The 1,103,904-nt window shown below is 50.9% G+C and overlaps 28 protein-coding genes, 9 long non-coding RNA genes, 1 other non-coding gene and 1 pseudogene across 161 annotated transcripts; 16 read left to right on the plus strand and 23 right to left on the minus strand.

Moving 5' to 3' along the window:
- The first annotated feature begins 3,785 nt into the window (after positions 1 to 3,785).
- ZBTB43 (zinc finger and BTB domain containing 43) lies at positions 3,786 to 26,765 on the plus strand. Of its 6 annotated transcripts, XM_019816533.3 has the most exons (4): positions 3,786 to 3,935; positions 7,246 to 7,369; positions 12,701 to 12,832; positions 21,293 to 26,765. In XM_019816533.3, the coding sequence occupies exon 4, from the start codon at positions 21,316 to 21,318 to the stop codon at positions 22,717 to 22,719; it is 1,404 nt and encodes a 467-aa protein (XP_019672092.1). In that variant the 5' UTR covers positions 3,786 to 3,935; positions 7,246 to 7,369; positions 12,701 to 12,832; positions 21,293 to 21,315; the 3' UTR covers positions 22,720 to 26,765. The 6 variants fall into 6 exon arrangements, with proteins under 6 accessions (XP_019672092.1, XP_011286742.1, XP_019672091.1 ...); XM_011288440.4 differs by lacking the exon at positions 12,701 to 12,832; XM_019816532.3 differs by lacking the exon at positions 12,701 to 12,832 and having other exon boundaries at positions 3,789 to 3,904.
- Positions 26,766 to 27,075: 310 nt separating this feature from the next.
- On the plus strand, positions 27,076 to 74,132 carry ZBTB34 (zinc finger and BTB domain containing 34). Of its 6 annotated transcripts, none has more exons than XM_045042476.1 (3): positions 46,620 to 46,638; positions 49,785 to 49,901; positions 67,521 to 74,132. In XM_045042476.1, exons 2-3 carry the CDS (start codon positions 49,870 to 49,872, stop codon positions 69,043 to 69,045), a joined length of 1,557 nt encoding a protein of 518 aa, XP_044898411.1. In that variant the 5' UTR covers positions 46,620 to 46,638; positions 49,785 to 49,869; the 3' UTR covers positions 69,046 to 74,132. The 6 variants fall into 6 exon arrangements, with proteins under 6 accessions (XP_019672094.1, XP_023098495.1, XP_044898411.1 ...); XM_045042477.1 differs by lacking the exon at positions 46,620 to 46,638 and adding an exon at positions 50,544 to 50,696 and having other exon boundaries at positions 49,038 to 49,901; XM_019816536.3 differs by lacking the exon at positions 46,620 to 46,638 and adding an exon at positions 64,762 to 64,985 and having other exon boundaries at positions 49,038 to 49,901.
- Positions 74,133 to 88,090: 13,958 nt separating this feature from the next.
- RALGPS1 (Ral GEF with PH domain and SH3 binding motif 1) lies at positions 88,091 to 366,074 on the plus strand. Of its 17 annotated transcripts, none has more exons than XM_045043213.1 (22): positions 88,091 to 88,322; positions 111,902 to 111,980; positions 134,944 to 135,065; positions 138,424 to 138,510; positions 152,460 to 152,510; positions 185,268 to 185,351; positions 195,099 to 195,188; positions 197,820 to 197,912; positions 212,713 to 212,839; positions 310,732 to 310,869; positions 313,384 to 313,477; positions 318,771 to 318,838; positions 325,143 to 325,229; positions 336,498 to 336,624; positions 337,876 to 338,033; positions 340,283 to 340,334; positions 351,710 to 351,793; positions 353,131 to 353,236; positions 354,199 to 354,291; positions 354,482 to 354,587; positions 357,354 to 357,445; positions 361,442 to 366,074. In XM_045043213.1, the coding sequence occupies exons 3-22, from the start codon at positions 135,009 to 135,011 to the stop codon at positions 361,469 to 361,471; spliced, it is 1,824 nt and encodes a 607-aa protein (XP_044899148.1). In that variant the 5' UTR covers positions 88,091 to 88,322; positions 111,902 to 111,980; positions 134,944 to 135,008; the 3' UTR covers positions 361,472 to 366,074. The 17 variants fall into 17 exon arrangements, with proteins under 17 accessions (XP_044899148.1, XP_044899149.1, XP_044899152.1 ...); XM_045043212.1 differs by having other exon boundaries at positions 88,092 to 88,322; positions 138,424 to 138,531; positions 351,713 to 351,793; XM_045043206.1 differs by having other exon boundaries at positions 88,093 to 88,322; positions 138,424 to 138,531.
- Positions 115,339 to 117,880, minus strand: LOC123381642. Its single transcript, XR_006588916.1, has 2 exons — positions 117,749 to 117,880; positions 115,339 to 115,860 (listed from the first exon to the last, which is right to left on the minus strand). It is a non-coding gene; the product is annotated as an uncharacterized LOC123381642 (long non-coding RNA).
- On the plus strand, positions 223,546 to 244,909 carry LOC123381640. The gene is made up of 2 exons (XR_006588914.1): positions 223,546 to 229,446; positions 229,484 to 244,909. It is a non-coding gene; the product is annotated as an uncharacterized LOC123381640 (long non-coding RNA).
- ANGPTL2 (angiopoietin like 2) lies at positions 229,769 to 264,291 on the minus strand. Of its 10 annotated transcripts, none has more exons than XM_006939479.5 (7): positions 263,782 to 264,291; positions 254,978 to 255,100; positions 252,498 to 252,579; positions 249,549 to 250,414; positions 235,965 to 236,158; positions 233,991 to 234,261; positions 229,769 to 231,589 (listed from the first exon to the last, which is right to left on the minus strand). In XM_006939479.5, the coding sequence occupies exons 4-7, from the start codon at positions 250,363 to 250,365 to the stop codon at positions 231,390 to 231,392; spliced, it is 1,482 nt and encodes a 493-aa protein (XP_006939541.1). In that variant the 5' UTR covers positions 250,366 to 250,414; positions 252,498 to 252,579; positions 254,978 to 255,100; positions 263,782 to 264,291; the 3' UTR covers positions 229,769 to 231,389. The 10 variants fall into 10 exon arrangements, with proteins under 10 accessions (XP_006939541.1, XP_011286738.1, XP_011286735.1 ...); XM_011288436.4 differs by having other exon boundaries at positions 252,508 to 252,579; positions 254,978 to 255,159; XM_011288433.4 differs by having other exon boundaries at positions 254,978 to 255,159.
- Positions 328,893 to 330,421, minus strand: LOC111557545. The gene is made up of 2 exons (XR_002737670.2): positions 330,059 to 330,421; positions 328,893 to 329,636 (listed from the first exon to the last, which is right to left on the minus strand). It is a non-coding gene; the product is annotated as an uncharacterized LOC111557545 (long non-coding RNA).
- LOC109493978 lies at positions 348,438 to 367,424 on the minus strand. 3 transcript variants are annotated; one of them, XR_006588912.1, is made up of 4 exons: positions 367,284 to 367,424; positions 366,932 to 367,081; positions 355,045 to 355,177; positions 348,438 to 350,445 (listed from the first exon to the last, which is right to left on the minus strand). It is a non-coding gene; the product is annotated as an uncharacterized LOC109493978 (long non-coding RNA). The 3 variants fall into 3 exon arrangements; XR_002737669.2 differs by having other exon boundaries at positions 348,438 to 355,177; XR_006588913.1 differs by having other exon boundaries at positions 348,438 to 355,234.
- GARNL3 (GTPase activating Rap/RanGAP domain like 3) lies at positions 367,348 to 517,130 on the plus strand. Of its 8 annotated transcripts, none has more exons than XM_045043198.1 (30): positions 367,348 to 367,462; positions 384,580 to 384,750; positions 406,538 to 406,607; positions 434,596 to 434,670; positions 448,909 to 449,008; positions 450,584 to 450,702; positions 457,178 to 457,242; positions 460,065 to 460,128; positions 463,131 to 463,157; positions 470,295 to 470,370; positions 471,042 to 471,140; positions 472,606 to 472,709; positions 477,028 to 477,136; positions 479,043 to 479,088; positions 479,545 to 479,651; positions 482,169 to 482,284; positions 484,119 to 484,223; positions 485,250 to 485,324; positions 488,847 to 488,958; positions 493,493 to 493,591; positions 493,942 to 494,058; positions 494,814 to 494,989; positions 496,445 to 496,603; positions 502,937 to 503,003; positions 508,378 to 508,485; positions 509,994 to 510,112; positions 512,358 to 512,496; positions 513,292 to 513,507; positions 515,036 to 515,162; positions 516,665 to 517,130. In XM_045043198.1, exons 2-30 carry the CDS (start codon positions 384,608 to 384,610, stop codon positions 516,840 to 516,842), a joined length of 3,117 nt encoding a protein of 1,038 aa, XP_044899133.1. In that variant the 5' UTR covers positions 367,348 to 367,462; positions 384,580 to 384,607; the 3' UTR covers positions 516,843 to 517,130. The 8 variants fall into 8 exon arrangements, with proteins under 8 accessions (XP_044899133.1, XP_023098498.1, XP_011286732.1 ...); XM_023242730.2 differs by having other exon boundaries at positions 367,434 to 367,571; XM_011288430.3 differs by lacking the exon at positions 367,348 to 367,462 and adding an exon at positions 367,640 to 367,722.
- LOC123381641 lies at positions 508,552 to 512,360 on the minus strand. Its single transcript, XR_006588915.1, has 3 exons — positions 511,879 to 512,360; positions 510,011 to 510,343; positions 508,552 to 509,183 (listed from the first exon to the last, which is right to left on the minus strand). It is a non-coding gene; the product is annotated as an uncharacterized LOC123381641 (long non-coding RNA).
- A 3,110-nt stretch (positions 517,131 to 520,240) lies between the features above and the next one.
- Positions 520,241 to 529,101, plus strand: SLC2A8 (solute carrier family 2 member 8). 2 transcript variants are annotated; one of them, XM_019816561.3, is made up of 10 exons: positions 520,242 to 520,393; positions 520,491 to 520,653; positions 520,932 to 521,138; positions 522,500 to 522,599; positions 524,011 to 524,210; positions 525,157 to 525,300; positions 525,400 to 525,508; positions 526,174 to 526,347; positions 526,747 to 526,892; positions 528,484 to 529,101. In XM_019816561.3, the coding sequence occupies exons 1-10, from the start codon at positions 520,338 to 520,340 to the stop codon at positions 528,619 to 528,621; spliced, it is 1,437 nt and encodes a 478-aa protein (XP_019672120.3). In that variant the 5' UTR covers positions 520,242 to 520,337; the 3' UTR covers positions 528,622 to 529,101. The 2 variants fall into 2 exon arrangements, with proteins under 2 accessions (XP_019672121.3, XP_019672120.3); XM_019816562.3 differs by lacking the exon at positions 526,747 to 526,892 and having other exon boundaries at positions 520,241 to 520,393.
- LOC123381639 lies at positions 526,892 to 528,563 on the minus strand. Its single transcript, XR_006588911.1, has 3 exons — positions 528,447 to 528,563; positions 527,987 to 528,116; positions 526,892 to 527,563 (listed from the first exon to the last, which is right to left on the minus strand). It is a non-coding gene; the product is annotated as an uncharacterized LOC123381639 (long non-coding RNA).
- A 2,187-nt stretch (positions 529,102 to 531,288) lies between the features above and the next one.
- ZNF79 (zinc finger protein 79) lies at positions 531,289 to 548,264 on the plus strand. 8 transcript variants are annotated; one of them, XM_023242737.2, is made up of 6 exons: positions 531,289 to 533,140; positions 534,124 to 534,932; positions 539,931 to 540,016; positions 543,822 to 543,948; positions 544,453 to 544,551; positions 546,939 to 548,264. In XM_023242737.2, exons 2-6 carry the CDS (start codon positions 534,917 to 534,919, stop codon positions 548,108 to 548,110), a joined length of 1,500 nt encoding a protein of 499 aa, XP_023098505.2. In that variant the 5' UTR covers positions 531,289 to 533,140; positions 534,124 to 534,916; the 3' UTR covers positions 548,111 to 548,264. The 8 variants fall into 8 exon arrangements, with proteins under 8 accessions (XP_023098505.2, XP_003995946.2, XP_019672118.2 ...); XM_003995897.5 differs by lacking the exon at positions 531,289 to 533,140 and having other exon boundaries at positions 534,079 to 534,932; XM_019816560.3 differs by lacking the exons at positions 531,289 to 533,140; positions 543,822 to 543,948 and adding an exon at positions 544,163 to 544,201 and having other exon boundaries at positions 534,083 to 534,932.
- A 1,744-nt stretch (positions 548,265 to 550,008) lies between these two features.
- RPL12 (ribosomal protein L12) lies at positions 550,009 to 554,037 on the minus strand. The gene is made up of 7 exons (XM_003995898.4): positions 553,903 to 554,037; positions 553,043 to 553,116; positions 551,857 to 551,955; positions 551,398 to 551,479; positions 550,719 to 550,805; positions 550,233 to 550,345; positions 550,009 to 550,065 (listed from the first exon to the last, which is right to left on the minus strand). The coding sequence occupies exons 1-7, from the start codon at positions 553,937 to 553,939 to the stop codon at positions 550,060 to 550,062; spliced, it is 498 nt and encodes a 165-aa protein (XP_003995947.1). The 5' UTR covers positions 553,940 to 554,037; the 3' UTR covers positions 550,009 to 550,059.
- Positions 550,889 to 551,016, minus strand: LOC111557666. Its single transcript, XR_002737900.1, has one exon. It is a non-coding gene; the product is annotated as a small nucleolar RNA SNORA65 (small nucleolar RNA).
- Positions 554,038 to 554,065: 28 nt separating the features above from the next.
- On the plus strand, positions 554,066 to 594,251 carry LRSAM1 (leucine rich repeat and sterile alpha motif containing 1). Of its 12 annotated transcripts, XR_006588905.1 has the most exons (27): positions 554,066 to 554,187; positions 554,570 to 554,728; positions 555,985 to 556,089; positions 556,507 to 556,563; positions 557,349 to 557,393; positions 558,399 to 558,476; positions 560,081 to 560,149; positions 561,837 to 561,921; positions 562,923 to 563,044; positions 565,882 to 565,972; positions 568,917 to 569,047; positions 573,218 to 573,247; positions 573,697 to 573,819; positions 574,106 to 574,245; positions 575,166 to 575,210; positions 577,153 to 577,223; positions 580,108 to 580,207; positions 581,638 to 581,725; positions 582,683 to 582,757; positions 584,197 to 584,277; positions 585,798 to 585,893; positions 587,835 to 587,933; positions 588,724 to 588,855; positions 589,975 to 590,056; positions 592,193 to 592,341; positions 593,281 to 593,726; positions 594,165 to 594,251. XR_006588905.1 is itself a non-coding variant. In XM_011288422.3 (26 exons), exons 3-26 carry the CDS (start codon positions 556,018 to 556,020, stop codon positions 593,404 to 593,406), a joined length of 2,187 nt encoding a protein of 728 aa, XP_011286724.1. In that variant the 5' UTR covers positions 554,066 to 554,187; positions 554,570 to 554,728; positions 555,985 to 556,017; the 3' UTR covers positions 593,407 to 594,029. The 12 variants fall into 12 exon arrangements, 6 of the variants coding, with proteins under 6 accessions (XP_011286724.1, XP_044899136.1, XP_011286726.1 ...); XM_011288422.3 differs by lacking the exon at positions 594,165 to 594,251 and having other exon boundaries at positions 593,281 to 594,029; XM_045043201.1 differs by lacking the exon at positions 594,165 to 594,251 and having other exon boundaries at positions 556,507 to 556,549; positions 593,281 to 594,029.
- Positions 594,252 to 595,663: 1,412 nt separating this feature from the next.
- On the minus strand, positions 595,664 to 649,228 carry NIBAN2 (niban apoptosis regulator 2). 2 transcript variants are annotated; one of them, XM_006939496.5, is made up of 14 exons: positions 648,997 to 649,228; positions 616,214 to 616,344; positions 610,770 to 610,898; positions 608,755 to 608,860; positions 607,327 to 607,494; positions 602,493 to 602,608; positions 601,866 to 601,970; positions 601,625 to 601,787; positions 600,206 to 600,393; positions 599,255 to 599,410; positions 598,637 to 598,753; positions 598,386 to 598,493; positions 598,152 to 598,263; positions 595,664 to 597,740 (listed from the first exon to the last, which is right to left on the minus strand). In XM_006939496.5, exons 1-14 carry the CDS (start codon positions 649,049 to 649,051, stop codon positions 597,157 to 597,159), a joined length of 2,238 nt encoding a protein of 745 aa, XP_006939558.1. In that variant the 5' UTR covers positions 649,052 to 649,228; the 3' UTR covers positions 595,664 to 597,156. The 2 variants fall into 2 exon arrangements, with proteins under 2 accessions (XP_006939558.1, XP_019672123.2); XM_019816564.3 differs by lacking the exon at positions 648,997 to 649,228 and adding an exon at positions 627,694 to 627,868.
- LOC123381638 lies at positions 598,630 to 600,211 on the plus strand. The gene is made up of 3 exons (XR_006588910.1): positions 598,630 to 598,772; positions 598,951 to 599,132; positions 599,730 to 600,211. It is a non-coding gene; the product is annotated as an uncharacterized LOC123381638 (long non-coding RNA).
- Positions 649,229 to 672,706: 23,478 nt separating the features above from the next.
- LOC101091821 lies at positions 672,707 to 673,452 on the plus strand (annotated as a pseudogene).
- Positions 673,453 to 673,642: 190 nt separating this feature from the next.
- Positions 673,643 to 685,617, minus strand: LOC102900342. 2 transcript variants are annotated; one of them, XR_441757.5, is made up of 5 exons: positions 685,114 to 685,617; positions 677,866 to 678,014; positions 675,965 to 676,189; positions 675,584 to 675,653; positions 673,643 to 674,019 (listed from the first exon to the last, which is right to left on the minus strand). It is a non-coding gene; the product is annotated as an uncharacterized LOC102900342 (long non-coding RNA). The 2 variants fall into 2 exon arrangements; XR_002148519.3 differs by having other exon boundaries at positions 675,965 to 676,264.
- On the plus strand, positions 684,188 to 758,358 carry STXBP1 (syntaxin binding protein 1). 3 transcript variants are annotated; one of them, XM_011288419.3, is made up of 20 exons: positions 684,188 to 684,393; positions 720,613 to 720,662; positions 722,280 to 722,361; positions 726,879 to 726,955; positions 727,811 to 727,889; positions 729,087 to 729,190; positions 731,139 to 731,287; positions 733,712 to 733,796; positions 734,585 to 734,715; positions 735,806 to 735,913; positions 737,377 to 737,437; positions 738,805 to 738,870; positions 739,611 to 739,691; positions 741,835 to 741,973; positions 742,654 to 742,763; positions 743,794 to 743,895; positions 746,286 to 746,371; positions 749,141 to 749,295; positions 750,856 to 750,981; positions 756,386 to 758,358. In XM_011288419.3, the coding sequence occupies exons 1-19, from the start codon at positions 684,357 to 684,359 to the stop codon at positions 750,963 to 750,965; spliced, it is 1,812 nt and encodes a 603-aa protein (XP_011286721.1). In that variant the 5' UTR covers positions 684,188 to 684,356; the 3' UTR covers positions 750,966 to 750,981; positions 756,386 to 758,358. The 3 variants fall into 3 exon arrangements, with proteins under 3 accessions (XP_011286721.1, XP_019672125.1, XP_011286723.1); XM_011288421.3 differs by lacking the exon at positions 750,856 to 750,981 and having other exon boundaries at positions 684,189 to 684,393; XM_019816566.2 differs by lacking the exons at positions 749,141 to 749,295; positions 750,856 to 750,981.
- Positions 758,359 to 763,153: 4,795 nt separating this feature from the next.
- Positions 763,154 to 770,618, plus strand: CFAP157 (cilia and flagella associated protein 157). The gene is made up of 9 exons (XM_003995921.6): positions 763,154 to 763,874; positions 766,516 to 766,787; positions 767,527 to 767,680; positions 768,100 to 768,367; positions 768,745 to 768,875; positions 769,085 to 769,235; positions 769,602 to 769,768; positions 769,935 to 770,121; positions 770,411 to 770,618. The coding sequence occupies exons 1-9, from the start codon at positions 763,633 to 763,635 to the stop codon at positions 770,480 to 770,482; spliced, it is 1,644 nt and encodes a 547-aa protein (XP_003995970.2). The 5' UTR covers positions 763,154 to 763,632; the 3' UTR covers positions 770,483 to 770,618.
- PTRH1 (peptidyl-tRNA hydrolase 1 homolog) lies at positions 770,433 to 772,376 on the minus strand. 4 transcript variants are annotated; one of them, XM_003995922.6, is made up of 5 exons: positions 772,136 to 772,376; positions 771,554 to 771,773; positions 771,191 to 771,290; positions 770,965 to 771,010; positions 770,433 to 770,860 (listed from the first exon to the last, which is right to left on the minus strand). In XM_003995922.6, exons 1-5 carry the CDS (start codon positions 772,229 to 772,231, stop codon positions 770,654 to 770,656), a joined length of 669 nt encoding a protein of 222 aa, XP_003995971.1. In that variant the 5' UTR covers positions 772,232 to 772,376; the 3' UTR covers positions 770,433 to 770,653. The 4 variants fall into 4 exon arrangements, with proteins under 4 accessions (XP_003995971.1, XP_044899028.1, XP_019672143.2 ...); XM_045043093.1 differs by having other exon boundaries at positions 771,554 to 771,794; XM_019816584.2 differs by having other exon boundaries at positions 771,191 to 771,406; positions 772,136 to 772,301.
- Positions 772,377 to 772,595: 219 nt separating this feature from the next.
- On the plus strand, positions 772,596 to 785,712 carry TTC16 (tetratricopeptide repeat domain 16). Of its 10 annotated transcripts, none has more exons than XM_011288418.4 (14): positions 772,596 to 772,730; positions 773,459 to 773,630; positions 773,960 to 774,050; positions 774,201 to 774,344; positions 775,318 to 775,418; positions 775,510 to 775,639; positions 777,754 to 777,968; positions 778,613 to 778,857; positions 779,220 to 779,361; positions 781,676 to 781,841; positions 782,373 to 782,515; positions 782,699 to 782,879; positions 784,305 to 784,392; positions 784,797 to 785,712. In XM_011288418.4, the coding sequence occupies exons 2-14, from the start codon at positions 773,506 to 773,508 to the stop codon at positions 785,432 to 785,434; spliced, it is 2,409 nt and encodes an 802-aa protein (XP_011286720.2). In that variant the 5' UTR covers positions 772,596 to 772,730; positions 773,459 to 773,505; the 3' UTR covers positions 785,435 to 785,712. The 10 variants fall into 10 exon arrangements, with proteins under 10 accessions (XP_011286720.2, XP_044899024.1, XP_019672138.2 ...); XM_045043089.1 differs by having other exon boundaries at positions 773,459 to 773,580; positions 774,205 to 774,344; XM_045043090.1 differs by having other exon boundaries at positions 772,687 to 772,730; positions 773,459 to 773,580.
- TOR2A (torsin family 2 member A) lies at positions 785,648 to 789,560 on the minus strand. Of its 2 annotated transcripts, XM_003995900.6 has the most exons (5): positions 789,186 to 789,551; positions 788,363 to 788,628; positions 787,423 to 787,598; positions 786,606 to 786,733; positions 785,648 to 786,428 (listed from the first exon to the last, which is right to left on the minus strand). In XM_003995900.6, exons 1-5 carry the CDS (start codon positions 789,334 to 789,336, stop codon positions 786,184 to 786,186), a joined length of 966 nt encoding a protein of 321 aa, XP_003995949.2. In that variant the 5' UTR covers positions 789,337 to 789,551; the 3' UTR covers positions 785,648 to 786,183. The 2 variants fall into 2 exon arrangements, with proteins under 2 accessions (XP_003995949.2, XP_044899027.1); XM_045043092.1 differs by lacking the exon at positions 786,606 to 786,733 and having other exon boundaries at positions 789,186 to 789,560.
- Positions 789,561 to 791,349: 1,789 nt separating this feature from the next.
- Positions 791,350 to 821,444, minus strand: SH2D3C (SH2 domain containing 3C). Of its 14 annotated transcripts, none has more exons than XM_019816568.3 (12): positions 821,234 to 821,440; positions 818,863 to 819,334; positions 808,158 to 808,197; positions 801,080 to 801,208; positions 799,508 to 799,962; positions 798,124 to 798,263; positions 796,018 to 796,553; positions 794,968 to 795,083; positions 794,242 to 794,413; positions 793,335 to 793,446; positions 792,759 to 792,965; positions 791,350 to 791,953 (listed from the first exon to the last, which is right to left on the minus strand). In XM_019816568.3, the coding sequence occupies exons 1-12, from the start codon at positions 821,268 to 821,270 to the stop codon at positions 791,778 to 791,780; spliced, it is 2,592 nt and encodes an 863-aa protein (XP_019672127.1). In that variant the 5' UTR covers positions 821,271 to 821,440; the 3' UTR covers positions 791,350 to 791,777. The 14 variants fall into 14 exon arrangements, with proteins under 14 accessions (XP_019672127.1, XP_003995950.1, XP_019672128.1 ...); XM_003995901.6 differs by having other exon boundaries at positions 798,124 to 798,248; positions 821,234 to 821,435; XM_019816569.2 differs by lacking the exons at positions 818,863 to 819,334; positions 821,234 to 821,440 and adding exons at positions 805,736 to 805,862; positions 817,029 to 817,410.
- A 4,222-nt stretch (positions 821,445 to 825,666) lies between these two features.
- LOC109493980 lies at positions 825,667 to 826,723 on the minus strand. The gene is made up of 2 exons (XR_002148522.2): positions 826,588 to 826,723; positions 825,667 to 826,180 (listed from the first exon to the last, which is right to left on the minus strand). It is a non-coding gene; the product is annotated as an uncharacterized LOC109493980 (long non-coding RNA).
- A 482-nt stretch (positions 826,724 to 827,205) lies between these two features.
- On the plus strand, positions 827,206 to 832,665 carry CDK9 (cyclin dependent kinase 9). Its single transcript, XM_023242746.2, has 7 exons — positions 827,206 to 827,860; positions 828,332 to 828,413; positions 829,190 to 829,280; positions 829,639 to 829,805; positions 829,924 to 830,095; positions 830,253 to 830,401; positions 830,892 to 832,665. The coding sequence occupies exons 1-7, from the start codon at positions 827,412 to 827,414 to the stop codon at positions 831,255 to 831,257; spliced, it is 1,476 nt and encodes a 491-aa protein (XP_023098514.2). The 5' UTR covers positions 827,206 to 827,411; the 3' UTR covers positions 831,258 to 832,665.
- Positions 832,666 to 836,299: 3,634 nt separating this feature from the next.
- FPGS (folylpolyglutamate synthase) lies at positions 836,300 to 853,698 on the plus strand. 2 transcript variants are annotated; one of them, XM_023242747.2, is made up of 15 exons: positions 836,300 to 836,618; positions 846,299 to 846,427; positions 846,521 to 846,574; positions 846,659 to 846,723; positions 848,321 to 848,435; positions 848,571 to 848,651; positions 848,744 to 848,805; positions 848,892 to 848,994; positions 849,274 to 849,351; positions 849,613 to 849,760; positions 849,886 to 849,975; positions 850,718 to 850,868; positions 851,122 to 851,197; positions 852,042 to 852,108; positions 852,844 to 853,698. In XM_023242747.2, the coding sequence occupies exons 1-15, from the start codon at positions 836,472 to 836,474 to the stop codon at positions 853,227 to 853,229; spliced, it is 1,752 nt and encodes a 583-aa protein (XP_023098515.1). In that variant the 5' UTR covers positions 836,300 to 836,471; the 3' UTR covers positions 853,230 to 853,698. The 2 variants fall into 2 exon arrangements, with proteins under 2 accessions (XP_023098515.1, XP_003995952.1); XM_003995903.6 differs by lacking the exon at positions 836,300 to 836,618 and adding an exon at positions 844,765 to 844,978.
- A 303-nt stretch (positions 853,699 to 854,001) lies between these two features.
- ENG (endoglin) lies at positions 854,002 to 885,573 on the minus strand. Its single transcript, XM_006939503.4, has 15 exons — positions 885,086 to 885,573; positions 876,703 to 876,845; positions 867,626 to 867,766; positions 864,872 to 865,037; positions 864,033 to 864,198; positions 863,625 to 863,751; positions 863,021 to 863,195; positions 862,644 to 862,786; positions 858,851 to 858,988; positions 858,590 to 858,628; positions 857,946 to 858,062; positions 857,421 to 857,672; positions 856,056 to 856,110; positions 854,897 to 854,998; positions 854,002 to 854,767 (listed from the first exon to the last, which is right to left on the minus strand). Exons 1-15 carry the CDS (start codon positions 885,150 to 885,152, stop codon positions 854,643 to 854,645), a joined length of 1,956 nt encoding a protein of 651 aa, XP_006939565.2. The 5' UTR covers positions 885,153 to 885,573; the 3' UTR covers positions 854,002 to 854,642.
- Positions 885,574 to 895,142: 9,569 nt separating this feature from the next.
- Positions 895,143 to 903,513, minus strand: AK1 (adenylate kinase 1). 3 transcript variants are annotated; one of them, XM_003995906.5, is made up of 7 exons: positions 903,427 to 903,513; positions 900,585 to 900,623; positions 899,195 to 899,230; positions 898,861 to 899,024; positions 898,044 to 898,160; positions 895,642 to 895,833; positions 895,143 to 895,390 (listed from the first exon to the last, which is right to left on the minus strand). In XM_003995906.5, the coding sequence occupies exons 2-7, from the start codon at positions 900,589 to 900,591 to the stop codon at positions 895,322 to 895,324; spliced, it is 585 nt and encodes a 194-aa protein (XP_003995955.1). In that variant the 5' UTR covers positions 900,592 to 900,623; positions 903,427 to 903,513; the 3' UTR covers positions 895,143 to 895,321. The 3 variants fall into 3 exon arrangements, with proteins under 3 accessions (XP_003995955.1, XP_006939566.1, XP_003995957.3); XM_006939504.5 differs by lacking the exon at positions 903,427 to 903,513 and adding an exon at positions 900,811 to 900,829; XM_003995908.6 differs by lacking the exons at positions 900,585 to 900,623; positions 903,427 to 903,513 and adding an exon at positions 899,395 to 899,511.
- A 5,821-nt stretch (positions 903,514 to 909,334) lies between these two features.
- Positions 909,335 to 926,368, minus strand: ST6GALNAC6 (ST6 N-acetylgalactosaminide alpha-2,6-sialyltransferase 6). 14 transcript variants are annotated; one of them, XM_023242749.2, is made up of 7 exons: positions 926,270 to 926,368; positions 920,989 to 921,045; positions 919,266 to 919,356; positions 917,257 to 917,436; positions 914,404 to 914,810; positions 911,499 to 911,606; positions 909,335 to 910,832 (listed from the first exon to the last, which is right to left on the minus strand). In XM_023242749.2, the coding sequence occupies exons 2-7, from the start codon at positions 921,012 to 921,014 to the stop codon at positions 910,439 to 910,441; spliced, it is 1,206 nt and encodes a 401-aa protein (XP_023098517.1). In that variant the 5' UTR covers positions 921,015 to 921,045; positions 926,270 to 926,368; the 3' UTR covers positions 909,335 to 910,438. The 14 variants fall into 14 exon arrangements, with proteins under 14 accessions (XP_023098517.1, XP_023098518.1, XP_044898429.1 ...); XM_023242750.2 differs by lacking the exons at positions 920,989 to 921,045; positions 926,270 to 926,368 and adding exons at positions 921,083 to 921,322; positions 922,208 to 922,357; XM_045042494.1 differs by lacking the exon at positions 926,270 to 926,368 and adding an exon at positions 922,255 to 922,273.
- A 2,041-nt stretch (positions 926,369 to 928,409) lies between these two features.
- Positions 928,410 to 940,931, minus strand: ST6GALNAC4 (ST6 N-acetylgalactosaminide alpha-2,6-sialyltransferase 4). Of its 2 annotated transcripts, none has more exons than XM_045042501.1 (6): positions 940,908 to 940,931; positions 938,047 to 938,220; positions 935,814 to 935,999; positions 931,813 to 932,225; positions 929,952 to 930,059; positions 928,410 to 929,093 (listed from the first exon to the last, which is right to left on the minus strand). In XM_045042501.1, the coding sequence occupies exons 1-6, from the start codon at positions 940,914 to 940,916 to the stop codon at positions 928,904 to 928,906; spliced, it is 1,080 nt and encodes a 359-aa protein (XP_044898436.1). In that variant the 5' UTR covers positions 940,917 to 940,931; the 3' UTR covers positions 928,410 to 928,903. The 2 variants fall into 2 exon arrangements, with proteins under 2 accessions (XP_044898436.1, XP_003995959.1); XM_003995910.6 differs by lacking the exon at positions 940,908 to 940,931 and adding an exon at positions 937,522 to 937,608 and having other exon boundaries at positions 938,047 to 938,186.
- Positions 940,932 to 941,175: 244 nt separating this feature from the next.
- Positions 941,176 to 950,427, minus strand: PIP5KL1 (phosphatidylinositol-4-phosphate 5-kinase like 1). Of its 3 annotated transcripts, XR_002737671.2 has the most exons (11): positions 949,717 to 950,427; positions 948,702 to 948,905; positions 947,553 to 947,603; positions 947,192 to 947,346; positions 946,797 to 946,921; positions 946,262 to 946,296; positions 946,116 to 946,171; positions 945,001 to 945,113; positions 944,497 to 944,650; positions 941,700 to 942,461; positions 941,176 to 941,371 (listed from the first exon to the last, which is right to left on the minus strand). XR_002737671.2 is itself a non-coding variant. In XM_023242757.2 (10 exons), the coding sequence occupies exons 1-10, from the start codon at positions 949,744 to 949,746 to the stop codon at positions 942,194 to 942,196; spliced, it is 1,191 nt and encodes a 396-aa protein (XP_023098525.1). In that variant the 5' UTR covers positions 949,747 to 950,427; the 3' UTR covers positions 941,176 to 942,193. The 3 variants fall into 3 exon arrangements, 1 of the variants encoding a protein (XP_023098525.1); XM_023242757.2 differs by having other exon boundaries at positions 941,176 to 942,461; XR_006588487.1 differs by lacking the exons at positions 946,262 to 946,296; positions 947,192 to 947,346; positions 947,553 to 947,603; positions 948,702 to 948,905; positions 949,717 to 950,427 and having other exon boundaries at positions 946,797 to 947,133.
- A 2,080-nt stretch (positions 950,428 to 952,507) lies between these two features.
- DPM2 (dolichyl-phosphate mannosyltransferase subunit 2, regulatory) lies at positions 952,508 to 955,445 on the minus strand. Its single transcript, XM_006939507.4, has 4 exons — positions 955,288 to 955,445; positions 954,908 to 954,997; positions 954,019 to 954,121; positions 952,508 to 953,195 (listed from the first exon to the last, which is right to left on the minus strand). The coding sequence occupies exons 1-4, from the start codon at positions 955,288 to 955,290 to the stop codon at positions 953,137 to 953,139; spliced, it is 255 nt and encodes an 84-aa protein (XP_006939569.1). The 5' UTR covers positions 955,291 to 955,445; the 3' UTR covers positions 952,508 to 953,136.
- Positions 955,446 to 957,242: 1,797 nt separating this feature from the next.
- FAM102A (family with sequence similarity 102 member A) lies at positions 957,243 to 992,902 on the minus strand. Of its 2 annotated transcripts, XM_003995912.6 has the most exons (11): positions 992,341 to 992,902; positions 969,515 to 969,635; positions 969,223 to 969,252; positions 967,135 to 967,251; positions 964,881 to 964,927; positions 964,599 to 964,753; positions 962,458 to 962,562; positions 962,179 to 962,374; positions 961,605 to 961,726; positions 961,429 to 961,498; positions 957,243 to 960,021 (listed from the first exon to the last, which is right to left on the minus strand). In XM_003995912.6, the coding sequence occupies exons 1-11, from the start codon at positions 992,484 to 992,486 to the stop codon at positions 959,976 to 959,978; spliced, it is 1,155 nt and encodes a 384-aa protein (XP_003995961.1). In that variant the 5' UTR covers positions 992,487 to 992,902; the 3' UTR covers positions 957,243 to 959,975. The 2 variants fall into 2 exon arrangements, with proteins under 2 accessions (XP_003995961.1, XP_044898468.1); XM_045042533.1 differs by lacking the exons at positions 967,135 to 967,251; positions 969,223 to 969,252; positions 969,515 to 969,635; positions 992,341 to 992,902 and adding an exon at positions 966,570 to 966,679.
- A 48,192-nt stretch (positions 992,903 to 1,041,094) lies between these two features.
- Positions 1,041,095 to 1,046,745, minus strand: NAIF1 (nuclear apoptosis inducing factor 1). 2 transcript variants are annotated; one of them, XR_002148525.3, is made up of 3 exons: positions 1,045,302 to 1,046,745; positions 1,041,903 to 1,043,614; positions 1,041,095 to 1,041,819 (listed from the first exon to the last, which is right to left on the minus strand). XR_002148525.3 is itself a non-coding variant. In XM_019816594.3 (2 exons), exons 1-2 carry the CDS (start codon positions 1,045,810 to 1,045,812, stop codon positions 1,043,142 to 1,043,144), a joined length of 984 nt encoding a protein of 327 aa, XP_019672153.1. In that variant the 5' UTR covers positions 1,045,813 to 1,046,745; the 3' UTR covers positions 1,041,095 to 1,043,141. The 2 variants fall into 2 exon arrangements, 1 of the variants encoding a protein (XP_019672153.1); XM_019816594.3 differs by having other exon boundaries at positions 1,041,095 to 1,043,614.
- Positions 1,046,746 to 1,046,906: 161 nt separating this feature from the next.
- On the plus strand, positions 1,046,907 to 1,082,334 carry SLC25A25 (solute carrier family 25 member 25). Of its 7 annotated transcripts, none has more exons than XM_023242759.2 (11): positions 1,046,907 to 1,047,268; positions 1,074,389 to 1,074,515; positions 1,074,607 to 1,074,694; positions 1,075,343 to 1,075,378; positions 1,075,641 to 1,075,752; positions 1,076,922 to 1,077,080; positions 1,078,617 to 1,078,769; positions 1,079,049 to 1,079,156; positions 1,079,270 to 1,079,437; positions 1,079,952 to 1,080,102; positions 1,080,206 to 1,082,334. In XM_023242759.2, exons 1-11 carry the CDS (start codon positions 1,047,014 to 1,047,016, stop codon positions 1,080,388 to 1,080,390), a joined length of 1,542 nt encoding a protein of 513 aa, XP_023098527.1. In that variant the 5' UTR covers positions 1,046,907 to 1,047,013; the 3' UTR covers positions 1,080,391 to 1,082,334. The 7 variants fall into 7 exon arrangements, with proteins under 7 accessions (XP_023098527.1, XP_023098528.1, XP_019672154.1 ...); XM_019816595.3 differs by lacking the exon at positions 1,046,907 to 1,047,268 and adding an exon at positions 1,064,563 to 1,065,367; XM_019816597.3 differs by lacking the exon at positions 1,046,907 to 1,047,268 and adding an exon at positions 1,065,407 to 1,065,982.
- Positions 1,082,335 to 1,092,293: 9,959 nt separating this feature from the next.
- On the minus strand, positions 1,092,294 to 1,097,582 carry PTGES2 (prostaglandin E synthase 2). Of its 4 annotated transcripts, none has more exons than XM_011288407.3 (7): positions 1,097,281 to 1,097,582; positions 1,095,851 to 1,096,048; positions 1,095,107 to 1,095,165; positions 1,094,566 to 1,094,715; positions 1,094,085 to 1,094,285; positions 1,093,578 to 1,093,695; positions 1,092,294 to 1,092,912 (listed from the first exon to the last, which is right to left on the minus strand). In XM_011288407.3, exons 1-7 carry the CDS (start codon positions 1,097,548 to 1,097,550, stop codon positions 1,092,790 to 1,092,792), a joined length of 1,119 nt encoding a protein of 372 aa, XP_011286709.1. In that variant the 5' UTR covers positions 1,097,551 to 1,097,582; the 3' UTR covers positions 1,092,294 to 1,092,789. The 4 variants fall into 4 exon arrangements, with proteins under 4 accessions (XP_011286709.1, XP_011286710.1, XP_023098529.1 ...); XM_011288408.4 differs by having other exon boundaries at positions 1,095,851 to 1,095,943; positions 1,097,281 to 1,097,581; XM_023242761.2 differs by lacking the exon at positions 1,097,281 to 1,097,582 and adding an exon at positions 1,097,203 to 1,097,240.
- Between the last annotated feature and the right edge of the window lie 6,322 nt (positions 1,097,583 to 1,103,904).

Raw genomic sequence — 1,103,904 nt, forward strand, 5'->3', positions numbered from 1 at the left:
AAAATAAACATTTAAAAAAATAATAAAATTTTTTTTCTTCTTCCGGTTTGGTCCATAACTCTATTTTTATTCTTTCAATGGTAAGCCCCCAATTTTAATGTTCATATTTAATTAAAAGTCTAATGTTAATCAGTATTTTTATGGACAGTGCACAGATTTCGATTAATTGAACCATTGACCACAATGCTTTGCTTTCCCTGTATGCAAACCCTTTGCGATGATCCTTCATACCTCCCTCCTACTATAACATTGAACTCAGTGATGTGCCTTGCTTTGGCCAATTAGATGTAAAAAGAGTTTTGAAAATGTGCTTGTGTATTTCCATTGCTCTCTTTTGTGTCCCTGCCATTGCCATGAGAACTTATCCTGTCAGCCTGGCTGGCGAGTGAGACACACAGAACAGAGTAAAGGCCCCCAGCCAAGACCATTCTAGATCAGCTGATCCCAGACATGTAAAAGCAAGTCCAACCAAGCTCAGCAGTGCTTCTTAATCCACCCCCAGCTGACACCAGATGTGTGAGCAGTAAACAAATACAGTTGTATCCCTCCCAGGTTTTGTGGCTGTTAGTTATGCAACAGACAACTAAGGCATGCTTCATAACACTCTTGCACTTTATATACAATCATTCCATTATTTGTTTCGCCTTTCTGAACCCCACAAATCATAAGTTGTACTTGTTTCTTGCCCTGATACTTGTTCATGTTTACTCATGTTTGCGTCTTCTTTACTCACCAATCTTTTTTTTTTTTTAATTTTTTTTAATGTTTATTTATTTTTGAGAGAGGGAGAGACAGAGTGCAAACTGGGGAGGGGCAGAGAGAGAGAGGGAGACACAGAATCTGAAGCAGGCTCCAGGCTCCGAGCCATCAGCACAGAGCCTGACGTGGGGCTCTAACTCATGAACCGTGAGATCATGACCTGAGCCGAAGTCAGACGCTCAACCGACTGAGCCACCCAGGCGCCCCATTTTGCTCACCAATCTTTATTGTTCCTCAGATTGCCTTCCTGGGATCATTTAATTTCTTCCTGAAATATATCTTCTAGAAGTTCCTTCAGTTAAGTTCTGTTGGTAGCAACGCTTAGTTTTTGTTGATCTGAATAGTGCTGTGCTTTCATCCCTGAGAGACTAAGTATACAATTCTAGGTAGACAATTATTTTCTCTCATCACATTAAGGCGGTTATTTCATTAATGGTATTATTTCATGCTCTTCTTATCATCACTGCTCCTGTTATTGTCATTGAACAATCAGGAGTTGGCATCACTGTCATTACATGGTAGATTATAGGACTTTCCTACTTCTTTTTTTTTTTTTTAATTTTTTTTTCAACGTTTATTTATTTTTGGGACAGAGAGAGACAGAGCATGAACGGGGGAGGGGCAGAGAGAGAGGGAGACACAGAATCGGAAACAGGCTCCAGGCTCCGAGCCATCAGCCCAGAGCCTGACGCGGGGCTCGAACTCACGGACCGCGAGATCGTGACTTGGCTGAAGTCGGACGCTTAACCGACTGCGCCACCCAGGCGCCCCTAGGACTTTCCTACTTCTAAAATCATCTCTTGTGCTGGCGTGTTCTGCAGTTTCAGCAGAATGGATCTCAGTTTTTACGTCTTTATCCTACTTGGGGATTCATTGCATTTCCTGAGGATCCTTATCTTTCATCAATTCTGGGACGTTCTCAATCATTATTTGACAATTGCCTTGCTCATACTCACATTATAATCACCTAACAGAAGTGACAAGCTTATGATGGACGTTCTCTTTTCCATTTCTTTATCTCTCTGGGATGCCTTTTGGGTTGTTTTCTTCAAATCTCTTTTAGTTCACAAACTTCTCTTCAGCTGTATCTGATTTGGTGCTTAACCCTTCCAATGAGCTATACATTTAAAACAGATCTGCCTTTGGGACGCATGGCTGGCTCAGTCAGTAGAGTATGTGAGTTTGAGCCCCATGTTGGGTGCAGGGATAACTTAAAAAAATAAAATATTAAAACAAACACCACCCCCCCCCCAAACAAGATCTTCCTCTGTACTGGACTTCTCTGCTTATTTCCTTATAGGTTTTGTGGTCATTGATCATGAGTTCATGTTCATTTGGAAGACTACCTGGCCTCTTTGGGTTGATAGTGAGTTCTTCCAGAGAGGTCAGGTGTTTGTTTCAGCCAAATACCATAGGTACTATCAACACAGGCCCATTTTAAACTAAAGTGTCCAGCTTGTGGGCTTTTGGACCGTGCAAACATTGTGGCCATGTGATGGCCATTTGAGTAAAATGCATTACCTCTCCATCCAGAGCCAAGGCAGAGAGACAACTTTCCTTGTTGCCTATCAAAGCAGGGCAGATTTTCGTTCCTTCAGTTTATCCTTCCCTTAAAGAGATATTCCTTCTTGGGTCCCAAACTGATGTTCCAATTTGGCTGTCATCTTGCCTGGACCCACAGATGTCCCTACGGCTTGTAGCAGCATCATTGTTTACCTACCTCCAGAGACGATTTTCAAAATATTCATCAGTATAGCACACATGCTAACCCATCAGAACCGATGCAGACTATGTCTGTTCAAAGTTTCTAATATTTTTTTTAAGTTTATTTCTTTGAGAGAGAGAGAGAGCACACGTGAGCAGGGGAGGGTCAGAGAAAGAGGGAAAGAGAATCCCAAGCAGGCTCCACACTGTCAGCGCAGAGATCAACGTGGGGCTCAATCCCACCAACCATGAGATCACAACCGGAGCAGAAATCAAGAGTCAGATGCTTAAGAGACTGAGCCACCCAGGGGCCCCATCTGTACAAAACTTCTGAACACCAACTCTAACTTCCTAGGCTTGTGTTTCTGCTTCTCCCTAGCCTCAGATGATTTTCCTGACTTTTTCACAAGCTTATCTATGTTTTGAAAAGGGTGCTTTTCAATATTTCTCTTAGTTTTTTAATATAAATTGTAGCTGCTATATTTGAAGAGTCTACAACATTGCTAAAAATAAAGTCTAAGTAAGAAATGCATTAGGCTCATAAAACAGAACATCCAGAGTTAAGCTATGACTGTAGCTTAATGTCATATGAGACCTAGGCTCTTTCCATCTTTTCACTTTGCCAGCCTTAGCATTTGCTTTTTACATCATAGGCACATGATTGGGACTGAACTTCCAACCTTAAGATCTGCTAAGAGACAGGAAGAAAATAAAAGTGGCAAAGCACTTAAGGGTCATACTTAACTAAAAGTCCTAGTAGATTTTGTTTAAAAAAAAAAAAAAAAGTACTACGTGCCAGAAGCTGGTCACATGACTGTGGCTAGTTTAACCACTGGCTAATAATGAGAATGAGATTACCATTAATAGTTTGGACTGATTATGAGTCATTCCTTCTAGCAGGGGTGAAGATCTACCTCCCAGAGATCAAAAGATTTCCTCTGGTACCTGAACAAAATGAGCCTTCTTCCTGAGGGTTGGGGAGGGTACCCAGCTCAGCGCCTGCCACACAGAGGGAACTGTTCCATTCGTTGTAGATTTACTGAGCATCCACTACGTGCCAAAGGCATTGTGGAGGCAAAAAAGATTTGATACGATCTCTGCTAGGTAACATGAGAGAGATAAAGTTTGTAAAGGGTTTAGGACTTGGAATCAGCTTCCTCATTCACAGTAGTGGCCTCACTCATCGTCAGTAAAGCCGATTAACCTGCTCCCGGTTACACTGCGCAGTCGCTGGCTACAAGGGCGCCCTCTCCTGACGCCCCGCCCCAAAAGTGAGTCCCGCATGCGCACACCGCCTTCTCTCTGACGCACCCCCGGAAGCACTGGCAGTCCCGGGGGCGGAACCGGGAAGCATTTCCGGGGGCGGGAGGCGCAGGCTGAGTCGGTCGCGGCGGCGACGGCTTGAACGGGCCTGAAGCCGGTGGCGGAAAGTGTCCCGCGGGTGGGTTATGCGAGTGCGGAGCCCTTAGCAGGTACTGCGGAGTTGAGACAGCAGGTAGCGAAGGGGAGGGGGGAGGCCAGAGAGGTTTAAGGGCTTCTCTGCAGGACCCGGCGCGCGCGCCCCCGGCCGGCAGGCCCATTCCGCCGACCAGGATGCTTTAGCCGCGCTCGGGCGGTTGGAGTCCCGGAGCCCCGGGCCGCCTCCAGCCAGTCCGGTGCGCCGACCGCGACACCAAGGCCCCCGAGGCAGCGTCTCGCCCAAGGTCACCCCGCGGTGGCGGACCTTGGCGGGCCAGAGCGCTTGGAGATCCCGCTCGGGTTCGTCCGCTGGCCTTTCGGGGGCGCCGTGTGGGTGCGGCGCGGCGGCCTCGGGTTCGAGCCAAAGCCAGGAGAAAGGTTGTGCCCAGACTTTGCTAGTATCTGTCTCTGTTTACTTCTAAGTAGTGTTTCCCCTCGCTTGCGGTCTCTGTCACCTGTTGTCACCTGCCCTTTTTGCATCTCAACTCGGCCCCTGTCAACTTTGTGTTTCTTTCCAGTTTGTCTCTCTCGAGCCCGTCTCTATCTGGACCCTGTCTTTATTTCTGCCTCCACTTTGCTTATGTGGTTTTTCACCCTGTGTTTCCCTCTCGGCCCTTCCTCTCATTCATGGCCTGCCTGTCAGCCCTGCTCTTTGGCCGTCCGTGTTGGTGCCAGTTTAGTGTCTTTCTCTCTTGTTTGTTGCCTCTCCTAACTGGGTTTGTCTGGGCGGGGCAGGGCAGGCCTGCCCGGACCTCTGAGCCATGCAAGGTGACTCATGACCCTGTGAAGCTTCTTGCCCTGGTGACATTCTCAGTGACTAGACTGCAGTCTGGCCCTCAACTCTGACAGGTGTCGCCCAACCTAAGTGTCCGGTGCAGAAGCAGGCAGACCAGAGACCATCTCAGGGCCAGCGTACCTTGATAAATCCTTGCCTTTTCCTACCCGTGGCATTTTAGGCCTGCACAGCTCCTGAATTCCCTTCGATCCGTCCACGTACCCCAGGATGGCCTCCACAGCTCCCAGGAGCCTCCTCTTTGAATTACAGCTGCTTAACTAGGCCTGTCTACAGGCTAAGGAAGGGTCCGTCTGAGATCTTGTGTCCCTGGGGGCTCATGGAACAGTAGCAGGATTTCTAGGAGAGCTGTATGCTTAGTGCAGAAATTGTGTCAGTATGTACAGTTAGATTATAAGAAACCTAATAATTTGGTATTCATTCTTTGCTTTACTAAGGTACTCCCTGGAGAAATAAGCCAGACCCAGAAGAACAAATACTGTATGAGTCCACTTACACTTTGTCCAAAATAGGCAAATTCATAGAGGCAGACAGAAGGTAGAATGCAGTTTACCAGGAGCTGGTAGAGGAGGGAATGGAGAGTTGTTGTTTAAGGGATACAGAGGTTTAGTTTGGGATGATGAAAAGGTTCTGGAAATGGATAGTGGTGATGGTCGCACGACATCGTGAATGTGTTTAATTCTACTAATTGGACACTTTAAAATAGCAAATTTTATACTAAGTATATTTCATCACAGTACAGGGAGGAAAAAACCCTTGCTCATTGGAGAAGCTCGGTACTAGCCAGCTCTTTGAAAATGTGCTTTTAAAAATTTATTTTGTAGCTCTTAGGAACATTAAGTTGTTTGTTGATGCCTGCTCTTGTCAGAGCTAATGTCCTTAGAAAAGGACTTCGGTCAAAATAATTCAGTTAAAATCTTCCCTCAAGTTTTTTACTTGAGGCAGATTACCACTCTAGCTCTCCTCCCTCCATAATCCTCGGATTCAGTGCAGGAATCTGCTGCATAAATAGGGAATTTCAGGAAGACTTTACTTTTCACATGAAGAAAACCGTTAGGGTTGGAAAAACAGCCCTGTTATGATAACACAAAATTATGTGTCATTTCCTGTGTCTTTTCTGATGGGGGGGGGGGGGGGCTTTGTATTATGTTCTTATTTAAGCTATTTTGTCTGCTATGGTAGTTTATCAGGCTTTCTTGTGAGATGCAGCAGCTGAATTACTACTGTATTGAATCCTAGGATACCATGGATTGAGGAGAAACCACCGCCAATTAAGCTATGGCATGTGCTTTTGTAATCACTTAGGCTTATGAAAATTCTTTTTGAAAACATTTTTAGACTTATTTAGACATTTTTACATGATACTTTCTAATGCCTAAATTTTAAAAAATAAGTGAAATAAATTGGTGAAAGTGTTAAACTTTTAACATTCATACTCGTAAGTTCAGAGATGGGTCCATACTTTCCCACAGTGTCTTTTGTGCCATCAGAAACATTGATGAGGGTCTCAGGCAGTGACAAGTATTAAAATTTCCACTTGACCATCACATCCTGATTGCAGAAATTTTGAAATATGCCTCTTAAAATCCGTTGAATGTGCTGTGTATTATTTTCATGAACTTTTCCTTTTTACTTTATCTACATTTATGGTTGGAAAGATTTTTGTCTTATTTGCAACATGTCGAGAAGACTTTCCTTTTTTGTTTTGTTTTGTTTTGTTTTGTTTTGTTTGTTGGTATGTAGCTAATCATTATCCTAAAACCCAGTGCTGTGTCTTCCTTCTGTTTTTCTCGATTTGAGCTTCTTACCCCAGTGCTAATGAATATGAGAGTGCATTTAAAACCATTTCCTTGGCTATATTGTAATGTAATGGCAGGATGACCGATAAGTGGGGTTTGTGGTTAGAACAATACCTTCTCTTTTGAATCCTAGAGAGTTTGCTACAATGGAGTATTTGCTTTTGGCTTTTTTTTTTTAAGTAAAACATTCAGCTGTGTCTTAAAATTAAAGGGAGACAAGATTCAAAGTCCATAAAGTAGGTAGCTTATTTTTAAAAAATCCTAAAATAGATTTTAACTAAGTTCTTTGGCTAAAGTGTTCCAATTAGGAGAACCTATAGGGGTGCTGATTTGCAATGGTCTGAAGACTGAAAACACTTTTCCAAAGGATATTTTAATTCTGTAAAATTACATAGACACTGATCCGTGTTGGTTTTCTATTTTTAACCAGAGTACCATGGTAATGTAAGACGGTTATTAAAACTGGGTGAGAGATTTAGGGGTGTACAGAACTCTCGGCATTTATGTAACTTTTCTGTAAATCTAAAATTATTTCAAAATTAAGTCCATTTTAAGTACAAGGCAGAAGCTAAGATAGTACAGACTAGAAGTTAATATAACCAAAGATACCAGTTTTCTTTCTGCTGCTCAGAAATAAATCCTACACATGTAGTATTTATTAGCAAGACACATGTATATGCTGACTGTCACCAGCATCTCTTTTACATTTTCAACGTGATTTTTTTCTTTCAGAAGTCAGTGTGATTCTAATTTGAAGCAAAACTGAGAAATGGGTTCCTCTTCCTCATTCATCCATACTGCTTTGTGATGGCCATGGCATAAGGGGCTTTTTTCCAGGATAACACCTTTGCATTAGGTAGGTAAGCTATAAACTTACTAAAAATACAGGCTTTTAAAATTATTTACTAAAATGGTTTATTTTTCAGCAAAAATAAAGATGTATTTGTATTTAATTGTTCTAGACCATAGGTTCCCATGCTTCTGAGCAGGAACTGTCGCACATTTTAAGGCCAGTCACTGCTCTACATTGTACCATTACAGCATCTCACTTCAGAGAAACTTCTCAGGGACTTTTTTTTTTAACTTAGAACAATATTAGATTTAAATTAAACTTTAAAAAAAAATTTTTTTAATGTTTATTTTTGAGGAAAAGAGAGACAGAATGCAAGCGGGGGAGGGGCAGAGAGAGAGGGAGGCACAGAATCCAAAGCAGGCTCCACTCTTTGGGCACAGAGCCGGATGCATTGCTCAAACCCACGAAATCCAAGATCATGACGCAGGCCGAAGTCTGATGCTTAACTGACTGAGCCACCCAGGCACCCCTAAATTAAACTTTAAATTTGAATTCTGACCTACCACTTTTGAGATATATAACCTTAGGCAGGTCTTTTAACCTTCCAGAATTTAGTTTACTCGTCTTTTTTTTTTTTTTTTTTTTTTTTTTTTTAAGATTTAATTTTTTAAATTTTTTTATTTTGAGAGAGTGAACTTGTGCATGAGTCAGTTGGGGAGAGGCAGAGAGAGAGGGAGACAGAATCCCAAACAGGCTCCATGCTGTCAGCACGGAGCCCGACACAAGGCTTGCTCCCATGAACCATGAGATCATGATCTGAGCCAAAATCAAGAGCCAGATGCTTAACCTGACTGAGCCACCCAGACGCTCCTGAGATTTATTTTTTCATTTTATTTATTAGAGAGAGAGAGAGAGAGCATGAGAAGGGAAGGGCCCAGAGAGAGAATCCCAAGCAGGCTCCACGCTCAGCTCAGAGCCCAGGGTGGGGCTCGATCCCATGACCTCAGGATCACAGTCTGAGCCTGAGCCAAAATCAAGAGTTGGATGCTCAACTAACTGAGCCATCTAGGCACCCCAAGATTTGATTTTTTTTTTTTTAAACTAATCTCTACACCCAGCACGGGGTTCAAACTCATGAACCTGAGATCAAGAATCACATGCTCTTCCAGCTGAGCCAGCCAGGTGCCCCTAGTTCACTCATCTTTAAAATAAGTGTAATGATTCAGGAGTATCGCAGTTGCAAGACCCAGGTTTACATAGCTTGCCCTTTGAACTGCAAAGCATCTGGCTAATATAAAGGAAGAACTTTGGTAGGCATGGGCTTTTGGTATTTTTGTGTATTTGTGCCAATCTTTAGATTTACTGAAGTAGTATTTACTGTGTTTAAATGTGCTCTCTACAGTAAGTATGCAAATTACCTTTATGGTCTAATTAAGAAATCTTTGGAGGGCTTTAAGACCAATGGGTCTGCTTCCCTATTGTTATCTGTGTTTTAAGATATGTAATTGTGTTTAAATAATGCATAAAATTTGATATGCTGTTCTTTAGTTGTATAAGAAATACATTAAACTCATCAAAATTGAAAGAGATCGTGGAGGTCATCTAGAGTTTGGTGATTTCTTCAATATTTTCCCATTGTCTTCTGCTTTTAAAAAAGCCTGGGTGGCTCAGTTGGTTAAGCATCCGACTTTGGCTCAGGTCATGATCTCACAGTTCGCAAGTTCGAGCCCAGCCTCAGGCTCAGTGCTGACAGCTCGGAGCCTGGAGCCTGCTTCTGATTCTGTGTCTCCCTTGCTCTCTGTCCCTCCCCCACTTGCACTCTGTCTCCCTGTCTCTCTCAAAAATAAATGAACATTTAAAAAAAAAAAAAAAGCCAGAGAGCATCCATGAACTATGGAGGGAATGAACTGAGATAGGTGTGTATGTTTTAGAACTGTTACTATTAGTTTAAAAAAAAAAAAAAAAAAACAAAATACTGTGTGTAAGATGACAGATAAAATTGCAGTACCTTATTAAGTCTGAGGATGGTGAATAATTTGCTCTGGGGTTTAGGAATGCATCATATGTTATAGACGATTTCAGTTGTTTATTTGTGAAAGTAGTATTCACCTTTACTTTCCACACTATCATCACAGGTTATATTAGGCCTGAGCAAGTGTTTTGAATTTAATTCCAACTTCACCACTTACTAGTTAAGCAAGTAGTTTAGCCTCTTTGTCTATATCCTATTCTTCTTTTTTTTTAATGTTTATTTTTGAGAGAGTGCATGCGCGTGCAAGAGAGGGGCAGAGAGAGAGGGGAACAGGATCTGAAGCAGGCTCTGCGCTGACAGCAGAGAGCCCGATGTGGGGCTTGAACTCACAAACCGTGAGGTCATGATCTGAGCCATAGTTGGATCTGAGCTTAACCTACTGAGACACCCAGGCACCCTGTGTCTATTTCCTATTCTGTACAATAAGATAAAAACTACCTATCCAGTGGATTGTTATGAGGATTGATGAGATAGAATACATACAGTATTCTGGTACAATGCACACATTTAATAAATAGTAGATGCTGTCATTATTCCTACTAATTACAACATTTTCCCAGTTATCCAGTTTGGAAACTTCAGAGTCGGTATAGGTAACTAGTTTACCTTGCATTACTTTATTTCTTAAACAGCTTTACTGAAACATGATTCATGTACAATTAAAAGTTTTTTAGTAGGGGCACCTGGGTGGATCAGTCTGTTGAGCGTATGACTTCTGCTCAGGTCATGATCTTGTGGTTTGTGGGTTCGAGCCTTGCATTGGGCTTTGTGCTGTCCATGCAGAGCCTGCTTCAGATCCTCTGTCTCCCTCCCTCTGTGCCCATTCCCCACTCTCTCTCTCCCTCTCTCAAAAATAAATGTATGTCAAAAAAAAGTTTTTTAGTGCATTCAGTGGGTTGTATAAACCCATTCTAAAATTAGATTGTGGGACAATCTAATTTTAGAATTTTCATCCTCTCTCCCCCACCTCAAAACAAAACAAAACAAAACAAAACACACAATTAGCAGTGATTCTCCTTTCCTTTCCCTGTAGTTTCTAGCAGCCACTGATTTTTACTTTTTGTCTATAAATCTTTCTGTTGTGGACATTTCTTATAAATGGAATCATACAAGATGTGGCCTTTTGTATCTAACTTCTTTCACCTGGTATAGTGTTTTAAGGTTCAGCCATGTTATCACATTTGTCAGTACGTCATTCTTTTTTATTGCCAAGAGAATGGCATAGTACAATAATATATGCATAGTACATAATAAAATGGAGTAATATTTCACTGTATGGATATACCACCTTCTATTTATTCAGTCATCAGAGGAGGACATTTGGGTCGTTTCCATTTTTTGACCATTATGAGTAATGCTGTTATGGGCATTCGTGTATAACTTTGTGGATATCGTATGTTTTCAATGCTCTTGTGTATATACCTAGTAGAATTGTTGGGTTACATGGTAACTTTATGGTTAACTTTTTGAGGACCTACCTCAAAAGTAACCACACCATTTTATATTCCCACCAGCAATGTATAATGATTTTAATCCTTCCATATCGACATCAACACTTGTTTTTGTGTCTTTATATATCATGGCTGTCCAAATGGGTAATATCTCATTGTAGTTTGAATTTGCATTTCCCTAGTGAATAATGATATTGAGCATTTTTTTGTGTGCTTATTTGTATATCTTCTTTGGAGAAATGTTCATTCAAATCCTTTGCCCATTTTTCAGTTGAGTTGTCTATTAAATTTAAGAGTTCTTTATGTATTCTGGATATGGGTCATTTAACAGTGATATATGATTGCATATTTCTTCTCCCATGTTGGAGGTTAACTTTTCACTCTCTTGATGGTATAATTTGTGCCTTGCACTAGCTTTGAATCTTCCTGCCTACCAATTCAGTCAGTCCTACTGATTCTACCTCTCTGTTTTCCATACTCACTGTTACTTTCATTGCCTCAAACCTGGTTTCTTTGCTGAAATCTTATAATTAAGCCTGTACTTCAGACTTACTCCCGCTTTTAAGTGCATCAGCAGATTGTCTTTCCAGAACACATTTCACAACATATCACTGAGAAGTTTCCAGTGCTTCCCGGGGCCCACATTTAAATAGCAGATTCCAGGGGTTCCTGGGTGGCTCAGTCGGGTAGCTCTTGATTTCGGCTCAGGTCATGATCTCATGGTTCATGGGATCGAGCCCCTAGTCAGGCTCTGCGCTGACAATGCAGAGCCTGCTTGGGATTCTCTCCCTACCCCTCCTCTACTCATGTTCTCTCTCTTAAACATTTAAAAAATAAACTGTGCTCTTAAGGGACGCCTGTCTGTCTTAGTAGAGCATGTGACTCTTCATTTCAAGGTCCTAAGTTCAAGCCCCATGTTGGGCATAGGTCTTAACTTTAATAAAAAAAGAAAAAAAAGAAGAAGAAGAAAGAAAGGAAACCTGTGTGGCTCAGTCAGTTAAGTGTCCACCTCTTGATTTTGACTCAGGTCATGATTGTGGGATTGAGCCCCACATGGGTCTCTGATGCAGAGCCTGCTTGGGATTCTCTCTGTCTCTCTCTCTCTCTCTCTCCCTCCCCCTCTCCCTCCCTCCCCCCCCCTCAAACATTAAAAAAAAAAAAAAACTGAAACAATACCCTCAAAACTGTTCTTTGTTTATCCCTTGCTATTTTCTTTTTTGTTACTGTAGAATGTATTTACAGACCCCATGTACTTACGGAATAAAACTAACTAGGTTTTTAATTCTTTAGAGGGAAACATTCTGTTTGGGTCTGAAAAATTTCCCTTTGTGGGTGGATTGTTTGGGGGTCTTTCCCCCCCCATTTTTTTTAATGTTTATTTATTTTTGAAAGAGAGAGGGCACAAGCAGGGGAGGGGTGGAGAGAGGGGGAGCACAGAATTGAAGCAGACTCCAGGCTCCAGCTGTCAGTGCAGAGCCCGATGTGGGGCTCGAACGTGCGACCCACGAGATCATGACCTGAGCTGAAGTCAGAAGTCAGATGCTTCACCGACTAAACCACCTAAGTGCCCTTTGGGGGTCTTTTACCGTAAACCTGAATGCTGTTAGAATCAACTCTTAGCTCTTTAGCTGACACCAGGGGTTAACTTGAGTTGAATGGCTGGGGCCAGAGGCTAGGTCTTACTCTTAGGACAGCTTGAGCTCTGTGTACTTTCTTCTGTGTTCGTGAAATTGTGATACCAGGGACCTACTTTAGTTTCTTTGGCCCAGCTGGCAAATGATGGGCCATATCTTTGCCAGTTACTAACTGAACTCCACCCTCTCGTGCCAAGTTTTTAAAAACTTTCTGCTGAGGCATTATACAAACATTGGTATTCCAGTACAACCACCTCTTCATGTTGCTAATCTGCAGGACCTGTCCCATAGTCCACCCTGGGATTTGAGCCACAGCCAGACCTTCCAAGTGAACAGGCGTTAGTGTTCTTCTCTCAAGATTGCTACTATTATACCAGGATAGCCTGGGGAACTGGGTGGAGTTGCAGAGGTAATGTCTCTTTCCAGTCTGGTCCCATCTACACTACGTCCTTAATTAAAGTTTACCAGATAGCTCTGGTCCCTAGTTTCCAGGACTCAGGCCAATTTTTTTCATTTTCCTTAGATTAGTTTGGTTAGGATGTGGTAGATGAGAAGAATTATATACTGCTCTCAAGTCTTCCTCTTACCCTGGTGATACTAAAATTTATTGTGAAAGGATATGTAATTGTAGGCTATACCAGGTCCCTCCTCTGAATTTCTCTTGGGTTTATAGTTCTCGTGTGGTGCTTCTATCATGCTGTGCCTTGAATAGCAGGGTTGTATGCATGTTTTCCATTCCCCCCTACCAGATTATAAACTCTGGACGGTGAGATTCCTTGGTCATCTTAGAAACCCACCCCCCCAATAATGTGCATATAGTGTTTTATGTCGGTTTACTTATTTATGTGTTCATTTTCGTGAGTTACTCCTGTGAAAATCGTTAAAAATTGAAACAGCACCTGTGCTATCAATACAGATCACAGCTACCACAACTGCCTGTGAGTTTGTAAATATGGCTTATATGGCAGGAAAATCGGAAGGAGAGTTTCAGTCTTTGCATGTCAGTAAAATCAGGGAATATATAGAAATGCCGCACCTGCCCAAAGTTAAGGGCAGAGAGCAGATACTTTTTTTTTTTTTTTTTTAAATAATCTCTACACCCGACATGTGGCTTGAATTCACAACCTGACATCAAGAGTCGCATGCTCCACCGACTGGGCCAGCCAGGCACCCCAGAGGTCAGATACTTTTAAATTATAAGGACCATTACCATCTTGACATAGTTGAAAGTAGTTACATGACATTTTCCCCAAGTTTTTTTTTTAATGTGTGGTAAAAAAAATATATCACTAAATTTACCATTTTAACCATTTTCAAGTGTACAATTCAGTGGCATTAATTACACTCACAATGTTTTACAAATGGCAACACTTTCTAATCCCCCAGTTTTTTCATCACAAAACAGAAACTCTACCTATTAAGTAATAACTCCCATTCCTAACTCCCCTGAATCCATGGTAACCTCCAATCTACTTTTGTCTCTGAATTTGCCTATTCTAGATATTTCACAGAAGTGGAGTTATACAACATGTGTCCTTTTCTGTCTGGCTTATTTGAGTTAATGTTTCTCATGATTTAACACAATGTTGCCAGGTTTATGGTAGCATGTATGAGAAATTCATTACTTTTTTTTTTTTTAACCTTTATTTATTTTTGAGACAGAGAGAGACAGAGCATGAGCGGGGGAGGGTCAGAGAGAGAGGGAGACACAGAATCTGAAACAGGCTCCAGGCTCTGAGCTGTGAGCACAGAGCCTGATGCGGGGCTCAAACTCATGGACCACGAGATCACAACCTGAGCTGAAGTCGGATGCTTAACCGACTGAGCCACCCAGGTGCCCCTGAGAAATTCATTATTTTTTGTGTTCTGTATTGTCTTTTAGGTATCATTGATTTGTTAGAATGTTCAGGTTCTCTATTTCCTTATAGATCTTAAGTCTGGTTTTTCCATCCATTACTGAAAATGAGGAATTGGAGTCATAACCTGTTGTTGTAGATTGGTCTGTTTCTTCATTGTCCATTTTTGCTTCATATATTTTGCTCCATATAGATTTCTTAGTGAATATATGTGTATGGTTCTATCTTCTTGATAGAGTGAACCTTTTATCAATCTATTAATGTCTTTCTTTGTTCTTGTAACCTTTTTGACTTAAAATCTATTTTGTCTGGGGGCACCTGCGGGGCTCAGTTGGTTAAATGTCTGACTTCAGCTCAGGTCATGATATCACGGGTTCATGAGTTCAAACCCCACATCGTGCTCGCTGCTGTTAGTTCATAGCTGCTTCAGATTCTGTCTCCCTCTCTCTCTCTCTCTCTCTCTGCCCCTCCTCTCATTCAAGCGCACGCACGTGTGCTCGCTCGCTCTCTCTCTCAAGATGAGTAAACATAAAAAAAAAAAGTCTATTTTGTCTTATAATAATACAGCCACTCCATCTCTCTTGGTTACTCTTTGCATGGAATATCTTTTCTATCATTTTACTTGTGTGTTATATGTTGTCTCTCATAGAAAAGATATAAATAAACCATGTTTTTTAATCCATTCTGCCAGTCTCCACCTTTTAATTGGAGAGTTTAATCCGTTTACATTTAAGTACTGGTGAGAAAGGATTTACTTCTACCATTTAGCTGTTTTCTGTTATACCTTGTATGTTTTTTGTTTCTCAATTTCTCCATTACTACCTTTTAAAAACATTTATTAAAAAAATAAAGCATTGATTCTTTTTTGGCATGCCATTTTGATTCCTTTCATTCCTTTTCATGTATATTATTATTTTCTTAGTAGTTACATTGAGATTTACAATTAATCTCTTAAACTGTTCCTTACACCTCCATCCCTTTCCCTTCATTTTGTTATTGTCATGGATTACATCTTCATACATTGCCTATTTATGTTGATTTATAAGTATTGTTTTATGAATTTGCATTTTCAAGCATACAGGAAAAAAGTTATAAGTCAAAATAATAACAGCTTTTATGTTTATGTTGTTAACCTTTATCATTGGTCTTTATTCCTTCATATGCCATTGAATTACTACCTAGTATTCTTTTTTTTTTTAATATTCATTTATTATTTTTGAGAGACAAAAAGAGACACAGTGCAAGCAGGGGAGGAACAGAGAAAGAGGGAAACACAGAGCACTTGAAGCAGGCTCCAGGCTGTGAGGTGTCAGCACAGAGCCCGATGCAGGGCCCGAACCCATGGAGATCATGACCTGAGTGAGCTCAAGTCGGATGCTTAACCGACTGAGCCACCCAGGCGCCCTTACCTAGTATTCTTTTATCTCAGCTTGAAGGATCCCTTTTTATAATTTCTTGTAGAAAAGTTCTGGTAATGAATGGGGCACCTGGGTGGCTCAGTCGGTTGAGCATCCGACTTCGGCTCAGGTCATGATCTTGCAGTTTGTGAGTTCGAGCTCCACGTCGGGCTCTGTGCTAACAGCTCAAAGCCTGGAGCCTGCTTCAGAATTCTGTGTCTTCTCCATCTCTCAGCCCCTCCCCTGCTCATGCTCTGTGTCTCTCTGTCTCTCAATAATAAATAAACGTAAAAAAAGAAAAGTTCTGATAATGAATACCCTTACCTTTTGTTTATCTGGGAGTGTCTTAATTTCTCCTTCATTCAAGAAAAGGTAGTTTTGCCAGATACAGAATTATCGGTTGACAGTTTTTTCTTCTAGCACTTGAAATATGCCATACTACTACTTTCTGACCTGTATGTTTTTTTTTAAGGTGTGAATCTTAATTGAAGATGTCTTTCATGTGATGAGGCATTTCCTTCTTACTGCGTTCAGCTCCCTTGTCTTTGACTTTCTACTTACTATTTAACTTACAATGTGTCTAATGTGGATCTCTTTCATTTTATCCTGCTTGGAGTTTGTTGAGCTTCCTGGATGTATAGGTTTCTCTTTTATCCAATTTGGGAAGTTTTCTACCAGTATTTCTTTTAATACGTTTTCTACTCTTTGAGACTCCCATGTGTGCATTTGGTACATTTAATGATGTCCCACAGTTACCTCACACAGTGTTCATTTCTCTTCATTTTTCTCACCACTCCTCTGACTCAATAATTTCAATTGCCTTGTCTTTGAGTTTGGTGACTTTTTTTTCTTCTGCCTATTTTAAATCTGCGGACTTTTTACTTCAACTTGTATTGGTTTCCTGTGTCTTTCAAACAAAACACCACAGACTAGGTGGCTTAAATAACAGGATTTTTTTTTTTTCTCACAATTCTAGAGGCTAGAAGAGCAAGATCATGGTGTCTGTAGATTTGGTTTATCCTGAGGCCTTTCTCCTCAGCTTGCAGATGGCCACCTTTTCACATGTCTTCACATTGTGTACCCCCTAGATGCTGCTGTGTGTCCAAATTTAATTTCTTACAAGAATACTAGTCAGATTGGATTAGGGCCCACCCTAGTAACTCTACTTTAATGACCTCGTTAAAGGCCTCGTATACAAATACTGTCACATTCTAGGGTTTTGAGGGGCGGTTAGGGCTTCAACTATTCTTCTCAGCTCCAGAATTTCTTTTTGGTTCCTGTTTATAATTTCTATCTCTTTACTGACATTATTCTCCTGATTTCCTTTAGTTTTTGTCCATAGTGGGGTTTTCCGTGTGCGTGTGCGCGCACGCGTGTGTTTTAAGCAATTTGAGCATATGTAAGATAATTGATTTACTTTAGTATGACTAGTAATTCTAATCTCGAGAATCCCCCAAGTATAGTTTCTAATATTCTTTTCCTTATGAATGCATCTCTCTTCCTTGTTCTTTTATACTTTGTAATTTTTGGTTGAGAACTAGAACATTTTAAGTATTCGAATATGGTAACTCTTGAAATTAGATCCTTCCCATCCTGTGGGACTTCTTTTGTTACTTGTTGAGGGCTGCAGTTGTCGGTTTGCATGACAGTTTTTCCAAGCTATTTTTGCCAAGTCTGTATCCCTTGTTGCATGTGGTCACTGAAGTTTCTGTTGTTTTATCTGTGTGGTCAGCCTGTGACCTGACAGACTTCCTTAAATACTTTGACCCAGGCTCGGGGGTGGGAGGGAGGGGGAGCATGTTTGCCTTTTGAAATCTTATGATCAAAAAAAAAAAAAAAAAAATTATGCTCAGTGCTGCTGGGGAAGCCACTGCTGCCTGAGAGGGCCAGAACAAAGCTGCATGGATCTACCATACTGGCCAGAATGTAAATGCCCCAGTTTTTGGAGGACATGTTCCTTGTTGTCCTCCCTGCCACGAGCCAGCCACTCTAGGAGTGGGTCGGGGGTGGGGAGTGGGGGTTATAGCTGGTTTGTGCGGGCAGCACTGCTAGTGAGGTTCAGCAGGCTCTCTCTTCAGCAAGTATTGCCTTGGTTGCTACAAGTGTCTGATCAGATTCCAGAGTTCTCAAATAGTTGATTCTGATCCTTCAACAGCTTACTGGTTGTTTTGATGGTGGGACTGATCCCGAGAGCTTCCTACTCCACCATTTTCTCTGTTATCACTTATGACACTTATTTTTATAGAGTTGTTTTTAAAAGTGTTGTTCTCAGTCATTTAACATTCCACAACATTATTTGAAATCTTGATGGGAAGATTAATATTCAATAATAGTGTTGGAAAATAGGCTAGACATTTTGGAGGGAAAAGGGCTGGATTCCAACCTTACTCCTTATGCCAAAACAAACTCTTTGTGTATTAAACATTTAAAAGCTTTAAAAAAAAAAAAAAAATGCTACCAGGGAGGGGCACCTGGCTGGGTAGCTCAGTCAAGTGTCCAATTCTTGATTTTGGTTCGGGTCATGATCTCATATTTTGTGAGTGAAGCCCCACATCAGTCCTGCTTGGGATTCTCTGTCTCTCTCCTTCTCTCTGTCTGCCCCTCCCCTGCTCTTGCTCCCTCAAAATAAATTAATTACTTAAAAAAAAAAAAGTGGTACCAGGGAAAAAAACTAAATCTTTTTATTTATTTAAAATAATCTTGGAGTTGGGGATGCCTTTCTATGTCTAACACAAAACCCTAGAGCCATAAAAGCAAAGACTGGGTAATTTATATAAATTTCAAAGTTAATTTCTTACATTTATAAAAAACTAAAAATAAGATGAATTGCCCAATTTATTTGAACAAAGAATATAACTGATAATTTATAGGAAAAACACATGACCAGTAAACATGAATAAAGAATATCGTTCTCATTCATAATTAAATAAATGTTGATCTAAATAATAATGAGGGGCGCCTGGGTGGCACAGTCGGTTAAGCATCCGACTTCAGCCAGGTCACGATCTCGCGGTCCGTGAGTTCGAGCCCCGCGTCAGGCTCTGGGCTGATGGCTCAGAGCCTGGAGCCTGTTTCCGATTCTGTGTCTCCCTCTCTCTTTGCCCCTCCCCCGTTCATGCTCTGTCTCTCTCTGTCCCAAAAATAAATAAACGTTGAAAAAAAAAATTTTTTTTAAATAAATAATGAATCATGGATTATTTACTTAGGAGGCTTGCAAACTTTTTTTTTCTTGTTTGATAATGTCCAGAATTGTTAAGGGTGTGGAGTGTTATTTACTGTTGATAGGAGTGTGACTTGGTGCAACCTTTCTGGAAAGTAGCTTTGTAATATACATCAAAATGTCAAATGCACAGTCCTTTGACCCAGCAATTCCGCTGATAGAATTTACCCTATAGATATTTCCAAAGATACGCCAAGATAGTTATGCACAGTATAATTACATTGTGTATTTATAATAGCATTCCTCATAATTTCAAAAGCCTAGACAATTGAAATTCTATAAGAGAGCTGCTTAAATTATGGTAAGTCCATATAATAGGAACTATATAGTCATTAAACAGCATTGAGTTGGTTCTTTTTGTGCTAATGAGAAAGTGAGAGAGAGAGCACAAGCTGCAGATGGCAGAGAGACAAGGACAGAGGATCCTAAGCAGGCTCTGCACTGACAGCGAGCTGGATGTAGGGCTCAAACTCATGAACCGCAAGATCATGACCTGAGCCAAAGTCGGACACTCAACTGACTGAGCCACCCAGGTGCCCCTATTTTTGTTTTAAATTACTATGAAATGTTTTAAGAGGTATAAACCATACATTAATACTTATTTCTAAAAACACCATCTTACCTCTTAAAATTATTATTGACTTATCTGGTATTTTGTTATCTTCCTAGAAGAGGGAGAATGATGTTATAGGAAAAATAGGATAGGCTTTGAAGTGATGAAGACCTAGAATCACAGCCCAATCTCATAAAAATTAGCTCTGGGGTGCCTGGGTGGCTCAGTCGGTTAAGCGTCAGACTTCGGCTCAGGTCATGCATGATCTCACGGTCCATGAGTTTGAGCCCCACGTCCAGCTCTGTGCTGACAGCTCAGAGCCTGGAGCCTGCTTCAGATTCTGTGTCTCCCTCTCTCTGACGTTCCCCTGTTCGTGCTCTGTCTCTCTCTGTCTCAAAAATAAATAAACATTAATAAAAATTAGCTCTTATTTTAACCTTGGTAAAGTTACTTGAACCTGAGTTACTGAACCTGAGAATATCGATCTCTATATTTGCAGTCATTATAAAGTGGAAAAAAGGAGTACAGTCCCTGCTATACAGTACCTACTCAAGAAACATTAGTTTCTTTTCTTGGTCTTTCTCCCTATCTCTCAAAGATGACTTTCAATCTTTGGGTTTTTGGGGGTTTTTTAATGTTTTTTATTTATTTTTGAGAGAAGACAAGTGGGGGAGGGGCAAAGAGAGGGGGGCAGAGGATCTGAAGCATGGTCTGCGCTGACATCAGTGAGCCCCGTGTGGGGCTTGAACTCACAAACTGTGAGATCATGACCTTAGTCGAAGTCGGACACCCAGTGCCCCTGGGTTTTGGTTTTGGTTTGGTTTTAATCTCATACTTAGAAAACCTGGCATTTAGCAATGTTTGGATATAGTTTTAGAGCCAGATGATGGATAGTGCCAATAAATCTCTTGGGTTTACTGGTTTATTTTAATTTACTGTGGAATTATGGGGCATGAGCAGGTGTCTAACAGAGTTTATCTTGTGGATTGCTGCTGTTAGAAAGCTTCTCTAATGCTTGACTACCCCACTAAATATATTTACAGTAACCACACAGGCAATCCTTTATTCTTTGTTATAACTTTATCTTCGGATTGAGGTCATTCAGTAACAGGGACAATATTTAGTATGCTCTTTGGTCTATAAACAATTTGGAAACCATCAGATAGAAGGAATACCTTGCCTTACTTACCGCTTCATTCTGCTTCACGTCAGAAGCTCCTAAAAGGGCTAAAATTCTGCTGGCAACTAAAGAAAGTCACATTGTTTGGGACTTCAGTGAGTTTGTACCTGTGGTGCTGAAGGACCAAAGGCAAGATTGTTCTGACCACTTCAGCCCCCTTTCCCCTCACTCCTGCACTGGATTTTAGGCTAATGGTCTCCTTTCAGTTCCTTGCAGTGGCTGAGTTCATTCTAGTCTCAGAAACTTTACATAAGTCTTTCCTTCTTCCAACAATTCCATCCTCACTTCCTCACCCCACCTTGGCAAATGTGGATTAAATCTGAGGTCTCTTAAAAATTCTGCTTGGACAGGTATCCTGTTTGTCTTGACTAGAAATATGTACTTTGTTTTATTTAGGAGATTTGTACAGCTTACAAAGCACATCTCTGAATTCTATTCTCATTCATAGACATAGGCAAAGTGAAGAGTTAATACCAGGAAGAGTAGCGGGTCGTTCCTGGCACCCCTGCACCTGCAAGCTTTGCTCTGGGGATGAATGCTCCACCCACTAATGCCCACAAGCAAGGGGACTCTATGGAACTGTGGAACTTGTCTTAGTTTTCTTAGTGATCAATAAGTGTCTCTTTGGGCTGGAATTAGCACTCGTTTTTCTTTCTCTTGTAGCACTGAACAAGATTTGTGATGAAATGGAGCCTGGAACAAACTCTTTTCGAGTAGAATTTCCTGATTTTTCCAGCACCATTCTGCAGAAACTGAACCAGCAGCGCCAGCAAGGACAATTATGTGATGTCTCCATTGTTGTCCAAGGCCACATTTTCCGGGCACACAAAGCTGTTCTTGCTGCCAGTTCACCCTACTTTTGTGACCAGGTACTCCTGAAAAATAGCAGGAGGATTGTTTTACCTGATGTGATGAACCCAAGAGTGTTTGAGAACATTCTCCTATCTAGTTATACGGGACGTCTAGTAATGCCTGCTCCAGAAATTGTTAGTTACTTAACAGCAGCAAGCTTCCTCCAGATGTGGCATGTGGTAGACAAATGCACTGAGGTTTTAGAGGGAAACCCTACAGTTCTTTGTCAGAAGCTAAATCATGGCAGTGACCACCAGTCTCCTAGCAGCAGTAATTATAATGGCCTGGTCGAGAGCTTTGAGCTGGGCTCTGGGGGCCATACTGATTTCCCCAAAGCCCAAGAACTGAGGGACGGAGAGAATGAAGAGGAGAGCACCAAAGACGAGCTGTCATCTCAACTCACTGAGCACGAATACCTTCCCAGCAACTCGTCCACAGAGCATGACCGGCTGAGCACGGAAATGGCGAGCCAGGACGGGGAGGAGGGGGCCAGCGACAGCGCCGAGTTCCACTACACCCGGCCCATGTATAGCAAGCCCAGCATAATGGCGCACAAGCGCTGGATCCACGTGAAGCCCGAGCGCTTTGACCAGGCATGTGAGGGCATGGATGTGCACGCGCCCTACGATGAGCACCAGGTCACTGAGTCTATCAACACCATGCAGACGGAGCACTCAGTCCAGCCTTCGGGAGTGGAGGAAGACTTTCACATCGGGGAAAAAAAAGTAGAAGCGGAGTTTGACGAACAGGCTGATGAAAGCAATTATGATGAGCAGGTGGATTTCTACGGCTCTTCCATGGAAGAGTTTTCTGGAGAGAGGTCAGACGGTAATCTCATTGGGCACAGACAGGAGGCTGCCCTGGCATCGGGCTACAGTGAGAATATTGAAATGGTAACAGGGATTAAAGAAGAAGCTTCCCATTTAGGATTCTCAGCCACCGACAAGCTGTATCCTTGTCAGTGTGGGAAAAGTTTCACTCACAAGAGTCAGAGAGATCGACACATGAGCATGCACCTCGGTCTTCGGCCTTATGGCTGTGGTGTCTGTGGTAAGAAATTCAAAATGAAGCATCATCTCGTGGGGCACATGAAAATTCATACGGGCATAAAGCCCTATGAGTGTAATATCTGTGCAAAGAGATTTATGTGGAGGGACAGTTTCCACAGGCATGTGACTTCTTGTACCAAGTCCTACGAAGCTGCAAAGGCTGAGCAGAATACGACTGAGGCTAACTAAAAATAGGATCTGGCCCTTGAGTGGCAGGCACAAAAATAAACTATGGTAATTATGCAAATCTGGGCACAGATGATGCGTGCTACTTGCTATTATGAGAGAAGCTTAAAAAAAATGGAAGATATTTCTGAAAGACCAGCTCTAAGTAGGCCAATTTAAAAATCTAATTCCTCAAATTTGTATGTTCCTGTCCAGGCCTGGAGTGGGTAATGGGGATAAGTTAACCCACTTCCCAGCTGGCAAGGTAAACCTTCAGGCCCGTTGTGATTGAGGCAGGTGGACTTGGTGATACAGACATCTGCACTTGGAACTGGACTCCAGCCTACCAGTTCTGTTTCAGGTGGCAGCAAATTTTGATCGCTCATTACAAGGTCACGTTGGCATTTTATTTAGCTCTCACTATAGATACTTAGGTAATGTGGGTTTGTTTTAGTAGCTGCTTCACTGAATGAAAGGCTACTTCTGTAAAAGCTAACAGATAATGTGATTCCTAGGATGCGAAATTGATTAACAGAGCTCTCTTGTCTGGTTTTATTCTTTCTAGAGGGTATTTTAGTGAAAAACTATGGAGACGCTAAAAGGGTGACATTCTTAGTAAGAAACAAATAACTTATGGTACAAGCTTCGGTTTCTGTAAGACGCCACTGTCACGATGTGTTTCAGACTCTTGATAAGGCAAAAAAGTTTTGTATTTTAGTACTAACATTTAGTTTGGACAATTGTATCTAATTGTAATTCTCTAGGGTGCCAGAGATAGGTATTTCTAATTGGTTTGCTGTCCCAAATCCTGTGTAATTATAGCATCCACACAGTGGGATCTGCTCTGTGGCTAGTAGGCGTCTAGCCTGCTTTGACCCTGACCATGGTACCATATTGGCTGCTCCAGCCATTTCTCTGTTAGGTTATGATGCTTCCTGAAGAGTTCAGTCCATGACCACAGTTGGTGGGAGGGAGCCAAGAGTCACTGCTGAGAGTTACCTGTGAGCGTAGGGAGTTTATGGAGTGCTCCGGTGAAACTCCCCAACTGTCAGCGAGAGTTGCTGAGTATCAGAATGTTGAGTGGCAGGAAAAACAACTGCCCAAGAAAAGAGGAGTCTTGAAGATACACTGGTAGGGGAGGTAGTCCCAGAGGGGTACATAGAGCTAATGCTGCCAGTTCTTTAGGAGTGCTGGAATGTGTTTTAAAAGGGGGAAAGAGGGAGTCCTAATTTTAGAAAGTAGTCTACAGATTCATGCTCCCAGATTCTAGATAAAGCTGCATAAATTTCCAAGTCCACACAGCTGTATGTACCAAAAAACATTGAGAAAAGCAGCTATTCTTGAGACCTTTTCTGCAGCTCAGTCAGATGTTTTAGGTTAAAAAGGAAGCATATATTCAGGATGCTTTTAAGCTGTGTAATATACCTGAAGTTCTCACCAGGGTAGGACAGGGTGCTACTATTATTATGTCAACTTTTCCATAAATTACTGGTCTTTTACTTCCAAGTGGAAACTTTTTTTTCCTTAAAATAAAAATAACTTTTCCTGGATTTGAGGTGAAATTTTTTTTCAGAAGTTTGGCTTTGCTCTAATGCGATAGACATTGCTGGCAATGGCCTCTGGTCCTTAAGCTCCAACCACGAAGGACGGCATTTACTTGTTGAACAGTATCTGGAAAGGGGAAAGAAAGTACTTACTTACCAGTTAATTCTTGTAATCGACATTACAAAACAGGGATCTATTCATTAACACTGTATCATTCTCGATATATAAAAAGCACTTTGTATTTAAAACTTTATTATAAATATATATATATATTGATTTTTTTAATCTAGAAACTAGATATTACCTCTTGGTTGTTTGCCACATTAATATTCTCTTGGTGTTGAAGCTTCACCGGTTAACAGTCCTTTCTCTGCATACATGACAGATGTGTATAGAGGAGACTGTACAATCAAAGTTCAATTGCTCCTTCTCATTTTTTCATGTTAGAAGCCAATGGATTTTAGGTATGATCCTGGCCATTGTGTGTGAGGAGAAATTGTTTTATTATTCCTACTAATTTCAGTACTAAGGCGTTGAAGCCGTTTAGTTCTGCCAAAAGCCCATCACCCTCTCCCGTGGTATTAGCCAATCATTTTCTGCCTGTTCGGAAGGTTTGATGTGCTGTTTCCCATTAAAGATTGTATTCAAATGAGCATTGGGACGTTTTGGGAGAAGAGTCTGAGAGATAGAATAAAAACGTTCTAGAAAAGTCATGGTTCTTCAGTTATGCTGAAATTAGCACGGCACCTTTGTTATGAGTAATGATGAAGAATTCTTGTTTAGCCAGGAGTGGTGGGCAGCCCTTGGGTGGTAGTTTTGCAAGTAGTCAGTTGTGCCGGGACTTATTTAATGTGTTGTGAAGAAAGGTGTCCTTTATTGAAATCCTTATATGTACATCAACTAAGTATAGAATTTAAAGTGTAAGTTCCTCACACCTGCTGTTTTAAGTTTTTTATGGTAGTTGGGGTTTCCTTTAAAATTAGGGTTGCTAATCGGGTCAGCCAGACCCTGTGAGATGGTTGGGCATCTGAAATGCTGGCCATGTTCAGAGAGGCGGGGAAAAGAGATTGCCTTAGTTTGGATAGTGAAAGTGAATTTTTATAAACTTTGCTTTTTAGGATTAGGAGATCATACTGTATTACTACCTTTTTTCTCCTGCCCACTCTGGGTCGGATAGTCTCTCTCCTTAGCCTCAGTACAGCTTTAGAAAATCTTTATCCTTCCAAATGAGTTTGGATAGTTGTGGGTAACATTTTCCAAACAGTCTTTCAGGGATCGTGTTAATGGCCTACAACCAAGGTATTTGTCCCCTACTTTGAGTCTTAACTGTGGTTCTTCTCCAGTCCCAGCGGGAAAGGGCTTCAAGGCACCACCAGTGGTATCTAATATTAGTATTTATACCATGCCTTTAATTTTAGGTGTACACATTACAGCAATCCACTTGGTAAAGTAGGGATCACCGTCTAAGGAAGGACTGCGGTAGCCTTCCCTCAAGTGTTGAGGGTTACCCCCAGGCGCTCCTGGGCCCCGGCCTGTTGATTCTGATTTCTAGATCTCACCTTCCTCTAATCCCTTCTTTATGCCACTGCTTTCAAAGAGTCTGCCCAAAAGGGTCTTCTCCATTCTCATGGTCATCTGCTGAACGAAACTGACCCTATGTTGACTTCTAGCTGTTGAGGAAAGCTGCTTGGTCTCAATGGCCCCTTCCTGCAGAGGCACGCACATCCCCAAGCTGCTGGGGAAGCGATGTGGGGGGCAGAGCAAAAGCAGCCCAGTCGTGTTTGCCCTGGAGCGGGGTGGGGGAGGATTGGCCACAGCCCTCTGGGTGGGTGGCGAGGACTCTGTCACACCAAATCCAGGGGTCTGTGTTTGTAAAGGTCTCTGATAATTTAGGAATGCTGGAAAACAAGCAACATACTTACCCCCTTCCCCAGCCCCCGTCTGTGCCACACTAATTTTGTGATTTAATTGCTTTCATGGGTGACTAACTTTGTTCAGTAAAACCAGGGTTTGTTTGTTTGGGTTTTTTCTTTGCTACTTACATATTTAAAGGTACATGTTTCTTGTTTCTTATTTCAAATCTCTACTGATAGTGCCCAATGGGAAGATGCTGGAACACATTTTGCAAATGTGACATTTTTTTTGTTTGTTTGTTTGTTTTTGTTTTAGTGTTGCTTGAAGCCTGTGTCATAATGTCAGTTGCTGCTGCCTTCTTTCCTTTTATGAGGTTCCCAATGTTTCTTCCAGAAAATTACTTTATTTATGCAAGTCAGGTGACTCTTAGACCACAAAACCATTTGATGATAAACAGATTATCATTAGGTGCATATCTTATTGATATTTTGTGAAATGTTATGCCTGTGTTGCAAAAGTTGAATAGTTTTGTCTTTATATATTGCTGTCTTCAGTGTACAGCATGGTTTTACTTAATTGAATGTTACTGTTTAATATTTTCTTCTTATAGAAGAGACCATGCCCTTTTGTATGACATGTTTTAATAAATGTTATCCGTCAACTTTGTAAAAGTTTTGTTTTTCACTCTGGTTATATGACCACATGTCTTTGTTTTCATCCTGGCTTTTGCCACCTGAGAATAAAAGTTATTTTGTGGCCTTTTGATAAGTAAATGCCAAATGCACAATCTGATCAAATGGGTAGTGAGTGAGCATTTGCTGTGCCAGGCATTGATGATGCTGATCTCATTTTAACCACCCCCCCCCCCCCCAGCTCTGTCAGGAATTTAGATGTGCTAGATATTCTGTTGGCTTCTCCAGATCCCCTCCCTACTGTGTGCCTCGCTCTGGAGGCTGGCCTCTGCAGACCCGTCCTGTCTTCCGGTCAGGGTACGCCAGAGCTACTCTGGGAGGAGGCTGGCGGATCAGAGAGAGAAGTCTGGGAATTCCCTCCCCTGGCTCCTTCCTGCCAGGTGTGGGTTGACAGTGGCTGGGCTCCTCTGCCTAGGGCCATAGCTCCAGTCTAGCAGCTTCAGGGTTTGGTAACCACGTCCTCTCCTTGTCCCTTGCAAGCCGAGGACTGGTCCTGACTCCCTGTTTGCCAGCCCTCGGGAGCTTCACTGTCCTCATACGAGTTCCTTATCCTGCCCACGCCCTTTGTAAATAGTCCCCTTGTGAAACTCAGGCACCCCAGCCGAGTGTGCCCGCTGTTTCACACCAGGCCTCTGGCTGATGCTTTAGACACACTCATTTCATTATGAGCCTGTTGTGATTGAGGGAAGGTAGATTTGTTACCAAATGTGGAACAGTGACTGCAGAGTGGAGCTCGGATTCAAATGGAGGACTTCACGGCTGCAACCCTCGGAGATGCTTCTTTCCACTGCTCTGAGATGTCCCCATGCTCTTCAGTTGGGTCTCTCCCTCACCTCACCGGGCCTTTCCCCCCTCATCCCCCCTCCCTAAGAAAAGCCTCAAGAAACAGCAACAGTGCTCTTTAAAAGTGCTGCAGGCACCGAGGGCCCCACGTATTTCCTAACAACAGCTCATTACCAGAGACACTGCTTGTTTTAGACCAAACTTAACCGTCTTCCCACACAAACCTTCTGTTACCACTGTTTGTTGTGAGGGATTTTTTTTCCCCTCCCCATTGCTGATTTTAAAGCCAACTACAGATTGCCTCAGCTAGCTTAGCCATTCTCTGTGTGGGAAGAAGTCCAGAAGAACCATCGCTAGCCCTTTTTGAGGTGGGCCCTGTCCGTGCTGACCAAGGGCAAACGGTCGGGCCCCGGGGCCTGGTGACCCCTCTGACCCCCGCAGGCCGGCCCACCTGGGAAGCAGGCTTCCCCACACCAGCTGCCACAGGGGCGGAGGCCTCTGGGGTGTGAAGATGAGAAGCACTGCGCGCCTTGTCAGGAGAAAGGACAAGATGGAAGTGGCTCGTTTGTATTTGGGAACAGAAGGGGGGTGGGGTGTGAGGGTGTAACCCAGATGGAGCAGATCACACCTGTGCAGTTTATTTAGATTTCCTCACAGCCAATTCAGAGACTGCTTCCCACCAAACCACCGGCGCATTCCTGGAGACGGTCTCCATGCCCAGGCATCTTGGAGGGTACGCCGCTCTAGAATTTGCCCGCAGTCGATGGACCAGCCAGCAGGTCGGCCGCAGGAAATGAGGTAAGCTCGAGCTTGACGTAACAGTCATCTATGACTTGGCAAATGATTTTAGAGATGTCCTCGGCGCAGAAAGTGAAAGATGGGAACTCTGTGCCCTTCCAACTCTGTCTTGTGTTCATAAGAAAACTCGGTCAGTGTTCTGTTTAGAGTTCAGTGAAGGAAGATGGGCGCAGACGGCATTTTTTTTTTTTTTTCCCCTTAACGAGAAACCAGAAGGGTGCTGAGAGTGAGGAAGGAAGTTTGTCTTCTGAGCTGGTCTGACTAGTTTGAGTCAAAACCAAGTAATGGGATTTTATAAGCTACCACTTTCTTGTGGGCTGCTGCGATGACAGGAGAGTCCCCGTCGCCTCTGAGGGAGTATGTGGGCTCTATAAAAACAAGGTAATTCATAAGCAGTATTGTAGGTAAATCTACATTCTAAAAAATAGTGGCATTATCCTTAGACTCTAATGATTTTGAGTTCTGTTTTTTTCTTCTTCATATTCCAAAATAAGAAACCAGTACTGAAGCCGTTAAATGTATTTATAACTTAATAAGATACTAGTTACTCCCCAGAGTATACTGGTCTGCCTAATGTAACAGCTAACCTTTATTAATGGAGGCCAAAGAGTGCTTCTAGGACTGCCCCTGTCTTGTTAATTTGGGGGGCCAGTAATGCTGTGATAAAATCTCACTTGTTAGGTTTCTCTGAAAAGATCCCCAACTGCACGACACTTCACTCAATGATGGATGGATGCCAAATCAGCAAACGCTGCTAGAATTCCTGCAGGATCTGGCTGAGTAGAAATTGTAAGGCTTTAAAATGACAGCAGTGACCTTGAACCAAACTAGAAAGGATTAATTTTTACATAATTTATATAGTGTGTCCTAATGTGTGAAGTATCTTTTGTCTACTGAAAATGTGAACATACAGAGAATTTTCTTGGAGAGAATTTTTTTTTTATTGCAGTTCTGTAGATTTATTAGGTTCTGAACACACACTCAACCCGCTGAACACCATACCTACTTTAATAGGTATAAGAAGAATTGGGATTACAGCCTAAAAATAACAGCTCTAAGTGAAGGTTCATTGCATGCTTAATATGTGCTAAGTACTTCACTTGCATGAACTCATTTATTCCTCCTAACAGTCCCATTGAGGTCAAATTTTATTCCAGGCCACTCCACATAGCAGAAAAGGATGACAGCTTCCTATTCCGTTAGACAGATGGGTATTTTTCCCCCTTAGGGAAACCTCTCTTTCTAAACCTTTACTCCTGGGACAGCAGGCTGCCTGTGTCTGAAGGCGAGATTCGGAGAATCTCTGAGAGTTGTCCCTCTCTACCTGCAGGACACCGAGCACGGCTTCTGATGCTGGGGAGCTTGCACCTGGGCTGGATTATCCTTCCAGTGCCTTTAGGTGGTGGGTGACTCACCGAGTACCCCTCAGTTTTTTTGCACTTTGCTGTCTTTGGAGAAATAGAGACCCTACTCAGAGACTGTGCCAGGTCTGGTGGTGGCAGCTAACCCTACTTGAACTCCCTAGGTTCAGGAATAACAGGTAGAAATTAAATCCAGGAATAGAGAGAGTCCAATAATTTTCAAGCTGGTAGAAAAGTTCTATCAGGCCTTCCTCCAAGGAATGGACAGAGAAAGGGAGCACCCTTCTGACCAGGGCAACTTCCATTTCACGTGGTGCGATCGACCAACTGCTCATTCCATAGAGCATTCGTTTGCCCAGAGCCCACTGTGTTCCACACTATTCTAAGCACTTCCATGGATTAGCTTTTCACTCTGACACTAACCCTGCAAGGTAGATGTTATCGCCATCCCCATCTAGCAGGATGCTGACAGCAGAGCCAGGATTCCAACCCAGGCAGCCTGAGTCCTGGGCTCCACTGGGCTTACTTGTGCTCTGTTGCTGTCCGGTGACTGCCCAAGAGGAAACCCCACTCTACCGGCTGGTGCCCCACGTGTTTAATTCTGAACGAAAATAACCTAGAGAGGGGTTCCAAAGGCCAAGGGCTCATCTGGGCCCCCTGACCACCGCTCTGGTGTTAATCTCCAGGAGATTTTGGGTTTCAGCACAAGTAGCACCTGCTTATCTCTGGGTCTCTGGGCCCCAGGTTGGCCCACCCTGTTCCCATCAGCCTCTGGGACAGCCACTCCCTCACAATGATCTCCACTCCTGACATATTCTCCTCCCATTTGACTGCCCCAAGGCTTCTTCCTCCCTAAGCAGACCTAATCCTGTCACCCTCCATGATCCATCTGATGGGGATCTTAGCTTGACATCCAAGGCTCCAGTCTGACAGTGGCCTACTTGTCCATTCTTACCTGCCAATCCCCACTTGGGCTCTGGCTGCTCTCCTTAGGCTTGTCTTTGTCCTTGCCTTCTCTTTGTCCTTGAATACTCATCTTCTCTTTGTCATCCACAACTCGCTAACCTTTGTCCTCCTGGAAAACTCCTTTTGCTTGTTCGAGGCTCTGCAAAAATAATCTCTGTGGTATCTTCCCCGAGCACCCCTGGAAATTATTCACACCACTCAGTGATTCCATGTCATTTTGAACTTAGTCCTGCTGAAGCATTGTCCCTGTATTGTCATCTCATATGTACCATCCATTCTTTACACACACTCACGTCCCCTGCTAGACAATGGGCTCCTCAGAAAAAGGAACTATGTTTTAATTATCTCTGAGTGGATGTTTCTGGCACCATCCTGTTCCTGGCACAGTCAAGAAATACTGCTGAATTTAAAAAATAATAATAGAGGCAGATTCGCTGGTCAGTCTTTATCCACGTTACAGCCATGGACTTTTTGCTTTGTCAGAGACCTCTCTTAAGAAGTATAGGCACCCAACAGTCCTGAAGTGACCTCTTCCAACAGAATGTCACCCAAATGTCACAGAAATTGCCTGTTGGCTGAGAATTCTGAGATAAGTATAGGTCCTCTTGCTTAACCCAGAGGAAAGGTTTTTTATCGGGGAAGGCACTTAGCTATGGTGCTGGACACTGGTTTATGTAAGCCAGGTCAGGCAGAAGAGGGTGTTGAGATTTATCAAACAATGATTTCTGGTGGAGAAAAGTCAGTGTCCGGCTCAAACCAAATGGTTAGTAGAGTAACTTACAGTTGACAACTTGCTTTGGAAGCAGAATAAGCTGAATTGTCCCACTCCCTGTGAAATATATCAGCCCTATGGTGAAGAAAAGGGACTAATTTTTGTTGTCGTTGTTAATTTCTGCAGGGAAGTGTATTTTAGAAGAGGGCATATTTTCAATGAGATTTTGACATAGTTAAAACACATGTTACATGTTATTTGGTGCTTCATCTAATAGTAAAATTTATGGCAATTGATTAAGGACCAAAATTGCTTTTAGGGGCACCCTAAAAGGGTGGCTTAGACAGTTAAGCGTCCAACTCTTGATCTCAACTCAGGTCTTGATCTCAGTGTTGTGAGTTCAAGCCACATATCGGGATCCATGCTGGGTGTGGAGCCTCCTTAAAAAAAAAAAAAAGTTGCTTTTGGACAACAGTCAAATTGTGATTGTGCCGACCTGAGCTTTAAGTAACAGTAGAATGTTGTAATCAGGAAACACAATCTGGGCTAGACAACTGGGGGGAGTATATGCAATAAAGACTATTTGTTTTGTGTGACTGGCTCCGAGAGAGCATGGCAGGAGACTCTTTTGGCCATCTGAAAGTAGAAAGGGCAGCAGTGAGCTTGTGACTCTCACAAGGAGCTCTCCCGAGAAGGTGTCAAACAGTTCTTTTGGAAGTGGTTTCAAAAGCGTCTTAGGCCAAATGCCTCTAATCTTTTCTTTTTCTTTTCTTCTTCTTTTTTTTTTTTTTTAATGTTTAAATGTTTATTTTTGAGAGAGAGACAGACATACAGAGCATGAGCTGGGCAGGGGCAGAGACAGGGAGACACAGAATCTGAAGCAAGCTCCAGGCTCTGAGCTGTCAGCACAGAGCCAGACGTGGGGCTTGAACTCACAAACCACGAGATTATGACCTGAGCCAAAGTCAAACGCTTAACCGCCTGAGCCACCCAGGCACCCCTAATCTTTTCAAGTAGAAGAGTCATTTCTGAATATCAGAAAATTTTGCAGAAACCTCCCCCCCCCGCCCCTCTCCACACAAATAGTTGATGAAGAAAAATTCAAAATCTCAGAACACTAGTATGACTTCCATAACGCTTCAATGCATCTGTATTTATTCTTTAAAAAGCATAGTTGAAAGGTACCAGTGCAAATGTGGAAGACCACAAAAGGAGCTTTGTATCCTTCCAATCTATTCTTTGGTTCATTCGTTCACTCATTTGGTATTTATTTACCAAATATTTATGGACCATCTGTGTTGGCCCTAGGCTGGGCCTTCAGAAGCTGATTCTCTGGTCTTCAGAGGTTGTGAAAAGCACTCCAGGAGACAAAGAAACGGACATTTCAGGATAGGTCCTTTGCTGTCTGTGTCACATAATTGACTCAACCTTATGAATCCACCTGGAAATAATATGAATCATCAACTTCAAGACAACATTTCTCAAACAAACCTGATAGTGGGTGGTAACCGGGTCACTCTTGGGTGTGGTGTAAGCCACCGAACTTAATTCATCTACAGGCCCAAACCCAAGTGACAGCCATTTCCTGTGATAGCTGTATAGCTTCCCTCAGTCTCACCTGCTTTTCTGGGTTTTGAGTTAACTCATCACAGTCATCTCAAGGGTGAAATGGAGAAAAACTTCCCCATCACCGACTCATTTCTGCCTCCCAGCATTTTTTAATTCCCCTTTCTTGAGCAGAATCCTTTGATCATAATTTTTCCACCATAGTTCATCCCATTGAATTCACAAGGGCAATATAGAAGCTAGAGAATAAATCAGTAACAGGTCCTCAAAGAGTGCACTATCTAGTAGACAAGAATCATGCTTTCAAAAAAAAGTTAAGAGGCTACTATTATGTGCTATTCTATCTGCTGGGGATATAGCAATAAATAAAACAAAATTTCTCCTGGAGTTCCCATTCTGGAGGCAGGTACGACTGGTACCTCTCTAAGGCTAAGAAGTTGCCTTAGAGAAGTAGCACGTGGGGTGCTTGGGTGGCTCTCGGTTAAGTATCCAAGTTTGGCTCAGGTCATGATCTCACAGTTCATGAACCTGAGCCCTACCTTGGGGTCTGTGCTGCCAGTGATTCTCTCTCTCTCTCTCTCTCTCTCTCTCTCTCTCTCTCTCTCTGTCCCTCCCCTGCTCACAGGCTCTCTCTCTCTCTCTCTCTCTCTCTCTCTCTCTCTGTCTAAAAAATAAACATTAAAAAAAAAAAAAAAAAAGAGAAGAAGCCCAGACTCACACAGGGACAGAATGACTAGGGGTACACAGGAAGCCTTCCTCATGCTGGCAGCCTCTGAGCAGAGATGGGTGGAATTCTGACCAACCAAACTGTGGTTTGGAGTGAAGAGGAGGCCAGCCTCTCCCTCCCCCTCTTCCCCCCCAGAGAGAAAAGTATGAAGAAGAGCACAGAGATGAGGAAGTATGAAAGGAACTGTGGAAATATGGTAGGAAAGGTAGCTTGGGCAGCCAAGTTCTTACTATGGTAATACTACTCATTTACTGTATGCCGGGCTCTGTGCTACAGTCTTCACATATGATATCTCTTTAGATCTTTACTGTAACCCAGATTGCAAGGTAAGGGAAAACCGAGGCTCAGAGTGGTTAAGTAAGCAGCCCAGCCAGAATTCTAGACGAGGTCACCTGACTCTGGAGCCCAAGATCGTAGCGATTACACCATGTTGGTGCCCAAGGTCATGGAGGGCCTCTGATCCCAGGCTAAGGAGTGTGGATTTGATTTCGTAGGCAATGATCAGAGCTGTCACAGAGATTAACCCAATGGAATGAGAAATGACCTAGGACGTGTTGTTTGTGCTGCGTTCCCTACATGGGCTGAGTGACAGATGATAGGCCTAGAGGGAGGAACCATCACATGCTCAGGTAAGCCAAGTTCAGTGTCAGTAATGGAATGGGGCAAGCTGTACTAGTAGCCTAATGGAGGACTGTTGTTAACCTAGATAGGGCCATCCGAACAAGAACTGTGGAGGCTCCTTCTACACTTGGTTTTCTTCCACGGGGTTTTGGCCACCGGCACTGGTCATGTACTCTCCAGGCCTGCATGCCAGCCAAATTCCTTTAATGTAATTGAGAAATCTATTCAAGAATGGGTAGCACTCACCCTCTTCTCTACACGAAGGTCATGAGAGGAATCTCAAGAACCCTAACCCCGCACAGTCAATGAAATCCAATTCTTTGATGATTAAAAGGAAGCTGTCACCACCCCTGTCCTCATTATCTCTCACCTACGTTATTGCACCAGTCTAGTCTCCCTGCTCTGCATCCTACCCACACCTGTCAGCCTCACTCTTTTGTTGTGTTCCCAAGGCCCTAAATCCCACCAAAGTAGGCCCCCACTCTCCGAACTGTAGGCTTAGACTTCCTTTCTGGTTTGTTTCCACTGTTTCTCCACCCTACCTATTTTTTCCAGCCAAACCCCATTTTCTTTGAGCTTGCCCTCAAATTCCCTGCAACCAAGGGCATCACTAATGCTCCCTCTCCTGCCCAGAATAAGGGCCATTTCCAACACCACCTCCTCTAAGTAGCTTTCACTGTCCTGCCCAGTTCAGTTTCCTCTGTCCTTCCTTAGGGCCCCATAACGCTTAGGTTGTGTCCCTCACGCAGGCATCATTTGCACGCACCTTGCTAAGCTTTGTGAGGACCAGCAGGTGTCAACACTTGGTGCCTGCATCCATTCCATTTCTGTGTCCCTTCCAGCACGGGGCCTGGTGCCCAACATGTTTGTTCCGTTGAAGTCAGAACCGTCCCCTGTGTCTGTAGGAAGGCTTGAGTAGGACAATAGCAAGATGGGGAGACCAAATACTCGCTGAGATAAAAAGACCTCAAATTCTTGTTTTGCTGAGAGCTGGAAATGTATGACACTGTACCATTATTGGCTGTGTTCCCTCTTGTATACCCAATCAGCCAGCAAATGCAGATGCTTTTATAACCAGCCGCCCCAAGGCCAAGAACTGTTTCAGAAATGACTGGGTATTGAAGGTCAGCCATGTCACATTCAAGTTACTCCGTTCTTCAAGACTGAATTGTACTGACTCACAAGGTACAGTCATTCCTACACCTCCACCAGCCCCTAAGCAGCTGTCACTGCCTGGTGCCTGGGATCAGGGACCGAATGCTGGTCTCAAACCAGGTCACGTACAACAGTCACACCCACAGCCAAGCTGCTTCTGCACCTCCCGATCTCTCCAACCTCTGCAAATGGAGGCTGATGATAACTCAGCTGCATTTTCTTTTTGAACTTAGAAAAATGCCTAGCTTGGCTAACTTTAAAAACACAGTGTCTTCCTTGTTCTTTGAGTAATCTTATCACAGTCACAAACCACTGCTTTCAGAAAGCCGACCCCAAAGAAACACCCCCCACCACCCGCTGCCTTGAGTAGGATCAAAGTCAACTTGCTATTCGATAGAATGCCTGGGAGGCAGCTTGTCCTGTGATCAGAGGGTATTTGGGGGAGATTCTGTGCTGTGCACGGGCAGCCTCAGGATCTCTGCTTGGGAGCCTCTCCCCAGATACGACCCTGTCAGCTCCAGGCGAAACTGTTAAATGTTTTCTCCAGACAAGAGCTGCACTTTCTAGCAGCTACTGACCCCTGGCCCCCATTAGGGGTCATGGTATAGAACTTGTGCAGACAGTAATCAAGGAAGAGACTCTGGACAAGTTCCTCTCCTGCGCTAGCAAAAGAACATCTTCCCTTAGTAGATTTTAATGATCCCTATGGACATAAGCGAACTAGGCTGGGCATGCTAGTCTTTTCATGGTTCTGTGAATGCGTTTAAACATACAGAAACTTACACAAATATTTGCATTATCATTGTGTGATTCAGTCCTGGACCTCAGGATTTCCTGCAGGCCACATGCACTTTTTTTGTGTAACTGAAGTATGATCAAGCATAAAAGAGCACAAATCATAATGCACAGCTCAATGAATTTTCACAAAATGAATGTATCCGTGTTGCCTGTACCCGGATCAAAACACCCGGGGCTCAAAATTCCCCTCATTCTTCTTTCCAGGAGTAACCTATCCTGACTAGTAGTGGCACCATTAGTTTTGCCTGTCTTTGAACTTTATACAAATGGGATCATACAGGGGCGCCTGGGTAGCTCAATCAGTTAAGCTTCTGACTTCGGCTCCAGTCATGATCTCACTGTTCATGGGTTCGAGCCCCATGTTGGCACTGTGCTGACAGCTCAGAGCCTGGAACCTACTTTGGATTCTGTGTCTCCCTCTCTCTCTCTGCCCCCCCTCCCCACTTGTGCGCGTGCTCTCTTTCTCTCTCTTTCAAAAATAAACATTTAAAAAATGAAATAAAAAAACAGGGGCGACTGGGTGGCTCAGTCGGTTCAGCGTCCAACTTCAGCTGGGGTCATGATCTCACAGCTCCTGAGTTCGAGCCCCGCTTCCGGCTCTGTGCTGACAGCTCGGAGCCTGGAGCCTGCTTCGGATTCTGTGTCTCCCTCGCTCTCTGTCCCTCCGCTGCTCAGATTCTGGATCTCTCTCTCAAAAATAGACATTAAAAAAAAATTTTTTTTTTATTGAAAAAAAAAGGTCAGCTCAGACTGCATCAGTGTACCATACTCTGCAGCAGACCATTTCAGTTTCGAGTGAGATTGTCAGACATAACTCTCATCTGCTAGAAACAGCATTCCCAACTACAGGAATGTGATGCAGACAAGAGAAATGAGGGTATTTGGAGAGATTCCTGGGTCAACAATATGGCTTGAACCCTGCTGAGCTTTCAAAAAAGGGCCCTGCTTACACTTTTACCTCCAACTCTTTCTCCTGAGTTTCTAAGTCTCTGAACATAAAGGGCCACGGTCAGTCTTTTTGGGGTGTGTCTGAGAATTCAAAAGGGCCTTTCTGCCAAGGAAGTTTAACCAGGAGAGGCACCTAGAAGCTGAAGCAGCAGTAAAACTTAAAGAAGAGCTCCACACAATTGATTGAAATGAATGGCTGTCCCATGAGTACGTTTCTAGAACACATCATTGGTACAAGATCGTTGATGTGTTGATGGAAGAGAGATTGTTTTAGGAGACCATGGACTCTCCCATTGGGAGAGGGAACAACGTCAGGTACATGCTACTCTTGGCACCTGGGGTATTGCTTGCTGTTGCTCACTTGTTAGAGCTAAAGTGCCTGTTTTTCAGTTCTGTGGAAAGGCACGGTGAGCGGCAGTTCCAAGAGAAGGTTGGAGTGAGGACTCAGGAGGGCTGGCGTGGCAGGGGGCGGTCCGCCTCCAGCAGGGCGGCTAGACTGCTGCCCTCTCAGGCGGGCTCTGTGAATCTCTATTTCCTGGTTCGGAGCCATCTCATCCTAGTGGGAGCCAGCTGGAGCCCGACCTCTTCTTGTCCTTCTTTTGTTCCTGGCTTTAAAACATTTATTGAGCCCTTGCCTTGTGCCCAGCTTGGTGCTGGGCACAGGAACCACAGTGAGAAACGAGACATCGTCCCTGCTCTCAAGTCACCGGAAGCCCCTGACAACAGGAAATGCTGGTAACTTCTAAGAATTGCAAGAGAGCAGGACAGCTGCTTATGCCTGACAGACAAGGTAGCAGATGCCCGGGAGCCCAGTGTGATAGCTCCCAGGTCGTTGGACATACTAGCGAAGCCTCAGCAGGAAAAGAAGATTCATCCTAACAAACCCCAATATGGACATATGAGCTACTGGTTTTTGTGTGTTTATCACATACACGTGAGGCACTTTGCAAGAGTGTTACAACTGCGGTCTCATTATACCACTACTGACAAGCATCTGGAGTCAGAACAATTGTTAGCTCCATTTTACCGATGAGGAGACAAGCTCTACGGATCTTCACTTTGCTCAGTGAGTTTTAACCATAGTCCTTCATTTATTGCATGACCAGAAGCTGAACCACCCCTCATAAGACTTCAGGCTTAAAAGGCCTGCCTAATAATCCAAAGTAGATGAGCACGTCCAACTTCGTTGAAACTTCAAGGAGCTCAAGGAGAAAGAAATAAGAAGAAGCTTAAATGAAGAGGAGAATGGGTAGAAGGTTACTCACTTATCTGAGTGTCTTGTGAGTTCCCGGGGGCACACTTAAAAAATAAGAAGTGTTGGGACACTTGGGTGGCTCAGTTGTTGAAGCCTCCGACTCTTGATTTTGGCTCAGGTCGTGATCTCACAGTTCGTGAGTTTGAGCCCCACGTCAGGCTCTGCACTGACAGTGTAGAGCCTGCTTGGGATTATCTCTCTCTCTCGCTCTCCATCTCAAAATAAACAAACTTAAAAGAACAGGAAGTATTGAGGTGTAAATTGTCAGCTAAGCCTGTCTTCTATGTTGGGAAATAGCAAAGGTGCCTTGGTTCTGACCAGGAGAAGGAACCAATGCAGAGATGTTGAGATTCTCTCTGAGCAAAGGATTATCCTGGACAAATTGAACCCACTGATTAGTTTGGCAATGAATGCCAAGGTTGCTGAAAGACTACTTATTTTCAGAGAGGAGAGAAATCATGTCTTACAAACCAGGTCTTTAGGAATGAAGAAAAGGCCAAGATACCACCATCTTCTTGAGTCTTGACTGACAGGGAAGGCATCAAGGCCTTTGAACAGAGACTGTTCTTTGGGGGGGTTGGGGGATGAGAGTAGGAGGGAGGGAGGGAGCAGATGAGTTGAAGAGTTTTTCTCTTTAAGTGGCCAGAGGCAAAGATTCCAGGAGCTAAGCTCCCATGATGAAAGGGGATCATTTCAATGATGAAAGGAGAATGACAGTGTCCAGTGGAGGGGAGGGGAGGGGACATTTGGAGGAGGGGTGGGGGAGAAGAAGCTAGGGTGCACCTCCATACTGTGTTGCCCCTTGCATTGCTGCCATTGGTTCAGTCCCTCATATGTTAACAGCTCCTACTGATTCAGCACCCACCAAGCACAAGGCTCTAAAAACCATTTTGCCTCTCCTATCTCATGGGATTCTCATAACAACCATCTGGAGCAGTTACTATTACCACCCCCATTTTATAGATGAGAAAACTGAGGTTCAGAAGTCTGATGAACTTGCCCAGGGTCTCATGTTTTTTGTTTTTTTGTTTTAGTTTTGTTTTTTACCATGGGACCAATCTTGGAAATACAATGAAAGAAGCACTGAATCTGAAAACAAAGTCAACCCAGTTCAGGGCCAGGGATGGACAGAGCTGAGACCAGGGGACAGAAGGGACATAGGAGCTAGTGAGGAGCAGATCCTGGAGGAGCCCAGATGAAGAGGACTGATCAGAGCAGGGTAGGTACACAGGGTTGAGGCAAACCCCAGGTCAACATCAGCAGGGAGGAAGGAGATTAAGGTCAGGAAGGCAGGGAATGGTGCCATGGGCCCCTGTTCACACTGTAGTTGGGACCATCCTCTTGTTTGACATAGAGGGTGAGAATTTCAAACTAGTATCAGACTCTCTCACTGGGTGATGCAGTGTCATTTCCCCCTTATCTTTCCCTGTTCACTTTTTCCACAGCCCTTCTCCCCATCTAACAGGCTATATGTATTGCCTCTCTTTCCCTGACCATTCCTGAAAGGTGGAGATTCCCCCACCCCGCACCCCATCCACTACGCTATCCCCAGGATGTAGAGCAATGTTTGGCACTCAGCCAGCCCTCAATAATTATTTGTTGGATGAATAAATATAGGACAATAATATCACGCCAGGGTTTCTTAGGCCTCAATTGCCTCCACTGCCCAGCTGATCTGCTTTGAGCACGGTGATCTCACCTCTCCTGTTGGGACTCCCTCAGCCACTGATTTCTGCAGCTTGCACGAGCACGGTGAGGATGCGCGCGGGCTCTAGGAGGCAGCACCTTACTCCTGCTCAGCAAGAGCCAAAAAAGCAAAGGTCGGGGTGGCAGTTGACAAATGTCTACATTGGCCAAAACTCATTAGACCTCACTAAAGCTGATTAAGAGAAAAAGAAAGATGGACTCTCCTCCCTCCACAATGCCTGGGACCATTCCACAGACCCACAGAATAGGGACTCTATTCCCAAAGGGCTCCCCTTTATTCTGATTCTGTTGTAAGGAGGAAAGGACTAAAGGACTAGCAAGAAGGAAAAGAGAGAGAGATAAAAAGAAACACCCCCTCGTCAGATCCTCATATTTGAAATCGTTAGTGAGGCCTTCAAACAATCAGATGTCATGACTTTTATTTTTAAATAGCTCTCAACTCAGAAAAGCACTGAAGTCATGTCTAAGGTCAGTGGAACTATTTGCTCTAGGGAAATTTACTTAGGGAGGAAAGGATCCGCCTCCCCAGGTATCTTTTTAAAGAGTCTTGGTCATCAAAGTCCTCCTGCAAAGCCCTCTGACTTCTGAGCGACAGCAAGCAAAGTTTCTAGTCTAGCGTTTGATGGACAGGATGTTGGCTTGACATTAAACACATGTGGTGGCGTGAATGCTCTTCACGTGCGGTTTGCTCAGTTCATTGAAATCCAAGGCGTGCCCAGCGGGTTTATGCCTGGTTTATAACACTTAGAGCACAAAGTCACCTTTCAAACCAGGCTAGATCTTTGCAGATGTCTCCACTGTACTGACTTTAGTCAGACATATGCCTTTGAGAAAAAGCGATGTGAGTTACAACAGTCCCCCTTGACATAGCCCTTAAGAATGCTATTGATTCTGAGATATACTCTGGATTTATTGATCTGCATTTGGGACAAAAACGAAAACACAACCAGATTAAATATACTCATTGATTGTAAGGTGTCTTCTGATTTCAAGAATGTTTCAATGTGTCAAAGAGGAAATTTGTAAGTCTAGTGACTTACTAACGCAACTCTAAAGACTCCCTCATTCTTGGGGTGCCTGGCTGACTCAGTTGGTAGAGCATGGGTCTCTTGATCTCACTCAGATTGTGGGTTCAAACCCCATGTTGGGTATAGAGCTTACTTAAAATAAAAATAAAAAAAGATATCCCCATTTTCTTTTCTTTCTTTCTTTCTTTTTTTTTTAATGTTTATTTATTTTTGAGAGACAGACAGACAGAGCTCAAGCCAGGGAGGGCACAGAGAGAGAGAGAGAGAGAGAGAGAGAGAGAGACCCAGAATCCGAAGCAAGCTCCCAGCACTGAGCTGTCAACACAGAGCCCAATGCAGGGCTGGAACCCACGAACTGCAAGATTACAACTTGAGCCTAAGTCAGACGCTCAACCAACTGAGCCATCCACGCCCCCCCCACTCCCCCATTTTCTTAACCAGAATCCAACACTGCCCTACCACAGTATGTATGAGTGTAAGTATGAAACTTTGCAGTTAATAGCTTTGATGAAAACTAGGAGGCAAAGGCACTGGGCCAAAAGGTGGTCCTGTATGTATTTGTGTACCCTCTTTTGAAGAGCAGCTAGTAGCCTTTTTGCCCAGGTAGCTGTGTCCTACGCAGGAAGTAGGGCAGAGAGGAGCCAAACCACAAAACAGGGGCTGGTCAGGACCAAAGACTATTTACACAGATGGGGAGACTCAGTTGTGAGGTGTGATGCAGGTAAAAGAAGAGAAGAAATAGGGGTTCATTCTCTTCATTCACTCATTCATCCACTCATTCATTCTTTGTCTCACTCAGCAAATATTTATTACTGATCATTTAGCACCAGGTTCTCTGCAGGGTGCAGAGGAAATGGATCAGTTAAACAACCCCTGACCTCAAGGAACAAAGACCTAGATGCAAAAACAGGTAACCAACCATTATCTATTAAAGCAAGGGATATTTATTGAGTGCCAAGCACTGGAGATACAGCAGGAAAGAAGTCAGAAAAGGTCTCATCCTCATGGAGTTTATAGGCTAGTGGTGGAGGACATATATTAAACTCATAATTGTACAGGTAATTAATTAATTACCACTGTGGTTACTACAAAGGAGAAGTACAGGATGCCAGCAAAATCAATTAAAGGGGCGGTCCTGGAGAATCAGCCGGAAACCAAGAAAGACCAGACCAAGAAAAAAAAAAAGACAGTGAGTCAAGACTCTAGAGGTGGCACCTGTGCCCGGTGGGTGTCAGCAGGGCTCAGGTCTAAGGGAAGCCAAGCCCACTCAGCAGCTGGATAGGTGAGCTAGGAGAAGAGGAGACAGCAAGCCATCTCTTCAGGAAGTGAGAAAAGGCTTCATAGAAATGGGTGGGGGCTCTTGAAGCCAGCCTTTCTCCCTTGCTTTCTTGTTGACCAAAATAATTATTGAGTGTGCCATGCTGGAAGCATTATATCATTCTCTTTCTCTTTCTTTTTTTAAAAACTTTTTATATTTGTTTTTGAGAGGGAAGGAGGGGCAGAGCGAGGGGGAGACACAGAATCTGAAGCAGGCTCCAGGCTCCGAGCTGTCAGCACAGACCCCAATGTGGGGCTCGAACTCACAAACTGTGAGATCATGATCTGAGCTGAAATCAAGAGTTGGACTCAACCTACTGAGCCGTGTGGGTACCCCATGTCATTATCTTTTCTGTGTGTGTGTGTGTGTGTGTGTGTGTTTAATTTTAGAGAGAGAGCGAGCAAGCTCAATCAGAGGAGAGGGGTAGAAGGAGAGAGAATCTTAAGCAGGCTTCATGCTCAGCATGGAGCCCAACGCAGGGCTTGATCCCATAGCCTTGGGATCATGACCTGAGCCGAAATCAAGAGTCGGACACTCAACTGACTGAGCCATCCAGGCGCCCTGTGTTATATCATTATCTTATTTACCCACAGAAGAGGTAGGTCCCAAAATCCTGTACACAGACATAGAGGCCAGTGCTGAGCAGGATGAGTGTCTTCCCCTGGATCGGATAGGTCATGGAGCTCTGTGGCTAAGAGGGACCTGAGACCTGGATCTGTCTCACTGCTTAGTGACAGCATTCTTCTGCCCAGTCTTGGCTGTGGGAAGGGAGTATGAATCATAGCCCACGGGCCAATCACCACTGAATAGATGAAGAAGAGAGATTCAGAGGGGTGAACCAACTACCTGGCCCCTATCACACAGGCAGGGAAGATGAGAGGAGTCTCTAAGGAAGAGTGCTCTTCCTGGACTGGGTGGAATACTGACACTACTCTGCAGAGGTGGCCACGTGGAAGGAACCCTGATCCTCTGAGATGTTCTAAGAAGTCAGTGGACATCTCGGGACTATTTGGAGAGACAGATGCCCCCTGCTGGCCCAAAACGACTCAGGTAGTGAGGCAGTTGGAAGAGACGTACCAATGGGTCCTGGTGAGGGGAGCAAGAATGAGGTAACTCCAAATAATTCATACAGTTTTTTTGTTTTATTTATTTTTAATATATTTTTAAAAGTTTATTTATTTTGAGAGCGAGAGAGAGGGAAGGGGGAGAGATAATCCTAAGGAGGCTCTGCACCCTTAGTCTGTGAAGCCTGATGCTGGGCTCCAAATCACACTGTGAGATCAAGACTTGACCTGAAGTAGGATGCTTAACCGACTAAACCACCCAGGCTCCCCCTTTTTTAAATTTGAGAGAGAGAGAGGGAGAATATCTTAAGCAGTTTCCACACTCAGCATGGAGCCTGATTCAGGACTCAGTGCCACGATCCTAGGATCATGACCTAAGCCGAAATCAAGAGTTGGACGCTCAACTGACTGAGCCACCCAGGGACCCTGGAGGTTTTATTTTATTTTAAGATTTTAAGTAATCTCTATACCCAGCATGGGGCTTGAACTCACACCCCCAAGATCAAGAGTCACATGTTCCACCAATGGAGCCAGCCAGGTGCCCCCAAACTCTGGGGATTTTGAGGTGGGCCAGAGCCATGTAGCATAGCCTGATTTCTGACAGAAAGGGTCTCCTTGTAGGAAACAGAAGAGGGAGAGGCTGGGATCTGATAACTTGGCTATCTTGACTCATCAAGTGCTCAGGAATCTGGAATAGGTGAGAAGTGGAGGTCCAGGAGCATCTGTCCTAGGAAGGGAGAAGAGGAAAGAAGGGGAAGGGACTTCATTTACAAGTTACTTCACACACCATTTCCACTGACATGTGACATGGAGGGGGAGGCTGGGAGATGTGTTTCAGCCATGTGCCTCAGAAGAGGGGAAGGCAGAACACAGATATTAGCAAACACCAGCTGTCACTGTCACAAATGCTGACCCCCCATGATGGCATCATCCCCCATGATGGCAGAACCACTCTTTGACCGGATGGAAGGTTAACCCCAGACTTTGATGAGACGTGAATTTGATCGCTTCACAAACACTGCCGGCAAAACTGGAAACTGTGGAGTGCTTTGATGTACTTCATTTTAATATGAAGCCCATACATAACCCTCTAGACTCTTTTTATTTCAAATGGGCTAAAAAATCACTTTTAAAATGCCACCAAGATTATGTGAAAGTCGAAACGCATACACTCCAATTGTGGAGGAGTGACAATTTTCTAACTAAAATAAATTAGTAAGGGTTATGACACATAATCAGCCAAATGACAAAAATAAAAGCAGGGCACTGGAAAAATATATGAGTTTAGTGGCCCAAGTAGGTGGGGGCATAAAAATAAATCTGTGAGGGGAATACCCAGTGTCCACTGGACAGATGGCCAGTAACTTTGAGACACATGGCAAAAAGGTTAAACACTTAGGAACATTTTAGTCTTTATGGTCCTTAATGGCGTGCAAATACTGTATTATAGCCAAGAAGACGACCCCAACTCTTACCAATAAAGTGAGCAAAAATCAGTTAAAATGATGAGGCCTACAGCTGGTGTGACGGGAAACAGGAACTCGCTCATGTGGGCTTTGTGAGTCAGCCCAGTGGTCCTGAGGAAACCTGGCCCTGACAAGATGATGCATTCCTGTGCCCTGGCGTTCACTGATCTCACTCTTGGGGACAGATCTCAAGGAAATAGCTCAAGAGGAATAGTAATTAGAGAGCATGACTGTCTGCCCAGGTGCCTGCAGTTAGGAACTGGTTACCTAAAATTCTGTGTTTGGAATATTCTGTTGCCATAAGAAGTTCCTGTCTGGAGTCAGAGAGAGAGGGGAGCTCATCCCAAATCTGCCACTTAGCTGTGTGACTTTAGATATGTCACTTAACCTCTCTGGGCCTCCGTTCCCTCCTGGATAACATGGGGATAAAAACAGATTGCTACCCCTTGGGGTTGTGTATTAAAGGAGATAGTGTCTATACAGTGTCAACACAGTGCCCTGCACAGACCGCTTAACAAAGGGCAGCTGTTGTTATTGGAAGGTGACTACTTGGTAGATCTCAGAGAAAGAGGTCCTGTTTGCAAGGGATGAAGTGGCATCAGGAAGTCTCAGCTTTGTATCTTTAAGAAGAGCTGGTATCTGGACTTCTGGTTTGTTTGTTTTTTCACAAAGTCAGAAAAGGGAAAATAAACCTCTGCCACTACTACTCAGGAGTCCACCAAAATGCAAAGGGGGTAAACCTCTTCACACGGGGGTAAAGTCGCCTGAAGCAGAGAGGAAAATGCCGGCCAGGCTCGCACTTGCAGCCGAGTGGGGTCAACCCTGGGGTGTCTCCAAGGATTTGGAAATGCACATTTTTTGAGGCCTGCTCTGCGACACGGGTTTTATAAACCCAAGTTCGAAATTTTTATCTCCCGCTTTGGTGGGGGGGGGGGGGCGTAGGTAATCTGCCCAAGGTCACACGTTAAGTGACCCGGTATGACTGGTCCCCAGGCTGGTGCTGGTAACCACTGCACCTTACTGCCTTCAGCTGTCCTGCCGGGCGCGGCTCGGGGGATGGGAAGGCACCCGAAGGGCTGCGGGATCGAGGGTCTCGGAAGGGGAGAGCTGAGCTGAGGGTGGTCGCAGGCTCCCTGTGGTGGCAGGTCGAGGGTCCTGGCCTATCCGTTCCTCTCCGGGAGCCCCGGGGCGCGCCCCACTGCAGAGTCCTCCTCCCACCAACAGGGGGCGCCGAGGAGAATGCGGGCGGGAGGTCGTGGGGCGCAGAACCGCCGCCGCTCCCTTTCGGAGTTGACATCAAGACCGCCGCGCGCCCGCGCGCCCGCGGCGAGGCTCCGGGACGCGGCCGAGACGGGATCCGGGCCCCGAAGCTCCCCGGCGGAGGCCAGTCCCACCGCGCCACCACCCCCGTCCAAGCCTGCCCGGAAGCGCTGGCGCCGAGGGGGCGGGGCCGGGAAGCGCTTCCGGGGGCGGGGGGCGCGGGCTGGGGCGGCAGCCGGAGCGGCGGGGACGGGCCTGGCGCCGGCGGCGGCGGAGGGGGCGCCGCGGGCGGGCGATGTGAGCGCGGCGCTCTCGGCAGGTGAGGCGCGGCGGCCGGGGGCGGCGGGTGGCGGGCGGCGGCCGAGGCGCGGGCGGAGCCGACGGGGTGGGGGGCAGCCCTCGGCCGCTGTCCGGCTCCCTCTGGGCGCGGCGGGGCGGGAGCGTCCGCGCCTGGTCAGTCCGGCGGGTGGGCGGGTGGCGCGGGCTGGAGCCGAGGCCGGGCGGGGTCGGGAGGCCCGGGCACCTGCTCCGGCCAGGCGCGCGCCCCGGAGGGGCCAGTCGTGCTCGGCCCTGGAGTCCGGGCGCCGCCGGCGGGGCCGAGGGTCGCGCTCGGCCAGCTGACCCGGGCTCCCCAGCCTCCGCCCCGGGCGTCTCGGGATCCCCTGCTTCCGGGCCCCTCGCTCTCAGGGGCGCTCCCCTTTTGTACCGGGAGGCCGGATGGTTGAGTGCCCTGAAGGGCCTGGCCGGGCCGCGGGGTCGGCCCTGCTGGCGGCTGTAGCGGAGCCCCTGCCCCACGCCACCGCCTTTCTTCAGGTAAACAGGCGGCGGCGCGTCCTGCTTGGCCCTAGACGTCTCCATGGTCACTCTCGCCCTCAGTCGGTCTTCACATTAAGGAGGGCCGGGCTGGGGTTGGCCTCGGGCTGTGAACACTGCCCTTCTCGGTTGGGCGGCTGTGCTTTAGGCGGCACTAGTCTGGGAGTTGTCTTGAGGCTTTCAGCAAGCCATTTCCGCGCTGGGCCTCAGTTTCCCCATCTGATCAGTGAGGGTTTTAGATTAGCTCTCTAAAGACCCCTTGTAGCTTTACCGTTCTGTCTGTGTCTGAAATTGGAAGGGTTGTCCCTGGTTCAAGATACTGGGCAGTTTCACTGAAGACTTTTTGCAAATGTGGACTTTTTAGCCACTTAATGCACTTGGTTTCGGACAGGCTTTAAAATGATTCCAAGACGCGTTTGGAAACCTTACCTTAATATTTCATCCCTTGCTTTTGTCCCTAGTAGTAGTCAGTCACATCCCGCTGAGTTTTTGCATGCAAAATTTTTTTTTTTGTTTATATTTGCCCATTTTCTCTTTGTTCCTTAGTCCAGGCCCTCTTTGCTTCACATCTGGATTATTGCAACAGCTTCTTAGTTGGTCTGTGACTTCAGAAGTCCCCCGCCTCCCCCCTCCTTCCTTTATGCTAATGCCAAACTTAATATAGGAAGTCAGAAAGAGAGTTGAGTGCTTGCTTGGTTATTAAATGTCAAGATGCCGTTCCATATGGTGGGGGGAAGTAGTGGAAGACCCACAGCCTCCAAGCAGCTTTACCCTAGGTGCTGACACTTTACCTGTGAAAAGGTAATTGATGAGACAGGGCTGTATGCCATAGAATTAAGAGGAAGGAGAGATGGAGGTCACTAGAGGCTGAGTGGTCAGGGAAGGCTTAGCGAGAAGGCAGGATTTGAGCTGGCTGTTAAAGGATGAGTAGGATTCAGCTAGGAAAAGAGGAATTGGGCCCAGTGATCTGATGGAGTTAGTGAATAGACCAGTCTCCTTGTAGATGAGTGTTCATCTAGGAAGGGAATAGGAAAGATTGGTTGAGGCTTGTTCCTGAAAGAACTTGAACACTAGGCCCACATTGAAGCTATTTGAAAGGCAGTGGTGAGCAGCAGGAGACTCGGGTGGTTTGTGATGATTTGCAGGAGGGGAAAGGAGACGCTAGGGGCCAGAACAGCTAAGGGGCCACGGCACTGAGTAGTGTCCTCTTGTCTGCCACATTGTGTCCAGCCGTTGCCCACCCTGTCTTTTCAGGACTCTCCTTGGTTTGGCTCCCCCTCACCTCCCGGCACCTTACGGCACCTTATTCCCTGCTTCTCCCTCTCCGTCTGCGCTCTGCAGAACCAAGTTTATGACTGCCTCTAGGGCTTTGCTCCTGTTGTTTCCCCCTTCTGAAGTGCTGGCCTCCTTTTTCTTCTCTGTGTAAATTCTCCATTTCACTTCCTTCAAGCCCTGCTGAAGATCTACTTCCTCCAGAGGGTGTTCCTGACTGCCCTACCCCCATGCCTTTGTGGCACTCAGAATCTAAATCGCAGGATTCTGCATTTGTTCCTTGGTTTTTGAACTTGTGCTTGTACCAGCTGGAGTGGGAGTTCTTGTGAGGGCATTGTGTCTTCATACTTGTCGCAGAGCCCTGGTGGTATCTAATGCTGTGGCCAGACTTTTATAATAGGTGCTCAAACATTTCCTGATTCTTGTTGGTAAACGACTCTTTAAAAACATTGTGATTCCCCTCCTTTTTAAAGGGGAATCTGTTATTAGTTATTAGCTTTCTCTGTTGTATATTAACTTATGTGTAATGCTGCCATTCGGATATTTTTGGCTTTCATTCTTTTTTTTTTTTTTTAAGTGTATTTATATATTTAGAGAGAGAGCTCGAGGGAGCGGGGAGGGGCAGAGAGAGAGAGAGGGAGAGAGAGAATCCCAAGCAAACTCCAAGCCTCCAGCGCAGAGCCCCACGCAGCGAAACCATGAAATCATGACCTGAGCCGAAACCAGGAGTCTGACGCTTAACCGACTGAGCCACCCAGGTGACCCGGGTTTTCATTCTGAGAGTGCAGATAGCGTGAAACGAATCTTTGAAAGATTAAAAAGTTTACTCTTGATTATAGGAAAGAAAAAAGCCATGTAATTCTTCTGTTGGAGACTGTTGGGAAAGAACGTAAGCTTTGAAACAAGATAGGCCTGGATTTGAATCCCAACAAGGCTACTTACCATCTCTGTGAACTTGGGTAATTTGTATAATGTCTCTGAGCCTCTCTGTCTTCTCATCTCTAGTGTGGGGATAATAAAATCCATCTGATAGAGTTGCTGTGAGTTTTAAAATGGAAAAAATAAAAATGAAGGAGGTAGAGTTTGTGGCTCCTATTAACTGTTTAATACATTTTCATTACCACCACCGTCACTGTCATCATCATTACACGTAAATCTATCAAGGTGGAGAAATGATAGGCTGCTGAACCTCAGCTTCTCTGAGCTGTGAATTTTTGCATGTTTCTGGACCCTCTCCATCGAAGCACTTGTTGATGTCAGTATCCTGAATCTAGAATGCTATCATTGTGTTTTATTCCCATTAGTTTTCATGTTACTTTGGTTTAAATCCTGCTTCGTGTTTTTCAGACTTCTTAATTGTACCCATTTAATGTTTTATAGCTGACTGCTGAATTTAGCTTAGTGAAGGCCATCAACTGAATGCAGTTTAATTTCTAATGGTTATTTTCTGGTTGATATTGATGGCATGGAAAACCTCACGGAAGAAAGCGATTCAAGGTGAGCTTTTCTAACACTTCTGTCCTCAGAGGCGGGTCTTCCTGTGTTTCCTAGGTCCAGTGTCCTGGGAAATGCCAGCAGTAAGCAGATAAGATGCCACTTTTGAGCTCTTGGCCTTAAGAAAGCTTACTCATTGCTATACATGAAACACGTCTTTCTCATTTGTGATGAATTAATGAAACATCTATTTGCCTACTTCATAGAAGTAGAAAGATGTTGTTGGGTATAGTGGACATGACGCAGAGAAATGGCTGCAGACTACTCAAAGTGCAACGTTGTAAACCCTTAATTATCGTTATGCCAGCGTAATGATACATCTTCAAATGAGAATTCCCGTTCCACTCAAAGTTGATCAGTAAGGGTCCAGTACCGCTACAAACCCTGTATCTCACCAGCGTGCCTGGATTAAAGCCTTACTCTTACAGGAGATAAGAATTCCCAGGTTCAAATCCTGGCTCAGCAGTCCTTAGTGACCTTGGGAAAGGTTCTTGGTCCCTCTGAGTTTGTTCCCTTCCCTGGAGGATGGGGTGGGCCGCACTATCTCTCAGAAAGGTGTCAGGAATGTTCAGTGAGGAGGTACGGGGCTTACGAAGCCCTCCGCACAGTAGGAGTATGACTGTTCATCCTTGACATTCATTGCAGATGAGGTTAAAGAGGCCATCCCTCCCCTGCTCGGACAGCTCAGAAGAAGCTTCTGATGTTTTGCCTTGACTGCAAGACAAACCCCACTGTCAAACCAAGCCGTACTCTCAGAATTAGTGTAACTGAGCAGACTTGGAGAATGTTAACGCCTTGGTAGGAAATCTAACAGTTTGGATAAAAATGTTCTTTCAGGCTCACATGAATTAATGCAGTAAGAACTCTAGACTTGTTTTCTTTTAAATTAGGATGAGTGCTTCATGAATATCCATCACGGAATGCCATTTTATTTATTTTTTTCGTGCATTGGGTTTCAGCAGCACCAGAATGTTTTATGCAGCCCTGGTGTTATTCGGCTGGTGCTTTCTAAAGGATTAGATTGTAATTCATGACAGCTCAAGTTTAGTTTTGATCTAGACCCAGGCAGAAATACCTAGAAAAGTTATTTTTATATAGTTGTTACTGCTGTTACCATGCCTGCTGTCCCTAGTGCTTCCATCTGTGGTCTTTTTCGTGACTTTTTGTATGGAATGGAAATTAGGGATCTTAGGTCTTCAGTGCCTGGTAGAGGAAGCCTAGATTGGTTTGTGGCTCTGATTCCAGCAAGTGACTGAATCCCGCAGGTGCAGATCTGGGTTTGGAATTGTGAGCATCTCGATTGAGAATAATGGTATCTCCTGGTGCCTTAAATAACTTCCAGATTTGTAACCTTGCCTTCTTTCCTTAGCAGCGTCACTGGGTATTTTTAAATGAGAGAGTTTGTGGGTTAGATGGGAATGAGCCACCTTGGTAGATTTCACCTGTACCTCTTGGGTCTTCAGCAGGAAGAGTTGAGGGCTGGGGGTGTAGTGATGGCGGCAGCCGGGGATTTTGCGCCACCAGTTTGGTTCAGGTTGGGTCAGCTGACATGTGCCGAGAGCCTCTCTCTGCCAGACACTGTGCTGGGCTCCCATAGTCCCTGCCCTCCGGTCACCGCCGCGAATGTGAGCTCAGTAGCACATTCCCAGTTGCTCAGATTTTACACTTGCGCTTTTGTTCCAGTTGCCATTATGGGGAAACACTTCGAGAGCTTTACCCAAGAATGTTGTAGAGGAGATTGGGAGGCCCATGTGGGTGTTTTGCCCAGATGGCATCTAAGCATCCTGTCTCCTCTCTAGGCTCTCTTCTGAACGGGTTAGCCGTGCGGGAAGATGACACTAGGCTAGGTCCCGGTTTTCATTGTGCAGTTTCCTCACAGCTTGACAAAAGGCATGATGCAGAATTTCATTAATGAAATGATGTGCTGAGGAGAGGGCTGAGTGTGTGGGGTACCTCGTTCTCCAGACCATGTTACAGCACCTCTTTCATAGGAGCAAACAGCAAAACGTTTCTGCTCTCAGCTAAACTTTTTTCTGTTTTCTCTCCCTCAGTAACCTCCTCTTACCACGTCAGGCCTCGGTACAATTTTTGGTTCCTTCCAGATCGGTATCTGATGTTTCTGTACAGCTGCACACCCCTACTTCCCACTACCTGTCAGACAGCTCTATGCAGATGCCCAGAGGGCAGCCCAAACTCCTTGTCTGGGGCTGGACCCACTTGCCTCTTAGGACAGTTGGCGTCCGTCAGTCTCCAAGTCCTGTTGAGTCCTTCTTTGGACTCATGTTCAAGTTGGCTGCTGCCAGAATTCAGTTTGGGTTCTCTAGTGTTCAGGCCCTTCACCTTCCAACAGTGGTTCTCGTCTGTGCTGTGTCACCCCTCAAACCCGGGTCCTGGCCACTACCCCAGACACCCCACATTTCACTCCTGTGTTCCCTGCTCCTGCCATCCCTTCTGTTTGAAGTGTTCTTTCTGTTTCTATTTGAAATACAAAGCCCTGTTCACATATTACAAATACCAGGAAGCTTTCCTTTGTTCCGTTTTGATTTTTTGTAAAGTCTTTTTGGTCAGAAGTAATCAGCTTGTCATTATTCCTCATGGCTCTCGGGTTCTGCCTCTATAATTGTCTTCTTGATACACTAATTATCCACTTGCAGCCTATCTTTCTCTTTCTCTAGATTCTTTGGTTTACAAAATTATATATTTTTAGGTAGAATCTTACACATGTCTTAAAAAAAACTTTTAGTGAGAATAATACAGCTATGTGATAAAACATTCGAGAAGTGTAAACTGAAGCCTGTTTCCCTTCCCTTTCCCCACTCCTTAGTCCTCATTCCCAAAGTCACCGACGCTAAGTTTCATGTGATTTCCTTCCAGAGCAGATACAGCAGTGTATATTTATTCTTTTAAGAAAAGTACACGAAGGGGCGCCTGGGTGACTCAGTCGGTTAAGCGGCTGACTCTTGATTTGGGTTCAGGTCATGACCTCATGGTTCCTGAGTTCGAGCCCCACATTGGGTTCTGTGCTGACAGGGCAGAACCTGCTTGGGATTCTCTGTCTCTCCTTCTCTCTGCCCCTCCTCCGCTTGTGCTCTCTTTCTCTCTCTTGAAAAGTAAATAAAAACTTTAAAAAAAAAGTACATGAAAAGAATTGCATGTATGCATACATACTGTTCCATAGCATGCTGGTTCGGGGTAAATAATAAAGCTCTTTTTATATCAAAGCATATAGGTTACCCTTTTTAATAGTTGTGTAGTGTTTCATTGTTGATTTTTTTTTTTTTAACCAGTCTCCTCTTGATGGATTTTGAAGTTGTTTCCTTTCTCTTTCTTTTTTCTTTCTTTCTTTTTTTTTTTTTTTTTTTGCTACAGCAAATAAAAATGCTTAGTGCCCATCCTTGTTAACATATATCCTAACATACTTTTGTATGACTTTTGTAGGCTCAATTCATAGCAGTTAATGGTGGACCAAATGGTGAATTCCTTTTACATTCTTCTGGATCTTACCAGGTTCTCTCTCAGGATTACACTTGCCAGTTCTTAAATGTGTGCAGGTCTGATGGGTTACAACTGGTTTCTCATTTTTCCTTGTTTAGTCATGAATAAAGCTAAACATTTTTTCATGTGTTCTTTGGTCATTTGTCTTTTCTTTTTCTGTGCAATGTTAATTCCTTTGCCCCTTCTTCCGTAGGATTTTCTGTGTCGTACCAATCTGACAATATAAGGGAATTTGGAAAGTAGCCCTTTGTCAAATGTGCATGTGTTTTTCCTCAGTATGTCATTTACTTTTGGTTTTTGCAGAGGGTATTTTTTTGTCATATGTCGGCAGATGTATTCATCTTTGCCTTTGTGGCTTCTGGGATTTCTGTCATGCTTGGAAAGGCCTTTAAGTCGTTATTATAAATAAATGCGTCCATGCTTTTCTCAGTTAATTTTTTGGTGATAATCAAGCCTTATAAAAATATTGCCATAGAAGATAAGAATTAATTCCATTAAATGGAAAATAATGGGACCCTTTTTCCATTCCCTGGTGCTTTATAGGATCGGTAAACATGCAACACCTTTGAAAACTCACGCTGCCTCCCTTAGCCATGTTTCCGTCCACGTGAGCCTCTAGTGTTGCCGTATCTGAGGACTGTCCCTGCCTTTTCCCCCTTTTGCTCAAAGTCGGTGGGAGGAGCGGGGTGAGAGAAGAACAGAGTATCGATTATCCCCAGTATCGTTCACCCCTGTCAGGATCAGTCCTGTCTGCTAGACTGTGGCTTTGCTGTCTTTGCAAAGTGGCTTTTTTATTCTAAAGCTCCTTCAGGTAAAATGTGTTAGTTCTTAGTGACCTTTGGAACCAGGATTAGGGATAAGATTCCCTCGTCTGTTGGATTTCAGAACAGTGCCTTGTCCTGACGCATGGGTGTGGCAAGACTAGACAGTTCTGTAGCTTTTTTGGGTGGGATCTTTAGGGATTTCCAGCAACGTCACTAACTAAGCCTCGTTGTCTGTGGTCTTGCATCGGATCTTAGTTTTCTTTTCAGACCATGCGTGCATGTCTATCTGTAGGACCCCTCTCCTTTGCTTTTTCCCTCCAGTCTGTGGGAGGGGCTTCCCAGGCTGACTTTGTACGATGCACAGTGTGGGTGTCCCCCGTGGCTTGTGCCCACAGTGCCTTGCTGTGTAAATGTCCTCCCTTCTCTGGTTGCGCAGTCTGCCTTCACTCCCTGGCGTGGGTCCCTTTTCCCGAACCTGCTCCTTCTCTGCTCCTCATGGTTCTGGCCTGCCCCTGGCCTCGCTGGCCTGACTGCTGTCCTCGGTGCTTGGTCATCCCTGGATAGCCCCTCACGCCGGCTGCTCTGGCTTTTTGAACACCAGTCCCAGTGCTGCTTCGGATGCTATTGAACTTGGGCTGAACCTGTGTCTTGGCAGTGTCTGCTCTGTGACTTTCACCTGTAAACACCAAAAGGACCAGTTACTTGAGCCTCAGACCAGTGGTTTCTAATTAATTCAGGCGTTAGCATGAAGATAAGTGTTTATTTAAAGGGTAAGGGGCTCTGACCAGGAAAAGCTATGAAGATGGAAAGCATAATATACTTTAGCCGCCAGGATGCCTGGGACTCCCCCCCCCACCCCCATTCCCCCAAAGCCCTTAATCTCTAATCTCTATTGGAGATTCTGCTCTAGGAGGAGGGTGCTGTAGTAAATTGCTAGAGCTGAAATTGGTCACAGGGGACGTGCATTTGTAACTTTGGTGGATATTAATAAAATTCCCCTACTTGGCCGCCTCCATTCCCTTCCTCACAGAAGGAGTAGCAGCCCTTGGCAACAAGAGGGGGATGCTTACCACTAGTCCCTGTCCCTTTCCCTTTCCCTGGCTGGCTACCATGCCGGGGCAGGAATGTAACTTGACGCAAGCTTTCTTCTTCGCCTGCCTTTTCCTCAGCTCTTCCTGACTTCTGCTGGTCCTGCTGTTCCCCTCCAGCAAATGAAACACGGATTAGGAATTACTGTGTAGGAAGTCTAGATGGGCAGACTTTGGACCGTCCTGGGACAGTTAGCCTCTTGGAGTCTCAGTTTCCTCATCTCTAAAATAGAGGCGGGGCGCCTGGGTGCTCGGTGGACTGAGCGTCCGACTCTTGATTTCAGCTCAGGTCACGATCCCGGGGTGGTGAGATCGAGTCTGTGTCGGGCTCCGCTGGAGCCTGCTTGGGGTTCTCTCTCTCCCTGTCTCTCTGCCCCTTCTCTGCTGTTTCTCTCAAAATAAATAAACTTAAAATACAATGAAATAAAATAGGGGTAATAGTACTGTCCTCTGTGGGGAGGGCAAGAGGATTCTAGGAAATCATGCAGAGAAGTCCTTTGTGACATGCCTCGTCTTTATCAAGCATTCGATGTTATTTATCGATGATGATGATGGGCTCTCCCAAGGAAGGAAGAAGGCTAAGGGTGTGGGAGGTGGCCAGTGACCCCCTTTTACAGTTGCTGAGGTTAGCGTGGGGGTGGGTGTCAGGACCATCCACCTCAGGTAGTCCTTCCCAGACGCTGTTGAGACCAGTGGCGGTGGCGAAATGTCACCGGCTGACCATGGCAGAGGCTGTGTAGGAGGTGAAAGCTGCTTCCAGGGGTGTGAATGTATTGTCTCATTAAAGAGATTGGCCGAGCCTGAGGTGTGTGTGTCTACTGGTTGAATGAGCAGAAGAGGACTGAACAGGTTGAGAAGCTGACAACTTGAACTTCCCAGCGGCCCGCTTCAACTAAGTCCTCATCACGTGTGGTTTTTAAAAGAGGTGTTTCACGTTCTTATCCATTACAAACAAGTGAACAAAACTATTGTTAAAATAAATACTAAAGGTGTCGGCTGTGAGCAGCTGTGTGGTGGGAGGAGCTGTTACGGGAGCCGGAGCTGCCGATGAAGCTGATCGAGGTGACGACCTCCCAAAAGCACAGGGACCTGTGGCAGCGCCCATGGGGGAAAAGCCAGTGGGGAGCCTGGCCGGGATTGGTGAAGTCTTGGGCAAGAAGCTGGAGGAACGGGGCTTTGACAAGGCCTATGTGGTCCTTGGCCAGTTCCTGGTGCTAAAGAAAGATGAAGCTCTCTTCCGGAACGGCCGAAGGACACGTGCGGGGCCGATGCCAAGAGAGGTGCAACGCCTTCTTATGAGGCTCTCCGGGGAGCCCCCAGCCCCTGGCCCCAGCGTGGAGTCTCCAGAGTTTGCAGCCGCGTGGGGACTCCTCCCCTGTCCTCTACAAAGGAAGAGATTGCTGTTGTACTCCACCTGCAGTGTACTCCAAGGTCTTTTGGGGGTTCTCTTCCCTCACCATTTCAACTTTTTTGAAATTCTCGCTCTTGCATGCATCTCCCTTCTCCTTCCCTGCCAGTTTCATGTCAAGCGTCATGTCAGATGCTTCTCTGAGTGGATTCCCAGCCCTGACCCCACTCCCACCCCCACCTCTGGCCTGTTTTATGCTGTTTGGCTCTTTTTTTGGCGGAATAGTCACTGTTGTAAAGGTTTTTAAATCAATAAAATCAGTGGCCTTCAAAAAAAGAAAAGGTATTGATGAAAATGTCCAGCCAGGGGTGCCTGTGTGGCTCAGTCGGTTAAACATCCGACTTCGGCTCAGGTCGTGATCTCACGGCTCGTGAGTTCAAGCCTCACCTCGGGCTCTGTGCTGACAGCTCAGAACCTGGAGCCTGCTTCGGATTCTGTGTCTCACTCTCTCTCTGCCCCTCCCCCACTCACACTCTCTCTTCTCTCAAAAATAAAATAAAAACATTCAAAAATTAAAAAAAAAATGTCCAGCTGATATATGCTTGTGTTTTTTTTAATTTAAAATAGCAATGCAAATGTCTAGTTTGGAGATGGCTTTTTGCTTAATATAATACGACAGATCTGTGATTAATCTTCTGAATTAAAGAATACTGATTCTGATGTATTTAGTGAGAGGAATAATCAAATTCATTATTGTCTTCTGAAGCAGCTGCAAACTTAGTCCATGAAAAACTAATATATAAATCACATCTCTGCATTATCAGAAATGAATTTCATTCCCACATCTCTCTGAGTTGGGAGGAATCCGTGTTAAGCCTGTTTCCAATTGCAAGACTGGGAGTCTTATTCGTCTTTGAATTCCCTTTGGTTTTGTGTGTGCGGAAGATCGAGAGTGAATGAATATTTCCTATAAATGTAGAAAAGTAATTTAAATTCCCAGTCAGTATGCGATTTAGTGATTGCAATTAAATGTAATACTTGTAGCACATAAGACAAAAGGCTAATTTCCTTAATTTACAAAGAGCTCTGACAATTCAGTAAAAAATGCAAATACAGGCAACGGATATGAACAGGCAGTTGGAAGACAAACTTAGACAAATTGCCATTAAACGTGAAAATAGATGATCAACCTTATTTATAATTAAATAAAGGCACTTCAGAAGCATGAGATGCCATCTTAAACTCATCAGTCTGGCAAAAGTGAAAAAGTTGAATGCTCATTATTGGTAGCTGGTGGGGGGCGGGGGGAACAGGCAGTTCGTGTGCCATTGGTGAGCGAAGCTGCTGCGGCCTTTGGGACATAATTTGGCGTGATCAGTTGAAATGAAACCATGATCCTAGCAAAGTCCTCTGCTTGGAGGAAATATCGTGGCTATGTCAATTTTTTCCTGTTTAGGATATCATTTGAGGCCTGGCTGAGTGCATTGTGACACAGCCTTCCTTGTCAGAAGTCAGAAAAGATAATGAAGTAGATGAGTTTGTGCTTCTATGGAAAGATTTTAAGGTATATTAAATACATTTTTTTTTTTTTAAAGCAGGGTGCAGGGGCAACTGGGTGGCTCAGTTGGTTAAGTGTCTGACTCTTGATTTCGGCTCAGGTCATGATCTCACGGTTTTGTGAGTTTGAGCCCCACGTGGGGCTCTGACAGTGCAGAGCCTGCTTGGGATATTCATTGTCTCTCTCTCTCTCTTTCTCTCTCTCTCCCCCTCTCCCTCTCCCTCTCCCTCTCCCTCTCCCTCTCCCTCTCCCTCTCCCCCTCTCCCCCTCTCCCCCCTCCCTCCCTCCCTCTCTCCCTCTCTCTCCCTCTCCCCCTCTCCCCCCTCCCTCCCTCCCTCTCTCCCTCTCTCTCCCTCTCCCCCTCTCCCCCCTCCCTCCCTCTCTCCCTCTCTCTCCTTCTCCTTTCCTCCCTCTCCCTCCTTCTCCTTTCCTCCCTCTCCCTCCCTCCCTCTTTCTCTCCCTCCCTCCCGCCTGCATGCATGCTCTCTCTGTCTCAAATAAATTAAAAAACAAATAAAGCAGGGTACAGAACAGCTTACGCTGATATGTGTTTATAATTTTCTCTGAAAGAACACTAAGAACTCTTAGCAGTGATTATCTTTGTGAAGAGGAACAGGGGAAGAGTTTTGCTATTCATTTTATATTTTTCTGTACTAGGATTTGAAGTTTGACCATGTGCATATATTTTATTTTTTAAAGATGAAATTACTGAAGCATTGACCTAAGTTAGGTGTAGGCTCACTGGCACTCTCTGCGGGGGAGGAATCAAGACCTACAAGAAACCACGCTGGGAAACTGCTGATACAGAGGAGCCGAGGATCATAGTTGAACTTGATCATCTCATCAAGAGGTTCTGACTTGCTTTACCTCAGGACCACCAGACCTGACAAATTGGGTCATTGGATGTAGAACTGGTGATCAGTTATGTCTTTTACTCCTTTTAGCTTGGTGACGTGCCTAGGACTGAAATTACCTGCAAATTCCCCCGTGTGTCAGAGTTTTAGAAGCCTCTTTCTCTGGAGTGTTACTTGTTAGCAGCTTTAGGCAGAGGGCTTTGGATCTCATTGTCGTGGCCAGAAGGAGGCGTTAATGTAAAGGAGAGGAGAGTGATGCACTTCCTTTCTCATTTGCAGAAAAATGGAATCCCTCTCTTAGGTGTTAATCATGGTCTTTGGTTTTTCTCTCCAGTGATTTTCTTTCAAGTGTAAGATTTTGTTTCAAGTGAAGCCTTACTGTGAAGCTATTTTCAGTTAGACTATTTCGGAAATGCTTGTTTTCCGTTTTCTACTGGTTTTAGCCTAGGACTCTACCTTTAAAAAGCCTGAGCCCTTGGGGCGCCTGGGTGGCTCAGTCCCACTTCAGCTCGGGTCTTGATCTCCCAGTTCCTGAGTTTGAGCGAGCCCCGCATCAGACTCTGTGCTGACAGCTCAGAGCCTGGAGCCTGCTTCAGATTCTCTCTCTCTCTCTCTCTCTCTCTCTCTCTCTCTGCTCCTCCCCCACTCACACTCTGTCTCTCTCTCAAAAATAAATAAACATTAAAAAAAATAAAAAAAGAAAAAGCCTGAGCCCACCTCCCTTTTGCCCTTGAATTCCCAGCGTCACTATTTACATACCCTTGTGTCGCAACCATGCTATAATGCGTTGTTAACATTTGACCACTTGGTAGGTGCCAGGCAGTATCTGCATTTCTAGAAGGCAGTCTGTGATAGTCAGGGTCACGACTTCTGGAGTCAGACTAAGTTCATCTTTTAACTGTGGGACAGTATCTTAACTGTCAGTTACCTTATCTTGGCAGTATCTTAACCGCTTTCCCTCAATTTCTTCATCTATGAGATAGAAACAATCATAGTATTTCCTCACAGAGTTGATAAAAGGATCAAATTAATATATATAAGGTGTTGGGGTGCCTGGGTGGCTCAGTCAAGCATTTGACTCTTGATTTCAGCTCAGGTCATGATCTCACAGTTCATGAGTTCAAGCCCCATGTCAGGCTCTGTGCTGCCAGTACAGTCTGTTTAGGATCCTCTCTCTCTCCCTCTCTCTGTTCCTCCTCTGCTCTTTCTCTCTTTCTCTCAAAATATATAAACTTAAAAAAAAATATATATATATATATATATATATATATATGGTGTTTAGCACAAGGTGAGTACTCGTGTGTAAGCTTTTATACACGTTCAGTGCATAAATTTCCCTCATTTAATCATTACAGTACTCCTGTTGGGTAGTAGTTGTTCTGAGACCTTTTCTCAACGTTTATTTATTTTTGGGACAGAGAGAGACAGAGCATGAACGGGGGAGGGGCAGAGAGAGAGGGAGACACAGAATCGGAAACAGGCTCCAGGCTCTGAGCCATCAGCCCAGAGCCCGACGCGGGGCTCGAACTCACGGACCGCGAGATCGTGACCTGGCTGAAGTCGGACGCTTAACCGACTGTGCCACCCAGGCGCCCCTTGAGACCTTTTCTCAATAGGAAATCAAAGTTAACTGACTTGTCCAAGGTCACATAGCTGTTTAAATGTTCATTGTTATTATTTTTATTAGAAAGTAGCCGAGGCGGGATTCATATCCAAGGCTACCTTTAAAGTCAGTTCTCTTTGTTGCTCCTGTCCCCCTAGAAAAAGTCTTTTAGAGCAAACCATGATCACTATGGACCAGGCAGCCACTGTGCTGAGTGCTTCCTGCTTCTACATACTTGTAGTCGTCACCACGAGCTGAACCGTGAGGCAAGGACTGTCATCGTCATTCCCATTTTCAAGACAAGAGAACTGACGCTTGAAAAGATTCTAAAGCTCCTTGCCCAGAGTTTTATAGGTGGAAAGCAGGTATCGTTTGAACCCAGATCTCACTTCCGATTCGTGCCCCTGACAGTTCTGTTACGATCTTTTCCTACCTTAAAAACTGGATGAGGCGTCTTAAGTTTTTGAAAAAATGTTACTGGTTTTTAATGACATATTCAGATAGTTTAGAAATGTGTCTAAAAAGATTCATTGAGAGCTGGCAGGGCTCCCAGCTGCCCTGTCCCCCTCCCAGGAGGCGGTAGAGGTTATTGTTGTGGTGCATCCTTCCAGAAGTAGTCTGTGCACATGTACAATGTGTGTATATTGACACAGTGGTGTGTGTCTTTTCACAGCGCTTTGTTCAGACAACACGTATACTCTTGCACACGTCACCCTTTTCCTTGAGCAGTACACCATGGTGATTATTTCATGTCTGAATGAAAAGAGCTTCCTTGTTTGTTATTTTCTGGCTGTATAGTAAGTAGTTTTAAGTGTGGACGTCCCATAAGTTATTAACCACGCTCCTCTTCATGGGCAGGTAGTCTGTTTCTAATCTTTTGTCATTCTGTCCGGTGCTGTAGTTAGTTCCTAGGGCACATGGGGAACGTGCGTTTGTAATTTCGTTGGACATCACTAAAATGTCTCCAGAGTATTTGCTCACTTTACACTCTACCACCAGCATCTGTCAAATTATCATCTGGCAGGGATTTGGAAATATTTTTAATTTTACTTCTTTTGGTCACTCCAAGTAACAAATGTTCACTGTTAGAAGTTTGGAAAACACAGAAAAATGCAAAGAAGAAAGTAAAAACATTTTGAATCTGGGGTGTCTGGGTGGCTCAGTCCGTTAAGTGACTTCTGCTTGGGTCATGAGGTGACTGACTGTTCATGAGATCAAGCCCCGCATAGGGCTTGCTGCTGTCAGTGCAGAGCCTGCTTCAGGTCCTCTGTCCCCCTCTCTCTCTGCCTGTCCCCCACTCATGTGCTCTGTCTCTCAAAAGCAAATAAGCATTTAAAAAACTAACTAAATAAGCCATTTTGAATCTTACATTAATGTATGCATTTTGTATATATCTCAGTATTATTTCTATGTATATTTAATATCTGCATATACATACATAATTTTAGAAATCTCCTACTTTTGTTGTTACCTGTATTTCAACAGCTTTATTGAGGTATAGGTTACATATCCTAGAATTTGGTCATCTTCAGTGTACAATTCAGTGATTTTTAGTAAATTTATGACATTGTACAGCTATTACCATAACCCAGTTGTAGACCATTTCCATCACCCGTGAAGATCCCTCCTGCTCACTTGCAGTCGATTTGTTACCTGATTTTTTGCTGTGTTATTAAATATTCATTTAGCAGATATTTATTGAGTGTTGAGTGTCTGCTATGTGCCAGGCAGTAATCTGGGTGATAGTTAATAAAAGAGATAAAAATCTTTGCTCTGGTGGAGCTCACATTTTGTAGAGCTACCTTTGTATTCTTCCTTCCCATCAGTTTCATCATGACATAGTATTCAGTACATAGGTGTGCTATACTTTAACAATTCCCAAGAAGTCGGACATTTAGGTTGTTTTCATCATTTTGCTATTGGAATTGAACAGACTTATGGATAAATTCTTGTGCCTGTATCTGTGATTTTTGTTACAACAGAGTGCTGAGTCCAAAGGAATGCCCGTTGTAAAGCTTTTGTTACATGTAGTATATGAGGGCACTGAGCCCTTGTAGCACCGCCAGCTGGGTCATTTTTAAATCTTGCCAATTGAGAAAGTTGTGTCTCATGTTAATCTTTGTTTATCAGTGAAGCTGTCAATCGCTTTATCTGTATTTGAAGGCTATTTTAATTTTTTTAAAAGCATCTGTTCATAGTCTTTGCTCATTTTTCAATTGTTATATTTGCTTTTATTGATTTGTAAGAGTGTTATACTTCTTGGCTGTGTATGTTGTATTTTTCATAATTTGTCTTTTTTGTTCATTTGGTTTTGGTCAAAAGTTTTTTTAATGTTTATTTTTTAATGTTTATTTTGAGAGGGTGGGGTAGAGAGGGAAGGGCAGAGAGAGAAGAGAGAATCTCAAGCAGGCTCTGCACTGTCAACACAGAGCCCAACACGGGGCTTGAACTCACAAACTGTGAGATCATGACCTGGGCCAAAATCAAGAGTCAGACACTCAACTGACTGAGCCACCCAGGCACCCTCAGAAGGTTTTTTTGTTTTTGTTTTTTTTTTTTTTTTAACGTTTATTTATTTTTGAGGCAGAGAGAGACAGAGCATGAACAGGGGAGGGTCAGAGAGAGGGAGACACAGAATCTGAAACAGGCTCCAGGCTCTGAGCTGTCAGCCCAGAGCCTGATGTGGGGCTGGAACTCACAGACCGCGAGATTGTGACCTGAGCTGAAGTCGGCGGCTTAACCAACTGAGCCACCCAGGCGCCCCAAGAAGGTATTTTTTAGATGTACAAAAATTCTTCTGTAGTTAAATCTGTGTTTCTTCCTCTGGTATCTGTCTTTGTATGTAAGACCTTCTCTAGAAGTTATTTTTGGGTATGTGGTGAGGATGATCTAACTTTATTATTCTATATACATATTATCCAAGCAGCATCTATTTCAAAAATTCTTCCTTTTTCATTGATTGGAAATGGCCCACAGGGCCCATCCTAGTCTAACTTCCCCCCACCTTGACAGCCTCATGTGGCCTCAGTCCTCCCCCGTGCTTGTTGTCCCAGTTGTCCCACATTCTCGAAGGCTTCTTTCCTTCCCGCTCAGGAAGGACGAATCTCTTTGTGTGTGTCATTCCTTATGTCTGGAAGACTGGACCATTTCCCTGCAGCAACGCCCCTGCCCGATATGAAAGATCTCGTAGCTCTTGTCACAATTTATAACAAGAGAATTACAGCTCCCCGGGACCCCTAGTGCCTGGCACATAGAAGGCAGTACATACTTAGAGTGAATGAATTGTAGCCTAATCATACATTTTGACATCTAGATGTTTAGCTGGGTTTTTTGTTGTTGTTTTCTAAAATTTCTTTAGAAATTTAGAATAAATTTCTAAAATTTATTCTAGATCTACACAGTCCAGTGTGGTAGCCACTGGCCACATGTGGCTATTGAGCACTTAAAATGTGATTATTCCAAATTGAGATGTGCTGTAAGTGTAAAATACACATAGATTTCAAAGAGTTAGTATGGAAAAAAAGAATGTAAAATGTCTTATTAATAACTTTCTAATATTTCTTATATGTTGAGAATGTTTTAAATGTTAGGTTAAGTAAAAATGTATAAAATTTAATAATGTTTATTTTTAAACAGTGTTAACTGCTAGAAAACACTACACATGTGGCTAACCTTATATTTCTGTTGGACAGCAATGTTCTAGATGAATTGTAAAATCATTTTGTGAAGTTACTGAGAATGTTCTTCATTGGGCTGCATTATATTTATAAATTAATTTGGTGGGAAAGTGCCTATAGTATTGCATTTTTCAGAAGCGTGATATGTATCTTCATTTATACATACATATTTTTGTCTTTATCAAAATGTTAGTTTCTTCTTGCAGATCCTGACTATTTTTTGTTTAGGCCCCAGGTATATTATGGTTTCTGTTACTATTGTTGGTTGCAACTTGTCATTATCTTACTTAACTTGTGTTTTATGTACAATAACTTATGAAACGCTCCATTTACTAGATCCTGCCTCGACCAGATTTGTTCCAGTGGTTCACTGTGTTTTCTGTGTAAATAGTCCTGTCTGCCTTGAATAGTAATTTCACCTCCTCTTTTCTAATAGCTTCGGGCCTTAATTTTTTCTTGTCTGTTGCTTTGGCTAGAACTTCCAGAACAATGTTAAGAGTAAGAGAAGTGATGGGCAGACAACCTTGTATCCTCCCAGGCACTAATGGGAATGCCTTATGAAAGTGTTTACCAGACTGTGCACCAGGGAACACTAATTCTTGGGAATATTTACATGTGTACCTTGGGAGAAGAGTTACACGCTAAAATGAGTGTGCAAACCACTGAGTTAAATAGAATTCTTGTCTGCAGGACTTTGCAGGTGGGTTATTATGCTAATACATTTTTTACTTCCTAGGAGGTAGGGATATTGACACCAACTCATGGGCTTGTGTTCTATTGAATATATTTTGGGAAATGCAGGTATAATGTTTTCTTTCTAAGGATGATGGTGCTGTTGGTTGGCAGTAGGTACTGTTTATTATATTAAGAAAGTATATTAAGAAAATACTCTCTTCGTATTTTTTCCTTACTTTGAAAAGGCATTTAACTTTCTAAAATCCATGTTTGGCATAGTTTTGATTTGGTTGTGTGGTTTTTTTCCCCTTTGACTTACTGATGTGGCAGATTATATTTATATATTTCCTAACATGTAGCCATCCTTACGTTTGGTCACAATATATTATTCTTTTATTAGGTTATATTTGCGAGGATTTCCTCGAGGACTTTAAAATCTGTTACTTAGGTAGGGTTGACACTTGTCTTCTTTATCCTGTTCACCATCTTCTGGTATCAGATTTATGCCATATAAATGGAGATGCTTTAATTTTCTTTTTCTTTTTTTTTTTTTTTTTTTGAGATGCCTTAAGTGTTTTAACATGCATCTAAAACAGTGTGAACGGCCTGAAGATCATTTATGCTTTGGCACTTCTGTTTCTTTTTGTTTAATTCTGCCAATTTATGTTACTCTAAAAATATGTCCTTTCCGTACAGATTTCAAATTGATTTCAGTCATAACTCTAGGATAAATAAGGGCACGGTATTCCTCCTTAGCTAAAATGTTTTAACTCAAATTCTGACATGATAAAAAAAAAAATCTTGTGTGATCTAGTCAAACTAACTGGTTGATCCTTTCCTGCGAGAGTCAGATTAAATGGCACGTTGTCGTGTCTTGTTACGGCTATGTGGTTTTTCTCCTTTGACTTATTGATGTGACAGATTGTATTTATATATTTCCTAACAGGTAGCCATCCTTACATTTGGTCACAATATGTTACTCTTTTAATGAGTTATGTTTCCGAGGATGTCCTTATAATTTTGAAATTAAATTTAAAAAACTTTCTCTATGATAATATGCTGTTCAGTGTTCTTACTTTTTTGCTTTCTTTGGGTTTAATTTGTTCCTTTTCTGACCTCTTCAGTGATTTCATGTATATTTACTATTTGTTGTTTAATGATAAATACTTTTAAGGGGTGCCTGGGTGGCTCAGTCAGTTGAGTGTCCAACTGCATCTCATGGTTCGTGAGTTTGAGCCCCGTGTTGGACTCTGCTGACAGCTTGGAGCCTGCTTTGATTTCTGTGTTGCCTTCTCTCTCTACCCCTCCTCTGCTTGTGCTCTGCCTCGCTATCTCTCTTTCTCTCTCAAAAATAAATAAACATTAAAAAAATAAATAAATAAATTTGGAAACAAAAATGCTAAATACTTTTAAGGCACTGACTTTCCCTGTTAAAATTTGTTGTTTCAAGATCCTCAACATTTTTTCTGAGAAATTTCAAATATACAGAGAAGTTGGATTTTGCAATAAACACCTGTACTCACCATCTATACTCTACGCTTGTTAACATATTACTCTGTTTGCTTTATCACCTATCTATCCATCTCTTTTTTTGGATACATTTTCAAGCAAGCTGAAGACATAAGTAAATTTTACTCCTAAACCCTTCTTGCTGCAGATTTTATGTGAGTTTTCTTTTTTTTCTAAATAGTTTCATTCCTTTCTGATTTTCTCTTTGATTCGGTGCTTATTCAGGAGGTACTTACATTTCAGTTGGTTGGGTTTTTTAAGCACTAAAATATAATTGTTAGATCTGATTTTGTCATATTTTGGTTAGAGTGTGCAGCCTGGGCTATGGACACTTACATGTTTATGAGAGATTTAGTGCTGTGGATTCTTGGCAAGGGTAGCCAGCCTGTCCCAAGGTGTGCCCACCTGCAGTTGGGAGCACTGTTGGACAGCAATATGCTCGCGGTGTGTCCATCACTCTTGTTACTCCTCCTGTCTAAAACTCTTCACTGAAAGGGATTGAGCATTGTTCTGTCCATTACCAATCCAAAAGGATATAAAGGTGTGCAGACCTGAAGGGGAAAAAAGGCACATCAAGACAACAACTCAAATTCTAAACTGAAAAAGGTTTAGCTCCATTCAGTGTATCCAGTGTGCCATCTGCTCGAAAAACACCAATTGGAAACATACAAATGAGGCAGAACATTCTTTACATGAGTTTGCTTGTTTTTTTTACAAAGTATTCCAAATCCTCAGAAGTAAGTGAAACAGGGAAATATTTTTTCTTGAGCTGAGAGGACTTGACATATATAACGTGATAATTTTGATGAAGATGAATGGTAGGCATTTGGGGCACTAGGCCGATTGATCTTTAGGTTATCTGACTTTCGGTGAATTAACCAAGACATGAAAGACTGAAAATCAGTAAGAGGAAGAATGCTAAGGCTGACCCTCAGGCGGCATGGTAGCTGCAGTGGTGGTGGTGGTGGTGTTGTGTTTGCAAGCTTGTGTTTATGCCGCTTGTACTTAGTGAGGAGTCACTGGTGAATTATGAAACTCTCTCTTTCTGCAGATTACGCTTCATGTCAGTAGAAATGGACAGCAGCAGTTTTATTCAGTTTGATGTGCCCGAGTACAGCAGCACTGTTCTGAGCCAGCTAAACGAACTCCGCCTGCAAGGGAAACTATGTGACATCATTGTCCACATTCAGGGTCAGCCATTCCGAGCCCACAAAGCAGTCCTCGCTGCCAGCTCCCCCTATTTCCGGGACCATTCAGCATTAAGTACCATGAGTGGCTTGTCAATATCTGTGATTAAAAATCCCAATGTGTTTGAACAGTTGCTTTCATTTTGTTACACTGGAAGAATGTCCTTGCAGCTGAAGGATGTTGTCAGTTTTCTGACTGCAGCCAGCTTTCTTCAGATGCAGTGTGTCATTGACAAGTGCACGCAGATCCTGGAGAGCATCCATTCAAAAATCAGCGTTGGAGATGTTGACTCTGTTACTGTTGGTGCTGAGGAGACATCAGAGAGTCGTAATGGAGTTAAGGACAGCAGCTTCTTTGCCAACCCGGTTGAGATCTCCCCTCCATATTGCTCTCAGGTACGGCAGCCCACCACGAGCAGTGATCTTCGGATGGAGACGACGCCCAGCAAAGCTTTGCGCGGCCGCTTACAGGAGGAAGGGCACTCGGACCGAGGGAGCAGCGGGAGCGTTTCCGAGTACGAGATTCAGATAGAGGGGGACCACGAGCAAGGGGACCTGTTGGTGAGGGAGAGCCAGATCACTGAGGTGAAAGTGAAGATGGAGAAGTCTGACCGGCCCAGCTGTTCCGACAGCTCCTCCCTGGGGGACGACGGGTACCACACAGAGATGGTGGATGGGGAACAAGTTGTGGCAGTGAACGTGGGGTCCTACGGTTCTGTGCTGCAGCACGCATATTCCTACTCCCAAGCGGCCTCACAGCCAACCAGCGTATCCGAAGCTTTTGGAAGTTTGAGTAATTCCAGCCCGTCCAGATCCATGCTGAGCTGTTTCCGAGGAGGGCGTGCTCGCCAAAAGCGGGCTTTGTCTGTCCATCTGCACAGTGATCTACAGGGCTTGGTGCAGGGTTCTGACAGTGAAGCGATGATGAATAACCCCGGGTATGAGAGCAGCCCCCGGGAGAGGAGTGCAAGAGGGCACTGGTACCCGTACAATGAGAGGCTGATCTGCATTTACTGTGGAAAGTCCTTCAACCAGAAGGGAAGCCTCGACAGGCACATGAGGCTCCATATGGGAATCACCCCCTTTGTGTGCAAGTTCTGCGGGAAGAAGTACACACGTAAGGACCAACTGGAGTACCACATCCGGGGTCATACTGATGACAAACCATTCCGCTGTGAGATCTGCGGCAAGTGCTTTCCATTCCAAGGTACCCTCAACCAGCACCTGCGGAAAAACCACCCTGGTGTAGCCGAAGTCAGGAGTCGCATCGAGTCCCCCGAGAGAACAGACGTGTATGTGGAACAGAAACTAGAAAATGATGCGTCGGCCTCAGAGATGGGCCTAGATTCCCGGATGGAAATTCACACAGTGTCTGATGCTCCTGATTAAGATGGTAACGAAGTGCACCCAAACAAAGCACATTAATCAATGCATATTTGTGATTTGCTTTGTTGTAATCTTTGGTTTTCCCAACCATCTGGAAATCTCTCCGTCTCTTGGCAGTTTTTCTAAGGTTTCTGGAAGGAACACTTCATTGTGTTTATCCTTTCCCCCGCCCTCCCTCTCCCAAGGAGCTCAAAGCATGAAGGGCAACGTATCCAGGGAAAACACAGGCTGACAGTATTCCTCTTTGGCTGAACTCTTAATCCCAAATCTGCCAGTGATTTAGCTATGCCAACTGGTTGACCCTACATTCTCTGCCAAGAGGCATACTCTCTCGTTGTGTGCACTGGCACCAGTGCGTTTCCACGGAGAGAGACTAGGATGCCGTCAGCTGATACAAATGGGTAACCTTTTCTAATTTAAAATTACTTTTAAGGGGTAGTTAGACAATTTATATATATATATAATAAAGCGATTATTATATATATAGTATATATACATTCTCAAATTTGATTTTATTCTGGTTGAGGTGAATGTAAGAGGAATATATAATTTAATACAATGTGAACAGGGCTTTTGACTCTGTCTCGTCCCCACCCAATGTTAGGGTTTTGCCCCTTTATTTCCCTTACGAAAGAATGTTAATAGGTTTTCATATATATAATTCATTGTGTCCAAAAGCAAGCAAAGCAAATCACAGTGTTCATAGCTCTGCTTCCTAACAAGTACATAAACCAAATGCCATAAAATGTATTCAACTCTAGTTGGAAACCGTTTGGAATTTTTGTTCGTTGTCCAGTAGGTAAGCTGGATGACCCGTGGTGCTGACCTTTTTACATATTGTAGTGTTATATTAGCCAGCCCCAAAGGAGCAGTGGTTTTCAATGTTTTTACTGGCCTACGAATCTACCTTCATTCCGTACTGTAGAAACACACCAGGTAACTAAATCGAATCACTCTACCATGAGTTAGTACTCACACTAAAGGAAAGGGATTTGTAGTTCTGTCTACAAAATTCTCCAAGCAGTGTTGTGGGTTTTTTTTTTCCTCTTTTCAAACAGCTAGTTCAGGTGCACAGCAACTTTTTCTACATGCAGTTCCCAGGGAAACTGCAGAACTTGGAATTTGTACTTTTTGTAAAGATATACTCTATGGGAATTGCAAGCAATATATCTATCTTAGTATTGTGTGTGCTAACGAGAGCCTCAGTGGCTCCCCCACTCTCAGTGTTTCCTGCTTAAAGAAACCAACAGTCAAAAAGCCCTCTAAGATACTCTGTGTGTCACCAAATCTGTGTGTGTCACCATTTTTTGGGTCACGTGGTGCTATTTTTATGTTATGTATCTTTTAGGTCAGTATAGTTGTAGAAAATGTGAAATCTAACGGTAATAGTGAATTACAATTTTTTTTTTCCTCTCCTGAGTTTCTAGCTTGAAAAGAGACCTCAAAAGCATGTGCTTGCTGGCAAACACATTACTGTATCAAAACATACCTGAGTCCTATTTGAAAAATGTCTTGTCAGTACTTTCGAAGTGTCTTCAGCTCTGTACTTTGTTTACCCGTCTGCTTCTAGTAAACAAAACAGGCTCTACGAGTTCGCTTTGGTACTGTGCACCCTGACAGAGTACTTTCGGAAGCAATTTGACGGTGAGTTTGTGCTGCGGGCCGCCCTGCCCGTAGGATGTCAGCGCTCCAGACTCCCTGCTGGAGAACCTTGGCTCTGAAGCCCGCAGCCAGTACGTCTCCCCAGGAGAACGGCACAAACCACCCAAAAGAAAAATAGGCATAAAAAGACACAACTCGAGAGGCTTAGGAGTTGAAGGAGTACAGAAATGGACGTTTGCTGGTTTTCCATGCTTTTTTGGCTCTTAAGATACCAAGAATGGTGGGAGGTAGGGGGTGTTCGGGGGAGGTTTTGGGGGTTTTTGTTTTTGTTGTTCGTTTTCGTTGTTTTGTTTTGTTTTGTTTTGTTGAGAAAAGAAAATCATTCGGGCCCTTGTGTGTGCTCAGCCCCCGGGGGTGGTCGCTGTGCGGTAGCTCGTCTCTAGCACACAGGATCTGCCTGTTCCCACGTGAACGGCTGCGCCACACATCAGTGTTACTACGTACAGATGACACTCTAGTCCTGCTGCTCCCGAGGAGCGGCGTTTGCTAAATCGGGTATATAGTATGCCTTTTCCTGTCAAACTGCCTAAGTCAGGGGTGCGCGCTCTCCCTGAAGCACTCGCTCAACTCCTGTCAAAGCTGCGTGCCTCAAGGGGAGGCCGGACCCCCAGTGTTTACCCACTTAAATATGTTCTGGGGTTTCAGGTAAACGTTTGTGATTTTTTTTTTTTTCCTTACACGAATACGTTGGGTTTTGATTTTTCTTTTAAGAATTAAATGCAAAAAATTTGTGTGGTGGTAACAAGTTAAGTTCGTGACAAGAAACGCCCAAACGGAGGACATGAGAGGTCAGGCTCAGGGAAGGAACACCTCCTTTTCACTCAGGCTTGGGGCCTTCTGAGAGGTTTCCAGAGCATTCCGCGATAGATGAGACAAGTCAGGAGGGGAGAGCACTTGGGGCAGGTACCTCGAATATCCTGGTTCTTGTCACCGTTGTCAGTCTTAACCTTCTTTACATGGAGTTCTTTGTATTTGTCAATTTGTTTCACTGGTTTGAGTTTACCAAAGAGTGACTTATCCAAAATTGTCTTTGACAAAACTATACATTGCTTTGATTGTACAGTTCAGGTTCAACCATTGTAATGGGACTGTTAAGGGGCAGAAAATTGATTGAGTTTCTCTCTAAGAACCATGATTCCGCATTTTGCAAGTTCCACTTGCTCCCATTCATGTTGCTAACACTTTACCCTTTCCACTGCTAGCAGTGTTAAGAATGAATTCTCAAGCCATAACCCAGTACTGTAAGGTTCCACAGGGCTTCGAGGAGGCAGCGCGTAGGCCAGCACCGAGCTGGGTAGCCTCTCTGAGCGAGCACGCTGTCGTGTTTCTCGGCGTGCGTGGCGGGTGGAAGGTTAACTCCATTCAGATCGGGCAGCAGCAATCAATTGTGCCTTGTCACAGGAGGATGTGCCAGGAGGATTAACATGGCCACAGAACAGAAACGTTCTCTCCCCGAAGTTCCCTCCACGTCTCCGCAGACGAAGTACGCTGTGTAACTCCTTAGAGCAACTCTTTTTTTGGAAAGCAAAGTCCCTATCTCTGTACAGGTTTAGGTTAGATGTTTCGTTTCTAACAGATGCAAAAACCAATTCAGATAAAAGCGATCTGTGAAGAAATCTTTTACAGCAAAACATATCCTGAATTCATACAGGTCTGTTCATAATTGAGTCTCTCCTTGAGCTACCTTTTCAAATACGTAGACAATGTGAAGACAGTGACAGCGTCCTTTTCTATAGGTGTTTAACCTGCTATTACAAACTGTGAAAACAAAGAATTTTATACTTTACTAACGTTTGTGGGTTTTAAACAGTTCCTTTCGTTCTGATCAGTTCTTTCCCCTCTAATTTCTACTAAAGCTGTAAATACATTTAGAAATTATATTTGTAAATACAGCACACGAAGACAAGTTCATTTTTTGGTTAGCGGGAAGCCTCCCAATTGGCTCTGCTTTGGCAGTTTTGGTTTCGTGTGTGTGTGCGCGCGCGCGCGCGTGTGTGTGTGTATGGTTGGTTTTGTTGTGTGTGTGTTTGTGTGTGTGTGTGTGTGTTTTTTTAATACAGCAGAAAGGATACTGTCGGTTCACTGTTAAGCAGAATATACTGTAGAACTAAATTGAAAATTTTTCAATCTTCCAGAGCATGAGTAGATGTCTTTTCTCATGACAGCAGTTATAACCAAGTCTTTGTTTTTCCCTTAGCCCAGACCATAGGCCTGCATATGTTCGTGTGCGGTTTTGTTTTTACTTTTATTTTGACGGCCTAGACTCTAGGAAGAATTTGCAGGAACACAAAACAAGGGCTGGGGGTGGGGGTGGGGGTGGGAATCATCTCTGTGAATGAGCTTTACTTTCAAGAAATCAATGTATTTTATTTTAACAACTTTTTCTATTAGTTACTGTGATTTTTGTTGTTGTCTTTGTTATTGTTAAATTCTGTAATGGTTTCCTGTGAAGCCTCCACTGAAAGGGACTCAAATATGCAACACCTAAACTATTTTCCAAGGGCACATGCCCCTTGAATGGTGCTTCTAGACTGGTCAGGGTTATTTATTAAATTTTATATATGAAAGTATTGGGGAATTATGTAAATTCTTTATATGGAACTATCTAGTTCATAAATCATAGATTTCATATTACTCAGTGCAACTGAACTGAACGTTCAGAAGAGTCATTCACATTGTTCCAAATTTGTAATGGTTGTCACACGCCACACACGTCTTCTTCAGTAAGTGCCAGAGCGTTCCCACTGTTTCTGCCCAGTGCCCGACTTCTCTGCCCGGAAGAGGACCTTGTTTCCCCCGGTTCCCCTCTGGGGCTGGCACAGACAGGGCTACCCTAGTTCTGGCTCCAGCCCTGGAGTAAGCCTTGCAGCAGATTCAGTAACCAGACCTCTTGCTGCCCCTCGGTGACGAGTATGCTGTGAATTCAACCTTTGGACTTGCCGCCCAAGCCCTTGGTTGCTGCCCTGACTATAGTAAGAGGTAAACTTACCTGGTTTCTTTGAGAATGACCATTTTCCTAATGTGAAAACCATCTCTCTCACCACTTTTATTAGTAGGGCTAACATTTTTTTCCGTTATAAATGGTTGAGCAATTTGAATGACTTAACACAGTGTCATTATCTTGCAATATAAACTGGTAACCTCACAAGTCCACACTTCATCGCCATATGAAGTAAATGAAGCTAGCTAAGCGGATGCTGTATCAACTAGTAACTTGCCATTAAGGATTATTTTATAGCATGAATTTAAGACTATTTATTCAAATGATATTTTACTCTTGTATTCATTTTGTTTTAGATTTGTGACATGAATATTTCAGTGCTGCTTAATTTTGTTCTGAATTCTCGTTTCTTGCTTGTAAATGGCTTTTTTATGGTATAAAGTCAATGGAAATTGCTGTTTGTAAATAAAAATGCTGCTAGAGCAAATGTGCTGTGGCCTCCCTCTGCATTTGCCCCTCCGGCCTCCGAGAGTCCCGCTGGCTCTGCCGACGTCTGCCGTGGCATAATTTCTGTAACCGCTGCTTTTGAGAGGTTGGGATTTCACAAGAAGCTCTTGTGCCACCGCGGTGCTGCGAAGAGGAGAAAGAAGTAGGTGTATTTCTATATACCTCTCTCTCGTGTGGTGAAGACTGATTGTCGGGGGCCGCTGTGTGCGCCCGGTCTCCCCTAGAACGAATCGCTGGTGACTCCTGTGCCCACGTGCCTGCGGAAGCACCCCTTTGGCTCCCCGGGATGTGCCGTGTTCACTCCCGCCGCAGAGCGTGGAGCCGTACGCGTGGTTTCCGCTGCCTCCAGTCGTCTTCTCCCTGCCAGCCAGTTAACTCGTCCTCAGATTTCAGCTCAGGCCTCCTTCCGTCAGGGAACCCTTCCTACGGTCAGGCCCCTTTCCCGCTTCCTCCTGCCCTTCAGAGTATGTATTTCTCGTGCGCGCGCATGCGTGCGTGTGTCCATCGTTTATTTACATTCTAGTTAGTTAGCATATAGTATAATACTGGTTCTAGGAGTAGAATTTAGTGATTCGTCACTTACATCAGAGCGCGTATTTTAATTGATAATTGTATAGTGATGTGTTCACTTAATGTCTCTCCCTCTGGCCTGTGATGTCAGCTTCATGACAGCAGGGATCCAGGACCTGGCCCTGCAGCAATAAGGGTTGAAGGAATGAGCAAATAAGTGCCTGTGTTCTGGGAGGTTCGAGCAGGGAGGGCAGCACGGCTGGGAAACAGGCAGGGATTAAACTTGGCTCCTAGTCTGCTGGAGTTCCTTGCTCCTCCTGTAAAACAGGGCCTTCCCTCTCAACAGGGCTCCTGTTCAGCGAAGTGGGCAATGAGATGGAGGGCAACGAGATGGACCCCGGTATGAGAGCTCTGCGTAGGGACTAGCTTCACGTGCCAGCTGGGGGGGGGGGGGGCACTCCCAAGGCAATCGAGGGCTCAGTGGGGAAAGTGCATCGACTTCAGGTCTGACTGCTAGCCATGCCTGTGCCTGACCATGACGTTAAGCAGGTGCCTCACCCTCTTTCGTCCCGATTTATCCATAAGATGGAGTTGGACTCTCGTGGCTCAGATAATTTGTGAGGCAATGGCTTCCGATAGATTTGCTTTCTCTTTAAGGCTGGAAAGGCAGCCCAAGTCCAGAGTCTGGGGCCAGCCTCTCTGACAGGGCTAGAGGAATATCCCGAGGGGATGTGGTTCTTGAAATGGGAGCACTGCTTGAAGCAGATCCACTGAGTTGGAGCAGGGGTGTGTAGACTGTGTTGAGCTGCTTTGCTGACAAAGGCCACCGCCAGCAGCTGGCTCTTTTCATTTGTCCTGAAGGCACGATCCTTTGGTTTCTTCCTATTGTAATTCATACAACTGGCTGAACCCTTCTGGCTTCCTTATAAAGTTTATGATGTCCTTTATAATGTCAAAGGACAACCAACAATCCCTAATTGCTTGGCTGATTTTCATCCCTGTTTCCTGGGCCATTTCCTTGAAAGCCCCTCATGCCTGAATGACTTTTATGTTTAACGTCCTGTGATGTTTTCCTTTTGTTTTTCACAACAGACCTAACTTGCATACCTTTTGTCAGCAAATACAGCTCAAAACTTTTCAGAACACAAATAGCAGAAAGAGGCCACCTGGAAGGAAACGTGCAGAACACATCAACTTGGGGTCATGCCCTGGAACCCTCACCGGGAGCCCTCATTGGGTGATTGCTGTCCACTGCTTGGCGGAAGGTGTATCATGAAGCCTGCTGACCTAGCTGTCGGTGGTCGAGAACGTACTATCACTCTAGAGGGGTTGGGAGGAGAATCGTCTACATTAATGGTCGATTATAATGCACTCACCCACACGGCCGACTTGGGCAGAGCTGCATCCCGTTCCTGTCCCATCTGAGACAACAAATAGGTCCCCTGCCCTTCATCTTCAAAAGAGGTTGCTTACTAAGGCTTTCTTTTGTTCCTGCATCTGACCTAATGGAGCTTCGACCTAATCAGTCTGACGGAGCCTCTAGGGGACAGTGACATTCCCATCTGTCCTGGCTGGCTAGGTGTTGCTGGCGGTTGTGGTGCCTCCGCTCCATCCCCCCACCCCCATGACTATGTCACAAGCCCACCTCAAGCTTTGCTGCCAGGGCAGTGAGGTCCTGGCACTAGGAACATTTCTTCATCCCTTTTGGCCTTGGTCTTGGCACTCTGATCAGCCCTTGGGCACTTCTTTGTGTCCCAGCACAAGATTTGCCCTGTTCTTCCCCGCACTCCTCTGGGCCCCAGTGGTGGCTGTGTATGGCCCAAGCCTCCAAGCTAGAATGGATCCTGCCAATTGGCTCATACCACCTTCAGGTGCCGTGTGTGTGTGTGTGTGTGTGTGTGTGTGTGTGTGTGTGTGTGTGTGTCTGTGTTTCTTTGAAATGTGCAAATCAGAGGGGAACTCATTTTGAATTCCACTTCCTTCCCTGGACTGCTCAACTTGGCAGGGAACGACCCTTACACTCTCATAAGTGGGAAGGCTCCGCCCAGACTACTTGCTCCCCATCTCCCAATACCGGAAGTCCTACAGTAGTAGTCGTCCATCTAAGTAATCTCCAGTTGCTACTTGCTTGTGGAAATTGGCTACCTCTGGAGACTCTGCATCTTTGATAGCTTTCCATGATAACGTCCTTATCCTGAGCATAAAGTTTGCCTCCTTGGAGTTGGACCCTTGGCCCTCCTTCTACTCCCCAGGACCACACATGCTTGAAATATTCAGTGAGAACATTACGGTCTCCCAGCCATCTCTGGGCTTCTCTAGGCTAAATATGTCATGGGCTATGTTCTCTATGATGTGGAGAACGAAGGCAAAAGAAATTTAGAAAGAAATTGAACTACAGCCTCTTGACCTGTACTTGGGACAGGCAGAGTGACCTTGCTCAAGGAGCTTAGCCACCTCAAATGTTAATACTTTGCTTAAGGCAAAAGGCAGCCTTAACTTGACATTAGCCTGATCTTCAGGATCCTGTAAGTCTATTTTAACATATGAAAATCCATTTGGAAACTTCCTTTATCTCTACACACCACCCCCCCACCCCCACCAAGATATATGTTAGCAATCATCCTCCAAACATAGGGCCCACTGATACACATCTGAAGGGTCTCATGGCTAAGGTTTTACTAGACAGTAGTAAATGACCTTACCCTAACAACAGCTAGCCCCTTAAGGTCCTGGAAACATTGCTTCCAAATTCCTTAGAGACTTACGCTAGCCTAACCCCTTCCCAACTTAGAGGTATATAATCAGTCGCTCCTTGCAACCCCAGTGCGGCTCTTTCTGCTCATGGGTCCTGTCCCTGTGCTTTAATAAAACCACCCTTTTTGCACCGAAGATATCTCAAAAATTCTTTCTTGACTGTTCACTCCCGAACCCTAACATTTCATATCATCTGAAGTCTAGGCCAAGGGAACATTCTTCCCTTTTCTGCCTGCCCACCTCCCTCCACTTTAGAGCTTTCACAAATATTATTATGAGACGTGTTTCTTACAGAATTTTGTTGGAACTGAGGTGGTGGAATCCACAACTTGGAAGAACACTTCTTTGGCAAACACATTACTTTCGTGTGACTTCTTCTAACTAGGCTGTCTCTGCCAGGCATTCTATTCATTGCACATCCGGATCCCTGGAGCTGTTTTCAGCAGATTTTGTTGTTATTTTTTTACCCCCTCCAAAGCTTCACTCTTTCCACTTCTCCAATTATTAATGTGAGCGTCAAAATCCACCTTCAGTTTGGGAGATCTGGGCTCTGAGAATGGATTCTTGCATCTGGGTTTCCTGAGGCTTCCTGGAACATTCCCTTGGAGAGCTTTTCTCCCAGTGGCCCCCGATTCTCTCTTGTCCTGCTCTCCAGGGTGCTCTGGCTTTCTTGACCTCACAGGCCGCTGGCACTGACTCAGTTGAGCAAAGGGATGCCCGCCTTGCGTGTATTGTAGAGGGAAGGCAGTGGGGGCGTTTGCTGGTTTCATCTCACTTCCTCTTTGCCTTTTTCAACTCAACTGCCTCCCCATGCTCCGGCCTTGCTCACCCCTACTTGCCTGCCAGCCCCCGGCCAAGCTGGTGGTGAGATGGGAATGACATCTGGAGTTCAATCACTAAACTACTAGTTCGTCCTTTTCCTCCGCTGCTTGGTCCCCCTTTCCCCAGGGTGGCCTGTAGGAACCTCCTGCCACCAGGCTCTGGTTGAAAGGCCCCACTTTCGGGATGCGCGGCTGCAGACCCTGTGAGTACTGGCGACTTCTTCCACCTGAAGGTCAACCCAGCACCTCTCTGCCTACAATGTTACTTGTGGAAATATTTCCCTTTATAAAGTGTCAGGTGCTATCTGGGTATGATGGTCTAAGCTCAGATGGAAAGAATTGGGCTCTGTGTGGGTAACTGAGGCTTGTAGCCTCATTGACTCCCCCTAGAGAGCCAATGACATGGCCTGGTAACCCTGAGTGCTCTCTGAGGATAGAGGACCCAGAGACAGGGTATTCTACACCTGGGATTTGTCCTGGGCACTAAGACAGCCATTCTGGCAGGTTCTGAATGAATGGCAAACTTCAGATGGTCTGACCGTGATTCCAGGACACCACTCCCTCCTGCTGTCTCCTGAAGGAATTACATTATTATGAGCCTTTGCCAGCCCTGGTGCACCGTGGAAAAGCATTGCAGTGCTACTAGTCTGGAGCACCTGGGTGGCTCAGTCGGTTGAGCAACTGACTTTGGCTCAGGTCATGATCTCATGGTTTGTGCCCGATGTCAGGCTCTGCACTGACAATGCTAGGCCTGCTCCGGATTCTCTGTCTCCCTCTCTCTCTGCCCCTCCCCCTGCTTGAGAGAGAGAGGGAGACACAGAATCTGCACCAGGTGCCAGTCTCCAAGCTGTCAGCACAGAGCCTGATGTGGAGCTCAAACCCATGAATCGTGAGATCATGACCTGAGCTGAAGTCAGATGGCTTAACCAACTGAGCCACCCAGGCGCCCCAACACTAAAAAAAGAAGAAACAAAAGAAGGGCTACTAGTCCTCCACTGGGTATAAATTCCATTTCCTTGGCTGGAACCAGTGGACACCCTGCAAGTGGAGACCTCAGGCTTAGGGCTAATATTGCCTGACACTGATTTTGAGATCCCTTAAGAATCTATATCCTGCTGAAGGGAGGAGAGACCAACAGAGACCCAATCTGAGGGAGGAGGCCCAGCTAAGTGAAGAAGAGGCCAGACCAGAAACAAAATTCAGGAGAATGAGATAGTTAATAGTAGAAAAATGAAACCATGAAGGAACTAGTTTTTTTAAAAAGGAGGTGATGACTTATTTGCTTTTGCAGTGGGGAAGATCTTTTTAAGGATAAGAAATGGAAACAATAGATTTGACTGTACATGATGTAAAACATGTTTACTGAAAGCAACAACAACAACACCAAAACTGCTACAAGTTTAGAAGTAAACCTTGGCAATATATTGAGCAAGAATTTATTTTTTAAAGTTTATTTACTTTAAGACAGGGAGAGAGAGCACACAGGCATGGGAGGGGCAGCGAGAGAGAGAGGGAGAGAGAATCCTAAGCAGAGTCTGCATTGTCAGCATAGCCGTACGTGGGATTCAGTCTCACGAACCATGAGATAATGACCCAAGCCTAAATCAAGAGTTGGATGCTCAGCTGACTGAGCCACCCAGGCTCCCCTATAGAGCAAGAACTTTTAAAATTAATTTAGGGGTGCCTGGGTGGTTCAGTCTGTTGAACATCCGACTTCAACTCAGGTCATGATCTCAAAGTTCGTGCGTTTGAGCACCGCATCGGGCTCTGTGGTGATAGCTCGGAACCTGGAGCCTGCTTTGGATTCTGTGTCTCCCTCTATCCCTGCCCCTCCATCGTTCATATTCTGTGTGTGTCTCTCTCTCAAAAACAAACATTAAAATTCATTTAAAAAGGATGAAGAGTCCAATTTTATTTTATTTTTTAATTTTAAAGTTTTACTCATTTATTTTGAGAGAGACAGAGACAGCATGAGTGGGGAAGGGACAGAGAGGGGGAGAGAGAGAGAGAATCCCAAGCAGGCTCTGCGCTGTGAGAACAGAGCCCAGTGAGGGGCTTGAACTCACAAACCATGAGATCATGACCTGACCTGACATCAAGGCTTGGACACTCAACTGACTGAGCCACCCAGGAGCCCTGAAGAGTCCAATTTTAGAAAGGAAAATGACCTAAAGAAACAGTCCACAGAAGAATATATACTCAAGGCTAGTAAGTTCATAGTAAAGATGTTTTACCTTCGTAGAAAGCAATCAAAACAATAATGAGGGACCATTTTCCTACTTATTCAGGGGTAATACCCAGCATTGATGGGGGGGGGGGGGATGAGAAGACATTCCCTGATGTTGGAAATATAAGTCCATGTAGCATCTCTGGAAGGTAGATTGGTACCATGTTTCAAAATTTTTAAATATGCATTCCCTTTGATACAGCAATACCACTTTTAAGAATTTAACTTAATAAGACAATATAATAAGTAATGATCTAACAAGATGTATAAATTTACTCATTCTAGTGCTGGTTATAATATTGAAAAATTGGAAGCCACTTTAATGTTCATTGGTAAATCTGGTACATTCCTACAAAGCTATGGTAGGGAATCATTTAAAATGGTGATATAAATGTGTAAATAAACCTTTATGTCATGCAGACATGTCCATGACATATTGTTGAGTGTGGAAAAACAACTTACAGAGGAACATAGGTTGTGTGAGACTATTTAGGTTAAATTGTATGCATGTACATACAACATATGATAGATGTCACATTATATAATAATTTATACATAATGGCCTCTATGACACCTATGCACATCTGTATTTATTGAATGAAATCATGTATTTCATGAGATGAAACATAGTAAATGCTTTGTAAATCCTAGTAAATAGGAGATGAGGGTGACTGGAGACAGATGTTGAGGTATATTTTATTTCATATTAAGAAATTCAGATTTTACCCTGTGTCCATGGGGAGGCAGTAGAACTCAATTCAATGAATATTTATGGAGTGTCTACTATAGAAAACGCCAACGTTGAAATGGCTTTTTCATAAAGAATATCACTGCAGAGAGTGAGGCTTGTATCAGGGGAAGGTCAACCAGTTGGCTCTCAGGATAGATTGCCCTGGTGACTTCACCAGGTCTGGAGCCAGCCTTCAGCCTTGACCAACTAAAAACTTGACTTTGGAACACAGAGAAAGTGGGGCTGAATCTACTGACTTATAGTTGCTAAGTGTAAAAACTAAAGTATAGAATTAGAATGCTGCCATATTGGGGTGCCTGGGTGGCTCAACTGATTAAGCATCTAACTCTTGATTTTGCTCAGGTCATGATCTCACAGTTTGTGATTTCAAGCCCTGCATCAGGCTCTGCGCTGATAAAGCGGAGCCTGCTTAGGATTCTCTCTCTCCCTCTCTCTCTGCCCTTCCCCATGTATAAGTCGATGTGTACAGTGCAAATGCATGTTTTACAAGGATCAACTGTATTGTTGATCAGTTAACATTGAACTCATGACCAACAGCACTATAACTCATGCCTGAACTGTTTATTTAACACACGCGCTTTCTCATTCAGTCCCATCACAGCCTTCTTGTGCTTAGGAACACTATCCAGCACTTCAGCATTATGCCCAGGGATAATTTTAAATAGTTAAATCACCAAAAGAAGCACAAAAATGAAAAACAGGGTGCTAGATAGGCTTCAGGAAGGACACTTGTGTACCATGGGAGCATTGAACATGAAGGTAGAATGTCTGCTTGTTTTGACCTCTGTTGGGAACATGCACATCAGGTGACTAAAATTTTTTATGTGTCTGTGAGTGATCTCGAAAGTGCTGTATTTATTTTGGGATTACAAATGAATTTTAGCAAGAGGCTAATTTCAAAATACAGAAACCATTTAATAGGGTAACTCTATGTCCATGTCACCATGCCCCCTTCTACCATCCACTGGGGCAATTCAGATATTTCCATGTCACTGAGAATTGGCCATTGTTTTCCTCAGGCTTCTAAGAGCCACTCCGGTAGCTGGGGTCCTTGCTAGGATGTTAAAGAAAGTGTCCTAAGAACATGTTCCCGAGTTGATGAATTCTTGCCTGTCTAGACTTGCATTCCAGCTTCCTTGATCAAGCACCCACAAAATCCAACCTGAGGGGTACTCCCCTGTCTTTTTTCAGTACATGATGGCTAATTCTTGCGTTCTTTAAGTATATAGTCTATTTTTCCCCTTATCAGGTCTGGTGCATTCCTGAGCCAGATTATGCTGGGATTTAACCCTAACTGCCCAGCCTGGCAGCCTGGAGAGGAGGTGGGGGCACCTGTCATCTGTGGGGAAGGGCTTCTGTAGCACCTGATAGCACAGTGGTGGCTCTTGCTCTCACTAAGGAAAGGTGTTCTAGCTTGGCAAGCCCAGAGGGCCCTGGGATGCACGTTGCAGAGTCCGTATCCTCAGGGACGTACATCCAGATATCCCTGTCCCACCTTTTAGGATCCTAGGTTTTCCCTACCGGGGGGCCCTGACCTTCATCCAACACTCACCTTGGCTGTGGGAACCAAGAACTACAAACATCTCTGGAGCTCTAGACTCTAACAATTAGATCTTCAGCCTGCCATTAAAGTGTCTGTTTTCCACTACCATATGTGACGAGGGTCTCTTTGTAAGCTGCTTCCAGAGTTCCTCGGCTGTTCTCCTTAGCCGTTAACTGCTCCTTGATAGCACTCAGTCTCTCATTATCCTTCTGTAATACAGCTTAGCTGTAACCAACTAACTTCCTGTCTCTGTAGACATTGTTCTCCCCATATATTTTATTTTAAAAACCACTTTATTTGTTTATTTATTTATTTATTTTAAGTAGGCTCCATGCGTAGTGCAGAGCCCAATGCAGGGGCTTGAACTCGTGACCCTGAGATCACAACCTGAGCCAAGATCAAGAGTTGGACACAACCGATGAGTCACCCAGGCACCCCTAAAAAAACTTTTTTATTTTTTTTAAATCTTTATTTGAAAAAATTTTTAATGTTTATTTTTGAGAAAGAGAGCACAAGTGGGGGTAAGGGCAGAGAAGGAGGCACAGAACCTGAAGCAGGCTCCAGGCTCCGAGCTGTCAGTACAGTGCCTGATGCAGGGCTTGAACTCACAAACCGTGAGATCATGATCTGAGCCAAAATCGGACTCTTAATGAATATGGGGCTTGAACTTATGACCCCTAGATCAAGAATTGCATGCTTTACCGACTAAGTCAGGTAGGCACCCGTCTCTCCATATATTTTACATGCTGGCATCACAGCACCTATCACAGTAGTCTCCTCCACAGAGATACTTCCCAGGTCACCAACAATGAAATCTTCAGCATTTGAGCCATCATCTCGTTCTAAGGACTATCTGTGTTTCCTCAGGAGGGCATCCTCTGCCTGCTAGGCAGTGGGTAAGCCCATCCTAAATCGGCATCTTACCACCTGTCTTCCCTGACCACTCCTGGGACTTCTTGTGCCAGTCTGGATTCATTGGGAAGCAGATGCCATACAGGATCCAGCATGCAGTGATTTTAGTAGGGAGCTCAGGAAGGCTGAGAGAGCCATGAGACTGTGATGCAAACCTGACCCCAAGGGAAGGAGAAAAGGAAGGAAGTGTGTGGAAGCATCCCGTACTACCATGCAATCTAAAGGAGGTTCAGCAAGGCTGTTGAGGAGTCCTTGAGCCAAAGATGACCATCAGAGGACTATCATTGTCACCCAGGGGCAGGCATGCATTAGAGTCCCTGCAATGGTCCGTCATTGGGTGCAGCCCATACATAGTGTTGGCCTTAGTGCAAATGCTTTGTTGGGTTTCATAACGCAGCAGCTGGGCCCTTGATTACATAAGCTCCTGATAGTCAGAGGTCTGCATTCTCGTGGCCACTAGAGGATTAAAACACTTTTCCTCAGGAGAACCCTACAAGGTAGGTACTCTAAATATTATTACCTTCTCATACATGAGAAAACTTGTCTAAGGCCACATAGCTGTGAAGTGGCAAAGCCGTCATTCTTTTCTAGAACTGACCAAAATGAACACTTTATTCTCAACTCCCGTTCCTCCAGTTTCCCCTCTACTGCCCACGTTGATGGCTGCTTCCCCTTGGGGGCTTCTCACCATTGCCACTGCTATCTGTACCCTAAGGATGGTGCTCTTTTCCAGATCCTATCCTCTGCCTCCTGATACCCCCAAAGACATAAGCCCCCAGCATCTGGAGGAGTTCTGCATTCCAGAATCCTCCTTATACTGGGGACACACTGATGGCTTCTGCACAGAAGCTGCCTCTTGGGCACCGGGACAAGGTGGGCTGAGCCTCTGTATTATACATTCCTGCATAGCAATTTTATCACAAATGGAACAGCTTAAAACAACACTCATTTATTATCTCAGAGTTTCTGTGGGTCAGGAATCAGGCTCAGCTTAGCTGGGCCCCTTGCATCAGGGTCTCATAGGCTGTAATCAAGGTGTTGGCCAGGCTGCACTCTCATCTGAGGCTTGATAAGGGAAGGGTGTGCTTTCGAGCTCATGTGATTATCAGTATCATTCAGTTCCTTGCAGGTTGCTGGACTGAGGGTCCCAGTTTCTTGCTGGCTGCTGGGTGGAGGTTGCCCTCAGTTCCTCGCTAAGTGGTTTTCTCCATAGAGCAACTTACAACAGTTTGTGTCTTCAAGGGCAGCAGGAGAGAGTCTCTTAGCAAGATGGGTTATAATCTTATGCAACATAATAACATCCATCCTAAAACCTTTGCCTTCTTCTGGCCAGAAGCAAGTCAGATCCTGCCTACACTCAGGGAAGGGGATCACATAGGCCAAGGGCATCAGGAGGTGCAGGTTGTGGGGGCCACCCTAGAGTCTGTTTATCACAGCTTCCCTGTTGATCAGCATTTTTAATGAAAGCAGCTCCTTGGACTGTTTCAAAGCTTGGCTCTCCGTGAAGTCCAAGTCTACCCAGAGAGGCAGCTGGCCTGGGAGATTGCCCCTTGGTGACTTCTCCAACCCTCCTTTCCTCCTGTGGTTCAAAAGTTCCTTCCCTTCATCGAGTGACTCAGACACATGAAATGCTGCAAGCACTCCACCAGTGCATCACACATTAGACAGTAGGCAATGCAGACACCAGTGAATGCAGCTGAGATCCTCTCCATATCCTGTTACACGGTGTTTGAGCATGGGCGTGACATGACTGATCTGACGTTACAACTTTTTAAAACAGCTTTATTGAGATGCAATCCATACACTATATAATTAAAAGTGTACAATGCTTGTGGCATATTCACAGAGTTGTGCAACCATCCCCACAGTCCGTTTTAGACCATTTTCATCATCTTAAAAGGAAACTCCACATGCCTTAGCCAGTACCCCCCAACTCTTCCATCCCCCCAGCCCTAGACAACCACTAATCTACTCTGTCTCTATAGATTTGCCTGTGCTGGACATTTCATATAAATGGAATCATATGTGATCTGCCTTCTTTCACTTACCATGTTGTCAAGGCTCATCCATGTTGTAGCATGAATCAGTACTTTGTTTCTCTTTATAGCCCTTTGTATGGATATGCCACATCTTACTTACCCATTCATCAGTTGATGCACATTGGGGTATTTCCACTTCTTGGACATTATGAAAAATATTGTTATGAACATCTGTGTACAAGTTTTTGTATGGATGTGTGTGTATGTTTTCATTTGGGTATGTGTCTAAGCATGGAATTGCTGGGTCATATGGTAACTCCAAGGCTAGCCTTTCAAGGTGCTGCCAGACTGTTTTCCAAAGTGGCTGCACCACTTTACATGCCTACCAGCAGTGTATGAGGGTTCCAACTTCTCCATCTCCTCACCAACTTTCGTAATTGTCCATTGTATGTGTTATAGCTAGCCTAATGAGTGTGAGGTGGTATCTCATGGTGGTTTTGATTTGCATTTCTCCGATGGCTGAGGATATTGAACATCTTTTCATGTACTCATTAGCCATTTGTATACCTTATTTGGGGAACTATCTCTTGAGATCCTTTCTCATTTCAAAATTGGGTTTACGGGGCATGTGCGTGGCTCAGTTGGTTGGGCATCCGGCTTCGGCTCAGGTCATGATCTCACGGTTTGTTGAGTTCCAGCCCCACATCGGGCTCTGTGCTGACAGCTCAGGGCCCGGAGCCTGCTTCTGATTCTGTGTCTCCCTCTCTCCCTGCCCCTCCCTGCTTGCATGGTCTCTCTCTCCCAAAAATAATAAACATAAAAAGAAATTAATAGATGCCATTTGGCAAGCATATATTGCAAGCACTGTCCCAAACTCTTTCCATGTTTGCCCTACACCACACAGGTAGCAATAACAATAGCTAATGTTTATTGAGCTCCTGTTAGGTACTAGGCTCTCTTACACATATCATCTCATTTAATCCTCCCAATAGTCTTTCTGAACAGGCTGCTGTTTTCAGCATACTCATTTTTCAACAAAGAAACTGAGCTTCAGTGACGATAAGTAACTTGGTTACCTGCACACAGCTTGCTGAGTTTGGACTCAGGCAATCTGTCTCTCCAGCTTTTGTACTCAACCACAACCCCGTGCATTTCTGAATCCAGGGGCTTTGAGCAGAACTATTGCATTACATTGTCTTTTGCTCTCCTTAAGTAAAATAAGGTATCTTTTTTGATGATGATGATTTTCTTAATGCAAAATGGCTGAAACTTCCCTCTGAGGTCCCTGAAAACTTAGAACTGGTTTAATTTCTACTGACTTTCTTTCTGTTTGATCGTTTCTTTTTTTTCTCTGTAAGTTTTGGGAAACACAAGAACCAAATCTTTCCATACTCGGACGTAACTTCTATTAAAAAAATTTTTTTTTCAACGTTTATTTATTTTTTGGGGACAGAGAGAGACAGAGCATGAACGGGGGAGGGGCAGAGAGAGAGGGAGACACAGAATCGGAAACAGGCTCCAGGCTCTGAGCCATCAGCCCAGAGCCCGACGCGGGGCTCGAACTCACGGACCGCGAGATCGTGACCTGGCTGAAGTCGGACGCTTAACCGACTGCGCCACCCAGGCGCCCCACTCGGACGTAACTTCTAAATGAATTTGAAAATTGTCAAAATGACGTTCTACATGTCTTTGTGCCCGAGAATCAATGGGAGTAAGGGAGGATGTCGGGGCTCCTTACTGTGGTTCTGGACTTGCAGGGTGTCACAGACCTGACTTCGACTGTGTTTGCAACTTGTTACCTCTGCGACTGTAATCAAATGACTTGACCTCCCTGCCTACCTCTTCGTGTCTGGCACAGAGTATAGGATGTGGGAGCAGGGAGACAAGGGGCAGGCTCATTTCCCCGCTTTGCAATTGTGTGGTCTTGGGCAAGTCCCTTCACCTCTTGGGGCCTAATTTTCCCAGCTGTAAAGTAAATGGGTTGGACCCCCCGCTCTCTGAGGTTTCCTCTGGCTCTGGCGTTCTGTGTTCTGTGCCTACCTCTGAGTTGAATAGAAAGAGCATTGAGGTGATGTCTCTCACAAAACCATTTTTTTGTTGTTGTTGTTCAAAACGATAAATCCTAGGTAGGGATTTCAAGGGGAGATTGTAGGAGGCCTGGAAGGATGTACGGGGAATAAGATGCACTGCTATTTCTAGGAAGAAAATGGGCGTGGCAGGGCGCTGAGAGGGGTGTGCAGACCGCGGAGAGCATCCTTACAGGCTGAGAGGGCGTCCTCAGGCTGGAGCTGAGGCCGAGGCCAGAGAGGACCGAAGCTGCAGCGGCTGCGCACTGGCGCTCCCAGCCGGCCGATTTGCGTGTCCCCGCCTCTGCCTCGAACTGGTTGGGTGGGCTGGTCTGGCGCCGCGCGCCGATTGGTTGGACGGCCCGCCGCTCAGGCCCAGGAGCGGACGGTTCCTACTGCGGCTGGGCACCGGCTCCGCTCCCGCGTCGGCCCGCGCTCCAGCTGCGCCCGGCCCGGCCCCGGCCTGGCTCGGCCCGGCCCCGGCCTGCGAGCGAAGGCGCCGCTGCCGCCTGGGCCGCTCCCAGGGCCATGAGGAAGCGGCGGCAGCCACTGCGGCCCGCGTCAAGGTGACCGGCCGGGACTGCAGCGGCGGCGGCGAGAGCGGGCGGTGAGAGGAGCGGCCCGCGGGGCGGGGCGGGGCGGGGCCCTGAGGGCCGGGCCGCAGGGAGCTGCAGGTGCGGGGGGCGGGACCCAGAGGGGCCGCTGGGCCGGGGAGGGGCCTCGGGGAGGGAGGCGGGGCCGGGGGGCAGGGGTGGTGTTGGGAGGGTTCAGGGGCGCGGGGGGCCGGGCCGGGGGCCTTAGGCGCGCTCGTCCTGCGAGGGGTTGGTGTGAAGGGCAGTGGGTGTCGGGGTGGAGGTGGGGACAGGCCGCAGGTGTTGGGGGCGGGGCTGGTGGAGGCAGTTGGGCGGGGAAGAGGGGGCTGCAGGTGTGGGGGCGGGGCAAGGTGGGACCACAGATTAGGCAGTGGGAGGGGGCTGCGAGGTGAGGTCTGAGCTGCTGGAGAGCCCGGGCCTGAAAAAAACCACAGGTGCAAAGGGCGGGGCCAGGGAGACCTGCAGGGGCGGGGGGCGGGGCACCGAGCGGTTGCAGGTCCGGAAGCGGTGCCTCAGGTGACGAGCTGGCTGAGGGTGAGTGGTCTCCGGAGCAGGGAATGCAGCTCTCTCCGTTGTAGTGGGGTTTGGGTGGGCGCGCGAGCTTTGGGCTTTCTGAATATTCTGGAGGCTTCGAGGGTTGCCGCTGGGCCAGAGGGGTTGGCCGGGCCTGCCTGTGCTTCTCTTGAGGCTGACTTGGATCTTAGCTCGCCCCGTTTATTAGGCTATGACACGCTGTGCGGTAAGTGGGGCGCGTCGTTTTTCACGATCTCAGGGGCTTTCCCTGTGCTGTAGCAGGGGGGCCTGCCTCGATTGGGGTCGGCGGTTGGCATTCATTCGATGATCAGAAATGTGTTTGAGAAATGTTGCTTGCTGGAAGAGTAGTTAGTGTGAAGCTTGAAGGGTCCGGGTACCAGATGCTGCTGCAGATCTTCCCAATGGCAGTCTCCAAAAGACTGACATGGCAGCCTGGTGAGGGGGGAGAACAGGAATGAGGGTTCAGAAGCGTTTGCCTCTGTGTAACCCCCGGAGAGTCTTTCACCTCTCTGAGCTTTGTGTCTTCCTCTGCAAAACGAGCATCTATAGCAGCGCGCAACCTGCCTTGTGTGCCTCCCAGGGGACTTGTGAGGCTAGGATGGAAAAATGCTTATTGAGCAAATTGTGGGCTAAAGTTATGAGTCTCCTTCCTCTTTGCCGATAGGGAGGTTGGATTCACGGACTGGGGGTTTAAAGAGAAGGGTATTTCTAATAGACCATTTTCTTGTTTGAGTTTGGGATGAGGTTCATGGCAGAGAGTACCCAAAAGACTCAGTCCTGTCTTGGATCAAGGCCACTGAGGGAGCTGTGGCAGGGAGCGATGGCAGGTGGAAACCGAGGAACATTTAATTGTTTGCTGACCTTTAGACCCCAACCCCAGCGAGGACTCTGAGCTGGATCATGAGGCTTAGGCTTGAGCCTTATGGAATTCTTCCTCCCCATCCAAGTAGGAACTCTGATTTTACCACGTTCCAGAAGGAAGACACTAAAAAGAAAGGAATGTGAGAATTTCATTAGCTTCCTACAGGGGCAGAGAGAAGAAATCAAGATGAGAGGGCTCCCTCCTATCCAGAAGATAGCAGGGAACCCATGTGTGTGACTTTTTGGTGCACAGTACCTCTACTCACTAGCAGTTTGAACACACTGTCATTTCTCCTACCTGCATTGCAGGAGAAAGAGGCTTCTCCTGCACTGGCCTGCATTTTTCTTTACTTTAGGAGGAATGGAACTTTTGGAGGCCAACCACTGTGGCGTTGGCCTATTTCGCTACCTCTCAGCTGGGTGGTGGTGGCCCAGTGGCATCATGGGAATGGCGTCTCAGGGATGGGTCCTTACTGGGGCCTGGGCTTGTGTGGCGGGCACCCAGAGGGTCTAGCAGTTTGCATGTGTGAGTTTTCCCTTTCTGGCCTGGCAGAAACTGTGTAAATGGTTCTCAGAGATTGCTGCCCTCTGGATAACCATCATGCTCTGTGGGTTAAAAGGAAAGCCCAAACTTGGTGGCACACAAAAGTTAGAACATGCATTGCATAATGAGAGGATCGTCTCTTTGCTTGTTATTGGAGTGACAATACCAATTTTTGGTTGGTTGAGAGAAACTTCATCAATAGAAAATATTGAACCCGAAGCTCTTTGCGATATGGCCCCAGTCTACCTTTTTAAATTGATTTTCCTCTTCACTATGGAGGGTGAAAGCTCTGGCTTGGAAGTCAGGTGGGTCAGGTTGGAAGTCTTGTGCACCAGTTTCTCAACTTCTCAGAGCTTTGTTTGCCTTATTTGTGAAACAAGGATAATCATGTCCACATTGAGAGGTTGTTATGAAGAATAAATGAGACAAGGTATGTGAAAGCACCTGATATATTAGGCATCCAACGTTAGGGTCCATTTCTCCCCTCCCTGCCTACTCGTCTTTCAACACAACAGAATAGCATGAGGCACGTAAAGAGAGCAGGACTGGTAATTCTGAGGCCTTCCCTTCTTGTATAACCTTGAACAAATCTCTTTGCCAGACCTCCATTTTCTAGGCTGAGTGAGGATGGTGTGAGACTGAGAACATCAAGCGTTGCGCTTGCTCTGGCATTCTCATCAGCATGCTGTCATATTTTCCTGAAAGGCAGGGGGGAAGAAACTAATGACCTGCTGTTTAAAAAAAAAAAAAAAATCTGCCTAACACTTTGCCTAGTGCGTAGTAGGTGCTTATTAAATACTTGTTGAAGGAACAGATGAAGGGATTTAAGAAGAAGGTGTGGCCCGTTGCCCCTGCTGCTTATATGTATGTTGTATCTCTGTCTTCAAAATGCTATTGATTTATTTGCAAAAACCTATTGCAACATTAGTGAAATTGGCGAACCTCAGCATGAAAGACCAAAGCTGTTTCACAGTTCTGTTTTACCATAAATGAAGTCCACCCAGCTTTTGTTCATAAGCACACATACTTCTTCGCAGTTGCAGTTATATGTACGCGAGCATTTGGAAGAAGCCTGGCAAAAAGTGTTTTTTTTAAATGGTGTTTTTAATCTTATTTTTTTAAGAAGTAAAAAAAAAAATATATCACACATGGCTTCTCTTTCTAAAGGCAGGTAGTTCATGGGGCGCCTGGGTGATTCAGTCTGTTAAGTGGTCAACTCTTGGGGGGCGCCTGGGTGGCTCCGTCGGTTATGTGTCCGACTTCAGCTCAGGTCATGATCTCATGGCCTGTAAGTTTGAGCCCCGCGTCGGGCTCTGTGCTGACAGCTCAGAGCCTGGAGCCTGCTGCGGATTCTGTGTCCCCTTCTCTCTCTGACCCTCCCCCGTTCATGCTCTGTCTCTCTCTGTCTCAAAAATAAATAAACATTAAAAAAAAAAAGCGTTCAACTCTTGGTTTCAGCTCAGGTCATGATCTCACGGAATTCGTGAGCTCAAGACCCGCATCAGGCTTTGCACTGACAGGGTGGAGTCTGCTTGTGACACTCTCACTCTCACTCTCTCTCTCTCTCTCTCTCTCTCTCTTTCTCTCCCTCTCCCCCTCACTTTCTCACTCACTCTCAACCGCCCCCCCCCATCTCTCTTGCTCTCAAAATAAATGAATAAACTTTAAAAAAAAGGCAAGTCATTCAAAGGGGAACAAATTATAAAGGGTCTTTCTTGCCTCCAGCTGCCAGTCCTTCTCCCTAGGGGCAACCACCATTACCATTTTTCTTGTTTATTATATATCCTTTCTCTTACAGCAAGAATGGTGTCTGTGCATCCTCTTTCTCCTTCATTTATTCACTTGATCTGTTTTGGAAATTGTTCCAACATTGGACTGTGTTCCAGTTGGTACACACAGTTCCTTCTTAATAAATGTTTTCAACTGATGTTGTAAGCACAATTTTATCCACATCTCCCCGCCCTCCCCATGATGTTTACTCAGTAATGGTTAGCAGTCATTGTTTAGAAGAATAACAAGAGACATCCCTTGTTCTTTTCTAGGAAACAAATGGCTTTGGTCCCATTGAACAATAGACTACAGGCAGCCGTATATCTGGATGCAAGGTGGACGGCAGAAAGAGAAAGGAAAAGGGATCTGTTTGTTAGTGAATGAAAACTGACTTTCCATTCAGCCCTTGATTCAAAGTTGAGCTGTCACTCACTGGCTGTATGACTTGGGGCAATTTACCTAATCTTTCTGCATTTCAGTCTTCCTATCTGCAAATGGATGATGATAATAAAATCTGCCTTTTGAGGTTTTTGTGCGGAGGAAATGAGATCATGCATACAAAGTACTTGTAGCAATAGCAGGTCTTAGTAGATGCTCAAGAAGGGGTAGCTGCCATGTTATTAATAACCTGAAGTAGCCTCTTTTGTTTTTTGTCAGCAGATATTTCCTGGGCAGTTGAGACTGAGCCGTGGACAGTGCCCAAAGTCCTTGCCCTTGGGATGCTCACATACTGTGCAGGGAGACAGACACCTAAGTCACTGATTACCCAACAGTTGTGGTGGGCCCAACGTTGGGGTGGCGAGCAGTAGAGGGGTCATGGAGTCAGGAAATAGTGACTTCTCCCTGGGTGATTTGGGAATGGCTTCCCAGGTCAAATATCCCTACCTTTGTGAAACCTGCTCTGTTCTAGGCACAAGTGACCGCTCCTGTTTGTACTCCCTTGACTTTCATTGTGTGTCTGCCTTGATCAGAACACGCACTGTGTTATAGCGTGCATCGGTTTATGTCTGTGGCTCCTCCCTGCACAGGAAAACCCTCCTGCTGTCTTTGCTGCTGAGTCTTCAGGGTAGGCTCTTGGTGGGCATTGAGACGTACCTCTGGACCAACTGAATGTTGGCAAGCTCTTATTGATAAGTCATTATTTCTCTGGTGAATCCCGGTTTCTGGGCTCTGTTCCTTCACTTTCCAACTACTTGAGTGCTGACTCTGACAGGCATGTGTTCTGCCATATACTAGCTGTAGGCTTTGGGTGTGGCTGGTGGTACTTGTCCAAAGTGTCTTAGAGATGGGAGAGGAAAGAACTATTTGCTCCGGATGCTCTAGGACAAGATAGGGAAGCAGAAAAAAGGACAGCTCTGAACATGAACTGCTCATATTTGTTAAGCCCACCTTGACTTTCCTCAGAGCATGGCTGCTCATCTTTCTCTTGTGGTGAGGTTGTGGAGGAGCAGGCTCAAGGGAGCAGAGTAGTGGTGCATAGACTTTGACCAGAGGAAGTGGACAGTTGGTCAGGTTGGCATCTGTGAGGGGCATCCTGGGGGCATTTTTAGGGCCATTTTCTTAAAAAGAGAGGTGACCTTACTTCCTTTATGCGGGGATTCACTCACCAGCCTTGCTGGGTTCCTGCTTTGGGCTAAACCCTTTGCTGAATGCTGGGAATGTGTGGAGATGAAGGAGTCCTGTCCCTGCCTTTGAGGAGCTCATGGTTGGGGGAGGAGCCACATGCAAACAGAAGGTGATCAGAAGGCAACGGACTGTGACAGAAGACCTCAAGTCAAGGGGCCAAGCAGATTCATGCTCTGGAGCCAGGCAGACCTGGGTTCAAATTCTGGCTCTTCCACACAGAAGGCCTTGGGCAAATGTCTTCCTGTTTGTGTCTTGTTTACTGATTTGTTAAATGGGGATAGCAGTGTTATCTAACTTAGGACTCTTGTTGAAGATTCAGTGAAATAATGCAGTGGCACGTTTAGCCTGGTGCCTGATAGAAAGCTGTTCCTACAGACTGCTCACATGTTATTCGTGGTTCTTTTGGAGCACTGAGGAGCACCTCTTCAGTTGTTTTCTCTGGTTTCTAGTATAGTGGTAATGGTGCCAGTGGTAAAGAAGACGGCCATGGTGTCTGAGAAACCAGCTCTGAAGTCACAAAGAACTCGAGGAGTTCTAGGGGTACTCCTCATGGGCCCCGTTCACCCCGAGTTATGGGTTTGTCCACAAGTGTTTCCTCTCCCTTTTTTTTTTTTTTTTTTACACAAGCCCTTCTCAAAGGTAGTTTCCAGCCCAGCACCATCGTGAGCACCTTTTCTTCATTGGATCACCTGCACTGATCAATTCCACATCTTTTCCCCAAGGGGAGGCATAAGCCAGGCTTGTTTCACATGCAGAGGCAATGAAAACCCAGAATGACAAATTGTCCCACAGTTTTTCTGCAGAGCTTTTGACTCCATTATGTTCTCTGTAGGAGATTTTTCTCCTGACATCAGAGCTTAAAGTGCAGACTCTAGAGTCAGGCCAATGTGGGTATGGGTCCTAACTCCACCACTCAAAACCCTGGTGGCTTTGGTCAAGTGACCACTCCTCTGTTTCCTCATTGATATAGGAAGTGTGATGATGTGGGAAATAAGCCCACTTGACCCAATCAAAGGAGGGATGCAGTGAAGCAAGGTTTCAATGAATGTTCTTGTCAGAGCGGGTGTCTGACAGACCGGCACACTTGGGGCAGTTACAGCAGAAATTTATCTCCTAGTATGCAAGTTCCTCCCCTGATTCCTCATTGGATGAATACTACAGAGGTTACAGCCTTACCCAGACATCGCCTATGCCCGTGTAAGCAAAAACTAGTCTAATTGGAACAAATGTACGTTTCCTGAGGGATGCGGAGACTCTCAGTCCCTCCTTTGTTCTTTGGCGCATGCTCATTGCAAAGCCCGTGAAAGTAAGTTCGCGAAACAGAGAGGGGAAGAAGAACCAGGAAATGAAGTATCTAAGGGTTTGGGACTCCACTGTGGGCTGGGCGGGGCGGGGTTCATACATATGTCCAGTAGGTTGTAATGTAATCCTGCTGTTAAGTAGTACAGCTTTTATTTGATGTTTCTGAAAATGAATCATCTCCCGTACTTTTCACAATGGTACTTACCTCCATATGGTTCCTAAAAGGCTTCAAGGTGATCATGTGGAATGGGGCTCAGCATAGAGTTCACACATCATGAGCACCCAGTAGATGTGAGCTGGAATAATGTTCTCTTCATCCATTGTTAGCGTGCTTGCAGAATGCTTTTTTAGGGGATGTTAATTTACTGCCTATGGAAGTTACTTGAGTTATCGCACAAGGAATATGTTAAAACTCAGATGTCCTCGGTGGGAGGGGCTAGTAGGGTCATCCAGGGTGGCAGGAGGAACTCAGCTTGTGTTGGGACTGGATGCAAGTGTGCACACCCACAAAAGCAGTTGGCTGTTGGTAAGGGAGAGGATGCAGTCACTGTGAGGGGGGGCCTTGTCTCAGGCTGGTCCAGCAAATGAAGGCTCGTTTCCCAAGTTGTTTCTGTCTCCTTGTTCTGTGACTCCACGTTAAATGGAGGGTCTTTAATATGAACGGATGCAACATTATATTTTTCCTCTTTAAGATTTAAATATTTTTAGGGGCTCCTGGGTGGCCCAGTGGGTTAAGCGTCAGCCTTCGGCTTAGGTCATGATCTCATGGCTCGTGAGTTCAAGCCCGGCGTTGGACTCTGTGCTGACAGCATAGAGCCTGGAACCTGCTTTGGATTCTGTGTCTCCCCCACTCTCTGCCCCTATCTCACTCACGCTCTGTCTCTCTCTCTCCTTCGACAATAAACAAACATTAAACAAAAAAATTAAAAAAAAATGAGATGAAGATTTAAATATTTTTATTATAAGGTTTTATTTTAAGGTGAAGACAATTTCTTGACTAATCAAGAAATTTAAATATTTGGCCTCAACAGTCAAAGATGTCTTTGAAAATCATCTTCTCTTCGTAAAGATGAAAGAAAGACTGATGAGTATAATTAAATTCATGTTTATTGGCTATTATAATTCTCACCCACTCTTGTATAAGCTTGATAATTAGGTCAAGAGAAATCTGTGCTTTTGATACATTTCTCAGTAATTAAATATTTATGGAAAACAAGTTAATAAATTCAGGAGAATATGCTGTGTCTCTTTTTGTGGCACTGAAGTTTGTTATGTGGAATCGGTGGCTTTGACCATTTTGAGGTATTTTTCATTGCGTGTCCTTTCTGTGGCTGTGCTTTGATTTGTTTTTCCTCTGGGCACCATATCTCCAACACTTTCGGCCCACTAGCATTTCTAGACTGTTCCCCCCACAGGCTCCCACAACACCCTCCTGTAGTGTGTCATAACACTCTGTGACTAATGAGGACTTCCTGGTGAACACCACCCCCGCCCCCCTCCCTGCCGGCCGATTTTGTAGAGTAAGAGCCTGCATTTGTTCTTGCCAGATCCTGGGCCTAGCCCAGGGCTAGTACAAGGCAGCCAGAATGAGTTGTGTGTGGTTCTCTGCTTAAAACCCTTCAGTGGCTTCTGACCTCCCTTAGGAAAAAGACCAGATCTGAAGCATGGCCTGCTGGGTGTAACAAGATGCTTTGTCGTGCAGTGGTTGGTGATGTCTGTCTCCCGTAGTGCTGTCAGATCCTGGACTAGGGCTGGTTTGCTCACCATTGGGTCTTTAGGGCCTGTCATAGCGTCTGGCACATAGCAGGTACCCCATAAGTGTTTGTCGAATGAATAAATGAAGTAAACGGTGAGTGTCCAGTAACTGATTTGAATCTATGAAATGAGAACGTTGGATCTGAGGTCCCTTCATTGTGAAATATCTCAACACTTTACAAAGTCTCTCTTTTTTTTTTTTTTTAATTTTTTTTCAGTGTTTTTATTTATTTTTGGGACAGAGAGAGACAGAGCATGAACGGGGGAGGGGCAGAGAGAGAGGGAGACACAGAATCGGAAACAGGCTCCAGGCTCCGAGCCATCAGCCCAGAGCCTGACGCGGGGCTCGAACTCCCGGACCGCGAGATCGTGACCTGGCTGAAGTCGGACGCTTAACCGACTGCGCCACCCAGGCGCCCCACAAAGTCTCTTGACACCTGTTTTTTCAGGGTCTTCTTGGTTCTTACAAGGCAGTCTTTGAGGTGCATGGGAGAAAATGGAAGCTCAGAGAGGCCAAGCAAGTTGCCCAAGATGTAGCTGTGGGAGAAACTGAGGGCTCCTCCATTGTCTTTTCTTGCACCCTGTGCTGCCTCAAGGTGTGGTTTCTGACATTGGAAGAGTCATAGGTGAGATAAGGAAACGTGTTCATTGAAAAAGGTACTTGTGATGGTTTCTCTTAGTTTTAGTTATTTTAGTTTCCTGATAATGGAACTTAAGGAGTACAATTTGCAGTGAGGGTTTTAAGGTCTGTTTTCATTCTAGGGACTAGGAAACCCTGATCTTCCTTGTAAAGTACAGTAATTACTAATGCATGTGCTGATGGGTTGACAACTAAGATTAGAATTTGTTCTTGTTGGGAAGCTTTTTGATAAGATTAGAGGATTAGAATCTTTTAGATAAGATTTTGATGATTGATAGACAGCATTCTCTTGCTGTTTTCAAACCTGCCAGGTTGCTCTAGTTAGCTTATTTCTCTACTTTCTCTCTGGGTATACCTGCTACAGGGCTCTTTTGCAATGAGCACTGTTGTGAACTTTGCACTCATCAGATGTGGTGTCAGTCCGTCCTGAAAGTTAAGGGCACGGAGTCCACTCTTCCCACTGCTGAGGGTGGGACTTTGCCAGGGTTTCATACTCTGTGTCCTGCTTCTCCACCCAGCAAATCCTATGGACTTTAGCACATCCATTTGTACATTGCATTTCGTAACAACTTCCTGCAGGACATAAAACGTTGCACATAGACTATGTTCATGAAGAAGCATTTACCTCTGATGAAAATCTCTGCATTGAGGTCCTTTGTTGAGTCGGAGGAACTAAGTCCTGACTTCGTGTGCAGCTCTGGGGTCTGGTGGCAATATGCATATTGATCGTAGGGAGCTTCATCATGATCTTAGGGGGCTTCTTAAAGGCTGAGAGATTCTTGGAACCTAGTTTTATAAATATAGCCAATATCCTTTTGGAACAGAGACAGCAGCCTGGAATTATAGAAAAATCACCGGATATGAAGCCAGAATGCAAGTGTGTCAGTTTGTTCTGACACCTGCTTTCCAAATAAACAGGAATATCCCTGGTGTGTATGTGTCCTTTCTTCAGTAGGAAAGCCCCAGTTTTATTTTTATCCTTTCTTATTTTATTTATATTAAATGTTTATTTTTGAGAGAGCGAGCGAGCGAGCAGGGGAGGGGCAGAGAGAGGGAGGGACAGAGGATACGAAGCGGGCTTTGCATTGACAGCAGAGAGCCTGACGCAGGGCTTGAACTCACGAACTATGAGATTATGACTTGAGCCGCAATCGGGTGCTCAACCAACTGAGTCTCCCAGGCACCTCAAAATGCCCCAGTTTTAAAATTTGAGATTGCTTTGTGAGGGTCGAGTCAGAGTAAAGAGAGCTGTATGATGTGGAACTATTGTGCTAGCAATGAAAGGCAGCCTTATTCCTTGTTCTTGCCTGTCTTTTAGACCTACCTGCCTGTCAGTCCATCTGTCCATCCATCCATCCATCCATCCATCCATAATCCATCCATTTCTGTTCAGGGCCTGCTGAGTGTGGGGCCACAGTACAGAAAAAAAGATGAATCTGGTCCTTGCTGTCTTTTAACTCATAATCTAGCAGCAAAGTTAAAGAAGTATAAAAATAAGTACAAAAACAATAACAAGCATAGAAAACATTAACTGAAGCACTGAAGATGGCTACAGAGGAGGAGTAGAAGGTGCCTGCCGACTGTAAACAGGGCAGCTCTACCTGCTGGGAAGGCCAGAGCCACTTTCCACAGAAAAGATGAGTTGGAGTTGACCAGGCGAACAGGTGGCGGCTGCATGGTCATGGTTCCAGTTGGGACAAGGGCATGGCGAATTCCAGACGTTAACAGAGAGCCAGTGTGGCTGGAGGTCTGAGTTGCGAGGGAAACTCTGTAGTGTTCACACCCTGGTGGTTGGTGGTCCCGGTGCTGTTTTCTTTTTTTTTTTTTTTTTAATTTTTATTTTTCAACGTTTATTTTTTTTTTTTGGGACAGAGAGAGACAGAGCATGAACGGGGGAGGGGCAGAGAGAGAGGGAGACACAGAATCGGAAACAGGCTCCAGGCTCTGAGCCATCAGCCCAGAGCCCGACGCGGGGCTCGAACTCACGGACCGCGAGATCGTGACCTGGCTGAAGTCGGACGCTTAACCGACTGCACCACCCAGGCGCCCCCCCCGGTGCTGTTTTCTTGACCTGCGCAGGCATCCCCGACAGGCTCTTGCTGACTCTTGTTTTACATAATTCCCATCTATCGCCGAAAGCGTCTATTACTGAAACAATACCTGCCACGGTTTCCAAGATAGCAGTTGGGTTTATTTTTATTGCCTTCAAGATTGGTTGCTTTCTTTGCTTTTTGATCTCATTAGTGATTTTCATTCCACATTTCCTGAGCTCGCACCTGGGTTTGGCACCGCAGGCTTTGCCCTCAGGAGCCCACGGACCTGACACACAGGAGTAAATAGATGAGAGTGGTGATGCTGCGTCAGGGATGGCAAGCAGTAGAAATGGGAGCTTGTGGGATGGAACCAGACTCACAGGATCTTAAAGATGGATTTTCAGTTTCCCAGGCAAAGAGGGACACGGGCTGAGGACACAGACTGCAGAGTAACAGAAGCAGGAAAGAACATGCTGTGTGTCAGGAGTGGTGAGCTGCCTGGCATTGCTAGAGGGTGAAGCTCATGAACACAGGGAGGAGACGCTGGCAGGAGAGGAGGTCAGAGGTGTGGTTCAGGGTCAGTTCTCAGAGGGACTCGAAGGCAGTGCTTGGGAGTTCAGATGGTGTCCTGTGGCCAGCGGGGTACCGTTCCAGAGTTATGGGAGGAGGAAAACACTGCCGGTTGTGACCCTGGTGCAGAGGATGGTGTGGGGGAGATGAGTGCAGGGCTCTTGCCCCTGAGCTTGGCCATGGGGCTGGAGAGGAGGAGGCAGGTTTGGGAGAAGCTGAGGAAGAGGCCTCCTTTCTTGCATATTTAGTGGATGGGAGGGCAGTATCAGGGTTTCTCACTTTAGTGATATTAAGGGCTGGGCCAGTTGCAGAGATAAGGAACAAGACAGGGGTATTGGGTTGAGGAGGAGGAAGTAGTGAATTCAGTGTTGGCAACAGCCAAGCTGAGTTTGGGAGGCCTGTGGGACAGCGTTTTGGCAGCTGGCCTGCTTGCCTGGAGCTCAGAGAAAGATCTGGGCCAGAGCAGTGGTCCTCAGTCTTTGGAGCATCAGGATCCTCAGTGGTGTTTGGGGGAGAGAGACTGGTCATCTGTATGCCGTGGAGCCTTCACAGGTGGCTCCAATACCCTGCTGGCTAAGAGAGAGAGACTTGGGGTCATCCTTGTATAGCTGGCCCAAAGTGATAGGAGAGAGGTGGGTCACCCAGGAAGTTCCTGCATAGTGGGCACGGGATCCTGGCTGGAGTGCTGGGGAGCACCAGTGCGAGGGATGGAGCACATAGAAGAGTCAGAGAAGGAGCTGGAGGAGGGTCAGTGAGAAAGTAGTAACCTAGGAAGATAATGGTGTGGAGACTGGTGGCTGGGGCATCCCCTCCAGCTCGCTGTCTGCAGGGCCTCTGCCCCTGCCCTTGAAGCTGGGTGCCCCAGGCTTCCTGCTGACACTTTTATTTTCACTAATGTTGGAGACAGTCCAACATTAGTTCCTTTTGCTTCTGTGTACAAAAGACCGAGAGAGGCTCTTGGCTGCGGCCAGTGTCTCAACCCTTCATCTTCCCTGAGACCTCCTCAGGCAGTGCACCGTGCCTGCTACTGCTGCTCTTTTGGTTTGAAATCTCTGGTTCCTGAAGCAGGAAAGTCGGGGCCCCATCCAGTGTTCTGAGGTTCAGGACAGGTCTGCAGCCTCAGTGGGAAGGGTGTGTGTCTAGATCCCAGGATCAGGAGCTGTCAGAGCTGTGCGAGGAAGTCCAGGAAGATGACAAAACCGTGCAGACTGGACTAAAGTGATGTGGGAGCCCTGTGACTGGGGTTGTGCATTCTTGGTCTCCTGTGTGTCCTGAGCTTGGGCAGCAGCCTGGTGTACAACTTCCAGAACTTACAGATGGGTCTTAGAGTTAGTGTACATGAGATTTACCCAGACTGCTCATGAAGGGTGTCCTAAATTGACAAAAGTGGAAGTCCGCCCCCCTGGTAGGCCTAAATGCCTGACAGAGATCAGCTTACAGAACCCAGTGAAGAGCCAACGAGAATCTGATGTGTGATGCCACATGCATCTTTAAGATATACCCTGACCCCAAAACCTGGGAGTGTAGGGCAGAGGCGGAGACCTAGTTGGCACTGGCCCTGGTGCTGAAACCACAGCTGAAGAGTGGTGAGAAAGGATCAGGGATAATTGGAGGTGAGTAGCTGTCCTTGATATCAGGGCCCACCACCCTGATATGAAGCCATTTGCCTCTCACAAAAGGAGAAGGAAAAAGGATTAATGTTCATTGGTTGAAAAACCTCAATGTTTAGCAAAGAGAAGGGAGCAGATGAGTGGATGGGAGTATGTGTACCAGTACAGAACATAAAACGCTGTTCAGCTCTTGTGGGATGGAACACAGAGAAGTGGTTCCGAAAATGGGGCTGACTGAACTGGGTTCAAATGCTGCCTTTGCCTAAGGACTCACTACCACAGCCAGTGAAGATACTTTTATTGACAGTGTCCTTGGGTGGGTCACCTGACCTCCTGGGGCCTCACTTGCTAGGGTGAGTTTTCTCACATTAAATGGGTGTGATAGCAATACCCATCTTAGAGAATTTTTATAAGAACTCAGTGGTATATTAGTACAGAGAAGGTGCTTGACAAAGTGTCTATCACAGAGTAATGGTTCAGTAAATAACAGTACTAATGCTGCTGATGATAATATGATCCTTGCGTGAATACCTCTGCTGATTTCTCCCCTGGACTAAACCCCACCAATGTAGCACACATATGATGTAAAGGACTTCAGCAATAATAGGCTCAGCTGTTGATCCTGGATCAATAATTGGAGGTGATAAGGACCAATTAGCACATTAGCCTTAGTCTTTAGTGATGGTATAGATGTGTATCACCTCATCTATCTTTCTGAGTATTTTGGTGGATATTGGGGGAGGTGGCATTACGGATTATTTACCTAGTGTTTGGTTGTTAATGCCAAAGTCTCATTTTTATGATGAGGCTTGTTACTGAGTAGCCTCTTATTAAATGTTTTTTTGAGGACGTGGGGGGAAAATGTTTCTTGAATGGATAAGATGAAAATCAATCAGTTGATCAAGCAATCAACTTCTGGCTCTTTCCAGGGAAGTCTACACATAGTAATAGTGATAATGCCATATCTCCAAATGTTGGCAATTCCAATGAGATAGTCTACAAAACTTGATAAAATAGTGATATTTATCTGGAAAAAGAAATTGGTAAAAACATTAAAAAAATTTTAGGGCACGGAAATGGCCTTCATTCTTCTAGATTCCTGTTCATTTCAACAAATGTTTGAGTTTGTCTGCTATGTGTAAAAATAGTGCTAGACCCTTAGTTGGGGGAATATAAAAATTGACATCTATTGGATATCTTTCGTGATACATATTCTCATATAACATTTATATCTATCCTTATGAGGGAGCCATTTTTGTAGTTTGGAGTATAAGTGACAGAAAACTAAAATAACAAAGACATAACAAAGACAAATAAGATAGAAACTTCTCATGTGTGAGAAGTCAAGAGATAATCAGCTCAGGGTAGGTATAGAGCCTATATGGTCAGAGACTCAAGTTCCTTCTATCTTGTTGTTCCATCATGAGGCTATCTTGGGAATGACTTCCAAGTCTGAGGTCACTTCAAGGCCTGAAATGGCTGCTGGAGCTCTAGCTTTTGCATCTGCATTCCAGCCTTTGAGGGCCACTTTCCAGAATTTGTGCATGACATTTCTTGCATCTCATTGGCCTGATCTCGGTCATATGGCCACACCTAGCAGTAAGGGAGGTTGGGAAATGTAATCTCTATTCAGGGAAGCCATGTGTCCACCTACAGACCAGAATTTCTGTTACTAACGAAGGAGAGGAGGATGGTTATTGGGGGCCAGCATCACCATTATTGGCCCCATTTAAAATATGTGGAGTCTCAGAGTAGTTGAGATCAGCCTCATATATATGGCCTATAAATGATTGAACCTTCACAACTTATTATAAAGCAGTAATTTATTAATTCCATATGGCTCTTGGGCAAGAGCAGGAAAACAGATTCCTGGAAAAGAAATGATTTCTTTGCTAACATGCACAGGACCTTAATTCATGAGCCATCAGGAGTTACACAATAGCAAGGGAAGGAATGGTTATTACATTGTTGGGACATTTGGCTTTCAACGCCAGAAGGAATTGCTAAGCTTGACCCCAAACAGCAGTGGAGACTCCAGATGAGTTTAAGAACAAAACCTGGAGTTAAAGATGGGAAGATGTATACTGAGCTCTGTTATGGGATCTAGGAGAGGTGGGTTACAGGATTCAGGTTGGGGTGAGTTAGGAGGGAGAACTTCCCCTGTCTTCTTCCCTTCCCTTCCCTTCCCTTCCCTTCCCTTCCCTTCCCTTCCCTTCCCTTCCCTTCCCTTCCCTTCCCTTCCCTTCCCTTCCCTTCCCTTCCCTTCCCTTCCCTTCCCTTCCCTTCCCTTCCCTTCCCTTCCCTTCCCTTCCCTTCCCTTCCCTTCCCTTCCCTTCCCTTCCCTTCCCTTCCCTTCCCTTCCCTTCCCTTCCCTTCCCTTCCCTTCCCTTCCCTTCCCTTCCCTTCCCTTCCCTTCCCTTCCCTTCCCTTCCCTTCCCTTCCCTTCCCTTCCCTTCCCTTCCCTTCCCTTCCCTTCCCTTCCCTTCCCTTCCCTTCCCTTCCCTTCCCTTCCCTTCCCTTCCCTTCCCTTCCCTTCCCTTCCCTTCCCTTCCCTTCCCTTCCCTTCCCTTCCCTTCCCTTCCCTTCCCTTCCCTTCCCTTCTTTTCTTTTCTTTTCTTTTCTTTCACCTTTTTGTATGGGTAATGCCTGAGTCAGAGGCAAAGGACTTTATTGCTAGCATAAACATTAGCGTGTGTGTCCATTTCTCTTCCCCCACATTCCATGGGGGTGATGCCATGGGCCAGATGGAGGCTGTGCTTCTGTGTCAGGGCTGAGAAACACTGTGCTGGGGGCACCAGGTGCTTTATAGCAGGCAGTAAGCAAGCTTGCTTTTCAGCCCTGAGGGAGACATTGTCTCATCCCTCAAAGCTGCCCACTGCAAGCACAACCTTGAAAAGTGGCCTGGGTAAAGGCTGGTCAGAGGTTGCATTCTTGGCCTGCCCAACGGGACATGTTGGAGTGCCAGAGAACATGGAGGAGTGAGTGCCCTAACAGGTGCTTGCCAGGATTAATTGGGATAATGTGTGTGCCAATAGGAAGCTCTCGATCAGTGTCATTATCCCTTATGTCTCTGAAAAGACAGGTCCAGCGATGACATGGTTGTTACAGTGTTCCCACCTGGTTGCCAGTGTTTAGACAAGACTGAAGGTTATGGAATTGGTGGGGGGCTGGGCAGCCTGACAGGAAGAGAAAGGATGATTCTCCATTGCTTGTGTATAGCTCTTGCCTTCTTTTTAAAGTTTTTTTTTAATGTTTAATTAATTAATTAATTTGAGAGAGAGAGAGAGAGAGAGAGAGAGAGAGACAGAGAGAGAGACAGAGAGAGAGACAGAGAGAGAGACAGAGAATCCGAAGCAGGCTCTGCACTGACAACAGGAAGCCCAGTGTGGGGCTTGAACTCACAAACTGTGAGATCATGACCTGAGCCAAAGTCAGTTGCTTAACCAACTGAGCCACCCAGGCACCAAACTTCTGCCTTCTTGTATACATTTCTTGTTTTATTTTTTCTTGTATGCATCTCATACCCAGAACATCCCTGGGCCATGTACTCTGCTAGCTTTTGGTAAATTATTTATAATTCTCCTTTTTCTTATATATAATCAAATGAAGCCTATTTCTTGAACTTAATATTTGTGGTTTGCTTAAGTTGAAATAAAGTACAGTGAGTTTTTCTTAAGAAATAGGTTATTACTTGTTCTTACATATGTTGAGCAAAGTCCTTGATAATTGGTTCCAAACTAATGAAACTTTTAAATCTGTATGATGTGTTATGAGTACCATAAAAATGTAGAGCTAAAGGGTGTTGAAAGATGAGCCCAACTACTATCCAGTTTTATAGAAGAGGAAACTGAGGCAAGAGAAGACAGTTACTAAAGAGTGGTCCCAGTTGATGAGTGCCAGATGCAGTGCTGGGCCTTCACCCACAACCCTGCCCAAGGAACCTTGAATCCGTTAGGGTGAGTAGAGAGGAGACCAAAGGGAATATGTGTGCAGATTTTGGGTAAACACCAGACCAGGTCTCACGTGTCCTCATTTAAGGATGAACAAATAGAAGAAGGAACACTGGAGGGGATGCACTGAGAAGATCAGTGGTGTCAAGGGAAGTCAGTAAGGTGTGCAAGAAACAGGAGGAGCAAGCTTTGGACAGAAGGTTTCCCAGCTTCAAAGGTTGTCTCTGTCCTCCCTGAGAAGTTAGAGATGCTGTGAAAAGTGAGATGATGAGTCAACAGACAGAGATGAGAAAGCAGCTTGCGGACTTAAGGTACAGAAGGAAATGAAGCGCATGATGCCAGCATTTGAGACTGTGGCACCGCGGTATGTCAAGGGGTCAGGAGGAGACACATTGCCGTGCTCAGAAGGGACAAGAAAGCCACAGAGGAGACCCCAAGGTGTGGATAACAAACCAGCCTGGAGACCAGAACAAACAGCATAGAAGGAAGCCTCAATTTTTCTGAAGAAGGACCTGAATCTGTAGATTAGAAGGGCTCATCGTGAGCCAGGCAAAATTAGCCAAAATTAGGAGAGGATACCATTACCATCCTGGCAGAAGGAACCTTTAAATCAAAGAAAAAAAAATTAGCGAGGCTCAGGCTTACCTACAGCATAGGTGCCAGGGGGCAATGGGACAGTACCTGTCAAGTTTTGAGGGAAAAGGTTGTGACCAAAAAAAAAGAAAAATGAATTCTCAGCCCAGTTTTAGTTCACATTTGGTGGTAACAGAAATTCTTTCCAGTTGTATAAGGACACACCTTGTGTGTAGCTTTTGCTACAACCATGCACCACTCCGGGGTAGGGGGGAATCATTGGAAGGCATGCTCCCATCACTGAGAGATGAGTTAGAATAAAAGACCATCCATGGGCAAGTCATAGGAAAGGATTGGCAGTGGGAGTGGAACCATTCAAGTATCAGATGATTTCAAAGTAGTTGTTCTGATTATGACATAAAATATAATAAAATGAAATGATGGAGAGGAGACAGAACATGAAACCATAATTAACAGAGAAAGCAGGAGTTCCTGGTGCATGTGAAGACACTCTCCACTCTAAAGAACTGTACACATATGAGGGGTAAAAGATTTGAAAGCAAGCTCCATGCCATCCCGTCTGCCTGAATGTGTGTTTTCTAGCTAATAAAATGCTGTGCAGGTGTGCAGTGTACCTGGGGCCATTTTTGTGGTGATTCCTCTGGACATCATCTTTTCAAACCACCCTGGAGAGATTTGCTTGGTACCTTCATTCTGCAGGAGGGCATATTGCTGGTGGGAATGTAAAATGGTGCATACTCTTTGGAAAACAATATGTCAGTGTCTCAAAAAATGAAATACCAAATTACCACATGACTTAATTCCATTCCTAGGTATATACCTGGGAGAATTGAAAACACATGCTTACACCAGAAGTTGTACATGCATGTTCATAGCAGTAGAAGTGTTATTCATAATAGCCCCAAATGGAAACAACCCAAATATCCCATCAGGTGATGAATGGATAAACAAAATGTGGTACATCCATATAATGGAGTATTATTTAGCTATAAAGAAGAATGAAGTACTGATTCTTGGTACAACATGGATGAACCTCGAAAACATTCTAAGTGAGAGAAACCAGACACCAAAGGCCACATACCGCATGATTCTGTTCTTATGAAATGTCTAGAAGAAGCAAAACCATAGACACAGAAAGTAGATTGGTGGCCGCCAGGGAGATGGGGCACAGGAGTGCGTGCTAATGGGACAGGGTTTCTTTTGGGGCTGATGAAAATGTTCTGGAATTAGATAGTGGAGATGATTGTGTGCAACTTAGTGAATATGCTAAAACCTGCTGCGTTCTAGTGTAAAAGGGTCCATTTTATGGTATGTAAATTATATCTCAATTAAAAAGTAGTTCTTTTCCTGATTATTAAATGTTAATTATGGAAAAGTAAGAAAATAAAGATAGATGTCCCCCCCCCCAAAAAAGCCATCATCTCTTTTTATCATTTTCCTTTTTTTTAATTGTTGAAGTATAGTTGCCATACAGTGTTATATGAGCTTCAGATGTACAACATAGTGATTTGTGACTGGACAATTCTATGCATTATTCAGTGCTCATCATGATAAATGTAATTACCATCTGTCACAATACACTGCCATGACGATATTATTGACTGTATTCCCTATGCTGTGCTTTTCGTCTCCGTGACTTAATACTGGTACAATACTTTGTACCTCTTAATCCCCTTTTGCTCATCACCCACCCTCTTCCCCTCTGGCAACCACCAGTTTTCTGTATTTAAGAATCTGGCTTTTTGTTTTGTTTTTTAGGTTCTTCATGGAAGCGAAATTATATGGTATTTGTCTTTCTCTGTCTAATTTCACTTAGCATAGTAGCCTCTAGGACCATCCATATTGTCACGGATAGTAAGATCCCATTCTTTTTTATGGATGAATAATATTCCATTGTGTATATGTGCCTACCATATCTTCTTTATCCACTCCTCTGTCAGTGGACACTTGGGCTGCTTCCATATCTTGACTATTGTAAATAATGCTGCAATAAACATACAGGTGCATGTATCTTTTCCAATTAGTGTTTTTGTTTTCTTTGGGCAGTTACCCAGTACTGGAATCACTGGATCATAGGGTAGTTCTATTTTTAATTGTTTGAGGAACGTCCATACTATTTTCCACAGGGGTTTGCACCAATTTATACTATATCAACAGTGCACGAAGGTTTCCTTTTCTCCTCATCCTCACTAACACTTGTCGTTTCCTGTCTTCTTGATCCTAGCCATTCTGACTGGTGTGAGGTGATACCTCATTGTGGTTTGATTTGCGTTTCCCTGATGATGAGTGATGTTGAGCATCTTTTACGTGTCTGTAAGCCATTTGCATATTTTCTTTAGAAAAATATTCAGAGCCCTTGCCCATTTAAAAGTCAGATTATTTGGGATCTTTTTGGTGTTGAGTTGTGTAAATTATTTATATTTTTGCGTATTAACCTCTTATTGGATGTGTCATTTGCAAATATCTTCTCCCATTCACTAGGTTACCCTTTTGTTTTTTGATGGTTTCCTTTGCTGTACAAATGCTTTTATTTATTTATTTTTTAAAGTCTATTTATTAATTTTGAGGGACAGAGAGAGAGAAAGAGCATGAGCAAGTGGGGGAGGGGCAAAGAGAGGAGGGAGAGAGAGAATCCCAAGCAGGCTCCACGCTGTCAGCATAGAGCCCAATGTGGGGCTCGAACTCACAAAACGTGAGATCATGACCTGAGCTGAAACCAAGAGTCAGACACTTAACCAACTGAGCCATCTAGGTGCCCCTGTACAAATGCTCTTAATTTTGGTGTTGACTTATTTGTTTTTATTTATTTATTTTATTTTTTATTAAAAAAATTTGTTTCACATTTATTTTTGAGAGAGAGAGAGAGAGAGAGAGAGAGAGAGAGAGAGGGAGGGAGACAGAGCACAGGTTGGGGAGGGGCAGAGAGAGAAGGAGACACAGAATCCAAAGCAGGCTCCAGGCTTTGAGCTGTCAGCACAGAGCCCGATGACGGGCTCGAACTCACAAACTGTGGGATCGTGACCCGAGCTAAGTCGGACGCTTAACTGACTGAGCCACCCACGCGCCCCAGACTTATTTATTTTATAACTAGAAGTTTGTTCCTCTTAATCCCTTCACCTGTTTCACCATCTCCCCACCCATCTCTGCTCTGGCAACCACCAGTTTGTTCTTTGTATTTAAGAATCTGTTTTTTGTTTTGTTTTGTTTTTGTTTTAAGGTTCCGTATATAAAATCATACAGTATTTTTGTTCTCTGACTTACTTCACGTAGCATAATAATACCCTCTTGGTCCATCCATGTTGTTACAGATGGCAAGATTTTATCAGCCATTATCTTATTCTTAACACTTGGGGTACATTTGTCCAGACTTTCTATGTGTCTGTCTCAAAGTTGGATCAATAGACCATTTTATTCTTCTCTTCTGTCATGAGTTGTGTTTTGGGATGGGCAGAGTCCACAAGCATGTTCTTTTATTAAGTGTTTTAGCCTCTTGTGAGGGTGTTTATGTTGGAAACAGTATTTCTCTGCAAGTAGAAACAGTACACTGAAACACTGAAGTCCAAAGACCTGGGGTCCTGCTCTGACTCACCTTAGGTTTGCGAGCCTGAGAGAGGTGCTTAATTTCAGTCTCCTCATTCTCATCTTTTGAAGTTTTTTTTTTTTTCTTTGAGAGAAAGAGAGAGAGTGTGAGTGGGGGAGAGGGGCAGAGGGAGAGAAAGAGAATCTTAAGCAGGCTCCACACCGAGCATGGAGCCTGACACAGGGCTCGATCTCAAGAACCAGGAGAGCATGACCTGAGCCAAAGTCAAGTCAGACACTCAATCACCTGAGCCCCCCAGGCGCCCCTCACTCTCATCTTTAAAAGGAATTGCGATACTTACTTTGTGACATCTTGTCCACGAGGATGGCTACCCTTGGGTGGTAGGTAGTGATAAAAGGGGGTGCAGTGGGTTTCTGGGGGTGCTGGTGATGTTTGGTCTCTCCTTCTGGGTGCTGGCTACATGGATATACCCACTTCGTGAGAATTCTTTAACTTGTGCACTTATAATTGTGCTCTTTTCTGTATGTATGTTGCATATCTGTAAAAAGTGTACTTAAAACACTGAGAAAAGGGAAGCATATCAGTCACATTGCTCTTATTAAAGCTATTATTAATCATGAGAATGAAAGCTTTTTGTATTGTTGATGAATAAAATAAAGTCATTGTTTTAGCCTATTTATTTCTTCTTTATTGCTTTGATCATTGTGTTTGTTTTATAATATGCATAACACGTCAGTACAGTAGAATGTGTAGTTAACGTACAAATAAATATACGTACGTTAGAGGTGTTCGCTTAATATTTCTCAGCTGTCGGTAGTGAAGGATCAGAAGGTTTGGTGAGCTGTGTGGCTCAGGGTGGTAGCAAGGGGGCCGCCTGAGCGCAGCCTGGCTGCTGGAAGCAGGTGGGAAGCAGGTGGGCCAGTGGGTGAGCCTCCAGCAGTTCAGTGGGTGTCTGTGTTTGGGTTGGTTTCCCTGTTGCTGGAGCATGAAGCGTGAGACATAGCAGGGTGGTGGTGGGCTGGAGAGGGAGGCAGACGCCGGATCTCCGGGAGGAGGGGCTGAGGGGAAGCTCTGAAAGGTGAGAGGACAAAAGGAAGGGGTCAGCAGAAGAAAGGAGCCAGCAGAGGAGGCTAGAGAGGCTAACGGGATGGGAGGAGACAGAGCCACAAAGTCGTTATTAGGGGCCGAAAGCTGAGTTTCCAGAAAGAGGGACTAGTGAACCAAGAGGTGGGAGAACCTGAGGTCACTAGTCTCTGCAGTTGGGAGGTCTTGGTGGCCTGGGAGGGAGCAGCCCCACTCGTCAGGTAGAGTGTTTCCAGGCGGGTGGTAGTGAGAGGGTGCGGTACTGAGGAAGTTGGGGTGTCTGATGGGAAGCAGCCTGGAGTTCAAGGGTCAGAGCTCTTTTGAAGTCTGGGGAGGACTGCAGGTGTTCTCAGGTAGAGGGTAAGACCAAGAGAGTGGAAGAGATTGGGGTTGCCAGGGAGAGGTGTCTTAGCCCCGAGCCCAGGCCAGTGGTTGGCCCTGGATCTCTGGCAATTGCCTCTTTCTCAGAGGTGGGAGCAGAGGACCAGGAGAAGATAACAGAAACATTTAGGCTAAGGGAGGGACCCAAGGGAGCTGAAGTCAACTCTCCTCGGTGAAGGAGGCGGTGCGGTCGCCCTCCTGGGTGTGGAGTGAGGTGGGAGAGGGGGGGTGCTGTGGGGGACAGAAACCAGCGACGGGGGGCCTTTGCAGGATGCTTGTCTGTGCCAGCGGGCTGCCAAGAGGCCGTCGCTGTGTCGGGACATGCCGGCCGCTCCCTCCCTTGTGTGCACCCTCTTTTCAACAGCAGTGTGCTCAGAGGGCAGGGGTGTTTGTGTCTGGGTGCTCCCGAGTCCCCTTCCTGCTGGGTAGTGCCCGAGGCCATGGCTGGTGCTCTGGGCCTGCCAGAGTGCACATTCCCATAGAGTCGATGCTTTTCTTTGGGGGTGATTCCCCCGGGCAAACCCTTGCATGCTTAACACAGCATGTATCCAAAGCGTGACAGGAAAGGAGAAGTTTAAGAAGTTTAAGTTGATTTTGATGCATTTGGGACAGGCTTTGCTACCTGGTAGGCTAACGGTGATGTAAAATATTGACCTGCGGGAAAAACTGACATTTCAAAGAACAGGCTGAAATCATATCTTACAGCACCATAGTTGGTCTGACCTTGCTGAGCTTTGAAAAACAAGTCTTACCATATGGAACATGGTTGTAAATGTAGTTATTCCTCCTACTTTTACAGCGGCTACTGTTTGGAAAGAGACGTGCTGGGATGGTATATCCTGTTGGCCTGGGATTATGAAGCCCCACATGTATTCCTGGTAAGTTGGCTTGTGTATGGACCGTAGTCAGATGTGCTCTCTTGAGCAGGGCCGTAATATACAGGCACAGAAAGGTGCATGCTGGTGCAGGTGATCTGGGTGGTGGTGCGGTCAGAGGAACCTCATGCCAAGTGGGGTCTGTGGGGCTGAGGAGCTGCAGGGTGGCTTTTGGGACATCAGACATCCTCCGTGAGCCATGCATGCAGAGGTTCCTTCTCTCCAGATTAAACTCTGAGGTTTTCTCTGTTGGTTCTTACATCAAGGGCTTTTCTTTTCTCTACCTCCTTGTGCAGAACCTCTTGTTGCTCCCTTGTTATGCTGTTACCTTTTTGCCTCCAGTGGTGAGAAGCTGGATGTTCTGTGTCTGACTCCCCAGTACCTGGGATGACTTCCTTCTCTCAGCCTCAGTCTGTCCCTGTACTTCCGCACAGACCCTTGTCCTCTCTCTTTCCAGTTCAGCTACCCTTGCCCCAGACCCTTCATCAGAAAGGCCAGCTCTTGGGTGAGTGGCTTGGCCGTGGGAGGAAGGGTGAAGGCATATGAAGACAAAGAAGACGTGGTCATTGTCTTCAAGAGACCGCACTCTGGTGGTCAGTGCCCTGCCACCCTCTTCCCCTCCCTCCCCATTCTTGCTCCCTAAGATTCTGTGAGCCCTATCTGTGTGCCCCCAGCTGCTGGGGGCTCTCCTTCCTTTTAAACCCTCATGGCACATATTTTAACTTCCTCGTGGCCCTGTCTACATTCTGCATCACATCGTGCTTTTTGTGATGTACCCGGTACCTCCTACCTTACCTCCTTTACCAGACTTTAAACTCTTTTTTTTTTTTTTTTAATTTTTTTTCAACGTTTTTATTTATTTTTGGGACAGAGAGAGACAGAGCATGAACGGGGGAGGGGCAGAGAGAGAGGGAGACACAGAATCGGAAACAGGCTCCAGGCTCTGAGCCATCAGCCCAGAGCCTGATGCGGGGCTCGAACTCACGGACCGCGAGATCGTGACCTGGCTGAAGTCGGACGCTCAACCGACTGCGCCACCCAGGCGCCCCTTTAAACTCTTTTTTTAAGAAGTATTTATTTATTTTTGAGAGAGAGAGAGAGAGAGAGAGGGAGTGTGTGCATACACAAGAGCGGGGGGGGGGGGCAGAGAGAGAGGGAGACAGAGGATCCAAAGCAGGCTCCATGCTGACAGCAGAGAGCCTCACACGGGGCTTGAACCCACAAACCTTGAGATGATGACCTGAGCCCAAGCTGGACACTTAACAGGCTGAGCCACCCAGGCGCCTCTAGACTTTAAGCTCTTTTAAGGCAGGGGTTGTGTCTTGCCCATTATTGTATCCCATGCAGTGCCTTGTATACAGTAGGTGCTCAGTAAATATTACCAGACTGAAACCAACTTGGACTCTCTTATGGCTCTCCACACCCATCTGCTTTGTGGCCATGGTTCTCGGGTCTTGAGACAACATAAAAGAATAAAAGGGGGAGAAGCAGAGAGTGTCTGCCTAAAAGAATGTTAAGAGATTCTGTACAGGTAGGAGGAATCACAAAAACGTCAAAAGCTGAAAGATTACGATATTTTTCAGATTCTTCTAGTAGCCTTACCCTTCTGTCAACCCATTATCACAAAAGAGGCAGAAGGCGAAGTTTCTGATGTTTTCCTACCAGGGCTTCAGTCTTCCTTCATGTTCCACAATTAACTACAATACAGGTAATTCATATAGTGCTTAGAAGAAGCTCTTTCCCGGAAACTTACCTACTGGTGGGATTGGTTCCCCGAGGAGGATGCTGGAGACAGCTGCTGGAGGATGGGCAGGAGCACAAGACAAAACAGACTCAGAGGGAAGTAATCTCCCTGAGGTCGCAAAGCAAGTTAGTGGCAGAGTGGAGATTGGACTCTAGGTCAGTCTTGTTCTAGAAATGGAACCTGTCTCCGCTGTCTGTGCTTTTGGGTCTGATTAGAACTGGATTCCAGGATGAGGCACCTGGCTGGCTCCAGTTGGAAGAGCATGCAACTCTTGATCTCAGGGTTGTGAGTTCGAGCCCCATGGTGGGTGTAGAAATTACTAAAAAAGAAATAAACTTTTTAAAATGTTTAAAAAAAGACTTAAAAAAGAAAACAGAACTGGATTCCTGGAGAGGGATGGTGGCTGCCCACTTGCTGTCCGCGGAGAATCTGGGCAGAATTGCCCCCAGTCTGTGCAGGTGTGAGGACTCCTCTCTCCTGTCATCACCAGGGTGGGGACCGAAGGGCAGAGCATCTGCCCCCCCCCCCCCCCACCTCTCAGCAGGAAGGTCACACTTCACCAGCTCACTTCCCTTGAGCCCTCTTGAACAGAGGCCATCAGGTCGTCCAGGGCTTCGGGCTTCTGCTGCCGCAGAGGCTCAAGCAGTCTGCCGTGAACGGGGAATGTGAGAACCCGTATCCTTCAACAGGCAATGGCAAGTGACAGCACATTTTCGGAGACTTGGCCATAGAAAGGAGGGAAGGCCAAGCTTCACACTTGGAGCAGTGGCTCCTTTGAGGCAGGATGAATGGAGAGGACGCTTAAGAACTTTAATTCACAAGGAAGGAACTCCCAAAGGGGTGAGATTGGAGTGTACCAGAGGCTTTCTGGAACTAAAAAAACATGTATTTTGAATTCAAGGATCAATAGAAGAGTTGAAATTAGTGGTTTGGAAAGTCACACAGAAGAAATGCCTCACAACCCAGAACAATAATAAAAAGAAATGGAAATCATGAATTAAAATGTGAGACACTTAGAGGCCTTATCCAGGAGACCTGGCATGGGGGTAGTAGAAGTTCCAGAAGGAGAAAAAGGAATAGATGGAGGCGTAATAGAAAAGCAGTAGAGGGAAATAGTGGTGAACTGAAGAAAGATGTGATTCTTCAGATTCAGTGGATTCATCCAGTTCATCCTAAGGCTAACACTTAACCTATTTTGTAGTAAAATTCTTAAACTCCAAGAAGAAAGAGAAAAATCTCTTGTAAGAAGAAGGAGCAGGATTTTAAAGGAAAGAGAATTAGACTCTCATTAGGCTTCCCATATACAGTGCTGGAGGCTGGAAGGCAATGGACTTGTCTGCAGACTGTTCAAGGGAGAGGGGCTGCAGTCCTCTGTGTGCCCAGCCACAATGCCACTCACGGCTTATTGCAAAAGAAAGGCGATTCAAACATGTGAGGGCATAAAACATACAGTATCTATGAAGTGCAGCTGAGAAAATGCCTTGTAAAACTGTCCAGTGGAAGGACAGTGAAAGCAGGGCAGAGATGATGGGATAGAGGAAGAATGCAGGGAGCAGAGCAGAGCAGAGCAGGGCACCTGTCAGGGCCTATGGCTTATCTCAGTGACTACTGCTGCTGTGCATCGGAGTTTTTATTGTGTTAACTTGTTAACAGTTTTTAAGATAGAGGAGAACTGCTGCATGGCAAAACATAATAGGCTGAAAACAAAAATTTTAAACCACCTTTGCAAAACCTAAGGTTGGGAGAAGGGATGAGAGAGTGAAGAAATAAGTGTTCCATGTTTAGGACACTTAAATAAACACAGAGGAAATGAAACATAGAGGCTTTGTTTTTATCTGTCTTAAGGAAGGAGAGATACAGGTTCAGTTTTGACTTTTGGGGATGAGAAGGTGTATTAGGGCTAGATTTGGTTGCATACAGTAGATAACCCCTGCATAAAATGGCTTGAACGATAAGGGTTTATATGTTTTCATCTCATGAAAAAGTGAAGAGGTAGGCAGTGTACGGCTGGTATGGTGGAATCAGTGTCATCCTAGACCCAGGTTCCTTAGGTCTTGCAGCTCTTCCATCTATAGCAGATTGCCTCCTGATTCATGATGGCTGCTTGAGCTCCAGTCATTACATCTGCATTCCAAAAGCCTGAAGGAGACAAGGGGAAGAAGGGTGTGCCCGTGCACTTTCAGACATTTCTTTTTTTTTAACATAACAAAAGATACTTTTTTTTTTATTATTGCTCTCATCACCTAGAAAATTCCAAGTATTTTAGGAGCTCTGTACGAGCAAGGGGGATAAAGACCAAATACATATTTCTTATTGTAAGTCACAATTTCATAATGACCCTTTCAGACCTTTCTTAAAGGTCTCACACAGCACTAACATTTATACCTCAATGAGTAGAGCTTAGCCACATTGAGCTACAAGGGAGCACAGGGTGGGCTTAGCTAAAAACAGGAGTTCTCATTCTAAAGAAGAAAGGGAGAAAAAAAGAAGTTGAGATTTCTGCCTCAAACGATAATCAGTAGCAGAATGAATACAAATTAAAACAATAGTTTTCTTTTTTTTGCCTTTTTAATTAGCAAAAAAAGTTACAATGAAACCAGTGTTAGCAAGTGAGTGGGGAAGTGGGTCCTCTATGACATTGCTGGTAGGGAGTATGAACTGTTCTAACTCTGTGGGGAACATAATCTGAAAGTATCTGATACACTTTAACGTGTGTATTACACGTTAACTTTACACGTTAAAGTGTATCAGATACTTTCTAATTTTTGGAGTGGCAAAAAGGCAGCGATGGATTAGGCGTTTATTACAAAGGAGCCGGCTTTCTCTGTTCCGACATGGGAGAAGGCCCCAGTCTGGTGGGTTTAAAAGATAAATTGCATAATAACGTCTCCAGTAGGGGTTGCAAACTGGTGGCCTGTGGTGGCAGATAACCCTGTGCTGGGCACTGTGTTAAGTGCTTTACACAGTGAACTTACTCTCATCTCACAGTGAACTCACAAGGTGGGCAGTATTAGATCACCTATGTTTAGAGGAGGAAATTGAAGCACAGAAAGACTAAGTATCTTTTTTTTTTAAGATTATTTTTTAAAATATTCACTTCTGAGAGACAGAGACAAGAGACAGCGTGTGAGCGGGGTAGGGGCAGAGAGAGAGGGAGACACAGAATCCGAAGCAGGCTCCAGGCTCTGAGCTGTCCGCACAGAGCCCGACAGAGTCCGACAGAGCCCGAACCCACAAACCACAAGAGCATGACCTGAGCTGAAGTCGGACGCTTAACCGACTGAGCCACCCAGGTGCCCTGAGACTAAATATCTTTCTTAAGGTCACCCAACCAATAGATGCTAGGCCCAGGCTGTGACCAGGGCTCCAAAATCTGGACTTCTATCCACTCTGCTACCCGGCCCAAAGAGCACTGTCTAATCTCCCCCTTGGTTGCTTTGTGTGGCCAGTTCAGAGCTTTACGGATGTTCCAAATGGAAAGCTCTAAGTGGTGTAGTTAGCCACAGGCCCCGTGTGTCCTGCTCCTGTTATACCTGCGTCTTCACCAGTGACCTCGTCTGCCTGGGCCCTGCAGGCGCTTGAGGGTATGGCCAGGGTTTCTGGTATGAGTCCCGCTTGGTGATGTGTATTTATGCGGCTTAGCGGAAATGCTTGGAGGCACACACCTTGCTGCTTGCTGTGATTACCTCTGGAGTGTGGAAGGGGGAGGGCGGTGGGGGAAGGGTGGGTTGATGAGTTTTATTTGTACATCTTACTGGATTTGCCTTAGAGCCACAGGGACCTGTTGCTTTTGCAGTTTAAACTGGAGGTCCAATGAGGTAGAACCTATAAATAATTAAATATCAAGAAACATCCCAGTAACTGTAACTGAACCTTCCTTTCTGTCATTTCCTTTGAGATTGTCTTTATAAATGTGACTGTTTAAGCAAGGAGACATGAGTTTTCCTTTCTGTAAGATGAAGGCCATCCGTTGGAACATGTGACGCTTTGTGACTTTTGAGCATCTAGTTCCGGAACCTAAACTTACGTTGACAGCAGCACAAAGGTTGCTCAGGAAAGGGTTTGTGAGCCGTGGAAGCCTCGGGCCAGCTCCTGACACGGCTCGCGTGACCCTCTTACTGGATGTCTTGGAGAGGCAGCCGAGTGCTGTGTGCCAGAGCTGTGGCGGTCCGGGGAGGAAGACGAACCCAGATGCAGGACAACTGTGGCAGGTGCCATGGAGGAGAAGGCTGGGTGCTCTAAAAGCCAGTGGGAGAAGGACATAACAGAGGGGGTCCCAGAAGGGTTCCTGGAGGAAGTAACATCTAGGTTAAGACTGGAGAGGAGAGGAGGGAGGATGGCCTCAACGGCCCCAGTGAGAGACAGCAGGGCAGGCGTGGCCGCTGGCGACCTCGGGCAGCATTTTGGTACCTGTTGGCGCATCTCTCCTTCCTTGGCTGGAAGCCGCCTCCACAGGGCTGGCAGAGGGACTGCAACTCCCAGCACAGAACATGCTTCCCCATAGGCGGGGCCTGTGGTACCTCTAAGCCCCCTCTTTCCTTCCCCTGTGAGGACCACAGCCCTGACCACTTGGGAGTGGGTTTGAATGCAAGGAATCGGTGGGTGGGGTGGGGGAAGGAGTGCACAGGAAGCAAGGACAGCAAGGCTAGGATGTGATGGTCACATGGGCCGTTGGGCTAGGATGTGATGTTCACATGGGCCATGTGATGTTCACATGGGCTGGCTGGGCTTTGAAGATCAGTCTGTAGGGAGCCTGGGAGGGATCTGGGCTGGAGGGATTGTTAAGGCAAGTTTCACCTGTTCTTAGTTGAGGCGGCTGCTGGGAGGTAACTTCCACCTGGGTCCTGCCTGAGCCCCGAATGTTGCTGTGCTCCCCCGGCCCCTCCTGCCTCAGGCATTAGCCCCGGTATTTGCACCACTTCTCCCCCCCGCACCCTGCAGGGGTGTTTGTACCTGCGGGAGGGCCTTGTCTCCTTCAAGTCCTTTTGTGCAGTCCTTGAGCCTTTTTGGGGGGCAGCAGAACCAGATGGCTTGGGGGTGCTGTTGGGGTGGCTCAAGCATCACAGCCTTGCTCTGACCTTGCCCCTTCCCTTCCACAGTAGGCTGGGGGAGTAATTCATCCATTTTTATTGAGAACACAGCCAACTGCTGGGTTCTGTGCTGGGGACTGAGGCTAAAATAACCGTTGGAGAATCTGCCCTGTGCCGGGCACTGCTGTCAGCACTTACCCACAGAGGCGGCCTCAGCTCAGGGACCTCATTCACACGGAGCACTCAGGCGAGTGCTGCACAAGGTGGGACACAGAGGGGGAAGTGGAGCTTAGAGAGGCCCTTGCCCCCTGCCATGCTGGTGGTAGGTGGAGAGCTGCATTCAGACACAGGGTGTCGCGCTTGTAGGTGCCATCCCTGGTGGCGAACGAGATGGGTACAGAGCTCGTGGCCCAGCAGGCACATGCTCAGGGATGACGGCAGTTCCCCGTCAGGGTGACAGGTGCTGTGGCGGGTTAGTGGAGGGCGCACAGAGGAGGGGCCCTCGACCCAGACCGAGGACCAGAGGATGGAGAAGGGACCAGTGTCCCAGGAAGAGTCCTTGGTGTGATCAGCATCACTGCCCTGTCACCCGGGGCTTGTACTTCAGTCTCCTCTGGGCTTTGGTGAGGAGGTGCTGGCTTAGTGGCCTGTGCCCATGCTCAGTTAGTTAGTGATTAATCACGGAGAGCAGCTACGTGGCTCCTGAGCCCAGCCAGACTCGTAGGACCTTGGCCCTTAGGCACTCTCACTGGGGAAGACCCGTCCTCTTCCACAGGCTGTGTGACCTGAGTTTGCCACTACAAATTCCCCAACCTTTTTGGGGACACATACGCAGAGGGCCTGGTTTTATGGATCTGTGCCCCCCAACCCACCTCTCTCCACTTCTGCCCTCGAGTACATTTGTAAAGGACTGCGCCCTTGTAGTTACAATGGAACGTTGTAAAAACTCTGAAAATCCAAGCTGAATAAATCCTGCCTTGACCCTGCCACCCAACAAACCAGACTGCATCTGTGCCGCCCATTTTCTCTCCAGTCCCTGTCCACGGGGCAGGTGGGGTTGCTACAATTGTGCACCTTGCGAACGGAGTTCCTTGATGGGCTGCGGAGGACATTGCTCGGCTGGAAATGGCCACCAGGTGGTGCCAGAGCACCAGGCGCCCGACCCCACCCTCCTGCGTCGGGACTACCTGGCCCTGAGCCGTGCTCCAAGTGCACGTCTGTGGAAGTTCACTTTCGGGTTTCTCCCCGGATGCCGTGTTGCTCACAGCCTCGTTTTATCACCTACTTGGAAAGAAACGGAGCAATACTGAAAGTACAAAAGTACTGAAAGTACAAAAAGTAGAAAGTCAAAGTGCTATGCACTGACACCTTTCGCAGGTGACGGTAGTAACAGTCATGTCTTTATGTACGTGTGTGTGCCCACATGTGTGCATACGTATTGGAAAGCATGTCCAGATGTCACTTTCTCAGTGAAAGCACTTCTCAGCCCTCGCCATTGAAGATTGCAACCCCCCCTTCCCCTCTGCCTGGCCGCCCCCGCCCTGCTTTACCTTTTTCCTCTCTTACCACAGCTGACTCTCGGTACACTTTTCCCTGCGTGCTGTATTGTCTGCCTCCTCCACCAGCAGGTACTGGGGGATTTCTGGCTTTTCCTTCACTGCTCTGTGCCCAGCACCTGGAACAGTACCTGACCCAGACTAGACTTTCAGGAAATATTTGCTGAATGAAATAATAAGGGTGGCTGTGTCCTGAATTTGTGGCCATCTTTCTCTGTCCATAACTATTTGTCTGTCGCATCCTTTTCAATCATCCTTTCCATCCCCATCAGTGGATGTGGTCCACCTACCTGTACTGAAACACGCCAGTGAGGCTTTCCAGTGTTTTCTTCTCTTTTTTGCAGGTGGTGGTATGGTCAGTGACTTGCTGGAACACACTCTCTGGTCGGTTGCCCGTCTGATGATTTCCTTGCTTTGCTCAGACTCTGGGCTAAGTGCTTCCCAAATAGCATCTTGTGTGGTCCTCACACCTATGAGAAAGGTGCTGCTGGTAGCTTCTCTCTTTGCAGGTGGGAAGTTGGGGCTTAGAGAACAGGCTCCTGGCCTGGGCCACATGTCTGCTGAGAGCTGAGCCAGGCTCTTGGGGAATTCCTTCCATATTAAGGATCTTACTACATCCTCTCTCATGACATTTCAGACACACATTTCCCCAGTTTCTTTTTTTTTGTTTTGTTTTACATCTTTTATGTCTTTTTAAAAATGTTTATTTATTTTGGAGAGGGAGAGAACAAGTAGGGAAGGGACAGAGAGAGAGGGAGAGGGAGGATCCCAAGCAGACTCTACACTGTTGGCTCAGAGCCTGACATGGGGCTTGATCTCACTAACTATGAGATCATGGCCTGAGCTGAAATCAAGACTTGGATGCTTAACTGACTGAGCCACCCAGGTGCCCCCATTATGTCTTAAAAAATTTTTTTTTAACATTTTTATTTTTGAGTCAGAGAGCAAGTGGAGAGGGGGCAGAGAGAGGGAGAGGCAGAATCCGAAGCAGGCTCCAGGCTCTGAGCTGTCAGCACAGAGCCCAATGTGGGGCTTGAACCCACGAGCAGTAAGATCATGACCTGAGCCACAGTCGGCTGCTTAACCTACTGAGCCACCCCGGTGCCCCAATGATGTCTTTTCTTATACGGAGTTCGAATTTTTTTTATTGTAGTTAAATCTGCTGATGGTTTCCTTTGTTTTTCTGGCTTTTGTATCACCCTAGAAAGAACTTCTTCACCCCAAGGTTATTAAAAAAAAATAATGGCTAGCGTTTCCTCTGGTATTTTTATGGGGATTTTATGTTTGGTTAAGTCTCTAATCTATCAAAATTTTATTCTTATATATGATATGGGGTAAGATTTTAAACAAATCCCCCCCCCCCTTAAGAGAATAGTAAATTGTTTTGTCAACATCTATTAAGTGATCCATCCCTCCATGCTGTTTGCAATGCCGTTGTGACCAGATGTTAATTCTCACATGTATTTGACCCTGTGCTCTGGGCTGCGTTCTGTCCTGCTCATTCATTCATCTCTCAGTGCTCTTTATCCTCGACCATGGCTTCCTGGCAGGACAGATCACTTCTCATCACATGTCTTTTTTTTGAAAACTTCTTAGCTTTTAAAAATTATTCTTCCAGATGAAACTTCAAATCAATTTGTTGAATTCCAAAATGAATCCCCTTAGAATTTAGAATGACCTTGTATTTTATTTATAGATCAGTTGGGGAGAGTTGATGCTTTTGCAATATTGTCTCTTTATTCAGAGGAGTGAAATCTCTCTCCTTTAATTTGTCTTCTTTTTTGTTAGGAAAACTTCATGATTTGCTTCAAATGATTTCTGTACATTTCTTTTGAAGTTTATTTGTAGGTATCATTTGCTTGGTAGACTCCCAGGCCATTGACTTTTCTAGCTGGCTGTTGAGACCAGAGAGACCGTTGATTTTGTGGCCAGATGTCTGACACTCATAGCTTCTCTTCTGTCCACTTCCATTCGCTGCAAATCTTCTAGGAATTCTTAACTTCTGGTTTGGTGATGTCATTCTTCCCTGTATTTCAACACTGCAACAGATTTCTTGTTCTTTTGTTTTTGTTTTTGTTTTTCATTTAATAAGATTTGGTGAGGGGAACGCAGATGTGTGGACCCAGTACATTGTCTTGGAACTAAGATCTGTTTCTGTGGTTTGTTGTGAACATGTGACTTTCTCTGTGCGCTCTGGTGCCCCGACCCCTGCCCCTGTCACCCACTGCTGTGTGCTCCGTGGGGGTGTGGGATGGTACTTGAAGACGGTCTAGGACCAGGGTATTCTTCCTCAACTTCTGGCTCCTACTTCGTGGGGCACACCCTTTATTCCTAATGGGCTTTTTGTGCCGCTGCCCAGATGTTTTTCACTCTCCTCCAGCCAGACCTCGCCCACCCCGCCTCACTCTTAGCTGACTTCCTTCCTGTTTCAGTGGGAAATGCCAGGCTGTGCACGATGAGTCAGGGCTCAGTGGTGTCTGTCAGGAAGGCCCAAGAGTGTGGGTGTCCTGTTCTGTCAACCTGTTCCTCACCTTGATATTTCTAAAGTTCATCCTGATGACAAGGAAAAACAGCAAAGGGGAATTTGAATTAAATGACCCTCATGAACCAGCCAGTCTCTGGCACAGGGCTCTCCAGTCAAAGCTGGCTGAAGCGAGTGATGAGCTCTTTGCCCACTGGGGCTTCCCATGCTCCGTAAACTTGACCTGTACCTGGGGTCCAGGCCGGGCAGGTGTACTTAGGGGCGTGTGTGGGAGTCCCACAGGTCTCACAGCAGCAGTGAGGAAGAGAGGGGCCTTCAACAGGTGTGTGACTTTTTGGCTCTTAGGGATGGTCCGAATGGATGTGGCCCAGTCAATGAGCTGGACTGTTACCTGTCAAACCAGTAATTCCTCTGCCCTTGGCACGGACTAAGAAGGAGAGAGGGACCCCCTGCTCCTCACAGTAAACTGTCTTCCAGCCTGCCCCATCGTCTGTCTACTGTAGATAATGTATGTTTGGCCCACATGTAACGGGTGTGAAATGCCTTAACCTCAGCATCCCAGAGCTGCAACTCTCAATTAGTGGTTGGCACGGGAAATGACAAGCCCCTGGTGTTAGGCCTGATCGTGGAGCTTGTGTGTGTGTTGGGGGTGGTGAGTGGGGTGGGATATGAGGGTGCAGAATTGCTTTTTAAATTTAACTTTTTAGGGGCGCCTGAGTGGCTCATTCAGTTGAGCATCTGATTCTTGATTTCGGCTCAGGTCATGATCTCATGGTGCGTGAGCTCGAGCCCGGCATCGGGCTCTGCGCTGACAGTGAGGAGCCTGCTTGGGATGCTCTCTCTGCCCCTCCCCTGCTTATGCGCACATGCACACACTCGCTCTCTCTCAAATAAATACATATTTAAAAAATAAATTCAGCTTTTTATTTTGAAATCACTTTAGACTTACAGACAAGTTGCAGAACAGTACACAACACTTATGTGCATCTCTCACCCAGCTTATATGTGAACAGCTTACACGGGCTTAACACAGTTATCAGACTGACTTAGGTGATGAGTTAACATAGGTACCATGCTATGAACTAAGACTTGCGACCTTTTTCAGATGCCACCAGTTTCCTCCCTGATGTTTCCCCCCTAATGTTCTTTTTCCGTTCCTGTCTCAGTCCAGGATCCTCCCTGCATCTAGCTGTGAGGCTTCATTAGTGTCCTCTGGGCTGTGATAGCTCCCTGTCCGGAGGGTCACGTCAGGTCCTCGCGGGAGGAAACGTGTGGTCTGGTCCTTGTACTACTGCTGCAGGTACCTATAGGGTAAAAGTGTCTCGTCCTGAGAGACGTCACCAAACCCCTGTGTACTGGCGCCCCCCGTGCCGACCAGGCTCTCCTGTCTCCCCAGGGCCACCCTCCTCCAGCTAAGGTCTGGGTGGCAGCCGCCCTTGTCCCTGTCTTCCGGGGGCAGGGGAAGCAGCCACCACAGTCCCACCCTTGCCATCTTCTCTGAGACGTGCTCTGTCAGGTGTGCCCTCTGTCTCTTGGATTTTTCATATTTTGCCCTCCACGGACTCCTTACTTTGAACCTGAGAATATGCTCAGGAGTCACTTTGAGTTCCTGGAAAACCCCAGTCTCCATCTCCTGCTTTCCCTGTTTCCTCCCCAGCAGGCTCCAGGAGACTCAGGCACTTCTTAAGTCCCTTGGCGAGCTGGGCTTTCTCTGACTGGGGCCCAGGGCCCTCCTGCCGTCAGACCCCAGGCTGTCCTCAGCTCTGTCCTGAATGCTTCTGCATGATCTTAAATTTTTTTAAACATTTGTTTATTTTCGAGAGACAGAGACAGAGCATGAGCAGGGGAGGAGCAGAGAGAGAGGGAGACACAGAATCCGAGGCAGGCTCCAGGCTCTGAGCTGCCAGCACAGAGCCCGATGCGGGGCTCGAACTCATGAACTGCATGATCATGACCTGAGCCGAAGTCGGACCCTCAACCAACTGAGCCACCCAGGCGCCCTGGATTAGTTTCCTTCTGAGAACCTTCCCTGGTTTTATGAGAAGTGCAGATTCTTTACTCACATTTCTTTTGGTGCCTCAACTTCAGCGCGATGTCTTGTGGTCTCATGCCAAGAGAGCCCTGCCCGCGTCTGCCCGTCCCCGGGGAGGGTGAGCGTGTGGTGAGGGGCGCCAGCACAGACGTAGCTGACGTTTACCAGCCGCTTCCAGCCTACACCGACCTGGCGACCCCTTCGACCATCTGCCATCTGCCAGGTGGGGGAGGGAAGGAAGGTGGAGCGGGGTCAGGTCAGGCAGCTTGCTCAGGGCTCAGAGTGAGTGAGAGGTGAGAATTCAAATCCTGATTTGTCCGTTCCCTAAGCCACAGAAGTACTTGGCTTCACCTGCGGCTGTGAGCCTGTGAGGGGTGAGGGTGTCGAACTCGGGGCTGCTATAAGGCCTCCCCAAATCCATGTGTGCTCCCAGCTCTGTCAGGCTGAAGAATGAGTGCTGTAAATACATCTCACTGCACTCCAAGTGGATGTAGACATTGCTGTGATTCTTAGACCGCAGATTAATTTAAATGTGTTAGTGATTTATAACAGCTTTTTGTTACTAAGGGTTTTTCTTAGTCAACAGATGCCAAAAATAGAACTATTTCTTTTTGGTGTTAAAACGGATAGTTTCTTAAGTACATTTATGTGTATATTTGCACATTTACTTGTATCTCTGTGTGTGTGGATGTGTGCATAAATGCTGCCCTACCCTAAGGGAACTGTGTGACTTTGGGCACAGGGACTAGGGTTTGTGGGGGACAGGGACTTGCCTTTTTTATTTTATGCCCTTTTATTCAGTTTTTATAATTTCAGCATGCACGTGTATTATTTTTACATAAGAAATTCAGGAAGTCCTCCTGTTTGAAAAGGTTAGGCGCCCCTGGGCCAGACTATGGTTTCTGAGGACAAGGATGGGCCGTGTCCTCTTCTGCCTCCCTGGCTGTGGTGCTTGGGCTGTGGGGACACTCATTCCGCACCTACCACCTGAATTAGTGGATCGCCGCCTGTTTGCGGGGGGCCCTACCTTAGCTCAGTGAACACAGGTGCTTCCCTTCCCCAGGAAGATGCCCTGGTGCTCCTTTTCTCTGGTGTGCTGTTTCACGGGTTTGTCCCTTTCTGTGAGGTCTGCAGACCCTCCACCCCTAAATCCAGCCCGCTTTCCCACACCCTGCCGCTTCCTCTCCTCCACGGGGGCACAGCCGTGGTGGCGCCTCCCCGGCCCACTCTGTCTCCCTCAGCGAGAAGGTGGGATGTCGGAGGCTGAACATCTGGCGGGTGGTTTGGAAGGGCCGGGGGTGGGGGTTGGGGGGCGGTGAACGCCGCAGTGAGTGATGGCATTCAAGTCTGACATGTGCTTACGTGGCCGTGGCCGGGCCTCCCTTTGAAAGCCGCCAGACGCTCCTGCTTGCCAGGAAAAGAGGTCTGGCCCGTTTGGAGAGGGTCAGGAAGAGGTGGAGATAACCACCCTGCCAGCCCGCACAAGGGGGACTTTCTTAGGGGGACTTTCTTGAGCTGCCGGCCCGTGGTCCGGCACCACAGTGATGGTTACCTTGGGGGAAGCCCTCTGGCAATAGGAAATGTGCATGCTGTGGCCGCGTGTGTGTGTGTGTGTTTGTGTGTGTGTGTGTGTGTGTGTACACATGTACGTACATACACTTACTGCTCCTGAAGTGATGGAGGGGTTGTGGGCAGAACCCTCTTTGCTTCCTTCCTGTTCATCTTGTCACAGCTTCTGTTCAGGACGGAGGAAGGTGGAGAGCAGCACCGTCCTCTGAAGCGGAGCTCCGGGTCCGTTTCCATGCTTGTCTGCAACATTTGGAAGAGATCACTCTCTTGTAATTGAACATTCCTGGATATGTGTATTTTCTTTGAAACAGCCTCCATACGCTTAGGAAAAAGTGGTTATTCTGCCTTCTCAACAGTGGTCTGCACCAGACTGTCTCGTGTTATTTTCTTGGTTTCCTGAACCTGAAACATTGAAGGAGAATTCTGAAAGTTTGGAAGGAAACCAACATGGCATATGGGATTTTCCTTCCCTCTCCGGGAGCCCACACACAAGAGCAGATTCTGTCATACAGAAACAAGAGATGAGGGATTGTTCTGTGGTTCTGATACAATTGCCACGTTCTTGCGAAGTTACGTCATGAGAATTGCTTTTTCTTCTGCGGTGTTTTGGTTTCCAAGGAGGCATTAGCAGCGTGTGTGTGTGTGTGTGTGTGTGTGTGTGTGTGTGTGTGTGTGTGTGGTGAGAGAGTTGGAGGATGGAAAGATGGGGTTTTGGTGTGATTCGGATTAAAAAGCCAGGCTCAAAAAGCTGGAGCTCTCCCCATCCTGCCAGCCTGCCCCTGACCAGCAGGGGCCACAGTCAGTACAGGCAGGTAAAAGTGCACCCCCGAGTTAGTTTCATTAATCTCTTGGTACCTCCATTTCCTCACCTGTGAAAAAAAGTTTGTTAATGCACGGAAATCCTTAGAGCCTGAAACAAAGTGATAGATAGTGGTGTGGGAGTCCCTTGAGGCCAAGGGCTGGTCTGATTCCTCTGCACAGAGCAGGGTTTGGGCAGTTTCACCAAGTTTGCTGAACTGATGAGGGAGTGACCAGGGCACAAGACACCGTGGCTGTGGCTGTAGCATCAGGGCCATCCGGGAAGACAAACTCTGTGGGGGTCCCTGCCTAGCTTATTGGCTGCTGTGTGTTAGGCTGCACACGGGCTGGGGTCAGGTGAGGAGGGGGACCTGCCCCCTTGTGCTCCTGGCACACCAGCACCTCAGGGTGCTTTCACGCCCCAACCTGCCTCACTTGCTGCGGGCATCCTCCTTGCCCTCGGCCACCCTTTCCTTGAAGCGCTCCCACTGGTCCTTCGAGACCCAGCTCAAGGGTGCTTGTCAGTGATGTCTTCTTTGACCCCCAGGGTGAACCTGTGATCTGTTACAGCATGTGTCCCCGTGAGCAGCTACTTTGGGGAGTTCTCCCCACTACACTTCAGGGCCCTGGAGAGCAGAACTGGTCCTCCAGCGGGCTGGGCGGGTGACGAGTGAATGAATGAACAGCTGAGCAGCGTGTGTAGCTGTTACCCACTCGTGGCAGCCCCAAGCTTAGAGGTCATCCTTGGTTCCTCTCTTTTCTTCTCCCCTCCCGTGTGGTCCATCAGCAAGTCTTGTATCTTTCCCTCTGGAACCTACCCCGCCGTGTCCAGCCCCAACCCCTGTGGCTGGCAGTCTATGCCATCATCCTCTCCTACCCCAGCTGGCTCCGAGGCTCCGGCTGTGTCTCTTTTCATTCAGTTCTATGCCGAGTAGCCAAAGTGATCTCACAAACAGTAAGATCAGATCCTGTCACTCCCCTGCTCACAGTCCTCTAGTACACCAGAGAGTTCCCACTGCACTCCGGATAAAACCCACACTCCCGCCGTGGCATCAAGGCCCTTCATGCTCTGGCCCCAGCCTGTCTGTCCATTGCCTTCTGCCCACCCTGGTCCATCTGCCTCCATCACAAGCCTGCTAAGCTCATGTGCATCTCAGGGCCTTTGCACTTGCTGTGTCCTCTGCAAAGAACGCATGCTGGTTTTTATGGGCTGACTGCTTCCTGAGGTTTCAGTCAAATTTCACATCCTCAGAGCATCTTTCCTTGACCACCTGGCAAATACCATCCTCCACCATCTTTTAGTTTTGGGAGACATTTCTCAGTATCTGAAATTATCTTCTTTGTTTCCATGTGTGTATTTTCTTTCTTTTTAAATTTTTTTTGATGTGTATTTATTTTTGAGAGAGAGACAGAGCATGAGTGGGGGAAGGGCAGAAAGAGAGGGAGACACAGAATCTGAAGCAGGCTCTGGGCTCTGAGCTGTCAGCACAGAGCCTGACACGGGGCTCAAACTCAAGAACCATGAGATCACGACCCGAGGAGAAGTCGGAAGCTTAACCGACTGAGCCACCCAGGCGCCCCGACCCATGTGTGTATTTTCTGACTTCTACACTGGAATATAAGTTCTCTGGGAGCAGGGCCTGCTGGCTTTGTGTCCCTTAGTGCCTGGAACAGGGGTTCTGAACCAGGCATCTGTGAATTTGGATGGGAAAAATATGACATCTTTATTTTCACCAACTTCTCACTGAAGTTTAGCATTTCTCTCAGTTACTAATACAGACAATGAGTCACAGTAATAGTAGTACTTGGGACTTTGTCACCAATAAAAATCACAGGTATTTTCATATCATGTAATAATTATTGACCTCTTAGAATATCTATACTCATAACTACTTTTAAATTATGGTAATTATTCAACCTCCCAATGTATCTTGTTATATCATGCAATAATAAAGAAATATATATATTCCCTTACATGGAGAAATATGTTATTGTATTATAAATTATTTTAAAGTAGCTATATTTTACCCAGGAAAACAATTATATTAAAATATAGCTATTTTAAAATAATTTATAACACAATAACATATTTCTCCATGTGAAAGTTGGTTTCCTGCGTGATTTTATGCGTTTAAAAATACTTCCGTGAGAAGGGACCCAGAGCCTTCACTAGGCTGCCAGAAGGGTCCAAGGCATAAACACGGTCAGAAGCCGTGGCTGGAACAATACCTATGTGAAGTAGAAGCTCGACGAATGGATGGTGCTTCTCTTTCCCCATTCAGATGAGACCCTTGTGTTTTCATGGTCGGGTTTCTGGTGGCGTCGCATGGATTTGGTGTTTCGGAAGTAGCCCTGATCAAGGTCTTTTGGAAAGCCCCTCTCACTACCTGACACTACGGAGCCGGGGTTGGGAGCCAGGCCCACTGCTGTCCGTTTCTTTCAGACACAGCCTCTGCCTTCAGCCTTTTCGTGCATCTGCTGCCTTCACACTCCGGCCGACTGTCCCTGCAACCAGGCAGATGCCACCCCCCTACAAGTGAGGGCAGAGTGTCTCAGTTTGGTTGACCAGCAGGGACTGGCATCTTAGCATCCCGAGTTCCCAGGAGAATCAGGTGGCCACTCTGGTGCAGTCAGTCTGGCCTGGGAGGCACAGTCGCCGTCCTCAGGGGCCCTCCCAAGGGGTGGAGAAGCGGTTCTCCAGGAGGGGCCTAGGCCAGGCTGACTCCCTTGATGGGAGTCTGGGCCCCGATGAGGAGTTGGGGCCTGGCCAGGTCTCAGGGACTGAAAGTGGATGGGTGGGGGTGTCCCTGGGCCCTGGAAAGATGTTCTGTTCTGCTTGGTTCTGTTATTTCTTAGTATGTGAAATATCACTCGTCTGAGACATGCTGCCCACGAGTTAGGCTATTTTTGTCCATGGCGAGACTTGCAGGAGTCAGATCTGAAACAAGCGCTCTGTCTTTCTTTCCAGCCCAGGCTGCCCGTGGGGAGCGCAGGGCTGACACGCTGTGGCTGCCGTGCTTTGTGTCCAGGTGGGCCCGAGGGGTGTGCGGTTGGCAGGTCAGGCCTCCGGGAGGAGGAGCTGCACTCAGACACCTGGACTCAGCCTCTGCTGTCTGGTGGCCTGGCATCCACAGCTGGGAACCTCTTGTCCGCAGTGGAGGCCTGTGGTTTCACAGAGCGTGATGCCGTGCTTTCTTTAAGCTAATATTTTACTTGTTTATTTTAGGAAGAAAGAATAGGCATAAATGAACAGAACTGTAGGATTAGATTAACACTCACAGTAACCAGTAACTGGGATTGAGTGCTTGGTCTGTGGCTAGCCCGGGCCGAGTGTTTCACATGCATTTTCTCACAGGGTCCTCATGGGCTCTTGGAGGAGGCCCAGGCGCCGGTGTCGACGGACCGGGGTTTGAACACCCCAGTCCCACTGCTCAACTAGCAGTTACATCACCTCTTGGTGCCTCAGTTTCCCAGAAGAGTCTCCCCTGCATGGGGTTGTCGTGAAGACAGAATGAACTAAAAATGTAGCACTTAGCCCAGCTTCGCGCAGCTGCCGCTCCCTGCGTGTGCTGCTGTCAGTGTTGGACGGGGGCACCTGAGTGCGCTCCCCCCCCTCCCCCCCAGCGATGATGGAGAAACGGGCAGAGGTGGTAGTGTCCTTCGGATGGGATACAGGGGGTGGGCGAATGAACTGTCATGGAAGAGGGTGTGAGAACGAAACGTGGCCTCTATGTTGAAGGGCTATGTGACTTGAGGGTTTCTGGTGTCGGGTGAGTGGGGAGAGCCAAGGCCTCTGGTTTGGGCTCCATGTTGGGCCCCCCCCCCGCCGGGGCAGACCCGCAGAGTACCAGGCATAGTGTGAAAGGACCGAAGCTCACATCAGCCTGGAACTGATGCAGGTTGGATCCACAACGTCATCACACAGCATCAGGCTGGCTGTCTCCCATGCCTTCTTCCCCTTGTGACTCTGTCAGGCTTGGGTTGAGTCACTTCAGTCTGGCCCGAGCTGATCTGAACAGAGGCCATCCAACAAGCTGGTTGCTTCTGGCATAGAGAGCCTGGCTGGGTTGGCCCCGACTCCCAGTCCGCATGAGCTGGTTTGTCTGGTCTGAGACAGCCCTGCAGCTTGAGCCAGTCTCATGCTGCCTCTTTGAGCTCTTGAGCCGTACTCTCAGCCTCAGTTTCTGGATTCCCCACTTTGAAGTCTCTAGGTTCTCATGGGGTGTCTGTGGGAAGGTCTCATCTGCCTGACTCCTGGGAGGCCTTCCCTTTGCTCCAGACGCGGGTTCCCCTTCTCCCAGTCCTGTCTCTTCTGCACTGGAAATTCCTCAACGTCTTTTTGCTTATTAATAACCCTTCTCTCGGGGCACCTGTGTGTCTTAGTTGGTTAAGTGTCTGAATCTTGATCTTGTCTCCGGTTTGTGAATTCAAACCCCACGTCGGGCTCTTTTCCCCACCCTTGCTTGTGTACACGCGCTGTCTCTCTCACTCTCTCAAAATAAATAAATAAACTTAAGAAAATAACTCTTCTCTTGTCATGGGCGAACGTGGTTTGTTTTTGCTCTTTTCATATTTCTTTGATTATTTCAAAGGGATGTGGAAGGGAGCAGTTAAACATTGAGTTCAGGGTGCCATCGTGAAACAGCGCTGGTGGCTGCTGCTTTCATTGTAGTGTGATTTACATACCGTAAAATTCACCCACTCCAAGTGTGTGAGTCTGTGATTTTGAGTGAATTTACGGAGCTGCGTAACAGTCGTGATGATCCTGTTTTAGAACATTTCCGTCACCTCAGAAAGATCCCTGTGCCCGTCTGCAGTCAGTCCTGCCTCCACCCCAGCCCATCGCTGATGTGTTCCTGTCTCTCTGAGTTTGCCTTGTTTTGGCATTTCATAAAAATGGCATCCTACAGTACAGTCTTTTGGGTCTGACCTCTTTGACTTAGCATAATGTTTCTGAGGTTTATTCATGTTACAGTTTGCATCAGTATTTCGTTTCTTTGTTACTGAGTAGTAGTCCACAGGTAGGGAAATATCTCATTGTTTATCCACTCACCACTGGAGGAGCAAGGAGCGTTTAGATTGTTTCCAACTTTTGGCTCTGATGAATAATTCACGTACATGTCTTTGTGCGGACATATGCTTTCATTTTATTTAAAAGGTAGCTACCTAGGAGTAGAATTGCTGGTCATTTGATAAGCGTCTGTTCAACTTTTTAAGAAACTACCAAGCTGTTTTCCAAAGGAGTTGTACCTTTTACCTCCTACCAGCAACATTTAAGGGCTCCATTTCTCCGCATCCTTGCCAGCGCTTGGTTTTGTCTTTTTCATTATAGCCGTCCTGGTGGGTATGAAGCGCTGTCTGATTGTGGTTTTGCTTCGCCTTTCCCCATGGCATTCCCCTCCTTTGACATCTGTATGCCTTCTTTTAAAAAAAAATTTTTTTTTAACATTTATTTATTTTTGAGACAGAGAGAGACACAGCATGAACGGGGGAGGGTCAGAGAGAGAGGGAGACACAGAATCGGAAGCAGGCTCCAGGCTCTGAGCCATCAACCCAGAGCCCGACGCGGGGCTCGAACTCGTGGACCTCGAGATCGTGACCTGAGCTGAAGTCGGACGCTCAACCGACTGAGCCACCCAGGCGCCCCTGTATGCCTTCTTTTGCTAAAGGTCTCTTGGCATCTCTCACGCAGCTGCCTTCCAAACCTGCCCCAGCCACGGCTCAGGGTCCTGGGTGACCGCAAGCACGGCTCCTCCGAGGACAGAGGGATTGACAAATGACAGTTCTCAGCCCCTCCCCTTTCCCTGCTGGTGAAAGAGGAGTTTGGCCTCTGCTGCTCAGTTTTTCCTCTGAGGAAAAACTTTGCCGACCTGTGCTTTCCCCCCCCTTCTCTTTTGTTATAAAAATTATCAAGCATTCAGAAAAGTTGAGAGACTAGTGCAATGAACGCCTGTCAATAGATGTCAGGTGTTAGCATTTTGCCATAGTTGCTTTATCTCTACTTCAGCGTATTTTGCAGACTGATCGGAAACTAAATTGCAAACTCACTTTAGCCCTGAATTCTGCCACAGCGCATCGCCCGGACAGTCTTTGTCCTACTTAATCTCCCCACTGATACTGTCACGCCCCAGAAAATTAATGGTAATTCGATATCATCTAAAATACCCGTATTCAGCTGTCCCTGGCTGACCCCCGAATGTCATTTATAGCTCGGACTGGTTCTTCTCAGCGTTTGGGGGAGGAAGGGCGGAAAGGCGGACGGCTCACAGGCTGTTGCTCAGGAGGAGATGGCCGGCGAGGAAGATGGCGGAGAGGTTGTGAGGGAGCGGCCATCGTGGCTTTGGAGACGGGGGCGGACGGAGCCTGCAGCAGCACCCTGACCTTGTCGGGCGCGCGACTCTGTTCTGTGCCGAAGCGCTGCTCTGTGATGAGCCCTGGGGCTGAGGCTCCAGCAGGTCACAGGCAGGGTCGAGATCTTTTCCACCCATCTCCAGACCATCTTCCCCAGTGAGCTTCAGGCGAGACCTTGCTCTCCAGGGTGGGTTTTCTCACGGGCACCGCAGATTCGGCATATATCCCAGATGACGTTCATCATCTTCTTCACAGATCTGCTGCACCACCTCTGTTCCTGCCCTCGGTGGGGGACACGCTGTCCTTCTGGCACCTCAAGCCAGACACCGTTCACCCTCGGCTCATCTACCCCGATCACCCTTCCCCATCAGTTTCTGTTGATTTTCTGTCTCTGTTGTCTCCCAGTCTGTCTCCTCTCTGACTCCACTGCAGCAGCCTCGCTTAGCTCAGGGGACCTTCATCTCTGGCCTGAATAAATGCAGTTGGCTGCCGGCTGGTACCTTACCTTCTCCTTTCCTTCCCTTCTTGCACCCTCCCTACCCTCCTGGTCACTTTCCTGCTAAAGAGCGGGTGGTGGCTGCAGCTCCGTGTCGTTGAGTGATGTGATAAATGCCCTACTAGAGGCATGTATGCATTGGCACGAGAGCATCTGGTTCTGGTTCCAGTGGTCCAGGCTCGGTAACCGGAGGAAACGACATTTGAGCAAGGTCTTGAATGATGATGCGATGGTGGGGCTGCGTGACTAGAGGCCCCAAAGCATGAGTTACTTAACCTCTCTGTGCCTCAAACTCCTCACACCTAATGTGGGAGCGATAGCACCTACCTGAGGCGGTTGTGAGGGTTAGTTCATGTACGCAAAGTGCGCGGCACGGGGTGAGCGGTATGCGAATATTCGCTGTGATCACATTATTATTGATGAAACGGTCTTGTGCACAGGGAAGCACGGTGGGAGCAGTTTGTACTCTTTCCCTGCTTTCTTTTAAAACAAAGGTCACAAACTCTAGTGCCTGAGAGGGCCAGGCATGCACCCAAATGGTTGCACAGCCCAGGTGCCGTCTGGAAGGCACTTGCTCCCGTGCGGGGGCAGCTGTCGCTCAGCTCAGCTGATGCTCATCAAGTAGCAACGTGGGCCCAGTACTGCCAGGTATTTTCATTTTCAAGAAAGGCTGGAAATCCATAATTCCATGCGAAGCTTTCTAATTAAATGTTGTTGATGAATTTTAAAAATACTAAAACCTGTACAAGCCCAAGAAACTATGTCTGTGGGTCGTACTTAGCCTGTAGGCTGCTGGCTTATAAGCTTTGTTTATGAAGGTCTCCCCCAGGGTCTAGCACAGCTCCCCCTCCAGGGTGGGTTGAAGTTGGGTTTGAAGCTGGTTTTTATGAGCCCCTTTTTCCTTGTAGGACTTCTCCAGACAGGTTATGTCACCGACGGAGGCTGCCCTGAAGCTCCCTGTGGCCCGGAGACTATGTACAAGAGGAATGGTCTGATGGCTAGTGTGTTGGTCACCTCCGCCACTCCACAGGTACAGTGGCTGTGAGAACTGGGGCATTTGGGGGGCAGGGGGAATCCTTTCAGCTGACCTAGTCCCCAGCTAAGTCGTGGGCAGCAGGGCAGCAAGGCTCCGTGAATAGTACCATTTTTAGCGCTCCCGTGGCCCCTGGCCACACCAGGCGTGAGATGTGGGAGGCGGTCAGCCCTGAGGATGAGTGTGTTTTCTGTGGTGGTTCTCTTCAAAGATAAACTATCACCTGCCCGGTCCGGTCATAGCAAGTGCCACATTCCATTTTGGTGGCAAGATGGGATCAGATCTTTCCCAAGAAAAGCTGCTGCCGATTATAAATAAGTCACACATTCCAGAATGAAGTCAGACAGAAGTGCTTCCAACTGGCCCAGTGTTCTTATTTGCCTTACTCAGTAGGAAATGGCTGCAAGGACTGGTGGTCTGAGAGTGGCCTGGGCGGGGGCTCCTGTCCTGGGGGTTTGGGAGCCTGTTTTCCAAGTGCATGATGGGACAGAGGCGTGCTAGGAGGAGTGGGTGTCAGGCCCAGGGAAGCCACCTTGCCGAACGTGTAACGCGTGGCTCCTGTGACAAGCTGGCAAGGGAACACTCAGTGTGGTGAGCTTGTAAGTCCCTCACGGTTGAGCTGGGCTTTTGAAATGATCCTGTGTGATCAGCTAGAACTTCACAGGAACCAATTCATAGCTTAGAAACCTTTAAAAAAGTCTTTATTTTGATCTCTGCCTCTGAAAACACACTTGTGAGTACCTTTTAAAATTCCCTGATGGTGCCGGTATAGATTTGAATAAAGTCCCTGCATTGTCATCAGCGCCAGCACTGATGTATTTGGAGCAGCACTGGGTTAAGTAAGGCCCCCTGTGTGAGTGTGTGTGTCTGGGGCAGATGTAACGGGGTGTTACAGGGAAGTTACAACACCTGAGGTCCCAGGAGTGGCCTGTGTTCGGTAACTGGAGGAATCAGACTTCTGTTTGCATTTACAGTTTACATTCCATCTCGAGTGAAGCTTCTTTGTTTTCTGATCTCTGTGTGTATGTGCATATATATACACCTACATATACCTGTGTACGTATATACTATGTGTAGGTACGTCCGTATGTATATGTGCACGTGTGTGTATATGTGTATCTGGAACATGGCAAGTGCTCCATAGTTACTGAGTGAAAGAACACATGTACTCAATTGGTTTTGGTGACTGAATGACCTCACACACATACACCCCATAATTCAGTGTGTATTACACACCAGGCCCTTTTGCCTTGCATGTTCCACAGGCATTATCATACTAATCCTCACACTCACCTTCACCCCCAGTTTATAGATGGGGAAACCAAGGCAGGAGGGGAGGACTACACTGGCTCAAATCACACAGCTGGTCAGCAGTGGGTGGGGATTCAGAGCCAGGCTTCCGTGACTCAAGCCAGTGCTCTTAACCACAATGACACTACACTGAGGAAAATCACTTAGCCTGCTTTCTGGAAGGTGGTTGAGGAAGTGCAGAGTGATTTACCGGTAATCACCTGCTCAGGCAGGGTCGGTGCCTAAGACTGAGGTGCAGGACAGACTGCCAATTCCAGAGGCACTTGGGATTAGTGTTTGTTACTTTTCAGAAGTTAAGCACAGATTCTCCTCAGAGGAGAATGTCCCATCAATTCATGGAACTTTTTGTTTTAATTAAATTTTTATTTTAATCTTTGTTCATATTTTTGAGAGAGAGAGAGAGAGAGACAGAGAGAGAGAGAGAGACAGAGAGAGAGAGAGAGAGAGCGAACAGGGGAGGAACAGAGAGAGAGGGAGACACAGAATCCGAAGCAGGCTGCAGGCTCTGAGCTGTCAGCACAGAGCCTGACAGGGGGCTTGAACCCACGACTGTGAGATCAGGACCCGAGCTGAAGTCAGACGCTTAACCGACTGAGCCACCCAGGCGCCCCATTCATGGCACTTTTAAAGTAGCCATGTCCACCCCACCCACGCCCCTTGAATCGGCGTCTCCGGGGGAGGGGGATTCTGCCAGCTGCTTTGTAAGCTTCATTTTATATAACCCGTCCCACAGTCCTGGGGAGTAGGTCCAGCAGCTCTGTTTTACAGAGACGGGGAGGTCAGGCGGCGGCTAGTGCGGGGCTGGCATCCCAACCAAGCCTGACGTGAGAGCTCTTAACCCTACGATGTGTTACTTCAGGTCACCTCAGGCTTCTGGGTACTGTAACCTCGTTTGTAGAACGTTCAGATGACACAGGCCTGTTGGAACCTACAGGTTGGAGTTTCTGCGCTTCCTTTTAACCTCACATTTTCAGTTGTTGACTGGTGGTTTCCCTCACTGGCCTAAAAACACTCCAGTTTCCAGTAAGATTGCAAGGTTTTTCCAGATATAGCCATTTTGGAAAGAGTGAAATAAAGAAGAATTAATAAAAGCATGTTCTCTAAATCCCGGTCCAAGATATTGAGGTTAACGGAAACCACAAAGTCCCTCTTCATGGGTTGAGACGAATAAAACCATTTACGAATGGGCACAGTTTTTGGGTGGTAAGCTTGATTGGTTCCCCAAAGTAGAATTTGATGAAATTAAATAAAATCTAAGAGAAGGTATGTTCAACATTCTGGGATCCCCGCAGTGTTGGGTTTCATGAAACTGGCCACATTTGGGGAGTTTTAACTTGCTCTTTTATGGGAGACGCTTTCTCTACATGCAGGGCCCAGGGTGTTCTTAACGAGGGGCTCTAGCAAATAGAACTTTCGGGCATGTCTCCAAAGCCAGTTGGTTACATCTCACCTCATCAGCTAACAGGCTTTGAATTCCAAGTGTCCCCTACATGAAATAAGCCTTGAGGGCCAGTTTAATACTTTGTGTAAGAATTTCCTGCAGTGACTTCAAGAAAAAAACAAAGGTGAAACCAGGTGATGTTTGAAAGACGTCATAGAACAGATGATTGCCTCAGGCCTCCTGAGGTGTGAAGGCCCGCTTCTCTCTGAAGGAAGAGTGGGCTGAATCTTTTTACCCCACCAGCTACACAGCGGGCTGGAGGCAGTCTGGGGTAGTGATTGAGGGGATGCGTCTGGCATCACATAGATGCAAAACTAGGTTCATCTCCTGGCTGTACAGTTTCCTAGCTGCGATACCTTGGGGAAGTGGCATGGCCTCTGCTTCCTAATCTGCAAAATGGGAATAAAAATAGTGTGTGCTCAAAGAGTTCTCGAGAATTAAACAAGAGTATTTGTATGGAACAGGGCAAAGCAGCGAGCCGTAGCAGCTTTTGTCCCTGCATGGTTCTGTCACTCTCGTGTCCTCGGTTCTGGGTGTGGGGGCCAGTGATTCTGGGGTCAGCCCGACTGCTCAGGTGGTACCCTCTCTCCCTGTCCTCCACAGGGCAGCAGCAGCTCAGACTCTCTGGAGGGCCAGGGCTGCGACTATGCCAGCAAGAGCTACGATGCCGTTGTCTTCGATGTCTTGAAAGTGAGTCCCGAGGAGTTTGCTGTAAGTAATACGACAGCTGTGGGTGTGTGGGCACCAAAACAGTGTGATGGGGGGGGGGGGGGACAGCGAAAAGTTTCTCCGGTTGGAAACAAGCCATATGCCCCATAATAGGGACCATGGGATAGAATATTCTTTTTGAAATGCCAAGCAGCATTAAAAAGGATGCCATCAATCTAGAAATTAGCCACCTGGGAAGTCATGCGCAGTATATATGGAAAGTAAGTAAAAGGAGCAAGTTATGGCACAATTAATAGAGAACGGTGCCGTTTTTAAAAAGCATGTACGGGGCGCCTGGGTGGCGCAGTCGGTTAAGCGTCCGGCTTCAGCCAGGTCACGATCTCGCGGTCCGGGAGTTCGAGCCCCGCGTCAGGCTCTGGGCTGATGGCTCAGAGCCTGGAGCCTGTTTCCGATTCTGTGTCTCCCTCTCTCTCTGCCCCTCCCTCGTTCATGCTCTGTCTCTCTCTGTCCCAAAAATAAATAAACGTTGAAAAAAAAATTAAAAAAAAAATAAAAAGCATGTACAGCACACACACGGTTTATATTTGTGTAGGAAGAGGTCTAGATATGATTTTTACATAGTCCTAAATATCTGGATATAAATAGCCAAACGTTGTTTACTGCAGTTTCTGGTTGTAGGGTTCTGGTTAATTGGAATTTAGTTTTTCTTCTTTTTCTTTATTTGTAAATTGTACATTTTTACAGTGACTGTTTCCTACAATGGTAGAAAATAATATTTTGTAATAATAAAATTTTTAAAAATTGTTTTTTCTCCAACAAGTGTGTTTGTGCTGCTCTGAGGGGCAGAGTTGGCTCCTTGTTTCGCCAGGGCTTGGTTTCTTCCTTTTGTACTTTGAGGGTGAACGGTATATTGTCCCTGGGGTGACCTTGGGCCTCATTGCAGGTACTGTCCCGGGGCAACCCTGGAAGTGTCTCCCGCCACGCCCACTCCTCCCTGTCCCCCTTGCCGGACCAGGCTTTGTGCCCTCCAGGCTGCTGTGGGAGCGCTCTGGGCCGCATCTCCTCATTCTGCCGTTGTCGGCCTCCGCGTTTATTTTGTGCCTTGCTGAGCCTGGCACGTGCGTCACCTCCTTCAGTGTAGCCAAGGGATCATATAAAAACCTGTGTAAAACTCTAGCAGCTGCCTTGTCGGAGAATGAGACCCTGTGTTCCTCCGGAGGCCTCCAGTGCCCCCTGGGGTCTGGCCAAGCCTCCTCTCCTGCCCCCATCTCTGCTCCCCAGCTAGACCTCTGCTCCTTCTTTCTAACCCAGACTCACCTGGCATCTCCCTGCTGCAGGGCCCTGCACGTCCTTTCCTTCCCTCCTACTGGCTCTTCTCTACCTGTCTCTGTCTCTGTCCCTGTCCTTGGACTGAAGTGGCCTCTCTCCATCACTCTCTTTTCCCTTACCCTGCTCCAGCTTTTTCAATTTCTCATTACTACCCAACATTTCACACCATAGAATAACAGTTGTGCTCTGTCTGCTCCACCAGAATAGAAACTCTTTCAGGACAGGAACTTATTGTGACTTGTTCATTGCTCTTTCCAAGGTGCCCAGAAGAGTGCCTAGCTCATAGTAGGTAGTCAGTGAATACATGTTGACTGAAAGAATTCAGTCTTCAGAGTAACCCAATGAAACAGAATTATTAGCTCCTGACTTTCTTTCTTTTTTTCTTTTTTTTAATGTTTTAAAAAATTTTATTTTATTTTTTTAGTTTTGAGACAGAGAGAGACAGAGCATGAGCAGGGGAGGGCCAGAGAGAGAGGGAGGCACAGAATTTGAAGCAGGCTCCTGGCTCTGAGCTGTCAGCACAGAGCCCAACGCGGGGCTCAAACTCACAGACTGAGATCATGACCTGAGCTGAAGTCGAATGCTTAACCGACTGAGCCATCCAGGCGCCCCATTTTTCTTTTTTTTTTTTAATGTTTATTTATTTATTTATTTAGAGAGAGGGAGGGAGAGAGAAAGCATGAGCAGGGGGAGGGGCAGAGAGAATGGAGACAGAATCCCAAGCAGGCTTCGTGATGTCAGCATGGAGCCTGATGTGGGGCTCGATTCCATGAACCATGAAATCATGACCTGTTAGCTCCTGATTTCCTAATGAAGAAATGAAGGATCTAAGAGATGATTTTTTTTTTTTTTTTTTTGCCTGGATCACATAGCCAGGTGTGGGCAGAGCCAGGTCTAAAACCTTCATCTGCTGACTATTCAGCTAATGCTGGACCGTAATAATAAGGGCAACTCCTATTTTTGAACACCTACCATGTCTAGGTTGTAACACTAAGTGTTTTACGTGTATTATCTAATTGACTTCTCACATCAGCCTTATACATTAGGTGTATTTATTATTCCCAGTATACTGATGAGCAAGTCAGTTCTTAAAGAGAAAAGTCACCTCTTCACACAGATGGTAAGTGTCACTGTCTGTCTGGGATTTAAAACTAGGACTGGCATTCTTGACCAGCACTATCCAACAGAAATATAATCTGAACCACACGTGCAATTTTATTTAATTTATTTATATGTATGTTTAAAACACTTTAATTCCAGTATAGTTAGCATACAGTGTTATATTAGTTTCAGGTGTACAATATAGTGATCCAACAGTTCAATGTATTACTCATTACTCCTCATGATAAGTGTCCTTCCCTATTTCACCCATCCCCTTTCCCCGCCCCCCGGCAAACCGTCTCGTCTGTTCTCTATAGTTGAGTCTGTTTTTGCTTTGTCTTTTTTTCCCCTTTATTCGTTTGTTTTGTTTCTTCAGTTCCACATATGAATGAAATCTCTGACTGACTTACTTTGTTTAGCATTATACTCTTCAGATCCATCCATATTGTTTCAAATGGCAAGATTTTATTCTTTTTTATGGCTGAATAGTATTCTTTTGTGTATTTATACCACGTGTTCTCTATCCATTCATCTGTTGATGGGCAGTTGGGTTGTTTCTTTAATTTTGGCTATTGTAAATAATGCTTCAATAAACACAGGGGTGCACATATCCTTTGAAATTAGTTTTCTCATATTTTTTTTTAATGTTTTTTTTTTTAATTTTTTTTTCAACGTTTATTTATTTTTGGGACAGAGAGAGACAGAGCATGAACGAGGGAGGGGCAGAGAGAGAGGGAGACACAGAATCGGAAACAGGCTCCAGGCTCTGAGCCATCAGCCCAGAGCCTGACGCGGGGCTCGAACTCCCGGACCGCGAGATCGTGACCTGGCTGAAGTCGGACGCTTAACCGACTGCGCCACCCAGGTGCCCCTAATGTTTATTTTTTGAGAGCGAGAGAGTGGGGGGAGGAGCAGAGAGAGGGAGAGAGAAGATCCGAAGCAGGCTGTTCACTGACAGCTCGATGCAGGGCTCAAACTCATAAACTGAGAGCATGACCTGAGCTGAAGTCAGATGCTTAACCAACTGAGCCGCCCAGGTGCCCCAGTGTTTTCATATTCTTTGGGTAAATACTCAGTTGTGTGGTTACTGGATCATAGGGTAGTTCTATTTTTAATTTTTTGAGGAACCTCTGTACTGTTATTCTACAGTGGCTGCAACAGTTTGCATTCCCACCAACAGAGCACAAGGGGTCCTTTTTCTCCGTATCCTTGCCAACATTTGTCGTTTTCTCATGTTTTTGATTTTAGCCATTCTGACTGGTATGAGGTGATACCTCATTGTGGTTTTGATTTGCATTTTCCTGATGATGAGTGATGTTGAACATCTTTTCATATGTCTGTTGGCCATCTGGATGTCTTCTTTGGAGAAGTGCCTGTTCATGTCTCCTGCCCATTTCTTAATTGGATTATTTGGGTTTTTGGTGTTGAGTTGTATAAGTTCTTTATATGTTTTGGATACTAAACCTTTACTGGATATATCATTTGCAAATATCTTTCCCCCGTTCGATATGTTGTCTTTTAGTTTTATTGATTGTTTTCTTTGCTGTGCAGAAGGATTTTATTTTGTTGGAGTCCCAAAAGTTTATTCTTGCTTTTGTTTTCCTTGCCTCACAAGACATGCCTAGAAAAATGTTGTTATGGCTGATGTCAGGTAAATTATTGCCTGTGCTCTCTTCTAGGGTTTTTATGGTTTCAGTTCTCACATTCAGGACTTTAATCCATTTTGAGTTTATTTTTATGTATGTATGGTGTAAGAAAGTTGTCCAGTTTCATTCTTTTGCATATGGCCGTCCAGTTTTCCCAACATTATTTGTTGAAGGGACCCTAATTTTTTTTTTAATGTTTATTTATTTTTGAGGGAGAGTGAGGCAGGGCTCAAAATCACAAACCATGAGATCATGACCGAAGCCGAAGTGGTATGCTTAACAGACTGAGCCATCTAGGCTCCATGACTGCCTTTTTCCTACTGCATGTTCTTGCCTCTTTTGTCAAAGATTAATTAAGCATATAATTATGGGTTTATTTCTGTGCTTTCTATTGTGTTCTATTGATCTGTGTATCTGTTTTTGTACCAGTACCACACGGTTTTGATCATTACAGCTTTGTAGTATAACTTGAAATCTGGAATTGTGATACCTCCACCTTTGTTTTCCTGTTTTAAGATTGCCTTGGCTATTTGGGAGTTTTTTTGTGGTTTCATAGAAATTTTAGGATTGTTTGTTCTAGTTCTATAAAAAATGCTGTTGGTATTTTGATAGGGATTGCATTAAATCTGTAGATTGCTCTGGGTAGTATGGGCGTTTTAACAATACTTGTTCTTCCAATTCATGGGCTAGTGTTGTCTTTAATTTCTTTCATCGGTGTTTTATAGTTTTCAGTGTACAGGTCTTTTACCTCCTTGGTTAAGTTTGTTCATGGGTATTTTATCATTTTTTGGTGCAATTGTAAATGGGATTGTTTCTTAATTTCTCTTTTTGCTGATTTATTATTTGTGTATAGAAATGCAATGGATTTTTGTACATTGATTTTGTATCCTGCAACCTTACTGAATTCATTTCTCAATTTTAGTAGTTTCTTGGTGGAGATTTTAGGGTTTTCTATATCGCATATGCAATTTTAAATTTGCTTGTAGCCACATTAAAGAAAGGAGTTGAAATTATTTTTTTATTTTTAATGTTTATTATTATTTTTAAAGTTTATTTATTTATTTTGAGAGAGAACATGAACAGGGGAGGGGCAGAGAGAGAGGGAGAGAGAGAGAATCCCAAGCAGGCTCTGCACTGCCAGTGCAGAGCCTACACGGGGCTTGAACCTACAAACCGTGAGATCATGACCTGGGCTGAAATCATGAGTCAAACACTTAACTGACTGAGCCACCTCGGTGCCCCTGAGATTACTTTAAAAATATATTTTACTTTACTTGGTGTATCTAAAATAGTATCATTTCAACATGTAAGCAACATGAAATTATTGAGAGAAGTGAAATTAGATTACCATCAATGTTTTTGACCCAAACACTTTTTGCCAAAAGAAAGCAAAATAATGTAATCAAGTAAGTCAAGGAAAAAAAATGTGAGCCAAAGGTTTTATATCCAGTAACACTGACTTTCAGGTATTAAGGGCACGGACTATTATGAACACGCAAGAAGATTATTCTTCAGAGAATGTTATTCCTGTGAACCCTTTCTGAGGAATTTACCAGAGAACAAGCTTCAGGCCATGAAAATGATTAGAGAAACGTCACTATAAAGACTGATGGAGAGCAGTGAGCACTCAGTTACTGTAGAGTTAAGACTGAATGACTAAAGGAAGGAGAAGGTATGGTGTGTAATGGCCGTGTTGCCCATGTAATAGATGCAGTGTTGACTCTTACAGTATAAACTGTAAAAAATATGGGAGGATGGAGAGAACAAAACTTTCATAACTTTTCTCAGTAATTACACTGATGGTGGTAGCATTAATATTGTTATTCTAAGACTGTTGTGTGAATAAAGTAGGATAAAGGAAATGAATAATTATGGGATAATGCAATCCTGTATACCCTGTGTCCTTGAGACCAGGATTTTCAATACGGAAGAAAGGAGATAAGAGATGTAATACAGAAGAAGGTAAGTAAGTTAGGGGGAAAAAAGTATCCTGAATTTGAATTGGAAATATCAGTATGAATTCCAGACTGTGGTCGTGAAATAACATTTACTGCTGAAAGAGACCAGGGCTTCCCAGAGAATTGCTTGATTCTAGGTCTAGGACAGGAAATGTTCAAGATGAGCCTGTACATCTTTCCAATACCAGTGAGGAAGCTATCGAGGACCAAGAGGGTCATGTCAAAAGGACTCAGGAGCCACCTAGAGGAAGAAGCTGCCATTGTCCAGTGATGGGATCCTTTGAGCTTCAAAAGAATAATATTTGGAATTGATTGAAACCCATCAAACAATGGGTCATCACTGGATGACAATAGGGAACAAATTTATTACCTTAAAACCTAAGAAATAGAAAGAATCCAGTATTTGTCTTACCTTTCACTTTTGAACTTTTTTTTTTTTTTTTTTAAATTTTTTTTTTCAACATTTTTATTTATTTTTGGGACAGAGAGAGACAGAGCATGAACGGGGGAGGGGCAGAGAGAGAGGGAGACACAGAATGGGAAACAGGCTCCAGGCTCCGAGCCATCAGCCCAGAGCCCGACGCGGGGCTCGAACTCACGGACCGCGAGATCGTGACCTGGCTGAAGTCGGACGCTTAACCGACTGCGCCACCCAGGCGCCCCCCACTTTTGAACTTTTGAACTGTACTGGGTAACCAAATAGTGGGTAAGGATAATTTCAGTTAATAAGTGGAAAAGGAATGATAGAATTGGAATACAGTATCATCATTTTATAACCTGAGTGAGTTAATAGATCTAAGCATTGAGCATCAATAGCTACTGACACAAAAGGAGAGACATTATGTGCTTCCTGATGAAACAGCACAGCACCACCTCCATTCCTGCCAAAGGGATCAAACCTGTGTCTGCTCAAGTCTCCGGGTGCAGCTGACAATTTGCAGGAAATGCCAAGGACAGAGGAACATGTTGACCTGAACTCTGAGTGTGGGGAACTGTGTAGATCAAATGGCCTGGATTCTCCAGCAGATACATTGTGAGGAAAACAAGGGATGGAGAGAATACTTGTAGGTTAAAAGAAACTTGCAAATACACATCAACCTTTTATTTTATTTATATTATTTTTATTATTATTATTTTTTATGTAATCTCTACCCTCAGCGTGGGGCTTGAACTCACAACCCCGAGATCAAGAGTCGCATGCTCTACCAACTGAGCCAGCCAGGTGCTACACGTTAAACTTTCAAGAGTGGGCAAGGAGTGCCTGGGTGGCTCAGTCAGTTAAGCATCCAACTTCGCCTCAGGTCATGATCTCACGGTTTGTGAGTTCGAGCCCCACATTGGGCTCTGTGCTGTCAGCATAGAGCCCACTTTGGACTATCTATCTATCCCCCTCTCTCTGTGCCCCTCCCCTGCTTGCGCTTTCTCTCTCTCAAAAACAAATAAACATTAAAAAAAGAAACGGGCAAGATACCACCATGATGCCCTGGTGCACACACTTGGGTGATCGAATCGTAAAGAAACTTGAGGTAAGTCAGGACCTCTGTTTCTCATGGCCGGAGGAGGGAGGGCTTGTGATTGGGATGAGGCACAGGGAAGAACTCTGGGGTGAGTTTTCTGAATTGTAGTAAATTATATGCAACATAAAATTTATCACTGTAACCGTGTCTAAGCGTACAGGTGAGTAGTGTTAAGTACATTCACATTGTCGTGCACCTGATCTCCAGAGCTGTTTCATCCTGCACACCCGAAACGCCATACCCATTAAACAACTCTCCATCCCCCCTACCCTCAACCACCGAGACAGTATTTTTTGTGTGTCTGGCTTTTGCCACTTAGCATCATGTCCTCAAGGTTTGTCCATATTGTGACATATGTCAGCATTTCCTTGCTTTTTCAGGCTGAATAATACTCCCTAGTGTGTGTATATACCCCATGTTTTGGGGTCCGTTCGTGCGTTGATTGAGGTAGCTATTTCTTGACTGAGGTGGTAACTACAAGGTATTCATCTTATAATAAGTCATCAAACCGTGTAATTGCTTGATGCGGTTTATGTGAATGTGTGTTATTTTGTAATAAAAAGGGTTCAAATCATTTAAAAGGTCCTCAGTTTCTCAGCAGGGGTGCTCGACAGCTAGATTTCCATCCTCCTCCTCAGCAGGCTGAAAGCAGAGTAAAGAGCAAAGCTGGAACTTTGTCATCAATAGTTCATGGACATCCTTCTAGGTCAATATGTATAGATTTAATTCTTTTTTTTTTTAATTTTTTTTTAACGTTTATTTATTTTTGAGACAGAGAGAGACAGAGCATGAACAGGGGAGGATCAGAGAGAGAGGGAGACACGGAATCGGAAGCAGGCTCCAGGCTCTGAGCCATCAGCCCAGAGCCCAATGCGGGGCTCGAACTCACGGACCGCGAGATCGTGACCTGGCTGAAGTCGGACGCTCAACCGACTGCGCCACCCAGGCGCCCCAATTCTCTATTTTTTTTTAAAAAATAATGTTTATTTTTGAGAGAGAGAGAAGCAGAGTGCAAGTTGGGGAGGGGCAGAGAGAGAGGGAGACACAGAATCAGAAGCAGGCTCCAGGTTCTGAGCTGTCAGCACAGAGCCCGATGCAGGGCTCAAACTTGTGAACTGCAAGACCATGACCTGAGCTGAATTCGGAGGCTTAAGTGACTGAGCCACCCATGCACCCCTAATTCTCTATTTTTAATAGCTGCATGAAACTCCAGAGTCTGAATGTACCATAATTTTTTTTCTCCCAACAAGTCACTTTTTGTGGCCCTTTTTGTTTCTAGCGCTTGTCTTTCTGTAGGTATACGGATTGTTGTGTCAGCCATATGCTCATCTCACTTTTTAGGATAGTATCTAACTGCAATGCCTGATCTTGGATTGTGAAAAAATTGCTGTAAAAACTATTGGGATATTTTAGCACATTTTGAATGTGGACTGTATGTAATATTAGATAATACTGTTGTAGCAATGATAAGTTTCCTGAGTGTAATAATTTTGTCATTATGTAAGAGCATGGTCTTGTTCTTGGGAAAGAACACGTTGAAGGATTTAGGGGTGAAGAGTCATGATATCCGCATTTTATTCTCGAGTGGTTCAGGAGAAAATCGTGTATATATAATTACATACATAGAGAAAAAGCAAATGAGGCAAGATGTTAATAATTAGTGAAGCTAGGTGAAAGGTTATAGAGTTCAACATACTATTCTTGCAACTTTTTTTTTAGAAGTTTGACTTTTTAGAAAAAGCAAGAGTTAAAGAACTTTTGTAATGGGTTGCTGCCAGATTGCTTTTCAAAAAGAACAGAGCAGTCTGTAAAGTCCTGTCGCTCCTGGTGGCACTGCTGGACAGCAAATGGCATCTTCCTGTTTAATTTGCATTTCCTTGACTGTCATTCTAAGTTTGCCCCGCACATGTTTCTGTGGCTCTAGGAGTACAAGTAGGAATATATCTGTGGAGCTGATTGTCCTTTTGTTCTGTGAGCCTTCCTGGTCATGAGCTGGTGGAGTGATCTAAATGCAGATTTAAAGGTATCTCCTGTTTCAAAATGTGCCACTCATTTGCCAACAACTTCTTTTGTTTGTTTATTTGGGGGTTGAGAGAGCCTTTATACTAAGGTTGTGGCTGGGAAGAGGGGATTTAGTCACCAGTGTTAGAGGGAGAAACACTACATTCAGCATATGTAGAGAACAGTTGGGGTTTTTTTGGTTTTTGTTGTGTGTGTGTGTGTGTGTGTGTGTGTGTGTGTGTGTGTGTGTTTGCTTTCCTTTTTAGCTAAGTAGCTTTCATTTATCCACACAGTAACCCTCTTTCTTTAGGGCCATATTGTGAAGTACTCCAGTAGGTCTCTCCATTCTGAAGGAGTCACCTCAACAGAAATGTTTTGTAATATGTGGAGATTGGCCGTTTCCCTAAAAAGCCTGGGTTTTTAGGGAGTCCTTGACTAGGGTGAAGGAGGGGGTTGGAGAAGGAGTTAGGATTAAGGAAGGCATGGGCTCCTGGGTGGCTCAGTAGGTTGAGGGTCTGACTTCAGCTCAGGTCATGATCTCGCAGTTTGTGGGTTTGAACCCTGATAGCTCAGAGCCTGGAGCCTGCTTTGGTTCCTGTGTCGCTCCCCTTCCCCCCGCCCCACCCCTGCTGGTGTTCTGTTACCCTCTCTCAAAAAAAAAAAAAAAAAGGATTAAGGAAGGCATTGCCAGGTGGCTAGCTTCATTGGACATCCTGTTGAAGGCTTTATTTCCAAAGATAAGGAGAAGTCGTGGAGAGACTTGTTCACGAGTGTGCACCTCCGTCCAGGCATGTGTGCCTCACTGTGGAGGCTGTGCTGCATTCATTCATTTGTCCATTCATTCATTCACTGTGCTTATGTTTCCCAGTCCGTTCCCATGCAATCTAATATTAGCTTCAGGTGCACAGTGTAGTGATTCAGCACTTCCATACCATGCCTGCTCCTCACGACAAGTGCTGCTTGTGGACCCGAGGGCCCTATTGCCGGGCGTCTTTACAGAGGCCGCACCACATCCCCGGAAATGCTCCTTCTCTCCACGAAGCCCGGGCCTCTCCCCTGAGGGAGGCGCAAGGTCTTCTGAGGCTGAGAGCCACTGTGAAGGGGGACAGGACTGGCCGCCCTCAAGCCTCCATCCGTACCCACACCCTCCCTTTCTGGTAAAACTGCCTGGGTTGGAGCCCCCACACTTCCTGGGAGGGACGGCTGGTCAGCACCCTTTCCGTGCGTGTATGGCTTTGTACTAAAATGACACATTTGTAATCTGAAGATTTTACCTGTGTACTGACATATTCTTGTTCTGGACTCGGCTTCTTTTTTGGTCAGAATTGTGAGGATAAAAATGCACGAGAGACTTCGGAAAACCCTCAGATTGTGTGTTTGGGACCAGCCAGTCTGTTTTAAGTTTGGTGACCTCTGTTGTTGTTTGTTTTGAATAAAAAACCTGAATACACTTTCTGATGTAGGGTCTGAGCAGGGATCACAATATTTGAAACTTCCAAAACAGTGTGAGATGTAAAGCCACTCTTTTCATAAATCATTTAGAAATTCGGTAGCAAGCCCTAGAAGTGATGGCAGGATGGAGAGGAAGTTTTCTTATTTTCTCATTAGTGGACTTTTGGTTCTCTTCCTAAATGACATAGCAAACATCCTGCTGGTTCTCCCGGGTAGGGAGTTAACTTGAGCCACAGGACGGATTTCCAAGGCCCTCTGAGCTTTCAGCATGAATCTCCTGTTTCCATAAGGCCGTTCTGTTCCCCAGGATGACAGAATTAATCCAAATGTGAGGGGACTTGGCTAGCAGTCTCCACAGGTCTGGCAGGAGGATCGCCAGTCTGTTTGCACTGCCCGGGACATAGCTCTGGGCCAGACACGCAGACCTTTAGGCCTCCAGGCCTCAGTCGTCCCTTGACACCCAGGTTACAAGGGCCAGACGCACCTTGTGTGGACGTCCAGTGCCCCCTTACTGCTGGTGGGTAGACCCACAGGTGGAAGGACTTGATTCCCAAGTGCTTCTTCATTCCCAGCGCCTTTGCTGTCCCTCTCCTGAGCTTCCGTTAGTGGCAGCACTAGCCCCTTGGAGGGGACAGAGAGGCTCTCCACGGAGGCCACCTGCTGACTTCCCTCTCCCGCTCAGCCCTGAGGATGGTACGCTTTGGCCTGCATCCCGTGCTTCTCAGGAACCCAGTGCTTTTGGACCACCTTTAAATTATGCCGAGAGACAACCACAGCTCTGCCCCTTAGCCCCGGATTGTGGTTACACCTGACATACTGCGTTGTTGTCATTTTTCTCATGTATTTTGGACATGAGGCTTTTTTTCATGACAGTATTTGTTGACCCAATGTAACAGCCTCCTTTAAGTGTTCTCTAGAGCAACTTTGATACATGAATATTCAAATGCATCAATAGTCCCTTATTTCTTAGCTCATGTTTTGGTCAGGAGCCATAAGTTCACATCCAATACATGAGCCCATCTGTGTGACTTCGCATACATATGATATGTAAGTACAAATGTATGAACACACACGTGGGTACAGTTTACCCTTGAACACACGGGTTTGAACTGTGTGCATCCACTTATATAAAGATGTTTTTAAATAAATACGGTACTGTAAATGTATTTTCTCTTCCTTATGATTTTCTTAATAACATTTGCTTTTCTCTAGCTTACCTTACTGTAAGAATACAGCATATAATTCATACAGTGTGTTAATCAGCTGTTGATGTTATCAGCAAGGCTTCTGGTCAACAGTAGGCTATCAGTAGTTAACTTTTGGAGAGTCAAAAGTTATATGCAGATTTTCAACTGTGGAAGGTTGGCATCCGTAACCCCTGTGTTGTTCATGGGTCTGTGGTATATATAATCTTTGTGAAAATTCAAAATAGGAGGTGCAGAATGCCTGGCACCTGACAGACGTTCTCGGTCTCTGTGTATGTGTTTCTCTCTCTACACCATGCATAGATGCGCTCTATTTGCATGTATATATGTATGTATATACACATGTGCATATCCGTATCTAGAGAGAGCACCTGTCATATGCCAGACATTCTGCACTTCTTGTCTTACATATTCCCAAGGATCCTATAAGATAGGGATTATTGTCATCATTTCCTAGATGTGGCGCCTGAGATTGGGAGAGAGGTTAAATCATGCGTCAAAGAGAATATTGCCGTCAAGCAGTGTTACCCAGACATACACCCAAGTCCTACTGGTTCCAGAGCCCAAGTTCGTTCCCCTGCATCATGCCCTCCTCTTTGACCTGTGTGCCAGGGGCAGGGTATCTTCTTGCATTAGGAGGCAGTTAACAGAGGTGTCTGTTAACTGACGTCTGGCATCCCAGGTGACATGTGGAGATGGGCAGGTCATGTGAAGTCAGCTCAGTCTCTGCCTTGGCCTGGAAAGATCAGCAAGGATGCTTTCTCTTATTGCTGCCCGATGAGCAGCTAACGATGGGACTAGCCTTTTATTATTTTATTTTATTTTAATTTAAATTTAATTTTATTTCATTTTATTTCATTTTATTTTTAAGTTTATTTATCTATTTTGAGAGAGAAAATCCCAAGCAGGCTCCACACTATCAGCATAGAGCCTGACGTGGGGCTCTAACCCCTGAACCAAGAGATCATGACCAGAGCTGAAATCAAGAGTCAGACGCTCTACTCACTGAACCACCCATGCGCCCCTAGAACAGCCTTTTAATTATATGTGTTTTCTGTATTTACAGCATTAATGCTTCTCAAGCTAGCTGTGGTAAAGGGCCATTTTTTTCATCTCCTATCTGTTGAGGACTGATACTTTAAAAAAATACAATAAAAATGTGGCAATTTGCTATAAAAGTTCCCAAATGCTTGCTCTCAAATTCTGAAGTTCTCTCGTTGTGGGCTGGTGGAATAAATAGTTTGCGGTCCAGCATGGTCCTTGGATGCATCTTGAGTAGCACTCTGCTGTATAATTTAGAGGAGGCTGAGACTTCAGAAGAAATGTACAATTTCTATAAGCCACAGTTTTTTTTTAAATTTAAATTTAGAGTAATAGATAGTGTCTCTTTAGCATTCTAATTTTTAATATTGTGTCTACAACTTTTTTAAATGCCAAAAGTAATTCATGCTTGAAACAACAACTCACAAAGTGCAAAAATATCCAAACTGAAAATGTTCCCCTTCATCTCAGTTCCACCCTCCAAATGACTATTATCAATTCTTAAATTGGGAGTTTGTCTCACATTAAAGAAAGAAGGATGTGGGGACAAGATTTACGAAGGGGGAAGGATAAGAGAGGCATTTTAGAAATTTTTTATTCTGTTCTTTCTTAATTTGTGTCTCATGGGAGAATGTGTTCTTACCCTATATCGATTTAAAGTAACATGACAGCTGTCTTTGGTTTACGGTTTATTCTAATACTGATTCTCTTTTGTTACAGAGCCAGATCACGTTAATGGACATACCTGTGTTTAAAGCCATCCAGCCGGAGGTCTGTACTCTGTCCTTTAAATTGCTCTAAACACTGTGGCTGGGAAGAGGGGAGTTAGCCAGGTTTCTTTCTTGAAGTCTCTATAAATGCATTACTGACTTAAGCCCCTGTTAGAGAGAGCATCCAGGAGCTTCTCATTCTTGATGCTGCTCGTTCTGTGAGCCAGCTATTTGAATTCTGTGGAGAATTTCACTGAGTTGGGCCCACTTGGGTGAGGCTGGGGGCGCTCGGTGCCCACGGCCTCCATGACCGAGCCAGGCCTTCCCACACTGATTCCTTTTCCCCTCCCTCCTCCTGTGAGGGAACGTTTTTTCTAGAGAGCTTTCTTTTTGTTGATCCCAAATTCTGGTGGTTGCCTTGTTTCTGATTTCAAAACCAGTTGCCACAGCAAAACACGTACATATGTACATTAAAAGCATATGTACATTTTTAGAAACAGCGTATTCAATAAAGAGAAAAAAGTTGGTCTTGGTCTTTAAAAATATCCTGGAAATGTTTAGTAGTTGATAACAAGGCTTTATAGTTGTTTTAGTCAGCGGTCTTTTTTTGTTGGCAAGTGATAGGCATCCATTTCAAAGTAGCTGAATAGGCAGAAGAGGAGTTTAATACGAGGACAAAAGGGCACTTGGTGGAATCCACAGGCATGGAGTTCAGGCAGCTAGAGTGCCAACCAAGACTCAAGCCATCTCTGCCTCTTGCCTCTGCTGTTTCCTCTTTTTTGCTCTCCTGCCTTCTTTCCTGTCTGCTCACGTGGTCCAAGCTGGCCTCCCCGAAGGGCTCACATTTATGTGATCCTCCTTTAATCCACCTTCCAGACTGAGATGAGTAGCTCTCAACCCAGCCCGGCTGAGCCACATATCTAGTGCTGGTTCATAATCTACGCCAGGGGTATGTGACCAAACAGGCAGGCACAGCTGAGGGGACCCAGCCTGGTGAATGGGGTGCACATTTTAGAGAAGAGGGGTGTAGATGGGGAGATAGGTCAGAAAGTGTCTGCTGCAACCATGGTGTGAATTCCAGAACTATCTTGACATACAACCCTTCTTGTTATAGTATGGTAGCTGTTAAGTCTTTGAGAAAAGCAGCATATTTTAATACAAAGCCAGACAAAGGATTTAGGCCTTCTGAGAGCTGGCATCTGACCTACTGCAAATTAGGAGGAAACTAGTACCACTAGCTGCTCTCAGCATCTATGTGAGGACGTGGCAATGATTTGAATTAGTGTGTGTGTGTGTGTGTGTGTGTGTGTGTGTGTGCGTGTGCGCGCATACGTGCACGTGCACCTGTGTGTGTGCGTGTGCACTATGTTTATCAGGTTTGGGGAGCAGAACTATGTTTGCTTGTTTGAATTGGCTGACTTCCAATCTTTTACTGTTTTCTTCTAACATGGAATTATCCCCATTCTTTTTAAATTAAAAAAAAAAAAAAAACCAACAAAAAACCAGTCTACCTTTTGGAGACTTCTGGAGGAGTATTTGTATGATGGTTGCCTTAGTTCTCAGCTTGAAGCTGTTTGTGATCATGTTGTCTGCTTGGCTTTGATCTGGAGCAGTTTAAACATTACAGTCTTTATTCTTTGTCCTGAGCTTCTGGGAGAGGAGCCCAGCTTGCCGTGAGCCCTGAATCCTGAACCTACCTGTGCCCAGGGCTGGGGCGGCTGCTCAGGCTTGATTGTTGGAGGCAAAATGGTGGGAAGTTCTTTAGAGGCACAATTAGGGGCAGACCAAGACTTTTCCCCGGGGCACTGAGGTTTGGAAGGTGCCTCGTCCAAGACATATCTTGATTCACATTGTGATAAGACATAAAGGTGGTGATGTTTAGCTTTCAAGAATTTAGCTTGGAGCGGTGGTTGTCTATCATGGCTGCACATCAGAATCACGTGGGCAGCCTCTGAAACATGGGGTGCCCAGATTCCACTCTCGGCCATTGGATCTGGATCTCTGGGTCAGAGCCTGGAGCCCAGTCAGCCCTGTTTTGTGGAGGGTTACCAGGTACTTCTGATAAAGAGTGAGGATTAAGAACTAATTACTTTGAGATAAATGGAGAAACACCAAACTTGAATGTCTTTGATCTATGTTAGCTAAAAATGGGAGAGTTTGTTGCTCATACTCATTGTCAAAACTGTGGTTAAAAGGAGGACCCTGGGAGCCATCCCAGCTGTTTTGCTGTTATTGTTGTTAGTAGACTGAAAACTGGAATTTTTCTTCTTGATGATGTCTGCCACATTGTGGCTGGACCACCCCAGAGTTGGAAGGACAAGAATGAAGGACAGTTAGCAGTTTGACAAGGCTTCCGAGGAAGCAGAGGCCAGCATCTGAGAGCAAGATGGGCACTCTGAGTGATCTGCCCTCCCAGAAGATGAGGAAGCCTTTGGCCTGGTGCCTCTCAGACCTGCTTATGCCTCAGAATCAGTTGGGGAGCTCTGTTAAAAAAAAAATACAGATACCTAGGTCCATCCTTAGAGATTCTGATTCCATAGGGTTAGAGTGGGGTTGAGGATCTGTGTTTCAGTGAATTGTAGTCACTATTCTATGTGATAGGTGAATTGTCCTTTCTTTAACCAATGGGAGCCCTTGGTGCAGCTCCTGTATCCTTTTAACATGATCCCCTTGGTTTTGATAGCTTCCTTGCACTTTGGTGCAATGAGCTATGTCAGTGTTATGTCGTACATTTCCTGCTGAAGACCTGGAATCAGGTGTCCCTCAGGGCGCTGGTTTCTTTTACTGGTGAATAATATTCAGAAACCACAGTGTGGGTGAAAGGATGCTTATGAGAGGAGGTTGCAGTTGCTTTTAGGCCCTTTTGGTGGACAGGGTTAGGAAATATTTATTTTTGAAAGGAAAAGTCACGAGTTCATAATTAGGGTAGGTGGTGTTCTTTCTCCACAGCTCTTCCTTCCCTCCTCACCCTTGGCATGACTTCCCTGTGGGTGGTGTGTGTTTCTCATCCCATTGACTTTGGGCTTGGCCCTGTGCCTTGGACACAAGTGACGGCATGCACGTGGCGAGTGAGAGGCATGGCCAGCCCTCTTGGAACTTCCACTCTCCGTGATGTACGGGTAGCTGTTGCTCGTTCAGCCTGAGTCCAAAAATGAGGATGTCATGGATGACCCGACCTAACCCAAAGCCTGCACTCCAGCCTAACCTGGCCCTGCCCCAGTGAGCCCAGTGGAGGTTGGCTGACCCGCGGCCATTCTGCCGACCTCGGAGTGTGAAATTAATATTGCTGGTGTAAGCCTCTGAGATTTGAGGGTCATTTGTAGGCATGTGACCAATATAATGTTGGTCTTTCCAGTTCACATGTAACATTACAGTGTTTCGAGCTTAATTCCCTTGATTTTCGTGGGATTTTTAAAAATATAATTTATTGCCAGTTGGCTAACATACAGTATATACAGTGGGCTCTTGGTTTTGGGGGTAGATTCCCGTGATTCATCACTTACATATAACACCCAGTGCTCATCCCAACAAGTGCCCTCCTCAGTGCCCATTACCCATCTCCCCCCCTCCCCCTGTCAACCCTCAGATTGTTCTCTGTATTTAAGAGTCTCTTATGGATTGCCTCCCTCCCTCCCTGTTTGTAACTATTTTTTTTCCCCTTCCCTTCCCCCATGATTTCTTTTACACTGACAGTTTGGGTTCCTAACAACATTAAATGATTACGTTTTTGTATTATCCCATCATACATATACACACAATAATTTTAAAAGGATAATATTGGTGTTACTATTACCCAGCAGACTCCTGATTGCAGTTTAACATTTCTTTGCAGTTCTCTTTGTCTTTGGCACCTTTTCTTCTTGTCTTCCCTTCCTTGTACCACTTCTACACCCAAGTGGGGCCCGTTCCTTGGCTCCTCCAAAAGGCTTTGGGAAGCACCAGGGCAGAAGGAGGAGGGTTATGCTCACTTGGTTCTGGAGTCTGCCTCCTGAGAGACCCTGTTGGATCCCAGTGCCTGGAACACAGTAGATACTCAATAACTGTTTGCTGAATGAGTGGAGAATGAATGAATGAGAAAAGCGGGGAGCAGAATGTTATCTGGCTGTGTCTGGCACATTGCCAAGGCGGGCACGTACCAATTAAGGGAACATTATGACCAGGGTGCCTGTTTTGTGGTGGAACCACTTCCCCCAAAACAAGGGTTTTGCCTGGTGAGCTCAGCCTTTGAAGATTCAAATTTCCAAATGCTGTTGATAACTGAGGGTAGAACTGTGGCTTCTGCCTGTTTCTGCAAAGGAGACCACAAGAGCATCGGCCCAGGGCTTGGAGGAAGCTTGGCAGACGGTGAGTTAAGGATTGGCAGAGAGCAAGGAAAATGGAAGTTAGCGAGTATGGAGCCATAACTGCCCTGTTCCCTGGTGACTCTATCAAGTGACCAATTTTATCAAACACTGGCAAGTGAATGCAGATAGAACTTTGCAGCATAATGGCTCGCAGCTGGGTTTAACCTCTATGCTGTGGCCCAGAGCCCCATCACCCCCGTGGTGGATTGGGTCGCAGGGGATAGGTGGATTCCCAGCTGGCGGGGCTCGGACTGAAGGCTGCATTGTGAACAAGGTCTTTCTGAGGCGTCCTGGTGGCGGTAGTCTTGTGTGGTACATTTTCGGGGTGGCATTTTGTCCCCACCAGTATTCCCTCCAAATATCGCGGTCATTGTGCCCAACTCCCAGCCTAGGAAAGTGAAGGCCCAGCAGTTTCCCAGAGGCCAGTGGAGCTGTCAGAACTGGTTTTGTCATTGGTTCCGATGTGAAGTGCATCAAGGGGAAGCGACTGTTCTTAGAATGTGCTGGAAATGGGCACGACCTGTGCGTCACTCAGCCTAGGGGTCTTTCCGCACTGGGCCACTGGGTCCACTCACCTGCACGGTGCTTGAGAGCAGGAACTCATCCGACAAAGCCGGGCTTGAGTCCTGGCCTCACCCTGAGGAGCTCAGACTTTGGACAAGTTACTCATTCTCTTTATGCTTGTTTTCTCACATGTAAAATGGGGGAAATCACACTTTTTACCTTACAGTGGGTGAGTAAGAACTTAGTACAGTGCCCGCATGCAATAAGTTCCCAATGACTTGTCACCGTTTCCTCTCACTGGTGAGCAGTTGGAACAGGCTGCGTGTGTCACTGATGTGAGGTTGTGCCAGCAGAACATTTGGCGACGCCCATGTGGGAGCGCCTGGCTCCAAGGAGGTGATGCTTTGAATAGTGGAGTGGGTCAAAACACTGTTCTGGAGTCCTTGAGGTCTGCGTTCACATCCTGGTCCCCAGGTGGCAGGGAGGCTGAGGTCTAGATGACTTACACCCTGGTGCCTGAAGGCCCTGGAGACATCAGTGGGGAGAGTCACTCTGCCTTGGAGTTGGCACATTGGCCCTGAGCCTTGATGGCTGAAGGGGTGGTTTGGGCAATGGGATGGGAGTTGGGAAGGGCATTTCAGGCAGAGTGGATAACGCATTGAAAAGGCAAATCATATAGTTAGTGAAATTTAACACTACATTTGGTGCCGGATGGCTGGGGAGGAGAAAAGGCAGGCCTGCTATTCTCTTGGTTCTGTGCTCCTCAAGGGCACCATTGCCAGGGATGTCGGCACAACAGGCGCTTACCAGAAGGCAGCGTGTCATTCTCTTGCAGCTGGGGGCATGCAGGGTCATGGGTGTCCGGCAGGCCTGAGTATGAAGGAAACGAGCCATAGTGGGTGCCTGAGTTTTTCCCAGTCTTTTTGCTGCCCCTGTGGACATTGCTCTGTCCCCGCTGCCAGAGTCCCCAGTAGTCTGACTGACCTTCGCCCATTTACTGACTTTCATTCATTCGTTCATTTATCAGTGTGCTGTGCTACATGCTGGAGAGACAAAGATGGAGGGGACACGGGCATAATCCAGTGAGAAGAAGGGACAGATACTTGAACATACAATAGACAAGTATTGTCAGGATGTAGAGGCATCGAGAAGAATGTGGGGTAGGGATGGGCGGGAGGCAGAGCTCTATGTTGTTAGGCTTGGGGATTCATGGAGGGATTTCACAAAGGGAGTAACATGGACAGGTGAGTATTTTAGGAAGTTCATCCTCACTGCCTGAGACAGAACCGACTGGAGTCAGGAGACTGGTCAGGAGCTTTGCAAGAGTGTGTCTGAGGCCGGGGTGGTAGCACCAGAGAGGAGAGGGCCTGGTATTAGGCCAGTTATGAAGCTACTGTGAGGCCAAAGACGAGAAGAAACAGGCAAGAGAGGAGTGGACTGTGCGTTCGGGGAGTGGAAGGAAGAGCAGAGGGCAGAGGGGGAGGAAGAGAGCCTGGAAGCCAAGTGTTTAGCCTGGGAGAGGGAGGCTGGAAGGGCTGGAGAGGGATGTGCCTGGAAGACTCAAGGAGGGCTGGGGAACCAGAGGTCAAGCAGGGGGCAAAGCACAGATTTGGTTTGGAGTTGGGGAATGAGCTGGAGGCCAGGAGGTCACAGAGGGAGAGTGATGGCAGAGTGCGGGGTCTGCGAGGTGGGGTCGCTCTGGAGACTGCTTGATGGGATGTGGCTGTGCCTTCAGGGGGCTGCCGTGGGGGGGCGGTGAAGGTCTCTCCCGGAGAAGGGGGGTATGGTATGACCCGGGGGTGAGAAGGTACACCACCCAGTGTAGTGACGTCTCTGGAGACGAAGGCAGGAGAGGGTAGGAGGAGACTGTGGGCCAGAGCCAAAGGCCAGGGCACTGACAGCAATGTGGAAGGGAGTTGGAGGTGCCAGGGGTAGCCTGGACTTCCCCCAGAGGACGGCTGTGGGCCTAGACTGGGAGCCGCATGAGGTAAGGGTCCAGTGTGTCACCAGCACCTGCCACTAGGCTTCAGGGCCAGGGCCTGGCACAGGCCAGGAGCTCAGGGGTAGCGGAAGGCAAGCAAGGGCTGGTCTGGATGGGCTTGGGATCCTGGCTGTGCTCACTGGGGCCCTGGGGGGAAGCTGGGGCTTAGAGAGAAAGGCAAATGGGTTAGAATGAGGAAGAGAGCAACATTAATGGATATTCGGGGACAAGAGGCTTTATCCAGAGAGAGCTCGCATCCCTGTGGGGCACTTACTCTAGAGAAGTTTCGCTTCACCCTTCCTGCCTCAGGGCTCGTGGCGTCTGAGCACCTTGACCTGCATCTGCTGGTCTGTGGAAGGGCTGATCAGCAGGAATGGGAGACTCCCTGCTGAAGTACACCATTTCCTCTGGGCCACATGACACGCTGCAGTGCAGGAAAACACTGCCTGTGGGTTCAGGAACCTGACCTTCTGGCCTTTTGTCTGGATGCCGGCTTGCCTGCTCTGAAGAAGCGGGCATTCCAGAAAGCCGAGGTCAGTGTTGGATGTCAGACAAACCCTGTGTGTCTTTGCTGCTCCTTGGAGTCACAGCATTTGGCCCTAGGAGAAGGGAAGCACGTCGCCACCAGGCAGTTATTTGTAAAGAGGAGATCAGTTTCGATGACATCATTAAAACCCCTCTCTCAGGTCACATGCTGGGCAGTTTTCTCAGACCGTTTATTTCCCTCCACTGTCCCAGCCTAGCCTGAGTCTCTGCCACCTTTCCTTCGGTCACATCTCTCCATATTTAATCCTGCCTCCCAACCTCTGTTCTGTATCCAGAGACATCTTTCTAAAGCCACAGTCTGACCCTTTCATGCCTAGAACCCTCTGAGAGGCTCCCCACTGCTCCTTGGATGCACACCTCCTTCACCCTTGCTGGTCAGGCCGCGTGAGGGGCCAGCAGCAGACCTCCCGGCCTCAGCAAGCCCGAGCCCGCTGCGCTGTGCTGCCCACAGCCTCCCTGGTCCCTCCCGCCCCCCCCCCCCCCCCGCCACTCCCGGTCCCAGAGATGGAATGAGCAGGTGGGAGCCCCAGACTGGGAATCATGCAGGTTCCCCTCATGCTCCCTTTCGTCACACTGTCTCCTGCTTCCCGTGCATAGCACTTTTCAGCATGCCAATACTATTCCCTCCATATCCTGTGACCCAGCCCAGTGCCCGATCCTGATGTCACTACCGCATTGAGGGTGCGGTAGTGATAATGATGGTATATCTCATTGAATCCTCTTCTGTGCTGTAGTGCCTCCCTTGGTTCAAAAAACTGAATTCGGTAGTAGGGGGGTGGTCCAGGGGCCCTCCATTCGGGGCCAAGACACGGGGTGGATGGCTCCAGAGCGAGGCCCGTCAGCGCTAATGTCGGCACCGGAAGTCTGAGCCACAGCCTCTCATCTGTTAATTGCTCTGAGTTTGCATTTGTTATTTGCTTCTCATTTCCTGGTAGTTGCTCTACCCACCTTAACGACTTCTTGTCACAACAGAAGCAAAGTGGAAAAGGCTTCCCCCAAACTCCATTCAAGATGTGGGCAGAGGTTGGAGTCCCTCCCTGGGCGCCAGAAAAACACTTGGCCTCGTGGGAGGGGAGAGCCGCGGGGGCAGGAATCAGGTCTGCCTGCAGACATGGGCCAGCAGCGCATTTGAGCCAATGGAACCACCACTTTGCACCTTCCAGACTCATTTTTTTCCCTCTACTTGGGTGTGGATATGACAATAGTGCTGGTTAGAGACCAGATTTCCTTTTAAATGAATTAATAACATGAAACAGAACCTTTGGTGAACAGCTGTTTTTATCCATGGGGACTTGGCTCCTGGTTGTGATTTTGTCTGCAAGGAAAACAAGGTTTGTGAGGCCTCTGTGTTAAGAGCAGCTGCATGATTCCAGTTTGATGTGATGGGAGGACCCTAAGCTTCAGAGGCAGGAAGGTCTGCATTTGCAACCCAGCTCTGCTACTCTCTAGCTGTGTGATTGTGGCAGGCTCCTGCACCTCCCTGCGTCTCCATTTCCTTATCCTTAAGTAGAAATGATGTCTGTCCCAGGCAGATGGCCTGGCACATGGCAGAAACTCACAAGGTGTTTCTTCTCTTTTGAGAGAAGTCAGGGGTGTGACAAAGAGAAAACGAACAACAGTGCTGTTACGTCAAGCTTAGAGGAACCCTGGGCCAGCAATGTGTCAAGCTGTCCGAGGAAAGGACTTTCTCTGTCACTGCTGGGGTCCCTTACTCCAGCCATGGTGGCACATTACAGGATCAGTACTTGTCAATACTTGTTGAATGAATGACAGGCAGGTAGAAAAGCATTTGTTTCTGTATTCCCCAAAGCTTAATTAAGAGCTTGGGCTTTGGAGTGAGAGGATTCGGTATGTATCTGTGTGGCCGTGCTCAAGTCGCTTACTGTCTCTGAGTCTCAGTCTCCATTTCTGTAAAATGGAGTTGATAATAGTACTACTTCAAAAAATTGGACATGAGAACTGAATGAGATTTTTTTCGGCTTGAGGTGTGATAGGTATATAGCAAACCATGCGTAAATAAAGCCAACAATTTGATGAAGCCTTCACAACATTTGTGAAGCCATCATCGAATCAAAACAATAAACATACCCATCACCCAAAAAGTTTCCTCTCACTCCTTGAAATCCCTCCCTCCTTTCCCACTCCCGCTATGGTCTTCTTGAAATTTAGGGAGAATCAGTTCTTAAAATGTGTTCTTGTATTTCAAATTGTCTTGGCTATTCTAGTCCTTTGCATTTCCATATGAATTTCAAAATCAGCTTGTTAGTTTTACAAAAATGCCTGCTAGGATCTTGATTATGATCACACAGAATCTGTAGATCAATCTGGGGACAGTTAACATCTTAACAATACTGGGTCACCCGAACTATGAACACACTATGTGTATCCACATATTTAGGTCTTCTTTAATTAAAAAAATTTTTTTTTAATGTCTATTTATTTTTGAGACCGAGAGAGATAGAGCATGAGCGGGGGAGGGGCAGAGAAAGAGGGAGACACAGAGTCCGAAGCAGGCTCCAGGCTCTGAGCTGTCATCACAGAGCCCGATGTGGGGGTCGAACTCACAAACTGCAAGATCATGACCTGAGCCAAAGTCAGATGCTTAACCGACTGAGCTATCCAGGCACCCCAGGTCTTCTTTAATTTAAATATTTAGGTAATGTTATAGTTTTCAGTGTGCAGATCCTACATGTCTTTTGTCAGATTTGTTCCTAAATGTTGTATTTTCTGTGCTGCTATAAGTGGTATTTTATTTAAATTAAAATCCAATCGCACATTACTAGTTTATAGAAATAAAGACATTTAAAAAAAATTTAAGTTTATTTATTTTGAGAGAGAGAGAGAGAGAGAGAGAGAGAGAGAGAGAGAGAAAGCACATGAGCGTGAGTGGGTGAGGGGCAGAGAGAGGGAGAGAGAGAATCCCAAGCAGGCTCTGCACTGTTAGCACAGAGCCCGATGTGGGGCTTGATCCCATGAACTATGAGATCATGACCTGAACTGTGAGATCATGACCTGAGCCAAAATCAAGAGTTGGACGCTCAACTGACTGAGCCACCCAGGCACCCCTACGGACATTTTAAAAATTGACTTTATGTCTTACAACTTTGCTAAACTCACTTATTTTACTAGCTCTTTGGTAGGTTCTCAGGAGTTTTCTATACAGATGATGAATTCTGTGACTAACAACAGTCTTCTTTGTTTCTAAACTGGATGCTTTTATTTCTTTGACTTGCCTTATTCACTGGCCATAACCTCTACTACTGTGTTGAGTAGAAGTGGTGGGAGCAGATATCTTTGGCTTGTTTCTGGTCTGGAAGGAAAAGTAGTCTTTCGTGGTTAAGGATGATGTTAGATGTTGGCTGTAGGTTTTTCATTTGCCCTTTATCAGGTTGAGGCTATTCCCTTCTGATCCTAATTTGCTGAGAATTGGGAATTATCTGGAATGGATATAGATAGGGTTTTATCACATGTTTCTTCTGTATCTATTCATATAATCATATGATTTTTCTTTTTTAGTCTGTTACTATAGAGAGTTGCATGATTGATTTTTGAATGTTAAAACCAACCTTGCATTCCTGTGATAAACCCCACTTGGTCATGATGTAGAATCCTTTTTGTATATTGTTGGATTTGTGAAAATTCTGTTAAGAATTTTGGCATGCGTTCATGAGGAATATTGGTCTATATTTTTCTTTTCTTGTAAAATGTCTTTTTCTGGTTTTGGTATCAATGTAATGCTGACGTCAAAATAAGTTGGGAAGCATTCCTTCCTTTTCAGTTTACCAAAGGAGTTTATGTAGAATTGGTATGCTTTTTTTTCGTAAATATTTGGTAGATTTCACTAGCAGAGCCACACGGACCTGGAGTTTTCTTTTCAGAAAGGTTTTTGTTTTTTTCCTTTTAAATAGACTGTTTTATAGAGCAGTTTTAGGTTCATAGTAAGACTGGGAAGAAAATACAAAGAAAGAGTTCCCATATATTCCCTGCCCCTGCCCCTCCCCCACCACATACACAGCCTCCCCTACTGTCAACATCCCCATCAGAGTGGTAAGCTTCTTGCAAATGATGGTTGTAAAAATGTAAAAAAATGTAAAAAATGTAAAAAATTTAAAAAAAAGATATATCATTTTTACCCAAAGCCCATAGTTTACATCAGGGTTCATTCTTGGAGTTGTACGTTGTGGGGGTTTTGACACATATGACGCAATGACACATAGCCACCATGATAGTATCATACACACTTGTTTCACTGCCCTGAAAATGCTCTGTGCTCTTCCTGTTCATACTTCTCTCTCCCCAACCTCTGCAATTGCTGATTTTTTTAAGTGCCTCTATAGCTTTGCCTTTCCCAGCATGTCGTAGAGTTGGAATCAGACAGTGAGGTAGCTTTCTTTCAGTTGGTACTATACCTGCAAGGTTCTTCCACGTCCCTTCATGGCTTGATGGCTCATTTTGTTTCATCGCTGAGTAATATTCCATTATTGGGAATTGCCACAGTTTATGCATTTACCTGTCCTAGTGAGGAATATCTCGGCTTGTGTGAATGTACATTTTCAACTCCTTTGGGCAAGGAGCGCAATTGCTAGATTGTTGTGGAAAGGTTTTTAACTATGAATTCAATTTCTCTCATAGATATGGAGCTATTTAGGTAATCTGTTTTTGTTTTTAGTAAGCTGTGGCTGTGTTTTTTTAAATGAGTTTGTCTGTTTTATATAAGTTGTTAAATGTTTTTCACATGAAGTTTTTCATAATATTCCTTTACCTCTTTTGTTTGTTTGTTTTTTTAGTAGGCTCCACGCCCAATGTGGGTTTTGAACTCATGACCCCTAGATCGAGTCACATGTTCTGCCAACTAAGCCAGCCAGGCAACCCTCCCTTATTCTTTTAATTACCTGTAGGATCTGTAATGATTTCCTCTTTCTCATTCCTGGTGTGGATGGTTTATGTCTACTTTCCTTTTTCCTATCAGTCTGGCTAAGTTTATTGATTTTATTGATCTCAAAAAAGAGCTTTTGGTTCCATTAATATTTTTCTCTTGCTTTTCTGTTTTCTTGTCCATTGATTTCTGTTCATATTTTTCGTTATTTACTTCTGCTTACTTTGGGTTTAATTTGTTCCTCTCGTTTTTTAAAGTAGAAGCTAGGTCAATGATTGAGGCTTTTCTTCATTTCCTTTTTTTTTTTTATAGAAGGAAGTCTATTTTTTATCTTATTGATTTCTTTATTTTTTTTAAGTTTATTTATTTATTTTGAGAGAGACAGAGCAAGCAAGCAGGGGGAGGGGCAGAGAGAATCCCAAGCAGCCTCTGCCTGTCACCATGGAGCCTGATGTAGGACTTGAACTCGCAGACCGTGAGATCATGATCTGAGCCAAAATCAAGACTTGGATGCTTAACTGCCTGAGCCACCCAAGTGCCCCTTGTTCATTTCTAGTGTAGGTGTATAGTGCCGTAAGTTTCCTTCCAAGCATTTCTTTAGCTTCATCCCACACATTTTTATTATCTTTTAAGGAGATTTTTAAAGTACATACATAAAGTACATAAATCTTAAGGTTGCAACTCAGTGCATTTTTACAAAGTAAACAAATCATACAGCTGCCGCCACTGGATGAAGATATAGAATGTACCAACGCCCTGGAAGCCTGCCTCATTCCCTCCCAACTCATTAATGACCTCCAAGTATAACCTCTACCCTAACTACTGTCGGTAGTCCAGTCTGTTTTTGAACTTTGTATAAATGGAATCCTGTTGCACATACTTTTTACCTATTTTTTTTTAACGTTTATTTATTTTTGAGACAGAGAGAGGCAGAGCATGAACGGGGGAGGGTCAGAGAGAGAGGGAGACACAGAATCGGAAGCAGGCTCCAGGCTCTGGGCCATCATCAGCCCAGAGCCCGACGCGGGGCTCGAACTCACAGACTGTGAGATGGTGACCTGAGCTGAAGTCGGATGCTCAACCGACTGAGCCACCCAGGCGCCCCTTACCTATTTTTACTTAACATTACATGCATGAGATTTGTCATGTTTTTGCGTTAGCAGGAGTTGTATCCTTTTGCATTTCTGTATAGTATTCCATTCATTGTGTGAGTAGACCGTATTTTATTTACCCTTTCCAATGTTGAGGCATATCTGACTGTTTCCAGTCTGGGGCTCTTATGAGTCATATTGCTGCAAACAAATGTGAACACAGCTTGTTAAAGTCCCATGAGTGTATTTCTCATGAGTGTAATATCCAGGAGTGGAATTTCTTGGTCGTAAGGAATGTGTGTGTTTGGCTTAATAGATACTGCTACACTGTTTTCAGAAGTGGTCACCCCCATTTGCATTCTCACCAGCGGGTTGTGAGGGTTTCGGTTGTTCTGTCTGCACCTTTGTCAACACAGGTCTCATCAGAGGATGAATTAAAAGTGAGTGTAGAGTTCACCTCCGTGTGTTTCCCTTCCTTCTTGGGTCTTGGGCCCTCAAATCCTGGTGGCTTTGGTGGCTGTCCATCTTTAAATAGCCAGGCTTTTGTTGTTATTTTATCCTCCTTTTTTAAAAAGTCTTTATTTATTTATTTGTGAGAGACAGAGAGTGCACAAGCGGGAGAGGGACAGAGAGAGAGAGGAGAGAGAGAATCCCAAGCAGGCTCCACCTGTCAGCACAGAGCCCGGCCAACCCAGGGCTTGAACTCACAAACTGCAAGATCATGACCTGCGCCGAGATCAAGAGTTGGACGCTTAACTGACTGAGTCACCCAGGCACCCGACTTTATCCAGTTCTTACAGATAATCTGATATTAGTTACTCTATCATAAACAGAAGCAAAAGCCTCCTTTGTTTTGAAAACTATCTTCTGTGGGAAAATACGTTATTTTTCTCAAATTATATGCAGGTATCATTCTACTCTGAAAGTGTGTAGGGTGGCATAACGTCATCTGGATGATGACAGTTTTCATTATCACTGTGTTCTGTTGTCTACTATTTTCCCCAAGGAAAGAATTTATAACATCGTACCTTACCTTTATGACTCTGTGCACCTGTTTGCATTTACGTCAAACCCGGCTTAAGTTGGGAAGCATCAAATGAAGAGAGTGAGTGAAGCTCACATAATCTTTGGGCTAACTTTCGTAACCCAAATTCAGGCGGCAGCAATAGGACCCTTGGCAGTGATCACGTGACGCCTGGAAAGGGGAAAGAGCACCCACCTCCCAAAGATGCGTGGCGGGGAGGAAACCTTTGCGGGGAAGAAGCCTTGACCTGGAAAGGCCTGCCATTTCTCCACACTTGGTCTTGCCCCAACACAAAAGCCTTCAAACTTGCCAGAGAAGTCGTTCCTGACAGGAGAGAACTTGGTGAAACCACAGAACTTGGACCTGACTGGGGCTGAGCCGTGGCTCAGAACAGAGGAAGGAGATTAAAGCAGTTCCTGTGTCAAACGACATCATTTCTAGAAGAACTGACCTGTCTTCTGGCATTTTGAAGTAGGTCATGGAAAGAGTCAGCAGCTGTGCCGTCTCTTTTGAAATGCGTTGCACAAACTATTAATGATAGCGTCGGCGCATCCAGCTCCTGTTGGTATCTGTTACCTGCAAGTTGTCAACATCCAAGAAGAATTCTTACATTGTGAACCTCTTTGGGGAACTTCCAAGTCTTCAAGATGGCAAACAGTTTCTTTGCCAAGCTAAATTTTGACCGAAAGGCACGTCAAGGCTATCTGTGCGTGGATGAAGCTTCTGCTTTGTCTGGCGACACATCTGGTTTTGCAGCTTTGATGAAGCCGGGAGGCCCACCTGCCACTGTGGCTCGGACTTTCTGTGCCAGCGTTGATGCCAAAGACTGCGGTGGTCCTGAAAGCCTGCTTTGAAAGCCTGCGATGCTGTCAGGGCTGGGGCCTTGAGTTCCAGCCTTCTCGGGAGGCTTTGCTGTGAAATGGAGCAGAACAGAAAGCTGCTTCGAGTACCCAGGAGTTCGCTGGCTCTCCAAAGGACAAGTCTTGAAGTACTTGACTGAACTTCAAACTGAAAGTCTACTTTTTTTTTTCTTTGAAAGTAAAGGAAAATACACAAAACAGAGAAAGAGGAATTCATTCATGACTTGGCTTGCTTTCTAGATATTTTTGGCCACGCGAATGAGGTAAATCAATTCACCACTATAGTTGTTTCTGAAAAATGGGTGGTTTTGGCCATGCTACCCTCTAGAAGAGGAGACTGGGCTGGACAAGTCCGTAAACTTTCTGCTGCTGGAAGAAATATTTGTGCAGCCTGGGCGTGGCAGAGTCCTGCTAAGCCGTTAGCAGCAGAAATCTGGAGACACCTGGGAGCGGTACCCTTCTCTTTGGAAGGCTGGCGCTACTCAGTCAAACGCAAAGAGGGAGTTTGGATTCACAGTCCTTCCTTGGGGACAACCCATCAGTGAAGGAGACCTTTGTAGTCCTTTCCCCAGTGGCTTCAGGGAAGAGAAAATGATGTGGCATCGATTCAGCTGGAAAACTCGTGGAGGATGGTGCTGGTCCTTGACATCTGACACTCGCTGACTCTCATCAGTGGGCTTTGGAGCGATGGTCTGATGGGCCGCTGCCTTCCTTTGGGAGTCAGGTTTTCCGCAGCTGTTGGTAAACAAAAAAGTCAGGTTGACTGAATGTCGAGGTGTCATGTGTCAAGCAGCACTGTGTATGTTGAACGTCAAGGCTTCACAGTAGTAACTTTGCATTTAGTAGTATTAATTATACCTGTATTTACTGAGTGCTTATTACTATGTGTCAGTCAGCATTCAAATAATTTTACACAGATTGAACCATTGAATATTCACAATGATTTTATAAGGTAGACGCTGTTATTATCTACATTTTCAGATGGGAAGACTGAGGCCACAGAGGTGAATCGATGTCAGGGGTCAGGGGTAGAGCCCGACGGCCTGTGCGAGGTTCCATGTGTCAACTCCCGGTAACTGCCTCTCTGGTGCCTGGCAGCAACAGGAGCCACAGTTGGATTTCTTTTGATTCTTTTCAGGACATTGGTACTAATTTTTTATTTTTGCTTGAAAAACATCGGAGAGAAATAATCTCCGAGAAGATTTTCATTTAGATGTAATGTTAAGATAAATTGTGTGCAACTTTTCACATGATTGTTTGCTCACATTTTACTGGATAGGGAACCCTGAGCTTTCATTAGATCCTAAAACTCCAGGGCAGGACCATATTTAGTGTCTCTGTCTCTCAAATGCTGGGCACAGTGCTGGGCACATAGTATTTGCTCGGTAAATTTTCACAGATGCACTGAATAAAAAGTTGCTATGCTTGAAGAGTTGGTCCTCCACTATCTGGAGAACTCCGTTTTTCAAATCACTTCGCTTCCTGACAGTTGATAGAGGATACCTCTCATTCAGTCAACAGTTAGTGACTCAGTGCCTGCTGGAGTGATGCCTGCTGCCTGAATGAGTGATGGCTCCTGCAAATTAATGGCCCCGAATTGTCCATGTTTAGACGGACTTTGCTTGTACACAGACTTAGGACAGATGTGGGGACACCTGGCCATTAGGAAGTGAACTTCACACTGCTATTTGGGGGTCAAGAAAGATCCCCTAACACGGGAGCTCATTCTGCATTTTAGAACTCTTCCTGTGGTCCCTGATGTGTGCCTCCTTAAGAAATGAGGGTTGGCCTCTGGAGGGCCCCAGATAGCCTGTGGTCAGTCTGGGCTGTTTGGGTTCTGTAGAGGTGCCCCCAGACCTCCACTGGGTGGGAGGAGTCCCAGAGCTACCATGGTCCCTTCCTCCCGGGTGGTCATGGCAGGGTGGCTGGATCCAGGTCTCCGCCTTGGCTGGGCTCTGCCCGGGTGGCTGAGCGTGTGTGTGGTGTTCCCAGACCAAAAGCCTACGTTTTATGGAAGTACCTTTCCTCTAGACACTTAGAATTTAGTAGGGTGTATTAAGGAAATTATATGTTTAACTGGAAAAATCTAACTGCATTTTAAATCCTTTCTTTATATCTGGCTGATACTTAAAAAACCATTTTGGTGACTTCTGACTAGGTTCATACCTGTAGGCAATCGAGACAGTTAGGTTGACTCTTTCCCACCCCAAGATGTTTAAAAAAATAAATAACTGTTTAATGGGATTTTGCATGCCAAGGTTTAGGCTGAATGTAAGAGCATAAGAATGGGTTTGCATGTAATGGGAAGGCTAACAAGCCATCCCCCCTCAACCCCCAGCCTCCCTCTCACAGAGTGGTCCTGGCAGCCCCTTCCTGCCTATAAATACTTGGGGTTGCCTCATTGGCATGTCAGCACGGGGGGAGAAGAAGCCAGATGATTTTATGATCCATAAATGCAAGCACCAGACGTGCTCCGAAATTCATTAGTGTTTGCCTGTCATTACAAATAGCCTGTGTTGTTTGCCTTCTGACTAGACGGGCAGACAGGCAGGGCCCAAACGCTAGGGCACGGAGGGCTCCGAAGCCCTGACTCTCTTGGGAAATGAGAGTTTAAAGCAAACTTTTAATTTATGGCTGGAGATTGTTTCTTTCTCTTGAGCGTAGGTCTTGAAAGTTTAGATGCAGATCGGCTTTTCCTTCAGTGGAAAATATGAGGTTCGTGGATAAAACCTACTCATAAAATGAGTTGTGATCTCTTGTTTTTTTCCCATTCCCCCCTCCCCTCTGCATTGTGGATAAACTTTCTGGAGAAGGCAGGCCTCCCAAACTGTTATGCCCAGGCCCTTCCCTGCGCCGCAGAATTTGCACGGTCCCTCCCCAACCCTGCCCCACTTTGCAGGGCACAGCCCTACCCGGCTGCCCTTCCCTCCTCTTGGCCAGCGTCTGCCTGCAGCTCCCCTGCGGTCCATTTCAGACCCCAGGTGACCCCTGGAGGTGATGATGAGGCTGTGGGAGGTGCCAAGTCCTCTGACGTGGAGGTGGCCAGAGCAGCACTGGGCGGTCCCAGCTGCGCATGTGCTGAAGTCAGGGTTTAGGCAGCCTGAGTGTGTGTGGCGTCTGGAGGAAAGGCTGCCATACAAGGGAGCCAGATGTCTGAGGTCTCTGAGTGGAGTTGTAGGTTTAAATGTAATCAGAAGAGACGTTCTTCCACACAGCCTTCCTATGGCTGCCTTAGGCATCCCTGGGGCCTGCTTGGAATGGTGCTTATTCATTTGTCCTGCACTTAGCACATGCCTGGTGTTCCCGGGGACTGCAGAACAGATGAGGAGTCCTTGGTCCAGTGGGAAAGGTGGGAAATATGTATAAGTAATTATAAGGGCCACATTAAAGGGGACAGACTAAGTGCTGTCTGGGAGGGGAGCCAATACTTCTAGCTGGGGCAGGGAGCAGAGCATTCTGGAGGGGGTCCTGTTTGTTTGTGGCCTGCAGGGCTTGGTATAATTTGGATGTAAGATCAGGAGAAAGGGCATTCCAAGGAGAAGGAACAGCTTGAACAGGTAAGGCCACTGGGGAGAAAGTGGCCACGTGCAGAGACTGGTGAACAGGTTGGTTCGGCTAGAGCAAAGGAGAGGTGAAAGGCATGTGGAAAGTTAGACTAGCGATAGGGAGCCCCAGTGTGGAGGCTTCGAATGCCACGCCCAGGACTCTTAGGACTTGGTCTGTAGGCCTGCAGAGCAGTGCTTCCTTCAAGAAGCTGAGTAAACAGCAGCCAAAGTCCCGTAGGCCCTATAGCCACAGCACACCCCAAGCCAGACCTTTGATTCTTTCCCCGGAATCCTGCCGTGGTCCTGACCTGGTCAGGCCAGAAACGTGGCGCCTCTTACTGGTGGCTCCTCTCTCCCACATTGTCAGTCCCTGAACCCCGTCTGCCCACCTTCCACCTCTCTCTGTCCCCAGTGCCACCTCGCAGTTCAGGCTGCCTTCTCGCCTCCTCTCCAGTTTACATGCTTATTTCCCAGCGGACATCTCTGTACCCGCATCTGCTCCCTCCTACTCTGTTGCACACCCTGCAGTTTTCAAATCTCTGTCCGCATCACTGAGCTCCTTCAAAACTTCCACTGGTTTCCCCTTGGGATCGGTCCCAAAACTTCAAGATGGGAGTGCAGGTCCTGTGAGATCTGGCTTATCCCTCCCCAGCCCTCCTCCTGGCCCTCCCCATTCCTCTGCTTTACCTGCTTCGGCTTCCTCCCTCAGATTTAAATTCCTCAGATTTACCTCCAGGCCCGTTCACCTGCTTTTCTCTACTGGGTGTGCTTGCCTTCCATGATACTCCTGTCTATTACCCGGCTCAGGGTGAGTCCCTGCTCCTCACCAGGCCAGCTCCTGTTACACTGTCATCACACTCTGTCCTTGTCCTTAGGTGCCAAGTAGCACGTTCATAATTAATGCCTGTCTTCTCTACTAGAAGGCAGATGCCTTGTCCAATGCTCTGTCCCCAAGCCTTGCACGGTGCATGGCACAGAGGAGGCACTGCGTGAGACTGGCTGTGTATTACCGATTAGGTGGGGGCTGGGGACAGCGTTGAGAAGCTGGCCAGGCCCCAGGGTGGGGGACCCAAGCCACGGTCTCCCTCCGTCTTATAAAAGGTGGTTTCACACCATCAGAGGCTTACTTGTGGCTTCAGTGTCTGAAAGGTTTCCTCACACTTAATTTAAATAAGTATCCCTGTATAGATCAAATATTTGAAAGGTTGGTTTTTCCTTTTAGCCTTTCAGGAGAGGAAATAGCTTTTCTGAAAGCTGTTCCTCCCGGTCTCCTTGTGCACCAGCCATCTGTGGTCATCGTCAGACAGCAGGAATGTCAGAACAGCCCGGCACCCCTGTAATATATCTCACTGTGTAGCCTTGCTGGAATCTATCAAAGTCGTGGTTTGTTTCTCCAAATCCTGCTCTGGCCAGGGGCTTCAGGCTGTTTGTCGTCAAAAAGCAAGTTCTGGGGGTGAGGGGAAGACTCTTTCAGTGTCATGGGTTGAGTGAGACTGTTCAGATGAGTGGACACTTAGCCCGTGGCCCCTTCTGCAGCTCTGCCTTGCTCTGTACTGCAGTCAGCCTGACGCTCCAGGGAGCTGGCCAGAGGGTGTCCTTAGGGCCGGGACGGCCTTGAGCTCCTGTGCAACCTCCAGGCTCGTGATTTTCTATAGTACCCTCTCCACCTCCATCCGTCTTTTTGGAGGGAAGTCTGTCCAACCCCTGGCCCCGTCTGGTTGTCTTAGCTCATACCTCGGTGTCCCTCTGGGACTTTTTTGTATTAAAAGCTCAGGCTCTGGTGTCTGCCATTTGCTCTCTAGATGAACTCCCATAAATTATTTCATCTCCGTGAGCCTCCGATGTCTTATCTGTAAAGTGGGATAGTAAAATCTACAAGTATAGCACAGGGAGTAGAGTCAGTAATACTGTAAGAACCTTGTATGGTGACAGAAGGCAAGTACACTCATCATGGTGAGTATTGTACACTTGAGTAACGTGTAGCATGGATAGATTGTACCACTGTATACATCACTAATGGGACGTTGTATGTCAGTTATACTTCAGTAACAAAGAAAAAATATACACGGAATTATTTTAGTAATGACAGAAAAATCACGCATCTCTGCAGGGCTCGATATACTATCTTCTCTGTAGGATGCTAATAGTTTCTTCTATTGCATCCTGAAAAAGGAGGCCTAGAAAAGTCTAAGGTGTATAAAGACATTTTGTTTTGCAAAGAAATTTCCATTGTATTCAAGTATGCCTAATTAAACACTGTCTGGGGAACATACAGCATTTTACTTCATGGTTTCACTTTGAGACCCAGACCAAATACAGTAGATAAAAGTACGTTGCATGGCGCCTAGAATGTTGGAAACACGCAGTTCGTTGTAGTTCTCTTCTTTTTCGTTCCATAACCCCTTTGTAGATGGTCAGTATTATTCAAAGTGTGGGTGGCAAATCGTGGTAACAGTGCTCGGCCAGGCTGACAGCACAGTAGTTAGGAGTCCGAGCTTTGGAGCCATGCAGACCTGGTATGGATCCCAGTTTTGTCATTTATTTCCTGTGTGACCTTGGACGAGTTAGTCATCCTCTCTGAGTCTCAGTTTTCCTTATGTGTAAACTGGGGGCAATAATAGCCCTTCCCAGGGCCCCTGGCTGGCTCATTCGGAAGAGCACGCGACTCTTGATCTCCGGGGCGTGAGTTCGAGGCCCACGTTGGGTGTAGAGATTACTTGAAAAATGACAGCTCTTTCTGATGGATGCCATTGTTAAAGATTTCGGGACATGCTGTAAGAAAAGTGCTTAGCCTCGTGCCTGGCGCATAGTAAGCAGGCTGTTAGCTGCTGCTGCTGTTGTTTTATTCTTCTTCTTCTGAGGCTGGGAACAGGACTGAGCTTTTTCTGAAAGGACCCCGCTGGCCTCGCAAAATGAGGAAGAGCCGTGGGGCCAGTGGTTGGTCATCTCTGTGTTTCCCGCTGTGTCTCTTCCCATCCGAGGAGGGTTGGGGCCAGCGATTTGGGTCTCAGCCTCCCCAGATGGGTCCCAGGTGTTCGGTGGCCAGAGCTGCCTCCTTGGTGTCTGAGCAGCCGTCTGTGAGTGCTCCTGGCGTGTGGGCCTTCCGAGACTGCCTTCCAGAGCATGGAAAACATGTGGGACACTCCATTTGTCCCTCTCTCTCCTGAGTCCCTCTCCTGCCCTGCACGGCTCGCCATCTCTCTCTTCCTCCCTGCTCCAGCTGGAGGTACCTCTCATGGCCACGGTCCCCCCCGGCCCGCAGTTGAACCCTCCCGCTTCTGAACGCCTTTTTCTGTCTTCTCTCTCTCTCTTTCCTTCTTCCTCTTCTTCCCTCCCCTCCCTTTGTCCTCTCCCCTTTCTCTTGCTCCCTCCCCTTCTCTCTTTCTGGAACCTGAGTCTGCACTGGTCATTTGTGTGTTTTTCTGGTCATGGGTCCCCATCTGCCCCCAGCCCGCCTCCCCCACAGCTGTTTCCTGTCTCCTGCCTCATCACATTGTCATGTCCACTCCATCCCTGTGGGACAGCGTGGTGCCTAGAGCCTCTTACCCCTTCGTGACTGCCTCTCAGACTCATCCTCTTCACACCCCCTCAGAACACTTGGAGAAAGAAAACCACTGCAGTCACGTAGTCTCCAGAGGCAGGTCTTACTTAATAGTGTTTTTATATAAAGCCAGACATGTGGTCTCTACTTCTCTTTGCTCACAGGATGGGAAAACTGGGAGGAACTTACCATCCGGTGCCACTGGATTTTACAGACAGGAAACTGAGCCCCCACGGAGGATAGGACTGGTCCAGAGTCTCAAAGGGGGTTTAGGCACAGCTGAGATTAGAACCCAGCGCTCCTGACTTAAGAAGTCCCCATAAAAGCATGACATCACCCGTGTGAACTGCACGTGTCTTTCTCCATCTTCTCTGAATTTATGTCATTCCATCTGTAACCCAAGTCCTTCTAACAGCTGCAGCTGGTCTACCTAACCTCTTAGTGACAAGCTCCAGCTCCCTTTGGGGGGACAGGGGAGTGGAGGTGGGGGCAGACCTTATGTAATGGGGACATAAAGAACCTAGGTCAGTCATGTGTGGGTTTATCACCATTCGGTCTTCCTGCTTGTCCTGGGCTGACCCTGCTCTCTGGTTCTGAGCTGTCTGACTTGGCTTCCCACCTCACACTGGCCCTGCGGATGGGGCTTCTTGGCTTGTCTTCTGTTCTTCTGCCCTGACCCCTCCTTTGATTTTAATGTCACGCCTTTGTATATTGGTAAGAACTGTGTTGTCCAAAATGGTGGCTGCATGTGGCTACCGGGCACTTGAAATGTGGCTCGTCCAAACTAAAGTGTGCCGTAAGTGTAAACAACAGACCAGATTTCAAAGACTTAGTCCAAAAAAAGAATGCATGCTAATCTCATCAGTAATTTGTTATATTTTATATTGATTGCAGGTCAAAAAGATAAATATTTTGGATATATTGAATTAAGGAAAATAAATTACTAAATTAATTTCACCTGTTTTTTTCCCCTTTTTATTTTTTAAAAATTTATTTATTGTTGAGAGACAGAGTGCAAGCAGGGGAGGGGCAGAGAGAGAGGGAGACACAGAATCCAAAGTAGCTCCAGGCTCTGAGCTGTCAGCACAGAGCCCAACATGGGGCTCGAACCCATGAACTGTGAGATCATGACCTAAGCCGAAGTCGGACGCTCAGCTGACCAAGCCACCCAGGGGCCCTTTCCCCCCGCTTTTAAAATATGGCTATTAGGGGGCGCCTGGGTGGCGCAGTCGGTTAAGCGTCCGACTTCAGCCAGGTCATGATCTCGCGGTCCGTGAGTTCGAGCCCCGTGTCAGGCTCTGGGCTGATGGCTCAGAGCCTGGAGCCTGTTTCCGATTCTGTGTCTGCCTCTCTGTCTGCCCCTCCCCCGTTCATGCTCTGTCTCTCTCTCTCCCAAAAAAATAAATAAATGTTGAAAAAAAATTAAAAAAAAAATATGGCTATTAGAACACTTAAAATACATGGATTGCATTATGTTTCTCTTTCTTTTTCTTTCTTTCTTTTTTTCTTTTCTTTTCTTTTCTTTTCTTTTCTTTTCTTTTCTTTTCTTTTCTTCTTTCTTTTAATTTACATCCAAGTTAGTTAGCACATAGCGCAATAATGATTTCAGGAGTAGAATCCAGGGATTCACCCCCTACGCATAAAACCCAATGCTTATCCCAACAAGTGTCCTCCTCATTGCCCCTTGCCCACTTAGCCCACCCCTCCAGCAACCCTCAGTTTGTTCTCTGTATTTAAGAGTCTGTTATGTTTTGTCCCACTCCCTGTTTGTGTATTATTTTTTCTTCCCTCCCTGCATTATATTTCTCTTGGCCAGTGCTGGGTGATAGCTGGTAGGCCTTCTTCAGCCAGGGATCCACGAGAAAGTCAACCTTGCTGCCTGAAGGTCCATCGGATGTAATGAATGCACCGTTCTGAGGAGAATTAAGAAAGTCACTCAAGGCATTTTCCACGTTCTGTGGTTCAGACAAGGAACTTCGATGCACCACCTGTTTTTTCTCATCCTAATTCAAATTCTGGCAGTCTTTCTTCTCTGCCTTGTATGATGATGGCAGTTGGTTTGAGATACATGTTACTAAGCTTCCAAGAGGTTTATTTTTTTCTTTTTAAAATCGCAAATCAGTGTTGCATTTTGCTAATTACTTTTCAGCGTCTGAGAGGATCATATCACATTTTTCTTCTCTGATTTATTGATGTGCTGTTATGTTAACAGTCTTCCAAACATTAGCTTATTCTTGTGTTTCTAAGACAAATCTGCTAGGTCGTACAGGGTCATACTTCTCCTCCTTGTTCTGTATTTGTTAGGTGTCAGGGTTTGGGGCTTTTTTCCATTACTTTTTGTGCTCTGGAATAAATTATTTAGCATTAGAATTAGGTGTTCTTTAAAAGTCTGTGAGGGCTCACTGGTAAAATTATGTGGCCCTGGAACCTCTGAGTTAACTTTTCCAGTTTCCGACGTGGTGTTTAGCATGCTCACCAGACACAGAGAAGTTTTCGTTGGCCAAAAAATGGAAGGCAGTGTGAAGACCGGGTCCGAGCCTGCGTCTTCGCATGAAGTAGGTACTTCCAGAAATTTCACTTTGTGTTTCCAGCAGTGTTCAGGGTGCCTCTGCAGCATGTGAAGGTCAAGATTAAGAAGGATTCGATGGTGGAGTGCCTGAATAGCTCAGTTGGTTAAGTGTCCACCTTCGGCCCAGGTCATGATCTCGTGGTTCGTGGGTTCAAGCCCCCTGTTGGGTTCTTTGCTGCCAGCGCGGAGCCTGCTTGAGATTCTCTGTCCCTGTCTCTCTCTGCCCCTCCCTCCTGTCTCAAAAATAAATAAAACATTTAAAATAAAAAAGGATTTGATTGTGTCAAAAACTGTGATTACTGAATTTAAACCACTGTGGAAATAGCAGCAGATGAGATATTGTGGAAAACCAAAGCAGAGAGAAAGGGTCAGCTAAAATTTCCTCCTAGAACTCGGAGGGAAACCTGGAGGGGACCAGGAGGATAGATCATCTCTAGGGCGTGTGGTGCGGTCACAGGAGCTCTGTGAAAGGAGGGCTGGGGTGATGTGAGGTGGTGTATGTAGCACGGACAAGAACAGGTGTGGAACCGTGGGTACGGCATAAGCTCGGTTCTCGAGGGAGTGAGCGAGCGTGTGTGCACGTGTGTGTGCCCCTGTGCCCGTGGGTGGGGAGAGGCTACCGCCCTGGAGATGGAGGTGCTCTGTGCCTAAGGGTCCAGGCCTCTGGGACTGGCAGACCTGGGTGTGAGTCTCAGCTCTCACGCTGACCCCGTGTGAGGATTTGAGCCAACTGCTTGACATTTCCAACGAAGCTTCCCTTTCCTCATCTGCAGAATGGGGCAGTGACAGTACTTATCTCCTAGGGTTGTTGTGAGAATTCACTGAGCAACGGGATAAACAGTTGTGAAATGATGAGCACTTAGTAAATGCTCAGTAAAACGTTAGCTGTTGTTACTCTTGCCATTATTATTAACCAAACGTGGGTTTCTCTGGGTTTGAGGCTAATGCATAGCTTATATTTTATTTTACAGGCTTTCTGTGTTGTTCACGTTTTCTGTCATGAACATTTACTAGGTCCCTAGTCAAAAAAACCCAAAGTGTAGTGTTTTCTAAAAGCGAACATCTGAATGCTATTACTTGGAAAAAGCATTTCCCAAGAATATGGAGAAAGGGAATTGAGCACAGTCCCCAGCGTTAGAGTGGAAAAGGAACGGGTGGCCCCGTGGGCCTCATATTCGGCTTGGGAATCCAGCGAGCTGAGCCGCCGGGGGCTGCTGGCTGTTCTGTCCACTGGGGCCCTTTCTCTGTCACATGGACGGGAGACCATTCACAGGGCTGCACTTGGCCGCTGTGCCGCGTTGACAGCTGCTTCTAATTGTGCAGAGCTGCACAGGACTAGGGCTGGAAAGGGAGTGTTTGGGAAATTTGCATCGTCTTCATGACCCTAAATCTACATGTGTCCTAAGCACGGTAGTTTGAGGATTTGATGAAGAGGTGGTGGCTGTGAGTTGTTATTCTGTAGAAATTAGTATGACTGAAAGTTGAGAAAGATGAATTACTGTGCTCCTTCCTTGACCTCTGTCCCCCAGACGCATACCCTGACGCCGAGGAAGGCACCCATTTGTCCCCAGTGATTCTGTCCCCCTCTTGTGGTTTGTCTGGCCAGGGTTCCGAGGCCTTCTGGAGGCCCTCATGTTCATTTCTCCCTGGGCCCTGCCTCCTCCCTTTCTCCGCACACAGCCCCTGGCGGGTGTTTATTTCACATTACTAAAGTGAACTGCCCTCCTGTGAGAACATTACACCCCATGTATGCGATTATAGTACAAACTAGACTGCAGTCCAGCTGAAGATCACTTGATGGGTTTACATCCACTCTGCCACTCTCTTGCTCGTGTTATCAGGGCAATAAAACCTACCTAACACATGCGGGAGGCTTTTGGAAGCCTACCTCTTCAGTCGCTCCCTTGCCTTCCCATCCCACTCAATAAAATAAAATCCAGTCCTTACTTGCCCTCCACGCCGGGCTATGACCTGGCCTCCCATCTGCTTCCTTTCTTACCACCTCTCCTCCCACTGCTCTGCTCCAACCACATTGGCTATGCTGCTGTCCTCAGCCCAGCCCCTGCCTTGGTCTGTCCCTTCATATCATTCACCCCTTCTCTCGGCTGGGAGCCTGCTGGAGTCCCACGGGAGGCCCGCAGCTCTGTCCTGGCTTTGGTGAGGACAGCCTCACCCTCTTCATCGCCTGCATGTGTGGCCGGGGCACATTCAGTCACCTGCTCGTTGTGTCACTTTTCACTTAGAAATGGAAGGTGATGGCAACCGTGCCCACTCTGAGGGTCCTGTGAGGGTGAGACGAGACCCTCAGCACGTGCCAGGTGTTAGCACGGTTCCTGGCACAAAGTCGGCAGTCAGTAAAGCTTACTGGCTGGGCCTTGGTCCTTGTCCCAGGCATAGTTGGAGTCCTGCTGCCCAGGGACTGCTCTTCTGGGCACCTTATCCCCATCAGACTCCAGGGTCTCTCCTGATCTGGATCATCTGCCCCTGCTCCCACCTGCCCTGTGCTGCCTTTTCCCTCATTTAAGACACCCATTGAAAGTACTTACAATGTATCAGACGTTATTCTAAGCAATTGACAAATATCACCTTATTTACTTCTTTTTTAATGATTTATTTATTTAGTAATCTCTACACCCAATGTGGGGCTCGAACTCACAACCCCAAGATCAAGAGTCACATGCTCTTCTGACTGAGCCAGCGAGTTATATGTTACTTCTTATAACTACTGCGTGAGGGAGGTGCTGTCCCTGCCAGTTTTCAGATGAGCAGGGTCGGGCCCCGGGGTGGCAATGGCTTGGCCAGGATCACACAGCCAGCTGGTTGTGAGTCAGCCCCAGTCCATCTGAGTCCTTAACTGCTGTACTCCAGGGTCTCTCTTTTCTCAACCCTCGTGCCCTCCCCGTTCACTCCTGAGACCAGAGCCAGCCCCGCTCCTGGGTTCCAAGTGGGAAGCCCCCATGGAGCATCTCTCATTCCTACCTCCAGCCCCAGGACCCCTACTTCCACACCAGGACAAGAGGATGCCATGCACCTTTGCTACTGTGACTTCCGCGAGGGTGACAAGGTCTGAAGGTCCTCGAAGGACACAGCAGCCACTCCGTCATTTGCCTGTTCTTAACCATGTCACCAGAGTCTAGGCCCTTAAATGCCTTACCCCTTAGTCAGACCCCACTCCCAGCCCCCAAACTGGCACTGTCTCCCCCGACTGCCTCAGTGGGTCGTCTACTCCCTGGGGTGTTTTTAGAACTAGTTTGACTAAGTGTGATTGTCCCACAGGTTCTTCTGAAGATCGTTCTAGACTGTAGAATGGGAGGAGGGGGGAGGACGGAGAAGGGTCGCCCCTGAGCAAAACTGGTAATGCGGCGCCTGTGGCCAGTGGCAGCCTGGTGGTAGCCCATGGAGTCAGACTTCGTGACCTTTCCTTCACGCGATGCGTGTTCCACGTGGACATGTTTTAGGAGCGTGATTTGGAAAAGATTGCAGTCCGGATCAAGCACGTGTGTGGAAGGCCCATGTGTTGGCACCGACTTCCTGTGGCCTAGATCCTGCAAGGGTCTTCGGGGAGGACTTGTCCCACTCCCCAGGTTCTAGAGCCTTACCTCACCGGCCCCAGACACGGTCAGGGTCGGGCCTTTCTCAGGCCACCTCAGGCATCTGACTCCCGGACCCCTACGCGCAAGGCTGGCAGCTGGTGGCTTTGCTGGCAGTGTGGCCCCAGGTAGCTTCACAGGGAGAGCTGCAAGCAGTGTTGACTCTTGGTGTCACGTAGGAATGATTGCGTGAGGTAAAAGTTGTTTCTATATTGGTTAGTAACGTTTCCCCGATTTCTTTGTAATAAACATTCTCCTTTGACTGTCAGAATGGGTGTCTAAATGAATCTCATGCTGTCAGGTTTTTCATTTAAGGCAGCTGGTCAGACTCCTTTTTGGTTCCAGGCCCACTGACGCTGACGTTGAGGTCCCTGTAGGACACTGGGGAAGGTGTGGCCAGAGGTGGCTGCATATCCCGGTCTGGAGCTCAGGAGAGAAACCGGGCTGGGCACAGATGTGCGGGGCAAGCCACGGAGGTGGATGTGGTCTTCCAGGGAGGACTGTGGATGGAGAAGTATTAATATAGAAGAAGACCATGGACAGATTTAGGTGGATATGGGGTGGGAGGGAAGTACCAGAAAAGAAAAAGCAGCCAGAAAAGAAGACTGAGGCTAGGGGTTGTGAGAAGACAGCCGGAGAACAGAGAGCGGAGAGCATGGTGCTGAAGGGCTGGTACAGGCAGCGGGAACAGGTGGGGCTTCCTGCTGGGAAGCTGTCACCAGTAAGGGACAGAGCAGGGTCAGTGGAGCAGGGGGCTGGGAAGGAGGTGGGGAGGGAAGCGGTACTGACAGCCTGGAAAAGATGTCTTTCAGCAGGACTCTCCTTGTTATTATTATTGTTTGCGGAGAGGAAGGAGGTGAGGGTGCAGGGAAGAGAGAGGGCTGGAGGGCAAGGCTGAGCAGGGGAGGGGACGGGGTCCAGTGCCCAGGAGGAGAGCGGGTCCCCGAGAGGATGGGTTTGCTCTTCCATTGAAGCCAAGGAAGGGAGAGGACGCAAGTGAATTTGCACATTTGGTGGCAGAAAGGTTTCTTCTCACAGCTCCTGTTTTCTCCCTGATGAAGCCAGGGAGCATCCACATGACAGAAGAGAGGCCCCGGAGGAAGCTGGCAAAGGACTGTACAGGCTCATACTCTCCTTTCACATCCAGTTGACCTCAGCAGAGGACTCAGAGCCAAGGACAGACAGGGTGCGATCAGAGTCCCAGTGCCCTTGGGAGGGGGCTGTGTGGTGGCCCAGGGACAGCCGGGTGGCTCACCCAGGATGCAAGGCCACCAGCCTCAGCCCAACCCCTTGTCTCCTTCTAGAACCAGCCCTGTCTCCTCTGGTCAATTTTAACTTAATTACACTCAGATCAGTTCCATAGCATAGACCTTTTTTAGGCATTAGTGACTGGAAGAGTTTTGTTCTATTACTTCACATTTTCCAAACCCACTTCACACAGATGGAATCTCTTGTAATCCTATAAGGCCAAACACAGAAGAAACAGTGCCAAGGAGGTTGGGCCCAGGACTTGTTTTAGTGCAGATAGAACGGTCTTATTTCTTTTGACGTCCTGATAAATCTTTCTGCCCTGAATTTGGGAGATTTCAACCCCGAGGAACACTCATACTCCATTCATTCAACAGATGAGGCTTGGCATCCGCTGTGAGCCAGACCTGTGCCCTGCATGTAACCTCCTTTGCCAGGCGTTACTTCTTTCAGTCTCTGCCACAATTCTGTGGAGTTAATTTCGGTGTCCCTGTTTCATCAGCGATGAAAACAGTGCCGACAGAGGTTAACTTGCCTGAGGTCGCCTCGGAAGTAAGTGGCCGGGCGGGATTCAGGGCAAGGTCTTTTGGTTCTTAAGTCCTTCGCTCCTTCCGTTTCATCAAGGAACCCCTCAAACACAATGTTTCACTCTGTTGAGGTTTTCATTTTAAATGTTACGCGTCTCTCAACGTGAAAGGTTCTTCAGGGAATCATCAAAACCCTGAGAAGTATAGTTTTTGAACCAGGGTCTTAGAAATGTTCCAATCAAATAAATTTAGGGCAGATGTATTAAGTACTTGCTTTGGTTCCTGCCTGCATGACATCAGCAAAGCGAGAGAGAAATCGTGATAGATTTTGTCAATAATTTGAGATTGCAACAGGAGCACGGTGTGGGAGGAAGTGGAGGGTGTTTGGAGCTTGTGCTGAGTCTGACAGCAATGCGACCCTGGGAAGGGGAAGGTAGATAACGTTCACCAGCTACTTGTTATGTGCTCCGTGCCCTGCGTGTCTGGATCTCACTTAGTCGTTATTTAATGAGCTTCACAGATAAATACAACATGATACCCATTTTAATATGTGAAAACTGAGCTGCTGAGAAGGTTGTCTTCTGAGATCATGCAGCTGGTGTGTGGAGGCCAGGATGTGACTGGGTCTGTCTAATTCTAAATAAGATTACAGACCCTTAATTTAATGTGTGCACATAAACACATACTTGTGCGTGCATACATACACATGTATATGTGTAAAGCTTTTGCTGTTTATTAAAGAATTCAGGAAAAAACAAAGGGGTGACTATTAACGAGAAATTGGGCAACAACCATGCCTCAGTCCTTGAAACACCTCTTTTATATCTGATTATAATCCATTGCTTTCCAGGACTGGTTCTGGGATCCACAGAGGAGGGAGGTTCTTGTTCTCACAATTAAACTTTGAAAGGACAATGATATACATTTGGAAAATAATTAAAGTATCTGTTCTAAAGGGGAGGAGAAGTCAATGTAACTGAGGCAGGTTGAATACATATTTTTGGAACAAGGAGAATCATGGTAAACAGAGATGAATGCTCCATCTCAAAGAGGTTCATGTCTGCTCGTGAAAAGAAATGAGTCAAGGTATTCATTCAAGAGGATGGATCCTGAGCCCCTTCCTCTTTGCTAAATGGATGTGGTGTGAATTACATGAGGTAACAGGTGAAGTGCCTTGGCCAGCCCCTGACGTGCGGGGGACTCTTGATAAATGGGTTCGTTAACGTTCGTTAACGTCCTTGTCATTACTATTCTTTGGGGTCTGCATTGTGAGGGTGTAAAGGACTGGCAAGGTCAAAGATGGTCGCGTTTTCCCATGTGGGTGACCAGGAGGAGAATGGCCCATTTACAGAAGTGAGACAGCCGGGAGAGGAGCAGAGTGCATAGCCCCCGCTTGGTGCCTGAGTGCTTTCAAGTCCAGGCCATTGATCTTATATCCCGAGCTGTCCATTGCCTCCAGCCAGGCTTTACGCAGCACCTGTGGCATAGAGTTGGGTCCCGAGATGCATTTGAAGGGCACAGCACTTCAGACAGAGCTGCTCGGCCAACAGGTTTTGTCTCTGGCCATTCCCACTGCCTTCCCTGACTTCCTAGTAGACCCCTATTCCCGCTGCCAGGCAGCTGGCTCTCCCTAAAGATCTTATTAAAGTTCCAGATGTGTGGCAAAAAAAATGTTGTTAATAATAGCAAGGCCTGATACGAATTTAAAGAAGGTCTTGTAACTTAGGGATAGAGAACTTTCGTCTGCCTCCTTTATTCTGTTCTTCGCCAGCGCTCCCAAGCCACAAGCTGAGAACGCTGGCCCTTGGATAATGGGTTTTCTCTGGTCTTCTTATGCACCCAAGTCATCCTGTTACAGTGTTCCTGTTAACTCCCTTGGGTAGGAACCAGCCTCACAGATGGGTAAAATTTAGATAATTTGATTATTCAAATTATAACATTAAACCTGTTGGAAAAGAGACGAGGCCCTTGAAGAAGATGTTAAAGGCAACCTCTCCTTCTGTCCCCCTGTTGGTTGTACGAGATAGGGGAGGGGCTGACTTCAGGAAGGGGTGTGAGGTGGTCCCAGAATCTTCTCTGATTACAGTGGGCGGGGGCAAGGAGGTTCCCTCATGCCAGGAGTGGAGGGTATCACGTGGCCAATGAACCCTGAAATCGTTTATCCATATTTCACTTTAAAATTTTTAAGTTCACCTGGGAGGATGGGTCTCTCTAGCTAACACATTATGCCCTCTCGCAGACAGTTTACCTTCAGAAGGGACTTCTGGTCCCAGGGGAACTGGCAGAGGAGGAAGTTTGTGGTTAAGAATATTTTGGCACAAAAGTCCTGGGAAATGTGGCCAGGGTTATGGGGCAAAGTGTCCTACTTTCCATCCTCACTCCTGGGGGTCCCGGGGTGCACCTCCATCTACAGACCCAGCCCTCCTCTCCAGAGGACGGGGAGAAGACTGACCCACCTTGGTGAAGATATGGATGGCCAGGGCTTTGGCCCTTCCCCACCTTTGTGTCCATATTCCAGTTAGATGTCCCTTGTGTGTTAGAATCGCTGTTGAAATTGACTCTGTGCTTCCTAGGAACTAGCCAGCTGTGGATGGAGTAAGAAGGAGAAACATAGTCTCGCCCCCAACGTTGTGGCCTTTACCCGGAGGTTTAACCAGGTAAGCAGTACCCCTTGCCTGTGCGTGGCTGGATAGCGATCTGTTGTCCCCTTGGGCTGGGAGCCCTGCCAGGGTTCAATCCCAGGCACCTGGCCCCCGGTCCAAACCCCTCTTCCCGAACCATCCCGCCCATCAATCCTTTTGCCTGCACGGTCCTTCTTCACAGCAGGTGGAACCAAATACATCTTTTCCTGGGTTTAAATTGCTTCACTGGCTTCCAGTTCCAGCTAAGCTAAGGCTCAAGCACCTTAATTTCCCTGCAGGGTCCTGCACGGTGGGTCTGGTTTCTGTCCACCCCTCCAGTCTCCTCTCTTGTCCCTTTCCCTGCTCCGCAGGCTTCAGCCATCCTGGCCTCCTTCTCTTCCCTGATGCACCCTCTCTGCCCCATCAGGCCCCAGATGTGCTGTCCTCTCAGTTCAGAATTCTTCCTCTCTGTTTAGCCCCCAGTCTGATCTTAGTCTGAGTGTCACTTCTGTGGGGAGCTCTCTGTGAACCCCTCGCCCGTGCGAGGTCTTGCTGTCAGACATTCTCTCACTGCCCCCTGTGCTTCTTTTTCCATCTGGTCCTCTGCTCATCTGTCCTCGCTTTGTGCAGCTCCTTCGCCTCCGTCTTCCTTGCCGGTCTGTGGGCTCCGTGAAGGCAGGAGCCATATCCATCTTGTTCACCAGTGCACCTCCCGCCACCTGGCCTAATGTCAGGCATATGATAGACCCTCAGTACATACATGTGGAGTGGATGAATGAGGTGCTCGGAACTTTGAGTGCCCGATGCCCTGGTCACCGGCCCCATACGTACTTCTGCAAACTGACTTGGTCCAACCAGCACCTTTGCGCCAGTATGAAGATCTGCACCCCCACTTAAGGGAACGATGATGAAGACTTGGACCAGCTGAGGGCAGTGGGCTTCTGGCTTCTCAGCCAGATCTACCAGAATGAGATCTCTGGTAGAAAGCACCCTCTAAGACCTCCCTTGGATGGACCAGACCCCCAAATGGTGCTGTTGACAGTTTTTCTTCCTTCTTGTTTTTCTGGTTTCAAATGAGGACAGTGGTTTAGAAATTGCATAGTGTGCGTGACTGGACCTCGGGGTGATGGGCCTGGGTTTCCTTTGGGCCTTCCCACTCAGAAATGCCGGGCCCCATGCATCACCGCTGCCCAGCCCTCCCCAGGCTTCCCCAGCCTCGGCTACCACCGGAGGACGGGGAGAGCCTCCGAGAGGCACCAGCTTTTCGTCTGGAGATCAAGACTGAGGTTTGCATTATTGTTGTTATACTAGGAACTAAGAAGGACCTAGGCATCTGCAGTGGGGCTGTGTGCACTGTTTGTTTTGAACAGAGAAGTTCTGAAGGCTTTTGTTTTCTTGCTCTTTCTTTTCAAAATCTTTTCCTTTTCAACTGAGCTTAGGCTTTAAAAAATAAAACAGATGTGCACACACTGTCAGAGGATTCATAGTTTCCTTCACAAAACTATTTGACTGGAAGCCAGCTCAGTCCCACCTCTGGCCAGCCACAGTGCTCCCGGAGGAGGGCCGCTGGGGGCTCTGATGTAATCTGCTTTGCACGCGGAGGCCAGGTCAGCCTGGCAGAGGGTGGTGCGGCTCGTTCTGCGAACAGTTGCATCGTGTCCAGATCAGACCAAGCGGGTGAAGCGAGCCAGAAGCGAAGTCGCATTTTCCCCAACAGGACGCTCTGAGAAATGGTCTTGCTGCCAGCCTGTCAGCTACTCAGAGCGAGTAGCTCCTGGACACAGCCATTTGGCTTCAAACCTGGCCAACAGCCAGGCCCGGTCAGCCACTGGGGCTGCTTTCTCTGAGATGAACCGATTGGCATCCCTTCCTGGCAGACTTTTATATGTGAGAACAAGGCTCCCCATCAGACTCCAGATAAAGGAAAGCAGGTCAGTTGCCTTTGTGAGCCTCAGTTTCCTTATCTGTAAATGAGAATAACAGTATGACTCACCTTGCACAGTTGCTGTGGAGATTAAATGAAATGGCACACGAAGAGCTCTTAGCACGGTGTCTGGCATGTAGTAAGCGTCCAAATGTTTTCGGGGAAAGTAAGCGAGAACAGGAAGATCAGCTGATTGGAAGGAGGTTGCCCGCAGATATGGGGCTTCTTGTGGCCAAACCAGAAACCCAGTGGCCAGACCCTGTGGGCTTGCCTGCTTTCTCTGTGGGACCCGAGTCCCTTGGAATTGGTTCCTAGAGCTCATGGAGGGATGGCAGCACCCAGCTGAGTTCACTGAGCTGTCTGCTCTGGGCCAGGCTCCTATCTCAGCCCCAAGGAGTTCACCACAGACCACAGAAGTGCTCCACCTTTTTTGAATCATGTGTTCTTTTGAGAATTTGAAAAATATATATGCATATGTGAACCCGTTTCCAGATAAATGCAGAGATGTATAAATTTGCATTTAATTTTAGTGAGTTCAGTGCTTGCCCCCTCAAAATGTGTGCATGAACACTTTAGGGGTCTGTGAGCAACAGCCTAAGAAGCTGTGGTCACAGAGAATCAAACCCCTACGGGTTTGCATCCTAACCCTACAACCTACCAGCTTTCCCATCTTGGGTTGTCTTTTGACCTTTCACCTTCCTTATTTATAAAGTGGGAAGAATCATTTCAAGTGGTTTTGAAGATTAAATGAGAATTGTGGATGTAAAGGGTTTGGCCCAGTACTTGACACATAGTAAACAATTAGCATTAGCTGTAAAAACGGTGTAGAGTAGTGGAAGCTCTGAACTGAAGGACAGTGAGGCCTGGGACTGGTTGCTGGCAGCAGAGCTGGAATTGTGTCCTGAAGATGCTGAAGAATTAGGGAAAGATGAGGAGGGAATTGGGAGAACTTGGTTCTCGTCTAGATTCTACTGCTAACCTGTTTCAGGCCTCGGGCAAGTCACTTCCTCTCTCTGGGTCTCAGGATCCTTATTGGGCAGGGCCAAAGGTTCCTGGTTCCAGGAAGATGGGTCCCTTCTCCGGCAGCTTCCTCCTCTGTGGCTGCAAGATGGCTGCCAACAGATCCTGGCTCACATCCTGTTGTGAGGCCAACCCCCAGCAGAAAAATCTTGCCTCCTTTTCAGTAGCTCTGTCATCTGATGTTTAGCTGCTTTGGCTTGTGTCCCATCCTGTTCATCCTGATCAGTCACTCTGACCAGGAAGACACGAGGCTCTGGTTGGCCAGGTCTTAGAAATAAGCCTGCCCATGGAGCTAGGGGCAGGGGGCCTAGGCCACATGAGCCGAGAATGGAGAAGTGATAGTTCCTCAAGAAACTAAGATGTCAGCCAATTAGGAATAGAGGGGAACTTCCTCAACTTGATAAAGGACACTTACAAAAACCCTGCAGCTAACATCATACTTAATGGTAAAACATTGGATGATTTCCCCCTAAGATTGGCTAAGATGTGCTCTTTCAATACTTCCATTCAGTCGTATTGGAAGTCCTGATTAGTGCAATAAGAAAAAAAAAAGATATGACGATATACAGATTGAAAAGGAAGAAATGAAACTGACTTTACTCACATATGACATGATTGTGTATATAGAAATTCTCAAAGAAATCTGTAAAAAAATTTACTGTAACTAGTAAGTGAATATAGCAAGGCTGCAGAACACAAGATCAATATACAAAAGCTGTCCTATATATAAGCAGTAAAGAATTAGAATTTGAAATAGAAAACTCCCACGCCACTTACAATACACACACACACACACACACACACACACACACAAAATGCTTAGGTATAAATCTAACAAAGTACATAAACGTTCTGTATGTGGAAAGCTGCAAAACGCTGATGAAAGAAATCACAGTATATTGAAACAGATAAATATTCCATCTTCATGGTCTGGAAGACTCCCAACTTGATCTATAGAGTGAAGCAAATCCCAATCAAAATCCTATCAAGCTATTTTGTAGGTCGAAAAAACTGATTCTAAAATATATATGGGAAGATTAAAGACAGAATAACCAGCGCAATGCTGACAAAGAGCAAAGTTGGAGGCCTCGCTCTACCTGATTTCAGGACTAACTGTAAAGCTACAGTAATCAAGACAGCATGGTCCTGACAAAAGAAAAGACACCTAGTAATGGAACAGAACAGACGTATAGTCGTCTGATCTTTGACAGATGCATGAGCCCTCAATGGAGGAAGGGTAATCTCTTCAACAAAATGGTACTGGAACAATTGGAACATTTTTTTAATGTATGTAAAATAACGGACCTAGACACAGACTTATAGATCTTTCATAAAAATTAACTCAAAATAGGGTGCCTGGGTGGCTCAGTCAGTTGAGGGTCTGATTCTTGATTTCAGCTCAGGTCATGATCTCATAGTTGTGAAACTGAGTCCCGTGTCAGGCTTCACGCTGAGCATGGAGCCTGCTGAAGATTCATTCTCTGTCTTTCTCTCTCTCTCTCTGTCTCTCCCTCTCTCTCTGTCTCTCTCTCTCCCTCTCCCCCTCTCTCCCTCCCCCTCCCCACCTCTGCCCCTCTTCCCTGCTCACACACTCTCTCTCTCTAAAAAAAAAAAAAAAAAAAAAAACTCAAAATGGAGCATAAACCTAAATGTGAAAGACAAAACTATAAAACTTTTAGGAGAAAACATAAAAGAAAATCTATATGACCTTTGGTGATGAGTTATTAGATGTAACACCAAAAGTACAATCCATGAAAGAAAAAACTGTTGGGCTTCATTAAAATTAGAAATTTCTGCTCTGAAAAAGACACTGGTAAGATAATTAAAAAACAAAGCACAGCCTGGGGAAATACTCACAAAACACATATCTGGTAAAAGAATTGTATCCAAAATATACTCTTAAAACTCAACATTAAGAAAACAACCCAATTAAGAAATGGGCAGAAGATCTGGACACCTCACCAAAGAAGTACAGATAGCAAACAAACATATAAAAAGATGCTCAACGTCATTTGTCACTGGGGCAATGCAAGAACACTATGCACCTTTTAGAAGAGCTAGAATAAAACAGTGACAATACCAGTTGCTGGCAAGTATCCGGAGCAGTACAAACTCTCATTCATTGCTGGTGGAAATGCAAAACGGTACAGTCCAGCAATTACACTCCTAGATAATTATCCAGCTTCTTTGAAATCTTCTGTCTACACGTACACACAAATATCTTTATAGCAGCTTTATTCATCATTGTCAATAACTGAAAAGAACTAAGATATCCTTCAATAGGTGAATGGATAGACCAATTGGTAAATCCATACAATGGAAGAGTATTCACCAAAAAAATAAATAAATAAAGGAATCAGCCCTCAAGCCATATAAAGACATGGATGAATCTTAAATGCATATTACTAAGTGAAAGAAACCAGTCTGACATATGTATGATTACTTCCACCTCCCTGCTCCCAGCTTTTTAAAAACATTCTGGGAAATGTAAAAACGTTTTTCAAAAAGGTAAAACTAAGGATGATAAACAGATTGATCAGTGGGTTGCCAGAGGTTTGAGACGGGGAGAGCATTGAGTAGGTGAAGCACAGAGGATTTTTTAGGGTGGTGAAACTATTCTGTGTGATGCCGTATGATACATAGTGTCATTTGGACACACGACACTGTGCATTTGTGGAAACTCCTAGAACTTTCCATCACCAAGAGTAAACTTTAGTGTATTGCAAATTTGAAAAATTGATTGTGGAAATTAACGAAATCTAGAATGGAATACGTAACGTAAAATCTAACCATATTTTAAATGTATGAAACAACATCACTGAGGAGGGTGAGGTGAAAGGTGCTGAATTAAGTAACTTTGGAAATGAGGGGAGCCTGTAACACTGAAGACGAAAGGAACTGTATATAAGCTCTATACTTTAGTTAATATAGCTGCTTCCCAAGTGCATTGGGTAACAATTCTGAAGCTCTTTTACATGAATACTGGAATTGAACAATTAAGGAAATGGATGGCAGATGGTAGGACCCAGGTTTTTCACTGTTGGGAGTGGAAAGTTACAGATGAGCAAGGGGGAGACATCAATATAAACTCATTTATTTTAATATAGATACAGATGGTTGCATATAGAAATATTTATAGATGTGTATATGTACATGTTAGTATACACGCACACACACACACACACACACACACACACACACACACACACACACACACGTATGCATGTATTCGCTTGCTCTCCCAGCTGAGAGAACCTAGAAACATTGATGCCCAGTAGCAACAAGTACACCCAGCACCCAGATCTTGTTTTCTCATACCATTCTCTAACAAAAGGAACCAGGGCTCCTTGGAGAAATGGCTGGTTTAATCCTGGGGCAATAGCATCTCGATGAGCCCATAGCATCATGTAGTTCCAGAAAATAAGGAAGTGCTCAAACCAACCAACCAGCCAACCAACTAAAACAATGCTGGGTAGGTCAAAGGAACATAGGAGCCAACTGAAAGAGCTTTCAATGACCAAAGCTGGAATAATTTGAGCAAGAAAATAAATAACATAGTATTGGGTTATAATCCCAAGTGTTAAGTAGGTATCCATGAGTCTTTTCTGATACAAATAAGTGATTGCATAAATAAATGGGGAAGAATAGGCAAATTTCCTGTGCAGAATAATTCCAATAGCTCACTTCCTTCTATAGTGACTTCTTTCCAGAGTCTGAGGTGATACTATTATTTATGTAAAAGTTTCCTATTAATGGCCATTTCTTTTCTGTTCTTTTACTTTATGAACAGTACTTTGGTGAATCCTTTTACATTAGTTCCTCTAAATTTCTGTGTTTTCATAAAACAAAAATTCTAGGGAGAATAGAAGTTTAACATCTTTCAAGTTATATTTAAGTTGCTCTTCGAAATGGTCCTATAAATTTATACTCCCCAAAACAGTGTAAAATAGTACCAGTTTCTCTACATTCTTGGTACAGTACATGACCCACAAGGGGTTAATGTATTTTCCTTAATACACAAAGAACTTTACTAAATCAGTAGTAAGAGGACAGCTGTCCCAATAGAAAGATGGGTAAGGATCTGAGCAGGTAATTTACAGGACAGATAGTACAAATGGCCCATAAATATTTGTAACAAAAAACTGAAAAAAAAAAAGTACAAAAGATATGTTAATTGAATAGTAGTGGAAGAAACGCAAAATAGAAACAATGAGATATTATTTTGCCTGTTCGGTTAGTAAAAAAAAAAAAATGCAATAACCTCTTTGTGCAGGGGGCTGTGGATCAGCTCAAACTTGTTGATGGATAAACAAATAGACCTTTTGGAGGCCAAGTTTTTATATGTGCTTTTGAAGAAAGGTACACATACTTTTATTCACTCCACCTTACTAGAATTTACCCTAAGACCATAATTAAAAATGTATAAAGATTTCTTTGTAAATATGCTTACCACAGCATTGTTCAGTACAACAAAATAATTAGAGGTAGCCTACCCAACTATAGGAGGTGACTTAATGATGATATTTCCCTAAGGTGGAATATTATTCAGGTGGAATAATATATACCAATTTAACTGAAAAAGACAGACGTATGGAAAAGAGAGAAGAAGGACACAAACCATGATGTCCGTCATCATGGTCTGTGTATGAGAATGAGGTCGCGAATGATTTCTGCCTTTTGTGTCTATCTCTGTGTCCTTTGTTTTCTGCCTTAAACTTCTCTTCAATTTTGTAGGTAGAGAAGAGAATAAAAAATGTTTGAAACTTTCTTGATTCTACTTTTGTAACGTCTTTCCTACCTGCCCCTTCTCTCCCGTCTCCTTCAACATGGGCCTAGCGCAAGCCTCCTGCCTGTCACTTAGACCATTGCATCAGGTTCCTGATGGGTGTCCCCGCCCCTACAGAAGACTCTTCCTTCTTGGCTTGGAAACCTATGGAAGTCTCCCCATGTAGAATAGCACCTAAGGTCCTTCTTGTCATCTTGTTGCTCCAGACCCCCACATTCTGGCCTTCGATGCCCTTTCCAGCGTTAATTTCCCTCATCTACCTTGACCCCACAGAGCACCCACAACACCAGACCAGTCGGTCCTCTCAGCTCTCCCTGGTCATGGTGTATACAGCCATACCTTAATCCCATCTCTACCTGTTTGAAGTCTACCCATCTTTCAAGCCCTGCCTCTTCCAGCAAGCCTTCCTCTATCATTACCTCCCCCATGTTCTAGTCCACTTAGGTTGAACTTCTTCCGTGTCCATGATCGCCAGGTGATTTGGGGAGGGTCCTGCCTCTTCCTTTGGTCCCTTCCATACCAGGCAAGGGCTGATAGGGTCTGGACTCACAGTGTCAAGTCTGCACACAGTACAGGCTTCATGAAAATCTGTTGAATTGAACTGACTCAGAGTTGCTTCCGCTTACCGCGTGCTGCAGATCAGAGTCAACTCTGCCATGTTCCATAATTATGCCTTAAATACGTGTGATTTTGGGGCATGCAGGAATCTATTAAATTATACATATAAACTATCACACGAGGTTATGTGGCATAAAAATGTGCGTGTATTAAAATATAAGGTTTATGGGCATGTCACTTGGTGTTCAGAAAGTCTTTCTTCCATAACTGGCTAGTAAAACTTTGGAGTCTGAACTTAATTTTAGGCAATTCCTTGGAAAAAATGATTCTATGGAAAACCGGGCATGTCCTGGAGGCAACCACAGATAATTACGCAGAAAAAAACTTTTCTATAATATTCCTGCTTAACATAAAAAGCAAATTTTTTATTCTTGGTTACTCTTCTCTTGTTTTCGCATTGAAAAGTGACTATTTCAGGGAAGAGAGTAAATTTGGTTGCAGCAGTAAATGTGCCTTGTTAAGTCTGGAATATCCCCGTTTTTCTTTGTAAAATTTAGAGGTTTTACATGCCTTGCATTCCTTTCAACTCCACACAACCAACCCGGTACCCTGCTCAGCCCTCTCTCTCTCTTTCTCTTGGTCATGCTGTCAATCCACCCTTGGGTGTCTATGTGTCACACAGCACTGTTGTTACAGTAGTGGGACACTTCCTAGAGGTTCTTGGCACGAAGCCCCTTTTGTGTTGCCCTGAGGTGTCATGTGAGTCAACGATACCCTGGTAGAGAATTTGCTTGTTCCCAGAAAGATTCAAGGGGCTTGGGGATGTTGATTTCTGTGAGAGGTCAGGCATGAACGGTGTTCTGAGCCCAAAGTGCCACTGTGTCCTTCTGGCATGTGTAGTCTTCAGAAAAACCTGTCTCTTCCCCTGCATTGCTTTATGGAACTTTGAAAGATGCTTTTGTATCATTTAACTTACTGGGCAAACCCTCTCCTAGAAAATTAAATTTCTTACAGTTGTGCAAATACTGGTGAATCCTTCTCGTCTTGGGTCTGCCTGGGGATATAGATCTCATGGGTGGTACTGCCCATGTACATATCCCTTAGTCTGGCCACTGGTCCTTCCATCCATCCAACCATCCATCCGTGGTCTTCCCACAACTGGGGTCCTTCTGAGCAGAAATCTCTCTGGTGCATCTCAGAATTCCCTGCAGCGGCTTCAGAGAGATTACTATGTCATGGAGGCCCAGTAACTCCCCTGGGCGATGAGGAAAGTACTTGTCTCTCTTAGCACCACTGTGCATGTTGGAGAGGAGGTGCTGAAGGAGGGAGCCATTTGTAGGCTAGATGTTGTACGTAAAGGGACCCTCAACCACATGCACCCCCAGGCTGGAAGGCTGTGCTCTTCCAGTTTCCCGACCTCTGGGAAATCCCCGTTTGTGGTGGGCGAGGGCAACGTGGGTGGTCTGGCATTTAACCACTGTATTTGACTTTACAGGTCAGTTTTTGGGTTGTACGAGAAATTCTAACAGCACAGACTTTAAAAATAAGGGCAGAAATCCTGAGCCATTTTGTGAAAATAGCCAAGGTAAGATGTTTTATTTTTTTTTCCTCCCTCCCTCCCTCCCTCCCTCCCTCCCTCCCTCCCTCCCTCCCTCCCTCCCTCCCTCCTTTCCTTCCTTCCTTCCTTCCTTCCTTCCTTCCTTCCTTCCTTCCTTCCTTCTTTCCTTCCTTTTTGTTTCAGAGTGTGTTTCCTCAGTACTTTGGGAGCCGCTTTGCTCTGGGCCTGCTGGGCAGGGTTCAAACACAAGGCTGTGACCTGACCTCTCCAGGCTGTAAGATGGGCCTAGGTGCCCACTCAGCCTCCCTGCCCCCGTGCACGCATCGCACTGTGGCCTGCTACCCGTTACCATGGCAGCCAGCTATTCTCTTTAGCTGGCCATTCTGCGGGGCCCTAGGGGCTCCCTCTGGGGTCCCTCCATCCTCTGTTTCAGATTTAGCCCTTCCTTGGGGGGGGGGGTGACGGGTTATGTGATACCATCACACCCTGCACAGTTTTGTCCCCAGTCAGCAGAGCTCATCCCACCGCATCCTGAGTTTAAGGTCTGGGCCCCGTGACCCTGCTGGCTCTCACCCCCACCTCTGCCCCTGCCCCAATAGGTTCTGTCCTTGCAGGTTGTTGAGCACCGGGCTTACGTCTGCACCCCGCCTTTCCCCTCCTCTTCCCTGACGCCTGCCAGCCCAGGCAATGACAGCATGGGCTTCCCCAGACCACTGTCATCACTTCCACGGCCCTGCCAGCTCCTTGCCGTACGCAGCTGCTGACCGTCGGGCTTACCCACGTCTGGGCGGCGCACTGCTGTGCTGTCTGGTTCGCTGCGGGGTGGGTGTGCGTGTTGCGTCGCCACCCAGTCCCCGGGCCAGCTGGCCTTTACTGATTGCCCTTCACGAGCCAGGCACCTCAGCAGCCACCTTCCTGAAATGGTCACGTTTGAGGTTCACTTTGTTAGAAGGCCACTTCCAGAGCGGGGAGGAGGGGTGTAGGGAGGTGGGCGTCCATGCCCGGGGCCCTGCAGCCAGTAAGCTGGGGCGTGTCTCTGCTTTCAGGGGAGCGGCTCTCCTACCCCTCGTGGGAAGGGCAAGGGCATCGATCTATAAGTATGCCCGGGGCAGCAGACACTAGCACGCCCTGTGTGTTCTGAAGAATTTGGAACCGTGCTGGGCTTTGCGATGCTTGCTGCTGGCAGTGAGCTTACGCTGGGCCACGGGAGAAAGCGGATGAAGTTCCAGCCCACCTGGGGCTTTCGAGAAACGAGCTGACGGCGCCCAGACTATCCCTCCTTAACCTCTGCCGTCGTCCAGCGGTGGCTCGTCATCCTGGCCTTGTGCCCTGGCTGTGTTCTTGTGTAGGCTCCCCTTCCTCTGGACCTTGCCATCCCATCTACAAAATGAAAGGGGTGGATTAGGTGATCTCCCAGAGGGCCTTCAGCTCTAAAAGAAACTGTGTGACAGGCATGGCAATTCAGATATGTAGGATGAAATTCACTTCTCTCAGAGAACCTATTAATACACACAGGGAACAATTAGAGATTGTTATAAGATGTATGAAATGAAATATTAACTTGTGTGGTAAGGGAGAAATCGCAGTAGGGACAGGGCCGTGAGGACTAGGCATAAGGGCTTGTCATTTACTTGTTCATTCCATAGGCCCTACTGTGTGCTGTACGACGTACTAGGGATACGATGGCAGAGACAGGTAGAAGCAAGGGTCCACATGGTTCAGTGTGCTAAGGAGGTGTGCACACTGCTCTGGGAACACACAGACGGGTTCCCCAGCCTTCCTAGAGCTCTCACCCTGGTGCCGGGCACTGGTCTGGCACGTTGCATGCACCATCCTGGGTAGGGTGGGTGCCATGGTTACCTTCCTTGTTAAGTATGAGGCTCAGGTGACTCGCTGCAGGACACACAAGTGGTGGGAGCTGGGATTGGAACCAGATCTCTTGGTTTCCTTAAACCCGCTCACTAGCCCAGGCTGCACCGGCTCCCGAGGATGAGACTCAGAGCCCCAGTCCTGTTAGGTTTCCCTCCGCGCCGAGGGAAACCGAGAACGGAGCGGTTACATCTCTGTGTACTTACTCCCGGCTGTGTCCCCTTCTCTTGTCTTCCATGGTAAGGAACTTGTGTGAGACTGAATTGAATCCAAATGTTCTCCCTAACTTGGGGTCTGGTTCAAAGGAGCACAGTCAAGTGACCGAGAAGCCAGAGCTCCGTCTCCCTAGCTGAGCGGGACCGTGCAGATCGGTAACACCTTCCCTCAGCCCCTCTCCTGCCTGGTGTAAGGTAGTTGCAGAGGACCCACGTGGGTATTGTTGGCACAGCCGAGGCCTCAGTATATAAAAGCCTGCTGGGACAGTTCCAATTCGTCTAAAAAAAGGACGTAAATGACATTATCAAGCCTTCTCCCGAGCCATGTTTCTGTCCAGCAACCAGACTAGTCAGCTTGTAAAATTTTGTGTTTTAGATGCAGACTCACCTTTTGACAGTTTGAAGGAAAAAAAAGCATATGGTTTCTATGAACTCCCTAGAACTATATTTTCGACATGAGATATTTTTAAGTATAATTGAATTTCATAAATATGACAACATTTGGTAACACTTGAGCATGTTTTTGTTCTGTTGTTTATAGCAGCAAAATAATCTATTCCATATCTTTTTTCAGAAACTTCTAGAACTCAACAACCTTCATTCTCTCATGTCTGTGGTATCAGCATTACAAAGTGCACCCATCTTCAGGCTGACAAAAACCTGGGCTGTAAGTTAATTCCTTTGATTTTTGGCTCTCATTTCACTGGGTTGAAGCTCTTCATTCCTTGAGCCTCCAAAGGCTTTCTCTGACTGCCTGCCCTTTGCCCACGAGAGAGGCATCTTCTGTCCTTCAGGGACTTCAGCCCCATTTCGGGACAAGGAAGAAGTGAGGATGCCAACATGGCTGGGGCCGGAAGTGCCCTCGAGTGGACCTTCCTGGACCCTATGACTTCATGTGTGCTGGCTGGGTCGGCGACATGACTTCTGCCCTCCACTCGGCTGGCATTCTTGTGACAGGCTCCGAACTGCTCTTGGAAAGGTCTCTGGGCTGATGGTTCACGGCTGCCCTGGGCTGCTGGCTGTACAGCTAAGAGATTCTCTGGAGAAACCTGAGGCCCTCATGTAGGGAGAAGTGATTTTTTTTTTTTTTCCTGAAGGCCATGGATAATTTCAGCTCAGAGGTGGAGTCTGATAGTTATATAATTGAGTCTGTAGGAAAGTTTTTCTGCTGTAAAAATACTTTAAAAATATCTCAGACCTCTTTATCCTCCTTAGCTTGGCACAGTGCCTGACATGGGGGAAGTAATTGCTATTTCCATAGCTCATTAGTATTCACCTCCTGGCCCGCCTGGTCCAGGGTCTCCCACAGCCACACAGCCCAAGCCTTTCAAGACCTGTTTATGTCCCGCGGAACTGAAGGAAACTATATGGACTTGTCAGCTGTGTTTCTGCAACTCATTTCCGAACTTCTTTCTGCCAGTCTGTGGGGCTGGGCTCTGTTTCATACTTGGCTAATTCTGGGGCCTTTAAAACACTTAAGGATTATGTTGTAGGTGATCAGAAATGAGCCCTGTTTTTTTAAATTGCAATTTTCCATAGACCTAGCCCTAGCAAAGCGGAGTGAGCAGTCTCAGCCTGGAGTCAGAAACCAGGTTTGTGTTGAGACACCGTTCAGAGCATGACTTCTGTGGGACTCAGTTCCCTGTATCTACTCAGAGGTTGGCCTAGATTAGTGGTTTGACGTCAGTGCTTCGTGGAGTCCCAGGGGTTCCGTGGAGCTGCCTTGGGGGCCACCAGGGGCTGGGGGAGAGGAGGAGGGTGCCAAGCAGACACCTTGGCACTGTTTCTGCCAGAGCCGCTCTGTTCGCATCAGTTTTACGTACTGGGCTTCTGGGTGAATTTCAGTTGAGCAATGGCTTGGGAGATTGAGAGCAAGCTTGGAAGCCGTTGGTCTCTCCCGTTGTTGCCAGCCCTGTGAGTCCCCAAGTCCATCTGAGCCATGAGGCTTTTTTCAAAAGTTGCCTAGAGATTCTTTTTTCAAATGAATTTTCCATTATTTAGATGCTGTTGTTGGTTGTCGGGCTGCTGGGAGCTATGTGCGGACTCGGAGAGATGAGTTACGGAGCTCGGGGTGCACAGACCTTACTGGCTGTGCAATTGTGATCCCAGTGACCCCCATGAGCTGTGTAGTTGGTGAGGCCAGTAGGGGAGCCTCGCAGGCCACCTCTCGCCCACCTGCCCTGTTGGTCCCAGCCCAGTGGTTGGCACGGAGTGTTTGGGAAATGCAGGGGGCCACATTCATCCTCTTTCCCCTTCGTCCACATCACCGCAGCGCAGTGGAATCGGTGGCTGCATTTCTTCCTGATTCTGTTTCCACACCTGCCGTCACAAGCACATAGCGCGTCTGCTCTGTGGTTTTATGTACAGTCTGCCTCTGCCTTTTAGCTGCCTTCTTTCACACGACAAGGTCGGATTTTCCTTGGGTCTCCAGGGCCCAGCTGAGTGTCCCCGTGTTGTGTGTCCTGCATTTGTTCAGCGTGCTGAGTCTTAGCCTCCACTTGCTGTTAATTCTGGTAATGAGATTAGCCGCAGAAATATTGCCAAAAAGGAGTTGTTTCCCCTCTCCCCACTTTTCCCTTCATGTAGTACTGGGGAGACCCCAGGGGCCACCGAGCGGGCAGGAGCACAGGAGCCACCACCACAGCAGCACAAGGAGGTCAGTGCTTTTATAGCCTTCATTTTTTCAGAGAAAGAAACTGAGGTTCCAAGAGGTGTGGTGGCCTGACCAAGATCGCAGAACTGGCGAGGACCAGAGCTGGTATGACGCCTTGCTGGGCCGCATAGTCTGCGTTCTTGGCCAGTGAGCTGGGTGGCTTGTCAATGATGGAACGTGATGTCGGAATCGGGCTGGGCACAGGGCGTGGAGAAATTGGCACACGTGTTTCTTGGGAGGTGAGGCTGGCACACGGGCCCTCAGGGACAGGGTGTGACCAGCTCCCTGAGTGCCGTCCCTGGGGTGGCATGAAACCCTGGATAAATGAGAACCCTGGACGGAAGGGACTTATGGGTGTGCCCCTTGGTTGCACCATGGATGACCTCCAGTGAGGGCCAGGTGGTTGTTAGCTGTAGGGCAGGGCAGCCTGTTGACCCATCCGTGGCTGGCTGCGGGGTGCCAGTAGCTGAGGGAATTGGGATGGATCAGAGACTGACACTGAGCACAGGCTCCCACACAGCAGGCGTTAATAAATGCTGCTGCTGCACAAATGGGGAGGGAGTCACCTTCTGTTGGCCTGGAAAACACAGACAGGGTCTGATTCATCCCAGCACAGGGGCCTCTTTGGAATACTGGCCGCCTCAAGGCCATGCGACCTAAGCAATGGTCAATTCTGATTTCCCAAGTACGCACTACCCTGCGGCTCTTACTCATTCTGCAGATCACACATTTATCGAATGCTTTCTCCATGCCGGACCCTGAGGCTCTGGGCAAGGGCTCTGCCTTCGTGGGCTCTTGTGTTGTTCAGAGGAGACAGACACATCGTTGAGGAGGGTGAATGAACACAAGCCCCGTCTCGCTGGTATTAGAAGAGACGGATGAATGTTCGTTGGGTGTGTGAAGTACCGTCAGCTGGTGTGAGAGTGACACAGGAGAGCAAGGCAGGAGGGTGGGAGAGAGGGTGACGGGGGCGGAAGGAACACGGGGCTTCAGGGCAGGCCTCTCTGAGAAGGAAGAGTGCGCTCCGTCACCACCCGAGTGACACGAGGAGGTGGCCGGGCCGGCATGAGGGCACAGCCGGTGCAAAGACCCTCAGTGGGAAGAAACGTGGTGCCATCAGGAAGCTCAGAGTCAGCGTGGTAGGGGCACTGTGGGCCGGGAGGAGATAGAGGCAAGATGCTGTGGAGGGGCCTATCGGGAAGGGCTTGGAGCCCGGGACAGGAGTTAGGTTCTCGTCCAAGTGCGGGGAAGGGTTTTAAACAGGAGCCGGACACGGTCTGGTTTACAGCTGCTTTTCGTTTTTTTTTTTTTTAATTACCGTTGCTACTTTGTGGAAACAAACTGGGTGGACGTGCAGGGGCCACGATGGGAAACGGGGCCTGCTCAGGAGGTGCAGGCAGCATCCAGGAGTGAGTTGATGTTGGTCGGGGTGGGGAGGCAGCGGCAGACAGGGGAGGAGGAGACCGATGGGGGAGGTGCTCTGAAGGCAGACCTGGCGGGTTCGTGGGATGGGATGTCGGAGAGGAGGAAAGGAAAGGAATGAAAATGATTTCTAGGTTTGGGGCCTGAGCAGTAGGGACGATGGTGAAACCTTTTCTCTGGTCAGAGTGGTCCTGGGAGGAGACCGACTTATTGACGAGTGACCTGGGGGTATGGAGTTCCTGGAGTTTGGGTGAGTCACTCTCTACGGTAATTATAGTCATGTGCTACACATCACACACACACACACACACACACACACACACACACACACACTCGCACACACACGCTCTGCTGACTCTCTGCACGTTCCTGTCGTGATTTGCTCTTTCCTACTGAATCGATCCAGGCGGTTTGACTCAGCTCCAGCAACGGGGGGAAATGATCGCCCAGCAGGCGGCCTGGTCTGCAGGATGGGGACCTGGGAAGGGAACCTCCTGGGAGTGGGGCTCTCACTCCAGACACCTGTGGGGGGAGGCACAGGGTCATCAAGCTCTGCAGTTTGGAGAACAACCACTTTGCAGATGTCCTGAGGAGGCACATGTGTGGCATTCACATATTTCGGGCTTTGGAGGCTTCTCTTCTGCCTCTGTCTGATGTCGTGCCCCAGGGACCCCCCCCCAACCCTGATGTTGTTAAGAAGATGGCCATAAGCATAGGCTGCCTGTTTTATGCTTCCCTGAGCCTTGGCAAGATGGGTGAGGGGGTGAGGAGATGGAGGGCAGAGGAAACCAAGGTTTGCGCCTCCGATCACTCGTTCCTCTGTCCTTCCTCAGAGCCGTGCCTGCATTGCTTCCCAGAAGGTCCCAGTCATGAACCGTGCTGACATTTTCACCCTCACCTTCCTTACGTTGCCACAACATCGGCTGTTTCGTCACCCCCTTCTTGAAAAATCTCCTTCCACCGGCTGAGGCCTCTTCTTCCATTTCTGACGGCTGGCTCCTCCCCGACCGCTTTTGTTCCTCTCACCCTCTGGGTGGAAGTGTTCTGTGAGGCTCCGGCTCTGATTCCCGCCCTCCCACCAACTCTCTCTCCCTTGGGATCTCAGGGCACGGAGGACACCGCCGTCACTTCTGTGCTCAGTGCAGGCGGTCTCCTCCACTCAGGCTCAGCCTCCTTCTGCGGCCCTGGCCCCGTGTTCCCACGCCTGCTCCACGCAGCCCTCTGCTCGCATGTTCCTCTCACAGCTCACACTTGGCGTGTCTGAAATCAAACTTTGGTTTCCGGGAGTGCCAGAGAGTGCCAGAAGGCTCTCTTAGCAGATTGTGTTTTGGACTTTGAGGCAGTGTGGTAGACTGAGCCGACGGGGATCAGCCCCGCCCTCCCGATAGCCCGCTCCAAACACACAAACACAAATAAATGCTGGATAAAATACAACCAAATTAAAGCCCAAGATGCAAAGCTGAACTAGAAGCCAAGAAAGGGAAGTCACCATGTGCTGGAGACAAAGCACGCTCTCCGAGTCAGCACAGCGAGTGCGGCGAAGGGAAACCGCCGTGTGTAGGCCTTGCAGCTAGCGCCAGCGTAGCTCACGTGTGCCTGGGAGCAGAGGCCAGCTTGCAGGCCCCATGCACACGGGGGGCTGGGACTCAGCTACCCGTAGGAGTCCGAGACCCCTCGAGTGTCACCCATCAGAAAATCTCTGTTCGGCCTGGGGGAGCCCCGAGAAAGCACGAGTGAAAAAGGTCACCTCTGGGAAACTGTCACCCCAGCCTGTACCTCAGGCAGCTCTGGGGTCCGAGTACACATGACCTGCATTGGTGTGGGGACCCCGGGCCAAGACGTGAGGGGCAGTGTCCCGTGCAGATTGAGTATAGACTCCTGAACCGGATCCCCAGGCTCAGGCTTGGACCTGCCTCTGTGGTGAGGATTCAGAGACGTAGATGAAAAACTGTTTGGAACTGAGTCTGACACGTAGTAAGTGCTAAGTGAGTTTTAGCTGCTGCTGCTGTTGTTGTTATTATTTGCTCATTCTGACTGTTCTCAAATGAGCCAGTCCTCGTTACCTCTGGCCTGAGATCACCAGAATCTTTGGGCTGCCCTCCTTGCTTCTGGTGTCTCTGGCCGCTCACACCACTGCTGCAGTGATTGCCCCAAAACATCTCCAGTGTCTTCGCTTTCCTGATGGCAGCCCGTTTTTAGCACTCCCCCACCCCTTGCTTGGTTGGGGGCTCTGCACCCAGCACTCCTCCAAAGCAGGAAGTTCTGATATAACCATTTTGATGCCCTTCTTTTTTTTTTTTTTTTTTTATAAATTTTTTTTTCAACGTTTATTTATTTTTGGGACAGAGAGAGACAGAGCATGAACAGGGGAGGGGCAGAGAGAGAGGGAGACACAGAATCGGAAACAGGCTCCAGGCTCTGAGCCATCAGCCCAGAGCCCGACGTGGGGCTCGAACTCACGGACCGCGAGATCGTGACCTGGCTGAAGTCGGACGCTTAACCGACTGTGCCACCCAGGCGCCTCTTGATGCCCTTCTTTTTAATCGGTCATTTGGACATTCACTCACCACCCCCAGTTTTATAAGAACGCATACTTTGTCAGCCAGTTTTCTTAATGTTTTATTTTTGAGAGAGAGCACGCGAGAGCACAAGTAGGGGAGGGGCAGAGAGAGGGGAGGACAGAGGATCCAAAGCAGGCTCTGTGCTGACAGCAGAGAGCCCGATGTGGGGCTCGAACTCATGAACTATGAGACCATGACCTGAGCCAAAGTCAATGCTTAACCGACTGAGCCAGCCAGGCGCGCCCCATGTTAGCCAATTTTTAACCATCATTTGGATTCCTGACCCTGGACTCCAGCGAACCCTGAGAGTGAGGGGAGATCCATGACAGGGATGAGAGGATTGGGATATCTTGACAGGTATTTTAGGGGGAAACTCACGTTTGGGAGTGTGGTGCTTGAAGAACGCTCACAGGTAGTGAGCATATTCCAGAGCACAGGGGACACGGTAGAGACATTTTGGCAACGACAGCAGATACCAAAACGTTTCATACCTACTTCACACCTACTTCCTGACCTCAGAAAACAAACCATAAACCTTTCAGCTGTGGCCAGTGGAGCATCTCCCCCCAGCAACATCGCGACTCCATGCCCCCAGTCACGTGCGGAAGAGACGCAAGAGTTGGCCAGAGGAATTTCCTGTTCGTATGCAGCCACAGTCAACTCATTCTTTCCCCTTTGATTAGTATTTGCCGTTCATGCTTAGCTGCTTGTGACTGGTCCCCTGTTTGCAAGTTGAGGTCAAGTATCAGAAGAGTAGTTTCGTGTGTCCATGGGGTCCCAATGGATACCACATCCAAACGTCAAAAACATACTTTGCCGAATGGCAAGCTGCCATCTCTCTACTACCTTTCCAATCTTTTTAAAAATTATTACTGATTTTTTTTTTATTTGAGTATAGTTGACACAAAATGTTACTTAGTTTCAGGCGGTACACCATAGTGTTTCAACAAGTTTGTATTATGCGACCATCTGTCACTGTACAATGCTGTTACAGTATCATTGACTGTATTCCTCATGCTGTGCCTTTTATTCCTGTGACTTTTTCATTCCATAACTGGAAGCCTGTATCTCCTACTCCTCTTCACCTCTTTTGCCCATCCCCCCACCCCTGCCCCTCTGGCAACCATTCATTTGTTCTCTGTATTTACAGGTTGGATTCAGCTTTTTGTTTCTTTGTTTATTCACTTGGTTTCTGAGTAAAATCATACGGTATTTGTCTTTCTCAGTCTGATTTATTTCACTTGGTATAACACCCTGTAGGTCCATCCATGTTCCCGCGTGATATTCCTTTGTATGTAAATACCTCATCCTCCTTATCCATTTATCTGTTGATGGATTTCTAGGTTGCTCCCATATTTTGGCTTTTGTGAATAATGCTGCGGTAGACATAGGAGACCTTTCCAGTCTTGTCCAAAGCAACAGTTGACCACTTGACACGTTTCTGCCAAACTACTGCTCTCTTGAGGATCCCTGTGTGTTTCTACCCCCAGGCCACTGTTCATGCTTTTTTTTTTTTTGGCCTCTGGAACCTCTCCAGCCCTGTCTCTACTGGTTGAAATTCTTAGAGATCCACTTCTAAGACTGCCTCTTCCTGAAGTTCCTCCTTTGCATGTTGGGAGTTTGTTCTCTGTAGAGCCCTCTCATAGAGTCTCTGACCCTTCCCGTTTTAGCTAGGCTTTTTCATTACTCCACCAGGTTGGACAAAGGGGGTGCACGTTCAATGCCTGACTCCTCACCCACCCACAGCAGCTCTGCAGCCTGGATGGGCCCTTGGCAAACTTCCATTTGGGGACCAATCTCGACCTTCTGGCTCTACTCTTGGGGCTTTGTGGGAAGGTCTGCCCGGTGTTGCCATGAGCAGAATTAAAAAGTATTAGCAAAATTATTGGAGACACATGATAAAAATTGTCCTCTATGATTATACATTATGTATGTATGCATGTGGTGTATGTATATATATATTTGTGCATGTAAACTGTGCATGTAACCGTGCATGTAAACCGTGAAAGGCTAATTTTTTAAGAGATAAACTCTTGACTCACATAGATAGAAAATGAATACTTGCCAATGATTTTATTTAACTCATTAATTGGTGACAGAACCAGGAAGATAGTGCCACCAGTAAGATATTATCAAAAGAGAATCCGGAGTACTACACTTTCATAGTTAGGTAAGGAATACCAAAGTAATTTTTTAAAGTTTATTTTATTTATTTTTGAGAGAGAAGGAGAATGACCACGCGTGAGCAGGGGAGGGGCAGAGAGAGAGAGAGAGAGAGAGACAGGGAGAGAGAATCCCAAGCAGGCTCTGTGCTGTCAGCATAGAGCCTGACATGGGGCTTGACCCCACAAACATGAGCCAAAATCAAGAGTTGGATGCTTAACTGACTGAGCCGCCCAGGCGCCCCCAAATAATTTTTAAATGGATACAAAATTAGTATTCCCAGGGTGATAATCAGTGACATTTCTCAAGACCTAATTCGTCTTTCTATGGACAGGAATTGTTGGCATGAGTATGTTTTCCACAAGTTAATTTCTATCTTTACAGAGTTTTCAGTGGCCTTAGTCAAAGACAAATCGGGGACAGACAGCTAGCCCAGGCACGTCCTAAATTCCAGAGTCACAAGTTTTCCCTTATGTTACTTACGCATCTCCATTGCTAATAGCCTCCGTTAGACACGTGACTTTGGAGCTTATTTTTCAGAAACTGATAGTTTGTATCGAAAGAGGTAAAAATTACTTCTCCTGAGTGTCCTCGTTTCACTCCTTACTCATTCCATACTCAGTCTGTTCAGTCCATCGGTCCATAGATTGTCCACGGCTCTAAAAATTCTTTCCATACCAGCAGTAGACACTGGAATCGAAGTAGAACTCTGAGCCAGTTTGAACATATTTGGAGCAACAGACTCTTTGTTGAAAAGCATTTCCACGTATCAAGAAATGTTATTTTCTCAAGGCAAGGCAACAAGATACCAGTGTCCTCATAAAGAGGATTTGGAGGGACTTTTTCTTTTTCCCTTCATGGAGACAGCTTCCGGATTTGAACAATTTACCAGAAGAGGGAGGTTTTCTTCATTAGTCAAATACAAGTGCCACGTGTAGGTTCCCAGGGTGTGATAAGGGAGATTTCCAAAAGCAATCTATTTCTTCAGGTATTTGACCAAGATTTGTGGTCTTCCTGGCTTTTGACCCTGTAGCTTATGAGTCCCATTTATCCCGTGCAGCTGACACTTTATTTAATATTAAATTCAGGGACTTGATTTTTACCTTGTAATTTTAGTATAGTTTGCATCTATGGTCACAGACCCTTTCTCAATCCTAATGTTGTATATTCTCTCATTTTTCCCTATTTGTAGAGGGTGTACCTGGGTTTAGTTATCATTTCTATAGGTCTGGTATTTAGTTTTGTTTTGTAACCTATCAATTCCTAATTTTATCTGTGAATCAATTTCCCTTACTCCCCCCGCCCCATTTACATAGCTTCTTGAGTTGAGTGTTTAATTCATTTATATTGTCACTTGCATAATTTGAAGAATTTAAAACCATGCATTTTCCTCTCAGTACAGTTTTGGCCTCATCACATAGCTTAACATATGGTGTTTCTCACTGTTTGTGGTTTGTTAATAGTCCATAATCCTGGCTTTTATTTTTTTTTTTCTTTGACCCAAGAGTTACGGGAGTTCTCAAATTTTCCCAAGGATTTGGATTTTTAAGTTATCATCGTTAGTGTTTCCATTCTCTTATTCAACAGATACGTAGGCAACATGCTTTCTGTGTTCGCAGCCATACCAGATGGTATGGGAATGGTGGCGTGAACACAACCAGCGTGGCTGCTGCCTTCATGGGACTCACTGTTTGCTGAGTGAGACACGTGTAATTGCGCAATGAATCCCAAGCATTATAAATATTGTGGGAGAAATCTGAGGGTGGCTCACGACTTCTCAGTTTTTCTAGAAGTGAAGTTGCCTGTTGTATTTAGTGAACTCTTATTTCCTTATCCCTTTTCCTGAGCACGAGTGCTTTCAGGATATGTTTGATTCAGGCAGGCAAGTACCTTATTTTCTTGTATGTTTTTTTTGATGGTTTCTTCCTGAGGCTTGCCATAAAGTCTGAAATCTCAAGGACCCTCAATTCGTCTGAGGTTTTTAGTTTATACTCTAGTTGTAGTAAAAGTTTAAAACATACATGAGTAAATGCTGTTATTTTTTTAATAAACCCTATATTTAAAAAATTCAAGTCTTAAAAGAATTTTTTCAGCATATTAAACACAAATTAATTTTAAAAAATCACTAAGTTGCAAAAGGCTTAGTGAAACAACTAGGACTCATTGCTCCTTCCATTCTTGATTCATTCCCCAGAGGCAATCACTTCTGGTTATTGAGTGGTTTCTTCTGGTAGTTTCTGTCACACTTCCACCAATGTACTTTTGCTACAGTTTCTTGATCCATTCACTTTACATAACGGTGACTTCTTTGTATGATGGATATTGGTTTAGTTTTATTGAACCACCTTCTCTCTTTCTTCAAAAACACTCATGTTGGGGCGCCTGGGTGGCGCAGTCGGTTAAGCGTCCGACTTCAGCCAGGTCACGATCTCGCGGTCCGTGAGTTCGAGCCCCGCGTTGGGCTCTGGGCTGATGGCTCAGAGCCTGGAGCCTGTTTCCGATTCTGTGTCTCCCTCTCTTTCTGCCCCTCCCCCGTTCATGCTCTGTCTCTCTCTGTCCCAAAAATAAATAAACGTTGAAAAAAAAAATTAAAACAAAAACAAAAACACTCATGTTACTATAGTTAAATTTCTTTTGTTAAAGGAGTATTGAGTGTTTTAGTTATTAAGAATGTGTAAATACAGTTCTTTGTATATTCAAGTAGTAAATTATGAATAACATGGCCTTCCTGGAATACCTTTTTGTTTCCCTGGAATTTCTAATTCCCTTAAAAAAAAATTCTTACTCTAACTACCATCTATCTTCCAGATAATATATACAATGCTATAATAATACAGTATTTAGTGTTATATAATTATGGTATAATATTATAGTATAGAATACGTATTATAATATATATAATAGTGAATATTTAAAGTTATATAACATGTATAATATCTGGTCGATAGCTGGTATATTTAGTAGACACATACACATATACATATATATAAACTATTATTATGCATACTTTACCATAATTTTATATAATACGGTGGACTCTTAAACAACATGGGTTTGAACTGCACGTGTCCACTTATACACAGATTTTTGTTTCAATAAATCCAGTACGATGTTTTTTATGTATTTTCTTTACGATTTTCTTAGCAACATTTTCCTTTCTCTAGCTTACTTTATAGTAGGAATACAGTATATAATACATATACAAAATATGTGTTAATTAACTATGTTGTCAGTCAACAATAGGATATGAGTAGTTAAGTTTTGGGGGAGTCAAAGTTATATGTGGGTTTTTTTTAAATTTCTTTTAATGTTTTATTTATTTTTGAGAGAGAGAGGCAGAGAGAGGGAGACACAGAATCTGAAGCAGGCTCCAGGCTCTGAGCTGTCAGCACAGAGACCAACGCAGGGCTCAAACTCAGGAACTGTGAGATCATGACCTGAGCCGAAGTCGGACACATTACCGATGGAGCCATCCAGGTGCCCCTATACGTGGATTTTTGACTATGTGGGTGGTCAGCTCCCTAACTCCTGCACTGTTTGAGATTCAACTACATACATGTGTATATATGCGCATATGTACACATATATATGTAAAATATAATTTTTAGATTATTTTATTATATATAACAAACATACATAATATTATCTTATATCACCAGACTTTTATATAATATACAGAATCTTAAAATTATTTTATTTATTTTAATTTTTTGTTATGTGTAATAAATAGATCTTTCTCCTCCCCAAACAAACATGCTGTCCTGTCCATTTTTCTGTTGAGCCTTCTTCTTCTCTGGAGACCTCTCTTCCAGGGCTGAGATAATCCGGACCAGTCATTCTTAAGGCTTAGCTGATCATCTGTCATCCCAGAACCTCCGTTTACTGCTCCTGGATGGGATCCGCTGTTTCTTGTATCCCATTATCTTCTTGTACTTGGTTTATTCCTTTATTTTGCTGGAGGAAGTTCTCGAGTAGTTTTCAAATACATGCATAGGAAATAGATGTTTGGAGTCTTCTGGAATCCTGTACAATACTATTCAGAAGTCTGATGCCATCTTGAATTTACTATGTAGGCACAGAGTGGAGCAGATGAGTGAAGTTAACCAGATCCAGCCCTTCTGTATGTGTATGTGAGTATGCATATGTGGGAGGGGGGGCAGTGAGGGTGTAGATGGGAAATATGTGTATAGAGACAAGGTTAACAGAGGGAAGTGTGACCTGGAGGAGCCTGGTTTTAAATTTCGGGAGCATGCACATGTGGCTGCCTTTGGTTGTCTCACTCTGCTAAAGGACCCCAGTTGTTGGTTTGAAGTGAATGTGCAGGGTGATTTTTAGGCACATCTCCCAGGCCTCTAACCTCATATTGGCATGGTCATATCCATTGCTCAAGGCACAGATGACAGTCTGTATCTTGCATAGAGTCACTTGACAGGCTAGGCGGGTAGACTGGACGTGGCAGGGGATGTGGGCAGTTCCCCAGCTGGGTCCAGAGAACCAGTGGTGTAAGCATTGAATGCCAGCACGGCTCAGCTGCAGTGTGTGAGGATAACAGGGATTTGTTTGACTGCTCGATGAACATGGGTGATTGCCAAAGCACTCAGTGAGGTTCTAGGTTGCATTAGTAAAGAAATGGCCTTCTGGCCAGTGGAGTAAGGAATCGGCTCAACTTTACAATGGGACAGTTCACAACTAAAGGATCTGTTCTGATCTGGGTATATATTGTTCTGTAGTGATTTCTCCTTCTTAAATGTTCATTTCAAATGCTCCTCTCCACACAGAGCTTTCCTTAACACTTCCCTTGCCCATTATTTATTATTTGTCTGGGTTCTTGGTCTCTATTTACTTAACACGTTGCACCCTCTCCTCTGTTGAATCGCGTTCCCCATAGATTCTCAGATAAGTCACTTCATCTTTGTGATGTTGAACCTGCTGGTTCTGGCTCCATCTTTGTCGTTGGGCTTTGTAAAGATCAGATGAGTTGTATATCATGGTGTTGTACAAAAAAGCAAATGGGAGAGAGTGTTGTTTCCTGTCCATTTGTTAATCTGATATTGAGTAGCAGCCTCGAATTCGCAAGCTGGTTAAGCAGCTGTTGTTCCTAGTATCTGTGTAGCATCTCTACCTTGATGTGTCCTGAATTTCTCAGTGGGGGAAAAAAAAAGCTTGCTATTTATTCTCCAGCTTCTTCAACACTGGGACCTTTTTTCCAGCTTATTCTTTTGCCTCTCTTCCCTAATGTCCTTAAGCTGTCACTGCTTAGCTGGGCTATTGTACGGCTGCATCCTCTGGGACTCTGGAGGCCAAGGATCAAGGAAGTGGGCGAAGCCTGCCCAGGGCAACTTGGGCTCTCTGACACATCAGTCATGGCCTGAGTCGGGGATTTGCAGACCCAGGTGCTGGGAACTGCGCTGTATTTGTGCAGTAACCCAAAGGGGTTACTTTGGTACAAGAGGCCTGCTTCCCCTGGTGCTAGACAGCTACTGTTCCACTTCTCCATGCTGCGTGACGGGGCAGCTCGACATTGCCCTTCTTAGTGTGATGGATATGGCTGGGCTGCCGGTCCATGTTCTTGCACAGACCATCGGGGTCTCAGAACCAAGCTGGACCAGAGATGCCCCATTTATACTCCTGAGCTCAGCCACTGATCTCCAATCCCGGAGGCCCTGGCTTCTGGAAGCCAAACTTGGGAGAGCTCCCAACATGTTCCCACAGCCACATGCTGTGCCAAAGCCAGTACTCTTTGAGTGACTGTCACCCTGAATCCTCCTGCGAAGCCAGGTCTCCCAGCCTAGACTCCTTTCCTCAAAGCCGTTTTAAGGAGCCTTATTGCCATTTTCTGGCCCTGAGTCTTAACCTGGGATTTGCAGGACAACTGCGATATGAGTCCTTAGTATCAAGTCTGGAAAACCAGGGGTTCAGATTTCTATTCCTTCCTTCTAAGAAGGCTCCTTACACACAATGACCATCCTTGGTCACCTGGTGACCAAACTTTACATACCAGAGATCTCAGTCATAAAGGATCTTTATGTCCCTGTGGCTACCTTCTCATCCTGTCTTTGCTAAGATGACTGCATATGGAAGAGGAGTTTGGCTTCTTTTGATTAAAATACTGTACCCAGTATAAATATAACACAACCATAAACTCCAGGGAATCAGGGATAGCCCGATTAGAGAGGCAGCCTGGCTGTGGGCACAGCATACGAGTGGACCACGTCAAATTTCCTGGGACCTTCAGCAGTGGTGACGATGTTGAGGAAGGAGCAGAAGGCTGTGGACCCAGGGGGAGACCTGATATAGCGGTGCAGTAACTCTAAGTGACTTTTTGTCTCTAATCTGCTTTACTTTGTGAGCTCCTTCTGTCATAGGGTCTGTGCACCCTTGGAGGCAGGTACTGTGCAGGGCACTCTGGCATCATTTAGAACAGTGGACTAGGTAGCTTTGGAGGATATCTTCCAAGTGTGAGATTTGGTGAAAAATGACAAAATTGAAGCCATGAAACTTCCCATCTCTGCACGCGACAGCTTCTTGAAATCTTCAGTGGTGTCCAGGGTTTGGCATACTGCAGAAGGACGTTTCCTTCAGTCTTTGTGCACAGTTATCCTTTTTCCTTAGCTTCTTCTGGTTTATTTCTCTTCTGTCTCAGACTCTCTATTTTCTTTCCACTCCAGCTTTTGAATCGAAAAGACAAGACAACCTTTGAGAAACTGGACTACCTGATGTCTAAAGAAGATAATTACAAGCGGACCCGGGAATATATCCGAAGCCTGAAGATGGTTCCAAGTATTCCCTATCTAGGTAGGAGTCTGAATTGGCTTTACTTTTTATTAAGAAATCTGTTCAGTGCCAAGTAAGATGTTTTTACAGTTTCTAGTTGATAAATTTCCGGAAGAAGTGTGGGCCGTGGATAAAGAGGTAATTGGTTAGCTCCTCAGATTGGAGCAGGGTGTTGATACTTCCCAAGGATGGGAACCTCGCTGAGAGCCTTGAAACAAGGGATATTCTGCTTCTTACATAAAGTAACCTGTGAATCACAAGCCTCCCCAGCCTCCAGCCCAGAAGGGTCATGAGACTTTCAGGTTCATCCACATTCTCTTGCACTAGGGGAGCTCAGGCCAAAACTCCTCTGTTCTGGTTTCTCTGGGCATTATTAACGTATTTTATAAGATTTGTATCAACAAAATTATAATGATTATGGATTTCTCTGATTAGAAAATGACAAATGCTCATTGTAAAGAATCAGGAGGAGAAGAAAATTAATATCATTTGTTATCCCATGTAGATGTGATCACTGTTTTCCATCATACGCTTTCATTTGTTTGGGTGCATATAAAAATCCATGTTTACAGTGAACATTTAATGTTATTACTTGCGTTTCTATATTGTGTCTCAGTCCTGTCGGATGGGTTTGTTGGGCTCGAATTTGCTTTCTGACATGGACATTTAGACTGCTCCTCCGTTTTTGTTATTAAAATGTTGCAGTGAACACCCTTGTTGCAAAAACCTCATATATAGTTATGATTATTCCCTTACAATAAATTCTTGTAAGTGCGATTATTGGGTCAAAATGTATGCAAAAATTTGCCTTTTTATGTATGTTTTCGAAACGCTCTCCATAGAGGCTGTGGCAACTTATACTTTCATGGCAAGGGGATAAAATTTTCTGTTTTCCCATATGCACAAATAATGTGTATTTTCACGTGCACGGGTTTTTTCTTTTCCTTTCTCAGTTTTTTATCTTTGCCAATTTGATAGGTAAAAAGTACTTTTTACAGTTTGGGTTTCATGGTTATGCTAATTTTCTGGAAAAAACCCCACTTCTATCTTTTTATAACCTAAAAATAGCATTATCAACAAGGAAATTTAAGATTTCATAGAATTGTCTCCCTAATATTTTCAGAGCTCTAGTGTAATTTTCTCGAGATACGTTTCTGACACCTTGTAAGTGTCTTCCATGATCATTGTTTTCTAATTCTTTTCAAGCCAAGTTGGGAAATTTAATTTTAGTAGAAAGTTGTCCACTTGACCCAAGTTTTCAAAATTATTTGCGTATTTTTTTCCTCATTTAATTTTCTTTGACCACATAGTTTTATGCAATATTCTCCTGTAACTTTGAGCCTTCGGTATACGAATGCTTGTATTTGCTTTGCATTCCTGACAGTTTGCATTTTTGTTTTCTCTTTCTTTTTTTAATTTGCTGTGCCAGAGGTATGTCTGTTGGTCTGTCCACAGAATTCGACTTTGTATGTATCGGCCACATTATCTTTCTGCTTCCTAGTTTACTATCTGCTGTCAGTCTAGGAGGTGATCTTTCTCTCCACATCTTAACAACTCTGAAGTTGGGATGCATCTTTCAAGTGACGGCAAACAAAGCATTGCAATATGGTTTATTGGTAAACGGTTATAATGACGTCCTAAATTTGATGAAATGTGGAATTTCTGCTTTAGTCTCTGATAGTTCATTTCTCCTGTTTTCCTTACGTTGTTTTGTTATTTCTTTTAACTACTTTGGTTGAATTCCTAGCTCATTTGTATAAATACCGTTCTCAGCACTTTAATTTGGAAGACAATTTTAAGGAAACAGTTAAGGAAAACAATTAAAATAGAAAACAGTTTGCTCTGATTGCTGTTACCTGCTTTGTTACAGGGTTCTCAGTGATATTTTTTTTTTTTAATTTTTTTTTTTCAACGTTTTTTAATTTATTTTTGGGACAGAGAGAGACAGAGCATGAACGGGGGAGGGGCAGAGAGAGAGGGAGACACAGAATCGGAAACAGGCTCCAGGCTCTGAGCGGTCAGCACAGAGCCTGACGCAGGGCTCGAACTCACAGACCGCGAGATCGTGACCTGGCTGAATTCGGACGCTTAACCGACTGCGCCACCCAGGCGCCCCAGTGATATTTTTTTTTTAAAAAATCTGTGATTATAGTTTCAGTTTTTCTTTTATCCAAGTATTAAAGTAGTGGTTTTTTAATTTTTAAGGGCTTGAGTTTTCTGTTTTTGTTTTCAAATGGCTTTATTGAGATGTAATTTATGTCCCACCCATTTAAAATGTGTGGGTCAGTGGTTTGTAGTCTATTTACAGAGTTGTGCGGCCATCAACACGATTTTGAAACATTTTCATCACCCTAAAGGGAAACCCTGCACTGTTAGTGGTCACCTCCTTTTCCTTCTGGCCAACTCTCTTCTGGCCTCACCCCCCCCAGCCCTTGGCAGCCATCAATCTACTTTCCGTCTCCACAGATTTGCTTATTCTGGACACTTCATAGAAATTTAATTGTACGGTATGTGGTCTTTTATGACTGGAGTTTTTCTCTTTAGTATCAGGTTTTCAAGGTTCATTCATGTTGGAGCACAATTGATGGTGTCTCATTCCTTCGTGTTGTCAAATGATATTCCACTGTATGGATATGCCACATTTTATTTTTTTTATCTGATGGGCATTTGAGTTGTTTCACTTTTGGGCCATCATGTATCGTACTGCTGTGAACAGCTTTGGATTTTAAAATCACAAGTCTTCCCTTTAATATTACTATTTTTTAAGATATTTTTGAGAGAGAGAATGTGCACGTGCACACAAGTCGAGGAGGGGCAGAGAGAGAGGGAGACAGGGTCCAAAGTGGGCTGTGTGCTAACAGCAGAGAGCACAATGCAGGGCTTGAACTTATGGAACCTTGACCTGAGCCGAAGTTGGATGCTTAACCGACTGAGCCACCCAGGCGCCCCACAAGTCTTCTCCCTAATTATTTTACATTGGTTTAGACTATGTGGTAGATATGCTTCCTAGGCTTTAAAAAATGTTTGATATTTGTCTTGTGGCTTAATATAAGATCGGTTTTTGTAAATCTTTCACGACTGCTAGAAAAGAAGGTGTAATCTCTCAAATTACTCCCATTATTACATTATATTATTTAAATTACTAATTTGTGAGAACTTGGTCTATCAAGGACAGAAATATATGTGGGACTCCCCTTGCATTTCTCATAGCTTCTGCCTTACGTTATTTAGTATATAGAAGTTTGTGACAGTTACAAATTCATGGTGAAGCGTCCCATACAAAGTGATCTTGATTCTGTTTGTTATTTGCTTTTACTTATTTGTCTGACATTAATTCTGTGAAATCTGTTTTATTTTTTAGTTGCGTTCATTTTATAAACCTGTGACCGTATTTTGGGTGTGAATATCTTAGATTGCTTTGTTCTAGGTGTGTTCCTTGAGAACTGCACTTAGTTGGACCCAGGATGAGAGACCTTGCCTTTCACTCACTGACATTTGTTTAGTCTTCATGCCATATTATTGAATTGAACATCATTCCCTGCTTTCTCATTCTTTCCTTGCTCTCCTCTTACGGCTTACTGTAAACCACAGTGTCTTTCCACTTGACTTGCCAGTCACTATCTCAGAGGGAGGAGGGTGTGTGGATATGCGCAGCTCACAAACCTGTCGCCGCTTTGCCCGAGGCTGATCAACGGAGGGATGAAATCGATAGTCTGAGGGTGAGGGTTGTCTAGCGCAGGCCCACTGGTTCAACTAGCAGAGATGCTCCTGGATTGTTAGGGACGGCTTCTTGTCTACTCCGGAGAGTGGTCATGGGAGCTGCTGCTTACTGTCTGCTGTCTGTGTGTCTGGCACTCTGCTAGGCGTTTTGCTGATGGCCTGATCTCGGTGAACACTCGCAATGGCCCCGTGAATAAGCAGTCACTGAGAGGTCGCCTAGGGTCGCATAACTAGAGAGTGGCAGAGCCAGGACTTGGCCCCCGTGGTCTGGCCGTAAGCCCTGGGCTGTGACACTGCCCTCTCCTGACTCCCCACGTCCACTGCCCAGGTCATTGTTTTCCTGCTCTACCCTTACAGTTGCCACATGTGTGTCCTCTGCTATTTATGACTTGTGGGTGGCCTCCATCAGACACCGTATGAAGTAGGATGAATTATCTTGAATCTTTCTTGCGGCACTCTCTGTTCTTGCGGCACTCACCGCGGTCCTGTCTTGGGCTTCTGAGGGCAAACCGCACCGATACCGTCTCCCCTTTCTGATCCCCTGTCCTTTATAATCAGACTGAGCGTATGAGTCACCTCCTCGGGCCACTGGCCAGAGGTCCCTCGTGTGCCACCCGATGACTCTTGTCAGGCTGCAGGACGGGTCCGCCCTTGCGGTGGACACACTGCCTGTGTCGGCCCTCAGTTTCTGGAGCCGCGGCCCTCCTTGTCCTGCATGGCCTCATCTCGGCTGCCTCTTGTGGAGTGAGGTGAGTGCCTCTCTGGAGAGAGGCCTTGGTGCTGCACCACCCTCCTGCCTCTGCCCCTGAGAGCCCAGCCTCTGCCTCGCTCCTGCCCTTCCTGCCTGACGGCCGCTTCCCTCTCCCCACAGCCAGTCGGGCTGCATTTCTCTTGCTCGATCAGAATGACGCCTGACATGCATCCGAGCGAGAGGGAGAGACCAGGAGGCGACACCAATGTGCTTTCTGTTCTCGGGGTGGCACGCGCGGGTTTACCACAGGGACACCACGGTTCCGTTAAAGAGAATGAAGCAAGATTCCCCTTCTGAGGCTCAGTGGGCTCGTCGCCCTAAGGGCAGTCGGGCCCTACCTGCCCATCTGGTCACCGGGGACAGACCCTGCCCACAGCCAGGTTGTGGTTTCAGTGCTCGTCCCTCTTGGAAACCCAACCTGTCCCGGGGCTGGATTTGTTTATCGAAGGAGGAATAGTTACATAATTCCTGGAAAGTACAATATAGGAAAAAATGTCTGAAACCATTTCTTTTTCCCTTGGCAAAGTCCTCACTGTAGGTCTTTCCCTTGGGGGGAGGGAGTTATTCTCTGGGACGGACTTCAGGTCAGCCCCGGATATTTCCTGCTGCTTTGTTGCCTCCATTGCTGGAGACCTCGAATGCTGCTTCGGCAGATATTTGCCTCTAATGGCAGGTATGGGGTTTATTTTTACAACAATTCTTTTGAACCTGTGTGGAAGGTTCTATGGCAACTGGTTTCCTGGGATTATTCGGGACCGTCTGCTTGTACCCGCACGCAGCAGTTGTTACCGTGTGCGTGTGTATTCCAGCTCCTTCTCATGCAAATTTTAGGGCCAGTTGGCCGCACTTTGCCTCACTGTATCTCGTGAAGCATAATTTAAAAAACACTGAGGGAAAAACTTGCTACATTTTAAAAGTAAGACTGTCTCAAAAAGTTTCCTCCCAGTTACTTCAAAGCGTAAAAAGAATGGTGAGGGGCGCCTGGGTGGCTCAGTCGGTTAAGCGTCCGACTTCGGCTCAGGTCGTGATCTCGCGGTTGATAGGTTCAAGCCCTGAGTCACGCTCTGGGCTGACAGCTCAGAGCCTGGAGCCCGCTTTCGATTCTGTCTCCCTCTCTCTCTGACCCTCCCCCACTCACACTCTGTCTCCCTCTGTCTCAAAAATAAACATTAAAAAAAAAAAAAAAAGAGTGGTGAGAATTAGGTCAATTATTTGCAGCTTAAATTTGTCTGATAGCAACGCCTTGTTAACACCCAGGTCGGACTAAAGAATGGCCTGCACCGTTTATTTCTAAACAGCTCTACTGACTCAGAGGGTGTTTGGTTTTCACTACCTATAATTCCCTCCAGGAAATAGCTACATGAAATTAAGAGTGCAGTGGATTTTCAAAGGTTTAGAACTGATTCCAAAGGTAACCATAGGCAGTCTGGAAGACTGTGATCTCTCAAGGAACAAAAATTAGGCACTCTGACAGTTCTGAATTGTGAGAGAACATTTAGACATTCTTGGTAAATTTACCCAGTTTTTATCTGAAAATAGGAGATGGATTTTGGCCTCTGATATGTGAAGGGAATTTCTAGAACCTAAGGAATTCCTTCAGACAAGCAAACCCTTCCATAAATAAAGCAAGGCTTTGTTTTCAAATATGGACTCTGACGTTTAAAATAAAGGCAAGTTGTTTCCAAGCGTAAAAGAGACCTAACCTGTGGGGTATCTAAAAGGACTCTCAGAAAGAAGCACTTACGCTGTGTCCCAAAGCCCCCAGAACAGCACAGCGAGTGAGGGGCTTGCACTTGGAGCCTGAGGGCAGCATGTGCCAGCCCTCCGCTAGACGGTGTGTTCTCGGTGCCCACCAGCGAATGATGGGTGGTGGTGGACGAGACAGATACCCTTTCTGCTCTGGTGGCACCCACAGCCCAGACCTGACCGGCAGGAGTGAACCGGAAACTGAAAGTGAGCTGAGCACCATGAAGGGAAAGGCAAAGGAGCATCTATAGAGGGGGCCCCACCCCAGTGTGGGGGGCCAGGGAGGGCTTTCTGGAGGGAAGCCCTAAAGAATGAATAAGCTAAGTGAAGAGGTGGGAGGTGAGCATGCCAGACAAAGACAACAGCTTGTGCAAGAGTCCTGGAGTGGGGAAAAACATGTTTGTTGGAAAAACTGGCTGGAGAGTAGAGAATGAGGTGGAGGGTGTTGTGAGAAGCAGCTGGAGTGGAAGGGAGGGGTGAGATGGCCTGGGGCCCGGACACCGTGAGTGGGGAGCTCAGGCCCCGATCCCCCTAAGAGCAGTAGGGAGCCACGGAGGGCTTGAGGCAAGGGCCTGGCCAGGTTGGATTGGCACTGGACACACTCCGCCTTGCCTACAGCGTGTGAGTAGCTTCGAGGAGGCCAGGCTAGAGGAAGGAAGACCAGAGAAGGGAGCATGAAGAAGCCCATGGTGCATCACTGTATGTGAGAAATTGCTAGAGGGGGAGGGAAGGCCTTTTAAAAACAGTTCCTTTTAGAGCAGAGCCTTGGAAAGACATGAGACAGTTGTCAGTGAGCCTGTCCCTTACACCCGATGGAGACACATGGCATTTCCCTGTGCTTTGACGTTGCGAATCAGCGTGAACATTTGAGTTCTGTTCCCCTTACAGCAGAGACGGAAGGGCCAGCACCATGCTCTCTCAGTCGACCCACACAGGGCAGGTGGATTTGGGCCGACTGATGCCACTAGCACTTCTGCTTCCTCGAACGTGGGTCAGAGTGGCCACCGCCACCCCAGGACCAAGTCTGCCAGCTCCCAGTTCAGGGTGACCACATTTTTATCCGGCTGTCCCCAGGTTTGCCAGCACTAAGGGTAGTCCTTTCCTTTAATGCCCGACTGAAAAATTTCCATTCCGCAGGCAGGAAATCCAGACTTTTTTGTGTTCAGTTCCCCACCCCACGTGTTTCCAAGGATCCCCAAGGAATACTCACTTGTTCCACAGATCCATCCTGGTTGTTGCATGGTGCCTCAGCTGGCTGCTTGGCTCCAAACCCCTGGTCCCTCCCTCCGGCATCTCTGCCTTTCCTATCCAGTCCCTGTGGCTGGACCTGTGTGGAGCCAGGCTCCTCCTTCCTCCCCCAGGGAGCACAGTTCGGGACGGATCCGGGGATGCCAGTGCCGCAGAGAAAAGCTTGAGCCTGCATTCCGAAATGCCTGCTCCCGGAGCCCCTGGACCATGCCCTTTCTCCTCTTAGCTAGCCACACGCGGCAGGGCCGACCCGTTGCTCCCCCATTCCTAGCCGAGGAGAGCCTTTGATCAAGTTTCCCCTTCCTCAGATGGAGGCATCCACCCCCTGAGGGGCCCAGCGAGTGGGGATAAGCTCTGCCCTCTGACCCGTCTCCAGCAGGCTTCTCAGTCAACAGAATAATCACAAAGGTAACTCCATCCCAAACGAAGGAAACCTTTTCCGTTATTTTGTAGAGTGGTCAGCTGCACATTGTCTTAAATCTCTCCCTTCCAGATGAGAAATTTGCCTTTACTTTTGCAGTCTATGAGTTTGTTACCTTAAAATTCACATTTCTCTGGGACCTCACAGTTGGGTTCCATTTTTACAAAAAGCCAGTGGATGTTATTAAAACCCCCATTTTGTGAGTGAGGAAAGCCACAGTTTGACCTACGACTTAGCCAATGTCATATGCCAGGCGGAGACCAAGTGCGACTCAACATCGCACGCTCTGGCTGGGGTTCCACTCAGCCCGAACTCGCGCACCCTCTGTCTAACACCTGTCTCCCTGGAGAGAAGCGGTGCGGGAGGAAAACACGTGTGGGGGTGGGGGGTGGGGGTGGCGTTTGCTCTGCTGCCCACAGCTAAGCACCTTGTCACCTTTGTCCCTTCTGGGGCACAGGGAAGACTTGGAGACAGCATTTCTCTGCGTCAGGAAGTTTTGTCTGATCCCCAAAAGGAGGAGGTAAGGGCAGAGCCCATTTTGTGTCAGAGAAAGTGTGTTTTCATAGCAGGAATCCGCGTACTCCTCAGGATGGCTGTTCTGCTTTGCCTTTTGGTCTCTGGGTTTCTAATTTGAAGCTCATGGTTGTGATCATGACAACTCTTGGTTATTCTCTCACATGTGACTGCCACTGCACTGAGCACTTTACTTTATGAGCATGATCTCACTTCATCCTCCTGACGTGACACTCTTTCCTCTGAGAGAGGCACTATTTTTAACTTATTTCACAGCTGCAGAAGTCGAACGGGACTCACGTGAAAGGTCTCACCACTTAGGGGTGCCACCTCGGACTGGTGATAGCAGTGCCCAAGCCACGTCTGACCCAGTGCCCAACCACGAACCTCAGAATATGCCGTATTTCCCTGTAAAAGGTCTTTACCTTCTGGGGAAGCCTGGACAGTGGACTGAGAAAGAATGTCTCTGGGGACTCTCCTTTGTGTAGTGAGGGCTTGAGATGGGGGACTGAGGGCCCCCTCCCCCGGGCCAGCTAGCCCCGAGGAGGACAAAGGTTGGGGGCTTGGGTTGGAGGAAGGGCTAGTGAGTATCCCCATCCTCAGGACTAACCTGGCACCGTGGATGTCCTCCTTGCACTGGTTTGGAAAGGGAGAGTTAAGGTAATTGGAATGGAGAATCTGAAGGATTCCGAGTGGTTGGTGGCTTGTAAGATGGCCCCAGTGCTCCCTGCTCCCCAGTATTCCTGTTCTTGTGCCATCCCTTCCCCCTTGAGCACGGGCAGAACGCACTGACTTGTTCCTGACAAACAGAATATGACAGAACTAATGGGACATCCATTCTGAGATCAGATTATTCAAGGACTAAGCCTTCTTTGTGGGAGGCTTGTTCTCTCTTCCTGGCTCTTGGATTCTGAGGGAATCCGGCTGTATTCGGCAGTCCTGTGGAGAGTCCCCTGAGCCAAGGGATTGAGGCCTGCTGGCCACCGCATGAATGAGTTTGGAAACAGAGGCCACCTCAGTGGAGCCTTCAGATGAGACCACCGCCTCCGCCTGTGGCTTGACTGCATCACTTGAGACGCCTTGAGCCAGAGGCACCCAGCTGAGATACACTCAAATTCCTGACCCACAGAAACTGCAAAGTGATAAGTAAGTAAGCTGCTGTGTTTTGGGGCCAAATCTATCACACAGCAGTGGATAGCTAGCACATCACACAAACTTGATCACTACCCCACGTTCATTACTTTCTTGCCTCAGCTGTAAAGCTGAGCACACAAGAGACAGTAAGATCAATCTCCAGGGCAGCAGGAAGTGCTGGGTCCCTCTCAGAAGCTAATATTCACGGGAGGAAATCCTATAGGACAAGGGGGGGGGGTTGCCACTTTAAGAGGTAATGAATTCTTACAGCCCTGTAAGGAAGAGGGTGCCTGAGAAGGGCCTCAGAAGTTACCCTCAGAAAGGCTGTGGTTCCCTAATCAAGTGTATGTTGGGCGTTAGAAGGTAACATGTCCAGGCCTTCGGAGGTCCACGAATGCCTGCTTAGGAAACTGGAAGATTTCCATTCTGTGTGCCCCCCAGAAAGCTGTGCTCCAGGGTGAATTCAGTGTCCACCCATTCTCTTAAAAACTGTTTTGATTACAAAAGCAACACCCTGTTTGTTGTAAAACTCATGAACACTAAAAAGAAGTCTGTGAAGTAAGAAGTGAAAATCCCCTTCTTCCTCGCCTACTTTCCAGAAGCAGCCACAATTAACAGTCGGTGCGTATCCTTCCGGATGTTTTGTTCTCCACACACTGATGTATGTGCATGTGTGTGGGGCGCAGGGGATGCAAGTAATAGTATGCCTTTTAACCCAAATGGGGACATTTTAGACATTTTGTTTGGCGCCCGTGGTGGGCACTTGGGTGGTTTGCCGAGTAGTGCCTGGCCGCCTACTGGTTTGTGCAGCCGTGTGCCTGCTGAGGAGCAGGTGGATGGCTTCTGTTCTCTCCCTTCTATGGAAAGTGCGTTGTGGCTTTCCTCACTTGTGGGGGATTTCTGGAACAGTGAGTGCCAGGAGAGGGATTGCTGGACAAACTATTTGTGACTTTATCTCCAGTAGCTACTTTGGGAATGCCGTTGAAAGGTGGCGGTTACAGTCGACCCCACGCTCACCACCAACCGCTAGGGCCCACCGACCCCTTTTTATTTATGAGAGACTGTCGGGTAAGAGATGGCATTTTGGTTTTTGTTGTTTTAATTTAATTAATTAATTAATTAATTAATTAATTTTTGAGAGAGACAGAGTGTGAGCCGGGGAGGGACAGAGAGAAAGGGAGACACAGAATCCGAAGCAGGCGCCAGGCTCTGAGCCATCAGCCCAGAGCCCAATGCGGGGCTCGAATTCACGGACCATAAGATCATGACCTGAGCTGAAGTTGGACACTCAACCAACTGAGCCACCCACGCGCCCCTGGCATCTCGGTTTAATACACGTTTCTCTACCTGCCAATCCTTTGTGCTCTTGGCAGAGAAGCTGCCTTCCTGCTTCAAACACATGCTCCTTGGGCTCTCCTGGGCCCGCAGTTAGGCAGCCAGGCCTTGCCTCCCACCCAGCAGCTCAGCTGCCCTCCGCTCCTGCCTCTGCATCCTCAACATCTATGTCTGTCCTTAATCCTTCTCCTGTGTCCCCAGCATGGCCCTGCATTGCCCTGATCAGTGAAGAAAGACTGCCTGGCTGTTGGGTCCCCACGGAGAGGAGGCTGACAGAAATCCTTGCCCATACACTTGCTTGGGGCTTGGTCGGCATTCTGGGCTCCAAGGCTTTGCGCTGCTCCTTATCCCTTTCCCTTTTTGAGATGACCAGGGTGTTGGCCTCTGTCAACACGTGGCTCCAGAGAGACCTGATTCCGTGCCTTTTACATTAGCTACCCTTCCAGGCTCTGGACCACTGCTCGCTCTCTAACGGTCACGGCAAACGTGACCTGTCCACCCTGCCCAAGGACCTCTCTCTCTTAGGAGATGTCCCTCAGCTTGAGGAGGGTGCACATGCTGAAACGGGGGAAGGGAGCACCCCTTGGCCAGCCCGTAGAGCCAGGTTTATCATGACCAGGGGTGAGCAGGGGATGGGACAGCCGGATGGCCCGCCCACCTGGGAGCTACCACATGTGGAAGTGCTTTGGGAAAGCTGCACAGATGGGAGTGATTATCTGTGTCTGGGTTCTCATGTGTGGGCTGAGCTGACCCAGGCTGCCCTACGTCAGGAGAGATGGGGGTACTTGAATGTCTGGGTGATGGTTGGTACCAAGGCCTTGTGTCCACAATGGCAGAATCTCAGATAGGCCTGGGTCGAGCTTGACTCTGGATCTGAGAGAGATTAGGTTAGGAAGCCCCAGGCCTGAAGGCATGGACATGGGAGATGAGCCACCATAACGGGGACCCAGCTACCAGATGGTGTGGCCCAGGGCTCGGGCCAGGTAGGATTTGTGCACAAGTGACAGCCAGAGCAGCCACCGGTTAACACCGTGACTGCCAGAGGTTGGGGCTGAGTCTGTCAGCTGGAGGACAAGCGGAAGCAAGAAGGGCGGGCGCAGCCTTCAGCCCTAGCACAGGGTCGGAAGCCCCAAGACGCTGGGCCCACTGCTCTGAGATAAATCAGGCAAAGAGCGCTGGACTGGCTTCCTGACATCGGGGGACCTGTTGTCTGTCCAGTCACTTCTGCACAGACAGGCTGGCTGGCTAGCTCACATAACTGCTGCTGTGGGCAGGAGGCCGCCAGGATTCTCAGGTGTTTGGGGGGGGGGGGGCGATGACGGGATGAGACAAGGGCATTGGTTGTTTCATTTTGCCCTTGTGGGTTGTGATGTAATGCTGCAGAAGCAGGAGTGCAAATCCTGAGAGGCTCAGGCTGCATGTTGTTGGGTGGGTCACTCGCATCTCTGAGCCTTGATGTCTGTTAGATAAAGGGAGTGCAATTAGAGGAGCCACCTCATAGGTGTGTTATGAGATTTATTTATTTATTTTTTAAAGTTTATTTATTTATTTTGAGAGAGAGAGAGAGAGAGAGAGAGAGAATCCCAAGCAGGCTCAGCACAGAGCCCAACGCAGGGCTTGAACCCATGAAAACGTGAGATCGTGCCCCGAACCAAGGTCAAGAGTTGGATGCTTAACCGACTGAGCCACCCAGGTGCCCCCTGTTATGAGATTTAAAGAGACACACATGGTGCCTGGTACACAGAAAGCACCCCGTAGATGGCAGATGGCACGAGTGTAATCCAGAGCAAAACCCTGCAGGAAGACTCCAGCAGTGGGGACCTCCTTGCCTCCTGTATCCACAGAGACTGTTGAGAAACTCAGCAAACCCAGGAAGGGCAGGAAGAGCCGCATCTGGGCACAGCCAGGTGTCACGTTTAGTGACCCAGCAGGGCCTGGAAGGTTTGCATATGCTTTGTGGGGTAGAGCAGGAGTGGGCAGGGGGAGGGACTGAGGAGCAGACACCATCTAATGGCTAATGGGACAGAATCCACCCAGCTGGCAAAATACAGTCTCTGGAGGGGAGGGGAATTAACAGCAGCTGAAGTACAGTGTAGACACCTTTTTGGATATAGATCCAGGCTGAGACCCCTCCTTCTCTGGGAACCTGAGAACCGCCCCCCCCCCCAACTGCCCCCACAGCATTGAACTCCGGCGGCAGTGTTCGTTCCAGCCAGAGCTGATCGGATTGAGGTGGACACCCGGCCCCAGCGGGCTGGGAGTCTGCACTGGAAGGGAGGGTGCTCGTCAGTCTCTGCTGGCACCGAGACCAGCAGGACATGTGAGCTCAGGAATTCCGTGCTGGGAAAAGCAGATGGACGCACAATGAGAAACAGAGAGACCTGCGCGCAAGGGAAAGGGAAAAGAAGGGGGGGTGGGGGAGGCTGGGAGAGCTGCTGCCTTGCCTCTTGAAGGCTTTCCAGGCCATTTCTGGTTCCTGGCCCTCGTGAGGCCCAGCTGCGTCCCTGCTCATGGACTCTGGGAGATACCTCGTGTCCTTATGTAACCAGCTTATTAAATGAGCTGGACTCAGTCAGGTGTAAGAAGAAACCAACTTAATTTTTTCCCCCGTGTCCTTTCCAACTTACCCTGTGGACTAGCTCTTTTCCCGGTCGACGCTGGAGACTTAGCAAGCCCCTTCGTCCCCTTCGTCTTTCTGGCGTTCGGCATGAAGAAGCCGAGTCTGCTTTAACCATCCGGTCACTGCACACAGTGTGGTGCGGTAACCAGAGGTCTGGACTCCCTAACGCCTGGACCAGAGGCCTGGAGGCCTGGGGTGGGGGAGGGCCCACGGTCAGCACTGTCACTGGCCCCCACAACCCTCCTGCCTCCCGCTTGCCCACTGAGATTTGTGAGCCTCGGGGTTGGAACAGGGGAGAGGGGAAAAGTGAGGGGTCAGGGCCCATCTTACGTGGCCAGTTCAGTCGTGATTCAGAGCTTGCACCAGAAGCCCAAGCACCCACACTCTTTACCCCCCATTGCTGCTGCTGCTGCTGCTGCTGCTGCTGCTGCTGCTGCTGCTGCTGCTGCAGAATTTCCCTTCTGGGCACTTCTGTCTCAGTTGCCGTGACCTGTGATACATCTTTTCCACCTCAACACTTATGGCTCCTTCCTTGGCTCCTGGGCCTCCTGCACTGTCTCCCCCCACCCCACCCCCCTGGCTGCCCTCTGGTTCCTAGGAAACCATATCCTTGCCTCCCCCGCAGCCCCTGATGGGCTTGCCATTTGCTCCAGTGTGGTCTCATTTCTCTCTGCCGCAGGTCTGGAGACTTGAGGCACGAGTCTGGTACTAGTGCTTGTGCCAAACCTCTGGAATGGTCCCTCGAAGGCCCTCTCGCTTGATTTAGGGTCGGGGGAACACCCACCCTCCGTGTGGTGGTGGTGGCCAGGGAGCATATCACAAGGACAACTCATTCCCCCCACCCCAGGGTATTTTTCCTGCACCTCTCACACAGGCTGCAGAAGGACAATCTGCTAATGTTGTAGAATCCTTTTGGAGTCACCCCCTATAGTGATGGTCCTACACCTTGCTCTAGGATGTGGGACATTTGGAAGCTATTATTTTGCCCTTAGCCTCTGGAGTCTCAGATAAAACTAAGGCCGAAAGAGTGCCTTTTTAACATTTTGTTACCTTGAAACGTGCCCTTTCTGTTTAATCCAGTTGCCTGGCTTTGTCATACTATAGCCTAGAGTCTTTGCAAGCCTGCATATAACAGATGAGGTGGTCTCAGATCAGAGAGGACCCCCTTGAGCTCCCAAGGACCATCTGTAAATTGTGAGCATCCTAGACTCCCAATACTGTTGTTTTCGGTAGTCCAAAGGCTTCTCTTTCAGTCTTGCTCAAATTGGCAAGATTTTGCAAGATTTAGGGGAGGGGATCCTGCTCAGTGTCACTTGCTTGAAGAACATCACTGTCTTCCTGCCGTGTTCCCACATAAGCCCGCAGGTCGGTGCCCCCCAGCGACCAAGGTATTGGTGCAAACTGGAGTGTGGGGGCTTGGCTGGGATCGGAGAAAGTCTGGGTCTGCAGGTACCCTCACCATGGAGACCTCAGTGACAGTAGGGCTCCTATGCCTGCAGGCCTTAAAAGGCCACTGGCTGGGATGGGAGAGGAAGGACAGGTGCTGGTCTGAGTTGGGCAGACCTCAGGGACCTGGCTGTGTTTGCTGGCCGGTGGAGCCACACACCAGGCGCTATGGCACCATGCACTTGAGCACAGCTCTTCTGCACCCTCCCCCCCCCCCCGACCCCCATTCTCTTCTTCAATGCTGTCGGCCAAACCCCCGTTTTACACCAAGGAGAGCCAGTTCCACATGTCTGATGGGTTTGTTCCTACCTCTCCTTCCATATAGCCAGGGTGTGGTTTGACTCAGGTTTGGGTTTGGGGTGGGGGTTGGGAGAAATAGCTGGTGTCTCGGCCTGCTTTTGTCTGGGTCACAGCTAGTCTAGGAAAAGGGTTATTCCGTGTTGTCCAGCATGGCTTTCCAGAACTCTTCGCTTTGGGGTTTGGACCCACGACCAGTGACCAGTAAGGCTGGATGGACCCTGTTTTCCTTAACCATCAATCCTTCCATCCTGGACACACCAGTCCAGGTGTGTGGGGAGGCCTGGGCCAAGGTTGAGGTATTCTCACCAAACACACCAAATCGGGTACAACAACTGATGACCTCGGCAGCCTACTAGAGGTTTGGGAGAAGGGAGCTGAGAACTCTTAGTTAGTGCCTGACATCCAGCACCTTCCGGATTAACTGCTGCTAGGGCATTTTTACCAGCTGTCTGACTGTGAGCCTCATTTCCTCCTCTCCTGTGAGGTGAGAACAATCCCTTCACCTGGGTGCTGTGAGCATTACATAAGAAAACAGAAGTCCAATTCCAAGCACGTAGTAGGGTGTAGTAAATATCTGTCTCTACCCAACTACATCTTTGCTAGAAGCAGCTCTCGTGTGGCAGTATTGCTAAGTCATTGGGAAGAGGGATTGCTGGGTCCAAAGGTATAAGCATTTTAAAAATTTTGATGCATGTGTATATCCATGTTTGATATACACGTTGCTAAGTTGCCCTTGAAACATGTTGAATCAATTTATACTTCCCTCCATAGTACAGAAAGTACGTATTTCTCCATTCCCTTGTCAACATGGAGATTTTTTTCATCTTTACAAATCTGATAGGCACCTTGTGATGGTTTGTGCTTGATTTAGTATCCCTCCCTCTCTGGTTATTACTGAGGTTGGCACCTTTTCTTCCTTATTGGCCATTTGTGTTCTAATGCGTTCGTGTGCCTAACGAAGTTTTCTGTCATGGTGTCTGTATTTTTCTTCTTGATTTAAGAGAGTTCTTGAGATAGCATGAATATTGATCCTTTATTTTTCTTATTTGATACTTGCCTTCAGCCTTGGTCATCTGTTATTTTTCAGAGGGCAGAAAATTTGGGGTTTTCTTTAGTCGTATCCCTTAATCTTTTCCTTTTTGGCTTTGGGGTTTCCTGCCATGCCTAGAGATGACTTCCCAGTCCACAGTTGTGTTTTTCTGGCAGCTAATGTGAAAGTCAGATTGGAATGAGGGAGGGAGGCAGAGGGCTCCCGGTCCGGTGGGAAGCCTGTTGTAGTAGTTGAGGAGAGAGGAGACACGAAGGCAGAGAAAAGGGCTTTCGTGGATGGATGGATTGGCGTTGGTGTGGTAAGGGGAGAAATTCTTGTTTTTGACCTGAGTAATCGATAAATGGTGTCTTTTGGTGACATGGGCCCAGACCTGGGGGAAGGTGTTTCAGGGGTTGGTTGCACTGTCTAGGAGGTGCTTCTGGGATGTTCAGTGAAGATATCCAGCACATGGCTGTAAGGAAGTGAAGCCCCAGAGAGCCTTCATGGCCTGGGTTTCTGTCTTGGGCCTCCTGATGGTGTACGTGGAAACCAAAGATAGGGAGAGTGTGATTTAAAAGATTTTGGTGTATGTCCTTGGTGCTGAATCTGTATCTAGTCTTACTCAAAGAGACTCTGATAGAAGAGGCCCCAGGAAGGCATTCCAAAACAGTAACACACAGTGTAGATACGTCCAAATAGCACTGATGGCTTTTATTGCAGGTTTGTGTCATTACAAGGATAATCTGGGAATATATTAAAAAAAACCCTCCCTTTTATATACACAAAACATGCTACATGGTACACTTTGTGGGAATGCTGAGGTAATAGGCACACACCCAGACGTGGACAGTACCAAACGTTCCAACATCTCACACACCCCCATTCACACGCCCACCGGGGACGGTCTCACCTTCCTGACTCCTCTCTCGCTCCCTGCTTGGCAAGAGTCCCGGTAGTACTGAGTCTGACACTTCGCGGCCAACAGGACTCAGAAAGCCACCATGCTGCGATGCACCAGCCAAGGGGTCCGGTGGCTCCTGGTTATTCAGGAGCTCGCGAGAAGCGGCCAGTTGTCACTTTTGTGGCACCTGGACTCCAGAGAAGTGTAGTTTGGGGACGAGATGCGGACTCTAGTCAGCCTGAGAGCACGGGACCTTTGGTCTGTAGCCATTCGGGGGCCCCGATGATCGGGGGATGACTTCTCTTCACTTGAGTATCTCCTGGGCAAGGTAGGTTATTATTTCTGTGACGGTTAAAATGACGTGTAGGCTAAAGTGTGAACGGAACATACAAAACTGCGAGTACATCATCTACGTGGCCGGGAGTTAGCTTTGGGGCCTGGCCTTCCCTTTCCTGACCAGAAACCTGGAGCCCAAGCTGTCTCCTACTCAGAGGCTTGCCTGGAAAGAAAGGATGATATGACAGAAAAGGTAAGGAGTGGGTATGAAGGGTAGAGAAGAGCAGAGAAGGTGCCTGGAACCTCAGTGAGTGGCCAGCGACTGGTACAGAAGGTACTTCCTGAATGGTGTTGGATGAACAAGTGGATGGATAGATGGTTGGATGGATGGATGGATGGATGGAGAAAAAGTCCTGAGATTGGGGGAAAGTATAGAAATGGAGAGGGAAGGGGATGTTGAAAGTTGATCAGGTGTCCAAAGGGTTCTTTAGCGAGGAAGCAGGGAACCCCTAGGTGAGTGAATAGCATGTAGACACTCCTGGAAAAATTCAGGCACGTGGACACCAAGGGTTATTCTTTGAATTAGAGCTACATAGTCTGTGATCTGCTCTCAGATTCGAGTAACACCATGTGAATGCAGTGCTTTTCGCCGAAGAGCAAAGCTGTTGGTAACAACTTCAACATCTGAGAATTGAATGTCTGTGCATTTAGGTATATAACCAAACCTATATACGTGTCTAGATATAGTACACGTGGTATATATCTAAATGCATATATATGTGGTATACACACATGTGCATAAGCTCAGCTCATGCGTATGTATATTATGAAGGTATTTTGCAGTTGGGTTTTCATTGTAGGGATTTAATGTATTTAAAGAAGGACTTGTCTGTAGTTCTGTCCTGTGTGGAAACATGAGGGTCTGTCTGATGTGAAGAAAAGCAATAGGGACAGAGAATACTGTATTGATTCCATTCCATCATCTGCCGCAGCGATCGGGTAAACAGAATCCGGCAGCCCCATCCTCCCGGCCCCAAGGTGAACTGGCGGGGAGTTGTTCCTGGTGCCGGGGCCAGCATGGCCGGGTCAGGCTCCTGGCAATGGCCGTGAGAGGTCAGGAGGGAGCTGGCTTAGTGGAAGGTGTTGGGGTTGGGCCGGATCATCATCACCACTTTCTTGAGCGAGTAGGACCCTCCTCGGAACTCAGCCCAGTAGACTCCATCCTGGTAGCGGCTCCGGTAATGGCCCCCACGGTACCAGACCCCGTTGAGGTTGGAGTGGGCACAGGCATTATACCACCAGCCTCCCTTCTGGTAGTGGGCACAGTTTCCTGCAGGAGACAAGGGAGGAGGTCACAGGGAGAAGGCAGTTGTATCCAAGGCTGCCATTTGTTTAGGGCCTTTAGCAGGGCCCTCTGGGAAGGTGGGGGAGAGGGCATTTGGAGCAGGAATGCTTGAGGGGTGGGCCAGGTCTCAGATTTGCTCCAACCTTTGAGGCTCGGCCTTGTGACCAGCGAACTCACCGAGCCACCGAATTGTCCTTGTGAAATGAGGGTAAGCGTGGTGCCTCCCGCACAGGACTGTGTGGTGATCGAAGGAGGGCGCATAGTTAAGCAGTTAGCCTGGGGCTTGTGCAGAGGCAGCGCCCCAGGGAGGTTTGAATAGGAAGCAGAAATGACCTGGGGTGGGCGGGGGAGCGGCCAAAGTGTTCTGAGGAATTTTTTAAGAGTTGCAACTGTTGGATCAAGATTTTTATAGAATGACAAAGGAAGTGTTTAAGATGAAATGCTCCTCTGTTCCTCCCAGCCTGTATTCCAGCCAAGTATTTTTTTATGATTTCACAAAAGAAAGATATTTTCATAAAACTTCTGGCACTATCATATCATGCTGGATTTTGCTGCCAAGGACAAGCAGTTCGGAACAACAGTGAAAGTGTGGGCAAGGTGCAAGCAGGCGTGCAGGGGCATCGGCCTTCTCAGGGAGGAAGTGGAAGAGGAGCTGCCAGCTGCTTGGGCTGCTCTTAGTTAAAAGAGAGGGTCCCCGGTTTCCTGAGCAGGCCTGAGAAGTGGACCCCCACTCAGAGGAAGGGCTGCCTCGGTCAGGTTTGTGGGCTGGCGCCCAATGGGGCCGGTGACCCTGCTCCCGCTGAGGCCTTGGGATGTGGGAAGGAGGCTGCAGGCTGGCCGAGGCAGAAAGCTCAGGGGAGAATGGGCTCAGGCACCCGCAGCCCCTGCAGCCCAGCCCAGAGTTTTCCTTGGGCTCTTTTAGGCCGTCACTCGAGGCTAGGGACCAAATGGCAGTGCTTGCGTTTGGAGAGCAGAGAGAGCCCTTGGCATGCCATGGCCAGCCTCCCGTGTGAGTGGAGGCCCCTCCTGAGCTTGACCTGCATGCCTCCAGGGACAAGGAGCTCACTTCCTTGCCAGCCACTGACGGTGCTGTTGCACAGGCCTGACGGTTTGGGTCATAGAACAGTCTTCTCCCTCCTATCCACGATGGCCCTCGAGATGCTGTAGCAGTCCCAATGTCCCCAGAATCTGACTAGCTCCAAGGGTCCTCTTCCTGCCCTGCTTTTCTAGAAGCCTCTGTAACCCTGCCTAAGAAGGCATACTGTCTCGTCAGGGGCCCCTTCAGTGCCAGCCAGCAGGTGGAGGTAACTGCATGTCCCCCAGTGTTGTGAGAACAGCCTGCTGGAGTGTGGCTGCCATGGGGACCTAGAGTGAGGACCTCCCTCCTCAATATGTAGGTACAGAGCTTGCCTGAAAAATGCAGACCAGGGGGCAGGGCCTGCAGACCAGGGGGCCTGCAGACCAGGGGGCAGGGAGGGGGCCAGATTTGCCCAATGAGAACAGACATCCTTGGCTTGGAGGTAGGGTTGGTCCCTCAGACAGGAGCAGTGCCTTATTGGCTTTGCCAAGCAGCTGGGGTGCAGAGGCCCTCATCTCAGGAAACTGGGTGTGGGGCCTGGAGAGGCTTAACTGTGGGAGGTTGGCATCTGGACTCAGGGCTGGATTGTATGTATGTGTGTCTCTTAGAATATTCTGGTTTTTTTTTCCCCCTTGTTTTTTATTTAATAAAGGCTTCCTAGTAAAGACCTGGCTTTGAGGCATATGACCCTGGACAAATCACTTCATGTCTTCTACCTGGTTTCCTCTTTAGATCCCTTACTACACTGTGTTAATAACACACGCTAATAATAGTAACCACAAAGACCGCCCACTTGGATTGAGCCCTCTTTGCCACATCTGAGACAAAGCACTTGAGGTACATCCTCTAACCTTCTCACCACCCTGCAAGGCAGGCATTGTCCTTATTTCCCGACGTGGAATCGAGGCCCAGAGAGATTAGTAAGCAGCATGCCCAAAGACACATGACTCGTAGGAGGCAGGGCCAGCATTATTACCCAGGTGTGTGGCCCAGAGTCCGTGGAGAGTGTGGCCTGAACACCTGGTGCCTCGGGCAGAGAGGTGATGTGAAGGCTTGGCCCTGAGTGGCCCACAAATGTGTAATTTGTACACCTCTTTGCCGTTCCCTTTTTGTTAATGCCCCTCTGACCCACCTTTGTGAAGGGGGTCTGTGGGCAGTGGGCAGAGGAGTGGGTTTTCAGGGAGTAGCAACAGGGTCGGCCTTCTGGGCTCTGGGACCTTCCTCTTCTCAGGCTGTGACTCAGAAGCTTTGGCTTTGACCGACCTCTTTGCCCTGGCCTGCACCTGGGTTTGACTGTATGGGTCCTACCTGTGTAGACGTCATGGTCTCTGTCCAGGGTGGTGAACTGCTTGCCGTTATGCCAAGTAAAGGAGTCACCAGCATTGCCATGGTAGCGCCCCAGCCTCAGCTTATAATACTCGCTCTCGGGCTCCAGGCGGAAGCTGGCATATTCTGCAAAGACTTTGCGGCCAGACCAGTCCTCCATGGTCACCAGCAGTTTGTAGTTGCCTTGGTTCGTCAGCCAGTAGATGTTCTCCAGGCCTAGCCAGTACTCGCCATCAATGTTCCCAAACCCTTGCTGGGGAAAACGGAGGAGAGCATTAGTGAGGGATATGTAGTGTCCTCAGCCAGCAGGGCCCCACTCTTGGATGCTCAGCCCTGGGTAGAGGAGATCAGAAATGGGCAGAGCATAAGGCAGGCCTGGGTTCAAATCCCCACCTCTGCACTTGGCTGTGACTTGATGAATCGCTTTTCCTGTCTGAGCCTCAATCACGCATCATTCAAGACTACTGAAAGTGTGCCTACTGTGTGCTAGGCATTGTGTGAACATGGGGGACACTGTGTTACCTTTACTACAGGGTTGTTGTAGGAACACACCTAATGTGGTAAACCGAGAGCCTAACACACAGTAGGCAGGCGACAGGAGTTCCTTGGACGGATCCTGACCACCTCTGAGCTTCACCGTCCCTCTCTGGGAATGGGATGTGTGTGAGGGTCTCGTGTAAACTCTAATGCACCAGACCGGTATGAGCTGTGACAAACACATGCTACATCTGCCCGGGCTCCCTTCTGGGTTTAAAATCGGCGGTTTTATTATTGTTTTTACGCTGAATTTAAGGAGTCATCAGCCAGGTAGTGGCCACTCAAAGTCTTAAGAATAGATGGGCTCGCTAATGATACTGATAGTATTCAGTGAGCCTTCCAGTGTATTGGCACTGTTCTCAGGACTTTACGTGGGTTATGTTGTTAATCCTTGTGCCAACTCTAAGAGCTAGGTCCACAGAGGCCCAGGGTCAGAGAGAGCCTGAGGGTGACTCGGGATCTGAAGCAGGCACCCAGTCTTAACGACTGTGTTCTCCCGCCCCTGAGAAAAAGAATATGGGCAGGAGGAGGAAGGGGTGAAGGAGTGGATCTTCAGAAAGCAGAGGAGAAAGAGAAGAAAACAGTGACACGGGCTGGGCAGGAGGTGGGCTGGGAGCAACCAGGACAGGAAGGGGCCACGCGAAGCCACGCGCAGGCGTCATGGCCAGGGTCGCTCGTAAGCTTTGGCGTCAGAGGCCTGGACTCGCTGCTGTGTGCGGCCCCGAGCAGGTTGTTTCACCTTTTCATCTGTAAACCGGGGCCACACCGGGATCTTCCTCCCGGGGCTCGTGTGAGACTAAAGCAGGTAACAGATGGAAGCACTTGGCATGGTGCCTGGCACGTGGCGGTGGCATTTGGTGAACTGAGCTCCTTTTGCCACCTTCGGCACCACCCCTGTCATCTGCCAGACGTAAGGCTGAGCCCAGTGGCCTTTCCTACCACTGGGTGGGCATTCAGCTTCCTGGGAATTCGGGCCTAGTGTTCCCGTGTTTCCCAGTAGCAGGCCCTGGGGACCTGCCCCTTCTGGGCTGCGAGACCAGGTCTTCCCGCAAGGAAGCCCCAGCTGGGAAAAGGATGCTCCCTATACCCAGACGGGGATGAGGGGCCACCCCCTAGCAGCATCTCTAAAGCCCCACCATGTCCACGGGCCTTTTGTGGTCTGTCCCTAACTGGTATCTTGTAGCAGTTGCCAGCGGCAGGCAGGGGAGGGGCTGCCGGTCCTCACCATCCCTGGTGGGTTTGCAAAAATGACCTCGTCAGTGTCTTCCTCACCTCACATGTGTACTGCACGGGGCCACCAAGGCCTCGACAGGTCAGCATGCACCTTCCCTCCAAGTGGCCCTCTCACCGGCTGGTCGGGCCTCTTGGGGTGGCCCGGTTGCTCTCACCGACAGCACAGACAGGGCCCGGGGCTCTCACCTTGTATGTCTCCCAGTTCCTGAAGAAGTTGACGGAGCCGTCCAGGCGCCTCTGGATGACGGTCCAGCCCCCAGGGTCGTGCCTCTGGTCACACCACACCTGCATGAGGCGGTTGGTGTTCTCTGGCTTCACCAGGTAGATGGAGCTGGTGTCGTGGCCATCCTCCAAGGCCTGCAAACAGTCTCTCCACGGGCCTGGGGATACAGATGTGTGCACATCAGACACCTCCCTGTTGCCTGGCCATGGAGTCACATTTTCACGTGCCTCTCACCCCAGGCCGCACTCCAAAGCAAGCACAACCTCAGGCAGGCCTCCAGCTGGGAGCCACAGGCCAGCAGTGAGAGGGGACTGATTTTAGTTTTCTGTAAGTTCAGGAAATAACGTGATGTAAAGGCAAGAGCCTGGGGCTAGGGGTCAGGGTGCCTGGATTCCCAGACCACTTTTAGCTCTGACTCCCTCACGTGGTGATTTGGGCAAGCATCCTTACTTCTGCAAACCCTCAGTTTCCCTGGTTTGTAGAAAGGAGATCATATTTACCTCTCTCAAGGTTGTGAGGATTGCTGAGATCCTTTGTGTGGAGTTCCTGGAGTGCTTTATCTTTTAGCTGGTGGTATTGTGAAAAGAGAGATGTGCCTACCAAAATGCAGCAGTGTGGAGCACTGCTCGGGCTCGGTCGGCCTCACCCCAGGCAGAGAGACAGGTGACTGCCCTCCTGAGTCCCGTGGGCTGAGGTTGGCCCACGTCACCTCAGTCCCGACTCCACGCTTGCCTTTACTGTGACAGTGCTCAGGGACAGTTGCAGTCTTTAGTGAGGAACTTCCGTGGGGTCACAGTGCCCAAGCAGTGTCCGGAATTTGGCCACGTGGCCAGAAGTGTCAGGATATTTCTGAGATTCAGACACTAACCTCCAAACAGCTTTTTGGGGGGGACCAGTCCCATTCAGCCCAATATGCGTATTTTCCAAAGGAAGCTCATTTAGGGCCAGATGCTCAGAGCATTCTGAGGTCACTGTGCTATAAGCAGGTCCACGGACTTAAAGGATGGTGTCCAGGATACCTTCTGGTCCATGGCTTTCTTCTGGAACTGAGACCAGATGAGTTTTGTGTTTTTCTGGGACTTCACTGAGCTTGGGCAGCCCAGTCAGAAGGAACAGGTGCCATGAGGGGTCTGAGGAGCCACCGTAGGCTTTTCACCACCCCACCCCCACCTCCCCTAGTGGTCTCCTGGATGTCGGTCACACCAGCAAGAAGGTTGAAACTGGGTCACCAAGGTCCAAAGAAGCTGGGTTCTTCCTTGTTGATCTCAGGAACCTTCAGAAGTTTGTTTCAAGACCTAATCATTGAACTACAGACTTTAAAGTGAATAAAATTGCCACAGTTTGCTTCAGCTTCTCTTCAAAATAGTCCTCAAACCAAGAATTGTTAAGACCAAAAGTGCTAAGGAAATTTCCTCTCATTCTCTGAATGTGTGTGTTTATTCTAACAACTATTTGCTGAGCCCCCGCCCTCGCAGGTGCTGTGCCGGGTAGTGGAAGCCTAGGGCAGGGTTCAGGGCGGCTCTGATACCCAGCAAGGGCAGAGCTGACCTCACCAGCCTCTCTCAACTTGAACTCCTGTGCGTTCCTGTCCTTTCCCTTCTGCGCGTCAGGGAGGGGCATCGGCGGAAGGTGTACTCGGCTTTTCCTGCAAAGATCTAACTTCTCAAGATTCCTTCCTGGTTAGACTTGGGCTTGGTTAGTCCACACGTGATAGTTAAATGAGAAAAATTTGGCGGGTTTGTTGTTGTTGTTGTTTTTCTGGACGGTTCAGGTGGGCTTTTCCTGAGTCCTTGTACTGTGTTCGAGCCTCCCCACCCGGAGCCTGACGGGGAAGGGCAGGGGCGGTCTTGCTCGCCCCTCCCCACCCCCAGTGCCTGATCTTGCGCCTCAAAGAGGGGGGTCGCTCTTGGTGCTTCCCGCTGACGGGGAGAGCTTCTCACCATTTACCTGTTCACCAACCTTCTCCGCCCCAACGGACGGGGCGGGACCCCAAGCACCGGCCAGGCAGATGCCTTGTGCGTCTTCTGTCTTGGAGAAGGGGAGGCCAGACCTCCAGAAAGAGCATTCAGGAAAAATAAAAAGGTTTTGCTTGTGTTCAGCTCCCAGCCCCAGGGACCAGGGCAGAGAATAAGGAGGCTGTCCCCGACCGCAGAGCGCACGGTGGCCGTGGGAGGGCCCCCAGCGCTTTCCCAGGTCAGAAGCACAGGGGAGGCTCTGGGAATGTCTAGTGGGAATGCTGGTGACAGAGGTCCAGCAGAGGCCTGGAAAACACCCCCCAAAACAAGCAGCCAGCCCTGTTACTGCAGGGCCTCCCTGGGGCTCCGGTGGGGCTCCCAGAGGGACGGTCTTGGTTTACAGGAGGCACTCCGTCAGGAGAGGCTTCGAAGGCCACTGGGAGAGTGGCAGGTGGGTCCCCAGCTCCCAGCCTGAGCTGCTTTTGTGGGTGCCGCCCATGCTTTCAGCTTCACCTTTGACATTTCTACAGAGGGCTCTTTTTAAAAGGCAAGTGTTTTAAAGTGCGAGGTCACTTGTCGTCACCCACTGGACAGATGAGGAGATTGGAGCATGGGGTCATTAGGTGCCACCCCTGAGGTTGGTGGCTTATATGGCAGATCCAGTGTCTGAGCCCAAGTGGCCTGGGTGGTCCAGAGCCCAAGTCTAAAACTCTTTTCTTTTTCCCCAACCAGAGTGAACTCCAGGGTGGGGGGCCCAGGCTGACATATCTGTGTCCCTAGGACTATTACGAATCTTTGCCAGTCAGCCAGGTTTAAAAAATAAACATTTACACTTCTTCTTTGTCAAGGTATTAATACCTTTTCAAAGTTTTTATTGAAGATTTGTTTCTCTTCTTTGCTTACCTTTTGGTGTCCTTCGCCTATTTCATCTATTTTAGTATCTTTTATGATGTAGAATTTCCTTTTTTTTTTTTTTAAGGCAAATCTGGCAGTTTTTTCCTTTAAGCCTTTCCAGAATCATGGAGTAGGAATAAACTAGTAAAGAGGTGTTTCGTATTTTCTGCTGTTAAAAAAAAAAAAAAAATCTGCGTGTCTCCTGCACACTGCACTTGGCCTGAGTCTCAGGACCCGTCAGCTTCCACCAGTAGCCACATTTCCAGACCAGTTTCCCTCCGAAACCCTCGCAGAGCCCTAGCAAACCGCCTGCACTGAAACACGCTCCCTTTTCTCCCATGAAAGGCACCAGTGGCAAAGGTCAGAAACCTAAATGATGGACGAAAGGGAGTCAGAAAAAATACTCAGCATTGGAAGACTGGCAGCAGTAATAGGATCAGGGAGCAGAAAATGGCAGCAGGACTATCATGTGGCTCTGTTCAAATGGCCGATTCAAATGAGAAACCTGTAACGGATACAAATACAGGAGTCAGGAGCCCTCAGCTCAAATCTTGGTGACTCCATTGCCTCGCACTGTGTCCCTGGAAAGTTCCTTGAGCCTCAGTTTCTACTTCTGTAAACAGGGGTAACAAAGCCACCTGTTCTGGGGGCCTCGCAAACACAAGAGCACCCAGCGCGAGGCCGGCCAGGGCAGGTGCCGCTCGGGGTTCTCTCTCCTTCTTTCCTCTGCTGGATGAAAGCTGATGGTTTTGAAATTGTCCACTCCCCACCTCCCCACAGCCACATACACACAAACAAGTAACTGTATTTGCTTTTGAATTTCCAAGACTAAAACGTACAGTGATTTACTGGTAGATGTTTTCTACAGAGCACATTTTAGAAGTCACAGCTTCAGTGGAGAAGCCCCCGAAGATACACCGAAATGAAGAATGGAAACCCTTTTTGTCAATGAAACTGCGTTTTCAGTGTGCAGTGGGCAGGGCTCTCCCCCTGGAACAGTGCAAAGTGCCCAGGCGGTATTTCGCTTGGCTCCTCTTCTGAAAGGGCAGCGTTGCCCAGAGCGTCAGGCCAACACTAACTCAGCAGCACCACGGCTCCGAGCGGAGTAGCGCCCGACCTCATCTCTATAAAGACCATATTTACACTCTCAGCAGAGCTGTAGCCAGAACGTTCCACGTGAAGGGAAGTGCAGTCACCATGGCCGAGCTGAGCCTGCGTGGTTCCTTAGAGAAGCAACACAGGGTGTGGAAAGCACACAGGGCCTGGAATCGGGAGGCCTCAGGAAGAAGGGATATTGGCGATGGGAACACAAAGTATACAGGTCTTGGGCCCCCAAACCTCAGTGTCAAACCCAATGAGGGTTGGAGGTGATCAGGTTTGAGTCCCCTCACTGCTTCCTTCTTCCTGTCTGGGGTTCTTACACATCAGAAGCATAGCCTCCTAGGAAACCAGGAACCACTTCTTGATAGCTGACCCCATGCTCAGTATGCCCGATGAAGCGCCTTTCTGGTAAAGCTGGGCTAGAGCCTGCAGCCCGGCCTGACCTAAGTGTAACTGCCTAACCCCAGTTTCCTCTCTGGGTTGGGGGCAGACCAGCTCAGCCTGACCTGCCCACTCATGTCCCTTTGGAGAAATGGGTTACCAACTGCATCAGCTGTCAGTGCAGTCACCCCTCCTGCTAGGGAAACGTGGCCCCGTGAATATCTGACCAAGCCCACTGGCAACACGTTGCAGGCCTGGAGCTAAGAAGTGGGTAGACGGTGATGCCTCTTCTCCCCGGCTGCTCCGGAGGCCTGCAGAGAGGAGCAGAGTCCCTCCTGGCTATCAGCTGGACCAGACCATGTGGCTGGCCAGCGGCCTGACTGGCCTCTTTGACCCATAAGCCCAAGTCTCAGGACTTGACCACCTGAGGCTGTGCAGAGGCCCTGTGGCCTGTGGGAAATGTTCTAGGAATGTTTTAGTTCATAGGAAGGCGCCGGGGAGAGGCTTCTGTGATAGTACCGAGACACGCTGCTTTTTCGTGAGAACAGTATGCTGTTTTCAATTATTCTCACCGATGATCTGTCTCCAAAAAGTCTTTGTGCCACTCCCTGAAACATTTTTCTAACAGGAGAACTGACTAGTTGTTGAAATTGGATCTGGAATTTCCTATCCAAATTAATCCATCTGAGAGCCAAGGCACGTGGACTGCTTAGGTGTGAGTCTTGCCCTGGCCAGCGTCAGGACTCGCCAGGCGTCCTGGGTGAAGGGCAGGAGAGCAGACACCCGGAGAGGGGGTCGGTGAGGAAGAATTACATGGGCTGCTTGAGCCTTATTTGTCCAGAAGGCTTGGATAGATAATATTTTGGTCGTGAACATATGTATTCCATGTCAGTCACCACTTTTTCACTGAACCGGAGTACGAAACAATAACCTAAACACAGGAACAGCTGGTGTGTTCGCAAAGGCACCTGAAGTTCCTGTAGGGCCTCAGAGCTGACGTCACGGGTGTCATTGCTGGTGCTGCCGGGGAAAGGGTCCAAACGCGCGTGCCCGCCGTGGAGGCCGCTGTAGTCCGCAGACGACGGGCACGGTGCCTGGGGCTGACGAGCTTTTCAGGAGTTTATGAAAGTATTTGAGGCCTAAAAAAAATTTATTGGCTCTAAAATACGAAAACTGCAAAATCAAAGTTTATAAGTATGTAATTAAATTTCTACGAAGTGGGACATCTTGTCAAGTTCATTAATTGTTAAATTTAGTCTTCATAAAAATGTTATTACTTTTGAAAACAATTTGTAGGTTAGATTTTCCTCACTTCCCAAGAATTCCTGAACATGCCTGATGTTTGCCGAGAAATCAGAGCCAGCCATAAATTAATTGTGTTACTCTTGGCCAAATAATTTCAAAGAGCAAAATTTAAAAAATCCGTTCAAAATTTTTACAGTGAAAGTTCTATTAGATGTGGGAGGTGGGCGTGTTTCAGCGGATGTGATACACGGGGAGACTTCCCATGTAAGAGCTCCCGGAGCCCTCGAAGAGCATAAATGGGTTCTGTTTCTGCCTGTCTGACCTCAGGGTAAACAGACTTGGCAGCATTCCTTCCCAAAGGACACTTTCAAAAGCATTGTGCCCACTCCTGGGTTTCCATCAGTACCCTTGGGCAGGAGGAGAAAGATGGGCTTTAAAGCAATTTAAAAGGGAAAAGAGGTTCGCCCTGGAGGGGCTGTGGTGGGTTCACTGTGTGCAGAGCTGAGCCACACACTGTGGCTCCCAAGACTGGTCGGGGTGAAGCCCGGAGTTCCTTGGGTTCAGTGGTTCAGTGGCACCCAAGGCTGCCCCGGGGCAGGGATGTCACTGGACGCAGAGGCGGGCAGCACTCTGAGCCTCCCTGGATATAGCGATGAGAGTGAGCAAGCGTCTCTCAGTCCAGAGGTCAACGGTGCTGTTCTGCAGGCACATCGTGGAAGGGCTGATCAGATCCGTGACGGCAACCCACAGGTACCGGGCAGGTGGTGTTCAAGCGGTCTGCCAACCTATTAACCCTTTCCAAGACAGGGAATCAGCTTATGGGCTTGTGCTTACAGAACCTGTGTTGGCCTTCACTGATCACCTTTTAATTTTCCAAATGCTCACGAACCCCTCTCTCTGATCTTTTTTATAATTTTACTGGGGTTTAAGCTAATTGTTCCAGATTTTCTAGTATTTCATCCTTTCTCTTTCTGAAAAGAGGGCATTTGCCCAGCACCAAGCCTGTTCTTCGTGATTTCTGGATGATTGGGGGCAGTGATTCTGAGTGCTTATCTGCTGTGCCCTCAGCCTCCTCATCTCCTCCTCCAGGAAGTCCTCCCCAGCCCCAGAAGAACTACTTAATCCTCCTCGGGGTTCCCATGATGCCTTATGATATATCTATTTGTCTGTCTATCTATCTATCTATCTATCTATCTATCTATCTATCTACTGGAAGAGAATAAGAATGATGACTACCATGTACCTGGAGCCTTTTGCCGTCCAGGTGCTTTACCCGGGCTTTCATTTCCTCCTCACAAGCCTTTCCAACAGGGAGGGAACTAAGTCCCAGGGAGACTGCACGTCTGGAAAGAGGAGGCTCTAGGGTTAGAACTCACGTCTGCCTTCTGGGCCTGTTTCTCCCTGCTGCAGCGTGCTGAGTCTGTGTCACCGTGCTAGGATTGCTTGGGGTCCCGTCATCTCATCGGTCTCTGGGATCCTTTCGGGTGGGAGCCTCATCAGGGGCGTGATCGAGTGTCCATCTTGCCAGCACTTAAGGGTCCCTTAGTGCCCCGTGTGCCTTCCCCCATCTCTTCTCCTTTCTTCACCACCGTGAGCCACGTTCTCTTTGTCATCTTCCTTCTGTTCTTCCCACTTTGAGAATCAGTGATCAGTCTGGGAACATCTGGGAACAGGAGCCCCACAGCAGAGGGTCATCAAGATCCAAACCAAAACCTGGGAACGTGTGGACGGTCTGTCGTAGGAAGTCTGCCCGTTGTATCTGGGATACTGCCAGATGATTGGATTTCTGCTCTTTTGGAGGTTACTCTGGACAGACCCCCTAAGACATCTTAATTTCAACAGTTAGAGGGGTTTTTTTTGGTTTGTTTTTTTAAAAAAACATTAGTCATTAAACTAAAATTTTCTTTTTCTTAGCAAAATTTCTCTGTATACACTGTAATTCTAACTTAAATTACTGTATTAAAAATCTGCTAAAGGAAAATCACTTATTCATTTGAAAAAAAAAAAAAAGCATTACATAAAAGCATTCCAGGTCCTGTGGTTCCACTGGCTCACCTTGAGGTACAAAGCCAGGATCATCAGGCTTCTTTTTTTAAGGTGCTCCTCCTCAAGAGTCATCCCAGGGGTAGCTGAAGTTGAGACATTACTTTTACAGCACACGCTCAACACGCCTAACCACCTTAGTTTTAGACACCATTGAGTACGATGCTAACGTAATTCTGCTTTATCAATCTCTTTTTTCCTGGGGGAGCATCTCAGGGTAATGATACAGTCCACTGCACAAATTCACCCCAGCGATCCATCTATGTGGCTTGGAGCTGGCTGCAGATACCCAAGCGCCAGGATTTTCCAGATGGCTTTTCGTCTGCCAAGTGCCAAACTGTTGGGATTTCTAGGCCACAGATGCCAGATCACCACTTTTAATAGTAACAAGTTGATAGTTCATCCCGTGGGGCTGTAAAGAGACCGAGCCTGTATGTAGCTGAATGTCTTCCTTGGAAAACACCCGAGTAAGGCAGTGAGAGCTTGCCATCACACTCGAGGCTCTCTGTGATCCGTTCCCCGAGGTATCCGAGGAGAAAAGAGAAAGCAGAGCCAGAAGGAAGATGACCCACCTTGAACTCCAGTGGCTTTTGTTTATGAAGAAGCTAGCAAAGAATGCTCTTTGAAATATCACTGGATTACGTAGTTTGTAATGAATTTGAGAATCTTACTTTGTTCAGCAATAACATTTCAGGAACAAGACAGCATAGTGCAGTGAAAACAGCACAAGCCCTGGCGGCAAGAGACCTGGGTTGGGTTTTCCGTCAGCTTTGGAAAACTGAAAGGCAGAGCTGGTGGTGGCTACGGTCACCCTCCCGTCCTCTCAATTCCCAGGTGCCTCTCTGAATCCCTACAGAGCTTCAGGCTTGGAAGCCCAGTCTCTGGAGCTGGTCTGCACATGGGACCAACAGCTTTTCACCTGGAATGACAATTGCTTGACCTCCAGAAAGAATGGAAGCTACAGTGTAATCTATCTTGTTCTCTATTTTAAATCCACAATCGATAACATACGTATTTCCTACCTCACAGGGGAAGTAAAATATAGGAGGGAAAATCCACCTGGGAAAACACTTGTTCGAGTTGTCTGTGCCTACCCGGCCATAGAGCATCTGGTGGGGGGAACGGGTGGTCTCTGTGTTAGCAGTGAAACAATGTGGTTGCCACCTAATGTGGCCCCAAGAACAGATCACCTCTGCTGATTTTTATGTATTTAACGTATTTAAAGAAATCAGGACTTCCGATTTTGCTGTACGTTGAAATGCTGAGTAGAAATAAACCCAGAAAATGTGTCCAGATTCAGTACAAATTAAATCAGATTTATCTGCAGCTTCAGTTGGGTCCGTTTGCTGGAAGTCAGGCACATATTAGGTTTTCTGTGGGAGAGCTCAGTTGTTTTAGACATTCTGCAGTGTGACGCTAACTCAGTTCCGCTTTATCTTTTTTTTTTTTTTTTTTTTTTATCTCAGGGTTATGATACAGTCTACTACCTAAATTCACCCACAACAGTCCATTTGTACGACTGGGGAGCTAGCCACACATGATTGGTTGGGTTGGTCTCTCCTATACCTGAATAAGGGGACGGCATGATAGTGATGAGTTTGCAGTGACGCTGTCTTGTGTTGTTAGAACCATAAGAGTCCTTATAGCAAATCCACCAACTCTGTTCCCAGGGCTCTTTTAGAAGGAGGTGCTTGGAACCTAGTACATAGAATAGTGATGGAGGGTCACATCCCAGGTAGCAGGCACTTGGGGCCAATTCAAGCGTTTATACAGTGATTTTCACACCAGTTCCCCTCCAGCCTTTCCGTGGAAACGTGCGGTATCCCAGAATGCTTAAGACAGACTCAGGTTTGAGTCTTGGCTGAGCCACTCCCTAGCGGTGTAGTCTTGGCTGAGCTACTTACTCTCTCTGAACCTCAACATCCTGGAAGCTGTGCGTCCAGAGACCGATCTTAATTCTGCCAGTGAAAGGCTCTGGGTTGATGAGGCCCCTAATGAGCTCTAATCTTTTCTGATTTTGTGGTCTCCTCTTGATCCCTTGAGAAGCAACCTGAGCTGATGATGTTCTCAGGAGAGAAAGCAGCTAGAAATGCCTACACCTTTTGGTTTTTAAGGATTTGTTTCAGGCAGGGCCTTGCTGTGGCAGCTGGTGCTAACACTGCCTGTCCTCCTGTGACCAGTCTCGAGGGCGGGTGCCGTGGCAGGAGGACTGGCATGTGCCCGGCTGTGCCCGCACAGAGCCGAGGGACAGTGTCCCAGGCCTCCTGGACCATTTGGGGAGAAGGCCAGCACTGAGGCTCCATCCTCTCTGTTCCCGTGCCTTTTCATGACCCTGGCAGTATTCCTCTATGGCGGACCTGAGTGATGAGCGTGTGCGTGTACGTGTGTTTATGTGTCCAGGGCACACACGTGGAGAAGGAGGTCAGGGGATGTGTGAGTGTTAGAAAGTGGAGAGGAAAAGGGGAAGGGTGGACAGCAACAGCCGGCCCACCAGGAGACAGGGCCACAGGAGGGCCGTTTGGCATAGGCCTCATCAAAGCATCATCCTTACTGAGACGCCCCAGGTCTGGCCAGACCTGAGGGAGGCAGGACAGAACCCCAGTGAGACACCAGGGAAGCCAGGAGCTGCCTGGGCCTCCCTCCCTCAGGCTCTCCGTGGCCTGGGCCTGGCCCGGGGCCAGGCTGTTACTGTCTGGCTGGGAACAAGCTGGTGAGTGCGGCTCCAGATAAGCGGCCTTGGCTCCCTCAGTCCCCGGGGGAAGGGTGAGCTGTGGGCTGAGTGACCCAGACAATGAGGAGAAGAGCGGATGGCTCTGAGGTTATGGGATGAAAGGTTCAGAAGCTGCCAAGTCTTGCACGCAAAGGTGTTTCTGGCCCAGTGCTATCCTTGGGAACAAAGGACCTCATGGGTGAGAGCACAGAAGAAGGTTTTGTCTTCCAGGCGCAGAACCCGCCCTGGAGCTCTCAGAACAGTACTGATAAGAGCTCCCTGCTGATTGGCTGAGAGGCCATTGCCTTTTCCTCCGGGTGTCATCCAGCCCCAGGAAACTACTGGGCCCTCCCTGCCCATTCAGCTTCCACAGGTCTGGCTGATGACATCTGGAGTGGGGAGGTGGGTCACAGGGAATCTGTTACCAACAATCACTACCAACATTTGGGAGGGCTTTTTTTTTTTTTTTTTTTTTTTTTTAGAGATAAATTGTGTCCACATGAAGTCACTGCCATTCCCTCCCGTGAAGGTGTGCTTCCTTAAGTGGGAGAGAAAGTGGGTTTTGGGGTGTGTGCAGGGGCCTTGGAATGCACACAGACCATGATGGACTGTGAACGTGAAGAAGCAGGGGGTCCAGACCATTTGAGGGGCCCAGAGTAGGGCCATGGTCCCAGGACTTTGCACAGACTCATCTCCATCAGGGACTGACTAGTAACTCCATTGTCCAACTCCTCAGTCCACCTGGTAGACTCTTCCAGATCATTCATGGAAGTCCCACCTCCGTCCACCTTTTCCCTTCTACTCCAGGCAGACTCAGTCACGCGTGCCACCTTAATGTCCCCATAGCCCCTCCTTCACCACTCCGCAGGGCACTTAACACACCATGGTATCACCACAGTGACTGCATAGCCCATGATTTTCGCTGCATTCCTGATTTCAGGTACCTCGTTGTGTCGGTCCCATCAGTTCTTACAACTTTCTGGTAATTTTGGCCTCGATAGATGCTCCCCCCAGAGAAATCCTTTGTCAGATCTGATGTGCCCATCTCGGGGGGATGGAACTGAGAGGACGGAGGAACTGAGAGGGACTGGATACATCCCAGTGCATTCACACATCTTCCACCTCCTCCAGACTGAGTTCCTGGAGGTTGGCACTGTAGCTTTTACCAACTCCCCGAAGCCCGGTGCTGTGACCGGCACAGACTAGGGGCACCTCCACTTTTGGCTGCCCCAGGTGACATAATATCACATGCCTGATTGCATTGAGTTTCCCCAACAACCCTGCTGTGTCGTAACTCCTGCCCCCATTTTCCAGAGGAGAAAATTACAGCTCAGGAGAGTGAAGTAATTTTCTCACAAGCAGACCACTAATAAGAAAGAGGTGGATGCAAAGCTAGGTCTTTCTTTCTACACTCTTATCCCTCTCAGCTCAGTTCAAGCTCAGGAATGTCCTGAAATCATGGATTCAGAAACCAGAGATGCTTAGGCAAGAAGAGGTCTGTTGGGTAACCATTGAGGTCAGCCAGGCTCACATCACGAGTGTAACATTCAACTGAGCCTTCATTTGGTGCCCAAAGGCACGTTTTACCCTCTGGGCGTTCTATCAAGACACATTAGCGCGCTCTGCCCGCTCTTTCAGAGCTTCTGATTTAAAACAGACACGTGCACAGAGGAACCAGTCATCTGCTGTAGAAAGCCAGTGCTAGAAAGGGACTGTTTGTTTATTTCTATCTCCTTGCTTTAAGATAAAGAGACCAAAACGGAAGGAAACCCAGAGCTACCAAGTACTGAGACTTTGCATGGGCCCAGCACCATGCCAGACACATTTTTTTTTTTCCCAGTATTTCATCTAATCTTTGGGTAGGCATTATTTTAATCTATCCCTAATTGACAGATTGAAACAGAGGAAACGGAGGCTCTGAGGGGCAAGGTGACTGGTCTGATGTCCCAGAGCTAACCAGTGTTGGAGTCAGAATTTGAATCTAGGCCAGTCTCTTCAGAACTTACGTTCTCAACCTGCAAACCCAGCAGAGGGCTTTCTTGCGCAGTGCTGCAGGCAGGTGCTCCCGGCCACGGGCCTGCACAGTGTTGCCCTTGTCTTTTGCATGGGCCACCCCCTTCTGGAATTAGCAAGAAGCTGCTCTTCCCAGTACTGGTGGTTATTTTCAGAAGTGTGAAATAAGTGTAAAACAGGATACTTTCAGTAAAAATATCTCCCTGCTTGTATAATGAAGTGGTACCCAAATCACTGACTTGGAGCAGATAAGTGGTTAGTTTCGGCAAAGATGAATCCAGTTCTCATCTGACAGCCCATCTGGAAGGCTCATACAGTCCTGGATGGATGTGAGGCTGAGCTTCAGGGGGCTGGGCTTGTGCTCCCCCCAGACTCTCCGAGCACAGAGGAGTCAGCCCTAGATTTAAAGTGACAAGGCCTGAATTCCAATCCAGCCTGAGCAGGCTAAGCCTGTGAGCAAGTTACTTATCTTTTCAGTTAACCTTCCACAAGGAGCTTCAGGGGTTAGTGATACAATCAAGATCCATGGAAATACCCAACGCCGGTACCTCGGTCAAGCTTTCAAGCTTGCAAACGTACCAAGTCACCACGTTGGTCCCCCATCACCATATTCTGAAAATTACCGTATTTAAGATGAAACATGTATTTAAGAGTATACGGAATCGTCACTGAAAATCCTAGACAGCAGCAGACTCTAGGAAGTGTATGGAAAGTACTCCTTCCCATCCCCTAGCCCCTACGACGTGTTTATCATACCTTTGCCGTGATAACACGTTCTTTTCCTTTGACTGCTGGTTTCTTTGGTGAGCATTTATCAGCTGCCAGTTCTCTGCCAGGCACAGCACAAGAGCTTACAGGAGAGACATCCTGTTGCCAACACAGAGCACCTAACACAGAGCCCCGAAAACTACGGGCCTGGGGCTCTTGCCCGTCAGAAGCCAGGGAACGTTTGTTCTCTTCTGAGACTCTCCCGGTTTCCTGGTTCTACCTAGGAGCATCCGTCTAAGGCACGCTGCCCCCACCCCCACCCCCACCCCCCCAGGCCGCCACGGCTTGGCCCGAGGGATCGCTGGGGGATTGCGCAAGTCTGTTGGCCCGGCTTCAACTTGCCGTGGCTTTTCCCCCACTTGCGGTCTCGGCCAAGGGAAGCCTGGCGCCTGGCTCTGAGGCCCAGATGGTGCGGGCTCCCTCACGGAAGGACTTACCCGACGGCTTGTCTGTGGAGGACGGGAGGCTGGTGAGGGTAGGCATGGTGGGCAGGGGGGGAGGCAGCACCTTCAGGTTCTGGTCGCTCTGGATCTCGTTGGTAGAGATCTGGTTGATGATGCGATTGTAGGGGGACGGCTGGTAGACCCGGGGTGGGGTGACGGGGGGCGGCTGGGGCACGGGCCTGGCCGCGGGCACCCGCTGGCAGTGCTCCTCGAGCTGCGCGATGATCTCGGACTGGTTGTGGGCCAGCGTGGCCAGGTGCTGGTACTTGTGCTCCAGGTCCTTGTACTTGCTGGCCAGCTGCAGCATGTCGGCCGTCTGGTTGAGGATCCTGTTCTCCAGCTGGGAGAGCTCCAGCGCGTTGTCCCGCTTGCGGATGATCTCGTGCAGGAGCTGCATGTAGAGCTGCGTGACCCGCGAGTTCATGTTGCGGCTCTCCTTGCGCAGCAGCTTCACCTCGCTCACGATGCCGCCGTCCACCTCCACCAGCTGCTGCAGCGTCTCAATCTGCCGCTTCTGCTTGAGCAGCTCGCTGTTGAGCAGCTCCAGCTCCTGCTTGTGCACCCGGTTCTCCAGGAGCACCTCGGGCTCCTTGGAGTTGACGCAGATGGCGCCCGTGACCCGCTGCTGGGGCACGATGAAGGTGTAGGTGCACTTGTCCGAAGACTCGCCGGCCCGCTTGTACCTGTTCAGGTAAATGAACTCGCCGGGCGAGCCCTCCTCGGCGCCCTCCAAGCCTTCCTTCTGGCCTGCCGCTGCTCCCACGGCAGCCAGCAGTCCCAGCCACCAGTATGTCATGCACAGCGGCCTCATGGTCCTTGCAAAATGGTGGTTCCTCTTGGCGAACGGAGCCTGTGAAAACCTGAAAGTAAACAGAAGGGAGATTCAGTAACGGTGCTGTCACTGCCAGCGGCCTGTGCCATAAATGAGCTCAGCCTTCTCGCCAGGCAGATCTTTCCAAAAATGTAGCTTCAGGAGGCAGCCCTTCCGGAAGCAGCAGAAGGAGACAGGCAGGTCTCAGCAGAGGTCGAGGGGAAATGGGAGGGGACCGGGGCATCTGGAGGCAGGAGGCCACAGCCCTGCCACTCCCAGAGCCAGCCCCCAAGCCCAGCCCCGTCCGCTGAGCTCCTGACCCGAGCCTGAACACCACCTGAAGGCAGCTCCCAGCTGGGGCAGGGAGGCAGAGGAAAGCTTGTCCGATCTCCCTTCTCTGCCCCACACTACCCAGGCCATCACATCTCCCTGTTCTACGTGTTCCTAACCCCTGGGCTTTCCCTGGGTAGCACGCGTCATGGTCGTGGTGAATAGGAGTTCTGTGTGATCTCCTCTGCCGGACTCCACACTCCATGAGGGCAGGTGCTGGGTCTGATTCCATCCTGTGTCCCCAGGATGCTGCCCTAAGCAGGCTTTCAGCAAATATTTGTTAAATGAACGAATCACTGCACGCGGTATGGAATGTGTTCAGTTGGTAGTGGACGGTGTCAATGGAAGGATGTGTCCAGCCGCATGGCTTGGGTCTGTGTGTTAGCCAAGCTACCGAGTCCAAACAGGAACAAACAACTGAGCTCTTCTAAATCCAAATATTTGTGATAGCCAGTAACGGCAAGGTCCCGGCCACTGCGACGTGATTAAAGCAGGCGGAAGCGGAAAACAGACGTGTGTGTCCAGATTTGTTTCAGTTCTGCTCTTGGACCATTCGTCCCTTCACTAGATAGCCATCAGACGTCTCTGGGGTCCCAGGCAGCATGCTGGCTGCTGGACGGACGGCCACAAACAGGCCAGAGGCAGCCCTGCCCTCACAGGGCTTATGCCCCGTGGCACAGTCCCCGGAGAGCCGCGGAGCAGCATAGCATCCGCTGTGAAAGGGTAGAGCAGGGAACTGACCTAATCGGAGGATTCAAGAAAGCTTCCCTGAGAAAGTGACCTTTACGCTGACCCTCGGGGGATGAGCAGGATTTGGCCAGGCCGAGAGGGAGGGGACGGACGTGCACAGATCCCTCCCCTCGCCTGCTCAAGGACAGTGCTCCAGCAGCAATCCCCCACCTCTCCTGCATGATCGCATTTTTCCTATAATCATGCTCTTGTTTCTCTCAACTTAAAGAAAACCCGTCCTCTCTTGACCTCACATCCCCTCTCCGGCTCCAGTTCCATTTCTCTGCTCCCCTTGTAAAAAGCAAAACCCTCTAAGGAGTTGTCTGTACCCAGTTTCCAGAAAGTCCCTGTCTTCTCTTTCTCTCTTGAGCCCACTCCCATCGGGCCCGGCCCCTCCCCTCCACTCTACGTGCTCTGGACAGGATCACCAGCGTCCTCAATTGCCAAGCCCGGTGACCAGGTCTTGGTGCTCATTATGACTTGCCTCCCCGCACTGGGTGACATGGTCGGTCGCTCCCTTTTTAGACTCCTTTCCCAATGGTCACCCTTTCCTCCTCTTTCACTGGCTGCCCCTTCTGTCTCTTTTGCTTCTTCATCCTCTTGTTCCTGTCCTGGGGGACTCAGAGCTCAGGCCTCAGACCTCTTGTTTACCTCGGTGATCTCATCCAGTCTTGTGGCTTCCAGGCACTGCTAACTCCCACATTTATTTCTTCAGCCCAGACCTCCCCCTTTGACTCCAGACGCATCCATCCAACTGCTCCTTTGACATTTCCACTTGACTGTTTACTAGGCCTCTCAAACTTAACTTGTCCTGAAGTGAACTGGCATCCCCATACCTCCATCTGGCGTGTTCACCTGCCATGTTCTCCGATGTTGGTAAATGGCAACTCCATTCTCCTGGTTGCTCGTCCCAGCAACCTTGAAGTCGTCCTTGACTCCTTTCCTTCTTTCATACTCCACCTACATCTAATCACCACCAGCTTGTAATAGCAATATCCAGGGCATATTCTCAGTATCCTGCTGCTGCCCCCCACCTCCCCTATACCCGGGCACAACCCACCTTCACCTCTCACCTGGACCGACCTGGTCTGCTGCTGGACCTGCCCCTGCCCTTGCTTCTTGCAGTTTATCTTCAACCCAGCAGCCAGAGTGATCCTTTAAAAAAAAAAAAAAAGAAAGGAAGGAAGAAAGAAAAGTCTGATCTTGGGGCACCTAGCTGGCTCAGTTGGGTTAAGTGTCCAGCTCTTGATTTCGGTTCAGGTCACGATCTCACGGTTCATGGGATTGAGCGCTGTGTCGGATTCCATGCTGACAGCACAGAGCCTGCTTGGGATTCTCTCTCTCCTTCTCTCTCTGCCCCTACCCTGCTCACGCTTGTGCTCTCTCTCTCTCAAAATAAATAAATAAACTTTTTTTTCTAAATTTTTTTTTTCAACGTTTATTTATTTTTGGGACAGAGAGAGACAGAGCATGAACGGGGGAGGGGCAGAGAGAGAGGGAGACACAGAATCGGAAACAGGCTCCAGGCTCTGAGCCATCGGCCCAGAGCCTGACGCGGGGCTCGAACTCCCGGACCGCGAGATCGTGACCTGGCTGAAGTCGGACGCTTAACCGACTGCGCCACCCAGGCGCCCCAAAATAAATAAATAAACTTAAAAAAAAAAGTCCGATCTTCTACTCAGAATCCTCTGGGAGACCCTCATCTTGGAAAAAAGCTTAGATAGTCTCTCAGGCTCTCCCAACCTGGCCCCCCTCCCCCCCGACCTCATCTCTGAGTCGCCTCATCCTTGGTCATGCCGCTGTAGCTACCTCGGCCTCCTCGGTGGTTCTTATGCTCTCCAAGCACACTTGTGACTCAGGACCTTTGTACACTGTTCCCTGTGTGGAACACTCTTACCCCTCTTTCCTCATTGCTCATTCCCTCACCTCTTTCAGGTCTTTGCTGAGATGTCACCTTCCCAGGGAGGCCTTCCCTGCTTGTTTAACATTGTGACCTCACCACCTTCCCCTCCAGAGTCCTCATCACCAGTAGACATAGAACATTTCCCTACCGCACCCCGTGAACGGAGCCGTCACGAGGGCAGGGTGTTGTGTGCTCCACTCGCAGTGCCAAACGCCTGACCTGGAATATGTAGGCACTCAATAAATATTTGTGGACCGAATGAAGAGGCACACCTGCCAGCAGTTGCCACATAGTGAGGAGGGCGATGGGGAGGCGGAGCCAGGGGAGCCCATGCAGGTGGCTGCCAGAGGGGACACCACCCGCACAGGAGGAGGCCGTTCATATTTATCGGTAACACCCATAGGATCTGTTTACTGAGTGCTCGCCGTGTACCCGCTCCTGCTCAAAGCATTTACAAGCATTTTCTACTTTAATGAATTCTTGCAAGGTGGATACTGTTAAGATTCTGTTGTTATTTCCATTTTACAGATGAGGCAACTGAGACTCAGAGAGGCTAAGTGACTTCCCTAGGAGCACACAGCTGGAAGGGGGCAGAACGGGGGATAATTGGAGGGGTCAGGAAAGGTTCCCTGATCTGATCTCATGTATTCAAGCCTTCAAACTCTCCCTGAGTGCACAGAAACGTACTTAATCCAGTCTTTAGTAGTAAAAGACAAAACAAACAAAGTGTTAGCATCACCACTTTCTGACTTCACATTAATTTATGCTAAAACCAGCGTGACACAGAACCTGAAGGTTTTGTCTTCCCCTGGCCCTTCTGGGGCTTCTCTGGTGAGCAGCCCAGGTTCAGGGTCCACCTTGTGCCAGCTGGTGCGCCGTTACAAAACAGACCCTGAGCTCCCCAGAGCCACTTGGAACTATTTTCTGCTTGAATGAGAAAGTCTAAGCATGGTTCCGGGGCCAGTTCTGGCCTTTGGACCAGGCAGAGAAAGGTGTTCGGCAGCCTCTGCTGTGGGTTGGGCTACGTAAGGTAGGGCTGCAGTGACGTTAGTGGAAACCAGGGTAAGTTTGTGAGTGTTTGCCTGGTTTCCAAAGCGCTCCGGCTGCTCCTGCACCAGCCCACGGCCGCTCCCGGCCCAGAACAATGGCGAGGAGCCGCACCGCAGGCTGGGGCGGGCAGGCCGGGACTGCCTTCCCACGGGCCGCTCACCTGAGGCAGCTGCTAGTGCCGGTGCTGATGCTGGTGAGGGCCTCTGCCTTGGCCAGGAAACCTCCAGGGACACGGGGAGGCAACCTGGCTCCAGGAAAGGGTTGGCTTCCCAACCTTCCCAGGCCTCAAGACCTGGCAGGGTGTCACTGTTTATCACTGAGGCCTCGCCCCTCCCACATGTGGGCTCTCAGAGCTTCTCCAGCAAAACCTGTGCCCTTGGGCTTGAGATCCTAAAGGCTGAGCCTCTTCTACGAAATGGGGGTGATCCAGCCCACCTTGCACACTACATAAGGGACATAGAAACGCTACCTCAACTAGAGATGGGAATAACACTCTAGTGTGGCGGACAGCAGGGCCGGACTCAGTGAGGAGCGCCGACCATCCCCCGCCCAGGGGATAGCACAGTTGATTACTCGGCTTCTCAGAGGTGGAAGTTGTACCTGTCACAGGAGCTGGGCCCTGAGCAGGAGGCGTGTCTGGCCTCCCCTCTCAGCCCCGAAGCCGCCCTCTGGTCAGACTGGGTCCCGGCTGTCTTGCTATCTGTCCCAGGATCTCACGTGATGCTGGGCAGGAGTGGAGAAGCAAGAGACGGGCAAGCTGCCTTTACACAGCATTTCTTGCGCTTGTTCGGTTGAAAAGAGCACCACATTTGATCATTAACACTCACACAGGTTTTCAGGTTCACAAGGCCCTTTCCATACACATTGTCCCATTCAGCCATCCCAACATTCAGAGCTAGTGACTTGAGTCATACCATTTTGAGGGTGAGGAAATTACAGCTCGAGAAGCTGTCTGGTATCTTTCTCAAGATGGCACTGCCAGGGGTGCCACCACGGGTGAAGTTCACGATTCTGGGGGTTCCTGTCACTTTTTCATGGGGTCTGGGTTTGGCGTGAGCGGCCTGGGCCCAGTGGGTTAGAGAAGGAACAGGGTGCCGGGCTGTGTCCCTGACATACGCTGCCACGGACGATCTGCTGAGGTGGTTGTCCCCCCCACTTCCCTTTTGTAAATGGGGACACTGAATCCCAGACAGGCTAAGTGACTTTCCCAGGAGCATAGGGCAGATAAGAGCCGGAACTGACCCAGCTGAGAGCTCGGGTCAGCCTGACACCAAGGGCTGTACTCTTTGCACTGCCCTTGGCTTTGGAGTCATTTGTTTTCCCTTAAGATTCTAACGCCCCTCCCCAGTGTTTGTGCTGCTTTGGCAGTTCTTAATGGGCAGTAATGAGTGTGTTTACTTTTGCTTTCCTGATATTTATTCAACTAATTGCACCCCAAGAGAAATAAGCCTCCCCAGCATTCCAGCCATCTTCGGCCGGGAGAAGGACTCTGTTCCAATCAAAGTGGTGCTCCTCACTTTCTTCCTATGACCAACAAAGAAAAGCAACTCCCAACTATTTTCCTTGGCTTCAAAATGAAAATAAAAACGATTCTTAAAATTGCTTTTCCACATTGTATTGTGAGGAGTTTCCATTATGTACGGGTTTCCCTCCCCACAAGTGGAGCTGGTGTGACTGAGCCACGTGACGGCCCCTGCACACTGGGAGGCGGCCTCCCCAAGGCTTGGGTCCCACCCAGCCTCCAGTGGGCAGCCCCGAGCGTCCCTGCTTGGCCTGGTGCAGTGGGGCCACACACTGTGTGTCCACATCCCACTCGGCACCGCGGCACTGCAGCCCAGGCATGGGGCCACTTTGTGGGAAGAATCATTTTTAAAAGATGGAGCTCTGTGTCCTTCCCTGCAGCAGAAGCTGGTGGCCCTGGGGTTAGGAATGAGAAAAGTTCAAACACTAAGGATAATAACTACAGTCAGTTGTCACTATGACTCAAGCGTTTTATATACATGATCTTACTTAATCCTCCCAACAACCTCAGGAGGGAAGGCCTGTTATTTCAGGGCTGCCATGCCTGGTGGCCCAGGTTGTGCACTATGCAACTCTAGGGAGCACAGCTTACATTCACGGTCTTTGTCGTTTTGGATATTTATATTACAGCCATTTTCTAATTCCCACAAAGATGCTTTTAAGACTAATGGCAGAGCTGACAATTATCCCCATTTGCAGGTGAGGAAAACTATTGAGAGTCTAAGACCATGAGTCATTTTGCCTATAGTCACAGAATTACTAAGTAGCAGAGCCAGTAACAGAACCCTAAAATATGCCATGCTGAATATATGGAAAGAAAAGTGCTGGAGTGACAGGACACTGAAAAGAATTGCTCTCTGACCCCTGTAGGCAAGGGGAGAACAGGAGAGCTCTTGGGATCCCCAGGACTGCCAGCCCCAGGGAAACCTCCAGATTCAAGCCAGCTCTCAGGGTGGTGCCTCATGACCAGTCCAGGCTATAGTGCTATGTGAAGGGGGTCACAGAACCTACCTCTCCCTCTGTCGCCAGCCCTGACCCCTCGTTCTGTGATCACGGAGGGCCAAATAGTCCAGGCCAGAGGCCCTGCAGGAGGCCTGAGAAGTGGGCCTCTGCCAAGGCAGTATAGGAGTCTGGAGTTGCCGCCTGGCCCCAAGTGTGCCCGGCTGGCCCCTGACGCCTGGCTTTGGGGAAGCTGGGAACCTGAGCTTTGCTCGAGTGAGTCTGATGGACCTGAGCACGAATTGTGATTGTTAAGGCAACATCAGGACAGAGAGGAAAAAATCAAAACTTCAGAGTTGACAGTTTTTCCTACGAAAGCTCGTTGAGATGTGTGGTGTGCCGGTGGGGAGGTACCCAAACCAACTGGTAACCCAGGATGTGGGAGGGATCCAGATAAAGGAAAATTCCGGAAGAAAGGACCCCAGAGGGTCCTGCTGACCACCTGACCAAAGGCGTAGATAATAACACCCCTTGTTTGTTTGTGGTAAACTCACCAGGTGCCCAGTGTGCCCTTTCTCATTGGCGCTTACAGCCCTATGCACAAGGTTGGCCCCACTTGAGGCCTGTTATCTTATGGAATTATTGATAGCACCCCCTTTTACTTTCAAAAGTGTCCTAATTGGGTACCAAACTATATGGTCCCCTTACACCCAGAAGAAAAGAATCAACATCTGCATTTTGCAGTAGAGTAAATCCAGATCTAGAAAGGTCAGGTCACCTGTCTAAGGTCCCTTGAAATCAATACCAGGATTCAGCTGTCAGCTGCAATATCCACGCCCCCACTTCCATCAAGATTGTTTCCCCAGCCAGTATGAACCAAAGGTGCCTGTCTGCTTCGTGGCCAGGATGCAGATTGCTTCTTAGTCACCGGACTGAATCAGTAGAAAATGGCTTTCAGGTCAGCACAAGGGGGAGTTTTGTTGGATGTTAGAAACCGCTTCCTGACTATTCAAGTGGCGAGGCCCCCAAACGGGCATCTAGGGATGAGCAGTGGTGTCCTCACCTTAGGAAACCTGAAGGGACTGTGCGTCACTTGTCCTAGGTGATTCACTGCCAGCCCTGGGGGCCAGGGAGGGAACAGCCACATCTCCAACTGCCGTCTCCTCCCAGCCCAGGATCCTGTGATTCATTTCCCACCAGCAGCCCATGTGGGCACCCAAGGAGTCTGGAGCCAGTTCCCAGACCCTGCCAGCTCAGCTCTCATAAGACCTTCAAATGAGCCATTTGTTCACCCATCCATCCTTCTGTCCTTGAGCCTTCCCCGCCAGCCAGTCATCATGTGCTGCTACAGCCTGGGTCCAGCCCTGTCTTGGGTGGCGGGAACACAGGCATGAGCCAGAGAAGCAGAGAGTGTCAGCTCGGAGAGATTTTCCCGGAAGAGAGCAGTGGGGGGCTCTCATGCTCCTGTCACTGGGGAGCTGCTGGCTCCAGGGAAGGGCTGAGTTCATGGAGAGGCGGGTTGTGGTCGTGCCGTGAGATCATAGGGCAGGAGGGGATGTGGTTTAGGCCGCGGGGAGCTGGTTGCCTTTGCCGGGGGGACAAGGATGCTGCTGTTACTTTTTCATGGTGCATTATTTGGGAGCCATTTTGAGATTCCCCCAAAGCCCGCGCACCAAGCCCTTTGTGCCAGGAGCCCCAGCCAACGGAGCAGAGGCGGGGAAGGTCTGCAGAAGCCATCTCAGAGCCCGGCTTCTGAGTTGGCTGCTGCATTTCCGGCGTGTGCTCTGGAGCCTTGGAACCGGGGGAACGTCAGACGAAAGGAAGAAGCCAGGGACTGGGGCAGACAGCGCTGCCCCCGGGGTGGCTTCCTGAGAACTTTGGGCCTTGCCTGGAGCTACTCTTCTAGGCCAGGCTGAGTGGTTGGCACCTAAGGCCGCCTTGGCCTGTTGGCATGGGCTCATCCCTTGAGACCTGGGACAAGCACATTTTGTGCCTGTCTCACAGATCCCAATGACTCTGTAAGTTAGGGCCTACATGTATTCTCATGTCACAGACAGAGAGGCAAAGGTAAAGGACAAAGTCACTTGCCCGGGGCCACAGAGCTACCAAGTGGTAAGGCTGGGCTCAGAACCAGGCTTGTCTACCCCAGAGCCCGGTTGCTTCCCCACACAATCCTAACTGGCCTCCCTGCCCTCGGTTCCCCTCTCCCCTGCACTCTCCATTGCAGGCGGCCAGGCCTGTCTTTCTAAAGCTCACATCTGGTCATGTCAGTGTCCTGCTGAAAAACAGCCTCTGTGGTCATGCTTCCTGCCTCTGCACATACTATTCTTTTTTGCCTCAGTACCTTCCCCTGTGTCTTGCCCGAAGCATTCCTGTCTCCCTCTCTCAGGTGACCTCACAAGTCTACCTCCCTGTGAAGCCACTGTCCACAGCAAGGGCCCCTCCTCGCCCAGCCTCCAGGGGCCGCTGTGGCTGCTTCCTGCATCCATCACAGCACCTAAGACACAGCTCATCTGGTTGTCCACTGAATACCCAATAGCCAGCATGGCATTTGGGTTCCTAAATAGGACTTCAAGGATTTCATTCATTCGTTGAGCATTTCCCCTGTTCCAGTCACTGTAATGGGGCTGGAGATAGAGTGGGAGCGAGGTCGGTCCCTATTCTAAAGCACCCACAGTAGTAGGTGGGACAGAGAGCAGGGGCAGTGGTGGTCAGTACCCTGATGGGGTGGCTCAGGGGGCTGGAGGGGGGATCAATGCAGCTGGGGGGGGTGAGGATTGGGGGCACACAAGGTGGGAGTCGAGGCACTCCAAAGGGGCCTTGGCTGCACGACACAGACGGGAATTGTGTGGTACCATGGGGCTGAGAGGCTTGTTGGTCTGAGGCTGGCTGGCTTGCTTCATTTGTTCGTTTATTCATTCATTCATTCCACACATCCCTTCTCTGCCTGGCCCTGAGTATTGGAGGTCCAGCAGTGACTAAGAGACACAACCTTTCCCTCGTGGAGGTTGGACTGGGGCTGCCTCAGGCAGGACTTGGCCCGTTCCTGGAGCTGAGCGGGTCTCGGGCACCTCTCGGCCATAACGATAGACTTCCTTCTGGGCTTTACTTGGATGGTCTGGGCCCTGCCTGTCTGGAGGACTGGGCAGCAGGGAGAGGCTGAGGCTCTGGGGCTCCTGGGCCCAGGAGAGGCTGTTCGGTTTCACCCGAGAGTAGACCTAACACAATAGCTCGATTGTGAGCCGCCTGGCTTCCCCCACCCGACATGTGAACATTTCTGTGATCAGAATGTGTCTTGCCATTGATGTACACATGTAGCAGGACATTGTAACATTTTAGCTGTCACTGCCCCCCGCCCCGGACCCCGGCTGTTATTAAATCAGTCATATGGTTTACAGTCAATACGAGAGAATATGGTTTTGTCATTGCAACTACCCTCGGCATGAGGTTCTGATGTGACCTGTCTATCACCACAAACTCCAAGTCACCAGTGGCTGAATAACCCTTCTATTTGGGGTGTTTTATATAAATTCACAGAAAAGAATGCTATTCATTGACTTGCTTCATTCTTGAGATTTCCCCAGTGTGCGTCTATCCAGGATGGCAGCGGGCTGGGGTAGAGGGAGTCTAGATCTAGGTTTGAATCCTTGCTTTTTGGCCCACTAGTGGGGGGACATTGGCAGAGGTGCTGTGGCCTCTGAGCCTCAGTTTCCTCCTCTGTAAAATGGGGACACGCCCCCCTCTTTGCAGGTCTGTCCCTGTTGTACATTTGTGTGATTGTTAGATTCAGTTTGTGGCTCCTTCCACTGGGCTGCGGGCCCTGTGAACAGAGCCCCTCCTCATCTGCTGTCAGTTGAGACCATTTCCGACAAAATGGACTGTGATTCAGAGAGGCCGGAAGCTGGGTGGACCTGCCTAGGGCCGGCCGCTGCTGTTTGTTCTCATGTGGCTGCCGGCTGTTGTCTCCCCGATGTCTTGTCAGGATTGCTCAAGTGTGGCCCAGTGCAGACCATGAGGACCTGCGCTCTGATTCCGCAGCCCGTGGGGTCTCCGCGTAGGGATGTAGGCAACCCACGAATGGTCTCTCAGGCACACAGATGAATGTTTGCCCGAGGCTCCGCCCCACTGAGCTGGCGCCAGAGTCCCACGGAGCCGCGTAGCTGTGCTGAGGCTCATGTGTAAGAGGGGTGGTGATAATGCCTGTTCTGTCTCAGAGGCAGGCTCCTTTGACAAGCAAGTGATGCATCGAAATCGGGGAGGCACATGGTTTTCCGAGGGAGTGGTGTAAACATTCTGTAGGACGGCAACCAGAACAGACTTGGCTGCTGGGGGACTCGGTGACGGGGTCAGGAAAAGAGCAGTCGGGACACCTTGAACAGAGCAGTGGAATGAGTTGGGGAAAGACGTAGACTTGGAGCTACAGCCACACACTCAGCAACTGCGTGACCTTGGACAAGTTACTTAACATCTCTGAGCCTTAGCTTTCTCAGCTGAAAAATGGGATGCTAAACCTAGGGTTTATTGAGCGTTGTCTTGAGGATGAAATGATATAATGCGTTGCCTTACTTAGCTCAGCAGGTGCTTAGTAAATCATTGTGGGTTGGAGGGGTGGATGGAGAAATGGCTTTATTGCTCTGCCCTTGAGCTGACAGTGGTACCGTGCAGTCCCCTCCTGGGCCTTATGCCTCACACATTTTGTCTGTTCCACCACGATTGCCTGTATTGAGTGATAATTAATCTAATTTCTGTTAGCCAGGCCTGTGAAGTCAGTCAGCGCCTCTGCCCGGCCTGGGCTACCCAGAGAGCGCAGTGGGCCACCACCGTTCCAGGCCAGAGCAGGGAAACGTGCAACTTCTGCAGCCCCAGAGGCCTGTGTTAGAGAAGCACACGTTTAATGTCGGCTTTTCAAAATGCTTCCAAGGGTTTGGGGAATCCGCCAAGACCTCTGGGGCCACAGGAGGGAAGACGCACCAGTGTCAGCTGGTGTAGGACCCACCAGCCTTGGCCCCCATACGGTCAGACTTGGTGGTGGAGATGGAGTTGGGGGGAGCGGTCCTTACCCCTCCCCCTGCAACCCCAGGACAGGCCTGGCACTGGTCTCCCTGCTCTGTAGACCCCCTCCAGCATGGAGGTAGCTGGTTTCCTCACCTACCATGGTTCTCTCAGGAGACCAGCAGGCAGATGAGTGGTGCCCCCGTGTGGGTGGGAGGATGCTCTTACTGTAAGGTTGGCGTCAGATGTCCCCAAGGTCCCCCCGCCACCCTTAGTGTGGACGCAGTGGCCCAAATGGACGTGCTGCCATTCAGTCCAGACGTAAAGCCCCCTCGGCCTCCCGGGGGGAGCCCCGCATGGGTGGCAGTAGTGACCGCCACCCTGGCTCGGCCTCGTGGGATTGTCCCACAGCCCTAGCAGGACGTCCAGGGTCAAGAGAGTCTGGGTCTCTGCTCTTCCATATCTGCCATCCTGATTGTCGTGGTTCACGACACTCAGTGACTCACACTTTCTGAGGGTGTGCCATGCAGCAGGCACTGTGCAAGGCCTTCCCGGACATGATCCCACGTGCTCCTCCTAGAAAGCAGTGGAGTGTGGTTCCGAGTGCTGGATTCAAATCCTGGTGATGGCACTTACTAACCACGGGGCCTTGGGCACATCATTTAACCTCAGTGCCTCAGTTTCCTCACCTATAAAATGGTAATGAACAGCGGTACCTGTATCATAGGGTGGATGTCATAAGCATCTGGCTCAGGATAAGTGCAACATAAGTGTGAGCAGTTACTAAGAGAAGGGTAGTATTATTATTCCCATTTTGCAGAAGAGGAAACAGGCTTAGAGAGGCTAAGTGTTCTCAGCCAGAGTCCCGTGACTCCTGAGTAGAAGAGGTAGGATTTGAACCTGGGGCATGACTAGGGTGTTACTCTGCCTCAAATTGTAAAAATGCATGTGGGCATGTGCGGAGCATTTGGCCGGCTTCGGAAGTGGTATTCTCAGCTTTCCTCAGAGCCCTGGTGAAAGGAGATCCTTTTCTAAGTAACCGAACTGGCCCCTGGGAGCTCTCATAATCCCACAGCCGAGGCAATAGCTGACCCGTGACACACATATCACAGAAGGAGAAGGGAGGGATCAGTGAAGAATTTGTTTGGAAATGTTATCTAATGCTGAGTGCTTTCAAGGGACTCGGAATGTGGAGCCCGCACTGTACCCCCTGCCAGGGTACCGGGGAAGCCTGATCCTCCCCTATTTCCCTGCCACATACAGCCTGCTGGAGACCTGGGCTACCGTCCGGTGCTAGGCGGGATCAGTCGTCCGTGGACACGTGGGGAAAGCGGGGGCAGCTCTCTGCCCCGAGCCCCAGCAATGGAAATCTCTAGCTAATGTGTCCCTTCTAGCTCTGGACCCCTTTGGTCCTGTCCTGCCCAGCTGAGGGGAGAGCAGAGGCTGCTGGGCTCCAGGGAACTTTCTGAACAAGGGTTCCCGGCTCTGGCCGGACAGCATTTACTTTTGCTTTTGCCTCAGCATAGTCTCTAACCAGGGTGCGTAGGAACCCAAAACTTAGAAATGACTTCCCACGTCCTTGGGCTACCCCTGCTCCCCTAAGCACACACCTACACACAGGCACACGCTCACGCACGCACCCCGGCTGCCGGGCCGTGCCCGGGAGCCGCCTGCCTTCACCCCAAAGGCTCTTTGTCTGAGGCAGAGCGGGGCTTGCAGATGAACAGCCCGTGGTCTCACGCCCCCAGAGCCCACCCTCTGCCCAGGTGTCCACGAGTCCCACCCCGGGAGATGCCGTGTTTGACTCCAAGCGAAAGCAGGAGTGACCCTCCTCCGGGGTCCAGCTGCACCCACCCCCGGCTGAAGGGGTCAGGGTTCTTGAACCCCCAGACATGGGGTCAGCTGCTGCCTCTTGCCCCCTGTCCCTTGGTGCCACAGTGCCGGCCCCTTACCTCTTCACTCCTGCTTGGCTCCCCGGGGCAGATCCTCACATGCTTTACCCCAGCCGTCAGAAGGGCAGCCTGTCCATGGCCTCCAGGAGGGGTCCCCGAGTCGCAGGCCGGACTGGCCGCCGAGCAGCCCTGCCTCACTGGCCTCTGCTTGCTCTGCTCAGCTCCGCGGCCGGGCTTGGGCCAGGGATGGGGCGGGGGCTGGCCGGGGGCGGGGGGGTTCCTGCGGGGGGCCACTTACAACCTGCCTCCTTTCACGGTGGGGGCCAGCGGCTGCCTCAGTGCCATGCTCTGCAGATCCGGGGCTCGGGCAGGGCGGCTCAGGGCTCGGGGTCCATCCTCAGGCCGTCTGCAGCAGCCTCATTTGAACTCCCCACTCCTTTGTGGAGCCTTTACATGCTGCCGGAGGAAACTGTGAGCACAGCCTGACCCTGGTTGGCTGCAGGCACTTCTCTCCACCCACCAGTGCAAGAGGATCCCCCAGGCCCCAGAAAGGCTCCGGGCCTCCCCTCAGCCCCAGACAGAGGCGGGCCGCCCGGTGATGTCACACTAGCTCCGGCCCCAGCTGGCCCGGCCCCTCCCGCCCCAGCCCGCTTTGGCGGCCTCCTTCCCTCCTTCCCTGGCAGAGCAGCCTGGCCCGCCCGCCCCTAGTGCGCCCTGCCGAGGCAGAGAGCTTCCCCTCTGACTCAGGTAATGGGCTCAGATCTGTGCCAGCCGCGCAGGCAGCAGGGAACAGGTCCTCCCCCTGGATGGCTCCCTCACCCCTGCACTGCCCCCGCGGAACCCCCGGGTGGGCAGGCAGGGCAGCCCCGCACAGATGGCCTCTGTGCAGCCGTGTGTAGAGGCCTTGCTCTCACCTCTAAACCCTCGGGAGGGAGCCCAAGGCTGTCTGCACAGAAGCCAGCAGGATCTGTGCTGACAGCTAGCGGGAGGCAGGGGCCGAGGACCCTGGAAATACCACCAGCTGGGGCTATGCACAGGAGAAATGCCCCATCACTTCCCACCTAGAGGACCTGATTAAGTCACGTCACCCACCTGGCTTCCCTTTCCTGTAATCTACCTCCACGGATTCCGTGGGATCATGCGGGAAAGGGGCTGGCACGGGGCAAGGGCACCTCAGTGGGCTGGACTCAGCGCTCTGGACTTGGGCGGGCCAGGGGTCGCGCTCCCAGAACCCCTGTGGTGACCTCACATCGGGCTCTTCTAGAAGCACATAATGGGAGTCCCCAGCACAGAGTCTGTGAATGTTCGTAGAGTTAGAGCAGAAAGGAGACAGCCCTGGACCCCCATGAAGTGAGCGATTCTACAGTCTTGTCAGCACCACAGGCAGAGGAGGGAGTCCAGCGAGTGCTGGGAAGGGAGCAGCCGGGAGCAGGTTTGTGTCTTCGCCTGGGCGACAGCTGTGGGAGATACTGGTGGTGACTCTTCTCTCCTCTTTAAAAAAGTTGAGTGATGGGGCGTCTGGGTGGTTAAGCGTCCGACTTCGGCTCAGATTGTCGTCTCACGGTTCATGGTTTGAGCCCCTCGTTGGGCTCTGTGCTGACAGCTCAGAGCCTGGAGCCTGCTTCGGATTCTGTGTCTCCCTTTCTCTCTGTGCCCCCCTCCCCACCCCCCCCCCCATGCTCGCTCTCGCCCTCTTTCTCTCAAAAAAGAATAAACAGTAAAAAAAATTTTTTTTAAATGTTGAGTGATGATGATGGTGGTGGTGATGACGTTTGGGTACAAATGGGGAGGGAGACTTCACCAGGGTTCTCCTTGCCCTCAGACGTAGCTGGGCCCTGGGCAAGCAGTTCCGCTGTGGTCTTCCACGCCCGTCTTTGCAGGGAGCAAACTCTGTTTCTTGCCTCAGCTTCTTCCAGCCCGCTCAGACTCCCTCCCTTTTCCATCTGTCGGTCCCATTTCTTTTTAGAAGGTGAGTCCTCGCCAGAAGACCGCAGTATCTTACACGCTGCAGCATTAGCCAGATGGTTGCAATGGACAGAAACGCCCCCGACAACTACCGTGGGGGGTCCCCGTGCATGGTTGGCACAGAGGCCGTGGGAGGCGGGGGGCAGGGGGTTCAAGACCAGCAGAAGTACATAGGATGGAGCTGAATCCTTCTCCTTGAGCAGCACCCTTGTCAGCCTGGAGCCTGGCCTATTCCCTTCTCTTCCCCTTCCGCCTCTCCAGGATGTGTTTGTTGGGAAGTAGCTCCGAGCCGTCCTCACAGAGCCTGCAGTCAGGAGGGGAGACAGACAGACAGACACATGAGAAGTGCTGGGTACTATGCGGGTATCTAGGCAGGAGGCCAGATTAAGCCTGGCAGGGCAGTCAGGGCAGCCTCCCCGAGGAGGTGGTGTTTGAGCTGGAACCTAAGGGGTAGGTAGGAATTAGCGGGTGTGAGTTGGAGAGACGATGGTTCTGAGCAGAGATGGTACTGTGTAAGGACTGGGTGGCAGATGGGCTTTTTTGCGGATGGCCCCAACAGTCAACAATATCTCCTGGTCCAAGACCTGACACTCTGAGACCTTGACACCCCTCCCATTGAGAGGTAGGGCCTCTGTCCCCTCCGTTTGCATCTGGCTGGGTTTGTGACTTACTTATGACCAATAGAATGCAGCGGAAGTGACACTACGTGGTATCCAAGGCTGGGCGAGAACAGGCGAGTGCATCTTCTGCCTCGTTCACTGGGACACTGTCTCTTGGAGCCCTGAGCCAAGCTAGACCCCGAGAAATCCCGCGACTCACAAGCCACCATGCGGGGGCCATGTGTAGCATGGGTCGCAGCCGACAGCCAGCATCAACCCCCAGATATGTGAGGAAAGCTGCCTCTCGGTGATTCCAGCCACGAGTCACCCCCAACTAGAACCTTCCTGCTGAGGCCCCAGACACCGGGACCTGAGTTGAGCCACCGTCCCATCCCATAGCTGAATCACTGACCCACAGAATCCACGAGGGGAAGAGAATGGCTGTGCTAGGCTGCTACATTTTGAAGGTAATTTGTTACACAGCGGTAATAACTAGAGCGATTACGGGGAGTTCTTCCCAGGGGCCAAGACCAGTGCATTTGGCTGAGGAGAGAGGGGGAGTGTGGCAGAAGATGAGGCCTTGTTAGAGGTGGGACTTTATCCAAGGACGGCGGGAAGCCACTGAAAGGCTTTGAGCAACTGGCTTTTATTTCTGAAAGGCCCCGTTAGTCACTGAGTAGAGACTGGGTTGGGGAACCGTAGATACGGCCTCCGGAGCTCGTGGGCAGTGGTTGCAGCCCCCTGGTGAGAGAGGCAGTTGGAGGTGATGGGACTCACGGGGTCAGGGGGGAATTCCCAGGACCCACCCTCCCGTGGGGACCGGTGCAGCCCAAGTCCCCGATGACCAGAGAAAATTTGCTTTCACAATTCACAGTCCCTAGGACCCCATCACGTGGGAGAGGAACACCAGGATGGCCCTGCCCTGTCCGTGTTTGCACATCCCTTGCCCCTGTGGTGGCCGTGGGCAGTCGAGGATGCTGCTGGAGAGCTTGAGTTGTGGAGTCAAATTCCCGTTCTTCCACTCAGGTCCCACCCCATGCCTCACTGTCCTCATCTGTAAAATGGAGATGTTGTAAGGGTTGGCCTCCTGGGGCTGTTGAGAGAATTCAGTATGACGTGACACATTAAGCGTGGTACACAGTCCATACTCAGGGGTGGCTGTGGTAATTTCCAGCGACTCCTTCCCCAGGGCCGTGAGTTCCCTGAGCACCAGGGCAGGTGTGGGCCGGGCCATACCAAGCTCTCCTTCCGTACAGCCCAGTATAGAGGAGTGAATAAATGAGTGACTGGCTGTGGAGGATGAGGGGCTGTGGCTCAGAATCTAACAGGCCTGGGCTCAGACCCCACCTCTGCCAGCAGCCTGGGCAACGTTCTTATTCTCTTGCAAACTTTGTTGCCTCATTAAAACAACAACAACAGGGGCGCCTGGGTGGCGCAGTTGGTTAAGCATCCGACTTCAGCCAGGTCACGATCTCGCGGTCCGTGGGTTCAAGCCCCGCGTCAGGCTCTGGGCTGATGGCTCGGAGCCTGGAGCCTGTTTCCGATTCTGTGTCTCCCTCTCTCTCTGCCCCTCCCCCGTTCATGCTCTGTCTCTCTCTGTCCCAAAAATAAACAAACGTTGAAAAAAAAATTTAAAAAACAACAACAACAACAACAACAACAACAACAACAACAACAACAGGGGCCCCCGGGGGGCTCAGTCAGTTAAACATCTGACTCTCGATTTCAGCTCAGGTCGTGACCGCAGGGTCACTGGGATTGACCCTGAGTGGGGCTCCGTGCTGAGCCTGGAACCTGCTTGAGATTCTCTCTCCCTCTCTCTCTTTTTCTCTCTCTCTCCCTCTGCCCCTCCGCCGGACATGCACTCACTCTCTCGTCCTCTCTCTCTCTCTCTCTCCCCCCCCCCCCTCTCTAAAAATATAAATAAATCAAAAAACCTTAAATGTTCACTAAGTCCTTTTAGCTTGGCAGGTCTTGAACTCCAAATGCCATCTTTGAGACAGCTGCCGAACCCCCTGCTTCCCAGCCACTGCTTTCTTCTGGGCTCCTTGGAGTCTCTCTCTATGTGTATACAATTTAGGGATTAACTAAGGATTTGAGGGGAATTTGTACAGTAATTTTGGAGCTCCCCCTTCCTTAGCTATCTCCCTTCTGGCATTTTGCCCTTCAGTTTCCATCCTCGATGTCCAACTTCTTTGTCTTCTTCCCAGGCAGTGATTCTGCTGCATTCTGTATCAGCCCCATCCCCCCGTGTAGCACCACGAACAGAGGTGCCCTCGTGTGCTTCCTGTCTTTCAGAGACCCCGTGTCCTCTAGTTTCTGTTCTGCGTTGTTCTCAAGTGCTTTCAAGCAGTCTCGTATACTGTTCAGATTTTATCATTGTTATTGACCAGAGAGTTAGTTCAATGCAGTCTACTCCTTCCATTTTGGTAACTGGAACTCCCCACATCCCAACTGGATCCGTCTTCTACCCCAAACCTCTTGTACTCCTGCTGCCGTCGGTGCCCTCGGTGACCCCATCCAGCTGGTTGGTGCTCCTTAATTCAGTTCTCTGCCCTCTCTCCTCTTGGTCGTAGTCTGTTGGGAAATATCAGCCCCAATAATTCTTAGATTCATTCAGCTCAGTGTACCCACCCGGGCACTAGAAGAAAGTGTTATTCTCACAAGCCTTGTTAGAGCACCTTAGGTGGCTGCTTGTGATATGCTGGACGCCAAGCTCCACGTTTGCTGGACATCGTTGTTTCTCCTCTCGTGACCCGTGAGGGAAGCGTCGCCATCCTGTTCTACTAATAGGAAGACCGCGGCTCGGCGAAGCAACGTTCCTCGCGCCGGGCCACACAGCTAGACGGTAACGCGACTGGGATCAAGACCCACATCAAAGCACGCACACAGTTGTCCTGAAAACAAATAGCATTTCTTTCATTCAAACTTACTTTTTCTTGTTTTAAGGTCTCTGAAATCAGGAGGCCTCCTAAAGTTAACAGCATGTCAGGGCTAATTGGTAGCACTTTTTCTTTTTTTACGAGAACGGGACGCTGTCAACAGTGGATGACTTCTCAGAATGAAGGTCAAGGAAGTATGGCGGTGTTAGTGATGGGGCTCCAGTGAGGTTGACCGGTGATTAAGGGACAAAGAAGCAAGTCCCCTCCTCTCCTGGTTATCCAGTCTTGGAAAGGCCCAGGGGAGTGTCATCAGGAAGCCTGCGGAACTGCCAGAAGCCTCCCTCCATCCAGATTTAATTCAACAGCTGCCTCTAAGCTGAGACAGAGCCAGCCGGTCCCCTCCCCTCCCGGAGATGCCGTGGCCAGGTCCTGTGACTTGCCCGCCCCATGTCTGGCAGGGGAGCCACGTGTTCCCTGGCCCGGGTGAGAAGTTCGGAGACTTGGGTTTATGGGGAGATTCTAAGGCAGCCCTACTGTTTATGCCGTACTGCCTGGTGTCACAGAGGGTGTCCCCACACGTGGAAAGCCCTTCGAGGACACCGTGTCTGGTAAATGCTTGCCAAACCAGTGTATCCAAAACGTCAGCACAGGATGCACGCTCGGTTACAAAGTAGCTTTGAGGGCCTATCGTTGGCTCGTGCACGACCCATTTCATTCCCGCTTTGCACCCCCCGCTTCGCACCCCACTTGGCCAGGAACAGACTCAGGACCGCTCTTCTCCTCAAGCTCAGACATCACCTAACGGTCGAACGCTTTTGCTGTTCAGTCAACAAATATTTATTAAGCTCCATCTGAGCACCAGAGTTTGGGCTCCAGGTCAATTTGCCCAAAGCCAATTTGCTGAGATGTTTAGTTGACTGGGTTTCATTTTGTCTTTTTAACAGTATTTTAAGGAATGTTCGATTGGCCTCATCTGCCCTCTTCTTACTGCAGCTGATGCGGGGGCCTGTCCCCAAGAGGGGAGACTGAGAGGCAGAGGGAAGAGAGATTTCATTTTAGTTTGCTGGTTTTCTTTGTATCGTCATAACAAAAACTTCACAGAACTTTTCCAAAGCTGTTTAAAATCGTCTTACCCTATATAAAAATTTAAAAAACTGTCGCTTTTTGGAATGCTGTGTCGGACAGGATCTTCGTCCCCAAAAGGAGATGACGGAGGGACTGCGGGTGGTTTTCTGGTCAGTGGGGGAAGACCACACCCCCCTTGCAGACCCCCTGCTGGAATTCTGGTCCCAAGGAGCAGCCGAGCTATTGCTGACCTTGCTTATCTTTCCTGGGCCCCAAAGAGGTGGCTGAGCAGATAACTGAGGGCTTCTGGCAAGAGACTGATGAGGGGAGCTTCCCAGGCCTGAGGCCAGGGTGGGGGCACCAGGCTGGTGACACGTGTCAGCAGAAAGCCCAAGGGCAAAGCCTGGGATTGTCTTGCCCTGGACTCTGTCGAGAGGGCCTCTCGTTAGAGGACTAGCACATAGAGCACGTGATAAATGTCTGTTGAACGCCCACGTGGGAATGCTAGCCTTCGAAACCCGCTCGCTCTCTTTGTGTCACATCCAGGGTTTCTGACTCAGAGTCTCGGGGCTGAGGGCAGCAAGAGTGCTATTTGGGAGTCTGGCTCGAAGGAGAAGGGAGAGGAGCCCCAGGGTAAGAAAGACAGCCTCCCTGCCATCGTGAGGCCGTGCCCAGGCCTCTCAGGAGCTACTCCAGGCCTACCCCAAGCTGGCTCGGTGGGGGGGGTTATAACTCCTACTCCACTGATCTGGCTCCCAGCTGTCCCCGCCTCAGCCCTGCCCTCTCCCCTTCCCACCACTCCATCTGCCAGGGAGGTGCAGGAAGGAAGGCAGTACCTGTGCCGGGCATCTGGGGCCGTCCTGCCATGTGTAGCTGGGGCCGCAGAGGGACGTGTGCTCAGATTCCTGGCCCCTGCAGGTGGATGATGGTCGTGTTCCCAGCATTTGCCCCGCTCCTCCTCAGGGCAGGGCCAGGTCCCAGAATGCTTTGGTATTTGGTATTATCTCCCTTGAGCCTCGCGGCAGGCCTGGGAGCTGGGAAGTCAGCGATTTATTTCCTCTTACAGATAAGGAAGATGGGAGTGTGACAGTGTTATGGTCTCTAGGACTGTCCTCATTTATTGTTTCCTGGGTACCAGACACTGTGCTGGTCACTTGCCTGATCTTGCCGAATGGCCCCAGCACCCGTGGAGGGCAGGGCTGCAAGCCTGGCTGGAGGATGACTTCAATCCGCCTCGGGTGCTTGGCCCTCCGGAGCTCCTTCCTGTACTAAAAAATATGAAAACTCATCTTCTGTGACCACACTGGTGTAAAGACAAATACGCCGATAGGGAATATTAAAGCATTTGCTGACCTAAAATTTCACTTTTTATTCTCGTTCTAAAAGAAGTTGGAACATTTCTGTGAGCCCCTGAAAGTATCATGAGCCCCTCTCACTGTGCCTGCTGAGCCTAATGGATAACTTGGCCCTGACTGTGAGTCCCAACTCCTTCACCCACCAACCCAGAATCCAAAAGCTCTAGAAAAATAGCAAGCCTTTTTTCAACAGTTCAGCTCAAATTCATTTGGAGGCAAAATCTGACTTGAATTGACGTGAGGTTCTGTGTAGCCCATGAACCGCTTAATATCCCCACCCACATGTTTAGGGAGCACCCCCCCCCCCCACCATGACTCTGTGGTGCCGTCAGAAGACAGGTGGCCTCTGTACCACATCACATGCTGATATTGTCTGTCCCCTCCCCCGCCCCCCAGAGAATCCCTTTGCCCGCCCCCTGCTCTCCTCTCCTGGGTCCTAAGTCCCTCAAGGACAAGGCCATGTTAAGTTCGTCTCATGAATGTAGGCATTGATCATTTCTCCATAAATCCATCAATTCCCTTTTCTTAAAGAGCCCACAGGGATCAGCCGCTCGCAAGTTTATAGCCGGGGTCCAAACCTGTTGTGAGCGTGTGATTAGGATGATCCAGTCCCTGGTGGGTCTCTGGAGCTGCTCCCTGGAAGAAGATGTGAGGGGGATGTGCACGTGGGTCCCTGGAGGAAGGGGTGGGAGACTAGTCGGGGGAAGGAATAGAGACAGCGCTGGTCACCCACTCGTGGGTCGCAGGCTCTGTGCTAACCATTCACACCAATTTATTTATCCCCACAACCATTCCTCGTGGTAAGAACCTTCACTGTCCTCCTTTTAGGGCTGAGGAAAATTAGGTTAGAGAACCCAAGTAGCCTGCCAGAGGGCACGCAGCGAGGGAAGGAGCAAAGGCGCGGCCCTGGGCCCACGGACCTCAGGCTGTGGTCACATCTGGTGTCACCAGGGTGGTGCCTGAATGCAGCCCGGCTCCCGGAGAGCAGCTCCGAGCCCCAGTCAGCGAGGGCTCTCCCCAAAGGCTGGGGGAGCTTTTTTCATGACACTCGGGGGACACTGAGGTTCATGCAGTGCTGAGGCAGGAGACGTGGGGCCCAGATCCGGTGCCACAGAGCACAGCCAAAGACCTGCCAGCCATTCCTGTGTGGGACACCCATCCACGTATCCCACAGAGGTTTGTGGAGTATCTAGCGGGTGCCAGGGATGAGAGCATCTGAAAGACTGATGAGACCAGTTAATGGAATAGGGAGAGATGGAGTGGGTGGGAGCAGATCGATGTCTGCGCCACAGGGTGCTGAGGGAAGTTTCTGAGAGGGAGGGTCGTGTGAGCCAAGGCCCCGGTGACTGGAAGGAAGGAGCCACGCAAAGGGAACAGCACATGCAAAGTCCATGGGACGAGAACGAGCTTGGCCTATTTGAGGAATGGAAAGGCCGGTGTGACCAAGCAGCAGAGACAAGCGAGAGTGTGCGCATTGAGGGGCAGGCGGAGTGAGAGGGGCTGGCTGGGGCAGGTCCTGTAAGGCCCCCTAGGCCAGGTGAGGCCTTGGGCTTTTATCCAGCGTGCAGCGCAGGCTCCCGGTGGGTCGCAAGCAGGAAGACGTTACGCTTCGTTTTGTGTTCTTTCAGTGTCCCTCTTGGTGTTGGGTGGAGAATGGTCCAAGGGGGGAAAGAATGGAACTGAGAAGACCATTAGGAAACTGGAGGGGGCTGTCCAGGTGAGAGACCAGGCAATGGGCACCAGGGCCGTGTCGAGGAGACAGTGACCAGTGGTCAGAGTCAGAATAGATTTTGGAGGAAGAGTTGCTAGGAACCCAGCATGACTCTAATATGGTGAGAATCAAGCTGCACTGTTTAGCACCTTGAAGATTTGCCACTTGGGCACCTGAGAAACAGAATTCTGAGAGCAGAGTAGGGACCCACAGCTGGGACTTTTATGTCGTGTTGGGCAGTGCACACCCTACACAGCTGTACATGGCAGCCCTGACCACAGCCAGCACTGACAGTTGGGCACTGGAGTCCTCCAGGAGTGTGGAGGAAACAGGTGGCAGCAGGGAGTGGGAGCAAAGAGGTGCCACCTCAGATACTCCCAGAAATACTTTGGGAGTTGGGAATGAGGGTGAGGGATTGCAGTTGTGCTGGGAGAATCTGTAGAACATGTTTGAGTTGCTGTTAATGTTCTCACATGCTGGAGTGGACTGGAAGAGTCCTGTGACTTACCCCACTTCTTGAACGAGTTTGTTCTCATTTTGAGGTAGCTCCTGACTGGATGTCAATACTCGGAGACACACAGAGAGCTCAGGGTCTCCTTGGGCTTGCCAGAAAGTGCTTTCAACAGAGATCCATGGCTCTGCTGCCCTAAGCCTGGAAGGGGGAGCATTGCAGCAAGAACTTTGTAACCGTGGCCCCGGAAAATCAGAAGGGATTGTTCCTGCATCTTCCCTGATTAAAGACTCCCAGACCTGTCCTGCGTTTTCCAACTAGTAGGTTGGGGGTGGGGCATCTCAGGGACACCCACCCAAGGCCCTGCAGGGAGTAAAGGCAGTGGGCGCACAAGGCTTCCTTCAGTCCCGCCGGCCTCCGCACCATCCACTGGCCTCCTTCTCATCCTCCCTGGGCCGGGCCAGATGGATTCCAGCTCTGAGGCTGAAACCCTGGAGGGCGGGGCGGGGTTGCCTGACCACTGGCCACTGTCTCCTTGACGCTGCCCTGGTATGTTCCAGTTGCTGCCCCACATCTGCTCTTTGCCACCCTGCCTCGTGCCCAGCAGCTGACCTGCATGGATTCCCCCAGTGGGCTCCCTTGCCTTCTGGCTCTGGATTGGGTTGGCCAGTGGCAGGCACCTGCAGGAGAGGAAGGGGTGGGAAGAATGCAAGGACAGGTGTCTTGCCAGCTCCCTCCCTGCAGGACCACGGCTGTGTTGGTGCAAAGGGAGTCAGCTAGGCCTGGGTTCGGGTTCTGCCTTTCCCTCTTATTAAGCACGTGACTTCTGAAATTTACCTAACCTCTGCCTCTGTTTCCTCATCTAACAAGTGGGATAGCGGGTGCCTGGGTGGCTCAGTCGGTTAGACGTCTGACTTCGGCTCAGGTCATGATCTGGCAGTTTGCAAGTTCAAGCTCCGCGTCAGGCTCTCTGCTGTCAACACAGAGAGAGCCTGCTCCCAGTCCCCTGTCACCCTTTCTCTCTGCCCCTCCCCAGCTTGCATGGGTGCTCTCTCTCTCAATCTGTCTCAAAAATAAATAAACATTTTTTAAAAAATAAAGACCAGGATAGCCATACCACCTGCCCAGGATAGCCGGGAGGAGTAAGTGAATTAATGTGAGTGCAGATACCCTAGTGCAGTACACAGTAGTCCACAGATGCTGGCCATCTTCTTTTAGTAAGCTTGGCCCCGTTATCTTGGACTTCCAACACATTGGGGTCTTCTGAAGATCACTGATTTATTTTATATCTCTCCAGACGGTGTCCTTTAGCTCTTCTTTTTGGTTTGCCCGTCACTGTCCCCACAGCAGCCCCTGCAGAGCTTCACCACAGTCCTGTAGCCAAAGAAGTGCTTCCCTGCCCCAGCCTTTGTGTGCAGCCTGAATATGAAGCTGGCTTAACCGCAGAAGATCATCATTTCAGCATGGTGGAAAGCAGGCTTATAGAAGATGCACGTGTACACAACCAACAATAATTCAGAATGTTTGCTGAGCACTAACTGATCTTCCCCACAACCCTGGGAGGCAGGTGCTGTTATTATTTTGCCATTTTCAGATCCAGAAACTGAGGCTTAGGAAGTTGCTTGACTTGCCCACAGTCCCACCCTGAGTAAGTCCGGCACTAGGTACCTGCCCTCTCAGCCCCTGGATTATCTGTCTCTGTCGCAGGGAAACTGTAGCTCCCCGGACCCCAGGGACCAAGTCATTTCAGATAATCAAGTCGACTGGAAAGCCACGAGGCTGTTTTCCTTAATCATCTGATGTTTAAACATTTTTTTATCCGTTCTCATTAAGTGTTTCACACCGACCCGTACAGATACACACGTGCGCGCTAGCCTCCATAAATCCTGGTGAATCACGATTCTGACCTCTCCTCGGTGACTCAGTCATCTCCAGTGGACTGACTTTACTACAGGCGCAGTCAGCCCTGGGAGCACCAGGCAGCTGTGTTTGTTGTTACTTTCCTAGCTCTTCCGTCCGTGGCAGCAGTCACCCTCCCTTCCCGGCCTCCCCATTCCTCTCCTGGTTTGTTGCTTCTTGCCAGCCGAAATCCCAGGAATCCAGCAGAAGTATTTCTAAACAAGAGGAGCTGGGCACCACACTTGTCTCAAGGGCTCTGCTGTGGGTCATGTCCATGACACTCAGTGCCCGAACTTGATCGCATCAGTTTTGGGTGCACGAGAGCTGTGGCCTTAACAAAATACCTACCATCTGTTACACACCCAGTGTGTGCCTGACGTGGGGACGGATTTTTTCATGGATTATTTCATCAAATCCTCAAACAGAACCTTCCAGGAGGTTTGATTCTGTCTTCCGTTTTAAGTGATGAGGTAGCTCAAGCTCAGAGAGGTTAGGGAGTCTACTCACAGCTACACAGCCAGTAAGTGGCAAAGCCAGGATCTGTATCTGGGCTGGTCTGAATCCAGAGTCCACAATCATCATAAGCTTTGAGTTCTCCGACTTCCCTGCGGTGTGAGGTTGAGCAACTCAGGGAGACACCTGACCCTCATTCTTTCATGTCAGTGCTGTTTATTCCCAGAATTCGGCTGAAGGTTAATTGAGACAAATATGGTGTGCTTGTCTCATAGTGGGCACTCTGTGTTGTGTTCCCCGTACTCGTGACTGTAGCACATCTCAGATCAGTGGTCCTCCAGCTTTAGGGGCCTCAGAATCACCTGAGGGCTTCTTGAGACACAGTTTGCCAGGCCTCACCTCATACTTCCTGATTCTGTAGGTCTAGGGTGAGGCCCGAGAATTTGTATTTCTAACGAGTAACCGCGAGGACCGTGTTGTAGGAACCGTTGCTCAAGACAGAGGAGCCTTCCAAGAAGGTGAGTCTGGGGTGGCCCAGCAGTGACCATCACATACTTTGGGTGGCTGTTTCATGTGAGCAGATGCTGGATATGTATGGAGCAGGGAAAATGTGGTTTGGCTTTTCGCGGCCGTTTCCTGGGAGCTGGCTCTATATTGTTGGTCTTACCCTTTCCCTCCCCTACACCACACGTCTGTGTGTCAAGACCTGGGAGTATGGAGTGTTTAAGCAGCATGGTGATGTCTGGACTGTGAAATGAGCTTCATTCGACCGATTTCATTAACGTGATTTCCAGTTGCTTTCCTGGTACAGGATAGGAGGTAAAAGGCACACGAAAAAGATAATAAATCATCTTGCAGAAATTACTTCTATAAATTCTCCTTCTCTCACCCCCGCCCCCCCGAAAGCATCGATGAGGCCGGGCATATTTTCCTTCACAATTGGGATTTTAGGTTTATTTGTATGATGCTGTGACTGGTGTGCCCCCTCCCCAGCAGACTGTAAGGGCGGGGTGGGCCACTTCGTCACTTCTGGCTCCCTAGTGCCCAGCACGGTGCCTGGCACACAGCAAGGGGTGCTCCATTGAGGTTGTTGGAGAGACTGGTGGCACAGTGGCAGGTGCTGGAGTCACGGGGAACTGGTTTGAGCCCGAAGCCTGCCCTTCCTAATTGAATGGCCTTGGGCAAGTAACTTACGTGGGCCTTTGTTTCCCCCTTTCTAAATAGGAGATGGTAAAAATAATACCTGTGTTTCGTGGGACTGTTGTGAGAATTAAATGGCATAAAGTATCCACAGTGCCTGCCACGTACTGCTTTATTTTCCCTTGGTCATCAATCCCTGCCAGGCAGGCTGGTGCACTGGTGTGAGTGTGGGCTCTGGAACCACAGGTTCAAATCCCGGCTCCACCGCTCACTGGCTGTGTGGCCTGGAGCAGCGATTCACGTCCTCTCTCTGCTTCAGTGTCCTCATCCGTAAAGCAGGGGATGAAAAGGCACCAATGGCGCAGCGTTGTGACTAGTAAGGACTTGTGCACATACGTAGGGCTGAGCTGTGGGGCTGGTCCACGGTCTGCGCTGGCTTTTCCCCTTCCACATCTGCAGAGGGGCGGGAGCCTGTGGGGAAGGCAGCTTGGCCACAGGAGGAGGGGCACAGTAGCCCCAGGGGGCTGCCCTTCTTGCGATGCCCACCCCCAGCACTCCGGGAAAGAGGAGAGCAGCATGGCAGGGGAGCGCTCCCTGAAAAGAGCCGTCCCCAGCTTCTGCGCTGGAAAGCCCCTCTCTCTGGCAGCGCTCTAGAAGGCGGTTCAGTCTTCAGCTGCTTTTGATTACTCTCACGAGCTCGAGAGCGTGCTGCGGTGGCGTCGCCCTCCGCAGAGCCGCCTTGGCCTGCAGACGTCACCCCCTCCCTGCTACCTGCCAGGCTGGGGCTGCGTGGGGTGGGGTGCCCCCCGGCAGGGACGAGCCCCCGCCCGCCCGTCCGCAGGCCTGCCGTCGCCTTTCTTCCTCTGCCAGGCTCACTCTGGGCAGCCCCGGGCCTTGGCCCTCCTCCCGGGCATTGTCAGAGAAGCTTCCAACACCTCGAAATCCAGCCGGGGGAGGGAGGACCCTCCCCGTCCCCTTTAACGTGGAACCCAGACGATCCTGGTTTCTATGTGTGCAGAGCGTTTGGTAAACAGAATGCTTGAGCCCTGACTTGCTGGAAGGGGCGAATCCCAGCTGACGCCCCAGACGCTCAGCCTATTTTGGGCCCAGTCTCTCCCCTGCCGAGGTCTGTGGTCAGAGTGTTCATCTGCGCCCCCCCCCACCCCCACCCCCAAGTACCCACCATGGGGGTTGAAGGGCCAGGGGAACTGGTTTCACGTTCCTTCCCTGCTGGAGCATTGGGCCTGCCCGCGCTCCCGGCCCTGCCCCTGGGCTGCGCCCACTGATGCCTGGTATCCGCTCAGTAAATGCTCTTGTCCCCACTCCCCCCGTGAATGCTGTGATTCAGCACACACAGAGAGGAGCTTCGCTTAAGAAAGAAAGTATTCAAGGCCGCCATCCAGCGCGGGCAGGCGCCGGGAGACAGCTGCCCGTGGCTGCCCGACCGGACTAGCAGGGCCGCGAACCCTCCACACAGAGGGGTCTCTCCTGCATCTTTCTTTTTTTTTTTTTTTTGAGACCCACAGTCTCCTTTGGTTGCTGGACCAGATGCAGTTTAAATCTGTGTTCGGAATCCCTCATTAACAAGTCGCAGGTTAATAGTCTCCCGGAATTGGGAGAACACCCCCCATTCAACCAAATGTGTTGGAGCTCTGCCTGAGCTGGAGCAGCCTTAGGGACACCGGCTTAGTGGGTGCGGTCCTTTGCCCACCTAAGACCCCTTTTGTGTTTCTTGCCGACTCTGGGTCCTGAAAACGCCTGTCAATAACAGCAGCCACCACGTCCACCGTGAAGTTTGCAGGGTGCGGTATGAAGCTCTTTATGATCTGAGGGAGCCCACCGCTCCTCGTGGGGCCAAGATTAGGTGATTCTAAGCTCCGTCGTGTCGATGAGGAAATGAGTCCTAGAAGAGTTGGAAGTCTTGCCCAGGGTCACTCAGAGAGAAATTTGAGACCTGACTCAGATCTTTATTTCTCTGCTGTTGTAATAGAAACTGTCTCTGTGAAACATGCTGCTTGTATTAAGTGAAAATAAATGCCTTACGCCTTTATGATTAACAGCCGTATAGCCGCCCCGAGCTTCCGAACAGCTGAGAGTAGCTCCCTAGTGACCGCTGGAACAAAACGCGGGTGATGGTTTCCTGCCCCCTTCCCCAGGTTCCTGGGCCCAGGCCCCTTCCCCACACCCACTCCTGTGAATCCCAGACGGGTGCTCTGAGCAAGAGAGACGTCCTGGACTCACAACAGTTGTCCTTCTGAGCTGAGACAGGTGCCTTTCCTCCCCAAAGCCAAGTAAGGAGGCTCTCTCTCTCTGGGAGAGAGTCCTTTGAGAAGATTGGGCTGCCTCTGCCTCTGGGGGAGGGGCTGGGCGTGTGAGGAGCTACAGAGCCCTCAGGCCCACCAGGAGTGTGGGGGAGCCCCGCCTGAGCTGCGAACAGAGGGGCCACCCCTCTCCAGTCCTCTCTCCCTCTCTGGGGAAGAGGAAGAGGAAGCGGGCGGGTGGGGGGGATGGAGGTTGACATGCAGCCTCCGAAGTTTGGGTCACATTGAACATGGAAACTCATGCCTGTTTCCTTGCAGAGATTTGTAAAGGGGGGATTCTGTGGAGTCGCCAGGCCTTGAAAGGACTTGGGTACGGAGAAGAGTTGGGTCTTGCCCTGCATTCCAGTTCTCTGTGGCCCTTGTGGGATGCCAGAAACTATACCAGATGTTACTAGGTCCCATGAGAAGGAGACAGAGGCCGGCAGCAGGGCAGGAGCCATACTACCAAGGTGGCCACCGACCACGTGGTGGGATATCCTTCCTAGAGAAGGGGTAGGGGGACATGTACTCCTGGTGGCAGGGACAGGAGGCCTGGCTGCTCTTCAGTGGTGGACGGGCCAGGACAAAGCTAAGTGCATCCCTAGGGGACCCAGAGCTCCACCTGCATGGAGACCACCATGGTCTGGCCATGGCCAGGGCCAGCTGCGTCAGAGGGAACCAGGCCAGTCCAGGTTCACCACTCTTGACAGGTGATCCCGGCACGAGCAGATCACACTTCCCCGCAGAGCATGGGCCGTGAGGACTGCTAGAGTCTGGAAGGCTTAGGGGAGGAAGTTCAAACAGATAAAGAAAGGGGCTTGGAAAATAGCAGCCCCCAGGGAGAGGTAGGGGAGAAAAGAGAACAGAGATGAATTCCATATGGATGGAGTCTTCATATAAACAGAACCAAGTCTGAAATCTTCTAATGCAACCATGCCAAAAATGAAGCGACTGCAAAGTCACACAATCTGGCCTAGATATCATTTGGGGACCCACTGCCCACAATGGAAAGAGAAGTCAGTGCAGTACATTAGAGAGTGTATGTTGGCGAGAATAAGGCATTTCGCATTTGTGCCCCCAGTGGACTCAGATTCCTCAGTCAGCTGGTAGTGGCCTTAATCATCCAGAGGCCCCAGCGTGGGGGTCACTGGTCTGGCCACCTGCACTTCTCATAGATGCTCAGAAGGCCCCACCCACCAGCTGGGGGAGGGGGGACAGAAGCACAGCCTTAGCTGTGGTGGCCCTGCAGCCACTGGAGCCCTGGTGGTGGGTGGACGTGATTGGGGAAGTGGGAGAAGGAGAAGAAAGAAAATAGGACGAGGGAAGACTCTGGAACATCACTGAGCAACGCCCCCTTCGCAGGCCTCTTCACCACCGTGCAGCTAACAGCAGCAGGGTTAAAGCCTGACCCAGGTGTCCAGAAGAATTTGGAGTCTGCGTCCCAGCTCACTGCATGTAAAGAGTGTTCCTCTCTGAGCCTCACTGTCCTCCCCCTGGAACAGTGACCCAGCAGTGCTCCCACAGTAGGGCGGTCATCAGGACGTGGTGGGGAGGAAGCAGACAGAATGTGGAGCTCAGTCGTGCGTGCGTGCGTGCGTGGTCCCCAGAAGCACGCACCCCTGTGAGCTGTCAGCATTATCACCTTCACCTCTGTGGGAGGGCATGCGCATCCCCAGTGTTAGAGGCGAGGCCTTCATCCTTGTGGTCAAGGGTCAGGGTCAGGTTGCCTGGGTCCACAGCCATGCTCTTCTCCATCGCTTCCAGATAGAGTCAGCACACGTCAACACTGCCACTGGCCTTTGACCACCACAGAGCTTCTGTCCCCGTTGCCAGCCTCCTGTCAGGGGAGAAGCAAGATCGTTCAGAAGTTGAAACCCATAGAGTCCACGGTGTAGAGGAGACACATGGTCACAGGAATGGCCCGCGGCCTGGGGGTTTCTGTCTCAGCCTTGGGAGGTGGTTTGTCTTAGATCTGGCTGCTCTAATAAAATACCATAAAGTGAGTGGCTTATAAACAACAAACACCAAGTCTTGGAGGCTGGGAAGTCCAAGATCAAGGCACTGGCAGATTCACCGTCTGGTGAGAGCCCGCTTCCTGGTTCAAAGATGACCATCTTCTCGCTGTGTCCAAACATGGGGAAGGGGGTGAGGGATCTCTCTGGGCACACATCCCATCCATGAAGGTTCCACCCTCATGACCTAATCACTCCCGAAGGCCCCGCCTCCTAATACCATTGCCCTGGGGGTTGGATTTCAACAGCAGAGTTGTATTTTTAACTGTCCTGTAATTAGTTGAGTTTGACAAACAGCTTAAATCACAATCTGGGTAACAGATAACTTCCAGTTTGATAGGGCTGTTCTCTCTGTCCCCCCAGCACTCACTCCCACCCAGCACCTGACCTCAGAGGGTTACCTGACCCATCTGGTCCAGTCACGGTACCTCATCTCCAGTCAGAGTAGTGGCTCACACTAGGCCGGTTGGAGTGTTTTGTTTTGTTTTGTTTTGTTTTGTTTTGTTTTGTTTTGTTTTGTTTTGTTTCGTTTTGTTTTCTGAAGCCAGGGGGAGAGAGAGGTCTCTTCCTTGGTCACAGAGCTGTCGAATCCTGACACCACAGCAGCCGGTGGCCCTGGCCTCTGCACATGGAGAGCCTGAGCGAATGTGGCATGGAGCCCAGCCCAGAGAGGGGCAACAGTAAAGGGTGGAGAGAGCGGGCCTGTAGGCAGCAAGCCACCAGCTCTAGTCCCCACCCCACCCCACCCCCTCAGTCCCTGGGGCTGTCCTTGGGCTGCCTGGATCTTGTGGTGCAGCCGTTCTAGGATTCTCGCAGTCTTTCCCGCATTTGATGCTGGTCTCTGTCACTTGGGGCCAGAAGGATTCAGACCTAAACACCTTTTTTCCCCTTTGTTTTAATATACAAAATATTTAGGGAGAACGTGTGCTGTTGCAGATAACTGTTAGCCCCGGAGAGACAGCTGTCAGCAGTGCAGACTTGGTCCTTGACCCTGGGGGCTCATGACCTCCTGGGGGGCAGGTGTTGAATGATCGACCAATAGAGGTTAAGGGGTCAGGCAGACCTGGCCTTGAGCCCCACCCCACCGCGTGCTGGCCAGATGACCTGCATAAGCTCGCTTGATTCCTCTGGCCCCAGACCCCTCACCTGTAAGTGGGGCCCTAAGTGTTCAGCGACAGATGATATGGAGTTGGCGTGCGGCCGTCGGAGAATGGGAGCCACTGCTGTCCTTAGGACTAGACTCCTTTCAGTGCCGAGTAACTGAGTGCCGCAGAGGAGGAGCCGGGGGCAGGCAGGAGGGCTCCATGGGAGTGGGCGCCCCGACCTGCAGGGGGAGCAGGCCTCGCCCTGCCAGTGGAACTCGCTGGAGCCGATGGACTTCTGCTGTATTACGTGGTGTAACATACTAATCTCTAGAGTCCGCCCGTTCTTGAACGTCAAAGCCGTTAAGTTCCGCCCCTCCCCCCCCCCCCTTTACCAGTGGGGAAACAGAGCCTCAGAGAAGAGCAGCGACTTGTCCATGGTTGTACTGCTAGTCAGGGACAGAGCCGAAACAAGGGCCCGGAGCCCCAAATCGTCCTCCCCTCAGAGGTGCTCACCGAGTGCCACCGGCCAGCGAGAACGGGGAGTGCGCCGCCGAGGGAGGCAGGGGTCCCGAAGAGAGAGGGTGAACAGGTGTCAGTGGTCATGGAGCCAGTGCAAGGGGGCCGGAACCAGAACTGTCCTGGCTGCAAGGAGTGGGTGTGTGACAGACTCACAAATTGCTGCAGGTAGCCTGTTGTCAAAGAAACTCCCAGAAGGAAAGAGCCTTCGTGCCAGCTGTCAGTCTGCAGAGCTGTGTGTCCCATGAAGGTCCACCACTGAAGGACAGAGTCTGGGTCCACATCACCACGCGCCCCTCCCTAACCATATGACTCAGGTACCTCAACGCCTCAGTGTTCCCGTCTGTGAAGTGGGCTTTAATAACGTTAGCTGCCTCAGAGTTTACATGAGGACAGCACGGAGCTCACCGATGTAGGGAAAGCTCAATGCCTGACACCCACTAGGTGCTCAGCCAGTGGCACTTACTAGGATTTATTATTAATACGCGCAGGTCATGGGCACTGGCGGGAAGGCAGCACTTTGGCTGTAAGTTTCAGCCCAATTCTACTCTGGATTCTTCACATTCTTGTTCTGGTCCTGAGAGATGAGGATCCCTGGTTTGGGCTCCCTAGAACCCCACAGGATCTCTGTCTCTCCCTTGAATCTGCTCCTATGGCTCGACCTCTGAACCCGGCTTCCTGTCCTCACAAGGGATGGAACATGATCCTCGGAGAGATGCGTCTAGACCTTGGGCCAACAGTGTGTTGTCTGGGCTCCCCCTGCCTCAGACGAAGGTTTGGCCAGAAGCTGGGTCATGCTGTCCTGTGCTGACATGTGGCAGGTCTGCCGAGGCAAGAGTCAGCAGGCCATCTCATGACCCTGTTGCCAGGAGGCTATGGCGGGGAGAAATTTCCAGACCCGCCATTGCTGGGTCATTCTGACTACGGAGGCCCCAAGGAAATGCAACCGCCAGAGCCGCAGCAGACTCACCCCCCGCCCCCCCCCCCCCCGTCCCCCAACACATGCCATTCACTCTTGTCCTTCTCCAGAAGGGGCAGCCTGGCCAGCAGCTGTGCAGATGCTCCAGAACCCACCTGCTGTGTGCGCCCGGCTGTGCTGGCCACAGGTGCTCATGTGGACAGGACCAGTTAGAGACCTGTAGGGAGATGGGTACCACATAGCCAGTGGCATGACCCATCTGGGAGCCAGAGCACAGAGACTCTGTCCTGGGCCCTGCGGGTCAGCAGAGTGAAGGCAAAGAGGAGGAAAAGTAGAGCCTGCCTCAGCAGGGCCCAGGGCGGGGAAGGCCAAGGCCGTGGGTTCAGACAGGCGCAGGTCCTGACCCCGGTCCCCGCTCCCCAGAGTGCCTCGTAACCTCCCCACGCCTTGTCAGATGTACCACAGCTGCTGTCAGGATCTGAGGATCTAGTAAGACGGTGTTTGCCCAGACTTGTGGCATCTGTAACCGTCTTCACCATTCCTATTCACCGTCTTACTCACTTTTCCTCTTTCATTCTGTTCTCTTCGTCCTATCAAGGGTTTGATGTGCAATTGCTTATTTCTAATACTTGGTCAAATAACAAATATCCCTCCCCAGACCACCACGATCTTCTCCCGTGGAGTGTGTCCACGCTTTGGGGAACAGAGATGACACTTGTTAATCGTACGTCTTGATGCTTGGCACGTCGTGAGCTCTTATGCCGTTAAGATCGTGATCGCTGCCATTGTCACAGCAGTGAGCCTGTGGGGGGAGAGGCCCGGGGAGCTTGGGCTCTCTCATCGTGGCCAGGCCCTCTTCTCCGCATCACGTCCTTTTCCTTTTCCTCCCACCTCGAGAGTTAGCTTCGGGGGACCCCGGAAGGTGGAGAGGCAGGGGGTGTCTGACAGACGGCGTCAGGCATGCACGCGGCTGCTGTCCGGTCCCAGGCCCCGGAACTCTCCGGCGCCTCTGTAAAGTGATAGCTGACAGTGTGCTGTCGGGAAGGCCTCAGACAGGACGTACCCCGGGGGGGGGGGGCGGGAAGCAGGATCTGCCTCTGCCCACCTCTGGGCTTTCCCAAAAAGCATCTGGGGCATCCGGGACTCACAATGATACTTCATTGCTTACTCAGGTTGGGACCTTTCCACTTTCACTGACAGAGGAGCCCTCTGGGGTCTTCTACCAGCAACAGTCCCCCAGGGCCAAACAGCAACATGTGGTCAACTTTACGCACGGACGCACGCGTGTGTTTATGTGAACGACACACCCAAATTCAGAATCCCCACAATGGTGGGTTTACAGGCAGTTACCTTTTTCATGCTTTTCTGTATTTCCTCAGATGAACGTAAATACCGCTTTTAATCAGAAAAGCAATATTCTCTTAAACCTTAAAGAAAAAATGAGTGCAGACAGGGAGACGTTAAAGATGGCCAGCTGAGCATGAGGTCGGCCAGGGGGTCCAGGCTGGAGGAGATGGGGGCGAGGATAGTGCCCTGGAGGGAAAGGAGGGTGGAGAGGGTCCAGATAGATGAGGGGGCAGAGCAGGAAGCTGAGGTCATTCATTCAGGAGGCAGGGTGCCCGCAGGGAGGGACAGCTGGGGTGGGAGTGGTAGGCAGCTGTTGGGGAAAACCAGCCACGAGGGGAATGGGAGAGGGGCCAGGGAGGGCAAGACTGTGGAGTGGGCTGAGGTTCCTGCTGAGGTTGGAGACTGGGCGTTCGGAGGGGTGGACGTTCTGCAGCGTCGAGTGATCTTCCTTCAGCAGTACCTGGCAGATGCCCCCTGGGTTGGGGCTTTGTCGGCCTGCACCTGGCCGAGCAGAGGTGCCTGGGGGTTCGGGTGGGAGCGAGATTGGGCTTCAGGTGAGCAACCCTACCTTAAAAACTCTGACAGAAAAAAAGAGGAAAGAGATGAACTCAAGCTAGATTTTTGTGCCAAACTGAAATTCCTACTTACTCAACCTTCAGCTATTTTTTGAGTTTTAGAGATCCTCTAGCCTGAAGCAATGCAAAGCCGCCTCCCTGCTAAGCCATCTCACTCGGCTTGCTCAGAAGCCACCCTGGGGGTTTCCAGCTGTGGAACGCTCGGGGCCAGCCTGCAGCCCGATCACTGCCAGAGAACCGCATGTGATCTTAGGCTTGCGGGTCCCAGACTTTGGGTGTCACCAGCAAGGGAAACTTCAGATAGAAGGAAAGTTTGGAGACTCAGGAGGCTGCCAACTTTTTTTTTTTTTTAAATGGCAACTAAAGAAAATATAAACTATCATCATTATTTCCTAGGGGAAAGGACATTTTTAACACCAACAACGTAAGCAGGGTATAATCTGAGAATTGAAGGATGTTTTTTTTTTTTTTTTCCTAAGTAAGGACCAGTTGCCAGCCTTTTGCTAACAGTTTTTTGAAAATTTTGAAAATGTATTCATTATTCTAAATGTTTTGAACATAGAAAATTACAACTAAATTTTATGGCGTGTTTTTACCTTATATGTAAATGCGTCTTTGGTATGAACGTGTCATTTTGGAGTATGTATTCAACAGCTCATCCCAGCACTTCGTGTTTTCACACTTGCTTGTGAAAATCCAGCCTCACATAGGTCTGTTGATAAAAATAGGAGCAGCACTGTAAATGCTGGCTGCTCAGTTTGGAACATTCTGGAAGAAGACAGGCCTCATGCCTTTCCTCCTGCCTTCTCCCCAGGGGCCGGGAAGTAAGTCAGCGTAGCAGTCTAGGTTTCAGGCTAGCGAAGGCCGTGGGCTCTCCTGTATAGCGACAACGAATGCCCAGGGCTGAGCGCTGAAGGCCTGCCTGGTCACCTCACAGGGAGCAGGGGATGGCATCTAAGGAGTTCCTGGGGGCCGATGCATCCACTGTCCTCACAGCCCAGCCCATGTGCAGGTTAAGGGAAGCCCTGGTCTCAGCTTCCAAGAGTAGAGGTAGAGCGTCCAATCAGTGGCACATTCACCGGGAAACGCCACCCTGTACTGGAGCGGTATGTGAGACGCGCCGCACCACGGAAGGCCTGGAATGCCGGGCTGAATGGTCCAACCTAATTGTGTGGGTGAAAGCCGGTGGGTCGGGCACGTCCAGAGGGAAGCAGGGGCCAGGCAGCTCCGAGAGCACCAGGGAGCCATCCTGGTGGGTCAGGTGAGGTCAGCAGGCCCACGGGACCCTCTCCAAAGGGAGGGCCACTGGCATTCTGTGTTCTGCACACGATGGTTAGCTGGTTAAATAACTGGGAAGAGGAAGGTCATGAGGTTTCCTGGTATTTGGGGAGGAATCACTCTTCTTTGGGAACTTGTTGAAAGCTTTATTTATATTCACATACGTGATTGAAATATATTTGCTGCTACTTTGGGGAGAATCAAACTTAAGTCTGCCAGTAAGTATCAATAATTAGAAGAACGTTTTTGTCTTAACTAAGGACTAATACATTCTTTTTTACAAGGCACAGACTGTGTAAGTGCTCTAAAGTTGTGTGTTTTTTTCATGTTTATTTATTTTTGAGAGCGAGAGGGGGAGAGACAGAATGAGCGAGGGAGGAGTAGAGAGAGAGGGAGAGAGAGGATCTGATAGCAGAGAGCCCGATACAGGGCTCGAACTCATGAGCTGAGAGATCACGACGTGAGCCAAAGTCGGAGGCTTAACGGACTGAGCCACCCGGGCGCCCCGCGTAAAGTTTTTTTGTTTCTGTTTTTGTTTTTTAAGCATTTAAAATCCCACCACTCTGGCATGTCACGTCTCCATAGTTTTGTCAGGCCGTTCATTTTAATATTGTTAGCTGTTTCTCTATTGTTTGACAATACAGTGTTTCCAGTTTTTGTTGTTTTGTTTTGTTTTGTGTCTAACCACTGGATCTCCCTGCCATGACACCTTTGTACGTGAGAACTTTTCTCTCCTTTTACAATTATTTTCTCAGAATAGGTTCCTAAGAGTGGGATTACTGAGTCAAAGGATACCAGTATTTTTCTGGCTTTGAAATCTCTAATGCTTCCCAAAAACGTTGTACCGACTCACCCTGCTGCCAGCGGCCCATGGGTCTTCCCGTCTCACTGCAGCCTTGCTGGCTTTCAGCGCTGGCCACATTTTAAAGTTCTTGATGTAATGGGTTCTAAATGGTGGCTTTTATTTACGAATTTATGTGTCTCTGTCCACTCCACTTCTGTGCTCAGAGCTCACTTTCTCTCCCTGTCCCTGTGCCATGACTTGACCGCTGTCCACCCTCCAGACATGAACGCGAATGAATGAATGATTGTTGGGGTCGGGTTCTTCCTTGTTTGTGTGGGAGCTGCCTCAATAGATTTTCAGGGAAAGACAGTGGAAAGATGTTTAAACTATAAATAGATGTGGTGACACCTCTTATTTGGTCAAGGTGGTCCCAGTAATGAATGCAGACTCTGTGCTTCTGGGAGTATGTTTATGTCTCATTTGAATTCTAGAAGACATCAGAGTTAAAACGTTAGTGCGTGATGTATAATTTAAGTCAGAGATGAAAGAGTCTCCATCAAAAACAACCCCTTCTCTCTAGGCGTCCCATAATTACCAAGGCAGTGGTCTCCACGCAGGGGCAGGACTTCCAGTTGGAGAATGTCTGAGGGAAGCCTGAAGGCCAGCCCCTTGGTTCTTGCCTTGCCCTCCCTCCCGGTACCTGGAGAGTTGGTCTCAAAAGAAGGGTGGGACAGCCTGGGACTAGCCCCAGACGCTCTCCCCCCGCACCTGGTGCCTGTGCTCTGAAGTCATCCTTGTTGGTGGCCAAAGCCCTGGGTCCTCCACCTCATTGTCTCTGTGCCGCCTCCTTCCCTCTTCTGTGCTCCATGTTCCCGTGACGATGTGGGCTGAAAGCTGACCCTGATAACTGATACTGCCTCTCTGCCTCTGACCTTGGCCGGCCTCCTCCCGGCACTGCTTTCCACCCATCAGGTAACCCTAGATCTAACCCGGCCTCAGCTCCTAGGACCCCACCCCACAGCGGCCCGGTACTGGCAGCCTCCCGAACGGTGAACGCAGGAATACATGAGCTCTGAGTTTCCTAGAGTGTGGACACGCGCTATCTGTGGGCCTCGTGACTTGAGATGGCGCATAGAGAACCGGCTCTCACCTTAAGAAAAGTTAAGTATTTCTCTTAATATCATTAGCACATTAAATCCATGATTACATTTAAAATTCAAGTTAAAAATAACATAGTGACCCAGCAATTCTACTCCTGGGTATATATGCCCCAAAGAATTGACAATAGGTGTGCGTACAAACAAAAACTTACATGTGCATGTTCATAGCAGCACAATCACAACAGCCAGCGGGTGGAAACAACCCACATGTCCACCAGCTGATGAACAGATAAAGCAAAAAATGGTATATGTGTACGTTAGACTATTATCCATCCATAAAAAGGAATGAAATACACATGCTGCGACACAGATGGCCCTTGGGAAACACTATGCTACTGCTTGAAGCCAGTCACCAAAGGCCACGTGTTGTACGATCCCATTTACCTGAGATATCCAGAGCCAGAAAATCCATAAAGACAAAAACTAGATCGGTGGTTGCCTACACTGGCAGGAGGGGGAAGCAGGGGGTAAATGCACACAGGATTGGCTTTTGGGTTGGTGAAAGAGAGCGGTGATGGTTGCACATGATCATGAACATACTAAATGTCAGTAATGGTAAATTTTATGTTACATAAAAAAAAAAAAATACATGGGTGCTATGTTGGCAAAACTCATGAAGGCGATATGTAAATGGGTGAAGTTAAAATAACATTACAATAGGGGCTCCTGGGTGGCTCAGTTGGTTAAGCGTCTGACTTCGGTTCAGGTCATGATCTCACAGTTTGTGGGTTCAAGCCCCGTGTCGGGCTCTGTGCCAACAGCTCAGAGCCTGGACCCTGCTTCGGATTCTGGGTCTTCCTCTCTCTCTGCCCCTCCCCCGCTTGTGCTCTGTCTCTGTCTCTCAAAAATGAATAAATGTAATAATAAATCAATAAAATAACATTGCAATAAATAAAGCAAGCTAAGCTAGAGCTATGGATATGTCCATTGTATCTCAATTTAGAAAAGAAGGAAGAGAGAGAGACAGACAGACAGAAAGAGAGCTTTGAGCCTTGACACTCCAGGGATACTGTATCATCCCGAAATATCCTTTGCTGGAAGGCAGACCAGTGTGACCTTCAGTGTCCACATTCAGACAGCCACTTTGCCTGCCGGATCTCAAGGCAGCCTGGCAGGAGTTACTCTTATTCTCTCCATTTAAAAAAAAATTTTTTTTTAATGTTGATTTTTGAGAGAGACAGAGTGTGAGCGGGGGAGGGGCAGAGAGAGAGGGAGACACAGAATCCGAAGCAGGCTCCAGGCTCCGAGCTGTCAGCCGATGCGGGGCTCGAACTCACGAACCTCGAGATCATGACCTGAGCCGAAGTCGGATGCTTATCCGATTGAGCCACCCAGGCGCCCCTTATTCTCTCCATTTTACAGCCGGGGTACCCAAGGCCACAGAAGCAGTCAACAGCAGAGCCAGGCTAGCTGGGCTGCTGGTGAGCAGCGGTGCATGGAGGGTCAGTAAGCTCTTTTGCTCTCCGCTGCTCCCACCTCCGCTCTGAGAGCGGCTCTTAGACCAGAGGAGGAGCCCTGAGGCCTTGGGGCCCTCAGCACACGATTTGGAACTGCCAGTGCCATTAGAGGCAAAATAAGCCCCATGCGATGAGATTTGGGGCCCAGCTCTGCCTCTTACCACATGTGCAAACTTAGGCAAGTTGCCTCACCTCTCTGTCCCTTAATTTCCTCATCTGGACTATATACGTAAAGGCATTTACTCAAATGGAGGAGTGTATTTCCCAGTGTGGTTCTTATCATGATAATCTTAATTAAATAATTGTTTGTGCAGCTACTTATTCGCTGTCCGAGACCTCCTCTGGGCAGCAAGCTCCTCGAAAGCAGAGGCTGTCTTGGTCGTGTTCCTCGTGGTCTCTAGCATCTACCGTCTCCATATGTATTTGTTGAATGGGGAATAAGTTAATGCCTGAAAAGCCCTTAGCCCAATGCTTGGTACCCGGTAAATGCTAGTAGATGTTAGCTCTTGTCATGAGTGTTTTCATTATCATTATTATTGCTCTAGGTAATGTATTAAAGGCTTTCACACAATAGCTCTGATTCTCAGAACAGCCTTGCAAGGTTGGAATAGCGCTCATCTTACGAAAATGGAAATTGAGGCTCGGGTAAATTAAATAATTTGCCCGAGTCCCATGGAATTGCTGACAGCAAAGCTCACAACCTGCCACTGCCCTAAATCACTCGCCAGTAGCTGCAAAGCCCTGAGTCCCTTCATACAACTGAGGACAGTGTATATAATATAAAATTAGATGTTTTGGAACACACATGTCATAGAAAGAAAGCACATTTGGGAGGGGCGGTCCAGTGCTCACAGGTTTGGAGCATGAGAAGTTCTGGTCACCCCCAAAGATAAGCAGCTTCCTGAGGCTGCTGCCTTCTGAGTGCGGCAGGCCTCCCAGCTGTGAACCTGGGGCTCTCTGTGTCCACCCAAGTAGTAAAGGAATAGAGAGGGAGAACCTGGAAGGACTGGCATCTGTTCAGTGCTTGATCGTTAGGCCCCTGAGGGCAGGCAGGGAGCACGTCTGGTTTTCTCATGGCTGCACCCTCAGAGCTCAGCACAGAGTTGGCAGAGCCAGTGCTCAGCAGCCATTCGGCAGATGAACAGCTATGTGCATGACTGATCGAATGAATGAATGAATGAACGAACGAACGAACGAACCTACTGTCTTCCAGGCATTGTGTCGGCTTGCTTATAGTACCTCATTTACTGCTCTGAATGGGCATATGAGGTGGGAACAAATGAGGAGATGAGGCCTGGAGGGGCGAGGTTGGTTCGCCAGGGTCACCCGCTGGAGTGGGTGTTCACACTTGGGTCTCCGAACCCGGTGTGCTACTCGGAAAGTCGAGAGGCTTCGCCTGGCCGCTGGGATTCCCCATCTCCAAACAGGAGTGCCCCTTGGCTCTGGCTGTGGGAGAGGCCAGAGAGCAGACAGGAGCAGGGAATGAGTTGCTCTCAAGGTATTCCTTTCCACGTTCAGCCCTTGCTATGGGTGTAATGGGATGTGGGGAGCTGGAAGAGGGAGGGGACGGTGGGGTGGAGTGGGAGGTGCCACCTGGATCCTTGTTTCTCAGAGGATTGGGCATTCCAGAGACCGTTTTCTCTACTAGTGTCATTGCCATCACCCTAACCCTTACCGAGCAGTGACCTTATGCAGAGAGCTGTGCTCACCTCCGCTCCTGCCAGCTCACCTCTGCGTGGTGGGGGGCACACCATTGCCTGCCCCTGCCACAGAGGCTGAAACAGGATCAGATTGCCGAGGGACATTCTGAGGCCGCTGGGAGCGAGTCGGTGGCAGAGTTGGCCCTCCCCTGAGACTGCCCGGCTCCAGAGCTCCCACCCTAAATGGCACCAATGGGACTGGCTTCCCAGGCTGGCCTCCAGAGGACCGCTTAATCCCCAGAGCAGCTGCTGTCCGGCGCCCAAGCCCAGCCCATCCGCCAGCGTCAAAGCTGAGAAATCTCAGGCGCTGTGTGTCCTGAGCCCCATGGCAGGGGAGGTGCCGACCCCAGAGTGGGCACCTCCAACCGAAGAAGTGTTGGCTTTGGAGGTCTCAGCCCAGCGCCATGGCTGAGCCGGGGCCCATGGGCCAGTTGGAGTGAGTGTGGTGGGCCGTAAATCAGATTTCCTCCCTGAGCTCTTGGTAATCCACTTGGAACTATGTCCTGTTCTGGCCCAAAGATGTTTCCACTCCCCAGAAGGACATCTGTCCCGTCTGAGGTCAGGGTCTATGACTCAGACTTCCAGGCAAGGACCACAGGACTCAGTTCCTGGCGTGAAACAAAACCGAGAGACTGAAAGGCAGTCCCTACAGTCCTTGTGTTGAATGGAGCACAGATTGGGGCCAGCCAGACCTGGGTTCAAATCTTGGCCTCTCCAACCGCTGGCCAAGAGACCTTTGGAAAGTCACCCTTCCTTTCCGAGTCTCCGTCTCCCCATCTGGATGATGGGGGTGGTACTTCCCTTGGAACCCTGTTGGCAAGCGAGCAGAGGCGGGGGGGTGGGGGGGGGTCTGACGTCCAGAGCATAAGGCTTGGCTCAGGCTCCGCCCACAAGTGGCTGCATTCCCCACCCGAGCTCTGCAGGCTCCATGTATTCCCATGCTGTCCTGCGGGGCCAGGACGAGGAAGGGCAAGGCAAGGCCACACTGCTGGTCAGAGCCCAGATTCCCAAGGTGACCTGGGGTGCAATCTCGGCTCTGCCGCACACTCATTGTTTGGCCTTGGGCAAACAGCTTAGCCTCTCTGAGCCTCATTGCCCCTTCTGTAAATTGAGGATTCCAAGAGATTGTGCAGATGTAGCTGCCAGCCCAGAGCCTGGCACACAGTAGGAACTCAATGACCGTGGTCGTCGTGCCAGGCATCCGCTAGCCCTGGGCTCCCACTCTCCCACCCCTGGCTCCGAGATGACTGTCTTGTCTGAGCCCCTCTTCCGGGGTCCCTGTGTATGGACTCTGGGTCACCAGAAGGTCTTGCTGAGAGCAAGACCCAGGCCAGATCACCATCAGGAAGCTCTAACCAAAGGAGAAGGGGAGGCCTTCGCCCAGAGCAGTGCCCACTGCAACGCAGGAAATGGGACATTTGCAAAGTATTTTCCTTCACCAGTGCCCTGAGGTGATGCCCTTCCTCTTTAGCTGAGATGAGGTTTTTCAGTTTCCAGAGAGACCTTCTATCTGTGTCGCTGGGGGCTACCTCCCCCTCCCAACCCACCCATACCATTGTCAGTTCTACTCGGGGCAGCCCACTGTCCACGGCCAAGTGCAGGCTCCTGCTTTCTGGGTGCTCGGTGTTCAGTGCTCAGGGAGTCGACAGGAGATGCCCTTCCCCGCACCCCACACTGAACTTGACAGAAATGCCCCTGTCTGTACAGTCGATTATTGAGGCTTCTCCACTGGGCCCGCAGGAAGGTGTTCATCCTCAGGGGTGCCCCTGCTTCGCCCACATCTGATACACCCATTGGAGGGGGCGGGGCATCTGCAGGAGAGGTTTCTGGGCTTCTCATGCTGCTGATGAGGAAGTGTGGCAAGAACACGTGTGATCTGTTCGCAGGGCGTCCAAAAGCTGAATTTGCTGCTGCCCTCAGTCTGTGATGGTGAAACGTGCCCATAAACTTGTGGAAAAAATGTGCATGGACCAATTTTTATGGCATCCAAAATCATACGTCATCTCTTTGGGTCTTTATACTTAAGCACCATAATTACCAGGGGGAAATATTTTTCATCTTAAAAAATCAAAACAATCGGCAAATCACCAGATGTCCACTAACATTTCATGAAGAAACAGCCCTTCTCCTCGGAGAAGCTCCCCTCCCACAGGGAAGCAGGTAGCTTACGTCATTGGAGGCATTTGGGGGAGTGTCGCGTTCCTCCCCGCGCAGGGCAAAAGGGGCTCCGACAACTCACTCGGAGGGTTGGGGCCACTTTTCTGGGTTTGCTGTTGTTGCTGCTTTTCCTGTGCTTTTTGCCTGGATCGTTACAAGATTTTTTTTTTTTCAAGTTTATTTATTTTGAGAGAGAGTGTGTGTGCAAGTGAGGGAAGGGCAGAGAGGAAGAGAGAGAGAATCCCAAGTAGGCTCTGCACTGCCAGTGTGGAGCCCAATGCAGGGCTCGAACTCACAAGCCGTGAGATCATGACCTGAGCCAAAATCAAGAGTCAGATGCTTAACTGGTTGAGCCACCCAGGTGCCCCAAGATTTTTTTTTTTTAATTTTTTTTTTCAACGTTTATTTATTTTTGGGACAGAGAGAGACAGAGCATGAATGGGGGAGGGGCAGAGAGAGAGGGAGACACAGAATCGGAAACAGGCTCCAGGCTCTGAGCCACCAGCCCAGAGCCTGACGCGGGGCTCGAACTCACAGACCGCGAGATGGTGACCTGGCTGAAGTCGGACGCTTAACCGACTGCGCCACCCAGGCGCCCCATCAAGATTTTTTTTTTTTAATCCAAACATTCATCCTGGATGTGTGTGGGGTTGGCTCTCTTTCCTGGGCCCTGGCACACTCTCCTTGGGAAGACCCCTGTCCTGGGTCAGCTTTCTGTTCTCAGGCCCCCACATCCCCTTATAGTCTTTCTTCCTCTGTCCTTTCCTTTGGCATCTGATCTTGCCAAAGCGGCCTCCACATCAGTGATGCAAGTTTCCCAAGGGTCCATTTTGCTCCTCGCTGCTTCCGATGTTAATTTTTTTTTTTTATTCTTCTATTGTGTCTTTTAGTTTCCTTTTCTTCTTTTCTTATCTCAGGCGTCTCTAACTCATTCTTGTGCAGGTTCACCTCTGACAGTTCTCTCCTGTCTCCAAAGCTTTGTCTTCTTGTACCATATTGAGAAGAAAAAATGTCTTGAAATTTCTTTTGGCTACTGGAAAGGACCATTTGAGGACACGTGTTCTCATGGCTCAGCCCCTTCATGCAGCTCAGGCTCCAGAGTTTGGCAGTGTTTTTCCATGTGCTCCCTTGGTGGATTTTCTTTCCTCTGTATCCTTGAATAAGGTGAAATCTGTCCATCTTCAGGGCATTTGGGGTTCCTTCTGAACACACTCCAGCGATCTGTAAATGGAGGTGAGTACATGGAGGGGAAGGAGGCCGCCGGCGCATTCCAGAGCCCCCAGATCAGCTCCTCCTGGGCAGCGTCTTAGTCATTGACCTGAGTTCTCTAGTTTTTAGATCCCTGGGTCTGTGAGTCTGGGGGTAGGTCCTGAGAGGTACAAGTTGACATGGTCTACATTGCTCAATTTCTATCCTCTTCATCTTCCTAGAGTATATTTAGTATCTTCCTGGGTCCTAGCAATAAGGCTGTCTATCAGTCGTGGTGAGGTGGTTTTCATTTCTTTTTTCCGAAGGCTTTATTTTTAAGTAATCCCTACACCCCATGTGAGGTTCGAACTCACAACCCTGAGATCAAGAGTCTCATGTTCCACCGACTGAGCCAGCCCAGGCACCCCCATCTTTTTCTCTATTCACAAAAATGTTGGTGTTAAGTCAGGGGAGTCTCTGGGAGGGGCTGTCTAGTTTCTTCTGGAAGTTTCCAGAAACAGGTTTGTTTTCCCCCATCCACTCTTCCAGTTGTTGAGATTTTTTGCAAGTAACTTCAGCTGCTGTGCTGGCCCCCTTTCATGTGCATTAACTCCTTTAGAGCTCACCACAGCTCTGTGAGGTTACAGGTACTGTCTCCATTTCCCAGGGGAAGAAAGCAGTTGAGGAACTCACCCAGGATCACAATGGACAAATCAGTGGCAACATCAGGATTTGAACACCAGTGTCTCAAGTTTTAATATCACTTGTCTGGTGTATGCATTGAGCTCTAAGTATGCCATACATATAACATATCAGGAAGGGTGTGGGCACCAGAGCCCAGTGACCTGGGCTCAGATCCCACCTCTGCCATCTATGTGCTCAGTGACCTAGGACAGGTTACTTAACATCTCTGGAGTTGAGGAGAGTGGCTGAGGCTGGGGAAGTTAGAACAAATTCCGTGAGTATTAAAGACATGATCAACCCATTTCTGTCTTACTTATGCCATGATTTCCTCTGGGGCTTCTCATTGGCATCTGAGGATAATTCCCCAAAGTAAATCTATACTAAGTATTATTTTTTTAAGCAGTTCCACATCCTTAATTATCTGTGTAATTAATGCCTCTGTTGAATGCCTCTGCTGGCCTGTATACTTCATGGGGTCAGGGACCACGCCTGTCCAGTTCTCTTCTATACCCCTGTGTCTAGAATGGGGGAGCCACTCAGCGAATATTTGGAGCACTAATCCCCTTTCACAAGGAGGTGGACATCACTGAGTGGGCTGGCCCCTAAGCATACCACCCTGTGCTGTTGGAGCTTCCTCTCCCCATAGTGACCTACCACCTTCCTGCCCCCCACTGCTTCTGATTGGTCAGCAGACATGCCTCCCTTTCCCTGGCCCTCTCTCTTCCCTGCAAAGCATCCTCTGATGGCATAGCCAGGAGTGGCCTAATAGAGTAGCATTGGCCAAAAGCCTGCAGGAACAGCAGTGAGCTGTGAAGAAGAGGGGAGGCCAGGACTGAGTGAGGTGGGTAGAACCAACCAGAGCAGAAGTCAGGGTCTCAAGAAGGTGACCAGGAGCCCAGAGTTAAGGGGACCAGGTTTCTTGAGCCATTTCCTAAGGGAATGGGGTCTGGTGGGCAGGGGAGAGACAGCACAAGGAGAGTGAGTGTGGGTGGGCCAGTCTGGAGCAGGACCCCAGCCTCTCCCCTCCCTTCCCACCCAAAACGCACAATCTCAGGCCAGGGCCAGCACTGGTCTCAGTACTTCTAGTGCCCCCTGCTGGTGGGGCCAATTTTCTCTTGCCCCGGTGGCGTTGACTCTGGCTTGGTGCGACCCAACCTGCAGACCCAGACCCCTGAGTAGGGCTGGAAAAGGCCGGGCTGGCGCCAGGCTGGTGGGATCTGGCTGGGCCGGGCGCCTCAGTTACGCAGAGTGACCAGGGAGAAGGCCCCCACTGTGGAGCAGGAGAAGCCCTTGCTCCCTGAAAGTGGGTTTTCTAGCACAGTCCTATGGGGACTCACATGGTCTTATCTCTAGCGAAAAAGAGAGTGATGAAAACACCTGAGCTTGAAAACCACACATAAATGAGTAGTCAGATACCTTTTTTCTTCCAGAGGGGCCCAGGGAGTCTTTCCGTATTTCATTTAAGCAAAATCAGAAAAGAATTTGCTTTATGAAAGTGAAAATTGGTTTGGGTCTGGCTAACGCTCTGAAAAATCTGTTGCTTGTTTTCCAGAGAATGCAGAGATTGGTGACTGAGGTTTAGAATGTTGTGTTTTGTTACACAGTTTCCATTGAGTAATGAATAAATCTGACAGTTTTACCTTTGCCTAGTTATTTTCTGTTACACTTAAAGAGTAGGTGAAGTGTGGCCACAGATACGTGAGCACATTAGAGGAAGTGGAAAATACTTTGGTGGATGAAGCAGCCGTCTGTGTGAGCTCACTCTCTGGCTGAGATCCTGGTGGCCTCGGACGTCCAGGAAGCCTTTCTGTGCACAGTAGCAAATCTCTGAGCCAGGGTTGGAAAGACAAGCTCTAGAGTGTTTTCCTTGGCACGTGGGTAGCCTCGATTCTACCCAATATGAGGCAGGTTTCCGAGGCTTTCACTGGGGGAATCATCTTACGTTTCCTTTTGGTGACGTCAGCTACTCTGGAAGCCCATTGTAGCACTCAGAGAAATGTGGGTGTTGAGCTTGGAGGTGCCAGAACACAGGGTTGACCCTAACAGGGTGGCCGTGGAGTGGGGTGCCCTGCAGCCGAGGCCACGCCCTTCCACTGAGCAGTGGACTTTCAGTGCCAGACCAGAGAGTCAGGTATGTACAGGTAAAGACCAACATCCCTTCGGTCGTCCCCAAACATCTTCTGAGCCACCCACTCTGTGCTAGGCTTGGTGCTGGCCCCTTGAGATTGCAGAGCTGGATAAGACAAGGTCCTTGTCACAGAATGTGTGATATATACTGTAATCGAGGGGAGGACAGTGCGCTTCAAGGAGTCAGCTAACAGCCAGAGGGGAAGGCTGAGTGGGCCAGGGGACGACATGCCTCTGCTGATCCAGGGAACCACAGGAAGCCCACTCGGCTGGAGCATCACATGAGGAGAGAGCAGGAGAAGAGACCGGAGGTGCAGGCAGGGCGCAGAACCCACAAAACCACAAACACTTGCCCAGTGGGGATGGAAAGTCATTGGGTTAATTTTAAGTTGGGGAAAGGCATGGTCTGATTAGGTTTTAGAAAGATCACTGGATGCAGAATGGATCAGAGGTAGAGACCAAAAGCAGAGAGAGGAGTCAGGAGGTGAGGAAGTGTTAATGGTGGCCTGGAGACAGGATCAGAGGCAGTCTGTAAAGGTTGGTGGCCTTTAAATCAAAACCTAAAGACCAGGTCTTTGCCAGGAGCTAAGAGTGCTGGGGAAATCATTGTGTAAAATATTATCTCCATCCTCCCTGCCCCGAAAGTGTTTGTTTCTCTAATAGTTGAAAAGAAAGAAGGAAGATAGACCTTGCTCTCCTTTATATTTCTTTTTATTTTAAGTTTATTTATTTATTTAGAGAGAGAGAACATGAGCAGGGGAGGGGCAGAAAGAGGGAGAGAAAGAGAATCCCAAGCAGGCTCCACACTGTCAGTAGAGCCAGATGCAGGGCTCAAACTCACGAACAAAAGACCATGACCTGAGCTGAAATCAAGAGTCAGATGCTCAACCAAATGATCCACCCAGGCGTCCCCTGACCTTGCTCTTTTATATTTCTAAAAGTAGTGCGTATTCATAGCTAAAGTCTTCAAAAATATAAAATTCTAGGGGCGCCTGGGTGGCGCAGTCGGTTAAGCGTCCGACTTCAGCCAGGTCACGATCTCGCGGTCCGTGGGTTCGAGCCCCGCGTCAGGCTCTGGGCTGATGGCTCAGAGCCTGGAACCTGTTTCGGATTCTGTGTCTCCCTCTCTCTCTGCCCCTCCCCTGTTCATGCTCTGTCTCTCTCTGTCCCAAAAATAAATAAACGTTGAAAAAAAAATTAAAAAAAAAATAAAATTCTATAAGGTAGGAAATAACCCTAAAATTCCATCCCTAAAGATTGCCACCTTTAACAGATTGGGCAATAATCCTCTCTCCCTCCATCCTTTCCCCTCTTTGTGTGTATGCACCTGCGTATGTGAATCGATACAGGTATACAAAATCATACCTGATTGTTTTCACTTAAAAACACATTGTGGGTATCTTCCCATCTCAGTTCTTGGAAACACATATGTTTTATCCTTCTAATTAGCGGTGTCATATTCCGCTGCTTGGATAAAAAATCATTTCTCTGAACCATGCGGTTTTTCACAATTATAAACGACAACAATGGCGTAATGAATAATCCCCGTTTATTTTGCTCATTTGTAAGAATATTGCTGTAGAATAGATTTCTAGAAGCAGAATTGCTGGATCCTGGAAAACACATCTTTGAAGGTTTTGATGGATACTGCCAAATTCTCCTTCTGAAAGTTTCTATCACCTTATACTATTGTCAGCCTTTTATAAGTGACTGTTTCCATACGCTCTTGTCAACACCAAGTATTATCAACCTTTTCGACCTTTGCCAGTGTAAATAGCCAGAAAAAGGAAATCTTGTTTTAATTTGCACTTCCTTGATTAGTAATGAGGCTGGACATCTTTGGTGCCTTTACTGACCATCTTCTATAATGTTATTTCCCTTGGGGCGCCTGGGTGGCTCAGTTGGTTGAGCATCCGACTTCGGCTCAGGTCATGATCTCACGGTTTGTGAGTTCGAGCCCCGCGTCGGGCTCTGTGCTGACAGCTCGGAGCCTGGAGCCTGCTTCAGATTCTGTGTGTGTGTGTGTGTGTGTGTCTCTCTCTGCCCCTCCGCTGCTCATGCTCTCTCTCTGTCTCTTAATAATAAGTGAACGTTTAAAAAAATATGTAGTAAATTATTATAATGTTATTTCCCTTTATAATAGGAGGTTTTTATATGTCAGAACTAGTGATTGTCTAATACACTGCAAACATTTTTCCCACTTGAACATTTGTCTTTCCCCTTTGAGCACTTCTGGGTACTATCTCTGATGATGCCTAAGTATTTCTGTTCAGATGGAGTCAGTGGGTCATCCTTTCCTGTCATGGCTTGAATTTTGTGTCACACTTAAGTCTTTGTATACCCCAAGATTATAAAAAGATTCTCTTCCAATTTATTCTAGTTTATTCTTCTTCCCATTTAGATTTCAATCCCTAAATCAACTGGAATTTATTCTGTTGTAAGGAATGAAGTAGACATCTAGCAGCGTATTCTCCTAAACGGATAATCATTTGTCCCCAGGCCATTTATTGACAGATGCTATTGACTAAAAATGTACCCGTATCCTTCACTCAATTTCTGTGTCTGTGTCAATCTGTTGCTTCCTACTCTCCACCTTTGGTTTGTCTGATTCTGGAGGAGGGCTCTACTGCATGATGAGTGTGGATTCATAGCACATTCGATAACAAGCCTCTCTTCTCATTCTTCTTTTCTCCCATCCAAGTACTAACCAGGCCCGACCCTGCTTAGCTTCCGACATCGGACGAGATAGGGCGCGTTCAGGGTGGTATGGCCGTAGACTCATTCTTCTTTTCAAAAATGTTCTAGTTTCATGTACTCACCTCTTCCAGGTGAACTTTGGAATCAATTTTGGGATCACGTGAAGTTAATGTATTAATTAGGCAATAAATGACATTCTCACAATGTTGAGTCCTCCCATTTAAGCATATTAGAGCTGTCTTCATTATTTGCGTCTTCTTCCATATCCTTAAGATATAGTTCATTAGTTTTAATCTTCATTACCAAAGCGTTACATTCTCATTGTGACAAATAAAATAGAGTTGGAGAGACAAGTTCATATTTGTGTGAATTGTGCTTTTATTGCAGTGAAGTAGATTCTTCAAAGAAAGATTAATAAGCCCAGGATATGTGAACATTTAATTTTAATAAGTGATACGTAATTTTTCTATCAAATGTTTTATTCATATAGATCTTACACCTTTCTTTTTAAGTTTACACCCAGGGTTTTATAGTTCTGTTTTTACTGCACATGGCCATTCTTTTTTTTTTTTTCTTTTTTTCCATATTCTGACTGATGATTTCCAGTATATAAGAATGCTATTGACTTATGTATATTTTCTTTGAACTTAATTCTGTTATTTACCACCAAGAGTTTTTAGTTAAGTGTCCTAGATTATCAAATTATATAACTAATACAATAACTAATTATATATCACCTTAAAATAATGGCAATATTATAGGTGTCTTTAATATTTATAACACATTTCTTTAAGAAAATTTTTTTTTCTAACATTTATTTGTTTTTGAGAGACAGAGAGAGACAGAGCATGAGCTGGGGAGGGGCAGAGAGAGAGAGGGAGACACAGAATCTGAAGCAGGCTGCAGGCTCCGAGCCATCAGCACAGAGCCTGATGCGGGGCTCAAACCCACAAACCGTAAGATCATGACCTGAGCCGAAGTCGGCGCTCAACCGACTGAGCCACCCAGGCACCCCTAACACATTTCTTTGTCTTGTGTTATGTCGTTGGATTGTGTCTTCGGGATAGTATTAAATGACAGCAGGATGGTAGGTATTCTTAACTCGTTCCTGTTCACAGCGTTTCGCATCAAGAACATTGTTTTAATTTTTCTAACATGCATTCTTTATCACATTTAAAGAAGTCTGTTCCTAGCTCAGCACTTCACCAGGGATGGATATGAAAGCGATCAGTGACTTTTCAGTATCTGCCAAGATACTAAATACCATTGCACTCTTAAAATAAACCTGTTTCCTGTATTATTCCTTAATATACTGCTAATTTGATTTGCTAATATTATTTTAAAATACTGGTGAATTTTATTTGCTAATGTTTTATTTACAATCTGTGGATCTTTATTTATTAATGAGATTTGTCTCTTTTTTATGCCATTTCTCTCAGGTCTTGCCATAATCGTTATGCTAGAGTCATAAAAAGAACTACAAATAGTTCTGACTTCTTCTGTTTTCTGCAACAGTTTAAATAAGATCAGTATTTCTTTTCATTTTTTTTTCAATTTTGTTAAATGTTTATTTATTACAGAGAGAGAGAGAGAGAGTCAGCATGAGCAGGGGAGGGGCAGAAAGAAAGGGGGACACAGAATCGAAAACAGGCTCCAGGGTCTGAGCTGTTAGCACAAAGCCTGACATGGGGCTCGAACTCATGAACCGTGAGATCATAACCTGAGCCGAACTCAGGTGCCCCTCTTTTAATGTTTTATAGATGGGTTCCATAAAGCCATTTGGATATTGTGCTTTGTAATTATAGTATTTTCTCAATATTACTAATAGTCTTTCTGTATTGACAGTTGAAGGTGTTTGCCTCTTCTCAAAACAATTTTGGGAAGGCGGACTTTCCTAGTAAGCACCCATTTCATCCAGATTGTCAAAGACGTTGGCATAAAAATGACACATACTGCTATTTTAGCATCCCCTCCATATTTGGAATCATACTTTTTCTCTCTCATCCCTAACATTATACATCTGCGTTTTCTTTCTTTTTTTTCCCTTTCATCATACATACCAAGAATTGTCTACTTTGACTTTTTCAAAGAACCAACTTTGAGTTTTATTTATTACCCTAGAGGCCTTACTTTTTTCTGACTTGTTATTTCTGCTTTTGTATTTTTATTACTTTCTCTCACTTGTCTTTTGCTTTGTTTTGTTCTTTTTCTAGTCCTCTGTAATAAACACTAAGTTCGTTTCTTTTTTACCTTTCTTAATTATCAGTGTACACATTTGTGGCTATAGATTTTTCTCTGAGTAGAATTTGGTAGCTTTGGCTACACCCTCTATGTAGGTAGTTTGTGATTTTAATTTTAATTTCTTCCTTCATCTCTGAATTACTTGGAGTATTTTTTCGTACCCAAATGGTTCATTTTTACAATTTGTTTTTACCCGTGGGGCAGGGAGGGAATGGGATCGTTCCAGGGTTACCAAAACCACATGGGTTATGATTATGGGAGGTATAGTTTCCCCCAGAGGAAAATTCAGGGCCTTTTCCAAAAGCACTGGGAGTGGATATTAGGCAGACACAGGTGCCAGTGTCTTTGCTGCCGCCAGTAGAATTGTTGAAGGATTTGATGAGATAATACACGTAATTTACTTTGTACCGTGTCCAGCACAGAACAAGCCAAATAATCCTAACCAGATTAATACCTTCTCCTCACGCCCTTTCTTACTGCTGATCAGAATACTGGCACATGCGATACGGTCCCATGGCTCCCTAGAGAACACGAGCAAACAGTAGGTTATGCCACTACGTCTGTAGATTACTAGGTAATCCCTGTGGCATGAGAGGATCTGTGATTTTCTCCTCATTTCACCTCAGGGAGCTGGGAGGAGATTTGGCTGCCCTAGGACCCCAGGATTCTGTGCGGGCTGCAAGACTGCCCACGTGCCTTTGGGATGCATTAGCCTCAGCACCAAGAAATAAACAAGGCCATGTGCTCATCCAAGAAACATGGTCTCTGACCACCTGACGTGTGACTTCCCCAGGCCCGCCCCCTTCCTGCAGACCTAGGAAATATTTGTCTCGACGTTGGTGAGCTTCCAACACGTTTCATATAAGGAAACTTCTTTAAGTGAGGATTTGTTCTGAAGTCCGTGTTTTGCATGATTGATACTAATGAGCGGGCGCTAATTAATACCCGTAGTTTTCTGCATCTGATGGGGAGCGTGATCTGCCTGCTGACATCTCCTCTGCAGCAGACGGAATTGCTTTGTGCTCTCTTAAAAAAAGAAAGAAAGAAACCCTAATGAGGGGCTGCTTTGTTACTTCATTTGGAATTTATCAAGACAGCGTATGTGATCAAACCACACAAGTATAGTTCTGGGTGCCAGTGTTCCTCATGTCTGAAGTTGGAAAGTGATCTTTTCAAGGCAGAGCAGGAGAACATGGAAAAAAGTCTTTCATCTCAAACCTTAAAGGAGAAGGAGAGAGAAAATGCAAAGCGTAAGATGGAAATGTGGCATATTTTTATGCTGTGGAGGTTTTTTCTTTTTTCCCCTCAACATAGCAGAATTTTCCTCATTAAATAGATAGCTGTGTGAGAAAAACCAAAACCCGCCTCGGGATGGCAGTGAGGCGGGTGGCGATGGGAGAAACAAGAGAGCAGTGAGTTTCTGGGCTGCGGCAGAGCCCTGGTGCCAGCCGCGGGTTCTGGCCCTGGGAGGCTGAGGGCGCCCGGCTTCTAGCGGGCTCTGCGCCACGGACCATGGGTGTCTCTCAGCTTAAGAGAAAGTGTCTGTTCAGGAGAGCACTTCCTTTGTCAGCCTGGCACTCCCTCCTCAGGGCCGGGGCGTCCTGTGGACACCCCTGGTGGGGGGCCTGCATTCACAGGCAGGAAGGTTTGGCCACACGCCCCCAGGCTTGGGACCAGCCCAGCTGTGGAGGGCGTCCACAGCAGAGCCAGCAGAGGGCTGCTCACCACTGGCCCTGGGGCTCTCTGCCCCACTGTGACAGTCTGGTTGGCACTCATATCTGCAGCCGCAGAGCGTCACCAGGCCCTGTGTGGGGCGTGGAAGGAGGGAAAACAGAAGGATGTTCTGGGTGGCTGTCCATCTCCGAGGAGGTCCAGTCTGCAAGTGGGCAAGCCATGGGGCAGATGGCAGTTGCCAGAAGCATCCTCTGGGAGTGGGACAGGCCACAGCACGGGTGGCTGGGACCCTCTCGCCCCTGTGCCAGCCAGGGACTCCCAGCTCCCAGCCCTCGGCATGGCTCTCTGTTCCAAATTTTTTGAGTTAGGCAAGACTGAATTCAAATCCTGATCCCCTCACTTGCGAGCTGTGTGATCTTAAACAAGCCACTTCACCTCTCTGAGCTTCCATTTCCTAATGTGTAAAATGGGAGAGTGAGAGTACATTCTGTCCTGGTTGCTGTGAGAGCAAGGTGGTACAGGTAAGGCCACCCTCTCCTGTCACAGACCATGGCTGTTACTATTACAGATGTTTCCCCCAGCGCGTCTGCACCTCCCAGTCTAGCCCTGGGCTCTGGCGTTGTTCAACCCTGTGGCAGCCAGGGCCAGTGGCTGGCCCAATTACTGTCCATCTTAACAAGGCCATTAACACAGCATCATCTCCTGCAGGAACTCTGTAATAAATAGGACGGGAGCTGAGACATCCCAGCTGTGCCGTCCCAATCCAGACGGAATCTCCCAGCACTGGCCCGTCTGAGGTGGGTGGCCACCACGTGGTCAGCATCTGGGCGCCATCCATGGTTATGGCAAACCCAGCTGGGTGCATCCCTCCCATGGGCGTCCCGACGTTCTTCCAAGTGGGGCCCGGCCATGGAGGCAGGCTCAGGGTCAACTCAGCTTCTTGGGCACCTCAGTGGTCCAGGCCCCGGGCCAGGAGGCCTCTCAGGATCACCTTCATTACCCCAATCACAGTCAAGAAACTGAGGTCCCGGGAGGTGAAAGGCTTGCTTAAGGCCACCCAGCTGGTAAGTGGCAAAGCCAGGGTTCCAAGTCTCCTGGCTCCAAGCCCCACACTGTCCCACTTAACGCCACTGCTGCCTGTCATGTGGCACAGCTGGCAGGGCCGCCAGGCCTGGGTGGGCCCAGTGATGATGAGACCTGGGACAGATATGCCACGATGAGTACCAGGGTGCCGGTGGGGAGGAGATGGAAGGTGTGGCCAGGAGAGGTGGCCACAATACAGTCGTGAGCCCTCTTGGAGAGTGTTAACCCCACAGGGGAAAGTGGGCAGGGAGAGACATAGCCTGGGGACCTCCGCTATGCCCCTTTCTTGCCTCGGCGTCTGTCAGGCAACAGGAGATCTGTCTGGGGTAAAGGAAGGCCTGACAGTATGGCAGCCTGGATGGACAGACGTGTGTTTGAATGCTGCCTTGGCCATTTCCCAGCTGGGTGGCCTCAGACAGGCCATGCAACTCTCTTAGCTTCGGTTTCTTCTGTAAAAATCGAGCTGAAACCTCCCTGACAGCTGTGTTATTGTCACGAACGCATAATATGGGCAATATAAGCTCTTAGTTTAGGACCCGGCACATAGTAAGTGCTCAGTTTTATTATTGTTGTTTATTTAAACATTAAATTAATTTTAGTATATTTTAGGGTGAAGGCGGGTGGGAGATACAGGCGTCCAGTTGTGGAATGAGTAAGTCACGGGGATGGAAGACACAGCATGATTGTAGTTGATGGTATTGTAGTAGCACCGTGTGGTAACAGATGGCAGCTTATGCTTGTGAACACAGCACAGTGTATAAACTTGTCAAGTCACTGTGTTGTACACCTGAAACTTTTCAAATGAACAAAAGTAATTAAAAAAAATAAATGCTAAATTTTAAATACATTCATGAAATTTATTTTATTATTGTTATCACCTGACCCTCAGTGTCTCTTCCCTCAGCTGTAAAATGAGAGCATAATGTGTTTCATGATGTGATTGTGTGGCTTACATAAAATATGCCTTTATTCATGCATTCCTTCATTCAACTAATGTTTACCACGCAGCCCCTGTGTGCTCTGTTCCAGCTGCTGGGGATTGAGCTCTGGAGCGAGACCCACTTCCTGGCTCTGATGAGTTTTAAGTCTGATGGGGAGAATCAGACATTAAATACATGAACGATACAAATAAGTATCATATTGCAGTTGTGGTGAGTGCTAACTGTATGTGGGGCTTAGCACAGCACTGGCATAGTACAAGTGGGAGGTGGCTGTGCCTATGATTTCATTATGATTTAGGCTTTTAAATATTTCCAGCTATGGGCTAATAACAATGCTGAAAAGATTTCTCTGGATTTGCACAGTATTAACTGTAAAAGATTTGCTGCCTTTGGAGTAGCTTTTGTCTTGGGAACCAAAAGGCTGTTGAGATGGAGTTTCTGTCCAGGCATTGCCGGGGCTCAGGGTCTGCCCTGGTCGCTGGGGACAGGCCTTTGGGGGGAGACACCCCGCTCCGCGCATCCCCCAGTCCTCAGCGTGTCACGGCATTGGCCTGTACTCCCACGTCCTGGGGGGTAGACAGGGGGTAGCATTGGAGTCTGCACAGTGGAATGATCTCTGATGAAGTAGTGAGCTCCCCGTGTCCCCAGGGTGCAAGCGGGAGCTGGGGGGTAGAAATGGGGTGCCACTCCTTAAGGAGAGCTTCTCCTGGCCTCTGTTCGCACAGCCAGGGACCTGAGAAGAAGCAGTCCTCGCAGGACGACACAAAGCAAGCCTTCCATGCTGAGGGTGTTATTTCAGAGGAGCCGATTCCCCATGTGTGTCTGAGGGCCAGTGAGTGGGTCGGAACACAGGGGCGGGAGCCAGACAGACCTGGGCTGCAATCCCACCCACCCGCTGTGAGGCCCAGACAGGTTTCTTAATCTCTCCGAGCTTTAGTTTTCTCCTCAACCCTCAGGGGTTGATGGCAGGGTCACGTGAGTAAGGAGATAAGTTCCCAGCTTGTAGCAGAGCCCCCAGAAGCCTCAGTTTTCTCCCTTTTCCTGCTCCCCAGTGTCTCTGCTCCTGGCCGAGTGTTCATTCTGCCACTCAGTCGGCTGGGTTCAGATCTGCCCAGAATCTGCAACTGGAACAAAGGTGCCACGGGTCCCCTATCCCGCCGCGTCACGCTCAGCACCAGAGGGTACTTTGTGTTGCGGTTGAAGCAGTAAAGGGATTCTCAGGGTTGCCGCTGCTGAATCCCTGGGGAGGTAGCTGAATTACATTTTTAAGAAGGGAGAGGAAAGACAAGATCCAAAGAAAGAATACATGTGTGGATTTCGACGTACCAAGCTTGGAGCTTCCATACAAGGGAAATTATTTCTAATTATTAAAATTTTGGGAACATGGTGCCACTAGAAAGAAAGGAAGTGGAAATGGCTCCTATTAGGAGTGCTAGCATATGTTTCTGTGATTTAATGGTTTCCCATAACAATGCGTAGCTATTTTTAAAGCAGACGAATGACTCATGGTATCCAGCCCCAGCAGTCCACTGTGGTGGCAGGAAGCCTGTGCTGTGGGGAGGCGGGCTAGGGTGCGACCCCCACCTCCATCACTTACCAGCTGTGTGGCCCGGAGCAAGTTATGCTTCCCCTCTGCATTTCCTTTTCCTCCTCTGTAAAATGGGTTGTTGTAAGGATTAATAAGGTAATGAATGTATAAGTCATTATACATTGTCCATCCATGCAAAATACTCACAACTTTTACAATAAATACCTGGCTAACTACATCTACAGTAAGTCTCAGTAGTTAATAGTAAACTTTTAAGGCTATAAATTTTCCTCTGAGTACCACTTTGGTCAGATCTCAGATTTGGTCAGATTTTGATATGCAGTGCTCTTACTGACATTATCTTCAAGTGATTTTTTTGTTTTCTATTTTCTGCTTTTCCTTTGACCCAAGAGTTGCTTATGAGAGAGAGAGAGAGAGAGAGAGAGAGAGAGAGAGAGAGAGTGTGTGTGTGTGTGTGTGTGTGTGTGTGCATTTTCTAATCAGTTAGAATTTTTTCTATATTTATTGTTAATTCCTAAATTTACTTTTTGGAACTTAATGAGCATTTCTTTATATTCTAATATATAACCAATTTCTGTAAGTATCCCATGGGTATTTGAAAAGACTGATGTTTTCATTTATATAACCTTGTTAACTTTGTGAGTCAGTATTCATATATGCACAGGTATGTACATATATCTGTATATCTGTGTATATCTTGTAGGTGCATACACGCACATGCACACACACACACACACACACTTTCTGGAAGAGACATGCCGAAGCTCTCTCTATAATTGTGGCTTTGTTGAATTCACCTCCTTTCTGGCAGTTTTTTGCTTTATATATTTTGATGCAATGTTGCTTTGTGTGTAGAAACTTGTAGTCATTAGATCTTCTCAATCAACTGCACTTTTCATTAACATCAGCCAGTCACTCCTCTTTGCCTTCTCCAGTGTTTCCTGCCTTGAATTCTGTTTTACATCGCTGCTCCTGCTCAGCCCACCGGTAGTGTAGACATAGTGGTAGTGCTCATGGAGGGCTGCGGGGGGGATATGCCAACATTGTCCATGCACAACCCCAGAGAGCCTGGAGTGTGGATCATGCTGTACAGCCAGTTCTCCTCTCCCATCCCTGGCCAGGTGGCTTGTCCCAAATTCCAGCTGGGATGATGCCAGGAGGCTGTGCTAAGGCTCACCACTGACCTATCATAGCAATGTTTTCATATCACATGATATTTTCTTATTAAGCTCCCTCAGTAGAATTCTCTGTCTAGCCTTTGTTCTTTGTACCAAGGACTGTTGTTGCTTTTTTGATTTCTTCTTTTGTCGTAGTTAATTCGTGATTTTAGCGCGTGTGTGTGTGTGTGTGTGTGTGTGTGTGTGTGTGTACATAGAAAAATAGACACATAGCTAAGTGAATAAATAAAAAACTGAATTCAGGGCCCCCCGGGTGGCTCAGTTGGTTGAGCATCCGACTTCAGCTCAGTTCATGGTCTCGCGGTCTGTGGGTTCAAGCCCTGCGTCGGGCCCTGTGCTGAGAGCTCAGAGCCTGGAGCCTGCTTCAGATCTGTGTCTCCCTCTCTCTCTGCCCCTTCCCTGCTCATGCTCTTTCTCTGTCTCAAAAATAAATAAAAACATTAAAAATTTTTTTTAAAAATGAATTTAGTCCAAATGGGCGTTGTCCTGGTTATGACACCTTGGAATCTATTAAATGTCATTGGTTGGTGAAATATACAAGTATCCATCTGATTTTCCAGTTGGGTTACAGGTGAAAACCCTTGTGGCTGGAGGCTGTATGAACTAGAAATGCTGAAATCTTGCCAGTATTCATTTTGGTTGTCACCCAGATATTTGATTACATTTGAGCCATCTATGTGAGAGATTAGCAGTCGGGATTGGAATTGAAGTCAGAATTATATCTCGATTTTCCATAAGCCACCCCTTATACCTTCTAGCACAGTGGTGCTGTTTTGTGCTGTTTTGTTCTGATTCATGGCGAGTGCCCACCATTACTATATATCTTCTTTAATTTTAGGGATCTATCTTCTGGATTTAATCTACATTGATTCTGCATATCCTGCCTCAGGCAGCATCATGGAAAACGAACAAAGATCCAATCAGATGAACAACATTCTCCGAATAATCGCTGATTTACAAGTTTCCTGCAGCTACGGTTAGTACCCCTGGTTGCTGGAATTGTGAAATCTTACATCACTGAAGTTTGGATTCGGCACCTCATCAGTGAGAAAGCTCTGGGAGCCAGGTGGTCCCCACAAAGCTCTTCATTTTAATATCTTGAGCACCCACCATGTGCAGGACCCTTTACCCACAGGCTTGATCTTCAAAGATGATGAAAACTAGATGTTCCCATCTCTGTGTTACAGACAAGGAGACCGAGGCTGAAGATTGTTCAGTCGCTTGTCTAAGATCATGCGTCTGGGGGTTGGCAGCGCCCAGGTCTTTCTGGCTCCCAGGTCATTCATCCACAAAGAGCTTTGTGGGCAGCCCCTGGGCAGGTCTCCTCCAGGAGGATTCAGGGACCCAGATTTCTCCACGTTGTGGCTCCACCATGTCCCCTGGCCTTAGAGACCTCCAGTGGACTCCACATCCACCTGGCAGATGCAGGAAGAGAGAGAATCATCCAAGAGTAGATTTTATGGGCCAGATTTGTACATAATGCTCTCATTTCTGCTGGGGAGGCTAGGAAATGTAATCTAGCTGTGGGCCTGGAAGGAAAAGGGAAATGACTTGCTGAAAACTAGCCAGGCTCTGCTCCACATGACCAGATCCAAAGTGTGATGGATGGTTGTCGAAGATGAGGTTGAGGAACTGAGAAGTCAGAACGCTGGGTGGGGCATCCATGCAGGTGTCGACTTCCCCCAGGATGATGGCGGACTCCGCCGTGTGCAACTACGTTGTGAGCCAGGTGCCCAAGTCCTCCAGGAAAGGGCGGGAACGACCAGGGTGCCAGCCGGGAGAGGTCAGCAAGGAAGAGAGGGATGGGTGGTAGAGCTGCAGGAATGGGCCTCCGTGGGGCAGGGTTTTCAGAAGAGGGTGGAGGAGTAAAAAGTCTGGAAGCAGCAAAGGGGGACAGGAAGGAAACCAACCCCACCTACAGTTCACAGGGCATGAGAAAACTGACAGCCTCCACTGGGGAAGGCCATGGGGAAGCCAGGGTGGGGCTCTGCAGGGTGGGCTTGTTGAAGCCAAAGGCCCCCTCCACAGGCACTTCCAGATCAGCAGTCCTGACAGCGGAGCGGCAGGGGGCCCGGGATCCCCGTGCAGTCCTCCCCCGCCCAGGCCCTTTTCCATTCACAAGTCCATCAGCCCTCACTGTCCTGCCGGCCTGCAGGGCAGTGACACACGCAGCTTTGGGGTCAGACTCAAGCTCAAATCTCAGCTCTGCCTCCTGAAAAGTCACTTTCTCCTAAGTCTGAGGTTTTCCCATCAGTAGCAGTGGGGACGTAGTGCACGCAGAGCCCTTATCGCATTCCAGCATTTGAGTAGAGTTCAATAAATCCTCATACCACTGTCACCTTCATACCTGCATCTTCTCTATCATCAGCTTTGGGAAGCAGGTGTCATCATCCCCACTTTCGGGCAAGAACACGGGCTCTACAGGGGCGCCTGAGTGACTCAGTCGGCTGGGTGTCCGACTTCGGCTCAGGTCGTGATGTCACGGTCCGTGAGTTCGAGCCCCGCCGTCGGGCTCTGTGCTGGCGGCTCAGAGCCTGGAGCCTGCTTCGGATTCTGTGCCTCCCTCTCTCTCTGCCCCTCCCCCACTCACACTCTGTCTCTCTCTCTATATCAGAAAATGAATAAACGTTAAAAATTTAAAAAAAAAAAAAAAAAGAACACAGGCTCTAGAGATACAAGAGGATCTGTTCCAAATCTCACAGTTGAGGGGCGAAGCCATCAGGGGCTCCTCACAGCACCTGGACGCACGTCCCTGAGAGCCAGGGCCCTTCCCCGCCCCCTTTCTTCTCCTCTTCACAGCCCCCTTTAGTGCCTCCCCTTCTTCCCTTAACTTGTTCTGTCCCTCCCCGTGAGGAATGGCAGAGAGGACCACAGAGTTTTCGGCCCCCTTGGAATAGTGACCGTGGAGTTCTGTGGGGAGCGTCTGACATCAGTCACTCTGGCAACAAGGCTGTGCGACGTGGCCAAGGCTTCCAGGGACGGAGTCGAAACCTGGCTCTGCCACTTCTCAGTGATGTGATCTTTGCCAGTTGCCACAGTTTCTTTCTCTGTGCAACAGGCACGTTATTTCCCCCCAGTGAGGCAGGCGTGACAGTTAAAGCAGATGACTTCTGGAAATCACCTGGTACCTAGCCCGGCACAGCAGGTGCCCAGGCGTCTAGACCCCTCCCTTCCTTCCCTGGATGCAGCAGCTCCTGCCCGTGGGCCAGACTCTCAAGCTGTGCTAGGACCTGGGTTGGACCTCCACACCGGGCCGGATGGGCCTTGTTCATTCATCTTGCATTCTTGTCACGCAGGGGGTGGGAGACCTGCCCGGTTACCCCGCGGAAACCTGTTTTAGGGCACAAACACCTGGCTCTGGTCTGTTCTGGAGGCCTCTCTCTCCCCAGCCAAGGACCTGTGGTGATTTCAGGGTATGTGGCCCACTTCTCATATGGGGCCCGGAAGTGGGGAGAGACTGAAGCCTCTGGGTTTCATCCGTGTTTTGCAGATCACCTCACAACCCTGCCCCACGTGCAGAAGTACCTGAAGTCTGTACGCTACATCGAAGAACTTCAGAAGTTTGTGGAGGACGACAACTACAAGTAAGTGCCCGCCCCCGGCCTGGCCCTTGGGGACCAGCGATTGGCTGGTGATGCCACTACTTCACTCCGGCAGCACCACGCCGGCACACTCAGGCGCGGGCATGTCGTGTGACCTCTGGCCCCACAGAGGCCAGAGCGGTATGGTCTGAGCATCTCCTCCCGCTTAGCTCTGCCCCAGCCACCCAGGCTCCATGTTCTGAGGAAGGTGCTCTGTGAACTTCTCAGCCTGGCTTACCCACGTCGCATGGGTGATGGGAACTTAGACTCCGTAGCGCGGGCTCTGTGCTCCGGATTCTCGCGAGTGACTCCCCCCTTCACGGTGCTGGCTGGAAGGACAGCATCCTAGCCATACATCCAGCCATACATACTCTGTTTGCTGGCTGGTAAACAGAGTCCTCCAAGAGCCTGTCTCATGGATGAGGCAGCTCCCCGTGGCCCCGGCTTTCTGCAGGACTCTTGCCATCCGGGACTGGCCGAGGCCCCGTCTCCATCCCGTGCAGCCCTTTGGAGTAGACTCGGGTCCCTGAAGACCCCTGTGGGTCCTTTGCTCTCATCTTCCACCCACCCCACTCTGGCTTTCAGTTCTGTCTTCATTTGTGCCACCTGGGAACTTATCCAGCATGTCTATGTATTTAGAGGGAGAAGGAGGATTTTTCGTATCAACTCTGTCTGCCACATTGATTGGACATCCTCTTGGCTCATCTTCAGCTTGAGGCCAACTATGAGCCTCAGTGCTTTTCGTACGACCTGATCTATCAAGACAAGGCTCAGCCATCTTGTAACTGATCATTTCCCCTGAATTGTCAGCTTTCCAGTGGATTCTTTCAGATCTCATCTTATTGGCTCCTTCCAGCATGCCGTGTTCCTTCGGATCCCGTTACTCAATGCGTTGTTGTTTTTTGTTTTTTCTTTTAATCTCTTCCAGTTTCATGTCTGAAAATTTGGCCAGTTTGGTTACTTGGTCTTCACCAAAGTCACTGAAAACTATAGAGAACCGTGGTCACTAGGGACACTCCCAGGTTACTCCTGATTTGCTCACTAGAGCCTTGGGGACGGCTGTTCAAACAGCTCCACATCTGGCCACGTCCACAGTAGTCGTTCTCAGCCCTGGCTGTGAATCAGAGTCACCTGGGAAGCTTTATAACCAACCATATGTTTGTGGTAGAGCCTGGAAATTTGTACTTTCTCAAAGCTCCCTAGGTGGTTCTAATAATTAGCCGTCTTTGGGAGCACAGACATAATAATGTCTTTAGTTGTTATGGTATAATATTTTACTAAAGCAGAGTATAATACGAAATTTTGATCTATCACATAATCATTAACAACAACAGATGAAGGCGAGAGATGACCATGAAAATTATGTTTGCCACCAGTTAGGCTCATTTTACTTACAAAGCATTTGCTGTTCCTAAAAAGAGTACCCTGGAGTGTGAAATTATTCCCATTTAGGTTCTGGGATAATATTTTCCATTCATGTGCCAGTAGTACAATTAAAGAGACAGCAGTTTTTCATTAACACTAATATCCTTTAAGGAGAAAAATGGTCTATAAATACTTCTGACCATGAGATAATCCTTGGACAAGCTGTAGGTTGTGAGTAATTACTCCTTCCATTCTGAAGGACATTGAACACCCCCAGCACTTACTGCTAAACAACAGTCAGCCTGGATGTTACAAAGGCCCTTTGTTGTGGTCCAAGTGGGCAAGCCAAGGGAAGAAGCCTGCACTCTCACCCCCAGGGCCCAGACCGCTGAGAGGGTCCCTCCCCAGGGAGGCCCTGGCTCTGGGTGACACAGGACATGCAGGGCTTGTGATTCTACGTGAGGAACCCCCACTCCATGGCCCAACTCATGCCCCAAACTTGCTCCCCATCCGAAAGGACCCAGTGGCTTCATTATTACCTGATGACAAAGCATTTCTTTATTTTGTCGTATTATTTTAATTTAATTTAATTTAATTTAATTTAATTTTATTTTATTTTATTTTATTTTATTTTATTTTATTTTTTTATTTTATTTTTTTTATTTTATTTACTTATTTTGAGAGAGAGTGTGAGAACACGGGGAGAGGCCGAGAGAGAATCCCAGGCAGGCTCCGCGCTGTCTACACGGAGCCCGATGCAGGGCTCAAACTCACAAACTGCGTGATTATGACCTGAGCCAGAATCAAGAGTCAGATGCTCAACCGACTGAGCCACCCAGGTGCCCCGACAAAGCATTTCTAACACCTTGTCCCCATCTGCTTTGGAGACACTGTGCCAAGGGGCCCAAACAGTGCTTTGTTTTTCTTGACTCTTCATCTATTTCATTTTATTTAAGAACATTTACCCAAATTCCTACTACCTAGAAAACATGACCTTTAGCATTAAGTGAACAAAATTTTGGACATTTTTTTATGCACAGGAAGTGCAGACAGACATAGAGAAGGATGGACAGATGGATGGAATGATAGAATTTATTAAAATTGGACCATGCTACACTTGCTATTTTTAATTGAAAGTATTTTAACTTAACCAGAAACTGAAATAAAATGTAAGGAATTGCTTGCTCTTCAAATAAATATTTCTTCAGCACAAGAGATATAATTTCCTAAAAGGGTCTTCTAAAATTAACGAGAGGTCAGGAAAAACATGAAGACGCTTGAGTCAGTGAGTTCTGTTTTCACTGGGTCTCTGCCGTGCACAAGGTCAGTTGACTGGTTAGGAAAGATGAGAACATCAGTCCTCTCCCCCCTTCACCTCCCCTTCACCATCATCCAATTTTTTGTTAGTTGTGTTATTATTACTACACAGTCCAAGTTTATAACATACACATCATGTTCAGGAACCATAATTCCTACTGGTTAGTGTTTCTAAACAGATTCAATTCTTACCACCTGTGTTCTTCCACACTTTTCCCATTCCTGGAGTCTTTGTTTTAATGACTCCTTTATTTAGCTGCATTGCATCACGAAGCAGGTTTTCGCAAGTCCCACATGCTCTGATTTCCCCCATAAAAACATCCGCAGGTGGCCAGGCCTCCCCTTGCTGGGCCGCATGCCTTTGCGTCTCTCCCCCAGGACTCGCGGACCCTTCTTCTGTAGAGAAGTCTGAGCCAGTCTGATCCTTTTCCTCTTGCAAGTGACTTGTTTTATCTGCCTGGTGGGTAAAGGATTCCTTGAAGTTCAAAAGCACAACAACAACAACTGGGGCGCCTGGGTGGCGCAGTTGGTTAAGCGTCCGACTTCAGCCAGGTCACGATCTCGCGGTCCCTGAGTTCGAGCCCCGCGTCGGGCTCTGGGCTGATGGCTCGGAGCCTGGAGCCTGTTTCCGATTCTGTGTCTCCCTCTCTCTCTGCCCCTCCCCCGTTCATGCTCTGTCTCTCTCTGTCCCAAAAATAAATAAACGTTGAAAGAAAAAAAAATTTTAAAAAGCACAACAAGAATGGCTCCGAGGGTTCTGTGCCAAATTTCCCTGGAACCTGGCGTGCTCTTTTTTCAATTCAGAGTGATTCTTTGGGTTATCTTTGACTTCTTCTGTGCCATTTCTTGGCTTTCCTCTTTCAAGGACTCCGGGCATCCATACGTTGGGTGCTCTCTGCTTTCCATGTCCCCCAGCTTCTTTCTAGTGGCTATAATAATCTCTGTCTTTTCATTGACAGACACCCAGATGATCTATTCATTTGGTCCTTGATTGGTCCCCTAGGACCCCAGGCTCCCTTTTCATCTAACTCCTTTGTGCCATCTCATTTTTCAGGTCTTGCTTTATTCAACCCATGTTCTGAATAAGCTGTTCTGCTCAAAGCACTTAGGGGGATTTCCTTGTGTTCCTCGGGGCTGCCTCCTGGGCCGAGCAATCTGGGCAGTGCTCTACTCGATTCTCTCTCCTTTTTTGTGTGAGAGGACACTTGCTAGCTTGCCACACCAATTCTTTTTGCTTGCTCGCATTTTGAGAAGCTCCATCTGGGTATTCCATGGCTCTGATGGAGGGAGGTGACATCTGACCCTGCTCCCACGTGTGTGAGATGGGCTGGCTTTTCCTCCTGCTGTGCTGTTAGGTCAAGGTTCTTAAAGTCTTTCTCTTCTTCGGTAGCCTGGGGGAACACAGGGCTCAGGCTCCAAGGAGGCACAGGGAGCACGCAGTGTGTTTTAGATACCGGGCTCTATTAAAAGGCCTGCATTAAGGTTTCCTCCACCTTGTAGGGGACTGTATCCCATGCCCTCAGGTTTCAAGTGTTTATTTACTTTTGAGAGAGACAGAACATGAGTGGGGGAGGGGCAGAGAGAGAGGGAGACAGAATCGGAAGCAGCGTCCAGGCTCTGAGCTGTCAGCACAGAGCCTGACGCAGGACTCGAGCTTATGAGCCGCGTGATCATGACCTGAGCTGAAGTCGGACGCCTAACCGACTGAGCCACCCAGGTGGGCAGTCCTGGATGCCCTCAGGTGTCAAATCACCCCCTCAATGGAGCCTTCATTTCCGTCAGCGTATCCACATGCCGTCCCCCCATTTCATCCGCTTCTCGCCAACACCTACCGAGAAGCCTCGGAGGGCAGGATAGGAGCCGTGCTGCATTACGCCTCTTGGTCAAACTCTGCAATCCTTTTTCTTTCCTTGGCTGCAAGTTTCTGAAGTTCATGGCTTCAGTTCATGCCCCTTTTCTTGCTGAGTTGCATCTGGTAAGTTCTTCTACCCCTAAGCCTGTATAACTATTTGTTGGTTTTGTTGGTGGGGGCATGGCGTCTGGCATCTGGCTTCGCTCTGCCATCTTCTCCCAGAAGTTCTTAATCAGTGCTTTAAAAATAACAACGTTGAGGTGCCAGTCCTCATGATGCATCCATTGCCTTGTGCCTGCCTGGGGGTGTCCAAGAGGGGGTGCGGTGTGATGATTAGAAACTCTGATTTCAGGTCAGACAGTCGTGGCTTTGGTTGCCTGCCCGCCCCTTGCTAGCCCACAGATTTGGGAAAGCCGCCGAGCCTTGCTGTTCCTCAGTTTCCTCATCTAGTAGCTGGGGACAATAAACGTACCGAGTCCAGGGGCTTGTCTTGAGAACGAACACATTTGTGCCCAATAGATACTGAGCCACGATGACTCTTTTGACTGTATCTTCCTTAACCGTTGTTTCTGGGTCATGGAAATGCCCTGGGGAACCACACAGGCAAGTGGCCGAGATCTGGAGCAGACCCCAAAGTACTCCTGGGCTCCGAGACTGTAGCCCTTGGCAACAGTCCCGTCTCCCGACTCCGAACACACATGTGATCAGTCCCCCTCTGACACCCCAGAGCCTCTCTGATCTTGTAAAAATCTTCCCTTCCAGACTGTCACTCAGAATCGAACCAGGAAGCAGCTCTCCGAGACTGGTCTCTTCCAAGGAAGATCTTGCAGGTATCGTAGCCACCTCGAGTGGGGACACACCGCTGGTAGCCCAGGCATGGCTGCCGGGGCTGGCCCTGACTGTGGGTCAAGAGCACAGGTGTAGGTTGGCAGACTCCGCAGTCCCGTAGCCCTCACACATCAGCCTTCCGGGCTCCTAATCCATGGGTCCCCGTGGGACGCCTCTGGGCTGGGGCTCCCTGGAAGAGCCTGGGACCCAACAGCCCCAAGAGAGGCCAGATCAGGATCCCAGGCTGGGAACATGCACAGGGTAGGGAAAACTCTAGAATCTTCTCTGAGTCACCTGGACACTTATCATCAGGCCTGCTGCCCCCGGTGCAGGTTGACTGCCCTGGAGGGATACACAAGGTGCTGGGTATTTGGTGCCACCAGACACAGAGGGCTCACCTTCCTGTAGCATCAGCTTTATCACATACTGGGACATACACAGTGTCCCTAGTGATCAGGGGGATGGGGACAGGGTTCCCATCAGAGGGATGTGGGAAATAACAACAGGACTCGAAACAATTGTTTAGGGCCATAGCAGGAACAGTAGGAAACCCTAACCATTTGAGACTATGTCTTCAGGAGGTGATGCCAAAGTCGGAGCAGAGTGGGCTTGAATCGAAAAGCGTTCTGCCCCCGAGTCTTGTTCAGATTAGTTTGAGGACGAGGCCTCTGCCGCCTTTTCTGGTTAACGTGCCCGAACAGGATCAGCCAAGTCTCTGGCCTTCCCCAGGTGTCAAGAAGTCCCCGCAGCCACACTTTATCTTTCCACCCTCTGGACAGTGCCCGAGGATTCGTCTCCTAGTGCTCCTTCCTGCTGTGTGATTCCATTACTTCCTCCCCTGCGGCACCTGGCCCATGCCTCCTTTTCTCTCCCTATGTGCACGAGCCATTGAGCAGAGAGAGGTGGGAGGGTCTGCTGTGAGCCAGGCACCCAGTGGAACGGGGCGACGACCTGCCCACACGGAGCTTAGGCTTTAGCAGGGGAGATGGGCCGCAAAAGCCGCTAGGGGGTAAGGCGTGGCCCAGGAAGAGAGATGGCAGAGAGGGGGCCTTAGCCTTGGCTTGAGGGGTCAGCTCTGCCTCTCCCCAGGGACTCTCTCCAGCCACAGGTCAAACTCAAGTCTCATCTCTGCTTGAGAGAAGCAAGGCCTCTGGGAAGTTCCCCAGCCAGGCTCCTTGCACACGCCTGGAATGCCTTTTCCCTCATATTTCCATGGTCCACTCTTGCTCGTCGTTCCAAACTCAGAGAGACTTTATTTCAGCTCTTTGGTTCTTTATGACACCCTAGTTTGTAATTGTCTCTTTGGTCACTGGGCCTCACTTAGTTCCTGTTGAGTCTCCAGCTCCCCTCATAAGGCTTGTGCCCCACAGATGCTCAGCCCTCACAGGGTTCACAGATGAATGACTGAAAGGGAGGAAGCAGCAGGCCGAGGCTCCGGGTGGGCCTTTGGTGAGCACTGGCCTAGAGCACAAGCGGGTCTCGTGGCTGTAGCCTCACGCCTGGGCTTCAGAGAGCCTCCCCCTCCCCAGCGCCCTGCACACACCCACCTGCAGCTCGGGCAGCCTTGGCTGCCAGCCTCGCCTCCCGAGCATCAGCCACTCGGCCTGCAGGCTGCTGGTTATCAGGGCACCTGCCTCACACCTCCTCCCAAAAGAAGAGCCCAGCTCCCCCACCGCCCCTGCCCCGGCCCCCCGCCCAGTTCTGCACTGAGCATCAGTGGCTCCCCCTGCTAGGCCGGAAGCTGTAGACCAGGAGCCAGGCTCAGAGAACTAACAATGCTAATTACGGGCCTCAGGAGCTGGGCCTCTCACTGAGCCCCAGGCAGGAAAGGAGGAGCTGCATTGGCTTTTGACCCCTGCCTATGATGAAAACCAGTGCCGGTGGGGAGGGCCGGGGGCACCTGGGTAGCTCAGTGGGTTAAGCATCCAGCTCTTGGTTTCGGCTCAGGTCATGATCCCACTGTTCGTGAGTTCAAGCCCTGCGTCGGCTCTGTGCAGACAGGACAGAGCCTTCTTGGGATTCTCTCTCTCTCTCTCTCTCTCTCTCTCTCTCTCTCTCTGCCCCTCCCCCTTTCTCTTTCTTTTCTTCCCTTTCTCTCTCTCTCCTTCTCCCTCTCTCTCTTTCAAAATAAATAAATGAACTTTAGAAATAAGTGCCCAGGAGCCACTGGCCCAGCTTCATCGAGGTTCGCCAGACTCTCCTGTTATAGCCACCATCACCTCCCTCTGGCTCTGTTGTTTATTAGCCGTAGAGGCCAGAGTCCAGCAAATCAACCCACCACCGGTCCGAATCCCCGCAGGGAACAGATTGCCCCCCCCCTCCCCCCGCCCCCTGGCCCGGCTCACAGGAAGAGACTAGCGAAGGTGAAATGGGAATTGCAAAAAGAACGGGGAGACCCCAGCACCCTAGGCTGAGGGACCTGGGACAGCAAAAAGTGTCACCCACTCCAGCGATTGCTGAGCTGAGGAGGACTCGGCATCTGAGGGGCACACAGAATAGCCGGCACACCCGCCAAGCCTCGGTTTCTCCATCTGTAGAGTGGGCGTTGTCGTGTCTCTCTCACAGGGTTGTTGTGGGAATGTGTTGAGAACCCGTGTGTGAAACACAGTGCCTGACACACCGAGCACTCGCATCAAGGGTAGTGTTATTGGGATGGTGTGATGGTCGTGGGTATTATGGTTGTGCCTCCGTCACCGAATCAGCCTCCAGGTTTTAGTGAAACACTGCTGCCTCAGGGATACTTTTCTCCCAGCCGACTCCACCCTCCCGCCCTCCCAAGCTGGGGGGTCAGGGCTGTTAACAGTTAACACCGGGGCTGGCGGGCCGTGGCCGAGGCCAGCCTGCCCCTGTTTTTGTATGGGAGCACACCACACCCATCCGTTGACATTGTCTGTGTCTGCTTCCCTGACAGTGGCCGAGCTGAGTAGTTGGGACAGAGACCCTATGGCCTCCAAAGCCTAAAATATCCACCATCTGGCTTTTTACAGAAAGTTTGCCAACCCAGTGTTGCACACTCTTGCAGGGACGGTCTGTGCTTCTCCACAGCTCTTCCCTCTGTGGGAAGGACACCGTTACCTGTGCACATTTGTCCCCTGTCTGCCTTCCCCACCGCACTGAAGGCCCCCTGAGGTAGGGACCACGGCCAGCGTCCCCGGAGCCTGGCCCCCGGGCGCCTCGCCTGCCCTGGGGTCTCCTTCAGGCAGGATCTCTGAGCTGCTCGCCTGCCCTGGGGTCTCCTTCAGGCAGGATCTCTGAGCTGCTCGCCTGCCCTCGGGTCTCCTTCAGGCAGGATCTCTGAGCTGCTGGCCGGGCAGGGCTCTGGGAAGCAGCTCCGGACTGCTGACTCCGCACTCCCTTCCAGGGAAGTGCTGACGCGGCAGTTTTCACACGGTGGTGCGAGAGCGGCTCACAGGCGTGTTTTCCACCAGTTTTCCAAAGCCCTGGCTCCCACCCTAGAAGCAGGATGTTAAGGTTTTCATTGATCACCAGCGAGCCCGGGAGCGTCTGGAAGGCTTCCGATGCACTCAGTGGTCCTGGCTTCCCACCCGCAGCCTCGTAGCCTCTCCCAGGACAGAGAGGCTGCTGTGGCCTGGGACAGCCGAGGGGTCCTGTGGAGGGCGGGACCAGAGGCGCAGCTCCCAGGACGCCGTCCCCACTCTGGCAGTCAGACTGGGCTGCGTGGCAGGAGCCCGACCAGGCCCGAGGACAGGAATGTGCCTCTTGCAGTCCCAGGAATGGGAGGAACGCAGCCTCCCTCAGCTCCTCAGGATGGGGGTTCAAGCTACAGCTCTGGGCTCCCTTTCCAGCAGTCAGGCACCCACCCCCACACCTGCCAAGGAGAGGCCCCAAGATGCGTTCGTGGGCTTTTGCGCTCCGGACGTACGTGCCAAGGGCCTGCTGTGAGCCAGACGCTTGCAGTGAGCCAGGTACCCAGTGGAACGAGGCAGAGACCTGCCCGCGTGGAGCTTAGGCTTTAGCAGAGGAGACAAGCAGCAGAAGCCGTGAGGGCACAGGGCGTGGTGCAGGAAGGAGCCCGAGGGGGCCAGCGTGAGCACGACCGAGATGGCCGGTGGGCTCCCTGACCCTTCTGTGCGGCTGTGCCCACTTCCCTAGCCAGCCCACCCCCCCCAGGCAATGAGACCCGCTAACTCTAGCATTGGAAACAGCCGGTCGTGGGTCTCTCGGAGGCCGTGGTTAGTGCCAGCGTGGCCCGGAGCTGATGCTGTGCCCTCTGTGTCTGTGAGAACCCCTGCGCCCCACAGACGGCTGCCCCGTCTCCACCCCTGGCAGTGACTGTGCCGGCAGCTCCACACCAGCAAATAGACTGTGAGAACGGAAATGGAGAAACCGTCTCAGTTTCTGGGCTGGGAGGAAAAAGGGCCAGGAATGCCACGTTTTCAATCCCCATCCCCCTATATGTAATGTTTCGTTTATATAAATGAACTAATATTTTCCTGGAGAGCAAAAATCATAAAGAACGTTGACCCCCAGAGAGGGCAAGTAATGTTTGTGTGTGCCTTGGAACCGATGAAGACATTTCCAGATTCTGTTAGCCCCGCCCCCACGTGGCTGAACCAACTGACAGGTTTTCTAAGAGTCCTTGGCAGCAAAGCAGGGCCATGGAAAACCTGAGCGCGGGCCTCGGCCTTTTCTACGCGCACCTTCAGGACTGCTCTCGACACACCTTCGTGTCTTCCTTGTTTTATTGCCTCTTGGGTAGAAGCCCTGCTTCGGAGTCGGGCAGACCTGAGTTCAAAGCCCAGCTCCAGCACTTCTTAGCTGTGGGACCTCGGGCGATCGGCTTCATCCCTCTGAGCCTCAGTTTTCTTGTTGGCGAAACAGCTGTAGGAATAAATACTTCACGCAGGCTTACTTCACGGGGCTGAGGCTATGCCAGAAGAGCCCTTAGCGCAGCGCCTGGCACACGCTCACCACTCAGGATTTCTGGCTCCGGGCCCTCATAGGGCGGGCCCTGATGCTGTCCCGATGGAGGGACAGCATGACGCAGAGCAGGGGACGGGGAGCCGGAGGGCCCTCACCTCAAGTCCAACTCACCAGTCACCCGCTGTGCCGGGTACCGCTGCTGTATAACCAGCCACCCTGGAACCTAGTGTCACAAAACCGTCATTTGGTTACACGCACAGGTTCTGTGGATCAGGAAATAGGACGGGACACGGCCAGGAGGGCTTGTCTCTGCTTCACAATATCCGGGGCCTCTGCCGGAAAGTCGAAGGTTGAGAGGGACTCGCGGCTAGGCGCTGGAATCATCTGGATGTGCGTGATGCTGGCTGTTGACGGGCCACGGCTGGGGCAGAACGCGTGTGTACACGTGGCCTCCCACGTGGCCTGGGCTTCCTTACCGTATGGCAGGCTCAGAGTGGTCAGACTCCTACACGGCAGCGCTCCCCCAAGGCAAACGTCCCAAGAGCTGGGTGGAAGCTGCATCATGGCGTCTGCGTGACCCGCCTCGGAAGTCACGTAGCCTCGCTTCTACTACACTCTGTCGGTCAAGGTCCACCCTGGTCCAAGGAGAGGGGCCAGAGACCCTACCACTCAACAGGGACCACGTCAAGAATTTGTGGACGTGTGTTAAAACCACCACGCCAGCTAGTTCGCGGTGGGGGAACAGAGGCTGGATGATGACGATGACGATGATGACGACGATGGTGGTGGTGGCGGCAGCTAGCGCGCACTGAGCTTGTACTCGCTGCCAGACACTGTTGTAAGCACTTCCTGTGCTCATTCAGGACCCTCATGCCTACCCTGTGAGGTGAGGGCTGATATCCGTATTCTGTAGGGGGAGGTGCTGGGGCAGGAAGGAGCAGAGCCAGCCGCTAAGCCCAGGGGTCTGGACTGGTGGTTGCCTGTATCCCATGCATGGGACAACCAGGATGCACTTGCAGGTCCCAGATTGCTCTGGGCTCTGTCCCCATTGCTGCTGGTGTCTGTGCGGTACAGCAATCAAAAGTGTGCGGCTGTGCCCCCTTCTCCGGCCGGCCCACCCCCCTCAGGCACAGGTCTCTCCCTATGTCTCCCGGTGTCTGTGCAGTCATCACGGCCCTGGGTGACAACCTTGGCACATCTGTGCCTTTCTTAGAGACATTTTTGAGTCACACACTCTCCCTGCTTGGTTCTTAGAAGGCTGGTTCTGTGTGAGAGTCACAACTGCAAATCTGATTTGCCATTAAGTCTTCTTTGCTCCGCCTAGCTGGGGGCATGAGGCCTGACCTCTCATGGTCAGGGTTGGGGGTGCTTGGCCCTTCTCCCCACCAGGCCTTTCTCTATCTCTTGGCTTGCTAACCTCAGGGCCTGCCACAAAGGATATGGTCTTAGCCGCAGGCACTGCTGTCTTGGGGCCTCCAGGTGACAGTCAGTTCGTTGATGCTTCCTCAGGTGAGCACTTCCATGGGATCCCACAGGCCCCTTGACCTAGACAGATGCAAACCCATTCTGGGGCCGCTGCAGCCCCTTCCATGGCCCCTCAGGGTCTGTGTCCACTGCCAGCTCCTTGCTGCTTGGGTCCCTGTGAGCCCTTGGTTGGTGGGAGGCCACAGCCATCCTTGTCCTGACAGACTTGCAGATGCAGCTGACACTGGTGTGGCTGGGGCCGTGTTGGCTCCCATGACTGAGCAAGGCACTAGGAGTCCGCTGGGTCTCCCAACTGCTGAGGACATATTTCAAGTTCCCCGAGCGGTCCGTGGGGATGTCGGGCTGCGCTGTAGAGTAGTGAGCAGAAGAAGAGAGCACCCCGTGGGCAGGGCTGGGGACTCTCCCTTCCACAGCCTCCTCTGTTAGCTTTCGTAGATTCTCAGAATGGGCGAGGGGCTCAAGAGCTGAGAAGCCAGTGCCCGCCTCTTCGCTCTGGAAGTTCACATCTCCGTTCCTCATCTCTCACCTCATGGCCTGCTATGTCAAGGTCAAGCAGAGGAGCAGAGACACAAGCCCGCTTCTGTCCAACTCTGTGCCCCACTGTGGCCCAGCCCCCCTCCTCCCCCCACCGTGCCGCACACGGCACCGGCGGCTTCCCCTGCGTTCCTTGCCCTGACCCCAGGGAGAAAGCATCTGGGCCTCACCACCGCTGAAGGGGGATCCAATGCCATTTTTCAGAAAGAAATGGACCGGGGCATTCTGAATGACGTGTGAGCCAGATCTTGGCTCACAGCAAGGACCCGGGAGAGCTGCATGTATGAGAAACAAAGCACGTGTGTGAATGTGAAAGTGACCAGCGCTGAGGCCCGACCGTGAAACCTGGCCAGAGAAGGCTTTCTGTGCAGAGGACCCCCATGTCCCCGGGTGCCACAGGGCTCTGGCAGCCCCGGAGAGGGCCCAAGTCCCCGCTGTGGGAACAGGGCTCACGGCACACACAGTAAAGAGGCCGGGAGGCGCAGAACCCTCTTCAAGCTGGGAGCAAGTCCGCCCCGTGAACCGCATGGCCCGGTGGCACTGTCGGGAGCTCCACGTCCGGCCGTGGTCACTCCCCTTCTCCAACCCGGAGAGGCTCAGGGGCCGAGGAGGCCGGACCCCAAGCTCCCGGCAGCCCAGGCGGAGGCTGGACTGGAACTCGAGTCTCGTGACTCCAAGTCCCCTCTGCCACAGCTGCCTCCCGTTAACTTGCAGTGTGCAAGACTCGGAAAGCACCCCGCGAGCGGCAGCCTGGCTGCCAGACTGCTTAACCTGGGCAATGCCGACCGGGCCAGGGCCCCAGTTGCTGCCGGAAAGCCGTGGGAACAAGGCTCCCCGTCCCCCTCGGCAGAGCCAGCCCGTCCGTAGCCAGAACGCCGGCCCGTCTGTCGTGCACACTCGAGTCCCGCAGCCCCTGCCTCCCCGAGCTGGTGCTGGTGGGAGACTCTGGTCAACAGGAAGTCACATCTCATTCCTTAGTGACAAGTGGATGAGCGCTGAAGGCAAGTGCAGGCCACGGGAGAGTGAGTGACCGGAGGGCCTGGCCCTCTCTGAGGACACGGGGTCGCTGCCCTCTCTGAGAACGCAGGACATGCGTGTCGTCAGCACTGGGTCTGTGTCTCCCTGGAACCCCTTGCTGCTGCTCCTTTAGCCCCTGAGGAAGGGAGCAGGTCAGCGGCTTTTTCCTCCATCTCTCCCTTCTCCCGAGGGAAACATCTAGCGGAGCAGAAGACCGTTTCTGAGGTGTGTCACAACTGTCTGCTGGGTCCACATGGGTGGGCAGAGGGGGACGCTGGCTCTTGGCGCTGGCCGGCCGACTGAGGTGGCAGGCCAGGCCCCTCCAGCTTGCTCCCCCTAGAGACCCACACCCGAGGGAAGGCAGCCGCTGCTGTGTGTTCCAGCCCCGGAGATGGGTACTGCCTGCACCAGGCACCTCGGAGCGGGAAGAAGTGGCAGCCGAAGTCAGGGCCGCTGGCCTGAAAACCGCGCATCGCCTCTGACGCCTTCCGTTAGAATTACAAGTGAAGCCCGAGATCACTCTCCTCCTGCATCTAAAATGACGCTTTTCTCAAAGAGCTGTTCCGTCGACCCTGGTTCTACACAAGTTCCTTTTTAGGTTGTCTCTTCTCATCCCACAAACACTGGTTCTGTCCCAGGCCTTCCCTCTTCTCACCGAGCTTGCAACTCTGGATAATTCGCCCACTCCCGGGGCTCCACACTCCCCTGGCTGGACACGTCTGTCCCCGGCGCGGTCTGTCTCCTGAACACTCCCCCAGTGGCCCCTTCGCATCAGTCCCGACCTGAACTTCTCGTCGGTCCCCCGAGCCTGCTCCCTAAGTGAACGGCACTAGCACCCAGCTACGCTGCCCCAAGCCCCCCTCCCACCACACCCCTGCTGATCCACCCCCTAGACCCCTCTCCTCCTCTTTCTCCTTCCCGGCCTGTCGTTGGGGCTGCAACCACGTGCTTCTCCAGCCAGAGTGAGCTTTCTAGGGTGCGATTCTGAGCACATCACCGCCCCTCCTAAAAATCTCCACACCTTCCCCTCCTTAAACTCCAAGCTCCTCAGGTGCCCCCCCACCCCCACTCCTCCCCCCCTCCACCGCAGCCACCATCCGCCCCCCATACACAGTCCCGCCCTCAGCTCTTCCGCCAGGGTGGCTCCCTGCAGTTTCTCTAGTAGGTTCCATTGTCTTTGCTCTTCCTGCTCCTGCTGCATAGGCCTCAGCTGGATCTCTTAGGCTCAGCCTGGATGTCAGACCCTCAGCTCCTCTCCGACCTTCCTGCGTTCTCAGACGCACTCAGATGGCTCCACTGGTCACCAGCTGCTTGCCCAGGCAAGCTCCCTAACCCTTCTGACCTCAGGTCCCACATCACAGCGCTGAGCTAACAACAGCTCCTGGGAGGCAGTGTTGCCGCAAGGCCTTTAAATGAGATCCTGTGTACAAAGCATCTAGCACAGTGTGTGGCGCCTGTAGATGCACAAAGAAGGTCAGGCGTTCCATTACCACCACCATTATCGTCGTGGTAGTTACTCTGTCGGTGTAGTTTTTGCTATTACCATGATTATTATTTCTTTTTCTCCTATCGAAGCATGTGTCCCTCCTGGGTGTAATTTTCCGCTTGCTTGTCTTTCTCCCCCACCTGACTGTAAACCCCATGAAAGCAGAGCATCAGCCCTCTAATCCAACGTGGCTGACCAGCCCCTGGCTCAGGGCTGGCACAGGGTCAGGAAACGTTTGCTGCAGGAAGGAGGGAGGGATGCTGGATCATTTCCTCCTTACAGGGAGGCTGCCAGGTCAGACCACTGTTCCTGTGTTGCAGATGTAGAATCAGGTGGAGAGGTGCGAGGTGGCTTTCCCAAGGTCGCTCAGCCTGCAAGTGGCAGATAGCACGGGAGCCCGGGTCTGCCTGCCTCCAGACTCTGAGTTCTTAGCTAGGACCATCCATCACCCTCACTCCTGTCTTCTGCAGAGCCATTATTAGAAGGCCCCGTGCTCTTTTCTCTTCCAATCAATGAGTGGTCTGTTGGGCAGCCTGTTGGTTTCTTGAGAGAAATGTAATGAAAACCAGATTTTTTTTTTCAACATGATATCTCGTTCCCCACAGAGACTGTCAGTTCTCATATGTTCCAATAAAACTGCTAAAGAAACAGCCACTTAAAGAGCTTTAAAGATTATTCATGGAAAAATTATGCGGAGGAAAAATAGAGCAATCCTCTGAGATAGTCAAGCCACATGGTCAGTTTTTCCAGCTGTCCGTGCCATATCGGGCTGGGCAGCGGGGACCACGCTCCGCACAGCGAGGCCAGAACCCCAGTTCATTATCACTGCCCCCACCCCTGCCCTGGCCCCAGGGGACATGGAGAAACAAACTTGCCAGCTGCTCAGCTCAGAAATGGTCCCAGAAGACAAGTGTTCCCTGGTGCTGTCACGTGGTGGCCGCTCCAGGCTTAGTGGAACAGGAACGTGAGGCCTTTCAGTAGCAGAGAATGTCACTTACTGGCAGAGAAGCCCCCACCCCCCCCCCCCCCCCCAACCCTAGGTCCCAACTGAATGGAAATTCTTCGGCTTTAGCGTCAGACCAGGCTATTGGTCAACAACCAGGGGGTGGGAGTGGCTGAGACCCAGGGCATTAGGAGCAGTATCAGCTTGGACTCTGGGCCCAGGGAGATCACAGCCTCTTCTGCTTGGGCCTCCCACCCTTTCCTCAACCCGGCTGAGGGCCATCTGAGGCCAGGCATGCCTCCCAAGGCCGTCCAAAGCAGCAAGAAGAAGGAGGCGGATCTGGGCCTCGTCCTGGAGGGAGAATCCGGAGCCGAGCGGAAGAAACCAAGGGCGAGTCCGGAAGCGTAGGAGAGCTGGAACATGCAGATCAGAGCCAGGATGCAGGAACCATCTGGAGGCAGGTGAGAAAGGGAGTGAGCGGGAAAGCCAAGCAAGTTCCCAGAAGAGGCTTGGAGAGTCCAGCTCTCTAGGCACGGCACAGCACGCATGGGCAGCTGAGGGAACAAAGCCAGCACCCCTCCAGCGCGTGACCTTACATGCCTTGGAATGTCCCTTTAAAATGGCAATTGTAGGGGCGCCTGGGTGGCTCAGTCCGTTAGGCATCTGACTTCAGCTCAGGTCATGATCTCACAGTTCATGGGTTCGAGCCCCACGTCGGGCTCTGTGCTGACAGGTCAGAGCCTGGAGCCTGCTTCAGAGTCTGTGTCTCCCTCTCTCTCTGCCCCTCCCCACCTCATGTTCTGTCTCTGTCTGTCTCTGAAAAATGAATAAACCTTTTAAAAAAAATTCTTTTAACGGCAATTGTCAAATTACCAACTGCATAGGAGTCCGTGTTGGAGTGTTCATACAAGCCTGGCACACAGCTGGTGCATAATAGATGTTGGTCCTCTCCACCTTCACCTGCAACAGTAGCAATTAGACCTTACCCAACAGAGTTCCTGGAGGAAGTGCCTCCCGCTTATCAGATCACCTCAGATGTGTCACTGTGTTTCTTCTGCCTCGGGTTTTCACCAATGCCTGACCTTTGAACTGCGAGCCCCCCACCCCCCAGCAGCCCATGGCAACTGCGTAAGCCCTGGCTTTCTCACCTATGAACCCGCCACCCCTGCGTGGAGGGCAGCACGCCCACGCGTGGCGGCACCACGCGGTGCCGGGGGTGGAACGCTCCACCTTAATTATCACCGTTATCATTTACTACAACAACACTGGGAGTCAAATTCCAGTTCAAACTCCAGGGGAGGAGCAGTGCGCGAACTGACCTTTACAAAATACTTTGTGAACCCAGGGTGGGAGCCAGAGTGACTCAGGGGGTGTGATCCCACGTCCATGCCACTGATAAACAAGGCAAATTCCACCCTCCGCACGGACTCGTTCATTGAGCAATAGTGCCAAACGAAAACAGAGCAGGAGGGCTTCCGTTCTTCCCCTTCGTCTCCGGAGCAGCCACACGAGACGCTTCCTCCAGGACAGAGATTGAGCGGAAGGTCTTCCGGGGCACACGTGCCAGTCACCTGGAGAGCCAGTGGGATGAGACCCTCCAGGACCGGCCCAAGAAACCCCATTTCTCACACACTCTGCAGATGCTTCAGATACACTCCCCAGTTGACAGAGCTGCTGGCAGAGTGGAACTCCTCGCCAGGAAAACGCACGCGCACACGAAGCTTAGTTACCCGTCCGGTACCTCCGCACAGTCCTCCAGGGCCTTCCGAGGACCGGATCCGGTGAGGTGCGGGCCCCGCCTCTCTGGCTTTGTTATCATGGTCTGCCAGAGTCTGTTTTTGAGATGTCCTGTGCGGGCTGCAGTTGGGACCTCCAGCAGCCTCCCCTGCGTCCTGCCACCAGGCTAGGCCACCCAGGCAGCCCTCTAGGAGGCGGTGTGGTGTGGCGGGGCCTCGGGGTCAGGTTCCTTGGGCTGCGGACAATGAGACAGACGCTGGCTGCCTCAACCAAAAGGGGAACCTTTGGCTTATGGGGTCCAGGAAGGGCTGAGCAGCCAGGGAAGGAAGGACGCGGCCCAGGGCTGCGGGAACGACTAAAACGGGACTCTTTTCCACAAGCAGGAAACATGGCCGTTGGCAACGTCTAGGTTCTCTTGCGCAGCCGGCAAAAAGTGATTGTCCTCAGACATGTTCTAGACTCACATCTGAAAAATCCTCGGGAAAGGTGTCTATCCCTATCCGGATCCAGGAGCAAGGCCACAGCGGTCTGGCGTAGGCTCCCCTGTGACCCCATCAGTGGTGGGAAGGGGGATTCCTGGAGGGGGTGGCAGGCAGGTGGTCCCAGGTGTCCGCTCATGGATTCACAAGGCCCAGACTTGAACCTGATTGCCTAGCCAACCAGCTCCCTGCCCTTGAAACTTAACCTCCTGAGCTGCTGCTTCCCCATTTGTGAATTAAGGCTAATATACAGACCTCAGAGGGCTGTTGTGTGGGTTAAATGAAAGCACCGCAGGGCCTCAGCAGGACACAGATGGCACAGTCCAGCGGGGTGATCAGAGGAATTTTTCAGAAAGGGGCCGGCGGGTTTAAGGAACCCTAAGGACATCGCAGCACCCCAGCGCCGGAACAGGAGTGCAGGGAGACAGCGGTTATGAAAACCAGAGTAGAGAGGACTTGGGGAAACTGCCGCCTCTCAGGGGTGACCCTGAAGGGGAGTCTGGAGGAAATGGTGCCTTAGCCTCTCTCCTCCCTCCCCCCAGTCTCTGGCCACGGCTCCCAATAGGCCTGATCCAATGAGGAGCCAGAGGGAAGGAAGCCCACTGACCGAGGCCCCAAGCCCAGCTCCCAGTTAATGGCACAGGGTGGAAAAGGGTGCAGGACAAATCTGGAGGGCAAATGGAAGATTCCAGCACAGCCCCTGGCACATAGTAGACATCCATGTGTTTTTATTTATTTAAAAAAAATTTTTTTTAATGTTTATTTATTTTTGAGACAGAGACAGAGCATGAATGGGGGAGGGTCAGAGAGAGAGGGAGACACAGAATCCGAAGCAGGCTTCAGGCTCTGAGCTGTCAGCACAGAGCCCGATGCGGGGCTTGAACTCACGAACCGTGAGATCATGACCTAAGCTGAAGTCAGAGGCTCAACCGACTGAGCCACCCAGGCACCTCATCCATGTGTTTTTAAAATATTCTCATTTTAGGGGCGCCTGGGTGGCTCAGTTGGTTGAGCGTCCGACTTCGGCTCAGGTCATGATCTCACAACTCGTGAGTTCGAGCCCCACGTCGGGCTCTGGGCTGATGACTCGGAGCCTGGAGCCTGCTTCTGATTCTGTGTCTCCCTCTCTCTCTGCCCCTAACCCACTCGCATTCTGTCTCTGTATCTCTCAAAAATAAATAAACATTAAAAAAATTAAAAATAAAATATTCTCATTTTAAATGATGAAATATTGAACACGTAGAGAGTACCCATTGTGCCCACTATCCATATTTAACAGAAATTAGCATTTAGCCATATTTTATATTTTTCTTAAGTAAAATAACACTACAGATAGAGCAGAAATCCCTCTTACCCTATCCTTCCTCTTTCTTCCCCATAGAGGTATCTACTCTCCCGAGACCAATTTATGTTATTCCTGTGCAGGGTTTTTCTATTATACTGTTGTTTTGTATGTGTTACAGTGTTTACAAAACTGGCGTCATGCCTCAGTGTAAACATTGTTTTGCACCTTGCACTTTTCCACTGAGCTTATGCTTCTAGGACGTGATCTGTATGGATACGTATAAATTCAGTTTAAATTCAGTTTCTTCGCTGTTTTCTGCTCTGTAGAATTTGTTGGGTGAATAGACCACAGCTCATTTATCCATTTCCCTCCTGAGGGGCATGTAGACTTTTTTGCTGTTATACACAATGCTACATAGAGCATCCTCATAAATGTGTCTCCTGGTGGGTATACTACGTGCAGGGGTTTCCTGGGGGAAATCTGGGGGATACCTAGAACCGGAATCGCCTGGTCACAAAGGCATAGCATCTTCACCTTCACTTGCCAGGCTAATAGCTTTCCAAATATTTGGCACCCTAAGCGCCCATTTTCCCACATCCTGGCCACCACTTGATGTTGTTGGGCTAATTAATTTTTGACAACCTACTAAGGTAAAAACATTTTTTCTCACCGTTACTATACAATTTGCATTCCCATGATCACCGGTGAGGTTAAGCATCTCTCCTGGTAGTTATTGGTCACGTGGGGTTTTCCTCTTTTGTGAATTTCCCGTTTGTGTCCTTTACCCATTTTCTCTATGTGGTTTGCCTCTTTCTTACTGATATTTGAAGTTCTTTATATATCTCGACACGAATCCTTTGCTGGGGGTGTGGGTGACGTGATCCCTCCTCCCAGAGTACAACTTGCCTTTTAACATTGATTTTGCTGACTTTCATTTGTTTGTTTTGGTGCAGAAATGTTTAATTTTAATGCAATCAATTCAGTTTTGTTTTGTTTTTTTGTACTTTAGGTCTTACGCTTTTTGTTTCTTTCTCCAAGGTCGTCGACATCGTCTCTTACGTTTTTTTCCCCAGTAGTTTCACATTTTTGCTTTTTTACTTTCATGGTGTGAATCCGCTTGTGTAACATAAGGTGGGAGGACCCCAATTTCGTCTTTCTCCCCACGGAGCCCGATGGTGCTAGCGCCGTGTACTGAAAAGACCCTCCCTGCCCCACTGACCCACCATCATGAAGCGAGTCCGGGCTGTCCCTTCTAATTTACCGAACTGTTTCTCCGTCTCTGCCCCAACACCAAACTGGGTGCGTTCCTACCATTTTGTGTGTTGTTCTGATATCTGGTAGGGCAAGGCCTGTGCTGCCCTTCTTGACAACTGTCCTGGCGACTTCTTCCCTTTATTCTTCCATCAGGACGTTAAGACCAGCTTAAGTGACCAGGCGGTGGTCAGGCAGCATTGAACACCACACCGCTGGCAGTTTCGAGCTCAGAATTGATGTGCCCAGATTTTCATTTTTTCAAACACTCACGAAGCTGTACAGGGGTTGGATTTCAGAGGATCCGTCAGGAGGTAGAAGAAGGTCGTGTGGGGACCCAGCCCACGTGGTGACAGGAGAGATGGGTATGGAGGGGATGTGCAGAATCTAGGGGCCTCGGTGATCATGTCTGGCAAGTAAAGAGGGGGTAAGAAGAGGAGAGGAGAGGCCGGTCACCGTCCGGGAGAAGCCAAGACGACCCCACACTCCAGGCCAGATGACTGAGTGTCCATGGTTGGAAGTACAGGAGGAGGTTCCGGGTGTGACCTTCACGGAGCAGAACTCAGGGCACCTTAGGAATGTTCAGACAGAAGCATCCTGGGTGTATTGGTCTCGGGTTCAGAAAAGAGGGCTGTGGGACAAATTTAAGAGCCAAAACCAGACCCAAAGAGGGACGTCTGCGTAGAAAACACCAACACGAGAGCCAGGTGGAGGATAAGGAGCCCACAGAGGAGACAGAGTGACAGTGACCAAGAGGCACAGGGAGAGGCAGGAGTGAGACAGCACAGACAGCCGGGACGCAAGACGTTGCGAGGAGTGGCCACTAGCACCGGATGCCGCAGGCTGTAGGGAGAAGGTGTGAGGGCAGAGGCAGAGCTACGAGGAGCACGGTCCTCTGAGGAAATGCGGCTGGCCAGGAGGAACACGGGGCCAAGGGCCTGTATTCCACAGAAAACGGGAGACGACGATGTATTTAAAGGCTGTGGAAGGGGCCGGAAAGAAAGGAGGTGATGGTGTGAATGCTCAGAGGGGACAGGCAGGACCGGGGAGGAGAGGAGTGCCCGAGCCCCAGGCCCTACAGGAAGGCACGTGTGGATGGAGCACATGTGACAGTTGCAAGGCTGGAGCTGGCAGCCACAGTTTTCTCGTGGAGGGGGAGAGTGGTGTCTCTCGAAAGGGAGGGGGCTTGAGGAGAGAGGGATTGGTGGTGGGGCGCAGGGATCTGAGGCAGGAGGTGTGTGTGCATGGTGGGGGTGTGGAGGGGAGGCAGGGGTGAGAACCCAACAGCTGGGAGCCGGAAGCCCGCGCTCCGGGTGATGTGAGTTCCCGCCTCATGAACCTTCCGGAGGGCCAGAAGGGACCTAGACTTCCTGTGGCGACAGGCTGGGAACAGGGCTCATTAGTTTGGACTTTATGAGGATGATCCAAGCATGCTGGAGAACCAGGGAACCCTTCGGTCCCTTGTGCACCTATGGCGTCTTGGGGTGGAAGATCTGAAGCCCTGGGTGGACCTCGGGCCTCACAGGCTCTCCAGAAAAGTGTCTCCACGTGTGCGTTTGATATGGTCGAGCTCCTTTGTGGAAGCCCTGGTTCCTTTGTCCAGTGTTTGTCCCAGGCAGCTGTGGCTAGGCTAGCACCTGCGGTCACCTCCCTTAAAGTTGTCTCTTCCCAAGCCACAGAAGTGAAAGTACAATAGTGGTCGGGGCCACGGCCCTCACAATCTAGCCACAGACATGAAGGATTCTGCCTCAGTCTCTGCATCCGGCACTCAGTGTGGTTGGTGGCCCTGGCCCCCCGGCTCTCATGACCTTCCAGTGACCCCGGGCATAGGGCTGAGAAGGACATGGTAACAGTTGTCAGAATGAAACAAGTTAGAAGTGCCACCTGTGAAATTCTAGGTACATGACCTTATGACCTCCCAGCCACCTGCAAGGTGAGTTAAGTTACTCCCGCTTTTCAGATGAGGAACCCGAGGCTCAGGGAACAAGTTAAGTAACCTGTCCAAGGTCACCAGGCAGTAACTGATAGGCCTGGGGTCTCAACCCCTGCCTCCCTAGCCCTGCCCTACCTCGGTAAATCCCCCGCCTCCCCTGAGAAGCCCTCCTTCCATTTTTGGTTGAGTGAGCAGGCAGAGAAGGACACAGGGCCAGGTCACTGGACTTGGACTCAGAAGATGGGCCGTGAAGTCCCAATTCTGTCGCCCAACTGGGTGGCCCTGGATAAGTGTTGCCACGGGGAAACCAGGCCAGGCTGCCTGTCCCCACATCCACCCCATCTCCATCCGCACATTCTCCCTCCCCCGTGTTAGCCGGTGGCACTGCCTGGTCAGGGGGCACCATGCAGAGCAGGACGCTGGGCACCTTAACAGTCGGTTTAGAGGCTTGTTATACTGCCAGTGAGGGCTCAGTGTCTCCTGAGTAGAAAGCCACCAGGCCTGTGTGAACCTGACCCCACTACAGCAGCCAGGCCAGGTACCTGACCCCTCCCGGAGCCACCTCCTCTGGGCTTCCCCAGCCCAGCTTCACCCCCACCCCCATCACTCTCTCTCTCCTGTTCACAGGCCCCTCCACTGGCTCCAGTTCCGCGAGGTTCAGCCGGCGGCCCACCTGTCCCGACGCGTCTGTTGCTGGCAGCCTCCCCACACCCCCTGTCCCGAGACACCGGAAGAGCCACAGCCTGGGAAACAAGTGGGTGACTGAGCGAGCCCCCCCCCCACCGTGGGCTCCAGGGCTGCTGGGACTGCTTGGCTACTGGGAGCCGCCTTGTCCATCTGATGCGTGCTCTTGGTATCCCTGGCTGACGGCCTCTCCTCAGGCTGGCACAGGCTCGGGGAGAGCCGGGGAGGGGCAGGGGAGCGGTCCCGGCTGCGGCAGCACGGCCTGTGTCCTGGTGACAGGGATCACTGGCTCAGGAGCCAATGGAAGAGGCATACAGGGAAGTGCAGGGCAGCAATGGTTGGATTCCAGAAAGTTTGCCAAGCTCGGTTAGTGCCTCCCTTGCGGAAAGCTCCAGAGCCCAGTGGAGACCGTGACTGTCATCCAGAGCATCACTCAGTGTCTCGAGGCATCTGCCTGCGTTGGGACTCAGAGTCTCTGCTTGCCCATTGCTTCAGAAAGCCTACAGAGCAGTGAACCTGCCACTGGTTCACCCAGCCCTGTGGGACTGACAGCTCGGGGACATGTATGGACCTCAGCGTGGCTGGGGGCAGCCATGCCCATGTCCCCAGGGTATTGGGCACAGGCCCTCGAACCAGTTGGATCCCTCCTCCCTCAGTTCTTTCCTCCCTCCATCCCTCCCTTCCTTCCTTTCTTCCACCACCAAAACACGAGCCTCGGCCAGCTCAGGCTGGCCCTGGAGTCACTCATAGGCTGGAGGGGAAAAGGGTTGCTGTCTGAGGGTTTAGCGCTTGCTCCGTGTTAGATACTCTGCTACATGCCTGCCAAGCATTATGTCACTGAGCCCCTGCAGGCCTCCGAGGTAGGGGCTGTATCATATACATTGTAAGATGAGTCCTAGGAGGTTCAGTGGGGCGAAGCACCTTGCAATGGTGAGTAAGGTTGGAACAAGGATTTGGACCAGACGTGTGACTCCAGAACCAGGCATGCTGCCCACAGGGCCACTCTGCCGCTTCACTCGTGTGGCGCCATGGTTCACAAGCACGATCCACTCACATGAGCCTTATAATCGTCCTGAGAAACGGGCAGGGCAAGTATCCATAGTCCCCATTTGACAGATGGAGAAACTGAGGCTCAGAGAAAGGATGTGACTTGCCCAAGGTCACGCCATGAGATAGGGCCGAGCCTGGACTTGCACCGTGGTTCTGGGTGGCCGCCTTTTTCCTCCGGCTGCACCATCTGCTCAGGACCCCAGGGCAGGTATACTCACTGTGACTCCACAGATAAGGAGCTCTGCCTTCTTTCTTCCTTTCCGTTTTCCAGTATGATGTGTCAGTTGAGTGTAGTTGAGAGTAAAAGTGCGACATTCCCATCGGAGAAAGCGAGACACCTGCTGGACGACAGTGTCCTAGAGTCTCGCAGCCCCCGCAGGGGCCTCGCCCTCACCTCCTCCTCTGCCGTCACCAATGGACTCTCCCTAGGTAAGCGTCTCCGGCCTGCACACGACAGTGCGGTGTGTGCTCCGTGTCTGTCTCTGTCACTGTGCAGCGCCCGGTGGCCCCTCACCCTCTGCAGAAAGGGCTCCCCTACAGGAGTCGCCAGAGCCAGGAGGGCTTTGCTTCCCCATCTCCAGGGCTTCACAAAGTGACCTGGGTTTGTCCTCGTCCTGCCGGTAGCCCTGAGCGCGGCAGGCAGGTGGAAGGAAGCCGGACGCACACCCGAGACCCGCTGTCATTGGCTGGCAACTGCGAGAGCCTGGCCGCGGCCCCAGCGGGGCTTCTGTCCTGGGGGAGCCACAAGGCCCAGCGTGCAGAGCCAAGCGGGGGGAGCTGCCGGGGACAGCAGCTGGGTGGGCCACCGGGTTCTCTCACTCGTGTACTTGTCTTCACACTGAGAAGCCAGAGTTAGGGAGGATGAAAAATTGATCTTCGGGGATAAAATTGCATGTCTGAGCTTCAGCCAGAAATGGTACTTATGTCAGCGGAAGGAACAGAGACAGAACTGCCGAGGCTGGGGTGGAGAGAGGTTGGAGGCAGAGCTGAGGACACTGTTGAGCTCTGGTCACAGGCCTGTCACCCTGCGGTGCCCAGGTCACCTGTCATTACCACCATCAGACAAGTACTGTCACTGGCTGTGTCCTTTCAGTGTGCCTGTGCTTCCGTAGTCTGTGTGTCTGCGTGTCTGTCTGAGAGCCCTCCCAGGGCTGGGGGAGGCTTAGTTGCCGGGCTGGGGGTTTGATCCGGTGCGGTCTGCAGGGTGGGGGGCCCATGAGCACTGGGAGGAAGGGGGAGGAAGGGGAAGGGCGGGAATCACCTGTCACACGTCCCAGTCTCTGAGGCAGTGTCCCTACAGGGGCAGTCATCTCTCACCCCCCGGAAGGGCTGTGACGAGCAAAGTTGGCACCTGCCTTCTCACCTGGTGGGAAGTTATCCTAATTGGACCCAGTCAGGGCTTTACAACAGCTTAGGACAGTGAAGGCTGTGGTTCGTAGGTGTCAGTGTATTGGGGAGAATTCTGGAGTCAGTATGTTCAGGAAAGGCTGGGCTGCACCAGGTAAGCAGATCCGTTCTGAGAGACTAGAGTATGCTGATGAGCATTATGGATCTCTCCAGAAAGGCAGTAGAGTCTGCAGGTCCCCACAGCCTGGTCATGGAACCCTTTCCTCGGAACGTCTTGGAATGGGATGGGGGTGAAGTTCTGAGGAACCATTTTGGGAAGTGCCAGACCCAGAGCATTCAGCTGGGCAGCTGAGTTTTCCATCCAGGAAAACTTTCTGAGCTGTGCCTGTAACCCCCAGGCCTTGCTATTCCTGAGACAGAAAAGGGACTCAGGCACAGTGCTGTCCGGTATCCAGGCAGATCACCAGGCGGTTGGTCCTCAGCCCCTCTTCTTGGGAAACTCAGATATCTTTCTGTCTGGAGCCGAAAGCCCCGGGAGTGAACTGCGATGTGCGCATGTGCCCCGTCTGGAGACCTTTCCACCCGGTGACTCCCAAGGGGCCCGAGACCTCCTCCCTCCTCCTCTCCGGCTGGCCCGCCTTAGTGCCAGCAGCCAGCCCAGGCAGAGAGCTGAGCCGAGGCACCTCCGGGTCCTGAGAGAGCTCACAGAGGCATTCGGCAGTGTGCAGTGACAGGTGTCCTTGTGGCTGGAGCCGGGCCTTGGAGAGCCGGTGTCCCGGTCCACCCCAGAGGAGCAGCCTGGGGGAGGTGGAGCCCGTCTCTTGTGTATGCTGGCCAAGAGGTGAAGGGGCGCTCCCTGGAGGCTTCTGTCGAATGCCAGGCAGCTTCTCTGTGACCATTTGGGAGGAAGGAGGTGCTCATTTGGCCCCTGTCCTCACTAGGTGAGGCTTGTTCTAGCACTGGTGTCACTTGGGCCAGGAGGGAGGCGGTGATGGGGCCAGGCCAGGCCAACACAGAGGCCGAGGGACACAGAGCCTGGGGGGGCCAGTGGGCAGGTAGCTGCCGCCTTCAGCGGGGCAGAGGGAAGGGAGTGGAGGGCCTACCGGGAACGGCGGGAGGGGCTGGTTCTTTGACGCTCCCAGGAGAGGGAGTCAGAAATAGCAGCAAAGCCCCAAGTCATACGGAGGCCCACAGGGTCAGAAAGCTGTTCGTCTGGCACTTCTGTGGAGCTCAGGGGGCCTGGGCCTGCTGACCCAGGAGAACAGACTCCTCCGGGGTTGGCCACTCTTCCGCGAGGCCGCCACGCTCACTGATCTGTGTTCCTTTTCCAGGCAGTAGTGAGAGCTCAGAGTTTAGTGAAGAGATGTCTTCAGGGCTGGAAAGGTGAGTGTGGCCTCAGCTCGGCCTCCCTCCCAGGGCGGCGCTCAGGGCTCCGGGCAGGGACCAGCCCCCACCCCCTCTGCCCCTCACTGGCTGCTCCTTGGGTCAGCTCGGGGCCCAGGGGCAGGCCCCCTCGGCATGGGAGGTAGAAGAGCAGGATGGGCAGGGGGCGGGGGTCCCGGCCCCATGCTCTGAGCAGCCCCACTCATCTTCCGGTCCAGAGCTAGCCCAGGCGCCTGAGGCCAGTAGCTCTTCCTCAGGCCGAGCTGCAGGGGAGAACCTGCGAGCAGATTTGGTCTGAAATGTGGGTTCTTAGAACCAGACTCCTGAGATGGGCCTGGTGTGGAGATGGGCCCGTGGCTCCGCCTGGTGGGGTCTGAGAGTGTTACACCCGCAAGGCCTCGGCTTTGGGCTGACACCCGCCCCGCTGGGCACTGGTGACAGCGAGTGGATCCCAGCCCCGGGTTTGGCTCCCTGTGGTGAGCCCTTCTGCCCCGGGAGTGGGGCCTCCTGCTCGGGAAGCCACTCACCCCACACGCTGATGCTTTCTCTGCCGGGCACCAGGGGAGCCCCGGGAAGACAGAGGTCCTGAGTGGGGCGCTCCCACGGCGGCGGCTCCGCCGGAAGTGAGGGGCGTCGTGGTGACTGGAGGTCTGAGGGGATGGCAGGGAGAAATCCACCGACACCGAATGCTACAGAGAGGCAGGTCCACACCGTCCTTCACAGTAGCCCCTCCACCAGCGTGCGGGGACCCGTGAGCACAGAGGGACACACACACGCCCACACTTATACACACAGTCTCCCACACGCGTGCGCACGCACGTGCATCCATACATGTGCTCTCGCATGTGTGGGTATATGTACACGTGTACGGTCACACACAGCTCACACACACACACACACACACACACACACACACACACCTCACACGCTCCTCACTCCTCATTCCTCCGGGGGGTGCTGACGCCTCCTGTCTCACCGGCCCCCACAATCATAAAACGGCCAGAGAGGAGGAGGTGAACCCACCCAGCGAGTCCTCACAGGGCAGAGAGGCGTAAGTGATAAGCCAGGAGTGACTTCCGTTGAGCATTCCCTGTGGGTCAGACGCTGTCTCGGCCCCACCGAATCCTCAAGCACTTCTGCACGGTGGTCATCCGTAGTGTCCCCGTTTTACACCTGTGGCCAGCCAGGCTCAGGGAGGTGAAGTGACTTGTCCTGCTTCCCGCTCCTCTGGTAGGGCAGAGCCGGCCCAGGTCCGCATCCTCCTGACCGCCGAGCCCACCTCTTCACTGCTATGCTCCCGGCCTGGTCCAGAGGGCCACTGTGACAGCTACAGGGACTGGCCCCACGTCAGTCAGTCGGTTGGTCGGTCCATCTGTCCTTGGGAAACCCTGGACGGAAGGCCACCAGCCCTCGGAACCTGCCCCCTCTGCCCTTGCTGTGGGACCTCTGGAGGGATGTTTGCTCTGTTCTTGCTTGGGTCGCTCGGGCGAATGGTCCCCGCTGCCCTCGCCCTGAGGCCGGCCCAGCAGTGGAGATGAGAACCAGACAGGGTCTAGGGCAGACTCCACATCTGATGAGCAAAATTTTGGCTTTTGTCCACATCAGTCAGGGGACTCCTAGGGAGACCCTGAGGAAGGGGGCTTACAGGCAAGCCAGTGTCCCCTGGCCACAGGCCAGTGAGGGGACACCGAGTGGGGAATGCAGTCATGGTGCCAGGATCCTGAATATCATCCAGACTTGAACTTATTCACTGGTTCGTTCATTCCCTCATTCGCTCACTCATTCATTCATTGAGTAGCTGTTTATTAAGCCACTGCATCCTGCCAGGCACCCTGCTAGTCACTGAGGGCAGCAGGTGTGGATCCTAAGGAGCACCCATGACCCAGACTGGAGCCACCAGGAGGGAAGACAGTGAGGGAATTCCTGCCCCCGGGAGAGGATGCTGTACTTAATCAGTAGCGAACCCTGTAAGGCGCAGCATTTCTCTTTTTTCTCTTTCACTTAGAATTTGGCATTCGATTTCCCATCCATGATAATGTTCGTGGTAGGTGCTTTGGGGGCAGGACCTCCAGCAAGCGCCGGTCTCCCAGCTGGCTCAGCCAGGCAGATGCCCAGGCCTGGGAGCCCACAGGGAGAACGTCCTGTTTCTCATTCCCTGGGGACCCAGCTCTGGGATCCTAGCCCGATGAAGGAGACAGGAGACCACTTGCTTTGGAAGGTGCCTGTGGGGCTGGGATGAGCCCTCCAGCGTGAGACCCACGCTGCGCCCTGGCCTCCACCTCCTGTGGCCTGGCCTCCAGTCTGCTTTTCCATCCTGCACTAGCCTCTTTCCACGTCCACCGGAAAGAATCCGCTCCCTCAAATGCACGCGAGCACTTTAGACTTTGGTGAAGACCCGGATGGCAGAGCTGGAGGGGAGAGTCTGTCTCACGCTCTTTGAAAATCTTCATCAAACGCCACTCTTTTCCACACAGTTCAGTGGCCACAGTTCACTTTGCCACCGGGCCTCCCTTCTTCCTAACCTTCACCCACACCGTGCTCAGCCCCACTGGGTCCTCCCTTCACCCCCAGGCCACTTTGCTCCAGCTCTACAAAGGTGAGCAGATTCTCTCTTTCCCCGGAAGCCGGGGCCACGCTGCCTGGGCCCAGAGGCCGGTGTCTTCCCTAAAAGAACCTCCAGAACACTTTTCGGCTAAGTGGAGCTCCCCTTCTCGGAGACCCCACCAGTCCTGGCAGGTGTTGTAAGGACACAGCCTCCTCTACATCTTTGCACTCACGTGGGCCGAATCCACCTCGGAACCACAGCCAATGGTGCAGGAGAGGGCTGGCCCCGCGCAGAGGAATGGGGTGTGAGAGAGGAAGGGCGCCTGGCTTCTCCAGGCCCCAGAGGCCAGGCCGGGGCAGGGGCAGTACTTTGCCCCTCAGCCCTGAAGCTCAGCGGCCACAACTTTCACCTGCTTTGTCCACCAGGCCCCTGGCCCTGGTGGCAAGCTTGACCCAGGCCAGGAAGAGAAGTGGAGCCAAACACCAGCATGAAGGACAGGGAGGTCCCAGGCCAGTGGCCTCACCACCAGCACACACCCCTCAATTGGTTTAGAGGCACATTTTAAGCACCCTTTATGCCACCGTGGACAGGCAGCCAGCAGGGTTCCTGTTGTCTGACCGAGCGTGGGTTCGTTTGGCCTTGTCTTGCAACTTTGCCTTCCCTGAGATCACACACGTGGACATTTCAGCCTGGTGGCCCAGAGGCCGTCCTTGAGTGGCAGCCAGAGCCCAGGCGGCACCCAGCGCTGTCCTCAAGCGGCCAGCATTGAAGAGCATCCATGGTGGAGCCCGCAAGAGTCCTGGGGACCCTGTGCACTGCTCTCTGTGGGGGTGGGCCAGGCGGAGGGATGGCGCCCCCACTGACCCTGTTCTTGCTAGGACTGTGGAGCCAGGGCAGGGGGGGTGAAGGGGACTTCCCGCTGCTGCTCCCATCCTGCTGTCCCTGCATCTGCCTTCGCAAGGTCACAGGGCCTGGGGGCTGAGGAGGGGTGGGAACAGACCAGCCGTGAGGTGGCCAGACCAGAGAGGGGCTAGTTTGGCTGTTCTAAAGACCCTCCCCTATTTGGGGGGCCCAGAACAACCAGAGGCCAGAGTCCCTGCGGAGGGGAGTGAGGATGGGCCCCCTCCTCTCTTAAGACTCTACCTCCTGTCCCAACCTGCAGTTTTCTGGCCTCAATGTCCTGGGCTGAGGACAAAAATGGAAGGAGGGCCCCAGATCACACTTTGCTTTCCCAAGGAAAGAAGGCAGGTGGCCCCAAAAAGGCATTTTCAACATGTACATAATTAACTGGAAAGTAGGGACTATGGACACTGCCCTAGGCTAGCTTTGAGCAAACCCCAGGCCTCTCAGAAATTCAAGAGGGTCGGGAATATTTTAGTCAGGCCCAGCAGTAAGAACTAAGAGGTGCTTCTTTTTATGCCTGATTTGGCAGTAAAGTAAGAATAAGAATATTAGCCTAAGAGTTGACAATTTTAGATGAAGTTTTTTAAAAGAGGAACAAAATGGGTGATAGAGGTACGTGTACGTACAAAAACACGTAATGTCCCTCATCTTGGTTCTCTCTGATTCCTAGGGTCATCGAATGAATATCTTCATTTTTTCCCTCTCCAGATCTGCCACAGTGGGTACATGCCTTTTTTACACCCTGAAAAAAACTAACATTTAACTTTAAAAAAAAAAAAAAAGAGATACAATCAGAAACATTTACTGGTTGGTTTTGAAGACGTAACATGTGAAAAGTATGGCACAAAGTCATCGCGAACCCCTCGGCCATCTGTCTTCTCTAGTCCCACATTGGCAGTGTGTGGAAAGGGTGCTCTCGCGTGAGAGGCGGGCCAGATGTTTTTTGAGTTTGAGTTGCCGTACTTTGATGCTTTTATGAGTTTCACTCAGTGTGTCCCTCTTGCCACAGGGGCTGGAAAGACGAGGAGGCAGAGGGGTCCTTGGGGGTCATAAGAGGAGAGTGTGACAGCCTCTCGGGGGCAGAGCTGTTTCTCCTTCCCAGGGAGGTGATGGATAGAGGGGAGCTAGTCAGAGCTCAGAGTCCAGCGGGGTGACCCAAGGCAGACTGCGGGGTCAGGGGTGGTTTCCGGTAGAGGCGATGGTTAAGCAGAAGCCCCAGAACTTTGGTGAAGAGGACCACAGTGGGCCCTCGAGAGGGGTGGTGGGATCGGAGGAGGCTGCGAGGCCTGACTCGTGCCAGGATGAGAAAGGAGGTGGCCCAGGGACGCTTGGTGTGTCTCTTAAGAGTCACTGCGGGAGATGTGGGCTCCATGATGCATCCTGGTCTCTGAAGTTCTTAGCGTACCTCTGCATTGAAAGATCACGATCTGGCTTCCAGACACTGCCAGCAGCGCCGGGAGGGGCCTGAGATCAGGACTGCTTGCTCTCAGTGACCTTGGGCATGGCTCTCAACCTCTGGGCCCGAGGAGCCTCAGCTCTACAGCGAGGTTACTCACAGGAAATACTTAGCACACAGGTGGAGTTGCTATGTTTGGGAACTTACTTGGATGCTTTTATGAGTTTCCTTCAGTCTGTCCCTCTTGCCAGCGAGCCAGTGATCCGGGGGTCTAAGACTGGATGGGGTGAAGAGGAGAGTCCCCATATGGCGGTTCAGCCATCATGGGATGGATGAACTGCAATGAAGACGAGTGTCCACCAGCCCTGGTTGGCCTCCAGGGTGACACTGAACTGTGGGGAGGACCCCTTTAAGAGGGCGCTGCAGACGGTTGGCCCCGCAAGTGCTCCAGGGTGTCGAAGAGGTTAGGTGATGCAGTTTTTCCCTGCGTGAGGTTTACTTGTTCTTTTTAGCTGGTGGAATCTTCCAGCATCCTTAGGGAGACCCCAGGAAAGTAGGGTCATGGCAGCAGATTCCTAAGTCTGCCACCCCCAAACCAGTTTTTAAAGATACCCCATTCCCCTCCTGAGAAGATCAAAGGGCTCTGGCAGATTTTGCCAAGGTACAGAGGTGCCTCTTGAGCCCCAAACTGCAGTGTTTTGAGACAGGGAGGCAGTCCTGGAGGTGAGGTGAGGTGAGGTTAAAGGGGTGCCTTTAACTGAAGTGCAACATGAGAGTGGCTGTTCACAGGGTGACTTTCACAGAGGGCCTCACCGCTTCCTCTCACCCCTGTGGCTGAGGCCCAGGAATCCTCCAGGCCCGTGTCCCTCACCCACCCACCCCGTGGTCTGCTTCCCCCAGCCCCCGTCCGTCTTCTTCTGTACCCCCATTCCGCTGCTCTGCCTCCTGGGGCAACCCAGTGGGACAATGTCCCAAGCTTCTGATTTCGGTTTCCCCCCAAAGATGACATCTCTTGCCTCACTTTCAGCAGCAGACACTGAAGTCTGGAAAATGAGGCTCCACCCAGGAGCTCAGACCCCTTGGAGAGAGGGAGAGAGAACGGCTGGCAGTGGTCCCTGGGCCTTTTGCTTGACCTCGTCCTGGGGCCCTGGCAGATGAGGGCCAGGCCGTGCCCACTAGCTGCTGTGGCTTCCCAGATAGCTGAGAACTTTCAGCCCACGACCTCTCTGCCCGGTACCTACAACCCCTCAGACTCAGGTCCTAGAAAATGGGAGGACTCTCCGTCTTGTATCAGTCCATCTCCGTGCACATCTGCCACAGTCCCCTCTCTCCCCGCAGACCGATTTCTAGACTTCTCAGCTCACAGAGGGGAAGACGGACACCTCACAGCTCCCAGGTTTACACGTTATACCTTCATCCAGCCACAGAGCCTGACTTTCTGTGTCTCAAATCTGGTTCTGAGTTGTCATGAGAGAAAATCTGATTGGCCTGGCTTGGGTCAAGTGTTGTTTTATCCACTCAGTACGAGTAGATAAACATGCAGTATGGATATGGCTCCTAGGGACCCACTCAGGTCAGGGGCATTGCCCAGAGAAGAGTGAGTGAGTGAGTGAGTGACTCATAGGCAGTAAAAGGCCTTTAGCAAGTACGGCTAGAAGGGATGTCCTAGGGCCCAGCAGAACGCAGACTAGCGGCTTCCTCTCTGCAGATGAGGGTGGATCCTCAGCAAGAGGTTGGGATCGAGCTCTGGCCTAAGGGGATGGCTTCCCATTAAGGGTTTGCTGGTGCGGGTGGACGCTGTTGATGAACAGCATCTCCTGGGCCCTTCCATAGGCAGATGCCTGCCTCAAGGGGCTCTGCGCGCTTGGGACAGAAGAATGGGCGGAGACGCCTACTTCTGCTAAGACAAGATTACTGAGGCCCCAGTGTAATTATGATCCAGGACTTCTCCTGTTCCCCAACCTCCTAAACCAGCTTTAGGACATTTAATCCCCACGATACCACCTAATGTGTACCTAGAAAACTATTGCGGAGGAGAGGCCTTTCAGACCTGCCTTGGCTAATCTGAATTCTCATGATGCTGTTGCCCCAAGTGGGACCCTGGTTGCTTCTACCTCAATAGCGCTACCCGCTCTCCCTCTTCCTAGTGCTGTGACCTTGGGCAAGTTACTCCATCTCTCCAAGCCTCAGATTCCTCATCTATAAGGGGGGGAGAAGAAGAGTGCTGCCTAACAGTGTTCCTAATTGTTAGGACAGAAAAATCACAGTGTGATTAGACAAGATAAGGAACAAATACTGCTTAGCACTTAGCACATTGCCTAGCACCCATCACTCCCATCATCTCCATCACCCCCACCATCCCCATCACCCCCATCACCCCGATCATCTCCATCATCCCCACCATCCCCAATCACCCCCACAGCCCCCATCACCCCGATCATCACTCCCACCATCCCCATCGCCCCGATCCTTTCCATGATCCCCACCATCCCCATCACCCCCACCATCCCCATCACCCCGGTCATCTCCATCACCCCGATCATCTCTATCACCCCCACCATCCCCATCACCCCGATCATCTCCATCACCCCCACCATCCCATCACCTCGATCATCTCCATCACCTCCACCATCCCCATCACCCCGATCATCTCCATCACCCCCACCATCCCCATCACCCCCACCATGCCCATCACCCCCATCACCCTGATGATCTCCATCATCCCTACCATCCCCAATCACCCCCACAGTCCCCATCACCCCGATCATCGCTCCCACCATCCCCATCGCCCCGATCCTTTCCATGATCCCCACCATCCCCATCACCCCCACCATCCCCATCACCCCGGTCATCTCCATCACCCCCACCATCCCCATCACCCCCACCATCCCCATCACCCCCACCATCCCCATCACCCTGATCATCTCCATCACCCCCACCATCCCCATCACCCCGATCATCTCTATCACCCCCACCATCCCCATCACCCCGATCATCATCCCCATCACCCCGATCATCTCCATCACCCCCACCATCCCATCACCTCAATCATCTCCATCACCCCCACCATCCCCATCACCCCGATCATCTCCATCATCCCCACCATCCCCATCACCCCTATCATCCCATCATTCCACCATCTCCATCATCCTCATCATCCCCATCATCCTCATCAGCCCATCCTTATTATCACCATCATCCTTATCACTATCATCATCATCATCATCATCATCATCATCATCATCATCTTGCACACCACTTGGGACTGAAGTGTTTTATTTGGTTGTCATCCTACATCTTCCCCAGACCAGACTTCCCGTGAGTAGGGTTGCTTCCTGCATCCCTCCTCCCCACCACTACCCAAGATCCACCCCTCAGAGGAGACTGTAAAATGGCTTTCCTGGAATACATTCCATTTAGCCACATTCTGCTCCAGCATCATGCCAGGAAAGTTGTCTGTGGTTCTGGAGTGGGAGCCATGTCAGTCCAAGAAAGTCCCTGATTTCTGAGTTCACCAGATACAATGCTCATTCATTCTGCATTTCTGTCCCTGAACATTCAAAATAACAAATCTTCTCAAAGCAGGGCAGTGATCAGATTGGTTCCAATGGCTGAAGATCCTAGCTCCTCTGTGCTGATTTTAGCCTGCCTGGGCCTGACCAGAATCACCCAACTATCAACAACCCCCACTCCAGCGTACGGGGCTCATCTTGGGAGGAAGGGTGGCCACCACAACCCTAACTATTCTAAAAGCTGGCCTTGAAGAAAATTCACCATTACACTGCCCTTCAAGGCCAGGGTCACTCCCCCAGGCTCCAGGGAAGCAGACTCTGACTTCCCCCACTTGGAGGAGCTTGGCTGACATAAGCTGTCTACTCATACCAGAAAGCCAGACTCCCTTTGTTAATATTTGCATCTCCATCCCTAAATCCCTAATGACAGGCCAGTGGGGTGGGATGAGTGGCTTCACTTCCTTGAGCCTCAGGTTCCTCACTTGAGTCACGGTGGGAATAGCACCCTTCACAGAGTTGGGAGGAGCGGCGTGTCTCGTGGTAAGCAGTTGCCCTTCCGTGCCCGTCAGCCAAAACCACCAGAAGGTTACTCCAGCGCGGAGACCAAGGGACGAGGGGCCTGGGAAGGGTCCTACCCAAGGAGATCTAGGGCCTAAGACTGTTATGGCCGTCCAGTCTCATGGACACTGACAAAGCCTGATCAGTGTGAGCTGTGGCAGAGACCTACATGGAGGGGTACCTCTGGGAGAGCACCCAGAAGCCACCCACATGGTGCCAGTTCCACACACAGAGCCAGTGCCTGTGGCAGAGCCCCAACACGTGACATCTGGGCCTCCCTGTGACCCTGAAGGGTGTGGGAAGAGCTTGGGCTATACAACCAGACAGAACAGGGTCCAGTCCTGGTTTATTACGCTCAGGCCTCTGTCAAGTGTCTTCACATCATTGAGCCTCAGTTTCCCTATTCTGGGGAAGATAATGTGCTTAACTTAAACAAAGCTCCAGTGAGATGGTGAGTGTAACAGCCTTGCACATATGAGCCCCCACTCACTAGTGATCTCCGTGCCCCCACACTCCCCCACCAGTCCAGTGCGCCAGGGGGCACCCCGCGCCCTTAGAAAGAATGTGAAGAGAGGTTGCTTACAAGGCTAGGCTGGTTGGAAGATGTTGGTTTAAGGGTCTCCGTCAACAAGCGTCAGTCCTGCAGACATCTATTGAGTGTGCAGCCATGGACAGTCTCAGAAAGGAGAGCACGACAGAGGGAAGGTAGCAGTGGCAGCCACACCCCCCTGTTGGTGGAACTGCCAGTCACTGGGGACAGCCTGCTGTCATCACACATTTTCTTCGAGTACCAGGGCAAAAAGACCCACAAGATGAAAGGTGGAGAAGAAGAGGCCAGAGGACCCAGCTCTGGAAAGGGAGGCTCCATCTCCAACTCCAGACAGGTGGTGGTTCAGAGCAGGGTTCCAGATCAAGCGAGGAGACGTCTTCCTGCCACAAGGAATGTCATCGCAGAAAGGTTCACTGTCACACTCTGCCCCAATTCATAAGAAACCTCTGGTGGTGGCTGTGGAGGAAAGCAACCCTGGAGGCAGCCCGCTTAAGCACGGGGTGGTAACATGTCACGGTGCCACACTCAGCTGTGAGGTACGCAGTAGTGTTCCCAGTTAATGGTGAAAGTACTGAAGCTTTTCATAAGTGAGAGCAGATTCATCATGACCTGTAATGTCGCCCACTCACTGCATTGCAAGCCTCTTTCTGAATGGAAGAGAGGGAGGAAACCGTCGGTCTGTGGGCTGGGAGTTGGGCATGCCAGGGCCGCCTCTGTGCCACAGTTCATGGCGGGGGCAGGGGTGGGGTCAGCCTCTGACCATCATCTGTCACCAAGGGGTGGTGGGGAAAGGCTGAGATCCACTGCATTTGAGGACTTGAGGGGCCAAGCACATGCTGTGGCTCTTTACCTCCTGAAGAGGAGTAGCTGTTGGGCAGAAGGAGCAGGGTCCCAGAGCAGTTGGCCTAGAAGGCCTCAGACTCCCACGAGCCCTGAACTTGGGCCTCTGCACAGCAGACCCAAGATGCTCCTCAAGAACAGGTCCTTCTCAAGCGGAGGATGGAGGGGCAGCGAACAACGACACCCTCTCTTGGAGGAACCAGAGCTCACTTACGGTATGACGCACCTGCTGGAGTGAATGACGATGTCCCACGCCACCCCCAGGTGTCCAGAGCTGTGGGGCAGCACGCAGCAACCGAGGACAGGCAGTAGAGAATAGAGAGAATATTTGAAAAGGAAGTCTTCACCCCGTCTGACTATAAATTGGGTTACATCATTGTTTAGCCAATGGGCAAGGAATGCTACAGCCCAGGGAGAGACCATGCTGCAGGGGTGAGAAGGTTGAGGACCGAGTGGATACAAGAAGTCATTCTGCTGAAAGAGGAAAAGACGAAGAGAAGAAAAATGGAAGCCTCCCCCCAAATAGGTTAAGCTCCCTGCTTACTCTGGAAACTGCACCTTCCTCTGCAAGGGCTGCCTGCTGGGGACTCCAGGAGAGAGAGGAGCTGAGAAGCCGGAGGGGTAGCCCACGGAGAGATTCCAGGGCCCACCCCCCCCCCCCAGGCCCAACGTGCAAGACTGCCCACAGTTCTGTCGCTGTGTGCGCCCTTTTCGCTGGATTAGCCATGGAACATTTGGGATTTCCTGCTTTTTTCTGTTAAATATGTCAGCTTCACACTGGGTAAGTGGGTGTGCCCTGATTTTAGTCGCCCCCTGCCACTGGAAGAGGGGTAAACATTTAATTAGAAAGTTAAGGGAAGAATCACCTGGGGCCTTGGGAACTGGCCCTGACGGAGCCTCTAGGGGCTCCAATGTGCCCCAGATGTGCCTGTAGCATGATGGAGGAGGTGTGGGAAGAGTTGAGGTTGAAGCTTCCCGAGCTAATGACCGCAGGGTCCGAGATACCCTCGCTTCCTCAGAGTATCTGGTTGTTCCGGGCTGTTGCTAAAAGTCCACCCTTTTCCTCTGAAGCAGGGGACGTCTCTATGCCACCCTGGGGCCCAACTGGCGCGTTCCAGTTCGGAATTCTCCCCGGACCCGGAGCTGCGTCTACAGGTATTCATTGATTCGTGTGTTCAGTTATTTGACGAACAGCTCTAGGCTGCTCGTTGGAGGCCACACACCGTGCTAGAGGTTGCTCATGGGACAGACGTGGCCTCTGCCTTGGCCCGGGACGCCGCTGCCACGGGAGAAACAGGCCTAACGGATAATCCCGGATGACTGATGGTCCCAGAGTGGAGGTGGGATGGAGCAAGGAAGGGCTCTCTGGAGAAACGACTGGAAGAGTGATAGGAATTAAGCAAATACAGGGAGGGGAGGTGTAGCGATAATAAGAGTGCCCCAAGCCGAAGCAAATGAAGGAGAGTCAGTGTTGTCAGAAATGAGAGGGGGAGGGGTGGAGATGAGGTTGGAGAGGTGGGACCGAGCAGGGTTGGGGGGAGGTGACAGACTGTGGCATGACCAGGTCATCCTGGCCAGAGGCATGGAGAGCTGGAGAGGGTGCAGGAGGAAGGCAGGAGGGGCCGCAGGGAGGCCGGGGCAGAGCATCGGGCAGTTGTCCAAAGGAAGAGCCAAGTTGGCCTAAGGTAGGGGGGGCGGGGGCGGGCAGGGTGACTGAGAGGGGTAGTCAGGCATATGTAGGACTTGGGATCAGGGCATCCTCGGGATTCAGTAGGTTGCAGGGGTGGAGGAGTAAGTGGAGAAACACCCCAGGTCCCTGGTTCAAGCCGCCAGGTGGACGGCGGTGCCATTCACACGCACGTGGAGAAAAAGCAGCTTGAGGAAAGGCGCCAAGTTGAGGGAGATGCCCATGGGAGGCGCCTGCCCAGTGAGTGAAGCCCAGGGGACAGGTCCCGGTCAGAGCTGCACTTGGCGGCCTTCACCTGTAGGTGGCACCTGAAACCCTGCGGCCCTGGGGGAGAAGGGAGCCCTGAGGCAAAGGTGCAGGGCTGGTCAGCTGTCCTCCTCCCCGCTCCTCACTCCACCCCCACCTCCCCCACTGCTCCTCCAGGCTCCTGCCCACACAAGGAGGGGCTGCATAGGCCCCAGAGAAAGGTGGGAGCACAGGGGCAAGGCAGGAGGAAGCCACCGCAGAGCTCAGGACAGGGTGGCGGGTGCTGCTGGGGCCTGGGTTATAGGGAGCTCGGTCACCAAGCCTCTGGCCTTGCAGGCTCAGAAAGACGAGGGAGGTGAAAGTTTGCGGCTGCGGCCGCCCTGGCCCCTCTTCCTTCAAGCTGCCCTCGGCCTCAGGGGCCCCTCCCTGGCCTTTTCTCGATAGCGTTGAGTTTGTGGCCTGGCGCAGGATCAGGGACTCTGCAGTGGGGACGTGGGAGGGAGAGGGTGCCTGACACCAGCTCCTGCAGGGCGGCATCTGACTGGTGGTCTCCCCTCAGCCCCACGGGCCCGTGCATCTGTACGCTGGGGAGCTCAGCCGCAGTGCCCACCATGGAGGGTCCTCTGAGGAGGAAAACTCTGCTCAAGGAAGGACGGAAGCCCGCGGTAAGTGCAGACAGCCCTCCACCCGGAGGCGGCCGGGGCATCGGTGAGGGCCCCGGGCTCCAGCCCTGGCTGTGCCACTGAGTGGGCAAGGGCCTCAGTTCCCATATCTGTAAATTGGGATAAAATAGTGTCTGTGTCCTAGAGGACTTGGCAAGAAGGTCACATGCATGGCCGTGCACACAGTGAGCGTGCGGTGAGCCAGGGCTGTGATGAGGGCAAGTGGAAGCTGGCAGAGCCCTGGAGTTAGGTTGGTACTGCCCTCGAGAGGGTCAGCACAGCATTGGCATTCCATCTCAGCCAGAGCACCCCAGTGCGGGTATCATGGTTCTGCTGGGCGATGGCTGAGCATGTCTGGGTTTTAACAATGTTTTTCCCTGGGGCGCCTGGGTGGCTCTGTCAGTTAAGCGTCCGACTTCGGCTCAGGTCATGATCTCACAGTTCTGAGTTTGAGCCCCCATCATGTTCTCTGCTGTCGTGTGGAGTCCGCTTCAGACCCTCTGTCTCCCTCTCTCTGCCCCTCCCCCCTTCAAAAGTAAATAAACATTTAAAAAAATAAAAATTTTTTTAAAGTAAAAAATAAAAATATTTTTCCCCAGGATATTCTTGGGCCCAAGTTACCTCAATACGTAGGAATTAAGCCTTGGCTCTTAACAAGCCTTAAACAAGCTAGGAAACGAAAGGCTCTTGAGTAAAGGAGCCAGAGAGGGGAGGTAGGGCTTAGGGCTGAGGAGTTCGGAGGCACAGATGAGGAGCGTCTCCCTCCTCTAGGCCCTGGGTAGAAGTGACATTAGTGGGTGAGTGGCCAGGGAAGAGGTGAGGAGGTGAAGCCAGCACTGGCATTGGCTTGAGGCCGGGGGGGGGGGGCACCCTTCCACCCACGGGGCTGGGTCTGTAATCAGACAGGGAGGGGGGACTTCCCCACTACTTGCTGGGGTGTCACTCTGCCTCCTCTTCCTCTGCAGCTTTCCTCGTGGACCAGGTACTGGGTCATCCTCTCGGGATCCACCCTCCTGTACTACGGAGCCAAGTCCTTGCGGGGCACGGACAGAAAACACGTAAGTCCCATGAAAGGACTTTCCATGCTGGGACTTCATGTAGTGTGACCTGCAGAGGAGGGGCGGAGGGAGGCAGGGGAGGTGGCAGGGGTGGGAAGGAACCTCGCCGGGCCCCCCAGCCTTCCTGGGAGAGACGATGCGGGGGAATGGAGGGCGTGGGCCTCCTGGTTACGCTGTTGCTCTTCCCCAGTATAAATCCACACCCGGCAAAAAGGTCTCCGTTGTGGGCTGGATGGTGCAGCTTCCTGATGACCCCGAGCACCCCGATATCTTCCAGCTGAATAACCCTGACAAAGGTAGGCAGCGAGCCCGGCGCCGGGTGCCCACCATTTCTCTCTACCCTGTTTTCCTCTCCTACTAAATGTACATTTTGAAACAGTAGGAACTTTGGGGGCTGCTGCTTTCCTTTTGCTTTAGGTTGTGATCAGAGGGTCCCCTCACTAGTCCATGAAAAAACTGCTTAGATCGCGGTCAGTGTGTTCAGTGAGCAGTGGGCATGGCATGTGGCTCCAGGAACCCTTTTGTGGCCTCACCTGTGGCTACTGGGGCCCGTCACCTTTGGAGCTGTGGCCTCGGGGTCTTGGAATAAATAATATAACGCTGCATGAGGCAGGGACCACGTGGCTGGGAGGGTCTTAGGTCTTGGAAGATTTCAGGGATGCCCCTGACATCACCCGTGCTGTGAGACTCTCACAATATCCTAGTCCAAGGCCAAATCTGAGAAGAGCCTTTTTACAAAAGCCCCAACTTTACCTTGTCTGGCCATCTTCCATTTCCCTCCTGGTTCCACCCCTCCTCCATGACCATGTTGGGGAGAAGGAGAGGTTCTGGGCGCCATCTTGTCCAGGAGCGCTGCCTGCACTGGACATTCAGAATAGGCCACGCTCTGAAGGAAACGGATATCAGAACCACAGTGAGATATCACCTCACACCAGTCAAATGGCTAAAATAAAAAAGACAAGAAATAACAAGTATTGGCAAGGATGTGGAGAAAAGGGAACATTTGTGCACTGCTGATGGGAATGTGAAAGGGTACAGCCACTGTGGAAAACAGTATGGAGGTTCCTCAAAAAATTAAAAATAGAAATACCATATGATCCAATAATTCCATTACTGGGTATTTACCCAAAGAAAATGAAGACACTAATTCAAAAAGAAATTCACCCCTATGTTTAAAGTTTATTGCATTATTTACAATAGCCAAGATATGGAAGCAACCTAAGTGTCCTTTGATAGATGAATGGATAAAGAAGGTGTCATTCACACACACACACACACACACACACACACACCATAAAAATATTATGCAGCCATAAAAAAGGATGAGATCATGCCATTTGTGACAACATGGATGGACTGAAAGAGTATTATGCTAAGTGAAATAAATCAGACTGAGAAAGACAAATACCATATGATTTCACTCATATGTGGAATCTAGAAGGAAAAAAAGCAGAATCAGACCTATAAATACAGAGGATGAACTGATGGGTGCCAGAGGGGAGAGACGGGTAAGGGGTTGTCAAAATGGGTGAAGGGGAGTGGGAGACACAGGCTTCCAGTTACGGAATGAATAAGTCACAGGAATAAAAGCACAACATAAGGAATATAGTCAATGATATTTTAATAGTGTTGTGTGGTGATAGCTAATAACTACACTGTGGTGAGCACAGCATAATGTATAAACTCGTTGAAGCGCTTTGTTGTACAGCTGAAATTAATGTACCATTTTGTGTCACCTATACTCAAAAAAAAACAAAAACAAAACAAAACAAACCAGAATGGGCCATGCTAATCTTCCTGGTGGCGCACGTCACATGACAAAACCCTGAAATGCCTGGGTGTTGGGTTCTAGCCAGGCAAAGTCGCTGGGATTATAAAGTCTCCGAGCATCTTCACATCCTCACAGGAATGTTCTAGTGCAAAGTTCGTGTGCTTAAAAAGCACCTGAGGATCTTGTTAAAATTCAGATTTGGATTCAGCGGATCTGGGGTAGAGGCCAAGCTTCTGTATATCTAACAAGCTCCCAGGTAACAGCTGCTGCAGGAGACAGACCACACCGTGACTGGCAGGGCTCTAATGTCATTAGCTGGGCAGTAAAGGAGCACCAACCTCAAGGGGCCCAGGGGGCGGAGGAGAGAGGAGCCAAGTTCTCTGCTCCAGGTCTGAGCAACTGAATCCACACACAGTTAGACACACATCAGAGGGCATCCCAGGCTGGTTACCACGGGAATTTCTTCCTCAAGGCCCTGGGCCTGGATTAGAAGAGGTTTCTTGAGGAAGTAAAGGCTGTGTGCCTACATGAGCCTGACTTAAGGACCATATGGCCACAGGGACCACAGGCCACTCTTGGGCCTTAGCCCCCAGGAAAGCACTGTCCCCAAGCAGAGGGCAGTATGACACAGAGGGTGGCCAGGGTCTGTGGATAAATCCAAAGGATCTGTGAACCTGAGTGGGGAAAAAATTACATCTTAGTTTTCTGTGGCCTCTCACGCCTTTATTTATGAGCATTAGACTACGAGAACGTTCACAACATCTGTGATTTTATCTGCAAGAAAAACCACAGATGTTTTCCTATCACATATTATTGCAGATTTCTCAGAGTGGCATTTCTACTCATCTCTCTGGAATTACAGTACCGTGTCAGACCTGCCCCTGGGTCTTGTTATCGGTGGGTTAATTGAGAAACCCAGGGTTAATAGAGAAACCCAGGTATATCTGTGTCACTCACGTTGTTTGGTAGTTTGATAACTGCATTCCAGTGGTATTGATATCCTTTGTATTTTCGTTTATGCATTTGAAAGCATTATCCTGAGAAGGGGCCACAGACTTCACCAGAGCCAAATGCACCGTGACGCCCCCAAATGGTTAAGAGCCCTGGTCCAGAGAGAGAGCCCAGAGGCACCAGAAGTTCTGCCTCTGCCAGCCCCAAGCTTGCCCTGGGCTGCTCCTGACCTTCCTTGGTTTAGTTAACCTATGTTCACGTTTATCTTCATGCCCTAGCCACGGGCAGACCCTCCCAGGTGCCCTCCCTCTTCCTAACCAATAGTTTCTCTGCCCGTCAGGCAATGTTTACAAGTTCCAGACTGGTTCCCGGTTTCATGCAATACTGTGGCACAAGCATTTGGATGATGCATGTAAAAGCAACAGGCCTCAGGTAAAGTCACCAAAACCCTGCTTGTCACATGAAATATCCTTTCCCTTGGGACTAAGGGTCCATAGAAAATAAGAGCACCCTCCTTCCCTCAGGGCCTGTTAGCTCTGCTCCCAGACACCCTCTTTTGAAAAGCCTTTTTCCGTGAGACAGGGCACCGTCTGCTCAGCTTAGGACTAAGCCTGGCTCCAGACCAGAACTTTGAATCTGGTCCCTGTGTCTTTCCCACTAAAGGAAGTGGGAAACATCCATTGGGCACAGTTAGGTGGCAGGGGTGATGTCGCCCCAAGGATCACGATATAGCATCTATTTAGACCATCCCCCTCACAAAAGTTGATTCATGGGAATACTCCAGACTGATGAAAGGGCCTCCCTGCCCCACAGCCCTTAGGAATAATAATACTGGCTAATACTGAGAGCTAACCATGGCCGCTGCTCAATGTATTGGAGCCAGGGGGCCTCTGGTCTGCACCCCGCCCAGGACCAGGCATTATGGGAAATGCTTTACCTGCAGGATTTGACCCAAATCCTTCCAACACTCGTTGAGGTAGGTTCTCTTACTGTCTCCATTTTATGCTGAGGACACTGAGGCTCAGAAAGTGGCAGATACTCGTTTAAGGTCCCACAGTTAGCAAGATCTAACCCTGGTCTGCCTGACACCAAAGTCTATACTCTCTGCCTGAGCTATCCCGCCTCGCACTTCCCAGAGGGCCCCCGGCTTGCTCAGCCTCCTGCAGTTGAACTAAAGGTCTGGAAGCACGGCCTTGGCTGTCAGGCTTCTGGGAGGCCTGGCTCCCCAACCCTCAGCACCCAAAGGGGCACGCTGGGGCTTCCTGCCCCCAGGAGTCAGTGGGCAGCATTTGGCCACTGGTGGCAGGATTGGTACTCCTGCCCGGAGGCCTCCCTCTCCGTGCTCCCCAGGGATCGGCCAGAAGAGGGCACTGGGGAGTGGATGCCTCTCAGTGTGGGGACAGAGCAAGCGCCAGAGTGTGGAGTGGGCTGTGGCAGCTTCCGGTGGGTAGCAGCTGGGAAGCACCAGCTCTGAGGTCTGGGGTGGGTTGGGGGCCAGCAAAGGCTATTTCACGCCAGGCATTGGGGTCCAGGAGGATGCTGGTGACAGCACAGTTTTCTCGAAAACCAGAAGGAGGTCTCAGTTTGGTCCCCTTCAGGATTTTCATCTGTAACGTGAGATAGAACATATGCGACAAGCTGGTCAGATTATAGATGGTGGGAAGCGAGAAAGCAGAATTAGCAGAAAGTTCTCGACAAACTAAAACAGTAGGAAAGACCGACAAGGGGAAAACTTGAGGTACCACTTCGAGGAAAGCTCAAAATAAATTGCATTTGAGTCCCCCAACTCACCTATCTGCCTGCTGGGAATTTGCCCCACTGATACACTCACACATGCGTGTGGGTAAGAATGTTCACTGCAGCATTGTCCTTGATAGAACTGGAAACCTCTGTGACCGTCAGTAAATCCCTATTGTCCACCACCTGATAGCAATTAGAAGGAGGGAAGCAGATCTGTGTGTGTGGTACCCTGAAAGGGGCTCCAAGACGGAAGTAAAAGGCAAAGTACAGGGGCACCTGGCTGGCTCAGTCCATAGAACAGACTCTTGATCTCGGGGTCATGAGTTCGAGCCCCAGGTGAGGCGTAGAGATTACGTAAAAAAAAAAAAAAAAATTTTAAGCGAAGTGTAAAACATGCAAGGACAATCTTATTTGTATTAAAATACATAAACATATTTATAATATGTATGTTTGTGTCTGCATATAAAATTTCTAAAATGATATACAAGAAACCAGAATTCCGTGGTATCTGGAGTGCTTATGTATATTTTTTTTACATTAAACAAAGGTAATTGCTTGTCTCCACGATGGGAAGGCCAGGGTTTTTTTGTTTTTTTTTTGTTTTTTTTTTTGGTAGTCACCTGAAGGTGAACCCCAGTGAACAAGGCCTCAGGTCACATGAAGAGAGGACGAGCACCCTGACCTTTTCCAAACTAGTCACACCGTGTGTGTCTGGGGCCCCTTGTGAGCTCCCGAGTGCCGTCCTAAGAGAACAGAGCACAGGAGCTCACCTGCCACGCACACGTGGCCCTGTGACCTGTGAGCAAGAGGCCGTGGTGACCAGGGACTGCCTGCCCGGAGGTGGGCCACCAGGAGGGCGGGGCAGGGGAGAGAAACCCGGCCTTGGCATCTGCCCGGTGGCAATGGCTTAGGCACCTCAGCGGGAGCCAAGATGCTTGCCCCGAGCAAGAGCCCATTGTCCCTTCTGTGGGCCGGGGAGGGGACACCTCTGAGGATGGCAGCGACTTCAGGGCAGATAGCAGGGAACTGGGTCCAACCCGTTTGGCAGAGCAGGTGTTTGGTTAAAAGGACAAACAGCATTTCGTGTATGGCAAATGCCGTGTGACGTGGCAAAAGGTTTTGCAACTTTTAAGTATTTTTGTCCAATTTTTAGACCTAGGGGATGGGGATCTTTTATTTTCTTCTACTTTTTTCCCCTTTTATTTTGAGTTTACTTTCAACCTCATATCCCCGCTCTATGCTGTGATCATAAAAAAAATTGGCAACAGCTAAATACTCCACAGCAGAGGATTCAGTGACGCCCCGCACATCCGTGTGATGGCGTCCAGGAGGCTCCGGTGAAAGCCATCACAGAAAGGCATCTACTCCCATGGGAGATCTCAGTGACTAAAATTGGTTTTCTCTTTTGTGGCCTTGCGTTTCTTAAAACTGTTTGTACTAACACTGAATACACTTACACGTGACTTACAACGTATGTGTAAGGTGTAAACCACAGCTATACAAGCACCCAAGTACCTGCCCACCCAGCCAACCTAAAGGCAGGACCTCCTGGGGCCTCGGAAGCCTTCCCTCGCCCAGGGGCCTTTTCCTGCTTCAGTCTCCTTTCTGTCTGCCTGCACCCCATAACCACTTGCCGATTTATTTACTGTGTCTTTAAAATGCTGGCACGTGTATTTGATTCCTCAACGTATTGTCTGGGTTACGTTTTTTAAAACATTTTTATAAATAGAACCGTAACTAGATATTTTCTTCTGTGACTTGCTCTTCTCCTACAGTGTGTTCCTGAGATTCATCCGTGTCAATGTGTGTTGCTGTCATTCATTTATTTGTAGTGGTATTTTTTTTATTAATTCTGCTGGCAGTGATCCCAGGGATGATTTCCTGCTTTTTGCTATTTTGAACAGTGCTGCTGTGACCGTTCTTGTAACTCTCTTCTGGTGCAGGGAGATGCATTTTTTTCCAATTCATCACTTTGACCAAATTGATACCAAGATGGATTTGTTTTTGATGAAATTGCTTCTCCTCAAATTTCCTGGAACCCCGTGGCAGTTGCTGGGTTGGGGGGCCTGGGGCTGGGGGCGGATTTGAAGGGACAGGGAAACACCCTGACCTTGAGCTGGTGGTCTCCCCAGCAAAGGGAGCTGGGATCGTGTTCTGGGGACACAGCCATGGGAAGGTCTTAGGGGTCCCGGCATCCCGACTACTCCTCCTGGTGCTTCCACTTGTCAATTCCTGCCGTGCCCTCACGACCCACACCGGCCCGCTGCTGTCCCTTCCAGAGGCATACGCCCATTCCTGCAGGATTTGTCTCCTCTTGGCTCCAAGCAAAGTTTTATTTTGATGCCAGGATAGTCATTGAGAGCAGGGGCTCTGGTGCCTTAGCCTGTTGTTTACTCGCCGTGGGCTTTCCCTCTCTAAGCCTCAGGGCCCTCATTTGTGTAATGGGGACACTTCCAGAACCTGCCTCAAGGGGTGCTGTGAAGACTGGAAGGGCGTGTTGATGTTAAGCGCCTGGTACACAGTGGCCACTTAACAAACAGTGGCCATTATTCCTGCCAGGCCCTCTTCCCCACCTGACCTGCTCATTCACAGACTAACTGGGAAGGACCTGATCCCTTCCCTTAGGGGCGCCCCCTGTCCCCTTCCAAAAGGTTGGAACTTTGACAAGAGGTGAGCTTTCTCTTCTAGGTACCTGCAAACCTTATGTCATTTGAATAAGTCTCTGCAGGACTTGGCGTGACTTCAGAGGCTTCTGGGAGCCCAGCCTGGGACTGGTGGCGAAGTGCATGTCCTGGGCACGGGCTTTTGGCCAGGGTGCTGGGTGACTCACAGCCGGACTCACGGGGACTGACTCGGCCTGCGGCCTCACGGTCCAGCGGGCTCTGCCAGTGCAGCGTCCACCTACACCAATCCCCAGCGACTCTCATGACACTCATTCTTCAGCGCCACCCCGCAGGGCCGTGGCTGGGCCCCAGACTGTGCACCCCACCCTCCCTCTCTGGGCCCTCGTCCGTCCACCAACTGCTGCTTCGATCAGAGAGCATCCGGCCCACGTTGGGTCCCCCGTGCTTCCTCCCGGACAAGAGTGGACAGAGTTCACCTGCATGAGGGGCCAGAGAGAAGGAACGGACTATGGAGTTGGCTTTTTATACCCCAAGTGCACGGGGTCGCTCGCCCACAGGGCTGCCTCAGATTTTGTACAACCCCCCAAGCGTCCTCTGCGTGTGTGTGCCGTGTACGTGTGCGAGTGAGTGTGAACTCTTCAAGAAACATGCATTTTGGCACAAGACGTGTGACATCACACCCTTCATTCGCTTTGAGGCCCTGCTTTCACCTTACGTGATAGCCTTGTCCACCGAGGAAGGTCAGAGTGAGAGCCCAGATTCCTATGTTAAGGGTCCCTTGCATTCTTTTACTGTAAACAAACAATGCCTTAAATTGTGTCTTGTTTTCTGTTCCTATGGGTGCTATTCATCTGGAAGGCCTGCTGTCTGGGCCCCCGGGTCCCCTCCCGGCCTTGTTGCTGTTGGCTCTTCTGAGACAGGACCCGGCTTTAGGACTGTGGACTGGGCTGGCCTGCTCGCTTCCTCCCACCCCTCTCCTGCAGGGTCTGAAAGCCCTTGTCTTCTCACCCCTGGACCATGCCAGAGGGGGAAATTGTGACACTTTCTCCCAGCTTCCTCAGAAGCACTCGGAGGCCGCCATGCTCACAGAGAACGGCTGCGCAGAAGCCCCTGTGCACCAGCCTCTCCCCGCAGGCCAAGGCTTTGCTCCCATCATCTACTGCCAGGGCGGGGCCCGCTGGGATTCCTGGTTACACTGGGGAGCTGAGTGACACTGAGGCCTTAAGCTCCCCCCAATCTTGCCCCCAAACGCAGTCACCAGCAAGTTCTCCACATCCAAGTCCAAGGGCACAATTGTCGATGATTATGGTGACCAGAGAGCAAAGCCCTGGGGAGTGAATGGTCCCAGCTCTGCATTCAGTTAAGAGCTCTTCACGTGAACAATGTCCTTTTATCTGTCACTGTTTGTCTTTTTAGTGACTTTTATTTTGCACAAATACATTTTTATTCAAAATAATGAATAAAAGTTAGCTTTATTTACGGTAGCTTTATCACCAGAGCTTCTCTCTCCCCTTCCCTAATCTGGGTGTCCAAATTCTGAGAAGGAAACCCTGAAATGGTTTTCTGAATTCCCTGGGTCCTTGTTGCTATCATGGTTTCAGAGCTCACACTGACCAGACATCAAACCACCCTTAAGAGTTTCTGGGCGAGATGCTTCAAAACAACATCTTACCCAGTAAACAGTGTTGGTAAATTCAAAAACTACCAAAGGACCCACCACTGTCTTTTGACCAAATGGTGACAACTTTTCTGAAAATTCTAATGAATCGGTGAGGAAAGTAGTTGCCATCAGCGTCTTATTTTATGGTTGAGCCTTAGTGTGCTCAGTAACTAGCCCTTCTTTGGAGCAAAGTCTTGAATACTTCTGTGCCGGGAGAGACTCCAGATGGTAAATTGGTGCCGTCCAACCTTAGCTGTGAGCGCTCCGCCCACCGGCACACAGACAGGGTCCGGATGCGCACACCTAATTCATACCAATGACTACTCAGATTAGCATCTAGAGGCTGAAAGAAAACACCAAACACTCCAACACCTCTCACTAGAACCATTCAGGTCAACGCTTTAACCTACATTGAATCTGCTTCTACCGGTTAATATTTTTTAAGTCTTAAGTTTGGATGGAAGCGTTAAGACCGGAAAATCAGCCACGGACTTGCCTTGGGTTTCTCCACTCTTCAACTGTCCTGGCTCTCCTCACATGAAATGCTACAGATGTCAATCCCAAACACTCAGAATTTCAGGCTCCACTACATCAGATCATTTTCTGCGCTTTGTAAAATTTCTTCCTCTCTCACAAATGGTTCCTTCTGAGCTGAATTTGAAATAGCACAATTGTAATTGTTTTCCAAATGTCTTCTCACCCATTGAGACGGATCCCACATCCCCTCCTAGAAACATTCTTAGCTTGGATTTTTGAAGAATCTGCTTAGACCTCGTTGGCAAAGGCCTTCAGAACTGGTAAGAACCTTGAACATACCAGAAAAGTCCTGGGGACAGGCTGAAAGGTGCCTGGGCTCTCCCAGCAGGGGCGCGGGGCCAAACACGTAAGTGCAGATTGTCTTCCCAGCATTGGTTTGTCTCTCAAGCAGCAGGTGAGAAGGTCCTCGGGCTGGGACAGAAGAGACCAGGCACAAACCCCAAAAGGAAGAAATCCATGGGTGGATTCTCACCCTGGAGGGAAACGTTTCTAGTTTTTGCTTCTTGACTGTCCATAATGCACAAATGTTTGTGAAACCATTGAAGGTGATGTGTCTTACATGCATGTGCTGAGGTTTTTTTTTTTCTTTTTTTTTTTCTTTTTCTGAGCAACTAGATCATGGCACCCCAGAATGAAAATTGCAGAATGCTTTCTACAAATTGTGGAATAGGTAGTTGGTAGCATTACAATGCCCCAAGAACAGCTCATCTACCTCTCCCTGGGAATAATTTTCGCCCCTCTCGGTTGGAATGTGTCTTATAACTCAAGGTCAGCCAAGTGCATTCTAACAACTGAGATGCTTCATGGAGGATTGATTCAGTGGAGAGCAGTAGACATAATATTCTGAGTGTGCCCAGTGAGAGAGTGTGGCCTCCCTTTCTTTCCCTGAAGAAGCCCATACATCACCCATTTGTGGAACGTAAAGCGGAAGATACTTGAAGGCATTCTGTTTAGGAAAGAACCCACTCTCTTGCCAACTGAATTTATAAAGCATTGTTTTCCTTACCAAGATGGCCAGTATTTCTTTCATTATCTTCCTCTCCCACCTCCCAAGCCCAAGATGTGTATCTTTCAGGATGCCATTTTACAGGTGGAAAACAATCCACGAAAATGGGAAGCCTTTCGCAAGGGAGGTCTGATTTCATTCCACAGGTGGGGTCTACAGCTCTACACCCACATTACTGATGCTCATAACAAGGTGAACATTGCTAAAAACACAATCTAACTTATTTTGTGTGACTTCATAAATGACTTCAATCAGCCCTACATCGTACTGACATGTTGGGTGATTTCATATATTAAAAAGAAAAAAAAAAAACTACAAGAATCTCTTTGAAATAACATTCTCTGCACAAAACCACTCATTCGTTCATTCATTCATTCACTCACATCTCTAGTGAGTGCTTCCTGTGTGCCAGGCTCTACCAGGGATATGCTGTAAATGGCTGAGAACAAGCAGACCCAATCCTTGCCCTCGCGGAGCTGACCACTCAACGAACAAATAATCCTCAACATGGCATCTCCTCTGGCAAGACCCTGCCTCTCTCCTAACACTGGGTTAAACACCCTGCGCAGATTCCTCCAGAAAGGTTTCAAAACGCTCAACGGACTGGACAGCCTCTTGCTCTGCGAGTTCAGTGGCAACGAGAACTAGACGGAGTCGTCGTCCTAGAGGCTGGTTGGCGCAGAACACCCAGGCACAGGGCTACGGTTGGGCATGCCGAGGACTCTTGAGGTGGAATGAGACAGAAGGGTCGGAATATTCACAGTATTTACTTCAGAGGCTTTTTGGTTTTAAATTTCACGGTTAGATGCAAGTACAGCATGAGCGAGAGCTGCATTTTTTGGGCGTTGAGAACTTGTACCACGGACCACGTTGGAGTCCCGTGTTGCACAAGTGTGTGTATACTGTGTGCAGCCCCCAAACCCCTTTTTGCAGCAGCAGCGTGATGGGTCATCTGTCTGTTCTCTAATCATTAATCTCTTTTTTTTTCATTTCTGAACGACTGTGACCATTCAGTAATGAAATATTAGTAATTAATTTATTAGTATGGTATGATCTTTAATAAATTTCGTGCCAAAATGCATGGTTTTTCAATTAGCATTCAAAATGTTGCGTAGAGAGTAGTTTTCAATTTCTTATGTATCCTGCAAAGTAAGTTGAAAATCAGTTTCTACATTTTAATTCGTTTCTTGTTAAATCTGTTGCACTCTCCTGGGCTGTCTTTTTTCTTTTCTTTCCCCCCAGCGGAACCCCTGCATGCAGTTGTGTAAGGACTTTCTCTAATTCTTGTGAATTGTCTCACCCGCAATAACCACTGAACATCAGCCCCCTGTGGGATTCTTTAGATTTTTGGTGAAGTATTTTGTTACCTCAGTCTTGTATCAAGTTTGCTGTATTTTTCAGCTTGTTACACTGATAATAATTGTTTCACTAATTAAATACTTTAATGTACAAACATCTTTGTTTACTTTGAAATTAAATGTGTTTTCCAATGAACACTGCTCAATTTATTAATCACGCGCATTCACTTAGCAAACCATTGCTGTTGCCAGATACAGACACGAAGGAGGTCTGGGGCACTCAGAGCCCTGCTCAGAGGGTACTAGAACGTGAATAACATATGGGAGCGGTGCCCTCAGGAAAGGGCAGAGTCAGTGCTTTGGGCACACGGAGAGAGGAAGGTGGAGGATCTGGGGAGGGGACAGGGGCATTTGGGGATTCATTTCAGAGATTGCTGAACACATGGAGGACGGGGGAGGCAGGAAGACAGAAAGGAGAAGGAGAAGGAGCAGGATGAAGTTGGGAAAAGCAGCCAACCCAGTCTCACTGAGCGAAGGATTTTGGGGAGGTAATGGGACCCAGGTCTGAAAAGATACATAAGGGGGAGTTTAGGATATTAGGCAAAAACCAGAAGCCCCCCCGTAGCTTGCTTAAGAAAAGGGGGGCTGTCTTGCAAGCCTGTCTCATGGAAACACGTGGGAGGACCAAAGTGGGGTGTCGGGGGGGGGGGTTGGAAGGAAAAGTGGAAAGCCGCCTACATCTTTCTCCCCTTCATTCTCCATGCAGATTGGCTTCTCTGCTGGAATGTGCAGCAGCAAAGGAGTCCAGACATTACAGTGAGAGCAGCAGGAAAGTCAGGAGGGAGTGTGTGCCAGTGACACGATCCAAACTGATCATGGGAGCCCCAGCCCTGCCTGCCTCAGTTTCCCAGTTAGTGGCTCCCAAAGCGGCAGTGGCTGATTCTCCAAGCACAGGCTCCCACACACACTCCTCAGTCTCTGCTCCACCACCCCAGCATAGCCACACCTCCCTCGCCACGACAAGCCCTGACTGCCGAGGGGCCCCGAGCTTACCTCCTCGTGATTTAGACGGCACAGTGACCTCCAACTTTACCAGGTAGGGTCGCTGCTCTCAGCCCCAGTGCCGTGCGCAAGGGCTCTGAGACAGATGCATCTGACTTGGAGAGGAGGTGAGGACGGTGGTGTATGGGAGTTGTCACACAGCTGCAAAGTGTTCATCACATCCAGTCAAAACTTGAACCCACAACTCGTCCCCTGCAAAATTCCAGCCCCTCATCCTCATTGCCGTCAGGCGCCACAAACGGCCACCAGGAGACAGCAGTACCACCACTTAAAGGATGGAGATCCGCGAGTTAACGCAGACTACGGTAGAAAGGTTATTTAGCCTTGAGGGCAGGTATCTTACCCCTGCGCCTGGCGGGCGTTGGCCGGAGCTCCAGCGCAGGTGAGGCGGAGTGGGCGGGGCCGCCGGCGTGGGCGGGGCCGTGTAGCAGGCTGAGCCCCGCCCAGGACAGGGTTGAAGGCAGAAGGAGTGAACGGGCCTTCAGACTCGAGACTTTAGAGAGAAAAGGGGGGGCCTTGCCGGTGAGCGGGGGTGTAGGGAAGGGCGGCCCCCAGAGGGACGCGGCTACTAGAAACGGCCTGGAGGTACTGAGGTGCGGAGGGACGACGCTCGAGGGAGCCGACCCTTGGGGTGAGGGCAAAGGCCACGCGAGAACTTAGCGCAGGAGTAGGTGGGCGGGGCCTGGGGCTGGGCTGAGGGGAACGGAGCGGGAGGGGCGGGGCCTTGGGCCCGACCGAGCTGAGAACAGGGTGAGCGGTTTGGGCGTGTTGGCCCGACGCAGGTGAGGAGAGCCCGCACCCGGGACGCTGTGGGGCCGCCGTGGAAAGGGCGTGGCTGGAGCTTGAGGCCGGGGCGGGACGTTGACCCGGCTGAGGAGCGCGGGGAGAGCAGGGCTGAAGTTCGGGGCGGGGGCGGGGCGGGACCTAAGCCTGGTTTGGGAGCTCGGGTGGGTGGGGCTGAAGTTCGGGGCGGGGCCGGGGCGGGATCTGGACCCGGCTGCTGGTCACGGAGTGGGCTGGACTGAAGTTCGGGGTGGGGCAGGGGCGGGGCCTGGGCCCGGCGGAGGCGCGCGGGGCGGGGCATGGGCTGCGGCGTGCGAGCCGAGCGTCCCGCCGAGCCCCGCCGAGGCCCGAGCCCACCCGAGTGCGCCCGAGCCCGCGGCCCCCGCCCGGGGCGATGGAGCCGGAGCCCGGCGGGGCGGCCGCTGCGCTTCTGCGGCAGAAGAGGGCGGCGCTGCGGCGCAGGGGGTGCAGCTTTGAGAGCCCCAGGTACAGCGGCTGGGGAGGGGTGCGGCCGGGAGGGAGGAAGCGGGGACCCGGCCACGTGGTGGGTGGGGGGCACCCTGGGGGGACCGAGGGCTGCGAGACCCTGGTGTGGGGAGGGGTCGCTGGGGGGGGGGGTGGTCTGAAGGGATCCGGCCAGGAGCCAGGGCCAAGCGGCCGGGGGTCGAGGGGTTCTGGGCCGCCCGAGCGGCAGGTGCGGGAGGGGGGTCGCCCCAGAGAAGAACCAGCGAGCGTCTGAAATCCAGACCCGACGAGACGCCCCCCAAGCGTCGGTGCTGAGGCAGGCCCCGAGCAGAGCCGGGCTCCGGGCGGAATTCGGGCTGTGGAGAATGTGCCGTGCCGCCTCTTATAAAATGCTCAAGGACAAGGTTGGGAGATAGTCCCCTGAAGTCCCGGGGAGGTCTCCCTCCTGCGGGAGCCTCTCTGCGCTGCCCCAGGACCCAGGCCAGCCCCAGCCTCCCCAGCCTGGCTCTGTAGGTAACGCACACCTGCTGCCTCACAGCCCCGCCCATCCTCGTGCGGTGTGGCCCCCAACACGCCCGGCCCCTGGTGCCCCTCTGACCCGCCGCCGACGCCTTTCCTCTGCAGGGGGAGCCGTCCCGACCCCCCCTTGTTTGGCCTGGGGAACTCTCCTGTAACTGTCCTGTTCCGTTCCTTCTCCTCCCTGGACCCTTGCTCCACTGACACGCCTTCCACCCGCTCTGCTCTGCCAGACTCATTCCCTCAGCGGGCATTTTCTTAACTCGGAGCGCCTTCTCCCGCTCCAGCCTCGCTGAAGTCGGCCCTGCCCTTTTCCGGGCCCCCGGCCTCTTCTAGATGACTCCAGTAGCCTCGCAACTAGACTTTATCCTTCCACCTCTCGGATCCACATCCTCACTGGCTGCTGGAGGGGTCTAACCGAGACCCCCTCTCCAGAACTCTCTGTCTCCCACAGCAGGGATGGGGACTGGGGTGGGGGGACATGAAGAAAGATACGAGGTGGGACTCCGGTCCCCACTGAGGCGGAAAAGAAGAATCAACAGCTAGGCTGACAAACCAGGATCCTTAATGTGAGGTGGGAGGCCCTGGCACAGCCTGCCCCCTCCCCCTCACCCCAGGCGAGTGTGAGCGTCAGGAGGATAGGGACCATCGCAGTCATGTTCACTGCTCTGTCCCCAGAGCCTGCCTCAGGCCTGGCCCGTCACAGACACTTACTATCTATTGAATGAATAAATGCCTGACCAGCTGGTCCTTCTTTCCCTATGCTGTGCGTTTCTCTCATCAGTGCCTTTACTCATGCTCTTTGCTCTACTTAGAAGAGTCTTTTTTTACTCTTTGGGTAACGCCTGCCCCCTCCTCCTCTGGGAAGTCTTCCCTGAATCCCAGGCTGAGCTCTGTGCTGTGTATCAGTAATCTGTGTAATCTATCTGCTATCCCACAAACGCCGTGTGTAATTACCTGGATAACAAGTCTCCCCCACTAGTCTGGGAGAACCAGGCAAATCGCTTTCTGTCCTTCTGGTGGTCCTTCAAGTCCTCCAACTTGCTGTTGGAACACGAAGGAAAAAAAATGTACCAAAAGATGAGGCTGAAGAGATGAGCCAAAAGCTGGATCCAGGCCTGAGGTAGAACATTTAGGTCAGCGCTGTCCAACAGAACTTTCTGCAATGATGGGAACATTCTGTGATCTGTGTGGTCGGATACTGCAGCCACTGGCTACCTGTGACTACTGAGCACTTGAAATATGGCTGGTGCAACTAAGGAACTGAGTTTTAAGTTTTACTTGACTTTCATTGATTTGAATTAAGTAGCCACATGTGACTAACGTCTGTGCCATTGGACAGTGCCGGTTTAGAATACTTTTCTCTTCCTCTGACTTCTCACCTTTACCACCCAGTCCCTTGTCTTCATGACCTCACACCTGAAAGACTACATGATTTCTTGAGAGGTTTTCTTCTCTATTTAACGCTCTATGACAATAGCGGGTCAACCTTAGAAATAATGATTACCAGTTTTCTGATTGTAAAAATAACTTATGTTTGTTGCAGTACAATTCATTTAGCCCATTTTTTCTTTGTTATCATACATGCAGTGTTTTACCAGTTTTTCACTCTTACTAAGGACACAGTGAATCCATGTGCATTAGTCTGTGCGTGAAGAGGTAATCATTTCCTTAAGGTAAGTTTATAGAAGTGATGGAAATGATTGGACCCAAGGAAAGGGATGTTTTCAAGGCTTCTGAAGCATAATGTCAAATTGCCCACCAGAAAGTCGTGCCATTTAACAGATCTCCCAAAACCACGTATGTGTGCCTGTTTTTCCCACCCACAGTGCGAGGCATGATCATCTGTAAAGTGGCCCCTGGTTTTAATTTGAATTTATTTGTGTGGTGGCGAGGTGAAACTTTTTTTCTCATATTCATGTATAATTTGTACTTCTTTTTAAAATGAAATACATTTGCATGCACTTTGTCTATTTTCCTTTGGAATGTTTATCTTTTCCTTATTGAAGCACGTTATTAAGGAAATTAATTTTTTTGGGTCAAATATGTAGCACATTTTTTGCAGTTCATTATTTGCCTTTTAACTTCATGATGTTTTTTGATAAAGTTTTTGTTATTTTAAAAAATTTAGTCAAATATATTTATTCCTCCTGTGTATGCTTAATTAGAAAATAATTTGCTAACTTGAAACAGATGCTCATCTACAATTTCTCTTAGTTTTGTTGCTTAAAAAAATATTCCTCGGCGGGGCGCCTGGGTGGCTCAGTCGGTTGAGCTTCTGACTCTTGACTTCAGCTCAGGTCATGATCCCAGAGTCATGGGATTGAGCCCCGACTCCGGCTCCACACTGAGCATGGAGCCTGCTTGAGATACTCTCCCTTTCTCTCTCTCTCTCTCTCAAAAAATTCCTCTTTGATTCATTAATCCAATTATGTCACTTTTTTTTTTTAATTTTTTTTTTCCAACGTTTATTTATTTTTGGGACAGAGAGAGACAGAACATGAACGGGGGAGGGGCAGAGAGACAGGGAGACACAGAATCGGAAACAGGCTCCAGGCTCTGAGCCATCAGCCCAGAGTCCGACGCGGGGCTCGAACTCACAGACCGCGAGATCGTGACCTGGCTGAAGTCGGACGCTTAACCGACTGCGCCACCCAGGCGCCCCCCAATTATGTCACTTTTAAGGGAAACTGTTAACAGCTGGCTTGTATTGGGTTGACAGAATGGACAATTAGGGCCGTGGGAAGAAACATCACCTGTGATATATCTTAACCACATGAGTGTGTGGGTCCCTACAGCAGGCCTATTGTTCCAGAAAGTTCAGGGTGGTGATGGGGTGTGGAGGTGCTTAGAAGGCTCTGCCGGTGATTCTGACGGACCACCAGGGATGAGAGCCTCAGCCTCACTTGTGAGCATGCTGCCAGATTCGCCTCCCTGACTCCAGAGTCCTCAATTACTACTCATTTCCTGTTGTGCAAAAAGTTTAAATGCCACCATCTCGTGTATAGGGCCTTTCAGAATCTGGTTTAACCATATTTACTCAATCATCTTGTTGACATCGGGGAAAAAAAAAGCATTACTTTCAAAATGGCAACTGTCTTTGCTAAATATCCTGTGTCAGCTCCGTTCACTGGCAGGCAGACACAGTCCGTGATGAATGTAAAGGAGGAAGGTATGGCCCAGGCGTTAGGCATCCAGCCAGGTGGCGGTGAGAAAGACCAGCTGGGAAATGTGGAGGCCAGAGGGCAAGACACTTAGGCTGTTAAACCCCTTGCCCTGGATGTGTTTGTTCTAATTTTCTAGGAAGGCGTATCAGATTGTGTTCAAGAACGAGGGCTTTAGAGTGAGACACGCCTGGGTTCAAGTTTCTGTCTTTTCGGTTGTCATGTGTGCGGCCTTGGCCAAGTTGCTTGACCCTCTGACCTTTGGTTAACCCATTTGTAAAATGACGGTAACACCTATCTTGCGGTTCTGATGTCGGCTTTAAGTGAACTGATTTATGCAAAGCACTAAAAACAGCATCTGGCACAGAGCATTACTAAATGGCAACTGTTATGGACAAAAATGATTAACATTTATATGCAAGTTCTCAACCTTTCCCTTCCTCTTGCCTCGTTAAAATTCTAGCTTTATTTCATTTCTCCTCCTCCCCTACCCTCAGAGCAAGGTCCTGCCTTGCTTTTTTGCATTTTTGAGCTGCAGATTTAGGAAGAGAGGGATTGAGGAGGACACTAGGCACACAGGGCAGTGGTGAAAACTGGCTGATAAAAAACTTTCAGGGGGTGTTTAGAAGGGAGAGGTACAGAAACTCACCCACCTTGTATGAGGGAGACTAATAGGTCTCCCTCTTGTTTTCGTGGCTCAAAGATGTATTTTAAGAAATATATCTAGGGGCGCCTGGGTGGCGCAGTCGGTTAAGCGTCCGACTTCAGCCGGGTCACGATCTCGCGGTCCGGGAGTTCGAGCCCCGCGGCAGGCTCTGGGCTGATGGCTCAGAGCCTGGAGCCTGTTTCCGATTCTGTGTCTCCCTCTCTCTCTGCCCCTCCCCCGTTCATGCTCTGTCTCTCTCTGTCCCAAAAATAAATAAACGTTGACAAAAAAAATTAAAAAAAAAAAAAAGAAATATATCTATTACCTTTTGTGACTTTTGCGGTGATCGAGAAATACATTTGATGAACCAGAGTTATTTTAAGTGACTCTATTGCTTTACTATCATTTTGGCTGCAACACTTCATGGAGCCAAACCACACATGAGCCACAGTATTAGGGTTACTAACGTGTAGGACTGAATTTGAAAGGCAGATTCTAAAGGTCAAAGACTTTCAACAACGCGTCACTTGAGTTAGCCTCTCAGCGGTTCTTCAAGTGTGGTCTCTGGACCTACGGCATCAACTTGGTAGAGATGCGGATTCTCAAGCCCAACCTCAAATGTGCTGAATCAGAATCTCTGGGGATGGGGGCTCAGGAAACTGTACTTGGGAACCAGGCCCTCTTGTCCAAATATGGTGGTTCTCAAACCGAACATATATGAGAATCACTAGGAGGACTTCCCAGAACAGTTCTTGGGACCCACCCCCACAGATTCTGATTCACTAGGTCTGGGTGGGTCTATCAATTGTATTATTGCTTTGTTGTCGTTGTTAATGTTTATTTATTTATTTTTGAGGGAGGGGGGTAAGCCGGAGGGCAGGGGGCGGGGGGGCGCAGAGAGAGAGGAAGACACAGAATCCGAAGCAGGCTCCGAGCTGCTCCGAGCTGTCAGCACAGAGCCCGACGTGGGGCCCGAACTCACAAACCCTGAGATCATGACTGAGGCGAACAGAGGCCCAACTGACTGAACCACCCAGGCACCTCCTGTGAATTGTATTTCTAACAAGCTTACAGTACTACGGGTCCAGGGATAGATTTTGGAAACCACCCTGCTAGGTCCCTGCCAGAATTTTTTTTTTTTTTTTACAACAGACTTCACAGCTGATCACCTTCTGCTTATTACGTCTAAGGTCAAGGAGCCCACTACTGCGAGCTTTTTTGTTATTGGGCAACTCTATGGCCTTTCCTTAATAATGAAGTCAAAGCTTGCCTCATTATGTTTACCACGAATCATTCACGATTCTGCTTTCATAGCTACTTGCAGCAACAATGCCTGTGGCTCTGATGCCAGGTAAAAAGTGATGGCTTGGATGGTGGGGTGCAGACTCAGTGGTCAACTGGTTCTTACTCCTTTCTGGCTACCCCGGTGTGATCATCAAGCAGTTCTTCTGTAGCCGCAAGCAGGATTAGTAACGCATTGCATCTTTTCTGATGGGCGCCTTACCGGTTGTTAATTTTTCTTTTTGGTTCGTGCAATTGCAACATTCTGGAGTAAACCAAGCAAGCTTTGGGATAGGACAGACCCAGGTGCTCAAATCCATAGGCTTTCTTCATTTTCTGGGTTGACTTTGTTTTCCAGGTCTTTCTGCATTTAGGCAAAGAAAGTTAACCATTTTGGGCTTAACTTTCTTTTTTTTAATTAATTTTTTAAATGTTTATTTATATTAGAGAGAGAGTGAGACAGAGGGCGAGTGGGAAAGGAGCAGAGAGAGAGAGAGGAGACACGGAATCCAAAGCAGGCTCCAGGCTCCGAGCTGTCAGAGCCCAACGCAGGGCTCAAGCCCACCGACCGCAAGATCATGACTTGACCCAAAGTCTGACAGTTAACCAACTGAGCCACCTAGGCGCTGCGGGCTTACTTTCTACCAGTATACAATCCCAGCAGAAAGTTAGTGCCTCTCTTTCGATCGTTCTAGGGCATGTTTCCCAAGCTTGGCATTCATTGTATCTCTCGGGTTGTATGCTCATCCTTGAACCAATCTTTTTGGCCAGAAGTGGGTAAAGCGTGCTAATTGGCCGAGTCTAGATCAAGTGCCCAACCCGGAAGAGAGGGATTAGATTGCTTCCATCCGTAGAGACCAAGAGGCAGTGATTGCCCAAAGGAAAATCCATAGTGCTATTGCCAGAAGGGAACTGGATACTGGTTTGACCCCTCAAAAAAAGGTATCACCACATTTGGGAAGCTTTTCAAAATACAGATACCCTGATGCCACCCGAGAGTCACAGCACTGGGATTTCTGCATCTTTTAGTTCTCGTCGTAAAAGACTACCTTAGTTGAGTGTTGAAAGTATGCTTACTAAGTTTAGCCGCAGTGGGTGCGGAGCCCTACATAGAGATTTTGAATCACAAATAGAAAACATATTTTCTCCTTTCTCAAATATTGCTTCCTACATAGTGGCTTCCTTGTTAGTAATGCATATAACCCACACCTTGTGAGAATACAAGACAAAAGCTTTTTGTTCCTGAACATGGCTTTCAAGGCCAAGATAGGGTCACAAAAGAACAATTGTCTCTTATGCATTGTGTTGCCTTCTTCTTCCTTGAGTTTCTCCCGACTTCGAGATTCTTTGATTTTTTTTTTTTCTTTTTTTCCAGGAGACTCTCTTCCCCCAGGTAGTTTCATAAACAATTATTTTAATATGGGCTGTTTTCATAATCTTCATTCCTCTATATTATGTAGTTATTCTTTTTGTTTGTGTTGGGCTGTTAAGTATTTAATCACAAATAAATCTGCCGCTGTCAGTTTTCCTTTGGAAAAACAGCAGTCTTCCTGGGAAGGATTATTAAGAGCTGTCTTGTATTGGGCTGACATAATGGGCTCTTAGGGCCAACAGAAGAAAATTAATTTTCATATTATGTCTGTTCTCCTAAGAGAAGGGAAAAAACAAGTTTTATTATTCGCCAAGAGTTTAAGTTAATGCAAACCAGCTTCCTTTCTCAGAGGAAGACAATAGTCAAATTCATTTTGCTTTAGAAGGTTAATATGAGAAATTATGTTTGGTTGTCTGGTTTCCAGAGTTAAAGATCTGAGCAGAGATGGAGCCTGACAGGCAGTGCTATAAGAAAATTATTAGACATTTGGCCTGTACAGTGAGACTCGCTGCTGGTTTTCCTGAGGGAAAAAAATTTCTAAAGCAGCATATGCAAGTGCAGGGGTGTGGGAAAATATGAGCCACACATCTGCTTGTCTCTGGAGCTAGGATCTTGGAGGACAGGAGGCAGATGCGGGTTAGCAACGAGGTGTCACTGCCGAAGGAGGTTTATGTTAAAGGCTGTTCCTGTTCCTGCAGGATTGCTTGTGAAAGTAAAAAAAAAAAAAAAAGCCATTGGGAGAATAGCAATATAATGCTAATAATTTGATGCCAAAAAGATTAAAAAGATTGACGTCAATCTCTGTTTTCTGAGTTGGAAAGATATCGAGGATATTCGTAGACGTTAAGTGAAAAGAAGCGAGTGGCTTCTTCTGGTCATAGCATAGCAAGTGTGTAGAATTACAAATGGGATTTAAAGTTTTCTAGGAGCCATATCTTTTTTTTTTTTTTTTTTTTTTTTTTTTTTTAAGTAGGCTCCGTGTCCAACACGGGGCTCAAACTCACAACCCTGAGATTGAGTCACGTACTCTACCGACTGAGTAAGCCAGGCTGACTCACCCCCTGTGGTCGCCATATCTTAAAAAGTACCAAGAAACAGGTGAAATTAATTTTAACAGTTGTTTTTGCTAACTTACTATATCCAAAACGTGACCCTTTTAACATGTAATCAATATTAAAAATAACGAAGATAATTTACTGTTTCTTTTGGTACTTTCTTCGAATTCTGGTGTGTATCTTACACTCACGGCATCTCAGTGGAGACGAGCCACATTTCAAGTGCTCAGCAGCCACATGTGCTCTGCCACTCCCTCGCTGGATAGCACAGATAGGGATCTTGGGTAGGAAGTTTGTGAAAGAGTCCATTAAGGTTTTTGTTTGTTCCCTCACTGCAACTGTGAATCACCGTGAAATAGGAGAAGGAAACAAATGTGGGGGGGGGGGGGGAAGGATACCAGAAGACTTTAGGAAAAAGAAAGGAATCACTAACTAAACATTAGTCAGAAAGGACGACTGTAATTTGATGGACTTTCATGAACTGTTCGCATAAATCCCAACTAAAATTTAGACTTGGAGAGTTAAATGTGAAACCATTGTGTCACGGATACAGGATGTAATTAAAAAAAAATTGGTTGGGGGGAAATCAGTATAAACAGTCTAAAAAATAAAACGGGGGGGGGGGTAATGATTCTCTGTGTCAGATGTTGCTGATAGGTCAAACAAGAGAAAGAACTTAGAACTGACTGTTGGATTTAGCATCGCAGGGTCATTGGCGGCCTTTGACAAGAACAGTTTCTTTGGAACAGCGAGAGTGAAAGTCACCCTGACTTGACTTCAAGAGATCAAGGAAAGGAACTAGAAACCATGAATGCAGTGAGCTCTCCTCTGGCGTGGAAGGGCTACGAGTTGAAAAATTGTTGGTTGGTTTTATTTGGTTTTGATTTGGGGTTTTCTGCTTTTGCTTTTGTTTTAAAGAGAAGTTTATGTCCGATGGGACCGATCCAGTAAAGAGAAAAGATTTCAGTAGCGGGGGAGGGTGTTTTACTTGATAAAGAGAAAATTCACAGAGGCTATAATAGCTGCCTGCCCAGATTTGAAAGCGTGTCAAATGAAAAAGGAATTGGGCCCACTCCACTCTGTGTATGGCCCTGGGCTAGACCTAAAATCACAGTGGGTATGAGGGATAATAAAACAGATTGGGCTCAATACATGAAAGTACATTCCAGCAGTCAGTACGCCCCATGCTAGCACGGCTTGCTTCAAGATGCAGCAAAATTTGTATTACTGGAAATGTTAAAGCATCTATAGGTTAGACTAGTATTTCTCAACTCTTTTGTGTTTTCAGCACACTTGTGGATACACCAGTTTTTGGTGGCACACTTGAAAAGACGCAAAGCAGTGTTAAGCTGGTCAGGGACAGGGATAGCATAATCGTTACCCACCTCCAGCAGTGACCTGAGAAGCACCTCCAATTAGCATGCTGTCCTTTTGCTTGTCCTTCAGCACTTCTTCGCTGTGTGAGCAGAAACGGCTTAGTGCTCTAAGCACGCTCTCTCTTATATTCAGAAGGCAGAATTTCCACATACTCCGGAAAAGTCCAGTCTTACATTGTTGCCACTGAAGGTTATACCCACCATTACACCCCCACAGAAGAAACTCTCGCCCTGCTCCACACTCTGCACAGGGTCACATGAACCATTCAGCTCAAAATCCAATCTGATAAACATCCCTCTCGGAGGCCTGTCATTCAGGAACCAGTTGCAGACCACAGAGTCCTCTCTACCTGGTATAAGCAGAATGAGATTTAATTGTGGCACAGGGAGTTGAGTGCTTACAAAGTTGTTGGCAGGATGGATAGGAGACTCCAGTCTGGGAGTCTGGGAGCCCCCAGGAATAGCTCCTAGGCCCCAGAACCACTGTGCTCTGCCCTGACCAGGAAGGCTGCCATTGATAACAAGAAGCTGACGGGTCAAGCAGCTGTCACCACCTTAGCTAGCTGCAGAGCCATGCTACCAACTCTGCTTTGGTCCCCAAGCTGCCACTGAGGCTTCAGAAAGCTATAGATTCAAGAAGCTGCTGACTCCAGAACCACAACAGCTCTGTCATGATCTCTGAAAGCAAGATGGCGCCCCGTATCCTCTTTATGAATCCTCCAGACTTTGTTCTGAGGGAGAGGCTCTCGTGAGTGCATCTGATTTGTGGAATCGAATTCATCTGCAGAACTCTGAACTGCAACGAAGGGTAGGACATTGACGTTCCAGCTTTCTAACTGTTGCGCACCGGAATGGGGCTGCGATGGGTATTGAGTAAGTCATTCCACGGGGACTGCCATAAACAGCATCTTTCTTTAATCACGGCAAAAATCAATTAGACACGTGGATCAAAAGTTAGTAGCAAGCCAGTGAGGGTTCCTGTACGGAGGTAAAAACGAGAAATCAGCCCTCAGCTAGCTGGCTGAAGTAGACTTGCCAACTCTCCGTGTCAATGATTCTATAGTTTTAGCACAAATGGAAGTGAGGGCGTAGGTACCTATCTTGCATCTTATGACAGGAGAGGAAAGTGTCTTTGGAGGGGCTGCCAGCCATTAAGTATTTTCCAGTGTCAGTGCCATATATCAGGCCTGGATTGATGTCTTGCAGATGGATCGTCTTTGCTCCATGCACTTGTCACAGTGCTCACAAAGTAGCTGCCTGTCAGAGATGGGCAAAGAAATAGAGCAGGTCCCACAGCGGTCTGATTCAAGCCACCAGTGTGCCCTCATTCAAGAAAGGCCAAAATAGTCTGACATAGTCTCCCTATTCCAAGCGAATATTTCCCTCGTGGTTTTGTATTCACATGGTCACCTACTCATTCAGCAAATAGCAAGTACTTCTGTTTGCTAGGCACCGGAGATACCCAGTGAATAAGACAGGTGGGGCTCCTGCTCTCATGGAGAGAACATTCTAGTGGAGGGAGGAGACAAGGTACCAGTGAACAAATGTATAACGTTTGCAGACAGAGGGATTCTGCCTTCCCATGCCCCGAGCTCCGCTCCCTCCCTTGACTGCTGAGCCAGCTCAGACCCCAAAAGCTGACGTTGATTTGAAGAGAGGCAAGAATGATGACGTGTGCTTGATTGAGGTTGTTTTCAGCCAACAATCAGAGCAAGGATTAATGCGTAAGATCGAGGGCTCAAGGGAGTGGGTGTGGCTCTCAAAAGGCTTCCAGGTTCCTCCTGGGATGTCAGCGGAAGCTCTGTGATCAGCGCAGCCTGCACCGAGGGGGAGGTCAGACACTTCGAAGGAGCCAGAACCGAGACCTTGTTGCCTTTTATGTCATTTTGCTGCTGCCTTTGGGGGTCTGCCTCCCAGCGTTGGAGACAGCACTGGTGCCCCAGTGGCGTCCTTCCGTGGTCTGTTTCTTGCTGCATCACGGACGGGGCCTGGCCTCGGCCACCGCAGCTGCTGGTCCCCACCTGGGGCGCCCGGCTGAGTTCCGCTCAATGGCTGCTGATGCTTCCTCGCGGCCATCAGCAGTCCACATGTCTCTACTCACATCCCTTAAGACTCACGACACTAACACTCAAGGCACACTGAGGGCTTGGGAGTTACAACCTGAGAGGGGAAAACTGTAAACTGTTCTGAGGGCTGCTCTGCATAAAAACCCAGGCACCTGCCAAAGGCCCCCTCCCAGAGGTTCGCTCACCAGCACCTGTTTTCTTCTCCTTCGGGCCCGTCTGCCTCCCAGGAAGCACAAGGACACTGAATCAGCCTTTTCCCAGCCACAGTTCTAGGGCATTTTACCTTAGAGCCATATGAAGTCTGTCTGTTGTGTTATTTGATCATTTGTTTTGAGAGAGTTCTTGTTGTTTTTTTGTTTTTTGTTTTGTTTGAGAAAACAAAGCTGTTACATGTTTTCATCCGATACCTGTTAAAAATCTTCTGGTCTGTCCTCTTCATCTGCCTTTGGCAAACGTTTTTTTCATAGGTCCTGGGCTGGTTTGTTCCTGCCTGTCCCTTTCAGAATTGAAGCAGTTCTGTCCGGGTCTGTGTTTAACCATTAATAACGTGGGCAGATTTACCTCGACTCCCTTCCCTAGTCTTCTGAGCAACGGTGCGTCTTCTCTGTCAGAGCTGGAGCTGGAGGTCTGGCCTCGATGCTCCTCAGGAAGCAGGAAGAGTCCAGAGACCGTGGGAATGTGCCATCTGTTTTTCCTCTCTCCTCGGGCTCTTGTTCCCATCTGCCAGCCCCCGTGCCTGTGGTGTTTGTGAGCCCGTGGCAGGAGTCGCCTGGAATTTCCAGGGCAAACAGGCCCCTCCGAAGGGGGCCTGGGTCAGCGTCACCTCCTATGACTCGCGGGCCTTCTTGTGGTGGACTCCAATGTACTTTTGGCTAATGTCTTTCAAGAGGGTCAAATGGCTCCTAAGATAGACTTTTTCCTCCCGCCTTCAGCCTTTCCTCAGATTAGGCCAGCCCTTCTTATTAGCGTGCTGAGGCAGTGGACGTGAGAGAGAGACAGAGAAAGAGTGAGAAGAAACAGCTTCTTCCCAGTCTTGCCCAGGCTTCCAGTCCTCATTCCCCCAAATCAGGTATTGTCAGGCCTTTAGAACATTCTTGCTCACCTGCCTCACCTTACGTAAGGTGGTGGAACGCGGTGTTCGCTTTCAAATTCGTCCACACATACTGTGTATAGCGGATCTTCAGAGCACGGAGTTTGGCCATTCTCTTATTTCAGTAAGTTTCTTCTATATATTGGACTATTTTTGCTTACTTCCGCGGGTTCCAAGGAATTATGCCAAAGCACACTTACTCTGCCATCCTTCCAAGAAGTTCCTCAATTGCTAACTATATTAAGGAGCGAGACCATAAAGATAAAATGTCAGGAGATTAAGAGGAAAATACATTTTTTTTTAAATTGGGAAGTTAAGCCTAAAAAAGATAACAAATGAATGGAAGGATTAACACGGACCGGTGACGAGACAGAATTTGAACAGTTAGAAAATGAAGCTCAAGAAGTAGCCGAAAGGTTAAAAAGCGAAACTCGAAGGGTAAAGTTCTGGCAAACGGATACAATTGGTTGGCAAAATCTAAAAGAGCTAGCATTTAAGTATTTTTAAGCAAACTTGAAGAGTCAAGGGCTAGAGAATCACATGCTCAGACAATGAATCTAAGTCTTTAAAGGTTACAGTAAACTAAAAGGTTGAATGGAAGCCGTATATAAGGTTTGTCTCATTCTATAATATTCCGTATTAAAGATGTACCTGTAGGGGCACCTGACTGGCTCAGTCAGAAAAGCATGCAACTCTTGATCTTGGGGTCATGAGTTCGAGCCCCACTCGGGGTGTAGACATTGCTTAAAAAAAAAAAAAAAAAAAAAAAAAAAGATGTACCTGTAGTGATTGACTTACAGAGGTGTCTAAGAGTGTGTTTAGGTAGAAAAGTGCCAGAATATTGCACAGTCTGCATATGTAAACATCCCACCAAGCTTTGCAGACAGGTAGAGAAAGGAGCCCTACGGATCCACCGCTCTGGTAACTGGAAGCAGGAAGGGAGTGGACATGGATGTTGTGGGCACAGTCAGGTACCCCCCCGGTCCCCTCACTATTTCTGGGCCCTTCTCCCCTCCCCTCTTCAGTGCACTGTGGCTCCAACACCCACACCAGCCTTGCCTCTTCTTAGATGCGCTGCCCTCGCTCCTCTGTAGCTGCTCTGTGCGCTCGTGCAGGGCTCCGCGTACCTGGGGGTTTGCCCCAACCTCACCTTTGGCCCTCAGCTCCTTCTCAGGCGGGACAGCTGAGGTGCTGTCCAAAATCTAAAGCAAGCCACATAGGTGATTTTACATTTTCTAGCGGCCACTTTAAAATTAATTCTGCTAGTCACAAAATTTTATCTCCACGTAATCAATCTAGAAGTTATTAATGAGATGTCTAAAATCCTTTTGTATGTGTATTAACTCTTTGAAATCAATGTGTATTTCATGCTTCCACATCTCACTTTGCCCACATTTCAGTTACTCAGTTGTCCCATGTGGCAAGTGGTGGCCACTTTGGACAGCCCAGCGCACCCAACCTGAAGCTGTCCCCTCAGAGGACTTTGCCTGCAAATGAAACCTCATGGCCCTGCCTTGCTTCCTCCACTCCTTTGTGGGCTTCTTTTAGGAGTGCGCTTTTTTTTGTTTTGTTTTGTTTTTAAGTTTATTTTTAGGGGGGCGCCTGGGTGGCTTAGTCGGTTAAGCATCCGACTTTGGTTCAGGTCATGATCTCATGGTTCGTGAGTTCAAGCCCCGTGTCAGGCTCTGTGCTGACAGCTCAGAACCTGGAGCCTGCTTTGGATTCCGTATGCCCCTCTCTGCCCCTCCCCTGCTCATGTTCACACGTACGCTCTGTCTCTCTCTCTCAAAAATAAACAAACATTAAAATAAAAAATTTAAGATTATTTTTATTTATTTTGAGAAAGAGAGCACGAGCAAGGGAGGGGCAGAGAGAAAAAGAGACAGAATCCCAAACAGGCTCCACGCTGTCAGCACAGAGCCCAACGTGGGGCTCAAACTCCCGAACTATGAGATCACGACCCGAGCCCAAAATCAAGAGTCAGATGTTTAACCGACTGAGCCACTCAGGTGCCCCTAGGAGCACAATCTTAATAAATCTTTTGCATATAAGTAATTTTTTTTTTGTAATTTAAAAAGTCTGGAGGGTTCAAAAGGAAACAAAAATTGTATCTCTCATCCAGAAGCCCTGCTTCATGGTTTGCTTGTTTGTTTGTTTGTTCATTGCTAAGGCAGCCATAAATTCTAGGGAGTCTGGGTTTCGGAAGACTTGGTGGGGGGCGCGTCTCACTGAGTAAAGAACAACTGATAACATCCGAGATCCTTGTTTCTTGCCGTTTGTCAGATGTGGAAGTCTTGGGCCTTTGGTGTCTGTCTGGTTGGTGCCGAGATAAATAGCCTAAAGCCATCCTAGGCTAAGATTATCTGGAAGTCTGGCTCAGGTATGCAGCCTGTGGGCTCCCCGGGGCCAGGAAGCCACAGGGGGGAAGCTGGGTCAGGGCTCACAAAGGAGGATGCCAGGGCGACCTGGCAACGGCGGCCTTTTTTTCTTTTTTAACATGCCTGCAGCCTCACTGGTACCACTGTAGCAGCTTGCGAGTGGGCAGCGCCTGTCTGGCTCCACACCACCAGCCCGTATAGACTCCCTTCTCTTGGCATCCAGTCCGCGGCAGGATGGTGGTTCCCCGTGCAGATGCCTCTTCCTCATTGATGCTGCTGCTTGAGCCAGCAGGCCTTCTGCGCTCGGCCTTGTCACAGTCTTTACTGAGAAGGCATTATGAAGAGGCCCTTTTGGCCACAGCGTCATCTCAGATAGCTTTTTATTTCCACTTTTGCATTCCCGAGTAATTGGATTTTGTTTGCTTATTTGTCACTAGAAGTAGAGGTGAGTGAAGAAGGCTGCCAATTGGCTCAGAAGATAAGGCCAGTCGGGAGCAGAGATACCCCCCTTTCTCTCACAGAGCCGCCCCTTCCTCCCACAACTACCTTTCCCACCTTCCTCGCTGTGTCATCAGAGAAAGGAGCCAGACAGGTTGCAGGAACCCGTTTCTCGATTTATTCCTGTGCGCCACTTGATTCGACAGGCTTTTGCAGCTTAGGTACTGTGTATGCTTTTAGTCTTGAAGTGTGGATTTGGTTCTTTTCATCTACAGTGTTGTTGCGAGTATAGGCCCTTTTAGTGGCTTTTTTTTTTTTTTTTTTTTTTTTTGCATATTTTAATTGGAAATGAGGAGAGAAGACCCAAGCACTCCTGGACTCACACAGTGATGGCCGGGAGGTCCCTCCTTGGGTGATTCTCCAGAAGCACTTGAGGCAGAGCTTTCTCTTACTGAATGAAGGTGGCCTTTTTTTTTTTTTCTTTCTTTTTCAAAGCTTATTTTGAGAGAGAGAGAGCACAAGCACAAGCGGGGCAGGAGCAGAGAGAGAGAGAGAATCCCAACATGGGGCTCGATCCCACAAACTGCGAGATCATGACCTGAGGCGAAATCAAGACTTAGCTTAATCGACTGAGCCACCCGGGGGGGCCCCAAATGTTGCCTTTTCTGAAGGAGTTTGTGACAGCTTGCATGCCCACTGGTCCTCCTTTTACCTTAGACCCCACTGGCTCTTGACACAGTGGATGACTTCGCTTAGTACTGAGGGATGTGAGAGGATTGCATGGGTCCTGGGGCGCACTCCTCCCCCAGTGCGCCCAGGCATCACCTCCGCACAGCGAGGGGGTGCTACTGTCTCGGTGGGGCATCTGGGTCTGGCAAGTGCCTTGGCTTCACCCCTCTCCCCCAACTTCCTAATGGGGCTGGCCTCTAGGGGACAGTGTCAGAGTAGGCCAGTGATCGGCCTGCCATTCCTCTGCTCTCAGTGCCTTTCCCAACTCCTTCTGCTTCAGCTCGGCACCCCAGCCTCCAGGCCCACCGATGGATCCGCTGACGAAGGGGTCCTGCGGGAGTCAGATGGCACAAACTCTTCTATGGAAAGCCAAGTCATCGCTCTCCTTTGGCATCCCGCCTCTTCAGATGTGGCCAACAAAAGACCCTGAAGTAGAGTCCCAGGTCAACCTGTAAGTAAGTAAAAGAAACATCATCTGTTTGGGCTCGGGCTCATGCTCACTCTAACCTGAAATCCTTTAATGCACAGGAAGAAAGTACTCTTTATCTTTTTGGGGAGAAAAGGGAGGGAGGGGGGAGCGGATGTTTGGTTGGGGAATTTCTGTTCTTAGTGATGCCTTACTCGTGTATTATTTATTTACTTAGCACTAGAAACTGAGCACCCACTCCGGCCAGGCCCTGTGTCAGGCAGGGTGAGCAAAATAGATTCAGTCCCTGTCTTCCGGGAGTTTGCAGCTCATGGGACAGATAGCCATGAATCAAATAGTCGCACAAATAAATACTTACAAATGGTGACAAGTGCTATGTGTTGCCTTGATTCAGCAAACAGTTACAGAATGCCTTCTGTGTGCCAGCAGCATCCTGGGGATATAAGAGAATAAGACCGTTTCCTTACCCTTGAATACAAAGGGAAAAGAATCCAATATTACTGAAAAATGATAATAATTATACCATAGCTAATGTGTTAGTAGGCTCGCATCCCAGAGGGTGATAACTGGGTTTTCCTGTTTACTTCTGAATCCCCAGGGCTTTGTTATGATCTACCAAAAATACCTGTTGGATGAATGAATGAGTGAATGGAGAAGAGAATACGAGACATGGTGCTTGGTTCTCTAGGGGAATCAGAGGCGACCAGGTGCAACGACATGATTGACTTAAAAAACGAACAATATGCCTCATCAATTCAATATGACAAATATTTACCAATATGCGCTATACCCAGGGCTTTTGTGAAGCTAATTCCTAGCTGGAGGCAGGAGTCAGAATCCCTGCGGCTGGTAAACAACTTTTGCCTGAGCCCCACCCGAGAGATTCTGATTCACTGGCTCTGGAATAAGCAAAAGAGGACTCTTTTTTTTTCCGTTGGCACTCACAGAACTTAGAGCCTATCCAGGGAGACCGACAAGTAACCAAATAACTCCAGTCTTGCTTGAAAAGAACCATGTATTAAAGTGCTTTAGGAGTAAGTACTCGGCTGGGGCACAGGGAAGAAAAGGGAAAACAGTTGAGATCGGCCTGGTGGGATGAGGGCAGGAACAGGGGAAGAAGTCCTCTTTAAACAGGGGGAGCTACAGAGCAAAGGCTCACATCCATGAAAAGTATGTTCCTGCAGTTTTGACAGGCGTCAGAGCAGTGGCTCTTAAGGCTGACTGCCCATGAGAATCAATCCCCCAGGAACTTTAAGAAGCCTGCGCCCACTCCTCCAAGATTCTGAGGTCTAGGTAGGACACAAATACCAATACTTTATGCAGCTCTGCAGGTGATTCTCATATGCGGCAAAGGCTGAGAAACGCTGCTTTTACAAAAGTGACCACGTGTAATGAAATGAATACAAAATAGCTGTCAGGCAGCTTATATGCCTAGCTAAGGGCTCTGAACTTTTATCTTAGGCAATTGGGGAGGGAGCCTTTGATAGCTTTTATAATCTTAAGAGATAATGCAGTGTAAAAAGTACAAGGTTCACACTGTTTAGAAAAATTCCTGATTGCTAGTTCTGTAGTGGATTCTCCAGGGAAACCAGGGCAGGTCGGGAGTCACCGCGGGCTTTTCAGAGCGACCGCCATACCTTCCATAAATGGCCCGTTAATGAGAATATGAGAACTGAATCTGAAACTGAAATCTGAAATTTCAGTAAACACTGAATTATCAGAGCAAAATGATCCCGTTGCTGGCAAGGTAGACCCTCCATCTATCGAGGGTGAGGCGGAGAGAAGGTCAGCTCGCGTGTCTCGAGAGAGCTCGGGGCAGAGCCCTGGCACCCAGGGGCACGACCGGCTCCGCCTCTTGTAGACTTCAAGCCCCACAGTGCTCTGCGCGCATGACGCAGGCAAAGGGGCGGGCAAGACTGCAAGAGAGCCTATGAAACGTAAAAAAAAAAAAAAAAAAAAAAAAAGCGCCCACTGTTAGCACCTGGAAGGCCCTATTGGTGAGTTGTCTGGTTAAGGGTGGGACCAAGTCCTGGTGATTGGCGGCAACCTTGCTGGCCAGGCTGCAGCCAGAAGGAGAGGGTGAACACTCAGCGGCAGGACTTGAAACTGATCTACCGGGAACCACATGTTGGGTTCTCTGGAAAACGGGCTAGAAAGATGTGTAAAGATATGTCTTTAAGAACGGCTGCCTTTCTGTGGGCTGCTCATTCATTCATTAACTCATTCATTCAACAGTATTTATTGATGACCTGTGTACCAGGCACCTGTGCAAAGATCCTCCCGTCCACGTACCAACCAGGCCCGACCTTGCTTAGCTTCTGAGATCAGACGAGCTCCGACGTGTTCAGGGTGGTATGGGCGTAGACAGGTGTGCAAACGTCCTAAATGCGTTTTCTCCTATGGTCTTCATGAAAAACTGACGAGGTGGCCATTGTTAACTCCATTTTACAGATAAGAGAGCTGAAGCCCAGAAGGGTTAAGAGACATGTCCAGGGCACACAGCTTGTGGCAAGGCAGAGATTTGAACCTAGGTTTGCCCAGCTCCGATGCCAGTTTCCTAACCTCAGGGTGCTCAGCCATGCAGTCAGCAGCAAAGTATTTATGGAATGTCCGCATGCACAGGCATCTTGATATGTATGAATATATATGTATACATATTCAAGTGAAGAATATAACGGTCACCAATCTGGACACCAATCTGGACATATTCTGATGTCAAACAATTCACTGAGTACCCATGTGCTGTGCTGGGCCCTGTGCCAGGTACTGGGGATGCAAAGAAAGCCTCTCCTTCCAGATGAAGGGGGCTGAGGAAAGCGCTATTCCCTAGGGCAGTCCAAGGAGATCTCCCAGTGGAGGAAATACTTGAAGGGTGAGAACTTTGCCAGGCAGAGGTGGGAGAGGCCTCCCCAGACAGAGGTGACCACATGTGCAAAGTCCAGCAGCATTAAAGCACGCTGGGTGTCTGGGGAACTATGAACAGCCTTGTTTCGCCGGTGCTTCTTGAGGAGTGGCTGGCGGTGAGCCTGAGAAAATAGGTAGAAGCCTACTTTCCCCCTGGGGAGTGGCAAGGCTTAACCACCCACTAAGAAGTTTGGTCTTGAGTCCCTCAGATGGGGCATAGCATAATCAGATTTGCCTACTGGAAAAACAACTGGTGTTGGTGGGCAGCTTGGTTGCAGTAGGATAAGGCTGGTGGTGTGGGCCCTATTAGAGTGGCCAGGGAGGTTGATAGAAGAGTTCTAATGAGTGGCGGGAACCATGGGATTGATTCAAGCAGTATTGGAGAGGAAGATTAGAGTGGTATACATGTGGGTGGGGGGGTGTGTGAGTGAGTGACCCTTTGAGTTTTGACTCAGGCCACTGAGTGATTGGTCTTGCCATTAACAAGAGGACCCTGAGAGGATACGGTACAAAATCCAAGACAGAATAAGACAAAAGACAAAAATCATTAGGTAAATGTCATCAGTACTGAAGAGGGGTACAGTTACATCTCTGAGGGCACGAGGTGCTTCGGAAAGTCTTCTCAGAGAGAATAATATGAAGTAGACCTTGAAAAGGGAGAACTTCCCTTCCTTCTCTTTTTCTTAAGTGGATTTTAATAGGTAGAGAAGGGAGAGGAGGATATTTCAGATGGCCAGAACTTGGTTTGCCTCTTGTGTGGTACAGTAGTAGGAAGTCTGGAAAGTCAGACTGGGGGGCGGGGGGGTGGGGGGGTGGGGTATATTGTGAAAGATATTGTATGTAATCCCTGGGCCACGGGGGGACTCTGAATGGTGTTGGAGACACGCAAATGATGGTTGGAGCCCCACTTTGGCAAAGTGAATTTCACAGCTACGTACGGCAATGAGGCCAGGAGCCAGTTAAGAGATGGACTAGGATGTGTCTTCTTGGTTGTAAGTTATGTAAACCAACCCAAATTAGGCCAAAAAAAGGAGAACGTTTGGGTTCACGTAACCAAACTAAGGAAAGGGACGGATCTAGCTTCGGGGATGGCTGGATCCAAGGACTCAAATGCTGCCAAGTCAGTCCAGCTCTCTGTTAGTCCTTACCTTCTTGTAATTCTTAGCCCTGCTTCTCTGTGCCTCTTGGCCCCATTGTCTCCTACTGTCTGTGAGTTGTCACCTTGTAGCAGGCAGTGTGATCTCAGGCAGCTCACAACTTAAGAGGAAAGATCTTTCCCATTCGTTAAAAGAACCCTGGGGCAGGACTGTAGTTGGCCAGTCTGAGCCTCGTGTCCATGCCTGGTTTTGTGGGTGAGTGTACGGCCAGGGGAAGCGAAGATGGTTCTTGTTTACCCTGATGAGCAGAGCAGCCTTGGAGAAGAAAAGGATGGTCTGCATGTAGGAGAACAGGACTCAGATGGGTCACAGAAGCCAGCGGAGGGGTTTCAAGACATAGAGTGGTCCGTGACTGATCACAAAAATAACTTAGGACATGTTTTCAAAAATGTGGCTCATGGAACCCGTTTAACTGGAATCCCTAGAACTAGGTGGCACTCAGGTGGCTGGATTAAGGTGTCAAATGCAACCAAAAGTCTGCAGATCGAACCGCAGTCTGACAGTTGAATGTGATGATTAGGAAGCTGTGGGGCACTTTGGAGAATACCACATTTTTGGTTGGGGAGGGAGGGCAGGAGGCACACGGCAAGATTCTGCAATCCCCACTTCTCTGAACTCATAACCTTGTTTTAGGACTATTACTGACCCTACATGAGGTAAAATTTCCTCCTAGACCTGTTTCAGCTCAGTACCTTAGGGGAAAACTCAGGAAAGCTATAGAAAGATGGCTATTGAGGGCCATTCTGCCTTAAACAGACGTCAGCCAGAAGGGGAGGGAAGAAGGTTTGAAGAGTTTTTAATCCCCTTTGAATTACCTGCGAATTCTCTTTTACAGTCTTTCCTAGGATTCGTGACAATATACTACCAAAAAGTTGGATTGCTTACAACGTGTAATTCCAACTCTATGTCCCCCTCACTAGGGTGAACTGGCAGTGGTTTACTTTTTGATCTTTTGAGGCAAGTGACCGTGTATTTGGAAGAGTTTGTCTTCAAGGCATTATATAACTATTTTAGGCAGTTTTGTACTTAGACATTTTTAAAAAGGCTTATTTATTTATTTTGAGAGAGCATGTGAGCGGGGGGGGTGGGGGGGAGAGAGAGAGAGAGAGAGAGAGAGAGAGAGAGAGAGAGAGAGAAACCCAAGCAGGTTCTGTGCTGTCAGTCCAGAGGCCGACATGGGGCTCGATCCCATGAACTGTGAGATCATGACCTGAGCTGAAATCAAAAGTGGGATACATAACCAAATGTGCCACCCAGGCACCCCTGTACTTAGACATTTTTTTTTTTAATTTTTTTTTTCAACGTTTATTTATTTTTGGGACAGAGAGAGACAGAGCATGAACGGGCGAGGGGCAGAGAGAGAGGGAGACACAGAAACGGAAACAGGCTCCAGGCTCTGAGCCATCAGCCCAGAGCCCGACGCGGGGCTCGAACTCACGGACCGCGAGATCGTGACCTGGCTGAAGTCGGACGCTTAACCGACTGTGCCACCCAGGCGCCCCTGTACTTAGACATTTTAAAACAGCTTCCAAAAGCCTTGAGAGACCTAGTCTGTTCCTGAATGAAGGGCCATGTAAATTTAAAACACAGTGCTAGAAGGTAAGCTTTTCGGTTTGCTGTCTGGGGAAATTCTATTCCCCTGTCTTCGTGTTTCTTTGGTGAAACTTCGGCTCCACCCCCGTGGAGGGAAGAGGTTGGACCACTAGCTTGTCTCGTCCTCCCTTCCCCCTCTCGCCTTTGGGGCTTGGTTGCGCGCAAATCTTGTGTGTTATCTCCTCTCCTGTTTCCATTTGGAAAAACACACCTTAGTCCTGTCTGCCTCGGTCTCCCCTGTTCGAGCGCGCCAATCCAGGGACAGCAATTCTGCTGGCAGCCATTCAGGCAAGTATCCCACAAGTGGCTCGTTCCAAGGTCTAAACTGGAGGGACGAGAAAGTAGTAGGAAGCCCACACATTTGCCAGTGAGACTCTGACAGTAAGGAAGTTGATATTTTGGTTTCCATTTGCCTGACGCCGGTCACTAATTCTTAACCGACTCCAAACACAGAGCCCTGGTTTACTGATGAGCTCCTATGGCTCCCATGATGCTGAGACAGGCAAGGATTTGTGTGGGTCTCGTTAGATCGGAGGGTCTGGTTTGGCTTGCTTGCTTGCTTGCTTTGCCGCTCTTGTTCCTCCCTTTCTTAGCGGAACGTGTAGCACATAGAAAGTGCTCACTAAATATTTGTTGGGTGTTACATGAAGGGTGATAGAGCCGAGGTGCCAGCTAGGAGGCTTCTGTCTGCAGTGATGAGGGTCCGAGCTAACGCAGGGAACGTGGAAACGGAGAGGAGAGGAGGGGTGAGGGATTGAAAGACATTCTGGAATTCTGTACATGCCACAGGTGCAAAACTGGTGTAGAGAAGCCTGTGCGCTGCCACGGTGTTAGCAGTAGCGAACAATGGAAAACCAGTACCTAGGGAACTGGTTAAATAATACACGATGCATCCGCTCAGTGGCATACTTTGTGGCCATAAGAAAGAATCCGGGAGTTTTTTTTGGTGCTAATGTGGAAAGATCTCCAAGGTACATTAAATGAAAAACTAACAAAAGAGCAGAATTGTATATAGCATGCTACCGTTTGTGTGAAAAAAAAGGGAAGAGGGAATATGTATTTTTCTTTGTCAATGGCTAAGCGTCTCCGGGAGGTATGTGAGAGGAAATGGGGGGTGGAAGGGACAGGAGAGAGAGAGGCTTTCCCCGTTACAGCCTTTTAGGCTCTTTGGGTTTTGAACCAAGTGAGTGCGTTCCCTCTTCAGAGAGTGAAATACAAATACACAGATACAGTCAACTTTCAAAAGCGGCACTGGGCAGGCAGCAGGAACCGGGCCCGGCGACCGATCTGATGCTGGGTGTGAGAGAAGGCATAGGTGATTGCCCTGAACCTTGCACCTCGAGTGGCTTACCGGAGAAAAGACGGCAGTTCCGCTGAGCTGCGCACGCAGGAGCAGGTGTGAGTGTGGTCCGGGCCTGCTGGGGTATCCGTGGAAGTGGGGCCCGCAGTTGGAAGTCGAGTTTGCAGTTAGATCCAAATCAGAGCTTTGGTTTGGGGAGTCATTAGCTTAGAGGTAATATTTGAAGGCACGGGAGCAGTGAGGTCCCCAGGGAGGGAGGTGGCCTGAATTGAAAGGAGAGGAATGCGGATCTTCACCATCCAGGCTAGGCATGGGGTTAAAAGACTGTGTTGCTGCTTCATGATCAAAGAATGCTGGTTTTGCTCTGCCAGGACATCCTGGCCCTTCCCCGGGGGAACCCGGGCTTCCTGCGCCCTACTCACCACGGAGCCCAACGTCCCCTGGAGGAATAACCGCTAAAAAGCAATCCTGTTTCCCCAAGGAGGTTATGCTGTTGCCAAGAACTGTATTCCTTTGACTATTCGAGTTTTCTATTCTTTCAAATTTTATCGTCCTCAAGGGCCAGCAACCCATTTTTGGTGCTCACCTCATCTCAAAGTCCAGCACAGAATGCTGTAAGGACACACTATAAATAGTGACTGGATAGTATTACTCTTTCTGATTGTGGTTTTTATGGAGCAAAAGGAAATAGTTTAGGCTGCCCTGCCCTAAATTCCCCTCGCTAGCACTCATTTTTATAAGTCCCGTTTTGGCCTGGGAAGCCCTCGTTCTCACTTGTTCTCCTGACATCTTCTATAGTAATAGACGTTCTTATTAAAAGACTTTGCCTCCTACACTTCTGTAAGTTTGGTTTAGCCATCACTTTGCTTCCTTTAAAAGCTCTTTCTCACCCTCGGCTTCGTAGTCTCATTTTCTTACACTATCTCAGAATCAGAGTAGCTCAGCGAAGTCAACATTTTAGAAAACCTTTCAAAAATATAGTCTGACCTTAAAAGCACAAAGTAAGCGGCTTTGCTTCCGCCACGCGGTCTGAACGTGCCTGCAGGAGAACTGAGCACAGATAAGCATGGACGGGGGGGGGGGGGGGGGATCTAAATTGGCCCAGAAAGTTAGAAGGACGGTACAGAGATCATTTAAAATGTCACCTGGGCCTCCCCACTCCCCTCTCCTAGGTCATCTCAAGGTAAAATTCAGTCCGTTCCATGGCATTTATTTCTACGCTTGAGACTAAGAATTCTTCACATATGGGTTATTGGGTATGAAGGGAATCAGGATATGCCGCCCCAGAATATGCTACTTTGGCATGAAGATTATTTTGAGCTAAAGGCAATGGAGGAAAACCACACACGGGAAGAACTTTTTGCCCTCCCCCTCTCTGCTTAAAGGCAGGGCATCGGTCTCCCTTTGTAAAGGTGCCCTCTCCCATCTCCCGTACCCAGAGGAGGAGAATAACCCTTCTCACCAGAGACAGAGGAGGCCCTAAGATGTGTCTGCCTAAATGAGCCTCACTCAGCCTTACTTGGATCTACCGTTGGTTTTGCCCGTGTATTTATCTTACCATGATTTTCCACTCCTAGACGCCTCAGACCCTCCTTTTGTCGAGTCACTTCTCCACACTTTATTGCCCTTTGTTAAAAGGGTATATACAAGCCCCTGAGTCTAACTGCTTCTTTGGGCTTTCTCGTCTGTGGGGACCTTGTGCACATAAAATTAAAAAGCAAGTGTGTATGCCTTGTCTCTTGTTAATCTGTCTTTTTGTTTGTTTAATTCATCGCAGAACTTCCATCACAGAACTTAAGAGGGTAGAGGGAAAATTTTTCCCTCCCGACAGCTAGGTTCCTAAAGTGCGAACATTCTGGATTATAACAAACCGCAGCTATTGCAAAGAGATTTTTTTTTCTTTGTGTTGTCCTCCAGGCACACACACATCTTCCTAGTGAGAGGCGTGGAGTACCACCTCTGGTTGTTCAAATAGTTACTGCGCTCAGAGCAGACTTGATGTTGAGCGCTTCTTCGTGTGTATTTTGTCATAAATCCAACAGCCCTGTGAGGAAGGCACTATGGTTATCAGTATTTGTTGAATTCATTCATTCATCAAGCCCCATTTCACAGTTTGTAGAACTGAGGGCTCATGAAGGAGCAATCAAGCAGTGAATTAATGGTGGGCTAGACAGAGCTGAGTAAGTATCAGGCAATGCTTATGCACATGTAATTTCTCTGTACGTATATGTTTTTTTTTTTTTGAGTTTATTCATTTTTGAATGAGTGGGGGAGGAGCAGAGAAAGAGGAGAGAGAATCTCAAGCAGGCTCTGTGCTGTGAGCACAGAGCCCAAGGCAGGACTTGAACCCACGAAGCCATGAGATCGTGACCTGAGCCAAAACCAAAAGTTGGACGCTTAACTGACTGAGCCACCCAAGTGCCCCCATGTAGATATGTATTTAAGCTTAAGGACAAGGTTCTGTATTTCCTCTGTCTGACATTTTTAAAGAATTTTTTGTACTATAATTTAACATGCAGTAAACGGCAAGCATCCTAAGTATACAGCGGGATGAGTCTGGCACTTGCGTCTTGTCCACTTTTTAATGTCACAGTGCCCGTCACTTGCACCTAGTTGCGTTACATGCTTATTGAAAGACACCAAGCACCGGGTGTAGGAAATGTGAGCTTCATGAACCGACGACTAGCGAACGAGGTCACAGTTCTTGCATCGTGATGGCTCCCATCGTGTTTGCTTTGTTTGCTCATATTACTGGCATCGTATTCATCTCTGAAATGAATTTTCTGATATTAACCTGAGGCAACATGTACAATATTTTCATCTCTGACTCAAAACAAATTTCCTGAATCTGCTGTCTAATGGAGCTCACTTCCAGCAGCAGCCGATAGCGAGATTGAGAACACATGGGGGTGCTCTCCAGGCCCCACCCTGGAGAAAGTCATGAAGCAGCCTGTGTGCTCTCCCTGCCCCGTCTAGCTCACCCGACCCTCCTGTGTTACTCCTGGACCCTTGTAAAGAAGAAAAGCCCTAGGGGACATGAGGGCCCTCCTCAGATATTTGACAGGCCTGCCTATAGAAGTGATCTTGGTTGTTTTGGGTTTTTTTTTTTCCAAATCTTTTTTAATGTTTTTATTTATTTCTGAGAGACCGAGAGGCAGAGTGCAAGCAGGGGAGGGGCAGAGAGAGAGAAGGAGATGCAGAATCCAAAACAGGCTTCAGGCTCTGAGCTGTCAGCACAGAGCCTGAGAGCAGGGCTCAAACTCACCAGCCGTGAGATCGTGACTTCAGCTGAAGTCAGACACTTAACCAACTGAGCCACCCAGGTGCCCCATCTTAACTTATTTCATATGGCCTCAAAGGGTGAACTGGCTTGTTTCATTCCTCCCCCCCACTTTCTCTTTTTCTCTCTTTCTCCCTCCCCTTCCCCTTCCCATCCCCCTTCCCATCATTCAGTACAACCCCAGTAAGAGCTGACTCTGTGCCAAGTATTATGTTAGGTGCTAAGGATTTTACATTGAGCAAAACCAAGGAAGATCCTGCCGTGTAAGATTTATAGTCTAGTGGGAGAGGCAGATGTTAATCCAATCCCTTCTTTGGAATTTCTAGACTGGGAGCAGGGAGTGAGTCGGGAAGAAAAAGGAGTTTAGAGAGGGCTTCCAGGTCTGAAGATAAGAAGCTAAGAAACTGCTCATGAGGGGCGCCTGGGTGGCGCAGTCGGTTAAGCGTCCGACTTCAGCCAGGTCACGATCTCGCGGTCCATGAGTTCGAGCCCCGCGTCAGGCTCCGGGCTGATGGCTCAGAGCCTGGAGCCTGTTTCCGATTCTGTGTCTCCCTCTCTCTCTGCCCCTCGCCCGTTCATGCTCTGTCTCTCTCTGTCCCAAAAAGAATAAATAAATAAACGTTGAAAAAAAAAATTAAAAAAAAAAAGAAACTGCTCATGAGCTGAAGGAAAAGGAAGAAAGGTAGAGTGTTTGAAGTGCTGAGTTGGGGCGTGGGCAGGTTCCACAGTGGCCGGGGGTGCGGGGCAGGTAAGTAATGGTAAAGAAATTAAGGAAAAAATGAAAGGGTGAAGATGTAGGACCAGCTAGTGGAAATTCAGATGGGATGGACTTCAGTTCACTCCAGGAGAAAACGGTTTAAGTAGCCAGAATGGAGGGCCTTGGGGCATACTGTGTTTGTGATCACTAACGGTGTGTAAGTAGTATCTGGTAGAGAATACACAATCACAAATGACAGGTTGGACCCCAGATGGTCCTTACGTGTCTGGGGCTGGAAGTCTGTGGAAGTCTCTTCTATCCTAAGATTGTATGATGAAGACACAGGGAGACTGGCTAGGCCACTGTAGGCATCTCAGTTTCAGACAACGGGGACCCGTCAGACAGAGGGACTGGGAGGGAGGTGGTCACTGGTGACGTTTGAGGACTGACTGTAGATCTTGGGAGAGAGAAGTCAATGGTGCTTCGCTCCATAGGTTAGAGACTGTGCAAATAATCAAGCACTGGCGGAAGTGAGAAATCACATTCTTGGATCAGTTTTGCCAAACCCACACTAAACTGCTGGCACTTCTGGGAGAAGTAGGAAAGGTAAACGAGTGCACATGAAGCCTGGAGGTGTAAATTTAGGGCTTGTCGGTAGTACTGATATCATTGAAATGCAAAGCACAGTCTCTGCAGAAAAGAGAGAGAGAGAGAGAGAGAGAGAGACAGACAAAGACAGACTGAGCTGGTGAAAGAGACCGAGATTAGATGGTTCCATGGGGTTCTGTAGAGGAGACGCCTTCCGTTGGCATCCAGGATAGAAAATAGGTCTGCCAGCATTTCTCAGAGTCACCTTTGGAATTTATTTTGGTTAAAAAGACAGGTGCTTACATCCCACTCCTGAAGATTCTGATCCAGGAGGTTTGGGGTGGGGACTGGGCATCTATATATGAGAGAGACAGAGAGAGAGGGACAGAGAGAGAATCCCAAGCAGACTCCTCTACATTGTCAGCACAGAGCTCGATTGTGGGGCTCAAACCTACAAATTGTGACATCATGACCTGAGCCAAAATCAAGAGTCCCGAGCTTAACCAATTGAGCCACCCAGGCACCCGGACCATAAAGACTATAAAGACCATATAGACCATAAAGACTATCTTTATGATGTGTGGTGGTGAAGGATTTCATAAGTCAGAAAAACAAAGATCAGAAAGGAAAAGATTGAACATGTTTACACTAGAATTTTTGTATTTAGTTTTTTAATGTTTGTTTCTTTTTGAGAGAGATACACACAGAGTATGCGTGGGGGAGGGGCAGAGAAAGAGGGTGACCCAGAATCCGAAGCAGGCTCCAGGCTCTGAGCTGTTAGCACAGAGCTCGATGTGGGGCGTAGCCTTACGAACTGCGAGATCATGACCTGAGCCAAAGTCAGACATGACTGAGCCACCAAGGTGCCCCTGATTTTTTTATTTTTGAGAGAGGGAGTGTGTGCAAGCAGGGAAGGGGAGGGACAGAAGTTCCAAAGCAGGCTCTGTGCTGACAGCAGAGAGCCCGATGTGGGGCTTGGACTCACAAATCAGGAGATCACAGCCTAAGCCAAAGGGGGATGCTGCTTAACTGACTGAGCCACCCAGGCGCCCCATAGCGTTTTTAAATTTCTGCATGGTAAAAGATACCAGGAGCAAATTTTTGAAAGAAAAACCACTGTTTTAAAGAAGACATCTGTGCTTTTTTTAACCGAAAAGTTGTGGTATTCAGAGTATACAAATAATTCTTAGAAATCAATTAGGAAAAGACCAACAACCTACAGAAGGGGAGTGGGCAGAGGATCAGCGATATTGTACATCCTAGAAAAGGTAGCCCATAGAGCTAATAAGCAAAGGAAAGGATGTCCAGGCTCGTGTTATCAGGGGAGTGAAAAGTGAAACCACATTTCAGTGAGACCCTATTTCATGTCCTTCAGACTGGCCCAAACCCATTTCTGCCAACACCAAGTGTTAGCGAGGATGCAGAGGACCCACAACGCACATGCTACAGTTGGGGGAGGAAATCGCTACTCTCGCTTTGGAAAGCAAGTTTGCAATATGTAGAAAAAATAAACAGGCTCTTATGACCCAGCAGTTCCCCCTCCTGGGTATGTGATCTAGGGACATGATTATCGTCTTGAAGGAGAGTTGTGAAAGGATGTTCATTACAGTGTTGCTTAGAAACTGGAAACAACTGAAATGTCCAAGAGTAGGAGAATGGAGAACAACGGTACATTAATGCAGAAGGATGCTGTACAGCCGTGTGTGTGAATGAATTAGAGCTACGGGTATCCACATGTCTAAATCTTGACATCAGATTGTTCAACCAGAGACATTAGTTGTGGAAAGACATACCATAGTGCGGTATTTATTTGTGTAAAATTTTAAAACATGCGAAATAATATCGCATATTGTTTATGAGTAAGTACATAGGTAGTACTAATATAAAAATATGAGCCAGAAGTATATATCAAATTATTTAGTGATTGTTTCAGGGGAAGGAGAGAGGGCAGTAGGATCAAAGAGAGGTACCTCGGCGTTTCAAGTCTATCTGTAATGTTCATTATGTTATCTATTTTTCTGTGTCTTGAAATATGTCATCATAAAACAAATTAGGGAAAAAGTTTGGAGAATCAAGATCTAGAATTGGTGCTTCCCAAATTTCAGTGTGTATATGAAGCCTCAGGGGATTTTGTTAAAAGGCGATTCTGTTTCATTAGGCCTGGGGTAGGGCCCGAGAGTCTGCATGTCTAACCAGCTCAGGCCCAGGGGTCAGGGGCGCTCTTCTGAGTCGCAAGCGTCAGAATGACCTGGGTCTTCCCTAGGATTCTTGCCACGTAGGGGACTGTTCAGAAGCGCCCACCCTGGATAGCATGCGTCCCTTCGGGGCCTGGGCGCAGCCAGAGGCAGATCTTGTGCACCTCAGTGGAAAAACTCTGAGGACCTGCCGAGACAGACCTTGGAAGGATTTCCCCAAAGAAGTAAAACCTGCTAGTGATCAAGGGAGGTATGCAGCAACATATGTTGTCTGTTGATTTTTTTTTTTTTCCTCGAAGAAGTTCCTGTTTAACACTTTGTGGTCATACCTGTAGAGGTCTCCTGTGGACAAATTATACTGTCAGCTGGAAAGCCCTCCAGTCATGACCTTATAGGAGAGGAGAACCCAGGTCACTGAAGAGTGGGGAAGGGAGCGAGCAGATGCCCAGACATTACACTTACTGGGATCATTTGGTAGGTGGTGGTTCCCAGCTTTCCGGATGGCCGGTCTGCCGAGGAAAGCACAACAGACCTTCCAGGCTTCTGCTGTGGGACACCCGCACCTGAAGTTTGCATATGCTACTCGTGAAGGCATAACAAGAGGCTGTTTTACAATTTACTATATTTGCTAGACCCAGATGTGCTTTTCTTGCACAATATTTTTGTTCCTGTGAAACGCCGTGTACTTGAACATTTCCTGCTGAACTGTAAGTGCTGTGAGGGCAGGGTCCACACGTCTCAGGTTTAGCACCTGGCTTACCACCTGGGATCTCATAGGTGCGCAGTAACTATTTATTGAATAAGTGAAAGAATTTGGGCTCAGATACAGTTTTTTTTTTAATATCTTAAAATTATTTATTTTTGAGAGAGAGAGAGAGCAAGCGAGCAGGGGAGGGGCCGAGAGAGACAGACATAGACTCCAAAGCAGGCTCCGGACTCTGAGCTGTCAGCACAGAGCCCGATGAGGGGCTCGAAGCCACAAACCGTGAGATCATGACCTGAGCCGAAGTCGGACGCTTAACCGACTGAGCCACCCAGGCGCCCCTCGGATAGTTTTTTTAAATGAAACTTTTTATTTTTGAGAGAATCATAGATTCATATAAAGTTGTAAGAAATAACACAGAGAGGGACACCTGGCTGGCTTAGTCGGTAGAGCTCATGACTCTTGATCTCGGGGTCATGAGTTCAAGCCCCATGCAGCGGCTTAAGGAGAAAAAAAAAAAAAAAAGAACAGAGAGAGATCCCATGTGCCCTTTACCCAGTTCCCCCCAAGGTAGCATCTTACGTCACTATCATACAGTGTATCACAACCACAAAGTTGTCATGGATACAGTCTGCTGGTCCTAGATTTCCTGTTTTACGTGCAGTTCTGTCATATGGCTGGGTCTGGTTACCCACCACCACAGGCAAGGTACAAAAAGGCTCCATCACCGCAGGGTGCCTCATGTAGCCCTTTATAACCATGCCCACCTCCCTAACCTTGTCATTTCCAGAATGTTATATAAACGGAACCACACACAATGTAACCTCTTAGGATTGGCTTTTTTCTACGCACCATAATCCCCTGGAGATTGGTGCAAGTTGTTGCATTTTCCAGTAGTTTGTTCCTTTAATTACTGAGCAATACTCCGTGGGATGGATATACCGTAGTTTGTTTAACCATTTGCCCTTTCAAGGACTTCTAGGATTTTCCCAGCTTGGGGCTTTTCCGCAGAAAGCTGCTAGGAAACATTTGTGTACAGATTTGTGTGCCTATCCACTTTCATTTCTCCAGGATAAATGCCCAAGGGTGCAATTACTGGGTCATATGGGTAAACTGCGTGTTTAATTTTATAAGTCACTGCCAAACTGTTTCCCAAAGAGGCTCAGCTTACCATGTGACATTCCCACCGCAGTGTGTGAGAGGTCCGGCTGCTCCCGTCCTCACCAGTATTTGGTGTGGTTGCTGTTTTTTTTTATTTAGAAAATTTTAGGGGCGGTGGTAGAGATCGTTACTAAGAGAAACCTTGCAGGGAATTGTAAGACTTCATTAATAGTAGAGAACCAGATGAATTCTGGAGACATATGTCTTTGTTGGAAACTTAGTGAGTACGTAAATATTCTAGGAGGAATGCATTCCAGAATGTTGGAGAAAAGAGGATTTGAATGAGAAAGGTGATGAGTAACAGTGAAAGTAACATCAGATGCACCGAAAGAGATGTTTCAGAATAGCTAATTCGGGGGTGGGGGAAAGGGGAATGAGAAGGAAGCAGGGACCCACCTGAGCTTAAGCAGAGCAAAGGTGAGCAGACATTATTCGTTTATTCATGATTCATTTATTCAACAAATATGTACTGAGCAGCCTGCCATGAGCCAGGTACTCTGTAAGACGCACAGGGCCTGGTGGTGACCAAGATAGATAAGGTCTGTGGGGTTTAGAATAACGAACATGTATTTAGTGGCTACTATGTCAGGTGTTGTGCTTTTAATCCCCCCGTGGAGGCAGATGTTATTTTAAGCCCCTGTCATAGATGAGGAAAGAGGTTCAGGGAGGGTAAGTAACTTGCCTGAGGTCACAGAGCCAGTGTGCCAAAGAGATCCAAATCCGGGCACGCGTGTCTGACCACCTTATGGCTGGTGGAATTTGCTAAGGGTGTGGTAAACTTAAGATCCTGGTCCACAGAGCACATGGTACCTGCAACCCCAGCAACACGGTGGGGGAACAGGGTGCTGTCTGAAGCAAGAATCAAGGGGCTCTGATTTCCAGGGCTCCTTTCACTCTACAGATCTTCCTGCTTAATTCCTTCTTCCTGGTATCTTAAGTGTCTTCAAACGAGGACAGAATTCTTCCATTTCACCCCTGGAAATTAATGTATAATTGCCTCTCTGCTTTTTCGGTGTCGCTTCTCTGCAAGAGAGACAACTGGTCCCTTATGTGCAATAAGCTGTTCTAGTTCCTGGTGTTTAGAAGCTCAGGCTCCCTCCACGCCTCAGTCTGCAGTCTGGCACATTTTTTAGCCTCTCTGTTCCTCAAATAGGGGAATCTCTTCCATCTGTCTATTACTGTCTGCTTATCAAGGGGGCTGAGGCATTGTCCTGGAGCTCCTGACATTGAACTCTGCCATCAGTAGGCTTCTGAAAAACTGCCTGTTGCCTTTCACAAATTCTCTCTGCTGATCCAGGAAGAGTCCCCGTGCTGGCTTTAACTATTCCAGCAGGGCTAGAAATGACTGAGGCCTGGATTGGTGGGGTCTGGCCTGTCGTTAAGGTGAGTCACTAAGCTCCAGGTCAGTCGAGTAAGAACCTGTATCATTGAGTGTCAGCTTCTTTTCTTTCCTTATTTAGTTTGACTCTTTGGGGGGGAGTTGTCCTGCCTTCCGAGAACCTGACTTATATAATGGTAATTTTTCTAGCCTCTTTGTGGGGCTGGAAATCTGTGCTCCCATCCCTGGCCTTATTTAGAGACGTGACATGAAGGTCCTCAGCTCTGTACACGCTTGCAAAGCATGATCTGGCATCCTCATACATTAGTTTTGCTAAAACAGTTTATTTAGAGCCCAGACCACACTGCATGCGAAGAACTTGAACTCTCTGGTTCTTTTTTGCACCTGCCTTGTGCCGGTGACATGTTCTTGGGTCCTAAGTATTTTCTAGGTGAGGTCGCACTGCTAGGGCAACCCTTTTAGGGAGGAGATGTCATGCTGAGCTGTGATGCTATACTTAGCCTTGCCCTGGGAGGCCTACTGCTTGGCCCCAAGCCTCCTCTTCTGCAAGGTTGGTGGGGGAGGGGTCTTATTTAAAACTCTGGAAAAAGCGTGTAATCATTTATGGCAAATGTCCCTTCCCAGGGCTCTAACAACCTAAGAATTGATACTACTAATAAGAGCAGTAATAATAGCTAACACTAATTGAGTAGTTTTTATGTGACAGACCTTGTGCTTAAAATAAACTTTTCTTCTAATTTATTCTTTCTAACCCTGTTAAGTAGGCGATAGCAACAACCACATTTTATCCAGGAGGGAACTATTGCCCAGAGAGGTTAAGGACTTATATCTGTGACTGAAGCACCTGCCCCTAAGGACCGTATCACCCGTATGTCCTCCCATTAGTAGAAAACAAACAAGGCCTTGTCCTTCCTTATAAAAGTGCTGCAGAATGGTGAACGGGTTTCCCAGGGATTCCAGAGTCGTCTGGAAGAGCAGTATTTTTCAAAACACTCTCTGTGGACCACCTGTATCAGAATTCTCCCGGCTGCTTGTTAGAGTCGCAGACGTGCTGAATCACAGCCTCTGGGAATAGGGCCAGGGAACCTGCATTTTTAGAAAGCTTCCCCCAGGGATTCTGGTGGACTTGAGTATTTCCATTGGCTTATTAATCACAGTTTATGGGTAGGCCTGAAACCAACAAAAAGGATCTGTGAGGCTGCATGGCAGTGGCCGGGCAAACTTTCTCTGTAAAAGGGCCAGGTAGTAAATAGCTTGAGCTTTGTGGCCCATGCAGTCTCTGTTGCAGGTACTCAGCTCGGTCTTTGTGATGCCAAAGCCGTTGCAGACTACCTGTATCCAGAGGGCGCGGCTGTGTGCGAATAAAACTTTGTTCGCAGTAACAGGCAGTTGGGGGGCCACCGTTTGCTCACCCCGGAGAGTCATCCTGGCCCACCAGCCCTCTGACAACCCCTTTTTGTGGGAGTTACCCTTCCCCTGTCTGTGACCTGTGGAGAGCTTTATCTGTTAAGGTAAAATCACCTGTTGTAATAAACTCTGAGTCTTAGTGCCATAAAATAAGAAAAGTTATTTTTCACTCACATCATGTGGGATCTTCTCTGTGGTCACCAAGCCTCCTTCATGTTGTGGCTTCACCCCCCGCTTGGTCTTCGTTGCCCTCTCCATCCAACCGGTGGATGAGGAAAGAGAGCAAGGACTATCCGTGGAAGAGGTACCCATCATTTCTACCCACACTGCACTGGCCAGAACTCTTACTGTCTGGAGTCCAAAACCCATGAATTCTCAAAGCCTGTGAAGCCCTTGGTCTCTAGACGCTCTCTCTTTGCTTCTTGTGTGTGAAATCCATCTGGCTCTTGCCCGGGTTCGTCTCTTCTTTGTAAAAAACCTTGCTAAGGTCGGCCAGTGGCAGCCATGCACAGCATCACTGCTCTGTCCAGCCACTTTCCCTAGGGCTGCAGGTCCGCCTTCTACATTACCGCGGGTGTAAGTTTCATCCCCTATTTCGCCACCTTGTTACGTAGATCTCCATTTTCCCAGCCTCTGAGATCAATTTCCTTACTGGCAGCTGCCTGCCTACCAGGCCGGTGCCACAGATAGTAGGTTGTTGCTATGGGAGCACCCCACTTGCAAGATACCTACTTCCATATGACTTTGGGTGACACTGCAGCTTTAACGGGTAAACCTAAATTCTAAGGGATGAACACACTCAGTGTTTAGTTCTTGCTCACATCATATTCTAATATGGAGGCTCTTGGAGGTGTGGCCTTCTGCTTCGTCTTTCAGAGACCCAGGTGTTTTTCCTCTTGACGCTCTGCCCTCCTGGGGGTCCTTGCAGCCCTCCCCACCCTGCTGGCCGAGGGGAAGGAAAGTAAGACGTCCCATGGGATGTGCCTGGAAGTGGTGCCCATATCCTCTTTGCCAGAGCCCAGTCATGCAGTCACACTGCAAGAGGGGCTTGGGACACGTAGTCTAGTGACAAGCCCAAGAGGAAAACAGATTAAGGTTTGGCGTGCACATAGCAGTGTCTGCTTCCTGGGCCAGAGCTGTCTGGACGGATGGAACAATGACCATTGGCTTCTGGGAGAGAATGTCAGCCTTCGTGCCCACGAGGGGTGCTCTCAGGCATTAGCTAGTTAGATCCAAACGGTGTGCGAAGATCTCCACTAATACAACACACACGTCCCGCATGTCCACTCTGTGCCGAGCAGTAGGCCAGGCGCGGGGACCTGCAGGAGAACAAAGTTCCTCTTGGAGCTCCGGGTGACCTCTTCAATCACATCTCCTGTGCTGGGTCCGAAGGGGCCAGAGAGCCTGGGGACGGCGTAGGGGAGCCAGGAGGGTTTCATAACAAGGCGGTTTGAGTGCCTCCTGAGGCCGCAGAAGTGCACCCCATATAGTTCAGCCTGGCTCCCGCCATCAGCAGGCACTGTCTCTGCAGTGTATTGGGGGAGATGTAATTAGAGGGGGAAAAGGACAACCGATAGCAGATGTTCTGTTTATCTCTCTCCTGGTTGTTTTCATAGGACACTGCTTTCCCACTATGAAGCTTCTGAGGATGTGATTGCCCCAGGACACAGACCTGTCATCTTTGTTGAGTTACTTTCTGGCTGTTGGCAAACTTAGGGAGCTGGCACTGTGTCTTAGAACACCCTCGGTGGTGCTGAGAGCAGCCTGGGGAGGGGCCCAGAGCCCAGCATGTTTGTTCTTTTCATGATATTGGCCATTCATGTTAGAAACTGCTGCTGTTGATGGTGGGCTGGTGGCCCCACTAAAACTGAAGAGGTGGGCCGAGCCAGGCAGACAGAGCTTTCAGTCATCAGCCACTGGACGTCCACTCTCTGCCTGATCTCTAGCTGGTGCTTAGACACTCCTGTCACTGGAGCCCCCTCTCTCGGTTACGCGGGGCCACCGGGGAAGGATCCTGAAACTGTTATGTAGGGCAATGGCAGATTCTCCAGGAGGGTTTTGAAAATGGACATAGAGGACATATTTAATACAGACCAGAAGTTTTAAATCTCTTTCGGGGATTTGGGGGTGGGGGGTGGGGGGGGGGACAGAAAATCCTGTCACTGAAAGCAGGACGGTTGCCTGGGTAATATCTAGGACACTCTTCCAAGCTGCAGTCATTAATTTGTTGCACATTTTCTGCTAAGGAAGTGGAGACTACAAAAGGTTAAATTTCTCATATAAGATTAATTCAGCCATCTCTGTGAAATGGTGGAAGCAGAATACCATTAGACCCTCTAATCTCATTTCTCTCATGCTGTCTTGCTTGGAGCCTATCAAATAGTGTCCTGGCAAAGAGTCAGGTCCGTGGATGCTAAACAGCAGAGTCAGTCTCTTCCTGAGCGTGCCAAGGAGGCTGTAATGTAGAAAATGTAGCCACCTTTTAAGGAAGGATGAAAAGGTACAAAATTCACCTTTCTCTGCATGTTAGAGCCCAAACATTTTTGGATATATCAAACATGGAGCTCCCGTGCAGTTCCGTTTTCTACGTTTCAGTAGGAGTTATTTGCGTGACCTCTGAGGACAAGACTTGTTAAAGCTGCTTGCATTTGTGAATCTCCGGTGGTTTCAGGAGCACTGCTTGGGGTCCTAAATATACTACCTCGCGGATGAGATATGTATCTTTTGAGTGTGTAACTATACATTCAAGATGTAAATGCAGTAAGAGTTTCACCCGTGTTTTAATTGCTCTTTTCCACAATGCATGTGATTTTTCTTATCTGATTTAAGCCTCCTGGGGGTGGGGGGTGGGAGAGGCATTAGCTACTGTTATATAAAAACTGAATATCCTTGAAGTTAGGTTTTTAGATTTTTCTGTCAGGGCCGCTCTCTTTTTTTCACATTGTCATATTGTCATAAATTAAAGCGGGGTGGGGGGGGGGGGGGGAGGGCCTACCAGGATTTTGAAGTTTTTCCCTCCTATTTCAAGTTTCATTTCTGCCATATAGCATCAAATAATGCTGGTTATTTTTACGTTGAACATGTGGGACAAAGAGGCTCTCTTAAACGAAAGATAATTGCAAGCTTTGTCCCTGGCCTCAAGTTTACTGCAGGGTTTCTCATCCCCTTTGGTTATACAGAAATGAAATTGTAAACCACCAGCCGCCTTGGAAATTTCAATCGATTCCAAATGACTAAATATTTAATTCAATCATTGCCTGTACTTGCAGGGATGACTCGGGTGTTTTGCTTTTTACTGAGGGCTCCAGGAAGCTGGGCACTGCAATGGCTGCTGAGGACTGTGTCTGTGGCGAGGAGGCTCCCCTGCAGTGAGGAGCTGGGGCGAGCCTGTTCCGTAGCAGCCCTTTTTGCAAATGGTAGTGGATTTTTGCAGAAGGTGTGTGGCCAGATCGCTATGTATAATACTGATGAAGCATTTTTGTTCCAGCTCTGTCTCGGAAGACCTAGGCTGTAGACGTGGGGATTTCAGTAGGAAACATTATGGATCTGTGGAGCTGGTAAGTTTACACTGTCTGTTCAGTGGTAGTACATTGATTTAGATTTAGAGCATCGCCAAGCTCATCAGATCTTTTGTTGTCTATTTACTGTCAGACCATGTGCGTACAGTATAAGGCTGGGACGGGAAGAAATGACTGTTGAAAGGCCATAAAAATCCGATCATCTTTATCTACTTGTTTTTATTGTCACGTACTCTTAATCTGTGTCTCCCAGTCTGTTAAAAATATGTTGTGGCTTGGTATTTTTCTCTGGTGTATAAAATCGGGGTATGTAATTCAATTAAATGATTAATGAATTAAGAGAGGCAGCGTTGGGTTTTTGCATTATCTTATTCTTAAAAGTTTACACACCTAGTTTCTGAGGTTTAAATCTTATTGAAAGACTTATTCTGATTTTCTGTACCTTTGCTTTCTGGATTTGTGATAGGAGTTAGAATATTGATGAGATTTTTTTTTTCTTCCTATTAAAAGTATATTTGTCGGGCTAGATAAATGACTTTAATGGATGATAGATATGCGGAATGAAAATATACACATTTTCCTTATGAGAGACATTGGGTTTATGTTATGATTTTTGGAAAGAGTATGCTTTCACTTTAAAAGAGGAATAATAATAATGAAGGCATATTTTAGCCTCAATTTTTTAAAGACAGAATTGTGATTCTGGTCCCCCATGGAAATTTGAACAAATTTTCAGGAAAATGTGCTCATGGAATTCTCTTGATTATTATCTAACACTAATAAAAACATTAAATGTATTATTTCTGTTTACAAAAAAAATGAGTTGCTTGGATCCATTTGTGTCGAACCCAGTTATCCTCCACTAATATAGGCTGCATTCCTTGCAGGGCTTAAGTAGCAGGAAAAATTATACCAGAGTTGTGTACCAGTAGCATTTTATCTGAAGTCCAGCTTCTCTTACAGACTTGACTGTATTATCTGGCCCAGGGCTGAGTAGTCTTGAAAATATAAAATAAGTAAAAGGTTTGGTCCTTGTTCTTAAGGAGCTTACTGTCTTGAGCTGGGCAGATAAGATACGTAAAATATCTAAAAAATGAATTTAGTCACATAAAAGACACATTGCTTGGCTCAGTCAATGCATGTTCTGTGTCAGTCATCGGTGGCACCAGGCCAGCTCAGACCACCGCCTCTCCCGAAGGAGCACGTGTGTAACTGTGATTCGGGGCGGGAACTGGTAAATATCGGGAGAGGGATACAGATAGGGCACGGTGGGGGTTAAGAGAAGGGAGGGTGTGACCCTTCCTAGCCAGGGGTCTCACGGAAGCAGCCTGGAAGGCCTCACACAGGCTGTCTAACGTGGGTTGGTGGTGAAAGAAGATCGACAGTAGATGTTGGCCAACAATGTGATTCTTGGCGGTGCTGTATTCCAAGGGCAGTGAGCAAGTGGCCCTGCCTAGCAGAGAGTGTGAGGCAGCAGAGCCGAGTGGTACAGAGCCGGCAGACTTTGAAATCGGGCCGGCTTCGCATACTGGCTCCACCACCCACCGTTGTCTGGGAGCTTCTCTGAACCTCAGTGGTGCCAAAGAACACATGCTCTGAAGTCGTGCCTGTTTCATCATTTCCTAGCTGTATGATCTTGGACTTCTTTTGGCCCCCGCTTTCTCATCTGTGGGGATATCATATTATTATATAAATGGAGATGTTAATATTATCTGCCTTATAGAGTCGTCGGGAGGATTGAATGAGATGGCACGCATAAGCACAGTTCCTGTTAGGTAGCCATCTGTGGTGGTATAGATAAAATTTGGCAATAAAAGTAGAACCGTGACTCTCACTCAGGTAAAGACTTTGAACCTGATCCAGTAAGTCATACGGAGCTCTTATAAACAGTGAGAGTGGTGTTTGGGGAGAAAACAAAGTCATGAAAGATGGATTATTTATTCACTTACTTATTTAAATGTTTATTTTTGAGAGAGAGCATGCGTGCTGGTGGGGGAGGGGCAGAGAGAGAGGGAGACAGAGGATCTGAAGCGGGCTCTGTGCTGACAGCAGAGAGCCTGTTATGGGGCTTGAACTCATGAGCCGTGAGATCATGACCTGAGCTGAAGTCAGACACTTAACTGATCTCCCAGACCCCCCAAAGATGACCCTTTGTAGACTTGTGGGAACCACACACTGTCGGGTTGGGGAGGTACTTGAGTGTAGTGGTTCTCAAACTTGAGCAGCCACCTGTATCACATGGAGAGTTTATCACAACGGGGTGCTGGGCCCCATCCCCAGAATTTCCAATCCAGTAGGTCTGGGGTTAACCCAGAACCTGCATTCCTAGCAAGTTCCCAGAGGATGGTGATGTTTCCAGTCCCAGGATCACGCTTGAAGAAACCCTGCCTTGGTGAGCCCTAGACTAGCCATCGTCATCCCCAGCCTGATGAGGCAGCTCACTGGCTAAAATTCTTCCTTCCATTTGTTCAGGTTTTTACTCTGGAGCCATGAGTGTGTGTGTGTGTGTGTGTGTGTGTGTGTGTGTGTGTGTGTGTGTGTGTAGTTGACTTTTGAATATTATAAAGTAAATTTTAAATACATTTTAAGGGGCGCCTGGGTGGCGCAGTCGGTTAAGCGTCCGACTTCAGCCAGGTCACGATCTCGCGGTCCGTGAGTTCGAGCCCCGCGTCAGGCTCTGGGCTGATGGCTCAGAGCCTGGAGCCTGTTTCCGATTCTGTGTCTCCCTCTCTCTCTGCCCCTCCCCCGTTCATGCTCTGTCTCTCTCTGTCCCCAAAATAAATAAACGTTGGAAAAAAAAATTAAAAAAAAAATAAATAAATAAATACATTTTAAAATTCCAATAATGGGAATTAGGTGGTTCACTTGGTTAAGCATCGGAGTTGATTTGGGCCCAGGTCATAATCTTGAGGTTTGTGAGTTCAAGCCCCATGTCAGGTTATACACTCACAGCACTGACCCTGCTTAAGGTTTTCTCTGTTCCTCTCTCTGCCCCTCTTTCACTCGCATGCATTCTCTCTCTCTCTCTCTCTCTCTCATAATAAATAAATAAGCATTAAAAAAATCCATGTGTCATTCCTCTGCCCTGCAGCCCCTTTTTTCATCTCCTTTGGGTACCTTCCAGTCTTTAGAGCTGCTCACCTCATTCCCACCTAGTTGTAATCAAATTATATGTATAATTTCACATTTCTCTCTTTTTTTCATTTAGCTATATTTTGTAAATGTCTTTTTTTTTTTAACGTTTATTCATTTTTGAAAGACAGAGAAAGAGAGACACAGAATCCAAAGCAGGCTACAGGCTCTGAGCTGTCAGCACAGAGCCTTGATGTGGGGCTTGAACCCACAAACTCTGAGATCATGACGCTAGCCGAAGTCGCACGCTCAACCAGCTGAGCCACCCACCCAGGTGCCCCTGTAGATGTCTTCTTGTTATATAGTCTTCAAGTTACCATTTTAATCATGTGGTAGCCCAGCATTGCCATAGATTCTCTGGGTGCCACTTCCCCTCCTTTTGTGCAATTAGGTTGTGTCGACTCTTCCCTTGTCAGAAATGACAGGCACTGGTGGTTGGCATGGTTGAGACGAGTGAAATGAGCCAAGTGCCATTTTTGCCCTCTCAGGATCTCTTGAAATTCTGACTCCAGTGTTTTAAGGAAGGAGACATTTGCTGTCCTCTGACCAACAGGCGTGATTAAATTAGTAACCGTTTTGTGGATTCTCTGGTCATGAGAAAATAAGGTTAATTTTTTTTTTTTTTTAACACACTCGGGTTGATGAATGTTGTTGGAAACTCAATAAATCTTGGGCATCCTGAAACTCAAAGTTGGTAAAAGGGTGGCCAGCAGCCTGTAAAATTGAAATTTTTGCATAGACTTCTTTTGACCTTGACCGAATGAGGTAGCAGTCCTTGTAAAGAACCAAGCTTGGCTGTTCACATCGACAGTGAGGATAGGTTTCGGGGCTCAGTTGGCTTGATTTAAATTGGGCGTACACTTGGTGAGCGAGAACGTGGAAGCTCAGACCTTTGTGAGAAGGCTCACGGAGGGCTTCTCGGTGCTCACCCGATAACCATTTAGTGGAGGCCTGTCACCCCGCAGCAGGCCCGGTGCTAAGCCCCGAAAGGAAGGAAAAGCAGTTTCTCTGCCCTCCTGGAGCTGTGTCTGGCTTTAGGAACCTCCAGCGTTTAGTGCCCAGGCTGCTGCCTCACTGGATCCCAGCTGTTCCCTGCCTTCATCAGGGATTGTTTCCTTGCAAGGAACAAAGGCCCACTCAGTCCAGCTCAAGTCTGAGGCGATTCACGGAAAGCATGTGGGTGGGTCTCACCAAAATGAAGCTCAGCCAGCACAGCTGGGCCTCATGTGACCGGGAAGCCATCAAGCAGCTATTTTCTCGGGTTCTCTCTGGTCTGTGATTTCTCCCCTGCAAATCGGTGCCGTTCTGTCTGCGGCCCAGCTCCCCTGATTGCACAGTCACCTCTCTCCCGTCTGTTTTCCCAGTGTTGATGGTTTGTTTATTTGTTTGTTTGGTTTGCTTTTTTTTTTTTATTGTGGTCAAATATGCACTACATAAAATTTAGCATTTTTAAGAGTACACTTCAGGGGGGCAGTGAGCGTATTCACAATGTTGTGCAGCTATCATCATCACCCACTATCAGAGCATTTTTCATCATCCCTAAGAGTAACTGTACCCGTTGGACAACAACGCCACGTTCCCCTCTCTTCCCAGCCCCTGTAACCTCTAGTCTACTTTCTGTCTCTATGATATTTGCCTATTCTAGGGACCTCATGTAAGTGGAGTGCTACCCTCTTTGTCCTTTGTGTCTGGTTTATTTCACTTAGCATGCTTTTTTCAAGGTCCATCCATGTTCTAGCATGTATCAGAATTTCTTCCCTTTCATGGATGAATTGTGTCCTCTATAGACACCACATTTGGTTTATCCATTTGTCTAAATGAATGCTTGGGTTGCTTGCACTTTTTTAGCTATGGTGAATAATGTTGCCACGAACGCTGGTGTGCGAGTATTTGTTTGAGTCGCTGTTTTCAAATCTTCTGGGTCTGTTAGCTAGGAGTGGAATTGCTGGATCGTGTAATAATTCTATTTTTAACTCTTAGAGAATTCCCAAGCTTGTTTCCACAGTGGCCCCGCCTTTTTACGTTTCCATCAGTGATGCACGAGGGTTCCACTCTCTCCACACTCTCACCCGTATTGGCTTCATTTTGTTTAATAGCCATTCCAGTGGATGTAGAGGGGCACCTCCTCATTGTTGTGATTGGCCTTTCGCTCGTGATTAATGATGTTGAGCATCTTTTCATGCGCTTAATGGTCATTTGTATTTCTCCTTTGGAGAAATGGTATTGAAGTTCTTTGCCCTCTTTGCCTGTTTTTTAATGGGGTTGTTTGTTTTGCTGTTGAATTGTTTGTCTTGTACTGAGTTACAGGAGTTCCTAATATATTCTAAATACTAATTCCCTCATCAGATATATGATCTTCAAATCTTTTTTCTTGTTATCTTGGCTGTTTTCTTACTCTGTTGACAATATTCTTTGATGCATAGAAGTTTTTAATTTTCATGAAGTCCAATCCATCCATTTTTCCTTTTTAAAATGTTTGTTTGTTTATGTAATCTCTACACCCCACATGGGGCTCAAACTCATGGCCCCCGAGATCAAGAGCCATGTGTTCCTCCGACTGAGCCAGCCAGGTGCCCCTCATCTAGTTTTTCTTTTCTTGCAGGTGCTTTCAATAGTATATTCAGGAAGTCACTGCCAAATCCAAATGTCATGAGGATTTCACCCTGTGTTTTCTTCTAAGAGCTTGATAGTTTTAGGTTTTACGTTTTTTGTGTTTGATCCATTTTGAATTGTTGTATGTGGTATATGGTGTAAGGTAGGGGTCCAGCTTCATTTGATAGGTTTATGATCTATTTGGAGTTATTTCATGTGTGTTTGGAGTGACACAGGGGTCTGGCTTCATTATTTTGCATGTGGAGATCCATTTTTCCAGCCCCATTTATTGAAAAGACTGTCCTTTTGGGGTGCCTGGGTGGCTCAGTCAGTTGAGCATCCAACTCTTGATTTTGGCTCAGGGCTCATGGTTTGTGAGTTCGAGCCCCACATCAGGCTCCTCACTTGAGTGTGGAGCCTCCTTGGGATTCTGTCTGTCTGTCTGTCTGTCTCTCTCTCTCTCTCTCTCTCTCTCTCTCTGTGCCCTCCCCCTGCTTGCACACACTTATTCACATGCTCACTCACTCTCAAAATAAATAAACTTAAAAAAAAAAAAAAAGACTGTCCTTTCCCCATTGAATGATCTTGGCACCCTGGTCTAAAATCCATTGACCATATATGCAAGGGTTGATTTCTAGGCTTTCTCTTCCATCCTGTTAGTCTCTATGTCTGTCCTCACACCAGAGTGATATTTTAAAATGTTGACAATACAGTGTCTTTTCTTTCCTAAAACCCTTGGCTGCCCATTCAAGACCCTTTACAAAGCCCTACAAGAGCCTGTGTGATCCGGTTCTGCCTTCCTCTTCCACCTTCTCTCATGCCACTCCCTCACTGTGCTTCACACATTTGGCCTTATTTTGGTCTCTAGAACGCTGTGAGTTCTTCCCTGTCCCAGGACCTTTGCACTTAAACTTCCTTCTGCCTGGAATGGGCTTCTCCGGCACTTCTCATGGCTGGTTTCAGCTGAAATGTCACCTTCTCGGGGGCGCCTGGGTGGCGCAGTCAGTTAAGCATCCAACTTTGGCTCAGGTCATGATCTTGGGGTCCGTGTGTTCGAGCCCCATGTAGGGCTATGTGCTGATAGCTCACAGCCTGGAGCCTGCTTTGGAATCTGTGTCTCTCTGCCCCTCTTCCACTCACACTCACGCATGCTCACTCTCTCTCTCTTAAAAATAAATAAACATTAAAAAAATTTGAATGTCACTTTCTCGGAGAGGCACTCTCCCTAAAGTGGTTCTCTTCTCCATGCTGTTCTCTAACTCAGCATCCTATTTCTTTTCTTAATAGTATTTAACACCCTCCATTTATTTCATGTATTTATTTACTTTCTACTCTGCCATCCACCAGGAATGAGGGTGGGAACCATGTCTGTCTTGCTCATTGTTGTATTTCTAAGACCTGGTACACACTAAATTCTTATTAAATGCTGTTTGTTACTAAATTGACTTCCAGCCCCCTAGTTTCCCCTGGTCTTACAGCCCCAATGCCCACCACCATCTGTTCATGCTTGAGCCCTAATTTCAAATTCCAAGTAGAACAGATTGGTTCCTCTGGTTCAGGGGTCTGTCCCTGATTGACACTGTTGTGTTCGGGGAAGTGGCGTCGTGTGGTATAAAAACGGCCTCTTAAAAAAAAAAAAAAAAAAAAAGACCTCTTAGACCCATCACCTCAGCACAGTTTGTGGGTGGGGCAACTTCTCTCTGAAAACATTATAGACAAAATTCAGTTTCAAACGGCATGACGCGCCCCCCCCCCCCAAATGGTTCTCTAACATTCCCTCATCTGGTAGATGATTTACAATCTCAAACTAAAAAACACCTGGTGAGAATTTCTTCTTCTGCCAGTGGACTGTTCTCCCTGGCACTTTACTCAGTCCCACACACAAGGGTGTAGATTATAAACTTCCTAAAAATAGAAAGCGTGGCTCTTTAGTTACCACTGTCTGCCTAGCACCAAGCAGAGTACTTAACATTCATTACTCAGTAAGTATTGATTGAATGAATGAATGGTTCAATTTGGTTGAAATTAGAAAGTAGCCTAACCCATCAAATATAAATAAAGGAAAGGAATAATGAGCCTCTTTGGCACCACCCCCCCCCCCCCATATAATTGGACTCATTAGCTTGCAGTGCGTTCCATCTAAAATATATGCCATTTTTCTTCTTGATGAATTGAAAGTCTGGTCTCTCATGGCAGCATTCTCGGCAAAGCATAGCTATTACACCATCGACCATTCTTCACCACTTTATATCAAAATCTGTCAGGAAAAGCAAAGATTGTTTGTAGCTTTTATTGATCTTTTCTTGGCCTTTGACTCAGTGGATAAGAACCTGATGTGTTATGAATGATGAATGGTATGGGCACAATATAGATCTGTCTCCTGCCCAGCCCAGCTGCTGATTTTCATATAACCCTACATCTGGATACTTCTGGGGGTGTCACAGTCTGCAAGGTAATTTCAAAGGGTAGTATTTCGTCCATTCCTTTTTAAACTTGGACCTCAATGATGCAAGCCTGTGTTTGGAGGAGCTGCACTCTCCCCTGATGCACGGGAAAGACACATAAATGCTTCTCTATGAGGATGGCAGGGTTTTGTTGTTAGGAACTCACAGTGGCCTCCAAGGCTACCTGGTGGGACTCTCTAATCACTATCAAAAGGACAGTTGACTGTGGACTTGCTTGGCATCTGAGGTTTTATCTGTGTGGGGACTCTTGAAGTCCCGATACGTAGCGATTTGTGTTTTTGCTCAGACACGAATTTGGATTATATCTGTGGGACTGTTGTACAGAAAGATGATTCTTGGCTAATGAGTGACGTAGCTGCTGGTCCCACGTCCCTGACACAGTGTGGTTTTGTTCTCTGTTCAGGGTTGAGTAGGCTTTTTGTTTTCATAGGCATTTGATAGGAGAAATTACATTCTGTGTGGTATTACCAAATTGAGAGATTATTGAGGGCACCAGCATATTTCCCTCAGGAACACTAAAACATCAAGACTTCAACATTCTGCAGCTAAAATCACAAGTTGGGCAGATGTTCTCCAAAATTGAACCGGCTTATATCTAAGTCTGCAATAGCAGGTTGACTCCGTTAGGTACCTCCAGTCATGTTTATCTCAGAGCGTTTACCAGTAAGTTAGCACAGCGTAAAAGTGTGGGTGCTTTTTCGGATATTTTTGGTGTCTTGGTGGGTGATTGGTAATGCTGACTTTGAAACTTTTCCAGGCTAAAATCACTGCAACCATTTCCTGTGATGTAGAACCTTGAGACCTTCAACATGTAATTATGTATTATAATGGAGCCAGAAACCTTCTATTGTGATTATTATTTTATTACTATTATTAGTTTCAATATTTATTGAATGTTTACTATGTGCCAGTCACTGAGCTCAATGCTTGGTGCATTTCCCTATTTAACCCTCACAAACAATTGTAGGAAGTAGGCATTATTTCATTACGCTGCACCTGGTGCATGGTGGGGGGAATCATTTGTGGATATTGAATGGATCCCCATTTAACTGATGATCTCAGAGAGGTCCCACAGGCAGTGAAGCAGTAAAGGTGACATTTCAGCCCACATCTGTGTGCCTCCAGGAGCCCCTGGGCCTCATCGCTCAGCCTCCAAGCCACTGTTTATAGGCTGTTTTCTAAAGAAACGAAGTGGATTGTTGGGAGCAGACAATTCTGCCCTTAATCAGCAGCACAGAGTAGCTCTGCTTTAGCTTTTTAGCTCAAACGTATAATTTCAAACTCTCTTCTGGCCAAATCTTAACAGGCTTGATTTTAAGAAGAATGTTGATAAGGAATTATCCAAAGAGACATCCATGCCATAATAGTTTAAATTTAATTCCTGGATTAATGTCCACCGTAAGATAGCTACCAAAACTTGGCCTTGCTGCTCTCGGCCACTCTTAGACTTGCTTCTCTTGATCTGTGCCTTGGCATTATATCTTTAACTTGGCCTGATGGACAGAATGGGAAAAAAGCCATATGAATCTAGATGGTATGTCTCTTGAAGGATGCTCTTGATTTTTCTGTCTGCCATAAAGTGTCTCTTTTAAAAGGGCCTATGAGAAAAGTTTTGCTCAGGACCAAAAAGTATGATGCTTCTCCTGAGGAGCTGCTCTGTTGTTAATCTTACGGGCACTGGGAGTCCTGTCAGTGACTGGGGCTTTTTCCCCTTTGAATTGGCCTCCAGGGAGGCTCAGAGCCCTAATTGTGGCTTGCCTCGCACCACCTTAAAGGGCTTTATAACGTACATCCTGATCAGATTCCCTGGCTTTCACTTTATTTACCCACACCCAATTCGCCCTTGTTCTGGGCTTGCTCTTATCTAACTCCATCCTGTGAGTAAGATATATCTCAGCTGCTTTAAATATTTTTAAAAATAAGGTAGAGCATAAACAAACAAGGCATTTCCCTCTCCAGCCCTGAACCGCCTATCTTCTGTCCCCCATTGACGGTAGTCAGGTTTATGGAATGATTCTGACCCTTGTCTCCTCCCCACCCTATTTGTAGATACAGTATGACTTATGACCTACTTTCCAAGATCAGTGGCACCTGAAGAGAACTAGCACCACCTGACCAGCCTTTCGGGGACCATCTTGGGTAGTTGAGACCCCAAACGATACCAACTCCACTAGCTGAACACACACTGTAATAAGAATACCAAATAAGTCCTCCAGACTTTCCCAGGCAGAAATCTTGGAAACAGCCATGACATTCAGCATGAGCATGCTGTCTAGTTTCAAAACTAGAACTAGAGAGGGGCACCTGATTGGCTCAGTCATTCTTGATCTCAGGGTCATGAGTTTGAGCCCTACGTTGGGTGTGGAGTTCACACACACACACACACACACACACACACACACACACACACACCTACCTACCTACCTATCTACCTACCTAGAATTGGAGATACTCCATCCCCAACCTTCTGCAGGTCCAGGGATGCTCATGCTTTTCCTTCCTGCTGGCTTCCCATCCCCGTGCTGCCATGTCCTTCCCCACGAGGGGATCTCCCTGCTGCTGTAGCGGGTGTCCTGGGGTCTTTGTTTATTGACTTCTGTGGTCTTCAACTAGTGAGATATAGTACCCTGGCATCCTATAAAAATACTTTCAAATTCTGACCAATATATATTTCAAATATACTGACCAATGTTTAAAAGTTTATCTTTTAGATAATCAGAGATACAAACTGTTCATAGATTGTTTACTTGGTAAATTCTTCACAGGAAATCTAGTTTTCTGCCTTGATTGTGGTTTTTCACATACCCAGGAGGCAAATTTCTAATGTGTGTCTCCAGCACGCAGTCTTGCTTGGTGCCTGTTGGATAACATCCTTTGCCTCTCACATCTTGCCTGGGCCAGAGTGATCTCTGCCCTGCACCTGTCACGTGCGCCCCCTCAGCATTCAGGAGCAGGTACCATCAGTTGTAGCAAAAGTAAATTTTTAACTTGCTCAAAAGTATATCATGTTATATACCTTCGTATACTGTTGTCATGAAGAGAATATATTGTCATTGTTTTGAAAGTGCTTTTTTTTTGTTTTATTTATTTACTTACTTACTTTGAGAGAGAGAGAGAGAGAGAGAGAGAGAGAGCATGAGTGGGAGAGGATCAGAGAGAGAGGAGAGAGCAAGAATCCCAAACAGGCTCCACACCAACAGAGCCCAATACGGGGCTTGAACCGATGAACCGTGAGATTATGACCTGAGCCAAAAGTTGGATGCTCAATGGACTGAGCCACCCACGTGCCCCTAAAAGTGCCTTTTAAGAACCTGTACTTAACTTCTGAATTTAGACAGGTCCACCATCAAAACTGGGGGATCAGACAACCACGAACACACACGCACACGTTTGAAAACCACTGTTTTACTTCTGTCAGGGCTGCTAAAGTTGAAAAGGAATTTGGTCTTATTTCCAGAATTTCACATGTGGGCTCTGAATATTAAGAGCTCTTTTTTAGGTCCTTGGAAGGAAGTGTAGCCCGTTTAACTTATTCACTGCCCCCCTGGCAGGCAGTTAGGAGACAGTCTCCCGGGCCTCTAGAACCAAGAGCATCTGAGGTCCCACTGAGGCCTCCTCTCCCTGCCCCTCAGCTGAGGCCCTGGCGTTTCAGACCCTGCCTGTCTCGGGTCAGGCCGCCGTTTTCTTCAAGTACACATCCATCCCAGAGGTTGGAGCAGCTTTTCACCCTCTTTGCAAGAGAAGGGACAACCCGTGGGCTCTACAATTTGCTTCCCTTGCTTTCCCGACCAGGTGAGTTTAGGGAAAGTCCTGCCCCCAGTCCTGTCATGGCCGACTGACCACAAAGGGCTCCCAGTTTCACGCCCACTGTTACTGTTGAGCCACAGCTAATATTCTCGTTTTTATATTGAACTATCTCTCCCACTTAATTAATGCAGTAACTTTGGCTTCCTTTATGTGTAAGAAAAGGATCATGTGCTTTCTGGGCTTTTTAATCCGTCTACTGCAGTCATCACTGTGGTGCACGGTCTTTTAAAATCATAGTCTCAAACTGCATTTGCTGAAGAGATGAGAAGATTTTTTAATTACCCTGGGAGCACATTTCAGCCTCACTCTGCATTCTCTTTTTTGATCCCTGATAGTTCCACTGGTTCCCTTCTGAATCCCTCCTTTGGATGCTTCCCCTTCTTGTCCTTCGCTGAGCCTGCTCTTGCCAAGGTCACCAAGACCTCCTCGCTACTAAATCCGCTCCTCATCTTTATCTTACAGGACCACTCTGCAGCGTGGCCCGTGGTCACCTTCTCCTCCCTCGGGGCCTCCCGTGCCTCTACTCTCTGTCCTCATCTTCCTGCCTTCCCTGCTTCACTTCCTCAGCTTCTTTTCTGCGGGGCCCCCACATTTCGATGCTCCTCAGGGTTCCGTCTCAGACACACTGCTCCCCCACTACATGCTCCTCCGTGGTGATCTCTCCTACCCCGTTACTACCTTCAGCCTGGTGACTCGCCCATCCCTGTATTCTTCCCAGTTCTCTATCCACAGCGTGTAGAACCATCTGCCCAGATGGCCACTGGATGCCTCTCTTGGGATGGCCTGCAGGCAAGTGAACCTCAACATGCCCCAAACTGAATTCAGGCTGTCCTTCTTCCCTGCCCCCAAGCCCCTGAGTGGACGGTACTGCCTTCTTTTCAGTGGCTAATTCCAGAAATCAAACCCACATCCAATGTCTTACCAAATCCTATTGGTTTTATGCCCTAGATGGACTTCATGCCTAAATTGTCCTTTATCCACACGGATGTGCACATACCACGCTAGACAGCCTTTTGAGTGGTAGGTAGGTAGATCCACACATACACACACACACCCATGGAAATATATATGTATGTATTTATACTAATTTAAATTCCACACTCACCTGATGCGGTATTACTACCCCCATTTTATAGATGAGATAACTAAAGTTCAGAGATTCATGAATTTGTTCAAGGTCATACAACTATTAAGTTGTAGAGCTTGCCCCCCCCCCCGCCCCGCCCCACCTCATCCACAGTAGTACAGTAAAACCTTGGATTGAGAGTAACTTGTTCTGTGAGTGTTCCACAAGACGAGCCAACATTTCTAATAAAGTTTAACTTGATAAACAAGTGATGTCTCGCAATAGGAGTAGTACGTGATGCTGAACATCACATGATCACAACTGAGCCAATGATTCTTTCTCGTGCACGCAGCGGGATTGTGGGTGATGGTCTCCCATGCTCGGATACTCGGTCTCAGGCCTCCGTGATTGACAGAGATCAGTGATTTTTCAGAATGTTGGAAGGTGCCCACAACTGGCATCGGTGTATTTTTTGTCATTTCAAAGCACCTATGGACAGCCCTTTGCTTTTCCATAGAAGAGTAAGCCTAGGAATGAATGTTTTGCTTCATTCAGGTCAGGCTGCCTGCAGATATAGACCCTTTCCTCTGCTGCCTTATTGCCAGTTACATTAAATACAGTAGATGACAAGAGTTTAATAATACTGTACTGTAGTCAGCATCCGTGCAAGCATATACAATGGTCCCCCCATGCAGAGAAAAATTCCATTGAGCCAATAGATAGCAGCGTTTCCGTTAGTGATAGTGAGAAGTCGTCCTACACAATAAGCCTCCTCACTCTTGCCTCCTTCACACCAGCCACCGAAGGTTTTCAAAGGTAAGTGCAGGTTAATTTGTTTATTTTTCTTTATATTTTGTATTTTCTTTACTATTTCGTATTATATTACAGCATTATAATCATTTTTGTATGAATATTTTTGGGTTATGGAACGAATCATCTGAGTTTCCGTTATTTCTTATGGGGAAATTCACTTTGACATACAAGTGCTTCGGATTACAAGCGTGTTTCCGGAACAAACTATACTTGCAAACCAAGGTTTTACTGTATTTATCCAAAAGTTGTATTTACCGAAAAGTTATCTTGCCACGTCATGGCCTGCTCCATTGCCCCTCAAACTTTGTTGTGCATAAAACTCACTTCAGGGGTTTGTTTAAACTTCATGTTCTGATTCATTATGTCTGGGGTGGGCTGAGTAGGGCACAGTTTTTGTAAGCTTCCATGGTCAAAGTGACTTCAAGGTCCTTATAGGTTTCCCATTTGATCTCTTAAGGAGACAGGAAGGGGAGAAGAACAGGAATGTTTGCTTCTGCTTCTTTGTGTGACATTTATGTCATTTCCTCTTTCCCTGAGCTTCTGGCACTTTGTCTTGTCTCCCTGACATCTCAAAAGATGGCATTCAGCCAGTTTTGCTAAGATTACATCGAGTTTGCCAGCATGCTCAGCTGTAATTAACCTGAGTCTGGGGGCTTTGATTTCCTTAATGCTGTAAAGAGTTCTTTCCCAAATATTCAGCTCTGTCAACATCATCTGGATGCTTACACACAAACAAGTAGCACCACCAGCAAAAAACCTTCTGTCTGTCTCCTTTGTTTATTGAATAAAGTAGGAACTTTTTAGCCTGACGTTTAAGGCTTTCCCATAGTCTCTCTCCAGCTTGTCTTAGAAACCTTTGCTCATATGGCCCAGGATCCAGCCAAACAGGCGTTTACCTGCCATTACCCAGGTGCCTGGGGCCTCTTTATGGCTCTCTTTCCTTCTAAAATGCCTTCTCGAAATAAGCATCTGTCAGGTCTGTTTCCCAAGCAGCTTTACCTGATTCCCCCATGGGAAAGTCATCTTTCCCTCCCGAGAACCCTCCATTTCTTTCTCTTTCTCTATGACACCTGTCATATTTTACATTGTAATTATTCGTGAGCAATTTTGCCTTTTCTAGTGGGCAAGGCTCATGCTTCTTTTGTTATTGTGTCCCCATTAGCTCACTGCCAGAGGTCTGCATATTAGCTAAAAAAAACGGTTTTGCTAAAAATCTGGTGTCTGATAGATTCTTTTTCTCTTCTCAGATTTTTTACATTACTTCCCAGTCTGTGTGTGTATGTGTGTGTGTGTGTGTGTGTGTGTGTGTGTGTGTGTACATGCCAACATACTTCTAAATATACTTTTCTGATTGTAAAATGAATACGCATTTGTTATAGAAAATTTGAAATATACTGAAAAGCATAGGAAAATTAAATTCATCTATAATCCTACCACCTACAGATAATCACTATGAACATTTACTATTATGTCCCTTTAGAAATTAAACTTATATACAAGATGAGTTTGTATATTTTATTGATATGTTTACTTAAAAACAACATATAATCGGGGCACCTAGGTGGCTCAGTTGTTTAAGCATCTGACTTCGGCTCAGGCCATGATCTCGTGGGTCGTAGGTTTGAGCGCTGCGTTGTGCTCTGTGCTGGCAGCTAATTGCCTGGAGACTGCTTTGGATTCTGTGTCTCCCTCTCTCTCTCTCTCTCTCTCTCTCTCTCTCTGCCCCTCCCCTGCTCATGTTTGTTCATTCGTTCTGTCTCTCTCTCTCTCAAAAATAAACATTAAAAAAAAAAAAAAACAACGTATAATCTTTTTGAAAGCATAGATGCTCTTCCACAAGCAACTTTTCTCCTCCCATACAAATGTCTTCTTTCTCCTTCATGTTTGATCACGTGGCTATGACCTCCAGACATAATACTGTGGTGTCCTCGTCCTAGAGTTCAGGTAAGTTTGAGGGAGTGTGTGAGGGGATCTTTTCTCGATCATTCCGTATCTGAGACCACCTCAAGTAATTCCTTCCACAAGAATGACTTGGCTGGTTTTAACATTTCTGAATTACCACCTTTGTCTCTCAAAACTTGACACATTCTGGTCTGATATTATATTCACTTCATAGGCCTGCTGTAACAAATGACCACAAAGTGGATGATTTGGAAAGTCCAAAATGTATCTTCTCACAGTGCTGGAGGCCTGCAGCCTGAAATCAACATGACAGCAGAGCCTTTCTTCTCTGAAGGTTCTAGGGAAAAATCCTGCCTTGTGTCTTCCAGCCTCCAGGGTTGTCTGCAATCCCTGGCCTCCTTGGGGCTTATGGCTGCCTCCCTCAGTCTCTGCTGCCGTCATCACAAGGGCTTCTCCCCTCCACCCACATCGGCACCTCCCTCTCTTTTCTCCCGTGAAGACGCCAGCCCTTGGATTTCTGTCCCACCCTGATCCAGTATGACCTCATCTTAATCACATCTGCAAAGACCCTCTTTGCAAATAAGGGCACATTTTGAGGTTCCAGATGGACGTAAATTGGGGGGACACTATGAACCCCATGGTCATCTTCTGCCTTACAGCCTTCCAAAGGTTAGCCCGGGGCAGTTCATTTTCTTCCTTGGTGACCTTTCCTGCCTGGAGTTTTTCTCAGATTTTTTTCTTTCTTTTTTTGTTTTAAAGTTTCCAGTAACTTCTGGGGTTCCTGGGTGGTTAAGCGTCCGACTTCGGCTCAGGTTACGATCTCACGGTTTGTGAGTTCAAGCCCCGCGTCGGGCTCTGTGCTGACAGCTTAGAGCCTGGAGCCTGCTTCGAATTCTGTGTCTCCCTCTCTCTCTGCTCCTCCCTGCTCATGCTGTGTCTCTCTCTCTCCTTCAAAAATAAATAAAAACATTAAAAAAATTTGTTTAAGTTTCCAGTAACTTCTCTGTGTGTTTCTCTTTTCATTAATTTTTGCCTGAAACATTGCATCCCTTTGATTCTTGGTCCCTGGTCTTATGTCAGGGATGAATATTTTCTTCTCTTTGATTATTGCTCATTGTCCCCCTCAAAACAGTAAGAAAGATCTTTTTTCTCTTCCCTTTATAACTGTCTTTTCTTTCTCCTTGTTTTCATTTCACTTTGTTCCTTTCCATTCTGGGGAGGCATCTTAAATAATGAATATAACACTGTTGCTGTTTTCTACAATGAACGTCTTGCTTCCCGTCAGTGACAACGTTAATCCTGCATTTGTATTTTTTGGTCTTATTTTTTTAATCCCTTCCAAAAACTTTATGCGCTTGTTGCAAAGATCATGTCTTCTGTCCTACTGAGGACAGCAACTGCCTTTCTGAAATTTTGGTTTCATGGTTAAAAAAAAAAAAATGGTGTGCTTTCCTTTCTGGTTTTCAAGACCATATGTAGCATTTTTTTTTTTTTCATAGCTCCCATGTTCGGTTTTTTGTTTTGTTTTTCAATAGAAATCTTCAAACAAAAACAACTCTTTGGATTTGGACCTTGTATTTTTCAACAGACAGAATCTATGACTGGCCATCAGCTCTCATTGTTCTTTTGGGCACCGCGTCTTCTCTGAGCTGGAGAGCTGAATGGCCGGTGGTTGTACAAAGCTCTCTGATCAATGTCCGGTGTCTAGCTGGTGTTTGTCTTGTAAAGCTCTGTAGGAGGGAGATAGGATGTTCTCCGTGCCTGGCTTTGGCTGCTCTGAACCAGTGGCTCCAGAATTTATCTGTATAGCAGGGGCTTAGGGGGGCTACAGATAGCGGCAATCTGATGGGAAAAGGGGTATGGAAGTAACCTGTGCTCAGCTCTTCACATAAGCTTGAGAAAATGGCGTCTGTGTGGATTAAAGGATAGAATGGAGATTATGACGAGGTTGAACATCTCCATCCCAACCCCCCTTGGACGTAGTACTCCCAGGATGCTTTTTTTGCTCCAGGACTCCTGTCTGTCTCCCTGCCTGTGGCACTCTGCTTATGAAGACTGCGTTTTCTAACATGGACTTTCTCTCCCTCCCTCCCCACTTCCTTCCCAGTGTTTTCTTAGGATAAAAAAAGAGGCTCTGGTATGGCTGCAGCTACCTTAAAATGCAGTACCCATGCAGTAGAAGGACTCCCGGTGTTTTATTGTTATTCTTCATATAGACCCAACGTCTCTCAGCCAAGACGAGACCGTGGAGGGAGGAATAAAGTGCCCTCCAGCTTTCTGTGCTGACCACAGATTTGCTCTATGTCAGGCAACAAAGTTCATGATCAAATGTGTTTCTCCGTTCTTCTCCATTGGCCATGTAGTAAGTAGGAAAAGCCCTGCGATTTTGGCCAGGGGATGGGCAGCCTTTCTTCAGACCCATGAATTGTCATCCTTCATGCTGAATCTTCACAGGTATTTTGCTGGGAAGCTGTGTATCAAGGACTGATGGCCAGATACCGTTTTAATGAGGAAGCCAAGACGGATGTATTTTGAGATGGAAGGTCAAATGGCAGCCCTGCCATTTTCCTGAGAAGTGTGGCCTCAGATTTGTCTGTAAAATAGGTGGAGAGGTCATCTCTTTGAAGAAAGGGTGTGTCTGCAATGGTGACTTGGTGACTGACAAGCCGGGGACAATGTGGGAGGTGTCCTGGAAAGTGAGACGAGAACGGAGAAAGGAATTAGGGAGTGGTAATTAAGGTCTAGCCAGGGTCAAGTAGCCTGAGCTCGTAGGCCTCTTCTCATGGAAACTTGTGTGTCTTTGAACACAGAAGAGAAAGTGCGAGGGCGTCCTTGTAGGAGGTGGTTGAGAGCTGGGGCTTGGCGTGGGAGCGTGAGGTTGTGTTGGTAAGCGTAGCGTTGCCATAACTGACCACGGGTGCCAGCCAGGACATTTACCAAAAGTGCCAAAGTGGGTTACAAGCTACGTATGTGATGACAGAGCTATGGCAGTGTGAGTGAGAACGTGTTTGGGGTTTTAGCCGTGGTAAAGCCATGAAATAAGTGAGGTCATTGGATTTGAGAAAGCAGAGGACATGAGCTCAAGACAGCAGGTGAATCCTCGTGATGGATGCTGCATTTGCTGAGGGTGGTGGCCGGGGACGATGATGACGATGAAGAGTCTGAGCCCAGATCTGAGGCCTCGGTGGTTCTCTCTCGACCAACATCTATTCTCCTGGCTGGAGGATCATCTAACCAACCTGGGTGGTCTGACCTGTGTGCTGGTGGCCAGCACTCCAGCTGCCCAGGCCCCCAAGTCTTCTCCCTGTCCCTTGGCACAAGCAGAATAGGATCAAGGTGAGGAGAGGGAGAAAGAGAGCATCTCTGGTCCCTGTACCCTGCCCCTTGCCTCTCCCTGCAGGAGAAGTGAATCAAGAGTGACTAGGAGACGGGCTCCAGGTGCAGCACTCACCAGTCGGGGGATGGTTCATTGTACCCATCTATAGGCCCCATTTACCTCCGCTCCCCACCTTTTTTTTTTTTTTTTTTGCTGAAGTATAGTTAACATACAGTGTTATATTAGTTTCAGGTGTAGAAAATGATTCAACAATTTTTTTAAACATTTATTTATTTTTGAGACAGAGAGAGACAGAGCATGAATGGGGGAGGGTCAGAGAGAGAGGGAGACACAGAATCTGAAACAGGCTCCAGGCTCTGAGCCATCAGCCCCAGAGCCCGACGCGGGGCTCGAACTCACGGACCGCGAGATCGTGACCTGAGCTGAAGTCAGCCGCTTAACCGACTGAGCCACCCAGGTGCCCCAATTCAACAATTTTTTTAGAGTTTATTTACATTAGAGAGAGAGAGAGAGAGAGAGAGAGAGAGAGAGAGAGAGAGAGAGAGAGAGAGAGAATGAATCCCAAGGAGGCTCTACACTGTCAGCGCAGAGCCTGATGCAGGGCTCAAACTCACAAGCTGTGAGATCATGACCTGGGCCAAAACCAAGAACCAGACGCTTAACCAAATGAGCCACCAGGTGCCCCAACAATTGTTTTTGATGGAAACATTTAAACTTTCTTTCATTCCTTCTGAGTAGTACTTTTTAAGTCAGGTGTGTGCGTGTGCGTGCACGCGTGTGTGCGCCTGTGATTTGCATAGACAGAGTCAAATGGGTTTTCTTGACTCGTATTTGTAGTTAAATTAAAAAAAAATAATCTGCTTCTGTTGGAAATCATTTCTCAAAGGTCCTGTACACCTTCCAGAATAAATTTCATTACAGCGATGAAACCTTCTCCAGTTCCCCCGGGCACAGTTGGTCTCTCCAGCCCCTGACCTCCCCCAGCACCCCATTCTTGCTACTGTTATGACATTTAACCAGGTTGTGTGGTGATTTATCTGTTTATATGTGTGCTTCTCTCCCACTAGGCTTTGGGCTCCTCCAGGGCAACGATCATGTTGCATTTGTCTTTATAAGTTCAGCAGTTAGTACAGGCCCTGAAAAATAGGTTCTCGCTACTGTTTGCCGGATAGACAGATGTTTAAACAGAGCTTACAAGCATTTAAATTAAGCTTTAAAACGGTTTAATCATACCAACCATAATAATCAGGGAATTATATTTTTTTTATTTTTTTATGAATATACTTTATTGTCAAATTGGCTTATATACAACACCCAGTGCTCATCCCAACAAGTGCCCTCCTCCATGCCCATCACCCACTTTCCCCTCCCCCACCCCCCATCCACCCTCAGTTTGTTCTCTGTATTTAAGAGTCTCTTGTGGTTTGCCTCCCTCCCTCTCTGTAACTATTTTTTCCCCTTTCCTTCCCCCACGGTCTTCTGTTAGGTTTCTCAGATTCCACATATGAGTGAAAACATATGATATCTGTCCTTCTCTGACTTATTTCATTTAGCATAATACCCTCCAGTTCCATCCATGTTGCTGCAAATGGCATTCTTTCTCGTGGCCAAGTAGTATTCCATGGTATATATAAACCACATCTTTTTTTTTTTTTAACGTTTATTTATTTTTGAGACAGAGAGAGACAGAGCATGAACAGGGGAGGGGCAGAGAGAGAGGGAGACACAGAATCCGAAACAGGCTCCAGGCTCTGAGCAGTCAGCACAGAGCCTGACGCGGGGCTCGAACTCACGGACTGCGAGATCATGACCTGAGGCGAAGTCGGACGCCTAACCGACCGAGCCACCCAGGCGCCCCAAACCACATTTTCTGTATCCATTCATCAGTTGATGGACAATTAGGCTCTTTCCATAATTTGACTACTGTTGAAAGCGCTGCTATAAACATTGGGGTACATGTGCCAATCAGAGAATTTTATATTAATCATCTGATTAGTATATATGTTGTTATAACATTTATTGAGCACTCCCTATGTCCAGGCACTGTTTTATATTATTGGATGTTCTCCATAAGACTGGAAGTGGCTACAACCATTGTCCCTATTTTAGAGATAAACTAAAATTTAGAGAGGAAAAATTGAATGATTTGCCCAAGGTCTCACAACTAACAAGTGCAGAACTGGGATTTGAACCTAAACAGTTGGATGTTGAAACTCACACTCGGAACCACTCATTGTAAAGAAAGGAAATGAGGAGGGAAGTGTGTAGAAATCTGGTGTCTGGTTGGCTCCGTTGGTTAAGCGTCCAACTTTGGCTCAGGTCATGATCTCACAGTTCTTGAGTTCGAGCCCCACATCAGGCTCTGGGCTGACAGTTTGGAGGTCAGAGCCTGGAGCCTGCTTCAGATTCTGTGTCTCCCTCTCTCTCTGCCCCTGCCCTCCACCCACCCTTTCTCTCAGATAAATAAACTTTTAAATATTTATTTATTTTGAGAGAGAATGAGCCGGGAGAGGGGCAGAGAGAGGAGGAGAGAATCCCATGAACTGTGAAATCATGATCTGAGCTGAAGCCAAGAGTTGGATGCTTAACCAACTGGAGCCACCCCAGTGCCCCTTAAAAAAAAAAAAAAATTGCTTTAAGAAATCTGAAATACAATTTTTTAAGATGCATATTAACTTTTTGAGGTATTTTTTCTAGGTTAAAATACTGTTTCTGTGATTTATATACCTGAATGTGAAGCACACAGTGCATGATAAACAGAGATCCTGGGCTGAGGGGGGGACACCTGGGTGGCTCAGTCATTTAAGCTTTCAACTCTTGATCTCAGCTCAGGTCACGATCTTGTGGTTTGTGGGATCGGGACTGCCAGAGATTCTCTCTCTCCCTCTCTCTCTTCCCCTCCCCTGTGCACGTGCTCTCTCTCTCTAAAAATAAACAAATAAACTTTAAAAAAAAAAAGAGAGAGAGAGAGATCCCAGGGAATCCTAGAATGCAGACACCAGCCCCAAGAACCAAAGCAATTAAGAAAAAAAGAGCCTTTTGTTTTTGAAAAATTACATATTCATATTAACGTAGGAAATATTCTCATTTAATTGCCTATAATATTAAACGAATAATACTGTTACTTACAGCAGTCAATGAATAACATTTTATGCTTCCTGTTTTTAATTTTTTTTCTTTTAAATTAATTTGTTAAATCATACAAATGGATGTAATTGTTTGGATATTACCTTTTTTTCCAGAAACAAAACATCTATTACATTGAACACAGTTTAGTGTTAAATGAATCTGTTATGGTTTGGCTGAGTTTGGACCAAAGCCTCTACTCAAGATGTTAAATTTCCATGAATTTCCAGCGTTTTTAGTGTATTTAACTAACTGAAGGAATTTCAGCCTGAGAAACCGGTTTGGTCCCAGTCACCCAGAGTGACCTCCATGTCCAGCACGTCACAGTCCTGTCTGACAGAACTTTCTGGGACTGTGGCAATTTGTGATTTGTACCGTCCAGTCTAGTAGCCACGTGGAAACACCAAGCATCCGAGTGTCACTAGTGCAACTGAGGAAGCGAACTTTATTATCTTTTCTTGTAAGTGATGGAAAAATAAATTTAAATGGGGCCGGTGGCTGCAGTATTGGGCAGGGCAAGAACTCTGAAGGAATCCCTCGCTAGCCAAGTGGTCGTCTGATTCACCGCCTTCTTTTTCTCTCTCTCGGGCAGCTTTCCTCAGCACGGCCCTTCCTTTGGCGTATGACCAAATCACAGATGGGAGACAAGATAAAGGAAAATAAAATAAAAATCCCGTCCCCTTTCCTATCACTGATGTCACATACATGTGAACCCCCTTTCCCTGAACTTCTGCATCAAAACGAATGCAAAGGGCTTCTGCTCCTTTCTTCTTTGAGGGGACCCTTGGCCGCCTCCCTGTGAGTGAGCATGTGCTGTCATGTGGGGGACGGGGCCCTGGCCTCAGAAGTCCCTCTGAGCCAGGGCCCCCTCTGTGGGGCCATGTTCTGACTACCGCCCCAGCTCTACATGTAGCCACTGGTATTTCATTTCTGAAACCAGTTTTCATTTTGTATACCTTCCTGGAGAATGTCCGTTTCCTTGAAGGTTTTGGGAATGCTCGCGTCATCTCATGGAGCATTCTGTCCAGCTTTTAAAAAAAAAAATCTCTTTCTTCTTAGTTATATTTTCTATATTATGGCTCTGCATTTGTGTTTGTTCCTTGCTCTTTAAAATCAGACTTGCTTGTGATTTCTTGGATGTGTTTATTGATTCTACTGTCTTTTTGAATCTATAATTTCTACTCTGATATTTTTATTGATTCCTTCCCCTTGCTTTCCCTGGGATTTGTTCATTGTTCTTTTTGGTATCTCCTAGAGGAAAAGTTGAGGCACACGGGCCTAGCTCGCTACATGCCACCTGGGACTTGGAGCCACCTTCAAGCGAAAGGAATTAAGTCAGACAGCCACCTTGAGGGACACTGGTCTAGCCATGAGCCCAGCTACGCTCCATTACTGTAGAAGTTGGCTGGAGTGGATCTTGGTGGTAGCCAGAACCCTGCACCCCATAGGAAGAGCTGGGGCCGGGGACTTCTGCATTGTATAGTCTCGGACATTTAGATGGGTTCTGACAGACACTTTCATTCCTGAGTCAGATCTTCCAATGATGGGGAGAGTTTCAATTTCCTGTAGTTTCAGTTGGCCAGATCACAGGTATGAGGAATAACAGAAAAGAAACTGTGGACAGAAATAGCTTCTCTGCTGCATCAGAAGGATTTTTTTCTGCATCGCTATCGTCCTCATCGCCAAGTTCATTGGAGCACTGTTTCCTTTCGCGTCGGCTGGTGTTCCAGTCTTCGTCAGGACCAGCCAGCCTGGTACCTTCTGCTTTATTTAGCCAGCTGCCCAGACCAGCTGTGAGGGGGAGCCCTGGGACTGCCATTCTGCGTGCCAGCACCAAATCACTTTGCCAGCGTGACCTATAAGTCACCCGCCCACCTACTGCCCTCACACCCACACTCACCTGAGGCAGGCCCTGCCAGCAGGAGCTCAGGGTGCCAGTCTGATGTGCTAGATCTGATTCAGTTACTGCGAAGCTTCACTTTCCCTTGCACGTGGTGATTTAGGTCCTTTGGCCTGTCCTTCACTTTGGTCTTTCCTTTATGATAGACCTGGTAGGATTTCCTGGAAATTTCTTGCTTGAGTCATGAACCTCTGGTTTCCAGAACTGGCATCGATCTTGCCTGCATTTTTATATTCCTTTGGTCATTTCAGTAGGAATTTGGCCTCGGCCCACTCACATATGTTTTATTTGCAAAGTATTTAGTGAACATTTATACCGTCAGACAGTGTGCTTAGCTTTGGGGATGCAGTGGGGAGAAAAACCAACATAATCGCTGTCTCCATGGAGCTTATCGTTGGGGAGTAGAGGGAGCACATGAGAAGAAACAGCATGAATCAAGTAATCGCACAAAGAAATGTAACTCACAACTCAACAGGACTGCTCTAGAACTTTTCCCAGGCAGCAAGAGCGGGGAAGTCCCCTGACTGCAGTGAATTTGAAAGGTGAGCAGGAGTTCTTTAGGGGAAAATGGGAGAGGCCTTCCTTGCAGGGCCTCTGGTGAGAAGGAGCAGTGTGGACAGAGGTGAGATCGTGGGACAGTCACAGATGCAGTTTGCCAAAATCGCCCGGCTACGGTGTGCAGACTGGGTCGGAGAGAAGCAAGGGTGCCTGGGTGCATCAACCTCCTAGGAGGCGGTTGCAGTCATCTGGGGGAAAGATGACAGCGACTTGGGTGCGGATGCTGGTGGTAGAGACGGGAAAGGCGAGAGAGTTAAAACCAGGTCAGCCTGAGGCCCGAGTTCAGTGCCTGTGGGTTTCGGGATCCTAAGTTCAGAGGGAGCCAGATTCCTTCCAGCCATCGGATCATTGGACATGTTCTTCCTTTCTGCTTCTTGAACCTTTGAAGCAAGACAAGCAATAACCTTCTTGTTCTGATCTCAGCCCAGGAAAGGGCATTATTGCCTGTGCCCGTCAGTGTCTGGAATATAGTGGTCGACATTCTGTATTTGTTGTATGAGTGAATGAGTGAATCAGTGAATGACTGTCAGCTCTTCTCCCAAGCCTTTGAATTCTGGTTGTTACCAGCTCCAGCAAGGACTGTATCTACCAACCTCTAATTCAGGGGAGTGCTCATCCTCCTGTCTCTTTATACACCTGTGTCAGACGTAATTAATTGACTGCAGCTCTCTTTCCTCTCCAGATGCGACCTCAGAACACTTCTCCCAAAGCCCTTGAGGCAGCCTACACCAAGAACACTTGACTTGAAACCTGTTTGCTGTGGCCTCAATTTTAATATTTTAACAGACCATGAGTAGAAGCTCATAGGCAAAGAAGAAATTGACACTGAATCCTCTATAGTTCCCCCTGTGAAAATGGCAGTGAAACCAGGAGAACTGCGTTCATCTTGCCCTTATACTTTAGAATCGGCCTCTCTAAACTAGGCAACAGCCTACCAGACCTCACTTTTGACATTCACTACAGAGCACAGGGGTCCCAGGGCTACTCTCAGGTTCAATCATTTGCCAGAAGGAGACTCACAGAGTCTAGGTAAGGCTGTTAAACTCGTTTATGGTTTATTACAGCAAAAGGTTACAGATTAGGATCAGCCAAGGGAACAGGCACGCGGGACAGAATCCAGGAGGGTTCCATACGCAGCTTCCTGGTGTCCTCTCCCAGCGGGGTCACGGACAGCATTAACTCCTCCTGGCAAGGACATGTGGCAGTACATGCACCAGGGAGGCTCACCTGAGCCTTGGTGTCCAGAGGTAGATCTCATACCGTGTAAGCCAAAGCCCCCACCACAACTCATGTTCTTCTCCCGTACGGCTCAAAGTCCCAGGTACATAGACACTCCTGCAGAACATTTCCAGGGCTCAGAGATCACCTCTCCGAAGCCGAGGCCAAAGGCCACACCTCTGTTGGGCAGGGTTAAGTTCTTTTTTTTTAATGTTTATATTTTGAGAGAGAGAGTGTGTGCGCAACCGAGCAGGGGAGGGGCAGAGAGAGGGAGACAGATCCAAAGCAGGTTCCACGCTGTCAGCATAGAGCCCGATGCGGGGCTTGAACCCACGGACTGTGAGATCATGACCTGAGCCAAAGTCAGACACTTAACCGACTGAGCCACCCAGGTGCCCCAGGCAGGGATAAATTCTATACCACACAGTCTCTGTGGCTCATCTTCAGTTTACCGACCGTGGAATAATCTGATGCCATAAATAGCTAAACATACATATAAAAATCCTTTCATTTATTTTTAGAAATGGTTTTGCAGGATAAAGAATAGGTTTAAAACCTGCGCCTTTCCGTGGACTTTCCATGCTGGACGGTTAGGTAAGGATAATGGGTTTCTGAAGTCTGTCTGCCTGTGTTCACATCCCCAGGCCTACCACGTACTAACCAGTATGTGACTACAACTGGTTATTTTATTTACCTTTCTCTGCCTCAGTTTCCTCATTGGTAAATGAGAACAGTGATGGTACCCACCTGTTTTGCTGTTTTGAGAGTTAAATGAGACAATGCATGTGAAGGTCAGAAGAGTACAGGGCGTGGATAAACGCTCAATAAAAAATAGATACTGTTGGGGCGCCTGGGTGGCTCAGTCGGTTGAGTGTCCGACTTCGGCCCAGGTCATGATCTCGCGGTCTGTGAGTTTGAGCCCCGCGTCGGGCTCTGTGCTGACAGCTCAGAGCCTGGAGCCTGCTTCCAATTCTGTGTCTCCCTCTCTCTCTGCCCCTCCCCCACTCATGCTCTGTCTCTCTCTCTCTGTCAAAAATAAACATTTTAAAAAATTTAGAAAAAATAGATACTGTTATTTTTATAATTATCGTGGAAAAGATTTATAAGCCTTTTGCAAATCGTTGTCCTTGGGAAGTTTTCCTCTGATTTTCTTCCATTTCCACACCTTCATATCTCTTAACACGAGCAAACCTATGAGCTAACAATCTTTCTTAAGAAATTGTGTACGTGTTTGACCAGGCGAGTCTTGAGTTAGGTAAGAAGTGTCCCCCACCCCTGCCGGGGCAAGCACTTTCTAATGAGTCTGGGAAATGGAAATTTTTGCCACATCTTTGCTACAAATTGTAGACAGATTTAAAAGTTTAAAAAAAAAAAAAAAAGACATGTCATTTTCCCAAGTTGCTACTGAGAAATCTAGGCGTTTGGGGAGAAAATAAATGAAATCTTGGATCAGTCATTTTCGGACTGACGCACCAACGCCCGATCTCACTCGTGTCACCCTACCAGTGAGCTTCTTGAAGACGGCCTGTTTGCAAGCATCATGTTGCCAGAGCTCACACTGAGCCCGCCTGCCTGGGAAGGGGCTAATTGGCCTTGTGGAGACCGTTTAAAACTGAGGCACAAGAGCTTTCTGTGATGTTAGTAGAGCCTTGAGTTCATGCCAGCCATTGATTGTTTTTTAGGCCTTCCTGTGAAGACGGCCGAACTTGAGACTTGGCTTTCAGTTTTGCCATCTGTGAGCTGCACTTGTCCACATGTGATGCGTATTAAGGTTGTTTTTCCAGGGAGCATTACTTTAATATTTGTTCAGCTTTGCAATATGTCCACGTTTAGATTTTATTCAAATGTTCACGTTTAGATTTGATGCTCTTGTTTCCCTACTCTCGTGGGTTGTAGGGGGCAGGGAGTCCTCACTCTCCAGCTTCCTAAAGACTGTGGGGGCCGACTGTGTGAGGGCTTGGCTGGCAGAGCTTCAGAAAGACCGTTCTCTCCTAGGCTGGGCCCTCCAGCTCTCATAGGATTTGGCTTACTTATGGGGCGGACACAGACGGACAGAGGGGCTTTTCACATGGTGACCCAGCTACCTAACTGAGAGCTCTCTTGTCTCCTAGCTTATTTCTAGTGACGCCGATGGAGCCATCCAAAGGGCTGGAAGGTTCAGAGTGGAAAATGGCTCTTCAGATGAGGTAAGGAAGCCCCGTCCCCCTGTATTGTCACCAAGCACGTGATTATAGCCCCAGGAGCTAAGCCATGGCTGTAGCACCTGCGATACAGCAGTGAGGCGTTTGTGATGCTCGTTACCACAGAACACTTGCCTCAGTGCAGCCTAGGAAGAGCTAAATGGAGCTCTTTAGAGCTTCACTTGAAGCAGACGTGAAGGGAAAATGCCATTATTCTTTGTATGAACGGTGCCGGTAATAGGGTGATGCAGACCCTTTAAAAGATCTTTAATAGGGCCACCTGGGTGGCTCAGTCGGTTGAGCGTCCGACTTCAGCTCAGGTCATGATCTCATGGTTCACGAATTGGAGCCCTGCTTCAGATCCTGTGTGTCCCCCCTCGCTGCCCCTCTCTCGCTTGCGCTCTCTCAAAAATAAACATTAAAAAAAAAAAAAAGAAAGAGATCTATAATAAAGCCAGGGAGACATAAAGGTGTAGTCTGCCAGCAGTGGAACCGAAGAAGAATTCACAGCCATGACACCTTTTGTGTTTGGCCCCAGAATCCCAGCTCTTCCCCTTGGCCAAGCTAGTCGGCTTGGCTGTGCCACGTGAGCAACACAGGGCTCGGGAGAGAGAGGCAAGAGTTACTGCAATTACCACATGTTGTCTTCATTCCAAGAAGACACCAGGGCAGGGTGCCTGTCCACCGTCCCTGGGCCCAAGCCCTCTTTCTGGGGTCTCCTGGTCTTCCTTGCTGCCGGCCGCAGGGATGCACCGTCCTGGTCTTTCTTCAGACTTCCACTGCCCACTCTACTCTTTGAGGTCTGCCTCCCAGAACTACACACAGAGTCTGGTGTAATCCCCCATTTTCCTTCTCTGCTCCCTCTCTGAGAGACAGGCCGTCAGAGTGCTTTAGCAGCCCCTAGCCCAGCTTTGGAGTCAGACAAGCCTGGGTTCAAGTTATACCTCCCCTACCTTCTAGCAGTATGTCCCTGAGCAAGTGACCCAGCCCTTCCGAGCCTCGGTTTCTTCATCTATAAAATATAAGTGTCTCAGGATTATTGAAAAGAATAAGTGAGCCAAGCTGATAAAGCTGTTGGAACTGTGCCCGCCATCTAGTATGCACTCAATAAGCAGTAGCTGTAAGAGTGATCGTGGTTGTGGTTGTGGTTGTTAACACGATCGCCGCTGTCTTGCCAGCCTTGCTTCTGACCACCTCCTTAATCAGATTCTTGGTGAAAGGCTATGGATTTAACTTGGAAGGCCACGGCATTCGGGAGATTCTCTCTCATCTCAGCTGTGGCCTTAACTTCACATACCCAGACATGGTATCCTCGCCATTGCTCCGTGAGGCATGAGGAGGCCATCCCGTCTTAGGCCAGACCTCTGAATAGGCGCCCACTTACTCCTTTTCCAAAATGATGTCAACTGACCCACGCAGAGGAAGGAACTCCCGGGGGAATTTGCTTCTGAAGCTTGGAAACAGCCCTCCCCAAATGGCCCAGCTCCTGAAATAAGACAGTCTTATTACCGCAGACTCGGGCAGCCAACTGTGTCCCAGGAGCTAAGCCAGAAGCAGAAACACTTAAGCCTTCATTTTCCAGTGCTCACAAAGCTAGCAGCCACCGTGCTGAGTTTCTAGTTTGAAAACCTAAGTACCAAGAGACCCCAGAGGTTTTTGTGCCTCAAGACATCCTCGTGCTACCAAAAGTTTTGCAGAATGTTAGCCCAGCCTCGAATGAGCAAGCTGTACTGGACTTTCCCCACCCCACGTAAGCACCACTCTGCCCCCTGCCGGAACCGACGTCTAGAGGAAATCTACACTTCCAAAGACAGACTTAAATGTGGTCCTAGGCTCACGAAACACTCCTCACCTGTCTAAGTCCTCTGGCCATGCCTCTGGACCGGAGGGATTAGAAATCACCACCGGAGGTTCTGGAGTCAGACCGCCTGGGTTCAAATGGTGAGTCCACAACTCACCAGCAGCGTGACTGTGGGCAGTTCACTTAACATCTTTGGAACCATTTGGTGGAGTTATTGATTTCACAAATCACTGTGGTCTGTTGTGTTCAAAACACAGTCCTGGGGGCGCCTGGGTGGCGCAGTCGGTTAAGCGTCCGACTTCAGCCAGGTCACGATCTCGCAGCCTGTGGGTTCAAGCCCCGCGTCGGGCTCTGGGCTGATGGCTCGGAGCCTGGAGCCTGTTTCCTATTCTGTGTCTCCCTCTCTCTCTGCCCCTCCCCCGTTCATGCTCTGTCTCTCTCTGTCCCAAAAATAAATAAACGTTGGAAAAAAAAATTTAAAAAAAAAAAAAAAAACACAGTCCTGTCTCAGATTGCTTCTCTGGGAAATATGATATCAGGGTTCAAACACTGTTTTCAGTTTTGTTTCTACCTGAACCACTGAGCATGAGCGTTGAGTTGGAGCGCTGCGCCTGTGTTTTGTATTGATGGTCTTTAGTTAAAAGCCTCCGGCCAGTGTAACGTACACTCTGATAAAAGACCTTAGTGCCACATGAGACTCGGGGCAAAAAAAAAAGCTGGCCTGCTCTAAGTTAGTTAAAGCCATCAGTGCACTAGAAGGGACGATATATGGAGCTTGCTTAAAATTTTTCAAACACACAAAGAAACAAATTGCAAAGTAATTTCATTATTGGGCTGTTTCTCCTTTTATTGAATTTTAAGAGCTGTTTATACCATACGGATCCTAGACCTTTATCAGATACGCGATTCGCAAAAATCCTCCCCCATTCCGCAGACTGTGTTTTCACCTTCTTGACTGTGTTTTTTGAAGCGCAGAAGTTTTTAAATTTAATGTCTCGTCCATCTATTTTTTTTCTTTTTGTTGCTCGTGCTTTTCGTATCATTTCAAAGAAACTTTGTCTAGTTCAAGGTGGCTCAGTCACTTCCTTTTTTCTTTAAGTTTTTATTTGTTTATCTTGTGGGAGAAAGAGCGCGAGAGCGTGAGCAGGGGAGGGGCAGACAAAGAGGGGGAGACTGAGAATCCCAAACAGGCTTCATGCTGTCAGCACCCAGAGCCCGACTCAGGGCTTGATCTCATGAACCGTGAGATCATGGCCTGAGCCGAAATCTAGATTCGGGCCCTTAGCCAACTGAGCCACCCAGGCGCCCCGGCTCAGTCACTTCTTAGACTTACCGTTCCGTTGAAGATAATGTCGAATTTGCCTTGATTTCTTTACACATCATCAGTACACTGATTTTACCATCTGTGACGGAGAACTGCAGTATGTGAAGCCGGCCTGTGCTCGTGGTGTGGTAGTGTCCTGTGTTTCTCTGTGCACGCAGCCGCCTAGTGATGTGCCGGTGTTGTTCTAGAAAATGAATTTTCAGGACTAATAGGAGACCTAGGCTGAGCTGCCTTTTGGTAGGCAATGTTACCTTGTGATTCAAAATAAGAAATATATGTTTGGTCTTTGGCCCACTTCCTGACGCAGAGCTGCCCAAACGCTTGAGTGTCCTAAGTGAGAGGGTGATAAAGGTATCTTTTGTCACATTAATGAAGTGACTATAGGAAAGCCCCTAGGGATGGGGGCCTGGCTACTAGAGAAATTTCCCACCCACTTGCAGCGGGTAGAGCTTTTCATCCCACCCCTGACTCCCAACCTCCAAGGAGAAGAGAAGTGCTGAAGACTGAGTTCAGTTGCCAACGGCCAATGATTTAATCAATCCCAGTTCAATCGGTGATTTAATCGATCAATGAAGTCTCCATAAAAACCCAAAGGACGGGGTTCAGAGAGCTTCTGGGTGGGGAACACGGGAGATATGGGGAGAGTGGCAGGCCCAGAGGGCATCCCCATACCTCATCCTATGAGTCTGTTCTGTCTGGCTGTTCCTGAGTTACATCCTTTTATAATAAATCTAGTTAGTAGTTAAGCCAGCAATCTAGTGAGTAAAATGTTTCTCTTGAGTCCTGTTAGCCGCTCTAGCAAATTAATCGAACGCAGGAGGGGGTCATTGGAACCTCCAATCTGTAGCCAGTTGGTCAGAAGGACAAATGACAACCTGGTCTTGAGATAGACATCTGTGGCAGAAGGAAGGCGGTCTGGTAAGACGGAGCCCTTCACCTGTGGGATCTGAGGCTGTCTCCAGGGAGATGGTGTCAGAATGGAGTGGGGTTTCAGAACACCCAGCTGGTGTCGGAGAAATGCTTGGTGACGGGGGAAAAAACAAATTTGAGCCGATGTCAGAATCGGAGTGAGGGTTTGCATTTTCTTTTGCCAGACACCGTAAACTAAATTCCCAGCTTGAGACTTCCCAAACCACCCCAGTGATGCAGAACGGAGCTGAAAGTTTACGTGAAGCCTGGCTTGTGGACACGACACCTCAGAGGCGCTCCCCGCCTGGCTCTGCTCCGCACTGTGGCAACCTGCCCTCTAGTCTTTGGGGTAGAGGGGTCTCTTCTGATTCACGTTTTCCTTCGACGTGTAACCCTTTGGGGCCCTAGCATCATGTGGGCTGGGTCTCCTATTAGACTTCCCTGCTTCAGCAGGTCTGGGGTTTTGATTCTTTGCCCCAAGTTTAGTTTTGCTAGGATTGACACGTATCCTCAAGCTAAAAAGATATCCATGGTCCTCTTACCTCTCTGGCTTCCCTCTTGCCTGTTTGGGCTGGTAATTCCTGACTATCTTACGAGCACTCCAGGGCTTTTAAGGAGATGTTTTTAATATTTTTCTAGTAGTTTTAGTTTTTTCAGTGGGAGCATGGGCTGAATGACCTAGCCCATCATTACCCAAAACCCAAGCTGCATCAGGAGTGCCTTTCACGCAGCATGTCAAGTCATTCCACCTTCATTCTTTGGATCCTTTCTCGGTGCCGGACAGCCAGTGCACTGGCCACTCAGGAGTAAGACTGCGGACGTCCCTGCCCTGGTGGCCTCTTAGACTGGCAGGGGGAGCAGTCAAAACAGCAAGTAACACAGACACAATAAGAGGATAGCAAATTTTGGTAAGTACCGTGGGGAAAACATTGAGGGGGCTTGGTGCAAAGTAAGAGGAAAAGCCCTACCCAGATAGGATGGGTCCCAGGGATGTCACAGTGAGGCCGAGCAGTGTTTCTGAGACCACTGATGGTAAAGGACCCACTTTTTTATTTCCAATCGCTCGTAGAACTCAGTGTGGCCCTCCTATGCGCGACCAGTATACAGCACCCCGTTGGTATAACTCCCCACCAAATTTTCTAACACCCAGATAGGTCTGGATTCTATTTAAAGAAATGAATCCACTGAACATGACTTCGGTGTCACAGGAACCTCAAGTTGCTTGTAAATGTTCCTAGATGCTTGCTCTCCATGGCTATACACTTGGCCCTGGACTGATAAGAAGTTTGCAGATCAGCACCCATCCGTCAACTATTCCTTACTGCCTTAGAGTTCATCTAGGCCAGGCCCGCACCCTGCGTGAGTCATGAGCCCCTGCAGCAACTTCACCACAGGGAGCTCATCGGCCCCTGCTTGAATACCCCAGCTAGAAAGGGAAACTTGCTTCCTCCTCCATCAGTTGTTTTCTGCTGGACACCAGCTGAGTGTCCTACAGTTCAGTTCAATTCTGACTGCCCTCACTTCAGACACCAGGTGCAAGTATCAGGTCCCCGGTCACCCACACTTCTGTCCCACTTGGCTGCAAAGTTGGAGGTTCTCACAACCCCCCGCCCCCCAGGTCCAATAATTTACTAAAACGACTCAGAATTTCAGAAAGCACTTTACTTACTATCACCAGTTTATTACAAAGGGTGCGACTTAGGAGCCTCCAAATGGGAGAGATGCACCGGGCACGGACCTTCCATGCTCCTGCCGGGAGGACCATCCTCCCAGCACCTTGGAAGATCCCCGGACCCCATCACGAAGGGGTTCCAGCACGTAAGCGTAATGATAAATCGTTGGGCCAATGATTAAGTCATTCTGCAGCCCCTCCCCTCCCACAGGCTTCACCTTGGGGCTGAAAGCTACAAGCTTCTGATCAAGGCTTGGTCTTTTCCAACAGCCAGGCCCATCCTACAGCTCTGCAGACACCCAGCAAGTGTCACCTCCTTACCACAAAAGAAACTCCTGCTACCCTCGTCGCTCGGGAAATTCCAAGGGTTCTTTTTATGGGATGGTATTGATCATCTGTATTTTCCACTCAGCATTTCTGTTTACATTTTCTGTAGCCCACGGTGTACGGCTTAGCCCTCTTCAGCATGATAGGCCCTCAAGCATTCCAGGACATCTGCTGCCTTTCCCCTAAGACGTGGACTCCGTTCCACTTAGCGCCAGCCTCACTGCTGCTCCTGCCACCGGAGAGGTTGTTTAGTGTCAAGTTGAGGTGCTCAGAACTGATTTCGGGGCTCCGGGTGCACCCCCCACAGCCACAGGGTGGAGCACACTCGTCCCCTTCTGTCCTTTGCACGCTCTCTTTGTCTGAAGCCTCATTAAGAACCTTCCACATGCTACCCCTCACCTCAGTCTTTCTCACGTGCGCTCTTACTGGGCTGTGAGGTGGCGTCATGGTATGTGTAGTGTGTAGACCGTTTTGGGAGTCGAGCAAACTTGGGTTCCCGCCTCAGCTCTATCACTCGCCAGTTTACGACCCAGCTTCTCCGAGACTCGGTTTCCTGGTGGGTAAAATGAGCACCAATCCCTGCTTTGCAGCCCCTGGCCTTCCCCGTCCTGTACTCGTGCAGTTTGGACTTGTCCCCGAGTAGGGTTTTGCATTGTCCATACTGAATTTCATCTCATCAGCGTGTCTCATAACTGCTTATGGTCAAGAGGTTTTTTTTGACATCTTGATTCTGTCACCTGTCCTGTTAGCTAACGCCCTGAGAAGCTTGAAAATACCTTCCAGTGTGCTGCTTCTGCCATCTGCGTGCTCGTTCAGATTATTAATTAAAATGAGTGTGACCCCTGGGTGGATCACTGGAGACCTCCCTTACGGCTCGCTTGTATGTATCAATTAGTATATTGTGGAACAGAGGGGCAGTCTTTGAGCTCTTCATAAATCTCCCTTCCCTCACGTGGGGGGATTCTCTTACACACTGTTGGGGTATATGTAAACAAGTACAGTCTTTTGGGAGGGCAATTAGCAATAATCAAAAATGTGTATGCCATTTGGCCAGCAGTGCTGCTAGGAGGTGTATTATAGCATTATTTAAAATAGAAAAAAAAAAAAAAAAACAACACCTGGAAACAACTTCCATTTCCATCAGTAGAGGAATAATTACATAAATCATGATACATTTATACAGTGTAATGCTTAGTAGCTGTTAGAAAGAATGAAGCTTTGGTGCCTACCATAGCAAAATGTTCACGATAGGATTAGTCCTAAAAGCAAGTTCCGGAATGATTAGTTTATCATCCCATTTCCTTAAAAGCAGACCAAAAAGAAAGACAAATATGTCTGTCAATATGCAAGAGAGTCTCCAAAAGGACACAGAAGAATTTAACAGCGATTGCCTCTGGAGAAGGGAAGCGGCAGGTCAGGAAAGAAGTCGGAAAACCTCAACTTTCCACGTCAAACCCTTTTTATGCTGTTTACATATTTTGCACATCTCTACTCAACAGTAGTGTTTAATTTTTTAAAAAATCCATATAGTCAAAAAGAACAAGGTCGATCTGAATGTACCGGCATAGAAATATTTCTAAGATATTTTCTTTAGTGGAAAAAAAATAAGCCTCGGTGTAATAGCTACACAACCATCCCATTTATGAAAAGAAATTGTGTGTATATGCATATACATGTGTGTTATGAATGTATGTGTATATATGCACGTGGATGCGGACGTGTGACGTGTGCACGTACGTACATAGTAAACACACCTTTATGAATGCGTACAAAGGTCTGGGACTATCCATACCAACCTGGTAGAATGGTTATTAGAGGGAAAGGCTGTGTACCAGGGCGTGGAAGATGGGGAAGAGAAAGGGATGTTAATTTATGCGTGGTTTCAGTTTTTTCAACCAGCTTACGTTTCCATTTGCAATTCCAAAGATCTTAGTGTATTTTTTTTAAAGACCATATTCTTTACTGCCAGTGTTCCCTCTGCAACTTAAACCTAGAAACTGAAATAAATGCATTCACTCACTAACTGAACTTCACTCTGGAAAAAAACTATGAAAACTCCCAGGCATTATATAAAACGAGGGGTCTCGTCTGTAGCCCATGTTGTGTGGCTTTCCTGCTTCAAGTCAACCATGAGCGAATAGTCAGATAAAATGAGGGTGTTATATGTGGATTCTGATTACATTCTCCTCAAAATATCCTGGCCAGATTCATTCAGTTTCTCACCTTCTCATCCCACACGTATAAACGAGGTGAAGAAAAGACCATGAAGGTCAACAAAGAGGTTTTGTGGGCCTTGGAATTCAATGCAGGGATGATTCAGGATTTCTTAGTCTCAGGACTCATTTAACACTGTTGGCATGTTCAGGCACATCTGTTGCGTAGAAGAATTTGAGTTTATGTATTACTCTTCATAATGCCTTTTAGCAAACCTTTATCTCAAAGGGCATAACATAGTAAGAGCCTGGGTGGCTCAGTAGGTTGAGTGTCCAACTCTCGATATTGGCTAGGGTCATGATCTTCCAGTCATGGGATCGAGCCCCACTTAGGGCTCTGTGGTGAGTGTGGAGCCTGCTTGGGATTCTCTCTCTCCCTTACCCCTCCCCCACGAACATGCGCACTCTCTCTCTCAAAATAAACATCTAACGAATAAATTAATTAAATAAACAAACAAACAATGGCCTAAGTGTGGGCATCTGCAGTGTTAAGCTTTAGTTATCTGGCAATTGAGCCCATTAGAATATTTCCTCTGGGGGCGCCTGCGTGGCTCAGTCGGCTGAGCGTCCGACTTCAGCTCAGGTCATGATCTCGTGGTTTGTGAGTTCAAGCCCCGTGTCGGGCTCCATGCCGACGGCTCAGAGCCTGGAGCCTGCTTCAGATTCTGTGTTTCCCTCTCTGTCTGCCCCTCCCCTGCTCACGCTCTGTCCCTCCCTCTCTCACAAAAATAAACAAACATAAAAAAAATTTTTTTAATAAAAATTAAAAAAATATTTCCTCTGAACTTGCTTGTTGATGTCAAGTAAAGTGTTCCTGGTGTCATTGTCACCTTAAATGTTGCAAACAAAGTTTCTGTATCTCTGAAATCCTCTGTGCAGTAGGTCATCCTTAAAAGAGTTAGGGTTTGTTGCAGTATTAAAGCCACAGTTAGGCACTTCTGCGCCCACTCCAGAACTGCTAACACGAAAATGACATGCTAAGAGCTGGTCAGAAGATGTGGAGAAGCTAGAACTCTCCCCGTCTTACCAGTAGTGTAAATTGGCACATCCCCTTTGGAAGTTTGGCAACATATACTAAAACTGAACGTTTGTCTCCCCTGATCCCCGGATGTATACCTAACAGCAGTGAGCGCTTATGTCCCGCAAAAGACAGACACAAGAATGTTGATGGGACTTTATTCTTAATGACCCCAAATTGGAAACAGTCCGTATGTCCATCAACTGAATGGTGAATACATACACTGTGGCGTTCGTATGGGGGACTGCTACATGGCAACAGGAGAGAATGAACTGTTCCTACATCCCCAACCTGGATGAATGTCATAGACTCGATGCTGAAGAACAGAGCCCGACGCAAATACACATGATCCGATTTCATTTCTGTGAGGTTCAAGAGCAAGTAAAATGAATTGTGGTGACAGAAGTCAGGAGAATGGTTACCTTTCAGAGTATGATTGGGTATTGAGTGGGCAAAGTGAGTGAAGGAGCCTTCTGGGGTACTGACACTATTTTCTGTCTTGATCCAGGGAATGGTCACACAAGGGCATATACATATTTTAAATATCATTTATGATTCACTCAAGATTTGTGCCCTTTATACTGTCCACTTCGGTTACTTATCATCAGAAATCGGAACTCATTTTTAGAGTCGTTCTGGGGTCTTTGGACAGAGGTGCTTCTTTGTTTTGTTTCTTTGTTTAGTATCCTTTCTTTTGTCAGTTCTTGTGTGTATTCTTGTCTTTACGCCTCATCATATGTGATTTTTAACAAGGGACAGGAAGTGTCTTGCCCTGCGAGACTCACAACTTTTTTGGTGTTGGGTTCTCCTCCCCCAATTTTAGTTAAGGATTCAGTGAAGTCAAAAGTAGGTAACTTTTGTTAAAATTCTTTTAATGTTTGTTTATTCTTGAGAGAGAGAGGGAGAGAGAGAGAGAGAGACAGAGAGAGAGAGAGAGACAGAGACAGAGACAGTGCACGAACAGGGAAGGGGCAGAGAGAGGGAGACACAGAAGCCCAAGCAGGCTCCAGGCTCTGAGCTGTCAGCACAGAGCCCCATGCAGGGCTCGAACCCACAAACCATGAGATCATGACCTGAGTGAAGTCGGACTCTCAAGTGACTGAGCCACCCAGGCATCCTAAGTAGGTAACTTTTTGATCATTAAAAAAAAAAAGCCCTCATAGGGGCACCTGGGTGGCTCAGTCAGTTGAGCGTCCACCTTCAGCTTGGGTCATGGCCTCGCAGTTCATGGGTTCACTGCTGTCAGTGAGGAACCGCTACAGATCCGCTGTCTCCCTCTCTCTCTGCCCCTCTCCTGCATGTGCACCCACATGCGCTCTCTCTCAAAAATAAACATTAAAAAAAAAACCCTCATGATTGGCCCTTGTTACACAATAGAGATACAGTCCATGCCACTGGCCAGAGTCCCGTCTGTCACTCTGAGATTCCCTTCCAAGGGGCTGTATGTTGCCTTTTGTTATTCCATTCTGCAGCGGCCAGTGTTCAGACCTCTGGGAGGGGAGAAGACAGACTCGGGCTTTAGAAGATCTGGAGTTTGGGGGTCATTTTCTATGTCCATTAACCCCCTTGGCAGTCTGTGAGGCCTGCAGGCCCCTTCTCAGAATATTTTTGGACGCGTAAAACAAAACACATGAGATCACAAAGGAAAACAGTTGTGCTGAAGTACTTCTAGGAATGATTTTTTTAAACCTAATATATGAGTCAGTAATATATGTGGTTTTTTATCAATACGTTAAATAACGAAGCCAGCAGTAGGTCTTGCAACTACCGTAATTTTGAACCATGAAAATTGCAAACAGTATTCAAGATGTCTGCAGTTCCTGTAATGAGTTCTAAAAATATCTGTGACCTTTTTTTTTTTTTGCATACATTTGTAATTGAAAGAAACACTACCGTTTTCATTAGAAGGTAGGGAAAGAAAGATTTTTGTTTGTTTCACCCAAGTTCACGGCCTTCCCTGGGTTCTTTGAGAATCCCTGGCATAGAGCATTGCTTCTCAAGATTCAGTGTTCCTCAGAATCACCTGGGATGCTTGTGAAATTGCAAGTTCCAGGGCCCCGCCCACAGAGATCCTGAGGAGGAGGTAGAATGGGCCCACGGGTGACATTTAACAAATCTAGAAGCACAGAGCTAAGATCTGGGCGCTGTGCCGTGCAAGTCTGAGAAGCTCGAGAGGCCTAATTGGCCTGCCTCCCTCAGAGTCTCCCCTCCAGGCTCTGCTGATGGTTTCCAAGGCCTTGGGACAGTGGCACCCACCACAGTGGCATCTGACTGGCTAAGGCCAGCTGCCTTAGCTGGACCCCACCTGTGTCTGGTCAGCTGATGCCTGAGGCTGGCTGGTGGACCCCAGAGTCAGACCACAGCTGCATGCTGCCCAGAGGCATCGTGGACTGTGGACTGGCACTGCCGGTGGTTGATTATTATAAAGTGAACACTGTTGACGATGAATCATCCAGACATTCTACTGGGAACAAAATCCAATTATGGCTCTTCTTGAGTCACACCAAAAGGTCAAGACTGAGAGGCAACAACATCTTGAACAGGTGATCAGCACTAACATCACCAATGAGGAACAGCCATCTATCTGTTCTGGAAATAGGACAAGCTGAGGACAGGCTCCGCTTATGTAGCATTCTGACCAGCTATGCGTAACGCGAACCTCATGGTGGGGAAGCATCGGACAAACCCAGAAGGATTAATTCTTGCTTTTTTATAAGGAATTGGGGAGGTTGTGCTGTATTCTTGAAAAAAATGTCAGTGTGGTAAAAGACAGAGTCTCTGGAAATGTTCCAGGTGAAGGGAGTCTGAAGAGACACAACAACTAAATCACCCTGAACTCAAGAGGGAAAATGTTTTAAATGACATTTTTGAGTCAATTGACAAAATTGGAACACACATGGTAGACGGAAGTATTGTATCAATGTTAAATTTACAAAAGTTGGAAAAGTTATAGTGTGGTTATGTAAGAAGATAGCTCTATTCTTGGGAAGTACACACTGAAGCATTAGGGATAAAGCATTAGCATAAAGGGATATTTATGCATCTTAGCCTTAAATGTTCAGAAAAAAATTTGTGTGTGTGTGTCGGGGGGGGGGAGAGAGTAGTGAACAAATGAATAAATGGGATAAAATATTAACAGCTAAATCTGATTAAGGGTATAGACAATGTCCTTTGCAGTCTTATTCTTGCAACATTTATGTAAGCTCAAGTTATTGCCAAATTAAAAAAATATGTATATGTGTGTGTATATATATATAAATATTTATATGTAAATATATATATTAAATATATATATTTATATATAAATGTAAGTTAGTAACTGATTTTTTTTAATTCAAGAAAATTCAATAAAAGCACAGTAATGCTAAGCATTAACCTCCTTTTTTACTCCTTGAGTAAAAGGGCAAAACATAAAAACCCAGATGATGACATAATGGTTAAAATGTTTAAAAAGAAAAAAAAAAAAATTTCCCAAATGGGCACTGACTGCGGTTTCAGCTCCACTGCCTATGAACTCCACAACCTCAGGCAGCATAGCTGAAGTCTCCAGGCCTCAATTTCTGTGTCTGAAAGTAGGAGATAAAATAAAATCGATGTCATAAAGTTGGCGGAGATGCTATGGAGATAATGCACAGAAAGTGCTTGGCCTGGTCCTTGGCCCTTAAAGCTCTCTCAATGAGTGTCAGTGCTTCCAGAGCATGAGCAAGACAAAGAGAGTCCTAATTCACTTTATAGAGTAATATAACCCCGGGACACCTGGGTGGCTCAGTTGGTTGAGCATCTGACCTTGGCTCAGGTCACGATCTCACAGCTTGTGGGTTCGAGCCCCGCGTCAGGCTCTGTGCTGACAGCTCTGAGCCTGGAGCCTGCTTCGGATTCTGTGTCTCCATCTCTCTCTGCACCTCCCCTGCTCATGCTGTGTCTCTCTGTCTCTCTCTCTCAAAAATAAACATTAAAAAAGTAATATAATCCCTGAAGCATGACCGAAATACATACAGAAAAGAAACTGTAACCCCATCTCACTAACAAATATGGTACATAATTCATTTTTTCTAATCCAGCAATATATCAAAAGGATACTATATACCATGACCTAGTAGGACGTATTCCAGAAATCTAAGAGCCATTCAGCGTCAGAAGAGCCAGTAGCATAATTCATTACATTACTATGATTTTTCCCCAATTCAGGCTATCCTGTCAGTAGCCGCCAAAAAAAACTTGCAGTAAAATTCGATATTCATTCCTAACAGTGGCCCCTTTGTAAGCTCACAATTGAAGGAAACCCCTTCAACATGCTAAAGCAAGTGACCACAAGTACCTAGTAAATCATAAGAGACGTGTTGGAATCAGAAAATTACGTTCCAACAGTCTGCTGTATACACGTGGCACAATGTACATGTCAGTGGAGTTCCAAACCGCATTTTCAGTATGATTGTGTTTTGGTAAGAAAAATACATATGCACGCACGTGTAAGAAACAGTGAGTGGGGACCCTGCCAAATCACAGTGATTATCTTTGGGGAGAGGATTCAGATGACCCATTATGTTTATCCATATTTCCCCCACTAATTGTGTTATTTCATGACAAATTTTTTAAATTCCGCCAAAAACATTCTTACTTGAATAAGAGGCTGCAGAGATGCATTCCAGGTGAAAGGTGCCTGTCACAGGGGTACCAAACAGAAGGGCATGCCTCTAGGGGGCACCAACTGCCAAATATTTGGAGCTTCGAACCAGAAAGCTGTACTCAAGTTGGAAATAGCTGAACCCATCACTCGGTTCTTTTCCCTGTGCCCCAGGGACCTTTCGAATGCTTCTGTGACGTGGATGTGTTGTCTTTTCTAATGAGGGCTTGTGGTTACAGTCCTGTGTGTCTGCTTTTGACAATGACTTTTCTGGTTCTTTGGCCGCTGATTCATTGCCAGCTTCTTGTTTACTTTCTGAATAAGCCTCTTAATGACACAATTTTGTTCATTTACAGAACGCAACTGCCCTGCCAGGTACGTGGCGAAGAACAGACGTGCACTTAGAAAACCCAGAATACCACACCAGATGGTATTTCAAGTATTTTTTAGGACAAGGTAACTATGCCATTATGGTGGTTGGGAAGAAAGGATATTCAAAATGAAAAATAGTGTCAGTGTAATTTATTCTGGTGCCCTATAAGTATGAAACTAACCAGTTTAGGGACACTGATGTCAGGCTAGTAGTAAGCTTTTTTTTTTCTTTTTTTCTTTTTTTTTTTTTTTTTTTTTTTTTTTTTTTTGTAGATTTGAAGATTCAATTCCAGTCTCAGCCCTACGGTTATTTATATATAAACATATATTTTCATCCCTTGGGAGTTAAAGGGAGTTAGATATTCTAAATGACAATTTGAATTTGCAGGGTGGACAACAACTTTAGACCTAACCAAGGCGCGTGCCAGGTACTATCCTATATACCAAGTGCTGTAAACAGGTCTATAGCGGATTTTGAATACTTAGTTTAAGGCAACGAGGGAAAGAAATGATTCCCTGAGCTCCCGGGTCAATATAGAACTGGAGAGGCATTGTCCTGTAGGCTCTGGTAACAGGTATTTATTTATCACCTACCACATTCCAGGCAATTATACTGGCCAAGGCAGTCATCATCCCTACCCTCATGGAGACTCTAAAATGGGTCTGAGTCCTGGTTCTGCCATTCTTAACCGCAGGACCTGACGCTGGTCACTCTCCATGTCTCCGAGGTTTAATTTCCTTCTGTGCAAAGTGGAGGGATTACTAATACATACCTAGTAGGTTAGAACAGGAGTTTCAGGGAGATATGCTGGAGAAACGCTAAGCCCTGCTCCTGGCACACAGCAAGAGCTCAGTCATTAATAGCGATGTATATTTAAAGTGAAGGGCTCAAGTGAACATACATGGGAAGGCAGAAAATGGAAGTGGAAGAATAATCACTGTTGGAGGATTAGAGAGGAGCCAGATAAACTGCTTATCAGGCTAATGCATGTGTTTCTAGAAGACGTGATGCTTGGACTATAAAATGAGAGTGATCAGGTGCAAAGGATGTCTTTTTAAAAGTCTGATACTGTTTTATTCTAAGAAGTTTGCTTGCTGTAGACAAGGCATATTTCTTTATAAAGAAAGAAGTCAGTGGGAAAGTTGTCATCTTCCCAAATGCTTGAAAGCATAGTGCCCTGAGCAGTGGGGACTTTAGAGAAAGCCGGTGCCATCAGTTCAGATGCCAAGAAACTCAGAGGTAAGGCAGGCTCCAGAGTTGGTGGATTCAGAGGCTCAGTGGTGTCATCGAGGCCGGCCCTCCTCAGGGTCGCAAGGTGGTTGCAGCAATTCCAGGCATCACCTCCAGACACCACCATGTCCAGAGCAAGGAGAAGGCCATCTTCAGGAGTGAAGAAGCCTTTCCAGAAACCCCTTGACCCATTTCTCCTCTCGTCTCATTGGCTGGTATTGGTCACTTGTTCGTTTCTGAACATTTCTGAACCGATCACTGCCAAGGTTGAATCGGAGCGCGCGATCAGTATGGCGTGATCAGAATCTTTTCCGAGCTGGGTTTAGGATTCTTGCTCCCTGCTCGTGTGGGAAGGAAAAGTTGTCTACTCCCACCGGGGCCTGAAAGAATCAGTTGTATGTTCACTCTTCTAAAACTCTCTCCTGCAGTCCATCAGAATTATATTGGAAATGATGCAGAGAAGAGCCCTTTCTTCTTGTCCGTGACCCTTTCCGACCAAAACCATCAGCGCGTCCCTCAATACCGTGCAATTCTTTGGAGGAAAACAGTAAGTACCTGGCTTGCCCCTGGAGCATCCCCCTTGCTCCAGAGTTTTATTAGTGTCCTTGTCAGAATGGTTCTGGTGAGTCTTTTTCTATGTGGTTCTCTGAGTTTGGATATTCAGGATTATACTCTTGAGCAGTGGGGCCTTCAGACTCTGGGTTCAACCACAAATTCTCCCCGACGAGCCACTAACTGGGCATGTCCCTTCCCCTCCGTCTCTGGCCTGTGGAACACAGAACTGTATTTTACAGAGCATTTACCTTAGCTGTTACTAAGACTGAAACTGGCCAACCGGTTCACCTTCAACTAAAAGAAACAAAATTGATTGGAAGAATATAATACTGTTACCCGGTACAGCCCATGGGGTGCTTCTGTTTCCATGGGTCATTCAGTCAAGCACTGAGTCAGCTGCGCTTCTAGAAGTTTTTTGAGGCTTAGCCCCTTTCATCAGTTTCCTGAGGTAGAAAAATAACTCAAGACTTAACAAGTACTCCCTGCCCAGGGTGGGTTCTGAGTGGACTGAAGGCAAGGCCCTTCAACTCAGGAATGCAGGCCTCTCTTTAGCTCAGGAAAATTCTCTTAGGTTCATTATTGCTGCTTTTTCTTCTCTTTTCTGAATACTTTTTCTGGGAATTCTTATGGTTGGTCTCTGTCTTTCACCTTTAACTTAAAAAAATTAATCATTTTTTTCCCTCGGACTTTTTTTCTTCCTTTGCTTCTCAGAGAATTTTTCATAGGCATTATGGACACTAGAAAGAGCAAAGGATTTGGAGCTAAGCAAACCAGGGTCCAATTACAGCAGTAGCAAATTCATTCATGTCAATTTGAGAAAATTGCTGATGTTCTCCATTTTCTTCTTTGTAAACTGGGGAAAGTTCTGGGCTGTGGCTCAAAGGGTGCTGAGGACTATATTAAGTGAGCTGTTATTTGAAAATCCACATCTACGCGACGTCCCAAATCATCAGATCTTAAATTGCTTCGATACCTGAAGGGTAGAACATTTTACTGTCGAATGGGTGAATACAGTGTATAATTAAGAAGCAACGAGATAACCACACTCAGAAAATGTTAGTCCTATTATGTGGTGGTCTCACTTTATGGGTGCATTTGTTGAAAGCTATTACTTAATCATTGCACACTGATTTTCACCTCAGCAATACAGTATCTCAGAAATTGCCACGTAGATCTTTTGGGGAAGGAAATAGTACAGGAACTTAAAGAAACAGTAATTTTTTGTATACACACGCTTAAAAAAGCAGTGGTTTCTTTACACACACACTCTTTAAAAAACAGTAACTTTTTTACATACACACATACATCAACACGTTTCATGCGTGCGTACACATACAGCAACTTCAAAAAGCCCAGAAAGAATTTCTAGGAACCATTTCAGAGTAAGTTGTAATTAGGAACTTTTTGCGATGATTAAAAATAGTCACAGTTAACAATAAAATCTAACATTTATCGAGCTCTTACTGTATGCCATGTATACTAAATCTTCCCAGTGCATTATCTTAATTGGTGAAATTGTGGTTTAGGGGGGTTAAATGCCATGGCCGAGGTCACGTGCCAGAAGGTGGCAAGGCCAGGCAGAACCCAGAACTGCCTGCTGAGCTGGCAGTGCCGTATGTAATCAATTCTCCGTGTAATTCTTTGACTCGTGCTGTCCCTTTCACTGGGCTCTGATCTCCATGAGAGCAGAGGACATATAACTGCTTTGTTCTCACCCAGCCCTGTTTCTGGCAATAGAAGTAGCTCGAGAAGTGTTTACTGAACGAATCAACGAATGACACCAAAGTCCAGCCTAACCTGCGTGCTGTGCCGCCTCTGTTTATATAAATGCCCATGTTATGTTTCAGAAGTCTTCTCTTTTTAGGCAGGTTGAAGGTAAAAATCTAATGTAAAGCCGAGTCAGCTCTTACTCCTGAATGATTTCCTGCGGAAAATTTTGGCTCTCCCCTCTCTCCCCGTGCTGCTGAAACTGGGCTCGGTCTCACCATCATCATAGCTGTACTGAAGCAGAGTTTATGCACTGTGGTGTTGGCAGATAACGTTGAGGGCCACCTGGGTGGCTCAGTCAGTTGAGTGTCCAACTCTTGATTTTGGCTCAGGTCATGATTTTACAGCCGTGGGATTAAGCCCCCATCCGCCCTGGGCATGGAGCCTGCTTGGGATTCTCTCTCTCCCTCTCTCTGCCCCTCCCTCACTCGTGTTCTCTCTTGCTCTGAAAAATAAATAGACATTTAACATAAATAAATAAATATTCTCTTTGGATGACTCTGCCTCTTTTGGAGAAATAGTCTCTCTGATTTCCTCTCCCCCTGCTCCTCTTGAAGTTGATATCTGGGTGCCCGGGGAGAGGGTGTAGGAGACCTCACAGTGGCGGGAGAAGAGGACTGTGGGTTCACGTGGGGCTTTCTGTGTTCTCTTGTCGAGTGGCTGATCCGGTCTCTGAACTAGCAACCGCATATGTAACTGGTCCCCTCTGGGCTTTTTGGTGTCACTGGAATGCACCTGTCACCGGAATCCGTGGTCCTAGTCATTTGCCCCTTGCGGTGATGGCACCGCACACTGTGAGCTCCGTGACCTGATCCCAGGTCTCTGCTAGCCGCTGAGCCTCTCAGGTCTGTCCCTGTCACCGGCACCTCCCCTGCTAGCCACAGGGCAGGTGGGCTGAGGCAGGAGCACCGCTCCAGGCTTATGTTTCTAATCTTGCTGACCCTCCATGCTTGAAGCTGCTGAGTCACTGCCCCTCATCGTGTTCAAACAGGTTCTACGCAGACTTCGATTCCTAAGGAAGGCCGTGCCTGGGAAGTGAACCTCCAGTCCACATGTTCTGAGGTGTCTCCAGGGCTCACCTTGATCTATTTGCAGCGTCCCTGCACCCTCTTCGAGGCCTGCCCTCGGAATGGCGGAACCAAGGGCCCCGCCACCTAACACCTTGGCTTTTCCTATCTTCCTTCTTCCTTCCCAGAAGGAAGGAAGGAAGAAAGGATAGTTTTGCCCTTTGGCCGCCTTTCTGGAATGGATTCTCTTAGTGTCTTGCCTTCTTCCTTCAGGCAGTAAGAGCCACTCCATCTCCTCACCGGGGAAGGTTGCCAGGTACTGGAAGGGAGGAGCAGGTACAGGGGGGAGTTTTGCTTATTCTAATGACTGAAGATGTCGTCTCTACTGCATTGTAAATTGTGACAAACGCTCTGAAGGAAACAAAGGCAGAATGATACGGGAGACCAACTTTAGATCAGACAGCCAAGGAAAACCTTTCCGAGGAGGTGACATTTAAAGAGACCTACAGGAGGGAAGGGAACGAGCCACATAAATGGTAGGGGGAAGGGGCAGGCGGGGAGCATTCCAGAAAGAGAGAACAACAAAGACAAGACAAAGGAGGAGCTCTGGGGACTCGTCTGGGCAGAAGGCAAGGAGGAGGGAGTCAGACCCCAAGACCCCCGTGAAGGCAGTGGGGCTGGCCTAATGAGTTACCCCCCTCTACTGAGAAGTGCCAGTGCCTTGTCCAGAGCCTCTAGTCTGGACCCTGGGTTGTTGCCAGGGCCGGGCAAGTGCTTGCTAGCAGCTCCGAGTGGCGGTGCTGAAGGAAAGTGAGGGACTGAGAAACCAGAGCAGAGCCTGGCAAAACGGGTCAGTTGTGAAGCCCCTCTGAGCCCCAAACTAGTGCCGGAGGCTGCAGGAGATGCACAGAAGCACGTGCCTCTGCACCCCCTCTCCCCTTCCACGAGCCCACATTTTGTTCTCAGAGAGCTAAGACCGTCCTGTTTATCTCTGCTGTATTTCTTCTAAACACAAAGAAAAGACTTAAAAAAACAACTCATACTTAACCGTACAGATTTCATCTGTACGAGACCATGCAGCTAGTAAAAAGAAGAGACTCCAAGTCCACTTACTCAGGGATGACCACCACAACACCCTTCTAGACACCTGTTCACACACACCTGCCACCTACAGGGGGTGACGTCCGACGCGCACTTCCGTATCCTTGCAGCGATCGCTTGGTGTCGCCTGTACGTGTACTCGACGCTGATTGTGTGTCTGTTGGTCCCACCGGAACACAGAGAACCAGAAGGTGTTTTTTGTTGGAAACCACTGTGGAAAGCTACAACAGGGAGAAGATGAGGGAGGAAGAGCTTTTACCAGTTTGTGGTGAAGAAAAATACAAATCCACCATCCCGTGAGCCCGGGGTTCCGCATCCACATAGGCAGCTTATGCAGGTGCTACGGTCAGCCAGGCAGGGGCTGGATCCTCTCCTCTTCCATACGTTCCCCCCTCAGGCTGCCCTGGACTTCTCTTTAAAACTGCGTTTTGGCGTGTTCGGTGAGAAGGAAAAGTAGCTAAGGTAGGGGAGGAGCAAGAAGGTGAGACTCAAGACCCTCTTCTAGAAGGGTTGGCATCCTGTACAGGTGACCGCAGTGTGAGGGAGGCCGGGGCTGGCCACAAAAGCAAGGCCACCAAAATAACTCAGATTTCAGTGGGTGGGTTATGTGGAATTTGAAATGCCTATTCCCATCATAATACTCGTCTGTATCCGAAATCTTCTAAAATCTCTGTAACATAAACTGCATTGCCCGATTGAGAACCCATAAGAAGGGCTTTGCCTCATGCAACTTCTGATGGTTAGCTGCAAAGGCACACTCCTCCCCAGCCCTGGTTCTCTGGGGGCATGGGTGTGAATGTTGAGTTCACTGGAAAAGGTCACGGGCTCGACAAGGTTGAGGAAGTCCATCCGGACGCCAGTGTTCAGGGCTTGGACTGATGAGTTTGGCAGGTACGTCTCGAAACACAAGGAAAATCCTATTTCCTTCCTTGCCTGTTTCCTACAAGAAATGCTCTTACCCTTTGTGCTGCCAATTTTATTAGTCAAAGTTAGAAAGTTTTATGTGTGTACTACATCGTATTCCCTTTTGCCAAATGTGTAGTGTAAATCCTTTGTGGATTACAAATCTGTATCGTATCTTTTTTGAAAATTATTATTTTTTTAAAATATTTATGGGCACCTGGGTGGTTCAGTCGATTTAAGCATCTGACTCTTGATTTCAACTCAGGTCATTATCTCGTGGTTCCATGGGTTTGGGGCCTGCACCGGGCTCTGTGCTGACAGTGTGGAGCCTGTTTGCAATTCTGTCTCCCTGTCTCTCTGCCTCTCCTCTGTGTGCTCGCTCTCTCCCTCTCTCTCTCAAAAATAAACTTTTTTTCTTTAAAATAATAAATAAACAAAATGTTTATCTTTGAGAGAGTGCAAGCAGGGGAGGGGCAGAGAGACGGGAGGACAGAGGATCCAAAGCGGGTTCAGTGCTGATAGCAGTGAACCTGATGTGGGGTTCAAACTCATGAACCATGAGATCATGACCTGAGCTGAAGTCAGATGCTCAACCACCTGAGACACTCAGGCACCACTCTTTTTTGGGAAATTATAAAGCAAGTGGCCTTCATCTATTCTGGGTGGTTTGGACGTGGGACTGAACCATTCAGGCAACCTTTCATTCATTCGCTTTCACGCAAAAAATACTTATTGAGTGCATTCTAGCAGTTAGTCACAGCGGGTGTCATTTAGAGAGGAAGAAACAGAGTTTAAATAGTAAACACAGAGGGGTGCCTGGCTGGCCTGGAGGGTAGAGCACACAGCTCTTTGATCTCAGAGTCCTGAGTTCAAGCCCCACATTGAGCATGGAGCCTACTTTAAAAAACACATAGTTAGCAACGTGAATGGAACTGGAGAGTGTGATGCTAAGTGAAATAAGTCATACAGAGGAAGACAGATACCATATGTTTTCACTCTTGTGTGGATCCTGAGAAACTTAACAGAAACCCATGGGGGAGGGGAAGGAAAAAAAAAAGAAAAAGAGGTTAGAGTGGGAGAGAGCCAAAGCATAAGAGACTCTTAAAAACTGAGAACAAACTGAGGGCTGATGGGGGGTGGGAGGGAGGGGAAGGTGGGTGATGGGTATTGAGGAGGGCACCTGTTGGGATGAGCACTGGGTGTTGTATGGAAACCAATATGACAATAAATTTCATATGAAAAAATAATAAAATAAAAAATATATAGTAAACACAGAAAAATATAGAAGTACATATTATGAAACCCTCTCTGAAAGATTCGAGTGATTTCTAGTTCCAAAAGCCTTTGACTTGGAGGTATTACATTCAGGTCCCATTGACACGTGGACACTGTTTTCTTATTGTCTTGGAGGCTGATCTGACTCTTGGCTCAGAGACTAGACCCCCTTCTCATCTCAGGCACGTGGCTCATCTGAGCCCCACACTAACCCATCAGTCCGTATGTTGAAGAGTAATGCTTAACTCCGCACATGTCGGGCTAGGGGGATGGTGGAAGACGTTGTCAAGCCTGAGCAAGATTTTCTCCACCATAGAATGTGTTTATTCATATATTCTTTTAAATGGCCAGGTGAGGCTCTTTCAGAGATGGAAATCGCTAAATCTTCACTGATCTGGTGTTTTGACTTTCCAGGGTACCCAGAAAATATGCCTTCCGTACAGTCCCACAAAAACTCTCTCTGTGAAGTCCATCTTAAGGTGAGTACTCATGAATAGAAACCCAACACCAGGAGCCTTTATAAGTATTCTGCTCCTGCGATCATCTGATGTTACTTTTCTACTTTCTGGAGCCTTGACCACGTAGCAGACATTTTGCCAAGCATCTGACTTGCATTACCTCCTGCATGTCAGCGTCTTCACAGCAAGTCTGTAGGATGGGTGCTGCGATCCTCCCCACTGTGCGGCGGAAGAAATGGAAGCTCAGAGAAAGCCAAGACCATACAGCGAGTGTGTGGTGAAAATTGAGCTCCCCTCTTACGCATCTCCAAACTGCCTGCGTGGCTGCCTTCTTTTTTCTTGCATGCATGCAGATACTTTGGTTTCATAAACAAAATCAAGAAATAGTTTTCCTCTCATTTTCCTGCTTTGAAACAGAAACTCATATGTCAGCAAATGCTTCTCAGGGAAGAATGTCCTTATTCTTTGCAAAGAGACAGTCAAATGAATGGAACAACCAGCTGCTCTGTGCTCGGCTGGGGCTTTGCCCCCACCTCTCCACCCTGCCTCGTGTCACCCCTCCCCCCACATACCGGATGCCAGACACCCCTAGGAATGCCACCACTCAGGTGCTACCTGTTGCCCTGTCACCATCTGAGAGGTTACACTGTAGTAACAGTAGCTTCTTAGGCACAGCGCTAAATGCTCTACAGACATTCTCTTAGAAAGTCGTTAAATTTTTAATGTTTATTTATTTTTGAAAGCGAGAGTGTGAGCTGGGGAGGGGCAGAGAGAGAATGGAGACACAGAACGCGAAGCAGGCTCCAGGCTCTGAGCTCTCAGCACAAAGCCCAACGCAGGGCTCGAACTCATAAACTGTGAGATCATGACCTGAGCCAAAGTCGGACGCTTAACCAACTGAGCTACCCAGGCGCCCCTCTTAGAAAGTCTTTAGACCACCTCCACAGAGTAGATCTGTTACCACCTACACTCCACCGAGGAAGGATCACAGCCTCCGAGAAGTGAAGGGATTGGACAAAGATCTCACAGCTGGTAAACCACAGAGCTGGGATTTAAACCCAGGTCCCAGTCATTCCCAGGCTTGGGCCTTTAGCCACTAAAGCCCGTCTTGTGTGAATATAAACGCTTATCCCAGGGCCCTGTGGTTTACTCTCTGTTCATCGGCAGCTAGGTGGTGGGAAGAGATCATGTCCTCAGTGTCCCAGCCACAACGCACACTTGTCAGAAACATCTCTCAAATGGAGGGACAGTCTTGACTCTAGTAGTTAGGGACCACATCTGGCTGATGAAGGGCACTGAGTTCAGAAGTAAAAATGTTCCTATCTCATTTTCAAGCTTGGTTTGCTCTTCAAATTGCAGGCCTTCTCCTTTCTGCTCTAGGCCTTCTGTCTTTTCTCCCGAGCAGTCTGAAGCCTGAGCTATGAGAGCATCAGTGGAGAGGTTAACATTTTTATCAAGCACAGAAATACCTTGCTGCGTCTAAGGAGCTGTAAATCTTAACCGGCTTTGAGAAGAACACTTAGAATTACACTGGCTTCCGATTTCTGTGACTTTTTTTTTTTTTTTTCCCAAAAAGAAGTTACTCCAGCTTCTTTATATTTAAGGACAAGTTTCATTTAGTCATGACCTCATTTAGTCCTGTGAGTAGGGCCTCCGCTTCTCAGCCCACCGCTCTGTAGCCAGAGCACAGAGGAAACATTTCAGCCAGGAAACACTTTTTTTTTTAAAGACGTGGAAGAGCAAAACGTCTCCAGTTGCTGCCGATAGAAGAAAAGATTTTGTCTTTATTTGTTACCACCATGAACTTGAAAACTTTTTAAAAGGAAATGAAACCGTGAATACTGTGGAGTCAGGTAAGTCTGGGTTCAGATCTTGGCCCTGCTCCTTACCAGCTTTGTCATCCTAGTTCAATTTCCTCACCTTTAAAATGGGGATAGAATAGTACTCGCCTCGTAGAGACAAAATGAGATCATCCACGTAAAGCATTTAGCGGGGTGCCTGGCATATAGTAAGTACTCCATAAAGGTCAGCTATTATTATGTTTGCCTTTCACTTACAAATATGGGACTCCTAGATGGAAGGGGCCTCGGGGGTTGGAGAGTTCAACTCCCTGTTTTATGTAATTAATTAATTAAGTGTTTATTTTTGAGAGTGACAGAGACAGAATGCGAGTGGGTTAGGGGCAGAGAGAGAGGGAGACACAGACTCCGAAGCAGGCTCCAGGCTCTGAGCTGTCAGCACAGAGCCTGACACGGGGCTTAAACTCACAAGCTGTGAGATCATGACCGGAGCCGAAGTCAGACGCTTGACCGACTGAGCCACCCAGGCGCCCCTCAACTCCCTGTTTTAACGTCTAGAGGAACTTAGGCCCGAGGAGGTTGGTATTGCTTTGCAAAGTAAAACATGAAAGAACGAACTTGTTAAGGGGGGGCCTTTTTGCCCTGAGTGGCAGAAGAATGGCCAAAGGAAGAAAGAAATGCCCAGTGGGCTTCATTACATTTCATTTTGTCATTAATTGCTACGGAAATGTCAATGAATCGCTTTTTTAGTAAATAAAAGTAAGAATCTTGAAGGTTAGGCTGCCCAAAATATGCTCCTGATTGCCCCCCTCCTCTCTTACTAGATGAGTGTCATTAAGGGGCAGTTCTATAAGGAAAGTACAGTGCCGTGTTTGGTTACCCTCATGCATTCATTCATTGAGCACCCCGTGTGATCATTGATTTCCTGTGTACGGGCCCTCCAGGGAGTCCAGCAGTGATTTTCTAGGAGCTAGTACGTAGTTTCTCTGAAGCCCTGAGACTTACGCCACCACGCTACGGCTCATTCTCTCCATTCTATTTCAGTGCCATGAATCTGGACAAATTTGAGAAAGGCCCCAGAGAAATTTTTCATCCCGAGATCCAAAAGGTAACAGGTTTTTTGCTTCATAATGGTGTATGTTTGATCACGATGTTAGATTAGAACAGACAGATCATCAGTGATTCTTGGCCTAGGATACGAGCATAAGCAGAATCACCTATGAGGCTTTGAAAAATAATCATAAAGAACCTCGCAGCTGAGATTCTGATTTGTCAAGTGGGGGTGGGAATCTGCATTTTTCACAAGTCCCACGAATGATTCTGAGGCATAGCCACAACTGAGAACCGCTGAACTAATACGGTCCTTGATCCATGAACCAAAAGGGTGTATGTTCAGAACGACCTTACTGGGTTAAAAGCCAGTCTTTTTACTGAGTGATGTAGAATGTATGGAACGTGAGATTTTTTTTTAAGTAGCAAAACACAAAATGTGTTTATTGAGTTCTAACTCCAATAGAACACCATAGACGATAGAAGGTATCCGGAATCCATCCTGTTTTCTCAAGACTTACTGTTAAGGGAAAACAGTCTGCCTTGGGAGAAAAAATTTCAGACTCATAATCTAGTAAAGGACCATCAGAAAAATGTCAGCCAAACTTCTGTCTTGTCTCAATTAATTTAGCTTTGAAATTCTCCCCCTTGAAACTTACGAATGCAGCCATCACATAGTGCCGGCTGTGTGTCAAAGCTGAGCTTAGAGGGACTGGGTACACCAAGGCCGGTGACAGGGAAGAGGCTGGAGAGTCAGGCTGGAATCCTAGCTAGGAGGCAGTGGAGAGCCTGTGGAATCTTTAAGTAGAGAAACATCGTGCTTAGTCCTCTTTTCAGGGAAATAATTCAGATGTTATGGGGAGGAGAGAGGGGAGTGTGAGTAGTCTTTGCTTGCATATCTTCAAAATAGTTAGCTTTTAAAATAATGAATAAGGGGCACCTGGGTGGCTCAGTTGGTCAAGTGTCCGACTTTGGCTCAGGTCACGATCTCACAGTTCGTGGGTCTAAGTCCTATGTCGGACTCTGTGCTGACACCTCAGAGCCTGGACCTTGCTTCAGATTCTGTGTCGTCTTCTCTCTCCACCCCTCCCCTGCTCATGCTTTCTCTCTGTCTCTCAAAAACACATAAAAGTTTTAAAAAAATTTTTAATTATAAAATAAATAAAATAAACATTGGCTCTCAGCTTACCCCAAATACATAAAGTTGTGAATTCCCCATATCTTCTGTTTTATTAAGACAGTATTTGTACACTAACTCAACTCCAGAAGGAACTGAGGCCAGAATGGGTGTATTCAGTTAAACTTTAAGCAACTTTAAGCTATGCAGTGCTTAAAACTAATTCTTTATATCAGATTTTCAAACAACTGGGAATTATTAATATGCTACCATCAATGTGCCTTTATTCTTTCATCTGTACAGGCTATCATACTCTTTTTTTTTTTAAGGTAGGGGATTTTTTAATGTTTTCTTTATAATTAAAAAACATTTTTTTAACATTTATTTATTTTTGAGAGAGAGAGAGTACAAGCAGGGAAGGGGGAGAGAGAGAGGGAGACGTGGAATCTATAGCAGGCTCCAGGCTCTGAGCTGTCAGCACAGAGCCCGACGTGGGGCTCGAACTCACAGACCGTGAGATCATGACCTGCACCAAAGTCATATGCTTATTAACTGACTAAGCCACCCAGGCACCCCTTTTTTAGAATTTTTAAAAATATTTATTTGTGAGAGACAGCATGAGCAGGGGAGGGGCAGAGAGAGAGGGAGAGAGAGAGAATCCCAAGCAAGCTCTGCACTTGTCCGACACAGGGCTCGATCTCATGAACCACGAGATCATGACCTAAACCAAAATCAAGAGTCAAATGTTCAACTGACTGAGCTACCCAGGTACCCCTAATGTTTATTTATTTTGAGAGAGAGAGAGAGAGAGAGAGAAGGAGGGAGGGAGGGAGGGAGGGAGGGAGAAAGAAAGAGAGGCAGCGCATGCATGGGAGGGGGGCAGAGAGAGAGAGGGAGAGGATCCCAAGCAGGCTCCACCCTGTCAGCACAGCACTCAGTCTGACCTGGGGCTCGATCCCATGGTTCGTGAGATTATGACCTGAGCCAAAATCAAGAGTCAGACACTCAACCAACTGAGCCACCCGGGCGCCCCCAGGCTATCAATATTCTTAATCCTTTCCTTCTTGGAGCCTGGATAGGACCCCCAGACACAGGGCCCCAAATCCACGGAGCCCATGGGATGCTTCTATCAGCATCTTGCCGCTAAGTAGATATCCTCAACAGACTTCATCTCTGCTAAGTCATCCCTTTCTGACTTCTCTCTTCCAACAAAATCAAAGAGGACAAGATAACAAAATACGGAAGCCTTCTGCCTATTTATATCATAACTCTGTGCCTGTTTTTCACCAAACAAAAGACACCTTCAGCTTCCCCGACATCTGCGTTTTGACTTTCTTTCCCTTAACAGGGGGCCACCCGCGCGCCCTCCTCCATGCCGGGTGTGTGAGTGTGCACCTGTGTGTGCCCCTCGGTAGTGGTGGTTTCACAGCTGCCACCGTCTCCTGTAGGTGTACCTGAAGAAGCCTTGAGACACAGGCGTTAGGGAGAAGAGAAGGAAAGCGGTCTTGGATCCAAAAAGTAAACCAAAAACAAACCGATCGCATTATGAAGAAGGCATCTTTCCACCAAGCAGGAAGGTGGCTGATGCTATTTAAAAATGTTACTCGCCTTTTTCTGGCTGCTATACTATATAGTTACATTTATCTTGGCCAGAATCTTCCAGAAGCCATGTGTGATAAGCTAGCTTTAAATAGATGGAGAAACCCGGGTGTCTGTGTGTTTCTTCCCACTGCGACACAGTCTTTTGTTCCCAGATAGCTGTGCTATCGTGTGACTTTCCTAGATGGCCAGGTATTTTACAAAAATCTGCACAACTAAATTTGAATTTTTTAAGCACTTCTAGGTGAGGAAATGCTGTAAACTGAAGCTTGGCTTTCACAGGAAGTCAAAATAAAATCGTTACCGTGAAGCGTGGACCTAACTTTCAAATTTTGGTTTGACAGGACTTGCTGGTTCTTGAAGAACAAGAGGTAAGTAATTTTATGAGAAATTTGTTCCTGCTGTGTTCTGCCTCACCCTTCACCATGACCATGACCTTTTCTTTCAGTCAAACCTCTCTACGTGGATTTGCTCGGTGAACAAATTATTAGCATGGAAAGACTTTCCTGACATTTTTTTCCAAGGTACATTTCAGAATTTCCTGTGCAGCCAGCCATAAAGACATAAAAGGAAGCTACTTAAATCCGCTCGGAAATATTCAAATTTTACCCTTGTAATCAGGGCGAGTAATGAGGTTTTAATTTTCATGAAGTCAAAGGGTGTTAGTGCTTGACTAGCACACTCGATTTACTGACATCATATTTATTCTCACATTTCCATTCCCTGTTGCCCCACTTTAAAAATTTTTTTTAATGTTTATTTATTTTTGAGACAGAGACAGAGCATGAACGAGGGAGGGTCAGAGAGACAGGGAGACACAGAGTCCGAAGCAGGCTCCAGGCTCTGAGCTGTCAGCACAGAGCCCGACGCAGGGCTCGAACTCACGGACCGTGAGATCATGCCCTGAGCCGAAGTCGGACGCTTAACCGACGGAGCCACCCGGGCGCCTGTTGTCCCACTTTTAAAAAAATGTCCTGGGTTTTCTAAGTACATCACTAACATAGGGAAATAATCAAAACGCTGTCAATAGGCAACTGAGTAGTTCAATTATAATTTTTGCGTACCGTGCCTGTCAGTAAATGACCGTAGCATTCGGCTAGTTGCTCAGGCCACACTTGGAAAAGTCCTTAACACCTCTCTTTCCCTCTTACCCCAAATCTAATCCTTCAGCACATCCTATGACGATTTCTTCAACATATATCCCAAATTTGAACATTTCTGAAACTTTCCACCGCGATGCTCTGATCCCTTGAACCACCCCCACCGTCTCTCCTCTGCACTGTGCAGAACCTCCGGCTTTCAGCTTCCACTCTCTTCTCTTTCTCGTCTGGCATCATCCAAATGGTCCTTTTAAACGTCAAGCCAGGTCATCCCTACGTTGCAGGCTCTCATGGCTTTCCCTCTCCAAGTAAAGCCCCGAGTCCTCCCCGGCCTCCTAGGGCCTGCCTGACCCAGCCCTGCTACTTCTCTGGTCCTCTCCACACTAACCATGTGTACTTGCTTACTCCTCACCTGCCCGGGAGGGCCCACCCCCTTGGATGCCCCTCCCCAGATGTCCTCAGGGCCACACCCTTTCCTTGATTAGAGTCTCTGCTTGGAGAGGCTGTCCTTGCTCACCCTCTAAAATAGCACACCCTGCCTCTTACCCTCTGCCCTAGAAGCTGCTCTGTGTTTCTTCTGGACACTCCTATTTTCATTTGCACACTTTGTACCACTAGAATGTAAGCAGCATGAGAGCTGGGTGGAACTTAATCAATTTGTTCACTGCCTTATCCCCAGATCCTAGAGCAGTGGAGAGAGGGCACAGAGTAAATATCTGTTGCTTGAATAAGTGGATTATGTATTGATTAAATGAATTGTGAAAAACAATGATGTCATTGAGAAGAATGAGGTAGGGGCGTCTGGGTGGCTCAACCATCTAGGCTGGTTGAGCGTCCGACTCTTGATTTCAGCTCAGGTCATGATCCTGGGGTTGTGGGATCTCATGAGCCCCATGTCGGGCTTGGCACTGAGCACAGAGCCTATCTGAAATTCCCTCGCTCCCTCTCTCTCTCCCTCTCTCCCTCCCTCCCTCCCTCCCTCCCTCTATTCCTCTCTCCCTCCCTCTATCCCTTTCCCCCACACTTGATCTCTCTCTCTCTCTCAAATTAAAAAAGAAAAGAATGAGGTAGATCTTTATTTCCTGGCCTGGAAAGTTTTCCATGATATAATGTTTACTGAGGGGAAAAGAAAGCAATTCACAGGGCAATTCCTGTTTATTTTTTAAGTTTATTTATTTTGAGAGAGCACACCAATGGGTGAGGGTCAGAGAGAGAGAAGGAGAGAGAGAGAATTCCAAGCAGGGCTCCACGCTGTCAGCACAGAGCCCAATGTGGGGTTCAAACTCCCGAACTGTGAGATATGACCTAAACTGAAATCAAGACCGACTGAACCACCCAGGCACCCCAATTCCAGTTGTTTTTATAAGCAAAGATTGATATGTGTATTCATTCGTTTGCTCATTCATTGATTCAACAAATATTTACTGAGCTCCCCCTGTACCCTGTACTATTTGAGGCACTGGGGATACATCGGCAAGCAAGACAAGGCCCCTTCATGGAGCTTACGATCTGGTGGGATAAGACAAAGTGCCCAAGTAAGCAGACATAAACGTGACAATGTGGCTAGCCCTGAGGGCTGTGGGGAAAATAAAACAAAGTGGGTGGTGCAGGAAGGAGCAGGTTTTTTATGTTGAACAGCGTAGGTTTCTCTGAGCCAGTGACATCTCAGGGGATTCCTGTGAACACGTCGATGTACGTACCAAGTCGCCCAGGTTGTTGTAACTCCCAGGAGGACTTTGTGCAGGACGGTGGGGGTGTAGGATGGGCTGCTGCAGAGCACCAGCACACAGACGCCCACGTTTTTATCTGTATGTTATCCACGTACACGTCATGCGTGTGGCTGCAGTTGGTAGAAGACAAGAAATGAAAGTAATAGACATTTCTGGCAAACATTCAAAAATTACAGAAATGCACAAAACTCGAAAGTACCGCCTAAAATCAGAGAGAAAACTGGTATTGGCATAGTATCCCATTTTGGTATATATGTTTGTTATATTTTACATAAAATTAGGATTACGCTGCGTAGAGTTTTCACGTCTCAGAACTTTTCTGTTCGTGAATCCAGAGGTATTTATTTGGCACCTACAGAGTACATGCACATGCCTGTTCTGACAAAGTGCAGAAATGTATAAATGGAAAATGAGAAAGCTCCCCACCTTCACTTCCACGCCCTCCCCTCCCCACCCCTCCCCACCCCATCCCCAGCCCCGTACAACCCGTGTGAACTGGTTTGGGGTTTATCTTCTTACACTTCTTTTTTTGGACCTCCTGAGTTTTGGAAAAGTAAATAGCTGATCTCTTTCTTTCTCAATTTCATTTCTTTACTACGAGAATATTGCTCAAAGCAATAAGAACAAGCACTTGTCACAGTGTATTCCAAGAGGCCTGAGCCATGGTCACCCTTCAGGGAGGATGTGGCCAAGGCACTTCTGTTTAATCCTGCCACCTTCTCGGCCCGGGAGCATTTATCCTAATTCCACCCAGTTACAGTAATAAACTATCTGAAACCCGAGTTTTGTTCGTCCTCTGAGAGGCACCCCAGGAGAGGCATGGCTCCCCAGGCCGCAACACGCATGGAGACAGTGTGAGAAGTGTAGGAACACGTGAATCATAAAAATGCCAAGGTAGCGCCTGACCCAGAGTAACAAGGAACCAGGGGTATCTGGTTTCAAATCAGGCCATCATTTCTCGGCGCTTCTCGAATTATTGGAACTTCAGTTTCCCCACATACTTCACTTCCTTCAAAAGAAATATGATTCCTAGCTCATTATTAATTCCCGAGGATATGACTGCACCTTGGCTGATAGTCACGTTGACTTTTGTCTCAGAACATTTAGAACTTAAAAATCCAAAGTCCGTAAGGGTGCGTGGGTGGCTCAGTCGGTTAAGCGTCTGACTCTGGATTTCAGCTCAGGTTCATGGGTTCAAGCCCCACGTCTGGCTCTGTGCTGACAGCATGGAGCCTGCTTGGGATCCTCTCTCCCTCCCTCTCTCTCTCTCTGTCTCTCTCTGTCTCTCCTCCCCCCCCCCCCCATGTCTCTGCTCCTCCTCCGCTCTTGCTCACTCTCTCTGTCAAAATAAATAAACTTTAAAAAAAGCGCCCCATACAAGTAGGAATTGAAAAATGATTCTCTCTATGATGAGTGTCTGAGCAGGACTTAAATCCTGAGAAAACCAGTTTGCACGGATTTCCCCATACCAGTCACCTCCCTCCTGGGGCCCAGATCTGGTGTTAGAACCTTGAGACCTCTGTGCCATCCCCCAAGATCTAGTGCTGAGAGATCAGCTTAATGATGTCAGCTTAAATAGTTTGCTCACATGGGATCTGTGGTGGTCGGGTAGTGCCACATCAAACCATCCCCTCCCCAAAACCATCTCTTCCAAAAATATAATCCACTCTATTCAGTGAAGCCTTGACTTCTGGAGATAGGTGGTAACTCTGAGTTAATCGTCACCATCATTTGGGAAGCCCTAGAAACAAAATTAGCTGGAGACCCTGTAGGCAAATTCCAGGTATTTTAACAAGGCCTTGCCACACTGGTCTTTCTGGAGTCCCCACCTGAAGCGGGAGGATTCCTCAGCCAGGGCGCTGGCAGCAGGATGCCAGTCACAGAGCCATAAAAACTCCTTCAAGCTTTGGCCGGTGATCGGGTGGCAGGAGGCCCCCTTTCTGCTTGTGGCTCAGCCCTTCTGTCAACCCAGCACTGCCCGGAGAAGACCACACCACGGGGCTGGGGAGAGTGCTGGGTCAAAAGTCTGGAGACCCGACTTCTGGCTCCTATCCCACCGTCCGCTTAGTGCCTGCGTTGGGTGAGGCTGGCCCTCCCTGGTCTCCACTCGTCCTGTCTGTAAGAGGAAAGCGTGGACTCCATGGGCCGTAGGGTCCCTTCTGGTTCTAAGAGGCGGCCGGTTCCCGGCTCACGACTCTAGCCATCGACCCAGCCTTTCTGCTCTCGGCTCGCCAGCAGTCAGCTTGGCTGGACCTGATCCTGTGCCACCTGCCAGTCTGCTAGCTTGTTCTCTCGTCCAGTGGTTCTCACAGTGGGGTTCCTGGACCAGCAGAACCAGCATCACCTAGGAACTTGTCAGAAATACAGACTCTTGGGCCCTACCCCAGAAGTGATGAATTGGAAACGTCAGGAGTGGAGCCAAGCAGTCTATTTTAGCAAGTCTGCAAGTGATTCTGACACCTGGTCAAGTCTGAGAGCCACTGCCTTAGTCTCAACACTGTTATCCCAAGAGATACTATTATAGGCAGACTACTATAGACACGATTTATTTATTTATTTATTTATTTAATTTATTTGTATTTTGAGAAAGAGTGCACATGTGCATGAACAAAGGAGGAACAGAGGAAGAGGGAGAGAGAGAATCCCAAGCAAGCTCCTTGCCCAGCCCAGAGCCCAATGCTGGGCTCGATCTCCCAATAGTGAAATCATGACTTGAGCCAAAATCAAGAGTCAGAAGCTTAATCAGCTGAGCCACCCAAGCACTCCATGTAGGTGCTTTTTTTTTTTATTTTTTTTTTTTAACATTTATTCATTTTTGAAAGGCAGAGAGAGAGCACGAATGGGGGAGGGGCAGAGAGAGAGGGAGACACAGAAACAGAAGCAGGCTCCAGGCTCCGAGCTATCAGCACAGAACCCGACGCGGGGCTCAAACTCACGGACTGCAAATGACCTGAGCCGAAGTCAGCCACTTAACCGACTGAGCCTAGGTGCTTTTTAAGGGATCTCTGAGAATGGAGGGTGTGCCAGAGTCTTGGAGACACGTGACTGCTGTCGTCATTTCCAAAACAGAGGAAGAAAAGTTAGCAAGTTTAGAATCCTCGAGTAGGAAGAGACCCCAGACAAAAATTCTAAGAAATTACCAAAAACAAGATTGTGAAGAAGAGGTAATCATTTGGAGGCAGCTTGTGAAAAACAAGTTGTATCTGACCAGTTTTGTGTCTTTGCTCCTTTATTATGCACACAGTTATGCCATGAATATTTATTAATCGTCTCCAGTATACCCAGCACCGTGATGGGCACTGGAGATTCGGTAGAAAGGAAGACGTGTATGATCTATCCTTCAAAGACTTGTGTTCTAGTGGTAGAAACAGACACAAATGCACATTTAATAAAAGAATTACTGAGTATGAATAGTGCTAAGAAAATAAGATGCTATGGCCGGCAGTGACTTTATATTGAAAAGTCAAGGAAGGCCTCTCTGGACACGGGCATTTGAGCCAAGACCTGCATGATGGGAAAGAGCAGGCCGTAGAAGGGGCTGTGGAAGAGTTCCAGGTGAGGGCTCAGCCTGGGCGCATTCTCTTTCACGCTCTGTATAGTAAACCACACTCACTGATGGATGTGCATCTGTCTGTTAGGTGTGTTGAGGACAGAAAGATGCTTAGAAGCACAGCGTTGGGCCATTGGATTTTTCATCTTAATTCTCCCAGACCCAGCTGTCCTGAATCCTGGCATTCTGCCTTACCCGCCCACCCCACCCCCTGCCACCAACCTGTGATCCACTGGCCAATGCTTTAAACACCTTTGTTCCTAGCCTACCCTTTAATTGACCACCTAGAGTTCCCCCATCTAGTGGTGCATCACAGAGCCTCGCAAAAGTTGATTCTCTTCCAACCTTAGATTTCATTTTTGTTATGAAATACTTCAGATATACAAAAAAAGGGTAGAGAATAATATTATGAAGATCTGTAAACCCATCATCCAGCTTAAGGAAGAAAATATGAAAAGTACCATTGAACTACCTGATCTCATTCCTCACTTTTCCTGTAGAACATATCATCTTGTATTTGGTATTTATTATTCCCACAGAATCTGATTTTAATCCATTGTTTAGAGTTCAGGGTAGCAGATTGAACATTTGTACTAGCGACTTCTTGATATCCCCACCCCAACATACGCATCTGTTTTGTGACTTCTTGAGGTTAATTATCTTGAGGAATTCGGGGAAACCAGCTTTTAGAATAAATTGCCTACAGTTTCCATTTCTGTTCCTAACAGTCCACAATATATCAGCCTAAGATTGTTGTGTTCAGTTTTGAATTACACCGAGCTCTCCTGTGTTAACTGATCAGAACATGGCACCAGTCCTGTGAGCTCCTGCTGGCAATTTGAGTGTTGTTTTGCTGCAGAATAGACCTGGCATCCAGCAGAAGCCATTAGTAATGAAATTACAAATGAATTAACTCACATAAAAAAAAAAAAGTCTCCACTGTAAGCTATAAAGACCTATAGAAATAAATGATTTTGTTAATACTAGTCAAAATTGAGATGGAGGAGAGAAAGTAATCCTCAAATACCCATCATTGAAATTTTCCTAAGTGATGAACAACACCTATCCTAACTGTATATGTTTTCATGATAAAGTTACATTCAACGTCTTTTGTTGTCTTACTGTAAGGGCTCTGTGAATTTCAAGTTCGGGGTTCTATTTGCCAAAGACGGGCAGCTCACTGATGACGAGATGTTCAGCAATGGTAAGTGTCCCCTCCTTTGTGCTCACTGAAACCCTTGTTGACAGTTTTGACAATCCAAACTGAGCGTACCTGTTGAGTTGGAGTCTTTCAGTTGTTTCGTGAAATTTTAGGGTAAAATTTCAGGGTCAACTTTGTAGGGCAGCTGCTGTCCGGTTTCATCCAATTTGGCAAATATTTGTCGGTCACCAAATTTGGACCGGCCACCGGCACCAGAGATGGAGTCTGTCTGGAAAAGTACACGGGATTGGAAGAATTTGGCTCTACATCATAATCTCAGTAGCAGAGGAAGATTTTTCTCTGATATTTACGGTTGGGAGAATTATCAAATGTGCCATTTTCCTGTTGTTGTAACCCGCGCTCTTCTTGTTACGTACCTATTCGTTATTAATAGAAGTAGCAATGGTGTTTACGTTTTGCAGCACTAAAGCCTTGTGATCCCAGTCTGGCAGCGGGAAGGCTGGTCAGTCTGATTCTGTGGTTTTCCTTTCCTTGGAATCCCGTGAATTGTGGAAGTTCCTTTGCGGTCTCCGGGAAGGAAGCGTGGCCTCTCCGCTCGGTCTGCTGCCCGAGTCTCCACAGCCTCGTTAACGTTCCAGTGATTTCAGGGCATCGTTAGAAAATGACGACCTTGCACATTCTGTACTTTATTCACACTTGACCTCTTCCTGCAGAAATCGGAAGTGACGCTTTCCAAAAATTTTTACATCTTCTGGGTGACAAAATCACCCTAAAGGGCTGGACAGGCTACCGCGGCGGTCTGGACACCAAAAGTAAGCTCACCTCCTGATCTCTTCTGCTGCCATTTGTATAACTTCTCTAGTAGTCAGCCTGACCTGTATTTGGATTTAGTCCCAAGGTGGGGAAGGGATGGACAGGAAAGGATGAGAAGGAATTTGAGCTTCATACCCAGTCGGACGCAGGGCGGCTGGACACATCTGGGGCCTCCGTTGAGTCTGGCAAGTCCAAGTCCACCCTCAAACAGCCCCTACGTGTGGCAGGCCACGGTCCGTGAATACTTACTGTCGAGAGCCTCTGTGTACCAGGGCTATGTGAGGCTCCGGGGACGTAGCAATGGATACACCAACATGGTCCCTACCTTTCTAGGAGCTGATAGTCCAGTGGATAGCACAGACCCTAAACAGATAATTACCAAATACCTTAGCACTAAGTGCTTGGAGGAACAAAGAAGAAACAGTGCAGAGTGCCGTGGGGCATTTTCCCTAATCTGGGGGATGAGAGCGGGCTTCCCTGAGGGAAGGATGAGAGGGAGTAATTTGAGTCTTGAAGGGAGAAGAGAATTCCAGGCAAGAGAACATTTGTGAAGTCGCTGAGTGAGGAAAGAGCCTGATGTGTTCTAGAAACTAAGAGAACATCTTCACGGCAAAGGGACTGGAGAAGAGGAGGGGGCGATCCCGCGGGGAGTTTGAGATCACATGAAAAATTTCGGATTTTATTGTAAATGGAGTTGGATGTCATGAAAGGGTTTTAAGTAGAGGCGTGGTGGGGTCTGATTGCACCCTCCAGCCAAACTTGCCGGCCGCGGTGTGGGGAATGACCCGGCAGGGTGCATGGGCACACGGTGAACCTGACCGCCCATAGGTTCGCTACCCCCACTGCCAATACTCAGCCTCTCCGTTACGGTCACAGCCACCATCCACTGAACGCTTGCTGTGGCCTGGTACCCTGCAAGTATAATCTTGAAAACATCCCTAGAAGGTAGTTACTAGTTTTATCCCCGTTTTCAAATTAAGAAACTGAGGCTTCGAGAAAATTAAGGTGACTTGTTAAAAGGAACGTAGCTGAGAACTCGAACCCAGGTCTGCTTAACTCCAAAGCCAGTGGTTTCAGCCACTCTGCCCGTGAGAGTACTTGCTTTGTTTTATGGACGTCATAATTATGTGTACGTCATCTCGTGTTAATTTTGTCCCATACACGAGCAGTAACTGGAAGGCAAGAGATTGCAGCACCTTCTCCTTTTAAAGCCCAGACGTCTGTGTGAATCAGACAGCAAGCGAGCTTAGAGCGGGGAGGAAGAGGGCTCTCCATGTGGGCAGGAGCCTTGTATTAGCTGGTCAGTGAGCCATACTGTGGCTTCCGCTCAGGGGGATAACCCAGAATGATCTTTGGGAGTGTACTAACTGTGTGCTGTAGTCCCCCAGCCTACAAATAAAGACTATTTCCTTAGGGTGTCAGAATGCTCTGTGTCTACTAAATGCTCATGTTTATGTCTTACAGATGATACCACAGGGATACATTCAGTTTATACTGTCTACCAAGGGCATGAGATCATGTTTCATGTTTCCACCATGTTGCCATATTCCAAAGAGAACAAACAGCAGGTATGTGCGAACACAGGCTCTTTGAGAACACACAGACCATCACATAGTGACCTAAATGTGGAGAAATCGTCGCTATGATTTCATAGAACAAGAAACCGTATGTGCTAATATATGAACTGAACTTCAGGCACCAGTGTAGGGACGTTTCTAGTCTGTGTATTTGAACTTTCCACAAGCCTTGGGGAGCACTGTTCTCACCAATGCTATCCCCTTAGATAAGGGATCAGAGATAATCATGCACACACGTGTCTCTGTGTGAACGTGTATGTGTATTTGCATGCGTGAGTGTGGTTTTACAGACTCGTGAGAAACTGTTTTACGTAGATGTCGCCTTTGCTCTGAGACTTCTCTCCGTGTGTCCGGTATCTCATCAGAGACTACCCAGGTCATGAAGCCAAGTGAATCCTGAGTGCCGGCTGACAAGCACTTCCCAGGGCCTTGCAGGAAGTTAACGCCGAGTATCTGCATGAGCTGTGTTGTACTGGGGGGGGGCGGGAATCTACCTGACGCACCCCAGAGACTGGCCGTTTCCAGAAGATTTTCCAGTTTGTGGGAATTTAGATAGAACAAAGATACATGTTGCTGGTTTTTGAAGGATTTGGGGGGGCATTCCGTTTAACTTTTTATTAGATCTTTATCCCTTTTTTATGCATTGAAGGCATCGTATGAATAAATATCACAAGCGTGGATGGACAGTTGGTCAGCAAAGATTTGTGAGAAATAGGAACCTGGAGAGGGGAGGTGATGGGCTCAGAGGCTTTTGTTTCTAAGCACATGTAATTCTTAGTTCAGTAAGACCTCATCGGGGGGAAAGACACAAAACAAACCAGTGGGCTAAAATGTGGCGTTCCATGGGGCGCCTGGGTGGCTCGGACGGTGAAGCATCCGACTTCGGCTCAGGTCATGATCTCAGAATTTGTTGAGTTTGAGCCCTGGGTCAGGCTCTGTGCTAACAGGTCAGAGCCCGGAGCCTGCTTCAGAGTGTGTGTCTCCCTCTCTGCCCCTCCCCCACTCATACTCTGTCTCTCTCTCTCAAAAATAAACAAAACATTAAAGAAATTATTTTTCAAATAAATAAAATGTGATGTTCCAGTCGTGAGATATAAAGATGCTTCGGGGACGTGGCAGGGAGGGATAGGAAGAGCCAGTTCTGTCGGATGGTTTGGGGCCTGGAGTAAAGAGCTGGTGGGTTTATCCTGCAGGCATCGGAGACCCACTGGAGGTCTTAAGCTCATTCTGGTTTTAGAAGGCTCACTCTGGGAGAGGGCAGGTGGGAACAGGAAGTGCCTTGGCCCAGCACGACTGCTTAGTGGCTGAGGTCACTTTCTGCAAGGCATCTTCCTTTGCAGGGTCGTGGGCACCTTTATTATCAAAGGAGCTGAAGCTCTTAGGATCTTAGGGTCATACGCTGAGGGGGGACTGAGCTGGCCTTCCCCGTCATTATGAATTACAATGACCTCCTACAGCTCAACAATAATATCACAGAACTTCCCCTGAAATGTTTTACAATCTTCCTCCTCCCTGCACTCTGACCTTTTCAGCCCTGCACAATCACCAGATTGCCCATGTCTTGTGACAGGTAGGGGCATTAGCCAGAGAGACAGGAGCAAAGAATGTGACATTTCAACCTTTGCCCAACTCTGAAGACGTGAACCTTATCTCTTCGAGGGGCTGTCAGTGTATTAAGGCGTGACCACCCTCGCCAGCAGCTCTGTAATATCCCCAGGTGGACCCGGTATTCTCAACATCGTGGTTGTCTCCGTGGTAGCACTTGGGGCCTCCACTTGCCAAGCATCAGTAGGTAGGAGGCAAAACAAAACTCAAATTCGTGTCTATTGCCAGGAAGATCAGACAGGTGGGAAGAGAGACAAAGAAACACAGGACACTAGTGAACCTTAACAGTGCCCAATCATGGCAGAGCAGAGAAAAACCACTGTCTGTGAGCCTCTCTCCGTACCTTGGGGGCCTAAGGTAACAGACAATAAGGCAGAGGCCAGCCTGGCTCATCAAATCTTGCTGCTTTTGGACCTCCCAACATCTAGAACATGAGGGGAACGGTCTGAGCCATATCCCAAATCTGACATAAAGAAGCCACCCCTCGCACAGTTTGTAGGTTCTGGTATTCCTGTGACTTCTACGTCTCTCCTCCTCTGTCACTGAACCAAACCTGAACTGGGGGGTGACGGAGAGGGAGGTATTGATATTTGCCTCTGTGGGGCCTCATCTTTCTCCTAACTCCCTGTGATGTCACGTACCACTGACATCTCCTGGTCTCCCAACTCCAGGCCCTGAGGGCAACTTGTAGAACTGGATGAAAGCACAGCTCCGTGAGCAGCCCATCTGGGCCCAGTCCTAGCTCTGCTAAGAACTAGCTGCGTGATCTTGGGCACGTGATGAGCCCTGCCTGGCCCGGGGTGCAGTTCTTGGCCCTCTTGCCACCACCTCCTACTCTCATTCACTCCGTGGATGATCTCCCCTGGTCTCAGGGCTCTAGATAGCTTTTATACGCTGATTCCCAAATTTACGTCTCCATCCGGAAGTCCAGACTCAGGTGCAGCCTTCTTGGCACCCTCTGGGGCTAGATGCCTCGAGCCCAACGTGTCCAAAATTGCACCCCGACTCTCCTGCAGCCTCTCCTTTCTCAGTGGAATTGCTGGGTCGTGTGGTAATCCTGTGGTTAAGTGTTTGGGGGACCAGCATACCGTTCTCCACAGCAGTTGCCCCATTCTGGATTCCCAGCAGCAGTGCACAAGAGCTCGACTTTCTCCGCGTCCTCGACAGCACTTTTATTTCCAGGTGTTTTATGTTTTCTTCGGCTTTGTTTTGTTTTGCCATAGCTAGCCTAATGGGTGTGAAGCGGCAGCCCATCGTGGTTTTGATCGGTGATGTGGAGCATCTTCTCATGTGTTGATCACATCTCCTTGGGAGAAATGTTTATTCAACTCCGGTTGCCCACTTTTTAATCAAGTTATTTGATTTGTTGTTGTTGAGTTGTCGGAGTTCTGTATATTCTGGATATAACCCCTTATCAGGTGCATGATTTGTAAATTTTTTTTAAGTTTATTGATTTTGAAAGAGAGCGTGTGAGCAGGACAGGGGCAGAGAGAGAGGGGGAAAGAGAGAGAATCTCAAGCAGGCTCCTCACTGTCAGCACGGAGCCCGACACGGGGCTCAAACCCACAAAGCGTGAGACTGAAATCAAGAGTCAAACACCCAACCGCCTGAGCCACCCAGGTGCCCCTGTAAATATTTTCTCCCATTCTGTGTGCTGCTGCCTTTCCATGTGTCAGTGGTGTCCTTTCTTGGGCCAAAACTTTAAATCTTGATGCAGTCCATTTTATCTCATTTCCCCTTTTGTTGGGTGTGCTTTTGGTGCCACAGCCAAGAGATGATTGCCAAAAATAATGACTTTTGTAGTTGAATTGAAATTATTAGGACATCCCTAAACCTTCATTTCCTCATTTGCAAAACTGGGACAATATCTAGTAAGAATCAGAAAGGAATCCTGTTCTCCAGGAGCTTATACTTCAGAATAGGGGACACACCAGGGATCCACGGAGAACAGTGAATCCTTCTGTTTGGCCGATTAAGCAAAGGTCTAGGACAGGGGGTTGGCAAACGATGGCACATGGGCCAAACTTCACATACTGCCTGTTTTGTTAAATTGTTATTGGAACACAGCCATGCCTACCCGTTTATGGATCGTCTATAGCTGCGTTTGTACCATGACAGCAGAGCTTATGGGTGCAAACAGACAATATGATCTACAAAGCCGTAACTATTTATTGTCTGGCCCTTTACAGAAAAAAATTGCTGACCACAGGTCTAGGACATCAGTTTTGAAAGGTCAGCTGAGGTCAGATTACATAAGGCCATTGTCCTCCCCAAGTACATCTTTCAGAAGTAGCTAAGGCATTTATAAACATGCACATGTTTGACCCCTTCCCCAGGAAATTCTCATGCAATGCCTCTTGTCTGGGGACCTTGAATGCCAGGCTAAGAGGATGAAGTAGGAACAAAGGTGGACACAATCACGACAGCAAAATGGGAGAGAATGGAGGCAAGGAGGCTAGTTCGGAAGCTTCTGCAGAAGGGGAGGCCAGAAGAAAGGCAGGTCTGCATTGGGTGAGGAGCTGAGGAGATGGTTAGGAGAGCCTGGAGCCTGGGCTGGTAGAACACAGGAGGCAGGAAGTCAAACACGATGGAAGTTTGGGGCTCTGTGACCGTTGTGGTTTCCATACTGTGTTAGTTTTTTAACCCTGTGACTCTGCCACATTTGAGTAACCTCCTCAGCGGTGTTACTTATGCTTTCATCCAGGTGGAGAGGAAGCGCCATATTGGAAATGACATCGTCACCATCGTGTTCCAGGAGGGAGAGGAACCTTCTCCTGCCTTTAAGCCTTCCATGATCCGCTCCCACTTTACACGTATCCTGGGCCTTTGTAAACAAGTTTAGTGAGCTGTTGGTCAACCTCATGGGTCTAAAGTGACCCTCAAAACAAATGTTACCATTGACTTGCTTGTCGTAGTTGTTTTGTGTCGCTAGATTTTTAGAGCCACTGTTCTGGACTTTTCCCTCAGGGTTATTTGGCTCTCATCTTTTCTCCATCCATTGGAGTAATGGATAGACTCATCCTCAGAGAATTCTTGGCTTCTGGAATATCGTTTCTTTCCTCAAGTAGTCTATGAAATAAGGGAAACTTCTTAACCATCCATCAGTAATAAATGGACTAGAAGAATTATGGGTAGTGAACCCTCTGAGAAATTTGTGGTAGTCAAATAAAAATTTGAATTGAATTGAAGTTATTAGAGTTCAGTTAAATTTAGTTAAATAAAAATTCACAAATTAAAATAGCCAAAATAGTGTTTCTTTCTTGATCCTAAAGCCTGGTGATAACTACTGTATTACCACCTCTTAAAATTAGAGAAATGATGGAATGAATCATATTTCTATTCACTTTTCCCTCTGCTTCCTCAAATCCCTGCTTAGCTCATATTGCTGGCAAAGTCCTGCTGAAGTTCTCTGTAATGTCCAAGCTCAGCTCATTCAGACAGGCATAGGACATGAGTTTGGCCAGCCCAACAGATATCATCGTGGCCCTGTTGCTTTGGGTCACAGGCCATGACAGCCCAAGACCCAAAGGTGGTGCCTCCACAGATTGTATGTGGTAAATAAAGGTAAATAAAGGGCAGCTAATAGACATTTTCCGAATAAATTCTGCTCTAATTATTCATGTTCCCTGGAGACTCCAGTAAAAATGTTGGGGAACAGGACCACTGTGACTCATTGTATCTGGAAGTAGATTTCTCTGTGTGTTTTGACTTGCTCATTGTCACCTAATAATACGGCCTGTACGTTTTTAGAAGTGGGAAATGGCCAGATTTCTTCCAGGAGGGCAGGGAAGAAAACATTTATGCACCTGCGCTTCAACAATAATTGTTTTTGCTCCCACCCCTGCTCATTAAGTGACCTCTCGCTCCATTCACTGGGATTTAGGGCCACCACTTCCCCTTTCCCGAAGCAGTACTTCTTCTAGAACGGAAGTTTTCTCCAGGTGGGGAGAGGGGGGTGGCACTTTAAGTGACCGAGAGGCAGTCATGATGTTTAGAAGCCCCTTTGTTGTTAAGTTTTAGATTTGGGGCTTGACACATTTGTTTCCAGAAAGCGGCCAGCAGATAGTTAACGTAGCCTCTTTCCTCTGGGTCCAGCAATGGAAACAGCTGGAGGGACTGATGGCCTTTTAGCCCCGGCTGAGGAAAGTGTGGGAGAGGAGCTGCCAGGGGAGGAGGAGGAATAGGAGAAAGAAAGCAAAGCTGGACGAGGTATGGTACCGGTTTAGACTCGGCGCACCTGTCACAACAAAGTAGCTTCTACGTTGGTTTGTTTTGGTTTGTTTTGTCTACCAAAGCCAGAAGGAGAGAGAGGGAAGGTGTGCAGTGGAAGCACTTAATTTGCTTTTATTTACAAAATGGGTGACGGGAAATGTGTGTCTAATTTCATACTGGGACGTGGTTTGTATTTCCAAGCCAACAAATTGCTCTTTTGGCTTTTTTTGGCTGCTTAGTGGCGTAATAGCTTACATTTGTGTTGCTTTTCTGACAGACGGAGAGACAAAGCTCTTTCCCCCAAAGGATGAGCACACAGAGGTTGAACTTCTGCCTTCCTGGGCTGTCTCCTTTAAAATAGTCAAGGCTCCATCTCAGCCTAAGTGACAGATGCCCTGAGCACAGAAGTGCGGATCTGGGATGATTCTGCACAAGGGATTTCAAGGCACAAGCCGTTGACTATGAGCGTTGGGGTCGTTGATTACATTTCCTTAACCATCACCACAGATATTTTTGCCTTAGTGAGGTATGATCAACAAAATGACAATTACAGGTAGGTGATGACTTTCTCTCAGTCGCTTGTTCTATTTCTCACGTTTACTTGTTAATTTGGCATTCATTCGATGACTTCTACACATATTTGCTGATTGATTTGGTCTGGGAAGCTTGATGAGAATCAGTCAATACGATGTCTTAAAATACCAAGTAAGCTGCCTGGTATGCAGTGGGTGCTCAATGGTGGCCTTTGCTATATTATTCCTGGCGTCCTTGACCTTGCCCACAGCTTGGTAGGTTGGACCATGAAGGAGTCAGGAAGGCCTGGCCTCTGCCCTAAAGCCCATGGGAGAACCACACAGTGCCTGAGGCTCTGGCAGCCCAGAGAAGGCACACCTCCCGGGGAATGAATATTCTTAACATATCACGTAGGCAACTGTACAAAAATGTAAGGTCCAGATATTTGGTGATCTTTGAAGAAAAACCTAGTAATTCTGAAATGTTCTCTATGTAGGCTGAAAATATTTTCAGAAGAAAGTGTACCACTCTTTGGCCCCCCCTTGCCATCCCCACCGGTGTTTACAGACCACCAGGAATTCAGGGACTTTTTGCTAGTGAAATGTAAGTCTCTATTTTGAAATTTTTTTGCAACTTGTTCTACATTAGAATACATTCCTTCAGATTCTCCAAGGATGCTGTGTAAGAAAATACCATTATTTAAGCATGGATCCCATTCCACGTTCTGTTAATTCTTCATGTGAAACACTCAATTTTCTGGTAGTGATACGTAGATCTTCTCCTGTGTCCTACTCTATATCTACCGTCTTGCTCACCTGCCTTGAAGTTTATCTGTACTCACCCACGCACAATACCAAGGAGCCTCAAGTTTGCATTTCTGCCCAGGGTTCTGATATGGCCATTTCTCTGGCCGAATCTCCAGCTACATGTATATCTGTGTCTTTGTTGGAGAGTGGGAAGCAGGTGAGGCAGAGTGGTTCTGTGGGTATGTACTTAGGGGAAGGGGAGTTGTTAGCAAGTGCGTGTGTGTGTGTGTGTGTGTGTGTGTGTGTGTGTGCGCGCGCGCGCGCGCATGCCCATGAGAAAGACAGACCCACAGAGAGAATGTGGATATGATACGTGTAGAACCTGGCCATCCAGTCTTCACTAGCTGGTGAGCATACATTTTAGCTCCACCGATAATTCTCAAACACCTGACCCTGAGCCCCCCATCTTCTGAACCCCAAGAGCTCGCTTCCTCCCTCCCCGGAATAGCCCGGTTATTACAGCTGTAAGTCCGGCTCGCAGGCTGCATCCAGAAGAACGCGCCCAGTGCTGCCAGATATTCCGAGTTTTAGAAACAAGCCAAAAATCTGAAATGGTATGTGAAATTGCCTGAATCTTACAATGGGGGTCCACGTGTTTCAAGTCCAGAGGATCAGGTAGAGAGCAAGAAACAGACCTGAAGCAGAGTCAGCAACGGAGAATAGGTTTAGCAGCTAGAAATGGGGAGCATCTTGGAAGCCAGGGCTCAGGAGGTAGGCAGTCTTTACAGAGCGTCTGCAGCAGGGACAGGGCCGCTGCAGGCATGGAGCCCTTGAACCATGATTAGAGATGATTCAGGAGCCTAAGAACCCAGCTTATTGGTATATCTGCTGATTTCAACGGAGTCAGTCAACAGAGTGACTTTGAGCAGCACCCTTGGATGCTTGGGTAGAATGAGGCAAAGGCCTCAGTTGATCTATAGTTGAAAACATGCACAGTCGATCTAGTGGAAAACGTGGAAGTCGATCTATGGGCTGTGAAGAGGGTCGTTGAAGGAATAGAGCATGGAGCCAGGAAGGACCGGGAGGGATTGATGGACTGAGAGAAAAGGTACAAGCCAGGGGAGCCAAAGTCTTTTTGAATTCCAGACTGGATGTTAACAGGAGAGAGGAAGAAGGCCAGGCAGGAAACTCCAAGATCACAAGAAATGGCGTTTCAACAGGATTTTTAATCTTTTCCCTTTATTTGGCTGAAACAGGTCATTTAAAATGGATTTTTTTTTTCTGGGGCACTAAGGAAATAATATCCTCAAACAAAAAATTTCCAGTCACAGAATTAAGAGAAACTAACGGGTGTGCCTTAAATGCATTCAGTTTAATTTCCTTAAGAGGTATCTTACCACAAACAAGCCCAGCTTGTCCCCAGCACTCAGATCCTATCCAGGAAATGCCTGGGCCCAAGAAGTTCATTTTTCAGTCTGTGAACACTGACTTCCTTTGGCACATTATATGAGAAAAATAATAGTTAACATTTATTCAGTTCGATATGCCTAGTATGGTGCTAACCCTTTATATGTATTATATCATTTAAATTCTTATATTGATCCTATAAGGAAATACAGTTATACCCATTTTACAAGGTAGAAAATTGAGGCCCCCCCAAGAAGCTAAATAATTTTCTTAAGAATGTAGCAGCACAGCTGGGATTCAAACCCATAACTGTCTTGATTTCAAGCTCCTAACCCCTATTGCACACTTTCTGTTCTGGGGTCTGACGTGGAACTGGACACTCCACTTTCCTGACCCTTAGTGTCTGTAGCCCACTAACCATCAGCTTTTTTTGCTCAGAAGAAACTTCCATTAGGGCAAGAACCCCAGTACTCTGCTTAGGCAGTTGTTATTTTTCCTAACAAAATGTAGCAAATACATATTTAATCCTGTTAAATGGCATCCTGGTGGTTTGGCCCATGTGTTGGATGGGTGTGTAGATGGTTAGGTAGGTAGATGTTTGGGTGGATGGATGGATGAATGGATAGAGTGGGGGGAGGGAGGAAGGAAGGGAGGGAGGGAGGGAAGGAAGGAGGAATGCTAGATGGGGGCAGGTTGGGTGTGTACTAGGTCAAGTAATTAGATACACCCTCTGCTCTGGAAGCTTGAAGTCCAACGGGAAAGGTAAGACAGAGATACCTATGGACTATGGGTTTGGATAGAAAAATTTAGAGAGTTAGACATTCTTCCATGGAGGAAGGGTAGTGCCAGTGGTAATACCAGTATTTGGAAAGTGGGTGGCATTCACTGCAAAGAGTTTCCTTGAGAAGGACATTCTTCAATAGCATGTTAGTATTCGTAACTCCCTTTATAATTTGATTTATTTTAGTAATTAATGGTGAAAAAGCCACTTTGGAAACCCCAACATTTGCCCAGAAACGTCGACGTACTCTGGATATGTTGATTCGATCTTTATACCAGGATTTGATGCCAGATTTACATAAGGTAACCCTGGGTCCGTGGTCCTCTTTCCTTCTCATGGGTTTGGGTTAAGAACACCAGTCCTAGCAATGAGTCCTGGTTAGACAAACACAGGAGTTGCCTTGATCCTTGCTGTTAACACCGGACTGTGGCCACCATGGCCAACATTGGTTCTCTCGTTGTTACCACAAGAAAGAGTGTGGAATGTCCATACACAGGAACGTGGTTTTCAGAAACCACAGACCTGTGGGAATGGAGGTGCAGACTGGGGGCATGAGTGTCAATCCATAATCCCTGGAGCATTCGAGAGTGCTTTTTGGGGGTGCCTGTCCTTGGTGGTACTATTCAGCATTACCAGTGACATAGAGCTGATGGATAGGCAAAAGTAGGGATTTGGGAGAGACACTGGGAGCTTTTTAAGGTTTTCCGGAGATTTACTGGCCAGCCCCATATTCAGGCACCGAAACAAGTATTTACATTTACTGCAGATTCACTTTGTGCCAGGCACTTCCTAGGCTGAAGGTATCTCCACACTGATGGGACCCAGCGCCTCCCCCGGGGCCTCCAGGGCCCTTCGGGCTCTTTAGAATCCTCCAGACTCAGTGTGAGATCACCAGATGCACGGGCTCATTGATGCAGAGTAAAAGTAGTGCTACTTAGAAGTATTCCCCGCCTTTAACAAGAGATCCCAGAACAAGTGGGAAGACTCCCCTAGATTCCTTGCGTTCATAAACTCCAGCAAAAGGAACCACCAGTGATGTGCGTAAATACGTGTGGCGTCAGTTTCAGGTGCTTACATGGGGAGATGAAGAATATCCAAATGAGCTGGTGCTCAGGTGATCCTTTCCCTTCAGCACAGGGACCACCACCATTTTATAGGTACCCCTTGACTTCCGGCTGGCCAGTACATCCTAACTACTTGCAGGGATCGGTCTAGACCAGCCCCAAGCGCTAAAGAGCAAGCCAGGATCACTAATCCGTCCATCCCCTTTTTTCCCTAAGGTCAGGGAGGGGTGCAGAGAGGGTGTCGAGATGAAGACATGAGGCCCCTCAGGTCCCAGCTGAAGCATGGCCTTCCCCAACGCCCGGTGAAGCCAAGTCCCCATATTAGGCACTCTCACATTCTGTGTATTTCCCCTCCGTAGACATTCTCCCATGTGCCAGTCATGACATCCATTCCTTAATCTGTCTCCCCCGTTAGACTGTGCTCTGCAAGGACAGACTGTGTATCACCGTCCTCCACCCACCCCGCCACCGCACATCTGGCAGAGTGGTGGGTGATCAGTCAGTGCTTGCTGATTGAATGAGTGTGCCCATTCTCTGTGCACTGGAAGAGAACTGACATTTACTGTGTGTGCGCCCAAGCCCTGTGCTAAGCACCTTACACGCACTTCCTCACGTGGTCTTCATAACACGCCTCGGAGACAGGTATTAGCCACACAAAGACACCAAGAGCCGTAAATTAACTCACTTGCCCAAAGTCACCGAGAGAGTTACAGTCACACGACTCCAAGGGGCGCCATTCACGCAGAATTCAGTACGCCTTGTGCCGGGGGCGGTGGGGGAAGGGGTGCCGCTCTCTGAGAAAGGCATCCCCGGAGCCGTGCAACATGGTGACTCGGTCACCCGGTAGGAAGTTAGTAAGCCCTGGAGCGACTGGCTCTCCACCTGTTGGCCTTTGACCCCTAGCATCTAGCACAGACCCTGGCACACAAGCCCTGCCCCACAAATGCTCATTGCGTCAACGGATACAGAGGTTGAAATAGCATTTGGACAAATAGGTTTGTGCGTTAGGAGAAGCCGAAGGATGGGACTTGACAACCATCTTTGGAATCCGTGACTTGTTTTTCTTTTTTAGAACATGCTTAACAGACGATCTTTTAGTGACGTCTTACCAGAATCGCCCAAGTCCGCACGGAAGAAAGAGGAGGCCCGCCAGGCAGAGTTTGTTAGAATAGGGCAGGTGGGTTTTATTCTGAAACCTCTTTGGCAAGATGTGCAGTTGTGAGACCCATCCACATCAGCTGACCCGCCTGCAAAGAATTTCATGTCTTTGTACTCCTGTGGGAGCTCTGCAGTTTCTTTTAAGATTACTGTGGAAATCACGAGTGAGGTTTTTGATAACCACGTAGGCGTAGCTCTGTGGGGGTGGGGGGAGCAAAGCTTTCTGCGGAAGAGTGAGTATCACTGTCTCGAAGCAGGGAGTCACAAGGCCCAGGCTGAGCTCCCTCTTGTCAAAGGAGCATGTACCATTTGCCTACCTCCTGGGCATTTTCTGAAGAGTGAGGAGCCACTGTGGGAAAAGCACCTTGAACTTCTCCCTGGCAGGAGTAAGCACAGAGCAGTGGCGTCCTCATGGACCCGAATTCCCACCCCGCTGCTTGGAAGCAATCCTCAGAATTTGGTGGCTCACTGTTAGCATCTGATTCCAGATTTTGGAGGAAATCGTTCCCCCTTTGCCTCACTCCCACATGACATTAGTATGTCTCAGTTCTGGGAGGTGACACAGCTTTCTGCCTTGATCTCTTGTCAACACAGAGAAGGAGAATGGCCAGCTGCAGCTAAGGTTCAGACCCAGAGGAGAGAACCAAGCAGAATCAAGTGACCCTGGAAAGCTAAGAGGCCAAAGTAACTGCACCAAACAGGTGCTCTGTGACAGGGGCGCCCCGACTCTGCTCTCAGAGATTCTGATTCATCAAGCTTGAGGAGGGGTCAGTCTCCCAGTGTGGAAATCCCTGCACTGAGACACTGATTAATTGAAATGACAGGATGGCCTCTGGGTCATTGGGGGCTTGGCCGTTGTCGTTAGGGCTTCACCATATTCAGCTGGCTGCATGCCGTGTCTTCAGTGATAGGGCAGTGTGGGAACCTGACACTTTAGTCTGAAATTACTCCTGTTTTATTAAACATTTTTCAAATCACAAGTGTTGAACCTACTGTTCCATTACTGCTTGCTAACAAACTTTAAAAGAGGTCTCTGTCCTGTAAGGCACTAAAACTGAAATCCATTGTGAGAGGGGACGCTCCGTCAAGCTTGGTGGCTTCGGGGATCTGTAAAAAAGAGGTGAGTTGATGATACTCTCCAGTTAGCCTGTGAATGTCCTTTGTCATCAGGGAAGCTATTGCAATTCTTAGAGATGTGTGGGACAGGAGGGAGAAGAGCTTGTCTGTTGCAGGGCCCTCAGGGGAAACCCCACATAAAATTGAGGAACAGTAAGTGAGAGTCCCCAATTTCCAGAGCGTGTGTGTGCCTTTGCGTGCTTAAATGGAGCAGAGCTGGTGGACCAGGCCTGGTCAGGCAGACAGGGCTGAGCAGTGCTCCTCAAGCCTTGTGTGTGTGCAGACCACCTGGACATAGTGACCAAATGCATGTCCCATTCAGGAGCTCTGGGGAGGAGTCAGGATTCTGCCTTTATAACAAGCTCTCATGGGGTGCCTGGACACACTCAAAGCAAAGCTCTAGGGCCATGTTTCCCAAGCTTCTGTGTATACTAGAATCACCTCCAGAGTGTCTGGGGTGAGCCCTGAGAATTTGCATTTCTAACAAGTTCCCAGGAGATACTGATGCTTGTTGGTCGAGGGCCACAGTTGAGAAACGGCTGCTTAATCTATAGTTCATTCAGCCACCCCAGAAATTCTGTGGCCTCTGTATCTACTTCTTACTTCCACTTTCCTTTGGCAGGGTGGGGGGAGGGTGGGTAAGGAAACTAGGGTGGTAATCAAAAAGAGAAGAGAAAACAATAAAATTGCATATAAACTTACTTGCATGATTTTGTATTGTAAAACCATTCCCGATGTACTTAATTATGTCCGTGTTCCAAGTATGTAACAGATAGTTAAATGGGACTAATCCACGGACAGAGCATCACTAGAGAAGTGTCCGTTATGAAAGCAGAAGAATTACGAACACATTTACTTTAGCGATGAAGCTGTAAATGATTCGCATCTGAATTGCAGACCCAGCACGCTATAAAGTCTGGTTTCAGGGAAACGATGAGCTCAAAACACAAGTGATGCTGGAAAACCACAACCAACTTAAGGCCAGATTGATGGCAAAGCATCTTTTCCAAAGGTTGCCCAAACTCCCACGATCGGCTTGCTTGTGTGAATGGTAGAATTCTCAATGCTGCCAAGAGCTGTATAAATACCAAATTCCAGCAGGATTTAGTAACCTCCTCGATAAGAAGTTCTGAGGCATACATAAAAATGAAAGGCTGTGGAAAGGTAACTTGTTCACCAGTGAACAGCAAAGAAAGAGCTTCCATTTTTTCCATCAGTGCATAACCTACGAGTTGGCCGCAGGCCTTCGTTGGAGAAACGGCCCCAGAGGCCCTCATGGACTTCTGTGCAGTCGGCTCGGTGGAGGCCAGAGTCCCTCATGCTGCTCCCAAGAGTGTTTTATTTCCAAAGAGGAGGCTTTGTCAACTCTCCTAGGCATCTGTCATTTCTTTTTTTTAATTTTTTTTTTTCAACGTTTATTTATTTTTGGGACAGAGAGAGACAGAGCATGAACGGGGGAGGGGCAGAGAGAGAGGGAGACACAGAATCGGAAACAGGCTCCAGGCTCTGAGCCATCAGCCCAGAGCCTGACGCGGGGCTCGAACTCCCGGACCGTGAGATCGTGACCTGGCTGAAGTCGGACGCTTAACCGACTGTGCCACCCAGGCGCCCCGGCATCTGTCATTTCATGAGCTGTGTTAATATTCCTAGAGGGACCAGCAAGGAGTCCTGCCTGCCCTTGGGCAGGAAGACCTGAAGGCCTCATTCTCTCCCCACAGAGTCTGCACCAAGCCCCTCGCGTGGCAGAAGGGAGTCCAGTGCAATGGCAAATGCCATCAGTCCTCAGAGCAGAGCCTCTATGGGACCGGGTCTGAGTTCTTATTGCTGACACTTCATACATGACATCCTCAAGCAACTTTGAGTCCGCAGCCCCTTTGAGAACCCATGAAATCAGTGGACACCCTCCCCCATACTCTAGTTCATTAAAATGTGCAAATGGCACGTGTACACAACATCTCGAATATAATTCCAGGGTTTCACAGACCTCCTTAAGCTCTTGATGGATTCCCTAGGAGCCTTAGAGCTCCTGGGTTTAGAACCCCTGTCCTGCATAAATGTTCCAAATTTGTGTCCTCCACTCAGAGAAAGTTTTGTTATTAAGAGTTGTTTTTCCGTCTTAGTGTTGCCTAACATTCAGATGTTAATGTCTGCCGCCAGCTGACATTTATGACGTCTTTGCTTTTTCATGGCCTCCTGTTCTAAGTCACAAAGTCAGAATTTCCAATCATCTTCTTAAGGGAAATGCCATTCCAATTAATGGCCCGAACTGGTGTGGCCTTTTCCAGGTTGTAAAATGTCGTCACATTCTTTGTGTGATCTTCCCAGAACAGCCTAAGCCTCATCTTGGCAATTAGAAGATTCACTTTGAGGCTTGTGAGTTTCTTAAAGGGAGAGCACATTTTTCGCAGCGTGGTAATACACACAGTATATTATCCCAAATAATGCCTTTGAAGGCAACCTCACAGCCCCCACTTCTACATTCAGTACGCCAATGTGTGTTTACCCAGTGCGTACAGACACGCCCCCGTGTGCATACACCGGGTCTTACACCGTCCCCAGGTGGCACGTCTAATTGAGAGTAAAAGCGAACATGTCACACTTTAACTTGTCCCTGAGAAACTCCAAAAACATCTTTGTCCTTTGAGGCTAAGCCACGTGCTTTGGAGGGAAGCCTGCCGGCCCCAGGCGTCCCCACTCAGCTCTGGGGCAGCAGTGAGGGAGGCTAACTCTGGTGCCTGAACCGAGCATGAGACTAAGGGGAAGAGTTTACAAGGTATGAATACATCACGTGGGGGAGCACGAATGCATTTGTCGGCAGCACTTTCCAGATTCTTACAAACAGGTGTTATTTTTTTTTTTTTTAAGATTCTCTAGCCTTAAGTGGGTCAGTAAGCATTTTCATGTTCAGACAATGTCAACTTCTTGCATCGTGTATGACTTCATAATTTTATCAAAGCAGCAACACAGGAATCAGGCTTTTTTGTGTGTGGAGGCTATATGGATCTTCCTTTTATGAAGACCTAATGTGAATTCTCCAAACAAATAGGCAGCAGTTGGTCCAAGTTCAAGTACTAAAGAAAAATGTGTGCTTAGAAGACGTTACCAATGCTCCGATTGGCCCCGAGGAGCATTATTACATATAGAGGCAGGTCATGGTGCCAGAAACTTGTGACTTCCCTCTTTTCCTACTGCATATGTATTTGAAAGGAGACCTTTCTTCCCAAGAAAGGTAACTGAGGGGCGCCTGGCTGACTCAATCAGTACAGCGTGTGACTCTTGATGTCAGGGTTGTGAGTTCAAGCCCCATGTTGGGTGTAGAGACTCCTTAAAAATAAAATCTTTAAAAGAGAGAGAGAGAGAGGGAGAGGGAGGGAGGAAGGTAACTGAGTCCAGGGCCCACTCAGCTCCCAGAGTTTGGGGATACGTGGGTCGCTGTCGCAGACGGTGTACTGTACCTTTCCATCTGAGGGGCCGTGGTGTATTCTTTCCGGTGCGCTTATTCTCCGAATCTTTTGTCACCTCGCAGCCTTGGGAGCCCCAGTGTTTCTGCAGTAATTTCCCTCACGAAGCCGTGTGTGCGGATCCCTGGGGCCAGGCCTTGCTGGTTTCCACTGATGCTGGCGTCTTGCTAGTGGATGGTTAGTGAGTAGCTGTCCTTCAAATGTCTTTCTTTGTGTAATTTGTAGTACTTCTAAGATGGGTGACCGCCAGCCAACTCCCTGTAGATAAACGCATCGTCCTCAGTGAGGTTAGCGAGGTTTCCTTTCCTTACAAAATTAACCCCTTCTTTTCAGGACAAGCAGAGGGAATATATTCTGAACAAGCGAGCCAGAGGGTGAGTCGTGCATGACAGGTTTATCCCTTCCCCAGATCTCCTTAGTCTGCGGACATCAAATGACCCACAAAAGGAATCTCCTTTTTGATCATTACTTATCATGATTCCACTATTTTACCTTAAATCAACAAGGACACCGTTGGTATTTCAAGCTCCTACCTCAGGGACATGCCCTCTATCGGAGCTCTTTTTTTTTTTTTTTTTCAAGGTTTCTGATTCAAAAAGTACTTGGTGTCCAAAACAAATAATAAGAATCTTAGATAACCCATTTAGGATGGATATAGACACAGATTATGACAGGAAGACACATATCAGCTTAATACAAAACCAAACTTTCTGACAACCGGGTGGATCACTGTGCCTGGGGAGGTGGTCATTTCCCTGTCAGCACAGATCGGCTGCCAGTGGGATGTGCCCTTGGGGAGGGTGCTGTGGAGAGAGTTCACCTTCTGATGGGGATTTCATTTAGACTCCCAATACTGTGCGGGCCCTTCCAACAGGAAGCCCCTTTGGATTTTTCCAGACTCCCAGTGAATGTTAAAGGGGTTAAACGCTGGTAGCAAGCCATCTCCTGGGGCTTCAGAGGGAGCCATGGGCACAGAGTCTGTCTTCCAAGGACATGTCCTCCACAGCACGGAAACAGACCACCCAGTCTCCGTTACCGTACTGATGTTTTATGAGATCCGGAAAGCCAACACTGAGAGGTGCCTAAAACAACAGCGCCCTAGCCAAGACCTTCTTCATTCCCTCCTCAGACGCTGTCAGCAGGTTTCCCAAGTGCCTGCTGTGTGCCAGGCCCTGTGCTAGGTGCCTTCTGTGGGAAGACAGGAGAGGAGGACCAGGCTTCATAATAGATTTATTTCTGACTTCATCTGTCACTTTTGATGCGTATTTCAGTTGCGTGTCCATAACGTCATTATTTAAGTATGTGTGTGTATAGCTACATAAACGTATATATAACTAATTCACTAAAAGGCAGATAATCTAAAATTTGTAAGCTGAGAATTGAAATTAAATATTTAACTTAGAAACTGCAAAACTGTTAGAGAATCTTTGTGATCTGGAAGAAAACTTAACCTCTGGGGGCTTCAGGTTTCTCTGAAGTGGGGGGAGTTTTTTAAGCAGCTGAAAACTAGTTTACAATAATGAAAACTGATGAAATAAAACGGGAAAGATGATCATAACAGGAAGGGACTGTGGACATTAGATTACCTACGTTAAATGTTTAGAGCAGTGCCGGGCACAGAGTTGTAATTTAGGAAACAGCAGCTATTACCTTTACAGTATCCCTCTGAACGTGCTAAAAGGTAACAAAATCCATAGGTTTTGCCAAAAGTGCAACCAAATAAAATAATTAAAAACAAAAAACAGTAACACACTATAGACGTTTAGTCCCATCTCTTAATTTTATAGATGAAAAAACTAAAGAAATGGCGTGACTTGCCCAAGATCACACAGCTGGTTAGCGGCACGTCCGGAACTGGAAGCCAGAGGTGGTTCCTAGTCCAGCGCTGTTCCCACTAAACCAACTACATTTTATTAGAATCAAATTAAACTCTACCAATGTTATTGTCTTCACCTTAACACAGATTTCAAAAAAAAAAAAAAATGTAGTCCCACGCAAATAATTATGTTCTGATCGAAAGAGTGTTACATTCTGCTTTTTGGTCGTTTTTAGGAATGAGGAAACACGCTTTACAATGACTATTTGCAGGGCTTGCCTAAAAACTGTTAGAGTTCTCTGCTTCTGTTTTTTTTTTTTTAAATGTCAAATCCAAATGAAGATCACCACGCCCCCTTCTGCAATTTTCATCCTCATGGATCCAAAATTTCTTGGAGGTGTCAGATACAAGGATCCTGGTCATGTGCCAGGCAATTCTTTTCTTCCACCTTGAGGGCAGTTGTCTGCCGCAGACGGCAGCCACATACACCCACGAGCTTGGATTTATTCCTCAGATTATTGTTTTCATTTCCTGGGTGTGCAGCACTGCTAGCCCTGTTCGCTTTTGTTAAGGAGAGAATAACCCTCCAGGCTTCCTTTGTATTCCTCATTGTGCTTCGAAGCCCTCATTCTCTTGGTATTTCTCTGTTTACCTTTTTCTTGTCGACACTTAATCATGTTATGAGTTGTTTCCATGAAGCCGAATCTCTCCGTTTCCTTTCAGGCCAGGTTCCACTCTGTCCCATTGGCGGCTGCTTCATTTCATTGGACCCACCCCCTTGAGAGTCTGCTGCTTTCAAGGTCGTTATTAAAACTCAAAGATCCTTTGTATTCTAAATGCAGCAAAAGCTACTTTGAAGGCAGACTACACCCTGATTAACTATGCTGCCGCCATTTGTTTTGGGGTTGCAGTCATAGAAAAAGCCAGCTCTAAAAGATCATTTCTTCATAAAGAGATTCCAAGAAGGAGAACATGGCAGTGAAACAGCCATTAAAGCCACGCGTCACTTTCTCATATCCCTGCTTCCTCCTTCCTGTGCTGTGTATAAACCTATTCAGCCACCTGTAGAAGAGTTGACGGAGAATAAATGCCAACTCACACTGTAGATAGGTGGGCTGTAGATGGTGTCCCTCTGTCTTAAATGTCAAATGAAGTGCTTCTGTCATGTATGAATTCCTGACAGTCCCCTAACCCTAACCTTGTGTGATGGCACCGTCAATCCATAGGGCTGCGGTGCTGCCTCTAGGCTAAGAGTACGGGCTTTGTCCCTATACAGACTGGGGCTCCGCATGTTCAAGACGTGACCCTGGACAAGTCACTAGCACCCCTGAGCCTCAGGTCCTCGTCTGTTAAATGGGAGTATTAGAAGTGGCGGCCTAAGCGGGTCCTTGGGGCATTTCAGTTAAAGAACGTGCGAAACACCGCATCGAGGCCTGGCATTAAGGAAGCCCTGTGTGTATGTCAGCTGCCACTCACAGAAGGAAATGACCGTGGTTGCTTAGTCTGGTGTGAAGATGGGTACTGGCACGATCATCCCGTGTTTTGGAAATTCACGTCTGCCGCCAGCAGAAACACAAAGAGCCTGAGATTCAGTTACTTCTGTAGAGGAAGAGGGTCGAGGAGGGTAGGAAAGCCACCGGATGGGCTGTCTCAGAATTTACATTCGCCGCGGTAATTTAGGGGAGCTAGAGCAAGCCCTCTGTCTAACAAAAGCTTAGCAGGTTCTGAGCTCTGACAAATCCAGAGCCCCCGCCGGCCTGTGGCCTGCGGGAGCGGAGCGGGAGAGCCCTCCCTTGCGAGGCAGTTATTAACCCTGTCCTGACAACAAAAATCTCTTCTCTCCTGGGCACCATCCAGGGAGGGATGAACCCCCCCACCCAACCAGACAGATTTCTAGAAGAGCCAAGACCCTCAGGGCCCCACGCACCTCAGTTGTAACCAAAGAAACAAACCCAGACCCACAGCCACAAGGAACACTTGAAGCCCTAAATGTCAGACAGAGCACAGATTAAGAAGAAGCCCCTTATCCTGCCTAAAATGTTCCACCATCCCAGAACCTCTTTGCCTTGTGCCGATTCTACATCAGACTCAAAACAGACCCTTTGCTTATGAAAGAGTCTTAGTATTTTTTTTTTTAGCCCTCTATGTCCTAGGGACCCTCAGGAACAAAGTAATTGCTAGCAGTTTAAGTCCCCCCTAAGTAAGTTTAAAAACAAATCCTAAGTATCATTGCAGTCTCTGATCAGCCATTCACCTGACGTCTTCCTGAACGTTTCCATCGCAATTAGTTTTTTCCTGTCATTTCAGCAACTTCATTGACATTTCTCTCTTATTTTTGTCCAAGAAGGAGATTTCATATTCCTCTACGGAGAAATACTGAAAATTTATAGGTAAACTCCTGTGGGTAGAGACACAGGCATGGAATAGGGTGTGTCTGTATTTGCTTTAAATACAAAAGGAAATTTTAGTTTTGGTTTAATTTTGGTTTTAGACAAAATCATCTAAGAAATGACGCAGTTTCAAACATTACATAAAAATAAGATAATATTTAATGGCTGAGCTTTTTGTACTTTTTTTAACTTGCCGTTCAGTCCTTTGGCACAATGCCAGTAAGAACTGGGATGGAGGGATGCCGATTTGTCTCTGCTGAGTGTGGAAGAGAAGAGTATAGTTTCTAGGCCCCGCTGTTCTGCTCCCTCCATAGAGGAAGGAATGTCAGTCCTTCTCCCTGAGAGCATAGGACTTGATCTTACTGTGTAGACCTTACGAACACTCCAGAAGCTGACCTTCCTTGCCTAGAGAGAACTGGGGTCCAGAGCCACTCACAGGCATGTATTATAGGTTCTGAACCTGTAGGCTGGGTACAGTGTCAGGGTGACCACGTCTCCTCTTCAGATGACCTTCCGTCAGTGCCCGTGTTTGACAAGACCCTGCCAGTAAAACAGATACATGTGCTGGAGACCCTGGACCTTTTGATCCTCAGAGCTGACAAAGGTGATGCTCCCCTTCCCGGTAGCGTCCTCCGAGAGGGGGGGAAGCGTGTGGCCCTCCGTGGCCGACCGTGAGGGTCACGAGGGTCCGACTGCACGGGTCACGCCAGCTACTGCTTCACAGGTGCCCGGTGCTCAGGGTCCCCGGGCGGCCCTCTGTTCTCTGAGGAGGGGACGGTGAGGGAGGAGGGTGGCGGGGCACATCCTTCAGTGCACTGTTGGGGAAAGCCGGCGTGGGGTTTCTCCCCACTTCTGGAACACCTGGGCTCCTAGTTCTGTGGCAGTAGCTTGCCTGCACCGTCTGCCCTTCCGGTCTTCCCAACAGTCTCTTCCTCCACCTTCTCTCTCTCACAGGGAAAGACGCCCGCCTCTTTGTCTTCAGGCTCAGCGCCGTGCACAAGGCCGTCGAGGGCAAACAGGCCGTGAAGGGCAAGTGTGACTGCAGGGACAACAAGCTGGAGAAAACAAAAGGTGACTGGAGTCTTCGTATCTGGGTGCTTTCTGTTCAACGAATTCTGTTTTTTTCCTCGGACTGCCCAGATTTCCCTGGAGATGAAAATGCATGGGAATTTGATTTTATTGGGTTGGTTTTTACTCAGAGACATCGCCAAGATCGTATCACCGTTCCTCTGAGAGAAGCCTGAGGGTCAGGCGCCTGGGTGGCTCAGTCGGTTAAGCGTCCGACCTTGGCTCAGGTCATGCTCTCATGGTGCAGCCTGTGAGCTTGAGCCCTGCATCGGGCTCTCTCTCTCAAAAATAAACAAACAGAGAGAGAGAGAGAGAGAGAGAGAGAGAGAGAGAGAGAGAGAGAGAGAGAGAAGCCTGAAAGGTAGAACAACATGTGGAGGGTTAGAGGAAAGTCCAGGCCTTGTGTTAGAGGAAAGTTTTGAAGGTAAGGTGAGTTCTGTTCACAGATCTGCAGAGAGAGACTTTGAGCCTCTGGCTCCTGGCGCTCTGCTCACGTGCCACTTTCATTCATATGGTGCCGTGGGCTCGAAGCTGAGACCACAAGCTCTAGGCTACAGGGAATATGACTTGCCTAATTTTCCTGAAACTCAGCCTAACTTGTATCTCACGTCTCCGTCCTGTCTGGCGGTGGGAACATTCTCAGGCATTCTCCCCAAGTTCTGCTTCATTTCCAGGGTCCTTAGGGACCGCCACATTGTTGAAGCCCGGGAGCTTCCAGACTCCTGTCTTGTGTCAGCATCGTTGATTTCTCTTCCCAGGCTGCCACTTGTACGCCATTAACACTCACCACAGCAGAGAGCTGAGGATCGTTGTCGCCATCCGGAACAAACTGCTCTTGATCACGAGGAAACACAACAAGCCGGGCGGGGTCGCGAGCACCTCACTGCTGTGTCCCCTGCCCGAGTCACCTGTGGAGGAGTTCCAGTACATCAGGGTGGGTCTGCTCTTCACATCTCCTCTCTGGGCACCTGTTGGGATGAGCACTGGGTGTTGTATGGAAACCAATTTGACAAGAAATTTCATATTAAAAAAAAAAACAAACAATAAAGTGGATTGAGGGAGGAGAGGACAATGAGTGGTGGTGGGAGGATTGTTCTAGAAAGGATGTCCCAGAAGCCCTCTCCCAAAGGGATCTCTGCTTTGCCTTTGAGCAGAGATCCAGTGAGATATGGGAGTAGGTGCTGAGCATATCTAGAGAAAGGGGGTTCCAGGCAGAAGGAGCAGCCAGTTAAGGACCGGAGGCCCCGGTCAAAGCACAGTCAAGAGGCCACAGTGGTTGGAGCCAAGGGAACAAGGCGGGGAGGTCAGAGAGCCTTGAAGGCCGTTGCTAGGATTTTGGTTTCGACTCTGAGGGAGAAGGGGCAGCCATTGGAAGGGTTGAAGCAGCCAAGTGACCTGTTTTGAAAAGATTTTGCTGGCTGCTGGACAGAGAAGGGTATGGAGGGAGCCCTGAGCATAAAGGAGGAGACCCTCTAAGAGGCTAACGCAGGATCCTAGCAAGAGGCCCTAGTGGCTTTGATGGCTGGGGAGGTGGAAGAAGCTGCCCGGCCTGCCTTAGAGGATTTAGGGCTCCGCTGAGGGTGGGACCTTTCGAGAGAAGCCTCCTTGGGGGCCCCGTCCCTTTCCTGCTCTTACTGTCTCTTCCCTTTTTTAAATTGTTGGTACGTTATGTGACCTGTGTCACACATTGGCTACTAAGGCAAACTTCGCCTGCGGGTGAGCTGAGCAATTATTTTTGCCAGAATTAAAGCCGCCTGAATTATGCATATCAGTTTCTGCTCACATTCAATTTAAGGATTGAACAGCATAACAGTTAAGTTAAAACAAGTTAAAATCTTGCTCTAATTAGGTGTTAATCTTCTTAATACAGTAATTAGCCATCTTAATGACTGTTCACGTAGAGCATGTACATTTATGTAGAGTATCAGCTCTCCTGCGCTCAAGTCTTGGTTCTACCACATTTAACTGTGCGAGTGTGGGCAAGTCATGTGACCTTCGAGCCTCACTTTCGTTATCTGTAAAATAGAATAAAGCCTCATCTACTTCATAAGGTTGTTAGGAGGATTCAGGGAGAACAGTGCCTGGCTCGGCAAGGTTAGCCATTATTATTTTTTTATTATTAAATCATAGAACAGGGCTGGACTATCTGAGAACTAATGTGGACCATACTATTGAATCACTTTTGCCAATTGTGGGTTTTGAGGACAGGTTTGGTGGGGGGGAGTCTGGTACAGTCCCTGCCCCTCTTTCCCAGTCTCCACCTTCCCTGCCTGGGGAGGGGACCCTCTGCTGCATGGAGGCGGGCAGGCAGGGCGGGGGGGGGGGGGAGGGTTGATGAAAACGGCTGCTCTGTGCCCTGACCCCTTCTCCATGTCACCATCAACCACAGGAGATCTGTCTGTCCGACTCTCCCGCGGTGATGACCTTAGTAGATGGGCCAACTGAAGAGAGTGACAATCTCATCTGTGTGGCTTACCGGCACCAGTTCGATGTGGTGAATGAGAGCACGGGGGAGGCCTTTCGGCTGCACCACGTGGAGGCCAACAGGGTGAGTTGGCAGGTGTAGGGGCAAGTGAAAATCGAAGAAGACTAGGAGTGCTTCTTCTAACCTTGTGATCCCATCCTTAGGATGTCTTTTTTTCTTAATATTTTTTTTTAATGTTTGTTCATTTTTTTGAGAGAGAGACAGAGTGTGAGTGGGGGAGGGGAGAGAGAGAGAGAGGGAGACACAGAATCCAAAGCAGGCTCCAGGCTCTGAGCTGTCGGTACAGAGCCCGATGCGGGGCCCGAACCCACGAACCATGAGATCATGACCTGAGCTGAAGTCGGACACCCAACCGACTGAGCCACCCAGGCGCCACCATGATTAAGATGTCTTTAAGATTACATTTATGAGGCCCCTGGGTGGCTCAGTCGGTTAAGCATCCGACTTCAGCTCAGGTCATGATCTCATGGTCCGTGGGTTCGAGCCCCACATCGGGCTCTGTACCGACAGCTCAAGAGCCTGGAGCCTGCTTCGGATTCTGTGTGTGTGTGTGTGTGTGTGTGTGTGTGTGTGTGTGTGTGTCTCCGCCCCTCCCCTGCTCACATTCTGTCTCTCACAGTCTCTCATAGATAAATAAACATTAAAAAAATTTTTTTAATTAGGTCTGATTGATCATAGCACTGTTTTGTGATACATTCTGTGGGCTGTGCCACATGAAGTTGCCACTGCTGTTGCTCAAACTGGTTCAATCTAATCTAACTGCCCCATTCCCTGCTCAGCTTTCCCAGATCTCCCCCTGCCATTCTGTTCTTCCTCATGAAGGAGAAGTGAAGGGTCAAAAAGCTCAACTTAAGTAACTACACCAACGAGAACCTCTGGCCATTCACACCCCAAGGGCCTTATTCTCTCCGTAGCCCTGCAGACTCACAGCTTGGAGACCAGGTGACTGGAGCAGGTCTCCATCCCTGAAAAAGGCCCCCTAGGAAAGGAGGAAGGGACGAGAGTCTGCCTCCAGCCTGAGCTGCACAGTGCGCAGGCATGTCCTAGGTTTGGACAGGATCCAGGCCCCTGTCACGCAGGGCAAGACCAGATAACACTGGAGCCACATGAGGCTTGCGTGGTGCACAGCCTACACTCCGGCTTAGGTGCCGAGGACGAGGATGCCGTGGAGTGGGGCGTAGTTCCTGATGAGAACTTCCAGACCCACAGGCTTCCTCCAGCCCTGTTCCGCTAGGTCCAAGAGACTGCAGAATTCTTCCTGATTATGCTTTACAAGAGATTAAAAAAAAAAATACAACTTGCGTGAGGGCACTACCCAAATATTCATAAAAATTGCTAATTACGGTATTAAGAAAACTTAACACCAAATGAGAGCAAGATTTTAAGAAATAGAATAATCATGGGGCGCCTGGGTGGCTCAGTTGGTTAATGACTCTTGATTTCAGCTCAGGTCATGATCTCACGGTCTGTGAGTTCGAGCCCCATGTCAGGCTGTGAACTGACAGCTCAGAGCCTGGAGCCTGCTTCGGATTCTGTGTCTCCCTCTCTCTCTGCCCCTCCCCTGCTCATGCTCTGTCTCTCTCTGTCTCAAAAATAAATAAAAACAATTTAAAAAATAAATAAATAAAATAAAAAGATCAGTGCTCTGACCCCACCCCAAATCAATTAAATCAGAATTTCTGGGTGTGTGGTGTGTGGGAATCAATCCGTTTTAAGTCTTGCCAGATGATGCCAGTATGGGCCTCGTAGAACGAGTCTGTCCTGAAACTCTTCCTAATTTAGAGCCAGGAGAGCAGCCCCTCTATCCCAGTACCTGGGAACCAGTAGCCTTTTCCAGCTTCTGAGGAGGGAGGGCCCAACTTGGCTTGAAAAGTTCTTGTCCTTCTTGCTTTTCAAAACCTGTGTGACCAGCTAAAGGACGTAGAAAAATCATGGCCCAGTAGGTCTCTGCACAGTCAGTCCCTTTCCTAGCGACTAGTTTCCTAAGACCTTATGTACTTTTTCTGCTGGCAATTACTGTTTACTTATATTTAATACCCTGATAATTCATTAGAGTGTTTGTGGATTTTTTTTCCTCTTAAGATTCCTCTTAAGGCTGAGGAAAAATCACATCAAAGGCAGTTTTCTTGGGTGACTCCTGTGTTTTGTTTTTCTGAAAGGAGGAATAATTCTAAAATGTTCTCTTTTTTTCAATATGCTTTTAAAAACTAAGTCACTGAGTTTTTTCCCCTAAAATAAAAAATTAAAAAATATATATATTTTTTAAGCCCTTCCCTCGATCTAAGTGGGTCAATGTGTACGTTCCATCTTCGGGTACATCCCCAGCAGCTGAGTGGTAGCTAAGCAGGCGTGGGTGCTTAGACACAGCGACTCACCTTTGCAAGGAATTTCCTATCTAATTGGAAAAATAAGCCCTAGGGAAATGACCAAGGTAATGAACCAAGTGTTTTCCCATAGCCAGTCAGGAACGGCCTGCAGGAGCAGGGCTAGCTTTTCCCCAGAATGTTCCTGCGGCCCAGACCCCGGTGCTATGGAGGCAGGACAGAGAGAGGCCGACCTCCCCATAGTCACTGGGCATTTCTGGGTCATTCAAGTTACTCACACTGCTGCTCTGTGCACAGTGTAGATTTTCTGGCCTAGTTTCCTGCCTCCACTCCTCTTCTCAGCCAAGCCCATTCGATTCCCATTTCAGCTTTCAGCCCCATCTCAGGAGCTAAGAGAACCCTAGGTCAAGAGAGGAAATGTTTAAGAAGCACCAGAGCAGCCATCTGAAAGTCAACATCAAGTTCCTTTTACCAGCAGGCCTATCGTGACCTACTGCCCCGGTTCCAGCAGCCAGCATTGGCCTCTTTCCCAAAGCAAAGGTGCCCTCTAGAAGGGACGGCACACCTGGTAATGAGATCTGGGTCTCTGGCTTAGTTGCTGGGCCTGAGTCCCCATCTTGACCAAAGGCCTGGAACCCAGTGGGTCTCAGTTGGGAGCTCACCCCAGAATCACATGGGAAGGCCAGACACTGACCCGACAGTGGTTCCCACTTTCAGCTGGGGCTGGGGACGGTGGGTTGCAGACTTGGCTTGTTTCAAGTCTGTGTTTTGAATTTTCACAACCACCATATGTTACTTTTATCATTTTAAGATGCCAATAAAGTGAAATACTTATTTTTAATCAAATAGAAAATTAAAAGCTAACACCCGTGTCCTACCCTAGACCTACTATATCAGGATCTCTAGAGCAAATATATATATATATATATATATATATATATATATATATATATATACACACACACATATACATATATACATATATATATATATATATTTTAACTCTCTCTTTTTTTAATGTTTATTTATTTTTGAGGGAGAGAGCTTGTGTGTGTGCACACACGAGCAGGACAGGGACGGAGAGAGGGAGACAGAGGATCCCAAGCAGGCTCTGCGCTGACGGCCTCGAACTCATGAACCGTGAGATCATGACCTGAGCCAAAGTTGGATGCTTAACTGACTGAGCTGCCCAGGCGCCCCCTGGAATAAATTTTTTAAAGCTCTCTAGTTGATTCTTATGTCCTCACCTGGTCAGGAAACAATGCTATGGAGATCGACTCCCACCAGGCCCTTCCCCCAGGAAAACCAACATACATATTGAAGCATGAAATGGGTCTCGCTGTGCTGAGTGTTAACAGAGGTCTGAACAAAATGCTAAGGAGTGCCCAAGGAGACAATGATCAAGTCCAAGCAGTGGACTGAGTGTCAGCCCCATGCCGGAGCACTTCGTGAACGTTATCTCACAAAATGTGCCCAACAGCCTGTAGGGAATGTGCTGTTCGCGTCCCCATTTTTGCAGAAAAGGAAGCTGAGGCTCAGAAAGGAGGAGTCACTGGACCCAAAACTACACAGCTAGTAAGTAGCAGAGACAGGACTTGAACCCAGGCTGTCTGATTCTGATTCTGATTCTGTGCCCTTAACCCCCAGCCTGCTGTAGCCTCCATAGCCATGTCCCGAGGCACGGTGGGAGTAGGCCACAAAGACTTCCTGTAGTCAGTCATGCATTCGCCGAGTATCAGTTCTGCTCCTGCCCTGTGCCAGGCCCAGTCTAGGTGCTGAACATCTATAGGCGAGGCCTCTGCTTCACGAAGCTCATGTTCCCCCGGGGAGGAGGGCTCCGATAAACGGACAAATAAGTGAGCATCAGACAGTGACACACGCGATGCACATGATAAAAATAGAGGGGTCTGCTACATAGCAGAAGGGGGATTATCTGGGATTTGACCCCCAAGTCTTTCTGCTCCCAGACTTGAGCCTCGCGGTCTCCCACCCCCTCTAAAGCACCCACAACTCTTGCTTGTGGCATCTGCCTCGTTGTACCTTGTTTTATGTATTTACACGCTTTTCTGGTTTTTCCTTGAGAGGTGGAGCCCTGCCTTATTTTTTTCTGTGTGCTTCATGGCACCTAGTACAGCGCCAGGTGATGACAGACGGAGGGGGCCAGGGTTCCCCCGGAGGGAAGCCAGAGCCAAGGCAGAAGCCCTGGCTGAGGGTGGCCGGTGAGGGCTCAGCACAGGGATGTTGACGATCGCAAAGAGGAGGGCTGCCGGGCGGAGAGTCTTCCGGAGGAGCCCCGGTGGCCCTGGGCAGCACAGACTCTGGAAGGGGCGGGAGAGACGAACTGAAGGAGACGGGTCCCAGCCCGGGGCGACAGCAGGCACACAAAAGACACCTGAGAGACCCTGAGGAGGATGCTGCGGGGCTCTAGGGTGTGGGGGTGCCCTGAGACTTCGGGGCTAGCTCTGCTCGCACAAAGGAGGAGGTTAGAAGGAAGGTAGTCCCGTGTGAGAGAAAGATAAGAGTGCCGATTGTGCACTCTCCTCCGCGTCTTGTGGAATTCTCACTACACTCCAGCAAAGGGAGCATTCTCCTCATATACCACTTTCGCAGGTGAACACCTAGGGCCGGAGGTTAAGCCGTTTGCCGCAAGCCACAGAGGCAGTAAGTGGTGCAGGTGGGATGTTCTCTCGGGTCCGCCTGACCAGAGTCCGTGCTCCCACCCGCTCCCCTGCACCGTCTCCTGCCTCTCGGTGACTTGGACGTGGAATCTGTTGGGTTGAGAACAAGAACGAAAGGCTTAGAAACGTGAGCCAGGGGCGGAGGAGAACAGGTGCCTGAGGTGGGAGGGTCAGGGATTTTGAGCTCAGAGTAAAAGGTGAAGCCATAAAAGATGAGCGTTTTTCTAAGTGAGGGAAGGGCCTAGACGTGAAGAGGACTCTGAGGTAGGAGAGCAGGTGAGAGAAAGGGAGATGCCAGGGGTCAGAGGCAGTGGAGAGCGGGGCAGAGATGAGCATTGGCCAGACGTCTTCGGCTCTGGGAAGAAGGAAATCTTTGTCGAGCCCAGAGAAGGCAGACCCCGATCGCGTGGGGGCCAGACCGCAGGGTGAAGGCAAGTGAGGGAGCAAGAGGAACGGGACACGTACGGAGGGCCAGGGTTTGGAACTCCGGAGGGACCCAGGACATCACCAGGTTGAGCGGTGTTCTCAAACCAGGCACCGAGGGCCTGGGGAGGGGAGTTTGCCCAGATCTCAGAAGTGGGTCTTCCGGCGCCCGTTCTGTTGCGTCGTGCTGCCTCCCTCCGAGCGCGGGGGAGAGCCAGAGAATAGAAGCGAAGACCTGCCGCAGTGGTTTCGAGATTGTGACACTCTCCGCACTTGGGGCGGGGGGCGGCGGGGAGCCTGGCTCAAGTACAGAGCGGTGAGGTAGCGAAGGACCAGAGACCCATTCAGATTTTGGCTGTGGCGCTTACTCGCTGACTTCACCTCTCTGAGCCTCATCTTTTTTTTTTAAATAAGTTTATTTATTTATTTTGAGAGAGAGTGTGCGTGCAAGCAGGGAAGGGGCAGAGAGAGAGAGACAGAGAATCCCAAGCAGGCTCTGCGCTGTCAGCACAGAGCCTGATGCGGGGCTCGATCTCACACATTGTGAGATCGTGACCTGAGCTGACATCACGAGTCGGGCGCTCAACCGACTGAGCCTCCCTTTCTTCATCGGTGAAGTGGGAATAACACGGCGCGCTCCCCGGGGCCGACGTGCGAGTGAACTGAATTACCCCCGCGAGGAAGCTTGGGGAACCAGAGCACTACCTAGATAGGAGTTCTGTTAACAGAGAGCCCACCCCCACCCCCCGCCGAGCTCCTCAAAGGGCAGAAAAGACAGTGACAAAGTCCCAGTGGAGAAAGGAAGGGGAGGCCGTTCTGTGTGTTGCAGTCGTGGCCGCCCCAGGTGGAAGTGATCCCACGGAGCCCGAGTCTACAGAAAGCTCAGGGCCCCCGCTACACCTTTGAACCTGAGAAAGTCTTTTAACATGTCGCGTCCAGCCTGCTCACCGCCGCTGCCCTCCCCATTGCAGGTTAATTTTGTGGCAGCTATTGATGTGTACGAAGACGGAGAAGCCGGGCTCCTCTTGTGTTACAACTGTAAGTTGCTAAAATTAACTGTCGTTTTTCTGGGCAATTCAAAGGGACTCAGCCATAGATCTACCTGACATATTGTTGCTGTGGCCTTAAGGGCACCCCAGGGAGCGGCTATGAGTTGCATTTCCGACCTGGCTCTCCCAGACCTCCTGGTGAGATGGTTCAAGGGCACTGTCTCCAGGATGCGAGGTGGTGACAGTGGCTTCCACTTAGGGAGCCCTTACTGTGTGCCGTGTGCTGGGCTCCATACGTTCCAGTGACTGTGTCATCTAATTCTCAGGGACCTTTATTACCTGTATTTGGAGATGAGGCGCCTGAGGCCTGGAGAAGTGACCTGTCTGTCTCAAGATCATGCAGCTACAGAACAGCAGACCCAGGGTTCACATTTGGGGCCCTCTTGATTCCAGGGCCCCTAATTTTAGCCACGGTTACTATTCTACTCTTCGCTGTTTCTCAGGGGTTAACGAAATCAGCCTCAACCTGGCGTATCCGGCCTCACCTGGGCTGGTTTGGGTCGGGTGGCAGGGTGGGTTTGGGTCAGACCAGGTCAAATGCATCAAAGAGGGTCTTGTAAGAATTTTCAGCCTTTCAAAAGCTAATATTATACTACAGTACAAAGGATCTTCTTAAGGCTAAAAGTAGTAAGGCATTTTCCTAGATCAGCCTGCCCAGTCTAACTAAAACAATAAAACATATTTTTTCACCTATAATTGTATGGATTTAGAGTAGTGGTTTTAATCGGCCTGCGTGGGGCCAATACTTTGATTAATCTTTGATTAATAAGTATGGGAGAGCTAACTACCGGCAGAGAACTCCGTTTGGTAAACCTCGTCTTGCAAGATGTGAGATTTGACAGCCCCTGTGATGAGAGGGCCGATATGCACACTGCGTCCAGAGTGGTCCCTGGACCCAGGCTGCCCCTGCCGCCCTGTGTCCCTGTTACAGGGCCCAGCGGAGCGGGGGGACACGTGTTTGAAGTCACTTCTAGAAAATCTCTTTATCTTTTTCTTTAATCGCTTTAAAGGGTAGCCTTTTCAATTTATTGAAAAATCTGTGACAAAAACTTGTGGCCAAATGCTTTACAAACTGATGTCGATTTTTTTTTTCTTTTAACCGCTTGAAAGGATAGGAAGGATTTTAGGTGGGAGAGAAAATCAGGACAGAGAGACAGAGCAGGTTATCAGAATGGGATGATTAGTCCCAAGATGAAAAGGGAACACGGAAACAAATGTGGATGGACATCCTCTCTGTGCCACACTGGAAGCATATGGACGGGAGCAGACCGGGTTCCCCTGGGCGGGAGTGGCCCAGGGCTGTGCCACGTGTGGTTCAGGTGGCCTCTCCAGGTCATTACCCCTGGCTTTGGTGGTCTCCTGGCTTCAGGCTCTGGTTTCGTCTCAGCATGGGATCGGTGTATGTCTGTTTCCCTAGACCCACTGAGCCGTCAGAAGATAAGCTCTGTGTCTTTAGATGCCACGTGGGTCAAGGCCTTAGCAATCCCGGAGATTCCCAGACCTGCCTCTGTCTTCCCCAAACAGTGCCACTTCTGTCCGTTTCTCTGGGTCCGGAATCTGGCTTTCCTTTTCCATCTCCCTCCTTCTCCCAGAAGGCTGCCAGGTCCCCGGTGAACAACCCCAAAGGACCAGTGGGTTTTCCCCACGGTCACCCAGGCCACTTCTGTAACTCCTTCCCCCACACGCACTGGCTGCTGCGTTCGCTTGTTTTCATCAGACGCCTGTGCGGTAAAGGCCCTTGTCAACAGGGTGCTGTAGAATGATCTTGCTCCCTGCAGTGTTTGCAGCTGATTTTTATCCGCTTCCTTTCTATTAAAAAACAAAACGAAGTAACAAATAGCTTTTATAAATTCAGAGTGTCGTAGAAAGAGATTTTTATCTCAGATATGTTGAAGATGAAAGTATTTTGTGATAGAAATTACAACTTCCAGTTATTCGTTCTTTGAGAAAAGTGTATTTGCAAGGTAAATTTCAGGGGGACCAAGTATAAGTAGTTCAACAGATGATCTTATTTTCTTGTGATTCATTTCTATCTTGAATATCAGAGTCAGTCTACTTAAAAAGAAAGAAAACTTGGCTGTGACCTTAGCATGCAGTAATGATTCACACTTAATGCAAATGATAAATCTCGCTACGAAAGGTGAACTCTGTTTGCTGATGGTGTTTTAAAGATAATCGTGCAAGGAAACCAGAAAAGCTCACGTAAGTGCTGTTCTCAGTGTGAGCCTATCTAACCTACGTCTTAACTTCCGGATGAGTCACGTGAAGAATACAGAACCCACCACTCGTGACTGCTGTGCAGGTTAACAGGATCTTACCAGTGAAGTCCATAACACGTTGCCAGGCACAGCAAGATTTTCTCTTTCCTCCTTTTAACTCCAGATTCATCAGAGCAGCAGTCAGAATCCAGTTTGTTCGGTAACCTCCGTAGGCTTTTCTACACGCAGAAAGGGACTTCAGGGAAATTCGTTTTAACACTAGAGATAGTGTCCGTCACCTGCTCACTCCCCACCAGCCGGATGGGCAAAGTCAAAGGAGTGAAGGTCAAGGACTCCTAGCTGCTTCCTGTGACATTTTCAGAATCCTGCCCTTCACCCCAGCCCCCGATCCAGGCTTTCCTTTTTAAACCACAACAGATGACCTTCTCTGTGCCAGGCACGAGTTAGATTCTGGAGACACGGCAGTGAACGGAGCTGCCAGGGACCGCAGCGAGCTCACAGTTTAGGGGAGAGCCAGGCATGGGCGCCAGCACCCTGGGTGTGAACGTGCTTCACAGCTCTGGGCCTCGAGAGACATGCCTTGCTTACTTTTCTAAATCAATTCGGTCTGATTTGGAGCCCCCCCCCCCCCCCCCCGGCCTCAGGTACAGAAACCACCAGTATTGGTTATCAGGAGGGAGAGCCGTCTACATCTCTGGGGTCCTATTGGAGTCGCTGGGGTTTATTCAGGTGGAAGGAGGAGGGGAGGGGCCCCTGAACTGCAGTCTGGGGCACCTCATCCATGCCTGTGTGACCGTTTCTCAGGCCGACAGCTTCACTATGGGACAGGCTGAGCCCCTGAGGCACATTCACACTGCTCTCCGCCATCCGGCATGCTCTGTGCTTCCCAAGTTCAGGTCTCCTCCACCCCAGACCCCGTCAAACCCACCAGCAGTTTGCTGGCCTCTAATGGGAGTTGGGGCAGGCCTCGGGGGTGGAGAGGAGGTGTGTGTAAGGGACCGGAGCCTGAGGGACACATCTCTGACCTGTCCTTCCTGAGTGGGGACAGGGAGGCAAGGGCCATTTACTCATTCAGCAGATATTTACTAAGCACCTAAGGTGCCTAGGTGTTTCAGCAGTGAGTAAAATATACACAGATCCCTGCCTCTCAGAGTGTACCTTTTAAGGGCAGGTAGACAATTAACAGGACAAGAAAAACATCCAGTATGTTGGACGGTAGTAGGTGCTAAGGGGAATAAAACAGGGAGAGGGACCAGGGTTCAGCAGGATTGGGGAGTGCAGGTGTCCATTTAGGGAAAGTGGCGAAGGAAGGCCTGCCTGGGAGGGGCGCTCGGAGAGAAGACCCTGAGGGAGTCAAGAAGGGGTTTGTGTTCCAGGAACATTCTAGTATTTCATTGACTGGTGTGGCCCCAGCAGAGTGAGTGTAGGTGTGAGTGGATGAAAATGGTATCTGAAGAGGACCGGATTCGGGGGCGGGGGGGGGGGAGGCCTGGGAGATGAAGAGCCTCTTACTCTGGGGAGCAGCCAGAGGATTTTGAGCAGAGGGGCGACAGGATGGGACTTATGGGTGAAAGGACCGTGGGCCACTGTGCGGAGAACTTCACGGAAGCTCGTGCCTGCACTCGTGGGATGACAGATGGCAGGGGCTTGTACCAGCACACAGCAGCGGAGGTGCTGAGATGTGGTCCAGCCCCAGGGGCGTTTGAAATACGGGAACCAAGATCATTTGCTTGACGAATCCAGCAGGGCATGTGGGGGAGGAGAGAAGGGAGGCTGTCCCTGGGAACAGGAGCAACTGGAACAATGGAGAATACCATTTCCTGAGACGAGGGGAACTCTGAGAGGAGCGAGTTTAGGAGGGAACATCAAGAGTTGAGTTTGGACACATCAGTGCCTCCCCGATACGCTAGCGGAGGCCCCAGGGACTCGGGAGAGTGCCCACGGGACACCTTCATTTGGGAGCCATCATTAGCATGTAGGTGACGCTTAGAATCACCAGAAGCGGGGATGTGGGGAGAGAGAGTGAGAGGAGCCAGCGGGCTGAGGAGTGGCTCCAGGGAAGGAAGTCTCCAGAAAGGCATCACGAGAGGAGGAACCAGTTCCCGAAGCCTTCAGGCCCTGCCCAGCAGCTCCAGCTTTCACACACGTGCCACGCCACACAGCGGGGACACAGCTCTGCGTTCCAGCCAGGGGTGGGAGTGGCTGCTTCACGGGCGTGCAGTTTCTTTTTAGGGTCAGAGAGAGGTCATAAAATTGGACCGTGGCATTGCACACCTCTGTAAATTTACAGAAAATACAGTGAATTGTACACTTACCGTGGATGGACTTTATAGCGTATAAATTATAGCTCCATGAATCTGTTTTTTTTAAATAATTAAAAATAATTCAATTAAAAATAAGATTGTACAGGTAAAACATGACGGGCTTCTGGAATAAAAGGAGCTTTTGCTTCTGTACGGACCTTCTCACTCTGAGAGGATCTGAGCCACCTGGACCTGTGCTTCGAGCTCAGAGCAGGCCAGGAACGGGCGGCTGTTCAGCCTGGCCTTAATCGAATTCTGGCCGTGTTCCCCAAGGTGACACAGGCACATGGCTTCAAGTTTTCCTAGCAAAATGTTGGGGGGGTGGGAGCCAGTGGCGGGAGTATCCAGCTCCCACCGTGCTTGTCCTGCTGAGTGAGGCGGGAGGGCCTCCTCCATCCAGGCGGCCCCGTCACCAAGTGTCCCTTCTTCTCTGCAGTCCAGCACACCTCTGTTCAAACCCTGCCCCCCCGGGTGGTACTTGTGAGACTCTGGACCAGCCGCTTCACCTCTCCTGGCCTCAGTCTCGCCATCTGCACAACGAGTATAATCATGGCACCTGCTTCAAAGCATTCAGACTAAATAAGCTAACTTTTGTAAAGCTCGGTGCCCGGCACATAGTAAATCCTTCCCAAATGCAGCCGCCAGTGCTTGTAGTGTCATCGCCGCGGCTCCGACTGCCTCCCGGCCTGAGAACCTGGCGTCGTGGCGGGGTTAGTACCGGCTCTCTGTGAAGACCTAGCAGATAGGATGCTATTCTGGTTGTCTGTTTTTCAAATATCTAATTACCCGGCCCTAAGCGTTGTCTCTAACAAAAAAATGAGTCGCTGTTGTTTTGTTGCAGACAGTTGCATCTATAAAAAGGTTTGCCCATTTAATGGGGGCTCTTTTTTGGTTCAACCCTGTGCGTCAGATTTCCAGTTCTGCTGGAACCAGGCTCCTTATGCAATTGGTAAGAAAACCCTCGATCGTTTTGCCCTCCCCACCCCCCCACCCCCCCCACCCCCCCCCCCCCCACGTGGACCCGTCTGATCTGTTCGGTCCCGTGGCAGCCAACTTACTGGCTTGCTGCTGGACTGCCATGAGTTATGTGAGTATGAGGAGTGCTCAGAGTGTTCTTGTCCTTTTTCAATTGTTTTCCTTTCTGTTCCCCCTTTGGGACTGTTGCCATCCACTGTGCCTCCCAGCTGGGAGCATGGGAGCATTTGAGATCAACGAAATCCCGATTTTCAGGACTTGGGTATCTTTCAGTATCATTTCATTTCTGGGCTTCGGTTTCCTTTTCCTACAATTTGAGCGCGAGGTCTCCAGCCTTAAAACACTGACTGACTTGGAGAAGCCCAAGGCATTCCGCGCCGTGCTTAACGTATTTTAGAGCTCGAAAACCAAGAGTCCCAGAAAGTCGGGTACTTTGCCTGCCCCTGAAACATCAGGGCGTGAGAGGTGGTGCTTCCCTTCTGGGGTGCGGGATCCGCAGCCGGGCATCTGCCTGGTGAGAGTCGGATCAGAGCCAAGAATGTTCGAGTCAGTGCTGTTTTCCTCCAAGGCCAAGGATGTGACGGTAGGCAAACGTTCTAGAGTCTTGAGAACAGAGGACCCCATCCGGATACTGGCGGATCTAGTCAGGCTTCGGTGATGGATGAGATCTGGCTAAAGAGAGAGAGAAGGAAGGATTGAAAATCGCTTTCAGGTTTTTTGAGCCCCAACATTGGAGGTCACTTGAGAGAGCAAGGTGAGAGGCAGGGTGTGAGAGAACGTCCCCTGGGTAAAGCCACGAGAGGAGGGAGTTGACCACGGAGAGAGCAAAGAGAGAGCAGGCCAGCGTGAGGGAGCGTGGGAGAGTGAAGTGGCCAATGGGGAAGTCAAAGGTGAGGGCCCAGGGCAACCAGGGCAGTTTGGGGGCCTGGAAGTCAGTGTGGCATAAAAAACCACTTCCAAAAGAGGGGCTGGCCTTTAACAAATAACTCAACAACCCCATTGACTCCGAAGTACCCTGTGAGGGACAGTGAGGACATGGCCCCTGCTCGGGCATACGTGACTGGAGGAGCACGGAGGAGGAAACAAGTGACAGAGCAGGAAGATCCCCTGAAGGCCGGGGTTCCGGGCAGAACAGCACGGACCAGAGGAGAGGGCCGCGCTGTAGCCTGGACAAGGAGGGGGAATGTCTGTCGGGACTTGGGCCGGTGAGCCTCCAGGAGACCGGCCTGTGAGACCGCAGTAGAGACGGGGACAAGGAGAAATGGAGACCACACACGGCTGCTTCAAGCGGCAGCCTGCCAACTAAGGGGAGGCTGCCTCAGGAATGAGGCGCTGGTGGAAGCGGGAGGGGGGCGGGGGGGGGGGACATGCCCGGGGAGGAGGGAGAGAAGCAGCCAGAGGAATGGGGGAGACGGGAGCGTCCCGGGCGGCGAGGGCCCCAAGCCGGCGGGCTGGGGGCTGACGCGCCCCATTGCCTTGCAGTCTGCGCCTTCCCGTACCTCCTGGCCTTCACCACCGACTCCATGGAGATCCGCCTGGTGGTGAACGGGAACCTCGTCCACACGGCCGTCGTGCCGCAGCTGCAGCTCGTGGCCTCCAGGGTGAGTCACTTGTCCGAGGGTCTTTGGGAGCCCGAGCAGCCGAGCTCCAGGAGGGCGGGGACGCCGTCTCATCGGGTCAGGCCCCCGTGTGCCCGAGCGCCGGCGGGAGCGAAAACGCAGGAGACGGACCGCCGTCGGGTTTTCCCGTGTGGCCCCCTCGGGCCTCGGAGCGCCCCTTCTTGGTTTTGTTAGAGTGTCACCCGGTGCTGGTAGCAGTTGGGAAGCTGTCGGCTGAAGAGAGGAGTATGTAGTCAGACGGGGTTGGATCAGGGGTCCCCGCTGCACTGAGGAACAGCCCGAATCTAGAAAAGAACGAGCTCAGAGGGTCACTTTCTTCCTCTGCTGCTTTCCATCCTTAGCTTGATTTTGTGTCCCATGAAATGTGGCTGATCGACTAACCCACATCTAGCAAGAGAGTTTGAGCAGAACCAAGGGACACCAGAACAAAGATGACTTTGTAAGGTGCCTTCTGTCGCTGGCACACAACCCGGGCGGTCTCATCCCGGCCCCTCCCTTGTCAGCCCCACACAGTCTGCCCTGGCCTTGCCAGGCCCGGATGGTCCCTCTGCCAGGCCCACACGGTCCTCCTGCCCAGGCCCGTGGCGCGTTCTCCATCCTGACGTGCATCACGCATCCCCTTATGTGGGTGGGCTACTCCTTGTCTGTCTGTCTCCGCTACAAGGCTGACAGTTCCACAAGTCAGGGACTGGCTATCTTACTAACACAGCGCCAGTGTCATGCTGCTAAAGGTTTCATTGCCAGCCCTCCAGGATGTGTGTGTGTGTGTGTGTGTGTGTGTGTGTGTGTGTACACATACATATATATGTACCTCAGTTGGCTATAAATTTTACCAATGGAAAAATTAAAATAGCTTATGGTTTACAAATAATATCATGGACAGTGCTTTTTATCTTAAAATCTGTTTAGCCAGTTGGCATTCACAAGTCCGTTCGCTAATTTTTGCTAATTCTTGTAACCCACAGCCAACCTATGGCTGCGGGTCGACCCTGATCTTACACCTGGGAGTTCTATGTCAGTACGTTAATTCTTCTTCCAATAAGCTTGTTGTCATTAAATCTGATTTGTGATCTGCTGTTACTCTGTTTCTCACTCTGGTACAAATCAGTCACTAAACCAAAACTTCTTCCGCTATCAGCAGTGGACTCAACACGCATCTACTTTATCCTCACCATCAGAAATTCTGTCTATCACACCGAGCCTAGACGGTCAACAAAACAACATATCGATCTCTGATTTGTAATGTTTGCCCATTTCCATGGTGTAAATAGTCCCACCATTAGGATGTGCAGCTTCCAGCGTGAACCCACTGAACTCAGGGTCGGGAAGCCACGTGCTATTTGCAGTATTTTCACCATGCAAATGCTATTGATGTCAGTAGCCTCAAGAGCATAGATAATGGTAAATGTAGCCATAAAGTTAGGAAAGGTCGAATTTTGACATTTAGTACCTTCGTTTTTATTTTTATTATTATTTTTTTAGAGTTTATTTATTTTGAGAGAGTGCATGTGTGTGCTCGGGGGAGGGGAGAGAGAAAGAATCCCAAGCAGGCTCTGCGATGTCAGCACAGAACCCGATACCGGACCCGATCGCGTGAACCGTGGGATCATGACCTGAGCCAAAACCGAGAGTCAGTTGCTTAACCAACTGAGCCACCCAGGCGCCCCGGTACCTTTGTTTTTCATGTAATGTATTTATGCTGGATAATCGCTGTGTTTAACTTGCAAACTCCCCGTATAGGCACTCACGGGTCAGTTGGAGGCTGGCCTCAGCACAGCACTGCTGTTACCACCAAAGCCGGCACGTCGTGGGTGTGCGAGTGTTGGCTGAATCCGTGAATGAACGGCCCGTTTCCCCATCTGTACGTTGACCCGACTGAATCCAAAATCCTTTCCAGGCCTAACTCTGGGGGTGCCTGAGGTTCCTGTTAGGCCAGTGTGCACTAGGTGTGTGTCTGCAGAAGAAACGTGGGAAACAGCCTCATCTCTGTTGTCATTCAACAAACGGATAAGGGGAAATGCCGGGAAACTGAATGCTCAGGAGAGGTCTGGGGTGACGGTGCAGGACTTTGGCTCTGGAAGTCCCCTGCCCAGGCATGTCACTGCGCTGCAGGCCCCGAGGACGTAGCAGCGGAGCCGAGGAACCGTTGCGGGCTCTGCCGTGACGACAGGAGGGTCGTGGGTACAGGGAGCCAGGCATCTCCATAATGCTTTCTCTTTTATTCTAGTCGGATATATACTTCACAGCAGCCGCTGCTGTGAATGAGGTCTCGTCCGGAGGCAGCTCCAAGGGGGCCAGTGCCCACAATTCTCCTCAGACACCCCCGGGCCGAGAGACTCCAGTGTTTCCTTCTTCCCTGGGGGAAGGTGAAGTCCAATGTTTACTGTCTTATTAATAGATATTTTTAATCCAATCTGATTTCTCCAGCTCATTCTCGAATAGCGACAAACGATTACTGCCTAACAGAGTCGCTGTTGAACGCTATAAAAAATACAACACCTCGCGTTCTGAATGCTTTGGTTGCATTCTTAAGAAAGCTGGTAATAACGACCCAAAAAGTCCCATGAAAATAACTGTTTCAGTGGGGAGGAGGGTGTTGAGGGCTGGAGGTCCCAACTTGGCCACAGCAAAGGTGTTTTTCCTTGGGGGATGTTAACGATACGGTGGGTTTTTGTAGCCTAAAGGATAGAGCCCTGAAAACTGCTGAGCACACCCAGCTTTCGCTCCATCTGGCTTTGCTCACGAATCCCAGAGGCCCTTGCCGTGGTTACCGCTTCGCTCTGAGCGCCGCGCTTTTCCCGACTGCTCACCGCATCCGTCGCTACCTCTCCTGTCCCCGAGAAGCTCGGGGCTCCCCAAACAGGCAGTCAGTGCTGCTGAGTGTGCTGCAGCCGTCTGCCCTCCCGTCTGCTCTTCTCTCCTGGGCAAGCGGAGCCCGTAGCGGGTGCATTTTAGCCCACGTACCTGGGAAAACCATGCCCTTAAAAGCCGAGGCCATCAGGCTCCATCACTCCGTTGCCCCTAACGAGGCCTGGGAGATCAGCATGTGGCCTAATTTCTTCCTTCATGCCAACCGGGTTGAGGCACCAGAAGTCACCCCTTTTGTAAACAGCGCAGACTTTTCTTAAAGTTCTCACGTTCTTTTCCAAATCATATTTCAGGTGAAACTCCGTCCAAAAATCTGTACAAGATCCCACTCAGAAACCTTGTGGGCAGAAGCATCGAACGACCTCTGAAGTCGCCTTTGGTCTCCAAGGCCGTCACCCCGCCCACGTCCATCGGCCTCGGCATCGCTGCCATCCCTGTCACTCACTCCCTGTCCCTGTCCCGCATGGAGATTAAAGAAATAGCGAGCAGGACCCGCAGGGAGCTGCTGGGTAACGATGTGCCGGTTTTGTGTTTTCGCTGTTCGTAAATAGACCAGCTGGTTTCATCTTTGGATACTAATCATCCTCAAAGAGCATGAGTTAAAAAAGAAACTTTCCCTTTAGTAAAGGATTCATAAATACATTCCAGTGCCGCCACACCAAGGAATACCGTACAGTTATCTCATGGACACGATGTGTCCGTCTGCATTCATTGGTGTGGGGGGCCACCCAAACCATGCCAAGGGCAGAAAAGGGAGTTTGCAAAACAGTGTATCTAGTCTGACACCATTTTTTAAGATAGAAGTATCTGTATATGTCTGATTTTCTAGAAAGCGTCTAGAAGGATTTATAAGGTGCATTTCTCAGATAACATATTTGTGTATTTGGAAGTTTAAATTTACCGTGTTTTTTTCTAATTTTTTTCAATGCTTATTTTTGAGAGAGAGAGAGAGACAGACAGAGCATGAGTGGGGGAGGGGCAGAGAGACAGGGAGACCCAGAATCCAAAGCAGGCTCCAGGCTCCGAGCTGTCAGCACAGAGCCTGCCGCGGGGCTTAAACTCGAGAACCGTGAGATCATGACCTGAGCCAAAGTCAGATGCTTAACCGACTGAGCCACCCAGGCACCCCTAAATTTACCATGGTTTTTTTTTTTTTTTTTTTTTTTACTATTTGTGGTGCAGTTCAGTTATTGCTTTTTGAAGCCCATAGACCATGGGGGCAGGTCTGTGGGGATGGCACAGACATGAGGTATTGGGTACGCCCTTCTCTTTCACTGTTACCAAGATGGGAGGCCGGACCAGAGAAGCACAAATCACCGTGAGAGTGGTGCAGAGGCTAGACTGCCATAAACACGTTTGTTCCCAATTATGAAAACAAAGTGAGGAAAAATGGAAACGATGTGCTAAACCAGTAAGAACCGGTTTGAAACTTAACTGGGACCTGCACGCCCTAAAACTGCAAGGACGGTTCACCTTGGCACATCCCCGCCTTGCCGTCCTGTTTCCTGAGAGCAGGGGCGGGAATGCAGGCCACCTGACAGGGCAGGCTTTGTGGGTCAATTTTAGAAGTGGGTGCCTTCCACTGTGCTTTTAAAGTGTGCGTATTGCTATTTTAACCCACTAATCCCTACAAAAGCTTGATCTGCCAGCCGCTGTTGTATAAACCACCGTGCTTTTCCGAAATTGAGCCTCAGAATTGTAGAATTCTAGTTTGCAGTACTAGGATCGTACATTTTCTCTCCTTTTTTAGACCCTCCTGAGTCCCTCACTTTCCTTTCTTTCTTTGTTTTTCTCTTTCTTTCTTTCTTTCTGTACATATATTCTTTATGATCAGGAAAAAAAAAAGAACAAAACCTTCCACCAACAAGAAAACCAATTACTCTAAAATATATACTTTATCATAAAGCCCCTCCTGCCTCTATCCCAATAATGGACCAATATCCAACCAACAACAACAACAACAAAAAGGCACTTTCTGTCTCCATGACAGCCCTGTGGGAATAACCCTCTGAACTGTGCTTCTTCCCCGTAATCCAGGCCTCTCTGATGAAGGTGGACCCAAGTCAGAAGGAGCGCCAAAGCCCAAATCAAAAGCCCGGAAGCAATTAGAAGAAAGCCAAGGAGGCCCCAAGCCAGGGACAGCGAGATCAACTAGCAGCGACAGGTATAGGAGGAGGCCGTCCCCAGCTGTCCCTGCTCAGGGTAGTGGCCCTTTCTGCTGACTGATGATGCCAGTAGGCAGATGGTCAGCATCCAGCTCCTCTCTCAGGACCCCCGGCTGGCCCAGGGAGGGACCCATGCAAATGAACATCCTCACAATTCAACAAATAAAAATACATTATGAGAATTTTTATTTTTTTTATTTTTATTTTATTTTTTTTTTGCTCACCAGCTCACCAGACAGAGATTTTTTTAAACCAAAATGCTCAGTGGGAGTGACAGAAAATAGGCCCTCTCCAGTGCTTCTGGTGGGAATAGAAACAGGTACAGCCTTTCTGGATGGCAGTTCCGCATCCCATGTCAATGAACATTTGTTGAGTCCCACTAATTTGTCCCCTGAGAGCCTTTGTGTCCCTCAAGCAATCCTGTGTGCTCCTGTATAGAAAGTAAGGGGGCACATGTCCAGACTCCATTAATCCATTCAACATACATTCTTAGAGCAACTGACACTGAGCTGGGTGTTAGGGATATGAAGATCACTCTTGGGGGTCCACAGGCCCAGGGAGGGAGGAAGTCCAACAAGAACATTCTAGAAATGACAGCATTCTGGGGTCGCAAGGTGATGGAGAGGAATCAGGAGTGCCAGCTGCCCCACACCTGGGTCAGGGAGGGTCTCAAACACCAGGAAAGGCTGAGCCAGGTCTCATAGACACAGGAAGCATTAGCCTGGGCCAAGAGGGGGCAGCACTCACAGATGCTTTAATCTAACAAACTGAGCCCTACCTGCATGACAAGTCCAACTTTCGTGGACCACACCTTCTGGTGTGAAATTGGGGTGGGTGGGTAGGGTTCAAGAGGGCTTCTCTGAGGAAGTAGCATTGAGCCAAGCGTTGACTGAATTAGAAGGAATGAGGGGAACAGCAGGGGCAAAGGCCCTGAGGCAGACACAACATGGCCCGCTCAGTGGCCAAAGTCTTGGCAGGGGCTTTTATAGGCTAAATGAGTACTTGTTGAATGAACAAACTCACTGAATTTGGTCAAATTGGTTTTGCAGCTATCAAGAGGGGATGGGGGTGGCTTGGGAGGAGGCAGAAGGGTCAGCAGGGCCAGATCCTGTGGTCTGTGGTCCTGTGGGTAGAAGTTTGAGCCTTATCTTCAGACCGTGGGGAGCCCCAGGAGGGTTTTAGGCAGAGAGTGACACTATCCAGATTTGCCCTTTAGAAAGGTAAAAAGCACCTCACAAACACGGCCTATGTGTCACCACTGGCCTTTAAAACTCCCAACAGCCCATGAAGTATGGCTGGCTGACTGCAGACCCCAACTTCTGCGGGGGTGACTCCTGCATGTCCCAGCTCTCCCTGTAAGGGCGGTGGGGGGGGGGGGGGCGGGGAGGAGGGAAGGGGAGAGGCAGGTTTATGAGCTCAAAGGAGCAGGAAACTGCCTGACAGAAGAGGCCCCGGTCACTAGTGCTCTCCAGGGATCCTTTATGTGACTTTTCTCTTCCAGGATCACATCGGGCTCCTTGGAAAGTCCGTCTGCTCCAGAAGCCAACCCCGAGGGGCGCTACTACTCGACGGGCTCCGAACAGGACCCTGTGGTGGACAGAGAAGGCAGCCCCGTGTGGGGCAGGAGCCCCTTCCAGCTCACAGCTTCCTCGGACGAAGACATTATCGACCTGAAGTGATGGGTCGGGATTGAGTTTGCCATCTTTAATTTTCTTATGGAGGTTTATACTCTTTAACCAGTTCTGACAGCGTTTCTCGACAAAATGTGGCTTTTAGCCCACCCATGATCTACTGGACCAAACCTTCTGCCCACCTGGCCGGTTTGGGTCTCTCCAATGTCCGGTGCCATCTTTCTCGACCTTTGTTTCTTTCTGTTTGGGAACCATCAGTCCCCTTGTAATAAAGGTGGTAGATTTCATCGAGGTTTTAGATTGAAACTTTGAATAAATCAAAAATGTTCATTCTTATGTACGGCAACCTTCTCTTATATTTTATATACTTAGATGGAAAAATTATTTTTTCATTATGGTTTTAATTTATGTCACATAATGTGTTTCTTTTATAAAGAAAAGCCATTGCTTTTAAAACCTATTATAAATAAGTTTTCTTTCTGCACCTTTGGCCCCTGTTGCTGTTTCGGGTCACAGTGATTGGCACCAGCTGCGTCCCCACCTATAGACTTTTGAGAAAGGCTGAATGGTTAGTTCTTAGAAGTTCCTGCTTCCTCCTTGTGTCTCACAAAGAATAACAGGGGTAGGAGCTTGTTAAGAGTCTTAAGATGATTTTGTTTGGTTTCGCTGTTGCTCTCAAATCACATAGCCAGGCAACAGTCACTCCTTGTCATCAAAATTACTCTCAGATCCCCTCCTCACGTTTCACGTGAGTCAAGTGGTCGTCCTCCCTCTTGTCCTTACCTGCCTTCTGTGGCCCCCCTCCTCAAAGTGAGAAGAAAATGCAGGCTTGACCAAGAGCAAATGAAACCGTGAAAGCTCAGCCTCTAACCAGGGGGAGATCAAAGGGGGAAACGTAGTTTCACTGACACTGTAAACATTTTCATCTGTATGAAGAAGGTAATTCACCTCCTCGCTTTAGTCTGACAGATCCCATTGTATTAGCTCTCTCCTTGCCTATATCACCCACCAAAAGACACGTGAAGTCATTCTCCCATTAGAGCATCTCTGAGGGTTTTTCCGCAGGCCTTCCCTGGGAGAGCAGAGAGCTGTGTTTGACCTCACCTTGATCTGACAGATTTTACAGAAGTTTGGGTCCTATCTTCTTGTGGGCCTTGCACCCTGTCTGTCTGTTGCACCACAGTGGTCTTTGTGCAAGAAATGGCTCCACATGGTGCACTCAGCGAAGGCTGTGTGGTTTCCTTCAGCAGATGCCAAGAGGTGAGAATCACGCAGACAGTGCTTTCTGGATAGAGCCAGGTTATCTCTCGGGGTACGCGGCTGGCCCGTTCTTCATCTTTGTTTTGTTATGCCCTTTTGTACCTCGTCGTCCACTCGTGCTGTCTCTCAACCTCATGAAAAGTTTTGTGAGTTAGGTTTCACTATTATTGCTTGTCAAATGAGTAAACTGAGACTCAGAAGGGGGCAGTGATATGAAACTGGTGAGTTCTCTGACCCCAGGGCTGTGCTCGCTCCCCCATCCACCATACAGAGTCAGGCTGAGTGCCTTGTGTCCATTGGATCTGGCTGGTGTTTTTCATGTTAAACTAATTTGTAAGCTTTCCGAGCTTGTCTATGTGTTCTTTCTGTCATCTTTTTGCGTGAAGTTTCTTGCTTCTCAGCCGGGAACAGAAAAGCCGAGGGTGATTCAGAACATTCTTCCAAAGAGATTGGCAGCGTCAGAACCGCCCCAAAATTTGCCGGGAGTCACGGATCCAAGGAGCGAACATAGAAAGGGCAAGAAAGCGGTTGAGCCTACAAATCAGATCGATGGGGCTTCGCTTATAAAAGGGGGGGGTGGGCGGCTGCTCTGGCAGCAATATCTGCTTCCAAAGGCCACGAAGTGAATGCTGCACACGGGAAGGGAGACCACCGACCAGAGGGCAGGAGGAGGTTTGGAGGGGCCTGTGGCTCAGAGGGCTGTGCTAGCTGGGCTCACTGGAGTGTCCTGTCCACGTAAGCCTCTCTGCACACCCCACTGGCTGAGTTACAGAGTACACCGTTTGCCATGGGGTTTCAGGTATTCATCCACTCTGCAAGCACCCAGGGCCCACTCACTGGAGGAGGAGGTCATACCACTGAGGGAGGGAGGGAGGGAGGGAGGGAAGTAAACAGGTGATCGCAAAGCAGTGATAAGAGCTGAGAGAATTTATAACTTGAGCACAAGATGCTGTGGAAGCATAGAGGGGCGGGTGCCTGTCTTCAAAGATAGTACAATCAGGTGGCTGCACTGGGTCAAACAACTTTCATAGTCATACTGGCTAGCATTTGAGTGCTTCACGTGTGCTTGGTCTTTTATGTGCATTGCCTCTGCTCAAAACCTTCCCGGAAGGTGGATATTGTCATCCCCACTTACAGATGAGTTAACAGAGGCCCAGAGAGGGATTAGAAGCCAAACCTCTTACTCTCATAGCCCTGGTTCTTGCAAGAATTACACAGCACTGCACCTCAGCTGCCCCATACAGAGTGTGCATTTGCCAGGTACAAATGGCAAGATTCTTCAGAGCCCTGACATCGTACCTCCAGCAGTGACTTGGGTGCGTATGTGAAGAGGTTAGCTGTTAACATCGGCAAGAGACTGGAAGATGGCAGGTGGTAAGATGAAGATTCAAGAGTTAAGATGACCTATGAAGTGAATGTAACTTAACAGGGAGCCTGGGGCTCACCATTTAAGCCCAGATCAGTCGCATAACCGAGGACCGTGCCCAACACAGGTCCTTAGCACCTGGAGGTCCTAGTGGTTGTTGGCTGGTAGCCGTCAGCAATCTGGGGGCCCCGAGTAGTGACCGGCACAGAGGTGGATTGCAGCGCGCAGGGCCATGCCTCTGCCCCCAGCAGCCCAGCTTCCAAAAGGAAAGAGAGAGGCCCAAGACAGTCGTTTGAAGACATTCCTCCCTGCGGTTTCAGTGGGCTGATCTGGGCCGGGTGCCTCCAACCCAGACCCCAGGGCAGCGGTTAACGCAGAGCAGGAACTGCAGAGCAGCCCAGGCAGCCTGCTCCCCAGAGTCGGGGCGGGAAGTCGGGTGCGCGACCTACCTGCTCCACCTTCGTCCTGCTGCTAGCCTCATTGGTTGAAGCTAGACTAAGAGGCGGCTCCAGGAGAAAATGTAATCCCCGCCTTCCACCTTCATTGGCCAGCTCATCTTGAGTCAGCTTTCTGATCCCGCCTCTGGGTTCGCACCACACTCCTATTGGATGGTTATAGTCCGGGCCCAGATACAAACTCCGCCCCACCTAAACCTTGGCGAGCTAGGTCCTGGGGGCGGTTCCAGTGAGCGACACCAACCGGCTCTTTTCTCCCATTGGTCGGCTTTGATATGGGGTGGCTCCTAGCGCAGACGCTAACCCCGCCTTGCGTTCCCATTGGCCGTTCCTATCCCGCCCCTGAGCAGACCCTCCCCGCCCATTGGCCGGCTCTGCTGTGAGAGGCGGGTGCGTGCTGCACTCGCGGGACCCGTGACAGTTCAGGCAACAGAGCTGACCAAGCAGGCGTTGGGTGCAGACATGACGCCGGAGGACCAGGAGGAGACCCAGCCGCTCCTGGGGCCGCCCGGCGGCAGGTGAGCGGGTAGGGGGGTGACTCAGGCCCAGGGAGTGGCCTCGCCCCTTCTGCTGCGCCCAGGCCGGCGCCGCTCACCAACCGCCCTGTCCCCGCAGCGCCCCTCTCAGTCGCCGGGTCTTCCTCGCCGCCTTCGCCGCCGCCCTGGGCCCGCTCACCTTCGGCTTCGCGCTCGGCTACAGCTCCCCCGCCATCCCGAGCCTGCGGCGCGCCGCGGCCCGGGCCCTGCGCCTCGACGACGCCGCCGCCTCCTGGTTCGGGGTGAGGCCTCGGGCTCACCCTCCAGCCCGCCTGGGACCCTCTTCCTCCCGTCTCACGCGCAAGGGGACCCCGCCCTTACCTTGCTTTGGGCGGGCACTGAGACCCTCCTCCGGGTGCGTCCCGGCTCTCCTGCCAGGGGTCACCCTCCCCCGCGGACCGCCAGCCTGGGACCCCCATCCCCTTTTCGCTGAGGCTGCTGCTGGGGCTGGGATTGAGGGCGAGGTTGGGCCGAGGCTCCCTGGCGTCCCCTCTTCATCCTGCGGTCGCCTCGCCCTCAGGCCATCGTGACCCTGGGAGCCGCGGCGGGGGGCGTGCTGGGCGGCTGGCTCGTGGACCGCGCCGGGCGCAAGCTAAGCCTTCTGCTCTGCACCCTGCCCTTCGTGGTCGGCTTTGCAGTCATCACCGCGGCCCAGAACGTGTGGATGCTGCTCGGGGGCCGCCTCCTAACCGGCGTGGCCTGCGGTATTGCCTCGCTCGTAGCTCCGGTGAGTGTCCCCCAGCCTCGCGCCCTGGGACAGGAGGCTGCAGCCTCCTGGGTGCCTGGCACCGTTCCCCTTACCAGCTTTATCTTCCTTACCCCCGCAACGGGCCTTGGAAGGAGCCGCCGTTATCCTTGTTTACAGATGAAGTGAGCTTCAGACACTGAAGTCCTTTGTCCAGCCACAACTAGTCAGTGGCAGAGCTACTTATTACTCGAACCCAGGACTGTGCCACTTCACCAGGCCTCTCTCTTGCTCTACAAATAAGATGCCATCTGTGGACGGTCACAGAAGCCTGCAGATCTTAGATCTCCCACTGTCATTCAGACCGTTGAATACAGCTTAGGAAGATTCTCTTCTGGTTTGTCCTGGCAGCAAAGGCTGCTGGGCTCTGCTGCTCCCCTTCACTACTCAGGAGCTAGTCCTCCGGCTGCTGTATCTCTCCTCTCCCCATCTCCTGAGCCACCACTGTCCAGGCTGACAGTGCCGGCTCTGCCACTCACTGGGGCCGAGCACCTCTCTGTGCCTCAGTTTCCTCCCCTGTAAAGCAGGGCATTGCCTCATGCACTGGTTGTGGGGACTGACCGAGACTCTGCATGTATAGCCCTGGAAGGCCTTGGACCCTGGCAGCTGAGATTGTAGGGTGACCGGGGAACTGCTGCTGGCCATGGGCTTGATCAACTACCCACACGTCAACCTGGTGACATTAAAAGTAGTGGCTGTGAGTCCTCCCTGGTCATCCCTTTGCACCTGCCACTCCCTTTACCCGCATTTTCTGGGCAGCAGTGGAGTTGGATTTCATGTTTTGGGTTTTGTTACTGGACAAAAACACACCCATCTTAGCCGTCGGCATAAGGTAATAGAATAACCTAGAAGTGTGGGCAAGACCTTTCTGGCCCCCGAGCCCAGAGAAAGCAGTAGCAGTCACTAGTAGCAACTGAGGCAGAGTTCTGGTTCCAAGGGCACTGCTCAGAGTGTGGTCCTTGGACCGGCAGCCTGGGTGTCATCTGAAGCAAGTTTGAAAGGCAGAATCTTGGGGCCCACCCTAGACCTACTGCATCAGAAGCTGTATTTATTGAGGCTAGCCATGCAATTAAATGAAAGTTTGAAAAACTCGGTGCCACCTCCCCACAAACACACACAGCAGCCACGTATATACCCTTAATCCCCTGTAAAACACCTGCTGCTGATCACTTGGAGACGTGGGGAGGGACGGGGAGGGCTTCGGCGACCTGGGACCTGCAACTAGAGGCCCACCTGGCTTGGAGCAGCCCCAACTGAGGTTCTCCTCAACTCTGAATAGCTGAGGCTCTTCAGTTTTAAGAACTCTTGGGCACCGAGTAAAGTTTTCTCTCCATTGCCACCAGGTGTATATCTCTGAAATCGCCTACCCTGCAGTGCGGGGGCTGCTCGGCTCCTGTGTGCAGCTGATGGTCGTCACAGGCATCCTCCTAGCCTACCTGGCAGGTATGGTTTTCATGGTATCTCTTTTGATCCCTGCTAATGGCTGGGTGGCCATTTTGAAGCTGTAGAAACTGAAGTTCATAGAGGTCAAGGGGCTTGCCCAAGGTCACACAGCCAGTGCCCAAGGTGCCAGGGTCCCAGATCACCTGCCTGAGCACGTGGGATGTGTGGGTCTTGTGCCTAACTCCCAGGGAGGGTGGGAGAAGGCGATGTCCTCATCTTCCCAGGGCAGAAGCCCATTCCGAGGGTGTGGGGAGGGCTGACTGGTTGGGTCACTGTGCAGTAACAAATTAAGAATTTAAGGGGGTGGGGGGACACCCCAAAAACTCCAGCCCAGGAGTTTGGAGGGCCCAAGCCTGTCTCTCAGAAATACTGGTACTAGATTTGCAGCGTGAAGGAGGAGGGTCCCAGGGAACCCGAGGGTCAGAGCTGGGGTCAACATGAGGAAGCTTCTGGAGGCAGACATGCTTTTGCTAGAACTGGGCTAGAAAGAGGCTTCATACCTGATGGTTCCACATTAGGGGACACTTTCTGGCTCTGTCACACTGCCCCAGGGAGCCTCGCTTCCCCTGTCTTTAAGTGGAGATAACCCTACCTAGCCCAAGGCTGTTGAGGGACTAAATTAAGCGACACATGAAAAGCAGCAGGCCCCATGAGAACTGTCAAGGGATGGCCTTATACCCAGCGAGGAATGGGGGCTTCAGGAACCTGACTGGCAGTGGCAGGGCCCAGAGCCTGTGCCCTCTGGTTCTTCAGAGTGGACGACATGCTGGTGTGTGGTCATTCATTTTTACCCACTTAGCATCCAGACTCTAATTCAGAGTCCTACCAGCAGTCTGGCTGCTTTTGGGGACCCGCAATGTGCCAAAGCCCCTGCCAAATACAGACATTGACATTTGGGACAGACACATGGGTGTCAATATGCCTACAGAATTGCCTCATCATAACCTGCACTTTGATTGATCAATTTCTGTGAATATTGATCCACTGGTGTTCAGGAAAAAATGTCTCTCCCACTCTGTCCCCCTTCCTCTCTAGAGGAGCCCACTTGCCTGCTTCTTGTGGCCTTCCAGAGTCTGTGCATGCATGACGACTATGCATATTTATTCTCCCACCCCTCCCTTTTAGACAAAACAAGTGCCTCATTCATTTTTGATTGCCACGTAAATATCCACTGAGCAGATGTAGCATAATGCGCCCACCAGCTTGTTTACGCAATGTTTCTCAACAGATGGTAACAACAGTATTAGTAACAAACGCGAGCAAGGGTAGTAGCCACACAGAGGTCGTGAGGCCCCCACCCTTTTTAAGCTGAGTCCCGGGGGTTGGTGAGAGGGCAGGCGGTCCCTGATAAGTGCAGGCTGGCCCACTCCGCACTGACATCTGAAACCACCATCCCCCTGCCCCCCACCAGGCTGGGTCCTGGAGTGGCGCTGGCTGGCTGTGCTGGGTTGTGTGCCCGCCTCCTTCATGCTGCTGCTCATGTGCTACATGCCCGAGACCCCACGCTTCTTGCTGACCCAGCACAACCGCCAGGAAGCCATGGCCGCTATGCAGTTCCTGTGGGGCTCTGAGCAGACCTGGGAGGAGCCCCCTGTGGGGGCCGAGCACCAGGTGAGGGGCTGGGATCCAGAGCCAGGGTGGGGAGGAAACAGTGAGGTATGGCCCCTTTGCAGCCAGGGGAGGCTAGCACAGCCTGTCCCCCAGGCTGTGCAGACACACACGGGGAGGAGAGGCACAAGTGGTGGCATTGTCCTATGTGTGAGCAAGCAAAGGCCTTCTGGAGCCCCACTACTTGGCTGGGCCTTAGCCTTGATCTTACTGTCCCAGGAAGAGAAAGGCCCAGTGGGTCAGAAGGAAACGCAGGCGCAACCTTGAGGAACTGGATTTTTATTATTATTTTTTATTTTTTTTCAACATTTATTTATTTTGGGGACAGAGAGAGACAGAGCATGAACGGGGGAGGGGCAGAGAGAGAGGGAGACACAGAATCGGAAACAGGCTCCAGGCTCTGAGCCATCAGCCCAGAGCCCGACGTGGGGCTCGAACTCCCGGACCGCGAGATCGTGACCTGGCTGAAGTCGGACGCTTAACCGACTGCGCCACCCAGGCGCTCCGAGGAACTGGATTTTTAAATGGGATACTGGAGGGCAGCGGAGAAGACTGAGTCTCTGCCACTTACCTGCTGTCTGACCTTCCCATCCTTAAGCCTTCCTTTCTTCATCTGTAAGATGGGAGTCCTAGCATGTGCCTGGTGGTGCCAGGAGAGGCACTCGGCACAGGCCCAGGCCTGAGGCTGGTAGGATTCTGGAGCCCCTGGCTATGTGCCCATGTAATCTCTTTGTAGTTCCCCCAGCAAATCAGGAAAGGGCATGGGGAGGTGAGGGCCTTACAAATGGAGAGGCTAAAGTGATGCGGAGACCTGTCTTGGACCCGCGGCCCAGGTGATAAGAAGCTGAGCCTCACTCCCTCCACCAGGCTTTAGGACAGGGGCTCAAAGCCAGCAGGCCCCTCGGGAGGGGGTAGGGAGACGCACTGACACCGGCCTCTGTCTGAGCAGGGCTTCCGCCTGGCCCAGCTGAGGCTTCCTAGCATCTACAAGCCCTTCATCATCGGCGTTTCACTCATGGCCTTCCAGCAGCTGTCAGGGATCAATGCTGTCATGTTCTATGCAGAGACCATCTTTGAGGAAGCCAAGTTCAAGGTAAAGAGGCCTCCACCCCGGCCTGCCTCATCCAGATGCTGTGTGGATGGGGCCTAGTCCTGGGGTCTTTGCCTGACCCGCCTCGGCCCATCTCCCCAGGAGAGCAGCCTAGCCTCGGTCATCGTGGGCATCATCCAGGTGCTGTTCACGGCCATGGCGGCCCTCATCATGGACAAAGCTGGGCGGAGGCTGCTCCTGACCTTGTCAGGTGAGGCCCGAGGGCAAGGGCTCGGCCCTTTGAAAATGGGGTGGCGCAGGCCAGGGTCCCCACCACAGACTGGAGGGTCTTTGCCAAGGCCACCACACTGAGACAGGAAAAGGCCAGCCAAGCACCCCTGAGAACAAGGCCGAGATCCATGGGAACCCTTACTGAGTGCTTGCTCCAGACCAGGCCTCCACTAACAGACCCTTGCAGTGAGCCTCCAAGCAGGCGCCATCGGGGCCCCAGTTTACAATGAGGAAACTGAGGACCCAGCAGGAGAAGTGACTCAGAAGCTGGAGGTCTTTTGGGGCAAGTGACTTCACCCCTCTGAACCTCAGTTTTCCCTGCATGAAATGGGGGCGATGGGCCATTGTGAGGATCCAGAGATGATCTGCACGGGAGTGAAACCCATGTTGCTGTCACAGTTACCACTCCTGCTCCTTGGTCCAGGAAGGCACTGCCACCAGGAGCTTCTTGGAGTTGGCTCTGGCTCGAGGTCCGGGCTGGGTGCTGCCGATCTGGGCTCCTGGGTCCCTCTCACCACCCTCTCAGAGAAACCCGGGCCGCATCACTGTGGCCACACTGCACTGAGACTCTAACCTGAGTGCCCCGTGCCCGGACCGCGGTCCGCTTCTCCCAGAGCCCTGCGCACTGCCCCCTTCCGCCTGCAGGTGTGATCATGGTGTTCAGCACCAGTGCCTTCGGCGCCTACTTCAAGCTGACCCAGGGCAGCCCCAGCAACTCCTCACACGTGGACCTCTCGACACCCATCTCCATGGAGCCCACCAGTGCCAGCGTGGGGTTGGCCTGGTTGGCAGTGGGCAGCATGTGCCTCTTCATCGCCGGTGAGAGGGGGCCCACGGGGAGGTTGGGCGGGGGGCCTGTGGGGCCATTCCCATCACTGCCGGGTTCCTGCGGCTCCCAGCCAGTCCAGGCCTCCCCATCCCACAGGTCCCCCGCCCCTGCGTTTATGGCTCTGACCAAGGCCCCGGGCACTGAGCTAAACCCTTCTCTGCCCCTTTCACTTACTCCCCAAACAGCCCTCCAAGCGGGCCCTGGCATGACCCCATTCTACAGAGAAAAGCCTGGTACTAAGAAGTAGAGGGACTGACCTGAGACATCGCTGCAGGAAGGCACAGAGCTGGGGGGCCCTGGCTGGAAACTGCGAGGCTTTGGCCCAGGGGGTCTGTGGCCAGCCAAGGGGTCGGCCCTATGGGCTTCTGATGCCTGTCTTGCTCCCACAGGCTTCGCCGTGGGCTGGGGGCCCATCCCCTGGCTCCTCATGTCTGAGATCTTTCCTCTGCACGTCAAGGGCCTGGCCACAGGTGTGTGCGTCCTCACTAACTGGTTCATGGCCTTCCTGGTGACGAAAGAGTTCAGCAGCGTCATGGTAAGTGCAGGCCCTGAGGGTCTCCTCCTCACGTAGTCAGTGGGGAGCGCTTTTCAGAATTACTCTTACTGCAGAAGACTCAGGGCCAGTGGCTGAGGCCCCACCATCCTGGGACACCGGCCATCTTGGTCAGGGACGAAGGGAAGACAGATGGGCCAGGAAAGGTGCAGAACACAGGCTGTGACCACTCAGGAGCCTTCAGGCCATTCCGGCAGAAGGAAAGCAGGATACAGTTCCACCATTGGACAGTGGGGACATGGGCCAGGATCTAGGGCTGTGCGGGAAGAACTCTGGCTTTGGAGTTGACAAGCCTGGGCTCTAACCCCACCTCGGCCACTTCCCACTGTGTGACCTGGGGTGTGCTGCTCACCTTCTCTAAACCAGCTTCCTTGGCTGAAGATGGAGGAGGGTGACAGCACCTTCCCCTCAGGGTTGTGGGAGCGTCAGTTCATTTTAAAACTTTGCTACTTTTGCACAGATGGACTGACACAGCCCTGGACCCTGCCACGGGGCTCCCCAGCTGATAGAGGAGGATGGTTCTGGAGCAGATAGGCCACCTGTCCAGGCATTCATTCCCGTCCGCCCCCCCTCCCCCAGGTCTCCTGGTACATACCATGTCCAGGCCTGTTGGAGGAGCCAGAGACAGCAATGAATGCAGTGGACAGGGTGCCCTGTGGATGGATTGGGGTGGACGGGGTGGACGAGGTTGGGCTGGCAGCGGACAGCAGAAGGAGAACAAACCACTGGGAGGCTGGAGGGGGTGGGGGGGTGGGGGTGGGCAGGCCAGGAGAGGCACGGATGCCTGGGGTTGGCCTGGAGTCTCTGCAGGGCCTGGGTCTCAGGCGGGCTGCGCTGGGGAACACATCGGGAAGACCGGAGCAAAGTCTTAGCGGTGGAAATTACTCACTGGGAGCTGTGCGGAGGGACGAGCAACAAAGGAGGGGGTGCGGCGGTAAAGGACCTAACAGTGACCCAGGAGTGTACAGTGTCCCAGAGTTTGGCGGGGGGGGGGGGGGGGGTGGGCAGGGGAGCGCTGGGTCACCGGGTCCCAGAGGGAAAGGGGCTGACAAGGGAGGGGCCTCTGGTCCTGGCACCTGGGAGGTCATCAGGTCTGTCCTGGGAGGGTGACCAGGCTCTGAGTGACGGGAAGTGCTCTCTCTTCCTTCCATGCCACTGGGTCCTGAGTGTCCTCCGTGCTCACACTGCCCCCGTGCAGCCTGCTCCCTGTGGCACCAAGAAGAGACTCCTCTGGAGGGCAGGGAACTCAGGGGGCAGGGCCAAAGCACAGTGTAGAGAGCAGGTCTGGGGGCCCTGGAGGCAGACACCAGGGCTGGGAGCCCAGCTGTCACTTGACAGTGGGGGTCTGACCTCGGGGGAGGCACTTCCTGACAGTTTTGCCAGCTTCCCCAGCCACCCAACGTCCACACCTCGTATGGTGCTCGGTGCAGGTCTCTGGGGGGCAGGGCCAGACCCTCCTCCACTCCCCTGAGCCTGGGTGGGGGGGTGGGCGGAGGGGGCCAGGGCCTCGGCTCAGGGTCCATGAGGGCTCCTGACCTGTTGTGTCTACACGAGGCCCTTCCTCTCTTTCCAGGAGGTTCTCAGGCCTTACGGCGCCTTCTGGCTCGCCTCCGCCTTCTGCATCTTCAGTGTCCTTTTCACTCTGTCCTGTGTCCCTGAAACCAAAGGAAAGACTTTGGAGCAAATCACAGCCCATTTTGAGGGGCGATGACAACCCCTTCTCATGAGTGGCTGCCACTCCTAGCAGGGCCGGCTTTGGGCTTCAGAGGAGACGGGATCACCTGTGACTCCAAGCTGGGCCTCAGCCAGAGCCTGGAGCCCCTGCCTGTCCCCAGGGAGGTGGAATGCAGGACCACAGCCCCTTGGAGCCTTGTCCTCCAGGGTCCCTCCTTCCTACCCAGCTCTCTCTGGCCCAGCGAACCATGGGTAAGAGGTTCCCGGCCCCGGGGTCCAATTCCCACCACCACTCTGCGACTCAGGAGGAGGGAACTCCTTGGAGGGGCTTTGCTGCCCCGTGGCCCATCGTCCACAGGCCATCTCCACCTTGCCACAAAAGCAACAGCAGAGGAGGGGGACTCTCGGCTCCTCGTTTTCTGGAGGAGATGCTTTTGGGTGGTGACCCCCTCTCACGTGGCTGCATTATCAGGAAGGAACTTTGTTTGCCAAATAAAGATTTGACTCAGAAAATCAGGCCGCGGCCTCTTTGTGTGAAATGCAGTTTGAGAAGGACATTTCCCCATCCCTTCCGTACACCAGGCCTCCCACGAACTGGGCCTCGCCACAAATATCTGTTGATTTACTTCTTCCTGTGGTCAGCTGGGCTCACTCTTGGCACTTGGACATCATTTCTGGCTCCTTCATCCTTGGGCTCAGTCAACAACAACACATCTCTCCTTCTGGTGACTTTAATGGACCCACAAGTCTTTTACAAATTACTGTTATTCTCCATTATAAAGGTAATACATGTTTATTGTAGGAAAATTGGAAAACACAGATTTATTTAGTATAATGATTTTTATAGCAGTTAACCATCTGCTAGGCATTGCCCTCAGCACTTTACAAATATTAACTCATTTCTTTAGATAAGTGATACAATAATTATGCATAACTGCACCTTTCCAGAGGTAACTTCTTTTAAGAATTTGGTTCTATCCTGGGGCACCTGCTTGGCAAAGACGGTTAAGCCTCCAACTCTGCATTTTGGCTCGGATCATGATCTTGCAGTTTGTGAGTTCGAGCCCCGCATCGGATTCTCTGCTGTCAGCACAGTAGAGCTGGTGACTCAGTCAGTTGAGTGTCTGACTCTTGGTTTCAGCTCAAGTCATGATCCTAGAGTCATGAAATCCCTGCTTGGGATTCTCTCTCTCCTCCTCTCCCCTGCTTGTGCGTTCTCTCTCTCTCTCTCTCTCTCTCTCTCTCTCTCTCTCCTCACTGTCTCAAAAGGAAAAAAATAAAAAAATAAAAAAAAAAAGAATTTGATACTATCCTGAAACTCTTCCTCCCTACATCTATCCTTTCTAGCATCACTACACACAGGTAGGACACCACACTTCCCATTCCGTGATCTGCTTTACTCACCTCCTGGGTTGTACAGCCCCACATGTGCCCACCTTGACATCTTCTATTAAGCCTTGTAACGAGACTGGGGAGTAGGAGAATGGAAGTGCAGTGGGGTCCAGGGCTGAGCAGTGAGGAGTTTTCTGGAAGATTCTGCAATGGCTGCTCTGATTTCAGTAAAATGTGCTAAGTAATACACAGGAACTTTCAGCCTTAGCAAAATCCAAGTTCCTTGGGGACTTCCAGAAACAAGGTCACATCCACGCACAGTAACTGCATATATACATTCTCATTCTTCGTGCCTGCACAGCAGCCCACCGGGTTGAGAGCCACATTCTGTGGTTCGGCAGGGTATTCCACAAATGTCCATTTAGGCCAGTTGTTGAATAGAGCGGTTCAGGTCTAATACATCTTTTCTTTCTGTCCATTTGTTCTATCATTTATTGAGAGAGAAGTGTGGAAATCTCCACCTGTAAATGTGGATTTCTTTCTCCTTGCAGTTCTCTTGGGTTTTGCTTCATGTGCCTTAAAGATCATCACTGGCTGCACGCCCATCTGGGATTGCTACCTTCTGATTGTTTTGTCCTTTAGCATGAAATGACCTTCTTTATCCCCGGTAATATTCCTCGTTCTGAGGTCTACTTTGTCTGATATCAGTATGACCACTCCAGCCTTCTTTTGATTGGTGCTTTGACAATCATTTTCAATTATATCTTATTATATATTCCTTTTTTGTAGTATCCTACACTTTTCTTTGTGATGGAAATACCTTTGGGGGTTTCTCTGAGGATACGTTATTTTTACTTTTTGTTTTTCATGATTATTAACATTATTTTGAGAGAAAGAGAGTGCATGCATGCACAAGTTGGGGAGCAGCAGAGAAAGAGGGAGAGACAATCCCAAGCAGGCTCCCTGCCCAGCACAGAGCCCGACACAGGGCTTGATCCTCATGACCTGAGCTGAAATCAAGAGTCACTCAGTCAACTGAGCCACCCAGGTACCCCCATATTTTCACTCTTAAAAACAGACTTTATTAAGGCATTATTTAGATACCATAAAATTCAACAATTGTAGGTATAAAAATATGACTTAGGAGGAATGTATACAGCTGTGTACCCACCACCACAATCAAGATATAAGACATTTTCGTCAGCTCAAAATGTTCCCTTGTGTCCCTCATGTCAGTCTCCTCCCTCTAGTTTTTCTTTTTCTAGAATTTTTAAAAATTTATTTTGAGGGAGAGAGAGAGAGCACGTGTGCATACATTTGGGGGAAGGGCAGTGAGAGAGGGAGAGAGAGAATCCCAAGCAGGCTTGCAGGGCACCAGCCCATGGACCATGAGACCGTGACCTGAGCCGCAATCAAGAGTTGGACACTTAACCAACGGAGCCACCCAGGCGCCCCTCCTTTTCTAGATTTACAAAAACCCTGTTGTTTGTAGTATTTTGCACCTGGCTTCTCTGAGCAGAGCACTTTTAAGATTCATCCATGCTGCATGAAGCAACAGTTCTCTTTTTATTGCTGAGTAGTGTCCCATCGTACATTTGGACTAGTTCCGATTTGGGGCTATCGTGAAGAAAGCTTCTGTGAGCACTTGCACACAAGTCCCCGCATGGAGAAGAACGATCAGGTCATATGTAAGTTGGTTTCACGATTGTAAGAAGCTGCCGAACTGTTTTCCAAAGTGGTGGTACCATTTTTGCGTTCCCATCAGCAGCGTCCAAGAGTTCCGGCTGCTCCACATCTTCAACAACACTCGGTATTCACTATTACGAGTAAAACTATTTGTACGTTTTTAACTTTTTGAAAATTGTTTTCTATTCTCTGATTTCCTCCGGAAAGCCTTCTCTTTTATGCCGCTGTTTTATCTCAAGTATCTGGTGAGCTCTGGTTGTCCATAGTGAGGAATGAAGTGCTAGGGGGTTTTAATTGCAGTGGCTGGGATGTGTCCCCCACCCTGCACCTGTTCTCAGTTCTGTTATGGCTTTTGACATTTTATACATCTTCACTGTCATTTCAGTGGGAACTCGAGGAAGAAAAAGGGGAAATGCGTTCAGTTCAGTCCACCAGCTTGAAATGAAAGCTTTGTTTCTTTTAACGATGAGGCAGTGTTTGCCATTGGAGTCACGGTGTGTGGCAAAGAGTGGGTGCTTAAGTATTTGTGAAATTCAACAAATTAAGAGGATTTGTTGTATAACTATGTCAGAACTTAAATCAACCTCCTATTGCTCCACATTCAGATTGTTTCCAGTTCTCTGCTTATTGATAACTCTGCTATTACATATAGAGTTAGAGGGAGATAAGAAACTGAGTTGGCAGAGGAGAGAAGGAGATAAAAAAAGAAGACAATGATAGAGATGAAGACAGAAAATGGAGATGGAGGTGACGTGAAAGAGATGCAAATGATGGTGATAATGGAAGTTAAACTGTGGGCAAGGAAAATGGCATTGTGGCTTCAACTCTATCTTGGGTCTCTTTCCTCCATAACCCAGGGTCCAGGAGCCAGTGCAGCATGGTGGGTAAGAGGCAGTGGGCTTCGTTCAAATTCTGGCTCAATTACTCACTGCCTGTGTGACCTGGGCAAGTCATTTAACCTAAGCCTCAGCTTATTCATGTGTAAAATGGGCCTACGGATGCTGTCTTCCTCATGGAGTGGTCGTGAAGATGAAAGGAGAGAAGTTTGTAAAGCACCTTGGACCAAGGATGGCACAGAATAAGTACTCAATGGATGTTAGCTGCTGCTGCTGGTGAGGCTGTGCAGGCGTGGACGGGAGGCTGTGGTGAAGCAACGCCGGGAGCTGCATGCAAGGGGTGATGCTCAAGGGGTGCCTCAAACGGACATGTGAAATCTCTACACTTTTTTTTTTTTTAATATTCTATTTCCTACGCTGATTCCTCAGCAACTCCTACCCATACCATCTCTGACTGCTTCCAACATCCACTTACAGGTACCAACGACTGTGGACACACGCGCTCTTCAGAGCTTCCCTTAAGACTTCCTTGGGGCCTTCTCATCAGAGCACAAGACGCTTCTGGGACCAGAGCCAGCGCCAGTCTTAAATCTGCCCCAGAAGCCCAGCCCAGCACCATCAGGCACAGGACCATGGAGGGCAGGAAGGGACATCCCTAAAGGACAGGTGTAGCAGCAGAAACTGTGCTTTACCCCTCCCGAGGTAGAAATCTGCACAACCCCCCACACCCACCCCATGACAAATCCCCCTGCCCCCAGAACAACTTCTAGGAGAATCCTCGCTTCTGCATTCTTGAGGCAAGGGATGTCCTGACGCCACCCAGTGGCCATAGACGGGATTGCATCAGTTGAAGAGTGAAGCACTCTGCTTCCCCCCAGTGGCCCTGGATGGGATCCCAAGACCACTACCGCCCATTGGCCATTATGGGGTTAGCACCTGCTGGGCCTGGGGGCAATAGGCAGAACAGCACCAAGTGGAAGGGGTCAGGAGCCAAGTGGAAGCTGGAAAAGACAAGGAAAGACATTCTCCCCTAGAGCCTCCAGAAGAAACATAGCCCTGCCCACATCTTGATTTTAGCCCAGGGAGATCCATCTTCGATTTCTGGCCTCCACTGGTTGGGAGCCCAAACTTGCAGCACCCCAAGATAGACAAAAGCTTATCTCAGAGATCTGTGGGTGTGGCTTGCCCAGTACGATTCATAGAAGACCCACAAACTTAATTCTTTTGCCAAAAACGCTACCAGCTGTGGCTGAAAGGGGCAGACAGTACAAAATGAAAACAGGCCCGAGAACCCCCAAACTCATTTCTGCTTCCCAGGTAACACATTCCCATCTTCTTAACGTCAAAGTGCCTCAGAACTGAATGAACAGAAAATTGCCTGAGGAACTCCTCAGGCAAGAGGAGAAAATGTCATCAGTGCTCTGAGAAAGTTCACGGAAATATCCTCTGGCATAGCGCGAAAGCCTCCAAAGGATAGAGTATTTAGGAATCTCCTCCCGCAATAGTGCTAATGGAACTCTATTAACATTATTCAGGGCTTCTGCCCCTGAAATTACTGAAGAAGTAATTTGTTTTTTATACTCTTGATATGATGATAGATTTTTATACTCTTGAGAGTTCCAGGGCACCAACCTGTGGCTGCCCTGTTCACACCGAGGGGCCCTCCTTTCCTTTACTCTTCCCAGACTTTCGGTACTGCTCAAGAGGACCATAAAGGTGGCTGGGATTAGGCCCTGAGCCGAATGAAGGCCGCGCTACCAGAAGCCCCCAGGACTCAGTATTCCAAGAACGCCGAACCACGGAGAAAAAACGACCACAAACCAAGCGTCCAGCGCCTGCGCTAGAACCACCGCTCCCAAGATCCTTCGCGGCCAAGTCGCTTCCCGTTTCAGGTCCCAGCCGTGGAATTCCGGTGAACCTGAACGGAACGTGGACCAAGCATGATGGAAGAGAGATTCCGGGAGCAGGAACAGGCGGAGCCTCTCTGGGAAATATGGTTCACAAGGGTGTGCGGGTCACAAACCGGGCACCGAGAGCGAAAGATGTTTCGGTGAGGAGCTGGGCCCGGAGACTTCTGGGAAGTGGAGTCCGTTGGGGCGGGGAGGTCCGTACGCATGGCCGGAAGTGACGCTATTCGAACGCGTCCCCTTAGGCGCGCGAGCTGGGCCTGGCGCTTGGCAATCCCTGCGGCTAGGGTTTCTGAGTTCACACTGGTACCCGGTAGCGTTCTCGGGTAGCCGGCGGCGGCTTTTTCCACGCAGCACTCTGCTTGAGACCGAGTCGGTGGTTGCGCCACGGGCTCCCCAGCCGCGAGGCCTGGCTGCCGCTGGGGAGACAGATCCGACTGGACAGGCCTGACCAGAGTTCCCAGGGCCAGACCCGGCGTCTGACAGCAGAAGCCGGAGGCAGAGCAGGCCTGCAGAACGCGGCTGGGGCTCGGAGAACTGCTGGGAGGCGGTGGCGCGAGGTGGCATCCAAATGCTGGAGGAAGGAGGTAAGAAGGAGGGTGTGGAGGGAGCGGTTTGCAGATCCGGCTTCTTGTTCCAACTTGCCCACTAATACCGCTGTGTGACCGGGACCAGAACTCCGGTTATCCTTCCCACAAGTGGTTGGGGACGATCCTTTTTTGAGTAAAGAATTCTAGGGTCAAGAAAGTTGGAGGCCCTCAGGCCTGAATAAGCCCTGAGTATCCTACTTACCCCGATCTGCTTGATGCACCATTGGCTTATGAAAGCCGAGATAAATGGGCCATGGGAAGGAAAATGGGACAACCCAGGATTTCCTATTGTTTCTGGTCTTCCGGCCGTTCTCGAAACAGCCAGAAATTCTCAGAACAGAAGCCTATTGGCTCCACATGAGAATGAGGGCCGGTTCAAGTCAGTGGGTCCGTGAAGTCGAGGAGCATACTGGAGATTTGGAATCAGAAGGCTAGCATTCCTGTTTAAGCTCTGGGGCACTGGTTTGGTCTTTTACCCTGCGTTTCTTCGTGGAGGGAAGCGTAAAATAACGTTAACTACCTCGTTTACTTCTAAAAAGCATCAAATAAAATAACGTTTTTTAAAGCATGTTGAACAATTTATACAACAGAGCAAACGTGTGTGTAAACTTCACCACCGAGGCTTATGCCATCCTCTCTTAGATCAGGGGGTCCCTGTACTGGTCTGTAATTTCTCAAGTGCATATCTAGCATTTTGTGCTGTCTTCCCCCAGAGACCTGGGAACAGCAAGTAGGATGGTTATCATCCTCCTGATACTACCAAAGAGGACATTAAGATACAATGGAGTTAGGTACAATTCAATAACATAAGGTCTGTACTAAGACCAATATTCAGACTTACGTACTTCTTTTTTAAAGTCTACAATAAAGTGACTTTGAGTTCACCAGGTTGTGCGGCCATCACCACTATTTAATTCCAGAACATTTTTATCACCCCTAAAAGAAGCCCATACCCATTAGCCATCGCTCCTTATTCCCTCTTCCCCCAATCTCTATGGATTTTTACTTTCTGTTCCTATGGATTTGCCTCTTCTGGACATTTCATAAAAATAGAGTCATACAGGGGCGCCTGGGTGGCTCAGTCTTAAGTGTCTGGCTCTTGGTTCCGGCTCAGGTTCGTGAGATGTGGCCCCACGTCAGGCTCTGCACTGACAGCGTGGACCCTCTATCTCTCTGCCCCTCCCCTGCTCGCTGTCTCTCAAAATAAACTTTAAAAAGACAAAAAAATAAAATCATACAATATATGTGTCTGGCTTCTTTCACTTAGAATAATGTCTCAAGGGTCATCTGTGTTGTCACATGAATGAATGTACTTCAGTCCTTTTTATGGCTGAATGATATCATTATATTGATATACCACATTTTGTTCCTCAGTATCGGCTATTACGAATAATGTTGCCGTGACAACATGTGCACAAGTTTTTGTGTGAATGTGTGCATCTAGGAGAGGAACTGCTGGGTCATATGGGAACTCCGTTTAACTTTCCGAGGAACTGTCAAACTGTTTTCCACAGTGGCTGCACCATTGCACAATCCCAGTAGCAATGAATGGAAGTTCTAGTTTCTCCACATCCTCATCAACACTTGTTTTCCATCTTTTTTATTGTAGCCATCTTAGTGGGTGTGAAATATCTCATGATTGTTTGATATGCATTTCTTTTTTTTTTTTTAATTTTTTTTTTCAACGTTTATTTATTTTTGGGACAGAGAGAGACAGAGCATGAACGGGGGAGGGGCAGAGAGAGAGGGAGACACAGAATCGGAAACAGGCTCCAGGCTCCGAGCCATCAGCCCAGAGCCCGACGCGGGGCTCGAACTCACGGACCGCGAGATCGTGACCTGGCTGAAGTCGGACGCTTAACCGACTGCGCCACCCAGGCGCCCCTGATATGCATTTCTTAAATGACTAGTGATGTTGAGTATCTTTTCATGTACTTATTGGCCATTTGTATATCTCACTTAAAGAAATATCTAGTCATATCCTTTGCCCACTTTTTAATTGGGCTATTTGTCTTTTTATTGTTGAGGTGTAAGAATTCTTTAAATATTCTGGATACTAGACCCTTAGAAGATAGATGTTTTGCAGATATTTTCTGCCATTCTGTGGTTATCTTTTTTATCTTTCTTGATAGTGCCTTTTGAAGCACAAATGTTTTCGGTGAAATTCAGTTTATTTTTTCTTCTGTTGCTTGTGCTTTTGGTGTCTTATCTATGAAACCATTGCCTAACCAGAGGTACTAAAGATTTATTTTAAAAAAATTTTTTTAACATTTATTATTGAGAGACAGAGCATGAGCAGGGGAGGGGCAGAGAGGAGGGAGACACAGAATCTGAAGCAGGCTCAAGGCTCTGAGCTGTCAGCACAGTACTAAAAATTTATAGTTAAGTTTTCTTCTAGGAGTTTTCACTTTTTACACTTAGGTCTTTGATCCATTTTGAGTTAATTTTTGTACGTGGTGTGAGTTACAAGTTTGTATGTCGATATCCAATTGTTTCAGCACCATTTTTTTTTTTAAGTTTGTTTATTTTTCAGAGAGACTGAGACCGTGTGAGCAGGAGAGTAGCAGAGAGTGAGGGAGAGAAAGAAAGAATCCCAAGCAGGCTCCACACTGTCAGCACAGAGCCCGATGCAGGGCTTGAACTTACAAAACCATGAGATCATGACCTGAGCTGAAACCAAGAGTCGGAGCCTTAACTGACTGAGCCACCGAGGCACCTCCCCAGCACCATCTTTTTGAAGATTAATCTTTCCCCATTTAATTTCTTGGCACTCTTTTTGAAAATCAGTTATCCACAAATACATGGATCTATTTCTGGATTCTCAGTTCTTCTCCACTGATCTATATTTCTTTTCTTTTTTTTTAACATTTACTTATTTTTGGGAGATAGAAACAGAGCATGAGCGCGGAAGGGGCAGAGAAAGAGGGAGACACAGAATCCGAAGCAGGCTCCAGGCTCTGAGCTGTCCGCACAGAGCCCGACGCAGGACCCGAACTCGCGGACCGCGAGACCATGACCTGAGCTGAAGTCCGATGCCCAACCGACTGAGCCACCCAAGGCACCGCCTCCATTAATCTATATTTCTATCCTCATACTAGAACCACACTATTTAGTTACTTTTGCTTTATAGAAGGTTTTGATAGTGTGAATGTGAGTTCTCCAACTTTGTTTTTTCTAGATTGTTTGGCTCTTCTGGGTCATTTGCATTTCTAGATGAATTTTAGGGTCAGCTTAATCAATTTCCATTAAAAAGTCCCCTGGGATTTTGCATAATTCTGTAGATGAATTGGGTGAGTATTGCCATCCCAACACTGTTGTCTTCCAATCCATGAATCCATGGGATATCTTTCCATTTATTTCGACCTTCTATAATTTCAACAGTGTTTGGTAGCTTTTAGTGTGCATGTTTTGCATTTCCATTGTTAAATTTATTCCTAAGTGTTTTATTCTTTTAATGCTCTTGCAAAGGGAATTGTTTTTTTTAATTTCACTTTTGGATTATACATTACTAGTGTACAGAAATACAGTTGGAGAAATGTCTGTTTAAATTCTTTGCCCATTTTTAATTGGGTTGTCTTTTTATTGTATATCCATCTTGGATCTTGCAATCTTGCTGACCTGGTTTAGCTGTCATAGGTGTTTTGTTTTGGTTTGGTTTTGTGGGTTCCTTGGGATTTTCTTTTTTTTTTTTTCTAAATAGCAGGGCTACTTTATTTTTTATTTATTTACTTTTTAGTTAGGCTGCACACCCAATGTGGAGCTTGAACTCACAACCTTGAGATCTAGAGTCACATGCTCTATTGACTGAAAACAGCTAGGCACCCTTCCGTAGCATTTTCTGTATACAAAATCGTGTCAACAAATACTGATAATTACTTCTTCCTTTCCAACCTGGATGCCTTCCCTCCCCCTCCCCGCCCCCCCCCCCGCCGCAACCCGTCCTAATTTCCCTGGCTAGAACCTCCAGTATAATACTGAATAGAAGTGGTGAGAGCAGATATCTTCGTCTTGATCTTAGAGGAATGTTTCAGTCTTTTACCATTAAGTATGATGTAAATGTGGGTTTTCTGTGGTTGCCTTTTATCAAATTGAAGTCCTTCTCTGCTCTTCCCGGTTTATTGAATGTGTGTTATCAGGAAAGGGTGTCAGATTTTGTGTAATGGCCTTTTTTGGTGTTTATTGTGATGATCCGTGTGGGTCTTTCGCTTTTTATTAACGTGGCGTATTATGTTGATTGATTTTCGCATGTTGAACCAATCTTGCATTTCTGGGATGACTCCCACTTGGTCATTACCTCTTTTGATTTGGTAAATGTCTGAAATCTGCAGAGCACTTTCTCCCAGCAAACTGAGCAGTAGGTGATATTTGTAAACTGTGTGCTTACATGCGAAGCAGTGTGCCATCTGCTTTGTCTGCACTTTTCTTTCATCTTCACAGCATCTTTACAAAGGATCATCATCCAAGGGGCACCTGGGTGGCTCAGTCGGTTAAGCGTCCGACTTCGGCTCAGGTCATGAGCTCGCTGGTCCCGAGTTCGAGCCCCATGTCAGGCTGTGTGCTGTCAGCTCAGAGCCTGGAGCCTGTTTCAGATTCTCTGTCTCCCTCTCTCTCTCTGCCCCTCCCCCACTCACACTCTCTCTCTCAAAAATAAACATTAAAAAAATAAAATAAAAACAATGAACAAAGGATCATCACCCCCATTTACAGACGAGAAAAATGAGACGTAGAAAGGTTATGTGACTGGCAAGCTGCTGGTAAGTGGTGACCTACGCTACTTGAGTCTCTTACTCCCTGCATCTGAGTGAATTGATGGGGTTTCTGAAGTAGGAAGGGCAATAGAAAATTTACATTCCCCTGCAGGTCTGCACATTCAGTCCAAGTGCCCCCGACCCTGCAGTGTCCTTTGAGCCCCCTTCTTCAGAGTGAGAATGTGAGACTCTCTAGCTTGGTGAGCTGTAACTTTTAAACCTTACTGGTTTCTTTCCCTTCCTGCAGAGCCACCTTCTCCAGACCCTGTCCTTCCCCGTGAGGAAACCACAGGAGATGAAGGAATGGCAGCTGGTCTCACAGTTGGGACCCACGTGAGTTTGAAATTTGCTCTTAGAGGCAGCCTCTTTTTCCTTTTTAAAATATTAAGAGGTTTGGCGTACCTGGGTGGCTCAGTCGGTTAAGCATCCGACTTCGGCTCAGGTCACGATCTCATGGTTTGTGGGTTCGAGCCCCGCATCGGGCTCTGTGCTGACAGCTTGGAGCCTGGAGCCTGCTTCGGATTCTGTGTCTCATTCTCTCTGCCCCTCCCCTACTTGTGCCCTCTCTCTCTGTCTCTCAAAAATAAATACATGTAAATAAAAAAATAATAATAAAAAATATTAAGAGGTTTTTGTTTCTGTTTGTTAATTACAAAAGGAATTCATGTTTATTGTAGAAAACCTGAAAAACACAGAAAACACACTCAAAAACTCACCCTTATTCCCACAGAGAATTAAAACACTTAACATTTTCATTTGTGTCCTTTCAGGCATATTCTTCCTTTCCTTTTCTTTTTTTAAGATTTTAGTTTTAAAGTTTTGTGTTTGTGTGTATGTGTTTTGTTTTTTTGTTTTGTTGTTTTGTTTGTTTCTTTTTTTGAAACAGTAAGATTGGGCAGGGGAGAGGCAGAGAGAGAAGGAGAGAGAGAATCCAAATCTCACGAATCGTGAGATCCTGACCTAGGTCAAGATCAAAGTTGGTTGCTTTAACCAACTGAGCCACCCAGATGCCCCAGGATTTTATTTTTAAGTAAGCTCTATACCCACCATGGGGCTCGAACTCACAACACCGAGATCAAGAGTCGCTCGTTCTACTGGCTAAGCCAGCTAGATGCCCCCATGAGTCTCCCTTTTCTACTTTCCCAAAATGGGTTTGTAACTTTCTTTTTATTTCCGGTTCACAGAATTAGATCAATATTTCTCTCATTTCATTAAGAGCATTCTACAGAATCATTCCTAGTGTATTCCATTGCATAGTTCTACCAGGGTAGGAACTGCCTTCTCTTTTTACTTGACTAGACTGGGTAATGGTCTGTTTCTTTTCCTTAGAAAGTCTGCTCTTGGATTTTCTTATCAGTTCTCTTAATAACAGATTTTTCTTTCTTAGTTTTTTGCTTTCGCTTTTGTCAGATTTATTTTAAAAATCGATCTTTTAACCTCTTACGTCAAATTTCTAATTTGTTTTCTTCCTTTCTTGTTTATAGTGAAAACGCTTGGCTGTGGGTCCTATTTTCTTAGATATTCTCGAATTGTCACTTTGGTTTCTCTGTCTGCCTATTCAGCTGGTCTCTGCTCCATGGAGACAGAGTGTGTGTCTTTTGTCAACCCAGAACGCCCAGGTATAGAGTAATTGCAGAATGGAGGGTTTAATGGCTCTATTAGCTCAACCTTATTAAATTGCTCAGTTCTTCCATCGCTCTGTTTTGTTGTTTATTTTGTATTAACCCTGCTAATGACTGAGTTCTTTTAACATCTCATAGCTGTAGTATTTTGAATTTGTTTTTGTACTTCCTACAGTTTTTTTCTTTATGAATTTCTTATTGTTATTTCTAGTTCATGAGAGTTACATCTTTATGGTGGATTTTATTCTCTTGACCATTATAAAATTACCCAAATGTTTTAAATATTTCATAGTTTTAAAAAAATGACCCTCTTTGTCCTGTGTGTGTACTGCATTTCTCAGTATGAAGGATGGGGTTGGGAGAACAGGTAAAATTAGAGGTCAAAAGATGTATTATACTTTGGAAAATGATGCTGGCCTCAAATAAGGCATTGACAGGGCCACAGAGAGAAATGTGCAAGCTCTAGTGATCGTGGGGGGGGGAATGAAGATGCAGTGATTTGTTGCAGGAAAGGGGACGATGACATACAGGTTTCTGGCGTGGCCAACGAGGTAGATAGAAGTGCATTACTTGTGCTGAAAACAGACACGAGGACTTCCTCACCTCCGTGCCTTTGCTCATTGTGCCTCACCACCTTCTCTTTCTCCATCTGATGAACTCCCTCCTTCAAGGCCCTCTCAGCAATCACCTCCTCTCTGTGGTTTTCCTGTGCTCTCCACCCAGGATTCCTTCTCTGTTATCCTGGCACCTGGTCTGTCCGTGTGTCTAACATGCTACTACAGGTAGTCACACACACATCTGGCTTTCCTTTTGTACTGTGTGATGTCCAAGTTCATAGGGATGTTTATCACGCATTCTGAAGAATTGACCTTTCACAGTTCTTTCTGATTTCTCATAGCATAAACGTATACATTCTATTTTTGTTTTATCTGTATTTGCTCTTTCAGTTCCCAAGCACCTGTTAGTTTCTGCCCAGCTACTTCTTTTATATAGATACAGATGGAGGTTCAAAAATGGCTTGAGAGCGAAGGAAGGAGCCTGGGTTGGTGTGTTTATGGTGGTTTTGAAGGTCTAAATACCCAATTCCGGCGACATCCTCCAAATGAATGAACTGCTCATTGGCTGTCCTACCCGGTCCGTGAAATATTGTTTCTCCAGTATTCCCAATACATTTCCAACAGATTAAGGTCATTCTGTGACCGTGATGAATCAAGACAGAAACAAGGCCACTCCGTAGTCCCCTCCGAACTGAGACAAGAAAAAAGAAGAATATCATCCAAACAAAACTGACCAAACACCCCCTCTCCTAGCTAATATGAGTAACCACTGCTACTTTCCCAGTTGTAATTTTGGCCTCGCTGCATTCTTCCTTTCTTCTAGGTGTGTTCCTGGTGGTCTTTGGCTGGATGGTGTTGACAAGTTTTTGAGAGGGTCCACCGATGGACCCATATGGTAACTGCGATATGGAATGCATTTTGTTCTAACAAGCAAAGTCTTTTCTTTTTTTCATTGGAAGACCTGTAAATGAGACTACAAGTCATGAAATATCACTAGTTACAAATAGAACTGCTCAAAAGAGAAACTAGACAAAAAGAAAGAGAAAAGGTTGTTGATCTCATAACTCCTAGGGCAAGACAGCTTGGTAAAAGGGTAGAGGGATGGATATTTATGTATCTGCATCTGGGTAGGTGTATGTATATACAGTCCCCAACAGATCGATGATGTTAGGTGGTGGATGCTCACGGTAGAAATCTTTCAACGTTGCTGTACGTTCGAAAAGAAATTCAAGAAGAAAAGAAAAATGCTGCAAAGGAAAACTTCACAAAGCTATCTGTCCTTCTCATTTTTGGCTTTTTCCAAGGAAATGAGGCTTGAGCCAGCTTTCCCGCTACAGGCGCGTTTCGGCGCGTTTCCGTTTCAAGGCAAAAGAGAGAGGGCTGGCGCTGAAACCGGAAATGGCGCATGTGTGTGGGCAGGACATGCCAATTAAAGTGTCTGTTTCTCTCCCGAGCTATAGGAGCAAACAATAAAAAGCTTGAAAGCCTTCCCTCCCTCCCCCCCAAAATAGATACAGATGTATATGCACTCTATCTATGTATAAAGTCTGAGTTGTAGACATGCAAAGAGACTGTATTTGATTTATTTTTGTGTGTCAGTATCCTGTATAGTGTGAGGCACGTAGGAAGTGATCAATCAGTGTTTTTCTTAAACTACTCAGAGCTGCCTCGTATCCTAAGGCCACTGGGCAAGCCTTAATGTGCTTGTTTGGGGCGCCTGGGTGGCTCAGTCAGTTGAGCGTCCTACTTTGGCTCAGGTCATGATCTTGCGGTTTATGAGTTTGAGCCCCGCCTCCGGCTCTGTCCTGACAGCTGAGCCTGGAGCCTGTTTCAGATTCTGTCTCTCTGCCCCTCCCCTGCTCACAGATCCTGTGTCTCCCTCTCTCTTCCCTGTCTCCTGCTCGAGCTCTGTCTCTTAAAAAATAAATAAACGTTAAAGGAAAGTGCTTCTTGTTTCAGGGATCCATGCCCTTCAGCAGTGTGACTGTAGCTTTTACCCAGGATGGGTGGAGGCACTTGATCCCTGCTCCTAAGGACAGGTTCAAGGAGGGGATACCAGAAAACACCAGGAACTTGGTCCTGCTGGGTAAGGAAACCATTTGAAATTTAGAATCTACCCAGTTCTGAAAATCTGTGGCACTTTCAGTATTGAGTGGCACTTTCCAATTTGCTGACACATAGGAGGGCTAGTGTTTATTCCTCCTGGTTCCCTTGTGTAAGGTCTCTGCATTCCAGGTTGGGAAATAGGCAGTTTCATTTTGTTTCCCCTGAGACCACACCTCCGTTTTCTTATTTCCCAGGAGGGGCGGGGTGACCTCAGGCCAGTTCCTCCATATTCAGTAAGTTCTTGTCTTTTTTAATAACTTGCTTTGGGGACTTCACTTCACTCCTTGACTTGACCCCTCCTTGGCACTGTGTCTGTCTTAATTACTGCTGCATCCCCCAGTGCCTGGCACCAAGTAAGTGCTCAATAAATACCTACTGAGTGAGTGAAATAAGTGACCTGACTAGTGTGTTTCCACTCCCTTGAGTTCTGGTGGCTATTTATACTTAATCTACATCTCTAAAGCCCATTTTCCCCCTTGAAAAGGACTTCCAGTGTCCCAGCCTGGCATGAATTCTCAGTTGGAACAAAGGGAAGAAGGCCCGTGGATGCTGGAGGGAGGAGGCCTGAGGAGCACCTGCACCGGTGAGTGAGCACACACCAAAGTCCATGTGTCTGGGGAGCAAAAGCCCTTTTGGAGTCCACATTAGTGCCTTTGATTTGATTATTTTAATCACCCCATGAGGTAGAATAGTGGGCTTTGCGATCAGACGGGCCTCGCTTCAAACCCCAAGTCATTGTGGTTTCATGGGTTTGAGCCCCACTTCAGGCTCTGTGCTGACAGCACAGAGCCTTATTGGGATTCCCTCTCTCAAATTAAAAAATAAAACAAAAAAATTCAAATAAATGTCACCCAGAACTGACCTTGCTATTCTCTCTTCTGAGAAATAAGGTAGAAACCCAAAGAATCTTCAGGAGAATTGACCCTTGTGAAAAGAAGTTCTGTAGCCCCCCCTAAAAGTCCACCCTCTTAGGTACAAGCCCTGTGTAGGAGACAGGTGTGTGGGACCCTGTGCTTCAGTTCCTAAATAAACATTACTCACATTTTATAAAGTTTTCTCCTAAAATGAAGGAGATCCCAAAAAAGGTTAAGAATCTTTAACTCTTCTTTTAAAAAATATCTACTTTCTCAGGGCGCCTGGGTGGTTCGGTGGGTTAAGCGTCCAACTCTTGGTTTTGGCTTGGATCATGATCTCATGGTTTCATGGGTTTGGGCCCCACGTCGGGTTCTGTGCTGGCAGGGCAGAGCCTGATTGGGATTCTCTCTCCCCCTCCCTAGCTACCCTTCCCCTGCACTCATGCTCTCTCTCTCTCTCTCTCAAAATAAATAAATTAAAAAAAATTTTTTAGTATCTACTTTCTGATTATAAAAGCAATACTATTTATTCTACTTAAAAGAACTCTTTTCAGGGCATCTGAGGGGCTCAGTTGGTTGAGCATTCCACTCTTGATTTTGGGTCAGGTCATGATCGCAGGGTCATGGGATCGAGCCCTGTATCAAGCTCTGCCCTGAGCATGGAGCCTGATTAAGATTCTCTTTCCCTCTGCTCCCCTCTCCCACTAGCACACTTACTCTCTTTCTAAAAACACAAATAAAAGAACTATTTTCTTGTAAAAATATGCTAATTTGAGATTTGGAAAAGGATAAAAAAAAAAAGTTCCTCCATCTTCTTCCTATAACAAAATGCAGTGATATGTTTTTCTGAAGTTGAATAACCACGTATAATTTACATGGTCTTTTTTTTTTCCATTTAACAGTATTTTTATCACTGCATATTCTCTGAAAGGTTTTTGTGACTTTTATTATAACACTAATATTAGAGAACATTAGAAAATACAGGTAAACACAAGAAAATAAAAATTGCCCTTGATTTCACAACCCAAAGATAGCACAGGTTACATTCACACTGTGTATCTTTCCAGTGTTTTCTCAATAAACACCTTTCTGGAAAAGGAACTGTAGTGTACCCATTCCATACATGACCTTTGATTGCTAAGTAGTGTCCCTCAATTGGCTATACTATGGTCATTCCTTTTTTGAAAGGTGTTTGCTTTTCTTTGACAAATGATGCTGTGAGCAACTTTGTCAACCCAGCTTTGTGTATTTTCTCATTGGTTCCTTAAGATGAATTCTTACAAGTGCAGTTCCAACGTCAACATTTTAGACTCTTGACATGTACAACCAGATTGCTCCCCAGAAGGGCTAGGCTGTCCCAATTTTTGCAGTCACACCAGCGTGTAAGATATCTTGATGCTGCACCCTTACCAGCACTCTAGAATTAGCATGTTTTTGAAATCTTGCTGATTTGATAGGTGAAAAAAATTCATCATGCTGGCATTGATCATCAGCTTTTTTTTTTTTTTTTTAATTCTTTTCAAGTTTACTTTGGGAGAGAGTGAGCAAGCACAAGTGGGGGAGGAACACAGAGAGAGGGAAGAGAATCCTAAGCAGGCTCTGCACCATCAGCACAGAGCCTGATGCAGGGCTCAGACCCATAAACTGTGAGATCATGACCTGAGCCAAAATCAAGTCGGATGCTTAACTGACTGAGACACCCAGGCACCCCCAATCATCAGCTTTTTAAGGTGAGTTTTTTAAGTTTGATAAGCAGATTGCCCAAAACCACATCAAGGATTGAGACTAAGAAGACACACGAAGACTGCCCAGTATTTGGCCAAAGCAGAGGAAAGGGTCAGAGATAAGGGAGCCTTGCATCTGAGGGAGGTTACACTTCTATATATCCCTTTGCACTTTAGGAAAGGGAATAAAGCGTGCTCACATAGCTGAAGAGCCATCTTGGTCAATGTTTACAGTTTAGAACAGAAATGTGAGACGTGTTTTGGTTTAAAGCGGGGGGAGCATCAGACCGGTCTGCCGAAGAGCTCGGGCAAACTCCATCAGCCTTTTGTATTTCAGTAGTACCTTTTCTTCCACCAAAGGGGGAAAAATTGCTTTTCCAAATATTTTTCAGACTGGAAGATTATGTCTGAATCACCACCCGAGCAAGACATTTCTGAAAATTCGTTCCAAGACACAAGTATAGAGATGCCCCCTGGGCAGTCAGACCCCAGGAACAGTGAACCGGGGAAGGGCTTCAACCTGAGACCAGTCCTTTCTCCACAACAGGGAGTTCCTACAGAAGTGAGACCCCGCAAATGGGAAGCACATACAAGGAGCCTCAGGAAAAATTCAGATACCACGAAGCCTCACAGAGCGAAACCATATACGTGCAGTGAATGCGGCAAAGCCTTCAGTTACTGCTCCTCCCTGTCTCAGCACCAGAAGAGTCACACTGGGGAGAAACCGTATGAGTGCAATGAATGTGGGAAGGCTTTCGGCCAGAGTTCATCGCTCATTCAGCACCAGAGGATTCACACCGGAGAGAAGCCTTACAAATGCAACGAATGTGGAAGGGCCTTCAGCCAGAACGCCAACCTCACCAAACACCAGCGAACTCACACGGGAGAGAAGCCCTACAGATGCAGCGCGTGCGACAAGGCCTTCAGTGACTGCTCGGCCCTCGTCCAGCATCAGCGAATCCACACAGGAGAAAAGCCCTACGAGTGCAGCGACTGCGGGAAGGCCTTCCGCCACAGCGCGAATCTCACAAACCACCAGAGGACGCACACAGGGGAGAAGCCGTACGAGTGCGGGGAGTGTGGGAAGGCCTTCAGTTACTGCGCCGCCTTCATTCAGCACCAGCGAATCCACACGGGGGAGAAACCCTACAAGTGTGGCGCATGCGGGAAGGCCTTCAGCCAGAGCGCAAACCTCACAAACCACCAGAGGACTCACACGGGAGAGAAGCCCTACAAGTGCAGCGAGTGTGGGAAGGCCTTCAGCCAAAGTACAAACCTCATAATCCACCAGAAGACCCACACTGGGGAGAAGCCCTATAAATGTAATGAGTGTGGGAAATTTTTCAGTGAGAGTTCAGCCCTCATTCGACATCACATCATTCACACAGGAGAAAAACCCTATGAGTGCAATGAATGTGGGAAGGCGTTTAACCAGAGCTCCTCCCTAAGTCAGCATCAGAGAATCCACACTGGTGTGAAACCCTATGAATGTGCCGAGTGTGGGAAGGCCTTCAGGTGTAGTTCAGCTTTCATTAGACATCAGAGACTCCATGCTGGGGAGTAACCAGAAACAACCAAAAAGCAGGTAGGGACCTGACAGGCATTGCAGGTAGTTTGAAAACCTCTGGAGACATCGGGCTTTTTATAGTCTGTAGCTCAGAGCCACATGCAAAAAAAAAAAGCACCTTTAATAAATAGTCCCTACTTTACATGTTGTATGTGGAAGGTGTTGAGAGCTCTTCTTTTCAGGAAGCATAAACTACCCAATTCAAATTAGAGATTGACCTTTATGCAGTGAACCAGAGTGCTTGTATAGAGAGCACTGCAGAAACCTTGGTTCGTAAGAAGTGACCAGTGAGTGAAGGACTTGTTGCCTTCTTAAAGGCCAGGTATTTGGGGAGGATGTTATCTCTGTGTGAATAAGGGCTGTTAAAAAGAACCAACACTGAACAGGAATGAACAGTTTCTCCATAATGGGGCCAAAGTGAGGAAAAAGACTGTAAGAGCCACTACTATATGCTACAGTCTTACCAGGATTAAGATATATCCATGTTCAAGATAGGAAACTCTAGGCAGACAGGCCCAATGCACCTAGTTCTAGTGTTGGCTACTGCTAGGAAGAAAACTGCCCAGAGGGAAAAATGGAGGCTGAAGGTATCAGGATGAAGCTAGTCAAATCCCCCAGCAAGGTACATCCCTTTCTATGGAGACACAAGAGAACCTGAAGCTCACCATCTTCCCCTGGCTCTTAGGCTGGTGGGTCCTACACTTCCTCCCTTTCTAGAGAACAGTATCCTTTAGGTCAAGATTTTCCTTGTGGGCCTTTCTTCCTTGAAAGGTCCTGGGGGGCTTGTCTTTGACACATCCTCACACCCGATCAGCATGACCTCATCTCTGCATTTATAAACCCATGAGGTTTGACACTACGCATTTGACTTCAGAATCAGCCTCAACAGTCATCACCCAGGGCCTCTAGCTTGTTTCTTGGCAACTTGGCACAGGTCCTCAGTGCTCAGGTAATCCTTTCACTAAAGACAGCTCTCCAACCTGCTTGTACCTGGGGCGACTAAAAAAATCCACTGACTTGAAAGGCCCATTGACAAAATTACAGAAAGGCAAAGATGCAATGCCAAGGAAATTAAGTTCTTGGGTTAATTATTCATAACCCCCTTTAGGTTAGTCCCAAAAGCCCCTTCAAGCAGCTTGATTGTAGCTTGCCCCAGGACCCAGCTATATCATCCACACCTTAATAAAAAAAGGAGCCAAACTAAGGGAAGACAGAGACTCAGGAAAGGCAAAAACATGCCATTAGGAAATGACCTGTAAGGGGGCGCCTGGGTGGCTCAGTTGGTTAAGTGTCCCAACTTCGGCTCAGGTCATGATCTCAGTTTGTGCGTTGAGCCCCGCATAGGACTCTGTGCTGACAGCTCGGAGCCCGGAGCCTGCTTTGGATTCTGTGCCTCCCTCCCTCTCCGCCCCTCTCTAGCTTCCACGCTCTCTCAAAATACACTTAAAAAACTTTTTTTAAAGAAAGAAAACGACCCTTAAGGACATAAAGGTCAGGTTTCTTTGTTTCCCATCAGTGCTTCTGAGCCCTGGCTGTGCACTGGAATGGAGAGTGAAGCCTCACATTAAGGGTTATGGGCCCCTAACACACTCAAGAATTAAAATGGTCTGGGATAGATTCCTGATTATTTCACACTGGGGTAGTTTTCTTTTTGGCCAAGAATTTTGTTCTTCTGAAGAGTTCTATGAATACATGCAGCCTACAAATAGCACAGAGACTTCCTTTCTAGGGGTCTTCTCTGAGCTAGTGCCATACAGGGCAGCAATCTGACCCACAAGGAGCTTGTTACCCAAGCAACGACTTTCCAGAGGTTCTGCCACCGTGACCCCATTAGCCACCATTTGACCACAAAGGGGGTAGGTCCCTCAAGGAAGAGGCTGTATCAAAAGGTCCACTGGTTGTCAACTGATCCTTTATTAAAATAGTTTCCTTTGTAGTTCTTAATCTTAACTCTGTGGGAAAGAAAAAAGAAAAACCTATCATTAGTGGAACAAGAAATTCTTAATAGTCCAAACCCATTACTGACCATTTCTAGAAACTTTGCAGCCTGCACAAATACTACTTTAGCTTTCCTCCAGCTCTCACCCTGATCTAGGCAAGAGAAACAGAAGTCACTTACAGCTGGACATTCCACTGCACCACTATTGATGTCATCTATGATGTCATGAGGGTGGCGGCCATCAACATTGCAGCCCACAGATTGGGCGGTCCCCAGAATCTCTTTAATGGTTCCTGTAATTAAGAAAAGTGGCATTAAGAGGGGCTTCAGCAATACTCATATACCCAAGGGGAAATACTTTTTCACATCAGATAAAGAGAAATTAAGCCTATTTTATGGAGTAACATCCCTGCTCCTCTAAGCCAAAACTCCGAACTCCATTTAGTTATTTATACAGGCTCTGAACGCAAAGGGTCCGTGGGTTCTGACACCCAGATCAAACACACCCAACCCAAATATTCACTGATACCAAGTCATTCTTTAAACCCAGAAGACCCTGCACCCCAACTGTGGGTCTTACAGAGTAACATCCCTCCAAGCTGAGAAATGCTACCCACTCAGTGAATACACCCCATATAACAAGGGGGTTCCCTGCCGTCCACTTACCAGAGAGTTCCCTGGCTAACGATCGGTGCCTCATCTGTCGGGCAATGTTGACAATCTCATCAAAAGTGATGTTTCCACTGTGCTTAACTGCAGAAGAAATAAACAGCAAAAGCTGTGTCACAACCCAAGGCCAGAGAAGACCACATATTCTCCCTTCACCTTTATTTTCAGGCTGTTCCCATGCTTTCGGCACAGAGTCATCCACATGAAGAACAACCCTGTTTCCTAAGCTGGGGTTTACTATCAGCTCACCACTGGATTGCACCAGCCACGAGAACTGATCAGGTGCAGTGGCGGGTGGCTGGGGTAAAATCAGGTCTCTGCGAACCTTGCGTGGGTGACACTATCTTTTTTTACACGAAAAAAGACAAACTGAAGTTACTGGGGTTAGTTAAGCTGTCAGAATCTTCCAGCTCAGAAATGGTCTGATTATTGGACATCACTGTCAAGTACTTCCCCCTATTTCCCTCCTGCATGTACTTTTAGGGAGGGCCAGTCCTGGGCAAGAGGACTGGGGGAGAGCCGTGAGGCACTTCTTGGCAGTGCCTGGCTGTCTAACAGCTTCTAAGCAAATCCCTGTGCCATCCCTAGGTTCTGCTAAAGCAAAAACATGCAGCTAAGTATCATCACACTGGGTAGACACCACCACTCACAGATTACCAGGGAAAAGACCACTCACTGTTTTTCTGCTTCTTTCTGTCCCTTGGCGGTTCCTTTAGGGCTTTGATAATCAGGGCGGAGGCAGAAGGTACCACTTCAATCTGCAGAAGAAATTCTCCATGTAAATTAAGCCCTCCTCCACCCTCCAATGAAAAAGGTCAATACTGCCAAGCAACTTGGCTCTCAAAAAACATGGGCCAGGTGGGGTTTGCTGTACATTGTCAACTACTTTTCACAATCTAAAACGTGTCCTACCCTAGGAGACATGAAGTGATTGATTTGCCCAATGTCACACAAGTGACAAGTTAGTATTTGAGCCCGCATCTACAATTTCTTGATCCTTGCTCTCAAAAAAGGCTTCCCCACATTTAAAATTGCCCTCAGCTCACCACTGTGGCAGATGGCCATGTCAGCAAAAACCTTCCACCCAGGGATTCCAGAGGGTTGCTACCTCTGCCCTCCCCCTCAAAGCAAGTACCTGAGCCTGTCTGTTCTGAATGGTCAGCTTCACTGTAATCCTCAGGCCCTTCCAATCACCGGTTGCCTTGGCGATGTCATCACCAACCTTTTTTGGAGACTATAGAAAAAAGGTATACAATTACACTGTGCTCGAAGTTGCAGTACAGCCTGACGCCCTGCCCTATCCTTCTCCCGTGGCAACACCCCAAACCTTTTCCAATCCAGCACACAGGGGCAGTCTGAAAGCATGTAACTGCACCCAGTGAATCAAGGGAATGCCTACTACAGTTGTATACATTGGAGAACTGCAGCTAGGGGTGAAGTCTGCTTGGGACTGTAAGCTGCAGACCCAGGGTTGTTAGGAAGGCAAAGTCCCTTACCTACCTACATACCTACCCACCCATAAGGACCCACATGGTCTATTGTAGGGATTTTTGACACTGGTTACATTCAAATCACCTGGACGGTTTTAAAGATTCCTGGTGTCAGACCAATCCAAGTCAATCTGCAGGGATGGGGTCTGGGCATTTGCTACTTAAGATTTCCTAATGACCACCAGCCTCAACAGGAAAGCTATCCAGTGGGTGCCAGCTAAACCGAAAACCAAGAAAAAGTAGTAAGACACTGGTTAAGCAAGACCACGTGAGAAACACGTTCGGGTCAGGAGACCAATGTCCAAGAAATAAAGGCCTAACGATACTCAGGGAAATGCAAGCTCAGAAAAAGCATAAAAATAAACAAGTAGGTAAATAGGGCAGTCGTCGGTAAAGCTGCTCACGTTAATGAACAGGTTATGCAGGCTACTACATACAATTCACCAGGATCTTAACCCACAGCCCACTTAATCCTCCCAACCGGTATTTAATCCCATCAGTGATCTGCCCATTTCCCTGACTAGCAAACACAGGCTAAGGAGGCAGCCCAGTGTCACCAACCTACTCTAAGCCCTCACAGATACCTGGCCCATCCCTCAGGTACAGTAAAGGCAGCAGTTAAGAGCCACTGGAGAGTAAAAATTACAGCTTCAAAGTAGCCTGTTCCCGCTTTCTGTATCACCCTGCTATGGGAGTACTTCCAAGCCAGTGGCTCACAGGGGTTGCCAACTTGTCAATGTCAAAGGCACCTCAGATCCGGTCTCCTTTGCACAAACCCGACCTGAACTGCTTTCCTTCTACAAGAAACAGGCCTCCACGAGGATGACTTACCAGACCAAGCGGGCCGATCTTGGGGGCCAGGGCAGACGTAGCACCGACCTCACCACCGGTGCACCTCAGGTATACTGTAGAAAGAAAAGATCAGGGGCGCCTGGTTGGCACAGTCGGTTAAGCGTCCGACTTCAGCCAGGTCACGATCACGCGGTCCGTGAGTTCGAGCCCCGCGTCGGGCTCTGGGCTGATGGCTCAGAGCCTGGAGCCTGTTTCCGATTCTGTGTCTCCCTCTCTCTCTGCCCCTCCCCCGTTCATGCTCTGTCTCTCTCTGTCCCAAAAATAAATAAACGTTGGAAAAAAAAAAAAAAAGATCAGCGGCGCTGCACAGGGAGCCCCCGGGTCCCAGCCTTCTCCCCCCATCCTTCCGGGGCTGGCCACACCTCTTGTCTCTTCTCGGAACAGCACCAAGGGCCTCAGCAGGGAGTGAGGAAGGCCTCCCAACCCCCCAGCGGGCGAGCCGCCTCCTCCCTGGCGTGGACCGCTCCAAGCGCCACGTGGGACTGGAGCCTTCGGTTCAGCTCCGGCTACCGAGGCCCGCACTGGGGCGGCCAACCCAGTGGAGGGTAGAAGCGCCCGGACACAAACCTTACCCTAAGGCGTGCGGGCTGCAAAGCCACCACAGGTCGTCCGGTCCTCCCTCCCCATTTACACGTGGGGAAGCGGAGGCCCAGAAAACGTTAAGAGACTCGACCAGGACCTCACAGCACCCTGAACGCAGCACTGGAAAGGCCTCTAGCAGGCAGCACTTTTAAAGCCCGACGTGAAAACGGCAACGGCTGCTGGGGCAGCGGGGCCGACGGGCTGCCGGGAGGAGGGATGCTCCATTTCGCAGCCCGAGCCACATCTAAAGCACGCACCGACTTTGATCTCGTTGGGGTCGAACTTAGGCGGCATGGTGGAGGCGGTTGGTGTCGGATGAACCCGGATTCGGGACGACCGAAGAGCGTTGCACCGTCGCCTCCTCCGAGCCGAAAGCCAAAAGACCGGAAGGTTCCCTGACTGCGCCGGATATAGGTCGGAAAGCACGACTCTCGCGAGAACCGCTAAGCTCCGCCCAGCCTCCCAGCGACGTCCTTGCCGCCATGTTGCTTATGGGCAGTTTCCTGAAGCTGAGCTGACGGGCTGGAGAATCCTACTCCGCGGTGAGTTGTGGCTAAGGGTTCGGAAGGAGGGGTTCGGGAGGTTCCCCTGGGGGAGGCAACAAGAGAGGGCTGCTCTCGGGCCCCGCTGTTCTCTATTCTCCCTAATGGTGAGGGTCACCCTGTGGTTCCTGTCGCCCAGTTGCAAAGCCCCGCCCCTCCCCTAAGGTGTCCGCATCCCCATTCCTAGACCCTAGGGTCATGGGGACCCCGAGCCCACTTTTAGCTCCCTCGTGATGTGTGCATTTTGGTTATCAAAACAACTTGATTCGAGTCTAAATCTCGCCCAACTCTTAATTCCAAGATTATACGGTTTTCAGAGTCTGACTTCGTCATCCTGGTCTGAATGACTTTCTGAGATTCAGAGTTTTGTTTTGGTCCCAAGCTCCTGCGTTTGGAGGATACCAGACTCCCGCTCCGCCCGGACCCGGTGCCCAGTGCTCTTGAGACCCGACGTCCATGACCAAGCCTTACGAGTGACCTGCCCACCTTCAGGTCCACCCGAGGGAACGAGCACTGGGGACTTGTGCACCCACAAAGCCAGGTGGGGCTCTCCCCACTCCAGCCTGGGGAGGATGGGTGTGGTTCTTCCCACTGGGCTGGACGTCCGGGTAAGGAATGGATGAGAGGTGGACATCAAGGAGCAGGTTGGGAAGAGCTGATCTTATGGGAGGGATGGAGAGGGGATGGCCACTGTGGGGCAGGTCGGGGGAGGGCTGAATTTGGGGGAGAGGTGAGAGAGGATTAGTCCTTGGGGAGCAGGGTAAGGGTAAGAGCTTGTCATCAAGGAGGGCTGGGGGAGGGCTGTGTTTAGATTATCCCCATCACTGCTGGCAAGTAGGTGACAAGAGGGGCCTGAGCCAGCTCTGCAGGTTGGCCGGCTCCCCGGACTGCCCACGCCCCTGTGGGTGGAGACCTGTGATCTCCGCCCTTCCCCTTGAGGCCTGGGTGTGTTTCTTCTTCAACTGCATCTTCTCCCTAGTTCCTTAAGCTGTGGTAGGCGCTGAATAAACGTTTGTGAGATGTATAGTGCTATGTGGCTGACATTTATTGAACACTGGTAATGTGCTACGGGTTTCACATACATGAAAACACTGGATCCTCACAGAACCTGGTATTGGTAACATTATTAGTAGTAACAACATTGTTCCTGGCTCATTGATGTCCCTTATCAAGCACTGATATTTGCAGATACAGGGCAGGCAGTAAGCACCTAGCTTCTGAGTTCAGGACAGCGTACTTAGTGTGTGCCAAGGTAGTGTGAGCATGAAGGAGTTGGGCAAACCCCACAGTATCAGGACTCCAAAGAGCAGAATTCCAGACTGGTTTCTCTACAATCCAGGCGGTATAACCAGATCACTGAGCTCACGTGCCAGTTTCATTACCTTAACCTGGGCTGTGGTGAGATGCTCATGGAGTAATAGCCATGAGGGTGGTAAGGTGTCTGAGGATTGCTTTTGGGTTGTTATTTTACTAAGAGATCTCCTTGCCTATCGTGTGGTTGAAATCCCCAAGGTCATGGCTGGCCGATGCCTTGCGTGCTTGGTCTGCCACTCTTATAGTGTTTCAGGAACTAGAAGTGATTCATCAGTCCCATCTGCTAGGAGTTCTCAAAGAGCATCCTTAGAAAGACCTATTGTGCCGGGCTCACGGCACAGATTGATGGTCAAGATGGACATAGCCCCTGCCCTCAAGGATCATACGGTCCAGCAGATCAGCTACGTGTTCTGCGTTCCTGTGGCTGCCTGTCCTGGATGTGTCACAAATTCCCCAGGCCCTAATTTCTCTCCTGTGCCCTAGAGTCGTGAAGATTACTCCGGGGGGAAAGGAAGAATGCCTCTCTTCTTCCGGAAGCGGAAACCCAGTGAAGAGGCTCGGAAACGCCTGGAGTATCAGATGTGCCTGGTGAGGGAAACTGGGTTTCCTCTGAGTCCATTTCTACCTGTGCCCTCATGAAACAGGGTTCTACACTATCCTCAAACAAGCCGTGCACTCCCTCCCTCCTGCCTGCCTCCCCAACCCGCAGAGGAAATCTCTGACTCAAAGCAGACCCACAAGGCCGCCTGTCAGGTGCTCAGGAGTGCCTTGTGCTTCCCTCCCAAGACTGATCCCTGTTGTCATTCCATGTTCGTTCGCTCCTCCCTGCTGGACCTCAAGCCCCATTAAAGCAGGGATCGTTGGCGCACCTGCAAAATGGACTAGGTGAACCAGATGGTGTCCGTGGTCTCTTATAGGTCCTTAATCCTGTGTTTCTTTGCCTGGTCTGTCCACCCTGCAAGGGTGTTTTGTTTGAACACTTTCTATCATTCTTTTCACCCTCAGGCAAAAGAAGCTGGGGCAGATGACATTCTTGACATCTCTAAATGTGAGCTCTCAGAGGTAAACTGGGGGTAGTGTTCCGGCTATGAATTTGATCTGTCCTTTTTTTCTTGGATCACATGTCCCTGAGAGAGACAGATGTGGACTGGGGCTTTTAAAAGGCCAGAAGCATTAATCAAGAGAAGTTTCCTTAGATTCTGCTTTTGTTCAGAATAATTAAGATGATTGTTGGCCTCAACATAGTCTTCCTAGAATCAAGGAGTCTAAAAGATGTACCCACAGGGGTGCCTGGGTGGCTCAGTCAATTGAGTGTCTGACTCTTGATTTCGGCTCAGGTCATGATCCCAGGGTCATGGGATCGAGCCCTATGTCGGGCTCAGTGCTAAGCACGGAGCCTGCTTAAGATTCTCTCTCTCCCTCTCCCTCTGCTCTTCGCTACTTGCGTGTGCTCTCTCTGAAAAAAAAATTTTTTTTTAATCAAAAAAAGAAAATGTACACACAGATTTCCAGGGAACTGGGAGATTCTGGGGTTCCCCAGCCTCTCCAGTTGGTGCCCAGCACCAGAGATCTTTCTTTTGCCCAAATAGAGCTCATGATAGAGATGGTGTGTGGGCTAGGGCCGGGCAGGGCAGTCTCCTGCCAGCTGATTATAAGGGAGGGCTGACCGTGTCCCCAGGGGCATTCCTCACCAGCGTGCCCCACCACCCTCCCGGCTTAGTGCTGCCCTCCATGGGAGGACTTTGCATTTGATCACCTCCTGCCCCATCCCCCCCTCACATATGTGCTCCTCAGAAAACAAAAACTGGCTGGAGGGGAGGCACTGACTCTTCTTTCTCCCATCTTAGATTCCATTTGGGGCTTTTGCAACATGCAAAGTTCTACAGAAAAAGGTGAGCTGAATCCTCATTTTCAGAGACTCGTTCATGCGCGTTTGCTGGTTTCAAATCGGGTGGGATTTTTAGGAGCTGCCTTCTTGGCACAGGCACCTCCGTTCTCCCTGATTCTCACCCTTTCAGCCTGATGCAGGTGTTTGCACAGTTAGAAGAGCAGGCTTTGGGGTCAGATGGTCCTGGGTCACATCCTGGCTTTACCCCTCTCATGAGTTGGGCAACTTCCACCAACTCTTACATCTGTTTCTTCATCTGTGAAATGAAGACACTCCCAGCTCTACTCTCGAAACAGTATTGTGAGAATTGAGTGGCAGGTAGGGAGGTGGGCAGGCAAAAAGGCAAGTGCACTGGGCATGATGCCTGCCACAGTAAACACTGGGTGACCTCGTTGTTAATCGTAATGAAAACTATACTCATTTCGTGCTGGTCACCCAGAAGAAATTAAGAACGGAGTGAATGATTTTCAGAAGGGCAACAACTTTGCATGTAGACAGCTAAGAGTAAAAAAAAGTGTTCCATACCAACACAGGAGTGAGCTCCTTGACACTGGACATTTCTGTGCAAGGGTCGGTGCCGAACAGAAAAAGCAACAGATGACACGAATTGAGCCCCGGACCCCAGGCCAGTCCTGGGCTTAGTGCTTTTTGTCTGTTAGTTTCTTAATCATACGCCAGCCCTTGGAGGCAGCTACTTTATTATTCTGTTTCCTACATGAAGATGCTGACGCCAAGGAAGGTTCAGATCAAGGAAGGACAGCTGCACAGGGACCCTCCTCAGGGTGGAAGGTAGAATGAGGCCTCTGAGATCCCCTTCACCCTCGAAGTTACAGGTTTTCAGGTCATGTGATTCTGCATTTGCAGGTTCCGTGATTCTGAAGCACATCCCCCGTCGCAGTGTCCGGGAGAGCAGAGGCAGGCGGGTTCTGCCGTACCTCCCGCGCCGAGCTGGCTGCCCCTGCTCGCTGCTCATCCTCAGGCTAACGCGCCACAAATCTTTTCCAAACAGGTGTTGATTGTCCACACGAATCACCTCACTTACCTGCTCCCTAAATCTTGCAGCCTCCTGAGTCTCGCAACCATCAAGGTACAGGGGCCCTTGTCCCCCGTGTCACGGGCTCTGCCTGGTGCTCCAGGTGGCAGCCAAGCTCCCTTTGTTATAGGTTATGCAGGCCTAACTTTAACAGTCAGGCTCGGGTGGGATCAGCACAACTTATTGGGCACCTTCTACGCACTGTGCATGGGGTGGGGTTACAAAGATAACCAGCCCTGCCTTTGGGGAGCCTGCTGGATGGGTAGAAAGGCAAACTGTAAACTCAGAGCAGGTGAACTCACAGAGGGCTTGGAAACTGATGAGCCCAAAAGAGAAGGCCCCGGAGGGGCTCCAGGCACCATGTGGTCAGTGTGTGAAAGCCCTGTGTCTAGGCTGACCCCCTCCTAACTGTCAGCCTCTCCAGAACAGGGACTGGGATGTATTCACATGCGATGTGACCTATGGCCTCAGGATTATTGCACACGAACGTGAGCTATGACAGTGGGGACACACAATAAGAAGAGAAGATGGCAGCATCAGGCATGAAAGTGTTTTTCGTGGTTATTTCTGGTTTATAGGAGTTGGGGTAGTTTTTACTTCTCTTTGTTATTCTGGCCCAACATTCATGATTTTTGTCGTAAAACAAGTAACATTTTATATGTATTTCAGACGTATATTTAATACGTATGTTTCTATTTCTTTTTTTTTAATTTTTTTTTCAACGTTTTTTATTTATTTTTGGGACAGAGAGAGACAGAGCATGAACGGGGGAGGGGCAGAGAGAGAGGGAGACACAGAATCGGAAACAGGCTCCAGGCTCTGAGCCATCAACCCAGAGCCCGAAGCGGGGCTCGAACTCCCGGACCGCGAGATCGTGACCTGGCTGAAGTCGGACGCTCAACCGACTGCGCCACCCAGGCGCCCGTTTCTATTTCATACATATGTGTATGAAACACATATACCTACTCCAGTGTGTGGCCTGTGCTTTGTTTGCTCATTTTCGTTGTTAAAAAAATTAACAAGTACAGTTAAACAAAGAAAAGGAGGAAAAGTGTGTATAATTCCACACTCCAGAGAACCGCTATCAATATTTTATTGCATATTTGGTAGTCCTTTTCTACATAAATAATATAATTATACCGTGGGGAGTTTTCCTTTGTAACGTGAATACTTATGCATACTGTTCTATAGCATACTGTTTTCTCCCAACAGTTAAAAATGAACATCTGATGGGGCGCCTAGGTGGCTCAGTCGGTTGAACGACCGACTTCAGCTCAGGTCATGATCTCACGGTTTGGGAGTTCGAGCCCCGCGTCAGGCTCTGTACTGACAGCTTGGAGCCTGAAGCCCGCTTCAGATTCTGTGCCTCCCTCTCTCTCTGCCCCTCCCCCACTCATGCTCTGTCTCTCTCTGTCTCAGAAATAAACATTAAAAAAAAATTTTTTTTAATGAATTTCTGATGAAAGAGATGGTATAATATTTTGGAAACGGAGCAGAGATGGAATACACTATCCTTTAGTTGGAGAGGAAGAGTTGGAGCCTTCTGTTCCGACACCAGAGGCAAGAAGAGACCCCCGGCATCTTCTCGCTCCAGAGCCCGAAGTCTGCGGGCTTTCTCGGTTGGTGACTGAGGGCTTAAGCTTGTCTTCCCTCCACAGGTTCTGGATCTTCACGATAATCAGCTGTCCGCTCTTCCCGACGATATAGGGCAGCTGACCGCCCTCCAGGTATGGCTGCAGGACGCACAGAACCCACCTCTGATGGCCTAAGGGAGAAGTTGTAGTCGCACAAGCCTGGAGAGTTCTCCTTGTGCTCAGGCCCGGGGCTGCCCTTGGTGCTAGCTGCCTCTGCCCCTTTCCCGTGAGGGACCTCGGACGCCCTGGCCTTGGCAGTCCGAAATGTGGGAGTCTCTGTACCATACTTTTGGCATGTGCTTTTGGGATTTCCTCTAAGCCCCCACGACTTACAGGAAATGATGGATCCGGCGCTCTGCCTCAGCCTCTCACTGTGGTCCTGGTCAGTCGTGGCCCACTGCAAGCTAAGCATTTCCCTCGTGTCATCTCTGATACGTTTCCTCACAGCCTTGCTGCGAGGCAGGTGCTGGTATTAGCCCCACTTTACAGGGAAAGAAGCGGTTTTCCTCCACACTGAGATTAAAACCCATTCTCTTCACTGAGCCCTTTCAGACGCTGTATGACGGGCCCACCTGCTTTCCAGCCTCCTCTCCTGTCCCCGTCGCTCTCGGCAGTCAGCTCCTGAACCCCTCCTGGCCTCTCACCCCACTGTGGCAGGGCCTGTCCACGCAGACCTCTCCTCTTCTCTCGGCCTGAGCGACTCATCATCTCTCAGCCCACATGTCCCTGAGAAGCCTCCCCGACCTCCCTGTCAAAGTAGATCTACCTTATCGGCCTCGGTCCTACACTGGCTGACTTCCCTGGGAGCATGAGGACTGTCCATAGTTACTGACCAAGTGTTTGCTGACTTGACTGAGTCACAGTCCTCTGAGGGCAGCACCCCAGCTAGCGCACTGCCTCCAACATGGAGGAGACCAGGAAATGGAGTGAGTGAGCAGCCCCTGGGTGATGCCGTTGCATTTTCCGGAGGAGAAAGCTGAGGTCACTTGCCCAACGGCACACAGAGAACACGTGGTGGGGAAGTAGTGATTGGCACCCCTTGGAAAGCCACGGTGAATACCTGGGTGGAGGATCTTTGGGGACTTTTTTTTAACGTGTACATTATTATAGAATCGGTGCATCCTTGCCTTGTAACTTGCGGATACCTGACAATAACCCAGAGCCATCCTTTGGTTCATCAAATATTTATCTGCCACGTTATCTGTAACGGCTGCTTAGCTTTCCATTGCGTCAATGTTTGATGAGTCCGTAGCCTGTCACCCTGTTGGCCTGGCTCGCCCCACAGTGCCGCATCCGGGAGGGAGCGTGGCCTGCTGGATCCAACAAGCCTGCGTTCTGGGCGGGCCACCGCCAGCTGCTAGCCTTGAGGCCCCAGGCAGATCCTGCTGCCTTTACACATCTCAGCTTCGTTCCCCCAACACTCGGAGAACTAGAGCCTTGTCACTGCTGCCTCCCCCAGATCCCCAAAACCGCTAGTCCCCTTTTTCCTCCTTGCTTGATCGCGGGTCCATTGTTGGCATTCTGTGGCCTGCATAAGGGACAGAACCTCAGCAAGCAACGGCTCGAGGTCTGGCTTTGCTCTCTCCGGCACGTGACTTCATCAGTGTGAGCCTCAGTTTTCTCATCTCTCAAAGGGGATCCTGACAGTTTATGCTTTCCTCATGAGGCTGTCAGGATGAGATAAAGGTGTGTGTGGTGCCCAGGTGATGCCCGGCTTAAAGCAGGGGTAGACACTACTATTAGTGTGTGGGTTCTCATGTCATTTGTCCCTCTTTCTTAGGTATTGAACGTGGAAAGGAATCAACTGACATATCTGCCACGTTCCATTGGGAACCTGATCCAGCTCCAGACCCTCAACGTGAAAGGTAGGGGCCAGGAAGCCCTGTCTGTGTGATTCCCAATCAGCTCTAGGCTGTCTCGGCCCGGCATCCACAGATCACTCCTCCTGGGAACCACTGAGCATGAGGGCAGCCAGTCCTGGGGCGTCCCTTTAAGCTGGACTGACCCCTGTTGTCCCTAGAGGTAACTAGAGGCGGGGCATCTGCAGAGCTCCTGTGACCCTTCAGGGCCAGGGCCTTACAGCAAGGAGGGCAGACCGTCTTGCCAGCCAGGCTCCCGGGACCTGGGCACTCATATTTGTAATAATGAGGAGCGGTAGGAGTGGCGGCCTGGTGGGGGAGAGCATCCAGGAGCCGCAGTAACGTTTCTGACAGGGCCTGACGCACAGGGAAGACTGCTTCCACAGTCAGCGGTGCGGCGAGCCTCGCGAGTCCCTGACAGGGAGGTGTGCTCCCCAACCGAGGCTGAGAGCAGCGACTTGCTCAAGACCACCCCGTGTGTTAGCAACAGAGCCCAGAGTCACACGCACCGTGCTTCCTCCCGTGCCCTTGGCTCCTCATGTCCTCTTGAGGGCCTTAAGCACCTTCTGCACAAAACACCTCAGTTTACTCATTTTGTAACATACGAATGATATAATGACGCCATGTTTATCGATCACTTACTATGTGGTGGGCACTGTGCTGAGGGCTGCATATGCATAGTTGCATTGAACCCTTTGATGTCCCTTGAGGCCAGATAGCATTATTATCCCCATCTTACAGATGAGAAAACTGGCCCAAGGAAGTACAGTCCGTTTTCCAAAGGCGCTCAGCTAGTAAGTGGCAGAGTAAGAACTTGAACCCAGGTCACCGAAACTCGACCATGCTGCTCTTCCTCACAGAGCCTCAGGTCTCGGGACCCGGCACGTGCCCCAGGCTCAGAGTGAGGCACCCACTTCCCCTCAAGTCCTAGCAGGACTCGTGTCAGGCAGGAAGCTGGTGAGGGGCTTTGGGGGGGGGGCCGAGCTGTGCCGTTGGGGTCTCTGCAGATAACAAGCTGAGGGAGCTTCCCGACACCGTGGGGGAACTTCGAAGCCTTCGTACCCTTGACATCAGTGAGAACGAGATTCAGAGGCTGCCACAGCTGCTGGCGCACGTTCGAACCCTGGAAGTAAGTGGGGAGCCGCTCTCGCCTGGGGTCCTCTCTGGCCTGCCCACCTTCCCCTTCCCACGTTCCCGAATGCCTGCCCTGGTCAGGGTGTGCTGGGCTCACAGGGATCTCCGGGCACGTCTCTAGGAGCTCACAGAGAGACCGATGTCGAACAGTTGTAATTAGGTGACTTCTGCTGCCGTGACGGAGGCAGGAGAGCACGCTCCTAGACTGAAGACCCGAGGCTTAATCCCGAGGGAGGTGTGCTGTGAGCACTTTGTGGTGTTCGAGCCAGACCTTGTGAGAGGATTGGCTCTGGAGAAATAGACACGGAAAAGGGAGCACTCAGGCGCAGGGAACAGTACCAAGAACGCAGGAAGTGGAGAGCACAGGGCGTGTTGTGGGGAGAGGAGGGATCTGATGTGGTTGGAAGCTGCTGTGTCTGGAGGGTCCAGGTCTCGAAGAGCCCAGAGTGCTGTGACGGGAGAGCGGCCTTGCCTGGAGGTGTAGAAAGTAGATTTCATCAGAGCAGGGGGCAGGGGGCAGAGGGCAAGCTCTTCCTGGGTCACCGTATTAGTTTGCTGGGGCAGTCATAACAAAGTACCACAGGCTGGGTGTCTTGAACAAGATGTTTATTTTCTCACGGCTCTGGAGGCTGGAAGTCCAAGATCACGGTGTGGACAGGGGTGGTTGCTTCTGAGGCCTCTCTCCTTGGCTTGTAGACAGTCATCTTCTCCGTGTGTCCTCACATCACCTTCCCTCTCTATGTGGCTGTGTCCAAATTTCCTCTTTTTATAAGTACACCAGTCATATCAGATTAGGACCCAGCCTGGTGACTTCATTTTGAACTTGATTACCTCTTTAAAGACCTTCTTTCCAAATGTACCGACATCCGAGGTACAGGGGGAGTAGGACTTCAACATACGTGTTTTCAGGGGGCACACAATCCAGGCCCTAACAGACACTGACACAAGGCAGTTCACGCAGGGAAGGTGGGCTCTTACAGTCGCAATGACCAGACAGCCTATGTTTATCTGGTGCTTACTAAAGCTGGATGCTTAACCTGCATCAGTTCCCTGAATCCTCATGAAAATCCTGTGAGGCAAATACTATTGTGCCCTTTTGCCGATGAAAAAACTGAGGCATGGACAGTTTAAGGAGCTTGCCCAAGTCCACACAGCTAGTGATAGCAGAGACAGGATGAGAGCCAGGCAGTCTGAATCGAGGGCTCGTGCTCTTCACCTCTGTGCAACTCAACCTTCTGGAACAGGGACTTATCCATCCATATGACACACAGTCTGGCCAACATCCCAGAATCCTCTGATGAGCCATCAGTGAATTACCTCTCAGATCAGACTGCTGAGCATTGGCCTCTGTATCAGAAATGGGCAGGTGAATGTGTAGACAGCAAAGGGAGGTGGCTAACGCTAGAGGCTGGTCCCTCCTGCCGTGACAGCTTGCCTGAGAAGGGACAGGGTGGTCAGCTCCTCTCCCCGGGCCAGCTGGAGAGACAGGCCGAGACATGGTTATTGTCTGTGCTGTCCAATAGAACTTTCTGCAGTTCTGATGGAAATGTTCAATGTGCGGCCTAAATCGGTAGCCACATGTGGCTTTCGAGCACTGGAAGTGTGGCTAGTATGACCAAGGAGGTATGTATTTACTTGTGCTGAGTTTTAATTAGTTTACATTTTAATAAACTAAGTCACACGTGCTTGGTGGCCACCACATTGGAGCACACAGCTCACAGCAGCACAGATTCTGAAGCCGTTGTACAGGGAGTGCAGGGAGTGAAGCATTTCACATCCAGTCTTTACAGAAAGCTTTTGACTTCTTGGTGGCACCTTGGGCAAACCCTTTTTCAGGATGAGACAGTAAGCGGCCCTTCTAGGTTAAGGCCAAGGTCTTTCTCGCACGTTGTCTCATACTGCCCATCAGACGGCCTGTTGGCTGGGTGACGTGCCTGTTTACCTCTGAGGGGGCCGTGCCTCAGAGACCTCAATTGCCCTGTTCGAGGGTGCACATCCAGAACAGGACGAGCTGGAGTCTCACACCAGGGCCGAGCGGCTGAGCGCAGCTAATGGAAACACCGTAAACTGTGTGTCCCATGTGGCTGGTGCAACCGAGGGACCGAGCTTTAAATTCTCTTTCATTTTACTCAGTTAAAAAGTAAGCTTATGTGGCCAGGCATGGCTCGTGGCCACCAAACTGGGTGGCACAGCCCCAGCGTCCACCACACTTTACTGTTGGTAACCAATATTACCCATGTGGGTTAGTTTTCTTTAGACTTAGTTTCCTTTAGTCTGGCCTGTCCTGTCTGGCCTGGTAGGCCTGTCTGTCCCAGGCACGGAAGGTATAGGCTTCTGACCCGGGCCTTAGGTAACTCATGCATGCACTGGGCACTCCGCGCTTGGCCCACAGTTGGGATCCAGGAGGCCTCCGCGAAGAAGTGAGAGGGTAGCAAGAGGAGGGCTTGGGTAAGCAAACAAACAAAATGGAAAACCTCACAGTTTTGAGTGTGATATATATTCCTCCAAATTGTTTTTGTAAATACACTAACGCGAGAGAATGGTTTTTTTTTTTAACAAATATGGAATCTTATTTTCTGTGTATTCTATACAATTACAGTTTCTTTTTTGTCCACTTATATTTTTATACAAAAACATTAATCACGTGCTGACTGCACACCAGGCTCTGTTTTAGATGCTGGGGGCACAGCAGGAACAAGACAGGTGAGCCGCCCCTGCCGTGGACAGAGGAGACCGTAAACACACACATTCATAACTAAATCAGGTGCTTGGCGGTTGTGTTGACCAGCGAAGTGGACAACACGTATAAAGAGGTTCCCCTTGTGTCTGCAGACTCTGAGCCTCGACGCCTCGTCCATGGTTTACCCCCCACAGGAGGTGTGCAGTGCTGGGACCCAGGCCATTCAGCAGTTCCTCTGCAAAGGTAAAACCAGGCAGGCAGCCTGCCTCCTTCACTCAGTGAGTAAGCATGGTCCCAGAAACTGCCCTGCACCAGCCCGGGCTCGGGGGAATAGCAGAGACCCAGGAGGCCACCGTCTCTGCCTGCTTGGAGCTCTTCAGATCTGGCAGGAGAAACAGGCAGAACAGATGGTCACACTAGGAAATGTAATTACCGGTTAGGCTATGTCCTCAGGGAAGGTCCTAGAAAGTGGCTCAGCTGAAACCTGAGGGTGATTAACACTTAGGAAGGAGAGAAGGCTGCTGCTGGCAGGAGGAGAGGCCCCTTGAAGGGCCTAGAGGCATGGGGGCAGTGGGAAGCATGCCGCAGGGGAAGCCGAGTGGCTGGGTGCCGACACAAAAATGGGGTAAAGCCGGAGAGGCCATTTGGGCCTCGTATCAAGTAGGAGAGGGCTTTGATCAGTTTGCTTTTTACAAAGTTCACTCCAGCTGCAGGGAGGAGAAGGGAGTGGAGAAAGCAAGCGTGGAAGCCAGGGACAAGTTGGAGGTCATGGGGTCAACCAGGACAAAGGCCACAGTGGACTGGACTTGGAGGAGTGGCAGTGCAGTGAAAACCCAGGGCCACCACTGATCCAGGTGCCCCGAGGGTGGGAGTGGTATATCCAGCCACCTCCTGCCCGGTTGATATTCTTAATTAGGGGCTCCTGTCACCTGGGGAACTTCTAGAACATGGCTAAGACACATACATACAGTCAGCTGTGGGTGACGAAGGTGCCGTTGCAAAGCCACCAGAAAAGAAAGCAAAGGTTTTTTTCAGTCAATGACTCTGGATCAATTGGATATCCATGTGGGAAAAAAGAACCTTAATTTCTTCCTTCAATAGGAGACAGGCAGCATCGACCACGGAAGGCTGATAAATTAGATTTCAGTAACATCAAAAAGGCACCACTTACGGGAAGAAAGGGCAAGCCATAAAGTTGGGAAGCCACTTATAAACATTCATTAGGCTGTGCGTGAGACTTTGCGCTCTTTTCTGCGTGTATGTGATATTTCAGTTAAAAAAAAAAAAGAAAGAAAAAGTTTCACACCACACAACAGCTACTCAGGCCCCACATCTACCAGATTAGTGTTTGAGCAACAGGTGACTCTCATGTGCACCCTGGCCAGTGGCCGAGCTACACCATGTTCTTTTCTTTCTTTCTTCCTTCAAGTATAATTAACACAGCCTTACGTTAGCTTCAGGTGTACGATCTGCTGGCCTAATTCTCTACGGACTCAGTGCTCATCCCGATAAGGGTGCTCTTAATCCCCTCCACCTGTTTCACCCATCTCCCAACCCAATCCCTTTATTTTCCTTAAAAAGATTTTAAAATTATGCCATTTGTAGGTGTACAAAAGGCAAAGAATAAAGCAGTGAACATATGTATACCCACCACACAGCTTAAGAAATGATCTGTTTATTTAAACAGTGTAGTACGTATACATTATTCTGTAAAGTTTTGGGGTTTGCTCTTTTAAAAATATTTTTTAAAAACCCACAAAAGGTATCATGCTGTTGTGATTCTGCTCTTTTCACTCAAGAATCGGTCTTGGACCTTTTCCTGCCTCACAATGGATGGATCTGCCTTTTTTTTTTTTTTATGTTTATTTTTGAGAGAGAGAGTGCGTGCGCGCGGGAGGGGCAGAGACAGGGAGACAGAAGACCCGAAGCGGGCTCTGCACTGACAGCAGAAAGCCCAACACAGGGCTCAAACTCACAAACCATGAGATCATGACCTGAGCTGAAGTCAGATACCTAAACGACTGAGCCACCCAGGTGCCCCCCACCTTTTTTGTAAATGTTTATTTGATTTTTAAGAGCGAAAGAGCACAAGCAGGGGAGGGGCAGAGAGAGAATCCCAAGCAGGTTCTGTACCAATAGCAGTGAGCCTGACATCGGGACTCGAACTCACGAACCGAGAGATCATGACCTGAGGCGAAATCTGATGCTTAACCGACTGAGTCACCCAGGTGCCCCGGATCTGGCTTGTTTTAAAGAATGTATAGTATTTCACGTGGTGGAGCCCCACAGCGTATGTAGCCTTTCCCTGCTGGTGAGCATGAGGTGGTTTGTGACCAGTGTCACAGACATTTTAACCCACCCCTCTGTGGCACCGTGGGAGTACTCCTCCAGGGCAGGCAGAGTGGGACTGGCAGGCAAAGGGGCAAGCGCTGTGTGCTCCGCCAGCTTACATTCCCGTGAGAAGACCCTTTTTCCTTCCCACAAGTGACCCTCGGTGTCATTTCCACCAGCTTTGTCAGTTTGTTTATTCTGACAGATAAATAAGAAAGTCACATTCTTGGTTATTTGAATATTGTTTCATGTATTTACTAGCCATTTTTAGTGTTTCTTTTCCCATTTATATTTGAAAAAGACAACCTTGACCATATTAAAATCTAAAAGTTCTTTACCCCCAGAGGATCCTGTCATTAAAAAGACAGGTTACCATCCGGAAGAAGATTGCTGCAATATATATTATAGGCCCAAGGTTATTAGCTACAATGTGTAAAGAGCATAAATCAGTAAGAATGAGGCAAACAAAACAATAAGGCAAACAATCCACCCAAAAATGGGTAACGGGTATGAGCCCTGTCAAATTACACAGGAGAAAAATACGCAGGGCCACGGAAGGCAAGCGTCTTCCCGGGGTCTCACACACAGCCTTCTCCACTCATCTCACGCTTTCTCATCGCCCCATTCTCACGTGGATGGTAAAGAGGCAGCTGGCGAGCCTATTTATTCACTCAGCTGCCGCTTACCGAGTGCTTGACGTTAGGAAGGGCGAGCAAGATGGAGGGCCCAGTCCGGTCCGGGGCAGGGGAGCCGTGGACCAGGCAGGCGGGACAGGATGCTGGGGAGGAAGGTGGGGGCTGACGGAGGGGACGACTCTGTCCCCTCCCTCCCGGTCAGCTTGTGCCGTCTCTTGCAGAGTCAGGGCTGGAATACTACCCTCCTTCTCAGTACTTGCTGCCAGTCCTGGAGCAAGATGGGGCTGACGCTTCCTGGGACAGCCCCGACGGCCCCACAGACAGATTCTCCAGGGAGGAGGCAGAATGGCAGGTAAGGTGTGCTTGCCTGCTGACGTGTGCTGTGGAGGGGAGGCTCTGGGCACTGGGGGGCTGTTCAGGGCTGCAGGCCCTGGATTCCTCCATCGAACTAGAATTCACCTCCACTCAGACCAGCGTGCTTAGATGCTTTCAGGAGGCCTTCTACACCGCATCACCCACCACTGCCCCAAACAGTTTCCTCTCTGTTTCCCGAACTCCCCGGGACCTCTGAACTTGCAGTTCACCCCGTCTGGAATGCTCTCCACTCACCTCTCGCTAACTCCATCTCATCCTTCAGTTCTGTCTACACCCCACATCCTCTGAGAAGTCTCCCCCTCCCCCCACACCAGCCCAGGTCAGGTCTCCTGCCATGTGGTCTCAGTGCCCACGCGTCTCCTTGGGAGCACCTGTACAGCTCTAAGTGAAGACTCATGTGGGAGATGGTTTAACGGCCGTCTCCCCTGCTGGATGAAGCTTTGTGAGAGTCGGGGGTCGTGTCTGGATTGTTCATTGTTGTCTCTCAGTGAGCGCTTCCTGCCTCGGTGCCCCTTGCTGTGCGGGAAGCCTGTCCTGCTCTCCGTCTGAGGAGAAGCACGTGTGTCAGCACGGCAACGGGCTGGCCCTCCCTGGTCCCTGGGGGTGACCTACGTTGGGACAGGCGTGGAGGAGGAAGCTTGGCCAGGGTTTACCACTTCAGCCAGGCATCACCTGACACTGGAACCAGACAGAGACCGCCTCTGGCCCCATCTGTGTTCCCACAGAGGGCTCAGAGCCCGGGGCGTCTGATGGCAGGCAGAGGAGGAACCAACTGCCTCAGGTTTGGCTTCTTATCTTCCAGTGACTTGTTATTAATCTCCGGTTCCCTGGTGACACCCTTCCCTGTCATACAGAGCCCACTGTGAATGCCTCGTGCTTTTGTCTGTCTGCTGGCAGCTCAATGAGAATTAGAGAGGGGGAGATTTCTACCTAGGGAAATTGTCAGTTTTTCCTCTCAAAATGTTTGTAACGAACATTTTTGATGCAGGATTAGCAGACAATATATTAAAGAACTCTTCCAAAACAGTAAAGTGAAGCAGAAAACCATCCCAAGAGAAGAAAAGTGGGCCAGAGATATAGCAACAGGTACTATACAGAATAAAACAGTACAGATGAGGGGCATCCAGCTGGCTCAGTCAGCAGAGCATGTGACCCTTGATCTCAAGGTCATGAGTTCAAGCCCCCCAGAGTTGGGCACAGAGCTTACTTAAAAAGAAGAAAGACTGGGGGCGCCTGGGTGGCGCAGTCGGTTAAGCGTCCGACTTCAGCCAGGTCACGATCTCGCGGTCCGGGAGTTCGAGCCCCGCGTCGGGCTCTGGGCTGATGGCTCAGAGCCTGGAGCCTGTTTCCGATTCTGTGTCTCTCTCTCTCTCTGCCCCTCCCCCGTTCATGCTCTGTCTCTCTCTGTCCCAAAAATAAATAAACGTTGGGAAAAAAAAAAAAAAAAAAGACTGTGTAGATAGATGATCAGTAAATACGAAAAAATGCCTGACTTTCCTAGTAATCAGAGACCAGTAAATTAAAACACCATTTCACCCTCAGATTGGCACAGATGTTACTTTGATAATTTCCTGGCCACAGTGTGGGGAAACCATGGCCTCATAAATTGCTCTTGGGAATGGAAACTGATATTCCCACTGTGGAAGATAACCTGATAATATAGGTCAAATAGCTCGTGATCCGGCAGTCCCACTTCTCAGTATGTATCCCCAGAGAGACCCTTGTGTAAAGAGACATTTACAAGAATGTTCATTGCAGACTTATTTGCAGTAGTAAAATATTGGAAGCCCCCTAAATGTCTATCGGTGGGTAAAGGCTGAGCCACCTGTGTCCCATCCATACCATGAGCTAAATCTGTGCAGGCTCAGATCATAGGACACGTGGGTAAGTGAAAAGGACAAGTTGCAGAACATGATGGATATAGACTTCCCTTTTCATGCTTAGGAGGTTCAAATACAGATCAGTAATAGCCATTAAAGGCGGGGTGCAATTTTATGACAGAGGGACATGAGGGAATTTTGGGGAGTGATGGGATTGTTCTAGATCTTGACTACAGTGATGGTTACATGACTGCATTGGTCAAGATGCCTAAAACTGCATACTAAAAAGAATGACCTTTATAGTATGTGAGTTATGCCTTCATTGAAACGTGTATTTATATATGAGCACACAGACAAATCTTCTATATTTTCCAAAGACACAAATTCTGTGTAAGTAGATTTGTGGACTTGGGTCTGATAATGGTAGTTACATGGCGGGGGCAGGAGGGAACCAGGATCAGGCTGGGGAATGGTCAGGGAATGCTTAAGTGCTGTGTTTTTTTTATAAGGAAAATGTATTCTGATAATAGCTGTATAATTTTTTATAAAGTTTTTAATGTTTATTTTTGAGACCAAGCGCTTTTATGCCCACCCACCAGTGAGCAGGGGAGGGGCAGAGAGAGAGGGAGACTGAGGATCCAAAGCAGGCTCTATGCTGACAGCAGAGAACCCGATGCAGGGCTCAAACTCCCAAACCGTGATATTATTTATACCTGAGCTGAAGTTGGAACACTTAACTGACTGAGCCACCCAGGTGCCTGCCCTGTGTGTATTTATTTTTGAGAGAGGGATTTGGATGCAGGGCTCGAACTCCTGAGCCACAAGATCATGACCTTGTGGCTTAACCAAAGCCAAAGTCAGATGCTTAACCGACTGAGCCACCCAGACGCCCCAGATACTATCTGTATAATTAAAAATTAATTTAAAAATTTTTATTCCTACCTCAGCATGGGACAAATCTGATTTCCTTATAGTGTGTTGCTTTTATGGCTCTGATAGAGACTGATCCTGGCCTCCAAGCTGGATAACTAAGTACAAGGCCACTTAAAAAATCTGTGTGTGTGTGTGTGTGTGTGTGTGTGTGTGTGTGTGTGTGTGTGTGTGGTTTCAGTACAAGAATAGTTCACGCTCCTTGTTACAAGTCTGAACAATACAGATATACATAAACCACATGAATGTCACCCCTTCTCCTGAGGTCATCATCACAAACTGACTTCCATCTCAAAACTCAGAGTTGAGGGGCGCCTGGGTGGCGCAGTCGGTTAAGCGTCCGACTTCAGCCAGGTCACGATCTCGTGGTCGGTAAGTTCGAGCCCTGCGTTGGGCTCTGGGCTGATGGCTCAGAGCCTGGAGCCTGTTTCTGATTCTGTGTCTCCTTCTCTCTCTGCCCCTCCCCCGTTCATGCTCTGTCTCTCTCTGTCCCAAAAATAAATAAACGTTGGGAAAAAAAATTTAAAAAAAAAAAAAAAAACAACAACTCAGAGTTGAATTTTGTTTCCTCTCTGACCAGAACAGAATCCTGCTGCACACAGTGAAACATGGCAGACTTCTTTCTGGGTAGCTCCCCACGTTCGCCCCCTTATTTGACAGTTGTGTGGTCCATTGCACGGATGTACCATGACTTACTGAAGTAACCACCTGTTGGGCATCTGAGTTATTGCCAATGTTTCACTCTTTAGAACAGTTCCACAAGGGGGTGCCTGGGTGGCTCAGTTGGTTAAGTGTCCGGCTTCGGCCCAGGTCATGGCGGTTCGTGTGTTTGAAACCCACATCAGGTTTGCTGCTATGAACGTGGAGCCTGCTTTGGATCCTCTGTACTCCTCTCTCTCTCTGCCCCTCCCGCACCTGCTCAAGCACTCTTCTTTCTCTCTCTCTGTCTCTCTCTCAAAAATAAACATTACAATTGTTTTTCTAACATCTTAACAAAAAGTTCTACAGGAACTAGCACACGTACCTTTGTGCATTTCCAAGTATTTTGGTGGGCTAGAGCTTTGGGGCACTGCAGGCGTGCTATATGGACAGGGAGCCACGTATCTCACTTCTTGGTCTCTCTTCTCAGTCCTGTACCCCCAGGACTGTCCTGAAGAGCTTCCCACAGTGTGCCGAACCAGGTGGTTCTCAGCCCTGGTGTCCACTAGAACTATCTGGGACCCTTTATCAGACTACCCTACCCCCTCATCCCCTCCCGCCCCACCATTCTGATGCAGCGCCTCGGGGGGCTCCCAAGAGTCTGAATGGGGTCTCACTGCCTGGCAATTCTGGCCATGTGCTGGGGAACCCCACTGCTGTCTACCTCCTCTTCACCACTGTCTTTTTTTTCTCCCCAGAATAGGTTCTCAGACTATGAGAAGAGGAAGGTAAGAAAATTTTCCTTCTCTCCTCGGTCACTTTTGTTTTTATCAAAGACCTCAATTATTAGAAAAGATTGGAGGGAGCAAGTTCTTCCTGCCTGTAAATTAGAGGGTAAACTAAAGTTTTCCTCTTATACACATGGCCTCACCACGTGCTTACCCAGCCTCAGTGGGTGACCAGGTATCTCGCCTTCACAGATGAGAAGCTTGAGGCTCAGAGACCCCCGACTCTAAACCACTAGTCTCTGCCAGGGACCAGCTTGTTTTATTACAGTTGGGCCCTGGGCAGGCAGGTGTTGGGGGGGGGGGGTGGGCAGGAAGGGGAGTTATTACTCAGCTTTAAGACTTAACAGCCTTCACAGTTCAGAGGTGAAGGGTAGATTCCCCTGCTCCCATGTGCAAATGTCCACGGAGCCTAGCCAACCCAACCATCACCGGGGTCTACATTCTTGCAGGAACAGAAGATGCTGGAGAAACTCGAGTTTGAACGGCGCCTGGAACTCGGGCAGCGAGAACATGCCCAGCTCCTTCAGCAGAGCAGCAGTCAGAAGGACGAGATCCTTCAGACGGTCAAGGAGGTCCGTGAGCGGCCACGTGGGGTCAGGCTTGCCTGCGCACTCCCTACCAGGGGGGGCCCTCTGCTGTGGGGAGGCGGTGGCGGTAAGCTCCCTCGCTGGATCTTCCCGGGCCCGGGGGCCCTTACGGTTCACCTAGCCCAGCTTCCTTGTGTATATGGACACCCCGAGGCCTAGCAGAGGGAAGACCTGGTCCAAGATCAAACAGGAAGGCCGGGCAGGGCAGGGATAAGAAACCTGTGCAGGGATCCTTGGTGTTAGCTCAGGACGGCCACCTGTCCTGCTGCAGGAGCAGTCCCGGCTGGAGCAGGGCCTAAGTGAGCATCAGCGCTACCTGGATGCAGAGCGTCAGCGGCTGCAGGAGCAGCTGAAGCAAACGGAGCAGAACATCGCCAACCGGATCCAGAAACTCCTGCAGGACAATCAGAGGTCAGGCCCCAGTCCGCAAACCCAGAGACCTTCCCCCCATGTGGTACCCTTTGAAGAGCCCAGGGTAGGGGTCCATTTCTCCCCTGTAGCCTTCACTCCTGCCCCAAGGTTTTCGTTGTTCGGGTCCAATCTTGGTGCTACAATTTGCACCAACCCAAAGAGAAAAGCATCTAATCTGGGCATGACCTGGTCTGTGTTTTGTCATGGGACCCACGCCCCCCAGGTTTCCCATCTATAAAATGAGTGGGTTTAATGGGAGAGTTGAGGTCACATCCTGCTCCAATATTTCGGGCTCCAAGTAACATGTTGCCTTGAGGTCAGCCATTCTACCCACAGTGAGATTTGCCTTAACAAATGCTCTCCAAGGTAGGGGCTGCTGGGAGCAGGTCTTGGTGGGGCTTGGGGGAGAGGGAGCCAGATAGAGCTGTCAAGAAGCCTGAGAGAGTCCAGTTGGGGTCCCTTGTGGAAAGCCTCCTGAAACAGGTGTGCCACATCCCCTGGTGCTCCCAGGCTTCCGTTTGCTTTTTCCTTACGGGGCCATCACACAGCAGTCACGTGGGGCCCGAGCGAGCCTGCCGCGTGCCGCACAGCATGCTCTCCTTCCCGGGGTGTCCCGGGAAGCTACCATTTGTCGGATGCTGCTCACGTGCCAAGCACTTTGTGTATGTTCTCTTAGTCACTCTTTACGAATACTCCATGAAGCCTTCTTATTATGATCCCCTTTTACAGATGAGGAACTGGGGCTTGGCGGGGCTGAGGAACTGGCCCAAGGGCACAGAGCCCCAAGTTCCGGGGCTGAGGGGCCTGGGCCAGTGCCTAAGCCCGCTCTGCACAGCCAGTGCAGCGAAGGGGAGAACGGTTCTGTTGCAAACAGGCCTGCAGGTGACTACTGCAGGGACCCTTTATGGTTGTCTCCGCAGGCAGAAGAAAAGTTCTGAGATCTTGAAGTCGCTGGAAAATGAAAGGTTAGTGTTTCACTCTAGCCCTTTCTTGGAGTTGCCTTGTGGTGGAGGCAGTGGTCTGGGGAGATAACGTCTTGTGATTCTCAAGGATTATGCCAGAAAGTTTGCCTAAAGCTGTAAGGAGATTCACCTCCTTAGGGAATATTGGGTTAAAAATAAATCACTGCCTGCAAGTTGAACACACATGTACGTTCCTGAGAAAAATTGAGACACAAATAAAAATATGTGTAATGTCCAACTATATTACTAGTGTAAAAAAAAATTAGAGGGGCACCTGGGTGGCTCAGTTGGTTGAACGTCCGACGTCAGCTCTGGTCATGATCTCATGCTTTGTGAGACTGAGCCCGAGTTGGGCTCTGTGCTGACAGCTAAGAGCCTGGAGCCGGCTTCGGATTCTGTGTCTCCTCTCTCTGCCCCTCCCTTGCTCACGCTCTCTCTCAAAAATAAACATTAAAAAATTTTAAATTAGAGAAAAATCCATTTCTTATTAAGGGAAACACAATCCATTATGGAGTAGAAAACCAGGAGCTATAGTTAACTAAGGCGGAAGAGTGTACAATTTCTTCATGACGTGGCACGTATCTGTGCTCAGAAAGCAAAAGGACCCACCCTGAGTGGTTTACCAGAAATTAGAGGTGGTGATCTTTGGGTTTTTTCCTTTGTGTTTTCCCCGTTCGTTGAGATGCACAGCTTCAGTAATTAGGAAAGATGGTAGCTGAGAGGAACGAGCCCCCCATTCTTCTTTCCCCATACCCTCTGTCTTGTCTTCTTGCCCCCCTCCCCGCCAGGATTAACTGGAATCCCCCCTGGTTCCCTGGAATCCCAAAATAGCAACGTGGATGTGGACTTAGCTGCAGTCCTTGTGTCTGCCTTTTAGGCCCCTGGCTGCTTGGGAAGAATTCCCACAGGGAGCTCCCGTGGGGTTGCAGGGTAGCCCCTTCACCTGCCCACTGCAGCTTGACCCGGGTGGTCAAGGCCAAGCTGGGTTGTGGCCGACTGGTTTATTTGGCTCGTGCTTACCAAGTGCCCTCTCTGCGTTGGGCCCTGTGGGCTCTGCTGCGGGTCCAGCAGCACCAGATGTGGCCTTCCCTTGAGCAGCCTGTGGTCCTGGGCAAGAGGCCAAGGTGATTACATGCTTCTTCCAACAAAATGCGACCCGACAGAGACTTTAGAAGATGTTCCCTCCAGGCCACCATTCCTAGTTTACTCTGGGGGAACGATGTACACACATGCAACGTGCATGTACGTCCATACTTTCTCATTTCCGTTTACTAGATCATGGATGGATTTCAATGCCAAAAGCCTTATTTGTAATAGCTGTAGAATATTCTGCAATATGATTAAATCCTAATTTAATTAGTCCTCTGTGGACATTTAAGTTTCCAGTTTTTCATAATTATAAGCAGTCTTAGAGTGAGCATCTCCTAAATATCCCCCTATGCATTTATGTGAATATTTTTGTAGGAAATATTCAAAGGACTTCTTGGTAGGTCTTGCCAGATTACCTTCCAGAATATTTTGCCAGTTTATACTCTCCTCAGCAGGACATGAACGTGCCCTTTTTACCACCTTCGCTGCTGCTGCTGCTGGTGGGTGGTCCTCAGTTTTCCTAATCTCCCAATCTGGTAGGTGAAAAGATCTTTAGTTATCAGGTATCTCTTTCCATATGTTTATTGGTCCCCTGCATTTGAGCATCTGTGAAGTGGCCGTCTGTGTCCTTTGCCCACTTTTCTAAGGGAATGTTGAGCTTTTTATGCGAGATACTCCGTGTACAAGGCTGGAGGTAACTGGGTTCCCCTGGAAGTGCGAGATGCCAGCAGGAGCATGCCTAGGCTGGCACATCGAAGAGGACTTCCCGGAGAAGGTGGCGTGCATCTGCTGGGATTCCCCGTTGAAAACGTTACATCTGAACAAAAATGGATGGAGTTTTTTTGTTTGTTTCTAGGATAAGGATGGAACAGTTGATGTCCATCACTCAGGAGGAGACCGAGAACCTGCGGAGGCGTGAGATTGCCTGTGAGTCTTGGGTGGGAGGTACGGGGTCCTGGGAGCAGGGCTTGTCTGACTGGGGGCAGAGGGTGGACTGCCTTCTCTCTGTACGTAAGGCAGGCGCTGAGTGTGTGTCCTTGAGGGAGGCTGCAAAGTCCAGACATGGAGCGTGGGCCCTGGTGTCAGGCCGACGCAGGAACAAGCCTGTGACCTCAGGGGCACTACTGGTCCCTAACTGTTCTGAGCCTCTGTGTTCTTCCCTTTAACTGGGGAGGATGACTGTTACCGCCCCCTAGTGTCCTTCTGAAGGTCAGATGAGCTAATACCTGTCACTAAGTGAACATCCCACTGAGGCTGTAGGGTTTCTGTTGTCAAGAGCTGTGGTCGGCCCCACTTGGGCTCCTGGGAGCTGCCCGTCCTGCCATTCCCAGGAGGTGGTCCTGGGGCACCACACTCTCCATACTTAATGAGGGGGGGCCTTCCGGTCTGATCCTGAGAGCTCAGAGGATCAAGCCACGTGCCAAGGAAGGCCAGGAGTCAGTTCCTCCTTTTTTCAAATGACTCTGTTTGGACGGTGCCATCCTCCCGAGCCTGGATACTAGAGCGGAATGCTGCACACAGGCCCTGCGCCAGGCGCTGTCCACACACCACCTCCCCTCCCTACCTCCTGCTGGTGTGTCCTTAACGTCCCTGTTGTAAATTATCCACCACTTAGAAAAAAGAAAACTTGTGTTTGCATCTCCAGAAGATATTTGTCGGTAAATAGATTGGGAATAGTATCGGTGTTGGGAACTTTTGTTTTCGCCTTTCAAACTTCCCTCCCTGTTGCTTAGCTTCTTATAAATGAGCATTTTTGTTGTTAAGTGTTTATTTTTAAGAAAGAGAACATGGGGGGGGCGGGGCAGAGAGAGAGACACACCCAGGATCGGAAGCAGGCTCCAGGCTCCGAGCTGTCAGCACAGAGCCCAATGGGGCTCAAACTCACGAACCCTGAGATCGTGACTTGAACCAAAGTCACTCAACCGACTGAGCCACCCAGGCACCCTAAGCATGTAGTTTTTTTAAGTTTATTTATTTAGAGAGCATGCACACAGGGGAGGGAGGGAGGGAGAGAGAGAGAGAGAGGGAGAGAGAGAGAGGGGGAGAGAGAGAGAGAGAGAGAGAGAGAGAGAGAGAGAGAGAGAGAATCCCAAGCAGGCTCCGTCCACACTGTCAGTGCAGAGCCCAACACAGGGCTCTGTCCCACAAACTGACATCATGACTTGAGCTGAAATCAAGAGTTGGACGCTTCACCACTGAGCTACCCAGGCGCCCTGAAAATGAGCATGTGTTTTTATAATGAAAGAATTTCGGTAAAAATAACAAAAAGGCAAGAAAAGGTAATAACCAGAGGAGTTGAGGACATATGTAGTATCAGGCTGCCCTGTGCACAGCCAAAGGGGATGTGAATCAGCATGTTTCTGGAAGGCAGAAAGGGACATTCCTATTTATTCACGGCCTTAAAACTGTACTCTTAAAAATTATTCTTAGGAAATAATCAAATCAGATTGCACAAGGATGTTTGAGCAAGGACGTTTATCATTTAATAATTGCAAAAAGAGTCCAAATGCCCCCAGATAGATCACCTAACTAAACTTTTGTGGTCCAGGCACCGCCGTCCCCTGCAGCCGAAACTTCACGCTGCCTCGTGGACATGGGGAGGTGGTGACAGACCATGAGAAGTGGTTGTGTTTAGGGTTGTGACATTTTTAAATTTTTTATTGTGGTAAAATATGTAACATAATGTCTGCTGTTTTAACCACTTTTAATTGTCCAATTCTGTGGCACGAAGTACATTCATGTTGTTACGCAGCCATCTCCAGAACCTTCCCAAACTGGAATTCTGTCCCCGTTAAACGCTCCTCTCCATCCCCCTCCCCCAGCTCCTGTACAGTGCCCCATTCCACTTTGTCTGAATTTGATGACTCTAGATACCCCCACATAAATGGAGTCCTCCAGCATTTGTCGTTTTGTGACTGCCTTCTTTCACTCCGCATAACGTCCTCGAGGTTCATCCATGTTGCAGCAGGTATCAATTTCCCTCCTTTTTAAGGCTGTGAATAACATTCCATTGTGGAGGGGCACCTGGGTGGCTCAGTCAGTTGAACATCTGACTTTGTTTGTTTTTGAGAGCACAAGTAAGGGAGAGGTGGGGGAGGGACAGAGAAAGAGGGAAACAGAGGATCTGAAGTGAACTCTGGACTGACAGCAGAGAGCCTGACCCAGGGCTCAACCGTGAGATCATGACCTGAACCAAAGTTAGACTCTTAACCATCTGAGCCACCCAGGAGCCCCTGAGCATCTGACTCTTAATTTCGGCTCAGGTCATGATCTCCTGTTTCATGGGTTCGGACCCCATGTTGGGCTCTATGCTGACAGCACATAGCCTGCTTGGGCTGGACTCCCTTGCCCCGCCCCCGCCCCTCCCCCCGCATGCGTGCTCTCTCAAAGTTAAAAAATATCCCACTGTGTGTATATACCACATTTTGTTTATCAGCGGACACTTGGCTTTCTTCCACCTTTTGGCCATTGTGAATAACAGTGCTACGAACATGAGTGTACGAGTGTTCAGTTCTCTGCTTTCAATTGTTTCATCTTAAATTTTTAAAAATCCATAAATCTGTATTAAAAATTAGAAGGATATGTATCAAAATTAATATCTTTGGGTGATGATAGAAGATCTTGTGTGTGTGCTGTTCAGTGTTTTACAATTAGCCTTTCAAGCGTAAGTTACTTGCATCGTTTAAAAAAAGTGGGGTTTTTTTAAGGATAAGTATGAGGTGGGTGATGAGCAAACCCTCCAAGGCCCCCCGGGAGCGGTGCCCTTTTCTCAGCGCCCCCCCCCCCCCCCCCCCCCGCCGTGTTTCCTCAGCCGCCATGCAGCAGATGCTGACCGAGAGCTGTACAAACCGGCTCATCCAGGTGGCCTACGAGTCCCAGAGGCAGAACTTGGTCCAGCAGGCCTGTTCCAGGTAAGGTAAGGAGAGGCTTCCTGAGTTGGGGTGCTGACTCAGGACCCAGGACCGTGGGGTGAGAGCTGGACTCTGAAATTCCTGCCCCAGCCTCAGCCTCAGCCATGCTGTCGGGGGCAGGCGGTGACTGGTCTTTGTGGTTTTTCCAGCTGGACCCCATGGTTGTGTCAGGTCATGGTAAAGTGACAGCGCTCACCCCTGCTTCTCCCGCACTTTCGGTGAGCCAGGCGTCCCACCACGTGGTGTGTGTTAGCTTATTGAATCTACGAGGGACCATGTTGTTACTAGCCCCGTTTTGTCACAACAGCTGAGGCTCAGAGAGACAGTGGGACGCACCCAAGGAAATCTAGCAAGTGGCAGAGCCAGGGTTCAAACCCAGGCAGAGTGGGGTGTGATCGAGCATCCGTGTGGGTTGGGAGCAGGGTGTCCTGGAGGGCATGCTAATGGAGTCGCTTTCACACTGGTGGCAGCTTGGGGTCCGGCTGTCCAAGTTCACCACATCTCTGTGGGTGTGTCTGTTGAAGGAGCCACGTGTGCCGGCACAGCCAGGGGAGCAAAGCTGTTGGGGCTCAGGAGACAGGCCAGGAGCACAGACTGCCTTGTGTTCCCCTGCCCCCTCGCCCCACCTTCCCCTGTGTCCTCACAGAGGTGAGGTGTGGAGCACCTCTCCCTCCTTTCTCGGTGGTAGCACCTCTCCCTCCTTTCTCGGTGGTAGCACCTCTCCCTCCTTTCTCGGTGGTAGCACATCGCGCTTAGGAGCGTGGTGGACAGACCCGCATTCAGGCCCCATTTCTTCTGTCCATAACCGTGAAGTGCTGGGCCAGTTAGTTTCTCTCCTGAGCCTCAGTTTTCTTATCAGAAAAACAGGGATAAGTCACAGTACCTACCTCTGGAGTTGTTGGAGGATTGAAACAAATTCAAAACCAACATTATGCCCAAGTATGGACATACGTGAGGATGCAGGGTTTGAATTTTTGTGCCCAAAGCACTCTACTCGTTCTAAGGGGAGATTCACGACCAGGGCGAGAAATGCTGGGGGCCCACGGTGAGATGTGGTTGTTTTGACCCAGCAGGAGAGCTTTCTCATGGCCCGAGTGGCTCAACTAGGAGGTCAGGAGCTCCATGCTGGTGGTGATATGGCAGAGGCCAGGCCACCACTTCAAAGGGCATTGTAGAGGGGATTCTGATGGAGGGGTGGATGAGCGGACCCGGAGATGGTCTCTCCCAAGTCCCAAGACACACGGACTCCCATCGCCTTCCCTCTAGGGCCACGGGGTTCAGACTAACTCTGTGTCTGTGCCCAGCCCGGGGTGTAGCCCCCCGCGGGTCCTTCTTGAGTATTTTTGAATGAGTAAATGGCTTGTCTTGATCTCCAAGGTCCTTGGCAGAAAATGTTCAGAGAGTGAATTAATTTGCTGTCTTTCTGGCAGCATGGCCGAAATGGATGAGCGATTCCAGCAGATACTGTCATGGCAGCAGATGGATCAGAACAAAGCCATCAGCCAGATCCTGCAGGAGGTGAGCCCTGGCCTAGGGTGTGAGGGTGGGGGGCCCAGGGCGCGAGTGGGGGCAGGGGTACAAGGGCGTGAGGGCGGGGGCTCGAGATGGGCACAGGGAGGGGTGCCTGGAGGGCTTGGTTGGTTAAGCTTCCGACTTTGGTTCAGGTCACGAACTCACGGTTCGTGAGTTTGAGCCCAGCGTCAGGCTCTGTGCTGACAGCCCAGAACCTGGAGCCTGCTTCCGATTCTGTGTCTCCCTTTCTCTCTGCCCTTCCCTGGCTCATGTGCGCTCGTGCTCTCTCGCTCGCGCTCTCTCTCAAAAATAAGTAAACTTTAAAAAGGGGGGGGGGTGGGCACAGGGAGTCTGGGGCAGAGCATCAGAAATCGACATGGAGCCCTGTCCTTAGAGAGCTTGTTAAGACCCAAGGTGTTTAGTCCATTTAGAAATGTACAGACTCAGGAAGAGGGGGGCAGAGAAAGGGAGGGGGGGTGGCTTTCTGATCATGGAGATCTAGAGAAGCATTCCCCATTTCCCTGGCAGGCACCCACTCCCCGTGCTGTGTGGCTCCATCGTAAGGACCCCTCAGGGGCAGGATGTGGTGAACACGCCGTGGGGGTGGAGCCCACAAGAGAGCACTGAGGCGCCTTGACTTCTTCCAGACTGCACACTTGCATCTGCTCCCTCACCTTCCTCATCGGTGAAATGGGGCAGTAAAAAGCCCCCACATCACTGGTTGTGGAAAGTCCGTGTACGATGCAGGAGCAGCACTGAGTGTAGCATCTGGCGCTGATAAGCCTTTCATAAGTATTGTCTCTGAAATGCGAACAAGTGAGCTGAAAAGTCACGTGCTTGCTAGCAGGCAGAGTAGTCCTACGTTAAAGTGTTTTTGAGCAGATTTTGAGCCTTCCCCTGGCATGAGCCACTGGGAAAGCGAGGCCGCCAAGCACCTGCTGAGCAGCCCCTGCTGTCTTGCAGAGTGCCATGCAGAAGGCTGCGTTTGAGGCTCTGCAGGTGAAGAAGGACCTCATGCACCGGCAGATCAGGAAGCAGGTGGGTGCTGTGGGCGGTGCCCCTGCCTCCCCCTTCCTGTGTGCTTTCCTGGACAGCATAGGTGGCTCTTTCCTGTGCTGGCTCAGCGAGTGGACTTCCCCAGATGTGACCTTTCCCACGACGTGACCTTTCCCACGACGCCCTGGGCAGATGGGAAGGGTAGTGCCCGACTGCGGCCTGGAGCCCCTGGGCGGCCTCTGCACCCACCACACTCCAGGCAGGACCCCCTTGTTGGGGAAATGCACTTGGCTTCACCCCGGCCACCTCTGTCAGCTCAGGTGGAGAAGCTGGAGGGTGGATGGGGTGTCCCACGGGGGCAGACAGGGGTCCCGATGTCCCCGAGGGCGGATGTGCTGAGGTCCCAGCTCTGCCGGCAACCTGCAGGCTCTGCTGGACCCTCTGGGCTTTCTGGAGGGTGCGGTGGACCATGGGTGCGCAGGCTGGAGACGGAGTCGGCTTTCAGGTCTCGGGAGTGGTCATCACATCCTACTTGGCACACTTTGAATTGTACATTTTTGCATGTGTATTTTTTTCTTTTTATTCTTTTCCTTTTTGGCCAAAACCAACTTCTCTTTTTATTTCCCTCTTTAATTTCAACCCCACCTTGCCGGACATGAAGCTCATTCCTCTGACCTGGGGTTGGTTGGGGCCATAGGAACTTAGGGGCAAGAACCATAGGGGTCACAAGCTTAGGGCAGAGGAGTTGCTGGCTATGGGGTCTGACCCCCAGACATCCTCACTGTGGGTGATTCTGACCCACCAGGCCACCTGTTCCCCTTCAGACCCTGAGCAGGGACGTCCCCGAGAAAGGGCTCACTTACTGACCTGCTCTGTGTCCTTGAGCAAGTCACTTAACCTCACTGAGCCTCAACTTCCCCATCTATAAAATGGAGACCAGAATACCTCCTAATACCCAGAGGAGATTTGATGAAGTGACACAGATACAGTACACAGCACAGGCCTCGCACACAGAATGCTTCGTAAGCATCAGCCACTACCATTAATGGTATTACAGTATTACATAGTCCCCTCCGTTACCCTCTGCTCTGCTCTGTGATGGCAGTTACAGGAAGCGAGAGAGTCAGATGCGTTCAGCACTCAGGACTTGTGTCTGGTCTGCACTCTGGCCTGAACCTTAAAGGAAGGCCCGTCTCCATTTCATAAGCTCTTGGCACCCTCTGTGGTCCAGGCCCTACGATCAGCTCCTGAACAACAGTTCACCAGGACAGGCCCGTCCGTGTCCCATAAACGCTCGGGGCCCTGGAATAGCTGATTATTTTAAACTCCCACTGAGAGCTTTCCCAAGGCACCTAAGTCCCCTTCATTCCTGAGCCCCTCGAAAGGTTTCTTAGACCCCACTTGGCCTTCAGAGAGCAGCACAGATTCGAACCTTGGTTAATGTGAATTAAAAAAAAAACCCTGTCTCGTCTTCTGTTTAGATTAAGTTAATAGAAACTGAGTTATTGCAGCTGACACAGCTGGAGGTAAAGAGGAAGTCCCTGGACACAGAGGCATTGCAGGTACGTAGGGCTCCCTGGCCTGTCCCTCCCGCCCCAGAGGAAATCCCCACCCGGGCCCCCCATGCCTCCCTCCCAGCAGCCGCTCCCCAACAGGCAGATGGTCTTCTCCGTGACTGTGATGGGAGCACAGCCTGGGGGCTGAGCTCAGCACAGGCCAAGGTTAGGGTCAGGTCAGCCTATTGCTCAGCAGGAGGGTCAGAGGAAAGAGGGTTTCATTGCCAAGGCTCACCCAGACCCATTTCCATCTCTTTGTTTTGAAGGAGGGTCACTGCTGAGCTCCCTGTCTCTCTAAGCCATGCTTCTAGGGTGCTGGTTCAACTCATGGGCTTGACATCCTCTGGGGAAGGAGCTTTCTTGGTGTCCCAAGGATGTCTGGAGGAAAGCGCCCAACTGTTAGTGTGTCATTCCCTGCAGGTGGCTTCTCTGGGAGCCCTGGGCTCGGTGTCCTGCTTGTATAGTGTGGGGGCAGCAGGGACCGGCAGGTGGCGTCCTGGACTGTGTGTCCGGGACCTGGGCCCTCTCCCAGTGTAGTCCCGCTTTGTGATCTGGGCAGGCAGGGGAAGAAGGCTGGACTCTGCCCTTCTCTGACCCCTTTCTGCCCAAAGGGGATTGATTAATGGTGTGTGAGGACCTGTGCCCACACCGGGCTTCTGAGCAGAGCCACCTGTCTGTCCCTGTGTCTGTCCTCAGCAGACAAGTCTTAAATTGTCCCCTGGCTTCTCGACTCAGTAAAAGCGTGCTAAGGTCTATAGTCCTGGTCTGTGGGCTGCCACAGGTGTGCCGTGTGACCTTAGGTCACCTCCCCTCTTAGGCCTTCGTTTCTCCCCTCCGTAAAATGAAATAATCTTCAGGCCCAGCCTGTGTCACAGGGCCACCCCACGGGGGTGAGCTCACCAACGCAAGGCCCTTTGGGAGCCTTGCCGTGGCCCTCAGAGAGGAAGGGGTTGGGGTAGCTCTCAGAGAAGACACGGCCACCGTACTTGGCAGGTACCCATGTCTCCTGGCCGTTCGAGCTTGTGGGGCTCCCATCTGGGGGGGGCCTCCGTGGGTTTCCAAGAGTAAGAAACAAGTGGAACAGAGACGCAGGCGAGGGCTTCACTCCAGTTTGCATGTGCCTCCATCTGTGTGAGAGCCTTCCAGACTCCTACGGGGATACACCCCAACCTGCCCTGCTTGTGCTTCTGCCCACATGCCCTGCCTGTAGTCCGTGAGACTGCAGTCACACACCTGTGGCTTATCATTTCCTTTGTTTGATGTTTCTTACCATTCCACTGTCGTCAGTCACTAGATCCCATGCCTGGCCTGACCCCCCACGGGGAGAAGGTGGGGAGGGGATGCCCAGACAGAGGGGCCCTTTGGCTGTGTCCCCCAGCGCTCAACCTAACTGAGTTGGGCCCACTGTGGGGTCCCTGCTGCCGGGCTTGGAAAAGGCAGGGAGGGGTGGGACTTGCCACTCCCTGGGGACTCTGGGCGCCGAGCTATGCACTTCCAGCGGCACTGGGCCTGCTCTTGTGTTGCAGGAGATGATCTCAGAGCAGCGCTGGGCCCTGAGCTCCCTGCTCCAGCAGCTGCTCAAGGAGAAGACGCAGCGGGAGGAAGAGCTCCGGGAAATCCTGGTGCGCTCGGCTTCTGCGTCCCGGTCGCACATGGGTTCGCTTTCCCTAAACACACTTGCCATTCTTAGAAGCGCTTTTGTTCAAGTAATAGTGGCTCATCAGAGAAAAAATGGAACGTACGGAGGAAAAGAATCTCCCTCCCGAGAGTTCTCGAATGCTAACATTTGGATGTGTGTTTTCTAAACACTGCGATGCATCTTTATAAGCTGTGCGTGGATGTTCTGTGTAAGCCTCAGATGGAGCACATCCCTTTAGAACTAGCTTCTCTGCATCTGTTCTCTTCGTGTCTCTGAACTGTCCTCTGCGCTCTCCCAGGCTGCGTTTGGAGGGGCCATCGTAGCCTCTTGCCCAGAATTCACACTACTTCCAGTTTTTCACTTTTCTGAGCAGTGCTGTCTTTGTAGCTAAGTATTGACAATGGCCGTGAGTATTCATTCAAGGCAGATGCCCGGGAGGGGAATTTCTGTGTCCAGGGCAGGCTGTTTAATAAGCTTTTGACAGGAGATACCCAGCTGTCCCCTGTACCCAAATGGGTTTGAGGCTGGCACATTGTCAGAGTGGCAGAGCCCCATTTAGGGGTGGCAAGTTGGGGTCATTTTCACCAGACCCTGTGGGCATCTGAGTGGTGGAGACGGAGGCCAGGCCCGCCAGCCGGGGCTCAGAGACTCAGTCGCTCCTATGGTGTCCTCGCTGCTCCACACATCCTCTGAGCTCCTGTGGGCAGAGCCCCTGCAGAGTGCAGGGAAGAGGGAGACCAGCTTCCACAGCCCCCCACCAGCCCTTGTGATGTGCTGAGGCCAGTCAGAAGCTGCCTGTTCCTCACCATCCCCTACTGCCATGGCCTGCAAGTTGCATTAACGTGCGAACAGCGCGTTAGCCTCATGCAGCAGCTGCCATGTGCTCTGGTCCTGTGCTCCTGCCCTCGAGGGGCCTCAGAGGACTCCCCATCCAGGGAAGGAAGAACCACCTCAGCAGATGGTGACTGTCAGGGTCATGGGCTCCAGAAGAGTGCTGTGGCTGCAGCCCAGGGAGGGTAGGGACCAGCAGAGGGGAGCAGCTCCCCAAGGTCTGGGAGGGACCACCAAAGGACAGCCAGGTCCCCCCAGGGGATGGGGGAAATGCCTGTGTTGAAGTCCTGCAGCCCACATCTTATTTGGTCCCCACCATGTGGCCACAGTCCTGGCTCCTGGCTGGCTTGCTCAGAGTACAAGTCTTAAGGCAAAACAGACTTGTGTCCAAGTCCTGGCCTTGACCACGGGCAGCTTTCACCTGAGCAGGTTCCTGGTCACTCTGAGCCTCCCTTTCCTTACCTGTGCAGTTGCCCACCCCCCGCCCCCCACCACCAGAGCTGTGCAAATTAAGGAAAATGGCATCTCGGTGCATAGTGAGGTCTGGCACGCAGCACTCTGAAAACATTCGCTGCTGCTCTTGGTATCCTTTGTTCACAGCCCTGGCCCCAGCGCCTAGAACCATGCGTGGTCTAGAACAATACTCGGTGACTGCTTGTTCATGGAGGAATGAAGGAACCTGTTTCAGTACCTTGTCTAATTCTTTAGCTTTGTCAGAAGGGTGAAGCCCATTCTAGAAGCTCCTATTGTCCTTAGAATCCTATTTTGTCTCCCTGCCTATCACAAGCTCCTGAGCCCAAGTAGGGGGCCTGCAGAGCGTGGTGCCAGGTGTCTGCAGCCCAGATTCAGGCCCCGCGCCCAGATGGTCCCTGGCTGAGGTTGCTCACAGCAGAAACGGGGGTAGAGGGACTTCCTGCCTTTCCCGTTCAGTAGTTTAAACAGTGAGGCCATGGTGGCTGGGAACATCGTTTGTAAATTACCAAACATCGCCCCACTCCCTGCACCTGCCCAGAGCATCATTTACAGTTGCCACGGTCATTAGACTTTTTATTTACTGATTTATAGCTGATGGTACTTGTTTTGTCCCTGGCAGACAGAGTTAGAAGCCAAAAGTGAAACCAGGCAGGAAAATTACTGGCTGATTCAGTATCAACGGCTGTTGAACCAGAAACCCTTGTCCTTGAAGCTGCAGGTAAGGGCTGCTGGCACCCACCCTTCCCGAGAGCCCTCCTGTGCCTTGGTGATATCTGGGTTCTTGATCTTTCTAGTTTATTTCTGTTCATATTTCTGGAGACAAGTGCGCTAAGCCCTGGAGGGACAGAAAAGAGAGGACGGGTGCATTCATCTGGTCAGAGGCCAACACAGGTGGGCCACAGGAGCTGCCTACAGACACCCACCGTGGGCGGGACGGAGATGCCCCCCAACACACACACACTGGTTTTTGTTGGGGCGCCTGGGTGGCTCAGTCGGTTCAGCGGCTGACTTCGGCTCAGGTCATGATCTCGCGGTTCGTGAGTTCGAGCCCCGTGTCAGGCTCTGTGCTGATAGCTCGGAGCCTGGAGCCTGTTTCCGATTCTGTGGCTCCCTCTCTCTGACCCTCCCCCATTCATGCTGTCTCTCTCTGTCTCAAAAATAAACGTTAAAAAAAAAAAATTAAAACCAATAATGGGCAGTTCGCCAGGCGTATACCTGATAGATCATCTCAGTGTTTCTAGACAGCTGCATAGCATTTAGTATCTGGATGAACCCTCGTTATTTTAAACAGCCCCCTCTTGATAGGTACTTGATTGCTCACCATGTTCCCGTTTCCAGATAGAGTGGCAGTGAGCTTCCTAGTACCTTTCTCTCTACTTCCATATGCATTTTTGTAGGAAACATACCAAGGAAACCCTTCCTAAGTACATCCGGAGCCTTTGTTTGCCATTGTAAGTAACGAGGTCTCGTTTGCCTGCGCTCAGCTTCCCCGTGGGTCTGTCCTGCAGGAAGAAGGCATGGAACGCCAGCTGGCGGCCCTCCTGGTGGATCTGTCGGCTGAACACTACCTGCCCATCTTTGCCCACCACCGCATCTCCCTGGACACGCTGAGCCGGATGAGCCCTGGGGACCTGGCCAAGGTGGGAAGCAGCAGCGCCCCAGGGGAGGTTGAGGGGTGAACCGGGCCGCTGTCCGATCCGCCGAGAGTCGACTTACTCTGGTGGGGTTCTTGGTGAGGTCTGCCGTTACCCAGTGGTCCAGGGTCCGCTTGCTTCCAGGTGGCCAGAACACCTACCCCATCGGTCCCTAACCCCCTGCGTGTGCCCTGCACGCCATCTGCCTAAGAAAATCCAGGGATGTGAGTTCTGACCCCAGGCTGCCCTACCCGCTCAGATTGGACCTTCACGTTGTGGGCCCAAGACAAGTCCTTGGAGGTCTGCTCCAGCCCTGGCCCACGCCGTGGTGTTGCAGACGTGGCACGGCAGCACTTCCTGAACCTGCTTGCTTCTGGGTAGAGCTGAGCACCTTGCGTTACTTCATTTACTCTTCAAATGAGCCAAATAATGACGGCCCATATCTCTAGCGCTTGCCTGCGCCGGGTGCTAGTCTAAGTGCTTCTCGAGTGCTAGCACCTTGAACCCTCCCAGCAACCCAGGCAGAAGGGTATTCTCGTCCCTGTCATTTTTCAGATGAGGAAGCTGAGACACAGCAAGGTGGTAACTTGCCCAAGGTCACACAGCGGAGCCAGGACTCGAGCTTGAGTGGTCTGGTGCCAGAGTCCATGCCGTTTACCACTCTGCTGCTGTGTCGCCTGTCCCTTGGCTCAGAAACCGAGGCTCTGGAGGGCTGCACGGGGGCTCTGCCTCCCAAGGGACCATGTGGTTCCAGCGCTCGGCCTCGGCGCGAACCGCCTGGCCCTTCCCGTGAACTCTGATCCTGGATCCTGTCTTACTGGTTGTCGTGGGGTTGACATGCGGTCATGCAGGTGAAGGAGTCCCTTCCTCGGTGCAGGGGAAGCACGTGCTAAACTGTAGCTGTTACTAGTGTCAGTTTCCTTTGGGGCCTCTGTTTCTCTCCCTGCCACCTGGTCATCTTCATAGCTGTGGTGCTGCACTGCCTCATGTTGACCCTGGGGCCCAGGCCTCCATGTGTCCAGCAGAAGGTGCCAGAAGCCATGAGGCAGTCCTGATGGCTCTGTACTGTGTAGCGAGCTCTCGCGCAGCCCAGGCCATAACTTGCTTTTCCTTGAACTGGCTCAGGTGGGCGTCTCGGAGGCCGGCCTGCAGCACGAGATCCTGCGGAGAGTCCGGGAGCTGTTGGGTGCGGCCAGGATCCAGCCAGGTACCAACGCCAGGACACCTCCTGAGCAGAGGCCCCCACCTTACTTGTGGACTGTGGCTCGGGGCGTCCCCGGTTGACATTTCAGGACGAGAACTGAGGGCCGGTCCTAGCCCCTGCCAGTCCTTAAGATTCCCTCCCAAGGGAACAGGATTTACAAACGGGAAAAACGGGCCACAGAAATGGGGGAACAAAGAAGCTTCCTTGCAGAAGAGGCCCTCCTGGTTCCCTGTCCTAGAACCTTCCCTAAAGCTACTCTACAAACACAGGGAACCACACACCCAGATCCTTGCAGTAGAGGGAGAAACCAGCCCTAGCCAGTGCCTGACACTGTGCCTCGGGCAGGCCTGTGGTTGGACGTGGAACAAGGTTCGTGGTGACCTGTGAAAGGGGTAAAGGCAGGTCATGAAGCCACTCCAGCTGCGCCTGGAGGCCCGGGTGAGGTAGGTGTTGTGGCTGCTGTAGGAGTAGATGGGCGTCGGGGATCTCCTGTGTCCGAGCACAATCCGGGTACGAGGCGTTTGTCAACCACTTTACAGGTACCGTGTCATGGCACCTCTGGCAGGTGGGTGCCGCTGTTCCTTTCATTTGAGAGATGAGGGAACTGAGGCGGAGAGGGGCTAATGTGGCTGCCGTAACCTCACACAGCTGGCGAGTGTATGTAAACCTCAGTACAGCTGAGCTTGACTGCCTCCCTCGAGAAGAGGCCGAGGGGCCTTGGCAAGGGAAGCGGGCCTGCCCAAGGATGAAGGCAGGGGGCGAGCCCGTGGCACTGCCAGCCTCAGACAGGGTCTGTTCAGGGGAGAGACTAAAGGTGGGGTGGCCAGACCAGATGCAGGGGCGAGGCAGGAGCTCTGCTGCCGGCAGGGAGGAGGCCCTGGGTCCCCAGGTGTCTGGGCCAGTGGCAGCGCCATGATGTCCTCGGGCTCCAGCTCTCTAGCCAGTTTTATTCCAGAGACACTGACCCAACCTAACCAAGTCCCTAAACTCACAGTCCTTTCATTAGACACCTTCCTCCCCTTGCAGATGTTTTCCAACCCTGATCCCTCCTGCTGTCAGACTGGAGGTCAGGTTAAGTTTGACATCAGGAATTGGGGTCTCCTCATCCCCCCCCACCAACAAAGATTCCCTTCACTCTGAGCCCCTCCCCCTCCTGACACCTGCCTCCCACAGTCCCCCACCATCCCCAGGGCGGCTTCCTGACTGTGTCCACCTGCAGGGAAGGCTGGGTGGGATGGTTTCCTCTCAGCAGCAGAAGGGGCAGGAGACCTTCAGCCATTTTCCTGACATTTTCTTACTGCTCCCAGAACTTGGTAGGTGTCCCATTACATATAGAAGAGCCCCTTGACGGTGATGGTTTGGGGGCGCCATGGTACCTACCTTTAGAGAGCCTAGTGTTGTAACAGCCTTAAAAAATATATATTCAGATGTTTCCAATTATAAAAACTTCTCCTTCAAACCATAGGGTAGATGGAAAAATGTGAGCCGTGATCAGGATGGGCGTCAGGGCTGCCGAAGACTCGGGGATGGGGGTGTACTTTGCATGATATGAAAGAGACTGCATTTTGTAAGGGCTGATTCTGGTGTCCTGCCTGTTGGCACCCCGGTGGGGGATGCTGGCTCTAGGGCAGAGGAGGGGCAAGGGTGGAGGGGACAGCCTTGGGGGCTTCTCCTTCCTCTCCCTACTTCCTCGTGACCTGAGGGCAGCGGCCCATCCTGTCTCCTGGAGGAGGGGCTGAGAGCATTGCCCCATCCACTGCAGAGTCCCTAACCGAGAACTCCTACACCACGGCTCTACCACCAGATGGCCCTGTGGTCTTGGACAAGTGGCTGCCCTTCCCTGAAAGGGACAAGCCCTCTTGCAGGGTGGCCATGAAGGATCCGGGGAATGGTCAGGGGTCAGAGGCCCCAGATAACCAGCACTGTGGCGATCCCTGCCAGCCTCCCTGCACTCCTGCCTTACAGAGGAGGGAATGAGGCTCAGAAAAGAGTTAAGGGGGCTCTTACCCCTACCGTGAGATCAAAGTGCCCCTCCGGAGCTCACTGTCCACTCGTGGCAGGCAGAGCCAGGGGACCCCCTGTGGGGTTGGGATCACTGGGCCATGACACTGGCTCAGCCTATCCCTCTGGTCCTCACAGAGCCACTGAACCCACCCAAGGGTGAGGTCCCTGGGGCCATGGAGGTGCCCACTGCCCCCGAGGAGCTGCCTGAGTCCGTGAGCCCGTCTGCTCCCCCGGCAGAGCTGGAGGTGCAGACTTCAGAGTGCGTCGTGTGCCTGGAACAAGAGGTGAGTCTGGGGCACCAGCCCCTCCCCCCACGCACCAGCCGGGCCAGCACCCATCCTGAGCCTTTCCAGACTCGTGTTCTTTCTAGACATTTTTTCATTGGTAGAAGTGTATTGTATTCATTAGAAACTTTGGGAAATCCAGGAAAGCAAAAAATACAGGAAATTACCGTGATCCTATGACCCAAATATGAGCGTTTTCTGGGGTTTATTTTCTTTTTTTTAAAGAGGGGGCTTTTCCCCCCTACTTAAAAATTTCCCACGTCCTTAAATACTAACAGCACAATTTTCTCTGAAGAGGCTTTTAAAAAGCTGTCTTTAAAAATCTAACAAATTAATGCTTATTGTAAAAATTAACATAGCGTATGAAATCTCCCCTGCCTCCGCCGTGCGATCCTACTTAAAAGAAGCAACCATGTTAGCAGTTGAATTACTCCACGGTCTTTACAGACCCGGGAAGGGCATGATGTGTAGGGAGGTGTTGGTGATAAATGGAACCAAACCCCTGCTTTGGGGCCCCATGTTTCTTCCTGCAAACTCTGCTGTACCAAATAGCCTTGAACGGAGTTGATTATTTCCTCAGGATAAATCCTAAAAAGAGGAAATGCCGAAGCAAAGCGCAAGCGTGCTTACGAGGCTTCCGCTCCATGCTGTTGGGAGTAGTTTGTAGACCGAGGGGCTGATCAGGATACAAAAAGGCAACAATTAAGACAGTCTATGCGTCCAAGGGGCAGGGCTGGTGAGATGCTGTGTGGCCTCCTGTGTAGCTGTCGGAGGGCACGGAGGGTCCAGGATTGGTGGCGGGTGATGACCACCATCACGTGGTGCTATCGGGTGGTATCAGATGCTTCCGGTAAAGGACGGTGGGGTGGGGCGGGGGGAGGTTGCCCAGCCTCCAGGAACAGGCGGGGCAGGACCCAGACGCTCCCCCTCCCTCCTCAGGCCCAGATGATCTTCCTCAATTGCGGCCACGTCTGCTGCTGCCAGCAGTGCTGCCAGCCGCTGCGCACCTGCCCGCTGTGCCGCCGGGAGATCGTGCAGCGCCTCCGCATCTACCACAGCGGCTGAGCCGCCGCCTGCTTCGTACAGACCCGTGCAGCTCCCCTCTGCCCTGGGCCCTCGTCTCACAGCCTGGAGGTGCCCCCCGCCCCACCCCTCCACGCACACCGGGGCCGGAGGGCGGCGGAGCGTTCCAGACCCTGACGCGGCCGGTGTGAACGCGGTGGAGGAAGGGAGGACTCGCGGCCTGAGGACAGGGTCTGGGGTTTGGAGAAGCCTCCGTCTGAGCAGGAGACTGCGTGTCCTGGCCTCTGCGCTTGCCAGCCCTCTGTGCCGGTCCCCGGCCCTCCAGGAGCCCCGGGGTCCTCGGCAGGAGGGTCCTTGGCAGGGTAACTTGGACAGCGCCGTCCCTCGCGGTGGGTGCTGGGAGCGAAGGAGGGCCCCGACCCAGAAGTGGGGGAGGCCGGGGGTAGAGCTGGTGTGTGGTGTAACCGCGGATCACTCTGGGCCGTCCTCAGGTTGTCCAGTGTAGGCCTTGTGCCACAAGTGACATTGGTCCCTCCTCGCCTCCCCCTCTGGGTCCCCCTGCTGTCCAGATGTGCACCTCCTAGCTACCCCCACCCCATCTCACAGGCAGGCAACCAGCTTGCAGACCCAAAGCAGGAATGTCAATAAATCCCCCTCCAGCCTGCTCCTTCCGTGTCATCACTGGGGCCCCCAGGAGCCCGGGGAGGGGAGGGGGCGGGCTTTACCTCAGTCAGGCAAAAGGAGGGAGGAGGTACAGGCATTCTCAAATGCAAAGTTAAACAAAATTCCCCCCATTACAGGTGGACAGACTGGGCTCAGAAGGGCACAGGGAGGGTCAGCCGGAGCAGGTTGGTGGGGCAGCGGTGGGGGGCTGGGGGGGAGCAGGGGCATGAGAGTGGAGGCAGAGGCTGCTGAATGCCCAGTGCCCGGCAGCTGGGACGGGGCAGTGCTGGGTCTGGAGCCTGCCAGAGGTTTGATTCCCAAACCCATGCAGTTGTGCAAGTTAATTGTACAATTTTAGAAGGAGCCATGTACCTGTACTTGCTGTAGAGCTGCACATTTATTGTGCATTTTCCGGTAGATGGTTTTGAACCGAGGACAACTTTCTTTGAGCTAGAGGTGGGTCTGATTAGGGTACCTGGGCTCTGCCTCCAGCTACCCCTAACCCTGGCCGGCCTTCCAAGACTCCTTTCCCCACGCGTTAAGCGTGGGACACGATGGGGCCCAGATGCAGGCCAGTGGCCACCAGGGGGCACCCAGCTGCAATCCTGGAAGCCCTGAGGTGGCAGAGCCCTGTCTCCCCTAGGCCTGTTTCCCTGCCTCATTAGGTCCTGTGGACTGAAACAGGATAGGACGAAGCCCCCTGTGAGTTCTGTTTTCCAGGCAAGAGCTGGGGCCTCCTCCCATACCCTATCCCCTCCCACCCAGGACCTGGGGAGCTTTGGTGGCTCCCTCTGCCCCAGACTTGGGCTCACCTTGGCCAAGAGGGGAGACTGAGACCTGGGTGGGCCGGGCTACTTAGGGCACAGTGTTTTCCGAACCACCTGGACCCCTCACTAGGCCCTGGGAGAAAGGAATTTTAGGACCGCCCCCTCCTGCTGTTATAGATGGGGAGCCTGAGGCTGAGTGTGGTGCCTTGCCAAGGACAACAGCAAGACTGCACTTGAATCTCTGGTCGCTGCCCCCATAGTCCCTGCTGTTTCTCACCCCAGCCCCGTTGACCAGCCCTCAGCCACACACCGCCGTGGACAGGCTGGCACCAGGAAAGCCAGGGGGTGTGTCCCGTGCTCCATAACCTCCACCAAGGGTTCACACCTTCCTGGGCCTCAGTTTACATGGTGGTGAAATGGTAATGAGGACACCCCCCTCCTGGAGTGGCTCTGGGGCTCCTGGTCCTGCACAGAAAGCGCACACACCACAGTAAGTGCTCGGTAAAGGCTGTGTGAAGATCTTGAGGACCAACACTGCTGTTTGGATCTGTGGATCCAGCTTGAGCCCAGGGGCCAACCCCCACTGTGCACGCCCCAGGGCCACATGGCCTGCAAGCTGCTGCCATCCCCCTTGGCCTCACCATCGCCAGGGGCTACCTGAGGAACACCCTGCACCGATCTGGCTCAGAGAGCCGAGCTGCCGACAGGCCAGTCACCTACGTGCCCTGCACGCCTTCTCTTGGGGCCGGTTTCCTCTAAGATGGGGTAACACAGGCACTCGGACTGAGCCCAGAAAGCCAGGGCGCACTCCTGCTGTGGGACAGGCCCAGCCCCGGTCTCCTCCTGCCGGCACCACGCACACAGGCCACTGGCTTTAAATCATTTATTGATTAGTAAAGCTTAACCAGTTTGCATAATATTTTCAGTACAATATCTGGGAATGACGATTGAGAAAACCCCAAGGCACTAGAGGAGAGCATCTGAACACATGAACGAGATGGCAGAAGGTTAGTGAGGCACTGGAGAGTCCGGCTGGGGGGACCAGGGGGCCCTGAGCACCAGCCACCACCATATGTCCCCTGGGTCTGAAGCCCCTGCCCTAGGAAGGGGACGGAGGGTGCGGGGCGGAGGAGGGCGCTGGGGCAGGCAGGAAGTCCTGGTCCCTGGGGACAGGGCTGCCGGGGTGGAGCTACCTCGGCTAGACCTTCACCCCCAGGAACAAGCCGCTGTGGAAGGAGCGCATCTGAGAAGGGAATTTGCCGGGTGAGGTGACTTGGAGGCAACAACGGCCAAGCCACAGCCTGACCCCAAATCCTCAGAGGGGACACCGGCAGCGCCTTGGGGAGCTGTACTCCGCTCCCCTGGTGGACAATGTGTACCTTGGGGGTGGCCCACAGATGAATCTCCATCCCCACCCCGCAGACCCCATTTCCGAGCACACGGCCACGCTCCCCTCCATCCCACCCTGCAGCATGTGGCCGAGACAGGCAAGGGGGACGGAGGGACTCCGGGAGGCTGGCTGCCAACAGGCAGGAGATAGGCTAAGTGCCGGGGGGGGGGGGGGGGGGGGGGTGCAGAAGCCTGCTCCGCTTCCAGCAGCCTTCCCTCTGCCGCCTCAGCCTGCCTTGAAGACACTCCCAGCAATACTTCCCCACCGACCCCCTCTTCCCTCCCTTGAGACACTTCCTCTCCACAGACCAGCACATTCTGGGCCTTTCTCATTCCAATCCAAGCCACCTCACCCCTCCTCCTCCATGAGGCATCCCCCTCAACCCAGCAGCCCCAGCCTGGCTACAGCCGGAAGACCCCTCCTTGCACCTCCCCTCACCCAGAGCAGGGAAAACAAGGCCCGTGTCCCCTCCCAAACTGGCCTCTCGGGGCCCAGCCTGGATTGAGGAGGACACTGGGGCCCCCAGTGCTCCCTGGTCCTGGTTCTGATAAAGCCCTTGGTGAGAAGGGAGAGAAGCCAGTGGCCAAGTAACACATCAAGCAACCACTCTACCTCCATCTTTCTGAGAAGGCTGGCGAGACCCGGGAGGGAAACCGAGGCCATAAAAGGCAGGAGAGGAGGACCCAGGGAATCGGTGATCACTGGGTACACCTCAGCCCCTCGGCTGTGCCCAGCTTCCAGCACAAGCAGGAAGCCCAAGATCGTGCCACAGAAGAGAAAACAGGAGCAAAGTGTGACCAAACCCAATAAAGTGACTCAGGTGGGCCACCCCTGCCCGGCCCCAGAGGTGCCACAATGGCCCCACCGACCTCCACCCCAAGGCACAGACCCGGGGCTCCCTGCCGAGAGCCAAGCCTGCCTGTGCCTTGGAGGGGGTGACCCACGTCCAGCAGAAGCTCAGGGGCGACCGGCCTAGAACTCAGTCTGTACCCCTGCGCTGTCCTCGGTGGTGGTGTGGATGGGGGGGCGGCCACCAGGGCTGGATACCTGCTCCCCAGTCTCCTGGTCACTAGGTTTGGGGGGCTCAAGGTCCGCAGCTTTTCCAGGAGGGGGTGGCCGAAGGGGCGAGGCTGGCGGCGAGGAGGCCTCAGGGGCTGCCACGGGCTGGGGGCTCTCTTGGGAGGGGGCCCCGTTGAGCAGAGGGCCAGCCGGCGGGGGGCTCTCAGCCCGCAGATCCCGGGCCAGCAGACCGCGCAGCTCGGTGACACTGTCCGGGGACGCAGGTGATAGTGGCTCCGAGCCAGCCTCAAAAGGCAGCCCTGCCTCCTCGTCCTGGACCACGGACACCACCTGCTTGGCACGCCGTCGCTTTTCCGAGAGCGGGGCTGCTTCCGGGACGCTGGGGCTGCCACTGTCCCCACCACTGCCACCATACTCCTCACCCCAGTCGATGGGTGCACCCTCCGCCAGCAGGTGCAAGTTGGGGTCACTATTGTGCATGACCATGCTGTCCCGGTACAGGTTGTGTTTCCTCTGCACAGCGGCCTCCTTCACAGCTGCGGAACCCAAGAGGGGGGTCGGGACATTTACCACGGGTTCCACGGCCGCTGCCACCACCCCCTACACTGCACCCAAATATGACCCACGTCATCCCCTCCAGGCCTCCCGACAGCCAGACCTGGGGTCATGATTGGGAACTGACCCCCCAGCCGGCAAGGCCTCACCGCTGGCGAGGAGTAGTGGTTACCGGGCTGGTAACCACCGTGTCAGCCTGTCCCTCGTACCAAAGACCTGAGAGGACACTAAGGCCCAGAGAAGCAAGTCTACCCTCCTACGTCCCCACCGCGTGCCTGACCCAACCCCCAGGCCTGTCTCGCCATCTTTGCAGGAAGACCTCTCAGCAGCCCTGTCTACCGGCCCCCGGGCAGTGACGGTCCCCACCCGGCACAGCACCGGCCCTGCCATACCCTGCAGGATGTCCTTCATCACCGTCTGCAACACCACCTCCTCGTACGTGTTCTCCACTAGGATGAACCTGGCAAAGTCCTCGAAGATCAGCTCCTGGAACCGGGGCAGCTCCTGCGGCGGCGGGGTGGGCAGGGACAGAGCGGGGGGTGGTCAGGCCCGCCCTGGGCTCGGGGACCGCGGAGGGGGCTGTGCTCGGGGGGCCGCAGCAGGCTTGGCCGGGGCGGGGGGCTCACCGACTTGCACGTGGGCGCCAGCTTCTTGAGCAGGAAGGGGATGGTGATCTGCAACAGCGCCTCCCGGAAGAATCGCTTCCGCACCGAGCTACTATCGTAGTCGTATTTCTGCCAGGACAGAGGGGCCAGGGGCGGGGTCGCTAGGTCTGACCTTGCCCTCCTCCTCCTCCTCCTCCTCTGTGGGGGCAGGGGTCCGTGGTGCCTCCCCCGGGGGCAGCCATCCTGGTACCGGCCCAGGGGCCCAGCCTCACCTTGAGCACGCGCTCCAGGATCCGCTGGATGGACTTGCACAGCTCCTCCTTGGTGGGCCCCTTCCCCAGCTCCTGGTGCAGGAGGGTCTCGAAGGTGTACACGGCATTGTCCATTTGCTGCGGGGCACACCATGGGGTGAGTCAAGGCCCCGGAGGGAGCACAGTCCCCTTCCTGCATGCCTCGGGGGGGGGGGGGGGCTCCTCAGCCAGCCCCCACCAGGCCTGCCAGGGAGGCGTAGGGGCAGCCTGCGTGCTCATTCCCTCGTCCACCCACATCTTCCCTGAATGTCTACTGTGCGCTGGCATAATGCCAGGCACCGGGCCAGTCCCTGCCTCGAGGAAGCAGAGATCCTGGGCCCTGCAGGAAGGGACTTGGGGAGTAAGGAGGGCCTCCCGGAGGAAGGGGTCTCCAGGCAGAGACCCGAAAGAGGAGGCCAGATCAGCCAGAGGAACGAGTGTCCCAGCAGACGGGAGCGCCCCAGAGGCCGGAGCAGGAGTGAGCATTCCAGGGGCTGCACGGGGGCCAGGGCCTAAGGCCCGGGGTAGGGGCCTACGCTGGGCCGGTGGAAGGTGGGTGACGGGCATGGAGCGGGGGGGAGGGGGGTGCTCCGGGCCCACCTCTCGCATGTGGATCTGGGCTCGCTGCTTGAACACGGCCGTGCTGGACACATCGAAACGCTGCTGCAGCCCGTCAAGCCGCAGTGGCTCCATCTTCTCGTAGCAGCTCTGCATCTTGAGGGGGTGGGACGCCAGCTGGGACAGCTTCTCCATGTACTGCAGGGAAGCAGGGATGCGTGGGACCTGAGCGGGGGCCGCTGCGCGGGGGCAGTGCCTGCAGACCCACACCCTGCCTGGGCGCTGGGGCTCCAGGCACTGGCCACCTGCAGGGGGTGGCGGCAGGGTGAGCTGGGGGAGCCCAGGGAACGAAGGCCGGAGCAAGGCCCCGCTGCCTGGTGCCAGCGGGGAGGCTCTCATGGCTTCTGGGGCACCAGGTGGCCTCGGGCAAGTCGCTCACCGGCTCCGAGCCTCAGCCTCAAAATTAGGAGATAGTGTCTCATGATCTCTAAGGTCCTTTCTGGTTCTCAATTTCTAGGATTCTTGCTGTCTGTGGACCCCTCAGTCCAGGGTGTGAAAGAGGAGAGCAAAGATTATGGGATCAGATATAGAAGGATGTGCACCCTGAGAACCAGGTGACTGAGAAGTGAGAGAGATGGGCCGGCCCCCGTGTTGGGGTACGTGAAAAGGCATGTAAGTTGTTCTACCTCCTGGCAGAAGCTCACTTCTCCTTCCCTCTCTCCCTCCCCTTCTCCTTCCCTCCCCGTTAAGTCCTTTGATACTTCAGGAACCCACTTGGTTTATAAAGCCTGGTGGAGGGGGTCAGTGATCCCCTTTTTCTCGGAGTGCTGCCCCCGTTTCTCACACCCTCAGCCCTCCGCGTGTCCAGCAGCCCCTCTGGTGACAAGTTACGCCCTGGATTGCAGGAGGGCCTGGCAGGGGCAGAGCAGACCCAGGCCTGGCAGGCACTCCACCCACCCCCCCCCCCACCCCCGGGCAGGGGCCTGGCCTCACCTCACCCAGCTTGTCAGCACCACCCTCGTTGATGACGTTCAGGTTCATGTCTGTCACCTCTTTGAAGAAGACATCCCGCACCTCGGTGAAGCCCTGGCTGGTGGGCACCATCAGGGCCTCCAGGATGGACGGGATATAGGGCTGGACGTGGTTCCGGACGCACACCTCTGCCTTGGGGAGGATGAAGGCTGCGCCCAGAGGGAGCAGGTGAGCTGAGGGCACCGCCGGGGGACACCCCCAGCCACCTGGAGCCCAAGCTTTTAAAGAAAACCACTAGTAACATCAGCAAACTGAATGATTTGTAGGTACATGCACCAAAACCAGGGGAAGGGCGTCTGGGTGGCTCAGTCGGTTGAGCGTCTGACTTTGGCTCTTTGTGAGCTGGGGCCCCGCATTGGGCTCTGCTGTCAGCTCAGAGCCTGGAGCCTGCTGCGGGGCCTCTGTCCTCCCTCTCTCTGCCCCGACTCACGCGCTCTCAAAAATAAAAAATTTTAAACAGGGGATTCTGAGATCGGACCCTGATCTAAAACCATCTTACTGCTTTAACAAAACAAAAAACACTTTGGTAGATTCAGCGAGCCTCTGGGTTTTTCACACACGGGCTGGTGTGCCTGGGTCTGCACCGCCACGTAAAAGGCTGCTTGCTCGGGGGCATGACCAGCTCCATTTGCAGCCAGGGCATGTTTTGATGTCCCTCTCTCTGGCTGGCTGATGGTTTGTTGCCCAAGATAAACGTCAGCTCTCAGTGTTCCATCCGGCTCACGACGAACACAGGTAGGAGAGAGTAGTCCTCAAGCAACGGACCAGCCCTGAAACCTCACACAGCCAATGTGGGGGGGGGGGGGGAACAGGGGGCCTGGAACAGACCCCGAAAAGTGAGACGTGATCAAAGTGAATCATTACAGTTAAACTGATGCCTATACTAACCCCAGGGTCAAGTCTGTGACTGACCATAGATGAGCAAAAGGCTTGAACTTCCTTGACAAAATTTACATCTTCCAGGTCTGGGTTTGCAGAAATAGCCACAGGACAACTCCGAGGGGTCGGAAGAACAACGGCCCAGATTTGATTTCATTTTTAAAAATGACCATCGATGGGATGCCTGGGTGGCTCAGTCGGTTAAGCGTCTCACTTCGGCTCAGGCCACTGTCTCACCGTTTGTGAGTTCGAGCCCTGCGTCAGGCTCTCTGCCGTCAGCACAGAGCCTGCTTTGGATCCTCAGTCCTCCTCTCTCTCTCTCTCTCTGCCCTCCCCCACTCGCATGAGCATGTACATTCTCTCTCTCAAAAATAAACATTAAAAAAAAATTTTTTTTTTAAATGACCATTGAATCAAGTCACTAGCGTGAAAAGTACGCGGGTCGGTGGCACAGACAGGCGGCCCGCCCCGGCCCCCAAGGCACGGCAGCTGGCTGCCTACCTCGGATCTTGCTGGCCAGGTGCTCCTTGGAGGTGATGATCTGGTCCATGTCCGTGCGGATGGCCGCCTCCATGGCTGGCCGGGCCAGCTGCAGCTTGGACAGCACCGCCTCAAAGCGCGCCTTGGCCTGCTCGTACACCATGCGGTACACAGCGTCTGAGATCTGGGGGCAGTGCCGCGAGTCAGCGTGAGGGTGCCCGGCGGGTCCGGGACCCCCGCCTCCACACCCACACCCACCTACCTGGATCCACTGCCGCTGTCGCTCCTGCGGTTTCCCCTTCAGCCGCGGGGCGAGCTCCGCCTTCAGCTCAGGACCCAGCTCCTCCATCACCAGGTTGCTCAGGATCTAGGACAGAGAGCCACGAGCCGGGGCAGGGGTTACAGCATGTCCAGATGGCGGGTTCCCCTCCACGTTCCACAGGCTGGCCACTCCAGCCCCACCTCTGGGCTTGACCTTGGCTTCACGTCTCCACTGGCCTCTCTCCTGAGCATCATTCCACCAGGTCCCAACTTACCTGCTTGAGGGACCTACGGGACCCTCGGCATCGGGGTCCCACCTCGGGGCCTTTGCACACGCTGCCTCCCTGTCTGGAATACCACACCCCTTCCCCCTCACTTGCACACAGAAGTATGTATGTTTCTTTGTCAAATGTCTGCTTCTCCTGCTAGATAGAAAACCAGACTAAGGAGCAGCAGCACCCTGCACCTGGTTCAGGATAGGTGATCTATAAGCGATCAAATAAGTATCTCCACCCGTCCAAAATGGTCTTATTGTCTCCTTGCAAGCCAGGAGCGGCCCCCCGAGCCCAGAGTCTCTGGGCTTGGCTCTACCCTCTGGACCTTAGGGTGACTTCCGCAGTCTCCTCACCTGCACCTCGTTCCCACACAGCATCTCCCAGGTCCCGTACAGCTCCTTGGACTGGCGGTACATGCGGATGGCGTCCGTGAACGCAGGGCCCTCTACCTTGGAGTTCTCAGGGATGCCTGCTCAGGAGAGGGGAGGAGGGAGGAGTCCGTGGGATGGCCCAATGGCCTTCACCAAGACCAATGGACTGACTGCCCGAACGCCCCCGCCCTAAGTGCACACACGTGCACACCCCCACCTGCAACTCCACTGCCCTCATAGTAACCGTGATGGTAGCATTTGCGATGACAGCGACAGCGATGATAACCCTCCACCACCAGCACCAAGGCAATCTCCGTTGAACGCTCAGCTTCTTAAACCTTCCCAACCACGCCGGAGACTGTCCTTAACCCCACTTGACAGATCAACAGGCAGGCTCCGAGGTCAGGCCACTGAGCGGCAGAGCCAGGCCCAGAGGTCACCACCCCGCGCCAGCAGAGGTGGCCGGCACAGCCGAGAGGGAGTCAGAGGGACCCAGGAGTCCTCATTCCAGTCCTGCTCCCTCCCCTGTCCACATCAGGGCCCGCAAACTTTCCCTGCAAGAGGCCAGCCAGTAAATATTTTCAGCTTCGTGGGCCAGATGAGCTCTGTCGTGAACTCCCCAGCGCTGCCACGGCAGCGGGGAAGGAGCCACAGACGATCTGGAAACCAACGAGCCCGGAAAACTGGATTTACAAAAACAGGCAACGGGCGGATTTCTGGCCCCTGTGCCGTAGTTCCTGTTCCAGATCATTGAACGCTAAGGGCCTCAGTTTCCTCTTCTGAACAGTGGGAACAAGGACCCGGCCTGGCCTCACACATCCACTGTAAGGCCCCGGCAGCCGCAGTGAGCCGCTGCCCTTGCTGCCCTGGGTCGGCCTCGCTCCCCACCGCGTCCGGGTCTGACTAGAAAACACCAGTCCTGGATTTGTGCTATTGGTGGCGTTACTGTTACTGTGCTATTGGTGGCCCCACATGATCGCGCCCACCTTCCCGGTGCTGATGAGGTGGGTCAGCGAACAAGGCACGGCCCCCCTAGACCCGGTGCTGGGGAGGCAAGCTGCAGGAAGTTGCAAAATCCTACTTGGGGAAAGAATATGGTTAAGCACCGGGAGCCAGGCAGCGGGCGGCTACCCTGGCAGCACGCCCCCAACCGCTGTGTCCGCAGAGCCGGAGCCGAGGAAGGGGAAACAGCAGTCCGCGCCTCCGAAACCCCAGCTCCCACGGCGATGACTGCAGACTGAGTCACTCCCGCAGAGAAAAAGCCCCTCTCGAGGGGAGGACCCCCTATCTCATCTGGCTGACTATAGGAGTCACTGTCAGAGTCCAGGGGGGGTCTCAGCGGTGGGAACTGGGCGCAGCCCCACCTCTGCGGACGGCATCCTGGTCCAGGACGGGGGTGGGAGGAGGGTCTCCCCAGTACGTTTCAGGGACTGGAGATCAGGCAGGTGCGACCAGAACAGAGCAGGGGTGTTGAGCTGGGGTGCGTGCAGAGCCCGAGGTGGGTGCTGCCCACGAGTCCGGGGGAGGACACCCCCTCCTCCCCTCAGGCTCTCAGGAGGACACGGTTTCCCAGAGACCAGGGTTTGCCTAGAAAATGTGGGCCATGCGTCACATGCAACCTCTCTCACATGAGGGCATTTCCATTTACAGACGACAAGCCAGGGGCGTTGGCAAGGCCAGGCCGCTTTCCAGGTGGCGGGACGGGGAGATGGAAGGCTGGGGAGGCAGGAAGGAGGCCACGAGGTCCCCAGGCCTGGCTCTCGCGGCCACACATGCAGCCTCAGACCCTTAGGACATCTCTGCTCGCTGAGCTGCTGAGTTTTCTACAAGAGAGGGGGCCCCCTCTTGAGCCCTTCCCCCCACTCCCACCCCCAGCCTGGCTGTCACAAGGTGGGGGGGGGCTGCACTGTGTCCCCCCAGACTGCTATGTTAAAGACCTAACTAACCCCTTAGTACTTCAGAAGGTGACTGTATCTGGAGATACAGCCCTTAAAGAGGTCATTAAGATAAAATGAGGCCATTAGGGTGGGTGCCGATCCAACATGACTGGTGTCCTTAGAAGAGGGAATTGGATGCAAAGCGTGCACAGGCAGAGGGAGGACTGTGCGAAGACACAGGAGAAGACAGTCACTGCAAGTCAAAGGCAGAGGCCGCAGAAGAAGACTAAGCTACCTTGACCTTGGGACCTCCAGCCTCCCGAACCGTGGTTTAAGCCACCCAGTCTGTGGCACTTTGTTAGGGCAGCCCAAGTGGACTGAGACGCTAGCCCCGGGCCGAGACCTCGCACGCATTCCCTCATCCAATCCTCAAACAGCCCCACTTTTCCTGATGAGGAAACAGGCTCAGAGACACCAAGTTACTGGTTCGAGGACACACAGCTAGGGAGGGAATGGCAGCCCTAGGGCTCTAACACAGGACCAGCCGACTTCAGCCAGACCTGGTGACTTCCTGCCTGTGGGGTCCTCAGGGTCAGACTGAGAAAGGAAGCTGCATTCCTCAGCCCCAGGCAGCAGGCGAAGGGGGGTGGCAGTCAGACAGGAAGAGGCCTTGACCTCTGCAGCTCAGGCCCACCCTGAGGGCTCAGCTCCGTGCCCCAGCCGCCTCTTGCCACCCCCAGCTGCTCCAGGAATGCAGGATGTGAGGGGGGCCTTGGGTCGGGCTGGCGTCCCCCCAGCTTGGCCTCCTTCCCCACCCCCCACCCCCCCACTTCCTGGCAGCCCCCCAGTGAGCAATTCCAGGCCCTGCCTCCACGCTGGAGGAAGCAGAGAACTTTCCCACAGTCCTCAGGGCGGAGGGAAGGCTTCTCTAAATCCAGCCACAGGATGCCTCTTCTTTCCCACCCCCTCCCACCCACAGCACCCGCACCCACGGGGCTTCCCTCAGCCTCCCTGGCGAGCTCTCTGCACGGTGCCCGGCCCGGGGTCAAGAGCTCTGCCCAAACCAGCGCATTTAGGCCTCCCAGCGATCCCACAAAGCTCGAACCTGTCATCCTCACATTGTACACGTGGGGAGCCCACCCCGGACCTGGCCTGGAGTAGCCCTGCCAGGTCAGCCATCAGCCCTAGAAACCTGGAGAGGGCAGAGCCGGGCCGGGGCTGAGGGGAGGGAGGAAGAAGGGAGGAGCGGGGCCGGTACCCAGGCCGGGCGGCCAGAGCCCAGATGGCCTCCGCCCAGCCCTGGCCCAGCAGCCCCCAGGGATCTGGGAACAGGAGGCCTTTTGTGGGCGGCCGGGCCTGGCCCAGGTGACAGCCGTTGGCCTGACTGAAGACCTGGTTCCTCCCACCTCACAGATTCCAGACCAGAGGTGGCTCTGAAAGGATGGGTGGGGCGAGCCGAGTCACCACAGCAGCCTGGCCTCCAGGCGTCAGTGCCCACACTGTCCGAGGTGGGCAGGAGCAGGGAGGGTGGGGGCGGTGGCTCCCTCCCCCCACTGCCCCAGGCCAGGTCATCAGGAGGAAGTCGGGAACAACCAGCACAGGCCATTCCTGTGCCACAGGCAGAAAGACCCTCGGTGCCCCACTGTCCCTATTTTGATCAAGCTCCAGAGCCCTGAAGGGCCCTCCTGACCTGGCCCAGTGCCCCTGCCAGCACTTGGGGTCACCCTCCCCCACTTGCAGGGCCTCAAGCAGTTCCTCCTCTAGACTGTTTTCCTGCCTCCGGGCTCAAGGCTAGAACACTCCTCCCTCCCTCCACTCCTCCCCCCACCCAAGGACCATTCGCCCTTCAGGTCTTGGCTGAACTGTGACCTCAAGGGCGCACACAACCTCTGCTAGCCCACCCTCTGTGCACACACACGCTCCAGGCTTCCACCCAGCACCCCAGGCAGCTGCTCCTGTTTAACATCTGTCTCCCCGGCCAGACCACCAGAAGCACAGGGGCAGGAACCGAGTCTTGCCCCCTTGCTGGGTCCTCAGTGCCCAGACACAAAAATGCTGAGTCAATGAGTGAACAGAAAGAGAGCTCATAACTTGACAGAAGAGAGCCCTGAGGCCCCGAGGAAGGACATGAACTTCTAGGCTACCCTACCGGTGAGGGGTGAGGTAAGAAATGATATGATAAAAAAAAGTCATGCGGTGCCTCGTTGGCTCAGTCGGTGGCGCGTGTGACTCTTGATCTTGGGGTTGTGGGTTCAGGCCCCATGTTGGGTATAGATATTGCTTAAAAATAAAATCTTTTTAGGGGCCCCTGGGTGGCTCAGCTGGTTAAGTGTCCGACTCTTGATCTCGGCTCAGGTCATGATCTCACAGTTCAAGAGATCAAGCCCCACGTCGGGCTCTGTGCTGAGAGTGCAGAGCCTGCTTGGAATTCTCTCTCTCTCTCTCTCTCTCTCTCTGCCCCTCCCACACACGTGTGCTCTCTCAAAATAAGCTTTAAAAAAAAAAAGTAAAATAAGGTGTTTTTTTTTTCAATTAAATAAGTCCTCACCAAGCATCAGGTGGACTCTCACTGTGATTCCTTACAAACACCCTAAGACTCAGGAGGGATTATTATCTCATTTTATACAGGCTCCAAGAGTCCTGTTGCTAGAAAGAGGCAGAATCGAGATTGCTATTCTGTGACCCAGGGTCCAAGGGCTCAATAATCATACCCCTCTGAGAACAGTTTCCCCAAATACTCCCCCCCACCGAGTAGCAGAGAACTGTTTTCTTCAAGGAAGAAGGTTAAAGGGCAACATCGCAGTGGCCTCCTACAGCCCCGAGCCGGAAACTTGCAACAGCTAGTAGAGCAGGGTTGCCGCACCGCACTCGGCCACTAGGTGTCGCCACTCAGCGCCGGGGCCTCCCCCCCGCCACCCCAGGGCCGGATGGCGTCTCACCATTGTTGCAGTGCCGGATACAGTCCTGCAGGACCGCATGCCACTTGTCCTGCTCCGCTTCCGTCATCATGCAGAAGTAGTAGTGCCGTGCAGAAGGGTGCCAGAGGATGAGCGGGAACTGCGTGGGGCACTTGAGGATGGGGGCACTGCCCGATTTTGATGTGGTCCCTGAGGAGACAGGGTCCCCTGAGCCGCTGCTCTCCGCAGTTTCCGTCTGCCGGGGGAGGCGGGCAGCAGATCCCTGGGCCTGGCTCCGAGGGGCTGCCGGCTCCAGCCCAGAGAGGGCTGGCCTGTTCTGGGCTGACCAGTGAGTCAGCAAGAAGGCAGCATCCTTTTTTTTCTCACTGCATCCCCCACAGCCTGGCTAAAGGGACCTCAGAACCCCCTGATGTCTGTGCAGACTCATTTCTCAGAGCTGGTGCCGCATCTTGGGGAAGGCTCTACGCTCCGTGCAGAAAACACAAATAACACAGAGTCAGAGCCCTCGGGCTCAAAGGCCGAGCATTACGTTCTTGGGTATCCCTTCAAATTTCAGCCGTGCAGGCCAAAGTGTGGCTTAAATGTCCGGGGGGGGGGGGGGGGGGGAAGGGAGGTCTGGGGGTGGGGGACAGAAAATAAATAAAAGGAGATTTTTCTCCATTTTGTCCACAAGGATATTCGAGATCCAGTGAGATAAGTGGTCCTGGGCTGGGACCTTGCCACTGTTAATCATACAATGACAGTTCTTCTTTGCGCCTTGGCTCTGAGTCCCCGGGTGGGGCTTGGGTGTACACAGCACCTCGAGGGGTCTACACGACACCCCAAGGTCAGTCCTCTCGGTGCCAAGTTGCCGGAGAAGACACAACAAAAACAAAGCCAGAGTCGGGGCTGGAATCCAGGAATGCTGGGCTGTAGCTGAGCCCTCAACCACACGGGGCACTGTACTCCCAAGCCCTATCCGGGGGCACAGACTGCCCCCTAGATCAGCCTCTCCCCCACCCCTTGGTTTCCCTGGGATCATCTGGAAGGCAGATGTGTTCCTGTAAGGCTTCCGGGAGTCCCCGGCAGGGTGGGGTGGAAACAGGACGCCTAGAATAACTCCTCGCAAATGCAGTACTGACTCCACGGTTTACAAAGAGGTTCACCTCGGTCATCCTCTCCAGGGGCATTAAAAGGCCTCAGGGAGGTGGGAAGGGCAGAGAGTGGGAACCCGCTGCATAGTTGTGACCGTAAGGCTCAGGAAGTGGGCACACAGGGGGGAGCCGACAATGGTTCAGTCCCACTGAATCCCCGCTCAGCCTCAGGCAAACCCCCTCTCAGCCTCCCTGCTGAGGCCTGGCCATTCTCTCTGCAAATACGGACAGGAGCTCTGGGATCAGGGCTGCCCTCCCCCCGGCAATGTCCTGGGCCTAAGCAAGGCATTTCGGCCTGGGATGGGGGGTCCTTTACCTGGTAAGGAGTTGCCGACGAGCTCCAGGTACTGATCCACAGAGGTGAGGATTTTGTAGCCTGCACTGTTGATGACAGCCCGTGGTGGGACCTGTCGCTCGTAGGCCTGAGGAAGGGACAAGAGGAATGGTCCCTCGGGGTTATAGCGGGGCCAAGTCTAACTCCCATTTCCAGGTCTGGCTCCAGGGCCCTCTCAGTGTTGTCTGCCTGAGGCAGGGAGGAGGAGGGGAAGGAAAAGGGGAGGAGGGAGAGAGAAGAGGAGGAGGAGCCCACCCACTGATTAGAAACCACATGGTGTAGGGGGCGCTTGGGTGGCTCAGTCCGTTAAGCATCCAACTCTTGATTTCAGCTCAGGTCCGCTCAGCTCCTCACTGACAGCGAGAGAGCCTGCTTGGGATTCTCTCTCTCCCTCTCTCTCTCTTTGCTCCTCCCTCACTTGCATTCTTGTTCTGTCCCTTTCTAAATACATACATACATACATAAATACATAAATAAATACATAAATATTGAAAAGAAAAGAAAAAAAGAAAAACCACATGTTGTAGTGACCTGGATCCAGGCTCTGGGCTCAAATCCTGGCTCCACTGAACACTGTCTGTGTGATGCTGATACTAAGCTCCTTCACCTCCTATGCTTTAGTTCCCTGGTCTATAAAACCGGGACAGGGGCAGCTCCTACCCCACAGGGCTGTGTGAGCACTGAGATGATCCATGTGACAGGATCAGCACAGGGCCTCACCACCAGGCACTCACTATAAGCGTGACCGGCACTGCCGTCCCTGTCACCAGCGGCGACCACTGCCTGAGTGTTTATTACACACCAGGCACCGTGCTAAGGACAATGCAAGCCTCCTTTCACAAAATTCTCACAATCCAAGAGGCGAGTACCATCGGTAGCCACAAGTTCACACAGCCGGTACACAGCCGACCTAGGACATGAACCTGGTCTGTCCCCGTCCAGAGTCTTTGATCATTACCCTGAACTGTCCACCAAATTCCTAGGTTCTGAGCTCCACACAAGCCCCCTTTGGAGGAGAATTAGGTCTGGACGCTGCTTTCATACACCAGGGTGGGTAAAAAGTGGTTCTGAGGTCATAGCTCATACAGCAGGGCTGCCATGCTGCACCTGGCCACTAGGTGTCACTACCCAACACATTTCTTCAGAATGGCTCAGGGCCTCCGGGACACCGATTTGCAAAGTGTGGTCCTAGATCATCAGCACCATCAGCATCACCAGAGAACTTGTTAGAAATGCAAATTCTCAGCTCCACTCAGACCAAGACCAAACTGGGCAGGCCCAGCAACCTGTTCAACAAGCCTCCCGGGTGATTCTGATTCAAGCTATCAGTTTGAGAACCACTGCCCTGGGCAATCAGGCCACTCCCCCCCCCCCCCCCCCCCCCCACTGTTTACATTTCTTTAACATTGATTTTCCTTGAACAGAGGGCACTCTGGGCCTGTCCTTTTGGCTACTTTGGAGAAATGTTTGGTAGTAGAAATTGGGTCTGTGGCTCAAACAGGTAGGGCTTCCCCAAGGGCTCAAAGCAAAGATAAGGAACAATCAGCAGGATGCTTACGCACCCAGTACAGAGCAGGGGGCTGCAAGGCGGGCAAGGGAATCAGGAAGGAAAGATGGGACCACAACCCTGGGTAAGGGGGGGGGGCGGGGGGCGGGGAAAGGGAATGGCCAGGCTCTTGTGGCTGTTGAAGAGCAAGGATGGGAGAGGTCTGAAGAGCTTCAGGGAGCCCAGCCAGGAAGAGGGGGCGGGGAGGGGGACTAGGGCCTGGAAATGGAGGGATTGGACAGACTTGAGGCAGCCTGGAGGGTGGGGAGGGGCTAGTGGCGAGTTGGTTACAGGGGGAGGCAAAGTGAAAGGTGACCCCAGAGCTGGGCACCTGGACACCTGTTTAGAGGGAACCCAGCAGAACAAGCAGGCTGGAGGTGGAGGCTGCAGAGAAGGGGCAGGGCACGAGACTCAGGGGGGCCACCGAGGCAGGGTGGGTGGGGGGCCTCACCACTTTGTTCTCGTAGAGCACCAGCCCATAGTTGTGAGGCACGAGACTGAAGCGGTTCCTCCACTTCTTGTTGTCCTCCTGGTACTGGAACAGGTTCCCAGAGAAGATGATGCGCTCATCCAACGGCACCTAGGGGTGGAGCGGGGCAGTGAGTGAGGCGTGGCTTCCCCCAACCGTCCAGCAGGGCAACGGGGTCCCCTGAGAAGGGGACAGTGTGCTCACCCCTTGCTGAGCACATCCCCCCAAGTCCTCCTCTTGGAGGCAAAGCTGCATCTTACCCATGAGGCAGATAAGGAGAGTGAAGTTCAGGGCAATGAAGGGGCTTCCCCAAGGTCCAACCAGAGCCATAGTGATGCCAGGACTTGAACCCAGGCCAGCTTACAGGGCCCAGCCAGGACCAAGGTCTCCCACTCTGTCCTGGCCCTAGACAGGCACGCTCACCTTGGGATAGGTCTCTGGAGTCCATGGCAGGCTGCTAACCCACGCACCCCCCACTGCAGCGGGGAGGGGATGTGTCCGCAGGCCAGTACGGTGAAGGCCCTAGTGCCAGGGAAAGTCTCTTTCCTGCTCTAGGCCTCAGGTTCCGCTCAGGGTAACAAAAACCTGGCCAAGGTGGCTCCAGAGAGCCTCCCCAGCTCTGTCAGCTAACAAAATGGCACTCCACGGATTTGGATGGGGTTGGAGGGGACCTCAATTTGGAGGGTTCAATGTTTGACCTGCATCCTGGCAGACCGATGACCAATGTGGGCATTAGAAACGCCCAGATCTTCCTGAAAAGTCCCAACTTTGACTTCACCTCTGACTCAGTGTGACTTCGGGCCTATCCCATCACCTCTTTGAGCCTCAGTTTCCTCATCTGTAAATGAGAGCAGTGACAGCACTGACTTCACCTAGGTATCCCAAGTATTGCAAAGAATGTGACATGTGCAAGGATCACACAGGCAGTTGGCACCTGACGGGCAGTCCGCTCAGCTCGAGATATGCAGCAGCCAGTGTTAGGATGGCTCGGTCTGTGTCAGTCTCCCCGCTCCACAGACTGACTGATTTGGGGAGGAGGGAGGGTGGCCATCTCTGAGAGCTTGCTTCCTGAGCAAGCCCACACCAGGAAGCTCCAGGGAAGGAGATACAGAGGCCACAGGGAGCAAGCTTACTCCTGGACGGGCGGAGTTGCAACAGCTTCTATCTGTTCTGTAATAAATACGGTGACTTTTGCAAAAACTAAACATGTAGCCCATGTAATAACAGGAGAAAGTATTATTGACGTGCCTAACCCTTCCCAGCTTCCTCGCTCGGCTTTGGGCTGCCCCCTGCAGCCGGGGCCAGGTGTAAGCCCTGGTCCCAAGCTGTGGCCCCCGAGGCCCTGCCTCTTCACAGGGGGCCCCTCTTCCCAGCAACCTATCCGCTACTCTTCAAGGGGAAATGCCAAAACACTCTTGGAAAATGAGGGCCATTGTACTCAAACAATAGGACCCCTCAACTGCTTCCTATCGAGGGATAAAAATATTTACAGGAAAAGAAAATGGTTCCCCCTACCACGGCCCCCACCCCCACCCCCACCCCATGCGCACACACAGTGGGCTTTGCCCAAGTCACAAAACTGTGCTCAGTGGGCTATATATAGACAGGGACCTCCTCTCGGCCCAGCTCTCGAATCTCCATCTTTTCTAGAAAGAAAGCAGAACGCTCTCCTGACACCCTGGTAAGACCCTTGCTAGTGAGACCCCAGGCCTCCAGTTTGGAGGCAGGAGCCCTGACTCAGGGGCAGCGGGAGGCCTGGGGAGGCCTTCCCAGCCCCCTCGCCCCCCAAGTCCACCCCCAGATCCTGAGGCAGCCCGTAAAGGGCGGCTACTTGCGGGTTTGGGTTTTATTTTGAAGACTTTCAAATGGCAGAGTCGTGTTTCCATTGGAAGGCCTGCTGGAAATGAAACGGAACCTGACAGCCCAGGCGAAATACTTTGGACTCTGCAAAGCTCTCCAGCGCTCCGAGGAGAATCTTCAATGGGTGGGGGGTGGTCAGAGCGCAGACTCCAGTCCCGGCTCCACCGCCCGTCCCACGGGAGCCCTGGACGAGCGGCTCTGCCTCTCTGAGCCTGAGCCCACGTCACAGGTGTGGACAGAAGTATAACCCCTCAGAACGAGGCCGTGCCAGCTAGATGAGCTGCACCCACACAAAACAACTGCCGTTTTTATCATTTCTGGGTTGTTGTTTTTTTTACTACTATTACCATTGTTACTGTATTCTTTCTAATAAAAACAATTGATGTAATTATGACAATTAGTATTATTTCTATTAAGATATTATCATGAGGGGCGCCTGGGTGGCTCAGTCGGTTAAGCGGCTGACTTCGGCTCAGGTCATGATCTCGCGGTCCGTGAGTTCGAGCCCCGCGTCGGGCTCTGGGCTGACCGCTCAGAGCCCGGAGCCTGTTTTGAATTCTGTGTCTCCCTCTCTTTGACCCTCCCCCGTTCATGCTCTGTCTCTCTCTGTCTCAAAAATAAATAAACGTTAAAAAAAAAAATTAAAAAAGATATTATCACGATTTACCACAATGGCCGATTTCCGGAGTGGCAAAATGGGACCAAAAATCCCTGCTTTTCAGGGATTGTAGGTGATTGATTTCATTTTACTCCTCTTACGTGTTACTTGGGTTCTCCTACAATGAACATGAAAGGCATTACTAGGGGCACCTGGGTGGCTCAGTCAGTTAAGGACCCGACTCTTGATTTCGGCGCAGGTCATGATCCCACAGTTCCTGAGTGTGAGCCCTGCATCGGGCTCTGTGCTGACAGCACGGAGCCTGCTTGGGATTCTGTCTCCCTCTCTCTCTGCCCCTCCCCTACTTGCTCTCTAGATCTCTCCAAATAAATAAAAATAAACTCAAAATAAACAAATAAAGGCATTACTAAGGGTGTTTTTCATGCACAGTGATTCTCGTGCCTCGCTCTATCAGAGGTCGCCCACTTCAGGGACCCAGGCAGCCTGTGATATTTCTTTTCCAAACAGGGAAGCACTCCCAGCTGTGCCCACCCAGAGCAGCTCACCTGGGCTTTCCTACCACACAAGTGTGCACCTGCCAGACACCCGGTCCAGGCACCTCTGCCCTCTGTTGTCACCAGGTGGGGAGGTGGCCATGACACCAAGGGTCCAGACAACCTTTCGGGTCATGTGATGCTCTCGGGCTCCGATGCGCGGCCCTGGCCCACCCTCCAGGAAATCTGGAACCTGGCTGGGGTCCTGCCTCCACCATCCCGGATAAGCCACTGAAAGGCCCAGCGGAGGCCCCTGCGCGTGCTGCTCCCGCAGTCTGATGGTCTCTTCTCCTAGCAGGTCCTCAGCGGGGATGGCGGACCACCCGGACAAGGTCAGAGTCCCCCCCCCCCCCCCAGTCTGAGTTCACTCTGTCCTCTCCTTCGTGGTACCCAGTCTGTCATGTAAATGACGTTTTCCTGTCTCCCCGAGTGTCTGTGGGACCAGCGAGGACAGCATGGCCCCTCACCTGCCCCGGCTCGGTCAACTGTGGCACCGACTGTGGGCCTGCCTGTCTTCTTTTGGGGTACTCCCTCTATGTCATCAGTAGCCATCCCCCCTCCACTCCCTTCCCCGACCTCCCCCTCCCCCCCCCAGCTGACGCCTCCAGCCACCCCCAATCCCCCTCCCGCTGAGAAACCACCAACACATCCTGAAAGCCAGGTCAAGTGAGCCAGCTCCGGCCCCCTCGGGTCTCGTGGTAAACTGGCATATTTTCCACCACTTGGGTTTGGGGGAGGGTGAGGAGAGGAAGGAAACAAGCCTGACCCTCCTGCTCTGGGGCCTTCTCAGACTCTTTCTGTTCTGCCACCTCAGAGAGGCCCATACCGGTCCCCTTCCGCACAATCCGAATCCCATCTGGCCTCAAGAAGCCCCACGAAATCCCCACCCCCTCCTGGAGGCTGCATGCACTCCTCTGGCCCAAGGTGGCTATTCTGAGTGCATTTCACACACAGAGAAACTGAGGCTCGGGAAGGTGAGGCCACGGGCCGGAGTTTACCCGGCAAGTCTGGACTCACACCCCTCAGGAACCCCACCTGCTCCCCTCATTCTCTCATGGAGTCCTCACCGCGGCCCTCTGCAGGAGGCACCCACCTGTCAGGTGAGGAGACGGAGCCCTGAAGGCTGACTTGACCGGCCAAGCCAACTACCAAGAGGCTCTGGCCCCGGTGCCCCGAGTTCTCTCCCACCAGGCCCCACCCTCTTCTACCATTCTGTCTTGGGACCCGAAGCCCGCGTACGGGCTGACCCGGGCAGCCCAGAGGAAGCCAACAGGACTGGGTGGGGAGGTGTGGCGAGGTGATCAAGGGCAACTCTGGAGCCCACCACGCATGGAATTCAGCTACTAAGGACCTGAGCACCGGCGCTGGGGCTGCCTGGCTGACCTGGCTCGGACCCCACTCCCAGGCGGGATCGGCTCTGCCAAGCCGATTCCCCAGAGGGGAATCCCCCAGAGGTGTCCAGGGGCCACCAGCCAGGGTAAGGGGCCTCTGGACTACTGCTTGGCCACTCCAGGGCCAGGCCACCTGCAGAGGTGGGGCTGGCACCCTTCCTTCCTGTCACCCTTCCCTCTGCCACCCCTTGGCCATCCAGGGGACAGAGAGTGAAGGTCACCGAAAGGAAATGCCCTGGATTTTCCTGGGCTGAGTCAGGGCCCCCTGGACCGCCCCCTGACTAGCAAGGGCTAGCTTCTCACCCCACGGGCTCAAGCCTGAGACTGCTGGCTTCCAGCTAGGCACTCACAGCCCGCCCCCCCCCACCTGTGTTCTGGCATTCCCTCACCTCCTCTATGCCCGTCCCACCCCCAGCCCCACACCGAGGCCAGTCACAGGGTCCCCTTCCCAGGAGGCTTTGTTTGCCTCCTTCAGCCCATGCTGACTCGTGGGCTGGAGCCACACACTTTCCAGGCTCTCACTCGACAAATATTTACTGGGCAAACACAATCCTGCTAATAACAGGATAATGACAAGGCTGCTGATGCTGACTTATCAGCCGGCGCTCACCGAGCACCTTCCCTGCTCCAGGCGCCCGGCTGATTCTCATCTTTAATCCCGACAACCGCCCAGTGCAGGTGTTCTGATCCCATTTCACAGATGAGTAAACGGAGGCTCCACGAGGTGAGGTGACTTGCTCACGGGCACTTGGCCTTTAAGAGGAGCAGCTGGGCTTGAACCTGGGCCTGCCAAGATGACTCCAGAGCCCCAGCTCCACCAATGGAGGGGTTGAGCTGGCGGGGAGTCGCCCACAGTGAATGAAGGGGTCTTGGTAAGACCACCGGGTTGTATGCCTATTCAGAAGATAGGTGGGGACCCTAGGGACCATCAAGGCAACAATGGTAAACTGAGGCCCAGGGACGGGAAGCCACTCGCTCAAGCCATGTCAGAGCCCACCCTGACCCGGGCTCGGCACCTCTTACCTTGCGCCAGAGCAGCTGGGCCTGCGGCGCCCCCGTGCCCTCGATCTCGTGGCGCATGCTGTTGAAGAGGGCCACGCCATACTGGTCCTCATAAAAACGGAGGAACTCCGTCAGGATCTTCCCGGTTTTCTCTGAAACGGAAGAACAAACAGGCCCGTGAGGTCGTCATGGTTACCCGCAGCCGCCCAGCCCTGCCCCAGGGAGGGGCACCAGCCAAGCTCCAAATTCCTGCTCGTAAAAACTATTTGCACAAGCTCCAGGCTTTCACCTGCACTGCGTTTCTGGCCGGAGTTGTGCGTTTCCTGCACACAGAGGGTGAACTTTCGGACAGGAAAACGGGCAACGACTGAGACAGAGAAATCACCAAAGAGAAAACACGAGAAACCAGCAGACAAGGGAAAGAAAACAGCTGAGTCTCCCAGTCATCAAGCAAATGCAGATGGAGATTCCATTCCCCCCACCCTCCCCCCGGGTCAGACCAGTTGGGGTGTAGAGAAACAGGCACCTCAACTCAGAGCCGTGGGTTCTAGAAATTGGGACGGCCTTTCTGGGAGTGGGGGGGGGGGGGGGGGGACACCGCTCCGCGTACGATTTTAAGGGTGCATGCGGTTCCCGGATGCCGGGCTCACTCCTCTAGGAATTACCCACGGAGCAAGTCACAGAAGGGCAGGTACGGTATATATTCACCAAGGCAATCAGCGGAAATGGGCCAGATGCGCGTGCGTGGAGACGGATTCAGAACATGCCAGTGCACGTGGGACAGGAAGTGGGTGGGGGGACCCACAGGTACCACCAGAGGGAAGGTGTCCACCTTTGGCCACGTAAGGAAAAGCGAGTTACAGAATCACATGTTAAATATTACCTCACTTAAAATTACCCCTGTCTGTGCCTGTAAGTTATTTACACTCGGAGACGGAGGAAAGGTCCAGAAGGCAGCACTCCTGACTGTTCCGGGTGGGACCCAGGGTGTGGGAATAGGAGGGCCGAGTGAATTGCATTTTCTGCTTTATTCACTTTTACAGCATTTGAATTATTTACCAACCATGATTCCTTCCACAATAAAAAAAAAAAAAAAAAAAAAAATTCTAAACTTAACTCCTCTAAGTTAACCACCTTTTGGCTTTCACCGGCCATTTGCTTCTCTCTGCTGCTAAAGCACTTTCTGAACAGAGAAGGCGACTATTGTGACCTCCAGAGCTCACCCAACGCACATCAGACCCTCAGTAATGGCCCTGCCTGGGCATCCCTATTTGCAGATGATGAAACCGAGGCCCAGGGAGGGTGGTGACTGTTAACACTTCAGGAGGCCTTCTCCTTAGGAGAGACTTCCTGGCCCTGAGAAGTTGTGGCTCCATTATCTGGACCTCAGTTCCCTGCACACTAAGACGGGACTCAATGGTGGATGAGTCCAGTCTTAGCGGTGAAACCACCACTGACCGTCCTGGGTTCCAGATTTGAACAACTGGTCCTGGGGCACCTGGGTGGTTTAGGCAGTTAAGCACCCGACTTCAACTCAGGTCATGATCTCACAGTTCGTGACTTTGAGCCCCGTATCGAGCTCTGTGCTGTCAGTGAAGACCCCGCTTGGGATCCTCTGTCGTCCCCTCCCCCCCCCACCCACCCTGCCCCGCTCTCATGCATGCACATGCGCAGCACTCTTTCTTTCAAAAATAAATAGGGGGGGAGGGCGCCTGGGTGGCTCAGTCGGTTAAGCGTCCGACTTCAGTTCAGGTCATGATCTCACGGTCCGTGAGTTCGAACCCCGCATCCGGCTCTGTGCTGACAGCTCAGAGCCTGGAGCCTGTTTCAGATTCTGTGTCTCCCTCTCTCTCTGCCCTTCCCCTGTTCATGCTCTGTCTCTCTCTGTCTCAAAAATAAATAAACGTTAAAAAAAATTTTTTTTTAATTTTTTTTCAATGTTGTTAAATAAATAAATAAATAAATAAATAAATAAATAAATAAATGTTAAATGAGAAAATGAAGAACTGGTCCTGTCTCAAATAAGGGATTGACATGGCACCCCCCCCCCCCCCCCACTGCCATGGCTGGTCTCTGAGTGCCAAGAACACACCTTGCGTTCTTCTCAATAACCTTGTGAGGTAGGGCTGGTGTTACTCCCATTTCACAGAAGAGCTGAGATCCAGAGAGGTTAAGTCACTGGCACAAGGTCACGTAGCAAGTGGGTGATGGAGCTGGGATGCAGTCTTGGGGCCCAGCTAGGAGGTTGGTGGCGGGGGAGGGGGGCTGGCTGGCTACTGAAAGCTCCCTCTACGCCCCCTGCAGGCAGCTCAGCCCAAGGACCCCTCTCCGTAGACCCTGCCTGTGGTCCCCTTTCCTGGAATGAGGTCATGCCTGTCCAGATTCCGATCTGGGGAGAGGAAGGGGGGAACAAATGAGGAATTTGCTTTGAATGCCTATTTTTTAAAAGCCATAAACAACCAGAACTGTCTCAAAGACCACGGGAATTGTTTTGGAAAAATGATGAGGCAGGATAGGGAGGGGTGAGGGGAGCAGACAAGACGGGGTAATGCATTGGAGCCAAAGAGAGAAAAATGGGGCCTCAGATGACAATAATATTGATATATCACCACCACCATCATCATCATCATCATCATCACCATCATGGCTCCCACTTACTAAGCGGTAATCCGAGCCAGCGGGTGGGCATGTTTTACGTGCCAGATACCAAAGAATCCTCATCAAACCCTAGGGAGTCAGGGCTATTGTTTCCCCATTTTAGGGAGGAGACGGAGGCTTGCGGACGTAGGACTGGACAGCCAGGCTCTCAGCCACCAGGGCACGCAGCCGCAGCCCAGGGTTTTGCCCCAACTCTGCCCCAAGCAGTCACCTGCCCAACAGGCACTCTACCTGCATGCGGGATCTCGAGGGTCCTTCAGCCATGGCTCTGGGGGGGGCCTGACCAGCCCCTGGGACGCCCAGCCTCAGGGCATTATTTCCAGAAGGGCCAGAATCCACCCTGACCCTTGGGAAGCCAGGCCCAGCAGGAAGCCGCTGTCCTGTGTCAGAACTCGTACCCAGGACTGCCTAGCCCACAGCATGCTCTCAGCAAAACCCAGATACTGCATCCAAGCAGGGGGTGGCTAGGTTTAGAAGGCCCCGGGGCTGGACTGGGACAAGAAGGGCAAAGTATCATCCCTTGAGGTGTGTCAAGGCCTGATTGTGGGGAAGGGGGTTGCTGTAGGTTGAAGAGGAAGCCGGGGAGGCTGAGGAAGTGAAGACCAGAACAAGGTGACCCTGAAGGAGACAGAAGGCAAAGATGAAGCTGACGGGCTTGAAGTATCTGGGCTGAGAAGGGCCGGGTGGGGTAGGGGGCAAAAAGAAAACCCACTGTCGACCTCCCATTGGGATGAGGACAAGTTATCCGAGCCGGACTGTAGGACCAGGGTCCAGGAGTAGAGGGCTTGAGGACTAGGGTGGGAGTCACCAGGCAGAGGGTGGAGAGAAGAGAAGGTATGGGCAGAAATGAACAGAAAATGGGTGTAGAAAAAGAGGAGATGGCCCCAGGCACCCTGCACCCCCAAACAGACGGCAGCAGCCCTGGCCCCAAGTTCACCCAACTGCCAGTACAGGCATGCCTTGCTGTCCAAACTCAAGAAGTGCATAGGCACCTGGGTGGCTCAGTCAGTTAAGCGTCTGACTTTCATCTCAGGTCATGATCTCACGGTTCGTGAGTTCGAGCCCTACATGGGGCTTTCTGCTGTCAGTGCACAGCCCGCTTTGGATCCTCTGTCTCCCTCTCTCTCTGCCCCTCCCCCTCTGTCAAAAATAAATAAACATCAAAAAAAAAAAAGAAGAAGAAGAAGAAGAACTATATAGATCTGGATCTGTTTTCAGATAAACACTTTGCTACCTGAAATTCCAGAACCAAACATCACAGAGTGGGGTCTCTCACTACCCAAACTTGCTCTCCCAGCTCGGGAGCCAAATGGATTGGGATGCTAGTATCTGTCTGAGGATTGACCGTAAATCAGGGAGGGTGGCCCTGACACCGTTCTGCACACCACTGGCTCCCCTTTGCTCCCCACTCTGGCCTGGCACAGGCAGATGCTGAGCAAGGGGCAGTCCACTCACCAGTTACTGAGCACCTACCAGGCCCCAGGACTGGGCAAGCCGCTGGGCCAGGGGTAGGGGTGACGTCATTTCTCAAGGGGTTCCTTAGAAGAGTCCCAGGCAGCACCAGGAAACTGGGTGCGTTCGACCTAACTCTGGTCAAGGAAGGGTTAGAAAGGGAAGACTTGGCGGGGGGGGGGGGGGGGGGGGTGGCAGGGAGCAGGGCGGCAGGATGGCTTCCTGGCAAGGGCAGCCCCAAGCACATTCTTGAGAGAGTCCTAAGACAGCCTGGAAGGAACTGCCTCGTGCTTGGTACCAAGGAAGTGCCACGGGAAGGCAGCGCTGTAGGGGGCCTAGGATTTGGGGCTGGAAAGACCTGAGAGAGGCAGGCCAGGGAAGGGGGCCAGTCCCCTCCTGGGAGAACGGGCTCACAGGGGAGAAGCCCTCAACAGGGTACCCAGCGGCCTGTCTGGCCAACGCTGCTGGAGGGAAACCTGGATGAGCAGCCCCGGCCGCCTTGGATGCTCCTCCTGCCCGTTGAGCTCCGGGGTCATGGCCCAGGCAGTCCCCTTCCTCTGGGCAGTGCTCAGCACCCCCTTTCTTCCCTTCTGGCCACCCTACAGCGGCTGTCTCCCTGGAGCTGCCGTCGGGATTTTACAGTTCAATCCCCCAGCCTGAGTGTCCGTGGATGGTCCCCAGGCCTCCGGGGCTCCTCTCCCCTCCACACCTGCCCATGCCAGCTCTTCCCGCCTCCTCCCATGGCTTCTGGAGACACCACAAACCACAGATTTTAGGGCCGCCGAGGCCAAGGCTCACCATCCCTCCCACCCAAGGTCCCCGGGGGTCCCAGACTCAGGAACCGCTGGGAGGTACAGATGCTGGCATGGAGCAGTCCGAGGGCGTGGGCCGCCCTCACCACCCTCCACGTTTCCTCGCCCATCCTCCCAGGTGCCCTCTGCCAGCACACCCTGCAGAATTAGGAGGTAAACTCACCCCACTCAGACTCAGGGTCCAATGCACACACTCAGATTCTTGAAATGGCCCCAGACGTGAATAAAACCCTCCACTCTACAGGTGTACAAACCAATGCTCACAAAGACTAATGGCTCAAGAAGTCACTTCACTTGTCAGTCAACAGAAAGCTACTGAGCTCCATGGGGCTGTCTTGAGAAGCACTCATTTATGGGGTCCCGATTCCCTCATGAGCCCACGAATCCTGGGAGTGGGCCTGAGTGTCCCCATCTGCACCCAGACACCACTGTGCTCTGGGGCCTCAGGGGGACCAATGCCCCCTCCCCGGGGCCTCCATTTCCACATCACATCTGCACCACGAGGGTAGTGGGCTCCATCTGGCTCCGGATGTGGGGGCATCTCTCTGCCTCCCAGATGACTGGAACCCTGTCTCTAAGGGCTGCGCCCTTTGGGACCATCAAGAGTGACCCAGAGGGGCACGTGGGTGGCTCAGTCAGTCAAGCATCTTGGTTTCGGCTCAGGTTGGGATCTCAAAGTTCATGAGTTCAAGCCCCACAGTGAGCTCTGCACTGTTAGTGCTTGGGATTCTCTCTCCCTCTCTCTCTGCCCTTCCCCTGCTTGTGCTCACTCTCTCTCTCTCTGTCTCTCTCTCTCTCTCAAAATAAATAAATAAACTGTACAAAAAAAAAAGAATGACCTAGAGCCACCCCCTTCCCATCCAGGCCTCCTAACTCTGCCTCTAGAACCCCCAGAGTTTACCAGATGTGACTATCACTAAAAAGTTATGCATGTTCAACAGCTCACTGAACCCGAATAGATACTGTTATCCCCACTTTACAGATAAGGAAACTGAGGCTCAGGGAGACCAGGTGACCTACTCAGAGATGCCACAGGCCAGAAAGGGAAAGAGGTGAGTTTCAAAGCCTGTACAAAGCCCCCACCCCACAAAGCCTCCTCATCCAACAGCCTCCCACATGGCACCGAAGTATAATTTCTAGTCCTGCCTTAAACTTTATTTCGGGGTCTTTGCCTGGTCCCAAGAGGCAGGCGAAGTGCACCTTACTCTCCCCATCTTACACATGAAGAAACCGAGGTCCAGAGAGGCAAAGTGACTTTCCCAAGGTCACACAGTAAGTAGATGAGTGTCAGAGCCAAGACTGAAGCCTGGGGTCTCCAGCCCCAAACTGGTCTGAGCTGGCAGGGAAACTTCACACCTACTGGATCCTTACCTGTCCATCTTCTCTGGGCCTTAATTGTCCCACCTGTAAAATGGGTGGGTAGGTCCTGTTGGCTCAGCTGATCAAAATCTCAGTGATGATGTAATCAGTGTTGCCCTGGCCCCAGGAGCTGACCGGGATGCTGGCCTCAGCACCTCCTCTGAGCTGCTGGTGAGTCAGTTCTGAGTCTGACCACAGGCCCCTCAGGCTGGACAGAAGGACTGGGAGGGAAGTGGGGGGCAGGATTCAGCATCAACCCTACCTGTGTACGAGGCACCATCCCTGTTGGGCACACGGGCTCTGGGTTCAAGTCCTGGCTCTGCCACCTACTAACTGTGTGGCCTTCCTCAAGGCACTTCCTCTCTCTGAGCCTCTGTTTCCCCCTCTGCAAAATGGCACAACAGTATCTGCCTGATGGGGTTATGAGAAAGTCAAGATCAGGGGCACCTGAGTGGCTCAGTCGGTTAAGCGTCCAACTTTGGCTTAGGTCATGATCTTGGAGTTTGTGAGTTTGACCCCGCATCAGGCTCTCTGCTATCAGAGCAGAGCCCCTTCAGATCCTCTGTTCCCCTCTCTATCTGCCCTCCCTTGCTCATGCTCATACTCTCTCTCTCTCAAAAATAAATTTAAAAACATTTAAAAAAAGAAGAGATCAAGATCAATGAGCTAATGGGCATAAAGCATTTCACCCTGGCAAAGAGGAGGCATGTTAACGGGGGCTCCTATACAGTTCCTCTTGTCCAAGCTTCCCCTAATCCGGAGAGAGGCCCTTGAAACACCCCTGGCCCAGCTGAGCAACCCCCGGTGCAGCCTAGCCCCAGGCCCAGCACCAACAGTAGCCAAGGCAACCGAAAGAACGTTAATCTCTGATTTCCCAAACTGACAACGTTATGGGTCACGCTGCTTCCTGCACTCAGAAAGCGGGGGCTGGGCAAGAATGTGGGAGGCCCCAGGGTGGCCCGCAGTCCCCTGCCAACTCTGGGGGACAGGGGGACTTAGCCCACTGTGCAGATGGCAAAACTGAGGCTCAGAGAGGAGAAGGGGCTCCCGGAGCAGAGGATGAGAAAAAGGAGTGCGGAGGTGCCCCAGAGAGCCTCGAAGGCCTTCTCGTGGCCCTCCCAAAGCCCAGCACATGTCACGTTGAGTCACCCCCCCAATCCCGGACTCAACCTGGGGCAGGCGGTGTCTCATTTCAGATGAGGAGAACCGGGACCCCTGCCAAGTCCTTCAGCTGGGGAGCAGCGGAGGCAGGATCTGAGCCCAGGCCCGGGGCCCCCTCCACACTGACTGCCGGGTCCTAGGACGAAGAGGGCAATCTCCAGCCGGGACCACGTCAGCCTCGGGCCAGCCACAGGGGCTTCACGTTGGTCCCAGCCCCAGCTTGGCCCGAGTTGAGGGCAATGCGCCAAATCTGTTCCCGGCTCATCCGGTCCCTCCAGCGGGCCCCAGGGACACACCTCACCCACGAGGCCCGTCCCGGTTTCAGGGCTGAAAGAGATTTGCCGACTGAAACCAGGCAGGCGGCACCCTGTAGGGCAGGGCAGGCCCGGAACTTGCCTACCTGGTTCTCAGAGCCCTGGAGAGAAGGCCCAGGGTGGAGAGGTAGAGGAGGCAGCCAGGGACTCAGTTTCCCTGTGTCACACAGCTGCCCAAAGTACCACCATCTCCATCGTCCGCCTAGGAGAGCAGGGAAAGCTTATAGTCCAGAGAGGTGGCGACACTCTCCTGGGGTCACACAGCATATGTCAACAGAGCTGGGTCAGCACGTCAGGCCCCCAGTGCCCAACCCAGGGCCCTTCTATCTGGCCACCCTACTATCACTATTAAGAAGTACTAGCAACAGCCAAGTGTTCAGCACCCCTCCACACCCAGCACGGTGCTACACGTTCACACGTGTTATTTCCTGTGCTGTCCCCACTTTACAGAGGAAGACACTGAGATTCAGAGAAGTTAAGTGACTTCTCTGGAAACACATAGCTTGTAAATGACAGGAACCCAGATCAGCCCGAGTCTAACACAGAACCAGAGTTTGGGCAAATCCATCTCACCCCCACCTGCCAGCCTCCGGGAGCTGGGGTTCCACACCGCACTGGCCCTGTGGGTGGCCACTGTCAGAAAGGCTGACATGGCTCCCACTCAGGACCTGTAATCAGGGGCAAAGTCAGGAAGAAGGGGTAATGACAGGCTCCACTGGCCAGCAGAGGAGGGGGACTGGCAGACCGCCCGTGAGAAGAGCCTGAACTAGCAGCTGGAACCCCGCTGAGCCGAAGCCAAGAGGGGGTTAAGTCAGCTGAGTGCACCCTCACCCCAACAGCCAGGTCTTTGTTCAGAAGAGAGACAGCTGCCAGAGAGGGCACGGGACTGATCCAAGGTCACCCCACAAATACCCCCTGAAGAATGGGTTTGCTCAGAGCACCTGTATAGCAGCAACAGGTCCCTGGAACCCCACTTCTGGGCCCGAGAGGATTCCCCCACCAGCCATGCCCCACGGCCCAGCGCAAGGCCATCGGGGTGAGGTGGACTTCCTAGCTGACCAGGGGACGGTCAAGAGGCCAGTACAGCTGAGCCCTGACTGTGCCACAAGTCACTGCCCCCCAGCCATGGGAATGCCCATCCTATGTCTGCCCGGCCTCCAAATTTCTACCCATTTCCACTCCTGACTCCTTCAGATCCTTTGCTTACAACAGCCACAGGGATCTTTGTGTTACAGCTCTCACCCTGAACCTTCTCTGCTCAACAACCTTCCATGGCTCCCACTGACTTGGGACAAAGACTAAACTCTTTAGAAGGCCCCCAGGCTCCTGCCTTCTCTTCCTTGCCATGGGGTCTCCAGGTCAGGAACACTCCTTCCCCCTCCGCTGGGGGGGTGCCCATTTCTCTGCCCCCCACTGCACCACTCCCTCCCCCAGGATGCCCCCAGGCCAGTGGGTATCCCCCACTTATTTCCACAGCCCCCCATTGATCTTGCAGTGGGTGAAGGCCTGTTTCCTGTCGGAGCCCCCCGGGCAGTACCCACCACATCTGGGACAGGGCCTGGCGCATAGTAGGAAGCTCAGAGCAAGAAGCCAGAGGCGCGATCTAGAGCCAGGGCCGCCCTGGGGCACAGAGCCACCCTCGTTGAGCAATAAAGCTCCCCACACACACCCCAGAGATTCCTCACCACAGAACGGGAGGCTTATGCCCAACCCAAGGGCTGTGGCCAGGCCCCAGAAATGGGAGGATGCGCACAACACCTTCCTTCTTACTCGGGAAGGTGACTGCCACCCACGAGGTTCCCTCCCTGCCGGCCTCAGCTGCCCTGAAGGGACCCTCTGCTGGTCACCCCTTCCCTGGAGCCGGGAACAAGGGAAAATTCTCTCCCCGTAAATAGAGCAGCCCACAGCATGCCAAGGCCCGATCGTGGCAACTACCTGATGGCATGCCAGCTCTGTGCAAGGGGCTTTATGGAGGAGATCAAAATGGCCCAGGGAGGGAGGGTCTGTCATTACCCCAGTGGACAGAGGAGGGAAGAAAGTGTCAGGCAGTTAAGGAACCTACTCAGCGTCACACAGCTGGTAAGGCACAACGCTGGCTGCTGATCCCCAGGCTTACTCTGCTGGGCCTTTACTGCATTTGCCACCGGGCCCTGGCAGCAACCCCAGGAGGTGGGTACAGGTACCACCCCCACTGAGGAAACAGGAGGCTGTGAGGCCCAGTGACTTGTCCGAAGTCAGCCAGCTGTCAGGTAGAGAAGCCTGAATCCACGCTGGGGGCTTGAACCCAGGCTCCCAGGGATGTGGAGACACAAAGGACAGTCACGCAAAGTGCTTCAGAGAGGCTCTTCCAGGGCTCCGACACCCCAGGAGACGGGAGGTTCGCCCGTCACTGCATTCTTGACACCCGCCACGGGGCCTGGCACACCGTGGCCCGCAGACAGAACACTGAATCAGATCCAGGACCCGCCAGGTTCTGAGCCCCATTTCCCTCCCCGAGGCCCCACCCTGGTCATTTCCTATCCACCCCAGGCCCCCATCTCCACGCTTTCACCTGTGCTGTGCCCCCTTGCAGAAGCCCCTTCCCCCCTTGTTTCCACAGTTCAAGGTCTTAGCCAAAAAAAGAAAAACACAAAGTCTTAGCCAGACTTCAAGGTCCCACTCAAATATCTCCTGGGATTGCCCATTTGTGCATAATTATAATAATAATTGGGGCCTGAGCGAAGGCGTGTAGCACTCACCCACTGCCAGGCATGGAGGCAGCTCCCATATATGCTAACAAGTATCCTCAACGTTATTTAACCCTCACCCAGATTTACTCTTGAACCCATTTTGTAGATGAGGCTCAAAGAGGTGAAGTGACTTGTCCAACGTCACACAGGTTAAGAGGGAAATTGTGACCTGAAGCCAAGCCATCCACTGTCCACTGCTCTATCCCAACACCTAGAATGGTGCTGAAACAGAGAAAGAGCTCAAAAACATTTGTAGTCTCTCTGCCAGGACATTCCCCACTCGCCTGGCAGCTGCCCAGGTCAAAAGGGGCACCTTGTTACCTTCTGTATCCCAAGCGCCCAGGGTGGCACGGGTTTGGGGACAGAAAAGTGGGAGTCTCATAGAGGCGGGGGTGTTAGGGGGCCAAGCTTGAAGCAAGAAGCAAACCCTGAGCTCAGGACGGCCTCTCTGGGCTTCAGTTTCCTTGTCTGCAAAATGGGCATAACGTGATAGTTTCCCACACACAATCTCACTCGGCGATGAGGGGTCCTCAGGAGATGCTGACTTTTGTTGTCAACAAAGAACTGGGTGAACAATATAAAGATACATGGCTGTCATCTTAACCTTTGGCACCAGTAGAATCCCTGCCCCGGAGTGTCCCCTTATTAATGGACCAGTGACATATGCTTATAACAGGCCACTGGACCTGGGAAGGGCCCTCTAAGATGAAGTTCGAGCTCTGGATTGGACAGATGGGGAAACCGAGGCTGGGGAATAGGAAAGAAGCAACCTGGTGAGAACAGGGTGAAGAGAAAGCAGCGGGGAGCGGGGGGGGGGGGGGGGGGCGGTCAGAATTCAGCACCCAGGAGAGGGAACTGGCTCTGGTCTGAGGGTCTCCGGCCTGGAACATTCTCTCAAAGCCCCCCTCAGCCTGGCCATCTCCTCTTCCTCCCCCTCAGGCTCGAACATCACCTCCTCGGAACCCAAGACAGGTCCAGTGCCCGCAGCCCCCACTTCTCCTTGGCCCTCTTCTCACCTACAGCTGCCGTATCCCCACGAAAGGCTCCTTCGACCCCACTCCCCAGACAGAGACCTTGCTCCCGCCGTCTCCCCGGAACCCAGCTCGTGCCTGGCCCAGGTGCGTGCCCGATAAGCAAGTGCTGAGTGGGGAAGGCCAACCCCGGAGGGAAGGCCATCCAGTTGCAGGTGCCCAAGTGGCCGCCACGGGCCCAAAAAGGAGGCCGAGGAGGGCAGAGGCTGCCTGGGGCTCCCCGTCGCAAAGGCAGCTTTGGGACAGGGCAGTGGGATTTCTCACAAAGCTGCCTTTAAAGCTCTTCTCAGTTGGCAAATATTTAACCACGGCTCAGAGACCCAGGTCTGCTGGGGAAGAGTGTTCGGGAGGGCCTGAGGAGGGAGGCAGGTGGCTGAAGTGGGGCCCAGAGAAATGCCAGAAAGCAAAAAAGGCAGACTGAAGACCCGCCCACCGGGGACTGCCCTTTCCTTTACACCCCGGGCAGCCTGGTGGGAGGAAGTCGATTCCCATCTTGACACAAACAGGGAAACAAAAGCCCTCTCATCTCCTCCGGGGCCCTCCCTCCCTGCCTGGCAGCACCGTACCCACAGCTCACAGTTGGCGGCTTGTTCCGGGAGCCCAGAACCCAAGAACACAGAGCCAAGCTGCGGAGGGTGGAGAAAGGGTGCCAAGGCCCCACCCCCGGCCCCAGCCAGGGCACGACTGGCCTCTACCCACACCTACCCCGGGCCCACCGCAGGGTCCCCGGCACTGCGCCTACCGTGGGGGGCACCGCTCCCACTCCTGGGGTTCCTCCGGGGGCTGGCGTTCTGCACCAAGCCCTGCCGTGGCCAAGGCCACACCCCACACACCCCAGGCCGAGGAAGCCATGACAAAAGGATCAAAGGGGGAGTCGAAGGCAGCCTGGAGGACCCCAGAGCTCCGAGATGCTCCAGCAGGACCAGCGGCCTCACACTGTGCGCACCCCTGCTTAACTTCCCTGTCCCCCTCAGGGAGAGCCCTGGTTTGGGAACCAGACAGGTGCCAACAAAGCCCAGCTCCGTGGTCCTGTGGCCTCGCCTCTGAGCCCGGGTATTCTCCTCTGTGCACTGGGGATAACTGGCTTCTCTCTCAGGCGGCTGTTGTCAACAGGACGGGCAAAGAGGCAGCTGATCTGTGACGGTGGTTTTGTAAACACTAACCTCCATCCTCCTCACCCCCGCCCACCCATCCCTGCTGACTTCTGGGCAACACCCTTCTCTATTCCCTTCCTTTCATCCTCGCCACACCCACTGGAGCCCTCTAACCTGGGGCCTGGACACCTGTCACAACTGCCCCAGGCCAAAGGGCAGCAGCCCTGATTTCCTCAACACATGTCCAAGTCTGGACTGGAGACACGGGGCGCTCTGCCACAGCACCCTCACACTGGCCTGGACCCCACCCGTTTGAGAACCCACCACCGACGTTCCCCTCGGTGCCCAGCCCTTGAGATGCCCAGGCAGACCTTCCTGACTGAGCCCTTCCTCTCTGACCACCTGGTAGCCAGCATCACTGCCCAGCCCCTCCCCATCGGCCACCAGACGCAGGAGCTGAGGATAGGACCCGGCGTGAAATTCAGGCCCTCAGAGCCAACCAAAATGACCGCTGGGGGCAGAGCCAAAGTCCAGTGAGGGTCTTGGGGGCTCCACTGTGCTAGCCAAGAAAGGTTTCATGTTGCCCTCATTCATCCACCATGCGGCAGTGGGCATTCAGGAAGGAACTAGACCAGCCCTTCTATCTAATGAGGGAGAAAGACTATCAACAAAACCGACAATGAGCATGCTAAGCCCCCAGTTGGGAGCAGCACGGGAAGTCACAGGAGCCCAGATGAGAGGCCGCTAACCTAGCCGGTGGAGTCAGGGAAGACTTCCGGAAGAAAATGGCGCCTGAGACATGAAGAGGTGCTAAGCAGGTAAAGGAGGAGGAGGACTGGGCAGGGAGAGGGTGCCAAGCAGAAGACACAGGAAATGCACAAATTCAGACATTCGAGAAAGCATGAATCCGTTCCACAAGTAAATGTAGGAATACCTTCTATGTCAAGAACGGTATCAAGGTTCTGGAATCAGATCTCAATTCAAGTACTGACTCCACCACTCCTGGGCTGTAGGACCGTGGGCATGGGACTGATACTCTCAGAACCTCAGTTCCCTCAGCTGTAAAGTGGGAGGACCAGCAGTACCCATCTGGCCAGGTTGTCATACGGATTTGATGAAATGAGGATATCTACAGAGCCTGACCAGACGGGGTCCTGTGTTATCAATAATGAGGCCTACTGATGGAAAGAAGTTCCATCTGCCCGAGCGTTGATGGCCAGGAAATGAGTGTTCAGGTGGGCACTGGGGTCTTTCACAAGCTCAGGGGGCCCGTGGTGTGCCCATCTGTGCAAACAGCAGTGCTCTGCAATGAGTTTCATGCCATGAAATGGGGGCCAGGAACGGGGAAACAGAACAGCCACTCAGTCTCTCAGGGGGCCACTCGGAGGGACGGGAAGGTGACATGCTTGGGGTCCCATCTTTCTGGGCCCCCATCCCTCAGGAGTTAACTAATCAGAAAGGGGAAGCGGAGGCAGAAACAGCAACAGATTCCGAAAGCAACTACGCAACAGACCGCACACCGCCAAACCTCAGCCAACCACTGCTCCTCTGCTCCGTGGCACTGCAGGTGGGCAAAAACTCCTTGTCTGAGCCTCCAGCGCCCACAGGGAGCCCCACAGGATGGACAAAGCTGGGGGAGAAGCTGGTGCCTGGCTGGCTCGGTCAGAAGAGCGTGCGACTCTTGATCTCGGGGTCATGAGTTTGCACCCCACGTTGGGTGTATGATACTTAAAATTAAAGAAAAAAAATTGGAGTCGGGGGGGGGGGCACCTGTATGGCTCAGTCTGTTGTGTGCCCGACTCTTGATTTCGGCTCAGATCATGATCCCAGGGTCCTGGGATTGGGCCCGTGTCGGGTTCCACGTTGGGCGTGGAACCTGCTTGAGATTCTCTCTCCCTCTGCCCCTCCAACCCCCTCCCCCCCACCCCCAGTGCACGTGCTCTTTCTCTCTCTCTCTCTCTCTCTCTCTCTCTCTCGCAAAATAAATAAAAGGAAAGTTAGAAAAACATTTTGTTCAAAGCTAAAGGAAAAGCTAGATGAAAAAGTGCTTTGAAGTCCACAAGGCAAGACCATGTATCTCTCTCCTGGTATCTTGTATCTATACCTCTCTCTCTCTCTGTCTCTCTTTTTTTTTTTCCTATCTTACTGCATTGACTAAGACATCCAGATCAATGATAATGAAAATTACCTCTAGGGTTTCAACATCAAGTTTGCTCAGGCTTGCTCAGTATGTGACGAATGGCATATGAAGGGCCAGGTAGGGGCTGCTAAGAGAAAGGAGGGCAGACTTAGTTCTCCCCCAACAAAAGAGCTGGATAATTCCCTGGGAAGACAACTGCCGGGGAAACCCAGCCACAGACACACCCCAGCCCAATTGGAGCCTGTTCTCAAGTGACCCACCAAAGACAGAACTCCAGGGAAGGCTTTCTATCTCAGATGCCCCGTGTGGGACAGGTGACCCTAAGAGGTAAACAGCTCCCTGTCACTGGAGGTGCGCAAGGAGAGGCCGGATGGCCACAAGGAGGCTGGAGAGAAGATTCTGTCCCGGGAGGAAGAAGAGGAGTAAAAACACAAACTTTGGGGCGCCTGGGTGGCGCAGTCGGTTAAGCGTCCGACTTCAACCAGGTCACGATCTCGCGGTCCGTGAGTTCAAGCCCCGCGTCAGGCTCTGGGCTGATGGCTCAGAGCCTGGAGCCTGTTTCCGATTCTGTGTCTCCCTCTCTCTCTGCCCCTCCCCCATTCATGCTCTGTCTCTCTCTGTCCCAAAAATAAATAAACATTGAAAAAAAAAATTAAAAAAAAACAAAAAAACAAAAAAACAAACTTTGGGACCAGACAGGCTCTGCTACTGACTGTGACTTCTCAAGCCTCAGTTTCTTTATCAATAAAACAGGGAGAGGGGCACCTGGGTGGCTCAGTCAGTTAAGCACCTGACTCTCGGTTTCGGTTCAGGTCACGATCTCACAGTTCATGACTCTGAGTCCCCTGTTGGGCTCTGTACGGACGGTGTAGAGCCTGCTTGGAATTCTTTCTCCCTCTCTCTCTGCCCCTCCCTTGCACGCACACATGTGCATTTTCTCTCTCTCTCTCAAAATAAATAAATAAACTTTAAAAAAAAGAAAAAGAAAATAAAACAGGGAGAAAAATAATACACACCTCGATGAGTAGTTGTGGGAACAAAAGCAGACACTGCATGAGACGTGCCTGGCGCTCTGCCTGACTGTTGGTAAGAGCCTGATAAGTGCCAGTGGCTGTTCCAATAAGAACTAATCACTAATAAGTACCAGTTACTGTGGCCCAACCTTACCGGAAAAGGGCTAAATAAACTCAGAGATACAAATCCCACCCACTTCATTAGCCCGGTACCCTCCGATGCCAACCTCCTTTTCACCAAGCCCAAATCAGGCTGCCTCGGGCCCCAGAAGCCCCCCTGCCCGCCCATCTCTCTCACACACGTGTATACGTGCACAAACACCGTGGGCTGCCTCCCCGGGGCCTGACCGCAAGTGAGGTGGGGGCAGGGGGAGGGCTCCTGCCTTCTCAAAGCCAGGGAGGGAGAGACAAAAGGAGATGAGGGTGGGGCGGGGCTGGCTGCGGGGTGGTGGGGAGGAGGAAGATGAGCCAATATGAAAATTTACTCATGTGCTCGCTGCTGGGCTAGAAGGAAACCCAATCCTTGGCTGGAACACCGGGGACCCTCAGCATGAAGAGGCTTTATGCAGAGAGAAGATGGAAAGCGTATTCAAATAACAAGACTCCTGTGGCCTGTCCCTGAGCCAGCAGAGGACGAAGCACCTGCCCCACCCTTGGGTCACCAGCTGCAAGCCTCCTCGGGCTCCAAAGGGGGCCAGAGGGGGAGGTATGAGGACAAATCCCCTCGGAGGCCCTGCCAGCCTCACATTCCTCGTTCCAGGTGCCTGTGTCCCCCCCTCCGCCCCCGCCCAACACATCTGTGCTTCATGGGAAACCGCGCTCTACAGAGCTAAGTTCTATGCCTGCTTTCCCTGGGGGTCCCTTAAGGGATAGTGGGGACAGGCTCACTGCCTTCCCTGGAGGTGATGAACAGGCTCCAGGCACAGGCTCCAGGCAGCAATTCAGGGTTAAGAGTGGTGGGCCTGGAGGTCAGGCACCTGACTTCCACCTGACCTCGGGCAAGTCCCTCACCCCTCCCGGCTCTCCATCCTGACTGTCCAGTGAAGAGGCTGGACTCCTTTGCACTGGACCCTCAAGACCCTTAGCACCCTCCAACTGTGACTCCAGAAAGTGTTCCCTCCCAACCCAGGACCACACTGGCAGGCCCAGGGGAACGGGCTGTTCAGGCTTGATCAAACTGGTCCCAGTTCCACCTGCCAGGTACACTGACAGTCACTCCCCCATTTGGGTCAGAGCCCCCCGTTAATCATCAGCACACCTTTCATTTCATAATTAACTGTTTAGTGTCCCATTTTCCCCCATGAGGACAGGGACCCTGTCTGTCTCATTCATGACATATCCCCGGCACCAAACACAGCACCAGGGACAAATATTTGTCCCTGCAAGATTACACCAGAGCGCCTCGACTTGGGTCTCCCAGGCATCTTAAGACACAGGAGGAAGACAGGGCCAGAAAGGCCAGCTCAGGCCTGAGAACAGGTCCTTCCCAGCCCGGGGGCCAGTGTTAGCCAGGGGCCCTCCAATCCCAGTAAGGTGCTTTAAGTACAGGTGGGGCTGGGTCAGGAGCAGGCCAGGCCAGCCCAAGGTCACACACACATCAGCAGCAGAAAAGGTCACCACCCCCATTACACAAACTGAGCCTGGTCACCTAAGCTCAGATCCTCAGTTTTCTCTTCCAGCAGATTCTGTTAAATGATACAGCCCCTGAAATGGGTCTGGGAAACTAGAGCTGAGGAGGCCCTGCACTTGAACCTCCTCTGCCCGCTCCGGGCTGGCAGAACACCATGCAGAGAGGCAGGAGGCTTGGGTCTGCTGACTCTGACTTGGGGCAGACACATCACCCTGTTTCCATGTCCCCCGTTATAAGAAGATCCCAGCCCCACAGGACTTTAAAGTTTTTATCTTTTTTTTTTTTTTTAATTTTGAGAGAGAGCAAGAGACAGAGCGAGCACAAGTGGGGGAGGGGGGCAGAGAGAGAGGCAGAGAGAGAGAATCCCAAACAGGCTCTGCACCATCAGCGCAGAGCCCTACATGGGGCTTGAACTCACAAACTGTGAAATCATGACCTGAGCCGAAGTCAGATGCTTAACCAACTGACTAAGCCACCCAAGCACCCTCCACAGAGGGACTCTGAATAACAACTGAAGTGTGGTGCATGAAGGGGGCCGCGCCTAAGGGCAGCAAGAACCACAAAACCACCAATTTCTGGGAAACTCTGGTTCCCCCAAATACCTGTGCTCTCTCTGCTTTGGGCCTTTGCAGACCTGCCCCCTTGCCTATGACCCTCTCCTCCTTCTGCACCCTTTCGGCCTCACCTAGACATTCCCTTCTCCAACAAGCCTTCCCTGACTCTCCAAGTCTGGGTTACTGCTGCTTCTCTGGTTCCCAAAGACACCCTGACCCTAGCTAGACAACCCTAGCCCTGGCTAGGGTTCCATGTTGGGCGTGTCCTCCCAAAAAGGGATCTATGGCGGGGGGGGGGGGGGGGGGGGGGTGGCGGTAGGCTGCCTCCCCATCCCACACCCGCAGCCCCACACATGACCAAGCCTGAGCAGGCTCTCAAACAATGGTGGGGTCGGTAGATGAATCCCGTATGCAGATGCCCACAACCCACTGTTGGTTATGCATCAGGGAAATGCCTGAAAGTCATTATTTCTGGATGGTAGGAACACTGGTGATTTTTTTTTTTTTTTCAATGTTTATTTACTCTTGAGACAGAGACAGAGCGTGAACAGGGGAGGGGCAGAGAGAGACACACACACAGAATCTGAAACAGGCTCCAGACTCTGAGCTGTCAGCACAGAGCCCGACACGGGGCTCGAACCCACGACCTGTGAGATCGTGACCTGAGCCGAAGTTGGACGCTTAACCGACTGAGCCACCCAGGTGCCCCTCATTTTCTTCATTACTCTATTTTCTAATTTTTCTCTGATCATCAAATATTGCTTGTATCACATCAGCAATAAAAGGGGGAGCTCTGAGAAAGCTCAAAGTTGAAAGGCCAAGCCCCCTTGGTGGGGCACTGGACCCTCAGGGCAGAAACCTCTCCTGAGGGTTTACTCTGTGCCAGGCACCAGGCATGGTCTCATAAAGCTCACCGTATGGTAAGCATGGCCATACAGTTGGGAAACTGAGGCACAGAATGCTGAGGTCACAAGAAAGACCGCCAGAGGGAAGCCCTGAGCACTGCAGAAAGGAGTCCTCAGGCGCGCTGTGCCTCACACACCTCCAGCAGCCCAAGTCCAGTGCTAAGCCGCCAGCATGTCACGCACATCGCCCAGGGGGTCTGCGGCAGCATTCCGGCAGGAACAGTGAGTAGAAGACACCTAAAAACTGGAAGACTGGTGACTGGCAGACTCTCCCAGTTGGACAAGAACCCACTGGCCCCGCACCACCTCACTGGCCCCATCCACACCCACCATTGCCTGGAACACAGAGAGACTCCATTCATGGAATCAATCTCAATCAAGTCTCTGGCTTGAACCACCACATGCTCCTCCATCCATGGCCACAGGTGCCTCCCAGGCTGGGCACAGAGCAGTGCCCAGTAGATGTCTGTTGCTACTGCCCGTAGTAGTAGAGGTAAAATCCTCTTTCTGAAGTCCAATTATAGGCTTCTTGTTGTGCCATTGGATATCACCTACCCATAGACATTGTTTCCCTAACTCCTTTTTTTTTTTTTTCCTATTGTAACCAATGTTTTAAAGTAATATAACCATTTGGGAGTGTCTGGGTGGCTCAGTCAGCTAAGTGTCCGACTTCGGCTCAGGTCATGATATCGTGGTTCATGAGTTCGAGCCCCAAGTCAGGCTCTGAGCTGTCAGCAGAGCCTGCTTCGGATTCTGTGTCTCCCTCTCTCTCTCTGCCCCTCCCCAACCTCTCAAAAATAAATAAGCATTGTTTTAAAAATTGTTTTAGGGGCGCCTGGGTGGCTCAGCCAATTAAGTATCCGACTCTTGGTTTAGGCTCAGGTCACGGTCTTGCAGTACGTAAGTTCGAGCCCTGCGACGGGCTCTGCTCTGATGGTGCAAAGCCTGCTTGGGATTCTCTCTCTCTCTCTCTCTCTCTCTCTCTCTCTCTCTCTCTGTGCCCCTCCCCTGCTCACTCTCCCACTCAAAATAAATAAATAAGCTTAAATTTTTTTTGTTTTTAAAATAATATAACTATTGGGCTGCATTCAGTAAATTCCTGGTGTGGAAGGGCCGGGCGGGCTTCACCAGGGGCTCTGGGCCACCTTTCTAGGGCTGCTCCTGCTGGTGGTGGGACTAAGGACCATGTTCCTTGGACAGCCATTTCCCATATAGCCTTTAGAGGGCCCAATGCTCTAATCACAGCAACCTCCGCACCCCATATGTCCGCCTGGGGATGCACAGAGAAAGGATTTCAGGGGCTACAAAGCCAGGTCAGCACTGCAGTGACGCAGACCCTCAGGCCCTGTGGGCGGCCAGCAGCAGCACCCTTCCCAAATGGGCCCATTTTCCCGACAAGGAACTGAGGCGTCAGGAGGAGAAGGGACCTGGGCGGGTCCCATGGCCACTAGGAGCCTGCTTCCTCATCTGTGACCAGAGGGCAAATAGGAGGCCTGGCAGAGCCGATCCCAGGACGGCACTCCTCACAGGACCAGCACGTGCAAGCTCACGAGGAGGGTGGGCATCTGGTCATGATTCACCCTCTGATAATTATTTAATTAATGAGTGACTGGTAACCGTTTGTTGCATACGTCTCTCCTGCCTAGCCTTGAGCTCTACACGGGCAGGGCCTGGATAAACTTGGTTTGGGTGCCAAGCACACAGTGAGCCCACGGTCAACGCAGTGTGCTTCTGTGCCTGACGCGCAGTGAGTCAGCAAGGGCGCCAGGACGGAGTTGGGGGGGGGGGGGGGGTCCTGCACCAGGGGGAGGGGCCGCCTGCCCAAGAGCGAATCCCTGGGCCCCTGCTTCTCCTGGCCTCACCCCCGAGGCTCAAGGACAAGAACAAAAGGCACAAAGCCGTGAGTCAGACAGAGAGGAATACACGCCTGGAGGAAGGAAGCTGTGTGTGGCTGCACGCACTCCACGCCTGAGGTCTCTCCATGCCTGCGGTCTCAGACCTCAGACGGTGGGACCCAAACCACTCCTTCCAGATGCGCAGAGGGGAAGTCACAACCAGCCAGGGCTCTGAACCCGCCTGCATCTGCCTCCCCTCTGTACCCCCCAAGGCACCCTCTCCACCTACCAGACCCTTCATCCAAACAGCTTCGGGGTCCCTACGCTGCAAGACCGTAAACCTTGTGATGACATTTATGATTCAGTCACGGTTAAGAAACTAAAACAATTTAAATTAATAAACGTTAATTATACCTATTGATTACGGAGCCTTTGCTGCGCCCAGCGCTGTGTTAAAGAAAGCATAAATGTAATTCATAAATACACGTAATGTAATTTAGCTGGGGAAGTATTATTATCACTCCCCAATTTACAACTAATGATTCTGAGGCATAAAGAACCAAAGTAGCCATCCTAAGGGCATTTGGCTAGTAGCTACTAGAGCAAGCTCTGACCTGCCTGGCCATACTGTTGACGTAAGGGGAGCCCTCGTGGAACTCATACCATAGATGAGAATCAACCACAACCACGGGAGGAGGAGCCTGGAGGAGGGACACCCCCACCCCCACCCAGCCCTGCCACGGGCGGGACCCAGGGAAGGGTGTTCCCAGCTTCAGGGGGTTAGTCTGTGGGGTCCTGCAAGGCCTTTCAGAGTCCTGGAAGCCGACCTAGAGTGTCTCTCAGAGTGTCTCATCCAACCCCTTCCTTGCACCATGGGGGAAACTGAGGCTCAGACTGGCAGCTAGCCGGAGCTCCCATCCACAGAGCTGGAGTCTCAGAGACCACACAGGGGACTCAGGAAAAGGGAAGGAGAGCAAAGAGGCTCTGCCCCTAATCTCACAGGAAGTCTGCTGGGCCCCACCCTGGGGGGCTCCAGGCCAGACAGGCAGCCCAGCCCCCACGCTGCAGGGCAAACCCCAGAAGCAGCGTTCTGTCTCCCGGCTTCTGCCCCCGGCTCAACAGGAAAACAGGAAAGCTGAGCCTCGAGGCCCCGGCTCCAGCCTGACGTGGGTTGGAGGCTCGTCTCCCAGGAGCAGGCGGACTCTCGGGTCACTGAGAAAGTAACCCTTCTGCTTAAGAGAGGGGGCCCCGCCTCCAGCCACAAAGAAATGAAGTTTCTGTCCAGCTCCCTGTGTTCAACCACCCAGCTCAAGGCATCTCCCACCCTCGTCACCCTCCTGGAGAGATGGGATCACCATGTTTTAGAGAAAGGGGCGGGGCCCGGAGAGAAGCCCCTTGCCCAAAGTCCCACAGGGGCCAGGGCTATGCTGAGCTGAGCCAGGAGGCAGTGACCCCCCCCCTCCCCATTTCCCAGCAGCCTTAAATAGGGGAGAGGGGGCGTGAGGGGAGTGTACCGCTGCCTTTTTTAATCCACCACAACACCTCGCTGTCTGCGTGTGGACAGGCCGGGGCTGTCTCCTCAGACACAGGCCTATCTGTAAGGCCGGCACAGGGCTGCTTCTCTCCCACAGACGGCTTTGTTTGTTTACTCGGGTTTTCAAAATTATAACCTTTCCAGCCCCACCCGGGCCAGCCACGCCCTCCCTGTCCAGTCGGTGCCGCCTGGGGCCGGCCATGGGGACAGGGATGGAGGGGGCCTTGCGCAAGGGTCAGGGCCCTACATTCCCGTCCCAGTTCTGCGGCCTCCGACACCCTAGGTATGTCCTCTGCTCTTTCTGGGCTGCAATTCACTCCATAACGAAACGGCAGGGGGTTGGTTAAGATGACTGCAAAGGGTCCTTCCTGGCTAGGAGGAAGAAGGGTCTAGGCCAGAAAAAGAACAGCAGACACTGCCCATCAGCAAGCTTGAAATCAGGCCGAGGTGAGGCTGTGGCCCAAGTAGCCAGGAGTAAAGCTGAGAGGTAAACCTTCCCTGCTAGCCCAGCGCCCCGCCCCGCCGCCACTCCCAAAATCTTGTTGTCTTTTCTCCCCGCCCCCCACCCCCCACCAGGGAACATTTCCAAAAAATAAACAAAAACACAAAAACAAAAAGTGAAACAGAAGTACAATTGTCAGCTCACTCCCCCTCTGGATGTCGGAATCACCCCCGAAATCCCTGGCAGGCCAGGGCAGATGACAGCTCGCCCCACCCCACCCCCGACGCCGCTAAAATGGAGCTGCCATTTCACCTAGCACCTTCCATGTGTCAGAACAACAGCTCCCCAGAATCTTCACATCCCAGAAGCAGGGCTCGCCTTCCTGTTTTGCAGACAGCTGAGGCACCAAGGGAGAGAGCAACTCGCCCAAGGCCACAGGGCTCCTGGTGGCAGAAGCCAGCTGCCTCCCAGTCAAGACCAGACATGCTGCCTCTTGAGCTGGGCTGACCAAGTGGTTTAAACCAACACGCACTTTGGAAAACATAAAGATCCTCTATCTTTGTAACGGAAACAACATCACATCCAGCTTGATGGAAACTTCGGGGCTGGCACGAGTCCCATGAGATCGGGGCTCATGTCACTGCTTCATCCCCACCACCGGGCTCGGGTCCCACATAAGACAGCTTCCAGAGAGGACTCTTCCTTCCAGAGCAAGATGGCATCAGGCAATAAATATCACACCTTCCCCTTCAACGCAGCCATGGCCTACAGGCTCCAAGAGGTCAGAGCTAGAAGGGCACTATTGTCCTAGTGACCCATTACATGGATAGGCAAAGCGAGGCCAGAGGGGAAGAAGGACCTGCCAGAGGTCACCTGGCAGCAGCACTGAGGCCCTCACCTCCCAGTCTGCACCCGTAAATAGCTGCTAGCAGGTAGGGGGGATGAAAGGCAGGTGGAGCACAACAGCGTGAGAAGTTTCCTGCCCAAGGGACTCTTCTAGAAGATTCTGGCTTAACAAACTTGGCTGGACACAAACAGCTCTGTTCAGCATGAGGCATGAGGAGGCTGGACAGCTGTTACAGTTGGCTTGGCCACAGATCAGTGGGTGGGAAAGCGGGCTTCACACTTTGCAAACCACAATGGATTCTTCCTCTGCCCCTTCTGGGAGCCCAGTTACCCACTGGAGCCCACACCCTGCACTTTGGATCACACCGCGAGGAGGGACAGTCCTGGCCAATGTCCTACCGTGGACCATTCACACAGTAATGACTAATACCAACAGGATCCAATGCTTTCTTAAACACAAAGAGTTCTACCCATGTTACCCCATCGATCCCTCACAACCTCGCAGGTCTGGGCTCTGGTTGAACCCACTTCACAGATAAGGAACCTGCAGCCCAACGAAGGGAAGACACCTGACAAATGACAGGGTAGTTCGGACAGGATCTCAAAACCAGGTCCCTTAGAATCCAGGCCCAGCCCTTTCCCCACTGCCCTTGGAAGGCAAGAAGGTTCTCCTACTCAGAGCTGCCTAGGAAGGGCGTGAGTTTCACGTCATTGGAAGAACAGGAACAGAGACTGCAGGCCTTGAGGAAACAACCCACAGGATCCATCAACCCCACAGGGCTGACGAGAACAGCTGTCCCCAGCCTTGCACATCGCCATCGCAGAGGACTGGTTACTCCAACTCCCCCAGATGCACTGTCCCCTGATGTGCCCCACTCCCATCTCACTGGTCTAGACCATCCCTCACCCTGGGCTCTCCTCCTCTCACCAACCTTCCTAACCCTCCCCAGGACTTTCGGGACAAAGTCCCCTCCCCTCCAAGGCCGGCCCCTTGGTTCCCCCAACTTCACCTCAACCCCCCCACCCACTAGGCCAGCCCCTCTCACACCTTCCCACAGAGGACCTGCCCCTCTAAGAACACGCCTCGCTCGCCCTGCAGAGGGGCGGCCAGCCGGGAAATGCATGTGGGCCAGAGCCAGGGAGAAGCATGTGTCACCGTGTCCTTGTGCCTGGTACAGTGCCTGGCACACAGTAGGTGCTCAGTAACTGCCGACTGAAAGAATAAAAGAAAGAATGACCAAGGGCACCTGGGTGGCTCAATCAGTTAAGCATCCAACTTCAGCTCAGGTCATAATCTCATGGTTCATGGGTTCGAGCCCTGCGTCGGGCTCTGTGCTGACAGCTCAAAGCCTGGAGCCTGCTTTGGATTCTGTGTCTCCCTCTCTCTCTGCCCCTCCCCTGCTCGCACTCTCTCTCTTTCTGTCTCTCAAAAATAAAATAACATTTAAAAAAAAAATTTTTTTTTAAAGGAAAGTACGACCAAGTGCATCTGGGGCCAGAGCTCACCACACCTCTGTGGGGTCTCAGAGGCACACAGGTTAGCAGGACAAGGCTTGAGAGCCGCAAGGCTAGTCCTGGACACATGTGCCCGGGCAAGGGGGCGTGTTCCCATCTTTCTGTCTGTCTATCCTCCATGCCCGGCCCAACGTCAGGCAGCGAGGACAGTGCTGTTGAATGATGTTGAATGATTCTGCTATGTTGCCACAGCCTCTGCCTCACCATCCTCCAAGGTGTCCAAGGTCACAGGATGGTGCTCCTCATGCCAACTTCCTGGGGACACACACAGGGGGTAAGGGTGCCTAGGGCCACAGGACCAACCTGGCACATATCCCTCCACGAAGTGCCCCTTATCACAGTTACCATTCATTATGTCCTCACCGCCCCCCCCCCCCCGGCCCTGTGCTGCACCATCCAGGGGCCATCACTCTTGCCCTCACACCCTAAGAAGACAGCACTCTCATCCACTTTCACACAGGACACTGAGGCTCAAAGAGGGTGACTGACTTGCCCCGAAAACACCAGTCCCTCCAGTGGCAAAGCTGGGCCTCAAACCCGAGCAGTCTGACCGCAAAGCCTTGCCTGGAACCTCTCGACTCCCTGCTTCCTGCAACTTACCATCCACTCTGCCGCTGGGCAGGTCCCTTTACTTCCATAGCCCACAGGTAATGCACCTCTAATGGACAGTTCCCAGGGGGTGGAACCAGGTGCCCAGCAGAGGTGGGCACCGCCTGTTCTTCCAGTTTTAAATCTGTGAGATCAGAAGATTGCATGCATGAGCCTTTCTGTGACTCAGGCCCTAAAATTCTACCAGGAGAGGGGCGTGGCTCCATTCCACCCTTGAGGGTTTTAAAGTTAGGTATCTGCCTTCCTCTTTCCTTCAAACTCTGCCCAGCACTATGTAGAGAAAACCCTTCTTCCTCAGGCCGGGAAGTGAACGGGGGCGGGGCAGAGGGTAAGGAAAAATTGGCTCAGGAATTTCTGCAACCGCAGGGTGATGCCTGATGCCTGCCTTGCAAGGAGACCCAGGGTGAGTGAGTCATGAGCTATGCCTGCAGAGGAGGAGGAGGAGGCCACGCGGAGGAGAACAGGACTGGTCAGAGAGTGACTTGAGTCCCAGACTGAGTAATGTCGGGAGGGATCTATTTGTGCAACCCACGGGAGCCTCTGACACATGCTACTCTGTTCCTCTCCCAGGCCCCCTACCCCCACCGCCTGCCTCTCTTTGTGGCCTTTTCCACGTTGCCTTCCGGCCCAGTCTGGGCACCAGGAACTGTCTAGTCACTGTGCGACACGGTTTTTTTTGTTTGTTTGTTTGTTTTAATTTTTTTTTTCAATGTTTATTTATTTTTGGGACAGAGAGAGACAGAGCATGAACGGGGGAGAGGCAGAGAGAGAGGGAGACACAGAATCGGAAACAGGCTCCAGGCTCTGAGCCATCAGCCCAGAGCCCGACGCGGGGCTCGAACTCGCAGACCGCGAGATCGTGACCTGGCTGAAGTCGGACGCTTAACCGACTGCGCCACCCAGGCGCCCCTGCAACACGGTTTTAACAGCTAAGGCCTTAGACTCCGGAGTCGGGACCTTGCCGCTGCCTTGCTCTGCCCCACCTGTAAAATGTTGGGATAGAGCACAGAGGGTAAGGATTCAATTGAAATAATACAGGTAAAGGAAGGCCTGGCACGTAGCAAATGCTCACTTAAATGATGCCTAATCTTACAGGTACCCAGGTATCATTCAGAGCCTGATATGGCCACTCCCTGCTCTATCAGCCACCATTGTCAGGCAGAAGACATATCAGTGGAGTCTGCATGGGCCACAGGCTGGCCGGCGAAGCCCTCAAAAGCCAATGTCATTAGTCCACGTCCCCAGCTCCCAGCTCCCCTCGGAGCCTACTCCCCCTGGAAAGATGCTCAGAGGTATTGGGGGCTCCGAGAAAGGAACCTCCCTCAAAATGCCCAGATGGGTGGAAGCAGGCTGGGGGAGAGTAGGTCAAGAGGTGAATCTGTCTTCAGCAGGGAAGCTGACCAGTGCAGGAAAGGAAACAAACACAGTGACTCAGTTTGCCCCTGAAAACCAACGTCTAGTCACAGTGGAGCAGGGCAATATCCGGCATTAGGGGTGAGGCTAAGAAAACATCTGTTTGGATGGCCTCGGGAGGACCACTATAGCCTTTGGGAATGCTTCCAGGGAGGTTCTAAAGACCAGGGAGGGATGGTTATTATAAACCCTTTAGTGAGAAGCAAGATACAAATTGAGTCACGGTCTCAGCAAGGTAGAACAATAAACACAGAAGAGAAATACTGCTAACGAATGGGGTGCTGATGGCCGGATGGCAGCGAGTGATTCCCAGCCTCGTCTCTAAACTTCATTCTTCGGGCGGTGGGGAGGGAAGGCCACGGCCCAGTTTGGGTTTAGAAAGGTCTCTTTGGCCATATGTATGGAAAGGATGGAGGGGTGAGGCCAGAGCTCAGGCCTGGACAATGGGAAAGGAACCGAGTCGAAGCTGGATGGAGGGGCAGGGCAGGGTCAATGCCAACAAAAGGCTCGTTATGTAAGTCTGACACGAGAGCAGAGCAGAATCCCCAGACGCTTCACCCCCAGGGGCTGGGGGTGAAGACCTTGGCTCTGGGCAGCGGCCCAGGCAGGGCTGGGCACTGCTTCCGGCCGGCCTGGTCTCTCTGCAAAGCCCAGGGCAGCAACTAGGAAGCCACGCGCCTGGGTGAGGGGATGGCCGAAAGGGGACACCTTCCTCCCTTCGCTCCGGGGACCTACCGCCATTTCCCAAATGTGAAGAGGTAGGTTTGTAAAATCAATGTGGAAAAAGGCATTATCTGTTTTGGCTCAATAAATACACGAGATTCCGTTTTTCTCATATCTGACTCTCAAAAAGGGTAATAACACTCCAAACAGAGGTACTTGGTACTGATGGGAGGAATTCCAAGTGTGTACAGGCTTTTCAGAGGCTACGTGTTCATACATGAAAATGTGACCCCGGAGTTCCCTCTCCGACACGGGAACCTGGCTCAGCACGTGTGCAAGGTTTGGGCAGCACCATGAATTCTCACAAAACACTGGACACAACCCAAATGTCCACTGATGAGGGGACGGGTAAAAAAATGGCACCCCGCACAGAAGGAAATCCACCCATGGAAGAACGAGGCCGACTCGTGTTCTGATGTGGAAAGATGTTCACGATACAGCGAGCGAAAAAAGTCAAACCATAGAGGGATATACTTGGACCTCTTCTTTTTTTTTTTTTCAAGGGGGGGGGAGGGGCAGAGAGACAGAGGGAGAGGGAGAGGATCCCAAGCAGGCTCCGTGTTCTCAGCACAGAGCCCCACGGAGGACTCGATCTCACGAACCCTGAGATCACGACCTGAGCCAAAATCAAGAGTCAGACGCTTAACAGACTGAGCCATCCAGACGCCCCAATTGGACCTCTTCTTATAAACAGAGCTAAATGCATGTGTACACACAGATGTATGTTTAGACACAGGAACACCCCAAACTCCAGCGGTTTCTCCCGAGGAGGGAGAGTGAAGGGAGGGCAGAGGGAGGGAGTGCCCATTTTCTCACTTTGCACCCCTAAATCGTTATGCGTGCATTACTTGTGCAACCAGCCAGCCTGCGGTGCGGTCCCTCCCATTAAGGGGTACGGGGTTTCTCTCCGGGGTGATTCTCAACTTGACTGTGGCAATGGTTGCACAATTCTGTGAATATACACACACACACTACACCATTGAACTGTACGCTTAAGTGGGGGAATTGTCTGGCAGGTGAATTATGTTTCAATAAAGCGGCTATTTAAAAAAGATTTAGCAAAGGGAAAGGTGAGCTTGGCAGAAGGGAGACGCACAGGGACTGGCAAACTCCCTCAGCAGCCCTTTCGGGTAATAAATCTCAGGGCAGTTTATGTGTGTGTCGGGAGGCGGTTTGGGGCGGGAGGGAGGTTCCCTTGGCTCCCACAATTTCATCGCGGCCAAAAGAATTTCCCGAGGGGCTGAGTCCTTCAAGGCTGTTCTAGAAGCAGAACGACCCCCTAGGCACTGGCAGGATTCCTGCCAAGGGCACAGCACCCGCCCCTCCTTGTACATCCTGAGTAACAGGAAGCTCCCTCCGGCACTTACTTGATCTAAGTTTGCATGGCAAAGAACCACCTACATGGACCACCGAGACACTTCCATGCTCGCATCCCAGTCGGGTCCTCTGGGCCAGATAGAAGGTGTGGGTTGGCCTAATCCCTCACCTCTCCATGTCCTAGCTCCTTCCTAGTCGTAAGGGGGCCTCATCACTGCCCTCAGGGCTCACTCCAGATAGCCTACATCCATCTCACACATTTGCCAATGCACAAGGAACACGGAATTCAAGGTTTCTAAAAACCTGGTGGATTCTTGCATCCAAAGAACAGTATCCCTCCTGATGCCCGGGACTGAACAAATCTCAGAGAAACAGGATCTAAACCACAGCTACAATTGCCCCCTTCAAACTCCAGACACCTGGCCACTCTCCTCACCCACTGGAAAGAAAGAATCTATAACAGAGAGTAAGTGACAATTCTCAATAATAATAGTAATTGTTCGCTGAGCACTTGCTATCTCCCAAAGCACTGGGCTGCATTCTTTTTTTTTTTTTTTTTTTAATGTTTACTTACTTACTTTTGAGAGACAGAGTGGGCTCCAGCAAGCAGGGAGGAGCAGAGAGAGGAGAGAGAATCCCAAGCAGGCTCCTAACTGTCATCTCAGAGCCTGACACAGGGCTCGATCTCACAAACCGTGAGATCATGATCCGAGCCGAAATCAAGAGTCAAATGCTTAACCGACTGAGCCACCCAGGCGCCCCTGGGCTGAGTTTCTTACCAGCATTATCTCATTAAATCCTTGCAACAGTGCCCAGCAGGAAACTACTATTATAATATCCCAGTCTACAGATTAAAAAATTGAGATTAACACGGGGCGCCTGGGTGGCTCAGTCGGTTGAGCGTCCGACTTCAGCTCAGGTCACGATCTCGCGGTCCGTGAGTTCGAGCCCCGCGTCGGGCTCTGGGCTGATGGCTCGGAGCCTGGAGCCTACTTCCGATTCTGTGTCTCCCTCTCTCTCTGCCCCTCCCCCGTTCATGCTCTGTCTCTCTCTGTCCCAAAAATAAATAAACGTAAAAAAAAAAAAAATTAAAAAAAAAATTGAGATTAACATGCTGGCCCAAGTTCACATCAGCTAATATAATGTGGAGTCAGTGTTGGGACCCTGAGCTGGCCCAAATCTGGAGGAGATTTATGGAGAAAATTTGGGACCGTTAGGCTCTCAGAGTCAGAAGGGACTTCAGCCATCGGGTAGCCCACAGCCATCAGTTCACAGCCAGGGAAACTGAGACCCAGAGGAAGTGAGTGACTGTCTGAGGTTACCCAGTCCTCCTGGCTCCCAGGCCAGGGCTCTTTCCTGTACACAAGCTCCCTCATGAAAGTAGGAGGGAACCATCCTGCCACCAACCCCACAGAGTTGCTAGTTGAGAACAAGCCCCTGCTTGCCAGCGGCTTTGAAATCCCAGGATGAAAGGTGCCGCAGCAGCAAAATGGCACCATGGACAGGAGGGTGCCTGACCTCTGCCAGGACCTGCAGGCTGGCATTCACCTGCTCACCTGCTCAGGGTGGGCACAAAACTGCAGGAGCCACTGGCCAAGCCTCAGGACCCTAACAGGCCTCGGAGCTCAAAGGACGGTGGGAAGGGATGTTCCAAATGCAAATGCAAAGGGGTGGCCCCAGGTAGGGAGGGCTCTGGAATTTTAATTGTCAGGCATGAACGTGCTCACTGCTCCTTGGGTGTGGTGAGGAGGATGCATGGATCACTGGAGGTGGCAAAGGCCAGCCTTCATCCTCTCCAAAAGGAATTTCTAGGGTGGCCTGCTTCCTTGGGAGGGGGCTAGAGGCTTTTGCCTGCTTCCAACCTCCCAACCCCCCACTTTAGGTGCTCCCTCAGGTGAGCCTGGACCAGGAATTTGAGGCATTTGAAGAGGGTTATTAATAGCACTGAAGTGTTGAGAAGACAGGGGCCAGCAGGCTGAGTGGGCACAACCCTCTTCCCGTCGGCCTAGTATCCACAAAACAAACCCAACCCTGTCCAGGAGAGGACACTTCACCTTTTGTGGTTGCGGTCTCCACCCGTGTAAAACGGAGGGGTGGGGGGCGCTGGCAGTTTTCAGCCCAGGAGGTAGGAAGGAGGGGGAGAGCAAGAGAAAAACCCCACCGAAGAAGGAGCAGGCACACCCCACCCAGGCCGGTGAGGGGCCCCAACGGGAGGTCGTGAATGGATGGACTGTTACAGAGCCCCAAGAGGCAGCCACCGACAGGGAGGGGACAGGAAGACTCCGCCCCAGGCTTTCCTCCTCCCAGAGGCCAGGCCTGTCCTATAAGGAGGCTTTTCCAGGACTTAACCCCCTGCTGGTCTGAGGCTGGAGAGGGTCTGACTCATTTCTACCTCACCCTCACCCCTGCATCCGGGCCCAGGCCTGGCACAAAGGGGGAACTCAGGCAGCAGGCCCAGCACCACAGTCACTGGACAACCCTTCCCCAGCACCTTCTTTGCTCTCAACTGTGGGGTTCTGGAGACACAGAGTTAAGGGACACCTGGTCCCTCTACTCAAGGGGTACAAGCAGGCCGACAGCTGCCGAAACTCTACAGGACTGTGGGACACATCAAGATAAATGGAGGTGGACACAGTGTTCTGGGCTCACTGGACAGGGAATGGCAAAGCCAACAAGAGGAGCAGACTCCCCCTTCCAGAGGCTGCACCCATGCCCGCACCCCATATGGTCCAGCACCCCGTGCACTGGTGCTTCCTCTGTGCCAGGCCCTGTGCTAAGCAAGCCACATAAATTAGGCCACTTGAGTCTCTCAACAACTCACTAATAAGAAATTATTCACCCCGTTTCAGAGAGGAGAAAACTGAGGTGCCAGTCCATTAGGAGACTTCCCTAAGAACTAACGGCTGGGAAACAGATGCTGGGATTCCACCCAGGCAGCCTCACCCAGGGCGGGAGAGGTGAGCCACAAAACTGAGTTTCCCAGGCACTCTGAGATTCTCACTCTCTCTCTCCATTCTCCCGGGGAAGGAGGAGGAGGAACCCAGGACCCTGCTGCAGTCCTAGGGCTTCCCCCAGGAAGCCTGGGGTCAGCTGCCCTTCTAAGAAGTGGCCACGGTGCAGTGACAGGCTGGGAGCAGGGCTGACTGCAGAAGGGGGCTGAGGAGGCTGGGCTGCGGCCTTGACCAGCCTCCCCCTCCCCCCCACCGGACACGCCTGCCAGCAAGAGCACCCTGCTTGATTGAGCCTGAGTCAAAGGGCAAGGGTCTGACCTAGCCCTTCTGGGCACCCGATCTTTCCCTAGCCCTACTCCCCAGGCGCAGTCCAGGCATTGATGGGCCTGTCCCTAGAAGCCTCAGCCACGTGTACTAGGGCTGGAACCGGGACAGTGAGGAAGATTCGGGACACGCTGGCCGAGTGGGCCACAGCTCCATCAGGGTAGTATGTTGGGGGATTTGAAGCGACCGGCTCGGAGGGGGTTCCAGTAGAGGGTGGGGGGCGCCTTCCCTCGGAAGGGGGAAGGGCGAGCTCATAAGGGGGCAGGAAGAGGCGCCCAACTGTGGAGGGAACAAGCTCAGGCGCAGGACTTGGTCCCCAGCCACTCCCGCCATGTCCGGGGCCTGACTCTCAGGAGACCCCAGCCCCGGCGCGGCCGGCCGACTGGGGTGAGAGCTGGAGCTCCCCTCTGGACCCCCAGCGCGCTGCGCCGCGCGGGACTCACCTGTGATGTGCTGGCGCCGGGCGTCGTCCAGGTGCGTGGACAGCACGTCCCCCATGGCGAGGAAGAGCCGCGGCCCGATCCGCCCGCCACCCGTCGCTGCTCGCGCTGCTCAGGCGGACGCCGCTGGCGCCATGGAGCCCGGCCCGTCCCGCTCCCGCCGCCCCTGGCTGCGGCCTCCGCTCTGCCCGCGCTCCAGCCCCGGCCGCGTCCGTCCCGCCGGCCGCCTCCGCCCCGCGCCCCAGCCCGCGGCGCAGCAGCCCCGCCGCGCCCCGCCCCGCCCGGCCCCGCCCCGGAGCCGGGCCCCGCCCCCGCCGTGGCCGCCGGCTGGAGGGCGGGACTGGGGGAGGGGGGGAGAGACCCGGGACGCCGGGTCTTGGGAGAGACCCGGGACAAAGACTAGTAAGGAGAGAGGGAGAGCGAGGAGAGACGCTCTGAGGGGCGCACCGGGCCCAGACCGAACCGAAGAAAGAGATGGGGCTGGTGGGGGCATCTGAAAGAACGAGGAGTGCCCTGGGGGGCTCCAGCCTGGGGTCACCTCCTCCCCTATCCGCGCGGGAAGAGAATCACGCCGAGGAGGTCGTGGGGGAACTGGTAGCGGACGCCTAAGCCGAAGTGCGGGAACTCGGCGTTCGCACCCCCCTCGGCCCGCCCCCAGCCCTGCCCGCCACCTCCCGCTCTCAGGAAGTTCCTGGCCTTGATCCGACCTGTCCCAGAAGGTGTGCCCGCCTGCCTTGCACAATAGTGCGGGGAAAGGGGAGGTGGCAGGGAGGGCTGGAGCCCCAAAGGCACCCCCGGTGCCGGTGCCAGGCGGACATTCCTCAGGCTCAGCATATGGGTGTTTCACTCTCGGGAGGTAGCTTGTGGGACAGGGCAGGTCAGGAATAGAGAAAACAATAGAACTTTCCAGTTTGTAAAAGATTCAGCCCCACAGACCTGCATGGTCTGTGGGTGTGGGTTGGGCCTGCGGGGCTGGGCATGGGTGGGTCGGGGTTTCAACCCTACCCCGGCCACCTCCCAAGCCAGTGAGGGAACCGGGTTAACAACTGGGATCCCCAAAATCATAGGTTGGGGGTGGCAGAGGCCTTCCTTGTCTGCTGATGCTCAGACTTCCAGTACTGCACCCCAAAGGTCATCCAGTTTCTGCCTGCTTACCCTGGTGACTGAGTACTCACCACCGGTGCTTTCCCTGTAACTGGGTAGTTCTTACGGTAGCTGTGACACAGGCAAAGAATGCTGATAAAGAAGTTAACATTACTGAGCGCTGTTTCTTCTGTCCTGTCGGCACCACCCAAGGGAGGTTCGAAGCCGATCAACGTGATACTGGCAATCCGGCACTCATCCATGCGGACAGGGGCTTACGGGTCACTCAGCATACAGGTGATAAATTGTTTGCTAGGCCCTCTGCAAGATGCTGGGGGCAGGGGAAAGGGGGGGACGAGTTGCCCAAGCTGTCCTACCTACCCACGCTGTGACCCGAGACAAGTGGCATTACTCTGAACCTCGGTTTCCTCATCTGTCGAATGAGAATAATGACGCTTTGTTGTGAGGATTAAAGCATGTAACAAAGTGACCAGCACAGTGCCTGGCACCAGACTGGTCATGTCAGTAAATAGAACATACCATTCTGTTGTTGTTGATCACAGTCCCTGCCCTCAAGAGCCTATTGAAACTTGAGGAAGGAGCAGAACATTCCATTTGGAGGAAAATCACACAGAGAGACTAGTACCGAACCACAAGTAGAGAAAAACAGAATTTGGGGGCACCTGGGTGGCTCAGTTGGTTGCGCGTCCGATTTCAGCTCAGGTCACGATCTCGCGGTCCGGGAGTTCGAGCCCCGCGTCAGGCTGTGTACTAACGGCTCCGAGTCTGGAGCCTGCTTCCGATTCTGTGTCTCCCTCTCTCTCTGCCCCTCCCCTGCTCGTGCTCTGTCTCTCCTGTCTCGAAAATAAGTAAACATTTTTAAAAAATTAAAAAGGAAAACCAGAATTTTGACAGCAGCTATTGGGGAACAGCATTCCAGGGAGTGGAGAGAACACAGGCAGAGGGCTGTCTTTGAAGAGCAGGATATATTCATGCGGTAGAGTCATCAAGTGGAGTTGAAGTCAAGCTAGCAGGGATTACTGGTTTCCTTTACAGAGATGGAAACGGAGGCCCAGAGAAGGCAGGTGACTTGCCAAGGTCACACAGCAAGGCAGAGGCAGAAACCAGCCAGAAGCCAAGTCTCCTGACACTCGTGTTTTATAGCTGGAACTGGCTGGCATCTGGATACTCCAGGGCATCTCCTCAGTCAGACCGGAGGCCTGGGCCGGTTAGGATAGAGGCGGGGCCACACACAGCCCTTTGCCAGTCTTCATGGTATACCTAGGCCTGTCAGCCTGGAGCACCCACAAACCTCCCAGAGGGCCAGGCCCCTAGCCCAGGGACCCCCCTCTTTCTTGGCTTTGGAGACCCTCTGTCACACATCACCTAGCGCCTCTGAGCATCCGTGGCCTTATATGAGAAGCAAATAAGATCATGAAAGTAGAAAGGCATCGTAAGCCCTAAGAGTGCTGTATATACATGTGAATAGCTCCCTCCAGACTTTGGGGCCAGTCCCAACTCAAGATTCATTCATTTCACACACATTTTTATCTAGGGGTTGAATGGAGGGGAATTGACTGAAAAAAAAAAAGAAGAAGAAGAAGTCAGAGGGGAACTATGAGGGAGGATGGAAATGGTCTATGCCAGGGCACCTGGGTGGCTCAGTCGGCTAAGTGTCTGAATTCAGCTCAGGTCATGATCTTACTAGTCCATGAGTTCTAGCCCCGCGTCTGGCTCTGTGCTGACAGTTCAAAGCCTGGAGTCTGCTTCAGAGTCTGTGTCTCCCTCTCTCTCTGCCCCTCCCCCTCTCACACTCTGTGTGTTTCTGTCTGTCTCTCTCAAAACCAAACATTTTAAAAAGTCTTTAAAAATTAAAAAAAAAGTGATAAACATTAAGATAACAAAATAGGATGAGGGATTAAGTTGACAAGAGTAGGGGTGCCACCTAAGAAGGCAGTCTAGGAGGTGACACTTTGAGACCTACCGGCAAAGAGAAGCCTACTCCATGAAGATCCAGAAAGAGCTATCATGTATGAACTGTGTGCCACATGCCAGGCATCATGCCAAAGGCATTCCCTGCCCTATCGGGCAGCCCTCACAACTACTTTATGGGAAGAATTACCAATCGTAAGGACTTTCAAAAGATGATATTCCATCGGAAGCACATAGCCGCCCTTACTTACACGCCGGACAGGTGGCCTGGAGAGGGCATGCCAGGTTAAAGGTGTCAGTGGGAGCAAGGGCAAGGGAGATGAGTCTTTATGGGCCCAGGAGCTATTCCAAGGGGAGAAGAGAGAGGGGCCCTTGCCATAGACGGCTGGGACCAGATGGGAGGCTCCTGGATTGTCCAGAACATAGAGGTTTTGTTTTGTTTTGTTTTGTTTTGTTTACTTTATTCTGAAAAGATTGTAAACTTCTTTAAAAATTCTCAGCTCTCCACGGCTTTCTTTACATTAGTAACTCAGGCCAGGGGCACCCGGGTGGCTCAGGTTAAGCAGCGGACTCTTGATTTCGGCTCAGGTCACCATCTCACAGTTGTGAGATCGAGCCCTGTGTCCAGCCCCTCACCCAGCCCCAAGTCAGGCTCTGTACTGGCGTGGAGTCTGCTTGAGATTCTCTCTGTCCCTCTCCCTTGTCCCCTCCCTTGCATGAGAGCACGCACTTTCTCACTCAAAAAATTAAATAAATAAATAAATAAATAAATAAATAAATAAATAAAGCCAGCGTGGGTGGCATGGGGGAAGAATGACATTTTTTAAAGGAAAGAAAAATGAATACAGTCATCAGTCATATATGAGGAAGAGGAAAGGATTTCAGGAAATTAGACATCAGGAGAATTTCTCAACTCTGAGAAACTGGGAACCTCTGCCCCTACACTTGAGGCTGTTTTACTGTTCAGTTTTCAGTTTTGAATAAATGAAAGCATGTTTTCAGACATTTCTTGGCCATTTGTGGGGTTTGAATATTCATATCTTCTGCCTGGGTTTCTATTGGAATGTCTTTTTTTGTCTTATTGGTTTTTAAGAGCTCTTTCTATAAGGAGGAATTTCTTCTCACCTCTGCAAGGTGGAGGTGAGGGGTGTCTCTGCTTTTTTTTTTTTTAGGGCTCTGGATGTCATATCTATCCACCAGCTCTCCCACGCCTGTCCCTCGGCCCTGGCCCTAGAGCCTGGTGGAAGATACCAGGCATGTGGACAAAGGAGAGGAATGGTCCAGGTCTGGAGCAGGGAGGGAAGGCTCCCCATGCCCACTTGCTGGGACTGCAGCGTCCTGGGCAGAGAATGCCACCTACAGCCCCTGATTCATCAGTCCTTTGTCAGGAAGTGGCTTCTGCCAAGCTGCCTCTCTGCAGGGCTGCCCTGCCCCACCCCACCCTAGAGCACTTTTAGAAAGGAGGACTCAAATGTGAAGAAGAATAATACTTTACTTTGAAAGGGAGGCTCCAGAAGGTCGAGGACCCAGAGCTTGGACAGCAGCCCAGAGAAGGGAAGGGATTTGCCCCAGAACATGCAGTAGGGGCCCAGGCAGGCACCCTTCCCGGCCTTGTGAGAAGGAAGAGAGGCCCTTCCTTGCCCCATCAGTCTCTCTCCCTCCCAGCTGGCTCTGAGCCCCAGCTCTGCTCTCCCCACAAACCTGTCAGACCTGAAATAGCCCAGGAGAAAAAAAAACAAACACCTTGGGTAAACAACAAGGGACTGTGAATGAATCAGGATTTTGTTTTTAAGGAGTATCATGTGTCCACTGCTGTTTACCTAGTTGGCATGGCCCCTTGCACGGAAGGGACCCTGGCACCCTGCCTGGACCTCCCCCCTTTATTAACTGTTGGGTGGTGGAAGGAGACACAGCTCACAGCCATTCCAACTGTCACCTGGACTCTGGCTGCTCCCCTCCCTTTTTGCTCCTTTGGTGACCAGCTCCTCCGTCATACCCAGGTCCAGGCCCCATGACTGCACCCCCCCGCCCCCCGGTTGACTGCAAACCCTTTAGTGGCCTCCCTATCTCCAGCCTCCCATTTTGTTCCTCAGTGGACAGCCAGCTGGATTGTTCTAAAACACAGATATGACCGTGGCATTCCCCTGCTTCAAATCTCCTGTGGCTCCCACTGTCCTCAAGGACGAAGTCAGACTCAAACCCGAGACATGGCATTTAAGGCTCCTACCAGCCCCCCCTTTGCGCCTTTGCCCCTGGCCCTTCTCCAGTCCTGCTGACCTTTCACACCCTCACGCCAGCCCTGCTCCATCTACGTCAGGCCTTACACACATGCTGATTCCCTTTCCCGATTTTGCCCCACCAAGCACCATCCATCCTCCAGACCTCAGCTAAAACGGCCTTTTGTCAGAACAGCCTTTCCTGTCCGCCACTTCTCCTAGCGCCTCATCACAATCAGCACATTCGTAATGACTTTATTTGGTGTGCAGTTATTTGTTGAAATGGATCTTCCTCTCTGATGACAGGAACTGTCCTCATTCAACATGACATCCCCAGTGTCAACACAACGGGAGCTTGGGTGAGCACCCGCAACGTGCAGAATCGCTGTCCTGGGTACTGGAGGTGAGAAGGACAGTAGACCTCCACCTGATCCCTGTGCCAAGACCTTGTTCCAAGACCTTCACGGGCTCAGGCCGGCAGTGGCCACACCCACTGCGTTCCCTGCTTAAGAGCAAAGTCTGTTCTACAGTGTCTGCCATTGGGAGCCTCTGCTTGCATACCTCCAGGAACCGGGTGCTCACCACCTCCCCAGGTCACGATTCCACATTGGGCCCAATAGCACCCAAGTCAGCCAAGGGAGTATGGCCGTGCCAGCAAATAGGCAGAGAGTGAGAAATAATTACAACATTGCTGTTCCCAGCTGTGGGCTTTGCAACCCTCTGCCCTATTTAATCTTTACCACAGTTCTGTGAAAGAGGTCCTTTCTGAGGACATCTGGTGTTTTTTGTTTGTTTCGTTTCGTTTTGTTTTGTTTTGAAGTTTATTTTGAGAGAGAGAGAGAGAGAGAGAGTGTGTGTGTGTGTGTGTGTGTGTGTGTGTGTGTGTGTGAGCATGAGCCAAAGAGGAGTACAGAGAGAGGAAGAGAGAGGGAGTCCCAAGCAGGCTCCACACTCAGTGCTGAGCCCCACACCAAGCTCAATCCCAGGACCATGAGATCATGACCTGAGTGGAAATCAAGAGTCAGATGCTCAACCGACTGAGCCACCTAGAAGCCCCTAATATTATGGCTGCATAATTTTCCATTGTGTGGCTCCATTAAACTATTTGCTACGATCGGACACTTATCTCCTCAATTATTGTCTGAGGATCAATTTCTAAGAGCAGAATGGCTGATATAAACTTCCTTTTGAGTTTTTTTTTAAAATTTAAGATCATTTATTTATTTAAAGAGAGAGAGAATGAGAGAGAGAGAATCCCGAGCAGGCTCCACGCTGTCAGCACAGAGCCTGAAGCAGGGCTTGAACCCACAAACCGTGAGATCATGACCGGAGCAGAAGCCGAGAGTCTGATGCCTAACCAACTGAGCCACCCACGCACCCCTCTTTTGAGGTTTTTGCTACATGGTGACAAATCCCCCTGATGAAAGGATTGTAGCAGGCAGCAGTTCCCTGACCCTGCCATGTGCCTGTCATATGTCCCTTGTCAAGAACCCTGTGTGTCTGGTGTCATACCTCTCATCTCACCCCACCCTCCAGGGTGAGAGTCTGCCCCCCTCAAGAGCAGGGATCCCGAGCTTGGCCCGATTCCTGACTTCCCGGCAAGTCCCAGAGAGATGTTTGTTGCCGGCTGGGGTCAGTAGTCACTGCCAGTCCTTCCAGGACCGGGAGGGGGTTCGGGCCCCAACAACCCTGTCAACCACTTCCATGCAGGCGTGATTTCCCGCTGGGTTGCAGCTGCCCCTCACCAGCTGGTGACTCAGAGCCTGGCCAGGATGGCAGGGCTAGCTGGGTCTACCCAGCGCTCCGAGTGACTCAGCTTGTGGTAAGGCTGGGCTGGGCCTCTCGAGGTGGGGCCACCTCCGCCCCAGCCAGGCCCTCCTTCCTCTCTCCCTTAAGACTTGCTGCTTTCTGTCCTCCAGCCTTTCTGAATAGAAAGAGAATAATCCTGGGTTCTGAGTGCCCGAGTGTGCCAGGGTGACCAAGACAGGGTTCCCACAGTCCCGAGGGTCACAGCCTGGAGGACAGAAGTCCTCGCATGGGGAGGAACAGAGAGGAGGCCCAAGAGGAAGAGGGGGTGGAGAGGGAGAGAGCAGTGGTGGGGAAAGCCCAGAGCCAGGCATCGGGGTGGGCACTGGCTGCCGTGTGAGCACCATGAGGACCAGGCAGGGACCCAGAAGCAGGGAGCTTCGAAGGACTGTGCTGTGCTACCCCAGAGGACAAGTCAGGGACAACAGGCAGGGCCCCAGCTGCCTTGGAAAGTGAAGCATGGGGCAGGACTCAACCCCTGTCCCCCAGGCCACCGGACACCCTTGTAGAGGGTTTGACCTGCACACTTGCGTGGGGAGCCCTGAGCGGGGAGGCAGCCACAGAGATGGCACCCCCTCCCAGGGGGACTTTTGGGAATGTGTGTGGGGGGTGTTCTTAATTATCACTATGTCTGATGTCTGTAGGGGTGGGGGAGGAGGTGATACTGGCATTTAGTGCCCGAGGGTCAGCGATACTAAGCATTCTGCTGAGATGGCCAGTCCTGCCCAGGCACAAAATCCTCCCCCAACCCCCAGATCCAGGGATGAGACCCTCTGTTGCCCAGTTCCCTTGTGGAGAGGATCCTGGCTAGCGTAGAAGTTCCTCCCAAGTTGGAAGTGGTTTTGAGATGCACTGTATCCCTGGCCAGGGACTACAGCTGATGTTTTTATTCGTCATCTAGTAATGATGATGCTAAGGACATGGGTATGACACTGAGTGGCCCCCACGTGCTGGGCACAGAGCCAAGCCTTTGGATATGTTATCTTCCTGATGGTTCCATGAGGGCCACACTATTATTATCCCCATTTTGCAGGTGAGGAAACGCAAGCTCAGATAGGCAAGGTCAGTCCCAAGGCTGAGAAGTCAGGAAGCCAGTTTTCCAACCTGGGTTTATCTCATGACAAAGCCCTACCCCTGCCCATAGGACACAACTCGGCCCAGATGACAGACGGGGAAACTAACACACAGACATTTTCACTGCTGCCCAGCTAGCCACTGGCAAATCCAGAACCAAGATTTCTGAACTCATTAATCGGGAGTCTTCCCTCTCCAGCCTTGTGTCAAGGACCCCCATCTGCAAATGTGGAGCCGTTTAATAAGAAGAATAAAAAGCTGGGGTGCCTAGGTAGCTCAGTGGGCTAAGTGTCCAACTCTTGATGTCAGCTCAAGTCATGATCTCATGGTTCATAAGATCAAGTCCCAAGTCTGTCGGACTCTGTGCTGACAGCCGGAGCCTGCTTGGAATCCTCTCCTCTCTCCCTCCTTCCCTGCCCCTCCCCACCATAAATAAATTAAATAAATAAATAAATAAATAAATAAATAAATAAATACAGGTTGTCTTAAAAAAAAAAAAAAGCCCCGAGGAAAGGCCTTCCTGGAGCCTGTCCTCCACCCACATGCCTACTTTCTCCAAATTATTTCCTGCTCTGGAAACTTGAAGGCAATTCCTTTTACCTAAAGTGACTCACCTTTCTACCTGTAAGGTATCTTCCTGTAACTTTGAAAAACTCCAAACATGCTAAATCCTTCCTCTCTGCACACTGGGAAAGCCCCTGGCTGTCCTCAAGATGAGCAGGAGTGGATTCTGAATAGTCTTTAAGCCTCTTACGGTCGTGGGGACTAGGTCCAGCTGGTAGTCCCCGTCTCGGGCCTTGGTTTTTGCAAAACGGAGCTAATAATCCCTATCATCCTAGTTGATGTGGAGAGGCAATGGAATCAACCGTGAGAAGCACCTGGCCCAGGGCCGTTAAATAGTAGCTGCTCTTCTGATGACTGTCAGCATCGAGTGTGGAAGACCGGTGGGTCTACACTGGTAATACGTGGACAGTGGAAGGTGCCAGGATAGGGGTTTGAGCCGAGAATCCTGGGATCGCTGAGCCGGGGGGGTGTGGCAGGAAGCAAGGTGGCTTCTCAGGAGGAGGTGGTGTGTGAACCGGACTGTGAGAGATGGAACGTGTTTGTCGTAAAGAAGCCACGTGTCCCAGGTGCGCCAGCCGAGCGGCAGAGCGCTGGTTTGTAGAAATTAATTCTCTGGGGTGTTTCAGGTGAGAAGAAAGAACCCCGTGAGACATGGATGAGGCCGGAAGTACTGATCTGGGCAACAGGGTCAGGCATACAGTTTCTTCCTTGCCTTTTTCTTTTATTTGTTGAGGCCAATGTCAAATGCACAATGAGGGTTTTTTTTTTTTTTTAATGTTTTTGCTACTTTATTGAAGTGTAACTGACATACGATAAACTGAACATATTTAAGGTATAGAATTGATGGGTTTTGGCATATGTCTACCTGTAGAACCATCATCACAGTAACTGTAAGAACCACACCTGTAACCCCCCAATATTTCCTCCTGGCCTTTTGTAATTCTCCCTCTTTTCTCCCACAACCCACAACACATGGAGGCAGCCTCCGGTTTGATTCCCATCGTGTAGACTGGTTTGCATTTTCTAGAATTTTATATAAATGGAATCATACATTATTATTCTTGTCTGACTTGTGTTAAAACTCAGTATCATAATTTTTTTTTTAAGATTTTATTTTTAAGGGGATGCCTGGGTGGCTCATTCGGTTAAGCGTCTGACTTCGGCTCAGGTGATGATCTCACGGTTCGTGGGTTCGAGCCCACCTTCGGGCTCTGCCCTGGCAGTGAGGAACCTGCTTAGGATTCTCACTCTCTCCTCTCTCTTTGCCCCTCCCCTGCTTGCACTTTCCCTCTCTCTCTCTCTCTCTCTCTCTCTCTCTCTCTCTCAAAATAAATAAAGAAAAACCTAAAAGAAAAAGGTTTTACTTTTAAGGAATCCTTACACCCAGCGTTGGGCTCAAACTTACAACCCCAAGATCAAGAGGCTCATGCTGTACCAACAGAGCCAGCCAGGCGCCCCTTAAAACTCAGTATCATAAGTTTGAGATTCATCCATGGTATTAATATTTATTTATTTTTGAGAGAGAGAGAGACAGAGTGAGTGTGGGGGAGTGGTAGAGAGAGAGGGAGACACAGACTCTAAAGTGGGCTCCAGGCTCTGAGCCATCAGCACAGAGCCCGACGCGGGGCTTGAACCCACGAGCTGTGAGATAGTGACCTGAGCTGAAGTCAGAGGCTTAACCGACTGAGCCACCCAGGCGCCCCCATCCATGGTATTGTATTAGTAATCCATTCCTTTTTATTGCCGGATTATATTACACTGTGTGGCTGTACCACACGGTCTTCATCCATTTGCCTATTGATGACCATTGGAATTGTTTCCAGTTTTGAGGTATTATAAAATGAAGCTGCCGTGAGGGACACCTGAGTGGCTCAGTTGGTTGAGGGTCTGACTTCAGTTCCGCTCATGATCTCATGGTTCATTAGGTCAAGCCCCACAGCACTGAGCCTGCTTTGGGTTCTCTGCCTCCCTCTCTCTGGGGAGCCAAGATGGCGGAACAGCATGGAACTTTTTTTCCCTCTTGCGTCCATGAAATACAGCCAGATCAATACTAAACCATCCTGCACACTTAGAAAACTGATTTGAGGGTTAATACAACGATCTGCACGACCTGAACCACAGAACTCACCAGGTGTGCGGTGTGGAGAGGTGAACTGGGGGAGAGGGAAGCCGCGGAGGGCAGGGAGCTGTTTTTTGCTCTGCCTCTCTCTCTCTCTACCCGTCTCCTGCGTGCTCTCTTTCTTTCTCAAAAATAAATAAACATTACAAATTTTTAAAAAGAAGAAAAAGGGGCTCAGTCTGTTGAGCATCAGACTTTGGCTCAGGTCATGATCTCGCGGTTCATGAGTTCGAGCCCCACATCAGGCTCTGTGCTGACAGTTCAGAGCCTGGAGCCTGCTTCAGATTCTGTGTCTCCCTCTCTCTCTCTGCCCCTCCCCCGCTCACGCTGTCTCTCTCTGTCTCTCAAAAATGAATAAAAACGTTAAAAAAATTTTTTTAATGCTAAACAAAATAAAACATAAAAAATCATAAATAAGTAAATATGCTATGAACATATTTGTACAGTCTTTGCAGACACATATTCTCTTGCTTCCTGAGTCCTAGTGAGGACTGGAACTCTGGTTCATAGGGAAAGTATGCTTATTACTAGAAACTATCAAACATTTTTTCAAAATAGTTTGTACCATGTTATACCCTCACCAACAGTGTACGAGAATTCCAGTTGCCCCGCCTTTTTGCCAACATTTGGCATTGTTAAGCCTTTTGATTTTAGCCTTTCAGATGGTGAGCAGTGATATCTCATAGTGGTTTTGTTTTGCATTTCCCTTATGATGAATGATGTTGAGCATTTTTCCATGTGATATTGGATTTTATTTTTCACTTATTTATTTTTTAAGTTTATTTATTTTTGAGACAGAGAGAGAGAGTACAAGCAGAAGAGGGGCAGAGAGAGGCAGAGAGAATCCCAAGCAGGCTCTGCACTGTCAGCACGGAGCCTGACGTGGGGCTTGAACTCATGAACTGTAATCAGGAGTCAAATGTTCAATCGACTGAGCCTCCCAGGAGTCCCTATTTTTCATTTGAAGGTTGTGTTATTACAGGGTTGATCTTGATCTCAGGGTTGTGAGTTCAAGTCCCACAGTGGGTGTAGAGATTACTTAAAAATAACAGTAAAATCTTTTAAAAAATAAATTAAGGAGCACCTGGCTGGCTCAGTTGGTAGAACAAGTGACTCTTGTTCTCAGGGTCGTGAGTTCAAGCCCCACACTGGGCACGGAGCCTACTTAAAAAATAATAATAATAAATTTTTTTTAAAAGATGTGTTATGGAGCACCTGAGTGGCTCACTGGGTTAAGTGTCTGACTGGCTCAGATCATGACCTTATGGTTTGTGGGTTCAAGCCCCACATTGGGCTCGGTGCTGACAGCTCAGACCCTGGAGCCTGCTTCAGATTCTGTGTTTCCCTCTCGCTCTCTGCCCCTCCCCCACTCATGTGCATGCGTGCACATGCGCACACTCTCTCTCAAAAATAAATAAACATTAAAAATTTTTTTAAAAGATGTGTTATTATAAAACATGCTTAATGTAAGACATTCAACTACAGAAGTATATAAGGTACAAAATGAACATTTTACCTTATTCTCCCAATTTCACTCCTTTTCATTAGCTAACAGTTTATTATATAGCCCACATAAACCACATATAATTGTACACACACACACACACACACACACACACACACATCCCTGTTTTATTCTGCAATATCATGCATAGATTTTAGGCTAAGGGACTGACATACCTTCTATCACTGAAACTATAGTAACGTCGATAACTGGGAGAGGAGACTGGGGTCCAGAGGGAGGTTAAGACAGTTGCCCAGGTCACACAGCTCATAGGTGGCATTGCTTAGACTTGAACCCAAGTCTTTTGGCTTCATAACTGAGTGCCTGCCTTCATGCAGGAGTGCCTGGGTGGAACAGTTGGTTGAGCGTCCAACTTTTTTTTTTAATAATTTGTTTAATGTTTATTTTTGAGAGAGAGAGAGAGGGAGACAGAGCACAAGTGGAGGAGGGGCAGAGAGGGAGACACAGAATCTGAAGCAGGCTCCAAGCTCTGAGCTGTCAGCACAGAGCCCGACGCGGGGCTTGAACCTGTGAACCATGATGAGATGGTGACCTGAGCCAAAGTCAGGAACGTCCAACTCTTGATCTTGGTTCGAGGTGTCATCTCGCAGTTAGTGAGTTGGAGCCCCACATAAGGCTCTGTGTTTTTTGGTTTTTTGTTTTCAATGTTTATTTATTTTTGAGAGAGAGAGAGAGAGAGAGCGTGAGCTGCAGAGGGACAGAGAGAGAGGGAGACACAGAATCCCAACCAGGCTCCAGGCTCTGAGCTGTCAGCATAGCATTGGGCTCTATGTTGATGGCACAGAGCCTGCTTGGGATTCTCTCACTTTCTCTCTGCCCCTCCCCCACTTGTTCTCTCTCTCTCTCTCTCTCTCTCTCTCTCTCTCTCTCTCTCTCACACACACACACACACACACATTAAAAAAATAAACTTAAAAAAAACCCTGAGATTCTATCCTCTTACAACCTTAGATTCACTCACTTATTTGCCCTTTCATTCATTCGACAAGTGCTCTCGGGGCCCAGGCCGGGCACTCCCCTGCCTTTCAGAGCCACAGATGAGCTGAGGAATCAGGTACAGTGACTAATACAATTTAGGGAGAAAGGGGCATGATGGGAGAGGTAGAGGGGGCCAGTCCGACCCACTTTTCGGGGTCAAGAAAGGGTCCGAGACTAGGTAACCCTGCAGGGATGTGTGAGGTGCCCACGGGAGAGAGGGTCAGGTTGCAGAAACAGCGCATGTGCAAGAGGGTGCACCCGCAGGGAGCACATCTCTCTCTGGAGGTGGGGTGGGGGTTGAGTGGAGGCAGGTGAGGTGGTGAATGCCAGCCCTAGGCCCTCCCGAGGGAGCCTGGCTCCGTCCTGAGCATAAAGGGAAACTGGGAAAGGGCTGGAGTCATGATTTTCAGATTCCAGGGCTTTAGATTTTAGTTTCCTTCCGTCCCCATCCTACAAGATTCTTCTGCAAGGAGCACAGTGTCCTGGAGACTTGGAGGCCACCCGGGGAACCATGCGCCCCAGCTGTCCCCCCACAGCAGATGCTCCTGACGCGGGCTGCAGGCTGCCTCCTTGGTCGGGAAGGACCCTATTGCCCCCTGGTGGTGGCTGGGACTCGGCCGTGGAGGGACATTGACTCCCGCAGGGCCTGGACAAAGGGGGACAGGGAGAGGTGGAGGTCCACTGGTCCCACTCCTCCCCTAGACCTCCTGTCTCAGCCAGCAATACCTCCACCCCCCACCTGTTGTTCCCCCGAGTTTCACTCTGGAGCCCCCTTTCTGTCATTTCACTTCCTCTTTGTCCTTCCCACCCCCTGCAGCTCCCCCTTCCTTCTCCTCCCTCCACCTTTGTCACAGCCTCCCAACTGGCTTTTCTCTGCTGTCCACCCACACCACTACTCTAGTCTCTACACAGAAGCCAGAGTGGTCTTTTTTAGTGTGTTTTTTAATGTTTATTTATTTTGAGAGAGAGAGAGAGAGAGAGAGCAGGAGAGGGGCAGACAGAGAGAGAGAATCTCAAGCAGACTCCATGCTGAGTGCGGAGTCCTGATGCGGGGCTCGATCCCATGACCATGAGATCATGACCTGGGCTGAAATCAAGAGCTGGACGCTTAACCGACTGAGCCACCTGGGCGCCCCTTTATTATTATTCTTGAAGTAAAAGTTATACAGTACATTGCACAAATTCTAAGTACGTAGCTTGATAGATTTTTGTTTGTCATCATGCACGTAACTCCCACCCAGATCAAGATAGAACATTTCCGGCCCCCCAAACCCACGTGGTCCCCCTCCTTCCCCCCGCAACAGGTAACCTGTATTCCAATCTCAGGTCCTTTGGCATGTGTCAAACTGAAAAGAAAAGAAGTCACCATAGAAGTCACACACACTCTTTTGTGTCTCGCTTGTTACAGTCAGTGTTACATTTCTGAGGTTTGACTGTGGTGCCGGGCGTATTTATTCCATCGTGTTACTGAGCTACTGTTCATTTATCCACTCGATCGTTGAGGAGCATTTGGGTTGCTTCCCGTTTGAGGCTAGTAAGAATAAACTGCTATGTACCTTTCGGTACAAGTCTTTGGCGGACGTAAAAACCCGTTTCTGTTAGGTACGTGCCCAGATGCAATCCTTCATCTCTTGGTCGTTCAAATCTCTTGTAACACTTCACTGCATTTTCTGGACGCCTCCTTACTTGATAACTGCCTAAGGACAGAGACTAACACAGCACCTGGCATAGAGAAGCTAGGACAGAAGGAAGGGAGGAAATAAGGAAGGAGGGGAGGAGGAAGAGAGGGAGGAAATAAAGAAGGGAGGAAGGAAAGGAAGGAGGGAGGAGAGAGGGTGAGAGGGTTCTTGCCTGCGTTCTTACAAAGAAGGTTAGGTGGTCTGATGAGATGCCAGTGTTGGGTTGGGGGAGGAAATGAGACTAAGAGTGAAGATTCTAGGGGCACCTGGGTGGCTCAGTGGTTTAAGCATCTGGACTCTTGACTTTGGCTCAGGTCATGATCTCACGGTTCATGAGTTCTAGCCCCACATCAGGCTCTGCGCTGAGAGTGCGGGGCCTGCTTAGGATTCTCTGTCTCCCCCTCTCTCTCTGCCCCTGCCCCGGTCGCTATCGCTCTCTCAAAAACAAAGAAAGAAAGATAAATAAAAAAGAATGAAGATTCGAGGTTTTAGGAATATAAGGTAAAGGGAATGAGACACAAGTAAGGTACCAGTCTAGGGTGTAAAATTTAAGGGCAGCAGGCTGGGAAGGGGGTGCCAAAACCTCAGTAATCAAGACAATGGTTTAATGAAGTATTTTTTAAGTTTTTTATTTATTTTGAGAGGGAGAGAGAGCAAGTGAAGGAGCAGCAGAGAGAGAGGGAGAGAGAGAGAATCCCAGGCAGGCTCCACATGGTCAGTACAGAGCCAGACACAGGGCTCGATTCCACAAACCGTGAGATCATGACCTGAGCAGAAATCAACAGTCAGAGGCTTAACCGACGGAGCCATCCGGGCGCCCCCGAAGTATTCTTAAATAAAAATTAATGCCCAAAACTCCATGATGAATAAAATGTCAAAAATGTAAACAAAACCAGGACCCGAGGCAAGAGGAGAAATGCCAGTCCCATCACCCCGGTCCTGACCCTCGGGATCCTGCTGTTCCTCCTGTCCACCTGCAGGTGGTAGGGTCAGCATCCTTCTGGCAAATAGTCTTTGCTTGGCGAGTGCTTTCTGGATCTGCGGAACTGCATACTTAAATCCATGCTGACCCGGCTGGATGGGCATTCTGTGAAACTGGGCAAGTCCCTTCCCCTCTCTGGGCCTCGATTTCCTATCTGTAAAGGGCTGGGAACTCAAATCTCATTTCTAGCTCACACTTCTCAGCCCCGAGTTCTCATTCACCCTCACTCTTCCTGCCTTGCCATTTGGAACGTCAATTTTTGTTTTTTAATGTTTATTTACTTTTGAGAAAGAGACAGAGCGCAAGCAGGGGAGGAGCAGAGAGAGAGGGAGACACAGAATTCGAAGCAGACTCCAGGCTCTGAGTTGTCAGCACAGAGCCCGACGCAGGACTCAAACCCACGAACTGCGAGATCATGCCCTGAGCTAAAGTAGGAGGCTTAACTGACTGAGCCACCCAGGCGCCCCCGGAATGTCATTGTTTTCAATTTAGAACCCAGTTGTGGTCTCTTTTTTATTTTCCTCTGGTTGATTGAATGCTCAGCTACAAGAAACCTGTGATTTTTCTGAAGGGCAGAAGCTCCATTTTCCAGACTGTTAACAGCCTTCCTAGTGTGGATAGCATGGTACGGGAGCTCACTCAATGCTTAAATAACATTTTTTTTCTGGTTAGAAAGTTATTCGTATTTTTCCTTCTTTAATCTGTTTATGTGATAAATTAAGCTACGTTCCTAATGACAAAATCTCCTAATCCCAAGGGTGGGAGTAGAGACTCAAAAGTGAAAATGATCTATAGTTTTCTTTTCTTCTTTTTTTTTTTTTTTAATTGTGTTTTACTACTAAGGTAACATGAGTAAAATGGATTGTGAATTCTGTATTTTCCCAATGGTTTAGAATAGTTTAGGGGCACCTGGGTGGCTCAGTCTGACTTCGGCTCAGGTCATGATCTCATGGTTTGTGGTTGTGAGCCCTGCATCAGGCTCTGTGCTGATGGCTCAGAGCCTGGAGCCTGTTTCAGATTCTGTGTCTTCCTCTCTCTCTCTGTCCCTCCCCCTGCTCGCGCTCTGTCTCTTTCAAAACTAAATAAACATTAAAAAAAATTTAGAATATTTTATATAACCTCAGAATAATCTGATCTTTAAAGGCTAGATGGGGGCCCCTGGGTGGCTCAATCAGTTGAGCATCCAACTTCGGCTCAGGCCATGATCACATGAGTGAGTTCAAGCCCCATATTGGATTCTATACTGACAGTGCAGAGCCTGCTTGGGATTCTCCCTCTCCCTCTCTCTTTGCCCCTCTCCCACTCACACACTCTTTCTCCAAATAAATAAATAAACTTAAAAAAAAAAAAAAAGCTAGGGGCGCCTGGGTGGCTCAGTCAATTAAGTAACTGACTTGGGTTCAGGTCATGATCTCACAGCTCGTGGGTTCGAGCCCCGCATCAGGCTCTGTGCTGACAGCTCAGAGCCTGGAGCCTGCTTCAGATTCTGTGTCTCCTTCTCTGCCTCTCCCCTGCTTGTGTTCTCTCTCTCTCTCTCTCTCTCTCTCTCTCTCTTTCTGTCACTGTCTCTCAAAAATAAATAAACATTTCAAAAAATTTTAAAGTATAATTCCTTGGGGTACCTGGGTGGCTCAGTCGGTTAAGTGTCCAACTCTTGATTTTGGCTCAGGTCATGATCTCATGGTTCCTGGGATTGAGCCTTGTGTTGAGGTCTGAGCTGACAGTGCAGAGCCTGCTTGGGATTCTCTCTCTCTGCTCCTTCCCTGCTCGCACGGGCTCGCACTCTCTCTCAAAAATAAATAAATAAACATTAAAAAAATATGTTAGAGAAACAAATTGTGTCTCATAAGATTTAGGACATTCTTCTACATAAACAAAATCCCATTATCCCAAAGAAGAAAGTTCTATTATCCATCCAGGAAGAACTGGATGTAATAATAATATCTAGCACACTGTGTATATTCAGATTTCTCTAACTGTGCCAATAATGTCTTCTTAGCTGTTTTCTTTTTCCCTTTTAACTCCAGAATCTAATCAAGAAGTTTCCAGCATTTGGTTGTCACATTTCTTTAATTTTTGAATCTGGAACAGTTATGCCTCCCCCCCCCTTTCTTTTTTTAAACCTTTATTTATTTTTGAGACAGAGAGAGACAGAGCATGAATGGGGGAGGGTCAGAGAGAGGGAGACACAGAATCCGAAACAGGCTCCAGGCTCTGAACTGTCAGCACAGAGCCCGACGCGGGGCTCGAACTCACTGACCGCGAGATCATGACCTGAGCCGAAGTCGGATGCTTAACCGACTGAGCCACCCAGGCGCCCCCCTCCCCTTTTTAACTTTGATTTTTTAAAAGATTTTATTTAATTTATTTTTTTAAATAGGCTCCACATCCAGTATGGAGCCCAATTTGGGGCTTGAACTCCCAACTTTGATATCGAGACCTGAGCTGAGATCAAGAGTCTGACGCTTAACTGGTTGAGCCAGATTTTATTTTTGAAGTTTATTTATTAGGCCAGGCACCCCAGATTTTATTTTTGAAGTTTATTTATTTATTTATTTATTGAGAGAGTGTGTGTGTGCGTGCACGCGCATATGAGTGGGGGAGGGGAAGAGAGAGAGGGAGAGAATCCCAAGCAGGCTTTGGACTCCGTGCTGAGCCTGACTCAGGGCTTGATCTCACAACTGTGAGATGTGAGATCATGACTGACCTGAGCTATAGTCAAGAGTCAGACGCTAAACCAACTGAGCCACCCAGGCACCCCCTCCCAGAATTTATTTTTAAGTAATTTTTTTTAATGTTTATTTTTGAGAGAGAGAGAGAGAGAGAGTGCGCGGGGAAGGGGCGGGGGGGGGGAGGTGGTGGTGAGACACAGAATCTGAAGCAGGCTCCAGGCTCCGAGCTGTCAGCACCAAGCCCAATGCAGGGCTCGAACTCACAAACCTCGAGATCATGACCTGAGCTGAAGTCAGACGCCTAACCGATGGAGCCACCCAGGCACCTCAAATTTTTTTAAGTAATTTCTACACCCAATGTGGGTCTGGACCTCACAACTTTGAGATCGATAGTCTCATGCTCCAGTGACTGTGCCAGCCAGGTGCCCCATGACTTTCACTTTTTTTTTAGTCCAGGTCCATTGTCATGTAGGATATCCTACCATCTTAATTTGTCTGTTTCTTTAGGATTAGATTCAGGTTGAACATTTTGGGCCACAATACTACGCAACTGATGTTGAATATTTTCCATCACATCATCTTAGGAGGCATTTATTTTTTTATTGTTTTTTTTAAAGTTTGTTCGTTGGGGCACCTGGGTGGCTCAGTCAGTTAAGCGTCTGACTTCGGCTCAGGTCATGATCTCCCGGTCTGTGGGTTGGAGCCCCGCGTCAGGCTCTGTGCTGACAGCTCAGAGCCTGGAGCCTGCTTCGGATTCTGTGTCTCCCTTTGTCTCTGACCCTCCCCTGTTCATGCTGTGTCTCTCTCTGTCTCAACAATAAATTTAAAAAAACATTAAAAAAATTTTTTTAAAGTTTGTTTGTTAAAAAAAATTAATAAAAAAGGGGGGAAGCCTGGGTGGTTCAGTCGGTTAAGTGTCCGATTTTAGCTCAGGTCATGATCTTGCGGTCCCTGAGTTCGAGCCCCACATTGGGCTCTGTGCTGACAGCTCAGAGCCTGGAGCCTGTTTCAGATTCTGTGTCTCCCTCTCTCTCTGATCCTCCCCCATTCATGCTCTGTCTCTCTCTGTCTCAAAAATAAATAAACGTTAAAAAAAATTTTTTTTAACATTTGTTTATTTATTTATTTATTTATTTAGAGAGAATCCCAAGCAGGCTCTGCACTGTCATCAGGGAGCCCGACTTGGGGCTCGAACCCACGAACCGTTAGATCATGACCTAAGCTGAAACCAAGAGTCAGATACTTAACCAACTGAGCTAGGTGCCCGGGGATGCATTTAATATTAGTTTGTCTTATTTTTATTATTATTATTATTATTATTATTATATATTTTAAAGTTTATTTCTTTTGAGAGAAAGAGAGAGCACAGGGCGTGCGCAGAGAGAGCAGAAGAGGGGCAGAGAGAGAGAGAATCCCAAGCAAAGCAGGCTTTGCACTGTCCAGAAGCCCAAACACAGCTCGATCTCACAAACCATGAGATCATGAGCTGAACTGAAACCAAGAGTCAAACCAACTGAGCCACTCAGGCACCCCATCATTATTATTTTTTTACGATTTTATTTTTAAGTAATCTCTACACCCAATGTGGGACTCAACTCACAACCCAGAGATCAAGAGTCATACGCTCTACTGACTGAGCCAGATAGAGGCCCCAGTTTGTCTTATCATTGACCCAGAGTGTTTTAGAATGCAATCTCTTTAGTTATCTTTCTAATCTCTTCCATGATTCTTAGTCTGTTAAAATTTTCAACTTCTTAGGTCAATTTTGATAGTTTATATTTTGCAAAAAAATTCATCTATTTCGTTTTGTCATTCCAGCGTATTACCATATTTAAAAACAATAACATCCACACCTGTGTTTGTATGGCCTTCCTCATTCCTAATGTTGTATATTTTTGCTGTATCTCTTTGCTTTCTTTCTTTGGACTTACCTTTAGTTAAGATTTTTCTCATTGTGGTGCTCCGGGGTAGCTCAGTCAGTTGAGTGTCAGAGTCTCGATTTCGGCTCTGGTCATGCATGATCCTAGGGTCGTGGGATCAAGCCCAGCATTGGGCTCCATGCTGAGTGTGGAGCCTACTTGAGATTTTCTTTTTTTTTTTTTTAATTTTTTTTTTAACATTTATTTATTTTTGAGACAGAGAGAGACACAGCATGAACGGGGGAGGGGCAGAGAGAGAGAGAGACACAGAATCGGAAGCAGGCTCCAGGCTCTGAGCCATCAGCCCAGAGCCCGACGCGGGGCTCGAACTCACAGACCGCGAGATCGTGACCTGAGCTGAAGTCGGACGCTTAACTGACTGAGCCACCCAGGCGCCCCATAGATTTTCTTTATCTCTCTCCCTCTGCCCCTCTCCCAGGCTTGTGCACATGCTCTCTCTCAAAAAAATAATATATATGTATATATATATCATTTTATTTGTCTTTTCAAACCATTTTTTTTCTTTTCAAACAACTTTTATTTATTCTTTTAGTATTCCCCCCCCCCCCATTTCATTAATGTCAGCTTTCATCTTATTTTTCCCTCTCCTTTTTACTGGTTTTTCTAATTTCTTAGGTTGAATCTTTAATTCACTGATTTCCAGTGTTTTATAAATAAAAGTATTTAAGACTATTTTTCACCTGAGGACAACCTTAACAGTGTCCCATGGGGTTTTAGTAGGGAGAATTCTTTTCCTTCTTGAGATATTTTAACAATAAAGGTGTGCTGTATTACTTGTGTAATGAAAAATGAAGACAAAAAGACACAAAACCCAACCCCACCATTGTCCAATTATAGCATTGCAGGATTTCTCTGCTGCAGTCGGAGGGTGAACTGCAGGAATTAGGAACGGTGATGGGCACAGAAGTAGGAGAGGGTTTGGAGACAGGCACTCTCTCAGCATGACGAGGTTCAGAAGTTGGGTCACAGCAATAGCACTACTAGGAATTTACCCAAGGGATACAGGAGTGCTGATGCATAGGGGCACAGGTACCCCAATACTTATAGCAGTGCTTTCAACAACAGGAAAATTATGGAAAGAGCCTACATGTCCATCAACTGATGAATGGATAAAAAAGATGTGGTTTATACATACAATGGAATACTACGTGGCAATGAGAAAGAATGAAATCATGCCATTTGCAGCAATGTGGAAGGAACTGGAAGGTGTTATGTTGAATGAAATAAATTAGTCAGAGAAGGACGGATATCATGTTTTCACTCATATGTGGATCTTGAGAAACTTAACAGAAGACCATGCGGGAAGGGAAGGGGGAAAAATAGTTACAAACAGAGAGGGAGGGAGGCAAACCACAAGAGACTCTTAAATACAGAGAACAAACTGTGGGTGGATGGCCGTGGGGGAGAGGGGAAAATGGGCGATGGGCACTGAGGAGGGCACTTGTTGGGATGAGCACTGGATGTTGTATGTAAGCCAATTTGACAATAAATTACATTAAAAAAAAAAGGAGTTGGGTCAGCAGTAGGGGGGGCAGTGAAATATGGGTCTCATAGAAAAAGTGCAAATGGCAAGAGACTCATCTTCAGAGTAAAAGAGGTTTGTTTGTTTAAGCAATCAAAGAAAACACCAAGGGGGGGAAAAAAAGCAAGCCATAACCCATAATCCAGAAAGCAAAGCTCTGTCTCCACCATGAGACGCCATCAGCAGAAAGGTTGGGGGTATGTGGGGCTATTTTTATACTTCCAGCGAATCCTGGCAGAAAACTCCTTATAAATATGCTCAAACAGCTCTTGGGTGGTCGTGCTTTTGTCATGGAAGGCGGCAGACATTTTTTGGACCCAGGGTGGGATGTTGGAAACAGATGGCTTTGATTATTGGGAATCCATTCAACAAAATAATTGCTATTTTTATTTTGTATATTAAACATCTGCTCAAACAGCTCCTCTTGGATACAAGGCATGGATGTGATGTGTTTAAGGTCGGGGTGGGGGGTTGCGTATCAACAGCTAGGGAAAGGGTCACAGCCTGGAAGGAAGAGAAAGAAGGAGTTGGGGGTCAAGAAGACCCCACACAGGGATGCCCCGAGGGTCTCAGCAATGAGCCCTGAGCTTGTGGACAATCAGACCCAGGAATCAAAGCCTGCCTCCCCTGCTTGCCCAGTGACAGGCACCTGAGATACCGCCAGGGTGGGCAGCTGGTGAAGAAGGGAGGCAGCTCCCCAAGATGGACTCCCTTGTCTACCTGCTTCCTGACTCCGGGGAGAGAGCTGGAGACACCCAGCATGACTCAAGACAAGGAGCCGGGCCCAGGCTATGCATAAATGGAAAGTGGGGAAACTGATGTCCAGAGGGAAAAAGTGACTGGCTAGAGTCACCCAACGGAGCAGGACCAGACTGTGAGTGCTGGACTCCTGAGTCCCCCAGAGGTGAGAGTCGTGCTGGGTCTGAACCAGGGTGGGGAGGACTCTGGGTCCTGACTCTCCCTGGAGTAAGGCAGAAGTCGGCTGCTGTCAGGGAGAGGGGTGAGTGGGGGAAAGCGGGGGTGGGAAGACAGCAGACAAAGAGAGGAGGGAGAGGGAGGAGGGGCGTGGAGAGGAGACAGGAAGCTGGAGGGGCCAGAAAGACAGCCTGTGTTTAATTGGGAGTTGGGAGGGGTGGGCAATCCTGCTTTTTTTAGGCTACTGAGAGATTTTCAGGGTCTGCTTGACAGGACACTGGTGAGGGGGGTGGCATGTGATGAGGATCCCAGGGCACTCCGTCATGAGCTGGAGTGGGAGTTAAGGTATTGCTAAATAACACTCTAGATTCTAATCTAGAGCAGCCATCCTCCCAGCCACACTCAGAGCTGGGCAGACCCAAGTTTTGCAGGTAGAACCTTGAGGCTTCGACAGTATGGGGGGCTCCCTTTAAAAAATAAAACATTTGGGGTGCCTGGGTGGCTCAGTAGGTTGAGTGGCCAACTTCGGCTCAGGTTATGATCTCACGGTTCATGGGTTCGAGCCCCACGTCGGGCTTTGTGCCGACAGCACGGAGCCTGCTTTGGGTTCTCTGACTCCCTCTCTCTCTCTCTCTGCTCCTCCGCTGCTCACATTCTCTCTCTCTCAAAAATAAATGAACGTTAAAAAAAAGAAGAAAGGGGGAGACCGGAGATGTTGCAACTGGAGCAGCATGGCCAAGCCTTGTGGGGTGCGCCTGAGCGGGGAAGCCCGCAAACAGGTGGATATCTTCAGGCAAAATCTTTTTCAGGAGGCAGAGGAATTCCTCTACAGATTCTTGCCCCAGAAAACCATATACCTGAATCAACTCTTGCAAGAGGACTCCCTCAATGTGGCTGACCCGACCTCTCTCCGGGCCCCACTAGACATCCCCATCCCAGACGCCCCACCCAAGGATGATGAGATGGAAACAGATAAGCAGGAGAAGAAAGAAGTCCCTAAGTGTGGCTTTCTCCCTGGAAATGAGAAGGTTCTCGCCCTACTTGCCCTGGTTAAGCCAGAAGTGTGGACTCTCAGAGAAAAATGCATTCTGGTGATCACATGGATCCAGCACCTGATTCCCAAGATTGAGAGGATGGAAATGACTTTGGGGTGGCAATCCAGGAGAAGGTGCTGGAGAGGGTGAATGCAGTCAAGACTAAAGTGGAAGCCTTCCAAACAACCATTTCCAAGTACTTCTCAGAACGCGGGGATGCTGTGGCCAAGGCCTCTAAGGAGACTCAGGTCATGGATTACCGGGCCCTGGTACATGAGCGAGATGAGGCAGCCTATGGGGAGCTCAGGGCCATGGTGCTGGACCTAAGGGCCTTCTACGCTGAGCTTTATCATATCATCTGCAGCAACCTAGAGAAAATTATCACCCAAAGGGTGAAGAGAAGCCATCTATGTACTGAGCCCAGGGCCAGAAGGGAAATAAATGATCTACGCTTTGTATGGAAAAAAAAAGGAAGAAAGAGAAAACATTGGGGCACCTGGATGGCTCAGGTTATGATCTCAAGATTTGTGGGTTCGAGCCCCATGTCAGGCTCCACACTAACAGTGCAGAGCCTGCTTGGGACTCTCTGTGTCCCTCTCTCTCTGTCCCTCCCCTGCTCGCTGTCCTCTCTGTCTCTCTCTCTATCTCTCTCAAAATAAATAAATAAACTAAAGATAAAAAAGGTAGAGAAAACACAATTACAAAAAACAAAATTAGGCATGGGGTTTTGGAAGGGGCCTCTACCTCTGCTCAGCGCCTTCTCTGGTTTCTTCTCTCTCATCCTTTGTAAACCAAGGCCCACAACTCCCAGAGGGGGAGGTGGGAGCAGGTGATGTCAAGAGCATGGACTTGGAGGTCAGACAAACCTGGGCTGGAATTCTGGCTAAGCCACTTCCTGCGTGAGCCAGGCAAGTCACTTCAGTCTTGAGACCTCAGTTTTCTCATCTGTAAAATGGGCAGGATAATATTTGCCTCCTCAGAACCACTGTCAAAATAAAATAAAAGAGTAACACGTAGAGCACTTGGCACAGTGCCTACCATGTCACAAGCACTTAATAAATGGCATGCCTGATATGGCGTAAGCATTTGGTTTATGATTATAATAATCACCCAAAATGATTCAGTTTCACTTCAACTGGCACTTCTTCCAGGAAGTCCTTTGTCAAAAATTGAAGTATAGCATACATCCAGCAAGTACATGATTCAGTGTACAGCCTGGTGAACTTTTCCATAAAAATGCACCCAAGTTATCACCACCCAGATCAAGACACAGAGCATTAGGGCACCTGGCTGGCTCAGTCAGGGGAACGTGTGACTCGATCTTGGGGTTGTGAGTTCAAGCTGCACATGTGGAACGGAGTTTACTTAAAATTAAAAATTTTTAAAAAGGGGAGCCTGGGTGGTTCAGTTGGTTGGGCATCCGACTTCAGTTCAGGTCATGATCTCACAGTCCGTGAGTTCGAGCCCCGCATCGGGCTCTGTGCGACAGCTCAGAGCCTGATGCCTGCTTCGGATTCTGTGTCTCCCTCCCTCTCTGCCCCTCCCCTGCTCATGCTCTGTCTCTCTCTGTCTGAAAAATAAATAAAAACATTAAAAAAATTAAAAAAAAAAAAGACAGAGCCTCCGAGTCCCCTCATCTCTCTTCCCAGGGAGTATCCTTGCCTTCCATCCCCATGAGAAAGTCATTAACCTGAGCTCTACCATCATAGATTAGACTGTTCTTGAAGCTTTATATGCATGGACTCATAGCGTATCCTTCTGTGTCTGGCTCAAAGAAGTTCTGAACTATGTGGTTAAGAGTTCAGGCTTCAGGCTCAGTCACGCCTGGTTCAAATCCTGGTTCAGCCAAGCCTTTGCTATGTGCCTCAGGCTGTGCTATGTCTCAGTGTCTGCATCCGTGAAATGCACGTAAATCATCATACCTACCTGATAGAATTTCGAGGGAGATTAAATGAGATATTGTGCTTGAAGCATTTGGCAACCAAGGGTGCCCGAGAAGTGGCAGGGGCTGTTTGTATTCATCTCAGTTATGCTCAGCCCCTCCCGTGTCCGTCCCCAGGAGAGTCCCAGAGACTCCACGGCTGGCTCTGACCTGAACTATTGCCCTAGTCTCCCTTGGTGCCTTCAACTCCGACCCAGCCTGCTCTTAGCTGCTAAGTGGGCTGGGCCAACACGGCCACAGGTGGGTCACTGGGCGCCCCCACTGTCCCACGTGAACTCCAGCTCAGCCTTGAAGTCTCAACTTTGCCTTTCCCAGGAGTCCTTTCCAAATCCCTGGCTGGACTGGGTGCCCCTCTGCAGGCCTCCCTGGCTCCCCGTTCCTGCCCTGGCAGAGTACTCGGCCCTGCATTTTGTCACCCCGGAGTGCTCAGCGCCTGGCAGAGTGCCCAGCACACCACAGGCACTTGATGCATATTTCTTAAATGTTAAATGGATAAATAAATAAATAAATAAATGTCTCTCCCATATTTGAAAACCTTCCATGGGTCTCATGGAGAGAGAAATGAAGTCCAAACCACAGAGTGCTGTATTCTATGGTCCCTCCTCACCACATGGCATGGTTTGGATCCTTTCTCTTGTTGGCTGTGAGAGCTCGGACGAACGGCTTGGTTTCCTCATCTGTAAGATGGGGATAATAGTAGTAAATAACTCACAGGTGACCTTTAGGGTTCAATGAATTGATAAATGTGAAGAGCTTGGAATAGTGATTGACATAAGTATGTCCCACATATGCTAGTTGTTGTCCTCATCCTCTTATTCCCCCTCCTGTTCCCCCTCCTCCCCCTCCTCCCTCCCCCCCCCCTCCTCAACACTATTCTGCTGGGGGAGGGGTAGCCACCGGGCTATGCAGGGTGAGGGAGGGGACCTGGTGGCAGGACTGCTCCTTTTCTTTACCAGTCCTCATTTTCAGCCCCGTCCCTCACTCCTACCTTTGGAAGGACGTGGTACCAATGAATCCTGAGCCGTTCCAAGGTCCTGTGGTTGAGTCCGCTGGTCTCTTTTTGAAGATTCATGTTTCCACTTCCTCTTTTCTCCGCAGTCATGAATTACGTGCTGTTCATCTTCCAGACTTTTGTCGCTCATCTCCCATTCCCTCCTTTTTCTGTTCTTTGTGTCCTTGTGGATTTTAACTTCTTATAATTCCCCTGCTATTTCTTTAGCGGGGTTTCAGGAGGAAAAGGATTCCACATTATATAACCGGATCTATTTTTCTATAAACAAACAAAATTCTGAAACAAAACATTAACTGTTTATTCTTGGGGAAGGGGCACATGGGAATTTGCTTTATTACTTTTCTGTGTTTTTTTAATGTTTTGTTTAAAAAAAGAGAGGTTCTGGGCGCCTGGATGGCTTAGTCGGTTAAGCCTCCGACGCGATTTCGGCTCAGGTCATGATCTCATGGTTTGTGCGTTTGAGCCCCGAGTCAGGCTGAAGCCTGCTTGGCATTGTCTCTCTCCCCTCTCTCTGTCCCTACCCTGCAAGCTCTATCTCTCAAAATAAATAAATAAACTTAAAAAAAATTTTTTTTAAAGAGAGGCTCTCCTCTATTCAAAAAAGTGCCTTTGGTCCTGATCTGTGGTTCTAACTGTTCTTTTTTTTTTTTTTTTTTTTTTTTTCATCTTTCTTCCAGAAGAATAAGTCCATACCTTTTTGCAGGCTTGGAATTAGTCCTCAACTTTTTGCACAGTGACAAACATCCCAGGTCACCAGTGACTTTTCAACTGCCACAACCACTACAGTTTTCCTTTTTTTAATATTATTATTTTTTTTATTCTTGAGAGAGAGACAGACAGACAGACAGCACAAGCAGGGGAGAGGCAGAGAGAGGGAGACACAGAATTTGAAGCAGACTCCAGTCTCTGAGTTGTCAGCGCAGAGCCCAATGCGTGGCTTGAACCCAGGAACTGTGAGATCATGACCTGAGCCCAAGTCGGATACTTAACAGAATGAGCCACCCAGGCACCCCTCCTTTTTTTTTTTTTTAAGTTTATTTATTTTGAGAGGGTGAGAGACAGAGAGTGAGCTCTTGAGTGTATGTGCGCATGTGACTGTTCATGAGCAGGAGAGAGGCAGAGAGAAAGGGAGAGAATCTCAAGCAGGCTCTGTGCTGTCATTTCAGAGCCTGACACGGGGCTTGATCCCACGAACCGTGAGATCATAACCTGAACCCAAACCAAGAGTTGTATATTTCACCAATTGAGCCACCCAGGTGCCCTGGAAGTTTTTCATTTTTACTGGAGCTTTGCAGCATGATGTGGTGTTGGGTCTCCTGGCTTTGTGCCCTCCTGGCCCACCCATACTTCTCTGGCCTTTTCCCTTCTGCCTCCTTCGGTGTCTGCTCCTTTTGCTCAGTCCCTACCCCCTTTTTGTAGAGGCAGGGGAGGTGCAGAAGAGAGGGAGAGAAAGAAAAGATAATCCTTATTTTTTATTATTTTTTAATGTTTATTTATTTTTGAGAGACAGAGCATGAGTGGGGGAGGGCAGAGAGATCGGGAAACAGAATCCGAAGCGGGCTCCAGACTCTGAGCTGTCAGCACAGAGCTGGACGCGGGGCTTGAACTCACAGGCGCTGAGATCATGACCTGAGCTGAAGTCGGACGCTTAACCGACTGAGCCACCCAGGCGCCCCTATTTTAAAATAATTCTTAGGGGGCGCCTGGGTAGCTCAGATGGTTAAGTGTCTGATTCCTGATTTCCACTCAGGTTATGATCACACAATTCGTGAGCCCCACGTGTGGCTCTGCCCCTGCCTGGGATTCTCTCTCTCAAAATAAACAAACGTAAAAAAGTAATAAAAATAAATAATTCTTAAGTAACCACCATTACTCACTAATGGTATCTGTGCATCTTCTCAGACCTTGCAATCACATGGGACATCGGACATCAACTCTCATTTTCTGTTCCACCTTGACTTACAGGAGTTATTTGCTTCTTGTCGCATCAATTGATGAAAACCCACATTTACAAAGATACAATGTCCTAGAAAAGAATGTAGTAAAGCTTAATGCTGAAATTGTTAACTATTTCCAGCTACTAGTTTTCACAGTGTCCAACAGATGACATTGTTTCTCTCCAGAATTTAAAATATTTTACTATGCTCCTGTTAATTTGCTGTGGCACCCCAGGGTGCCTGAGCACACAGTTTGGGAACCATGGGTCTATGCTCTTTTCTTTGGATTCGATCTTTCTCTCCTCAGCTTCTGGACTCAGCTCAAATGCTACTTCTTCCACGAATCTTTCTGGCCAAACTGGCCAGAAGCAAAACACACCTAAACAAAACTATTTCCCCAGTTGGAATGAAAATTCCTTCCTCTGGGATCTTACGACAATTTAACGTAAAGCGTAAAGTGTAAAAGATACAAATTGTTCTCTGATATCCACAATGTAAAAAATGCCACATTTCTTTATTTTTCTAAATCAGAATAAAACCAGCTTTAAGCCCCCACTGGCTGAGGTCACTGGGACTTCTCGTATCTGGCATTTGGGAGTAGCTCTTTCCTTGTTCCTACGGTTTTCACAGTCCAGGCAAGTCTGAACTGCCCCTATCAGCTGTCCATGGAGGCTTCCTCTGAAGGGTTCACCAGTTCATTCAAAAGTGGCTGGCCCTAATCTCTGCCGCAGAGCCAGGCTGAGCAGAGGGACTCTTTCTTGACCGTCAAGACTGTGTGGGAAGCATTCACACCACTGCTGCCCCTGTCCAGAGCCCTGCCCCCAATGGGACTCTATGTGAGCAGGGTAAAATCCAGTGCCTCTCTGGGGACCTGTTGCATGGCAGAATCCAACCTTTCCCCTTTGGGAAGAGGTATTAGTCCCTCAGAATTTAGATGCAGGTGGCTTGGGGGCCGGATGTGTCCCTCCGATGTTTGGCCAATGTGGTGTTATTAAAAAAATAATCTTCCTTTCTTATTTATGTATTAAAAAATTTTTAATGTTTATTATTTTTGAAAAAGGGCGAGACAGAGGGCAAGCAGGGGAGGAGGGGCAGAGAGAGAGGGAGACACAGAATCGGAAGCAAGGCTCCAGGCTCTGAGCTGTCAGCACAGAGCCCAACGCAGGGCTGGAACTCACAGACCATGAGATCATGACCTGAGCTGAAGTCAGCTGCTTAGCCGACTGAGCCACCCAGGTGCCCCTAATCTTTTTTTTTTTTAATTTATTTTTATTCTGAGAGAGAGAGAGAAAGAGAGAGAGAGAAAACATGAGTGGGGGGCGGGGAGCAAACAGAGAAAATCCCAAGCAGGCTCCATGCTATCAGCACAGAGCCTGATGTAGGGCTTGAACTCACCAACCATGAGATCGTGACCTGATCCGAAATCAAGAGTTGCATGACCAAACCAATGCGCCACCTAGACACCCCTAAAGATTATTTTTTAGTCCACTGTGATACTTAACCATTGGGAGATGTCACAATTCCTACAGTCAAGATTCTAGGTCGCCGCATGGAAACTATTGATTGGAGCTGAGTAAGGACTCCCCTCTGGGCAAGGTATATGGTCTGCAGTTGTCTTATCTGTGGTGTCCTCACCTCTGCATGGCCTCTACAGTCCTTTGAATTTGAGACCCTGGCCTAGACTTTGAAAACAAAGCCCTTTTGATATTATTTTCTGACCTCAGATACAAAAATCTGTTAACTCACTCTTGGAGGGCAAGGATCTACCAAACTCAAGAACTCCAAGCCCAGCGTCTCTTTGTAGGTGCTGGGATGGTGGGTGGCTGCAATGGACACAATTACTTTTTAATTCTCTGCCAATGAATCCACAGCAGCAAAAGAGGCAAGACACAGCCTCATGTTATGTCACTTTTAAGGATATTAATAGCTAACATGCACTGGGTCCTGACTAGGTTCCCAGTCCTAGGTAAAAAATCTTGTAAATATTATTTTGTTTAATTCTTTAGAAACTGCTTTTTTTTTTTTTACATTTTTTAAAATGTTTTTATTTATTTTTGAGACAGAGAGAGACAGAGCATGAGCAGGGGAGGGGCAGAGAGAGAGGGAGACACAGAATCTGAAACAGGCTCCAGACTCCGAGCTGTCTGCACAGAGCCCGACGCGGGGCTTGACCGCAGAGTGTGAGATCATGACCTGAGCTGAAGTCGGATGCTTAACCGACTGAGCCACCCAGGTGCCCCTAGAAACTGCTTCTAAAAGAATGTAGCGGAAACCACAGGGTGCCTGGGTGGCTCAATGGGTTAAGCATGGGACTATCAGCTCAGGTCATGATCTCAGAATCCTTGAGTTCGAGCCCCTTGTCAGGCTCTGTGTCGACAGCTCAGAACCTGGAGTCTGCTTCAGATTCTGTTGTCTCCCCCTTTCTCTGCCCCTCCCCTGCTCACACCCTTGTCTCTCTCAGAAACAAAATAAAAACATTAAAAAAATTTTTTTTTAAATAAATAAAATAATGTAGGGGAATCTAAATGCCCAGTGTTCATGAGAACGGGTGGGGGTTAACATGGAAAAATGCAGCTGATGATGCAGCTTAAAAGAAGGGAGGTAGGTGCAAGCTCAGAGACCGTGGGAGAAGAGGCCTGGACCTGGACCCAGGGCTCTCCAACAGGCCCTGGGTATGCGGGGGACCCAAGCCACTGGATCCACAGTATAACCAGGTTTCGTGGCAGCAACTGTACCCCATTTCTTCCGTCTCAACTTGGTCTGCCCCATTGCCTATTCTGGCTCGTCTGTCCCTCTCTCCCCTCCTTTGGTCACTCCACGCTGTTCCCCGTCCTTATCCCAAACCTCCAGCGCTCCACTCTGCATCCATCCCCCCACCTGCTTATCTCCTGTTGGTGCAGTGGCCAAGCCACAAACAGGCTCTCTGCCGTCACATGACCCGTGCGTAAATCACAGGACTCGGCCTACCCCCAGCGGCTGGTCCGCACCAGGGCTCTGCAGAGCCTGCAGGCCGCGCATGCGCAGCTGCAAGCGCACCTGCCGGGCAGCGGACCATCCCAGCGCTTCCTGCGGCCGCAGCCCCGCCCCGCGCTCAGGCTGGGCTGGCTGCTTACGTATTCCCTAGAGATCCAAGTTCCGTTTGTTGCTACTCTTCCAGCAAACAGTCTACACAGCCAACCCTTCTCCTTAGGTCATGACACGGGGACCGCGACTGGGTGTTGGACGTTTTTCCCTGGGCATCAGGAAGTCAGAGCACGAGTCCCGGGTCTGCGCTTAGAGCCACGTGACCTTGGGCAAGTGACTTGACCTCCCTATGCACGAGGAAAATTAAATAATGAGAGCACTGACCTCATGGGGCTATAGTGAAAATTCATGAGAGCCCTTTGCGTGGTGCGTGGGATGTATCAAATGTATACGCAAATAAGGAATACAGAGCAAAGGGGGATTTTACCTTAGCGTGTAGGTCATCTTGCTGGCCTCTCTGAGGCCAAGAAGTTTTCCTGTCTTTGTTTCACAGACTTGGAAAGCAAGGCTCAGAGATGTCAAAGAGGTCTCATGCCAGGTCTTGGATTCCACATCCAGGAAGATTCCAATCTACCACCCCGGGGTTGGGTTCCTGGGTGAGTTCACAGACTGTCACCCCACCTGCTTTTTCAACCATCCTATTTAGAATAACATCCGTTCTGATTTTTGCCATCCCTAGTGAACATCTCAGGTACACATCTACAGGAAAAGATTTCTTTTTTTGTCCTTCCTTCTGCAGAAAATAACAAGCTGCTATATATATATTTTTTGCCTGTGACCTCTGAGGAAGTCCCCACACAGATTCCAGGCTACCAAAATGTCCTGGAGCCCTGCAGTGAGGCCTACTCCTGGGGGTTTTCCTCTCTTTCCTGCCCATCAGACTCTCCTCCAGTCACACAGGTCCCCTCTCCGATCCTGGAAAAGCCACACTCTTTTCTGGCACTTGGTTTTTGCATTTTCTGGGACACTCTCCCAGCACTCTCTTGCTCCCTGTTACTCATGTAAGGAGGCCTGCCCTGACTGTACCACACCAGGTCCACTGAGTCAGGTGCTCTGTCACTCATTCTCACAGCCCCTGTCCTGCTTCAGCACTTATTAGGACAGTGACTCAATGCTGTGTCTGACTTCTTGATTCCTGTCTTGTTTCCTCAGCTAGAATACTGGCTCCTTGAGGGCAGTCTCTGCTGGCTAAGGGGTGGGGGTGGGGGTGGGGGTGCATGCAGCATTAAAGTGCATCCTCGGCTCCCTCACAGTTACAAATTATCTCCTCCTCTGAATGCACCCTGAGACTATTAATACCTTGGGTAAAAGGCAGAGCCTAGACTGGAAAATGATAGGCATGTGAAAGTTCTGTTGGGGTAGATTGGGGTGGGAATGAGAAGGTGGTCACATCTTCCTGCCCTGGGGCTGATAGCAGAACTCGAAGTGTGGCCTGTTGTCCTGGCTCTGCCATTGTTCATTGTGCGGGACCTCTGGAAAGTCCTCCTTTGGCCTCAGCTTCTTTAGCTGTTGCTCAGTATAAAATAATGATTCAGAATTGAGATTCTGGAATTGGGTCTTTGTCACTTACTAGCAAAGCACTTATCTGAATCTCAATATCTTCATCTGTAAATATTATTACCTTTTTTTTTTAAGTTTATTTATTTTGGGGGGGGGAGGGGGAGAGAGACAATCTTGAGCAGGCTCCACACTGGCAGCGAGGAGCCGGATGCCGGGCTTGAACTCAACAACTGTGAGATCATGACCTGAGCTGAAATCAAGAGTCAGTCACTTAATCAACTGAGCCACCCGGGCCCCCTATTTTTAATAATATTAAGAGGACTTAGCTCACAGAGTTGTTCCAAAATTTTAATGAGTATTCACTGATTTTATGAACATTAGCTCTTCTGTCCTTTTTGGTTTTTAATTGGCTCAACTCATTCGCTTTTCTTTGAGGTCAGAGGTGAGTCCTGTGCCACATTTGAAAAGTAACCTCCCTCATCAACAAAGAAAGTCCACCCAAAACTGACCTGGGATCACTTTGGTAACATGGACTCCTGTAAGGAGATGCTGAGACCTGAGACGTCCTGCAGCATGTTCCTATCAGATTTGGCACTTAGAAATTTCTAGTCTTTGCAGGGTGCCTGGCTGGCTTAGTCCATAGAGCATACGACTCTTGATCTCAGGGTTGTGAGTTGGAGCCCCACATTGGGTGTGGACATTACTTAAAAATGAAGTCTTATGGGGCGCCTGGGTGGCTCAGTTGGTTAAGCATCGACTTCGGCTCAGGTCATGATCTCAGGGTCGACTTCGGCTCAGGTCATGATCTCAGGGTCTGTGCCGACAGCTCAGAGCCTGGAGCCTGCTTGGGATTCTGTGTCTCCCTCTCTCTCTGCCCCTCACCCACTCGCTGTCTCTCTCTCTCTCTCTCTCACTCTCTCACAAAATAAATAAACATTAAAAAGTGAAGTCTTATTAAAAAAAAAAAAAAAAGAATTTTCTAGCCTTTGAGTGCCCAGAGACTTGGATAGGTGTCTGTATTGTACATGGCTGCAGCTCCAATGCCCAGAATAGTAGCTTGTGTGTAGTAGTGGTGGGAGACCAGTAAATATTTGTCAGTGACTATTACACAGCCTGAGAGCAACTCTAGTGCTCAATTCTCGTAGCCTCAGGTTTTGTTTTTTTTTTCCATCTGAGAATGGAGATTAAAAACAATGCTTAATTACTGGGGATTTGATGAGATGATGCAGTCAGACGCTCAGCATGGAGCCTGACACACAAGAGCTCAGTGAATGGTGGCTATGTGGATATAGGTACCGGGAGAAAGATAACGTCGATAAACCTCCAGTTATGTTGTGGTTAGGAGGCTCTGAGTTCCTAATGTGGGCAAGGGGGGAAATGGAGGGTTCCCAGAAAGAGGAAAGACAGGACGTAACGCGGTTTCAGGACGACGGAGCTCGTCAGTAGCCCGTGGCCAGGTGCGGAGGCGGCGGCGGAGACTTTAGGACCCTGCGCCCTGGGAGCGCGCGACTGGCCGGGTGCGCGCGGCGCGTGAGGTGAGGGGGAGGGCGCGGCTTTCGCGCCAGCCAGGAACCGCCTCGCGCCCAGCCGCATCTCGGCGGGCGGGGCCGAGCCCCCGGGCCGCAGTGCGATTGGCGGAGGCGCGCGGGTGACGGGGACGGCTGGCACGAGGCCCCGCCCCCGGCCGGCCCCGCCCGCGCGCGCGCGCGCGCGCGCGCGCGCGCCGGCAGGTCGGCAGCCTCACTCTGGTTCGCGTCGCGCCTCCGCGCCGAGTCCGCGCTTCAGTCGAGCCCGAGCGAGGCTGCGGAGCGGAGGGCTGCGGCCAGCAGAGCGCGCTGACCTGGGGAGGCGCCGTGTCCGCGGGCGTCGCTTGAGGAGACTCGGTGCCCGAAGAGTCGCGCAGCACGATGGCCCCCATTGGCCTCAAAGCCGTGGTCGGAGAGAGTAAGTGGAGTCGGGGTCCTCCCGCAGGCGAGGGCTGCGGCTGCCCGGCAGGAGCGGGGCGCCGTACCTGCCGCGGCGCCTGGCCTCCACGCCGGCGGCTCGCCCCGCCCGACCGGGGGCTCCGGGCTGGGAGGGTCCCGTTATTTCGGCGCCGCCCTCCTCGCAGGGAAGTCCCTCCTGGCCTCCAGCGGCCCGCGCCCGCTTCCCTGCTTCCCCCGCTCTCCGCTTCCCGCATTCCTCCCCCTGCATCCCACCCCTCCCCTGTTCACCCCATCCTCTTTCACCCATCCCTCCTCTTCATCCCCACTCCTCGCTTGCCTCTTTACTCGCATCCCCCTTCACCCCATCGCTCCCTCCTCGCCCCCATTTCTCTTTCACCCCATCCCCCTTCACGCCATTCCTTCTTCCTCCCCCTTCACCCCGAGCACCCCATCCCTCCCCTTCGCCTCGCCTGTATCCCCTGCAGCCCATCACCCTCCCCTTCCTCACCCATCACCCTCCCCTGCACCCCCGTTCTTCACTCCCATCACCTCCCCCCCTTCCCTTCTCCCCTTCCTTCTTTATTCCCCGAGCTCCCTGATTCCATTCCGTTTTCTGCCTCCAGTCCCTCCCTCTTTCCCACTCTGCTGGGTGAATCGTGACGGGCGAGATCGCGGCCCGCGCCGCCACCCCCACCCCCTCCGGGAGCCCGGGCCGCGGTCCCCGGCTGCGGAGACCCACCTGGGAGCCGCTGGGCGCGCACCGGCTCCGACGCGCCGCTCGCCCAGCCTGGGCCGCCGCTGGGGAGGAGCTGCCTGTTTTTCCAAAGGCTTGGCTCTGCAGGGCTGAGGCCGCCTCTCTCCTCCTCCCGTTCCGGGGTCGTGGCTGCAAGGGCGGGGTCTTATCTGGGTCCCGAACCCTCTTAAATCACTCGGGAGAGGCGGAAAGCTTTGGCGTGCGGCGGGAGGAGCGGCCCTGCCCTGCCCAGCACCGCAGTCTGCAGTCTCCCTTCCCTGTTGGCAGGACTCAGCCCTTGCTTGGCTGGACGTTTCGGGCAGTCCAAACCACGGTTGCAGGGAAATGGTTGTTGATGGGTTTGGATGAAAGGCTCAGCGTAAATGGATTTTTAAAAATGGATGTTGGTGAGTGTCGGCTGCAGCGGAGTGAGGGCTGGTGGTGATAATATTTGGAAACGGCGTCCTCGGCGCTAAGTAGGATTGATGATTGGTGTAGGCAGATAGTGCCTCTTCAATATTTTGGGCCTGTCTTTAATAAAAAACGTGTAGGGATTTCCGTGACTTTCGGTACCTCTTTCGGATTTAGAAAATTAAAGCTGGACTTTTCTCTGCACGAGAGGATAAAAAAGGAAAGAGAATAAAAGTGGAAATTACAGTTTCCTTTCCAGTGATTCTATTATTATAGGGCTCTCCCGTCCAACATTTAAGGCCGGGTAGCGTTCCTTCTGAACGTCATAACTGTTTTTCTTCCCCGTATTTTCTGTTGGTATATAGGAAATATTCTCACTTGTTTTACACCCTTACCTCACCTATAGCATCAGAAGAAAATTGTCATAAAAACTGAACCCCACATGAGCACTTTTTAAAAAGTGCCCACAATAACACCTGCCTTCCTCATGCATAAAGTTTCTGAATCATATACATCCTATTTCCTTAGGAGAATCAAGGCATTTAGGGCTGGAAGAGGACCCATGAGGGATCCTCTAATGTCATTTTACCTGTGGGAAAGAAATGGAGGCTCAGAGCAGTTAAATGACTTGCCAAAATCAGTGTTAATTAATTTTTTAAAACCTCATGTCCATTTACTTGCAACGTTTGTAAAAAATAACTACCTTTGTTACTCTATACATACAATTTCCTTCCAGAAGCCATTTTAAAGCGTTTTGAAATACAGAATGTTATGTTACATGTTACATTCTTTCAAATGTTGGATTTGAATATTGTGCCTTTGAGACAAAAACCCTAAGTGTTATAGAAGCAAGTTTTTGCATCCTTTTGCCAGGACCTTTGTTCATGCAGGTAGCTCCTTAGAAGCCGTTCCCTTTTTTAGAAGCAGCATAAAGGCTAAAAAAAAAAAAATCATGAATGCAATATGGCCAAAATGTCTTAAAATTGTTTTTAGTGTTTATTAAATTTTGATAGAAAGACAGAAAGTGAGCAGGGGAGGGACAGAGAGAGAGGGAGACACAGAATCAGAAGTAGGCGCCAGGCTCCAAGCTGTCGGCACAGAACCCGACTCGGGGCTCGAACTCACGGACCGTGAGATCATGACCTGAGCCAAAGTCAGACGCTCAACCAACTGAGCCACCCAGGCGCCCCAATATGGCCAAAATTTCTTTACTGAAGTAAAGCAAAGCCACTGCTTATGAAAATCAAATCAGTTTTATATATAAAATTGGTGAATGTGTGAACAGCATCTGTTCTTTTTCTTTTTTTCTTTTAAAAAAAATTTTTAAAAATGTTTATTTTTGAGAGAGAGTGTGAACCGGGGAGGGGAAGAGAGAGAGGGAGACACCAAATCTGAAGCAAGCTGTCAGCACAGAGCCTGATGTGGGGATCAAACCCACGAACTGTGAAATCATGACCTGAGCCAAAGTCGGACACTTCACTGACTGAGTCACCCAGGCGCCCCAGCACAATTGAGCCGTGTATAAATTTTGGGAAAAAATATAATTGCAATTCTTTGTAAATGACACAGGTTAATTCTGGCTCCCAATTTTGAATGAGGTTTTTAGTGTTTCTTTCTCTAAAAATAAAATAAAATAAAGATTTTTTTAAACCAACATGTCCCCTGCACAGCTTGGTCTTCCCAATTTAAATTAACACCTGATATTGTTGATGATCATATTTCCTCATTTTATTTTCTTGTAGCATTTAAAATGAATTGAAAGATCTGGTTCAGTTTTTTGTTTTGTTCGTGTGGGGGTTTTTGCATTTCTTTGATTGTTTCATCCACTCGAATGTGACTTCCAGGAGAGCAGGGTCTTTATCTTACATGTTCACCACTGTACTCCATGCCAAGAGCAGTGGCTGACTCACAATCAGCCATCAGTAAATGTTTATTAAATGAATGAGTGAAGGATATACAGTGGACAGCAAGATAAATGTAGTTTTTGGCTTCTTGTCACATTTTTTTTTTTTTTAATGTGTATTTTTGAGAGAGAGAGAGAGAGAGAGAGAGAGAGAGAGAGACCGAGTGCTAGTGGGGAAGGGGCAGAAAGAGAGGGAAACACAGAATCAGAAGCAGGCTCCAGGCTCCGAGCTGTCAGCACAGAGCCTGACGCGGGGCTCAAACTCAACATCCATGAGATCATGACCTGAGCCGAAGTGGGAAGCTTAACCGACTGAACCATCCAGGCGACCCATTCTTGTCGCATCTTTTTGAGTTAAGTTTTAGAGCGGCAGTAGGTACAGGCACAACAGAAGTAGAGGAGGTAGGTCAACTTTAAGCTGTTCATTCAGCAGTGTTTGTTCACAGCCTGCTAGAACCATGGGAGACTAAAATATGGGACACTCATATTGTTGTGATGGACATAGACAATGCTGAGGAGCTTTCTCTGCTAACCCCAGGTTTTCCCTGTCACCCCCGTCACTTCCCCCACACAGGATATACTCAGTGTATTATACTTCTTTGTTGTTAGCCTTGCCCAGCTAGACCAGAAGTTCTTGGAGGGTAGAGTAAAACCTGGTCTTACTCTTTTGTTTTTAAGTTTATTTAGTTGGAGCGAGTGTGTGCATGAGTGGGGGAGGGGCAGAGAGAGGCGGGGAGAGAGAGAAGCCCAAGCAGCCTTGGTGCTACCAGCACAGAGCCCCACGCCTGGGGCTCGATCCCGTAAACTGTGAGCTCATGACCTGAGCCTAGATCAAGAGTCTGACACTCAGTCAACTGAGCCACCCCAGGCACTCCGAACCTGGTTGTTCTTATGTCTATCGTTAGTGTAGGAATGAATTAGTGCTTGGTACTCAATAGATGTTGAATGAATAACTTAATCTTTATATGTAGCAATTTACAGACTGGGCTCTTGGAATTAGACTACCTGGGATAAAATTCTGGTTCACCACTTATTAGCCATGTGACTTTGGCAAATAATTGAACGTTTTTGTGCCTCAATTTTTTAAAATATAAAGTGAGTAACAATAGCACTTACCTTTGTGGGGTTCTATGAGTGTTCAATGAACTAGTGCAGGTATAGCACTTAGCACAGTTCTTGGCATCCAGTAACTTCAATAAATATTCTCATCATGAAAAGATCCACAAAGTGGGTCAGTAAGTATTAGAGGATTATGAGAAGAGATTGACTAGCTCTGTCCTGTGGGGCCACAGTTTTGGGGGAGAAAGCAGAGTCTTAGATAAATTTCTTTTTTTTTTTTTTATGTTTATTTTTGAGAGAGAGAGAAGAGAGAGAGAGAACGCGCGCGCGTGCAAATGGGGGAGGGGCAGAGAGAGAGAGGGAGACGCAGAATCCAAAGCAAGCTCCAGGCTCTGAGCTGTCAGCACAGAGCCCCACACGGGGCTCAAACTCACGAACTGCGAGATCCTGACCTGAGCTGAAATCAAGAGTCGGATACTTAACTGACTGAGCCACCCAGGCGCCCCTCAGATAAATTTCTTGAGAGGTGCAAATAAACTGGAAAATGGGAGAATCGACCTTAAGAGCCTATGGACAGGTTTGTAATCTGACCCTACTTCTGTTTCCAGTTCTACTCATGTTTTTTTACCCTTTTTTCTTTATTTTCTTTCTATAAATTATACTCGTTTTCTACTCTTTACAAAGAGAGCGTAAGAGAAAGGATAATTTTTTGTGTGTGGCATTTTATATCTATTTTATGGTAATAAATAATGTCTCAATCATATAAATCTGCGTTGTAATCCAGGGTTATTTCTGTTCCCTGAAGTTTCGTCAGTGTTACAACGATGTAAGGAGTTCAAAATGTACTATTTGTCTTTCTTGTTGTTTCCTAGCTGTTAGTGATTTCTCCTCATGTTTGTTTATAAGAATCACATTCCTCTGGAAAAGAATGCAGTTTTGATTTGTACATTAAGTACATACGTTTTTCAGATGGGGCCATGATTCATAGGATGTGTCGGAAGTTGAGAGGACGCCTAGAAAGAAGCAGTCTTTGTTCTTACACTTCTCTTTTTTCTGTAGAAACTTTGGTTAGCGTACAAATAACAAGTATATTTTGAGACATATTATACATGTATTTTTCCCAGTCTTAAAATCAAGGTATAATTTGCATGCAGTAATATTTACCCTTTTTAGTGAGCAATTTTTCACATTTCAGCCGTTACCTACGGTCATGTAACCACCGCCATACCCAAAATACAGAATAGTGTCATTACCCCCTCAAATTCCCTCGTGCTGCCCTTTCTGTCGGCCTCTCCTTCCACACCCAGCCTTGGGCAAACACTGAACTGTTCTCTGCCTCTGCAGTTTTGCCTCTTCCAGAATGGCACTTCAGTGGAATCATACAGTATGGAGCTTTCTGAATATGACCTCTTTGATGTTAGTATATAATGCCTGAGAGTCATCATGTCGCGTGTATCTGTAGTTTGTCCCTTCTCATTGCTGACTGCTGTTCTTTTGTGCCGATGCACCACTTGGTTTATCCCTTTGCCAGCCGAAGGACGTCTTAGTAATTTGTACTTTGGACAATTGCGAATGCTTCTGCAAACATTCACACACGGGTTTCTATGTGAACAGATCACTTGGATATATAAATCCCCAGGAGTGGAATTAATGGGTCATATGATAGGTGTATGTTAACTTTATAAGAAACTGTCAAATTGTTTTCCAAAGTAGCTATACCATTTTACATTCCTACCAGCATCCTTGTTAGTGCATGGTCTTACAAGTTTGTAAAATTTTAGCCCTTCTGATAGGTATTGGTATCTCACGGCTTTGTTTTAAGTTTATTTTGAGAAGGACAGAATGTGAGCAGGGGAAGCGCAGAGAGAGAGAGTGGGAGAGAGAGAATCCCAAGCAGTCTCTGCTCTGTCAGCAGAGAGCCCAGTGCTGAGCTTGATCTCACAAACCATGAGATCATGACCTGAGCCGAGATCAAGAGCTGGATGCTTAACCAATTGAGCCGCCCAGGTGCCCCATGGTATCTCATGATTTTAATTTGCATTTTGCTAACGATTGATGATGGTGAGAGGCATTTTTTCATGCCTTTATTGTCATCTCTATATCTTTGTTGAAATGCCCAAATCTTTTGCATATTTTTTATTGCGTTATTTTCTTATGATTGAGTTTTGAGAGGTCTTTATATATTCTGGGTGCAAGTCCTTTATCAATTATATGATTTTCACACAGTTTATGTCTTGTCTTTTCATTTTATGAACAGTAGTTTTCAGAAAAGAAGTTCTAAATTTTGATAAAGTCCCATCTTTAATGGATTGCGTTTTCAGTATCCTATTGAAGATATCTTTGCCTACCCCAAGTTCAAAAAGATTTTCTGTGTTTTATATACTTTCTGTGTTTTCTTTTAGAAGTTTTATAGTTTTAGGCATTATATTTAGTCTTTCATCCATTTTGAGTTAATTTTTGTATATCATGTGAGTTAGGTTCGTTTGTGTGTGTGTGTGTGTGTGTGTGTGTGTGTGTATGTGTGAATTTTTTTGTATGTGAATGTTCAGTTCTAGCCCCGTTTGTTGAAAAGACTGTTCTTTTTCCCATTTTTTAAAAATCCATTTTTCCATTGAATTGTCTTTGTTCTTTGATGAAAATCAGTTGGCCATACATGGGTGTGTCCACTTCTGGACTTCCTGTTCTGTTTCATTGATCTATATGTATGTTTTCACCAACATCCACTCTGTCTCAATTATTGTAGCTTTAAAGTAAGACTGGAAACCAGGTATTGTGAGTTCTCCAACTTTTTTCTTCTTTTTCATGATTGTTTTTGTTCTTTTGGTTCATTTGCTTTTCCATATAAATTATAGAATTAGCTTATCTATTTCTATTTGAAAAATCTTTCTGGGATTTTCATTGGAATTGTGTTGAATCTATAAATCAGTTTGGGAAGAATTCGCATTTTAACAAATTTACTTTTAAAGTTTTAGTTTCTTAGCTATAGTGCAATGTGAAAATCGTAATTCCTAGCTTTACAAATAAGGGAGCAACCCTCTGATGAGAATTACATATAGTTTACCAGGGTTGCAGAATACAAAGTCAGTTTACAAAAATTTGTATAGAAATTGAAATTTAAAATAGGACCATTTACAGTTGAGTGAAAAAAAAGACACATGAGAGATTTAGGTATAAATCTAATGGAATATATTTTAGATCTGTATGCTGAAAGCTGTAAAATACTGATGAAAGAAATCGAAAAGGCTTAAATAAATGGAGCAATATACCACATTCATGGAATAGACCAATTTATGTTACATTTATTTTACTCTTTTTATTTTTTTAACATGTCATTTCAATTCTCTTAGGTAGATACCTAGGTATAGAATTGCTGGGTCATATGGTAACTCTATATTTAACTCTTTGAGGAATTGCCAAACTGTTTAAATTTATTTATTTATTTTGAGAGAGAGAGGGAGCGTGTGCGTGTGAGTGAGCGCAAGCAGGGGAGGGGCAGAGAGAGAAAGAGAGAGAATCCCAAATAGGCTCTACACTGCCAGCATAGAGTCCAACCATGAACCCTGAGATCATGACCTGAGCCAAAATCAGGAGTTGGACACTTAACTGACTGAGCCACCCATGTGCCCCTCCATTGTGGTTTTGATTTGCATTTCCATGATGGCTGTTGATAAGCATTTTTTTTTCATGTGCTTATTGGGCCATTTGTACATCTTTGAAAAGATATCTACACAGATCCTTTGTCCATTAAAAACAAAAAAAATTTTTTTTTTTCAACGTTTATTTATTTTTGGGACAGAGAGAGACAGAGCATGAACGGGGGAGGGGCAGAGAGAGAGGGAGACACAGAATCGGAAACAGGCTCCAGGCTCTGAGCCATCAGCGCAGAGCCTGACGCGGGGCTCGAACTCACGGACCGCGAGATCATGACCTGGCTGAAGTCAGACGCTTAACCGACTGCGCCACCCAGGCGCCCCAAAAACAAAAATTTTTTTAACGTTACTTATTTTTGAGACACAGAGAAAGACAGAACACGAGCAGGGGAGGGGCAGAGAGAGAGGGAGACAGAATCCGAAGCAGGCTTCAGGCTCTGAGCTGTCAGAACCTGCTGCGGACCTCAAACTCATGGACTGTGAGATCGTGACCTGAGCTGAATTTGGACGCTTATCCGACTGAGCCACCCGGGTGCCCCCTTTGTCCATTTTTAAATTAGATTGTTATAATTACATTTCTAATCTACATATTATTTTCATTTGAAGTTATTACTTTTACTCTTTTAAATGTGAAAGTGGAAATCTTCAGTAAATGATAAGTATGTACATAAATCTGGCCAGTTGATCTATTTCTGTAATCATCTACTTTCTATTTTTCTGTATACTTTTGATTAAAAACTACATTTTTCTTGTGATGGTTGTGATTCTATGTCCTTTTAGACAATTCATTAAAATTTAAAAGTTATTGGGGCACCTGGGTGGTTCAGTTGGTTAAACATCTGACTCTTGATCTTGTCTCAGGTCATGATCTCATGGTTTGTTGAGTTTGAGCCCTGCGTCAGGCTCTGTGTTGGCAGCACAGAGCCTGCTTGGGATTCTGTCTCTCCCTCTCTCTGCCTCTCCTCTACTCTGTCTCTGTCTCTCTCTCAAAATAAATAAACTTAAAAAAAAAAATTTAAAAGTTGTTGCTGCGTGGTCCCATTAGGTCTTTATTCCCAGTTTATTAATTGAAAGTGTCGTATTTTTAATTTTTAATTTCTTTTAATTTTTAAAAGTTATTGTGAGAGAGACAGAGACAGCACAAGAAGGGGAGGGACAGAGAGAGAGGGAGAGAGAGAATTCCAAGCAGGCTCTGCACTGCCAGCACAGAGCCCAATATGGGGCTTGAACCCACAAGGCTGTGAGATCATGACCTGAGCCGAAACCAAGAGTTGATGCTTAATTGATTGAGTCACCCAGGTGTCCCTAAAGGTGTCATGTTTTTTAAACTCCTCACTTACTTGGGGCACCTGGGTGGCTCAGTTGGTTAAGTGTCTGACTTCGGCTCAGGTCATGATCTCGTGGTTCGTGAGTTCAAGCCCCACATCGGGCTCTGTGCTGACAGCTCAGAGCCTGGAGCCTGCTTCGGATTCTGTGTCTCCTCCTCTCTCTGCCCCTCCCCTGCTCACACTGTGTTTCTCTCTCTCTCTCAAAAATAAATAAACGTTAAAAAAAATTTTAACTCCTCATTTATTTTTTATTAAATTTTTTTTTAATGTTTATTTATTATTGAGAGACAGAGAGACACAGAGCATGAGCAGGGGAGGGGCAGAGAGTGGGGGAGACACAGAATCTGAAGCAGGCCCCAGGCTCCGAGCTGTCAGCACAGAGCCCAGTGCGGGGCTCGAACTTACCACAAGATCATGACCTGAGCCAAAGTCAGACGCTCAACCGACTGAGCCACCCAGGCGCCCCTATTTTTTATTTTTAGTAGGCTTCATGCCCAGTGTGGGGTCAAACTCACTACCCTGAGGCCAAGAGTTGCATGCGCTACCAGTGAGGCAGCCAGGCCCCTCTAAACTCCTCACTTTTTTAAGGATTCTAATGTTGTCTTACACTTAGGCCGAAAATTAGTTTAGTTATAGTTATGATTAAAAAAATAACAAAGGAATGGTACAGGACAGTATAAGCAGGGAGGCTTACACTGTAACAGGGAGGCCTGGCATAAACCAGGGGAGGTTAGAGAAAGCTTCCCTCAGGAAGTGATATTTGAACTACTTCCTTTTAGTTCCAGGTTACTATGAATTTGTTTTTTAAATTAGTATTAACTACTTTTTCAGTTTCTTTTGAGATGATCGTATAGGTGTTCTTATTTAATCTATTAATGTAATCTCATTAATTCTAATATTGGATATCATTGCAATTCTGAAATAAACTTTGTTATTATGTATTATACTTTTTCTGTATTGTAAAATTCTGCTTATTGTTTATGCATCTACATTTATTAATATTGGAGCCTCTGACTCTTCTTTGAACATTTCATGTATATTCCCATCCCAGGGCTTTGTATTTTTCATTCCCTATGTCTGAAATATGCTTGTTCCCTTAATTCCTTTAAGTCTCTAGTCAAATACCACCTTGCCAGTGAGGTCTTCTTTCACAACTTTATATAAAATGGAAACTTTCCTGTTCCCTCCCTTACTATGCTGAACTGTCACTAGCTGACATTTCATACTTACCCGTTTGTTTGTTTATCCTTGCTTCCATTAGCCAAATGTGAGCTCTATGAGAGCATAGACTATTTTGTTCACTGCTGTACCCCTAGCGCCTAAAACAGTCCTGGTACATAGTAGGCACTCAATGCATATTTGGAATGAACAATTGAACACCATATTTTACATATGTGTATGTGAATTTTTTCTCTCTTAACTCTTTGTCAGGTTTTCTATATCAGAATTTCTCTTATTAAATGAAATTGGAAGTTTCCATTTTTTTGTATGTTCCCAAATAGATGAAATAACATAGGAATTCCCTTCCTTGAATGTCAGAAGTGATTTACCTATAAAACTTTGAATTTGAGGAGAAAGGATAAATACGTGACAGGCTTTTGCTATGTTTATTCCAGTTGTCTACTCCTTCAGCCAGTTTTGGCAATTTGCATTTCCTTATAAAACAGGCCTTATGGGGCGCCTGGGTGGCTCAGTTGGTTAAGCGTCCGACTTTGGCTCAGGTCATGATCTCACTGTTCATGAGTTCAAGCCCTGAGTCGGGCTCTGTGCTGACAGTACAGAGCCTGCTTGGGATTCTCTCTCTCTCCCACTCTCTCTGCCCCCTCTCCCCCTCACACTCTCTTTCTCAAAAATTAAAACAAGCCTTTCAACCTAAAAGATTTTAATTTATTGACTATAAATTAAATTTGTATAATTTAGAAAATAGCTCCTGCACTTGTAATTATGATTCCCTTTCTCACTTTACCCCGTGTTATTATTTTCATGGAAATGCATGCTAGAGACTTGTCTATTTTAATTGTCTGTTTTAAAAAATCATTTTTTTCCTTTGTGTTGTGTACATGTGTGTTCTTATTCTAATTTCTTGAATAAAATGGTTGGTTAATGTTTTTCCTTGTAAAAGTATCGAGGGATATGAATTTTCATCTGAGTACAGCTTTGACTTACCATTTATTTCTAAATATAATCCTCCTTTGTTTTGAACTGGATGCCATTCTTATGATGGGGTTATAAGCAGTTTAAATTGGGCCAAAATTTCCATAAGACATGATTTGGGACTCAGGTAACATCCGTGTGTTACCCATTAGGCATAAGAGAGCGTATATCTGCCACAGGATCCAAAAAGGACTTACTGAATGTGCACTGAAAGATTTTTCCCTCTGGCTTTTTTTTTTGGCACACAGCGTCTCTTAGACGAACAGGTGTTTGGCAGCTAATGCAGTATCTTTTATTTAGTGGAGTAGTCAGGCCAAATTTTATAGTTATCATTGGCAACTCAATAGCCATAAAATTTGAACCCTACTCCCGTGGCTTGCCTATATGAGAAGTCTTGGAGAATCCCCAGCTTGATCTTTTTTTTAGCAGAGAGAGAGAATCCCAAGCAGCCTCCACGCTGTCAGTGCAGAGCCCTACGAGGGGCTCCATCTCACAAACCATGAGATCGTGACCTGAGCTAATATCAAGTCAGACACTTAACCGACTGAGCTACCCTGGCGCCCCCTCCCCTCCCAGCTTGATTTTTTTCATTGCTTCAATCAGTTGCTTCTCTGCAGGGCTGTTCCTAGCACTGAAGTTAAGGTGAGGTGTCCAAGATTTCATCTGAATTTTAAGAAGTGTGCGTTTTACTTACCTTCTTCCCTCCACATGTTTTTTTAAATTAGAACAAAATTTAAAAAAATCAGTGAGAGGCAGTATTGGGCAAGTGGAAGAAGTTCTGGACCAGAAGTCAGAACGTCCAGCTAATAGTCCCAGTTCTCAACCTTAGCGGCTAGGTGACCTGGACATCATATTAAACTTATTTTTAAATTAGGAATGCTGTTCCCAGCAGCACAGAGTTCTTTCAAGGCTCACATTAAATAATATACAAAAAAATTGCTTGGAAGAATTAAAGAATTACTCTAAGGGGTTATTATTACTTTATAGATATAACTACAGAGAATAGTTTACTGTTTAAAGTTAGTGAATAAGTTATTAGGAGAGTCCAGGAAATGAATCACTATGCTTTTGATAGACACAGGATCTAATAATTACCAGACAACAGCCAGATGTTGTCCATTCTGATGCCCTTTGGGAGAGTTTGCATTGGTTAAAACAAAGCAATTTGCTTCTGATATACACCGATCTGAGTTTAATCTACGTCTCTGGGGCTCTGAAGCAAGAGTAACTACTGATGGCTCAGATTGTAAGCTTTCCTAGGGCAGATTTCCAGTATTCCTTTTTTTAAATTTTCCTGTTTCTTACATGCCACTGACATTCCACTTTATTTATTTATTTATTTACATATTTATAAGTAAACTCTGTACCCAGTGTGGGGCCCAAACTCATGACTCCAAGATCAAGAATCACATGCTCTACCAACTGAGCCAGCCGGGTGCCCCCATGGTATTTCACTTTAAATGTCTATTAATTATTTGGCCTAAAAGCTGACCTTGTAGGAAGTGAGTGAGATATCAAGTATTTATCACATTAGGAAAACCTATTAATTCTTGGGAACAATAACAACAACAAAATCAGAGCTAGAGAAAAGTAGAAAAAAACAACAACAAAATTTTTAAAAATTCCTGGAGCCTAGGTGTGAAGATACAGACTTAAATCAGACTTTCCAGCAGTAATTCCTTGTTTGGAAGATTTCCGAGATGACCATATATCACGGCTTGTTTCCATGTCAGCATGCCTCAGAGGATTCTAGGACCAAGTGTGTTCGCTCATTCAACCAGTATTCAACCATGTAGTCTCATTCAACTCATTCAACCATGTAGTCTCCTATGTGCCAGAGGCTGTGCTAAGGGCAGTGGATACAATGGTGTACAAGTGGATCTGGTCCTAGTGGGATTCGAACAGGCAATGGTAGCGCATCAGGATAAGTGCCCTGAGAGAGGCAGTATGGTGTGGTGATACTGGAGCACATGACAGAGCCTCCAACAAGCCCTGGGGAATGAGGGAGGCTGAGGGAGACCTGGAGGAGGAGGAGGAAGAGGAGTTAGCCAGGAGAAGGATGGTGGGGCCTGAGGGAGAGTAAGTCAAGTAGGTGAATGTCTCAGCTTGGCAAGAGAATAAGAGAGAAGGGCTCAATATAGCTGGAGCTGGGGAGTGAGGGAGAGATGCTTGGGGCTCTCTTACCCTTGTGAAGGACTGTTATCTTTATTCCAGGAGCCGTGGGACACCACTGAAGGTTTTAAGTCAGGGGGAGACTTGGTTAGGATTTAGTTTAGAAAGATCTCTGGTTGCTGCATGGAGGGTGGTGGGAGGGAGGGAGACTGAGGGCAGAGGATTCCATTAGGAAGCTACTGTGGTGGCTCAGGCTGGGAACAGTGGAGGTGAGCATGGTTTGCTCTGCCAGGGAAGGAGAAGTAGCAGTGGGTGGAGAGAAGAAAATCACACAAAGAAGACTGCGGGGGAAGAAGTGTCAGGTCATGGTGATTGCTTGAATGTGCAGGATGAGGAAAAGGAGTTGGGAAAGATTCTGTTTTCTGGCTTGGTCAGCCAGTTGGAAGGTTGTACCATACGAAAGGAGGAAAAACAAGTTTGCTGGGGGACGTATGCTTTTATAGGCATTGCTTTTCAGGTGCCTATGGACTATGTAAGGGAGATGGCCAGTAGGCAGTGGGCAGATGTGCCCAGAGGGTCTGGGCTGGACATTTGGATTGTGGCGTCATCGGGTGACTGAAGCTGGGGGATCGGGTCAGATCACAGAGGAGAGGGTGTAGGAGAGAAGAGGGCCTGGGGGTCCCCCCAAGGGACGCTGACATTACAAATGGACATAGGAAGAGCAGCCAGCAGGTTTGAGAGTCAGAGATGGGAAGGTGAATCTAGCAGAGCAGTGTCTATGATTTTGTCAGTCACGGGGCCCGTCCTCAAATTGTCTGAAAGCAGGCTTGAGCTGGCAACCAGGAATCTGCATTTAGGAGTGAGTCTTTGCTCTCCAGACTGGGAGGCCTGGGACCTGGATACTTTCCCAAAGTTTTTCTCTCTGTGTCTTAAAGTCACTCTGTGTCTGTATGAACTTTATTGTTCAGGATTGTTTTGAGGAGGAAATAAGGATATGGTTATAGTCAGTCAAAATGCAAAGCTCTGAGGATTTGGGATTTAGGCCATGTCAAGATGGCATCAAAGTGTAGAATCTGGGCTCTGGGAACAATCTTAGAAGCATCATCCAGACTCCCACCCAGAGCAGGAAGTCAGATTATACTAGTTTGTTGGATGAAAGTTGGCGGCAGATTTTTTCCCTTCTCTGTGGCTGTTGGGGACAGACGGTATTATTTTCACGTCTGTGCCAGCGTAGATTTTCACAGTGACAGGTATAAGCCAGTAGCAGTGTTACAAAAGCGAGGGAGGAAAGGCCGCTTATACTGTGCTTAGATGTTGCTCAGGACTTTCCAGTACGTTCTAATCCAGTCACAGATGATCCTCATGAACTTCCTTTAATGGCAGTAGGAACAAAGCTGCTTCTGTTTGGCAACTGAGGGGGAAAAGGAAGACCTTTTAGGCTTAGATGGTTTTCGGAGTCCCCATCACTGAGAGTGACAGGGCAAAGCAAACCTTGGTGACCCTCTTCTCTCATAGTTCCTTTTCACCCATCTTCTCGAGCACTGATGTAACCAGGAGAGGAAGGAGAGAGGCCTCTTACGGGTCTCCGGACACATCAATATTGTTGGTACTAGTTGCTAGGGATTTGAGAAAATAAAACATTGCAGTTGAGCAAGAGTCTCCCTCTGCTCTATGTTAATTTCACACTCTAGGCTTTCCACAATAGACTCCTGTGAGGCAGACCCTTTAAAAATTACTCAGCCTACAGACCTAATCATATTTTGGGTAAAAGTGCTTCAGGTTTTTAAGATGAGGCAATCATGTGGCTACTGAAGTTTCCAGTTTGCTTTCCCTCAGATAATCCTAGGGTGAGTTACCTTGAACTTTACTGTTTTGGTTGTGTGCTGGGTGTCTCTCCCTCTGTGTCCCCCCCCCCCCCCCATCCCTACTTATCCTTTAAGGAACTTTGAAATTCAAGTTAGAGAAATAACCTTTTCCAGGCTTTAACTGAGACTGAAAGATCTGGTCAGTTTCTCATGGTGGTAATACCCATTCTTTCCCTGCCTCCAATCTCTTACTAAAAATATCCAACAGGGGCGCCTGGGTGGCTCAGTTGGTTAAGCGTCCCGACTTTCCAAATTGGGCTCAGGTCATGATCTCATGGTTTGTGAGTTCAAGCTCCCCATCGGGCTCTCTGCTGTCAGCACAGAGCCTGCTTTGGATCCTCAGTCCCCCTCTCTCTCTGCCCCTCCCCTGCTTGTTCTCTCTCTCTAAATAAATAAATAAACTTAAAAATAAGTCCAACATGCTGAAAAGTTGAAAGAATAATATAAATCACCTGCTACCTCCTGCCTGGATTTAACAATTCTTAACCTCTTGCTATCTTTGTTTTTGTCTCTCTCTCTTTTTTTTTTTTTTTTTTTTTTTTACTGAAGGGTTAGGGGATTAGACATTGCAGAAGAGAAAAATAGCGAACTTGGAGACATAGCGGTAGAAACTGTCCAAAGTGAAACAAAAAAGACTGAGGAGAAAAACAGAAAACATCAGTGAGCTGTGGGACAACTTCAAGGAGTGCAATTTATATAATTGAAGTCCCTAAAAGAGAGAAGAATGTGGGGGCGGGGGGGGGGAGAAGAACGGGGGAGGGTATTTGGAACTATTTCCAAATTTGATGAAAACTATAAACTCTCAGATCCAAGAAGTTCAGTGAACCCCAAGCATAAGCAACATGAGGAACTCTGCATCAAGACACGTTACAACTAAATTGCTTTTAAAAAGCTATAAAAAGAAAATTTTTTTAATGTCTTACTTATTTTTAAGAGAGAGAGTGTGAGCAGGGGAGTGGCAGAGAGGGAGACAGAGGATTGGAAGCAGGCTCTACACTGACCACAGTGAGCCCCATGTGGGGCTCGAACTCAAGAACTCACGAACGGATGCTCAACTGACTGAGCCACCCAGGTGCCCCCAAAGTTTTAATTAACCAAAGAGAAAAGACACGCTGTATACAGAGCAGAGGTAAAGGTGGTGCTGATCTCTTGCCAGGAACAATGTAAGCTAAAAGGCAGTCGAGCGGTAACTTTGAAGGACTGAGAGATATAAAATATTAACCTAGAATGCTATACTCTAGAGAATATGCTGTATCCTTCAGTAACAAGGCAAAATAAACACTTTCAGATATTAAAAAAAAAAAGTGGAGAGAATTCATCACCAGCACATTTGCCCTACATGAAACAATACTGCAGGGGCACCTGCCTCTCCGTGATGGAATGAAGGGCACCAGGCACATGAACTGTGTGAGTGAATATAAACCCACATCATTCTGAGACTGGTTATCTTCCCTCTGGTACACCACTTACTCGGCTTCCTTCTGTTCACCATCCTCCCAGGATTTTTTTTCGCCTCTCTTGTTTTTTTATTGTGTATGTATGTAATCTCTGCACCCAGTGTGGGGCTTAAACTCATGACCCCAAGATCCAGATTGCATGCTCTACTGACTGAGCCAGCCGAGCACCCCAAATTCATGGTGTCTGGGAGGGATTTTTTTTTCTTAAGTTTTACTTTTTTTTAAGTAACCTCAACGTGGGGCTTGAACTCACAACCCCAAGATCAAGAGTTGCACACTCCCGTCTACTGAGCCAGCCAGGCACCCCTCACCTCTCTTGTTTTGAATCATCCCGTCTTCCGTATTTCATATCTTCGTTTCTTGGTTTACTCTCCTGTTTGGGTGGAGCTCACCTCCCAGGAGCTTCTGGAAAAAGGGAGGTGGTTTTTTGGAGGCCTTGCACGTCAGAAAATGTCCTTATTTTACTCTCGTACTTAATTGATGGTTTGGAGGAACAGAGAATCTTACATTGGAAATATTCTCCTTCGGAATTTTGAAGACTGCTCCATTGTCCTCTCGTTTCTAGTTTTGCCTTTGATTCCTGATCCTTTAGTATATGTCTCATATCTTCCCCTCAAAAACTCCCACTCTCTCCTCAGTGCTGTGGACTTTCATAGTGATTTGCCTTGGTATCTGTTTGTCCTTATCCATTGTGCTGGACGAGGGTCAGACAACTTTCTCTATAAAGGGCCACATAGTAAATACTTTGTTTTTTGTGGTCCACATATGATCCGTGCCATATCTTCTTTCTTTTTTTCCCCACCTCTTTGAAAGTGTAAAAGCCATTCTTAGCTTAAGGTCTACACGAAAACAGACTGCAGGCTGAATTTGGCCCACAGGCCATAGTTTGGTGATCCCTGTGCTAGACGTTCAGTGGACCTTCCAGTCTGGCAACTTATGCCATTTACTACTGGGAACATTTTAAAAATAATTTCACAATGATTCCCTCTCAGTTTTTTCTTTATGGAGTTAATGCTATTTAGATGTTGAGCCTCTTGGATTGGTCCTCCAATTTTCTTATCTTTTCAGTTATTTATCTCTTTGACTCTTTGCTGTGTGTTCCAGATTTCCTCAACTTTATCTTCTAACCCTTCTATTTACTTTCAAATTTCTGCTGTCATGTTTCTTAAACATTTCTGATACTGTGTTTTAATTTTTTTTTTTTTTATATATAGCCTTCTATTCTTGTTTCATGGATGTGGTGTCTCTCTCTTTAAACAAAATAAAAATAAAAAATTCCCTGCATCATCTGTTTCCTCCAGGTTTTGTTGCTTTGGTCTCTATTTTCCATGTAAGAACTTTCCTTAGATGGGTGGCAGATCCTCTCTGGCTGCTTGTGATGAAGAAGAGAGACTTAAATGCTGATTGGAACTCTGGCCTTACGGGTGGGGCTGAACTGGGTGGGCTGTTAGGGAATCCCCAATGACAGTGTCTTTAGATTTTTCTTCTTGGGCTTGATTTTCCAGAGAAGTCTCTCCTGCTTGGAGGATGAATGTCTGGCTGCCAGAATGCTGGCAGATGAGTGGATGGAGAGGGCCAGAGGTGTGGAGGGTAGTCTTCAGCAGGCTGCACACATGGTCATTGAGTCCCTCTGTTTTCAGTATTAGACTCACACTCTGAGCTGTGGCTTAGGTCTCCCAGTCCAGGGACCCTGTAGACTCTACACTCTCTGGAGAGGAAACTTTCATTGTTCTTTCATGTTGGGAGAGGGATAATCACCCAGTGATGGGAAGTGGTAGACGGGATCTAGGGTATAACTGTTTCCCAAGTCCCTTTCTGCCAACATGCCTTATACTCGCCCCCACCCACCTTCTTTTAAGTGTTAGAGGTACCTGGTTCTTCCAGTTCCTCAAACCGTTGAGGATTCTATTTTGCACATTTGGTTGGTTTTCAGTATTTCCTACTTTTGGTTTAAGATTCCACTTCAGATGGATTCAGCTTTCCTAGGCCTGCTAAGTCACTTACCCCACGTCTACTGTAGAAAATAAGACTACAGGGGCACCTGGCTGGCTCAGTTGGTGGACCATATGACTCTTGATCTTGAGGTTGTAAGATTGAGCGCTACATTGGGTATGGAGATTACTTAAAAAATATATAAAATATTTTTATTTTATTTAATTAATTAATTTTAATGTTTATTTTTGAGAAAGAGAGAGAGTATGTGTGTGCAAGCAGGGAGGGGCAGAGAGAGAGGGAGAGACAGAATCTGAAGCAGGCTCCAGGCTCTGAGCTGTCAGTGCAGAGTCCCATGTGGGGCTCAAACCCATGAACCGCGAGATCATGACCTGAGCTGAAGTCGGACACTTAACCGACTGAGCCACCCAGGTGCCCCCCAAAAAGTAAAATCTTAAAAAGAAAGGAAGACCACAGACTCAGAATTTAAAAACAAGACTGTCAGGGGTGCCTGGGTGGCTCAGTTGGTTGAGCATCCAACTCTTGGTTTTGGTTCAGGTCATGATCTCACAGTTCGTGGGTTTGAACCTCATGTCATGTTGGGCTCTGTGCTGGCAATGCAGGGCCTGCTTGGGATTCTCTCTCCCTCTTTCTCTGCCCCTCACCTGCTTGTGCTCTCTCTCTCTCTCTCTCTCAGTATAAATAAATAAGTAAACTTAAAAAAAATAAAAAATTAATAAAAATAAGACTGTATCATCTATAAGAACTGAATTCCAGGAAGGAAGGAGGGGGAGTGGCCAGCAGCCAGAAGCTGGGGACCACCACACCCTAGTTTCTTAACATAGCACAATGACTGGCTCTTTGGGCCACTTTTTTTTTTCCCCTTTCCTTTCTTGCTGAGAGAATGGAAACAGTTTTCGAAAGTTCTAGGGCTAACTGGGCAGCAAACAAAAGCCTGACTAAACAAACAGGTGGGAAAAAAAACCAACAACATTTGGGATGCCCCAAATCCAAAAAATTTCATTCTGAATGAGCTCATTAGCTCACTCTGAAGCAGGGAATGAAGTTAAACCTAAGATCATTTCTTCTGATACTGGGTATTCCCTCCTGGACCCCAACATACTTCTTCAGTGGAGTGGTCTTTGGCATGGAGCTACGTTATACAATATGGAGAGACAAATTTCCCCAGTCAGTTCACCACCCACCCTTCCCTAAGTGAAAGCTGGACAAAGACCACTATCCCAATACACAACCAACTGGTGTTCTGAGGGCAGTATTCAGATAATACCTAGGAACGTGGGGAGGGGGCAAAGAGAGTACATTTTTATGTAAACAGACCACCAGAGAGAATTGCCCCTGTCTAGGTGATTTAAGCAGAAAAGGGGGAGGGGGGCGGATAACAACTACATGGGAGAGAAACTTTGATAAGGAAAAAATAATAGAAATATGGCACATAGACTGAGGTAAAGAATTTATTCTGGAAGAAGACTCATACAGAGAAAACAATTCAAATCACTGTCAGACAGGAAATGATGAGCCAAGAGCTCAGATGTAAGGTGCTGTGAAATAACAGAGCAAAGTGGGAAATGGACTGGTCAGGCCGAGGAAATGGAAAACAATAGTAGCACTCCAGAGCTAACAAACCAACTCTTAGATGTAAAGCAAGCAGCGGCTTTTCTGCAGGCTATGAAAGACTGACTTGAGGAAAACACCCAGTCTGCATATTCAGTGAAAGTTAGTGTAAACTCAGCTGTTTCTTTTGGATTTTCAGTGTTTCTTCTGGGAGCTCCACCTTCTTCCTGTGCCTGATGCTGGGCCCAAACCCCTGGAGGATGTTTTCTTTTCCTGGTATATAATTGTAACCAGTTACATGGATTTGGGAAAAGGAAGCAGCGCTCCTGGAATTAGACCTTTTTATGTGTTGGGGGCTGGGAGTGGTGGTGCAGGGAGGTTTCCTCTTCTCGAAGCTTCCCTGAGGCTTTTGTCTTACGTCAGTTTGACACCTGGACATTAGCTGTATTGGTGGTTCCGGAAGGGGCTTGAGTTTATGGTCTTGCCATACTTGTGTGAGACTAAACATTTTTTATTTTTATTTTTTATTATTTTTTTAACAAAGCTTTTTTTTTTTTTTAAGTTTATTGTTTTGAGAGAGAGTGAGTGGAGGAGGGGCAGAGAGAGAGAATCCCAAACAAGCTCCGCACTGCCAGCACAGAGCCCAACGCAGGGCTCAGTCCCACGAGCCGTGAGATCATGACCCAAGCTGAATCCAAGAGTTGGATGCTCAACTGACTGAGCCACCCAGGTGCCCCGAGACCAAACATATTTTACTATCTCAGACCTGAAGACGCTGAAGCAGGTTAAATCTTAGAACAGAACAGATTGGGCTGGTGAGAGTCTTGGACTTGAAGATAAGGTGATTCCTACCATCACTGTCATAGACAAGTCACTTATCTCTGGTGGGTTCAGTTTCTTTATAAAAATGGACTAGATCAGCGTTTCTCAACCTTAGCACTTACCACTGGTTTTTGTTGTTGTTGTTTTGTTTTGTTTTGTTTTTTTACTTTAAAAAAAATGTTTATGTTTTGAGAGAGTGAGAACGTGTGCACCACTGCGGGAGGGGCAGAGGGAGACAGAGGATCAGAAGCAGGCTCTGCACTGTCAGCGTGGAGACCAATGCAGGGCTCAAACTCACACACCATGAGATCATGACCTGAGCCGAAGTTGGACACTTAACCGACTGAGCCACCCAGCTGCCCCCAACCTCAGCACTATTGACGTTTTTGGGCTGGGTGAGCCTGTGCATTGTAGGATGTTTGACAGCATCCCTGGCCTCTCCCTACTGGATACCCGTAGCACCCTCCAGTCATGACAGTCAAAAATGTCTCCAGACATTGCTGAATGTCCCCTGGTGACACAATCACTCCCCACTAAGAACCACTAGGCTAGATGATCTTGTGTCTGCTCTGGGTTTCTGGAATTCATTGAAACATTCTATTCTTTTTCCTTCTTTCCAAAGTGTGTTTTCTCCGATCCTTAATCCTTACTGGGAGGGAAACTCCCATTTAAATCGAGAAATGTCATTTGGAGCCATTAAATTCTGCACCTACGAATTTAAGATACTTGCCCCATCTTGGGTTCCTGCCAAGATCAAGTTAGATACCTGTTCTAGGTCCTTGCAGTTCAAGGAAGAATTACTGCAGACATCATAGTGTGTATTAGGAGGAGGACAGGCTTTTTGCAGAAAAACCAATACAGGCTGGCAGAGTAAATGAGACATTAACAGATGAGATCTGCTGCTGTTCATGATATATATGTATATATGTATGTATGTATATATATATGGGCAGTGTGTTTTCTTTCTTTCTTTCTTCCCCTTCTCTCTTTTTCTCCTTCCTTCCTTCCTTCTCCTTTAGCAAATATAAAACACTTCCCAAATAACTGCATGATAGTATCACTGTCTTTTTTTTTAAGTTTATTTATTTATTTTGAGAGAGAATCGTGAGCAGGAGAGAGTCAGAGAGAAGGAGAGAGAGAGAATTCCAAGCAGGATCTGCACTGTCATTGTGGAGCCCAATGTGTGGCTCGAGCCCATGAACCATGAGATCATGACCTGAGCCAAAACCAAGAGTCAGAGGCTTAACTGACTGAGCCACCCAGGTGCCCAGATAATATCATTATTTTGTATAAGAATGGCCCTCATTCTTGAGTCCTTTTAAAAATGTCTTATTCTGGGGCGCCTGGGTGGCGCAGTCGGTTAAGCGTCCGACTTCAGCCAGGTCACGATCTCGCGGTCCGTGAGTTCGAGCCCCGCGTCGGGCTCTGGGCTGATGGCTCGGAGCCTGGAGCCTGTTTCCGATTCTGTGTCTCCCTCTCTCTCTGCCCCTCCCTCGTTCATGCTCTGTCTCTCTCTGTCCCAAAAATAAATAATAAAAACGTTGAAAAAAAAAACTAAAAAAAAAAAAATGTCTTATTCAACAATGGTTATGAGGTAATCATAGTGCTCTGTCCTAGAATATTAATTTCCATTTCACCACTTTGTGTCTTTGGTCTTTTTGTTTCAAAACATTAATATAACTGAATAGTATTTACTACCATAAACTATTGATTTTAAGAAGATATAAATTGTTTTGGTTTCCTTTTTTTTTTTTTTTTTGAGAGAACGAGTGACAGCAAGTGTGGGGAGAGGGTAAGGTGGGGAGGGGGGGAATCTTAAGCAGGCTTCATGATCAGCACAGAGCCCAATGTGGGGCTTGATCTCATGACCTTGGAATCATGACCTGAGTCTAAATCAAGAGTCAAATGCTCAACTGACTGAGCACCCAGGCACCCCTTGGTTTCCATTTTTTTTTTTAATGCTTTCATTTATTTTTGAGAGAGCAGGGGAGGGAGAAGCAGAGAGAGAGGGAGACACAAGATCTGAAGTGGGCTCTGTGCTGAGAGTGGAGAGCCCCATGTGGGGCTCGAACCCACGAACTGTGAGATCATGACCTAAGCCGAAGTCGGACGCCCAATCGACTGAGCCACCTTTGGTTTCCATTTTTAATTGATTTTTCTATTTGTGTGTCTTTTGTAACCTCACATTTCCTTTAATCCAAGGGATATTGTGTTGAAAGCAGCCTTAGAAAGAAGAAAATAGCTTCTTTGGAGCTGAGGTGAGGTGACAGCATCCAGAGCGGAGCCAGGAACTCCTGTTTCTAACCTTGTTCTGTCCTCCCTTTGAGATTTCCTTTCTGTTAATCAGAATTCCAAGATCTGTGAGGCTTTGCTTTAGAGACTTTCTGGCTCCTTGACCTTTTGACTCTAAACCTTAGGAAGCTGAGTGGGGAAAATAAGATAGAAAATGAGAAACCCCTGTGAAAGAGACAGTGAATAGTCCTTTCTATAACTCCATCTGGCATCTTCATGTACTGAGGTTAGGATTTGGTTTCTCGGACATCAGGCATTTATTTATCGTCACGCTTTCCTCTCAGACATTGGCAGAGGCCCAAGTGTTGGATGTCATAACGTTGGACCTTTGAGTCTTATGCAATCTGTGGGTGTGCTTATAAGGACAGGGTGGTCAAGTCATTGACTACATTGTTCACCAGTCTCGGAATGTTCTAAAGCTTGTGACGACTCCCAACAATTGGGCCTTCCCTTCCCTCCCACTCCTCACCACCCAAAAAGCAAATCTAAATAGGAACATTCCCAGGGTAAGCAGTTATAATTGAACAGCAGTTACAGGGAGCAGTACCTCATTCTTGCCCAGTGGCTAACAGTCTGTGGTCTCTATTTTGGTCTCTCACTTTCACAAAGTACAGTTCATATACAGAATTATAGTAAATTATAATTTTAGGTAACTGATGTTCTATAGGAGTGAGCCAGGTTAGCTGTCTTCAGATGAAGACTATAGAACAATTCCATATTAAACAAAACAGTGTTTGTTTTTTGAGTTTGAAATTTTCATCTAAAATTTTCTGACTTTTTAAAAAAACAGCTTTCTTGAGATATTATTCACACACCATACCATTCATCCACTTAAATTTTTGTTTGATGTTTTTGTTTTATTTATTTATTTATTTATTTATTTATTTATTTATTTATTTTATTTTTTTTATTTAAGAGAGAGAGAGACAGAGCACGAGCAGGGGAGGAGCAAAGAGAGAGGGAGACACAAAATCTGAAACAGTCTCCACACTCTGAGCTGTCAGCACAGAGCCCGATGCAGGGCTTGAACCTGTGAACCTGAAGATCATGACCTGAGCGGAAGTCAGACGTTTAACCAACTGAGCTACCCAGATGCCCCGCCATTCACCCATTTAAAGTGCATTTCAATGGCTTTTAGTATATTCACAGAATTGTACCTCCATTATCACAGTCAAATTTAGGACACTTGCATTACCCCCAAAAGAAGCTCCATTGCTCCTTTGACATCACCCCCAGCTCCCCCATCCCCCTGCCCTAGGAGAATATTGATCTACTCTCTATCTCTACCGATTTGCCGATTCTGGACACTTTGTATAAATGGAATTCATACAATTTGTGGTCCTTTGTGACTGGCTTCTTTGACTTAGTGTGTATTAAAGATTCATCTGTGTTGTAGCATGTATCAGTATTTCATTCCTCTTCATGGCTGAATATTCCATTGTCTCCATATACCACGTTTATTTATCCATTCATTGGGTGGTGGCTGTTTGAGTTGTTTCCACTCGTTTGGCTCTCATAAATAATGCTGCTATGAACAGTCATGTGTAAGTTTTTGTGTAGACCTCGGTTTTCATTTATCTTGGGTATATACCTTGGAGTGGAATCTGGATCATATGGTAATTCTACGTTTAGTGGTTTGAGGAGCTACCAGACTGTTTTCCAAAGCAGATATGCCATTTTACACTCCCATTAGCAGTGCAGGAGGGTTCTGATGACTTTTATTTTATGCTTCAGGTGTACTGTCTTATTTCCCCAAATGGACTGTGAGTTCCTTGAGGTCAAGGATTGATTTATACTTAAAAATATATATGTTCTGAATAGGCTTCCTGTGGTTCTGTGCATTTTGTTGTGCAGGTGCTAGACACTTAACTTCTCTTGGCCTCAGTTTCTTCTTTGTAAAATGGGAGTGATTATAATAGTTAATATCAGAGGGGCAGAGTGAGCTTTAAATGAGACGATGCATGTAAAATGTCTAAGACAGTGTATTCCATATAGTAACTCTTAAATAAGTGTTAGATACTACTATTGTGGGCACGTTTTAGAAATTGAGATTGAATTATTGATTGAGCTTTTTCTTTAATATGAGCTTTTAAAAGTATTTTGGCTAGGTTGTGATGTCTCCAACACTGGTTAAAAATTAACTTACAGGGGCGCCTGGGTGGCGCAGTCGGTTAAGCGTCCGACTTCAGCCAGGTCACGATCTCGCGGTCCGTGAGTTCGAGCCCCGCGTCGGGCTCTGGGCTGATGGCTCGGAGCCTGGAGCCTGTTTCCGATTCTGTGTCTCCCTCTCTCTCTGCCCCTCCCCCGTTCATGCTCTGTCTCTCTCTGTCCCAAAAATAAATAAACGTTGAAAAAAAAATAAAAATAAAAATAAAAAAAAAATTAACTTACAGAGAAATGCTATAGAGAAGAAACTTTGGACTTGAGCTTTTGTATCTATCTATACATCCACGTAATACCCACACTCCTCACTGCATTTGAGTGAGGAGAGTTAGGGAAGGACATTTCTAGGTCTTTCTGGCTTGCAAACTTGGGACTAGCCAGAATAGCCATAGTTTACTTGTCATGTTCCTCAAGAATAAAGAGTTCTCTCTCCCTAGCAGTCCTGGTGAAAGAGTCCCTGAGACTGTTTTCATCCGACAGTGCTCTTTGAATCGGGAGTTCTGAATCTTGGGGGATGTCAGGAGAGTGGCGGCCCTGGGAGGGGGTGTGTAGGTGGTTGCAGAGAGCTCCTGGGTAAAATCACCTTACTCAGTCACGAGATGCACTATGAACAGAACCGCTTCTTTCACTCCCAGCAGGCATTGCTCAGTCATGCCACTTGGGGGTTCATTCATTCTATAGGCATTTGCCAGATCGTTGTTTTATGCCAGATCCCAGAGACGGGGTGGGAGTTGAGGGTGCAGGGATGGGAGGAAATTGTCATGTTTGAAGGTGAATGAATGAGGCTTAGTGTTCCAGGAGCAGCATACTATGCGTGACTTGTGGAGTCCTTGGTGAGGAGTGACTGCTTTAAAGACCAAGTGAGACTCTGGGGCGACCTCTTCAAGTGCCTCCTGAGCCGTTCTGTCCCTCACTGAGCTTGTTGGGTCTCCCCATAATTGCTTTCTCTTTATTCCTGGAGTGTCCCACTCTTAATCCTGACTTGAGGATTTTGAGTCTGCTCTTCCTATGCCTGGAAAACTCTTCCCCCCAGAACTTCATAGTGTTGGTCTCCCTGGTCACCTCTTCAGAGGACGTTCTCCCAAATCCCCATCACACTCTTGTTGATTAGCCTTTTTAATTTCCTTTGAGCACATATCACTGTCTGTAATTGTCTTGTTTACTTCCTTGTGTCATTGCTCTCTCTGCCCCTACACCTCCAGGTGTAAGCGCCTTAAGAGCAGGAATCTTGTTTACTTGTTCACCGTGGTCTTTCCAGCGTCTGGAAAGATGTCTGACTCATAGCAGGTGTTCAGTAAGTCATCATTGTTGAGTGGATGATAGAATATGTATGCAGGGAAACAAACTGGAAAACAGGAGACATCACAAACCCCGTGGAGGAGCACTAAGAAACCAATTGGAAATAACTGGGTTCTTCCTTCTTAGGAAGGTCAAATACCATCTGAAGTAGATGATGATGGTGATGGTAAAAACCAAAAGTTTTAAGTATTGAACTGAGTGCTTTACACACATGAATTTGTTTAATCCCTGCAATAACTCTCTGGAGCATGTGTGGTCATTCCCATTTTAAAGATGGGGAAACTTGGGACGCCTGGGTGGCTCAGTCGGTTGTCCGACTTCAGCTCAGGTCATGATCTCACAGCTCGTGAGTTCGAGCCCCACGTCGGTCTCTGTGCTGACAGCTCAGAGCCTGAAGCCTGCTTTGGATTCTGTGTCTCCCTCTCTCTCTGCCCCTAACCCACTCACATTCTGTCTCTGTCTCCCTCAAAAATAAAAATAAACATTAAAAAAATTAAAAAAAAAAAAGATGGGGAAACTGACACAGATTTAATAACTTGCCCAAGGTCCACAGTAAGTGGAGGATCTGGCTCCAAACCCCATCTGAATGATTGCTGTAGTATGTCAAGGTGATCATTGAAATGAAACAGAGAAAAGCACACCTGGCTTCAGTTTCAGAGCCCAGTGCAGGCTAGAGCTCAAGAGACTATATGTGTAGTGGGAAGATCATTTCGTTGGGGTCCAGAGACCCATTGCTGCTCACTCTGGAGTGACCATTTAGTGGCCTTGTCTACTCCAGATGGCTGTGTTTTGCAGGGAGTATCTCGGTCCCAAAAAGAGGGACCTACACCCTGGTCTTAAATGATCTGTAAGGTTCTTTCCAATATATGAGTTCTTAAACCCCAAAGAAGTAGAATCATGGAAAGTTACTCAGGCCTCAGCCGAGGAGCCATGAATGTGTGTGCATGCCTTCCCATACACACTTGAATGTGCCTAGAAAAAAGGATCTGTGAGGGTGCCTGCTAAACTTGTTAGTGGGTGTCTCCCCTCAAGAGTGGGGGAAAGGAGAAAAATTTCACTTTGTGTTTATACTTCTATTTGAAATTTTCAACAAAAATGTGCTACTTCTGTATTATTAAGAACAACACAAAGGCGGGCTCAGTCGGTTAAGCGTCTAACTTCAGCTCAGGTCGTGATCTCACCATTTGTGAGTTCAAGCCCCACGTTGGGCTCAGTGCTGACAGTTCAGAGCCTGGAGCCTGCTTCAGATTCTGTGTCTCCCTCTCTCTGCCCCTCCCCCACTCGCGCTCTGTCTCTGTCTCTCAAAAGTAAATAATAATAATTAAAAAAGAACAACATAAGGGCAAAAATTTGTAGATACATTGTAATTTGTCGTTAGATTACCAACAGTTTATGTATAAATGAGTATTTCTAAGGGGAGATTTTGACAGTACTTGGAAGACTTGTTTTTAAGTATTTGAACCATTGTCTTATGTGTCGTTTCACCTTAAACACATTCCACTCTGGGAGGTGTGGCTGTTTAGCCAGGAGACCCTTCGGCTCAGAGCGAGACAAAGGGAGGTGGTTGCCATCTTCAGGTATCTGAAATGCTGGCAGCAAAGAGGAATCGACTTGTCGCCTCAGAGCAGAATTGCCAGCGGCACGTGGAATCGGCCCCGGGTGGGGTCCCAGCCCAACAGACAGTGGTGAAGGGTGGGGCCGTCTCCCTGGGGTCGGGCTACTGTGCTGCCACGTAAAAGTCCTGTTGGCTCTTAGGTATTTACTTTGTACCTGCCACCCTACTAAACGTTTGACTGTGATTCCCAGGATTGCTGCAGGCAGATATTCTGTGTCCTTCTTACCAATATGATACCTCGTTTTGTTTTCTTGTCTAAATGAATTTGCAGAACAACGTTAAGTAACGGCAATTTAAAAATATAGTTGTGTGTGTCTGCGTTGTGACGTTAAATACCTGTGGGCCCCTACTTGTGTTTTCGGTTTTAATGCCTCTGTTTGTAGATACACAGAGGTCTCAGGGCACCTGGGTGGCTCAGTCACTTATGCTTTTGACTTCAGTTCATGATCTCACGGTTCATGAGTTCAAGCCCCACGTTGGGCTCTGTGCTGACAGCTCCGAGCCTGGAACCTGCTTTGGATTCTGTGTCTCCCTCTCCCTCTGCCTCTCTCTCTCTCTCAAAAATAAATAAACATTAAAAAAAAAAAGAAAGAAAAAAAAAAACCCAGAGGACTTTCTGTCTCCTCAGAAGGGGTAGAAGGAGTCTTCTGTTCAATTTTGTATATACACTTAAGATCTATATTGTAGGGGCGCCTGGGTAGCTCAGTTGGTTAGGCGTCCGACTTCGGCTCAGGTCATGATCTCACAGTTTGTGAGTTCGAGTCCTGCATCGGGCTCTGTGCTAACAGCTGAAAGCCTGGAGCCTGCTTCAGATCCTGTGTCTCCTTCTCTCTCTGCCCCTCCCCCACTTGTGTCCTGTCTCTCTGTCTCTCAAAAATAAATAAAGGTAAAAAAAAAAAAGATTTACATTGTATACATTGGCATGTTCTTGCCATTATTCTAAAACATCACATGTTTGTCAGGGGTCAGAGTAGTTGTAAAGTTTTGGGTGAAGTACCTGTAGAGTTTGCTATCTAGTATTTTCGTGATTATTCTAAAACTGTATTTTGAATATGTACTGCTTTTTTTTTTTTTAATGTTTATTTAATTTGAGAGAGACAGAGGAGAGAGAGAAGAGGCCAGTGGAGGAGGAGCAGAGAGGGAGAGGGAGAGAGAGAATCCCAAGCAGGCTCCACACTGTGAGTGCAGAGCCTGATGTGGGGTTTGATCTCACAAACTGTGAGATCGTGACCTGAGCCAGATGCTTAACTGACTGAGCAACCCAGGCGCCCCTGTACTTCTTCCTAATAGGTTTTTACATTATGTTAACGATCTTTATTAGTGGAAGCGACATGTCATAATTTTCATAAGGAAATAATTCCTTGTCTGTATGAACAACATACTTTATAGTGACACCATAATAGGTGCCTTTTATGGAATGCCAGGCACTTACTAACCATTGTATCTCACTGATCTTTATAACGGGTCATTAGAGTATTATACTTCTAATTTTGCGGGTGAGAAAACTGAAGCCTGAAACATGTTAAACTTGCCCAAGTTCACACAGTCAGCAAATGCCTGAACCTGAAGTTTCCCTGTTCTAACTTTAGAACTCGAGTGGCACTTTTTGTTTTTTAATTGTGAGAGGTGGAGGTGACCTTTGCTTGAGTAACTAACCTTTATATTCAAGAGGGTGTCTTTTAGAAGAACTACTACTATTCAGCCAGAATGACTCTGGGGTTGGTAAAGAGGAGGGCAGCTGTGGCCTGAGTTCAGACTCCCTTAAATCTCTCTGTAGAATATGGTGGCACTTCTTCTGATCTGGTGGCACGGGACTTACGGTGCACCTGTTCGGGGCAGAGCATTAGGATATTTGAATCCCCCATAGTTTTAAGGTCTTTGGTAATGCTCACATTTCTCCCCCAAACTTCCAGCCCAGCTAATATTAGTCGTGCTGTTTCCGATATTTTGGTGTTCCATGGCCTTAAGTGTCCTGACACATGTCACTGTGAAAGGCAGTAATGGGTGCCAGGGCTATAAGGGCAGGGCTTCACAAGTGGGGAAAGGGCTTGCAGCTATTCCTAGAGCCAGTGCTTTGGAACCAACTCCAGTTGGTATATTGGGTGCATGTGAGGAAGATGTCCCAGATAATCTTAGATACTTGCTATTTTCCTTGAGTTTGGGAGTCATGCAGGACCTAGAGCATGTGGTTGAGAAGGAACCTATTTGCTTAACCCCTTGTCCATGCGGGAAGCAGAGTCCACCAGGGCTGTGGTCTTCATGATTATAGAGAAGTTGAAGCTGCCCTAGTGTCTTCTGTCCCATCTATATAAACTGGGTGGGTGATGGGGTGGACATGTTGGCTGTTGATGCACGGTTTGGTATGTAGAAACAAGACCTGCTGGTTGGACCAGCCTCAGAAGGCTTTGTTGTTTCTTTCCATACAAAGAGAACTTACAAGAGAGATGAAATGTGATTGCCAGGGATTATTTGTGAGGAAGTAGCCCAAGCTACTTGATTCTTAATGCTAAAATGGGCTCTAATCCTTGTTTCCTTTTTGGTATTGGATTAGAAAAATGTAGGGCAGCATTAGAATCGGCCGTTAACAATACCCAGGACAAATATATCTCCTGAGAATTTCGGAATGGGAGTAACCAAGCAAGAAGGATTGAAGTCCAGATTTTTACCTCCAGCTGAAGTCACTCTTCCAAGCTCCAGAGCCACCTCCAGCTACCTGCTCATATCAACCTTCAGATATTTCTTAGCCTTCTCAGTCTTTTTTTTTTAATAACTTTTTTTAAATGTCTATTTCATTTTGAGAGAGCACAAGCAGGGGAGGGGCTGAGAGAGGGGGCCAGAGGATCCGAAGCAGGTTCTGCACTGACAGCAGTGAGCCCTATATGGGGCTCGAATTCACGAACCAGGAGATCATGACCTGAGCTGAAGTCAGATGCTCAACCGACTGAGCCACCCAGGTGCCCCTCAATCTTTAATCAAAAAAGGACTCTTGGTTCACCTGGGTGGCTCAGTCGGTTGAGCATCCGACTTCGGCTCAGGTTATGATCTCACCACTTGTGAGTTTGAGCCCCACATTGGGTTCTGTGCTGACAGCTCAGAGCCTGGAGCCTCCTTGGGATTCTGTGTGTGTCTCTCTCTCTGCCCCTTTCTCGCTTGTGCTCCGTCTCTGCCGCTGCCCCTCCCGTGCTCTTGCTCTGTTTCTGTGTCTGTCTCAAAAATAAACATTAAAAAAAAAAAAGTACTCTCGGTATTCTCCTACAAATCAGTTCTCCCTTTAAATCTTTTCTCTCAATATCTCCAAATGTCTCACATCAGTTTCTTTGCTTGAGCCCAAAACCCAGGAGTTATGTCTCTCTTCCCCTTCCTCACACCCCCCACAACCAATTCAGCAGCTAGCCCTGTTGATTTTACTTCCAAAATATATATCAAATCCATCTGCTTCTTGCTATGACCCCTGCCACCAACCATGGTTAGCTGATTGCAGAGGCCTCCTAGCTCTGCGCCCTGCTTTCATTCTCATCCCTTCCAGTCTCCCCTCTACAGCATTTCAGAGCATATTTCTGCCTTCAGTGGCTTTCCAGTGCGCTTCGGATAAAATCATATTCCCTGCCAAGGCCCTGTATGATCTGGCCTCCAACCTCAGCTTATACCATCTCCACTTCCAAGAAGATGTCAAGTTCTTTTTCCTTTTTCCAGCCCAAGCCTTTGTGCCTGCTCCTTCTTCCCAGCTTTTGAATGGCTGGCATCTTCCTTGTGAGGTTCACTTCCTCAGAGAGGCCTTGCCTGGCCCCCTGGTAAAGGTAGCTGTCCACACCTGTTTTTTTCTCTCATAGTCTTTGTTTATTTAACTCAGAGAGAACTTATGAGAAGCTGAGATTGCCCTCTATTCAACGTCTGCTTCCTCCACCAGGGTGTAAGTGCCATGGGAGCTGCACCGTATCTTCTGTGTATCCTTCCTGGTGCCTGGCCCACTGCAGGGCAAACAGTGGTTACTCAGCTAATGTTATCGAACATAAGACTGGATCAATGAATGGATATGTTACTATATCATTATTTCTAATGAGTACATCGTATTCCATTATATTAACGTAACCTAATTGACTTAACCACTGCCTTATTATTGGATGTATTTGTTACCAATTTTTCACCACACTGAAATATGGGAAATAATCTAAATGGCCATTGGGGAAATTGTTGACTAAACTAGGGACTATTATGCAGGCATTTAAAATCAGGAAACATTTCTATTGGTACGGGGCAATGAGCTTATTCATGAAAAAAGCATAATACAAAATTATACAGCATGATCTTAACTATGTTGAGGTGCATAGAAAAAGCTAGCAGGAAATAAACTAAAATGCTAATTATGTACTTCAAGTTGGCAAGATTACAGGTGATTTTTCTTTTTGTTGTTTTTTTTATGTGCGCAAGTAATACATGATATTTTCTTCTTTATACTTTTTTGTGTTTTCCATGCTTACTGCTGTGTGTGGCTTTTTTTTTCTTTTTTAATTTTTCTTTTTTAAATTTATTTTTAAATTTGCATCCAAGTTAGTTAGCATATAGTGCAACAATGATTTCAGGAGTAGATTCCTTAATGCCCCTTACCCATTTAGCCCATCCCGCCTCCCATAACCTCTCCAGCAACCCTCTGTTTGTTCTCTATATTTAAGAGTCTCTTATGTTTTGTCCCCCTCCCTGTTTTTATTTTTTGCTTCCCTTCCCTTATGTTCATCTGTTTTGTCTCTTAAAGTCCTCATATGAGTGAAATCATAGGATATTTGTCTTTCTCTGACTAATTTCGCTTAGTGTAATACCCTCTAGTTCCATCCGTGTAGTAGTTGCAAATGGCAAGATTTCATTCTTTTTGATTGCTAATAGTCCTTTGAATATATATATGTATAATATATGTATATATATATGTATGTATATATGTATGTATATATATATGTATATATATACCACATATTCTTTTTTTTTTTTAATGTTTATTTATTTTTGAGAGAGACAGAGCATGAGCAGGGAAGGGGCACAGAGAGAGGAAGACACAGAATCCAAAGCAGGCTCCAGGCTCCGAGCTGTCAGCACAGAGCCCGACGCGGAGCTCGATCTCGTGAACCACGAGATCATGACGTGAGCCGAAGTCAGATGCTCAACTGACTGAGCCACCCAGGCGCCCCATATACCACATCTTGTTTATCCATTCATCCGTCAGTGGATATTCGGGCTCTTTCCATACTTTGGCTATTGTTGATAGTGCTGCTATAAACATTGGGGTGCATGTGCCCCTTCAAAACAGCATCCCTGTATCCCTTGGATAAATACTTAGTAGTGCAATTGCTAGGTCGTAGGGTAGTTCTATTTTTAATTTTTTAACTGTTTTCCAGAGTGGCTGCACCGGTTTGCATTCCCACCAGCAGTGCAGAAGAGATCCTCTTTCTCCGCATCCTCACCAACATTGTTGTTGCCTGAGTTGTTAATGTTTGCCATTCTGACAGGTGTGAGGTGGTATCTCATTGTGGTTTTGATTTGTATTTCCCCGATGATGAGTGATGTTGAGTATTTTTTCATGCGTCAGTTGGCCACCTGGATGTCTTCTTTGGGGAAGTGTCAGTTCATGTCTTTTGCCCATTTCTTCACTGGGTTATTTGTTTTTTGGGTGTTGAGTTTGATAAGTTCTTTATAGATTTTGGATACTAACCCTTTATCTGGTATGTCGTTTGCAAATATCTTCTCCCATTCTGTCAGTTGCCTTTTAGTTTTGCTGATTGTTTCTTTTGCTGTGCAGAAGCTTTTTGTTTTAATGAGGTCCCAATAGTTCATTTTTGTGTGTGGCTTTTTATAATCAAGTAAAAAGTTTTTAAAGATTTTAGGAAACTTTTATGATAAATCAGACTATTGAAGATCATAAAAAGCAGAATTCAGAACCATTGTGCTCTAGAGAATGACCCAAATGTTTGAAACATGCTTGTTGGTGACAACTGTTCACCTTTGAGTCCTTCCAGGCCTGTGTATCACCTGGATTTAGAAAGAATGGCGAAAGTGGTATTTGCTGTGAAGACTCCATGGCTGGGTAGACCTGTGTGTGGTGTGGCATTTATAGGAACTGTGGCTTATCAAAATGGTGATTTTGGTTGGGGGCATCCCACGGATGTACTCAGGGTTAGAAAGTCATCACAACTGCCTTTCACATCTGTTTTTGGAGCTTGAGGGGAGGCTCATGTGGCCCGAGGGATTGTCATAGCCTCTTAACTACTTCATTTAAGGCAGTGGTTCTCAAACCTGAGATCCGGTGGGGAGTCCTTGAGCAAAGCTGTCTTCATAATAAGACTAAGATGTTACTTGCCTTCCCTCTTACTCTCTCGCAAGTATACAGTAGTTTTCCATATGCTGTATGCTCCATAACAGATTGCAGAAGCAGGTAGGAGAACCCAGTTGTTTTTTTAGGAAGCCAGACAGTAAAGAGAATTGTGAAAATGTAAAAAAAAAAAAAAAAAAAAAAAACCAAAAAAACCCCACCAATATTCTCACTAAAAATTGTTTTATTTTAGACAGTCTAGTTACATTTAATTAAAATGCTATCTCTGTTAACATATAATGGTTTTGTTTGTTTGTTTAAAGTAAGCTCTATACCCAACATGGGGCTTGAACTCATGACCTGGAGATCAGGAGTCAGCATGCTCTACTGACTGAGCCAGCCAGGCACCCCTTTTGTTATTTTATTTTATTATTTTTATATTTTTTTACATTTATTTATTTTTGAGAGACAGAGACAGAGCACAAGTCGGGGAGGGGCAGAGAGAGAAGGAGACGCAGAATCCAAAGCAGGCTCCAGGCTCCAAGCCGTTAGCACAGAGCCCGACGCAGGGCTCAAATTCACAAACTGTGAGATCACAACATGAGCTGAAGTCGGACGCTTAACCAACTGAGCCACCCAGGCGCCCCATATTTTATTTTATTTTATTTTTTAATGTTTATTTACTTTTGAAAGAGAGACAGAGCATGAGCAGGGGAGGGGCAGAGAGAGAAGGAGACACAGAATTCGAAGCAGGCTCCGGGCTCTGAGCTGTCAGCACAGAGTCCAATGCGGGGCTCGAACTCATGAGCCATGAGATCATGACTTGAATCCCCAAGTTGGATGATTACGAGCCACCCAGGCACCCCACCCCTCTTGTTATTTTAAATGAATTAGTGGATACTTAAAAAAATTTCTCAGCTTAATTTCTTTTTTTTTTTTTTTTAAGTTTATTTCTTAGTACGAGCGGGAGAGGGGTGGAGAGACAGAGAATCCCAAGCAGGCTCCGCATTGTCAGCGCAGAGTCCAGTGTCAGGCTTGAACCCATGAAACTCGAGGTCATGACTTGAGCCATAACTGAGTCAGATGCTTAACCAACTAAGCCACCCAGGTGCCCCTCAGTTTAATTTCTAATATGGTAAACATCTATTGATATTTACCTAACAAATACTCTTTGGAGTCCTAAATTTTTAAGAGTGTAAAGTCCTGAAACCAAAAAGTTTGAGAACTGCCAAATTAAAGGAACAGGAAGACAGGTGCCTGACTGGCTCAGTCAGTAGAGCATGTGACTCTTGATCTCAGAGTCGTGAATTCCAGCCCCATGTTGGGCCTTGAGCTTACTTAAGAAAAAAAAAAAAAATTAAGAATAAAGGAACAGGAACAGTTTGTGGTAATTTGATTATGGCTCAGTAAGCAGATTGGTTGAATTGCATGACAAAGAAAACAAAGCCTGCTGGGGAGAAATGACCTAGTCTAGCATAATAGGCAGTTGTTGAAAGTCCTTGACATTACTTTAAGTTTTCCTCCCTCCTTCCCTGCTTCCTTCCTTACTTTGTTCTTTTCCTCTCTCCTTTTTTAGAGATCATGCATGATGTGATAAAGAAGGTAAAGAAGAAGGGGGAGTGGAAGGTAAGTAGAAGAAGCACAATTAATGGCCTTGACATTCATGTGAAAATAGAAGAATGGTGAAGGTTTAAGAAAGTGGAGTTGGAGGAAAGGTATATAAGTAGGAAATCAAAGACTTTGCTGTGTCCAGAGAGTACAGAAAAAGGTGATCCACTGTGCCTCATTATTATGTAGTCCTGGTTAAGAAATCTGGCCATAAGCTTCTCTTAAAGATCACCTGGTGGGACACTTACCAGAGGAGTTCTTTTATTCAAACAAAATCTTAACCCAGCACCCCTTCTATAAAGCAGAAGAAGGTGAAATTATTCTACTTGCTATGGGTGAGAAAGAAGGAAGCCCCTCTGGTGGCCCTGAAGCATCTGCATGGAGCCCAGACAACTGGTCCATCCCCGTTTATCTGTAACTACATAAGACCAAAAAAGGAAGCTTGTTTATTCATAGAACAGTGAGAGAAATGCTGGAGGCAAATGCTTAAGCCAGTCAGATTGATTACATCCTCAGTTACCGGAGTGGGTGATTCAAGTGGGAAAGTGTGCTGTGCTCCGTTCTGAAAGTCCCTTGGTTGTCTGAGATTGGGCATTATGCTGGCCAGGGGAACATGCAGTTTTACTTGAATTTCCCTGTGTGTCTTTGGAGGATTTATGCCAATCATTCTTGCCCCTAAGTCGTCCCACAGTCAGGAGCCCACACATTTTCAAGTTCACTTGGTCCAGGAACGACAGAGCTGCTTGGTACAGAAGGATTTTGGTCTCCTCTTCAGCCCTGTGAGATTCTGTTTTAGCCAGCACATCTCATCCTTATCACCCAGGGTGGAGGCCATCTGGCAGGAACTCTTTATACATGTCCTCTTTCTCTCTTACCCTTCCCATCAGGAATAGATTTATGGACTGGTGAACTTTGATCTTGAGAAAGTTGACTCAAAGTGAAAACTAATTGGTTCTTAGAGCTTTCCGCTCCACATTGTGTCTGGCTCCTGTTACCTCAGTTTGTATCATTAAAGAGGAAGAGAAGTAGCCTTATTTTAGATCCCAGCTTCTTCTTTCAACTGTGGGCTGAATGGAGATGGGAAGTTAGCTGACGAATTGCAGGGATGAAGCTTTCAGACCAAGCCTGGTATGTTCTCGTTCTCCCAGTGTGGACTGAGGTAGAGTATGCTCCCAGACAGCACCCCTGCCGGTACATCCCAATGATGTTGACAACAAAGGCCTCACCTTCCATGCCATTTATGTAGCACGGGTGTTCCTTCTCCTTGTTAAAAAATAATCTCCAATACAGGTTTCTCTGAGTGTGGGTGCTGTAGATGAGTCAGTCTTTCTTGCCTGCTTTCTTGCTTTCCTATGAATAGTCATTTTCTTTATCATGGAAAAACCTTAATTTTTTTAAGTTGATACAATTAAGTCAAGTTACCGAGAACAAACTCTAACTCCTAGAAGGTTAGGTCTGGGTGTGGTGTGGGAGATAAAAGCTAGCATGTATCTCAGCAAACTTCTGGCCCATCAGAAATATTTATAACTTAATATTCTGTATTTCTGGGGCGCTTTTTGAAGTCTGACATCGTAAGCTGATGAGAGAATCGTAGCAGGTCCCATGTAGGCTGTAAGCTGTTCTTTCTGCTTCCAGGTGCTGGTGGTCGATCAGCTGAGCATGAGGATGTTGTCCTCCTGCTGTAAGATGACAGACATCATGACCGAGGGGATAACAAGTGAGTGCAGCTCTCTCTGTCCTTGAGTGACGGTCAGGCCTTCTCCTTGCGGCAAGCTTTCCTCCTCCCTGTTTGTTATTAGCTCACTTGACTTCAGATTCTTCCAACAACATGCGTAGTAAGACTGCAGATTCTTGAGAGAGACCCAAGGCTTTCTTGTTCATCACTAAATTCCTAGCAGCGGATGCAGTACTAGATGATCATTAAATATCCGGTAAAGGATGCCGAAAGGAAGGTTAAATCAAGGGGGGAAAAGGCAGGCCACCAATGGAAACAACGCACAAAAGACCCAAACAGGCACCTAACAGAAGAAATCCAAATGGCCAATAAATACATGAGAAATTGCCCGCCCACATTAGTTGGTTAAAACCAGAATGAGATCTTGCTATACACTCATCAGATTGGAATATTAAAATTCTGATACTTCTAAGTGACAGATAAGATGTAGAAAAATAGGAACTCCTATATGACGAGGTGTCCACTGATGCAGTTCCTTTGAAAAACACAGACAGCGTCTGGTAGAATTGAAGTGCGTGTGCTCTGCAAGCCAGATGGTTAGACGTGTGTCCTCGACAACCTCAGGCTTGTGTGCCCAGAATGCACGTGCACGGATGTTCACAGAGCATTGTTAACATAGCCCCAGATTGGAAACAACTAAAACACCCATGAAGAGTAGGATGGTTAAATAAGTTATGGTATAGTCACATAGCAGAATACTATATAGCAACGAGAATGAATGAACTCTGACTGCTCACAAGCACATGCATAGATCTAGTAAGTAATGTTGAGCGGAAGAAACAATATTTACAGTGTGCTTCAATTTACATAAAGTTCAAAACTAGGCAGAACTAAGCTATGCTGTTTCGAAATGCAGTGTACATGGTAAAACCATGAAGAGACATGGTCACATTCAAGTCAGGATGGTGCTTCCCTTTGGAAGGAGGGGAGTGAGCACGTAGCAAGTGCATTTCTGTGAGTGCTGGCCAGTTCTGTTTCCTAACTGAGGTGACGCTTATGCAGGCCTTTACTTTTTTTTGTTTTAAGTTGGCTTATTTATGTTGAGAGAGAGAGACAGAGTGCACGGGAGGGGCAGAGAGAGAGGGAGGAAGAGAATTCCAAACAGTTTCAGCATGTCAGCATGGAGCCCAATTCGGGGCTCGAAGCCACTAACCACGAGATCATGACCTTAGCCAAAATCAAGAGTCCGTTACTTAACCCACTGAGGCACCCAGGTACCTCACCCACAGAGTGGTGACCCACGGAGGTGCCTGTAATTATTTGTATGTTTATGTTTTATTCACTCTTTGGAATGTGTGTTACAGTTTCACAACAAATAGGCTTTAAAAAAATTTTTTTTAATGTTTATTTATTTATTTATTTATTTATTTAATGTTTATTTTTGAGACAGAGAAAAAGAGTGGGGGAGGAGCAGAGAGAGGGAGACACAGAATCTGAAGCAGGCTCCAGGGTCCAAGCTGTCAGCACAGAGCCCAGCGTGGGGCTCAAACTCATGAGCTGCGAGATCATGACCTGAGCGGAAGTCGGACGCCCAACCGACTGAGCCACCCGGGCGCCCCTAATGTTTATTTAGTTTTGAAGGAGAGAGAGAGAGACAGAGTGTAAGCAGGGCAGGGGCAGAGAGAGAGGGAGACACAGAATCTGAAGCAGGCTCCAGGCTCTGAGCTGGACAGAGCCCGATGCAGGGCTCGAACCCACGAACTGCGAGATCATGACCTGAGCTAAAGTCGGACACTTAACTGACTGAGCCACCGAGGCACTCCAAAAGGGATCATGGTTTTAATCTTTGAAACAGCATTGATTGAAAAGCATTCTCTTCCGAGCTATTGTTTCAAACAAGGAAGTTAACTTGTTTTTCCTGTAAAAAAAAAAAAAAATGTTGGATGGAACACACCTGTTTTAATAATACATCTGTTTCAATGCATTTCCTAGTTTTTTTCCTTGGAGATGTGTGGCTCACAGACTGTTGCTGGTCTTTGTCAAAATTATTACCAAATCACAATTACGGGAGGAAAAACTAAAAGGGTTGAGATTTCGTTAAGCTAAATGAATTTCATTCAAAGGTTTGTCCTTTATTCTAAGATTATGTTGTTCCTATTATTTGGTGTTAAAATATTTTCAAATTGTGAAATTATGGTAATAATATATTGTGGACTTTCTTATTGATTAAATGTAAGTGAAATATATACATATGCATACCTAATGTAATAATTTGGGGAGGTATAATCACACCTTGTGAGTCCTTCATTTTTAAAAACTTTTTCCAAATCCAGGTAATCTGTCATCAGAAACATAGTCCTATAAATGAGAATACATAGCTTTTAATGTGACTTTTTGTCATTCAGTGATCTAAGACCAGGCATTGCCCCTGTTTTGAGCTTGCAAAGCTATTTTTTAAAAATTTTTTTAATGTTTATTTATTTTTGAGAGACAGAGACATAGCACAAGAGAGGGAGGGGCAGAGGGAGAGGGAGGCAGAATCCGAAGCAGGCTCCAGGCTCTGAGCTGTCAGCACAGAGCCCGATGCAGGGCTTGAACTCACACAAGATCATGACCTGAGCCAAAGTGAGATGCTTAACTAATTGAGCCACCCAGGCACCCCAAAGTTATTTTCTTCATTGAATTTTTAAAGCTATTTTTTTCTCTACCGAAGCGAAAGTTAAGGGGAGGAAAAGCCAGATGGAGCTAAGGAGCTTCTAATGAACAAGCAGCAGCACCCTGCCCCACTCTCTTCTCCCTCAGGGTCTACTCTTTCTTCTGGTTATTCTTTTGATATTTCTAGATGGAAACCTACACTGTTATCTTCAGATTCATCGATGGTGGATGTTATCTGTTGGCTTCCTGTGGTAGATGAGGGTTCAGCTCTCTCCCTACTGCACACAGACTTTTCCCTACCCTCAAACGTGGGTTCTAAAAAAGGTCCTTACTTGGCAGAATTGAAGTTAGCAGTCCTGCACTGAACCCCCAAAACGTCTGGGGGTGAAGTATTATGGGCCTATGAAGTTCAGAAGTCTGCAGCCACTGGTAAAGTCGATGGTTGAAGGATTTTGGTATTTGGACATTATTTGGATGTTCAAATATCTTTGGATGATCACAATATTTGAAAAGTCTTTATAAATGTTACAAGGTATCATCCTACAGTGATGCTTTTATTTGCTTAAACCATCTGCATGGGAAGATAGCACCAAGTGATTGTGCCGTTCTCTCTTCGCTAGAAGACAGTACAGTGAGGTGGCACGTCTTAAGCTTTATCAGGTGGCTGGTAAGATGAGGATTATCCCAGAAGCTCTTCTTTCCAGGTGAAGTAGCTGACATAAATAAAAGAAACAAACCAAATGCCCATGGTTTAACAAAATATAATATTTAACCTTTGAGAAGCACAGTAGTATGTAGACGGCATGTTTAGAATATCTTCATGCGATATACAAAAGAAAATGATGGAAGCTACCCAATTGTTGATAAACTCAACCTGGAAATTCTAAAGGAATTGGGATTATTTAGGACAGATGAGAAAAAAAAATGAAGAGGCAGAATGAGGTAGGATTTTCCATTAAAAATTAAAAAAAAATTTTTTTATTTTTGAGAGAGAGCACAAGTCAGGGAACGGCAGAGAGAGAGGGAGACACAGAATCCAAAGCAGGCTCCAGGTTCTGAGCTACCAGCACAGAGCCTGAAGCGGGGCTCGAACCCACAAACTGTGAGACCATGGCCTGAGCTGAAGTCAGAGGCTTAACCAACTGAACCACCCAGGCACCCCCTAAAAAATTTTTTTAATTAAAAAAAAAATTTAACATTTATTCATTTTTTTAATGAAACTTTTTATGTTTATTTGAGAGAGAGGGAGAGAGAGAATGAGCGGGGGAGGGGCAGAGAGAGAGGGAGACATAGAATTCGAGGTGGGCTCCAGGCTCTGAGCTGTTGGCCCAGATCCTGATGCAGGGCTCAAACTCACAAGCAGTGAGATCATGACCTGAACCGAAGTCAGGTCACTTAACTGACTAAGCCATCCAGGTACCCCAAACATTTATTCATTTTTGAGAGACAGAAAGAGACACAGCACGAGCAGGGGAGGGACAGAGAGGGAAGGAGACACAGACTCTGGAGCAGGCTCCAGGCCCTGAGCTGTCGGCACAGAGCCTAATGCAGTGCTCAAACTCACAGATCACGAGATCATGACCTGAGCTGAAGTTGGACGCTTACCCGACTACTGAGCCACCCAGGCGCCCCAAGGATTTTCCATTTTTAATCAAGAGATCAAAGACGTTACTTAAACTGAAATGGGAGATACTTAGTGTGATAAAATTCCAGGTTTTCTAACATCTCGAGCCTTGTGAGACCGTGGAATGTGGTCCCTGCAGGGAAGGGGCAAATGATTCCCACCCCACACCCCATAGCTTTTTACCTGCAGCAGTCTGAAGGTGGCCTGTCTAGATTGTTTCTAGTTTTATGGTCACCGCTTATGTTTTCTTACTGACTGTGGGCTGCTGTTTGTTGTCTAGTTGTGGAAGACATCAACAAGCGCAGAGAGCCGCTGCCCAGCCTGGAGGCTGTGTATCTCATCACTCCGTCTGAGAAGGTAAGTCCCGCCCCCAGAAGAGCTTTGGCTAAGGTTGCACGTGCTGGCTTGGTGCAGAGCATCTGACATTTCTAGGTTAAGCGCGCATTTAACACACTGCTCTGATTAAGCGTGCAGTCCACAGACACGGAAGGAGGGGTACAGTGTGCAGTCGGGGTGCATTAAGCTCTCTCAAACACAGCTGCTGTCCAGAAGGCTGGGTCCGGGTCTCTCCAGTTTCCCCCTCATGCACTCCCTCTCCGGGGAGGAGACCCTCTGTGTCTGAGTAGTGACTCACGTCCGCAACTCTGGCATTCTATAATTTTGGGTCTGTTTTGTCAGTATCCAGGTTATGGCAAAATTGACCTGTCTTATCATTTTAGGGGGGATTGGTTCAAACCGGTGTCCAGACAAGATTCACCTCCTTGCTTTTGTTTGATAGTTGCCTTAGGTCTCTTAATCTGTATAAATTCCTGCCAGTTTTCCATTCCTTTCTTTTCACTTTTGAAAACTGGCTTACAGCTGAGTTTTTGCAGATGCAACTAAATTGCCAGCACTTCATCAATGTGAGTTTCCTGGAAGGTTTTTGACCACTTTCCTCTTTTGTGAATATCTTCTCAGGAACCCAAGTTATAGTGGCTCCAAAGAACTGATGCGGTCTTCTGGAATGAGCTAAGGAGGATTTTGTTCATCTAAACTCTGAAACAGTCCTACTTTTAAGGCTTCAGAATTCTGTTATGGCCAAACATGAATTCTGCATTAAAAAAATCCCCTGCTGTTTTGTCCAGGCAGCTTGGATTTAACCCAGTTCAGATATAGGTCCACATTTGCTGGCAGAATTGGATTCAGTTCCTTCCTTTTCTCCCCCCTCTACAGTCTGTCCACTCTCTCATCAGTGACTTTAAGGACCCACCGACCGCTAAGTACCGGGCTGCTCACGTCTTCTTCACTGACTGTAAGTAGGGCTGGCAGTTCCCACCCCTGTCCTTCCAGGTTAGCGTCTCTGCACAGCAAGGCTGGTCAATAGGGAAGAAATGGTTCTTGCCACGTTTCTCCTGATCTTTTATTTTCTCTTCAGAAGATAAATTGCCTAAGAGAGAAAAATAAACACACGCAGATACAAACCTACTCAGTCATGCCGTCCTTCCTGATGAAAAATAGCACCTCTTCTAAGGACTAGAGGGCTGAGTGCTGAGAAGAAATGTCCAATGCTAGCTTTGATGTTTCACTGTATAGACTTCCAGATATCACCGTAAACTGTAGTGTATTTCCATCAGGTTTTCAGCTACAAAGATAGTCCAATCACCACCCAATCCAGTGGTGATTGTAGCAGACAGAACCTGCGTCATCATCCTGGGATTCATTTTCTTACTTTGTGGGGGTTTTTTGCACAGGGAGCCTCATGCAGAAGCGTCTTGGTCACTCTTTGTTAATAGCAAAGAGAGGGGTGGCCGAGCTGGCTAGCTCATGAGTTCAGCAACAACAGTGCACCCTCCGTTCCTCTCTTTAGGGAAAGTCCCACAGAACTCGCCACTGAGAAAAGGAGGAAGGGTTTTTACGAAAGAATAATTGTTTACTATCTGAATTCGGGTGAAATACAGAGCAGGAGCGTGACATTAGTAATAATAAACCAAAAAAGCATTTCTGGGAATCCGAAGCCATATGTTTGGCTCGGGAGAGCCCTTGGCAGTCCTGGTTTCCCCACAGGTGGGTCTCGTGTGCGGCTGAGTTCCTTCAAGGGTCCAGGAGAACTGCCTGTACTGCCTTTCCCGCCGGTTTCAATTTTCTTCCTTATATTTTTCATTAACATGTCAGATGTGTGGTGTTTGTTCGTATCATAGGCCCCTTTCTTATCCCCTTCTTAATCTCTTACGGGGTTTTTTTTCCTTTCCCTGATATCAGAAAGTAGTTTATTAGCTCTCAAATCTCAATCTTACTGCCATTTGTTTCTCTGTTATATGTGGAGGGCCTTTTAGGTGGCTTTACGTTCCCTTTATACCTTATAGTTAGTGGATATCTTAGGATGGGACGAACGTTCCAGTTGCCTTCTTGAAATCCTAATAAAATAAAAACCCCACCAGACGTGTGCAACTGCTGAAATGAAGCAGCAAGCGGACAGGAAAGCCTGCTGTCTTTTGTCATATTCTTGCAGCTTGTCCAGATGCCCTGTTTAATGAGCTGGTGAAATCACGAGCAGCCAAAGTCATCAAGACTCTGACGGAAATCAACATTGCATTTCTCCCCTATGAGTCCCAGGTGAGGCTGAGTGGGGTGTGCATGGAAAATCTGGATCCTCGCTGCTCAATCGGGAACCCTGGCAAATCCTGAGAGGGGTGTGTGTAGTGAGGAGAGGTGGGGAGGAAGATTGTGTATTCAGAATTGCCGAATGACGTGCATAAGTGGATGTTGATGGAATGGGAGCAGAGTTCCTCAGGGGTCTGCCCGATGCCCTCATCTTACTCTCCGGTTATTTCTGACTTTTTTTTTTGTCAGCCCTCACACCTTTCTTTGTATGCATTTCATCCTTGCTCGCAGCGTTCACTCCTGCTGGCTGACTCCTTGAATACCCAAAAGGTAGCCAGTCCAAAATGAGCAGGGAAGGAGAGCAGGGGAAGGGATCAGACAACACCCATCTGCTGCACAGGAGACTGGTTTTTGCAGAGATAACCTCCGCTCACACTCTGCTGGAGGAGCAGATGGGAGCCTTCGTCATTGGCTGTTAACACTTCAGATGCCAGAGCGCCGCCACGAACCTCTCCCCTTGGGAAAATTGTTAAGCTAGAAAAGGTGAAGCTGATTGTGAGCGAGTACACAAACTTTTTATGTTAGTTTTGCAAGATTGGTTAACGTGTCTTCTCCCGGCAAACAAGAAGCAAAAATAACAGGACTCCTAGGCATTTTGCAAAAGGTAAAAGATGACTGGCGTATTGCGTCTTTATAGATCAGCTTCTAGACACCAGAGAGTGACCTATTCTTAAGTAAGGAGGGATGGAGAACATTCAGTGTGAACTTTTTTTTTTTTTAAGTTTATTTATTTTGATGGGCGGTGGGGACTGGGTCAGAGAGGAAGAGAGAATCCCACGCAGGCTCTGTGCTGTCAGTGCAGAGCCGGACACGGGGACTCAGACTCACAAGCTGTGAGAGCCGAGATCAAGAATTGGTCTCTTAACCGACTGAGCCACCCAGGCGCCCCAGTATAGCATGAACGTTTAAAGACAGTGTCTTTCCCTTAGTGCTTGACATAAAGCCTGTTCCTAGCTTGAAGGCAGGAATTTTTTTTCTCTGTGTGAGCCCACCTGGATTGGGCTCACACAGAGAGTGTATTCAACCAATATTACATTTCATGTATTTTTTAAAAGTGATAAATTTGTTTTTAACCTCAGGTTTTGTAGAAGATCAGGGTAGTTTATATAAGTGAGACTTTGAGAAAATACTGATAGCTGATAAGCTAGGTAATTAAGAGGAGATGTTAAACTTCTAGAATAAGAAGAAAAATACAACATATTTATTATAAGGATAGGAAATTATTCAATCCATAAAAATCTTTATTTGCCCACAGTCACAGATAATTTCCAGCTTGTCCCTTACTTTATAAAAACTTACAATGGCCTATGAGGGTTTACACTACCCTCCTCTCCTGTTCTTCTGGCCTCATTGTTCATCAGACAGTCTGGGGACATGCCTGCCGCAGAGCCTTGGCATTAGCCGTTCCTTCCATGTGAAAGCCCCCTACTGGTCCTCACCTCCTTTAAGCCCTTGCTCCTACATCACCTTTTCAAGGAGGCCTGGTGTCCTCCCTGCCCAGTCCCCCAGGACTTCTTCCCCTGCTGAGTTGTGTTCTCACACACTTACCAGTTTCTCACATATCATGTAATTTACTTGTCATTATGTTTATTGTTTATTGTGTGCCTTCTCCTGTAAGATTGCAAACTCCTCGAGGACAGTCATGTTTTGGTCACCGATAGTTCCCAAGTGTTTAGCACAGTGCCTGGTCTGCAGCAGACACCCAGCACATATTTGTAGAATAAATGAAAACATGTTCTACAGACTCACTACCAAGGTTGGAGAAAACTCCCGAGAGCTCACCATTTTGCACGCTAACATGATATATATATGTGTATATATGTGTGTGTGTGTGTGTGTGTGTGTGTGTGTGTGTGTGTGTGTGTATTTTTTTTTTTCCCTTATTTCTTTTCCTTTTCAGGTGTATTCCTTGGACTCTGCTGACTCTTTCCAGAGCTTCTATAGTCCCCACAAGGCTCAGATGAAGAACCCTATACTGGAGCGCCTGGCAGAGCAGATTGCAACGCTGTGTGCCACCCTGAAGGAGTACCCGGCTGTGCGGTATCGGGGGTAAGGCAGCGGGCCAGTCTGCCTTCAGTGGCCTCTCGTGTGTCCACTGGGCGAGGAGCTTCCTTTTGCCCTGAGATTCTTCTGGCAGTTGTCCTAAGAGGGTTAAGATTTGAGTGTTCTTGCATTTATAATTCTTCCAACGTTTTTGATATTCTCTAAATTTTATTGTGAAATATAGCGCATACAGAAAAGGTCATGAAATATATATATTCAGTTACTTAATAGCTAAATTTGAACCCCTGTGTAACCACAGGGTTTCCTGTGGGGTTTTTTTTTTTTTTTCATCTCTTTCCAACCTTTAAAAACAAACACTATCTTTGCAGAAGGTGTCCCAGAGTAAGATAAAATACAAGGACAGTTCTCCAAAGGACATATTCCCCAGATTCTATAAAGTCATTCACGTATTACTTACCTGCTGTGTACTTATCCTGAACACACAGTCCCTGTCCTTAGGAGCCCTGATCTGGAAGGGTAGGTAGCAGGCTTACCAACACGTGTATGTGTAAGCTGTGCACACCCAAACTGCGGCCCTGCAAGACCAGTGCTTGAGGGCAGTATAAGCTGAGGGCTAGGGCATCCCAAGTGGGGAGACCCCTTGGAGCTGAGAGACCAGAGGTGACATTTAGGCTAGGTCTTGAAGGGCAGGTTCAGATTCCAATAGACCAATGAGGAGCACAGGGCATTTTGTGTAGACAGTTGGCCCTTGCCATTGGGATGCGCAAATGTTTGGCGTTGGGAAAACAAAGGATGAGTTTGAGGAGGGTTGGCAGTCTGGCACAGTGTCTGTGTAGGGCAGTGGGGCAAGATGAAGCCGCTCCTAGAGGCCCCGGATGCCAGGTTTGGGATTGTGTCGGTCAGTGGTTCTCCCTGGGAACCTTTGGGGGATTTGCACAGGGGAGCGAGTGCAGTGCTGTGGGGGTGAGAGCAGCAGTCAGGCAAGGAGACCCAGAAGGGGTGGCCACTGTAGGAGGAGCGGGGGGCCTGAACAGGCAGTGCTGAGGATCAGCATGGCCCCCTGTCCTGCCTGCCTCCTTGTCTGCTGGAATGTGCAGCCATGGAAGAATACCTCCCTCTATTCTTGATGTTTCCTGACAAAAGCCTGTGGAAGTTCAGAAATGGGGGGCTAGGCCATAGCTTCTGACAGGGTAAGGGGAGCTTGGGGTTCATTTGGGAGGAATGGGGCTGGGAACAGAGCTGCTTTAGCGCTGCGCCTGGCCAGGTGGCAGCAGCCACACTCTGTACAATCGGGAGGGGCCCCAGGAAGTGCTGTCAGGCCTGGCCAAGGGGAAAGGCCCACAGGGTCTCACTTGTACCTTTCTGGCTCCGCCAGCAGAGGCGCCTGGTGGCTCTGTCAGTTAAGCACCAGACTCTTGATTTCAGCTTAGGTCATGATCTCACAGTTCGTGGGTTCGACCCCCCCCCCCCCCCCCCCCCCCCCCCGTCGGGCTCTGTGCTGACAGGGCAGAGCCTGCTTGGGATTCTCTCTCTCCCTCTCTCTCTGCCCCTCCCTTGCTTGTGTTCTCTCTCTCTCTTAAAATAAATAAACTTAAAAAATATGTATCCCCTGCAACAAAACAAAACAAGATCAAAGGAAATTTGAATTGTGGGAAGTGAGAGAATCAGGTGGGTCAGGCTCGGACAGGCTGATCACGGGAAAATGGTGGATGGCCGGTACCCTCTGTTGAAAGGTGGTCATTTTTCTGAAGCCAGTTGGAAAGATTACTTCTGTTTTCATCTAGATAGTTGTTTTTTTTTTTTTTTTTTTTTTTTTTTAGGTTTATTTATTTTGAGAGTGAGCAAATGAGTAGGGAAGGAGCAGAGAGAGAGGGAGAGAGAATCCCAAGGAGGCTCCACTCTGTCAGCACGAAGCCCAGCGTGAGCTGAAATCAAGAGTCTGACGCTTAGGGGTGCCTGGGTGGCTCAGGTGGTTAAGCGGTGCACTTCAGCTCAGGTCATGATCTCATGGTTTGTGAGTTTGACCCCGCATCAGGTTCTGTGCTGACAGATCAGAGACTGAAGCCTGCTTCAGATTCTGTGTCTCCCTCTCTCTCTCTGTCCCTTCCCTGCTCTCACTCTGTCTCTCCCTGTCTCAAAAATAAATAAAGATAAAAGGAAAAAAAAAAAAAAAAGAGTCCGACTCTTAACCGACTGAGCCACCTGGACACCCCTAGTTGTTGTTGTTGTTGTTGTTGTTTTTAAAGAATTAGGAAATCATTTATGTTCCAGGCACTGAGCAAATCTTTTTATTTGTCATTTGAAATTATATACATAATACATGACTATATTCTCAGTGTAGAAGAACAATTCAGGTGAAGCTCGTCTCCCTTGACCCTCCTTACACTGTTTGGCCTTCCTCCCTGAGGCAGTCAGTGCCAGCAGTTGGGTGCACGGGCAGTTCACCCTATGTCACTCCTCCTTTGTCAGGGAATACAAGGACAATGCTTTGCTGGCTCAGCTAATCCAGGACAAGCTCGACGCCTACAAAGCCGATGACCCAACAATGGGCGAGGTAAGTCTGGACTTGGTCCACGTGGTTCTCTCGCCGATTGACCATAGTGTTTGTATGGCATTCCTGGGGACAGCTTGGTTCTGTTGCTCACAGAAAGTGCCTGGTGCCACTGTTCCTGCACATTGGCCTCCAGGGAGATGCTCAGGCCCTTGGGCAGGATGATAGAGATTTTGCTCAGTGTAGCCGCGGTGACCAACCTGTTTCTGTTTGCTGGGACTTTCCAGTGTTAGCACTGAAGGTCCTGTGTCCTGGGAACCCCCTCAGTAGTACAGTACCCAAACCGGAAAATCAACACCGGTACCATCTCCAGCCCTTAATCCCACTTCACTAGTTTGTACACGTGCTCGCACGTGTGTTCAGTTCTGTGCAATTATATCACATGTGTAGATTCATAGAACCACCACAGCAATCCAGACAGAGCTGTTCCATCACTGCAAATCCCAGGTCCTGGGAACCCCCTTGGTCCCAGGCCGACTGGATGGTGGGGCACCCTATTTGTACCCGAACCCAGATGGTACTCTCTTTCATAAGCTCACCTTGGAGCCCAGCCACAGTTTTGGACCTGCTTGAAAGCATGCTCATTATGAGATAGACACATTGGATTTTTGCATGGTGTGACTGGTGTTCTCGTCAAGCAGCAAATGGACTAGTCAGTGCTATTTTAGTAGGTTTTATCTCAGAGTTCACTTCCTGGGGCTGCTTTTACAGGGGGGACAGCCACGCCAGTGGGAGAGGCTGGAGTTGTACGGGTGGCTTGTGAAAGTCTTCCCCTGTGTCCATCCTTCCAGGGCCCAGACAAGGCGCGCTCCCAGCTCCTGATCCTGGACCGCGGCTTTGACCCCAGCTCCCCCGTGCTTCATGAATTGACCTTTCAGGCTATGAGTTACGACCTGCTGCCCATTGAAAATGATGTATACAAGTAAGTGTACACACCCAGTGTGGCTTTGCAGACAAACCAAACGCACCTCTTTCATCCTAGGGAATGCGGGTATGTTGATACGGTCTTGCTAATAAGCCTGCAAGCTTTTCTGTGGGTTCCCCAAGTCCACTTGGCATTAGCAGCCAGGAACTGGTGCCCCTTGTGGGGGAACAAGAGCTTTAGAACTTTAGTTCACGGCTCACATCACCTCAGCTCAGAGCCTGCTTGGAGGTGTTGATATGTTGGTGTGCGCGTGTGTGTGTGTGCGTGTGTGTGTCTATGTCTGTGCATGCAAACGGATGCATATCTTATTCAGGGTTCAGACTTCTTAGTTATAGATCGTGAAATATGATGATGATAAAATATGTCACCAGAAGTTTCTTACTGACCTTTATTTGTAGAAGAGCTGTTTTCTTCATTATAATAAACATTTTTCTTGGTAATAGTCATCCGAAACTTAATTTCTAAAAACGAGTATTTGTTTTTTTGGAAACAGACTGTATTATTTTCATGTCTTTTATTTTATCCTTTATTTTATAACATATTTTAATCATAAAGGTAGTGGTTTCAAAATGAAGGTTCTAAAAATATGACTGAATCTCAGTTTTCTTCCCCGTTGGTGCCTGTAATTCTTGCTTTCCTTTAGATGTTCGTGATTTCACATGTAAAAATACGCTGAGGACCTGTTGCAGGCAGCTGATTTTAAAACTGAAAATTTAGGTACCCCACATTTGCGGATGGTATCCCAGTCCTTCCCAGGGAGGAGTAAACGTGATCTTTGCTTTTCCCTTACGAGTCGTTCTGAACCCACCTTTAACCTAACTTGAGCACGTACTCGCTAACCCTGAAGATTTTAAAACAGCTTCAAGTCCACTGCCTTTGATTAGAACTCTGGGTCTCTACCTTCCCGAGAAACTGCACCGTGTCAGTGCTGATGCAGCAGACCTGATACGGACCGTGCCCCATCGGATGGTCAGGGGGCCTGTGGTAAAATCCTCCGTGTGACATCTGTCTGCTGAGGACTATGAGCTCTTATCTGTTACAAATCAGAGGGAATTGGGTACATTTTGTGGGGACATATCCTCTCTAGGTACGAGACCAGCGGCATTGGAGAGGCCCGGGTGAAGGAAGTGCTCCTGGACGAGGATGATGACCTCTGGATAGCGCTGCGCCACAAGCACATCGCGGAGGTGTCCCAGTAAGATCCCTTTGCTCCATCCCTCCCCAGGGACCTCAGCCAGACCTCAGCCACCCCTGCCACCCCAGCTCCAGGGCTCACTCCATAGTACAGGGTGAAACCTTTCCCCAGATGGCAGTTGCTAATGTGCACGTTCTGGGCACTTGCACAGAGCTGGTCAGTAGATGAATTTGCCAACATGCTAACCAGTGATGATGACTCCCTTCTGATCTCAGCTCGAGTGACACCAACTTCACTGAGTGAGAAGATCCATTCTGTGTTCAGGTTGCTCTTAGGATTTTTAGAAAACATCTGTAGCTCTCAGGAAATGCTTTATCAACACTGAACATTTAAAGCCGATTCCTTCCATTGAAACGCCCAGATTCTACTACATCAATTTGATTTTCTTTTATATAGCCAGTGTGTAATCTTCTTCCCCTTTTGTCTTACCTAAAATTTCTAAGGAAGAGCTGTGCCTTGAATCTGTGCCTGTTGAATCTGTGCCTTGCTCTCAAAATGTTTCAAAATGTTTGTAACACCTGAATGTTGTTGTTGTTGTTTTTTAATGAGAGAGAGAGAGAGAAAGAGAGAGAGAGAGAAAATATCTCAAGCAGAGTCCACGCTCAGCTCAGAGCCGGACACAATCCCACAACCCTGGGATCGTGACCTGAGCCAAAATCAAGAGTCACATGCTCAACCTACTGAGCCACCCAGGTGCCCCATAACAACAGACTATTTTATAAGACCTTTATGCTATCGAGAACAATTCTACTTTTGCAAAAAGATATTTTCTGGCTGTTACATTGAGTTGGTGATAGTCTTAGGAAATTCACAAGGAAGCAAGAAAATAAGACAGTCTTGGATAGTTCAGTTCAGAAAAGTAGTTCCCAAACTTTTTGGATCACTCAACCTTAGGAAAATGTTGATTCACATTTCCAATATGTGAGTTTATTTATGAATTTACTAGTTTATTCTAATATATATATATTTTACAGTATATACAAAACCACAAATTTGAAAAAGATGGAGTAAAATAAACATAAATAGAAGTACTAATAATTCCTTCTCTTGAATCATCCTGTACACCTCCTCTGGAGACCCTGGTTGAGAATATTGGTTAGGAGGGGCACCTGGGTTGCTCAGTGGCCTAAGCATCCGACTCTTGCTTTTGGCTCAGGTCATCATCTTATGTTCATGATATTGAGCCCTGCATCAGGTTCCGTGCTCACAGCATGGAGCCTGCTTGGGAGTCTCTGTCTCCCTCTCTCTCTGCCTCTTGCTCTTTCTCTCTCTTTCAAATAAACATTAAAAAAATAGAATATTAGGAAAACAATGTATCCCTCTCTCTCCTCTTCAAAAATCACTGTAAGTACATACCTTAGTGGCAGGAAGAGTCACCGTGTATTCCTAAAGGAAGAATCTTGCACCACTAGTATAGGACTTGGTGTTGCTGTGAAAGTTAGTTGCCTCTTTCTGTCTTCCAGGGAAGTCACCCGTTCTCTGAAAGATTTTTCTTCCAGCAAGAGAATGAATACCGGAGAGAAGGTAAATGCATCCTAGAGCTCCAGTGCCCTTTAGGCTAATCCCGGTCTTCCCTCTGGGAGCCGGCAGGCAGGGCGCTTCCTTGGCACAGGATTAGTGAGCCAGGGGGTCATTGTCCCTGCTTCATCTAATACTGTTTTGTCTTGTTTTTGTATTCAGGATTGAGATCAGGTGCCCCTGTCTTTTGATGTTTATAGAGATCTTCATTTTGTTACTCTGAGGATTGATATTTACGGTTTTAGATCATGCGTCAGCTTAAGCCAGAAGAACCCTGAAACCTTTTTTAGCTTGTGGTGGAATTAGAACTCAACTTGCCTGGTCCTTTCCTTATCCTGACTGTTCATCGGAGGTAGCTTAGCCATCTTAGTCAAGGGAAATGCACCTCTGATTGTGTCACTCCCTTGCTTAAAACCATCTGGAGACTTTCTGTTCCCAGCAGAATCCAGCCCCACCCGTAGACACACCTTATAGCATTGGGCTATCAGGCCCCCCAGACTCTCAGGTCTGCCCCCCACTCTCTGGCACCCACGGCCTTGCTCCATCCATGCCTGAGTTCCTTGCCCGGGGCTTGCCTTGTCAAGTCCTGGTACTTTGGCTCAGGCATCGTTTTCTCAGGGAAATCCTCCCTGCTCCTCCCTGGACTAATGAGGTACCCCTCCACTGTGCACCCACACTCCTGATTCCCTCGAAGAACACTAATCCTCTCAGTCGGAATGACTCCTCTGCTAGATGGTAGCTCCACAAAGACAAGAATTTCTTGTTTGTTTGTTTGTTTGTTTGTTTGTTTTTTGTCCTTATATCTCCAGCACCTAACCTGGCATGTAGTAGTAATTCAACAAATTTTTGTTGGCTAGAGAGGGATTAGGTGAGTCACATGGTTACCGAGTAAACAGACCCCTGTGACCTGTCAGGATGCACATCCCGGCCCTTTCCCACCTTGTTCCTTCTTTCTACCTGTCTACACAACTGCAGCCCTTCTGCTGGGATGAAATGTGAACTCAGTTTCAAGACTGCTTGAGCTGAGTATGCAGAAGAACAGTGTGGAGAAGAAAAATTGCTCTTTCCTGACAAGAATTATGCTCTCAGTAACTTTCTAGTCCAATAAATAAAACGTAATTGCGACACTTCAGAGTTCAGTTCCCTACCTAGAAGATAGTCATGGTATTTGAATCAATAATTTTTTGAGCCAGAGGCCTGGAAGTCTAAACCCACAGTGATCTCAGGTTTAACAGATTGATTTTGAGAGTTTCCGAGCGTGCACTTGGGAAGTCTGGTGCTGGCTGCTGTCCTGCCCTGGACCTGCCACCCTTGCACAGCCTCTTAGGTCAGGGCCATTAGAGTGAGACCATATGTTTTCCTTTCCCTCATAGACCACCATGCGGGACCTGTCCCAGATGCTAAAGAAAATGCCCCAGTACCAGAAAGAGCTCAGCAAGGTATGACAATCCCAAATGATTGATTTGAATCTTGACTATAATCAACTTCAGTAAGACCTCTCAGAGCCCCACTGCACTGACTGATCCACTGAAGTCACAGGTTTTTAATCAACTTCTGGTTTTATTAGGAAAAGCTGGAAGACTGGACCGACAACTTATTTCCTATGACTTTCTTTTCTCCTCTTCGTCTGTTTTCTCTCTTTATCCTTCAATTCCTCACCTCACGAGCCTCTCCCCTGGGCTGCTTAAGTATTCTTACGGCATGGCAGCTGGACTCCACGAGTGTGAGTGACCGAGGGAGAGAGCCAGGAGGAAGTCACTGTGCCTTTTCTGTCCTGACCTGGGGTGTCCTACATCATGTCCTCCACACTCTCCTTTAGAAGCGAGTCACTGAATCCAGCCCACGCTCAAGGAGAGGGGAATTAAGCTCCACCTCCTAGAAGGAGGGGTAACAAAGGATTTGTGGACACATTGTGGAACCATTATGCCACCCTACCCCCATATAGGATTCCTTCATCTGCTTGACTCCTTTGGAATGCGGTTTGCCCCTACCTCTCCTGACACAGAACTTTCTGGCGTGTTCTGCCATGTTTGTGTTCTGCTTCAATGCATGTTTTACCTCCTTTACGAGGCTGGAGACTCCCTGGTGCATTGCACAGTGTTTATACATAGTAGGTGCTCAGTTTATGCTTCATGCGTCCGTGAGTGATTTCTGGATCATAAACTCTGCTTTTTCCTAGTATTCAACCCACCTGCACCTGGCCGAGGACTGCATGAAGCATTACCAAGGCACCGTGGATAAACTCTGCCGAGTGGAGCAGGTAGGACCTTTTCCTTCTCTTTCTGCCATCCCCGTTGACCCAGCTGAATTTTAACATGTGACTTTGAACATCCTGCAGAATCATAGGATAGAGAGATGGGGAAGTCTGCTAGATCATGTTGTCTCAACTCTGGAGCCAATGCACTTCCGCTCTCAATGGTAGGGATTAGACTGGTCTGGAATGCTGTGCTGTTTGGATTTTGCATGTCTGACTCTCCACAGGCTCCCTGGAGTGTCTGAAGAGAGATGTCTGGAACTCTGAGCCCTACACTGACAGGGCTGGCTGAGGTTTATATTCCGAGTATACTTTCCTCCTGTGGTGGCCACACCGGTTTTGGAAACCTAGATGAGAGAAACTAGGGTAGTAGCATGTCAGAAACTCACCACAGCCTCCCTGATCATAAGTAGGACTGAAAGTCAGCAGTTTGCGGTTTGAACTCTGTCTCTGTCACTGGTTTGTTTGATGTGCCTGTTTCTGCTTTGCTTTCCTCATCTGCAAAGGGAAATAACAATGCTGCCATAGTTTCCAGGAGTGTTGTGTGGAGTCACTAATCCTGGCCCTCCGTTCTCCAAGCGAGAACTTCACTCAGCTAGGGTCTGCTTCCATGGGAAGGGAGGGCATTTGAATGTGAAGCCTCAGCAGGAATGAACAACTCAAGTCCTTGGTGTGAAGCTAAGATCTACACCGTCCGGTGTGATGTGACGAGCCAGCTTAGGTTTGTCAGACCTGTCCTGGTTTCTTGGCTCTCTTCTAAGGGGCAGTGGCCCCCTAAAAACCCATCAGTCTCACAGCTGATCTTGACAGGTGCAAGGTCCTCTCCAAAAGAACTTGACTGTCCAGAAAACAGGTTATCCCTACATCAGTAAAAGTGAAGTTGGGATGAATCCTTGGAAGTGTACATTTTTTTTCAGAATTGCTCCGTGGTATTTGTTGAACCGGTTATGTTTAATTTGACCTTTAGAGAGTATTAGATTTGGGTCCGGCTAAACAAACGGCTGTTGAGGCTGGCAGTGGCTCTGAGAGGTGAGAAGGCCTGGGGGCACCCACCTTCCTTGACCCAGACAGACCTGGGTAACCTCAAGGTCCTGATGGTTATGGACTCGTGGGATCTTAGAGAAAAAGGGAACCTTCAGGTGAGCCCTGTGTGGGTTCCCAAGGGAGTTGCAGCCTCTGGTCTCTGAGAACAGAGTAGAATGGTTGTTGATTTGCTGAGGCTGATGATGTGCCTTCTCCAGCCTGTCGACAGCCGGTCTGACTCTTGCCTGAGTTGGGAAGCGGGCTGTCATTGTGCTCTCTCTCCTCTTCCTTCTTTGGCCAGCCCTTCTCTCCTCCTTCATCTGCCTGGGTTGGGTTTGCAGGTTCTAGAGCCCTTTTTTTCCTACTCATCTTAAAAGTGGTTGGAGGGGCGCTTGGGTGGCTCAGTTGGTTGGGCATCGACTTCAGCTCAGGTCATGATCTTACGGCTCGTGGGTTTGGGCCCTGCATTGAACTCTGCTGACAGCTCAGAGCCTGGAGCCTGCTTTGGATTCTGTGGCTCCCTCTCTCTCTGCCCGTCTCTCTCAGAGCCATTCACCCTCTGTCTCTCCTTGAAAAATAAACATTAAAAAAAAAAAAAGTGGGTTGGAAAATTAAAAACAGGTTAAAAAATGCAGAGTAGTTAAAACTCAAAAGGCGTGTCCTTCAGAGCCAAGGGGAAGCACAATGGGGAGAGTCTAGCTAGGCAGGCGCCCCTTAAGATGCCAAAGCTCTTCATGTGCGGGACGTGCCACTGACTCGGCCCCGATCCCTCAGCAGAGCTCTGTACCTCTAGAGGCCCCACCGGAACGGAGGCTTGACCTGAGGATGTGGCCCAGGTGCACGGACACTCACCTGAAGGGAGCAGCCTACTTTCAGACAAGATGGCAAAAAAATCAACGATGGTTTCTGTTTTTTGCAAATTGAACCCCGGGGCTGTCATCAGTTCTCACTGGCGCCACGGAACGTAGCGCTAGTGACGCCAGTGCAGATTATGGTGCATTGTGGGAGAAGAAGGGACCTTCCCCAGTGAAGCGACCAATCCTATTTATGGTCTACAGTCGTCTAATTGTTACCATCTGTCCAGACTGTCACTGGGAGTGGGGCCAATATGGTGTGTTTTCTGCAGGACCTGGCCATGGGCACGGATGCCGAAGGGGAGAAGATCAAGGACCCTATGAGAGCCATCGTCCCCATTCTGCTGGATGCAAATGTCAGCACTTATGACAAAATCCGCATCATCCTTCTCTACATCTTTTTGAAGAACGGTAGGAACGACGGGCTGGAGAAGAAGGGATAGGTGCTCTCTTGGGCAAGTGAAGTGAGGGAGAGAGAGAAGACAAAGTAGGAAAGTTTAGGAGACACGGAAAGGCGTATTATTTAGTAAGGAGATCCCAGGGGCTCTTGACATTGGGGAAATGAAGGTAAATCAGTTGGAACTAGAATTGAATTCAAGAGTTAAGAAAGGTGAGGCGTCTATGGAAGAGGACGGGTGGGGGCAGGGAGAGCCCACTGACAGCAAAGCCAGTTTGTGAGGGCTTGTCCGCCAGGCGCTTTAACTTGCATCACGTTAGTACTCTCCACCTTTAAATAACTGATTTTTACCCACATCACAGTTGGGTTACCGTCCACTGTGCAGATGGACACGGAGACTCTTGACTTTGATGTGGGCAGGGGTGGGCAGAAATGGCTGGGAAGCAGAAGACGGATGGAAATATAGACCATGATGGGGCAGTTGCTGAAGGTCACAGCCTGGGACAGAGTGGCTTGAGTGGAATGGAAATCCTGATTTTGTCTTCATCTTCCAGTAAAGTTGATGCGGTGAAGACTCATTTCTACTAATCCTGAGGAGGAGAAGGGGCATCATCCCCCCTCAAGCGATTGGCTCTGCTTCTGAGTGTGTGATGTGCAGTGGCTGGGTGTGGTGACAGGGGTTTTGTTCTCTCAGGCATCACTGAGGAGAACCTGAATAAACTGATCCAGCATGCCCAGATCCCCCCAGAGGACAGCGAGATCATCACCAACATGGCACACCTGGGGGTGCCCATCGTCACTGACGTAAGGGGCCAGTCTTGCATGTGGGGAGGGAGAGGCAGAAGGGAAGCTGGCATGTCTTACCTGTTCTCCCCTGAATTACTTAAGGTGGCTTAAGATACATACACTAAACGTTGAGGAAGAGAAAACATAAAATCAGAGGAATAAAGGGATAGATGTAGTAAAATAGAAGTGAAACTCCCAGAACCAAGACGTGCACATCCAGGAGTTGCCCAGTCATTAAATCTGCGTTGAGCCAGCCCCAGCCCACGCCAGCTTCGTCCCCCATGTCGAGCTCAGTCTGGCCGTGTCTTTGCGTACCTGGGTCCAGCATCTTCTGTGAGAGCGGGAGCACAGCGCTTAGCATCAAGCGGGTTTGCCACTTGGTTTGTCACTGAGCCAGGCCAGGGCAGGGAAGCCTGACCATGCAGCGCACTCCAGAAGAGGCTGGGGGCCAGAGGACTCCAGAACTTGAGGAAGAGGCCCGAGCACTCTTTGGAGCTCTCTGCTGGGAACCTTCCCGTGCACCTGCTTCCTGTGAGGAGTCTCTCACTCAGCAGTGCTGTAAAGCTAGACTTGCAAATGCGCTTCTTTTGGAATCTCAGAGTCAGAAACTTTGTCCCAGAGCCCAGACCTGAGACCTGTAACTGGTTTGGTGTTTTTTGACCCTTGTTCAAGAGGGACCCAAATGGGAATGGAGATGGCTTACCGATGCACCCCAGACTGTTGAAGCAGAAGCAAAGACCAGGTCCTACACAAAGCTGCCTTTTCTCCTATAATCGAAAACAAAACTTTTTTTTTAACTACCAGGATGTTTTTTTTTTTTAATGGAGCTTCTGTGTTTGACCCGCATTTGCCATTTTCCATGGCTTTAAAGAACCGAGTTTGCTCCAAGGGGCACATGCTGGACTTTTCCAGGAAAACCTCTCCCACTTAGCCTCTGCTAGCGCTGACTCTGAAGGGAGTGCTCTGGAGCGATTTCCCGAGGCCAGCAAGGTCGCCGGGGCCCAGGTGACCCGTGACTCTGTCTAATTTTGCGTGTGTTTGTATTCAGTCCACCCTGCGCCGCAGGAGCAAGCCAGAGCGGAAGGAGCGCATCAGTGAGCAGACCTACCAGCTCTCACGGTGGACTCCGATCATTAAAGACATCATGGAGGTCAGCGAGGGAGGGGTGTGAGGATGTGTGTGGGACAGCCCGGGCCCAGAACTCTTCACTTACAGGCCCAGAGGCCTCCAGCTTCACCTGATGTGGGGTGATGGTGACAGCCTGGGGTTATCTGTGCCTGAGGATCTGTACCCAGTCTCGGGGCTCATTTAGGCCCCATAGCCTTGTCCTGAGGGTTTAGGAAGAACAGCCCCCAGAGGCCGCTAGATCCAGATCCCTATGATCCATATGACTTAGCCCCATAGGAGAGACCCCTCAGTGGTGCCGTATCCAAAGAACCAAACACATCCCAGCATCTGCAGGTCACATGAGTCACAAACACCACACTAAGGGTGCGGGTATGGAGGGGCTTTCAGGATTCACCCGAGCCAGCCCCTCCCTAAGCCTCCCTGTCAGTCAGGGACCCCGCCCTGCCAGGCATGTTTCTGCCTCTGCTCTTCTGTTCACATCCATCCCTTGCCTGCAGTGCTGTCCCCTTCCACTTCTGAGCCCTGCCTTCCTTCAAAGTCCCCGTCAGGTCTCACCGTTTGCATACACCGCCCCCGTCTGACCGCCCAGCACCACGGAGCCGCCCTGGACTCCTGTAGCATGTATCGGAGATGCCCTTTACGTATATGTATCTGCTCAGTGTTTGGAGTCAGCTCTTTATACCTTGGCCTGTGCCCTCAGCTGATGTGTCCTCTGGGCATAGCAGGTGTTTTGTATTTGCGAATGTGAGGTGTCCCTCTGCTCCTCGCCTATAGCATGAAGAAACCCTGCTTAGAATCCTGCCCCACTGGATCTCCAGGGTGGGTCTTAGAGGCACCCTGTCCAGCTCCTGCTGTCCACAGGCGGACAAGACTGGGGTCCGGACAACGAAGGGGCTTTCCCAGAATTCCTTTGTCAATCCACGCAGTCCAGGTGTTCTGCTGAATTATGAGTTAAAATAAGTATATTTTAAATATATATAGTGAGTCAGCTTCCTATTTTTAAAACCCACAAACCAAAGGACGGGTGAACATGAGACATCTAGAAACCAATTGGATTTCTTTGTAATGTAATTAAAGCCCACCCCTCTGTCTCATTCGCTCCTTTGTTCTCTGTTCCCTTTTCCTGCCCCGCTCCGCAGTCCCCTGGAGAGACATGTGCGTAGGTTTCACATGGTAGCTGCTAAGAGGAGTGGAGATTTCTAGGCAGCGGGAGGTGCCTAGCTGGCATCCACCCACTAGATGATTAGACCCTTGGAAAACTGAGGATGTAAAGTCTTGTCTTGCATGAGACACAATGCCTGTGCCGAGTTTCTACAAAACTGGTGGCAAGTGTCAGGAATTTATTGGAATGCAACATTTATAACCTCACATAGATGTAAAAGAAAAGAAAAAAATTGGAAGGGAAGCAAGAAAAATTAATGCACTTTTTTGGTCTTATTCGTTTATTTTGAGAGAAAGAGTGAGCGCTCGCAGGGAAGAGAGAGCAGGAATCCTAAGCAGGCTCCACACTCAGCACAGAGCCCGACGTGGGGCTTGAGCTCACGGCCATGAGATCATGACCTGAGCCGAAATCAAGAGTCGGACACTTAACCGACTGAGCCACCCAGGCGCCTCGTGTTTTGTTATTTATTTTTTATTTGGGGGAAAGCACAGGTGGGCTAGGGGCAGAGAGAAGGGGACAGAAGATCTGAAGCAGGCTCTGCGCTGACAGGCTGACAGCAGTAAGCCTGATGTGGGGCTGGAATTCATGAACTACAAGATCATGACCTGAACTGAAGTTGGTCCTCAACCACCCAGGTGCCCCTTGTTATTTTTAAGGTTTATTTACTGGGGCTGCTGGTGTCTCAGTCAGTTTAGCACCCAACTCTTGGTTTCAGCTCAGGTCATGATCTCACTGTTTGTGAGCTTGAGCCCCGTGTCAGGCTCCGTGCTGGCAGTGCAGAGCCTCCTTAGGATTCTCTTTCTCCCTCTCTCTGCCCCTCCCCTGCTCATGCGTGCTCTCTCTCTCTCTCTCTCTCTCAAATTAAAATTTAAAAAATTTTTAATAGAGTTTATTTAGTAATTTCTATACCCAGCATGTGACTCGAACTCACAACCCTAAAATTAAAAGTCACATGCTCTTCTGATTGAGCCAGCCAGGCGCCCCATTGCAGTTTTTGTTTGTTTGTTTGTTTTTTAACTGCAAGGTCGTTAAGGTCTTCTTCATGAGCAGACCTACGGACTTTTCTCCATGTCCATGCTGAGTGCCGTTTTAGGCCCCTGCAGCAGGCAGCAGGGCAAAGGAGCTCTGGTTGTTGCAGATTCGGCCATGTCGCTTTGCCAAGTGACTTGTTCCTTGAATCATCTCGCCTTGGTTCTGTCAGCCCTTCCCAAACAAAAGGCAAGCCTAGTATCTGTCTCTTTTCTTTCCAGGACACTATTGAAGACAAACTCGATACCAAGCACTACCCGTATATCTCCACCCGCTCCTCTGCCTCCTTTAGCACCACCGCGGTCAGGTGAGTGGGAGTCCAGAGCAAGCAGGTGGGAGAAGGGGGACCGTCGCTGGGTGGTTGTCGGCCGCACGGTGGTCCTGGTGTGACACAGCACCCACAAGAACCCTCCCCCGGCTTCTCGCCACAGCCAGAGTGCAGGCCTGGTGCTTGGAGCAGCCCATGAGGCCCTCCACTCTCCGGCTTCCCACTCCTCTCTGACTCATCCCTTACTCCTCCCGTTTTTCTCTCCACTTCTGCCACGCTAGCCACCTCCTCTGCCCGTGTCAGGCATACTTCTGCCTCAGGACCTTTGCACTTGGCTTTACCCTCTGCCTCAAACGATCTGTCCCCGTACATTTTCAGGGCTTGCCTCTTATCTCCTTCAGGCCTTTAAAATCAACTGTTACTTTGCCCCGTCTTCTCTAACTACCCTGTTTTAACATCGCACTACACCAGTGTTCCTAGCAGCATTACTCATAATAGCTCAAAAGTGGAAACAACCTAAATGTCCATCAGCTGATGAATGGATAAACAGAACATGGCATACTCATACAATGGAATATTATCCAACCAAAGGAATGAAATACTGACACGTGTTCCATGGATGAAGCTTGGAAACATTGCACTAAGTGCAAGAAGCTAGTCACAAAAGTCCACATGTTGTGTGATTTCGTTTGTTTGAAATGTCCAGAATGGGCAAATCTGTAGAGATAGGAAGTAGATTAGTGGTTTCCAGGGGCTGGGGATGGGGGTGGGGTGGGGGAATGGGAAGGGACTGCTAAAGGGTATAGGGCTTCTTTTTGGGGTGATGAAATAGTCTAAAATTGATTGTGGTGATGGTTTGCAATTCTGTGACTATACTAATAAGCATTGAATTGTACGCCTTTTTTTTTTTTAAGTTTATTTATTTGGGGCGCCTGGGTGGCTCAGTCGGTTGAGTGTCCAACTTTGGCTCGGGTCATGATCTTACGATTCGTGAGTTCAAGCCCCCCACATCAGGCTCACTGCTGTCAGTGCAGAGCCAACTTCGGATCCTCTGTTCCCCTCTCTCTCTGTCCCTCCCCCACTTGTGCCCTTTCAAAAATAAATAAATATTTTTTTTTAAGTTTGTTTATTTATTTTGAGAGAGAGAGAGAGAGAGAGAGAGAGAGAGAGAGAGAATCCCAAGCAGGCTCACGTACCTGGTGACACTCCATACTTCTGTCCCTGGTTCTCCAACACTGTGGGTTTTCTTAGTTGCCTGTGGTGCCTTCCAGGGTCTGTTTTCAAAAGCTCTTCCTCTTGTTCCCCTCTTTGCCACGCATCTGGAAACCTTCCTGCTGTGCCCTGCGGTGGCATCGGAAGGCATTTTGCCCCTAGACTCTCGTTGGCCTCCCTATTCGGTGTGGTCCAGGCTGTTCCCTGGCCCGCAGTGGCATCAGTTACTTTTCCTGAGGTGGCAACCTCAGAGCCGGGTGCTACTCGGTTTTTGTCTGTCAGCAAGAGCTTGACGTGGCTCCTGAGAACATTTCAAGGCTGAATGAACATTTGAGCTTGGAACAGGAGCGCCACTAGCTCCAAAGAGGGCATCCCGGGGCACCGGAGTAGCTGGCAGTTCCCAGGATGAACCCTCCACATGTACCTCTCCATCCCCTGTTCCTGCTGTGCCCACCCATCTTTGTCCCCCACGCCCGGCCTGCTGGGCTCACTTTCAGACCTTCCCTTGGGCCCAGGCCGGAGGTCTGTGGCACCTGTGGCATTATGCATCCCCTCTGATGCCAGTAGAGGCCAAATGTTTATTGCCAACATTGGAGCAAAATACGAAATCCCCAGTGTTGCCCTGGCCAGGCCGGTGACGATGGCACACTGTCAGATGACTCTCTCTGCGTTGGCCCATGTGCGCCCCTGGCACCTTCAGGATTTTGGAAAGTGACTTTAATGCTGTCGTAGTCAGGGAGAAGGGCAGAGATTTTGCTAGAGACTTGGCCTCCTTGTTTTGCTTTGATTTTTGTTTTCTTTTCCCCATTTTCTTAACCTGGAAGCAACCCATTTCTCATTGTTCCTGAGGACAAGGTGAAGACCTACTAACAGAAGCCCAGGGGCAGAGGAGACACCTTTGGGAACTGTCCCACCACCGAAATGCCTGTCTTTCAGGGGGCAGCTCAGTGTCACGTCTTCTGGGAAGACTTTTCCAATGATGCCCAGATGACGCTAGAAGGCGTGCATGTCCCTGTGGCACCGAGCCCCTCCATCGCAGCACGATCCTGACCTTCCTTCTCCCCGCCCACCCCAGTTAAACCGCGAGCTCTCGGTGGGCATGGCTGAATCTCGCCGAGGGTTGGCACCTTGGTGCTGGGGGAGGCCCTGATCAGGTGAGGTGCTCGCTGCGTGAATCAGGGTGTACCAGCCTGAAGACGGGCCTTGACTCCATCGTCACCGCTCACTGCCAGCAGAGTCCCAGACAAGCCTAGAAACCTGTACGCTGGAGGGCGGAAGCTGACGACCATCACGAGGGGCAAAGCTGTGGAAGGTGACACGTCACCCTTGAAAGCTGACTCGAGCTTGCCTGTCACCTACATGCTTCCGAGAGAGTGACGAGGTCACAGCATGGGTAGCCCAAGCACTTGATAATTTGCACAGCAGTTCAGTTCAACCAACACTTACTACTACTCTGTTTTGGTCACTGGTGTACAGAGCGAATGTGTAAACAAGTCATTGAGGTATGAAGTGATAAGTCCTCTGAGTGCAGATAAACATAATTAATCTCTCTCTCTCTCTCTCTCTCTCTCCCCCCTTCCTCCCCCCCCCCCCCAGCGCCCGCTATGGGCACTGGCATAAGAATAAGGCCCCAGGGGAGTACCGCAGTGGTCCCCGCCTCATTATTTTCATCCTTGGGGGCGTGAGCCTGAATGAGATGCGTTGTGCTTATGAGGTGACCCAAGCCAATGGAAAGTGGGAAGTGCTAATAGGTGAGTGGGGGCATGTGTTCTAGAGGGAAGGGGCTGCTTCATCGCACTTCGATCCATTCCATGCTTTGGTGTTTCATTCTGTCTTCACTTCTCCACTGCCCCTGCAAAACATAGTCTCTAGACACGTTCGGGGACGGCAGCAAAGGGGCGAAGGGTTCTTTCCTCGTGTCTGCACTGTGTCTCATGGTGAGAGGCAGCTGCAAGTGGTGGGAAGTGCCTGATCACAGACACCGACAGACCCAGGCCCCCATTCTTGCTCGGCCACTGCCAAGTGGGTTACCTTGAGCAAGCACCCCACCTCTCCATGCTGCGATTTCCTTACCCAGCCAAACGGGGTTGTGAATACCCGCTTACAGCTTTGTACTAGGCCCGAGGTGGGACTTGTCTCTTTGCTGGCATTGGGCCTCCTGTTCAGAAGACGCTCAGCGAATGGAAGGTAAATTATCGCCCCCTCCTTTACCTGTCAGTTGCAGATAGACAGACACAGTGTGTGGGCAGATACTGCCCGAAACACACGGGCCTGACTCCTGGACTCTGCTGAGGGTTCCCCATCAATTCCGGTTCCTACGACTCCTAGGTCTGCTATGTACCCTTTCTGGTATTTCCTGCTGGTTTTCCAGAAGAAAGGAAGCAACTCATTAGACCTGACTTAATGCAGCGGAAGATTTTATACCTTTTTCCTGCCTGTAGGAGCTTCCAGTTTCTAGGGGAAAGAGTGAGCTGAGGAAAATCACGCTTTCTCCAGACGCCTTCCTTTTGCCCCGTCTTGCCCTTAACAAAATGGATTTGCACCTGCCTGGGGCTGCCTCTTGACATTGACTGACCCAAGGCTATGAGCACGTACTGCCCTGGCCTTTCCCCTGATCCCTAGAAGATGTGTCAGTTTTACACCCCTACTTCGGGGTGACCAAATTCCAGTGTGCCCGGCGCTCTCAGAGTGAGCAGATCCTGCAGACCAGTCCACGTGGCCATTCCTGGTTGTGTCAAGATGGACCTGTTACTGTCATCCCCCTTTCTAGATACCACACCATTCAGTGGAGAGATTGGATATCCTCTCCCTCCCCTCCCCACTCCCTGGAGCTTCCCCAGCGGGTCACCCTTTCTCCCCGTATCGTTTTTTCCTTTTTGTTACATAGACGCTGGGATAAAGCTCTCTCTGTCCCCTGCTCGTGTGTATGTTGCATGCACGTGTCGGAGAACTCTCAGCTCAAACACAGCTTTGCGGGGCCGAAGCTGTCACGGCCAGGCTTTGGTGTAAATTTCCCTCTTCAGCTTTGGTCCTGACTTGCAGTTCCCTGTTGGGGGGGTGGAACCCTGGGGAGATAACGGTGCCCGCGCAGATCCACGGAGGGGCCTTGCGCAGACAGCTGACGTCCGCAGTGTGGCCTCACCCGCTTGGTGCATGCCGGCTGTCCTTGCGGCCTGTGTGCGTGTGCACGTGCGCGTGCTCGCGTCTTGCTTTCTCATACCTCATTGGCTGCATAAAACGTAGGCCTAACTTGGCATGTTCCTGTAACGTACCTTTGTTCAAGCAGTCAGCTGGCCTCTGTTCTCCCGCAGGTTCTACTCACATTCTTACTCCCACCAAATTTCTCATGGACCTGAGACACCCCGACTTCAGGGAGGCCTCTAGGGTATCTTTTGAGGATCAGGCTCCAACAATGGAGTGAGAGCCAAAGAAACAAAGTAAAAGCAGCTTATTACAGAAAAGAAACTCTTCCACTCTGAAGGGTTTTCTTTGATTATTCCGTCACTCTTTTTCTTTATTTTTCCCTTTTCAGTTTATTTATTTGATTTCCTTTCAACAAGAAAATGCTTGCAGTTCTTAACACCGATTGAAAATGTGTCCGATGCTGCCTTCACAGACCCTGCCGCGAGAGCCTCTGGGCCCCGGCCTGCCAGCTCACTCGTGCCCTGGGTCACCTGCTGCTCAGTCAGGCAGTGCAGCCCCCTGGGTTGTAAACCAAAAATGATCATGACTGCTATGACCAGTCCTTCGGAGGGACTGGAAGCCGAGGGATGCCGGAGGCACGGCGCGCAGGCCTACCGGCCCGGGGTGTTATCTGTGGGCACCAGGCAGGGAACGCGTAGCGTCCCGCTTGTGACATGGTGTGGGAAGTTGTGAGTGAGGCCAGTAGGCGTTCAAGGGACTGTCCTGTCCAAGAAGGCAGAACTCCAGTGGAGAGATCCATGGGCACCTGATCGTGGGGAAGGCTCATTGGAGTGCGTCAGGATAGACTCCACGTCAGTGGTAGTTAGACACGTAAATTCCTTTTTTCCGGGGCAGGCACTCGTCCCAGGGAACTGTTGCTAAGGGGTGACAGGGTCACGAGCCACCACATACTTGATGAACTCCAGCCACCAGTGGAAATCTCGTGTCTCGTGTTCATCTGGGGCAGATGGCCCTTCGTAGTCATTTACTCTCTCAGTAGTTGCTTTTATTTTCATTCTCCTGTGGGTTTTTTTCCAGGGTTGAGTTATCACACCCCTCTCTCTCACTGAAGTCTGTTAGTGAGATCTGAGAACCTTTGGGTAAAAATCTGTTCTTAACGCGGTGTGCTGTTCGAAAGAGCGTCTTCTCTCTCCCACCACGCTTGTGCCTTTACCTGTTACCCAGGAACCGGCATCTGTCTGGTGGATTATCCAGACTTTATTCTCATCCTCATCCCTTCCCCTCTCTTGCGTCCCTCATATGTCCCGGGAACCTCCTGTGAAGTGTTAAGTGGCAGACGCATACTGAAGAACTCCATTGTAGCATTAGTTATTCTGTAGTTTCCTCACACAGCCTGTGAGGAGGCCACACTCTGCGCACCTGCCCTCACGTACTTCACCGACGACGTCCCTGCCCCTCTCCCGCCCAGACTGACATGTGGCCTGGTGAGTCAGAGAGCATGAGTCACCTGGAGCAGTCGGGAGGCCTAGACTCTTGCCCCGGTCCTGCCAGGAGCACGTGTGGGACTGCAGGAGGTCCTTCCCCCGCCCCCCAACCAGGACACAGAATGCAGAATGCGGGGGGGCTGGGTCCTGGATCGCAGGGCCCCAGGTCCTGAGCTCTGACCATCTAATTCAGCAACTCGGATCGGGTGCCTCAGCGCTTGCGGTCCTGCCCTCGTGCACCTGTGCTCTCTGGTATACCTCAGGGGACTGGGCTGTCAGAGCCATGACTGGGGGGGGGGGGGCGGGGGAGCACCGGAAGCATGCTTGTTTGTATAAAGAGAACGTGCTCCATCCAAAACGGGACTCGCTCTAAAGGTCGGGACAGGCAACTGTGCGCTTTGTCTCCTCTCCTTCCTGTGGCCGAGAGACGGCTCCCCCGGGGCACTGGTGAGGGGAGAAGCAGCACGTGGGTCACCTGCACGGTGCGGGGCAGGCTGGCCGTGGCCCTGCGCTGCCTCCCTCTAGACAGTGCCGCCAATGGGCGGTGGATAAAAGCAATTGTGAAGAACACAGCCATTGTTTAGAAGCACCTTGGTTGCTTGGTAATCAGAGACATCTGGTTCTGTGTGCAGATGGCAGGGAGGTGATCGGCATTTGCTGCAGGATGTATTTTCAGACTTACGGAAGGAAAGATGTTCAGTCCAGGCTTTGGTGGTGGCAGACCACTTGCAGGGTCTGAAAGACCTGCAAACCCAGAGCCCGGGGGCTCCAGCTAGGATTCACTCTGCGATCCCCTGCCCCAGAAGCAGCCTGTCCTTTGCAGGCTGGTGTTCTTTGTTTTGTGCTCAGTCAGCATAGGTTCTCGGCTGCCATCTGAGCAAAGAACACAAATACTCGAGTTGTGTACTCGTGGCTTCTGAAATGCTTTCTGGGGCAGTGTCGTGTTTTAGAGAGTTCCTTTAGGAAAAAGCAAGGCACGGAGCCCTAATCCCAGGGAGGTCAGAAGACAGATGAAAATCTGACTTGCCTCCTTCTGTTGTGATTGTCCGGTGACCAGAGCCTAGGACAGTGTGGGCCGGGAGCAGGACGGGTTGTCTCCGCCCAGAGTCGATGTCTGCAGTTGTCTGCAGCAACTTAGCTTCTAGGAGATGAGTTTTCCTGCTCGTCAGTGAACGAGAGCATCCCTTGCCGGCTCCCCGCGTGGGTGCCAGCGCCCACTGATCCTCCGGCCCCTCTCTCCCCCAGGTGCCGGGTGAAGGGGGCCGGCTGGGCGGCCGGAGTGCACAGGTGTCCCCAAGCCTCACTTCCATTGCATTAATCAGTCGCCTCCATGTTGTCCAGAAGTGAAGTCTTTGCTTTAGGTTCTCACCCCAAGCTCTGGGGGAGGGTTGTGTTAAAAGTACCAGCCTTGAGGGAATGTCCAAGAGGCTATTGGAAGCCGGTGGAAGAGCCATACACAGCACTTGCACTTCAGAAAAAGGGTTTGTTTTTTTTATATTGAATATTTCACTTTATTCCCAGTTGGAGTCAGACAAGTCTCATGTTTCAGTGGGACTCAGATTTGAATCTGTACCCAGAACCAACCCATTGCCCAGCTGCTATTTGAGCACTCACTTGCATGTCCCCTCCTGGGGCCGGCTGTCCAGAAGCGAGACCGACGGCATGACATCTGGGCCCGGCCGTGCCATCAAAGGGCTGCGAACGTGCCCCCTGCCGCTCTGGGCTTCGTTCTCCCACCTTCAGGACGTGGGCTGGCCAGGAGCGTGTCTCCAAAACCTGGCAGATCAGCAGACTTTCCTGGGTTGCTCTTGAATGTACACCTTCCCTGGTGCCCCCCCCCCCACGGGTGTTCGGAGTCCGTAGGTCTGTGTCGGCCAAACCCAGGGATGCCTAGACAGCTGACCTGATTTTCAGATTCTGTCAGAGAGGAAGGATTTTGTCCAGGCAGAGCTCTGGCCCACAGCTTTGACAGCCCTTTGGGTGACTTTGTTTTCGGAGACACCCACTCACATTTCTCAGTCTTGCAGTCATGTAGCATAAGAGGGATGGACCCTCCGTTGTGGTTCTGGAGGACCGACGTGGACCCCCTGTGGGTTCTAAATGTGGGTTTGCGATATGTGTATCCCAAACGCACCCAGCTCCGTTCGCGGTATTTGTGGTGGTGAAAACCTTGACCAGGACATTAAAACAGTACAGATGACTCAGTGGCAAGAATTGGCTCTCAGGGGATTCGGATCAACAACAGCTGGTCTGAATCCTTTAAAGACACCCAGTGAGTTAGGGTCCAGGAGTTCCTGAGCCTGTCGCAAAGATACTTGGCCCTGGAAGTTTTCTTCTTTCAGTCAGACTGGGACCACCAGATGGTCAGCCGTCAGGTGATAGAAATTCTAGAGCATGGATACCTTGATCTCTTTTTGGCCTCCCTCAGGCCGTGGATTTGCCTGCAAAGCAGGGGCCAGGAGCAGCTTGGGGTGGGTATCTGCTCAGAGGCTCCCTTTTGATTTTTTCCTCTCAGTCGAGTCTACTGTCTCATTTCCTGGAACTCAGCTAGATGGCTGCGGGAGGGCATTAGGGACGGTTTCTCCGGCGTGTTGCCTTTACCTGGAAAACCCCCAAATTGATTCTGCACGGAGTACCCAGCTGTCTTTCCGGGTGCAGATGCGCAGGCTGCATGGAATGGAGGTTGGGAAGGCCCTCATTCTGGCAGTGGTTCACTGTTCAGAATTTGGCAACGTTTATTCCTGTTTTCTCATTTGGGGAGTAGTCTTTGACCTTATTTTAGGACCAGTAGGACGATCAGTGAGGTCAGAGAAATGAGTGTACCTTGGGGGAAGGTGGTCCTGTAAAAATGCCCAGGGACGTACTGCTGAGGGCCGCGTGGCCTTTGCCGAAGGAGCCTCGGGTCTGCAGAGCAATGGGTTGGCTTTAGAGCGCAGGGGCTGGTGGAGGCTATAAGCTCAGCACCTCTGGGAAGTAGCCGCGGACTGGTTCCTCAGGACAGTGACAGGGTGACTAGAGCTTGAATGCTGGAGGACAGGAGGTTGGAAGAAGCGAAGCCTCTCATGCCAGAGAGGGCTTCACAAGCTTTCTGCCGGTCCAGACTTGACCAGGAAGGTTCAAGGCCTGCAGTCCCAGCAGTCACGTGTCAGCTGAGCACACAGTGGTCAAAGGCATAGGGACCCTGGTATTCGGAATCACCCCCGACAAGCCAGCCAAAGCCTTCTTTTGCCTACCGTCAGGGTGGCAGTCTGGCACCCTGGTGGTTTCTGTCCCCATTCCCTCACCTGCACCTCCAGGGAGGCACATTTTCAAGTACGGATCTCTTTTGTTCAGTTCTTCTCTCCCACCGGGACCTCTTTCTTTGAAGCCCACTGCTGCATGTGTACAGGCCTCATGTTCACGCACCAGTCACTTCTGTTCTGTTTGAGTAAAGTCCATGTCCAAACCACACGGTCCATGCATCTTTTTTTACTGCACTTGTTAGATTCTCTCTCTCTCTCTCTCTCTCTCTCTCTCTCTCCTTATGAAAAAGGACTTCATTTATTTTTTAATTTTTTTTTAATTTTTGCAGTAGAAGTATATCTAATTCCATTAGCTTAAATTTTTTGCAAGCATTTCTAATCTCTTACAATGTGCGGTCTCTGCAAGGTAAGGCCTCAGGTACCCTGGCCCTTTCCCTTTCACACCTGAGGTCCCGCCCATCAGGGCAGCACCAGCCGGCTGGCTCCCAGAGGTCAGTGGCTTCCCCAGGGCGCCCTGCCCATCACTTCCTCCCTAGCAGGCGCCATCCTTTCCATACACAGCCCCCTACCGACCCCACCCCCTCCCCAGCCTTCCCCTGCCATATGGTTTGGAATTTCTCTCCCCGGCTGGCTTCGCCTCGAGTGCAAGAGAGAATCAGAAACGCAGCTGCCCCGTCCCCTGGCAGATGGCACTGAGCCCAGATGGAGAGGCGGGCGGGCTCCTTCCTTGGTACAGCCTGGGACCGTGCCTAAGTCAGAGGATGTGTTTTGTTTATCCACGGTCCCCAGGTGCCTCCCAGGCCTATTGTGATGTGGACCCAGCACCCAATCCCCACCCCCCTCCCTGCTTCCACTAGACCCAGACCAGGGTGGGGGCGGGGGAACAGATGCAGATCTGGGAACCGAAGGGCAGGAAAGGAAATGCGGTAGAGCCTGGAGCCAGCAAGCTCACTGTCTTTTCTGCCCCCCAGGATCCACGCACATTCTCACCCCACAGAAACTGCTGGACACGCTGAAGAAACTGAATAAAACAGATGAAGAAATAAGCAGTTAAACAAATAAGCCACCCCTCCAAAAAACGAACCCTATTCCCACAGTGCTCCGCAGCCCCTGCTGCTGCCCGCCTCGGTTACTTTGCTGACCCTGTCCCTCCACTGCCTCCCCCAGCTCTGCACGCCCTGGACGGCACTGTCGCCGCTGCGTTCTCGTGTTTAATGATGCCCTCTTCCTGTGTGAAACAAGAGAAAATAATGCATTGTGTTTTTTAAAAAGAGTATCCTCTATATGTGTCCTAAGGGGAGAAGTTCCTGTGTAAGGGACATACTGCTGGAGAAGTTGTGGAACTGTCTAGAATGAGTGGACACCTTCTCCCCATTACTATGATTCCCTGACCTTGTACATAGCCCAGTGTGACATGCGCAGATTGCTGGAGTATGGGAAGGTAGACGTTTGGGTGTTTTACAAAATCTCTTTTGGGTTGTTCCTGTTCTTTTCGGGAATCCCAGAGATGTCTGTTCCTGGAGTATTTCAAACTGAGGATTAATCTGTGGTCTCCACGCCAGTCCTTATCTACCCCTCAGCCTGCTCTCGTCCAGATACGCTTGGCGGTGAATATCAGGTGACATCATCGTGTGAGGTCCGAGCTGGAAGTGACCTCTTTGGCTTCCCCGGTGGCTCGTCCTCCCCAGGGGCCGTGGGAGGGGCTGGAGGTCCGTGAAGTCAGGCTGGGTGCTGGCTGGCGTGCGGCCTGTCACCGCTCCTTCCCTGGCCCGCGTCCACAGCGCTGTGATCCCAAGGGAAGTAGTCTTGGGGCCTGAGTCACAGGGCCCCAGCAAGCGAGGAGCAAGCTCCCGCCAGGACCTTTGTCTCTTGGAGAAGCAGTCAGGCTGGGGTTTTTGGCAAGACCTTTCCTTTCCCGGGCACCACCGCCCCTACCGAACCTCTGTTTCTCAGTGGGGTCAGCATGGGTGGTGCTCGAGGGCCAGGAACGGACGAGGATGGGACGGGTAATGCAGGCTCCTGGGCAGAGGGCCCTTTCTTGCAGAGAAGGGTCTGTGCGCCTAAGACTTCAAACCGCCAGGAGAACAGCCTCTGTTCAGATGCAGACTCTGTTCAGATCATCCTCAGTTTAAGATACTTCATGATACTTTATTTTGTGTAGCGTGGGGTCATTTGTCGTCGTGGTTGTAAGAGAAAATGATCATTTTACTCTCTGTATAACACTTAGCTCTAGAGCAAAAATGAAAGAAGCAAATGCAGAAAGGGTGTCTCGTCATCCTCTAGACTCAGCAGCAACTCCGTTCTCCGATGGTGAGCGCACCACGTGTGCTGCTGCTGTGGTCATGAAATACAATGACAGTGGAAGTCACAAAAATGTCCCCTGCCCAGCCCCCCCGCTGCCCTTTAACCCCTGCCAACCGTGTGCATATTACTGTCTCGTGATGTCCTTGCAGACGTGGTGAGTGCTAGTTCCACGCGGCCGCCCGCTTTCCTTTCAGAGCGCGCTCCTCGCCCTCCCCGTTGGATGCTTTGTGGTGTTTTCTCAAGGCTTTGAAATCTCCCCTGCTCACTCGCATTAGTTTTCAGGCCTCTTCTGTCTCCCTTCTCCCCCTTAAGATACCTTGTTTCCTTAGGACAGAACTGTAGGTGCTCGCACTGGTTCGTCTCCTGCTGTCCCTGCTTGTTCTGTCCCCTCCCCTTGACCAGACAGGGCCCACAGTTCGGGGCCTTGTTTGTCAAACATGTTGGGTTTCCTCTCTCTGTTATTTATATAAAAATAATTTATCAAAAGAATATTTTAAAAAAGCTAGTCTGTCTTGAAACTTGTTTACCTTGAAATTATCAGAATCTCAGTGTTGGAAAGTATTGAAGCACAAACATGTATCATCTCTGTACCGTTCTGTACTAAAGCACTCAGTCTAATAAATAAATCGATCCGCACCCATTCACGGTGTCCGGGGCGTCTCCTGGTTTGGTTTCACTTTGGGGAGTCGAAGGAGAAAGGCTTCTGCCGTGGTCCGTTGCAGATGAGACCGCCACCCCGGCTGTGGCCTGGAGTCTTCTGGATCCCCAGTCAGCATCACTCGTAGTAAGATCTGTAACAGCTGGGGCGCCTGGTGGCTCGGTCCGTTAAGCATCTGACTTCGGCTCAGGTCATGATCTAACAGTTCACGAATTTGAGGCCCGCGTCGAGTTCTCTGCTGTCAGCACAGAGCCCGCTTTGGATCCTCTGTCCCCCTCTCTGCCCCTCTCCCACTTGTGCTGGCTCTCTCAAAAATAAACATTAAAAAAAAAAAAAGATCTGTAACTGTCTCACATTTTAGGACACTCCACGAAGCTTGTCTTGGGCCCCGGGCAGCAACAGGACTCAGCTTGTGGACAAGGGAGCTCTTCCTCGTCGTCTCTCTCCTTACCTGGAGTGTCTCTCTAGCTCGGAGACTGTAGCTCCGAGACTGCAGGCCTCCATCTTGCAGATGCTGCCTGCTCACTGGCAGTGCATTTAGGGCGTGTGAGGAGGTCAATTTATCAACCCTCCCGTTCTCCTCTCTTCCTGCTGCCACACCCTCTGGCCTCATGAGCTCTCCCAATCAGATGGGGGTGTGTGTCCTGCTGCTCTGGAAGCCGGTTCAGAACCCGGGCAGACGGAGATGGGTTTGGCCCAGCACGGGGAGTAGACCCTTGAGTTAGGGTTGGGGTCACACCGGAAATTTGCTGGCATAGGAGGCACAGGGGAGTGGGATTCTTTAGGAACTTCTGATTCTAGTCTTTGGTCCCCAGTGACCGCCTCATTCAAATCCTGATCTTCAAGGCATGAAGACTCCTAACAACTGGAGGCCAGTTGGTGGAAGTTCTACCTCCTCAACCCAGCTGGCTGCTGGTGAGACTTGCCTGATAGGTAATGATGCCAGTGACCATTTATTGAGTTCCTGCTCCGCGCCAGACCCCTCACGTACTGTGTCTCTTGGGTGAGCCCCCTCCCAGTTTTACAGGCGAGGAAGCCGCGGCCAAGAGCGATGCAGTTAACCCACAAAGCCCACTCCAGCTGGGGGGCATCAGACACTCATCGTCTTAGGGCGGCAGTTGCTGCCCCAGTAACCAAACCCTGGAATGAGATCCAAGATCAGAATGTTTCAATTCTAAATTGTTCTGGGGGCACCTGGGTGGCTTAGTCGCTTGTGTGTCCGACTTTGGCTCGGGTCATGATCTCATGGTTTGTTGAGTTGGAGCCCCACATCAGGCTCTGTGCTGACAGTGCAGAGCCTGCCTGGGATATTCTCTCTCTCTCTCTCTCTCCTCTCTCTCTTAAAATAATAAACTAAAATAAATAATTCTAAATTGTTCTAAACTGAGTTTACGTTAAAACAAAGTGAATGCTGTTGGCTCCTTCCTTCCAGGGCTACGCATACCCTCCAGGCCCATAGTAGTGGCTTGTTAGTCTCTTCCTGATTGTTTCTGACCTGCTCTGACCCAGGGTTTCTGCCACCTGTCTCCATTCCACCGCCCCCCCTCCCCCGCACCGAGGCAGAGACCTGGCCCATTTTATGCTCCTGGCAAGAGTCCTGGTTCTTTTGTGTTTACACAGCACAGATGGAGCCTGTGGGCCGCTCCTCCAAAAAGCCTCCAGTGGTGTTAAATATTCTTGGAGGGACGGGCGGTTCTGAAACCAAAGCAGACGATGCTGAACCAGTAACTGAGCAATCCTAAACTAAGACAGGTCAAGGGCCGTAGCCGGTCACTCTGCCTTTCCAGGGGGCCAGGTCTAGGCTGGGTGGGGGTGGGAGGGGCGGGTCTCAACCAGGCCCTGTCAAGGGGCCTGTACACCCATCTCAGTGTGATACCAGGCGTTCGCTCCTAAGAGACAGAGTGGCAGAGTGACTAGGAGCACAGACCTCGGCCTCGGGCAGGCCTGGGTGGAATCCACTCAGTCTTGTCCTACCGGACCCTGATGAGGGACTTTGTCCCCTCCTGCGAGGGACGCCTGTGGACGGGTGATGCTGGGCTGGCCCATGGTAAGTACAAGCAGCACTCGATCGGTGCTGATGGTGCTGCTGCTGATCCCCAGCCACGTCTGTGGGGAGAAGAATAAACATGCCCATGCGCTAGCGGGGGAAGCATAGGTCCGTCAGCTAGAGAAGGGGTAAACTGCGGCTACTCTGGCAGTTACAGATGGGTGCCCTACACCTGTCCACATGAATAAATCTCCAGAACGGTGTCGAGTGAAAAGATGAAGTTCCAGAAGGACACATACGAATGATGCATTTATGTAAGGTTTTAAAACTGCATAGAGAGCTACATAATGCTATGGATACGTATGTTGTAAATGTGCAAATGCTTGCACGAGAATGATACATCAACCAAAATTAGGGGGCCTCCTGGGTGGCTCAGTTGGTTAAGCGTCCGACTCTTGATTTCTGCTCAGATCACGGTCTCCCGGTTCTGAGTTCAAGCCCCGTGTCAGGCTCTACGCGGATGGTGTGGAGCATGCTTGGGATTCTCCGTGTCCATCTCTCTGCCCCTCTTACCCCTCAATCCCGCTTGAGCTCTCTCTGTGTCTCTCAAAAAAAAAAAAAACAGGGGCACTTGGGTGGCTCAGTCGGTGGAGCGTCCAACTTCGGCTCAGGTCATGATCTCGCGGTTTGTGGGTTTGACCCCCGCGTCGGGCTTTGTGCTGACAGCTCGGAGCCTGGACCCTGCTTTGGATTCTGTGTCTCCTTCTCTCTCGGTCCCTCCCCCCGCCTTGTGCTCTCTACCAAAAATAAAATGTAAAATAATAGTTTTTAAAAATTAGGATGGTGGCTACCCATGAGGCAGAGGATGGTTACTGTTGTGTTAACCTTATATCCGCAATCACAAAAGGAATCAGTGGTTTAAACTAGTGCTTTACTGAATCAAAAAATATATAGGTAATAATTCTAACTGTAGCTAATAAGTACGGAGCAATTATTATGGCAGGCATGAGTGTTTTCTATCTATTTTGCTGAATCTTCTCAATTCTAGGAGCTAGATGTCATTATTAACCCCACTGACAGATGGGGAAGCAAACCTTGAGCAAACCTCAAGATCATGACCTGAGCCAAAGTCAGATGCTTTGCCGACTGAGCCACCCAGGCGCCCCCAAATGGTGGTTTTCTGAAGCCACTCCTCTTAATTGCTCTCTACCGAGATCTCCATTGGTTTGGACAACGCCCTTACACACAGGAGTTTTTGAAGGTCTGATACAAATAAAGTCAGCTCCCCAGGGCAGAACCGTGGAACTCCCTGTCCTTCCCTGCCTGTTTTTCCCCAGAGCAGAAACCATGAACCACTGCACTCAAGCTGGGAGCCGGACCTACTTTTCCTGGAGTGACCGTGCTCTACAAGTGAGAACTAGGAGGTGGCAGCCCCTGGTCTTCTCAGCTTGCTCCCGCGGGTGGGGAACCCCCACCCTATGGGCCAACCGCGGTGGGGGCCATCAAGGTCCAAGTATTCCCAGCTTGCCACCGCCTGGACTAAGCTTCCACCCTGCAAGTGGGACCGTGTGGGAAGTCTTGTCTGCTGCACCTGCTTGAAACGAGATTTTGCCACATAGGACCGGAGAGGAGGATGAGAAAGGCCAGCAGCCTGCCCTTCCCAGGATGAAGCTGTGGCCCCAGACTAGGAGCTGGAGGGTAAGGATGCCCCCACTTGCTCAGAACGGTGCACCCCAGCTTAAACATCTATAACACAGAACCGAAGATGGGGAGTGGATGCGTTTTTTTGTTTTGTTTTGTTTTTTGACACCAAATACATGTCACTTTTCTACACCATTTCTCCAAATCTCCAGCACCAACTGGGGTGTCCGATGGCTCAAGTCATTTCTGACACCACCTACTCAGTGCAGACCCCATAGGTCAAGGGCTCAATCCCATGAAACTGTGCCCCTTCAGATGCCAGCCACCAATGGGGTACCTCGTCTACCCATACTTCTGCCCAGCTGACTACAAATTCTGGAGTTCCCAAGACCCCTGTCCTCAGGTTTGATAATTCATAGAACAACTTACAGAACTCAGAAAAGCACTTTACTTACTGTTTTATTATCAAGGATACAACTCGGGTACAACCAAATGGGAGATGCATGGGGCAGGGGGTGTTCCCTGCCTCCTCCAGGCATACCACCTGATTGGTTAAATCCTTGGCCCCTGGTGATCTCAATATCCACCCCCTCTCTCCTCCCCAGAGGTTTGGGGCTGAAGTGGGTTCTGTGGAAAGTTCCAACCCTCTATGTGCTTGGTCTTTCTGGTGACTAGCCCCCCATCCTGAGGCTGTCCCCCACCCACAGTCCCTTCATTAGCATAAACTCCAGCACAGCAAGAGATTTGTTATGAATAACAAAAGATACTGTCTCATTTAGGAAATTTGGAGGGTTTTAGGTCCTCTGCCAGAAACCAGGGGCAAAGAACAAATACATATTTTCTCTTAAACCTCAGCAGCGGGGCGTCAGGGTGACTGTTGGTTGAGCATCGACTCTTGATTTCTGCTCAGGTGATTTCACAGCGGGATTCAAGCCCCATGTCGGACTCTGCACTGTGTGGAGCCTGCTTGGGATTCTCTCTCCCACTCTGCCCCTCCCCCACCCACATGCTCTGTCTCTCTCTCTCTCTCTCTCTCTCTCTCTGTCTCAAAATAAAGTAACACAACTCCAGCAGATAAGGGGGTGGGTCACTGCTCAAATACCACCCTCATTCTTGCAGGGATTTAGTAGATTTTCCTGAATGTTCACTGTATGCCTTTGGAACAATTAACAGACACTTTGGGGCAGATGGAGCATTTCCACTGAGCCTTGTGGAACACGGAGCCAGTCTCTGAACAGGGTCATCCTGAGATCCCAGCATGGTCTCAGAGGCCTCAGGAGAGAGGTTCCTTGGCCTGGGAGCCGGGTGACTGTCTTCTCGTTCTGGGGGACTCTGGGGAAGTCCCCCTCTCTGATTGGCACAGTGAGGCAAGGCAGTGGTTTCTAGGGCTCACCCACTGTAACATTTCCACCCGGGGGAAGGAGAGGTCTCCCCAGAGTCTTTCAAAAAAGTGCCCCAAGAGCCTGGCATCCTGATTTTTGAGATGCCATGATCTGGGACAATCCAGCTTACAGCCTCTGTCGGTGCTTGGCCTCGGAGGGGGAGGCTGGTTGCTAGTGCCCAACCTTGCCAGGAAGAGGGCAGGGTCCCTTTAAGATCTGCCTCTCTCCCTGAGTTTGTTGCTATGTATGGGACCAACTTCCTTAGCAACCACCTGGCTTCTTAAAGGGGCCCTGGGGCAGTGGTTGCCACCAGCCATGGCTCCCAAAAAGAAGGCAACTAAGGGGACCAAGGAGCCCGAGGTCAAGAAGAAGAAAGGTGGCAAGAAGGATGCCAGCATGGGCAGCAAGCCTGCGGAAACGCCTTTAGGCGAGGAGATGCGAGAATTCTACCACATCCAGATCCGAGACCTGGAGGACAGGCTGGCCCGGTGGGTAGGCAGTCAGGGTGGTCCTGTTGGGTCAGAAGCCCTGCTCAGAGCTGACCGCTGTGCAGGCTCGCTCCGGGGGTCCGAGGCCTGTGTTCTGGCCTCTAGACTCCAGCCTCAGTTTCCTAAGTAACACTGAGAGGCTTCACAATTTGACCTCACCCATCTCAGCTCCCAGAGTCCTGGGGCCCTAATGCTAAACTGGCAACCCTGCCCCAGGCAAGCACCGCTAGTGCCTGCCTCACTCCTGCACCGTGGGATCACGTGCTTTATAAAAGGACAGACTTCAATCGGTGGGATGAACTGAAAATGGCAGCCCCCTGGCAGGTGGGTAGAATACATGTACTTCCTCCCACCACCTCTCCCACTCCCATGACGCCTGCGCTACGATTCCCTGCACTGTGTACACCACTGACATACCCACCTGCTGAGCCCAGGTGTTTTTTCATGCTGGGCCTCAGTTTCCCCAAATGTAAAGGAGGGTTGTCTCCCCAGGGCTGCATGACATAGATGGAACTGTGTGTGGGAAGGGTCTGTACCTCTTCTGAGACATGCTCACTTGCTTATGTTTCTTATTTTAAAACTACTTTCTGGGGCTCCTGGGTGGCTCAGTCGGTTGGGCGGCCGACTTCGGCTCAGGTCACGATCTCGCGGTCTGTGAGTTCGAGCCCCGCGTCGGGCTCTGGGCTGATGGCTCAGAGCCTGGAGCCTGCTTCCAATTCTGTGTCTCCCTCTCTCTCTGCCCCTCCCCCGTTCATGCTCTGTCTCTCTCTGTCTCAAAAATAAACAAAACGTTAAAAAAAATAAAAAAAAAAAAGTTTATTAAAACTACTTTCTTCCTAGTTATGATGCACTAGCCCAGTCTCAGGGTGACCCTTAAAAGACAAACCCCTTTCTAATAAATAAATAAATAAATAAATAAATAACCCCTTTCATGACCGTCAGGCAGTTCTTCCCCAGATGATGTTGCAGATACTCACGGCCAATGTTGAGTCCCACAGGTGGGTCCTGTGCTGTGGCTTCACTGTGTCCTTGAAACAGTCCCAGGAGAGAGGTCCTGACCATCCCCATTGTACAGGCGGAGGGACTGAGGCTCAGAGAGGGAAGTCACTCCCAGGAAGAGGAGGTGCCAGGATGGGAGCCCTGGCCCTCCTGACCTCCCTGTGCCAAACTGCTCCCTCCTCCACAAAGCAAGTCATTCGGCTCTGCGCTCCCCAATGCCCTGTAAGCAGCAGCCCTTCAGATGTTGGTTGAATAGGGGCACCTGGGTGGCTATCAGTTGAGCGTCCGACTTCAGCTCAGGTCACGATCCCACAGTTCGTGACTTTGAACCCCAATCTGGCTTGCTGCTGGCAGCCCGTCAGTGCAGAGCCCACTTCAGATCCTCTGTCCCCCTCTCTCCGCCCCTCCCCGACTTGTGCTCTCCCAAAAATAAATATTAAAACAAAGGTGTTGAATAAATAATGAAGTAAAGCAGCTTTCCAAACTTCCACAAATTATTCCACTGGAAACCAGTAAATCATTTATATAATACTCTCTAAAAATTCACGTTTCCCTCAAGCTGAGAAACCAGATGGAATGTATTTGGGGAAAATGCATTTGGAAGACAGTTGTCAAGTGCTTATTGTTTGCCGAGCCCCTTTGTCAGACCCCAAGAATACAGAAGTCAGAGGTCTGCCGAGTGGATAAGACACATATGACCTCGGGTCTTGACTAAACAAGGGCCCACTTAACAGGAGGGCACCAAAAAGAGGGTCACAAATGGGGCTTAGGTTCAAGAAGGCTCCACTGAGGAGACCCACCAGGGTTCACCGGGCAGACGAGGGTAAGGAAGACAGCAGGTGCAGAGGTTTCGGATCGCAAAGCATGGACGCGTTAGGGAGGGTGCAGAGCTGGCTGACTGCAACAGTAAACACTGTGGTTAAGAACCCTGACTTTGGGGGGGCGCCTGGGTGGCGCAGTCGGTTAAGCGTCCAACTTCAGCCAGGTCACGATCTCACGGTCCGTGAGTTCGAGCCCCGCGTCGGGCTCTGGGCTGATGGCTCAGAGCCTGGAGCCTGTTTCCGATTTTGTGTCTCCCTCTCTCTCTGCCACTCCCCCGTTCATGCTCTGTCTCTCTCTGTCCCAAAAAATAAATAAACGTTGAAAAAAAAATTAAAAAAAAAAAATTAAAAACAAAAACAAAAAAAAACCCCTGACTTTGGGATCAGACTGATTTGGGTTCAAATTCTGATTTCACCACTTACTGACTAGGAGTTTCTTCAACCCTCTGAGCCTACATTTCCTCATCTGCAAAATGGGCATAATTATCATAGTACCCACTTCCTCACAGATTCAGTGAATACACACCAGGTACCTACTATGTACCATGCACTGTCCTAGGTGTTGGGGACACAGCTGTGAGTGTAACAAAGGCTCTGGCCTGGTGGAGCTTACATTCTGGTGATGTAATGGATGTACAGCATTGAGCACAGGCATTGGCTGCGGTCGTAAGTGCAGATCAGGGGGCACAGTGGGAGATGAGGCTGGATTCCCAGTGAGGAACCTCGAATGCCCCCCCATGGGAAGACCCAGGGGAGCAGGCCCAGCTGCGTGGAGGCCTGGCTTGCTCACTCTCTAGACCTCTGCCCTGCACCCCCCTCAGGTACCAGCGGAAGTGGGATGAACTAGCCGTGCAGGAGAAGCTGTTCCGCCAGGAGTTTGAGCAGCTGGCCAACAACAAGAAGGAGATCGTGGCCTTCCTCAAGCGCACACTCAACCAGAAGGTAGATGAGATCACCGAACTCAACGAGCAGCTGCAAAGCCTGCAGCTGGCCAAGGAGGTAGAAAAGGACGCCTTTGAGGCACAGCTAGCCCAGGTGCGCCATGAGTTCCAGGAGACCAAGGACCAGCTCACCACGGAGAACATCATCCTTGGTGAGGAGGGGACCGGCAGGCGAGTCTGGGGCACACACCACGGGGGCAGGGAACCCAACGCTCTTGCTCTTCGGGCTCTAATCCCAGCTCTACCATTAACTCTGTGGCCTTAGGCAAGCACTTCTCCTAGACCTTCAGGTTTCTCAGCTGGGAAATGGGGATGATACGTCTACCTTGAATAACAGCAGCTATGTGCCGCTTCCCACACATTACCTTCCGTAATTGTCCCAGCCAGCGTCCGAGGCAGGAAATACTATCAACCCCCGCCCTGTCTGTAGGTGAGGAAGCACTTCAAGGAGTTGAAGTGTCTTGCCCAAGGTCACCCAGCTGGCGGGTTTTTTTTTTTTTTTTTTTTTTGGTTTTTGGTTATTGGTTTTTTTTGAGGCTTAAGGACAGCAGTAGTGCCTGGCCCAGAGAAGTTGTTCAAGTTCAACGGCTGTTGTCACTGTCACTTTCCAGAAAATAGAGGTCAAGGGAGGCGTTTCCAAAGAGGCGAAACGTGAACGAGGCTTCATAAGATTAGTGGTGGGGAAGAGACGGCGTTTCAGATGAAGACAATGAATAAGGGCAGGACGGAGCATAGCATCTCGTAGGGACAGGGGTCTGGCCTTACTGGATCGAGAAGCACAGGGAGGGCAGGAGGACTTGGAGGAAGGGGGGGAGGGAGGGGCATCGCGCAAGGCCATCGCTGCCCTCCCAAGGCGGCCCCTCACCGGGCCCGTGCCCTGCGGTGGGGCAGGGGGGAAGCTGGCGGCTTTGGAAGAGTTCCGGCTGCAGAAAGAGGAGCTCACAGAGAAGTTCACGACACTGGAAGACCAGCTACGGAAGCAGGAGGGTGACTACAAGGACTACGTGTACAACCTCGAGAAGAAGTCTGTGCTGGACAAGGACAGGTGGGCAGGTTGGGTGCTGAGGCCACGCCAAGCTCAGGCCTCTGAGCCTCAGCTTCAAACTGGGGGGACTGCACTAGCTCAGAGACTCCCCATCCTGCTGCTCCTCAGAATCCTGGCTGGTGATGTTAGGACGGGTGGAAAAAATAGATAAGCTCCCAGCTCTAGCCCTCACATGGGACTGGAAATCCTTGGACTTCCTCTTGCCACTTTTCATGACTTAAGTTACATTTGTTTAATAGGGAATAATACATTGATATGGATCAAAATGCCAAAGGGTCTACAGGGGCTCTACCCGGAGCCCTGCCCCTTTTGGGAGATAGAGCATAGAGGCGGCCCTAAGCGCTCTGGGGAACCCCACACGGGAGGGCAATGCCTGTGCCCACTCCGCCTGATACCCCCTCGTTCCCACCCATGACTAGACTGAGGAAGGAGATCATCCAGCGCGTGAACCTGGTGGCCACTGAGTACCGAAAGGTGGCCACTAGCCAGATGTGGGACACGACAAAGCGGGCCATCGTGGAGAACAACACGGTCACCCTGCAGCTGTCCAAGATATCCCGGCAAGGCGCACAGCTGCTGCAGGAGAACGAGCAGCTAAAGGGCACCCGAGACGAGCTGTGCAAACAGCTGGATCTATTGGAGAGCGCCCAGAAGGTCATGGCCAGGCATAGCAGAGGCCACCGTAAGGTGTGCCTGCCAGGACCTTGTCACAGGGCATTTGGTGCATAAGGCAGGCGGGAACCCTAGGGGTGCTGCTTCAGTTGGCTGGAGCCAACTCATGAGGGAGGCAGCAGCAACGGGACAGGGTCCTTTGTGGGGGGTCCTGGGTGCTGGGCGCACCTCTGGTTTTTATTTATTTGGTCGAAAGCCCCCATAACTTGTTGAAGCGGGACCTGCCCCGGGCCACTGGGGGCTCTGCCCAGAGATGGTGCTGGGCCCCCAGTGCCTTGGCTGGCCTCTCTGTACAAGGGGGTGAGCTCTGGGGGAGTCTGGAGCTGAGGGAGGGGGGGCAGGCTGAGGGCCCACAGAGGGGCCAGGGTATGGCCACCTGCCCGCACCCGCAGATCATCCTCATGCTGACCGAGAAGTGCCGCGAGCAGCAGCGGGGCACAGTGGAGGCCGAGCAGCTGCGCCTCCAGCTGAGCCAACTGGAGCAGGGCCTCGGGCAGCTGCAGCAGGACACACAGACGCTGAGGTGCGCCCTGCGGAGGGGCGCGCGGCGGGAGCGAGGGGGGCCGAGCTTGAGGCCATCCCCTTTGGGCCACCTGACTCCGGCCGGTGACTTCCCCTTTCCCAAGGGGCATCGAGGCCTGGGGCTGGATGAGGGCTCCTGGGGGCTAGAGAGAAACCGCCGAGTGCAGGGAGTGCAGGGAGGTGGCTGACTCGTCCTGGTCCTGGGCCCAGGAGTCAGAGAGACCAGCTGAACCTGCAGCTGGAGAGGCAGCAGGCTGAGGCACAACAGCTACAGCGGGAGCTGACTGAAGAGCAGAAGGTTCGGGCAAATCTGGAGGCAGCCCTGGCCCAGGCCACCTTCATCCTACAGGACGTTCTACAGGTGACAGAAAGTGGGTGAAAGGGGCAGGGGGAGTGAGCCAACGTCAGACACTGCTTGGAGATAACCAGGACACCCGGAGAAGGCTGGGCCAGGGCCAGAGCCCCCCCACGCCCCCCGAGAGACTCCTGGCAAGTCCTTTCCTGATTTGTGTACTTCAGAGATCCCTTGAAGGTCTCCAAGTTGCTGGAGTCCCTCTCTGAGGCCCTGCAAGGCCTTGTGCCTCAGGCTTCTCATTTGGAGAATGGGTATCCCACCACAGCCAGGGTAAACTTGGAGAAAAGGGGCTCTGGGGTGTTTCCCAGAGGTGGGTGTTGGGGTCACTATGAGCCTGATCTCCGCGGGCCCACCGCCACCCTCGACCGGCAGATGCAACCTGATGAGGAGGACAGCGACTCTGATGTCGTGTTCCAGCTGCAGCTCAAGGAGATGCTGCACCAAGTGCTGGCCGTGCTCAGCTCAGCCGTGGTCCTCAGCCCCCGGCTGGCTGTGTATCTCAATCAGGAGAGCCAGGCCCACAGCCCACCCAAGGGCAGGTGAGTGAGTGACCCTGTGTGACCTCAGAAGCAGCTGTGGAATTTGTTTGTCCAAGGGCTGTTCTCAGCTGACCCTGGGCCAGAACCCTGGCTTCCCAAAGCCTCTCTGAACCTCAGCGTCCTCAACGAGGAAACGCAGGTGGTGATGCCAGTCCTCTCTCCACAGCCAGCCTGGCACCCAGCTACCCAAGATGGGGTCTCTGCGCCAGCCGCCATCCAGCATCGCACCCTACCAGCCGGGGGACCTGGGCCTGGTGCCTCGACGGGCCCACATCCCACCTAACCCCGAGGACCTCAGGCTGCTCTCACACACCACCCGTGTGGGAACCTTCCGGGTGCACAGCAGCCCTGAGGTAAGCGTGCCAGGGCCCCAGGCACGGCAAGATGGCAGCCAGCCCTGGGTACAGATCATATAGCTCTGCCACACTGCAGCCGCATGGAGCCCTCTAAGCCTCCATCTCCCCATCTGTAAAATGGGCCAAAGAAAAGGGTGGCAAGGCCTCACTGTGGACTAAGGCACGCCCACGCATCACCTGGGAGAGGGGCTTGCTAGACCCTGTCGGCCCCTCCTCCGCTGGCAGGGGAAGCGTGGGAATCCCCTGAGGAGGCCTCAGCTTCCATGCCGCATCTTTAATTTTACAGATTCACACCTCTGGTTCTCCGAAAAGGTTCAAAAAGTTTAGTCTTCCTGAAGTTTCTCTACTTTCCAAGTAAAACACAGAGAGAAGACCAATCCCCATCCCAGAAGTGGACCATTGTGGCCATAGTCCCCTCTCTTTAATCTATAGGTGGCCTGGGGCAGCCCAGAGAAGAGGTCTATAAAAAGTGGATACCACAGGTTGGCACGGCACCTCTGTGAACCTGGCTGATGTGTGGGCATGGTGGTTAGGGGGGCAGGAATTCACTGAGGTCAGGGCCTAAGGAGGGCCGCTGGCTTCGTTCCCGGATGTGGTCCAGGAGCATGTCGGTGGCTCGCTCCAGCAACAGAGGCAGCAGTTCCTGCTCCGCGGCGGAGAAAGAGCCCAGCACATGGGCCTGCACTGTATCAGGGTGGGCGGGGCGCCCGATGCCTATCCGCAGCCTCGGCATTGCCTGTGGGGGAGCCAGAGGGGGACCCAGGGAGTTTCGATGCCCCGTGCGGGAGGCCCCCATGTTGGCCCACCACACCCAGGGCAGGGGCAAAGGGGCAGACTCACATGGGAGTTGAGACAGCTAATGCAGGAACGGACTCCGTTGTGGCCCCTTCAAGGGATATGGGAGGGACAATTAGTGCTTCCCTGGGTCAGCACCCTTCACCCCTCCCAGCCCAGGCTGGTGTCAGAGCACCCCTCTTCCCTGCCGAGACTGGGATCGGCACTCCTCCCCCCACTCCAACTGGGAGGCTGTCCTCCCTAGCCCACCTTGACCTGCTCAGGGCCTCACCTGGCGCTTCCCCCCAGCTTCACAGCCACTTTCCCCAGGGGCTTGTCCAGCTCATCATGCACCAGGTAGACCTCCTCAGCAGTCAGCCCAAACAGCTCCGCTTGGCACAGGGAAATGGTGGCCCTGGTTACTGCCCATCTGCCCAGAGGGCGTTGTCCCGACTCACGGCTCTCGTGAGGAGGGGCCGCAATTGACCCCATTTCGCATATAAAGAAACTGAGATTCCCTTAAGTACCCGAGGCCAGAGGCAGCAATTGCAGCTCAACAGGCACCTGGAGGTGAAGAGATCTACCGCCGCCCCAGAATCCCTTCTCTGGCCCCTACGCCCTCCCGGCCGGCCCATCTCTGGTGCCCTTGACTCACCGGCCCGGGCCACGCTGCGCCCGCTGGCGTTCATGAGCCGCCGGGGCCGAAGCAGGACCAGCTGGGCATCCTCGAGCGAGGCCACGGCGAGGTCGGCCGCGCAGCGCCGGTCGCGCGCCCAGGTGTCCGCCACACCCAGACGCCGCGCCAGGTGCCCCAGCACCGCCAAGCCCACGCTGTGCCGCGTGCCGGGCAGTCCAGGGTTCCCCAGACCGGCCACCTGCGGGCGGCACCGGGGAAACTGAGGTGCGACATCTCTCGCCGCCCTCTGGCTTACAGCGCCCCCTGGGACCCAAACCGGAGAAAGGGAAACGGAAGGCAGGGTAGAGTGAGGAAGGGGGGCCAGAAACCCCGGAGACGCCAGAAGGCTGAGTGCCCCGGGAGCTGAGTGGGCAGAGCGCCTGGAGCAGGAGCAGAGTTCCTGGAAGCTTACAGCCCGTCAGAATACTGGCCCCATTTTCCAGAGAAGATAACCGAGACAAGGAATTTGGGGGATGGTGTCTGGAGACAATGGCAGAACAGGAGCTAGCTAGGGCCCAGGAGCCCCTACGCCGCCGCGCCCCCGCCCCCGACGCCACTCACCAGCCACCGCTTCCCCGCGGGCCGGGGTTCCAGTGTGAGCACGCTCATGGCGCGACTCAACCACAGCGTAGTTCGCCGGCAGCAGTCTGGCCGCATGTCGCCCCCTTTCACGGTGTAGGCCCCGCGCCCTGACGTCAGTCAGGCCTCGACCAATCGCAGTGGCCATCCGTCCCCAGCGTCCAATCCCCGGGCGGGCCACGGGCCGCCATGCTCCTAAGGAGCGGAAGTAGCGGGGCGGCGGCTGAGCCCGAGCCTCCACTCATTCCGCGGCGCCGCGTCACAGTGTTCCTGTGGGGTTTCTTGTGGACTTGCGGAACCCTTGCGTGACCTCCGGATTGGGAGGAGGGAGGCTTGCTCTGGCCCCTGCTGTGGCCCTGCCTGGCTGCGGAAACCTGACAAGTCCTCTCCCTGATGTACCTCAGCCTGCCCCGCCCATAAGTTTGCTAACCTCTTCCGGGCTCTAACAACCCAGGGACCCCGGAGGCGTGGCCAGGGGGGCGGAGCCTGTGGGCGTCCTGGAGATGGTGCCTAGCAACGTCAGGGGTGGGCCTCGGGAGGTCCTCCCGGAAGGGAATTCAAAACAAACTCCAGAGAGGTGCGTGAGAGGGTCGGGAGGGAAGAGACCGAGGCTGAGTTCTCAGGAAGGGTTTTAAGCACAGGAGAGGAGAGGCAGGATCGGTTGTGCCATTCATTAAAGTCCCTGGCCGCTGCATAGAGAACTGAGGGCTTGGGACCTGTGTCCGGTGGGGAGTTCGGAGAGGTGGTCGGAGCTGGTGACCGGACAGAGATGGCATCGACCCAGACGAGAGGATGAGAGAAGAGAAGGGATCTAAGAGATCTTAAGGAAGTGAGGCAGACAGGACCCGAGGTGGACTCCCCGAGGTGGGAAAGCCTGGGGCAGGAAGTGCTCAATTTGGCCTGCTGGGCATGAGAGTCCCACAGGATAACCAGAGGGGCTGCAGGACCTCCTGGGCCTGCAGCTTGGGGCGGGGCCTCAGCTGGACACATTAAAGTGTTGGGTGTCAGGAGATGGATCTGGAACTGAGGGGAACCAGGAGGAGAGCAGAGGGCAGTGTGTGTACGAGAACCCTGGCCCTTGACTTTGACCATAGGAGAGGGAGAGAAGCAGGACTGGAGAGAAATTGGAACATCCCTAAGGGGAAGGGGGCTAGGAGCGCCACCAGGACCCAAACTGTTCTGGAGGCCTCCTACCAGCCTCATTTCCAGCCCTCGTCCATCCTGTAAAACACCTGAGGAGAGTGTGTCAGTGGAGCAGAGGTCATCTCTGAGGCCTCCCCCCAACTTGCTGTCCCTTGGTTCTAGGATGCTCTGGAACTTGACCCGGCTCCCTCACAGCACGTCTCAAAGCCATGGGTGAATCCAGTCCCAAAGGGACCCTACAGCGCATCTTTGGGACCAGCCAGGTGTTCCAGAACATTGATGATGTAAAGCCAAAGGCCACGGGATTAACAGTGCCCCTCAAAGTCAGGGAGTAGTGAGTGACTATCTTATCCCAGGGTCCCAGGTTCCTACTCTGCACAGCCAGTGACATGCCCTACAGCTTTGGGTTGGTTACTCTCCCTCTCTGGGCTTCGGTGAACTCAACTGTATAACAGGGCTCTCCCACATCAGCAGATGAAGATGGTGGCCTGGATGAGCTCCAAGAAGGCCAGCCTCCTCTCCCTGGGTGTCTGTCTACCTGCCCAACCCTGTCTCTCCACCCAAGCCTCCCTCCTCCCAACCCACCTGCAGCTGCAGCTGTATGCCCTGGGCTGGCCAAAGTCAGGGCCAGCCCCTCTGCTTCCTGCCCCCCCCCCCCCACAGCTATCACCAAGGCCAGCAGTGCTTGGAGAGAGAGGACTGGGAGATGGCCGTGCTGTACTTTTCCCGCGCCCTCCACCTGAACTCCCAGCTGGTGAGCAGTGGGCATGGGCGGTTGCTGATACACACTTTGCCCTCACCGTTGAACCTGCCAGGCCCCTTCTCTCGGTCCCTTCTGGTAACTGAGCATCAGGCCTCAGCGGACGGTGGGGAGGGGACACAGCCTGGGTCCTCTCTCCCTCAGGTAGACTTCTATGCTTTACGCGCCGAGGCCTACATCCAGCTCTGTGACTTCTCCTCGGCCACCCTGAACCTGCGAAGGGCCTACTCCTTCCAGCCGGAGAACACCAAATACCTGGAGCGGCTTACCTTCGTCCTTTACCTGCAGGTGCCTGGGGCTGCCGCAGGCCCACCCAGGGCGCCCGCCTCACACCCAAGCCTGTTGGCTCTCCCTTCAGCTGTGGGGGTTTTCGTTGCTCCAGGGACCAGCTCCGCCTCTCTAGGGACCTTCTTGTCCCATCTGTACCTGCTGCCCCTCTCGTGGCCTCTCCCACCTCCAGAGCTGGGTAAAGTGTTTGGCAACATCGCCCAATGAGAGCTTTCTGCAATGATTACAGACAGTGGTCTCATTACAATGATTACCTGGGACTGATGAGCCTTTGAGATACAGTGTGACCGGGGAACTAATTTTTTGGTTTTACTTAATTCATTAATTTAAATTTGTACAGCCACACGAAGCTGGTGGCTACTGTACTGGGCCACACAAACCTAGCGTCTAGGGAGGCTCAAGCACTAAAAAGCTAAGAGGATTCCCCATTCACAGTTCAAGACAAAAGTATTAAGTCATAAAATACCAACAAAGTCCAAGACTTGCTGTTTCTCTCTGTTCCTGTTTCTGTATTGCTGTCCCTCTCTTTTGTAATGTTTATTTATTTTTGAGAGAGAGAGAGAGAGAGCATGAACAAGGAAGGGGCAGAGAGAGGGGGGAGACAGAGAATCCCAAGCAGGCTCTGCATGGTCAGGGCAGAGCCTGATGCAGGACTTGAACTCACAAACCATGAGATCATGACCAGAGCCAAAGTCGGACCCTTAACCAACTGACGCTGAGCCACCCAGGTGCCCCTGTATTGTGTTTTTGTCAACTGTATAATTCTCTTGCTGTGTCTCCCTAGCCCTGTATCTCTTTCCATCTCTGTCCCTGTCTCTCCATCTCTGTGTCTCTGTCCCCTGAATTTTCTCCTAGATCTGAAGGGCTGTGTCCCTGTCTCTTGTCTCTCTTCCCTCCTGCCCCAGTGGTGCCCCCTGCAACTGATAGGTGCTGCTGGGTTTCAAGCAGGAGTGACTCTCCGCTGTGTCCCCAGGGCCAGTGCCTGCTCGAGCAGTGTGCCTTCCTGGATGCCCTGAAAATCTTCTCTCAAGCCTCTGCACTCCAGCCCGAGAAAGCCAGCTTCCGTTACCGATGGTGAGTGCCCGGCATGTGTCCTTGTTCTCCTGGCAGCCCCTTCCTGCCCCTCTCGCCCGGCGGACAGAGTGCCTCTGCCCCCTACCCTCAGCATGGCCTGTCTCCTGGCCCTCAAACGGCACCAAGACTGCCTCTCGCTCGTCACCAAGGAGGTGCAGCTTGGCACGACCAATGCCGACGTCTACATCCTCCGGGCCAGGCTCTACAACTTCTTCCAGAAGGTAGAGCAGGGAGGGCAGGGCGAGGGTGGCCCTCCCCCTGCCTGGGTGCCTCCAGCATACCCTGTGATTACAGGAGGCCGCTAAGCTGTCCATGTGGCGGCGACACTGTCCTCTCCGGGCAGAGTCCCCAGCCGTCACTGACCACTCAGCATAGTTGTCCTGTTGTCACTCAGCTCTGGCTCTGTGCCAGGCCTGTGTCGGCCCTCAGAAACCCCAGGGTGAGAAACCTGTGCCATCCCTGCCTTTATGGAACTCACAGCCCAGGGGAGATGTCCTTAAGCAGATAATTGCACAAAGAATGATTTCACGAGTGTGGGGGCACCCAAGGATCCATTAGATAAGGCAGCCCTTCCTCCTCCCTTCCTTTGTCTTATTTTTTTTTAATGCTTATTTATTTATTTTGAGAGGGAGAGAGAGCATGAGCAGGGGAAGGCAGAATCCCAAGCAGGCTCCGCCTAGGTGCAGAGCCTGACGTAGGGCTCGAACTCACATAATATGAGATCGTGACCTGAGCTAAAACCAAGAGTCGGATGCTTAACCAACTGAGCCACCCAGGCACCCCCTTTCTCTCCTTATTTGCCTCAGTGAACATTTTAGGAGCCCTGCGCTGGGCATGGGGCCAGACAGTATAGGGAACAGCTTGGGGGCAAGGGAGACTTGGGGTCACAAGAGAGGAGGGGACTGCAGGTATGAGAGGGCATCAGGCAGGGTCTTGTGAACTGAAGAGGACCCTGACTTCTTCCTGGGGAAGCAGAAGCCTCAAAGGGGAGCTCCCTGGGGCAGTGGGTTTTCAAAAGATCCTTTTGGCTCCCAGGTGGAGTTTGGGCTGGAGGGGCAGGTCAGGAGGCCGGGAGCCTGGGTGCCGTCCAGTTGGAGAGGAAGGTAGAAGGGAGGGTGGCCATGGGGGTGGCAGGAAAGGGGCAAGTCCCACAGTCCTTTGGAAGTCAGGAACAGAGACGGACGTGAGAGGGCTTGAGGGAAAGGGAAGGATCCAGAACAATGCCTGGTGTTCCTGCTTGGCCTGGTGCATGGGAGTGGGGGAACTCGGGGGGACGAAGGAAGGGCTGGGTGGGTTCACCTCAGTCACCAGGTGGTGCATCCTGGGGGTAGCCGGAAACCTGAGCCTCTCCGTGCTGGGGTCTGGGCTTCTGGGCCCCACAGTGACTCAGCGAGAGAGTCTCCTCCCGAGGCAGGAGACTCATAATTATTGTAATTATCAGTAATTGCTGACTGTGGGAGTTCAGCCCCTCCTGCCACCTCCACCTCTGTCATATGTACACACCTTCAAAGCACTTGACCCATGCTCGTCTTTAAGACTCGAGGTAACCCCCTTTAGATACAACCCATTGTCCTCTTTTCACAGATGAGGAGCTGGGTCCAGAGGGCCTGTCCAAGGTCACACAGCCAGCTCTCATTGGTGCTGCCTTTGAACCCAAGCCCACCTGCTCCAAAGCCCTGTCCCTTGCCTCTGCCATCTTCCTCCTCCTGACTTCCGCTCGCACCTGGTGTCCACACTGTTTGCTGTGCTCACCCTCCAACCAATTACCCTACAGGCCACATAATGCTTGCTAAAACTGTTTGTTGACTCACTGACAGATTTGCTTACCCAGTGGAAGGTATTTGCCTGGGGATGTTTTCTGTTTGTGCCCAGGTCTGTATCTGTTCCTTGCCAGAGCAGTCTTGGGCTTAAAGGTCAGGGGAGTTGGGGAAGGCATGTGCGTGGGAGGATAGGGAGGAAATGACAGTCACGGTCAGGAGGACACACCCTCCACCCACCTCGAGTGGCTTTGAAGAAGTTCTCCAAGGAGGAGGCATCTGCAGCCCCATTCTATGGCAGAAACCACTCAGGCTGACCTGGCTCACCTGAGGTCACATCTGGAGAGGGACCAGCAGGGATGGGGCCTGGGATGGGATTTTCCCATAATGCTCCCTGCTTCCTTCATGAGGCAAAAAACAAAAGGCGGAATAGCAATGCAGGGGCACTGAGGATGGGGGACACGGTGCCTGCCTGCCCAGAGAAAGGCCCCTATAGGCCCGGAGGTGTGCTTTCACCACGGGACAGGTCGGAGCTCAGCTGAGCCTGCGGCCCTGATGTCATCCTTGGCCCCCTGCAGCCCAGCCTCTGCTATCGAGACCTGCACAGAGCCTTGCTGTTGGACCCCAAGCACCCACAGGCCAAGGTGCTGCTCAAGATGATGGTGGACCAAGCCCAGCAGGCTCGCCAAGATGCCGGGATCCTAGCCGTGCAGGGCAAGCTTCACTACGCTCTGCAGCGCATCAACTGTGCCATCGAGAACAACCCTCTGGATCCAGGCCTCTTTCTCTTCCGGTACTGTGTGGGGAGGTGCCCATCTTGGATCGTGCTGTGTGGACTCAGGAGAGGCCTTGATCCTCCCCAGGCTTCAGTTTCCCCATGTAGTCTCTAATAATCTTTCCCTACAACCCATTAGGGTCAAAGCTGGGGAGAAGGTTGTAGCTGCTCTCGCCCTTAGAGGAGGGGCAGGCAGCCGCCTCAGTTAACCTGGGAATTCTGGCCCCCCAGGCCTGCTGAGCATCCATGCTGGCAGGCTCAGCCCAGCTCAGTGGACAGGCTTGAGTTTGAATCTTCCCCCCGCCCAGGACTCAGTACACGATTTGGAGCCATTTAAGTTCCTTGAACCTAGGTTTGTGCATATAAACAGTGGGGTAAAACATCCGCCCCACATACAAAAAGGCCTTTTGTGTAGAGGTTGGCGTGCACCTGCTTCCCAAAAACAAAGGTGGAACAAACAAAGGTTTGAGTAAAACGAAACTACCAGTGACCAGCAGGTTATCCAAGTGGTAACCCAGAGCCCGCCCCACATCTAAGCTAGAGGCCGAGGAGGGGGGCCCTCACGCCACCTCCCCCGGTCAAGATGGTCCAGAGTGGCCAACAGTCTGGCTGGCCACCCCGGTTGGTGGGGGTGCCTTGGTCCTCATGCCCCTCCCCCGCAGGGGCATCATGTACCGCCGCCTCTGGGAGTTTGACGCGGCTGTGGAGGACATCCTGAAGGCGCTGGACATGATGAGCGAGCACCAGGAGGACATCGCGCAGCAGGCGCAGCGGCAGCTGCTGCTGGCCTACAACGACTTCGCGGTGCACTGCTACATGCAGGGTGCCTACCAGGAGGGGGTGCTGCTGCTCAACAAAGCCCTCAGGGACGAGCAGCAGGAGAAAGGCCTGTACATCAACCGTGGGGGTGAGCGCCGGCTGCCCCTGCCCCTCGAAGTCTGGGCTGGCACTTGAGGCCCCCGAAGGAGGGAGGATGGGAGGAGGGAGAGAGCCTCAGTGCCCTGGGGACACACTTTGGGAAGTGCTGCCTTAGACAAGGGCTACAGTCTGTTCAAACTGCTGAGAATCAGGCTACTGGTAAAAGGTGCCCCGAGGCAAGGCAAACCTCGGCAGGCACCCTCCACCACCGGCAGGTGCCCTCCACCGCCCACGGGAGTTCGTAGCCACCAATCTCAGAATCCCCTGGGGGTGGGGAAGCGGGGCTGGGGCTCCTGGGCACTGGGCTTGAGGACCCACTCAGCCCCCTGTCCCTGGGTCCCTGGGCCCCAGATTGTTTCTTTCAGCTGGGCAACCTGACCTTTGCGGAGGCGGACTACCAGCAGGCGCTGGCACTGAGCCCACAGGACGAGGGTGCCAACATCCGCATGGGCCTGCTGCAGGAGAAGATGGGCTTCTGCGAGCATAGGAGCAGGTGCGTGACTTGTGGGCGGGACCCCGTGGCGCTGGGGGGCGGGGCATGGCTCGAGGCCGCCTGCCGGGACCCTGGGTCGAGATCCTCTGCTCTCCCAGGCAAGTTTTTGTGAAAAATTAGTCACTTTTTCCGGAATATTGTTATGGTAATTGCACTTTTTATAAAATATCTCCAGTGTTCCGTGTGGGGCTTAAACTCAGGAACTGTGAGATCACCATCTGATCACCATCAGAGCCCTAACGGACTGAGCCACCCAGGCGCCCCTCCTATGTATATATTAACAATTAGTACCATTTTACAAAATGAAATAACGTTAAACTATCTTTTGACTTCCGATCTTATTATATATGCGACTATATCATTCTTCTTTATTATTTGCATGGTATTCCATTTTATGGAAGTACCACAATTCATTTCTTTAGACAACTTTCTACTGATGAATATTTGGGCTGTTTTCTGGGATTTTTTTGTTGTTTGTTTGTTTGTTTGTTTGTTTTATACATAACATAATGAGCACCCAAGATATACATTTTCATGCATTATACTAGGAATGCCACAGTTAGATTGCTGGAAGCCAAATTGTGTTAAAGGGTGTGAACATTTAACATTTAAAAAAAAATTTTTTTTTCCAACGTTTATTTATTTTTCGGACAGAGAGAGACAGAGCATGAACGGGGGAGGGTCAGAGAGAGAGGGAGACACAGAATCAGAAACAGGCTCCAGGCTCTGAGCCATCAGCCCAGAGCCCGACACGGGGCTCGAACTCCCGGACCGCGAGATCGTGACCTGGTTGAAGTCGGAAGCTTAACCGACTGCGCCACCCAGGCGCCCCTGAACATTTAACATTTTAAAACAATATCTTGGGACGCCTGGGTGGGTCAAGTCAGTTGAGTGTCCAACTCTTGATTTCAGCTCAGGTCTTGATCTCAACGGTTTGTGAGATTGAGCCCCACCTCCTTGGCTTCATGCTGATAGTGCAGAGGCTACTTGGGATTCTCTCTCCCTCTCTGTGCCCCTCCCCACTAGCACTGCCTCTCCCTTTCAAAAGAAATAAACTTAAAAAAAAAAAGAAAGAAAGAAAGAAAGAAAACCATAATATCCAATTGCTCTCCACAAATAGTAAGCTGCTGCAGACTTCCCCCAGGAAAGGAGTCTTGGTTTTCCCAATCTCCCTAGTGCCAGGTGTTAAGACTGTTTTCTTTTCTTTTCTTTCTTTTTTTTTTTTTAAAGACTATTTTCAACTCTGAGAATGCAGTAGGCAAAGAAACACTCTTGAGTTCATTTATGTTGCAAGTTTAAATGGCTAGTGCACTGCAGCACCTTTTGTGCGTGTTCATCATTATGGCTGGTCCCAACCAGATTTTTTTTTTTTTTAAATGATAAATTGCTCTTTAAAACTTTTTGTTGTTGTTACAGAGTTCTTTGTAGGCTGGGAAAATTATTGTCTGCCTCTGTGGGAAAATATATTTCTCCTATTTATTAGCTTTCCTTTGTGGTGGTTTTGCTACTCGGTAATTTGGGATTAAATCGTAGTCAAATTAATTTTCTCCTTTTTAGCTCTTGGGTTTGTGACATTCTCAGAAGGGTCTTCCTTACCCGTAGATATTAAAAACATTCACTTAGAGGGGTGCCGGGGTGGCTCAGTCAGTTAAGTGTCTGATTTGATTTTGGCTCAGGTCTTTTTTTTTTTTTCTTTTAATGTTATTTATCTTTGAGTGAGAGAGAGAGAGACACAGAGAGAGACAGAGAGAGACAGAGACGGAGCATGAGCAGGGGAGGGGCAAAGAGAGAGGGAGACACAGAATCTGAAGCAGGCTCCAGGCTCTGAGCTGTCAGCACAGAACCCAGCGTGGGGCTCGAACTCGTGAACCGCGAGATCATGACCTGAGCTAAAGTCGGATGCCCAACCAGCTGAGCCACCCAGGCGCCCCTGGGCTCAGTTCTTGATCTTACGGTTCTCGAGATGGAGCCCCACGTCAGGATCTGTGCTGACAGGCTGATAGCAAGGAGTCTGCTTGGGATTCTCTGTCTCTCTGCCCCTCCCCTCCCCCCACTTTCTCCCCCTCCCTCTCTCTCAAAATAAATAAGCTTTATTTAAAAAAAAAAAACATTCACTTATATTGGGGTCTTATACTAGCATTTAAGTGTTGGGGCCATTAAGAGTGTTACTGTTAGAAGAGCAGAGGGGCATGGTGGAGTTGGGGGAGCAGAGACCAGCCTGATTTTCCCCAGACTCCCCAATGGGGCCCAGCAATTGCTATTTCCCTCCAGAGGGCCCAGCTCACAGCAGCCTGTGACCCACTGTGTCCTGCAGGCAGTTCCATAAGGCAGAGAGCCACTTCTCAGTGGCCATCCAGCACAACCCCCGGAAGGCCCAGTACTACCTGCACCGTGCCAGGAGCCGGCAGCTCCTGCAGAACATTCTGGGGGCCCGCCTGGATGTTGCCACCGTCCTGCTCCTCAACCCCAAACAACCTAAGGTGGGTTCCTGCTGGGCCAGGAGGGCGGGCTCCAGAATCAATACCCACTGTTGCTTAAAGATACCCCTGTTCCCAGCAGTCTGGTTTCCTAGAAAATCTAACAGCGGCCAATGCCAAGCACTTACAGTGTGCCAGGTCCTGTTCTAGCCACTTCAACTTGCATTGCCATTTCCCCTCTTCAGCACCCCATGAGACAGGTAGCATTATTATCACCCCCAATTTGCAGGTGAAGAGGGTAGGGTTGGTTCAGAGAGGTCAGTTCCCTTGCCCCAGGGCACACACTTAGAGGCCAACCCCCCACAGGCTGGCTCCAGCACCTGCAGTTGGCTGGCCAGGTCAGGGTCAGTGTGCTCTCTTCCGGTAGGCCTCCTCACAGGCTCCTCCCAGTTCTGGAGCAAGAAGGTCTGGCCCTCTAAAAACCGCAGTTTGTAAACGCTTCCCACGTCAGCTCTGAGAAGGGCTCTGCAAGGGCAGGGCAGCGCCACACCCTTCGCCCCCTGCCCTGGCCCACACCCGGCTCTTTCCTGGCAGCTGCTCCCACTGATGGCCAACCTCTTCCCGGGCATGTCGGTGGAGGAGGTGCTCGGCAGCCAGGCGGCCCACCTGGCCAGGTTGCAGCTGGATCGGGTGTCGGAGAGCAGCCCGCAGGCTGGCATCCCTCAAGGCATCATGGGGCAAGTTCCTCAAGTGGGGACCTCGGGCCAGGAGCGGGAAATGGCCGGGGGTCAAGACTCCTCCTACCCCACTGCCTCCTCAGGCCCTTCTCCAGCCCCCGGGGCTGGTGGGCTGAGTCTGGCGGGGGGGGGGGGGGGGGGGGGGGGGGGCTTACCCAGCGCTCTGGGGCCATGGCTTGGCAGGCAGCTCAGGGAGCGGGAGCGAGAGCGCCACAAGGCACGGGCCCTGCAGCTCAGGTGGAAGCAGGAACAGCCTTTGGCCGAGACCTCTGAAGAGCTCAAGGCCACCACCCCCCAGACCCTGGAGGGAAAGCCAGAAGGTCCAAAAGAAGAAGCTGAGACCCCCCAAAAGGAGGAAAAACAGGCGAGTGTACCACATGCTGGGGCCTAGGGCCTGGAGGTCTGGGGGGAGCATACCCTAAGCCAGGGCTGAGGGATGCAGATTGGCTGGAGGCTGGCATCCGGGTCTGGCTCTGCCGCCACTCAGCTGTGTGACTCGGGCTGGGGACATTCTGCTCTGAGATGGGGATGGTACCAGTAAGGGGTACACCCCTGAGGAAGGGCACACGAGGATGTGGGCCCCTCACAAGGAGGCCTTCCCACACTTGGCCACGCTCACCTTCATAAATTCCGTGTGTGTTGGCTGTGCCAGGATTTTCTTAATTCTGCAATCCAGTTCAAAAAACTTTTTTATTGAATGTAATGTAAATATAGAAAAGTACACAAATCCTAAGGGAGCGAGCTGATGACTTTTCACAAACTGAATACACCCACGACACCATTATCTTTTGAAAGACCACATTCCCAGGCCCCCTGCAGGTCCCTCCCCTAGCCCAGTGCACCCCCAAGGCTGTCCTGACTGCTGACGTCACAAATGAACGTGTCTGTTCACGCCCGTGGACGGATACAGTGTGCCCGCTTGTCTGACTCCTTTCACTAAGCTTGTTGGTGAGATGCATCTAAGCTGACCGCTCATTCCCATCGCTGTAGAGAATTCCATCCTGTGGAAGCCCCACGATTTGTCCGCTCCGCTGCTGATGCGAGTACACTTGTGTTCAGAGGAAACGTTACGAATGAGTAAACGGACCACGAGCATCCCTTGCCATAAACGGCAACAGCCAGCGCTAGTTTTTTAGCTCACGCCGCAACACACAAATGCAGAACTTTGATTTGTGTGCCCTCTGAAGTCATCGTGAGCTCCCTCCCTCGGGGCGAGGTAGAGCTAGCGCCTGCCCGTCCTCACTTCCATTCCCCTCAGCCTGCAGGCGTGAGTGGGTCGGAGGGGTCCAGCAGCCACACGCCTGGCTGTGGCGTCCTGCAGGCCCGGATTCAAGCCCCGCCTCTCTGCTTTCTTAGCTGCGTGTCCCGGGCAGGCTGCTGCGGCACCCGTAGCCTGGGTTTCTAGACCATGAGAGGGTAGTTCCCTCCCAGATATGTGGGAGGATGAAATGGGAGAGGCATGTAAAGTGTAAAAACAGTCCTCCATTCTTCACTAGCTGTTCCCCAGGGCACAGCACTTCACCATTTACAGAAGCCTGTCCCACACTTGAACTCATTTGCCTTTTGAAACTGAGGCCCAAGCAGCTGCCCAAACACTCCCTTTCTCAGAGTGCCATGCCAGTCTGGTCTGCCCACTCCCCTTCCTGGCCAGTCTTAGCCTGTCCGTGTCCCACCCAGCCCCAACTGGGGACCCTTGCGGAACTCTAAGCTGCTGGTCTTCCTTCCAGAGCTGTGCCACTGGCCCACGGCCTCCCACAGCCGGTGACTGCCTTGCCTGTCTCCGCCCTAGGAGGAGAAGCCGAAGGCCGCAGCCAGCAAGGTGAGGTCCCTGTCCAACAGCTACCTCAGCCAGACCTCTTCAGGCTGCATCTTGGGCTGTAAGTCCCCAGCGCTCCTGCCGGCCCTGAGTACACCAAAGCGGCAGAGTGGGCCAAGGTCAGGGGTCAGAGACCCTCTGGCCCGTAGATGCTTCTGGGCTCTGCTTCTTACAGCTGTGTGACTCTAAAGCAGGAGTGAGGATGCTCGCTCTGCCAGGGGTGTGGTGAACCCTCAGGGAGGGCTGCACGAGGGGGGTCCTCACCGTCTCCCGCATATCCTACAGCCCTGGCCCGCCTGCAGGGCTTGGGTTGCCGAGGAGGGCTGGGCTGGTGTCGTCTGGCAGACCTTCCCCTTGGCCACGCAAGGCCTGTGGGGCAAAGGCAAGGGTGAGACGGACACCTCCTTTTCCTGGAGCTGTCTGCGAAGGGCAGCCTGACAGGTACCCTTGGCACATCCTTCCCAGTCAGGACCCTGTCCACCTCAGAGACAGAGATGTCCACTACCTGCCAGGAATACAAGAGCACCTCGGGCACTGCTGTGACATCCTCAATCTCCTCACTGCTGAAGACTCAATCCTCAGACCTGTTGGAGAACGGGGAAGACCTAAAATTGAGCCACAGGCCCAGAGAAAACGAGGCCGCCCGGGGCCAGAGCCGGAGGCCCAGCCAGACCGCGGCCGCCCAAGGTCAGAGCCGGAGGCCCAGCGAGATGAAGGCCGCCCAGGGCCAGGGCCAGAGGCCCAGCAAGACGGAGGCTGCCCAGGGCCAGAGCGGTAGTTCCAGCGAGACAGAGGCCACCCAATGCGCACGACGAAAGCCTAACAAAACCAAGGCCGCTAGGGGCCCAAGGCAGAGGTTCAGAAAGACCAAGGTTGCCCATGGCCATAGCTGGGGACCCAGTAAGGCTGCCACCCAGGGCCAGTGCTGGGGACTGATCCGAAGTCCCAGCAAGACCAAGGATTTCTATGATCCAAGTTGGAGCCCCAGCAGCACTGAGGCCACTCAGGGCCAATGCCAGAAGCCCAGCAAGACTGATGCTGCCCAGAGTTTGAGCCAGAGCACGAGCCCAGGTTCCAGCAAGACTGAAGTAACCAGGGCCTGAGCCTAAGTCTCAGAAAACCCCAGCCAGAAAAATCAAGGCTGGCCAGGACTCCAGCCCTAGCAGTTACATTGTTCTCTGGAGGGACCCTTCAGCCCCTCACTTCTTGCTGGGTATGGAATAGATTCTAACCCCCTTCCCCCACACACACACGCTCACTGGCACTCAGCAAACTAGCCTCCTTCCAGAGCAATTAGATACCTCAGCCAACATTCCTCTGGTCCCATGGCTAAGTTTATTGTGTTTGTTCTCTTATAAAATTAAAAACTTTGAAAACTAGGCCCAAGTGGCAGCTTGTGTCCGTCTGTTCACGGAGACTGAGAAGTCTCAGCTTGGCTTTACGATACTGGGACATAGGGTATGGAATGGAGGAATGAGAATACGGTGCCAGACCAAGGGGCCAAGAGGAAGACTGAAGAGGGAGGGAGCAGCCATGAGCCACAGTCCCTGAGTTACAATTCACATTTTAAGAAGGCTCAAGCTGGAGGGCAAGGTCAAGGCTCACTGAAGTTCTGGGGTCACCAGTGGTTTCCCTAGGGAAGGAAGCAAAGGCCAAGATGCCCTGAGAGCAGTTAAGAGGCCAGGGCCTGCCCTGGCCCCCTGGCCCATGGCCCGGCCAACATGCCTCCTCATCTTCACTTTGGACTCTGGGTCTCACTCTCCGGGAGGCTCAGGAAAAGAGTCCCTACTGAAGAGGCCCCAGGGCTCTCCTGCACAGCCTGGCCAGGAGGACAAGGGTGCCATCTAGAGAGTCAGAGGAAGAAGGCAATCCTGGAAGCCACAGTTTTGCAGCCATTGGAGGAAAAGAGCTGCTCGTCCTCAGGGAAGAAGGTGGTGCTGTCCAGCACAGCCTGGACGACCTCGTCCCTTGGCTCCAGGCCCAGCTGGGCCAGCTCGTTGAGCACGCAGTGCCGCACATGGTGCCGCTGCAGTGGGAGGAAAGGCACCAGGACGTCTAGGAGATGCTCTTCCAGGATGCCTGAGCGCCAGAAGCCATCTGCAGGAAGGGACAATGGGGGAAGGGTCTATGTTGGGCTCAGGGACAGCCCCGGAGCGCCAAAGTGTGGGCTGAGAAGTACCAGGTCGGTGGGCAAAGCATCAGACCCAGCCCTGGGTGAAGCCCCAACCTGCTGAAGTTACCCCGGGGGGGGGGGGCCTCCTGAGCGGAACTCACGGTGCGGGTTGTCCAGCACAGCCTGGGAGATGACCAGCTCCAGTTCCTGTAGGCGGATCTCCTCACGGTCCCGGCGGCCGCGCCACGCCTCCAGTGCCACCTGGTTGATCTGCTCACCACCAGTGTTGCTGAAACCACGGGGGACGCAGGCTCAGGAGGGGCAGGATGGCCCCTGCTTCCCACGTGCCACCTAACACAACCTGAGCCTGGGGACCCAGCTCAGTACCAGCAGGAGCCAAAACACGCACTGAAAACATAGCACAGGCACCACTTCCCCTCTCCAGTGCCTGCGTCTACAACCATGACCCCTGGAAATTCACCTCTATGTGCCACGCACTTTAGAGTTTACAAAACACTTTGGGGCCCCTTAACTGACTTTCCCTCCCCCGGCCTCTAGGAGGACAGTGAGGCATTGATATTGGCCCTGCTGTGCAGAAAAGGAGATGGGAGTTCAGAGAGGTGAAGTGATTTGCCCAAGGAAACATAGCTAGGACTCTTAGAGGTGGGACTAGAATTCCAGTCCTGTTTTTCCCAAGTCTGTGTCCTCCTGGCCACAAAAGAGGGAAGCCCCTTAACCTAGCAGGCTTCCACAAACAAACAGTGAAGATCCCAAAGACTGAGCCTGGAATGGGCTTTGAAAATGTCAAAATGTGAATAACAGTGTCACAGTGAGGGCGTAAGGGGCTTTGGAAAAGCCCAACTGGGCTTGGGGGTGGGGGGAGGAAAGGTATTCTGCTATGGGACCGCAGGCCAAGACTGGATAGCTGAGACCTTGGACACGTGTCCCCGTACCATCCTGCTGCAGAGCTGGACCCACCTGATGAAGATGAAGATGGCTTTGCGATAGTTGGTCCCGAACACAACCCAAGAGGAGCCCAGGAAAGGTCGCAGGACCTCCATCAGGCCTGGGGCCAGCTTGTCCATCTCGTCAAAGAGGAAGAGGGAGCGGCTGCAGGCAGTGAGGTTCCCCTGGACCCAGCTCTTAAGATCCTTCTGCAGGGGAGAGGCAGGAATCTGAGGGAGATGCTTCTCTAACCCCAGACTTCTTCCCAAGGCCAAAACTAATCCCCTTCCCAGGAGGGTATGGTCTCCCAGAAAGAACTAATCCTTTCATGGGGCTGCGGGCAAAACTGTGGCCCTGAGAAGCGAGAGACTTATTCAAGCTCACAGAGCAAGTCAGCAGGCTCAGAGACTCAAACCCAGGCCTTATGTCGGCCTGATCAGGACTCATTCTCCGATCCTTCCTACTTCCCATAAAAGGGGAAGGTTCCTTTATGCCCCCTGAACCTTCCCAGTAATATTGACAGCTGAAACAGATCAGCCTGCAAAGTACCTTGCAATCAACAACAATAGTAGTAGTAAGAGCGACTATTTACTGAATGCTTCCTCTGAACCTCAAATTGGGACTATGCTTTGCAGAAAGAAGATAACGCAGACTGTCTGGCAAAGGTAAGTGTTCAATAAATAATACCTGCAACTATATGATCCCGTGTCCCTGGCAACAACCTTGGCAGGAAGGTACCATTACTGCCCCTACCCCCCCCCCCCCCGCCAGGATTTATAGCAAGAACTCCCTGCCAGGTAGAATGGCACCATCTCAAGCTCTGGTCATGATGGGTCCTGAGGGCTGGGGCTCCAACTGGCTGTGTGGCTTGAAGCAAGTGACTCTCCCTCTCTGGACTGGGGATTCATTCACTCCCTGGGGTCTGGCACCCCAACATGCAGGTGAATGGTGGCCCAGGATGCCACCAGCCTACCTTGTAGCGCTCCACGTGGCCGGGGTGGGGGAAGTGGATGACGGGGGAAAAGTGGTGTACATGAGGGCTGCGGAGACCACCCCGGAAAAGGTAGCGCGCCAGCAGGGAGCTGACGTAGGACTTGCCAGTGCCTGTCCAGCCGTGCAGGGAGAGGACCAGTGGCTTGGTGGGGGCTGGGTCCCGCACGAAGGCCTTCAGTGCCTTCACCACCAGCGCCTTGGCCAAGTGCTGGCCGGCAAGGTGCTGGGCCAGGTCACACTCCAGACCTAGGGCCACAAGAAGGGCAGAATCAGAGCTGAGGACACACACAAGCTTGTCACGGAAGGGGGTGGGGAGGAGTCCTATCTGGAAACCCGGTCAAGGGTTCCCTGTGTTCCGGGACATTTTTACGTTCCCCTTCTGTAGAAAGGGAGTGGGGCCCTTGGGGTCTCCGGCTACAGCAGCCACCCTGAGACCTGACTCAGCTCAGCTCCAAGTGGGTGTGAGCTGTCAGCAGGGTTGGCCCAAGGCTCCTGACCACGCCCGAGGCAGGCTTCTCCCCTGTGGAAGCCCAATCTTCCCCACAAGGCCCTGCTGTCAAATGCCTCTCTCCATCCTGGCAGGGCTCTCCCTGGACCCCAAAAAGGCTTCCTCAAACCTACGCCCCAAGTCCGGAGCTCCAGGCTCTCAGTCCCGCAACGCCGGGCCCACTTCCGGCCCCAGCCATCCGGAAGTCCGAGTGTCCCGGCCCTCGGTTCTACGCTCCAGGACTGGCCCTGGCGCAACCCTTGGGTGCAAAGGCTCCCCGGTCCGCCGGCCCCCCCCCGCTCCTGCGGCTCCTCACCTTGGAAGTCAGGCTGGAAGTCACATTCGCAGAAGGCGCCGAAGTGGCAATGCAGCGAAGTCAGGTCCCAGGCGGCGGCCGCGGCCGAGACCAACCCCAGCAACCCGAGGAGCGAGCCCCAGGGCCGACAGCCGCGTGTCGCAGCCGCCATACGGGTGAGGCCGGAGCCGGGTCTGGACCAACCGCCCCTCCCTAGAACCACAATTCCCGGCGTGCATCACTCCGTGGCAGCCACTGTCCGTAGACTACAACTCCCGGCTCCCCTCTGAGAGGCCCGCGCCGCCGTCCGGCAGCAGAACCGCAAGATAGCCTCTAGAGGGAGCCCGCGAACCGCCCAATCCAGGACGGCGGGCCACGTTTCCATGGCCACGGTAACTAGGAGACCATAATCGTGCCGAAAGAATAATAAAGGTTTATGCCACAAAGGGTGACGTAACAATTGTAGCAAAAACTTGTGCGGCACCTTAAAACTTGCAAAGAGCCCTTTCTGTGCTCTTTTTTTCTTTTACACGATAAAAGAGCGCTCAGTAATATAGCTTTTGGTGAGCACCTACTACGTGCCATTAGTGTTAGGTGCCTTATAGATCATAACAGTGCCTGTCAGGAAGAGAAATAGTGATATTTTGGGGCGCCTGGGTGGCTTAGTGGGTTAAGCGTCGGAATCTTGATTTTGGCTCAGGTCATGATCTCACTAACAGTGCGGACCCTACTTAGGATTCTCTCTCCTCTCTCTGTCCCTCCACCTCTCTCTCTCTCTCTCTCTCTCTCTCTCTCTCTCTCTTTCTCTCTCTCACTCTATTTCTCTCTCTCTTTTTCCCTCTCAAAATAAATAAACTTAAAATAAGAGATGGTGATATTTCAATGAGATACAGGCAAAGTGTTTGACTCAGTAATCGATAAATGATTATTGACAATCTATTATGTATGAAACATGGCAGTCCCCTACCTAGCAGCTACTGTGCCCTAAGTGCTTGAACATCAGTCCTGAGGAACTGATCTTGTTATTGTCCGCATTTCGTTGAGGAGGAAATTGGGATCCAAGGGATTAAGCCTCTTGTCCAAGGCCACCCAAGTCAAGCTGCTGCCAAAGATCTAATGCACTATGTTAGCCAGCCTCTCTTGGTCAAAGGATTTAGAAGGCAAAGGACCCCAGAAGTTTTGTATTCAGTGAACAGGCTCCACAGGTGTCCAGCCTGGCCAGGCATCGTTTTGATCCATATTGCCTACCTCCCCTATCCATGGAATCAAAACAACTGCTTTCAGGGCCCTTCTTAGAGATTCCCTGCCCCAGCTACCCTACTCATGTGCACATGCACACACACACACACACACACACACACACACGTACACACACAAAGCCTTCTGGGGCCACTTCAAAGAAGTCCAGGTCAGGACACCCAGGTTCCAGCCTTCCTCATTCTGCGGCAGTGACCCAGGGGGAGTACCTTCTACCTCCAGTTCTCAATTTTCCAGAGGGAATTGGAATCCGAAATTTCAAAAAGCCCGGGTGCCTAGGTGGCTCAGTCATTGAGCATCTGACTTCAGCTCCGGCTAAGGGCATGATCTCAGAGTTTCTGAGTTCGAGTACCATATCAGGCGAGCATGAGCGGGTGAGCCCCGCCTCTCTCTCTCTCTCTCTCTCTCTGTCTCTCTTTCTGTCTGTCTCTCCCTCTCTCTCGGTCCGTTGTGAGATTCTCTCTCTCTGATCCTTGCTCACTTGCACTTTCTCTCTAAAAAAGAAAAAAAAAAGCACCCTTCCACCCCAAACATCTGAAATGCTTGGTAGTGCTTTTGTGGGAAACTTAGCTGGGCTCCCCCTTAGTAGGGGCTGCCCAGGATTTCTCCCACTGGTTGGAATTAGCCGTGTATCTCCACCACTGGTCTGTGAGCTCCACCAGGACTGGGACTGGGTTTTATTTATATTTGGGGCTCGAACCCACGAACCACGAGATCATGACCTGAGGTGAAATCAAGAGTCTGACACTCAACCGAATGAGCCACCCAGGCGCCCCTGGGACTGGATTTTAGTATTGGCTGTAACTCTGGCTCCTGGTAGAATCTGAAATGTCCCAGGGGCTAAGTATTCACCGTTGAATCACTTTTTCCCCTTTTCATCTGAGAAAAGATGCTTCCTTCCACCCCAGGGCCCCCTGAGAGACAGAAGAAAGAGTCATAAAAGTTTATTATATGAAAGAACGAACATGGCTTCTGTACATCTATTTACAGAACAGACAGACATATTTACAACCAGGTGGAGGCCTTGGTGTCCGGCAGGTGCCCCGAGAAGAGTGAGGAGGTGTGAAGGCTCTCTCCTGGCTCGAGCACAGGGCACCTCAGCAGGAAGGGGAGAAGCAGAAGCTGGAGGGAGGGAGAGGGTTCCAGTTCTTCCTGAAGGGAGACTTGGCGGGCATGTAGCAGGTGGGACGGAGCCCAGGGTCCATGCAGGACCCTGGAAGTGCAACGGAGATCCTGGTTTGGGCCCAGAACATTCTTGGGCTGATCACAGTGTCTCTGGGGTGCTCTGGGGAAAGGTCTGTGCCCCCTCTGTCCCTGTTGCTGCCCGCAGCTGCAGAGGGGAGGGGTCCGTGGGGGTCACAGCTCGCTGGAGCGGACAGCAGGCTCCAGTTTGTGGGACAGGGCAGTGAGGACCTTGTCGAACTTCTCATAGCGCCGGGCCTGGTTGCTGCTGGCGCCCTGGCTGCCCCAGAGGAGGCGCATCTGGAACTCAGTGCTGAACACCTCCAGGAGCTCTGGCCGGGCCTGGAACCCTGCAAGGCAGGGCACAGAGGTCAGGGGACTACCATCCAGCTGGGGAAGGCCTGGGGCTCCTGGGCCTTATTCCTAAGGCACCTCCCCCAGCTCCACCAGGAATCGAGCAACGTTTACTGATGAACATGACCACGTGTGCCATGTATAATTTTTAAATCACTAGAAGATAAAAATATTAATGTTAATTTGGGGGCATTTTTCTTTTTGTATTTTTCTGTAAGCTCCAAAGTTCTTTCTAAGAAACAAATACATTTTGCGAGTAAGTTTTTGCTAAGTAAAAAAAAAATTGTTCTCTCTGAAAAAGAAAAAGGCAGGAAAAACAAACACCAAAATATTCTCCCCACTTGCCTCTGGATAACTGTGGGTGATTTTTGTTTTTATTTCCTTTTTGCTCAGCTGTAATTTCCAGTTTATCTACAGTGAAGTTTCATGACTTAAATCATGCCTGAGGCAGTAAAAGATTGCTTTGCAAACAACCTTGTAAAGCAGCCCTGTTAGGATGTCTACTTCACAGATGGGAAGACTGAGGCTCAGAGAAAGATACACAGCTTTGGTGCTCTTTGAATCATCTCTATCCCTCCACCCACACCGGATGCCTTCTGCTAACAGTTGAACTGATAAGTGAGTGAAAAACGGGTAAGAAAAAAAAAAAAAAAAGAGGGAGTGGAGCAGGCAAGAGGGATGGAGAAACGCAAGTGGACGTTTGGAGAAAAGGGGAGAGCAAGTCCGGCGGAGGGAGGCCCGGCTGGCAGGACCAGTGACTTTCTCGCCACCCCCGCCCCCGCCATTCGATCGGTGACTCACCTTGCAGCTTGACCTCAGCGTTGGTGTGATACAGGCCTCCGTGGTGTGCCACTGTTCGGGCAGCCTCCAGGTGGGCCAGGATCACCTCCACACCGTGCTCTGTGCTGCCCCAGGGCTCAGGGCCCTCAGCGGGGGCCGAGTCACATTCCAGCAGAGTGATGAGCGGCAGCACATGGGGAAACGTGGTGTTGCTCAGCGGCGGGCCTTCTGCAGGGAGGGAGGCAGGTGCTTAGAGACCTTGGAGGCCCCACCATCCGCTCTGGTCCCGGGTGACAGGTGCGGCAGGGGGAGGGTCTTCCTGGGGTCCCTGACTGAGCCCCCAAGGCTCCCGACTCCCGAGGCAAGCCCCTCCTTGTGGATTCCTCCAGCTGAACCCACTGCAGCCTCGGCACAGCCCAGAGGGCCGAGCCTGGCCCTGGCTGCGGCACACACAGTCGCCAGGTGCAGAGAGTGAGCACAGGGAGAAGAGCCCACACTGAGCTCGGTCAAGCTCTCATCATCCACATTGCGAGGGTCTTTGCCGGCCCAGAGAGGGCTAGAGCCTGTCCAAGGTTGCACAGCAAGGCGGGGAAGTACCTTTGCCCTCGTTGAGGCTCTTGAGAAACGGCTTGAGCTTCTTCTCGTAGAGGATGGCCCCCTCTGTGTGTCGCTGCCGAAGGGTCACCCACGTCTGCTCCAGCCGGGCAATCTGGGGAGATCAGACTGTGAGCGACCAGCCAGGAGAGGGGCCTGCACGGGCCACAGGCCACCCTGCTGAGTGGACACCCAGATATGGGATAATAATTATCATTATCACGGTCACCATTCACGTATCAGGGACAGTGCTGGCTGCATTTCACAGTCTCTCTTGAGGCCCTTGCAACAACTCATTTTACGGATGAGGGAACTAAGGCTCAGGTAGGGAAATGACTTGCCCAAGGTCATTCCAAAATTAAGTGGCAGAGCTGGGAATTGAACCACGGCCTCTAGGACCCTGTCGTTCCTACTGACTCGGCACAGGAGAGCAAGTGTAGAGTGTGGATGAGGTTTGGGCTCTGAAATTAAACAGATCTGCTTCAAATCCCAACTTTTTCAGTCTCTGACTGTGTGACCTCAGGCAAGTACTGCTGTGCCTCCGTTTCTCCAGAAGTAAAATGGGACAATAGAGGCCCTTACTTCACAAGATTGTTTTGAGGAATCAGTGCTTGTAAAGTACTCAGTGTAGCACCTAGCATATATTAAGTGCTTGCTAAATGATAGCCATTTTTTATTTATTCTTGAAATTCATTTAATATTTGTCACTCATTTTACAGGCGGGTAAACCGAAGCCCCAAGAAGGGGAAAGACTCGGACTGAGTTCTCACAGTTACCTTTGCACAAATGCTGCCTAAAAGTCACAAAGTTCTTCCTGATTCAATGTACAGTCATCGCAAAGGATCGTATCCCAGGGCTCCTCCAAACAGCGACTGCCTGAAGCCCAGCTCGAGATGGCACCCCTCTGTACCTGAGCCATATCCAGGGCGCCCATGACCGCAGCGAAGCTGAACATGTTGCCCATGGTCCCCCGAAGTTCCGCCGCCAGCTGGATGGTCTTGTGCAGAAGCGCTGCCCGCTCCTCGGCGGAGCCCGTGCAGCCCAGGATGTCCACGGCCAGCATGATGGACATGGTGTGGAACCTGTCAGAGCCGCCAGGTCAGAGGGGAGGGGTCCTGTCACTGCTTGTGGTTGGGCGCCGAGGAGCGGAGGGGGCCGAGCCCAAAGTGACAGGTTGGAAAGGGTCAATGAGATTGGGGGGCGTGGCCAGAGCGAGGGAAAGCAAGCCCAAGGGCTTCTGATTGGTCAGTATAAGTCGGGGGTGGGGCCAGAGGCTTTTGAGCGCCAGGCTGAGGGGCTTGTGATCGATCAGCGGAATTCACCCGGCTGAACAGATTTAGGAAAGAAGAGTAGCTGGGGCTGATGGGCGGGGCCAAGGCTCGTGGAGTGTGATTGGTCAAGAGGGCGCAAAAGATGAAGCCGGAGACAAGAGGACTCAGTCTTTTGGGAAACCAGAATTGCTTGGAGCTGGACCCCGAGAAGTAGCGAGTCGTCGATGGATAGAGGGCGTAGCCAGAACCCATGGGAGCAGGGCTGAGAGACTCTGATTGGCTAACCAGCCAAGCAAAAGGGCCGCGAGGTAGCCCGGGGTTCCCCCCACCCTCCTCGAGTCCTCGAGCGCCGGTGCTTGCCTTACCTTTCCAGCAGGTCTAGTCGTAGCTGCCGGCCATGGGGGAGGGTGAGCAGCTCCATGCCCCAGCGGACTCCCATTAGGGTCTGCATCTCCTTGGTAACGCCCAGTATCCTAGCAACCTGCAAGGACGCCCAGAGGGCTGATTAATTTCCTGTCGCGGCTGGCCCAAGCCATCTGGGAGTCAGAGAGCTTTATCTAGGAGGGCAGCGTGGCTGGGAGGCCGGGTTTGAATTCTAGCTCTAACCCTCTGCCACGGAGCAAATGAACCTCATTTTCACGGAAATGAGGGACAAACGGGAAAATGCCCAGAGGTGTTTGATCTGTGCTAGAGGTGACCAGGATACTCTTATTCCAGAAGGCAAATCTCAGACCCAGGGAGGGAAAGGGCTTGTCCAAGGTCACACACTGGGCCGAGAACCCAGAGATGCTCCCTTCACGCCTAGCCCTCTCCACAGGGCAATATCTCTACCCCCCTTTTCTGGCTTCCTGAGCTCAGAGACCAATGTGGCCTCCAAATGAAGTAATCAGTGCCCCCCCCCAAAAAAAAAAAACTTCAGAGGGAGAAACTGAGGTGCAGAGAGAGTCTGGGTCCTTAGATGGTCAAGATTCATTCAAGCAAAGACCCAGGCATTGACAATTTAGGAGTCTAGGTTATGAGTTTTGCTTATTTTGTCCACTAGGGGGCATGGGGGCTGGTAGTCTTGGCTTCTACATTTTACATTCCCGGGAACAGCCAGGCTGACTCTTAGCAAGCTGAAAAAGTGCCCCAGGGAGCCATACACCGCGAACTTTCCCCACTGCCCAGTTCTAGTGCCAAACTGGAGGAAGCAAGACTATCTTGTTTTTTGTTTAAAAGGAGAAAATGAAGGCGCAGAGAGGTAAAGTGGTCAGCCCAGAGTCACACAGCAAGTAAAGGACAGCTGTGAAGCCAGAATCCAGGCCCACTAGCTATACTTGGGGAATTTAGGGGCCAGCTCCTCACCACCCTGACCTCTGTCCCAAAGCCAGAGGACAGAGGTGTTCTCTCTGCCCTGGTGCTCACCCAGCACCTACCAGGCAGTCAACTTTGGTGACGTGCCGGGCCAGGGTCCGGGCATCCACCTCTGCTAGCAGCTCCTTGACCTTGCGCAGGAGGCCCACCTCCAGTGGCCGGTTATCCTTGGGGATCAGTAGGGACTGGAAGGTGGCTGGGTTGAAGGAAGAGGTGGCTTCTACAATGGGGACCGTGAAGGCCCTGCCCCAGTCCCCCTCGGGGGCCCCATTTTCTGACAGTTCCTTTAGCCTCTCCCCGTAGCTCCTGGCCTGCCGGCTGGAGGCCTCAGCCGCTGCCCACTCTCGGCTGCCACGGACAGGAGGCTGGAGCTGGCAGTAATGGCCAGAGTCCGGGTCACTGTAGCTGCTAAGCGACGGTGATGGGGAGGCCTTGCAGAGCGTGTGGGAGGGACTGGCATAAGGGCCCTTGTCCGATTCCCCAGGGGGCTTTGGGGCACTTCCAGGACACAGCTGGGGTTCACTGGAGCGGCGGGTGACAGGGGAGGCAGGCAGCGCTGTGGCAGAGGGAGCTGCAGGGGCGGCGTGGACACGGGTCACTGCGGGGAGATAAAGGGAGAGAACTAGTTACCAGGGCTCCCCATCCAGTGAGGTTCTACCCTCTTCCCAAAGGACAGGCTCCATCCGCCCTACAGGGGTGATGCCCCCACCTCCCTGCACCCAGGCCGGGCCCAACAGGCTCCGGCAAACTGACCGGGCCTCTATGACGCTCTTAAGTCGTCTGGACCCCAGGAATTCACATGCTCCTACCCCAAGGCTGCTGCAGCCTTGGGGAACCACTGAACGACTTGGAGATTTCCATGACTCAGGGATGCTAATAAGCGCTTGCTGGGAGTTCACTGTGTGGAATTGTTTCTCAGGGAATTAGCACTAATGATTCATTGAGGACACATGTGCCAGGAGCTGGTGCCATGCTGGCAATACCCTGGTCGGCCACAGCAAAACCACCGTCCAAAATTAGAGGTGATGGATATTGAGCTCTTACTCCCTGCAAGATCCTTCTTTGCACATCAGTCCACTTAACCCTAACATCCTGGGAAGCAAGTATTTTCATGATCCTCATTCTACCACGAAAACACTGAGGCTCAGGGAGGTGAACTGATCTGCCTGAGCTCTCCTACCCAGCAAGGGATACGGCTGGGGTTTAAGTCCTCAACCCTGGATGCTTTACACTGCCATGTTGCTTAGAAAATGCCCAATAAATAATCTGTGGCAAGGAATTTTAACTTTTGCCCTCAGGGGAGTTGTTTTGCAGGGAAGTTTGTAGTGATGACAAGTCCGCGGGCCTGTGCTTAGGGAGGGATTTGTGACACCCTGTGTAGACCACACTGCACCAGAGCCCCTGCAGGCAAAGGTTCCTTCCAGAACGCCCGCCTCCCTGCACACTTTGCCTGCCACGTGGACAATATGTACTATGGCCCGTGGAAAACACTCGTTTTTTTTACCTTCAGAAACGAAGTAGTGGCATGTGTCTGCAACAGGAATTTTCTTTATATCAAAAAAAAAAAAAAAAAGGCACAGTGCTCTGTACTTGCTGCTCAATTTTGCTATGACCCTGAAACTGCTCTAAAAAAATTCAAGCCTATTTAAAAGGAAAAAAGAAAGAAAGAAAGAAAAAAGCACAAGACTAGCCTGTCTGAGCCAGCCATTTGGAAGCAAGGATGCGTTAAGTCCCAGCCAACGCAGGGCCCGGTAGGACACCCTACATGTGAAAGGCGCTTGACCCGTGGGGGCTGAGTATTGCTGTATAAGCCCACTTCCCAGCATTTGAGGCCAGGTTCAGTAACACAGCGAGCCTTTAACGGGCTTCACTGCATTCTGGAGAATGCACTGGAAACCTCTTCATGCACAGTGCCTAGTGCCCAGTAAGGGCTCAACAAATCACTGCTGAATGAATGAGCCACGGATATGTTTTGTGTGTCAATATCAGTAGTTCTGCTGGCTGGTTTTTAGTGTAAATTCTTACAGGGCATCATTCTCAGTAAAGAGGTAGAAACACACACACTCACACACTGTAACCGAAGTCATCAAAGACAGAGCACACGTGCACATACAAGGTCACTCCCACTAGATCCCCCCCACCTGGCCCTCCCCCTCCAGTGGCCATACCAGTACTGTAGGCGGGGGAGCTGGGACTCTCAGAGATGGGAGACATGGGCGAGTGCAGGTCTGGGATCTGGTCCATGCTGAGGGCACAGTTGCGGATGGATTCCCGGGGGTGGGGCAGTGATGTGCTGTGGAGCAGACACCTTCATGAGCAGAAAGCCCAGAGGGCAGAGTCCTCAGCTGGCCTTAGGACTGTCACCTCTCCCTCCATCCTAGATTGACTGAACTTCAGAGGCAGAAAAGGCTTGGGGATTGTAGAGTCCAACCCCCCTATTGGCAAATACAAACCCGAAGCCCAGAGGAGGAAGTGTTTGTGCAGTCCACCACCCACACAACTGCTCTCTTCCCAGAGAACCTTGCCCCCACTTGGAGAACTGTCTGGGAAGTAGGCCTAGCAGAAAGGATGGGGAGCCTAAGGGAACTACGCCCCCCCAGCCTGGCACCTCCTCACGGCTCCTACGCTATGTTCAGAATGCCAGATCCTGGCACAATTACGGTCACTGGTTCTAAACCACAGGCAAAGCAGCTACTGCCCAAAGGGTTTCCAACCAGCAATTTCTTGGCTGATGGCACCCAGCGCAGGCCTAGGGAGATGGGACCCATGCAAGTGCTGGTGGCACAGGACGGCAGGTCTCTTTGCCAAAGGCCGGGGAGGCCATAGGAATCAGGGGTATAGACTTTGGAGTCGCGGACCTTGATTTGAACCTCGGTCTCACCCTTCTCCAGCAAGTGGCTTCGCCTCTCTAAACCTATCTCCTCATCTGTAACGTGGGTGTGTACACAGGACCCAGCTCCTGTGGACATGGGAGTTGACGAGCCTGGGCACAGAGAACACTCAGCACAGGGCAGGGTGCACACTGGGGTCTCAGGAATGAGTCGCTGCTGTGGCTTTTCCCGGCCTCGTCTCACGCCGCCCCAGAAGCAACCAGGTGTCACCAAAATGTTGTCGGGACGTCCCATGCCCTGTGCAGTGGTTTGCGCACTGCAAAGCCCTCCTCTCTGATGCCCGCCTTACCCGAGGCAGGTGGGTGGGGAGGGGTAGCAGCGGTGGCAGACACAGGACGGCAGCCAGGGGTCCCCCTAGGCCAGGGGGCTGAGTAGGGGCCCTTTATGGGCAGGAACATGGTCGTGGGAAAGGATGAGGGGCAGGGCCCAGAGAGCTCAGCTAGTCATGGCAGAGCTGAGGCTGCAACCGGCACCTGGCTGCCTGCAAACCCTTCGCTCGCCCTTCCTCTTCCTCGCTGCAGGAAGGACACTGAGGCTCCAGGACAATAATGCCGCCCAGTTCAGTGTGGCCGGGCCTTCTGTCCCTCACTAGCACTCTGATGACTGATACCCCGACTTGACAAATGGGGAGACGGAGGCCTAGGGTGGGGTCCTCGCTTACCTGGTGGGGCAGCCATCGCTACGGGTGACCTTGTCGGCGGTGAGCCCGTCAGTCATGGTGACGCTGCGCCGCTTCATGTGGCTGCCCTTGGGGCCCGAGGGGCTGGCGGGGCCAGCAGCCTTGCCACTGCCCTGGCCCAAGCCATAGCAGGCCTCCAGGTAGCGCAGGGGGAAGGTGCGATTGACGGGGCAGTAGATGATGGCCCCGCTCTGTTCGGACACAGCCTTGCGACTGCCCACGTGGTACCGCACGAGGGCGGGCACGTGGTCGAAGCTCTCCTGCTCAAACAGGTACTGGATGTGGGTGTAGCTCTCACCCGCCTTCACCACGACCTTGTTGATCTTGAAGTGCAAGGCCTGGTTGCGCCAGCGGCAGGTGAGGACATAGTCACCCAGGCTGGTGAGTGAGTCCCGGATGAGGAAGTCGCCATTGCGCTGCACCAGGGTCTCGGATACCTGTGGGAGGCAGTGGTCAGGCTGGAGTAGGGCAGGGGCAGGAGAGGGCCAGACCCAGGATCTGGGGGACACAGTGAACAGAGATATCTAAAGTTTGGGAGGGGGGAAGCAGTGACCCAGATTCAAGGGGGCGATGCAGCCACAGGCCCTGGGTGTGGTGCACAGAGGCTCGGGAATGGGAGGAATAACACCCTGGAATGTGTGTTACGGGGACACCGAGTCTGGGGGCACTGGCGGTCACACGATCTGAAACTCCGGTCTCAGACCTGCTCCTTCTTAGGGCCCGAGCTGGACAGAGTGAATTTCCAATCCTCATTCCTCCAAGGACCCTGTGTTCTCACATGGCTCTGGGCCTTCATACCCTCCGGCTGCTTTTTCTGCCTGGACCAACCTTCCCACCCTGCCCACCTGATGAACTCTTATCCATCTTTCACTGGCCTCTCTCATCAGTGCCCCCTCCTCAGGGCTCGCCCACATTCCCTGCTGGGCACTCCATTCTTGCACTTCCTCCACTGGGCTCTGACTGCCTACCCGTCAGCCCCCACCTCGGACTACCAGCCCTCTGGGGAAGCCACCACCCCTTTTCTCTCTGCATTCTTGGTGCCCAGCACAGGGCCTGACAGAGTCGATGCTTGACAAAGACTGAGAGCATGGTGAGAGAGGGAATAGGTGACTATCAGCCTGTCTGTGCCTCAGCCCAGAAACTCAACTGTGCCAAAACTGAGAATCCTTGGCATTGACACTCACTAGCCAAATGCACGAGAGGCCAATGTATAGCCCCATAGGAATAACATTTAAAAATAATAATAATAACAACATTAATAATAACATGGAGTTTACCACATATCAGGCATCAAGTTTAAGCACTTTAATTCCCACAACAACCCTTTAAGGTAGCTACAATCATTATTCTCCATCTCTTAGATGAAGAAACAGGCTCAGAGAGGTGAAGTGACTTGTACAAGGTCACACAGTCAGTAAATGACAGAGCTAGACCTCGTTGCCATCCACTCAGATTGAATCTACCAAGCAATGGGTCAGAGCCTATCTGGGCAGGGCTGGCCAAGGTGGTGGATGGAAGCATCTAGGGCTGAAGTCCCACCCAGGGTCCACTCACCTCACGGGGGATGCGGCCATGGTACCAGGCATGGCTGCGGAGATCTGTGCTGCTGAGTTTGAGTTCCTCCTCCAACTCCTTGTGCAGTTTCTCGGGTGAGGAGTCCAGGATGTACTTCTCCTTGGAGAACTGGGCAGGAGACAGCAAAGAGTTGGCTTCCAGTCTGAAGCCCCCTTCCTTCTTCTCTCCCACCCCCTCCCCACCCCAGGTGAACTGCTTCCATCCTTGGACCCTGGGAAGACTTAGGCACAGGTGCCAGAAAGGTCCTCACCCGTGAGTCCCTAGACCAGCAGGAATAAGGAAATCTCAATCAGTCCTACTATGTTCCAGACCCTGTGCTATGTGCCAGGAGTAAATGAGGCAATAAACAAACCAGTCCCTGTCCTCAAGGAAGCTCCTAGTCTAGGAGGGGAAGCAAAAGCGACATGAACATTTGAGCAGAATAAGGTCAGCACCACTGTACTGGACAGCGGCAAAGACCCGAGCGGCTTTTAGGAGGCAGAAGATAAAGTGTAGGCGAGGTAGAGTGGTCCAGGAAGCCTTCCTGGAGGGCGTGGAAACAACAAAACACTCACCCTGCACCAAAAACACCAAACAGATCTTGCCTTGGGAGAGGGAGGATTTCTACAGGTGGATCTGGGAGGTAAGGCAGCAGGTACCCGGGAAAAGGCATGGACAAAAACTTAGGGCTGGGTGGACGAGGATACATTCTGGGATGCTGAATTATACAGTGGAAGGCTGGAGGAGGCAGCTATAAACAGGGAAGCAGAGGCCCCCACGCAGACATCTCTGCTGTCCTTTACAATTCCCAAAGCCCTTTCTACCTTGCCATCTCAAGCAATCCTGGCCAGATGGGGAAACTGTGGCCAAGCAGAGAAGCCAAAGGGCACTCAGTGGAGTTAATGCCCAGGACTACCCCCCTCCCACCTGCCAAAGAGGGGGACTCCTGGTTTCCTGGTTACTGTGGCCCAGGGTTGAATACCTAAGGGCAGAGGGAGGGGAGTTCCTGCCGCCAGGTGCACCCCCACCATGAAGCCCTGCCCAGTCCTGGCTGTGCCATGTGAGTTCTCTGGGCCTCAGTTTCCTCCTCTGCAAAATGGGCTTAATGACAGAACCTGCCTCATTGGATTCCAAGGATGAAAGGAGATAATACTCCAGAGGACCCATAGATGTCCTTGTCACTGTGAGGACATGTGAAATTACTTTCTCTCCCTTCCCCCAACTCCAGGCCCCAAAGATGACTGCTCTAGGATAGGTAGACTGACCCTGAACTGGCCAGGACAGATGAAAGGGACACTAGAGGGCCTGGCTTCGGTCCAGGTGACAGTCTTTCCCCAGGACCCCCTACTCACTGGGTCCAAGGGTCCTCCAGTCCACTCCCTGCCTTTTCAGACTTCTCAAAGATCTCAGAGCCTAACTCTGCAGCTCCATTCCCCACCCCTCTGCTCCCACACTGCCTCAGTTTATCCCAACCCACACTGCTCCCAAGACACTCTAATTCCCAGCTTCAGCGATATCTAGAGTCTCTGACTTCATTATTTCAACAATGATTAAGCCCCCATTCTGGGACAGGTCCTGTGCTAGGGGCTGAGGCCCCAAGGTCATCAGGACGGGTGACTTCTGCCTTAGAGGAGCCATGCAATTCCAGGTTTTCTGAATGTTTAGAGATGCACAGAGAGCTCTGGGAGCTAAGAGAGTCCCTCCTCATCTAGTCAGGGAGTAGAGTCCCTGAAGAGGTGATGTTTCCACGGAGGCCTGCAGAAGGACTGGATGAGCCCAGCAAAAGCATCAAGGCAGAGTGGCAGACAGGCAGACAGGTGGGCAGAGAAGAGCTTCTGGGAAGAAAGTGGCAGAGCCAAGGTCCTGGGGTGGGGGAAAGTTTCAAAGGGCCAAGAATGATGGGGGCAGGTGGGGCAGGGCTGTCAGGCTGCTGTGGGGGGCTGGAGGCCACAGAGGGCTTTTCAAGATTCAGTCTGCTGTGTGGAAAGTGGCTTAGTGCTTTCCAGGCAAAGGCAGGGGAGGGTGGGGCACAAGGGTGGGGACTGGGGAAAGGGTGTTTGTTTATGTAGCCTTTGACCGGGTATGGGGAAAGAGGGTGGAGGGGTCAGAGAGGATTTGAGATGGGGATCCTGGGAGGACAATGAGATACTCTCCAAGGTGAGAAAGGCAGGAGCAGGAGCAGCTTGGTGATGGGCACATGAAAACCTGGGCATTGAGAAGTGTGTAGAGCTCTGGGACAGATGGTGGGGGTCAGTGATGGTACAGGTGCTCAGAAAAAGACAGGTTCTGGGGATGGGGATTCTGTACATCCTCCTCCACCCCGGGTAGAAACTGATACCCCCAAAGGGCAGTTAGGCCAAGCACTGAACTGGGGTGGGGGTCCCCTCAGATACCTACGCTTCTGTATGGAGTTCCCTATTCTTCGGGGTCCTTGGTCTCCCTCCTTACATCACCCCACACCCTGGGGAGGGAAGAGTGCGAGTCACAGGGGAGAGGACAACAGTACCCCAGCCTTCTGGAGTTCTCCTTGATAAAAAGCATGTAACTGAGAACTCACCCCAGTTCCACAGCTGGAGCAAGACGGACATGGGGCAACGAAGGGGAGCGGGTTGTGCGGTAAAGAACCTGGCCACCAGACTCTGCCCGCCACTGTGTGACCTTGCGCTAGTCATTTTCCCTCTCTGAGCCTGAGTAGCCTCATCTGTAAAGGGGGTGGGGGTGGGGTACTGGGATCCACTTTTTCAATGGTCACGGAAAGAATCTGGGGTAACCAACTTTGTCCTCCCACATACTGAGGGTAGGGAGCCCTCGGGTCCTTGTGCCCTCCTCCTCACTCTCGACTTGGGGGTCCCCAGCTCCCAAAACTGGGGGTGGGGGTTGGGGGGGGGCGTTGCGGGCTGGGGCGCGAATGCAGCATCCTTGAGCTCGGCGCACCCCTATTGGCCAGAGATGATCTCACCGCCTCCCCGCCTGCGCGCGCCTCATTGGCCAGTGCGGGGATGCTGCGCTCCGCCGCCGGCGGGGCCGTCATTCAGGCGGGCTCGGAGCGTGTGTGTGAGCCTCGCGGAGCGCAGAGGTGACGCGCCCGCCGTCCCCCGGGGGTCCCCGGAGGCAAAAGCGCAGAGACCCTCGGTCAGGGTCTTGACCCCTAAACCCCAGCCCGAGCCCAGCAAGCCCCCCCTCCAGCTTCCTACGGTCTGGCAACCCCAAGCAAGGCCATCCCCAGATGATGCTCCGCAGAGAGGCGGGGTCCGGGTCCTCCCCTCCACCCCCTTCCGTTTAACCCTTTCACCGCCGCGGCGCGGTCCCGCACTGCCCGGCCGGCTGGGCTGGGAGCCCCGCGCCCCGAGCCTGCCCTAGTCCACCTAGAGGGCGGGAGGGTGGCGGGCTCCCTGGCCCCAGCCCCGGCACCCGCAGCATCCCTTCAGCTTCGCGCCCCTCACTCAGCCTTCGGACCCCAGCCCAGAGCCCCCGGTACAATGGGGAGCCAGCCTGCCCCGGTCAGCCGCAGGGGCCGGAGCGCTCGCTGGAGGACCGGCAGGACGCCGGGGGACCGCAGCTCCCGGTACCCAGTGCCCCAGCTCAGCTCCTCCTGAGAAGGCAGGACCCGAACGACAGTCCCGCAGCCCCGAGTCCCGGGAGCGGCAGCCCGGACCCTCACCCTGCGGAGCGACTGGCCGCCCAGAGGTGAGGCTGGGGCGACCCCGCCCCCTCCCGCAGCCCCGGCCCCTGCCCCGGCCCCGCCAGACCCTGCGAGGCGCCCCCGGGGCTGAGGCTCGCGGCCCCCGGGGCCCGGGGCGGAGCGGCCGGGGTCCCAGCCCGGAGCGCCTGGCGGGGACCGAGCCGCCCCCTCACCTGCACCTGCACGAAGGAGCCGCGGTAGAAGCAGCAGGCGGCGGCCGACAGGGCGCTCCACAGGCTGCACCGCTCGGTCATGGTGGGGCCGGGCGTCCGGGGCCGGGCCGGTGCGGGGGGCGGCGGCCGGCGGGGCAGGGGCGCGGGGACCGACCGGGCTGGGCACCGGCTGCGCGTGCCTCTCGGCGGCGCGATTACCTCATCGCCTTGGCGGGGGAGGAGCGGGGAGGCGGGGCGGGGAGACCCCACCCTCCGGCCGGCCAGGGGAGGGGAGGGGGCCATTGTTCCTCCCTCCGCCCGCCCCCCGCTCCCCGCCCCTCGCCCCGCGCGCTCCAGCCCCGCAGGGCTGCCTGGAGTCGGGGGATGCGGAGCAGAGGACCAGCCTAGGGGGGCTGTCACGGAGGGGCAGCGGGATGGGGTGGGGATGCCTGGCCTCGGGAGGGGGTGGGGGGTCCTGCCTCCCCTACTCGCCGTACCCTGTACCCTTCGCTGACCCGGGGCGGGCAAAGACTTTGAATTAAATCGTATCCAAAGCCGGAAACAAACCCCTGTACGCGTTTGACCAAATCCTTTGTGGCCTCGGGAAATCTCCCAGAGCCCAGGATCTCTCCCCTCTGACTCGGAATCAGGGACTCTGCTGAGAATTATCACCGGATGCTGATCCGACAGACTCTGGGGGTGCCGAGAGCCAGTAAGGCTCAATGCTTAGGGCACCAACCTGGGTTCACCTAGCAGTGCCCCCACCTCCACCCCACCACCCCCTCCTCTTGGAGCCCAGGTTCACTCATCTGGAAAACATACCTGTGCTGACCTCGTACAACCCTTCTGAGCCTCGGCTGAGTTGATGCACGTTAAGTTGCCAGGCATGAAGTAAGTGCTCAGTAAACGCATGCCACTATCTTCAAGCTTACTGCCGGGGCTTTTTGGGCTGCGATTAAAGAGAGTCATCGCTGACTCTGCATCAGTCAGGCCTAAGGTACAAATCCTTGTGACAGGCTGTGTGACATTAGGGATGTGAGTTCACCTCGCCGGGCTTCAGTTGTTTGATTCTTTTCTGCAAACACATCTAAAGCTGTGAGCAGGGAGCTTGGAGTTTTATGGTCTTGGAACTTGGGAACCCTTGCTTTAGAATCAAAGTATTCACATCAGGGTCTGAGAACCCTGGAGTTCCTTAAGCTGGCGCCTCGGGGCAGGAACGGACTTTTGGTAACTGGCTATTGATTTTACCACCGTCTGAGGCTTGAAGCTAAACCGAATGTTCTTTTGACTGCACCCGTTAGAGAACCGTTTAATCAGTTCCAGCCAGCAGGTATTATTTCTTTTATAATATTTTAAAATACATTTTTTTTTTAGCCCCATACACTAAAGGAAAAATACAAAGTTAATAATCCTCACAGGGATCTTACTACCACCAGTGATGGGGATCTCACTACCTTGCCAGGTGGCTGAGAATTGTGGGCTGCTGAAATGTGTGCCCTGTGGGTCCTACCCACTGGCTTTGGTGCCAGTTCTCCCTAAGGCCTCTGTCCCTCTGTGGTGCAAGGGCTCTAGATAAGGAGCCAGGGCGAGATTCCCAGAGCAGCTACAGTTCAACTTGCTGCAGCCCGGGGCTGCACTTTCTGGGCTCACCCAGCTTGCCTTCTGACCCTTGCCCACACTCTTGCCTCTGCTTGGATCACTCAAGTGCCTATCTCTGCTTATCTTTGCTCCTTCTCAGCTTTTCCTCTGGGGACAGGATTGTGGTGAACATTCCTGGTCAACCCCAATGGCTTGGCTTCAACGCTTCCTCCTCCAGAAAGCCTTCCTCGATCTCCCGCCCCCCACCTCCCAAGCTCCCCTACATCCTGAGCTCCAATAGCTTCCTTCACTAGTCACGAACACAGAGTTTTATAGGCAACATCTCAGATGATGGAATGTTCCTGAGGTCAGGAGCCAGGCCAGCCTGCTCTATTCCAGGCCCAGCAACCCTACTTATGGGGATGGACTCATTGAGCCCACAGCAATCCTAGGTGGGAGGAGCCTCTGCTACTACATAGGTGAACACTGAGGCTCAGAGAGGTGACCCACATACCCAAAGTCATGTAGCAAGTAAGTGGCAGATCTGGGACTAAAATTTGGGTCTGCTGGATTACAAAACAAAAGCCCAAACCACTCTGTATGATTTTGTCCTGGTCCCCATGTGGACCAGGAGCCCTTTGAACACAAGACCTGGACCTCCTGCCTCTGCTGTATGCTCCGTACTCAGCAGGCAGCCTGGCCCAGTGCGGGTGCTCCCGGAGGCGGAAGGCCAAGGACTTTGTCCGTGGCCTTGGCATCAGATAAAATTGGATAGCAGGGGCGCCTGGGTGGCTCAGTTGGTTAAGCGTCCTGCTTCGGCTCAGGTCATGATCTCACGGTTCGTGAGTTCAAGCCTCGCGTCGGGCTCTGTGCCGACAGCTCAGAGCCTGGAGCCTGCTTCGGATTCTGTGCCTCTCTCTCTGTCTGCTCCTCCCTCGCTCAGTCTCTGTCTCTCAAATTTGAACTGCAATCTCAGTCCTGCCCCGTGGTAGCGGTGTGTGGCTGTGGGCAAAATCACTGTGCATCTCTGGGCCCCAAGTTTCCCAAGCGTAGATGGGTACACAGGAAGACCTTCCCTGCCCAGCGATGAGGGAAGAAGTCAAAGACCTCCTTCATGTACAGAGCTCATAACTGTCTCCCTTCCGGTGCTGGCAGCCAGCACAGGGCTCTGCACACAGTAGGCACCCAAGACGTAAAGCTACTCTCGTTACCATCATCGTCTCAAAACTGCATTCTCAACATTCCCAGCGCCCGGGACAAATTAAGTGTGTGGCAAACATGAGCTGCATCCATAATCTGTGACGAAAACTGAGGCACCTTTCCTTGCTCCCACCTCTCAACATCAGCACATGCTCAGAGACCGCGTGGGATTGGGGCTCCGGGGTCTGTGTAGGGAGACATCCTCCGGGCCCTGTCCAGCTGGCAGGTGGGTGGGGTCTGGTGGTAACAAACAGTGGGGCGTCCCGTGTTTGGGGCTGGGAGACAATGGCATGGGAAGAAGGTCCTCGGGAGTGAAACCAGAGCCCAAGCTCCGCACCGGCCCCGAGACCCTCTCCTCCTGGGAACAGGCAGTGAGGTCCCGCTCCCAAGAAGGCTCAGAAAAGAACTCTGCCCTTCATGGAACAGGCTCTGAGCTGTCCAGTGTCCCCTGCCCAGCCCCTCTCACCTTCACGTAGTCCCCGCCAGCCTCTGGTTCTCCAGCAGCCCTGGAAGGAGAGAAGAGAGCTGAGTGTACCCAGCCCTAACTGGATCCCCAGCTGCCAGCTTCTGCCCACCTGCCTGGTGCCAGCATCTGGCCCTCAAGGCCCCAGAGGGCTAATCCTGAAGCCAGGAGGGGGGCATTGCAGCTGACAGCGCTCACTCTCCAGTCGTGCGACCCCACACAAATCCCCTTACCTCTCTGGGGCAGTGGTGGGCTGGGGGGCTGGGGGGGGGGTCCTACCTGAGAACTGGGGACAATGACAGCCTCTGCCTCCCTGGGTTGTCGCCAGGACTCCAGGAGCTGATAAATGTTCCATACTTCCCAGATCACTGTCTTCACCCAGTTTCAGAGCATCCAAGTGTTCTCATCCCTCTCCACTCCAAATACTGGTGGCCCCAGGCTGGGGCTCAGCCTCCTCTCCCCCCACCACGACCCTGCACTCTCTTCCTGTGCAGAGTGGCCGGCTCAGCAACACAATGTGGTGCTGTTGCTGGTGACTGTTGGCTGTGGAATGGATCCCCCAGCCTTCGGGGTGGCTGGGATGGGACCTGGAGAGGCCAGAGGCCAGGAGTGGCTAGCTTTCCCAGGTGCCAGACAGATACTAACCTTCCTTGTGGGGGACGCTGTGAGCCACCTCCCCTGGGTCCTTGACCTTAAATGCCATCTCTTCTCTGATGCAGCCTGGAACTGCCCCTTTAACACCAGCCTCACAAACCCACCTGTCTCCTTAGCGTGGCCCCTTGGATGTCTGAAGTCATCTTGGACTTGTCTTATCCAAAGCAGGACTGTTGCTACCCGCCCCCTGCGGCCACACCCCTGCTCCCCACATCCGTTTCCCATCTCAGTTGATGTCAGCTGCACCCTTGTCGCTTTGTTTGGCAAGAAAAACTCTGCAGTCATCTGTGCCTCTTCTTCCACTCACACCCCACACCCAACCCGTCAGGAAATCCTGCGACTCTGCCTTCAAAATAGATCCTGACCACTTCTCTCCACGAGGCAACGCTCGCTTCGTCCAGGAGCCCCGGGTCCTCTGTGGAGCCCACGGCAGCCTTCTCGCTGGCTCTCTGTCTGTTCTCACAGGCTCTCAGCTTCCACCCCAGCCCCAGTGGCACTCAGGTGAAAACCCAAGCCGGTCACAGGTGCACACAGCACCCCCACCCGCCCTGGGCTCCCTCCTCTCATGGAACAAGATGTAAACACCTCTCTGTGACTTGCAAATGGCTGGGCATGTCATTTTTCACCCAAACCAGAACTTTTCTTCCCTTGTGAGAGTAAAGAGGTGCCCTCATTATGCCAGAAAAAACAGGCACAGGGGCGCCTGGGTGGCTCAGTCGGTTGAGCGTCTGGCTTCGGCTCAGGTCACGATCTAGCAGTGTGTGAGTTCGAGGCCCGCATCGGGCTCTGTGCCGACAGCTCAGAGCCTGGAGCCTGCTTTGGGTTCTGTGTCTCCCTCTCTGCCCCTTCCTCACTCACGCTCTGTCTCAGTCTCTCTGTCTCTCTCCAAAATGAATAGACATTAAAAAAAAAATTTTTTTTTTTTAAAAACTAGCATAAAGCAGGTCATACGTTCCCCAACCTACAAGGCCTTGTGTAGCCTGGAGGCCCCCAACCACCCACCTTGCTGACCCCCAACCTGCCTCCCTCATTTATTCTGTCCCTCATTCTGCCCCGGCCACACTGGCCTCACTCTTGCTACCAGGAGCATATTCCCTCTGCCTGGAATGCCCTTCCTCCGGATCTCCATGCAACTTGCCCCTCCCCCTCGTTTATTTAGGACTCTGTTTAACACGCCGCCTCAGAGAAGCCTTCCCGGACCACCCTCCCTGGTCCTTCACTCCCTGTCCTCAACCCCGCTTTATCTTCCTCAGTCTCTGCCTGCGATGATCATTTTACATCTATTTGTTGACCGTTAATTACCCGACACCTTCATGAGGGCACTGACTTTGCCTCGTTCGTGGCGAAGCTCCCAGCACAGTGCCTGGCGTGTAAATGTAATAAATGTAATAAAATACATTTAATTTAAGACAACACACAAAATCTGAGCTTAACATATCATGGGTAAGGTGTGCATTCCCAGGGCAGAAATCCACACAGGGCTCCCCCCCCTGCTCCTGAGGCCACAGGGCTCCTCGGTGACAGGTTGTCTGACAGGCCTCCCTCTTCTGACATTCTAGCATCCCCACCGCTAACCTTCCCTCTTGCAGAGTCCTTCCTGACTTAAAAACATAGTCTCTCGGGGCGCCTGGGTGGCTCAGTCGTTTAAGCGTCCAAATCTTGGTTTCGGCTCAGGTCATGGTCTCACGGTTGACGACGAGTTTGAGTCCCGTGTCGTACTCTGCACTGACAGTAGGGAGCCTGCTTAAGATTCTGTCTCTCCCTCTCCCTCTGCCCCTCCCCTGCTTGTTCTCTCTCTCTCTCTCTCTCTCTCTCTCTCTCTCTCTCTCAAAATAAATAAACTTCAAAACAAAACAAAAAACATAGCCCCTCAAGCTGCACCCCGGCCACAGCCACAGCCGTTTTCCAAAGCCAATTTGGTTCCCTCCTTCCAGCAGCTGTGGGAGCCAGCTGGAGTGGGGACCCCTCCTCCCCGCTCACCTCTGCCAGCTTTTCCCGGGTGAGGTGTCCCATCCCAGAGTTTCCGGCTATTCAGTCCCGGAAATCCGCTCGCTGCTGGGAAAAGATTGGACAGGACACTGGGATCGCCCCAGTGCTTCCTCCCTCCTTCCTGTCTACTTCCCCTTGGGCTCTGGCGAGGGAGGAGAGCCTTGGAGAAGGGGGTGCCTGCACCAAGGATCAAGTGGACCGGGGGGTCCGAGCCAACAGGGGAGCTCAGGGCAGAAGCCGAGACCCAAGAAGCTGGGCCACACTCAGTCCCCATCACCTCACCCTGCCCCTCTACAAGACTCTAGGGTTTCCCAAACGTAATGTCTGCCTCCGATCCACTGCCATCACCTGCCTGGACCGTGGCCACCACCTCAGCACTGGCCTCCCTGCCTCTGTGTCTTCTGTGACTTGTTCTCACTCCAGCAACCAGCGCATTCCCGTTAAAGTGGAAGTCAGATCTTGGGATTTCCTGTGCTTCAACCCGCAGGAGAGGCCCCCCAGTGTCACTCAGAGTAAGGCCCCCCAAAGTCCTCCTAACAGTCTTATAGAGTGGGTCCTCACCAACCTCCCCCATCCCATGTCCTAACCTGCTCCCTTCACTCATGCTGCTCCAGCCACGCTGGGCTTCTTGCTGGATTTTGTCCCCACCTCAGGGCCTTTGCACTTTCTTTTTAAAAATGTTTTAAATTTATTTATTTACTTTTGAGATGGGGGGAGGGGCAGAGAGAGAGGGAGAGAGAATCCCAAGCAGGCTCTGCCCTATCAGCACAGAGCCAGATGCGCGGGGCTTAACCGAGCCACCCAGGCACCCCAGGGCCTTTGCACTTTCTGTCCCTCCCCTGCTGGAATACTTTCCCTCCCGATACCACTGAGCTCTCTCCCTGCCCTCCATCAGATCTTTACTAAAACGTCCCCTTCCCAGTGAGGCCTTCCCTTGCCACCCATCTGAAAGTGTGACCCACTCCACATTCCCTACCTCCCTTCCCTGGTTAGTTTTTCTCTGTGGCACTTCATGTGACCTGCCATGCATCGACTGTCTTCTCTTACTAGAACATAAGCTCCACAAGGACAGGGCTTGGGATCTGCTTAGAACGGTGCCAGGCACCCCATAAAGATTTTTTGGAGCGAACGAATGTCACACAGCATCTCCATGAAACCCTGGGCACAAAGGCTGGTTCTCATGGCTCAGTTCTCTGTGACTGGCACGGTCAGCCATCCCTCCTCTCTCCTCCTTGCTCTCCAGCCTGCCTGCACTTCCTCCAAAGACCTCTGCCTCCTCCAGCCTCAGGGCCTTTGCACAGGATGTTCCCTCGGCTTGGAACGTCCTCTCTCCCTTAGGCCAGAGAAATTTCTACTTGGTTTTCAGATCTCAGTTTGCTTGGAGATTTCTAGAACATTCTCCCTCCCATTGTTATGATCAAATTCAGGAATCAAAGCTTCCATTTTCAAAAACTCAGCTCCGTTAATTAATTATTGTTTTTTAATTTTATGGACTTAAAAAGGCACTGCCTCTCTAATATTTGTGGTGAAATCAATTAATAAATAATACTGACAATTGAGCTAAATCAGTCCCATTAATCAGCCACATTAATTATTCAAATAACCAGCCCTTTTAATTGCCTGTATTAACTGATTTGTTCTGATAACTGATACCGCTTATTGAATACATTAGCTTAATTAATTGGACTAATGAGCAGTTATTAGAGCCCATGATCCTTTAGTTCCCCAACACGGGTCCAGATCTGAGCTCTACCTTCAGGGCCTCCGACCCGGCCCAGGAGAAAGGGCAAGGCTCCCGAGGGATCCTGGAGGAGGGGCAGTAGATACCAGCTGCAGTCCCCTTCCACCCTGGCCCTCCCTTGCCATGGGCAGCCTTGCCCTCTGCAGACAGGCCTGTGGCCCATCTACCCTCTCTCTGACCCCCAGTTGGCTCCCTTGGACCTCCAGGCCTGGCCACGTGGCCTCAAGTGGACACTTCCCCAACCTCTGCCTCCTGCTTCTCTGCTTTCCCCCGCCTTCACCTCTCTGATGTCCAAGGGCCTCTCCTGGAAAAAGGACAAAACTGTCTTCCCGGAGAGGCCACGAGGATCCTGAGAAGGAAGGGTGCAGAGTTCCCAGACCCTCCTCGTGTGCCTCCTCGTGCTGCCCAAGCTCCCAGCCATGGAGATCTCCCATCCTGCCCTTCCTGAGGCCTGAGATTCTTTCCACCCTTCGCTCCAATCGTCACTCACGCCGGCAGAGAAGCAACACTGCTCTGTGCTCCTTAGGTTTTTGTTTGTTTTTTTAAGTAGGCTTCACAGCGCAGAGCCCAACGTGGGGCTTGAACTCATGACCCTGAGATCAAGACCTAAGCTGAGATCAAGAGTTGGACACTTAACCGACTGAGCCACCCAGGCGCAGGGACAGAAATCCCTGCCTTTCCCTGCCTACCCTGCTATGGGGCCTTTGGGGTTCTCTGCCAGGAAGGCTGTTGGGCTTTAGCCCCTGCCCTGCCCTGCCCTGCCTCCTGTAAGATGGGCCACCACTGTCCTGAAGACATCCCTGCTCCTTCTCCACCATTCTGTGCCCTCAGTCTTCTGGACAGCGGTGAGCTTGCCGGCAGGTGTCCAGAAAGGGTACCAGCCCTGTGAGGATAGGGCAGAGGGGGGCCATTCTTCCCAGCGCAGAGCTGAGGATTCTGAGCCCTGAGAGCTACTAACTGATACGCAAAAGGGGAGGGCATGTATGGAGCACTGACCGCCATGCCCTTGATAAGGGAAAACACTGAAGTTTGTGACTTGATCCAGGACTCACAGCTGCTTGGACTAGATCTGCTTTGTTCCTTGCACGAGGCAGGCTCCCCTGGGGAAAGGGGACCACTCCCGGGTAGAGATGAGGAGAAGGTGGGAAGGGGAGGGCAAAGAGAAACAATATTTCAACCGGACTAGGAGCCCAAAAGCTATGTCAAGAAGAAGAAATGGAGCAGGGATGGGAGGAGAGAGGACCCTCTTTGGCTCTGGAGAGGGCCCTCCGCTGAGCGGGAGGAAGCAGTGTGACCCTGGGCATGTCCCCCTCATTGGGCCTCAGTGAACTCTTCTAGAACATGGGCGCGGGGGTAGCTAGAGCAGCTCCTGTGTGCTGGTTCTTCCCTGGGCCAAACCCGGGACCTCAGCTAGTCCTCAAGATGACCCTGTGAAGCAGGTGCTATTATTGTCCCCACTTTACAGATGGGGAAACGGAGGGTCAGAGAGGGCAAGGGAGTTGCTCAATGTCGTCCAGTCGGTGAGGTATCCAACTTCCTCCCCAGCTCTACTCCACGTAGGTCCAGGATTCCGCACGCAAGATCCCCTGAGGGTTTCGGGGCATGTGGCTCCAGCTGGGGGTGGGGGTACAGCCCGTCCTTCCTGAGCCAGTGCAGTTCCCACAGCCTGAGGCATCCGGGGGTCTCGAGGACTGTGAGAAAGTCTCCACAGGGAATGAGAGCTGGGAGCAGCTGGGCCCCTTCGGAAGACAAGGACCAGCCGCCCAGAGCCTGACCAGGCCGAACAGGCTGGGCCCACCACAGCCCCCTCCCCTGGTGGGTAATCACTACCAGATGCCCAGCAGCTGACGTCACTCTGCAAGGGCCGAGAGAGGGTCGTGGGACTCTGGGGAGTGTTGGAAATTCTTGGACCAGAATCAACATTCCAAAAGGAAATGGGATGGGGTGGAGAGTTGCGGGGGGGGGGGGGGGGGAGGAGGGGGGGTTCTTGGCCTGTTCTCAGTGCTTGGCACCAGGGCTGGGGCACCCGCCATGCAGGGTGCCCCTGGCTGTCCTATGGGGTGCACCTTCTCCCGATCTCCTTCTGAACAGCTGTGGGAGTGGGGGGTGGAGGGGTCTGGGTCTCTGTGATCTGGCAGGGAGGGAAGGACGCTTGGGTGTGACACTTTGCAATGAGTAGAAGTGCACTCAAACCCTCCTCAAAGGAGAGGTCCTCGTAAAACTTAAGTCAGAATGAGGCCCTCCTCTGCTCAAGGCCAGCAATGGCTGCTTCTCGCTGAATCAAAGCCCAGTCCTTGCCGGGCCTTCCAGGCCTTCCATTATCTGAACTCATTTCCTCTCCGGCCTCGCCTCCCACCACTCCACCCTCCCCGCCCCCCCCCCGGCCCCCCATCTTATTCTCCTGCAGCCACTGTGGGTCCCAGCTGCTCCTCAAACACGCCAAGGACCCTCCTACCTCAGGGCCTTTGTACCTGCTGTTCCCTTGGCCTGGTACACTCTTCCCCAGATATCGAGAGGGTTTGTTCCCACATCCCTTTGTTCAAACATCACCTCAAGGTGACCTTTTTCCTGGCTTACCTTCCTAAACTGCTACCACCAGGCATACCCCTGGTGGGTTTCAGTATTTCTCCCAGCACTTTTCTCTTTCTGCTGAACCATATAACTTGTCTTATCATGTCTCCCCCCACACTGGAACGGAGGCTCCAGGATAGCAGGGTTTTGTCTGCTGTGCTCAGTGCTGTCTCCCCAAAACTTGGAAGAGTATCTAGGGCATAGTTGCATCACAGTAAATATTAAAATGAGTGAAATTCCAGCTCAACTAAATGTGTCATCTGGAGCAGGTTAGTAACCTCACAAAACCTCAATGTCTTCATCTGTAAAGTGGGCTCCCATTATCTCTCTTCCAGGGGCTTATGGGAAGTCATCTCAATAACGGTAGAAATGGCTTTGAGATTTTTATTTGCAGGAGGTAAAATGTGGTCTAGTGACTTGGGATCAAGTCTAGGCTCTGACACCTCATCTCTCTGTGACCCCAGGAAAATCCCTTCCCGCCTCTGAATCTTGGTCTTTTCACCGGTAAAATGAAGCCAACAGAAGTTTCCTTTCACACGGCCTGTGTGGTAGGTGGCACCCATTGGGTGCTTCAAGCAGGGACTGGCCAGTTATGAGCCAGAACTTGACCCCCTCTTCTAGGACCCTGGCCTAAAAGTTCCTGTGTGTGGGCATGGGTCTGGATGGAAGGTGTCGGGGCCTCCTCTCCTTCACTGGGCCTCCCTTTCCTCCTCCTTAACAGGGACTGCAGAGGAGGGTCGTCAGGGCTCTCTGGAGCTGCTATTTCCCTGCAGAAGGCTGAGGTGCTAGGGGTAGGGTGAGGCCAGGCTGGTGCTGTCCTTTCTGGGCGCTAAGGGCTCTTCACCCTCTCTGCTCCTGGCCCCTCCTCCCTCCTTCCTCCTCATCCCCCACGATCTCAGCAGAGAACAGGGCACCAGGAAACTCCTGCAGTTTCACCTCTTCCCCTTCCTTCCTTCTGCTCCAGGTGCACCCTGCCTCCCAGGGGGTAGGGGAGGGACACCATCTACCCCAGCTTAGACCACTCCCTGAGCAGCCACTGAGATGACCCCCTTGGGACACTGGGGAATGGGGCCCCAGTCTTGTTCGGCGGCAATTCTCAAATGCCCTCCTCTCCAGGTTGGATGTACCCTCAGAGATCATCCCAGACCCATCTGGGCTGCTGGGGAGATTTAAGGCCCAGAGTAGGGCAGGGCAAATCTGAGATCACACAGGCAAAGCAGCTCTCCTGACTCTGGGACACAGGGCTGGGCTTCAGGGACTCCTGGAAGAAACATTTCATTTTTAGCCTCCTGCTCGGCTTGGAGGGCAAGTGGGGACACCGGGTCTCAGGACACCAGGAGGGGGCTCAATCTGATCTGCTAACCTGACCCCACCTCAGGACCATTGGACACTCTGGATGATTGGAGGATGGAGGACAGTCTCTCTATTTCCTCCACCAGCTCTAGGCCAGGCCTGATGCTGGAGGCACTGCCAGGACCACCAGGGCCCCTGCCCACAGAGGAGGAAGGCTGGGTCCTAGACTTGGCATTCTCAAGGTTTCTCAGGACCATCCTTCCCAGAGGCCCTGGCCCTGTGGGAGGGGAACAGGCTGCCCAGCCTTTAAGGGCATGGTCCAGGAAGGTGGAGTTAAACCCTGGGTCTAACTAACCTTCACTACTGTGGAGAACCAGGCAAATAATCTCCCTTTACTCATCTGTAAAATGGGGATGATAAACGTGCCCCTCTTCCGGGGCTCTTGTGAGGAGTAAATACCCAGCCTGTGCGAGGGCAAGGCAGGGACAGAATTACACCAAAAGAAAGTTTAAAAGTCCCTGATGCTAACGGGCATCCTGGTATGTTGGTTGCCCCAGGGGCACCGATTTCCCCTCAAACCGTTGCCATCCCCGCATGCCCTCCTCAGGCCCAGCTCGGTCACTCACCCTCTGGGTCCCAGTGACGGACATCTTCGTCCCACTGCAGTCATGGTTCCCCCGCAGTCACTGCCTGAAGCCTGGGTACCTCCTCAGCCCGAGGGCTCCCGCCTTTCTCAGGCCAGGGAGCTCTGAAGCGCAGAGCAGTACTCCGGGGGCGGAGCCTGACCTGTAGACCACGCCCCGGGCACGCCCCTCGCCCTCTGCCGGGGGCCGCCCCACAGCCTACACCTCCCGCTAGGAAGGACACGCCCCGCCTCGGGAACGCCCTTCCGCCTCCTGTCTCGCTCCTCCCCCTACCCCCATCTGTTAGCGTCCAAGGCCGGGAAGGCCACGCCCCCCGGACACACCCCTCTGCCTTGACCCGCCCCGTTCCAACACCACCTTCCCTCAGCAGTCCGCCTGGCAGCCTGAAAGGGCCACGCCCCCAGACACGCCGCTCCACCCGCCCCTTTCCTGCAAACTCACAAGGCACGTCTCAGACCCTAGGCTGCCTCAGAACGCCCCAGAACCTATCAGGCCTTCTTCCCTGCATACAATCCTTGCTTTTCCACGCTCAAATGAGGCTGAACTAAGGAGGGGACGGCACAAGACAGCAGCCTGGAACAGCCAGGGATGACGGAAAAACATTTACTGTTAGTGGTGTGCTAGGCACTGTGCTAAGATTTTAAAAGTCCTGTATGTGACTCTTGATTCTCATCATGCCCTACAAGGTAGGTGCTATCATTATGCCATTTATCAGCTGAGGAAACGGACGCTCAGAAAAGGAAACAGATTTATCCAAGGTCATGCAGTCAGTAAGAGGCAGAGTCTGGACTAGACTCATTCTGAAACTTTACAAAGTCTTGCTCCCCATTGAACAGAGGTCTAGACTCAATTACCCCAGCACACAGAAACTGTGCTTGGTGTCTCAGGGCAAAGCCATTCCAGAGAGGTCTCAGAACTGGCCCTAGAGTTACTTTTGCTCAGCTGGGGTTTTTTCCCCTCTTTATTTCAATAAGTACATCTGACCAGTGTGGTTTAGACCCAGGGCCTGAGGGTTGAAAAGCTGGAGACTCCTGTGGTTGAGATTGAGGGGTCTCCCAAGGGCACGAAGCACACAGCTGTACAGCTTAGAGGGTGGTGGGTACAATGTGAGAGATGAGTGTGCAGCCATTGGAGGCGGGCAGTTTCTGCTCAAATCCAGCTCTACCACCTTGCCTGAGTCTCAGTCTCCCCATCTGTAAGATGGGTCTCATGATATAATGATAAATGCTTTTACAGAGCGTTCGGTGAGTAACATATGTTTTGACACCCAGTAGAATGGGTGCTAGGGTCATATCATCACTATGTGTATTTTTGCATGAACTCAGCTCACCCTATAACCAAGTGAAGTGGCAACCAGGGGGAGCAGTGTTGTCCAGTAGAACTAAAGGTGATTTGGGTGTGGGGGTCCTGGGCAGGGATCCAGCGATTGGGCTTGGGGCCCAGCCGGCTCCTGGAGGCTGCCTAGGGCGAGTTCAAATCTCACCTTTGTCATTTGACAGATGTGCAACCTGCCTGGGGCAGATGACTTTGCCTCTCTGAATCTTCGGTTCCTCATCCGTCATATGGAAATGACAGAATCTCCTCCCCAGTTGTTTTTGTTTTGTTTTGTTGAGAATTAATTGCAACTGAAAGACCAAGCATAGTGCCTGGTCTGTAGTAAGCACTTGGTTCATGTGTAGAGTTTTTATTCCCCCTAGAAGTGTGTTTTGTGTGTGTGTGTGTGGGGGGGGCTCCTCTCCAGGCTCTATTGGCAGGAGGTTGGAGGCACCCTTCCCGCAGATTCCACTCTCACCCCCACCCCACTGTGGGCACCTACCTTTCCGGAGGCACATTCCTGGGAGCTGTTTCTTCTTTTCTGTCTGCGCTGGGATCCTCAGGCTCTCCCACGGGGCCCATTACGGAAGGGTTGGGTCCCACTGCTGGGGTGTCCTCCAGGGGGGCATTGGTCCCCACCACCACCTCCTTGGAGGCCTCCAGGCCTGGAGGGTTGGGCAGATCTTGGGGCAACAGGTGGGATTCAGAGCCCACCTCCTTGGTCTCCCGGGTAGCCTGTTGATCACGAGCCTTCTTGGTGCTGTGGCGAGGCATGGTGCCCATGTGGCTGTACATGTCACTGGAGCGGGCATAGGCTGGGGGGCTTTGTGGGACAGTCATCATGTCATCCTGTGTAGCCTCAAAGGTGTCTCGCTCCAGGTGGGACCGGATACTGATGGAGGCTGAGGACCGTTTCAGAGTGAAAGACCGAGGGAGGTTGGAGAGACTCCCGAGGCCCTTGAACTTGAAGAACTCTGGCAGAGGAAGTGGGGGGGGGGGAGGGCAAGGGGAAGACATGACTTAATGCCAGCAGCAATAATAAAAAATACATGTCGTTCTTCTGACTGAGGGTTCAAGGAGGGTCAGGGCTTCTCTGACACTCCCTTTGTTCCCGTAGAACAACATGCAGCTCTAGAGTCACACAGACCTGAGCGACCGTCCCTGCTCTTCCACATCCTTGCTGTGTGACTTTCGGCAAGTCACTTGACCCTTCTGAGCCCCATTCTCCACATTAGCAAAATAGAGATTGTAGTGCCCACCTCCTATGGACAGCAGAACTGAAGGAAAGCATGTAAATAACAGACTTAATATGGGGCCTGGCACCCAGAATATCCTGGAGAAGTTATGAAGGCAATGACGATGATTGCAGTGAACGCCTCTGCATTGGTCAGCTATGCTTCATGCATTACATCACTGAGTTCCCAGCATAACTCAATGACACAAGCTTAATTTCCCTTTTCTGCAGATAACGAAGCGGAGGTCAGAGCTGTGCAAAGACCCGCCCGAGGTGGCATCGTGGGCAGGTGAAGCATGTTTGTGTGGTCGTGGGGTGGGGTGAGTGAGGAGGGGCTGTTTGAGCACCAGGGACAGGGGATGAAATGAGAAGGGGGTTGTTGGGAGCCTGGGGGGCCCACTCTCTGAGGTTCTGTCCTTCCTGTCAGCTGAGCCCACGGTGGGGACTCAGGGGGCAGGGCTTGGGTGATACCATCTCCTCGTTTCCGCAGGGGTGCCTGTGAGTTCCCTCCTCCTTGCCCCCAGCTGTGGGACTGTCCCTCCTCTAAGCCACCACCCTCTGACAACCCTATGGCCTCCAGGCGAGTGAAAAGGAAAAACTCTGGCATTTTCCACTTCCTAGGTACCCTCTGCCTCCTCAGGTCCTCACCACGATGCCCCCATTGATGAGAGAGGAAACTGAGGCCCAGAGAGGGGAGGGACTTGCCCAGGGTCACACAGCAAGGCTGAACCCTGATGAGGGGCTCAGGGCTCTGGACTGCTGGGGTCAGTGTTCTGGGGCTTTCCCCCCAGCCTGCCCACCCTCGACTGTCTTAGCCTCTGCCTCCTGACAAACACTGTCAGAAAGTTCTGAGGCTCTGCTCTAAGAAAGCTATACCTCTGGGCAGAATTGTGCCAATTACCAGGAGGAGGGCCAAGAACCGCTGTCCCCCGGGCACTGGGGGATCTGGAGGAAACAGTAGTGGGACAGGGAGGGAAACCGAGGTGAGTCCAGGAACATGGGATTGAGCCCTGCTGGGCAGCCCCCTATGATCCAAAGCATGTCTCTGGGGCCCAGTATTTTCATCTGTGGAATGCATCTTAATCCTGGCCCTGCACACCCCCACCCACCACCCCCCCTGTGCTGTCAACGGTCAAGTTGAAGGGCTCAGGGGAAGCAAAAGTTGGCTGAGACCCGGAGGAGACTGACTTGGGGAAACAGAGCCTTGGTCAGGGTGACCCCTCATCGAGCTGCCCTGGGTCCCAGCGTCACTGCTGGTGGGGACATGGGGCAGCTTCTCCTGGTGCACCCGTACCCACTCCGGCCCCAGTAACTTCCAACTGAGCCCCCGTGTGAACCAATTCCAGGGGCAGGGCGTGGAGCATGTGGAGGTCTTCCCTTGCCCGGCCCCATGAGGTCCAAGGAAACCAGAGATGGTCACACCCACAAATGGTGAGACAGAGAAACAGAGACTATGGGGCCAGAGTGACAGAGAGAAGGCGACAAGGAAACCCAGAAGCAGAGAACTCCAGAGAGGGATAGAGATGGACAGAAAGAGAAACAGAAACCAGACAATGATAAAGAAGCAATGCAGAGAGAGACTGAGATGGATGGACAGACAGAGAGATGAAGGGCAGTGCAAAGGGCACCCTGCACTCACTGAACTTTCTGCTGGCTTTCTTGGGTCCCTCCGTCATCTTGGCGGGTCGTGTAAAGCCCCTGGCCAGCGGGCAAGTGGCCGCTCTCGACTCCGGACATCAACGTTGAGGTTCTTCCCTCACCTCCCCTTCCCCTTTCTTGCACCCTCTTGCCGCTCGCTTCCTCTGTGTATTTTTAAACCAGTGAAACTCCCACAGCTCCTCCCTCCCCATCCTCTCCACGGGGGCGGGCCAGGGCCTCCCCCACTCCGGGCCCCCATGGGCTGCCTCCTTGACCTTGGCTATGGCGGGGGGGGGGGAAGGGGGGCAGGGGGCAGACCACAAGCCCATGGGACCTGGAGGGCCTGGGGGGACAAACCACAGGCCCTGGGAATGGAGCCCACTGGGTGGGGGCTGTGGGGGGGACCCGCTGACAGCTGTCAGGGGGTCTGGCCAGCGGCTGGAAGGGTGCTGGGAGCCAGGCCAGCCCACAGGGCAGTTTGTTCTAAGCCTCAGTGCCTGGGGAAGGACTGGGAGCAGTGAAGAGTGCTGTGGTTAGGCCTGTGGCCCTGGGGACCACCCAAACCCAAGTTCAAATCTTGGCTGGCTACTTTGTCACCGTGTAATCCTGGCTAGGCCATTGACTTCCCTGAGCCTCAGTTTCCTCACTGTGAGCAGGGGGTATTTGCAATGCCCACCTCACAGGGTCCAGTTCGGTGTGAAGCCTGGCACAGAATCGGTGCCCACCAAGGCATGATCATTCCTTTTTAATCCAGGGGGACACGGTGGCGATTTGGTCCACCACACCCCTTATACTGGGATGGGGGGGATCTGGAGCACAGACGGGCAGAGGGAGTGCCCCAGGTCATCTGGCAGGTTGGTGGCACAGACAGGGCTACATCTCACCCTTCTAGACCCCTCGGCCCACAGTCTGATGCTTTTCCAGCCTACGTGTGTGTGTGTGTGTGTCACACGGGCAGGACAGAGATGAGGAAATGAAACTTCCCTACACAGATTGTCCCAGACACCTGTGGAGGCTGTCAGCAGCTGCAGGGGTTGGGGTGGCCACAAGGCCAGGGGTTTCAAATCCCAGCTCGTGTACTGCGCATAAGTTACTCCTGCCTCTGAAGCCCCAGTCAACTGATCTCAAGAATGGGCACGAATGCAAGATACACAATTAACTCACAGAGGCTCCAGCACGATTGGACATTTTTGTCCTGGCCCCCAGGCTGGCAACCGAGCCTATGGGAGAGGGAGTCCAAGGGCAGATGGGGCCCCTCCTGCATCCTCAGCAAAAATAATGATGACTTACGTCTTCTGATCAGTTAGTTCATTCCAGCCAGAAAGCTCAGTCCTTCTGTCCTAAGAGGTAGATGTTGTTTCTCTTGCCCCCATTTTACAGATGTGGAAACTGAGGCTCCCCAAAAGTCAACTTACCTGGCATTAGGGCCTACTTGTCCAGCTATGGAGGCTGAGGTCCTAACTTCCACTCCTACAGCCCCAGAAACCCCCTGGCAGCTGGATGATGGGCCCTGGTGGGGGAAGCATCTGACTGAACCTTCTTAATGGGTTGAGAGGGAAACCGAGGCCCTGAGGGGAAAAGGGACACAGCCTGAGAGATCAAGACATCAGAGTCCTGCTCACAGACAGACCTGGATGGGAACAGTGTTCAAAGCTCACATGAAAGAATGAGGTTTCTCGGTCATGGAGTTGGGAAGAGAAGGTCCCTCTACTGAGCCCTGACCATGAACCTCCACAGATTGTCCGTTGAGTCCCTACGACCGACCTGTGAGGCGAATGCTGGTACTGTCCCATTTCACAGATGAGGCAACTGAGGCTAAGGAGGAGCAGAGACTAGGCCCCCAGGTGTCCTAGCTCCCAAGCCGGTGCTCCCTCCCTCCTCCAGTTGTCAGAAGAGAGAATAGGGCCAGTGGCCTGGCGGTAGTGAGGGGTCTTCCTCGTGGAAGGCAGCGGGTGGTTCCCCTTGGCTTCTCTCCCAGGAGGCAGTCCCAGGGACTTGGGCTAAGTGCTGGGTTTCTGTCACTCCCGCCTCACTGTGTGACCCTGCCCCAGACCCTTTACCACTTTGGGTCTCAGTTTCTATCTGTGAAACAGGGTCAAAGTAGCTCCCAGTTCCAGGGGTTGCTGGGAGGATGAAATGAGAAAATGTGAGCCCAGGCTAGTGCACTGTGGCCTCAGCAGCCCCCCCCCTCCGCGCCATGGTTGTCGCTGAGGGATGGGGGTGGTTCAGGCCAGGGGCGGATTGGCATAGGCCAAGAAGACCCCAGGGGAGGGCACGTGGTGGGAGAGCTGGGAGCCCTGGCCACAGGGAGGCCGTGTTGCTGCAGGTACAGCGAGAGTGCTAGCTAGGCCCGTGCTGCCGCTGCCGTTGGCCCCGGGCGCCAGCGCAATTGCCCGTCCCTGGGAGAATGAATGGGGCTCAGTGTGGCGGCTCCACTGAGCTCAGAGCCCCCTTTGTGCTGCCTTGAGTGGCCGTTGGGAGTGCGGCTGGGGACCTGCCGGCGGGTGGCTGTCCCCCAGGCCCTCCTCAGCCTGCGCTGGAGGCCGGCCCAGAGCAGCCCGCACTCCACAGCCCTGAACACACAAGTGCTTTCGCGCCTCCAGGCTTCGGCTTGGGCTGGACCCACACCCAGAATGCTGCTCTTCCCTCCACCGGCTGGAAGTTTTGCCTCTGTGCGGTCGGGGCTCCGGGTCCAGACTGAGCCATGGTGCCCCAGGGAACCCTCCTCTGGTTTCTGTCCCCTCCCTCCTGCCCCTTTCCCCCCATCTGTGACTCCCTTGCCCCCAGTTTGGCCAGGTACCATTAGGTCTCGACGTCACAGTCGAAGGCATTGGCCCCAGGCACATGAGATCATGCAGACCCCACGTGCATGATCTTGGGCAAGTCGTGTTACCTCTCTGAGCCTCGTTTTCTCCCTTCAGTAAAATGAGACCAATACAACATCCCTCACACGGTCCCGTGGCAGTGAAATAAAAGTTATACTGCGAGTATTACCCATATTACATTCACTTGCGTCTTCACTTACATGTTCCAAACAGACCCCATGCCCCCTCAGAGGAGAATTTGCCTTCCACATGTGTATTGGCCCCACGCCTGCCATAGGTCTTAGGCTTTCCCCGCCTCCATCCAGTTGTCTGGTACTGAGGCTGGTGACGAATGACCCTGGGTTTTGGAAGCAGAGACCTGGCTCTGAATCCCAGATTTACAGCTTCCTGGTTGTGTGGCCTTGGGCAGGGCACGTCACCACTCCGAGTCTCAGTTCCCTCTTCTGTAAGTTGGGCCCAATTCCAGCAACCTCCTAAGAGGGGAGCTGTAAAGCCCCAGGGAAATGACACGTATCAACACAGGGCCGGGTACAGAGTCAGCACCCAGCTGGTGTGGGCAGAATGTCCATGGTCTACAGGGCCGCAAGCATCACACTACAATCCTCTGCCCGGTGTCTCCCTATCCAGCACCCCTTTCTCTTCCCGGGACGTACGAGCAGCCAAGATCAGCCCACCCATGAGCCTGTCTTCTCCTTCCCTCCCTATGCCCGCCCCCCCACCCCCCCCAACCTCATCCCTGCTCAGGGGAGGAAAACAGAAGGTCTAGGCCAGAGTCAAACAGCAGGCCAATGATTCCCTCTTCTACTCTGTGCCTCAGTTTCTCTGTTAAATGCCAGCGGGACCAGAGGCTCTCACAGAGTCCAGTCGGTTAGTCAGCAAACTGACAAACTGGCCAGTGCCTGGCTTTGCAGGCTTAGCTGATCCGTGGAGGCAGGAAACATTTTCCTCAAACTAGCAAATCAGAAGTCAGTCAGTGAGAAATCATTTCCAGCGAGGACCTCATTTCTTCGCCCTTCCACCTGGATGATCCGGGACCCCATGCCTGGACAGCGCGGGTGGCCTTCTGAAGAGTTCCCTACTGCTTCTGCCAAGGGGGGCGGAGGGCCCGAAGCTCTGAAGGGAAGTGACTGGCGGATGTTGGGGTTCAGGGCAGGGGTGGTGGGGTGGAGGTGACAACACCGGAACATCTGCTGAGGCGTCTGCCCACAGGATGTGACTTAGGGAGAGCTCGTGGGAAACAGGCAGGGGACCCATCCAGCCTGAGTCTGATGGTGGAGGCCACCCAAAACCATGGTAGGCCCCCAATACTACCATCCCCTCCCATACCCCCCGTGGGCACCCAGAATACCTAGGCCAGCGGTGCTCTGTCATGGCTGTAGCCTAACTCTGCCCACAGCCCAGACGGGTGGGGGCCCTGATATGGCTAAGTGCTTGGAGTTTGTGCCAGACTGACCTGGTTCAAATCCCAATGTGGCTGCCGGTCAGCTGTTTGACCCTGGCCAGGGGATGTTGCCTCTGAGTCTCAGTGTCCTTATGTGTACAAGAGAGGTGATAGCAGTAGCCATCTCATACAGCTGAGTGAGAATTAATTACCATAAAGTGCTGAATGTATGCTCTGGACCATTTATTTTGCCTCAACAAATTGTAATTGCTAGTTATTATTTTTTTTCCTCCTTGCCCTTCTCACCCCCAATTTAGCCAATGGCCTCCCTGCTTCCACAGTGCACCCATGAAGCTGATCCCAGATCATTCCCTGACATGTCTCCTGACTGCCTAAAACACTTGATGGCCTCACACTCCCCTCAGGAGGGGGCTCACTGCTGCTTGGCTGACCCTCGAGCCTCCGCCTCCCCCCCCTCCCCCAACAGGGTCTCTTGGGACACCAGGATCACCAGACCTGCAAGGCCAAGCCATGGAGGATAAGACAGGAAACTGGGTGCCATTGAGGGGTACCACACTGCAGGTAGGAAGGTCCAGGGAATTAGGAAACAACAGGAGGGAGACTGCTGCAGCCACAGCCCTGGAGGGAGCTGGAAAGAGCCTCCAATATCACAATGTGGGTTTTCCTGAAGACAGAGGAGGTAGAAAGCACAGCTTTGCTGTGGGCTGATTGTTGAGTAGGGCTGGAGGAAAGATCAAGAGGCTCGTGAGCTGGGAAGATGATCAGGAAGATGCTGGGGAAGGGGTGGAGTAGGAGAAGGGGGCATAGGGTCAGAGAAGATGGGTGGTGGGCATGGTGCCTGGCATGACAGCAGGCCTCAAACGGCACCATTATTATATCCCTGGCCATACTGTAAACAGCCTGACTCAGAAGAATCTTCTTCAGACAGACCAGGTTCCAGTCCCAGCGCTGTCACTCTGACCTTGGGCAAATGACTTCACCTGTCTGAGTCTCAATATCCTCTTCTGTAAAATGGGTTAGTGATCCTGAGTATTGGGCGGTTGATTCAGGATTCAGCAGGAACGCCCAGCAATTCCTGAGCACACAGGGGGTTCGGAGTAAATACTAGCTATTTTTGTAATTACTGACCCGGGGTTGACCAGCTCGGGCACAGCTGATGGGGGACCGGGCTCCTGTGGGCTTCATCCTTGACTCCCAGAGAACAGGGGTCCGGGACTGGAAGGCCCAGGCGTTGCTCTCTCGCCGCCTCCAGTGTCGCCGCGCCTCCTAGCGGCCGTCGGTTGCCATGTCAACGGCGGGTGGCTGGGACCCGGGGAGGTGGCGGCGGGGGCCGTTCTCTCCTCCCAGGACCGGAGGCCGCTCCCTCGGCGCCTCCCGCCTTCGCCTGTGGAGGGGCACTCTGAGCCAGGGAGAAAAGGGCTCTCCGCAGCAGCTGGCATGTGGGGGTAAACTGAGGCACGCGGCGAGGCGCCCCGCAGCCAGGTGTGGAGCTCGGGGCCCCACCTCCGAAGGCGGAGGAGGGGCCGCGGGCGGTGACGCGACGAGGGCGGCCGGCGGACAGCGGGCGAGCGGGCAGGCGGCGGCGGCGGCGGCGGCGGCGGCGGCGGCGGCAGGTGCGGCCGCGGAGGGTGGGAGGGAGGAGGGAGGGGGCGGGCGGAGGGGGAGGGGAGGGCGAGGCCGGGGCACCTCCCCCTTTATAACGCGCCCCCTCCCGGGCTCTCGGGCCGCCTCCTCGTCGGCTCTTTCCGTCTCGCCCCCTCGCCCGGCCGCCCCGGGCCCGGGCCCGGCCAGGGAGCCCCCAGGCCGCGGCTCGGGGGCCACCCCCCCGCCCGCCGCCCCGCGCAGCCCGGCGGAGGCGGCGCCGTCGGAGGAGGAGGAGCAGGGCACTGCGGCTGGCCCCGGATCGGGCGCTAGAGCGGCAGCGGCTTCGGCAGCAGCGGCGGCCCGGGCCGATGCAGCGGGACGCACCGCCCCGAGCCCCAGCCCCGGCGCCCCGGCTCCCCGCGCCCCCGATCGGGGCCGCCGCCAGCAGTGGCGGCGGCGGAGGCGGGGGCAGTGGCGGCGGCGGAGGCGCCTCTGCAGCTCCGGCTCCTCCTGGCCTCCCGGGAACTACAAGTCCCAGGGGGCCTGGCGGCGGGCGGCGGGCGGAAGAGGCGGGGTCGGCGCCGCGAGGCCGGAAGTGGCTGTGGAGGCGGAAGTGGCGCGGCCGCGGAGGGGCCTGGAGCACGGCGGCGGGACCCGGAGCGGGAGCGGCGGCGGCGGCGGCGGCTGGGGGCGGCGGCGGCGGCGGCGGTGCACTGGAGGCGGCCATGGCAAAGCAGTACGACTCGGTGGAGTGCCCCTTTTGTGATGAGGTGACCAAGTATGAGAAGCTCGCTAAGATCGGCCAAGGCACCTTCGGGTAAGGCTGTACCCCCGGGGGACCGGGAGCCCTGGGCCTGCAACCCTCAGGGCCGACGTCGGGATGCCCAGGGCCGGGCCCAACGTGGTCGGGAGGCCACAGAGCACCAGACGTGTCCCCTGGTCTCTAGGCCGCGCCGCAGCCCGCCTGGGCCTGACGGAGCCGGCTGGCGGGGAGGAGCCTGAGGCCCGTGATGGGGGGCGGGGAGGGGTTGCAGAGAGGAGCTTGTGAGGGGAGCGGGCTCTCCAAGAGAAGCCTGGGTGAAGAGTCCGAGGAAAGGAAGTAGAGGCTTGGAGAGGGACCGCGGGTAGCGGGAGGATGGGGCGGGCAGAGTAGGCGAGTGCCCTGAGTGCCCGGCCCAGCCCCGCCCGGGGAATCCCTTTTTTCTGCCCTCCTCCTCAGGTGGGGGAGGGGCGGGCCCAGCAGAAACGGCCTGATGAAACCTCTTGGGTCCCCCCTCTCGGCCTGCAGGGAGGTATTTAAGGCAAAGCACCGTAAGACCGGCAAAAAGGTGGCTCTGAAGAAAGTGCTGATGGAGAACGAGAAGGAGGGGGTGAGTACGGGCGGGGTGGGCGGGCCTGCCGTCTCCTCTCGGCTCGGGGTTGGGTTTCCACCCTGCTTCTGCTAGGGCTCTCACGTCGGGAATCAGCGTAGGTGTGGTAGTTTGGGAGTTTCCGTATTCCAGGGAATTTGACTTCGTAGTTCAATTTTTTTGTTCAAATGTTTTAGAGCCTTTGATGTTTCATTTTTAGGTAAATACGGTTGGGGCCAGGAGGGGGAGCTCATGCTTGCAGAGTGCGCCTCGGTTCCTCAAGTTAGGAAGCTTTTAAACACTCTGTCCTTAGCGTTTATTTTGCATAGCATAAAAAGAAATTCCATGCAGTGGCCTTCAAAGGGTGATTGGTACTCGGTTGTAAAGGAACAGCCCCCCCCTTCCATACATCAATTTAGCTGTCGTGCAGCTTCCCAGAGACCTGATTCTTAGCAAGGAAATGTCTTTGAATAGCTGTTTTTGTTCCCACCTAGTAAGTTAAACACAGGCATAGAGCTAAATTTAAGGGTTGAAGAAACTGTGGAGGCTGTGGTGACTAGCAGTGAAGTGTTAAGTGCCACTGTTTCAGTTCATCGTCTCAAAGCAGTTCCTCGAAGGTTGCGCACTACTCTTAACACGCATTTTACAGATAAGACATCTGAGACTGCTGATCTCAGAGCCTGTCACCTTACTCTCTTTCCCAACCTGTGCCCCTTACCTGTGGAGCTCTTGGCTCGATCGTGAGTCTGTAGTTCACTCGCTCACCTTTGACCACCTCCTGTCTTTCTCCCACTCAGTTCCCCATCACAGCCCTGCGGGAAATCAAGATCCTCCAGCTTCTAAAACACGAGAACGTGGTTAACTTGATTGAGATCTGTCGAACCAAAGGTAAGTTGTTTGGATCGGGTCTCCATCTTCAGGTGGGGAAAATGAGGCTTACCCGTCCCAAGGCTTTGTTTGTAAAGTTGGAAGCGGACACGCTTAAATTGCCTCTTCTTAACCCAGACCTACCGACTGTGACTGCTTTCCCGGGTCCTTTCGTCATAGCTCTTGCTGCCCCGGGGCCTGCCACAGCACCCGGCCTGGAGGAGGCACTCAGCAAATAGTTGACCAGTGAAGGAATGCACAGCCGGATACCTGAGTGTCCGTGGGTTGGAGGGGTAGAAGCTGGCTGTGGGAAGCTAAGTTGCACATGGGGTTTTATACTTTCTTTTTCTCACCCCCTTGCCCGTTCTTCCCGTCTTAGCTTCCCCCTATAACCGTTGCAAGGGCAGCATATACCTAGTGTTTGACTTCTGCGAGCATGACCTTGCGGGGCTGCTGAGCAACGTCTTAGTCAAGTTCACGCTGTCCGAGATCAAGAAGGTCATGCAGATGCTGCTCAACGGCCTCTACTACATCCACAGAAACAAGGTGGGGGGCAGAGTGGGGGAAGAGACCGAGGCTGGGGTTGGCCTCCGCTCCCACTGCAGGGTGGATGTGCCTGAAGGGCCCTCGGAAACCTGATCGAGCCGTCTTGTGCTTCCTGCAGATCCTGCACAGGGACATGAAGGCGGCTAACGTGCTCATCACCCGCGATGGGGTCCTGAAGCTGGCGGACTTCGGGCTGGCCCGGGCCTTCAGCCTGGCAAAGAACAGCCAGCCCAACCGCTATACCAACCGTGTGGTGACGCTCTGGTACCGGCCCCCGGAGCTGTTGCTCGGTGAGGACTCCCGAGCGGGCAGAGGGGGGCAGGGGCTGGGCACTTACCCGGCCTCAGTCCCCCACTGCCAGGGCTTCTTGAGCCGCCGGCCCTGGGGCATTGCGTCTCAGGAGGCCCTCGGGCTCAAGGGGCCCTCCTGGTGCGCTCTTCTTCCCAGGGGAGCGGGACTACGGCCCCCCCATTGACCTCTGGGGTGCCGGGTGCATCATGGCGGAGATGTGGACCCGCAGCCCTATCATGCAGGGCAACACCGAGCAGCACCAGCTTGCCCTCATCAGCCAGCTCTGTGGCTCCATCACCCCTGAGGTGCGTGGCCAGGCTGCAGGTCCCCAGGGTCCCACAGGGTGCAGAGATCTGGAAGTCCTCCTGGCAAGGGAGGAGTGGGGAGTGGAATGGAGGGAAAGCCCTGGAGAGGTGGCTGGTGGAGGGACAGGGCTGGTGGTCGTTAGAGCCACACGGGCAGTGTTCAGATCTCACCCCCATCGCAGTTCTGTGGCCTCGGGGAGGGCATTTGAATCCCTCACCTCAGGGCTGAGTTTTCTCCTGTGTGAAACAACTACGCCTGTGTCGGGCTTGGTGAAAATATCGTAGGTGACTTGGGTAAAAGGGTGTGGCGCTTGGTGTGTGTCAGGGACACAGTTACTGCTGCTTTCGCTTTGGAGAGGTCCGGTTCGTCCTCCAGGGGTGGTCTGGGAGCATCTGAGAGAAGTTTTAGTCTCTTCCGGTGTCCAACCAGTAGACAAAGCCACGCACCCCCCTGAATTGACGCCGTCCTCTCCCCATGCCTCCCGCCCAGGTGTGGCCAAACGTGGACAAGTACGAGCTGTTTGAGAAACTGGACCTGGTCAAGGGCCAGAAGCGGAAGGTGAAGGACAGGCTGAAGGCCTATGTGCGTGACCCCTACGCGCTGGACCTCATCGACAAGTTGCTGGTGCTGGATCCCGCACAGCGCATCGACAGCGACGACGCCCTCAACCACGACTTCTTCTGGTCTGACCCCATGCCCTCGGATCTCAAGGGCATGCTCTCCACCCACCTGACGTCCATGTTTGAGTACCTGGCGCCGCCGCGCCGGAAGGGCAGCCAGATCACCCAGCAGTCCACCAACCAGAGCCGCAATCCCGCCACCACCAACCAGACGGAGTTCGAGCGCGTGTTCTGAGGGCCGGCTGTTGGCGCTTTACATTAGGGCAGTTTTATTTTTTCTCCTGCTGTGTGACTTGCGTTGTGGAGGTTATGGGGCATTTGAGTTTTCCCTAGTGCTTTATTTTATTTGATCCCCACCCTGGGCACTGGGAACGCCAGCTGAGTGGACTGGAGGAAAGCTTTGGCTGAAAGCCCAGGAGGGCACTGGGGCTGCCTCCCCTGGTTCCCTGGCTTTCGAGATGATGACCAGAGGGTCTCCGTTTACTTTCAGACAGGAATGGGGTGGGAGGAGAAGCACACCCCACCAGTGACTTTGTAAGCGTTCCCAGCGTGACCGGAGCAGGGGACAGGCCCCTGGCCTCTCGTCAGCCCGCCTCTCGAGATGAGAAACTTGCGTGGGGGATGGAACCAGCCTCGGGAATGGGCTGGTCTTGGCCCAGCCCTCGGAAGCACTGGGGCTGGCAAAAACTTGGTTTCTTCAATAGAAAATTTTATCGTGTTTCTTTTGTTCAGTTGTTTGGAGACATTCCTGGACACAGTTTGGTCAGTTACGATTAAAGTTGACTCTTTTTTTTTTTTCACCCCCCACTAAGTGGCTGTGTGCTGTGTTCTGTGTTCAGACCGCCAGCCCTTAACCCTGTGGCCAGCACGCTGGGCCTGCGCATTGAGGTTTGATTTGTCGAGTCTTGACTCTTTTCTTTATCCCCGTTCATGTTTCCGGACGTAATTGCAGAGGACTTTCGTCTTTGTTTTTCTTTTGAGTATCTTCTGGAACACTGGTTGTGATGCTCCCTTAGTTCTCTCCACTCAGTGTCCGAGGAGGAGGGAAGACAGTTGCGACAGGGTCGCAGTTCCCTGGAGAGGGAACCCGGGAGGGTCCGCGAGAAGCTGCATCTGCAGCAGGGATCCCACCTACTGTGGCTGACAGACACGCTCAAACTTGACTCACAGGCACAGGAGGCTGCAGAAGGCTCTTAATCAGAACGACAACCGTTAGATCTGTCACTTTGCAAAGGGCCCTCAGGCTGCTGAGTAGTGGGTGGCTTAGGAGAGGCAAGAGAGAGAGGACCAGAGCAGTTGAAGGCTCCCCAGGGGCTTGGGGAGGTGGCGGCCACCTGGATTAGGATGTGAGTGGGCAGGAGGACAGAGAACCGTGTGGCGGTGGGAGTGTCAGGCACAGGAGCTGGAATCCTTGGACGAGAAGCACGTTCTGGTGGATCTGTTTCCTGTGAGCATGAAGCTCAGGACAGACACGTTTGAGGCAAATTCTTCTACGTTCTGGTCACAGGAGGAGGCCTTTTCGAAGGGGGTCCCCAAAGGAAGGTCGGCAAAACCTTTTACCAGAACTGTCCCTGCAGAAATTGACCCAGATCTCAGCTTCACAAAAGGCCAGTAGAAGTAAAAAAAAAAAAAAAAAAAAAAAACCACCAATAACAAAAACCACCACTTGACTAGAAAGTACATTGAGTTCTCAGGGCTTCTGTGGAGAATCACAGACTGGGTGGTTTACAACAGAAACGTATTCTGTCACCGTGTCGGGAGCTAGAAGTCTGAAATCCAGGTGTCAGCAGGGTTCGCCGGCGAGGCTCTGCGAGAGAATGTTCCATGCCTGTCTCCTAGCATCTGGTGCCAGCCCTTGACCTTTCTTGGCCTGTACATGTATCTCTCGAGTCTCTGCCTCCCTGCCTCCACCTGCAGCCGGGTCATCTTTCTTCTGTGTGCGACTGTCTCTCTGATGAGGACACCAGTCCCTGGATTTAGTATGATCTCTTAACCAGCTACATGTGCAAAGACCTTTTCAAATGAGGTCCCAGTCTGAGGTTCCAGGTGGACGTGAAGTTCTATTCAGCTCAGCTAGGAAGGAAGCAAATCTGTTTGGAAACAACGTTGAGGTGTCCTAATGGCTATCGAGTTGGTAGGTTTTGAGTGACCCGATGAGGGAAAATTTCCGGGGCTGGTCTCATGGTTCGAGGTGTGGTTTTTTTCTCTGAAGGCTAAAAAGCTGCTCTGAAAGAGACACATGCTCTCTGACCCAGCAGTTCACAGAAGTTTCCACTGACGTACAGGGACGGTACGAATCCTCCCTACCTCTCTGATAGTTTGGTTCCTTCATTCAGCACTTACTGTCTGTGTCTTCCGAGGACCAGGCTTTTCTAGACTCAACACAGCTACAAAGCAGTGGCTTCTCCCACCTCTGTGCTACTCACATTCTAGTAGGCTCAAACTAATCTGATGGGATAAATTGTGTGGAAAACGATAAGGGGAAAAGAGTAGGGGTCAGTTGAGGGGCTCCGGGTGACACGGGAGCAGAAATATCGAGAGAAAGGGGGTACCTGGGGTGGGGGGTGGAGAGTGGCACCAGCACCAGATCCAAGACCAGGAGGCTTTGAGAGCTTGTGCAGAGGGGGACACGTGTTTAAAAAGTTGCAGTGACTTCAGGGCGCCTGGGTGGCTCAGTCGGTTAAGTGGTTAAGCATCCTGACTTCGGCTCGGGTCATGGTCTTCCAATCTGTGAGTTTGAGCCCCATGTTGGGCTCTGTACTGACAGCTCGGAGCCTGGAGCCTGCTTCGGCTTCTGTGTCTCCATCTCTCTCTCTGTCCCTCCCCTGCTCGTGCTCTTTCTCAAAAACAAATAAACATTAAAAAAAAAAATTAAAAGGTCGCAGTGACTGTGTTGAGACAAACTTGGGCAGAGCTGGAAGCAGGGGGAGCGGCCGAAGCTGCTGGAATAATCCGGGCGTGAGGTGGTGGGGGTTGGGCCAGGTCATTAATATAGCTGGTGGCGAGTGTGTTGATTTACAGGTGGCCGCGAGGGCAGATGTATTTTCAGGTTGGATGTGAGTGTGAATGAAGGGAGTTGAAAGTCCCAGGCTTTGCTGGAGGGACGACGAGGCTGCCGTCCCTGAGACGGGAGGCCGAGGGAGGTCAGGCCAACCCACCGGTGGGTCAGCGTGGTGATATGGAGGTGACGGATGGACATCCAGTTGAGTGGGCAGGTGTCTGTCTAAAGCTAGCTCAGGGCCCCCAGAATCTGCCAGCACGGTGGTTTGTTAAGGCCCAGGGCAGGAGGGGAGAACAGAGACCACGGCCTCCTGGGCCCTTCAGTGTTCAGACGTCCTCAGGGAATCAAGAGCAGCAACCGATGAGGTGAGAGGGATCAGAGGAGGAGGGTGTTCTGTTTTTAAAAAAAAAAAAATTTCAAATGTTATTTTTGAGAGAGAAGGCAGAATGTGAGTGGGGGAGGAGCAGAGAGAAGGAGAAATCCAAAGCAGGCCCCAGGCTCTGAGCTGTCAGCACAGAGCCCGACGTGGGGCTTGAACCCACGAGCCATGAGATCATGACCTGAGCCGAAGTCAGGCGCTTAACCAACTGAGCCGCCGAGGTGCCCTGAAGGGAGAGGGTGTTCTGGGGAGGAGGGAGTGGTCACTTGGACAGGTATTGCTGGTGAGTCCAAACGATGGGTGAGAGTGAGGGCTGGCCAGGCATAGCCATGTGGGGGTCAGTGGTGGGTGGTTCAGACAAAGGCCTGCTGGGAGCAGCAGGATTACGGGAGAACGAGATCTGACTGAAGAAGGATTAGAGGGGCAACTGGGTGGCTTGGTTGGGCGTCTGACTCTTGATTTCAGCTCAGGTCTCACGGTCATCGCGCTGAGCGTGGAGCCTGGTTAAGATTCTGTCCCTCTGCTGGAGCTCTCCTAAAAAACAAACAACAAAAAAAAAACAACTAAGAAGGATCAGAGGTCCAGCTAGTCTTGGATAGTCTAAGAGCCCTGACACTGGAGTGACCCAATAGAGACAACACACGTTGATTCTCGTCCTGTAGACAGAGGGCCATATGGCCAAGTGGACAGCGGCCACACAAGGTCTGTAACCTGAAAGGCTACACCCCTCACCCGTCCTCTGCTACCTTCTCCCAGTGTGTCCATGATGTTCAGGGCAGCCCCGTGGGGGGGAAAGCTGGGAAAAACCTCCCTGGGCTTCCGAAAATTAGAGCAGCTCTTCTCCACCTCCAACACACGTCCAGATCTGTGACTCCCAGGCCGGGGTGGGCGCCTCTAAGCAGGCTGACCGGTGATGCCCACACTGCTGGTTGGCATTCGGGCAGCATGCGCAGGCCTGGATGGAATGCTATGCAGTTGTGGAAAAGGATGTGGACTGGACGTATGCGCGCCGGGACAGAAAGATGTTCCAGAAACAACAGCTGGAAAGAGCAGGCTATAAACTATCTGTTCCCTGAAATCATTGTATAAGAGAAATAATCACATGAAACCGTTACCTAGGGTTTTTCTGGATGGTTTTGTTCCTCGTGTTTCTCTGTTTTCTCCTATTTCCTTGATTAATAATTTTACTCATGCAGTCAAACCATATCTTAAAAAAAAGCAGGCCCTGCAGCTGCTGGCTCTGAGCTCCCCAAACACAGAACACCCCAGAGAGGAGGCCTGGACTAACCAGCCTCCTGTCTGTGGAGGGAGATGCGTGGCCTGGCATAGAAGCTCCCTGAGGGCAGGGCGTTACGGGGCATTACCCTGAGGCAGCTAGAGAAGTGCCTGGCATCTGCGAGTCTCAACTACCACCGGGAGGCAGCCCGCGCAAACAGGTGGTTGAAGAGGCCGTGTGGCATCCGTGAGAAAGGCCTTCACCGGCAACTTTGGGCAGGCCCTCTGTGTCACCCTGCAGGCCAGGAACTCAGTCCGTGTCCTGGCTCCTTTCTGAGCAGATGATTTGGTGAAACACAGCCTCTCCCCCTCAGCAGGCTCTGACTCCTCAGGTCAAGGGTGCCTGGGCTTCCTGCCCCTGCTCTGCGGGGATCCCAGCCTGGCAGGGCCTGAACTGTAAGGGGAGGTGGGCTGTGATGATAAGAGGCCAGATAAGGCCAGCTCTGCTCTGCAGGAAGCCCAACCCAGGGTCTGGAAGTTTCCCAAGTGCCCCCTTCCCTCAGCAACACCCCCCCCCCACCCCCGCGCCCACTCACCTTTAACCTTTGCTAGGTTGTTCTTTAACTAGGGAGATTCATCAGAGAGCTCCCTCCCCGGGCAGATCCCAGAATGAGAGCAGGCACCTATCAGGTAAGACCTTCCTCCCTGCACACGGGGAGGCGCGGGCCATGGGGTGGGGAGAGGGAACCCCCCCTCCCCCGACTCCCCTTCCTTTCTGTGGCCCAGCTGAACCCCGGGCGGGGCAGGCTTGGCAGAAGTGCCCCCAGCCATGAGTCACTTTGTGCCCAGCCCCGATGGGGTGTGGGAAGCCCAGGGATGAAAGGTACCAGGTCCCTGGCTGCCTCCTTAACCGGTGGCTGAGAAGGCGTGCTTGCAAGCAACCAATGGAGCAGCCGGGCCCATCGGGGAGTCTCTTCTCAGCTAACACTGCCTCCTTTCAGGTAGGAGAGCTTGCTTACTTCGGGCAAGTGGCCGGCCTCTTTAAGCTTCCATTTCTTTCTTTTGTGTAATGTATGTAAATATCTCGGGGGGGGGGGGGGGCAAGGCCATCATCAGTGACAGCCCCAGAGGAAAACCTTGTTATCCATAAACCTTGTTCTACAGGCTTGGGGTGATCAGGGGTCCCCCTGTGGACCTCAGTTCCACCTTTTAACTCAGCTGGGGGCTCCACAGAAGCCCCCGCCCACTGTGGTCGTCGGGAGACTTGAGGAAGAGGGGAGGGTCTCCAGAGCATAACTGACGGCAGCCATGGGTGGTGCAGAGGCCCCTCAAGGGTCTTCCTGTGCTCCGGGCACTGTGGATGTGATCCATGACAGGATTTCACCTGATTCGCCTCAGGACTGCTCTGTAAGGAAGGGTTGTCCACTGCAATAATGATAGTAATAATGGTAATGCTCAGCTCATCTAGTGCTTACCATCTGCTGGGCTCTGTGCCCATGTTGTCTCCATTTTCTAGATCTGGAAGGTGTGGTTCCGAGCAGTTAAGGACTTAGCCCGTTAAAGATTTCTAACCTCTGTTCCCATGTGGAGCACTTGCTCTGTGCTCCCGGCCCAGCACCCCCTCATTGTCCCTTATCCCAGCCCTCTGAGGTGTGACACCCATTTTACAGATGAGAAAATGGGGTTCCAAGAAGGGAGGAGACTGGCCCAGGACAGCCCCCACCTTCCAGCCCTGCCCCGGAGAACCCTGGCTAGGGCTTCAGAAGTCCAAGGGAGATCAAATTTCATGTCCTGACAGGCACTAGACAAGGTGCCTGGCCTCATCAAGCCTCAGTTTCCTCTTCTGCTGAATGGGCACACAACAAGTCAGGATGTCCCTGCCTCTCAGGATGGGAGTCTGAATTCCAGGCCAGAACGGCCAGGGCTGCCATCAGTCAGTGTCCCCTGGGGCTGCACACCAGGCCAGGCCACTCTTACCCAGACCCTCCTGACCGATGGAACCTCCTGCCCAGCAGCAGAGGAGGGGCGGCCCCAGATGCCATGGTTTGAGAGCAGTAGCTCCTGAGAGGTCATCTAGGCCCCCTTCCCTTAGAGGCCAAGGACCCTAGGGAGGAGACATGACTTGCCCAGGGTCACATGGTGTGGGTGGGGAGAGAGAACTGAGGGCAGCTCCCCGGGGCTGTGGGGTATTGACATTTCACACGGCATCTCGAGGCAGCAGGGCCTCCTTCTAAAGTAAGAGTCAGCTCAAGGCTAGAGCCCCATTAATCAAATGACCAGGTCACCTCACAGAACACAGGGCAGGTGGGGGGCAGGGTCCAAGGGTGGCCTAGCGCTGGATCTGGGGCCTGGCATTACAGACCCCTGTGAATGACTAAGCTACTTTCCCTATTAGCCCTTTGTTGCCTCCCCTGAGAAATGGGTCCATGCATAAAGATCTCTGCACAGTGCTGATGTCTAGAAAGAATTCATGTTAACTATTATTTAAGGAAATCAAGTCACAGGAGCTCCTGGCCGGCTCGGTCAGGAGAGCATACGACTCTTGATCTCAGAGTCATGAGTTTGAGCCCCATGTAGAGTTTACTTAAAGTTAAAAAAAAAAAAAAAAAGCCAGGATTCCCAAGCTTGACCAGAGAGTCTAAGCAGTAGCCTCTGGGGGTGCCTGATTGGCTCAGCAACTCTTGATCTCGGGATGGTGAGTTTGAGCCCCACGTGGGGTGTAGAGATTACTTTAAATTTCAAAAATAAGTAAAATTGAAAAAATAAATCAGCAGCAGCTGGAATCAAATGGCGCTGGGACTGGGCTGAATCCTTGTTGCGCTACTTGCCAGCTGGTGAGCTTCGCAGGTGATTCTGCACTTCCGGTCCTCAGTTCCTCACCTGTCAAATGGGCTCGGCACAGCACCCGCCAAGGAGGAGAGTCCTACATCTCACACCCCAGGGAGCAGGTGCCGAAGACGATCGCGGTTGCAGAGATAACCAGTTGGAAAAAAAAAAAAAAATTCCACACACTTTTTCCCACTCTGAAAATCGCTAAAACAGCTGCCGTCAGGTCTGAGCAGGGAAGGCCTCGGCCAGCTCAAAGAGCACCCAGGCCCCTGGGGAGGAGGCCAGACTGAAACCAGTCTCTCTGGTGGCCTGGCACACCGCATGGCCTCGCAGCACACAGCTGGTGCTCTCGGAAGGCCCCTCTTGGCCACGAGTGGGGACCCCAGGAATATCTCAGGAACATCCATAAAGCCATGCCCGGTCCCAGGTCACTTCTGGCCCCTTACTGGGCCTCAGTGTCCCCAACTGCTGGACAGATGGCGAGCAGAATGCGGCAAGAAGGTGACGTTTGAGCAGAAACCTGGGATGATGGAGAGTGGGTTGTGGGAACTTTTGGAGGAAGAACGTTCTAGGCAGAGGGAACCACCAGTGCAAAGGCCCTGAGGCTTTGTCCTGTGTTTTCTGTGTGACCTTCGGCTGGCTGAGTAACCAGTCTGTGCCTCAGTTTCCCATCTGTATAATGAGAATCATCACAGTGCTCGAAAAGCTGTTGTGAGGGTCACAGGAACACCTTTAACGCTAAGGGCTCGCTGGACGTGGACCTTTGCAGAGGTGGGTGTGAGCCTGGTGTACCTGAGGACCACAGAGAAGGCCAGCAGGGCTGGGGGCTGCAGGTGATGGTAAGAGATGGGTAGTTCAAAAGCTTGGATTTCATCCTAAATGCAATGGGAAGCCACTGGATGGGTTTAAGCAGAAGAGAGACGAGATCTGATTTTGTTTCTTTTTCGTTTTTTTTAGTGTTTATTTTTGACAGAGAGAGACAGAGAGACAGAGCATGAGCGGGGGGAGGGGCAGAGAGAGAGGGAGACACAGAATCGGAAGCAAGGCTCCAGGTTCCGAGCCGTCAGCACAGAGCCCGATGCGGGGCTCGAACTCACCGACCGCGAGATCATGACCTGAGCCGAAGTCGGAGGCTCAACCGACTGAGCCGCCCAGGCGCCCCTGATTTTCTTTAAAAATGACAGGATGCAGGGCTCCTGGGCGGCTCAGTCGGTGAAGCATCTGACTCTCGATTTCAGCTCAGGTCGTGATCTCATGGTTTGTGAATTCGAGCCCCTGTGTCGGGCTCCGTGCCGACAGTGCAGAGCCTGCTTGGGGCACCCCCCACCTCTCTCTCTCAAAAAAAAAAAAAAAAAAAAAAAGACAGAGAATGCTTGTAGGGGTCAAGCGAGCAGCATCGAGACTAGGGGGCAGACCAGCGGTGGTGGCCTGGAGGGGAGGCAGTGGCCGCTGGGGAGGCCGTAGGGTAGAGAGGATAGGTGTGTGGATGGCTGGGGTTTGGGGGTGAGGGAGAGGGAGAGGGAAACCCACGGTGAGAGCCGCTGGCTGGATGGTGTCCCAGGCTGGGAAGCTCCAGCTGCTTTCAGGGAGGAAACAAGGGAACAAGTGTTAGGGACGGGACCGGCTTAAGACACCCGTGGTCCAGCCTGGGGGAGACGTCAGGAGGCCGCTCGTGTCTGCAGCTCAGTGAAGAGGGGCATTTGACAGCCAGACATCATCCCAGACCTGGGACCCTGGAGAGAGAAGCCTGAGCCCCGGGTCCTCCAGCATGAAGATGCCGAAGGGGGAGGGTGCAGCCAGCTAGAAGGAAGACGCCGAACCAGGGAGGGAGGTGTCAGGGAGGCCCAGAGAGCACAGGGTTTCGGGAAGAAGGGCCTCATCGCCTCGTGACCTGCCACCCAGGATGGAGGGCGATCAACATGGCACGTGGGGCTCTGGACGCAGTTCCAGTTGTTGCCACAGGGTCACTTTTAGAAGTGGAATTGTGGGATCGAAGGGAGGCCTATTTTTAAGGCCCGGGTGCCCTCCCAATAAACCGAAGTCGCAAACACCTTAGTAGCCAGAGTCAGGCTGGGGATTTGGCATGGCCACACACACACATGGAATTCTGTCTAAGGCAAGTTTTCTCCCCCACCCCCCCAAAATTGCAGGAAAGTGTTTTCTTGTAGGTCACAGGATGTAAATAGATATTCAGAGGTGGAAGAGTTCTTGTGTTTATCTGAGGGTCAGACCCCAGAGTGGCTATCAGGCTTCTGCACAAACCTGCCAATGAGCTTGAATCTCCCTTGGTCCCTCGGAAGGGACAGCTGGATCCCTCTAGTCTAGGCTCTCGGGAGTATGGTGGCCTTTGGAGACTCTTGTCCTCAGCGAAACACCCACCCATAGATTTCCCCAGAAATTACAGGCTGGGACACAGCTCGCTTCAGCTCTCACCCTACTAAGGAGGAGACAAGAGTCAGACAGGATCAGAGAGGGGGAGCAAACTGCCCAGGGCCACACAGTGCATTGACAACAGGAAGCCAGGGTCACCAGACAGGTGAGCCTCCATTTCTCCACCTGTAAAATGGGACCGATCTCTAATTCACACAGTATTCAAGAGCATGAAAAGAGATTGCAGTGTCAAGTACAGGGGTGTTTCATAAACGTTAGCTAAAAGCAACCCACTCAAAGAAAGCAAAGGAGAAGGGCACCTGGGTGGCTCAGTCAGTTGAGCATCTGACTCTTAGTCTTGGCTCAGGTCATCTCACAGTGGTGAGTTTGAGCCCCGCATTGGGCTCTGCGCTCACGGCACAGATCCTGCTTGGGATTCTTCCTCTCTCTCTGCCTTTCCCCTGCTTGTGCTCTCTCTGTCTCTCAAAATAAATAAAAACTTGAAAAAAAAAAAAAAAAGCAAAGGAGAAAGGTGTAGGGGAAAGGTATTTCAGGCAAAGGTAAATGTGAGCAAAAGCTTGGAGGTGGAAAACACCAAGGCCGATTCCTAAAATCCTTGCCAGCTGCAGGGATGGTACTCTGCGATGATGGAAGAGGCGGGAGGTGGGCAGAGGCCGGGCTACAGTGATTTTATGGGCTTCATTAATCTTGAGGGCATGATGGGCCAAGAGAGGGGACAGCGACTCAGGCAGATCTGAGTTTAGAAGGTCCATCCTGGGGCCCAGCATGGGGCCTTTGCTGACCTACTGTGTGACCCCAAGCTGTCTCTGTCCCTCTCTGGGCCTCAGTCTCCTGCCCCTTACAGCAGTGAGCTTGGCTCTGATCAGGGTTATGAGGGTTTGCAAATACGTATCTTCCTTTGTGAGTTTCCTTCTTTACTGTCTTCTCACCTTGGACAGGGTGCTCTGCAAACAGGACTGTCATCTGTCCCCTGAACCCAGCGTCTCCAGCACCAAGCCCAGGGTTTGGCACAGAGATGAATGAGTGAATGAATGAATGAATGAATGACATCCTTTCCCTTTGGGAGGGTAGGGGTTAAAGCAGAATCCCTCTGCCCTTGCTCCCCACCCCACACACCTGCAAATCTGCCTCCAGTGGGTGGACATCCACCCACTTGCCAATTTCCTTACGCCTTTCCCCCCCCCCCCCTTTTCTGGCCAGACAATGGCTTTGTTTCTATTGTTCTTTCTGGAGAGCAAGAACGTTTTTCATGCTGGCACCAAAAGGCCAACATTTGTTCTCCAGGTGTATGATGAAGATGCCTTTGATTTTCTCCTTGACACATTTCTGTTTCCTTCTGTGCACATCTGTGACTTTGAAAATAAAAAGCAATGATACAAAGGAGGTTAGCAGCCCCTACATACAAATGGTTTTTAATTATAAGAAAAAGTGCTCAGCATCCTCCAAATGAAATAAATGCAAATAACAACTAGCTTGAGAATCCATTTTTCCACCTATGCAGTTGGCGCGGATCGAAGTTGGCTAAGGTCTGTGTTGGTGAGGAAATGGCTGGCTCACGCCCTGTGGCCCCCCCGCCCCCAGGGTAGAAATGAATCCCGCCCCTTTGGAAGACAATGTGGCAATGTGTGTGGTGTCAGTTGCCAATCACCTTTGACCCAGCAATTGCACTGCGCTTCTTGGAATTCATCCGTCAGATGTGCTCACACATGGAAGAAATGATGAGGGTAAAATGTTACCCATTGCAACATTGCTTGTGATGGCAAAATATTAGAGACCTAAACGTCCATCAGTAGGAGACGGGGCCAAATCCACAGTAGTACTTGCATACCAAGAAGTGCTGTGGCAGCTTCAAGAAAAACAAATTAGCCAGTGGGGCAACTCTTCTGTACTGACACCATCCAAAATAAGGCCCAGGATGTAAAGGTATGTGGAAAACGTACCACGCAGAGTTGTGTATACAGTCTGCTCTCTGCAAGTATAAAATGGAAATCTGTATTTGTATTTGCTTGCAAATGTATAACCGATCTCTGGAGAGATCACAGGAAACCTAACTGGTTGCTTTTGGAGAGGGTAATTAGGATGTGGAGACCTGGCGTGAGAGGGAAGCTTTTCACCGTATAGTTTTTGTACTTCTGACTATTTGAGTGATATGATGATGTAGCATCCATCCAAAAAATCCTAGGACTTAAAAATCAAATAAAAACAGGAAAAGTTTTTTTTTTTTTAAGTTTATTTATTTATTTTGAGAGGAGAGAACGTGAGCAGGTGAGGGGCAGAGGGAGAAGGAGAGAGAGAATCCCAAGCAGGCTCCATGCTGCCAGCACACAGCCTGATGTAGGGCTCAAACCCACGAATTGTGAGATCCTGACCTGAGCCAAAGTCGGAGGCTCAACAGGTTGAGCCACCCGGGCGCCCCAAGATTTTTTTAAAGTAATCTCTACACCCAACATGGGATTCAAACTTGCAACCCCAAGATCAAGAGTTGCGCGCACTACAGACTAAGCCAGCCAGGGGCCCCAAAGGAGAAACATTTAAAGCTCCTTTATGATTGTTTGTATGCAGTTGTTAAATTATACACATGTATATGCGTAGAGAACATTTCATTGATGAAGAAGAAAAGGAAGAAGGAGGAGGAGGAAGAGGAAGAGGAGAAGACCAAGAAAGGAAAGCACCTCTTTATCTCCCATGAGGCCAGCCAGGGAGGGGGCGCCCAGCAGTGATGTGAAAAGCAGAAATCCAGCCAATGGCAGAATCTTCCCAACATGTTATTTGTTTATTTCAAAATCAAACAATCTCTGATAAATATTTAGCCCCAATGCCTGCAGGGAAGAGGGAGGGAGGTGCTGAAATCCCTTCAGTTGTTTAAAATTGTCTTTGGTCTGTGGGAACTTCCCTAGAGGGCCCCATCCCCCACCTCCAAAAAACCAAAACAAGACAAAACAAAACCCACACACCTTTCTGGGACCTTTCAGCTATAAAAAGAGAATCTCCGTGCTACTTTTTCCACGGTAGCAGTTGGGGCCAAGAAGGTCGTAGACAGGAAAAAGTTCTGAAAAGTCCAGAACAAATCCGCCTCACCCACAGCTAGGACAGATTACTGTCCCCGCCCTGGGTGGCTCTCCAACCCACTCTCCACACAAATCTTCCAAAGGGCAAACCTGATCTTGTCATCTTTCTTTAAAACCATTTTATTGTCCAATTTCAATCCAAATTCCTTAGGCTACAAGATCCTGCTGGATCTGGCATTCCGGAGCAACCAGGCCCGACCCAGTGGAAATGCAGTTCCCTCGGGCTAGTTCCCACCCCACCCCTGCCCTCCTCCAGCCGCTCCCCTTCCCTCTTCAGTCCTTTGCTTTTCAACACGGCGTTCCCTCCCTACGCCTGGAAACCTCTCCCCCGACCAGCTCCGCTACCTCGCGGACTCGGCCTCATCCCCAGGCCTCTGCCAGGATGCCGCTTCTTCCAGGACGCCTTCCCAGGCTGCCCAGGGACGGTAGGGGCCCCAATAGCGTAGGAGCTTGGGGTTTGGTGTATTGCCTCGCAATCGGGCTGTCAGATTCAGAAGTGCAGGGGCCAAATACCTGCAGCCTGCGGTCTCTGCTTTAAACTGCGACATTTTGGGGCTTGAATTCAATGACCTCCACACAAGTGTAAGCTAGCTCCGTCTTCCATCCGGACTCATAGTTGGTTCTGGCAGAGCACCAGGCTGAGGATTGCAGACTGGGACTGTTTTGGGGGTGTGGCCGGGTCCTGGAGATTCTCAGTGCTTGCAGAGGGAGCCTGGGAAGCGTGCCCCTCACAAACAGGGGCGAAACACTCCGGCCAGCCCCGGCGCCTGCCCCTCACAAGTATGGCATCCTGCGGATTCTTATTGGTCCTGGAGGACTCCCTGGGCAGCGCTGATTGGCTAACGGCGGGGGCGAGGCGAGGCGAGGCGAGGCGGGGCGGGGCGGGGCGTCGCGTCTCCGGCCCGGCCTAAAGTGCGGCTGCGGGCACCGGGACTATGTCGCAGGCACGCCGCCACCTGCGACCCGCTCTTTTCCTGGCGGCGGTTTCTGCGCGCGTTGCAACTACCGGGGTAGCGGCTCGGCGAGGGTTGAGCGCGTGGCCCGCGCCGCAGGAGCCCGGCATGGAGTATCAGGTATCAGGTGTCGGGCGGGCCGGCGGGGGAGGGGGGGGTCGTACGACGACACGTGGGTCGGGCCTGAGTCACTGACCGGGAGCCGGGCTGTGAGGGACTCGGGGGCGGGGACAGTCTGGAGCCCGGGGGTGGGGACATGGACCAGGAAGTTGGGCCTGGTCCGCGGGTTCTGGGAATTCTGAGGCTGAAGTGTCCCCGCCTTAGAGAATGGGAAAGGGCTCCCACTGATAGGGGAAAGAGGTCCATTGTCTCCGGAGTCCCAACTAGCAGGTGGGCGGTGGGAGGAGAAAGAGTTCTAGGAGTTCAGACTTGAGAGATCTAGGAGTTTATTTATTTATTTTGAATTGTTTATTTAAATAAACTCTACACCTAACGGGAGGCTCGAACTCATGACCCCGAGGTGAAGAGTCACATGCTCTCTAGACTGAGCCAGTCAGGCGTCCCAAGTGATCCAGGAGTTTAGATCTGGGGTTGGAGTCTCCAGGAATCAGGGCATGAAGATCCAAGTGCCTAGAATTGGAGCTCTGGCAGGCAGGAATCGGTGGCATTGGTGGGGGCAAGAATCTGGAAAGCGGAAAGTTTCCACCTGGCTCTGTTGCAGGGGTTGATTTCCACAGATCACACCTGATGCCTGCCAGGCAGGTGGTAGTTTAATGGGCGTGGAGCCTCCGACCGGTTATTGAAGCCCTAAGGGGAAATAAATAGCATCTCCACTCTAACCCCCAGTGTAGACTCTCCTGAGGCTGTACCTACCCACCTTTCTGACTGGTGACTCCCCGCATACCCTGTCTTCCTTAAGGGCTCCTTCTCTTCCCCACCTGGTTGCTTCAAGCAGCTCTTCTTTGGGTCAGAATGTGGAACCCCAATCCTCAGGATTGGGCATGGAAGCCTCCAGGGATGCCTGGTTCTAATTCCTCCAGTTCTAAGACCCCAGCCTTCTGTGGTTCTGCTCCTGACTCCCCTCACCCGCCCCTCCCCCCCTCCAAGTTTAAGGACCAGTATAGCAGTGGACCTCATTGCAAGGAGTGAGGATCCGGAAGCCCGAATTGGGAACGGGAAGCACGGCTTCTCCCGTTCCAAGGAACCTGCCTTGCCTGACATTCCTGGGTGGGGCCGATCAGCTTCAGGCTCCCATCGCTGCCAGAGCTGGAAAGACGCCGCTTCTCCCTCACACGTGCCTAACCTCTAGGCTGGGGCAACAGGGCTGGCATTGATTGGTAGGCTTAGTGCCCTGGCTTGGCCATTGATGCCCTGGGGGTCCTCTGTTTCTGTGGACCCCTGGTTAGTCTTAACCTGCTGCCTGGGGACTGTGGTTGCCAGGACGCTGTGCGCGCACTGAACACCCTGCAGACCAATGCTGGCTATCTGGAGCAGGTAAAGCGCCAGCGGGGTGACCCTCAGGCACAGCTGGAAGCCATGAAGCTGTACTTGGCACGGAGTGGGCTGCAGGTAAGGATGCGCAGGGCCTGTGACGGCCCCCTGCCCCACCCCCATCCCCTTTCTAGGAGTCTTGTGGCTGAGATGGTTGTCTGTATGTCTCAGGTGGAAGACTTGGACCAGCTGAACATCATTCACGTCACTGGGACCAAGGGGAAGGTGAGGGATGGGACTCAGGGGTCGGCTATCTACTTGATGGGGTGGTAGGGTCCAGCCTGCCCAAACAAGACGTTTTCTTTCTAGGGTTCCACTTGTGCCTTTACTGAACGTATTCTCCGAAGCTATGGCCTGAAGACAGGATTCTTTAGGTACTGAGGTGTGGCAAAATTTGGGATCCCTTAGCTCTCGGCGGTGGGGGGGTGGGGGGGGGCCGGCTATGGAACCAGCTAGCAGGAGCTCAGCTTCCTGTCTCTCTGCCCAGTGTGGATTTGTGCAGTAAGCATCCCATTAGCATTAGTGACCTCAGTTTAACATATTGTCCAAGTTTGTGGCAATCTTTAATTTTCATTGTGAAACAAATTTGGGGGAGGGGCAAGGACTTGACTATGTAAGCTAAATATGTAGCTTCATCAGGCATCTTTTTATTAACTTAAATTTCATGTACAGTTTTTATTTTATTTATTAAAATATTTTTTTTCAATATTTATTTTTGAGAGGCAGAGCATGACGTGGGGAGGGGCAGAGAGAGCCAGGGAGGCACAGAATCTGAAGCAGGCTCCAGGCTCTGAGCTGTCAGCACGGAGCCCCACGCGGGGCTCGAGCTCATGAACCATGAGATCATGACCTGAGCCGAAGTCGGACGCTTAACCCACTGAGCCACCCAGGTGCCCCTCCGTGTCCAGCTTTTAAATCACAGAGAAATCTTGATCAATTCAGACGTCTTTGCAGTAAGGAGCAGAAAACCTGGCTTGGAAGGGTATAAACGATGAGGTGGTTTGTGAAATCCGAGGCAAGGATTCCCTTCTGCCCGGCCTGCCTCAGCTGCTATTTGCCCTTGATGTAGCACCTCCTCATGGTTGCACTCAGGCACCCAAACTCACACCTGAGGATGGGGTGTGGCCTAGATATGGGTCCCTCCTCCCTGGGCTGCACCTGCCCCTCCTTAGCTGGTCACCTGTAAAGCAGGTTAATGTGATGCTCAGTTGCTCAGAATTTGCTCCTTGGGTTGGGGGCACTTAAGATTTTTGCTTCCTTTTATTTTACCGGTTCCATCAAGTGACTTTCTGTAAGCGGCTTCTTTTCACAGTTCTTTGTTCAGAATAAAGAAATACAGAGAAGGACTCAGAATGTGAGAGAGGCTTGCAGGATTCAAATATGAGCTGACGGTCTCTCTTCTAAAACAATTTTTGGGCTACAAACCCCGGCCTTTGACTTTGGCCCCCGTAGCCTCGTGGGCTGGCCTGGGGATGCAGCCTGACCACCCAGATGGGCCTTGCCCTTGAGGGCTGGAAGACGACATTGCGGGGGCAGATGTCAGCAGAGTGACTGATGGGTGTGTGGCGGGTAGAGCACAGGGAGCTGTTGGAGCCTGGAGCACATCCCTGATCAGCCGGGTGGGGGGGTCCTTTCTCCTTTTCTGGAGGAGGCACCATCTCAGTCAAGGCCTGTGGAGTGAGCCGGGTGGTGGGGAGGGTGGGTGGGCTGGGCTGGAGGAACTCAAAATAGGCCAGAGGGGCTGGGGCACAGGGAACTGTTGGGATGCGGGAGAGGTGACACACAGGCCCGTGGCATCAGCCCCACCAGGGCCTGGGAGGCTGGGTGAGGAGCCTGGGACTCTGCAGGGCAGAGGAAAATCCTAGAAGGGCTATCGGCAGGGCAGTGACATGGTCAGAGTTGGGTCTCTGAAGACGGACGGGTCTGAGGGGCTCGGGAAGGGAGTCCTGACGACTACAGGTGTCCCGGCAGCTCTCCCCACCTGGTGCAGGTGCGGGAGCGGATCCGCATCAACGGGCAGCCCATAAGCCCTGAGCTCTTCACCAAGCACTTCTGGCCCCTCTACCACCGGCTGGAGGAGACCAAGGTGCCCATGCAGGAGGGCTGGTGGGTGGGCAGGGCAGGGGTGCTGGGGAGCCCCGGAGGGTGCTGTGTGTCCCGGGACCCCATCTCCCCAGAGCAGAGGTGGCAGGGCCCCAGGCCGACGTGTTCTCGTCCACAGGACAGCAGCAGCTATGTCTCCATGCCCGCCTACTTCCGCTTCCTCACGCTCATGGCCTTCCACGTCTTCCTCCAAGAGAAGGTACGTGCCCACCCCCCAGAGTCCTGTGTCTGAGGGGAATCCCAGCAGGCCGGGTGCCCCGGGTCCCTGACATGCCGTCTGATCCTTTGTAGGTGGACCTGGCAGTGGTGGAGGTGGGCATTGGTGGCGCTTACGACTGCACCAACATCATCAGGTGAGGGCAGCTGCTTGGGGAGAAGGACGGTGGCCGTGAGCCCAGGGCCGGGGCGACACGGTCACGGCCCCCCCTGTCTTCTGCAGGAAGCCTGCGGTGTGTGGCATCTCCTCTCTTGGCATCGACCACACCAGCATTCTGGGGGACACAGTGGAGGAGATCGCGTGGCAGAAAGGGGGCATCTTCAAGGTGACCGGGCAGCCCTGGGGAGGGGAGGTACATGGACGATCTGGGCCTGGCCCTCCAGGCTCAGGAAAGCGGGGCTGGGGCAGGGTAATCTGTGTCCTGACTCGGGATAAGGTCTTGGGCGTCAGGGGGGCTTCGTGTGTGGCTGTAGCAAGAGCCCTGCCTCTGGCCTTAGTGTCCCCTCGAGGGGTTCCCATTGGCCCTACGGACAGAGGCTGAGTGAGCTGCCCGGAGATAGAGGCCCCTCAGCAGCTCGCCTCACCCACTCCCTCTCCTCCGCAGCGTGGCGTCCCCGCCTTCACCGTGCTCCAGCCTGACGGTCCCCTGGCCGTGCTGAGGGACCGGGCCCAGCAGATCTCAGTGAGTCCGGAGGCACTGGGGCAGGGCTGGCAGCTGACTGGGGAGGCACGTTATCCTTTTGGGCCTCAGTTTGCCCATCTGTGCAGTGAGGGGCAGCTGCTCGTCCAGCTGGAGCACATCTTGGTTCTCCAAGGAACAGGGCTTGGTGGGTTCTGGTGGATGGGGAAAGATGGAAGGGCCGACAGCGTCAAGGAGGGGAGCTCCTGGCCGAGGCAGCTGCAGCAGCACCCCCTGACCGGCGGTCGGCCATCTCCTTGGCAGTGTCCTCTCTACCTGTGCCCACCACTGGAAGCCCTGGAGGAAGGGGGGCCGCCGCTGACCCTGGGCCTGGAGGGAGAGCACCAGCGGTCCAATGCCGCCTTGGCCTTGCAACTGGCTCGCTGCTGGCTACAGCAGAAGGACTACCGGGGTAAGTGGGCAGGCAGTGGCTGGACGGGCGGGCTCGTGGGTAGGGGACAGGTGGAGACTGCCTCTGAAGGTCCCGTGCACACGCAGTCCCACGCAGCAGGCCCTCCCCCCTCCCTCGCTCCTCAGGCATCGGGGAGCTGAAGGTGTCCAGGCCCAGTCTCTTGCGGCAGATGCCCCTGGCGCCCGTGTTCCAGCCCACGACCCACATGCGGCATGGTGAGTTGGACCTGCCCGCCCAGCCAGGCCCCTTCAGATGTCTGTTCGAGTTTGCTGTTTTGAGAGATGGGGGCAATCAGGGGTGGTGCCCAGGACAAAGGACTCTGAAGTCAGTAAGCTTCCCTGACTTTGAGTTCATGGACTCCGAGCCTCAGTTTTCCCACCTGCCAAATGAGGTGATGATGGGACCCGCTGTGAGGTGGCATGAGTGGGGGGCTGAGGCCAGGGCCTGGTGGGTTTGCGATGTAGTGCCCTGCCAGAGGCACCTGCTGTTAGTGTCCTTCTCGTCTTCATTCTCGTAAGACCATGAGGTTCTTGAATGGTGACATTGTCTGGCTTCTTGTTTCCCCCCCCCACCAAGACTTGCAGCACATAGTAGGCGCTCACAGCCGCCAAACCCTGTTAGCAGGTGATTCCAGTGTGCCCACTGTGTGCCAGGCCCCATATCAGGGCCATGACAGTCCTGCAGCTAGGCGCCTCACATCCCAGCACGCTTGTTCAATGGGTTAGGGCTCTCTGCCTCCATGTAATAGGGGACTAATATATGGTAGTCCCCTCTCAGGTCTGCCTGGAAGATTCCATTAGATGAGGCAGCCCAAGAGGTGATCCTAGTGCCTGGCACCTAACGCTGCTAAGAAGCTTCTTGGCTCATCAGCTAACCCCCTCTGAGCAGCGGCGGCCCTGTGGGTGGGTTGGTGTGTGCGAGGACTAGGGTGGGAGACGGCTGCCTTGCCCCCTCCAGGGCTTCGGGACACGGAGTGGCTGGGCCGGACGCAGGTGCTGCGGCGCGGGCCCCTCACCTGGTACCTGGATGGCGCGCACACCGCCAGCAGCATGCAGGCCTGCGTGCGCTGGTTCCGCCAGGCGCTGCACCGCCGCCCGAGGCCAAGCCGGTGAGCTTCGGGCAGGGGCGGGGCCTCGGGGAAGGGTGGGCGGGACCGGGCCGGTGGGGGGGGCGGGGCCTCAGGGGACAGGGTCAGGGTCAAGACTGGGCCAGTAGAGGGGGCAGAGGGGCGAGACTGGGGACCCTGCTGGGACTGGATCCGCGGGGGAAGTGGGGTAGTTTCTGGAGGAAGGATGGGGTGGGGCCCGCGAAGAAGCCTGGGAGGTACGTGGCTCCGACCTGCCTCCTCTCCCCTCTCCCAGCGGCTCTGAGGTGCTTGTCCTGCTTTTCAACTCCACCGGAGACCGGGATCCTGCAGCGCTGCTGAAGATGCTGCAGGTGAGGGGCCAGCGGGGGGGTGGGCGGCAGGCCGACTAGCCCACCTTCTGGCTGTCGCGTCCCCAGGGGTGCCTTCATCCCTGAGCCTCTGTTTCTTCAACTATAAAATGAGGCTCCCGCGAACCGAACTGAGGATCAAACGTAAAAGCACCCACATGTTCGTAGCCAAGTCTAGTCCCAGGTCACTGTCGTCATCCTCCCGGGTCAGGCTCGCGCCCAGGGTTAGAGGAGGGACTAGGTAGTAGCCTGAGGCGTAAGCCGTGGACTCACTGGTCGTGGCTCTTCAGACATTAGCATGTGACTCTGGACAAAAGTGGCATTTTCACTGGGCTTCATTCAGTTCGCCTTTCCAGAAAACGGGGGTGCTACCAAGGTGACGTGCTTACTGACTTTGGTTTAAGGAATTTCCAGGTTATAGAGCAGGTAGGGGCCCTGCTCTGCTCAGGGAAACTGAGGCTGCCCTCGGCTGTCAGGGCTGAAGTGGTTCCTAGGGATCACTTCCTGTTTCACAGACCAGGAGGCTGAAGCTGTTCACCTGTTGTGCAGACAAAGCCTTTCCCCATCCTGGACTTGAGACGTGCTCAGTAGCTGGGTGATCTTAAGCAAGTACCCCCCGCCCTGCCTCTGTTTCCCTGTCTGTACAGTGGGGTCTTGCTGCCCAGGCCACCGGCCTGCAGGGTATATTGAGATAGATGGGCCGCGGAAGTGCTATGGCTGGGTTTATACAGCACGACGCCAGTTCAGCCGGGGTGAGGGCATCTCCAGGGATGGGGACGTGTGGGGGCCTGGGGGCGGGGCCCTCTCTCAGGGCTCTGACACCAAGTTTTTCCTCTCGGCCTTGTAGCCCTGTCAGTTTGACTATGCTGTTTTCTGCCCTAACCTGACAGAGGTCTCAACTGTTGGCAATGCAGGTAAGAGGTGACAGGATGGTCCCTGAAAGTGGGCGGGGGGGGGGGGGGGGGCATTGCACTGCTTAAGGCCCTTAGGTGGACTCCTCTGTTGGTGACAGTGGGGGCTTCTGAATTGGAGGTCCGGGGTAGGAGCTAGATTTGGATACATTTTGGATATTGTGGCCACAGTACCGACAAAAGAATTACCGGGGAGAACCGTTTTCAAAATGCAGGTTGCAACTCACTGGTGGTTTGAAAATCAATTTAGTGGGTGTCAAAGCGACACTTTGTTTTAACGAAGTAGAACATGCGTGTGCCTCCTGTACAAAGAGTAGGTACTGTTTTATGAGGATTCTGTTTCAGACAGTATCCACCTAGGTGAGTACTGTGGGTCACGTTCAAAAAAAATTAGAAGAGCATAAAAAAATACAGATCCCCAGCATCCGACTGCCGGGGAGAGTTCAGGGATGTGCATTTCTACTTATGCCGGCCCCCGTGATGGACGCTGCTTTGCAGATGAAGGCAACGAGACGAGGGTGGGGAGATGTGCTGGGGGGGGGGGGGGCAGAAGCCCCAGCTTTGAAGCTAAACCACCTGGCCCTGCTTCCTCCCGGCTCTGGGACAGCGGGCAAGACACGGAACCCTTCTGCACCTTAGTTTCCTCATAGCATTGCCCGGCGCGAGGACCCGGGATGCGTGTACAGGGCCTGGCGTTAAGCAGGCGCGCACAGCAGGTGTCCCCTGTCGCCCATCCAGACCAGCAGAACTTCATGGTGACCCTGGACCAGGTGTTGCTCCGCTGCCTTGCACACCAACAGCACTGGAGCCGCCTGGACGAGGAGCAGGCGGGCCCGGAGCCTGGTGAGCCCACATCCTCGCTGCTGGCTCCCCACCCGCCCGAGCCCCGTAGCACCAGCTCCCTGGTCTTCAGCTGCATCTCCCACGCCTTGCTGTGGATCAGTCAAGGCCGGGACCCTGTCTTCCAGCCACCCAGTCCCCCGCAGGGCCTCTTCGCCCACCCTGTGGCAGGCAGCGGGGCCGGCGTGCTCCGTGAGGCTGCCGCCATCCACGTGCTGGTCACCGGCAGCCTGCACCTGGTGGGCGGCGTCCTGAAGCTGCTGGAGCCGGCCCTGTCCCAGTAGCCCAGGCAGTGGGGGTGGAAGTGGGGGCCTCCCACACCTGCCCTGCGTCTCTCCACAAGCTGCTACGTTAGGTGCCTTTTGTTTTTTGCTTTTCTGATGGTCTAGACTGGCCCAGGGACCCAGGCTTTAGGCAGCAAGAGAGAGGGCTGGAGGTGGGAGGCTGAGATGGGCCATCCTCTGTCTCTGAGCCTAGGGTGCCTCTGGCCTCTTCTTCCTCCCGGCTGAGAGAGCCAGAGGGCTTCCTGGTTGTCCCGCCGTCGTGGTTAGGCCTGACCACGCAGCCCACCTCCCCTCCCACCCTGCCTGCTTCCTGGCCCAGGCCTAGGATCCTGCTGGGTGCTGGTTGACAGATTCCCTCCTCCTCGTGGCCTTCTGGGAAAGAGACGGCTCCCGCCTGGGGCCCCCTAGGGACAGAGGATGGCTGGAGACAATTAAAGCCTTTAACTTTTTTAAAAAAAGAAATGGCAAACGTTTGCCTCTTGATTTCTAGTTCCCTCAGCACATAAATAGGGGCCTACAGGGGGTACCGGAACTGGATTGTGTAGGAGCCCACGCTGGGCTGTCTGAAATGAGAACACTGGACTGATGTCCATCGGCCACAGACCTCCCCACAGAGCCCTCGTTACAGATGAGGGAGCCGTGGCTGGCTGAAAGCCGTGGGATGCGCCCCCTTAGTCCCACAGCCAGTCACGTGGCAGGTGCAGGATTTGAACCCAGAGCTGTGCCCTCCCCACCCGTTGTAGGTTTCCCACCCCTTCGCCCAGCCCAGCACTCATTTCATGGTCTAATTTATTGGGGGTGAGTATACAGGGGGTGGGTCCAGGCCAGACAGTTGGGCCACTCCCCATCTAATGCCTGCCTGCCTTGGGGGTCTCCGTGTGACAGTTGCAGGGAGGAGCTAGGCTCCCCCGGTCCCAGGCTGGGCACCCCTAGGCTTCTTGTTTCCTTGCCAGAGTAGTGCCAGTCCAGGTGTGGAGGCCGCTGGGAGCAGGTCCGGGTGGCTCTGAGCTGGCCTAGGTGAGTCTGTTTCTCCCCTCCCACCCAGCCCAGGTCGCCAAGTGCTGGATCCGGGTTAAAAATTACAGGGACTTGGTTTCTACAACAGTGTGGACTTATAGGGCAGTGGTCTCTCTCTCCGTGGTCCTGGGCGGCCGTACTCCAGGCCCACTGGGTTTGAAGGTTCGGTGGGGTGGGGGGACCCCAAGGTGTTCCAAGCTGGTGCCCCCTCTGGCAGCAGGCCTCTGAGAGGGAGGCAGGAGGGGTGGGTGCAGAGGGCACGGTCCATCCTTGGTCGAGTGCAGCGGTTGGGGTCCCGGGATAAGTTCACGGCCAGTGGTTCCCAGCTGGTGGCTGCTCAGTCTCTCTTGCTGGGCAAGGGCTGGCTCGGGGGCCCCCAGGTCTCCAGGCGGGGCACTACGCCATGCTGCTGGTGGAGCAGGGGGTGCTCTGGGTGCTCCCGATGCTGTGGTTGGTGCTACTGCTTTCTGAGGAGGCCGGGGCGGCCACCGCCACCACGGGCTCCCGCTTGCCGGGGGGACCTGGGGGCAGGGGCGGAGGTCAGGGCCCCGGCCGGGGCTCCCCGCTCCCCCAGAGGCTTCCCCGGGCTCCCCCAGGTGATGGTGGTAGAGGGGTCCTGAGCACTCATGGTGGGGGCCTGGGATACTCACGCGTGTGCGAGTAGATGTACCAGAGTGCAGCGGTGAGCAGGGCCCCGATAAGGAAGGCGCCAAAGGTGATGCCCAGCACGGCGGGCAGGACGAGGCCTTTGTCTATGCGCGCAAGGGAAGGGTGGCCGCAGTCAGCACTGTGGCCTCCTCCCTGGCCCCCTACCCTGTTGTGCCGGCCAGGAGCACAGATTTGGGGAGGTGGGGAGGTCAGCCCCAGCTCTGCCACTGACTCTGACTTCTCTGAGCCTCAGTCTCCTCATCTAGCAAATGGATTCATCATACTCATGCCTGGCACTAAGCCATGGTTGTTCTGACCGTTCACCCAGAGGGCCCAGCCAGGCCTTTGGTCCATGCCTCTGCCTTCCAGGGCTGATGGAGATGCGTTTTTAGGGAGAACAGATGGTATAATCTGAGCCAAGAGTGAGTGAGGCCTGGGAGTGCAGAGCCTGCCCCACCCTACTGTGGGACCTTGGGTCAATCCCTGCGCCTCTCTGAGCCCCGTACTACGGTCGTGATGGGTGAGGGCACTCTGTTCTTGGGTTTTCCCAAGCCTCGTTCCATCGACACTCTGGCTTCCTGTGTGACTATGGGCCTCCTCTTGGACCTTTAAGCTCCCATCTATGCAGTGGGGTAATTAGGCCTGCTCTCTTGGTATGGGCTGGGGTTGGGGGCTCCATCCTGGCCCAGGTGGGGTGGCAAGGAAGCAGGTGCCCCCCCCCCCGACCTCTGTCCCCAGTGTCAGTGACCTCCTCTGCCTAGCGGGGGCCTGGGCCCAAAGGGAATTAACAAGGAGCCTGGAGCATGCTGGGCTGAAGGAGCATCCTCCGCATGGGGGGGCCAGCCCCATCCCAATGTGCCTTCTGCCTCATTTGATTCTAGGACCCCCCACCACACACACACACACAGCAAGGTCAGCTAGCAACCATGGACATTTGGAAGATCTAAATGCCTGGGATCTGGTCCACCGGGTAGTCAAGAGCAAAGACTTTCTATCTAGAAGATGCGGCGTGGATCCTACTCTAGGCTTCTGGGGACCCTTCTGCCCTCCTCCCAGGGCTGCTCTTTCTGGGGTCCTCTCTGCATGTCTGTGTCATACCCCTCTGGGCCATCCAGCAGGCCCTACTCTGGCCTCAGCCCCCGGAACCCTAGAGGGACTCACCAGGCAGGCCAGGGCTGACGATGTTCAGACGCATAGAAATAGTCCTGTGGACTTCCTGGAGGAGGAAGAGAGAGTGGTGAATGAATGGCGCAGTCTGCAGGAGGCAGCTTCAGGGCTTGTTCCCTGGCTCTGTGATCCTGGCCCGTCACAACGCACCCTGGGGCCTTGGCTGTGGATCCCATCCCACCACTTTCTAGCTGGGAGCCTTTGGGTAAGTCCTGGGAGATCTGTACTGAGGGAGGGTGGATGGCCCTTTGCTGCTACTGGGATGTTCCCTGGGAGGCTCCTGACTCCCATGAGGATTGTGGGGTCACTCTGGCCTGCATCTGTGACACTTGTCAACACCTGGGAGAAATGAGCCAGGTCAGCCCAGAGGCCCATGCCCACTGAGTCTAGGGTGGAGAGGCCCACTCAGGAGTGGCTCAGAGGCTTTCCTAGCTTCATAACAACCAGAGAGGTTTCTAATCCTGGAGATCCTTCTGTGTGCCAGGGCCTGGGGGTGTGTGTGTCCAGAGCTGTGTGCCTGAGAACGGGGATCCCCACTGGACGGTGAAAGAGAAAATCAGGATTTTGTGTCCTTTATCTTAACCCCTCTTTGCTGAGATTTGTTTAATGTAGTGGCATTGGTGACTGTGCCACATGGAAAGAGGGCTAAGTCTGGGTGGGTAGATTGATGGATGACCGGGTGGGACGGTAGGAGGCTGATGTCTGGCTGGGATGGTGGAAGGACTACGGATGAATGATTGGGATGATGAGAAGTGTCAATTGATGAATGGATGACTAGGTGGGATGGTGGAAGGCAGGATGGATGAACATAGATGGGTGCTGGAAGGATGCATGGATGGAAGAAAGGAAGAGTGAGTGGTTGTTGGAAGGATGGATGGTGGAAAGATGAAGGGAAGAAAAATGGCCGAAGAAAGGAAGGATGGATAGGTGGAAGAAAGAAAGGAAAGATGGGAGGACAGATGGTGGGTGGATGGATGGATGGAATGATGGCTGATGGAAGGAAGGCCAGACAGAAGGATGGATGGAAGAACAGATGGGTGGATGGTAGAAGGATGAGTAGATGGAAGGATTGATGGATAGATGGAAAAAAGGAGAGATGGATAGAAGAAAGGAACGATGGATGGATGGAAGGAAGGATGGATGGGGGCAGCAGCAAATCCTACTAATGTCCGAGATACAGCAAAGCCATCAGACGGCAGCAGGGTGGCACAAAGAGTACCCTTGGTAGCCAGAAGCCACACGCCAGTCTGGTTCTGCCCCTTGCCAGCTGCTCCCATAACGTGGGCTGTCACATCCCTTCCTGGAAATCCTGGGCCCGAAGCCACCCTTGAAGCTGAGCTTGGCTCAGCCTCCACTCACCAGGGACCAAGTCCTCGGGCGCAGGGTTATGGTGCAGCTGAGGGTGCCAGTCGTGGGTGTGGGCACCATGTAGCCACGGAGGAGGAAGCTGAAGCGCATGTCACCACCAGGGCCCGGGGACAGCAGGCTTACACAGCTGCCCTTGGCTACCTGGCTCTGGATGAGCTCCACGGTGTCCGCGTCAGGCCCCAAATCCAGTTGGCAGCTGTCCAGCTGGAGCATGAGCTCAGGGGTCGAGGGGGACATGCTCACCTGCAGGGGGAGGTGAGAGTGATGAGGCATGGTCAGTTCCTCACCCTTGCTCTCGTGGAATAAGCTAGATTCATTCTGGAGCTCCACCCCAGCGATAAGGACAGCCCTGGGTCTGCCTGGAGCAAACGAGGAGGGAAGACCTTCCACCCAGTGTCTCCCCCTCCCCCACGCACCGTGCTGGCCGCCTCCTCGCACCCCTTCTCTGTACTAATGGTGGAAAGGAAGGTTCTAAGGATCCCGGGAGTGGGCAGGAGGAGAGGTCAAGGCCAGTACCTGCACAAAGCCTTGTTGCCCCAGCTCGATGGTGTTGGAGGCCTGGAGGAAGTGCGGGCTGAGATACAGGCCCAGCTGGAAGGAGAGGCCCTCCATGTCGATGCAGTGCACCTTTTTCTGTGGGAGACAGGAGCGGGGGATGGTCGGTCTGGGAGGCACCCAGCTTAGGAAGGTAAGGAAGGGGTGCGGGTGGGGGTGGGAGTAGGAGCCGTGGTCCCAAGTTGCGGCCTGACCCTGATTGTCCCCTTTAAAAAAAAACAAAAAACAAAGCTAATATTTATCAAGAACTTGCCCTGTGCCAGGCCTGTGTGAATGGTTTTCCATGTGTCTGCTTGGTGACTGTTCACAGGCACCCCCGTGGGGGGGGATCCTTTCTTACGCCCCTGTTCACAGACATAACTTCTGGGCCCAGAAAGCTTAGTGGATTTGCACAAGGCCACACGGCCAGTATGTACTAGAATCCTCTGACCGGAGAGGCTGAGAATGTAACCCCAAACAGTACTGGGGGAGACTGAGGTACACTCAAGATAACATGGCTTGCCAGGATCGGGGCCTGAGTTTTCTGAAGCCTGCTCCCTCCCAGGCCAGGGAGGGGCGCCAGGACCCTGAACCAGATGGGTTAGCGTGGTAACCATCCATCTCACCCGTTGCGGTGATGAACTTGACAAGAGGTTGATGACCACCTGCAGGAAAAGAGCCAAGGTCAGAGCCACAAAGTACCCCAGAGGGTACTTTCCCACCCAAACCACCCATTTAATGGATGGGAAGACTGAGGCAACCGATGGCTAAGTTTGTCTTCTACTGAGCACCACACCACACTCTCCCAAAGGCCCTTCGACCTGGAAGGTCAAGGAGGCACCAGCTAAGCTGGCCCAGATACCTTTCCTGCCCATCCTAGTTCTTACCTCATTACTGACCACATTGTCTGTCACTTCCGTGCCACAGCTGGAGTAGGTGCTGCGCAGGACAAACTGTTCATCTCTGTCCTCAGCCTGGCAGCTGGGGTCCCAGAAGGTCAGGCTTGTGATGGTGCACCTCAGAGTCTGGGCCGGGATTGGAGTAGGGGGACACCGTCAGGAGGCATGGGGCTCTGGGGCCTGCCCGTCATACCCCCAGCACCAAGGACTGACCTAACCCAAGGCTCCCAAATCAGCTTCTCCCATCCTCATTTTTGTGACATCTTACACCACACCATTTAAGTCTTAAGACTTTTCCTGGGGCTCAGTTAAGCATCTGACTCTTGATTTTGGCTCAGGTCATGATCCCAGGGTTGTGGGATCGAGCCCTGTATCAGGCTCTGTGCTGAGCGTGGAGCCTGCTTGGGACTCTCTCTCCCTCTCTCCCTGCCCCTCCCCTACTCATGCACACATGCACTCTCTCAAAGTAGATAAACATTAAAAAAAAAAAAACAAAAAACTACACTCACTTTTGTACTTAGCCTTGTCCTAAGTATATCTATGACATCATGAGCTTGATTTACTATTTTTCTTCTAATATATATAGTTCAAATAAATGCAGCACTATTAAAATTTAAAACATTAATTTGCGTTCTACATAAAATCATTGCCCACAGCCCAGGGGCGTGTAATCCCACCAGCATAACCCAGTCTCAGAACCCTAGACTCTTAGACGTGGGGTTGGCAAATTTTTCCTATAAAGGGCCAGGTAATAAACAGATTCCGTGGGCCATGTGCTCGCAGTTGTAATTACCAAACTTTGCCATCATAGCCTGAAAGCAGCTATAGAAACAGGTGAACGAATGGGGCTGTGTGGTAGTAACACTTTATTTATAGAAACACAGAGGACCACCGTTCGCCACCTCCTCTCTTAGAAGAACCAATCTTAGAATTCTTCAGTCACACTCGTAGGATCAAAGAATCTCGGAGTCTCAGAGTTGAGTGAGCACCCGAATCCAACTAACTCACATCTACTCCTCCAGAATGCCACTCCTGACTGCTACTGCCCCCCAGATGCCCAGAGCCACCTTAGGAGATAATAGCCCACCAAATAATAATGACTCTGGGTCGGGGCACCTGGGTGGCTCAGTCGGTTAAGCGACCGACTTTGGCTCAGGTCATGATCTCGCGGTCCGTGAGTTCGAGCCCCGCGTTGGGCTCTGTGCTGACAGCTCAGAGCCTGGAGTCCGTTTCAGATTCTGTGTCTCCCTCTCTCTGACCCTCCCCCATTCATGCTCTGTCTCTGTCTCAAAAATAAATAAACATTAAAAAAATAAATAAAAAAAAATGACTCTGGGTCAAGCCACAGTGACCCATAGGCCTGGAATTCAAATTCTGCACGCTGACCACATTTCATAAATCAATGAGAGGGTAGGACGCTCTGTGTTGGGGTAATTCTGTTCAGACCCTTTTCTTTGTATTTTCTTCTACATGGATGCTGTACTCAGAAAATGTGCAGGTGGGGGCGCCTGGGTGGTGCAGTCGGTTAAGCGTCCGACTTCAGCCAGGTCATGATCTCGCGGTCCGCGAGTTCGAGCCCCACGTCGGGCTCTGGGCTGATGGCTCAGAGCCTGGAGCCTGTTTCCGATTCTGTGTCTCCCTCTCTCTCTGCCCCTCCCCCGTTCATGCTCTGTCTCTCTCTGTCCCAAAAATAAATAAATGTTGAAAAAAAAAATTAAAAAAAAAGAAAAAGAAAATGTGCAGGTGGGGTTTTTTTTGGTTTTTTGTATTTTTGACAAATGGCATCATACTGTCCACTCTGTAGCTTAGTTTGGTAAGTGTGATGTAAATCATAATATATATTTCTCTATATTTCTAGATCTAGCACATTCTTTTGAATTGTCATGTAACATTCCAAAGATTGATGGATTACAGTGTACTCATCCAGACCCCTTGGGCTGGGCAGCAGTAATGCCAGCCAGATAGAGGCAGAGGGGGAGAAGAGCGGGGCAGCAGACAGGTGGCGATTCGTATTGCCCCTGAACCCCACAGCCCCCCCCAAATTTCCACATGGACCTAACTACAGATTAAAGTGTCACTCTCAAAATCCCTGAGAACATGGGTGATTTGTCGAGGCCCTGGCAAAGATTTCCTGCCTCAGGCTGGAAGAAATCCCACAGGGGAAGATGGGCAGCTAGGATGGCCCAGTGTTTTTAAATGTCCAAAAACAGGGGCACCTGGGGGCTCAGGTGGTTAAGCCTGATTTGGGCTCAGGTCATGATCTCGGCTCAGGTCGTGATCTCGCGGTTTGTGAGTTTGAGCCCCACATTGGGCTCTGCGCTGACGGCACAGAGCCTGCTTGGGATTCTCTTCCCTCTCTCTGCCCCTACCCTGCTTGCACTCTCTCAAAATAAACTTAAAAAAAAAAAAACCCAAAACTTTAAAATGTCCAAAGACACAAAAATCACTGTAGCCAAAATTTAGAACAAGGTTATTTCAAGTAAGAATAATGGACAAAGCCCCCCCTCCCCTTTTTAAATGTAAAATGCTTATATAAAAATCATCAAGAAAAATACTGAGCTACCTTGATAAAGAGCTTAGCTCACATGGAGCCGTGCCCATACTACAAATCAAAGAATTAAAAATTGAAACAAGAACACCATGTCCCACCTCTCGGCAAAGGTTTTTGGAATTTTTAAAATTCTATTTTATTTTTATTTTTTAAGGAAGCCTTATGCCCAGCGTGGGGCTTCAACTCACGGACCCCAAGACCAAGAATCACATGCCTCACCAACAGAACCAGCCAGGTGCTCTGGCAAAGGTGGGTTTTTTGTTTTTTGTTTTTTTTTTTTTTGGTTTTTGTTTTTTCCTTAAATCATTGTCTGGAGAGAGAGTCAAAGTGCTCCCCTAAATCAGCAGTGAAAACTAGAATCTTTTGGAAAGTAGGTTGGCAACATGTATCAAAACTTAACAGAATATTCAATCATTTTGACCCAGAAATCTCACTAATGTGGAAATCTATCCCAAGAAAATAATCCTATGTAAAGAATGCACAATATTTTCTGCGCATTTATAACGTTGCACAACTGGAAGCAATCTAAATGTCTGACAAGGGAGGAAGGGTTAATTATGTCGTGTCAATATGATGGAATATGCGCTCATTAAAGTGATATTAAGTACATTCGTCAAAGTTCTAAAAATACATGAAGTGAATATAGCAGGAGACAGACAAGTGCATTGGACAGGATTTCACCATGTAAAAAATCCACAGAGAACATGTTTGAGAAACACACTAAAATATTGGTAGCCACTGTCTTTGGGCAGGAAGACTGAGATTTTCTTTTCTAGTTTTTCACATTAAAAAAAAAAAAATCCAGTGTTATTTTTATAGTAAGTGCCTTGTTCTTCCATCTGGTGGAGATTATGTTGTTTAAAATATTCCGTTAAATGACCCCTCAGCTCAACCTGCATTTAGGATTGATTACTGATGACTAACTACTACCTGCTTTTTTAAACGTTTTTGTTTTTGAGAGAGAGAGACAGAGCATGAGCGGGGGAGGGGCAGAGAGAGAGGGAGACACCGAATCCGAAGCAGGTGCCAGGCTCTAAGCTGTCAGCACAGAGCCCGATGCGGGGCTCGAACCCACGAACCGCGAGATCGTGACCTGCGCACGATCGCGTGACCCGCGAGATCAGACGCTTAGCCTACTGAGCCACCCAGGCGCACAGGACCCCCAAGATTCTTGGCCTAAAGGAACGACCAGCTCTGCTCCCTGGGGCTGGGGGGTGGGGATGCCCTTACCGAGATGAGATCTTTCTTGAGTACCAGAGTCATGACGCCTTCGGAGCACTTGGGCTGGATCAGGGACAGGAGCAGCTCCTGGTTGCAGCTCTCCTTGGGAGGGGTGGTCTGGACAGGTGCGGGAGAGGTCTGCAGCCCACCACCTGCCGGGCAGCAGAGGCCGGCAGGCAGTCAGCGCTCCCTGTGCGCCAGGCACCAAGCGCTTCGGTAACTAGCCGCTCAGTCCTCAGGCGGGGCACAAGGAAGACAGGGGACAGGAAGACAGGGCTCCCCTGGGCTGACGCAGCGGCCCCGTTCACACAGCGGCCAGGGGCACTTTCGCTGTCCCGGGGCCACTGATCCAGGGAGAGGGCGAGGGAAGGGAGGAGGGTGCTCACCGCAGCTGCGGGCCTGCAGCGAGACGACACTGGCCAGCGGGAGCTCCACGAACGATGCCACCACGCTGGCGTTGAGTCTCCGGGCCTCCCCCAGCAGGCCTTGGGGTGTGTCAGGGAGCACGAAGCCGCGGATGTTCTTCTCTGGAAAGATCTTGAAGGAGTATTCCCCAGTGGTCTAACAAGAGAGCAGGGAGCCAGAGCCGCAGTCAGGGGGCAGCCTGGCAGGGGCGCCGCAGGCCAGCCAGGGTTATGGCAGGCCTCAGTGCCACCCTCCTTTGCTCCTACGGTTTCCTCTCTGCCTGGGCTACCTCCCCTCATCTCCTGGCTGCTGTTTGTCCTCCACATCAGCTTGGGGTTCACTTCTCCAGGAAACTTCCCTGACCCTGTGGGCTGGGGTAGGGGCCTCCCGAAGGGATGATGAAAAGCTTCACGGAGGAGGTGCCATCTGGGTGGAGGTCTGAAGGAAGAGCAGATAGTGCAGAGGAAGAAGGTGGATGTGTGAAGGCTCAGGGCTGGGGTGCTAATGCGGGGAGTTTGGGTTCCCTCTTTGGAGAGCCCCTGCGAGGCCCGCGCAGGGCTGTCTGGGTCGCCGAACAAGACTCACCCAGATCTGCATGTTGTGGTTGGCGTCGATGAGCCAGGACACATAGGGGGGCCCTTGCAGGATAAGCACGGCGTCCGGATCCCCCGAGGCACAACGCAGTTCCACCTTCACGGTCACTGTCCGGGGCCTACAGGGAGACAGACCCCGGCGTCAGCGCAGGGCAGGAATGCGGGGTTGGGCGGGACCTGATGGAGACTGGCCAGGAGGGGACCAGGCCTGGGGTCTGGTGGGCAGCGATTGAGGGCTTTCGCCTGGTCTCTGTAGGTCCGCGGGATGGGCGTGGAAGTGGGTGGGGCTCAGGTCCATAAGGGGCGGGGCCCAGAGCTAAGGCGGCAGAAACAATACTGTTACTAGCCAGGGGTGGGGCTTGATGCGGGCGGGGCCGGGGGCGGGGTCAGGCACGCTTACCTGTCCTGGGTGCCTGGCAGGACCCTCACGATGTGTGCTTCCTTGTGGCCAGGCACACCCTCCAAACGACAGCCCCGGACAGAGGCCGGAGTGAGCGGCTTCCATTCGAGCGTGTGGCCCATGTCCATGAGGGGTTCCAGACTGCAGGAGGACGGTGACCCTGGGGCTGTGGGGACAAGCTCACCTCAGTTCCTCTCTGGGGCAGCCTGGCACCGCTACACAGTAAAAGTGGGGTGGGCAGGGTGGAGCAGCAAGGAAGTGGGGTGCCTGGGAGGACCGGAGTTCAAGTCTCCCCTCCACCACTTACTGCCAGGTGACCTGGGGCAAATCCCCCGGCCCGTTGCCTCATCTGTCAACACAGGGGTAATAAAGGCATGAACCCATGGCTCATGTTAGGGGTACAGCCCAGCAATGACCAGCGCATCACCTCACTTTCTTCTTTCTTTTTTTTTTTTTTTTTTTAACTTTCTTCTTTCTTACGGCATTTACCATGACCTGAAATTATGGAATGTATTCATCTGTGGACGTGTTTATTATCATCTCCCCACCACGGTGTTGGCTCCAGGATGGCAGGATCTGGGTCCGTCTGCACAGACTCCCCAGATGCCTGGCACAGGACTGAACACATAGTAGGTGCACAATAAACAATGTAAACGTGCTGCTTTCTAGGTCAAAAATTGCTGTCCCCTTAGAGCACTGACTTGCTCTATGTGACCTGGGGCAAATCACATCCCAGTTTGGAGCCTTAGTGTCCACATCTGAGGAACGGGTCAGAGGAATTCACATTTTTTTTCCAGAGCTGAGTCCTGAGTCCAAAGAGGCCGCTGGGGGAAGCTGACCTTGGTCCAGACGGAGGAGGATGCTTTCAGGGTCGTTCAGCTCAGCGACAGATGCGATGGGGCCCTTTGTATCTGCCCAGTTGAGGAGCTGACTCTTGGTGGTGAGGGGTGGCAGCTTTGTGGTGTTGATTCCTGGGTGTCCTTGGAAGATGACCATCTTGGGGTCCTGGGAAGACACGTGGAAGCTCAGAGTGCTGTTCCTGGGCCTGAGCCCCCTCTGTTCCATTCAGGAGGTTGGGAGGTGACTTGCGGAGGCAGCCAGTTGGTTAACTGGAGGAGGCAGGGCTGAGAATCCCGAGCCTGATAAATCTGAAGCCCACTAATTGACCCCCTGCCCAGAGCCAGATCTGTCCCATCTCCCTCCCATACCTGGGGTGCCGGATGGACGCGCATCTGTGTTCATTCACCTGTTCATTCAAACACCACCTCCCCCGCCTTCCATAGTGTTACTCATTCAACCTACCCTTGTGACATTATGTGGCTAGGGTCTGTGAGGCACAGTGTGTGCCTCGCCCACCCCCGCATGGTGCCAGACACATAGTAGGCACTGGGAAACATTAATCTGACTTTGTGCCCGGGCCCAGGGCCCAGCACCGGGGATCCTGACGTGTCAGATTTACCCAGATACCCAGCACATAGCAGGTGCTCTTTGTGCCGAGGGAAGGGAGCAAGGGAGGAAAGAAGAAACAAACGAGTAAATGAATGAATGAATGAGAGACTAAGGGATTGTCCCTGCCCTGGGGGATCTTACCGCCCAGAAGCCAGTCATGCCTCAAGTCATGTGAAACAACGGTAGACTGAGGATGTTATTTAATAGACGCAAGGGAGCAAGACAGGTCTCTGGAGGGACAGGGATGGGAATCTGGAGGCCTCTAGCACCTCACTGCTCTACTGCCCATGCCTCAGGTGAGACCCTGGTGGGCCAGGGGAAGGAAGCAGGGAAGACTTCCTGGAAGAGGTGTTCTGTTGAAGCCAAAAGGATTCAGAGGAAGCTGCTGGGGCCCCAGACTCAGGAGTTCCTTTGCATTCCATCTTCAAAGCCAGGCGCATCGCTCTGGAACAATACCACCTTAAGGGCTTCAGGCTAGATACTAAGGGGGACTCCCTGACAGTGGGGGTAGGCAAGACACCACAGAATGGTCCACCTAGAATGGAGCAGGACTTAAACGAGGGAACAAAATGATGAGCGCCCGGGTGAGGATCCCAGCCCCCATGATAGAAGGGCTGGGGCAGTGGTTTAGAGCTGGAGGAGAGGGGGGACCTTTACCCAGTCTGACTCTCAGGGTCATCATCTGTAAAATGGGCATGTAACAGGGATTAAAGGTCAAGGCGTTTGTCAATTGCCTGCCTGGTGCTGGGTCAGACCCAGAGGCCCGAGCCCCAAACCCTGCTGCGGCCCCTCTGGTGGAGTCCCTCTACCCGCTCAGGTAGCTGTGGCTGGGACGCCAGCAGCTCCGACAGTGCCCCACCCCCATCCTGAGTATTCTTAGTTCCAGGGAGGAAGGCCTGGCCTGGCCGGAGCCAGCCACTACTGCGACCTTCCTGCCAGGCGGGTGCATTTTCGTGTTCCCTGCGTCACCCAGGGCCCCGCCTGCAGGGCCCAGGAACGGGAAGGGGAAGGGGGGGGGGGTGTGCTGCAAGTCAAGGCGGGGAGGAGGAGCCCTGGCAGGCCTGGCTCTCCACGGGGCCTTGATTTACCCCACGGGGAACAGAGGGAAGTACCACATGGGGCTGTTCGGGCTCTGCCCTCCTGATTGGTGTCCATGGCTCCCTGGGCTTTCAGGCTGGCCCTCTCCCTCTGGTGCCTGGGGCCAGCCTGGCTGCTTCACCCCACCCCCAACCGCTCTCGTCTCTGAGCCCATCTCCCAGGCAGCCCTGGATCTGGGTCTGTCTGGGTTCCCAGCTCCCCTCCTCCTCCTCTCTCTGCGGTTTCTCTGAGTGTCTGTCTGTCCCTCCCACAACATGCTGCCTCTGCCTAGTTCCATTTTTCTTTCTGTGTCTCTCTCCCCCTTGTTATCTTTGCTGTTCACCCCCACCCCTGCCCTCCGCTTTCTCTGGTGGTAAACAGCAGCTGCTCCCATCTGGGGGCCACCTCCCAGGGCCTTCCAGTAGGGGAGGCAGTGCCCACAGGCCACCCCACCTCCTCCAGCCCTGACGCCCGCCCCCCCCCCCCTTGCTGTGGGTCCCAGCCAGTTGACCTCCTCTCTGGTGGGTGTGCCTGACACTTAAAACCTGAGTTTTTAAAACATTTTTTTTTTCTCCAGTGTAGGCCATGTTCATGAGAGCAAATGTTGCAAATTCAACAAAGCGTAAAGAACAAATAAATACCGCTCTCGATCCCACTTCCCAGCCGTAGCCACTATTAACACATTGTTAGGTTTCCTTTTCCTTTGTACATAAATGTTTTCAAGCAGATCTTGTAACTTCTTCAAAGACAGTGACCAGATTACTTTACGGGATGTCACTGAATCCGATTCTGTCGCCGGACAGAAGGGAAAACAGAGATGAGGCAAGCAGACTGGAGTTGGCCGGGGTTGCCCGTCACCCTGACTCCCACGTCCGGGTTTGGAATCTTTACCCCAGACCCTGCCGCCTTTTGGGCTCTCTCATCAGGGCCCCGTGGGGTTCGCCAGGCAGGGCCCCGGTGAGAAACGTCAGAATGAAAAGGAGAAGGGGGGCTGCTGGGGCAGGGGAGCCCGGCCCACAGAGACGGACAGCAGGGGCCTCCGCCCAGGTTGGAGGTAACACACTCACGAAGGCCAGGTTGAGTGGGATTCCTGGGGCCTGTAGCCGCAGGAGCACGTTCTTGTTCGCGCTGAGGACCAGGAGCACCTCTCGGGGCCGTGTGCCATTTTGCGTGGACTTCTGGATTTTCAGCTCCAGCTCTGACACCTCCTAGGGTGGGGGCAGAAGACGGACACGCGCAGCAGTCAGGCTTGCTCAGCCTGTGGCAAAGACTCACTGTCAGCTTCCCCTCCCCTCTCCCTGCCCCCCTGGGCTGCCCCTGTCTCCCAGCGCCCAGAGCCGCGCCCGGCCTTCGGGAGGTGCTCAGGTAATATTTGCTGAGTGAACGAAGGCGATTAGTCTCATCAAATCCAAAGAGATTTTTAAAAAGGCAATAAGCCCGAACTGTATCCAGTAGATCAAAGGCGGTTGTTTCTATTGAGCGCCTGCTGTGTACTGGGCCTGCAAGCATCTGTGTGACTTAGACAGCGCCCTGTGCCCCTTGTCTGTTCCCAGGCAGCAATGTTGAGGCACCGCCCCTTCCCAGCTTGTGGTGTTCCTGTTTGCCTTACTACCTTGGAGCGCTAAAATGCCCGTATCTTTGTGGCTGGAGCGCCATCCTTTTGCTAGAAGACGAGGAAGTTGAAATCATTTGTCTTGAGAGGTACCTACTGCAGGAAAAGTTTTAATCTCCCGTGGCGTATGCAGTTAGAATGCTTTCGTAACCACAACCGCATCCACAACAACAACAACGCTTAACACTTACGTGGTGCTTACTACGTGCCAGGACTGTGCTAAGTGTTTTGCATACGGACTGATCTACTCACAACCTGAAGAGGCAGGCAGCATTGTTCTCACTTAATAGATGAGGAAATGCACAGAGAGGTAAAGTCACTTGCCCAGGATCACACAGCACTAAACACGGAGCTAGGGTACGCACTCGGACAGGCCTCGCCTCTCACTGTATGGCCCCACATTTCTCTGTACCTCCTTATTCCCAAGAAGAAAAAGGACACGGCGATCCCCAAGGCAAAGCTTCTATTGAAAGACCAGCACCCTCAGCCCTGCCCAAAGACTTTCTGAGCCGGTGAACAGGTGGCTGCTGAAACCGAGGCGGGGACGTGCCTCAGGGGCCCCACCAAAGACTCACGAGGACAAAGACGGATGGAAACACTTCACTGGAAAATGAGCTCCAACCGGTCTCCAAAGCGGGCAGTCTCTACACGGAGATAAAACCTAACCCCGTAAACCTCCTCATACTTCTCAAAAGGGAGAGCGGTATTTCAAGATGAAGACATCAGTGGAAAGTTTTAGATTTCACTTCCAATTATCTCCTGGCCATTTCCCCAGCTGATGTCACAGAGCCAGAGAGCGCGCTGCAGCCACTGGAAAAATCTGCCCAGAAGTATTTCCGTCAGTCAATAATGACACCATAGTCACTCTTTGTTTGTGACTTTGCTCTTTAAAACAAAAGAGCGGACGATGTGATTTCATTTTCAACGTTGCACAAGTAGCTCTTCCATTTTAGTGAGCTACTGAGGTTGGCTATCTTTGAATCACGAGTTTTGTGCGAATTTATACAGCAATATATATTTCTAATTTATAAGATTACATTTTTGATTTGTGTTTTCTTTTATAGTTGATTTATTGAGAGAGAGAGAGAGAGAGAGCGCGCGCGCAGGGGAGGGGCGGAGAGAGAGGGAGAGAGAGAGAATCCCAAGCAGACTCCTCGCTGTCCGCACAGAGCCCCATGAGGGGCTTGGACTTGTGAGATCGGACTTGAGCCGTGAGATCATGACCTGAGCCGAAACCAAGAGTCAGATGCTTCGCCGACTGAGCCACCCAGGCACCCCTTGTTTAATCAGCGTTTTCTAAAGGGTTTATAACATTTTTGGTTTTTGAAATATCTTTTAAAATCAATTTCGTAAAATATTTATGCACCCTAGGAGTGCCTGGCTTAGTGGAGAATGGGACTCTTGATCTCGGGGCTGCGAATTCGAGCCTCACTTTGGATGTGGAGATTACTTAAATAAAACTTAAAAAAAAATAGGTATACATTCTAAACACCTTAAAAGTTAAACACTGGGTTTAATAGATTTGGGGAAACTATGAAATACAAATCTAAATGTCAGAACTGACATTATGTTCCGGGATTGTGATCTCTATCTGAAATTGTTGTTTAATTAATTAATTTAAAAATTGAAGTATAGGGGCGCCTGGGTGGATCAGTCGGTTGAGCGGCCGACTTTGGCTCAGGTCATGATCTCACGGTCCGTGAGTTCAAGCCCTGCGTCAGGCTCTGTGCTGACAGCTCGGAGCCTGGAACCTGTTTCGGATTCTGTGTCTCCCTCTCTCTGACCCTCCCCCGTTCATGCTCTGTCTCTCTCTGTCTCAAAAATAAATAAACGTTAAAAAAAATTAAAAAAAAATTTAAAAAAAAGAAGAAAAAAATAAAAAATAAAAAAAAATAAAAATTGAAGTATAATTAGCAGACTACTTGAAATTAACCGGAGCAAAGGGAGACCCACCTCCGCGGTACAGCCGACCTGCCAGAATCTTTGAGAACGGACCTGCCCTCGCCTCCTTACCCTGAATGCGTGTGTAATCACATCTGTTCGCACAGCTCTGTGTGGCTACTGAACGCCGTTCAACTGTACCCTCTAAACGGGCAAACTTGACCTAGACGAAACGGTTGACAAAGCAACTGACTATCGGTAATTTCACGTGGTTCAACTTAACCTGTGCCTGGCCCTGTACTGAACAGGTGACATGTGCTCTTGTGAAGCAGAATTGGGTATTTATTCTCCCATTTTACGGGTACAACACCACTGTCTAGCCCCATCTGTCTGTCCTCACCCGAGGGAGTGACCTTTGGGGCCACACACAGCGAAGAGATGGGCCCCGTGATTTGGAGACGCTCATCCGCAGGGATGAGATCTGTCCTCTGCCCCTTGCCGGGCATCCACAGCCCGAGAGCGCAGCAGGCGACAGAAAAGCTGGGAGGACCCCCTCGGAGCTGGCAGGAAAGAGCCCTGGGAACCCTCATTCTTGCCGCTGCTTGGCAACTGTACCTGCTCCCCTGTACCTCAGTCTCCCCACTTGGTAGGACGGGGTTGGGAACAAATACCAGGTAGGGTTCTGGATAAAGGAAGTGAAAAAAGAGAAGTGGAGGTCAGCGTCGGATCACGCCAAGGGTGAGGGCATTAAGAGACTGACACTTCGGGACATTTGTCACGACACGCTCAGCTCTCCACCCACCACTCAGTTACCACCACGTCCCTCCTTGTACGGTTGGGGACTGAGACACAAAGAGGGGGAGCCCCGGGCCGGGGCCACACGGCGAGTGAGCGGCGTGGAAACTCAGGGAGGCGGGAAGGCTGGGCTCCCTGGGGTCTCGGAGCTCCCGGACCTGGCCGAAGTCAGCTGGTTCCCAGAAAAAAACCGGTTGGGTTTCCACAGCAAACATTTCCATCCCGTGGCCCTGACTCATCCCTGCAGTCCCTCATACGCACACGGACTTCCCTCTTCCTTCCCAGCCCAGAGCCCGGAGGCAAAGGAAAGGGGTCTGCCTTGCCCCCCACCTCCAGGTTCCCAGTCTTCTGAATGGCGTCCTGGGAATTCGGGGGAGCCTCGTGGAAGTAGGCAGGCCGGCCAGCCCCTCACTCCCAGCTCCGAACCGGGCCAACCCCCGCCCCTTCCCCGAGTGGGTGGGCGGGAGACCGAGTTTCTATTTTTGTGCCAGTGTCCCACAGATGCCATTGTTGGCCCAGCGGTTGGTGGCGGGAAGGGGGGATTTCGGTGAGGAGGCCCTGAACACTAGTAGCCACTTATAGAAAGTTGCTTCCAGCAATTCTTCTAGGAGTGGAGCCTTGGGGCTGCCTGCAGCCCCCACCCTCCTAGGGCCAGACTGGAGCCGGCCAGATTGGAGCCAGCCGTCCCTCTGTCCAGCCCAGCAGACTCAGATGATACGTACAAGCGGGGTGGCCGGGGAAGGGGGGGTCAAAGCCAGACTGGTCTGATTTCAAATGCGGGCTCAGTCGTTCACCTGTGACCCTGGGCAGTCACTCTTCTTCTCTGGGGCTCGATTTCCCGATCTGGAAAATGGGCTGAACGATACGCCCGCTTCACAGACTGGTTGAGGGCTCAGTGAGATTCTGCTTCCAGAGTGTGCTGGCCAGTGCCTAGCTAAATACACAGCAGAGGATGGCTTTCAGTACCTGCCTTTTCCTCCTGGCCCGCCCATCCCGAGTGCCATGGGTTGGGGCTGGGGAGGTTGGCATTAGAGGTGGGCGGCCGTTAGCTGGAATTGCCTTAGCTACGTCTCTGGGCCTCGCTCTTCCCCTCTGTGTAGTGAGGAGTGGGGCTCAGCGATGTTCTAGTATTGTGTGGCGGCTGGATTTCATCCTGCCATCTTGGGTGGGGGCGGGCGGCCCAGTGTTTGGCATTCCAGGAGTCATAGTCTCTAGCCAGGTGGACACAGAGGGGGTTTCCAGACCCCCCCCCCCCCGCCTGCCCCAGGAGAGACCTACTACTTTCCGCAGCTGAGGGCCCCTGGTCAGCCTATGTTCTCCCCACCTCCCCAGTTTCATTTGCCAATCTGAGAGGCCAGTGCTGGGCCCAGCCTGGGGCTTCTGGGCTCTTGAAGGGGCACAAATCTCTCCTCCAGGGGCTTGGCAAACACCCCTAAACAACCAGAGATGGACAGCAAGTGGCACCATGAACCCCTTGGGATGGTCAGTCAACAAGTGTTCACGTGCATGTATATTTCTCCTTCCTTCCTTCTTTCCATTATCCATCCACACACCCATCCACCCACCCATCCATCCAACCACCCATCCATCCATCCATCCATCCATCCATCCATCCAACATTTACTTCCAGTCTGACCCTGAACTTGACACTGGGGACACAGCAGTGAGAAAGCAGACTATCCCCACTCAGCCTGTTTGGCTGCTGCCCATTCTGTGCCTTTCCACCAAACTTGCCCCTAATATCTGTAAGGCCTGGGTTACGACTACAAATGGGAGCCCCTGGCTTCCAGCCCGCCCTCCTTTCTTTTTACCTCCTTCTCTTCACGAGTACGGACGTGGGCAACGCAGCCCGAATGCCCAAGCTCTGCCATGGCCACCCCCTACACACAGCCACTGTGCCCATCCTTTAGGTCTGGAGGGGCTTCTACTAGTCACGCAGTGCCCCCGCTGGAGGGTGGGACGGGAAAGAGCCCCATGCAGCCTCAGGAGGGGGCTCAGCACACACAGGGCAGGGAATTCTGGAGTCCGGGTACCCAGAGCACGGACTCGGGGGACGGGTACAGGCTCCACGTCCCTTTGACCTGCAGCTACCCTATCCCGGGGGAGGAGCACAACTGGAAGAGGGCCAGAGAAGAGCCATTAATTGGCCTGAACAGGGGTCCCCATTGCCCGAGTCTGAGAGTGACACTGCCCTCCACGGCCCTTCACAGCCTCTCAGGATGGTAGCCCAGGGCCCCTCCCGCTCTCATTCTCTCTCTCTCCCTGCCTGAGCAGCCTTGCCTGCCCCTCTGGTCAGGAATGAGTCAGTGCAAGAGCCCAGCAGGTTCCGTCTGCTTGGGGGTGGGTGGGGTGTCTTTGGCCACGGGTTTGCCCAGAAGCAGGGTGAATCAGCGGCTGCCCCAGCTCTGCCTGGCTGCCTGGGGTTTGTTAGGAGGACAGATCGGTGCAGTCAGTCTGACGGGAATCGCTGAGACACCAGGCCGGTTTCCTGTCTCCGCGGGTCAGGATGTGACCCCGGGCCCCCTCCCGGAATCCAGGCTCCGGCCTGCCCTTCGGGGACCCGGTGAGATAGAGCCCCTGCCCAGTGGCCCCCTTGTCTGTCTGCCGCAGACCTCTCTTCCCCGAGCCGCTTGGCTCCCTCAGCTCACCGGCTGTCCACCCGCAGGAAGTCTGAGGATTCAGACGCTGCGCAGGGGTGGACGGGACAGCCGTTTCTGCGTGTGCCAGGGTTTGAAGAAGGCGGCCACAGGTCGGGAGGGCTCGGGCTGGTTGCTGAGATAGCCGCCCCCCCCAACCCCCCGCCAGCTCATGTTTCTGGCCTCTAGGCCTTTGCTCCTGTGGGGCCCTCTGCCTGCAATGCCCTTCACCCCCCTCTCTGTCTGGCTAGACGCCAGGAGCCTTTCACTAATGCCCCTGTCCCTCCACAGCCCCACGTGCCCCTCGTTGCCAATCCCATTACTCAACACCCCGGGGTGCTGATGCCCACCCCTGCCTCTCCTGGCTTGGGATCGGCTCGATGGCAGGGGTCACGTCTGCTTTCTCTCTGCACCATCAATGCCCAACGCTGGCTGGGCACAGAGCAGGCACCTGTCGATGGCTGGTTGTCGGGCGGTGGGGAGGGGGGGCTATCAAGGACCCGATCCCTGGGGGCCTCCCCAGGGAGAAAGGGGCCTTCTGGGTCACAGCATGGGGTCTGGTGGGATTCACCGCCCCTACCTCAGCCACCTGGTAGCAATAACCTTTGGGGATCAAATTAGTTGACTGACGGGACGATATTCTGGAAACCATAGCATACCCGGCAAGATTTTTACAGGTGAGACACGGAGGCCAGAGAGGAGACATTATAACAAGCAGTGCTACTGGGCAGGCCTGCACTCAATATTTGCCTGCCCCACCCCACTGGATTCTCACCGCCCCCAGAGGTGCTGTTATGGGCCCCGTATTTCCCGTGGAAAACCAAGGCCTTAGAGAGGTAGCCCAAGGCCGTGCTGCCCTGAGCTGTGAAGCCGAAGTTCAACCTGAAGCCTGGTTCCAGAACCTGCGTGCTTCACTGTTGCATCAAGGTCACACAGCAGTGCGTGCATTCATTCATTCATTCATTCATTCAATCATTCATTCACTCAGCAGTTATTTGGTATCTGTCAGGCCCTGGGCCAGATCCTGACACTCTGTGATTCCTCGGTGAGTCCCCGAGCCCAAGAAATATGTGTGAGGGGCTCCTGGGTGGTTCAGTCAGTTAAGCATCTGACTTTTGGTTTTGACTCAGGTCATGATCTCACAGTTCGTGAGTTTGAGCCCCACGTTGGGCTCTGCGCTGACAGCGTGGAGCCTGCTTGGGATTCTGTCTCTCTATCTCTCTCTCTCTCTCTCAAAAAGAAAGACACAAACATGTAAGAAATAGGTGTGTGTGTTGGAGAGTGAGGAGAAGGGGCCCCCTCTGCAGGCCAGGCACCGTGTGGGGTGCTGGTCAGTGACATCCAAGGCTGGAGCGCCAGTCTCCTGAGCCCCAGCTGTCTCCACCACCCCCTCAGACACACATGCCTGGCAGTCTTGGGGCTTGCAGCGTGGCTTCTCGGATTAAAAGCCAGATGCCCCGGGGACTGAGTTTTCTGGAAGAGGCAGAGGGTGACGGGAGATTCTGTTGCCGTGAACTCTAGGACGGCACGAGTGACCCTGGCATTCTACCGTACCCCTAAAAACCCTCCGATGACTGTCACTGCCCACGGGATAAAGACCAAACTCCTTAATATGGTGACAGGGCCTTTTCACCCCCGCCCCCATCCCTGCCCCAAAGGTGGACAGCAAGCTCCCGCCACGGCGAACCACATTTGGACCCTAACCACGGTCCTTACCTGCCTGTGCATTCACTCTGTGCTCTGTTCTTCCCTAACGCCTCCTTCGCTCCATGAGTTCCTGACCATCCTTCGTGTTGTTGCTTCCTCCAGGAAGCCCTGCCTAATCCCACAGCAGTTGGAGTATCCCTGTCCTGCTCTGCCCTCCCCAAGAAAGCACCAATCACCCGGATCCTGGCTGACTGTCTACACATCTGTTTCCCATAGACCCGGGCACTTGGCAGGGGGCTTTTCTCTGACTCTGGCCCCTCGTTGAAAGATTAGGGTTGGGGGAGCCCAGTCACCCGGAGGAGGTACAGAGACCTGATCATCAGAACAAACAAAACGAACTTCTAGAGGGCAATCTTATTTTCCATATCATCACCAAACTTGAAAAAAATTACAATGGCTACGAAAACCCTATAACATGTGCTTGGCGCTATCTTGGCTTGGGGATTATCGAGGCCCGCAGTCCCGGTGGCAGGCAGGGCGGTGGGGAGCAGGCCCCCCCCGATATTGGTGGTCTGGGCACCCTCTTATCACCACACAAATGCAGGGCAACTTAACAGTTTCAGGGACAGCTTGGCCACAAGTTCACTGAGCTGACACCACTAAATCGCTTTCAGGACCTGAGGCCACATCAGCCAGGTGTGGCTACCGGCCCAGGCAGGCCAGATGCCCACTGAACAACACACCCAACTGGGGAGCCAGGTGACAGCCTAGCGTGGGGGCTCCCAGAATCTAGTGTGAACTGTGGCCTGGGGCATGTCGCTTTGCCTCTCCAGGCCCGTTTCCTCCTCTGAAACGTGGGGGTAATAACAGACTCTGACAGATGGGCCCTTGGGAGGCTTAACACACATAAGATGTTGAACTCAGGTCCTGGCTCTTAGTAGGTCTCTAACAGTACCTAGCACACAGGAAGCCTCACACAGAGTCTGGCACAGAATTTAGTGCGTAATAAGCATTCGGTCGGTGTGTTATTATCATTAGGAGGGACTTAAGCTAACGCTGGACCTCAGGAGGGGTCTCGGGAGGGACGCTGGTCTCCAAGGTGGCATCACCGGCCGTCCAATCTCTGTGGGCTGCCTGGCCAGGTCATAGATGTTCAATGAGGGACATTCCAGGGAGGGGGATTTGGACTCCACGGAGGGAAAGCCCTTCTCAAAGCCCAAGCTGCCTGGAGGGGAGCTCAGTCCACCGAGAAGCGTCAAGATCCTCACCGTTGCAGGTGCACAGGGGGTGGCTCACCTGGTTCGTCTCACTGCTCATGTGGTTCTTCTCCACTCAGTGGCCAAACCCCCCTTCCCACCTGGGTCTTGTGGCATCCAGCAGACCTCTGTGACGCTGGCCCCAGAAATGTCATCCCTTACCGACCCTGTGAGATGCCCACGTGTCCCTCCTGGCAGGGGCCCTGGTGAGGATGTGACCCACTGCTCCAGGGACAGCCACAAGGAAGGCTCCCCTCATCCCCTTGGCCCCGGGCCTTTCTCTGGGGCTCCACCCAGCCCTGCCAGCAGGCGCTTACCCTTGAGGACTCCAGGAAGAGAATGTGGACTTGAAGGGTAGCGTTGGGGACCTGAGCCACGCAGCCCTCGGGAACCCGACTCGTGACGTATGTCACCTCGGCATCCACAGGCTGTAGGTCACAATGGACAGTTTCTGCAAGACCTGTTGGGGAAGCACAGCCAGAGAGATCCCCAGATAAGAATAAGGTGGTGACAATGTTCCCACTCTCTGAATGCCTATTGGGTGCTCGGCACCGGCTGAGGGCTTTATTACCTTCTCGCGGCTACCCTACGAGGTGGGTATCATTATATCCATTCCACAGATGGAGAAACTAAGGCTCAGAAAGGAAAAGTCTCTTGCCTGAGCTCACAGTGCTACTAGGGGTTGGGTTGACGGAGAAAATGCAGGATGCCCAGTTAAAGTTGACTAAAAAATGATTAATTTTTAGAAGTATAAGCATATCCTAAATATAATAAAATGGGACACATATTATTTTTTTTAATGTTTATTTATCTATTTTCGAGATAGAGAGTGAGTAGGGGAGGGTCAGAGAGAGAGGGAGACAGAATCCCAAGCAGGCTCTGCGCTGTCAGCGCCGAGCCCGATACAGGGCTTGAACTCACGAACCATGATCATGACCTGAGCCGAAATCAAGAGTTGGACGCTTAACCGACTGAGCCACCCAGGCAGCCCGGGACATATTTACACTAAAATTTTTTTCATTGTTTACCTGAAATTCAAATTTCACTGAGCCTCCTATATGTTCATTTGCTACATCAGGCGACCCTTGCTATGCGGAAGGGCTCACGCATGCACGCACGCAAGCCTCCAGGCTGGCTCGCTCCAAAGGGAGACGAAGCCTGAGATCAGGAGAGGAAAACCTTCCCTCCTGTGCCTCGAGGGGGCTGGGAGGAACGAGGCAAGGAGGGTTGAGAGTCTCCTGGCCCCGAGGGACAGAGGGAGTCAGAAGGGCGGCCCAGGTTCAGAGGGCGGCCCTGGGAAGTAGGCCTGGGCCGCAGAGCCTGCCGCTGGGCCGCCCGGAAACGCAGGTCCTGAGGGAAGGGAATGGAATTTCACCCCGACCCAGCAGAGGAGGAAGAGGAAATGAGGCCCCTACACCTCGTCCTAAGGAATGTGCCGGGGAAGGGGGGGCTCCGGAGGAGGGAAGGAGGACAGAGAAGGGGAGACTGTTTGGAAGTTTGTGTCTCCATCTTGTCGCGCTCACTTCCTGTTTTCTTGGAGATCAAAGATGGGCGCGGAGGGACTGGCCGCACGTCCAGCCGTCGCCAGCTCAGAGGAGGGGGGCTAGGGAGGCTTCTTCCGAATCCCAGGCTATTGGACCGTCTTTGTCTAAGCCAGCCTTGCTGGGCTCAGGACCCCCAGGGGGAAGAGAAGGACTCAAGATGGCCGTCCCTGGTCGCGGCAACACCATCCACCGGCAGCACGTTGAGAAGGAGAAGTTCAGGACGAGGACGTTTGGCTGCTATGGGGGCCCCACCTTATACGTCCTTGCCCTGGCCCTGTCCTGTGTGCAAGAATCAGAATGCCAGCGTCATATGACATTTTGATTGAAGGCAAGGTCCCTGGAGCCAGGCCGACCTGGGTTTGAATCTCCGGCCCGGGCTTACTGGCTATGTGGCTTTGGTAACGATTTCACCGCTTTGGACCTCATTTTCCTCGTCTGTGGAACGATAATTAGAACCCACATAACCCGTAGAGGTTATGAGACAGGGCATGTGGCATTTCTTTTGGTTACAGTTATTTGAGTGACTTCTGTCACTGGAGAAGAACGAACTGCATGAGGAGGTTGGGGTGAGGTGGAAAGGGCAGTCTGCAGGTGAGGGACCTCTGACAGGGAGGTCACTGGTGCCTCAGGCCAGCAGACCCCCTCTCCCCAGCAGATGGGAGGGCTGACCCCACCTCCTGCTGTCCCACCCCCTGGTGGCCCTCTAGGCCCCTCAGTGCCCCTCAGTGCTCTCTCTCCCACTGCCTATCAGCAAACACACACTTGGTCCAAACCCTTCCTATACAGATGGGAAGACTGAGGCCCGGAGAGGCAGGACGTGAGCAGATCACACGGCACGTGGCTAACCAGGCTGGGCCTTGGACCCACCTCTCCCCACAGTGACCTGGGGTCTGGCCTGCAGATTAACACGGTGCCTTCCTCCTTCCCTTGGGACTTTCCCTGCCCCCTCCCCAGACTTCCAGGAACCCCAGTTCCTCCTGGATTGCCGGGCCACCCGGGGCCACCTCCTCCATGCCGTCAGCGGGAGAGGCCACAGGCCTGGCCATTATGTAATGATCAGATAACGGGCCAGGCTGGGAGATCAGATAAGAGGTCCATTTATTTTGGGGCCTTTTCGAATCCTGGCTCCCCCACCCCGCAGACGAGAATGGGGAGACAGGCGGGAGTATGACGCCCGGGCCTGTCTCCCGGAGCCGGAGGCGGGCCCAGACAGAGCTGAAAACAATCCCCTGGCACCAAGGGAAACGCCAGGGCCTCCCGGGACCCGGCTTGGAGGAGGCGCCACTAGGGGCCTGGGTGACCCGGCCTGAGCGCGAGACCCAGGAGCCACTTTCCCACCTCTGTCCCCTTCCTCCTCCGCCCCACCCATGAGCATAGAGCCACCTCGGCGCTTTCCAGATGGCCACCCCGGCACCTTGAAAGGCCACAGAGAATAATAACGGTCGAGAAAAGCAACTCCAGAGTCAGACAGCCTGGGTCAGACCCCAGCCCTACCCCTTAAAAAAGATGGTCACCTTGAGCGAAGGCCTAACTTCTCTGAGCCTCGGTTTCCCCGGTTGCAAAACAGCTTTCATTGTGCTTACTGAGAGGCAGGAACCATTTCGAGGCTGCCCAGGAGTTCATTCGTTGGATCCTTGCAGCAGGCCTACAGGTGGGTACCGTTATTGTAACCACAGGACGCATGGGGAGATGACATCCGCAAGGTGCAAGAGTTTGCCCGAGGTGGCCCAGCTATTAAGTGTCAGAGCCCTGTATTTGTACCCCGGGCGATCCGGCTCGCGCACTCAGCACCCACTTCCCAGCCGTGTGAAGAGCCTGGTGCCCCGTAAGCACTCTGAACACAACTAGCTGTGATTATTTCATAATACAGAGCCTTATTGACAGGCTTTTCCTCTTCCTCAGTCACCCATCCACCCTTTGCCCCTTTCAGGGTCCAATTACAGCCTCACAGATTCCCCAGCTTCCAGCCCAGCCACCCCCCCAGTGACGCCCCAACGCCCCCTTCTCCCTTCTCCAGTCTCTCCCGTGGCTCAACGCCCTCAGGGTCAAGTCCACACTCCACAACCTATCACGGAATTGACAAGGGCAGGGATGGGATACATGCCAACGTTCAGGTCCCGATTCTGCCCGCTCCCAGCTCCCTTTCCGTGCCTCAGTGTTACTATCTTCACAATGGGGATGACGGTAATCACGACACCCTCCTCATCCATTTGCTGAGAAAGTTGGTCAGAGGACGCCTGCCCGCTAAGCGGGCTCCTGATGCGCGGGGTTGCTCAAGACCGGGCAACTGCTCTCATGATTATTTATGCCCACTGGGGAGACGTGAGCTTTTTCTCCAAATACACCTCATTCCCTGCATCAGCCGTGCTCTTTCCCAGACCAAGGGTCTTCCCTTACTTGACCTCTTGGTCGACTTCTGTTCAACTCTCAGAGCCCTTTTGTGATGGGACCGATCCAGTAACCGATCCAGTTACACCAAATCTCCCCTCCTCTCAGGCAGTATCGCACAGTGGTTAGACCCAAGGCTCAAGCTCCAGCTACTCATTTCTGGGCGGTCCGCATGAGCAGATCTCTCCACCTGCCTGTTCCCCAGTCTCGTCCGCTGTCAAATGGGGGTGACAGGAGTGTCTGCTTCTTTGGGCTTTTGTGAAGTTTGAGTCTGATGGGACAGATCAGGCATAGTTCAGCGTCTGGCACAGAGTGAGCGTTGAGTCAATGTCAGCAGTCACATTTGTCCCTTCACCCCTGTCCCTGTCCCAGGGATCAAGTCAGCTCCACCCCAGATGATGGTCCTCTTCAGGCTCCGGGGCTGATGTCCCAAAGCTGGGGCCGGAGCTGGATCTTAGTGTCACTGTCTGGCTGGCTGAGATGACAGAGAATCTCCACGGTCATGTCCCCAGGGTCTCGTCCTCTGACACCTGGCTCACACATCTCCTCTTTTGCCTCCCGGCAAATGGGAAAATGCGCTGGAGTGCAGGCTCTAAGGGATGGATATTTGTGGTCTCTGTCCTGCGTCACTAGCCCCCTCTCCAGAGAACCCCAGATCCCCGCACAGGTGGTAGGCAGCACAGGGCTCCAAGTCCCATCTCTGTCCCAACCCTCAGTGTAGGCTTGTCCACACTTCGGAAACACTCTTTGATCCCAGCCACCCAACACGGGCCTCGAATCCCAGCATCCTCGCCTCTGGGACTCTATCCAAGTGAAATACTCCAAAATACAGGAAGAGGTGCATGTACCAAAAACGTGCGCGGCGGTGGTATTTATAACCAGCCTCCAAGGGGAAACCACCTAAATATTCAGCAATGAGATTCACCAAACGACGGGACGGCACATTTAAGGGGAAGAACATTCTGGAAACACGATGGGGTGGTTATGGAGTCTACATGACAACATAGAAACCTTCTGGGGCATAAGAAGGGTAACCAAGACTCCCAAATGTTGATTCGTTTGCATGAAAATTACCTTAACAAGCTAGACAAAAACTAGTCAGCAACCCACCAGCATGTTAACAACGCCTACATTAATAAAAGAACTCGGGAAGTGATTTTTTTCCCGTTATCTATTTTCTTTAAGGAGGAGCCCGAAGTGAATATATAACTAAATTGCTCTTTAAAAACCTACATGATGGGGCACCTGGGGAGCTCAGTCAGTTAAGCAGCCAATTCTTTTTTTTTTTTTTTAATGTTTACTTATTTTTGAGACAGAGAGAGAGAGCATGAGTGGGAGAGGGGCAGAGAGAGAGAGAGAGAGGGAGAGAGAGAATCCCAAGCAGGCGCTGCACCGTCAGCACAAAGCCTGACACGGGGCTCGATCTCACGAACTGTGAGATCGTGAGCTGAGCCGAACTCAAGAGTCCGGACACTTAACCAACTGAACCACCCAGATGCCCCAAGCATCCAACTCTTTTTTTTTTAATTTTTTTTTTCAACGTTTATTTATTTTTGGGACAGAGAGAGACAGAGCATGAACGGGGGAGGGGCAGAGAGAGAGGGAGACACAGAATCGGAAACAGGTTCCAGGCTCTGAGCCATCAGCCCAGAGCCCGACGCGGGGCTCGAACTCACGGACCGCGAGATCGTGACCTGGCTGAAGTCGGACGCTTAACCGACTGCGCCACCCAGGCGCCCCAATCCAACTCTTGTCTGTAAGACAATTAATTGCCTAGAGAAACCTTGTGCTGGAGAGCAGGGATGTTGGAATTTTATCCATGCATACTGTGCGTTATTACTGTTTTCTTCTTTTTTTTTTTTAAGATTTTATTTTTAAGTCATCTCTACACCCACAACCCTGAAATCAAGAGTCGCACGTTCCACCGACTGAGCCAGCCAGGCGCCCCTATTACTGTTTTATTCTTACAGAGATGGAGTCATGGCCATTTGAACATCTAATGCTGCGTCCCAGACATCTGTCCACAACAGTGTATAGATTTAGCTTTTTCTTGGTTTTGGCTGCATGGTATTGCACTGCATAATAATTCATTTGATAGAAAACAAAAAACAAAAAAAAATAATTCATTGGATAGGACCCAAGCTGATGGACATTTGGGTGGTTTCCAGTTGGGTTTTTGTTCCAGGTACCTGTGGACCATACGGTTTATTTTGGAGTTGGACAAATCTTTATGGAGTTGGGCAAACAGCTCCATAGAGCTGAAGGCTGAGCTGTTACACATATTACGGTTTTGAGAGCTTCCGCCAAGCTGTGTTTCCAGAAGGCTGGACCCATTCTTGGACTCGTTCTGGACCCATTTTTACCCTCTCTGGCCTGATTGAGGATGTGAGGGTCACTCCCACCCCATCCCCAGCGTGGAGATCTGGGTTCTACACCTTAACCCAGGCCCCCCATCTGCCTTCCATGGGCCGCAGATGGTAAATGAGTTGAGCTGGATGGTTTGGAATGTCCTTGAGCCCTGTGATCACCAGCAGGGTGCTGGTACCTGTTCACAAGAGCAGAATGATATAAGTCATCTGTTTTTCCAACTGGATGTTAAACACAGCCATTATTAAAAATTAAATTTTGGGGTGCCTGGCTGGCTCAGTTGAGGGAGCGTGTGAATCTTGATCTTGGGGTTGCAGGTTTGAGCCCAGTTTGGGCCCCAGGTCAGATTCTTGGGGTTGGGATTCTCTGCTCCCCCTCTCTCTGCCCCTCCCCCACTCGCACGGTCTCTGTCTCTGTCAAAATAAACAAATAAACTTAAAAATAAATAAATAGGGGTGCCTGGGTAGCTCAGCCAGTTAAGCATCTTGACTCTTGAGTTTGACTCAGGTCACGATCTCACGATTTGTGAGATCGAGCCCCACATCAGGCTCCGTGCTGACATCCTGGAGCCTGCTTAGGATTCTCTCTCTCCCTCTCTCTGTTCCGCCCCTGCTTGTGCACGCACCCTCTCCCTCTCTCAACATAAATAAACTTCAAAAATAACAATAAATAAAAATAAAATCTTAGGGGCGCCTGGGTGGCTCAGTCGGTTAAGCGTCTGACTCTTGATTTTGGCTCAGATCAGGAACCCAAAGTCATGGGATTAAGCCTCGAGTTGGGATCCTCGCTGAACATGGAGAGTGTTTAAGACTGACTCTCTCTCTCCCTCCCCCTTCTGCCCCCCCCCACCTCGTGTGAGGACGCTCTCTCAAAAAATAAAAATTAAAAAAATAAAATCTTAAAAAAAGTAAACGTTATAAAGCTTACAAATAAATTATGTATTTTAAATGGTAACAAAGAGCAAAACTCATTACTTCCTACTTTATCCCCCACACCCTCCACCCCTGTTGTTAATTATTTTCCAGTACACCCCTGCCTTCCATCCAGTAAAACCAGAGCCTACATGGATCTTTCTCGGATGATTACGAAGAAGAGAGTGTTATCAAGCTAGAAATGTGGGGGAGGCGGGAGAAAGACAGGGCAGCCTGGGGACCGTTGCGCAGCTCGGGTAGGCTTCTGTCTGGGCTGTGTGAACTTGGCAGGTCACAGCCTCTACTTCCTCTCCTGTAAAATGGGGAGATAAAGGCGGCCATCTTGCAGGGTTGCTAGGAGCTACATGGGTGGGGGGGGGGGGAGCTTGCTTAGTACACGTGGTTAGGAGCCACAAGCCCGAGGTCAAATTCATGCTAGGTCACTTAATGTCTGAGACAGTTTTCTGTGATCAGTGAGGCAGTGGTAGGGGTTAAGGGGTTTAAAATGCCACAGGTGGAATCAGGGGGGGAGGGGGGTCACTGCTGTGCTCTCCCCTTATGTTCTCCCCACCACACCCCCAGATCTTCTAGGGAGTTCCTAGATGCACCATGGGTGAAGGGGTGCCCACAGGAGCTGTCCCCTGGTTTTAGGCGGGCACAGAGAGGCCCACATGAGTGGGATGAGGGGTTGGGAGCCCCCAGCTTCTCACGGCCACTCATCTGGTCAGTTTCAGAAGGCCAAGAGCCAAGACCACCTGGAAAAGCCCCAGGCTGAGGAACTCCCACAAAACCCCTAGTCCGGGGTCGTGCCCCCACCCGGCAGCATTTCAAGGAGGCGGGGGTAAGTAGAGGCAGAGGGAGAGCGCTAAGTTCAAGAGCATTCTGGGAGCCACTCACAGGCCCCGGGGAGGCGAGGGGCAGGAATTTAAAGCTAATCATACAGCCACAGTAAACAACACAGGACCCTCCAGCCTTCCCGAGAACTCTCTCTACAAGACTGGCCTCACCACCGACCATCGCCACAGCCCAGGAGGAGTTCTATTCCCACCCCCACTTCGCAGTCCCCCAACATCACACCGCGAGGAAGCAACCACACGAGGTGCGAACCAAGTGCCCTAGTGCTGGGAATCCACACGCCCTCCTTCCCACGGGTTCTTCAGACAGGAACTTAGGCTCAGAGAGGGCAGGAGACTCTCCCAGGGCTGCACAGCAAGCATTCTGGGACCTGGGCTTCTTGGGGAGAAACTGGACATAGCTGGGAGGCTAGAGGCCAAGGTTAAGATAAAGGTAAATAACTCATCCGTGTTTGAGACTTTCAGGGCTGAATGTTCGTCGTCCTGCCGAACCAGGATGGTTCGTCACCCTATGGTGTCCATCTGGGGCTGTCCAAACCCCCTCAGACGGCCCCACTGGGCATGAGCTTGGGACCCGGCCAGAGGCCGGGAACACTTGGGGCCAAGTCTCCCCACCCGGGGTCCCTGGACACCTACTTGTCGGTCTGAGGCTGCAGACGGCCAGCAGCAAGGCGACAACGGGGGGAAGCGTGCCGCGGTCCATGCTGTCCAGCTGGGGGTCTGTGCGCCGGGCCTTATCCGGTGTCCAGGGGCAGGGCTGCAGGCGGGCTTGGGGGCCGGCGTGGGCGCGAGCGGGGACCCAAGGGGAACAGGCGGCCGGAGCGGCGGCGTCCCTGCTCCAGCCTTCTGAGGTGGCGGCCGAGGGGTCAGGAGAAGTGGGCACAGGGGCGCAGGGCCGGGGGTCACTGGCTGAAGGATGAACGGGGAGGGGGTGCTGGGCTCCCGTGGACGGCAGCTGCGACACAGCCCTGGCCCGGGGGTGCAGATAGGAGCAAGGGTATGAGCCGCAGCGGTGGGGAGCTCCCGGCTCATCCAGCCTGGCCCGGGGAGGCAGGAAATGCGCTTCCTTAGAGAAGGGGCCGGGCCAGGCGGCCTGCCAGGCGGGGAGAGGAAGTGCCACGGGCTGTGTCGCTGGGTGGGGGGCCCTGAGGCAGGGGGGAGGAGGCAGTGGGGTGGGAGGGCCCAGGCTCCAGGCTTGTCTCCCCCACACACCCCGCTCCCCCATCCCACCCTCTCCAGGGCTGGTGGGGCGCCTCCGGCAGCCCCCAGCCGGCAGATGAAAATAATCACCCTGACAGCCTACCCAGGAGACCTTTCCGGGGCCGGGCCCTGGCCAAGGAGGCTCAGCTGGAGCTCCTAGTCCCATGAACTCCGTTGTTCCCATTTTGCAGATGAGGAAACAGAGGCCTGATGTGGTGCGATAACTGGCCCAAGAAGATGGTGGAGGTGGGATTCACACAGGTGTCACTCAGCACCAAAAGTGCCTTACGTATTAAGCCTGACACTGGCTCGTCATTCCCTGTTTTGCAGGCAGGGAAACTGAGGCCCAGGATAGGGAAGGAACACTCTCCCAAGTGGCAGCTGGGGCTGAGGTCTCAGGGCCCAGGGAGGGCAGGGGTACATTGGGTCTGCCCCCTTCCACGGGTGGAAAATCCTCCAGGGACAAGAGATAGCCCCAAACGAAAGAGGGACCCTCTGTAATGTCCTTTCTTTTTAAGTTGATTTATTTTTGAGAGAGAGAGACACACACACACACGCACACACACGCACACACAGCGCGTGAACAGGGGAGGAGCAGAGAGAGAGGGAGATACAGAATCTGAAGCAGGCTCCAGGCTCCGAGCTGCCAGCACACAGCCCTATGCAGGGCTCGAACTCACAGACCGCGAGATCGTGACCTGAGCCGAAGTTGGACGCTGAACTGACTGAGCCACCCAGGTGCCCCTGTAATGTCCTTTCTGAAGTCAGATGGTCCTGGATTCAAAACCTTCTCTCCTTGCTCTGAGCTACGAGGCCTTGAGCAAGTCTCCACAGCCTTTACCCTGTTTGTAAAGTGGACACAGCCGTGCCTTCCTCACCAGCCTGCTGTGAGATTTTGGGAGGTCAGGGCACTACAGCGCTGAGCCTGGGCCTGACTCAGGAAGTGCTCCCCCATCGGTGCTCCCTGAGCCTGGGAGACAATCCCCAGAGCAGTCCCTTGTTCATCTTGCAAATAGTCAACGCCAACTGTGTGCTCCCCATGGCTTTAGTCACAGGTAGCCCCTAGGGTCAGGCCAAGGGAGTTCAAAGAAAGCCTGAGCTGCTTGGCCTTTGAAGGACTGGGGGAGTAGGGGGTAGGGTGTAGAAGAAATGGGTAAAGAGGGTACATGGGGCAGGGGACCCATGGCAGAGAGGGGCACAGAGGCAGGAAGTGGTTGGACAACTTGCGGGACAGGCAGGGAGTGTGGTTGGGACAGGAAGCCTGGAGAGGCAGGCTCTGAGGGGGGCGGTGGGGGGGGGTGCTTGAAGGCCAGGACTTGATCCTGAAGGGTAGGGGGAGTCATGGAGGGTTCTGGAGCAGAAGGTACCGGCTTTGAGAAGACAAATTGTGGGGTGTGCTGGCAGGACCCACAGAAGGGATGGGGCCAGGAGGCCTTTCTGTTTATACTTGTCCTGGGTCACAGATGGAGAAATGGAGGCCCCGGGAGGGAGGAGAAGGCAGGAGCCCTGGGGGCCTCTGGAGGGAGAGAGCAGGAGTGTGGTTGTCTCTGCAGGAACTGACACAGGGGCGTGGGGAGTGTGGGCGTGGCTCCTTGGGCGGGGATAGGGGGAAGGTTCGCTGTCAGACCCCTGCCCTGCAGCTGCCCGGCCCGTTTCTGGTGACGCATAGGTGCGGGGTCATGGGGGACCCATCCATGCCCAGCAGGCAGGAAGGCTGTGATGGGGAAGATGGGGCCACCCCGAGAGTGACCACTCCTCTGCCTGTCCCGGCCGGTGCGGAGATGGGGAGGTGGGCACCACAAGGCCTAAGGTGGCGATGAGGTTTCCCCAGGCCCTCGGAACAGGAGTCTGTACCCCAGGGGCAGTTAGTTAATCCAGCCCCAGGGGCTGAACTCCCCAGGGCACCAGGCTCCGCCCTAGGCGGTCACCTTATCAGCTCTGAATCCTCACAGCCACCCCTGGAGGCCAGTGACATCAAACCATTTACGGAAGAGGAACCCAAGGCTCCCTGAAGTCTGCCTGACCCCCAGCTGGAAAGCGGAGACCTCGGGACTGCCTGGCTCCAAGCTCACCTCCTCCTTCGCTGAATGTGGAGAAGACAGATGTCGCTGTGGCTGTGGGTGTCACAGGGCAATGGCCATCCCAGGCCGTAGCAAGGACCCCAGGGGAGGCTCTCCCCAAACCTTCCTCCTTCTCACTTCCTCTCTACGCTACACAACCCATCTCCACCCACTTTATACACAAGACCCACTGCTCTAGAAAACAGGAGAGGCTGCAGGCAGACACAAGGAAGAACTTACAGGAAACTTCCAGGGACAGAAAAACCTATAGGCGGTTATGGAAGGGCCTGGAGCCCTGGCCCCAGAGACCTCGTGGAGGAAGGAGGAGATCGGGACCCCCAGCTGTGGCGAGGAGATCACCCTGAAGTTCCCACAGCACCCTGGGCCTCCCCACCACGCCCTAGTCTGTGTGGGATTGTGTTGTCAAAGTCTCTGCGCTTGACTAGAAGCCCCTTGTGGGGGAATTTTGATGCCTCTGCACTGCTGTGTCCCCGGCACAGAGCCCAGGACACTTTGGGCCTTCAGATATATTTATTGAAAGCCCGACGTATTCAGAAAGATAAGGCAGGGGCGGGGGCTGGGGAGGCATGGGGAAATTGAGGTACAAAGAGGCGGGGCTTGCTTCCTGTTCCTCAGTGGAAGAAGCCAGTCCTCAATCTGGGTTGCCTGTCCCTGGAAAGCTTGACGGTCATATGGTCTCACACCTGGGGACAGACCTTGGGTTAGCCATCCTCCGTTTGCCCCCAGATGTGTTCTCCATCTCGACGGACACATCTGCTGCCTCCTGTTCCCCTCAGCCCTGCACAGATCACAGAGAGGAAGGCGGAGGGGGCCGGGCGGGTAGGATTCATTCCTCGGACGTTTTCCCTGCTGGATCACTCCGCTGAAGGCCACGGCGCTGACCAGGCCCTCTCCAGGCCAAGGGTGGTCATGGCCCACACTGCTGCCAGCCCTGGGTTCTGCCCTGTCCCTCGTGGTTTCCCTCCACCCTGTCTACACCTGCGTAAACAGACCCTCCATTATCCCGTTGGAGCGTGCCATCTGTTTCCTGCTGGGGCTCTGCCTGACACAAATGCGTTCAGGTGCCGCCTAGCCACACGCCAAAGAGACATGTGGCCAATGGCCAGGCCCCTGCGCCTCAACCCTACAATGGGCAGGTGCACAAATTCTGCTGCTTCCTCCTCCTGGCTGGCTGGGAAGGCCAGAGCTGCAGGAAGGGATCGGCACGTCTGCCTTGGCCACCAGCCACAGGAGGAATTTTAGGCAATCCCCAGGGACCCCCCCAGGCGGCTGTCTGTCTCCAGCATCGGCCGGGAGCCAGGGGCTGTTGGAACACCCGGGCCAAACCCGCAAGGACAAGGGAGAAAGTGGGTGCACAGGAAAGAGAGCACGGGACTGGGGTCAGGGTGTGCAGACTCGGTCTCCGGTGGCCTCGGGCAAGACTTTTCTATGCTCTGGGTCTCAGTTTCTTCGTCTGCACAAGGGGAGGGCAGCCTGCCGGCCTGGAGAAGCTTGAAGCCCGGGACAAGAAGCGCAATCGCTCCCCCATGAACAAAGCTTGCCCGGCCCTGGACCAAGCGCCAACCTACTGCCACCTAACAGGCTGAGACTGTCACATCTCCATTTTACAACGGAGGAGACGGAGACTCAAGTGCACATGACACCAGGGCTGGGGCAAAGCAAATCCCAGATTGGGCCTGTAGTTCCTCCCTTAGCTTCTAGAACATTCCATCCTGGTGTTCTTCCCGTCTCCCTGGTCGCCTTATCTGCCTCTTTGCTGGTTCCTCCTCATCCTTACTCGGCCTTTCCCCTTCTCTGTTTACCCTCACTTCAGGGTCAGGTTTTCTCAAACCTTGGGGACCATGATGTTGTGTCCCCACACAAATCCTGGGACTCGGACTCAAACAATTCCAGCGTTTTGTGAATATATGTATATGCCCTTATGATGCGCGTCCATCTTGCCTCGTTTTCTTTGAAACACTGATCACAAGCCACCTCTGTTGGTTTCATTATCCACCAGCAGGTCTTGGCCATAAAAGATGATGCCTTAGATCCCCGCCTGTCAAGTGCGGCCCTAATATCTCCTGAGAGCTTCTCTCTGGCCCTGACCCAGGCCTGCTGACTCAGAACCTGCATTTTATCGAGACCTCCAGGGCACTCATGTGCACATTAGGCTTGAGAAGGGCTGTTCTGGGCGCCCTCATCCAGACAAATGGCTTTAAGTACCCTCTATATACTGATGGCTCCCAGCTTTCTATTTCCAGCCAGAACTCTCCCCCGCCCCCTCCCCCCCACGAGGCTCCAGGCTCCTGGATTGTGAATAAGCAGCTCAGACTTCCCGTGTCCAAAACCACGTTCGGCTGATTCTCTGCCAAGCGCTCCTGCCTCTGTGTCTCCATCTGCAGAACGTGACGGTTCCGCCCCCCTCTCATTGCTCAAGCTTTGAGGTGAACCTTGACTCTCACACCTCTCGTCCAACCTACAAGCAAACCTTGGTGGCGGCGCTCCCAAATTCTCAGGGCTTAGGGGGTTCCCACTACCCCACAGCTACTGCCCCGGTCAGGACCAGAACCTCTTAGAATATTGTAGTCACCTCATGGAGCTCCCTTGCCAACCGCCCCCCCCCACCCCCACGGCTTACCCCAGGCCATTCTGCACACAGTAAAGGGAGGCTGTTAAAGTGAAGTCAGATTCCAGCCCTTCTGCTCCGCCCCCTCAAATGGCCAGCGAGGCTTCCCCGTCCCCTCTCCAACCTCATCTTCTGCTCTTCTCCCCCTGGTCCCCCACACTCAGCCGCCCTGGCCTCCCGTGCTGTTCCTTGAATACGCCAAGCACATGCCCACCTCAGGGCCTTTGCACTTGCCATTCCCTCTCTCTGAAACACTGTTCCCCTAGAGAAGCCCAGGGCGCTCGCTCCTCATTCTTAAACCACAGATCGAACGTCGCACGGTCAGTGAGGACTTCCGCAACTGTTGCCGTTAAAATAGCCCCCTCCTCACGTCAGCAACTGGTCTCCATCTGACACACTATACAGTGTTTCCTTTGTCCGTCTCCCTCTCGAGAACACAAGTTCCATGAGGGTGAGGGCCTTGCTCTGTTCGCTACCAAACGCCCAGCACTTCCAATGGTGCCCGGCCCGTGGGAGGTGTTTGGCTAAGTACTGATGGGGATAAATGAACGGGCTGTGCATACGTTGTGATCCTCAGGTGCCAGGGGGTGGGTGCTGGAAGCATTCTGAGCCCAAGGACAGGGTCTCTGATGAGGGGGGAATGACCCCCCAAGGGTACGTGGTGGTCACGAGGGTCAGTGGTCCCGCCAGACGCTGCTGTGTTCCAGAAGAGAGAAGTCCCTCAGAGTCTCCCTGTCACTCTCCAAGTACAGGTTGGCTTTTCTGATGAAACCCACTCCCCGAAGTCTGAAGAGCCCACGAGGACCACCTAGGAGGCGAAAGAATTCTACCGGGCCAGGATCCTAGAACCTCTAAGTTATAGGGCTCAGGGTTCATAGAGAAGCTGAGGCCCACGAAGGGGAGAGACTCACCCAGCACCCCACGAACCATGGAGGGCACCACAGGCAGGAGACCCTGAACCAGAACCCCAAGAAGAGGGAAGAGGCAGGAGAGGCAGGTGAGGGTCTAGCCCTGTGCCTCCGCTTTGCTGTGTGGCTTGGGACAAGTCACACCGCCTCTCTGGGTCAGCTTCCCCAACGAGGAAGCCCTGTGGTCACAGGCTGCACGTGTGCAGTAGGGCTCTGGCCTCCCACCCCTGCAAAGCCCCCCCACCGTGGAGCCGCCAGGCCTTCCTGTTTACTCGAGGCCCCTCTCGAGGCTGGGAGGCCGCAGCCTTGGCCTCCTCTGCTCCCCGCTTCCTTCCTCTCCCACTTCAGCGCCTCCGGCCAGGCCCTCAGGGCCCTTGAGGCCAAGACTTAGGGGCGCAGTCCAGCCGGGGGGGGCATCTGAGGCCACCACCCCCGCAGAGCACTCTCTCTCTGAGACCCTGAGGTCTCTGGCTGGTCATAATGTTCCGGCACTTTGGGACAAAGCTGTTGCCTGGAGCGTCCCTAGAGACGTGAAGAGTGTGACAGCGGGACTGTCTCCTGTCTGGATCCAGTGCCACACCCACCTCCCAGCCCACGCTAGCGGATGAGCACTCGTGCTCCCTGGCCCCGGAGACTCTCTCTCCTCCCCACCCCCAGGGCCCAGGCCTCCGCTGAGCAGGTTCTCCCTGAGCTACCCAAAGTGTGGGCCACGGACCAGGAGCTGAGCCTCGCTGCCCAGACCAGCCCTGCTGAAGCAGGGTCAGCTTTTTAACCAGACCCGGGAGATTTGCTCGCACAGGAAGCCTGGGTGCACGCAGTTCTGGTCCCCTGCCTGTTGTTGTTGTTTTTAGTGTTTGTTTATTTATTTTGAGGGAGAGGGAGAGAGAGAATCCCCAGCGGGCTCTGCACCTGTCAGCACAGAGCCCGACATGGGGCCCGATCTCATGAACCACGAGGTCATGACCTGAGCCAAAATCAAGAGACGCTTAACCGACTGAGCCAGCCAGGCGCCCCCACCATCCCCTCCCCTCCCCTCCCCTCCCCGGGTTTAAAGTCCTTCCTGGGCCTCATCCCTTAGGTGTTCTCGTCTCTGAGGCTGAGCCTGAATCTATGATGCCTTTACAACTAACTTCCAGCTTCCAAGAAATTTAGGGGATGGAGGAGAAGGTGGGACGACACCAGAAGGAAGCAAAGGGTGAATCTGGAAGGAGTTTTCTGCAGGACAACTGGTCCCGCCACAGGCCTGTGTCATCACCAGAGCAGGGCCATCCTGGTTAACAGAGGCCTGACCAATATTGCACCCGACTCCGGCGTGGGGTCCTGGGTTGCACCCTGATTTCAACAAAGATGCGTTTTGGGGACCTTTGGGGCAAGTTGCATGTGGACTCTTATATATTATGATATTAGTGTTAACTTAGTGTTATTGAAGCTCTGAGTTGTGGTTAGGTAGGAAGATGTCCTTGCTTTTTAGAGTCATACTTCAGGGGTGGAATTTTTCTCATTTGTAATTTACTGTAAATACGTTGTCAAAAGTAAAACAGTAATGAGGAAATATAGGGAAATGATAACAATTACTGTACGTTGGTGTTCACTGTATTATTTCCTCCAATTTTCAATTTGTTTACAATTTTTCATTAATGGGGCACCCGGGTGACTCAGTCGGTTGAGTGTCCGACTTCGGCTCAGGTCATGATCTCACGGTTTGTGGGTTCGAGCCTCGCGTCGGGCTCTGTGCTGACAGCTCAGAGCCTGGAGCCTGCTTCCAATTCTGTGTCTCCCTCTCTGCCCCTCTCCTGCTCACGCTCTCTCTCTCTCTCAGAAATAAACATTGAAAACAAAACAAAACAAAACAAAAATCCTCTTTCTGAGACTCCCACTGCCCCTAGAGAGACTAGATGCTTGGGTCGGCATTCAAGGCCCTGCAAATCTGGCCCCTCCGGGCTTGTCTCTTGTTACTGTACCCCCTTCTCGCCCGTATTCCATCCAACAGGCCTCTGTGACTCGGCAGAGCTGTTCCCTCTACCCTTCCGTGCCCTTACAGTGAAGAGGGCTCCTAGGAATGTTCAAGGCCCCACTCCAGAGCTCCAGCTCAAGGAACCCGCTGCCACCAGGGGACCCCTGTGCACTCAGCTACTGAAAACTGATCTCAGTTTCGTGAGCACGGGCCCCCTCCTGGCGCTGGAGGTCGGGGGGGGGGGGGGGGGAGGGAGGGGGTGGCACATCCCAGCAGGTGGCGGCTTATGAGCCTGTCTTGCCAGCACGGCCCGGTGCTCTGGAAAACACGCACAGAGGACACCCTCAAAAGGAGTGTCTGTGGTAGCAGGGACCGGGGGATGGTCACTGGAGCTTTTACATTTCCGTGTTTTTTCAAGCCGCTTCTTGTTCTAAGCGCATAAAGTGATTCTGCGGTGAACAGTAGCTGGGGTCAGCCTAGATTGTCATTCACCTGGGACACACCTGGAGTGACGGTGCAGTAACTAGAAAAAAACACAGATGACGAAGATGACGAAGGTGATCTCCGTAGCGCCTCGTCCTCTTTGGCGTGTTTTTCACAGCTCGTTTTCGGCGTGTTTTCTCCGCGTCTCTTCCCCGCTGATCCCCGCAGCCCTGCGCTAGGTGCGTGTGCGCGTGTTAGCCCGCTTGGACGGATGTGCCCGCTGCCGGAGGTGGAAGGTCACAGAGAGATCGAGGCCCCCCCCCCGCACACCCCAGCTGGCACGGGGAACAGAGGCCAGCAGCAGAGACCTGCCCTCCCGCACCCACCCGGGGCCAGAAGGCTCATCCCCCCACGACGCCTGCCTTCTCCTACCTCCCCTGTGCTGGCTTTACTTGTGCTGTTATTCTTTCAATAGACTCACCTTTCGTAACTTAAATATGTTTATTTTAAAGGAAAGTTTAAATAACTAATGCAGAAGGGAGACCAGCCACGCTTGCCGTAAATAAAAGGGGACACACCTTGGGCCCCATCAGCCCCACGTCGCGTTTCGGTCCAGCCAGGTGTGGCCCGCTGAAGGTTCTCTTGGCTCTAAAGGGAGTCGGCGGGGACTAGGACGGGTGTTAAGGACACGTGAGCACCAAGTTGAGCCTTCCTCGGTGAGGAGGTCACAGAGTGAAAGAACAGAAAAGGGAAGGTGCTTCTCCCCCAGGGATTTCTGGGGCGTCCCCGAAGCACCCCAGCCCTGCACCATCCCCAAGGCCGCTCTGGTCTCGGCTCCCGCAGGCTCCGGTGACTCCCTCCCACACCCCCGTTCAGCGTGTTCTCGTCCTACCCTTGGGAGGGGAGGGGTGCAGGGGGCACGGACCCTAACTCAGATTTGGAAACGGGCTCAGAAAGGGCAGGCTGTGACCCGTCCGGGGAGGCACCGGTGGGAGGCCCTTCGTGTCTCGCCTCCTCAGGGAGGTGTCGCGGACCTTTCCATCTCGATGTCCTTTCCGGACGCTCAGAACTTCTTACACGCAGGAGGCCAATTACTGCCCCCCCAGCCAGCTGACATGTGCCACCCCCACTGCCCAGGAAGCCCCCCACAGCCTATAACCTCACTGCCTACTGCACACAGGCCCCAGTGGGGTTCAGCATAGAAAACATGCTCAGAGACATGAGGGGTCAGGGCCAAGGCCGCACAGCAAGGGTTCAGAGGAACGCAGGCCAAGGCCCAGCTCTGCCTGACCACAAGTCCCTGAGAGCAAGGACCCTGCCTCAGTCACCCGGGACCCCCAGACCCAGCATGCCCTGGGTGAGGAAGGGCCCTGGGTCTTCCTTCCCCTGGTACTAGGGGAGGGCAGCTGGCAGAGGCGGGGTGAGGGGCTTGAGGAGGACTGGGAGGGTGAGGGGCTGCTGGAGGCCACATCACGTGGATCAACTCCAGTGAAAGCAAAGAAAAAGGAATAAAACCGAATGTCCTTGGAAATTCCTTTAGTGCTTGGCTGTCCATGAAAACAGGATAAAGTGGCTTCCTCTGTCTGTGCTCCAGCCGGGCAGGGTGGAGGCGTTGAGCTCAGGCCAGGACAGCCTCAGGTCACCACGGGGTGGGGTGGGGTGGGGGGGCGGGCAGCAGGGGAAGGGGCTCCAGTGCTGCTACTTGAGGGCATCCAGGTGGGTGCAGACTTGGGAGAAGACATTGTCCACGGAGCCTTCGGCATTGACCTGCAGGGAGACGGCCGGGAGGGCAGAGATGCTGGGGAGGGCCATGCGGGCCTCATTGGGGCAGGGGCTCACTTCCCCCAGAGGTGTGGCCTGACTCTCTGAGCCCAGCCACAGGGGACAGCAGCCCATCACGGAGCCAGCGGGGAAACCAAGGCCCGGAATGGAGGGCTGGCCCAGGGTCACGGGGATTTTGGCCAACCCAGGCAAAACTCCAGATTCCCGGGGCTACCCGCGGCCTGCAGGGGGCGCACCTTGCGTACGATGCCACGTTTCTCATAAAAGGCGATGACAGGTTCCGTGGCCTTGTAGTAGGTCTCTAGTCGCTTCTTGATGGTCTCCTCATTGTCATCCACCCGCCCGCTGGTCTCTCCGCGCTTCAGGAGCCGCTGGGTCATGGTCTCAGGGCCTGCGTCCACATACAGCAGCAGCGTGGGCTGTCCGATCTGCGGGTGGGGCGGTAGTCACAGGGGCCCCATTCCCGTCCCCGGGGGCCATCTCCTCCCCATCCTCCCATGCCTGAGGCCTCACCTGAGACCCACTCAGATCAGACCATCAAGCCCTTCCCCAGGGCAGCCTAAAGGACCTTCCTAAAACTACTCCTCTGCTCCAACCTCTCCCATAGCTCTCCAGTGCCCTCAGAGAGGGCCTCCCGCCTTCCTCACCTTGTGTTTCCCACTCCTTTGCTCTCCTGGCTTCAGTCACACTGATTCTCTGAAGTCTAGGCTCTCGTCAACCTCCTCCCAAGCCAGGCCTTCGCTCATGCCAAGAATCCTCATCCTCAATCCCAAGTACTTGCCTTCAGATTTGAGCTAAAATCTCATTCCTCTGGGGCAGTCTGCCCAGATGCAACCCACGCCCCCCCCACCCCGCCCACCGTCCCCAGCCCTCTGGGGCACACTCTTGAGTCCCCTTGACTTCTCTGCCCAGAATGTCTCAGGAGGCCTCTGGTGATTCACTTAGTGTCCCTCTCCCCTGCCAGTCCAGGAGCCCCTAAGGACATCAAGGCATCTGTCTGACACAGCAGGGCTGGACAGGACTTGACTGAGGGGTGACGGGCTGCCGAGCTCTGGGGGGTTCTGAATAACGTCACTGTTGTTGGAATAAGCCGGGAAGGGCAAGGAAGGAGGCTGACCTGTCCTCCTTCGGTGGGGCCCTGATGCCCCCTGGTGTCCAGATCTGAGAAGACGTGTTGCCGGGACCCCTGGAGCCCATGGCAGGGCTGGGCCCTTGCGCTGAGCCCACCACCCACAGTGGCGCCCCCAACAGCCCCAGGAAGGAAGGAGACTTTTAGTAATCTCATTTTCTAGATGTGGCCCTGAGGGTCAGAGGTGACGTCACACAGCTGGTATGGGTGGGTCATGACAGGACGTGCCTTGAGGTTGCCTAGCACCTGACCACAGGGTCCATGGCCTCCCAGTCTGAAGGAAGCCCAGCCCGCTTCCATTTCAAAGACAGGGCAACCGAGGCCCAGAGCAGGGTAGACACTTTCTTGAGGTCCTGTGGGCACTTCAAGGTCAGGAAATCCAATCTCCTTCCACTGGAGGAGGCTCAAAGTTATGGAAGCCCAAAGGTGGCCCCAGCCTCACAGGCTTGGGAAGTGGGGGTTGGGGGGTCTGGTCCTGCCCCAGCCTGTCGGGATGCCTGGTCCTCCCCACAAGGCCAGGGAGGAGTCCCTCTGCCAAGAAAACCTCCTTGAGCCCAGCCCCCACCCTTGCACTTGCTTGCAGCCCTGTTTCCCTAGTATGACCTGTGACACCGGAGGCGTGGGTATATGTGTGTGTGCCCACGTGTGTGCGCATGTGTATATCCCTGTGTATCAGTGAGCTGTGTCCATGTACGTACATGTATGTGCGTGCATGTGCATTGCCAGACGTGTGTGCACACGTATGCGTGCCTGTGTGCATGTGTGTATGTGCCTGTGGCTTTGTGCTGTGTATGTGCACGCACACGTGTGTGTGCTTGGGGCCTGTGTGCGTATGTCTGGGAGAGGTGCCCCCACCCTGTTTTCCTGGTGGGAAGCTGTTCAGGCAACTCGGGGCCGTCATCCTCAAGGCCTACTTTTTCTAGGCCTTTCACAGACTCCCCGCAGCCCACGGAAGGAGACTGGACCCCCCTCCCTGGCACTGGAGGCCTCCAGCCAGGCCTGAATCGCCTCTCCCACATCATCCTGGTTGCCCTGCCCCATACATTCTCTTCTCCCCACGCCAGCCGGAGCCTTCCGGCCCTGTCCCTCCCACTCCCTGGCCCTCTGTGTTTGTGAGGTGCCAAGCCCCACTTTTGGAGGGTACATTCTCTCTAATCTCCATTCTGCTCCTTAAGGCAGCTGCCAACTGTGTCTTCCCATTTTGCAAATGGGGGGGGACACTGAGGGTCAGGGAGGCAGGATGATCGGCCTCAGGCCTGTTGAGCTGGAACCTGAGCTCGGGTTTGTGAGCTCCCCAGCCTGTGCTTCCTCCTCTTCTAGACTTTTCTCTAAACTTCTAGACAGACTTCCAGAAAGTCTTCTCCAGTTTCCCTCCTTACCCCTCTCCCCACCCCAACCCCACAAGCAGTGTCTCTTTGCCCCAAACTCTCTCTGGCCATCGTGCAGCCCTCTTTCCACCTGACTACCCCACATCACAGCTCCCAAGTGCACCCACCAAATTGCACTTACCTTCCGCTCAAACTCCTCTCCCTGCTGTACTTCCCGAGGGTAGCCATCGATCAGGAAGCCTTTGGAAGTATCTACCTTGGCCACCATGGCATCTCGGAGCATGTCCAACACTGTCTCCTGGGGGCACCGGAAAAGATGGAGGGGTCATGAGCCCCTCTCCCTCCGCCTTCTTCTAGGCCTCTGCCCTAATAAAGAAGTTCCAAACAAGCCTCTCTCTCCAGGAAGCTTCCTTTGAATGTGAAGGCTTGACTGGCTGATTAAATCATTCATTCACCCATTCATTCATTCATTCATTCAATAATATCGATGGAGCCCCTGTTCCCCGCCAGCTCCCGTCCAGGGCTCTGAGGACACCACTGTGAACAAAGCAGGCCTTTCTCAAGAAGCTCACAGTGTGGTGAGGCCGGTTCATCAATTTCCAAACATGGCACAGGTTGAATGGGCAGAGAAGGAGTGATAAAATTAGGGGGTCTGAGCCCAAATCTGTGGAGCCAGGAGGGTCTGAAAGCTGAGGAGGAAAGAACATTCCAGGCAGGAAGGAATACAATGAGTTGGACGGGACAGAAAGGCCAGGGCAGCTGGAGGGCGGAGAGCTGGGGAGAGGGGGGTTGAGTGGGTGGAGTGAGGCTAAAGGGGTCAGCAGGGCAGGGTCCTAGAGGCTCTGGGAGCTTCTAGAAGGAATTTTCTGCCGAGGGCCATGAGGACCAAAGCCAGGAGTGTTTGGAGCCAGGGAAGGTCAAGGCAGAGTGTCATGGGCTCTGCTGGCTGGAGCCCACTCAGGGCCACCGTCACCCCCCACCCCACCGGGCCCACTCACCAGTGGCACCAGCTGCCCCTTCTCCATGATTTCCGACAGCGCCTTGCCCCTGGCCGAGCCCGAGCTGACCTCGGCCCGCAGGAGGTCCCCGGTGGAGAGGTGGGTGTAGCCGTACTTCTGGACAATCTTCTCACACTGGGTGCCCTTCCCCGAGCCGGGCCCTCCTGCAAGCGCCCACCCGTTCAGAAGCCCCAGGAAATGGGGCCGCCGCAGGGATAGGGTCACCCCGCAGAGAAGGGGCAGCGCCCCGGGGTGCCACCCCAGGCCCAGGCTCCCACCGACGCCTGCAAAGAGCCTCCCTGCTGGCCGCCTTCCCTGCCCGCCTCGGACTCACCCACCACAAAGATGATCTTGGTTTTCTTCAGCTTCTCTGTGGGGGAGAAGAGGGGAGCAGAGTTCAGTCACTCGCTTGGCAAACAGCACCTCGGGAGGGACAGGCCTGGGCCGGGCCCTCTGAAGCCTGGAGCCTCTGAGGGGCTCGGACGCCCACCCTCGCAGCCCCTCCCTGTGGGCGGCTGGGCAACGGCGGGTCACCTCTGGCCTTACAGTCTTCCGTGTTGTGGAGGTTTCTCACGCAGCAGGCCCCCATGGTTCCCGTTCTGCTGTGTCCCCTACCCTTTCCCTCCCAGACCCCGGGCCTGCCCATGGCCCGCCTTCCCTGGGCGGTACAAACGTGGAGTCGGCAACCACAACATACGTTGCCCCGGAGACGGTTGCCAGGGAAGCCGGCTGCGGTGGGCACAAAGAACCCCTGCCCAGAGTGGGAGGTGCGCGGATGCTCCCGCCTCAGCCCCGCCCTTAGAACTCAGCAGGACCACAGCCTCACCAGACGGAGGGAAACTGAGGCCTGCTCCAAGGGCGCCAGACCCAGAACCGGAAGCTGGGCCCTCTTCCCAGGCGGCCCGGCCTTCCCCTCTTCTCGGGGGAGAAGAAGGTCCTCACTGCGTAACCTTAGGAAAGGAGTCCCCGGCCCTCTCTGGCTCTCTGCCCCTCCCCACTGACGAAGGCCTGGCAGCTCCCAGGTTAAGGGCTCCCATCAGCTGCCTGCCGTGGGCCGGCTACCACCTGGAGGTGGGGGAGGCCACAGCCCGGCGGCAGCTGCTGTTCCGAGCCCGAGGGGTGGCAGGGTGACCGCCGGCTCGGGCGGCAGCAGCGGGCTCCTTTAAGGGCCACCCAGGCTGAGGCACAACGCGAAGGATGGGGCCGTGATGCCGCCAGGAGGCGGGCCTGCCAGGCTCCCTGCTGGCCCCACGTCTCCCTCCAGGTCCCAGCCCATAGCAGCCAGGAGGGCCCCAGACATCCTCAAGACCCACCCTCTCTGGACAACGGGGAGACTGAGTCCCACAGAGGCGTTGGGCGCTGCCTCGTCCTTGTTAGGCTTGGCATTTACACACCTGGGGCCTCTCCCCAGGGCTAGCCTCCCCTTGCTAGCGCCCACCCTTTCTAGAAAGAGGCAGGGATTCAGCTCTATAAATACCAGTGTAGGAGGTGAGCTGTGGGGCCCTCAGGAGCCTCAAGGAGGCCTCATCGCTTCTGAAATTAATCCTGGAGCTGGCGCATCCCGTGAGATGCCTGAGGAGGATGTCGGAGGCTCCCAGACGGGCCCCTCTGGCAGCCCCAGAACCTCCCCCAACCCTTCCCAGAATGCCTCCTGAAAGCACGCCCCCTTAACAGATGGGCACACCGAGGCCCAGGCAATGAGCAGCAAAGAAGGGACTCAGTACCTTCCATCCTGCTGAGGTCTGGGGAGCCGAGTCAGCGCTCTGCAAGACAAGGGCACAGGTGGGGCCGGTGAGGGGGGCTCTCCTCCATCCTGCCTCTGCTCCTGCCCAGCCCCACGGTGTGCCCCAGGCCCTGATGCTCCCAGCGGCCCCGGGCAGCGAAGGCCCCCCGGCAGGTTGGGTGACCTCGGGAAAGTCACCTTTCCTCCGTGTGTGTCCGCTGCCTCACCTGTAACAAAAGGGCGGCAGCCCCCTCCTGTCCACCTTTTCCCCGCTGGAGGAGCCGGGTGGTGAGGGCGGGGCTGAGGGACGGAAACAGCGACATCAGCACCTGCTGGGCCGCTCCCTTTGTGAGTCCCAGAAAACAGGCGTCTGCCCAACACCTTGGTGATGCTCCCCCGGGGCCAGGAGGAAAGACTTGTGGAGGCCAGAGAGGGGGGACTTGAGCTGCAATACATCTCACCTGGGGTGGGGTTTGGACAAGGATGCTCAAAAGGGACATCACGGAGGCCCGAGGGGGAGGCAGCTGTAGGAGCTGCTCGTGGGGGACACAGCCCTGTACAGCTGTCATGGGGGATCCCCGGCTCTCACCACCCCCCACATGGCCCCTGCCCCCTCACCCCCTCGAGGACCGTGTTCCTCAGCATGTGAGTCCACCCCGACCCCTCTGGGGACCCACTCTGCTTCAACGTCCCCTCCCACCTACAGTTACCACCTACACACCTCTGGCCTCCGTTCCCCCCCCCCCCCGCCGGCCCTCCCCAAGGCTACCAGCTACCATCACAGCCACTCTTGCCTTGACCTTTGACACCCGCCACAGCATTCCTCCCGCCTGGCATGCCCGCAACCCCAGGCCCTTTACTCCTCGCTCTCACTTTGGCTTCAGGTTCCCAGGACCCCTGCCTCTGCCCAGGCAGCCCCGGCCTCCCTCCCCAGCCCTGTGAGTCTACAGCCCCTGGACAGGCCCCAAGACCTTCCCACGTCCCCAGCTCCGTGCCCTATTACCCAGCCAGAGGCCCTGTCTTCTCTCACACCCGACTTCCACCCTGCACACCCACATCCCAACCCTCTTGCTCCCAATCCTCTCTGCAGTCTGTGTCCTCAACACCACTTCCTTGTTCCAAGCAGGGCACCTGGCCACTGCCCCAGCCTCCCGTGGGCCTCTCCATACCCCACCAGGCAGTCCGCAGGATTTTCTGTGATAAGCATCAGACCACATCGCTCACCTGCTTAAAACCCTTCCACTTGTGGCTCCTTGGCTCCCAAGATAAAGCCTGGGCCCCTAACATGGCTGACAGGGCTCAGTGACCTGCCCCCCCCCCCTCTCTGCAGCCTTCACAGCCACCGCTTGAACTGCTTGGAGCTTCCTCACCCACCATGACTGCTTCCCACCTCCAGGCCCAGCTACTGTTGCACCTGATGCCTGGATGCCTCTCCCCAGGTGCTATTGTTTAGGACCCAGTTCAGGTGTCACCTCCTTCAGGAAGTCTTCCTGGACTCCGTCCTCCGCTCCCACACTGGCAGGTGCCTCCTTGGAACGCCCCCAGCATAGCACATACCACACGGTATCGGACCTCTCTGTGGAACTGCAGGCCTGGGTGCCCCACCAGACCGGGCCTGGCCCCAGGCTGAGCATAGGGCTGGGGGCCTCACTCCACCTCCCAGCTGTCTTGGAATGGATTTGAGGCTCGGGGAGAAGGAGAAACTTGCTCCAGAGCCAGGCTGGGGTCAAACTCAGGGTTGCATTTTGTGCTGCTTTAGGCCTGGCACCCAGTAGGTCTTTCAGCAGGTTTATTGGCCGTCCTACCACTCATGGGCCATGAGTTATAGCCTTTTTCCTGCTGAGTGTGCTTAGGGAAGGGCAGACGCTGCCAATGGCCTGCAGCAGCTGGCAAGGGAGGAGGAGGGTCCCCAGGCCAGGGAGAGCCTGCAGTGACCCTGAGGAGTGGCCTCCAACCCACCTTGCCCTGCCTCTTCCCAGTAACCTAAGCCCCTCTGTCCTGCTGGCACCTGCCACTTCCTTCGTCCAAAATAACTTGAGTCGTGAGGAGGCATCACAGAGGCCAGGGGTCCAGGACGGAGTTGGGTTACAGGCTCAGCACCCAGACCTTATAAGGCCCCCGAGCCAGGCTGCAGCAAGTCCTCTCATGACTGGGTGGTCTGCCGAGGGGCCTGGGGAACAGGGGCCCAGGGGGGGGGACAGCGACCTAAGGGCTCATCGCTCAGCTGTGTGACCTTGGGCACCTGGGGTCCCCTCTCTGGGCCTGTATCCCCAGGCCGTGACCCGCTCCTGCTGGAGAGTCCTGAGTGGATCTCTGAGCAGTGCTCAGAAAAGGTGGCCCTAGGGCTCCCTTAGAGCCCTCACCAATCATCCGGGGGGGTTCCCGTCCCCCCCCCCCCCCCCAGCGCTCAAAATGACATGGCAGGACAGCTCCTCCAATCACAAAGGCTGCCCCTGCCAGGTCCTCCGGGGCAGGGAGTCAGGCCACAGCCCCCTTCCCCGGGCCCCAGCTGGGACGTGCCAAGGGCAGGGACCTGGAGCCCCAGCCCCAGGAGTGCCAGCCGGGACAAAGGGGCGACTGTCTAGGAGGCTAGGAAGGACGGCAACACACATCCCCCCGCAGGGGCACACGCAGGGTGGCACAAACACCCAGAGCAGAGCCTGGGGAGAACAGACAGGCCAAAACACACACGGATCATAACCACCGACACAAACACACAGCCGCACAAACCCCAAGGATGCCCCGACACACACAGGCTGGCGCCCCCCGGGCGCGCGCGGCTTCCCCACGCCCCGCAGAGGCGCCCCCCGCGCGCCCAGACATGCAGACGGGCACACACTGACCTGGGGGAGGGGTGCGGCGGGCGCCGGGGCCAGTGGTGCCCTGCCCGTCCTCGCCGGCCGCCCGCAAAGGCGACTATTTATAAGGCTGTCAGCAGCGCGCAGCATGCCGGGAGCCAGCGCTCCGCGAGGGCAGGGAGGGGGGAAGGAGGGAGGGAGAGCGGACCGGGAGGGGGGTGGGGGGCCGGACCGGGGTGAGCCCCGATGGGAAGCCAGAGCGAGGCCGGCGCCTCCCCGCCCCGCGCATCCCCCCCGCTGGCTGTGCCTGCACACAGCACGGCACTTAACAGTTTGCAGAGGGCTTTCCGTTCCTGCCTGACCTCCCGTGTGCCCACATCTCGGCGGGGGAACAGGACCCGGCTTCCTGTAGGACAGCTGGGGAAACTGAGACCCGGAGAGAAGAGGCTCTTTGTGTAAAATCCCACAGCCAGTTGTTGGCAGAGAGAGGCCAGACCCAGCGCGGGAGGCAATCATTGCGTGGATTCTGAGGGCTTTGCGGGCCAGAACAGTCCTCCCCACCCCCAAGGACCTGCCCTCCTCAGATCCTGCTCAGGGACCCCTGGGCCAAGACCCACCTGGAACTCCCTGCCCCCCTCCGTTAGAAGGGGCCCAAGAACCCCCTGGAACTCGCACTCTCTCGGGACCCCCCAAAGACCATCCATGTACCCATTTCCCAGCTAGTGGTTGTGTAGATTATATATATCAGCTCTGCCTCCGCCAAACTGCCAGGCAGCTCCCGTGAGGTGAGCGCGAGAATGTGGGACATTCAGAATGCTGAATGGGACGTGGGCACCCAGATGGGGGACTGCCAATCCTGACAAAAAGGACAGTTCCCATTAACGAGCACTCACTGAGTCAGGCGCTGGGCAGAGCGCTGGGGCTCAGACGGGGTTCGTGAATCCTTAAGCACGGAGGAAAGTGAGGGTCATACCCTTAAAATAGCTTGCCTGAGGTCCCCAGCGTGAACCTGAGAAAAATCCCTGAACACGAAACCTTATTTGCGGCTGAAAACGTCATCCAGCTTTTGACACAGGAGCTACTGAACTGTTAAACTAGACAAAGGCATATGACTGAACCCAGAACTGTTGCACCCTCGTTCTTGAGAAAAACTGGATGTTTTCCTAGTAAGCGTCGTAATGTACTAGCAAATTGACGCACTGTAAAATGTCATTCTCTCTTCCAATCGTAATGTTTGGAAAACAACTTGCGTGGTCTTCCTAATACTTCTACAATTTGCTAATAACGACCCCCTGGCTTTTATTCCTCAAAGGGACACAATTTGGGTTGCTCCCTGAATCTGTGCTCCCCAAATTGCAATTCTCAGACGCCCATTAAGTGCTTTTTATTTCGATTCTTCCTCTTTTCTCGGTCAAAACAGGTAGAAGTGATGTTTATTCATGGAGACCGGCACATAGCAGTAGGTGCTCAATAATGCAGCAGGGCAGAGACCAGGACTGTGCAGTGGCAGAACTCATGACCTTGAAGGTAACAGCCCCAGATGACGGTGAGTTGAATTTAGAATGTGTCTCGTAGGCACTAGGGAGCCATGGAAGGTGTTGGAGCAAGAGAGCGAGAGTACCAGGAGACTGAGACTGCCTCCGGTGGGTCATTTCTGAGCAACAACAGCCAGGATACTAAGGCCTGGGTCTAGTCCCAGCTCTGCCACCTGGGACATGAGACAAGGTCCTGGTCTCTTGCGAGCTTAGTTTCCCCATCTGTGGGAGGGATGGGTGCTGGGCCAGAGGTTCTGTCTTCAAAGTTGCTTGAAAGGCCCTCTCAAAAGCTGTAGGTGGCTGACTGCACCGGCACAACCTTTGGGGAAAGCAAACTGACGTCAATCAAAATTTTAAACATCCTCCTGCTTTTAGGAATCCCACACGTGGGCACGAAGTGTGTACACATGGGCACGAAGTGTGGGCACGAAATGTGTCAGGTGCCAGAAGGGCCTGACTGATGGGAGGGACGGTGGTGCAGCCAGGCAGGGTGGGGTCATGGCCCTCGGTAGCGTCGGCATGAGAAGGGAAGCCAGAGGTCCGTGTGTCTGCCGAAGCAAGAGAAACAGGCAAAGAGCCCAGTGAAAATAATTCTAAACATGCGGGGGCGTGTGTGTGTAAAATCTATTCCTAGGGTGTTTTTTTTTTTTTTTTTTTTAACTTCTCTGAAATCGTGTTGTCTTATAATCAAATTGATGGTGTCTTTAAGTTGATGAAATGAAGCAGAACAGAGGGGCCGGGGTGTGCACCTGACCCTCCCTGGTGGGGGTGGGCCTTTCACTTTGAAAAAATTTACTTGTTTTTTTTTTTTTTTAATGTTTATTTATTTGTTTTGAGAGAGACAGAGTTGGAGCAGGGAAGGTGCAGAGGGAGGGGGAGAGAGAGAATCCCAAGCAGGCTCCGAAGCTGTCAGTGCAGAGCCTGATGCGGGGCTTGATCCCATGAACCCTGAGATCAGGACCTGAGCTGAAATCACATGTCAGACACTGAACCAACTGAGCCAGCCAGGCGCCCCTGGGACTTTCACTTCTTACTTAAAAGCTTCCGTGCTTGCTTGCTTCCTTCTTCTTTGTGTTAAAACAACCTATTACTTTACACATAAAACAATTTTAATATGGATGTACCTTGGGGACACAATGCTAAGTGAAATCAGTCAGTCCCCAAAAGGACAAATATTGTATGACGCTACTTATGTGAAGTATCTAGAGTATTCAAGTTCATAGAAACAGAAAGTGGAATGGCAAACGGGGTGGGGCGGGGAGGAGAAATTCAGAGTTGCCATTTAGCAGATTTTTTAAAGCTTTTTTTTTTTTTTTACATTTACTTATTTTTGAGACACAGAGAGAGACAGAGTACCAGTGGGGGAGGGGCAGAGAGAGAGGGAGACACAGAATCTGAAGCAGGCTCCAGGCCGTCAGCACAGAGCCCGACACAAGACTCGAACTCACAAACCAGGATGAGATCATGACCCGGCCATTTAGCAGATTTTGAGTTTCGGACACGAAAGATAAGAAAGTTCTGAAGATGTTTTACGACAACGTAAATGTACCTAACACTACCCAAATGGGTAAGTGGTAAATCTTCTGTGGTTTTTGCCACAATGAAAAAAATTCCATAGTCTTAAAAATTGGGGAAAGAAATCCAATTTTAAGTACCTGTTTTCTTCTGCATTCAAGTCTAAGCCATATTTAAGTCTATGTGAAAACACAAGTTTGCCTTCTGTGGAAGTTCAACGAGCTCTCCAACCTACCGAATTTCCGTATTTGAGTACCTGTTTTAATTATTCATTCGTGTATGATCTGTGGATTTTCCACCAATGCTGGGATATTAAAGTGTCGGGATTTCTTCCCCCAGCTAGAACTTAAAGAAAGAAAAATGGAGGCAGAAAGGAAAAGAGGGAGGAAGGAGGAAAGGGGGCGGGGGGGGGGCAGGCAAAAATTGCATAAGGGAAAAGTCTGGAAGATTGTTAACAGGATATGGGACCAGGAGATGCTATCTTGTACATTTGTATGGCTTATGTTACTTTGTAACATGAAAAAAAAAAAACATATAAAATGAAACCAGTTTTTATTTGTTTAAAAATATTTTTTTTAATGTTTATTTACTTTTGAGAGAGAGAGAGAGAGAGAGAGAGAGAGAGAGAGAGAGAGAGAGAGGAGTGCAAGCGGGGTAGGGGCAGAGAGAGAAGGAGACACAGAACCCGAAGCAGGCTCCAGGCTCTGAGCTGTCAGCACAGAGCCCCCACACGGGGCTTGAACCCACGGACCCTGAGATCATGACCGGAGCTGAAGTCGGACGCTTAACTGACTGAGCCACCCAGGCGTCCCCATGCAACCAGTTTTTAAAACATTTAAAAAATATTTTGGTTAAAGAAAGAATTCCAAGGCTGAAAGACAAGCCTGCTGGGGTGGGGCGGGGCGGGGCAGGGGGTGGAGTAGAGGAGGACTCTGGGGCGGCTTCCCTCAGAGGCTCACGGATGGAACCACGCATAGCCCAGCTGCCCCAGGTGGGCCTGGCTGTCCCCACTGGCCGAACACGGCAGGAAGCGGCTGGAGTGGCTACTTCAGGAAGCACGTGTCGGGTCTACAACTGGTAAGAGATGGCCCCACGCCCAAGGAGGGGTGAGAGGTTGGGGCCTCAGTGGGAACCCTTTGGGGTTCGGAGGGCCCTGAACCCCAAAGGAAGAGGTAGGTTTGGTCCTGGCACAGTGGGGAGCCGGTGAAGCTTCCAGAGCAAAGAGGACCGTGATGAGGTGGCTTTAGGAAGTTGGTTCTGGCAACGAGTGTGGACCAGTCTCTGCTGGGTCCCATCTCGGGGGGTGAGTTTGTGGAGTTGAGAGCCCCACGCCTCCTGCCCTCCGCATCCTCCGAGTCCTACCTTCTGATGCGAAGCTGAATGGTCCCAGGGTCCACCCCCAGCAACTCACCCCCTCCTGATGCTCTCCTACTGCACCTCCCTTCATGGCCACCAGTGGGCAGACAAAAGGGCCTCAGTGTTCTGGGAGAAAGTCTACCTAGAAACCTCTGCCCGGACCCAGATCCCCAGCAGCCTTTGCGTGGGCTTGGAAGTGGGTGGTATTCCCATCTCCCCATTCTCATGCGGGGCCTTAGGCTCCCCACATAAGGACTTTGCAAGGGGTCACCATCCCTCTGACAGGCCAATCACCACCATTACTGTACCTGGTCGGTCCCAGCCTCCTGCCCAACCTGCGGCTGTCACACGACTGTGGCTCTGCCCCCCTCTCACGGGCACTCGTGGCCTTTTCCCAGCCAGCCCCGGGCAGTCTCATCTCCCACCGCTCCTTCCTTCTGTGGACTCACTGTCTACTGAGGCAGGCTGTGGGTCGCCCCCACCAGGCTGTCGTCCGGCTGTTCTTCCCACCCTGACATGCCCTCCCTCGCCAATGGCACCTAACACAGCACACGGCACGCGGCTACCCGTTGCGGGAGCGTGTCCGTGAGCGAGCTCTCGCCTCCCAGCTCTGGGGCCCACCATCCCAGCTGGCCCTGTGCCCGGGGAGCACTCTCTCCCGTCCCAGCAGGCCGCCCGCCCTTGTCTTACACAGTCACCCTTTGTTAGGCCTGCGCTCCCAAGGGCGTCTTATCTGCCTAAACAGGTTGTAATCTGCCAGAGTCACCGACCCCCGTCCTCCTGCCAACCTGGAGTCAACAAACCTTTTTGCCTCGTGCGGCCCAGGACTCACCAGGCCCCTCCCAGGGCTGCAGCCCTGCGGCCTTCTTCCCACTGGGCCCCGCGGGAAATTTCCACTCCCTGCCCTCAGTGTCCCCAGGCCCTAGAGTCAACCTCTGAGCCCCGTCTGTCCTCTCTCCTTCACTGTGCTCTCTCTCTCCAGTGCCCCCCAGCTGCTCTCTGTGACAGATGTCATTCTCCAACCCCCCCCCCCAACTTCTCCCTGCCAGAAGCACCTCCCCCAAACTTCCGCAGGTCTCTTCCTCCTCCTTCAGGCCTCAAAGGGAAGGGAAGGGAAGCACGTCACCTCTTCAGAGTGCCCTGTGTCATTGTCTCGTAGTCCTTACCGCCCTCCGCGGCCTGTCTGGGACAGAACTGCCACACGGCCCCTCCCCTCCCTAGAACCTCAAGAGCGGTGTCTGGACCTGTCGCACCCATGAGGGAGCCAGGGCTCTGAGAGGGGAAGTGATGTGCCTGAGGTCACACAGGAAGGGAGAGGAGGGACTGGAAAAGCCAGGTGGGCTTGGCTCCAGGAACCCCACACACCTCCGGGGCTGCCAGGTCTCCACCCAAGCTGCAAAACGCGTGACTCACTGGCCGGTTGAAGGAGCTGGCCATCCTGTGTATGAACTTCCAGGCTGGCTGGAGGGTGTGGGCACTGTCCTGAGGAGGCCCACAGCCAGGCCAGAGGGAGTCAAGCTGGATCTGAGAGACACAGGAAACGGAACCAGAGCTTAGGTGCGTTTATTCTGTACAAATCGTTACAAAACCAAGTCTGGGGTAGTTGCCGGTCCCCAGCCCCCACCCCAATGTGCAAAGGCTTGCTGCTGGCCTCTTCCTTCTCCCCCTGACCCCTCCCACTCCACAGCCTCCTCCAGGAAGCCCTCCAGTCTTCCCTTCCAGGCTCTGGAAGAGCAGGGGCGAACCCACCCCACTGAGGTCCAGCAATAAAGTGCCTGATGTAGAGTGAGGGGACAGAACCCAGGCAACACAGCTCCTGGCCCCCTAGAGCCCTCCCAGGCCCAGCGGAGGGGAGGCCCTTGGACAACTACAGCAGCTGCAAAGGGGCTATGTGAAACCCCAGTTTGGCTGGGATTCCCCCCTTCTCAGCCCCACAGTCTCCTCCAATAGGTAGAAATCCTCACTGCTGGATGGCAGAAAAGGGAGCCTGGCTCTTTAAGAGCCAAACTAATGGCAGCTGAGTGGAGGGACTGAGAAAACAGCTGAAGGTTTATCCCTTTCCCGTTAGATTCCCCCCAAACTCTGTGGGAGTTTGCGCAAAAATACCCTTACATTTCCAGAAGGAGGTGAGGGAGGGAACCCCAGTCCCCCAGGGAGCTGAGCCCCCCCAGCCAAAGGTGGTGGCTGGAGGGGTCCAGTCTCAGGGAGGACAGACCCAAGGAGGTCAATGGGGAAAGTGGGAGGGGGTCTCAGACTCCACGTTAGAACCTGACACGGGCAGAAGGGCGACCAGAGAGGGGGCAAGGGTTTTGTCCAAAGCCACTCAGGGCAGAGCCAAGACCCGGATGCTGGCTCCCACCTCTAGGATCCCCCACAACCCCCCGAATGGTCTGGCCTGCCCTCCAGACAGCCCACTCCCATGCAGCTTCTCTTTCCGGCTCTGGGAAGTGAGGGAGCAACACAAAGTTCCCAGCTCCTCGGGACAGGACCTCACGGTCCCAGCCACAGGGAGTGACTGGAGGTCCATCCTGGGGCTCCGGACCAAGGACTCATGGGAAAGCACATGTCCTTAGCCTCAGATAACTTCAGAAATACCCTGATTGACGATGCTCAGACCCTGACTGGACGAGAAATACCCCCAACACCCCTGGTTAACCACATAGAAGCTCAAATCCCTGATTGGTCAAGAGATACCCCCGGGCCTTGGCTGGCCAGAGGATGCTACCCCCGACGAGGCCCTGATTGGCCAGAAGACGCTCCGACCAGCCTTGATTGGCCAGGAGACGGCCCTTGGTTGAGTGGCTGGCAGGAGAGAGGCCTCTCCTGTGTCCCTTAGGAGGGGTCCACAGGCAGGGCGGCCTAGGTCCACGAGGGGTGGGAGAAAGTGATTCCATACAGCTGGGCCCAGGATGAGAAGACCCTCTTCTCCGTGATGAAGCGGTGGTGGTTGCCCTTGCGGCTGTGCTCATTCTGGATGTAGGTGACACACTCATCCGGTCCCTTGGGCTCATAGTAGTGGTAGGGCATGCGTTGCAGACGAGGCCGCTGGCTGGGGCAGAGCAGAGAGGGGCTGTAAGGGCAGGGTAGGCACCGGCACAGCCCTCGCCCTTTCCAGCCCCTGACTTGCTATAGGATTTCGGGGGGGGGGGGGGTTGGAATCCCTGCCCCTCCCTGGGCCTCAGTTTTCCCATCTGTAAAACGGATGCAGGGTGGACTAGGTTTATGACCATCCAACTTTTTTTTTTTTTTTTTTTAATATGATCCAAACGTTTCCTTTCCTGAAGAGGGAGGCGGTGTAGGGTAGTGGTAAGAAGTATGGGCTCCGGAGCCTGGCCCCACTGCTTCCTGTTTGTGGGGCCTTAGGCCACTCCCAAAACATCTTCCTCAGTTTTTCTCATCTATGAAACAGAAAGAGTAATGCAACTATCCATGTGGGTCACCGTGAGGAGTACATGAGATAATGAATGAAGCCACGCTTGGTACATGGGCTTTTCATGTGGTCATCTCAATAATAGTGACTATTAATATACAAAATCTGGACTATGGTTGAGCTGGGGAGAGGCCCCCGAGGCAGCTAGCCCCAAGGAGCTTAGATCTCTGCAGAGCAGTCTGAATACCCTAAGACAGAGGCTTCAAAGGCACCCCCAGCCAATGTTTCTGGGCTCCAAGCTGCAGCTAGCGACTGGGCGTTGTTTGGGGTGGGGGGCTCACCTGCAGTAGTCAGGGGGGACCATGCCATAGACGTGCACGTGGTCACACAACTCCACTGCAATCACCATGGTGAACCAGCCGGTGCTCAACCACGAATGGGACTTTTCCCTGCGGGCAGAGAGGGGGCATGATGAGGGGTCAGGCAGGCAGGGAGGAACGGTCAACCCACCTGGGGTTTCCCAGAACTCCTCCCGCCATCATGCCCTCCCCCAACTTCAGTGACCACCCCACCCCCCGCCCCACAGCCCAGCCCTACTGTGGGAACACGTGCATGCTGGCAGAGGACTTGTCTGGGCAGAGATGAGGGGTGTGGAGAGAGCGCCTTTGAAGGAACAGGGCACGCTGGGAATAGACTCCCGGGGAGACTGGTCACAGTAGGGCAGGTTGCAAGTGACCATGAGCTCACTGGACTCATGGCCTTGCTTGATGGAACTTGCTAGGAACAGCTGTGCCCACGCTAGGAGCAAACGCCTAAAGGGAGACTAATCAGAGAAGGTCATGCTGAGAGTGACCACGGGTTCACAGCAAGGCATGGGAGGTAGCCAAGGACCTGGAGCCTTCGCTGTCCACTACGGCAGCCAGTAGCCACATGTGGGCACACGATGTGTGGTTGAAATGTGCTGTCGGTGTAAAATATGCCTGGGATTTTTTTAGTATGAGAGAAAGAACACAGAAAATGTCACTGGTAGTTTTTGATACTGATCATATGCTGAACCGAAAATAGTTTGGATATATTTGATTGAAGGTGGTTCTTTGGAAAGTTTGGAAAGAAAATAAACCTCTCACAAGACTGACCAAGAAAAAGCAAAGATACAAGCTACCGGTATCAAGAATAAAACAGAGGACATCATCGCAGATCCTCTAGACATGAGGACAATAAGAAAACCACAAACAAGCACATACGTAAATTTCACAACTTCAATGAAATGGACCAATTCCTTGAAAATCAGAAACTACTGAAACACAGCCAAGATGAAACAGATTAACCTAAGTGTCTGTGACTATTAAGAAATTGAATTCATTGTTCAAAACCTTCTGAAAAAGAACTCTCCAGACCCAGAGAGTTTGGCAAATTCTACGAAATATTTAAAGAAGAAATAACACTGGGGTGCCTGGGTGGCTCAGTCGGTTGAGTGTCCGACTTTGGCTCAGGTCATGATCTCGCAGTCTGAGGGTTTGAGCCCTGCGTCAGGCTCTGTGCTGACAGCTCAGAGCCTGGAGCTGCTTCGGATTCTGTGTCTCCCTCTCTCTCTCTGCCCTTCCCCTGCTTGTGTTGTCTGTCTGTCTGTCTCTCTCTCTCTCTCTCAAAAATAAACATTAAAAAAATTTTTTTAAATAAAATAAAATAAAGAAGAAATAACACCAATTCTATACATTTTCAGAGGCCAGCATTACCCATACTACCAAAACCATACAAAAACAGTACAAAAACCAAACAAAACTACAGATCAAGATCTCTCATGAATACAGACACAAACATCTGAACAAGATATTAGCAAGTCATATTCAGCAGTATATAAAAAAGAATAATACGCCACAGCCAAGTGGAGTTTATTCCAGAAATGCAAGTCTGATTCAATATTCAAAAATCAATTGGTATAATCCACCATAGTAAAAGTCTTAAGAAAAACCACATGATCATATTAATTGATGCATAAAAACACTTGATAAAACTCAATATCCAATAATGATAAAAACTCTTAGCAAATTAGTTAGAAAAGAGAAATTTTTCAACCTGATAAAGAGCAGCTAAAAACTCTATAGCTAACATCATATTCAATGATGAAGGACTGAATGCTTTCCCACCAAGACCGGGACCAAGGCAAGATGTCTACTCTCACCACTTCCAATACAATTTGACCTTGTATTGTCAGTCCTAGCCAGTGCAATAAGGCAAGAAAAAGAAATAAGATGCATACATATTGGAAATTGTCCTTACAACAGGATCACGTATATGGAACATCCCAAAGAACCTAGAAAAATTTCCCAGAACCAATAAGGAAATTTAGCAGGATTACAGGATATAAGGTCAACCCACAAAAACCAATTGTATTTCTATCTACTAGCAATGAACAGTTGGGAACCCCCCAAAAATTTAAATACAATTTACAATAGCACCCTCAAATTTTAAATATTTAGGGATAAATCAGGGGCCGCCTGGGTGGCTCAGTCGGCTGAACTTCTGACTTCGGCTCAGGTCATGATCTCACGGTCCGTGAGTTCGAGCCCCGCGTCGGGCTCTGTGCTGACAGCTCAGAGCCTGGAGCCTGCTTTGGATTCTGTGTCTCCCTCTCTCTCTGCCCCTCCCCTGCTCACGCTCTGTCTTTCCCTCTCTCTCAAAAATAAATAAACGTAAAAAAAATAAAAATAAATATTTAGGGATAAGTCAAACAAAATAAGCACAGGGTCTATATGTTGGATGTATTGGGTTAATTGGGCTACTACAAAAATATAAATTACACATACAGCTTGCGTTATATTTCTACTGGATAGCATCGGCCTAGCTTTTCTGGGGAGATTAGCCAGAGAAGGACATGCTGGGAAAGATGTATCCTTAGGATAGAGTATGCTGGGAGCAACCGTGTGCCTAAAGCAAGACATGCTGGGTACAGTCAATACCTTCCAGAGGCAGACTGGAAGCAGAGCATGCTAGGAGCCCTGTTCCCTCAGAGCAATGCAGGCTGGGAAGCCTTCCTGGGGAGACGAGACCACGCAGAGCACGTTGGAAGTGACTCATGCTAAGGGCTGGACACAATGAAAATCCCCTAGGAAAACCTGAGCAGAGAGCAGCAGGAAGTGACCACACCCTCAGGGTAGTGCATGCCGGGAACAACAGGCCCTCTGGGCAGAGAATGCTGATGGGGAGCACAGGGCCGGCCGGAGGGGGCAGGCAGGAGGCTGGTACCTGTCCTTGCCCGTCTCACCCCGGAAGAGGTCGTCAAATTGGCGCATGCGGCCGGGAGAGACGGCATAGGCCTCCATGTTGGGGAACACCAGGCCTGCCCGCTGGATGACACGCACAAGGCTGCCCTGGGGCTTCTGCATCTTGTTTGGGGGGCCCCAAAAGATGAACGCAGTTTCGGGGGTCCGGTTGACAAATTCCTGGGGCCTCCGCAGCACACGGAATACGCTGGAATGGGCTACCACACGGAATGTGGTCTTGTTGCCTACGTCGGCTGAGTAGCCTGTGGTGGGCGCGTCGTTCATGCGGATTGTGCACTCGGCTCGCTCGATCTCAGGGCCCAGCTTGGTTCCCAGCAGGTGGCTAGAGCTGGTGACAATCACACACTGGTGGCACCGGGAGGGCAGCGTCTGGGGGGAGGCAGCAAGGAAAGTCAACACTATCATGACCATTCCGTGCCAGGCCCTAGGCTCTGTACATCCAGGCCTCCAGGAGGCAGGAATTATTTTGCCCATTTTAAAAACAGGGAAGCTGAAGGCTGTTTGCTCGGCATTCGACAAACACTTCCAGCGAGCTGGCTAATGGCTAAATACCAGGGACAGAGCTACGAGGAAAAGAGCCCCGTCCTGCCTTCAAGAGGCACAGTTAGGCAGAGAACACGTAAAAGATAAAATGATGCCAGGTGGTGAGCAAAACGTACCCCGAAGACAATACAACAGAGGCAAGGGATCAGGAGGGACAGGAGCGGGGGCTCCTCTAGAAAGATCATCCAGTGGGGGCCTGTTGGAGCCGAGACCAGGAGGATGAAGAGGAACCACACAGGAAAATAATTGAGGCGGGGGAACAGCAAGACCAGAGGTGCTGAAGTGGGAATGGCCACCGTGTGTTGAGAAGCCAAAGGTGGCCACTTGTCCGGAGCCGAGTGAAGGAACAGGAGGACAGGACAGTTATGCAGGGATGTCCCCAAAGTCACCCAGCAGAGGAGTGCAGCGCTGGGGTATGAACCCAGGTCGATATGGCCACAGAGCCCCGGGCTTGGTCCAGTTCTCCTAAGAGGGCAACCTCCCCAGGGCACCCATGACATCTCCACACCATCCACACGTAAGACACCACCTGTCGAAAAGGAAAGAGTGTGGAAGCCTGTCTGGGCCTCTGTTTCCTGTTTCCCCCACCGGTGAATGAGTTGGAACCACGTGTTCTCCGGGGCCTATTTTCTGCCCATGGAATTCCTGTTCGCCCTGTAAGTGTGAGCTCAGGCGCCACCTCCTCCAGGCAGTCTGCTCTGAGCTCTCGCTCCAAGATCTAACAACAGCTCCCATGGACCTCAACGGATGGCTTTTCCAGCTTTCCTGAGCTCTACTGGCTTCCCCTGTCAGGCTGGTGTCACCCACACTCAGGCTGTTCCACTTTCTCCCTGGTCCCATTATTTGTGTTTCTCTTTCAAGGATTCTTAGGGTCTCAGCTAGGTGTTAATCCATCTCTGAACACCCGCCAATGGGCCCTTTCCCAGCAAGGGTGCATTCAGAGCCCCTGGTTCAGGCTCTCCACACACCACGTGTGCAAAGACCCTGAGGGATTTAGGAGGGGGTCGTTGTTGTTTTTAATTTTTTTTTAATGTTTATTTTTGAGAGGGGGGGATGGGGAGGGGCAGAGAGAGATGGGGACAGAAAATCCAAACCCAGCTCCGTATTGACAGCAGAGAGCCCGATGTGGGGCTCGAACTCAGGAACTGTGACAGAGCCCAAGTTAGCCACTTAACCAACTGAGCTGCCTAGGTACCCCTGGGGGGGTGGGGTTTGAGGGAGGGGAAGGAGGCAGGCAGGGATTGGGAGACCACCTTCTCCTGGGAGGCGGAGTTCATATTCCAGGCCAATGATTATCTACTTGGCCTCCCAGAAAACATCTAGGGCTCAGAGGATTATGGGGTGAACCCCAGAAATACAACCTGCGTTTCACGGCTACCCAAGGCAAACAGAAGCCCCAGGAATGATTTCTGGCTTCTCTCTACAGCTACAACTCCCCAGAGGTTGGGGCAAAAAATACCCTGGCTCCTCCCCTCCCTTGCTGTGTGGACTTGGACAAGTGACTTTGCCTCCCTGAGTCTTGGTTTCCCCATCTCTTCAAGGCGAATAACAATGCTGACCTTACAGGGTTGGCATGCTCATTACCGCTAATCACAGTGCCCGGCACACAGCGGGGAACTGACAAAGGGCAGCCATTATTAGGACTGTTTTTGTGTCGTCAAATACTTGAGCCTTCTGCTCTCAAACCCTGTGTGGACTACCCAGCAGAGACGGAGATCCGTGAAAACCAGAGACATCTCTCCTTAGGAATTCTGACTCAGGAGGCAGTAGGATATCAGCACTAAAAATGGAACCCTGAAGACAACTGAGGCCCAGAGAGAGACAGGGCACTTGTGCAACATCACACAGCAAACAAGGGGCCGAATGGGGCGCCTGGGTGTCTCAGTCGGTTACGCGTCCGACTTCAGCTCAGGTCACGATCTCGCGGTTTCGTGAGTTCGAGCCCCGCATCGGGCTCTGTGCTGCTTGCTCAGAGCCTGGAGCCTGCTTCCGATTCTGTGTCTCCCTGTCTCTCTGCCCCTCCCCCCACTGAAATAAATAAACATTTAGAAAAAAATAAAAAACAAACAAACAAGGGGCTGAAGGCACTGGAAGCCATGGCCTTGACCCCTGGGGTCTCCCCTTTCCTTTAGAAGGAATGGAGGCAGCAGAGGGAGGAGGAGGAGGAGGAGGAGGAGGAGGAGGAGGAGGGAGGAACAGTGACGGCGGCGGGCAATGGGAAAGACCCGCCGCCAGCCCGGTCTCAGGGAGCGACCCGAGGTGGTCATGCTACCTTGTTGCCAAGAATTGGGACGTAGCCGTCGCTGATGCTCCATTTCTTGAGGTTGACAGGCCTGCGGGTGCGGCCTCGCAGGGAGCCATAATGGAAGACCTCATTGGCACTGTTGGAGCTGTAGAGGATGAGGATGGTGATGAGGGCAAAGAGGATCACGAACACTGCTGACCGCTGCTCCTGGAGAGGGGAGAGGCTGGTGAGCGCCCAGCCGCCCGGCAGGCCCCCGCCTCATCCTTGCCACCCACCACGCCTGGCTCACTCCCGCTCTTCGTTCCAGACCAGCTCGGATACCACCTCGTCTGGCCCCCGAGTACCCCCTATCACAGCGCCGGTCACACTGTTCAAACTGCAGCCCCCCCAGTGAGGCCATGAGCTCCGCGGGCTGGGACCGAGATGGCCTCCATGGCCACCGTATCCCAGCTCCCAGAGCACAGAAGCACGGAAGGTTCTCAAAGAAGGCTTGCTGGATCGGACTGGATGTGGGTGTCAGAAGGACCCCTCCAGCTACAGCTGGGAGGATGCCTGGAGACAGGTGGGACATTCAAAGGAGGGGAGCCAGGTCTTCCCCAAACAGTAATCCAATGTCATGTTTATCATTCATTAAAGCTGGAGGGGACGGATCTGGTCAGGAAGTGGGATGCACGGGACAAAGTGGGATGCATTGTCACTGTCAGGGCAGGAAAGCGATATCCAAAGTGTCCCTTGGGATTCATCTGCCCAGGGTCGGCACAGCTAGGCGAGGCCTGGAAATCCTGGCTCCTTGCGCTAACCGCCCCTCTGTGCTGGTTATTCATGTATCGCTTCTCAGCTCCAAGTTCACCCTTTTTGCCTGTCTGTGCAAATGGACCTGGGCCCTTGGATGCACGTCCTTGGCAGCTAAACGCAGATGAAGCTTTGTCAGGAAAGGATGCTGGAGAGGCAGTGCAGGAGAAAAGGAGTTGGCTTCCTGCTTCTGGTGGCTTTGACGCCCGGTCCCGGTGCCTTTGCTCCCCCAGAGCACACGGCTTCCACAGCACATGTGGCCAGCAGCTTCCTCCTGTACGTGCCTTCAGGCACTTTGGGAGCAGAGTGTCTCTGGCCCCTTCTATGATCACAGCCTCTCTAGAGCTCAGCGGGTGTAATACACTCAACCACACACAACACCCAGAGACCATGAGCTTCCCCGGAGCAGTTTTGTATGAGCTCCGAGTGCCTCCTGGGAGTCGTCTCCTGTGAGCAGCCTTCCCCGTAGCCCAGGGAGTGGTTTTGTGACGACTTCCACCAGCAGACCGCCACAGTGAGTTCTCTGCCACCCGGTGGGCCAGAGCTGTGCCCTCTCCAGCAAGGCCTGGGTCTCGGCCCTGCCGGTGGTGGCTGTTCCTTGTACTGGCTATTCCTGTATTTCTCAGAATGCCCATCCCTCGTGACTCCAATGCCCGGCTGTAGCTAATGATTCTTTATGTTAAACTTTCCCTGTTCAAATTACTGTGTGCTTTCTCTCTCTCAGTTGGACCCACACTGGTACGTCCACACCACACCACCCCCAACCCTCAGGCTCTTTCTTCCAAAGCTTCGCTGCAGTGGATCCCAGGAAAGGTGTGTGCAGGGCCAGGCGCATAATAGGTGCTCAGGAAAGCAGGAATGAATCAATCATTCTGACAGCCTCAGAGTGAGGCAAACAACATTCTGTCATCTTTGACTCTGACCACTGCTCAGAGCAGTACCCTCCGTCCAGCACATCCCAGTGCTGTGTCCATCACATGGGCCAATCCTTTACCACAGATGGACCAGTCAAACCTAGGAAGACACAGGTGGATACGGGCCCAGAGAGAGGTAGGAGCTTGCCCAAAGCCACAGAGATCAGTGGCCACGGCAGAGCTCCAGCCAGGGCCTCTGGGGCATCAGGCACTTCCTGGCCGGGAAGAGGCACTGGTGGTTGTCTGGGTCTGGGGCACAGATCCAAAGGAGCCCATTTCACTGGGTAAATAAAAGGCCGAGATCGGGACGAGAAATGAAGGGGGACTTACTTTGCTGCTACTCATCTCTCTCCGGCGTCTGCTGAGGGGCAGGGGCCGGCGTCCTGCAGGTGGCCCAGGGGGCAGGGATGTGGGGTCACACCTGCAAGCCACAGAAAGGGTTATGGCCACAGCTGGTCAAAGGCTACACCCTCCCCACCCCGCCAGCTCTCCTACCCACCCATGACTTCAAGGCTCAGGGTCATATGCATTTTGCAGAGAGAGACACTGAGGCCCGGAAAGGGCAGGAACCTGCCTTCAGGTCACACAGCCCGGTGGTGCAGAGCCTGACCTCTCTCCTTGCTCTCTCTTTCTCTCTCCCACTCTGCTTCCTGAGCAGGGACCTTCCCACTCATTAGCTCTCCTAGGCAGCTGGAGGGCCTAAAGCTGGCTCCCAAGCTGGGGGGCTTGCCCCCCACGCAGCAAGAGCCCCACTGTATATTCCTACTCTGACTTAGGTCCCCGTGGGCTTGGAATAAAGCACTATTCCTTATAGGTCCCCAAACTCCTCTGCACAGGCAGCCCTCCAGAAGTTGCATCAACTGTCCCTCTGTCTAGAATACCCTGCCCTCTTGGACCCTGCTCATGCCCTCTCAGCGTCCAAGCCTAGGGTAGACCAGGAACTTCCTCTGTGTGTCCCCTCACGGCTAGGCTGAGAGCTCTCCGAGCGTGCAGCCGGCACAGATCCTCACTCACATTCTCCACTGTGCCTCCAAAGGCGTGGAGGTGGGTGCAGGAGGTTCGCTGAATGACTTCGTTAATTAACAACAAGCCCTTAGGAGTTAAGGGCACAGACTGGACAATCGGCTATAACCACAGCCGCACCCTCAGAGGGTAGGTGGGGAGCCTCAAGTAACAGCCCTTCCTTCCTGCCCCAGTTGGCCCTTAGCAGCCGCAGCTGCGAGGGGACCTCCTCACAGGCCCTAGCTCCTTTCCGACCTCAATTTCCCCACCTGTCAAAAGGGAGTAAGTACTTGCATCCAGCCACCTCCAGCAGATTCAAGGCCAAAAGGCACTAAGGGAGGGAGAGTGTGCAGAAGAGAAACGGAGGCCCAGGGCTCCCCAGCTCGGTCCTCCCCTCCAGGGGCCTCCCGGCCCCGCCACTATCCCCACCCCTTGACCTGGCGGCTGTTTACTCCTACACAGCCACCAGGAATAGCCACGGCACGACAGGCCAAAGGAGGCTCCCCCCCACATGCCGCTCCTGATTGGTTGGGCCATGACTCCGCCCACTGCCCAACCCCACCCCCTTCTCCGCGGAAGCCCCCCTCCTCCCAAGCCGGGTTTCAGATTTCAGATTTCCCCCAGGCCGGAGGCCCGGTCAGGGCGCACTGGGGACTCTCACTGGGTACAGTGCCTGCCACACAGATCAGGAAACTGAGGCTCATTAGAAGAGAAAAGCAGCTTGTCCTAGGCCTTACAGCCCTTTGGGGAGCAAGACGGGTGTCCAGAATCCCAGGGTCGCGCTTATGAGCACGGACCCTCTGGCTGGCAGTGCAGGCCATCTCGGTCCAGCCTCCCCTCTCACTACCCTTTGCTTCGGATGCCCCAAGCTCCAGACACACCAGAGCACTCCAGTTCCCAGGCCGACCCAATACTTTCCCACCTTTGCCCGAGCAGTGACCTCAGCCAGGACCACCGACCCCCTGGTCAGCCCCGTCACACTCCTGCTCTGGGAAGGTCCTGGTCATACAGCATCTCAGGTGCCAGTGCGAATCCCGGTTCCACCACTTACTGGCTGAGGGGCCTCGGGCAAGCCATGTGACCTCTCTGAGCCTCAGTTTCCTCATCTCTGAAATGGGAATGAATAATAAGAGTAGGTGACTTACGGGGTTGTTGAAAGGATTCAAGCAGCTGCGGCAAGGGAAGCAAGGAGCTTCAAGTGCTGGGTCAGTGCCTGACAGTAGCTGTGAGTCGTGTGGGTATTCATTGTTGAAGGCCTGCCTCACCTTCAGCTTAAATGCTGCCCCTTGTTGGACACCTGGCTTAGCCACTTCCCTCTAATATCGAGGAAGGCGTGCAGGGAGCCACACTATGCATCACGCACTCACCCAATCCTCCTGGCCACGCTGCAAAGGAAGGGCTCTTACTTCCCATTTCACAGATAAGGAGAGTGAGGTTCAGAGAGGCCAAGCTCCTTGCACAGCTGCCCAGAGTCTGCTGGGGAGCCTTGTTTACAGCTTGTTTGCAGGGAGCAGCCCAGGGCTGAGCCTGCCAGGATCTCCTTCCAGGATCTCCTCGCGCTGGAAGGGGCCAGAGGCCACCAAGTGTGTGCCCAGCACCTGGCCCAGCACCAGGGAGCAGGCCTGCTGGGGAGCAACTTGCTAAGGCTGGGGAGGCGGCAGCCCAGAGCACCGGGCCAGGAGCGTGGCCTCAGCCCCGAGGCTGGTCGTTCAGGAAGAGGGCTCAGTCGTGGGCTAAGGGTGGGGGCCACACCCTGCCCTCTGTTCGGGGGCTTTGCCTCTCTCGGCCGGGGGGCTGGGGGAGGTGGGGTCCTCCTGCAGGGTCGAGAAGCCCCCACAAGCCGCTCGAGAGGAGGGCTCCGGGGAGGAGGGGGAGGGGGCTCCTAACGTCTAGATGGGGGAGGGCGCTGAGCCCGTGGGTCCACCAGTGGGGGACGACTCACTCTCTGCGCCCCCTCTTGCGCTAAGCCCCCGATTTCCGCACTCTGGGGGGGTCCGGAGCCCTAGCGCCAGCTGGGACGAGGAGGGAGGCAGGACGGCGGCAGGTCCCCGAGCTCTAATGGGGTAGTCAGTGGCGGGGGCCCCGCGAACCCCGCGGCAGCCCTAGGGCGCGAGGACCGGTACCTCCAGGCGCCACCGCCGAGAGCGAGCGGGTCTGGAGGAGCCCCGAGGCCCCGCATCTTCCCCATCCCTGGCGACTCCCTGCCCCCGCCCCGGGGCGCAGGCAGAGCCCCCCCTCCCGCTGCCCGCCTCTGCGCGGCGCCCGCTCACCTCCCCCGGGGAGCGCCCGGCCCCCCGCGGCCCCCGAGCCCCCTCACATGGCGCCGGGAGCCGAGAGCCGGGGTCCGCGCTGCTCCGGCCGCCCAGGCCCCGCCGCAGCCCACGCCCGCCGGGTCCTAGCGCCGCCGCCGCCGCCGCTCTGGCCCAGGCCGGGGAGGCGGGCGGAGCCTGGAGGGGCCGCGGGTGGCTCCGCCCCCCGGGCGGCGCCGGCGGGGAAGGGCGAGGGGCGGGCGACCCCGGGACCCGGCCGCGCTGGCGCGTCGCTTGCCCCTCTGGGCAGCCGGTAGGGGCAATGAAAACCGCAGCAGCCTTCTGGAAACCTTCAGTGTGGGTCGGGCCCGCTTCTATCTCGCTTTACTGCCGCCACGACCCGGATGGGGAAACTGAGTCCCGGAGCACGCTGAGCTTGGAACCAGTTGAGTTCCTCTCTGGGCCCCCTCCCCCAGGACCTCCAGAGCCCTGCATCCAGGAGTCACCGTGGGTGAACTCACCGGTCCTCCTGTGGATTCAAGTCCAGCTGTGTGCCGCCCCACCAGATGTTGGGTCGTGGCACATTACTTACCTTTCCTCTGCCTCTGGAAAACAGGAAGAACGACCTCATAGGGTGTTTTAAGGATTCAAAATGTTATGTTACTTATAGGTACTGGGGTATACATGACATCATTTCATGTGATAACGAAACATAACAATTTAAGTAGCCGTTCTAGGAGCCTGGTTAAATAAAGGCACAGCCCCGCTAAAATGGATGATGCAGGGTCCATATGCACTGACAGGAAGGCATGTCCAGGATATTTACAGGCTATTTAAGTGAAGAAAGCAACTTAAAGAAGTTAATCATTCTAGAAAAGGAAATGGTAAGACTTTGCTTTCCCCTCCTGCATGTGTGTAGTCTGGAGAAATTCTTTCACGTGTACACAACAAAATCCTGAGTGGCAGTCCTTGAAATAACACCAAACTGGAAACAGCCTATATATCCATCAACAGGAGACTGGATTTGTTTCCTTTGCAATATGCGGCGGTGAAATATTATATAGCAGGGAAAACGAACAAGCTACAATGACATGGATGGGTTTTAGAGACACGAGCGGTGAAAAAGACAAGTCCCAGAAGACAAAACTACACACTATATTAAGCATACAGCTGGCAGCAGGCTACTTCTCCCAGACAGGGAGGGGGTTAGCTTTTGCCTATCCGAATGATTAAAGTTTTACAAGCAAGAACACAGTTGTCTCTGTGGGGTAGGCAGGGATGCAGGAAAGGGGAGGGAGGAAACAGAGGCGGGCATTTCTAGTGCCACTCTGGTCTTTAAGTGGGACGTGGGTTTTGAGAGGTTCACTATATTGTTATGTTTTATAATTTACAAGAATGATCTATGCCACCATTTGTATGTATCACAGTAATTTTTTTTAATGTTTATTTATTTTTGAGACAGAGAGAGACAGAGCATGAACGGGGGAGGGTCAGAGAGAGAGGGAGACACAGAATCGGAAACAGGCTCCAGGCTCCGAGCCATCAGCCCAGAGCCCGACGCGGGGCTCGAACTCACAGACCATGAGACCATGACCTGAGCTGAAGTCGGACGCTCAGCTGACGGAGCCTCCCAGGTGCCCCATGTATCACAGTTATTAAAAGGTGAAAGAAAGAGGGACGCCTGGATGGCTCCGTCGGTTCAGTGTCCGACTCTTGATTTTGGTTCAGGTCATGATCTCATAATTCGTGAGACTGAGTCCCAAGTCGGACTCTGTGCTGAGCCTTTTTGGGATTTTGTCTCTCTCTCCCTCTGCCTCTTCCCTGCTCGTGCATGCAAGCGCACCCTCTCTCTCTCTCTCTCTCTCTCAAAAATAATAAAGTTTTTTTAAAAAGCACTAAAAAAGTGAAAAAAGGACAGAGATAATCAAATTAAAATAAGGAGATACTTTTTTGCCTATCAGCGATTAAAGTGTTAAGAGTGGTTATTTCTTCAATGATGAGATTATGGGCTGCTTTTTTTTTTTTTTTTTGGCTTAACTGTATTTTCCAGAAATTTTAAGATTAGCAGCCACAATGTTTTTATATTTAAAAACTGAGTTTTTAACTTATAAAAAAATGAACTGCATCTATAGCATGATTCCTTAAAAAAAAAAAAAGACAACTATGGGGGGGGGGGGAGGTGCCTGAGTGACTCAGTCGGTTAAGCATCTGACTTTGGCTCAGGTCATGATCTTGTGGTTTGTGGGTTCAAGCCCCGTGTCGGGCTCTGTGCTGACAGCTCGGAGCCTGGAGCCTGCTTTGGATTCTGTGTCTCCCTCTCTCTCTGCCCCTCCCCCGCTCGCAATCTGTCTCTCTCAAAAATAGACATTAAAAAAAATTTTTTTAAAGTATATAACTATGCCTATATATTTGTAAATGTACACAAAAAGTCTGGAAGAATCCACACTGGACCACTGGCAGTAGTTTCTCCCTGGAGAATGGATGTGGGGCAGGAAGGGTGGGTGCTACCTTTATTTTCTGCTTCATAAAGTTCCAGGCTGTTTACATTGGACTCGTTTGTTAATACCACTTTGTTTTAAATTAAAACCAAGGGGGGGGGGGCGTGCCTAAGGTCCTTCCTCCAGGTTGTGTAGACACTGCCCACCAGGCAATAGGGCTCAGTGGGGAGGGCCAAAGGTGGATTGGAGGCTTCTTGCCCCTCTGGTGTCCACCTCCATCCACTTCCTGAGCCGCACCCCACTTCAGCCCCAGACCTCTCACCCTGCCAGCAGGAGGACACAAAACCACAGGGCAGGGAGCAGGGCAGCCGGTGGGAAGCTTGGTTATGGGGGTTCAGAGAACAGGAGCCCCTTGCCCAAAGTCACCCCTCAGGTTAGAGCCTCTACCAGGGGTAGGGGTTTCCTGTCCCCAGCTCTTCTCCCTGCCCCAGGCCAATGACAGGGACTAGGGAGATCAGAGTGTTGCAGAACCAGTTCCTGGACCAAACCCGGACCTGGAGCTCCCCCCTCAGCCTGCCGGGCCAAGGCTTATTCCAGGAAGTTCTGCTGTAGGGCTGACTTCCCTTTTCCTGGGCCCCCCCAAAAGAACCACTTCAATAATAACAAGGATAAGAAAAACAGCTCCAGTGGGTCGCATGCCAGGTGCTTTCTCCTGTGCTAAGCACTTTGCAGATACACCTCACTGAATCCTTAAAATAACCTATGCGATGGGTACTACTACCCTCCAGAGGGAGAAAGTGCCACTTGGGGTGCGCACAGGTGCCCAGGCTGGGATTCCCCCAGGCCTATCTGCTGAATAACCACAAGTCATTCTGCCCCAAAGCCCAAGGCCTGCCCCACACCCACAGCAGGGCTTTCATGGATGGGTGGCCATGGCCAATTCTGGTGCTGTTCCCCAACTCTGCCCGGAGCTGGTCCTCCCCACAGAGCTGCCCAACCATGGTGTGGGGGAGATGGCCTCTGCTTCAGGCCTTCTTGTCCCAGGGTGGGGGTCCTGAGTGTGACCACCTTCCCTTCTTATCCCTTAGCAATCTTTGCACTGTTGGGATTTTTCCCTTCCGCGGGGCCCTAGAAGGAGCCCTCAGAGACTCCCTCACCTGCCACCCTAGCTCCCAATTTACACAGACCCAAACCAAGGCCCCGAGAGGGGTCAAGACTTGCCCAGGTCTCTCCCTCCTGGGTCCTGGGCACAGCCAGTGTGGGAGTCAAGCCTGGGAACTCCAGGCTCTTTTCCTCTGGACAGAGAAGAGGCCAGTGAGCGTCTCTGGCAGGTGTGGGCCTGCACACAGGAGCTGCTCCCAAGCGCATGTTCCCAAGACCTGGGCAGTGGGTCTGGAACCAGGAAGTAGCTGGCCCCAAGTTCCTTCTGAGAAGAGGCCCCTTAAGACACTGCCAGGCTGTGAGGCTCACCTGGTTTCCCCTCTGACCTCAGGAGGAACTAGATGAGTCCTCAGCAGGCCTGCCGAGGGGACAAAGGAGCAGGGGTGTGGACAGGAAAACAGATCCCCGAAGGGGGGCTGCACACACAGTGCCCCACCTGGCCACACTCCTCAGAGCTGGGAGGAAGGTCCCGCCCCCAACTCACCTCCTGGAAGCTGCTGGAACTGCAGTGGCGGAGAAGAGGCTTCTTCAGAGAACCTTCAGCAGGCCCAGAACCAGTCACCAGAGCAGCCAGGGGTCATTGTCTTTGGCCCGGAGGAAGAAACTGGTGGACCGTGCCTGCCAGGTCACCATCCCAGAAAGACACATTATTTAGGCCAACCCAGCAATAAACATCCCACCCCGGGGGCAGGACCAGGACAGAGGCTCCTCTGTGCACTGGGCCCAGGGGCTGAGCCAGCATCTCCCGGGGGACGGAAGAGGAGGAGGAGGCAACCTCTTGGAAGGGGTGTGAGTTCAAATCTCCCCAGAAACAGCAGACTCTGTCCTTGGAGACCCAGGACAAGACTGTGAGCAGGGAGGCAGCTGGTCAGGGCCAAGGAGGGCAGGGCCGATGCTGAGCAAGGGAGATCCCATTGAAAATGATAGTCCCACACATCAAGTGTCATCCCTGGGGCCACCTCGGTGAATTCATACAATTCCATGAGGTAGGGACTACTTTTTTTTTTTTTTTTTTTTTTTTTTTTTTAAAGTAGACTCCATGCCTACATGGGGCTTGAACTTACAACCCCGAAGTCAAGAGTCGCATGCTCTACGAAGCCAGCTGGGCGCCCCAGCGAGGACTACTTTAATATCTTTCACAGATGAGCAAACTGAGGCCAGGAGGAAGGCACTAATCTGCCAGGATCCCACGGCAGGAGCCTGAGGGAGGCCAGGTCTCACTCCAGAGCCCTCCCTCCGAGCCTGGAAGTTCCCCCACCAACCCTCTGCCTGCCAGGTTACATTCCACCCTTACCTCTGCCCAATACCTGCTCAGAGACACTGGCCACTGCCAGGCCAGCAGCTGGCGTTCGGCTGCCAGCCTGCTCCTACTTCCCCAGCTCAGGGCTCTTCCCGCTCCTCCCACGCTTGCAGAGCCTTCTGGGCCTGCCTGGCACTGGGGCGGGGGAGGCCGGGCGCATAAAGCAGTGCCGTGGGCCAGGGGCCGGGTCTCCAGGCTCTCCTGAGAAGGCTGGGGGCAGCAGGGGGAGCGTGCTCCCTGGCACCCCGGCTCCGTGGCGCAACTGGCCACATAGTTTGCGGGGTGCAGCGCAAAATGGAAGTGCGCAGCCCCTTGTGACAAAGCACTGTTAAGAATTTCAGGTTGACAACAGCAGAGCGTTACGCTAAGCATAAGATCCTAAACAACTGCGCAAGTCACATGCCCGTGAGGTGGGCCCCAAGCCCTGGAGCTGGGGGAGCTAGGACCCCAGGGCTCCTCCATCGCAGCTGACAGCCTGAGGTCCTGGGGTCCTGGTTTTTCATTAGTTTCCTGGTCTCCAGATTAAGGAAGGAGGCAAGGAGAGAGGGAGCGGAGGAAGGAAGGAAGGAAGGAAGGAAGGAAGGAAGGAAGGAAGGAAGGAAGGAAGGAAGGAAGGAAAGAAAAGGAAAAAGGGAGGGAGGGGTAGTTAAGTACTTTCACGGGCTCTCCCCAGCCCTCTGGTGCAGGGCCCAGGCACTCAGACCCCTTGCTCTCCTGGCTCAGCCAAGTGGCTTCTCCTTATCTGTAAAATGTGCTAACTCTGTCCCGCTCCCCAAGGTGGCCCCAGACCCTTGTTCACCGGCCCTTGCTGTTTACTGGTGAGTCTGTTTTTCCCGCCCTACAGGTGAGGAAAGTGAAGCTCTGCCTGCCTGCCTTGCAGTGTGACCAACTTCAGAGTTAACAGGGGATTTAACTGGCAAGATGCTTGGAATTTAACCCACGGAGCAGGGAGGTGACACGGGGTGGGGCACTTTCCTTCCCACCCTGAGTCATTTCCTCCCCAGCTCTGGACTCTCCTCCCACTGGTACAGGACAAGGGGTACCCTGGAAGCTGCTGAGGTGGGGCATTCCCCGTGCCAAGTGCAGCCAGGGAGCCAGACTTCCCGGCCCGGTGAGGAAGAGGCTTCCTGACTTGGCGGGGAAGCAGGTAGGCTCCTGGGGAAGAAACACGTGGGCAGGTTAAATGCCAGAAGTCCAGCCGGCTGTGGGCCCGGGGAGGGGCCCAAGGACCCAGCCTGCCCTCGAGTCAACAGGTTATGGGATTGTGGCAGGGAGAGGAGCCCCAATCCCCACCCCCAGACACATGACCACACTTCAGACAGGCTTCCAGAAAACACATGTTTACCCGTACACTCCAGAGGTGGCCCTGGCAGTCACAGTTCAAAGGCCCCTTCGCCCAACGAACCCCAAGCTCCAGCCTGGGAAATGTGGCACCAAAGGCAGGTGGAGGGGGGACAGTGAAGAAGGACCAGGGCTGTTGAAAGATCGAAGATCACAATGCTGGTGAGTTGAGGGGCCATCAGCCCCGGGGGCAAAGGCCACTGGACAGACCCAGAGGGGGGGTGAACCCCAAAATGAAGATTTGGATTACTCAGAAAGTGGGGTGCAGGGAAGGGCTGCAAAGGTCACCACAGTCCTCCTCTTCTCCCCCTCAAGTCGGGAGGCCTAAGATGGCTCCAAGTGTCCCCAGGGTAGGGCCAGAAGGGACCTTAGGTCCACTAGGCATGTGGCAGGAGACAGGATCCATAAATTAAATGTTTCCGGTGGAGTGTGGAACAGAGGCCCGGTGAGGGCCTTGTGGCTGGCTAGGCGATGGGGCTACTGGGTCCTCCACGATGGGTGGGCAAACACAATGGGCCTCTTCTTGGCCCAGCGGGAGAACACGGCCTTCTCAGTGATGAAGCGGTGGGCGCTGCGGGGCGCCCGCTCGTGGGCCAGGTACATCTGACATTCGTCCAGCCGGCCCTTCTCAAAGTAGTGGTAAGGCACCGAGGGGTGGCTCTCCTCCCTGCGGGTGGGGAAGAGGGACAGGCGTGGGGCACCTAAGCTCGCCTGCCTCCCGCCACACCCTGCCACCTACCACAACCAGCCCCTCACCAGGGACTCCCCGCCGGAGCACCCCCATGCCTGGTCCCGGGGAAGGTCAGGACAGACAGGGGAGGTGCAGGGCAGCCCACGGATCCCAAGGGCCAAGGTTTGACCCTGGCTCTGGCTCTTGTGAGCTGGCCGCTTCTGGGCTGGAGACGTACTCTGTGAGCATAAATAACCCGTCTGTAAAACGCAGACGGTCACCTGAGACCACGGGTCAAAAAGATGTAAGATTGCAAAGCGCCTTGCGGGTCCTGGGCTTCCGGTGAGCGTCCCGTCAGTCCCCGCGGCTGCACCCCCACCCGCTCATCAGCACCGTGCACACTGGCCGTCTGGCCCGGGGCCATGGCAGAGGGCGCCCATGGGCTGTCATCTGGCCCACGTGCTCACCAAGCAAGCTCCAAGAGAACAGAAAACAAAGACCCGGGGCCCGTCCTGTCCCTTGTGCACATGTTCCTTACAACAATACTGAACTATTGTGATATCGACGGCAACAGCTTCGACGCAGCTGGTGCCTGATGATGCCCTTCTGAGCACCTCGGTAGATTTATTCTCTCTCTAAACGTTTCTACAACCTTCTGGGGAAGGTGTGATCGCTCTCTCTTTTACATATGAGGAAAGGGAGGCCCTGGGCCCCAGGGGTGTCTGAGCCTCAGCCGCCCACGGGGGAGCCCACGCACCCCGTGCCCCAAGCTCCCCCAGGGTGAGGCCAGGACAGGGGGCCCACGGTCCTCCCCGCCCCGGCCTTTCCTCCTGCCCAGGACCCGGCTGGCCTGACCTGCAGTAGCTGTCGCTGACCATTCCGTAGACCACGATCTCCTCGCACAGCTCCAGGGCAAGGATCATGGTGAACCAGCCGGTGCTGAGGAAGGAGCCGGACTGTCTCCTGGCGGGAAGGGGAAAAGTCAGCACAGCCGCGTCCCTCCCCAACGCGGGTCTGAGCAAGGAAGGGGCTGTGCGACAGGCCCAGCCTCAGCTGTCTCGAGGCACAGCGCTGGTCACTCTCCCAGCCAAGGGCCCTCCCCTTGACCCCTACAGAGGGGGCCCTGGGGAAGGCTGGGGAGGGGACAGAGCCAGCCCGAGATCAGCAGCAGGAAAGGGGTGCAGCTGGACGCCAACCCAGGCTCGTTCAGCCCCTCACCACCCACACGGGGCTTGAGCAAACCCCCAGACGATCGTGTGAGGCCACCGAGCACGGCGGGTGAGAGTGGGGAAGACCCCTGTCTGAATTCAAGTTGGTCTTCAATTCAAACCCTACATCTGCCCTAGGGTATCAGCTTTGCTCACAAACCTCTCTGAGCCTCGCTGACCCATCTGTGGAATGGGGAGAATTATATAGGTAGTTATGGGGAGGGGAACCGTCAGCTCAGCACCTCCCCTGGTCCCCACACCCAACTGGGAGCGAGGGACTGTGTGGGCAGCCCAGGGCTCAACTCTCTCAATGCACCAGCACTGGTTACCCTCCCAGACGAGGGCTACTCACATCCACCTTGACAGAAGGGTTATGGGGTGGCTCACTCTTTCAAACCGGGTGGCCAGGAACCTGCCATGGCCGGTGCTAACATTCTCAAGGGAGGGCCAGGAATGTTGAGACAAGAAGGGGACAAAGAATGTCAGGCAGGGAAGGGCACCTTCAGACGGGGTGGTCATGGAGGGCTTCTCTGATGAGGTGACATCCCATCCAGACCTGAATAGCAAGAAGGAGTCAGTCACAGGGAGGCGTGAGAGGAGAACATTCTAGACGGAGGGAAAACATGTATGAGCCCTGCAGGTGAGAACCAGTGTAGAGATGTGAGGAGGCCCAGAGGACGGGCAGGTTGAGAGAAGGGAGATGATGAGATCACGGAGGCCTCGTAGGAGGCTTACAGGCCAGGGGAGGGGAGGGACGAGAGCCTGGACTTTATTCTCCACGTGAAGGGAAGCCTCCGTCAGGTTGCAGGCGGTGGGCGCTCAGACTGCAAGGGGGCAAGAGTGGCGGCAGCAAGGGGCTGCTACAAGCGCAGTGGAGGCTGGGGCGTAATGGTGGCTTGGGTCCGGGTGGCACCTGTGGGCACAGGAGAGTCAAGAGGCCACCATATGCCGCAGGTGATGGAATGAAAGGAGGCGGGTACAAAGCCCAGGTCTCTGGCTGGGAAACTGGAGGCTGGCGGCCGGATTTTCAGAGCTGTGGTGGGGGTGGGAGGAGCCAGCGTGTGGAGGAGGAGGCTGGGAGGAGTCTGAGTGTGGGATGAAAGGACATCCTCAACGCAGAGGGCTTAAGGCAGTGCCTGGTGCAGGAAGAGGGCCGTTTCTACCGTCACTGTTACTTCTGTCATCTGGCAGGGACTTCAGAGGCCAATTCAGATCTCAGGGAGTATCCCCTCCCGAGGCCAGAGCTCCCGACACCGCTCCCCGCGGCAGTGCTCCCCTAGCCTGTGCTCATAAGGCTGGCCACCATAGGGCCTTTTTGATCTATGTGCTAACTCAACGAACGACAGTCTCTCTGATTCTGTCCCCCATCAGAGGCAGGAGCACGTCTGCCTCCCTCACTGCTGAACCCCAGCGCCCGGTGGAGCAGACCCGTGATGGACAAGAAGCGGCTTGAGAAGGCAGGTCCCCAGCCAGCAGGGAGACCCCACGCAGGCCGGCCCCAGGCTCACCGGTTCTTGCCCGTCTCGTCCTGGAAGACCTGGTCGCAGTAGGCCATCATGCGCTCCGTGAAGGTGTAGACCTGCAGGCCCGGGTACATCTTCGTGAGCTGTAGCAGTGTGCGGTAGGTACGGCCGCCCAGCGCCCGGTCCATGTGCCTGCCCTGGCCCCACACCACGTAGAGCGTGTCACGGGCGTGCTGGAAGTAGTGGGAGTAGTTGCGCAGCAGCAGGGGCACACTCGTGTGCGAGACCACGCGCAGGGTGCTGCGCCGGCCCACGTCCGCCTCAAAGCCCACGGTGGGTGCCTGGTTCATGCGCAACACGCACTCGGCACTGTCGATCTCCGCGCCCAGGCCCGAGCCCAGCATCTGGCCGGAGCTGGACACCACGGCACAGCTACGGCATGGTTCCCGGACCAGTGGCTGTGGGGAGAGGCAGAGAGGAAGAGAAAGGCATGAGCACACAGCTCCCACATCCCCGTCCCTCCACCCGGTAACAGCCACCGCCTTCACATGGCCCCTGTATCAGCTGCAAGTATGGCGTCAACCCATTTTGCAGGTAAGGAAATTGAGGCTGGGCCGGGGGAGTGACTTTCCTACGGTCACATGGATAGCAAGTGGCAGGGCTGAGACTCTGTGTTCAGAGCCCCATGCTTCCTCATCGGCCACCTTCATGTCCCTTTTCCCTATTGCTGAGGCCCTAATACGCCCTCCATCGTGGGTTTTTTTTTTTTTTTAACGTTTATTTATTTTTGGGATAGAGAGAGACAGAGCATGAACGGGGGAGGGGCAGAGAGAGAGGGAGACACAGAATCGGAAGCAGGCTCCAGGCTCCGAGCCATCAGCCCAGAGCCCAACACGGGGCTCGAACTCACGGACCGCGAGATCGTGACCTGAGCTGAAGTCGGACGCCCAACCGACTGAGCCACCCAGGCGCCCCATCGTGGGTTCTTTATTACGGTTACGTGAGCAAACATTTATAAAGCACTTGAAGCGGTACTTAGCACACACTGGTACCAGGGGTCATATATGTGCTTGTTAAGTAAACATGAACCTCGGCTCTTCACAATGACTCTCAGGCCACTCCCTCCTCTGCCTGAGCCCCACTCATGTTGTGCCCGGTTTGTAAGTAAAAGAAGGGTCTTTAGTCTTTAGGGTTTCACAACATTGGGAACGTCTGGCTCGGAGCCTGAATCCTGGTTCTGCCACTTCCTCTGTCTCTCTGAGCCTCAGTTTCCTCATCTGTCAAATGGGGATGAAAACAGCATTTACTTGACCAGGTTATGAGAGGACTCAATTAAAAATGCCTGGAGATTGGGGCGCCTGGGTGGCGCAGTCGGTTAAGCGTCCGACTTCAGCCAGGTCACGATCTCGCGGTCCGTGAGTTCGAGCCCCGCGTCGGGCTCTGGGCTGATGGCTCAGAGCCTGGAGCCTGTTTCCGATTCTGTGTCTCCCTCTCTCTCTGCCCCTCCCCCGTTCATGCTCTGTCTCTCTCTGTCCCAAAAATAAATAAACGTTGAAAAAAAAAATTAAAAAAAAAAATGCCTGGAGGGGCACCTGGGTGGCTCAGTCGGTTGGAGCCTCTGACTCTTGATTTCGGCTCAGGCCCTGATTCCAGGGTTGTGGGATCGGGCCCCCGAGTGGGGCTTTGCACTGAGCGTGGGATCTGCTTGAGATTCTGCCTCTCTCTCCCTGCCCCTCTCCCCCACTCATGTGCATGCTCTCTCTCTCTCTCTCTCTCTCTCTCTCTCTCTCTCTCTCTCTCTCTCATAAAAACATAATAATTAGGGGTGCCTGGGTGGCTCAGTCAGTTGAGTGTCTGACTTCGGCTCAGGTCATGATCTCAGGGTTCGTGAGTTTGAGCCCCATTGGGCTCTGTGCTGACAGCTCGGAGCTCGGAGCCTGCTTCGGATTCCGTGTCTCCCTCTCTCTCTGCCCCTCCCCCACTCATGCTCGGTCTCTCTCAAAAATAAATAAACATTAAAACAATTTTTTTAAATAGTAATTAAAATAAAATAAAACTGCCTGGGGAATGATTAGCCCAGACCCAGAGGACAGTGAGGGCCCAACCATCTCATTATCCCCCGAGAGGCTGAAGCTGGGCCAACATGTCTACAAATGTTCACTGGCGGTCAGGGGTCAGGGGTCCCAGAAAAAGACTTGCTCCCCACCCCATGTCTCCATGCCCTCCCGAGAGGACACGTGTTTACGATGGCCCTGTATTCCTCTCTGAGATATTTTACATCAGACCTAATGTTGATTTAGGGACTCACAGGCCCATTTTCCATGCCTCCAAAGACAGCACGATTCCTTTATTCTGCCCACAGTTTGAGCCTATCATGCCCACTGTGGTCTGTTCAGATCTGAGGTCACTGCTAGCCCCAGGAGATATTCAGCTTGCCCCACGCAAGGGCTTTAAACTATTTAACTGCGATCAGATTTTTTTCCGGATATCCAAAACCTGGATTTCTGGCTTCTCTTAAGAAACCCAGAGGATCTGGCCACCTCGAGCCCATATCCGCATGAGCTCGAGTGTCTGAAATAAACACTGGCCGCCACCACGGAAGATGGGACAGCATCTACCCGGCCCACCCCACCTCTTGTCCCATGTGGCCAAACCCCCAGTGGTTTTACATCTTGATCAAATATTTACATGGCACCTGTTGTGAACACTGGCCACGGATCACCCAGTTCGATCAGCAGAGCAACTCTACAGAGGTACAAACCAGAAGGTTCTTGATTCATCGGTAGAAGCTACCGATGAGGAGGCAACCAAGACTCAGAGAAATGAAGGCCCAAAATACGTCTCCTCCGAGCCAGGGTCCCTGAACATGCCTCCCTCTGACCTTTGTGCTCAGAGAGCCATCAGACTCAGAGCCGGGAGCTTTCTGTGCCGGGTGTCAGTATGGGATGCCTTTGAGAAAGCTACCATGGGGGGCCACTGAAATCAGGGTGAGGGGTATAACGTACTCCAATCTGCACCTGGCAGAGCAAGCATGGGGAGGGGGGTGTCATGGGGCAGGGGCCAAAGCTGCCTCATCACCTCTGAGCTCCAGTGTCCCCGTAGCCCCACGAGAGGGAAAGGTCTGGGGCTGACATGACTTTTCTCTAACATCTCCATCCCCAGCAGCGATCATCAGCACGAGACAGGGCGCATCCAAGCACCAAATACACACTTGCCGAATGAATGGCTTATGTGCAAACACAGTTACATCTAAAGACAGGAGCACCTGGGTGGCTCAGGCGCTTAAGCGTCACGATCTCACAGTTCGTGGGTTCGAGCCCCGCGTCAGGCTCTGTGCTGACAGCTCGGAGCCTGGAGCCTGTTTCAGATTCCGTGTCTCCCTCCCTCTCTGCCCCTCTCCTGCTCATACTCTGTCTCTGTCTCTCTCTCAAAAACAAACATTAAAAAAAAATTTTTTTTAAATACATACACAGAATGACACACAGATCACCACGATGTGAAGGTGTCTGTCTCCCCCACCAGACTGGGAGCTCCAGGGGTGAGCACCCTGGCCGACTCACCTATTTTACCTCCAGCACCCAGCTGAGAGCAGCCAGACAATATTTACTCAATTAAAAAACAAAAACAAAAACATTTCTAGAGCGCCTGGGTGGCTTATTTGGTTGAGCATCCGACTCTCGATTTTGGCTCAGGTCATGATCCCAGGATGGTGGAATCGAGCCCCCACACTGGGGTCCACACTGAGTGTGGAACCTGCTTAAGATTCTTTCTCCCTCTTCCTCTGTCCCTCCCCCCTGCTCGTGCTCACTCTCTCTCTCTCTCTCTGGAAAAAAAAAAATTACAAAATAAAAAAAAAATAAATCCACTTCCTCTTAGAACTTGGGACTCACAGAGGTGTAGTGACTGCTCAATGTCACACAGCTGGTGAGCAGAGGGGCCAAGCCTGGGGGCCAGGCTGGCCTGGCACGCGCCTGGTTCTCACTTATGCCCAGAGAGTAGGGGGCACCCTGGCCGGCCTGTCTCGACATGTTGTCCGGCCAGCTCACCTTCCCATCTGGCACGCTGCTATATCCGCTGAAGTGCAGGGGCCCTGGCACAGTGGGCCTGGAGTTGGTGGACGGGTGGGGGTCCAGGCAGGGGGCCAGGCAGAAGGACAGGCAGGCCCAGCAGCACAGCAGGATGTAGGCAGCTGAGAAGCCCGAGGAGCACAGGATGACAAGCAGGAGCCGACCCTGGGGGAGACAAACAGTCGTGGGGTATGTGCGGGGGGTGTCCCTGGGGCTCCTCTTAGAAGCTTATGCTGGGGTGCCATGCTCCAGCCTCATGGGTCCAAACCCCAGCTCGGTAGCTTCCAGAACATCAGCAGAGCCCAGAGTTAACCAGGGCTTCCTCTGGGCTGCTCAGGCCCTGGAGACAAGCCCTTTTATTCCTCCCACGTTCTAGATAAGGGATCCGGGATGAAAACCCGAGGCCACACAGCATGGAAACAGGATGGGCCCTTCAATCCAGGCTGCAGAGCCCATACCCTTAACCAGAAGCCTAGGTGCACTCTGTAGCCCTGGGTGCAACTCTCCACCCCTCTGGACCTCTTCCTCTTCTAAAAACTCAGGGCCCGTAGCACCTGTGAGCTCACCGTGAGGCCAGCGGTAACAGTGCTGTGTAGACTATAATGTGCACAAGAAGACGCAAGAGTGGCCCCTCAGGAGGGCAAACCCTCCTCCTTCAGACCTTGGACTGAGGCCGCCAGGGTGCCCATCCCCTGTCCCCTCCCCCAGCTGACTTGGTGCCGGATCTGGATCAGCAGCCCAGGTGAGTAAGGACGATGGCAGAAAGGGAAGTGTCACTCAAGAAATGGTTTCAGTAATTGACAGCTGCTGGTTCAGAGGCTCCCACCTCCAGAAAACATGCGCCAAAGGCCACGTGAAGCAGGACGCCCTCCGGGGGGCCCGCTGGCCCTCTTAGGGAGTGCCCCCACCAAGCCTTTCAACGAGGAGCCCCCTGACAGGGGGCACGACCTGCGGCTGCCGTCATGTGCTGGGCCACCCTGGTCACCATCTGTGTCTCTCTGGGCTCTAATATTCTCCCAGCCCGCCCAAGGCAGAGGTCCCTCAGCTGGCCCGCAGAACCCACCCAGCAGCTGGCTGGTACTCTGAAAATTGGAGGTGGGAAATGCAGCTCCCCGCCCCCGCCCCCCTCCCAGGGCATATCCTGCCCGAGGCCCACCCTTCTCTGCCCACAAGCCACATCAGCTTCTAAAAATAAATCTGTCTGTGGCCAGCTGTGCGGGGGGAGGGGGTTCAGCCCCTGAGGCCTCAGGCTCTGCCCGGCATCTGGTCCCCTGCCCACAAGGGGCCCAGAGACCCGGATTCCGGCAGTGGTGGTGGACTCCCCACAACATCCAGGGTCCCCTCCCACAACCAGCAGCTCCTGAATAAAGTTGAGGGCAGCTAAACTGAACTTTCGCACCATATCCCCCTCCCAGGTGGGTGCCTCACCTGGGTGACCTAGGGGATACCCACAAGAGGTAGTACTGTTATCTCATTACAGGGGAGACGCACAGGGCACTGAGACCAGAGAGGGAACACCACTTGTCTGAAGCCACACAGCCTGCCAGATCAGGCAGGGCTTTGAGGCCGGTCTCCCCTTCTCAGCTCAGGAGCAGTGGGGTAAAAGTGAGTCAGTGCTGGGGTGGGAGAGGCTATGAGGCTGCTGTGCCGGAAGTTCCCCAAGAGCCTTCCTCCTTCCACCACTTACCGGAGCCTTCATGCTGTTGCCGCTGCTCAGCAGCCTGGGGGCTGCTGTCTCCAGGGCTCAGGCTGGGAAGGGGTGGCAGCCAGGCACCTGCCAAGATCCAGAAACTCAGAGCTAGGTCCCAGGCCCCTGAGGAACCTGCCCAGGGAAACTGAGGCAGGGAAGGGTATGGGGCCAGGGTCAAGGCAAATGGCTTTCGGGAGTCAAACGCCTTAGAGTCCCCAAACACCGGACAGCGCTGTCCGCATCCTAAAAGAGCTGGTATCAGGTGACCTTCGGGAAACCTCACACCAACCCAATCCCCATTGTGCAGATGGAGAAAGAGAGGCAGGGAGGGGGAGCCCTCGGCTCAAGGTCACCCATCGAGTCTGGGTCAGTTAGAACCAGCAGCCTGGAGCCCCGACTGCCTCCCCATCCTTCCTACCTCCCTACGGGCGGGAGAAACGGAGAGGCCTGAGGCGGGATAGGACGAGAGATTTCCACCCCTCTCCCAGATTCCACCGCCCCTTCCCCCGGCCGGGAGCTAACCAGACGGGTAGGCTGGGACGCTCCGGCTGTTCTCGATCCACTGCTCGGAGCTCCATGGCCCGCAAACCGGGCGGGCCGGGCTGGAAGCCTGAGCCCCGGGGCGGAGGCGGCACCGCGGCCGCGGCTTCTGGAGACTGGAAACCGAACGTGCGCCGCCGGCAGCGGGGGCGGGGTCTGCGAGGACGGGGAGGAGACAGGCGCGCTGGGGGCGGAGCCCGGGAGGAGGGAGGCGGGACCTGCGAGCACCGCCTGCGCGGCTGGGGAGGGAAGTGCGTGGCTGGCAGCGGGGCCTCCGGGATGGGGGCGGGGCCTGCAGGCCGTGGGCGGAGTCGGAGCTCCCGCATCTCCCCTTTTCTGCCCAACCACGTTTCTCCCAAGCTCCTGCCGGGGATCCGAGAGAAAAGGCTCAGCGGGGGTGGGAACCAGGGCGCCTCCGTAGCTGCCTAGCCTTCCGGACTTGGGTTTCTCCATTTCTGAAATTGGGGGGGGTGGGTAGGAAAATTAAGCAGGGGCTTGGGGTCAAGCAGCCCTGGGTTTCAAGCGGGTAGGGTTGCCAGATTTAGCAAGTAAAATACAGGACACTCCGTTATATTGGAATTTCAGATAAACAGTGTATAATTGTATTAAAAATCTGACGTTCCGGTGTAACGGGGCGTCTTATATTTTCTCTGTCGACCCTAGCTGGACTGTCTCTGGTGGTGTGACCTACACCTGAGCCTCAGTTTTTCGCCTCTATGAAGTGGGGATAATAACAGCACCTACCTGCCAGTGGTACAGTGCAGAGCAGCGGTGACACTGTTAGGATTCGAACCCCGGGCAGTCTCACTGCCACGTAGTGGCCACCTATCTTCACCTCCCAAACACCCCCTCCCAAAGTGTCCTCCAGACCCCAACCAACTCGGTGTTGCACCCCCACAGAGGCTGCAATGTGTCCCATTTGAAGGCCCAAATGGGGTCCCTTGGGGATTTCAAACTCTAGCACGGTCAGGAGCCACAAAGGGTCGAAAGAGCAGATATGGGGCAATAGGGAATAGTGAGCCTGTGGTGAAGTAGAGGGCACATTTTCCATCTGAAGCATTTATATATATATATATATATATATATATATATATATATATATATATATATATATATAATGCTTTATGGGCCAGCATAAAGGTCTTACCTATGGAGGTCTTACCACCTCCACCACACCCACTTCCCTCTATGTGGCCTTCCCCTGAGATCCAGGCTAGGTTCCTGCTCAGACCCCATTTCAAACTCCATTCACCTTTTTCTCAAAGGCTCTGACGTGGGCACGATGCCAAGGTATCCACGTTCTGATCCACACCCAGATCAGCAACTTCCCAAGGCTACCTGCTCAGGTGCAAAACCAAGTTGGCCATGACTCTCCCCATCCTATTGCGGGGAGGGCACGCTGAGGCAAGCCCTGTCCCTGGGCCTCCTCTGAGCATGGGCCTACTTTGTCCCTGCACCCTAGCCTGGGCATAGTTCAAGGGTGGTGGCCCAAGTTCAAACTCTCTCTGTGGTCTCCCATTCACACAAGGCCAGGCACACAAAGCCTGAGTCCTTCTGCCCCTGACCCCCAGTCTTCATCCTTCATGTTTCTCTTCCTCATAGACTCAACCCTAAGGGGACAGTTGTGAGAAATTCCCTACAGATCCATTCATTACCCACAACGGCTGGTGACCTGATGTGAGGATTCTTTCTCTAAAGAGGCAACACTCTCCTGGCCACATGGAAACAAGGATGTGCCCAAATGTCCTGGGCTCCCAGAGCAGATGAGAATCATAAATCCACAGTAGAACTGACACCGGGAAGTCCTGCAGGCTCAGATAAAGCTCTTCAATTTGGTTTTTGCAAAAGTCCACTCTTTATCCTGACCTACCAGGCCCTGTACAGTCTGAACTCCTGCTTTCTTCTTAATCACCATCTGCTCACCCTGGTCACCCTTCTGACCCCCAATCACACTGAACTCATTCCTACCTCAGGACCTTTGCACTTGCTGTATCCTCTACCTGGACTGCTCTATTCACATAGCCAGCTCCTTCCGGCCAGCTCCTTCCGGCCATTCAGCTCAACTGTCACCTCTTCCAAAAGGCCCTGGCCAACTACTCTATGTGACACTGCATGCCCATCTCTCTAAGTTTCACCTTGATTGGTCTTTTTTGTAGTAATCATCCAGCACCATGTGCTAGATCATGTCTGTTGAATGAGCAATTTAGGACAACCAGGAGTCCTGGGCCCTGTGAGATCTCGGATAAGTCATGTCGCTCTCCAGCCTCAGGCTCTGGCTCAGCCCATTGTGAAAGACCCCAGCTAGGTGAGGGGCTGAGTCATGCTTATCTATGAGTGCAGGACTCTCAGGCTCCAGTCCTGTCAGACCCAGACCCTGGGGAAATGTAGGGCCAAACCTTCTGTGCTGCCCCACAGCACAGTTTCCTCAACCCACCCACCTCCTGAGTGATGACCTTAAGGCCTCCATGTCTCAACTTCCTGCTGAGCCCAAACAAGAAATTCTCTGTGGCTTGTGCCAGTTCAGAGAGGTTGAATATCACCCAAGGTCACCCAGACAACTAGGGGTGAGGACAATTGTACACGCATTCCAGAAGCCCACACTCCAGGGCAGTGGCATTCAACTTCCCTTCCCTCTCCCTTCCCTCCCCACCATTTTTCTTCATTTCCTCTAAAGGCTAGTGGAATGGCAATGTTCGGTATCAGCTGAAGGGCTTTCCCAAGGTCAAGCTCCAGTCCTGGGGGGTCAGCTCCTGGCCCACAAAATCCCACCACCAACACACTGTCCCTCCCACAGTGAGATGTTTCTCCCTCTCAAGTGTTAGGCGCTCTCTCTCACCCCAGACCTTTGCCATGACCTTGGCCTGACTCCCAGGGCTGCATCGGACTCTTCTGGTCTCAGTTAAAACGTTCGAGTCAAGTTGTTAGGTGGAGGCCCCTTCCCTCAGCACCATGGCCCCATGCTCCCTCATGAGGCTCTGTCACACTGGGCTGCTTTTGTCACAATCTCTCCCTAGACTGTGAGTTCTGTGAGGGAGAGAATTGTGGAATCTATGGAATCTGTGGATCTTGCTCCCCAGGTCCCCACCACCCAGTAGAGGGCCTGCCACATAGTAGGTGCTCAATAAATATTTAATGAGTTAACGAAGTCCACTTTCATCCTTTCCATTTTACAGATTCGACCACTGAAGCACAGAGAGGTTTAGCACCTTGCCCTGGTCACACAGCCAGGCCCCAGAGCAGCTCTAGAGGAGAGGCCCACTTGGGTATGGTTGGATTGGGCCAGGGTCAGAGGCCAGGCTGGAGGTTCCTGGAGGAAGGAGAAGGGATGATCAGGGGCTGTGCACGCACTGTGCTTCTTTGCTGCTGGTATTGTCTGTGCGGCCAGGCCCTTGGTCTGACCACCAACCCCTGTCCCCCTTTCGCAGATGAGAAGAGCGACTTCCAGAGGAAGGAAGAACTTACTCAAGATCAATGGTGGGTCCTAACATAGTGTCTTCCAGAGATGCAGCCGCCCCCAAAACCTCCCCTTCTCCTGCCTGCATCCCTAGAGAAGCAGGAGCCACAGGAACCACCCCAAAAGGCCAGTGGACAGGAGGTAAGGAGACCTGGGATCTTGGGCTGGCCTTTCCACTTACCCATGGGTAAGCCCATTAAAGTCTCTGGGCCTCAGTTTCCCCATCTGGACGACAAAGGGGCTTGGCTGGAGCCTTCAGCCTACACCATTCCCCAGAGCATGAAGACAGGGCTAAGGGAGCTGGTGGGTAAGAATACAGGCTCCTGAGTCCAAAAGGCATAGTCGAGTCCTGGTTCCAGCATTTATTGCTGAATGATCTTGCTCAGTACCTTCACCCCCTGAGCCTCCAATTCATGGTCTGTAAAAAGAGAATAATAGCATTTTTTTTGAAGATTAATCGAGCTAATGTTGGGGAGTCCCTGGCACAACGCGGAACCAGTCATCACCACCAAATGAGGCTGTGTTGTCATGGTATTAGTTAGGGGATGCTGCCCTCTGGAGGCCAAAGGGAGGAACAGCAGGTGAAGGGAGGCCGACCCGCCGCCGGGGCCAGACTGGAACCCTGGTTCCCGGCGTGTGCCCATTGTCCAGATGCCAGAGAGCGACGGGCGCGGGTCACTCGGTATGAGCCTCCACCCACTGGCAGAGGCGACGGGCGTAGCGAGCGGGGCTGACGGTGGAGAAGGTCCGACCTGGGTAGCGCAGCGTCTTCCATAAATGCTCCAGCCGCTTGCGGAGCCCGTAGACCGTAGAGAGATCCACGAGACCCAGGAAATAGCGTTGCTCCGGCCCGTCCAGGATGTGTAAGGCGTTGGGGGAGTCGGGCAGCAGCCGGCGGTTCTGGGATCCCGGCTCCTCCGGGCTCTGTACCCCTCGCACAGACCTGGCGGCCGACAGGTGGGTGAGGCTACTGCCTCTTCCAGGGGGGCCCCAGCCAAAGGGTTCCCGCAAGCCTCGCCCCGGCGCGCCCGCGGTGATTCTGCGCTGACCCTGCGCTTCCTCCGCTCATTCCCACAACTCCTGTGTGCCAGGCCTATGACGTCAGATGAACTGGGAGGCCGAGTCAAGTGTGGATGATGGTCTAGAGTCGCACTGCCCAATACGTAGCCACTAGCCATATGTGGCCGTTGAGCATTAAACTGCGGCCAGTCCCAACTGAGATACGCTCTAAGAGTAAAATACAGACTGAATTTCCAAGACAGTATGAGAAAAAGAATGTAAAATACCTCATAAATGTTTATATTGATTAGATGATGAAACGATAAAATTTGGGGTGTATTGAGTAACAAATATATCCTTACAATTACTTTTACCTGTTTCTTTTTACTTCTCTAAAGAGGCTGCTAGACAATTTAAAACCACATGTGTGATTCGCGTTACATTTCTGTTGTCTAGAGCATTTGGGTCACGCAGACCCTGGCTCTGCATTTTATCCGCCGGGTCACTTTGGGCAAGTCTGGTGTTGGGGTATTTCCCAAACTTCTGTTTGGGGTCGTCCATCTCTGGAGGTTTCGGGGTGGCAGAGCTGAAAGAAACCTTGTGAACAAAGTCCAATTCCGGTTTATAGATGATGTGTGTGTTGGGGGATGGGATGCCTTCCAAATGTATTCCCAATCCGAAGATGCCTTTGGCTGGGTCCCAGTCCCAGCCCAAAGCAGGTTCAATTCCCTATTTCGTCCTCTTGGAGGTGGAGGGAAGTTGGGGAAGTGTCGCGGAGGGAAATAAGCCAATGAAAGACAGGCCCTGCCCAGGCATCGACCAATCAGAACCCAGTGGTGTGGGAGACTGGGCAAACCGCTAGTGTCCTTTGCATTGCGGTGCGGTGCGGTGCTGGGAGGGGGCGGGGCGGGGTCTTTTTCTGAATGGGGGGCTGGGAACTGGTAGATGTGGGGCTGGAACAGTGGCAACTTACCAGCTAGCAAATTTCAATATGACAACAACCACTATATGCAAACTAGGGTTTACCGGCTGAATGACAGCTGTAATCTAAGCCCCAGATGGGGGCAGAGGGCAAGGCAGAAGCTGACCTAGTTTGGATGGGCAGACTTGGCTGGGGGCCCGTCTGTGCCCCATGGCAGGAATTTCACCCTCTGGTCAGGATGTGGTCAGCCCAGCCACAGGGCTGTGGGGAGCCGTTAATCTGGGTTCTGCCCAAGCCTCACCCATCCCCAGGTCTTCCTCCAAAGGGTGGGTTCGGAGGCCAGATGAGAGGACATCATCTTTCACTTTTCTTTTCCACCCACCAGATGGTTGGGCTTCTTTCCTTAATGTGCCTTCCTTAACCCCTACTTAATCCTGTGCAGTCACAAAGGTGGGCCTTGGAGGATTGAAATCAAAGCAACCAACCAAGGACTAACATGAATCCTCAGAAGTCATTCTACAACCTCACTTCCCGTCGCTGAGCCTCACTTATCACAGCTCTAAAATGGGAAGGAGCCCACCTTAATGAGGCTCGTGGCCAGCATGCAAAGAACAGTTGCTACTACAAGGCAGGGGGACACCATGATGATGGTGCCCATGGTGATGACCCCAGGGTCCTAGAAGTAGAATTACTGGGTTAAAGGGCCAGGGCTCCTTCTAAAGTAAAAATTAAACAGGTCTGAAAACCGTTCTGAAATCTTCCATGGCCCCACACCCCTTCAGGAAAGTGGGCAGATTCTTTAAATCAGCACCGAAGTCCTTGTCCAGCTGGATCTCCCCTGTTCTGTCCTCTGCTGCTGTCCGCATGTGTCCCCCCACCCTGCCAGCCAGGCTTCTCCAGCCCTTCACCCTACACGTGGACACACGCACACACGGACACACAAACGCTGCACTTTCCAGTCTCTGAGCCTTTGTCTGTACTGTCTTCCCACCTCACCACCCATCGCTCTCAGGCTCCCGTCACCTCATTCTTGCCCTTGCCCTGTAGGGGGGCCCACCTGGCTGTGCGGAAGATGAGGCTGCTGCCCGGGCCCCTCTCATCCTCGTGGAGGCGCTGGAAGGCCATCAGAAGGCTGTAATCCAGCACGTTGAGCTCCCGGAGGAAGGCGGTGTCCAGTTCCATCTGGTGGAGGAGCCAGCTCCGCTGGGGCCCTGCCAGAGCATCAGTGCCCCCGCTTGAGTGCTCATCGTGTGCCAGGGCTGAGGGCTCCACACATATCTGCCCCAGAGGTGCTGGGGTGTGCCAGGGCTGAGGGCTCCACACATATCTGCCCCAAGAGGGCAGGTGTCATTACTGCCCCACGTCACGGATGAGGAAACTCATCTGTAATTTGCCCTGGTCACCTAGTTAGTAAGTCGTGGAGCTAGGATTTGAACTCTGCTCTGCCTGACTCTAGACCCCGGGCTCTTAATGACTCAGGCAGAGGGCAGTGCCAGGGGACACCCTTCTGACTTCACCCGGAATGGAGAAAGAGCAGCCACTGACTGTCCCCATGGCTCACCCAGGTCGATGGTCTTGCCTTGAAAGTTGAGGTCCTTCAGCACGAGGACAAGAGGGCTACCCTCAGGGGCTGGCTCCACCCATCGGCTCACCTCACAGCCCTTTATATCATACCTGTGAGGGGGTATGACAGGAAGGGGATGACAGAATTCAGGTTGACACAGACTGACACACACAGGGAACCAAGAAACAAGAGCTTCCACTGGGTGGATGTTCAAATCCTCAGCACAACCCATTCCATTATTGTCCCCGTGTCACAGATGAAGAAAAAGGCCCAGAGTTTTCTTTGACTTGCCCACACAGTAAGTAAAGAATAGAGCGGGGGTGGGGGTGGGGCACCTGGGTGGCTCAGTCGGTTAAACATCTGACTTCAGCTCAGGTCATGATCTCGAGGCTTGGGGGTTCAAGCTCCGCATCACATTGGAGCCTGAAGCCTGCTTCAGATTCTGTGTCTCCCTCTCTCTCTCTGCCCCTCCCCGCTCTCACTCTTTCTCTCTCAAAAATAAATAAAATATTTTTAAAAATTAATAAATAAATAAACTAAGAAAAAAAAAAAAGGCAGAGCAGGAATTTGAACTCAGGCCTTTGGAAGCCCAGTTCAGGCTTTACCCCTGCTTGTGCCTGCCTCTTAGCACCCTGTCATCCCTGGAGGTGTTCCAGACACAGGCATCCAACCCTAGACAGCAGCACCAGGAGGGCTTGAAGGAAGTCCGTGGCCCCAGGGGAGTGCTAATGGAGACCCTGCAGGCAGAGTCGGGGTTAGGAGGCACAGAGGCCATGTGAAATAAGAGGCTGGGTTCGAATCCCTGTTCCTCGCAGAGTAGCTGGCCCTCCTTGTCCTCAGCTTCTCATCTATAAAATGGGCATGATAACCACACCTGCCCCTCAGAACCGTTCTGGGAATAAAGAAGGCGATGAATGCGAAGACTCGAGTGCCCAGTGCATCCTGAGTGCTCAAGAGACGCTGGTCGTGCCTAGCACTGTCTCTGATCCATTAGGAGACCTTGGGGATGCCCCTTCTCCTCCCTGGGCCCCAGTTTCGCATCTATCTAGCGGGGGATGGGTGCTGCAGGTGGCACGTCCCGCGTGGGGCCGGGGCCCTGTGAGGCGACTCACCTCTCAGAGATGCGGCCGGCGGGATAGAAGACGCTCTGCATGATGATGAAGAATTTCTGGGGACGGGGGTAGGGAGTGAGGGAGGACAGGATCTCACCCTCCAGCCGCCCCCTCTGACCCGGCCCCCTCGCCTCGGCCTCACCCACCTTCTTTCCCCGAGCCACCCGCAGACTGTGCACTCCTGGAAGGGGAGAGGGCGCCAGGTGAGGGGCCCCAAACTCGACACCCCGGGGCCCATCTCGCCCTAGGCCCGGCGCCAGGCCTCGCCTCCTTCTCGAGGTCCACCGCCTCCCGAGCCCGCCCCTCCAGGCCGCGCCCCCAGACCTCTTCCGCGGCTTGGGTAGAGGTGCCGACTGGGCCCGGCTCTAGGCAGCCCCAGAGATGCGCGGTCCTCAGGCGTGACTCCACCCACATACCCTCCCCACAAGGGACTGTCAATCGACACCGCCCCCTTTAGGCCCCGCCCATCCAAACACCACCTTTCCCCTACAGGACCATCTAGGACACGCCCCCCACGGAACTATCCGCGGCCGGCGGATCGGTTCCCTCCGCCCCGCTCGGGCTCAGATCCCCTACACCCCCCCCCCGCTCCCCCCGGGAACCGCCCCACTCCCTACCCTCCTCCTCTGCTCTCTCTTCCCTCCCCCAGCCCCGCAGTCCCGGGTTCCTGGCCGGTCGTACCCAGCAACCGCGCAAGCAGAGAGTGCGGGTGCCGCTGCAGGTGCTGCACGTAGCGGGGCAGGTGGGCGAGCAGCGCCCGCACCTCCCGGCGGCGCTGGGTCTTCAGGAAGAAGCGTTGATCGTGGCTGGGGTGGAGGGAGAGGTCACTGGTCAGGCAGGGCTGGAGCGGCCCCCATCAGGCCCTCTGCCCGAATGTGTATCTGTCTCCCCAGGCCCAGGTTGGAGGTCTCCCCACCTCCACCCTTGTCACCTCCCGTCCTCCCTCTCCTCCTCCGTCTGATCCCTACCTGGCCCTGGCCCTCCCCGACCTTGCCATCCTGTTTCTCTTCTCCGCCTCCCCCCCTTCACCCAGGAACAACACTCCCACCCCTTCCCCACCCCTGCTGCCAGCTCACGACAGGAAGAAGCTGGCCTTGCTCTTGGAGGTGCTGAGGAACTGCAGGTAGGGGCCACCTGGGCCTAATGCCGCCTGATAGTCTCCCTCAGCCAGGCCTAGGGAGTGGCGGAGCCAGGCGAAGGCCGGGCCGGCCAGGGTGCCCAGCTCGAAGCCCTGCAGGGGAGGAAAAGCAGGCCCAGGAGTGTCCACGGGGGCCAGGTGTGTGCAGTTGGCCCTAGCGTGGGAGGGTCAGGGTAATCACATCCTTCCCACAAGGCCCTGAGGCAAGTCAGCACTCCCACTGCACGAAGGGGGAGACGGAGGACAGAGAAGGAACACTAGTACACGCCCCTCCCATGCAGCAGTCTTGGGCTTCCTACCTCATGAACCTGGATCAGGACCTCGGAGAAATCCTCCTCGGTGGGTGGTCCCTACAGGGAGGGGTGGAGGGGTTCAGGGCAAGTCTCAGCCCCAGGATCTCCAAGAGCCCTGCCTCTGGCCTCACCCCCTTTCCACAGTCTGATTGCTCCAGCCAACCAGCACCAGAACTCAGAGCCTGGTCCATTCACCCAGATGCACGTGTTGGCCAAGTGAAGCCGGAGGCCATCCCAGTGAAAGCGGATGGCCTTAAAGCCAAGGGACCTGCCTGACTCAGTGTGAGAGACGCAGGATCAGGGAAGGCTTCCTGGGGGAGGTGACCTCTAAGGTGAAATCTGAAAGGTGGTGGAGAGGACGTGCCTGGTGCTCACAGCAGGGGTAACAGCACTGGTGGCCACCGGGAAGAGCAAGAGGGCCCAAGTGGCTGCAGTAGGTAAAGGAAGGATGGAGTATGGATGCAGCTGGACAGCTGGCTCTTGGACTTGAGCCAGCAAGGTCCTGAGGCCATGCTGAGTACTGGGGAGCCATGTTAGATTGGCAGCAGGCGATGAGAGTTAGAGGACCTCTTGTCGGGCTCCGACACTCTTCCTGGACCTCTAGGTCCGTGTGCCAGGACTTGGCCTGTGGGCTGTGGTCACACTGTGCACATGTGTGCACACACACAAACAACACACGTGCTTGCTCGGGCTCCGTCCAGCTGCTGAGCTTGCAGTTGGGCGACCCTTTCTGCTGAGCCAGCCTGGCCCCAGCCTGAGCTCCGGGGAGGATGGGCCAGGCTGGCAGGGTGGGGGTGGGGTCCTTTCTCAGCCATGCACCCTAGCAGAGCTAGGAGGGCCTCAGAGACCAGGGAATACAGTCCCCCCTACCCATTATACAGATGGGGACTCTGAGGCCCAAAGAAGAAGAGGCCCAACTAGATCACACACCAACCACCTGGGTTAAGGGGGCCTTCACCTCCCCAACACACACTGGGCTGTGTGGCTTCCTGGCCTCAGCCCCCACCCCAGCATGTCCCTCCCTGCACCCCGAGCCCCTGATTTCCTCCTCTTATAGCCCTCTCATCCCCAGTCCTGCAGTATTAACAAGACAGGGCATCGGCGCAGTCTTGCCCTTGGTGCTGTTGAGGTGCATGGCACAGATCAGCCACTCACTGTGGGTGGGTGGTCCATGGAGACCTGAGTGGCAGCCCACAGCCCTGTCTGCATCATACATGTCAGCTGGTGCAGCTCATGCCCCGGGCCGATCTCAAACAGGCCAAGGCGAGCCTGCTTGTCTCGTAGACGCCAGAGGAGGCCACGGCGGCCAGAGGTCGAGGTGGCTGGTCTGCATCCAGCCTCTGGGGAGGGGGCCAGGACCTGGTGGCAGGAAACACAAGAAGCAGTGAGCCCACAGAAGCATTCCAGAGGGGAAAGACCTGGGTTTGCGTCCCACCTCTGGTACTCGTGAGCCCTCCTGTTATCACTCTCTGCCTCCGTTTCCTCGGTTGCAAAATAGGGAGAATGCTGGTACCCACCTCACTGGGTGTTGTGATGGGCCGCCCAGTGCCTGGCATGCAGTCAGCACCCAGAATAGAACGATGGTTATTATTATCAGTAGGTAGAGAATGCTTTCCGCAGACAAACCTGTCTCTCACCAGCTGTGTGATCTTAGGTAAGTCACCTAACCTTTCTGCATCTCGTTTTCTCCTCTGTAAAATGAGAACTATAATAACTCCTTCGTGGCAGTTTGAGCTCCATGCCCAGGAACCCTTGATAGTAGGAGCTGTGACGCCAGGGACGGGGGTATCTACTCGACTGAAGTTCCTCCAGGCCGAGCGGAGGGTCAGCATGAAGCTGAGCTCGCAGCAGCTGACCCATTAGTAGTGGGCACCCACCATGTGCCCAGCACTGGCTGAGAGTCTGACTTCCTGACAGCCCTATGAAGGAGGAGCTTTTATAATCACCTCCATTTTCGCGATGAGAAAACTGAGGAAGTTCTCTGGGGATAACCGCCAGACTTCCCCTGCATACCTGCGGCCCCCTGTGGGGCGTGTCCTGGTCCCCGCCCAGGGCAGGACCCCTCCGGGGCTTGGATTGGGGGTCTGTGTCCGCGCTACCCCGGGAGGGGAGGCCTGGACCCTGACCCCCAACCCTTTCCTCTCCTGTCCTCTTTTGGGTCCGCACCTACCTCGCGGGGCCCCGGGCTCGGCGCGGCCATCACCCCCGCAGCAGCTTCCCGGGCTCTGGCCGTGTCCCCGCCGCCGCGCTGCAGGAGCGGGTCCCCGCCCCTGCTTCTGGACCGACCAATAGCGCGGCGCCGGTCACCGCTGCACCCAATCCGCACGGGAGGCGCCGGGGATCGCCTGCGGGTCCCGCCCCCGGGGCTGCAGCATCCTTCAGACCTCGGTCCAGGCCCGGGCGGGGCCGCCGCGCATTGCTTCAGGTCGCCAGGAGGGAAGATCCCCCCCCCCCCCACCTCAGTTCGTCTCCTGAAGTGGGGGATTCGGGTCTCGGGGCCGCATGGGAAGGCGGGAAACCTAAATCCACTCCGGCCCAGCCACTCTGGCGTGAAATCCCCACCGACTGCCTGCCTCTCGGGTGAGAAAACTAAGGTCCGGAGAGAGAAGTGAGTATCTCCAGGTCACACAGGAAGTCCGGGGCACGCATTCATTCAGGGCATATTTTGAACACTCCCTTTGGGCCAGGGCTAGTGCTAGGCCCTGGGGATTCAGTGGTGAGAGGGAGGAACACAGCTGCCAGCGTGATCTTTTAAAAGCATAAATCGGATGATGTCACTCTCATGCTTAAAACCTCCAGTGGCTTCCCCCTGCTCTGGAACAAAATCCACACCCCTCGCCCCGGCCATGGCCCCAGGCCCATCTCAAACCACTCTCCCTACACCCACCACACAGCCACACGCCCCCCCCCCCCCCCCCCCGCTGGTCCTTAGGAATAAAATTCTTCCACACCTGGGGCTTTTGCAGGTGCTGTTCCCATTGCCTGAAATCCTTTCCCCTAGGCTCTCATTTGCCCTATTCTTTCTTGTGACCTTCACTGACTCGAAGTGTCCCCAACTCTCATGCTTTTCACATCACCTAGTTTTAATTTTCTTCATCACACTCAACACTGTAGGAAATTGACTTGTGCATTTATTTCTTATATCTCCCACCCCCCCCACCCCCCCCCAGAATGGGACCACCAGGAGGGCAGGAACCAGGCTGGGTCCATTTCTTGGCTTGGTACCTGGCACAAACCAGTGTTTCACAAGCATATGTTGAACCAATGTGAGTAGGATGTGCAAAGGGCCAGTGAGTCCCAGCCAGGGTAGCTGGAATGAGAAGGAATCGAACAAGCGACCATGCAGGCTCTCTTAGGCCATCTTAGGGAGGGGAGTGGAGAACCCAGACAAGCATTCTAAGTGTGTATGAGAAAGATGCTCAGATGTTCTGGAAAGGCCATGGTTGTCATGCATAGTCACATTGGAGGGAGCCAGAGTGGGTGGGCGGGGGGTGGGAGTGAGGAATCTTTTGGTGACTTAGGGTAGAGGCTGGTGGCTTTGCAGCAGGAAGGTGACTGGGGTGGGGGAGGGAGAGAAGGGGAGAATTGCCAAGATTTGAGGTCATGTGGATGGGGGCTTGGAGAAGGAAGGGCAGTGATGTCTGCCAGGCTTCTGGCTGGGGTTAGGGTCACAGGAAGATGCCAGTCACGGAAGGGGGCGAGGCATGAGGGGAGGTCCAGATTGCTGAGGGGGCGTCTGAGAGCTCAGATCATGACAGGCTTCATCTGAGGTACCACTATGACATCCAGTGGCAGTCAGCTGGTGCATATGCAATACACCGGGGCTTGGGAGGCGAGCCTGGATGAGGGCAAGGCCACCCAGGATATGTGGGGGGAAGGCTCGCGACCAAGTCCCAAAGAGCCCACTGTTGTCTCATGGCAGAAGTGGAGCATGAGGCAGGAGTAGGAGAATGGGTCATCACAGACACTGAGAGCCTCTGAGGGTGCGTCCAGGGGGATGTCACAGACTAACATGGGGTCACTGGTGGTCGGAGTGGATCTAGCCCTCCAGGAAGGGTGCCCAGCACAGTGAAGGTGAGGAAATCCAGGCAGCAGATGTGGACCCCCTTTTCGGAATTTGGCTACGAAGGGGAGAGACCTGGAGGAAATTACTCGGTTGATGGACAGTCCTTTATAGGGAGGCCTGGGGATGCTCGTGAAACCGAGGGAGGACCCCAGTGAGAGGCAGTGGCTGTTCCAATGAGAGGGGGACCATCAGAGACACGATACTCCTGTCACAGCAGGGGGAGAGGACAGAACCCGAAGCCCAGGTCGTAGCTCTGCCTGGACTGGAGGACAGGAGGAAGATGGGCCAGGGGAGGGAAGGGGAGGTGTGCCCGCAGCCGGCCTCTGTTCTCAGATGAGGGAGCCGCCTCTGCTGACTAGAGTGAACATCCAAGGCGTGACAGAGCCTTAAACTAGGAACTGTGGACGGGAGCCTTGGCTGCGCGGGGGGCGGGGTTGATTACCAGGAGACAGGGCTGGGCCTGCACCAGATCAGTCAACCTGACCACAGCCAGCCCTGCTCTGGTTCCTCCAGCTCTCACTGCCCAGAGCCATGCTAGGTTGGGCTGCTGGGTATAAGAGACGGACAATGGACTTGGCCTTTTAGGGGACTGGCCTGAGGGTCCCTAAAATACTAGTGCGCGCTAGCTGGGCTGGCACAGGGGAGGCTCAGTACAGGCTGATGTGGTTGGCATCCGGCACACTGCCATGCCCCCACCGAGCTCCCATCTGTGGGCTGCACCTGTCTGGATCCACATCTGTTTCAGTCCCCACTTGATCCTGTGTCCAGCACAGGGACAGTCTGGGAGGCGCCTGAGGCACCCTCGTTGCACAAACCAGGGTCTCCCGACCTGAGACCAGCCCCTCTCCAGTTCCTGAGCAGCCCGGCTTCCCTGGTCAGGGATAGCACAGAGACAGACACATCATCAGTGTTTATTGTTCAGCTCTCCCCAGTAGGCTAGCGCTAGGGCTGGGGGACTGGGCCTCTGTGAGGAGCAGTTGGTCTGGGGGCCCCCCGTGGCCACCCTAATGTGCCCCGGGGCCTGGTGGTAACCCTAGGGCCTGTCAGTCCTCCCCTTAGGCTTTCCAGGTCCAGAAGTCCTTATGGGGCCTGGGGCTGTGTCAGACCTGGGAAAGCTGCCTCTGATGAGGAGCAGGACGTGTGGGGAAAGGTCACGTGACGCCTCAGAACCTGCCAAGTCCAACATCAGCAGGTGACAAGAGGGACAGTGAAACAGGAGGGTGGGACCCTGAGGAAAAGGTGACGGGGAGCCCGAAGGTGAGGTGGGGACAACCAGCATCTTTCAGGCCCTGAGCCAGAAAGGGGTGAGAGGGAGGCTTCCAAGTAATCCTCCCTCCTGGCTTCCGGAAGGTTGAGCAGGGGAGGAGCAGGCCCGTGTGGTCAATCCTAAACAGCTCCATCCCACCAGGATATGTTCAGGGCAGCCAGGCTTGAGGGGGACCGCGGTGCCTGGATGCGCCTATGTGCCCCCACCTTTGGAGGGGAGGCAGAGGAAGGGCCGGCAGCCTCAGCCCCACTGGGCCTTCACTGAGCCTTTTTGGTCACTTTCTGGTTCTTCAGCATCACGTAGGTGATGAACACTCCTGGAATACACAGACCAGAAAGGCCGCATGAGATCTGGGCTCGGGGCTGCTGGGAGGCCAGAGCAGGGCCCAGCATGGTGGAAGTGACCCGCACGCGGGGCCAAGCACACGCCAGGCCAGAATCACCTCCCTGGTCCTTCAGCAAGCCACACGTCTACCCACATGTGTTCAACAAACACCACCAGAGCACCTACCCCGGGCAATTTGCCATGTTTAGTGTTTTTGATTCTGCAGGGAACAAACCCACCCAATGATCCATCTACTCACCCAATCAACCACCTGTCCGCCCACCCACCTGCCTAACCCACATCCACCTCCCACCCCACCATCCAGTCATCCAGGTGACTCATGCAAACTGCTTTCTTGAGCACCAGCTCAGGGCCACAGCCTGTTCCAGGAGCTGAGGACATAATAATGATGATGAAGACACACACTGAACCCCGGGGGAGACAGAGAGGGGCAGGAATCATGAGCTAGTGGGTGACGAGGGGGTAAGAGGCGATCGAGGTGTGCACAGAGTGATGATGGTGGTGGTGGTGGTGGTGGAGGGAGCGGGGGTGGGAAAGGGAGACACCCCACTGGGGCCATCCCATTAGAGACCAATGAGCCTGAGGCATAGGGAAGGCCAGAGGGGCTACTGACTGACAGTCTTGAAGGATGAACAGGAAAATCCCAGGGGATAACTGGGGGAGGGGGGCGCAGCAAGGAGCCTCAAGCAGGTGGACAGCAACTGGCAAAATGGGGAAGCATGTTCAGGGATGGGAGAGGGTTGTGGGAGCTCCCAGCAGACGCCCTGCTCAGCGTTGAGGGAGTGATAACTTACCCACAAACAGGAGCAGCAGGAGGCCAGCGGCCAGTGGGATGGCGACAGCGTAGGCCCGGGGCAGGAAGTACTTGTGGACGACATGCTGGCTGTCAATGAACGGCTGGTATCGAGGGCAGAGCTCTGGTGAGCATTCCTTGTCTTGCCCAGGCCTTCAAGCCCAAACGCCACCACCCCCTCCATCTCCGGGGCTGACCCCAGTCAGTGCACTGGTATAGCACCTGCTTTGCTTTAAGATGATGGCATTTGGGGAGTTCGGGTTTGTTTCCTTCATTCACTTACTGAACAGCTGTTCCGTGGGCACTTGCCTGGTGCCTGCCCTAAGTTGGTGCTGGGGACCCGGCAATGAACAGAAGAGGGGGGACTTGCCCTAAGCCACTCACGGCCCAACACCGGGCAAAGGCACGTGAGCAGTTCTCAAGTGGGCTCCAGGTTTTCTTTACTAACATTTCCCTCCAAAGTTCTGCAAGATTTTGCCTTCCAACCACACTGCGCTTCTTAAGCAGTAACCAACCAATTTTCCAACAAGAAAAAGAAACAAAAACAAAAACCTAAAGGCCCTCACAAAATCCGCTGGCATTCATCATGCCCAGGGGCGAGCAAGATAACCGGAAGGACTAGAACTCCAATCAAAGGCAAAAGCAAATCAGTAACAGGGCCGTACAGTGCAGTGGTTAAGGGCCTTAAGGGTTGCGGTTCTCGCCACTATACTACACACTGGGACACCTCCAGCATCGTCCTCATAGCGCTGTTCTGGAGATTTCACGAGACGAAGCAGGTAAAGCGCCTAGCACCGTGCCCGGCACACAGCAGCTTAAATGGGTGCTAGGGGTCGGCTTCAAGATCCGGGGGTGGAAGGTAAGACGAAGGGCGGGGGCAGCACACATACCAAGAGAATCACCCAGGCGGTGTAGTAGGTGAAGATGATCAGGCTAATGGCGACGAGGCCGAGTCCCACCACCTGGTCTGTCCCCGTGGCCTGGAGAAAAGGAGGGCTCAGCTGACGAAGTAACTCCCCCTTCAGGTGCACTACTGGCGGGGTGGCGTCGCAGCCTGCTTACGCTAAGCTTCCCATTCACTCAACAGCCGCAGACAGGCCTGACGAATATCACTTTGCGGGCTGGGCGAATGCCGGGCCGCGGGATTTTCACTCCTTCACTGGGCCGGCGGGAGAGCGAGCCATCCCGGCTCCGAGTGCCCAAGCCCCCGCTCCGCGCCAGACCCCACTCCCAGCCGCCTCCCGCCCCCCGCACTCGGTCCGGTGCTCACCATCTCCCCGGCGATCCCTCCCCGGAGCCAAAGCCACAGCGCGCTCCGTGTCCGGGCCCTTCTGGCCTTGGGCCGCGGGGCACGCTGGGAGTCGTAGTCTTTAAGCGGGCCCGGGACTACGTATCCCAAGACAGGAGGGTGCCGCCCCCCCCCTTCGCATGTCGGGAAATGTAGTTTCCGAGGGCATTATGGGACACGCTGTTCCCAGACGCTTTCTAGTGAATGGAAACGAGTGGGAGGATCCAGACTGGCTGGCACTCATGCCATCCGTCCTGTCGAACACGCCCCAGAAGAAAAACTCCATCTCTAAATATCCCAGGACCCCAAACCCAGAGCGGGCATGGCGTGGGAGGTCAGAAGTCCCATTTTGCAGATGGGGAAAATGAGGCTCAGAAGACTTGCAGATCACAACTCGAATCAGTGGTGGGGCCGAGACCGGCACCCATTTCCTAGTCCCGAGGCCCTAATTGTCGACAGGGGTGCAGAGGGTGTTCATTGCCCCCACCTGGGGTGGGAGGAGGAGGGAGGGTGGGTAAGCCCGCGTCCCCAGGGATGAGGAGGATTCTCACTGGCTGTGAGGGGAGTGCCCCCTTCCGGTCGCCTGGCTTTCCAGGAGACCCTTTCTGGTGTCTTCTCTTCACTGCGGGGATGAGGTCAGGGTGATCCTCCGTTTCCTCACCATTTGCCTGTTGGGCTCTGCGTGTCCCTGCAGCCCGGGCAGCAGCACAGACAGGTCTTGGACTGAGCCCCCACGCAGGTCCTTCCCCAGTCTGGAACACTGTCTTGCCACAGCTCGAGGGGCTGGCTACCTGCTCCTCACCCATCGGGTCTCAGTGGGATGCCACACGTCCTAGGGAAGCCCCTGGACAGCCGGGCAGGGTTCCCTCCCCTGTGCTCCACAGCTCCCCTGTGTGTCTCCGAGCTAACGCTTGTCACTGAGTTTTCGTTCGCTCATGTACTTGTTGAACTGGCCTGTGGGCTCCCTGGGGATGGGGTCTGTGGTCACTGCTGTATCCCTAGTGCCCAGAACGAGGGGCGGGAGGATGGGCAGACAGACTTGCAGAGATGTGTCTGAACCTGGCATGATTTGCTCCTGCTGGCGGCGTGACTCCTTGGGTCACCTGAGCCGGTCCCTGTGGGGGCTGCACTCTTCGAAGATGATAGGAGCAACTCTTCTTGGCCTACAGCCCAGGGACTTCCCTCTCCATCTCAGGACAGACTTTGACCTCAGCCAGGGGCCGACTCTCCCCTCCCCAGGTGTGCCGTGCAGAACAGAGGAAGAGACTCAAAATCAGCCTCCAGGGTTTAAAGGGGCCAAGAGTGGGTGTCAGCCCAGAGAAGGGGTGCAGACGAGGTCATGCTGCAGCGGGGAGGAGGCCTGGTGGTCTGGTCCCTTCTGGCCTGTCCACGGCCGCAGAGGCTTCCTGCCACTTCTGAGCTAACTAAAGGCCAGGGTGCCTTGCCCTTCTCAGAGCTTGGCCAAGCTGCTGGCTCCTGTGTAACTTGAGTGTGGGGGACAGGAAGTGAGGGGCCCGGGCCTGGAGACAGTTGTGGCCCGGGGCTCGAGAGGAGTTGGGAACAAACTCAGTACCTCCCGTGTCAGGCTGTACACCCATTTTCATCCGCCAGCCCGTTTACAGCTGAGGAAACTGAGGCACAGACAGTTATTTGTCCCTCAGGCTGACTGCTGGGGAAGTCCAGTGGTTAGAACTTGTGCCCTGAGATCAGAGCTGCCACTTAGCAGGTGTGAGACTGGCAAGAAACTGCCTTCCGGGGCCTCAGTTTCCTCCCCAGGAATCTGGAGTAATAAAGGTGGTAATAATTTTGATGGCAGCCAGGACAGGGAGAACCCAGGCCACCTACACCTTCCCCCCGTCCCCCCTTCCCGGATGTCCACCTGCACATCTGGCTTTCTTCTGATGCTGACCACGTGGTGAAACAAACAAAACCCAACATGCCATAACAAACAAAAATTGCGACATTTAATTTTTTTTCCCCCAACCAAGACACTGACACTAGGCTGATTTCCCCTTACGATGTGATTTTCTACAACAGAAGCCGGGAGACAGAGATACAAACACAGCCTTCTGAATAAGGGGCAGTGGTGGTGGCAACATTCTGTTAGAAAGGAGGGGATTAAAAAAAAAAAAAAAAAAGACCAAAAGAAAAAAAAAGATACCCCCTCCCAACCCCCCCCCCCCCCATTTCCCAGCTCAACCCTCTAAGAGAGAGGAGAACACAGAAGATCTCCATCCCAGCAGACCACACCATGTGGTCAGTTTGGGGTGACCACAAAAAAAGTAACCTAAAAATATTGTAGACTTTTATTTTCTTTAACTCTCCTAGTAAAAACGTTAAACTGTCTTTCACGAAGATTCCAAACTGGCATTGCATAGACTGATTCCTTTCCAAAAATATCTTTAATATAGTCTTTCTCTCTATATAGCATTTTACGTCCAGGAGCTGTGGGTGCCTGGTGGGAATTCACCGAGCTTGAGAAGACCAGAGATTGAAGAAAAGGCTCCAGGCCTCTGGCTCCAGCTAGTGTTAATTTGGATGTGGCCGAATTCTCAGTCCAATTACCCTGGCCCAGAGACTGGCATGGAAGAATGTGGCAGGCTCTGTCTGCTTCTGGGGTGTCTGTCAAGCCCAAACCTCGACTTGGGTGGGGCTGGGGTTTGGGGGAGTCCCAACAGGACCAGAACTGGCTGTTTTATGCCTGAAGCCCGGAACTTTGAGCCAGACCCCAAATACACCCTGAATGCGCTTCCCCATTGGGCAGAGGTCACGCAGACACAGAAGGGAAGGAGAGGGCTCTCCCGTTTTCTGGGGGTCACTTCACCTGGAGACTGCACAGCCAGCTTCCTTGTAAAGCGCCAGGTGCCTGCGGGGCAGGAAGGGACCCGCAGGGCTAACCAGAGCCCTCTCCAGCCACAGCAAGTACTCTGTCCTGTCTTAGCAAGAGCCTCCTCACATTCGGTTTCTAAGAGTTAGGGGATTAAAAACAATGACAACGAATCCTAGAAATGCTCTCCTCCCAAGGCCAGGAGGTTCCAAGACAAAGGCCCCAATTCTTGCCGGCTGGAGCATAAGGGCAAGGGGCCCTCCCAGCCTGGGGAGGACACCCCACCGGCACCTGCACCCCACCAGGGAGAGAACCAGTATCCTGCCCCCCCTCCCCCCATCTAGATCCCTAGTCCTGCTGGGACCCAGCCAGCAGGTAGGGCAGAGAACAGAACCACCTCCCCTCACCGGGGGGAGGAGAAAATACCAAACTGTGAACTCAAAAAAAAAAAAAAAAAAAAAAAAAAAGGAAAGAGAAAGAAAGAAAAAGAAAAGAGGAAATGAAATGTTAAAAAGAAAAAAGGTATAGGAGTACGTAAACACCAGCCTGCTGGGTTCACACAAAATAAGTGAAATTTCAGGGTGGCAGGGAAGTCTGTCCGGGGACTGGCTGGCAGTCAGAACCCATTTTCAAGCAAGTAAGGAAGACGGGACGGGTGGGGTGCAGACAGCAGAGGCTTTAGCGAGGGGTGGGGGCAGGGCCAGACTGCTCCCCACCTCGCCTTCGCCCAGAGAGAGGGATGCTTCCAGAGGAGGGCTGAGGCTTTTCTGGCCAGGAAGCCAGCTCCGGGCCAGTCCGGTCACAGCCCACCTGCCTCTCAGCATCGGCCCCAGCCTGGGCTAGCTGACCCTGCGGGGAGGGAGAGGGGGCTTTGCTTGCCAAGCCCAGCCCAGCCCGACTCTCAACCTCTAAGGGTTTGGGAGGCACCTTCCCTGGCTTCCTACAGGAAACCAGCTGCTCGGGATCCAGCCCCGAGCAGAGGTGAGCCACCATCGATGCTCAGACCTTTCTCGACATGGGCTCAGGCCTGAGCTGGAGCTAAACAGGGGGAGAGGCGGTGCCACGTTCCAGCCGGACCGCTAGAGGCAGGCGCTGGCTGCACAGCAGGCAGTGCCAGGGAATCCTTGCGAAGGGCTCAAGGGAAAGGCAGGCAAGGGCCAGGGGGGCTGTGCTGGAGACGAGCATGTGCAAAGTGCAGGCTGCCGGGGCAGCAGGAGAACATTCGTTGGGGGAGGGGGTTTCCATGTGGAGCGTGGGTGGTCTTGGTTCCCAGGAGAAGGCCGCCAGCGGGTCCCCCAGGACACAGGGAAGGGACAGCTGAAGCACTAAGCAGTCAGGGAGCCATGGTGGCGGGATTCTGGGGGTGGACCGGCCCTCCCAAGGGCAAGGGGGTGGTGGAGCGAGGCCCTGCCAGGGCATGGCTGAGCCAATGCTCCTGGGGTGAGCAGGGACACGGGGCAAGAGGCCCTTCAGCCACAGGCATCCCCGCGCGGAGATGCCGCTGCATGTCCCCACTGAGGGGCCCAACTGGTCTCCAGCGGGGCAGTCCCGGCCATCTTGGTCTTGTCCACCTGCTTCGTGGGCCTGCATGGCCTGCCCCCCTAGTGGTTCAGAGGAGAATATTCACAGTGGTGCCCGGGGCCTGGCAGGCCAGGAGGGTCCCGGCATGGATGGGAGGACAGTGGAATGATGCTTTGGGGCAGGAGCGGGGCTGGAGTGCACGGAGGAGGCACAGATGAGATGTGGCGCGGAAGGTGATCCGAAGCGGAAGGTCCCTCGTGGAATGCTGCGGGCCTGGATGCCCACGAAGGCAGGGCCCTTCTCCAGGCTGGATGCCCGCTCCTCAATGGCTTTCGATTACGACAGGCTCATAGACCCCAGAGGAGACCCTGCAGGGGAGGGGAGGGGAGAAACAGGTCAGCTTATTCTCCTAGACGCTCTTCCGGGGCAGGCCCTTGTAAGCACCCCACGAGTTGGCACTGTAACTAACTGGCCCTGTTTCACAGAGGGGTAAACCGAAGCTCAGGGAAGTTGAGTCACCTGCCTAGGGCAACACAGATGGTAAGTATCGGAGTCTGTGGAATCTCAGAGCTGCTACGGGCCGCGCCTGAGCCCTTCCTGAGCACGTGGCTTACACTCAGGGGTGTGCTGCACCCACCCTCATAGCAGCCCTGGCAGGGAAAGACTTCACTCCACCCCACTTGACAGATGAAGGCACTGAGGTGCAGAGGGATCATGAGGCTTACCAAGAAGACAGCAGAAGGTCAGGGAGCCTGGTTGGCTTTTTTTTTTCCCCCGCGGAAGCCAGGCCCACCCAGCCACAGGGTCATGGACATTCAGGGCTTGGGGTGCAGCTCTTTTAAGACCTTGCTCCTGATTAAATTGGTTTCTCCCATCCCCCGTATCCTCACTGTCACAGGGGGTTAGGGGGTGGTGTTTACAAACCTCCAAGGAGGCATCCTGTTTTCCTCTTGCCCACCTTACCCGGGACAGCCCAGGAAGCCACCAGGAAAGGCAGCTGCAATTTCAAGCCTCAGCCAGCAGGTGTCAGCATAGCAGCACCAGAGGGAAGGTGCCGGGCGCCTGGGCAGCTCAGCCACGTCCCCCCCACACCCCGGAACCTAGATGTTAGATGTGCACTTTCCCATCCGGCCCACAGGAACAGGGGGGAAAGGCCTCAGGACGACCCTGCACATGGGAAGCTCCTCTGCTCATTCATTCAGTGAGCCAGTAAACATGCTACAAATAAATAAATGATCACAAGAAGGCCCTCTATAAACTGCAGACCTGAAGCCCAAGTTTGGTCCTACCACCCCCTCATATGTAAACATTAGGCAGGCACAGATCTGTGCTGCTCACTGTTGCATCCCCACGACCTAGCTCAGTGCTTGGTGCATAGCTGGTGCTCAATAAATATTTGTTCAATAAATAAAATGAGTCAGCAGCATCATTTTTAGGGGTTCCAGATCCGGAAGGAAGGGAAAAGCAGAGGGCAAAATAGAGACGGATAAAGCCCCTGCTGTGTGCCAAGCCCTGTGCTAGGCACTTTCCAAGGCGATCCTTGCAACCCTCAGAACCAACCCCTGCATGTTGTCCCAGGTTTCTAGGTGGAGACGGTATGGTCCACAGCATTTGACGGATAAGGAAACTGAGGTTCAGAGAAGTGACTGGTCCAAGGTCACAACGTGGTGGTAAGAACTGGCATTCAAAGCCAGGTCAGTGTCTGCTGAGACCCTGCTCTCACCCCTGTTCCCCATGGCCACCCTAGTGACCCATCCCCAAACTGTCACCCTTACCTGTTGGCCAGCTGGATGCCACTCAGCGTGGTAGAGCCATCACGGCTCACAAACAGCCGGAGGTTGCTGTCTGTGGGGACACAGGGGAGGATGGAGGCTGAGTGGGGCAGGGGCAGCCAGGGGACCCCCGGAACAGCTGGCATCGTCCCCCGGTCCTCCCCGTGTGGGCAGCTCACCCTCAGTGTTGCTGCCGTCCGTAAAGTCTTGGCTTTGCATGATCTTCTCCACGATGTCATCTGCGTCGATCCGAGTGTCATCCACCCAGGTCGGGTGACTCTCCACGGAGTCCTTCTTCCGCCTGGGGTGGGGCAAAGCAGGCCAGAGTCACAGCAGTCCGGCCAGTGACAGGCACAAGGAGGACACCAGAGCACCTGCAGCACTGAGGCTGCTCTGAGTGCACGTGAGGATGTATTCCCAACTGTGTTCCTTCAGCCCCCACCTCGGCCCGCAGGGCAGGTGCCATGACCTGGTTTTATGGATGCCGACCCGGAGGCTCTGAGAGGTTACCTAACCTCGTAGCCTCCGAGAGGCTGCACGGCGTGTAGACCAGGGACCTAGGTACACCAAGGCACACACAACGGCACGTGCATGCCAGGCCCAGGCCATGCCTTGCATGCACGTCCACTGGCTGAATCATCACCATCCAACCCTCTGGGGTGGGGGACCCTGCTGTCCCCGTGTCACAGGTAAAGAAGCAGAGGTTCAGGGTGCCCCTGAGACGGGTCTGTTCTCCAGGAGCGCTGTGCTCACCGAAATGAACGGTCAGACAGATGCGGGGGCCGAGGCGGCCGCGGCGGCTTCTCGGGGGGCCGGTGCTCCCGCTCCCCGCCCTCGGGGCCCTCCACAGTCATGCTGAGGCCGCCCGAGGCGCTGCTGCTCGTCGACGTGTTGCGGCGGTGCGTCAAGTCCGAGAGGCTGGAGGAGCGCGAGTGTTCTGTGCTGTAGCCTGGTGGGCATTTGGGGAGGCTCGTTACAGGGGCCGGCCAGGGAGGTGGAGGGCCAGGGGCACGGAGCCAGGCGGGCACTCACCGGAGATCTTGGACTGCTGGCTGGCGTAGCTGGAGTTGCGGGAGTGACCGGAGTGGAACACCTCCTCGGGGCTGGACAGGTTCTGTTCGGCCTCCTCTGGCACCCCTGGAAGGCGGGGAGACAGGCTTACCAGCGGTGCTGGCCCCTGCCATTCACACACGTCCTCTCACTGGGTCAGGGTGGGGGGTGGGGGGCGCACTGAATGTTTCCCATCTAACAGACTGAAAAGCTGAGTTCTACCGCCACCACAGTTCACCGCTGGAGCCCAGGTCTGTCCATTCCACAAACATCCGTGGGGACCTCCTCTGCACAGGGTTCTCTACCGGGGGCCATAGACGGGAGATGGTGTCACAAGGCCAGTGGGAAGAGAATGTTGAATAATGACCCACAATTAACCACAACTGAGGTGCGTGTTACAGAACAGGGAGCAGTGTGTACGGGGGTCTGACCCAGTCTGGGATCAAGGAAGGCTCCTCTGAGGAGAGGGCCTTAATGGGAGGCCTTCAGGAGGCATGGGAGGGAACGAGCCACATAAAGCATCAGGGAAAGAACCTTCCACACAGAGGAACAGCAGAAGCAAAGGCCCCGAGGCTTTAATGAGCCTAGGTCAGCAGAGCCAGAGTGGAAGGAATAAGGGGAATGGGGAGTGGCTGACAGTCCTGTCACAAGCCACCCATAAGCCCAACTTCGGAAACAAACTTGCCGGCACTCGCCAGCAGGAGGCACAAGGGGCCCAGGCGGGATCCACTCAGGGCTCCACGAGTGCCTGCCCACCAGTTCTGGTCACAGGAAGGAAGGACTCATCTCGTCCATCTCCTCCTCAGAGAACAGCACCCCAGGCCACAGGCTGGACCCCAGTCCTGCCTGTGTCCCCACCCAAAGCCACGGGGCTTCTCAAAACAGGTGCTCTGCAGATGGGGTGGGGGTTGCAGGAGGAGATGGGTAGAAAACCAGTTAAGAGGCGCGTGGGGGCTCAAATCCCCGCCCTGCCTGGGAGAGGCACCTCTTCTACTTGGTACAACAGGCACCGTCTACACTGGGGTGGCCTGGTCCAGAAGCTGGAGAGAGCGATGGCGCAGGGAAGCCCTTAATCTTGTGAGCAGTTTCCAGCCCGAGGCGGGCTTTCAGTTCTAGGCCTTACCTGACTGAGTCTACAGGAAAAATGGGAGCGGAAGAAAGCTGGCCCTTGAGGTCAGGGCCCTCTCTGCTCCCAGCCGCCCTGGGGGTAGAATCACTCAGCAAACATCCGCTGAGCTGCTGGAGGCCCAGCACCCTCTCTCATTGCTCTCATGGTGCAAATGAGGGCGGCAGGTGCTGCCCTGCTCACTAATCGGCTTAGTCTGCCTCCCAGCTCCGGGCTCACCCCCAGGGACGGGGTCCTTGTACAAGGCTGGTACTCAGGGGCCCCGCTGCACCATGCACAGCACTAGACACGGGGTGGCAGGGGAGGCTGGAGCCTCCTCTCCCGTAGCCCTTCCTTATCCTAATGGCCAGGCTGTCTCCTCTGGGGATTCAGGCATCTGCACTTTTTATGACGTTAGTAACAACGGTAATTTAATAGAAAGCCAGTGCTGGGAAATATATAGAGTACCTACTGTGTGCCAGGCAAGGCTAATCTCCAAAGCAACCCAGGATGTGGTTACTATGGCTGATCCCATTAGTCAGGGGAGGATGCTGAGACTGGAGAGGCAAAATGGCCAGTCCTGGTCAGGCAGCAAGCGGGAGAGAAGCGCTCACGGCACGTCCCTCTGCCAGGAACATTGCCCCGCACCCCACACCTCGGATTCGGCTCAAATGCCACCTCTTCAGGGAGGCTTCCATGATTGTTCCCAGGCAGATGCTTCCAGTGCCCGTCACAGCTCTTGTCACACCTGAAGGTGACATGGACTTATTTACCGCCGGACTGACTTCTGTCTCTCCTGAAAGACGGGGCCTCGAGGTCAGGACACTGCTGCGATCCTGGGGCCCAGCAAAGCGCCCGGCATGCAGGAGGGGCTGAGACTTCGGCCCACTGGAAGCATGGACCGGTGTAAACGCCATCCCAACACCTCTGTCTTCTCAGCAAGCGTCCCCCTTGGGACCTGGGAGACTGAGCTGAGCCTTGGGCCACAGGGAGGAGCAGGGCAGGTGGAGAGTGGCACCTGAGCTGAGGATGGTGGGCCTCGCCTTGGGGGGCCGGGATCCCGTCAGGGAGTTGGTGCCACCGCCGCCGCTGCCGGTCCCACCGCCCTTGCGCGTCAGCTGCAGGGAGGAGTCCTGGCCCGGGACGGAGATGGACTTGGCGGTGGACGGCGGCCTGGGGAGGAAAGATGGCTGTGACTGGGGTGCCCCATGGTCGGGGTCAGACAAAGACAGGGGAGCCCAAGAGCCCCGAGGTGGGAAGAGTCCCTGTGTGGCCCCCCACAGCCTGTGCCCACGCTCACGTCTTAAAGCAGGGGTCTCCGGAGAGCAGGAGCATTCCGATGGTGACCTGCACAGAGGGAGAGATCAGCCACACCACGGCCACCCCCCGGCCCAGGGGCCTCCCTGCGGTCCACCTGCTCTGGCTTCAGATGGGCTGGCCTCTGATCCCGTCTCTGCCCCTCGCTGGCCCCGGCGAAGCCACCGAACCGCACCGAGCCCGTTTCCGTGGGTGGAGGACAGAAGCGCTCCTGACACCCGTCTCCTGAGACAGTGGAGAGGACTCGGGGAGATGAGGCTTGGCATGCTTTGGCGCCAGGCACACGGTGAGGGCAAGCAGAAAAAGTTAGCTACTGTGACTTTAACACTGTGACGAGGAGGGGGCTACAGTCCCTCTCCAGCCTCAGGGCCTGCTCATGGCCTTAGCGTGGGCAAGGGTATGCGAGCTCCACACGGCAGGCAGGCAGGCAGGCAGGCATGAGGGAGGCTCACGAAGCCCACCTGGTAGGGAGGGGGTTCACCAGGCACAACATGGTGGGTGGGAGTGGGAGATGGGGTGCCCACAGAGCCCAACACGGAGGGCGGGGGCTTGGTGAAAGCGTGTTGAGTAAAGGAAAGCAAGAAGCCATCAGAAGTTGGACATCAGGGACCTGGGCAGAGATGAATGGACCAAACAAGGCAAGGCTGGGTCCCCAAGTCTGGGCTGAGATAGAGCGACGGGAAGAGGGAGATGGGGTAAGAAATGGGTACTCAGGGGCGCCTGGGTGGCTCAGTCGGTTAAGCATCCGACTTTGGCTCGGGTCATGATCTCACAGTTTATGAGTTCAAGCCCTGCGTCAGGCTCTGTGCTGACAGCTCAGAGCCTGGAGCCTGCTTTGTGGATTCCGTCTCCTGCTCTCTCTGCCTCTCCCCCGCTCGTACTCTGTCTCTCTCTCAAAAATAAATAAAACATTAAAAAAAAATTAAAAAAAAATTAAAAAAAAAAAGAAATGGGTACTCATAAGCCAGTGCCAACACTGACAAAAATGGAGATAATTGGGCTGAGACTTTTTTGTTGTTTTAAGTAAGCTCTACACCCAATGTGGGGCTCGAATTCATGACCCAGAGATCAAGTGTCACATGCTCTAAGACTGAGCCAGCCAGGCACCCCCTGAGACTGTTTTTCTTTTTTTTTTTTTAATGAATTATTTCATCTGGCTGTGATAGTGCCTACAAAGTAGGTGATGGCCCCAGGCTGTAGGAGAGGGAAGCAGGACCCAGACACAGACTCAAGGGAAGTAAGGGCCCAAAGCCGTGCAGACAGGACATGAGGCAGCTGGCTTTGCAGCCACCTGCAACCCCCCCCCCTTAGGCCCCCTGGTTTGCCTAAGGGTGCACAGGGCCAGTGGGGTGAGACTGAAAGGTCCCGGCTCCCATCACAACTAGCCTGGACCTTTTTGGGTACTTCTGGTTGTCTCTGCAAAGGGCCTAGGGGCTGCAGCACCCCAGGCCACCACCTCTGCCTGGCTCTGCTTTAAGCACAACACGCTCCCGCTGGGTCAGCTCGCAGAGGTGTGGTTAGGGCAAGACTGTTTTCTCAATCGGGTGGAAGGGTGTGGGGACGAGGAAGAGAGGTGTGCTGGCCGTGGCAGATGCCCAGATAGCTCTGTCCTGAGAGGCCAGAGAGCCAGCTGCCTGGAGGGAGGGAGCTGCCCCGGCCGCCGGAAACCTGCCTGTGGCTGGGCTCTCGGAGGAAATCCCTCGGTCTGCCCGGCTCAAGGGATGGCAGGTTCTTCCACACTGACCCTCCACTGCGAGCTCAGGCAGTCTGGTGTCACATGGGGCAATGGTCGGGAGCTGGACCGTGGAGTCAAACAGCTGGGGGCCAAGCATCAGTTCTGCCTGTGACCCCAGGCAAATGATCTGACCTCTGTGCCCTGACCCCCTCCTACGCGAAACTGGGACCAAACCACACACCACGCCCGATGGGGCTGTTGTCAGGTGTCATGAGATGCGAGGTGGCAAACACCTGGGGATGCGCATCTCACCAAAAGTGCTCATCAAACCCTTAACGAGACTGCTGGGGGCCCCCCCCCACCGGCCCCCCAATTAAAGATGGGGAAACTGAGGCCAGTGGCAGAGCCAGGCTTCTGAAGGTGGTTTCCTGACCCTGGGACCACATCTTCCTAGTGTCTAGGCTAGGAATCCGTATTTTTCACAACCCCCCAGAGGATGGGGGCAGGTCTGCCGGGCTCCTTTAGTAAAAGGGGCAGAAGAGGTGGTGGGGGACCCTGGTACCTTGAGGATGGAGTTGTCCTGACGGGTGTTCTTCGTGTCATATCCCTCCAGCAGGCAGCAGCGCACTGTGGAGCCTGAGCCTGCGAATTCGGCCAGGTTCAAGTCGGCGAAGCCCAGCTGGGAGGGACAGAGGAGAGTGTGGGAAGCTGCAGGGGGTGTGGGCGCACAGCGGGCAGCACAAGGGTTAACTTGTCAAGGTTGGGGGGGGGCAGGCAGATCCCCCGGGCCCGCCCCACAGCCCAGACTGAGTGTTGCATAATGGCACCCAAGGACAGAGGCTGGTCTGGGGCTCACATCCCTGAGCCGCACAAAGCGCCCTTTGTGCCACGTCCCAGCGTGCACTAGGGCAGCGCCTGAGATGAAAGGACATTGTTGTCTGTGACACAGAGGCATTGTTCCCTGGGAAACAAGGCTGTGCTGTGGGAGCCGCCAGGCCAGCACGCAGGGGGGAGGAAAGGCCCGTGGGAACTTGGTATGGCGGGGGGGGGGGGGGGGGGCGGGGGGGGAGGTGGGAGGGCAGGAGTCCCTCATGGAGGTTGGAGTGGGGGGCTGGTGGGAACACCTGGCTGTTCTGGGACGCAGAGAGAGGCACCAGAGACACAGAGGGAGGTGGGAGAACGTTTGAGAACAAAGTGTAGGAGTTAAGAAAGCCTTCGATAGAAGCCAGGTCTCCAGACCTGTGGGCAGGAAACTGAGTTAAGGCAGGGGGTGCTGGGATTAGGGACTTGGGGGGCAACCAAAGCAACAAGTGGCATTTACTGACCACCTCCTGCATGCAAGTCTCCACGGCAGAGTTTAGGGGCACACATGCTAGAATTAGAGGTTTAGGGGGTTCACATCCTAGCCCTGCCATCAAGTCACAGGGACCCCCATTTGGCAGAGAAGGAAACTAAGGTTCTGGTAAGTGACTTCCCCAGGGCCCCACACCGCCTAACCCGCAGAGCCAGGCCCAAGACCAGGCCCTCCCAGCACCAAGTCCAGCCGCCCCTCTGGGCCCCGGCTTCCTTCCCTGGAGAACGGGAGCAGGGCCTGGCGAGGGCGTTTGACTACAGGACAGAGGGGAAGGGCCTGCAGGTCTGACACGCGCCAGGCACCTGCTAAGCGCCTGCCAGTAGTTCCTTCTGGGCAGCTGTCCCTGCCCATGTGAATTAGTGGCAGGAGAAATTTCCACTCTGGTGACACCTTCCACAGCCCAGTTCTAGCCACCCTGCCCAGGGCAGAGTGCACAGCCCAGAATGCTGAGCTTCCTGAGCTCTGGTCAGTGGGAAGGGACACGCCTTCCACGCAGGGCGAGGTGAGGCAAAGGCATTTCCCCTCCGGACTGAGCCCATCCCCTGCTACCAGGCCGCCTCCCAGGGGCCACAGAGGGTGGGCTGTGAGTCCCCACCACGAAGGGGGTCGAGGGCAGAGCAGGCTTATTCAAAGCCAGAGGTGACCCTTCCGGAGCCACCTTTTCTCACTTTTCCCAGGGGGTGCCATGCAAATGGCAACAACACAGACGTGCGACAGCGGGGGCTGGCGGAGTACCCAGCACCCAGCCGTACAAGGGGATGCTGCCTCTGTTAGACGGCAAAAGGAATTTGTGAGGATGTGAAAACATGCCCACGGTGTACCAGCAAGCGGAAACCACGCCGTCGAATCTGTTTAGAACAAGTCCCTTTTGTGTATTTAAAGATCCCACTGTCTGCGTGCACCTAGGTACACGTACGGGGAGCTCATTCTCTACTCCTCTGACCCACACGCGCATAGGTTTTATTCGCTGCTCTGTGTATTTCCTAACTTTCTTTTCCTTAAACGGTCTGGAGAGACCTTAACGAACCCAAGGATGGGATCTGGGGAGGAAGCCTACAGGGGAAGGGGGTGGAAACTTCCCTTTTCACTCCGAACTTCTGTGCCATTTGTGTTGTGACAAGCACATGGGACCTTTATATTAAGTGCAAAGACAATCTATAAAGACATTTCCAAAAAACAATACATCTCATGCAGAGCTGAGTGTCTCCTGTTTGGGGCAGAGAAGGGACTGGAGGTTCTTCTGGGAGCTTCTCTCATGCCTGTTCCACCCCACTATCCCTTCACAGCCCCACTCACCTTGGAATAAGCCTTCCCGCCTTTCAGCTCCTGCACAGAGAGACAGAGACACAAGCAGCAGTGTAACTGGGGAATCCAAGTGATCTCGGGCATCTCCCCAGGTGCCTCCCACCCCGCACCAAATCTGCCTGCTGGGGGGGAAGACAAGCCAAGGGACAGAGCGACTCATTCCATGCTCTCTCAAGGGGACAGGTCAGGGGATGGGCCTAAAGCCACTGGACCAGCGGCCTCACACCCACCGCCTTGGCCTGGGGCCCCCAGCCCCCCGCCCCAGCCCGGAGCCCAGCCTCACCTTGCGCACCGACACACGGAAGATGCAGGGGTCCAGCAGGCCGGTGGCCGGGTTGGCGCTCATCTTACACACGAAGGTGAACCTCTTCCGCCACCGCACGCAGTTTTCCCGCACCTCCTCCCTGCAGGGCAGACAGACAGGTGAGCACAAGCAGGCAGGTCAGCACAGGTATCAGGGACAGGGCTGGCCTTTAGGGAGCAGAGGGAGGAGGGGAGCTCTGGCTTTTTGCTTTGTATCAGAGAGTGACTGTGTTTTCCTAACAAGAACATGCTTGTGTGTTGCAAAAACAAAAATAGTAAGTGATAAAAAGTGAAAAAACACAAGGTAGGGGTGAGGTCAGGCTGGAAGCAGCTACTCCTTGTCCCTGCTCCCAGCACTGCCCCCTCCCCTTGTCCTGTGGCTCCTTCCTCTGCCATTACCTCCCACTGGCCCCTGACCATTCTGTTCGGCCGACCCTCACAACAGTCTTCCCCAGCAGACGAAAAGCGAGGTAAGCTGCCCAGTGTCGCCCAAACAGGAAACAGTTGGCCTTCGGAGACCATTTCTTTGCCACTAACAACAACGATAGTAATAATAGCCATGTCTAGCGCTCGGATCGCACTTCACACGTGCTGGGCAGCTCTCACGGCACTTTAGTGGGGCTGCTCCCAGGGTCAGAGACCCACGATCACGCCCGCCCTTCCAGCAGCTGTCTGGGACGGCTACTACCCTTAGCCCAATCCCACATTCACAGACGCCGGAGCTCAGGCGGCTAGCATGCTGGCCCGAGGCCCACCGCAGGCACAGCAGAACAGGGACTTGACCTTGAGCAGTAGGCCCCAGGGGCTGCATGCGTCACTCTCACCATACCGGCCTGAGACACCACCTTGGGGTCCTCGGCTTCCCTGACACTAACTGGGGGTCTGGCCTTCCGGCCCGCACTCCTGCTGCACCTGGGAAGTATCACCACACCGAAAACCGCAACACACCCTTAATAGGGAAATGCTTCGTGCCCTGGGAGCCAGAGCAATGCCAGGAGCTCCCCCAGCCTCTCCCAGCTACCCGGCAGCACCTGGGGTGGCACTGGTGAGTCTGCATCCCTGCACAGCTCCCCGCCCCCCCGCAGCCTGCCTGGCAGAGCCCGTGCTCAGGAAGGGGTGGCCACGGAAGGGAAGGGACGGCATGAGAGACATTATCTCCTGCTTCATCATCCCATCTAACAGGAACAGCCACGTGGACAGATGAGGAAGTGACCGCCCTACACCCCGGGGGACCTGAGGATCACAGGTTAATTGTCAGACTGGGGCCTGAGGTTGGAGGGTCAGCGCAAGCAGAGCATCATCGGAACGGGGGCGTGTTTGCTTCTCGCACGACCTCAGACAGTAGGCTCTATGCCACCCCCTTCTACCGCTGAGGGCACTGGGACCCCAAGAGAGTGCCCCAGATCACATCCCCAGTGACTGACAGTGCAGGATTTGACCCAGATCACATCCCCAGTGACTGACAGTGCAGGATTTGAACCCAGGACTGTCTGACTGCAGTCAAAGCATTTGGCCATCACCTTGGTTCACAGGCCCCAGAGCCGGGGAAGGCCTGGCAGGTGGAACCCACCAGGGTTCTGGGGCCAGCAGTGCCCTGCGATGTACCTGAGACCCCACCAGTGTCTCTGACTGACAAGTATGAGTCAGGCACTGAGCCTGTGGCGGACTTTATTCACAGACCGACAGTGACAGTTACCCCGGTGATGACTCAGTGTCACCAGGAGGGGGTGGAGGGAAGGGTGAGTCAGGGTAGATGACTGACTTGCAGGGGGGTGACATTCAAGCTCAGGCAGGAACGAAGAGAGGGGAGTAGCCAGTGGGGGAGACAGTTCCAGGCAGAGGAAACAGCATGAGTGAGGAACAAATATACTTTGGTTTCCTTGGCTATGAAAACCCCTGCGCCAAGCCTCTCTGAGGAGCCCCCTCCGGACTCTACAAGGCTTCTCCTACATCCTGTCGGGGCCGTGACGAGGGACAACAGGACTTGGGTCAGGCAGACCTGGGCTCACGGCCCTCAGATCACTGAGTGACTCAGCGAGAGCTCGACCTCTCCACCCTCATGGGCAAAACAGGCACGCCACCCGCTGACATGTGGGCACCAGGAGGCATCAGTAGGTCCCTCAAAGGCCCCAGCCTGGGGAGGTCCGTGAGACGTGTCTTGCGTGATGACGACACTGGGGGTCCAGAGGGACTGTCCCCAACGTGCTCTGACCTTGTTAGGAAGGGGAGCTCCAGCGACTCCCTGCAGCCCCAGGACTGGCACAAACAGAAAAGGTTAGGGCTAGAGACGAGGGGGAGGGAGAAGAGTGCCCAACCCCCAGCAGACGTGGCAGGGACCTTCAAGAAGCAGGTGCCACAGGGGGAGCAGGGGCCCTGGGCTGGGGAGCAGCCCCTGCCGCAACCATGCTGGTCCCACCCACTCATTCAAATATGTGCCAGTCCCTGTCCTACACACTGGGACCACCGCAGTGACCAGCTTACATTGTGGTGGGACAAAAACGAGGTCAAGCAAACTAGAAAAAGAAATAGTAGTGGGTGGAAAGAACTAGAATTACCTTTATTGGCAGATAATTTGAGCTTGTATATAGAAAATCACAAAGAATCCACTAAAAACTATCAGAATACAAGAGTTTAGCAAGGTTTCAGGATACAAGATCAGTAAACAAAAATCCATTATTTCTATATACTAGTGAACATCCACAATGAAATGAAGGAAATAATTCCATTTACAGAAAAGCCAAAAAGAACACAATAAATAGAATCAAATTTAACGAAAGAAGTACAAAATACATTCTCTGAAAACTACCAAACATTATTGAAAGAAATTCAAGAAGATCTAAATAAATGGAAACACATCCTACAGTCATGTTTCAAAAGATCTAATCTTGGTGTGACAATACTAGCAAATCGATCTAAAAATTTAACACAATCTCAGCTGGCTTCTTTGTAGAAATTTGACGCATTGGCCCTAAACCTTCGAAATTTAAGGAACCAGGATAGTCAAAGCATCTAGAAAAAGTAGAACAGAGCATAATCAAAGGATTCAACGTCTTTGGCTGCAAAACTTCTACAAAGCCACCATAATCAAGAAAAGATGGTTCTGGCCTAAGGATGGACACATAGATCATCGGAATGGAATTAAGAGCTCAGAAATAAACCTTCACGTTTATGGCCAATTGGTTTTCAGCAAGGGTCCCTGCCAGTAGGGGAAGAGGGCAGTCTTTAACAAAAGTTGCCGGGACAATGAGATATTCCTGTGCGAGTGAATGATGTAGGACTCGTGTCTCACACCACATACAGTAACTAACTCAATATGAATCAAAGACCTAAATTTAAGAGCTCAAACCCTTAACCGCCTGGGTGGTTCCAGGTGGTTAAGCATCTGACTGACGGGCTCAGGTCATGATTTCATCGTTTGTGAGTTTGAGCCCTGCATCGTGCTCGGTACTGACAGTGTGGAGCCTGCCTGGGATTCTCTCTCCCTCTCTCTGCCCCTCCCCAGCTTGTGTACCCGCTCTCTCTCTCTCAAAATAAATAAATAAAAACTTTTTTTTAAATGCCCAAATTATGAAATTCTTCAAAAAAACATAGGATAAATCTTTGTGATCTGGAATTAGGCAAGGGTTTCTCAGATAGGACACCAAAAGAACAGGCAACAAAAGATAGAAATGCTGGATTTCAGGGGCACCTGGGTAGCTCAGTCGGTTGAGCATCCGACTTCAGCTCAGGGCATGATCTCGTGGTTCGTGAGTTCAAGCCCCCTGTCAGGCTCTGTGCTGACAGCTCAGAACCTGCAGCCTGCTTCAGATTCTGTGTCTCCCTATCTCTCTGCCCCTCCCTTGCTGACACACACTCTCTCTCTCAAAAAAAAAATAAATAAATAAAAATTAAAAAAAGAAACAGCTTTCTCAATATTGAAGACACGTTTAAAAAAATGTGTAGACATAAAAAAAAGAAATACTGGATTTCATCAAAATTAGCCTTTTTTGTGACTCAAAGGGCACCATGAAGAAAGTGAGACAGTGGCTCAGTCAGTTAAGCATCTGACTTCAGCTCAGGTCATGATCTTGTGGTTCACGGGTTCAAGCCCTGTGTCGGGCTCTGTGCTGACAGCTTAGAGCCTGGAGCCTTGCTTTGGATTCTGTCTCCCTCTCTCTCTGCCCTGCCCCCACTTGCGCGCGTGCACTCACGCGCGCACTCTCTCTCTCTGTCAAAAATAAACAAATATTAGGGGTGTTTGGGTGGCTATCAGTTAAGCGTCCAACTTTGGCTCAGGTCATGATCTCACAGTTCATGAGTTCGAGCCCTGCATTGGGCTCCGTGCTGACAGCTCAGAGCCTGAAGCCTGCTTTGGATTCTGTCTCTCCGCCTCTCTCTGCCCCTCCCCTGCTCTCTCTCCCTCTCTCAAAAATAAACATTAAAAAAAATTAAAAATAAATCAATAGTGAGAAGGCAACCCACAGATGAAGGAAACTATCTGCAGACCAGATACATCACAAGGGAATTGTCGCCAACCAATATGTAAAGGGCACTTACAACTTAACAGTGAAAAACAACCCAATTTAAAAATGGGCAGATGATCCGAACACACATTTCTCCAAAGAAGATACGCAAATGGCCAACAAGCACATGAGCAGCTGCTCAACATCATTCGCCATCAGGGACACACAAATCAAAACTATAACGAGTTACCACTTCATACGCACTGGGAAGGCTATAATCAAGACCGATAATAACAAGTGATGGCGAGGGGGTGGAGGCACTGGAACCCTCCTACACAGCTGGTGGGAATGTAAACCGGTGCACCCCCTTTGGAAAACAATCTGGCAGGTCCTCAAAACATTCAACTCAGAGTTACCTTATGACTCAGCAATGCTACTCCTAGGTGTATATCCAACAGAAATGAAACACATGTCCACAAAAAACAGATTGTGCATGAATGTAATTCATGCGATATTCGTAACAGCTCAAAAGCGAAAGCTACCCAAATATCCATCAACCGGTGAATGAATCCATAAAACGTGGTCTATCCATTCAGTGGAATTATTGCTCAGCGATCAGAAGAAATTAAGCACTTAACACCTGTTACCCCGTGGCTCAACCTTGTGATATGCTAAATGAAAGAAGCCAGTCACAAAAAACCGCATGTTGTGTGATCCCACTTACATGAGACGTCCAGAATGGGCAAATCGCTAAGAGATAGAAAGACTGGTTGGTGATTGCCAGGGGCTAGGGGATTCGGGAGAAAATAGCGAGGGACTGCCAATGGGTATGACGTTTCCGTTTGGGGGTGATGAAAATGTTCTAAAATTGACTGTGCTGATGGCTGCACAACACTGTCAAGAGACTAAAAGCCACTGAAATGTGTGCTTTAAACAGGTGAAAAACCAAAAAAACACGGTAGGTCGGATAAAGAGAGAAAAATGGAGAAAACAGAGGGGGTGTGGTCGGTGAGGGAGCAGGGGGTTAGGTGTCATGAGGGGCCTCAAGGGCCCGGGTGAGGTCTCTGAATCTTATTCTGACGGTGCCTCTGTCTTGCCACGACGGCTTTAGGCACAGGCAGAGAGCAACCCTGGAGTAGGTGGGTGGAAGGGTGGAAAGCAGCCAGAGGCCCCAGCCTGAAATGGGAAGCTGGGGGCCGGCCGTGGCTTCCACGTGGACCCTCAGATCTCCACTCGCCCCCCCTCCACTCAACTCAGCCCAGGCGTTGGAAGCAGCTGCTGGAGACCTGAGGAGAACGCTCACAGTGTCGGGCATGTTGAAACACCCCGAGGAATTAGGATTAGTGTCTGGGAACAAAAGCCGATATCGCATTGTAGGCTCTCTCCCTGCCCCTTTGTGAGTCTGCCCTGGGAACAAGTGGCCAGGAAGCCTGAGGCCCTCTCCGGGTTCCTGTGGGCCTGCCAGGCCGAACCAGAGAAAGCCACGTGGTGCCCTCCCAGGCTCAGGTAACAGGCGCCTTCCTCTCCCTCCGCAGGAAGATGGGCCAGGACAGGGCTCACCGGAATCAGTGCTGGGCCACCCCCTTGTTTCCACAGGGCTCTAAATACACACTATTAAATGCCACCACTCCCACGGGAGAGGCTCACACCTCCGCCCTGGCCCACCCCAGGAGGGCACAGGGAGGGTAAAATAAACACCCAGCAGCGGCCATTTCCCGAGGGCCTGCCATGTGCTACCTAGAGCCCTTCGACACTGAAAGTTGCGTGCTGTCATGGCCACTCCTGGCTGAGTGAGGCTCAGAAAGGTTGAGTCACCCACCCATAGTCGCAGAGCTGTGAGGAGCACGTCTGTGTCCAGAGCCCATGTCACAGAGCCAGAGATGGCCCAGCCAGGACTCAGCCCTACGGCCACCTCTGGAGAGAGGGACTCGGGCACCCCTAGTCGGGTGGAAGGGAGTCACAGGTTCAGGAGAGGGATGATGGAGGGAGATGAACACAGGCTCAGGGGCAGGGGAGGGCTGTTCGTAAAAAAGGCAGGCATGAGGATGTCAAGCAAGTCAGTTGCCACGAGCCCCAGGGGGGAGCTGGCCGGGCTTGTGGAAGTCTCAGGGACTTGATTCACTCATAAACCTTTTATTAAGCACTTGGTAGCTGCCAGGTAGGGCTGAAGGCCCTGGGGATACGAACATCGAACGAAACAGAAATTCCTGCCCTCCAGGGACTTACAGTCTGGCAGTGGGTAGTAGGAGACCGACAAAATGGGGAGACACATATCAGATGGTGGCCTAAGTGCTGTGGAGGAAAAAGGGGACCAGGTGGGGAAGCAGGCAGTGCCCAGGCAGAGAGAGCGTGAGAGAAAGGTGACCGGGGAAGGTGACATCTGAGCAAAGAGCTGAAGGAGCTGAGAGTGACCCAGGCACTGGGGACAAGCCGTCCAGGCAGGAGGAAGAGCTTAAGTGCAGAGACCCTGAGGTGAGGGCGTGCCTGACATGTTTAAGAGACTTTTTAAAAACGCTTATTTATTTATTTTGAGAGAGAGAGAGAGAGAGAGGGAGAGAGCACGAGCAGGGGAGGGGCAGAGAAAGAGAGAGAGGGAGAGAGAATCCCAAGCAGGCTCTGTACTGTCAGCGCAGAGCCCGATGTGGGGCTCGAACTCACGAACCGTGAGCTCGTGACCTGAGCCGAAATCAAGCGTTGGAGCCACCCAGGTGCCCCTTGACATGTTTAACCAAGCCAAGGAGGCCAGTGTGGCTGGAGCAGAATAAGCAAGGGGGCCGGTGGGGGCGAAACCGGAGAGGGGGTCACGGCCCCAAGCTTCCAAGCCGTGGAGAGGTGCCGTCGATCATGGACGTCCACGTGTGCACAGGTGGGTAGGGAAGGACAAAGAGACGACATGAGGGGAAGGGCAACTGTGTCCTTTTCTTTCCGAACTGGAACTATCAAGGTGGCTTTTTTTTAAAAGCACAACTAGGGGGAAATGAACTCGTCTGGGAGTTCTCAGCATTGCAGTGACGTCTGAGGCCACAAAGCCACCGTGGCGAACGAGCCCCGGCAATAGCAGAGGCCCCACGCGAGACCCCTGATGGGTGGCTAGGACCCTGACAGGTGAGTGCCACGTGACACTGCTATGACCTCGATGGACTGTGGGCCCCGGGGACAGGGACCGGGCCTGGCTAGGCACCCTTGGCCTCCGCGTACATGGGCAGTGACAGGAGGCACAGTGAGCGCCTGTCTCGGAAAGATGGGGAGTGTGAAAGAATTAAAACCAACGAACATCTAGGGAGAAAAGTCATAAATAAGATGTTCGTTAAGAAAACAGGACTGGGGGGCGCCTGGGTGGCGCAGTCGGTTAAGCGTCCGACTTCAGCCAGGTCACGATCTCGCGGTCCGTGAGTTCAAGCCCCGCGTCAGGCTCTGGGCTGATGGCTCGGAGCCTGGAGCCTGTTTCCGATTCTGTGTCTCCCTCTCTCTCTGCCCCTCCCCCGTTCATGCTCTGTCTCTCTCTGTCCCAAAAATAAATAAAAACGTTGGAAAAAAAATTTAAAAAAAAAGAAAACAGGACTGGGGCGCCAACTCTTGATTTCCGCTCAGGTCGTGATCTCAAGGTTGCAAGCGCCGCATCGGACTCTATGCTGACAGTGCGGGGTCTGCTTGGGATGGTCTCTCTCCACCCCTCCCCCCCCAAAATAAATAAATAAACTTAAAAGAAAATAAAAACCATACAGGACTGTGCGTCCCCTCTGCTTGTCCTGCTGACGTGGCTCAGGATAGGTGGGAAAATGGAACTAAAAAGACGATGAAGCCCAGAGAGGAGACCATCCAGAAGCCTGGACTCCGGGCTTCCGGGCAAGGGGCTCATTCTCATTCATCTGTGTGCTGCCATGAGGGGACAGGCCGAAGGAAGGAGAGAGCTCATAGCAGGTCTGGCTGGGGTGGGATGAGGGACCAAGACCGTTTTCTTCATTTCTGTCCAAGAATCATTTCTATAATCGAAATGTAAACCGAGAAATGCGAAAAGGGCGTGAGATCAGAAGGGGTGGTCAAAAGCAAACTCATCTCCCTGATTCAAGGTCTGGGCCCACACTCGCCCTCCTTCAGGACCAGGCGCCCCTCACCCCCCAAGCCTAGGGTTTCAGGCATGAGTCCCCAGAGCCACGCTGCCAGGGATAGGTAATTACAGAGACTGGGTTTTCAGGGGAGTTTTGTTTTTAGCTTTAAGATATACAATTAGACGTCCAAATCCCAGGAGGCAGGGTGAGCCCTCCACCCACCGCAGCCCACTGTGGCCATCCCAGTGGCAGAATTCTGTTATTTCTGGGTTGTCCTGAAATAGGACAGAGCACCACACCAGGCTGCTGTCATCGGGCCAGCAGAACTCCCTTGGAGCCCCCCTGGCCCCAAATCCCAGGGCCTCTATTACGTATCCACAAAGACTTACTGTGGGTGCTGGCCTGGCACGAGGCCCCGGGTGGGTGTGGGGACACTACGGGAGCAGTCCTCCTGAGGGAGTCCCCAGTTGAGTGGGGGAGACAGACACTACACAAGTGACCGATAACTGCCACCAGCCTCCGAGAGTGCAGATGGGGGCCTGACCCGGTCTGGGGCAGTGACACCAGAGCTGGGACCTCAAGGTGAGGTTGGCCAGGTGAAGATTAGATGAGATGTCCTAGGTCATGGGAACGGCCCAGGAAGACCCAGAGGGAAAGGGGTGGCTTCCAGGAAGAGATAGGACAAGGCCAGGAAGGGGCGGGATCAGGTTGGTGGGTGACCCCAGGAGGTCTGTCTCAGGGAGCCCGGGCTTCTTCATCTGCAGAAGGGTGACACTGCCCACCGCCTGAGGCTGTCACAGGGTGGCTCCGCGGTGCCGTGTCCAGCTCCTTCCTCCTGATCAGCTGGACGGGGAACACAGAGAATTCTGTCAACACGGTGCGGGTGGCTGCGTCTTCCTAGTATCTGCCTTGCCGTGTGTCAGAGACCAAGGCAGCTGGCCACCACTGGGGCCTCACGCAGATGATGATGGCATTTCATCTGTCACCACTATCTCCCCAGAGCCCAGGACAGAGCTGAGCAGAGTGCGACCCTCACTCTAGACCACGTTCCCCCGCACCCCTCCAGGCTCATCTTTAATTTAATCAATAGTAAAATCAGATCCTGTTCACTGAGCTTGTTGTACAGGAAGAGTGTTTCTTTTTGTTTTTAATTTTTTAAAAATGTTTTTAGGGGCGCCTGGGTGGCGCAGTCGGTTAAGCGTCCGACTTCAGCCAGGTCACGATCTCGCGGTCCGTGAGTTCGAGCCCCGCGTCAGGCTCTGGGCTGATGGCTCAGAGCCTGGAGCCTGTTTCCGATTCTGTGTCTCCCTCTCTCTCTGCCCCTCCCCCGTTCATGCTCTGTCTCTCTCTGTCCCAAAAATAAATAAACGTTGAAAAAAAAAATTAAAAAAAAAATGTTTTTATTTATTTTTGAGACAGAGACAGACCATGAGCAGGGGAGGGGCAGAGAGAGGGAGACCCAGAATCTGAAGCAGGCTCCGGGTTCTGAGCTGTCGGCACAGAGCCCGACGCGGGGCTTGAACCACGAACTGTGAGATCATGAGCTGAAGTCGGACGCTCAACCGATTGAGCCACCCGGGCGCCCCTACAGGAGAGCGTTTCATACACATGACCAACCGAATTTTACCACAATCCCATGAGGCGTGTGCCATTATCACTGCCAATTTACAGATGAAGAAACTGAGGTCCAGAGAAGGGCAGGATAGGTCCCAACTCACAGAACAACAGGGTGGGATGCTAGTCTGAGGCGGCCCGACATCACGGCACAGATTCACTTCTTCCCCGTGTCCGTTCCCCTCAAAAGCAGGAAGTGGACCTGGGAGGCGGGAAGTGCTTCTTCCCGGGCCCCAGCCACTTGAAGGCTGTGAGGAGTGGCGGGCCAGGTTGAAGTGAGCCCCCATCCTCGGCCCCTCAGAGAAGTTCGGGACTCCCAGCAGGAGACACCTCAGAGGCCAGGCTCCACGGTTCCCCAAAGTCGGCTCACTGCCGCGTCCCCGGCACCCGGCCCAGACCAGCATCACGACCCAGGAAGCGCAGCAAGATCCCAGAGCCTTAGCAGCCCCGGCGTCCCCGTCACTCAGGTGCGGTGGGAGCCACCTCCTGGCCACAGGCTGTCCATGGCCCCCAGGGTCCTTGCAGATGGGAACCGGTTAGGCCCTCCGGTGCCTCCCCCTGGAGCTGGAGCAAGGATGCGGCACGGCCAGCACTCACCAGAGGAGCAGAGAGTCGGGAGAAGGGAACCCGGGGTATCAGTGGGGCGGCCCATGGAACAGCCTCCGGTGTGACCCCACGCCCAGCCTCAGCACCTCGCCCTCCCAGCCGCCTGCCCTCGTCTGCACCTCCGGCTCGTGACCACCGCCGCCCGCCAGCACGGAACCCCAGTCTGGCAGGGAGTGGCTCAGTCGTGGCCACAGGCAAGGCCCCGTAGGACAGGGCTTCTCGGACTTGAGTGAACACCGCAAACTCCTTGGCTCGTCACGCAGATTCCCAGGCCCTGCCAGAGCTACAGACTTCAGGGTGTCTGGACCTCAGCACCACTGCCATCCCGAGATGGAAATTCTGGGTTGTGGGGGCGGGGGCGGGGGGGGGTCTCCTGTGCATCGTCGGATATTCAGCAGCACCCTGCCGGGAGTACAACGTCAGCTGGGACCACCAAAACTGTCTTCAGACATCGCCAGCTGTCTCCCCAGGGACAAAGTCACCCCGTGAAGAACCACTGCTGCAGGCCTCGGGCCGAACTTTTGGAACACGCCCTCCTGTGATTCCGATGCAGGAGCTGGGCCCCCACCTAAGAGAGGGCACATCCGCAAGGACTGAGTGGGACCCTAGGGACCCCTCAGCCCCAGCTGTGCTCCTGGGTTCCTGAGAACGCTGGCCCCTGGATTCTTCCCATCTAGCCCCTACAATGACAGGTAAGCAGAGCGAGGCCGCACCCCCTAAGTCCCTCCCAGCTGGTCCAGCAGCCCCGGGGAAGGGGGTGCTGCCACGGTGCCCAGCCTGCTCCTCCTCAGCCACACCCACTCCATCATCTCCAGCCCTTGGCTGGGTTCCTGGAAGAACGAGCGGTCGGTCGCAGTGATGCAACCCAGGTTCCCGGCTGATGAAACCCAGCCCAGGCCGGGAGAGGCGAGAGTCTAATAAGGAAACAATTTAAATCCACAACATCTGCCTGCGCTTCCCCGAAGAGAAGAGAGCACAGCCGCCCGGGGAGGGGCCCACCCCAGGGAGCAGCCAAGGCGTCCATCCAGGGGCTGTGAGGCGCTCGAGCTCCCATCCCAGCAACGTGGCCAACGTGGCAGCCCAGCGGCATCGGGCTCCTGCCAGGAATTCAGGGCCGCGTGCAGGGAAGCAGCTTGCTGTGGCTCTGACACTGCCAGTGACAGGGTGAGGCGGCAGCCAGTTCCTAGAAGCCAGTCACTCTGTGCTGACACCGGAGTGCTGGGCGGGGGCGGGGGCGGGCGGGTGGAGGGAGGGGGCCCCCGGCCGCCCCGAGACCTCTTCTCTGCTCCCCTGCCAATAGGAGTCCTGCTGCTGGCCCAGGAGCAAAGGCTGGCATCAGCAAGTGACCCATGGAAGTACAGAATGGACAGCCCCCTGGGGGCTTCAGAAACTCCACATCGGAAAAGGGGTAGGGGGTCAGCCAAACCACTCAGGCTTAGTGGGGAAGCGTCAGGGTTAGGAGTAGGATTCCGGAGTCACATGCACCTGAGTTTGAATCCTGCCATTCATCAGCCCCACAACCCCGAGCTGGATCAAAACCCCAAAAGCGGGCAGGTGCCAGCTTCCCCATTTTGCAGACACAGGCACATAGCCTCTCTGCCCCAGCCTTCTGCACCCAGTCAGGCCATGTAGGTGGCCTCCCCACCACGCAGGCGAGGGCCTATGGACGCTCTTCTCAACTGACAACGGTGGGCCATTCCCTCTTGTTCTTAGAACCCAAGAGGAGAGCGGGCCATTGAAGAGGTCCAAAGCAGACTGCTAGCTTTGACCAAGTGCTGATCCAATCCCACGCACCCCACTACCCAGTGTGACCCAGCCTGGCTCCTGTTTCCTAGGTATCCAGGCACACGTGCCAGGTGCTACTCAAGCATGAACTCTCTGCAGGCACGACCGCCACCTACTTCACAGATGAGCAAACTCTCAAGAAGTCCTCTGCTCACACAGGAGGTGCTTACCTGGCCCACCAAGCCTGACCTCACGAGCCCACCCCCAGAGGGCACTCACGTGGAATGGGGGATGTGGCTGCAACCGTCGGAAGCAGGAAGCCAGGCTCCTAACTGAGCCTCCCCTTGCCCACCCCAGGACCATATATCTGGATATTTCCCCAGGCCCTGAACCCGGCAGGTGGCCCAGGCTGCTCTTGGCTGACTCACATCTGGGTGGCGTTTGAATCATCCAAGGAAGACAAACAGGGGGGAGGGAATCCCATCCCCAGAGTCCTGTTCCTTGAATGGCTGGACATAAGTGAGTCACGGGTGTGTCCCTGTCCTCTGAGCCCCTATCCAACCCCGCTAGGCCTTCCAGGTAAGCACCCTTCCCCCAACTACTGTAGCTGGACAAATCACTTCCTCTTCTGGGTCTGGGTCTTAGGTGAAAACAAAACAAGGCTCCTGTGTCTCAGAGCATGGGACTCCTGGACGCAGGGCCTTTGTCTCACTCACTGCTGCTTCTGAGTCCTGGGATGACACCTGGCACATAGTAGGTACTCAGTAAGTATCCAATGACTAAATCAGTGACCTTCACAGCCCTGCTCTCAACAAGGGCTGCCATGGGCCTTCGTGCAATGCTCCTTCCGTCTCCAGGAAGAGGGCCTCCCAGCTGTGGCTGGGCCACGTCCTCTGGCTCTCCACAGAGTCCAAGGCGTCGAGAGTTATCGCTACCTCTGGATCTGTCCCCAGCTGTTCCCACTGCCCCGCACATGGCTCCCTGGTCTTCTGAAGTGACCGAGGAATACTCAGAGACCACTCAGACTCAGAGTCATGTCTCCTCACAGACTCAGACCTGTTTTGCCAGCCATCTTCAGCATTTCTCCGAGATTCCAACCACAGGACAGAAAGCTCAGGGTCAGGTGGGACCATGAGGCCATCACTCACCATTCTCTACCTCCTCCTTGACACCTGACTCTCCTACAGACTCATGCTCTGACCCTGGGCCAATCACTGCCTCTGTCATTCACTTATGCCATATACATTAACTGAGCATTAACTACACTGAGCTGGGCCTGAGGGGGACGCTGAAGATACCCCCCGAATAAGCCTGGGCATCAGTCTTGTCTGCATCCAAACCGGGCATGGCCATTCTCACTCATGTCCATGTGATTCCTCTTCAGCCAACTCAAAATCTTCAGAAGGGGCTGGAGCCTTCTCTTGGCATTCACAGAGAGTACCCAGTCAGTCAAAGGGCCATTCCCAGAAAATGGGGCAGGGCCAGAGCAGGAGGGAGAAGCCAATGCCTCCCCTCCCCCTCGGTGCTCAGTACTTCTCTGAGCATGGCTGCGACTAATGGTCTCCCCCGGCTCATGGGCCCCCAGGTCAGGGGCCATGGCTGTCTTGGCCACTGCTGGGCCCAGTGCCCAGTGCAGGGTCAGGGCAGTAGCCTGGCTCGAATCACAAATGTTCGCTGACTGGGTGAAAAACAGGAAGAGAGAAGAGAAACAGTTAAAAGGAGAAATGGAGGAACGTGGATTTTTCCTTTCTGTCCCACCCGTGGGTCCCCTCCAATAACTGCCCTGGATTAATACCAATCACTGCCAGCCTTCGCTGAGCACGTACTCTGTGCCAGGGGCTATGCCGGGTACACGACAGGTGTTAATCTACTTAATCCCACACCAAATAGCTTATCACCCCATTTCACAGATGAGGAAAGCAAGGCTTAGCGAGATCCCGTGGTCTGGCGGCCTCAAGAGCCACTCCTCCCTCCGAACTGCCAAGCCCTGCGGTCCAGGAGCCCCTGCTGGGGTTTGCGAGCAGCAGAAGGAAAATTTGCAGCCGGAGAAGACCGCTGGCAGCTGCCAAGATGAGTTACGGCCTCGTAAACAGGAGCGATGCTTATCAGGTCAGGACGGTTCAGACCGCCCTTCCAGCAAGACTGAGGACCTCCTCCAGGCTTCCAGGCACCCAAGAAGGAGCTTCAGTTTTGTCTAGAGGCGCCCAGCACTCCCGAAGGCGTGGGAGGTCTCACGGCTGTTGCTGACACACATGTGTGCACACACATCCTCAGTGTTCAGCTCCCAGAGTCTCAGCACAGCCCTGTAACCAGCCCCCAAGGAAGAGGACAGGCCTCAGGAGTCCCTCCCGGGCATGACAGCCACCCGGCAAAGATAACCTCATCCTGACCTGTATCAGGTGGGTTTTGAATCAGATTGTTTTTGAACTTTATATAAACAACATCACACGACGTGCTCCTGTCTGCTTCCTTCCCTCAATGTCGTTTGTGACGCCCGTCCTGGTTGTGAGGGGCAGCGGTGGAGGCTCGAGCCTTGTTTTTGAACCATTCCATGATGAGCGAGGTGGGAAGCTGCCCTCTCAGCTGAAAGCCACCTCCCCTTCTGCAAACTGGAGCCCCAGGCGGTCAACACCATGGCTGCCCCTGGTCCTAAGCCATCTGACTCCTCCACCGGCTTCCTGCCTGGGAAAGGTCCAACCCCCTCCTCCCATGGCCTCCTGCCACTCCAAGCCCCCAGGCCACTGGCTCCTCCCTGCTCAGCACTCTTGCCCTCGCCCTCCCTCCACCCCAGGCTGCTCTTCTCCCCACCACCTGCCCACTCCTCACTGGGACCAAACCCAGCATCGCTTCCTGTGTGTGGTGGGGGAGGGCTGTGATTGTAGGACTTTACCCCCAGGAGCCACCACGGGCCCTACACACAGAAGGTGTTCAGGAAATTATCCCTGAGGGACTGAGGGCCGCAGGTGTGCTGCCCCCGCGTGTCTGCTTGCAGAGAGGAAGCAATGGGAGGAGAAGATGCCGGGCCTGCGAACAGGACCCAGACTTCTGCCTTCCTTCCCAGAGCCCTCCCGAGCCCTGGGCTATATGCACCTTCTCCCCTCTCAGCAAGTTGCGTCTGTGTTTGGCTGCCAGGTACGTGGCCCTGTGCTGAACAGGTAGCCCCCCGCCCCCGTATGAGCACCCCCACACCATGGAGGAAGAAACCAAGGCTGAGAGGACAAGGCCTCTGGCCACAGTCACAGAGCCAGCGAGCAGCTGCCAAGGTCCAACAGCAGAGCCCGGGGCGGGGTCCAACAGCAGAGCCCGGGGCCGGCCCCAACCCCCTCGTCCTCCGCATCCCACCAGGAGCATCCCCACCTCCCACAACCCATCAGTGCCCCCAGCTGCCTCTCCATCACACCCTCTGAGCCCATGGTGGTGCCCAGCTGCCCGCTATGCGGGTGAGGGCTGCTCCTGACACGGACTGATACCTCTGGCCCCGGGGGGGGGGGGGGGGGGGGGGGGGAGGGGCTGGACCCAAGCAGCTGGCAGTGGCCGGCACACGATCCGGCACACGATCCGGCACCATCAGTGCCCACGCTGGTTTGGTGCCAAGAGAGAAAAGTCCCAGCCCCGTGCCAGCAACGACCAACAGCAGCAAGTCCCAGGACTAAGATGCAGTGGAGGCCACTCCTGCCCAGTCCGGGGAAGAAGCGAAGAGACAGGGACACAGCCTATAGTGTCCCAAGATAAGGGCCCATGGTGGGTGTACAGGACAAAAGAATCCAGGGGGGGGCTTCCCAGAGGAGGTGGCTCTTGGGCTGAGCAGGAGTTTAGCTGAGTGAAGCAGTGGGGGAAGGGAGCCTGAGGTCAAAGTAACTGCAGAAACAAATAGCTAGAAGAGTGAGGTCCGGTGGGAGCCAGGGGAGCGCCAGGGGCCTCCCACCCACTGAGGGGCCCCTGGCTTCCTCGCCCGCTCCCGTCTCCAGAGTCTGACACCGGGGACCTCCACCTCGAGTGGGGGGGTGCTATCTTCAGCCTGTCAGAGTGGGTTCCAAAGCTGGCCGTGGAGAGGGTCCCTTCCCGCAGGCAGGAGCCCACCCCACCCCAGCCCAGGCCCTCCTGGGGAGAGTGCCCCAGCTCTCTCTGGCTCAGAGCCAAGCACCCCAAGGTTCTAACCAATGGGGGCAAAAAAGCACGGAGACCCACTGGGGCGCCTGGGTGGCTCAGTCGGTTAAGTGTCCAGTCTTGATCTCGGCTCAGGTCATGATCTCACAGTGCTTCTGGGTTCGAGCTGCACATTAGGCTTGGTGCCGACAGCGAGAAGCCTGCTTGGGGATTCTCTCTCTGCCCCTCCCCTGCTCGCTCGCTCTCTCTCTCTCTCTCTCTCTCTTAAAAAATAAATAAACTAAAAAAAAAGAAAAGGCACGGTCACGGAGACCCACTGGAGACCCCGTGCTCCAGCATGCTAGCACGCCCCTTAGACACTAAACGTGTTCCTCGCCCACTCCCCCACTTCTGGAAGGCAGAGAGCCCCCTGGGGAAAGTGCGCTCTCTCCACAGCACTCCGGTCAGTCCTGGCCCACAAACAAGTGCCAGCTGCCACAGGACCAGTGGGCAAAGGGGGTGGGAACTGAGGTGTGCACCCAGCCCACCGCTGTGACTCAGTCCAGGGACGGGAGGATGGACTGCAGTGTGCACTGTGCTTCTAGCATGTGCCAGAAGCCAAGCTGGACGCTTGACAGGCATTATCTCACTGTGTCCTCCCAAGAACACTGCGAGGCAGGCACGACCAGCCCCACTTGGTAGGGTCTAAAGGACTAAGTCCCTTGCCCAAGGTCACACAGGCAGCAAGAGGCAGGACAAGAATGTCCTTCCCAGTCCTACAGCAGGGGCAAGGCACCAGCGTGACCGAACACGCAAAGTCCTCCATCAGAGCTGCTTCCTCCCGACCGCTGAACCAAGTTGGCTGAGGGGGCTGCTGGCTGGCCACTCTCAGTTGACATCTGGGTAGGGACGGGGGGATGGCGACTCCAAGCCTGCACGTGGGCGCCTTTCCAAGCCCAAGGTGCCAAAAATGGCTCAGAGCGGAGACCACAGGTTTGCAACCACAGCCCTAAGCAGACACCATTGCCAGGCACAGACTGGGCAGTTTAAGGCCTCACCAAGGCCACCAACGGCATGGTGTGACCTCACAGAGAGCCAGAAGGCCCAGGAGATGACAGACGTCGGGTCACAGGGCACATCTGAAGCCCTGGGAGCTGGTCTGGTGTCTCTACAACTAGAAGCGCTGGCCAGGCAAGATGGATAATGAAGAGAGACGCCCCCGCTGCCCCCACCTCATGTTAAGTTACAGGTCACTTTCTAAGCAAATCCGATGTCTGTCGCCTGCTCAAACCTTGCCGTGGCTGTCTGTCAGGATGAAGATAAACGCATACTGGCTGCCATGGTGTTGTACTGCCCATCCCCGGCAACAGGCAAGTGACCGCACGGTCGCCCCATGGCAGTCACCAGACTCCATACGCTGAGTCCTCAGGCTCCTGAGGCACGTGAGCAGACAAGCCAGTGGCCGTCACAAGGCTCAGTAAAGGCTTCCCAAATGCCAAGTCAGGACTTCCAGGTACCGAACGAGCCGAGTTCAAGGGCACTCAGGGCCCTCAGACACACGATGTCATCGCTGCTAAGAACCCCTGGCCAGTGTGGCTACCAGGACAGAGCCTGAAGTGAGGAACAGGCCTCAGGGAATAGCCTTGGCTCTGGAGACTCAGATCGCCTCAGGTCAGGGCTCTGCCACTGCCAGGCTGGGAGACAGGCGGCAGGGCTGCCAGGGTGGCACCTGCCAAAGGTGTGGCCAGCTGGCAGCAAAGGCCAGGTCCAAGGAGCAGACACCAAGGCCAGGCACAGGCTGGACAGGTTCAGGCTTCACCAGGGGCACCAGCAGCACGGTCTGACCCTGCAGGGACCCAGCGGCTGGCCTGGTGCCACAGCCCGGCTGCCTGGGGTGGCCTTTATGGCTCGCCAGCAGGACCTCTCTCCGCAAGTGTCTGCCTCCTCATGCCCCCCAGCCCGCACAAGGAAGGCCTTCTGCAGAGGCCCCGGGGACCAGGCAGGACCTAGTAAAGTGAGGGAGACAGACTATGGCAGAAGTCCAAGGGTGTACAGTGGAGTCAGGAGCCTAGAGCAGGCAGCCCGTGGAGAAGGCAGTCACAAAGCCCCTTGGGCCAAATGCTGCCACGCGGCACTGTTGCCAGATACCCAACTTAAAAGAAACCGAAAGTCTGGATTTTTACTCTGTCAAAAACTATCAGAGCACAGTATGGGGCAGCCAAACCCCAGCGATATTTGGCCACTGTGCACCCTCTGAACTTCCACCTTCTAGCAGCCACTAAGCAATAGTGGTGCCAGTCACTTCAGGACCAGGAAACCCACCTGCCCACTCTGCCTGCCAACCTTCTCTCCAGTCTGCCCACTCTTCTCTCTCTCTCCCTGCCACCACGCAGCCGGGCCAGCAAAACCCGCTCAGCCAATTCTAACTGGCCCTTACAGGGTGCTGGTCAGGCTCCCTTGCGTCTTCTCCACTCAGCAGCCAAGAGCCATCATCCTAATGGGCAAACCAGGCCGCACTGCTCCCCTGCCCCTCGGCTGGGCCCTCAAGGCCAGGAGCAGTCAGGCCCGGCAACTCCTCCTCCTCATTTGCACCAGCCCCCCAACCCTTCGGCTAAGGAGGTGCTCTCCTCCTGAGAGGACTTGCTATAAGGTAAATCAGCGCCTCCCTCTCCCTCCCTCCCCTGGCACCGCCAGCACGTGCATGGGCCGGGCCACAGGACCCGTGCCAACCGGGCACAGAGCCCTCTCAGGATGTTTGGGATTCTTCTTGCCTGAAGGATAGATTGGCTCAAGGCTGCAAGCCTGCACCCTGCCCTGGAGAGACCACGGCCCAGCCTGCTGCCTCCCAACTCACCAGACTTGGCTGGGACCTCGGCATCCCTCCCAGGACCCCGGGAAAGCCTTCCAGATGCTATTTGGATGCATCTGCCTGGAAGGCCTCCAGACAGGGACCTTGGCAAATGCCCACTCTGCCCCAGTGCCAGCCCATGCCTGGCCCCAAATCCACAGCAGCGATTTTAGCTTCACCCCCACCTGTGGCCCTAGGGCCCCTTTTCCTCAGATGTCACAGGACCTAGCTTGGTGCCTAGAAAGTATCCAAATCTGGACTTTCCCAATCTGGACCCAGCCCAATAAAAAGAACCTTCTTCAAAAGTCTGAGGATATCACATGGGCTGTAGCTGCTTCCAGCCCTCTGCTACAAGGCAAGGCAGGACTTCGGAGCTGGGCCTGCCCGATTTAAATCACAGCCCTGCCACTCCCTAGCTGAGTGACACGGGCCCATCACTTCAGGTGTCCTGACCCCAGTTTCCTCATCAGCTCATGGAGCGGTTCCAGGGCTCAACCGATCACACATCCAAGGTGCTCGGCAGGTCCCTGGCACACGGTAAGTACACACCAAAGGCAGTTTAAACCCTAATGATAAAAAGGTTATCTTCCCAACTGCATTACCAGATGGGTGACTGGCACGTGACTTCACCTCTCCGGCCTTGGTGCCCCTCCGGGTGACCAAGAGGATTAGCAGACATACCGCTTGCAGAACACTGAGCACGGCACCGGGCACGTAGCGCCGGCCCTCGGAATACGGTAGCTGTGAGCGTCACTGCTCGTAAGGAGGCCTCAGAAGGCTGAGGCTGGGGAACAGCGCGACATACCACCTGTTCTACCTGCTCAAATTGGGTCAGGCTGGAGCTGTGTACCCGGCTGTTGCCATGGTACCCAACATAAGGAAACACTCCGGCTAGGAAGGCGGGTGCTGCAGGGGTGGGGCCTCAGGCCTGCCTCACTCACACAACCCCCAGGCCGCCACCAGCAGTCTCTGGGCCATCCCAGGGGTCCCTGGGGTGGGGAAGCGTATGGTGTTGGATCTGGGCCCAGGATCTGAGCAGGTCTCATCACCTCTGACCCTATTCGAACTCCAAAACAATGGGGCCTTGGCCATCTGGAAGGGTGGGCTGTGAGGCGGGGCTCCCAGACTGCAGAACAGGATGGGGGGGATGGGAGTGGAGGTGAGAGGAGCCCAGGAACCCCCATCCCCTGGGCAGAAGCCAAAGCAGCTCTAAAGCAGCCTCAGGTCCCAACATCACTGTCTGCTGTCTTCAGCCACACCTGCCCAGCAGCAGACAGGTACCCAGAGCTCACTAAGCGTCCAGCCTTGGGGGCTCGACGTCAGCTCCTCCCTCCACAACCGTCTCAGGTTTCATCCAGGATGAGGGCTGGGAAAAGCTGTTTGGGCTCGGCTGGGTTCAGGGAATCCATGGCTCCTTGCCAGGAGGGAAGAAGGGGAGGCAGAGGGTGAAATCCACACGCTGTGGGCCAAAACCTAGAACTTTCTAGAGCTTCCTAGATGAGGAGGCAGCTTTATGGCAATGGAAAGGCTGACGGGCCAGGTGAGGTGACGGTGGCCCCGGTGCCTGGGAGGAGACCTCAGTCTGGGGCTGAATACCGGTTCCTCAACGGGCGCCAATACCCTGCTCACATACAGACCCTCTGCTGACTCCAGCTGGTCCCTCCAAGACACAGGACGGCTGGGGGCTGGAGCCTGGACCCCTCCCTCTGCCATAGTAACTACAACTGCTGCAACAACAGGCACAGACATTACCCGTGATCCTCACCACTCTAGGGACAGGTGTGACTTCTCCCACTTCACAGACAAGGCAACAAAGGCTCAAAGGTAGAAGAGGGTAGTGGTTAAAAGCACACCCCAACTCTGAATCTGGGCTCTGCTGTATTTGCTCAGGCAAATCACTCCTTCCCTGAGCCTCAGTTTTCACCTCTGTAAAATGGGGATAAAAATCCTACAGCGCCCCCTCCCCACCTGGACCCGGCTCCATGGCACAGTCAAGGAATTAAGGAAGAAGTGCTAATAAAACAGGCAGCACAGCACCAACAAATGCTGGTTCTTGGAATCCAAGAGGTTAGGTAACTCGCCCAAGGTCACCCGGCCGTGAGCGGCCGACCCCAGGCCCTAGCTCTGAGCACAACCCCATCCCCGAAACCTTGTGCTGCTATGTGGGTGGCCACGGGATCACAGGCTTCCCAGGCAGCGGAGGACCGCCACCAGCCCCCACAGCAAAGGGCAGCCCTTCTCTGAATTCCTCAGATAAGCAATTCCTGGCAGACTGGGGAGCCTCCGGGCCTAAGTGGGCCCAAGTGCAGAGAAAAGGCACCCCACCCTGTCCACACCGGAGATTCCTAAATCTGGGTTAGGCTGTATGCCCACCCACCCCCTACCCCACGCCCCGCACCCGTCCTCCCAGATCACCAGATTCATCCCACAGGTCTCCAAATAGGCCAAGTTGACAACTACCTCCTGGGAGGTCCCTGGAAAGCCCTTACTTCCTCTTTCTGGGCCTCAGTTTCTCCATTGCAGAACCACGAAGCAGCTCCAGCCAACTGGGCCCACAAGGAGGTCTGAGGAGCAAAGGGACAGACCAGGGAAGGGAACCAGCATGTCCTAGGCACATGTCCCAGGCCCTGGTACTGCATTCTATCTACTGAAACTTCTCCACAACTCTTACAGAGACCTGCACTGGACCCAGAAAGTGACAGATCCAGGACTCAAACCCCCATCTGTCAGACTCAGAGACACTCTCCCCACCACAGGCCCAAACTATGTAATCCCAGGTGGGCCCATTCAGTGGGGGCAGCTTGGGAACTCAGTCACCCTCAGCAATGAGCTGGACAGCTGGACCTGCAGGATGGGGGAGAACACAAGACCAAACTGGATTGGGCCTCTTTCTGAGAGAGTGGCAGCCTCCTTAACAAGGGCATTTGCAATGCAAAACAACCCAGCCCCAGCCAAAAGAGGACAGTCACTCAGAGAGGGCTGGGCAGGCCAAAACCTAGCCACCTCCCTCCATCCAGACCAGGAGTGCCTGGGAACCTGTGGCTGGCCCAGTCTCTAAATCATATGACAGCCCAAGCGGCCAGCTGGGTGCAAGGTGGCCTGGAATACTCCTGATTGCCTCAGCCCTTCCAGGCACAAACCCTGGTGGGCTCTTTGTGCAAGTCTGAGGAATGGGCCGGCATGCAGGGCCCCAAGACGGGCTGAAAGAATGAACCCCCACCTAACCAGCTGGTCACCTGCAGACGGGTGCCCGGCACCCTGCCAGCTTCTCAGGCCCAGACCTCCCAGATCACTCAGCCCTGCCTTGTGCAAACCTGCCCCAGACACACATAATCCGCAGAACTCCCTGGGCCCACAAGGGCGCTTCCACGTGCCAAGTGACTAGATCTGGCTCATCATCCCCCTCCCCTGCAGGCGCGACTGCCCCAGCTCCTACCTTGACGACAAGCTGACAAAATCCCCGCCATCCAGCAGCCGGACTTTGCAGAAGAGGACTCCGTTCACGAAGGGGACCGCAGTCAGCTCCTCCAGGGTGAAAGTGGTTTGAAATTTGAATTTCTTCTTCTTCATCAAGAAAGCCATGAGCGAGTTCCCTGAGTCTGAAGCCCCGAAGGCCAAAAAAGGGGGGAAGCCAGAAATCCCCAGGATTCCTTTCCCTACACCACACCCCCTCCTCAAAACATCAGAGCCGGATCCCGCCCAGATGGTGGCGAAGGCGGCCGAGCGGGCGGAGATCTGAGTCCGGAGGGCCCAGGTCTGAGCGACCAGTCCAGTTCGCGGGCCGGCTGGCTTCACCGTCGGGGAGCCGGGGCTCGGAGGGGCTCGGAGTGGCCGGGGGCTTCACCGGCATGTAAACAGCGGGGCATGGCCCAGGAGGCAGGGGTAGGGGTGGCGGGCGGCGAGAGACCGGCCGCGCTGGAGGGCAGCATCCCGCACCGCGGTCCCCGGGGAGCTCTCAGCCGCGCTACCGGGCGCGGCTGGCGGACCGGGGAGGCCGAGGGCGGCGGGCGGCCCCGCCCCCGCCCCGCTGGCGGCCGGGGGAGGCGCCCTCGCCGCGCACACGCCCCCGCACCTGGGAGCGGGGCGGCCCTAGCAGGTGAGTCCGGGGCTGCTGAGGGCACCCCCAGGGGGCGACCGGGAGCTCTGGGGGCCTCTCCGGGAGGCGCGACGGGGACACTCCCGGCCGGGAACGGCCGGCCGCGGCCCCCTCCGGGCGGGCACCAGGCCCGGGCAGCCGGGGCGCCGCCTCCTCTTCGGTCCCGGGTCCCGCGCCGCGGGCCCCGGCGGAGCTGAGGCGCCTTTCCGGCCGGCCGGTGGCACCCGCCTCGCTCGCCAACTCTGCCCAGCACCCCGCGAGCAGCAGCGCCGCCGCCTGCGCTCCGGACGCGGCAGCCCGGGCCCGACGCTGTGCGGCGCCACTCGGAGAATGCTGAGGCCCAGCGCGGCCGCCCGCGGAGCCGCCGCCGAGCGCGGGAGGGGCGGGGCACCGGCGGCCCAGGCTGCCCGCGATTGGGCGACCCCGCGGGGCGGGCGCGGAGCGCGATTGGGGGACGGCAGCGTGGGGCGGGACTTGCGGGAGGCAGAGGCGGCCCAAGACGCTTGGATTGGTGCGCCGCGCGGCTGGACCCGCCTCCTCGGACTAGGCCGGGAGAAGGGAAGGGGAGAGGGCCCCCGAGAAGGCGGTGGGAGGTCGCGGGGCGGGAAGCCCAGGCTGGTCCGGTGAGGAGGAGGGCGCGAGCGGAAGAAAAGAAACAATGAAAAGAAACTATACGAACACTATGGCTGTAATGGCCCTCCAGCGTCCCCCCTCCCCCCCTAGACTTGAACTCGTTAGACACTAAATCGAGCCCAGAGGTAGTGAATCCATTTTTCAGAAAAAAACACCCAGAGAGGTGGCCAGGACTAGACCAAGCAGGTTCTTCGCCTGGGAATCTAGTTCCGAACACTGAGAAGGAAGTGTCTGCAAAGGCTTAGCCGAAGGAATGACTTGGAGCAGTTCATCACGCAACCCGTGCTAGACCCAGCTTCTCCCCCAACCTGCTTTCCAAGCCTTTTGTTGTCGGCTAGCTTCTTAGATAGTTATGGCTGGTCTCTCTGACTACATTAACTCCCCTGGATGCAGAGACCGCTTCTAGAGCCTCGGACCTCCCAGACTCTGAACACATTGTAGTTCATTCATTCAGCCCCGCAATGTTAAGGGGCAATCTGCTCCCAGCTGTGTGAGTGGTGGCCCTCTCCTCCGAGCCTCTCTAAGCCAAGGATCAGGTGAAGAAGCAGCCTGGGACACAGGCAGCAACAAATCTGGTAGATGAGAACTGTGATAGTGGATGTACAGGGGCCTGGAGGAGCTGCGTGGATGCAGGGACGAGGGCGAAACCATGAGGCTTCTCACACAAAGTTATCCAAGCCATAGCGGGATGCGTGCCCCGAGTTCGGCAGGGCCCATGCAGAGGGAGCCTCTAGAGGCCAGGAAAACAGAGAGTGAGGTGCCCACAGAAGCCCTGACTACTTCATCTGGCTGCATTGAGATCTGGGGGAGGCAGAGGGCGAGAGATACAACTGGAAGGCCTGTGGTGGCTGGATCTTGCAGAGTCTTGTAGGCCAGAGTAAGGAGGGAAGCCACTCACACATTTTGAACAGGAGAGTGACCCAGACTTGTTTTTTGTTGTAAGAAGCTTGCTCTCATGGTAGGTAGTGTGGAGGAGAGCATATGGGAAACAGGGGCGAGGAGCCTTGTGTTGACCCAGGCAAGAAATGATGAAGGCAGAACCTCAGAGCTGAGAGAAAACGAGAGGATGGGTTTGAGAGGCATTTGGAGACAGAAACTGAATGGACTTGGGGCTGAGTTGGGTCCAGACATGTAACTGAGGGCTCAAATTTCTGATTTCTTTCTGCTTCCCAGCCATAAAATGGGTAGCAACCCATGCTTCTCTCCAGTTTGTCCCATCATTTAGAAAACAATTCAGCCAGATAGGTGAAAAATTAGGATTGCAGCTCTCACTGCTCTCACATATCCCCATTTATAGCCAGGGTAGTTGAGGCCTGGGAAGTTTAGATCATTTGACTACAGTCTTGACCCTGGAGCATAGGCGCTAGAGGGCCAAGCTGTGCTGCCCACACTGTGGGGTGTGTCCCCCTTGCTGATCCTAGCTGGGTCTGCTCCACAGGGGAAGATCCTGTGCCTACCTGACCCCAGGAGGGGATTTCAGAGGAGAGGACCAGCCAAGGAGTTCTCAAGGCCTGGCTGGCTCCTCAGCTGTGACCAGGAGTAACCTCAGACTGCTCTAACAGGAAGCAGGGTGGGCCTGGCTGCCAGACTTAGCTCGGATGGGGTATTTCTCTCTCTGTAGCCTCAGGGCTCGGAGCCCAGGAAGTTTCCCTTTCCTCATTTCCCAGATGGTGCCCGAGGAAGGGAGAGAGCCTGGTGCCAGTTCAGGATGCTCCATTTAGGGTGAGAGAAACTCGTTTTAGGATCCTGGCTCTGCTGCACAGTGGCAGTATAGCGTTAGTTTGGGACACTGAGGTTTGGGGACTCCAAAGAGAGAGCGGGTTCAGTATGATATGGCTAGAACTACTTGCTCGGAAGCCATCAGGGCAGGGTTCAAAACCTGGCTCACATAACACTGACCACCTGCGTCACACAAACTTTGGTTGGAGTTTTGCATGGATAGAAAGGAATCTTGAGGGAGACAGCCTAAACTTTTTTTTTTTTCTTTTTAAATCTCTGAGCCATAGTTTTTCACCTGTAAAAGGGGAATAAGAATACCAACCTAGGGTGCCTGACTGGCTGAGTCGGTAGACTCAAAAATTTTTAAAAATTAAAAAAAAAAAAAAAGAATATCAACCTTTCCAGAAAGTTGTGAGGACTTCAAATGGGCTACGCCTGCAAATGGCTTAGGCCCAAAGAGACATGGAGATCTGAGCGAGGGGTCAGAAGGGGGCCCAGGCCAGCACTTCTGCAGTTCTCCAGCACCCCCCAAATTCCCAAGCATAACCTGTCCTACCTACTCGAGGCCCCGAGCCGACATATAAGGAAAGCAGTAACTAACAAGATAATTCAGACAAGTGGTCTGGGGACGGAAATCCGGGGAAATGTGAGAGAGGATGATTGGATCGGGGTTCCTGGCCTGTGGGAGGTATTATCTCAGCCCAGACCTTTGTAATAAATAAGGAGGGCCCAAGTGCAGGAAACTCCAGGGGCAGAGACAGGGACTGGTGTGTTTGGGGGGCTGTGTGTGACTGCAGGGGAATAGAGGGAGGCATGGGGTCCGAACCTGCTGACATGGGCTCTGTGAGCCTGGAAGGAGTTCAGATTTTATTCTAAGCCCAAAGGGATGTCACTGGAGGATGCTAGCAGGTTAATGACAAGATCCAAAATGCCTCTTTCAAAGTTCTTTCTGGCTACGTGGAGAATGGGCTGAGTGCCGGCAGGCAAGAACAGGAACAGGCAGATAGGGGAGGAAGCTATTACGGCCACACAGGAGACTGGTAGCTCAGACCAGGGTGGAGCCAGCGTGCTGTGAGGAGAAAGGGGACACATTGCAGAGGAAGCGCTCAGCATTTCCTGAGCAACAGTAATAGTTACTCAAATAGAACTTCTTGAATATTCCCAGGGTTTTGAACTTGACTGAATGCCACAGGGTTCTTTTTTTTTTTTTTTTTAATGTTTATTTATTAATTTTGGTGGGGAGAAGGGGCAGAGAGAGAGGGAGAGAATTCTAAGCAGGCTCGGTGCAGTCAGCACAGAGCCCCACGCAGGGCTCGAACTCACGAACCATGAAATCATGACCTGAGCCCAAATCAAGCGTTGGACGCGTAACCAACCGAGACACCCAGGCGCCCCTCCACCGGGTTCTTGAAGTCAGGATGTGAGTGAGCATAAGCACTGGAATAGGTATGAGGAAGGAATAGGGGGAACAGAGGAATTTTGTGGGACCACAGCCTCTGGAACAGAATCACGGCTGCAGAAAGTGGGAGGCCTTAGAGAATCCTTACCCTTGTCTGGCCTTGGACAGTCTCCTGTGATACTGTTTACTTCTCTCTCCACCCCCCCCTCATTCCAGCATGAGCTTCACAGGGTCAGACACCTCATCCATGGTGTCTGTATGTCAATTTCAGGGCCTGCCACATGGTAGATATTCCATAAATGACTGTCAAAGCAATGGACGCCCAGATGCATTCACGATGTATGTGTGCATATATGTGCGTATGCATGGATGATGGGTAAATGGATAGAAGGGTGGATGGATGATTAACCAAATCACCTCCTACTCTAAAACTCCTCAGTGTTGCCAATAACTACCAAAATTCAATGCGCACAATACCTTGGAAAGTATGTTCCCAGGGGTGCCTGGGTGGCTCAGTTGGAAGAGCATGCAGCTCTTGATCTCAGGGTCGTGAGTTCAAGCCCCACGTTGGGGGTAGAGATTACTGAAATACATTAAAAAAAAAAAACTTTTTAAAATTCTATAAAGAAAGTAAGTTACCCAATAGCAGTACTCACTCATGCATGCAGAGATACATATGCAAGACTGTTCCTGCACCCTTGTATGTTACACAAAAATATTGAAGCAACCCTGATGTCTGGCAATAGGAAGAAGGAAGCCTTGAGGGCAAGAACTGTGTTTTGTTCTCTGCTGCATCCTCGGCACCCAGAATGGTGCCTGGTACACGACAGAGCTCAATCGATATTTGTCATATGAAGGGGAGTGTCATCGATGAGATGTTACGCAGCTGCGACAAGGGTGTGGGAGATGCGTGTGTGTGGCCGAGATGGAAAATGTCTACCCTGCTGTGGCCAAGCAAGTCACAGAATAGTATGTGAAGGGCGAGCTTATTTTTGTCAAGAAGCACGGGTATATTTATGTGTGCACAGAGAAGAAGCTGGAAGGATACACCCTAAACTGCTACCAGAAGCTTCCACCTGGGGAGAGAGTTTACAGGGAAATTTTTACCCTCTTTTAATGAATTGGGGAGGGGGTATTGTTTGTGTTTTATAATATGATGAATTCAGTTTGTAATTCAATAACAGATAAGGATATTAGAAGCAAAAATATATAAGGATATTATTTCCATGCTTCCCCATCACCCTCTGGATAAAATCAAAGGTTCTTAGCCTGGCATTCAAGACCCTCTTGAGGGTGAGCCTCTCACTACCTGCCTCCCCCAGGCCCCTGTAGCCCCACCCAAAGGTTCTGGCCTTGTCCTCTGCCCACGTGGTGACACTTACCGAGCACGAAGCTTCAGCTCAAGCATCTTCTCCCACCCCATGCCCCCACGTCAGACACCACACTCACTCCCTGATCTGTGCCCCCCGAGTTACCAACCGTCTGTGTGCAGAGAAAATAAGAGCTCGCCGTCTGTTTGCTGTCACAATAAGTGATGCATATTTGGCAACTCATTGGAAGGTGGGGGGAGAGGGAGGGAGGAAAGAAGAGAGGAAACAAGGAAAGAAAGGGAAAGAAAGGGGGAAAGAGGAAACTGAGGCAGGGTGGAGACTGTCACTTGCCCAAATCACCCTCAGGGCAGCTACCCAGCTGGTCTGCTCTCTGTCACCTGACACCCAGCACAGAGCGCCACGCCAAGCCGCCTTCCCAACCTTGCTTGCCAAGGGCGGCCGGTGCTGATTCACCGGTGACTGGGCTCCAATTATTTGCAGAACTGGAATGGCAGCTGAGCCGCCACAGCAGCTGACCAAGCGTGTATTGATTGGTGCTGGGCCCCTTGCTAATATCTGAGCCAGTCACACAAGAGGATAAAGGGCGCCAAAGAACTCGCCCACGGGGATCCGTCCTGCTTAAACCTCCCACAACCAAGTCCACAAGTATCCCCGTCGACCCGCTGACTCTGCCCTTTCCAATCTAAGCCTGACCATCACTCATGGAGAGTAGTCATGGTTCAGAACACAAGATCTGGAGTCAGATGGCCTTGGGTTCCAGCCTAGGGATTACTGATTCAAAGAGTATTTACATACTTAGTGCTGAAAAAATGTGGCCACACTGCCTTCCAAAAAGGTTGGACCCATTTATACTGCCACCGAGAGTATAAGATAGCGCCCATTCCCACATTTTCTCCACCTTTACTAGTCTGTTTGGCGAAGACAATAAAAATAAAAAAGCTATAGTACTGTACATTTCTTTCACTAGAATCTTTTTCAATTTTCTTTCTTTTTTTTTTCTGTAAATTGCCTGGCTTCTCCTCGTCTATTTTTTTCCAATTGAAGTAGTCATCTTTTTTTGTTGTTGTTATTTATTTGCAGTAGCTTATTACATATTATGGATATCAACCTCTGTTATATTTCAACATTAAAGGATTACTTCTACTTAAGCAATTGTCTTAGGACTTTGTGGTATCTTTTTGCCTCACAGAAGCCCCTTACAAAGCTCCAGCTAAGAGATAGGAGTCAATGGAGACAGCTGGGTTGGGAGTCAGGAGCCGAGATTTTGAGTTCCACCCCTATCACTGACTCACTGTGTAACTTTGAACCAGTCCCTGATCTATCTTTGTCTGTTAAATAAGAGCATTGAATTAAATGGTCTCCGAGGACCTGTCCACCTTCACAGTCTAGACTAGCAGTATTGATAGAACTTTCTGCAGTGATGGAAATGTTCTATATCTGAACTATCCAATATGGTGACCACCAGCCACATGTGGCTATAGAGCATAAAACGTGGCTAGTGTGGTGCCTGGGTGGCTCAGTTGGTTGGGCTCCCAACTGCGGCTCAGGTCACGATCTCTCCATTCATGAGTTCGAGCCCCACCTTGGGCTCTGTGCTGACATCCTGGAGCCTGCTTTGGATTCTGTGTCTCCCTCTCTCTCTGCCCCTCCCCTGCTCCTGCTCTGTCTCTCTCTCTTTATCTCTCTCAAAAAATAAACATTAAAAAATAAAATGTGGTTAGTGGGACTGAGGAACTGAATTTTATTTTATTAGTTTTATGTTACTTTATCTTTTTTTAGGAACTGAATTTTAAGCTCCATTTAATTTAAATTTAAAATTTAAATAGCTACAGGGGGCTAATGACGACCATATTGGACAGTGCAGGTCTAGATGGCCTGGATCCCCCTAACTTCTGAGCGAACTGCAGTAACTTATAACTAAGGCAGGGATAGGGAGTCCCTGTGTGACTTGGGGCAGGTCGCTCCACCTCTCTGAACCTCAGCTTCCCCATCTTGTCCAGTGGGATCCACAGCAGTCCCTGCCTCCTGGGGTTGTTGCGGAGATTCGATCATCGAGTGTGTAAAGGCCGAGGCCCAATGCCTGACCCAACACTGTGCAGAATCAGGCCGGATTCCGAGGCTAAAACATGACAGTGTGTCTACCCCATTCCCATTGTGTCCAGAGACCTGTGGGTGGCTTTCCCCAGAGCCACCCACCTTCCCCTGTGGCTTTGAGGGCAGCCTTACTTTCCTAAACCCTGGCTTTGGCTCCAGCATGCCTTAAGCCCAGGACTCCAAATCACTAACCCAACAAAGTCCAAAGTCCAAATCCTGGGCTCTGAGTGCTGGCCCTGCCCTTCCTTCTAGTACTATCTTAGCACAAGCCGCAGATCAGCCCAGCAGCCTCCCCAGCCTTGCCGTCCGTCTGCGTCCGAGGTCTCCAGCCTGCCAAGGTCTGCCAAGCACTTCATTCCTCCATTTTCATTCACAGGTGTTTATCACACCATCTGCCCTGGGACTGGGGCTGCGGTGGGGCACACGCAGGTGTGGCCCTAGCGATGAGAGCTGTGGTACACCCGGGGGTCAAGGGGAGTTCGGGAAGGGGTGAGAACGCCGAGTGGGCCTGACCTGGTGTGTGTGGCCAGGGAAGGCTTTCCTGAGAAAGCAGCAAGAAGGCAAACCCTGACGAATGGGTGGAAGTCAGCCAGGAGACAGGAGTCGGTAGACAGTCTCAACTGTGAAAATGCAGGAGCCTCGAATCCGTGAGAGGTGAGAGCAAGGCTAGAAAAGTAGGCAGGCCCCTTCCCACAAGGGAGGGTCTTGCAGGCTGTGATAATGATGTGCTTTATCCTAAAGGTGATGGGGAGCCATGGAAGGTGTTAGAGAGAGGATGATGTGATTATCCCAGGCCAGTTCCCTGCATGACCTTTGCCTCCCTGTAAGACTCAGGAATGTATTCCCTGTAACTTTCCTTTCTCTGCCTGTCACCTGGGTCTCAAGTTATTCCATGAGCACACGGTTCCCAGGGCCTTCCTTCTGCCTAAAGTGACCTGGGTTCAAATGCCAGCCCCGCCACTCCCTGGCCCTATTGCTTCAAGCGAGTTATTGCCCTCTTTCACCTTCAGTGTCCTCAACCCATAAAAATGGAGATAATGACACCTTTGCACAGTTACATAAAGTAGGAGGGAAAACTGTATGGCACAGAGTCCCTTAGGAAATGGAGTCCAGTTGAATTCCTTCTGGACAAAGTCAAACTAAAGCCTTGGAGGGGGCTTGAGGGGGCATCCGAAAGAGCAGACAAAAGTCCTACTTCTGGGAAGTGTCCCTGTGACCCTGCTGGGCCTGAGCAGGTGGAGGGGTTGGCTGAGGCCTTGTTTGGGCAGCCTGTGTGCAAGGCGAGCTCAAATGAGACCCCCACCCCACCCCACTGCCGAGCTAGACTTCTGGACCTCCTCAGACCCCCACCCAGTGGGCCAGGAGTTGGCAGGTGAACACAGAGCTTACCTAACTGGTCAGGAGTCCGACACCTCTGGCCCAGTGATCAGGGCCATGTTTACCCAGAAGAGGTGTTTCTAGGTTACCACCCTGTCCTCTTCGGCGCACGCGCAGCCCCTTAGCTTTTGCTGAGCTCTGCTTATTTTCTGAATTCTTAGTCACAGTCCCCGATGTACTGTCAGCAACAGCTCTTACTTTTAAATGTGAAAATCATCAGTGGTGCCATTTAATGGCGAGGCATTGGGAGGGCAGTGGGGGACAAGGCCTACAACAGGCACCGGCAAGCACACCAGGGTATGAGCCCTAGACTCCTCCCCCTTCGCTCAATGACCTGGAGCCAATCCCTTAGAGGCTCTTAGCCTCAGTTTTAACAGCTGTAAAATGGTTTCAGTGGTCATACTTACCTCATGAAATTCTTTGGAGGATTCAACGAGGGCGTAAGGCATACAAAGGACTTTGCAAATTACCTGGCAGCCGGGGAGGGCTCATCGAGTGTCAGCCCATGAACTCACACAGTATTTTGTAACCTGTCCTTTCTACTCAACTCATTAGGAACCTCTCCCCATCAACAGGAGGGAATTAACACTTGAGATTTCTGGGCACAACTCCTGACTGCCTAGGATCACAGGGCTGTAAACTGGGAATCCCAAATGTTAATCTCCTGTTTGGCCTTGGGGTCCCACCCTCTCAGACCTTTGTCCCCACCTCCCACTCGTGGAACAATGGGGGAAGAGGGTGGAGACGGGGGTGTTCGCTAAAAGCCCTGCTCTCTGATTCTGCATTTCAGAACTATAGACCCCAGAGCCTGCACCTCACCTCTCCTTCCTTCCTTCAGCAAACATCGCCCAGGGTTCAAATTCCAACGCTGCCACTTCTTGGCTGTGTGATCTTGGAAAGTTATGAAATCTCTCTGAGCCTCAGCTTCCTGATCTCTAAAATGAGAATATATTACCCATTTCCCAGGGGTGTTATGAGTAGAGAATGATATTTGTAAAGTGCTTATAATAGTTCTTGTTTGACTAGAACAAAAACTGTGCCAGGCACTGAGGTAAGCACTGGGACATAGGTGTGGACAACAGACAAGAGTTTTTACCTCAGTGAGGATTTTTTTTGGGGGGGGGAGGTGGCTAGAAATCAACACCGATGATGAGCCCCAAGGCAGGTTTGACCATTCTCCTACAAGGGGGCTTTCAAAAGGGCCTTGATGGGGGTGTCTGGCTGACTCAGTTGGTAGAGCATGCGACTTTTCATCTCAGGGTCATGAGTTCAAGCCCCATGGAGGGCATAAACCTTTCTTTAAAAATAGATCGGGGCGCTTGGGTGGCTCAGTTGGTTAAATATCCGACTTCGGCTCAGGTCATGATCTCACAGGTCATGGGTCTGAGCCCTGCATCGGGCTCTGTGCTGACAGCTCAGAGCCCGGAGCCCGCTTCAGATTCTGTGTCTCCCTCTCTCTCTCTGCCCCTCCCCTGCTTGCTCTCTGCCTCTCAAAAATAAATGTTAAAAAAAAAAAAAAAAAGATAGATAGATAGAGTGGGTGCCTGGGTGGCTTAGTTGGTTAAGTGTCTGACTCTTGGTTTCAGCTCAGGTCATGATCTCCAGTTTTCGTGAATCCGAGCCCTGCATCGGTCTCCATGCTGACAGCACTGAGCCTGCTTGGGATTCTCTCTCTCCCTTTCTCTCTGCCCCTCCCCCACTTACGCTGTCTCTGTCTCTCTCAAAATAAATGAATAAAATTAAAAAAAATAAAAATAGATATATAGATAGAAAGGCCTTGATGCTGGCACTTCTCTCTCTAAACAGCAGCTTCCTTTTTTTTAACGCTTTATTTTTTTATTTTTGAGAGAGAGAATGCAGGTAGGGGAGGGGCAGAGAGAGAGAGACAGAGAATCTAAAGCAGGCTCTGTGCCGAGAGCAGACAGTGAGATGCGGGGCTTGAACTCAAGAACCCTGAGATCATGACCTGAGCCAAAGTCAGTTGCTTAACCAACTGAGCCACCCAGGTGCTCCTCTAAACAACAGCTTCTGTGTGTTTATTGACCTCACTCTGGGGGCCCCTGCCCTGGGCTAAGCACTGTGTTCCTAAGATCTCCTCAAATGCCAACAGCCTGCAGCAGGTGGTTCCATCATTGCTATAGACAGAATGTGTCCCACCCCCCCACCCCCCAATTTCATATATTGATATCCTAACCTCCAAGGTGATGATATTAGGGAGTAGGGTCTTTCAGAGGTGGTTAGGTCATGAGGGCATAACCTTCATGAATGGGAACGGTGCCCTAATGAAGGGGACCCCAGGAGTTCCCTCCCACCTTGCACCACGTGAGGACGAACGGCTGTCTGCGAACCGGAGAGCAGGCTCTTGCCAAACAGCAAATCTATCGGCGCCTTGACCTTGGACTTGCAGCCTCCAGAACTGTGAGAAATAAATTTCTGTTTATAAACCATCCTGTCTGGGGTAATAGCAGCCCAAGCAGACTAATATAATCATATTCCCATTTCACAGAAGAGTTTATGTCTATCCTCTCCCCACCCCCACCGGTCCCAGGGTAGCACATGGGGGAGGGGGACAGTGAGTAAGTGCTGAATATCAGAAGGAGGGAACAAATGAACAAGAGGAAAGACTGACAGCACCCTTCCATGGGGTCAGGTGTCAAGGGTTCTTTGGTCCTGGAGGGCAGGTAGCGCAATCCTACATGCTGTGGCCGCCACCCTGGGCTCAGTGGAGACATCCCCAGACTTTGAGTTGCCCATGTCCTGACCTCCTCTTCCATCACCAAGCTGACATTTCACTGAACGCTTACCGTGTGCGCCAGGCACTGATCTGAGGTTTTCTTCATGTGAACTCTTTTAATCCTCCCAAGATCCCATAAGGTATGTCCCATTTCACAGGTGGGAAAGCTGAGGCACAGAGTGATGACATCACACCCAGGGTCACCCGGGTGGTAAATGATGGAGCTGACTTCAAATCCAGGCAGTCTGGGTCCCATGCCTGAGCTCCTACTCACCAAGCTACGGAGACCTTCTTTCCTTTTCATCACTGCTTTTCTGACTTCAAACATAGCACGTGTCCTGCGATGGGAAGACACTAGAAATCAACGGCAGAAGGGAAACTGGAAAATTCACAAGAATGTGGAAATGAACAAGCACGCTCTTAAGCAACCAGTGAGTCAAGGAAGAAATCGCAGGGGAAATTAGCAAATATCTTGAGAACAAGAACACAACATACACAAAATCTCTGGGATGCAGCACACACAGGGCTAAGAGGGAAGTGTATAGCAATAAATGCTTACGTGAAGAAAGAAAGATCTGAAAGCAAAAGTAACACATGCTCATCATTTAAAAACTCAAGCATTGCACAATTTATGCCATAGAAAGCAAAAGTTTAACAAACGAAAGTCTCCAGTATGCCCGTCCCCAGAGATAACCTGTGCTTAACAGTGTAGTATAGATCCTTCAGATCATTTTTTTCAAAGCTTGTAGTAATACTTTCTTTAAAAAACAAAAACAGGGGCACCTGGGTGGCTCACTCGGTTAAGCATCTGGCTTTTTGGCTCAAGTCGTGATCTCGCGGTTTGTGGGTTCAAGCCCCGCGTCGGGCTCTGTGCTGACAGCCTGGAGCCTGCTATGGATTCTGTGTCTCCCTCTCTCTCTGCCCCTCCCCTGCTCATATGCTCTCTCTCTCAAAAATAAATAAATATTAAAAAATAAAATAAAAAACAAAAACGGAATAACACAATACACACTGTTTTGTCACTTGTGTGGTTTTTTGTTTCGTTTCGCTTTGTTTTACCTAACAGTGACTCTTAGAGGCTGCTCCTTGCTGGAACATTCTCTTGAGGGGCTGCAGTTGTCTGGCATGAGGACATCCGCACTAGACTTAGCCAATTCCATTGGGATATGTCTGGGGGTGTTTGCAGTTTTTAACTATTTGAAGCCACTTTGCAGTGAGCATCCTTGTCAAGGCCCCCTGTGTGCTGGTGGGAGGGTCTTGGGGAACAATTTCCAGAACTAGAACTTCTGGGTCAAAGGTCAAGGATATTTTTAATGTTCCCTCCTGGAAGGCAAAACCAGCTTCGCCCAGAGAGTAGGAAAGAGTCGTTTCCCCCACCCACACAGTCCTTGCCGTCTGTCATCTCTGCCTTGCTGGCCAGCAGGAGCCCCAACTGTTGTCTTGCCTTGCTAAGCCTAACCCCGTTGTGATGACAGCCCCGTCGCTGCCATTAGGGTCCAGAAATTGACCATTCTTGTCAAGAATATCCATCAGATGGCCGAGATTGGAGCACTTCTCAAAAACCCCGGAGTTTGCTTTTTAACACACTTAGGAAGGCCAGCAGTGTCCAAAATAGGCCCTTGGAGAAAGGCCAGGCCTGCTGTGCACAAACTGCCAAAGCCCCACTTTCGAGGTGAGTGGTGCCTGGGCTGGCCTCTGATAAGCATCTCCACACATGGGCAGCTGGGCTGGCTGAATTCCCTCCAGAATCCAGCTAGTGGTTTTTTTTCCCTGAATCATCATGACTCCCACAACCCGAGCACTGAAGAGAGATCAGCGTCCTTCCGGGCCACTCGGTAGCAAACATTTACCCTGAACATATTCATGGGTTTGTTCCCTCCTGCCACCTCACAGAGCTGCAGACATTCAACTGTGATCGCCAGTGGGGAGGTGGGGCAGAGTCACAGAGAGAGTGGCCAGTCACCTGGAGGCCAGGGCAGGGTCCCTATCCTGCCCTGTAACCTTTGCCTGAGACACCCTTCCACAAAGTGCTTACCTAATGTGGGCACACTGCACATGCCGTTCCTTCTCACCTGGACCCCTTCCTGCTACACAATCTGCCCTCGCCGCTTTGCCTGCCCACTCCTTGTCACTCCGTAGACCTCAACCTTGGTGTCACTTCTGCAGGGAAGCCCTCTCTGACCCCTCCAGGCAAGGACAGTCCCTTTCTAGATACTCTTAGAGTTCCAAGTTTCATAGCACTTAAAACAACAGTGACCACTCGCTCATTATGTGGGTCATTGCTATTTATGTCTCTCCCCGAGGCAGCGAGGCTCACGGAGTAGGGTTTGTGGCTTGTTCTGTATCCCAGTGCCTGGAACAGTGTCAGGTACATGCCAGTGGGTAGGGAGCAGTGATTACTGGCATGACGTCAGAGCCAAGCTGCCCAGGTTGGAATCTTGCCTCTGCGAACTAGGGCAAGTCATTGAACCTCTTTGTGCCTTACTTTTCCAATCTGTAAAATGGGGATAATAGTATCGACCTCTTGGAGTGGTTAGGAGGGTTACATGAGTGGATATAAGTGAGGTGCTTGGAATGGGTGCCTGGTCCGTAGAACGTGCTAGATCAGTGCTAATGTTAGCATTAAACACTAGTGGTTAGACAGGGTTCTCCAGGGTTCTCTTTGTAGCAAGCACTACCCAGCAACCTCCTGCATGAACGTGGCTTAGCATGGCACAAGCATGCCTTTTATTGTGCCTTTCGTTGCGGTAGTTGTGTCAGTGTTGCAGCCATATGACTGTAGCTCTGGTGACAGTGATAAAAAGCCCCCTCGGAATCACCGTGAGCCTGCTTCCTCTGCTCGCTCTGTGTGTCTCTCTCCGTCCCTGCTACTCCTGACAAAGCCTGACCTTCCTCCGCATAACCTAGTTTAGATTCCTCAAAGGACTTTTGCCACGACCTTGTTGGGGCAGAGCTTTGCTGCCCTGGGGCCGAGGTCTGAGCAGCTGTCACCAGGGACGGCGCTACGGTAGAGACCTGCGTGGGGGAACCATCCCACGGGAGGGGGCTTGAACCAGGCTGGTTTTCTAGTGCTTGGGCCCCTGAGGACAGCTGCACCGTAGGGAGGCACCGTACTGTCCGGGGACTGCACCACGAAGTCAGGCTTTCTCTGCTTGCAGAACATCGCACACAGCCTTCAGGCAGCGGCCCACACCTGCCTGCCCCTCCTCCGAGAAGCCCTTGAAAACCCCCTGGAAAGCGGCTTAGTATACGGGCCCCACCCCATTGGCTAATTGGGTGCCACGTGACCCGAGACGGGCCAATCAGGTTCCAGCTTGGCAAATTGGTTCAGAACCAGACTTCGTTGGCCTGAGAACTGCCTGCCCAGGCACAGCCACGTGCCCAGAGAAGCAGGGAATGAAACAGGTGGCCCTTGGCACCAAGAACTCAGGAGTGTCCTGCTGGTTTTTCAGGTCTCCGTTCCGGTCCCTGGTCAGCGGAGCTGCTCCGCTTCCCCTCTCTCCATGCACTAAATTCCTTATCCCCTTGCAGCCAAGCCAGGGTGGGCGCTCCTTCCGTCACCCACCCCAGCTTGCATGTCTCGGCAACGCTGGCCCTGCCCCTGCGGAGGAAACCCTTCGGCCCCTTCCGCGGGTGATTTACTGGTCTAGCCCAGGCTGACCCCCAGGCCTTCCGGGAAGCATCTGCAGGGCCGCTCTCGTCACTGCCCTGGGGGCCGCCGGCCGGCCGTGGTGCGTGGGGACCAGCTCACAGGAAGCGCTGGAGTCTGGGTCAACTCATGCCTCCGCTCCGGCTGGAGAGGACCCGGCAGGGGGAGGAGCGAGGCTCTGCTTAGGGCACTTGTTCGGCTTTCCTTTGGGAAAATGGAAATTGTTTTATTTATATAAATATAAAAAAATTTTTCTAATGTTTATTTTTGAGAGAGAGAGAGGGAGAGACAGAGTGTGAGTGGGGGAGGGGCAGAGAGAGAGACAGAATCCGAAGCAGGCTCCAGGCTCTGAACTGACATCTCAGAACTACCCGGGCTCGAACTCAGGGACTGCAAGATCGTGATCTGAGCTGAAGTCAGTGGCTTAACCCACTGAGCCACCCAGGTGCCCCTATTTATTATAAATATAAATTAAAATGTGTGGTTTTACGCAAACGCAGAAGAGTTTAAAGACAAAAGGCCACTTCACTTCCGATCCATCACCCAGAAAATGTACACACGCAGAGGCTTTTTCCCCCCGAAAAGGAAATCAGACTGTATGTACAGTTGGAAACGTTTTTTTTTTTTTTAGAGGGAATATTTTCTAAAATATGGATTTATTGAGGTATGATTGACATGCACTAAACTGTACATATTTCACGTGTGTGGGTTTTGGGAGGCCTGGGTGGCCCAGTCGGTTAAGTGTCTGGACTTGGGCTCAGGTCATCATCTCGTGGTTGGTGAGTTCCAGCCCCCAGTAGGGCTCTGCCCTGACAGTTCAGAGCCTGCTTCGATTCTCTGTTTCCCTCTGTCTCTGCCCCAGCCCTGTGTGCACTCTCTCTCTTAAAAATAGACATTTAAAAAATAAAGTGTTTGAGTTTCAATGTGTACACCCATGAGCCCATCACCACATTCACAACGTCGAGTTTATCTATCATCCCCAAAAGTTTCTTTAAACTTTTTGCAATCCCTCCTGTCACCCCCCCCCCCCCAAATGCACACACTCTAGGAACCACTGATCCTTTTTTGTCCTATAGATTAGTTTGTATTTCCTAGAATTTCATATAAATGGAGTCATGCACTCTGTTTGGCTTTGGTTTTTGTTTTTTGGGTCTGGCTCCTTTTATTTAACATCATTACTTTGGGATTTGTCCATGTTGTGTTGATTGAGAGTTCCTTTTTTTTTTTTTTTATTGGTAAATAGTATTACATTGTGCAGATATACCAGTTTATTTATCCATTCGCCAGGTGATGGGCCTTCGGGTTGTTTCCAGGTTGGGGCTGATAGACGTAAAGCTGCTGTAAACATTTATATATCAGTTTTTGTGTGGACCTGAGCTCTTACTTCTCTTGGCGTGAGATCATGACCTGAGCCGAAGTCAGATGCTTAACTGACTGAGCCACCCAGGTGCCCCTCAACACAAATTTTTTTACCTTACAGTTCTGGAGGTTAGAAGTCTGAATCAGGTCTCACTCGGCTAGAGTCAAGGTGTCCACAGCGCTATGTTCCTTCTGGAGGCCCTAGGAGAGAATCCATTTCCTTATTTTTTCCAGCTTCTAGAAGCTTCCTGCACTCCTTGCTTCATGGCCCCTTCCTCCATCTTCAAAGCCAACGACACAGTCCTTCCCACGCTGCCATCTCTGTTCTACCTTTAGTCTCTTTCCCACTGAGGAACCCTTGTGATTACATTGAGCCCCCCTAGATAATCCTGGATAATCTCCCTATTTTAAAGTCAGTTGATTAGCAATCTTAATTCCATCAGCTACCTTAATCCCCTTTGCCATGTAACCTAACATATTCACAATGATCCCCCAATGTGGCTGTGGACACCTTTATTCTGACAACCACGCTTCTCTTCCCTCCCTCACCAGGTCCTGCCCCTCCTCCCAGGCAGCTGCCCTTCAGGTAGGAACCCAGGAGGAAGTATGTGCTGCCTACATTTCCGGAGAGGAAACAAAAGCTCCTCATAACACACCTTTGTGGAATGTTTTTGAATTTGTAAAGGGCTTTCACATGCTTGGGGGTTACTATCGTTTATTCTACTCCACATCTGAGAAAACTGTGGTTAAGAAAGGTCAAGTGACTGTCCCGAGATCACAGGTCAGGAGAGAATATTGCTGGGCTCACATCCAGGCTTGACTCCACCTCTTCCCCTCCTTCCCAGATCCTCCCAGAACAGCCGCCCCTCCCCGGGAACCATCATAATGATTTGCCAAGGGCACGCCAAGGGAGTCCTGTGGCCAATCTGCCCTTATTTCTGGCTTCTGGCCAGAAGTCATGGGGTCATACTTGAAAGACTTCCCCAAACCCTGCAAGTCATTGCTCTGGAGGCTTCTGCTGGAATTAGAAGCAGGGACTGTTTCCTCCATGCTGCCAGTGGGGCTGTAATGGGTGCTGGTTTCCAGGGCAGCTATTTGTCAATGTGTTTCAAAAGCCCTAAAAGGGTGCATTCCTTTTACCCGTCAATACCACGTGATGGAAATAGACAAGTAGGCAGAATGCGCATATGTGGTTGTATACCGCGGTATTAGGAGGAACAGCCAAATATCAAAGCCAACCAAGATGTTCACCAATAGGGTCTTGATGAAATAAAAAGATGGATCCAATGTTGTAGTACTACCCAGTCATTAAGAATAATGTAAACTGGGGCACCTGGGTGGCTCAGTCAGTTGGGCTTCTGACTTCGGCTCAGGTCATGATCTCCCAGTTCATGAGTTCGAGCCCTGCATCGGGCTCTCTGCTGTCACCTCGGAGCCCACTTCCAGATCCTGTCTCCCTCTCTCTCTGCCCCTCCCCTGCACTTTCTCTCTCTCTCAAATAAAATAAATAAACATTAAAAGAATAATGTAAATCTCCATTTAGTGATATACAAGGACAGCCTCAAATAAGCACAAGAAATATGTTCCACTCCATAGTCACCAGGGACGCACAAAATAAAGCTGTCATGAGATGCCACTACATACCTATTAGAAGAGCTGAAATTAAAGAGATTGACCATGCCAAATATTGGCAAAGATGTAGAGTCATTGGAAATCCCTATATACTGCTTGTAGGACCATAAAGTGGTATAATGATTTTAAACAACAGTTTGGTAGTTTCTTAAAATGTTAAACATACTGGGGCACCTGGGTGGCTCGGTCAGTTAAACATCCGACTGCAGCTCAGGTCGTGATCTCGTGGTTCGTGGGTTTGAGGGAGTCAGTGTCTCCCTCTCTCTCTCTCTGCCCCTCCCCTGCTCTCTCTCTCTCTCTCTCTCTAAAATAAACATTAAAAAAAAATTGTATTGTTTTAAGCTACTAAGTGTGTGGTAAGTTGTTACAGCAGCCAGAGGAAATGAATCCAGGAGGACAGGTGGGCTCCATGGGGAGCAGAATGACTAGAGAAGGGATTGGAGTGCCCCCACTCCCCGAATTCGTGGGGGGAATGGCACCAGCAAGCGGGTAGTGGCAGGCTTCCTTGTGGCCTCTGGGGAATATCGAACAATACTTTTTGCGTTGGTGTGGGTTAATGGCAGGAGACAGAGAGAGGTAACCCTGAACAGGGGCCCTTGAAGGCCAGGCTGTGGGTATTCTGGAGGCAGTGTGGAGCCATTGAGGGTTTCAAGCAGGGCAAGCAGATGGTGAGAGCTTGCTTTTAGCAGTAGGGATGGGGTGAAAGAGAACTAGGCTTGAAGTCAGAGAGCTGGGTTCAAATTCCAGCATTGCCTCCCTAGGTGACCTTGGGGCAAGTTACTAATGATCTCTAGATGTGGATACCATTTCCTAAAAACACTGGGGCTAATTCTGGAGTCTTTCCCAGTCAAGGAACACAGCTGGTCCAGACTAGTCAGGGCCTCTTGGGATCAAAGGGAATTCTCTGGCCAGAGGGTAGAGAAAGTTTAAAATCATCATCATCATCATCATCATCATCATCATCACATAATAATAATAAAGCAATGTGCATTGAGCATTAACCACAGGTTAAGAGCTTTGCATAATGAATCCCATTTAATAGTCTTACCATCTGTCAATGACTCCCCAGTGCTCTTAGGTTAAAAGTCACCACTGTGACCCACAAGGCCCTGCATGTGTGGTCCTGCTGACCCCCGGGGCCTCATCAGGAATCTCTTTCCTTCGCTGTGCCCTCAGTTTCTTTCTGTCCCCGAAAGGAATGGGACAGGCCCCTTGTACCTCAGGGCCTTTGTACAAGCCACTCCGCCCACCAGGAATCCAGCTTCCCTGGTCTCTACCCATTTGGCCCCTACATCCTCCCATCTCAAGATGGTGGTCTAATTGCCTCACCCGTGTACACACGTCCCTGTGTACTTGCACTTGATTTCAGAAGACACAGCCCCATATACAAGTACATAAAAATACATACCTGTGTAGCTACCTGTGCCTCCCCCTGCCTCATGGGGGCCACGAGGCCAGAATGATAAATGTTTGCAGAAGGCATGAACAAACAAACGACTAAATAAGTGTTGGTTTAAAGAATGAATGCATGAATGAGTAAAGGAATAATCACTTCCTGAAAGAATAAATAAATAAATTACCATTTGCTGAAGGAGTAAACAACGGAGCCCAAAAGGTCGGCATGGTTATCACCCGGAGCCAGAGAAGATCAAGAGTTGGGGTGCCTGGGTGGCCCAGCTGGTTAAGTGTCCGACCTCTGCTCAGGTCATGATCTCCTGCTTCGTGGGTTCGAGCCCCGTGTCGGGCTCTGTGCTGACAGCCCAGAGTCTGGAGCCTGCTTCGGATTCTGTGTCTCCCTTTCTCTCTGTCCCTTCCCCGCCCACTCTCTGTCTCTCTCTCTCTCTCAAAAAATAAACATTAAAAAAAAAAAAAAAAGAGCAGGACAAAACAGAAGAGACTCATAAATATGGAGAACAAACTGAGGGTTACTGGAGGGGTCGTGGGAGGCGGGATGGGCTAAATGGGTCAGGGGCACTAAGGAATCTACTCCTGAAATCATTGTTGCACTATGGGCCTACTAATTTGGATGTAAATTTAAAAAATAATTAAAAATAAATTTAAATAATTAAATTAAAAAAAAAAAGAGAAGATCAAGCGTTTATCCAAAGTCAAAAGGTGAACCTGGAAGGCTCCTCTCTTTGCAGGAGGCGGGGCTGGGGCCGGAGCCCACTGGAGACAAAGAGTCACTGGGAGTAGGGGTCAAGGCTGGAGGAACTTGGGCCTATCCATGAGGCAGGTCTGCTGGGGAAGCGCCTTCAAGGGCAGCGCTGAAAGAGGATGTGCTGAGCACAGCTGCCTCGACAGAAGAGGAAGGAACTGGTGGGAGGAGGGGGGTGCGGGGGTGCGGGCTGGGGCCCCAGACTCTGCTCCCTACAGCCGTAGCGACCATTTTGGAGGGTGACTTTAGCAACATCTGTGAAAACTTTTAATTAAAAAAAAAATTTTTTTTAAGTTTATTTATCCTGAGACAGAGAGAGAGAAAGAGACAGAGTGGGGGGGGGGGGGCAGACAGAGGGAGAGAGAGAATCCCAAGCAGTCTCTGTGCCGTTGGCGTGGAGCCTGAGGTGGAGCTTGAACCCACGAACCGTGAGATCACGATCTGAGCCGAAACCAAGAGCTGGACACTTAACCAACTGAGCCACCCAGGTATCCCAGCAATATCTGTGAAAACTTTAAATTGTTTTTAACGTTTTATTTTATTTTTGAGAGAGAAAGACAGAATGTGAGCAGGGGAGGGGCAGAGAGAGGGAGACAGAATCTGAGGCAGGCTCCAGGCTCTGAGCTGTCAGCACAGAGCCGCACGCGGGGCTGGAACTCACGAACCGTGAGATCACGACCTGAGCCAAAGCTGGATGCTCAACCGACTGAGCCACCCTGAAACTTTTAAAATGCATACCCTTTGACCCAGCAATTCCACTTCTGGGAATTTATCTTAAAAGCACGCTGATGTCAGTTACCAACGATATTCACACAAGGAGGTAGCACTATTTGTCAGGGCAAAGAACGTCCATCCATAGGAGAAGGGAAAGAAAATGATGCTTCATTGACCCCATGGAAAATTACGCAGGCATTAGAAAGAACAAGCTCATCCACATGGACTGACATAGGAGGACGTTCATGATAGATGTATGTATTGTTAAGATTCTTTATTTATTTAGTTAGTTTTTTTTTAATGTTTATTTATTTTTGAGAGAGAGAGAGAGGCAGAGCATGAGCAGGGGAGGGGCAGAGAGAGGGAGACACAGAACAAGAAGCAGGCTCCAGGCTCTGAGCCCTCAGCACAGAGCCCGACGCGGGACTCGAACTCACAGACTGCGAGATCATGACCTGAGCCGAAGCCGGACGCTCAACTGACTGAGCCACCCAGGCGCCCCATGTACTGTTAAGATTCTTTTAAAGTTGCAGAACCATCTATTATCAATTGCTGAGTAACAAACCGTCCAGAAGCTGGCCATTCTTCAGTTCCACAAGGGGTCAGCAGGACTCACTCATATGGTTGTGCTCAACTGGCCGTGTGGCTGGGCTGGAGCTTCCAAGATGGCCTCCCACCTACCAGGGCCTGCCCCGGGTGCCCTTGATCCTTCTGCAATCTACTCTGAGCTTCTGTACAGCAGCTGGATCCCGGGGGTATTTCAAGAGGCCAAGCTTCCAAGTGCGAGGGCTTACCAAGCCCCAGCTTTCATCGTGCTTGCTCATGTCCCCTTGTCTAAGGCAAGTCACATGGTCAGGTCCAAAGTTGGTGTGAGAGGGGCCCACATCCAGGGCATGGATGCTGGGAGACAAGATGCGGTGGGGGCCACCCCAGTAACAACCTAGCACAATACATGTAGTTAGGTAATATTTTATTAAGAGACTGTGCATATCTGGAACGCCTGGGAGGCTCAGTCGGTTAAGCGTCGACTTCAGCTCCGGGCATGATCTCACGGGGTTGGTGAGTTCGAGCCCCGCGTCAGGCTCTGTGCTGACAGCTCAGAGCCTGGAGCCTGCTCCGGATTCTGTGTCTCATTCTCTCCCTGCCCATCCCCCGCTTGTGCTCTGTCTCTGTCCCTCAAAAATACATAAAATAAATGTTAAAAAAAAAACAAAAGAAACTGCACACCTTTACTAAAATATCATCTCACGTGTATGTTGGATAATACACACATGTATGTTTATATGTTTGTATATGCATTGATGCGAATCTGAAAGACCGTTCAAGAAACTGCTAATGGTGCTTAACTTTCAGGAGTAGAAATGGGCTGGGGTGCCTGGTGGCTCAGTCAGTCAAGCATCCGACTCTTGGTTTCAGCTAATGTCATGATCTCACAATTCATGGGTCCAAGCCTTGCATCAGGCTCTGCGCTGACAGCACGGAACCTGCTCGGGATTCTCTCTCTCTCTCTCCCCCTCTCTCTGACCCTCCTCCACTCTCCTTCTCTCAAAATAAATAAATAAACTTAAAAAAATAAAAATTAATAGAAAGAGAACTGGGCTGACAAAGGGGGACCTTTTGGCTTTTACTTTATACTTTTCTTTAGGGCTTAAATATTTTCAAAGTGAGATGCCCTTTTTTTGCAATAAAAATGTTTGTGAATGGGCCATGAAGACCTTTGCACACCATCAGGAATTTGCAGCAGGATTCTGGCTAGTGTAGCGTTCATTCACCTGATGCTGGGCACTTAGGCTGCTTCCCACTGTTCTCCCTTTCCAGGCCGTGTTCTGATGAACATCTTCTGAGCCAGCTTTCTCACAAGTCCTAAATTATCTCAGGGCAAGTTCTGAGAAAGGGAACAGCCGAGTTGAAGGTTAGGAACGTCTTAAGGGTGTGACACCTTCTGCCAGGTTGTCCTGCTGACCGGCAGACGGTCTCTACCACCAGGCTCCAGGGGCACACTGTGGGCCCATGTGGTGCTCACCCTCATAAGATCCCAGTGCCCGTTTCACAGGTGAGAGGACTGAGACCCCAAAACAGGAAGCAAGTTGACGCAGCCCAGGAGCACTGGCTCGGCCGGTGGCGGGGGGGGGGGGGGGGTCCCTGCTTTCCAGCCTCCTCAGGACAGTGAGTGATCTGGGCCCTGCTCACCTGCCCGCCCACCCCTCCCTTGCCACTTCCTGCCCTCACCCTCTGACTTCCACCTGGATTAGCCTGTTTTCAGTTCCCCGAAGGAAGAGAAGGCTGCCTAGTCTCTGAGCCTTTGTACACGCTGTCCCCTCTGCCTAGAACACCCCCTCACCGCCACCCCCCAACACACACGCACTTCCTCCGGGAAGCCTTCCCTGATCACCTGAGGGGAAGTTCAGTAACATGGTCATATGTGCTCTGCCGGAGTTTCCATTCATTCGTGCCTGCTTTGCGTTCATTTATTCACCAAATGGTTATAGAACCCTTGTCTGTGCCAGGCGCCAGACTAGACGGCAGGGTTACCAGAGCCAACAGACCCGCCCTGCCCTGCCCAGCTCACATCTCAGTCTGGGCTGGGGGAGGAGAGGGAACTGGGGAGAGGGCAGACCATGTGAACAGGGCTGGGCTGGGCATGGGCCATATGCAGGCCAATGTTCCTCCAGCTAGAATAACATAAACGCCCATCTGAGAGGGGAAAATCTCTCAGAGCTCCAGAGGTGACACAGGCTATTTCAATTTTTCTGTTTCCTAAATATGTGTGAACTTGATAACCATACCAGCTCACATTTACCGAGCCCCTGCTCTGTGCACCTGACATGTATTCACTCACTGGATCCTTACTGCCACCGATGAGGTACGGACTACTATTGTCCCCATTTTACAGGACAGCAAACTGAGGCTCAGCGAGGTGAGTTGTTTGCCCGCGGTCACCCAGCTCGGAAACGGCCGAGCTGGGATTTAGACACACACACACACACACACACGGCCGGGCTCCTGAGTCCTGTATTCTTGGCCGCTACACCGCACAGCTACAAATTAAGCACAAACCAATCTACAAGAATAACATTCGCTCTGCTGCACACACTGAACGTGATGTTGTTGTTGACAGGCGATGATGTTTTGTGGGAATGAGGTTGCCCCCAACGGTGCTGAGTTCAGCCCCTGTGTTCCCCAGGGGGCCTTGGCCTGCCTACCACTTTTCTCTTTCCAAACCACAAGGAAATCATCACCTTTTGTCCTTCACTTGGCATAACAGCACCTTTTTTTTTTTTTTTTTACTTTTACTTTAATTTTTGGAACAGATAATACTTGCACATTGTTCCAAAATTTTAATTAATTAATTTAGAGAGTGCACATGCATGCACCGTGTGCATGGGGGAGGGGCAGAGAGAGAGAGAGAGAGAGAGAGAGACAGAGAATCTTAAGCAGGCTCCCTGCCGGCACAGAACCTGAGGTGGGGCTCAATCCCACGACTGTGAGATCATGACCTGAGCGAAATCAAGAGTCAGTCACTTAACTGACTCAGCCACCCAGGTGCCCCTGTTCCAATTTTTTTTTTTTTGTAATTAGATAGATAGATAGATATTAGCTAAATAGACGATAGGCAGAGATATAGGTACATTTCCTACCCTTCTTCCCTAGAAGTCAGCGTTAGGAGTTTCTAGGAGTCAGAGCGTATATTGTGTTTTCTCTCATTAAAAAGAGGAAAGTCTCACGCCACATCCGTGGCTCTGCTCCCTGCTATTTGCACTTAACAGAGGATCTTGGAGACCACTTCATAAGGACAGGGAAAGGGCTTCCCCTTTCCTGTTCACAGTTGCGCTGTGTCCCTGCCCGTCTGCTGCCAATGCACGTGAGCGTTGCTCCTGACCTTCGCAATGAACAGTGTTGGCATTAGTCACTGCAGGAAACAGCCTTGAAAATGGCCCCCAGTGACGCCCAACTCCTGGTATTCGTGCCTCAGTGTAATCCCCTCCCCCTGAGAGCGGGCTGAGTCCAGGGATCAGCTTTTGGTGTTGTTGTTTATGTTATGTTAAGTTGTTGTGATGTTGTTATTTTATTTTTGAGAGAGCGAGGGAGGGGCGGTGTGGGGGGTGGACAGAGGATCCAAAGCAGGCTCTGTGCTGACAGCAGCGAGCCCTATGTGGGGCTCGAACTCACGAACCGTGAGATCACGACCTGAGCTGAAGTCGGATGCTCAACCCACTGAGCCACCCAGGTCCCTCCTTCAGGGATCAGCTTTTGATGAACGGACCCAGCGAAAGTCACGGGATGGCTGAGAGGGCTTAGAAGCAGTGACACCCTACCAGCAACAACCACTAAAACCCAGGACCCAGATCTTGGTTTCTAAATACTACTCTCCAATAACAGTAATCAGGGCTCCTTTAAAAAATGACCGAATCTAAGGTTAAGACAGGGAAAATATGAGCCTGGAGCATGTGGTAGTGCCAGAAAGCAAGGAAATGCTTAAACAAAACAAAACAAAACAAAACAAAACAAAACAAAAGGACAGGGCAGGTTAAAGGGACACAGGAGCCACCATGAAAGAGTTGCCAATGGTCAAAGCTTGAACAATTTAAGCCACAAAATGTATAACACAGTATTGCATTATAACTCAAAGCATATAATAAACATGCATAAGTCCATACCGATTTAAGTAAATGACTGAAGAAACACGTAAATGGGAGAGAAGGGACAAATCCTCTTTAGAGAAGAATTCCAAATGATTTAAGATACTTCTCCCAGGAGGTGGACTTTAATTCTGCACCCCTTTGAGTTTGGGCAGACTTAGCAACTTGTTTCCAAAGAATAAAGTAGGAAAAGGAAAAAAATTATAACCTTGCAGTGGAGAAACCTGTCACACACTACCTTAATCAAGAGGTGAAAGTTAAGGGGATGGCTCAGTCGGCTAAGCATCTGACTTGATTTCAGCTCAGGTCATGATCTCATGGTGCCTGGGCTCTAGTCCCGCATCTGGCTCTCCGTTGACAGCGTGGAGCCTGCTTGGGATCCTCTCTCCCTCTCTCTCTGCCCCTCCCCTACTTGGGCTCTCTCTCTCTCTCAAAATAAACAAATAAACTTAAAACAAAACAAAAAGAGGTGAAAGTAAAAAAAAATGGTGAAGGTTAATCTCATAGGTGATGTCACGTGGGTATCATGTGCTCCTAATATAATAGAACGTGGAAGGCACCTTGTCAATTCTGTGGCATCCTACCCCTAAATTCATAACCCCAACATAATCATGAGAAAAACAGAGACAAACCCAAGTTGAGGGACATTCTACAAGGTACTTGGCCAGTGCTCCCCAAAACCCAAAGTCACGAATAGCAAGCAAAGACTGAGAAACTGTCAAAGACAGAAAAAATCAAGGGAACGTGACAGAATGCTGTCTTGTATCCTCAGTTGGATCCTGGAAATGAGAAATGAGTGAAATATGAATACGTGTTAGAATCTAGTCAATAACTACATACCAGGGGCGCGTTGGTGGCTTAGTCGGTTGAGCATCTGACTTTAGCTCAGGTCATGATCTTGTGGTTCGTGGGTTCGAGCCCTGCATCGGGCTCGCTGCTGTTAGCCCAGAGCCTGCCTCGTATCCTCTGCCCCCACTCTGCCCCTCCCCCACTCACGCTCTCTCCCTCTCTCTCTCGAAAATAAAACTTAAATAATAATAATAACCAGAGTTGGTTTCTCTTGACAAATGTTTCATGGTGAATTAAGATGATAACGTTAGGGAAAACTGGGTGTGTGTGTGTGGGGGGGGGGTCATCAGAAACTCTCTGTATTCTCTTTGCAATTTTTCTGGAAATCGTAACATTCCAAAATTTTTATTTTTATTTTTTATTTTTATTCATTTTTAATTTTTTTAATGTTTTTATTTATTTTTGAGACAGAGAGAGACAGAGCGTGAGCAGGGGAGGGGCAGAGAGAGAGGGAGACACGGAATCCGAAGCAGGCTCCGGGCTCTGAGCTGTCAGCACAGAGCTTGACGCAGGGTTTGAACCCACGGACTGTGAGATCATGACCTGAGCTGAAGTTGGACGCTTAACTGACTGAGCCACCCAGGTGCCCCTATTTTTTATTATTTTTATTTTTTATTTTTTAATATATATTCTTTTTGAGAGAGAGCGAGAGAGAGAGAGAGAGAGAGAGAGAGAGAGAGAGAGAAGGCACGAGGGGGAGAGGGGCAGAGAGAGAGGGAGACGCAGAATCCAAAACGGGCTCCAGGCTCCGAGCTGTGAGCACAGAGCCCGATGCGGGGCTCGAACTCGTGAACCGAGGGATCATGATCTGAGCTGAAGTCAGATGCCTAATAGACTGAGGCATCCAGGCGCCACCCCCCACCCCAAACATTTTTTTTTAAGTTTATTAAGGAAAAAATGATGGGGTATCACTTCTGAGATAAGCTTACAAAAAGACGCTGTCCTCCATATTGCTCGCCCCTTTGGCTTTCTTACTTGCTGGCTCTGATGAACCCCCCTGCCGTGTGGTGAGCTGCCCTATGGCAAGGGCCACGTGGTGATGGACTGAGGGAGGCCTCTGGCCAACAGCCATCCAGGAACTGAATGCTGCCGACAATCAGGTGAGTGAGCTAAGAAGCAAGTCCTTCCCCATTTGAGCCTTCGGATGGGTCCTCAGCCCCTGCCAGAACCTCGACTGCAGTTTGGTGAGAGACTCTGAGCTGGGGATTCCTAACCCACAGAAACCACGGGGTGATAAATGTTTGTTGTTTTTCTGGTGCTGAGTTTTGGGGGTCAATATGTTAGACAGCAATAGATAACTAATACAGTTGCCTTCTCTTCTCTATTTATTTTTTCACTGGCCTGGGGTCCTTGACATAGTCCTACTTGGCTCGGACACAAGCAGAAATGCTAACACAGACCAGGCTCCATGTGGTCAAGTATGGAGGCTGGCGATTTTACTAGAATATTGAAATAGTTCAAAACTTAACATTCCTCAAGACCACATTTTGGAAAGTATCACTGGCTTTTTCAATCCTCCAAGGTCTTACTGTTCTTCCAGTACAATCAAAACTCCTTACTGTGGCTTGCAAGGCCCTCAGGGTGTCCCCACTCACTCTCTGAGTTCACTTTCCACGTTCCCCTTCCCCTTGTTTTCCAGACCCCTGATCACACCAGACCCCCTGTCCTTGCCCATGCCTGCCTCGGGACATTTGCACATGCCAGTTCTCTGCCTGTTATGTCTTTCCCCACATCGTCTCATTTTGCTGCTGACTCCATATCATTCAGGCCTCAGTTCAAATGTCATCAACTGGGAGACACTGACCCTGATTGCCTACGTAGAGGAAGGATTAGAAACACTGGCTTTGGGTGTGCCTGATTAGCTCAGTCAGTAGAACATGGGACTCCCGATCTCAGGGTCATGAGTTCAAGCTCCACATTGGGTGTAGAGCTTACTTTAAAAAAAGAGGGGTGCCTGGTGGCTCAGTTGGTTGAGTGTCCAACTTCGGCTCAGGTCATGATCTCACAGTTCATGGGTTCAAGTCCTGCATCGGGCTCTGTGCTGACAGCTCAGAGCCTGGAGCCTGCTTCTGATTCTGTGTCTCCCTCTCTGCCCCTCCCCACTCCCTCACTCACACTCTGTCTCTCTCTTAGGAAAAGAAAAAAGAAAAAAGAAACACTAGTCTCGGAGTCAGGCAGACCTGCCTACACTCTCTTCCCAGCCTTACCCCATAGAAGCTGTGTGACCTTGGGTAAATGATGTCACCTCTCTGAGCCTCAGTTTGCCCATCTGGGGGCTCCTCAGAGCGTAGCTTAAGGGTCCCACACACTTCCGTGGGGCAGGCCCTCAGCACAGTGTTTGGTGTAGGGCGGGGCACGGGGAACACCCGTCATCATACTTCTTGACCTTGGCAGTGCTGGCTTGCAGATTCGCACGGATGCACACAGCAGTCTGCAAACAATTCCTGGGGCTCCATGACCCTGGGTTCATCCTCAAACAGCTCCGCCCTAGGTGATGGGCCCTGCCCTTGGGAGGGGGAGACGGGAGGGGCACCAGGTCGAAGGTTGTGTTCCTGACTGATGGACCACACTGGACAGGCTGAGCCACCCTCAGCAGAGTTAACACTTCCAGAATGTGCTGTATCAGCACTTCCTTCCTCTGGGTGGCCAGCAGCATCTGGAGAAGAAGGAGGCCTTGCCTTAAGATTCCTGTGGCTAAGGCTCTCAGATAGGGGGCGTGCCCGGCGGGCTCAGTCAGTGGAGCGTGTGACTCTCGATCTTGGGGTTGGGAGTTGAAGCCCCACGGTGGGTGTAGTGATTAAAAATAAAACCTTGGGGGAGAAGAAGGTTCTCAGATAGAAGAACACAATGAAAGTGGACAGTCAACCTGGGTGGTGGGCAAGGGGTAGATGACCCTGAGGTCATCAAGTAGGAGCCGTGGCCAGAGGGTGATTGAGTTTTGGCCAAATGGAACGTGGGCAGATGTGACTGAGCATCATTTCAGATCTGTCGCACAAAAAATCTTCTACTTCATCCTCTACCTACCCTCTCACTTCCCCCTTCTGCCAGCCGGATGTCTATCTATGCCCAGGGCCACCTAGGAAGCCACATGTGAAAACAGCAAAGTCCCCATCAGCCAGAAACCTGGAGAGGTCCATGGAGGAAAGTCCTTCCCACCCTTCCCTCCCAGCTGATGATTGAACTTTACAGGACTAAGAAATTCAGGGCCCCTGGGTGGCTTAGTTGGTTAAGCATCAGGCTCAGGTCACGATATCACGGTTTTATGAGTTCAAGCCCCATGTTGGGCTCTGCGCTGGCAGCATGGAGCCTTCTTGGGATTCTCTCTCTCCCTCTCTCTCTCTGCCCCTACCCCACTCGCGTGGTCTCTCTCTCTCTCTCTCTAAATAAACTTAAAAAAAAAAAAAAGACCACAAAATTAATTTCTCATCTGTTACAACACTGAGATTGCATGGGTTGTTGGTTGTTTAAGTTGATTTGTTATGTTTTTCTACCAGGCTCTTCCTAGGCAAATCTTCTAAAAGCTGTATTTTTCCACTGGTTTACCAAATTAAGACATCATAAAATGTTCAAACCTCACAGAAATGAATGAAGTCCCTCAGTGCGCCCTCCCTGCTCTTCAAGGAGAAACAACTACTATTAATAGTTTAGATATTCTCCCAGATTTTTTTTTGCCATGCCATAACAGCATATTTTTATACAAAAAGCATCCATTGATATATATTGTTCTGCAAGATCTCCTTAGCAGCGTACCTTGGGTATCTTTCCATGTTTGGATGCAGGGTTCTATCTCATTCTTTTCCACATTGGTCTGGCATTCTGTAACACATGAATAAATATATTTTATGGGGCCCTGTATTAGTTATTTACCGCTGTATAACAAATTCCCCCAAAAGTCAGCAGCTTAGAACAACAAACATTTATTATGGGAGAGATATTGAGGGTCAGGAATCTGGTAGTCACTCAACTGGGTCGTTCTGGCTCCGGGTCTCTGGGGTTGCAGAAAGTTCTTGGCTGAGGCTGCTGTCTTCTTTCCTCTTCCTCCTCCTCTCCCTCCTCCTCTCCCTCCTCCTCCTCCTCCTCCTCCTCCTCCTTCTTAAGTTTATTTATTTTGAGAGAGAGAAAGAGAGAAAGCAAGAGAAAGTGGGGGAGGGGCAAAGAGAGAGAGGGAGAGAGAGAACCCCAAGAAGACTCCATGCTGTCAGCCCAGAGCTGGACGTGGGGTTCAATCTCACAAACTGTGAGATTGTGACCTGAGCCGAAATCAAGAGTCAGATGCTCAACCGTCTGAGCCACCCAGGCTCCTGGAGGCTGCTGTCTTCTGAAGGGGCTGGAGGATCGGCTCCCAGGCTCCCTCCTTTGACTGTTACAGGCCTTCGTTCCTTGCTGCCTATAGTTGGAGACTTGAGTCCCGTGGGTCTCTCGCCACAGGCTGAGTGTCCCCATGACGTGATGGCTGCTTCCCCAGAGTAAGCAGAAAACCCAAGATAGAAGTGGCAGTCTTTCATAACCTGGTCATTTATGATGGTTCCACATTGTCACGAGGTGACATTCCACAATGGCAGGCCACTCTGCCACTGGTGTCTCAGCCCAACTCTGGTACGTGTGGGAGGGGCTTCCCAAGGCCGAGAATCCCAGGCATCAAGGAACACTGGGCTATCTGGGGTCTGCCGCCGTAGGTGCACACAGGAGAACGAGGCGATTTCCACTTCTCTCCATTGCAAATTCTGCGGCAGTGAACATCCTTGCTCACGTGTCTTGGAATCGTGTGGAAGGGAGGTCTTCTGCCAGATGACCTCCCCTGAACTATCTACGTGCATCACTCACTGACTTCTCCCCACACTGCAGTGAGGCATGTGCAGTCTTTGAGCCCGCTCTGCAGATGAAGAATCACTCGGCTCAGTCCCATGAAGATTCTTGGCCCCCTCGGGAACAGAGGAGCCTTGGTATGAACTTTCTAGATGGACTTTTCTTTTTTTTAAAAAAAAAATTTTTTTTTCAACGTTTTTTATTTATTTTTGGGACAGAGAGATACAGAGCATGAACAGGGGAGGGCAGAGAGAGAGGGAGACACAGAATCGGAAACAGGCTCCAGGCTCTGAGCCATCAGCCCAGAGCCCGACGCGGGGCTCGAACTCACGGACCGCGAGATCGTGACCTGGCTGAAGTCGGACGCTCAACCGACTGTGCCACCCAGGCGCCCCTAGATGGACTTTTCTGATGGGAGAAGAGGGTCAGTGAAACTGAGTGGTGAAAATGACAGTGAGCTACAGTAAGGTCAGTCTCATCCGGAATCTGCCTTAGGTAAATGAAATGGGCCACAGCCCCCATCACACAGATGGGGACAACTGAGGTGCAGAGTGGCAGGGCTTGCCTCCAGCTGCACAGCTAGTCAGTAGCAGAACCAGGGGCACATCCATGTCCTCGATTCCTAAGACTGTCCTCCCAGACCCCCACCAGGCATAATGCCAGGCACGGAACACATCTCGGCTAATCTCCAAAAACGCCCTATGGAGTCAGGTTCGTCCTTCCTCTCATTTGACAGAAAAGGAAAGTGAGGCTCTGAGACATGAGGTGTGGAAACTGGAAACGCTGCAAAAGCCACAGGCAGGCCACGGCCATGTGCAAGTCGGGGACGGGGGAGAGAGGAAGGAAAGAGGAGGCAGGGCTTTACGTGAGAGATTAGCTCCTGATGCCCCACTATCAAGAGTTCGTATCTTTGAGGCAGAACCAGAAAACAGGATGTGGGTTTGTCTTTACGGGGCTGGTGCCCCAAGTAGACACGTACCGTCAGATAGATGTAAACGCCGTGGGAGAAGCAGCGCTGCTAAGGGTCAGGAGTCAGACAGGCACCTGGCTGTGTGACTGCAAATGCAGGGCTTGACCTCTCTGGGCCTCTGTTAGGGGGGCTGGTGAGACGGTCAGTAAATGGAGAGGCAAAGCCCACAGACGACTTGGCTGGCTTTATCCCCGTCCCCATTGTTATCAGAGCCAGCAACCCTGTGCCCCAGCCACCCCAAAGATACCATCGCATTAAAAGAGTGAGCTCCCTTGGGGCGCCTGGGTGGCTCAGTCGGTTAAGCGTCCGACTTCAGCCCGGGGCCCCAATCTCGCGGTCCGTGAGTTCGAGCCCCGCGTCGGGCTCTGGGCTGATGGCTCAGAGCCTGGAGCCTGCTTCTGATTCTGTGTCTCCCTCTCTCTCTGCCCCTCCCCCGTTCATGCTCTGTCTCTCTCTGTCCCCAAAATAAATAAACGTTAAAAAAAAAAAAAACACTTAAAAAAAAAAAAAAAGTGAGCTCCCCGGGCAAGTACAGCTTCCAGACAAGCCCCTGGTCTCTCCTCACAGTTTCCCTCCACACTGGTGACCTCAGGCTCCTCCTGGTGGGGGTTGTCCTGTCCTGGGGCCAGTCTTGCCCACCTGCTGATCCAGGTGTTCACAGCTATGTTCACAGGCCACAGGGTTGCTGAGCCCCCCACCTCCCAGGCCTCTGCTTGGCCCCCTAAGTGTTGCCCGCATTTAGGAGCTCTCGGTGGTGTCCTGAGCACTGTGGTGACAGAAAGGGAGGGAGGGGCCAGGGTCAAGAGAAGGACACTGGATTGGGGCTCAAAGGCTCAGGTCGAGGCCCAACTCAGCCTTACTGTTGCTGTGTGATTTTGAGAAATCCCTGTCACTCTCTGGACCATTCAGCCAGAGGGACCACAGACAGAGCTCTTTCGAGCTAATCAAAACAGAGGCGACGTACTCAGGAGTCAGACGGCCCCTCGGTTTTGACTTGTGTCTATCGCCTACCGGCTGGGTAACATTAAGGAAGTCACTTAACCTCTCTGAGCCCCAATTTCCTCTTCTCAAAAACTTGAACCGTAAGCCAGGGTTGTTGAGAATACTAAGTAAAAGCAGGAAGCACAGTGCTTGACCCACACTAGGAGCTCACTAAACAGTAGCTGTTCCAATTGGTTCACTTTTAAAAATAATTCTTTACAAAAAGAATGCCAGGGGCGCCGGGGTGGCTCCGTCGGTTAAGTGTCCGACTCTTGATTTCAGCTCAGGTCATGATTTCAGGGTTCATGAGATCGAGCCCCGCATCAGGCTCTGCGCTGACAGTGCTGAACCTGCTTGGGATTCCCTCTCCCTCTCTCTCTGCCCCTCCACTGCTTGCGTGTGCTCTCTCTCTCTCTCTCAAAAATAAACAAACTTAAAAAAAAAAAAAAAAAACCCACGCACACCAGTCTGGCTTAGTTGATAGAGCATGCGACTCTTGATTTGGGGGTCGTGAGTTTGAGCCCCACGTTGGGTGTAGAGTTTACCTAAAAATAAACAAACAAGGAAGATAAAACGAACGCCATACTTCAGTGAATCTAAGACCTCACCAGTTGTAACATGCACCCTTACGTATGCACCATCAAGAAACGAAAAACACTGCCAATTACAGCTGTCAGGTGCACCATTGATTTTAAGAAGACAGATCTTCATTTTAAAGACGTTAAAATGTTGGGGCGCCTGGGTGGCTCAGTCGGTTGAGCGTCCGACTTCAGCTCAGGTCACGATCTCACGGACCGTGAGTTCGAGCCCTGCGTCGGGCTCTGGGCTGACGGCTCAGAGCCTGGAGCCTGCTTCCAGTTCTGTGTCTCCCTCTCTCTCTGCCCCTCCCCCGTTCATGCTCTGTCTCTGTCTCAAAAATAAATAAACGTTAAAAAAAATAAAATAAAAAAATAAAGACGTTAATATGTAAATAAATGGGCATCTCGGACTCGGTGAAACACAGCGTGTGCACAGAAAGCAAAATCAGCGTGTGCTGAAGGGGGAGAACAAGACACGGCGGTTTCCTGTCTGCCCCTCCTTGTCCCCCCGCCCCATCTCCCCAAATGCAACCGCTGTTGCTGGTTTTTTCTAGCACTTACACCTCTCTTCTTTCCAAGTAATACGCACTTACAGCTATCTTTTGATACATTCATTTTAGCCATCATCTACTCTCTACCCTGTCTCCCTGTCTCCCCTATACTACCTGTCTACTACCTGTTAGGACAAAGGACTTCACGCTCCTGCGTCACCCCCATTTCCACACACCCCCCCATCATCCACTGTGGAAGCAGTGTTGCAGTTTGGGGTTAAACCACTCATCACGCTTCAGATCTATGCACTTTTTTACACAACTCACTGGATAGATTTAGTTTTGCCCTGTTGTGAATAATGCTGCCATGAACACTCCGGAACAAGCATCTGGGCAGACATATGTTTTCATTCCTTTCAGGTCAATACCCAAGAGTGGGTTGCCTGGGTGTGCAGGAAGGGTAGATTTCATTTTACAAGAACTGCAAGATTGTTTTCTAAAGTGGTGTTCCCAATTTTACTTTTTTTGTTGTGTGTGTGTTTTTTTTAAGAGAGAGAGTGCGAGTCGGGGAGAGGGCAGCAGGAGAAGAGAGAGAGTCTTAAGCAGCCTCCGCCGCTCAGCACAGAGCCTGACGCGGGGCTCGACCCCATGACTCTGGGATCATGACCTGAGCCGAAATCAAGAGTGAGCTCAACTAACTGAGCCCCCCGCCCCCTGCCCCGTTCGCATTTCCACCAGCAGGATGTGAGAGACTCAGTTGATCCACACCCACCAACACTTGGAATTATCCGTCTTTTTAAGTGTAGCCAACCCAGTGGGCAGGTGGAGGCTCTCGACGTGGTTTTAATTTGTACTTCCCTTATGACTAACGGTGTTGAATGTCTTCGTATGGGCTTATTGGCCATTTGTACATCTTCTTTTGTGAAGTAACTGTTCAGATATTTTGCCCATTTTTAGCTTGCGCTGTGTGTCTTATTATCGAGTTGTAGGCATTGTTTGTATACTCTGGATACAAGTCCTCTGTCAGAGATGCGTATCGTAAATATTTTTCTCCCAGTCTCTGTCTTGTCTGCTCATTCTCTTAACGACGACTTTTGACGAGCCAGAGTTTTACATTTTGGTAGATTCTACTTTATCAAGTTTTCACAGTTTGTGCTTTCTGTGGCTTTTCCGAGAAATCAATGGCTTTAAAAAAAAAAATCTCTTTACTTAAGTGGCTTTAGTAGGGAGACAAATTTAGGCATGTATGATTGATCCATCATCTTGCCAAAGAACACGTCTTAGCTTCTTTCTTTGGTGGGGAGTTCACTCCTGTCTTGCCTTTTGTGATCCCTTCCATCCCAGGACGTCAGATGGGCACGGTAGAAGGAGTGAGCAGACCCAGCTTTCACTCCTGGCTCCCACCACTCACAGTTCTGTAGTCTTGGGAAAGTCATTGAATCTCTTCTCCCAATCCAGGGAGAAGGGAAGCTTTCTGACCTGAGCGGGAGGTGGCAAGGTCAAGTAGGGAGAGGGCTGTCCCAGGGCTTTGGCAGGTAAGCCAGCGGTAGCCGGTGGATGTCTTTGAGCCACGGCAGACCTTTACTGTCAGGGGTCAGGTCTGGCAGGCTCTCACACCCTCACTGCATGGGGGGGAGACTGAGGCCAGAAAGGAAAGGGGAACCAAAATCACACAGCTTGTCCAGACAAGGCAGGGCTCCCCATTTCCGTTCCTAAGCTCTCTCCACACCCCGAGCTGCCTCTGGGCTAGGTGGGCTGGTAGAATTGGCTATGTCCTCTCCCTGGGGTGGCAAGAGAGCCTACTCCTTGCCTGAACAGGACACTCCTGAGGCCTTCCTTCAGCCTAGAACTCTCTGGGCTATACCCAGAGCTGCGCCTGATTGCGGTTCTCTAGCGCCACCTACAGGACAGATGGATAACGACACACCGCCCGGCTTCTCCGACCCCAGATTCCTCAAACTTCGGACTCGGAAGGCGCCTGGGAACCGAGCGCCCCCTGTGGCCACCCAGGGCTCTGCGCCCTCCTCCGGTCTCTGCTGGAATTGCCCCACAGTCCCGTCAAGGTAGCAGCTTGCAGTATTGAATCAAATCTAAGACGGCCTCAGTTGAAAGACGCAGCATTCGTTTCTGTGCCACTAAAAAGGAAAAAAGCACTACCAAGTAAAATATGACACAGCACTCATCACTTAGAAATGTCATCTCTAGGGGCGCCTGGGTGGCGCAGTCGGTTAAGCGTCCGACTTCAGCCAGGTCACGATCTCGCGGTCCGTGAGTTCGAGCCCCGCGTCGGGCTCTGGGCTGATGGCTCAGAGCCTGGAGTCTGTTTCCGATTCTGTATCTCCCTCTCTCTCTGCCCCTCCCCCGTTCATGCTCTGTCTCTCTCTGTCCCAAAAATAAATAAACGTTGAAAAAAAAATTAAAAAAAAAAAAAAGAAATGTCATTTCTATTTACTGAAGGTGCTCTTTTAGACTTTTTTAAAAATCATATCACTATTGCGCATACCTATGATCAAAATAATTTAGTGAAGATATTCCTGAAACTTGTGCACATGTAGCGTCTAACTTTTCTGCTTCACTTTTTCCTTCAGAGTCACTGAGGTTTGTGTCGTTCCAGACAACACTGTCCTGTGTCATTAAGAGCGTGGGTGACACAGATTTTCTTCCGAGCATGTCATTCTTGTCTCGAGATGTCCTTCCAAGCTACAGTTTTGTTCCATAGGCATTGACAAATATGTCATGGGTGCTACTGTTAACTGCACTTGTGAAATATGTTCTGATTTCAGAGATGTTTATTTTATTTTTAATTTGTTATGTTTATTTTTGAGAGAGAGAGACAGAGCACGAGCGGGGGAGGGGCAGAGAGAGAGGGAGACACAGAATCCCAAGCAGGCTCCAGGCTCTGAGCTGTCAGCACCGAGCCCGACGCGGGGCTCGAACCCATGAACCATGAGATCATGACCTGAGCCGAGGTCGGATGCTCAACCGACTGAGCCACCCAGGCGCCCCTCAGAGATGTTTAAATGCGGAGGGACACGCATCTTAGAATGCATGAAGAATGGTGTCAGCACTAGTTCAACAAAATTACTGGGGTGCCTGTAATTTTGTCAGGCCTGTGCAAGGGGCTCAAACAAGACTGTCCCATTTTTGTTCTCAGGGAGCTCACAATGCCCCTGGGAGACAGACATCAGACAAATAATCACGCAGAGATAACTACTTACTGGCCACAGTTGTGCTATGAGAAGGAGAAGCAGTAGGCGTGACTGATTCTGGGGTCGGGGAGGGCTTCCCCGAGGAAGTGGCATCTGAGCTCTGATAAATGAACAGGACCTAGGTAGGGAGAGAGTCAAAGGCATGCAAAGCAGAGGCAACAGCATGTGTAAAGGCCCTGGGGTCAGGAGGCGGAGTTTAGGGGCTCCAGTGTGGCTGGAGTGTGATGAACTAGAGTGAGAGTAGCGGGAACTAAAGCTGAGAGGTGGGAAGGGACAGATCACGGGGGCCTTTTCCCAAAGCACAATGGGAAGCCATTGCAGGACTTTAAGTTGAGATGGAAACTGAGGTACAAAGGGGTTAAGCAACATGCCAAGTCACAGAAAGCACTGGAGACAGAAATGGAATTCAGGTCTGGCTGGTTCTAGCACTCACGCTTTCACTCCTTGCTGGAGGGGACAGAGGGACTATCTCATCCACCTCCACGCTGTCCAGCTGAGGAGACTGTCGCCTAGGAAAGGGAACAGGCTGGCCCTAAGTGGCACAGTAGAACAGGGACTAATCTAGAACTCAGACCTCCAGGCCCCCAGCTCCCTTCTCACACCCAGCTGGAGCAGTCCTGGCCCAGCCTTAGCCAAAGCCCCACCCCACCCCCCAATCCCGGGGACACTATTGACGTGTGGAGGGCAAAGGGCTGTCGCTTCTTAGGCCCCGGGTAGCTGTGTCAGCCAGGTATCCCTGTTTCCCAATTTGCACTAGTGGTTGCTTAAAACCTGAATCCTGGAGGCTTCCAAGGTCACGCCAGGCTCACAAGTGGACCCAGACTCTTGAGGTAATTGAGTGAGACCTGCACTGCACTTTCCTCTGGCCACCCTGCCAGGGAGGGTCAAATTCCAGTCCCACTGACCTCCCAGTCCCCCTGAGCCTTCCACCTAGGCTTGAAAGCAAAAGTGCTCCAAGCACATAGGGGCACAGTACCAAGAAATGGGGCCAACCGGCCAGGCATGTCTGCAGCCCCACTTGTCAGCACAATCCCCGGACTGAAGATCCTGGGACACACAACTTACTGTTTTTGTTTATTTGTTCCAGAAGAACATGTCTAGAACTGAACTTGCTGTGTCAAAGAAACCTGCATTTAAAGATTTTTGATGATGGGGCGCCTGGGTGGCTCGGTCGGTTAAGCGTCCGACTTCGGCTCAGGTCGTGATCTCGCGGTCCGTGAGTTCGAGCCCCGCGTCGGGCTCTGGGCTGACGGCTCAGAACCTGGAGCCTGTTTCAGATTCTGTGTCTCCCTCTCTCTCTGCCCCTCCCCTGCTCATGCTCTGTCTCTCTCTGTCTCAAAAATAAATAAACGTTAAAGATTTTTGATGAACTATCAGCAAATAGTCCTCCCAGGATTTTGCACCAATTACCACTCCTTGTAAAGGAGAATAAAGGGTGTTCCCCCATTGTCTGTCACCAGTAATGCCTGAGAGCTCTCTTTTCGTAATTTTTGCTACTTGGATAGTCCAGCCCCTCTCGTTAATGTTTGAATTTGCACTGTTTGTCATCGAGGAGGGGTTCTCAGACTTCCTGTGTATCGAAGTAATCTACATACAGCCTTTGTCACAAAACCGAGAAGGCGTGCACACACTGGGGAAAAAATATTTGCAAAAGTAAGAGTTAGCAAAGGACTTGTATCTGATGTATAAAGAACTCTAAACGCTTATTAATAAGAAGACTATTTAAATAGAATAGACACCCCATCAAGAAAATCTACGGACGGCAAGCAACCACACCATTCGTCTTAGAGAAATACAAATTCAAACCATAGCGAGGTGCCGCTTCACACCTACTAGAATGGTCAAAATTTAAACCCCACCAAACGTTGATAAGAATAGGGAGCCACTGGAACTGTCGTACACAGTTGGTGGGAAAAGGTGAAACAATGCATTCACTTTGAAAAACAGTTTGGCAGCTTCTTAAAATATTAAACATACACCAACCGTAGGATCCAGCCATTCCACTCCTAGGTATTTCGGTTTAAAGTTTTTTAATGTTTACTTATTTGTGTGTGTGAGAGAGAGACAGACAGAGCGCAAGTGGGGGGAGGGGCAGAGAGAGAGAGAGAGAGAGAGAGAGAGAGAGAGAGAGAGAGAGACAGAATCCAAAGCAGACTCCAGGCTCTGAGCTATCAGCACAGAGCCCGGCGGGGCTGGAACCCACGTACCGTGAGATCACGACCTGAGCTGAAGTTGGACCTTAACCGACTGAGCCACCCAGGCGCCCCATTCCACTCCTAGGTATTTATCCCAGGGAACAAAAGCATTTGTACCTACAGAGTTGTACAGAAGGGTTCACAGTGGTTTTATCTGTGATAGTTAAATATTGGAAACTCAAGTGTCCATTAGTATATGATTAGATAAATCAATTATAGCATATCCTCCTCCGCAATAAAAGAGCGAGCTATTGATAAACGCATCAACACGCACGTACCTCAAAATACTTAGGCTGAGTGAAAAAAGCCAGACAAAGGAAATGTACAGGCCGCATGATTTCATTTAGGTAAAACTCTGGAAAACGCACACTATCTATAGTGACAGAAAGCAGACCAGTGGCTGCTTGGGGAAGCAGTGGAAGACAGCGGGGAAGAAGGGAGGATTATAAAGAGTTACCAAGAAACTTGGTGGTGATGGAGACTTTCATGGCAGTTCTCATTGTCTTAATTGCGGTGATGGTTTTACAGATATACATACATACTCATTAAATTGTTAAGGGCGCCTGGCTGGCTCAGCGGGAAGAGCATGCAACACTTGATCTTGGGGCCCTGAGTTTGAGCCCCAAGTTGGGTACATGTAGAGATTGCTAAAAAAAAAAATTAATTAAATTTTAAAAATTGTGAAACATATGGAGTTTATTGTATGTCAGTTATACCTAAAAAAAAAACCTGTAAAATAGAGAGAGATAATTGGGCCCTACCAGACCTACCCAATGATCACAGCGTGCACATGTGGGGTCCAGGAATCTGTATTTTAGACAGACTCCACGTCATTTCAATGCACACCAGAGCTCGAGAAGCACTGTTGCAGCAAAATGTCTCTGCCACCTATACCCCACGTTACCAAGACCTTATCTGAAGGAAGGAATCGTTTAAGGGGGGGCCTCTTCTGTGAGCACCTGCTACATATGGGGAGGGGGTGTCCTGAATCACAAAATGTTGGTCATTTTACAGATAAGGAAACCGAGATCTTCAGAAATAAACTGATTCTTAGGTAAGGAAGGGTCTCTTGGTTACAAATAACAGGCATCACTCGAGTTAGTTACCCACTGCAAAAAGTGGAAGGGTCTGTAAAAACACAGGGGTCCCGCAGTCAGTGGCAAAGGGGGGGGGGCTCGCGAGGCGGAGATGGGGATGAGGAACGTTATGGAACCTTGGTCACTTACGTCCTGCCTCTTCTCAGTTGTTCCCTCCTTCGCCTGCCTCTGCTGAGCTACCTTTTCCACTTCTTGGTGTGGGGTTGGGGAGAGAGCTTTAAACAGCCTCCAAGACTCAGTGGGTTCCTAAACCCCAGTTCCGTGTTTGGGGGAAAGCAAACTGATTGGCTCGGTTCGGACGGGTATCGTCTCTTCATCCAATCAGCTGTGGCCAGACGGGCGGGATCACCTGGTTCGGACCGGGAGGGAGGAGAGTGGAAAGGGAGAGCTGAGGTCGGCCAGGGCTCTCAAACTTGAGCCTTAAGATCACCTAGGAGCTTGTAAAACATGCTCACCCGCCCCACTCGCAGCCGACACCCTGGGATCCGTTTCCGTTGACCGGGACGGGGGCTCAGCAATGTGCCTTAACAGCTAAAGCGCAAACTCCTCGGGTTACAGCTTGAGAAACAGCTACGCTAGGCAGATACTCCGAAGGGATTTGGACCTGGAATCTGAATCGCGAACCCTCAGGGTGGGATCCTTAGGTCTCCCAGCTGCTAATGACAGACACCTGCTTAAAATGGAGGAAGCAAACCTGGAGATTTGCAGATGCTGTGACTGGATCCTGGAGGGTAGACCATTGTTCCAGGAACTGCCGGATTGAAGTCCCGAAACCCCGACTGAAATCTTGTTCCACCTTCTGCTGAGCCTTTCCCGGATTGGTTTCGTTAATAGGTGCACTTGCTCCTCGGGGTGACCTCCTGGGGGCAGACTCTCCTAGGTTCAGGTGGGTCACGTGCTCACCCTTAACTAATCACTGCGGACAGAGGGATGCATTGCTCTCCTGGACCAATTCTGGGCCACAGTCCTACCGCGGAAGCCCGTACTGGGATTCCCTCCCTCATATTGCATGGAATCAAATGGAAGAGGGTTGCGTAGTCAGGACCAAACCAGAGTGCCGCAACCAAGAAGAACCCTGGGTGCTGAGCGGGCACTAAAAACAACCCGAAGAGATCATGGATGTCTTTTGGCCCAACCTCCCATCTGGACAGGACGCGGTTGGAGGCCTGCCTGGAAACGATTTCTGCCAGCCTCAGCCTCCGTGGTGGTCCCCTGCAATGGCCGGTCCCCATTTGTGCTTGGTTCTTGACAGGCAGGTGGCATGTGAATGTCATTACCACAAGTCAAGACTGACTCAGCTTCCAGCCAAGCAAAGAGCCCAACCCAGATCCTCCCAGTGAGTCAGGCCCAGCCTGGGCAAAAGAGGGGTGGCCCGGAGGGGGGTTCACCCTGGGCATCATTCCAGCTAGGGTGGACAACCCTGTCATACGCATGGAGAGAAACAGGAATTTGGCACCCAGGCCTCCGGCTTACCAACCTCTGCCTACAGTTGCCTTCCTCTGGCCCTTCCCAAGAGATACAAGCTGGCCCCGAAGGGTGAAGTACAGAGCTCACAAGCTGATTTCTGTGGGCTGACTCTAGCCCACAGGTGTGTTTTGTTTGGCTTGCACAGAGTGTACAAATATTTAGTAGTCAGTATGTTTAAATGGGGGAGATTGCACATGAAAGCCCAGATTTCTGGCTGTTTTTGTAAAAAGGAAATATCTGGCAGGATGGGCCCACATTCCTGACTGTCAGACCTGCCTGAGGCCGAGTTCAGCCTCCATCCAGCCAACCGGATGTGGAAGCAGGCAGGGGACTTGTTAACTGAGCCAGAGGACTCTTATCTGAGTGGTTGTAGGCCTGAGTTTGTGACCCTGGGATTAGAATCCTTGGAGAACGTGCTGAGAGGGGTCCTTAGGTGAGCCCCTTCCTGCCTCTTGATGTCTTCCTATCTATTACCCGCCACGACCTAGGCCCTGCGTGGAGCCCTGGGAAACCTCCCGGCCCGTGCACAGCCATCACATGATTCATCTGCTTCGTTTTCCTCACTTAATCTTCTCATTATCTCCCCCCCACCCCCACCCCGCAGGCAGGGGTTGCACAGGAGGAGAAACCCCACAGCCAGGTGGTGTGATGGGATCTGCCCAAGGTCACAGCACTCAGGTGGGGTGTGTCCTCTCAGGGCAGAGCTCCTGATGCACCTGTCACAAGACCGGGGTCCAAGCCACAGCTCCAGAAGGCTGATTCACGCTCACATGCTCACGGGAGATTGACTCACAAAGAGGAGGCTGTGTAGCCAGGCACACCTGGGGTGGACTCCCAACTCCACCACTTACAAATTGCATGCCATCAGGTGAGTCTTGCTTTAGTCTCTTTATCCGTCAAATGCAAAACATCTCATGGGAAATGCTGCCACTGTTCAATTCGGTTGACGCTTGCAATAAAAAGTCTGTCAAATACCTGTTGGTGAGCTGCCCCACGTACTTGAAAAGTGAAGAAGAGTGATGTTCTGACTCTTGGTTTCGGCTCAGGTCATGATCTCATGGGTCGTGAGTTTGAGCCCCTCAATCAAGCTCTCTGCTGATGGTGTGAAGCCTGCTTGGGATTCTCTTTCTCTCCTCTCTCTGCCCTCCCATGTCTCTCTCTATCTCTCTCACTCAAAATAAACAAATAAACTTAAAAAAAAAACTGATGCTGTTGCCATAGGGCAGTTGTTCTTAACTGGAGGGAGATTTTGCACAGGGTGGGGGGGCAATTTAGCAATGTCTGGACACAGTTCTGACTGTCACCACCGGATGGGATGTGCTACTGGCATCTAGTGTGCACAGGTCAGGATCCCACTAAACAGCCTACAGCACATAGGCTGGCCCCCTATATTCCTTGGACTGAGGAATGATCCAGTCCAAGAAAACAATCATGCTGGGCACCTGGGTGGCTCAGTAGTGAAGCATCTGATTTCGGCTCAGGTCACGATCTCTTGGTTTGAGAGTTCGAGTCCCACTTCGGGTGAACTCGTGCCCCGCTTTGGGTAAACATGAGCCCTTCAAAGGGTGAGCATGAGCCCTGCTTCGGGTGAGCCCTGCTTCTCTCTCTCTCTTCTTTGCCCCTCGTGGGATTCTCTCCCTCTCTTCTCTCCATCACTTGCACCCTTCCTCTCTCTCAAAAATAAAAAATAAAACAACAAAAAACAACAAAACAAAATAAAAAAACCATGTTGAGGTTGAGAAATCCTTCTACAGCAGGGCCCAGACATTTAAACATGCTATTGCACTACAATGGAAAAAATAGGTGAGAAAGAAAGCACAGGGTGTGACTCAAGAAGACTCCCTGGAGGAAGTGACACCCAAGCCGGATGCGAAGGATGAATAGAAATTAGGAAAGTGATGAGGAAGAAAGTTGTTCTGATTAAGAGGAATAGCAAAGGTAAAGGTCTGGAGGGTAGAAAGAGCCTGACATTTTTAAGGAAGTAAACTTTATTTTTCCTTCCGGTTTTATTGAGATACAATCAATGGACAAATGTGAGAAATAAGCCCGCTGACCCAATCAAAGGAGGGACGCGGAGACTCGGATCACAGTGAAGCGATGCTTTAATCAGCGTTCTCGCAAGAGCAGACACTCCAGGAGGCAACAGCAGACAATTTATCTCCTAGCATGAAGTCCCTCCCCTGGTTCCTCATTGGCTGAGTACTACAGAGGCAAGTCCCTCCCCTGGTTCCTCATTGGCTGAGTACTGCAGAGGTCACAGCCTTACCTGGGTGTCGTCTATGCCCGTGTAAGGCAAAAAGCAGTCTGACTGGAACAAATGTACATTCCTTGAGGTGACACAGGAAGAACTGAAGTCCTTTGGCGCACACTTATTGCAAAGCCCATGAAACATAAGCCCCCAAAGTGGAAAGGGGAAGAACCAGGAAGTAAAGCATCTAAGGGTTTGGGATTCCATTGTGCAGAGGGGAGGGGTTCGTACATATTTCCAATATGTTGTAATCCTATTGTTAACCAGACAGCACAGCTTTTCTTTGGTATTTCTGACAATGAACCGCTTACTTCTCACAATAAGGAAGTACACTTTCACGGTGGCTGGAATGAAGTACAAGATGGGAGGCAGCATCAGACCGTGAAAGGCCCCTGTAGGTCACATGCAGGAGCTTATACTTCAGCCTGAGAGTTAAGGGAAGTCCTTGAAAGAATAGAACAGGGAGTGGCCTGGTTTGATTTGCTTCTGGAGACTCTGGAAGGGTGTGGAAGCAGGGAGGCTGCTGTGGGTAACCCAGGTGAGAGAGAGACAGGTGGATAGATTTGAGGGTTAGAAGCAGCCTTAACAACTGGAGGATGTGAGGGGCGAGGCCACGGGAGGAAACAAGGATGTCACCTGGGCTTCTAGCTCGGGCAGCTGGGGAGTAAGGGTGCCATTCTCAGAGCTGGGCTAAGCCAGGAACAAAGTGGACAAGGCTGCTGAAACCGAGTGGCTCCCAGTGAGGGGACTGTTGGAAAACAAGAGAGTCCATGTGGACTAGAGTTAGGGAGAATGGTGTGGGGAGCCATGGGGGTGCACAGCAGTGGGGGAGCCTACCCAGGAAGTGATATCCAGGCTGAGCCCCAAGGGCCACCCAGGAGTTGGCCAAGGAAGAGGTGGGGCACAGAAGGTTGATGGCCCAGATTTGACAGAGAACCAACACATTCCAGCCATGCCAACTTCAGCTCATCTTCTTTTTATTTATTCATTCATTCAGATAGAGAGGTGGGGGGAGAGGCAGAGAGAGAAGGGGACAGAGGATGCAAAGCGGGCTCTGTGCTGACAGCAGAGAGCCGGAAACGGGGCTCAAACCCCGAGCCGTGAGATATGACCTTAACTGAAGTCGGGTGCCTAACCGACTGAGCCACCCAGGCTCCCCTCATCTTCTCTAATTAAAAGAGTGAGTTTGTCTCTGCCTGTTCCTCTCCGCAAGCACCTTGCCACTCTCTCCAGCCCTGACCAATTGTCTGGAATTTCCCCAGGGGTCAGGAAGTCTTTTTCAGGGAGATCTCCGAGCAGGTCTGCACAGATGGGCCCCTTTCTAATGTGCAAAGACTTCCACAGTAGAAGGAGCCAAAGTACACCCTCCCCACCCCCGCCCCGCCGCACTGCCACCTGCCAAGGGTTTTTGCTTCTAATCTCTTGGCTCAAAGCTACAGGAAATTGAAAATAGGTTCAATAGGGTCTCTTTCAAAATCTGGGGAGCTCCCTTCCCTCCTGACTGGTAGGTAGAATGCTGGAATGTGGAAGAGAGGCTGTCTTTCATGGGTCAGGAGTCCTGACCCCCATTTATAATAAAAGCAGCAAGTTAGCTTGATTCCAGAGATGGCCTCCATCCGTTCCTCCCCTCCCCGTCTGCGAGAGCCACAGCTCCATCAAGAGGCGGAGTCTCTTCCTTCATCCCCTTGAATCTGGGCTACCAGATGACTGCATGACCAAGAGAAAAAGCGAAGTGTTGCTGTGCCAGATGGAAATCTAATCTTTCAGAGGACAGGCAGCTTCCGGTTCTCGTTTTTGGAACCCCAGCCACCATGCTGTGAGGGAGCCCAAGCAGCCACGTGGAGAAGCCCATGGAGAGGATGGAGTTCCCAGCCCACGTCCATCATCAACTTGTGAGACATGTGCGTGAGCTCTCTTGGAAGTGGAGGGTGCCCCAGCAGACACTGAGAGAGACAAGCTGTTCCCTCTGAGCCCTGCTCATACTGCAAAATCACAAACAAATAAATGCTTGTTGTTTTACGCTCAAACCACTTTTGACAAAGCTCCCATTGTGATCTCAAGACTCACTAGCTACCCCTTTGGAGTATCAAGTCACTGCAATAATGATGACAGCAGCCAGTATTTATTGAGCACACGTCACGTCCGAGGCACACACTAAGTGTTACGTACCTGATCTCATGAGATGAGTTAATACTCACAGTGCTTAGGACAGTGTCTGCACATGGTAAGTGCTCAATAAACAGTAGCTATTTGGAGCACCTGGCGGCTCAGTCGGTTAAGTGTCCAACTCTTGATTTCGGTTCAGGTCATGATCTCACGGTGCTGACAGCAGGGAGCCTGCTTGGGATTCTGTGTCCCCCTCTCTCTCTGCCCTTCCCCCACTTATGCTAGCTCTCTCAAAAATAAGTAAATAAAGAAATAAACTTAAAAATTTCAACAGAAAATAAATAGTAGCCATTTCCATTGAATAACACTGCATAATAGCCCCAGCACGTGGGGACTGTAATTCATCATCCCCGCTTTAGAACTGAGAAAACTGAGGTCCGGCAAAGTTAAGAGACACAGTGAGTAAATAGTGGAACCCAGCTCAAGCCCAAACCTGCCTGAGCCCAGGGGCTTTTTTCTGGCCCCTTGGTCCTGCTGGGCAAACTACAGTTCACAAAGGATACCTTTCTGAAAGATTGCCATCAAAATGGTTTAAAACGCAAAAGGTCTCCACCCCTTGAACCAGTAAGTTTCAGTGGGTTGGATGATCTGCCACATTTCAGGAAGGACTCCAAAACAGTCACCCCCAATGTAAGTGACAGTTCTCCAGTAGCAGCATCAAGGTGAGGTGGGTTTAATTCTGTTAAACCACCCCTTTCCCTCTTAATATGAACGTCCAAAGCCTGCAGAGAATTAGAGAGGTCACTGTGTTTCTCTTTCAAGTGCCAAGAACAATTTAGCACATCGTGCCTCCTAGTCCTCCTCATTTGACCTAGAGACTTCTCAAGGTTAGGCTCAAATGGTCTCTAGGTGATTTCACATCTGACTGGCAGCAAGATTAGCATGGTCACAAACAAGAGTTAAGAGCATAGGCCACCCCAGAGAATCAGGTAGCTGTGTGATTTTAAGCAAATGGCTTAACCTCTCTGATCCTCAGTGTCCTCATCTGCGAACTGAGAACAGTATTATTACCTAATTCGTGGGGCTATTGCAAGGAGCCAATGAGGTAATGCCTAGACAGAGCAGGGGCTTGGTTAATTCTGTTTTTATTATTACTAACTACGGGAGAGAGTGATAACTACATCCAAGAAGGCTGGGCTCCCTGCAGAATTAAGGCCACTCTTAAGTGAGAATATGTGCTAGGCAGCACTTCTCAACTGTCAGCAGCAACTCCTGAGAACCACCCTCACTGAAGCGTGCTCCATGATTCCATGATCTGTGATTCCAGCTGAGATTAAGTCTTCTAGCAAAGTTCATCTGTAACCTTCAGGAAATACCAGAATCACCCAGAGAGCTTGTTTACAAAGCAGATTCTTAGAGCTCTCCTTCCAGGAGTCTCTTTTAGGTTTTACGTGGGGGTCAGGTTTGGGATATGTTTACCCAAGTAATTCTCATCCAGAGTCTGAAACATTGCCCTAAACCAAGGATAGGCAGACTTTTCCATAAAGGAGAGTAAATACTTTTGGCTTTGTGGGCCAGATGTCTCTGTCACAACTGCTCAGCTCTGCTATTGTAGCACAAAACCTGCCACAGACATTAAGTAAATGAAGAGTTGTGGCTGTGGCCAATAAAACTTTATTTACAAAGACAGGTGGTGGGCCAGATATGACCTCTGGGCCATACTGTGCCAGCCCCTGCTCTCTGCCAGCCCATATCTCTTCCACCTATAACCAATAAAGACACGGATATGTGTAAAAAAAAAAAAATGATACATTTTTTTTTTTAATTTAAAATTATGACCTGGAAAGCAGCAGTCAGTTTAAGTGATCCAGGATTCCTCCTTATACCCAATTGGAACAGATCCAATACTGGCTCAGGTTGCCAACCCCAGAGAAAAACCAAACCAAGTGGCAAGTCCTCAGGAAGTCTCCACAGCTTCCCGGCCAGGGCTGTCGGGCTCCACGGAGGGAGCGTGCCCAGGCTGCCAGGGGCTGCTGCTTTCCAGCCCGCGGAGCTTTCTTTCCGCCATTCACCCCCTCACCAGCCTGATTCCTCTCCATTGCTCTGTAGCCGACGCTGCACCCGTGCTCCACAGGGGGGGCGGACCGTACCGTACTGCCGTCACCTCCCGACCATCTCTGGGAGCATCTTCGGGTGATTGCAACCGCAGAGCAAGCAATTCCAAACGTACGTGCCCAGAAGCGCAGCACCTCCACGGTGTAGCTGAGATCCGGAGCCTCGAGTTGCAACCGTTGGTCACGCGTGGCCAAGGCACCGGCAGCAAAATGGCAATCCTGGGGAATGATCTGGGGAGATGCGAGCGTCTCGGTGATCGATGGCGATTCTGAAAATGAAACAGACAAATGCCATCTGGGTAAACTCCCTACAGAAGGTGACAGAGCGTCAAGACGGAACAGGGAACACTACCTCCTTCCGCACTCCGAGGTCGGTCTGCTCTTCCCCGAGCACAGAAGTCAAAGGTCCCGCGTCTTAGGTCAGCTCTGGCTCTCCCGCCTCAGACACTCGGGGCCAATCAGGCCTTCAGATTCGCCCAGCCAGGCAGTGGGAGTCCCGCAGGAACACGAGGCGCTGAACAGTGGGACAGGGAGTCCGGGGCGTGATGCTGAGGAGGCTTTTCCCCACAATGAGTTTCGGAATCGTGGAGTCAGTAGAGAGGAAAGGAGGAAGGGTGTGGCCAGAGCTGCCCCCCCCCTCCCCCGCCCCCTTTCCCAGAAGGGGTCCGTGGTACAGAATAAAGACAACTGGCTTGAAGCAAGCCTTCTGGAAGAAGCCAACCGGTCACCTCAGATTCACTGCAGGGGCGGGTTGGGGGGGAGGGGGGGAACAACACGATTCCACGCGGGTCTGTTTTCTCTCGAATTTACAGCACCTAAAGCCTGATGCCCGACCTGAGTCAAGAGCCGTCAGGACAAACCACTAAAGGGCTGCCCAGGGATGCAGTGGAGGACAAGACGGTGGCCAAGCTGTCCCCACCGCACCCAGCATCCCTGAGCCCAGCGGGCCCCATCCTGGGTGTAATGCAGAGGCAGCTCAGGGTATATACCAAGGGGGCCCCTGTCAGGCCCGGGCTGGGGTGGGGGGTGGGGAGAGCACAGATTGACTAGAATCCCCTGAGAACTGAGGCACGGTGCAAAGGAGAAAAGGGTGGAGTTTCCTCTTCAGGCCTAGTCACTCTGCCTCCCTAGGGAGGAAGAAGGTATTGTGTCACTGCCAGCACCACTGACATCTTATTCCAAACGACGACCCTGGGTTGGGTTGGGGGGGGTGGGGGGAGGGGGGAGAATTTCAGCACAGACCCCGGCTGGGAGACGGCCCCCAGTGAGAACCTCCCTTACAGTTGTCCTAGACAGGGTCTGGGTCGTGTCCCAAGCCCTGGCTCATGACAAGGTGTGGAGCCTCACCAGCGCCCACCGCCCACCTAACCAGTCTTCAGGCTGTCAGCCAGGCAGCTCAAGTGGTGAGGGTAAGAGAGTGCGGGTCCCAGGAGCCCAACAAGTTCTTCCCGGTCTCCCTCACTCCTCCGAAACTGCGGACCCCTAACAGTCTATCAAAGAGAGAGCTGTCCACGTGGCCAGTCACAGAACCCAGGTACAAGACCACAGTGACGTCACCCAAACAGAGCAGAAGGCTGGCGCCACCCCGTCCTCATTGGATGATGCTGTCGGGCTGCCCGTTCTGGGCCACCTGTCCAGGGTCAGAGGCGGGAGTGGGGTTGGGCGTGTTGCTCTGCAGGTAGCGGCGGAAATCTTTGATCATGGGCCGGAGGACCTGGATGAGGACACTCAGCGCTGCCTGGGTGCCCTCCATGGCCTGGGCCTGGCGCTCCTGGGCGCAGGCCTGGACCTCCTGGGAGCGGCGGATCATCTGCAGTAGGTCGTTCTGCTGCTCCAGGTGCTGGGCGATCTCCTTCACGTGCAGATTGGTAACTCGCTGCTCCTGGATCAGCTTGGCGGAGTTGAGGGCGATGCGGCTCTTGAGCGCCTGGGGTTTGACCGAGGTATCAGCGTGCTGAGCCATCATCTCCACCGGGGCCTCGGCGGGCAGGGGTGGGGGCGCCTCAGCGGTACAGTACTCCACCACTCCCTCCTCCAGCGTGTGATAGGTGGTCTCCGTGGGGACTGTGGGGGAAGAAAGAGCAAAGGCAGTGGCAGGTCACCTGCTGGAAAGAATGAAGCTGGCCACACAGGGCAGGGAGGAGGCCGTTAAGCCCTATTCTGGGGGAATTCAGGTCCTTTGGCTTTAGAGCTCTTCTTGCATAAATCTAGAATCTAAAGCGTTTAGAATCTACTTGGTAACCACAGGACCAGTCCCAGATCAGGCAAAAGCAAAGATGCTGATAACAATGCTGGTGCACAGAGCGCCTACTATGTGCCAGGCACCGTGCTAAGCCCTTTGCACGCGTTAGCTCGACGAATCCTCAGAATGACACAGAGAGGCAGGCACTGTCGTGTTCCGTTTTGGAGATGGGGAAACAGACTCAAAAACGTGGAGTACTCGCCCAAGGTTACGCAGTTTATTCAACAGGCCCAGGAAGCAAGCCCAGGTCTCCCTAACACCGGAGTCCAACTTGCTCAGAACCACCGCACTGGGGTGCTTCCAGCCGATAAAGGCAGGGCCACATGCTCTCCAGTGCCAGCACTCAGCAGCCATCTTGGGTGGGACTCTGCTTGAAGCGTTTGCAGCCACACTCGCCTTATCTCCCTCCTTCTTTTATGGCCAAGCAGTTGCTGAAGTGTCCAATAAATGCCTCCTGTCTCCTTGGCCAAAGGAATACCTAGAGGTCCTTCCTGTTCTAGAGGAGCAACTGCTTTAGACTAGCGTTCGATCCTCTTTCCCACCTTGCTATCCTTAGAAAATATGGCTGCAGGGGGGGATGGTACTCACACACACACCCAATTCCCCAGAGCCCCACTGAGGCTCACTGACTGATACAGGCCAATAGCCCAGCACAAACAAGCAGTTCACGGTCACTGGTACAAACCCTTATCTGAACTGAAAAATCCAACCAAACCATCGTCATTCACAGCTGAGAACCTCTGAAGGAATTCTGGGTGGGCTGTTTGGGCCTCCACGCCTGTGGGAAAGGTCAATTTTCTCTATCCTTCAGTGCCAACATCAGCTCTGGGTCCCCACCCCGATCAGGAAGCCCCTTCCTTCTGAGTCCTTAGGTTCTCCTGACTGACACTACGGTTATTCATGTGTGTCTTATCTGTCCTACTAGAATATAGCTGGCCTATATTTTAAACACCTTGGGAATCCAAATCCCGGTGCCAAGCACAATGTTTGACATGGAGTAAGTGCTGGTGTTTGAGGAGTGAACGAACAGATTAACGCTAGGAACCATGAGGTTTCTGAGCAATGCCTGATGAACGTTTGCCGCACTGAAAACCCAGAACGTCTTTGTCCAGAATCGATGCCTTACTTGGGTATTATTATTCCCATCTATCTGTCCATTCGACAAATATGTCCTGACTGCCTACTATGTGCCAGGCCCTGTGATAAGTCCCGTGGGGATACAGACATGGTCTCTGTCTTCAAGGACCACAGAGTTCAGTCAGTCATGGACACGAATGATGGCAAAACAGTTGAGAGCAATCCAGCCCATCAGAAGTCCAGACTGTGTGCTGAGGAAGTCCCAAAGAGAGTAAGATCACTTCTGTCTGCGGAGCTCTCGGAAGGCCGGGTGGTCTTCCAAGACTCCCATCTGACCTTTGACCCTTGGCAGCCAACCTTCCCCGGGCTGCCCCAGCTCTGGCTGGCCCTTCCCATTTATGCACGACGGACTGGGCGGGAGAGGTCACTCACTCTGTGTCAGGGTGACAGTGGCTGCGGCTGCAGTGGCTGTGGGTCCAAGGGCCACGGGGTGGATCTCTGTGGTACTGGGCAAGCTGATGATGGTAGCCTCGCCCAGCAGGTTGCAGATGCGCTGTTGCATGGGGGTGAGCAGGACGGGGGCTACAGCTGGGCCACCGCCGCCACTGCCACCACCTGTCCCAGGCCCACCGGCTCCATCCTCCTCAGTGGGCCCTGGGGCCTCGCCACCCTCCACCGCTGCCCGGACCTGGGCAACCTTGCGACGGACCTCGGTCTTGAGGTCAGACCACTTCTTCTTGACCTCAGGCAGCTCCCTGCGGCAGGTGGCCACCGCGTTGACCCTTCTTAAGATGCCGTGCCAGGCCGCACTCTTGGCAGCCAGAGGGACCCCGGCGTTGAAGTGGTTCACCAGCAGGTGCTTCTTCAGTTCCAGCTCCTCTACGATGATTTCCACCTCTCGCTCAGAGAAGTTCATCTTCCTCTTCTTGGCTGGGACGGCCATGGCCTCTCCCCACCCTCCCTTTTTAAAGAAATTATAATCCCCCCAGCCGCCCCAATTCCCCTTCTCTTCTTCCTCAACCTCGCCTCTCACCCACCCCCCTACAGGGGATAGGCCGGGCTTGCCCAAGGCCAAGCACCAGGCCTTTGGTAACCCCCCTCGCTACGCAAAGTGCGTAGGGCCCAGCCCCGACCGGCCCGGCCGCTGCCAGCCAGCTGCGTAATGGCTTCCTGAATCTGCCTCTTCCGCCGGGGCGTGCGGAGATCCGCCCACTTCCCCTTTTCCCGCCTCCCAGACCTTCTCCCGGGGAACGTGCCCTCCTGGTTGGCCGCGGCTCAGGCATCACGTCGATCACTGGTTCTTGTGATCTGTCGCTCAGCTAAAGGACACGCCTATTTGCTGGTATTGGCCTGATCATTGGTCTGTCGCTACAGAGCGCTCCGCCCACCTGCCTTTATTCACTTCCATTGGAAAATCGTGCTGTCCTTCAATCGTCAGTATTACGACTATTAAACGCCGTTAAATTCAGCTATTTTATTGGTGGTTTAGGGAGTTCGATTACCGAAACCCGGCCTCCTGAGGATACCTAGTGCTTTTGGCCTTGAGCCACTGGCCAATTACTTTTTAATTCTACTCACGGGGGCCAACTCTGCCTTGCAGCCTCAGCTCACAAGTGCTCTTCACACAAATCCTACTTCCCACCCGAGACTACGATATCTCCGTACATGACCGCTCCTCCCAGCCTTACGATTCCTCAGCCTAAACAGCGTTTCTCAATGGAAATTGGACACGGGGCCTTCCGCCTGCTAGTCACAGAACTTCTGCCTATCACGGCGTGACTTCCTCTCTCTGGCCCAGTTCAGCCAATCCCCACCTCTTTCAATTTGAATCGGCCGCAGGCTGAGCAGGGATCGCCCCGCCTTCTCCATTGATCCGCGCAGTGCCCGCGGCGTGCGCGGTCCTCGGGGAGGCTCCGCCCCGCCCAGGGGGCCGTCGGGGCCTGTGACTGGCCCACGGCGCGCCTGGGGGCGTGGCCAACAGGGCGGCGCGCGGCGGGGCGGGGCTCCCGGAAGCGGCCCCTCCCGCCCCCTTGCCGGCTTCTTCCATCCCGCGCTCGCGGTCTGGGGACTCCAGCGTGTCTTCCGCGTTCTCCCCGCCGGCCAGCCGCCCCCGCCTCGCGCCCGGCGCCCCTGTCTCGCGCCCGATGGTGAGCAGTGTGTTGTGCCGCTGCGTGGCTTCCCCGCCGCCGGACGCCGCCACCGCCGCCTCGTCGTCCGCCTCGTCGCCGGCGTCCGTGGACCCGTGCGGCGGCGCCGTCTGCGGGGGCCCGGACCACCGGCTGCGCCTGTGGAGCCTCTTCCAGACCCTCGACGTCAACCGTGACGGCGGCCTGTGTGTCAACGACTTGGCCGTGGGACTGCGGCGCCTGGGACTGCACCGCACCGAGGGCGAGCTTCGGGTAGGCGGCGCGCGCAGTCCGCGCGGTCTGGGAGGGGGCTTCTTCGCGCCGCAGCTCCGGGGGCTCGGGGTGACAGGTCTGGGCTGCTTGGTGACAGGTCTGAACAGCCCGGCTTCTTGAGCAGCCCCTGGGAGCGTGGCAGGTCTGGTGGACCGCCTGTTGGGCTGGGTAGAACACCCAATTTGTGCCTTGGTGGGAGTGGAGCTGCTTCTTGACCTCTGTGGGTGCTAGGGCCGGGGGGAAAGGCTCTCCGTGGGCACAGGTGGGCACCGTCTGGGGCTGTCTGGTGGGCAATAGCCCTTTTTGCTTAGGCTTTCCCCAGAGTAGAAGGCCAGGTCTCGGGAGTCGCCTTTTGTCACCCACTGACTTTCCAAGCTAAGCTTGATGCTCTCCCCTACCCCCCATGGACTATTTCATCCATCCTCCAGCGGCACCCCTCCCTTCCCTTCTCGTTTCCATGCCAGCCGTGGGCCCTGATCTGGTTCCTGTGAGAAGCATGTGGGAGTTAGAAAAAATGGGAACTGGGGTTTGAGGCAGCTCTGTGAGGATGTGGGTGAAGACTGACAGTTCTCATTGTTTAGGCTCATCCCCATTGACGTGCTTATCCAGAAGATGGGCTAGTGATCTAGACTGAAAGAATCTGGGGGGGAAAGTCTTCCTAAAAGTGAAAGTGTTGCAAACCTAGGATGTCGTTATTCCTGTTCTGGAGTGGGCTTTGGCCAAGGAGGATGGGGGGACAGAAGATGGATGGGGGGCCATAAAGAAAAGTGCTGTCCTTTCTTTGTAAGAACCTCAAGCAGAGGCTGTCCCTTCCCCTTCTGTCTCTCATGGTGTGTTCCCGGCCCGGCCTGACTTGGTAGTCTCAGGCACTCTTCCCAAGTGTTTGATTCAGTGTGGCTTAACCTGATTTCCAGCCTGGACTAGAACTTCCGAGTGCTTTACCTAGTAACCTGTTTCTCTTGTGAGTTTAGTTTGTTTGGACCATTTGCACGTAAAACAATTGGAGAATCTCTCATCGCCAAGTGTGGAAAAAAAAAGTCTGATAATACACCAGTGAATTAAATCCATTTGTTGGTTGGGTGGGTATCTGTAAGGTGTTTTTAACTCCTGCCCACAGTATATTGGATCAACATCTAAGGTATTTAACCCACTTAAGATCAGCCTAGGAAGACCAAAAGTAACACTGTGCAAGATAGAATCTTTGGGTAAGTCCAAGAGGCTTAGAGACCAGTTTAAGTTTTTTTTCTTCTTCTGAGTTTTACACAAAATGGCATTGTGAGCTAGATATTTTCCCATACATATCTGATGAATAAGTCACTTGGAAAGACAGGATGGCTAAACTCAGAGGGTCTGGGCTCAGTGAAGTGTGAGCCTATGTGAACCTTTCTGCTTTCGTGAACCTGCCCACCTGACATGTGTTGCCAGGCACATCGAGGGCATCTGGCTGCAGGAGTTACTCAATATTTTTATGCCATGCTTTGTGCCACAACTGTAATTCATGATACATCTGATATTGATGCTCATCTTTTTTTTTTTTTTTTTTTTTTTTTTTTTTGGTAGTAAATTTGTAAGGGCATATAAGGAGAAAGTGACCGTTTTTCTTTCAGGTGTTAAAAGAAAACTTTTTCAATTAACCAAAGGGAGCTTTGCCCCTTGGGGTCACATTGGCTCTAAAATCTTGGACTCTGACTTATCCCAGTTCTGTGACATGGAACAATTCCTTATTACTCTTTTGGTGTGTAGATTTAGTGTGAACTCTATTTCTACACCTCTTTCTGCTTGAGACACACAGAATGAACCAATTTACATCCAAGTTACCGCTTACATCCAAGAGCCACTTACATCCAAGTTCATCCTGTGGCAAATGGTTGAAGTATTAGAGAACCTCCTTTTTTTGTAAATAAGTGGGCCACAGGAAGACATGCTCCCTCGTGAACCCCCCCCCCATACCACTTCCTGTCGAAATTCTATCAGTATTAGCTACATACAGAAAAAGCGGTGTTGCAGTTTTGCAGAGCTAGCAAAACCAAAAGAGAATTTGGGGGCCCTTCTGTCCGAAACGGGGCACTGGAAAACACCATATCAAATTTTGGTAGCTTCTTCACGTGACCCAGAGGGCCAGTCTGAGATGCGAGGGCTTGTGCAGGACTCCACTGTGAGTGCTTATCAGTGGGTGGTGGTGAACCCAGGCCATGTGACTACACAAAGCCTCTTGCTGGCTTACAACAGGTCAAGCCAAGTTTTCTTTAGACACGAACCAGCCGTTTTTTGGCACCTGCCTTTATTTCAGAAGAAATTGGGACAGCTGAGGGAAAATAACTTAAAATGGAAGTGGGCAGAGAAACCCATGGCAGCCAGCCAGGGAAATCTTCTTTGTAAAGGGCATGTGAGCCAGAAGCCCGTCCTAGGACAAAAGAGGGGCAGGGCTTGTTAAAGAAAGAAAAGGGATGACGACAACAGTAGTGACTTTGGGAGATGAGGCTTCAGCTGGAGCTAATTATAGATTGCCTATTTCGGCAGTTGCATGTGACCAAACATCATCTTTGTTTTAAAACAAATTTGAAACCTCGGTTAGAGCTCAGGCAGCCAATTAGAGCACGCAATCTGGGTGACATGGAAACAGTTGTCCCTTCAGCTGAGGCTTGTGGGCCCTCTTAAGGGACTGGTGTTTCATGCAGGTGAGGATTCCAGAAGACCTGTTGAGTTTGCTCACTCAAAAGACTGGCGTAGGCGCCGTGGAGTTTGAGCTCCACAATGACGTGGTGAAGGAAGCAAGACCGTGTTTTCACCCCATTTTACAGAGCAAGGAACAGAGGTCCGAAAGGACCATTTGGCCACTGAGGAATTACGCCAGAGAAGCAACTGGAACTGTCTTCTGATTCCTGTTCCACTCCTCTCTAACTCTACCTGTTTCCGAGGGACACACGGAGAGTTCCGTCCCGGGCCCACAAAAGATGAGGAGAGATCCATTTAGAACCACATCTGTTATTCCCCAAATAGATTTCAAGATTATCCAGAGATTATCCTATCCAAAACTGAGAATCCACCCTGCCCTAATTCTCCCCCTGACCTGAGCGGCGTATAGTGAGGCAATATCTGTTGACTTGAAATAATTGAATAGAAGATTACCAATGTCAAGTTGGTATTGCTTAATCCCAGAAGGTACTGTTGAACTCTATACCTTTTACTTTATTCTCTTTCAAAGGTTTTATTTTTAAGTAATCTCTACACACAATGTGGGGCTTGAATTTATAGCCCTGAGTTCAAGAGTCACACGCTCTTCACACTGAGCCAGCCAGGTGCCCCGAACTCTATACCTTTTAAATGTTTGGCCTTTTGTGAGGAAGGTATTTACCTAGATAGCCAGACTTAGGTGAGATCATCTGCAGAAGAAAGAGCCTTATCATAAAAAGGGGATGGACAACATTTAATATATAATATAATATGATATGATATGATACAATATAATATGATATAATGGCCCATTAGAAAAAGAAAAATGCTATTTGCAGATTGGATTGAATTCGTATATTAAACTGATTGTGTTTTATTGTTGCAAAATTGGTTCCTGGCTTGCAGTAATTATCAAGTCAACTAGAAGGTTTTTTTTTTTTTTTTTTTTTTAATTCATTACCATTTGGAAAGGTGGAATGAGGTACCCCATCCTAAGACCAAATGATAAAACAGGAATATACCAGGGTGGGCCTCATCTGGATCTGCAGCTGGATTCCTTTGATGTTCAAAGAGTCATTAATTGTTGGAGCCTCACAGAAACCACAGGGGACTGAGAGAAACAGTAACTTTGCTGGTATTCATTTCCAGTCCTGCTGAGTACAGCCTCAAGGTGAATCTGGTGAACACAACTCTACTTATCCATTTGGACTAGTCTCATTAACCTAAATCTGGGCAGACTTTTCATTTTTAACCATTTCTTCTTATACTAATATGAGTTTGGGAGAATCAAAGAATTTAGTCTTGGGAGGGTCACTGGCCATCAGAGGCCAGCCTCCCCACCTAGTGTGGGGAGCTTTCCTCCTATGGCATCTTTCATAGACGGCCAGCCGTCCGGCTCATCCCATTGTGGACCTCGTCGGGGTCATTGTGAGTTCTTTCTTATGTCAGACAGTCTGCTCGCATCTGCAAATGCTACCCATTTGCCTCAAGCGATCCGAGGACTCTGTAAGTATCTGAAAACAGCTGTCTTATCTTTCTATAATCTCTGCTGCTGCTAAAGGCAGGTTTTATCATGCATTTCTTGATATGCTGTCTGTACCTTTCGGGGTCCCTCATCTGAGGCAGGATACCATGGGAGTACAGACTCCCCTCGGAAACATTGCACCAAGTCGAAGAAGCCAGTCACAGAGACCATGTATTATGTGATCCATTTATACGAAAGTCCAGAATAGGGAAAGCTATAAAGACAGAAAGTAGACTAGTGGTTGCCTAGGCCTGGGAGGGGTAGGGAACGGAGAGATAAGAAGATGATAACTAAAGGTCTTGGGGGCTCTTTTTGAGGTGAGAAAATGTTCTACAGTTGACCATGGTGATGGTTGCACCTATCTGTGAATACACTAAAAACCACTGAATTGTATAAATGGGTGATTTGTATGGTGTGCAGATTTTATCTCAATAAAACTGTTTTCAAAAACTCAGTACAGGGGCGCCTGGTTGGCTCAGTTGGAAGAGCATGAAACTCTTGATCTTGGGGTTGGGAGTTCAAGCCCCACGTGGGGTGTAGAGATTAGTGACATAAGTAAATAAACTTAAAAACAACAACACCACAAAGCCCAGCACAGGATTTGTGGTACAAAACCTGGGTGCAACACTTGTTTCTGCTGCCTGCTCGCCGTGTGACCTTGAACACATCCCTCAACCTCTCCGCGCCTCAGTTTCCGTATCAGACACATGGCGGTACGAATACCTATTTCCTAAGGTTGTTGTGCGATTGAATTAGATAAAGTATATAAAGAGCCTAGCAGAGTGTCTGATACCTAGGTGTTCAACACAAAGTAACTTTCTCGTCCACTGAGTCTTTGAAAATAAGATGCCCAGCGTTGGTTGTAGTCAGCTACAGTGTCTCCCAGATTGCCTAGGTGAAGAGTGGAACAGAAGGAAAGAGAATGTCTGGGGACATCGGTAATTAAGGTTGTATAGCACCCAGGTCTCCTTCCTCTCAGCTGAGAGGGCCTTCTGTTTTCGAGAAGGAATGTGGGTTGCTGGGCCCGGCAGACTTGAGGAAGATGGAAACAAAGAAGCCCTGCTGGCAGGAAATCTCTTAAGAAGTTTCTGAAATGGTAGACTCACTCTACAGCTAAGGAAGTCTTTTTAGCCCAGATGTTCCCCTGGATGGCACTGGGCCCTTATGGGCTCTCACAAGCCTTTTGCCCGCCTCGTGAGCCATGGATGGCCTTCTCTGACGTCTGAAGTTCACCTTGAAGTTGTGAAAATGGAAGCTCAAGTGGAGCTGACTTCAAACCTTTGGAGATAAGCTCGCCAACCTCGTTATTTTGCAAAAGCGGGACTGAGACTCAGAGGTCAGGCTGGCTTAAGGCAAAGGCAGTAGCAGAGTGCAGGATTTTGACTCCGCCTACTTTAGCTTAGCACGCGCTGCCTCCTTGCTTCCGTGGCTGTGGATACTTCACTAGACCTCAAGGCTTTGCAACTTTTATTTTCCCAGTTCATGACATTGACGCATCTGCCTATAACACCCGCTCAGCATTTTAGGACCCCTGATGGTGCCCAGGAAGGAGTGACTAAAATGATAGGTACACTCTTCCTAAGTATGAGATATAAAAGACTCAACACAATACCTTAAGGAAAAAAAAAAAAAAAAAAGGAGAAATTTTTGTCTTAAAGGTGTACCTTCCAAGTTGGGGTGCCTGGATGGCTCAGTCGGGTAAGTGTCTAACTTCGGCTCAGGTCATGATCTCGCAGTCTATGGGTTCAAGCCCCAGGTCGGGCTCTGTGCTGACAGCTCAGAGCCTGGAGCCTGCTTTGAATTCTGTGTCTCCCTCTCTCTCTCTGCCCGTCCCCTGCTCCCGCTCTGTCTCCCTCTCTCAGGACTGAATAACTTAAAAAAAAAAATGTTTCATAAAAAATAAAGTAAATAAATGAATACAAAGGTAGAGCTTAAGGAGATTCTTATCTGCTTTAAACTCTAGGCCAGGAAACTTGAAAAGGAGGTGAGTCATGACTCATTTTCTAGGGCCAAAGGGGAAACTGGAGATGGTGGCTGTCCCTGTTCCTGCTGTTGCTTTGTGAAGCCTTCCACGTTGTTCCCAACAACCCCTGGCCTCATGCCTTCTTTCCTCCAGCCCTCCCTCCTCGGCTGGAGTCTGACGTGTGACTCTTCTTACCAAAACACAAAGAAAACCACCTATATTGTGTTGGAAAACTCTCAAAGGCCATTGAAATGCCAAGGGTGAAAAGAGGCGGGCAGAGGATAGTTTAGAACGAGCACAAACTGTGAAATCTTGGCTGTGGGTGACAAAGTTGAATAGTCCTGTTGGTTAAAACCAGCCGGCTACAGCCCCCACCTTCATTAATCTGTTGGCCTTCCCCCCCCCCCCCCCCCCCCCCCCCCCCGTCCCGCGTGTGCAAAACCTGCTTCTCCTTTTGGTTAAAGCCTTTAGGCTGAGTCTGAATCCATGCGATGTTGGAACTGGAAAGGTTTTCAAGGTTTGTCCAGTTCGGTCTCCCCTCTTGGCAGCCCAGAGAGGCTAATACAACTTGTCCAGGGTCAACAGATGCACTAGAGGGGGGAAGGTAAGGTCCCTGGAGCACCCCTTAGTGACAATGCATTTATGGATGCAGTTAACTCCTTATTTCATTCATTCACATGGGAGATGCTATTACTTTTGCTAGAGTTTCTTTAACCAATATAAGAGGTAGCATCTAATAAATCTATAGCTAAAATATGCCTTTTCTGAATTGTTTCTTAAGAACTGGTTTGGTATAAACCAGTTAGGCTTACACAGAATTCCCAAGGCTGCCCTTCACACCTCAAGCAGTGTCTTTGCTGAAGGCAGGGGTGGCTGGGTTTCACACCCCTGTCCTGGCTCTTCTCTGCAGTCCTCACTCGGTACAGAGCAAGCAGCTGGGGAGAGCTATTTTTGCACCGTTCATCCAATCTCAGTTTGAGTCTGTGATCCTGAAATCAGTTTTAAGAAACTGAAAACATTTAATGTTGCCTTAATAATAAATCCGCTGGTTTGCCTTTTTGAGTGGGAGAAGAGAAGGTGTGGATAAAGATAAAGTGGGTGCAGAAATTTGACTCAGCATGTGCCCATGGGTTTGGCTCCCACTGATCAAGTTTGGATTGGTTGAGAAATTTCTGATCATTTTGGGTGATTGGGTTTTCACTGGCTGGCCTCAGTACCGCATCCTGCCCCTCCCCCTTAACACTTGCCGCAAGGAGAATCCTGCCCTTCTAAAAGCACACCCCAGAAATATTATGCCATGTTTCCACGTGATCTCTTGCTTCCATAGACCTTTAATTTACGGGTCACATCTCAAAATCCTATGCTTGAAAATCGGGTTAATCTGGTACGCCTCTAACTTTCTTTTAGAGAAGGGAAAAAGACATCTTCGTAGGCATTGACCTTGAACTTGGGGCCTCAGTGGGGACTGGCTGTTCACCAGTAGACAGAAGCCCTCCCAGGAGTTTTCTCCAGAAGTGCATTTCACTTTCCCACAGTCAAAGGAGTGTCCTTCGGGGACTTTTTTTTTTTTTTTTCTCGCCAAAGCTAGCGTTTTTGGTTTTACTTCCTAAAATGGAAATAAAGTGGGGGATTTCACCTTTGTCATCACTGCAGAACTGTCATCTTCGATGCCTTGGTTTCACGGATGCCAAAGGAGGCAAGTGCCTGGCTCCGCCTCGTTGTCTCCATATAACCCACTTGGCCAAGCCAGTCCTCATTTTCAAGGCAAATCGGTCTGGCTTTCTGTCAAATAAAATCTGGCTTCATTTTTCAGTTAAAAAAAAAAAGTGTTAATAGGCTTCCCTTTGGCAACAGCTGTTCTGGATGGTAAATAATGCTAAGATAGGTAGTAGGTAGTTAAATTGGTAGACACAGACGTGGAACGTGGCTCTGGAGCCAGTCGTGGGAAATCCCTCTCTGCCTTGTTACAAGACTCCTCAGGAATCTCTAGCTGTTCTTCTGTGCCCTGCTCTAGGGGCCTTTTGCACCCTGGGCAGTTCCTTAGGATAATGTGGAATGGGTTCCCACGGGGGCGTCGATTCCATTGGAATCTGTTTTCTTTGAAAAGTATGGGAGAGGGGCGCCTGGGTGGCTCCGTCGGTTGAGCGTCCGACTTCGGCTCAGGTCATGATCTCGCGGTCCGTGAGTTCGAGCCCCACGTCGGGCTCTGTGCTGACAGCTCGGAGCCTGGAGCCTGCTTCCGATTCTGTGTCTCCCTCTGTCTCTACCCCTCCCCCCTTCATGCTCTGTCTCTCTCTGTCTCAAAAATAAATAAACATTAAAAAAATTTTAAAAAAATTTAAAAAAGTATGGGAGATCCTGTTTTTAATCCAGCAAAATTGGTTTTCTGGATTCTTGGAAGAGTGGGTAACTTCTGCTGGTGATTAGCCCCCTCTTCACTAGGTTCTGTGGATGTGTATAAGCAATAATTATGGGAGGGTTATACTTGCTAGCCCGGTCTCTGGATATGGGTGAGCTCTCTTACCCAAGAAAGCTAAGTGTGGAAGAATTGTATTATAGGAATTGCATGTAACCCAAAAGAAACTACTCGTCCACCCGGTACCCCTGGTTTCGGTGATGATGTGTGATATAAGAAGAGCAGTGTACCACATTAACCCACAAGGAAACCAAAGATACAAGAGAAAGTGCTTTAAAATAAAAATACTGGCAAAGGATGCGATTGAACAAATTTTCATTGATCTGTCTTAGGTGCAGATTTTAAGATAAAGAAGGCATTGTCTCTCCCTTGCCTAGTTTTTTTTTTTTTTTTTTTTTTTTTTTTGTTTGTTTGTTTGTTTGTTTGTTTTGGTGGTGGTTATTGATTTTAGAGAGAGACAGGGTGCAAGCAGGGGAGGGACAGAGAGAGAGGGAGACACAGAATTCGAAGCAGGCTCTAGGCTGAGCTGTCAGCACAGAGCGCGACACAGGGCTCGAACTCCCTGGATTGTGAGATCATGACCTGAGCCGAAGTCAGATGCCCAATCGACTGAGCCACCCAGGTGCCCCTCCCTTGCCTAGTTTTATTATTTCCTTCTGCTTAGTCTGGGTTTATTTTGTTCTTTTCTGCTTTCTTGAGAGGGAAGTTGACGTCACTGATTTGAGGGCTTTCTTTTCTAGTATGGGCTTTCCCATCTAAGTACTGCTTTGGCAACATCCTACAGATTTTTATGTGTTCTGCTTTCACACCATTTGAAATACTTTCTCATTTCTTTCTCTTTTTTTTTAAGTTTTAAAAAATTTTTTATTTTGAGAGAGAGAATCCCAAGCAAGCTCTGCACTGTCAGCGCGGAGCCCAATGTGGGGCTCAAATTCACAAACTGTGAGATCATGACCTGAATCAAAATCAAGAGTCAGACACCTAACCCACTGAGCCACCCAGGTGCCCCAATACTTTCTCATTTCTCTTTTGAGTTCTCCTTTGACGCATGGATTATTTAGAGTTGTGTTACGCTGTTTCCAAATATTTAGGTATTTTCCAGGTATCTTTCTGCCATTGATTTCTAATTTGATTCCACTATGGTCAAAAAACATATTTGGTACAAGCTGAACCCGTTTATTTATTTATTTTTTTTCAACGTTTATTTATTTTTGGGACAGAGACCGAGCATGAACGGGGGAGGAGTAGAGAGAGAGGGAGACACAGAATCGGAAACAGGCTCCAGGCTCTGAGCCATCAGCCCAGAGCCCGACACGGGGCTCAAACTCACGGACCGCAAGATCGTGACCTGGCTGAAGTCGGACGCTTAACCGACTGCGCCACCCAGGCACCCCGTGCTGAACCCTTTTAAATCTAGTGAGACTTGTTTTGTGAGCCAGAATCTGTTCTGTGGATACTTTGAAAGAATGGGTATTCCAGTCTTGATGGGTAGAGTATTTTATAAATGCCAGTTAGGTCAAGGTGGTGGATAATGTTGCCCAACCAGGCCTTCTGTGCCCTTGCTGATTTTCTACTTGTTCTACCAGTTACTGAAAGAATGGTGTTAAGATCTCTGATTGTGATGGTGCATTTGTCTCCTTTTCCTTATGCTTTTGTTGGTTTTGCTTCATGTATTTTGAGGCTTTACAATGTGATTCAGAAACATTTAGGCTTCTTATGTCCTCTTGATGCATTGACCCTTTTGTTATTATGAAATGCCCACCATAACGTCCTTTGCTCTGAAATCTACTTTGTCTAATGTAATGTAGCCATTCCAGTTTTCTTTGGATTAATATGAACATGGTACAGTATATCTTTGTCCATTCTTTTATTCTTAACCTATTTTTAGGTCTATATATATATTTTTATTTTTTTAACGTTTATTTATTTTTGAGAGAGAAAGAGAGACAGAGCACGAGTGGGGGAGAGGCAGAGAGAGAGGGAGACAGAATCTGAAGCAGGCTCCAGGTTCCGAGCTGTCAGCACAGAGCCTGATAACGGGGTTCGAACTCATGAACTGTGAGATCATGACCTGGACCAAAGTTGGACGCTTAACTGACTGAGCCACCCAGGCGCCCCGTATCTCTATATTTAAAAAATGTTTCTTGTAGGCAACATATAGCTAGATCTTGCTTTTTTAATCCCAACTGACCATCTCTACCTTTTAATTGGGATGTTTAAACCACTTGTATCTACTGTTGTTATTGGTATGATTGGGTTTGAATCTGCCACCTTTTTTTAATTTTTTTTTTTAATTTTTTTTTCAACGTTTTTTATTTATTTTTGGGACAGAGAGAAACAGAGCATGAACGGGGGAGGGGCAGAGAGAGAGGGAGACACAGAATCCGAAGCAGGCTCCAGGCTTCAAGCCATCAGCCCAGAGCCTGACGCGGGGCTTGAACTCACGGACCGCGAGATCTTGACCTGGCTGAAGTCGGACGCTTAACCGACTGCGCCACCCAGGCGCCCCTTTTTTTTTTACATTTATTTATTTTTGAGAGACAGAGTGAGACAAAGTGAGAGTGGGGGTGGGGGAGAGAGGGAGACACAGAATCCGAAACAGGCTCCAGGCTCTGAGCTGTCAGCACAGAGCCTGACGCGGGGCTCGAACCCACAAACTGAGATCATGACCTGAGCCGAAGTCGGCCGCTTAACGGACTGAGCCACCCAGGCGCCCCTGAATCTACCACCTTTTTATTTGCTATTTGTTTTCTATGTGTGCCATCTACTCTTCTCTTTCTTTCTGCCTTCTTTTGGGTCAGTTGAGTATTATTTATGATTCCATTGGGTCTCTTTTGTTGCCTTACTAGCTGTAACTCTCTTTCTGATGGTAGCTTTAGGGATTATAATATACATACATTTTTAACCTACCACGGCCTAACTTAACTGATACTATATTAAATAGTTGAAGAGGGGCACCTGGGTGGTTCAGTAGGTTACCCACCGGACTTCAGCTCAGGTCATGATCTCACGGTTTGTGGACTTGAGTCCCTCATTGGGCTCTGTGCTGACAGCTCAGAGCCCGGAGCCTGCTTCAGATTCTGTGTCTCCCTCTCTCTCTCTGCCCCTCTGCCACTCCCATTCTGTCTGTCTGTCTCTCTCTCTCAGAAATAAATAAACGTGAAAAAAAATTCTTTAAATACTTTAAGAATCTTTGGGGCCTGGGTGGCTCAGTTGGGTAAGCATCCAGTTCTTGATTTCAGCTCAGATCATGATCTCACTGTCCATGAGATGGAGCCCCACACTGCGCTCAGCGCTAACAGCATGGAGCCTGCTTGGGATTCTCTCTCCCTCTCTCTCTGCCCCACCCCCACTTGTGCCCGTGCTTCCTCTCTCTTTCTCTCTCGAAATAAATAAATGAACTTAAAAGGGGTGGGGGGGGGGAATCTTAGTATACAGCTGACCCTTGAACAACATGAATTTGAACTGCGGTGGTCTACTTCTACATGAATTTTTTAAAAATAAATACAGTACCGTACTGTAAATATATTTTCTCTTCCTTATGATTTTCTTAATGCATTTGCTTTTTCTAGCTTTATTAACACTACAGTATATAATACATATACAAAATATGTGTTTCTCAACTGTTGATGTTATCGGTAAGGCTTTTGGTCAACAGTAGACTTACTATGTTTTTAGGGAATCGAAAGTGGATTTTTGAAAAATTTATTGTACTTATTTTGAGAGAGTATGGGAGGGGCAGAGAGAAGGGGAGGGAGAGAGAGAATCTCAAGCAGGCTCTCTGCACTGTCAGCACAGAGCCAGATGTGGGACTCGAACTCACAAACCATGAGATGAAGACCTGAGCCGAAATCAAGAGTCGGTTGCTTAACCGACTGAGCCACCCGGTGCCCTAAAAGTGGATTTTTCTTTTAAGTTTATTTATTTATTTTGAGAGAGGGTGCGAGGGTCAGAGAGAGAGAATCTTAAGCAGGCTCCACACTGCCAGCACAGAACTGGACCCCAGACTTGAAATCATGAACTGCGAGATCATGACCTGAGCCGAAGTCGAATACTTAACCGACTGAGCCACCCAGGCACCCCAAAAGTGGATCTTTAACTGTTCAGGGTTGGAGCCCCAACCTTCTGCATTGTTCAAGGGCCAACCATACTTTTATTTCTATTCTCCTAGCTTTTGGGCTGTTGTTCTCATATATTTTTACTTCTACGTATGTCATCAGCCCGCGATACATTGTTTTGTTTTTGCTTTAAATTTATCTTTTACAGAGATTTAAATAATAAGAACAAAGTCCTTTATATTTACCTATACAATTACTATTTTGGTCTTCTTCATTCCTTTGCGTAAATCTAGATCTTCCTTCTACCTAAAGGACTCCTTTAATATTTCTTGTAACGCAAATCTGCTGGTGAGAAAATCTTTCAGCTTTCATAAGCCTGAAAAGTTTTTATTTTGCCTTCCTTTCAGTGGGTGTTTTTTTGGGTTAACAGTTTCTGATGGGAAAGTCCCCAGATATTCTTATCTTTGTTCCTCTGTATGTATTGGATCTTTTTTTCTGTATCTGCTCTTAAGATATTCCTCTTTATCACTGGTTTTCAGAAATTTAATTTGGTGTGCCTGAATGTAGTTTGTTTGTTTGTTTTATATTTCTTATCCGTGGGGTTTGTTGAGTTTCTTCAATCTGTGGATTTGTAGTTTTCAATGAATTTGGGAAAAATGTAGCCATTATTTCTTTAAATGTTTTTTCTGTGCCTGCCTTGAACTCCGGTTCATATTAACCTGTTAGCGGTTGTCCCACAGCTCGCTGATACTCTGTTCATTTTTGGTTTTGCCTTTTTCCTCTCTTTCGTTTTGGAAAGTTTCGATTGCTGTGTCTTCAAGCTCATTTATTCCTTTATTTTGCATCGTCTAATCTGCTGCTAAAACCATCCAGTGTGTTTTTCTTTTTTCTTTTATTTTTCCTTTTTTAAAAATGTTTATTTAATTTTGAGAGAGAGACAGAACATGAGTAGGGGAGGGGCAGAGAGAGAGGGAGACACAGAATCCGAAGCAGGCTCCAGGCTCTGAGCTATTAGCACAGAGCCTGACGCTGGCCTTGAACTCACAGACCACAAGATCATGACCCCAGACGAAGCTGGACACGCAACCGACTGAGCCACCCAGCCCCTATGAGTATTCTTGTGTACTGGTTCTATCATACATGTCATTTCTGAGTCACTTTCAACTGACTGATTTCAATCCTCCATATGGGTCATTTTTTCCTGTTTCTTTGCATTCCTGTTAATTTTTCATTGGATTTTATTTTACTAGGTGCTGTATAGTCTCATATTACTGTGAATATTTTTGAGCTTCATTCTGGGACTCCCTTCCCAAACCTCCCTATATTGTGAGGTTTTCTATTCTGTCCTGTGGGAACAGGATGCCTTTGGATGGTTCTTTTCCCACCCTCAGGCAGTGTCCTCACAGGCAGGCTGCATGACTCTAGGAGGGCCCTCAGCAGCTCCCCAGAGCTCACTGTCTGTGCAGTTCCTTCCTCCCCGGTCCTTGGTCCTGCTGTAGCTGCCCTGACCTTCCTGGCCCCCCAGCTGCTTGCCTTCAGCATGGGGAGATTGCTGGGCTCTACCTGGGTGCCTTCTCCCTGCATCACAGCCTGGTAACTCCAGCCATGAAGCTGGGGCAGGTTGTAGGGCTTGCCTCATTTGTGTGGATCTCTCAGGAGTCACTGTCTCGTTGCCTGTTGGCAGAAAGATGAATCAGTCCCTGTTATTCCATCTGGGCTGGAAAGCCCTAGAGTGTTTGCTCAGTTCTGTGGGATGGAAGAGCCCATAAAATGAAACGCCAGTAGTCTATTACATAAGCGATTTCTCTTGTGTTTGCACACGGGGGCCCGAAACACTGCTATGTCCAATTCGACAGACCCCTTGTGCCTAAAAACGAGATTCATCTTCATTAAAGGATTACTAATTTGTTGAGGGTTTGGGGCTCTGGACTGATTCTTCTTCAGTATTAAAACTATTAATTTCATGAACTCGCAATCACTTTCTGTCAATAAAATAGCTAGTATGAGGGCACCTGGCTGGCTTACGCAGTGGAGTGCACAACTCTTGATCTCAAGGTTGTGAGTTCGAGCCCCACAGTAGGTGTAGAGATTACTTAAAAATAATATCTTTTAAAAAATAAAATAGCATGTACTGTTTATACATGCTTTATAGATAAATTTTTTAAACGTTTATTGTTTTGACAGAGGGAGAGCACGTGAGCAGGGGAGGGGTAGAGAGAAAGGAAGAGAGAGAATCCCAAGCAGGATATGCACTCAGCACAGAGCTGGATGCAGGGCTCAATCTCACAAACCTTGAGATCATAGCCTGGGCTGAAATCGAGTCAGACGCTTAACTGACTGAGCCACCCAGATGTCCCGAGAGCTAATTATCTAATTTCATGGTTAACAAATTCTGTGAAGTAATAATACAGTTCTTTTACCATCTCCATTTTGCACAGATATTAAAGCACAGAGAGCTAAAGTAGCTTGACCAACATTATTCACGCAACTAGTAAGGGGTGGCCTGGATTCACATGTAGGGTCTGGCTCCAAAGACTATACATCTAGTCAACACACAAAACTACTTCAAAATAAGGTTGGTCCGTGTTTCCAGTGAGAAGGCAACTGATGCAGGCCCCTCAGCTTTCAGAGCAAGCTTGGCCATCTTGCTTTCGCTTCTCATGTTTTCTTTTTAAACAATTGTAGTTACGTACATATGCACGCGTGTGTGGTCATAACATGCACATGATTCAGTTTCACAAGCTCTAAGGATATTTAGTGAAAATAAACCACCTGCCTTTCTCCTCTCGAGCCCCCAAGTGCCCCAGACCATACTTCAATTTTTTTTTTTTAACGTTTATTTATTTTTGAGACAGAGAGAGACAGAGCATGAACAGGGGAGGATCAGAGAGAGAGGGAGACACAGAATCTGAAACAGGCTCCAGGCTCTGAGCGGTCAGCACAGAGCCCGACGCGGGGCTCGAACTCACGGACTGTGAGATCATGACCTGAGCTGAAGTCGGACACTTAACCGACTGAGCCACCCAGGCGCCCCATACTTCAATTTTTTTAATGTTTATTCGTTTTTGAGAGAACACGCATTTAATTTTTATTAATATTTATTAATATTTAAAAAGAGCGCCCCTTCTTAATTTTTAATGTGTCTTTCCAGAGATAATTTGTCACATATACACACTGAGAAACCAATGGCAGCGTATTACCCCCTTTCTTCTGCACCTTGCTTTTCTCATTTAAAAAGATATGTTCAGGGGCGCCTGGGTGGCTCAGTCGGTTGAGCGTCCGACTTCAGCTCAGGTCATGATCTCGCGGTCCGTGAGTTCGAGCCCCGCGTCGGGCTCTGGGCTGATGGCTCAGAGCCTGGAGCCTGCTTCCGATTCTGTGTCTCCCTCTCTCTCTGCCCCTCCCCCATTCATGCTCTGTCTCTCTCTGTCTCAAAAATAAATAAACGCTAAAAAAAAAAAAAAATTTTAAAAAGATATGTTCAAGCCATTCCATAACAGTAGGTAGAAATGTCTTAATAACAGTTGGATAGGTGTGGGTGTGCCTGAATCTTATGTACCTGCTCCTCTTGTCAAGGACCTGGAAGTTGTTTCCAAACTTGTACTATTATAAACACAGCTGCAAAATATATATATATCCTCATATTTTATCCTTACATGTATATGTATCACACATATATCATATATGGGTATGTGATTTCCCGTGGGTGCAAATGTATCCGCAGGATAAATCGCTAAAAGCAGAATTGTTTAAATTTTTTTTTTAACGTTTATTTATTTTTGAGACAGAGAGACAGAGCATGAATGGGGGAGGGTCAGAGAGAGGGAGACACAGAATCCGAAACAGGCTCCAGGCTCTGAGCTGCCAGCACAGAGCCCGACGCGGGACTCGAACTCACAGACCGTGAGATCATGACCTGAGCCGAAGTCGGCGGCTCAACCGACTGAGCCACCCAGGCGCCCCTTAAAGCAGAATTGTTATATCAAAGGATTTGTGCTTTTGACATGTTGGAAGCCATGACTAACTTCCTCGTGGGAGAGGTTGTACTGATTTACACGCTCACGGCAGCGTGTGAGGGTGCGTGTTTCCGTACACTCTCCCCAACACAGTTCATGAAAATTTTCTCACGCTTGTGTTTTTAAAAGAATGGCTGGGAACACCCTTATCAAAGCGTCGCTTTGCAGGGGGCGGGGGGGGGGGGGGACTGGTCACTGCTTATGTTGGCTAGTAAATTGAGAAACATTTAAGCAAATGTAACTTCACTTTTATTCATGATCATCCACTCCCTCCAGTCTACAGACTTCATCTGTGCCTGGTTCTGGGTACTAGAGGGAGAAAGATGTGTGACTTGGCCCCCGTCCTTAAGCAGCTCGTGGTGTAGAGGAAGACATGGGAGAGTGAGTAGCCGGTATGGCGTGCGTTGTGCTCGGCAGTTGGAGAGAACGGGCTAATGGGGCAACGAAGAGTGTTGCTAGATGTGTCAGGAGGTGTTGCCAAGGTGTATTGATCGTGTTAACCTTGATGGTGAAAGTCATCCCGGAAACAAGCAGGCGGAGAGGAGGAAGTTGGGCTCCCGCGGGGGTGGGGGGGTGGCTGCAGCACCGGGAGGGTCCTGCGAGATGGGAGGCTCATCTGGCGGTTGCCATCAGCACCTCCCTGCAGAACTGCCGGCCGCATGCAGGGAATCGGCCGCCTGTGATTGGAGGGCCGTTGCTGGTTGGGATAATGAACTCGGTAGTGTCGGCAGAGGTGATTGGCCGCGCCCTGCTGCAGTGAGATTGCAGACGCAAACGGGGTGCTCGGGTCCCGGTCCTGGCTCGTGTGATGATCATTAGTTGAGCGAGGACTGCTGAATAATTGGGACCTCCGAGTTGCTTCTGCCTCCAGGAGAGATCTGTTGGGCTATTGCTTTTAGCTTTTTGAAAAAAGCCAATCATTCGATCACCATCCATCTGCAAGAGTGAGTTTTTATTGAAGTAGCTCCGTCTGCTTGCTCTCTCTCAACGCCAGCAGCTCGGCGGCAGGGCTCTTCCTAGAGGGAGCCCCTTCTCAGGCCAGGCAGGACAGCAGTGCTAGGAAATTTGAAAAAGCAGGAAACAGCCACTGCATGCCGAGCTTTCAGCCTCACAGCCCCCCCAGGCTAGTCTTCCGAGCAGCCGCGTAGCCAGAGATCTTTGGTATTGTGGTCACATCCCTCCTCACAAGTGGAACAGTCAACCGCCGGCGACACTGGGAGGAAGCCGTGATGTTGCAGATGCTGTGGCCTTTTCTGTCCAGCTTTCTCCCTAGGGCTGGGTGCCAAGGCTCCAGAGAGGGGAACGATAATGAAGTCAGAGGCACCCCGGCTCCAGCTCGGGGAGACCAGATGTCAAGCTTTTTGGGGAAACAGGACGGAAGGGCTGAGGCCACGGAAAAGAGACCCACCATTTTGCTGGTGGTCGGACCTGCAGAGCAATTTCCTAAGGTAATGGCAACCTCAAGAGGACCTCCTACTTTAGGGGCTGTTCTAGGATCGGTTCCCTGGAGAAAACTGGAGTGTGGGGAGGAAGAGAGGACTTAGAAATCGATCACTTTGGTATTGGGGCCTGGGGAGAAGTGTTAGACAATGAAGAAACCCAAGTCTCCAGTCTAGAATCTTCCTGTGGCCACGGTAAAAGCTTTATCACCCTATCATGACCGGCTCAGTGTGGCCATTTGGGGAAGGAAGGTTGAAGGCAATAGAGGATTTACCTTAGGATTTGTCATTTTGGTCCCAGAAAGCCGTTTGAAAGGAAGAGACAAACGATCACACAAACGATCACGCTATGTCTTGTGTCTTAGCTTGTCTGAACAATGCAGGGAGGACCTTTAAAGTTGAACCAGACTGCTTGGAGCTGGGGAGGGCCAGCCTGTCCTGCATCCCTAAGGTCAGACCTTTGGGTCTGTAAGGAAGGGAGGAGAAGGAGGAGTCAGGAGAGGCTGGAGTCCCAAGGTGCAGAGGCCGGTCCCCTCGCGGGTCTGCGGGTCTCCCAGGGCCATCTATCTGTTCATCTGGTGCTGTGAGTGTGGGTCATCTCGCCTCATGTTCACAAGAGCCAAGGTAAGTTGTAGCACCCCCATTTCATGGATGAGGAAACGGAGATGCAGAAAGGCTGAATAATTTACCCAGGATTCAACAGTTCCAGAGGGGTAGAGGTGAGGTTTCACCCCGAAATCTGTATGGAACTTTGCCTTGTACTTGGCCTGGCTTTCCCTGAAGAAAGCAGTTTTAACAGGACCAAGGTGCATTCTTGGGATTAGAATGGAAAGTGCGGCTTGCCTGGGATTTCTCCTGCTTGTGTTAGGAGCAGCCTTGCTGACCTCCTGAGTTGTGGTTGTTTTGAATCTGTTCTCCTTTCTCGGGATAAAAATCAACCAGAAGAGAGAAGGAGATTCTGCCCTGTGTCTGGCACATTGTAGATTCCCCCAAAATGTTGTTTGAATTGAACTGCTGTATCAGAGAATTAAATGTTGGGTTTTTCTCTGCCAAGTGGGAGGGACGACAGCTCCTGCTGGCATTCAGGTGCAGGCTTTGAGCAGAAGCCTCTGTAGGCCATGGGCTCGTCCTGGTGGGCAGGGGCCTCAGAATCCGCGTTCCGCCTGCGGCGTGCTTCGAGCCCCGTCTCTTTCTACCTTTCTGTCATCCTGGACGAGCTCAGAAATGGCGGTGGCGCTCTCCTTTGTGAGAACCTTTTTTGTTTTTTTAACGTTTATTTGTTTTTGAGAGAGACAGAGACAGAATGCGAGTGGGTTAGGGGCAGAGAGAGAGGGAGACACAGAATCCGAAGCAGGCTCCGGCCTCCGAGCTGTCAGCACAGAGCCCCATGCGGGGCTCGAACTCAGGAGCTGTGAGATCATGCCCTCAGCTGAAGTCAGACGCTCAACCGGCTGAGCCACCCAGGCGCCCCAAACCTTTTTTTTTTTTTTTTTTTTTTAATCTATAGACCTGCTTGCCTGATGGCCAAGGGATTAAGAGACTGGCTGGCTCCCTTTTAAATTCACCTACTTTGGACTTTAATAATTAACTGCTCCATTTCCCAAACTCATCCTGGCACCTATTGCCAGCCCTGCCCCCGGGTGGCCTCATGTCAGGACTTTCTGTTCTGAACAGCTTAATTCCTGGCCTGCCAGTGGGGCCAGGGGGTGGGGTCACGGGGCCCAGCCAGAGACCCACACCTTTCCCTTTCTCCAAGAGGGAGACAGATCAGCTGGCTGGGGGTGGGGGCAGCCCCAGGGGGGAGACAGAGCAGCCAGTTTGGTGTGAAGCAAGAAAGCAAGCACATCTGGGCAGTGTGGACTCTTGAGAAGCAGGTAAACTGAGAACTGGGAATAGCAGGAGCATTTCTGCAGATGAACGGACAGAATAGTGTTTCTGCAGCGTGTGTCCTTGGCCAGTGCAGCGACTCCTGAAGGTGGGGTTTGGGGTTCGCGATGCCTGGCCGATGGGACCTCAGCTTCTCACTTCCCCAGCTTCTCACTTCCCACTACTTTGTTGTGCTGTCACTTCCCCCTGTCTGCTAGGGAGTCAGGTTCCTGCAGGCTTTTCTTCTAGGAGCTGTTCCAGTTTGCCCCTTTATCTTTGTCTTAACAGTTAATCTGCAGTTGGAGAAGAAAGCCATTTAGTGTGGCATGAGAGAGGCGCCCTCAGGGCCATTCAAGCTCGCAAATCCTGAGGGGCCGGCTCCTCAGAAGCTCAGAGAATTTTGCCCATTGTGTGTCTAATTGCCAAGTGCGGGCAGGTTTCATTGGAAACCCAGCTACGCCGGGCTGTCATGGCAACCTGATCATCAAATGACACTCCCAGCCACAGCGGCAAATGAGGTTCGAGAACCTTACGGGTGGGTGGGGCTGGAGCAGGCTGGATGCTGGCGGGGCTCCTTTGCACATTAATATTTTTGGCCCGGTCTGAGTCATTGCAGAAGAGGGAGAGATACTTTATGACCTAATGCTCCACTCCCAGAGGCAGTCTACCTGCCCTGCTCTTCTGCTCACGGTATTCAGCGCTTACAGGAAGCACCTGTTCTGGGGGCATGACCCAGAGCAGTAGAACAGGGACAGACAGCCTCTAGTGGCGTTGGCAGACTCCAGGAGAACAGGATGCTGGGGAGAGGAACTTCTACGTTACAGATGAAATGGAACCTGAGACTGCTAGATCCTAAGGGATCCAGAGTTGCTGTCATTGGCTTTGCATGCCGCTTGTTACAGGAACGGACATCAGAAGAGGCCCGCAAAAGTAGATCTGGGCCACAAAACTCAAATAAGTCCAAAGAGCAAAGAATGGCAGATGGCAGGACGGGGAGAGGGATGGCACGTGACGCTGTGAGCCGGTGTGACTCAGGAGGATCGGAACACGAGCCCTGCTTCAGTCTTCCGTATTTGTATTTCCCCGGTATGCGTTCAGAAGCTTTCACACAGATCGGTTTTGGGTTTGCTTTTTTTTTTTTTTTTTTTTTTAAAGCTAAGCTTAAGCCTGAACTCGCTCAGGTCACACACCTTTCCCACACACCTGCCACCTTCCAGTATGAAGCACTGCGTACTGTAATTCTCCATGTCAGGCGTGTACAGGCTTTCTTTGGAAACTGAGTTCTAAAATCTCTTCCTGGCAGCGTCAGGTTTGGGCGCTGTTTTCCGTGGATGTAACAAGAGCTGGGTCCTGGGTGAGGCCCAGTCCTACCGCCAACAGGCTCTGGGCCCCGGGCGAACCAGGGTGCCTCTCCAGGTCTGTTTGCTCATCTCAGAGATTAAGGGGGTGACCCCAGAGCCCCTCTGGGCCCCGCCGTCTGTAACCCCAGGGGTAGAGCACTTACCTTGCATCCCAGGTGCTTCGAGATTGGCTCACTTGGGTGGGATTTCCAGTTTCTGTGCGACAGTGGAATTCTGCCTGACCTGTGGGACTCAAGAGGAGGGCTGGTTTAAATAAGTAAGCAAACACCCAATTCCAGTTTGTCTAATGAAAACATTCCGTTGGACTCCTTCACAGTTGCACAATAAAAATACGTCGGAACCCTTTTTTAAAATCAGCGTTGGAATAGAATTAACGTTAGCATTGGAAAATAACATTTTGATGAGCACATGCAGAGCTTTTCAGAGAACATTTCTTGACCCCCATGATACCATTGGGCTGTGGAGTAACAAGCTCTGTTACAACCAAGGAGATTTCGTCCTGTTGTTTTTTCCCTAGAAAACAGTTGCTGTTATCTGGTAACGCTTTAATCAGTTTTTCCCTAAAATGTAGAATATGGGTTTCCTTTTATTTGGTATTGTTTTTGAACATTTTCGCATGTTCTGTAAATACATGATGAAACTCGATAGTACACAAAGAAAAATTCCGTAGTACAGTTATATTTACTTGTTAGAAAATGAACATCTCCCAAGTTGAACAACTTATTTTTTCAACCAAAATATTTGCCATATTAGAGGCGCTTGGGTGGCTCCGTTGGTTGAGCGTCCCACCTCTTGATTTTGGCTCAGCTCATGATCCCGGGGTCATAGGGTTGAGCCCCTTGTCGGGCTCTGTGCTGAGCATAGAACCTGCTTAAGATTCTCTCTCTCTCCTTCTGCCCCTCTCCCCTGCTCGTGTGCCCTCTCAAAAAAAAAAAAAAAAAAAAAAAAAAAGCCATATTGGAATGACTGCAGTCATCAAGAAATGAGATATTTCAACATATGTCTGTAACTTATTTTTATTTCAGAGGCGAACATGAATAATTTAACAAAGGAAGATCAGCATTTCAAAATTTAGCTCCTGTATTTATAAATGTGAATCTCCTTTATTATTATTATTTTTTTAGTTTTTGTTTTTAAGTAATCTCTATACCCAACACGGCACTCAAACCCACAACCCTGAGATCAAGAGTCACATGCCCTACTAACTGAGCCAGCCAGGCACCCCTATAAGTGTGAGCCTCCTTTAAAATAAAAATAATAATACACGACCTTGTTGAGGTGGATGAAATACCCCAACGACTATGTTTGCAGACACTCAGAAAAACACACTTGAGGTCTTCATCACGAGTGATCATGCTATTTATATCAGCACCCTCCGTGACCAAGTCGAGGTACAAAGGTTCAAAACAATAGTCTGCCTTCAGGGACCCCAGTAGCAGAGAAAAGTTGTATGTGAAAATAGCCCAAACCAGAAATTCTAGATGGCGCAATTCTAGAGGTAGCTGAGTGCCATGGATTTAGGGGGAGGCTGAACAGAAGTCTTCTGGATAATCCAAGCTGCCTCTGGAGTCCTCATCAGATCCTCTCCAGTGTAGTCCAAGACCTGTCATTACAGACTCATCATCAGGTCTCTTTTAGAGGGGCTGAGATGTCATATAAGTTATTCAAATGTTTCATAATGCTACATGTAAGCATTAACATCTTATTTTTTCTTAAGCCTTATTTATTTAATCTCTACACCCATCGTGGGGCTCAAACTCATGACCCTGGGACCAAGAGTCACATGCTCTTCTGACTGAGCCAGCCAGGCACCCCATCTTATCTTAAAATTCTTTTTTCTAGTTCTTAACAAAAAGCTTTTTAGTGAGTTGATAAAATTCCTTTTACTTTTGTGATTGCCAAATAATAACCATCCATTTTTATCCATCCCGGTAGTGAGATTTAGTCTATATTAGGAAATGGCGCACTATAGAAGGAACATCTCTGTGATGTGGTCTGCCTCCGCAGCACGAGTCTCTGACACTTCTCCTTGGGGAAGGGGATGATGTGGAGGTGGTAGGCCGGCCTCGAGAGGACGGGCCGCCCTTAACTGATGACCCAAACCTGACTTTCCGGGACCTGAGATTTTCCCCTTATCCTCGCCTAAAAGGGATCTTCTGGAGCTGTGTGCCCAACAGAACTTTCTGTGGGATGGAAATGCTCAGTGAGTCCACGTGGCTGTGGAGTACTTGAAATGTGGTCACACAACTGAGGAACTGAATTTTTTTTTTAATTTCATTTTAATTAATTTAAAAATTAAAACTTCCCTCTTGAATAGGACAGACCTAGGCCAGAAAGCTAGGACTATACCGAACTTTGAAGTATTCTGAGGGTGGGCCCTGAAGGCCATCTGGAGTCTTCAGTGAGGGGCTGGCTGACCCCAGGTTGATGGTCCTGGGAAGTCCCTCAGCACAACGATCTTTAGCGGGGACCCCCTCTGCCCCCATCATGTCAGCTCCCCGGTGCTTGTAGGACCCCCAGGAGGAAGCCTGCAGGGGAATGGGTTGGTTCTGAGGTGCTCCCATTGCAGAGTGGCCTGGAAAAGGTCACTGGAGCCAGCTGGAAGGTGGCGCGACTAAGGCAGTCTGAGTCCAGGGCACAAGCCTGCCCAGGGGCAGCCCCCTTGCGGATGCGTGAGCCCGCGATGGGGCCGCTTCCAGGATGGCTGCGCACCCTGCTCTCGGGCAGCTCCTGCCAACTGCTATCCTCACAGCTGAACTAGACCCGTTTCCAGTTAGCATCGACCCAGTCTGTCCAGCCGCTTCTTTTTCTGTCGGGAATGATTTACTAAAGGGGAGAAAACCATTGTATTGTGTGACGCGTTTGGGGACCTTGTGGAAAAACATGCTGAAGGCTGTTTGTTCATCTGGCGGGCTTGGCAGCGCAGGGTGAAGGTTCGCTCCGACCGACAGCTGTCGCGGCCCGCTGGCGAAGAGTTAAGTCGGGGCGCAGGTGACGTCAGTCCTGATCTTTACACGCCTCCGCTTGAGCAATCGCCGCCTCCTCGCGGGGGCCGGTGCTCATTGGCTGTGGGCAGGGCTTCCTGTGGGCAGGCTTTTCTCAATTAAGTAAAAGGGCAGGGCCTGAGCAGCCAATGACAGCTGCGCCCCGGCAGATCTGGTGCGTGTGTGCCCGGCCGGCAAGCATTCCCTGGCTCGCAGGCGGCGGCGCGCCCGGCTCCCCGTCAGCATGCTCTGCCTGTGCCTCTACGTGCCGCTCATCGGGGAGACCCAGACCGAATTCCAGTACTTCGAGTCCAAGGGGCTTCCCGCCGAGCTGAAGTCCATCTTCAAACTCAGCGTCTTTATCCCCTCCCAGGAGTTCTCCACCTACCGCCAGTGGAAGCAGGTCTGTGCGGCCTTGGGGCCGGCGGAGTGAATGAATGCGCGAGTGGTGGTAGACGGTGCGCGTGCGCTAACTGCCCGGTCTCCCCGCCGCCGTGGGGGAAAGAATGTGTGAAATGTGCAAGTTCTTGCGGCTGCAGCCGGGAAAGGGCTATGTCACGTCGCGGGAATGACTGGCTTTCATGTGACTTCCAAGGAAGGCCGGAATTACCGGGAAGATACTTGTGGGAGACGGAAAGGAATTCTTTTGCCGGGGGGTGCGGGGGTGGGTGGGTAGTTCCGGAGAAGTACAGGGCGGGCGGGCGGGGATGGGGGCACAGCCCACATGCTGTGGGGCTGTTTCTCCGAGCTGGGGGAACGGAGGGACGGATAGGCAGAGAAGCTCCTGTTGGAGGCCCAGGAGTTGGAAGTCGTGTTACAGAGGTCGGAGCCGGGGGTGCTGTGCCCTGGGAAGGGGGAGAGTTCCCTTGGGAGCAGGGAGACAGCAGGAATCGTTACATTTTAAAGACGGGGAGATGGCTACGCGGCCTGTGGGGGTTGCTTGCCTCCTGAAGGGGCACCCTGACTTCTCTGTTAGATCTCATGCTGTCCCTTCAGTGCTCCTGATGGCAGTGGAGGTCGGATGGTGTGCCAGGGCTGGTGATTAGCATATCCTAGGAAGGAGCCAGAAAGTAGGCCCAGTAGTTCTGAGGTAGAACCAGTGACTTTGAAGATATCTTGAAATCAGCTGCCATGAACACAGCCTTGGGTTTTCTGTATCACAAGGCACCCCGCACACCAAGGCACATGGATTGCGTTGGTGGCAGAACAGCCCAGATGCCAAAGCCTCCTAGAGTCTATTTCCATTTCTGTCATAAATCTAGACTGATAACCCTATATGTAATTCGTACCATTCTTGGCTGAGAGCGCAAATGTCCGCAGGAAGTTAACTCCAGATAACAGATAAAATATGTACCAGCATCTGTCTCACATTCCAGCCACACCCCCAGAGTTGTTCTTTGGATCATGTTAGGTGACATGGTATCTGTCCAGGCCTCCTCCTAGCACCCTTAGTGGCTGAGCGGTCGCAAAGAGCCATCAGCTAGTTCGGAGAGTAACCCTGATTGTAATCGTTGGAGGGCACCAGCTCGCCCCATGGTCCATCCATTTCCTAACCCGTTGGCTCAGAGACTTTTAAAGCCATATTGGTTTGTGAATGGTGAATGTGTTTCTCACTGAGAGAATTGGGCAACACAGGAAGATTATAACCATTTTCCTTAGGGGATTCTCGGTCTAGATTTTGGGGTGTTGCTGGGTTGCAGTGACTCATGTGTGTCCCCCACCTTCTTGAGATTAACTTTTAGGGCGGCAGCAGGATCTCTAGGGAGGTGGCTCTGCAGTCCAGCAGGCCCAGCTTGAATCCCGCCCACCACTTCCCTAACTGTGTGACCTTGGATAAATTACTTAACCTCCCTGAGCTTCTGTTTCCTTTTTTTGTAAAATGGGGGAAATGACAGTACCTGCCTCCTAGAGCTGCTTGAGAGGGTTCAGCAGGTTACTAGAAGTAAAGCATTTAGCAGCTCCTATGGCACAGGCCAAGTGCTCACTCGTCTGGGGAGAATTTCCGGGTGCTGGGCATCCAAAACCAATGGCAGCTGCTGAGCAAGAATCACCTCTAAGGGCAGGCACAGAGTGCTGTTAAGGAACGGGGTCTCTTCAAGCCTTGTTGGGTCAGTAAACTACTAAGAAGAGCTGGCCTGCCTTTTGGTACCTCGTTGAGGGAGCTGAGGTCAGTTACGTCACCTGGGATCAGAGGCCGGCGGTGCCATTAAGCCCAAGCCCCAGAATAGTCCCCCCTTGGCTCATATCAGGGTTCTCTGGCAGTGTTTCCGGCAAGCAGGCATTGGCAGGGACCAGCTCTGCCCCATACCTTTACCGTGGTCACCCATTTGTTCTTGGGCCAGTGCCACTTGTAGGGATAAAGAGCAGGCTACAGCATTGCTGGGGGAATCTGGAGCGCCCAGGGCCGTCCCCACATTTGGGCAGAGAGCATGCAGGCTGAGGCCTGGTGCCAGGGACAGTGCTGCCGGGGAGCCACGCAGCTGACCCTGGGGTACAACAAGTTAGTCTTCAGGACACTCGGGATGAGAAAGTGCCAAGCCCGCCACTGTTAGCCTCTTGCGGAAGGGCTTCTCCTGGGTGTACTTTTCCCCCTTTGCTTGTGAGGGAAGCAGGATGCGCTCTTGCTTGGATTCTGGCCAGCCCCCAGGAGTCTGAATGGTGGCTCTGGGAGTAGAGCGAGGGAAGCATCTCAGGTCCTTGAGGCCACCTCTGTTCTGTTCGTGGGCTGGCACAGTTGTTTCCTGGGGACGGGGCACCGTGAGGGACAAGGGAGAGCTAGTGCTCGAGCTAATGGACCAAACCTTCCTTTTGTTTTGTAGAAAATCGTGCAAGCTGGAGATAAAGACCTCGACGGGCAACTCGACTTTGAAGAATTTGTCCATTATCTGCAAGATCACGAGAAGAAGCTGAGGCTGGTGTTCAAGAGTTTGGACAAGAAGAATGATGGTGAGCGTTGCCTCCAGAGCCAGTGGCTGCCCCGGGTCTCAGGCCTCTCGCAGGGCCCGGCCCCCGGCTGAAGCCTTTGTTGTTGTTGCAGGACGAATCGACGCTCAGGAGATCATGCAGTCCCTGCGGGACCTGGGAGTCAAGATCTCCGAACAGCAGGCAGAAAAAATTCTCAAGAGGTGAGCGCTTCGTCAGCCTCCGCGTTTGGTTTAACAAGCGTGTGACGAAAGAAAGGCGTTCTCCGACCAACTCTGTGGTGCCCTTCACTGTACTGACCCTGTTTCTCTGAACTTTGGCTTCTGGTGGTTTGACGCGAGCCCCAGGTAGCCTCTCCCCGAGAGCCGCTGCTCCCCGGGTTCCAGGCCAGGGTCACAAATCACTTGGAAGCGTGCCCGCTCACCGGTGGCCCGTGAAGACCAAAGACTAGTTGGGGGCGTTTCAAGTGGGTGAAAGGCGAGCACTGCCTGGCGGGGAAGGGGCTCGGGCAGCCTGTTTACGGTGGACTTCTTCCTGAGAAGGCCGACACTTCTCCCCCATGTCCTCAGACGTGCTGCCCCGAGACAGCTCACAGGGGAGCCTGGTCCTGGGGGGTTAGCGTAGTGACTCTGCCAGGAAGTCATGCAGGTTTGCGTTAGGAGCGGCTTCCCGTCCTGCCTGCGCCTTTTCCAGATCCCCGGGGCCGGAAGGGGCTGGTCAGGGCCAGCCGCCTCTCGTACCGCTCCCCGGGCGTTTGTGCCGTGGCGTGTGTCTGCTTCACTAACATCTGCTCCGAGCACTTATCTGTGTTTCTCCTCTCTCCTCTGCATCCTCCTTTGTCTGTCTGTCAGAATACGAACGGGCCACTTCTGGGGCCCTGTCACCTAGTAAGTATCCGTGTCACCCTGGTGACTGCCTCCCTCCTTGACCTCTGTGCCCGATCGGAACGGGGTTCTTGTGGGCCACGATAATTCCCGTTTTTGTGCAAAGTGGGGTGTGGAGCCACCTGGCCTCTTCACTGGGGCAGAGGCACCTCCTGTGGGTTCGTCAGTGGCCCCGCGCCTGCCCCCGGCTCGCCTGGAGGGGGGATGTGCAGCTGGCACGCGGGCCCGTTTGCCGGGGGAAACCGACCGTGCGTTTGTCTTGCAGCATGGATAAAAACGGCACGATGAGCATCGACTGGAACGAGTGGAGAGACTACCACCTTCTGCATCCCGTGGAAAACATCCCCGAGATCATCCTGTACTGGAAGCATTCCACGGTGAGTCCCTCGTCCCCCGAGGCGCTTTCCGCCTCTTCCGTTCAAGGGTCCCCTCGTGTGGCATCAGCCCCCACCCCGGCGTGGGGGTGAGGGCGGGGTTTTTGGCTTGCCTCCTGCTCACTCCGCCGGCGGCCCCCCAGAGCCCTCCACGTGCACCCTCCGTTCCCACATACCGGCCAACGCAGCCGTTCCCCAGACAGGGGTTCCCTCTGCCAGGGGTGCCCTCCTGCCCCACACACCTCCTGTTCTTCAGGGTCCACTCCAAACACCCCTTCCCCGATCCGGCTTATTCTCCCAAAGCCGGAGTGTGCCTTGGGCGGCGGGGGACACTGTACAGAGGACAAATACAGAGCCATTAAGTTTCTTCCCCCCCTCCCCACTTTTTGTGTCCTTTCTCTCTGTCAAAAGAAAACATCCCCACGGTCCTGTTCATAGTGTTCCTTCGCGCCTGTCAGCGCCGCTGTTCAGAAAGACCCACACCTCCCTGGTCGTGGCCGTGTTGGTGCCCCGCCTGCAAGCCCCTTCGCTTGGGGTTCACCTCCAATCTGTCTCCCACTGTGTCCAGGTCAGGGCCTCACCCTCAGGGCGCCCCTGGCTCTCAGCGGGGGAAGTTAGGTGCCCTGCTCCAGGCGTCAGAGCAGAGCTGGTGCCGACTCGGCAGGATGCCGCCCAGGAGAGAGGCCATTACGTAGGCATCGCAACCCCTCTGATATTTGCTGAGGCCCTTGCACAATGTTCTGCCAGCGTGATCTGGTTACACATCGGGTTTCAGAAGAATTTTTACCCCTGACTTGACCCTTTCAGTACAGGCAGTCTGGTGATCCTCAGCTGAAATGCCTCTGTAAGCCGTTCTTACAGGAGCCAGGGGCAGTATCTGAAAAGCCGTCCAAGTGGTTTTATAACTGCTTTCTTCCAGCTGCGCTCTCAGATTCTATCCCTGGGCCTCTGCGCGGCTCCGACAGGGATCGGAGCTGTGCCACCTTCACACGGTGAAGGGGGAGGGGCACACCCGTCTCCGACCCTGGGCCCTTGGCATTCTCACTATCTGTGTGGCCCCTCGGGCTCGGCCCTTCTAGACGGTGGAACGTTATGGACCTAGCTGTCTGCCAGCAGCTTGGCCACGAGAGTCGGGAGCCTGCGTATTTTATCTTTGTTGGTCTTCCTCGCAGATCTTCGATGTGGGTGAGAATCTGACGGTCCCCGACGAATTCACGGTGGAGGAGAGGCAGACGGGGATGTGGTGGAGACACCTCGTGGCTGGAGGCGGGGCAGGGGCCGTGTCCAGAACTTGCACGGCACCCCTGGACAGACTCAAGGTGCTTATGCAGGTATGTGGGGAAAGCGGGCCTCAGACTGCCTGGGTTCTATCCCCTGGTTCCTCAGCGGGTTGGTTTTCCCCTCCTTTGTATAACCCTGTTTGGCTTACAGTTTTCTAACCCATTAAATTAGATCGGAATTACTGCTCAGACAGGGTAGCATAAGATCCAGATCTAGGTGCCCTTTTGCACATAGTTTATCTCATTTTATCTGGGTCAAGCAAGCCAGGGGTCACGTTACAGGGCCGTGATGGGGGCAAGTGAGGCCACCAAGAACCGGGTGTGACGGGAACCTGTTTCTTTGGGTGCATCTTGCATAGACATCACACGGGGTCGGAGTAAGTGGACCCCCACCTGGCCCGGAGACCTTTACCTTGGCCGGGTGCCTGACTCCACGTCCACAGGGCAGAGATAAGCTAGGCCCGTGTCAGGGACAGGGTTGTGAAATCGACCTGCACGAGGACGCCCTGTTGGACTTCAGTGTCACCTGAATATGGCCAGTCACCTGCTTGTCCCCTTGCTTGTGTGCTGACACTTGTGTTTCTGAGCCCTGCTCAGAAAAGGTGCCATCCTTTCCTCCCCCGCCCCCCCCCCCCCCCCCCCCCCGCCTCCTTGCCCTCCTGAGCCTGCATTGGTTTGAAGCTTGTTAAATGTGATTTCCCTTCTTGTGCCCAAGTTGGGAGGTGGAATGGTGTGGGGAGAAGAGCTTTAGGGGGTCCCCCATCCTCACAGCCGTGGAACTTTGGGCAAGTCACTTTCGTGCCGGGACGTCCAGGTCCTCTGTAAAAAAAAAAAAAAACCAAGGGGCTCCAGCAAATTGCCTCATCGATTTGTGTTTCTTAACTGAATTCCCAGGAACGCGGTAGGGATGAAAAGCGGTGCGTGGGTGGAATGATGGTGCCTGGGATGTGCCTTAAAGCGATCCAACAGGTGGGGGTGGGGAGCGCACGCAGATGTAGAGTGGCCGTGGTTTCGTGCTTGTTGAAGCTGATTATGGGCTCACGAAAGCCCATGATATCTCTGTGCATTTTTGTATGTGTTTGAAATTTTGCGATAAGAAAAAGCTCAGTTTAAGAAACTTTTTTTTTTAATTGTTTTTTAAAGTTTATTTATTTTTGACAGAGACAGAGTGCAAGCATGAGCTGGGGAGGGGCAGAGAGAGAAAGGGAGACACAGAATCTGAAGCAGGCTCCAGGCTCCAAGCTGTCAGCACAGAGCCTGACGCGGGGCTTGAACTCACGAACCGTGAGATCATGACCTGGGGCGAAGTCGGACGCTTAGCCGACTGAGCCACCCAGGCGCCCCAAGAAACGTTTTAAGGTAGTCATTGTGCAGGTGTTTAGCACAATGTTGGCACACAGCGGGTGCAGGAGGAGCTGGGGTAGCCGTGTTTGATCGTCACGGTGTTGCGTTACCCTTCTGAAAACCGAGAAACAGAGAGCTGCCCGCTGACCTCGGTGTGTTGGCCTGTGATAGAGCCTCTTTGTCCATCAATGGCAGCCCTCTGGCCGCAGGGTTCTTTCTGACCGCTTGTCCTTCCCTCCTCAGGTCCACGCTTCCCGAAGCAACAACATGTGCATCGTGGGCGGGTTCACCCAGATGATTCGAGAAGGTGGGGCCAAATCCCTCTGGCGGGGCAACGGCATCAATGTCCTCAAAATTGCCCCTGAGTCGGCCATCAAATTCATGGCCTATGAACAGGTGAGGACCCAGCTTCCCTGGGCTGAGGTCCCTGCCCTGCTGATGCCCTGGAACTTGGAGCCAGTCACTGGGGACAGCAGGGCGGGGCAGGCGGCTGGGTCCGGCCCCCACCCTGCTGCCAGCTCCACTGTGGGTCAGTTCCTTCTATTTTGGGGCGGTGTCACAGGTGCCAGGGACACCGGGTCTTGGTTAAACTTGACTGGCCCTGGGAGGAACGGTGGGGCAGGGCCCAGTGCGCTGATCTCTGGGGTGCATCAGTCCGTTTGCTCTCTGTTCTAGATCAAGCGTCTTGTGGGGAGTGACCAGGAGACTCTGAGGATTCACGAGAGACTTGTGGCAGGGTCCTTGGCTGGGGCCATCGCGCAGAGTAGCATCTATCCAATGGAGGTGAGGGCCACGTTGGTCTGCGGTAGGGCCTCTTAGAGCAAGCAGTGTGCGTGGGGTTGAGGGCGAGGAGGGGGCCACGCTCACCGTCCCGTCGCTCCTTTTGGGTTCTCCAGGTTCTGAAGACCCGGATGGCCCTGCGCAAGACAGGCCAGTACTCGGGCATGCTGGACTGCGCCAGGAAGATCCTGGCCAGAGAAGGGATGGCCGCCTTCTACAAAGGCTATGTTCCCAACATGCTGGGGATCATCCCCTATGCTGGGATAGACCTAGCCGTCTACGAGGTGAGGAACCCCTAGTAGCCAGGAACCCCCATCTGTTGTCACACTTCCTGAAAGACACTGGGGCTGACTGCGACAAGGAACACCAGTGTCTCCTCCCAGAGTCATCAAGTCATTGCAAGGGTCTCCTGTCACACTGCAGCCCCCAAGTCCTACGCCCTCAGGGATTCAGTGGGCAGATTGTCAGAGCACAACTCTGTGGGGGTCCGCTGTGCCCCCGGAAGACTTCAGACCCCAGGAGTCAGGCTGTCTGTGTAGGGAAGGGGCTGCTGCCCCTGCGTCATCCCTGCTCCCAGTCTTATCCAGGAGCCCCGAGTGAGGGCAGAAACGAAGGGCAGGCAGGCCAAGTGAATCGGGTTACAGTAGCCTCGAGGATCCCATGTGACAAGGAAGTGCCTCCTGTGTGGATCCAATAACTGTGTCCCACCCCCAGCGCCCCTGTCTCTTGTGGCCTCACAAGGTCTCTGTGAGGCTCAGAGGCACTTGGGCTCATCCCTGATCCCCTTTCCCCTTTCAGACGCTCAAGAACGCCTGGCTGCAGCGCTATGCGGTAAACAGCGCCGACCCTGGCGTATTTGTGCTCCTGGCCTGTGGCACCATGTCCAGCACCTGTGGTCAGCTGGCCAGCTACCCACTGGCCCTGGTCAGGACCCGGATGCAGGCCCAAGGTAATGCTGGTCCTGGGCCAGTGCCCAGGGGCCCATCTCCCAGGGCAGGTCAGGCTCTCGGGAGGAGCTGGCAAGCCTCTGATGGGTGCCTCTCTCGCTACAGCCTCCATCGAGGGCGCCCCGGAGGTGACCATGAGCAGCCTCTTCAGACAGATCCTGCGGACCGAGGGCGCCTTTGGCCTGTACCGGGGGCTGGCCCCCAACTTCATGAAGGTGATCCCAGCCGTGAGCATCAGCTACGTGGTTTACGAGAACCTGAAGATCACCCTGGGCGTGCAGTCGCGGTGATGGGACGGGGGTGCGACCGCGCCTCGCTCGGCAGACTCACGGATCCTGGGCCTGCAGCCCCGGGATGTTTAGCCATCTCATTCTGTGAATGTGCCAACACTAAGCTGACTGAAGCCAAGCTGTGAAAAGCCTGGGGTGCGCCCGCAAGGGAGTAGGGGAAGGCCTGGCAGGCTCGCCGGCTGTGTCCCGCTGACCCTGGCCGACTGTCACGTCCGCTCCGGCCTGGGGGTAGCAGGACACAGGCACACGCACACAGGGACAGGACGCTTCCTGCGGTGCCTGCCGAGATAGCAGGGCTCGGAACCGGCTTGGTTCTTCCATCTTGCAGCCAGACCACCAGCCGCGGGCCTTGCCCCCTGGCCTGCTGGGCGCCTACCCCGCGCCCGCCTTCCTTCCTTCCTCGCTGCTGTGTTAATATGGTAGGAGGAGGGCTACCAGCCCACTCCCCATGTTACTGCTTGCTCCTCTCGCCTCAGTCCGCGGGGACCTCACACCTGGCTTCCTGGCCCACAGTGTCACCTCTGGCCAGGTTGTGCCGGGAAGAGGGAGGAGTCTGGCTTTTGTGCGCACCCTCATCTGAGCCCTGCTGTTGGCTTCTGAGCTCACCAACAGACGGGCACCTGGGTGTGCGTGTGCATGCAGGGGGCAAGGCCACGCCCCGCCATTGGCCGCCTGGCATCCTGGTGCATGGCTTCACGGAAGGCACGTGCTGGGTCCCGCAACACAGAAAGCCTCTGCTCCTGCTGCCGGGGTGTCTTGGTGCTCTGAGCTGGCCCCAGACTCCGTCAGGACTGGCACCAACTCAGAACCGACCCCCGTCCCCTGCTCTGGAGTGAGAGCGGTGAGGCGTCGTGTAGCTGCGGGAAGGGGAGCCGCTGCCGGGGGTCCGCGCGTCCTGGGGAGAGAAGGAAAAGGTTTTTAAAGGCCTTAATTATGTATCGTTGGGAAAAGGGTTTTGTTCAGAAGGGCACACTGGACAAATGTGCAAGTTCTGTGCTTCCAGAGGGAAGACAAAGGGGGTAGAAAGCCTGGCCGACTGCATTAAAGTCTGTTTCTGACGCCCCCTGGGGATTAGTGTCCGATCCCAATCGGGGCAAAGTGGGACCAGCCTCACATTCCACCGATGCAGGGCGTCACAGTGCTTGGAGCCTATTTATTTCATATTTATTTGAACAGAGTTCTGTCCTAACTATTTTTATAGATTTGTTTAATTAATAGCCTGTCATTTTCAAGTTCATTTTGTATTCATATTTATGTTCATGGTTGATTGTACCTTCCCAGCACCCTCCAGGTGGGGTGGGGGGAGAGGAAGGAGGGGCCGTGGGAGTGACCTTTCCCGCCGCTGGCCGCACTGTCGTCAAGTCTGTCCAAAGAAATGCCTCGGAACTGGCGACAGAAGAAGGGTCAGGGCGGGCGGGCCCTGGTCATGGGGAGGTGGCTCCTGGCAGGTTGGAGCAGGGCTTGCACCCAGGAAGAGCCTTAGGATCTGAGGGTCTGACCGGGGGCAGGAAGAGTGGCAGAAATCTCCACTCCGTTGAGCGTGGAAGTCCAGATCATTTCTTGGGCTGGGAGGATCTCTTGTTTCAGCCTTCAGACTGACTAGGCGCTGAGGGGCCTATCACTGTGAGTTTGGGGTGGGGGCTCCAGGAGAGGGCGGCCAGCTCCCCGCCCCTGCCTGTGAAGTGGGCTCCCTCCCCCCCAGGCCCCCCCTCCCCCCCACCACTCCTGCTCAGCAATGCTGGTCAACTTGGCGACTTCACGGTCGCGCTTCTGTTCCACCAGAATGGCCTGGTGAGGACAGTTCAAATAGGATGCAAAGATCAATGCAAAAATTACTGTTTTATCTAAATCTAGGGATAACTGGAATTTGTGAAAAAGCAAATTAAGACAGAATTGGAAGTTGTCCTTTAAAACAGCCTTCTAATAAAGTTGTTTCAAAGCTGATGATGGAGCCATGTGACTTTTTTCTGGTAGGGGCTGGGGGGCAACTGCACGTCAGAGAAAGAATCCACCTTTCTCATCAGAGGAAATGAGAAAGCTACCCTCTCCGGGCTTCTCGGAGGCACTCCCTCTTTAAAATGGGATTGGGGGTGCTCTGCACAGGTCACCAGAGCCCCCTGAGGCTGATGTTTCTTCCTCAGGCCTCCTCTGAGTCTCTTGGGCAGAGCTGGTCACTCCCTGCCCCTGAAGCCCCTCCAGGTGCTGCAGTGCCATCATCCACTGCCCTGGGTGCCCCTCCCCAGCCTCACCGCTCGCTCATTCCCACCCAGCTGGCACACAGAGACGTTGTGGGGCCCTGCCTGATGTTCTCGATTTGCTTTCTGCCTGTCTCCCCAGGAGAGGGTGAGGCCCTCTGGGGCACGGAATGCGTTTGTAGCATTATCTCCGGCACTTAAGACCGTGTCTGGTACCATTTTCATTAAATAACAATCCACACTCTGTCCCTGATGGCCCCAGGTATGTCAGGGCAGCAGGGGACAGTATGAAGCAGCTTGGGGACTCCATCAGGGGGCTGTGGCATTCAGAGGCTGTACGGAGGCACGGAAGTGTGCCCATTTTTGAAACTGGCATATACCACTTGTACTGGGTTGAATAGCATCCCCCCCAAATTCATGTCCCCTGGGAACCTCAGGATGTCACTTTATTTGGAAATAGGACTTTTGCAGATGTAATCAAGTGGGTTACAGTGGGGGCGTCTGGGTGGCTCAGTCGCTAAGCATCCGACTTCGGTTCGGGTCATGATCTCACAGTTGGTGGGTTCGAGCCCCGTGTGGGGATCTGTGCTGACAGCTCAGAGCCTGGAGTCTGCTTTGAATTCTGTGTCCCTCTCTCTCTGCCCCTCCCCCGCTCACACTCTGTCTCTCTCTCAAAAATAAACATTAAAAAACTTTTATTAACAAAACCTGGATTATGGTGAGCCCCGGGCCCGATGAGTAGTGTCCTTATAGAACAGGGGGATTTGGACAGACATGCCCAGAAAGAGGTAAAAGGCCATGTGGCCACAGGGCATGCATCTACAAGCCAAGAAATGCCACGGATTGCAGGGGGCCACCCAAGGCAAAGAGAGTGGCAGGCAGTTTCTCCCTCAGAAGGACCCAACCCTGCCAACAGCTGGATCCCAAACTCTGGGCCTCCTGAACTATGAGAGCAGGAATTTTTGTTGTTCGGGGTCATCCAAGTTTGTGGCGATTTGTTAGCAGCTGGGAAACTAATATGGCACCTGCTTCAGCTGTTCGTTGCCAGGGTAACGGGCATAAACCATTTCCTGACCAGTAGGCCTTGGCAAGTGGGTCCCCTCACCCAGAACCTGCTCTCCCCACCAAATGTTCCCGAGTGCCGTAGGCAGAATTATGCCCCCTCCCAAAGAGGTCCCTGTCCTAATTCCCACAACCTGTGAATTAGGTTACATTGCACCGGGCAATCCAGGTTGCTAATCAGCTGACCTTAAAATAGAAAGGTTATCCTGGATTACCCAGGTGGGCCCCATGTAATCACACGGGTCCTTCAATGGGGGATCAGGGAGAGTCAGGGAGCCGGCACAGGAAGGACTCGGCCCAAGGTCGTTGTCAAGGCCACGAGTCAAGGAATGTGGGTGGCCCCTGGGAGTTGGAAGAGGCAAGGAATGGATTCGCCACCAAGAGTCTCCAGGAGGAACACGGCCCTGCTTGATTTTAGCCTAGTGAGACGCATTTCAGACTTCTGACCTCCAGAACTGCAAGGTAATACTTTTATATTGGTTAAGTCACTATGTCTGTGCTAATTTGTTACAGCAGCAACAGGGAACAAATATAGAAAGCCTGTTTGACTTTTCATGGGTTGACAGCGGGACAGTGGAAATCCCTGCCCCAGTGTGGCCCAGGTTGGCCTTGGGAGAGTCACGGCACCTGTCTGAGCCTGTCTGTCCGTTAGATAAAAAGAATTAAGACTTGCCTGGAAGGGCTGTTAGAAAGCTGGAAAGGTACGGGGGGGGGGGGGGGGGGGGGGGAGGGGGCGGGCCTGGCTGGCTCAGTCAATGGAGTGTGCGATTCTGGAGCTCAAGGTTGTGGGTTTGAGCCCCAGGCTGGGTGTAGAGATTACTTAAGAATCAAATCTTGGGCGCCTGGGTGGTTCAGTTGCTTCAGCATCTGACTTCGGCTCGGGTCATGATCTCACCGTCCATGAGCTCGAGTCCCGCTTTCGGGTGAACACGAGCCCTGCTTCTGTCTCTCTCTCTCTCTCTCTCTCTCTCTCTCTGCCTCCCGTGGGATTCTCTCTCTCCACCCTCGCTCATTGGTGCCCTCTCTCTCGAAAAGAAAAGAAAGCAAATTGTTTAAAAAAATGTGAGACATCAATTATAAAAATAAAATTGGGATGAAATTTAACATTGTGTCAACTATACTCAAATTTTAAAAATACTCATTTAAAAAATTTTTTGAGAGTGGGTGTATGTGCACTAGCAGGGGGAGGGGCAGAGCGGGAGAGAGAATCTCAAGCAGATTCTGGGCTCAGCTCAGAGCCTGATTCAGGCCTTGATCCCAATGACCTTGGGATCATGACCTGAGCCAAAATCAAGTCAGATGCTAAACTGACTGAGCCACCCAGGTGCCCCTCAATGATAATCGTTTTAAATATTTATTTATTTATTTACTTTTGAGAGAGAGAGAGAGAGAGAGAGAGAGAGAGCGCGCACAAGCAAGCAAGGGGCAGAGAGAGAATCCCAAGCAGGCTCCGTACTGTCAATGCAGAGCCCAATTTGGGGCTCAAACTCATGAACCGTGAGATCATGACCTGAGCTGAAACCAAGAGTTGGATGCTTAACCGACTGAGCCACTCAGGTGCCCCAATGATAATTCTTTTAAAAAGGAAGTTGAAATTAGGGGTGCCTGGGCGGCTCAGTCGGTTAAGCGTCCAACTTTGGCTCAGGTCATGATCTCATGGTTGTTGAGTTTGAACCCTGTGTCAGGCTCTGTGCTGACAGCTCGGAGCCTGGAGCCTGCTTCGGAGTCTGTGTCTCCTTTTCTCTCTCTCCCTCTCCCTCTCTCTCTTAAAAATAAACATTAAAAATAATAATAATAACAAAAAGTTGAAATGAGATCAGGAAAAGACAAGACTGGTCCTTAAAAAACAGCTCCCTTTCCCCAGCCAAACACACAGTAAGTAACCCCCTCAACGCTTGTCATTCTAGCCTCCAGTGTTGGGAGGCTCGTGCAGGCCTGGTGTCTCTGGCATCTGAAGAAACCCAACCTGGGGGTGGGGTGGGGGTTGCAATTTGTGCTGCAGGGCCTGGTGATTCCTCTACCCGTCTCCCTCCTGAAGCTAGATAGGCCCTTCCATCTCTAATCCTGAGGGCACCAGCTGGAGCCCTGCACACACAGGACTTAGCCCTCAGTGGTTTTAGGAGGTGTTTCTGCCACCATGGCCCCATTCTACAGATGAGGAAACTAAGGCTAGAGGAAAAATGACTTGCCCAAGCCTCACTGTGAGTAGCTGACAGGGCCTCAGATGCACGTCAGCTGACCCCTGGGCTCTGCTGAGGCTGCCCGCCAGGAGGCCCATGGGACAGGGACCATGCTGCGACCCACCCGTGGGTACTTTCACCCAGGAGCACTCTGTCTCGACTCCAGACAGGTGGCACCCGGTCCCTGGTTATTCTCCTGAGCCTGGAGGCCACAGAGAATCTGGAACTCGTTGGGCAAGCCTGTGCTTAAATCCTAGCACCTGGCAATATGATCTTGGGCAAATCTCATGCCTCCCTGAATCTCAGTTTTCTCACAAGCAAGATGGACACAGAACCTTCCTGATGGCTTAGAGTGAGAAGGAACTTGTCCGGGTTCATACAAAGGGTAAGTATATGTTGAAGTGAGATTCAAACCAGCTCGTTCACTCTGAAGCCATGTTCTCAACCTTGGCTCCTGGCCGGGCCGCCCCCCATCCAGATCTCATTGGTCTGAGCAGGTTGGAATGTAGGGGAAGGCAGAGGGGAGCACCTGTGTGCTGGGCCCAGCTGCCCAGGTGTGAACCTTGGTCCCTGCCCTCCAGGGCTGACCAGGAGGAGGCCGGAGCAGACCAGCCAGGCCTGGTCACACTGGCTGGCCAAGGCTGGCTAGGATGGGCCAGCAGGAGGGACACAATGGGCTAGGCCAGGTGAGAACGAAGAATGAGGAAATTGAGGCCGGGGGAGGGCCAGAGGCCTGTCGCAGTTCCCCCAGGGGGGCAAGACTGAGCTGGGCCTCCTGCTCGGAGCTTCCTGGAACCGAAGCTGGCTGGGGCGGCCACCCAGGAGCCATCTCTTTTGACCATTTGCCCATCAACACGACCTGTTATCTCCCCACAGCAGATGCAGATGCTGAAGACCGAGGGCGCTGGCTCCACCCCTCAGTGGCTCCGCCCCCTCCGCACCACACAGCCCAGCCCCACCTCTCAGTTGAGGGGACAAGGGACTTGCCCGAGGTCACTAGGCTCCTCCCAGTAGCCGATTCTCTTCCCAGGCCACACTGGCTTCTATCCTATGTATTAGTGTCCCATAGCTGCTGTTACAAAGTGCCACAAGCGTGATGTCTTGTGACAGATTCATCTCATCTGTTCTCTCACGGTTCTAGAGGCTTGGAAGTCCGATCTCTATTCTGGGCTGCAATCAAGGTGCCCGCAGGGCTGCTTCCTTCTGGAGGCTCCCGAGGAGAGTCCGCCTCTTGGCTCCTTCCGGTCCTGGAGGCTTCAGCATCCCTTGGCTGGTCGAGCTTTCTCGAATGTCCCCCCGCCCCCCGCTGGCCTCTGCTTCCTTCTCCTCTCTTCTGGAGTCACACCTCCCTCTTACAAGGACACTTGTGATCATGTTACCTTTAGGGCCCAATCCTGAGGCCCCATCCAGGAAAATCCTTTCATCTCAAAAAACACTAATTTAATCACATCTACAAATTCCCTTGAGCACACGAGGTAACAGCCACAGGTTCCCGGGACAAAGACTGGACACATTTGGGGGCCATTACTCAATCCACCACGCCACTCCCCCACTGCAAACCCTGTTCCCCGTTACCCCCTTCTGCCCCTCACCCCTCAAAATCCTTCCCGTTCGACTGGTGAAGTAAATTAGGGAACAGTCATCCCACGGAAGGTGGCTACCGTGGAGGACTACACAGCCATCAGACTTGTAGAGCAATTACTGATCCGGAATATGTTCACGATCTGAATTTTTATTTTAAAAAAGGGAAAAACTTGGGGCACCTGGGTGGCCCAGTCGGTTAAGCGTCCCACTTCACCTCAGGTCATGATCTCACAGTCAGTGAGTTCAAGCCCCACGTCGGGCTCTGTGTGGACAGCTCAGAGCCTGGAGCCTGCTTTGGATTCTGTGTCTCCCTCTCTCTCGGCCCCCCAGCCCCCACCCAGCCCAGTAGCGCTCTGTCTCTCTCAAAAATGAGTAAACATTAAAAATTGAAAAAAAAAAAGGAAAAATTACCTAGAGAGAGAGGAGCAGTAAGGCATTGTGTTAAGATCACAAATTCTGGGGGCACCTGGGTGGCTCAGTCGGTTGAGTGTCCGACTTCAGCTCAGGTCACGATCTCACGGTCCATGAGTTTGAGCCCCGCATCGGGCTCTGGGCTAATGGCTCAGAGCCTGGAGCCTTCCGATTCTGTCTCCCTCTCTCTCTGCCCTTCCTGTTCATGCTCTGTCTCCCTCTGTCTCAAAAATAAATAAATGTTAAAAAAAATTTTTTTTTTAAGATCACAGATTCTGGGGCGCCCGGGTGGCTCAGTTGGTTAAGCATCTGACTGGCTCAGGTCATGATCTCACGGTTTGTGAGTCTGAGTTCCCCATTGGGTGTGCACAAGCCCCGCTTCAGGTGAGCCTCGCTCCTCTCTCCCTCTGCTCCTCATGGGATTCTCCCTCTCTCTCTGCCCCTTGCTCACGTGGGCCCTCTCTCTCTTAAAAAAAAAAAAAAAAAAAAAAATCGCAGATTCGGGGGAGGCACTTGGGTGGCTCTGTCAGTGAAGTGTCCGACTAGGTTTCGGCTCAGGTCATATTCTCATAGTTCATGAGTTCAAGCCCCACATGCAGCTCTGCACTGGCAGTGAGGAGCCTGCTTGGGATGCTCTCTCCCTCTCCCTCTGCTCCTCCCCTGTTCACACTCGCTCTCTCCCCCTCAAAATAAATAAACTTAAAAAAAAAAAAAAAAGGAGGGGCATCTAGGTGGCTCAGTTGGTTAAGTGTCCAACTTCGGCTCAGGTCATGATCTCATGGTCCGTGGGTTTAAGCCCCCTGTCCTTGTCAGCTGTGCTGACAGCTCGGAGCCTGGAGCCTGCTTCGGATTCTGTGTCTCCCTCTCTCTGTGCCCCTCCCTGGCTTACACTCTGTCTCTGTCTCTCTCTCTCAAAAAATAAACAAACATTAAAATACAGACAGACAGACAGACATGCATACATACGTACCTAAAAAGATCACAGATTCTGGAACCAGACCTGGGTTCAGATCCCACCTCTGCCACCCACTAGCTCTGTGTGACACTGGGCCAGTCACCTGACCTCTCTGATGGCTCAGTTTCCTCATTTGTAACGTGGGGTAGCAAAGCTTAAATGGGGTAAAGTATGTAAAGTGCTCAAAACAATCCTTGCCATAAAATAGGCCCCATTTAGCTGATATTTATAAAATATAAATTTTATCTATACCTATCTGTGTGTGTGACACACACACACACACACACACACACACATGCACTATATGTGGGCTACATAAAAAATAATCTAGAAGGCTGTACTCCAAAAAAATTTTGAGTGCTCATATCTCTAGGTTGGTGGGACCATGAATAATTGGTACCAACTTTTTGCTTATCTGAAAGTTCTATTTATGTACAATAAACATTCATCATTTGCATAATCAACGTGAAATTTTAAAATTTAACAGTCTAACAAACAAAAAAAGCAAACCGGAATCCTCCTGACTCCTGAAGCCCCAGCTGTGGCTTGTCCTCCCCAGAGACCTCCCTGACTCCCAGGGCAGAAGGATCTGGCTGTTCTCACGACTCTTATTTCCTGGAGCTCTTGACCTAAAAGCCCGGTTGGGAACAGAGTGTTCTAAGGCCAGCAGACCCCACCGGCTGCATAACACGCCCATCACATGTCAACTGTGCACGCTGACTCTGTGTAGTGCTCCCATCTGCAACCACATCAACCCCACGAAGGTTAACTGACCTCCGAGGGCTTGTCCAAGGTCACAGCAGGTAGTGACAAGGTTCCCACCTCAGGCCTTCTGCTGTCATCAAGGCCACAGGGCATCTGCCCTGATCTGAGCCTGACCACAATGGGGCAGAGGTTCTTGGCTTGGGGCCCTTTCCTCCGAGAGGTGCGGCTTTTCCTGCCTGCCCATTTTGGGACCCTTACCTGCTCAACGCATTTTATAGATGAGCCAAGAGTCGCCGGATAACAAAGACCAGCCAGACAAGAGATGCGATTCTGAAGCTGGTCACGAGGTGGCAGCATGAGGCCCTGTTTCGCATCCTCTACTGCCCTCTGGTGGTTATGGGAAAATAGACCCAGGGGCTGGCCAAGGAGCATTTGGGAAATCTGAGGCAGGGTTGTCACCTGCGGTGGAGGATACTCAGGGGAAGAAGCACGCTCAGCTGGTGTCCCACGGTGGCCTTGGGGCGACTGGCCATTCTCCAGCCTCAGTCGCAGGGAACAGGTCTAGCTACTATCGTCCTTGGCCTTTTCGTCAAGGTGACCAGTCGGTGGAGGAGGGTGTGGAGGGTGCCGGTGGGTGCCCTTCGGCCTGCAGCGGCCCCAGGGAAAAAGCCCCCAGCCAGGTCCCTGTCCCCAGCACACGGTTCTGCCACAACCAGATCCTCCTCTGTGCAATGCAGAGACAGAAGAAAATATCTGAATCTGTGAAAACAGGGAGAAGGCAGCTGGTAGCTGGGGCCTGGCCTGTACCTGAGCCTCCTTAGCCAGACCAGGCCTCAAGTGGGGAAGCCTGCGCTGGGAGACACAATCCCTGGGCTGAGCAGGAGAGAAGGGGCAGGGAGCATCGGGTGGAGATGTGGGCGGTGAGACCCTCCCCTGGCCACGGCGTCACGGACAGCTGGGTGGCAGGAAGAGGCTGTCTGTGAAGAGATGGGAAGAGGGACAGAGATGCAGGGAAGGCCCTCCCTGGGGGACCCACAGCGCTGCTGGCCTAGTTCCTATCCTGCCTGAGGGAGGCTCTGGGATCCGCAGGCCCGGGTCCCTGGAGCAAAGGCCTTTGAGGACTTAAGGCCTGACTGATTCAGAGGAACAGTATTCTGGACACAAGGGTGGCTCTTGGAGGTGGCCTCATGCCACAGACTGATGTGGCCTCCGGCCTTGGCTGCTCTCCTTCCTCCCACAGGAGAGGCACTCCCAGGAGACAGGAAGGGGAGCTGGCCTGGCCAGTGGGCTATGGCTTATCCATGCAGCGAGCACTCTGCCGCTGTGAAGAACAAGCCAGCGTCACATGTGCTGACAAGGACAGAAGCCTGTGACGGGAACGAGAACAAGCAGGTAGCAGACCAGCTCTGCAGGAGAGACTGAGGCCACTGCTTCCAAATGTTAGGCTGTTTTGCCTCCAGAATGCTCCTCAGGCCTCTTATTTCAATGTCTGCCATCACAAGGCACATGAGTTCTTTTTATGTTTTTTTAAATGTTTATTTTTGAGAGAGAGAGAAAGAGAGAGAAACAGGTTGTGAGTGGGGGAGGGGCAGAGAGAGAGAGACACACACACACACACAGAATCGGAAGCAGGCTCCAGGCTCTGAGCTGTCGGCGCAGAGCCCGATGCGGGGCTCGGACTCACAAACAGTGAGATCATGACCTGAGCCGAAGCTGGACGCTCAACTGACTGAGCCACCCACGTGCCCCAAATTATTTTTACGTTTAAAAAAAAAAACTAATAAAGAAAATAAAATTTTACGGGGCGCCTGGGTGGCGCAGTCGGTTAAGCGTCCGACTTCAGCCAGGTCACGATCTTGCGGTCCGGGAGTTCGAGCCCCGCATCAGGCTCTGGGCTGATGGCTCAGAGCCTGGAGCCTGTTTCCGATTCTGTGTCTCCCTCTCTCTCTGCCCCTCCCCCGTTCATGCTCTGTCTCTCTCTGTCCCAAAAATAAATAAACGTTGAAAAAAAAAATTAAAAAAAAAAAGAAAAGAAAAGAAAATTTTAAAACTCTCCTGAGGGGGTCTGGGGGAAGGGGTTGCCCAGTTGCCCCGGCAGGGAGAGCCCAGGGAGTAGAGTTCTGCCCACTAGCCACCTGTCTGGCCTGGGGAGGCCACTGTGCTCTTCATTTGCTGAAACCAGGGGAATGGGGACCCCCGACCAGGGTGCTCTGCTCAGAAGGGGGCGCCACTCATTTACCCCCCCCCCCGCCCCCCCAACGACCATTGCTCCTAAAGCTGGCTTCTCCCTCTAGACCCCTTGTTCCAGAATCCCCTACCTGTGAAGTCGCAGGCCTGGGACTGAAGCCTGGGTGCCCACCTGCCTCAGAGGGCCCTGAAAGGGACAGTGTTCTTGGAACCTTCTCTCCTGATGTGTAGAGCAGGATGAGATCCGTCCAGCCCCTGCTCTGAGCCCGGTGTCCTTCTCCACACTTGACCTGCACCTCCCCATCAAACCCTCACCACCTCCCCTCGAGGTGGAGACTATCATTATGCTCACTCGACAGATGAGGACACTGAGGCTCAGGGAGGGGCGCCACTGCCCCAAGTCCCACGGTCAGCGAGGGGTAGAGCTGGACCCGTGCCCTGGGACACCTCAAGCCTCCCTGCTGCTAATCCTGTGGTGGCGTGCCAGGGTTTATGTGACACAAAGCCTGTTAAGTCCTTCACCCCAGGCCTGACACCTAGAAGGCACTGGACAGATAGCAGTTACCACCAGGGCTGGACACGGCCTCCTTCTGAAGCCTCCCACGCAGCATTTCGCTACAGATCTCCACGACAGCCGCAAACCTTTTCTTTATTGCCAACATGACACAGAGTCTCGGGGGCACTTGGGAAGGGCAGGAGCCAAGAGGGGCCAGGGATGAAATCCTCTCTGAACCGGACTATTCCCACTTCTCCCGTCCAGGGCAGGAGCCCGACCCAATCCCCACCCACAAGGTGTGGACACAGCAGCCACTGAGAGCCCCCGAGAATGGCTGAAAGTAGGGAGGCCCAGAACGGGAGGCAGGGGTGGGCTGGCTCCTTGGGGCCGGGGTGCCCCTCAGGGGGACTACGAACAGAAATCAAACCTGGGTTTTGTCCCCCAGCGTCCCACGGCCTCAGTAGGTGTCCAATGCTAGAACGTTGGGGCTGGGAGGGTGGAGGGGGGCAAGATGCAGAACGATCCTGTCCCCCAGCGCACAGCATCACCAGGTGCTGACCCCATGGTCCTGGTCCTGGCAGCTGGTGTCTTTCGCTGTCTCGCACCCCTCCTGGGACACTCAGGTCACTGGGGGACCTCAGCAATGGCTTTCTCTACCCGCAGGTACCAGGGCTGGATGTGGGTGTGACGCATCAGGTCGTCAAAAGCCTCCAGGCCCTCCATCACGCGCAGGACGCCGTATACTGCCTGGGGGTGGGTACAGAGGGGGTGTCCAGACCTGCCCTGTCCTCCACCAGTTGTGTGCCCTGGGGCCCGTCACCTCTTCTCTCTGAAAGCGCTCACTAAACAGCCAATTTTGCGCTTGGGGCTTTGAGTGAAGTGTGTGGGATTTCTATAGGTTTTGCCTGCCCTTCACCCACACCCCACATCTGGGCAAGAACCCTCACCTCCAGAGATTCCTTTGGGCAAATGTGCTGAGGAGAGGGGACCCCCCCGCCCCCCAGCTCTAAGACCCGGACCTGGCAATCAACATATTCCACCGTGGCTTGAAGGACGGCTTCAAGGCTTGGCATTGAAGCCAGACCAACAAGACACCGTCCCGGGACTTTTGCTGGGTGCAAGCTTGGAGCGCTGGACCCAGGCCTGCCTCAAGCTAAAGCCAACCCCAAGGGGTCGAGATGAAACAGGAGAGGCTGAGACCTAATACCATTTGGGCCCCTTGATCAAGCTGGGCCTGAAGCCCACCCCTTCTCTGAGCCTGTCAGTTATGTAAATCAAGACAGTTCCTTGCAGGGAGCCAGGTGCCTCCGGAGTGGGAGAGCTGTTGAGATGGAGGTATTGCCTACATCTGGGCTTTCTCTGCCCAGACAGGGCCCTCAGGTCTGGGCACCCCCAGCCACCACCACACTCACCAGATCAGCCAGATTTGGCTGCTGGCCCCCCATGAAGGGCCGGTCTTTGCCCACGGCTGCCACCCACTTGTTGGCAGCCTCATAGAGGTCCGCACGAACGTCATCCTGGAGGTGGTGCCTGGGTGGGGAAGGGGGAAGTCCATCAGGGGAATTCCAAACCTCAGCCCAGGTTGCGACAGCAGCAAGGCTCGCGGTGGGGGGGGGGGGGGGGCAGGGCTGCTCCCCCGAGGGGCATCACCCCTGCAAAAATCAGTCATCATCTGTCCCAGACAGGGAGGCCGTGGGCAGAGGAGGAAAGAGACCCGACCACAGAGAAGGAAACAGAAGAAGGCAGAAGGCAGGCACCCAGCTCTGGACTCTGAGGCCAGTCCTGCTTCCCCTGGGGTGGTGGGGGCAACTGGAAGTTCTGAGTTCGAGTCCTGACTTGGTTTATACTAGGGACTGAGAGACAGCAGGCCACACACACACACACACACACACACACACACACACACACACCATCATCACCTGCTCTTAAGCCTCTTGCTGATGAGGTACATGGCAGCTGCACCCATGTACTTGGCCACGGCACCCTCCACTGTCCCGAACTTGCCCTCCCTGACAATGTAGTCGAAGGAGGCCAGGGCCTCGGCAGGAGTGCGGTACACGTTGGGGGAGATCAGGTGCACCAGCCAGTCATCTGCCCACTGCCGCCACTTCATCTCCTCCCTGTGGACAAAGTGGGGACAGAGGGCAGGCCAGGTGGGCTTTTAGGAAGCCTGGGGCCTGGGAGGCGCGGGAGCAGGTACGCTGTCTAGACCGTGCAGCGTGCGGATGGGAAGCTGAGGCCTGAGCAGGAGGTCCTTAAGGAGACTCAGCCCTGGCCGTGGCCCCAGCCCTCCTGGTCTCCCACAGTGCTCCCCCCTTACAGTGTCTCGCTCAGCCTGTCCCCTCTGGGAAGGCCCCGCCCTTGCCACCTCCTGGGACCTGCGCCGCCGGCCTCACTCACGTCCTCGCCTCCTTCCCGCCGTACATTCGCTGGGCCTCCTTCTCATCTAGCATGAGCCAATACTTGTTGCAGAATTCGGTCACCTCCTTGCCCTGGTCGTTCACGGCCTTCATGGGTGGATAGTAGGTGATGATGTCTTCCAGGGGCTGCCTTTGGGAGACGACATCCAGAGTCTCATCCCAAGTAGTTCTTCCTCCGCGGGGGCTGAGCCGTGACCTCCTCAGGGTAAGTATCTACCCCAGCCTGACCCAGCTCCGGGATGGAACCGGCACCAACCCGCAAAACTTTCCACCCTCTCGTGGGTGCCACAGGAGGTTCTGCAGCAAGAGGGACTTGGGGCAAACACCAGAAGCACTTCCCTGGTGGAGGGAGACGTGCAGAGGAAAGGAAGGGGGTATCTCAGAGTAAAAAGCCCGTGGCTCATTCTGGAAACCCGGGCAGCAGCCCTACCCTGTGCCCCTGTAGGAACCCAGGTGAGGCCTCCCTGGAGATGAAAGGGATGAAATGTGACCCCAGACTGGGCCTCTGAGGGGCTCCTTACCCCGACACCAGATAGGTCTTGAGAGCGCTGATGATGACCGAGGAATCGTTCAGTTGTTGCTGAAGAACGAGAGGTTGGTTTCAATTGGGGGCGTGGGTAGGGGTTGTCTGGCCACCAGCAGGGTCACCAGGGTCCTCTTAAAACAAACCCCCAGGCATTCGGGGAAACTGGTCGGGGGGAAGCTTGGCATTGTTTATATCCATCCCTGGGGGTTCGTCCCCCAAACTGATGTCCACTCTGAGCTTTCTCCTCCCCAAGGACCTAGTCCCCATCCTCAGGGAGGCCCATCCTGGGTAAGGGAGGCCCAAGTGTGACTGAAGGGAAGGAGGGTATGGGGAGGACCTAACATCTTGGACCTCCCCACTCGCCTGTCCAGCCTCCCAGCCAGTGGGGGGGCAGGGTGGACTCTAGAAGCTACAAGCTAGGAGCCAAGCACTGTGCCAACCATTTCCTACCACCCAAGAGTATCGTCCTCCTTTGATTCATGAACAAGCAAGCCCAGAGAGACTAAGTGGCCCTTAGTCACACAACCAGGGAGTGACAAAGCCCCACCCTGAGCCCAGACCACCCTGAGTTCAGAGCTCACTGTTGAGTTCTGTGATGCTCTGCCTCCTTTGGCCCAGCTGGTTCATAATCCTCAGCAAGGTCCAAAGACCCCACATTTTTCCAGAGCTGCACAGCAGGGCCTAACTCGGGGGTACTCCAGGAAAACCCAGACATGGGGGGTCGCTCCCTGAGGCTCACCAAGCTCTCTCCTTCCTGGGCCAGCAGGATGGGCACCTTCCTGTAGGAGGAGAACTTGATCTCGGCCCTGCGCACGGGGTTCACTTCCACCACCTGGTAGGGCAGGGCATGGAAGTCGAGGAAGGCGCGGACCTTGCTGCAGAAGGGACACGTTTTGTACTGGTACAGGGTCAGCTGCAGGCGGCTGGACAGGGAGAGCTGGGTGGGGAGCAGAGGGAGGAGGGGCTTCTGAAGCCTGGCGCCCAGGCCCCACTCCCAAGCAAACTTTTCCCAAGGGATTCTTCTAGGATGACTTCTAGGGAACATCAGGAGGAACGGGGGTAGGTGGCAGAGAGAAAGGGAGGCACAGGGAGGTGGGGAGCAGGCTCGTGCAGTGGGCAGTCCAGCCTCAAGCGCCCATCCAGCGCCCCCCCCCCACCCCCCAGGTAGGAAGTATGGGGAGGAAGCATCTTCCGGTCTCTGTTCAACATTAGATACCTCTCCTCTCCCTCCTATCCCAAGGGGACATCAGACATTCCCAGGTGTGCCACCCCAGATGCAGAGCAATTGTGTCAACTTGGAGTGCCCACCGCCACTCCCTCAGCCCAAGGGACTCTGGGCGAGGGGGCGGAGCCCAGCACTTGTCAGAGTGGGGTCTAGCTCAGATCTCCAAGTGGGGAGGGTTGTAGCTGGGCTTCGGCCCTGGATCTGCATGTTCCGCAGCCCCCGGTGAGCTTTTGCCGCTGCATATTCATGTTGGAAAGCCTCAGCGACAGTCCACCTTCCTCACCATTCAGATGGGAAACTGCAGCTGGCCAATGGGGGTGGGCAGAGAGATACAGAGAAGGCCACTCCCCTCCCACCATCCTGCTCCCCTGGGTCCAGAAAAGGGGCATCTTTGGATGGATGGTGGGTGCCACAGCAGAGAAAGGCTGTGTTGGTGATGTGTATGGAGCACTGCGAGGGCAGCTGGGCCACCACTCGGCTATGGGACACCTCCCTGTCCCTCTCTGTCTCCGGGGGCCTGGAATCTAAGGGTCATCGGCTCCCTAAAAACACTAACACTAATAAATACACAGCTTTAGGATCTGAAGGCAGTGGAAGGGTTTAGGGAACGTTTATTACTTTCCAAATGACAAAAAAAGTATGGAAAATAATAAACTCCGCAAGCTTCCTTTCCCTTTCTTGTGATCTCCAAAGCTTTCCGTTAAAAAGTCTAAAAACACGTTAGAAAACGACTTCAGGGCAAAGACAGCAATTCTAGTTAGCAGGCATTAGTAGCGACCCCATTTCACAGATGAGGACGCTAAGGGCTCAGAGACTTAAAACCAAGTCAGTCGCCCAAGGTCACGAACGGACGGAGGAGGCGATACCTGACCCCGCCAGAAGTCCCGAAGTTCGTTGCTGCCCCCCAGCACCCCCACCCGCGGCTCGATCCGGCCCGGGCTTACCTGCGCGGCAGAGCGCTCTGCGCGGAGGTCCTGGGCGCGCAGGTGCCACCGCGCGGTGTGGTACAGCCCCAGGACGCCCCCCAGGGCCAGCGCCGCCGCCCCCAGCAGCCGCGGGCTCCCCTTGCGGGCGGTAGCAGCGGGACCCGGGCCTCCTGCCGCTCCTGCGAAGCCGGCCCGGCTCTGCGCGGGGAGTGCCGACTGGAGGCGACCGCCCAGCCTCCAGGCCAGAGCGTGCGGGACCGGCCACAGCGCCCGCGCAACCTGGGCCATGTTCGCTCCGCCGGCGCCGCGGGCGGGCGCGCGAAACGAAGACCGCTGGGGCTCAGGCTCCCCTTAAAGGGACGGGTCTCCGTCGCGGGGGGGTTGCTAGGGGTGACAGTGACGCCGAGCGGGGAAGGACAACTCTGGAGGGAATGGGCTTGCGTCCCGGGCGCCCAGTTTCCACGCACCCATCAGAGCCGCTCAAACACACCCTGGGATGTATGGAAGTCGCTAAAGGCCCGGCTTCTGAACATGAGATATAACTGGTCTCGGTGGTGACCCCGGGCCGAATGCAGGAACTCGCCGTGTGGCCTTCGGATCCCAGGGTCTTCTGGAATGTGTGTTTATTAACTTCGACCTCATGCACCCAATCGAAAGACACTGAACCCTTCAGAGTGTCAGAAAAAGGGCCACAGCATTGGGTCCAGGAGGGCCGCGGAAACAGCCGGACCGGACTTGGTGCCCCAACTCTGGCTTTTTTCTGCCCTCCCGCGCTGCTGCACGGTTTCTTCTGCGTCCCGAACCATAAATTCTTCCATACACGTAAGGGGCCTTAGGAACCACGTGTCTCAGATTTCGCCCTTGTGGAGGCGCCGGCTCACTGACTGACCCGTAGGTCCCCAGCGGCCGGAGGGGCTGAGTGGAGGCTGTCTCTGCCCCTCTGCGGGGCTCGCTCGCCATAACTGAGGGTCCGGCCCCCCACCACCTAGGCTTCTCTGCGGGCAGCCCCGGATGGCCCCGCCCGGCACCCGGGGGAGGGGCGGGGCTTGGAGAATAGGCTGCCATCCGAAAGGCGGGTCACGTTGTGGGCGGGGAGGGGCGGAGTCTGACGGCGGGGCGGGGACAGAGCTTGGCTCGCGGGAGAAAGCGCGAGAGCTGGGCCGCGACGGGACGGAACGCTGGGTGTGAAGGGCGGAGTCTGGCGGGAGCAGGGCGGGGCTGGTGCTGCGCGGACATGGCGGTGCGGTGGCGTTCCTTTGCCTCATCTCGCTCTCCGCGCTCCGCGTTATGTCAGGCGCCCCCACTTTCCGCCCGCCACCGGCTGTCGGCTGGATGGTCGCCGCGGCACCGGAGCCCGCGATGTCGGGCCCCGACGGGGACCTGGGCGGGCCGGCGGAGGCGGGCGCGGAAGGCGGGAACGGCGGCTTCGGGGAAGCAGGTGACGCGGACGGGCTGCTGACGCGACCTTCGCTTTCTCAGGGCTGCCTCCTTGGGAAGGGGAATCTGGGCCGCGCTGGGGGCATGGAAGGGACCGCAGAGCCCTCCCACCCCGGATTCATAATATGACCCAGAGTGCATTCGGTTTTCAAATGTCTAAGAGAAGAAGAAAATGATTCTCATAACTCGCGGATGTTTTAATAGTAGAAGACAGGTATTCAGAACTAATGATTGGCCTTTCCCTTCTTTTCCTTCTCCTACTTTCTTTCCTTCCTTCTTTGCCTCTTGTTGTTCCACCTTTTAAATGAGGTGGGATTGTGACAGGAGGTGGTCATCCCGGATTATCTGGGTGGGCCCTACCTGTCATCACGAGTGTGCTCAGAAGAGAGGCGAGTGAGATTACACACACAGTGGAGAAGGTGATGGGAAGACAGGCAGAGGTTGGAGCAGTGGGGCCGCAAGCCAACAAAGGCCAGCAGCAGCCAGAAGCTGGAAGAGGTGGGGAATAACCGCCTGGAACGTCCAGAGGGAGTGCGACCTTGCCCACGCCTTGATTTGGCCCAGTGAACTGTTTATTTTTCTTTTCTAAGACTATTTATTTTGAGAGGGAGAGAGAGCAACGAAGCGGCAAAGAGAGGGAATCCCAAGCAGGCTCTGCACCATCAGCGCGGAGCCCAGTGTAGGGCTCGAACTACTGAACTGTGAGCTCATGACCTGAGCCGAAACCAAGAGTCCACGTTTAACCCATTGAGCCACCCAGGCTGGGGTGCTGATTTTCGATTCTGGCCTTTGGAATGTGTTAATTTAACCTAAAAAGTTCATGGTGATTTTTTGCAGTCATTTGATGATTGGCAAATAAGCATCCTCTCCAGAAGATCCTAAAAGTAGGAAATTCACTGTTTGGAGAGGGTGCTCTGGAGAGAAGGTCAAGGGTATGGCTAAACAGGAGACCAAAGGATGTGGGGGAAGAGGTGGCCCAAGATGGGTCTCCAGGGGCGTTGGAGGGAAGGTGGCCCAGGACAGGGAGGTCCAGCGGCATGGGGAGGTGACTATCTCAGTCTCTAACAGAATACCACAGACTAGGTGGCTCATAAACAACAGAAATTTATTTCTCAAGGGCAGCATAGGGACTAGAGTCCATGATCTTGCATGGGGACAGATTGGTGACAGATGGTAGCTGCACTTGAGGGCATAAGGTAATTTATAGAGACATTGAATCACTGTGTCGTACACATGAAACTAATGTAACATTGTGTGTCAGCTTTACTCAAATAAAAATTTATTTAAGTAAATTTATTTATTTATTTATTTATTTATTTATTTATTTATTTATTTATTTTTGAGAGCGAGAGAGTGTGAGTGAGCAAGGGACAGAGGGAGAGGGGGAGAGAGAGTGCAGAGGGTGGAGCCCAGAGCGGGGCATGAGCTCACCCGATGCAGGGCTCTAACTCATTCATGAACCGTGAGATCATGACCTGAGCTGAAGTTGGATGCTTAACCAACTGAGCCACCCAGGTGCCCCTCGAAAAATTTTTTGAAATTTATTTCTCACAGTTCTGGAGGCTGGGAAGGCATTGCCACAAGGCACTGGCAGATTCAGTGTCTGGTGAGGGCCGATTCCTGGTTCATAGATGACCGCTTTCTCACTGTGCACATGGCAGAAGAGGCGAGGAAGCTCTTTGGGGTCTCTTACAATGGCACTAATCCCATTCCCAAGGGCTCCACCCCTATTATCTAATTACCTCCCAAAGGCCCTCCCCCCCACTCCCAAATACTACACCGAAGATTAGGTTCCAACATAAGAATTCGGGGGGCTGGTTATGACTCAAGCTTTCAGTCCCGTAAATGGGGACCAAGGGGTATGGGCAGAAAGCGAGGAGCCATGGGAAACTCCAGTCCTGGCTGACCCGGCTAAACAATTAGGGAGGGATGCTTGCAGCTGCACTGCCTTGGTGGGAGGTCAGTGCCCACCCAAGACCTGAAGGATGCTGGGCCCAGAGGGAGGCACCCAGACCTGTGCTCTGTACTCTGGCCTCTGCAGAGGATTCAATGCATGTTCTCGGCATTTCTTCCACCCCCTGCACCAGCCTCCTGGCCCTTCACCCCACTCTCCACTGATCCCAAGTTAGCCCCTTTTAAAGCTGGACGTGCTCTCCCTTGGGGGTGTGGCCTTGTCCTTACTGCCTGTCACAACCTTGCTCATGACCCCCTTCCCCAGAGGGAGAGGCTCAGCCACAGACCTGATAAACTAAGCCCTGGGATGTCCACCGCAGACCCTGCCCGGGGCAGTGGCCTCTAGTCCCCACTGTGGTCTTCATAGGCCCTCTAGCCTGCATGGGAGTTCAGGTCCTGGAGTGAAAGGCAGGAGTATCCAGCTAGGAGGCGTGCTTGGGCCAGGTACCTAAGGCCCAGACTGACAAGGCCCAGACCTTGTATGGCAGGGCCCGCTCCCCACTGCCCTGTGGGCCCAAATGACCTTTGCAGAGGGAGGAACCCAGTGGGTATATTATGGGAGAGGTAAGGAGGGACTGCCTTTCAGAACCTTTCCGTAGGCACGGTCCCCAACCGTGGAAGGGGCAGGAGCCGGGAGATCCTTGAGGGCCCCTGGTGAGCCCTAGTATGACAGGTGAGGCGTGGGAGTTGGAAAACTCCTGAAAACTAGAAACTCAAGCCAAGGCTCTGGAGGAGCAGGTCTTCCCCCTCCAGTGTGTTTGGACCTGTAGTGAGCAAGGAGGGCTCATCGGTGGACACCAAGAGTTCCTGCTGCCGTGACTGGCCTCCAGGGGGCATCTCCTTTGGAGGCTCCTCCCAGGTGCGGTCCTGGGCTCTGAGAAGTCCAGTTGTCCCCTTCCCCCCGGGGGATGGCCTGCCCAGCCTTCAAGCAGGGGAGAGAGGACTGCTTGTGTCTCAAACATGGACTGGGCTGGACATTGCTCAGTCTTCTAGAAACCAGTCCGAGGGGTTGGACGGGATTCCTGAGGTGCAGGAACTGCCAGAGAGCATTTTGCTGCTCCCCTGGGTGATTAGACAAGGGGTGGGGCCTGGGCACCTCTATGGGAAGACAGGCCACTGCAGTCCCTTGGAGCCTCTCCTCTTGGGTATGTGGAGTGGGGAGAACCACCTTCCAGAGACAGTGGGGAAGGTCTGGAGCAGCTGGAGTTCTCCTGGCTTCTTGCCACAGAGAAACCTAGGTGTGGATGCCTTTTAAGTTTCTGCTATACTGTAGAGACCCAGAGGTTGGGTTAGAAGGCCCAGTCCTGGCCTCTCCCAGGAGGGGCTTGGCCCCAAGGCTTCTGTGTAGCTTGTTATAGGTTCACACGGGTGAATAGTGTGGCCTTCAGGGTCCTGTCTACCCTGGAGCCCTTGGAGTTGGCCCGAGTCCACACCATGGTCCTCTGCCATCCCTCTGAGTGCTGAGTCTCAACTGACATGAGGCGGGTGTGCATGTTGAGCTGACCCTCCCCCCACAGCCCTGTTGGACTCTGAGGAGGGGAGGCAGAACTCTACCTTTATCCCCAGCCCAGCCTGCAGGACTCTTCCCTTCCTAAGGCTAAATGCAATGGGTACCCCCAGCTGGTCCCCTCCCCTCCAGCTCCAACCAGCCCAGTACCCACATCTTGTTGGCTGGGATTGACCATAGCTTGGCTTGATCTCTGGCCCGGCCATGACCATGACTGTCCTTGGGCCCCCACAAAGTATGGTTGGGATACTACACACTGCTAAGCCTCAAATCCGTGGACAGGCCTCATCCCCTTCACTCTTCTCCCTTCCCTTGGCTCCTGGGCTGAGCCAGTGGAGGAGGGCAGAGGCAGCTAGGTGAGGAAGGGTTGATAAGATGGCTATCACCAGGTGTCAGCTGAGGCCAGACCACACAGAGATGAGAACAGAGAGACAAGGCCAGTGGGCCTGAGATAGGCCTGGAGCCAACACAGAGAGAAGAATGGGTTTGACCAGAAACTCCGAGATGGCCTTGTGTAGAGACACCGTGTGTGTGTGTGTGTGTGTGTGTGTGTGTGTGCGCATGGCCTCCGTTAAACAACAAAAATTCACCTGAGTAATTTGAAACATCAAATTGGTTTTATTGAATGATTCATGAGTCAGGCAGCATCCCATCTAGTAAATAGAGAGAGAGGAGCTTTGTTGAGCTGCAGAAAAGGAAAGGTTTTTTAAAGGTAGAGAAGGAATAGAGAAAAGGAAATTATTATCAAAGAATCCATTGTTTTAGGCAAGGTTACCCTCCTATCGGAAACGGGAAGGGTCTATCAGTAAGTTTCATTGTGCTGACCAGGAAATTCCATTCCAACCAGTTAAAGGTTACATGGTGGGGGCAGGGGGACCGAAACTGCAGTGAGATTAGGTATTAGGTCTTAGCTCGCAGAGACGGGGCCCTTAACATAAGTGAATCCGTTTTGGGCCTATGGTTTTCTTTTCAACACCTCACAGAATTTGCAGGGCAGCTCTCTCTCTCTCTCTCTGTCTCTCTCTTTAAAATTTAAATCCAAGTTAGTTAACGTATAGTGTAATAATATAGGAATAGAATTTAGTGATTTATCACTTACATATAATACCCAGCGCTCATCCCAACAAGGGCCCTCCTTAATGCCCGACACCCCGCCAGCAACCCTCAGTTTGTTTTCTGTATTTAAGAGTCTCTTATGGTTTGTCTGCAGCTGTCTTTACAGAGGGGAAAACTGGCAGCGGGTGGGCAGCACCTAGGAGAGTCAGGTTTCAAACGGGGGCCCATGAGCTGGGCCTTGTCCCTTCCTGCACCTGGCCCTGGTTTTCTCGGGCTGCAGACCGGGCCCTAACCCCTCCCTAGTTCATACCCTGGCGAGCAGAGGTGTGAATTAATACCAAAGGAGCATTGGCCATTCTACCTCATGACATTTCAAGTCTAGAATATTCTGTCCAGTGACTCCTTGGTGATCCAGAGCACTGCCTCTCCCCTAGTTAGGCGCCTGGGGGGCACAGTTGGTTAGGCGTCTGACTCTTGGTTTCGGCTCAGGTCGTGATCTCATGGTCGTGAGATGGAGCTGCCCGTCGGGCTCTGTGCTGACTGTGTGGGGCCTGCTTGGGATTCCCTCTCTCTCTGTCCCTCCCCAGCTTCTGCTGTCTCTCTCTCTCTTGAAATTACTAATTAAACTTAAAAAACAAAATTCTCTGGAGCTCTAGCCATCTACATCTAGAAGTCATGCAAACTCAGAG

The sequence above is a fragment of the Felis catus genome, chromosome D4 (genome assembly GCF_018350175.1).
Source record: "Felis catus isolate Fca126 chromosome D4, F.catus_Fca126_mat1.0, whole genome shotgun sequence".
NCBI classification, from domain to species: domain Eukaryota; kingdom Metazoa; phylum Chordata; class Mammalia; order Carnivora; family Felidae; genus Felis; species Felis catus.

Bases quoted from the DNA above. Each gene is read 5' to 3' on its own strand.
- ZBTB43 (XM_019816533.3), top strand. From the start codon at position 21,316: ATGGAGCCTGGAACAAACTCTTTTCGAGTAGAATTTCCTGATTTTTCC.
- ZBTB34 (XM_019816535.3), top strand. From the start codon at position 28,333: ATGGACCAGCCAGCAGGTCGGCCGCAGGAAATGAG. The intron at 28,368-67,520 runs GTAAGCTCGAGC...CTCTTTCTGCAG, and splicing joins GGTCGGCCGCAGGAAATGAG to ATTACGCTTCATGTCAGTAG.
- RALGPS1 (XM_045043206.1), top strand. From the start codon at position 135,009: ATGTACAAGAGGAATGGTCTGATGGCTAGTGTGTTGGTCACCTCCGCC. The intron at 152,511-185,267 runs GTCTGTACTCTG...TGTGCTTCCTAG, and splicing joins TTAAAGCCATCCAGCCGGAG to GAACTAGCCAGCTGTGGATG. The intron at 313,478-318,770 runs GTAAGTGCCCGC...CTTCCCTTCCAG, and splicing joins GTGGAGGACGACAACTACAA to ACTGTCACTCAGAATCGAAC.
- ANGPTL2 (XM_006939476.5), bottom strand. From the start codon at position 264,066: ATGGCACTGAGGCAGCCGCTGGCCCCCACCGTGAAAGGAGGCAGGTT. The intron at 252,580-264,019 runs GTAAGTGGCCCC...TTTTTTTTAAAG, and splicing joins ACCGTGAAAGGAGGCAGGTT to GATCACTCTGGCTGCTGGGT. The intron at 236,159-249,548 runs GTAAGTCCTTCC...CTGTATCCCCAG, and splicing joins CTCCACAGACAAGCCGTCGG to GCCCGTGGAGAGACTGTTTG.
- GARNL3 (XM_023242728.2), top strand. From the start codon at position 368,118: ATGGAGCCGGAGCCCGGCGGGGCGGCCGCTGCGCTTCTGCGGCAGAAG. The intron at 484,224-485,249 runs GTGGGTTTTATT...CTGTCCTGTAAG, and splicing joins AGTTTGTTAGAATAGGGCAG to GCACTAAAACTGAAATCCAT. The intron at 508,486-509,993 runs GTAAGAAAACCC...ATTGCCTTGCAG, and splicing joins CCAGGCTCCTTATGCAATTG to TCTGCGCCTTCCCGTACCTC.
- SLC2A8 (XM_019816561.3), top strand. From the start codon at position 520,338: ATGACGCCGGAGGACCAGGAGGAGACCCAGCCGCTCCTGGGGCCGCCC. The intron at 520,654-520,931 runs GTGAGGCCTCGG...CCTCGCCCTCAG, and splicing joins CCGCCGCCTCCTGGTTCGGG to GCCATCGTGACCCTGGGAGC. The intron at 522,600-524,010 runs GTATGGTTTTCA...GCCCCCCACCAG, and splicing joins CCTCCTAGCCTACCTGGCAG to GCTGGGTCCTGGAGTGGCGC.
- ZNF79 (XM_023242737.2), top strand. The intron at 543,949-544,452 runs GTAAGGAAACCA...CCCCTTGAAAAG, and splicing joins CAGGAACTTGGTCCTGCTGG to GACTTCCAGTGTCCCAGCCT. The intron at 544,552-546,938 runs GTGAGTGAGCAC...AATATTTTTCAG, and splicing joins CCTGAGGAGCACCTGCACCG to ACTGGAAGATTATGTCTGAA.
- RPL12 (XM_003995898.4), bottom strand. From the start codon at position 553,939: ATGCCGCCTAAGTTCGACCCCAACGAGATCAAAGTCG. The intron at 553,117-553,902 runs GTGCGTGCTTTA...TTCTTTCTACAG, and splicing joins CCCCAACGAGATCAAAGTCG to TATACCTGAGGTGCACCGGT. The intron at 550,346-550,718 runs GTAAGTGGACGG...TCTTAATTACAG, and splicing joins GTTAGCCAGGGAACTCTCTG to GAACCATTAAAGAGATTCTG.
- LRSAM1 (XM_011288422.3), top strand. From the start codon at position 556,018: ATGCCTCTCTTCTTCCGGAAGCGGAAACCCAGTGAAGAGGCTCGGAAA. The intron at 573,820-574,105 runs GTCCGTGAGCGG...GTCCTGCTGCAG, and splicing joins TCCTTCAGACGGTCAAGGAG to GAGCAGTCCCGGCTGGAGCA. The intron at 581,726-582,682 runs GTGAGCCCTGGC...GCTGTCTTGCAG, and splicing joins TCAGCCAGATCCTGCAGGAG to AGTGCCATGCAGAAGGCTGC.
- NIBAN2 (XM_019816564.3), bottom strand. From the start codon at position 627,853: ATGGCCTTCCCTCCGGGGTTGGCCTTCCCCACTCAGCACTTGCTTATC. The intron at 610,899-616,213 runs GTAAGAGGTGCC...CTCCACCCCTAG, and splicing joins CCCAGCTGCTCTGGCGCAAG to GTGCCGTTGGATGAGCGCAT. The intron at 598,264-598,385 runs GTGAGCCCCCCG...CCGCCGCCGCAG, and splicing joins TGGCGCCCACGTGCAAGTCG to GAGCTGCCCCGGTTCCAGGA.
- STXBP1 (XM_011288419.3), top strand. From the start codon at position 684,357: ATGGCCCCCATTGGCCTCAAAGCCGTGGTCGGAGAGA. The intron at 720,663-722,279 runs GTAAGTAGAAGA...TTCTGCTTCCAG, and splicing joins AGAAGAAGGGGGAGTGGAAG to GTGCTGGTGGTCGATCAGCT. The intron at 735,914-737,376 runs GTAAGATCCCTT...TCTGTCTTCCAG, and splicing joins CACATCGCGGAGGTGTCCCA to GGAAGTCACCCGTTCTCTGA.
- CFAP157 (XM_003995921.6), top strand. From the start codon at position 763,633: ATGGGACCAACTTCCTTAGCAACCACCTGGCTTCTTAAAGGGGCCCTG. The intron at 767,681-768,099 runs GTGGGCAGGTTG...ACCCATGACTAG, and splicing joins TCTGTGCTGGACAAGGACAG to ACTGAGGAAGGAGATCATCC. The intron at 769,769-769,934 runs GTGAGTGAGTGA...CTCTCTCCACAG, and splicing joins CACAGCCCACCCAAGGGCAG to CCAGCCTGGCACCCAGCTAC.
- PTRH1 (XM_019816584.2), bottom strand. From the start codon at position 772,301: ATGGCCACTGCGATTGGTCGAGGCCTGACTGACGTCAGGGCGCGGGGC. The intron at 771,407-771,553 runs GTGAGTCAAGGG...AGGGAATCTCAG, and splicing joins GCGCAGCGTGGCCCGGGCCG to TTTCTTTATATGCGAAATGG. The intron at 771,011-771,190 runs GTGAGGCCCTGA...TATCCCTTGAAG, and splicing joins AAGCTGGGGGGAAGCGCCAG to GGGCCACAACGGAGTCCGTT.
- TTC16 (XM_019816576.2), top strand. From the start codon at position 773,771: ATGAAGATGGTGGCCTGGATGAGCTCCAAGAAGGCCAGCCTCCTCTCC. The intron at 775,640-777,753 runs GTAGAGCAGGGA...GGCCCCCTGCAG, and splicing joins TCTACAACTTCTTCCAGAAG to CCCAGCCTCTGCTATCGAGA. The intron at 777,969-778,612 runs GTACTGTGTGGG...CCTCCCCCGCAG, and splicing joins CCAGGCCTCTTTCTCTTCCG to GGGCATCATGTACCGCCGCC.
- TOR2A (XM_003995900.6), bottom strand. From the start codon at position 789,336: ATGGCGGCTGCGACACGCGGCTGTCGGCCCTGGGGCTCGCTCCTCGGG. The intron at 786,734-787,422 runs GTGGGTCCAGCT...CCGTGGTTTCAG, and splicing joins GCCATCTTCATCTTCATCAG to CAACACTGGTGGTGAGCAGA. The intron at 786,429-786,605 runs GTGAGTTCCGCT...CCCTTCCTGCAG, and splicing joins TGTGCTGGACAACCCGCACC to ATGGCTTCTGGCGCTCAGGC.
- SH2D3C (XM_019816568.3), bottom strand. From the start codon at position 821,270: ATGACGGAGGGACCCAAGAAAGCCAGCAGAAAGTTCA. The intron at 819,335-821,233 runs GTGAGTGCAGGG...TTCCTCTGCCAG, and splicing joins GAAAGCCAGCAGAAAGTTCA to AGTTCTTCAAGTTCAAGGGC. The intron at 798,264-799,507 runs GTAAGCGAGGAC...CTGCTCATGAAG, and splicing joins AGCGATGGCTGCCCCACCAG to GTGTCTGCTCCACAGCACAT.
- CDK9 (XM_023242746.2), top strand. From the start codon at position 827,412: ATGCAGCGGGACGCACCGCCCCGAGCCCCAGCCCCGGCGCCCCGGCTC. The intron at 829,806-829,923 runs GTGGGGGGCAGA...TGCTTCCTGCAG, and splicing joins ACTACATCCACAGAAACAAG to ATCCTGCACAGGGACATGAA. The intron at 830,096-830,252 runs GTGAGGACTCCC...TCTTCTTCCCAG, and splicing joins GCCCCCGGAGCTGTTGCTCG to GGGAGCGGGACTACGGCCCC.
- FPGS (XM_023242747.2), top strand. From the start codon at position 836,472: ATGGGGTGTGGGAAGCCCAGGGATGAAAGGTACCAGGTCCCTGGCTGC. The intron at 846,575-846,658 runs GTGAGGGATGGG...TTTTCTTTCTAG, and splicing joins TCACTGGGACCAAGGGGAAG to GGTTCCACTTGTGCCTTTAC. The intron at 846,724-848,320 runs GTACTGAGGTGT...GTGTCCCGGCAG, and splicing joins CTGAAGACAGGATTCTTTAG to CTCTCCCCACCTGGTGCAGG.
- ENG (XM_006939503.4), bottom strand. From the start codon at position 885,152: ATGGACCGCGGCACGCTTCCCCCCGTTGTCGCCTTGCTGCTGGCCGTC. The intron at 864,199-864,871 runs GTCAGCTTCCCC...TTGTCCCCACAG, and splicing joins CCTCCTCCGTCTGGACCAAG to CCCCAGGGTCACCGTCCTCC. The intron at 858,063-858,589 runs GTGAGATGGATG...TGTCTCCCACAG, and splicing joins CAAGTTCATCACCGCAACGG to AAAAAGGTGCACTGCATCGA.
- AK1 (XM_003995908.6), bottom strand. From the start codon at position 899,506: ATGGGCAGGCCCGGGGTCTGGGAGGGAAAGGGTAGGGGACACAGCAGA. The intron at 899,231-899,394 runs GTGACCCGCCGT...TCTCCCCCACAG, and splicing joins GGAAGACTGTAAGGCCAGAG to AGAAGCTGAAGAAAACCAAG. The intron at 899,025-899,194 runs GTGAGTCCGAGG...GGGCGCTTGCAG, and splicing joins CAAGATCATCTTTGTGGTGG to GAGGGCCCGGCTCGGGGAAG.
- ST6GALNAC6 (XM_023242749.2), bottom strand. From the start codon at position 921,014: ATGGCTTGCCCGAGGCCCCTCAGCCA. The intron at 919,357-920,988 runs GTAAGTGGTGGA...TGTGGCTTGCAG, and splicing joins TGCCCGAGGCCCCTCAGCCA to GTGTGACCCCACATCCCTGC. The intron at 910,833-911,498 runs GTGAGCCCCCCA...TGCCCCAGCCAG, and splicing joins GTCCCCCCTGACTACTGCAG to CGGCCTCGTCTGCAACGCAT.
- ST6GALNAC4 (XM_045042501.1), bottom strand. The intron at 932,226-935,813 runs GTGAGCTGGCCG...CTCTCCCCACAG, and splicing joins GCAGCGTGCCAGATGGGAAG to CCACTGGTCCGGGAACCATG. The intron at 929,094-929,951 runs GTCAGGCCAGCC...CCCCACCCGCAG, and splicing joins GTCAGCGACAGCTACTGCAG to GGAGGAGAGCCACCCCTCGG.
- PIP5KL1 (XM_023242757.2), bottom strand. From the start codon at position 949,746: ATGGCCGCGCCGAGCCCGGGGCCCCGCGAG. The intron at 948,906-949,716 runs GTAGGTGCGGAC...TCCTGCCACCAG, and splicing joins CGAGCCCGGGGCCCCGCGAG to GTCCTGGCCCCCTCCCCAGA. The intron at 946,922-947,191 runs GTGAGCTGGCAG...CCTCCACCCCAG, and splicing joins AAGGCCAGCTTCTTCCTGTC to CCACGATCAACGCTTCTTCC.
- DPM2 (XM_006939507.4), bottom strand. The intron at 954,122-954,907 runs GTATGTGTGCTG...CCTCGATACCAG, and splicing joins CCGCCTGGGTGATTCTCTTG to CCGTTCATTGACAGCCAGCA. The intron at 953,196-954,018 runs GTAAGTTATCAC...TGTGTATTCCAG, and splicing joins CCTGCTGCTCCTGTTTGTGG to GAGTGTTCATCACCTACGTG.
- FAM102A (XM_003995912.6), bottom strand. From the start codon at position 992,486: ATGGCTTTCTTGATGAAGAAGAAGAAATTCAAATTTCAAACCACTTTC. The intron at 964,754-964,880 runs GTGAGCGTGGGC...TTTCCTCCCCAG, and splicing joins GGAGACCCCTGCTTTAAGAC to GCCGCCGTCCACCGCCAAGT. The intron at 960,022-961,428 runs GTAAGGGTGACA...CCTCCCCTGCAG, and splicing joins GGCATCCAGCTGGCCAACAG to GGTCTCCTCTGGGGTCTATG.
- NAIF1 (XM_019816594.3), bottom strand. From the start codon at position 1,045,812: ATGGCCGTCCCAGCCAAGAAGAGGAAGATGAACTTCTCTGAGCGAGAG. The intron at 1,043,615-1,045,301 runs GTGAGTGACCTC...CTTCCCCCACAG, and splicing joins CACTGTCACCCTGACACAGA to TCCCCACGGAGACCACCTAT.
- SLC25A25 (XM_023242759.2), top strand. From the start codon at position 1,047,014: ATGGTGAGCAGTGTGTTGTGCCGCTGCGTGGCTTCCCCGCCGCCGGAC. The intron at 1,078,770-1,079,048 runs GTGAGGACCCAG...TCTCTGTTCTAG, and splicing joins AATTCATGGCCTATGAACAG to ATCAAGCGTCTTGTGGGGAG. The intron at 1,080,103-1,080,205 runs GTAATGCTGGTC...CTCTCGCTACAG, and splicing joins GACCCGGATGCAGGCCCAAG to CCTCCATCGAGGGCGCCCCG.
- PTGES2 (XM_011288407.3), bottom strand. From the start codon at position 1,097,550: ATGGCCCAGGTTGCGCGGGCGCTGTGGCCGGTCCCGCACGCTCTGGCC. The intron at 1,096,049-1,097,280 runs GTAAGCCCGGGC...CTCCCCACCCAG, and splicing joins CAGAGCGCTCTGCCGCGCAG to CTCTCCCTGTCCAGCCGCCT. The intron at 1,092,913-1,093,577 runs GTGAGTGTGGTG...ACCCACCCCCAG, and splicing joins AGCCAAATCTGGCTGATCTG to GCAGTATACGGCGTCCTGCG.